This window comes from Aspergillus neoniger (genome assembly GCF_003184625.1).
Source record: "Aspergillus neoniger CBS 115656 unplaced genomic scaffold BO87scaffold_9, whole genome shotgun sequence".
NCBI lineage: Eukaryota > Fungi > Ascomycota > Eurotiomycetes > Eurotiales > Aspergillaceae > Aspergillus > Aspergillus neoniger.
Genome location: NW_020291137.1, coordinates 1 through 978,417, shown reverse-complemented (window position 1 = coordinate 978,417; position 978,417 = coordinate 1). Strand labels below are relative to the sequence as shown.

Sequence of the window (978,417 nt, the reverse complement as noted above, 5' to 3'; positions counted from 1 at the left end):
TAAGACTTAAAGATTCAATATTGCATGAATAGATTATAAATAATTTAAATAACCATCTGATACTACTCAAAAAACTATATAATTATGAATAGTATCTGACTATAATACAGTATATGTATTTTATCTGTAATTTTGGATACATTGATATAATTTATATAAGAAAAATTTAAAAATTTTTAAAAAAACCATATACTATTCTTTATAATGTGTATTATCTATATATGAAGTTAGAACTAATTAGCTTCAGTATTGGTTGAGATATAATAGATTCAAAAAGCATCTTTTATATGGATAACCAGATGGGCCGCCCAACCGTGTGGGCCGTCCAACCGTTGAATACGTTACAATACTGAGTGAGTATATTATGCATCGGACGGACAGAACATCTCTCCGACTCCGATCGGAGGGAGTCAGTCAGTCAGGTCAGGTCATCACTTTAAATTCCCTCTTTTGTTTTTCGATTTACCCGTTCAGGGTCTGAAGATTACGCTCGACCGGTCGGTCGGTCGGTCGGTCGGCCGGACCGGATGAATACTCCTTAAAACTAGATAGTAAGTTTCTAGTAGTGAGATTAGTTACTGAGATGGTGCCATTCTAGACTCCTGCTTATTATTATTATTATTATCCTAATCGTTCTGTGGGACTAGAGAAATACCACGTGTGATCCTGCGATCCTTTCGTTCTTGCAATCTTTGGTAGGTGCCTAGCCGTTTACATCATGTCTCATATTAATTTATTTGAGGAGATTTAGTAATATGTGTGATGCGATAGCTTGAACAGGAAATGGCTAGCGATAGTAGATGTTGGATGCCTATTGTATTGCTGTGCTGGGGGCGTGAGATGGTTCTTTCACATGTACGACCACAATTGCTAGCTACTAGATTGACAATACGGCAGTAGGCTTGTAGTAGTCATTCTAGGCAATAATATTCTTGAATATAGACGCCTACTACAACAACAACTACTGACCCAGGTATATAGTAGGATCGTGATGGTGGAGAACATATATTCCATGCTCTTATATATACTATCATGCTATACTATATACTACTACTCCGTATATTCCATAGCACTACACACTAGCTGCATCGGAGATGCTAGGGTAGTATTCTATCATCCATAAGTATACCTTTTTCCTGATTAGGAAATACCTATCATAGACAAAGAAAACTACTACCTGGCTGCAGGGTGTTTGACAGAATGCCGAATTATGCATGTGCTTATCTATGGGGTGAGTTAGTGCCGAGTCAGATATGAGTTTGTCATCTCTCTATATTCTTACTAAATTAGAGTGTTTGATTATTACAACTACGATCGAGTGTAATGCCTGGTTTGATCTGATGCTATTCCTGTGTTCTATTCTAGGCAACGATGAAATAGAATAGATGTAGCCTGAGATGGAATCGAATATAGCTGCCTATTCTGGTGGAATGGGAAGTAGGCATGGACATACGTATGATAGACGTGTATTCGGTCTCCAGAATATGGCCGCCTGATGCACATGAAATGTATGATAATTATTTACGTGATAGCTGATCCCGTATGTGTCTTCTGGGTAGGTAATGGAAGGGATAGGAGTCACAGGCTTCGTGGTTTGCTACTGATGGACCAGACCGAGTATCTTTGGAGAACCAAAGGCGGAAGAATAGTATATGTTTTTACGAGCCACGATGTTGATCGCGGTCAAGCTGCATGTTCAGTCTACATCATGAACTCTACTGCACCTCATCATCAATTCATACAATCATACTTTATCCATGATTCTCCTCTGTACTGTATTCGAACGTGAATCTGTACGCCAAAGACGAAGAAACTCGACTCAACGACGCCTCGATGCAGGTCAACAGGATGAGCTGAAACGAACAGTGCGAACTCAAGCGAAACAAGGTCAATAGACAAGCGTGGTAGAAGTAGTGTATCGGTTTTGCGGGAGATAGTGATGGCCACGAGTAAGAGATAGTGCGGTAGGAAGATAGAGGGTGATGATTCCAAATATTTCACTAGATGGAGCACAGACAGGCAATGGAAGAGATGAAGAGCATAAGAATATATAAAATGAAAAAAGAACAGAAAGGATTAAGAAAGATGTAAAACATCCCTCAAATAGCTATCCCAACAGAAAAAGCACAAAGACAATGGCGACCCGTTATCCGGCCTCCGCTCCGTTGATGCTCATCTGGTTAGGGTTGTATCGCCGTCTGCGCATGGGCGCCTTTTTCCTTTTCGCAATGGCGGCACTCTGTGCGCTGCCGGGGGCGCTCCCCATTTCCGTGTCCCCATCATTATCAGCATTATCAGCCTCCCCGTGCAGCGCCTCGTACCGTGCCAGCTCATCCAGTTCCCGAACATCAAGGGGCTTCATCCGCAGCCACTTCATGCGCGGTCCTGAGCGTGAGCGTTCCGACACGCGGAAGCCATAGATTCGAGATTCGTAGATCCGACCCGGTCCAAGACCCGGGCTGAAGTTGACGGTACGCACGCCGTTGATCTCAACAGGCTGGTTGGGAGGGGGCACATCCGGCACCACTTGGTTGTTGATCGAAGAAGATGTCAAGGAGGAGGAGCGGGTCGGTGATAACGCGGCGAGGGAGCTGTCCAGCCGGGGTCCGATATCGAGGTCTGGGAAGGTCATAAAGAACAGGCAACCAAAGGTAGTTCCGAAGAAAGCCCCGTCGACCGAGTGGAACCGACTGTTCGGGGGAGTGTAGAGATCTTGGCAACTAGGGCAGAACAATTTGACCGTCTCTTGGCCAGGCGTGTCGGAACGTCCGACGGGCAGAACCTTGCATCCGTTGCAATAGACTCGCGGGCAGACACCGAAATGTTGCATCTCATACTTTTCAAGCATCTGCTGGATACCGGGCCGTGAAGTGATGTAGCGTTGATGGATCAGTCCGTAAAGCAATTCAGCAGAGCTCTCAATGACGCTCAGATCACTCGCGACTCGTGCATGCCTCCGTTCCCCTGCCCTGCGGTATCCTGGCGGCTTCTCATCTCCTAGAATCTCGTCCTCATCCTCTTCTTCCTCCTCCTCTTCTTCATCTTCCTCGTCCTCCTCGGGTTCCACGTCCAGGATCATTTCCAAGGCCTCCTTGTACATAGGCACCTGCGATTGCAGACCCGTCAGGTTGAAGTCATCTTCGATAAAGTCCTCCGACACTTCCGCAAAGAACTCATGACCCATCAGGGAGCAGAACGAGGAGATCCAAGACTCCGGAGCCCCTTCCGAAGACGACATGTCGAAGGAGTCGGACGCGGACGACGAAGGCGTCGATTCAGACAGTTGACTCAGATCCAGCCTGTCTAGGCCGTCGGCCAACGCCGAGCCTATCTCTCTCGACACGTTGCCGAGCTAGGGGGAGAAACGACTGCGAAATATCTCGTGCGAGATGAAGCGCCGATTAAACCTGCACCAGATGCAATGGGATCTGGTACGAGGTTCCGAAGTCGTGAGCCCTCCTGTGGCAGGAAGGCAAGAATTGGATGGATAAGGTATGATCGGACTGCAGATGACGTCCGCTGTAGGGCTAATAGAATGACAGAGTTGTGATGAATGTCGCGGTCATGACAGTGTGCGGGCGGGCGAGCGGGCGGGCAGATTGTTGTGCGATGAGGGTGTGTTAACGCGACTGAATTGGGTGGGGGGTGACTCTTCAGCAGACGATGTCTCCCAGAATCACTGACGGCCACAAGACATTAATAGAGATTGATAAAGTTGACCCTTCCAGATGATAGTGGATAAGGATGGATCACAAATCTCCCTGGCTCTTTCTCTCTCTTTCCTGAATCGATCGACGGAGGTTGTCGAGGGGCTTCCGAAATTAGGTTCGTGGGGCGGTCGGGAAAGGTGCTCAAACACGAAGAGGGAGCGATAGATAAGGCAGCTAGACGACGGCAGAGTGATGAGTCGGGGCCCAAAAGATAGACAACAGAAAGACCAGATGTCTTCAGATGCAGAGAAGATGGGTGGCCACACCAACAGCGATTCACAAGTGGAACATGTTTCTGGGATTGGCTTTGGAGGAGGTTGGCGACCGAAAGTCACCCGCCGCTGGCTTTCCCTCCCTCGGTCACGTGGCGATCGACCAGCCTCGACTCCCTTCAGTGTTTCTTCAACTTCTTTACATGGGACTGACATGGTTATATAGGATAACGACGCTTTCATGCTACGATTTGAACAGTCGTGGCTACTGTGGATATAGCCTCATCTCTTTTAGAACAAATCTCGGATCACCCGGGACCATTCGCCTTCATCTCCAAGCACTCCCGAGAGCCCCTCCCCCGTGTTCTGGATTTCACCATCATGACCTACAAACCCATTGATTCCCTCGGCCGGTGTCCCGGAAGCCATAAAGTTCCCAAACCCGCCTACTGCCTCAAATAGATTCGTGAGCTCATGGCTCATCTGCAGCCCGTTGAGAGGGCTGTTGCCAAGCTCGCCGATCGCATTCATCGGGCCATACACCGACAAGTCTTCAATTTGGTGGCCAGCTAACCCAGCCATGGCCACCGCTGCACTTGAATGGGGATCATTAGAGTCAGACCCAAAGGGCCGCATAAGCACTCCCAGCCGTTCTCCGATCTTTCGGAGACCTTTGATAGCCTTCCAGAGACGCTTTGACACGTAGGACTTTGTGCTGAACCCGCTGATCAAATTCAGTGCCATGTAGAATTCGTCCCGCACCTGTCGGTTGAACTCTGTCGGTGCATGGCAGACAGCAAGGAAGATGACCGCCAAAGCAGCCACGAGGAAGTAGTTGAAGGTGATCTGTTGGCTGCGGTAAATGTCGGATGTCTGATTGAGTCGAGTGAGCACGCGGATAGTGTCTTTTGCGACATCCACCACCGTCTGAGCATGGCCCTTATCCTCGGCAATACTTGCTGCGGAGTGCAGGACGGGGCGGTAGATGAGGATTCGGAGCTGATTCATGCGGAGATACAGTAGAACCCTTAGTCGCCTCAGGCCCCGGTTCGTCGACTCCACATGACCATTCTTTGGAGATTCGATTGGATAGAATTTCAAAGCATCTGGGACTTGCTTGTACCACTGCAGGATCTGGTAATCCAGATAACCTATCTCGTCCCGACGTATATCCGTTGCACCCTCAGAGCCCAGCCCGGAATACCAGATCTTCGAGCTAATGCGATTGTATGATATCATTGATTTCAGATACGGCAATGAAGCATCCTAGGGGGCAATTAGCAGCCGACCAATAAAGTCTTTATAAACGATATAGCTCACAGGCTCCGGGAGGTTAGGGTCGATGTCTTCATCCTGAATGTTGAAAGGCAGCCCTGTCCCGAGACTCCACCGGCGATCCAGACTGTAGATTGTCCAGAAAGTCTTCACTACGGCAGGCCATTGTTCTTCATCCGGGAACATTTTGTTCAGGGCATCACGCCGATGCAGACCCATCTCAAGACACATGCGTGCGGCCAGGCCGATGATGCGATAAGCCATGGCATCATCGTCCATGTGAAAATGGAAAGTTGCCTGTTGTTCAAATTGTTAGCGCAACCCAACTGTATAGAGTGATATACCTACAATCATGCCATATATCTGGATGGTCTTGATGTCGAGCGTATCCCAGAGTTTGGATTCAGCTATTGGCTTCACGCTCAGATACAGCCGCTGTCCGAGCTCGCTTTGGCCACCTCCCTCCACGATCAGTGTTATAGCAAGTATCATCTTCAATAGAACCGTGCTGTCATCAGTAAGACCATCAGCACCAGGCAACCCCCGTTGCGCAAACCCCGTGCGTATCGCTGATTCCATGAACGTGTATAGCAGGTTCACTTGCTGGGCGATATGGTCTATATCTACTAGCGGATACATGATACCAATCTCCTCTTCGTAGACACGACACAGACGCAAAGCTTCATCTCGCTTGATGGACCATATGGGATCCTTGGTAGGGTGCATCGTGAGAAACGACGGGCCCACATGGGGAGGAGAGCCAGCTGGTGTGACCTGGGCCGTGGTCAAATCGTCTGGTATGACTTCCCCTGGCGGAGCGATGCCCATATTCTGTAGACTAGACCTTGCGACATCAAAGTTAAAAGCAGAGCTGGTAGGCCCCTGGAACCGGGGATGCCTTATGCGTGGTTTGCTCAACGGGGCTTGCATAGGCGTGAACACCGACTGCGAGCCATCACGAGAGAAGGCGTCGAAGTTTGGAGAGTCGATGGACGATCTTTGCGACCGAAGATCTTTAAGATTGGTAAAAAGACTATTTACCTGATCCTGCAATGTCTTGATTTGGTCTGTCATCGACCGGAATTCCCTGGTGGTGGAGAACTGGTTAGCTGAGGATCATGATAACATACTGCAGGGAACGAAGCTGGAAATAATGATCGACGTACTCGGAATCTTTAAAGTTGTTATTGCAGCAGTTTGGGGCATATCGACCTATGGATATGGTAAGTCGCGTTTGCCATGTGTATCACGGAGCTACAGCGATAAGCTGACTGACATTCGAGGTTAAGGTGTCCACAGCGTTGGCAGGGGACCTGGCCATTGCATTTGATCTTCCGCCTCTTGCATTCGTTACTAAACGGGAAATACAGAATTAATCAGCTAACAGATAAGAGAAAATATGCTAAGCCAGTGACAAGAGGGTTCAACATGGGTGGATGGCAATGAGCCGGATCATACCACGCGATGGAGATGTAGCGATTCCGCTTGGAACGAGTATGAGTTCCGTTGGCCGGTTCCGCTTTCCTCTTCGCGGTATCAGCGTCCGGCGTGGCATTCTGGTCGCCAGAATCTGGCTGGGGTGGTGCCATATCAACCTGCGGCGACTCCGACGACATTTTGAATGGAAATCAAGTTGGGACGATTGGTTGTTGGCGCGAAAGAGAGCAGCGACCGGTGCGGAGGGATTCCTTTCGTTTGCTCGATGGCGCGCGGGGTTTCCGTTTCCCCAGATGGCCGGACCGGGAAGGGATCGCCGACGAGGAGATTCACATCCGGCGCTTTTATTCTTATAAGCTAATGGAAAAGGCTCCTGGCATAAAGTGGGTAGGTACAATGTAGCTGATCCTGATGGTGGTCAAATGACAGGTCGGCTGTTTGCCGTCTAGTTTCCAATTGGGTTGTGAAGGTAAAAAGACCGAGCGAGATCTGTCCATGGTTTATCTTCAGCACCAGCTGACATGGCATCCTTATCAGCCCTTGCTTGTACTGTTGACAAATCCACTAGTTATGGCTTTTCCTGATAAACTATAGGTAAACACATCCTAAGAGATCTAGTAGATGAAGTCACCAGTAAATTGAAATGAAGGATAGAGAACGATAGGATGAAGAGCTACGAAGGGCGTTAGGCTGACCGGCAACTGGTCAATCCCAGTCGGGGCGGAAATTCCCCGATCTGCACCTTGTCAAACCGCACGTGCAGCAGCAATCCAAGCATCACTGAACAGTGGATACGGAGCTTTCCCAACCCACGTCTCTGGATGACTGAACACTTGGTCTTCTGAATGAAGCTCCAACAATGTCTGCCCAACAATAACCTCAGGGTTTGGCACCGTCTGTCGTCCGTCACCCTCCGGTTCTCTTCAAACCAACCACGCCAACAACGCTGCTTTACCTCCACGACGTCCCGTCCATATCGCCCCCTAGATACCCTCAACGATGTCGACATAGACGACTTCCGCAAGAACTACTTCACTCCGGAACGTCCTACAATCCTTCCTCGGGGTTCCTTTCGCGATTTTCCTGCCTTTGAGCGTTGGTTCCAGCCCGCTCCGACCGACCCAAATGTATCTCAACTGAATACAACATACCTTGCCCAACATGGGGCCGACGCCTTCGTTCCGCTGGAACTCACACAGCCATCCTCCGACGGTACCGCCGAGACAGGAGCAGACGGGCTCACCTTCCAACAATTTCATGCGCCGCTGAGTTTGTTCCTTGACTGGATTCGTACAGCAGAGACGCTCGAGACACAGTCCGCTCGGTTATATCTAGCGCAGTGCCAGCTCCTAGATCTACCGCAGGTACTCCGTGATGACATTCCAACACCCGAATTAGTAGCGCAGGCCGGAAAAGGTGACGTTTACGACACCAACGTTTGGATCGGACACCCGCCCACGTATACTCCTCTCCATCGGGACCCGAATCCCAATCTTTTCGTTCAGCTCGCGGGACAAAAGGTAGTGAGGCTATTATCGCCTGGTGATGGACAGAAGGTATTCGGGGTCATAAGACGGCAGCTTGGACGGAGCGCAGGTCGCGAGGCGGCTGCGATTCGAGGCGACGAAATGATGCAGGGTCAAGAAAGGACACTATTGGAGCAGGCCGTCTGGGATGAGGTGAAAGCCGTGCCGGGGCTAGACGGGTATGAAGTACATCTCGAAGCGGGGGATGGGATGTTCATTCCCCGGGGATGGTGGCATAGTATCAAGGGCGTAGGAACAGGGGTGACAGCGTCGGTAAGTTGAATTAAGTGTGCGCCTATGACTGTTTCTGACTTAACCATCAACAGGTGAACTGGTGGTTCCGCTAATAATCAGCGTGTGATGGATACCTAAGTAGACTTGTAGATATGGTAATGTTCGGGGCTGCATCTATATCGAAACGGATACAAGCTACACTAATACAACAAGACAGAAAGAAAAGTAAACTAAATACCCAGTATAAGCCCGATAATATGCATTAAACACAACCCAATCTACATAACCCAATAAATACAGTCAAATGGACAATCCGAACCCCCAAGACCATAGAACAAACCCAACGTTCTAGAATCCTCTTTTCGACTCCGCCCGCCTTCACTCCACATCCCAAGATTTCGCCAACGACATCATCACCCTTCCTCTCAATTTCTCTTAATCAACCAAACCTCCCTCACACCACCACAACCAACCCACCAACACAAAAAGAAAAAGAAAGCTAGAATATAATGTACATGTCCTCCACCCTCACCCGCGCCTCACTCATCAACCTCCTCCTCACGACGACCGCCCGCATCGCACCCGCAACCGCAACACTCACAACCACAACCACAACAACCACAAGCTCCTACTACACACCGCGCCACTTCCTCCACCAAGCAACCCTCCCTCTCCACCCTCACTGCTCAGCAATCCACCTCTACAACAACACCATTACCAATAATAATAAATACCAAAACCAGCAAAGCACTCACTACTCCACAATGAGCACGTCCAACGAGCAACAAACCCAACAAACCCAACAAGAACATGAACAAAGAGATGAGGGAAAGAAGCCCATCCTTGCTCTCCCGGACGCCGAATCAGCCACGAAACTTGACGTTAGCGGGGACGGATCAGCAGTTGCATTGGATCACTTGGGTCCTGTGGTGGTGAATCAGGATGGGACGTTGTCGCGCATCTCGAATTGGGAGGCTATGACGGAGATTGAGAAGAAGAATACGTTGAGGGTGTTGGGGAAGAGGAATAAGATGCGGTTGGAGGCGTTGAAGAGGGAGAGGGGGGAGGGGAATTAATTCGGTGTTGTGTTTTATTGTGTCGTTCGGGGTTGTAGTGGTGGATGGTAGATGATAGATGGTAGAAGGTGGAGATTGAAGATTGGGGGGTGTATTTATATCACGTTGGAAAGGGTGGGATATACGTGTGTTTTGTATGATATTTGATCTGTTCGGGTTACGCTGTAGCGATTTCATTGTTTATTTTCAGTGTTTATTTGGTGTCATCCGCTCAAGGAAACGAAAGAGAAATGAACTTCTATCCAAATAGCCTCCCAGGTTTTTCTCTATGCGTTGTCTCATGATGCTAGTCTAACCAAAGACCATATCGTTGAATCTCGTGAAAGCGTTACTGTGTGCGATCGTTAGCTTCCTGGCCTCCGTCAGCATGCGAGGGATACTCACCTCGATGGTTCCTCAACATAATTCCTGGTATAAACTTCCACTTCTTCTACTCCAGTGACGATATCAACTTCCTTAGGACTCAAGAACTTTGTACGATGCCAGAGTTTCCATCCCACGTAGATAACAGGGAACACCCCAATCATAGTATACGAGAAGAAGAAAGTCGGAATGTCCCAGTTGCCGGGTAGAAAGACCGTGTAGCCGCCCACGAAGGTCATGACGAAAGTCGAGACCAGGGCAATGTACGCGACATAGGGCTGGCCTCGGCTCTGATAGGGGAGGGATGCGCGAGGGACACCCTGTGCCATGAGAGCTTTTCTAAACCGGGTGTAGGTGAAGGTAATAACGGTAAAGTTGATCAATTGGGATGCAGTGACCTGGTTTGTTTTTTTTTATAAGTATCTGCAGACGAAGTAGGTGATAGGCGACTTACAAGATTAACAAACCAATTCAGCACGACAGCTGAACCGTTAGAGACCTGAAGGAAGGACAACAGCGCAAACACGAACACTATCAAGACGCAGTATATCGGCACACCGGATTTTGTACATTTCGTGAGAAGGCGCGGAGCCTTGCCATCCAGAGCAAGGCCGTACAGACTTCTGCTGGCGCAGTAGACATAACTGTTCCCGGCACTGAAAGCAGCGAGGAGGACCATGGCATTGACGATGTGTGGCAGGATGGGGATTTTCAGCCGGTCCATGGCGACAACATACGGTGATGCAGCTGCACCAGGCAGGTCTTGCTCATATGCAGCAGCCAGGTCGGGATCATTGTAGGGAACCAAGATACCGATGCAAAGCACACCAAGAACAAAAAAGGTGGTGAGTCGATAGAAGATGCCATTGTACGCTTTGGGCAAGATTTTGCGGGGGTTGACTGCTTCGCCGGCAGCCATAGAGACGTAGTCTGGACCGGCAATCGTGAAACTGGCTTGGATGAGGCAAGCAAGGAACCCGAGCCATCGGCCTAGATCTCCAGTCTTGTAGTATTCGGCAAAAGCCCCGGGGTTCTTCCAGTAGCGGAATCCAAAGCGATCGCCAAGAGGGTTGCCTCCGAGCATCACAATAAATGTGAAGAAGATCAGGCCCACACTAAGCAAGACCTTGCTCAGGGAAAGCCAGAATTCGGCTTCGCCATACCACTTCACTGCAAAGATGTTGAGTAGCCTGATACTTGTTAGCTTGCACTGTTTCAAGTTGCACAGGAAGTATGCTTTAATCCAGAGCATAACATACGCGAAGAGCACAAGCACAATTACAATAATCGCAGCGACAGGGACTGCATCGCTCCAGTAAGTGATGATCAAGTTACACGCTGTAACTTCAAATGGCACCATCGCGGCTTGAAAGATGAAGAAGTTGTAACCGGCAGCAACGCCAAAGGCCTCGTCAACATATCGAGTTGCAAAGCGGATAAAGGGCGAGGAGATGGGCAAATATGTGACCATCTCAGCCAGGCCTAACATAGATCTTATCTTAGTGGAAAGCTACTTCAAAGGGAACAAATCCGCGGGCCAAATTGTTGCGACGGAATCAGAGAGGCCATTGGGAAATCGGCGCTTTGGGACATGCAGACAAATCGCACAGGTCGCAAATGGCAGCTTTGGTGTCGCTAGCGGCATGAAGAGAATTGGGAGGGCTTCAAGATCGCAGGGTAAGGGAATCCGTACAAACAGTTATACATAGAATGACAGCGGACCTATATCAACGAGGTATAAGATTCCATGTATTTAGCAGCAATATGCATAAGGTAAGGCCAGACAATCCCGGAATTCTGCTGTCTCTAGGGTGAAGCACACATCAGGAACAAGGAAGCAGTTGACACTGCTTGGTCTACGCATAGTGCATGGGGTATCTGATGTTCACCAACATCCTTGTAGCTGCTGATGATTGGGCGAAAGCAGGTTCTTGTACTCCAGTTTGTGCTTCCGACTCAAGAAACTTACCTATGAACGAGACCCTTCGAGACAGCTCACAAGATGAGAAGTGCAGCACCGTGAGGGAACAACAAAAGACAATGGAAGAACGCGGTAGGAGTAGGACTAACCAGATAATAAATGCAATGAAGAGACTAGCAGGGCCACCTTCTAACAGTGCCTTGCCAATCTGGACGTACAACACGGTCCCGACTGTGCCACCGATACCAATGAGCTGGATATGTCTGGGCTTCAGCTTGCGGTGCGTATGATCGTAGGCAAGCTTCTTGGAATCATCTTCGAGTACTTCTTCACTGTCACGAACGACAGCATCCTTCTCAGAGCGGTCCATGGCGGCTTCTTTACGCTCTTCGCCTAGTCCATGAGGGCTGATTGTGGGGGAATGCCTCCCGGTGTGTATGGCAGATGTAAAAGCCATACTGTGGCTAAAATTCACCGAGCCCCAGCAGTGGACAAGTTAAGTAGAGAAAAGCAAACCCAAAGACATTAGACGATATATGAGGCACGAAGATAAGAGGAAAGGAAGTGAGCTACTTTGTAGAAAAAGAAAAAAGAAGGCGGGCGAAGGGAAACCGCGAACAAAAATGGTGGGCTAGCTAGACCGGTCAAGAACGGTTCTCGCCATGCGGATGTCCCTCATCATGGGGCATTATTCGGCAGAAGACATTTTAGTCAATTATGGTCTAGGGATAACTCGTGCAAAGGGAATCAAGGAGACAAATCACAGTACGGAAGCCGACTTTACGGCTTGGGCGACTCCATTGGGAGCCCCCACAATGGCGGACAGATACAGTTGTGCGTGGCGTTTGAGCAAAACATGGTGCTCGCTTTAACCTTGTCCTTACTTGCTATTTCTACCCTACTTGATGGTATTAATCCACGCTAACAACTACACTGCATTCTTCTATTGACTCAAATTTATGATGATTGATAAGAGAGCCGGAAGACTAGCCACACATAATATGTTTGTGTGCTAAGTCACACTGTATACGAACTTATCTGACCCTACGTAACCTTCTGCGTCGGGTATTATCTTGTAGATACAACACAGACAGATCGACCATCTAGGTGTCCAATCAGCTTGAAATAACATTTTCGTGTAACCCATGATCGGTGCCACTATTTGCCGTTGCATGAAAGCGATGGATATCCGTGAATACAGAATAAAAGTGCCAGGCAGCCACATCTGCAAGGTAGATGGCAGAACCCAAGACAATTGTATGCCAGGAAGGCATACCCCCGGATTTTTAGGTCTTCAAGCCTGACAGAGGAGGCGAAGTCGATGATAAGAGCCATCTAGGCTAAGACCAAATGTGGTAAAGCACATTAGTTGCGGCACCTCCGGATTGGTTCGCATGTATCAATGACTGCAGCCAGTCGCAGATAGTCAATAGCTGGTTGCAGCTGAGTAGTAGTATACTACCGAGCCAAATGGCACGCACGGCACATAAATGCCACGGGCAGCAAGGGACCCAAGTATGAGGGGCAGAAGGAAAAGTTGAAGTTAAACCTCGGCCGGGGATGTCCCACCCTAACTGTTTTGGGGAATTGCCGTGGCATTTAGCCGGGGAGTCACATGAGTGACTCCAGACTGTCAGTTGACAAGTCTGGTATGGACATTGGTGGCAGAGAGGCTTTTGTGAGACTGCAGGTTAAACAAGTTCTTCAAACTGTGCATTGCAGACCGTGAGACAGTTTAACTCAGCTACAACTAACCAACGAGGTAGTAGCAGCTAGGGCACCATAGGTCTGGCGCGATCTAGGCCGTACATGATACTAATCCCAGACTGACTAGAATGACAATACTAAGTAATCCTTGTTCCAACAAGCGCCCCTGTAATCGCCCCTTGAGATAGCATCTGCTGTCTTGCGAGCCTCTGTTCCTGCCTTCCCTGTGGCGACTTGTATCCGTGTGATCTCAAGACCCAGAAAGGGAGAACGGATTCAACGGACATGGTGCTAATTCTAAGCAATTTCCCATTCATTTCTGAACCTCGTAGTTTCAACAAATATGGAAAACTGTTCACGCCATGACGCCAGTAAGAAAGAACCCTTGATAAAAGCGAACGTCACAGTCGATTCATGCGAGGATATCTTATGTAATTGATCATATTCGCATCTCAGTTTGGGAATTTTTATCCGAGACCTTCGTACCGTCTCCATGTTGAGTAGGCGGTGCCTTCCCTAGCCAGGCTGGAGGGAAAAAGCCATCGTTGTCTTCGTAGTGGAGGTAATGCGACAGATCGGATTCCTCCGAGATCGATCTGCGGTCTCTTTCTGCATCATTGCCATGAGAGTCCCGAGCAAGGGATGGGGTCTGGATGGTTCTCGGCTGACTACTTTGCTGTGAGGACATTTTGTGCGCTATCTGGAAGTTTCTCGTGATAAATGCGATGACAATGATGATCAGAATGGATTATCCAGTTCTGCATGCACAAGATGCAACGGTTTGCAACACATATAGACAAAGATGGATGTCGCGTGTGATGCTTGCTTATATGATAGATACAGTTGGCCATCAGGCATCTTTGACGTCAGAACTAGTGGTGCCAATCACGGGGCTTCCAGAGTAGGCAATTCTCTACAGATGCGGAAAGGGGGCTCAGTCGCCAACCAAACTGTTGCGATCACGTTTCTTACAGATCGCTGACTTCCTGCATGCATAATTCAGAGCAACCACTGAGTCTGGCCCTGGACAGTAGGCGAGTCTTAAATCTACCTAAATTCAGGGACAGTGGATACTCCAGAAGATATCAAGAAGCCGAAGTCTCAAGAGCCAATGAAACTAATTGTAAAAGACACTTACTACTCATCCGAGAAGACGAGATGGGGACTGACGATAACATCACCGAGCCGCGGACGGTAGCTGCCAGACCTCGACCCACGGTTTCGCCGCTCCGAGCTCTCCCCGCCTGCCCCGCGCCTGTTTAACCGGCAACGAACCTCGTCTTTCCACAGCGTCTGCTGCAAAACAACAGCTTCCCAGCGAGAAACCTACTGGATAAAACTACCTGCACAATCAACAATCGTCACAATGGTCGAGCACGAGCCTGAGCCGAAGCGCTTCTCTCCCAAGATCCCCGTTCAGCTTGACCCCCCGAAATATGATCCCATAACCGTTGAGGAGCTGTCCAAATGCGATGGTGAGTTTTCGGCACTGCACCCCCAAGGACTGTTAGATCTGCTAGAAGTTTATATACTGATAGACTACAATTTCCAGGTACCGATCCTAACCGTCCCACCTTGGTTGCGATCAAGGGAATCGTTTTCGATGTGACTCGGAATCAGGCATACAGCCCTAGTGGACAGTACCACGGTAAGTTATTCTACCTTGAATACATTGCCTATACCTATGCCTCGTGATTGTGAACGGGTATACTGACGTATATTTACCATTACCAGTCTTTGCTGGAAAGGACCCCTCCCGCGCCCTCGCCTCTTCGTCGCTCAAAGCCGAGGACTGCAAACCCGATTGGTATGACCTGGAGGACAAGGAGAAGACAGTCCTGGATGAATGGTTCACATTCTTCAGCAAACGCTACAACATCGTGGGAAAGGTGCAGGATGCTACGAACCACTAAAGGAAATAGTTAGCAGCGATGTTTGGAGATAATCAATCTTTCTCTAATGCAAGAATTATACCCGTGAACTCTACTTTTACGCGAGCTACTCCAATGCAGATGCGCTTAACAGTGCACCGCCAGAATCCGAAAAATGAGCTTGTTGACAGATATCATTAGCTATTTACTCCATATATAACCCGCATTGACTTTTATCTATGTACCCGGCCTTAAGCCTTTCCCTTCCGAGATCGTCGCTGCATCCGCTTCTTCGCGATAATACGATTCCGCTTTGCAAGCTTATTCTGTTCCTCATCATCTTCCTCATTAGCGCCCTTGTCGTTGTTGTCAGAGCGCTTTCTCTTCTTCCCATTGGGGCCTCCCTTGTTATTCTTGCCCTCGTCCTTATCCGCCGAACCTTCACCATCTTGCTTGCCCTTCTTGAAGGTACGTGCCTTAGCCTGCTGTTCCTGCCGGCGCTTGACAACCTGGGCGTTCTCAATGGCGAACTCGACGATCAGACGCTTCTTCTTTTCCTTGTTGTCTTCCGAGCCAGTCGCAGGTGCCTCAACAGCGTGGCCATTGAGCCATCTGAGAGCCATTAGAGCATGGCGGTGGGTATAGTATTCAACGAAACCGTAACCTCTGCTTCTTCCCGCAGCCTTTTCCTCACCAACCTTGTGACCATCCCGAGTTTCGAAAACGATCTTCGCTTGTCTCACAACACCAACACCCTTCTTCTTCCGCAACTGCTCTGCCTCTCTCATGATGTCGGCCGCGCGGTTCAGTTCATCCTTAGACAGAGGTTGCCGCAGGCCCTTCTTCGCATCCTCTGCGAATCCGGCGATCGCTTGACGAGCGAGCTGTTTCAGATCTTTTGTGGTGACGTGACGAGGGATATTACGGATCGACAAACGCGTCAAACTGAGATGGAGGGCCGGGTTCTTCTTGATGAAATTCTGTCGTTGCTTGTAGCTGTCTTCTCTCATCTTGATCTCTGATGGCGACAGCTTCTTGTAAAGGGCGGAGTTCGTTGGGATGGTACCCTCAGAAAGCAGGTAGAGGCGGCGCTTGTCGGTATCGCGGACGAGTCGGCGAGACACCCCCTCTTCCTCTAGCTGTGAAGCGCGAGATTTGCTCACTGCGCGGGCGACTTGTAGTACGCGACCCTCCAAGGTATACCGTCCGGTGGGGTCGGCGTTTTCGTTCTGTAGAATGGAATGCTTGTAGGCGGTAGACGCTTTCTTCGACTTATCTTTCTCTGCGACAAGGGGATCTTGTTGTTTAGGGGCGTCGCGCACACAGGCTGCTGCATCGTCGGGCTTCCAGAAGCAAGCAAAACCAGTACCACGGGGACGCTCGGTTTCGTGGTCGACGACGATTCGGGCATAGCGAAGGGGACCGAATTGGGTGAAGTGTTCGTAGAGCATATCATCGTCGCAGGTGAACGGAAGGTTTCTGATGAAGATAGTCGAAGCGTTCCTTTCGTCTTCCTTCTCTCCCTCATCCTCGTCCTCGTCCTCCTCAGCATCCTCATCCTCATCAACGTCGCTATCATCTTCCATGTCGTCGTCCTCGCCAGAATGGGCTTCTTCATCAATGCCAACTTCTGCTTCGATGGCATCCTCCATGTCGGCATCTTCTGACTCCTCCTTTACATCCTTTTCTTCTTCCTCGTTGTCCTTTTGTAGATCCTCCCAGACGTTCTTCTCGACAGCCCAATCGACAGCGAGTGTTCTTCCGTCCACCTCCTTTCCGTTCACTGCCTGCAAGGCCTTCTCGGCGTTCTTCTTTCCGCGCAAAACAACGAAACCGAAACCAGCCAACTGGCTTCCCTTCTTGGGAAGGGTAACATATTTGACCTTTCCGAAACTGCGGAAGAGAACCGCCAAGTCTTCGGGTTCCTTGATGCTCCACGGCAAGTTTCGAACAATCAGCTTAGGCTGAGCGGCCGCCCTCTGATCCTCTCTCTTCTTCTTCTGTTCAAGAGCTTCAGCCGAAGGCTTGCTCCTTCCAAGGTTCTCATCAACAACACGGTGACGCGGTTGAGCGTATTCAACCTTGATCTTCTTGCCCTCGAAAACAGAGCCATTGAACTCCTCCAGCGCGGCCTTTGCGTCTTCGAGATCCGCAAATGTCACGAAACCGTATCCCTTCGATTGTTTCGTCTCAGGGTCTGTGACAGCAACGGCATGCTTGATAACGTAGGATTGCGAGAAATATTCCGTCAGGCTCTCGGTCGTCGTGGAGGCGGGAAGCGATCGGATGAAAAGCTCTCTCCTGGGCTGGTTGGAAGCCGGTGTCTCCTGTGCTGGCTTCTCGGTTTGTATGTCCATGTTGGTATCAGGGGCAGCGCTGCCCTTGATCTCGCTGGCTTCAGGGGAACTCATCTTGGGCTTGTTCCTCTCAGCCTTGATTGGTGTTTTTGAGTAACTTTTTTTTCTGTCGCAGAATCAGCGGCAGAAAAATCCCGATGCTGTTTTTTGCCTTTTGGAGGCAAAAGCGGGTCTGCGGGCGGTGAGGAGGGTTGGGTCTCCACCGTGCTCCATCTACTTTCATGATACATATCAGTCTAGATCTTTCCTCTTGCTGTTGTCTGCATTTCGATATCTTTGTCTGCTTTTATGCGTTCGATAACTGTTGTTTGCAGACAGAAGACCTCCCTCACATATGCAGAACGAGGTTGGTGATACTCAATGGCATATGCCATACTGAACTAGATGGTGCTATGCTAAACCTGACGAAAGCGTATGCTTTCCCAATGTTCAAATGGCGGAGTCAGAGGCTCCATATGATCAAGCCTTCATCCGCCTGTCTACTATGGCTAATCCTCTCCTCATGGCATCATCTAGAGGATGTACCCCAAAGTCACATGATGTATCTACCACGTGACCTATATCATCGTTACCAATCGGAAACCCTTGTATGGCCCACCTACTCCTGCCAAGGACTGGTGTAAGTCGAAGTGATATGACAACATCCAGGGTCCCGTTCGCTTATATTCTGCGAAACACTTGATGCAGTAGCTTTCTATCTCCTCCAAAACAATAGCGGATGATACCGAGGGCAAAGAAAGTAGTATGGACCCAGTAGCACGTTCCGAATCGGCTACGCCTCGAGCATCTGGTGCCTCGACACCGCAGCCATCATCTAAGGTCCAACAGCCTAAGCCACAAGCACTCCCCAGCAGGTCTGGCCCATCTGCCATCCTCGTGTCAACACGACAAAAAGGCAATCCGATATTGAATCATATCAAACTACTGCCATGGGAATATGCCGACATACCGGCCGATTATGTGGTCGGAAGCACTACCTGTGCTTTATTTCTTTCCTTGAAGTACCACCGCTTACATCCCGAATATATCTACTCGCGAATCCGTCTCATAGCAGGAAAATATCTGTTACGAATTATCCTGATTATTGTGGATATTCCAAACCATGAGGAAAGCTTGAAGGAGCTTTCGAAGACATCCATCGTCAACAACATGACGCTGATCCTTTGCTGGTCTGCACCTGAAGCTGCACACTACCTTGAACTGTTCAAGTCTTCTGAAAACTCCCAACCCACTGCTATTCGCACGCAACAAGCCCAGTCATATAAAGAATCTCTTGTTGAGTTCGTCACGACACCCCGGAGCATTAATAAATCAGATGCAGCTAGCTTGATATCTACGTTCGGAAGCCTGCAGAACGCAGTTAATGCGCAACCTGAACAGATTAGTGCAGTACCTGGATGGGGAGAGAAGAAGGTCAAGCAGTGGTGTACTACAGTAAGAGAAGGCTTTAGGGTGGAGTCGGCGAAGAGGAAAACTCGCGGAGGGATCGCTGGAAGTCATGCAACTGGCGGGGTTGAGGGCCAAGAAGACAAGCCTTTCAATCCTTCAGAAACAAATGAAGACACGGCCGCAGAAATGATCCTAGCTGATGCAGAGGATGGTCGCCTAGAAGCACGGAGACAAGTCGTCGAAGACCGTCGAATGCAGGAGTCGAGTCAGCAGGAGGAGGGGATGAGTGAGGGCATCATGGCGGCTCTTGCGAAGTATCGAGAGGACGGTGGTTGATCCCTTATCAGGTGGACTCTTTCATAATACGGAGACTGGTATAATAAAGAAATATTGCCTTCCACCTACCAACAACTTGTTCCAGCTTGCAGTCCAGATACCAAGTGAGAGCTGGAGTTAATAATACAACTTCCCATTTACGTATTGGGCGTTATATTACTTTCTCGTATTCCGGAGAGTATACAGTGGGATGGCACAAGTGCACGTGACTTGATGTGTATGGGGTGGGGTTTCTATGGCTTAATATTTTCCTGAGCCAACCATTAACTCTATGGCTGACTCGGTTAGAGTTACAATATAGGTAGGGCTGGTCAGCTTAGCGGGAAGTAGTAGAAGATGACAGAAGCTTAGCCAAGCTGCATCGGCCATTGGCGCACTAGACACCCCATACCGTCAATAGTAGGCCACTAGGGCACTGATCGTGGATTACGTGTGTTCAGACCCTCAAATCAGAAGGTTGCCAGAGCTAATCAACCTTACTTACTTTGTAATAATAGTAGGAGTCAAATTACCCCGTGGGGAAGAGGGGATCCAGAAAGAATTAAGGCAGGTGGAGTAGCAATGCTTGTTTCGTGGGTGCTTGGGCCTTTCCCAGTAGACACTGAAGAAGGTTACGATGTATCTCAGACAGACTTCCTTGGTAACACTGTTCCTATGTTTCTTCTCCGAAGTCCATGTTAACTTTGGAGATAGAGTGAAAACCATACTTTGAGTGCCTTCTAGACTGAGTTTTGTTCCAGTGGTTACATAGAGAAAGAGAGAGACAAAAGTGAAAGAAGCGGCGGTGACCCGACAGCTGAGTCAGCCGGGAGATCATCACGTGGGGGGCACGAGGGTGGGGGAAGCAAAGCCCAAAGGGGAAATCGGGCTGACGGCGAACATTGGAGTTTCGCCATTCTGTGTCAGTCCAACGACATTCTCTGCTATGCGCCATCTCTTGCGGCCACGGGCTTAGTTTCTGAAGCTTCTGCCCTATCGATTCTCATCGGGCTCCTCGGATAGCTCCACTGCCCAAAAAAAGCTGCAGCAAGTAGATACAGACAGACGTCGTGTCTGGTCTTCCCCACCCTTCGGCTCTTGCCCTCAGTCCCCAATTCCCGGGCCTGACCGGTACTACGCGTTTGCCGGGCCAGGCCAAATCATGAGATAATGGGGGAGGAGGGTAACCCCGACCCCGGAACTACCTCTAATACGTCAGATATTAAGTTTCAGAATGTGAATGTGGCCGCTGCCTCAAGTCCTGCGCCTGCTCGTCGTCATTCTAATGATCACAACAATCATCATGCAGAAGACCGCTTGGCTCCTTCGAGAAACCGGCCTGCCAGACCCGCTCAGCAGTCCGGCTCCAGGAACTTCGAGTTTGTCCTAGTCACGGATCATGAGTCCAAGCGCCAGGTCCGCCGCCATGCCATGCGCCAGTACATGCATCAGCGGCGCTTGGACAGCATCGCGCGACTGGGGACAGCTCGTATACCTGGCGGTGGTTGGACCCCCCGCTCTCCATCTGACTCCCAGGTACCCGAGTCCTCGTCGCTGGCGGAGGAAATTCAAGATGATCCTGCTGTCAAATCCGAGAAGGGTTCGCCGAGTAGCGAAGAGGACCATGCACCACCTGAAAAGGCAAAGGGACCTTCGCGATTGCTCATCCCTAAATTACACAAGGTCAAACGTGAGGAGGGAGTACCTCATTCCTCACTGGCTGTTCAGAAGCCTATACCTAAGGCCTTAGACCCCCTCGTTACTCCTGGAGAGGGTTCCGTTCGAGACCCGTTTAGCTGCTATCCAATTCCGGTTAGCCATGCAGATCATGAATTGATCCAACATTGTACGTTATATTGCGCCGCAGATGTCATCTTTAAACCTAAGACGTTGCATGCGCACTTCAAACCCCTGCATATTGCTTTACTTCCCGACTGGTGCTTACACGTATGTTAGTTGTGGTCACGTACCCATCTATGATGTATAAGTTTGCCGACTCGATCGCGAACAACCCCATGATGGAGATATTTCGGCAATTTGCTTTGCACGATGGCCTGCCGTTCCAGGCCATGCTCGCCATTGCCTCGAAGCACCGTGCAGGTGTCGAAGGGAAAACCGAGTCCGTCCAAAGCTTGACCCATAAGATGCGAGCGCTGCGGTTGATGAACGAGCGCATTCAAGCAGACTCCACTGGGCAGTATGACGGAACTATCTACGCTGTTGCCACAATGGCTGTCATCGAGGTACTGTGGCTCGTTACATTTCATTGTATACGGATTAAGCTGACACCTTGGAGAAATGGTCCAAGGATGCATCCATAGAACGGATGCATTTCAGAGGATTGGCATCGATGATCAGAAGTCGCGGAGGAATGCAAGGCATGCGGATCTCTAGCCCCTTCCTGGAGAAGGTGCTGTATTGGTAAGTTTGTGTGGCTGTCTGTATCAAAGGATATTTGTTAACAGTTTCCAGGGTGGATTTCAGTTGCGCCTCAAAGGCCATTGTCAGCACTTCTCTTCCCTGGACCGGTGCTGTCTCGGCTACTCCTCCTCTCGACTTCCTGGACCCGACAATTCACCTTGCAGTACCCCATGACTCGACTACAGCAGAAGACTCGGAGAGCCTCTGCGAAACCTTTCGCGCCTGCGAAGACTTTTTACGATTCTTCCGTCGACTCCGCGAACTAGAACGCTGTGCCCTAGATGCTCCTTATACTCTCATACCCGATTCCCCGCCTAAGCGCATCAACTATTTCACACCCGGCACGCAGCTCTACACGATTCTCACGATGCTCCCTGATTACGACCATGGAATTCGAGACATTCGCTTCATCGACGAATACACCTGCATGGCTTGTCTCTTTTTCCTGGCCATTGCTCTCCACGACTGCTACCTAAATTCAACCTCCCTCGACCCCTACATGGAATGGCTAAGCATGGAAATCAGAAGCATGAACCCATTCACTAACCCTAGCATCACATCCGTCCTTTGGCTCTTCCTCAACAACGGCGGCTACCCGCCAGCTCACCGCGGCGATACTGGCGCCCGGTGCTGGATCGTTTCCCGCATGGTCCGAGTCGCCAAGCGCCTCGAATGGAAACGTCACGGCACGATTTGGGACCGTCTCCGCCAAGTCCTCATCGACTTCATCGTCACCCAACAAGAGTGTGCACTCGGATGCGACCAAATCGACGCCGATACCCTGGCCGCCCGCCAACGAAAACTTCTCCTTCATGTCCAGGAAGACGCATCTCCTTCTTCATCCTCATCTTCACCAGACTACTTCTGGAACGAGGCGCAGATGCGTGAAGATATTCTCAACTTTAGTTTATCCTCTATTACGGCCCCCGATGTGGGTGACGATACTACAAATATACCTGTTTTTACCTAAGTAATATTTCTATTCTTCTCTTCTTTCGCCAATCCTTATACCTTACGGCGTATATGTATGTTGTTTATTCGCACCGCATCAACTTCAATCAATTATAATTGGGCGTTGATTTCACGAGCGAGGGAAACCGGGATACTACTTCTGGACGGATATGAACTGGCGCAAACGGGGAACCATGGACTGACTTACGCTTTTAACGAGACAAAGACGACAGATGAATGAATGACTGACTGACTGGAAATAATGAAGATGGATGGTGTTCTGGGCGTTTCACACGGCAAATTGAAAATGGAATGAGATGATGGGATGAGATTGGATTGGACTGGGTATATGTTTTTTTACCTATTGACTACGGCGTATCGTGCCGAGCTAATCTGGTTATACAAGGCCTCTTCAACAGGGCTGGACCTCTATTCATTCTTGGATGCTGGGTGGGTAGTAATGAGGGGTAGATTGTGAGGAAGACTTTTTTCATCTAATTCATCTAGTCAATAGTTGATTGCAAATCTTTGATGTCATATGTAGTGCAGGGAGGGGATGACAAGATGAATCAAGTTCCCAAATGCGTTTTCAATGTTACCAGTATCATGTAATATGATGCAGTTGTGTCACTTTGTACGATGCAATCGTAAAGTATCTATCTCTCGCTGAGACTATCATACACAGCATACAAAATGAAACAAATGGAAAAATAACAATAAAACCATCAACCAGTGGGTATTTGTATTACGTCCCTAAACCACAAGAAACAAAAACAAGAATCCTCGACAAGTAAAATAAATGGAAGGGGGCATCAAGGCAAACAAAGCATGCAATCGGCCAGCAACATCATCATCTAGATAAATAAATTGAGCAAGATTGGCAATGACAAGCAGCAGCATAGAGCATAGTATAAGACAACATAATGATCATCGTGCACGCCGTTATTGACAGATCAGGTGGGGTGTGATGTGTGAGGTGGGGTAAAGTTCGATGCAAAGTAAAATGGGGAATAAAAAAGGGAGAAAATTCACAATCACTACCAATCAAGATCAATGGTATCAAACGCAAAGACAAGATGAGCACCTGCTGAAAATTGAAAACATATAGAACGGATAGGCTTGGTAGAACTTTTTTTTTCCCCAATGCGAACTGAACTGTACTTCTTTGCTGGTTCGTTTCACGTGTTTCTAGCTGGTAATGTCTTGATGATCATCGACATCAGCATCTCAGCGTGTCCGTATCCACATCCATGATATCATTAGTAAAAGAAAGAAACGCAATGTCAAAGACGTTAATGTGTGTCTAGGTCGGTTTATCGCATCCGATCCGGCCGAGTAACGCTTTGTGATCGCTCTGGTCGCCAAGACGAACACGGCCGCGTCCACGAGGCCGTACATTCGAAGAACCATTGGCACGGCGCCAGTCCGCACTAGAGCCATCGGTCGGGACAGCTGTGCCATTGGGTCCATCCTTACCCAAAACGTCTTCTTCTTCCTCTTCGTCGTCGCTGCGAGGCTCCTCGGCATTTCCAGTGCGGAGGACTCCGACTGCGACTCGGATGACCATGGTGAACCAGATAAGCGAGAGGGCCTGCAGCGCCAAAAGGCAGGAAAGGAAGATCCATTTTACGGTGCGATTCATGCAAATTGGGCCACTGATGTCCTGGAATGGATAAAGCAAGTATCGCCAGCGGTTGGGGTATGCGTCGGTGGAAGTCATTTCCGAAGTGGTACCGGAGTAGCAGCCGTATGCCATCCTGGCCGGGACGTCCTTGTAAATGGACCAGCACAGTCTCGGGTAGTAAATATGGCGCGTGATGAGCCATGTAACCATGAACACACCAAAAGCGACATTGCAGGTGGTCTCGTACTTCAAGTATTTCAGGATTTTGGCCGCCTGGTATTCGAATTAGCTCACGTCTTCATACCTAGGGTCAGAGTCCTACACACCGGTAACAAGAGGTCCACAATGTCCATGAGCGATAGTACCACGTTGGATACATTGTAAAAGCCGTAGATATAAGCCGATCCGAAGAGTGTGATGGTGATGACATGGTGAGTCAACATCTGATAGTGGTCTTTCCGGCGCTCCTCAATGTTGATGACTAGAAGCATCTGCACCCAGAAAGCCAATTGCACCAGAAGGTACCATTTCATCAAACCCGACACATTGCGTGCGGGCCACTGATCCCAGATGGCGCTGAAGTCGCCCCAGTAGTATGAGTTGGACCAAATGTACTGTATCCAACGGTCAGCACACCCGATCATATAAGCGCGATGTCAAGTACGAACCATGCCAAGGGACCAGAAAAACCCATAGTATAGGCAGAGCCAGCCTTGCTCAGCCAGACGGACCGAGGCCTTCCGTTTCAATCCGCAGCGTTGCGCCAGTGGCTGGAGCATCCAGTCGATAACGATTGCCCGGATAGCGATGAACGCAATCGCGGAGCTGGCGATGAAGTAGATGTCATCCCATCCTTGCACATAATCTCCGGTGGCGGGCTGGTAGTACGACAGCTGGAAGAACGGGGTGGTGTAGGGATTCAAGGAAGGGTAGAGGTGGTGAACGGCCAGTAGCATGGAAAGAATGGTCAACGAAATACCTATATACGGAAAAGTTCTGGTTAGCGCACAAAGTTCGCATGGAATTGGTCGTTTGTTTTGCAGAACATTGACGGGACAAAACAATGAATTATTATCGGAAGCTGCATGATTGGTTCATACCGATCTGGTTGGCCAGCATCCATTCCCGGAACGTGGTTTCTTTGGCGGCTGGGCGGTGGTGTCCGCTGGAGGTGGAAATGCGGGCATTGAGCTCCGAGGCCGACTGCGAAGCCGGCAACGATGCGTCTCTGGCCATGACGAGACACGCAATTTACGGAGGGGGTCGGGAATCCAGACCCAAACAGCAGTAGCGACTGATTCCGCGAAAAAGAGGGTGGTGACCAATTGAGGTGAAAGAAGTCTCCGAGAGGGAGGAGCGAAGGAGAAAAAAGCAAGGAGCTCGAAAGGCGACCGTCAAGCTGGCCGAAAGAAAGAGAGAGAGGGAAGGGAGCGAGAGCGATGGGGATCGAAGGAGGTACGTCGCGGGTCTAGCGAGAGCGGGCGAAAGTGGTTCCCGCCCACGGCTTGGATTGGGAGTGAGTGAGTGAGTGGCAGCAGTGGGCTGGCCGCAGCTGCTGTTCCCTTTTTTTTTTCTGTTGAGACCGACAATCTGGGCTGAGACTTGTCGGAAAGACTGGAGACGATTCTGAGAGACAGAAGCACCACCCGCGGTTCCACGGCGGGTACCTGGGATTGATTAATCGGTAGGCTTTTTGGGGGGAAGTGGAAGATGATTCCCTGTTGGGGGGAACGGGGCTCAGCACGGCACACACCCTTGGTAAATGAAGAGTATAGTTAATACAGCTGAAGTCTGTCTGTCTGTCTGTCTCCCGGGCCGAGCCTGCGACGGATATAGGGACTTGTTGAAGTAGTAAACAAACAAAGCAGTTGTCCACCAAAACCTCACACAGAAGTTGAGAAGGTCAAAAAATTGCTCAATTCCCGGATTGCTTGTCTGGAGAGAAAGTTGGAACAGGCGAGGGGGAAGGGCAGCGAGGAAAGAGAGTGACGATCTCAAGAAAGGGAAAAATAAATAATATATACAAATTACGATGAGGGGAAGGTATTGACTGTATCACGACTGTTTCAAGGCTTTTCGGCCCACTCGCCGTTACGTACGCGGTGTTTCTTGGCCTTTAAGTTTACCCAGTGACTTTTTCTGGGGACCATCCACAGCTGGTACTTGGACGGTACTTACACCACCGCTGACGCCGCCCGATAATCCCAAGTATCCCACTGGTCGCTCTGGTTGGGACATCCAGTCTCACCGCCCATGCTTTCCTTTCCTAACTTTCATGCATGCAGGACTGTGACGTACCATGGTAAAGTAAAACAGTAAAGTAAATGCAAATTGGAAAGTTTAAATAGATCGATAATCTAATTATCAAAGGTAAGTCAATACCGAGGAAGTTGGACTACATAGTAAGTGTAACTTGGGACTAGTAAGGTGTCTCAAAGAAACAAGGTTACTACTTGACTGGACTTTCCCCCAATCGTCGGCTGTCCTCCTCTCACCTGCTCCTCCCAAAGGCTCTCCCGCTTCCTCTTCTTTTGCGACTCAGAAAGCGATCGCCCGGTCTTCTGATCATCGGGATCCAATCACCGAATGAAGGATCCTTCGCCTAACTTGAACGAACCTTTCTCATTGCATTAGTCTGGATTTTTGCGGAGAAGCAGCACTAGTCTACACTTTTTGATAAGTGTGTCCTATCATCATCAATCATCATCTTCTTTCTTTTTCATGCTCGCCTATTGTTAACTTCGCAGCTAGTCTGCCGTCTATCAGAGTTATCTATCCCATATCACAGACCAGCTGATCACATTATATAAATACAGAGTTTAGGCCTCATTTCCCACCGGCCGGAGGAGCACGATTATGCTGCATGTGTGCCTTAACCAGATGACCAGCAGCCAGTGCGGCGCAGAGCGACAACTCCGCAGCTAAAGTGGCAGCCGCGATGATGCGAGCGAGCTGCCGAGCGTTCGCTCCCGGTTCGGTGGGATGCGATCCTCGGATTCCAAGACTGTCGAGCATGGCGCTTTGAGGTTCCAGGATGGTGCCACCTCCTAGTGTACCAACTTCGATAGAAGGCATCGAGACCGAGATCTGGAGCGAGCCGTGAAGACTGGAAACGATTAGAGTCATTTTCGCATATAGGCTAAGGAAGCTGGACTTACTTCTTCATGATGGTGATACAGTTGGCACTCTCTGTAACCTGTGCCGGATCCTGCCCCGTCGCGATAAAGATCGCTGCTACCATATTAGCAGCATGTGCGTTGAATCCTCCTATAGACCCAGCCATGGCCGATCCGATCATGTTCTTAGCTACAAAGAGCTCGACCATGGAGTCAACATCGGACTTCAACACGCTCTTCACAACATCTCCTGGAATAATGGCTTCTGCAACAACGCTCTTTCCACGTCCTTCAATCCAGTTGATCGCTGCTGGCTTCTTGTCGGCACAGAAGTTACCACTCAGAGTTATGATCTTCATGTCTTCAAATCCGGCAGACTTCATCACTTCCAGGGCGTACTCAACGCCCTTGGAGATCATGTTCATTCCCATAGCATCGCCGGTAGTAGATTTGAAACGGATGTAAAGGTTAGTGCCTGCAATCGCAGTGGTCATGGATTGGAGCCGCCCGAAACGAGTAGTCGAATTGAAGGCCTTTTGCATTGTCGTCTGACCTTCCTCGGAGTCAAGCCAGATCTTAGCAGCACCCGCGCGATCCAGGGTTGGAAAGCTAACACAAGGACCCCTGGTCATTCCATCCGCTGTCAACATGGTTACAGCACCGCCGCCAGCATTGATGGCCTTGCTTCCTCTACTCGCGCTCGCGACAAGGACACCTTCAGTAGTCGCCATAGGAATGAAGTAGCTCCTTCCATCAATGACTAAGGGCCCGGCAAAGCCAACGGGGACTGGCATGTAGCCTACAACATTCTCACAGCATGCACCGAACACCCGAGACCAGTTATAGTTCTCATACGGGAGCTTGGAGTGTTCCAGAGCATTGGTAATATCTGCCGTGGCCTTGGTGCGGGAGATGACAGCGCGGCGAATCTTAACAGCGCGGGTAAAGTCTTTCAGGGTCTTCTCCAAGGCATAGCCGGGGATTTTTCCGCGCAGAGAAAGCTCCACAACCTCCTCATCGGTTAACTCATGGGCGCGTTTCTCTGCAAGCATCATTTCCATTTCCTCTGGAGTACGCTTGATCGCTAATTCTTCCCCAGCTGCTGGGCTAGTTGGAACAACAGCTCGTTGGCACTCGCACGGTACATTACGAGACACCACATTGACTGGCTTCTCTGACTCAGTGGAATGCGCTGGAGTATTCTTAACGCCCTGTCTAGCTGCACTGAAGAGATGGCTGTTGAGGACAACACTCAGCACCAGGGCGGCAATCACCCACTTACAAAAGACCGGATCATCCAGGCTCTTGAGCAAGCCACCAACAACACGACCGCCGATACCGTATCCATCAAGGGTGAAAGCCATGTCTCCATTGTCGTCGGAAGACCCCATTCCAGGAAGGCCGTAGTGCAACTCATACTTGACCGGGGCGAGGACCGTGACAATTGTATCTTGGCCGCTCGACCTGGCCTTGTCAAGGATCACGTCGAGCCCATGGGAGGCTACCTTAAAGGGATCCACTGGTGGAGACATGCCCATACCACCCAGTCCGCGGGCCAGATCCTTAACTGAGTGTGTGTTGCGGAAAGGAACCATACACATGCTGGCAATGTTGACAAGGAGAAAACCGCCTACCATAAGGACCTTGAACCGAGGAACATGCGCACTCTTGCCGAAAAGCGTCGTTTCAGGCTTGCTCGGGCTGCTCCTAGCCACATCCTCGGCCGTTTGGGAGCTGATACCGTCGTCCTCCAGCGCCTTACGCATATCGGTGTACCCCTTGATCTGGTTGACTTCGAGCTTGATGCAGACGATTGCCGTGTAAAATGTAAAGACAAAGATGGCATCAAATAACAAAGTCCATGCGGCTAAGAAGCAGAACTGCTGTAGCCCTCCCTGCACCCCAGATAAAGCTCCCAATACGAGAATCCCGATCTCTATCGCATATTCCTTAGCGATCTCTGATCCCTTGTCGGTGATGACAGACTCGATGGCGGACTGTGTGTTAACCGAGGGGCTGCGGCGATCCATGGCATGCTTTAGGATAGCCCGTGTTAGACTGATATACCTTTCGAAACCGACAATGACCACCAGAAATGGCAAGCCTTCAGAGAGGAGAACCATGTTGACGGGTACACCAAGCTCCACAGTGACGAAAAGTCCAAGCACGAAGGCAAATGTGGATGAGAACAAAACACTCGTGGCAAGCCAGAATTTAGAGCCCATGCGATACATGGAAAAGAACAGCGATGCGAATGTCATATGCATGAAGATATATCCCAGCAGCATAATGGCGATATCCGCCGTTTGGGTATTCTTGAGGAGGTCCACGAAGCTGACCCAAGCATCTTTTGCTCGGTCTGCTAGACTGTTCTGCGTTTGTGCTCGTGCATTCTTCATTATCCACTGTCCTGGGCTGCTGTTCGGTACTTCCTGGACCATTGCCAGGAAGTCGGATGCTTGGCTGTAGGGGAGGGAGAAAGCATGAACTTGTTCCTTGGAGTTGGTGCTGAATGATTTGGATGTCGAGGGCAAAGGCGTGACAGAGAGGTTGCTCGGCAACTGGAGCAGGGGCGTGGCCGGGGACTCGTAGAAGGTGTCTGTCCTCTCCGGGAATATCAAAGTCAACAGCGCGGTATGGTCGACATCGCTGGAAACTGGAGCGTTTGGAACCTCCGCCTGCCAGTTCCAGTCGGATTGAGGGCCCACATAGAGTCGTCCACTCCCAGCAGTGAGTGATGACCAGTCTGCCTTTGCTACAGACTTGGTCTTGTCGAATATACTGTCTTCCAACAGACTGCTATATAAAGAGCTAACCAGCAAGGCGACAGCAGCCACTGTATGTATAGGATGCGCCGATGCAAGCCGGGAGAGGGAGAGCAATCCCGGTGTGATCTTCTCCTTGAACCATGACGGAGTCGTCTGAGACGACTCCGGCTGGTTCCCCTGGGAGCGCGAGGATATAAGTGAGCCAGCCATCCTCTGCAAGAACCGAAGAGGATGTCTCTTGTCTCACGTATCAGCAATCACTCAGAAGAAGGGAATTGAGTAACTGAAGTAGAATGAATCAATTGACTGCCCCCCGGAATTAGGGGAATAAGATTAGGGGAATAAGACACAGATCATCAAAATTCGGCCGAGCAAAACTGACCGACAGAAGCAAGCATAGAATTAGCGCGTTCGTTCTCTCGCTCGCTCGGCCGATGAGCTAAAACTAAAATCTCACCCGTTTGGAGCAACAACAACAACAACAATGAAACCTACTTACACAGTAGCCTAGTTGATCATCCTACTAGTCCACTTGCTTAGCAGTTAGTTACCCTTTGACCGTGTAGATACTAGCCCGTCTCCGCAATCGCCGACATGACTGGTCCATGCTTTTGTGGCACTCCCGTTATGGAGTGGATTATGGAGTACGGGTGTGGCAGTGCACTCATCCATCATCCATCTCAAGCGGAAAAAATGTTGCCTAAAGTATTCCAAACCAAGGTTAGACCGGTAGCAGTTATGTCTCGCTTTTTGTGGACCGATCTCGACTTGTCCGTCCGCGCGCCCCGAGAACCACCGCTAGTTAGATGCTTTGTGTAGCTTAGCTTAGCTCGTTGTTAGTGTAGTTGTTCCGGGATCAGGGCAAGGCTGAGCTGGGCTGGGCTGCATCGGTGGTTTTTGTTTCTTTCTTTCACCGCAGGTAGTTAGTTAGATGGGTGGTTATGCGTCAGCCTAAATCTCAACTAAATGGTTAGTTAGCTTGATAGCTAGTCAATTGTTAGCTAATTGGCTGCTGGCAGCCTGGCTGGGACTGGCCGTTTCGGGGGTTAGCTTTGACGTTGTTGTTTAGACTATATTGATGTACTACTAAGAGAATGGAGCTGTTTTCGGAGCTGGGCACCTAGTATGTAGTGGCTATTGTTTGCTGTGTTTGTGTGGTATGGTGCTGTGGTAGGGTCACTATGGCTCTGCTGTTCTCGTCGTTATGTATGGATGTGACCCAACGCTCCAGCAACTAAAGACGGGAGTAAATAGGTAGATAGATAGATAGATATCTACATGCTAAGCTTCTCAAACATACATACAATATACATAACTCAAAACACCCAACTACAATCTAATCTACTCTATCAATTCCCCTCCAACCCAGCCGTAACCCCATTAACATACTCCGCCGCATCCATCCCTAACCTCGCTAAATCTACACCCCCCTGCCCGGCCATTGCCCGAGACATTGCGCGGACAACTTCCTCCTCCTCCCAAATCGACGTAGGCGGCACAGCACCCTCCTCATCACCATTCTCTCCCCCGCCTACAACCGTACCCGCCTTCATGGCCGGGTTGTCCACATTCATAGCGACCACCGTGCGCCAATACGCCTCATCCCGATCCCTGAGCATCTTATCCCGGACGACTGCATTCCTCGCCACACTCACAGCATGCAACTTCGACGTAGATCCCGAAAGCGCGCCCAACGACGCAGACACAACCTGATCGACCTGTTCTGCCTGCGACGGCGGAGTGAAGAAGAATCTCCGTGTAGCGGAGAGCCAGATTAGCAGGGCGCATACCCCGTCAAAGATAGCGAATAGCAGCGGACGCAAGAGACCAATTTGGTAGTATGAGCTAGACGGAACTGCTACGCCTGCGCGCACAGCCGCGGACGCGTACGCCATCGGGTCGTAGGACATGACCACGTAGATGTCTAGGAGAGTGAATGCAATGCCCATGATGGAGAACTCCTTGCGCCATTTACTTGCGTCGGAGCCGGCGAAGGTCGATGAGGTTATCAGGCCGATTGTGGCCATGTGGAAGAGGTGAGGGAGGAGGACGTTGAAGGGGAGGTGGTAGATGGCGTAGGTGGTCAGGTTGTCGAGGGAGCAGAACGCGCAGTTGGTTAGGGTTTCCGGGCCGAAGCGGAGGTATACCTTGCGGGCGAGGGTGGAGGTGAGTTTCGATTTGAGGAGAGTGTCGAATGGAGTGAGGGATTCATTGGGGCGGAGACGCGCGAGGCGCGAGAAGATGATGTCTGTTGATGTGGTGAGGCGGGAGTTGGTGAGGGTGAAGATGCTGGGACTGGGCGCGTGTGGGTTGAAGGGCAGGCTGAGGCAGAAGAAGAGGGTGATGGTGAGGAAGAGGACGTTCAAGGCTCGACTGGCATCTTGGGGAAGAGGGCGTGGTGATGGGCGGCTGGAGAGGGCGACGCGGAGGGTGCGGTAGTAGTTGATGGCTCGGGGGATGATGATGGGCGCGAAGAAGATGAGGACGGATTTGATCCTGATGAGGGTGGTGTAGAGGTTAGTGGTGAGTCGGGATGGGAGGGTCTGGTAGGATGAGTGCGTACGTTGAGAATGAGATCGTTATTTCACCCATCTTTGCGGAGAAAGGCGATGGCGCATTGCAGTTCAGCGGTAATGGGATATCCAGATTCAGGACGGTACAAGAAGCGGAAGTTGGCCTCAAGCGGGCTTATCTTATCGCCGGTGGGCGCTAAAGCATGTTTTCCTACTGGTCAGGCACGCGGATCAGGGACACTGCTCAACACAATAAACTTCCGATCCGGTTTTACGGGGTATGGAGAAGATCGTCGACTCATATTTAAGTAGGACTTGAATTCCATCAATGATTTGTGGTAAAATGAAACATGATTAAACGATTGATATTGCAAGTAGAAATGCAAAACCCGAATATCAGAACATCCCCATTGCCTATGCTCGCTAATTGCCATACTGTCAACGCCAACGCAAATGATATCCCCCGCATTTGAACTCCTTGTCGTGTCGTCGCAAAAGCACATTGTCTCAATTTGTTTTCTTAGACATGCGATGACTGCATTGCCGGGTGATGAGCAAGATCGGGAATAGTCATTCCTGTGGAGTCCCTCGAGTACTTCGATGACGCCGCATCGTTTATGTTGATAGGATTGACTGGGGAAGATATCTTCAAAGGGAATCGCGTGTGTCGCATAGACATCTGCCTTTTCAACGAGCTTTGTGGACTGTAGGTAGGCAAAGTTTCCTCCCTCTTCATACTTAGCTGGAATGAACGCTGGCTGCCATTGCGCGACATCACTTTCTGGGGCGCCACTGCTCCATAGACCCGCACATGCCGTGCACTGACACCAAGATCGCTGTCGGCGAAGATAAAGCTCTGTATTCCATACTATCAGCGTTGCGCTCACTAAACCCGAAGTTCGACTTACCGCAATCACGTTGATCACGCTCATGATCATGGCTAGAATGCCAGCGGAGAGCACAATCCTCCAGAATGCCATCCCAAGAGATTCCTGGCTGGTGGCGTTCGTGTTTAGGTCTCCCAGCACTCCAACTCCCAGTATCAGCATCGCTATCGCCAAAGTGATGAACCCGGAGTTCTGCCCCAATAATGGCCAGTTACGGTCGAAGTAACCGCGGAGAAAGGGAAGCTCGGAGATGATGAGGAATACTGTCATTTCAAATTGTTAGCCATCTAGTACAGTATCTGGAGCAAAGGCTACTTACTACTAACGCCTGCAGTGGCAACGTGAGAGACAGCCTCAAAAAAGAAAAACGCCGTCAACAAGTCAATCTTGACCAGCATGACCACACTGGCAGCAATGATGTCCAGAAACACAATGATGTTGATGACACGAATGGCGTTGAGAATCACGTATCCTGGGCCAGCCAGAGATTCTTTCAACGAAGCCATCATGATTTTAATGTTAGATTAGTGGCTCAGCTGCCGGAAAGCTTGAACTTTTTGTGACCAGTATGAAAATAGGTGATTGTATCTTAAGAAATTATCGAGTTGGATATCCGTTCTGATTGTGATGCACCTTTATACTCTGCAACAAAAACTTGTAGACTGAAAGGAATGAGGAGTAGGGACTGACCAGCAGCAAAGTGCTAATTGATATGGCTTATGAGCAAGGAAAGAAAGAACCACGAGGTCAACTCGGGAGTTAAAGAAAGAACGCAGACCCAAAGAGTTAACGAGGGGATGAAGAACAGCCAGAGGAAGTTATTATCTGTCAGATCTACAAATGCCAGACAGTGTTGTGGTTGAGCGGGACTGAAATGCCCAACAAAGACAAGAATAGACACAATAGGCGCGAACCTGAGGCTGAAACACTTTCGACACGATTTTGAATGAACAATAGCCATTCATTCTGGCCCTTAGAAACACTCGTTACCTACTTCGGCGGCATTTGCCCTTTTCCAGGTCCCTGACTCGTTCAGTGTTTCTCTCGCCTTGGACTTCCTGATGGATCCCTCCCGAGTCAAAAGCCTACACGAATACAGAGCGCTTAGGATCCTCCACTTAGCATTAGCCATCATTTCGCGTACCCATTCATATCGAAGAATAAAGATAGAAGCTGAACCAGAGAAGTGAGTGGGATGTCAGGTTTCAGTCCACCAAAAATTGCTCTTTTAGCATCCACCGCTTCACGGATTTGGTGGTGCTACTATCATACTATACTATCTACTAATAGACAAGGACGGGAAATGCCTGTGTTCAAGCGTGGCAGAGCGAGGCTAGCGCCGAGGTGTTACCAGTTCGGTTGCCACCAGTACTTCCCAGTACTTCCCACAAATATTTATAGAAATGCACCGTGTAAGCGCTTGCTACGAGAACAATTGTAGTCAGACTGCGCCCACTCCGGGTATCTCGGCTTATAGACAAATAAGTCGGATGGAGTGGCAGTGTTTGGGGTGTTTAGTTGCAGCCGTCCTTCTCCAAAACAACGCTAATACTAGATTAGTGCCTTCCTCCCACTTAGTCCTACCTTCCTATTCGGTTGCATCTCTGCCATACTTTCGAGCATCTACACCCACCCTCCTCTACAAAATTTACAATTACTATAATTTTGGAGATTATCTATAGATGAAATATTCAGGAGCCTCGTGGGGGCGGGGGGCTCAAAAGACCTACAGTAGTCTAAGTGTTAAGTGTTCTGCCCCGTTGCTCATACATGCAACGTGCTAAAAGAGCAGATCTACAGGGATGTTGGACGCTACATGTCTTTGTCCAATCATGCTAGCAACACAGCCGCCCACGGCACCCCCTTGACAAGCTGAACATACGCGGCGCAGCAGCTTGCATTGATTAGTTAAGGAAGGTCGCAACGGCCTTAATGAGGGGAGGCCCCGAGCCTTAAGGGTCATTCCGAATTATGAAGGGCAACGCAACAATTCACCACCCAGAAAGGGTTGGTAGTAAATCAAGCCCAGTGAAAGAGCAGGATTGATATCATGACGGTAGGGTCTTTGTTCGCATGCCGATAGAAAAGGGTTTAATAGCATTCTAGGGCGAGTATTATTTGCGTATATTGTCCGCCGGCGCAGATCCCAATATCGAGTAAGTCATTTCACCGGCACTATGTCTGCTTGCTAACCGACAGTAGCATTGTCGCCGTTCATGGGCTTAACCCCAAAAGCAAGAAAAATCATGCCGAGAAGACCTGGGAGTCGAATGGAAAGCTATGGCTCAGGGATTTTCTTCCCAAGCAACTGCCACGAGCCAGGATTTTCCTCTTCAGTTACAACTCTAAAGTTGCAATCCAGTCATCTGCAGCTGGAGTGCGAGAGCAGGCACATGTCCTCCTTGACCGCTTAAGACTGGAAAGAGAGGTAATCAACAGCAACTGTACCACTGGATCTGTCATAGAAGCTTACATTGCCTGCAGAAGTGTGAACATCGACCCCTGCTTTTCATTGCCCATAGCCTGGGAGGGATTGTTGTCAAAGAGGTATGAAGCTTCTCGGCTAGAAGTTGTTTCTGGGCTGTCTCTTATGGTTCAATACCAGGCGCTTGTACAAGCCAAACTCAGCGCAACGTATGGCTCGATATGCACGTCGACCTTTGGAATCGTTTTCTTCGGTACACCACATCGAGGGACGCACCTTGCACGTGTGGGAGGCGTGGCTGCAAAGTTCGTGAGGGCTCTACTAGGAACAGCGAGCAATACCCTACTGAAGGCCCTTTCAAAAGGCAGCCTTTACGCCCTGGAGCTGTCTGCGAACTTTGACAAGCTTCTTGAAAACTACAAGTATCTGAGCTTTTATGAGACCCTACCATTCAAAAGCATCGGCATAGTAAGTATTCCAGGACTTGACTAGATGTTGGAACTAAAGATGTTGGCACTAACAAGACACACTGCTCGAATTAGGTTGTGGAAAAAGATTCTGCTGTTCTTGGCTTGCCTGACTCCCGTGAGAAAGCGATCGCATTGAATGCCGACCATGAAGAGATTTGCAGATTTCACTGCGACAAAGACGATCGATATCAATATGTGTCTTCGCTAATTGTCGAAATGGCAAACTCAGGGACGGAGACGCGCCAGTTAACCAGTTGCGTTGATGAATCAGAGTCCACCCTCGTGGCCGATGAAGCCGACCCTTGCTTCTGTAGGTCCTATGCATTACTACATATATGAAATACTGGAAACCGGCTTACACCAACCGGACAGGGATGATACCTTATACACGTAATCCCGGGTTTGTCGGCCGCGAGCATACATTAAGTCAGGTTATGGAGCGTATCATGCCACTCCGAAAGGTCCATTCGAGAGTAGCCTTGTATGGTCTCGGAGGTGTCGGGTAGGTTTTGCGGTTTCTACCAGGAAGCTTTTGACTGATAAAACAACTAGTAAAACCCAGATAGCCATTGAGCTGGCGCACCAAGTCCATGAAGCCCACCCCGACGCGTCGGTGTTCTGGATCCACGCAAACAGTATCAACCGGTTCCAAGAAAGTTATTATCATCTGATCAAGGAATGCGGGATTGAGAGTCCAGAAGATAAACCACAAGACCTCATGCTTGTCAAGCAATGGCTAGAAAAGCAGTGTAAACGCTGGTTGCTGATTATCGATAACGCTGACGAAGCCTCACTCTTCACGTCGGATGGGCGTCAAGGACAAAAAACCTCGACCTCAGATAAGCAGCTGCAAGAAGATTCTTCCATCGTCCAGTTCCTTCCCGACAGTCCATATGGCTCTATTCTCATTACGACCCGTAACCGAGCTGCTGGTGTCAAATTCGTTAGGGGTATTGGCCGAAACATGCTCGAGGTGGATACTATGACCAAAGAAGAGTCGAGATGCTTGATCAAATCTGCTTTGAGTGGCAATTATCCGACAGAGTCGGACATGGATGAGCTCGCGGAGATGCTCGACTATTTACCGTTGGCAATTATGCAAGCCGCTTCATTCATGGAAGAAAATGTGCTTACTGTGAACGAATACATCAAACTGCATAATGACAGTGACGAGACCAAAATGAGTTTACTGTGCGAGCCCTTCGAGACGTTAGGAAGAGACAGCGAAACACCTAATGCTCTTGCTACCACTCTGATCGTTTCTCTAGATCATATCAATACAAAGGAGCCGAACGCCATCGAGGCTCTTTCCTTTGTTGCTTTCCTTGACCAGCACAACATCCCATCAAGTCTGATGGAACAGAGGGTTGTCGGGCCGCTTGACCTGACAAAAGCGCTGGGTACACTTAAGGCGTTCTCGCTTATAATAGCAACAGGAAAGGGCCAAAACTTCTCTATCCACCGGCTCGTACAGCTTACTGTGCGGAAATGGCTAATCATTGAGCACACCTTCGACGAAAGAGCAATTCAAGCCATGGATACTCTCGCTGAAGTCTACCCGAACGCTGAGTACGAAAATTGGGCTATCTGCGCTGCTTATTTGCCTCATGCTGTATCAGTCCTCAGGTTCATACCGGAGCTGCATGGGAAGCTGCTCCGAAGGAGGCTTTATCTTCAAGAAGGGATAGCATACTATTTGTGGTCGCAGGGCCGTAACGATGAGGCAGAGAAGTTGGATCTTCTCATCGTGGAAGAGAATAAGAAAGAATTTGGTCTGGAGCATCCAGAAACATTGGAGAGCATTGCAGGTCTCTCCTCAACCTACTCCAATCAAAATCGACTTGCCGAAACCGAAGAGTTGAACTCGCTTCTTGTTACAGCCTACACAAAGCTTTACGGGCCGAACGATATCATTACCATGAGGAGTGAAAGATGTCTGGCAGCGACTTACCGGAAACAATGTCGTTTCGAGGAAGCGGAAAGCCTGCTATTAAAAGTTCTTGAAAGAGCCAAGTCCGTCTTCGGAGAAGAACATGAGGAGTCGGTATGTGCCATGGGCCACTTGGGCCTGCTTTACACTGATCTGGGCAGATGGGATGAGGCTGAAGAATATTCCATCAAGGATTTGGAATGGCACCAAAAAAATCTCGGGCCAGATAATCCCTGGACTTTGGACTTGGCCATAAATCTCGCGTCACTTCACGAAACTCAGGGAAAACTGCTTGAGGGGAAAGCACTAGGCATACAAACGCTTCAAATTTGTGAAGATAAACTGGGCCTAGATGACGAGAGAACTCGAAATTGCCAACAGCTCCTGCTAAACATCTACTTCGAGCTAGATGAATGGCAAAAAGCAGAGGGACTATGCTTACAGATTCTGGAAGAGACCTCGAGAATAGATGGACCTAGTCATTTTAAGACCCTCGGCTCGAAGCAACAATTGTCCACTATCTATAAAGGACTCGGCGACGACAATAAAGCGGAGAAACTGGACAACGAGATAATTGACGAGTGCACCCGTACGTTCGGTTCCGATCACGCCTACACGCTGAAATTCAGTGCTTTGGCTCAGCGACGCCGAGGGAAACATGCCGAGGCGATACAGCTGATGGCGCAAGCTATAAATAAAGAAGAAATCTTGTTAGGCGCCTTCCATGATGAAACATTGGCATCGGTCCGGGTACTGAGGCTCTGGTGTGAACCCGAACGAGATATTGTTGACATCCTATTGGAAGCGGAGGCTAATTGTTCATAAAAGAAGCGATGTATACAACACCAAGTAAAAGCTCGGTAGTGGAAATGGCTGAAGGCAGGATCGTGGCCCACGAGTTCAGTTGGCCACCAAGGCTACATCGCAAGGCGGCCTGATATAATATGTTGTCGCCTGCATGTTTTCTCATATTTGGCTGAGAAGATGGTGATGTGGCAATTGCACCCATGCCGGCTTGCCACAGCTGCAGAAGTAAGATCAGCGGAGACACCTGAAGAGGGAATTCCGGGGGCGGCGGCTCGGCGGCCCTCTGAGGCGGAAAATCTTTCGATGCCCGACACCCTGCATATGCGAACGGCATCTTCGAATCTTTTCTCGATCCCCCACGTTATACTACCTTAATTGAAGGGAGGCATATATATACCGAACGAGAGCCGAGCAGGTCATTTGTCATACCAGACTTTATCAAAAATGGCTCGGGGTAACCAGAGAGATCAGGCCCGTCTGAAAAGGCAGAAAGAAGATCAGAAGAAGGTAAGATTGTTCACCAGTGTTCTGCCAGCCGCTTTCCACTTACTAATTCGCTTATGTTGAATAGAAATCCAAGACTGAGGTCGGCAAGGGTGGTATACTGGCTAAGAAGGAGAATGATGCTGATAAGATGAGAGCGAAACAAGCGTTGGGTATGTAGGCTTTGGTCTGCTAATTTTGTGCCACTTTTTGATCACTATCTTACTGACTCTCTATCTGATGTTTTTAGCCGATCAGCGGAAACAAGCTGAAGCACTTGCAGGGGCCAAGAAGAAATAGAGATTATCTATTTTCGCCCACGTTGTACAAACCAGATCTGGGTGTCCTGCAAGCCATCGATATCGCATAGTCCTCGCCTACGGTTTTGGTTAATCACCCTCCAACTTGTATACGTCCATTCGGGATTTTTGGGTGCCCAAACTGGATACAGTTTATACCGGGACGGATCTTAGGGCCTGCAATGTGACTTGGCTGGCTTTATCAAATGGGTGTGCGTTGCAGATACATGTGACAAGACAATGGCATTTAGCGAGGCGTTCTATCAAGCAGCGTTTAAGTTTGCATAAAGATGGCGCATATGGTGCAACAAACCTTTACCTTGTGATATATAATACATAGTGTCTACCCTATCTCTACCTCGGGCTGCCGTCACCTATACGGCTACCCGCCTGCTGACCAGCAACCCAAGCAGCTCTTGCTCTTTCCAAGCAGGCCTTCCACCCGTCTGCAGCCCCAACCTCAGACAAAGGCAGGTATGCTAATGCATTCGACGGCGTCCTGCATTGGGCCTTTTCTGAGGCTCCTACGCCTATCATCTTTGTCGCCAAATCCACAAACGTCCAGATGCTCTCGCCTTCCCAACCAACATTCAATGCGAAACGCAATACCCTGTCAATACTGTCTGCTTTGGTCTTTTCATCACGGGCCCAGTCTAGTAGGCGCAAAGTGAACATCCAGCCGGAAATGTCACTGGGGTGTGCGATACACCAGTCCAGCACTTCTGGTATGAGCAAGGCAGCTAGACGCGCAGAAACGTCCCCTTGATCATCATCACAGCTCGATAAAATGTCGAGAAGCTGTCTTATATAAGTGAATCCGTAGTAATTCTTTGGGTGTAGCTCTCCGGATCGGAGAACAACGGAAAGTTCCTTCTTTAGCACCTCCTGGTTTGACACGGTCTCCCTGTCATCTTCTCGCCTTGTCAACCTTTCACTGCCGTCAAAAAGCATCTGCCTCAATACCCATAGTCGGTGGTTATACAATGTCGGAGATTTCGTATGACGATGCAGTGGAGAGCAAATGTAGGTGGTCAATAGAGACATCTCCGTGTCCAATTCACGAGTGAGCATGTCCCGACAAGTATAGCCGGCGTCCGCCGAGCCAGCGCGCTGACTTAGGGCAGCCAGACGTCGTTTGCGCCAGCTGCATGCCGTCAGGTGTTCGCAATCGAAGAGGAGGATGACTTCGCTGGCATTTAGCACATCGTCTCTTCGTTTCTGTAGCAGGGATTCGTTGTCCGAAGCTTTGCGCTCGTCTTCATGGTCACTGGCATCGGAAAAATCAAACGGCTCGTTTGAAGCGTCGAAGAATATTCTTCTAGCCGTTACGAAAGCCTGGACCAGGTATTTCTTCGAAATTCCGACCGAGTTTCCATCCTGTAGCAGTGGACCAAGACCAGGCGGGAGTATCTCGATCTCTAGGACATTGCTATCCTTGCGTCTAGCGGAGAATATTCGAGCGAGTTCATTGTAAGCCGCATTTCCGTCCGGAGGAGTAGACATTGAGAATCACCCGCCTTGCAGCATGGCGTACGAATCGTAGTAATAGCGGACGTTATGTTAATGTTGGAAAGGGACATGGTTTAAAGCTCGGGGGGAAATGAAAGTTGCCGCGCCGCGGCCGACGGGCGGGAAACAAACGTGACAACGTCATTTGCTGTTCTCACTCCATTCATTCATGGATGTCATTTCTCTTTCAGCCTCAGCCTTTCCCTCTCTTTGTCTGCTCGCTCATTGTGTAAATCTTTCTCGAGCTGCCTTCAGGAAACTTGCTTGTCTGAGGCAGGTCGCACGCACCACTCTCCGCGCAAGTCGGTTGGGCTTCGTGGTCTCTTTTCCGCCCACATCTCCGGGAACCTCGATCTATTCCTTGTTCTCTTTCCCTCCCTCCCTCCCTCCCTCCTCCCCTCCATCAATTGATCGCAGCCGACGTCTAGCCCATCATGTTGTCGCTTTTGTGGTCGGTCTTCTTCGTCCATGTCGCCATCTATTTGGTTAATACCATTGGCGCTAGCACGATTGATAATCTGGTATGTTTTGTCTCGGAGCTTGCTGGGTGGTGGCGGCCGTTTAGCTGTCATATCTTGGGCTGTTCTCTCGCCCACCAAATGCCAGAGTTGAAGTAAAGCTAATACGCTTTTAATAGCTATGGCTCCTCTACCTAAAGGTCCCGACCTCCACGTCGAAGAAATACAAGGAACAAAACCGACTTAAGCGCGAGGTTGTCCAGCTGAAGCGGGACATGAACAACACCAGCTCACAGGATGAGTTTGCGAAATGGGCGAAACTCCGACGGAAGCATGATAAGACTATGGAGGAATATGAGGCGATAAGTACGTTTGATTTCCGATCACAGTTGCGGTCTACATATATTGGTTTTGGGGTTGGGGAACTGGATGGTTCAAGAGGCAAAGAGCTAACAATGGCGGGTTCAACAGACAAACAACTTAGTTCGCAGAAAACCTCCTTCGACTGGGGCGTCAAAATCGTTCGCTGGTTCGGTACATCTGGTCTCAAGTTCTTCCTGCAGTTCTGGTACTCGAAAACGCCTGTCTTCCATCTGCCGGAGGGCTGGCTTCCTTACTACGTGGCGTGGGTGCTGTCGTTCCCCCGTGCGCCGATGGGGTCGGTGAGCATCCAGATTTGGAGTAATGTTTGTGCGACGGCGATTACGACTATGGCGGAGGTGGTGACGGCTGTTTTGTTGCAGAGGGCTACTGCTGCTGCTGCTGCTGCGCCTGCTGCGAAGAAGACTCAATGAAGTTATGTGTATGCTATGCTATGCTATGCTAATGGATGCATGGATGTTTTGAGCTACGTGGAGTTGGATGTGTAAAAATAAGATGGTTCTTTTGGAAGATAATTGATTCATATTTTTTTTCGACTTATGAAAAAATGATGCGATGAGGGTATCAATAATGAGTATGAAATGTAATTGTTCATCAGATAAAAAAACAATCGTTTATCGTCAACGACCCCATACCGTAGTAGGGGTTTCAGGGCTTGACTCTATGATTGGTATATCATCACACGAACAAAAATCAAGACATCATCAAGAATGAAAATGGAAAGTAGGAGAAGTAGTAGAGTCCGGCTCCTTCGACAGAGCATCTGCGACGGAAGCCAAAAGATGAACCAAATCACCAAGGGCCCACAATCACCGCTTTCCATAAGCTACAGACTCGTAAAGAAAAGAAAAAGAAAGGAACTCCTCGCCTCAAGAATGAGCCCCATTGAGTTACCCCCTAAATATTTCCCGACTAACGCTCCCCGACATATTTTCAGACGTGGGAGGTCGGTTCGAAGAAACATATAGGACGGGCAATCGCATGACTATCCAAACACGACGAAAGGCAACCCAAATAAAACCCCCTCTCCAACACTGTCCTGCACCAACCATTGTTACCCACAAGCCACACCAGAAGGTGTTAGCAAGTGTTCGGGTACAGAGACAAACACCGGGAGGGGAATAGGGCGTATAAGCCGCTATCGAATTGCTTCTATGGCGGCGCGTTTCCGCATTGCCTGACTGGGCCCTACAAGAGGACGTTTAGACAGTCAGGATGTCCGGGGACTTTCTCCCAAAGCTGAGGGGGAAAGAGAGAGTCGCGAAGACTGCTCTCTGTGTGTGAGCTTTGAATGCGATTCTTTGAGCGAGGAGTTGGGAAGAGAAAGGGAAAGAAGAGGAAATTTGGATTCGGTGCGTGGGTTTTCTTTTATAGCCGATTAGTCAGGGAGTGGAGCTGTGGGTCGTGGTAGGTGTCATGTGACTTTGGTTTTCTACTATGTATGGTGTTGCGGGTAGTAGTGCCTGAGGCATGCTGAGAATTTACGTGGTGATTATGTGAGAGTTTTTGGGTATACGTTTACTGGACAGAATTATGGATCAAGAATGGCTTGTTGAAGCGAAAATAATGTCCCTATTTTTTTCATGTACAATCGATTGAACTCCGGGTAATTCTTGTTTAATGCCATAAGAAATACAAAAGTAGTATATAAACCCCCAATCCCCTCAAGCCTTAGACTTGGCCTTGGTCTTCTTCTGGACCTTCTTGGCCTTCTGGGCGGCTGGGGAAGCAGCTTCTTCGGTGGTCTTCTTCGGGGTAGACTTCTCTGCCGACTTGGGAGTCTCCTGCACAGCAGGGGACTGGGCAGCCTTCTTAGACTTCTTGTTGGTCTTCTTAGGGGTATCTTCAGCGGGCTTCTCAGCCTTGGGTTCCTCAACCGGGGCAGCCTCAATGGCCTTGGCGGGTTCTTCAGCAGTGGGCTCAGAGGCCTCGATGGCCTTGGCCTCCTGGACAGGAACCTCATCCACGCTCTTCAGTTGGGGAATGTCGAGGTCGTAGCCCATGATAGCCTTGAGCTTCTCAGCCTTGGCAAGGCGTCTCTTCTGCTCCCTCTCGATGCGCTCTGTCCACTGCTCTCTCGTCTTGCCCTTGTCCAGACGCTTCTTCTCGATGCGGTTCCAGGGGGTGCGCTTGAACCGTCTGTTGGCGCCCTTCCAGACCTCCGGGTGGAGCTGTTCGGGGGACACGTATTTGCACTTCAGGATGTGACCGTACATGAGGTAGTTGTCCATGGTGGCAGCAACAATCTTAGCGACAGAGGTATGGGCGAACTCGATGAAGGCATAGTGCTTGGAGCGACCGGTGATACGGTTACGGGAGAGACGCAGGCGAGTGATTTCACCGAACTGGCTGAAGTAGGCGCGCATCTGGTGCTCGTAGAAACCGTGGGGAATGCGTCTGTAGCATAGCGTGTTAACAGTAGTCACAAGCGAACTTCCTGATGGGTCAACTTACCCAACGTAAACCGTTCCAGGCTCCTCAACGTGACCGGCATTCTCCTTCTGCTTCTTCAAGATCTTGCGCTTGGCCTTCTTTGAGTCGGGAATCTGAGGCACCGGCTGGTCGGGGTTGAAGCCTTCATCGCCAGACTCATCCTCGTCACCACTGCTCTCGAAACCCCTGATGAGGGCAGCTGTGCGGTCGTCCTCCTCATCCTCACTCTGGCTAGCCTCCGAGGCGGCGGACTCGTCTTCCTCCTCAGATTCTTCAACGACAGGCTCTGCCTTCTTGGCCTTGGTGTTGGCTTTGGCGGGCTTGGATTTTGTCGCGGGAGCAGCTGATCCGTCTTCCTTCTTCGACTTCTTGGTGGTAGGCTTCTCCTCCTTCGCAACCTTGGGCTCAGCAACCTCCGCCTCGGACTCACTGTTCTCGTTGTCGCTCAGGAAATCGGCTGCGCGCTTGCGAGGTTTGATCTGTCTGGCGGGCTGGCCATTGGCCTTGGTCTTCGAAGCGCCATCGGTCTTTGTAGCCGCCTCTTTTTGGTTGGCCTTCTTGAGGATAGGCTTGGGGGATTCGGCAGGCTTGGCCTCGACCTTCTTGGTCTTCTTTGCGGGCGAATCGGCGGCAGTGGCAGCGGCAGCTGAGCAGCGTTAGTAGGCGCACCAACGGGTTGAAAATGAAAATCTCTCAAACGGTGTAACAATACATACCCTTGCGCTTCTTGTCCTTCTTGTCGGGGGCCATCCTGGATCTTTGGGGATAATTGCAGGCGGTTCCTGGGGGACTACAATCGGAGGATCGCAAAGGTGCGGGAAACTTTTTTTCTGCTCGCAATTTTTCGGGCGCCAAGCGGTGAATGCAATCCAGCCCGGCCGACGGGGCCTCGCCGCGACTCCAACTCTAAGCTCTTGTTTCTCCGCAACCCAACCATCTCACACGCCCGTTTGTTTGCGCGCACTTACCGGGGTCATGGGGAAATCGGCCAAGGCGAATAAACCCCTCACTCAGGAAGAGATCTGGGATGATTCGGCCCTCGTCCAGAGCTGGGATGAGGCTGTCGAGGAATACAAAGTATGGACTTCCTTCCCGTGCACGTGATCCGCTCGCTGACCAGAACAACAACAGCTCTACCACAGCATCCATGCGAAGGGGGAGAATGTTGAAGATGTCCTGAGAGAAGCAGAGGCTGCCGAGAAAGCTGAGATGGAGCAAGATGAGCAGCCGTTGGACGAATCCGCCGACCGCATGGATGCTGACGTCGACGTCGACACTGCTGCAAATGCAACAACTCCAGCGGAACCTCAACAGGTGTCACAGGCCAACCCGTCGCAAGTGAGTTGCTCCGTTTGCCGGGATGAATTTAGTGGACTGACTTCATTTCAGGCTGCGGAAGGGCCGGAACAGCCCTCTCGACAGGGTGCCCATGTCACTGATCAAACGGCTGGGCCCAGTGCCGTAGGAGCACCTCCTATGCCTCATGCCACCCTATCCCAAGGTAAGATGCGCTCTAACCCTTGTTTGCTGTGGAGAAATCTAACTCTCTCTAAGTGCAAGATGAGCGACTCAAGAACCTCATGATGGCTTGGTACTATGCTGGGTACTACACGGGTCTATATGAGGGCCAACAGCGAGCGAACCAGAACAAGAGCTCATAACCCAGCTGAAAGTATAGTAACGAAGTGACAAGCATCTTTCTGCGTTGTTCGCAATCCTGGTAGGTTGCATTGAAGTATGAGCGCGGAAAGCTAAATCCCCAGGACGGCCGCAGGCGCAAACAACATCCCGTCTGGGTACAAGCCAGGATTAGATGAGAATATCCCTCCAGGCGGCTGTAGATGTGCATGCACCTAGTTGGCATGTTACCTGAGTAGGCGGGCTTGTCGTTGGGCCACAACCACCGGTTGCGACTTTGGAATCCTACATGAAGACAGTGGAACAACGCTGCGTACATGGAATAATGCGCGGTGGGCTTAGTGGCGGCCTCACCCTGGGCCCTTTGACTTTGTGCGGTCTAGATTCTGATTATCATTCTCATGTCTATTTGCCTCCTGTTTACTAGAAATGCACTTTCGGGAGCTATATATCCCAATTCTTCTGCCCATCTTGTTTGTTCCTTGATCTCCAGGGTTCTTCTCTCTCTCTTTCTCCCTTTCGTATATATATATATATATATCAACCCCCTCGCGGACAGTTGGAGCTGTCATTCATACGTCCCATCTTCTCTACTAAGCGCACACTCAAAGAGATAGAAGAGACCTTCAATGTATCATGGTGTACCCACTTCAGGACTGAGGAGCTGAAGCACCAATCTTTCGACCGTATATTGTGGGCTCTGTAGAAACCCCATATTCCCCTATTTTGTCCATGAAAGGAAATTCTTGAATGCTGTCGCCCGGTGAAGCCTGGTATCCCCCACGATGCTGGAAGCATATATATAACCTACTAAAGAGGTGAGAACATGACACATAATGGTTTTTACATTCAAAATTATTGACCGTCCGTATAGGCTCCATCAATGTCTGAATGAGGCGAGGATTGTATCCAAAATTTTGTGAGAGTCTGGAGGAAGCAGACATCTTAATATATGCGAATCCCATCCTCAGAGGCCATCAAGTATATATACACCATGATGGTTTCCAATAACGATTTCCCAAAACCACCATTGCCCATCGTTCGACAGCCATCAGTTTCGAGGATCCAAAGTATTCAATACAATTTCCGGACCTTCCTGCTCAGTAAGTCACGGCCTCTCTCTTTTACATAGGTTGCCCGATTAACGAGGCTCTGTAGGTCTAAGATATCAATCGCAGAGCGATCACCTCTACTATCACCTTCGGCCAAGTAGCAGTGACAATCGAGCGATCCTGATCAGTTGTTGCCCTGCGCCGGGGCGATCCTCATACAACCCGGTTCTCCTTCAGTGACCCGCAGGATCCCAATGAGGTCCTGGTATAGGGTTTCGAGCATCTTGCCATTCCCAATTTTCATGGACTGTTCCTGTTAGGCCTGGGAACCATGGCGGCTGCGCTGCGTGTTGACTGAGAGCGAATGAAGAGAAGGCCCAGAGGATCCTTTCGAGGACCTTTCTCAGAGTAGATGGGAATTGACCAGGGGGTCACCAAATGTCATCTTGCCGACAACGGTTCATTTCCTGCTGCAAATACACTATCGAATCGGCCCCTCTCGCTGAACACAATCGGACAAGACCTTTGCCAGGTCATCGGTGTATGGAGATGGAAGCACTGAATCTCTGGGAGCTTTTATTGATTTATCCAGTTCATGTCCCTGAAGCAAACTATTGCCTCACTCATGTCACTGGAAACGTGCCACAGACCTGACCTGTCAGCCTATAGTGCGTGCAACAACTTCGCAACAACAGTCTTTTTGTCCAATTTTTCTGACATTCTGGGGCAACGATAAGAGCAAAGGAGAAACATGCTTCTCCACGATCCCGATACTATTCTGGTTGGACCCTAACCCTTGTGTTGTCATCCTAAAAGGGTTATTTCGAGAATCTCATGTTGTTGTTGTTGTCCCCCTTCTATACACCAGCATCACACGAATACGGCATGCTGTGACCCGCATCTATTCTTTCACTTGTGACTCTGCTTTTCATTAGCGCAGCTTGACTTACGAATGGAGTTCCCGAGGCCTCCTCGATGCGCCGCCGATATGTCCAGCCCGATCAACTTTGACTTCACTTAGCCAAATCATCAAACATCGCATATATAGCACGAAGAGTTCATGGTTTAGCCCTCCTCATTATCGTTCGCATAAGCTTTTTGATCTATGATCCAGCCGCTTCCATTGATTCTGGTTATGTCCGCTCAACAACGGTATATACCCTACCAAAGCAGCATCGAATTGGTGTCAGTACCATACGTTCTTGATCCCTTTGCTTGAACAAAAGACCTATAATTCCATCAAAGCACACTTACGGCACATGAAACTCCATTTCAGGAATTTACTATCTCGTCGCAGATCGCATTTTGCTCCTGCGATCCCGGGTTCCATGCCATGGTCCCAATGGCTACGAGTGCGAGGCCCTTTGTGTACAAATCAGTAAAACGAACATCCGAAAATCCCACGAACCCAAGGCTTCGCTACTAGCTGAAAAGCCGTGCTGCGCGTACCTGTCTCTTCCAGCTTCTATATAACGGAGAAATCGTCGTCTCGATAGTTGGTCTCATGAGAAGCCATTGATAAAGCGCTTAGTGGCCATACACTCCGAATCATCTACACCACGCTATCTGGAGATAGCCTTAGGCGATGCCGTATCCGCAGCCACGGAGATGTTCGAAGCCATCCGCCTCCAATCCGTCGAAGAAAGATTAATAGTCCATCATAGGACTTCTATGCCCGTGTCTCAGCAGGAACCCAGAGCACACGAGAACCGGATGACTCGTGGTCAGTCTTCGTGACTGCTCCCGAGCCTACGATATCACATCAACCATGTCGAAATCAGTCTTACAAAATACCTTGATATTAAGTGGCTGGAACCCCAAACCCCTCCAACAGACTTCGCAAACAGGGGACTCATCTTACGATCAAAAGAGCCAAAGCTACAAAGATCCTGCATCGCACAGCACATGCAAGGAATCGAAAACCAAATCCTGCGCCTGCGAAGGTGTTCCAGATCCACTCATTAGTCATAACAAGCCCAGAAACAACCCCCTCCATCATCTTTCGGGCATGTCGCTACCTTGGCCTTTGCATGGCGTCTTCGCTAGACAAAATGAATACGAAGGACTTCAGTGGGGACATGCATCCGGATTCGACCCCTCTTCTTCGGTATACTCTACCCTGGTTATATATCAGTCAAACATCGTGGACATCGCCTGTTATGAAGCGTACAACCTCTACAGATAAATGCTCACCGGCTAAGATGCAATCTATTTGGAAAAGCCCGAGGCTTCAAAACTCTCTGTACTTCGACCTTGCTTATCATCTGGATGGTCATAACCTTGGGAGTGCTGTATCAGACCGGTCTGGCGTCGAGAACAAGGTAGGTGCTCTTATGGAATGAATAGCTTCTGCTGTCATGTTCCGACTAACCATATGTTTGCAGACGTTACCTAGCGAGCCAATGATTGTTCCGGGCTTTTCAAGCAGCGGGAAAACAATCAGGCTCAGCAGTCTCTATTTAACTCCGACTAGATCTTCCATTCTACCGGCAGTGGTGAGACCGAACCGAAATCTCACTCCAACCAAACGCCTTATCCGGACGTGCCATTGACGGCGAGATCACCAGTGAAATGGACCATACTGGACATTGAGTTTTTCGTTCCATGTTACCATACCCGCCGATATAACAGAATATTTGATGGTAGAAATTTGCTGTCGTCCGAAGGTTCAGATTCACCCTTCCGACGCAATCATCGTTATGCATAACAAAGAGGATAGCTATTCAGAGTGGGCCCAAAACAAGCGACCATAATCGCGCTCGCCTCCCGTATGCCTTCCACCGGTGTATGCAGTGGTTGGGTTGAACGCAGCCTTGAATAAGGACGGATGATCGGGATGATTGATAGCAAAAGATGGTAACATTCTTGTCAGGCTATCGCATTGTGCTCTCACGCCTCTCCAACCTTCCGGTCCGGCACACCCATACAATCCTGATATCTGAATGACTCTGATGAGGAGCTAACAGCTATCTCATGGGTAGTCAGCGCCGATTCGGGTCGGTTTAGCGCAGTCGTCTCCCCATATGGGGAACTAGAGATCTCCTATTGTCATCCCAGCGCTGTCTCCGCCTATGACTGGGGGAAAAGGCTTTATTCCCAGAGACAATACAGCCTTGTCCGGGGAAAAGAAAGATAGTCAACGTGGAAGGCTGTATCTATGGCAATGCTAAAGTTCACCTATCAGTCAGCCCCTTAAACCTCCATCAGTGATTTAAAATGCGGTATGTCCCGTCAGATCATTGATTTCATGACGCAATATAATCAAAGGCTTGTCAGTCAAGAGGTTCGTCTCTGCACTAGTGGAAACCTAGTTCGAGGTACGACGACACAGGTCGTAACACGAGCTTCGGGACCGAGCATAAGGACGACGTATACAGCGCTGAAGTGGTCCGCTGACTTTGCACATTTACATACCGAACCGATCTATTAGCTATAAAAGGCGGTTCAAAAAGGATTCCATGCGCCTGGTAGTAGGGCTCGGTCACATACAGACATCATCTTTACATATTACGATGAACGTGATTATGAGCAGAGCGTCACATACCGCTGGATAGGAGCTATATACCACGAACAAGGCCACCTGCACCTCTTGTGGACTGAGGTTGAACGTGATGTGCGCGGCGCGAGTCTGCATGCATATGATCACAACATACTTTGGGAATGAGCCCGAGATTCCAGTCATTGCTTGGTTTCCCTCTGATTTATCAATTTTTCATAGGTTTTGTTGTAAGCAGCGACAGAAACTGGCTGAACAAGTTCCAAGTGAGGATCAGACCGGTCATGAAGAAGAAAGGTATACTCTACTCGGAAGCTGCAAGTTAATGACTAACGGAAACAATTGCCAGTGCGTCAATAAGACGGTTGAGGAATCTGGTTGCAAATTTGTTGACTGCCAATACGGATATCCATCTTCTGTCTTCCATATACTGTTGCGTCCGTGGAGTACAAGCCACCCCACAAGGCAACCAGGGTCCAAGGTCACCATCTTTGATATATCAGGCTGCTCTCCCTTCTCAAGTGGCACAAAATTGGGGAGCCTCCACGCGTGCTCAAGCACCATGCGGGATAATCGATCCGTGGCAATTCGCACAGACGCAACAGTCATCGAACACCAGCTTCCTGACAGCTCGGCTTTCATACGTCTTTTCCGTCTCCAGACCAAGAATTAGAATTCTTGTGTCAGCTACCCTGGGTCGCGCATAACAATTGGGGACGGAGCTTAAGATGATCTTATCAACATAAGCAAAGCATTATCAAATTTCTAGATCAATCGCTTTCCTACCCACCACCTCCCCTGTTACGAGATCTCATAGCGCTCTTCTTTCTCCCAACTCCGCTACTTCGCTCCTGTACGGCCGTTCAACGCCAAATCCCAGACTTGTAATGGGCATCTATCGTGACGGAGCGAGATGGTTCTTACCAGGTCGTTTTGAAACGTTCATGAGCAGTACGTCCAGGATCAAACTGGGATATTCAACAAGTCCGCCTCCTCCAACGAGACTTCGGTGGTAACCATGGCCAATCCCTATCGCTTGGGCAGAAGGGCAAAACGCATCGTATTGTTCCAATCCACAGACACTTCCGCACGCAAACTCTCTCGACGATGGAAGAATGTCCTGGCTGCTTGTACTACATGTCACTGAAGTGGAACATCATCTCGGACTCCACCATCCTAGTCTATGCTTTGCAAGCAAAGCCGGGTCTCCTTAGCAAGGTTGATACCAAATCGCAAGCTGATCTTGCGTGCTATCATTGGATATAGGGAGTTAGACCGCCCTTGTCAGAGTCGTGTTCCATGCTTCTAGCTCTTTCTCTTAACCAATACTCTCAATATTCTGCCCTGTTGGTAGTTTGAACGAAATTGGATGATGACATGACACCCATTGCGCTTAAACGCGCGCATGGAGGAACTCACAAGGTGGATACAACCACTGCGGCACGTACATCTGGTATCTGGTTTGCGGTCTTGACACGATGTGGTCAAGAGTGAGCACGAGGGTTTTTCGAAGGCCTTTCTCCGATGACTCTATGTCGGCTAAGCCGAGTTCCTCACGCGCCATTGTCCGGCTTGGTTATATGTTCTCGCCCTACCACACATCTGGAGGGTCTGGTTCTTATCCAGTGCTTGTGTCCGTCTCTGAGTCCTCAGCTTGCAGATTGAGAAACCCTCACTGCTGGTGTTATTGGATCTTCCCGAGGACACCCTCTTTGCTTTGACATCTGTCTTCCCCTTCACGACCACATCGCTTGCACCACTGCAGCTTCCAGTCGGTTGGTCTCATAGACAGATATATAGCTTGCAAAATACCCCACTCTGCACAAAATACAGTCTCGAACCGAGTCTGAAGCCACGGCGCGACAAAATCCCCTTGGCAAGTGGCATATGAGTGTTCTCTCTTATCCTGCATGCGTCTTTCTACCAGATGAACCTCCTCTGCATGAGTATGATGGGATGTCGAAATCAAGGTACTCAGTTCGTTACAAAGTGACCGTTCGAAAAGGAAAAACATCAAGTGAGATGAAAGAGACCCCGATGAATGGTTTGTTGTTGGGGATGGATGGCTACTAAGGATACGCGAAATGTCTGGGGCGTATCAACGTGCCAGGTTGACCAATTCGCCTACTCATACAACAGACACTACTAAGTCCTGCGGGTGTGTACCGTCTAGTGAAATTAGCTAGCGCCACTTGGGACGGATGACTCCTACTGGATCTCTCTGGCACCGTCTGTGGTTGGGGCTGATCGAAATGGTGCGGAGATGAACGAAGTGCTGTCCCGGGTATTATTGCTCGTTTCCTAATTGTTTCATTGTCTGCCGGGAATATTAACGTTGTTTCATCTTTTCTGGTCAAGAGCTCCCTTCTTCTGTGATAAGTCTCTACGATGGATACCCTGCATGTCATTCTGCTGGATAACTAGCAGACTACTACTTCTTTAACAGTCTGTTGCTCGGATGGATCACCTCGTGACGTCCATTCTTCTTTTTCAATATAATACCCTGCGCAACGTCTTCCTAATTGCCCTCTTTGCTGTATCTTGATTTCCCACTTATTGTGCTGCTTCAGGATCCAAGTAGTAAGGCAGATAGACATGTATAAAGCCTACACCGTCCTGAGCAATGCTCCTGAGTCCCTCCTCAAAACCACGTGCTTGATTCACTACGAGCTAGCGAAACGCATGTCCCCTACACTTAATTGTTTTAGTTTGGTTTGATGATTTTGATTCCATTCAATGCATCTAGATAGCTACACTAAGCCATTACTATTGTTTTCAAATAATAAAAGTAAACAAAGACGAGCTCAACGCAGTTAAGTCCATCCCAAAGATCTTTTTCTTTCCTTTTCTTTCCTTTTCTTTCCGTCTAAATATCAAATTGCCATCTCACATGCATGTATGCATATAGAAACAAACATACATGAAAGCGACAACGACAGCACACTACTCTCCCATGCTCAGAGGGTGAATGACTTAACCCAACAGTCCTCCAGTAAGAGAGCCAGACCCACCACCGCTCAACAAGTCACCCACGAGAGGGATCTTCGAGAGCGGGTTGTCATTCACGACGTGGGAGGAGGCGGTCGAGGGGGCAGAGCTAGAGGTTGAGGGGGTCTCCTCAGTAGAGGTAGGGGTAGTGGAAGAGGGCTCAGTGCTTGCCACCTTCTCCTCGGTCTTAGGGGCAGTCTGAGACTCGGTTGAGTGCGTGGTGCCAGTGGAAGAGGGCTTGCTGTCGGTGGTGCCGCTGGGGGCGGGCTTCTTCTTGTCGTCGTCGTCCTTGCCGGTTATTTGGTCGAGCATCTCGCTGGCGGACTATAGGGTTGTTACGTCAGTGTCTGGATAAGGTATATGGGGTAGTTGAGTAGAGAGGGGATGAATTACCTCGAGGGATTGTTCTGCGACCTGTTCGGCGAGAGTGCCGTCCAGCTCGTTACCGCTGGAGTTCTCGCGCTTGACGGGCATGGCCGAGACCATTAGGGCCAGGAAGAGGCAGAGGACGAAGATGGAAAGGCTGAGACGGGCCATTGTGATGATGTTAGGGTATGTGGAAAGGAGAAGAGATCGAGAATTGAAGTGAGATAAATGAATAAAGAGTGTGGATGGGCGTGATAGATGAATGTAGATCGATCTATAGCCAAGTGTAAATGATCAAGATTGCGAATAGAAGTAGAGTAGTAGTAGAAGAGGAAGGATAAGTATGAGACAAAACGACCAGACCACTGCAGAAATGAATCCGAATGCTCGCCTGGTGTGCTACGGAGAGCTGACCTCGTGGGCATTTTTATATTTGTCCTTGGCTCCCAGGTACGTCTGACATTCCCCTGGTTGGGAGGAGAACGAAGGGACCGCGCCCACTCGCGATGGACTCAAAACATAGATGATCCGCGTGGCCCATATTTGGGGAATCCAAGGGCTTGGTCGGTGGTGGTGTTTGTTTGGCTGGCTATCCCGTGGTGTACCTTGATGGACGCAAGGGGTGCTCAGGGCGGCGCATCCTCATGTAGGAGGGCGGAGGGAGAAAGCTTGATGGGTACGTGGATCGGCAAACCGGCACCAAGAAGGGCACATTCCGGGGGACAGAGTCTTACACAATTGTCTGATATCCTTGGTTTATTGCGCGGCATGGTTTACTCCTCCTAACCGTTCTGCAGGAGAGCCGCGTGTGCATCCAAATTGCATGCTTGACAGCAGCTGCGAGACTAACGCGTCTGTTTCACGATGACAGGATGGTTATTTGCTCGATGATGGGAGACAAATCAGCCTGGGATGGATCGCATTCGATGAAGGGCGTTCTCCTTGTGGCAAGAAATTCATCGTGGAATGATCAAGGTGAGGTTGTGCAACAGTCGCGTACTTGTTGTTGCCAGGAGGTTCGAAACAGTTTTTAAACCAAGGGCCAAACTACAAACATTAACCCAAAGTTATTTTGCATACTTCCTTACTGATCATATCTTCCGGATTTGTTAGCGGGCTGATGCAGAAGGTGGTCATTCAATTGTTAACAACAGATCGTGCAATTTGGTAGAGCATTATTTCACTATTTCAGAAAACACAGAAAAGCTTATACTATTAGCGATTGGTATGGTGCAGTGGCAATGTCGAGTGGGATATACTTACCAAAGGAATTCAAGTATTTGTTCACTTCTGTACCTCCCTCAGTGTGGATGCTCTGTCCCTTTGAGCATCCTCCAGTATCCCACTAGAGGCGCAATAATTGACCGAACTGCCTTGGAGATATTATCGTTGTCAAGTGTACAATTCGGCCAATTCAAGCATTGTTCTGTCGCTTGGCGATAGCTTTGCCCGCTTGTCGCCTCCACAAATGGTAGAAGGCGGAGCGCCGTGTTGCGATTAGCCACAACCTGCACTTCATCATGATCTTCCCCTGTCTTTAACGCCTCCAGGGTCTGACACTGAGACAGCTCCACCAGTACGAACCCCAAATGGATAAAAGGTGTGCCCGCCTGTACCTGACTGGGCTCATTATTCAGGTCCCACTCAACATAGGGTACGGGTACGGGTTTGGGTACGGGTTCAGGTTTTGGGACGCGTGGATCTTTGAAGACCAAGATGTCTCGAGCTCTCCACTCTCTTTTGAGCCAGCTCCCGTGAAACTGAAGAACTGCACATGCAAGATCTACCGCGATTTTCAAGCGGTCTTGAACCGTAAAGGTTTCTTGGACAGTAGTATCAGAAGGCGAGGAGGACAGTGTTGCAAATAGCTCTTCAAGAGATTTTGAATGTATGTTCCGTACGCTCTCTGCATTGCTTCGCAGATGGTAAATATTAAGTCTGTGCATTGTGTCTGTCACGTACCCGAGAAGCATCTCATTGCTCTCGTTGATACCGACGGCTGACAGTGAAACGCACATATTGGTGATCTGAACTGCGGCCGGCAGGTCTTGGGCTCCAATGACGGTTCCTTGTTCGGTACTTGCAATTCCTTGGGGGAAGCTGATGTTGGGTATGTTTCCATCAATTGATAGCCCTTGCTGGCTTGATGTAGTATGGCTATCACGACACAGTTCCTGCGGGAACCTACGATTATCTGGTTTCGCCTCGACTTCGTGCCAGCGATTAGGGTTCTCCAAAATCAGGACCTCCATCTTCAATTTCATCATTGGAGATTTAGGGTCCGGTGGGTTTGACGGGTCACATGTCCATGGGGAGTTCGAGAAGTCAAACATAAAGTAAAGTCTGTGCTGAGGCTTGCAAAGACATGGCCAATAATTCCCGTTAATGATCGCATTATGCAGGCTGCTTGCTAATTGACGGTCTATTTGGTGTTGCCGTAGCGTTTCTTGGAATACGGTCCTTCTTGCATTTATTTCCCGAATCTGATTGCATTGCGCCACGAAGGTCCGTAGATGGCCGCTGTAATACGCGATCTGTTTGATCAGGTCATCGTAAACGGTGTGTAGGGAGAGATGTCGGATTTTCTTGAGCTGTTTTTTGATTTTTTTGGGGCAGGTAATGTTGGTTACCTGGCAGGCACGTGAACTTGGTCAGCGGCTTGGAAACCTTATGAAGATGCTTGTTCCACTCACAACACTTCTTCCAGTTCTGTCAACACTCAAGCCCAACTTCTCGGTTAGCGTATCTAGCAGGCCTAGTAGCACTTCCAATGTGTTCGTGAATTGGCCATAAATAGTATCTCCAAGCTTCCGCCTCAGCTGGTACCGTACCTCCGGGCTATTCCAGTATTCGGCAGGGGAATCGCTGGTCTGATCGCCAAATCCATAGTAAGTGATTCCGTCCACAGCGATCAGCAGTGTATTGAGCAAGATTGCCCTTTCATTTTCTAAGGCGGTGTAGTTGCGTTCCATCCAGCTCCGGTAAACCCCCCATTTTAGGCGATTTAACATCTGGAGCCCTTCGACATAGCTGCCGATCTGGTGTACCAGCACTGGCAGAAGGGCCAGAACGACACCGGCTGTTTCGATGCCAGTAGCCATTTTGGAGTGCCGGACTTTTGAACAGCAATGATGAAGAGACAGTCTGTATAGCAGGCGAGGCTGAGACTGAACCAGTGCAACAAATGACCCTCATACCCCGCTCTCTGTAATACATGAGCTGCTCACGTCAGGCTGGCGCTTGCAACAGTCTTCACTGTGGCCTCCCTCAACTCAGGACAGGCAGTTTGTCGCCATAGCATCAGAAATGGCTCAGGCAATATCACCTACTATATTCGCTATCATCAGACACTTGGGGCACTGGATCTCAGGCGTACAGCTTGGGCTGTCCAATGATCAGGTCCCCGTGTCTCTCTGGGAAGATGAAGTAGGGCGGTTGCGAGTTTGGGCTGCCGATGTTGGTGCCGATGAACGCGGTTCATTGTCGTTGGACTACAGACTGCGCGACTCATCTCACCTCAAGGATCAGATCTCCAGCCTTCTAGAACAGCTTCAAAGGAACTGTGAAAGTTTGCTGGAGATAGCAAATCCTGGTTCAGCTGATGGGAAGCTTCCAGATTCTGATATGAACGAAAAGCTCCAGACAGAGTCCCAGACAGAGTCCCAGACAGAACTCCAATCAATCTATCACGCTGTGCATAATACAGTGGACTGTCTCTTCCGTATTGCACCCGCAATTCGTCAACCTGCCAGAAACCGTTTTGTTCTAGGGATCAAGAAGTCTGGCGCGCTGCCAACTGAATTTGATAGATACCTTGTTTTGGATAGTTACCCTTTGGCAAATCCTTGGATCGTCGATAACCTTGCAACAGCGATATCACTGCGCCGGGAAATGCTGCAGTATAGGAGAAAATGCCATTCAAACTTCGCTATAGGACAAGACAAAGTCGAGGAAGGCGAGCCTGACACACCAGAATTTGTCAAACGGGACATGTTACAGCTTGGGGAGCTAGTGGAATTGAGGAACTCCAATGGCTCGCGTGCAGCGCTTCTTGAACAAGAAGGTGATGAAGCAATGGTTTTCTTTCCTTGTCAGATAGTGGAGGAAAGGTATGAATGTCCCTATTGCTTCTTCATGGTCTGGGTCGATTGCAGTGAACATTCTTGGGCCCAGCATGTCCTCAACGACATCATGCCATATGTCTGTGTCTTCCCAGACTGCTCATCACCTTTTCGTCTGTATGAATCACGGCAAGAATGGTTCGCACACTGTCAACTTCATCTCACACAGTCGGGTACTATTGGGGTCCTAGGGTGTCCCTTATGCACACTGAGCACAACTTCCGACACAAGCTGGGAGAGTCACGTTGCCAAACATCTAGAGAAACTGGCACTACTTGCATTGCGTTGGCATTGGCGGGCGGACAATGCAGAAGACAGTTCTGATGGTCGCGCCTATGGGAATGTACCAGGACGGTTCCAGAGGCAACCGTGGAGAGATGCTGATCGGATGGGGTTCGAGACAGCAGAACCCAGCACTTCGGAATCCCAATCTTGGAAACTTCTTTGGTGGGTATGTTGTCGATGTGGAGAATCACGGAATGCAGAAGCCGAAGCCAGCGAGTGCCTTTCATGTAAACATTCTCGCTGCACAAGCTGTCGGTCAGTTGGAGGATGATGATGATGATGATGTTTCCCATATATGCATGCATGCATGCAATCATATTTTCTTATGTTCTTAAGTTATAGCAGAATGTGAACTGAATTACTTGAAACAAAAAGGAGATTGTAAGGCGTGATTTTTGCTCTTGATATCTTTTCAATTGATCTAAATTGTCACTACGCATAACCAATCCAAATCGAAAGGATAGTTATGTACCTCCCTACTTTGACACGTACCACCCCATACAATAAACAGGCGGTCGCAACACGAGGGAGAGATTTAAGGACGTATGTTTTGTCCAAAGAATCCGATCACTCTTGGCACGATTTTGACCTCGACGAATCATGGGGATACGACGGACAAGGCTTCGAATGTGCCGACTCCTTCCTCCTTCCATCCTTCCAACCTTCCATTCCTCACTCATTAATCTTCCATGTTATAATGATATAAAAACCTATAGTTAGTTCAACATTTCATCAGGTTTGAGCAACAGTGAAAGAACATCACTAGCTCAGGAAGCTCATTTTCTTCCTTCGCCAATCATTTCCAATCAACGATAGTATAGTAACCATCCATCCCCAAAAGGATAGACAATCAATATATGAATAATAATAGTAAAATGGTGTATGCTCAAAGCGAACCCAAACGACCCCGTGAACAGTTGTCAGGCAATGGGATTAGAACGAGCATGAAATATCACTCTCGGTCTCGAAGCTAAAATTTGCTAGTGGAATGGAGAGTTTATCCATCAACAAGGGTATGTTGGAGACCTTGAAGAGGAAAAAAAAAGAAGAAAAAGGGAGAAAAAGGAGATTTCGCGAAAATTTATTTTATCTCGGGCGGTGGAGTGAGGTGCTTAGTAAGCTGGTGCTGTAGGCCCCACCCCCAGCCATCGGGTTTATCAATGAGTATTATTGCGGCGGGTTGGGATGGAATATTGGATGGAGGGGGAGGCGTGTGTATGTGTGTGACTTTGTGGGTGTTTTTTGCTTAGCTGGGATGTCCTGGTTGTATTGGACTTGGATGGTGTTTTTGGGAGGTTGTACAATCGGGGTATACTTGGGATGCTACAACAAGCTGTGGTACTGGGCACTGCATTATATGTTGTGTGCATGAATGGGATATACAATCTGCATTACTATCATCTCAGAGCTAGCTATACCTCTTAGAAACGTGCGAGAACCCTCTCCTGCGTATCGCCCAATGCCCACGTGTCGCTGTGGTTCTTGCTCTGCACGGACTTGGCCTGTTCCGCCGTGAAGCCCTTGGCCTCCACGGCCGGGTTATAGCCAAGCCCGGAGATCTTAGCAACAACGTCGGATGGCACCGGTGTAGCAACCTTGCCATCTGCGCGCTTGTACACCGTTACGACAACGGCACCGCCCAAGCCCAGGTTGTGCTGGAGTGCGGCATCAGTTCCATTGACCAGGCGGTTGTTGGCCCAGCCGCGCAAATGCCAGACCAGCTCGGCACATTGCGCCAGACCGGTGGCGCCCAGCGGGTGGCCCTTGGATATGAGACCGCCTGACGGGTTGATGACCATCTTGCCTCCGTAGGTGATGTCTCCCTTACGGACCATCTCGTGGGCCTTTCCGGGATCAGAAAGCTCTAGGGCGTCGATGGTAATCATCTCGTTGGCGGAGAAGCAGTCGTGCAGCTCGCAGACCTTGATGTCCTTCACGTTGACGCCCGCTTCTGCGGTCGCGGCGCGACATGCCCCGCGGGACATACCGAAGCCCATCAAGTCAATGGAGCTGCGGTTGTAGAGCGAGCTGTTGTCCGAAGCGAGCTGCTGGCCCGCGATGAGGATGGCCTGATCCTTAAGATGCGGGCGTGCATCGAGGAATGCTTGGGAAACAATGACAGCGGCGGCAGCTCCATCCGAGGTCGGGCAACACTGCAGCTTAGTGAGAGGTTCGTGAATCTTGGGCGCCTTGAGAATCTGCTCGAGCGTGTATTCATCCTGGAACTGAGAGTATGGGTTGCGCTTCGAGTGCTCGTGGTTGATGCGAGCAATCTCGGCAAAGTCCTCTGTCTTGGCGCCGTATCTAGTCCTTGTTAGTACTCGTACATGTGAACAAACGGCGCAAGCAACTTACTTTTCCATGTATTCACGTCCAGCATTGCCAAACATTTGTGCAGCACCAGGAGCATTGGTGATTCCCCTAGTTTCCGCCATCATGGTACCGAATAATCCAGTAGGATTGGCGCGGTCATTATAGACTGACTGCAGACTTCCAGGGCTCATCTTCTCAAAACCGACGACCAAGACACAATCAGCAGCTCCATGGGAAACCAAGGTGCGAGCCATGGCCAGGCCGGTGGATCCAGTGGAGCAGTTGTTGTTGACATTGTAAATGGGGATCTGGGTCAGACCGAACTGATAGAACACGCGCTGACCGCAAGTGCTGTCACCGTAGACGTAGCAGGCGACACCTTGCTCGACGTCGTCGTAGTTGATATGAGCATCCAGCATGGCCTTGACACCAGCTTCAAAACCAAGCTCATGGTAATCGACCTTGCCGCGTGGTTTGATGAACTTGTTCATCCCCACGCCAAGGACGTAGGCGGGACCAGATGGCTTCTTTCCCATGTTGGATGGAGTCTCGTAATAGTTCGTGATACTTCGTTATTTGGTCGTGAGAGATGCTGCAAGCTTGCAGGAAATTAGTCAATAGATAGTTGGTCAGTGAGTATAGAAGTAAAATACGGGTGCAACGTTAAAATAAACCCCTGAAGCACATGGGGATAGCAGCGGAGATAAACTGAAGACCGTTGGATGCGGAGAGGTCCCCTGCGGGGAACCGTGCCGACCGAGGTCCCGAGGATAAGCTGACCCCAGTTGTTCATGCACAACCACTACATTGTGCTCTTATGCAATCGAGTCGATAGTTCTGGGCGATAATCTCTTCAGGTAGTCCTGATGTTTATCTTAGTACTATCCAAGCTTTGGGGTAAAAGATGTGGACATCGGCCGATGCACATCATCACTTCATGTTCATCCCATGTGAAGCCGGGCCGAGTCAAAGTCACCAACGAGTCTGTCCCGAGGATATCAAAGGCTAGGATGAGCTGAATGAATTATGCAGTTTCCGAGTGCCAGTGAGCATTATTCTGTAAGCATTCCTCTAATTGACAGGGGAGGAAGTAGTGCTGTTTGATGAACAGTCCTCTATGGGTGGACTCCACCATTGCACAACATCAAAGTATATACTGACAACCCGACATGCACTGGGCATCCACACATCATCCCTGACAACTCGGTGCCCATGAACTATCTGCTGATGCACCACGAAAGGGATACTGTGTACTACAGTGTATGGACAGTACGGTAGCTACTGCCATATGTGGGGTATTGAGGGATGCTGAGATCGACCGAATCCTGATCCATGCATATCCATCCAGGCTTCCCGTGGATCAACAATGAGTTCTGACCAACAATGTACCCATGGTTAGTCCACTCAACGCTGGAACACATCAGCAGGACGAGGTTTATTTCCGCTAAGCCAATAGTGCTGGCACAATAAATCGCTCGAGAACAATCGAACTTGGCCATATTACGACACCATTCTCAGGATGGGTGGCACTGGCACGAGAGACCATGGTTGTCCACCGTCGCCCTTAACTTGTCCAGAGATGACTGGGAACGTTAATTCGCTCGTACCGCGGTATGCCACTGTTCTTCTGGCCACATGTTGTTGGAGCTTGATTTCCTGCCTTAAAGTATTTACAGAATTGGGTCAAGAGCAACAGGAGATGCCACGCACAGGAAGTAGGAAGGGATACGTCCATCATTGGGAAATGACTTATCCCGCCCGCTTTGCATGTGAAATCGCTTGCTATTTGTAACTGCGCAGTACTAGTAGTATACCAGTCAGGACCGTCAGAAGACTCTGACCACTCGTAGCATTGATGTTACCAAGTACTTCTATTAGTGTCAACCAAGACATGCATGCACCGGTCTAGGTGGACCGACACTCAATGCTGTAGAGGAGAGCTGCGGAATGCCATGATTGGAGGCAAGCAGAGAGATGTACCTGGCTTCCACAGCCATATCCAGTTCCAGACGCATCCCGCCCTCCTTCGTCCATCTGCCCATCCGCCGGGGAGGAGCCAATGACTGCGGATTATGCAGCAAGCGTGGCCATGAGGGAGAGTGTCAATCCGTGAGCATCCGCCTAGTGAGTGGCTCGTCAGGCAGGCAGAGCGGGTACCTCCAACCGCCGGACTGGCTTAGTCCGAACGCAAGCTCCCTTGCCACGCCTCCCTCTTTGGGTTTAGCTCCCCAGTTCGAGGTTCGAGGGTGGATTCTCGGCAACAAAAGAACCAATACGGAAAAAGTCACACATCCCGGAGCACTTGTCACTTGTCAGAGCTGAGGTTGCGCAAAATGGGTTTGGAATGTACACTGTACCATGTCTCGTAGAGGAGAACAGTTTGATCGGTTGCGAGTAATAGGCGCGCTTGCCCTCAGGCAGAGACATCCGTCAAGACCTCTCTGGTGGTCCAAGTCGTACTAAACGTATCAAAATACTCGGTTTGTCGCACTGGATGCTTTCACGACGACGTCACAGCCCGGCTGCCACTAAACCGCATCCAGAAGCACCGGCCACATGCCTCGTTGTTGTTTGGCCTGATTCTTGGGGAAGATTCCCTGCCTTAGTCAGAAAAACCGCAGACAAGCTGGAAAGGTCACTAACTTAACTAGTCAACTTAACTTTCTCCCCAATAAGGACCTAAAACCAACTCGGTAGTCCATCGTGATGATCTCCGCCGCTCCCTCCTCCCTCTTTTCTTGCATTTCGACTCTGGATTTCTCGCCCGCACGGCCCATTGTCCCCGCCTCATTGACCCTTCTTCCACTCCCGACAGTCGAGTTCGTCTTCTGGAGGTAAGTTATCCAGCCCAGGTCTATGATGTTGCTCGGACGGAGGTAACTGGGATAAAGAATAATGTGGTCCCACTATGATGGCGGGGTTGGTGCGGATGGAAAGAACCAAATGGCTAATGACCTGTGCGTCCTGTCCAGATAGCTCAGACGACGTCGTTTGTCTCGATATAGTTCCTGGGTGTGGAAGAGGGATTGTCTGCACATTCTTGCACTGGAACAAAGCTTTTGTTCATACCATCACGGCCAGGTTGAGTGCGTCTGAGCTTGACTATTGCTTGTGAAGCTGAGTGCTGTCACTGCCTCGGTTGCACGAACTTGCACGATCATTTCATATATACGCCAACGTTCACGTTCCCTTGTTGTGGACAGCTGTGCTATCACCAGGCTTGCTGAGGCCTGCTTCATGGACAATTGTGGGACGCTGAACGGTCTGCTCGCACGTTGAGAGACCGCTTTGCGTTCCATAGGGTTCCCCAGCCTGCATCTCACGATCTCCTTCACTGACCCTCACGGTCTCCGCCGGCGACGACGACTAAGCGATCAACACGGAGCACTTCATCTGCCACAGATGGGATACCTCCAGGAATGACTCTTGACAAACACTCTGAACATGCACCCTTCTCACCTTCCCCCCCTCAACCTTCTCCCTTAACCCGGTCGACGCAAACCACTTTGGCGATGGATGAAGCGACACGCAACAAGCTGCTTAAGAGCTACAAGACTCAGGTAGCCTCGGCGTCATCCACTGTCTTCGCTACGCTCGCAGTGGTGAGTGATACGCGCTACGCGTCAAGAGGTCGAGCAAGAGGAACTGACTAGCTGCTTGCAGACTCCCCTGGAAAACGTCAAAACCCGTATGCAGACGTAAGTAGGGTATTTGCTTGCTACTGCTTCAAATGTACTGACCTTGACAGACACAACTTTCAAAATGTAGCTCAGTGTATCCGCTATTTGTGGCGTACTGAAGGCCCGCGTGGTTACGTGGCTGGTAGGTTGACCTCACCCAGCATTCTTACAGCGGATGTTAATGCAATGTTGAAATCAGGCGCTCTGCCACCTCTTGCAAGCGTTACGGCGGTCAGAGTGATGAACTTTACCACCTACGCCTTTGCCAAGAATAGGGTCTCCGACTTTATCCAGAGAATGACCGGGGAGTCGCCTTTAGAAATCTATGACCAGGAAGGCAGCAGCCCCACTGTTTCTACTGTGGTCACCTTTACCGCTGCTGGTCTCTTTGCAGGACTCGTCAGTTCGCCGGTTGCTTGTAAGACGCGGTTGATACCCTACTCAGAAGTCTACTAACGAGAACAGGTCCCTTTGAGCTTGCGAAGAACGTAGTCCAGACCTCGGTCTTGATGTCCCATCGTTCCCAGGCCTCTAACAATGCGCCCAATGACCCTTCACTGCGTAACATGCCACGTCTTAGCACTACCGAAGCGTTCCGACAGATCTACAAGAGATATGGGCTCCGCGGACTGTACACCGGATTCCATCTTCATGCCCTGCGCGACACCGTCGGTACCGGCCTGTACTTTGGCGTGTATGAGACTGTCAAGCAGATTGCGGAAAGAGAAATGGGCAAGGGAACAGGAGCGCCCGCGATTGCTGGTGCAATCTGCAGCACCATGCCCTGGTTTTGTGTAAGTGTACCTTCTACAGACTGGGGGTGAAAAAGCTAACGAAATAGACCTACCCGCTTGACACCCGCAAGACTCGCGCTCAGAGTGTGCTGCTTGGCAAGTCCAAGGAAGTCGGAGAGGCGGCCTCGGCTATGGCGAAGTCTAGTATCTACAAGGGTTTGTCGATCATCTTGATTCGTACCGCCATCAACAACATGATTCTCCTGAGCATCTACGAATACATGAACAGAAGAATTGATAATCTCGATGATTAAATCAGGAGCAGGATTGATGAGCTGAATGATTAAGTTCCTCAACAGCAAAACCGAGCTGAATGCTGGATACATCTACTGAGGTATTGACTATCTGGAAGGTTGAATACATCTAGGAAGTATTTATGAGCTGGCTGATTGAATACATCCAAGAAGTGTTGACTATCCGGAAGGTTGAAACGTCTACAGAAGTATTGGTGGCTGGTTGATTGAATACATCACAGCATAGCATATGAGCTGGCTCATTGAACAGGACATGGTTGGGCATTGGTGGATAGGAAGGATATTGCTCAACTGGAAGTAAATAGTACATACTAGCCGAAAATACAAATTGATGATGTACATTGCTGCAGCAGGTGTAAGTACATGGTGTATTGTGACACTGCCTTAAGTGGGATGTAACGTACTTCTGCCTCAGGCACCCACAACGTCATGCGTTGCCCGGGTGGGGTTGGGCTTTTCCGTCAACAAAACTTCCGGAGATCTGGCTGCATGTCTATGCTCTCTCGACTGACACGATGGCGTCGTACGTGCTGCTGCTACAGAATACATGATGAATACTGCTAACTCTCTCCAGTAATATCCTTCAGGTCCCGTTTCGGCGGTCGCACTCCGTCACGCTGTCGAATGCCATCACGCAATACATCTCCTCCAAATATGACCAACGCCCGGACATGTTCGCCGAGGATCTATTGATCATCGAGCGACTGCGAAACGAAGCGATCAATGTCCAGGAGCCTCATGTCAGCGGGGTCAGTCGACTGGTCACCTATGCGGCGCAGCTGAAATGGCTGGGTGGGAAATTTCCGGTGGATGTGAGTAGATCGATGATGCAGAGGGATAAAGTTAACATGTGCAGGTTGGGGTGGAATTTCCGTGGTATCCTGCGTTTGGATTCAATACTTCTAGACCGAGTAGGTGATATCTATGAGGGATTGGGGTGGTGATGGTGGCTGACCGGTCTCAGTTTCGCAGAATAATATCCGCTTCGAGCTTGCGAACGTTATCTTCAACCTGGCTGCGCTGTACTCGCAGCTGGCATTTTCCGTGAACCGCACGACATCGGATGGTCTCAAGCAGGCGTGCAATTACTTCTGCCAGGCGGCTGGGGTCCTGACTCACTTGCGGTCGGATATCCTTCCCGATCTGCGGACGTCGCCTCCCGAGGATATGGATGATATGACACTGCAGAGCTTGGAGCAGCTGCTTTTGGCGCAGGCTCAGGAATGTTTCTGGCAGAAGGCTGTCAAGGACGGGCTGAAGGATGCGTCGATTGCTCGGCTGGCGGCTAAGGTCTCGGACTTTTATGCAGAGGCGGGAGATCATGCGGTCAAGTCGAATGCTATCAGTCCTGAGTGGATTCACCATATGACGGCTAAGCATCATCATTTTGCTGCTGCTGCGCAGTACCGGCAGTCTTTGGATTGCTTGGAGAAGCGCAAGTACGGTGAGGAGGTTGCTCGTCTGAGGGACAGCGAGGCGTGTGTCAATGAGGCGTTGAAGGAATCGCGCTGGATTAACCGGACTGTGCTGGGTGATCTCCAGGGATTGAAGACCAGGGTGACCGAGGATTTGAAGCGTGCTGAGAAGGATAATGATATCATTTACCTTAATCCGGTGCCACCCAAGTCGGAGCTGAAGCTGATTGACCGGGCGTCCATGGTTGCTGCGAAGGCGCCATCCCAGGTGACTGATGCTATTTCTATGTTGGGTGAGAACGGGCCTCTGGGGCAGCCGCTGTTCTCTAAGCTGGTGCCGTATGCAGTGCACATTGCGGCTAGCATCTACTCGGATCGTCGGGATCGACTGATCAATGAGAACATCATTGGGGAGTTGGAGAATATGACGGATAAGCTCAGAGAGTAAGTTGCCCTACTCTATTACTATGCAAGGCTAACCGGTTAGTCTGTTGTCTTCTTTGAACCTTCCAGGCTCGCTGCAGGCTTTGGAGAAGCCGCTTGGACTTCCCCCGGCACTAGTATCGCATGCAGAAGAGATGCGCCAACAGGACGGACTGAACCGGCTGCGCAAGTCGCTTGAGGACACGGCAACGGTCAAGGCCAACGACAGGGCTGTGTACAACGAGGGCGTAGAGCTTCTGGCGGCTGAAAAAGCGGAAGATGATGCGTCGCGCCGGAAATTCGGCACCGATCGCTGGTCTCGAGCTTCGTCAGAGGAGGCTGCGCCAAAGTTGTACACGACGTCGCGCGAAATCGAGGGATACTTTACGTCGGCCCAGAGCAGTGACAACCTGGTTGAGCAGAAGCTGAAAGACTCCGCGGCAGTGTTCCGGGTGTTGACTGGCACGAACCGTGATCTGGAGATGTACGTCCCTAGCAGCCGGTGGGCTGCTCTGCCGCCAGAGGTCGAGCGCGAGGTGAGCCGACTGCGGGGATGTATGAGCGAAGTGAGCCGTCTGGAGAGCCGGCGAAAGCGGCAAGCGCAGGCACTGAAGGACAAGGCGCGGGCGGACGACATCAGTAAGTGGCCTGCAATTGTAGTAGGACGAGCTAACAGAAGTAGGCCAAGCACTGATCAAGGAGACGGCACGGCTTGAGCGCGAGTTTCCTATGCAGGCGATCCAGGCCAGCCAGTTTGAGGATCTCTTCGAGGAGCAGCTGCATCTGTATGACACAGACCTAGACATGGTCACACGGGAACAGCAAGACCAAGACGAGATCGCAGCACGGGTGCAGGAAGCCAACCGGGCGTTTACACGGGCACATACCGGCGACGCATCGACCAAGGAGCGCGAGCGGGCGTTGCAGGAGCTAGAGAACGGATATTTGAAGTACAAGGAGATCCTGTCGAACATCGAAGTGGGACGGAAGTTCTACAACGATCTGGCGAAGATCGTAGGACGGTTCCGCGACGACAGCAAGGCGTTTGTACATAAGCGACGGATGGAAGCCAGCCAGCTAGAGGGGTAAGCTTATACCAATTGACTTTAGAAACTAGCTAACTGGGATAGGGACATTTCGAGTGCTGCCGCCATGGCGTCGCTGAATATCTCGCGCCAGCCACAACTGCAGCCGCAACCGCAGCCTCAGCCGCAGCCATCTTATAACGCTCCGGCGCAGATTCAGCAGCCTTCATATAATGCTCCGGCACAGGTTCAGCAGCCATCCTATAATGCTCCTCCGGCGCAGGTTCAGCAACCATCGTACACTGCTCCTCAAGCAGCACCCAGACCCGAGCCCATGACGGCACCACAGCCTACGCGGGCGAATGCGCGGCCACCGATGACGCCGGGGATCTGGTCACCGGAGATGGGGATACGATTTGGGGGACAGTGGGATCCGAGCAAGGGAGTGAAGTTTTCATAACCTCGACTTGATGCTAGAGCATACACAGTACAGCATTGAATACATACATACACACATGTTCATACTACATTACAGTGTTAATAGATCTGATCTATATTACTGCAGTGACATCACTACATGGTTATATACACTCCTCAACTTGACTATATACATGCCCTCAACCAACTACCCATCACCATCACCACCACTACCAGTAGTACTAGTACTAATATTACTACTATGAAATAGAAATAACCCTCCTCAATACCTCCCCGGCTAACCACGCCCCCTCCCTCGTCCCATCCCACAACCCCATTCCGATCCCGATCCCGGGGCCAACATCCCCAGCAAGTTCATTAAACCTCCGAATCCATTCTTCCCAGGTCTTCCTGGTAATGAATCTTCCCATATCCCCACCACCTTCATCTCCATCATTTGGTGGTGGTGATACAGCCAAAGGCGGAGAATTAGCCGCAGAGGTAGACGTAGAAGCAGATACAGAACCCGATTCGAATTCATCGAGGGTGAGACCTGCTACTATGTAATCATCCTTTTCTTTGTCTTTCTCCTTCTCTTTCTCCGTATCCTTCTCTTCTTTAGGCTTTTCTTTGTAGGGGGGGGAAGGAGGATAGGGATGGGAAGGAGTGCGAATCCCACGTCTCCGCCAGAGATGTTCACCGTAGAGAAGGGCGAAGGTCGTTGCTGTGAGGATTTGGGTGTTGTTTTGCAGATGATTATTCTTATCATTCTTATCATGGTGATGATTCTGAGGTTGATGTGGAAGGTTCTCAAGTTTCCGAAGACACGAAATCGCAAGATCATCGATCCATGATCCGACTCCGTCGCTTTCATCCTCCTCCCCATACCCATTCCCATTAAGATTATTGTTATGGTCATATCCCCAATCATATTCATCAAACCCATACTCATAATTATCCGAATCACTGGGGGAATGTAACACCCCTTCTCTAGCGAGGAATGCGAGGAAGGTGATGAAGTTGAGCCATGCTTGGTGGAGGATGACTTGATCTTTGGGGTGCCATTTTTGGTGTTCTTTATGTGTATGTGTATGTGGAAAAGGGTGCAGATGCATCCCAAGCACATCTCCAAAATCATGAAATATTGATCCTACCACGTCTCGGAAATGTGGTAGGTAGGCCCATACTAGACTTTTGGTTTTTGTGGGTCGGATTGTTGATTCGGATGCTGAGGAGGGGGGTTTGGGGGGTTTGGGTCTTGAATTTTCTGGGGGTTGAGTTTGAGGTTGATTTTGATTCTGAGGTTGGGGTGTGTTGGTATTGGTGTTCTTTCCTGGTTCTGATGGTATAGGAGGTGGCGGAGGAACAGGTGTAGCCACAGAATCATGTAAATGGCGAATATAATGCGACCCGCTCACCGTCCCATCGAGATATACACCTAGGGATGGGTGGTACAGTTCTTCTTCTTCTGTACTTTCTCCTTCATCTTCCCCTCCCCCATGCTCTTCATTCCCATTCCCATTCCCATTCTTCTCAGTAATATCCCCATTGACACCACCACCACCACCACCATAAGAACTATACCTCTCCCTCTCCCTCCCACCACCCACCTGCGAAGCAGCAGAATAAGAATACCTCGACTGTGTCCTCGCACGAACATGCACATGCACATCCGGCATATTCTTGATCGCGTGCAACAAGTCAATCAATTTCTTCTGTGAAGGGGTGGGTGTTTGGTGATGGGAGATGTCTGTGTCGATAGTTTCTTTCTTTATCATCTTTTCTCCCGGCTTACCACCATGACCATTACCGTTGGACGTGATACTTCTATCAGCAGTAGTAGCTGATGACACCATGATGTTTGTGCAGGGTAGACACCTCCCTGCGTGTAGAATACTGGCCCATAGGTCGTGGACGCATTCATCTGATTGTTATTAGCATCATCATGGTGTGTATATAATATTTAAGGTAAAAGGATGATAGGATAGGCTAGGATAGGGATTACCTATTCCCTCCCCCCTCTTCTCCATAAACGCACTGGTCTCTCCTACAGCCGTCACTACCGAGATCTCCTCCGCCAGGTACAGTTGGATAATGCCCGTGAAAGGATACAGGGATGGAGTGCCTTGGGTCCAGTTGTGGAGGGTGGCGAGGGTGTCGATTTTATGGTCCATCCCGTTCCCTCTTCCTCTCTCTCTCTCTCTCTCTACCATGTACTTTATGGTAGTGGGGAGGACATGGTGAATTATTATGTGTCTGTTTTTAGTAGTTGGAGATGTTGTATCATGTGAACTTGTTTAGCAAAAGTTAGACCCGGGGGGGGGGGGGGGGGTGTCATGATGTCATGTCATGTGATCGTTATGGCCTAACTATATACTAGTATGCTAGCTACTTGTATGTACTATGCTGGCTGATTATAATGTACAGGGTATCCTCGCTCCGTATTTACTTATCCCTAAGGTTCATGTCCAGGCTCGTATCTGGCTTACGGATTCTCCACCTCCACCTCAGGCATCACCATGTCTAGCCCCTCTCCGAGGAAAAAGTCCAGCTCGCTGGGTCCGCCTTGCGAATGTTCGTTCTCTGCTAGCTGTTCCAGCAGACTCAGAAACGGGTCTTTTTCGCCTTCGCCTGTGCCTGTTGCAGCTCCTGCTGCCCCTGTTGCAGTGGCGCTGGAGCTGCCCTGTGACGGGGCGTCCGGCGTCAGTGCCGGTCCGCCCGGCGTGGCTTCAAACGGAAACGTCGCGTATTGGGGCTGTGCGGGCGGCGTCGGTGCAGTGAATGGGTCGGAGAGGAATGGTGCAGGGGAGTTGCTCACTCCTGGTGAGAAGCCTAGACTGCTCTCTGGCAGGGCGAGCTCGGGTTGTGGCCATGTTGGCGATGGTTGGAAGCTGATGGATCCTCGGCCTTGGGAAGGTAGAGTCGATGCAGGCGGGTACATAAGTCTGTTGAAATCGGGTCGGTCCAGTGGTGATCTAAACAAGTCAGCATTATAAATTAAATGAAAGGTGGTGGCTTACTCGTCCCCGTCCACTAATCGCAAATGCGCCCCATCCACGGCTAGCCCCGGATACCGGTCCAGGAAGTCCTCGAGATGGAACACCGGGGCAAATCGCACCGGTCGCGCTGCCATTGTCCGCACCAGCTCGGCATGGCATCCTGAAATACTTTGCAGCATCTCCCGCTGGTGCTGCACCCCCGCCCAGTACTGCCGTAGCCACGACAGCTGGTGCATCTCGCGCGCGAGAAAGTCTGCGCTCGACGCAAACACTTCTCCCTCGCGCCCGTGGTAGTGAACTCCGTGTACGTGTACGGTGCCAGCCGTGCACACGCAGTATGCCACCAGGGCGGGCCACTCGATGCGTGGCGCATGTCGGGCTAGCTCCACCAGCTCGGCGATGGCATTGGCATGCGAGAAACAGAGCGTTGTCGCCTCGATCTGCCACGACTGATGCTGTCCGGTACCGCGCAGCTCGACCAGGTCGATGGGAAGGAAGGGCCGATAGAGTAGACAGTGCACGAGGTGGTAAATGAGCTTGCTCAAAAGCAGCAGCGTGCTCTCCGGATGACCGAACAGCGTTTCGATCGATGCGAACAGATCTTGTGTGCCGGCCGCCCAGAGGTCGAGTTCCTGGCGGATCTTGGATAGATTGGAGAGGGCGTGCCAGGGAAAATGCGAATCGCCTTTGACGCCTCCCGCGGCGAGGTAGCGATGCGTGACTCCCAAAATGCGCGTAATGTCGACTAAAAGAGCCGGGCCACCAGGGCCTTTGCGACGGTCCGGGGAGTAATGAATATTAGGGCCAACCGGGTTAAACCATTCGCCCGTTTCAGACCCGCTGCCCGGAAGACGCAGGACGATGGAATGGTCGGCAATAAGACACGGTCGCTTGGAGCCACAGGTGAGGAAGCGATCCATCGCGTAGACGGTCCAGAACAGTCGCCGTCGCATCTCACGTTCTGCCGCGGGCAGCGCTGCGGGTGCTTCGCGATACAAGTCCAGCGCCAGTGTCATGGACACCGCATTGGCTGAGCAGTCAGTACCCGTCTGCGTCAGTTGGCATCGCACATACCTAATACCATGTAGGCTGTTTTGCCACACCCGTAGGCGAAAAAGGTATGACAGAGCAATAGCAGAGACTGGGTCCCTTCGATGGACGGGTTGTCAATATCGACCAGCCGTCTTGCCTGCCGAGCATACTCCAGGCTGCCTTGCGGAGGATTCGGCGTAGTATATCTACAACATCAGCCAGATCTCACGACCGAGGAACAATAATAATACCTTAGGGTTAGGGCATAAATCGCCATAGACAGATGCACCGTTAATTGTCCATGCTGATGCCGTTGACGTGTGGCCGTTTCATCCAGAATCCAATACGGCTTCCCATGCAGCCGAGCAAAGTAGTTGTCCAGCATGGCATCGGGCAGCCGGTGTTGCTGCGGCTGCGATTGCGGGGGTGGGGGGAAGCCATGAGGCGCCGGGGGAAAGTGGAAGGGCGTCGAGGCGGACGGCAGCAGTTGCTGGTCCAAGGATTTGATGGGAGAGGTAGCCGAGGTCGGGGAAATCGGCGAGTCTTCCTGGAGGCGCTTTTCCAGCCCGTCAACACGTTTTAACAAGGCCTCCAGGACATCGGTTTTGGGTCCCCGCTTTTTAGGAACGGCGTCTACCAGAATGAGTAGAGTTCGGATTAACGTGGCAGGCAGAGGATCAGACCATAGATGCATGGACATTGGAAGACCTTGCAGGCCTCGCAGCTGGGACGTAGACGATTACATTTGATCTGGCAATTTTGTCAGATCAAGAAGATGATGGTGATCTCACGAAAGATAATAATCTGAGTACCTTTCGCTTTCTGCAGGACTTGCAGTTCATGGATTCACGGGGTTCGGCATGGACGCGACGGGGAGTGAGACGGTCGATGCTGACCTGGGGGCGGGACATGGCATTGCCTGTGCATAGGATGGATGGAGAGGGTGAAGAGGATGGCGTGGGAGTTGAAGCTGTTGTGGTTGAGGAGTGGTTGTGGGGAAGAGAGGAAAGGATGAAATAGTCAAGGAAGAAGAAGCCGAAGCCGAAGAAGAGAAAGAGAGAGAGAGAGAGAGAGAGAGAGAGAGAGAGAGAGAAAGTGAGGGAAAAGAAGAAAAGCGAAGTGACCCCGGATTTAAAACCAAAAGCAAACGTGGAGAAGCCGGTGGACTAAGATGGATCTGGTTAGACACTGCGAATGCGGGGAGTTTCTCTTTTCTTGCATCAGTTACTACTAACTGATCATGTTAAGTGGTTGGTGAAATGTTAAATTCATGCATGAAGCACCCAACTCTCTGTCGGTTAAATATTCCTCGGGATTTTCCCGCTTCCAGCACGGATTCTCGTCCGCAAATCCAGCACTTCTCAAAAAGCCATCATCACCATCCAGGATAGTGCCAGAATATATGGTGAACTGCTGAACATCTTGTCAGAAACTGTCGATCGCAATCTATCACCCTGCAGACCTTTCCAGTCTAGTAAGAGAAGCTATTCTGCAGCCGGCATATGCCCCGGCCCGGCACTCTTAGTATTTAATTTATTTCACTTGCCGTGATTGCTTTTAATATCCATCATCTGTTGTAGGATGATCACACTGCATTCATCACACCATTACAAAGCAGTAGCAGCACCAAATACCCCTACTCAGAGTGGATACAGTTCATTCATTTAGTATCAGACCGATTTACTCCAATTCTATATCAGAATATTCAAAACACCCGTCCCGATGCCATACGTACAAAATCAAACGGTACATTCTGTCCCACCAGCAGTCGCAGCGTCTCCACCGTCGTCCATGCATCGACATCTTCAATCCCGTACGCCGTCCAGCCGGCTCGCACGGCTACCCCCACCGGATCTCCCGTGCGCTCTCCCCTGGTCAAGTCCAGGTACACTTTCCCCCGAGTCGACGGCGGCGATGTGCGTCCACTCGTCCGGTAGTGCCGCAGCAACGGCTGCACCAGCAGCGACTTCTCTGGTGGCAGCGCCGACACCATCACGAACGGCTGCTCCACCATCTTCACCGATTGGATCGACGTAAACGGCTCCAGTCCCTCCGCCAGCGGGCCGCGCGCCCGGAACCCGACCGTGTGGATCGCGCCCACTCCCAGACTGCGCAACGCAAAGATCGTCGCCGACGCTTCGCTCTCGCTCCCCGCTAAGATGATGGCTGCTCGTCCCCGGTACGCCGACGGCACATAGTCCCGCGTCAACGTCGCCCGGATTCCCTTCCAGGTCGCATTCTCTCCCATCAACTGCTGTTGCGGCGATGCTGGCTGCTGTAGCCGGCTAGAGCCCCGCATGGCCACAATCGTATCCACCAGTCCGATCGCCTGCGCTGCTTCGCTGATGGCCGGGATGCTGCTCGTCCCACTGGCGATCGGCGGGTGAACGGACGCTCCCCCAAAGCTCGGCTGCGTGATCACCCGCTCAATCGAGCCCGTGGGACCCCGGTCAATCGAAGTCAGTGTGTGCGGTAGACTGAGCTCATTGAAGCATTTCTCCATAAATATCGACTGCGGCGTGGATCGGAAGGACCCAATCGCGTACAGATCCCGCTTTGGAAGCTGTCCCATGATGTGGAGGGCCTCGTTGATCTCGGCGGCGGTCAGCTGGCCGGGCGCGGCAATCATCGGCAGCAGCGGATGCGTGATGGGCGAAAACACCGTGTTGAGCGCACGCGAAAGCTGCCCTAGTTGGCCCATGTTGACTGCCGAGAGAAGTGGGTAGGGCCCGTAGGTCCCCTTGATCGTCGACCGGAAGTACTCCAGTTCGTAGTTGGCCTCGATCGTAGTCACCATGGCAATCATCTTGACAATGTCCGCGTACTTGGCGCTCTCTGCAAAGATCCGGGGTGCCTCTGGAGACGTCCACTTCCACGCTCCGGAGAAATCGTGGAACGCAGACATGATGATGCTGTTCCCTTTGACCTCCGACAGCCGTCTCCGGATGTCTTCGGGCAGCCACAGCTCCACATCAATGTACTCCACTCCCCACTGAATCGCCCGCCGCAGATACTTGTAGAACAGCATCGGGTCGTCCATGGGGAATTTGCCATTCTCCTTGGTGCACCGGGTGGTGAAAATAATGGGCAGCTCCGTATGCTGCCGAAGCAACATCAGCTGCTGCCCTACGTAGCGAAGGCTCGGCACCGACACTTCTGCCCCCTGGGGTGGTTCGGGATCAACCAGCAGATCCACGCGGATTTCGACGGCATCCGACCCCACAGAGAGGATGTCGAGGTTTGGCAGGGCCGCATGCACATCCGGGAATGTCGTGGAGATGAAGTTGGTCCGGTTCTTGGTTTTCAGGTCCTCATGCGGCCGAGTCTGACCCAGGATCAGCGACAAGAAGCGAGTCAGGTCGCGGCGAAAGAAGGGACTGCGCAGAGAGTAGAGGAACTCATAATGGCAGCGCTCGGTGAGTGCGTCATCCGGAAACGATCCATCGTCGACACAATGCGTATTGACCAGAATACAGGACGCCGGGTCATCCACTTGCAAGCTTGCAATCGAATCTTCCGTGGCGAGAAACCCTACGACGACGGCGTTGCTGCCTGGGCCAAACGGGGATAGGGAGGTTTCGGTAGTCCATGGCTTGCCGAGAATATCCGCAACCACTTGAACGATGGCCTCCTGCCCCGGACTGTAGACTGTGACAACCGTCCGTGCAGGCTCCGGGGGCACGGTTAGCGAAGAAAAAGCAGAAGATGTGGTAGAGCCTTTGAGAGCCGTGAGGGATGAAGTAGCGGCATCAGCCAAGAGTGTCATCCCCATGGGCTGATGAAGGGCTGTCTGCATCATCTCATTGCATATGCAGTATACTGCTCCTTCTCATACTTGGATGCGACCGTTGAATGTCGAAAAAAGATACGTCACGTTGACTCTCCCGTCGATCGCGGAGAAGAGATCACGGAACAAAATCAACAGCGGACGTAGTAGTATATAACAGTGGAGTAGTAGTAGCAGCAGTAGCAGCAGTAGTAAGTCAAGACCGGTTATAGATGTAGTATGTATGTACTGTATGTGGCATTGATGGACCCCAACCAAACTCGGGAAAGTGATATCTGCACCAGAGCCGAGTACACCGACAGACAACCCCAAGCCCAAGAAAGACAAGGAGGGAGAGTCAAGTACTACTAAGAACGGAGCGCCGGCGGAAAGACAGACAGCGTCGGGGCTTAGCGTTTAATAGCCGGAAAGTCGGAGTCAAAATGCAGCAGAATGATTTAGGGGCTTCACGCCGATCAACAAAGTTTCAAGACAGTGTGGAAGAGGGGGGAAGCAGGAGACAATGTAGAGAAGATCTGGAGAGAAGGAACGACATCTGCTCGGGAAGAGATGAGAAGGGATTCAGCCGATAAAGGGAGCAGATCGAGATGAGGAAGAGAGCGGGTAGAGAGCAGGAGACTTGGAGAATTGGAGCTGGAGACTAGCAGTCAAGATGGCATGGATCATTAGCGATGGAGAAAAGAATCGAGGAATTTCCCCGGAATCCCAACTCCGCCTACCGGGGGGGCGGAGGCCATTTCTCCGCCAATCACGGGTGGGACTCGTCCTCTCCCTTTTCCCCAGCCTCAAAAGAGTTCACCTGATACTTGCTAGTATTCTTCCGACAAACAATCAATCCTACTCCATGTATTACTACGGAGTAAGTAGATACTACTGTACGTGCTCTTCCATCTTGTTTCTACTTCCTAAGGTAGGGTCTGGTAGACAAGATTCTAGATTAACTTCAGTAGAACTCCATCCACATCCATCTACATCAAACCAACAATATCTCCACGCTGTCGATCGGTTTCCTCACCCCAGATCCAGGCAGCATCCAAGCATCCCAGCATCTCCATCTATTGGACACGGTCGCGTCTATCAGGATGATCTGTCTCACCAGCCATCACCCCTCAAGCTCCCATGATACGAGGAAAAAACCCCTCCCATAGCGTTATCTACACCTCTTCTTGTTGGTTCGGACATGCCCACCTGCCGCAGTTCCCTGGCCGGGGAGTAACCCGGCGTCGTACCCCGTAGGCCAATTGACGTTGCATCGTTCATAAAAACTGGCCGCCATCTCCACCTTCCTGCTGCATCGCATCTTCCTGCTGCATCATAGCTGACCTTAGTCCCCGGATGCTCCGGCCAGCTGGCCTGGACAATCAGCCTTACAGCCAGGGCCGACGCCCATATCCTACAAAGTACTTCATCAATGCAATGCATATCGGTGTACCACAGGTGGCAAATGATCAATTGGTGCAGAAGGAACCTTATGTAACATGACGGCTGAATCCACCAATAGTCCAGAAAGGCACTCGAATAGATTAAAAGAAATACCAGCCAATCAAAAGGGGGTATTGGAAAGAAACAGAAACCAAAATGCTCTCGAAAAAGACAACAAAGAAGTTCGAATAATGACACCAGGTAAGAAATGCATACCTGTGCCAGCATCGGTGGATGCTCGTTCATGTTCAGGCAATTGGGTTCAGCGCAGCATATGTATGGGGGAGGTATGTGGTAGTTATGTGTACATGGATGCATATGATGTATGTACTCCGTGACTGCAAAGCCAGGTGTGACTGGCAAGCCAGACAATCATTATTATGCTCGTCGCAAACTGAAGTCGTCATGGTATTCAATGATCCCGGGCGATCATGCCTCAACATGAGCGGCCCATTCACGTGAAGCTATAGATCACCCGAGGCCTTCGATCCATGGCATTCAGTCAGACATCTGATTTTTAGTAAGCAATAAACCTGGTTTGCAGACCAGATGGTGCAATCCAGGGGTTATGTTGCGACGGGATCTGAGGCACGGTGCGACGAGTGTTTCAAACACGGTCGCGGGCCACTCGTAAGTGATATTCGATGATAGTAACCCACCGCACGTATCCACATGTCTCTACTCGCATGCAGCAGCAATAGGTCCGGACCAAGAGATACAACATGAGATACGTGGCGGTCTGGTGTCACACGGGGCCGTGCCATATCCAATGGTGATCTTTCGGAATGTGCACTCCACCAATGTGATGCTCCCTCCTTAAGGGGGTGATATGGCAAGCCCATTCATGAGCTTGGGAAGCGGCTTTCTGCGTGCAGTATTTGCCGTCTTCGAGACCCGAGGCGCGCCATGGATCATGCGGGGTTCCTTCATCAGACTGTTATCGAGCTTCGCCGGTGCTGTCATTTGATGCTTTGGTTAGCTCGAGACACAAGAGGGAAAGGACGGGTCACAAACCTCGTGAGACTAGCCGGCTATAGTCCCCGGACATGGTGTTCTGGCTCCTACTACCCCCTCCAAAGGATGTGGCGCTCGCGGTTCTCCAGAGGTGGTTTGACGTGTCAGATAGGAAATCGGTCATACTACGACCGGAGAAAATAGAGGATCGGCCCCGATTGCGCTTGGACAGAATGATCTCATCAAATAGGGTCATCCGAGGGTCTCGCGACTTGGGATTCGCTCTCTCCCGTTCGCTGATGAACTCGTTAAAGCCTAGTGACACGTCAGCAATTGCGACCATCAGCTCGTAAGCCACTGTGTCTTACCTTGTGTCTGTTGCAGGACAGCAATATATTCCGCATGCTCCCCGGGCAAGCTCTTCATGAAGGCTTCCATGTTGAAGTTGTATGTCAACCCAGCTTTCTTTTTGTCACCAGTGGCGGGCTGAAGGAACTTCTTGTATGTGTAAAACAGGCTGGCAAAGCATCGGACAAACGCAGCGCGAACTTGCTCGGGGTGGAAGGCGGCCGGACACACAAGGCATATCTGGAGGGCGCACCGGTTGTGCACCACTGTCTTACAGGCGGTACACTTGTACATGTTTTCTTCTGCCTGGTCATCGCAAATTGCACAGGTGGCCTTGTCGTCCCACGGCTGTACTTGCAAGCAATGTCCCTCCACCCAGCAGGTACCCTCTGCGTTGTGAATGGGCTGCGCGGAGGCCTGGGGCACTATCGTCGACGCAGCGACTGTGGACTGTGCATACACCGAAGGTGCGTAGGTGGAACCCGGGTTATAGTCGTTGTTCAACGTAGTTACAGACAGATTGGGTGCGTGGCCGAGGAAGGGAGCACTGGGCCGGCGTGGAATACCGGTACGCATGTCCATCCCGAATGAGGAGCTACGCCGAGATGCTGCATCAAAGTGGCCGGAACGTTTCTCGCGCAGCGATGCCTGCAATGTCGTACCGGAATCAGCACGGGAGCCGGAGACCGACGGGAAATGGCCGGACGTGGGCGAGATGTCTCTGGGAGACGGCGGGGAGCCGGTCTTATGCGTGGAGCCAGTTCCCGGTCGGTCTAGGCCCTTGGACGAATACCCCCTTGAAGCAGCCTGCTCATAGCGAGCATGCAGGTAGGCGTTGAAGATGAGTGGGGGCTGGGTACTTGGGGTTACAGAAGTGGCTCCGAAAGCGCTCGAGTTGAGACTGACGTACTTCGCCAACTGGGTAGACTGAGCCTTGGACGAGAAAATAGAGGAATTCTCCGACATGAATGAATCGAAGGGGTACGTTTCCACGGCATATGCCGGTGGCCCAGTGGGTACTCCGCACCGACTGTGATGAGGAGCAGCCAGCTGAAGCAAGGAAAGTAGCTTTCTGCGCTGATGACGAGGGAGAGGGGTTGGTTGAACAGTGCTTTCGATAAGGTCGGCATCCAAGTCGACCAACACAAAGTCATCTGACGGCAGCTCGACCTTCTCATAACGACGCTCAATACCTACAATGTAGGGACAAGGGGCTTCCAGAGCCTGGATGAGTCGTGCGGGCAGGATGGGAATAAGCACACCGGCCCACTGCAGTGGGAACAACAGGTCAACGATGGCCTTAGTCGCCAGGTACAGCATCGATGTGTGGGATGACAAGAGGATAATGCGCGACTCCGTGAGAGCGTACTCGAACAAGATCATGATGTTCTGTAACGACAGGGCCCGGAAGAGCGCATAGAGGTCGGTGTTTCGAGAGCCCGGCAGCTCATTGGCAGCCTCCTTGCGAGCAAAAAGACGCAACTCACGCACCGCAAGCTCCACCTGCGTCTTGGATGAATTGGGACTGAATGCCTCAGTACACAGGTTCATCACATATCGCTCCAGGGGTTGCCAGATGCCCATGCGTGGAGAGCTTGGGGGGATCCGCTGGAGGCTGCCGTCCGTCATTGGAACAACGACAGCCTTCAGCCATTCCTTCCAGAAGCTGGTCATATTTTCCTCTCGGCCCAGGATACCGTAGGCGCGGGGAATCCAGAATCCAGTATCCCCATCTGTCAAACCCTCGATCTTCGACGCTGCACCGTGACGCACTGGCCGCAAGAGATCAGTCATCAAGGTGATCTTCTCTTCAACAGCACTGATCTCATCTTCCAGCTGTTCTCGCGACTCTGACCCTGAAGGAACGGTGGGTAGCTGAGCGAGAAGCCTAGAAAGTTTAGCTCGCTCACTTGCCAGCCTCTCACCCAGACTTGCCGCCAACTCCCTCTCTTCGTCGGTCATGTTGTCCTTCCGCCACTCCTCGCAGCGCTTCTCGAGTTCTTCGGCCGCTCGCTGGTTGAGTGGGATCCAGATGATGAGACAGATGGCGTGCAAGCGTGAGCCGTTATCAGTAGTCATGACGAAGCCGTGCCAGGTGGATCGCGGCCTTTGGTCCGACGAGACTATATTAATGTCGTTCGGAAAAGCAAACATGGGTACATAGTCCGGGAAATTTCCTCGCAGCTTCAGTTCGTCGGACATGCCCTTTGTCGGATACCGGTCGAGCAGGACGGGCTCGAACCTCCGCTTTAGGGGGTGCATGGTGGGGGAGATTTCGAGCGGTTGCGGGACAGGTATCACGGAGTTGTAGTTACTCAGACGTCGCGAGGTACGGATAGAGGCTGTAATTGTCCGCCGTTAGCCATCTATATTCTATACTCCCTATTGTCGGCCTCCCCCTTCATTTACCTCACCAGGATCTCTACTCACCTTGACGAGCAATCGACGGTTGCCTCTTCATACTGTTCATATCGCGGAATGCCATGTGTCGCCGCACACTACCTATGCTAGACCGGAGCAGGCCCGCAGGCTGTGGGGTCTCCTCGGAGACGATCTTCTGGGTGCGTAATCTGGATCTGGGACGAGTCGAGGGGGTGATTGCGCCCGCGCTGACATTGAGATCCGACAGAAACGACTCCCTCTCCGACGCAAACTTGAACAGCGCTTTGTCAAAGTCGAAGTCTTCGAGAAAGGAGGAGCCCCGGGGAGAAGGGGCACCCTTGATTGTCATGCTGCTGCGGTTGCTGTGGGTGCCATTCTCGTTGGGTTCGGGATCGACCGAGCGCATGGAGAAGCGCTGGAAGGAGGTACGGTTTCCCGCCATGGAGATGGGACGGGAGAGACTGTCCAGATGGGAATCCTCCTCGGCATCGGCATCTTCCTCGATGGTATCTGTGACGGCGGGGCCCGGCGAGGTGGCATTGTTGGCACGGTACTCATCCCCTAATTTGCGATAGGTTTCCAAGACCTCTGTTCCATCGACACCAGCAATCCAGAAGTAGTCGGCGAGCGGGGTAGTGGACGCTTCGGGCGGGGAAGAGGAGGAAGAGGAGGAAAAAGGCATCTCGTCGAATCGTCGCTGAGAGATCGCAGGGTTGTACTCATCAATCGTCACAATTCGTCGTGGTCGTCACAGCATGGAGTAAATGCAATTCCTAGATGTTCTGAAGTTCCCAGGAACATCAACAGTGAGGGGGGAGGGGGAGAGAATTTTCAGAAATTAGGGGGGGGGGGGGTTGTGTTGCAGAATCACGGGCGGGTGGTGAAGACAGTAGTAGTAGTAGTAGTAGTATTAGCAACTAGAACGCATAAGTCTAGAAATGCGACGCTGTCGCGAACGCGAACGGGGAGGATGGCTGGGGCTCTCAAGCGTCGGTGCAGATGCAAAGAGGGGAATAGAAGGACGAATTGCAGAAAGGCAGATGCTGAAGAGAGGAGACGATCTGAAAGGTTGATCTACGCATTGACAAGAAAAAAAGGAGTGTCGGTTAGTGGAGGAGGGAGGGAGGGAGGGAGGGAGGGAGAGCCAGCGAGAGCGAGAGCGAGAGAGAGAGAGCGGAAGAGAGACAGGTGAGGGGGCCAAGAGGGAAAGGGAAAAGAGAGACAAACTGGAAAAAGGAGGAATGCTTTGACAGGTGTCTCTTTGTGTAGGAATGGGAAGAAAGTTAAGTTATGGTTTCTTAATTTTTTAAAAAAAGACTCCTAACCTTCTTTATTTCTTTTTTTCTACTTTTGAATAATAATATTATTTTTTATTCTTCTAATTCTTGCTTGACTTCAATGGTCATGAATTTCTTCTGCCTTAGATTTTTATAATATAATTTTTTATTTTTCGAACTAGACTCACCATGCAGACGGATGGTTGCGTAGACACTGGGAAGGGGGGGAAAGCGAAACGGCTGCCAAAAGTCCCAATCCAGCCCCGGCACCCCCCGTGTGTTCCCCCCCTCCTCCCTCCTACTTCCTCCTTCCCCTTCACGGTTGATTTGCTACTAGTAGTAGACTGTCCGACTGCTACTACTACACACTGTCTGTCTACACCTTCCCCTGCGCTCTCCTGCGCACACGCACTACTACAACCACATCCGCCACTTCCTTCAATCTTCCATTTCTGAATTATTTAGTGGAGTCTTCTCCTACAGGTCGATCCGAGATTCCACATCTATTAAATTCAGGAAAAGAAAAGAAACTTAAAAAAGAAAGTCTACCAAATGGTTGGAATATCAACTACATGTGGATCATGTCAAACAAAGAAGATGGTCGGAAAGGGGAGAGGCGATAGAAGCAGGCAGAGCAAAAGCAATGTGCAGCTAGAGAAAAGAAAATAACAAATAAACGTGCAGCTCTGCCCAGATTGGAACCGGAATACAACGAGTCGGTGGAACATCTTCCTGCTGCTACTTCGGAGTACTACTGCCGCTCACCTACTCTAGTAGGCAGACGCAGTTCCCAGGTACCAACAACCTTTTTCACTCCCCCCTAAGTCCCGGGCGCGACCATGAACTACTGCAAGTGTGCATGGTTGGGTGCGTCCCGCCAACCACCATCCGCAGCCGCGCAGCAACTCCCGCATCAGCTGTGTTACGAGGATCCGCTTGCTTGCTTGGTCCGGGCAGAAAAAAAAGGAAAGCAAGGTAGCTGATAGGACGGGCTAATACTTGGTGCAGCTGCCGCTGCTTCCTCCTACCAAGGACTACTGTGATACTCGGTATAACTGCTGAGAGGTATGCACATAACTCACTGAGTACAGCTAGGCATCCGGAGCACAGAGGAACTTACATCCTCATCTGTGAGGGACAGGTACGGCAGCATATCAATCGCTGGGCCCTCAGTGGATCCCGTCGCGCACAAATGGCTTGGCTCACCGGCAACTCTTTGCTCCTGAATGGTCCTCGTTGGATCGCTGCAAGAGAACTACCGTTCGGAATAACCATGGAAAACACAGACCATTACGTCTTTTCTTATCGTTACGGCCGCCGAGGGTTGAAGTTTGGGGCTGAGAAAGAGGCCATGTGGAGCACTTCGAAGAAAATGCGGGATTTCGAGGCCACTATGGTAATTATTGTTATTATTATTATACATCCGTTGGACACACAGTTATCGCTCCTCTCATTGTTTGTGTCTGACCGACAGGCTCGACCGTGCAGTGAATCGAAGGCTAATTCCATACGCACACGCACACAGCCAGCCTCCTGCTAAGCTGTGCCTGGGGCGAAGGAAGTACGGAGACTAAAGGTAGCAACATCGGAGTTCCTAAATAGGTAGGTAAGTGCCAACCAGAGTTCGGAGATCGCCATGACAAACGATGATTGGAGGACCAGCAACGCAGCCTTGAATCCCATGGATTCAGAACTGTTAGAGCTGAAACTGGAGGGCGGTTTCTGAAAGGGGGAAAAGGGTGCGGTTATCTCTGGACCAAGACAGCCGAGGTTCTCACTTCCGCATTGTGGGATTAATTGCAAAGGACCGAAGCGCATACCAAACCAATTTCTTTTAACAAGATAACTCACTGATTTTGTGGGTACAAAAATTTCAGCACGATTCTGGATGCATATTTTTCATATTTACCTCAGACAAAAAGAAAGGAGGTGGATCCTCTGGATTCTCGCACCCGACCACCCGAGAACTCCAAGTCGAAATGGCCCGGGGTTGCGTTGATGATCGATGTGGAGCCGAAGCAATGACGATAATCCGGTGCCAAAATCTATTTCGCCGGTCGACACCCGAGACGAGACCAGATATTAATTTTGAGCAGATAAATGATGAATTTCAATCAAATATTATTACGATGAACACTATCCTTATATTGTCGAGACATGGATTCGTTCTCAAACTCACGCACCATACCCAATGGGGTAATATCACACCGTCACAGAATAGGTAAGACACCGGCATAGATTGATGAACCAGTTTCACCATTTTAAATTTAATCCAACCAGTGCCCCTTAACTCCGGCTTCATAGGGCTCAGCGTAAGAAGAAAACCTCATGCATATTACCAAATCAAATCCCGTATACTACTATCTATATAGGGAAAACAAGCCACCACTCACTCACTCATCTCAGGCCGCCACCAAACACTAAGGTATGTACCCACCACCACCACCACCAAAGGCAAAAAGAAATTTCATAAATCCAGTGGCTAGTACAGTAGGTAGACCAAACCCTGCAGCAATCAATGTGTAGGTTTTCATCATACATGCATACAATCTAAACCACAAATGGACAACAGCAATTTCAGCCTTCCCAGCCCAGCCCATCTTTACTTCTTAAGAAAGAAAGACGGGAAGAAAAGATAAAGAAAAGAAAAGAAAAAGAAACCAAAGAGAAAGTTCCAATAATGGTTCCTTGCATAGCCCTACTTCCCCGGACTTGCTTACCCGCATGATTGATGCAGTAGACCAACCAAGCATTTTACAGTAGTCAGTTAGTTGGTTGGTTGCTACAGATTTTTCTCTATTTTCACTTGATTTTTCAAGCCCTACGCAGCCTGCCTTGTGAACTCAAAAGAGAAAGAAAAGACAAGAAACCCGGTGATGTTCCGACCGATCTACTTACTGTTATCTACACTGACTACGACGCTACGGAGTATTCATTACGGCTTGGGGGATCTCTTTTCGCCATTTGATGTTAACAGTTTCCCTAGATTATTCTACTCTCTTCTACGGGGCATAGATATCTCCATAAATACCAGTTACCTACTAAACCCACCCTATTCATTATCAATACTATACTATCCAGTATCGTCCCGCAGTGGATGGACATTTGACACCTCTGACAGGGACGGAGAGAAATAGAGAAGAGAGAGGGGCGGTGACTAAACCAATTCGAACATATAGTTACATAATAATTCCTACGTAGTAAAATTAGAGGATAACTTAACAAATCTAAACTTTTATCTAGCTGTTTTGCAGATAGAGTATAGATATTTATTAGTCAGTAGATAAGTACTTGGAAGTTGAAAGGGGGTCGGTCGGTCGGTCGGTCAGTTGGTGATGAGAGGTTGGCTGGGACGGAAGAACAGCGCCCGCAGCACCACACACACACACACACACACACACACACACACACACACCGTATAGTATACAGCAGGTATAGCCAGCCCAGCCCAGCCCAGCGTGTAAGGCAGAGCAGTTGCATGTTCTGGACCTTGATCAGCCCACTGACTGACTGACTATCATCCAGTGTACGGGTATGGATAAATTATCCGTGTTATCCCTTTTTATAGAAATGATGTCTTTGATTTTTCTAGACATACCATACCATATTAACTGTCGGGCGGGAGGGAGAGAGAGAAGAACGCCAGCGAGTCAAGTTAAGACATACTAACTAAGTACTAATTATATCCTCCCCAGAATTGAATGCCATTGTCAGGGATTCTCTTTCTCTTTCTTCCTTCCGTTCATTTAGCATCCATGCAAGGCCAAGAAAAAATCCCAAAGTAAAACCCAACTCAACTCAACTCTAGCCTAGTCTAGTCTCTCGTTTTCTGTCTACGGGCTAGAACATCCGAATGCCGAATAAACCATCCGCAACCTGCCACTCAGTAGTAAAACAGCCTGGTTCTACTTTATTCTATGGAGTACGTACGTATTCTATTTATTCTCTAGGAGTGGACACATGACAACAACTTGGTTTTTTTTTTTTTTTTTTTGTTGCTGAGTTTGAGGTAAATTTAGGTTTGACCTAGGCCTATCTAGACCCGAGTACTAGACTTTCCCTTTCCCTTTACCCTTCCCCCCCCCCGACCGGTGGTCCGTGGGGACGGTTGGATGGATGGTCTCGACCGCTCCCGGGGAGAATTATCATGTTATCTTTAGGTTTCAGGGTTAGTTAGGTAGTCCGTAGATTTGGACTATTTGCTGAGGTACAGGAGGGGGGTTGGTTGGTTGGATAGTAGTTGGCTGATTGACGATCAACTACCTAGTAGATACTGTTACTTATGGTGCTGACTGTGTTGCACAAATAGCACATGACTGGTCAGTTGTGGTGGCTCATCTATAACTAATCAAGGAATATAGAATTTCAACGACTCCTTCCTTATGGGGAACAAAATCTATCTAAAGATAGAATGGAATACGGCCAAGCTTCCGTCGGCGTTAACGGGGGGCGCCGTCGGAAGGTACCTTTTTTTTTGTTTCTTCTGTACACCCCTAGACTAGTACTAGACTCCCAGATAAGCTCCCGAACATATGATGTTAGTCTCGTCGTTTTTCTTTGTCCCCGTTGAACGTGTGTAACCACCACGCAAAGTGTCGCAAGCTAGGGGATTGGGATTGGCTGCCCTGAGAAGGTTCGCATCCGTGCAACATCCGCTTGGCTCCCGTCTCATCCATTCATCTTGTGTGCTGATGCATGCCTCCGTGGAGTCGGTGATTGGTTGAGGAAAATCACCGGTGAGCTTGTGAGTCTTCAGACTGCCACACACGGAGCTGGAGGGTTCTTCGGGATCTGCGCTGGCATCGTTGGCTGCAGTGTCTGGAATGTGTGTCTGTTGTTGTTACACAAGGGGGTCAAAGGCCAAGAAAAAGCCCGCTGCAGTTCAGGTACACAGCAGAGAGACCGTAAGCAGGAAATATTACGTCCGATTGGTCTGTCTCATGCCCGTCTTCGCGTCATCAAATTACCCGTCGTTAGGAATCCTTTGTCGCCCATTGCGCCTCTCCACTCAATCGAAAGCTGGCCCAGCACGGCGCGTCCGTCGCGTTTCATGTCCTTCTGCAGGGTCTCCAGCCCTTCCTGTTGGCCTTCTTCTTGCTCGACGAGGAATGCAACCTGCAAGACATCCCGCGGATGTAGAGTCGGTGGCCGCGGATCCGCTTGATCCGGTCCTTGTAGATCCCAATTGAGAGATACGGCCTTGAATGGCGGTTTCGGATTGAGCCTCGTTTGCTGTCTAAATTAGCATGTCGCCCAGGAGACGTCTCACTTTATGTATGATTTGTGTTCGACGAACCTTGACCACCACAGGACCATCGCCTACGTTCTCTAGTTGCGCTTCCAGAGCAAACCGGAGCAGCCGGGTCTTGCCATATGGTCCGAGTGACTTGTTCTCGACTTCCAGGGGCGCCAGCTCTGATGATTTGGTTCGAACGCTCAAACAGGGCTGCGCCACGAACTGATAAAGCTTGCGGAAGGTTCTCACACGCCCGCTGGCTGCTTGCGCGTCCGACCCAATCAATGTCTCCGTGTAGCTGACGCTAACCGCCAGGATGTGATTCCCTTCCTCCTTGAGATCAAACCGTACTATTTTTTGTAGTGAATGGCCCTTCTGCACCCCGTCCTTCGAAGCCGTGTCTTCGGCCGGTTCTAGGTCTAATGCCGCTACCTGCGATGGTGTTTGCATCTCTGCCACTATACGAACCGATGTGACGACGCGCGACGTCTCCTCATCTGGCAACTCATTATTGGCGCTGAGAGTGCATGCAAACGTCTCACCCACATACGCAGATCCAAACGCCGGAGGTAGGGTTAACTTGTCGAACAGTCAGTGAGGTTATGACTAAACTTGGACGGTCTTCGTACATTGGGGGTGAGGATGAACTGATCGTCGACATTATCGGCGGGATAGCTGAGTGATGCTTTGCTTGAGATCTTTATGTCTGCCGCCGGGAGGGGGTACTGATAGGATAAGGAGGGTCGCGATAGTCTTGCACGGTCAGGAACGAGCGGAGCCATCGGGTCAAGTTCGGTGCTTACCGCAATACTGGACAAGATCAGCCAAGGTACCATGATAAAAGGGTGTCTCGGCAAAGCGTACCTTTGAGAGAGACTGCATGTGGCTCTTTAGGGGCATCAGCGCCCGAGTGAGCGCGAGGGCGTGCCATGGAGGGATGTGATTGCGAGTTGAACCAGAGCCGGACGCGGCGTCATTCCGTCGTTATCAGCGCCGCACTAGCTTCAAGCAAACAAGCCAAATGAGGCAAACCGAGCAAACCTCCGCATTGGCCGGGATACGCGAACTATTGGATCATCCCTGTTCAAACTTGACTCGATAGCTCCGATTTCTTACTCTCATCAGACAAATGGAGACATCCGAACCAGCCTTGGGATCGTCAATGTGACATCTACAGTAGATCTTGATGCTAGGCAGGTCATTGATCACGGTTCCTCCCAGATCTGTCATTCCTTTGGGGATTAGCCTGATTATGTCATGATCCGATCTGATTGCTTATCGATTAGGGGTCGTTTACTCCATACTACGGAAGCCGCCACTGCGACTATTCTTGTCTTGCTACGCCTCCTTTCTCCCTTTGTCAAGCTCCTGGCCTAGAATAGCTTCTGGGTTCGGAATGGGAGTGACACGTACAACTCCTTCTCGCCAGCAGCATGCGAGCGCCTCCACGCCTACGGACGCTCGAGCTACACGCTCAAGAGCTGTGGCAAGCACCCCCGCGTCGTCCAGGAAGCGAAAAGCGACTGAACAGAGTGTCACACCAAGTACGTCATCAAAGAAGTCGCGTCGATCTGCTCCAAGTCGTCCTACTCAAGATCCCGTTGAGGTGATCGATCTGACTGGTGACACCCCTAGCCCTGCTAGAAGAAGAGCTCGAGCACCAGCATCATATGACGAGCCAGCTCCTGAACGCCGAGCGAGAAGATTCCGCACCCATCCTCCCAGCACATATCTTGATAGAGCCGCGCGTGCACTATCCCAGCGGTATGCCGTACTTCATGTTTGGACCCTATAGCAAGCTAACTTGTTTCGTACAGCATGTTCGTTGTCGGACATACTGTCACGGAAGTCGATGATGCGCCCGAGATATCATTCGACATTGTCGGTACCACTGGCAACATCTATAAGACCACGATAGGGAAGGTGCCATCTTGCAGCTGCCCAGATGCTCTAAAAGGGAATCAATGCAAACACATCTGCTATGGTACGTTGAGCCCCTTGCGTAGACAGTTACCCCGCACTCTCGTCTCTCTACTTGGTAATTCTGCAATATCCGAGTTGCTGATTCTTCTGGCTGGTGAAGTCCTAGTCAAGGCCCTTAGAGCGCCTCAGCATCTTCAATATCAGTTAGCATTCTTGTCGTCGGTAAGTTAGGTTGATGGTAGCCGCACGAGATTGCAGTGCTCATGGCTATACCTTAGGAACTCCGAGAAATGTACAACGGCTCTCCCATCAGCCGCGAGCAGGCCCACGCTGAAGGAAAAAAGGATGGGAACAGGAAACCTGTTGAAGGCGACTGCCCGATCTGCTTCATGGAGTTCGAACCCGACAAAGAAGAGATAGTATGGTGCCGAGCAGCATGCGGAAACAATATACACAAAACTTGTTTCCAAAAGTGGGCCGCAACCCAGCAAGCCCAAGGAGTGAGATGCGTTTATTGGTATGTTTCATTGCGAGCGTAAGAGCAAGAGCACCGCTGACTCCCCGCGCAGCCGTTCTCCTTGGCAAGCAGATACTGGTAACATGAAGCTTGATGAACTGGTCAAAGGAGCCAGTGTAGATTCCGATGGCTACGTCAATGTAGCCGATCAGCTCGGCCTGTCTGGAATTCGCGGTATGAGACCGAATCTGTGATTCTCACGTTTTTTTGTTTATTGCCTTCACGTAGGGCTGATACTGACAGTTCTGGTATAGATTGTTCAACATATCATCCTTACTGGGTGCACCGGCAATCGTCTCGTTATGGTTCGCGACGTGGTAGAGGTGCGTGGGACTACGCCAACCGATATTAGTAGTGAAGCTTATCCGTCTGGCCTGGATTGTTTTCTGGATCTTTATAAGCGTCGGAAGTCTGAGATTGATACCCAGCGCATGTCATTCAGTTATATTAATACATTGGTATCATTCTTCCAAATGGGCAGTACATTTAGCTCTATCCAACAATAAGGCGAGATTGCACTGAACATAAACTGCGTTGTCTGTGCAGATAAAATTTGAAGTCCTCCCTGCTGCCAGAGGTCCTATCTACTGACCCCAAGTAGTAGTCTTGCTGGATATCACAGCGGCTCTTATCCTGGTAAACTTTCAGCTCCAGATGAGCATCCAAAATCAACGATACTATATACTACGCCCGAGCCAACCTCATCGCTCAGTTCCAATCCAATCTAGATTGGCCACGCAGACACATGGACAAAACCCGTGTCCCTGACTCGAACCCGGCGCGCACCCCCACCTGCATGGGAATAAGAGGTATCCAATCCCTCCAAACCGGGACAAGCACATTAGTACCCCGTAGAAGGCACACCTCAGAGAGCTCTCTACCACGAAATGAATGGTAGCCAAATGCATGCATGCAAGCCTTATATAGCCATGACAAAATTTTGGTTTCCCAAGGAGATTCTTCATCCACTGTCCTTCACGACCCGCCGACCCCGACGAACAACAGCTACACTCACTGCTTCTTCGCCCGTCATCCACGAAGGCATTTTTTCTGCATTGACGATGCCGTTCTCGGCTAGTTTGCGGAATCCGCTGATTATGTCTGCACCGGTGAAGGTGAGGGAGAGGGTTGGTGTTGACGATGTTGATGTGGATGTTGAATTTGGATTTGGGGGATCGAGGAGACGGATATCGAGACGGTCGAGCGGAGCAGAGAATAGAGATGCGGAGGTACCGAAGCGGGATTGTACAGTTAGGGTGCGCTTTTTGGAGACGTGCGGGTCTTCGTGGTCGGTTTTGGATCGTTTGGGTGGTTTAGAGGTGGATGTGTCTGCGTCGTCGGGGTGTTGGTTCTCCTTGTGGTGCGAGGGATGGTTCATGTGCTCTTCTGGGGTGACGGTGTTGGATGGTCGAGGGTCCAGGGGACTTCCTTCGAGGGCGGCGTCGGCGAAGATGCTGAATGCGCCGGTGGATTGGTTGGCACGGCCGGGGCCGCGGAGGGAGAGGAGTGCTTGGAGACTCTTTGCTGTTAGGGAGGTGGGTTTGAGGGTGTAGCGCTGGTGGGGGAGAGAGAGAGCCTTCGGGAGGGCGTCGCGGACGAGACGTTGCAGGCTGCGGGGGTCGGTTGCGATGGCGGTGGGGGTTGCGGATGTGCTGCTGGATTTCGAGGAGCCCGGGGTGGAGGCTATGGAGGTGTATAGGTAGGGACAGCTATCTGGGAAAGCGATGTAGATGACGCGCGAGGCGTCGGTGAGGAGTTCGGCGGCCTGGCGCGGATGTTGGTAGGGGGAGTTGGTGACGAAGATGCGGAGGAAGGTAAGAGGAAGTGAGGTCGAGCGGGAGAGGTAGTAGTGCGCTTTTACTAGCGGGGAGATTTGTTGCTGAAGCTTGCTGAGGAAGGTTGAGGCGTGGACGCGCGGAAGACATGCGGAGAGGTCGGAGGGGTCTGATTGTTGTTGTTGTTGGCTTTCGATGCGGGAGAGCTCCAGTGCGGTCCATCGGAGGCTGGAGGAGTGGTCGTCGATGTAGCGAAGGTCAACCATGGCAAGTTGTCGCAGGGTGATCCCATGTCTCCAGTCGCCTTCGAGGATGCGGTCGATTACTTCGCGTTTGCCGCCTTTGCGCAGTTGCAGTTCCTGGTATGCGTTCCGGACGTCGTTGACGGTGCGCTCCGCAGGATAGGGACTCAGTCCCTCGTCCTCCTCCTCTTTCTCATCTTCATCTTCTTGGAGATATGGTGGGAATGCCTGGAGATTGCGATCTTCGAGCCATTGGAACGCCAGATCCAACAGTGCTTGTCGGGTGAGCTTGCCAAAGGCTTTGACTAGGGACGGCGTGGAGGAGGGGATGCGGAGGTTGCTGGGTAGACTGGCGGTTGTAGGCGCGCGGACAGACTTTAGGCGGGCCATTGGGTGTGAGTGTTGATGGAAGACCTACTAGATAGGTCCGTGTAGCAACAACTCGGCAGATTGGTAGGGCTGAGTGGTTACTTTGCTGAATTTGGGATTGGATAGATTGGATGCGGCGCGAAGCTACGGGATTGCGGGTGGTTCCTGGGGCATCAACAAACAGCATCACGTGGAGATAGAATCACCGGGACTTATCTTAGTGCGGTTGGCAGCGCAGGGGCTCCCGCATTCTAAGTTGATCATCTCCAGTTATTCACTACTCCTCTTTTCATTGATTTGATGTCTGAATAGCGCTATAGATGCCGGAAATAGCGTGATTACAGGGTATGTTGTCTACACGTCGACTATCGTGTGATACATGAACATACCATATCTGCAAGGATGGACAAGAGGAGAGGTTGTGGATAACCTCATACGATAAGTATGCAGATCCCGATTATTAATGAGGAGGTTGTGAGGTTGTGCTCGCGGATAATTTTACCCGTTTCTGTAGTCGGCACTTGGCTAACTGGATTCAGCAGGTACACGAGATGTGGTTTATAAGCAGGGAGATTAACTCCTCGCGAACCGCGCAAAATCCGAAGTAGAACAATAATACTAAACGATACTAAGGTCGCCAAGCCATCAGCCTTGAGCCAACCAGGGCATCCATAGCGGACACCCGGTCAAGCAAGTCTGGTAGACCATAAGCCAGTGCAAGGAATTTGTTCAATCTGACTACACACGAGAGTGGCCAGAGTCATCCCTAAAGTTCAACCGGTTTGGACCCTAAAACCAGGCCGGCGAAGGACGGCGGCAGTGCGATTCTTTGGTTCCGCAAGCCCGACTTCGGCCACCGGAAAGAGGATGACTCGGGTTCGATGTCATCAGCGGAAAAGCAATTACTGTAGTGGTTAGTAGTGATTGTGCGGTGGCAACACGCGGCTCCCGGGTAACCCAGCGCAGGTACTGTGTACCTCAAGGGAGGGAAGGAAAAGTATCCAGATTCTGGGGCCCAGCGGATGGGGAGATTAGATCTAGAAATAATTTGGAAAAGAATACTTGATGGAGTGAATGATTGCAAGATGATGCAAGTAGCGATCGGAGCGAGACAAAAGCGTAGTTAAGTGAATGGGAGGGACGGTTAGTCACCGGGATTATTCAACGGGGCCATTGTGCCGCATTTTCCCCCCGATAACTTAATAATCAGCGGCTTCCCTCCAATTCCCCCGCCCCGCCGCAAATTCCCACTCTTTTTCGTCTCCGGCTGTCCCACACTCCAAACTCGACTTGACCCTCTTTCTCTCCTCGACTCTTCCCACGCCTTTTATCTTCTCCTGTCTCGTCTTCGAATCCCGCTGACACCCCATATCGCCTGCATTGCGACCCCATCGATTGGTCCGCCCACGACGAATACACTGTGCGGGTTACCGTGAACGGTCTTGAATACTTGGTGGTGATCGTACGACCAAGTGTCCCAGTGGAGAGGGACTTCGATATAGAAACTACGAAACCTGACTACATTCCTCAATACTCGCATCGCCGGATTTCAGGGAAAGAGGCCCGTAAAGCCTCAAAATCACATCATGTCCGAATTCAACGGCCGTCGGGCCCCCAACTTCTCTCAATATCTTGATGACCTGAATGCCATTCCTTCGCCGTACGATCAGGCCCTTCAGCAGCAACATCAGGATTCATACAACCTCGAAAATGAACTATCGCTTTTTACCAATGCCGAATTCTTTGATTTCGACAAGTTTGCCAATCTGAATCTGCCCAACTTTGACCAGCTGGAGGACAACACAGTCAAGAAGGAAACCGCGCAAGACACCAGCTCTGACATGGACTTTTTGAATCTTTTGGGAGGTGAGTTGCTGCAGAGTTTTTTTTGAAAACACCACGATATACAATTCTTGGGTCCAAGCTGGGTGGTTACGGGCAACTGTTGGTGTATTGTTGAAGCAGTTGCATACTTCCTGCATGTGCACCGCTTCGCCAGTTGCTTCAACCATCGGCCCTCATCAATGTGCCTTTTCCATACCTTCAGCCCGCCAACCCCCTCTTTCATTTTTTCTTTGTCCAATTTGCTTTGATTGTGCGAATCTCGTACCCTCTCAGGGACTAGTACTAGTGGGAGAAGCTTTACTATATCCCTGAGACACGAGCTGTTCCTTCCGCCGCGCACCTCATCTGCAGGCTCTCCCATTGGCTCGTATGCTGCACGGGGTCCTCTTTGTCTGTGCGCGATCGCAAAACGTGCAGCAGCCTTGCCTTGGCCTGGGATAACGCCAATTGCTCTCGTGATGGCGCCATACCACGTGACCCGTACAGCGTGGGAGATTGCATAGAGGCACCCTTTGTGGCACATTCAAGATGATCTGGGCTCGTGTTGATCCCAGTGATGCTGTGCTTTATACCCCTTCCGCCCAGCTTTGGACCCTTTTCCCTTGGTCGACTTGCTTGCCTCATCAGGGGCTTTCATCCAATCATGAAAGTCATGACTAACGTTCTCTAGAAGGCTTCGGCAACGTCAACGACATCTCCTCTACTATGAACTCAATCAACACCCAACCTTTGCCGGTCCAGAACACACAGTACTCTGCAGTTCCGTCCCTGCCCAACGGTCCCCTCAACATCAACCCTGCTCCTAGCCAAGCGGCTTCTCAGCCCTCCCCGCAGTCCTCGATCACATCCCCGCCGTCTGCGGCTGCCACCCCCGCCCCGGCCCCGGCTACCACCTCCCCGGCGGCAGGACCTAAGCGCAAGAACACACAAAAGACCCCGGCCATGAGCGTAGAGGAGGCCGCGCGCGTTGCCGCCGAAGAAGACAAGCGTCGCCGGAACACCGCCGCGAGCGCCCGCTTCCGTGTGAAGAAGAAGATGCGTGAGCAAGCTCTCGAGAAGACCGTCAAGGAGACCACCGAGAAGAACACTGCGCTGGAGGCTCGCGTCACGGCCCTGGAGCTGGAAAACCAGTGGCTCAAGAACCTGATCACTGAGAAGAACGGACAAACCTCGGAAGAGGCCAAGAAGTCGGAGAGCGACATCGCCGCTATGTTCAAGAAGTTCCTGGCTTCTCAACAGCAGAAGGAGACCGAACGGAGTAGTTCTGAGTCCAAGATCGGCGTGGGCACTGCCTAAACCCGACATTCTTGTGTTGTCTTCTTTTCTTGCTTGTTCATTTGAGCTTTGTAGATGATGTTTACGCAGAGTCGCTGATTCTCCCATCATTTTTTCTATCTCTTCTTATTCTTTTATCCTTTTTTTTTTCTCTTTTATCTAATGGTGTACATGAGGGGATGGCGTCGCGGTGCTCGGAAATACCTAGGCTCGTCGGTGGCATGAGTGATGTTTATGAAGTACAAAAATTCTTCGATCGAAACAGATAAGACCAGGAGAAGCTGTTGTGCATATCACGCAGTCAGTCCCTGTTTTCTTAAAAAAAGCATATGACAATGAAAATGAAACATTGACAATCAAGTTATAAAATAATATCTTTTCCATCTGTACTCTGCTTATTATAGTAGATAATCATCGCCATAATTATATCTACTAACTTGCTTGTCTGGCGTTATCCCGCACCATTACCACAACGGCCAATACTTTTTAAGATGGGGAAGCCATTTACTACTAACTAACGATAAGTAGTCACAACAAAGTTAGCACACTGTCTTCTTTGTCTATTCGTAAAGCTGATTGACAGCCCGGACGGAAAGTTCTCGGCCCAAGCTGGTACTGTATACTTCAGCTATGCAAAGCTAGCAGCGTGTGCCTCGGAACACAAGAGGGTAATGGTAGCATAGCAAATACATTCATGTAAAGTGATATGGAAGAAACAGAAAGCGGGACAAAGGAAATTTGACATCAAGAGAAGATGAAGAAAAAGACAGATAAAAAACAGAGATAAAGATAACATTGATCAATGTGCCATACATGCTTGCAAGCCCTTGGGGATATCAAATAGAAACCGTACCGTGCCGTGCCGTGCCGTCCGTCCGTCCGCCCGCCCAGATAGATAAGTCCAGTCCCGTGTGCACCGTGCCCAGTCCCGCGTTTATCCATCCTACTGATCATGGTTCTTGGTATAGGAGGGGGGTGTACAGATGTGCAAGAGGATTGAAATCAGGAAAGGGAATATGTGGAATGAATATCAAACGCCGTTTTAACGCCTCATAGCAAGATAATAGATAGGTTGTGGGGGTATGTGGAGGGAGGGACTCATCTCCCTCTCTGGGTGAGTTATGAAACGAAACCCTCCGTGTATGTTGGTTGCATTAGTCATTACTTTGAAAAAAAAAAAAAAGAACGCAGAAGCAAAAAGAGCAAGAAAGCAGAACAGGGTTCACTCAATCTGTCATGGAATATCTCATCTTGCGTAACTTCGTTGCAGGTTCAAAGAAGGAAAGAAAATGGAGAATTTTCTTTTCTTCTTGGAAAGATAATCTGGGTGGGAGAGTTGATTCGATACCCGATCAAATCAACCACCCTACTCACCAGAAAACTCTCTCTTCATGTCTGTCACACCCTCAACTTTGATTTCGGGCTCCTCCTCTCTCCCTTCGGCGAGCTTCTCTTCATCGCTCTCTTCACCGTTAATCTCTCCCCATCCTGAACTGCGACGGCTGATTCGCCCCGTCAATGGTTGGTTGCTTGACGGCCCGGACCATGGACTGCTCATACCGGTCCCAGTGATGCTGGCTGCATTGCTGTCGTGGCGACTGTGCGACTGGGCCGCGCTGATGACGCTCGCACCGTCTCCTGCAGTGGCGTTCTTGTGAAAGCTGCCGCGCTCACCGCTCCCTGCGAGAGGCGTGGCCCCGGAGGCCGAGTAGACGCTGGCACGCTCAACACTAGCAAGACCCACCAAGCTAGGTCTGTTGAGGACACCCGGCGGATTCAATGAAGAGGAGGTCGCTGACTCTCCGACATTTCCACTCAGCACACTCAACGGTAAACTCTCTCGGCTGCCACCGAACACGGAGGACGGCGCCAGGGCGCGAACAGAGGCATTTGTGTCCAAAGAGTTTCTGCGGCGCCTTTTTGATGACGATGCGAGAGTCAGAATGGAGGCGTTGTCGGTCAAGATATTGTTGGCTGTCGCAGTACTATAGGTGACCGAGTGACCATGAGGGGCAAGGTGGGGCGGCACGGCCGTGGCTGGCGACGGGGGAAACTGATGAGAAAATTGCACTTGTTGCGTCGCTGAACTGTGTAGAGAACCGGTATGGGTCAGACCATGGTGCTGGTTTTGCGTATTGTAGAGCTGCCCGGAAGGTGCTGCCGATTGCACAGTGGTCAAGGTCGTGGTCAGAGATCGCACCGATGGCGCGGGCGATGAGAAGGTGCTCCCCTCGCCTCCCCCCTGCGAACTGATGCCCCCACCCGCTGTAGCCATCGTCCCTGCCTTGGAATATGCTGCATCGGAGATGGCCGTGTCGCCGTTGGTTGAGATGGTTGGCGCGGTGGACTTCGCACTGGTGGCTGGGACCTGCTGCTCGTACCCGGAGTATGCGAGAGAGGGTTCGCTCTGCGAACAAGACCTGCGATCGGAATCTGCGCTCGCCTCGGAAGTGTTGAAGTCGCTATTATAGTCGGGAACCATGTGGGCGGTGCCCGACAGCGGGTAGGGGTTGTTCTTCGAACTCCGGCTTTTGTATTTGGGCATCGCATGACGCTTGTTGGACCAGCGGTTGGCACTTGAATCGGTAGAATGCTTGAGACTGGCGAGTCGCTTCATCCAGCTAGAAAAGGGGTGGCGACGTCCATTGCGATCTATGCGTTGTACATGAGCAACAACCCAGACAAGAACTTCTGAGATGAGTCGAATTCACTCACCATGCGCCCTGGCGGGCCCTTCAGCCGTGGCCATTCTGGCCTTCCAACAATCCACCGGTGAGATAGCCAGTGATTATGCGATCGCCACACTCACGACACGTTCCCCGTAACGAGTGATGCAAGTCCACAGGGATACAGCGATAGACGGTTGGCCGATCAGATAACAGCCGCAGGGGAAGATGCGTGAACCAAAGAAACGGATCTAAAGGGTCGGAGGGGTAGCGGAGGGAGAGATAAAGATGGGAGGTGTGACGGAGGGGGGAGAAAGCAAATAACTTCGATCCACGAAAAACCGACAAGAATCGTAGCAAGAAAAGACAAAAGAGTCCGGAAGGAAGAAAAAGAAGAGCGAGAGATTGGGAAAAAGGGCGATGGAGGAAGATGGCCGGCCATCCACCCTTTCATTTCCAAGTCAGGAGTTCCTCAGGAGCTGCACGTGATGCCCATCGGCCCAAATAAACGATCGGCGCCTGGATGTCGCCTTTCTCTCCTCTGCGTTTCACTCCCCAACCAATTCATTTTATTGACTGAGTGAATGAGGTTCCTGCCTCACACTTCTCTCTCCTGACGTGTCATCATGTCCGCCCTCTGAATAGTGTTTGTTTGGCAGTGGTTCAGCCTGACGAATCTGTGTCGATCTGTTATTAATACCGCCTCCAGCACTCCGTCTTTCAAGCTTCCGAGGCTGGAACTACTGCAGTGATGCGATAGCGCGTATCTCGCTAGCCCGCTTATTCGGTCCTTTGACATGGATGTTCCCGGCGAATTATGTTAGTCTATCCGTGCCAGTTCATGACTCGCTGCCGCACGCTTTACTTTCTAGTCTGGTGCATGCCATCCCACACTATGCGCTCGTGTCCAGTGCTTTTCCCTCGTGAACCACATCCCATATGTCAGCCTGCTGCGATCTCGATCTGCTTCTTTGTGCTTCATTCTGAACAATAGAGGCTGAGGGGGTGAAGCACTGGCTGCACAACCCATGTCCAGGGGATTCGGTTCGTTGTTCGTTTCCGCCTCGGAACCGGAGATTGTATACAGGAGGATCCAGCCACGATAAGCTCAAGCACCCGCAGTTGGGGATGCCAGATACCACACAGGCCAACGTAGCTCCTTCTCAGGAGGCTGAGCGGGTGCGTGCAATCTGCCTGCCTATTTGGAGATTCTTAAACTGCCACAAGTATGACTGTTGTGACAGTATTCTGTCGAAGTTTACGACTTTCTCGTAGGGAGAGTAGGGAGTAGGCCATCAATACTGCGATTCCATGATTGCTTATCTCCAGGTGTCTTATCATCACGTGATGTGAGACATCATCGGCCGCGGTTTCCCCTGCTGGGCTTCATTTCAACTGGCTCTCCTCGTCAACTGCCAACATGGCGGGAATCTGTGCATTTCTCTCACCATTTTGAGTCAATGACTGCTTTTCTGGATAGTTTATCTGCGTCTTTGACTTTCGATGACCGGTCTATGCTTTCTAGTAAAGCTACAGGTCAGATTTCAAGCGCTATCAACTAACTCGGAGCGCCACCATATCATGGCAACATGAGAGAATCTCTACAAGGCTATAAACTGATCTACCCACCCCCTGGCGATGTCGTCATGGGACCCCAAAATTCGACCTCTACCGCCTGATGTAGTGGCGAAGCTCAAGTCCTCAACTGCCATTACACACTTGAACGGGGTTATTGTAGAGCTAGTCAAGAATGCATTGGATGCAAATGCTCGTACAGTCTATGTGACCGTCGACTTCGTTCGCGGAGGCTGTATAGTTGAAGATGACGGAGATGGGATTCCTCCAGCGGAGTTTGAACCAGACGGAGGATTGGGGAAAGCCCACCGTAAGTTTAATCGTCACATATCAATGTCCTTTACTCATAGAGATGCAGATACTTCAAAATACCATTCGAGTCATGCTATAGAAGGACGTAAAGGGCTGTTTCTCGCCTCACTTGCTGCCCTTTCTCTGCTGACTATCACATCACACCATGTGCGCCATTCGAGTACTAATACCGTAACGTTCCATCACTCGACACCGGTTGCTCGATTGATGCCAGCTCCAGCATATCAAGAGCCAAGGTTCAGTGCCCATGGCACGTCCGTCACAGTAAACGATCTGTTCGGCAATATGCCCGTGCGCGTAAAGAGTCGAGCATTGGCTCTTCAAAGACCAGATGAACTGGAACGACAGTGGGAGGAACTAAGGCACTTTCTGGTGTCATTCATGATCGCGAACGACAGGATAGCTAAGCTAGTGGTCCTCGACGCTCATAGGGATAAGAAGATCACGGTACATCCACAGAGACCTGCCAGACAATATGGCGGGGAACCCGATCTACAACGGCTTCGTTCTATTTTGGCACAGTCGGGGCTGGTTGAGGCTCAGAATACGGGCATCTGGGATACCGTATCGGCCAGCGTTTCCGACTTCACAATACATGCGGCAGTCTCATTGATGCCTAGCCCTACGAAGAAGGTCCAGTTTGTCTCTTTAGGCTCGAACCCGGTGTTCGCGAGAAACAACGCAAATCTGATATTTGCGGAAGTCAATCGCTCATTTGCCTTGTCGGACTTTGGGTCTACAAAAAGCCGTTCCTCTGCAGTTGAAGCATCTGTCCGGGCTGCTGATGGCCAACTTATGCATAGCAAACCCGCGTCTAAAGCAGTCAATAAATGGCCAATGTTCTATATACGTATAGACAGCTGCAATGAGTGGAATATCGACGATGATACGCAAGAACTTCCAGAATCAGACAAATCTCTCCAGCGTATACTAGATGTGCTGTCGACAATGATCAACGAATTCCTCAGGCAGAGCAGCTTACGTCCACGTACTGGGAAAAGGAAAAGAGGTGCGCCCAATGTACCGCCAGCTACTACGCGCCCTAGCAGCGTAAAAACCGGAAGGTCTCTAGCTTCAGAAGGCGTCGGCTCTGTCACCGAAGAAACCCTGGGTGGTCAACTCAAGCTCCCCTCTTTACGAAGACCACCCAATGTCAGCCATCATTTCGGCGATTGGACCAGAATCAAAAGTGCAAAGTCGGAAACGTTCAGCAAGAGGTTGCCTTTACGCGGTCCCGAATTCGGGTCAGCTGGCTCAGAGAAAAACCCAGCACATCAAGTCCGGGATCAGTTGAACCAGCAATCAGCGCTTCTTTCTGCTGGCAGGGAAGGCACGGCCACCGAGCCCCAATCTCCTATACCAGATGTGTCAGAGGTGCACGAAGGACAACTGAATCAGGTCCCCGAAGAGACAGATACCGACACGATGATGTCGTGGGTCGATCCTTACACGGGTAGACGCCATTTGATCAACTCGCGAACTGGTCAGTCCATGCTCCTTGAGTCTTCAGGAGCATCGGGCATGATGCTGCGACCCCGGTCCACTGGCTATTCACAAGGACCACATCGTACTTCAGACGAAGTGCAGCGACCGAGATCAGTCCCTTTGCAAAGGACTGACAACAAGTGGTTAGAAAAACTTTTGGACAATTGGATTAATCCTGTTTTTGGCCGCCCAGAGAGGCCTATCAGTGCGATGGATGTCAGTGCTGGCCACGAGACAGCTCGCCCCGGGTCTAGTTCGCGGGACAATCACGGTGAGCTATGCGGGTTAGAAAGCATGGGAGTGTCAAAGTTCCGCGGCAAACTGCGTAAACAGGATCTAAAAGCTGCAGAAGTCATCGCTCAAGTGGATCAGAAATTCATCCTGATAAAGATGCAAATGCCCACTAATAGCCCTGGGGACCCTGCATCGAACCTGATCTTGATCGATCAGCACGCTGCGGATGAGCGATGCCGGGTCGAGGCACTCATGGCAGAGCTGTTCACATCTGGAGCGGATAGTCCAGGCTCCATCCAAACCATCACGTTGGAACCAATCATTTTTGAAATACCCACTACCGAAGCATCCTTGTTTAAACGATACAAGGACTTCTTCCACTCTTGGGGAGTAACTTACACCGTGGAACAAGGACCCAAAGACAAGAACGTCTTCATTTTCGTACACACCCTCCCAACCCTCATCGCCGAGCGCTGCCGCACCGAACCCGACCTAGTCACCGACCTCATCCGCGGCGAGATCTGGAGACGCGAAGAAGAGAACGGACGAAGCCGACAGCCTCGCCATCCAACCGGCTTCGCCCACCCTCGTCCAGACATGGCTCAAACCAGCAGCAGCAGCAGCTGGGTAGACCAGCTCGACGGCTGTCCTCGAGGGGTCATCGACCTGCTGAACTCTCGCGCATGCCGCACGGCAATCATGTTCAATGACGTCCTGGATAAGGATGAATGTCAGAGTTTGGTTAGACGACTCGCAGATTGCGTTTTCCCGTTCCAGTGCGCGCATGGTCGGCCCTCGATGATACCGATTTTGGAAATGGGGCCTGCTGCTGTATCATTGGATCAGACTCCGGAGGATAATGAATATGAAGGTCCGGGGTTTGTAGGTATGTTTAGGAAATGGCGCGATGGGGAATCTGGTTAGTTACTATAGTTAGGTTTACCTCTCCAATACTACTACTATTATTACTATACTATTATTACTACGAGTCAATTGTGGAAATTGCAACTATAATGTCAGTCTTTTATGTATGAAAATGAATGATCAGATCATGATATCGATCGATTAGTCAATAGACTAGTATGTTGCAGAATGGTATATACAAATAGTACACAGGTAGATCCTATCCTAAGTATCCTTCCAAATATCCATCCCATCCATCCAAGTTTCCATGCCATCCAGTAATTTCCTAGTCCAAACAAGCCAAGTCCAAGTACAAATCCAAGCAATGCTCCCATCCATCCATCCAAAGAGCAACCAACCAATCAATCAATAAAACAATGATAGTAAAAAGAAATCAAACAAAAGGGTGTGAATCAAAAAGTGGATAAAAACACAGAGAATGGTATAAGATAAAAAAAGCAGAGAGACGCACTCATGACCCATCATCAATGCATGCATCTCCATAACAAGTTAAGGCAAGGCAAGGCAAGGCCCAAAATTCGAATCAACGAGTATGTGTGTGTGTGCGAGCCGCGAGGTCCATTCCCGACCTGTAGTATAAGACCCCCATATATGCTTTGCCCCACCCTTTTTTGGTAGTGTTATTTTTTCCCAACCGCCCCTGTGCATGCAATGTACAACATTCCGTGTTGTTTTTTGGAAGCCCCGCCAATCCTTTCCTCTTTTTTTGTTGCCCCGAACAGGAAAAAGAAATATGGATGAAAAGATTCACGAGTACCGCCCAGAGAGATAATAGAAATTATAAAAGATGTGGATGGAGGAGGGTGAGAGCGAAAAGGTTATACACAGCGGAAATGCGAGAGTAAAACGTGTGTATGAGAAGGAAGAGATGGGAATAAAAATGGGTAATTGGGTAAAAATCCGTGAAAACATGAATAGAAGTGACTGTCGTAAATTCATTAAAGTGGCGGCCGTGACGAATGAGTGGGATCCGACCTGTTCAACCGTTCGTCGCGACCGACTTGGACTTGGAGGGATGTGTCCAGGAAAGAAAGTCGAACTTGTCTTTCGCGTTCTCGAGGATCGAAGAGGAGCTGGATTCAGGCTGCATGCGCGCTTGGGGCACTTCCCGGGGCTCCAGGACCAGCGACCGGCGATAGAATGTCTGCAGACTCTTTTCGCCGCTCGATCGCACACGGACGAGCTCGTTCTGCATCCACGCCTGTAGCTCCGGCACTTCCGTCAGTCGATACGGAATCTGGAAGCGTTGCAGCTCGCTGATGATCTTAGCCGTCTTCATGTGCTTGTCGAAGTTGATGACTGCCATGTCACCCTCATCTGTGGGCAAGGTACGCAGTGCCTGGTTGCCGTGGTCCACGAAGGTGAGATCCGTGAGGTAGGTACCGACGAAAGGCAGGCAAGGAGGAACGCGGTTCTGCAGTCGCTGCCGGAGAACGTAGTAGTTCCGTGAGACATCGACAATGCCTCGCAGGTATTCAAGGGTGGTTTTGGTCTTCTGGGACACCACTTCCCAGGTCCGCTTCAAGCGGGAGATCATGGATGAATTCAAGGAGCAGATGATGGCCATCAATGAGTCATAGTTGCTGAGCTCCAGGCACTTGTTTGCAATCTTAACCCAGTGCTTGATGATCGCTGCACGCTTCTTGGGCTCTTCTAGCTGGAGAATCGAATCTGCTACGAGATGTGTCAGATCCGTGGACAGAGTGGCCATAGCCCTGACGTTAACAGCCAAGGAACCGGACTTCTTCATCCACTCTGTGGCCAGCAGCTCTTCGGGAAGAATAGCGCAGAAGATGCGCGACTCCTTGATTGTGAACTGGCGAGCGAGTTCCATCGGGTCGAAATCCAGGATGGTAATTGTGCCTTCGCCGTTCTTCCACTGCTTCAGAAGGTTGACTTCCTTCTTTCCCAGGATGGGTGGTGGCAGAGGTGTGTCTGGGTGCACATATTGTGCAGTTGCAGTGTTGGTCTTTCCCATGGAAGACACCAGACGCGGTACGACCGGTCCGTGCACCATTGAGACCTTTTCGGCAAGCTCGACAAGCCGCTTTCCAGCAGACGGAAGGTTGTGCATGAGGGTCGTGCTGGCGAAGTTCACAATGTATTCGAGGGCACAGTTATCGCAGTCGTGACGCCAGTGGGATTCGAGCCAGCCTTTGAAGACGTTGTAAACACGAAGACGAACAGGCCCGGCAGTGTGAGGAGTGTCTCCGATGTAGTTGAACCGATCAACCAATGTCTCCGCAAACTCAATTGGGGTAGCGAAAAGACGGAAAGTGAGATAGAAGGTCGAAACGAACATCGCGTCTGGCGTAGACTGGTGTGCAGTCAGCTTCTCGACGAGCGCGCGTAGACTTCCGCCCATGATCTGGCCATCCTTGAAGATAAGCTCGTGCGCGTAAGTCTTCTCCAAAATGTTGGCTTCTCCTTCTTCCGTTTCCTCGGCTAGGGTAGAATGACTGATGCTGCCCTTAAGAGAAGGAACCTGGTAATGATTGCCAATGTCGGGCGAGGTCGCGCGAGTGGAAGTCTGGGAGACACCACTCATCTCCGAGTCACGGAGACGGCTATTGAATGTAAAGCTACTTCCATTGCTTGTGATGCCTCGACCAAAGGACTCACTAACATCGGACTTAGCTTGGCTGTCCCTATGAGGGGGGATCTCAATGGGTTGGGTATCGTGAGACGAAAAGGATAGCTTATCCAGGCTGGTGGAGAGGTGGCTGGTGGATGGAAAGGAGGACATGTCGGTGCCGGGAGTGCTAGCCCCATTACGCGACTGGAAGGACGAGGGAGTAGTGTCATCCGTCAGACCTGGGGTTGGAGGAGAGTATCGGTTGTTGATGGAGTTGGGAATTTGTAGAGGAGGCGGGGGCAAGCGCAACGAAGCTTCTTGAGATCGGTTCTGGTGACCAGCAAAGGTGCTTGTCTTCGGGGGTTGCGGGGTTTTGTTGGCGTCGGTCATTGCGCCGGTCGCAGCAGGCAAATCCTGGGGCATTGCCTCCAGCTCGAAATCACCGCATTGCTCCAGCATCAGTCGAGCTTTGGCCAGGCAGCTCCCCGCTGCTCGCACGCAATCAGTGGCGGCATCCACCAAGCGCTTTCCTTCATCAGGCAAAATCACAAGCTCATCATCTGGAGAATGGGCCGGTCTGAAGGCGTCCCGGGCCGCATAGACCAATTCGGAGAGGCGTTCATACATAGTGTCTCTAGCTTGCTCCAGGAGCCCACTGCCCTGCGGGTCATGCTCGCAAGTGGCCTCGACGACGGTGAGCAGCGCGCGGCACGAGCGCACCGCCTGCTCCGTGGTCACGACCAATTCCGTCGAGGAGCGGGATTGCAAATGAAGCCCAATAAAGGAGCCCAGCACACCGAGAAATGCATCGTAGGCATCGTTCAGTCGTTCGGACGCGAGGTTGGGGTTGCGGGCAATGGCGGCCGGTCCCGAAGTCGAGACCCGGTGGGAGACGGAAATCCGCTTGGTGGTCACAGACACCGGACGGGTCTGTTGAGAGTCGTCCAGGCGAGTGGATGCTCGGCTCATATCCAATCGGCTACGGTTCATGAGTCTAGACTCGTTGCGCTCGGTGTCGGCCTCGGAGCCAGCAGCTTCGGAAATGGGGCGAGTCTCAGAAACCGTAGTGAGTGGGCCTTGCTGGTAGCCTGATTGCTGCTCTAGCTCGGCGATCGTTCTGCTCAGGCCAACTTCCTCGGTCCACACATCGAGAAAACGAACACCTCGCGTTACAATGCGAAAGGCCTTGAGGAGCATTTCGTCGACCATGTAGTCCATTTCATCCTGCGTCGCATTGCCGCTGGCAACCTCCTGAAACCTCTTGGTGGTCCGGACCAGAGATGAGAGCTCAGCCAGCAACGCCTTGCGATTCCTGCGCAGACCGTCGTGACTGGTAACCAGGATACAATCCCGTGTGAGACATTCAGATTTTTGCTGTGACCCTGTCAGTTATCCTCCGATAAACACCAGCTACGAGTCGAACACCTACCAATAAATAGCGCACGCCAGCAATCAAGCCTCGTACAAGATCCTGGTTGCCAGCGTCGTTCAGAGGGAATCCACAGCCTCCTCTGATAATATCCCAAAAGTCGGTCAACGCCTTCAGGAGCGGCCGCATAGGCTGTTGGTCATACGCTTCGCAGTAGTTGGTGGGTAGCCAGCCCCGAGCTCCAGTATCTAATAGTGTACCGTCGGCCCAACCATTGGTGTGAACAGAATGCACTAGAACGATGTCGCCTTGGTCCAAGGGGAGGGTGACAGTCGACGGCGATACATTTCCGGAGGGGTGATAAGGGTAGAATGCACGGAGGTAGTTGTGGAAGACGGCCCTCGGCGTCTCTGATTGCTCCATACTGTCGTCTTTGTTTTCGTAAGGTGTTAACGGAGGGCTCATTTCAAGATTGTGCTGGTAATGATAGTGATGTTGTTGGTCGTCGTAGTTGTATTTAAGGTTTCCCTTTTCGATCTTCAGTGGCGCAATGTGTCGCTTCATTGATTCCATGTCTCTATTCCTGAGACGGGATCGATGTGGATGTGATAGCCTTCCGCTTGGTAGGTCCAGTCGGACGTCGTGGTCACTGACCAAGGCTTATGCGAGAGAAGACGCAATGATCATTCTCGCACTGTCCTATGAATGGTGGTAAAGGTGAAGAGAAGCAAGTGAGTTGCACAACCGGGGTGTGTCGGTGATGTAGTGTAGACAAAGAAGATGATCGAGCTAGTCGAGATGTGATGATGCGTGTGGCTGTAATGCAATCAATGTCTGTGATAGAAGGTCAATCATGCGGCGCTGCTGAAGGCTGGTGCGAGCCTTGAACATTGACGGTGTGCTTTCTACCCTCAGGCCGGCAAGGGCGTCTGAAGGATGTTTGGGAGGGGATGGTTCTGCATGTCTCCCGGGGAATGTCCGATTCTAGGGAGGGGAATGGAAGGAATGCTGGGGAAGGGCAACCGGTTGCTAACGTACCTTGAACGCGAACCTAGAAAAACGCGGAAGAAAACGAAGGAGGTGCGTGGGTTGAAATTGCAGCGATGCGATCGATATATAGTAGTTGCTCGTCGAGAGATTTTCGGCAGCGTCTCTACTGCAGACACGTTCTTCAATGCGCGGGATCAAAACGAGGAGTGAAGTCGAGCACGAGGAAACCGGGGAATTGAAGAAGGTTTGAGGCAACAAAAAGCCGAGTAGACAAGCCGCAAAACAAAAACAGAGTGTGGCGAACAATAACAAGCAGTCACTCGACGCCCGGGATGAGGAAAACCTGCCTCGTTGGAAAGGGAGGGCGAGTGAAAAGCGGACTGGATAGTGCTGTAAAGCAAGCAAGGACCACGAGTCGACCCCGGACTAGATCTTCGAAAATCCACGTAGGAAAATTAACCCGGACAACGAGTGTGACCTTTTCCTTCCCAGGAGTTCGATCGACGGGGAGTGCAGCGACTATGACGACAGGCGGAAACGAGGTGAGCTCCTGCTGTAGCTGTGCGTCGGGAGGGATAATCTTGTTCGCAGACAGACACGCAAGGGCCGCGACAGTTTCCAAGACACGGCGGATTAAGCAGAGACCGGGGAAGGGCGGGAATGAGCGCAATGCAGGCCGTGTCGGTTTATGAGAAGAAGTGATGTTGTGTAATGCTATGCTAAGCTATTCAAGTCAATTGCCACCAGCAGCAATGAGTGAACGATTGGATAGCTCCACCAGGGTTTAGATGGAGAAAGGGGAAGATAATCGGTAGTGATGATGTATAGTATAGTGAGTGTGTGAGGTGAGAGTGGAGGAGGAGGAGGGGGTGGGTGAAGGTCAGTGAAGAGGGAAAAGAGCGGGAAGGAGAAGAGAGGTTCAGGGAGAGAGAGTGTGTGTGTGAGTGGATGTCAGTCCGTGTATGTATGTAGACGGATGTCCGTGTGTAGGTAGCGATGTGACGAGATCGAGTCAAACGAACGATATTGAGGGGAACGGTCCAAGGACAAGGAACCAGGGAAGTACCTGGTACTAGCCCACTACTAACAACCTGACGGAGAACGGGGACGAGCAGGAGCAGTTCTCCAGACTAGTTGGTGCGGTGACTGGCCTAGAAGAGTGGATAGCAAGCACTGGTGGTTATCCACAGAACCGGTGGATATGACTCGATTCGGATGTGGAGCAGACGATCGGTACCCCTTGTGCACCTTGAGGTCTGTTTGGACAGACAACAATGAGGGAATGGCAAAAAATAAAATAGAGAACACAAAACTGAACCACGGCTGAATGAATGGATTGATGGGACAGATTGATTGATTAATGCCGTGCGCGCACATGTATGAGTTGAGGAGAAGGAGAAGAGAACGCGCAATGATAAGGGTCGTGTCCAGCCTGTCAAAATAATATACTGAACTAGCGGTGCTTGCCTTCGGTATACAATCATCCCATAAAAAATCTCATAAAAAACAATTAATAAAAAAAATTCCCATTTACAGTGCACTCACTCCCCTGTTGTTTTTTATTTTTCTATTTCTTATTTTTAATTTTTATTTTTCCTTATCCCAATCGGAATCGAGTCTTGGTCTGGTCTGATCTTTATTTTTTCCTTTTTTTTTTTTTCTTTTTTTTCGTTCTTTCTATTCTTTCTATTTTTCATTTTCTATTCTATTTTACCCCTACGACCTCTTCATGTGCAGGAGTATTTTCTTATTTTCATCTTTTTATTTTCTCGGTCTTCTATTTTTTTGTTTTCCCAGTTATTTTGATTTTCCCCTTTTTCTCCCCAAACTGCCTTTTTCCGAGGAACCCAAAACCAACCAGTGACCGCCCAACGCACGCAGCTAACCTTTTAGTCCTGCCTAAACGGTTATGATCTGCCATCACACAACCGGTGCCAGTTCCAGGGTGCTACTACGGCACGACCTATCTATCTGTCCATTCCATCATGCAATGTAATTTTTATTTTTATCTAATTTGCCTCTTTTCTCCCGTCCGATAAATAATAATAAAATAAATGTCAACAATAAAAAAAATCCACCCCATGATATGATCGCGATCGCGATACTCCTCCATCCAATCTCCAGTGGTTTGTTTCTCCGGAATTGAACTAAACCTGAAATAAATAAATAGTATACCACTATACTTCTTAGTTAGAATACGTACGTACTTTCCAAACCTAAGTAGTGTAGTGTGTAGGTAAGTTTACTTGTGTACTTAATACAAGCCCATCATCCACCTAAAGCCTACTAGCCACCTACACTACCAATAACTGGTGGACTACTAGTGCGGAAGCCCGTCCTGTCAAGTCAATCAATCAGTCAATCAAACCAAACTCAGGCAGGTAGGTGTAAGTAGGTCTCCGTCAGCATATTAAAAACGGCCACAGCGGACCTTCCCTTTTCCTTTTTTTATCTTTTCTTTCCCCCCCCCCCCCTACTAGTACTATGGCTTGGCTCTCGGCAGTGTAGTACGTACGTACTTTTTGAGGGGTAAAAGGATTAAACAAGAAGGAAAGGGAAGACAAATAAGAAAAAAGAGTCTGCTTACACCATCCGTACTAATTGTGTTTAGTGCGTGCAAGTGAGCACTTTGACAGGCGGGCAAGCAACAACCCCCCTCCTTTTTACTTCCTTCCTTCCTTCCTTCCTTCCTTCCTCCTTCTCCAAATTAATAACGCGCGAGCTATGGTATTCTTCTAATTTTGATTCGACTCGAATACTAAAATCAAAAAATAGAAATACATCCTTTCTATCCACTGATCTTTCGTTGAATAAATTAAATTTAATATATACGGATTGTTTTTAATTTATGCAAGCACATCATCCTTTTTGTCTCTCTCTACGAATCTTCTTTTACTATTTGGAGTTACCGCTAAACCTCGTTAGGGCAGGCCCACCGAGATGGAGGATTGGTAAGTGGGGATAAAGATGGACTTTGTGTATGGACAAACAGGGGTTTGAGTTTGAAGGGCCCAGTGTATTGCTGGCAGTAGTTTGGCCTGTCTAACTAACTCCGTAGTCTAGCTACTACTTACTTAGTAGTAGTACTGCTGGAAGAAGAAAGATCATGAGCAAAATGATGCTGAGATATATAGTTAGTAAGTGATAAGTAATAAGAATTGGCTCTCTTTATTTATTTCACTTTCTGTCTGGGCAATTTATGTATGTATGTCTATATGTATGTATGTATTCCTTTCGGGTCGCTACCTACCTTAGTAACCGAACAAACATACTTTAAGTGGTGGCGAAAAAAAGCCACGGCATCCCCTCACGTTTGTATACGTAGCTCTTAATCAAAGTCACGTCTCTCCCTCTCTCTCATCAAAATTGAAGCAAAACAAGCACCTCGTCACGGTGGTTACTCAATCCCTCATATTCTTGGATCCGGGGTTACCATCAATTGAAGCAGAGATGGAAGAACGGAAACGATTAGTAAGAGAAATAGTACGAAAGTATGGGGGAAAAGCACTCTGAGTTGAGTGGAAAGTCTAAAGTCGGAAAAGTCGAAATTTTGGGACGTCGCAGACTGGACGGGGGAGAAAAGGACTCGACTAGAGATCGACAAGGCAGTAACCATCCCACTGGGACCTCTCGAGAACTTTCTCGAGGCCATCATGCACTGGCTTTACTTTTGCCTATTCCCACAGCCCGTCCTGTAATTGATTGGTCGGGTACTTTTTGGATGTTTCAATTGCCTCGACAGCTTCCGCAGCGGCCCGTTCTGGCTGCTTGCTGTACAGTATCCTCTTTGGGATTACCCTGCGTATTCGGCCGAGGCATCGAGATAGTTATTCGGCGTTCAGCTTTTCGCCTCTTGCTGCTAGTCATCCGGTCCACAGAGGCGAACTTCAAGCAAGCAATCAAGCGAGCAAGATCCCAGAAAGAATAGGGCAAAAAAGGAAACCTAACCCAGTGGCGATCTAAAAATTCAGGATTATCCGAATTGAGCCCTTCTTACTTGGGTTACTTGTTACCTGGTGGAAAAAACTAGTGCGGAGCACCATTGGCCGAGAAAGTAACGGCCTCGAAATAGAAACCGATGGACGACAATCCGCGTCAATCAGGGCCCGGCAAAAGAAGGGAGAGAGGAGCAGCCAAGATGAGGGGCCAATAGGATGAGAAAGTGACCTATTGACTGTCACGGGGAAACGGGCAAGCCAAAGCAATGAAAAAAGGATGAAGACTAAGGATGCATCATTCCCTCCTCCCGACCCACAGGCTAATCCACTGCCGAGCCAACGAGCTCTCCCAAGCTGCTGGCCCGGCTTTCTTGTCGTTTCTGACGGCCGGGAAGAAGCTCCAGGCTCAATTCTTAGCTGTGCGGATACCAGTACTATGCAAGTAGGGTTTCGGGGTGATCACACAAGAGAGATATGGCCAAGTCGAGCATTTTCGAGCATTTCCTAGGTTATGAACTTACTAACTCGGTCGGTTACGCGGTTCCATGGAACCAAATCGATATCGGATAACAACCAGCCAATTGCCGATAGTAACATCGAGATCACAACAATTGGAGCAACAAGTAGAGCTCCTCAATTCTAGTCGCACAATCTTTGCGAAGGGATTCACATGTCTCACCTGATGACCTACCATGTGTACTCTATTCTGTACCTGCAGTCCAACCCTGTCTGCAGTGCAGCAAGTGAAGTGTGCAACTGTGACGGCGATCCAGATACGTAGTAGTTAGTTCTGTAGGGCGGTGACTGATCTCCTATCCTGGCTGTTAATGGAACAGATTACACACCTACGTCAGTGGTAGACAATCAAGTCACATTGAAGCTAGCATCTCCAGATTGCCTGTGCACAGATTTGAGGGAAGTTATTTGTGGCACCGGATTATCTACGACGCAAGGGCAATCGCGCACAGCCTTAGTTACTACCACTTACCCCCGCCTGTGCCCGTATCCACCACCGATCGATATATAAAACCACGCTTACAAATGCATCATTACATAGGCTCATGAAACTCATAACTAATAATGATCTCCATTGCTTTCAAGACACGAGAACCAAATGCATCATGCATTGTCTACATTCGGCTTATAATTCCGCAGGAGTAGACAGATGGCTTACTTAGCCACCTGATTATTGATTCTCCATAGGAACCGGACCATTGCCACTCCGACGGCCACATACACATGGTATGGAGTCTCCGAGCTATAGCTGCTACTATGAATCATGATGAACCGAGGAATCAACCATCTTCCTCTCTCTAATTTACAGAATAAGTCACTTCCAGTCACCTCCCCCCAATCGTACCCGTAGATCTTCCCTTGGCATTGTCAATACACATTCTTTGTTGTGTTGAATATTTCCTTTTGATGGCGTACGTCTCTTGAACTCTATACCCTTTTCTCACTTTCACTTTCACTTTCACTCTCTCCTTCTCCTTCTCCCCCGCGCGCTCAGATACAACACTAGCCAGTTAGTATATTATCCAAGTGAACGGACATCCTGCCTAAGAAAACGGGCTGATAACTATCCATCCGACTATCTATCAGGCAAAGAAGCAATTTCAGATAAGCAAGCATGCAGATAGACAGATATCTGTACGATGTATTGCGAATCCCCCACACAGCCATCTCATCATTCATTAGTGCATACATACATACATACATACATACGTACCCAAATATGAGCCGATGAGGGGGGGCGCAGCGCGATATTTCCTTCTGCCGCAGGAGTCCGTCAGCTTGGTTCTCGGGTCTGATCGCCACGATTTGATCGGGGTGCGCATACATGAGGGGGGATGGGGGGGAAAGACTACTAGTCTGGGTCTCGCATGCATAGTTAGTTGGGTGAAGGTTGGGGAGGTGATAGGTATGAAGTCAGTAGTACTCCGTACTGTAGTAGGAGTAGTAGTAGTATGTCTAAAGTAGGTCTAGGTATAGGTCTAGTTAGTAGGCTAGGTGGTGGTGGTTAGTGTTACAGTGCGTAATGCCAGATCGAGTAACTCTTCCTGTCGGAAGGGAGTCCGCGTCTTCCGTTAGGTTTTTTGTTTTTGAGTGACGCTTACACGGCGTATAGTAGTTCCCGTGTCGATTAGGTTCGAAGTCAGACGAGGGAACAAAGACATCCTGAGACGGGATGAATGAAGTACGACGGCGGTTTTGGTGCTACTGCTACTGCTACTACGACTTAGTTATTACTTACTACCTTGGCCCCCATTTCTACGAAGGGAATGACAGGTCGTAAACGGATGATTTCCGACTACTCCCGTGGTACAAAGGAATGATCATCAAACTATATACTATGTGGGCTTTAGGCATGAAGCCGGCGTTGTCCCACAGGCACACACACTCACACACACAGCAGCCGTAGATAGATAGTTGGTTAGTTAGTTAGCTCGAAGGACGTGCTGACTGCTGACACCCGACCGTTGATGCCGGCAAGCTTGAGTCCAGACCAAAGGAGCGCTAAATCCGAGTGGGAATTTCCCGTATGGATTTAGGCTGACGGGTTAGTTGAGGGCAAAGCGGTCATCCTTTCTCCAGGGATCCCCTTTCGAACAAAGGGAGTCTCATTCAGGCTCAGCTGGAGGGACAAGGCTTGTTCATCCGCCAGGTCTAGAAACAACACGTGCCCGTTGCTGTATGCGGGACTAATTTGGTGAGGGGTTGGCTTGTAAACTAAACGAGGGTCAATGCTACTTCTTCCCTGTCACCTTGCCTTAGCGAGTGTATATATCTCCTTGGGTTTCGAGGAAGTCGGTTTGCAGATCCCACGGTGATCAGATACCACAGGGCTCAGCTACGAACAATGTGGCTAGGACCGAGGAAAGGCCAACATCAATGCATCAGCCGTTCTGGAGCCAGAACATCAAAGCATTCCCCGAAAGAGGGGGTAATTGTGTTGCTAGACAAGCCAAGTATAGTATGCGGCTAGACTAGCAGCAGCAGCACAAGAACGACAACGGGATCTGCTCTGGCTCACACATACTAGAACCGAACAGGACTGACTCCGAAATTACTTTGACCTCATTAAATCACTCTGGCGGATGGCAGGCCCAGGAATCCCCACCGCTAGGCACTAAAATTGTTAGATTCCGTCTCTCATCCATCGCCCGTTTTTAAGGACGGGATGCTCGGTGTGAATCAACTTCCACCGCGACAGCTCTTCCCCCCACATAGGAAACCGCAGCAACGCGGGACGGCTCGAGTCACAACTGAACCTGAGCCCGCCCAAGGCTAGCCGTGTTCTGTCCTAGTCTTTCCCCTGTGCCAGCGGAACGGAATGGATAGGAGGCGTTCCCTGGATGAACGCGGATTAACCGACCGCGTCGCGTCGGGAGGGAGAGACGATCCGTCTGTCGCGGGCGTGGATAAATGTAGGGTACGTATTCAGTAGGATCGTGTGTAGGGATAGTGTAAGTGACCGATACCTAGCTAGTAGCCTTATCGCTTCAGGGGAATAAGGAAGGGGGAATTCCACGGGGTCTGTCTCCTTTGGGAGAAGGCAGTTGTGTCTTTTCTTTTTTTCGTGCCTGCGCGGCTGCCTGAGATCTCAGGAACCCTCACGTGTCGGATGATCAGGTGGTTTGGAAGATATACTTTCTTCATCACTTCCTTGGATTTCATTTCCGACCATCACATCACACTGATCGTCCTCCTTGCTCGATCTTGGTATTCGATTCCTGTATCTACTCGTCTTGTCATCCATCCACGAGCAATGTGCCACGGCCGACTCTTCCTTCTGCCTGAATGCACATCCGCCAATAATCCCTTTACCCTCCCGCCCCATCGGCCCACAGTCGAGCACATCTGGAACTTCGGTCGCTAATGGAGACGTGAAACAGAGCGAGATGCTATTCCCGTGGTACGCTGTACTCGCTACTCAGTTTGCGGAGTATCGGCCATCTATCTGAGAACCCGTGGAACCGTCCTGCCGACAGAGCATTAACTGGATCAATCTGATCGAGTCGCAAATGTGGAGCCCTCTTTCCGATAGTCGAGATCGAGTGCACGCATCTGGTCTATGTGACTGCTCGTGGCTTGGAGCACACACCAGCCGTCACTTTGACAGGATCTGGCTCCTCGTGCGTCTAGATCGACGGCCATTGTATCCTGGCTCAATGTGCATGACAGCGCACGCTCGAATGGCTGATCTGATCCACCTTAACTCCTACACTGACATTTCCGGCGACAGCATATCGAGCACGGAGTAGATAGATCAACTTCATGCTCTCTGACACTAGGATGGCCAAGTCGCCGACAACGCACAGCAGACTAAGTGGATCCTCATCGCCAATGACACCTCTTCAGACCAAAGAGCGAATTAGCGGTATATCCTTCCAGCCATTGCCCCGTGCCTCTCCACTCATGGACTCGATGCCTTGATTTCACACGAGCGCACGGCCATCCGAAGAACCAGAATTAGCATCATACAATGCTCAAGAAAGTACGTTCTATCTTGCTTTTTGGAAATGGAACGCTTCGTGCATTACCGCTCGCCCGCGCGATTAAATTCTTCAGGGACCTGCATGTAGCCTGGATCCAACTAGTAGGTAGCTATCTGTTTTCTTCTGTCGCGGCGTCCGGACTACTTGGTGGATGCGTCGTCTAGTCTCACAGTGAGGCAGGATTTTCAGATGCATGCATGATATAGCGGGTGGAGGCGCCAGGTTGCCTAGACAGGCGGTTCAGCTCCGGGATCAGCGTGCGATCCATTTTCTTTTTCCTCTTTCGTGAGGGACTAACCGATTGGTAGCTGTCAGTTTGCTCTAGCCAGTGCCGGTCGCACTAGCTTCATTCACCGAGCCACGGTGATCCATTGCTCGATCATATCAGCGTGTGTACGGAGTAATTGAAGCTGAGCATGGAACACTTCGTCTCTACTAAGGGTCGTCTTGACATCACAATCTATAGAAATTAGATTAGACCTTCGGGAGGTCGGGAAGCCAAGCACGAGCCATATATTCCCGACGGCTTATGCCTAAGCTACGTACTCCAACTATCCGACCTCCAGGTCTTCTCCGCAATGGGCTAAGGTTAGTGTCAGCCTTTGCGGGTGAGATGTTTGCGACTGGGAATGTAAGACCGCAATGTTACGCCGCAGGATAGCCCGAAGAAGAAACTAATGTGCGCTGAAGAATAACCCCTCTGCCGCCACTGCCACGCCAGCCGTGTCCCTTGACATCCAGAGAAGGGCAAATGTCCGCCGACTATTGATAGGCCCAGAAGAAGAAATACCGACGGAGAGACGCCGCATGTCGGTATGTGAAGTAGGTCGGTGCCTTCTGTCGGGGACCAACTTACCCAAACCAGCTACACTATCGGGGGTCCCTAGGAAGAATTTGCAGATTAGACCCATGCTAGAAGAACAGCTACTGCAGTAGGTGCATACCGGCAAACAATATCAAAAAAAGCACGAGCCATTCAGGATGCCTCGCTCACTTCCCAACACGGATAAGCCGCCTAGTGCCATGCACGCTAACCAAACCATGCAGCTTTACTCGTGGGAATATTTTCGCCCCGGCAGCCAATGATCGCTTCGACGCGTACGTTCTTCTGCCCTTTCACGTGCGGTGTGACTTGACTGCATTGTCACATCGGGTACTTTCTATTTTGGCAACCAGTCGCGTTGCTGCGGGATGAACGTACCCCCAGGTACCTTGTACATGAGGCTGGCATATGTCAATGCTTGTCAGGGCCTAGGCTACTTGCTCATTGTTTGTCCCCTCGGGCTGAAGATCCCTCTGGCTCATTCCGACAGGGCTTCATTGTTTGCTCTCTGCATGGAGGAGGGCTATTCACCGCCGTCTGGACCGTTGATCTCCGTATTCAATAATGCTGCCATTATATCGCTTGTGATCGGGCAGATGTGACGCGTCGCGCAGCCTATACCTCGGATGGTTATATATCTGCGTGCATGCCTCAATATAGGAACAATTATTGCAAGCATATCATTCTACTAAAACGTGACTGCGGACCTGCATAGTTATGGACAATATTATGTGCTACTATAGAAGATTATCGTCCACGGACGACAATATATATTTGCAGCTAGGACGAGACACATCCACATGTGTATTTTTATTATTAGTAAATAGATAAATCCTCCTACTAAGTAGTATTAAAATAATTAAGCACTGCCACCACTCGAGTTTGGTTTTATAATAGTATCATGCGATAGTAAGTACTACATCCCTCACAAACCCGCACCACTACACAGTAGACACGCAACAACCATCACTCCATCCAACCTCTACAATCCATTCTAATAAAAAATGAATAACTAAATTCTTGTGCATATCCCTCTTACAAGACGAACCCATAATCTACCAGAATAATTACCCACCGTCAAATCTAATCCACAACACTCCGGTAAAGAGTCAAGGAAGGAAGGAATGAAGCCTGCGTAGGATACAAAAGTGAACTTAGCTGGTATACTAAACAGTCTCTTCCTTCGTTGCTTTAACTTGATAGAATGAAGATGAGTAAATGTTATGATGGTATAAGATCAAAATCAAGAAGTGTATGTATGTAAATTAAGTTCCTACGAACTTAGCGAAGTTGAAGTAGTACTATGCATACTGTGGTCATGAAATATATATATATAATACTAGTAGTACATAGCGTAAACTATTGATAATATAGACATTCCCCACCTGGAAGTAAACAGAACGATGATGAAAACAGTTCATTCATGAACCCTAGATAACTACTTCTTTAACAGTACTAGTAATTGACATTAAGATCCAAAGTGGAGAGATGTGCTTGATGTAGGGGTGGGTGTGTGTCTAGTGATGTGGCAACGGACAAAAGCTGATTCGAAAATAATATCTACACTTGCTATAAAAGATGAAATCAAAACACAGACACGACAATCACTTGTGCTCCTTAAATTAACTCTTCCTGGTAGACATAAGAAGCGAGACCAACTCATCCTTATCCACGTCCTCTCGTGGATTCCTCTTGGCAGCTTCAATGTGCTTGCCAGTGACAGGAACACCAAGATAATCGTCGAAGAATATCTCAACTGTATCGAAGCTTGCTCTTTCCACGATCAACTCGACTGCTGCCTCAGTTGTGGGTAACGGTATCCGGTGCTGCATACAGGCTCGGATGAATCCGTCAAAAGGGCGATACGAAACACAGTCTTGCCGGGGCAAAGATGGAAGCATCTCCAGCATTTGAGCCGACACTTCAAAGCTGACATATTGTAGTAGAGCTCCTGCTGCCTGTGCCAAAGATACTGGGTCGATTTCAGGGTCCTGCCATATGGCTTCCCAGATTGCGTTAAGGTTGAGGTCACGGCGCTGTTCAAGGAACAATTCGAGAGCCTTGATGTTGTGGGTTGCCTGAAAAATGTTGTTATTTTGAATAGCATAGATCAGGATATCCTCTGTAATTGGCACAGCTTCTGATCCCAGTCGACTGAGAAGTAAGCGTATGACAGATCTGGGATGCTCCCCCAACAATGAAGATTTAACCACTTCTTCTGTAATCAAAACTTGGTTGTTTTGCCTATCGAGCAGGAAATCCATTGCACCCCTGTCTTGTACAATTTTGTTAATTAGGTTTGGTGTCACAGGAAAGTCTGGATCTCTCTTGTGAATGACCCTTAGGGTGTGACTGTTGCTAGTGACTGTTTCCATCAGCCATTCATCCACTCCCACAAGCCGCCGGTCGAGAAGCTTTCCCAGCACCCTTCCACTCCGCGCGTCTCCGTCTGTAGCTATTTTTTGGATCATCCGTTTAATTGGAAGGCAGTCACACCGCCGATCCAATAGCAGACTCATGGAGTTAGGGAGAGTACATGCCGCTTCCAGTAGTCGATCAGTTACCGGAGTATCTGGCCATCTTTCCAAGATGAATGCGAGTACATAGTCCGCTGTGGAAGAACCTATATCGGCAACAGATAATAAAGCATCTTCTGAAACCGGAAGAGTGTGGCCCAGGAGATCATACAGATATCTAATCAAGCTCCGCCCACGCCAATCATTATCAGCTACAGAGCGTAATGCCTCCTCTGTGATGGGGAGACCAGAACCACCGGTATTGTTTACCAGAAGCTCCAACATTTCCTGATCGTGATATCGAGCAGCGTCGCATAATATTTGCTCAGTGACCACAAATCCCGCTTGTTGTCTGCACTGGAGCGTCTTTATCATTGCCACCCCTTGTTTATGGTTTTGCACAATTCTCTGAATAATCTCCTCATCAATGATGGTGTCCTGCCCACACTCCTCAAGCAAGACATCCATGATTTCACTGCCATGTGAGCCGTTTTCTGCAGCGGCTAAAAAGATCTCTTTATCAATGATTGATCCCGGCTCTCGTCTGGCTAGAAGTAGTTTCACTGTCTGTGGATCGCATGCAGACCTGGCAGCCGAAAGGAGCACTTTCTGGGTGACCCGGATTTCCTCGCCATGCTCCTGCAGAAGCAGCTCCATTGTTTCTTTCTTTCCTCTTGCAAAAGCTTCAGTCCATTCCTCATCCAGCTTGATATCATTCCTCACCTGCTTATTCAAAATGGCAATCATGGCACCAATATTCAAAATAGACACACCCTGCTGCACCAATGATGGGGTAAGTCTTATATCCGCGTCACACTTTTCTAGAAGCAAGTGCATGGTTTTGTTGCCGCAGTGTAAATTTTCCAGCACAGCTCTCAGCAAACCCTTAGTTATTTTGAGGCCCATTTTCTCCTTCCGATCGAGAAGGCAGCTCATTACTATATGTGCCGACATCCAATTTTTGGCTGCTCTCTCAGCTAGTCTCCCATCAATAATCTTAAGCGACGCTCTTGATTGATCATGCAAAGCACCCTTGTCCCAAAGCAGGTCTAGAATCATTGTTAACTTCTCTTTGTCGGACTCGATGGCGCGAATAATCCTCAGCATGCGTTCAATCACTTCTCGTGGTATCTTATCCACTTTATCCAGCAACAACTCTAGAACCTCCAAATGGCCTCCACGCGCGGCTGCTAGCAATGCGTTGTTCCCTTCAACAAGCCCTGAGCCCATTGGATTTGCATCTTTTGCAAGCAGCGTCTCAACTGTCGGTTTGAGTCCTCTTCGTGATGCAGAACACAAAGGCGATTGCAGTTCTTCGAATGATTTACGCCACACGAAATTAAATTCAACAGAAATCAAGCGTTCCCAGTTGAAATAGACATCACGATCTGTGAACAGGCGGTCAACCTTTTTCTGGAGGCCCGTACCAGTGGCGTATAATTCCCCTACTTCTGCCAGATGACGACCCCAATATCTCGCAGCGTAGATCAGTAGTGGCTGTCGTGAGGCGGCGGTCTGGCTTAGGATCTCGGTAGTTTCGAGCAGACAGTCGATCGTTCTAGTTGCTATGGCGTTATGGCCAGAAATGGCCGAGAATTGATACCAGTGACCCCCAGCTTCATTGCGTACCAGAAACTCTTTCACGGAGAAATGAGCCAGCCTCACAGTATCATCGGAGATGCTCACAGTAACTAGAGAAGTAGTACAGGTGGTCACAACGTCTTCTGGGAAGCGGAAAGACACAACAGCCGCGATAGTCTTCAGATCCAGCGGGACGGCAGAGAAACTGAGCCAGATCAAAATTGTGCGGGCTGCTTCCCGATCATCCGGTGATATCCTCTCAAGGGTATCTTTATAGGTGTCCTCGAGTGTGACTGGGATGGAATCAAGAGCCTTTTGGAAGGCTTCCTCGGTTTTGGACTTTTCCAGCCGCTTTATCTGCAAATCAGCCCAGCGAAAGCGCCTGTTCGATCTCACATATTAATCGTACTGTACATATTTGCTGACAAATTGAACATACCGTTCCGGAATATCAAGCAATCTCTCCAGAGTTCGTTTCTTAAGCGACTCGCCCCATTCACACAACCTGCCATGGGCAACTTGAGCACGGACGAAAGTTTCTACATCTCCACTCAACCCAGCCTCCAGATCCACCCTTTGATATTGTTCCAGCCTCGAGCGTATATCAGGCTCTGGCCGACTGGTGGCAAGAATGTGCAATTTGGTTTGATGCTTTTTTAATAATTCCTCAAGAAATTGCAAGAGCGAGCTCCGTTCGTTATCCCCAGTCGCGGGGCACTCATCCAGAGCATCGAGGATAAGGAAAAAGTCACCCTGAGAAGTTTCAAGCAGATCGTCGAGGATTTCTGCAAGCTTTCGCTGTTGGGGTTTACTACCTCGGTGACAATGTTCTTCCCAGAGTTTGATTATGGATCCGGGAAGTATTGGCGGCATAAATTGTCGCAAGATGGACCTGATCATGTTGTACATCTTCTGTGTTTCGTCATTGCTGAATTGAAAATACCAGTAGGCATAGTTCCTGGAGGTGTCAGACCCGCAGAACTCCTCGATGTCTTGGATGACTGTAGAACAGAGAACCGATTTTCCGCAGCCGACTTATACTAAGAGTTAGTTTTGTTTTCATGAAGATTCATTGGACGCACCTGCTCCATAAAGCCAAAAGAGCTTTCCGGGCGTGAACTTCCACTTTTCATACTTGGGCATGTTGAGAAACCATTTCCCCGTGTTTGATGCCCTGCGATTTTGAGTGGTATTCTGGGGATCTGAATAGGATGCCGTGGACAGCCAGTCGAGTATCTCTCGGTCCTGCAAGCCTGCTGCTATTAGAATATGCCCTTCTTAGAAGAGCAATACTTGGCGAATATCTTACTCCTAGTGTGCGATTGGATAGCCTTCAGCCTTTCAATCGCCTCGTCTATACCGTCGAGCAGGCTTTCGGCTTGTTTCCTGTGGTCTTTAACGATGAGCAAGACCTCAAATATGTCGATGATAGCAAGCGGATGGTAGTAATACCTAGAGCTACGGTAAGATCTGCCCACCTCAAAACAGCCTGCTCTTTTTTTTCGACAGTTTCCTTGAGCTCCTTCAGCGGCTCCTGAACAAGGGCCCTAATACTTTCTCCCACGCGGGCTCTCAAGGTATCAGTCTCTATGACCACATGGAGAACCTCCATCTAGACCACATACCAGCTTTGCTTTCATTTTCTGCCTTTTTTACCTCCGCCGTGTATTGCAGAATAGCCGTGTAGACTTCAACCAAAGCGTCTTCTAACCCTCGGTCGCTTTCCACTTTTCTGTCTCGATAATGATTTTCAAGGATTGCATAATAGGAAAGAATGCCAGTGAGATACTCGGCTGCGTGAAAGATGTCGTCCCGACGTTCAATGTCGTTTTTGATCATCGTCAGACCAAGCGAAACAACTGACCATGCAATTGACGCTGAGCCTGAATGTTAGTAGATATGCATAGTATAGGCCGGAGCAAAAGACCCAATTAGACGACTCACGACTCACCATAACAGGTCACATCATAAGACACCAGTTTAGAGACAAAGTCCTGTGCCTGCAATGCATGGAGAATGATGTTTTTGGCGGCATCGCGGACGTTGATGTGTCCCCCGTTGCGCTTGCAAATCTTGAGCCCACCTTCCTTGTACTCGCGGTACTTCTCTTCCGTGATCTTTATGACGTTTTCGATGGCATCCGTGATAGGTAGTGAACTCTCCAGACCGAGAGCCAGTCGGTCTTTCTTATCTAGCTTTCCTCCAGCAACCTCCCAAAGGTTTGCTCTTGCGGGGATAGAAGATTCGGCATCTGGCGTGGACACGTCAACAGCAGCAATCGATACGACCCGATCCGGAGGAGAATCGGGCTGTTCGTCTGCTTTTGTATGCTTCTCACGGCGATGTAGACTTCCTTTCGCAAAGTTGAGTTTGAATTTTACTCTTGAAAGCATTCTAGGAATCTTAGTCTTGGGGTGTTTGGACTCAGCCAAAGTGAGATGAATGAATTGGGAAGGAACGAGGCTGGGGGGGCTGAGCCCCGCTTCAAGGTATCCAGCTGGCTTGCATACACTAAGGTTGGTGCTAAGTACTACATAGTACTAGTAGCCTCAAGCTGAGCGGCAAAATTATTTCCTCATTGGGTTCGTATGTAGCCCCCGTCTTGGTTTTGCCCTTTCTCTCCGTACTCAGAGGTGTGCTGGAATAACACTTGGAGATATACACTAGCAAATATATATTGTATGGGTACCATTGAACGTTAAAGACTTCTTCAAACTTTATGTACTCTTTATATTTTTGCTGGTCGGCTGAGTTGGCCACATTTTTCATAAAGCGAGAGAGGGAGAGAGGGAGGGGAGGGAGGCAGGGAGGGAGCGATGAGACTACTTTACTGCAGGAAATAACCCAACTTAGTGGACATTAGAATGATATATACTAAAGACGACTTCGAACGCAAGTAATCTTGTACTCCACACATGAAAATAACACCATCACACACCATCAACTACGCCTAAAACAACCCCTCCATATCCAAATCCAAGAACTCGGGATTCCCCACCGCCATATCCGCCGCATTCAACACATCATCAATACTCGTATCCAACCCCCCACTTCCCATCCCTCCCATGCCTCCTGCCCCCCCACCGCCGTCCATTCCCGCCGCGACAGCATTGTCCAGCATCTGGTTGATCGTACTCTCCTCTTCGTGGCCTCCTGCCCCGGAGGTATCCAGGTCCATTTGTCCCGGTCCACCTACACCCACACCGAGCTGCATGTTCTGAATGATGTTGTTCATGTCGAGCTGCGAGGGCGGAGTGAGGGCCGCGTTGACGCGGCGCCAGAGCCGCACGATGATTTCCGCGCGGAGGGGATCCTTTTCGCAGATCTTGGGGACGGAGTCGTGTAACTGGTAGAGGGCGCCGCGGGGGGTGAGGATCGGGTTGCGCGGGGGAATTTCTTTGGTCGTGTTGGTAGGGTCGATGTGGTGGTGACGGGAGTAGGTGTTTTGGTCGACGGCGAAGGAGTCAGCCAGGGGGGCGCATATCATGGTGGCTGCGATGTCGAGGGCGAGGTCGCTGCTGCCTGTAGTGTTTGTGGGTGAGGTGGTGGCTTGGAGTTTGAGTTCGTCGATTAGGGCGCATAGTACACGCATGGAGCCTTGGATGTGGATGCCTGCGATGAATTGGCGGTGGGTGTAGGATTGAGGGGCCATGCTCATGTCTGGACTGGTGCTCCAGAGGATGAGCGATTGGAAGGTGCTGCGGATGCTGGCGAGGAGGCCACCGGGGGTGTGGGCGGTCCAGGACTCGAGCTCGCTGCGGCGGGTGCTGCCGCTGCGTTGGAAGGAGAGGTGGGGTTCGAGGGCCTCGAGGATGGGTTTGATGGTGTCGTCGGGTTGACGGGCGCGGATGCTCTTGAGTTGTTCTTCGAGGGAGCGGGCCGTGATGTTGAGGACGGTTCGGTGGATTTCTTTGGCTTCGCCGGAGATGGAGCTCGGGCTGATGAGGGTGTGGAGGGCTTTGAGGGGGATGGAGGGGTCGCTTTCGGATTCCCAGATGTGGTTGCCGAGCCAGTTTAGGGCGAGGATGAGGGATGGGAGGAGGAAGGGTTCCAGGAGGTCTGCGTGTTGTTAGTGTTGTTGAGTTTGAGATGGGGAGGGTAGAGGGTGTAGGGCTTACATTCGAAGCCGCCCTTGAGGGTATCGAAGTCGAGCTTTCCTGCTTCGCATGCGCTGAGACTTTGGTTGAAGAGTGTTGTCACTAGCATGTAGAATTCCTGTGGACTGCAGGCGGACATGGTCTCCTCGCTGATTCCCTCGGCCATGAATAGGGCGTTGATCCAGGATCCGAGGTTCTTGTTCTGCTTCTCGCTGAGGTCGTCGAGCTTCTGGCTGCAGAAGCCATTCTCGAGCAGTCGCAAGACGAAAGAATTGCTACCTCCGATTCCCATGTCCTGCGGTCGAAGATCGTACCGGAACTTGAAGGTCAACACGAGCAATAGAATGCTTCCGAACTCGTCGTAGACTGGTTGGCTCTCGCCCTGGTCCTCGTCCCAGTGCCAGGCATCTAGCAGAGCGCAGAGCGGTTGTAGTACTTGCTTCAGGCTTCGGAAAAGTAGAATCACATCCAGGGCCTGTGGCCGACGGGACAGTGAGTTGCAGATGTTTTTCAACGTCATTGTCTCTTTTTGGTTGCAGAGATGGTGCATGACCTGGTTGCGTTAATCTTTGATTACGACAAGATCAGTGGGGGACCTACAACTGTAATAGCACCCACTATCGCGCCCGCGTTGCCCTCCATTGACTCGATCTCATTGATCAATTGCTCTGCGCGCTCCGGATTGGCATTAATCTGCGAAACCAGCTCATCCTTGTTATAAGGGCCACCGACAGGGAGAGTCTGCATTGGATTCTCGCCCAATAGGCGCTCGATACTCGACTCAGGGATCAACTTGTGCGAGGCACAAGCGAACAGGAACTCTTGTCGCACATCGGACAAGACCGTGTTGCTTTGCATAGCGAACATCTGCGAGAACGATGGGAATGTGTTTGGGTCTAGCCGGCTCAAAGCATGGCTGATGCAAAGCTCCATCGGCAACGGCAATGACACAATAGAGGCTGCCAACATGGCCGCGATGAAGGTGGGGAGCTTGTTCACCAGAAACGAGCGGAACAAGAACATAGTTCGGCTAGACTCGTTGCGGTAGCTCGCATTCGACAGGACATCGAACGACGCCGTTATGAGCTCCTCGATGAGAACTTGATAGTGTCCCTGCGATGGTCAGCTAGTGCTGCGATAAAGGTAAGGTTCTACTCACGCCGTATCGATTTGACAGAAAATTGAGCAGCATGCTATCGTCCACCAAGGGGCGGCCCACAAGCTAGAATCCAGTTAGTGATATTCAGATAATTGTGCAGCGGCTGAAATACCATCGCATTGATGTACACATAGAGACCTGCTCTGGAATTAATCACAGGCCCGTCCATGACCGAGTCCTCAAACTGAAGCGCATTGACATTGACATTTTCCATCATGGAAACATCCAACGCTTTCGACGGAGGCTCTCCAAACAGATTGAACTCCTTCTGCAAGCTATCCAACCGGTTACGGAGCGGCAGGGATACTTCCACACAGAGGGGAAGATACGCCGACAAAGCCTGTCCAAGCTTAATCTTCAACGCTATCAAACCGTCAGTACCTTCCAGACACTAGAAAAAACCTGATGTAATACCTTCATGAGAATCCGCCGACAGAACCTCCAACCCCTTAGCCGTCCCCGAAAGCGCCGCAAGCAGAATCCCGAGACTCTCAAACAACGACACCGCATCAGGCGAACTCATCAACCCGCCCGTCTGATGACTGGTATCCAAGTGACTATTATGCCAAGCCACAACAGCCTGAATCCAATCCACAATCGACGCAAAGATACTCAACGCCTCAGCAAAAGTCTTAGAAGCAGTGCCCGTCGAAACAGAAAGCATAGCATCCTGAACCACCCTGATATCCGTCATCAGGGTATAACACTTCCGCTTCTGCTTTCCCTGCACAGCAGCAGCAGCAGCAGCATTCGCCTCCGAACCACCCGCCGACGGCATCTTATCATGAATAGACGAATGCTTGAGCAGCGAATTCAACATCGTCGAAGTCCGCACCAATCCCATCTTGCACAGACAGTCAATATACAAAGGGGGCAAGGGATCCCATTTAATCCCCGTTGCGAGGCGGGTCTCCAGCAATACATCCAACAGCTGGGCTTCACCAATGGGATAGCGCTGCATCAGCAGCCGCGTGAGGTTCTTGAACTCCGCGGCATCGATCCGGTGGAGCAAACATTGTTGGAGGAATGTCCCCCATTGTTCGGAGGATGTCATGTTCCAGATATTTTCGCGAGTTTACCTGGCTTTGCGGAGTGCATAGCAAGATGCGGGGGGAGCTATATATTGGAACTCAATTTACACGTTCACTTGAACTCGGCGCTGATGTAGCGTTGGACATCGTGGCCTTGGCCCTCCTTGTTGGCGGTTCTTTCCGGGGAAAGCTTCAACCGTTTGTTTGGACGACGTCGTGGAGGGGTCACGTGGGATTAGATAAGCGGGTGTCACATGATGGGTGGTTGTTGAGGCTGATGACATTCAGTATAGAAGTATGCTTGACAAGGACGAGAGATAACCACAACGTAGTTAGGTGTATAAGTGTGACAGCACATATATCTCTAGTAGTACATGCATACATAAGTCCTATCTGTATGTATATAAAGGACCCAGACTTGGCTCAATGCCACGTCATGTCCATCGATACCTGTCAGGAGCAATCCCCGTAATTACAATACCATTCACGCCACAAACCATGAAGTAATCAAGTCCGAGCAAAGACAAGACCCTGTGTAACCATAACCCATCGGACCAACTACCTAGCTCGAACATGACAGACTTCAAACTACATGAGACACAAGGAAATCGAAACCGAGTTATACCTCAAACAGCATATGCAGCAAGCAAAGGTGTTGGTGTGCTCGGACGTTCACCGTTGTTAGTCAAAGCGATCTGGCGCCAAAAAGACTACTACTACTCAAGCCCACAAATACCTGTACAGGCCAATCAAGCCCGCCAGATCAAGGGTAAACGGCCACGCTGGGCGCACCATCCAGGACGAGTTGAACCATGGGACTAGATTGGGGGCTCCCTTGACGGACAATTATATGTAAAAGGTTTCGATTGCAGAGTGGGGGATTTCCCACAGAGTACGAAGTAAAAGACTAAAGGGGGGGCTGGTGAGGGAGGAAGGGAGGGTACCTAGGGCCACAGTGAGAACCACTATCTTGAACCACACAATGGGACCTTGACTTTTCCTTTCTCTCTCTCGGTCCCTCCCTCCCCACTCTTAAAAAAAGAATTAAGCGACGGAATTATACCAAATACCATGTGAGATCTTGTGTGCATCTAGCCCTGAAAGGTTTTTTTTTTTTTCTGCTGTTCCCCTTGCCGATCTCCCCACCCGAGACGAGGATCTCGGAAATCTGGAAAGTGGACGAGGCTATGAAAAAAAAGTGAGGTTAATCTCGACCAGATGCCGGAAACGGGTTGTCTGACGAGATTTCTCTCACACTTCTTTTTCTTTCTCTCCCGGCCGAAAGAAAAGTACCATAGGTTATACGGCCGAAGCCGGGGGTACTCGGAATTGTATTTCCTTGACACATGGGATATACTTGGTAAAATTTCAAAGTAGTAGTATTGTTGTGTGTGTATGGTAGTATAGTAGTATATGTGAAGAGTATAAAATAATATGATAGTGGCATCTGGTATAGTGATGGTCAATGCTGATGACAGGCTAGTTAGGTTATTAATTATAAAGGCAACTACTATTACTGGAGAGTCTGTGCTGTGTTTTGCTTTGATCTGTAATGCAGGGTACTCTACTGAATCATAGCTTCTGACTCGCAATTTGCACATCTCTCTCCTAAGAATCTGCCCGGAATTCCTACCTAGTAAAGTATTAGAGTTTGGTGGGCGAGGGGTCACTGAGCGGCGATCTTGCATATGTGGGTAAGAATCGCCCGTCGGAAATACTGTCCCATCGCCGGTACGGGTACTAGTAAGATTCAGTTCCGGTCCGATCGATCTTGTATTACCTTCAGTATTGTTCAATGGGTATACACGGTAACTATGAAATAATGTTGTCATAGCTGGATTCAAGCATGTATACATTTTCTCTAGAGGTAAGTAAATTGTGCATAGTAGCATCAACTGTCTATTTTATAAGCCATTGAGTTCATTGACATCGTTACGAATAGTCAACATCAGGAGTATTGTAAGTCCATCTTACGTATAGTTGGTAATACGTATGTAACGAGCTATGACCCCTCGACCTCGATGACGCGTCGCAACATGACAGAACCTGACTCGACAAATTCTCCGAGCCCGGCGCCTTGACTCACCCGCCATCTGCACTGTTCAGTTGCCTACATGACAAGTACGGCGACCAATTGACTTGACATAAGAGAAATCGTATATTCGTTCGTTTGGAAGCTAAAACGGTCAAAGCAGCATACACACCACACGCCGCAGCACAGATGGGTAACTGCTCTTTCAGAAGAGACGGAGATCTCCGAGCAAATCTACTATAGCACTTCCGATGGATCGGATGAGGTGTGGGAGTTGGTTAGTAATCGGCTGAGTCTGAGTCCGAACATACGAAAATGTTACCAATCGGCGAAAGAGCAGTAATCTGATACGACCAAGCGGCAGAGAAGTGCTTGAAAGGAAATATGACCGACGGCTAGGTCGATGGCGATCATCCTTCCCTTTTTAAATTTCCCCTTACCTATGGGGATAGTAACACATCTAACCAAAGGAGTAAAAGGTCAACTGAGCACCAAATTTGAGCCGTGAGAAGTGCCAGGGGGATGTGTAAAGTACGTCACATACCTATCGATCGTGGTTGGTTGGTCTGCCGCGGTGGACGGGTTGCTGGACCCAAGGATCCATTGACCGTTTCGTTTCAGATTGAGTATAGAGGCGCTCATTCGGGAAAGAGGGGGGATTTAATTATTTACCCGGTATAGGTATGAATTAAATGGTCCCCCGGAGGCTGCCTGTGTGAGGACATTGGGGAACATGCTGTGATCATTGGCGAGCCTAAAGTAAGCTCCTTGGTACAGCTCAGCGATCGTGTGCCAATCACAGACTGTTAAGAGAGTTCCTGACTCGAAAAGATCTCCTCAATTGGTGTTAGAAAATGTCTGAGTTGCCGTAAACCCGCGGGCAAGGCACACCTAACTTTCCTGTAGTGGCCGAGTCCGTGGACCGGAGGTTTGACCCTACCTTTCACTAAGGATATACCAATGATAACAGCGAGCAACAGGCTCTGAAATAAATAAGCAAAACGCTTACAGATGAGGCTCATGGGTTCCTCGTGCACACCAAATCCCGAATCCTAGGCCTGTCGGCGCGATTTAGTATTTAGTATGACTTGGGCCCTCAAATGGTAAGTCGGTGTGAGTCTCGGTTAAACAAAAAAGCAAGGGACTCACATGCTACGTTCCAAAATCCCAGCGCAAGTGCGGCTCTTGAGTCTCCTGCGACACTCTGAATCCGGCCGTTGGGCTTCCTCTTCAACGGAATAAGTTGTCATGTATCAGTGACTCACCATGCGATTCCTATCATGTCGTATAACGATAGAATAGACGTCTGACATTTCAGGGACGGTGTGTTCAGCGCTGCCGGAGATGATTGGCTCGAGTCGAAGAAGCGCCAGGAAGATATCATCACGAGGCTGTCTCGGAAGTTATTCCACACTATGGCCCACATTCACGGCAAGACTGTAGACTTGCTTCCAAGACTTGAAGGTTCGCGGCAATCCAGTAACCGTGATGTCTCCACGTCGTCTGTCATTTCATTTGGTATACTGCATGGAGATATATGAAAGCCAGTAGGCGAAGGTAATCGTCGGCACTTTTATGAAGTGATAGACGAAGTTGGGCCAACTTCTCGTGTCTTTGCATTGAAGCCAAGGATAATCAGGAATTGCAAATAGCATTGGCATGATGCTGTACATCCACCACTATGCGCGAGGAAGCACCAGTGAAGCAATTTTTGTCGAAATGCGTTGAGGCATTACGTTACAAACAAGGATACTCCCCTGCTTGACACCGGCCTACCGTGACAGAGACGGATGACTCTCATCGAAAGACCGAATAATCCCTTGATATCTTGCCGAATCGTCTTGGTTCATTGCACGTTCCTAGCAGGTAGGTGAGCCTTGCTTAAGCGCCCTGCTATTGACGCTTCGTTTATGCGGGCTGGAACACATGGGACTAGGCTGTCAAAGCCTATTCATGAGGTGGTGATGCACTTCCACTCTGGTGATCGTCATGTCACCTGCGTAATAGAATAAATTGACATTTATCACAACGCCGATCAGAAAGACACAGATGGTCGGTAAAGCGGTCTTTGGTCACTATTGTTTACTATTAGCACTAGCAGCCCACAACATCCAGTGGAGTCTTCACCCACCTTGACGGATCAGAGCCACATGCTTGAGACAGCATCAGAGTTCGGTCAACATCTGCAACATCGCAACACTAACAGCAGCTAGTGTGGCTGGCAAACCCTTGATCCTTGCAGAGATCTGTGGCTAGTGCAAACTAGTGGCAATAATAGGTGGCTGGAGAGAACAGCCCCGCCACGGTGGCAAAACATGCCGTGGCTGTGATGTCGATCGCTGTGGCGTCGGGGTCGCCGTCTGGCCAGATTTGTTCGCTTGCTGTAGGTAGTATCGTAGGCGAAGATCTCTATGCTATGTGAGTTAGAATGAGCTCGGTCGGCAAAGAACAAGCAGGTACCAATTGAGTCGGTCAGGATGATATTCTTCCTGGGGATGGTAAGGAGAGGGGATACTCAAGAGTATAAATCGAGTCGGCCAATAGAGAGTTTCAGATACAGGGCCGAACGGTAAGTTACACCCGATGAAAAAGGTAAGAGTAAAAGAAAAACGTGCATAACCCAAGTAAGCTCCGATCATCCCCTACATACGGTGTCCACCTCCAATAGTTGCCTGGAGATTGTCGGCTCCGAGCCCGTATTTGCTTGCTCAAGTGAGATGTCACACTTCCATTAGTTTCTCTCCGCTCAGGTTGCGGCCGCGCGACGGGTCAATTTTCGGTGGCAAAGGCGCATGCGAAGTCAAACATGAGCACAATGCATTATGCAGCTTTAGATTATCGAGCAGCCAATTGGATGGCCTGGAACTGTCATGGTGGATAGGTTGAACGTGCTCGTGCATACATTCTCTTCGTGAATTCCGGGAATTGGTGTGGTGACGCTGCCCCATTGATAGGCCGGCGGTAAATTCGAAAAACCCAGAAGGAGCAAATAGTTGAGACTTAGGTAGTCTCACCTTGCATGGTTTCCAACCAGAATGTTGTGTACACCAGGGAGAAGTCATTGATATATTGGTATGCAAACGGCCGAAAATTCCTTTTCCAGTAAACATCGGAATTGTTTTCCTTGGTACCGGCCTCTCCTGGTGGACATGGAAAGTGGCCTCTACCCCAACGATACCGGTGTCATATAACGCGGTTAACGGTCATCTCGCATTGACTCCGTGGTGTGTTGTGCGGTAACGCGTGTTAAGCGCACGAAAAGCATTGGACACCATTGATGTTGTAAGCACTTAACCTGTCTGGAGCCATGCGCACCGGGACCTAGAAAGGGAAAAAGCAAATGCCATCTCAGATCCACCAACGGTAACATAATGATCAAGCCACCGAACAAGTAAGCCATAGTGAGTTATGGTTCGCAGTGCAGAGTTACGACCCAGTAGCATCGCACCACATTGTTTTGCCAGGTATCTGTCAAAGCCGTCCGAAAGACGAATGCATATCACCTGCACCTTGAGCATGGCGTCTCGTAAGCCGCAAGGTGTGAATAGCTGGTTGGTGCTTGTTTTGGGATGCTTTTCTCACCGCTCATCCGGGTTTTCTTTCGTCTGCTGTCCCAGCTTCATGCTGTGAACATGCGTACCTATGTTGCTATCGGAACCACAAGTTGGTCTACTGAAGAGTATCAATTCACCAGCTGCGTGGCATATCCCGAACCTCAGTCAGGATTGATAGCTGATACATCAGTCGAGTAATTTCTTTTTTTTTTCCCGCCGTGTATGAATTCTTCTGCCTGTATCAGCTCAGCTAGGATGCGAGCTGGCCGAATAGGGGAAAACATCAATAGAGGGAGAGGCGGGACGTCATCAGCGCATCGACCTTACCAATGGTTCAGTAACACAATAGCTCGACCAGTAAGGTGCAGAAACGGCCTCGCTATTGCAGTGAGTGGATCTGGGGCTGGTGTCAAGAAGGCCACGGCGTCACGGGGTGGCAAATTCTGTGGCATTAGCTTAGTTGAGCTGGAAGGCAGCCAAGCGGACCCTACAGTGGGATTGAACTGATTAGCAAAGGCTCGCTGGTTCACTGGTGGCCCGAATCCACCTAAGATCGAGTAGTTCGTGCTTTCTGGTAAGACGCCGAAGCAATTCGGAAGTGATAGTTAAATCAGGGAACCCCGTCCTTGAAGCTAGCACCGAGAGGGAGAAGTGAGAAGGAGTAAGTTCAGTGATCGGGGACCACATCCTTACCGAGTGCCCGACCGTATAGTACAGCAATTACCATACCTACTTACCCTTGCCAGCAAGCCCTGTGGGAGTTATTGACCTGCATGACTGCGGGTCAGCTGGCTGTCTCGGTCTTACTATCCAGCATGTAACGTCTTTTTATTGGTAGTCAGGTCGGACTTAATTCTGCTGCTTCGGCATTTTCTGCTTTACTCCAGAGAGCGTCATTTGAGCTTCCCGATACTTTGCATGAAATATGTCAAGACTAAAGCAATGACAAGGTCATTGTCGTAGAGGCTACGAAGGGATCGAAGACTCATCCTGCGTCGGCTGGTGGTTCACGCAGCTGGTGAATTAAAGTCGTGGCTGATGACCAGCTCATCATCCTACCCTATGTTGGCAGTTTCAGTCCATGAAACTAATCTGTAGTATTGACAGATTCAACTTTACTATTGCTTGTGCCTTCCAGTAGCCAACAGATCAAGACAATGGTATGAGAGATCGGGCGGCTGATTACGAGATCTACCTCATAGTCCATGGGGGAATACAGGCTGGCAAGCATAAAGAAGAAAAAGAAAAGAATAGAATAGCAGGACAGCATTGCGCTGTCGATGCTGCACCCCGCTAAACTCCAACATGCATTAGCACAGTAATTCCTCTTTTCGCATCTGTCGGGCCAGTTGATGGCACCAACTCGAGAATGGGCCTGCCAGACGGCTTGGACTCGAAGGCTTCTAGACAGGAAAGGCAAGGAAAATCAATCACCATCCCACAGCCGATAGTCCAGGGAAGGGGTTCCTGACCGCCGCATGTACTACTAGCACACGAGACTATGGGAACGCCACTTACACCGCAGCCTTCGCGAAGATGAGCGATGCCAACTGGGATACTGAAGCTGAAGCTGAAGGGGTTCGTTGGCTTGATAATACGGCAAGTGCCAAGGACACATGGCTGACAGGAAGGATGATTGGTGATGGGGGCAGTCCCCGGACCTCATCGCCATTTAGACTGGCCATCTTGAACCCGATGGACTGGGCACCGTGTCATCATTTGGCATGGATGCTGCTGGTTGTTACCGACCACGGTAAAACGAATGGGGCCCGGGAAGGTCTGGTACCGTCAGCATACAGCGGGAGAGATACTGGGTCAGATTAGGATCGGATGGACGATCTCACGTCTCGCACAGTTTCCCTTCTTCTTTTTCTTTTTCTTTTCCGTTTCCTTATATTTTTCTTCTTTGCGGTACTCTGGTAGACTTCATCTTCATGATACTTGATCGTCCAGGCCCGGGCACTCTCCCCGACTACACGGAGATTCAACCCTACCGCATGTGAAGGATGTCGCCGGCATCCCACAGCTTACCCAACTGAGCCAGGTGCAGTTTCAGAAGGCAATGCAGCTCAAGATCTGACCGCTGTCGAAGGCACCGATTAAGGGATGCTATTAATCTCACTACCACCACTGCTAAGAAGTCGAGAAACGTAAGTACTTGAGACTTTGTGCAGCTGCACGGATATCTTTCGATCTGAGCGACGGACCTATCAGCATTTTTCCGGGTCCACCAGCCCAAAAGGACACGCGATGACCAGCGCTTTTTGCCATCCGCTAAGGGCGGAGCTGCTAAGGTACGGGGCACCACCACACACCCTTTCCCTACACTAGTCTGCCCTCCCTTTCCCGGGTTCTGATGGCCGTACCTGGTTTTGCCTTTCTTATTTTTGGGCAGGGGAAAAAAAAAACGAATTATGAAATTTATCAGTCTTGCCATTTTTGATGTATGTAACAAAGGTAATATAATTTATTCTCTTATTGATATATTTTCTCATCTTAATTTTTATCTATATTATATATTTTGTTTTACCATGGCTGTTTGCTTCCCTCTTTTTCTTCTTTTTATATTCTTAAACTTTCTTCATAATTGTGATCGGGTATGCGGTTTGATGGATTACCACGGGTAAGATTCCGCTCAGAACTAAACCAGTGTTGCCCTGTTCTCAACGGACCACTGCCTAGTTTGGGGGTGGAGGGTTTAGCACTGGGATTTATTGCTTGCTGCTCACTAAAAAATCATTATTGGCTGTGGCCTAAAAAATTCCCATCAACCCGAATTAAAATTGATCGAAAAAAAGAAAGACAAAAAAATATTATGAAAGAAAATATTTAATGCCAAAAAAGAAAGATAAAAATAAAAAAGAAAGTATCAGAACCTTCTTATTTATATGATACAGATTCTCGAGAAAACCACAACCCTCTTTTTTCTCATCAACCAGTCCAGCCCAACCCAAACCGAGAAGTTGACCGGTACTGCCTACGTGACCCTATCGGGTACACCCGTTCTGGTTCTAGTCGCTCGTCAGGTCCCAAACAATATACAAGACTACTTACGTCCACTTGCCAGCGCTGCTCCGCAATCTGACACTTTTTTCTCCTTCGGCCGTTCCATTCTCAATTCACTGCCTCTTCCTTTCTTTGGGTCCGAGGATTTATGTATGTCGCATACCCCCCGTTTCATCTCTTCAATGGACTCTCTTTCTATAAAGCCTTGTCCCCTCCAACTACCTCATCCACTCGCTCTCTCCTTCCCCTCCTTGGCCTCGACCCATGCTCTGTCATGAGCTGCGCCTGTTTCCCCTCATAAATGGATCACGCTTAGCAGATGTCCATGAATGAATCTCACTCGGGTAGAGGACTAGGTTTCGCGATTAGGACTCTGTTTCGCTCCTCCCCATCGCCCTCCCCGACTCCTACCCCGCGACACCGAGTCTCTCTCCTCCGTCGTGGTCGGAGTATATTTTCAAGCAGGTACGGTCTCATTGACTTTTCAGTCACTTGGGTTCCATAATTCTCGCGATTTATGCCCCATATTCTTACTACGGGGTTGTCCATTTCACCGTTACCTTCGTCTCCGGTTTCAATCGCTCCGTTGGACAATGGTGAAAGAGGGCTACGAGCAAAGACAAACGGTTGTGGAAGCAAGTGACTAAGTCTCTTTTTTTTTGCGCAGGAATCCTCGAAACTCGAGTAAACCTTCGTCCGGATCCCCAATGCATGACTTCCAGCAATTCAACTCGGCTGCGATGGTGGGACTGGCCCAAGCGTCTGCAGGCGACAACTTTGACATCTTCCAATGGCACCCTCGATACCAAAGCTGCCAGCGATACTTTCTAGATCATGCGCAACACAGTGATGCAGTCCAAGCGCTCTCTGCTTTCTTGAACATCCGTCTCCCGTTCCAATGGCAATCGAATCCTGTCGTAAACTCTCATGCCGATCCATCCCGATCCGCCGCTAGCCAGTCATCTACATCCTCACCTGCCTCGAATCTACCTCCCTCTGTCTCATTGATTCCATACATCCGCCGCCTGGTGGCCACGGGAATGGATTTCCCTGGCGTTTTGCATGGGTTTTTCGGGGACGAATGGGGTGCGGGCATTGGACCTCTACACGAGCAGGAACGGCGCAATTACCTGTTCGCCGCGAAGAGTGGTGGCTGGGCGGCCGTTAAAAAGGACTATGACATGCCACCGCTCGAAACAATTCCGTTCCTACGTCCCTTACAGGGGCCGCTAGATTCGGAGATTGAGGCGGCGGAGCGGAGTTGGAGCGAATGGCTCGCCATGGAAGACTGGATGGTAGGGCCTCGAGCGCCTGACGTTCTTCGAGACTCATCCTCACAAATTTCACGACATCACAGCTCACGAGGGTAATTCTTTATTATAGGGTGCTGGGGCTTCTTTCTGGCTCTTTTCCTTTCTTCTTTTCTGCATACTTTTGCTATCTGCTTTTCTGTGCCATTTACACTGCTTTAACCCAACACTAGCCACGCTGGCGGTAGCACGGAGTTGGTGAGTCTCATAGCATGAGATAACGATCATACGATATCTTGAATCATGAGCGCGATAGACATCGCGGGTCCCACATAATGGTGTTCTGGCTTCAATTATTGAGGGAGCCGTGCGAACACCTCGCAAGGGGTCAAAGATACCACAGAACAACAATTGAGATAAATCATCCGAAAATAACCAGTGAAACAAATCAATCAATCAATCAATCAAACATTCATCCCTTCCTAGCCCCTATTCAGCCCATGAACGCGCTATCCAACAAGGAAAACCCGCTTCAGGTAGAGTAAGTAGGGTACCTGACAGTCCCACCGTCACCCCTAACCCCTGCGCGCGTCGGGTAGCAGCTCCGATAGTCATGACGATAGATAGTACGCAGTTCACCTTAGTCAAGTCTACTAGGCTAAGTAAGTAAAGTAAGTAAACTAGCGCGCCAGTCCGGTCAGGCCTCCACGAAGCCGAGCCCTTTTTTCGAACTTCTGATGCCTGAAACGGCGCCACCCCTGACACCAACGCCATCCGACGGACCGCGACATTAGCCCGGAGATCATCATCATCCTCTCCTGTAGAACATAGATAGATAGTCACCTACATCCGAACTATCCCTATACTCACATACGAAGTAACTACTCCGTGTATACATTTTTGTTATAGTTATATCCACGATTGCCGATGAACCCGACCGAGACCCGCCCCACCGGTTCCTCACTACCTATCACAGTAACTATCTAGTCTATCTATCCAGCGGAACTCCCGATATGGTACGGCTACATCTCTACCTGCAAATACTTAACCAGATCAATTATCCATTTCCGTTTAATGATGGATGGCTTACCAAGCAAGTTCAATCAACGGTCGTACCAAGATTAGTATGTACCACGATGCGAGGGAGACAACAAATATTTCGCCCAGTAAGGAAGGTAGGGCTTCCCTCCATTTTCGATCCGATATACCCGCTTCAACCACCATCCATCCTTCCAACCTTCATCTCCACATTTGAACTTATCGACCGTGGGAAAAACCCCACCGGTGTGTGAACTTACCGTCATATTTTCATTGGGAATGGGGTTGATGTGGTGTGATGGCTGGCTGAGCCAAGTCTTTCTCTTTTTCTTATTTTACTAACCACATACTACCTAACTAAACTACCGAGGTGTATTATGTTAATTCAGCTTGGTTGCCTACAAACAAAGACTCTTACTCCTTATAACACAACGCATATATTAAAAAACTCATATGTATGCTACCTGTGCTATATATGTACGTATGTATGTAAGAGGCTTCAAATCCCGAAACCCAACTAGTATGAAACAGGACTGAGCGTGAGCTAGTTAATTAGTTACAGAGAGTAAATAGGTAGATGGGTAGGTAGGTAGGGAAAGGGGGAAAGCCGCTATGAATGAATAAACTTCTTCTGGAGTTTTCGATGGGGATGCCGGGAGTGGTAGTTTGTGGCGCGGCTGAAGGGCGGGGACTTGGACTGGACTGGACTCGGTCATCGGTGGGAGGGGGGAGATGTGGGAACTTACTATAACTAACTACGGGGGGGATGGGAAGTGGAGTGGGAGGTGGGTTAGGGTAGGTTGGGTTAGGTTAGACTAGACTAGTAGGTTGTCGGATACTATGGGAGGTATGTTGTGGTTGGGTTATGTGGAGGAGGATTTTGGAGAAGGGTATTGTACTATGATGATGAATTATATTAAGCAGTGTATATACACAATAAAATATAAACTATGGTATATTCATACCTACAATATGTAGACAATGAGACGATGAATCTCATGTATACTTCCTATATAGCGACGACGATGTACCTCTGAGTCGAGGAGACAGAATCCATATGGTATTAACGCCGGAGATGTCTCGGATTACGGATGTATTATTACCCCCACTGCTGTATCTGACAATGGTACATAACTTACGTTACTGTCTTCCGGTACTGATGTATCGGATCTGCCTTCCTTACTAATCTGATGGAGTAGATAATGATTGATACTGTGTATTTCATAGATCTAGTTAACTGGTTATTGGTATGGTGTATGTTACTTCAATTTATCAATGTGTGTATATAATTCCATTCCATAGTACTCGATGGCTGTAGTTTTCCCAAACCAGGATGACTGCTGAACCTTTCTGCATCAGCATAGTCTTTATTATCACTGGGTGTATCCAGAGACATTCCAGAGTTCTCGTGAGAGAGAAGGATATCTCTTCGTTACCTCCTCACCAGATGCAGCGTTCCTGCCGAATCGGGTAATCAGTACCTCTTCTCTTTTCTTCTACCCTTCTACATGTTATTAGGAAGCATCTCTTAGCGTGATACAATCAACAACAAATTGAACTACCTTCTGCTTTACCTTCGTTTTCTTCTTCATTTGCATAGAAATAGAACCCGTTTGCTCCAGCACGGAGCAATGTGGTAGCATGTCTTCCAACGATCCTCGCGTCTGACTGGTTACTGGAAGTATCCCTTCGTAATGTCTAACGAAGTAAACACTATGGAACCGCCAAGTGCGCGGTATCTTGTCATGATAATAAATATGCATTCAGTATTATACAAGTATTAATGTGTCGCAGGTCAATAATAACACAGGATTTGTTGTATTACTATACAACAAAAACAGGAGATGATACAGGGGATAGTTGATCTAACAGAATCTTTTCAACTTATCCTGTCTTATGTAACGGATCAAGGATATTATCCATATCAGTGAATAAGATCTTTACTTCAGATCTTTAATATTATATTTATCATGGAATAGTATCTCTATCTCTTCAAAACTTGACGCTGGCAGGGTGGTATGTCCTGGCCGATACACGTCTGGCTTCCCAGTAGCAGGCATGAGGCTTCCCCCGTGAAATATCCCAGCTCTGATCAGAAAAATGGTGAATACTTGTCTAATACTATATATACTCAAACAGGTATATTCCTCACCCCACATAGTAGATATATCAGTATCTGTTAATAATATAGGATCAGTCTCGGGGATTATTATTAGAATCTCTATACTGTCTAGATCCATGTTGTCTTCACCTCCTTCGCCTCCCTCCTGTTTGGTGGGGACGTTCCCGTCTTCCGCGGCCTTAGCCACGCACACGACGGCGGATGTAGCGGCGACAGCGCTGGGTTTCGATATGTACGCGATCAATTGCCCCTGTCGCAGCCTGATCGGACATTCCCCCAGGTTCGCATAGGGTAACTGTGTTGTCGCTCGTGATGAGGGCGCCGGGGAGGCTGCCGAAACAGCACCAGAGCTGTTTCGTCTATATGTCTGTTGTCATTGACAGTCTGAAGAACATAGAAACAATCAGCAGAGACAGAGCACCGATATATGTTGTGTTTGCGGGGGGCGCCGCTTTCTTCTACCTTGTCTATGTTCTCGATGATCTCCCGGACTTTCTTCCAGTGGGAAGACCCCTCGATTACAGCATTGATGTCGCAGGCCAACCAGCTCTCCTCATTATCTGGTGTGACCCCCTCCGTATCCAGGTAATCCTGTGTGCTGGGAATATCAGTTAACTACCAGCTATTCTCCCGCAGGAGATGGACGAGCCCAGGAAAGACTATATTAATATAGAGGGCCTGTGTCATGCTCTTGAGTCTGGTCATCTGACAAGTAAATAGCATTAACTTTCTTTATTTTCAGTTCAGGAAAGTCAAGGCAGTGCTGGCTGAACCAAACAGATTTCTGCAACCGCTTGAGGAAGTTGATGTGCAATAAAATGACACCGAGGCGTAATAAGACCTCATTAAACTCAGAGATCTCAGGCCCAGTGTACTGGTATACACTGTTAATCTATATCAGGGCTTTAGCGTCATAGTCGCGAGTGCACAGATCCTTGCACCACTCCGCTGTCTTAATCAGCCGCACAAACGCCGCCATGTTCCTTGGCGAACTCAGGCAGGATATCACTAACAGGAACCAGTAGGCGGGGCCCCAACACTCCGCTAACGCCTGTAGCTGTCTGACAATAGGCGACAAGTTATTAAAGCTCGCATAACACTCATTCCGAAACATCCGGGCCACCAGGATTCAATGGCACTGAATAACAGAAACCTGAAGAAAAGTTTTATTATTCTTTCTCTGTGTGTGCTGATATGATAGCATAACATAGAGAACAAAACATCACTCATAGATCCCGGTGGTGATAAGAACCACGAGGCGGCCGCAGTCATCATGCGCAAAATATTGCATTAGCTGACGCCACTCCTCTGCTGGACTCATGTCTGTCCGGTCAAGCTCGCGGGTGGCCGGTCTTCCACTATTCAATATTCTGGGGCTAGAACTGCTGGGACTGATTCCCATATTTTACCCATTCCTCCCAGGTCGGGATATTCAATTAACGAGACTTTATATATCCCTGGAGCACGACTATTACACAGATATAAAAATCATTAGGATTAACAGTCAACTCCCACTCCGGGATCCAGTTTCTAAGAAAGAAGGCTTTCACAAAGGTATAGTTTGTGCCCCGGCGGATTTTGGAGAGTATTTAATTTGGTGTGCTCAGTCAGTAGAGACATCAGATAAGGAGATCTGTATCATATCCGCAGGGGGTATTATCAGGCCTGGTATAGAGCTTGGCGCAAACTCATTACATAGTAATCTCAATCCATCTCAAGGTCAGCACAGTCATAATGGTCATGAGTATCTACTGGATTAGACAATTAGCTGGAGAGTCTGATGCGCCTGAATCGTCCGAATTGTCTGGAGAGTATGATGCATCTGAATTGTCCGAATCGTCAGTGCCACGCGGGCCATCTTTCTGCTCGCAATCATGGACAGAAAGGTTTTCGAAGCACTGCTGCGAGGTGTTCTCAAGCCAATCTCCAACCGGATCATGGTTCTTCGACACCTCGCCCGGTGAACGACGTCGGCCAAAGAGCCAAGGATAAGAGATGGGCGTATCTGCAACCGTGCGGTTTATTAGCTCTTCAACGGACGGTGCAGATCGAGCGGGCTGGACTGTCCAGATCATCTCCATTCTTGTTGGCAGTACGGAAGCGATCGGTAATGCCAGTTTCTGTCAAGTGGAACAGCCATGATAGCTCGCGTGTGAAGATTTATAATCTCCCTTACAATATGAGTAGATGATCCGATAACCAAGGTCGTCATATTATGCACTCCAGGCTTCGAAGCTTGCGAGCATGATAGGAACAGGGCTCGACAATGCTATATAAGCGAGGCATGGAAACAATAACGTCATAGCCCTCGAACGAGTCCTCGCCAACACAACTATCTGTGTCATCTAGTGTTGGAAACAGATCCTGCGCAATTTTTTGATGGTAAACTGATGAACAAAGTAGCATACCAAGACGGTAGCTTACCTCGCTCCATTCCGCTGAACCATCGCCATCAAGGTAGCGTTCACATGTACAAGGAAACAAACACGGCTGCTGGTCTGTAGATGGGCTCTATACTCAAATGCTGAGAAAGTGGACTGTTCATAGTGACTGTGTCGTTGGCTCAGTGAAACTCGCTCATAGATAAACTGGCTAAACTCATTGTCGCCGGGTTCGTTACCACCATCAGTAAATGCAGCTAACTGCAGCATGGTCATATATGTGAGTGGCAGTATTTCTCTAGGGCAACTCTTCCGGTTGCTGCGATGTTTTCGAGCAGATTTTACCCGTACAATGGCCTCTTTCACAGGACTGTCAGTCGCTTTTCGTCCTTGTAAGCAGTGGGGTATTTATGGAGAAAACCATTCCTCGCAGTCCCAGCCCTATTACAAGTCAATGATGTGAAGCTTCAGCATTAAGCCCCATGCTGGTTGACTTATATGTTAGCAGCCACCGTTTTCGGTGTCGCCAAATCTTCACACACTAATGTAGTGTGGAATTTTTCAACAAGTGTAATTTCTCACTACTTGTTCCAGTATGCATCGTACGTCTCATGCTCCTCTGGAGTAAACGGCACTTCATAGACCTTTCTCACCATAGGCGGGGTGTCACGTCCAGTGGTACGCTTAGAGCCAATCGGTACTGCTCAGGGCATGCTACTTCTGACCATAAGATGTTTCAGTAGCTGTTTCAACCGAGCTGCGCAGTTATTGTCATTGATGGTCCGCGGGAGGATGTGATGAAAAATCCCAGTCTCCTTGCGGTACCATTACCCCGGTATAGGGGAGAGTTAGTCTAAGATTAGAAGCAGCAGACAACAATACGTTCCCTAACACCAACGCCCATTGAAAATGTTGGACTGTGGGTAACCGGAACGCGGAACGCCAATGTCTTCAGCTCTCCTACAGCATCTCTTTAACACAGTGCCCTGATAGCGGCAAGAAGGTCTTTTCTGCCAATATCTTCTGGACTCCTTCGATAATGTGTTTTGAGGCATCTGGACACCCATTCTCTGCTGCCAACTTGGCCTGATTTTCCTTTGCAAAGCAGAGAATAGTGTGAAGTTCTAACCCCCAGCCGCAGCAACGCACGGGTTCGTATCTTCTTCAACCATATCTGATACCAAGCCTCGGAAGATCAAAAAAAACTGGTGCCAGGTCATCCTGTGCTAGGAAGGGCAAGAAACGAGTATAAAGCCAAGAAAAGCTTTTAGCACATGTGGCTAGTTCCTCGCATTTTCTCAGTTCCTCAGCCAAAGTAGGTTTAGCTCTTTTAACACGAATATATACCTTTTGAAACCCACCTCTCGTACCAATACTTGCACACTAGCACGACCTGCGTTAGGTCATGCTGTGACAAGCAGGCCAGAAGACATAAGGACGATCTCTGCTGGAAGACGAATGAAACAGATTCCATATGCGATGCGCCGCGCCATGCTAAATTCTTAAGGCTGTGTGCACTGGCTTATATTTTCATCATCGCTCAGATAGATCTGATTTATCAGACTTGCTAGATTCAAATGCGACCTTCCAAGGCCTGTCGTAGTCGCTGCCCTGAAACGTTCGCTCTGGACATCACCAGTCACGATCACATCTCACACTTGGACATTATCTTGCTAGACTGATGCATCCATTTAAATGTATAGTAAAAGCGCAGCCGGCAGTGGTCCGAGGAGCCACAGAAGATATGCAGTGTAGCGTGTTGCTCCAGGATTTTGTCAACTCTTGTCTAGTCCCGGATAGACAGAGATCCAGTAGTTTCCCAGATAGTTTTAATGTATACATTAGTGGCGAAGCAAGTATGGTGTCTGTCGCTAACGGGGAGTGCTGCGATTCCGTACATAGTCTGTGCGATTCGTGGCACACTTAATGGGTGCCTCGCAGATCAGTACTTCTCAAACGAATATCCATTGCCGACAATATTGTGGTCGAAAGGTAAGCCCTCGCCCAGGAAGACGATGAGAAGACCATTGCGAAGGAGATCTTGTAGGGATGATCTTAGCCAGAAGAAACCCTAGAAACGGGACGAAGGTATTGGGAGATGGATGAAGCTTTTATTGTGGGCGGGTTGTATCCTCTGGCTTCATTTTGTGTTCGTCCGCAACGCATATGTTCTCTTCGGTATCTGTCGCTCCTTGATACAGGCCTGATTTTTTTTATATAGTCGCTCTGTTAATGTAAGGTTGATTTTGAAGACCGCATGGCTTCCACCACAATGACTTCATGGATATAGATATGGACCTGGCAAATTTTGGTTATAAGGACATTCGCCTGCCGTTTCATGGGCTGTTAGTGGGTGAAGGACTTTCGCTCTACACCATATATGGGGTAGATATATATAGTAAGTAGAGGGTGCTATTTCGAAGAGTGGAACATGATATATATATGGGAACACCTGTGAGTTTCGTGGATAGGTTCTTCATCTAGTAATGCAGTTGTTGTTGGACGCCAGATTAAGGTTGCATATGCACAGTCATGCCGATGAGACAGATTATTTCTGTGTCCTTCCTGGAACGAACGATCAACCATCAAAACGAAGATACTTGAACCCAGTGATCTTTGGACAGAATCTCGATTCCTCTCGGCCAATATATGTCCATATCCATATTCATACCGCATTGATTTCCTGTTATCATCTCGTTGATCATACCATCTACCAAACCAGGCACACGATAGATTCGTTGCCTGTTTGTGCTTGGTCAAGGGTTTCTTCTGGCATTCATCAAGCGATATAATGAACAGAATGAAGTTTCAGCTTCGTGTGAAAATGTTATATCTCCCAAGGTTGCTGCTGCATAAGAATTGCAGCGGGCTGTAGGGCACATCGTAAGAGCATCGTCCGCGTCTTTACGTGGCCCTGCCCGAAGGGCCCCGGACAGATGGTATAGATGCTAAACTAATGCGAGCACGATACACGCTGCCAGTCTGCCGCGGCACCTGAAGCACGCAGGTTGCATTTTCCAGCTGACATGGACCCAAGATGTAAAGGAAGAGATGTAAACGAGAGAGGCTGACAACAGCACGAAGAACTTCGAGCAGCCACTTCTGTGCATTGAACGTCTAAGTCCAGGCCATTTGCATGGCAGATATTTGTGGTACCCCATGTCTCTATTTCGATTTCTCTGCTGGAGTCCAGCCTTCCACTGAATGCCCAATGGCCGGGGGGGGGGGGGGGGGCAACAGCGACGAGATTGGTTCTTGAGACATCCTTCGATGCTTGTTGAGTGGTCTTCCGATCAGTTCCTGAGAGACATGCCGATGCAGGACATGCACAACGTAGATATATCATCTGCACGAGACATTCTCGACAGGAACACCAGCTCAAGGGTATAAGATGAACAACCGACGGATAGCGCAAAGGTAGTAGCCGCTTAGGGCTACATTGTAGAGAGGGTGTAAGAAATAAGCCAACGTTCATACCCAGCCATCAGTAGACCACCTCCTTCAGTCGCTTCAACGAGATAGGGTGAAAGGTATAATCGCAGCCCATGGACCGTTTTGGTCACCGCTTGAATATGACTTTGCGGAGCGGCCTCAGCATAGGCCTCTGGGTTGAACGTAGTAAACATGCCCCCATCTTGTTCCGGCCTTTCCCAGAACACTATAGAGAGCTTCAAACTGCTTCTTATGACGTCTTGTCTGTCCCGACGATGAAGTTGGCTGTGGCTGCTAGATTCAAATTGTAGGGCGAGGCACCAATGTCTGGGAATTTTCACGCCCCGATAACCTGATACTGGGGTATGGAAAGGGCACCGAACGTAGAACCGGCTCCGCAATCCAGCGGCGTTCTCGACCAAAGAGGAGCTGCTGCCCTCTCCAGGGAGGAAGTCCTGCAGTACGGCTGGGTGCTCCGCGGACATTCTGGCGAGCCCGCTTGCCGCAGGCAGATCCACGAATTGGGACGAAGCCCAGACTGCGATCTTTACCCGCTGCGCGATAGAACGATCTCACTGAGCCTTAGGAGTGCCCGCGGGATACGGGGGTGGTCCGCAAACCCAAGCACCCTTGGTGACCGGGGCGGCTAACACATTCGAAATAATCACGGTTTCGCCCTTGCATAGAGGTAACAGGAGTGAAGCCCACCTCAGGCAACAGAGGCTGCTTGTTATTAGCCTCGCGCGTGCACCCGCGGGAGGGGATAACTTACCGCGACAGCAGGAGCAGGTGCCGCAGCAGAAGACGGAGCCAAAGTGCACTATTCAGATTGTCGTTGCTCTGCCAATGCTAGCAGCAACAGGGCCCGCAGGCAATGCCTCAGTCGTCCGCCAAGCAGTTGACTTTCCCATACTGGGTATACCCAGATGAAGAAAGTTACCGAATAATTGGAAAGTAGTAACCGGTTGGACACAGCTGCTTGATCGTTCCTCGAAGAGATGGCGCGGAACGACGATGTTAGCTGGGACTTCAGATAGTCAATCTGTTCGTAATACACATGTCCGTGCTTCGTACAGCTTGATACCATATATATAGAGATCGCTGGTATCTGGAAAGCCCAATCAAGGGGAGCTTTACATGGTGATGTGCCAGGCGATATTCTTGCTATCAGCGGCCACATCTCCAGTACTTTTAACTCTTGACCATATATCAGGGCACGAGAAACAAGCACAGAGTAAACAGACTCAGAATTTCTGCTGCTTCTCTACGTAGGTTTGCAACCTGTTGGCGGGCGTGTTGCTGGAACCCCGGTAGCAACGGATGGTCGATGTTCGACAGTGAGATATTTCACACCCGCCGCGACGGCCGCAACACTGCCGGCACAAGATCGATTCTTCCCCATCCAGGATGCACTCGATGTCAAAGGCGACCTGCTCCTCCATTCCTTGAGGCTTAAAGTTGCGCACAGCGGTTCGCAGACAACTCATACACCACAACCAACGAGGCTTGATCACCGTTTCACGCACGGCTCGCGATCTACCACCCGCATTGACGCGGCGGCGACGGCGCTGTCCAGCCCCTCTACCCGCCATGATGGACAAAGTAACGAGTATGACACGTAATACCGACGAAAAGGAAGCGAAAGAGATGCGAAACCACACTGGATCGTCAATCGATAGATAGAACACGCAAGAAACGATGGAGAATGGATGAAACGACTGCAAGAAGCGAACGATACGATGCCGCAGCACCAAAAAAACGACGATCGCGAGGTAGAAGAAGAAGAGGAAGAGAAATATCATGAATGAGAAAAAGCGTAGGTCGCCTTTCGACTTCGTTCTCGTTATATACTAGTTTGGTAAGTGGGATTATGCATGTCTCATGCCACTTCAATGGTCAGTCGGCCGGGAAGCCTGAAACCATGATCGGTGGACGTGATGCTCTGAGAAGCTCCCAATTCAAAGTGGCCACAAGATCCGGGATAGCTTGTGGAGTAGGGGTATCAAACATGTGTGTGTGTGTGTTGTGACACAAGTTCTGGAGGTTTGACCCTGCAGCGTTAACATAATAACTGACGGGAGACATGTCGCAATTTCTGACAATTTGTCGTTGTTTTCGTCAACCATCGCATATGGATCTGAGGTCTTTTGAGTCTTGTTGAGCATGATCCAGGTCGATAATACCCTTTTTATGTGCTGTACTGTCCAGAAGGGATCAACCTCGTCCACATCGCGCGGGATAGTATGACAGCTAGACATGGCGGTCATGCAGACACAGACAGCCCTAATGCGCAAAAGGCCAACGAGGATCGGTCATTGTGTGAAAGATTAATGTCACACGTCTATTTGAAATTTGTCATAGCAGTCACAAAACCGATGATGCGTTTTGATTGTAGAGGAATTCCTTTTTCTCTTGCTGCTAACCAAGACAAACGTTTTGTAGATGTTTGAGGCAAAGCATCATACAACATTAACATTTTTGTAGATTGATATCAACGCAAAAACGATCCAGCCTGGACCAGATGCTGGGAGAATAATGATTCATGTTTACCCAGATCTGCAATAGTCTGGCCATCTGCGGTGGCAAACTTCCAAAAGCTATTCCCCATTTCTGGCTTAGAATAAACCGGCTCGAAGGCTTGCGTTACTATTGCGCCTGTAGTGGTCGACACCTTGGGGAGCAAGTCGGTCGTCCATCCTACTTGGGTGGACTCGTCCTTCATTTCTGCCTCCTTAGGCATCTTCGGTGGTACTGGTTTGGCTTTTAACCTCCTCATATTCAGTATTGTAGAAGGATTGTATTATCAACATGGGCAGCAGGGCTAGCAATCTTGAATGGCAGACGATATGTTCTGGCTCTTGTTTCAGGGTATATATCTTGCACAGCCCTAAGCAGTCGTCTGTCGAAGGCACACAATCATGTCAGCGATATTTGGTGCGTGTCTTTCTGTTGTCTAGGGCACACATGAGCCCTCTCTTCAGCTTGTGAGTACCACATTAAGATGGTCACGGGCCTTAAGGAGAACCGTTTCGAAGAATTATCGACGAGGACAAGACACCCGGGGTCTTCGCTTTCGGAATACGGCAATTTCTGCAGCAGACTTCGAAGATAGGGGTTAAAGAGGTGGTGCGATAGGTATCCACTGTGCAGGTATGGCTGTAATGGTCATGAGTTCTCCATGGTTCTCCTTTGCTCGCTTTATTCAACAGCAGTTTCCTGTAAGTTGTTCAGTTGATTTGTCAATCCTTCCCACTGTACAGCCCTCTCCACAGGCATTTCTATGAGATCTGTCTTTCTCAATTCTGCGGTTCGCTGATGCTGCGGCCCCCCCCGGGGGGGGGGGAATAATTGTTCATTTTCGGTTGTAGGAGTCTATTGTCTTTCCCAGTGCTAACCGTGCTAAATGCTTGTCGAGGGCAAGTTGCTCGCATTCGATTTGGGTATTTTGGAAGACATATGCGAACACGACTTTGGCTCTCTGACCGATCCGATGGCACCGGCCAAACACCTGTTTGTGGTTCGTACTGCACCAGTCGGTCTCCATCAAGATTACGTGTGCGGCGCGGGTGCCAGTTGTACCGATGTAGATTCCAATTTTGCAGGGCTTACCGATACAGAAGTGGTAGCAGAGCGAGAGGATCGTTATATTAGGACATGTTGTCTGGACGAGTTGAACATGGTTGTGGTGCTTGTTGTTCTGTAGGTGATAAGAATAAGCACACAGTGGATAGCATCTAGTCACTGTACTGAGAAATCCCATAGAGAGCAAGCCCGACCGAGAGTTGGCCACTGATACCACCAAAGCCGCATTCTATGAGAGTAGTCGCTGTCTCAAGAGCAATATTTACAATTTGCTCATCATTGATTCTGCCCCTCCAGTAGCCGACAAAAACCACAACCACATATGTAGCAGGAAGTCAATTTCTCGAAGGCTAGGAATATCCCATCGATCTCTGGAGAAGCGCTCAATTGGAGAGGATTACTCGCAGACCATGTGCTCTCTGGTGGTTGGGCAGCCAAGGTATGCTCTTCTTATAGGGCAAAGCAAGGTACTAGCTCGACGGAACATACCGGGTTATTCCATTGTCGGTGCTGTATCTCGGAATCTTCCACCTGGCGAGGGTAATGCTCTCGAGCGAGAGGTGGGATTTTCTTGGCTGTTCCTCAAGCCTATCTTTGCCACCGGACAACTGTCGCTCAATCCCAACGTCCGCGTTCAGCTCAGCTGCGGATGCGTCCCGCTCCCTCTGTAGCCGGAGATACTTCGTTTCCCTCCTCGTCTGACTGCGAGGGTTTTCGTCCGAATTCTCGTCATCCAACGCTGAATAGTTTGTCCAGGACGTTATGTGCTGATACAGAACTGCTCTATGTTGATGTCTGGTTATCTGATGTTTCATCCGATGTCTTTGCTAACCTCATCGGGTTACCCGCTTAGTAGAAGCGAACTTTGATACCGACCAGAACGTCTGGATTGTTTGGTATAAGACAGTGGCCTTATTGTGATAGAGTTGGTAATGGCTACCGGTTTGATTTGTCTAATTTTGATGATCTTTTATAGGCTCTCAGCTGAGGACCTGTGATCTCTTGAAGCAAATCATCTGTTTGCGCCGTTGATACAGTTAGGCGCCGGAGATCTTCGGGGACCGTTGGCTTGTCTGAGATGGTTAAGCCATCTTGAAATGGCCTCTTTCAATATTTCTTTCATGGCGATGTATATATTTTATACGCGTGGCTAGCTGAGAGTTCTTCGAGCAGGCATTGGTGTGTCTCTCTCAGTAGTTCTATGTCATCTAAATCCAGGGAATAATTATATTCAGGAGGTGGAATTGCGAAGACGTACATCTAGTCTCGGATCATGCTTGTTAGATGTTACAGACGTTGTAGCCAATATCTTGCCTGGTTTTGAACCTCATATTAGTTAGTCCAATGTGCTTTCCAGAAGGGCCTTTCATCTCTCAGATGATGACATGTGCCTTCTACAGCTGGGGTTTGCATCAAACAATCATCTGAGATAGTTTGAAACGCGCCTGCGGTTGTATATAAATATATATTCACGTCAGGAAGTATCTGACCAGGGTATTTCATCATCCAGCCGGATGATGCTATTATCGAATGGGAATCCAGACGAGTGGCATGTTTGGAGGCGATGCTGGTTTACCATTACCATCAAGAACCAGAATGCTGGTAGAAAGAAAAGTAAGTGAAGGACTCAGACATGCCAGACAAGCTTCCTAAATTGTTGGATTCCGTCCGAGAAAGCCTCCACATATTACAAATGGCCACATGTATGTTTCTGGCCAGTAAGCTGGACGAATGAAGGGGACGAAAGTGTCTTCCCCTTATGTCTCGGGCGAATGCTATCGGGGTTGTCCGGCCGGGTGAAGATTGGTATCGAGATCTTCAGTGGCTAGGGTTAAGCCTTTTCTGTCGAGATGACTTTTATGTATGATAGTGGCTGTGCATCTTTATCAGGACCCCCTTTAGGGTCCTGTATCCAGCCTCATTAAATCACGTCCCAGATTTCCGGGTTCGGAATAGGAAATGATCCCTTTCACGAAGGTGTGCTTAGCAGTGGTATGTCCACTATCCCAGTCACAACCACAGATCAAGTTCTTCATCGGTTTCAGGAGTTAGGATATATACTATATTGAACGATTTCCCATTAGTGATTGCACCAATATGTTTGTAGCTTTGTATACCCTTGGGATACGTACCAGAGTAAGTATGATGTACTTTTATAGTGAACACACCCGACATGGTCGATATGATATGTCGAATTTTCTACCTCTTCCTCGTCCTAAATAGTTCCGATGGGCCTGTTGAACATTTGGCTATCTCTCCTCTGACACATGCAAGGTTCAACTTGGTCATGGATGATGAGCGAGTGGGAACCGGTTTTTTGGTCATATCGAGGTTATACCCTCGAAGAAATTGGTGTCCAAGACCTTTCATGCGTAGGATGGTATGTAGTATAAATTTATTCTTTTGGCCTGGTCTGTAAATTAGGGCAAGCCCGCTCGACTGTGGCAGGGTGTCCATTCTTCGGCTGCCTGTCTTCGTAGTCTCTAGGCAATGGGATCGCATGATCGACATAGGAAGATTATAGTGGATTGTTGATGGACCATGTATAGACAGGGAATATAAAGAGTATATAAAGTAGGGTTATAGGCTGATAGTCCGTTCTGTGGTTGAGGATATCATATAGAGTCCGGATCTTGAAGGGGATGGAGATGGAGAAGAGGAGAGAGCAGTGGGAGGAAATAGAGATTTTTATACACCTACTTAGCTGGAATATTTAATATCAAAAGGCAATTGAAGCAGTAAACAATCGAGGATTCATCATCCCCATTGATAGATGGATGGATGAATGCCCTAAGAGTCAGGCATTCAACTCCCGCACAATGTGACTACGGAAGGAATCGGATTCACCCATACATAATTACATACACAGGCAGCACGGACAGCACAGACAACAAATCAAAGGTTAATCCTGCTAGCAGTCACATCTCTTCATCATCAACCCCATATGTAGCAAATAGTTCATCTGAACCAGACACCATGAACAGCACCCCAGATTCGAACCAGACCAACCAGCGAACCATCCCCGGCACTTAAACCTTCCCGTACCGAGTCACCCCCAAACCCACGCAGCCCCCACGATGGCACAATTAACTTTTTCCTCTCACTTCCACCCAATCAATATGAATAATGACCCATCAAGCATCATGACCAACCTGCGCCCCTCGAAGTATATCAGAGTTGGGGGAGGATGCATTAGTCCGCTTGGCGATCTTCCAACTAGCATTCCGGGATGTGGGGAGAGCAAGAGCCGGCGTGTGAATCGTGATGCTTTGTCAGTGTGGATTGCTGATTGGCCCGGGGCAGTACGGCAAGGATTAGCGAGGCAACTGATAGGCAAAAACGGGTCCCACTCCATGTTGGGTCGGGAAACTTTGACATGCAACGGCAACACGGCGCTACCACATTTGTAAGTGATTATCCTACTACCCTACTTAGTGACTATGTAAATGCATCAAGTAAGTCTAATTCAATGGTTGAATAACCATAATTAATTATAGGAACCATTCCAACAAGTTTAATTAGTTTATGCCCTTCTTGATTGAATCTCCCATGATTTAATTATTCGATTACAGGAATTCACATGCATCGGGGACCTCCAATTCCAAGAAACTCATCCAAGAGAAGTTCCCGACACTGCAATCATTCTCTACCTACCAGTCACTATTTCCAAGCATTATAGGCAGAAGATTAAATCTAATGGGACAGTGATGTGACACCGACATCGCCTGGACTGGTTGGCAACCAAGTGTATTCCTGTATTCCCTCCTATGAGAAACCTACTTAGACTGATTCAGGCTCACCGGTGAACTCCCCATGGTGGTCGCATGATCAGACCGCCCAGTGAACCGTGTCCGACCGTGACAACGCTTTAAAGTATGGGAATCACCGTGATTGCCGCCCATTCCCCCACGTCGGGGCTCACCGGGGAACATGGGGAGAGAAGGCAACGTGTCTGTGTAAATTCAATGTATAGTGTCCTAATTTCGGAGGAATGATCTCCGGGGAGGGGGTGACGAGGGGAAATAGATAGACAGAGTGAAGGGGGAGAGAGAGGGAAGATGAGGTTGTATTGGCTGAGTGCAGAGGATTTGACGATACGAGTAGGTAAAGGAAATCCGGACATCTGATAAGCACCTCCCCGTGCAGCGGGGGGAACCAGGCCAATAGGAGAGGAGTAATCAGGTGATCCGCCAGTCTGCAGGATTTCTTGGCGTGCAGGCAAATGCGAGTTTCTCTCCAGATTCCAACAAGTCTAGATTGCGACGGCGTATTGCTTATACTATAGGGAAAAAACTAAACTAATGGATTCCGAGGGAAAAGAATTCTTGTCTGGCTTGTACCAATGGCTCATAATAATGAAGAGAAGAATTTTCTCTCTCGCTTCGAAAGCAATTAAAAAATCCTACCCTACCCTACCCTAATACTTCCGTTGCCACCCGATTCCTCCCGATGGCAGAGCGGGCAACTGCCATTGGCGGGCGGGCCAGCGGATTCCCGCCGATAGATAACGGACAGATTCTGTGACCTCAAAGTATCGACTAACAGCCCGAACTTCGGCGCCACCGTTAAACCCGCCCCGGAAGCCGGCATCATTTGCCGTCTGGGGCGTTGCCAGGAAATGCCCGCCTGCAGCGGAGACTCCCTAGACTACTTACTATACAGTGGATGGCCTGAGGGAGGGGGGGGGGGACTTTATGTCCGACTCCGGCTGTTCTCCCTCTCATACTATCCACTCCCTCTATTCTGACTCTCTCCCCGCCCTCGCCCCTCCCCTCCTCGAAAACATAAATCGGCCTTTCCCCCTCGCCATCTTCTTCTTCTTTTCTCCCTCTCCCTTTCTCTCTTTCTTCTTCAGACTACTTCTCTTTCTTTCATCTTTCTCTATATATTCCTGTTTTCTAGATACCCCAGTTAAAAGTTCTCTCAATCAATCCTCCCTTCAAAATGTCTAACCTTCCTCACGAGCCCGAGTTCGAGCAGGCCTACAAGGGTACGTTCAATTGTCCCTCCTTTCCGAAAACTAAAGAGGGAGGAAAAAAAAAAAAAAAATCTAACATCAATCTTCTTCAGAGCTTGCCTCGACCCTTGAGAACTCCACCCTCTTCCAGAAGAACCCCGAATACCGCAAGGCTCTCGCCGTCGTCTCCGTCCCCGAGCGTGTCATCCAGTTCCGTGTCGTCTGGGAGGATGATGCCGGCAACGTCCAGGTCAACCGCGGTTTCCGTGTCCAGTTCAACAGCGCCCTCGGTCCCTACAAGGGTGGTCTCCGTTTCCACCCCTCCGTCAACTTGTCCATCCTTAAGTTCCTTGGTTTCGAGCAGATCTTCAAGAATGCTCTCACTGGCCTGAACATGGGTGGTGGTAAGGGTGGTTCCGACTTCGACCCCAAGGGCAAGTCCGACAACGAGATCCGTCGCTTCTGTGTTTCCTTCATGACCGAGCTCTGCAAGCACATCGGTGCCGACACTGACGTTCCCGCTGGTGACATTGGTGTCACCGGTCGTGAGGTCGGTTTCCTCTTCGGCCAGTACCGCAAGATCCGCAACCAGTGGGAGGGTGTTCTCACCGGTAAGGGTGGCAGCTGGGGTGGTTCCCTCATCCGCCCTGAGGCCACCGGTTACGGTGTTGTCTACGTATGTCAATCCTTTAACATCAAGTCTTCGAATACAGTACTAACGATAACAGTACGTCGAGCACATGATTGCTCACGCCACCAACGGTCAGGAGTCCTTCAAGGGCAAGCGCGTTGCCATCTCCGGTTCCGGTAACGTTGCTCAGTACGCCGCCCTCAAGGTCATCGAGCTTGGCGGTTCCGTCGTCTCCCTGAGCGACAGCCAGGGCTCCCTCATCATCAACGGCGAGGGTAGCTTCACCCCCGAGGAGATCGAGCTCATTGCTCAGACCAAGGTTGAGCGCAAGCAGCTCGCCAGCATCGTCGGTGCTGCTCCCTTCAGCGACGCCAACAAGTTCAAGTACATTGCTGGTGCCCGCCCCTGGGTTCACGTCGGCAAGGTCGACGTCGCTCTCCCCTCCGCCACCCAGAACGAGGTTTCCGGCGAGGAGGCCCAGGTCCTCATCAACGCTGGCTGCAAGTTCATCGCCGAGGGTTCCAACATGGGTTGCACCCAGGAGGCCATCGACACCTTCGAGGCCCACCGTACCGCCAACTCCGGCGCTGCTGCCATCTGGTACGCCCCCGGTAAGGCCGCCAACGCCGGTGGTGTCGCTGTCTCCGGTCTGGAGATGGCTCAGAACTCTGCCCGCCTCAGCTGGACTTCTGAGGAGGTTGATGCCCGTCTCAAGGACATCATGCGCGACTGCTTCAAGAACGGTCTCGAGACTGCTCAGGAGTACGCCACCCCCGCCGAGGGTGTCCTGCCTTCCCTGGTGACCGGATCCAACATTGCCGGTTTCACCAAGGTGGCTGCCGCCATGAAGGACCAGGGTGACTGGTGGTAAATGCGAAAGCCGACCCTACGGCTTATGTCATGACGATTATGCAGTTTGATGTTCCCTTTCAGCGCGATGGATAGAGGCGCCGGTGTTTTGGTAGTTTTAGATGGATGCATAATGATATCCTTTTCAATCCATAATCCATAAATCTTGTAGTTGCATATACCATTCTAATCGTAGACAAACATTCTCAAACTCACAATCATCACTAATGCTTGACGCATGCATCATAGTCCCACTATATGCACAAGCCCATGGAACGCAGTTCACTAGTACTTAGTTTATCCTTCGTCCTATCACATCATGACCGAAAGTCTAGATACGACCATATGTACATTGCTCTGCATGATTGAAGTAAATCTCACGAGTCATGTCAATTACCTTAATCCATATTCATTATTCACACCGGGTAACCATGAATCAGCCAAATGCCCAGTCCTCATCCTAATGACAGTTCTTCCTTACTAAGTCCTGATCGACTAGTGATTAGCTGAGATGACAGTTCTGAAAAGCAATGCACTTAACGAACTCTTTCATATAACGGCAGAGGCTGTTGTGATCCCCTCACGAGATATGCCTCCTAAGACTATTCGTGTCTCTCCCCAAGACTGCTTATGATTAATTGGGTTATGGGAGAGTTGGGGGTGTTGGAGATGGCGTCAAGACCACGTGCATCTACCTAGCAAGCAGGAAACTAGTACCTCAGTGTGTAGTCAAGTCTATGTCGGAATACTCCTACTGCGACTTATGATGAACGTTACCTTTTCTTCCCTTTCCTTCCTATCCGTCCTATCTTATTCCTGTAGCCTCCCAAATCTGGTTGGTCAATGCAGTCTTTGTTTGGTCATGAGGTATACTACTTACTTAGTAGGCACAGCTTCACTCCTGTGGGCATACAAGGGTCTCTCTCTCTCTCCCTTCCCCACTAACCCTAATTGTTGAGTAGATTGTATCTCGGGTGTATTTACTAATGTTGTACTATGAGGTAATCGTAGGTAGTAGCGTTGTTACTACTTCTCTCAGGCCTACATTATCTCTCTGATTACTCTTCATCAACAATGGGTATAATGTCAGTATTAATAAATGCACTAACTACTTCATCATAGCTAGTTCGCATATATGCAAGTATATATGTACAGGACTCCAGCAATGCAACAGCCAACTCCACGCTAAAACACAATCCAAAAGTATAGGGTATCATGGCAAATCTCCTCCCGTAGAGATAGTCAAAACAACAATGGTATAGTAAGATGAAAGAAGAGAAAGGAAAAAAGGCTAATCAGCCCGCTCTGCACGCTCTCCCCCCTGCTCTGGCCATGGCGCCAATTCATGCATCAATCCTCCCGACGTCTGCTTCGTGTGGTCGGCTAGCTGCACCGTCGGCAACGGCTCCGACACTACGCTACGCCGGCGCGAGAGGACCCCACCCACCGATGGGTTCTCCTTTTCGCGCGCCATCACGTTGGCTTTGATGCGACTGCGTCGGCGGGGATGCCGCAGATGCTCGTTTGGTACCGGGTCCACTTGCTTCTTGGCTGCCGGTACTACGTTGAGGTAGATGGGGAAGATGGCGCCCGCGCTGAATAGCGCTACCAGCACGCAGTAGGAATAGCGGATCCCGCCTACCAGCTCGGCAGCGTACTGCGCGAACGGGAAGAAGGCACCGCCGCTGATGGCCACTGTGAGCAGTACGGTCGCAGTCTTGGTGTGTCGACCGGTGCCGCGGAGTGAGATGGCGAAGATAATGCTGAATGCGCCGCTCTCGAACAGATACACCATCATAGCCATGGCCTCGGCGGTTCGCCCGGTCATTTGCATGCACAGGATGGAGAAGAGAATCATGCCGATGTAAGAGAGCATAAGTATCCAGCGGGGTTTGAGGAACCATTGCAGAAAGGCGGCGAGAAAGCGGCCGATCGCGAACACCGTGTGCGCGACCGTGAGCTGTTCAAAGGGACTGAGGTAGGACAGCGGGTGCACGGCGCGGACGTAGCTGTCGAAGCTCATCGAAATCACTTCTTGGCCGGCACAATAGAAAAACTGAGACCACACGCCGAGCCCCAGTGTAAGCCAGACCACGGGGACACCGGCGACAGTGGCCCGGTTGTCGGCGCGGCGGCGGTTGGCCAATTCCTCGAGATCCTCGTCTGATGCCTCTGGAATAGGCAGGTAATAGAACGCGAGAGCGAGGAGCACATCAAACAGTGCGATGCCCAAGTACGTCCACTGCACGTCAACTAGAGTGCTCACGTCGGTTACAGCTTTGAAGAGAACCTTCTTGGCCAGCAGCTGCGACACGACGCTGCCGATAGCCTGCACACCCTGCGAGATGTTCAGCCGAATCTCCGAATTCTCGAGCGGTCCGCATAGTGCAATGAACGGATTGGCGGCCGTCTCGAGCACCGCCAGTCCACTGCCCACAATGAAATTGGACACGATGAAACCAGGGTACGAGGTCAGTACGGCTGACGGCCAGAAGACCAGAGTGCCGCAGGCGTAGATGCACAGCCCGGTGATGAAGGTGCACTTGAACCCCCAGCGCTTCAGCACAACGCCCCCCACACACGTCGGCGCCACCAGATACCCCCCAAAGTAGACCGCGTGAAGACCAAACGACTGCCAGATGTCCAGACGCAAGATATCCTGGATCTGCTCATTCAGGATAGCCAGCAAGCCGTAGGCAAATCCCCATAGGAAGAACAATATGGTCGTCAGCGCGATCGGCGCGATGGACTCCTTGTTGCTCAGCTTCAACATGTTGGCCGGCTTCTTCATATTGACAAAATCGAAGAAGGTGATACTTGGGGGATACGACGTGGTGGTGGTGACGGTGTTCGTTCGGTTCTCGACATCCGGAGGCGCCTCGGGCGCGGTGGTCAACATATCAGCCAGATCCACCCGGGCCGAAGCGGCCTGACTGCTGCGACTCTCCGAATGCGACGGCTTATTGTCCTGTATAGCGGACTGCTGTGAGCGCGACGCGCGCCGGGCAGTAGGAGGCCCGGTGATGGTCGGGAGCTCAGGGGGAGGATCGGGGGCGGGCAGCGGAAGGTCTGTGGCCTGGGAGCTCCCGTCAGTGTCACGGATCAGCTTGGGGATGAGTCGCGCGACGAGCGGCTTGAGACTGGGAACACAGGCACAGATGACGGAAACGTTGACTTCTATGACGGACCACATGAATGAAAACGCCCCGTACCCTGGGGCGATCAGCAGGAAATAGGGAGAAAGAAAGGACAGGGGACGTACAGCTGAGGTCATCACCCGGAGTATCCTGCAGATGGACTTGTTTCAATGCGATCTGACGTGAGGTGGCCGCATCTTGAATGTAGGCAATGCGAATGACGTCGACAACGGCGACAAAGAATCCAAAACTGAAGGTGATGACGAGGATGATCTTTTGTTTGCGCGGCAGTCGCATTTGCGTAAGAATGGGATTGGGCAGGAAGAGAATGGCCAGATCAGTAACAATGTTGACCGGGGACGAGGACAGGTATAGAGTTAGGATATCGATGCACTTGGCACCCTCGGGCAAGGGATAGGAAACGGCGGCGCTGACGGGACGGCATTGGAAGACATTGACGAGGGTCAGGGCGAGACCGGCGGCATTGACGACGAAAAGGGTGACGTAGTTGGCCAAGCGAAAGACCTTCTCGCCTTGGGTGAGGGTTAGGTAGAAGACCAGAATGGAAGTTTTGACGGCCATGAGGGCCGGGTTCTGGGGCAGTCAGAGGGGAGCGATGGCGGAGGAAGGAGTCCCGGGCGACTCACGTAGAGGACGGTGAAGGCATAGTCGGCGCGATTGAGGCCTGCGCGCTGGTCCTCGCGAATATCGGAATCGTGCAGACCCAGACCTTTGTGGGTGGCATAGAAGAGGGAGAAGGAGAAGCCGAAGTCGAGGACCTGCGGGAAGATCGGAGATGAGGAGCTGACTCAAGACGAGAGGAAGGACGGGGAAAAGTAAAAAAAAACGTACCCAGGCCAAGAGCATCAAATAGTCATGGAGGGCGACCTTCTGGACAATAAAGATACGGGAGATAAAGCGCAGGGCCACGAAGACAGTTGCGATGACGAAGAAGACGATGGAGACGGTGAGAACCTCGGGCCGTTGGTCTTGCATGACGAAGTTGGGGCGACAAGGGCGAAGAGGGAAGACGAGGGGGGACAGGGAGGTCGGGCCATGATCGGATCAAAGCATGATCTTGGAGATGATATATAGGGAGATAAAAAGAGGGAGAGGTTATAGTGGAGAGGGAGATTGTGTGAGTAAAATGGTGGGAAAAGAGATGAGGTGAAGAAAGGGAAAAGTGGATGCAGAAATTGAGGGGAAGCGGAGACAAGAGAAAGAAGAGAAAGTCAAGTCAAGCCTGGAAGGTTAAAACTAAAAAATACTAATACTAATTAATACTAACAAAGTCCCAGTGTTTTTTTCCTTTGTGTGCGTGGGTCCCCCGGATTAGATAATAGCATTATATTAGTTGGTGATGATATTATGGTTTGATTCTGTTCAAAGGATCCAGGAATACGGTTAATTGGGACGATCCAAATAGCGAAGCCGACGATCGGCGGCTCCTCGCGTGTTGCGCCAAGATTGAAGCTGTTCGCAGCCATTCTTGGATGGTCTTGGAGATGTGCTGGACATTCCAGTTCCTCAGCCAGCCGGCCTTGAATGCAGGCTAAATTGCATAGTGGTCGTCCATCTTGCATGGAGTATGCAGAAATGCCCGTTAATAATTAGATAGTAAGCAAAAGAATATGAAAGGGGTACCAACAGTATACCACCAGTTGATTGATTTGGGTATACTGCAGGGGACGGGAGATGCATGGGATAATAACTATCCGTTTAACTTACTTCTTCTCTCCCACTATTTCTTCAACTATTCATAATCCCCGACCTTCCCAACCCTAACTGCCCAATATTGCTACTGATATGGCTGCATCGCATCTGCATCTGCCAAGTACCTTAAATAACTTTGAGTATCATCCACCAACTCAATTCTCAGTCCTTTCTGCTCTGCTGACTCCCGCCCGGCATCACATGGAGCCCTTCAAAATGTCCCAATTCGACGCCCGGCCATCGCCAGGCCATAAAACCCCGACCAGCAGCAACAGCAGCAGTCAGTCAGTCCCTCAATGCAGTATCTTCTCATGAAACCCGCCTTTCTGTTGGCCGTCCTAGCGACAGCCACCACAGCGCCAACCTGGACCCAGATCATCTGGCACGACATTCAAGCTGCGACCAGCTGCACTGCCTGCGAGGTGACTGACTGACTGTTCATCCAGATTGTCATGGACCACGCTGATCTGCGCCCATAGACGCTGCTCAATTCACTTCAACAAGCATCTCAACTCGGTCCATCGACCCTCCAGACCATCCTCACCGAAGTATGCATGTTAAGCAAGGTAAATAATAAATACTCTACTACCGTCTCCACCTCGGACATTTCACTAATCTTATCCTCCCAGATCCTCGACGCCGACTTCTGCACCGGACTCATAGGCCCCCAAGTCCCCAGCGCATACTATGTGCTTCGTCAACTGTCCATTCCATCAGACACCGCGCAAACCTTATGTGCCAGCGTGTTGGATTTGTGTCCGTATCCGCCGATTCCTCCTATCAAACTGACCTTCCCTCCCCCATATTTCCCTATCACCACCGCCACTACTACTACCCCAAACAACTACAAATATGACAACATAACCCTCCGAATCGCCCACATCACCGACACCCACGTCGACCTCCAATACACGCCCGGCACAAGCACCCACTGCCGCAAGCCCATCTGCTGTCGCCAATACCACGCCCATGATGCCCCAGGCCGGTCCAAAACCCCATGCTCAACCTGGGGAAGCCCACACTGCGATCCTCCACTACGACTACTACACAACATGCTCTCCACACTACAATCACAACAACCACACCTAACCCTCTTCACCGGCGACATCGTCGCCCACGACATCTGGAACACAAGCCAGACATCAGTGCTAGCAAGCTTCAACGCGACCAACTCCGCCCTCCACACCCTACTAAACAACAACAACCACCACCCAATCTACTCCGCCATCGGAAACCACGACACCCACCCCGTAAACATCTTCCCAGGGAGTCTCAACATCCCAAAAGAACTAAACGTAGAATGGACCTACACCGCACTAACCACCCACTGGAGAACACTCCAAAACAACCCTACTTTAAAAACTACTACATCCGGCGCATACGCAACAACACATACCCTCCCTCCCACATCACCCACACAAGAACAAACCCAGCCCCCAAACCCGAAAATAAAAATAAAAATAATCTCCTACAACAGCAACCTCTACTACCGACTCAACCTCCTCTACACGACTCCCATGCCAGTCGACCCCATGGCCCAGTTCACGTGGCTGATCGACGAACTCCACACTGCGGAACAAGAGGGGGTTAAAGTCCTTTTGATAACGCATATCCCTATCTCGAGTAAAGATACTTTACCTGCGTATGCGAATTCCCTACGGGAAATACTCTATAGGTACAAGGATACAATCGTGGGTGTGTTCTGTGGTCATGGACATGTTGATACGTTTGGGGTGTTTTATCGTTCTCATTCTTCTGGTATTAGTAATGGGGGTGCTGGTAGTCGGGATAGTGATAGTGATAGTCATGAGAATCAGGGGCACCGGCAAGGGAAGATCACTGTGGAGAACAACAACATCAACGAGGTGACAGTGGAGAAAGGAGAAGTGATAGGCGTGGAGATGATGGCGCCGGCGATGACGCCTACGTCGGGGTATTCTGCTTTTAGGGTGTATGATGTGCAGTTTAGTGGTGGTGGGGATGGTGGTGGGTGGAAGGTATTGGATTTCGAGGAGTATGTTGCGAGATTCCCTCCGTTTGTACATGGTCTTCAGGGGGGTAGTGGTGAGATAGAACCGCAATGGTTCAGGTATTACTCTGCTATGGAAGCTTACGGGAAGTATGTCTATCCTAATGGGGCTGGTATCGGTACTAATGGCATTGGTGCTGGGGCGGAGGCTGGGGGCGGTGCTGCTGCTGCTGCTGCTGCTGGCATTGGACCGCACTTCTGGGCGAAGCTGACGGATGTTATAGAGACGGATTGGAATGTGTTTAACCAGTATTGGGCCAGACGGACTAGGGGGTACGATGTCTTAGTTTGTGGGAGGGGGTGTCGGGAGAAGGAGATTTGTCGGCTGAGAGGACAGGATTGTCAGTCTAAAAGGGGGATGGACGATGAGGCTATTCCTACGGATGTGGGAAGGGAAGGAAGCGCTCTGGCAAATTGGCTAAGACAGGTTCAACAGTCTTATTCTTCTTCTTCTTTCTCTTATTCATTCTAATCGTGATACATACACGTCAGTCATACTGCAGATAGATTCGTCCCCAGGACAATCTAAAGAATGTGTGTGTGTGTGTGCTAAGGTATAAACAAGAAATCAAAATCATCATATCTAAATCAGTCAATCAACGAGTGACAAGAAGGGTAAAATATTTCCGTTCCATCCCGGCCATCTACTGAATGTACCACTCCGCGCCTGTCAGGCGTCCCTCGGACTCGGTACCGAACTTCTTGAACAGCTTCTCCGACAGGTCGATCGACACATCGTCACAGCCCATGCACTTGTCCCAGACGGTGCCGTAGTCGGTCACACCGTTGTAGGTGATCTTCACGGTCTTGCCGCAGTCGCTGTCTTGCATGATGCCATGGGGAAGCGCAACCACCATGTCGGTGTTGCCGTTGCTGGTGATGCCGCAAGATCCCAGTCCAGCCACATAGTAGGTCAGATCACCCGTGCAAGGAGACTCGGAGGAGCAGCTACCGGAGTATCCACTGCTGCTGCCGCTGCTGCCACTGCTGCCGCTGGAGCTGGAGCTGGAGCTGGAGGCCGAGGTGGTGGCCGCAGCGGGAACGGTGGTAGTGGAGGGGGTCCAGGCGGGCTCTTGGCTGGTAGTGGAAGGAGTCCAGACAGGCTCCCATTCACTGGTGGAGCTGGAGCTGGTGGGGGCAGGAGTCCAGGCGGGTTCCCACTCACTGGTGGAAGTCGAAGTGGTGGAAGATGCGGGCTCGGGGGTCCAAGCAGCGCCCCAAGCGGTGGAGGTAGAGGTAGTGAAGGAAGAGGGCTGGTAGTTGACGGATTGCTCAGGCTGGCTGTTGCCGGGCACCTGGTATTGAGATTCGGGGGTAGGGCTAGCGGCAGCGGATTCGGTAGGGGCAGCGCCGTAGATGGTGGTGGTCACGTCGACAGTGGTCCAGACGACGGAGGTGACGGTCTGGTAAACAACTTCGGTTGAGCGCTTCTCAACAGGAGCAGCAGAGCCAAAGGCGGCAAAGAGAGTGCCAGCCAGGGCGAGAGACTTGGAAAGAGGAGCCATTGTAATGGATGTGGGTTGTTTGATATAGGATTGTGGTGGTTGTTTGGTGGAGTGATTTGCTTTTGGTCGACAATGTAGGGTCACTGTTTTCTTTTGGAAGGTTTGATGCTCTGGTCGACAGAGGAGTCTAAGGAATGCGTACTGCACAGCAGTATAGAGCAAAAAAAAACCCAAGGAATGAGGGTGGAAAGAAGGAATGACCGAGCGTCAAAGAGAGGACGGACTGTGAGGTGGAAGAGGAGAGGGAAAGAAGCAGGTGAGAAACGAAGGAGGGAGAGGGAGAGTATTTGTATTGGAATTGGAGCCAGTGGTATGTATGTATGGATGGATGTATGGTGTGTATGGTACCAATTGGTATGGGGGGGTGAATCACCGTCGGGATCCACCGCACCAACAAGTAACAACACCAAAGAATCCATCTTCCTTACCCTCACTCTCTGTCTCTCAATCTCGCTCTCTCATGAATGAAGCCTAGACTCCACTTAGTCCAATTACTTTTTTGACCCCCCCGACCCACACTCTTTCTTTCCCTCCCCCCACCGCCAACAGCTCGTGAACCCTCGATCTCCGCCAATGCCCGTTAAGCCCTTCACTGCCCGACCCTCACCGGTCTTCCCAGGGCAATCTCGTCCTCCATGGTTGGCAGTGGTCGGGCGCGGCCCGGAACCAGCGCAGCATCCTCCTCGGTCTGATTGGGGAGCTCTCCCTCGTACCTGACGCAGCCATCTCATCTTACAGCTGTTACCATTGAAAGAAGCAAATAAAGAACACGCAACAGAAAGTCAAAAAATACTCTACTTCCAGGCACACACCAATCTGGCAGGGTCTGGTCGGAATCCTCGGGGTCAGGCCCAGTAGTTTGGCTGATTGGCGGTTCGCATTGACGCCAGTGTCTCACCAAGCCGTGCCTGGATGGCACAGACACCTCTCACTGGCTGAACTGGGGCCAGAGTGGGCAGTTGTTCTTCGGATTGACTTTTGAGTAGTCTGCTGGTGCGTTAGTTCAGCCACGCTCTACCGTTCCTTGCCTGCACTGACTTTTTGGTTGGGGAAATTGGGAGAAACCGCCTTTCAGCTGGAAGCGTGCGGTCATGTTGCCTGCAGGGCTCTCTTTTCCGCTTCCTTCAGGGGGATCAGCGTGGCAATCCTTGGGTCGTTCCGCCCAAAAGGAGGGAAATTGGCGGTGCCTGACCACTAAGCCACTCGACACGAGAATACTAAATGGTGTTTTCCAAATACACAAAAAAAAGTCGAACTAGACTAGGCTGGACGGGACTGAAACTACAACAATCAGGTGCCGTCATCTGTTCAGGTCCAGGTTCAGGTTTCACCGGGCCGAATGTTGATGTGGCGAACTCGGCGGGTCTTGGAGCCCATCAAAGGGAACACGGCCTATTGAAGACCAAGTTGACGTGTCGCACATCCAGGCACCGACCAGTCACATCTCGTCAGCAGCATCTCCCCTTCGCTTTGTACACAGTCCATATTTCGTGTGGTGGGAGGAAAAGAGGGGAACCATCGTTTGTGGCAGGGATGTTGCCCTGATCTGACTTTTTTGCCCTACCGGTGGGCTACTGCAGGACAGTCCAGCCGCGTCCATTCGCAAAACGACTGTCTTATTCGGTTGTTTTGGTCTTTCTTTTCGCGCCGCTAATCTAATAGTGTGGTCTAGGCAGTCCAATCCTCGGGACGAACGCCACTGGTAGATGTGAAACACTCAATGGTGCTTTCGCACAATAAACAGTCAGTTCCATCTGATGGATCTGAAATCTGAATATCAGGCGAGACGCCAAGCCAGCCAACCGGACTCTATCGCAGGGCTCCATCGTCCGTTTCATCCGTCACTCGCGTGGCTTGATCATCCACCGAGTACTACGGTGTATCTACTATCTAGACTGACTTATGATGTGTAGTGCTGATACTTTAGATTCTACCCCTCTATCCAGTCGCGTACAGAATACATTCACTGTACATTACATCATTAACAAAGATCAACATTGATTGAATGCAGCATTGATAAGAATGAAGCGGAGGATATTTCCGCATTCCACCGATCATTTTTATCAAATTCTCCATTCCAATCACCATTCCGATCGTCCTACCCGAAATATTTCACAGAGTATCTTACTCAGAAGTATGTCCGACCTCCCATACTGTGTAAGTAAAAATGCACATCCATACCATCACCACACCACCACCAACAATCACGTCGCAACAAAACAACCCCCAAATTAATTAATAAACACAACATACAACACAATCCTTACCATCATCAACTAGACTAGATAACATACAGGAATCTACTACGGAGTTCACGGAATGACAAACACCCCCAAACCACCTGAAACCAACACAACCTAGACACTACTACCAGATATAGCATAACCACCACCGAATACTACCTACTACTAATCCTTCAGTCCCATTCAATACACGGTCCAACCTGGCATCATTAGGGTTCTCATCCACCCAACACCTACTATCACGTAGAAAAGCAGCTCATCGGCTTGCCGCCCCCAGATCCACCGCAATGGTTAAACACACTAGCCCCCAATGTTACTCAACTCAGCCTTGTTCGGCCTCGGTTAGGTGCAGATACTCGTGGGGATAAATATGCTGCTAGTAAGCTAAACTAAGCTATGTAGCTATGAAGGATGATGGAAAGGATGGGGATGAGAATAGTGTTGTTGGTAGGCACAGGTACCCGTTCATAAAGTTGTTGGATTTCGGAGTTGGATGGATAGTATAACCATTCCTTGTGGCAGCTACTAGTGAAGTAGGTGAAGGAGTAATTAAGACATCTTCCTACTTCCTTCAGATACATACAGCATACTCAGTAGGTAGTAATAAATACTAACCAACCAACCCATCTATACACATACACCCATTCAATAGGGTAGTAAGTAGTCAGTCAGTCAGTCAGTCAGTCAAGATAAGAATTCGCCAAGCTCTCACTCGTGATTTCATGTACATTCACAGGAAGCAGGGGTATAGCCACTATAGATAAATTAATTAATTACTCGGTTTCTGAGGGTGTTGAATTGGCGCTTGCAGGGGTATGCTACACTTGAGGAATAGAACATCACTACGTTAACTGGTTGGTCACAAAGTAGCTAACTTCGTACTGAAACGGCCCGATATGACTAAGATCTGACTGGGGACAAAACTGTCACAGATTCATCGTTAATGAAGTAGATCGTTAACTACCTTGTTACATAACTATAGTAATGAATTAATAGCTGAGCGACCTCACTAAGTAGCCAACTAGTAACTCACCATTAGACCATTAACCAACACAATGGACTCCTAATTATCTGAGTAACTAACTACCCATCTAACGTTATGAATTCATTAACTACGTAGCTAACAATCTAGCTGGAAGAGTAGGCGACGGAATAGAAGAAGTCGAAGATGTCACCCACACCCACACCCACAGCCTTACCCTTCCCATCCCACCCATGGAACCGACAACTTCCGATTCAACCAGCAAATAAACTCAACATCTGACATCCACCACATACTATTCTATCTCTAGATAGTCCAGATAGCCTTTCCCACCATTAACCTTCTAGACTCTACTCAACGTCATAGCAGAAAAGTCTATGATTCATCTCTACCTGTCAGGTGAAATATAAGATGATGCCTACATACCTGCACTAACTATTCCATTAACTGTTCTACTACTACCGCAAGGAAATTAATTGTATTCTGGACTGAAGTGATATTCACGAGTTAACTCGTATGTATATCCCATCATTTTTAAAATGAAGAAATGGATTAAAGATAACTGACCAATGAAATAGGAAGTTGGACAAAATGGACTCCATCAAGAAGAACCTTGAAACCGCCAAGAACAAGGGCCAGGATTACTATAACCAGATGATGGGACAGCAGCAGAGTATGTCGATTTCTTTCCTTTGTTATTGACTAGGGGAATTGGAAGGGAAAATCGGAGTAATGCTAACGGAGATACTCTGCTGGTACAGACTCCGATGCCTCCCAGTATGCCCAAGACGCCAAGAACAAGGCCAACGAGGGCATGGATAAGACCAAGCAGACGGCTAAGGATTATATGCCCGATCAGGCCGGGGATCATTAAATCATCCGCACAGTTGGTATAGGCTAATAGGCTAGCTACTAAAGAATGAATATAATATAATATAGTCAGATAAATCTTATAATACCGAAGAAAACCATAACAGTAAATACAGTCATTTCCCATAAACCATGCGCAAGAAGCAAAAAGTATCCATCAATCTCGTGATATAATTACAACCCTGACGCCAAGACAATCAATCAAACCGGACCAAGTCAGACAAGGAAAGAACACGAGGTATGTGCTTAACCCTGGCACATAATGCATGCCTCCTTGTTCTCAATGCTGCACTGGAGCACCTGCTGCGAGTAGATGTCGTTCTCGCGCTCTTCGCTCTCCTGCTGGCTGTCCTCCTCCTGAGGGCCGTTCTCCTGAGCGGAGGCATCAGCAGCAAGAGCCCGAGGGCTGCCGTTGGTGGAGCCGTTGACACCATTGGCACCGTTCTCGCTGTGTCCGTTGACCGGGGCCTGGCCACGGGGAACAGCAGAGTACGTGCTGGAGGCAGCGCCAACAGCCCGCTTCTTGTACGCAGCATTGGTGCGGGCCACGTTGGTGTCCTCGACCTTGAGCTGCTCCTGGTCGACGGTGAACTGGATGGGCGCAGAGGCGGCCATCGTGCGCAGGTAGTACATGCCCGTCTTCAGACCCATCTTCCAGCCGGCAAAGTGCATGCTGGTGATTTTGCCCATGGTGGGCTCCTTCAGGTGGATGTTGAGGGACTGAGACTGGTCAATGAACGCACCACGGTCCGCGGCCATCTGCAGGATCGTGCGCTGGGAGATCTCCCACACCGTCTTGTACAGCGCCTTGATGTCACTGGGGATGTTGGGGATGTTCTGGACGGAACCACCCTCGGCAATGATGCGGTTCTTCATGTTGTCCGACCACAGGCCGAGATCGACCAGGTCCTTCAGCAGCCACGGGTTGACCACCTGGAACTCACCAGCCAAGACACGGCGGGAGTAGATGTTGGAAGTGTAAGGCTCGAAGCACTCGTTGAAGCCCAAGATCTGACTGGTACTGGCAGTGGGCATGGGAGCGACCAGCAAGCTGTTGCGGACACCAGTCTGGGCGATCTTGGCCTTGAGGGAGTCCCAGTCCCAGAGGTCAGTGGGAGTGCGGTCCCACATGTCGTACTGAAGGATACCCTGGGAGACAGGAGATCCCTCGTAGGTCTCGTAAGTTCCGAACTCCTTGGCAAGATCAGACGAGGCGGTCAAACCAGCGTGGTAGATGGTCTCAAAGATCTGGATGTTCAGCTGTCTGGCCTCGGCCGAGTCGAAGGGCAGGCGCAGAGCGAGGAAAGCATCAGCCAGACCGTTGACACCCAGAGCAATGGGACGGTGACGGAAGTTGGACTTCTTGGCCTCCGGGACGGGGTAGTAGTTGATGTCGATGATCTTGTTCAAGTTACGGACCAAGACCTGGACAACCTCGTGGAGCTTGCCAAAGTCATACTCGCCGCGAGCAGCGTCGACGAAAGTAGGCAGAGCAAGAGACGCAAGGTTACAGACAGCAACCTCATCCGGAGCACTGTACTCAATAATCTCGGTGCAGAGGTTGGAGCTACGGATGGTTCCGAGGTTCTTCTGATTGCTCTTCTTGTTGCAAGCATCCTTGTACAGCATGAAGGGGTTACCAGTCTCGGTCTGAGCCTCCAGAATAGCGTACCACAGCTTCTGAGCCTTGATGGTACGACGGCCACGGCCTTCTTTCTCATACCTGCAATACTATTAGCATAGGTTGCGATTACACGGACCAACAAACTTACTTCTCGTAGAGAGCATCGAACTCATCACCGTAGACATCAGCCAAGCCAGGGGCTTCGTTGGGGCAGAACAGAGTCCAGTCACCGTTCGCCTCAACACGCTTCATGAACAGATCCGGGGTCCACAGGGCGTAGAACAGATCACGGGCTCTGACCTCCTCCTTACCGTGGTTCTTACGGAGATCCAGGAACTCGAAGACATCCGAGTGCCAGGGCTCAAGGTAGATGGCGAAAGCACCGGGGCGCTTGTTGCCACCCTGGTCAACGTATCTGGCAGTGTTGTTGAAGACACGAAGCATAGGAACAAGACCGTTGGAGGTACCGTTGGTACCACCAATGTAGGAGCCAGTAGAACGGATGCGGTGCACGTTCAGACCGATACCACCGGCCGTCTTGGAGATCATAGCGCAAGTCTTCAGAGTGTCGTAGATACCGTCAATGCTGTCCTCCTTCATGTCGACGAGGAAGCAAGAGGCGAGCTGGGGCTGGGGAGTACCAGCGTTGAATAGAGTCGGGGAGGCGTGAGTGAAGTACTTCTGAGACATCAAGTTGTAGGTCTCGATGGCCTTCTCGATGTCGCTGCCGTGGATACCAACGGCAACACGCATCAGCAGGTGCTGGGGACGCTCGGCTACCTTTCCGTTGATCCTCAACAGGTATGACCGCTCCAACGTCTTGAAACCGAAGAAGTTGTAGTTGAAATCACGGTCGTATACAATAGCCGAGTTGAGTTCGTCGGCATGTTTCATAATTATTTCGTATGTCTCCTTTGATATCATTGGTGCAGGAGCATTGTTTTTGGGGTTGACATAGTGGTAGAGATCTGAGATGACCAAAGAGAACTGCTTCTTGGTCTGCTTGTGGAGGTTGGAAACGGCGATACGGGCAGCGAGAATGGCGTAATCAGGGTGTGTGACAGTCATGTACGCAGCAGTTTCGGCAGCCTAAGTCAAATTATCAGCACTTGCTCTGCCAATTGTAGCCGCTGTAAACCTACCAGGTTATCGAGTTCAACGGTGGTGACACCCTGGTAGACACCAGAGATGACCTTCTGGGTAATGGCAGCGGCATCGACATGCTCAGGGTCAAGTCCGTAACACAGCCTCGACACACGAGCAGTGATCTTGTCGAACTGCACGCGTTCTTTGCGTCCGTCTGTATTCAAAGTTAGCACTGACGGTTGCAAGGGTGGCAAGGTCCATTCCGCTCAATGGACGGGCATCCATTCCATCCAAAGCAGGGAATCTTGTGCAACTCGTACTGACCTCTCTTGTAGACAAACATTTTGGACAGTGAGGTTATAGACAACGAGAAAAGAAACTAGAACAAAGGGTATATGGAAATGATATTAGGGTAGTAGAGAAAAGAAGGCTTGGATATGTATAAGAGAGGATTGAGAGGAGAAATCGTCACAGAAAGAATGTCCTGAAGACAGGAGCTGAGGGAGGATGAGAGAATGAGAGGAAAGAGAAGACGGAGGGGCAGAAAGATGGGAGGAGATATTTGATGTCGCCGGGGCAAACGCGTTACGGTGGATATCCACGCGAATTTTCGTGTTTGGACTAAATGGGTTGCCCTTTGCATACGAGCCCGCTGACTGGTGCGCCGCCAATCTTTGTCCGGCTGGCGGGAACGCGCGACGAGCGCAGTCACGTGTGGGTTTTCTTTCAGTTCACGCCACGTCCCTCAGCAAATGCCGTGCTTCTTACAAATCAGCTCCGAGCCTCGGACACCGTATATCCGTCTGCAGGATATGGTTTCCGCCGACCTTCGACTACGTACCATCATGATTCCCATGCAACCTAAGCCCCACTTGGATATATTACGTATGAACTTTCCGCCTCCCAGCGGGTTTCGGAGAGCTGCCTACGGATGCCTACACCGGTGGAGAAGACGCGGTTAAAGTGACGCGGTCTGCGCCCAATATGTACTCAACATCATTGATGTCGAAGGGTTCAGAGCCTTGTCTGAGATAATATACGAAGCGGACTAACTGGATCTATAACGTCGCCGCAAATCCGACAAAAACAACGGCCGCAAACGCAGCAGCAGACGCGCCACGGTCAGCCGATCCCAACGAAATGGTCTCATTAGGATGAGTGCTGGGACAAGCACTAGAGCTGGCATCGGGGACAGAGCTCGAAGTGGAGATGCCGGTTGAACTAGCTATGACGGAGCTAGGCTTGGTCGGGCTGAAAAGAGCGGTGGAATGGGATGCGATGCCGGACGAGGTTGTTGGTAGGTATGCTGCATAAGTAGAGTCAAATGTCTCTCATCTTTGGCACAGCGTCATTCAAGTTCAAAACATACCAATTGTGTAGCCTGCAGATGTACAGGTGTCTTTTAACTGCTCCAGAGCCAATTGTCTCTCGTCCCCGCAAAACTCCACGATCTTGGCCCAAACCTTGCCTACGTTCGTCGCACAAATATCTTGGAGGTTATCAGAATCCGATTGAGACCTATACTGGGTTAGCAGGAGACCAAACTAAGTGCAGCTATCTCGCTGTCACAGTTATACCTCGTGGCAGACACCAAACATGGCGGGGTCTGTGTAGCTACGCTGAGGCCTCCAAAGACCAGGAATGAGACGAGGAAAGCAAAATGAGCGAACAACATGATGCTATCGAGCTCTCAGAGGTCAAGCAACAAGCATATGAGAATCAGATATGAGAAAGGCAACAAAAGAACGTAACAACGAACGACTATCCAAGCATTGGCTGGATGTAATGCAACTACAGTAAAAGAGAGACTGCTGAGAAGCTAAAATTGTCTATGGAAAAGTGACTAGGGAGGATAAGAGTGACCAGCGTACTGATATAAAGGAGAGTGAGGCCAGACCACTCCGCCCCATGAGGCATCGACCCTGCCGATCCATCCTTCATTTCGCGGCCGGGAGTTGAAGTCTTGGCCAATGGCCCGAAGACTCGGGTGGAGTCCGCCAGGGACCAGCTCGGCTAGCGCCCGGGCCTCACTCCTATCCTTCTAGTGGACATGAGGAATAGTTATTTGTATTCATGAGTTAGTAGGTACTCGGACTGTATCCGATGAGCATGCTCTTAGCGTACCTCTTAATTTCCTCATTACCAAGTTGATACATTATCTTTACTCCCTTCCATGGTAGCTAACTATTCACCAAACTCCATAAAGCAATAGTCGGAATATCTGCAATACCAAGTGACCAATAATTATCATTTAAAAAAGCAGATACAAACTCACAATGACAACGTCCTCACCTATATAATGAGTCCAAGGTAAGGAGCCGGCCTACTTCCGAACAAGCTGCATCTTTTGGAGGGAGATTTAGTACGATCCCTAAGGGTAATACTTATAATCTAAGAGCAGTTTGCACTGTTTTCTAGGAAGGATCTTTCACCCTAAACCCTCAAAAGCCCGTAATAATCATAAGCAGCAAGTTTCAACAATGCTCTATTTCCAGTAGACATTTGACGATTAGGGAAGGGATCCTCTGCATCTGCCCTTGCGGCAAATGCAATACAAACTGTAACACAGCAGCCTTGGTTTCGATATTCAATATGGTATTTAAGCAGGTAATGTTAATATCAGGGAAAGTGATGTGTGTGTGTGTGTGTGTGTGCTGGTGCTGCAGGGTTGCTTGTAGTTAGGTGCATAAGGGGTTACTTGCATACCTACAACGGTCAATTGATCGGGCCAGGAAGTTGATTCCTGCTGTTCTAGCCACACACAAGCCTATAAAGTGGTGTATTTCTTCAGAAAAAGCATGTCCTTTTCTGGTATATTCCCTGAATTCTCCACTTTATTGCAGACTTTAGCGCGGTGAGTATATCTGCCCATCGTGGAGGCATATAGCAAGCGTGGTAGTGGGTTACTTTTCACAAAGTCTGGAGTTTCCCCGAGGAGGTGTATGACTGGGCTGTGTTGGGAGTTCCAGGTTACTCTTCCTTTTAGAGAACCCTCGGTTGATATTGAGTGTACTTTTTCCAGCTATTCTAGTTTCCGGCAGTTGGGATAGAATACCAGAGGGTGATTCTTGTTCTTGGCTAAGTTTGGTAGGGGCAAAAGGTGTATAGAGCAGACGTAGCCATTCGAATATGGGCTAGGATGCCGGTATCGATACTACTCAAATGGTTTAACAAGTGCAAGGATGCTCGATTTCAGAGAGATAGTAAATTCTTTCTCCAATGTTTATTCAATGCAAGTCTTCAATTGCTAATGACCTCTCCATGCATGTCGTATATCCAAGAGTCTGGGTAATCATAAGTATAAGTCTAGTAAGCATCGAGTCTTGACCAACGTCTATAACTCTAAAATCTCCATCCACCCAAATATCCCACTCACGCATCCCACGCAAGATCAAACCGACTGACAACCAGCTCTTGCAAATCCAACCTATAATCAACAATCTCCTTCCCATTGACCAAATCATTCTCCAAAACCCTCTTCTCCGCCTCTGCCTCATCCCTCGCAATTCCAGCCTTAACATGCCTCCTAATCAACCTGTTCTTCGCAACCTCGAAATCCACCTCCACAAACCACAACTCATCCATCAACTCCGCCGCGCGATTCCACGGCTCCTTATTCAAACTCAAGTAATTCCCCTCGAAGAATATCACCCGACACGACGCCGGGATCAATATATCGTCATCAACTGGGTCCTTTACCGCATGATCAAAGCTCGGTGCATACAGACTCTGCGTCTCGGGCGTCACCTGCTCCCGCAGCGCCCGGACCAGCTGCAGAAACTTCTCCCCGTCAAAGGTGAATGCTGCGCCGCGGCGCGCGATGGCATACGCCGGGTCGGGCATCTCGGATAGTTGTGCCCGGGTTAGATGGTAGCCGTCCATGGGCACGTTGGTTGCGACTTGTGGTGATTCGGGGTGTTGCGTTAGGTAGCGCCGGTTGATGCGGTTGGCCATCATGGTAGCCAGTTCTGTCTTGCCAGAGCCGGGTATCCCGCTGATGGCGATTAATAGGCGGGTGTCTTTGGGTGTGGATTGGAATTTGTCTGGGGAAACCTGGTTAGTTTTTGCGGGGGTGATGGGGTGCTGATTGCGGAGCATTGTTGCCCTCCTTCGTCCGGGGAAGAGATAGATGACTTACTCCAGATTTTATCGACTAGTCGGCTCACTTGGTCGTCCATTATTGATGTGTATATTATTTATAGGGGGAATAGATACGAAGAAAGTGAACTGGGGAAGAAGGTATTATATGGATTCAAGGAAAGAGATCCGTGGTCCCGTGCATGCAAAGATTGGGGACGCTTTGAAGAGCGGAAGATGGTGGATGGGAGTTAAGAAGTTTGCTATGGGGAAAACCAGATTCGAGAGACTTTTCCTCGGTACCTGTACCGAGTGATGGGCGACAAACAGGAGGATGGCAGTTCTGGGAGACAGCGAGAAGCTCCGACGGCGGGCTCGATGGGATAAATAAGTCGGCGGGGCTTGTCGTCAGAGTGGGGGCTCGCGATCGCATTGACTCCGGCCGGGCCAGCGATAGTGAGATACGTCACAGGGGACCGGCTAACTTATCAGGCACCGTGTGGTTATACTTTGTAGGCTGTGGATGAAGTAAACTCGTCATGTTTTTGGGTATTGTTTGTATATCTCAAGATTCCAGCTGGTGGAGCATAGATGGTAATGCTTATGTGGGATATTCAAATGCCGTTCTCAGTGCCATTCAAGGAACAACTGGTCAATGCATGAGGTCACATGTCCACGGCTAGCAGCAACTTGAAGTATCCCATCCCAGGTTAAGCTGATACGACTCCTACTATTTCCAATACCTTAATTAAATCACACCAAATGACATTAGACAAGCCAGGTTATATGAGTACAATATGTGCCCGGATATGCACTTTAGATCAATTCCATCTCATAATGGGTAATTCCCGTCCATAACTGATTCAGCCGATTGACCCTGGCTGAGACACCATAACGCCAAACAAGAGACCCCCGCTAAGAACAACTCGAAACCACAAGCATCCCCAGATGACCTATTAACTAAATTCTCGGTATCTAACACAGTGACAGAAAGGTACATGATCATCTCGACCTGAGCGGTCCATCCACGCTATCAGTGTCGTTAGTGTCATCGTTCGCGCCGAGCCGGCGGCCAAGGGTGCGGGACAGTCCAGCTGCCGCCCACCATTCTTCGGGGATATCCTCGCGACGCGCAAGTCGATCTAAGATGGCTTGCATCTGCTGCAGGTCTGGATCGGTAGAAGTAGAAGAGGAATCGGAGAATGCAAAGGAAATGGTAGGAATAGGAGGGTGGTTGCTCATGGTTGACTGGAGATGCTGAGCACGTCTCAGTGACTCCATCTGGCGAACACGACGGTAGCGGCGGAACAGTGCATTGGAAGAGATCCCTGTTTCGGAATCGCTGTCGGAATCGCTGGAGCTTGAATAGTCACAGGGATTTAAGAACTCGGGGTATGGATCAAGAACCATCTGGACAGTGCCCGTGCCCGTGCCTGATTCCATAGGGTTGGACATCTGCAGCGAGGTTGCCGAACTTGTGGATGTCCCGACGGTCGAAGCATTCGTTCCAGAAGCCGATGCGGACGTGAAGGACGAATCAGCACTAGGAAGATTGGTATCCGGCGTGATCGTGGTAAGGAGAGTCTCCCATGCATCGTTGGCATGATCGTCATCGGGACTCAGACTTCTCTGTCGGTCGCCAAGACCATCAATAGCCGACTCGCGGTTGGGACGATTCGCCTCATTGATCGATCGTTCACCGACACGTCGCAGGGTAGGGAAGCCCGCCGAGATCGAAAGATCGGTTCCAAGACCATCGGGTCGAAGGAATGGAGATAGACGAGCAGCTTCTGGGCGCGCTTGGGGAGACGCGGTCCTATGGTATGCAATCGCAGGAGCAAAACGCGGTGTGAACTGGGGATGAGTCTGGTCAGGCCGGTTGGTTGTGTCATCACCCGGCGATGGACGATTGTATAGATCGGGCAGGGCCGAGCTGCGCGGTATCCTCAATCGCTGACCAGGCCGCCCATGACGGAGCGCATCGCTCAGCAGTCGCTGGCCGGCTTCGCGTCTATCGGACTCCAGGAGGCCGCGGGCCAGGTCGAACGGGTCGTCGGCGCTGCTAGAGTTCGAAAGCGGAGAGCGCACATGACGCTGAAGACCATTCGCCTCACGCTCAATCTCATCTACTAGCGGACGAGGGAAAGGCGACCGGAGGGTTGCGCTGCGCAAGGCGGAGCCGCCATAGCGCGAGGGACGACGAATACTAGCCTGGCGACGAATTGCGGAGCGCGCAGTGGCACACGGGTCTTTGACGGGATTGTTCTTCGGAGCATCTGCGGAGGACTCGCAGAACAGTCTGCATCATGTCAGTCAGATATGACAGCCGTTCCGTGCGCTCTTGGCCGACGGAGTCGCGCGTAGAATCCCGACAGCGGCGAAAGTTGTGTAGGGTAAGAAATTGTGGACTCACGGAATACCCATGGCTACAGAGGATGAGAAAAGAAAGGATAGGGAGCGACGGTCCAGGCAGGAAGGGAGATCAAGGAAAGAAGCCGCATCCAGAAGTAGCGTGAAGTGACGCGAGTCCTTAAATGGAGAGGGCCAGATTGCGGGGACAGCGACCAGGGCGATGTGTTGATGGAGAAACGGCGAGATTTGGTTTTCCTCGTAAGGGTAAAAAGCGGAGGCGAAGAGATTTCGCGCCTGAGGCTTGCGGTCGTAGCGCCGCGGGTTGGCCTGAGGGAAACATTGGGGGATTCTGGGTGGCTGGGAGAACCGGTGGTGGCGCCCTAATGATCATCCGCGTACAATCTGGTACAGCGCCTAAAGGCTGAAGGGAGGAAAGAGTGAATGATCAATGAGTTGTCAATTGAGATGAATCGTGACCACTGAATGTTTCACTGACAATGGCATTGATCACAATGCAGCTGATTGACTATTTCCATGGATCAACTTCGAGTAGTATACTCCCTCAGCGTTACTCTGCCAGATTGATACCATTACCTGGATTATTGTCCCTCCGACTGGGGATATTACGTACGGTAACGACCGCTTCCGGCCTCGGCTCTCCTTGCCTTAGGCATTGATCCTTATCGGTCGGCACCTGACAGCTCCCCGATGATTATCTTGTCCGAATCCCGCGGGTAACTCAGATCGGCGCAAGTTTTCTGGAGGTCAAATTGATAACACACTTTTCCCTTCCATGACCACCTCGTCCCTCATCTTCCTCTGATCATGAGGATTGGTTCTTTTCAACTATCAATCATCACACACTCGGAGGGATGATTGAGCTCGGTCTTAGTCGCATAGTCCGCCTTCTCCAGCAGACGCCGCTGACTTGGAAGGCTATCCATATCGCTGGCACCAATGGCAAAGGGTCCATCAGCGCTTATCTCTCCCACCTGTTGTCGACGGGTGGTGTTCGCTGTGGCCGTTTCACCTCCCCGCATCTGATTGATCGTTGGGACTGCATCACTATCGGCGAAAAAGTCGTTCAAGAGTCACTCTTCCGGCAGATCGAAGCCAGAGTCAAGCTTCGAGATCAAACGCTGGGAATCGGTGCGAGCGAGTTTGAGCTACTGACTGCAACTGCATTCGAGATATTCAATCATGAGCGCGTTGACATTGGGGTGGTGGAGGTGGGCATGGGCGGTCGCCTGGACGCAACGAACATCCTGACCGACGTCTTGGTCTCCGTCATCGCGAAGATAGGCCTGGACCATCAGTTCCTCCTCGGCGATACTATCGAGGAAATCGCAAGGGAAAAGGCTGGAATCATGAAATCGGGTGTTCCATGTGTTGTAGATGGTACCAATTCGCCTGAAGTGCTCCGAACCCTCGAAGACCACATCAAGGAACTCGGCATCGACGCGATCTTCACACGCCCCGATACTCCAGAGTATCACTCCCCATCGCTCTGTCGGCTCTTTGCTACACTCGATCTCCTACCTCACCAGCGAGCGAACATGTCCTGTGCGGTTTCGGCCTTGAAACTTGCTCTGTCTCTATTCCGTCCCGACATCGACGTCGATGTGCTCGTTCCACAACTGTCAAAAGTCGAGTGGCCGGCGCGCCTACAAAAGCTTGTTCTGAAACCATTGGCAGATCGTGAAGAGCCTGTTCTGCTGGATGGTGCCCACAATACTCAGTCGGCGGAGGTTCTCGGAGAGTATGTGGATTACAAACTTCGTCCGCAAGGTACGAACGTCACCTGGGTTATCGCGGCCTCCCGCGGTAAGGATATAGAATCCTTGTTTCATTCTATAATCAAGGCGGGCGATCGAGTCGCGATCACCGCGTTCGGACCCGTGGATGGCATGCCCTGGGTCAAGGCCAATGATCCAGAAGAGGTGGCTTCTTGTGTCCGATCAATCGCGGGTATTGGACAAGTGCAAACCTTTGGGGAAGACATTTCCGGCGCTATCCATTGGGCTTGTGAACAAGCTAGTGACGGCCCATTGGTCATTGCTGGCAGCCTCTACCTGGCGTCGGATGTTCTACGTCTTCTCCGGGAAGCACAAAAGCAATTATAAGTCATGGCATCAGGACCAATGGTCTTTAGTGACAGAGATACCCTTTTCCATCCGCAGCGTTTTGGCGTATCTGTAAGTATATAAGCATACATTAGTTAGTTTAACGGAAGTGGATTTCCTGTTCCGAGGACCTAATCTTGTAAATCACCAATGCGCAAACCAGTCTTGCGACCTGCATATATACAGTGCAGCACTACATTGCAGTAAGAAATAACACATCAATACCATGCTACGAGTTGCAGAGGAATAATTGCACAGCTCGCATCATCGCGGGTGTAAGTGATACGGTGATAAGGCTGATCGGAGATCCAGCAGCGGCCGGGCGCTGCGTCATGGCCTAAGCCAGCTGGTGGTGGTCTGTGGGGAACAAGAGAAAAGGAAAGTTCAAAACACCCGCCTGTATTGCATTTGCTCCGGTAGGCACAGCAGTCCGTGACTTTTCGTCGGTCCTTTCGCAAGCATCTGGTTGGATATCCGTGAGTCTTTCTGACAAGCGGACGATTGGATTTGCTTTTCTGGAGGGGAAATTCGATGTGTAGAGACGCGTTGAACCGGACGCGGCTCTCTCTTGACTGCGAGGACAAAGATCGTTCCTGTATGTTTTTTTCTTTCGTCTGAATCCACCATGAGATCATGCCATATTTTCTGCGGAGTTCAGCGCAGATTTATCTTCCTGCTGCATCTTATAATGTGTCTGAAACCTACTAACAAGATCTCTACTGTCTGGATAAATAGTTCGTGCTGACATGAACGATCCGATCGGTTCTCTGGCGCCTGCCTTTTCTACACCTTCCCTCGTCGTCTAAGCCTACAGTTGTCGGATTCCGAGTGCATCCAGCTGCTGAGTGTCAGTTTAAACAAACAGCGAAAAGGGGACCTCGATCCACCCGCTGCGCGACCATGGTTTCCCGGTCCAGCGAAGCCAGTGAGGGGCCGCCGCCACCTTCCAAGGCCTCCGGTACTCCAGCCAAAACGCGACTGTCGAGACTCAACTCCAGCCCGGCCAAACAGGACAAGCCGAAGGATGATAGGGTTGTCAAATCGTCTGCTAAGGATGTCGCGGAGCTTAAGGATTATGTATGGATAACGGCTTTCCCTGGTTCCCGTGATGGGAGTGGCTAATGGTGACTTAACGTAGCAATTGGGCGACTGCCTAGGTAAAGGCGCCTTTGGGTCGGTCTACCGGGCCTTGAATTGGAATACCGGGGAAACGGTCGCTGTGAAGCAGATCAAATTGGTGGATCTGCCGAAGAGTGAACTACGAGTGATTATGGTAATATCCCTCTCCGGTCGCCGCTTGTCGAGTCGCTGTCCGCTAACGCCGAGTGTTGCAGTTGGAAATCGATCTCTTGAAGAACCTAGATGTGAGATGCGACATCCGATCATGTCCCTTGTCACCCGAGCTGACCTGTGATTGTAGCATCCCAATATTGTGAAGTATCAGGGGTTCGTGAAGTCTGCGGAAACTCTAAATATCATTCTTGAGTATGTACCTTCGCATTGATTGCTGAAGCCATGATCCGTGTAGCTGACGAGACAGATACTGTGAGAATGGATCTCTCCACTCGATCGCAAAGAACTTTGGGCGTTTCCCGGAAAACCTGGTTGGTCTCTACATGTCTCAGGTGCTCCATGGTCTCCTATATCTGCACGAGCAAGGTGTCATCCATCGGGACATCAAAGGAGCCAACATCCTTACAACGAAAGAAGGTCTAGTCAAGCTTGCAGATTTTGGTGTGGCCAGCAGGACCACTGGGCTTAGCGAGTCCAGCGTCGTTGGGACGCCGTATTGGATGGCTCCGGAGGTGATTGAACTTTCTGGTGCGACGACAGCTTCAGATATTTGGAGTCTTGGTTGTACCGTGATCGAGCTTCTGGAGGGTAAGCCTCCTTACTACAATCTCCAACCTATGCCGGCTCTATTCCGCATTGTCAATGATGACCACCCTCCCCTTCCTCAGGGTGCTTCTCCGGTCAGTTTCCTGTCCCTTTCTCCGTTCTCAATATCTCATTAGTATCCAGGCTGTCAAAGACTTCTTGATGCAATGCTTCCAAAAAGATCCCAATCTTCGTGTTTCCGCCAGGAAGCTCCTTAAACACCCATGGATTGTCAACGCTCGCAGGTCTGATTCCGTGGTTCCCAAGAAATCCACCGAGTATGAGGAAGCAGTCAAGAGTGTTCAGGAGTGGAACGAAGCTCTCCGTTCTCCGGATACTGGAACCCTGCGGAAGCCGTACAGATACGACGCTCAAGGTGCTGCTCTGCGCCCCGAAATGGCTCCATCTCGGTATACACCAACAAAGGATATTCTTCCCAGCCCGGTGTCCAAGCATGTGACAGATCGGTTCCGCTCGCCGGACTCCACGGAAGAAGACAATTGGGATGATGACTTTGCTACTGCCATCTCTCCCAGCGCGCTGCAGCTTCCCCACCTTCGACCACAAGACAATTTTGGCGGAATGCTTTCCTCCGAAAAGCTGAAGGCGTTTGCATCCCTAGATGGTACAGTGCTGAAGTCAGAAGACGGCTTTGATGACTTCGATGATCCTTTCTCTCAACAGCCCGGTGAATCGGATCCTCTTCGGACCATTCGCCCTTACTCGGCCAAACCAACCGGGATGGAGAACATGCCACAGCAGACAAAACCCACAATAACTGCAATGCACCACAATGTACCTGTTCTCAAGACCCCTGTGCCACCTTTAAGACCGCAGCGCCCGACATCGTATTTCAAGGAGAACTCGGTTGAAGACTACTCCGACCTCATCTCTGCAAATGAAGATATCTTGGATGATAAGCTCAGTGCTTTCCAGGTAAGAATATCCCCTGCTGGGTTATTAGTATGCGTCTTCTTATGCGTCTTAGGATATCGACGAAGAGGGCAGCGATATATCGATCCCCTCACCTTCGAAGGAGGTAGTCCGGTATCAGGCATCACCGGATCGTGATGAAGATCATCAGCCGCAGCTTAGGAAACGGATATCTGTCAAGCGCCACCGATCAGCAATAGAAATACAAAAGTTCGCAGAAAATGAGCGAGACGAAGACTTCTCTGACATTCTAGGAGCTGATGAGGTTGCCTTGGATAAGCCCGAAAGCGATGAGGGCTCAGATCGGAGTACGCTGATGTTGAACTCAAAGCTATCGAACAATTCATGGCTTGGTGATCAAGATGATGAGGACGATCCGTTCGCCCAGCTTGAAGAAGGACTCGATGAGGTGGATCTGGAAGCTAACATCGCTCGTGACAAATACGCACGTCTACGGGGTCAAGTCGAGGGTCTTGTCAGCTCTCTGAAGACGTCTCAAGATGAAGATGTGCTTGGAGAAATCTCGGAGCAACTGCTAACCGTGTTCTGTGACCTTCCAGAGACGAAGAACATCATCATTAGCGCTCACGGGATGCTACCGATTCTAGAAATCCTTGACATTTGCCGTCGGCGCGACATCATTCTGTGCTTGTTGCGGATTGTCAACGCCATCATTTTCAATGACTATGAGATCCAAGAGAACCTCTGTTTCGTCGGAGGTATTCCAATCATCAACGAATTTGCCTCCAAGAAATATCCGAGAGAGATTCGACTAGAAGCAGCAGCCTTTGTGCAGCAGATGTATCAAACATCTACTCTTACCCTCCAGATGTTCGTCAGTGCTGGTGGTCTCAACGTATTGGTCGAGTTCTTGGAAGACGACTACGAAGATGAACGCGATCTCGTTCTCATTGGGGTGAACGGTATCTGGAGCGTTTTTGATTTACAGGTATGGTCGACTGCAGATTAACCTACTCCATTAGACGCTGACTCGATTTAGGGTTCGACGCCGAAAAATGATTTTTGCAGGATTCTATCACGCAATTCTGTCTTGGATCCCTTGTCACTTGTTTTGAGCCGAGTCTTGGACGAAGAAGGAGAATTGGCAGAAATCGTGGAAGGCCGGATAGCCAACATCTTTTTCATTTTCTCGCAGGCCGAGAATCACGTCAAGGAAATGGTTGCTGAGCGAACAGTTCTGCACAGTAAGGCATCAGGGTTAAATATAAAAGACACTCCGCTAATCTGTCTTAGGGGTCCTGAAAGAGCTGAAGCGGATGACGCCCGCACACCAGATCACTATGTTGAAGTTCATCAAGAATCTGTCCATGCTTTCAACAACTCTCGACTCGCTCCAGAATTCCAACGCCATCGACGTGCTTACGGACTTATTGAGGTCGACGATCAAAAGGCCGCACTTCCGGGAAGTTAGCAACCAGATTCTCAACACTATCTACAACATGTGTCGTCTGAACAAGTCCCGCCAAGAGGATGCGGCTTTGAATGGCATTGTACCACTTCTTCAAAAGATTGTAAAGACCGAGCGGCCCCTCAAAGAGTTTGCGTTGCCGATTCTCTGCGACATGGCGCATTCAGGTAAGGTCGGACGGCGCGAACTATGGCGCAACAAGGGTCTGGCTTTCTACATTTCTCTGTTGTCGGACCCGTACTGGCAGGTGACCGCATTGGATGCTATATTTACTTGGTATGTGCTGGCACCGTGTGTAGTGAGAACCGATCTAATTCTTTGGCAGGCTCCAGGAAGAAACGGCCAAGGTCGAGGAACACCTTTTGGATAACCGCTACGACAAGATGTCCTTTACGGATTCCATTGTCAGGTGCTTGACGATTTCCAAGGCGAACGCCTTCGAGAACATTCTCGAGCCACTGCAAAAGCTTCTGAGACTGAGTCCGCCTATTGCCTCGACGTTTGCGCGTCCTGATCTCTTCACGAGGCTAGGGCAAAAACTACATCACAACAAAGCCGCTGTTCGGCTGAACCTCCTGCGTATTATCTCGAGCATCTGCGATTCTAGCGAAGAACAAGGTGGCCTTCTTGCGAAATATGGACTTTTGGAAGCAATCCGGGAATTGGAGCATGACCCGGCCATTCTGGTCAGAGACATGGCTGGCAAGCTGATCCAATCCAATGAGCGCAGTGAATCTTTCAGTCTCGAGAAGCGCAAGCCTGGTATGAGGCGCAAGAGCACGTCTACCACGCCCCCAGGCTACCTTGCGAACCAGTCCGCCCCAGCCACCCCACAGATCAATCGATTCAACCAACCCAAGGCTTATTTCGATGGACGGGAAAGCCAGCGACACCCACGGCCCTCCCTTAGCAGCTCGGCTCTGGCATTACGACCGGGCAGTAGGGATGGCACTAGCCCCGCTCTGTCAGCTGGGCTCAGCAGCAGTGCCGGTCCGTCGAGGAACAGACTGTCGCGAGGAGTGGCTAACAGGCTATCACAAGTAGAGCTCCTGGCCGAGGAGGAGACTCGACCGTCGAGTTCACTCTCCCGTCGACGTTCCATCCTTCCTCAGCGCCGACGACCCACGCATGCTGATTCTGACTGGGCGTCCTAGCGGACCTCATGCTGGGTCGAGGTGCGGTGATTGGCTCATGTGTAGACAGAAGGCTGTGGAAATAGATGAATACATAGTATTTGCATTGCATAGGATTGGAGTACTGGGTTTGTTTGTGAATTGCTTTGACTGTGTATACACATTCATTTGTCGATGTGCTTTCAGGCGGAGATGGGGATCTCTCTCAGGCCGGTATTCGGGATACAGGAAGACGGAACTGTTAGGGAGGGGAATGGCCCATGTAGATAATCATGGATAACATACGAGTGCGATTTTATGTTTTTCTGTTCGAACTTTGTGTAAAAATCATTACTGACTCACAGTTGATTGATTATAATTGATATACATTGTAAGGGCAATCCCGAAGTGGCGGCCAAACGGGGGCTGATCGGCTTCCGATGCAGAAGTGCGACGAAAATGCGCCGCGGCGGCCAACCAGTGAACTTCTCCGCCGCATCCTCCCTCCTCATCCTCCTCCTGCAGACTTTCCTCCTCCCCCTACAATTGTCCTCGAGGGCTTCGTGCTGGCACGGATGATCCACGCCGTCCGGTTGACTGCTGTTCTCGACTTGTGGTCGCTCCCCAGACGGCATTGTTCGAGTTCGGGATGAGGGCGGCGCTCCTCCGCATTCCGCTGCGGGCTTCCAATTTTGATCCTGCGGCGGTCATACGATCGGCTGCGAAGCCTTCTCTCGCCTGCCACCCTGGCAATTTCGCCCCGTCGTCCTCGATTGCCCGTCAGTTGATTTCCACCTCGGTTACTACACCTCCTGCATCATGCTCGAAGCGCTTCTCCGGTCGTATCGCCCAGTCGATTCCCCGGGCCACTTACGCCACCCGCACGTCTGCGTTGTCTGAATCGGCGAATTCGGGACAAAGTGATGGAAAGCATTCGGGATCCGGTCAGTCGCGCAGCAAGGCCATCAAGTATGCTGTGATTGGAGGCACCCTCGTGGTTGGAGCAGTGGTGTTTTCGGACCAAGTTCAACACCTCTACCGTGCCGCTGCGAGAACTGGCAGAGTGGTTGGCACACTGGCGGTTTGCATTAACGAGTAAGTGGGAAGCATACATATATACCCCTGAGGATATGCTGTCGGCATACTTATACGTCTTGATTCATGCAGCTACCGGGTAACTCTCAAGCAAGAAACCTCCACGCCGGAGGAGCGAAGCGAAGCCATTCGGGCCTGTCACAAACGTTGCGCGGAACGGACTCTACGGGTTCTCGAGAAGAATGGATCGATCTTTATCAAGCTGGGACAGCATTTGAGTAGCATGGGCTACCTGCTTCCGTCGGAATGGACTACAACTTTTGTCCCGCTCCAGGACAAGTGCCCCGTGTCTTCGATTGAATCGATCGAGGAAATGTTCGTGGCCGATACAGGACGTCGTATCGACGAGCTGTTCTCGTCCTTCGATTCCGAGCCTATTGGTGCCGCTTCTTTGGCGCAGGTGCACATTGGTACGCTGAAGGAAACAGGTCAGAAGGTTGCGGTCAAGGTGCAGCATCCCGCTTTGGCGGAGTGGGTGCCCCTGGATCTGGCCTTGACTCGGTTTACCTTTTCGATGCTGAAGCGCTTTTTCCCTGAATATGATCTGGAATGGCTCTCTCGTGAAATGGACCTGTCTCTGCCTCAGGAGCTGGATTTCCGAATGGAGGCGGAGAATGCCACGCGGGCGAGCGAGTACTTCAAGAAGCACTCTGATGCCCCGTTGGTCATTCCTGAAGGTATGCCTCGACAATCATAGTTGCCTTTACCCAGCAAGTGCATACTAACATCATCCAGTGATGTGGTCCCAAAAGCGTATCCTGGTCATGGAGTTCATCTCCGGCCGACGTCCCGATGATCTCGAATTCCTCGACTCGAACCACATTGACCGCGACGAAGTTTCCGCTGCTCTGGCACACATCTTCAACGAGATGATCTTCGGCAACAACGCACCTCTACACTGTGATCCTCACGGCGGCAACATCGCCATCCGTCCGAACCCCAACCGCCGCCGACACAACTTCGACATCGTCCTCTACGACCACGGTCTCTACCGCGACATCGACAAGGACCTGCGCCGCAACTACGCCAAGCTCTGGCTGGCTGTGATTGAGTCCGACCTGCCGCGCATGCGCGAGTACGCGCGCAAGGTTGCCGGAATCACGGACGAGCAGTTCCCGCTCTTCGCCAGTGCCATCACGGGCCGCGACTACATGGTTCTCCAGAAGAAGGATATCGTATCCGCTCGTACCTCGGCAGAACGAGAGAGCATGTCCGGCTCTTTGGCCGATGGTCTGCTGCAGCAATTAGTCGAACTTCTAGGCCAGGTACCTCGGATTATTCTACTGATCCTCAAGACCAACGATCTGAGTTAGTCCCACACCTCCCTCCCCTTCTTATCTAGCTGCCTCTAATCAATGATGTCAAAAAATAGCTCGCAGTCTCGACGAGAACCTCCACACCCGCCAAGGACCTATGCGCACCTTCCTCATTCTCGCCCGCTACGCCACCCGCACTGTCTTCGAAGAGCAAATGGACTCTGTCAATGAGACCGGGGGTATCCTCCGTCCTGGAAACTTCTGGCGCTTCCTCTGCGCTTGGACTGGGTATCTGCGCGTGGATTTGAAGTTGTCTGTTTATGAGACGTTGCTTTCGTTGAAGAGTCGGTTCGGGCTGGTTTGAGTGATTGTATATTCTTCTTTTTCTCTTCTTATTCTTTCTTTCTTACCTCTACTTTTTTTACCCCTTTCCTTTGTTTTTGAATCCCTGCTACGCAGTAATTGATCGATATCGATATAGAGGGCATATGCATGCGGTGTTGTGCATTGGCGTTTCTCTTTTCCTTTTCCATTACCTTTTCCTTTTTTTCCTTTCAGTTAATCCACCTGATATCGTTAGTTTAGACTTGACTTTTCTCTCATCGTTTGTTTATCCATTTCAGTTATCTGGATCTTGAAAAGAAAGCCGTGCTCTGTCTGTACTTTATACATATATAGAATATTTATTTCATCATATTGCTATCTCTTATATGCTGAATACCTTATATAAGATAAATACAATAGCTACTACTCCCTAGATCAATAAAAACAAAGTAATCCTCTTAGGTACTAGATACATAAAACAGGTACCCAGTATTCAAGTTGGTAAGATAGATAAAACAAGTAGTAGGTAAGGTACCTTGGTAGCCACGCCCCTTGCACATCACTCCCAATTCAGACGGAATAATCAAATCAACACTAGTACACTAATATAATAAATAAATCTGTCACATCTGCAGAATTTATCAGATCTAATCGTTGCATGCATGCGTGCGTACCTTGTTAGACAACCACGCACAGACTACTGTCATAGTAGTTAGAGCTTAACTACTGTGTGGCTATGCTAGGTGCTTATCAGATGGGGCTTTTCCTTCTTTGTGTTACTTGTCATGTAACTGTAAGTTATCTGTGCTGTGCTGTGCTGCATGATGTCAGTGGCCAGCCATAGCTGGCTGAGTTGATGGGTGGAGGTGGCGAATCAGATAACCACTCTTACTACTATCTCTTTGTTTCGATGGTTTTCTATCAATCTATCTACTGTATATACTACGTTGTGATGATTACATTCATCTCGATAGATAGAGAGGAGTACATTTTATTGTGTAGTTGTACTACTGTGATTGATGATGATGTTGTATATATCCGAATAATCAATCCCTTCTTTAGTTGCTTCGCCGGAAACACAATGAGTAAAGTAAAACGAGTCATGAAAAGGAAAGAAAAGAATAATGAAATGCTATACACCGTTTAATAAACGAAACGAAAGGAAAAAAGTCCATCCAATCCAGACTGACTGACTGACTGACAAGCAACAGGTTATTTTGTGGGAATCACATATTCGGCCCAGACCATTCCACTCCACTCCATCACAGGCCAAATCCATACACAGTCACATCTCCATTGTATCATTCTGCTTCGCTCTTCTCTCCAGGGAATCAATCATGGTATCTGTATCCGTATCCGTATCCATTTTTGCTCCGTATTTTTATGATTTTTCAGATTTTTCACTCATTCGTATGAAACTCAAGAGAAAACTTAAGCAGTAGCGCTGCTGGTCTTCTCAACCTCCACCTGCACCTCAGGGATAGAGGCGCCCGTGCCGGACAGGTCGGTCTTCACGGTGCGAGGGTTCTTGGTGTAGTAATCCGAGATGGCGGACTTGATGGCGTCTTCGGCAAGCATGGAGCAGTGCACTAGAAATATATGTTAGATCTTATCATCTCTTCCCCAACTTCTTTCAGAGCTCTCATTTCCAGGAACAAGGGGGACGTACGCTTGACAGGGGGCAAGCACAACTCCTTGGCAATATCGGTGTTACGGATCTTAGCGGCCTCGTCGAGGGTCATTCCGCGGACCAACTCAGTCAGATAACTCGAGCTGGCAATAGCGCTACCGCAACCGAAAGTCTTGAACTTGACGTCGCTGATCTTGTTGCTGTCTTTGTCGACACGGATCTGAAGCTTCATGACATCGCCACAGGCCGGGGCGCCGACGAGACCGGTACCAACATCCATAGACTTGGCCATGGAGCCGACGTTTCCTATACGATGCTCGTTAGTATACGTTTCTGGGCCTTCTTTATTTGCGTGTGCGTCAAGTGGGCGTGGTTTGAATGCGCAGCGTATTGTATATGTTGATGCGATGACATCTTGTCGAGGGATGGATGCAGGAAGCTACCTACTTGGGTTGGAGTAGTGGTCCAACAGTGCAGGGATGGTCAGTATTTTCTTCGATGCAAAAAAAGGAAGAAATGGTAGACATATCTTTCTCATGGTATCCTCTGCGCTGCTGCTGCTGAGGAGCAACAACAGTCGACCTCACGGCTTGCTGGATTCCGGAGACGGCCGGGGTGACGCTGCGAGGCGAAAGGACGCCGGAGCGAGGAACAACTGTTACTAGACGACGGAACATTGTGTATGTGATGTGTGTGGTGAATTAAGAGGAGAGTAAAGTATTATTTAGATAGTAAATTGATGATGAAAAGGACAGGTGAGTGGTGATGTCGGGGTTGAGTGGTTAAGTTAGTTAGGAAGAGTAGGGTGTGATGAAAGATTGATAGTTGCGATTGATTAATTATGGTTTCTTTTGGGGGGGGGAAACTTGACTAAGGCCGTCTTATTCACCGGCGCTAGGCGATTTTGAGAAACCCCGTTGCCTCCGCGGAGCCGGCCTCGGAGATAGGGTATGACGTTAAAGCGAACCAGTGGGTGGGATTAGGGAGGTATGCTGTGTATTGTTACTTGTCTGGAATACCCGTGGATGGAAAAGCTATCTGATTGCATAATAGGGGATGACACGTTCTACCAGAAGAATCGGTGTTGGGGGAGGATGGAATGCCAGTTCTGTGGCCTACATCTGAAAGGGTAGACGGGAGTTGTAGTTCTGGGTCCGCCGGTTCTTAACCAAGAAGAAGAACCGGCAGTTTTGGCCAACGGGAAGTTCTGCAGGCGGGCATTACCAAGCGGTACGGAGCAGAGCAGCGGCTGGTATCGTAAGGATGGGCTTATCTGCTCGCCCTCCATCTGATAATGTTTCCTTCCTTTCCCTATCGGATTATTCCGGCCCGAGCATGTGTCTCTTCTTTCACACCCTGCAGTTTGCTCTAGAACCCATTCTAGTTAGTAAGAACCTTTGCTTAGTTGTTTACTTAGACGGGTTAAGTTATCCCGGATGACTTTGGTCGAAAAGCGTATCTTCCTGGCCACCAGTCAAATTCCTTTATCCCTTTTACAAGAAAGAAAGACCGTAAACCATGGCCGGAAAGACACTAGGCCGATCATCGGGCGTGAGTCACTCTTTTCATCTTCTTATTCCTTTGCAATTATTAGTAGTGGTAGTAGTTGCTGGTTTGATCCCATGACAGTTGCTGTGAAAGTATATATTCGGTTTCTATTGAACAGCACACACTCTGGATGATCACCATTCGACTTACCTTAGTAATTAACCATACTATCTATGAACAGTCCCTCAATGCCCCAATAGCCGCCTTCACCATGGCCCTTCTGCTTGGCTCCTACTGCATCAAATCCATCCACACCGCTCGTCGCGAGGCGCAATCCACATCAAGCATCGCAACCACGACGCCCCGACCTACTAAGAAGGCAGAGTCGCAGTCTTCATGGGTACAGCAGGCACTGGAAGAAAGTCGAGAGGGGGAGAAGTGATTCTAAATCTTACACAAATTATGCGTTGTATATACTACTACTACTTATTGCTTCATGTCTGGGACATTTTTTCAGATTTTCATTGCATTAAATCAACACACATAACAATCTGATATGAAATGGCTAATATCAACACCACAAACACAACACATCAACATCATATCAAATTAATCCATTATCAGAATTTTCAGTGTATCAATGATCATATCCCATATCCATGGCGGATAACGAGATCTACCATTAAAAAGTTATTCATCATATAAATGGAGTCAAAATGATAATATAACCACCGGCACACAAAAAAAAAAAGAAACAACGATTCAATCGTAGAGAAAAGTAGTAAGTCGGATATGCATCAATCATTCATCATCATAAGCACAAACACATTATCGCGCAATAGAAGAATGATATCAACCAACAGTGTCGGTTAATATGGCTTTCATTATAGCCATGGTTGGTGGGAAGGAAACAAACCGCACAGAGAATTTCGCCGGTGGTTTTTAGTGTGGTTATCACGTGACTTTCCCGCTGATGTCAGTCATGTGGGAAACGGACGGAGAGGGGGAATGCAGCTGCGTGCATGGATGATGGATGTAATGCCCCCCAGATTATTTTCATTAAGTTGGCTGAGTTGTTATTTGAACTGTTGTATGCTATTTATCTTACTACGGAGCATATGTTCTAGAGGGAAGATTTGTATGTATATACAATCGCAATTGAGGTTTATCGATCCGGGGGAAAAAAAGACAAGAACGCTCAGAACCATAAGAGTCACCAAGGATTTCAACAACTCAGAACAAGACTAGTTTGTTTGGAGTTTCACATGTCAACAGCACATCATACATCTACCCCTACTCCGCAGGGGTGTATCGCTGTGCCGAGGATGTGTCGAAAGGATCAAAACAACGTGCAGGCAGGATATCATGGGCTGCAGCCCAGGAAATGAATGTCCTCTATAGTAGTGTATCTTCGCGATGTACGACTAGCACGGAACAGAAATAAAATCGCTAGGGTGCAATAAAATCCCAGCTCAGGTGCGATGCCCATGGCTCGTCACCTCGTCACAGACCATCCATCTAGTAATTAGATTCCATTGTCTGATGCGGTCTCCAGCTTCTGCAGCTTCAACTCCCCCTCATGTTGCACGTGTCCAATTGTTTTCTTCAAGTACTCGTAAGTGAGCATGGTAGTCATCGCAGCCGGGACTGCCCGGAACAGGTTCGTGCCGATCCCAGAGTAGAATGCGCGCCAGCCTTCTTCTCTCAGAATGGTCTGGCATGTGCGAATGATCCCCGTGTACCGGGGTCGATTGGGCATCCCGTCCGACGAAGCCGCACCCGGGGGCCTGCTATGACCCTGGGGGTGATCCATGCCGCCGCGGAACGAGATCTCTTCGGGTGAGGACGCCGGTGATGTCCTCTGCTGTGTTTGGAGTCGTGTCCGAAGCACTTCATGTGGGTATGTCGCAGTGCTGGCACAAACCTTACTCAGGAATGTCGCGGATGTAATGCCCACCCAGTGTGAGCTGCCAGTATCAGGATGTTCGCCAATACTATAGCCCGTAAATGCCATCTTCAAGTATTCGTAGAGAGGGAACTGGATGGCCACATGCGCCAGTCCCAGCAGCGCTGGAGTCAGGCCGGAGTAGAACGAACGGATTCCTTCACTTCTGTACATTTTGCGGGCCGCATCCCAAGTGTTTTTGTATTGCCACGGAGCCCGGTAGCCTTCGCTGCTTGACCGGAGGCTCTGTGACATAAGTCGTGTCTTAATCACCCATATCGGATTTGTCGCAAGTGTCGAGCAAGCGCCCGCCGTTATCGAGGCGTAACCTCGTGAAAGCCACCAACTATCTATTCCAAGGTCAGCCCTACCATCATCAACCCCTGATTATCACTCCTCACCTGTTGTTTCGTAGAAATACTCCCGAGACCGATCATAGACCGCTAGATAGACCGCCCACGTCGGCAGGTATCCCAGGAGCATAGGACCCAATCCTTGATAAAGGCCTCGAATACCATCTTCCCGCCATATTACTCGTCCAGTTCCCAGCATTCCCCGGTACAGTGTCTTAGCCTCGACCGCCTTGCCACCACGTCGTCGCGCGAATCCACCCTGAGCCTGCAACTTGGTCTTGATCACATCGAGAGGACAGGTAACGATCCCCGAGGCGACGCCCGCACTGGCCCCGCAAAACGGTGTGATGTAATAATCCGGCACACGTGTAGCGAGCATTTCGAAGCGATCCAGGAAAGTAGGTTGGGGCGGAGACTCGGCCGATACATGAAGCGTAGACGATGGCGGGCTGTCCGAAGTTGTACCCTGCTGCTCTTGAGAGCCGCTGGCAGCCCCCGACGGGCCATGGCCTTCAGAGAACATCTTTCCAGCCAGCGCTCAAAGCAGTATGCAATCCGTCTACTATGTCACCGAGGGTTCCCGGATCCGAGCATATCGGTGCTCGCTCCGGAACCCACAAATAACCCGTGTGTCAAATCGTGGTGAGAGGGGAGGAAAGCGTGACGTCGTTCGGGGCGCTGGTAGAACAGGAAAAACTACCCTGAGACAGTGAATTGAAGGGTTTTTATCCCAGAGAGGAGCCGATGCTGCCGGGAGGAGTGGGCGTAATAAGGTTGGCCTATCTGAAGCACAGACGGGGCGGGGTCTGTAGGAGCAACGCAGCTCCCCTATCGGAGTGAAAGGGAATCGAACTAAGAAAAATGTTCAACGGATTGATGATAAGCGGCATGCCCAGTGAGTACAAACCGAAGTATTAAATCAAAGACCGTCGGTGTGAAGTCCGAACAGAAGGGAGCGCCGGTGTTAAGAGGAAGCAGACGGAACAGGACGGAGCAATGAGGACGGGATGAATTGAGCTGGAGGGATTGTCTTAGTCGTATTCCAGTCAGTCAGGTGGAGTGGAGTTCGGGAATGAGGGAATCTTGTCCGCCTCCAAGCGCGCCGCTTATTTGGCCTGAGGCACACACACATGGCGCAAGCTGAGCCGGTCACGTGGAAGACAGTCTTGACTGTACTTCTCGGAATGATCCCTTCTGCCTTAGGCATCAACATCGGATGTTTTTGGGAAAGTCACCCGCCGAACCTCCGTTTTGCACAATCTCCAACGTCGGGCCATCTCCTGCTCAGCTTGACTGACATTTCGCGATCCTCCCCCTCCACACCACCCCGTCAATTGGACCCGATCAACCCCGCTGGGATCATTCACCATGTCCGCTCCCTCCCTCGCCAGCTACATCGTCAAGCGCCCCTTCCTCAAGCGCTGGATGATGCCCATTGCCCAGTGGTACACCGATGCCTCTGGTTACAGGAGACTCGGCTTGAAGTAGGCGACTCCCTTACCTTCCTGGGCGGTTCTCCCGGACCAACATCAGCGACTATGAATCAATGGAAAAGACAATGGATAGATTTCAATTGCGGGGGGATATGTTATACCAGCACCCTCCACTTGGCTATCCATGTCATGTTTCTGCCGTCGCCCGCTGGTCCGGGCATCACGAACCAAGCCCATACCCATACCTCCATTGCAGCCATCAACTAACAATCAAACCAGGGCTGATGACCTGATCCCCGAGGAGAACGACGTCGTCCAGAAGGCCCTTAAGCGTCTCCCTCCCAAGGAGGCCTACGACCGTGTCTTCCGCATCCGCAGAGCATTCCAGGTCCGTCCCATACCGAACGAAACCCAACCCAACTACAGAAAGAACATAAAAACTAATATTACATGCGCAAAAATAGTGCTCCATCTCTCACACCCTCCTTCCCGCTGCTGAGCAGACCAAGCCCGAGGAGGTGAGTCGAATTCAATCCGTCAATTGCCCGTTCAGTTTCTCCGCAAAAACGCATCGGCCAATCCCGTGAGCGGGATTTGTAACCCACCTGGGTTACTCCATATCGATGCTTATGTTGACTGGACTTGATATATTGTCTTTTTTGTTATGATGATTATCGCGTTTATGACCATATTCATGTGGTGGATGCTAACTGTCGTCGTCCCCCAGGATGTCGAGTACCTGAGCCCCATCATCCGCGAGATCGAGAAGGAGAAGCAGGAGCGCGAAGACCTCGACGCCCTTGTCGTCAGACGGTAGATTATGCCTCTGATGGCTTCGCTGAACTAGATTACTTTTGTTACGGTATACAAAAATGCCGCTGGGGTTTTATAGACGGGCGGGTATCACTAAGTATCAGAGAGAACTACTTGCTGTCCCGGCTCGGCTCGGCGGGCATGCTGCGAAGAAGAGAGGGGGAAGAGAGCATTTGGCTGGTCGTTAATTGAAGCTTTTGATTTATGGTGCTCAATCACGTGTACTGATACTGTACAAATTCACTCGTCATCGTTCTCTAGTTGGCTGTAGCAGACCTATATACGTTCGACATCTCCCGAGTAATGTACATATAGTAGTTCTACACACTATACCCATCCGATGCTTGAGATCTATATCCTGTCTGTATATACCAAGTAGTATCTAGCCACCCAACACAGCAATATTGACATCCGTCACCCGCCACATATACCACATGAACAAGCTCCTAGTACCAATGTCAGACAACAACCCATTGAAGAAATCAAAGAACACCACATACCTATACGGAGCAAACTTCGCCGCCAGCCCCAACATATCCTTCTCAGGCATATACTTGAACTTACCGCCACCCTTTCCCTTCAACTTGTTTACATCCTTGCCCACAAACACCGCACAACCTCTCCTGCAACAAGTCAGCATCTACCCATCACACCCATCACCACCCACAGATAATGGAAAAAAAAAGAACATACTGTACACCCAAATCCCCCGTGGAAAACACATCTATGCGCTTCAGCGCAAAACAAGCAAACATCTCAACAGACCATTTACCCAGACCCCTCACAGCAGTCAACTTCTCCACGAGCTCCTCATCACTAGCATTCAACAACATCCGGGCACTCAGTTCCCCGTTGGCGAACTTCTCCGATAACCCATGTATGTATTCCGCCTTGCGCTGGGATAGACCTGCTGTCCGGAGCGTGGTGATATCCTTTTTGATGATATCTTCCGGGGTGGGGAAGAAGCTTGTTCTTATTGTACCACCATCTTCATCCTTATTATTATTGGTATTGAACAATGCCACAAACTTATCCTTAATCGACTTCGCCGCTGCCCCTGACACCTGCTGTCCGATGATACTGCTAACGAGGCTCCGGAACGGATCGATCTCCTCGGCTAGACCCTCCGGCGTGAACAATGGGCAGGGATGTTCGCGGATGAGCGATTCGAGGCGCGGATCTGTGGCGATTAGGTGTGCGGCTGCTTTCTCGAGAAGTGTGCCTGTTGTGGCGGTGGGACGGGGCCGGCCTGTCTTGCTTGGAGAGGCGTCTGCATCTGTGCCTGGGGGGTAGGCGACTAGTGATGAGCCGTGGGGGGTTAGGAGCGTTGCGTTGGTGTGGTGCGGTTCGACGGGTCGGTCGAGTGGGGGAGGGGTTGTTCTGCTGCTGGGGGTGGGGATGGGGTCCCAGATGTTGTTAGTAGTAGTAGTGGTGGTGGTTGTGGTGGTAGTGGTAGTATTAGGTGATTGTCTGCTGTTGTTTGAGCGCGATGATGCTGCTGCTGCGGGCTTTCGTGTCTTTGAGACACCGTTTGTGGTTCTGCTGGCTGCTCTCTTTGTTTGAGTTCTGGGTTGCAGATGTGGGACAGAGGTAGCAGTGGTGGTGGTGCTGTTGTTCTTGGACACTGACGCTGCGGTTAGACGAGCGGAGCGTCGTAGGGTCATCATTGAGTCAGTCGCTGTTCAGCAGAGTATATCTTGCTTTAAGATATATGTATTAAAAAGTGATTGAGGTAAGGATATTATTGCTGCTTCTGTTAGTAGATGGTATGGTCAGTCATGGCGGATCGTATCATTGGAGTAGTACTATGATGAGGATGGAGTACATAAGCTCGGGAAGTCACGAGCAGCAAGCTGTCTTAGCAATCAACTTGGTTGGTTTCCTGTCTTTGTCAGTTTTCCATACCGCTTCTTGTTGCGGATTTCTCTGCATGCGTGGTAGTATTCGCTTATCCCCCGCATTTGGGAAATGTGAAACATTATCGCTCCAATTTGAGGTCTTCAATCACTTGTTGTTGTGTCATATGACATTCCGTGGTTAGACACGCTGTATGTTGAGTAACATAATAAACCTGCAGAATCATGGGTTCTGGGTATGATTAGTCTAAGAAATGAAACCAAGAGTTGATTGTAAATCATAATAATTCAAAATATTTTAGACTGAACATCATGATCATAATGGCGGAATATTGATACTGATTCTAACTGGTGGCAGCTACGCTGTACTGCAAACATGATTGTCTCGTGCCGGGCAGTCCATCCCCTAACTTTAAAATATACATTCGTTCTTACAGCCCATACATACTATTCTCTCTCATCCACACTCAATTATGTACGTACAAAGTAGTAACTATAGCCCTATCCACGGTTCGCAGCCAATTTTTCTAGAATAATAAGAATGTGGAATATTTACCCGGTATGGAATCCTCCGGAAAGAGGGGAGCAAAAATACCCAGAAAATCTACTAACTATGGATCTCGCGATGCGTTGGGCCGTAGGCATCAATCAATACCATCACCAAACGTTGCGATTTCATTTATCTGAAAGGAAACTGTCCGATTGGCCATGTTTCACCGGTTGATATGTTGTAACTTGTAAGAGCTTTTGATCCGATAGTCGCAGGCATCACTACTACATAGTACTACGTATTCCATAGAAGAAGATATGATCAATATGTTGGTCTGGTGGTCCACGATGATAAGATGCGGAAGATCACCGAAATCGCTAACATGACTGGTGTATATTCTTTAGGCTACTTGGTGGGTAAGTAGGACTTTAGAGTCGGACGGAAACGACCGAATGCAGTGAGCTTGCGCGTCATCTTTATAAAAAAATTTTTTATCTAGAGGCAAAAAAAGACGTTGTGTGCATCCACGTAGGTAAAGTAGTTTTGGGAAGTGTGGCCCAGCCACTAAAGTAGGTAGGTAGGGTAGATAACTAAACTACGGACCTTCCATAGACAGTGAAGTGCGTGGTGAACCTACAAAGAAAGTACCAAGGTATAGATCCCCCCTAGAGGAAGCCGGTTCCATGGGATGACATGTTCATTCGTGGTAGGTGATTGGTAAGTAAGGTCTAGTCCACCAGGTAAAGTAAATACTATCTAACAACAATTGAGCGATGCCTAAAGGGGGCGCAAGGACAATCCTCCGCTGGTCGGCGAGTGGGTTTTTTTTTTGTTGTAAGTATGTCCCATCATCCACTGCATCCATCATATTTTGCCCGAATGGGCATTAAACCCCGTATTGTGTACTCCCGTAGACAAATAAGCATCGGTTCATCTATACCGAGCATCTTATCCCGAGAAAAGAAAAAGCTTCGCTCTTCGCAATGGAGGAGAAGGCATACGTATGTTTGCTTTTTGCCCCGCTCATTGAGGTTCTGAACATCATGGGATCGGGGTGTGGCTAAGAAAAAGGGGGTCGGTAGTTATTGGGGCTACGTTACTATGGTGACGATGGTCGGGGTGAGTTGTCCCATGCCGACAAGCTGATCCGGTCGGTCCCCTAGTACGGGCTTTGATGCTAAAGCTCTAGTGAGAGGATTGGGTCGTTCTAGCCGTGATATAGGGGGTAATTGGGATGGATGATTTATGGTTTGTTATGATGGATAGGGGAGAGTTATGATGTGCAGTGCTCGGCAAAAGTATCTTATGAAGAGGGTGTATCATGAAATGTCCTGGGAGTTGTAGAACGCCAAAATCATTCCGATGCTTTTGGACCTCATTGCCACTGCTGAATGATCTGTCAAAGACAAAGTATACTCCGTCCTCGAACAATTCATTCCCAACCCCTCTACATCATAAGTTGTCATACTGGATGCGTCAGACTGGGAGACCATATTCAATCCTTATCAGGCAAAACAGTGCTAGCCGGTTCCAGCCACCCGCGTCTAGTGGCGTTTGGGAGAACGTGCTCGGTGGTAAGATTTATCGGCTACTTCATTAGTACATGCGCTTTATTACGCAGCGTCAGAAGTGAAACATCGGCAATGAAAGAGGTTGCAGCAGCTTGCGTTGGCCAAGCCGAGGTTTAACATGATTATCATTTGAGAGGCAAAATCGACCAACTCCATCCGAATATAACACCACCGCGAACAAGAAATAGGAAATCTCATTAAAGTCGGTTGCAAGGGCGTCTCGCGCCACTTAAGGAGCGAGATTATCTCCCAGGGCAGTCTTATTATTGCGACGGATAGTTGTGGAGTAGGAATGGGTCTGATAGCTGAAGAACTCTAAACGGATCGAGAAAGAACAAGCAATAGTGGCAGCGACCACGGCGATCGCTCTTTGCCAGGTTTTGATAATGCGCGCGGGATTCTCCTCGCAGGGAAGTAATCAATTATCCCGTTATTCCTTTTTGTGACGGGTGAGAGGATCATAACGACCGGAGATCCCTTACAGCGCATAGCCGGGTGTATACATGAGATCGGACTGACTCTTTCTGCAACCGTTCAAGATCTGAGACTCGGATGGAATTTGTCTCGCTTTTGAAAGTCCCAGCGAGGCAGCTATAGATCATGTCATATCATGGATGTTTCGAGTCATTGCCACTATGAAATTAGCATGGGAAGAATGCGCCTATAGGCAAGCAGCTTTGGACTCTGGCTGGCCGCGCCGGGAGTGTCTAATCATCTTATCCAGCCGGCCAATTTCTATCGCGGTATGGTATGTAAGATACGACGACTGGAAATTACAGCACCAGCAACTCGGAGTACTTTGTGGCCAGGCCAAGTGGGGGCCACTAACAGTGGGTATGGGAGTTACAGCCGTGTTACGTATAGTTGTAAGTCACACGTGATGCTCTCCCCCTCAGAGCCATCGATTCGCCACTTTATTATTAGCTTCCCGAGACATTGTTTTGTTATGATTCGGTATCCACCGGTACCTGAAGCCAAGACGAGAATTGAGTTTTCAGGCATGAGGTCCAGCGCATTCATCTTGGAAGTCAAAGAACAAGAACAAGAATGAGTTCAAACTGAAAACGGGGATCATAGCAGTGCCACAGAATGGACCGTTAGAGAAAATACCTTTCTTTTTTGCATTCGCCTCAGTCGTCTGCCGTTTTCTACACACATACGTGTCAAGAGGCAAAAGCAACTCAAAGGCATCTAGGCGACCGAAATTCCAACACGCGAACAGGGCGCTGCATACCAACGTAAGGCAGGCAAAGGACAGGACTTGTGAGGGAGGACGGAGTCGAGTCCGCACTAGGAGGAAAAGCGGATCCCCCTCAGATTCCAATAAATTCAGATCGACCACTATACAGCGACCGGACTCGCTAGGTGTTGTTGAATTTGATACTAGCATTCTTAGAAGCTTCGTGGTGTCACTCATGCTGCTGGCGATGGAAAACAAGCTGACTTGGCTGCGGTTGAGTGCGAAAGGGATAAATAATAGGCGAACAAAATCGATGGTGGAGCGAAGGGATAAGCCAATACTGTGTTGGCAATATGAATATATCCTCCATAGATACTCCGGAGATTCTACTGTAGATAATGAGTCGACCTCACTAGATCACACAGGCCATCGCAGGTTCAGTGAGATACATGTATATTTTGTTCCTGGTATAGGATGCTAATATTAGTCAGGACCTCCCTAGCAATGCGCGATTGGGGTCTGGCCCCTCCTAGCGGCAGGATGCTAAATTTGTCGGTATTGTTACCTGCCACAACGAATGTCCGTGATGTATCGAGTTGCATTCCATTAGAGGAGTCACCTGTCAGTTGTGGTTGACGACTTCCTGATGGTTTCAGCAGTGAGATGCTGATGTTTTGAATGGGTGGCGGGGGGGCACCAATGGATGATGCCGGGTTGTTCATAGATTTCACAAGTCAGATCGACTATTGTAGTATGACGTTTGAGTTGTGAATGGGAAGCCCACTTCACCATCACAACCAGAAGAAACGGGGCCAGACTTTTTCGATACAGTCAAAAATACGGAGTAAAGTTGCCTGCGGGAGTGGTTGTTAGTATCTAGTCCGATTCAAGCTGCTGCATCGGCTCGAGCAATGAATACAAGCACCAGAAGCCTATGCTTGGTATGAATGGTCAGGATTTGCTGAGAGCCTGAGAGACGGGGGAAGAAGGGGGGGAGGAAGAGGAGCCAAAGGGAAGGCACAACGAATCAGCAGACGCATGAGCAAGAAGTTGGCCATTGGCGAGGTGTTACAGGATGGAGCAAACTAAACCAAATGGACCATTCGTTTCCAGGACCAAGATCAGGATTCCTCGATTTCTTTTTCCGCTCTCCGTTACCGTGGGCCAATCGCCCCCCCTCGAAGTTAATTAATTAAACCCGGACAGGCACGGTAAATTGAGTAAATTACAGGTATGAGCAGCGTTCATACGCAGGTCCGGTAACGTCGCAAGGAGAGAAAGACGCCCCCCTCCCCGGTCTCAGGTCCACCAGCCTTTTCGGGGCCACGACTCCTTTCTTGCCTTGATTTGTCCTCCCTGAAAGTCTTCCCACTTTCTTTTGAAGAAGATTTTCTTTTCCAGCCATCCAGTCCTTCTTTCCCTTTCCTCTCTCGTTTCTCTCGCTTTCCTCTGTCCTTCCCTTTCTTCTCTCCCCTTCTTCCCTTCCCCGTGCAAATCGTGCCTGCCTAACCTGCGCACTTTCTCTCGCTGAGGGTCTTCGTTCATAAAGCTTCTCCTTCGTTGAAGCTCTTAATTCACTCGCTCGCTTATTTATTGTCTCACAAGCCCCCCTTCTTCAGCTCTTACGCTGCTATCCGTGTCAACAAAGGGCCTCGCCTCGCCCCAGTCTGCATACTTAACCATCAGCCGTCATTGGTAGGTCGACTTTTTCCTCTGATTCAAGTTGCTGTCTGATCTGCTATCTTTGCGCCTGCCACGACGGGGATTGGATCTGTTGGATTGCAGTGCGAAGGACCTTGGCAGTGGCTCAGAAGCAATCGAGGTGAACATTGGTGACTGACATCTTCTCCACTATACAGTCTCAAATTATCCTAAGCAATGGCTTTCATCAAATACGCCCTCCCCGCTCTTGCTGCGGCCCAGGTCGCCATGGCTGCCAGTGAGTACCACCCGCGATCATCTGGATGAAGTGAGTAGTGAACGGCACGTACTGATAACAATATAGGCTGTGGTAGCACCGACAGCACCATCACCATCTCCAGCCAGAGTGACCTTGACAGCTACGCGACCTGCACCACCCTCAAGGGTGATGTTGAGATCAGCGAGAGCGCCTCTGGTGACCTCACCCTCAGCGGTGTCACCTCCATCACTGGTGGACTGAGCTGCACCGGCGGCAGCAACATCACCTCTTTCAGCTCTTCCTCCCTGAGCTCCATCGGCGACACCTTCAAGCTGGACGGTCTCACTACCCTTACCACCCTCAGCTTGACCAACCTCACCAGCGTTGGCTCCATCTCCTGGACTGCTCTCCCCGAGCTGCAGTCCCTGGACTTCACCAAGGGTGTTTCCGAGGCCGGCAGTGTCACCATCACCAACACTGGTCTTACCAGCTTGGACGGTATCTCCCTCAAGACCGTCGGTACCTTCGACATCACCGAAAACACCAACCTGAAGACCGTCAACGTCAACGAGCTCACCAACGCCACTGGTCTGATCAACTTCGCTGGTAACATGGACTCCCTGCAGATTATCCTCCCCAACCTCGGCACCGGTACCAACATGACCTTCCGTAACGTCAGCGGTGTCTCCATCCCCTCTCTCGAGACTCTCAGCGGTCAGCTTGGTTTCTGGGGTAACACCTTCACCAACTTCAGCGCTGCCAACCTCACCACCACTGGTGACCTTGTCTTCGACGACAACACCAAGCTGAACAACATCAGCATGCCCGTCCTGAAGACCGTCAACGGTGGATTCCAGATTGCTCGCAACGACAAGCTTAAGTCCATCAACTTCCCCGACCTGAAGGAGGTTACTGGTGCCATTGACTTCAGCGGTGACTTCGACGAGTAAGTTTCTCCAGTTGCTTTGTGCCGATGAGACGTTATGTTTACTAACTCGCGTGTCCAGGGTTTCCCTCTCTTCCCTGACCGAGGTCAAGGGTGGCTTCAACATGCAGAGCACTGGTAACTTCAGCTGCAGCGCCTTCAAGACCCTGCGTGAGAACAACGTCATCCGTGGTACCTACACCTGCAAGGCCAGCACCTCCGACCCCACCACCAGCGATGGATCCTCTGGCACCTCTTCCTCCACCACCAGCAGCAGCAGCTCTTCCTCCACCAGCAGCGACAGCGCCTCCGTCATGAACGTGGCCAACATGCCCGCTCTTGGTCTTGCTGCCGTCCTCGGTGGTCTGATCCAGTACGCTCTGTAAAGGACAACTTGATACCAAACATTTGTGTGTACGCTTTTTTGAAACCCTTATCATGGTCGTGTAAAGTTGCCTAATAAGCAATTGGTTTCCTTTAGTTCCAGTACTCTGCTGTTTCTTATGATAATAATTGAATATCGGTTTGCTTGAGTAAAAATTCGCACGGCGTGGCATTGTGCCTCGGGAGATGAATTGCTTTTTTTATTTTTTCTGTTCATTTTGAGCATGAGCATCAATTTTATTTTGAGTCGTGACAGGTGAAGCGGGTCGAGGGAGGGTGATAAATTGTACGAACCGGACACCTGGCGAGGCGCGCGAGGTGGCTGGGTTTGCTGCGGTCAGGCCTCTTCTCGGCCCTGTGAGCTGTCGGATTGTGTTCTATAGACGTTCCTTTGCAGTTTACGTGTGCGTTTTGCTACATGACAGTATGTTGTTCTTACTCTATACGCTAATTCGCCGTCCATAATTGACGTATCCTATTTCTCATTCTAAATTGAGATTGCCTCCACATCCTTCTGCCTTTTTCAGTAGTGGCTTGGTGTGGTTTGGTGTGGTCTGGCCTGGTCTGATGTGGTCCGAGGGCAACTTTGTCGGATGTACTTATGTCCTCAGTTTGCAGCAGGAATACGGTCTCGTGCTGCCTGCTGTCTGTCTGCCCGTCCGCCCGTCTAACTAACATCAGTAGCACCAGCAGCAGCTACTGCTGGTGCTGGTGCTACTGCTACATGACCGTGGCGAACGGAAAGTTAAAGCCCGCGCAGATGACCGGCTCTTGCCTCCCCTTCCCACCTCCCGAACCAGGTGCATATGCGAGACTGACTGCAGTGCTGGCCGTAAGACACCTCACTCAGAAGTGGGACTCAGGGCAGTGAGCAGATACCATTTTGTCTCTTCTTCCCCCTTTATTCTCTCTTCCCTTGTAAATATCATGGTAGTATATACATATAGGCGAGTGAGTATTTCAGAGTAGAGTTGGAGTCAACGATTCTTTCTTTATCTCTCTCTCACGCACTATGTCGTGGGAAGAGAAAGAGCATCGACTTTATTTACTACATCTGTCATCGTGGATCTGAGGCCTCGATCGTGGGATTCAAGGTGCTCGTGAATGTGCGTGGGTAGGATGCAACCATACCTACCTACTTACATATACATATACATATATATACATACAGAGTACATATTTCCAGAGCTATGAGAGCCAGTGAGTGTGAGTGTAAGTGGAGATTTCCAGGCAAAGCAAATTGTCGTCTGACTGACTGACTGACTGTCTGTCTGTCTGCGTGTGAGTTCAGCTGAGCTGAGCTGAGCTGACTTGCCTGCTTGCTTGGGTATTTTGAGATCGACTTTAATCTCCTTTTCGGGCTGTCTGTCTGTCTGTCTGTTCTTTCTGCGGGAGAGCGGGCGGATTTGCTTGGTTAGTTGGTTAGTTAGTTAGTTGGTTGGTTCGTATGTATCGTAGGTAGGATCGATCTTAATCTCTCTTACTAGTACTACTCCACTGCTGCTGCTGCTGCTGCTGCTGCTGCTGCTGCTGCTGTCTCTCCATCTGTTGCGGGCCGCAGATGTGGATTGGAGTCGAGTCCCGGAATGACCGGGGTTTATTGTTGTTGTGTGTCGCAGTAGTAGACATGCATGCATTGGCCTATATCTCTCATTGTAGTACTCTGTAGATGGACTTGGTTGGTTGGTAAGTAGGCCACTTCAAACGTATGTGGGTGTTCTGTTTACTTTCCTTAGCACCCCCTCCCTCCTCTCTCTCTCTCTCTCTCTCTCTCTCTCTCTCGGTGAATGATTATGTACGGAGATTAAGCAAGTACTACTGTAGTTTATTAAGTATATAGGTTATTGTGTTGTGGTTGAGTGGGTAGGTAGGTAGTAGAGAGATTGATGTGTCAATTCAGTTCCTTTGAGGGAGCATGGAAGGGGTGGATGGTTGAATTTGTGTTTTGTTTATATCTAGTAGTAGTTGGGTAGTTAGTTTAATTAGTACTTTTGGTCAGAGTCTGTTTATTAGGTTGAAAGTTTGATAGTCAAGTTAATTGGATTACTGTTATGGATAGTTGGTGGAGAGAAAAAGTGAAAGTCTGTCAATAGTACGAAGGACTATTTAACTCTGAGTATGGATGGATTCAATCTTCATGGTGGAATATACTACTGAGGGATAGTCACTGCATGTGTAGGTTATACTATCTATCTTGCTACTTGCTACTTGCTGGTTTTGTTGGCAGTGTAGAAGCAAGGTATATACATATGCGGCAGGTTTCACTTTATTTTCTCACTTTAACTTCATGCTTGACAGATAAACCTCACCTATTTAACTAGGACACTTTATTAACTGCAATTGCCTTCTGACTACCTGCCTATCTTTCTATACATCTACTGCTCCGTAAACAACACTGGGGCCCGGATTTGGGATCCCGGTCACCTGGCTGGCCGGATGATTTTCCCTAGCCCAACTGGTGGGTAAATAGACCCACGATGGACGGGTCTGCGATCGGATTGGAATTCCGTAGACATTTTAAATATCGAGTCGATGCTGCTATGTTACCAGAAATTTTTTTACACTTTTTGTTGAGGAGATAATGTTCGCAAGGGCCACATAGTGTCTGTGTGCCTACGGAAGGTCCGGTGATGGTTCGCGAACTGCGCGTGTTCACCCTTTGGGTTGGGAGCGGGGGAAGGTCAAGGCGACGACAAGGAGGCTGTAGGTTGAGGTAGTATGAATGGAAGAGGGGAATGAACTCTAAATACGATTATGGAGATGCCGTCGTACGTAGTGTACCTTTGTTTCATGTTGGTTTATCTCCGAAAGGAAAGAGGTATGTCCGTGCGGCTTCGGGGAGGGGGGAACGAAGAGAGGGGATCGAGGTCTCGAGTGGCTCTCGAGGATCAATAGAGTAAGTGTCTAGTCTTCCTAAAATGAAGGGAGACCAGGAGAGAATGAAAGAAAACAGAAAAAAGAAAAAGGACCTACCTAGTGTTGTGCTAGGCAAGAGGATGATGGAGGTTGAGGATCCATATGATAGATAACCGGATAGGGGATGCCTTGCATGTGTGGATGCCTCAGGTCGGCCGTCTTGAAGCTAGGGTGGACAAGAATAGCATAGCCTGAGGAATTGCCTTCGGAGATCCTCGCCTTTGCTCCTCCGTCAGTATGCAATCCTCCGTGTGTCGGTGCTGCGGCTGAAGGGTCTGGAACCCGGTCTAGTGGCAATGATGAGAGCGTCATTGCTAGTAGCTGGGCTGATCAGGTGTACGAGTCCCTTGAGCCGTAAGGCAGTGGTTGAGGCAAGGTGGTGGCTATATCTGGAACCAGACTCATGCACAAATAGATAATGATGGGGCCTTACAACGCAGGACGAGGTGGACGCAGCACTCCGTATGGAATAATGGAATGCCGGGAGAAGGGCGCCCCCCCTGGGAGCATCTGAAACAATGGCACGAGTTGCTTGAGCCTTACTGGCGGCGGTATTTGACTCTGGGACGGCCTTCAATATCATTCTGCATAAGGGCACTATACAAATGCGGAAGGCAGAGAGATAGGACTTCATGCTAGTACGTGAGCCAGTCTGGCCCGGCCAGAACCGAGTGGCAAAGGATCACATCACGGAGACAAGAATCTGATACATGAGGCGATCTTGCATCGCCGCACGCAGGGCCATCCCGGTCTCTGCTGAGATCCGTGCCATGATGGGCCACGCTAATGTACGTGTGTTCATAAGCGTATCCTCCGGAGCCCTCTCATGGGTTAACTATGTACGTACGTTCAATGAGATGCGTACGTACTACTGTAACCCGACTGGGGTTGAACGGGGCCTAATAATGTTGCACTGTAAGTGCGTCGGGGGGAAGCCGGTAGTGACAGGGAAGTTGCTGTAAGCAAGTCGACAGGTAGACTAGCCCGGGTAGCTTGCGAGCCGGACGACTGGCTACCGGGTTTGGACAACGCATTGAGGGGCGCGAAGGGGTCTAGGCGGGGAGGGTCGTTGCTTCTGTGATGCATCACCTTGGGACAATGATTGGCAAAGGCGTCAGGCTCTTGCTGGGTCTTTTTGCCTCTTTACAAGCGTCCCGAGTCCAACTGAAGTAAGCGGCATGCGATCGGAAGTGCTCTGAATGTTGCTGGTTCTTTGTGATGCGGATGAATTTCTTTTCTGTATCTATTATGACCCTTGGGAGGCTTGAGGGGGAGGGGGACCTCCAAAAGCAAAGGATTCAGTCAACTGTCAATGTGTCAGCGGCAGTCCGTGTCAGTTTTGCTGCCTCTCGACTGTTGGACCCGCCAGTCGACGCTGTGTAACCAATTCCAAATCTAGACCAAACTTAAATCACTCCTCGGCTTTCCCATTTCCTGCCAGTCAGGACGGCCTTGCACCCTATTCGAAAAAGAGACCGATGATGATGGTCCTCGAGTCATCAAACCCAAGGTGACTCGGTACTATGGTCGAACCCAAATCGCAATGAACCGGTTCCCCGTACTTCGTAAATCGTGCTATGGATCTCTCATGGACACATTAAGGTCCACTTCAGCCGCTACTCTCTCTCTCACTCTCCCTCTCTATTGATGGATTGTTGCCCTTCCGTCGCTGCTGGGGATTCCCTGGTTGAAACCAATAGATTGGCACTTATCGATGCTTCCAGGCCCCGATATTTCGGAAAATAAGCGAAACTTGTCAAGTCAGTGTCCTTCGGGCAATTTTCTAAGGTTTTAGTCCATGGGCCCGTGAGCCGGGGGAGCATGTAGGAGCGCAAGCACATATGCCATCTATGGACATAGACTCAGCGAGAGTTTACGAGTGAGTTCGTGCCTGGTGGCCACTGCGTGCGAGCGATTTCTGATCGAGCAGGGGTGGCTACTCTTTCAACTGGTGTCCAGTGTTTCATGACTTTGTTCTGGTGGATGTATGTACTGCCAACTCAGCACTATGGAGCTTGGTACTTTGGAGCCTCCACTATGGTACTATTGGTGGTTTTGAGGGGGCAAAACCGATCGGACATACTCGTTGATATGGCCTAACAACACCATCGGCGGCAATCCTCGCTATCGCCGCGCGGCGCCGTCTGCTGAAGAAAGGGCGGCTAAGTGTAGCGATAACGTTCAAAGGCGCCATCGTCATCCTCGGCTACTAGGGCAAAGGACTTGCCTCTCCGGGAATAACGGAGTCCGCCCTAACCATGTTAGTTAATTGATCATTCAACTCTCATGGCGTCCACGCCGCCCTCGGAATTTCCCCCAAGCCATTACCATATGGGAGGCTGGTAGATAGCTATCGTTTGGCGCACAAGATAATGATCGTCCACATTCCTCCTTCAACTCTCTCAACGTGGGGCGGCCTGGGCGTGGCTGGAGCTAGAAGATCCATTGTTCCTTCATCATGCCGCATCCTCAGATCCGGGGGCACCTGAATATGACAGATCTGATCCGGCCGCCACCTTGATTGCTATCTATCAGCGAACCCGGGATAAGGTTTGTCCTGTTTGGTCGTGTTTCCCTCATATGGCTCTTGGCTTTGGTACCCCATTACTCTGTATCGCCGGCCCTCCTTTCTCCACTGACACCCTCGGGGTCTGCTCTCTCCCAGTGAAGAGAGAGTCGTGTCCTTTCCCGGGGGATCTTCCATTCACTGATTGCATTCCCGTCCACCGTACCACGGTTCCAACGAGCGGCACTCCTCAATGTAAACCTGGAAATGGGGTTCCCTCACGCTTCTTCACGCGATAGTCTGGTGGAGTTTTCCGAAACAACTCCTCATAGCGTCTGTCTGTTGGAGACGTCCGACGGCATTCCAAATCCCCTGCCCAGGTCTAAGCCAGCCCACTGCGACGGACTACACCAAGCCTGCACCAAGAAAAGAAGCAGTCCAGAATTGGGTCTGACAGCCGTCACATCCTGGTCGCTGGGATCTCCCAGTGACCCAGGCGTATGGGCCCTTCGTCGGCTGTGGATGATCCCATCTCTGTCCGAGTTTTGACCCCTTCGTTCGGGCCCGTTCGGTAATAACCTGTGCTATTATAGACAAGGCCACTCTATGATCCCATAGCCCGGCTAAACGAGGTTCTCATGGAGACAATGGCTCTGTCGTATGCATCAAGGAGAATCGCCTCACTCGTAACCAGCGAAGACAGGTTAGAACCGTGGAGACTCGTGACAGATTGCGGCCGCTCATTGCCTCCTATCTGACAAAGGTCGATCCCTGGTCTCCTCACACAGCTCTTCCAGGTACCAGGTACTTTTGGCTTCCGTCCTAGAAGTCCTTGCTTCGTGCTATTAGGTCCTATTCCACCTCCTGCCGAAGCTATGATCTGCTTTCGGGGAACCTGCATCTGCCTCTGCATCGGATCATTATGTATAGTACATTCTTACTCTGGGCGTTCATGACCCTTTATTGGTACTTTTGCTTTTCCTGGCCAGATGCCCTCATATGGGCCGCAGGTCAAGACGAGAAAGACACAAGATCGGACCGGGACCGCTCCCGTGGGCCTCACTTTTGCCCTCGATCCCGTGCAGACCATGTGCTATACATAGTAGTATATACGGAGGGGGGTGTGTAGTCTATAGTGGCACTGAGTCTGGGAAGATCGAGGCGATCGAGACGACTTTTGATACCCTCCAACTGGATGGTCCGGATGGCTGATCCGATCTGTTCCCTATAATTTGACGTTTATATTTGCTTCTCCATGGCTTCAGCACCTTGTCCGGTTCGGAATTGGGCCTGTGTTCGAACTGGCCAGACGGATAAGCGCCGCAGAGCTAGTTCCCACACCTGTAACAGCCACCAGTCCGCGCTTGTCCAAACGACGGGAACGTTTTATGCCTCGACGCTATGGGTTTCGCGGATGCATCGCCGCCTGGGCCCAGGATCCGAAGTGGACACTGGGTGGACGGACCATGGCCATTGGCCCGAACAGACTATTGATGACCGCGATGCAAGGGGAGTCGATACCTTTCTTCGCCCCGTGTAGATCGAAAACCGCTGCAGCGGTGACAAATCAAGGGTCTGCGATCCCCAATCCGACTCTCCTTCTTGTTCATCGGGATCATGGCACGTTGATTCGTCGATCCGGTGCTTTGCCTCGCGTCTGTGCCCATTTCTGATAGAGCAATGTCCCATTCTGTTGGAGGGAGTACTATGAAAAGTGAAAATAAAAAGTACTAGTTGATGGGCTGTCGAACTCTGCCGGAAGCTTGTTCATGCATCCCCGCGTGTCCTCATGGGGGAGAGGGAGCAAGGGAAGCAGCAGGATAAGGAAGATGAGGGGGGGAGGAGGAGGAGGAGGAGGAGGAGGAGGGAAGAAGGATGATGAAGCAGTGGAGGCGATGACCAAAGAGGAAGCGGCGCAGAAGGAGAAGGTCCAGATGGAGATGGAGGCTGCAGATAATCTGTAGGGGAAGCAGGGAAGTAGTAGTAGACACAAGGAATAGTATCCCAAGAAGAGAAGAAATAATAATAATAATAATCAAAATAAAGTAAAAAAAAATAAAATATGAAAAAATAAAAATAAAATTAAACCCAAGAAAAAAAAAATAAAAAAGAAAAAGAAAAAAATGGAGAATCCAACGACTCCACCACCATCAAACCATCTATCTGTATGTCATCGTCGATGCTCCATTTCCTTGTTGAGGCAGTCGCAGATCGAGCTAATCCGTTTAGCTTCTGGGGAGGATCCCAAGAAAGCACTTGGTGATACATCCCGAATGCTCTCTCTCTCTCTCTCCCTCTTTCACACACTCTCCCATACTGTTACCGTACTATTCGCATCCTCTCAACCCTTCGAATTCCTCTTCCGATGCAGTTCATTGCCAGCTCAAACTGCACGTCTGAGCGCGCCACCACAATGGCGTCCTTTTGCTGCTCTTTCTGGTCTTTCCCCACTCCCTCCTTCGCCGACTTCCTCATCCATTGCCTCCTCCTCCTTCCCCTCTCCTCGTTCTCGCCTGCGGCTTCCAACATATAAAACATGCAGCGGGATCCTCCCGTCTTGCTCTGTGAGAAGCATTGTGTTCTTCATCATCAAATCTCAGCTGCTCCTCGTGGATTAACCTGATTGTTTCCTCTTGTCTTACTTCTATCCTTAGAAACCCCCCTCATCCTCTTCCTCCCCCCTTGATTGTATCAGCGTCATTGTTGCCACTGAACTCTCATTTACTATCATCATCCCTTGTGGTCCTTATTATTGCCCCTCCCCCTTGAAGCTTATTCTATATACTTCTTGGCTGTGTGGTTTGTTTACTTCACGCCTAATCATCCCGCGCCGGTGCAGACATACATATCAGGGACATTTCCCCTCCTGCCTGCAGTGCATACAGACAAACCTCAGACATACAGCTCTCTAGCTGCAGCCCCCCCGTCTTTCATCTTACCTGCAGCAAGAACCCTCAGCACCATGATGTTTGAAGACATGAACACCATGGCTGACGACATCTCTCGCCGTTGTTCTCTCCCGTAAGTTGTCTTTGAGCCTTGCCGACAGATGCAGCATCTGACGTGACATGCTCCCCCACAGTGTGCGTTCCCTCTCCAGTGCATCCAGCACGGCAGACATGAGCGAGGACCGCCGCTTGCCCCCGCTCCCCCGCGTGGAGCCCTTGCCCCGGGGCCCCTTTGACCCGTTCACCACCAACATCGGTGCCACCAGCTCTCCAAGCTCCCAGGACGCTTTCCCCGTTAGGTCGCTGTGGTCTGAAGCGGAACACATTGTGACTCCCCCATCACCAGCAACCTCCGCCGATAGTTCCTGGCCAGAGTCCGTTCAGTCACAAAAGGCCTTTGACTGGCCACAAGAGCTTTCCCCTGCAGAACTCCTGAACCTCATCGCCCCCAAGCACATTAACCGCAAGCCGCCGTTGCAGCAGCTCTGCGGGCGAAAGCGCAAGGAAAGCATGGTCTCTGCGGATTCAGACGACCAGAGAGAAAAGCACAGAATTGCAGAGGGAAACCGACGGAAGAACCTCAGCCAGCTACATCGTGAGCTGGACAGCCGCATCCATGATTTCTTCTTGGAGCGCGCCGGCTGGAACCCGTCCAAGAGCCTACCAGAGTCCAAGGAGCATATTGTTCAGGCTGCCATCTTTCTCATCGACTTCATGCTTTTAATCATCATCCACTTGATCCGCCAGGAGAATGAGATGCCTCGTCAACTGTCCGAGAAACTGGAGCCCCAGATCCGCTGCATGCAGTTGCAGCAGCTGGTTTCCAGTCTTCAGCAGCAGAACCAGACTGCCCAGCAGCAGATCAAAAGTCTGAAGCAAGAGAACCAGATGTTGGAGGAGCGCAACCAAGCGCTCGAGCTTCAGCTGAAGTCATACGAGCACATGTTCCGATCGCCCAAGAGCGAGCCCCTGACTTCTCAGCCGATCATTCATCACGCCGAGGCCAAGCCACGTAACATGCTCCCCGGGTTGCGGGTATTCTGCGACGAGATTGCCGCCAGCAGCCCTGAATCCTCTCGGCTTGAGTCCCATCCCACAGCGCCAGCTTTCACTTTCGGACATACATACCTTACCCACACACCTTCTATCACACGGTCCTCTTCGCCTGTGTTCGCACACGGGCCTCACTCAGTGCCTGTATCACGGCGTCAATCCATCATCCCGTCGCCATGAATTGGTGCATCTGCCTCCTTCATGATCACTGAGGGAACCTTGTCATGATTCTCCTTGAGTCCATTCCTAGAGCGGCTGTTGCGCAGCCCAAATTTGTTTTTCATCTCATTTAAACTGTGATTTCTGGCATAGCGAGAGCGTTCGTCATCGACATATACTTGGGACAAGTGATGTCTCCTGCACCGTGATCTGTTTACCGTCTGATATAGAGTCCACACTGGACTCAGGCTTTCCTGCGCATCTCTCCTATCGAACACGGAAAAGGCGCAATGTGTACATCATTTGAGAGGAAGAAAAGAAGGAAAAAGGCAAAGAGCGTTTGTTAGGCATTTACGACGGATGGTTTTATTTGGTGTCTGTACAATCTTTCTTCCGTGTTCATATTGGGGAAGGCTATAATTATCTTGTTCACTGGCCAGGATCTGGAGCATTGTGGCGACAGTTTTATTGGGTTGAATTTTCGTTTTCCGCTTTACTATACATACACGACTGATTTCGGTATCTATTTCTTTTGTGATGTCTTCTGCTTATTTTTCAGGGTTCGGTTCCAATGGGGTAAATTTTTGTAACTATCAGCATAGAGCGAGATGACCATGAAAATATTCTTATTTATAAAGAAAAATAAAGAAGTAAACCCAAATGGGGTACAGAGTAGCGGGTGACTGCTTCAAACATGAGGTAGTAGACCTTTGGAAGAGTCGAGTAGATTTGTTAGTAGTGATACATAGTGCAATTCGGTCGTTGAGTTATGCCGTGGATGAGGGTTATGCAGCTGATTAAGGGTCTCCTTAGTCACCCGCGGCTATAAATAAAAAAGAAAAATTAAAAGCGGCGGGCCAATCCCGAAGCGGCCAACTGGACTTTGAGTCTGGCTGGAACTTCGGCGGGTCGAATCTTCCCTGTCAACCTGGAACTTCTCTTCTGTCGACGACCATTCCATTCATCTTATCCTCCCCTGGACTTCTCTGTGTCGCTTGACTGAGAACTGGTCAGATCACTTTGTGTCCTGATCGTTCATCGTCTGCTTCTCACATTCGTTTGAAACCTACTCCTTCTTTGCTGGGGGCCTCCGGTGCCGCACCACGCTCCCGCAGCCAGCCTTTTCCCTACCTTTTTCCTGCCCCGGGCGATCGCTGGCTTCCAACCAAACCCCCCCCCCCCCCCTTCTCCATATCGCATCTCGCATCGTCAACTCCGACCTCCCCTGTCGACGCCTTCGATCCGTCAGATTTCAGTCTCGATTTTGTGTGATCGTCCCTGCCATTATCTGCATCGCGTCCAAACCCGCTCCTTTTCCCTTCCCCGGACGGTCCGTCTCTTCCGCCGCCCGTTCTGCATCGTGTTGTCCGCTCCACGACAGATTGATCGATCTCCCTGGACTCTGGTGTCCCAGCGATAGACATCCCCATCCCCAGAAATCGTCGCCTAGCTGTAGGCGTCGACGGTTTCTGTTTACGAAAAGCGAGACCATTCTGCTCGCTTTCCTGACCAACTCATAATCTTATTTCCCCTTTTTCTCCCCCGTCGCGAAGATGTTGCTCCCCAAGGGTGGTGTAACGTGGAAGTCTGCCAAAGCACGGCTGCCTCCATGGCGGGCTGTTCTGTTCCTGGTCACACGGACCCGTTTTCTGGTCTCATTGGCCATCACTGGTCTTGTAATCCTACTATGGCGTGGCATCAGCAAGTCAGCGTCGGAGATGCAGAGGTGAGTACCTGACTCGACGTTGACAGGGCTGCCCGCGACACCCGGTCCCTGGCAACGACTTGCAGGCACGCGACCAGAAAACGCTAACGGCTGCATGTAGCTTCTACTGCTATGGCCCTTCAAAATCGCCGATGGAGATGAGCATCAACGAAATGGTCGAGTGGACCGCGCACACACAGACCCCTGTCCTCTTCAACCATCACGCCGCCTACGAAGTGAACTCCTCGAGCATCAAGACCGTCGACCTCAACCCCATCAAGTCTACCTCCCAGGCCATCTCGAATTCTGAGCGGGTGCTCATCCTCACCCCTCTGAGAGACGCATCCGAACATCTGGTCAACTACTTCGATCTCCTCTACAAGCTGACGTACCCTCACAACCTCATTGACCTGGCTTTCCTCGTTGGTGATTGCAGTGACGACACCATGGCTGTTCTTACCGCCGAGCTGTCCCGGATCCAGGACCAGGTGGATGAGAAGATTGCTTTCCGTAGCGCGACAATTGTGCAGAAGGACTTTGGGGCTGATGTCGAGATGAACGTCGAGGACAGGCACTCCTTTGCTGCTCAAGGCCCGCGCCGCAAGGCTATCGGTCGCGCCCGCAACTACCTGCTCTACTCGGCTCTCAAACCTGATCACTCTTGGGTCTACTGGAGAGATGTTGACATCTTTGACAGCCCTGATAGCATCATTGAAGATTTCATTGCTCACGACAGGGATATTCTGGTTCCGAGTACGTTGTAACACCTCTATGAATACCACGTTGCAGGTGCTAACCCCGTCGCAGACATCTGGTTCCATCGCTACCGGGATGGTGTTGATGTCGAAGGTCGATGTATGTACACAATCTTCCCTTCACAATCCTCGCTTTGCTAATTCTTGCAGTTGACTACAACTCGTGGATCGAATCGGACAAGGGACGCCGGCTTCGGCAGACTCTCGACCCGGATACTGTTCTGGCTGAAGGCTACAAGGAATACGACACTGGCCGGACTTACCTGGTTGGCATGGGTGACTGGCGAAAGAACAAGGATGAGGAAGTTGAGCTCGACGGTATTGGCGGTGTCAATATCCTCGTGAAGGCCGATGTTCACCGGACTGGCATCAACTTCCCGGCCTACGCTTTCGAGAACCAGGCTGAAACCGAGGGATTCGCCCGCATGGCCAAGCGTGCTGGATACCAGGTGTACGGTCTTCCGAACTATGTGGTCTGGCACATTGACACGGATGAGAAGCCTGGCAACCTCGGAGGCCGCAAGGCATACTAGCTGCTTTCCCGAGTTGATTCTCATTTTCCCGCAGTTTGAGTGGTACACCTATTGTCACATCTCATCCTTTGACGCCTGAATACCCCGTTCCCGTGTACATCCGAGCCCTTGCAGCGGTTCTTTGCATGGAGGCTTTCCTCTTAACGCTTTTATTGAATACTTTTTTCTTCGATTTTTTTTTTTTTTTTTCCCTTTTTCTCTTTCGTGAATGCGTTTCTTCAGACGCGGGGACGGATATCTCACGACGCCGGTAATTAAGTCTTTCTTTGTATTGCGTGCTAGGGTTATGTCTGATTTTTGTTGGCGCTACGGGGACAGTGTTCAGCGGTATTGGAAGCTCATAGAGAGCGAGTGAGCGGGCTCTGGTTGGAGCCTACGTTGTTCTTCCAGGCCCAAGCCATGGGCTCCTTTCACCGGCATGGTGCTCTCAAGCTATTGCTCATCTCCCGGGGACTGCTTGACGCATCATCTGCAGTTAGAGCAGTTGACCGTATTTGGGATGAGCTATACAGTAGCTCAGGGAGGTCGATGAAAGAGGCAGATGAACAGGGCCATGGTGCTTGGCGTCCATGTACATACATATATAGGCTACAATCTGGTGGGTTTGTCATGATTGTAAAACCGATAAGCTAGTAGCAGTAGTAGGAACTTAATAGTAGTCATAGGTTTTAATAGTAGGAATAGTCGAAGATCCACCGGATAAGTGCTGCTCCTGCCTCCCCACCTTTTCCCCGCTTCCACTTCCCGCCATCGGTTCTCTCATCTTGCCGGACTTTTCCCTCAGTTTTCCCTCTCATCACACTTTACACCTTTCTGATTGCGTATCATTGAAGACGAAAACTTCAACACCATGCCTGCCAAGAACGAATTTCTCTGCATCCTCCCGGACAAGCCGGGAATGATGGCCAAGCGACTGGAAGTTCGCCCGTAAGAACTACCCCTCACCTGTTCTTTCTAGTCATCAACACTGACAACACCGGCTTCACCGAACAGTCAACACTTGGAAGGAGTCAAGCCCCTCGTCGAAGCCGGCTCTGTGGTTGCGGGAGGTACATCATAGTTGCCACACTCCCTGTTTTCTCCTGCTTCTCCGTTGCTGACTTCTTCCCCAAATAAGGCGCAATGCTCGACAAGCACCCCGCAGAAGGCGAATCCATGTCCTTCCAAGGAAGCATGATGATGGTATTGGCGGAGACCAAGGAGGAAGCCGAGGCGCTCCTCAGGAATGATATCTACACGAAGAGTGGAGTGTGGGACATGGACAAGGCGCAGATTATTCCGGTTTGTGTTTATTCCCTGCCTCTGCCTCCCTCCCCTTTTGGCAGGCCCATAATCATGCGTACCTTTTTACTGACATGTGGGCGGTTATAGTTCAAGTCTGCCGTTCGGTTGGCATTGTAGATCTTCTTTTCCGTTCCTGTCACATATCACATTCCATGGTATATATGAATGACTCAGTTTATTGCATAGCGAAAGTGATAGTACCTTTGGTTATTGATACTATTGGAGTAAGTGGGTTTATTTATTCATGCAATGCTTTGCGCGTGGCTAGTGCAAGGTAGGACAGCGCAATAATAGTACGTGCCTGCAGTGGCAGCACGCATTTGCACTATGAAGTGACTGGTCATGTCGGCAGTCATCGTGCCTTTCAGGGGTCGAGTCTGGGAACTTGCATGTGCAGGACTAGTTCATGACTGGGGCACGATGCTCCATGGGCCGTGTCCCCGGTTGTCTACATACAGAAGGACATGGTCATGTTCTGCGCCATGTGTTGCTCATTGTTATGCGTCATATCATCCGGATGCTTCCCTGTTGAGCTGAGATGGCTGAAGTTCGTCCTCGGCCGGTGTTTGCTCGGCCACGCTTACGTGACGCAGGTTTTAGGTTTGGGAGTATACATGAGGAAGGACGTGATTTGAGCCTCCAGTTTAAAGGCTGCTGTCAACTTGTTTCTCCGTGATTGGATCCAAACTTAATCTTGATGATCAACAGCACACTCATTATATCGTCACAATCAAGTAGCCGGATGGTCGTGACGAGCATTGCATGTCACACTTCTCTTGATTTGCCTTCCGATGATAAAGAGATTCTACTGGCGCAAGGTACAAAAAGCGAATATACCCACGACAGTATCATATGTTGAAAATCTCAGTGAAGCGGCCAAGAACTGAACGAGTCAGTGCTACAGTCGTACTCCAAGCCAACAGTACTTCATCGCGCATATAAAGAAGGCTGATCTTGCGTCACCCTTGATAAACTTGACTGCGGCGATGCATGCACCCACAGGTGTGCATTCCTACAGGCGGAGAGCATGTACACGTAACCCAGCACTAACAAAACGTGGCAGATACCTGAATATGTGACGCCATCACAGCATCTTAAAACTAGAACTGTCAAGTCGTGCAACCAAAGCATCAGTTACCTAAGATCTCATCATGCCGTCCAACGAGAGTCAACCAAAGGTAGGCAATAACGCCGTACTTCACAACATCAATCCCAACTACACAGGCTTCGACCATATTAGATGGTATGTCGGGAATGCCCGTCAAGCAGCGACCTACTTCGTCGCCCAATTTGGCTTCCGCATCGTTGCTTACCGCGGACCAGAAACGGGCTCTCACCTAAGCTGTTCGTACGTTCTCACCAACGGAAACGCCCGATTCGTTCTCACGGCTCCCATCACCTCTCCCAACAACACCTGGGACAAGCGGGCCTCAGGCGCAGACCGTCAGCAGTTGGATGAGATCCATGCACATCTCACCAAGCACGGCGATGGCGTCAAAGACATCGCGTTCGCCGTCAACAATATCACTGGCGTTTGGGAACACGCCATCCAGCACGGTGCCATCTCCATCCAGGAACCACAACTCCTCAAAGATGACAGCGGCGAGGTCCGTTCCGCCACAATCCAGACCTACGGCGACACAGCACATACGCTGATCAACAGATCCGCGTATCAAGGGATCTTCCTCCCCGGATACCAAGCCGTATCCGGCCAGGATCGACTGAACGATCTACTTCCCGAGATTGACGTGATCGAAATCGACCATTGCGTGGGCAATCAAGGCTGGAATGGCCTAGACAGCATCGTGAAGTAGTAAGCATCACCTCCCATCCCCATAGCACCTTTCATACTATACACTAACACAACCACCAGCTACGAAGATGCCCTAAACTTCCACCGCTACTGGACCGTCGACGACAAAGAAATGTGCTCCCAATACTCCGCAATGCGCTCCATCGTAATGGCCTCGCCCAACGAAATCATAAAAATGCCCATGAACGAGCCCGCCACCGGTCTCAAAAAGTCCCAAATAGAAGAGTACGCCATACCCTCCCCCCCCGCCACTTTCCCTTTCATTCTCCCCATCAACAACCCCCCCCCCCCCTCTCCCCGGACTATTGATTAACATTCGCCAGATTCGTAGAATACTACAACGGCCCGGGCTGCCAACACATCGCCCTCCTCACCCCGAACATCCTCCAAGCCGTAAAGAACCTCACCACCCGCGGCGTATCCTTCCTCTCCGTCCCAGAGACCTACTACGCCAACATGCGCACGCGCCTCGCATCCGCGAACATCACCCTAGCCGAAGACATCAACCTGCTTCAGAAATACAATATATTGATTGATTTCGATGAGGGTGGGTATTTGCTGCAGATTTTCACAAAGCATGTGGTTGATCGCCCGACGGTGTTTTTGGAGATTATCCAAAGGGAGGGGTTTGATGGCTTTGGGGCTGGGAATTTTAGGAGTTTGTTTGAGGCGTTTGAGAGGGAGCAGGAGGGGAGGGGGAATTTGTAGGTGTTGATTGATTGATTGTTAGGTTGGTTGGTTAGATGGGAACTAGGGACTAGGGTAGAAGGGAGTGGTTGCTGCTATCATTTGGCTTTGCTAGAATAGATCAGGAGTGGGTTGCTTTATAGTACTATTGTCAACACTTGATGTAGTTAAGTAAGTGTCCTTTAACTCATGTACTCCGGTTCAACTAAGGTGAGGAAGGAATACGGCTAATCTAGGTAGATTATCTTCACATCACTATAGAAGTAGAAGAAATTGGTCAAGAACTTCGATACAAGCTAGCTCAACCATCTTATATCAAAACATACAACATCCATACCATCCCGCCAATATCCATTCCATTTCCGTCCCTGAACGCCGTCCCTATGAATAGATATAACGCATTGGAAGAATACCGAGACTAGACCTTATCATAAACGATACTGTAATATAGCAGCATATCATCACTGCTGCTGCGGCTGTTGCGGCGGCGCTGGCGCAGCAGCACCACCCGGGGTAATCTTAGGTCGTTTCGGGTCGTTCTCAACGCCTACCGGTGGAGCAGGCCCGCTGCCGCCACTAGGGTTCGAGGCATTCGTCACATCAGACAAAGGGGGTCGTTTTCCGTTTATGTTCTGCGGTGCGAGGCCCGGTGTAGATGCACGATTGGCGGCCGCAGCTGCGCCCGGGGCATTGATGTTAGGCCGTGTTAAGGGCCGGTAAGATGATGTGGTCATAGGTCTGCTCATGGGGCTGTTCATGCCCGGGGCTCCGATCCTGCGGTTCATATCTTGGGATGGGTTGACGAAGTCCCGGGCGTTGTTTGTTGCTGGGGAGGCGGCGCCGGTTCCGGCGAGCATGGGTCTGGAGACTGGGAGACTCTTGTTATGGTCGATGCCTGCGGTCTTCCGGATGGAGGGACTCTCCGCGTGGGGGTCGAAGACTGGGGCTCCGGATGGGACCCCGTTAGGGTTATCACGGAGGAGGTCGACTGCGCGAGCGGAGAAGAATGATGCGGAGGGCGTGCCGGGAAGTGTGTCTTGCGGTTTGGGGGGTTCGTTGGTGGTGGGTGCCCCAAATTCACGTTTGATGGGCACGGCACCACTTGTGTTTGTTGCGGCGGCGCCTGCTTGTGCTGGTGGGACCATCCGGTTGTTGGGGAGGTTTTGCTGGGGAGCTTGAGGAGGCATAGATTGTCGTTGAGGTGCGGGCTGGTTTTGGGCTGCGGAAGGGTTGAGCCTGCTGTTAAAGGGCTGAGGAGCGGGATTTTGTCTGGCACCGGGTGCTGGGTTGAAGGGCCGTTCCGGCTTGGATGGCGTTACCATGGCTAGGTTGGGTCTTATTGGTGCACGAGCGTTGTTATTGAATGGCTGTCGAGCTACGTTGGGCCCGTTTAAAGGCGTCGGTGGTTGCTTCTGTGTTTCTGGTCCTAGTACTACCTCGTCTGGGTTGCCAGATCCGCCTACCCCAAAGTCGGCTTCATCGAATAGGTCGCCTAAGGAGAAGGTTAGCGGTTGTAAGCGATCGTGACATGCCATTGTACTCACTTCCGAACTCCCCGTCGCCATCGAATGCCATTGAGTCGTCGAGGCTACTGTTCTTGCCAACGTCCGTTGGCCGAGGTGGCAGATCATCGTCTTCGGGACTGGGCTTTGGTTTTACGGGCTCTTTCCTGGGAACGAAGTCTGGGTGACGGTGCAGTTCGTCGACATCCCATTTAGCCTAGAGAGAGTCAGCCGTCGTGAATCGAGTGTCCGCAAAATGGCCACAGACCGGTACAGTCTTCACCTTGGTGACCTTCGAGACATAGTCCTTATCGTAGACACAGTTGCCCAGGACATTGCCGAAGTTCCTCAGAGCCCGCTTTAGAGCATCGGTTGTCCCCTCTTTCTTAGCCTTCTCGAAAGCAGCAGCCTTTCCTTTACAGTTCTCGATATGACCGTAACCGATATCCTGATACGAGTCGAGCTTAGCGTCAGATACAGACAAGCTCGCTGCAACACAGTGATGCCTACCTCATGATATGTGCCGTCTTTCAGAGTCACTCTCACAATGACAGAGAGACCCAGGCTGATCTTCCCAGTATTCGGGCTCTCCTCGACGAAATCAATCTGAATATTCTGAATTGAGCTTGACCAGCCATTGAACCCGAAAACTTCGTTTGCCAGGTTGATGCATTTATCGGCCGACAGGTAGTGTACTCTCTGTCCCGCAGCCCCAGGCCTGGAAGAGATGTATTCGGGGCCGAGCTTCTTATCGAGACGAGCTTGCAAAGTCGCAATTTCCTGGGCAGTGTACTCGTTAATTCGTCGCTGTGGCTCTTCGAATGGATTCGCGGTGATCGCTCCAGTGGAGTTGGGCATCATGATGGACGCTGGATTCCCTCGGTGCTGGTCGCCAACACTAGAGACGCGGTTAACTTCTGAGGCGAATGAGGGAGGAGGAGAAACGGGGCCACCGAGTTTACTTACGCGGGCATTATTATAGTAAAGATAGTGAGTTAACAGACTGGGCGGTCATTGAAAGCCACCAGTGGGACAGTTAATCAGTGAATGACAATCAAACATGCTAGCTCTAGGCGTGTCGACGCGTGATCGATGCCGACACGCCTTATCACGTCATCACGTGATGATATAGCTGCCTGTAATGTATCAATCATGGAATGACTGCCTAATCTACCGAAATAAATGAACAGGAGTCAGGAGGTCTAGAATCAATAAGGTAAATTCTAGCTAGATTTAGGCTTATGATTATTTCGGTTACTTCTCAGCTTCCGTGCTGTGCTAATGCGATGCTGGCATTCTATACCATTCTTCATGCGAGCCTTGCTTTTAAGGCACAAACAAAATCATTACGAACCTCATCACCACTTATTTGGTGATTTGTTGGATATCGTCATTTAAGCTCTCGATTGGCTCCGCTAAAAAGCACCATATAGGCGCAATCACTGGACAACAAGACTTGCGCTAGGGATCAGGCCCAGGTCCTTCAGGGACTCGCCGAAATACTCCGCATCGAAGACCTTCCGGGGAAAGTTCTGCGCAAAGCTGTGTACTTCTATTCCATCCTCCCGCTGCAGAGCTGCAGCGACCTCAAAGAGCGTGGTAGTCACTGGGAGAGTCTTCATGATATTTCCCTTCGATGTCTGGAATCTCAAGCGGGTTTCCGTATAGGCCGAAGCGGGCTTCGAGGCAACGGGACCAGACGTGGTGGCCGCCGGGGCTGGTGCAGGCTGAGCAGGGGGTGCTACACCGGCACGTTCGGCCCTCTCTCGTTCAGCTCGCAGGCGCCGCTCTTCCCTGTCAGCTTCAATCCTGGCCTTGACGCGTTTCTTGGCCTCGATGTCTGCTAGCTTCTCTTTCTTCTTCTGTTCAGCTTCTTTCAGCGCTTGCTTTCGCTGGAGTTCTTCTTTAACGTCCTGGGAGTCCTTGGTGGCCTTCCTGCGGATTTCCTGGGATAGGATTAGCAATCAAATTCCAATCGTAGTCGTAACCATCCGTACCTCATTCCTCTTCTTGTCAATCTTGTCCTGCTCTGACTGTCCCGCCCGCTTTTCCGCTAGTTTCTGTCTAAGTTCTTCGAGCCTTGCCTTCTTTTGGTCTTCCGTCAAAGGAGCAAGCTCTTCGGTTGATTCGGAGAAGTCAACGTGTTGGGATTTAGACGCGTGAAACTCGGCCTGTGCATGGCTCCGGAACTTCTTGCCACACTCGTTGCACACCAAGCTGCGAGCTTCCTCTCCCGGCTGAAGTGCAGGGCCCTCCTCGCTCTCCTCTTCTTTAATTTCCTCCAGTGACTTATCCTGGTTTGCTTCCAGCCATTCGAGAGCACCTTGAACTGCAAAGCGTTATCAGAAAACTGTCAGCGGTCGACACTGTAGTCGGGTTTGATGAGTAACATACTGCCGTTGCCCTTCTTCACTGCAATTTCGGATCTTTCCTTGTCAAAGCCCATTTCAATGAGCTGGTCCAGATCGGAGGAGGCCATGGTGACACTGGCTGTGAAAACGGAGAGGGTGAGGTGGTGGTAGAGTCTCAAAAGCGGGGTAAAGGGATCGTCTTTGCTCGGTAACCGACAGGTCGAGTTGTAAATATGGTATCGCCCGGAGCTGATGAAAACTATAGTCAAATATGGCGCCTTGAGAAAGCGACGATAGAGTGGGGAAATGTTTGAGCGTTGGGAAGAGCTGGGCTTGCGGGTGACGTATCGATAGCTTGAGCTGAGTGATAGATGGCCGGCTGCGGAATGTCCCGCCGCCCAGCCGCCCCCAAGCGGCATCAGGTACACCAATGTTCTGGACCTTTCCAGCCTTTCTCTAGAGCTCGTACAGCTGGAGAAGGTCTACATGTTTCTCTCTTGCCAGTCACTGTCTGTGGATCTTTGTAAATTCATTTCAGGATTGATAATATGTCCAAGGTCCTAAAATTGAGCGCTTGCGGGCTGGAATAAGATAGCAAATCGCACCCAGGACACTACTCGCACAGAAGTAGTTCTACAATTTAGGATCAATATGAAGATTGTCGTACTTTTACAGCGCTTATGTTGAGCTTCAATAAGACAAAATGCCCTATGGATATCTAGATGCACGAGTCACAGCTGATGTCCCGATCGTGCAGGATTTGTAAAACACTCATTCGCCCATCATCTCAAACGATTTATTGCTAGTGATCAAGAAGAAGCTGTGGTTAGCTGCCATTCGGCTTTGCTAGATTGCTGACAGAGCCGATCTATGATGAGACTCTGAAAATGCCTCAACAGGCCCCGAGAAACAATAGAGCAGATAGTATAAGTTAGATCGACCAATGGATTCCGGCAGATGTGTGATTTTGGCGCCTGACAGCCGTCATAAACCAATCTGGGAGATTGGGTACCTATGGCTTCTTGGTTGCATGGTGTCTGGCGAACAACAGCTGTTCAGCACGATTGGCGCAAATCCTGGAAAGTCAGCGCATAGGGCGCCCCGGATCGAGGATCACTGTTGGCATTAGAGCCCACTTCAGCATTTGAGTTTGGTACCCATGAAACCTGCTAATCTTCAAAAGTTCGGTGTGACGGCGTGCCTGGATAGAGCTGTACAGTAAACGAACTGACAAGATAGCCTCGTATTGAGTCACTGAAAAGCGTCGTGATTCAAGATTGACCAGCTGGCAAAAGTGTTTGGAAAGAGGGAATCACCCTATTGCAAAGTGACAACTGGAAAATCTCCGTTTCAAACTAAAAAGAAAAGAAGGCTAATGGTATGCAAGACATCCGCCCATCTCTAGAGATAGTGGACACTTAGCTCGAACCATTTAATTGATTATTTTTAGACGATGTCATTATAGTGGATCCCGAATCAGGACCCAGAACTGACAAGAGTACTCCGTAGTAAATAAGGTACGGAGCAATTGGTGTGGATGGAGTCTAGACAATGGAAGCCGACAGCGACCGCAGTGAGCGTTGTTCGGCAGCTGCCCATCTCTGGTCTCTGAAGACAGCGAGCAGAAATGGAGAGGATGCAGATTGCCTGCACTTCCTGCAGGTACTTTGCTGGCTTGAAACGAGGCTCAAACGGCCATTGCCAGACCCCGTGATGACATCACCTGACCAGTGCCCCCGTGGCCGTAGCTGAGTCAGCACCCCGGTCCAACCAGCAGTTGCGACGGCGAGACCAACTGGATTCCGTCTCGCTCCCCCCGAAACGGAGAGTTGCGCCTGAACAGTTAATCATTCTGCCTCGTGGTTGGCATCCACTTTGTCGTTGACTACTTCTGACCGATTTCCCTCCTTATCATCCAGTCTTCGTAAGGTATCTATTTCTTCGGCGGGTCCTGCTGCTGTCTTCCCTCGCGACTGATCCTCTTTCCTCGGCGCACTCTCAATCTAACTTTCTAAGGGCCACCCTCTCCCGCACTGCTGGGACCATCTTCTGTACACTACTTCATCCGCGCATCCCTTTCCTTCCTGTGTGACATACTCTTCACCCTCTATCCAACATGTCTATTATTCTCGAGCCCCCGGAGTTGGGATTCAAGCGTACGTGGTGTCCTGAATCTATCTATATACTGCCCTCCTGAAAGTATCCGAAGCTGACTAAATCCCCAGGCCCCTTCGATCGTGAGGTGTGCCAGATCTTGCATTTGAAGAATGACAACGCTGAGCCCGTGGTCTTCAAGGTTCGTTATATCGACTTCCCTGAACATCTCTGGATTGCCTTAACTAACAACGACTTTCCCTCCAGGTTAAAACGACTGCCCCTAAACAGTACGTGGCCACACCCCTTCGTCACTCGACATACTAGTATCGTTGTAACAACGGTCTGACATGGAATAGTTACTGTGTTCGCCCGAACTCGGGCCGGATAGACCCTGGAAAAAATGTCGACGTTCAAGGTTGGTTTCTCGGTGTTTTGTTGGATTGATGCCGTTGCGCAATGGCTGACGGTCTTGATAGTTCTCCTTCAGGCCATGAAGGAGGAACCTGCAGATGATGCCAAGTGCAAGGACAAGTTCCTAGTCCAGACTGTTGCCGTCACTCGCGATATGGAGTTCGCCAATGTTACTTCTATTGTAAGTCTGATTTCATGGTGTTCCCCACCGGCAGCGATCTAACATAACCCATAGTTCGAGAAATCTTCCAAGGCCTCGCTTCAAGAACGCAAGATCCGTGTGAACTGGCTGCCTGCAGATGATTCCTCAGCTGCCGAACAAGTCACCGAAACGAATGGCGTAAGTAACCCCTCACCGACCCCTTTTCGGTTCTCCAGCCATCGGATAACTAATTGTTCTATTCAGACTATGACGGAAGAAGAACCCCCAGCCTACACCTCTCCTAATGCGAACTTCCAGACACCTGCTGCAGCAGTTGCTAAAAGCGCTAACGACACGTCACCGATCCCACCGCCAGATTTCAGCGATAAGCCCAAGCGGGAAGTGTCGACCCCACAAGCAATTACTGAGAGCCCAGCCACGTCTACAAAGTCGGCCATGATGGGCGGGGCAGCAAGTTCAAGCGATGATCTGAAAGCCCAATTGTCCGAGGCTAATGCTCAGATTTTGGCGCTGAAGGAGAAGCTGGCAGATCAGGGCCTGAGGCAGCGGAAGATCGGAGGTGAAACCGAAAAGGCGCCGGCGCCATTGGTGCAGCAACAGCCGCAATCTGCCGAGGCAGGCGTGCCAGTGCAGATGGTCGCTGGCTTGTGCCTCCTCAGCTTCCTGATCGCATACTTCTTCTTTTAATTTCTCAGTCTTTTGAGTCGTCTTCTTTATGCTCCGCGCTCGCTTGCTCTTCTTTTTTCTTAGCATCTTTTACCCGCCATCCGGTTCTATCAACCAACTGTATTCTCTTCTGGAGTGTCCAATTTCCTTCAACAGCTTTGTCGACATCGGCAATGATGGTGTCCATGTGATACCTACTATTTTATCATTTTGCCGCTTCGTTCACAGCTGGCTTATCTGGCACCTCGGTACGGCCTTTCACTTGACTTTTCTTTTTTCTATTATCCTTTCCATTTTTCTATTACCATAACCTTTACCCCAGTGTCCGAAAATTGCTCCCGGCGGCTGTGATGGGATGATGCAGTAGATGGGAGGCAGGGGCGGTTCTGTCCGTTCCATGGAATGACCATGCGTGGGCCCATCTTCTCTGCCCTTGCAACTCTCCAAGTGGTCGGATGCCTTAACCCCTGACTCTATCCCAGCGTTTCTTCTCCTCCTTTATTATTCTCTTGTCTTCCTTTTCCAAGTCTCCTTGCCCAGTCTTGTGTTCCCAGCGACATAACCGTTTAGACGAATGCACGCGTCCATAGTTTCAGTCAGTCAGGCAATAAAGCTAATCATGATGATGCCATTGAAATGTCTATTGCATTGCCCGTTTTCTTTGTACTTGTATGTCGGAAAAGTTGTCTCAGCGATGAAAACACAATAAATTATAATTGGTCTTCCCATACTGCTAAAGTAACTATACACAATCTAAGTCATACTCAACTATGTCACATACACTTTGGAAAATAAGGAGGTAGATAGATGAAAAATGACATCATGTCATGTAAATAAAATCAGTCGGTCAATCCCAGCATACAATCGACATCAGGTACCAGCACCAGTCAGTCAGTTAGTTCATCATGGAAACAACAAAGCCATGGGATATCATCTCTAGTATAGTATGTCACAGGTCATCAAACGAAACAATCAAACAATCGATACCGTCCACACGGTACACATGATACATACAACATGTAGTTGAGAAAACAGATGATAATCCAAATCAATTCTGAATCTCACTCTCCTTCCACCCATCTCCCGATTCGCCCTCCGGACCAGCCGACGAAGCCGAGATGCTTTCACCCGCGCGCCCGCCCCCACCACCGACGAGACGACCGCCCTGCGCACGCTTAACCCGACACCACATGCCGACGTTCTTATCCAGGATGAACGTCCAGATCACCCACACCCAGCTGTGATGGCAGGGGAGGGGTTCATAGAATTCGCTAGCGATGCGGTGCAGCTCGTGCAGTCTTGTCCAGGGGATAGCGGGGAAGTCGTGGTGCTCGTTATGCAGGCCCACGTTGTAGGTGAAGAAGTTGAGGGGGCCGTAGTAGGAGTAGGTTTCCGGTGGGGGGAGGGAGTCGAGAGGGTGAGACTTCTTCTGGTTATTCTTCTGCTCTTGGATGGATTCGGTGCCGTGGCCAACTTGGGAGAAGAAGTAGTGCTCTGCGATGAAGTGACCGGCGCAGGGGTGGAGAGAGCCGGCGAGGAAGGAGCTCAGGAGGAGGTAGAGGAGGGGTTGGAGGGAGCCGCCGCAGAACTTGGTCAGGGCGTAGTCAAAGGTGAGCTGGGTGATCAGGTTCAGGACGTGGATGGAGGTGAAGGGAGGGCTGTAGATGAACATGGGGCGGACGGCGTAGAAGAGGATCTGGAAGGTGCAGAAGAAGGCCTTTCCGAGGATGGAGTCGAGGAGGAAGGCTTCGACGGCGGTGGGAAGGTCGGTGTCTAGGCCGGCGACGCCGAGGGACTTGTGATGGGTGAGATGGTAGGGCTGTGAAGCGGGAGAAGTTAGCTTTAGCTTCTTGTATACTTGTTTCATGTGCTTCTTCTGGGCTTTGGTGGTCTGACGTACCCGGAACGCAGCACTGTAGGGCAAACCGATCGGGATGTTGGCGAAGATGGCCAGCAGACGGTTGGCCATGGCAGACCGGAAGGCGAGGTTGTGGGAGATCTCGTGGATGGCGAGGAAGAGGTTCTGGTTCGAGGTGGCTCCGATCACGTATGCAGTTGCGAGAAATTTCCAGTCGAGCATGGAGGTGTTGCGGAGCAGGTAGGCGCAGAGGACCTGGAGGGAGACAACGCCGAGAACGACATATTTGGTCAGGGGCTCTGGTCCGCAGAGCTTGGTGACCTGAAGGAAGCACAGAGGATGTCAGTAAATGATTATTTGGCGGAAAAGGCCACGGAGAAGTATGTGCATACCTCCGGGTGCGCTTTGATGATGGCTTGTCGTCTGGAGCGGTGCGGCTCCTCTGTGTATGTCCAGAAGAAGTGATCATCGACAGCGGAGGCTTCTGGAGGATCGATTCTGGTTGAAGGCTCTGTTTCATCGGGGGTAGCTTGCGCAGCCTGGCCCTTGGATGCGGACACGCGGAGATGCGGTGAAGCATCCGCGGTGGCTTCGACGACGGACGAAGACATAGCGAGGGACGAGTAGGGGTGAGATGACAGACTTTCCAGGTGGCAATCTACGCCATAGATGACTGCGACCGAGGAGTAGGAAGGAGGAAGAAGAGAGTGTGGGAGAGAAATGGGCTGATGGGAGAGCGCAAGGGACAGAACAACGTGAGTTTCGGAGCGGATGCTTTCCACGTGGGGCTACCCGGGTCCACGGATGGTCCGATTTCATCTACGCTTTTTATTACTCGGTGAAAAGTTATACATAATCATCGGCATCATTGGTCAATAGTTAACATGCATTTCATATACTTGGTTCGTTTCAAATAAGGCTAATTGGAGTGGTACAATCCCTAAACCCTCGACCAAAGATAGTTCAACCTAGTAGTCGTCGCCGCGACTGATGACTTCCTTTACATTGGGTCGAAGGACAATCGTCTGTCGTCTGGTTAGCTGTATGTCTATAGATCGTGAGAGATGCAGAATGACGTACATGTTCATACTGGGCAGTGTAGGAGCCCTTGATATCGCAAAGAGGCGGGTAGTCCTGGACAATTCCGGACGAGACCAGGTTGTTCAACTGCACCAGCTGATTAGCATTTGACACATTACGAAGCAGAGGATTCACTCACCCCAAGGAGGTACTTATCCTGGCCCAACCGGTCAAGGTAACGGCGACAGAAGGGAAGAGTACCGAAGTTCTTGTTGATGACGTTCAACAAGTTCTTCGCCGAAGAGAGACGCAGAGGAACCTGACTGTGATCAGGGATCAGAGCGTAGTGAGAGGTTTCCATCTTCATATCAGTTAGCTACTGAACAAATTCTGACCAATAAATGTCGACAACTTACATCCTCTCTCACGTAACCCTTTCCGGTACTACCGAAGGTCTCAATGGCAAACACTTCACCCTCCTCCATCTTGGTCTGGTCGCCACCCTTGACAATGGGAACACTCTTGCCACCGTGGATGATGTGCTGGTCAATGTTGTGACCGTTGAGGTTCCGGATACACTTGACGGGATACATGGTCCCGTTGATTTCAACTTCGTAACTCTCCATGGCTTCCTGGACGGCGGCACCAATGTCGCTCATGCGGACGTCGATACCCGCTTCCTACATCAAGCTGTTAGTAACCAGGGACCCGGTACTAGGATAGAAACTGTAGACATACGCGGATACCAGTGTTGGTAGCATCCTTAACGGCGGCCAAGAGAGGGTCATACACCGGGTCAAAGGCCACGGTGAAAGCACTGTCGACGATGCGGCCGTTGATGTGGGCACCGAAATCGACCTTCATGACATCACCCTGCTGCAACACCATCTTGTTGCCAGCGTTGGGGGTGTAATGGGCCGCGCAGTGGTTGATACTGAGACCACAGGGGAAACCCATACCACCCTTGAGGTTGTCACCTTCCTCAAGACCCTGGTGACCAGTCAAGGCACGGACGGATTCTTCAATACCCTCCGCAATCTCCGTGAGGGTCTGACCAGGCTTAATGGTCTTCTGCGCATACTGACGAACCTGACGGTGCACCTCAGCGGCCTGACGGTACTCCTGCAGGAAGTCATTCTTCATGCGGTCGAGGTAGCGCTTCTCCTCATTGGTGGTGCGGTACGAATTCTCATTCTGGTACTCGACGATCTCACCCTCGGGATATTCCTTGCCGGCGAATAGAGTCGACAGGGGGACGCGCGGAGGAGAGGACTGGACCTTGGCGCCTCCCTTCTTCTTCTTCTTGGACTTGCGCTTCTTCTTTTTCTTGGCGGCTGCACATCCGCGGATTTGGTCAGTGCGGGGAGAATTCTGGAATTGGCCCGAGGGGTTGGTAATCCGTGGAGAGATAGCGCACCTCCGCTGGCTGCACCCTCGCCGGCAGCATTTCCATCCTCTACTTCATCATCGTCGGAGTCGTCCTCCGCCTCTCCGGCTTGTGCTTGACCAGCGGCAGGGGCGTCCGCCTTCGCGTCGCCGCTTTGACCGTTGACTAGAGAGCGAGCGGGGAAATCTTATCAGCTTACTGCAAGCGGATGGTAGAGGAGGGTTCGGAGATCAGCAACGGGAATCGTTCAGTGACTTACGGTCGAGCTTCTGCAGCTTCTCGCTAGCCTGGGCAGCCATGTTGAAAAGCTGGGCAAACCGGGATGGATTGGTGGTGGGCTGATGGAGGGGAAAGAAAAATGAGGGCAAAGCGGCAACCGTCGGGGAAAAGACGGTCAATGCCAAGCCTGAAGGTTGCCTTTTGGCTGTTTTCAGGGTTCCGCGGCGCCAACTGGTTAGTTAGTATTGGAGCCCTAGCTGGTTGTCTAGATTAATGCTGTGGAGAAGCTTCAGGTCAGGTACAACCTGCAGCTGCGAATTGAATGCGTTGACCGTACTAATTACTACAAACTATACAAAAAGGGAGATCTATATGTGTAGGTATCAGTGTCTGCTAACATTGCAATTGGTCGCGTGCGTCTGAAGCCTGCAGAAACCTGTCTGACCGAACCATCGACATTGATTAGAGAATACGAAAGAGGGATACTATGCATAGAAGATACATAACGGGCTATAAAAATGGAAAAAGCGACAATGTCATTCAACAGCATCTAGAACCACCATAAATGCACCTACATCCATACATGCACACCCATACACCACCAGTAACCCAGATCAAGAGAAACATTAAGAGAACAAACAATGAAACCACTTAACAGATCTCTTCAACAATATCCCGAGATCGAGATACACAATCTACACCTAAGCATAGCACCAAATACAACGTAGCACAAAGTATATCTACGAAGTAGTAAGAAAGCAAGATCCACCACCAGATCAGATCAGATAAACCCGACCGATGACGCAGCTCCGCCTTCCGAAGAGCGGCGGATTTCCTTCTCTCATCTTATCCCGACCCAGCACCGATAAGTTACAATCTCCAACTCTCCCTCCATTCAATCGCGCCCTCTTCCCTTCCCTCCTAACCCTCACCCTCTACCTAATGTAACTCACCATCCCTAATAACCAACACAACACAACACAACCCTCAAAAAGAACCATGACCTTCCCTCGTCTCCGGGGGCCCACGGCCACCCGCCTCCGACAGACCACCACGATCACCACCAACACACCCTACACCAGACCAATCTACCACCGAACATTCACCTCATCCACCCCCCATTACTCCCCCACCGCACGCGAACCAACCTACTACGAAATCCTCGACGTTCCCCCAACCGCCACCCAAGCCGAGATCAAAAAGTAACCTTCCCCCAATCCCATCCCCTCCCTCCTCACCCCCAACTAAACCAATTCCCAGGAAATTCTACGCCCTCTCCCTCCAACACCACCCGGACCGCAACCGCGACGACCCCAGCGCCTCCAACCGATTCGCCCAAATCTCCAGCGCCTACAACACCCTCAGCAACGCCACGAAACGCAGTATCTACGACCGCGACCACCACATCCACATCCATGCATCCTCGACCCACAGCACCGCAAACCCCGGCCAACACCCCATGGGCAGCTATAGCAGCTACAGCGCGAACCTGCACACGAAGGGGGCGTCGTACGCGGGGTCGCGCCCCGCCAGCGGATTAAGTAAACGACGGGGTCAGTTTCGTGGGCCGCCGCCGAGTTTCTATGCGCATGGGGGGTATGGAGGGACTGGGAGGCGGGCTGGTGCTGGTGCTGGTGTAGGTGGAGAGGGTAGTGGTGGTGGTAGTGCGAAGGGGACAGCAGAGGATGATCCGACGTCATTTATTCATCGGAATACGGTGTGGCATTTTAATGCGAAGGGGCATTATAGGACGCAGACGAGGGAGGATGAGAGGAGGCAGGAGCGGAGGTCGAGGGAGATGGCTGGGGCGTCGCATATTAATGATAAGTATCTTGGGAGTCCTGGGGCCATGGCTGTTAGGTTTATTGTGGTCTGTGGGATATTGATGGGGGCGGGCGCTATGACGGGGGTGTGGAACGGTGATCGGGCCGGTGGGCAGACGAAGACTACTAAGTCGGTGGGGAGGAAGGAGGGTTGATCGGGGTTTAGGGTGTGGTCAGTACTCTTCCTGGTGGATTGGGTTGGTTCTGTATATTGGGGGCAACTGGCTGGTCCATTAGACATTCATCTGGCGCAGGATCTGCTTGGGAGGTCAATTCGGCATGCATTCGGTTATAGCTGGTTCTATACCCGCGACTCTGCGGAGAGTCTCTATGTGTATATACTATAGACGGGTTTGGCTTGAAACAAGGAAATATAGGCTTGATTGATATACACTATCGTTGAAAGGGTGTGATACATGATTATTATCTAAACATCCATATAACAACCCCGCGCCCACTCCCAACTCCCATCCCGCGTATACCAACAGCCGGACGAGACAACCAGGAATCAATCGATAATCTCAATGACTTCCGAAATCTACTCTATCAGGCAGTATCGGAGCGCAAAGGACTAGGCATGAGCGGGTGCTGAAAACAAGGAGAATTCATCTAAGCCTCGAAGGTGAAGCTGGCGCCAACCTTGTGGGCAGCCTGGTTCAGGTTCTGGGTATCGAAGGAAGCACCAAGGCCGAGGGTAACACCAGGGCGGAGGAGAACGTTGTAGGCCAGAGCGGCAACACCACGGTCGTTGATCTTGGCCTATAGAAAATGGGTTAACGATTGACCAGAGCTTCTGAGGGTGTTACGTACCTTGGCGAAGGAAGAGGGGTCGAGGCGGTACTTGCTGGCAACCTCAAGGCCGACGGAGTTGCCGGTCTTGGAGTCCCAGGTAGCCTTAGCACCAGCCTCAACCTGAGCGTTGACGCGGTGGTAGTAGCTGGCGGAGAAGACGGTCAGGTTGTTGCCAGCGGTGATGGCAGCGGAGTACTGGGGAACGCTGTAGCCAACGGCAGCGGAGTACTTGGTGATGGCGGCCTTCTGGACGTCGTAGCCACCCTCAGCACCGACGAGGAAGCCCTCGTGGCCGAGAACAGCGTCGAAGTTGGCGGAGGGGCCGTTGAGGAGGTCGAAGAAGGCACGGGCGTGCAGGTTGGGCTGCTTGAAGTAGAGGTTGAGCTTAGCACCCTTGGACTGCTTGGCAGGGAGGTACTGGGTCAGGATCTCAGCCTTGAGACCCTTGGCGATGTTGTTGTCGAGCTCGAGCTTGGTGTCGAGGGCGTTGGCAGTGGTCCAAGCCTGGGTGAGGGTAAGGCCTGGGTGGGGACGGATAATTAGCATTCCTGCATGTTCCACAATCCTGGACATGAAGTGAAGGAAGAAGCGCTGGGATGGGGCATGGCTGCACGCAAATATGAACGTGAACCTATCCTCAAGCACTGCTGGGGACGAAGGGACGGGTGGTGTGCGCAAGGGATGTTCGCATTGTTTTTTGCGTTTCCGGGGGCCTTTACCAGTGGGCTGGTCAACGTACTTGGCCTCGAGCTATAGCAGGATGATAGTTAGCATTATAATCCATAATCAATGGAAGGACGCCGAAGGGATTGGTGAACTTACGGAGCCAGCAATGGGACCCTCGTGGGCAGACTTGCCCTTCACGTTGAAGGTGACGCCATTGGGAGCCTTGGACTTAACCTCGAGGTTGGCTAGTAACACTTGAGTCAGCCGAGTCGCGCGCAAAAAGGGAAAAAGCAAACAACCCAATTCAGGGGTGCAGGAATTGGGAGGGAACTCACCGGCGCTGTTGTGGTAGAAGTCCTTGTTCAGGAGCTGTTGTGCAGAGGATTAGCACGAAAATCCCTTCCCGGGAAGCTGTCTTCCAAGGTAACAAATTTCAAAGGTGGTGAGGGCAGCATACATCGTTGGCCGCCTTGGCGATGTCGGAGAAAGCAGCAGGAGCAGACATTGTGAATGAGGTGGTATAGGAGATGACGAAAACGTCAGAAGGAGATAAGAGAGGATAGAGTGGAAAGGCTGAAGATGATGAGGGGAGAAGGAAAGGGAAAGGGAAACGATGGGGAAACCGGGCAGGAAAGAAGGTCGAAGTTGAGTCGCCAAACAATGGGGAAGCCACGGGAGAAACCCCCCACCCTGATTGGTCGGTGCTCGGTTGCCGGTAGAAGCCGCTAAGTCCCGTGATGTCGATGCCTGGCGGCTGAGATTCCGCGCCTGAATTGCGAGTCAACCTTTCCCAGGTTTCCCGAGAGTTCAGCCCGCCGTGTTTTGGCTACTACTACTAACACTAACTAGTTACTTTGTAGTTAGTTGCTTGCTTATCCTCGGCTTCCGTTCGTCCTGAATTATGAGGAAAAACAAAGTATAATTGTTTTCTTTATCTTCTCTCAATAATATGAAGAAAAAAAAAATACATAATTTACTTACTGTGTTATGAAATTGACCGCTTCTCAGAAACATAGCAATTGTATCATCCTGGATGCCCTGTCACGCATCCCCATCGGTACAGCATGCATGGACCTACCATGGAACCCAGCCCAACCACATGGGGTTCGTATGACCGTGACAACGCATGTCCCTCCTGATCAGCATCATCCGCGCTTGACTCATAATCCGCCGGTGTGGTAACCTCGCCCGAACTACTCTCAACCATTTCTACAATTCTTACAAATCTTGTCGATCGAACACGGACACCACCAGTAGTGGAAAAAGACATCATAGATGAAAGAAAAGGAAAAGCCAATACGCGGTGATCCCGACGCATCTAACTGAAATTCGCTTTTTTTCGCGTCCCAATGAGTATCCCTGGTAAATCATCTATACATGGTTCTATACCCAAACTCTCCGCAAGAAGTTAAGACACGCAATATTCATTACCCAGACATTTAAACGGCGTTTTCATACTTGGCGTTGTGAGTCGCAATAGCTCTAATAAGGTCAAACATATCAGCTGTCTATTTTCTTCTGCGTTCTGATGCATCATATGCTTACCTGCCACTCGGGTCGGTCTGCTTGGACCAGGTCGGTACCCAACGCTCAACAGTGCCAGCACAAGAAGCCGGGAAGAGTTCGTCGAACATCGTGCGGTACCAGTAGCTAAGAAAATGTCAGTCCTGTCTTCGGCAATACAATGACACAAAACTCTAAACATACGCTTCCTTGGTGTCGGGAATATCACTACCCCACTCGGGCTTGGGGTTCTTCATCATCTCGTCGGTGACGTGCGCCTCAGCCTGGTCCTTGAGGGCGTCGATCCAGCTGTAGCCGACACCGTCACTGAACTGCTCCTTCTGGCGCCAGAGAATGTTGTCGGGCAGGTAGGGCTTAACGTCGGGCTCGTCGGTAGTGTCGAAGGCCTTGCGCAGGATGTACTTCTCGATACGCTCCTTGGTGATCATCTTCTCGGCAGGCTCAACACCCATGCAGGTCTCAAGGAACTCCTTGTCCAGGAAGGGAACACGGGCTTCCAGACCCCAGGCAGAGGTGGACTTGTTGGCTCTCAGGCAATCCGCCAAGTGCAGGTTCTTGACACGGCGGACAGTCTCCTTGTGGAACTCCTCACGGTCGGGAGCAGCGTGGAAGTAAAGGTATCCACCGAAGATCTCGTCACTACCCTCACCACTGAGAACCATCTTGACACCCATAGCCTTGATCTTACGGCTGAGCAGGTACATGGGGGTGGAGGCACGGATGGTGGTGACATCGTAAGTCTCCAGGTGGTAAATGACGTCGGAGAGGGCGTTGAGACCGTCCTCAACGGTGAAAGTGAAAGCATGGTGCTTGGTTCCGAGGAACTTAGCCACCTTGAGGGCGGCCTCGGTATCGGGGGCACCAGGCAGACCAATGGAGAAGGAGTGCAGCTGCTGGAAGGTGGTGACGGTGGACAGATCGTTGGAGTCGTCAATGCCGACCAACTCGTTGAGCTCAGCGCCCTGGGCTTGGGCAGCCTTGGCGGCCTCCTGCATACGCAGGGTTTCACGCTGAGCGATGGAGGCGACCAAGCTGGAGTCGAGACCACCGGAGAGCAAGACACCATAGGGGACCTCAGCCATCAGACGCTTGCGAACAGACTTCTCGAGAGAAGCGCGGATGACCTTGTAGTCAACAGGGGCGGAGGGAACGTTGGTAGGGTCCCACCAGGTCGGTTCGAAGTAGCGAGTGAAAGAGCCGGTCTTGGAGTCGAAGATGTGGCCAGGAGGGAAAGCCTGGATCTTGTCGCAAACCGGGTGGAGAGACTTCAGCTCGGAAGCGAAGTAAACGGCTCCAGGGGTCTCGGAGGACCAGCCGATGTAGAAACTGGTGATACCAATGGGATCACGAGCGGCGACAACCCTGTCCTGGTTCTTGTCGTAGAGAACCCAGGAGAACATGCCATCCAGGTGCTTGGGGGCGTCGAGGCCGTGTTCCATGTACTAAACCCATCAGCAACCCTATACAGATACACACCAGAAAATATCCTTCGCACATACCAGAGGAATGACGACCTCACAGTCGGAATGCGTCTTGAACTCATACTTGGTCTTCAGGTTCTTCCGGAGGATACGGTGGTTATAGATCTCGCCGTTGACGGCCAGGGCAAGGGAGCCATCGTCGTTGACAAGGGGCTGGGCACCAGAGTCTGCAAAGAAAACACGTTAATATTGATATCGAAACGATCCGCGGCGGAGGTAAAACATCACATACCAACACCGACGATACACAGACGCTCGTGCGCGAGGACTGCCAGTCAATTAGTCACCATCTTCTTCCAGCCCACGAAGCTGCTCAACTCACTGGTCTTCTCAGACATCCAGCTTCCGCCTAGACACAAGTCAGAAAAACGTCCACCACCAGCATGCTTGCCAAAAAGGCATTATGACTCACTCCAATCGGGACCACGGTGGCGCAAACTGTTCAACAGCAATCAGCACCACATTCACCATCAAAAGTGAACCAGAAATACTTACGCCTTGGCCATGCGCAGGGCCGTAGGCTTGAATTTTTGCACATCAGGGTGACTATAGCAGTTCAGATTAGAGGGTGTGACTCAAAACGGAGAGCGATAGTGGCGCGGGGCCCGCAAAAGAAATCAAAGACTTTGAAAGAGAGAGAGGGGAGAGAGAAGAAAGATTCCAGAATTAGCCCACATACTGATGACACGCGAAGATACCACACATGCTGACTACAATTCAATTGATGAACCGACTCAGGTAGACAGCAAAAAGGGAAGCAATTGACTAATCGAAAGATAGGAGAACGAGGGGAAAGAGAGAGAGATGATGCGGGAAATCTTAAATATGGATTGGAAAAGCGACACAACCCGTTCGCGGCGGCGGGGCGGAACCCGAGGGGCGATTTCGGCCACAAATCTCAGTGACTCACTTCCGATAAGATAGCCGCTAATTCTCCTACGCGGAAAACTGAATGTGTTGCTGTGACGGTTACTTTTCTTCTTCTTTCTTTCTATCTATGTCATCCTTATTGGTTGTGCCCTGACAGGTTGGGTCGGGTTATCTAGTTGGTTCCAACGTTGTTGGTGTCCCATTTTCCTTCAACTGTCTGCACATCCCCCACATTTTCTATTCTACTAAAAGTACTTTCTCCGGATTTTTGATCTTTCTGGAACTTGTTTTACTTTTACGCACTAAGGATGACAGATTGGAGAAAATTGAGTTGGAGTCGATTAGAGAGGACCCTCCCCCCACTCAAGGGGCACAAGCCGTCTGTCTATGGTATGATCATCCGAAAATCGGTCACCAGCGTGCACCCCCAGTGGTAGACATAGATAGAAGTATGCGAGAATCCCAAAGAGAATGAAGGGACATAAGCTAGATAAATCGCATTAAGATAGTGTCAAACGCCGTCCCGAACCGCCCCGTTTTGTCAGTTCTATGTACGCCACGCTGCTCGCTAAGAAGAAAACCCAAGTATTCCACACCTCCAAGACAGGAGAATAGTTAAGACACACCTGCGCCCATGCGACATTCCGGAACCTATTTGACTGCAATGGCGCGCTGAGCATGATCATAAACTCCCGAGCGGGTGTATCTGCGCTCTCCCTCTTGGAAGGCTTCCCGTCCTTCTACCCCACGGGGGAACACCTGGTCTAAGACTCTTAAGCCGCCATACCCGCCGTGAAATTCGCAGAACTGGGATGAAGTTGGGGGGACGGAAATAGACACACGATGGGCGGAAGAGTAGCTTCGTGGTGGGATAATAAATTGTCATGCCGTCGTGGGGCGTTCTTTAAAGGGCCGGGTTCTCCCTCACGACCTGTTTAACTCGCTTCTCGTACGCTGGGCGGTCCTTCTTGAACAGGTTGTATGCCTCAGCCTGGGCTGGTGACTCCGGGTTGGGGTCATCTAGCAGGTCCTGAATACCCAGGAGAATCTGCTTGATTGTGATTGCGGGTTTCCACGCCTCCTCCTCGTTCAAGATCGAGAGACACACGGTGCCGGAGGGATAGACGTTAGGGTGGAAAAGCGGAGGCACAAATTTGCCTATTGAATGCGAATACTCTAGTTAGCTTATTGCGCGAAACGAAGCCTTTCAAACAGCACGGACGAGTGGCGTTGGGAATGGTACGGGAGAGAGGGGAACCTACACTTCGGCGGCTTAGTGGGGTATTCTGCGATAGAATGCGGGTTAGCAGGTTTGTCGCATAGAGCACCAGTCGATAGGCTTCACTCACCATCGGGAAAGGTAACGTCCAGCTTGAAAAGTCCGCCTTCCCAGAGTGTTTGCGCCTTGCCGGGGATACCGCACTCCCATCGTTTGAGGTCAAGTGTTCCTTGAGGAGTCCGATGCGGCTTTGCGTAGAAGCCAAAAGGGTGGTCTCGACGCCACTGCTTTCTGTAGATGGTCGCGTTTGGGGTTAGTTAGAGAAGAGACACGCCACAATATGCATATGCGGTGTTGTCAATCACATACCTCTCCTCCGTCAGACGGTTCTGGCAAAGCGACATTTTGGGGATGCGGTTTCGGAGTACGTAGGTGGGCTGGAACCGAAGAAGGCTGGGATGACGGCGAGAGGGTTGAGGGGGTTGGGAGGGAGAGAGGAAGAAGAGAAGAAAGCGAGGCGGGAGGAACGAGGTCAGAGGGATTTAAAGGATAGTGAGGTAGGCAAATTAAGGTCGGCCGTGAATGCGCAGACGAAGTAACACTGTCTTGGGCGTGCAGCTGCTCATCGCTGGGTTTGATGCCCCACAGCCAATCAGTCCCCGGCGGCGCTGCAGTTTATCGCCGTCACATGACCTCATAGATCCGCATCGAACTTTTTGATCGATGGAAGTTCATTGGCACGTCTTCCATTTCCTCCCTCTGCAGTTGTGCCTTGGGCGACGGAACCAATGGGGTCTTCCATGTGTCCTTGCGTTGTACATGGTGGTTTTATTGGATACACACAGTTGACATGCAGCAATTATTCCCGGAGATCGCCGTCAGCCAACTCAAAAGCACAGAGATACCATGTACCAATGAAGTAATTAGTTAAGAGGTTACTGCTACTAGTCTCTCCAACCACTCCAGCAACTTCCTCATATCGGTGGTATATTAGTAGCTGCGCTATGGTTGTAGCAAATAGCCTTTGTCAGGATGTATAGACTATCTCAAACAACATAGTATATTGTATGTATGATTTAGGCAACAACCACTGTGGAAGGAGCCTGGAAGCAAGTATATCTCATGCTTTGAATCACATGACCTTAATGCAGTATAGATAGCCACAGGGGAAATCATGATACCTGGTCTTTGGGCACTGATAGTAATGCAAACAGTGACCTGGTTAATAAGTAAGAATCACTGAAATGGATGCATTCTCCTAGTAGTCTTGTTCTGGCTTCCCAAGATGATTATGCTAAGTGCCGCAAGAGGTGAGAGAATTGTCTCTTGCTTGTATTCTTCAGTTCGCAACTTGTGAGGTATCATGTACAGAGTCCCTTCCCGCTATTAGCTGTCGTATATCCCCTGTTCAAAAGTATGTACATCGTAGAACCGGGCAGTGATGGCATTCCCACTGAATATCCGACCCTCAAGAGCGTTGACGGCCTAGATTTCTTAGCCAGGTTCTTGAATAAAGCATTAGGTGGGCATGAATGCAGCACTTACACGTAGAGCCGATAGCTGATTGGTGAACTTGACAAAAACTGGCACTGGAGGCGCCGAGTCTCGAGGTATGAAGACACGTTCAACACGACCGTACTGTATCTCATTAGACCGTGCCATGTAATAGGCAAACATCCACTTACCTTTTCAGAACACTCTTCACCAATCTCTTGCATGAGACCACCGCCCTCGCCATCCCCAGCTAATTCAGCATCCAAGTCCATTCCGTCAAGCATACCCTTTAAGATAATGACTTCACTCATTGGACCGAACTCCCCCTCCTCTTCATTCTTCCTTGCGCCACCAATGATCTTGCCCCGACCAGCGGGCGTCGCGAAGCCTCCACCTTCGGAGTCCGGTCGCTTCTTCTGCTTCTCAACCTTGACTTGCAATGGCTTGACAATGCCGGTGCCCGTAGCACCCAGACCAGAGCCCTTAGTCCAGCCATACTTGGCCATGAGACGTTCAGCAAATCCCTTCTGTCCTGGCCGCAGCGAACGCTGGCTCTCATCCTCCGGCTCATCTTCCACTGGCTGCTCCTTTGCGAAGACTTCTTCCAATTCCGCCTCCGACGCAGGTATGTCCTCGGGTGGAGGAGGAAGCGTGTAGCGAACTGGTGCTCGGGATATAGTTGCGGAAGCTGGTTGTAAGGATTCTAAGGGCCTGGGCGGTGGTGGGGCACCAGGAGCTGCTGCAGGCTGGTTGCCCATTGACAACTGAAGGCGCCGTAAGTAGGCATCTTCGCCTGTAGGGTCATCCGGAACCTGCGCGGGCGGCTCATCGGTCGGGGGTGGCGGTGGAGGAGCATCCGACATGGAGATATCTCCTGGGGTTTCGCTTGTTCGTTCTGGAGGAGATTCGATGGGTGGCCTGGGCGGCATATCGTTGAGATTGGGAGGCGGCGCGAAGCTGCTCGGAGGAGCAAATTTACCTATGCCAGTCATGAGCAAATGAACACGATCTTGAGGGCAAATAGCTTACGGTTCATGGGTCGTGCATATTCATCGTCACTTAGTGAGTCCCTGCTGGGCGATCTGGCCATGCGATGTGCGTAAAGACGGTCTTTCCACTCCCTCACCTCGGCTATTTGTTCGTCACTGTGCTTGTACTCTTCGTAGTTGTTCGGTCGCGACGGGTCATAGATGTCGTCCCAGTTCTGTACAAACTCCTGCGCCTCGCGGTTCTTCTTGCGCTTCTTGCGCCCACCTCGTTGCCTCTTCGGACCGGCATAGAATCCATTGACATCGTCATCCTCAGTGGCTGCCCAATCTGCGAGAGTAGTCTTCACTGGGGCTGCTGCCGGGGCCGCGGGTGCAGCAGCAGCCTTTGGTAACGTCGGTTTCGGTTTCGGTTTCTGAGCTGCTAGCTGGGGCCTCTTGGTAGGCTGAAATCTGAGAGAAGCTGGAAACCACCGATGAGAACAACCGGGCGGACAAGTGAGCAATCAGATCGTTCAAATGCAGATAAAACGGCTCAGTCAACAAAAGAGGGTATGAGTCTACCAGCACTGAGCTGCTGCTTTTTAGCAGCGGATTCATCGGACTGAGAGTCATTATTCTCAGTAGTGCTACTCTGCTTAAAGACGACCGGGGCGCGAGCAATCGTTCCGGGCGAGTTATCGGCAGATGGATCTAGAAGATTGGCGTAGAGTGACAAGGTGCCCCCTGGCTTCGCGGGGGTGGAATCAGAAGCCATGTCTGATACAAAATGAAGAGAAATCAAGATCTAATAAGCATGAAGGGGACAGTTCAAGCGCCAGCTTTACAGCGTACCATCAATCGATCACCCAAGTAATGTGAACGGGGCCGATAGAATGAGGAGAGGTTTGTCTAGTTTACATGGTTTGCTTAGTTTGCTGCATTGTGGCGGTGACTAACCAGAATCAGCTGTCCCAAACAGGAAATAATGGGGGAGCGGAGCCCAAAGAGGAGATCCCGAGGTCGGATGGGAAGACAAGGGAACCCCTATCCCTTCAGCAAAATACCCTGGGAAACAAGTTCTCGTGGTGTTGTGAATACTTCCTGTATCCCGATTCTCCATCTCACAAGTCCCCCAAGCAACATAATCTCATCAACTCTATTAATTCAATTCCGATCAGCATCCCTGCCAAGCCAAGACACTAAGCGTTACTATCGTGCAGCATACTAACGACGATGGCGACCTTGGCCCGGTCATTTTCCTCCGATAGTGCTGACCTTGCTGTCCTAGTCCCCAATAAACCCACTCCGCTGTCGATCTCCTATCAGCAGCTACACAACCATATCGCCGGTTTCCAGGCTAAGCTAGCTCGACTGGGTGTCACTTATGGCGCTGCGGTCTCGCTGGCTCTGGTTAACTCCTATGAGTTCATAGTCGCCTTTCTTGCTGCTTCCTGGCAGCGTGCCATCGCCGCGCCCTTGAACCCGGCTTATAAGCAAGAGGAATTCGAATTCTACATTGACGATCTGTGCTCCACTCTGCTTTTGATTCCGAAGGGGTCATACATAAAGGATGGACCGGCCGTTCGCGCGGGCCGGAAGTACCAGGCCGCTATCGCGGAGTGCTACTGGAACGGTTCCGAGATCGTTCTAGATGTCAAGGAACATGGAAAGTTGGCTGGCAGTGGAGGCGCAGACATTCAGGAAGCTCAACCCGATGACATTGCCCTCGTTCTACATACCAGTGGGACGACTGGCAGGCCCAAAGCTGTAAGCTCGATCTACTAACTCACATCCCATTGGATATCTCATATCGCTAACATTCCGATCTACTACTTGCCATGCAGGTCCCACTCACTCACAAGAACCTGACAACCACAATGAGTAAGTAGCAATACAACTATACAGACACACTCCCAAAAGCAAACAAATAGACAATCTTAAGAACAAATCCACTAACCCACTACAGGGAACATCCAAGCAACATACAACCTCACCCCAGCAGACCGAACATACCTCGTGATGCCATTATTCCACGTCCACGGTCTCCTCGCAGCATTCCTAGCCCCTCTATACTCCGGAGGCTCCGTAATAGTCCCTCCCAGATTCTCCGCCACAGACTTCTGGACGGACTTCACCACCCACAAAGCAAACTGGTACACAGCAGTACCAACCATCCACCAAATCCTCCTCAAAACACCCCTCCCCAACCCAGTCCCCCCAATTCGCTTCATCCGCTCATGCTCCTCACCCCTCTCGCCCAAAACCTTCCAAGATCTAGAAAAGGCCTTCAACGCCCCCGTCCTCGAAGCCTACGCCATGACCGAAGCCGCCCACCAAATGACCAGCAACCCCCTCCCCCCAGGAAAACGCCAACCCGGCAGCGTAGGTCTAGGCCAAGGCGTGGAAGTACGGATCCTCGACAACAACGGCAACGAAGTGCCTCAAGGCCAAGAAGCAGAGATCTGCGTCCGAGGCGACAACGTAACAAAGGGCTACCTGAACAACCCCTCCGCCAACGCATCCTCTTTCACTGCGGACGGATTCTTCCGCACAGGCGACCAGGGCAAGAAAGACGCCGATGGCTACGTTATCATCACGGGCCGTATCAAGGAACTTATCAATAAGGGCGGTGAGAAGATCAGTCCAATTGAATTGGATAACACGCTCTTGCATCATCCGAAGGTCGCGGAGGCTGTGTGCTTCGCTATTCCGGATGAGGGTCACTATGGGGAGGATATCGGTGCTGCGGTGGTGCTTAAGAGTCGGGATGCTGCTACTGAGGAGGAGTTGAAGGCGTGGGTGGAGTCGAAGTTGGCGAAGTTTAAGACGCCGAAGAAGGTAGGTTTTCCCCCTCCATTGTTGTTGCTTTGATGAGATATGGGGTCACTAATTGGACTTTATATTGTAGGTGTGGCTTGTTCCGCAGATCCCCAAGACGGCGACGGGTAAGATTCAGCGACGGAAAGTGGCAGAGGCGATGCTCAAGGTCAAGGCGAAGCTGTAGGATATATATGTACTAGTTTGTTACCTACACCATAGAATGTCTTCTATAGTATGAGAAGTATGACGTTTGTTTGAAATCAATCTAAATATGCTACTAGTACTTATCATGAACCATGTTACTACGAAATGATAATGTATAGAGCTGTATGAAGCAAACCCGCTTAATCCTACAACATGCGGTTCTTTCAACATTTAATTATTACCTAAGTAGTAGAAGTAGTAGTACTAAGTACAACATGATCAAAATGTAGATAACACACAACAACCTGATTTTCACCGATTAGTAAGTATCATTAGAATCATCGAAAAGGCTTGTTGCTCGATGGCGACGCATATCTAGAGCTCTCAAGGCCGCCCAGGGCGGAAGGTGAGGGTTTGGGCTTCGGAGCGTGAACAGATTGTTGCAGAGCAGGTGAAGGTCTGGTGGCCGGCTTGGGAATGTTTCCTGATGCAAGACGTGGCGCAATTGGTCTGGGGGTCTCCTCCTTGCCAAATCCTTCCCGAACTGGTGTCTTGATAGTCAACTTGTGCGAGACTTTCGGCGCAATTGAGAACTTGAAACGGGGTTCAGGAACTTCTGGAGTTGAAACTAGTATTGGACATGAGAGATATGCATATATACACAGATAAAGATAATACTTACCATCGGTCGATGGCTGCTTCGCCGCAAGCGGCTCGGCTCCAAAGGATATGGTCTCTCTACGCCTACCTGGCAGTAGGTGATCGCCAAATATGTGTCCTTCTGGCATGCTCACGCGACGGTGCGGGCAGGGAGTTTCAGGCACACATGTCGCATTTGACTCGCTTGGGAAACTATTCGACTGGGCGCGGTAGGGTGTCTTTGGGACGAATGGCGGCGCGGTCACGTTCAGTCGGGTGGAAGGGCTTGGACTTGCCATCGCTAGTCGGGCATTCTCCACTGATGTAGGCATGATCTGTCCGCCGGTGCTAGAGGTCGATTGCTTGTCTGTTTCGACTATCGGCTCAGCTTTTATGGGGGTGGAGCTGTCCAAGGCTACATTATGTATACCTAGACCACTGATGGTCGATTGTGTTTGTTCATCTGGCTCAGCTGCCGCTTCAAGAGTTTCAAGAACCGGCTTTCCAAGGAAAGGGTCTTCTTGTGTCTGAGTTGTTTTACCTGTGGAGTCATAAGCGCCTTGCAACTTCCCTTCGAGTGCTGTCTTGCATTGCTTCAGGCTTTCACGGTGCTCACCCGAAAGAGAAGTCGACTGCAAAAGCTCGCACAGCATATTAATCTGCCGATGCAGATCCTCGCTGGCTTCGGAATTGTTATGTTGTTTGGTAGGCATGATATCACGCTCATTGGCGGATGGTTCCCTCTTGTCCAAAGACATGTCAAAGTCAACTTTTCTTCTAGTAGGAAACCTAGGGTGAAGATCCTGTTTAAAGTCAAGGCCTTTCAGGTCTTCAAGAGAAGGAGTTAGCACCTCCGTAGTAGCAGGACTTTGGCCATGGATGCTTTGCTCCGGTGGTGTGGAGCTAAAGTCAAGCAGGATGGCTTCTTTGACATCAGTTGCTACCTTTGGAGTGGTATCTATAGCATCCGGTGCAGGAGCTGCCTCTGTAGACGGGTCAGTGGTAACTTGTTCTCGTGTTCCAGCTTGGCTTTCAGGCATTCCAGAATTAGATTGTTCATCCTCCGTCGACTCCAAACTCATAGAGGCAGACCCTTGATCCTGACTGGCGGTATCGAGTACGGCTGGAGGTGGCAAGACTGGAAGCGGCTCGTCCGTCTTGGTTGCACTCTCTCGCTGCAAAGCCGTGCTTCGAGGGGGAATTGCCGGTAGCTGAACTACTGGACGGGGAAGAGGCTTGGAAGATTCCGCCAGTTGGGGCTTCGAATGCGGCTGCGTCTCCTGAATGGTAGACCTATCTGTGGTGTCCATTGGCTTTGAAGACTTTTGACTGGCCTCAGATCTGCCAGCATCGCGGGATGTTTGGGAGGCGGGAGTAGGGGCAGCCGGCGTAGTTCTAGCGCTAACCAGACTGCGAGCGGCAGCAAGGAAACTCTGTGGCTGACTGAGCATGCTACTATAATCAACCCTGTATCCAAATGTAAGGTTTGATTTGATATCATTTAGGGGGTGGTAATTGCAACATACTGTGACACGGGTCTTCTCGGTCTGGTCATAGAAGACGTAGGCCTTCGCACAGCTAGAAGGATCGTATTAGACGCCATGTATCTCACTAATGCGAATACCAATAGCTTACAAGATCGTCTGTGTTGTCCTCTCATGGCTTCTACCTTCCTTGAAGCGTTTCCTTCACGAGCCGTGCGGTAGAAATCATTGTCGTCAAGAGCCGCATCTCTATGGGACCGCTTCTGGGGCTGAGCAGCATGGCCTCTGGGTGCAAAGTTGGACGGCCTGCATATTCCTTATATATCAGCCAGAAATCTGTGATAGATAAAGGAAAAATTTTGATACTCACGGTAAAGAGCTCTGCCTTGTTCCACGTCCTCGGGTGCCTATCACGCCGCCGCCACGACCGACCGGATGCAATGACCTGATAGCCGGAGCAGAACCAGAGCGCCTTTGATCCCCTGTGTAATTTTGCCCTCCACTTCCCCGAATCATGGCGCTTAGCTGAAGTCGATGACTTTGTCCATCCAGGAGGCTGTCAAGGTTTTCCAGGTCTTCGGTATCACCTATTGTCTTGTGGACATCTTGAGTACAGAAGTTCAGCAAGATGAAAGAGGCATGATATTTAGGAGGTTCTCCTTTCCAATGACTTACTTGCCCAATCCTCAAGTCTCCCCTGGTTTGCGGTGGCCATGCGTTGAGCAGCTGAACCAGGAACGTTTGTCATCCGTATTACCTCTATGTCTTCCAACCTAGCCTTCTTATGTCGCCTGTCATCTGCAGTTGAGATGTACTCCCGTCGTGCGGTTCCGAGGTCTTCCTATAGGGGTGAAAGTCTGGATTAGCCATTGAGTTTACTCCAAAAAGCGCGTATAATAGAAATGAACTTCCTGGTTCTTTGCACAACGTACCATTTGAAGCCTCTTGAGGCGATCTGAAGTATTAGAATCCATCTTCTCGAAGAGATGGTGCTGCGATTGCAGAAGCAAATCGATGTTCAGATGTCTGTCTAAAAATGAGTTGGGACGGAAAGATCCATGAGTTCACTCAGGGAGAGCTGGACGCGTCTTTTAAACGCGTTAGCCTTACCAGAGAGTGAAGTAGCCCCGGGGGAAATTCTGTTGCCCAGGCATCACTAGCAATTTCAAGTGAATGACATTCAGGGTTGCAGAGGTAGTCAGGAAAGCGAGGGTGAGGATGAGGTACGAAAATGTTTTTGTCAGGAAGGAATAGTTGAGAATGTCGCCACTAAACCAGTCAAAACAGCATGGATACTTTGAACAGTTGAACCTTGAAGGGGAAACACAAATGTGGGGGTAAAGCAGGACAGTAGGTATTACGATCGAGTTTTGGGTGCGACGAATGAGGGATTTGGCTAAAGAAGGCAGAACAAATATGCTGGCAGTCGGCGCTGTGGATGGATATTTCAGAAGTCAGATTGATAGAAAGGAAGATACGAGAATCATATAAAGGCTAAGCGAAACAATTGCGTGTTGTGGGTGAGTACCTGCTGTACTAGGATGCCTGCAAACGCAGCTTTGCAGCCACTTAAAGTCAAGCTCGGGTTGATTGGACATGTTTGACAGTTTCGAGCAAGTTTCAAATCGGAGCAATCGACGAGGTACTAGACTTCGTATGCCAAGTGAAATCGGTAGCCACCACACTACACTCCCTATTCCATCCTAAGTGTTGCCTTCTGAGGCGTCACGGCTGGTATAGCACAGCTATCACGGTTATGTCAATATAGAAACATATTTCGGTACCAGAAGTTAATACGGATGAGGCAAAAATTGGATATAGAAACACGATGGCGCACGACAGTATGTACATTTATATCGAGGCAGCCAGAAAGAAATGAAGTCTATTAGATGGGAAGTGAGCTTAAATATGCTCAGAGACCGAATAGGAATATTTTTACGCTAAGCACTGCAGGTGCTCGCGCCGCCTTCATCTATGGCAGCAAGTGAAAATTGTTAGCAAAGCCAGTCCAGAGGCTATCAGGTGAATAAGGTCTTAGACCTACTACTTATCATCTTCATCACGGCCTGCAACAGGCTGACTCCCATAACAGTTATGCCGAATACAATGCACAAATATGAGGGGATCTTGGCTTTGTGCGACGCATTGCTCAGCTTGATATAGCAAAGAGGCGGAAAGATATAGGCCAGTGCAGCAGCGCTGGTTGCACCAATCAGCTCGAATACTGCACCTAGGTCGCACGTTATCAAAGCCATAACCATAGCGGACACGACCAGTGCCGATGTGAATATCAGGTGTCGGTTCATGTTGAAAGGCTCGTCAGGGAAGTAGTAGGTTGTCATCACCGACCGACATACAAATGCTTCGAGCGGCAAGGTAGTGAGCATGTTTAGGCCAAAGCATCTTCTTCGGGTCAGCTTGTTGAATGTCCGCGGAATATGGGCCGTGATCTTACAGTCGTGCGATATTGACCAGAATATTGTTGGATGGGAAATTGTTCAAGACGTTTCCTTGAGTCTGTGATCCAAAGAAAAGGAAACCAAAGATGCCCATAGCTAGACACATCAAGAGTGATACACCAGTCGAGTAGTGGGTTACCCTTGCAAATCGGTCCATGGTCGGTTTCTTCAATGAACCGTAGATCAGAAGGCTATTGTGATCTTTGCATCTGTTAGTCTCGGGCCATGTTAAGGGACAATGCTACATACGGCATACGAATGCTGCAAACAGTCAGTACGGTTTTTTGATCGCATAGTCTACCAATGACCGGAACATACCAAATGATATCACTCCAACAGCCTGGAAGAAGCCATCATTAACCAGGAGCAGGCTCTTCACTTCCCCGCGTGATTCTGGAGGTACGCGAAACCCCTGCGTGATCACAGCTACCACAATGACTATCATACTGATCAACGCGAAGGTAGACGCTTTCCCCAACTACATTGAACTGTCAGCACCGTATACTTCAGCTTTGAGGATTACTGATACTGTACCTTAGCAATGTCTCGGTACAGAGACAGGGGATACGAAATTCCGAGAACAAGAAGAACAATGATAGCGCGTCTGTCGGTCAAAAGCCAGAGGAACGACATATCACGAAGGGAAGGGAATAAAGCACTCAAGACATGCGGTATGGTATCTCCAACGATAATACAGAACGCAATCATGCCGCCAAACGCAAACGCCCACTGCGCAACCGATATGGCGATAAGTCCACTCTTGCCAAAACAATGCTGCATTGTTGCCTGGAAAGAGTCCGCACCGCTCAACTTCGAATTGACCACTATCAGACGAATTGTCCAATCAACAGCAATAGTGAGGACAATCAGGAGTGTTATTCCCATGAACATGCCAGCCTGTCGGAGGGCATAAGGCTGTCCTATTATACCAGCTCCTATAATGCTATTGGCCATGTTCATAAAGGCCATGCGCATCCCACTCCTCGGCCTCGCACTTTCTAGGTGTTCTTCGGGGAAGAATTCATCGGAAGTAGCCAGGGTCACGCTCGGGGCCTCAATGTCTGTCAGCAGAGGGACCATTTGCCTGGCTGACCGGTTGCGGTCTGCACGGCCATAGTCCTCTTCCTCCAGCCATGAGTCTCCGGAGTCGCGACGACCATTGGGGTGGTCTTCATCCTCGGTCTCGTCGTCCAGGTCAAAGCGAACTCGGTTCATCGTTCGAGGAGTGCGGCGCTGTCCCTCTGGTACCGGCTGTGATATGGAAGACTGGTGCGGCTGTCCGCGGGGAGTCGAGCTAGTCGGGGCCGCATGGTTCACAAGCTCGAAGTCTTGTGTCGGCGACTCGGAGAGAAGTGACTGCGATTCCGGCCCATCGGGGCCTTTCTGGTCAGCCAAGAGAGCGCGCTGTCCTTCATCACTGGGCATCGCTGGATTGTGAAGCTCCTGAAACTAGGAATCCCTGATGCGGAGGATGCTTTAGGGGCCAGGTAATCAATCCCCAGGCACGTGATGTCTTATCGATAAGCCGGCTAAAAATAAATGTCAATAGATCAGTCAATAACACCCAAAATACTTTACTGCTTTGGGCAGCGATCATACCAGCCTACAAACAATTGTAACGTTTGAGAATTATAATGCTTATGCCGCCTTGTTGAACTAGCTACTCAATTCGCTGAAGCTGCATTGGAGACGCATGACTCCCTTTTTCTTTTGGGAGTATATTCGCGATAAGCTTCATGCGCTTCCGATCCCGCGCGCTTGTAACACAAGGTAGTGGAGACGTATTAGTCCTCATGTTCGAGAGTAATTCCTGGTTACTACGGGTTTCTTGGTCTCTGTTGATCTCTCCAGTCTGTCATAGTGTTAACATGCTTCATCCATGCAACTATACGCTCCACATAGTGAAGGTGAGCAGAGCTAGAAATGCAGGGAATTGAGATCGGCGACGTCTATCCCGCTTAGTCTCCACAGTCATAGATCCCGTCTCTCCTTTCCTTTTTCGTCTACTACAACCACTTTCCCCAATTGACCGGGGGCCTTCTTCACAAATGTATATGTTCATGCGGACTACCCATTATATGAAGCCACGGGATGGCTTTGACACTTGATCTTGGAGAAGATCGACTTAGTTCCCTTGATTCAACTATCGATCTCAATATTCATGCTTCAGCTCAAGTACTAATTCCCGACGACACTGGCTTAACGGATGCAGCCTGTATCGAGAGGCTGCTCAAATCGCAAGATCTATGGGTGTTCCAAACTCCCGAGCTCAAGCTCTGCATTTCGATCTATATCAGTGCGCCGATAGTCCTTTCGGTCTCCACTTTCGCTTCCTCAGTCGGAGAGATGATGTGTAGATACAAGGTATTCTCATGGTCAGCTTCAGAGTTAAGTCGTCTTGTGAAAAGAGCTAACGAATGGCGTGCTTACCAAGCTCTGGTCAGACCTTGGCCTTGTTGCGCTATTTAAGAGCTATAGTCATCTCCACTACGGAAATGTCACCTCCTTCAAGCTCATCATCGGCATTCAAAGGGACTTAAAACAGTCGAAGACGAGACCTACACGGAAGACAATGTTATTCGATTATCTTGACAATATTCATCCTCCAGACTACATCAAGTCTGTTTATCTATCTACAGTCAATGCATCTATGTCTTTCACTACCCAAGCTGAAACCGCACAGCTATATATACTGAATACTGGCTCTTTGACAAAAACGGATCCGGTAGGAGACTATTACTACATTGACTATATACTAAATAGCACGCAAGATACCATTTTGTTTGACCCCCAACCAGATTTGTATACGAATTACTCTGACAACACTCAAGCCACAACCTTCATCGATGAGCTAGAAGGGTTGCTTGAGAGCGAACAGAGCTCCCCGCTTCCCACTCCCACAGAAGAATCCTTCGAAGAGATTCCACCGAATGAACAGCGTGGACAACTGAACAATCTCTTCATGAGCGGCCTGGAAGCCCTTTTATTCGGATGCACTGCACCAACTAGTCAAGGTGATCCCCAAAGCAAGAAGCTACAACCTCTTTCACAAATTGCACCCTCGGTCTTCACCCCGATCTACCACAGGGTAAGGCCCATCACTACCACAATCAAAAGGACTAACTCACCCCTCCACCAGGAAATGAGTCAACGATCAACCCTAATCCCCTCAATCACGAAATCACTTTCTTCCATACTCAAGCTCCCCAACCACCAATCCCTTCAATCCAAACTAGGCAAGCTAAACAATAGAAACACACTTCACCCCACTAGAGCAAACATAGACACAAACAATATCAGAAACACCATAAGTGCATCCCTCTTCCGCATCGCCCAGAAACAGCTCTACAAGCCACAAGCATCCCGGAAACTGCGCTTTCAGTCCCCACCACCCAACCCTCAATGCAAGGACCAGCCGTCGCCAGTCGAAGAAAGAATGTATGGAGAACCAGTATATTCCTCCGATGGGGAAGGAGAACTTCTTGGGTTCAGTGAGCCCGATGAAAGTAGTAGCTGCGCGATGCTATCTACTACTACTGCTGCTGCTGCACCTTCTTCGTCATGCGGGTCACTGCCGTTCTCGCAGGATGATTATGAAGATGACGATGATGACATTATGTCTGATGGATTCAGTGAAGATGATATGACTCACACGCTATTATCGGATGATATAGTAGAATTTGAAGGATTTGGGGATGACCACGATGACGACGATATGCTCTGCAGTAGTTTTTGAGAATTATGGTATCCCAATGTCGTCAAGATACTACTGTCTTTGTCGGAGAAGGCATGTTACTAGTATATACGGTAGGTACTATATCTGCGTATTATATGTTTTAGACGAGTTACAACGATGATGATTAATAGCTATGTCCAAGGAAATTGAGCTTCTCCTAACCTATTCAGTTATTATTAGTACTTCGAACAATAATACGTTCCTAAGCATAATGGGTATATAAGTTTATGAAGGTATGATCTCTTCTTCCTTGAGTTTAGTAGGACGATTGTCTAAAATACACTTTAGCCATAACAGAATGCCATCTTGTCTTCCCGTGTCTTTCTCTTGACACGGACGCCCTATTGAAGACTGAAAATCACCAATCTACTCCCACAATAAATAGTACACTAGTGACGGAGTGACAACAAGTACCAGGAACCAGTCTATCTTAAGACATTTGCGGGGTATAAAATAAGCGAGTATAGCAAAAGTGAAAATCCCTCCGACACAGCATTAAAGCTTCTTTATCACGATCCAGCCGTCAACCAATATTTTATGCTTTTTAGTTCAGAGAAGAAATAGTTAGGGAGTAGTTCTAATAGGAACGAGGTAGTATGGGGTCCTAAACCAATCATTCCTACTGTCCCTTGATAAGGGACAGATGGCAGAGAAATTTGCCACTAGGAGTATCGGATTGTCAGGACGGAGGTCGTTTGATCAATGGTGAGTTGGAGGGTGGAGGTCTGGTCATATCTATGATGTGAGTCATAGATACGCATGGGCCTCTTCAAAGGGATGGAGGGACGTGGCAATCTGGGGAATCCTTGTCTCTGTCCTGTTCTTCCGGTGGCATCTTGAAGAGCCCAGATGATTGCCACGTCTTGACACCGGAAGACTGAGCAAGTTGATGAAGTTGGGATGGGTCAAATCGGTCGATGTAGTTTTCATCGAGTAATCTCGGTTTTGGAAAGGCATATCGAAGGTATTCTTCAATGACGTCGCATGAATCCCAGCCTTGAAGTTTGCGAAAACAGGCAACCACGCATCCGGTACGATGCTATAAAGGATATTAGTTACGCATCAAAACCAAAAAGAAGACAAGTGCTTACCTTTCCCTTGTTGCAATGGACGAGAACAGGATGGTTGCTCCTATCGAGCAGAAGCTCAAGGATTCGACACATGACAGAGTCAGGTATCTTAACATTAGGGTCCTTGTTTGCCTGAACCAAAATGCGATGATGTGCAATGCCGTTCTCCTTGACGAACATCACATGGCTTTGGGGGTATGGTTCATCAACCAGTGTTCTAAGGTCTTGTTAGTTAACTGTCACGAATGCGCAAGCTCGCAGAGATACGTACATTATAGTCTTCAGTCCCAGCTTCTTGAGTGCTGCAAGATTCCAGGGGTAGGGAAAGGAAGAGCGATATATTCCTTTCACGACCTCTCCAAAATTAACTGGTAGCTCTGACTGTACAGACTCAGACTCCACAGAGGAGGCTTTATGACGAGCTATATCTAGAACATTGGTTAGCTACTGTAAGCAACAGACGACAATAGAGAGATCAGGAAATCCCAATATGTTCACTGTCAGCGAACTAATCACTCACCGTTGGTACTCTTAAGAGAGCTGTTCGAATTCTTCTCGGTCAACGGACAGGCCATACTGGTATCCTGGTGATCCGGACACCCAGCGGCTGTATGACTCAACACCTCCGTAGAGAAGTAGCAAGACTCAAGAGGTCTCACAACTTCGAATTTAGGAGAAAGGGGAGAGCAGGTGGGGTTGCTATGAAGACCACCAGGAGCAAGAAGAACCAGCCTCAAGCTCCAGCCTCAAGCTCAATAACCGGAAACTGCCTTGGGAAGAAAGGGATTATGCGCAAAAGGAAAGCTTGTGAGACACGAGTAAGGCTGACTCGCAAGCCTCAAACGGAAAAGATCCGACTAGGAGACATAATGACGATGATAGAAGATCCGTCTTTTTGCGATGATGAAATAGATTGAAGGGGATCTTCAGTAGCCAATGCACAACCTAGGGCGGAATAAAAGATGAGGTCTGAGTAGTAGTATGGAGCTGGGACAGGTATGGGCGGTGAGCTGATGTAAAAGAAGGTCAATAGAAAGCGAGCTAGCTTCTGCCGTCAGACCTCACGCGAGCACAATGCTTAAGCAGGAACAGACACGTGCGGCGCAGCTCTCGGTGCAGCTCTCAAGTGAAGCAAGAAGGAACCCCTGCGAGCGTCTCGTGGCAGAGTAAAGCCAGATAGCTACTCACGTTGGTTACTTCCTGGAAGCACCTACCAGAAAGGCTGACGACAGTTTTGCTTCTCGTTCTTCATGACAGAATAAACAGAGGGGAGTGGGAGAATGCAGTATAGAATTTGCGTTTCAGCAGCAGCAGCAGTTGACAAGGAGCAGAGTCTAGCCGTTGTGAGGAACCATGGTTGGGGCCGACTGACTCAGCGTCTAGAAACGGATCGGTGGTCGGGCGCGACTTCAAAAAAGGCACCAACATCACATCATTTAAGGGTTATTTTTTTCCCCATCATCATTATCTATCTCTATAATAATCAAAATGCAAGTGAATTTTTCTTCAGCGGGTAGCCGAAATTCATGGAGGGGCTATGCGAGGTTAGTGAAAGCTTTGCAACAGAGGGCCTAATAATATATTCTAGATGCAGCATCATAATCATGCATCTTCCCCAAGCCCAAACATTTTGATCGAGTTATTCCAAGCACTAGAATGAGATAATTTAGCGACATATTCAGGCTAGTTCCGATGGTATGAGGAAATACTCACGCTTCGCAGACCTCTTCCACAGTTATCCCCTTAATCTGGGCGATGACGTAGGCGACATGGGCTATCGCGGCAGGCTCATTACGACCCTTGACCATGAGACCCTTCTGCCACTTTTCCTTCTTGACAGCCTTTGGCAACTCCGGCGCACCCTTGAGGTATTTAGACGAGGCATGGGAAGGACGAATTTCGCACTAGACGTCAAAGTCAGTAATGATACGAATCAAATGACCGTAAGGTGAGGCATACCCAAGGGCCGTCTGTTTCGATCTGGAGTCTCTCCAGCGGAATAGCCTTCACCACCTCAAGATTCTCCTCTGTCTTCAAACTGCAACCGTTCACGCCGATATCAAGCCCAAGGGCCACCATGCGCTCCATCTCCTCCAAAGTCCCCGTAAAACTATGCACAAGTCCCCTCTTGGGGAGCTTGGCAAGTCGCGGCCCCAACAATTTCTCAAAATCCTCACTAGCAGCGCGAGAATGAAGGAAAAGAGGAAGCTGAATCTCCACAGCAAGATCCAACTGGGCTTCGAAGTACTTTAGCTGAGGTTCTTTCGCACTTAAAAACAAGCGATCATAGTCCAGGCCAATTTCACCGAAGGCGACAGCCTGTCCATTCTCCTTCGACTGCAATGCGAGCGTCCGGAGCTCTTCAAGCATTTTGGAAGGTCCACCGGGGTACTCATCGAACATCTTCGCCTGACAAGGGTGGACACCAACAGTTGCATAGCAAAATCCAGCTGCAAGGGAGATAAAGTCAGATGAAATCACCGCTGTTTGAGGGGGGCGATAACAAACGTACGGTAGTCATGTGCAAGTTGAAGTGCGCGCCGAGACTCCTCCAGGTCGGAGCCAGTCACCATAAATTTCTGGCACCCGATGTCCTTTGCACGTTGTACAATGTCGTCCAGGTCACTGTCGTGAACCTGTTTGCCATGGTAACTACCCGAGAATACGGGATCACTCAGGTTGATTCCAATCTAAAGTCTCTGCATTAGCTACTATGGCAACGAATAGCGAGGGTTTCTCGGAGGGGCAGTGAATGTCTACCTACATCAACATATCTGATAGGTTTACTAGTAGTGGCAGTAGCAGTAGCAGTAGGAACAGCCTCAGAATCACCCATCTTGACCGCACTCTTAGCCAGATATCCCTGACTATAATGAAGCGAAGTAGTAGTAGAAAAGCTTCTTTTGTCTAATATAGAACAAGAAGAATAAGAAGCACGCTGATGATGCAACGCCACCCCGGCAAATCTAGTAATAGTACCAGTACTAATACCAGAATGCAAAGACACTAAATCTTCAAAGGAAAAGCAAATGAGTCAGTCACAACCATTCTTACCCCACTAGTACCCTCCACAAGTCACGAAAATAATAAGCAGGAGAGGAAACACCCCGCCCCCACAGAACCTATATAGCTTGGGATCTCCGCAACATACCTAGTAGTAGTGATCTAGAGCGATGAAAACAACAACCCCTCAGATTATTACTATTGATAGTAGTAGCTGTAGTACCAAACTGTCTCACGAGATACCCTACACCAGTAGTAGCCCGTTGCATCAGTATGCGTTTTAGTTGGGAGAGAATAAAAAAAAAGTTCCCTCCTAGATGGAAACACACACAGCCTTACAAGGGCGAGTGAGGGGGAGGGGCAAGAAAGAGTAGAAAGTGGGATAGAATGGATAAAATAGAATAGTAAGCTAGATAGGTAAAAGTACCAATGCCTGACTGACTCACAGGAATGCGGTTGCGGTGCCTGAAATTCTGGGGATGATTATGGCTTGGGAAACAGCCACAGTCATCGATCACAAACGAATTTGTGTGGCTGTGGCTGTGAGTTGAATTGATTATGTCAGGATGCATTATTCAGATTAGTTATGTAACTATGGATGGCCGGCCCACCGTCGGAGAAGGGTCTGGTTTCCCCGGTGGGTGGTGGATAGGCAGATAGGAGATAAGGAAGTAACTCAAAGCTTTTAGTAGGTTAGTTTGGATACTGGAACCGTCGTATTGCTTGTTGGTGCGTCGTGCGATGAAGATTATGTTTGTGACTCGTGGCTTACATGTCGGTAGGAAGTTGCATGCTTTTGTTCTGTGAAGTTTATTTGGGCCATGTGGTTGATGAATTTTACGACTGTGTAGCCTTGCGGTATACAACTGTATAGGTTAGGCATGTCTTTGCCGTACTTTGGGCTTGAATGCCCTGGAGGTGCGTTCCAGAGTTAATGATAGAAGGTATGTGGATGAATTGGCAATATGAACCGTGTTATCTGCTCTATAGTACTATACCAAGTGACGCCCGTGTTTCTTTCAAGATGATGGTATGTCGAGGTATCTCGTAGTCCGAGTATACACGTAGATTCATTATTCTCCGAAATACATAAGAATAGATCGTTTAACGGTCACTACTCGTCGGGACAGGCTTCCAGTCGCATGCGTAAGGTAAGCTAAACATTGACAGTCGACTAGTCGCATGTTCATGCTTCACTGATAGCACTCGTCGTATCAATCCCTGGATCGAAAGAGACATGCTAGATAAGCAACCAAAATGCCACATCGATAGGTATCCAACCATGAGTTCATACATAGCCAATGCAACACAAGAGATATGAACTTCGGATACGTGGAAGTGGCCGGACGACACTTGCGTGGATCCAGATGATGGCGTGCTTTTTCAGCTATCAAGAAGAGGGAACGGCAAAGAGCTGCCATTTACCTAACGGGTCCATGCTATGCTATGCACGCAAGGGATGTATATACCATTAAACGAATAGGGTAGGTCAGTAACTAAAAATGTGTATGCCTGGGCAGGGAGAGTTGTAGGATCCGCAAGGTAACTACCGCGTTAGGGACCCTGTAAGAGACCGATTCACATGCTTGGAGGGGTTATCAATGCAGATGCATATGAAAACAGACTAATGCGGGGCTGGCTGAAGCCTTGATTTCTTGGAATCCCTGCCATACTTAGATCAAAGCTCCAAGCCGCGACAGCCAAGTCGTAGTAGAGAGGTCATATTTTTCAGTTGAGTATCGTACCTGCACGTTCTAACTCCGATGACTACATGGCTTAGCTGGGTCGATGCAATCAGCAAACGGGTAGGGGCTGATAAGCACTTATTAACGTGTATCTAGTCAAGTTTGAAATGTGCTTCTCCGGAATCCAAAAAAGGAAAGGCCATAGAAGGATCTCATCAGTTGATGCATGAAGTACGACATTCAGACGGGCAAAGAAACAGAATGGAAGATGGAGGGAACCGCCGGAATCCTGCGGAGGATACGGGAGTCACCGAAACAACTCCCAAAATTTTACTTTTGCCGTTGCAAGCACCAACAAGTCATGGTGGCTGAGTCTGCGTTTGTTGAGTTCGAGCAGGATCAGGGGCTGAAATGAGATGGGGGAAGAGTAACCCCGTAGAGGATGTAGACTACGGCGTATATCAGAGTATCTCGTTGCGGAAGGGCTGGAGGAGGTGAAAGGGGACTCCGTAGGGTATGGGGACTACGGCGTAAATCAGAGTACCTTAATTTTAGTCGGGGGAAGGATCCACGGGGAAGCTGCCGGGCAAGCCAGATCGACCTCACGTGCCCCATCCCGTCCGTCTCCACTTCACCGCTCCTCAACTGTTGAGGGGAGTAGGCACTCCCCGAGCCAGTCATCTCCAGCCTTGAGGCGTCGCATCATGCTACACAGTACAGCTCTGTGAAGTAAGCATCCATCGTCCCATCCATCCTGCCAATCATTGTTTCCACTTGGAATCACCCGATTCAAGATCGGCCTACCTGGCAGGTTGGATGAGGGACGGTTGTTGGGTCTGTACACGCATCCCTCTCGGTAAAAGGCATAGTAAAGTACGGTATTGGCTGGTTTAATCCCGTTGGCGCTAGTAAGCTTCTCGAATGTCGTTGGCTGTTTCTTCATTGCGTCACGGCCGCCGAGCTCCAGCAGGTTGTGACGGACGGAGATAGAAGGTGTCGCCGCAGGTGGATGGACTACTGCTTTAGGAAACCACGTACAGAGCAACAGCTTACGTTTTGAGTTGTTGTTCCTGTCATAACACTCTCTCGCACAGGATTAGATTTCGAGTGTCTGGTTGATGAGAGAAAAATGAAGACTATCTTCAGGTTTAAAAGTGGGAAACTCAGTCCGGATGGTCGAATAAACTCAAAAGTGGTTGATGTAATACGGGACAGTCGCAGAGTTTCACCAACTCCGATTGCCAATGATGAGCGGGAGACTACCTATCAGTCTAGCAGGCATGGAAGAAGAAATACCACGACAGATATGTAGAACCTTTCAAGAGAAGAAGGGATCATCTCCTGCCCCTCTCGCGCATCGCGCTAGATAATAATGCTCGATGATATATTCAGGGCGCACCTTCATGGATGTTGTACCGCTGCTGCAGAGGAGGGGAAGGATAATGCGACTGCGATGAGGGGAAGCTAATTTATCTGCCATTCGAGGAACGGCATATCCCAGACAGTGCCAGGCCAATGCGTGTTTCCAATGCCCCTCGATCAGCGACTGACCAGCGACTCCGGTGTACCGAGTAGTAATAGAAATGTCCGTAATGTTCAGTTCATTGGCTGCTCCGACCACCAGTCTGCATGATGGCGCCGGTGATTATGCAGGCTGCGATTGGAGAGTCCCAGCCCATCCGTATTGGCACCAGATGGTAAAAGTAACCTCTATGTATGGGCTGCAGACAGCCTGAATAAAATGGCGGATATCATGATCTGGGAGAGCTGGGGGGACGGGTCATTCGTAACTGTTACCGTGGTTGACACATCTCTCTACCCCTCACGAGCTAAATGATTATCATTTCCATTTATTTTACCTTGGACGATATGATTTTCTGTTCGAATCAGATTCGTAATGAAACCGGATAATAGGGGGGGATGGCCAACTCATGGAAAACAAATAATCAGGCGATCATTTTTCAGACAAAAGCCGATCAGAGGAAGAGTCCGAAGGGCAGAATTACCTGTTTGGGGGTGTTGGAGGATCATATCGATCGATCTATTCGGTCGGGACCAAGTGGTTCCATTCTACTATTAACAGCCGGCAGACTTGGCCAGACCGCCGGCCCCAGTGAGTGTCCACCCCAGCAGGGAGCGTGTGGATAAGGCAAGGTCGCTTGCTCATCACTCCCCCAACTGGTTCCTGCAAAGCAACGCCTGTCCGCCTGTGCTTCTGTCCTTCAAGTACGGCCTGCTTCCCCCGTCTTGCTTCTTTCTTTCTTTCTTCCTTCTCCTTCTCTCTCACATTCCATTACTTTTATCTCTGGTGCCTAAACTCCCTTCGACTCCCCCTCCGCTGTACATAGCCGGTCACTTCCATCTACAGTACTTGCTTGAATTGTTGACTCCTCCCTATCAAATACTTAGCTCTACATTCTTGAGCTCAACCATTTGCCCAGACCATTATATTTGTTCCCCTCAACCAAATCCGCACATATCAACGAGCTCAACTCTTCCTCATTCTACCTCCCATCACATCTCCAATGGCAGCTCCTCGTTCCAGTTCTTTGCGCGCTCTCCGCGTGCTCTCCCAGCAGCACTCTACCACCCCATCCATCCGTCGGGGCTTGCACATCACCGGCTCCCAGTCTGCACAACCCGCCAATGTCTCGGACAGGGCTTCCCTGTATGCCAGCCGCACTCTGGCTGATCTGAAGACCGAATGTGTGAAGCGGTCCTTGAGATCTAGCGGCTCCCAGTCTGAGGTATGCTATCTATGACATCTACACTCCTAGTCAAACCACAGTTATGGCTAACCATTATCTGCGTCGCTTAGCTCGTCGAACGCCTCTCCAACCATGATTTCCTTCAATCCCGTGCCTTCAGCATCGCTATGAAGAGGATCAACGGCAGCTCTAACGCTGAGTATGTAGATCTGATCATCATGAAAGCCCGTTACCTCGGGTAAAGCCAGTTCGGAACTAACATTCTTGCTCAACACAGAAAGTACCATGGCCGCCAATTCAACACTTCCCGTTCTAGCAAGGCCGTCGGTGACTCATCTACCGTTGACTTCGCTTACATGCCTTCTATGGCAGAGATCGATGCACCTGCTGCTCGTGCCGATCCGCAAATCCCGATCCTTTCCGACATCTATACCCACTATGACCCGACCCAGTCGCAAGAGGCCCCCATGAGGCCCCAGGTTTACACCGTGTCCGGGGGTGCTGGTGACATCTCCGCAAGTCCCATGACCGAGGTTGTTGACAACCACTCCGTGGACATTGATCCCTTCTCCCTAACCGAGACGGTTGGGAAGTCCAGATTCGGCGAGGAGCTGAAGAAGCAACAGAACGGTACCTCCGAGCCAGGTGTCGTCAGGGAACTTTGGAGTGGTTTCTTGGAGGATCTTTTAGGTTCCAAACAGCAGCAAGCTCAGAAACACTGATGCTGCTTTCATGTTTGATTATGTCTTCTGTCTCGTTTCTAGCGATGTGTGATGGTTACTCTTTCAAGGGCCCTTATTGCCGTCCTTTTGTCAATGTCTTTCGGGATTGAAACATATTTATGATCCTCTGTCGAAGGATCCTATCAAATCCATTCTGGTTCCTCCATGGATACACACTACAGTCTGTCCGTAATAGCAAGTCCTCATGTAACCCACCTGGTATAGACCGGTAATAGCACACGACACATGCCCCGGATGATGGAAGAAGTGGACCATCGGGTAAAGCACGATCAACCAGCTCATCCGGTTGAGTGGCTTAACCTAGGTACAATTCGGACCATGCATACTAGGGCGCACCTTGTGCACGCCGGGGAAATAAGGCTTATCAGATCGGAGCAGGGCAAAATTATCATCACTCCGATCTAACCTAGGTAAAAGCCGTTCCCGGGGACCCGGAAATGGGTAAAGTCAACCAGTAAAACCGTCGTGGGCTGATGGATTGTCCCCCGATATGTTCCGACCTCCAACCGTTGGGAGTGGCTCATGTGGATTTACTCAAGGCATTTTGTTAGGCCGTTGAGGTCTTACATCATGATAGAATGTAAAAATTACCGCATCTTGAAGTAGCGAGGTTCCTACTGCACTTGTTGATCTGCTCTCTTCGGATGCATGTCTGGGTGGTTATTGTTCCTGACTTTCGGGTGCGGCGGGTGTGTCAGGGGAGAAGATGTCCGGGGACGGTTTTAGATTCGGGCAAACCCGCTGCTGCTGTTGTTTCGAGACTTGTACCTTTTAGAGTGCATAATGCAAGGGACATTAATCTTCATTATGTTTATTTCGGGAATAGTTCTTCAGCCTCTTATGGTGCCTTCATTTCACTGTTGTAATTGACAGAGCTGAGACTGGTCTAGCCCGGCCACAGTGGCTGCCTCGGCTATGCTGAGTTGTTTCATGTTTAGTCTCGCTGGAAATTGGGAACCTCTTTGCTTTTCCTCGAACACCCACCCCCGCCTTTTTCTTTTCTTCTTCTTGCCATTCTCTGTACTTGCTACTAAGAACGTTGACCGATAACAAATATGCTATCGTCTCTCATTCCCTGGATCCATTTTGTGGGGTCGATCGTCTACCGACCTTCGCGGTGGTGGAATCCATGGGTGGTGTGGCTGTCAACTTGAACGAACAGCGAGCACGGAACCCCGGCATTGCAGAACTCCGGCATTATGCACCAACATTCTTCATATTAGTCGGTCGATGACGGTAGTGTCTCAGATGTATCAGCCCACGAACACCTCCGTGATATTTTCCCTTCAAACAGTTCCACTGAGAAGCGATGGATGCCTGGGAATATACCAAGCTTTATCGGTCCTCGTCATCTCGCGATTTAGGTGCCTGGAATAGTTAGACGACATGCTACCGATGTACCAATGGGTGTTTTCAGATGACTCGTCATATTTGGTTGTTCGCTCCCAGCCAACTGACTACGGGGTCAATTTCGACGGTCGTTGGCTTATTGCAGCTGCAATGCAACGCCCTACGGATCCACTAAAATGCCAAGCTACAGTTGGAGGGGGCTGATGATGAGAGTCCGTCGACTACGATGCCCCCTCAGTGGCGCAGGAGTCGTCATCGCAGTGGTTGGTACATGTTCTGGACACCGCACATAACTAGGCCGCCAACCCCTCTTAGGTAAGTTGCAAAATGAACGGGCCCTTCTTCGTTGTCAATTTGGATATTAAGGAGAGCTTTTTTTTTAAGATTAGGTGGCGAAATTACGGTCTCCTAGGGAATGTCTCTGAACTCTTAGGTAGGTAGGTAGGTAGTCTGTGCTATATATGTACGGTATTTTCCGCCAAGGGCACCGGATATCTAATCTATCACTGCTTAAAATCGATAGTAGGAGGGTATGATACTAAGTATGGAAAAATGATGTTTCACGGACTCATTTCTGCCTGTACGTCTCTCACAACTGTGCTCAGGGGAAAAACATGATCGGTCTTGCCTGGGCTCCACCGCCGCCAAATAAAGGCCTGTAGATCGAGGCCTGGATCATTGGCAGCAGCCAGTCGCAGGCGTCCGTTGCGCCGCGAAAACCTGCCGAGTGGGCCGTTTAGGCTTTGGGTCTCCCCACGATGTAAGCATAATCATTCTGTGCCTGAGTGTGAATTCTCCTGGAGGCTGCATCTTAATTCTTAACTGCATGAACAGCACTTGCGTGTTATTTCTTTTTTTATTCTTCCTTCATTTCCGTGTTCATTCTCTTGATTTTCTTCTTTGTCTCGACATTTACAAATAACTTTTTCTGATTACTTTTCTTTTTACTCGCCTCGTTTCTTCCTATTCACTCTCTTTGTTAAGCATTCGTTTTTTAGCACCTTATCTTTCGATCATCTCTTCTATCTTGACTTGTGTCTTTTTCACTAGCAATTTATCGTTGATATTTCTAGAGCATTGTCTTTGATTGTGCCATTCTGCCATTGACTTCATCTATGAACTATTACTCTCAATCTGTCTAAAACCAAATTCTACTCTATCATCATACATTTGTATCACCTGATTTGGCTGAAATAGGAGCATCCGGCATCTCATCGTCTGCATCAGACAATTGCGATACATTCCTCGCTTGCATCTGTTTCTTGATTGTTCCTAAGTATGCATCTCCCACAGCGTCTCGTTACAGCAGCGTATCTTTGCGCCAGTGCCACGGCTTTCATTCCATACACCATCGAACTCGATACGTCGGATGACATCTCAACTCGTGATTCATTTTCTCGCCGTTTTCTGCCCGTGCCAAAACCGAGCGATGCTCTGACAGACGACTCCACTTCATCTTCCAGCGATGAGACCCTGTCGCTGAACATCAAAAGGGTTCCCGTTCGCCGTGACAATGATTTTAAGATTGTGGTAGCCGAAACTCCCTCCTGGTCCAACACCGCCGCTCTCGATCAAGATGGTAGCGACATATCATACATCTCTGTTGTCAATATTGGATCCGATGAGAAATCTATGTACATGTTGCTCGACACAGGAGGCTCTGATTCATGGGTCTTCGGTACCAACTGCACGTCCACGCCCTGCACGATGCACAACACCTTTGGATCGGACGATTCCTCGACCCTTGAAATGACATCTGAAGAGTGGAGTGTGGGCTACGGAACCGGGTCTGTCAGCGGCTTGCTAGGCAAAGACAAGCTCACGATTGCGAATGTAACTGTACAGATGACTTTCGGGCTTGCTTCCAACGCATCGGATAACTTCGAGTCGTACCCCATGGATGGCATTCTCGGTCTTGGTCGAACCAATGATAGTTCCTACAACAACCCAACCTTCATGGATGCTGTTGCAGAAACTAACGTCTTCAAGTCGAACATCGTTGGATTTGCCCTTTCGCGTAGCCCGGCCAAGGACGGTACCGTCAGCTTTGGCACTACTGACAAGGACAAGTACACTGGCGATATCACCTACACCGACACCGTCGGATCGGACAGCTATTGGCGTATTCCTGTGGACGATGTCTATGTTAGCGGCACTTCATGCGATTTCTCCAACAAGTCTGCCATCATCGATACCGGCACGTCTTACGCTATGCTTCCTTCGAGCGACTCGAAGACGCTGCACAGTCTGATTCCTGACGCCACTTCTTCTGGGAACTACCACATTATCCCGTGCAACACAACCGCTAAGCTACAAGTGCAATTCTCTGGTGTGAATTACACCATCTCGCCAAAGGACTACGTGGGAGCAACCTCTGGTTCTGGATGCGTTTCGAACATTATCAGCTATGACCTTTTCGGCGATGACATTTGGCTCCTGGGCGACACCTTCCTCAAGAATGTGTATGCCGTGTTTGACTACGATGAGTTACGGGTTGGATTTGCAGAGCGATCCTCGAACAGCAGCTCTACGTCGAACTCTACGAGCTCTGGAACAAGTAGTACCTCGGGATCCACAACAACGGGCAGCTCAACGACTACAACGAGCTCTGCTAGCTCTAGTAGTTCTTCTGATGCTGAATCGGGAAGTGGAATGACCATTCCCGCTCCTCAGTATTTCTTCTCTGCTTTGGCGATTGCTTCCTTCATGCTTTGGCTGTAATCAGCTTTGGGGAAAGGCTTCCGCGTCCACTCGACGTCTGAAACTCGGGAAACGTGTGCATTATTTACACTTGCTGCTGATTTGTATCTGCATATTTTCTAGAGTCTGGACAGCGTGCGGGTCATACTACCTTACATTCGAAGTCTTTCTCTAATCAAACAACTTTCATTCTTCATCAGTGCTTACTCGCGATAACCCCTATCTAAACGAAATGGTATAAAACATTGCATCTGCCATCCACTATCCACTATCAGGGATATTTAAAGAACCTTGTCCGGGATGAGTGTGTATGACTTCGGGTACGATTCTGACAACACCATTAGCTTTCATCCCAAGAAACCATCCTGATCACCTTACCTAGTATAGACTTATCAAAGTCCTTAACGCTATTGTACCCTCCAACAGCCATCAAGATATCGAAATCGGCCAACAGCGACTTCATCACATGACGAACCCCCTCCTCACCCATGATACTAAGACCCCAGATCCAGAGCCGACCGACGAAAACAAAGCGAGCTCCCAGAGCCAGCGCCTTAGCGACATCGCTGCCTCCACGAACCCCAGAATCAAACATGATGTAAACCTGATCACCGACCGCATTGGCAATATTCTCCAACGCATCAAGACTCGCAATAGCACCGTCCACCTGTCTACCCGCATGATTGCTCACCACAATACCATCGACCCCATACTCAACGCACTTCTTCGCATCCGCCACAGATTGGATCCCCTTGATAGCGAACGGCCGACCCCCAGAAATCTTCTTCCACTGTTCAATCAACCAGGGGATCTTCTCCCACGACCAAGCACGCCCATGCCAAACGGAATCAATCCACTTGGCCGACGCAGCCACCACATCCTTCTCCGGATCGATGCCCGCCTCGCGACACCGTTTCTGGAACACCGGATCCGTCAAGCCAAGGTCCGCCCCGATGCCGCGGTAAAAGGCATAATTGGAGTTGGCGACGTCGTCATGTCGCCAGCCCAATTGCCAGGTATCAGTTGTGAGAATCAGCGCATCGAATCCGGACTTCCAGGCCCGGTTGAGCAGGGACAAGGTCAGCTCGTCATCATGTGGCATGTATAGCTGGAAGAAACGGGGGCTGCCTTGGCCGTTGGCTTCGCCGACTTTCTCGATGGGAGTGCTCCCTGCTGTGGAGAGACAGTAGGGGAGGTTGAGTTCGCCGGCGACTTTGGCTACTGCGAGCTCGGCGGATGGGTGGTAGATCTTGTTGATCCCGATGGGTGCGAAGCCGATCGGGGCGGATACTTTGTGGCCGAAGATCTCGGTGGTGGTGTCTCGCTGGTTGGTGTCCACTAGTTGGTTGGGGATGATCCGATGACGGAAGAAGGCTTGCCGGTTGGCGAGGTGGGTGTTGGACATGCCTGCGTTGGAGGATGCATAGAACCTGGATGGGTTAATGAGGCATCTATGAGAAAGTGGAATTTACATACCAGCCTCCTTGGCTTAGCTTCTTGTGCGCCTCCTCTTCGAGCTTTCTGGGGTCTGTTGCACAGATAGTCTTGTCAGCGAGCAAGCAAGGTGGGATGGAGTAGGGATGTGGAAGTGGTGTGTACCTGTGTTGAACGGGACAGTTTGGCCATCGTTTACTTTCCAGAAGTTCTCACGTTGGTACAGAGCCCATTGGGGGGTAGTTCGCTTCTCAATGTTGGGGTTGGTTGGGTCACTCATGGTTGCAGTATAGAAACAATGTTTCTTGCGGTTGTATAGAGACAAATCAAGTATAGACAGATGTGATCTATATGGAGATTCTATCTGATATAGACGAATTGCAGAGATATACCAAAGATATTCTATAATGCAATACTACGAACAAAAAAGAAAAACCACAACAGATATACAAAGTAAGTTAGAAGTCCAATTTATACTTGGGATGACTTCACCTTGACGCAGCTCTCGGGCGAGAAACCAAATTGGTTCCTGAGGCCACCCAGCTAACTGGCATGAAGATCAGCTTCTGCCTGACTCGCAGTCCCTCTCTCTCTTGGTCACACCGGAACTCAGGTACAGAGTAGCTCCCTCTTCACGGGCGGCATAGTTGCTCCTGTTAATGGCCCCTTTTAGTGCATGAGATGGTCGATATCGGAGGAGAGCAGCGGCGATGATGTCATTGCACAGTAGTCGGGATCATCACGATTCATTTTCTACTTCAACTTCACCTTTCATCCCTTTGCTAAGTAAAAGAATCATTCTACCTCCGTTTTACACAGCAGGAATGTAAATATAGATTAATGACTCACCTTGCCCATACCGAACCCGACATGTCAGTTCAGGGAAATATACTTTCTCGCGTTACCGACTTGCTCCGGCCATTGAAGCCGGAGCCGGAACAGCCGTCGGGAGATCCGCTTCAACTACCGAAGCCGAAAGTTCATCTTCGTGTTCGACACATCATCTTGATTCATACTTGTCTCTTCTTTCACTTTTGCATCTCTACACTATATCCAGAAATCTATTCATTCGGATAGACAGAAGAGAATTGAACACACCATGTTCGGCTTAAGTACAAGACGCTCCGCCGCGTCGCGCTCCAAATGCCTTACCAACACCCCGACCAGCTTAAGTAGCAGTGTCCGCTCACCTGCGCACCGATCTCTGCTCTCAGCCCGCGACTTTCACCCCAGTCAACACAATGCCGCGTTCCGACCTACTTGGATGCCTATGAGAGTGAAGACTCCTTGGATTGAAGCACTCACGAAAAGTCGCGAGACTGCAAAGTCTAGTCAGGGGGCTGCTGCTACGCCCTCGGCGAAACCTGATATGACGCCGAAGAAGATGTCGGATAGTTATTATAGCGCCGTAGGTGCACTTGCTGACCTCGGAGGGGGGGACAAGCTAATTTATGGGTCTGTCTTTAGGTTCTGCCTTTGGCTCAGGATAAATGGCTGCTTGATACATATCTTAATGCTTCGGGACATATCAGGTGAGTGCCTCTGATATCTATTTTGGCGGTGATGATTTACTGATGGATGCAGATTGGGGTCCCTGCTTATGGACCTCGATGCGCTGGCGGGTGTCATTGCCTACAGACATGCTGGTGACTCGGTCACTACTGTCACGGCGGCCGTGGATCGCATTACCATTGAGCATCCGCTGATGGAGATCTGTGACCTCGAACTCAGCGGTCAGGTCACGTATGCGACGGGTCGCTCTAGTATGGAGATCTCCATTCAGGTGGCCAAGGCTCCTGCTCCGGGAAAGGAGGTTGAGCCGGAGGATGTGCTCATCACCTGTGCGTTTACGATGGTGTCGTTGGATCCTGCGACGAAGAAGTAAGCCGATGCTACTCTACTGTAACCGTCTGGGTACTAACATTGGCACCTCAGGCCCGTCAACATCGCCCCCCTAGTGGTCGAAACAGCCGAAGAGCGTCTCCTCTTCAAGCAAGGCGAAGAGAACTACCAGGCCAAGAAGGCACTACGATCCAAGAGTCTTCTCGAGACAGCCCCCGATGCGGAAGAGAGTAACCTCATTCACTCCATGTGGACGAAGGAAATGTCCTACCTCAGTAAGTGCCCTCCACCAATCCAATATATAAATCATCAATAACCGAACAACAGACCCCGAAAACCCCGCCCAACGGCCCTCCAACAACGTCTTCATGAGCGACACCGTGCTCAAATCCGCCATGATCATGCAACCCCAAGACCGCAACCGCCACAACTTCATGATCTTCGGTGGCTTCCTTCTCAAACAGACCTTTGAGCTTGCCTTCTGCTGCGCCGCGTCCTTCTCGCACTCTCGCCCCAACTTCATCTCCCTGGACCCTAGCACGTTCGAGAACTCCGTGCCCGTGGGTAGCGTGCTGTATCTGCGCGCGACGGTGGCGTACACGGAGCCGCTGGAACGCGAGGGCGTGGAGAGCAAGTACACGAAGGTGCGAGTGCGGGTGGACACGAAGGTGAGAGATGTGGAGCATGGAACTAAGAAACCCACGGGAATGTTCAATTATACCTTCCTCGTAGAGAAGGATGTGCAGGTCATGCCCAAAAGTTACAATGAGTTTATGATCTGGACGGATGCTAGGAGACGGTCGGAAAATGCGGCGGCTATGTTGCATGGGTCGAAGGAGCCGAGTGCGTTGAGAGGATTGAAGGATAGTGTTACGGAGTAGATACTATTATTAGTATGGAGTTTCGGTGGATAGTGTAGACTTTTAGATGTTTTGCAGTTGGTTCGTTCTGTATCATAGTAGTGATATGTAAGTTGTCATGTCAACATATTCAGGTCAACACTAATGTTCAATGTGAACCTTTACGTATTCAGACAACTTATGCTTGTGTCATTAAAATTACATTTAACAATGATATTTATTAGTTACCGCATAGTAGCAGCACGATAGTGAAATTCATATTGTACCAACGTCCATCTTTTCAATCTATGCCCCTGTCACATGACATCATCGATCAATTCCCCGCCAAACCAAACCAAAACAACAATCCCTCACTACTTCCTTAACAAACACTCCCAAACCCAACTATACATAGAATAGACACCATGTCAATGTCCCTCCAAAACATCTGGCACCTGCGCCGAGTAGCAGACACAGCCGCCAAAGCATGTTACATTTGCTACAAGCCATCGAGTAGTGTATTAATCACGCCTGATAATCGGGTATGAGGCCCCTTTCACTCCCCTCAAATCTCCATGTTTCCCTTTTGAGATATATGATTATAGTTTATTACTTGAACAATGAATTTTCCTGTCTGGACACTGGCTAAGTATGCATCAGGACTTCTTCTACGTCTGCCCCTCTCACCTCCAAGACCGCCACTTCTGTTCTCCTATTGTCGATACAGAAGCGGCGGCCGCCAAGGCCAAAGAAGAGGCTATGGCGAGGGAAATTGAGAGGGTGAAGAAGGATTATGAGGAGAAGCAGCAGCGGAAGAAGAATAAGGATGCTGAGAAGGAGAAGGATAAGAAGGAAGATGATAAAGACAAGGAAAAGGATGATAAGTCTGCTACGAAGAAGGGGGATGAGGAGGATAAGAAATTGCAAAGGGAACGGGATGACAAGGTTTGTTCTTCTCTTCACATCTCTATCTTCTATGTTCCTGCTTGGCTTGACATGTATTCGCTAACATATCATAGATCGAAAGTATCAAGAAATCGACCACTTCGTCGGATGACTCGCCGAGGGTATTTGCGTTGCATAAGTATTTCTCTCGCTCTTGTATGGGTTCCCATGTGATGTTTGCTGATTTGCGTAGGAACTTCTATCAGATGCGTATCGACAGGATGCGCAATGCTGAGATGGCTAGAAGGAATCGTCAGCGTTTGCAGGATCCTTCTCTGTTCCCGTCTGTCCCGACTGGGGGGCTGTGAGCTTGAGTCGGAGCTGCATAATAATGTTCTTGTGGATGGATGCAGGAATGCTGACGATGTGGACGGGCGCCTACAGTTTACCTCCTGGGCCGCCTGGTATGTCTAGCTTGTGGCTGGATCCTTCGGTGCTCACCGTGGTTGTCTCGGGCTTGAGTTGCACGGCCTGGATTGAGTTGGATGTGATCGCCTGATGAATGTATGGCTGATGAGGAGCTCAGTGTCAGATATCTGAAGCCGCTGGATAGTCGGTGTATTCCACACGGGTTCGCGACGCGAGTACATCTGCTCGTGCGTGAGAAACTGTCACCGCGCTTTGCAAGGCGACACGCCACATGTCACGACCAAGTCAATACTTCCATACAGACAACAACTGCTATACCGGCTTCAGTGCTATGCCTAGCTACTACATCACTATTACTCAGCTCAAGCGACGATCGCTCAGCTCCTTACCGACATATTCGTCACCCAGAAACTCATATCCGTCCTCGCCCATTAGAGAATAGCCATCATTACGCGGCTCACCGGAAACAGCTTATGCTGTCTCACATTTCCGGCAAGACACGGAAGCCTTAAGAGACACTTTGCACAGCCTTAACGGATCCCGGAAGTACCATAGCTTCTAGAAGCGAACTGCCTGCCTAACGGAGCCGAGAACGCAGGGCGTCTGACAGCCTTACGCGATGTCAAAACCTACAAGGCTACAAACAAGGGTTTGCAGCCTAATCCAGCAACCCGATCGGAGCTTGTAGTACTCATAAGACATAAGCAGATGACCGAGTTGTGTTTGAATCAGAAAGCAACCTGCACCGCTCGTATTGAAGAACAACCGTACCGGCTCCCTCCTACAACAAACCCAGAAATAAGCGCCCTCAAAGAAAGAAAAACAGAGAAATAGAAAACGCGCGGACCATGCCCAGAAACCCGTCACATGCACTATGCTCCATAAGCGATGAAATTAAGCATCGATGTGATGCATGCGTAGTTAGATAAATACAACATACAACATACAATATAGATAGACAATGTAACCATCCATCTAACCCATCAACAACTCTGTAATACACATATTAGGCAGATAAATAACTCACCCCTCATTCCCTCCTGACCACTCCCCTACAGAGTAATAAAATAATACTCCCCTAAGAAAAAAGATAGTTAGTTAGAAAGAAAAGGGAAACTCCTCATGCAAAGCAGTGGATCCCCAAACGAGGCAGTGCAACTTAGTATCACCCAATCCCAATCATCCAGGACTAAACTCTTAGCCCCTCTCTCTCTCTCTCCTCTCTCTCCTCTACTCTCCGTGTTAATGTCCCATGTTCTTAATGCACTCAGCTATACACACTGCACAGAATATATACCCATAGTAAGGGGGTGGGTGAGGCGAGGTGACTCGGTTAGGTTTTCCCTGACCTAACTAACCAACTAGTTAACTAGTAGTTGTTCCCCCCGACCCCCCGACCCAAACCCCATTTTTCAGCCCGCGATATAGATAGAATAGATAGTAGTGGTTATTTTTTTTTGCCCTGTAGGGCGGAATAGATTTATCCCTATATCGGTATCCCTCTCTTTATTATTATCATTGTTTTATTATTATTTGTTTCTGGTTTTTATGGGGTTTGGTTTGGTTGGTGGGATGATGATGAGGAGGTGTATTGTAAATAACGCCAAGATTAACGACTATATCTTATACTGTGTCTCTACTGGATAGTATTTATTCTACTTGTGATGATCGTGAGATGAGATTGACGTCATGTAGGGCGGAGACTAGAATACTTTAGGTAGTAGTAGTAGAAGTAGATAAAGTACAGTTGTTTTTATTAGGGTGGGAGGTAGAGGAGAGTATAGTGCTATATTGCTTAAGGGGGTTTGTGTTTGAGAGGTGTTTGATAGTACTTCGTAGATGGGAAGGTAAGAATCTCGTGGTATGGGGCGTGAGAGAATGATTATTATCCGGGAGTAGTTGGTAGCTACTAACCTACTTGTTTAGGCAGGTAAGTAAGTACTTATGATGATGATGAATGCAGGATTGCCACTTCATTATACTACTCCATTCTATGTGTATATACAAGGCATTAATACAGCTGAAATGAAAATACAGAGAGTCCTACTGCACCACAACAATACCGGAAAGAAAGGTAATCTTCAAAATACGGTATGTACCAGCCCGGGATCAGCTCATCCATGGCTAGCGCGCCCCAGTTGCGTAAGAGCAGTTTGCACAGCCCCCGTGCCGGCGCTAGTGAAGCAGCCTAGACCTTCGCTAGTTCTACCCACCCTTCTCTCCCCCCCCCAACCTAGCCCGGATGAGCAGAAAAGCAGCAGCAGGCTTGGCAAGTTACAGTTGTCGCGCGCGCCGGGAATCATTAGTCATCGGGGAGGCCCAGGAACTTGTGCCAGGCCCCGAGAACTCTGTTTTATTCTCCCCGATCTGCCCTTTTGGCTTCGCAGATCCCGGGTCTTACGTCACCGCCTGATTGGGTGCTGCTAGCTGGGGCCCGTGGGGCTGCCTTAAAACAGCCTCGTGGGGTCGGTGGGGTTATGCCCTGGATCCTGACAGGTCCTAGCGCTTAGAAGTTCTACAATTTCCCCCCCTCTCATTCCCTTCTTTTTTCCCACCCGACACGAGCTGAATTCAATCAGTCCTTCTAGGCTAACTGATTTGACAAGATCATCTGGCTTGTAGCCGCCGAGGCTTGAGTTGGGATAGCTGAAGCTAGTGTGGTGCATTTGCTCTCATTGGCTGGGTTCTTGCTTGCTGGACCGATAGTAGTAAAACTGTATGTCTATCTCGACCTTGCTCTCTGTTCCAACTTGTCGCGGGATGATCGGCATCAGGGTCTGAAACCTGTCGAGCGCAGACCATACCCAAATCTAGTCTAGACCCGAGTCTATATTGTGCATAGCTGCGTTGTGTCCTTCCTTTTGTGCCTTCAATAGTGTACGGATTCGGGCTATTCCGCCAGCCTCCGCATACCATAGCAGAAGCTCTGAACGCCACACTTGCGTGCGTGGCCCGTCTATTCACGGACCATCTCTGTCTGTTTTCAGTTCAACTATCGTTTTCCTAAAATTTGGAATCAGATGGCGTCGCTTCTAATGCCACGTGACGTAATTTGGCTCTGCGACCCGCTGGTTCGTCATTTAAAGACGTGGCTAAGGGAGCCTATCAACGAGCATGCTTAGACTTCTGACGGAGCCTTGCTGCGCCGTGATCTACCCCTGGCGAAGTCAACGTTAGGTAGCGCTACCAAAGTCTAAAGGTTTCCGCGTCCGTTGCTCTCATCCGTGGGATTAGACCGCATTCCAGGCGGCAGACGAATGCCCATCGCAGCTGGTAAGTTGCCTGGTCCGCGGATAATGTTGACCCTCTCGGAAATGTCCACTCTCGCCTTTGCAAGGCCAATCGCAGGGACAACCCACTCGCCGCAGCTACATTGCATACCTTGCCAGGCAAATTTGCCAATGTTAGCTCCGCAGGACGAGTTGGGGCAGGTCAGACGGCCAGACAAAGGGGCGTCTTCTGGCGGCGCTCCATAAGGCGAGCTGGAGGTTTCTCCATCGGTGCCAGGAAAGAGCGACGGGCGCATCCACGTCAGTGGGTGCAAGAAGACATGAGCACAATCAGCCGTGGATGCTCTGGCGTTCCTTTGAGTGGTATGAGGGATGATGAATTGCGTGGTCGCCAACTTGCGCCTGGTGATGTGGTCAGGAGGAGCTCATAGATAAGCTTCGAAAGGATCGTAATTGAGACTAACCGACATTTGCGACATTTGATCTCTGTCATACGACCCGCAGGCTCCTGTGATTGGCGCGGCTGCTCATCTTCAAACAGCACGGACTTCATCTCGGGTGCTCGACCACATGCTACACTCTCCTCCACCTCGCGGCGGTAAAGCCACCGGCTGTAGAAGGGGTGGCTGGTAACATCATCTGGACATCCCATCTGATGGTAGACGGAGAGCTGCTCCATGAACCCAGGATTTGGCTCACATAGCGGTCGGTTCTGTCTGATGATGTCAAGAGCGGACTCTGGTGTCAGTGCGCTAGGCTGACGGTTGAGCAGATACGCGATACAGACAGTGGCTGATCGGGATTTTCCCATCGCACTATTAACAGTCAGCACGCTTGTCATTTTCGAAGCGCAATCGAACATCCTTGTTACACAAGGTCAAGTGGACAATATGGATCACGTGATGTTAAAGCACGGCTTCAGCAGGCATTATAAAAGCACAGGACTAAAGTAATAGGAAGGGGTAGGGTACCAGTCCTGGGTAAAGACCTGAGACCAGGTCTTACCAAGGAAACATGTGGAGATATCCTAAGAGCAGATAAACAAGGAAGGACTAAACTAACCAATGTACAAGCACTCCTCCGCCGGCATCAAGACCGGACTGGATGAACTTTACAGCAGCTGGGAAATGTTCTAGTAAGTTTTCATCGTCGACATCGTCGACCTCTATGCAGTGGTGTTGAAAAGACTCGAAGATATCATCAGCTGGTTGGAGGCGTAACACGGAAACAACATGTGTAATGTTTGCTCGAGTCAAGGCTGCCTTGTTCTTGAGTGCCAGTATGCTACGTGCAACTCGGTGTTAGCAAGCTTTCTGAGAGCAGAGCGCTATAACCCCTCTTGGACCCTGGCCCATCATATGACGGGCCAAAGGAAGGCTTAGTATGGTAACAGAAAGTGAGAGACAAGGTAACCAACCCTCCAACATAGATGTTCTGTCCGGGAATTTGATTCATCGCCATGATGACAGTCTATCGAAACAGCGATCTAGATGAATAATGATGGCTCTAGATCGGGTCGACGATGCGAAAGAGTATGACGATGATAAGAGGCAGAGTGGCCATGAATGATAGCCAAGATCGGACCTGAACATTCGATATGGCGCCAAGAAATTGTGACGGCACCTGATTGGCTGGAGGCAATCCTGCAATGGCGGCACGTAAAAAGAAACTTAGGGTGTAGGGCAAGGGTAAGGGTAACATAACAGCAGCAGGAATTTGACACCTAAGGCATTAAGACAGACCCCGCATAACTTAACGGTCATTCCTTCGGCCGGCTTTGGCATGCAGCACGGACTTGGCCCAGCGTATTACGCTCTTCCTCTATACGATCATTGGCAATAATTCTTTTAGAGGAGTGAATTACACGCTGCACAGCCCCCTTGGTTTCTCTAATCACTTCGTTACCCCTCATCCATCCCGCAAGTCTACAAGATGTGTGACATGCAATTGGCTCCCCATTAGCCAGCGCATCCAGCTCCTGGATCCCCGGGTCCCTCCCGCTGCCAGCGTGATCCTCATCTAGGCCCCTGGTGGCACAGAAGCGCTGGCTCAGAGGGCGTGATATGTCCGGAGCAATGTTGGCCTAACGTCGTTGGCGTATCAGTCTGGTTAATTGAAGCGGCAATTTTTGATAGGAAACCAGGAAAGGCCTTGTCGTACTACTGCAACTATCGAGACGATCTCGACCAAATCAATAGTCGTTTGATCCGTCACATTCAGAGCCGAGGAGGCCAAGGCAGTCCCCGGTAGATAGTTAGATAGTCCTCGGTCAGTCAGGCTCAGATGCTAGTGCTCGTAATACTAGTCTAGTGCCTACCCAAGCAACTAGAATTCGCCGGTTCCGGTCGTTGATCTAGCTCATCGCTTAGGCCTTGTTTGCTGCCAAGGCTTCGAAAGCTGGTCTGGAATGGAAATCGCACTATAGTCCGGCCGAAGTGAATGCTAGTGGTATCATGGTCAAGAGTGTGCAATCCAATTATATGGTCTATGCGCAGGTATAGTTTGGCGTGTGAATCCTCTAGCGCCTGATTGTATCATATTCGGTGAGACGTGGTTTGCCTGGCTAAAGCAGAGTCCTACCTGTAGTACGTATCAAGTACGTGTTCTATCCATCCATCCAGCAATAATCAATCCATTGCTGGCATTTATTGGCTGCCAACCAATTTCAGTCGCCGAGAATGGTAATGCATAGGTACGACCCAGGCAAGCGTTAATCACTGACAGGCCAAGAAACAACCAGGTTTCTTGGTCCACTGCGCGTGTAAGAGGTAATTGCTAGGTAGATAATGCTTGATTCAGTCTCCCGTGACCAATCAAGAAGTCGATAAAACTTGGACAAGAAGAAGCAAGCATGAACCGCATTTAGAAACAACTTGCTACCCACCTGCAGAAAACAAGGGCTATCTTATCATCGCAGTGTAACCAACCACCCATATTTTACCCAGAAAGCCCGCAGGGTAACCGTATTGCAGGGTGGGTTGTGGACTGTCTGATGACTTGGCTTCTAGTCCACATATGCAGCCTTACAAATTAAATGGATTCCCGACAGGACTGAAGCATGCCAAATACGACCAAATCATTTGATATGACCAGAAATAGGTGCGGCAGGTGATGGTTGCTTTGCAGGGTCGGAAACTATCATGATACCTATCAACTATCGATCACTAATTCAAGACACGGCCTGTGCACGAGATTTAGTCTGCAGCCCCTTAAGGCTTAAGGCTGACGGCGCTTTTTGTACGAGAGATGCTAAGCCTAACCCGACCTTTCTCCTCGGACAATTATTACTACTTACTACTCCTTCGTACATTCCTTTCCTTGCTTGTGCGGGTTGCCTTATCCTTTTTTCTTTTCAACCTGTTGTACCTGCCTCTTACAGTATGTGGTGTCAATACAACGGACGAGCCATCCAAACCAGCCCATTAATAACCTACTTAGTACTTACGGTAGTATAGTAACTTATCAAAAAGGACATGGTTATCTGATGTCCCACCCCTGCTGCACTAAGAATCTATGAAGTTAAGTTAGTATAGTAGTGTAGGTAGCTAGGCGGATAGAACACAAGCGACCGGGGGTCTCATTGGCCTTGCATGCCCATGCTAGTTGTCCCATTGTGTTGCTGCCCTGCACGAATCGGGCCAATAAAGTCCGATAATTGGAATTTCCTGAAGGACCTACTTAATCAAATAGATGGATAGTTACGGAGTAGTAACCTCCTGCGAGGTAAAACCGAAGTGCCACCACACACAAACGGTGTAATTCCCCCGAATTGCCACCACTACAACCACCTGGGTAACTACTACTAACTAACTAAGCTGTGGATGCATGAGTGCGTGTTCAGTCTGTGCGACGGTTGAGTTTAGTTAGGTTGGGTTTTGTCGGTGGGCGCGTAAGATTCGACCAAGAAAAAGTTGTATCTATAGCAGTTTAGCAGGAAACTAATACTAGAAAACTATAGAGGGAAAAGAAGTTTTATTGAGTCTCCCCCTCCCAGCCCCATTTCTTGGCCGTAGAGATTGAGTGGTGGATTGTCATTAATCGTGTGTGTGTGTGGTGGTGGTGGTGGTGGTGGTGGTGCGCATTAATTGATTGCATTTTTACACAATAGGTTCGTGAAATATGGTCCATGCAGGAGGAATTCAGGCTGATTGTGGCAAAAATGGGGGTTGTTTAGTTTGTCTTGTTGACAATACGAATTAGATAACTTTCATTTTTCATGAATGTGCAGCCAGACCAGAGTCGGATAGTAGACTAAACTGTTTGTTGTTTGCAAGAAAAGTTGCCTTGTACGCAGATCTGTTTCCCCCCTTTCCTATTTATTCTATTTTATTCGTTATTATTATATTTACTATTTATTTCTACAGTTTAGTCCTGACACCTTTTTCTGGTACCTCAAAACTGACGGAGGACGGATAGAAGTTCGCTTGTTACATCCGATCCGTTAAGTCCGGGTTATGGGTTACTTACTTTACCTGTATGGGACTGGACACGAGACGAGGGCCAATTTTGCTTGCTGGCCAGCTGGCTGGGAGTCTGAGAGAGAGACAGATGGAGACGAAAAGGGCGAGCAGGGAAAGTTGGATCAGAGAGGGAAGGGACAATCAACTGATGATCCACAGGAGAGCAGAAACAAGATCAATGAAGAGAAAAATTGGCTAACTCCGCAGTTATGTTCAGAATTTCCATGTCTCTCTTTTGCCTAGGCCAGTTTATGGAGTATTTTCTCTTCTTTTTGTCTGTTACTACAAAGTATTTGGCATTGTGTCTCTTACCTGTTGCTATTCTTCACCGTAGAGTGTTATCTACTTATCAACTATAGATAGTCACCCACCCACCCCTCTATGTTGAATTCCACGAGCAAGCACTGTTCGCTTAATTTTCAGCCCTTTGAAAATTAAATTATTGAAAAATTGATTACCTAGAATTCATGGCCCGCCCTTCCCCCCTTCTTTTCCTACACACATCCCCTTATGCCAGTGTTTCCAGGGAGTTCCTCGGATCGCAAGGTGCGACGGGGGGAAATGCCAAATGACAGCAATGTGGCAGTGCATGTATCTAAGGCCAGAAGTGGACCCCGCTAGACCATGATTGGCAGTGGGTCAAGCCCAACAGGGCCACTAATAATCGTTGTGACGGTCTTCCGCAACAACTCACGGTGGGGCGCCATGGAAAGTTGGAGTCGGTTGGAAAAGTACACTTGGGGCCTAGGATGCACTCGGTACCCTACTCCGGCCTGGTCGGCTTTAGGGCCCCTGCCTCTGCTGAGTTATTGCCTACCTTGGATGGATGAACTGATGGACCTCTTTTCTGGAATTATCCCTGAATTGGGGAGGTAATTGTGTGATTATGATTATAATCATGTTGATGATGACGATGAAGGAGCAGGATGATGATGAAAAGGAAAAACACAAAAGGTGGCGATAATTTTCGTAAAACTTAAAAATGATGCTGTCCCTGTATTTGTCGAAAAATGGACGCGCGCGGGTAAGGCGACGGAGAAAATAATGGGCAAAGCAAAGCAACCACATTTGCTGCATACCACGCTTTTGGCAACTTCTACATGTTAGTTACTGTGTACCGGGCTGAAGGTACACCCAGAAGGGTAAGTAAAAAAAAGCAGACATAAAATAATGACTCTGATAATATACTTGAGATCGGGCTAGCCAGCCCCAGTGTTTTCCGTATTCTATGCTCCCCTATCAAATTCCTTTGAAACATTCAGTTCTTCAGAATGAGAGTGTACCACTCACTGTATGTATCTAGTATGACCCGCAGTCACTCGACGCAATATTAGTATCACCGGAACTTCTGGGATGAGCGCTAAGCCGATGAGAGGTACCTGACAAGAACTTGGTCGCCTTGGACTGAAATTGAGAAATGTTGCTTACAATTGCATGGGGGGCATTCGCCTAAGAGTCACCACAGTCACCACCGTGGAGAACGGGCCCCTCTAACCCATTCAACCTGCCACTTTTTGATTGACTATTGTGTCCTGAAATCTTCGCGCCCTCATTATCTGATGACGGGCAAAAACCTTGTTTTTTACCTTTTGCTTTCCCACCACAACCCAATGGTGTAAGTAATAGTAATGGAGCATCGACTGGAGAAGGGGGGGGGAAAGAAGACGAGCCTATGAGACGTTGTCAGAGGTAATGGCTGGTATCCAGTGGGACACAAGTTGAGCAGAGTGCCGAAGAATCAACATGGCACTAAAAGTTGAACTACCAGCACTGCCTCATTCCAATCTAACCGTCCCCAGTCGTCCTTGCACTGTCAGAACCAATCCAGTTAGCCCGAGGCCTCACCGCTCTGCATCTGGAATAAGTCCTGGCCGCTTTCCACCTGCAGTTCCCTGACTCGGTTCGGTCTGTTGGATCCAAGCTTCCTAATTCATCATTCCTGTAGCCCCAGGTCGAACAAGATACCTTTTGTGGTACACAAGATGCCTGCTCGGGTTTCAGTCATAATCCATCCTGTGTTGTTTATTTGCCGCCTTGCGGATGGGGGAAAGACTAGGGGGGAAAATCATAAGAAAAGAAACCCAGACACGTGGGGACTACTTGGTCTGTGATATCCAATGCGTGTCCCCTCTTTCTGCCGTCAATAGTACTGTACTCTTATCACTCTGAGGATTGACCAGCTTCACCTTTAATTAACCCGGGTGACGATGGATATCGAGGTATATGGGGTATCAAGCAAAATCCACTCACATAATCCCACCCTTCTTATCCTTTTAGGCGGGCGAATTATTTTCCTCTTGAGGCACTTGCCTTACGGAATTCCGCCTGCATGGCAGTATGCAAGGTGGAGAGGTCGATACGGGACACGCATAAGCATGGTCTGAAGACATAAGGCGGATTAGACTTTCGTAGGGAAATCCCAAACGGGAAGGTAGGTTATAGTATCGTTAAGGACGGCGTAGAAGGCTCGCAGAAGCTTCAGTGAGTGAGCATGACTTTGGGTGTGTCATACCGCTTGCACCTCACTAAAGCGATCTGATAGATGACGCCCTTCAAGCTGATATTAAATGATTCCTGCGATTACGCCTGCTTACTTTTAAAGACCCTCCGATTAAATTAACATCCTGGCCGATCCATACAAACTGGTCGACGATTTCCTACTATCCCGCGCGGGCTGTGGCAACGGCGCGGTTCTCGAGCCCAGAGAATTAGGTTAAGTGATTTGACAAGTCCCCATTGAAGGAATATCAAAAGAATATCGGATTAATGGTGGGGAGAACAGACAATTTCCAGTTGCCTTGAACGGCTGGTTGTGTGGTTTGTTGTCTGATTAGATTCTTTCTGGATGTTATGATTCCTTCCGGGCTGCTTTGACTTTGGGGAGAAAGGCCCTTGTCTTGTATGTATCTGGTAATTTTACGTTCTGCCGTACTGCAATAACCACCACATGTAATCTGACGAGCGGCAAGTAGATTTCGCAGATGATGGTCAAACAAGGCAAGGGAAAAAAGGAGGGGGGGTTTTTTTTAAAAAAAAAGAAAATAAAAAAAAACGAGGGAAAGGGGGATGGAGAAACGGAAATGCTGACGAGTGAATGAATAATATGGCTTTTAAGAACGACTAGAATAATTGTTATTGCGATCAGTGCTTCGAATGATAAATATAAATGTTAGTTATTTATTCCTGGTTCTGCTGTTTTGTCTCCTTCGCTGGAGCTTCTCTGCTCCATCCAGCCCGGTAGGCCGGTACTAGAAGGTATTATACTCCATACATGACCCCCCTTCGGATTTCTGACCTTGCAAATTTCATTTGCCGCTGGTGCTGCGTGCATTACCGCCGTGACATTGAAGGAAAAGGCACGCTGCTCCCGTTGGCCAGCCCAACTTCAAAGGTGCCCACTCGGACCAAACTCCAGTTTGAAACGGATGTTCAAATACCAATGTTGTATCATCATCGCAGACGACCTTAATATTATCTGCCTTTCTTGCCTTCTTCCCTCTTCTCCTCTCTTCAACTTCCTCTGTCTGGCCGTATCAACTACTATCCTCTTCATTTACCCCCCTTTCAGCCTTGAATTCTGCCCGTTTCTTGGGTGCCTACGGAGCGAGACTCAAATCGAGAACCCCCCGACTGTGAGACAAACGAAAAACAGGGAATTAAGTCCTTGCAATTACAGCCCATTTCCTTTCCCCGAGCCTTGTAGGGACCGTAAGGCCGGGGTCTGCAACCACACCATTTTTCTGCCCATTCTACATCAACCTATCTATTTATCTATCTACTACATCTACACCACGTCTCTTACTTTCTTGATCCGCTACCAAAGCTTCACCTCTGTTCTCGGTTTTCATATCCGCTGCGCCTAGCAACGGCAGTTCCAGTACCTCCACCACAGCGCCTGCAGGTCTTCTTTTTCGCCTCCGCGACCTCCGCCCGCCATCGCCCTCGAGCCATTCTTTCCGCCGCCATTAGCATTGCGCCTCAATCCGCCTTTTCGTCGCTGAGAATAGGTGCATGTGACTTTCAGCTTTCTGACAACATCCCATTTTCGCCTCTTTCTCCTCGTCTTTCACCTCTTGTTACTTCGCCTTTTTTTTCGCGCCAACTAGCTCGCTTCCGAGTAGCCGGTTTTTCTTAGAGAAAGCACCCTCAGGTCTCGATCAACTTCAAGCCTCCAGGTGCAGGCATTGAAGAATCAGCCCCTTTCTTACTGATTCTCTTCTCATTTTCGACCCAATCCAATCCAATCCAATCCGCACCTATCCTCGAGCGCCAGTCTATTCCAGTCAAAGTCCTTCAGCATGTTTTGTGGTCTCTGCGCTGTTCGTTGTTAAGTTGCCGCTATCCGGCAGTTTCATGGCACACAGACAGTTTCGCAAGCTTGTGCCCAACTGACAGAAAGCCACTAACACAGTTGATCGCTGGTACTTTCAACGGTTCCTTCCAAAGAGAACACTTAAGTTCTTCCTAGTCAGGTAGCGTGCTCTTTTTCGATAATTTGTATGCGATCAAATTCACCTGACTACTCAGGACTTAAGCTTAATCTATCCGGATTGCCACTTCCCTGCTGCAGAACAACCATTTGACTTCGTCCACTCCTTTACCGACAACCCCCGCAGCATTTGGAACGAAACTTAGAAGCAGGTTCTTCTGTCAAGAACATCGATCTTTCGTCACAGTTCTTTAATTCCGGCTTCGCGAGCTATTCACCAGAACGATATACACTGCTTTGTATCGTCTACGCCAGTGCACGCTTACACGTCCTTGACCCGTCCTTTTTGTTGTCCATGAACAGCTTCTCGCCAATTCTTGTGTACGATGGACATTCCGCGACTTGCGCCTCCTTCGATTAACGTGTATGACTTCAACAGTGGTAGTTTTGAACACCAGCATTCCCCCGCCAGATCGCCTTGTAACATGCCCGGGCAATCGTTTTCGGGACCTATGCCTATTCCAACGAATTCAATGAGCAATCTCGCTCCTCCGCCTTTACCACCACCACCCCGAATCAGTGACCTTGAGGACGGCTACGACGCTGGCTGGCTGCATGCAAATGTTAGAGGACCACACAAACTTGCTCCGATAAATCCTAACTCTAGTCTTTTTGGCGGTCACCGTCGCCCGGAAGCTTCGCCTCAAAGCGATAGAATGGCTATCGACGAGTTAGATGGTCGACAAAGCGGTTTACCTTTCTCTAGGAGTCCCGAGGCCCACATCAGAATTGAACCCCCACCACCGATGGATGAAGGGTTCCGGAACGCCATTTCAGTCAACATTCCCAGCCCGATTCTGAAGGGGGAGAGAGACTTCTCTCGACGAAGCGTGAAGGATTCATCAGATGCCTACGACCAACACCTCTTGTCGAAAATAGGAAAACCGCTATCTCCACGACAGTCTATCAGCTCTGGTAGCGAGAACAAGGGCTTACTTTCAACCCTCACTATACCCTCGAGGACTTTTGGTGGTCTCCCTTCTCCCGGTGGTTCCGAGGGGTCTAGTCTTGATGTCAGGTGGCCGAGTAGCTACCAGTCGGGTGGGATATCGCCTGGGACCAAGATTGGCTGGAAAGATTATGTCGGAGGGCGGAGTCCAAGCGTTGAGAGTAGTGCCCCATCGTCTGCGGTGGACTATGACCAACCAGGGTACATGCGCGACCTCTCGCGCCGTCGTGGCGGTGGAACGACTCCCCTATACGACGAAACCACCAGTCTGCCCAGTCGATCAAACCGAGGAAGCTACGACCAAGGCGTCTTCTCTGACATAGAAGGCGAATTTTCAACTGACGAATCGCTTCCCCCTCGAATCTTTAATGTCCGACAAGCAACGCCACCTTATTTGGAAGCCACCAAGCCAGGCACGAAGCGGAGAGCGTCCTCTCCTCCCCGTGAGCCAATTGTTGGCGATAGACATGTTCTTAACGTGGCCACGAGTAACGGGGACCTCTCCCAGCGACGGACAAGTGGCCATCCATTTGGCAACTCTCTATTGGTCAATGTTCCTTATGCGCCCAGTCACGGAAGCCTCTCAGCTGCTTCATCCTTGAGCCTACGAACCTCTGGGTCTTACTCCTCGACGGCCTTCTCTCTAGGGGGAAGCAGCATGACGAGCTATGATCGCTCACCCGGGGGACTGTCGCCCAATTCCGACCTTGACACCTTCCATGATAAGTCGATTCTCAACCCTAGTTCTCCCGTGAATCTTCCGGGCCCGTCCATCTCGAGAAATCCCCCAAGTACCGGCACCTTGGAACCATCTAGCGTCGACACTGCTCGGAAAGTATCCATGCAAACGACACTTGCCCTGCCAAAGCCAGCAGGACCGAAGATGGGCGGACTGTATATTTGCGATTGTTGTCCTAAGAAGCCCAAAAAGTTCGACAGTCCAGAGGAACTTCGGTAAGATTTATTTCGTTTTCTAGTCGCGGCTGGTTATTTTGTCTAACATCTTTCACAGTGCCCATGAGATGGAGAAGCAGTACTCATGCTTATACTGCAACAACCGCTTCAAGAACAAGAACGAGGCAGAGCGTCATCAGAATTCCCTCCACTTGCGGCGTCACTCTTGGTCTTGCGCAGCCCTTCCTGGATATCAAGCAGCGTTCCATCCCTCGTCTTCTTCAGCCCAAACGAGCCCTGGGCCTTCTCACGACATTTGCGGGTACTGTGGTGAAGAGTTCCCGAATTTCCCACAGCCAGACTGGGACCGCAGATTCGAGCATCTTACAGCAGTGCACAAGTTTGGAGAGTGCAACAATGCGAAGAAGTTCTATCGTGCCGACCATTTCCGACAGCATCTGAAACATAGCCATGCTGGTACGAGCGGGAAGTGGACCAACATATTAGAGAACGCTTGCATGAAGGAAGAAGCACCTCCCGAGCCCAAGAATGGCGGTGGCAACGGAAGTGGGACGCTTGCATCAAATAAGATCAACGAGGTCCTCAGTGGTTGCTGACAGCAAATGTGCCTCGCGGGGACTAATTATGCCCACGCCGGCCGATTGCTGAACGAGGCGAATGCTCTTAGCAAGAGTATGCTTCATCTAACCTTCTCTCATATATATACACACATTTCTCCCTAACTATTTCATCACTGCGCCCGTGATCAACCTGGCGTTCAACGGGGATTTTCCATTTGTGGTCCTGAATCTTTGACGCATTTAGCATATAACGGGGAATCTAGGTATCAAAAAATTCACCGGAAAAAGGGGGGAATCTTTAAAAACGGATCTCGGGGCACAGTGGTATTGATGTGACATGACGGAAACATCTTGCTTTATTCAAATCTGTTTCTTTGGCGATAACAAAACTCGGAGTCCTGGACGGATGATTCTTGGCGGGGCGGCTGATCGTGAGTTTGGGTTTGCATTAATGGCCTGCTTGATTTCTTGCTTCTTCCCTTTGTCACTTTTTTCTTTCTTCTTTTAACCTCACCCACACCTGCAAGCATTGTACGGCGATGGTGATTGGGCCAGCTGGGATTGCTTCGAATATGCGCCCGTCTACCTACTAGTACCTGTCTTGTTGTCTTGGAATATGTATGTCCATGTTAGAACGTCTCTGAACCTAGCTAAGTGCTAGGTATATGTATATACCTAAGTAGAACTAAGAAAGAACTAAAATCCCATCTATGGACGGATGGACACTCCTCATCTACATACTGATTACTATCCCGAGTAAAGCCATTGAAGAAGACCTTTGCACCACGGGAAATTCATGTCAGTAAGTAGTAGTTAATGAACTCTAAACCCTCTCATCCACTAAATCAAGTAAACAAGTAAAAATAATACATACATACAGTCAGTTACACACTCACTGACTGCCTGCCCACTAAAACGCCAGAGCAATGCATAGCCAAAACCCACAGAGTCTAGGTCGTAACTTTTCCAACGGAAAGGGGAGGGGGGCATTATGAAAGGAATACCAGCCACAAGGAACAACAACAACGATAACATCGAAAGGTAACGAGAATGAAGAAAGTGACAGTCGAAGCTAACTGACTTCATCCATTTTAGCACGTGATCGTGGCGCTCTAGATGGATGGAGCCAGTTAGGTAGACCATACCATCCAACAGGGAACAGATGTGACTCTGTTTGGAGTTGAATGGGTGATGTGATGTGTTAAAAATTGGTTAAGTAAACAAGCAAGGACACACTCCAACTCCCGAATCAGAATCCCCAAGCAATACGTACACTACATGCCTGCGCCTACGCGCACTACCCTTAGATAAAGGGATCCTCTTCCACGACACCGGCGGCTTCCTTGGCCAGTCGTAAGTCCTTGGGTCCAAGACCGAGGTTCTTGAAGTAAGGACCGAAGGAAGATAGGAGGTCCTTGAGGGATGCTTTCATTGTGTCCAGGACGAGGTCGACGTCGGGGACACGGCGAGCCGCGGCTTGCGCTTCTGGGTTGCTGGATGGGGGGAAGTTGACGTCTGTCCAGTGGGCGTCGAGGCCACCGTTGATAAAAGGTTCGAGGGCCGTGATGGTATCGGTTAGGAGGCGTACGACGGTGGCCACGTCGGCTTGGACCTTGCCGTATTGGTCCTCCGCGAGACTCTTGATGAGAAGGCAGGTGAGGGATTCGGTGGCGTCGATGACGGAGCAGATGGTTGCGTGGGGTGTGCCGAGGACAATGCCAGAGAGGCGACGAGCGTAGGTTTGACGGAAGAGTCGGCCTAATGGGGAGCGGAGGAGCTGAGCGAGGAAGGGGTGCAGGTTCTCGGGCTTGCTGGTTGATGGTGCGGTGAGCATCTTGAGCTCCTGGGAGGAACCGAGCAGCTTCTGCTTGCGTTCCGGGCTCAGCATGGCGGAGGAGGCGCGGTCCAAGACATCGCGGGCCCTGGCGCGTGCGGTAGGCGTCCAGTCTGGGGAGTTGCCGTAAGCTCTGGCGGTGGTGGTGAAGGCTTCGCCGATTTTCTGTTGGCGGGTTGATGCCTTGGGAGACGGAGCGAAGATGTTGTCCGCTTTAGGGGGGTCTGTCAACCGTGGCAGGGAGTGAAGAACGGGCTCTGACTGCTGGACTGGCCCGGGCTTAGGGCCGGATGATGGGTTCTTGGCCTCGCTGATGCGAGTGGTAACGCCCGTGATCACATCTGTGGCGGCTTGCAAGATTTGCGACCAAGCTGCCCCCTCCTCGCGATCGATGTCGTTGAAGATGGCTTTCCGGCGATCAGGAAATCTCTGGCTGATGAAGTACAGCTCCCAAAATGCGAAGGCGCGAACAGTTTCCTTCTTTGCTTTTAGTCCATTCAGCAGGCTGCCGTTGGGATCCTTGGCTTCGGCCGTCAAGGGCTGGCCTCGCTTGAGTGGCTCTTTGCTGAGGAACACGGAGAAAAAGAGGTTGGCTGTCTGCCAGCAGAGAACTAGGAGGCCTCCTGAGATCAAAGTGCGCACGATAACTCCGAAGATTGGCGGGATAACGCCGGGAGGGCTTGCGGCAGATCTCGGGAAATCCCAGAACAGCTTTGCAAAGAACAAAGTGGTGCGCCATGCCGGTCGTCGGAGGACGAATGCGTACGCGAACGGGCAAAGAATGGAAACCAGTATACTCCGTTTCAGCCCATCCTTGATGAGCTGCGGCAACGCTGACTGAAGGCGTTTAGAGATCGATAGCTCCAGCCGGCTATCTTCATCAGCGGAGCCAGCGACCCTCCTGGCAACGGGAAGAGGGACACGATCGTAGTCGTAGTAAAGATGCGCCACTGACTGCGAGACTGCCAGGAGAAAGTGATAGGTATAAAGGTAGATCGCTCTTTCGTTCAAGCTTGCTCGTTCGTGAGGTCTACCATTACTAGTTAGGCAAATCCGAGACATTGCTTAAGCTCGTTGTCGCAGGAAACATACCTAGCTCTGTTCACCAACTCAAGGTGTGCAGTACTTGAAGAAGACCACCTGTAGATTTCACTAAACCACCAGGCGGAGAACAAGTACCAGCCGAAAGTCTGTATAACGTCGAGGGGAACGAGGTATTTGAAGGTGCTGAGAGGGGAGGAGGTTGTCCTGGCACCGATGTGCATCTGACCAACACGGAGGACGAAGACGACGAGACTGCATAGGAAGAGAAGAACTGTGCGAATTCCACATCCTCCAATGGGGAACCAAGCCCATAAGACTATCGAGGCATCCAGGTGGTTAGCGATCACAACTTTTCAAACGCTACCCGGTGTTGGTGTATACCTACAGGACGATTTATCTCCAATAGCGAATGCCACTACATAGCAGACCAAAAGCGCCAGTGCCGACGCATGAACGAACCGTCTGTGCAGCGCAGAGGTCAAGATGCGCCGATACGGGCGAGGCTGTGCTACAGCCATGGTGCAAGGTGGAAGAGGGACTGTGAGATCTCTAGGGAGAGAAGAGACAAAAAAATTTCACTGCATGATCAGGTGACAAAAACAATTGAAGTATCCGGTCGGCCTGTCAGGACGGAAAGCTCCGAAGGGGGGCAAGTGGAGCTTCGAGGAGTGTCGGCGTCGGATGCGACAATAAAGTGAAGCTTTTCGGGCAAAGCATCAAAACACGCACCAGCCACAAACGCCGTGTCATGTGACACCCCACCAGCCATCGATGGCGTCAGGTGAGTGGCTGCCTGCGAATCATGGCACCCACACAGCCAGGCAACCATTGACACCTGACAGCGATAACGTACTACTACTTTAGCAGGAAGACAACCGGCCGGTTGCATCGGCCGGATGATCCCACCTTCATCCATCCACTGTCGCATCTCATTCCACCATGTCGTTTGATCGCTTGAACTCGCTAGAGGCGCAGCCTACAACTCTTCGTCGCTCCGACGATCCCCAATATCGCGATGACCCCGAATTCCATCGTTTGACCGAGGGTCTCTCCAACCAGCTGTTTACCCTGACCTCCAACATCACTCGGTTGTCCGATCAGATTGCCCTTCTGGGAACGAGACGAGACACCGAGCGTGTGCGCGAGAGAGTCCACAAGCTTCTGGAGGATACTCGGGCGGGATTCAGAGATGTCGCAGATGGGATCAAGAAGGTCCAAACATGGGAGGATGTCAGTGTATGTGACACCCAAATACATCACCCCAGTGCGCTGCGATCGGACAAGCAATGCTAATGTATTTCTCACCAGCCCTCCCAAAAATGGACTCAACAGAAGCTATCGTCCGAATTCAAAGCTACCTTGGAAGAGTTCCAGACCGTTCAGCGTCGTGCCTTGGAGAAGCAACGAGCGTCTGCTGCAGCAGCGCGGACTGCCGTAGACGAAGCGGACCCTGGCTCCGGGGGTGATCACCAGCAGCAGCAACAGCAAGAGCAATTGTTGGAGGAACAGCCCCGCCTTGCGAACCAGGATGAAGTGGACTTCCAGGAGGCCCTCATTATCGAGCGCGAGGCTGAGATCCGCAACATCGAGCAGAGTGTTGGCGAACTCAATGAACTGTTCCGGGACGTGGCTCACATTGTTCATGAGCAAGGTGGACAGCTCGACATTATCAGTGAGAATGTCGAACGAGTCGGCGATGACACTCGTGGAGCAAACGTCGAGCTCCGTAGCGCCAGCCGATACCAGAAGAATGCGCGCAATAAGGCCTGCTGTCTGCTTGTCATTCTTGCTGTTATCCTTACTATCATCGTCCTGGCGGCAACCCTGGGATAGACTTGAGCGTTAATTCGGTATTCTCGCTTCCACTCCCGCAACCACGACACCGGATGTCGCATATCATGACTGTCCCCTATCTTGATGATATCCTCTCGATGTACGTTTACGCATGTGCTTGTGCTTTTTTCGCTACTGCAGGCGGCTTGTTGTGTTCTGTTACGTCGATCGCTATGGGTTCTCAGGCGCATACGGAGCGAGGATGTTCTATTTACATTTGCCGTTCTATCTTCCCATGCTCTATATCATACATAGCTTCTGTTATACACGAATTGTACACTGCGTTGCTTACCCAAGACCGTTCCCAAAACTCCGTTGTTCGCCTCTGATGCAGCGTAAGAAGAAAAACATTGGGGAGCTTTACAGTCCCATAAACTTGCTGAATCTCATGCGGCAGCCCTCCACTGTGTTCAGTTTCGGCCGGACATCCAGGTAGAAGCTGAGCTTGCCGGGTCCAGCATTGGCAGCCAGGCCGGGAGCATTGTTTGCACCCGACGATTTCCCTTGGTAGAAATCGATGACATATTCGATCCTTTCACCACCACATCTCTCCACAACCCAGTCGTGCCGATCAAAGGGAAGCTGGTAGCCCATCAGGTTATTTATACGGGCACGGGGGCTCAGGAACTGCGGGTCGACACCCAGACCGCGGAAAGCATACAGCTTTGGGCCTCCACATTTCTTGCTACCGGGGTCCGACATGGGGGCCCGGCTTTCCCATTGCAAGATCTGCTGCCAGGCGCGCTCATTGACGGCGTTATGGATAGGAATGATGGATGCGACGGTAGTCGCCAGTTCGGAGGCGGAGGTTGTAGAGCTAGGAGTGTTGCCCTTGCGCACAAGAGCTTCGAAGAATTGCCGTTCTGACGGATAGATCCAGTTTCCAGTGTTCGGGTCATGACCGGTTTCAGCTTCTGCATTGGATGGGGTGCCATGCGATGCGGCCGTGGCAGCGTAAGGTGACGCAGGCGCATTTGACGAGTCGGCACTCGACGGCTGGGAGGTAGGGTCAATGGCGCGCGGTATACTGCTCACTTCACGGTCGGTTGACAGAGGCCTCTGAGATTTGCCTTTCGATTCCTGTCCATCTTCGGAGGGTAGAGGGTGAGGAGGTGCAGCGCCGCCAGATGCTTGGTGCTGCTGCAACCAGGCCTCGCGAGTTTTGTGATCAACAGGGCATACACCAGCCGCAGGCGGCTCGGGTGACGGAGTACTTGCACCAGCACCCATTGTTGTAGGTGAGGATTGGGATGGAGTGACAAACAGAGACCCGGCCGCGACACTTGGAGCGAGAGGAGTGGATGGGATAATGAGGTTTGATTGCAAATCGATTGGATCGGGCGGAAAGGCGGGCAAATTCTGGCCGCTCACCGCCTCAGGAACCCGACAACAAAAGCCCCAAACTTTCCCAACAAGGAAATCCCCCGCCTTTTCGTCGCTCGTCTTTAGCCTTCGCCCCTGAACGCTTCTCTCTATCTTCCTTCCTTTTTATATTTTATCTCCAAGTCTCTTCAAGTGTATTTTGCTTGTTTTAATAGTCCTACAATGGCTGCTCCCGCTGACAGTCAGGTCTTCCGGGCCACCACCACCGCCCCTGTCAACATCGCCGTCATCAAGTATGCCTCCCACTCTGTATCCGATCATACGCACGTTTGGTGGAATCTAATTGTGCTTCAATAGGTACTGGGGCAAGCGCGATGCTGTTCTCAACCTTCCTACGAACTCTTCCCTCTCCGTCACCCTTTCGCAGCGTTCCCTCCGCACTCTCACCACCGCTTCCTGCGCTTCTTTTTACCCCGCCAAGGACGAGCTCACCCTGAACGGCAAGCCCCAAGACATCCAATCCTCCAAGCGTACACTTGCTTGTCTGGCCAGCCTTCGCGCTCACCGTCGTGAGCTCGAGGATGCAAACCCCTCGTTGCCCAAGCTGTCCACCTTCCCTCTCCGCATTGTCTCCGAGAACAACTTCCCCACCGCCGCCGGTCTCGCCAGTTCGGCTGCCGGCTTTGCGGCCCTTGTTCGCGCCGTGGCAGACCTTTACCAGCTGCCCCAGTCGCCCCGTGATCTGAGCCGCATCGCTCGTCAGGGCTCTGGCTCTGCCTGCCGTTCTCTGATGGGTGGTTATGTCGCCTGGCGCGCTGGATCCCTGGAGGATGGAAGCGATAGTTTGGCAGAGGAGGTTGCGCCGCAGTCTCACTGGCCTGAAATGCGTGCCCTCATCCTGGTTGTCAGTGCCGCAAAGAAGGATGTTCCCAGCACTGAGGGTATGCAGACGACCGTCGCTACTTCGAACCTCTTTGCTACCCGGGCGAACACTGTTGTTCCGGAGCGGATGGCTGCCATCGAGACCGCCATTCAGAACCGTGACTTCCCCGCCTTCGCAGAGATCACGATGCGCGACTCCAACGGCTTCCACGCCACTTGCCTGGACTCATGGCCTCCGATCTTCTACATGAACGACGTTTCTCGCGCTGCCGTCAGACTTGTCCATGACATCAACCGCGCCGTCGGCCGGACCGTCTGCGCCTACACCTACGATGCGGGCCCGAACGCTGTCATCTACTACCTTGAGAAGGATACCGAGCTTGTTGCCGGTACCGTTAAGGCTATTCTTGGTGAGAAGGCAGAGGGCTGGGAAGGTCCCTTCTACACGCCTCTGAAGGACGTTACCACCCCCGGCGTGTCCCTGGATGAGGTGGACCCCCGCACCGTGGAATCGCTCCAGGATGGTGTGAGCCGTGTGATCCTGACCGGTGTTGGCGAGGGTCCTATCTCGGTGGATCAGCATCTTGTCAGTGAGAAGGGCGACATCCTTTCTGCCTAGAGGCTTCATCGCATTCTGGGAGGATTGAAACACCAGCAACTAAACGAACAGAGGGCCCCCGCACATCGGAAACCCTCAAGATACCCATATGCTTTGCATTTGTTGCGCAATTTCCCAGACTATCAGCCCTTCTAGCTCCGCGGACGATAAGAGGCCATCATCGCTCTATATAATATAGATAATTCTTTTTCCCGGGCCACTTCAACATTTCTTTTTGCATACCCATTTAATAATATAAACCAAAACACATGACGGATTTCATGAATTTTTATAATGATCTATGTATGACTTTTTGGTGAAACCTAAGAACAACAACGTTATGAGATGCAATAATACCTAGAGAGAACCCCCTTAGTTCAACAAAGCCGACAACTTAATCTCCTTAACCGCCGGCACCTCCCTCCCCTTCCCAACATTTGCCGTAGCGGTAACACTATCCCAGAACACACTCTGTCCTCCAGTAGCATGAGGCACTCCGTCCTCCCCAAATGCAGCTCCAGCTCCATTCTCTCCCTCTCCAGCATCACCAGCACCTTCCCCATCAGCACCACCCACAGCCTCAGCAACCAAAGCCCCAAACACCTCCTCCCGACTCTCCTTACACAACTTTAACACCTCACTCATCGCCTTCTCCACCGCCACCGCCCGCTCCCTCATACCCCTCCTCAACAACGCATCAACCAGCGCCTCAACCTCACTCACCGTCGAATTCGCCCTCTCCAACAGTCGTCTCACACTATTAACCAGATACTCCTCCTCATACACAGTCCCCTTCTTACCACGCGCACGCTTCCTCTCCTCCTTCCTCCGCGTCTTCGACGTATGCCGCGACGAGCTCGTCTTCCCTGTCTTCCCCGTGTTACCCGTATACCGCGTGAACATGGACCGGCCCGCCAATGTCGAAGCGTCAGTAGGCGCCAACGACACATTGTCGGGGATATCCACCCCCGCGGCACCGTCGCCCAGAGTAGGGTCGCCGCCGAAGTAAGCCAGCGGGTCGGTGGCGCGGCGGATGCGCAGTTCGCGGATCCGGGGCACTTGGGCGTTGAGTTGCGAGCGGAAGTCCGCGAGCAGGTCGGTCATGCTGCCCATTGAGTCGGCGAGTCCGCTGTCGACTATCTCGGGGATTAGGGCCGATTGGTTGTGCAGGGTGAGAAGGCGCGTTGCCTCGGAGAACTTGGAAGCTCGGCAGAGGAGACGCGATGCTGCGGGGATGTCGTGCAGGTGGTCCGCATGGATGGTTGCCGCTGAGGTGTAGTCTTTGGATTCTTCGACTAGGGTGCTTATTAGGGCCGTGGCGTGCGCGCTTAGCTCCGTGGATGTGAGGGGCACGAGCATTGCGCAGTAGAGGGATTCGCGCCAGAGGTGGGCGAGGTGGTAGCTCTTGTAGGCGTCGGTGTAGAGTTCGAGGGATTCGTAGGCTGTATGGGAGGAGGAGAAGGTTAGTTTGGCGGGTGAGGATTGGGGATAAGGGATGGTTGTTGGGTACGTACCGATGCCTGCTTCCTTGTACTTGGACCGGTCGAAGAGGTAGTCGGCGTAGAGGTGGGTCATCTCGCGCAGTTGCTCCGCTTGGTACTTGTAGAGGTCGATGGCGTCCTTGTAAAGGACGTGCTTGATTGTGTACGCGCGGAGTTCATCGTGGGCGTTCAGAGCGTGCAGATGCTTGATCGCCTTGGATGTCCGGCCCAGGTAGTTGTCGATCTCGAAGTAGCGGCGAAGTTCGGGTTGCTGCTGCAGCTTGCGCAGGAATGGTAGGTACTCGCGGGGATCCTAGTGCGGTTAGTTAGTATGCTGTGCTGGTTGGGTTACAGATGCTTGCTCACCCGTTGGGCCTGCTGGGCGACGAGGAGGGTGAGTTCGAGGTCGTAGAGCCCCAGCGCGTTATCGTACAACTGGTTAGCATCCGTCAAGAAGCACATGTGCTCGATTGCGTCGTCTGCCTGTTCGGGTGATTGTTCTGCGAGAGAGGTAAGTATTGAGTAGGAAAATCAGGAGTTTGGAGTACAAACCCCTCAAGCGTGCAACCAACTGCAGACCGGACTCGAGATCTGGTGGCGACTTGCAGACATGCGCAGTGATCAGGTTGTGCAGGTTGGTGTCAATGCGCTTCTCCAAAGTAGACAAGAAGGCGTCGCAGATTTTGTTGACTTTGCTGCCCTTGTTTGGTGCTGTTGCAACAATTCCGGCCGGCGCATTGTCTGCCTTGGGCGTTTTCAGGGTGTCTTTGTAGAGAGTCTGGGAAACATCCTCCTCACTGGAAAGTAATCAGCCAGTATGCCTTGAAGAACAAGGTTTTTGCATACCTAAGACGGGAGATAAACTCATCAATGAAATCAATCTTCTTTACTTGATCCACAAACAATTGGATGTTCTCCATGAACTGCTCCGGAGCATAGTCGTGAATGATATTCATATCCACCATCTGACTACGGCAGGTCAAGAATGCAGCCCGATAGTTCTTGCGGTCAATGAAGTTTCTGATACCGGCCAGAACGAGAGCTCTGGGATAGATGGTTTCGAGGTTTCCACGAGGCATCTGCAGGATAACAGCAAAGGTTGTGGGCATCACAGTCACTAGACGTCCGCCGCGTTCAATGCTTCTGCATCGTTCATCAGTTTCAGGAGTGTCCGGAGGAATATCCATATCTAAAAAATTGGATTAGCTGATGTTAAAACTGGTAGACTGTCAATATTCTCACCTTCCACTGTAGTCAAGTGCACAAATTTGATCAGGTGCAGGGAAGTTGTAAACAGGATATGGGCCTGAGTTACAAGGAAGGAGGTGCAATTCTTCGCAAGGAGTCGCTTATTGGCATACAGGGCCCCGGACCTGGTCATGGAGACCAGAACGTGCTTCAGAAATTTAGCTATGAACGTATTCTAAGTCCTGATAAGGGCTTACCTCGTCCTCAGAAATCTGTGCAGACTTAGCCCAGTACGTATCGACTGTTGGGCTTTCAAGCCAAGGTAGGATCTGAAACTCCTCGGAGGAAGGCATGGAGACATATGAGTAGGTGACCGGCTGGTTAGGCGCCTTAACGTGAGAGAACCACAGGGCTTCGTGTCCGAGGGAGGTGAACATTGAGAGTATTTGCTCCGAATCCGCTGCCTGATAAGCAACCTGAGTCGTGCGTGTCTCCAAAGCAGTGCGTTCAATTTGATTGTTGTTCGGACCATTGTCCTTGAGAATGTAAACTTCATGTTCGTTTACAAAGGCAATCTGTCGAGGCCGGCTATCAAGCGCATCCGACAACGGATAACTCGACTCAAGGATAGGGGACGGAACAGGTCTCGTTTTAAGAGACCAGAGGAAGATAGAAAACCGATCCTTCATAAGAACAGCCATCCGCGTTCCCGACTTGCTGAATGCCACATCAACAATGTTCGAGTCTAGTGTCAGCTCATTGTGAGCCATAGGAGGAGGAACTCCCGCCAGCCTCAGAGGAGTCAATTTAAGGATTTCTTTCGCCGTCAGATACATTCGACCAAATATATGTGGTGGTGAGACTTACTTCCATCGATGACAGCGACAGCGCCAACATCGTCCGGGCTGGTGGTGGATCCCTGAGATACGTCGAAAACAAAGTCCACATCCAACATTGATCCTGTAACGGATTAGAAAACAGACCATAGAAGATATTTGCAATTTTTTAATTACCTGACGCCCCAGCAATAAATCGTAGAGCTTTCTCCTGATGCCATTTCAAGGAGAACGGATACGGATATTCGGCGTTCACTCCAATTGGAATCTCTTGCTTGAGGTAGTAGTGGTAGTTGCCGGTTGTCCAGAACTGGATTCTGTCGTGAAATTGCACCGCAAGCACCGTTGAGTCGACGTTCCAGCTCAGATGAATATTCGAAGCCCATGTCGACCGTTCTTCCTCCGTCAGGCGGAGAGTAAATTCTCCATGGCGCAAGCCGTTCCTTTCAAAGAAGACCACGTCAATTCTATCTTCGCGGCGCTGGATACCGGCGATAAGGTTGCCAGAAGGCCTCCAGCTGAGGGCACCTTCCAGTCCATCCACTGGCTCACTAATGCTATCCAAGGTTCCCTCTCTCGAGTAAACCCGGATCGCACGTCGAACGCCAGCTTCGATGCTGTTCACGGCGACGTAAGCACCATCACCACGCCAGCTGATGGTCGTCTTTCCATCATCACTAGCGCTCAACTTACCCTCGTCCACCTTCTCGGGGACAGTAGGATCACGAAGAGCCTTAGCACGCTTACCCTGGAACTGGGTCTCACGCTTTCCCCAGCCCACAGAGACATGCTGGGAGGCGCGGAGGTCCTCCTGCGTGAAAGTAATTTCGGCAACATTTTCGAATTCTCTCGTCATGTAAAGGAATGTATTGGCTCTCGTAGTCAAGGCCAGGAGCTCCTCATCGGGGGACCATGCAGCAGCTGTGATACCAACATCAACAGTACCCACAATCTCAATCTTGTCCTCGCCGGGAAGGGGTTCTTCACGGACAATGACGATGTCACCTCCTTCCAGCACCAGGCAGACAGTGAGATTATCAGCGAAGTAGTGCAGAGAGAGCACCCGGTCGCAGTCCAGATCTGGTAGTGGGCATGGTGCATCCCAGGATGCGATGATTTCAAATGCATCCGCCCCTACGGGGTCCGAAAAATAGGCGTCATGACGCTTTCTGCGGAGCTCTATGACTGGCTGGGACGCAGAAGGTCCAAATGTGCAAACGACAGCATCTGAAGCTGTATCCCAAGCTGTTGCTGTCAAAGGAAGCTCATTCTGGAGCTGCACCTCGGCGAGGCGCACGATTTTGAGGTTGCGCATCTTTTGTAAGAGTAGTGTTCTACCCCGCCGCCATGAATCGACGGAAGCTTCACTGGGGGAAAAGAATGAACGGGGGAAAGGAAAAATGTAAAAATAATGTCTAGAGGAAATTTACTCTCATAGAGTTGATTATTAGATTTTGCAAGCGTAGGTTTTATTTTCCTTCACGCGCGTCGCCCACGGAATTGCGAACAATATCATATCAGAAGCCGAGCCAAAGATTTTAATTTTCCTACTGACAAAAAATCGACCAATGACTTCATCCATATTCTAATAAGGCATCAGACAACCACCACCACACCGCGCTTCGTCCCCCAACTACAAATGTTTTTGGGGTGAATTTCACCCCGGGAATTTCCTGAATCAGAGCATAATGAATTCTCTAGCTTTATACACAAATTCCGAGCGCTTCCAACGTAGGATACATTTTCGACCAGCCGCCAATGCCCAACATTGCCATTGCATGTGGAAATACAGCACGAGAGAGCGTTTAGCGGGTCTTGTAGGTCTGCCAGACTGTAGGAATGAATATGTTAGATAGACGAACGTAAACTGCCGCAAGACGAATGGTAACATACCAGCAATGGCGAAGGGGGCACCGAAACCGGTGACTAGAGTAAGCAAGTCAGCAAGATGTCCGATTCGCAACGATCACAGCAACCAATTGGGCCACATACCCATGAAAGCCCAGTATCTCCAGAAGAAGTACTTGGTCAGGGGGTTGAAGGGAATGTTGGAGCGAGGGCCCTCGGCGTAGTGGTAAGGGCTACCGAGCTGAGCGCGGGTGGTGGAAAAGCCACGACGGGCAACGAAGGAGTTGGCCATTCTGGCGCGGAGGGCGGTAGCAGCGTACATCTTGAGCTGGGTTAGAGGCAATTGACTAGATGGGATATGGAGGACACTGGGTTTCACCCACTTTGAATGAGGCAGAGAAGCACGACGGTCGAGACAATCCTACTGATATCAACGGGCGGAGGTGCGAGCAAGTCGAGTGGAACGATACTCCCGGCTGCTCCCCGGCTGTCCGCTCACGTGATTTACTATTCCGAACGGCAAGTTTCGCCGGCAGCCATTCACCGCCTTGAGAGGTCTGGGCCAATCACACGCCGCTTCCCTTCACGGGTTCATTGAAATTTCTCGGTGCGATCGCTCTTCTGTGAGACGGTGCAGAACGTCAACCACCCGTCCAGGCCAGTTTGCGTTCCCGCGTCCTTTGTGGCAGACTGTCGACGATGGATGAGCTTTTCGACGTCTTCGAGGACCAGCCTCAGGCCGTTAGGCCTGCGGACGGAGCTCCCAAACGAGCGAAGAAAGACAAGAGCAAGAAGCGACAGGTCAATGGCGACGTGAAGGAGGACGGTGCTGCTACGGAAATCCCTACGGAAACCCCTGAGGATGTTGAGATCACGGATGCGCCTGCCGTCGAAGAAGAAGCCGATGAAATGAAGGAGGACGAAGAAAGCCCCGCCGCCGACAACAACAGTGAACAACCGGATGCGAAACGCCCGCGCCTCGAGAAGGAACCGGAGCCTGTGGTAGCGGACTCATTCGAGACGGAGCAGGAGCGCGAAGTCGCGGGATCGGCAGGCCTTCAGGGCGTCAACGATTCTACCTCTGTCAAGTTGTCCCACCAGGTGCGGCATCAGGTCGCCATCCCGCCGAAGTACCCATACGTGCCCATTTCCGAACACAAGCCGCCGGAGACCCCTGCCAGGGTGTGGCCATTCACTTTGGATCCTTTCCAGCAGGTCGCGATTGCATCGATCCAGAGAGAAGAAAGTGTCTTGGTTTCAGCTCATACTAGTGCCGGAAAAACCGTGGTCGCCGAGTACGCCATTGCGCAGTGTTTGAAGAACAACCAGAGAGTCATCTATACGAGTCCGATCAAGGCATTGAGTAACCAGAAGTACCGAGAGTTTGCCGAGGAATTTGGAGATGCGGGCTTGATGACTGGAGATGTTACCATCAACCCAACAGCCACTTGCCTGGTCATGACAACTGAGATTTTGCGGTCCATGCTGTACCGGGGTTCCGAGATTATGCGCGAAGTTGCCTGGGTCATTTTCGATGAGATCCACTATATGCGTGATGCGAGTATGTCTAACCGATCTCCGCCTTAGTTTACTGGATACTGATCTACGCTATAGTCAGAGGTGTTGTCTGGGAGGAAACCATCATCTTGTTGCCCGACAAGGTTCGATATGTGTTCTTGTCTGCCACCATTCCTAACGCTATGCAATTCGCCGAATGGGTAACGAAGATGCACAACCAACCCTGCCACGTCGTCTATACCGATTTCCGGCCGACACCACTACAACACTACTTCTTCCCCAATGGATCGGAAGGTATGCATCTTGTTGTGGATGAGAAGGGAGTATTCCGTGAGGAGAATTTCCAGAAGGCCATGAGCAGTATCGCCGACAAGAGGGGCGACGACCCGTCAGATGCGATGGCCAAGCGGAAAGGAAAGGGCAAGGATAAGAGGTTGAACAAGGGTGGCACCCAGGAAAAGAGCGACATTTTCAAGATTGTGAAGATGGTCATGCTGAAGAACCTGAACCCTGTCATTGTGTTCAGTTTCAGCAAGCGCGAATGTGAGAGCTGTGCTTTGCAGATGAAGAACTTGGCCTTCAACGACGATTCTGAGAAAGAGATGGTTCAGAAGGTCTTTGACAGCGCGATCGAGATGTTGTCCGAGGAGGACAGAGAATTGCCTCAGATCCAGAATATCTTGCCTCTTCTTCGCAGGGGTATTGGTGTCCACCATTCTGGTCTGCTCCCTATCCTCAAGGAGACGATTGAGATTCTTTTCCAGGAAGGTCTGATCAAGGTACTCTTCGCCACTGAGACGTTCTCTATTGGTCTTAACATGCCTGCGAGAACTGTCGTCTTCACAAGCGTCCGGAAATTCGACGGCTTCAGCCAGCGTTGGGTTACGCCTTCAGAGTTCATCCAGATGTCTGGCCGTGCTGGTCGAAGAGGTCTTGATGATCGCGGTATTGTTATCATGATGGTGGGTGAGGAGATGGACCCCGCCGTGGCGAAGGAAATCGTCCGTGGTGAACAGGATCGACTAAATTCGGCTTTCCATTTGGGTTACAACATGATTCTTAACCTCATGCGTGTGGAAGGCATCTCGCCCGAGTTCATGCTGGAGAAATGTTTCTACCAATTCCAGAACACCGCCGGTGTCGCAGAGCTTGAGAAACGTGCGTCCTTATACCCTGATTTTTCGAAAGCCGCTTGCTAATTGTGCTACAGAACTCACGGAAATGGAAGAGAAGCGTGCCAATCTCAACATTCCTGACGAAGGAACTATCCGCGAATACTACGACCTGCGTAAACAGCTCCGCAAATTCGGCGATGATGTGCAAGCAGTGATGAGCCATCCCGAGCATTGCCTGTCATACATGACGCCTGGGCGCTTGGTTCAAATCAAGCATAAGGACATGGAGTTTGGGTGGGGTATCGTTGTCAATTGGAAGCATCGCAAGCCACCGAAGAATTCGAATGAAGAGTACAACGATCATCAGAAACATGTGGTTGATGTGCTCCTCAACATTGCTGATGGAGATTCCGTGGGCACCAAGTCATTCGAGGACCTGCCAGCTGGCGTCAGACCACCCAAGGAGGATGAAAAATCCCGCATGGAGGTCGTGCCGGTTGTTCTCAGCTGTATCCAAAGCATTGCGCATGTTTGCCTCCGTCTTCCCAAAGACTTGAAGCCAAATGACACACGGAACAACCTAAAGAACACCCTGGAAGAAGTGAAGAAGCGCTTCCCGGATGGCATTGCCACTCTTGATCCTATTGAGAACATGGGTATCAAGGATGACGAGTTCAAAAAGACGCTCAGGGTAAGTATCCCGTACAATACAAAAGAAGTGACACTGTTGGCTAATTGACGTTGTAGAAAATCGAGGTTCTGGAGTCCCGTCTTCTCTCCAATCCCCTGCACGAGTCGCCACGTTTACCCGAACTATACAATCAGTACTCCGAGAAGGTGGATTTGGGAAACAAAATCAAGGAGACCAAGAAGAAGATCTCGGATGCTATGGCGATCATGCAACTCGAAGAATTGAAATGCCGTAAGCGTGTGCTTCGTCGATTCGGATTCATTAATGAGGCCGAAGTTGTACAACTGAAGGCGCGCGTTGCCTGTGAGATTAGTACAGGTGACGAGTTGATGCTCAGTGAACTTCTCTTCAACGGTTTCTTCAATAACCTTACGCCGGAGCAAGTGGCATCTGCCCTGAGCGTCTTCGTCTTTGAAGAGAAGACCAAGGAGACCCCTGCTCTGACACGGGAAGACCTCGCGAAGCCCCTCAGGGAGATCCAAGCGCAAGCTCGGATCGTCGCCAAGGTCTCCCAGGAGTCCAAGTTGGCGGTCAACGAGGAGGAATACGTGCAAGGTTTCCACTGGGAGTTGATGGAGGTCATCTTCGAATGGGCGAACGGCAAGTCTTTTGCTGACATCTGGTAAGTTTTAATGTCCACCATTCGCGGCCGTTTTTCTTTTCCGTGGTAGTATTAGATTGCTGACTGGTTTCCTTTTTTCCTAATGCAGCAAAATGACCGACGTCTACGAAGGCAGTTTGATTCGCGTCTTCCGCCGATTGGAAGAGTGTCTCCGACAGATGGCGCAGGCAGCCAAGGTCATGGGAAGCGAAGATTTGGAGGGTAAATTCGAGACAGCCTTGACCAAGGTGCGCAGGGACATTGTCGCTGCCCAGTCCTTGTATCTTTAAGGTACTGCTGCTACCTATCATTAGTAGTTCTTGTATCTATCTATCTTCTCCCTTGGGTCAGTTTTGTCCTCCTCATTTATCATCATCATCATCACCTCTGTTGTAAAGGATGGTTTGCGCGGTATGTCTGGGTGGTCGCATTTTTCTGGCGTCAGGCTTCCCAAAAAGGATTTGGCTTTGTTGTTCGTTACTTTTTTTTTTTCTTACTATCTGTAAATGAGATATCTCATTCCCTTTTTCATCTTACTTTTCCTACTTGCTTTCTGTTACCTGAGCCCATCAGATGTACACAACAATATTTCTAGACTACATCAAGAAGCGACAGTATCAATTAGGCTTCATACCATCACCATCCACTTCCATCTATCTAGACTAGTACCCAGTAGTACCCATGCCTCATAGTGTCACCTTCTATTTGAAATACATTTTATCCGTCTTCAAACGCAAACCCCGTACCCAGAAATCGGCTCCGTTGCTGCTCCATGTGCATATATGTGAGGGGAGTGGTGTTTAGGCACCCCAATGACACGATTCATTTAAAATGAAGCCAACGACCGGTAATCTTACCCCCAGTCTGTATTTGTCGTACGAACGACTGGGGAAATAGAAAGGTTTGTTAATGTTGCAGTCAGTGTATGTATGTTTTCTTTGTGCTTGGATCATGGTTGTCGGTGCTTGACACTGCTGGGCGTTGGCTTGGTTTGATTGGGATTATGGGTTGGTTGATTGGAGGCTTTACTTGGCCTGTGGTGTTGAAGAGGGAGGATAATATTGTTTTCTTGTATTACTTTGAATTTGGCTACGCTATTGTGCGGGTTTTGTGTAGTCATTGAGTTCGGTATGAAGATTTCCTGAGAGAGCCTTTCGCACTAGACTTGCTTTCAGGAGCAGCTCTCGGCGTGGTAAGTGACTCTCTATTACAGATGCTTTGACGATATATCAGGTCGTTCGGAGAACGAGATCTATAGTCACGGCGTCGTCGTTTGCAGCCAGAAAGCCATAAGAATTCTCTTGGGCCTGCCACGACCGGTTGGACAATAACCCCAGACCAATGGTCCAGACACGAGCAAGTGTCAGACCTGTCCATCGTCTACCTGTCAACCGAGTGGCTTGAGGGATAGTTCAATGAGAGTGTCTGGAATACGGCGAGGTTACCATGATGCTGTGTTCAGCGGGAATATGTTTCAGATGAGCGCATTCTCATTGCTGATTACCGCGAATGAGGCGTTTCGCTGGAAGTTACTAGGAAGTTTCATAGTGTTGGACCGTAAGCCCGCTCCGGGATCTTCTGGGTTCAGTATATGGGTTTGCAGTCGGACTAATCTTTTAGCCAGGCGTCGGATCAGTTCCAATGACGTATAGACATATATGCAGACTAAGGAGGCAGCAGAACTAAACCCGAGCAGTGTTGATAAGCCCCAGTTCCGGATGCCAGGGTAGCTGGACAACGTTAGTTCAATGTTCCACTAAATCAAGACCCCTAAGGATCATTTTCTGCAAGGTTGACCAGGTTACAGCTTGAGGATCATTCCTGCTCTGGGGTAAGGAGTGCAGATGAATGTCAATCTGGGGTGGCAGAAATTTGAGACTGCAGACGTAGACATAGTCACAACAGCGTCACAGGGTTAGCATGTAACCTTTTTCGAGAAGCACAGCATGTTGAAAGGATATTGCGAGCTTGGGTGAGCAAATATGAAAATATGAAAATGATGGTAGCATCAGGGGATATTGATAAATGGTTGGTCCCGTATCCCAAGACGGCCACGCGGTGGAACAGTCCGGTTGACTGTTTCAGTCATTGACAAGATGCTCCGTTTATCGGACGGTTTTAGAGTTGACGCTTGATGAGTTGGGGTCATGCGGACCTTGGGGAGCTGTAAGTGGTGCAGAGCAGGGCCAGGTTAGATGCAGCAGGCGCAAAGCCTGGGATAATATGGTTTTTTTGCCACAAATCAGGAGGGAGGAAGAGGGTAGGATTCCAAGGTGGAAATGGGTGGATCACATTGAGGCAAGTGGGTAAAGGGTAAAGGAGAAAGAGCAGTCACAGACTTTCAAGTCAGAGTCATGGATCCGCGAGAAATGCATCTCAGGCCCGCGTTGCCTCCCGCAACCCGCCTGTCCACCGCTTCTCGCTCAGTCTTTCTCTCTCTTTCCCCACCACTTCAGAAAGTCTCCCCTTCATCCTCCATCCTGCACTCCGTCTTTCCCTTGCTTGTTCGCTTTCCTTATCCTTCCTCCCTTTGATATTTTCCCTCGTGCTCCTGGCTGACCTTTGGTCCCTCCATCTCTGCTTTCCCCCCCGTCATCTCTCGCTACCTCTCTCCCTCCCCTCCCTCTCCCTTTGCCATCCAGCTGTTTGTGGTCATCATGAACAGCTTGGTGGCTACACCACCTGTGCCTCCTCATCACTTTTACGAATACTCCCGTCCTTCTCCCTCCCGTCCAAGTAAGTCTTGCCTTGGCTTCCTCCAGTGCATTTGATGATGACCCCCTTGTTATATGACCTTTGATAACTGACTGATATCAGTGTCTACTCCCATTCACACTCCCAACAACCGCAAACGGAAAGCCGACGATGAGAATGATCACGATGGTCGAATGTCAGCGTCACCTACCAACTCTCCCGCCTTGACTCCGAGAACCCTTCCAGTAAACCGAAACATCAAGCGTGCTCGTCCAAACGTCAGCGGACGGCCTCTCGCTCTCCCCCGACTGCTGGAGACCTTGGACACAGACGCTCTTCGGGGCATCCTCCGGACTGTGTGTGAGCGTCATCCAGGTTTGGTCGATGAAGTAGTCCACACAGCACCTCGACCCAGTGTGGCATCTGCCCTTCAAGTCCTTCGACATTACGAATCCGCCCTTCAGTCGTCGTTCCCACTCGGTGGCAACTCCGAATCAGATTATGCATACAATCGTGTCCGACAACCACTGGGAAATCTTCTAGATGCTTTGAGCGACTTCACTCCACACTTCTTACCGCCTCACGAGACGCAGTCATCTGTTTCTTTGAGTTACCTGGATGGTGCGACCGACATTATTCACGCATTGCCCCGTTGGAGTACACCACAGAACAACCTCGAGCGGGATTCCGCATACGACGAGATCTGCAAGGCTTGGATTCTGGTGATTCGGGAAGCAGCTAAGCGTGGAGGGGGAATTCAGTTACAGTATGGTGGTTGGGATCAGAAGTTGGCGAAGCACAATCATAACTCGGGCGGTAAACTGCAGGCAGCCGTCAACGAGCTGGGTTCCAGTTTGGGATGGATGCACAGACCGGATGCCCAAGGTTATGGAAGCCCAGGCGGCAATGACCTTGGGTCCATCCGGGAGCAACTCCTGTCGGGCACATACGGGCTCGGTACCCCCGTCAAGGTTGGGCCATGGTGAGCCGGTCAGCCATCGACAACCGCAATCCGCCTTTATCCTCATTTCCAACCATCACATCAATTTCGCGACACTCTCACCCGCCCTACAAATTTTCAGGGCTCTGTCCGAATCCTCGACCGTGCACGTCCACGTATGATACGATCACGACTACCTACTGCATGAACTAGAGTTGAGGGTCAGCTTGGCGTTTACTGTGTGCAAGCAAACATATTCTTTTTCGTTTATTTTCCATTTCCTCCTTTGTGTCATATCTCTGGACGCCAACCCCATGATTTCTAGATTGTCAGATCAAGGCCCAGGATCCTTCATTTCGCTTCAAAATTGCACCATGATCCTGCATTGTCACAGCCGAGCATGGTACATTCTTTCATTCCTTTCGATCATCATTTCCTTCCACTTCATGTGTTCTTCTTCTGTCTCGGCGATATATACTCGAACCGCCGTGGGAAAAAACCGCTTCATTCTTTCAGCCTAGCTGCATTTTCCTTGTCTTTGCCCTATCTTGTATACCCTTTACTATTTTCCCCATAATATCACTGGTGTCAGGTATATTCTTCTTCGGGTTTTGGGAGGCCTCTTTCATTTGGTGGGACGGGTTACACTACATGTCAGTAAAGCATAAGAACAAAAGGGAGCATCATTGTCCAGATAGTCACAATACCACGAGAACCAACCTCCCGAGCCGTCTCGGGTTATCAGGCAACTGATACTCTCGTTACATCCTTGTGCTATGATCATTCATCCTCCTGCTAATGTTCCACAATGGGGAAACCCACCTCGCACTGCAGATATATATTTTGCCTAACCAGTAACTCCCTTTAGATCAGGCCCACTTCATCGCCAACACTTACAACCGGTAGTACTATCCATCCCATAGTAGTAAAAACTCAATAGCAACTTTCAATGAAACAGACACCGTGGACACACCCCAATAACTGCGAAATTTACTATTAGTACATGGCTATCAACCAGTCTACCCGCTGGTACGCTAACCACGAATGCCGAAACTAACTGGCCATGTCAGCATGGGGGTCTACGTATGCACTTACGTGTTCGCAGACCGTCGTGCAGGATGAGAAATCAGGAATTGATGAAGTCAACATGTAGTAACCCTTGTCTTGTGCTTACTTTCTTAGGTAAGTATTTACATAGGCAGCTTCAATCAATGCTTATGCCTGTTTAGTACTTATTTGATCTTATTGGTTGCCCTATATGTATAAATATATATTTTGCTATTACTAGTGGTGATTGTATTCTCGTAGAGAAGAGATGGGATCCATCCATGGTTAGATCAGATATACAATAAATATGCAAGTAAAAGTATTGAAATTAGTCCTGTTATGTTTCGTGTTCCTTTTCCCCCGTTCATGACAATGCCTGTTTCACTATCCTGAACAACCACCCGGCATCTTCCCACCCGCCGCGAGTTCCGGGTTTCTCTTCGCTTATGGAAGCGATGTCTGACTCTGTGGCTATGGATATGGTGTCTGTTTCTTGGGAATGGATGTTGTCGTGCGTGAGAGACTGAGGGTCGTGATTGATGGCCCCTCCTGATGTTACTGCTGGTGGAGCGGTGGTCGCTGTTGTTGTGGAAAGTGGCCAGTCGTCGACACCAAATAAGGTCCATTCTACCATTCGGTCGATCCAGCTGCCTAGTCCGAAGCCTCGTTCACGGGTGAGATGCTGGAATTCTTGTTCGTCGATTTCGTCTTCAGAGGCAATGAGGGAGTCCGAAGTGGTTGTGAAGCTGAGGTTGTCTTCTTCATCTTCTTCTTCATCGGCTATGTTTGCCATCTCGGCGCGGATGCGCTCGTCCACGAAATCGGGGAGCATGTGACGGGATTGTTCTTCGATGGGGGTGTGAATGCCACTGCTGCTGGTCGTAGTGGGGTTTTCTTGTCTGCTGGAAAACCGGCTTATGTCGAGACTGGTCATGGCCAGGTCGGGTCTGCTGGATCTGCGGCTTGTTGGGCCTGAGCGAGAGGCTCGACGAGAGTAGGCGGCAGGTGTGGATATGCCGGATTGAGAACGACGGGCGCTGCTCCGTGAAGCCCATGACTGTTGCTGTTGCTGGCTGTCTAGATCGATTTGATGGCTGTCTGAGACGAGGCTAGTTGAGCTTTGGCGTTTCACGAGCCAGCTTTGACCCTTTTCTTCGCGGGTCGAGGATGCGAGGGCAATGCCTGCGCGGAGCATCCATTCTGTGTCTGGGTTGTGATGGTGGGCGGCGGCATCGGGGTGACGCCGGGAGGAGCGTGTTCTGCTTCGACGGAGCTCTTCATTCTGCTGGTGATGGAGTGGACTGGCCACGCTCCGGGACTGTAGATTGGTGTCGCTGGAATGGATGCGAGAGGAGCTCTTGCTTCGGATTTGGCGACGAACGCGGGACCCGCTACGGGAGTGAGAGTGGGATAGGACGCCTGGGGTTCCGGGGACGGAGAAACTAGAGAGATACGAGGTCCTGGTTGCGCTGGGGGTGCCGGGGGTTTCGTGGCGAGGAGAGAAGTAGTCTGGGGCATCGGTGTCGTCATCGTCGATGGGGAATCGAGGGTTTAGTGGAGATAGAGATACATGGTGTAAGGCGGGATATGAACGGCGTGATCGAAACCCGCCTTGAGATTGTGAAGACTGATGTTTGATGGGGAAGTTAGTGAGTGGGTTGTGGGTGGATCTGGGGTAAGGGCTCACTCACATCCATGAGGGCGTTAAGGACCACACGGGTCACCGGAAGATCTTTTGCGGGGAAGTATTCGAGACAAATGAGGTGGGAAGATTGATGGAAGATGGAGAGAGGGCACAATGGGCTATTAAACCCAGATCGTGATGATCGTCGGGGTTGGAGGAGAAGATCGAACCACCTTCGGCTGGAGCTTGAAGGGGGCGCCCGTGCGCGGAATGGCATGTGAAAATGCGGGCATTCAATTTCATGACTTCCGGACTCCAACAACCTTTTGGGGGGGGGGGGGGGGGTGGTCTTGAAGACATTGATCTCTTGCTTACAGGTTAACTAGTTATAAGCTTAATTGAGGCAAAGCATGGTTGGATGAAAAAGGCGTTAGTGTCTCGTCATCCAGTATCTATCTAACTGGTCGCTGCTATCTGTTGTCCGTTATCGTGACCCCTTCCACATTGTTGACTAGTGTCTAGTACCGCACTATTCCAGCTTATGCAGTCTATTGAGATTAATCGTGAACATCAGAGCTCCACTCTGAGTGTAGTTTATTTGACTTGAAATCCACATCGATTAAATAAGTGTATAATCCCCTACCAAGCAACTCGTGTGACAGTATATTTATAGTGACGCGAAGTGGTGCCACTTACTGCATTTGGTTGGGACTCGACCAAGTAAATCGGGTTGCCTGGATAATCCCAGTATAAATCAGAAAATCTCCGAGTAGGGCAGCAACAAGATCTGGGGCTTACCGAATCCAGCAGATCATCGAATCATTTGATGAGTTAGTAAGAATCTGCCTCACCTTGACTTCCTGATAAATGATGGGAGAGAGTGAATGCCATCCCCACACCGCCCGGACCAGCCTTACTTACGTTGACGATCAGCCGGACTGGACTGGACTGGCCGGGATGCTCTCCACGTACCCAATCACTCTGCCCTGTCAACTTGTCACTCCTTCATCGCCATTCCCTCAGCCCATCATTGCCTCTCTCTTGCCTTCCCGCTACGTATTTATTTCCTCCGATTACCCCCTCCCCTCTGCCAAGCACTCACTTTCATCCCAACTTGCCACAACTCGTCTTCATCTCTCTAGCTGCTCTTCGGAGTGTGCCATTCTGTCGTTCTCCAACCCCGATCTTCTCCCCGCTCCCTAGCGCCCGGCCCACCATGGCTGAGGAGGCAAGTCGGCCTCTGATAGAGCAAGAGCCACGACCGATCTCGCCTCATCGCTCCCCAACGTCCATTGGCAAAGCTTCCCATCATTCAGATTCGGAGCCGGGTCCGTATGAGCTATCCTCTGAATCAACCCCTCTCCTCGTCCGTCACGATGACGATCTCCTGGGATACGGCGGGACCGGCTCCAGGAGGCCGTCGTCTGTCCGACCTCGAAGTCTCTCCTCCAGTGGGACGCTCAAGAATCGCCGTGGACGTATACGATGGCCGATCTTCTGTGCTCTCCTTACTGTGGCTGCTGTAGTCGCCATCCTCATATTCGCCTTTATCGCCCCAGCGGCCGTCAAGGAATACGCCAAGGAGGCGGTGGTCTTTAAGCCCACCAATGTCTCGATTGAATCAGCCACTGCAGATGGCCTTCAAGCTCGGATACAAGGGGACGTGGTGCTCGATGCGCGGCGCGTACACAAGAAACCAGTGCGGGACATTGGTCGTTTTGTCACTTGGATCGGAAGGGAGGCCGAATCCGGCCAGTCGGAAGTCGAAATATATCTCCCGGAGTATGGGAACGTTCTTCTAGGCACGGCCAACCTGCCTTCCGTCAAGGTCAACATTCAGAATGGTCATGTAAACCATGTCAATTTCCTGGCAGACTTCGTGCCTGGGGACTTCGAGGGAATCCACAACGTGGCATTGGATTGGTTGAGTGGAAAGCTCGAGAAGCTGACGGTCAGAGGAACAGCAACCCTTGATATCAAGTCGGGACTCCTCAGCCTGGGCCAGCAGCTCCTTTCCGACTCCCTCACCATTGAAGGTTGGTTCTCCTATTGTTTAGATTCGTCGTATAAGCCCCTAACTCAAACTTAGAGGGCGACTTTCCTTCTTTGCCCGCTGTCAACATCACGAATCTCAACGTCCATGATGCGGAAGACCCAGGACAGCAAGGCGCAATGGCAATTGATGCCTCAGCCGCTGTCCAGTTTGATTCACCGTTCGCAGTGAACATTCCTCCACTGGGGTTCGAAGTCCTGGTCCCCAATTGCTCTCCAGGTGATGCCCCGATTCGGGTAGCCGCTGCTACGACTCGCGGGTTTCCGGTTACTCCTGGCCAGCCAACATCAGTTGATGTCGCCGGCATGATTCAAGGTCTCTCTGAGGATCTGACCAGAGTTTGTCCAGGAATGAAGAGTTCCCCTCTGGATTTCCTGGTCAAGAGCTATATTCATGGAGATGGAACCACTGTCTATGTCCGTGGGGCGGATCCGCCTTCTCTAGCTACTCCCGGATGGGTTGTAGATATTCTCAAAAGCGTGACGGTGCCGCTGAGTTTCACTGGGCATGCCCTTGACAATCTCGTCAGGAACTTCACAATGTCGGACGTGCATTTCACCCTGCCAGATCCCTTTGCGGAACCCGATTCTCCAGAATCACAACCGACGGTATCTGCGTTGGTGAAAGTGCTGATTGGGCTGCCGAAAGAATTGGGACTTCAGTTGGATGTCCCCAGGGTCCGGGCTACTGCTGACGTTTATTACGGTGGCAATAAGCTCGGGATCCTGAACTTACGGAAATGGCAGGCTGCCAACTCGACTCTGCTCGATGATGTTGATGGCTCACCAGCGCTATACGTCGACTTCGGGATCAAGAAAGCGCCGCTTGAAGTGACGGATGAAGATGTTTTGACCGACGTTCTTCAAGACTTGATTTTCCAGGGGAAACGGGTCAAGCTAGATGTTGCCGCCAGTGTAGATGCCGAAGTCACTACGGGGCTGGGCACTTTTGCTGTTCGTGAGATACCCGCGCAGGGTGAGATTGTGGTTAAGCGTAAGTCATATCTAGCTGACTCCCCTGCCTATCGACTGACTTTCTGTAGCCCCATACGGTGGCTCTTTGGACGAATTAAGCCCGCATATTGCATCGGTAGAACTTGGAGCTACTACTGCCTCGTCTCTTCTGGTGAAGGCTCTGGTCAACGTGACCAATCCCTCGCCGTACTCAGCATCTGTGCCATCGGTAGATTTCCTGCTTCTATTCAATGGTTCTAGAGTCGGACACATCACTGCAAAGGATCTTACCATTACCCCGGGCACCAATGATGGTCTCCCCGTGGACCTCACTTGGAGCCCACTTGTTTTGGATGGGGAGACAGGCGTCGCTGCTGGCCGGGAGCTGCTCTCCAAGTATATTTCAGGTAAGCTCGAGAGAGCCTCTTTTTCCACTTCCGATTCCTAACCATAGTCGCAGGATACAACACAACTGTTACAGTACGGACACATGAGGGAACCATCCCGGGACTACCCAAACTCGGGAAGGCGCTGTCGAAACTAGGGCTCGAGGTCCAGATTCCTCGGGTACCCGTGCCTCATGCCCCGGGTGCCGGGGACGACCCTGATGATGACTCAAAAGGGTTCATCCAAGGAGCTACGGTATTATCTACTTTCATAGATATCGTCTCAGAACATGGCACATAAACCACTACACATTACGTTATCATAACCATAACCATAATCATGACGAGGCATTTATTCATCCACGGAGCGCGCGCTCCGTTCAAGACAAGAGGAAGACTAACTTGCGTGAGTGCTGCTACTAGATGCACCTCTGGTCATCCACGGCCGAGTTCACACTGTCCTCACCATTTCCCAACACCACCATTGATATCACTTCGGTATATGCGCAGGCATTTTACGAAGGCGACGAGGAAGTCGGCACCATCGACTACCGGGTGCCGTTCCCCGTGCCGCCGGGTATCTCAGTCACACCCCGATTGCCTGTGGACTTGAACCTCGGCGGTATTGGTTATGATGCGCTGAAGAAAGCGCTGGGTGGCACTCTAGGATTAGATGCCGTGGCGAAGGTTGGCGTTCAGATTCAACACTATCGGGATATAGTGTTTTATCATGGAAAGGGGATTAAGGCGCGAGTCAAACTTTAGGAGTCTATTCTATTGCTCTTTTGGGTTATTGTTTTCATAAGCGGGCCTGAATAATTTCTCATCCAATCTGAACCGGCGTTAGGAATAATAGAACAGGCGTTTTGACGTTGGGGTAATTAGGCTGTGTCTTACTTGGTTTACTGGACTGTTCGCTAGGATACGGATGACTCATTTGCAATACAGAATTGAGTATTATTGGCTTTCAATGAAAAGCAATGCTATCAGTAGTAGTAGTAGTAGTAGTAGTAGTAGTAGTAGTAGTAGTAGTCATAGTACTGCGAGATCCAAATGAATTGAGTCAATCATTGAATGCGAGAATTTACAACATATTATTAGGTGGAACTCAGGTCCTGCAAAAGGAAACGGATGAAGTACATTGTGGTTGTGCTTTTTACATTGCGGGATATAGATAATAATAATAGATAGATAAGTAAAAGCGCACAGACGATTACATTTAACCGGGGGGAAGGGTGCTGGCGTCAACAACGTCAGCGGCGTCCTTCTCGATCTCCTCGCTAGGCTCAAAGAGAGGAGACCGGGGCAGAGCCATCAGACCGGTACGGGTGGATTCGAGGACACCGAAGGGGCCGATGAGCTTCATGAAGGAGTCGATACGGGAGGGTTTGGCGGAGCTATATCATATCATCAGAATCAAGAGATGCAGGGAAATTGTATGTATGACTCATGGGGGCGGGTAACTTACACCTCAACAATGCAGTTGTTGGTACTGATATCCAGCACCTTTCCACCGAACTGATGAGTGAGACGAGTAATCGCATCCAAATGCTCATGCTTGTGTCTCAAAGCCTGAGATTGGGGCAGATTACGAGGGTGGAACTCGGTCTTGGCAACCTGCGCAGCCTTATCCTTCTGACCCTCCGTCTGCTCACCGGGGGTGATGATTTCGCGGTGGTGCTGCAGCAATTCCTCGAAGAACTCGGGACCCAAGATGCTGACCTTGGCGAGGAGGAGCTCGCGCTGCACCAGAGCGGACTCGGTGTAATCGAGGACAGCCCAGACGGGGACGAGATCATCGAGTTGACGACGAGCCTGCTCGACGACGCCGTCCTGACCCTGCAAGACGATGGTCATACGAGACAGATCCTCGACTTCGGTGTTACAGACGACGAGGGAGTCGATGTTGAAGCCGCGAGCGGCCAGAATACCGGACACACGGGACAGGACACCGGGCTCGTTCTGCACCAGACAGTTCAGGATATGGCGCTTGGGAGGGTTGGTGGGGACGGAAGGGGTTTCGTAGAGAATGGACGAAACGGCCGTGGGGGCGTCCCATTGAGGCGAGGCATCGTTGACGGGGAGAGGGAGGGGAGACCGGCGATGAAGGGCCTTGTAGGCGAGGGCTGAGGTCGAGCTGGAGGAGGAAGAAACCCGAGTGGTGGTGCTGAATCGGGAGGCTGCCCCCAGGCGTGAGGTACGGCTCGCAACGGACAGGAAAGGCGTTGATGCTGTCGTTGACAGCATCAAAGGACGCCGGAAAGCCATGATCGCCGGCGACGGATTAGAGCCTGCACTTTTGTGGGAAAAAGTGGCAGGCAACAAAGTCCGGAGATCCTCGCAGGGCTTTTCTGGGGTCGCGGAGAATAAAGTCCGCAGGTGTTGGAACTTCGCATTGCATTTTATACGCGGCGGCCTTCCGACCTCGGGGCGCTGACTCAGTCTCGGCGGTAAGGATTTCGTTTGTCCCGTGACGACTTTTATTACTTACCATACATACTGAACTACTGGTAGATAGCGTTTGCACGCTTGGCTGTTTTGGGGTTAGTTGTTTTTGTGTGAACTCACATGATCGGGGCTTGCATCTTCGTTTCTTCATCGATTCTATTGTTTGTAGTGGTTACTACTTGGTAGTTGATCAACTTATAGATACATTTAGTGCATCTTACGCAATGTTCGATTGATTTGTTGTGTTCATCTACCTGCCTACTATCTCTCCAAAGGAAATATTGGATCCAAAGGACCCTGTACTGTCAGTACGGGCACACTATCTACTTTACTACACACACTTAAAACACTAGGCCTATTATTGGTTCCCAAGCGCAAAAGGGCCGCTACTAAGTTCTCCGGAGTGGCAGCTCGGCATCCCCCGTGGCTGGCCATTTCTTGCTTAGTTTCTGCTACTTTTTCGCTGGGCCACTAAACTATCTCGAGTCGAGTCCTCTTTAGCGGCCAAACCGGGGCGGATCGTTCCAAACTCCACCGCCTGCGAAAGTCTTTGGCAAGTTTATCTTGGCCTTTTCGGAGCCTACCTTGCTGCCTTGCCTCACGCCCTTCATTTTCACCTTAAACGTCACTTATCCCTTTCCCTTCTCTTAACCTCTCACTTCCTACATTGCCGATACTATGGACGATCGCCGCTCGAAACGCTCTCGTTTTGATCAGACCGAGCCGGAAGTGCGACGCCCGTCGCGCTTCGACCGCCGCTCTCGGTCTCCCTCGTCGCGACAGTCCGAATCGACTCGAGCTCGCAGCCCTCTCAGTCGTGAACCTCGGAGCCCTAGCGCAGACCCTGCGAAGAAGACCGATCCCGCTGCCGCCGCTGGTACGTTCGTCCCTTTATGATAATGGCAAGAGGAAACGTGTGTGGCAGCAGAACTAACGTTGGAGTCATACACAGCTGCCGCTGCGGCAAAGATCAACGCCCAGTTGCAAGCGAAGAAGGGCATTCAACATGTCGACGTCCCTCCAATTCGCTCGGTAAGCAACGCCCATGCTGGTCGCAACACCAAGGATAACACAATATGCTGACTTTGGTTTCCACTACCTAGACCGCAAGCCCCGTACCAACATCCGGCTCACCTGCCAGCGGCGACGCATCTGGAAAGTTGAACGCAGAGATCTACGTTGCTGATGGAGACTATATCAAGGATATTGAGATTAATGACTTGCGCAACCGTTACACGCTGACCAAAGGCTCTACTCAGAAGATGGTAATTACTCCTATATACATCCGCTGATCCTGCCCAGGCCCAAAGCCCAAAACCTGTCGCAAGCCTAGCTAGCTGCTGGCTTCCGTCGTTCGCCATGCGCCTTTTGCTTGGTTTTGCTTGCTCGTTTTTGGCCTCGTTTCTTATACCCTGTCCTTTTTTCTTCTCCAATGATTCGTTTTGCGGTTATGGCTAAAGCTTACCCAAGTCAACATCTTGCAATAGCATCCCAACACTTGCCCTCATTTGCATCTGCTGACCTCCGCTGCGTGACATTTAGATCAAAGAAGAAACTGGCGCCGGTACGCCTTTCATTCCATATTCATATTATTATCAAACGTTTGACTACAAGAAGGAAGCTCATCATTTTTGTTCTCTTTTCAAGATGTCACTACGAGAGGAAACTATTACCCGGATAAGAGCATGGCCACCGCCGCGGTACGTTCATATACCAACTCCCCCGTTGATTCAGACTATCTGAATTACTAACACGCAACCCCCACCCAGAACCCCCCGCTCTATCTCCACGTAACGAGCACAAACAAGGAAGGCCTTGAAAAGGCCGTCGCCTTGATCGACGATCTCATGAAGAAAGAGCTCCCCAACCTGGTCGATGAGCGCCGGTTCCGTCGTCGCGAACCCGAGCAAGTAGAGCGCGATGAGTACGGTCGTGTACGTCCTTCACACCATACCAGCACCAGCTACTCTCCCCGTCCCTTCCTTTCAAGATTCAAGACCCCAGAGTGAAGTCTATAGACAACTAATGGTATACAGCGCAAATGGCCCGAGGAGCGCATCCCTGTCGATCTCGAACCGATCCCTGGCTTCAACCTCCGCGCTCAGGTCGTCGGACAAGGCGGTGCCTACGTGAAGCACATCCAGCAGAAGACTCGCTGCAAGGTTCAAATTAAAGGCCGTGGCTCTGGTTTCATGGAGCCCAGTACTGGCAGGGAAAGCGATGAGCCAATGTTCTTGCACGTAGCGTACGTAACGCACCTACAACCCCTTCCTATCCCTGCAGCACCGGAAGCAGCTTTCACCGATACTTATTACTTCCATTCTGCAGTGGTCCCGACCCGAATGATGTCCAGAGTGCAAAGGCCCTGTGTGAGGATCTACTAGCCAATGTTCGCGAGCAGTACCAGCGTTTCAAGGAGAACCCACCCCAGCACAGCTACGGCGGTTATGGCGGCCAGCGCGGAGACCGCTATCACTACGGCGGAGGTTACGGCGGTGGTGGTGGTGGCGGCGGCGGCGGATATGGTAGCAACCATCACCAGAACTCGCCATCTACCTCTGCTAGCCCGTCGACCCAAGCCGCAGGTGCTGCTGGCGGTTCGGGAACCGGAACTCCCGACTACAGCGCCCAGTATGCTCAATACTACGGAACCGACCCATATGCTGCCTACGGCGGTTACCAGAATTACCTTGCCTACTACCAGTACTACCAGGCGGCTGCTCAGCAGCAGCAGCAACAGCAACAGCAACAGTCCCAGAGCCCCGCTCCGCCGCCGCCGCCTCCTGCCAGCGAGGCTCCCCCTCCTCCCCCTCCGGGATCGGGCTCTCCGCCACCTCCTCCGCCCGGCGGTAGCTACAGTGCTGTAAGTACAATCTGCTGACTTAATGTTGAGTGGGCAAGCCCAAGTATTAACTGCTTTGCTCGATTAGGTCCCTCCCCCTCCAGGACTGTGAGGTGATGCTTGGGAAGCTGCCATAGCAGTAGCCCAAAGCAGAGAATCAAAGAAGGCTATGTTTATTCACGAGTATGAAACGGTGATTCTATGCAGGCTCAATGGATACCTGCCTGCCAGTGAGCCCCATCGACGACCGAGCTGCCTCTAGGCTGTCTGTACCTTTAGTCCGTTCTTTCGTTCTTATTCAACCGAGGTTTGGTCTGTGTTGCTAAAGTCTGTAGAGCAAAGCCGGAAATCTGCGCTCATTTCTGAAGCTAAAAGAAACTTTGCTGTTTTGCTTAGCGAATTATTTGGTTTGCCCAATCCGTTGGCTCTGGTAGGATGTGTGCACGCCTCTTCTTTGGGGTGGTATAAAAAATCATTCCACACGGTATTGAACCGTAATACTGATATCTTTCGCGTACGCTGGCTTGACAAGAATAGTCGTGTCAGTGGTCGACCAGCAAGATGGCCAGTATCTATACCCCAGTATCGTTGAAAATTCTTATCGCAATATATATGAAACCTATAAGAGATACTCAAACTTCTAAGGATCAACCTCAGGAAAATACCCCCGGGAACATCTTTTGCATATACCACGGGACGTCCATGTCGGCAAAGTCGTCTGTGTGGCTTTCGGGCGCCATTCTCGCCTTTCGCAGGGCAAGAGCGTGAGAACCTTCCTTGCAGAAGTCACAAGCAAAGTCACATGGTGAATCAGTGGAACCATTAGTTTTCATCCCCGATGTAGGGACTTGGGAACCCATCTTCTCAAGTTCGAAATCCCCAAAGAAATCCTTGATCAGGTCATGCCTGCATCGTGTGGTATTCTCACAGTAGCTGATCACCTTTTGAAAGCTAGCTAGTCGAGCAAGCTGATTCTGAACGGTGGTTTGTGCCTTGCTGTTCTGGTTGCTCATGTGCGCGCCAGTGCGATTGCGAGCGTTCTCAATGTCTCGTTGCAGACGTTCAAGAATCCTATCTCGCTCTTGTGTGTTGTAGTAGACAATGGATGCGGCGGCATGACAGTCGCGACCTGCGCGACCGGATTCTTGAACGAAGCCTTCGAAGCTCCGCGGCGGACTCCAATGAACAACGAAGCGGACGTGCGGGCTATCAATGCCCATACCGAATGCAGTAGTTGCGACGATAATGTAAAATGCCGGGTGTTCTGGTAATTCGTTCTCATTATTTGCATGCTGAGGGAATGACTTAGATGATGTCCATTCGGACTGGATGCGCGTACGGTCTTCGGAGGATAGGCCAGCGTGGTAAGCCACAGCATGAATACGGCCGGGCCAGCTTGCTGATAAAGCAGGGGCTAGTTTATCGGATACGGCTCTGAGAGGCACATAGATAATCCCAGATATCGGGGAAAGCGTGGCGGGCGCAGAGCCAGTGACGGCCTCTCTGCGGGCCTGGACAGACTGGAGCCATGAGACGAGGTTGTGGATCTGGAAATCTTCTGGCTCTGTGGGGTCACTTGCAAAATCGTTGAGGTACCTTATCTCGTAATGAATGTTGGGACGTGCAGAAGGAGTGTTAAAGATCTTCAGCATGGAAGCGTCCAAGCCAAGAAGTCTGATGATATCTTCCCGAACACGAGGCGTTGCAGTCGCTGTAAGCGCACTGATTGGGATCGGTGGATTCGTCAAACTTTGTTTGAACCAACTCAATTCTTTGTACGCCGGCCGGAAGTCATGGCCCCATTCACTAATGCAATGAGCTTCGTCAATGGCAACACGATTCAGTTCTCCCTGGCGGTGGATAGTCTGTAGATTGCGTCGAAAGCTTTCTGTCTGACAGAGCTCTGGTGTCACGTAGAGAAGCCGGGTTTTCGGGTGACCTGATAGTAGGTCGTCCAAGATCACACGTCTCTCAGCAATCGGAGTCGTGGAGTTGATTGTTGCTACCGCAACCCCTATAGCTTGAAGCGCTTTTACTTGATCGGTCTGCACGACATATTAGTACCGCTCGAGGGTGGATATTGCGCAGGCTGACCATCAAAGCAAGCAAAGGGCTAATCACAACGGTCACTAAAGACATCATCAGACACAATCCAAAAGATGAAGATCTTCGAGCGGTAGACGCAGGTGGACCAACCGCCATGGCTTATTACTGCTGGTAGTTGAAAGCACAGGCTTTTTCCGAATGAAGTGTTTGCCTGCAGGAACACATCATGGCCGTTGATGGCCGCCGTGATCACCTCACGCTGAAGAGGACTATATAATAGTCTCTTTTAGGTCGAGTACACTAGTAGGAACTGGTGGCAGCTTGAACATACCGAAAGGACTTCTTCCGGAAAACTCGGCGGAGGTAGAAGTCTATATCCACATTGCGACGTTTGAGATTCCCACTTCCCATTTCTGCAGCATCGTTAGAAGCACGACAGATGTCTGCACAGGCTGGGAGATTTTCCCAAAATCGAGAATTGAGGCATCGGCTGGAAGACGCGACGCGCGGAAGGTACGATACGCGATGCCACGTGATATAGATAGAGATCCTAATCAGGAAGGCAGATGGGATTCTGATATAGTGAGCGGAATCTCTCTCCATTGCCAATAGCACTATATACTACACCTAGATTGGTAAGTTTGAAATGAATTTCTAGACCCAACTCTTGAATCCATTATTGATGACATCATTTAAAAAAACTAATAACACACAAGCTTGTTCGCTGTACAGGATAACAAGCGACAGCCTTTAGCTGTTGCCGTTGAAAACACCGCTATCAGGCTTCAACCTGAGGGTATATACTACTATAACAGGTCTATAATGTACATGTATCACCGTCCCACATCTAACCCTCCATAATTGGCTAATATTGCCTTTGGAGTCTGTTCATCTGCCTCTCTAGCTCTTCCTTGGCAGCCAGGACGTCCAGCGCCTTGCGCTTCTCCGGCTGCCAGATCCGTATAATCTGCAGCCAGACCTTCATAAGCTCCTCTGGCCCGCAGCATGCGCCGAACGCGCGGAGAATGATGATGACCATTCGACGGCCAAGAAAGACGCCATTCTCTATCCGGCGTTCGATTTCTTCCGAATCTTGCGGCTCATTTTGCAGCTCATTTTGCAGGTCCTGAGCTTGCTGTCGAAACAATTCGTCAACATCAATATCTTCTTCGAGAGCAGCCATGCTTTCATTCACATGGGAGACACCTTTGCGCTCGTCGAACTGGCCCATCACCTTCTGTTCCTCGTTCTGGGCCTCGCCCCACTCCTTGGCAGCGGTGTCAGCAAAAGGCAATGGAGTGTACAGTCCGCTTGGCTTTCGCGAAATCGTTGGCCAGCCTATCTCCATGGCGGCGGGGGCCTTCAATACCGGGATCTCTGTGATATGCTGTCCACTTTGGCTGCGGTACATTTCAATGAGTCTCGTCCTCGACTCGTAAAGAGCACGCAGATAGGTTTTCCAAGCTACACGTAGCCGTTCGGCCGTCCAGCCCTTCTTGTTTCGCCCGTTGCGAGCGAATCCGTCAAAAAGTAGGAGGTATATCATACCACGCGGCGGAACCACGAACACTTTCTCCATGTCTGCAAGGACAGACATGAAACCATGGATGTCAGCGGTTTTGTAAGCGTGCAATGAAAGAAATATGTGGAATGTTCGAGTGTCAGGGATTGCGTGAAGCGATTGCTGAAGCGCACGATGGTGTTCAGGCATGATCTCTTTCAGTGAGGTGGATTCTTGCAGGACTCGACCCAGCTTCTTCACTCTGCTCCTATAGAGGTTCATCTCCGATGTGAGATGCGGTGTTTTTGAATGCTTCGACTCGATGCTTAGTTCCCCTGTCTCTTGGGACTTTGCTTGGGCCTCAAGCATTTCCGCATATATCTGTTTCGCTGAGTCCACATCTCCGGCACGAATGAATGACGCCATTAGGCAATTCATTACAACCGTGTCAACAATCTCACCACTCGAAACAAATTCATTGAATGTCTCTTGAATGCCAGCAACATCCTCTTGCATACCACAATAGTAGAGCTTGGAGACCTTTCCGAAGCGCCGGAATTCAATATTACGCTTCTTCATTTCCTCCAATAGTCGTTCCGCGACGGTGAACTGATTCGCTTTGATGGCAATATCGAAAAGAATGGTGAACACGACATCATCAGACTTAACACGCGCCAGATATTCCATCTGTTTCCATAGTCCAATGGCCCTCACCACATCTTGCTTGCGTACTTTGCCAGACGCTCGTCCTGCAAGGTGTATAGCGGAACTCCAGAGCGAGCGGGATATGGGCAGCTTCGCAGCGACCATATCTTCTATCAACGCAAGGTAGCGACGAGCATCCACCCAACGACGATCTGGAGGATCGGCGAACCGACGTAGGAGTGCTCCTCTGGAGCGTTTGGACAGGTAAGCAACCCCGGGGGAGGGAAGATCTCGGTAGAGTCGAAACACGTAATGGTTTGAAATCCTCTCATTCCACATAGCGTCCAAAAATACCTCAACCGTTTTGTATTCCAAAGCATCCCGCGATTTGTCTACCGTCGGAAATACCTCGTTTGAGGGCGGTCCCTTCTGTGTCTCGTTCGCAACAAGATCAACTGCCTGTTTCCAGTTGAGTGAACTACCAAAGGCAGCTCGATATAACTGTGAGGTCGAAGTGTATGCTTTCCTGCTTGGACTTGTTCTTTTATGATGGCGATATTTCTCCGACTTGCTCGACGAATCCGGTAAACGGCCAATCCTGTCATCGTCAGGGGCGTTGTCGCTCGCAGTTGAATTATCTTCGCTAGTTGATGCTGTGTCCGCTGTTGGTAGCTCGCTGTTCAACTTCTCCAGATCCATCTCTCGTAATCCTCCACGTGACTGTAATGTTGATTCTGTACCCGCGCCTGGGTAACGATCTTCGAATGAAGATCTCGCTGAGGGGCTGTTCGCATAGCAGTTCCCTTCACCATCCTCGTCCTCTATTCTCAACGCAACACCGGAATTTATCATTCGTTGTGCACTTGAACGATGCAGACTCCCTGTCGATGTGCCTAGACAGTCCAGGCGATGTTTCGACGACAATTGCCTGCGATGTGTCAACCCCCGATCCTGCCATTGAGCGACATTGTTCCCTGGATTCTTCATGGAGATCGTAGAGATCCCCCTAGCGCGAGGGGTGTGCTCATGGCAGTATCCTGCCATGACCAGGGAGCTGACAAAAAGGTCTGCTAACGACGCCGCGGTAGGGCGGGCACGTCTGGAACTGAGTCGTCTGAAGGAGGCATTGTAGGAGAACGGTTCGGAGTTTGACATCGAAGTGTGACGGGAGGGGAGACTCGTATCCAACCGCTGCGAGGGGAGAAGTCGCAGGTCGGTCGAGTTCTGGTACCTATTGGGAGGAGGCATGAGATGGCAGACATCGTGGCATTGGATCAGCCCTGCATGTCCCGAGGAAATCTCGAGCAGCTTGAAGAGAACTGGCCCGAGAGCTCTTCAAGCGTGACAGGAAGTAGTCGAAAAAGAAGATGGGGACAAGGACGAAGGACGTCCCAAAGGGCAAGAGGGAGGGGAGAAGTAGGAGGGCGTAAGAAGCAGTAGATAGACAGCGAGGTTGAGCTCTGGGTCAAATTATTATTATGGGCTTTGGCGTTCGCTCTGGCTTTGCACCGGGCGGAGCCGGCGACGGGCCAATCGGAGGCGCGCATTGCCAATCCTCTTTTTTGCACCTGCGCAGGTATCTGGAACACCAAACTCCCGGACCTTCCCTGCCCATGATCTTGTCTCCCGAACACCTGGGTCCAGGCCAGTCGTCGTCGATATCTTTAAGCTTGGTCCATTGATCGTCCCGCCGGTCATTTGCTTCATCCCTCCGTCGGGTTTGTTGCTCTCCGGATTTGTCTATTCCTCCCCGCTGATTCTGCACGGCCTTCTGGCTGCCGCGTCCGACTCACCATGGGCAAATATAACCTCACGGCCCTCCGGGTTCGCCAAACCGCTGTGGCACAGAAAGCCGCCGGCAAACTTCCCCAAACGCCCAAATGGCTTGATATAATGCACGATGTTCCCCCCACTGAGGTTCTGGTGCGTAACCGACCTCAACAACACCAATTGGTTCGCCAGCGCCTGAAGACCGTCCCTGGCGCATCGAGGCCGCAGGCCGTCTTCGAAGTCCAGGAGAAACGCATCAAGCCGAAGAAGGCAAGCCGCATGTTCCAGCCTGTCGAGATCAAGTACGAGGAGGATCAACTGCGCAAGGAATTTTTCCGCGACCATCCCTGGGAGCTTGCCCGACCCCGAGTGCTTGTTGAAAAGTCCGGCAAGGACTTTGAGAGATACAACTGGAGCCGGCTCCAGCAGCGAGGAAAGCACCTGGACGGTGAGAGGTACGTTTGGGATGTCCTTAATTTGTGGGCGGGAAGATCTCGCCGATGATTCAAATATTCGATGCTAATTCTTTTCCGGTGAAATAGCGTTGTTCAGCGACAGCTTTGGCTCCTCAATAATGTCCCCGATATGACCAAGAGCGCCGCTTACGATATTGCACGCCGCGAATTCTACCGCCTCCGTCTACAGGAAGACATTGAACGACGTGTTGCTGCTGAGGAAGCCGAAGCTACTGGTGCTGTATTCGGACCGACACGTCTAGAGATCGGTATGGACCTCGAGAACAAGGAGTATGAGCGTTGGAAGGAATGGGCCAAGTTGCAGGCCCAGCTTTCGGACCAGAGGATGGCTGCGTTCCTCGGAGCCCCGGAAATCCAAGCTGCTGAGGAGCCAGAGACGAGCTTGGATGATGACGCCCCGGAGAAGGTTGCGGCAGCAGCCTGAAGTCGGGAGTTGCTACTTTTTGAGGGTTTTAGTATTGTCAACCCCGGATGAGGCGGGTTTTGCCAGACTCTCTAATGGCTTATGTACACTACTGGACTGTCGATATGTTTTTTCCTTCTTCTTGAGTCGCTCTGTTTTATTTTCTATGCTTTTTCTATATCCTTTCCTGCTGTGAATAAGATTTTGGGTCACGTATAAATAGTCCTTTTCAGCTGTGTTGGTTAGGTCAAGTGGTTAGATAGGTGCACGCATGGAGAGCTGGCAGTAGAGCCAACGTATCAACTATACGTCTGTAACAAAAGAGTAATTTGGAACCACGAAACCCCGCTGTGAGGCAATGATCATCTGGAACATGAAAGTCGGAAGACAGTTCGTGAGCCGTCGAACCTCAAACAATAGTGGTGTTTCAAGTGTGTCTGCCGGGTGTCCCCTGAGCCAATCATTGAGGCGGACTTATCGCGCCCGAACCCCCAGAAAGTTATCGACCAGGCGTTTCTCCGATTCATCTCGACCCTCTTGTCAGTCGGCTTGCTCGACCTGCAAGAGACTGCGGGCCATCTTATCCATTGGCATCTGCTTGCATCTCATCGACAGAGAGTGTCCTCACGAATCCGAGATTTAGTTTTGCTGCATGCTCGGATAATCTGCCGGACAGTGGTTCTCGTTTGACAGCTGCATCTGTTCGCGTTTCACTGATCAACTTAACGCCGGCTTGCTCTGAACCCCGACCGCATCCTTTGGCACCAGAGTCGACTACCAGTGTGATCAAGCCCTTCAATACAACCTGTCAAATCGATAGCTCAACCCGTGATCGCTCAGGGCTTCATCCATCGATCCCTCCCTACCTCCGTACTCTCATTAGAACCCGAGCGGGCCTTCGTACGTTTGAAGCCCAACCGAAGCTCTCTGGGCCAGCCTCGCGCCACACTCGAACCTGGGCCTCAACACCACACGCCTTTCGCTTTTGTACAGAATTTACGTATCCTTTGTTTGGATTTTACGGCTACGTCGCTATTGCAGCGCCTGATGATCATGCTTCGTTCCGGTCTCAATGCTCGTCTTGGAGACTCTCTGACCATCTGATCAATTGTTCGATATTCGCGTACATTGGAAAGACGACCAGTGTCAGACACAGCCGCTAGAAAAGCTCCTTTCTCATATCTTCAACCATGATTTCTACAATGGTCCGCCCGGAGGACGCCATCAGGATGCCGCGTTCATACCGAACCGACGTGGATGAGGAGGATATTAGCAGGCGAACTTCGGAACAGAACACCCTCTCTTCTTCGTCCTCCTCTTCTAACAACGACGTGGCGGCAAAAACCGAGGACGAGGTTACACTGGTGAACGGGTCTGCTGGTGATGGTCGCAGCAGTAGCCTGGGGAAACATCAGACGGGCCCCCGTCTTTTGTCACCTGACGAAACCATTGAACTGGCGCGCCGAGCAGTGGAAAATGGTATTCAAGAGACTAAACGCTCTCTAGCAGGTAGTGAGGCAGTCAGCGATGTGGTGAAGCCAAAATTGACCATCGACTTGGGCCATTCCAACATTGTCCGTATACCCGAAGCGGTAGTGGACATCATCAAGGATGAAGTTGAACGGTGTGTGATACGGGATATCAAAGCCTACGGTCAAGTTTGGGGAGAAGCTAACGTCAAGCAGCCTCTCGCTATCGAATAATCACCTTTTCCATATACCCTACCGATTCGCGGAATGTTCCCATCTCCGATATCTCAATATTCGCGCGAATAGTTTTCGAGAATTTCCCAAGGGCGTAAGTGTTATGTTGCTTGCCTGAACTACAGGGTGATTTTGCGATTCTAACTGGAAATTCAGGTATACAAATTGCCGCTTCTTGAGATTTTGGACATCAGCCGCAATAAGATCGGCCACCTCCCGGAGGAGATCAAGAAATTGTCCTCGCTCCGGGTTCTATCGGTAATGCAGAACCGCCTTGACGATTTGCCTCTGGGAATCTCCGACATGAACAAACTTCAAATTCTTAAAGTAGCTGGGAACCCCTTGCGGGGCCCCCTGCGACGGCTACTCGAGACGTCTGAGACAGAGTTCGCCCCCTCGACAATGACGGATAATGAGAAGGAGGTCGCAGTTACTGCCGAGCTGAAGCGATTCTTGAAAACCAAGCAGCCTGTTACGACTCTGGAAGTGGAGAGGAACGAGCTTAGGTATGGACTTAATCTGTCATCTGAAAGTAACCGACTAACGCTGATGTTTCCAGCGAGGGCATGTTGGACACCCCCAAACCCGTCAAGCGCGGAGTGAGCAGTCGGTTTCCGGTGATCCCCAGCACCGGTGATCTTTCTTCCGACCCAAAGTCACCATCCTTGTCTCGACCTCCGCCCATACCTCTCAAATCACACTATCGCATTGCTTCGGGACAGTCAGTCTTCCAGGGCGGATTTCTCCCACGTTCCGGCGCAAGGCCTATCGCGGGAGTCAATGAACGAAACCGGAGCAACAGTGAAGGTATCATCCAGGCCTCTCTGGCCGCGCGTAACAAGCGGATGGGAGTCATTCGGAAGAATACCGACTTAGGGACGTTGGACGAGACCCGACCGTATCGGAATAGTCATTTACGGGGTTTGAGTTATGGCTCTATTCTTCGCACCCGGCCCATTGCAGCCGTGTGCAACAGTAACTCCTCAAGCCCCAGTAGCCCGAGGGAACGCAGGCGCTTAAAGGATGGTTTTGTCAACCGAATGTCGAGTCTGCCAGAACACAAGGGCGAAAGGGAAACCGCGGAACCTATCATCGAGTGTGCGAAGGGGATTCTTTTTGCACTCTTCCAAGTGCAGTCGAATGTTTCGTCTCTGATCAATGTGATCAAACGCGATGATGCTCGGCGCAACAGTCTTGAGATTGTGTTCTACAACGCTTCTACCCACGTTGAGCGGCTAAATGAAGCCATAGAGAACGCGGAGCACCATTCTGACGACGTGGATGGGGTGCGCTCGTCGAATGAGGCTGTCAAAAGGGAATGCGAAACGTGCATAATTGCGTACACTCATGTCGGAACGCAACTGCGCAATAGCATCGACAAGATAGTCGCCAATGGTGACCCACGCTACTTGCGTTCCTTGATGCTCATGATCTTTGGCAGCGTGGTTGAACTGCGCAATGCCTGTGCGAGCCTGGGTATCCCACTCCAAACCCGCAAGCCGCCCTCTGTCACGAAGCCATCTATACCTGAAATCAAAGAGTCGGCTAGCTCGGACCGCTTCCTTGGACCGACAGTCACTCCAACCAGAGGGAGGGAGAATTCTTTGTCGACGCGTCGGTTGCGAAGTGACACCACAATCCAGCACCCTCAGATCACTACGACCGGTCCTTTCCAGGCTGCTCAAAACTACCAGTCCGCTGTCAGTTCACCTGGGTTTGCTCCGACTCCGTTTAGCTATGGGGCACGAAGCCGGTCAAGTAGCAGATCTAATCATATCAACACGTCCGTACCGTCGTCACTCGCGACCCCTCGTTCAGGCGAGTCCTTCCCTCCAATGCCCAGTGCAGTTGTACCTCGAATCAATCCTTTGACAGGCTTAGATGAGATCGAGGAGGAACGAATTTTTGAAAAGATTTTCTATCAACTCACTTCCGCCTACACCGCTGCCCTACAAGCGTTGCCTTTGGCGCGCCGTCAGCTAGTGCGATGCCATGAGGTAGCGGAGCAGGAACATGAATCGGAGGGCATATTAATGCTATGGAACAATTTGATTCGGCGGTGCCGGGTATGCTTAGAAGTATCCGAGGCCCTGGGTCTTCGTCTCTCCAACATGAAGGTAAAAGAGCCCGGCGGCGGGATGCGGAACCAGCGCGAGTTCTGGCAACTCTGCAAGGCGTTCATGCAGTCCTTTGTCGATCTAGTTACCGACATGAGGGAGGTTCGAAGTATGCAGCTTCTCCCGGGTGATATCATTGTCATACTTCGTCCAGTCCAGAGAGCAAGCAGAGAAGCAGGTCGGTTGATCGATGCCTCCCCGTGGTCTTACCTTGCCGATATGGCCCCAGCCAACGCGTCAGCAACCATATACGGGCCCCCGCTACAATCCCAACATTCACAGCACCAAAATACCGCATCCAATGCAAGCAGCTTTCATCTGAACTCCGGCGTATCCCCACAGTCCGTCCATCTCCCGGCGACTCCGCTAAGTGCTGCCCTTGGACCAGCAGCGCAGGCAACCGTGCCTTCTACCCCCGCAAGTGCGTACAGTGACAAATTCTTCGAAGGGGATGTGTTTCAGAGAGCTGACTCGTTGCTCTCGATGCCCAATCAGGCGCCATTTTTCAGTCGTCGGTGAGACGTTAGCATTCGCAGTTGTACGAGGGAGGCAGTGTTTCATTGATTGGAGTCTGTGCTACGGTGATTGGAGTTCTGTCGCATATTTCTGTGCTTGCTCTTATTGCTGCGAGGGGTAGCTGCTCTCTATATCTTACCCATGATCTTTGCAGGTACAAAGTTTGATCATCAAGGACCAGAAAGAGAGCCTGGTCGCGTCTGTTTCAGTATGTATACCTGGATTGTATCGTGCGCAGTCGTGACCCGAGTTGAGAACCCTCAAGCTATACACACCCACCCCGCCCTGATCTACACTGTTGATATTTGTTTAGTTCAGCCTTGTTTGCCTGTTTGTTCCATTAGTCGTTTGTTTATTTGTTCATCACTCCCTGTCCGCATTCATCTTCGGAAATCAGGGAGTCGGGGATAAAAGGGACATCTACTATTACATATCTGGCCTTTTTTTTTATCTTTTTGCGAAAGGGAAAAATGGCGTATGGGTTTTTAATTCCCAGGGACAGAAACCTTGCATAGCGTGTCATATTTCTAGCTTTCTCTTTTACCCCCAGGTTCTTCTCTTTGATGGATAATGACTAGATCGAAATGAAATAAAAATTTTCTTGTGATTTGTTTGCCTGTATTGGTCAGATCGTAGTCCGTGCTGATTGTGGATCGGCTTAGCCGCATGTCTGCAAAGCGATATGGTACGCGCTGTATCTGTAGGTTAAACACAAATCTCAACGATATGTTTCATTCTGACGGGCAGGTCAGTATTGTAAAGTTATGCGCGCTTCCAGCAAAGCAACGAACGAAAGAAGCCCGCAGGTAACGGATCTATATCCCCTAGGCTATCAATTACCAAACAAGAACTCTCGTGCATATACGAATGAAGTATCCGCACTTAGATGAGTGACTGTGGGTAGGTAAGCAAACAATCGAGCAAACATCGAACTCATCTTCTACTTCATAGCCAGTAAATACCATCTACTATCTAGGTATCCTGCATCTCCCACAAACAACACTAGTTATTACTCGCATATGCCGTCGCCTATGTACTAACCTGCACAATGACAGCAGCTTCACATATTCACACACAGAGAAGGAAATACAACACATAGACATATCTATCGTGGAACAGATGTACTTTTACTATGAAGTATTTTCCGTGTGTCAAGTCTATGTAGTATACTGAGACATCTATACAACCCCCCTTTATCTCATGATACATTCCATCTCTAGTAGCAATCTACATAATAGAGATGCACTAATGCGGGGGATAAACAAGACTGCAGAATCTGCACGGACGGTGTATTTGGAATAGAATGGAATGGAGGGGAGGGGAGGGGATTGAGATTGCGACGGTCATCCGGGGATGGAAGAGGGGGGATCCAAGCGAGCGAGAGCGTTATTGATGCTGATACAGTTCGATTACCAATGCTGTATCTGCATCCAGGGGGGTGCTTGGACTTAGTAGAGGTCCGTGGTACAGGCTGTTGATGCATTCGATACTTGTTTGTTTGTTTGTTTGCTGCTGAAGAAGAAGAGAAGTGTAGGCAGGGGGGTGTAGGAGGTTTGTTGATTCCCTGTTATGTGGGGTGTAGGTTGTACAAGATCTGACTGAGGAGGGGAGAGAGATGAATATGAAGGAGGATGAAATGCTTGGCTGGGAGGTAATGTTTGGTTGGGATCTGTGTCCGAGGTGAGGAGGGATGAAGGGGGATGGAGAGAGGGTGGGAGAGGTGTACTATGATGTCTTTGTCTGTGGCTTGATTTGGCTTGGCTGGGACGATGGGATCCCGCTGGATGGCGCTCTTGGGGTTTAGATAGGCTTTGGTTAGCTTTTTGTGGCATCTTGGATCTTCTAGAATGGTATATGTTGTAGGGATGTGGTAGATAGTAGTCAATCAATGGTAAGGGGAGGTTGTAGGCGATATGTATAGGATAGATGGAGATTCGGCAAAGTTGCACAGCCTTTTCGCTCTTGACTTAGAGAAGAATGAGACATAGTGTCCAGTCAATATCCGTCCAGCATTGTTGAAACTGGCCGTTCTGGTCATACCTATTAGTAAACGATTAGGAGTCATGTCAATTCCTGTGGCATGTATTACGAAACGTAAAGTGGGCATTGGTCGGTCCTGCAGCGATCGGAGGGGAGGGTAGAGCAAAGATACCAATCAATTGGCATATGTACGTCTTTCTGCTCGTATACTGCCCGGATATTGTTTCCAGCCAGCCTTGGATGGAAGATACTAATCTTCCCTGTCAACCATGGTACGTTGTAGCAGTGGGGATAACCGTAGGACGCTAGTCGCGAAAGAAGTGACAAGCACTGACAGGCACTCCACCAATGCCTAGACTAGTTACTTCCTGTATACATGCTGGGATGATTAAAATGAAGCAGAAGCAGAAGCAAAGCATCCTGCAAACCCCTCGAAGCTGCATAGGGCACGGGGCACAGGGCTAGGGCCGATGGTGCTGTCACGGGATCGAACATTGTCTCCAAACAAGAAATCTTCTTCCCTATCATCCATATCACCATCGAGTCCTAGGCCTATCGCATCGCATCCATCCAGCGGCATCCCATCTGCATTCGCTCTCACTCTCGCCGGTTTCGCGGCTGCCTATCGTCGGATTGGAAGCATCACTTTTTCGGATCATCAGCTCAGATGATGCAGCAAGCGTCGCGACTACGGGCCGAACAACCCCACTGAAAAGTCGGTGTCGTTGGAATAGAAAGGAAGCCAGCCAGAGAGCAGTAAAAAGCCATAGGCGTCATCCTTCCCCTGTCACCATTCACCACCACCACTCATTCCATCCCGCCTTGTCAATGATAATTCCCAGGCGGACGGAGAGAAGCGGCATCGCCTCCCCGCCCCGCTTCAGCAAGATCAGAGTAGAAAACAAATTCACTAGACACGGAGCCAATGAGGGTGCAGAGCCGGACACTTCTCAGATTGTCGCCTGCAGGTTGGCATGAAGAAATGGGTCTGAACCATCACCGCTCTTTATACCGGCTTGCTTGCAAACGGGCTTGGCTTTCCAATTGCCGCCTCTCCGACCAGGTCCGGAATAATGAGGCGAGTTTGCGTTGGAGGGTCAAATCCATCGTGATCGGTGCACTACTAAAGTGAGGCGCCAAGCGCACGCAAGACCGCCGGCAGTCAAGCCCCTTTATTCGTGCGCGGTCTTGGATAATGATCCAGCCACATTGTCTGCTCCCCCTCCGTTTTCGTCGACTGCTTCCCTGGGTGTATCCACTCCCCTGGCACGTCTTTTAGGATTCTACCCTTCAGCAGACTCCGAGCTTAAATAATAATCTTACGATGTCGATCGATAGTTTCCTCCCACTTACAAAGTACTTACGGAGCGGTCGGAGTCAATAGTCCATTCCTCATCCCGCGCGTGAGCCCACTTGCAGGGGGGGGGGGAAGCCCGGCCGGATTCTGATATTGAGGTTAAGACTGGGGAGGAGGTGTGGTCCAGGGCTGTCGCTGACTCGGGTTGGCCTACCGATGCCACCACGCGTGTGTGAGATCCACTCCGACCGAGACTCTTGAGTGGGCTTTTCTATCTATCAATCTGCTAGGGGCGGGTGGATCGGTTAACATCCCCCATGTCCCACCCCAAGGAAGGAAAAGTGGAAAACAATGGGAGGTAAGAAACTATGATCACGGCTCTTGGTTTAACCACTTCCCCTCTAGCACCACCCCCTGTTGCCCCTACAACGGAAGACGGCAATGGTGAAGGAATAGGGGTCTGTAGCGCAATCTTTCCGTCGGCGGTCACCGAAAGAAAGACTCAATCGCAGTTCTTGAATGTCGGTGGACCAAAACGGAATTCAGTCGGAAACTATCATTGTCAATCCCACACACGATAGAACGAAGTAGGCGATGAGTCCTACGACCGGGCTTTAAGGTTTCGATGGAGCATTTTTCAGTGCTTCGATCGCAAACAGACCAACGGAAGAATCTTCTTCGGAGAGGCAGCATCATTGTACAGTAGGGGCGCTGGAGGCGCGCAGAGCACAGGGACAATTAATTTGTACCTGACAGGGTACAGGCGACTAGAATGTACCATTCACAACACGAGGTCAATCCGGATGGCATGACGGGGATGGCCTTGTCTAGCAATGGTCGGTGTCGCATAGAGCCGTTGGCGGACTGTTTCCCGCTTTGGGAGAAAGGCCACTAAAGAGTAATCAGAACGGAGGAAGGAATTGGAATGATCTGATCGGAGCGGACATGGATGTCCTGACAGAGTTATATCCCGATCTTCTTCAGTATGTCGACGATGACGAAGACAGTCCATCGCAAGGATAGCTTCGGGAGTACTTCTGGATGCATCAAGGGCTGGAATGCCCGGATGCCCCCTGCTTTGCCCTGGTTTCTACTACTCCCAGGACAAAAGGTAAAATGGGAAGCAAAAAGGAGAAAAAAAAAAAGGCAACAAGAAGAAAAGAGAAGAAAAAGTAAGAATTAGAAAAAGAGAAGAAAAAGCAATACACCCTTAACAAGAAGCCGGATCAAGATGGATCCGTGGCCCAAATTGATCTGAACACCGGGGACGGCAGGCTGCATCGTCCCTCTGGCTGTCTGCACATTATTCAAGTGGGAATACACCGAATGCCCTCTGGGTAAAGAGGTGCATGTATACTCCGTGCTTGTGTCCGGCCCCTTCTGCACACTGACCTAAATTATTTCGTTTCTTTTTCGACGATCTCCCACCTTCCTCCTGGCCGAATATATCCTATCCTGACCAGAGGGATTGGTGGCGCCTGTCGCTGAACGCATGATTGGGATTCTGGGGGGGGGACGGCCTCCCTATCACATCGGCGCCGATGGTAAGGGACAGTCAGGACCGGATTCACTCCCACAATGGCCGGGTACCAGCATTGGCACCGGCACACGCCCGGATTTTGAGATCGTACACGATACCGGGGGGGTTTCCTGTTGTTGCTGAGGAATGCTGCTGGGGGCGGAGGGGAAGGGAGGGGGAAAAGAGTAAAAAATATTGGCAAAAAGCCAGCAGGGATTGTTGGTGGTGAGATTTGAGTTTCGTTCTGCGCCCTCGCGCGGCCGTTAAGGAATGAACGAACGGATCAGGATCAGAAGCAGGCTCACGGCGCAGCAGTGATCCCATCCCATCCCCATCTGATCCTCATCTGATCCCATCCTTTTTACCCACTCGCCTGCCAGAACGAACCCAGTTAAGAAAAGGGAAATCCCCCCCTCCAAGCATCCCACGTCATCCACTATGTGACTAGGGATCACTGGACCGACTCGCTGAACGTTTCCAAAATTCCCTTTCCCTCGGTGCCCGTTCCCAGGTGCGAAACAGCGCCCCGGAAAGTTCGTAGCTGCTGCAAGCGTCTAGATTAGATCAGCCTCACTTTTCGCAGCGCTCCTGCAAAAGGCAGTGGGTGCCTCTGACTAGTCAGTCGCATGCTGGCTGTCTTCTAACCTTTCTCTTTCTCTCTTTCTCTCGCACGCACTCTCTGTCTTTTTTCCCCTTCTCTGTCCCTATCTACTGCGATGCTACTGCGCCGCACTCCTTCTCTTTCCTTTTAGCTCTCCGTCTGGTGGCTCGTGTGTCCAACCTACTGCGGGCTTGTAAACCCTCCTTCCTTAAAATTTGATAACGTGCAGGGCCATCCTTCTCCTCAGGCTCTGAACACCGTTACTACTAAGTACTCCATACTTAGTAGTATAGAGTATACTGAACCTGCATGCCTATCTCCCCTCCTCGTCATTGGCTATATCATTACAACTGATATCCCGGTCTCTTTGTCAACCTGGTTGGACGCGATTTGTCAGAGCAACGTTGTCTACTGCTTCTCTTGTCGCCATTGAACTTCACTCTGCCAACTACCTTTGTTTGCTACGGTGATCTCTTTTCTTGTTGTTGTCGCGTAGCCATTGGACCTTGTTCCTTTCATATCTCTTTGCTGCCTGCGACGGTCCTCGACCCAGTTTCATCTGGTGCCCGGCCGGTTTCTTCGAGCTTTTTGACTTGGCAAGGAGACGCAGATAAGAGAAAAAACAGTGAGGGAAAAAAAAAAAAAAAAGTAAAAGAAAGAAGAAAAGGAAAAGAGAAAGGAGGAAACTGAAATTCCGATTCGCAAAACAAGGAAATTGGCCCCAATCCCGAAAGGTTCACCTAGGGTCTTACTACTATCGAAACACTATTTTGACAAGCCCGGCATCCACGATTGCCCGTTTTATGATCGGCATTGGCGATCGACGTCGTTGACTAACCTCGGGTGCGTACTATTTCTCCCTCCCTCACCTGGGTTCCTGTCGACCGCAGGCAAGGACTGTTCGCAGGGTCGCTGCGAAGGGATCCCAATCCGAACCCGCCGTCGAGTATAGGGCTTCCGGTGCCTTGCGTCCTATCGCCCAGGAAATGCCCGTGATCCCCACGTTCTAATCGCTGTCTCCAGATTTCATCTATCCATTCTTCCGAGTCTACCCCAGACCATCTCTCTTCCTGGACTGGTGCAGTTTCTCCTACCTCGTCTGCTCCGAACCCTTTCTGGGCGTTGGCAAGATCGGATGGAGATGGACTTCCAAAAAACGAAGGACGCCCGGCGAGATACGCCGAGCAAGAAGGAAGAAAACTCCGAATGCCCCTTGGAAGCATATGGAGGCAGTGGCCATGCGAAGGACTCGCCCAAGAATGACTCTCTGGACCACCATCGCGATGCGAAGAGCCCCCCAGACTCCGCGAATATGCACCAGCGACGCCAGCCGGGTAAATATACCTACCGTGATGGTGTAGCCCCAACATTTCCGTCGCCTATCCAGATGGCAACACGGGTTCTGGCGCCGTCTGCACGAGCAATGCACATTCCCCCAGCCCTGCCACTCAGCTTGGAACAACATCAACGGCTACTAGCTGCTAAAAGGTATCCGCCAGTGACCAAGAGTACGCTTAGTGAACTGGACCTGCCTTGTATCATGAGCAACATTAACCTCCGAATGGACGCCAACTTTGACCGTGATCTTCACTTTAAACCTGACCTGCAGGGAGAAAAAGGCGAACGGAAACGAAAGGAGGCCCACGACTACTGGGAGGCTATGGCTGATGAGATCGCTATATATGCATTCGGTGCCGCACAAGAGACGAACGGGACAGACAATGTTGGAATCTCAGATAATCTATCGCGGACCTTTGAACCGCGGCTACCCGCCATGTTCGAAACCTTGCAAGACGTCCTGAAAACGCTCGTCCCTGAGCGGGACCATCCGGCTGTGGTACAAAATCTCGAGGTAACACTCCTGATGCAACAAATCCAGAAGGGCGTACTTGATATGGTGGGTGTGGCAAGCTGGCTGGCGGCCTTGCTCAAGACACACTGCGCTCCTATGCGCGATGAATGGGCAGATAAGATGGTCAAGCAGATACGGTCAGGGTCGGAGTCGCAAAACTCGCACCAAATTGTCGAAGGGCTCAAAACACTGTTCGCAATCTTGGAAGCGATGAAACTGGTAAGGATTGGGCATGCTGGGCTTGGCGGCCACGCATATTGGATGGAATTGCTAATGTGTCTCTAGGATGTTGCCAATCACCAAATCCGTGCTTTCCGTGTATTGCTCATTGAAGACACCGTTCCGTTCCTACAGGAGTATTTCCGAGGCAAGATCGAGAGGGACAATTTCTGTGTGGAAACATCGCGACAGTGGTATCTGGACCTCCGCGATCGAGAGTTGTGCCGCATGTCGAAACCTACCCAGATGGACGGGTTCTGGCCCATCTCTCTGTTGTTTGGTGGCATCACCGACTTTCTTCTGCAGTACCGGCGACCAGACAAGCTCCCTGAAACGTTCGTTTTCGACTCGGACCGGCTGCGGCAGCTGCGATCTTGTCTCCAAAAGCTGATCAACCTTGATATCTGCTGGTTCATCTTCGAGTCGTACATCAACGCACAGAAACGGTATCTTTCGGCGCCCGCGCAAACATACGCTACTTTCCGCACCCGCATCGGATCGCTGATGGAAGAGAACGAAGACTACCCTCGAGGGGATCCTCGGTGGCTGAAAAGCGTACGGAGCATCGCGCTGGAGATTGCACGATTTGCATGCGCCGCGTGCTTCCAAGACGGGTCGGTCTCGGACGATGTCATTGTGCAAATAGAAATGGCACTGGAATGCCACCTCTCGAGCCCATCCAACTTGTTCCAGTATTTCCAGAGCTCTCTTCGCGAGAAGCTACTAGCAGCGACGTTCACGACGGCGAAGAAGTACATGAGCATGTCACCCCTGGCGATCTGCGAATCGCAGCGCAACTATCCGCCCTCGTCGCTAACACAACAGCACTATGACATCGAGCGAATCGCCATGCGCCTTGCACACATGGGCGTGCTACACTGGAACGTCTGGGCGCCGATTCTATACATGCGCGAGAGTGTGTCACCGATTGACGTGGCGAACAACACGAGAACGGTCACTGACGTGGCGCGCTCGTCCACCCTGTAATTCATCGCCTTATTTGCTTTTTGGTTTCTGAGGGTTCTCTTCTTCTGATGTACTCTTGATATGGGATTACTACGCGGAGTTTTGATCTTGGATTATTGATTGCAGTTCAGCGAGTTTCATGCATGGTTCTTTTGATTGGTTTGGCGTCCACATGGGGAAGGGCATATATACTACTTCATACTGTTTAATGGGCCTGGTGTTGGGTTTCGGGCATTCGAAGGAAAACGGAGGATAGAGATGTGCGATATGCTAAGAATGGTGGGATGCTTTTTGGCAACTTGACAATTTATGGTTACTCAAGATGTATTACTCTTAGATAAAATGTAGAGTTCGATGATATGCTGGTATTTTGTGCACTGTATATTATATTATGTAATCTATCATTCATAAACCACCGGCACATCAAACACTAGTTAACTACGGAGTAGATCATAGATATAGATTTAACATTAACATCCACTCCGCTCCATTCTTTGATATCCAATGATCTATCCTCACAACCTTTAATTCACAACAAACGCATAGTAATAATTATTCTCGGGTCGGCCTTATATTTCACTCTAATATATATATATATATATATATATTCCACGCTGTCAAATATACAACCATCACCGTGACCCCTCGCCAAATCCACCAACAGAACAAGCAGCCAACCAAATTAATTGGGACTACTACTAGCGTAGTACCAGAAACCCAACCAAGCCCCAGCCAAACAACCATCAAACCCCGAAGAAGATATAAAGAAAGAAGAACGATCTTGAAGAAAGAATAAAATGAAATACCCCTGGCTCCGCCCCCTCAAAGCAAAAGCCCTGCAACAAATAGCCCAAAGAACGGGGATTCAGAGCTCAGGCACCAAGGCGGTATTGGTGGAGAGGTTAGAGGGGGAACTTGCCCCGTTGATCATACCTCTTCGTACTCAGTATGATGCTGAGAATGATGGTGCTCCGAAGAAGCACACTAAGAAGAGGAGTGATAATAATGATGGAATAAGACTCCTAAGCATTGATATGGGGATTCGCAATTTGGCGTTCGCTGTGTTGCATGCTCCTTTATTATCTTCTTTCTCTTCATCATCAACTGTCTCATCCGAGACAGGTACACCCAAAGACAAATCTAAGTGCAAAGAGGAAAATAATACCATTACCCTCACCGCATGGAAACGCCTCTCCATTCCTGATCTGTGCCATGCACAACACCCCCAGCACCATGATCAGGAAGGACCCGCATCACTCATCCTCCCCACCACACCCAAACCCAAATCAAAATCAAAAGAAACAAAAGCAAAGGCAAAAGAAGACTTCTCCCCCAGTCTCTACGCCCGCCACGCATACACCCTCATCACGACCCTCCTGTCTACATATAACCCCACCCACATTCTAATTGAAAGACAGCGGTTCCGTACGGGAGGCGGGTCTGCGGTCCAGGAGTGGACCATAAGGGTTGGTGTGCTGGAGGGGATGTTGTATGCGGTTCTTGAGACGGTTAATTCTTCTGGACTTTTTTCTTCTTCGGGTGGGAAGGTGCAGGTGTATCCGGTTGAGCCGGGGAGGGTGAGTCGGTTTTGGGGGGAGGGGGAGGAAGCGGGGGATATTGGGGATGGTGAGGTGGTGAAGAAGACGAAGAAGAGGAAGAATGTGAGGGATGTAAAGAAGATGAAGATTGGGTTGGTGAGGGGGTGGTTATCGTCGCTGAGTTCTGATTCTGCTACTGCTGTTGGGGATGGGGCTGGGGATGAGGGTAGGAGGGTAATGATAGGTGATGATGAGGTGAGGAAATTGGCGAAATCGTTCCTGGAGAAGTGTGAAGGGAAACGGCGGATAAAGAAGGCAGATGGGGAGGATGGGGAGGATAGTATGGATATTGGCAAGTTGGATGATTTGGCGGATTGTCTTGTACAGGGGGTTACTTGGTTGGAGTGGCAGAGGATGAGGGAGAAGATTGTTAGGGATGGGGGGATTAACTTATGATTAATATCATACTCATAATGTTTACTTTGAATGTGTTTATAATACTAGTATAGGTATTTACTTCTACAAGGGGAGTAGGTGGCAATAGACGAATGTCATTCGCTCGACTAACAAAATCGCTTCGTAATCAAGGTCATCATCTTGAGAGAAATATCTACTGCAAACACACACAAAACAAAATGTACAGAGAGCCGATGTACCCGCTAAGACGCCTTCGCCACCTGCTGGGTCAACTCGCCTGATGTCGCATCGCCTGACATCCCGAGATTCATGTCCGAGAGGTTCACGAGAAGGTTTCGTGGAAGAAAGAGAAATTGAAAGAAGAAGAGCTTTGTTCGTTAAGCGGTGGAATCGACAGATCCCAGATGAAAAGAAGAAAAGCCAATTACCCATCCCTGGGGAGGAGGAAATTGGGGAAGAGAAGTAAAGTCTAGGTTGAAGATGGACGAAGACGGCCAATCCAAAGTCAAAAAAATTGAGTAAGTTTGTACCAGAAGCAAAACAGTAAATCCTCTCGTAGGTACAGTGCCAGCGTGTGCTTTTTTACGCCACGATTGGGAATCTCAGTACAGGCGTGGCGTCAAGCTCGTGACCCGAAGCAGTCAAATTCAATTCAATCATGGCTTTAGTAGACGCGGCGGAAGTGAGAGGGGAAAGCAACCTTGCTGCTGGTCTGGAAGCCGGTGGGCCGGGCAGCGCCGCTGGGGAAAGGGAAGGTGCCGTTGCTGTGGCCGTAAGGGGCGCTGGAGGTGGGGACAACGGTGGGCTTGCTGTGGGTGGTGGCCTCGGCCTGGGTGGTGGTCTCAACCTCCTCACTGGTAGACACAGAGCTGACCTCGATCTTGGCAACGCTGTCGGGGGTGGAGATGGGAGTGGGAGTGGCGGTCTGCAATGCATCAGTAAGGGGTCCAAACCGACAGCTTGGTTTCAAAGTGGGTACATACCACAGTGACGGTGTCGTGGACAGTGACAGTGACCGGAGCACAGGTCTCGCCAGCGGCAGCAGAGCCCGCGGGGGCGGAGCTACCAGCGGCAGCGGAAGAAGTAGGGACCGCGTAGAGAGTGTAGGTCTCGTAGTCGGTGGAGGTTGAGTAGACGGTAGTGTCAGAGGTGACGGTGGTGTCCTGGGCAGTGGAGGAAGCACTGGCAGAGGGGGTCTATGATATATCCGTTAGTATACATCCTTCTTCATGCTTCCAGAACGGGCTTCCATAACATACCACGTAGATGGTCTCGACGTCAGTCACGGTGCGGTGGATAGTGGTGGTGACGACGCTCTCGGTGGAACCAGAACCCAGGGTGTAGGTGAGAGTGACATCCTTGGTGGAAGTCACAGTGTCGTACTCGGTCGAAACACCGTTGCTACCAGTAGCAGCAGCAGCCGGGGCGGAGACGGGGGCGCTGCTGGAGACACCAGTGCCGAGGGGAACGGGCACAGGAGCGACAGAGGAAGCACCAACAACAGCAGCGGAGCTGGAGCTGCTGGCATAGTGACCACCGATGATGGGGGAGCTAGCAGCGACTCCGGCGGGGGAGCTGGCGGGAGCGCTGGGGGCAACGGGAGCGCTGGAGTGCTCCGGAGTCGGGTAGACGGGGACGACGGAGGTCGACACAGTCTGGTTGTTGTAGCCACCAGGGTGGAAGTTCATCTGGCGCGCATGGAAGCCGTGGTTGTTGGCCTCACCGACGGCGGCGAAAGCACCCAGCAGGGCGATGGAAACCTTGGAAGTAAGCTGCATCGTGAAGGATTGATGGTGGAGGTTCGAAGAAGTCCGAGTAGATGGGAGAGATATTCCGTTCTTGGGTTATTTGGTAGAGACTGCGGGGGGTGGTTTTCTCAACGAAAGTGAGATGCGAAATCTATTCGCAAGTAAATCAAAGCAAGGTTGAAAGAGTGACTGGACGCAAGAAGGAAGGTCGCAACGTTCTCGCAGAGAGAGGTTGAAAAGGAGAGAGAATGTAGCAGTCTGACGAGAGACTTTTTGGAGGCCCGGGAAGAAAGTGAAGGAGTTTAAAGGAAAAAAAGACCCGGGGGGAAAAGAAAGAAAGTCAGAAAAAGGGAAACCTAAAGGAGAACGCCGTAATATCGAAATTTGATTAAATCCATTCAATTCGGGATCCCTGCAGCCCGTCGATACGCGCTATTACCAGGCACCGTATTTTCTCCAACGTCGTATGGAACAGATGCGAGATGCCCGTTGGTGGGCGAGTGTTGGAAGATTCGCCCATACGGCGCTAATGTCTCATCTTGGCCGAACGAGGTGGTGTCGGGCGTGCAGCTGTGCCCAGTTGTTGATAACCCTGCAGCCAATCAACACGCACTGCCCTCCTCCTGATATTGATCTTAATTTTAATTTCCTCAGTCCCGAGTGGGTCTCCGGCGCAGGAACCACACGCGGATTAGCTGGACTGGAGATGAAGCCCCGTTTCATCCCCTCACCGCCTCTTCTCATTGGTGCTTGGCTGCCAGCTTAATCTCATTGTGCCTGTCCAAACGGGCCAACCGCACGGCTTCCGTCTTGTTCGACTTTTTTCTTTACTCCCCCTCGTTTTGCCTAATACGGATAGCACTAGTCCTTCGCTGTGCTGTCGCTGCCAGACCAACAGCCAGCGTGCATGAGGATCGCACAGGTTGTCTGAGAAGGATGTGTCGGTAAGCTGTTACCGCCCCCTTCAGGGACTATTTCAGGGCCCTTTTGTTTCTGGTTCAGAAATAAAAGAAACAACAACAACAATAACAACAACGTCGATCGTGTGGGTTGTCAACATTGCCCGGATCTGGTAATTCCCGTCGGTCCTCAAACGAAGCATCCATGGAACAGCCGCCGACAATCGTATGTTCAACCGCCACGCTTGACTCAACCTCATTAATGGGCCGGCGCGGAATTGTTATTACCGTAATTTACTGGTGGACACGCTTTAATCAACAATCCGCTGTGGATTTGTTTACTATCACCTTCACTAGTTGACCGTGCGGAGATGACATCCTCCATTCACGCAACTGGGCAACGTATACACTCTACACAGCATTCTGGAGACATGGAGAACCAAAGTAAGAAAAAGGGGCATGATGAGTCGAGAAGGATCCAAGCTCTATCCTCATTCCACCATACAGTTAGCGAGCTCATTGCCAACACCCCCAAGCTTCTTACAGTGGTTTAGTCAACGATGCTTCATCAAAGGGGCTAAAATGATACAGCCTAGTGGCTTTGACTCCGAGCTAAGACTTCTCGTGCTGATGGCGTGAGACGCTTTGTAACCGAAGGGACTCATGTCTGAGCCGAGTCCTTTCTCAACACGAACTATGGAGAAGAGGGAGAGGAAGAAGTCCCCAAGGAGGCTCAGTATATCGACAATCCCGATATCATTTCCGTCGGTGGGCGCGCCAGCATCGTTTGACAGGGTTGATCAAGAAAATCTGCGCGGCGATGGTCTTGGGCCTACGAGGCGTGGGTGGTAGGTGCAGACCGAGTGGAGCCAGCATGGGGGGTCTAGACACCGGCGATTCTCTCCCAGAACAAAGACTGATCATATCGGTTGATTAACTTACTGGCAGTGATCCAAGCACAAAGAAGGCCGGGATATAAATTATATTGTGTGGTGCGGGATATTGGCACTGGTGGTGATAACAGATGAAAGCAAAGCTCTGAGGTTGTTCTTGGTTCTTGACCCTGACCGGAGCTGGGGAAACCACGGCCGCCAGCGTTTCAAGCTGATGAGGGCCAAAGTATATGGTTGCCTGAACCGTGAACACGCTTTCACTGTGCGCCATCGACTAGGAGATGATCGTCTTCGGTTCTTATCGGCTAGCCCTCAAAGCTCGGAGAGCTCCAGTCCTGGCCAGTCACACCATTTCAGTAGTTAACTCCGTATGAGCTCCCACTCATTCGTAAGCTAGACTCTATTTCTTCTGTTGATACTTGGAATGTCACAATCACATCCTGGGCATAAGTAGGGAGTATCTATCTACCCCTGATGAGTACTTGGCCAAGTCACTGGAGACTCCACTGAGCGCGGCCGGTAATAAACCATTAACCAACACTCCGGAATAAGCGGCATTTAGCGAGAACACAAGGAACACACCACCATTGACCCTAATCTAGACATCCAGACTCCAGAACATTCCGGCTTACCGGGTCCGTCTAGACTACTACATCCAGCCTACGGAGCACCGAGTCCCTGATTGTGATCATCGCGGCTTTAATCTAAGTGTTACGATCCCATCGAGGATAGCTCACAGACCGCCATCCACCATTTAGTATGGGCAATGAGATAAAGCCTTAATATCGGCTCGTGTTTCTCTGCCGTGTGGGTTTAGGGTCTCGAAGCGTCGCCAATAAGCCGTACATGCTACATACATACCTACTCTAGATACTACATAGTATCTGTCTACTGTATTTGGCGGTATACCCAGCAAAGTCCGGGTCCTGCAGCCACCCGCACCAAAGGGTCCTCGTCCAACAACGTCCATGGATGCTTCCCGTCCACAACCCCACCTCTTCTGTCGGCCTCTGACGTGACCAGCCTTGGGCATCATTGACATTATCATCATCATCATTATCGTTCTTGATGTTACCATACATACATACATACTCGACTCTATGAGTTGTCACACTGACCACGCCAGAATAACTCATCTAATCCCAGCATGACGAGCCCCGCCTTTCATGCCCTACGCGAGAAGTACGCTGCGGGCCTCAGACTCTTCATTGCATCAACCCGCAATCTGGAGGTTCTGGCCTCTGTCCCCTCCGAGCGCCAGGATCCCATCTCATCCACTGACGTTCTGTACGTCCTCGATTCGTCCTTCAACCCGCCAACCCTTGCCCACAGCCGAATTGCGACCTCCGCTCTTCTAGAAAATCCCCACAAGCCCTCCCGTCTCTTATTGCTCCTCGCGACACATAATGCCGACAAGCCCTCCAAGCCGGCGGCGTTCGAGACCCGTCTGGCCATGATGGAGCTCTTCGCTCGAGACCTTCTCTCGTCATTACAAACAAACGGGACGATTCCCAAGGCCCAAAATCTTCCCGTGATCGACATTGGAGTCACCAAGAAACCATACTTTGTGGACAAAGCCGCGGAGATTGAACGCGCGGGTATATACTCCTCGTCACTGGAGCAGGTACATCTGACGGGGTACGATACGTTGATCCGCATTTTCAACCCGAAATACTACCCACCAGAGCATACTCTCCAGCCGTTGGGTCCGTTTCTTTCCCAGCATCGGTTGCGAGTGACCATGCGCCCGGATAGTGACTGGGGCAGTAAAGAGGAGCAGGAAGCGTTTGTGGCCGACTTGGCGCAGGGTGCCATGGAGAGGGTGGGCGGGAAACGAGAATGGGCTGATCGCATCAGGCTTGTCGAGGGCAAGAAGCCTGGTGCGCCCTCCGTGAGCTCGACAAGAGCGCGAGAAGCTGCTGTAGCCAATCCTCAGGACCTGGAGTGGCTGGTTCCTCCCAGTGTCCGGGATGTCATCTTGGCAGAAAATCCATACACGGGGTGATTGCAGTACAAAGGTACTTCAAGAGCTGTCGTTGACGGAAATACGTCGCATATTGTGCGATGCGCAGAGCAGGTCGGAAGCCACTCGCCCAAGGCCTACTAGATATATATAACATACATATAGATCACTCATGTAGAAGGACACACTCATCAATGAACTATTAAGTCATGACTAACGTCATCATCACTTGATTGAATTGAGCAATCGAAAGAAAACCAAAACACCATACCCGAAGCGACGCCTGTTTCCCTGTTCAACTTATATCATACATGACCCCGCATACAAACAGCACTATCCCGCACCGTCACATAAGATGTCTCACCAAATCAAACCATAACTTTTAAATATCCCCCGTTTACTCCTCTTCCTCCTCCCGCTTGCCCAGAGTATACGCCAACCCACCGCTAACCATATTAACCAAGCACAGACCCATGGTCGCACCGCGGACAATTCCCCTCGCGCCCCATTTCTTCATAAACGGCTGCTTCCGACGACCCGCGAGCAACAGGTACAGCCCGGACCACGCCGCGCTGATACCGGCTGTATCGGTTTTGAAGCCTTGGATGTTGGCATAGCTGGTGAATATAAGGACGGGAGGGAAAAGCATAGGAAGGGCCTGGAATGGTCGCATGTATTGTGCGGTGATGAGAGTGGCGAGCAGAGTGGGTGGGAATGAGTTCTCTGTGCGTCGATGGATGAGTGATTAGTGACATTGTTGGAGATGAGATGTTGGTTTAGATTTAGATTGAGAAGTATGCTTACCTCCCCATGCTCTGGCTTTCTGCACGAGAGACTTTTCGGTCTCTTCTATCGGGGATTTTGAACCGGACATGGTTGCGATGGGTGGAATTCTATGAGATTTCTGCTGTCAATGAAGATGGTGGTGAGCGACTTGAAGATGAATAATAAATTGTAGCAATTGAAAAAAAACTAAAATAAAATGAATATACAATTGCAGAAATAGTAACTAACCTTGTATGTATGCTGGGCAGTCAAACAAGACAATCCGAAGTAGCTAGTGACGCGGGAAAGGTGACTGGCAGCTCCGACGTACCTTTCCAAAGCGACTGAGTGACTGACTAAACCTCGAACCAACGGCTCACTCTCACTCACTCGGCTTAGCGTCAACATCTGATCCTCCAGAAACTCACCACGTTTTATCAAATTCACCCCATACTATCTATTATTCCCCAGATCGAGGGTTGGCCCGCTGCAGCCCAGAACCAACCAATCCTTTAAACACTTGGTCTCCTTTTCCCGGTCGCTGATATCACTCGAGTCGATCGCGAAACCCAGGGCACTCCCCTCTCTAATTAGCGATTCTCTTTGCGTCCGTCGGCTGGTTCATCGCTGATCCACCCTTCCCTCTTTCGACGAGCCTGTTTAGGCTTTCAACCCCTCGCAAACCGGGATTTAAATCCGAAGAGTGGGATATTCTACAGCCGGCTGGCTACACGCAGAGGGGACTCGTTTCATCGATAAAAGGGAAATAAAAGCTCTGCCGCCATGCCGTCCGCCACCGCGTCCGGGGTAGACAATGGAGGCTCTGCCAAATCCCGCGAGCACAACCAGGGGAACCAGGATCGGAAATACACACCAGAGCAGAAGGCGGCGGTCCTGAGGATACGGAAATGTTCGGCGACGGCGTACTACGAGATCCTGTCATTGGAGAAGAGCGCCTCCGACGGCGAGATCAAGAAGGCGTATCGCAAACTGAGTCTGATGACACACCCTGATAAGAACGGGTATGAGGGAGCGGATGAGGCGTTCAAGTGTGAGTAGTGATTGGGATATTCCTCGGATGCTTGTGTGGGGAATCACCTTGCTAATGGTTGTTTTGGTTTGCAGTGGTTTCGCGCGCCTTTCAGGTCTTGTCGGACCCCGAGAAGAAAGCCAAGTATGACAGGTTTGGAGGCGATCCGGACAGCAGGTTCACCCCGAGTGCTGGTCCCTCGGGCGCTTCGCCTTTTAGCGGTTTTGGCGGCGGTGGATTCCCCCGGTCTGCGGGTGCTGGAGGTCCAATGTTCGAGGAGGAGATCTCGCCGGAAGAGCTGTTCCAGCGGTTCTTTAGCGGTGGGTTTGGCAATATGGGTGGTGGTTTTAGTCCTTTTGGTATGGTTGCTTCTTATTGATTTGAGGAACATGGCTAATCAGTGTGTATAGGTGGACCTCAGTTTGTGTTCAACATGGGCGGCGGTCCTGGTATCCGGGTTCATCAGTTTGGAGGCGGTCGCCCCCGGAGAAGACCCCGTGAGGCCAATGCTCGTACCGAACCTACGCCCTCTTTGTGGGCTACCTTCCAGCAGCTTCTCCCTCTCATTCTCCTCTTCGTACTTCCGTGGATCTCGTCCAAATTCTCTGGGCCGTCAACTCCTGCAGGTCCTTCGTACCGTTTTGACGCTGCCGTGCCTCCCCACACGATGCATCGCACGACACCTAAGTTGAATGTGGACTATTATGTGAACCCCGGGGATGTAGAAGACTACAGCTCGCGGAAATTCCGGCAACTGGACCAACGGGTGGAAGTGGACTACGTTACGAAACTACGGTATGAATGCGAAGCCGAACAACACAGGCGTGATCGCATGCTCCAGGATGCCCAGGGCTGGTTCTTCCCAGACGTAGACAAGATCAAAGAAGCGAGAGCGATGGAGCTCAAGAGTTGTCGGCGGCTAGACTCCCTGAAGGGGAGGTACTGAAAGAGAGCGCGGACTTGTCTCTATCTCTATGGCATGCGGGGTGCCAATTTTGCATCCTCCTTTTATTTCTTTTATACCTTAATGGCCTGTTACATTTTGTTCTTGATGACCCCCCGCCGCTTTTGTTCTCGCATTAGATGTGTATACGTGTGCAAGGATTTTGATGGCGTTTCACGGAGTGATGACCTGAGCTTGGAAGTAGCTTCGTCTAGTAGTAGCCTTGAGAAGCAAAGCAAATGTATATGTTGTTAAAGAAGAGAATAGATGGAAGTTGAGCAGCAGCGATCGGCAAGATAAGTAGTAAAGTAGATAGTAAGTAGTCGGTTATCTCCCAGTGTTGGAGAAATAACCGTGAAAAGTGGAGAAAAGAACACACGATGCAAAAGAAAGGGCCCTGAGCGGGCGAACCAACGCCAACCAGCTTAGTTAATACTTCATGCGGGCGAACCTCAGCGACCATGAGAGAAGCAGTCCAGGAACAGAGTCAGCGCCAGTGACTGACCTCTTTTCTCCTCACTGTTTCGCTCTGGGGGTCACTTATCGGGCTCATTCTTTCCGGGCACCCACTACACTCTTTTTCTCCCCGCTTCTAATCCAGCCTGGATTGCCTTAATTAACTCTTTCCCCCCGTTCTCTCCATCTCTCCTCCGTCTGAGTTTTCGGTTCCAGCCACCAACTCGCTCCGTTGTCGAGCCCCGCTGATACTACGGAAGCCCTTCTGCTTCGGGCTTGCCCCATAAGCATCATCCACGATGTCAGAGAGCCAGTCTGAAGCGGATAAGGTGAGTTGTTGCTATCTCTCTCCCGGTCCCGGCCCGTGTTCTTTCGAATCCTGCCATCCAGGCATTTGCCGTTCTGACTTGCCCTCATAATCAGATCCGCAGCAAGCGCTTGGCCAAGTTGGGCAACCCAACGCCATCGGCGCAGAATGAAGGCGCCGCGGATTCAGCATCAAGCAGGCCTGCCTCCCCTGCCCCGTCTACACCAACCTCACGATACCCGGACAGGATCCAGACACAATCCTCGTCGAGACCGGGCAGCGCGCCCGGTTCATCAGCCCCCTCACCACAACTCCAGCCCCAACAGTCCGAATGGAAGCGGATCAAGATCACACCTGCAGCCTCTGCCAGTTCGGTCCCGGACCGCTCACAGACCGTAACGCCGGTGTCCGGCACACCACCACCCCCCAAAGCGGAAGAGAGTATCGAGGCATTTCAGGATCGGACATTGAGCGCTGTCTTCAAGCTGTCGCTGAATGAGGCTCGGCAGAAGGATATTCACGGACAACGATTGACGTATTTGCCGGGTCTGAAGAGTGAGCTTGAGGATCAAGGCCGGGAGGTTCGCGTGGATGTGACGGTCCTGGACCAGGCCCTTCTGGAAGCGGCCTCCAATGCTCCGCGTCAGAAGCCCTTGGACTATCTACTACCGTGCTGGAGGCGGATTTCTAGGTTGCACAAGGGCTTCCGCCGCAATCGCGATGATGATCCGAAATTCAGTGCTATCTGCGAGGCGCGCCGCATATGCCTGAGTTATTGTATATTTGCCATTACGATGCCGGAGATGTTTGGGTGCGTTGTTGCGGTGAAGTGATACCTCTTGGATCCAGGATTCGGCTGACTCGTCATTAAACAGGCTCGAGCCGGCTGAGAAGTCGCCGCTAAAGCCATATCTCCTCTTGGATCCTGAGGACGACAAGGGCGTGGACTTTGAGTTCATTGGCGAGGCTGTCAAGAGGTTCGACGAGGATGAGAGCCTCAAGCCGGCTTTCATTACGGCCGTGGAGGAGATGAGCCAGGAGCTTGCTGCTATGACCATCAATGATGACTACAAGCCATATATGACAGTACGTGAAGGCCACTCTCTTTTTCTCATGGAGCGCTCGTCAACCTGATTTGTAGGCTCTTCGAAACCTCGTCCGCCATGCGGTCATTGCAGCTGCCATTACCGAGTCGGATATGTTCAACGCATCCCGGGATCCGGCTTTGTTCGAGAAGAGCACTCTCTTGGGGCCATGGTTTCGCTTGTCGCCGCTGCAGAGCAGTGTGACCATGACCTACTTCTCCAGCCCTAAGACGAGAGATCAGTCCTACATTCTGAACGCACAGCGGTCGATCCGCATGATGCAGCACATGATCAGCTCCGATCTCCTCGATGTCATGAACCATATGATTCGGGCGTCGAAAGATGCTAGGGACAGGGTTCTAGACTGGTTCGCGGCCTCCCTGAACATCAACCACAAGCGACGTGCAATGCAGGTGGACCCCAACACGGTGTCATCCGACGGGTTCATGTTCAACCTGACTACCTGCTTGGACCAACTTTGCGAGCCGTTCATGGATGCAAGCTTCACCAAGGTAAGCACGTTGCGTCAGGTCGGCAGGAGGAGTGCTTGCAGCTAACGGTCATGCTCTAGATTGACCGAGTCGATGCTAATTACCTGCATCGTAATCCCCGCGTTGATATGAGAGATGAAACCAAGATCAATGCCGATCAGCATGCGTCAGATGCCTTTTACTCCAAAAAGGCAGAGGGCACTTCCAACTTTATCACTGAGATCTTCTTCCTCACCGTCGCTGCGCATCACTATGGCAGTGAGTCCTTAACCTCCAAGCTGGAGCAGCTTGAGAAGGACCTCCGACACATGGAGTCCACCATCAATAAGTTTGAGCTGGAACGGCACCGGTGGGTCAACAACCCGATGCAGCTTCGGGTCTTCGAGGAGGCTCTAAAGAAGTACAAGGATAAGCTGGACCTCGGCCTAGCCTTGAAGTATAGTCTACAGGGTGTCTTGTTTGACGACCAGTGGCAAGCCCGGTCGATGCTGTTCATGCGGTACGTGATCGTGTGGCTGCTGAGAGTTGTCTCGGGCACGAACTTTCCCAAGGAGGAGATCAAGCTCCCTCTTCCGGTGCAGCAGCCGGAGGTTTTCAAATGCCTTCCAGAGTATTTCCTGGACGACATCGTCAGCAACTTCAAGTTCATCATGTGGTGCATGCCACAGATCATCACTGCCACGCAAGGAGACGAGCTGGTCATGCTGTGCATCACCTTCTTGGAGAGCTCGGGCTATATCAAGAACCCGTACCTGAAGGCAGGACTTGTGTCTATTCTGTTCCGAGGCACGTGGCCACGCCCTGGTGGCGCTCGCGGAGTCCTGGTGGATCTGCTCAACTCGATGCCGTTTGCCAATGAATACCTCCTCCACTCGATGATGAAGTTCTACATTGAAGCAGAGCACACGGGCACGCATACGCAATTCTTTGACAAGTTCAACATTCGATTCGAAATATTCCAGATCATCAAGTGCATCTGGCCGAATACGCTCTACCGCAACAAGCTGTACAACCAGTCCAAGCAGAACCTGGACTTTTTCGTCCGCTTTGTCAACCTGTTGCTGAACGATGTGACGTTCGTTCTGGACGAGTCCTTCGGAGCATTCATCACCATTCACAAGACGCAGACGGAGCTGCGCCTCAACGGTGCCTCAATGGACCCGACTGTGCGTCAGCAGAAAGAGGAGCACCTCGCCTCGGCACAGCGCAACGCCAAGTCGTATATGCAGCTGACCAACGAGACGGTGGCTATGCTCAAGCTCTTTACAGATGCATTGGCAGACTCGTTCACGATGCCTGAAATCGTGCAGCGACTGGCAGACATGCTGGACTATAACCTGGATGCGATGGTGGGACCCAAGAGCGCCAGTCTACGGGTGGACAATCTGCAGGAGTACGGCTTCAACCCGAGGGCGCTGCTGAGCGAGATTGTGGACGTGTATTTGAACCTGATGGGCAAGGAGAACTTCATCATCGCGGTGGCACGCGATGGACGGTCATACAAGCCGGCGAACTTTGAGAAGGCAGCAGACATCCTACGGAAATGGTCGCTCAAGTCGCCAGAGGAGTTCAAGCGGTGGGAGCAATTACAAGAGAGGGTGAAGGCGGCCAAGGAGGCCGATGACCAGGCTGAGGAGGATCTGGGCGAGGTGCCGGATGATTTCTTAGGTATGTGATAACATTCAGCACTGGAGGAAGAAGTTACTAACATGAACCAGATCCCTTGATGTATACATTGATGGAAGACCCGGTCATTCTACCAGGATCCCGGGTGTCTATTGACCGAGCAACGATCCGGTCGCATCTGCTCAGCGATCCTCATGATCCGTTCAACCGGGCACCGCTAAAGATGGAAGACGTAATACCCGGTAGGCTTCATAGTGTGGATTGGTGGTGAAAGGATGAGTACTAACTGTTGCATAGATACCGAACTTAAGGCCAAGATTGAGTCATTCAAGTCCGAGAGACTGGCTGAGCGGAGGCGCGTGTTGGAGCCGATGGATACGACGAACTGATGGAATGCAAAAGTGAGCGACGAGAGTGAGTTCTGTCTGATTTTGGATCCGCATGTTATAGTTGGGATGGTCTTCTTTCGGCGAGTTTGGGTTAGACTTGCATAGGGAGGTAATGCCAGGATGCAATGACGATATCATTATCTCGTAGTAACTTTATGAGCAGTAACCTTAACTTGTGAATACTTAACTTCATGCCTTGGATCCTTGTAGATGCTGACTCATCCGCCAACTCTTGATCTTCATCGTCACCTCGTCCATTGATGTAACATTACTCAATTTCTCCATTTCTATCCTCTTCCCACTACTTCACCTGCCATTGGCATAACCCACAAAAGCAACACCAACTAATACCAACAACGACAATGGGCTCCGCCCTCTCCATCCTCAACCACCTTCCCCCCTGGGAGCACCTCATCCACCCAACCCCAGAAATCTACACTCATTTCCTCAACATCTTCCAATACTTTCCACTCGTACGTCCACACCCACACCTATACATCACCAACCCCCAAACCCCATCACCTTCACCCAAATACTAACCAAAAAAATAAAATCCAGGTATCCCTCCTCCAATGGCTAACCTCCTACCACCCAGCGGGCAAAACCTCTCTGAAATCCTCCCCCCTAAACCTCCCTGGCCGCTGGGCCTGGTGCATCATGGAGATAGTATCCCCCATGACCCTCCTCTACCTACTCTACACTTTACCCAAACACTACCCAGACCTAACCCTCTCCCCATCACTGTCTACACTCCCCACGGGTAACAAATTCCTCGCTTTCCTCTTCACCCTGCACTACACCAACCGCGCCATCATCTCCCCGTTCTTCGCGGCACCCAGCATCTCCCCTATTCATGTGATTATTGCCTCCTCCGCGGTAGCGTTTAATTGGTTCAATGCCGTTTGTTTGGCCGGGTGGTTGGCTGGGTATCCTGTTCCTTATTCTACCTCAGCCTCTTATTCTTCTTATGCTTCTGGTGGTAGTGGAAGTGGTACTAGTGGAAGTATAGGAAGAGCACTCCTCGGTCCACTAGGCCTCACCCTCTTCCTGGGAGGAATGGCAGGGAATATCTCTGCTGAGCGGACGTTGTTCAGATTGAGGAGGGAGGAGGCGCATCGGAAGAAGGCATCTCCTTCTCCCCCTCCTTCTACATCATCGTCATCATCCACCAAAGATGCCGATAAAGAAGGTAAAAATAAGAAAGGAGGAAATATCTACTCCAAAATATACACCATCCCGCCCCCCACCGGCCTCTTCACATCCATTCTCTATCCGCATTACGTCGCGGAGTGGATTGAGTGGCTTGGGTTTGCGATCTTAGCTGCTAGGATTGTCACCACCACACCTTCAGTTAAAGTTGGTGCTGGTGCTGGGGATGGTTCCTTCCAGCTGGCGCCGTGGCTCGTCCCCGTTGCGAGAATAGCTGACTGGATGGGCGTGCCGATGCCGTTGCCTGCGGTGGTGTTTCTGGTTAATGCGGTGTCGAATATGTTGCCGCATGCGAGGTGGGGGAGGAAGTGGTATGTTGAGAAGTTTGGGGAGGGGAGGGTTAAGGGACGGGGGGCGGTGGTGCCTTTTTTCAGCTGGTTGTAATTGTTACTTATTCTTTTGTTTGTTCAGGGAAGAGGGTTGGGGGTTGGGTGAATTGGTATGGATTGGGTTGTATTTGGGTAATGGTGCTGGTAAAAGTAATGGGTTGTGTATAGTTGAGTGAAGGATGTATATATGATAGCTTGTGGTTGTGTATAATATCATATCTCCTAAATGAGTAATATCTACAGAAATCCGTCTTTTACATAGATCATAAGCAAGTTCATGCTGGAGCTACAATCATCTACATCAGCTACTCTACGGTTAGAACAATCATGGATAAAGAAATGTCAAGCTCAAATGTGACCATTCGAGCATTTGTCATATTCATTAAGGGCAGTAAAGTAGCGACCCTTTTTTGTGATATACACAATCATTGTTGAAATATTATTGATCTCGGCGTTGCAGACGTCACCGACGTTCCCGCATTCCGCCCCCAAAACTCGCAAAATGCAAGAGAAAACTTGGCGTCGATGTTTTATGCGAACGCCGATGTTGAAAGCGTTATCATATGTTGAAAACTCCGGTGACCCCATCTAATGAAACCCTAACCCATATGTTGAACTTTTGGTATCATCATCGTAAACTCATCAAAAAAGACTTTGGAAAGGGATCTGCTAGAGTCCGCTTCCCCGAGACGACAGGTTGAGAATGTCGCCCCCAATCATGGGTTATTAAAAAAATGTAATGATTAAAGAAGAATTTAGTTTCCGTGCTTCTGACGGAAGAACTTGGCAGCGTTGACCATGTTGGTCAGGGCAGCCTTGGTCTCGGGCCACTGACGGGTCTTCAGACCACAGTCGGGGTTGATCCAAAGCTGCTCAGGGCGGAGGTACTGAAGCATCTCCTCGACGCGGTCCTTGATCTCCTGCTCGCTGGGAACACGAGGAGAGTGGATGTCGTAGACACCAGGTCCAATGTGACGGGGGTAGGCCTCGTCGATGAAGACCTTGAGCAGCTTGGCATCCGACTTGCTGTTCTCAATGCTCAGAACATCGGCATCCAGCGCAGCGATGGCGTGGAAGAAGTCCTGGAACTCAGAGTAACAGAAGTGAGAGTGGATCTGAGTACCGTCGGTGACACCAGAGGTGGCCAGGCGGAAGGCACGGACGGCCCACTTGAGGTACTCCTCACGCTCCTTGCCAGCACGGAGGGGGAGACCCTCACGAAGAGCGGGCTCGTCGACCTGGATGACCTTGACGCCGGCAGTCTCAAGGTCAACAACCTCGTCACGCAGAGCGAGAGCGAGCTGCTGAGCCTGGACGGACTGGTGGACATCGTCACGAGGGAAAGACCAGCGCAAGCAAGTGATGGGGCCGGTAAGCATACCCTTCATGGGCTTCTTGGAGATCGAGACAGCGTACTTGGACTCCTTGACGGTCATGGGAGCGGGACGAGAGATGTCACCGACAATGATCGGGGGACGCACGCAACGGGAGCCGTAAGACTGGACCCAGGCGTGGGTGGTGAAAACGTAACCAGTGAGACGCTCACCGAAGTACTGGACCATGTCGTTACGCTCGGGCTCACCGTGGACGAGAACGTCCAGGTCAAGCTCCTCCTGGATCTTGACGACCTCCTCGATCTCCTTCTCGATGAACTTCTCGTACTCCTGGGCAGTGATCTCACCCTTGGTGAACTTGTTGCGCTGGATACGGATCTCCTTGGTCTGGGGGAAGGATCCGATGGTAGTGGTAGGGAAGAGAGGGAGGTTGATGGACTTGCTCTGCTCGGCAATACGGGCGGAGAAAGGAGACTGGCGGTTGTGCTGCTCCTCAGTGACGGCAGCCTGGCGCTCCTTGACCTTGGGGTCGTTGGTGCGCTTGGAGGAAGCACGAGCCTGGACAGACTTGGCGTTAACCTCGAGCTGCTCACGGACAGCAGCGGGGCCCTCGGTGACGGCCTTGGCGATCACAACAACTTCGTCAAGCTTCTGCACAGCAAAGCTGAACCAGTCGCGGACCTCAGGGTCCAGGGTCTTCTCGCTCTCGAGAGTGTGGGGAACGTGGAGGAGGGAGCTGGAGGTGGCAACAACAACGCGCTCCTTGCCGAGCTTCTGGATGGCCAGCTCGACCTTCTCGATGGCAGCCTTGAAGTTGGTCTTCCAGATGTTACGACCGTCAACAACACCAGCAGACAGAATCTGCTTAGGGCCAAGGGCAGCAACAACAGCGTCGAGCTGCTCAGGGTTGCGGACGAGGTCAATGTGGATACCGTGGAGGCTCTGGAGGGCAGGGAAGACATCAAGGTTGTGAACAATGTCACCGAAGTAGGTGGCAAGGACCAGACGGGGAGCCTGGGCACCAAGGGCACCGAGCTTCTCGTAGGCGGGCTTGAAAGCAGCCTTGGACTTGGCGGGGAGGTCGAAGACGAGGACGGGCTCATCGATCTGAACCTCCTCAGCACCAGCCTCCTTGAGCTTCTGGAGCAGCTCAACGTAGACGGGGAGGAGCTCCTCAATCTTGGTGATGGGGTCCACGGACTGACCACGGTCAGCCTTGGCGAGGGTCAGGAAAGAGACAGGACCCAGGATGACGGGGCGAGTGACAACGCCAGCCTCCTTGGCCTCAAGGAACTGAACGACAGGCTTGGGCTGCTCAGCCAGCTTGAAGGTCTGGTTGTCCTGGAGGGTAGGCTTGACGTAGTGGTAGTTGGAGTCAAACCACTTGACCATCTCCAGACTGGGGACATCAATGGCGGCCTGACCATCCTTGGCGGGCTTCTGAAGACCACGACCCATGGCGAAGTACTCGTCAAGGGGGTGGAGGTTATACTTGCTGTAGCGCTCGGGGATGACCTATTGGAGGAGAACGTTAGCGAATGAGGTAATTAAGAAGCATCAGACCGAGGATACATACACCGAAGAGCTGGATGTGGTCGAGGACCTGGTCGTAGAAAGCAAAGTCGTTGCTGGGGATCACATCAACACCAGCATCCTTCTGGAGCTTCCAGTGCTCCAGACGGAGTCTCTTTCCCTCAGCCAAGAGCTCATCACGAGAGATCTTGTCACCCCAGTAAGCCTCAGTGGCCTTCTTGAGGTCACGGAGCTTTCCCATACGAGGGAAACCCAAGACGGAGCTAAAGCAGATACCATTAGCATTGACATTTTTCTGATGAAGGCAGACGGTGAAAACTTACGATTGAACCATCTTGAAAGATATGTGTGTAGAAGTGATGGAGAAAAAAGGTAGAGTTTAACAGAGGGAGAATATATGAAGAATTGGATGAAAAAGAAGACAGAGAAGACAGTCAAGGACTATACAATAGTCTCTTGCTGAGAAAAAGGATGAAGAGAGAAACAGGGGGGAGGGATGGAGAGAGAAAGAAGAGAAGAAAGAGAGGGAAGAAGAGGATGGAGGGGAGTTGTTATAAGCAGACGGAGGAGGGGAGGGAGTGGGGCGAGGGGTTTGGATTGATACCAAAAATACCATGGATACCACACCAGTACCTGGAAACCTGACCGTGTTCCAGACTCCAGATCAGGCATACTTACATGTGCCTGTTCGGTAAGGTAAGATAGTCCCGCCTCTGAAGTGGTATGTATACAGTAAGGAATGGAAGGGAAGGTTTTCGCCATTCTGTGAGTATCTGCACTCATTCTCTTCGTTGTCGCTCTCCTCTCCAATGCCTCCCCTCCCTCCTCCCCCAGCTATCTACACTTGAGCCCCTTTCCCACATTACCACTAAGTTCCTGACCCTCCGGACCCAAACAAGTCCAATGTCCTCCGGTTTTTGAGGTATGTGTCATCCTTGAAAATTTTAGTAACCCGTCCGTTGGGAGGGGCCAGAACTAAACCCATCCCGAACATAGTGCTAAATGGCGTGATTAAGTATTGGATAAACGGGCCAGTCAGCGCCGTGGAAAAGTCCGGAGTATCCCTCGGACCACCTCTGCCTGCCTTCCGGGATCGGCCCCCATTAAGGTTCTGGCTGGTGGGTTGCCAGGCTGATACGAGCTGGTTAGCCACGCCCATTACCTACGCAGTTCCAACTCTTCTTCTGCTGCCCATACAGTCGAGACTGGCTTCTGTCCGCGATGGAGCCGATTCGGACCTGCAAAATGGATCTGCGCTGAGACCCATTGGCCGCATCGGCTGACTCCCAGCGTGCTGCACGAGGTGGCCACTGGGCCTATCAGAGTGGGCAATTACCCAAATCTGAGGTGAGATCTGCCATTCGGCGCTAGAGCTTGCCACAGTCCATGGGTCGAGATACGCAGTACGCAGTAGAAACTGACTAGCTGATGAATGTCGTTAGATTGATTCATCTTCGTTATGGAAAGAGCCAGAATCAATCTTCCCCCCCCGATACTCGGGATCCGTCTCAATTCACCCAGTACTACGACAGTATTCTACTAGTGACTCATTCGAAAAATAACCCGGAGTTTTTGTCGAGTCACAATGCTTTGAAGCGTGTCTCTAGTGCTGGTTCTGAAGTACTCGGCTTTTAAACATGGTGTTCGGAGTTCCTTTCGGGATGCGGAGTATCTTGCATGCATGCAGGTCTGGGGAAGCTCAGCTGGCCGACGAACAGTTACCGCAGAGTATGCTATAGATACAGTTCGAATGCGCCCCCCCCCCCCCCCCAATAGATCGGATGGTGACCACAATGCTCGTCCAAAATCCGATGATCTGGTTGAGAACCGTAGAGCTTAATTTATAACGCAGCTGCTCCTCTCAATGTAGTCGCAGCTTCCGTTCCTGTATGTTGCATAAGCTTGAAGGAGGCAGTTGCGCAGAATGCTCCGTCTGAACGGACTGCCCACCATGAATAAACAACACAAAACCGTGGACTTGTTGACAAGGGCATTATCATTCACCTTGAGATAATAAACTTGTCCCGATGGCGTTCTTTCTCATCTGTCCCCGGTTCCGAAAATACTGGAAAGGCTCAGACTCCGACACAAGACACTCCTACAAATTGAACTCCGCTAGACCAGCACCAGATGGCGATTCGGATGGTGAGCCACGCGAGTCCGCTCGAGTGACAAGAGCACTGCTGACCCTGCTAGGGTATTCCAAGGACAGGCACGATGTCGCACGCCCCGGTCATCCCAGACGCTCCTCCGGTGGCCTGCCCGATAGACTCCGTAGACGTTTCTCTCGAGAAGCCAGAGACCAGCGTGTGAAGCCAAAAAATGATTGCAGAAAGTCTGGCTCCCCAGCATATCCATTCTCTTCCAGATTTGCCAGTCCTGGTGAAAGAGTAGCTACTCCCGACGAGGTTGGGAGCAGCTTCATGAGCGAAAGGGGATATGACAGCGACGCGCAGTTCATAAGCACCCCCAAGCAGATCAGCCACACCAGAGACCATCCATATAATCCACGTATCCTTGAGGAGGCTGCTATCTCCCCTTTGCGGCGCGAGATGGAACAGGGGATACCATATGTGCAGGCTCATAGTCCAGAGTTCGAAGACCTAGAGAGTGCACCATGTGCGGAACCTACTATAAGGGAAGAATCACAATCTGCTCTGCGTTCGAAGAGTCAGGTGTCTTGCATGACCCAATTGTCTCAAGGCTCCTCTGCCTTCCGCGGCACAGATGATGGGAGCCGTCGAATCAGGATTGCAAAGCCTCAAAGAGGTATGGCGGGCAGTCCAGTTCAAGGCAAGATGAGAAATGGACCTGTGTATCCAAAACAACACGGATACCGGCCTCCCCTTCGAATGGCTTCACCTGATCCTGGTATACATGGCTCGGGTTATTCGACTCCGGTGTCTCCTGTGCCATTCTCGTATGCCACGTCTGGAGACTCTTTGGTTGGGCCATCTTCACAGATCTCTGTCAGGAAACGACGCCGGCAGCCCCCCGCAGGCCCTGTACCAGACGATTGCTCTGTTCATCTTGGTGACTTGAATATCCCGACGACCTTGGCGTCTCGCTCAACGTCTCCTCGTATGCTATCACCGAAACAGTCGTTTGATGAGAATCGGTGGATCAGCACTGCTGGGACGTGGAACGTATCCCAGCCATTTCACGACTTTTCTGGGTTTGGAGCAGGAAAGGCACCGGATACCTACGCAACAGGACCAAGACCTAGGGGACCAGTGAACCAGGCGTCCTCGTGCTATTCTCAGAAGACCAGCCTGTCATCTACAGATGATCGAGTCGGCTCTATAGATAGACGGATACAGAATCAGGCCAACACTAAACAATCTCATGAACCCATCGCTTCTTTCAGTTGTTCCCCTCGATCATTGGAGTCGTCACTGGTGAATGCTCGTTATGCTCCCATTGCAGATCAGGATGCAGATAAAGTTGAAGCGCAGAAAAACATGTTTTCCGAGAGATTCGAATCAGCCCGTTCACTCAGCTCTCCTGCACATGGCCATGACGACGCGGATACGGACCTTGCATCGCCTCGCAAGGTGAGTGTTGGATGGATGTCAGGGGGCCGGCGACTTGGATACGGATACGCTCTGGTACCTGCAATTGACGGAGCCGATGAACCTCCAGAGAAGCCCAATTACATTGGGTCCAGTGTCCCAGGAGTGACACCTGTAGGCGTGGATCTTCGAAGTGGATCAAGGCCCTTTGGGAAGGAGACTATAGGACAAAACAAGAAGATGTCTCCTAAGGCCGGGAATTCCAACTTCGAGCTATCGAGCGTTGTGAGTCGCATACGTCTTCGCAGCTTCTCTAGTGCATTTAGTGAAGGCTTGGGTGAACAGCTCAAGTCCTCAGTGCTGGAGAAATTCTCCAAGCGTAAGGAGCAGCTCGATCCCACTGCAGTTGATACAAAAAATCCCTGGGACTTCTGCTCTTGGGTTGATCCAAACCAGCCTGCGAGCGAACAACAGAATGAACAAAAAAGCTCGTCAGTCTCTACCAGAAGTACTGAGGGGCGACCTTTGGGCAGATGGGCGACCTTGCGACGTACAGGGAGTTTGTTGAAGGGTCGCAGCGTGTCAGCGATTACGCGCGGCTTTGAAGCCAACTCGACTGCGACAATGACCACTCCAGCTGGGAGATACCCCGTGGCGCGGAGAAAGGAGGGTCGCATTCTCAAATTCAAGGTCCTCGACCGTAAAAATAGGGCTAAGAGTGCCGACGACGATGTCCCTATCGTCTCCGCCGAGAACTTGCATGAAACAGCCGGCTCAGATGATTTCCAGCACGAGGGACAAGAACACGACCAGCAGACCGTCCAGACAGGCACCCATAATACCAAAAAGGATCGGTATAATTCTTCTGACAAAACCGGATCAGAGTCTATCACAGATGACTGGAAAAGTACTTACCAGGACTACCAAGAAATGCTTGGGTAGGTGCCAGTGTTCGTTTGGCCACTTATATATTTTTGAGGCCGTCGGAGCACAACCCACACTGGCAAGTTGTTACAACAACTATTATCAATGTACAACACTTGATGCATCTGACGCTGCCTCTTCACTTCTGGAAAACAGCTGTTACTCTGAACAGTCAATATTAGCATTCAAATTATATCGGTAACTGGTTATCGTCTCTTTGATGAAAGTCCACCGTACCAATAAAAGGATAGGGAAACAATTAATATTGAATGTGTTACATCGATGAAATAATTGCATTAAAACCAGTGATTGTCAAGCCCAAGCTTCATGTAGTCGTACAGAGGTATATCGAAACACCAAGAACGCCGCCCATTCTCCAACGCCCATAACATCAATCCTCTTTTACTTCCGTTGCCGCTTCGTACTCTTATCACTAGCATTGCTCAGCACACTAGCAGAGCGTTTATGCGAAGGCCCATCTCCCTCCTCACCAGCACCAGCACCTCCTGCCTTCTCCCCCGATTCATCTGTCGCACCCTTCTCCTGCCCCTCCGCATCCCCAGCACTCTCCTCCGCCGCCGCAGGAAGCGGCTGATCCTCCTGCTGCTCCGACTTGACCTCAGGCTTACCATCCTTCTCTAGCGCCTCCTTTGCCTTCTTCTCACGTTCCTCCTTCGCAGCCTCCAAAACCCGAATCTCACTCTCCACCTTCTCCGACACCTTCCGCGCCTCCAACAGCAAATTCACCGAGTGAATCAACTTCTCAAAATCCCTGCAGACGCGCTCCGTCGGCATGACAAGCCGCAGCGGTACCTCCAGTTCCGCCAGCGCGGCAGCGAGTTTCTGCGTCTGCACATTCGATTTCGCTTGCGTGAGCTTCTGCGCGCGGTCACTGCGGAATTGCACGCCCGGCGCCAGTCGGTCGTGGTGCTGCACGCCGTATTTGGCTTCTTCGGCGGGCGTGAGGGTGCGGACGGCTTGTTGTTGCGCTTCCTTGTTCGCTGCTGCAGCTGCTGCGGCTGCCGCGGCGGCGGCCTTTTTGTTGGTTGGGGCGGCGGCCGGGGTTGCGTTCGGGGTGTCGGCGCGGCTGTCGCGGGCGCTGCTGGGGGCATTGGGGGCAGGGGTTGCGCCGGCGGGGCTGGGAGCGGCGCCGCCTTCCGGGCCAAGGATGGAGCGGCGTTTCTTGCTCTTGTCGGCTTGGAGGAGGGTTTGGAGGAGTTGTGAGAGGCCTTGGCTGGATTGGTACATGGTTGTGTTGCCGACGCTGATGGGGACTTCGAGGCGGGAGTAGAGTTCGCGACGCTCGGTGATGAAGTCCTGTTCGTTGGCGGTGATGCGTTTGAGTTCTTCGAGGAGGACGCTTTCTTCGCGGACTTCGTCGGCTGTGCGGTTGAGTTGCAAGGCGGCGAGTTCTTTGCGGGAGCGTTCACGATCGGCGTCGAACTTGAGCATCTTCTCGTGTAGTTCGAATTCAGCTTCGGACATCTCAGAAGGTGGGTGTTCGAGTGCGAGCATGCTTGCGGCAATGAAGTAGTAGCGCGATTTCATCTGCTCCATGGTTCGGTGTTGCTTTGCGGGGACGAGAGCGCTGGCGTTGTTGGTGTCGCCATCGACGGAGTGCGGTTGGTAGTCGTAGCGGTCGGCGATTACGACCCAGCGGAGGTCGTACTCTTCGACTAGGTCCATGAGGTAGTCGGTCTCCTGGCGCGTCCAGTCGTCGTTCTTGAGATGGCGGTTGTATTCCTCGTCTGTGTAGCGGTTGGGTACGCGGGCTTTGATGTTGTATTTGGCGAATATAGAGTTCTGCTGTGGCATGTTGTCGGAGGTTGAGGCATCGGCGTTGTCTTCTTTCTTCTCGTCCACGTCCATCTCGGAGCCCTCCAGCGCGGGGACCTTGGCGGATTCATGCTGGCGCTGCCAGTGGCGGAGAACGAGGCCGTCGGAGCGGGCGCTGTTGATGAAGGGGGTCATGCGCCTGATGGAGTCAGTATTCGGTATCGGAGAGCAGTAGATATATGGTGGTGTGTGCGTACCATGGCTGGACGCGCTTTTTGCTCGTCCATTTCGGGCGTCCCTTGTAGCGATTCTCGTTGATGGCGATCGGAGGTGCTCGTTCACCTAGCAGAGCATAGAGCTCACGGGTGATACCCTCTAGTGGTTGGAAAGTGTCAGAGTTATTTTAGGTGAGTGAATGAAGTGAGAGAAGCTCACCTGGACGCTTCTCGACGACCTTCTGTTTCTTATGAGGTCGGGGCTGGCCCTCCGCGGGCAGATCCAGCATGTCGCGAACATCGGCGGCGGCCATGGCGGAGGCACCTGTGGGGGTTTGAGGGCTGAGCGATTTCCAAGGGTGATGAGGCCAGATGTATTTGATTTTTCGATGGAATCAACAAGAAGATAGCAATGCAGCGATGTAATCTTCGAGGAGCGAGAAAGGAAGAGGGGAGGAGATGGAAGGGAAGATGAAGGCGGAGAAGCAAAAGTCATGAGAATTCGCGCCAAGACGGGATCCGGCCAGATCGAGGCAATCGCTTCATCGCCAACTGTTCTCATCATCTCCCTCCCTCTGTTGTCTCTTTCCCCCTCCGCCAATTTTTCCCATTCAACTGCATCATGGCTCCGGTAAGATCCTCCGCCTCATGGCTGTCCTCCTTGATGGCCGTGTGTGCCATCCTGTGCCTCTCGGTGCCCGCCAACGCCCTCTACTTCTACATGGACGGCCGCCAAACAAAGTGCTTCTTTGAGGAGCTCCCTAAGGATACCCTGGTTGTCGGTATGCTACTCACTATCTGCTCCCCCACTTTATTCACTACTCAATACTAATGCGATATGGGTATAATAAAGGTACCTACTCTACCGCCGTGATCAACCAACAATCCAACACCTACAATGTGGACCCTAACCTTAAGATGCTCGTCACCGTCGACGAGATCTTCGACAACGACCACCGCGTCGTCTCCAAGCGTGACAGCCACTCTGGTCGCTTTACCTTCTCCGCTGCCGACGCCGGCCTGCACAAGATCTGTGTGACTCCCGAGACCAACGCCGCAACTGGCGGCGGCTGGCTGTCGGGCGCCCCGTCCGGTGCCGTCCAGGTCACTCTGGACATGGCCATCGGTGAGACCAGCAAGATCGAGACGGAAGACAAGGACAAGATGCAGGATATTGTGCAGAAGGTGAAGGATCTGAACGGCCGGTTGCAGGATATTCGTAGGGAGCAGGTGTTCCAGCGGGTATGTTTCCCACCACGGGGATGATGTTTTGGGCAGTATGATCAATGACTTACTAACAATGTGTCTAAACAGGAACGTGAAGCTGAATTCCGCGACCAGTCTGAGGCCACCAACTCCCGCGTGGTTCGGTGGACTCTCATCCAGCTGGCCGTGCTCTCGGTGGCTTGTGCTTGGCAGCTTTCGCATCTGCGGTCGTTCTTCATCAAGCAGAAGTTGACATAAACGGGGGACTTACTTTTCTTTTTCTTTGTTCGAGATCGAGGGAGTACAAGTTGGAGAAAATAGGCCAAAAGGAATGAGTGTGAGGTACCTGGTTGTACTTACAATAAACTACTACCTAGCTAGCTATGATCGGTTGTTTAGCGATTATTATTTCTCTCTTGTGTGAGTTTGATGAGTGAATGTAAAATGCATGTATGTGGTTCTGCTGATGAGGTTTCAATGTACTTGTGTGTGGTATATATTGAGGCAGTATGATTTCTGCTGCTACTGCTCCGAGGAACCTCACCTCCCCTATCTCTATCGTTCTGCCGGCATATGTTTTCGGGATGCTTAATATAGAAAGAAGTGGTATTGTAGTCCCAAGAATTCCTCAGCATCTTGCTTTTCCACCATAGAATACCCAGGTGTTCAAGGAAATCCAATGCATCACAGTAGCCACAGAAGATACGACAGCAGCCCAATTACATGAATAGAAGGACTAATAATACTTACTCTATTACCATGGTACATATGCTGGTGGTCACTTTCCTAATTCCTTGCTGGTATTAACCAGGCTCTCCAGGTTTACCCGTTCTATCAACTTGGTTTCACCAACCAGCAAAGCCATCAGCCATCACCGCCATACTTCTAGTACTTACTAATGTATGCCTGATAACTTTCCCAATCATTACATGCCACGTGCGAGCAACATCCTTGGGCTCATCTCGCTCATTGTGGGAAATCATATTTCCAGGTTGACGTTTGTCATTTGAAAAGTATCATAATTAACCCTCTGGTGTGAAGCTAACAAGCAATATACCTGGAATTCAGCTTTTACCATTACGTTTTTTACTGTCTTCACGACTGCTCCCAAAGCATAGGAGAAGATGACACACAGCACTAAAAAATTTATTTTGTGACCACGCTCAATCTGCCACAGCAGTCTAAGCCAATTGACCAATTCTTCTCTTCCACGCCGCTATCCGATCCATTCATCTCATGGTAGCAACAACTCCTATTAGACTGATCCTGGTCCCAACCACCGGAAGATAATCCAAAGACCCCCCCCCTGTTGCATCTGCTCTGCTGCAGCCCACAGCCTATGCTTTCCGAGGCATAGTAGCAGAGCAGTGAACTATATCAACCCAACAAATATGCTAGTTCCTGGAGGTAGTCCTGCAACAAAACTACTAGAGCCACCGTAAAACTGCCCCCTCGAACACAGAATATAATACGCGGCACTTGTGCTGACAGCTAAGCCGACTTACAATCAAGAATGTAGACAGCAATGCCCGATTGTCGTGGAGTTTTCTAGGGCTTCTTGGCTACTATAAATGGGTGTTTAGTGTGCATACTACGTATTCTCGGCTATGTCAACCCAAAGGATGATTTGTCTTCCCTTTCGCTACTGTTGGTGGCTCGGGTCTACTAAATTAGTGCTTATTGGAGGGAAAGATTGTATAGATAGTAACAGCGAGATTTATCTATCTAGCATTCATTCAAGTGTTGGACCATCCAAAAATCATTGCATTCTTTCAAGTTGGACGAAACGTGTGCGTTTCCATCTTTGCCCCCAGTCATCATTTGATCATAAAGGATGCAGAAGATCGCTCGTAAATACATCAGCACTAAAAAAATATTCTTCTAACATTAATGCAGCTGCTCCCTGCAGTAGAAACAGCGCCCATGCTGTGGTACCAGATCCAATCAAGATTCAATGGCAGACAACAACAGAAAAGAAAGACAAAATGAGGTATAAAGCGGGGGGTGGGAATCAATAACTGAAAAGACCGGAGTATGTATCTATGTCATGTATTCATCGTCGAGTCGTCGGGTTGTCTGGCGGCAGGGGTCGTGGCATCACTGCAAAACCCTAGGATCAATCGCTCGAGATCCGAGAGCTTGTACGGCTTGGTCATATAGCCCTTCATGCCCACTTTCGAGGCGCGGCTGAGTGCCTCGTCGGTGACATCAGCGCTGACGGCAAGGACCGTCGGCGCCACAGGCTGATGGGCTGCAGGCGTCGCTATGGGAGGCGGATGCTGCTGCTCAGGCCGACAATTAGGGGGGATTTGACCATGGTATTCATCTATTAGCTGAAGGATTTTGGACGTGGCTTCGTATCCGTCCATTTCTGGCATCCACAGGTCCATCAACACAACGTCCACCGGTTTCATCTTCTTGCGATGATTCGGAGGATTGGGGATCGGGAACCCGTCCGCCGTGCTCTCGAGCTTGGGAGAGGGGCCTTCTGCTGTGCTTTGGGCGACCAGAACCTCCTGCATGATGCGGACCGCTTCCTTTCCATTACAAGCTTCGTAGATGTCGCTATAGCCAAGGCGCTTCAGCATATGAACCAACACACGCCGATTGATCTTGTTGTCCTCGGCAACGAGGAAGGTGAGTGGATGCTTTTCACCAAGTTTACTGTCATGAGTGTCACCATTAATGTGGCGTGGCATTGACTTGCAGTGGGGAACCGAACGCGCAGGGGTCAACGTCACAGACGATTCCTCAGTCAAACTCGGTGACGGCTGCTGGATCGGCTGACTCGGTGTTCGCAGCGCGGGCGACAGCAACGACGATTCTACCGTCGAGGTGCTCGCACTGGTCATGCGCGAAGGATCGCAGAGCTGCGGCGGTGTCAACAGCTTGTTTGGAGGAGCCAATGTCGGATCGGGCTGGTTGGCCGGAATTCTGATCTCAAACTCGGAGCCATGGTCGGGACCGGTGGTGCAGGAGCGAACGCAGGTGAGGTCGCCGCCCATTTTCCTGGCCAGACCCTTGGCTACAAGGAGACCCAGTCCTAGCCCATCCTTACTCCGAGTGGTAGATGTGTCTTCCCGAGCAAACGGCTTGAAGAGTTTAGGCAAGAATGCTTCTGGGATTCCAGGTCCAGTGTCCCTCACAGCGATCAGGACATCGTTGGTCTTGCGGCCAACGGTGGCACACACGGTGATCACACCGCTATTGGTGAACTTGACCGCATTGAGGAAAACGCACGAAATCAACTTGGCCAGGTCGCGATCATCCACAAATAGTGTATCCGGTAGCGCGGGATCGACCGACCAATTGATGGTTTTGGAAAACACTTCACCGTTTGATGAGCGTGACCGGATCTCAATCTTCTCCCCCGTGTCGGTCGCATTGCTCACAGCAAAGTCAGGCCGACCACCAACATGCAAGGATTCATTGATCACTAGACGGAGCAGATCGCGAAGCTTGGTGAACCTCAGCGCGGGGACAACATTGACGTTAATGCCCTCCAACAAGAGATGCGGTGCCGAGCGGCGAACTGCCAGCGATGGTCGGGGATTGACCATGTTGGCCATTACTGCTTCTATCTGATGAGCAGGGGCGGCTTTCATCAACTTCTCGCTTTCATGGACGGCGTTTTTGACTTCCTCGCTACGGGGAGAAAGTCCCTTTGGCGACACGACGCGTGGAACCTTCTGTTTTGGCGTTGTGCCGACGTTCCATTCTGGCGGATTACTCCGTCGTCGTTTGTACGGATTAACCGTGATGTTGCTTCCTTCGACGAAGACACTTGGCCGGCTGTCGCATGTGCTCAATGGTGTTTGGACGGGCCCACCAAAACAATCGTCTCTTTCGAGTTGAGGAGTCTTGGGGACTTGCATGTTCAGGTCGTAGGCGTGGACCACGTTGTCTGCTGCTTCGACCGCTCGTCTCGCGCTATCTGTAAAGATGGAAAAATGCGAGTCAGCATTCGGAAAAGGGGATCTAAGAATGGACGAAACACGAACCTTGAACCATTTCGATACTCTCCTTGAGTGTTCGGAAAACGAACCCCGCTTTCGGAGATGGCTTGTCCTGGATAGCTTCGCGAACTGTGGCATGCATGACATCTAGCATCCCGACAACACCCTGCATCGGCGTGCGGAGTTCATGTGACAAGCTCCGGGCATAAGGCTTCAATGGGTGAGAGGCAAAGTCGGCTAATCCATGAGGGATGCTGATGTGTGCATCCTCGACAATCGCGTGGCTGGCAGACATACTTCTAGCCTTGCTGTTGCTCGCCTGCTGTGTGTTTGCCGCTTCAAGATCGTCACGGATGTGCTGGACAACCAGATCTTCCAAAGAATACAGTATCATTTCGAGAAACGACCACGAAAGGTTGCGCTTCTTCAATCCGGACTCCGACCACATCAGACCAAGGTATGCGAGACATTTGGTTTCCGAGAACAGGGGGACAGCCAGATAGCCTTCCGCAGCGAACGGCAGCTGATCTTGATCGAACGATATGTAGGAGCCCAAATTCTCCGGGATCAAACAGGGCTTTTCGTGATCCATATGGGACAGGGGATTCCCGCCAGCAAAGTATCTGTGGCGATGCATGCCTGCAGTTTCGTATCCATCATTGTAATAGAATGCCGAGCCGAATAAATATGGCTTGTGGCCTCGTATTTCGTTGACCGACTCGTCCTCCCGGGCCTTGCGAGCAACAAACACGTACTGAGCGTCACAGATCGAACTGATATTCTCCATGAGATGATGCCAAAACCTTTCCGATCCGAGGGTTCGAAGATCCTGCTTCAATTTCACCAGCCGGTCGATTGCCACGTTCTGAGGCGCTCCGATATATCTGCGACCGGACGAGTCGGCCTGCGCATCGTCCTCGCGCAAAGTAGATGCGGACGCATCGCCCGGAAGAACCTGAGATTTGCACGGAAGTAACGACATGGTTGGGCCGGATGCAAAGGATTTAGACCATTCTGACTCCGCGGAATCGGGCATGATGTGCCGAATGGTGGGTGCACTGCAGTTCCCTCGATTTGCTGTTAAAGACAAAATCTAAGGCGGAGATACAGGGCTGGATGATAATATGGGAGGTCGCCAGGTTACCGAGGGGGATTGATAAGATATCAATGAATCAAGACCCAGGTTGTTGGAAGGGGCACAGCGCATGGCTTTCGGTCTGTATGGTCAGTCAAACAGGAGCCTCGTTAGCTATATTCAATCCAGCAGGGTGTGTAGTAGGGATAGAAGGAGGCTACCAAGCACAATGCCCGTCCTAGATGGCTCTGGCTCTTCAATACATACATCACTTTGGGGTCGATAGAAAAGATGAAGCCCACGCTGAGCTACACCGCGGGGGATGCTCTGCAAAAGAGCAGGCACCGGCCTTGAAAATTATATTGTCCTCCGATAGGATCAAGATGAATGACTCGAAGGATATTAGGGTGCAAGCTGGTCAATAGAAGACCAAGAGGTTCTGTTGCTTTGGGGGGGAGAAATCTCCCTTTTTTCCGCTTTTTCTCTCCGCTGGGAAAGAATCTGTAGGTGATTCGCTGGATGCTTCGGATTCAGCTATAATGTTCGGACTTCCTTTTCCCGTTCCTGAAAACCACTGAAGATCGATCCGTCTTTTGATTTTCTATCGCGATGGTTGAGAAGCGTTCCCTCGACGACTGGCCGAGTCAAATTCTGGGGCAGAGATTAATGGCACAGACCAACCGGTGAACGGGCGGATGGTGATCGAGAGAGAGGGAAGGATGGGGGGAGAGAGGGGTGCCAGGATGCCAGATCGAAACGGCCAGTAGAAGAGGAGGGATAGGGGCGATGGAGATCGGGAGATGGAGACGGGATGGGGTGGGAGGGAGGAAGAGGAGGAAGGAAGAGTGACGGAATGCGAGATAGAGAATCCAGGCCGGGATGAGATGGAGCGACCAGGAATGGGACGATGAGGAGGGGAAAGAAGCGAGCCTGAGAAATCGATGGGGCCAACTTGGGCCGATCGCCAGGTCTAGACGCGGGGAGGCTGAAACGGAGCGAGATGCTGGCAAGTTTTGGACCACCCCTTCACCAGGCTCTCGCTGGCTTTCGAGACTCTAACTTGTCCCGGCTTTGCGAAAAAGGTTCTGGGGAATCCCAAGTCAAGGATGACTGAAGGATCACACAAAATGGGGGAAAAGGGGATTCAAGGTTGCGATCGACCGGGGGGGGAGGTCAGCACCGGTTTGGACCCCGTGGCTATCTCTGCATGCCTGCCTACTAAATTTACACTACTGCACACACTGGCTAAGGATAAATTATTCTCACTTTGGTCCGGGACAAATTTCCCAGTTTCAGCATTCGTGGGTTGCACATGGTACCTCGCCAGCAGTGGGAAAGGATCCATGGATGAAGATGCCTACGGAGGTAGAAGACCCTCCTTCGTCTGATGAGTGACGACCGTCAACATCGTCACCACGCCTTCTCACTGGCTCTTAACTATCACCGGGAGACCTCCCGACCCAGACTCTACCCAGACTCTTCCTCGTTTGCAACCCGATCGGTTCCTACGACTTCTGCATCATATCTTCATCCTGCAATCATCCTTACCAACTAACCTGTTACCTTCTCCCATCAGTTGGCTTCCCAGTCACCCTCTATCTTTCTCCCCAGATATGCACGGACGGCGAGGTCTCGACCGGGGTGGCAGATGCCATTATGCAACTGTGCCATCCGGGCATTCACATTGTACGTATGAGGTCTCCACTGTACCGGAAGGGTTACGAATCTACGGGCCGGGTAACCCACGGCATAAAACTTCCTTAAAGCGTACAGCAGCTATCCCCGTCACGCGGCCCTTAGTGGGAAACTAGAAAATGGAAAAGGGAAAATAGAACCAAAGAACTAGACCTCGAAGGTCTGATTTGAATCAAGGTATTGGTCCTGGGGGTGTGCTTTGCAGCATGCGAGGGTGTGAAGACTGATCTGCCGTCGGTATGTAGATGCCTACTACCTGCGTAATAAGCTAAAGAAACCCTTCTTACTGTTGTGATGAGAGCTACGTCGTATTACTCAAGCTCATTATAATTATTAATCAAACAACGGGCCAGACATCGAAGGTAGGAGCCGATGGGTGTAAAACACATGGTAGCTCGTACCCTTCACTCGGCCTATTTTGTATTAGGCGGCAAGTCTAGACCCCAAGCATGGCTATCCAGGGCTTGATCATAGTTCATAATACTCATTTTCTGTTTGGTCAATATCTATCGACAGCACGTATCTTTGAGTCGAGACATTTGGCGCCAGAGACTGCTATCAACAGCAAGATTCCATGTAGAGGGACGTAAATTAAACAGACGAACGACGTGACATTAGAAAACAATTATACTCCAGAGAATGCCATCTAATCTTGCCTTCCCTTAAGTAGGCGCTTGGTGACCTTGTCCTTTTCTATGATATACACCTGTGCACCCCAACCGGAAAGGGCGTCTCGATCGACGGCGCTGAGCAAGGCTTGCGAGATGGTCTCGAACAGGTCCTCGGGAGACTACATCATGGTGTTAGTACAGACTCGAACCTTCATTTCTCTTTTCACGAGGGGAGGAATCTTACCAAGTCCGGCTCCCACAGACCCTCGCAGGTACCAAAGAGCTGCTCACTGGCAGTTCCGCTAACAATGAAGTCCTTCGCAAAATCGATACACCCGATACTGTCAAATCCGCAGATGAAAGGCTTCCCCGTTGTGCTGTTGATTCCGGCAATGACGGGGCTGACGAAGAAAGGCCCGAACCGCTTCTCGTATAACGACGAACTGACCAGGTTGGCGAGAGTCTGGGGGGCAATGTTCCGTTCCTCGCGGAGGCGGTACATGTTGACCTTGTACCGGAAAAGGTCGGACACAGTCGACACGTCGGTAGCCAGACCAGTCAGACCGAGGAAGGTAGAGGGGCCGTAGTTGAAGATCTTGGGGAAGTTGTTGGAGACAGTCAGGGCCTGCATACCCAACCGGAGATCACAGGCGATTGCGACGCAGTCCTTGCCCACCATGGCGACGCAGGCACCGCCATCTGTTCATCCAAGAGTTAGTAGCTATGATGGTAAGCTGTGCGAAGCTAGTGCATACTGATATCGAAAGGGGAACTCTGTGGAGGAGGTCTGTCAGCCAGGTTCGTTCGAGGAAGAGGTGAGGGTCACGCAGCACACATACCATGGTTAACAAAGAATTGCGCAACTAGAAGCTCGGAATAAGATTGAGTATAAATTTCCGGGACAAGTTTCAAGAGATAAAGGGAGATGTGAGCGTGTAGAGGGAGGGTTGAGGCGATGGGAGATGGAAGATGGGCGGAGGATGGATGGATGGAGGAGTGATTGAAGCTCTGCCAGCAACGCGTGGAGCCGCCGAGCTTCTGCCGATGACGCTTGCGCCCGCTGCCTACAATCATTTCCCTCCGCCTTGAACAACCATTTCCCCTCACCCTCCCCATCCTCTTCTCACACTCTACTGGTCTAGACTTTTGTTAGTTGGTTTTGAATAGATAAGCTGATTACACAGTCGCTCACTGCTGCAAAAAAAGCCAGTCGACGGCCATTCTCTGTCCTATTCTCAACCTCATCTTCCCCGCCCCGCAACACCAATCCCTCTCAAATCATGAGCTCTCATGTCGTGGTTTTTGATTCAACAGCCCGACGAGCTACTATCAAGACGACACCGGGGAAGCATCTAACTGATGTTCTACAAGAAGCTTGTACAAAGCTAGGTGTGGATGCCAGCCAACATGGACTAAAGTAAGCATCAACTACACCCTTCTTCCGAAGCTCACAACACTGACGGCTTTTGTCAAGATACAAAGGTAAAGAGCTCGATCTTTCATTGGTATTTCGCCTCTCTGGGCTCACTTCCGGCGCAAAGCTGGAGTTGGTTCAGCTCTCCCGTTCGCCCTCCGTCGTCACCGTCGCTCTACAACTGCCTGAATCAGAAGCACGAGGGGCACCCCCAAACAGACGACTCTTGGATAAATTCACCAGCACGACAACAATATGGCTAGTATTGCGCAAATTTGAGGCTGGGGTTGCTGGGGGTGCTTCAACCCGGAATCTGACTGGACGAGGTGTCCCTAGTGGCAATGAAGGCGCAGGAAGACTCTACTACGAAACTCCGGTCGTTCAGATTATGGAACGGGAACTGTCCTCGTTCACTGATCTGCAGAAGTCTTTGGCACAGCTGGGATTCAATAACGGAAATGTGCTACTGCGGCTGAGTTTTCGCCGTACAGAGGAACCCTTGGAGGAGGCTATGGTCAAGATTCAGGACTACTTCAAACCGTTCGACGACGTGACCCCCAAGGCCGAAGAGCCGCCTGCACCTACAGAGCAACCACCACAGGCCGATACATCCAACAAAGAAGAGGAGGCACAGCAACAGCCCGCATCTACATCCGAGGCACCTTCGACCACTGAACAAACCCTACCAACTGCTCCTACATCTGATGCGCCTGCTGCAGAACCCACCGAGGTACCAACTGGGTTCTCCCGGCCCATAACGGTGTTTTCTCCCCCCTCCAACACCACACCCCAGTCCGCACAAACAAACTACAACGAGACCGACTACATCCCATCCATCGAACACGCACAGGCACATCAGCGACGACTGAACGCAACCTCCCGACCCCAACGGCTCCCATCGGAAGCCGAAATCGCCGCCAAAGCAGCCGCAGAAGAGGAACGGCTCGCCGCAGTCACACAAGTAGACGTCAAAGTGCGCCTACCAGACCAAAGCCAAGTCGTGGCCAAATTCGGACAGGAAGATACGGGCAAGTCACTCTACGACTTTGTTCGAAACTGTCTTGCCGCGCCACTTGGCAGTGAGAAATTCATCATCACCTCCTCCCTCCCCAAGACATCTAGCGGGGGACAGCCAGGGAGAAACATTCAAAACATTGTCCCCGACTCAGACCAACAGCTGCTGATCAAGGATCTAGCCATGATCGGCCGTGTGCTGGTCAACTTTACCTGGGATGCGAACGCATCCCCGGCCGCCCGGCAAAGCCGGGAACTCTTGAAACCGGAGCTGCGGACACGCGCGCAGGAACTCAAGGTCGAGCAGCCCAAGGACGTAACAGATAACTCAGAAGTTAGCAGGCCGAAGCCGACAAGCACCGGAGACGGGGCTCGTGGCGAGAAGCGGAAACCGGGCGGAATGCCTAAGTGGTTGAAGTTGCCGGGCAAGAAATGAATGATATAGTAGCAGATAGATAGCGAAATAGTCATGATTAATGTCAACAAGCAACCTACGCAACGTACAAATGAGAGTCATATGGCTGTCTAATACCAACTCATAGTTCCGTTCATTTCCCAACGAATAGTATATAAGTAGTAGTGAAGGTCCTTACGAAGTACATCTACGGTATAAGTACGAGCAAATAAACCTACCAAAAGCAAAACATCAACAAGCAAACCAATCCGAAACAAGAAAAATCCCAGTAGTGCAGTGGTATTGTATTAAACTCCGTTTTTCTAAACCCTTCTCATTTCATTCCCTTTTTGTTTTCCTGTCCATCAACCCCAGACTCCCCCCAAGTCCTCCAAGACAAACTTGTGAAAGAGGCCTGTGGGGGCTGAAGTACTGAGATCAAGTCAAGCGCCCCTACCAGCCAATCCCTCACACACCACGCATTGCGCCCTAGGGGCTAGGGGCTAATTTACAACTCGGAGGAAGAGAGAGAGAGGGATGTATTGAAACATGATTTTGCTTGTTTCTCACTTTCACTTTCATTTCATTTTTTGAGGTTGGGTGTGGGATGTTTTCGTTATCTCATTCTTGGCTAATAGGAGAGAGAGAAAACTGGAAACAGGAGATATTTGAGGAGAGAGAAATGGGAAGCTTAGTGAGCGCCAGTGCGGCGGGCCTCGGCGATGACACGCTGCATGTCCTCGACCTTTCTCTTGCCACGGCCGAAGGTACCGAGCTGTAGGAAATTGTATGTTAGCAGGTGGTTTTGGTATAGAAGAGTTGGAGAAAGTGGACAGGTTGGTGGTGGTGGTGGTTCAGATTGCTTGCTTGCTTGCTCGTTTTGCTCGATGGTTCCGTGGTTGGTGTGTTGCTTGCTTCGTCGGTTTGGCTTGTTGTTTCCGGCTGGCATTCATGGTTGGTTGGTGATGGATGGATTGTCGACGGCGGTTTCTTCTCCAAAGTAATATCCGGTAATAATGATGGGTCCGTACATGCCGATCAAGCGTAATCGTGGAGACGTCGAAAAACACGATGCACATAGACAACGGACCGAAACCGAAGAGACAACCGAGCGAGCAAGTGGACAAGCAAACAATCGAACCTCCCAACCATACCTTCCCTCCATGTAACAAAGGCAGGGCATTGGCAAACGTACTCTCTTCTTGGCGAGCTTACGAGCGCGCTTGTCCTGAGTGTTTCTCAGGAGTTCGATGATACGACGCTCATAGGGGGCAAGACCGACAACCTCGCGGGCGATCTCACGAACGAAGGCCGTGCGGCGGGAAGACTGGCCCTTGGTACGGCTGATCCGGGTCTTGGGGGTGTTGAGGGGGGTGGTTTTCTGCAAGATATCAAAGACATGTTAGTCCGATTGTCCTTGATCTTCCTTGTGTTTTTCAACGGCAAAATTCTCCATAATTGGAAATATCAAAGCAGCAGTATTCCGATATGATCCAGCCGAGTCGGACGATTTCAATTCCCAGTTCTCAATCTTTTCCATGTCGAATGTAAAGGTCAAAAAATGTTGGGCCGTTGTAAAGGAATCCTTCCGCCGCATCGCAGATAAAAAAGACCCTTCTCCGGACATATAATTCTTAGATTCCTCCCAAATTTCTCCGCCTTTTCCTTTTCCATTCCCATCCAAATTGTACCTTTCCGCAAACCGTTCACACGCTTGAAATCTCGTCGACTCGACCGGACCAAATCTTTCCACGCGCAAAGACAAAAACGGGACACTCAAAAAACAAGCTTCAGGACAGGGGACAACGTACGTGGCCCTTGTTCAGACCGACCACGATTCCGGAACGTTCTTGCGCCATCACGACGGTTGGGACGACTGCGGGTTGGCGACGACGGAGGTTGCTGCTGGGAGTTGTCGAAGTCGAGGGGCGTCGGTGCGGATGGAATCGCGATAGACTTTGCTGGGTTTTGGTTGGCCGTTGCGGCAGTGCGTAGCGAGCACTAGGGCTTAGGGTTGGCTTGCCCGTCTTTGTCATGTGTTAATGCCTGAGGTGTCTATAATCTGTTACTACTTTGGGTTTAGTTTAGTTTAGTTTATGGAATATATGGGGATTTTGGATCAAATGCGGAGTTTCCATCTATGAGATCCTGCTCAATTTCACCATCTCCGTCGTTCTCATACGCAACTCACTCTACATAGAATATGCTGAACTGTTACTCGTACTCTTTCAGAGCAGGCCCCGACTCAATCTCCACCTGCACTGTCTTTAGGATTCCATCCCTCGGCAGTTGTTGTTTACATCCCTCCTCCTCCACCCGGAGCCCATCGATAGTAGAGTGGAACCCCTTCTCCTCATCTCCCTCCGCCGTGCCTGTTGTAGTCATGAAGAACGTTCCGTGAAATGGTCCGATCTCCCCCATCTCCCAGTCCGATCCGGTCCGCACCAGTTCGGATCTGCTTGGATCGGAACTTGGATGCCAGGAAAGATGCGAAACAGACTGTCGAGCCCCAGGTCCGTTGCCTGTGCTGGGTAGTTTTCTCTTGAATATAGTCAGACTTGCGGTGCTTATGCTCCCGACGAGTGTCTTGGCTTTTTGGGAGGTGTGTCTGTAGAAGCTCGGCAGGGCTGGTAAGCTACTGGCGATAATTCCAGAGGTTATTTCCGCCGTTCTAGCAGGACATGGTTAGTTATATAAATCAGTCCCTATAGAAGGACACTTTGGATAGGATGGAAGGAAAGGTATCATATCCTACGTCCATAAAAGCTCAGGAAACGCATCGTAAGTATTATCCGTCGTGTTGCGGTTTTTGACGCTCCAACGCAGACGCATCACGCTGGCGAGACAGCCGCTATGTTGTCCGTTGCAATTAGCGCTGTTTACTTGTCGTCGAAGAACATGATGAAACAATTCAGACTGGAAAACTCACAAAAGACCAGCTGCAAATATAGCTGTAATGCCTACTTTCTTCCGTAAAGTGATTTGCAACCGCCAGACACATCTGATGGGCATCAGCAGCATCATGATATCAGAGACGACGTTCACGATGGACGTCACAAGGACAGGTATGGCAGCGTCAATGCAACGACCCGGGACAGTCTTATCCCAGATCCTTGCTCTTGGTGTGCATTCGAAGATCTTCACGATAGTATCCGCCAAGTAGAAGAAAAAGTTCAGCCCCATCAGAATCTGTATGAACCACCACTGGTTACACTTGGGAGATGGAGCGAACACCCGCAAGTAGAGAAGGAAGATGGACAATTTGGTGAGGAATATCAGAGGCCCATAGAGAACCTGCGATGCGTTTATCAGCTATATCTTAAGGTCAGTCGCTGTGGCAGATATGCCTAGTTAGATTGGACAGGGTCGTCTTATACTTTGGCGAAATCACTCAGATCATGGGGATCAACCTCCCATTGATGAACACCGATTCCATGTCTGTCTGCCTCGAGGGAGATACCGACAAAACCTAACAGTCCGAGCTAAGTAGTAGTGATATTGCATGAGCGTATGATACGGCAAGCAGGAGTTGTTCCCTACCCAAGCCAGACAGCAAGTCCCTAGAACACAGCTCATCAGCACCTCATCAACGAGCCCAAAACGAATAACAACAAGATCCCACATACAGTCTTCCCAACCAGGCGCTTTCGTGATATGGATCTTCGAATACAACCGCATGGCAACAAAGCCAGTACTTACGACAAGACACACCGTCTGAGTGACCACATTCCAAGGCTGATGCGAGTAGCGATAGTCATAAGAGGGTGAAGAAGAGTTTCCATTCAAGTAGACCTCAGCCATGGTATCGTCCACCAGACAAAGGGAAAGAGCTACATCAGCAACAATCCCATTAACTAGGCCTACCAAGCCGACAACCGGAGTTTATAACCCTTGTTCTGTTCCTGGCACCAAGGCGACAAAAGTGATACATTCTAGGGTGTAACTAGTTCTTGCAGGACCCTGTCCTTGCTAGCCATGAGGATCAAACACTGGTCCCCAACGAAGTTGGAAACCTTTTCCCCTGGATAGTAAGGCGTCACAACCTGCCGGGGAACTGGTGTGTGGTACAACTCTGGGAGGGTTGTGGAAGTGCCCACGACAATGGGTCGGGGAAATTACGCTGCAATGCTAGTGTGACCCTCTCTTTGCTTGTCGAGCTTATCCTGGTGCTTCACCGTCTCAGGCACTGGCTGTTTCGATTCGCTAGACTCATCGACCATGTTTCTGACCCAAGGGTATGGGTTACATGGGACAGCCGTGCGTGATCGGAATCAAAGTGAAATACCGACTCTTCGATGTAGCAGAGAGATGAGCATTCTCGCATACAGGTCTCGTGAGCGCTCTTCTAACTCCAAGGTCACGTCTGTCTTACATGCCGATATTTCTCAATGGCGCCTTTGGGGTCCAACTGTACTACAGAAGTGGGAAGCATCCTGAAACCGAAAAATCAGACTATCCCATGGCCCCGGATGGTAGCAATTGCCATCTTGGGTGCGGATGTCACACGTCGAGAAGAGTATCAGTGGATGGATTGTATTGTTTTGGGGAAACTTGGCTAAGGATGGATTATCTAATGCTCATAACTTGCTTCAACGCATGCTGCTTTCGCTGAGTTCTACATAGACACGGCGAACACCCCACCAAGACCTTCCTCCCAGCTCTCCATCAGCTCGCCACAGAACACCTCCAGAGCAGCCGTATCCAAAGTCTTTTCCAGCTCGGTACGGAGCTGGGAGCCATCTTCGCTTCCAGAACCAGCCACGACCAAATCAGTCAGCGAGCCGAGAACACCGGGAGCAGAGATGAAAGACTTGAGGGCTCGAACATTGGCTCGCACACCCTGATGGACTTGGCGTGTCCTGTCAGCCAACTTTTCGACACGTTCTTTCGGCAGCTTGCCCTTGGTGCCCTTTCTCAACCCAACTGTGTAGAGAAGGGACAGGGCCTTAAGCGAGTCGAGTACCGTGAAAAGGCTATGGAAGTACCTCCAGGACGGAGCAGTTGGGGCCTCTGGTTTCACGTAGATTGCCGTATTGAGTATTACTGGCGAGATATTGGCGTCGTTCACAGTGACGTCGTTGAGCTTGGACTCCAGCCACTCCTCGACTTGGGTGAGACAGGTATCCACCTGTTCCGAGGTGACTGACTTCGATCCGTTCAGGAACAAAGCCAAGGTTAGAATGTTAAGGTTCACCCTGGCACTTTCGATCTCTGACGGGGTCATTTCAACTTCCGCTTCGGCTCCCACAACATCCTCAAACCTAGGCAACTCAGGTTCCACAGAGACGGGTTTCTGAGCCGTCATAGATTTGAGAAGGTCAAAGAGATGGTCAGTCATCCTTGAAGATTTGATCCATTGATCCTAGACTGGTCAGCCATACCCACGGGTCGCAGGACGAGAATTAGCTTACACGAGGCAGGGGTCCCAGGCGCATTCGCTCCTCAAAGGTGGGTTGGCCAGGCGTTTCGCAATTCATGAATGCGTCAAAAATACGCTGGTCGACCAGAGGTGATGTATCTCTCGCTGTTGTTTGTGTGAGCAACACACCTCGGACTAAAGATAACCTGACTTACCCATGTCTTGGTAACGACCCATAGGGTCTCCACCAGCCAGTCGCTGTATGCGTCTCACATCCAGAGACCACATTCTGCGGCAAATACTCTGCTTAAGGCGTTTCTGCAGATCAATGGTGCCTTGTACGTTGAAGTAGCTTCCATAGTCCAATCCCTTAGAACGATTCCTAACAGTCGTGACATCGGCTGTTTTGTAGAAGTTGAGTGCCTGGATAAAAGCAGACTGGGGGTTGAAGTCTTTGTACTCTGCTCCCTCGATTGGTGGTGCAGAGTGCGGGTGGATAGTCGCGAGACGGGTGAAGAGGTTATGAGCAACCGTCTCGAACTGTATTTGCTTCACCGAGAGTTTACTGAACGTTCTAAGGGCAAGAGATCCTGCGCCAAGACGGAGGTAGATCCTCACGAGAAGCAACAGTGCCTGGTAATTATGAGGCGAGTCAACCAAAAGACGTTCCAGGATTGCTGCTGCGCGAATCAGAACAGTATCCGGGACTTGTTCGCTGCTGTCGGGAATCCATGCGCCACTAAAGCGAATCAAGCTCATGGCCGCAAGCAGACACAAGTCATCACTGGGCTGACTCTCGATAGTAGAAGGCGCTGAGCTCTTTTCGGGGCGCTCGACTTCGCGATAGACCTGCAGGCAACGAGAAACGAACTCCTCAACCTTTGCCTTGGATGCATTGTTCTCGTCTGCCGACAGTAAAAAGCAGTACTCGCACTTGAGCGCATTGATCTTTGCAACCTCCTTTAACGGAAAGGATTAGCCGGAGTTAAGCCTTTTTGAGCTTCGTGACTTACATCAGTTTTACCAGCTGCGCTTGCAGATACGTATTCTACAAAATTCAACGCAGCGCTCTTGTCCAGTGTTGGAACGTAGCTTCGCAGATCGCCAAAGCAATAAAGCTTGTGCTTATTGCGATCGAAGTACTCCTGACAAGCGGTTATCAGGTCCTCGGCCTTCAGAAAACCCGCCTGGAAGGACCAGTGCATCAGGTCAAGTCGAGCCAATTGCGCATTACGGGACTTCGGTACAGCCGCAACAAATTCGTTAACGAACTTCCGTGTCGCATCCGTGGTTCTTGGGCATAACGTTAGCTGCTGTATATGCCACACAACGAAGCGGAGCACCTACTCTGAAGTGTTGATGTTCTTGGTTGCAGCAATAAGCAGGTGCCAAACAGCCCAGTCGTCACGCTCCTGGAGAGCTTTTTGTTCGGCTTCGTTCGTCGGGATCGCAAGCAGCCCCTTGGTGTAAGCCAGACCGTCGGTCCACATCTGAGCCTTTTCCAGGCTCGAAAGCTTCTCTCCAATAAATGACCAGTCATTCTGGATCACGCGCGAGCTGATACCAAGATTCTCGCTATCGAGGATCTTCACAATCTCGGCATGACGTTCTTGGGATTCGAAGATCTTAATAAGCAATAGCAACTCCTCGGCCGATTGGATAGCTCTGGGAGGGCTCAGCAATTCCTTCTGTTTTCAATCATCACCATTTTGTTACACCATTGAAGCCATCGAAGCAGACTTATATCGGACAGAACGTCCAACGGGAGTCGGGGGTGAAATGGAGAAGAACATACCGAATCGGAAGGAACACTTTCGGCAGCCTTAGAAATCATACGGTAGGCCAGCATTCCAAAAAGTTTGCGATCAGCCTCGGAGCTAGCCTGGTCGATGGAAACGAGGTAGCTAAGGAAGATGGCCCACAAGTGGTACTTCCTCGTCTTTGGGAAGTTACTTTGAAGAGCCATAGCAGCCTAAGAATCCGCCAGCGGGAGACAATCATCAGCCTCGGAAACCATGAACAATGCCCGTGCAGTGTACCGACCTTTTGTGCGGACTTCCAGTCGTCGCCTTCGAACGCATATTCGAACCATCTCATTTGAATATCCAAGTCTTTCGAATTGGCCTTCGAGGCCTTCTCCCAGATACTCCTCAGTGTGTCCGCATGGTTGGGCAGCCGCTCCAGCGTCTCATGAAGGATATCGAGGGTGTCGAGATCCGTTGTGGGCGGTTCAGCTTTGCATAATTCGAGGGTCTCCGAGATACCGCGATTACGGTTTGCGTCGTCGGCGTGACGGAATAGGATGTTTGCCTTCCATGCCTTTATCCATTAGTTAGCAGATGTATGTTGACAAAACCACGGTAAGCGATTGAAGGTAGCGTGTTTATATGCATAAATAGAGTATAGCATTATTACCCACTTTAAGGAACCTTGTGTCTTCGCCCTTCTTGATGCGCTTATCGATCAGTTGAAGAGCCTGCTTGAGGTTCTGCCCATCAATGGCATCTTGAACCTGCTTGTTCCGCCGATGAAACACGGCGTCACTGGTGGACATGACGAGAGGGGCAGACTCGAAGAGTCAGAGGGGTATAGGTCCCAGGGATCTATTTTATTATAAGAAAAACAAGGGGACAGAAGCGTATGCTGCGCGATCAAGCACAGCACACGGTGTGCGGGGTAGTATATACGGCGATGATGAGGGGAGAAATTAAGGTGTCTGTCTCCTCATACTTTCTTTATCGGCTTTCTGCTGAGTTTGGTGGGCGGGGAAGCTCTGCGGGAAGGCGGTGACCGCCGGGGAATTTGATGCTTGCGGCAGCCATCAGTGTGCACGAGTAGTATGGAAAGTATGACTAGTAGTAGCATTATTTGTTTTTATCTAAGATCTTTAAGATATCTAGTGTAGCTTTGGCAAGGTGGGATAGAGGAGGAAGATACAGGGTGTTAGCTCTATTTTGTGCTCTGTAGAGCATTAGGTAGCAGTACTACTGATAGTATATTTTAGCAACTAACCCGGAGTATACACTTCGCCAATTCAGTACAATAGGATAGTACTTTATTTGCCTGTCCAAACTTCTATCTAGTACTACCACTAGTGGTTCGGTGAAGCAACACGACTACAATGATACTGCAGTAGATAGCATAAAGCTAACAAATTCTGGAATTGTGAGTCAAGAGTTGGGACCGGGGTTACTATAATAGTGACACATATATTATACAGATAGCAGAAGCCAGACCAATGACTGAAGCCATGCACTATGAACGCCAGGAAGGATCATGCCCAAATGAGGCCTCCTCCACTGTACAGACGAACTGGGAAATAGTGAAGGAAGGCCAGGTATATCATCGCAGAAACAGTAATCGCTTTCCCGATAACAGCAGCAGGTGATGGAAACATAGTTTTCGTCAAGTCACTGAACATATAGGCGGCTTGCTGGTGCATGGCTGAGACCGCCGAAAAGTAGCATTCATGTCAATGCCTTGGGCCTGAGCAAAAATGGTAGCTCACCAATGAGAGCAAGAGACAAACGAGAGCATGGTTCTGGCTCAGATGATACTGAACGTCTGGTAAACATAGGCGCGATAACAGGACGATTATGATGGTGGCAGTTCCAAATGCAAATCAATGCAGCAAAGGGAACCCAAGAAGCCCTCAATTAGCGTTTTGCTGCAGATGAGCCAAGCTTCTTTTGTGTTAACTGGAGAGATGCGTTAGTCCATCCATAACCAAAAGCGATCCAAGAATTCTCCCAATGGGCGTGCAATCATTCCTCCGAGGGGTGATCTCAGCGAGGGAGTGGTAAGCCCGCAGAAATCAAGCCTAATGGTCCGTACTCACCCATTCCTTCTTACAATCCCGATAAGCCCTGGATAGTATTTGGTCAGTCTATGGGGTGGATAATCCACATAAGGCAGGAAACTCCGGAAAGGAGCTACTTCAGCCACTTGACAGGTAGAAGATGGCACCATAGGTAATTTCTCAGAGACAAATGGCAGCAAGTCGACCAATCATAGTGACTGAGTAGAAGGCGAGGAGATGCCTGTGACGAGTTGGTGAACTCACTGGAAATAATCCGAGCACATCTCCTTATCGAAGCCATTGCGCTTCATGCACTTGAGGCTTCGATCTGCGAAATCTTGACATGGGTCAAAGTATTCGCTTGCCGGTTTGCTAAAGACAACAGGTGATTGTCAGTAATGAACTCTTATCTACAAGTAGGTGTCATGGGCTAGCAGATCGACCTTGTCCCCTCTCCCTTGATGGATGGAAACCATTGAATCATTGGAGCAGCACGAGAGAAGTCAAACCAAGAGCTCGAGGATTCGAGCGCGTGATTGCGCTCGATTATCTAAAAAGGAGGAGAACATTGACGGTGAGAATCAGAAAGAGGCGAACGCCTAAACATACCTGGTGAATTTCCGCTCCACCCGCTCCCAAGCATTGGGATTGGTTTGGTCGGATGGGGTTGGCTGTCTATCAGATTGGGAAGCCATAGTCTGTGATGAGCCGAGCAGGCGAGTGCCAGAATCCGGAGCGAGTTAGGGTGACTGCGAGAGGAGGAAACTTTAAGCCCGAGACAGGATATAACCGGGATATTGCGGGTAGATGTTGAATGTTGATGAGGATGAGGATGGCAGTAGTTGTACCAATCGAAGCGACCGGAGGAAAATCCAGACCCGCCAGTCTTGGCGTGGAGATCCATCCCCGAGAACTATGAGAACCTTAAAATGGAATCCCACTGATGCGGTTGAACGTCGAACCGTTGAGAGAATATAGACTACGGATCCTGCCTAAAAGCTAAAGGGTTGATCTCATGCTTCATTTTTGATTTAAGGTTGGTCGGCTGCGAGCAATTTCATTCTAAGGTTGCTGCACCTTCTAGAAAGACGGACTATAATCTAAGTTCTCAAGTAATTTCGCCCTGCAAGTGTGGACCCATCAACGCATTATACCAGAGAGATGGAGATTAAGCCCGGAGTAATTACGAGTCCAGAGGGGCTCAATTACAATAACTACTGACTCCAAAACAGGTACTGCATCTGTTTGGGACGCCATCTGCAGTGGTTACCGCGCATTGCCATGGCTTTCCGGGATATGCTTGCTTTTCTTTCTCCCCCGTCTGCACTATTCTGAATTTAATGCTTTTTTAATGATCAGCAGAGCTTTGGTGGGCGTTGTCAGATTGCGTACATGTTGGTTGCAGATTTTGTCCGACTCTATTCCCGTTCGTCACATGGTCCTGCCCATGCTACTATAGAGGGTGCTGGTTCGAGGAAGAAAATCATATCTGAAGAAAGTTATTGGTAGGATAAGGCAGTTACAAGGCATATCTGCCTATTTCGTTGGGTACCCCATCCATGCTAGGAGATAACACCATCTGGCCATATCACAGTAATATTGAACAATGAAGCTAGCCTGTAAACATGCAAGCACTGATAGTATGCATCACGCCCACTACACCGTCCGTATATGATACAGGGTAATATGAATCATAATTCCAGTGCCCATTTGTGTTTGCATACCCATTGTGGGTATACGAGTCAGCCAGTGGACGTAATTATCGAAACGTATTCCAACCTTTACTGCCCACACGCAGAGGGCATCTACAATGCCGTTGCTCTAATCGGGTCAAGCAAGAATGCATTTGGCTATGACCCGTTTCGGGATACGAGGACCATTGCCAGTCCTTCAGAAATGCCCCTTATCGGCCATAGACATCAAATGACACCTGTATGGGCGCGGAAAGCGCAAGGGCCGCTATAGGCTGTGAGAGAGGGGGTGATCTCTGTTATCTGATAGTCGCACCAGCTTGCTAAATAACCTGCCCAACTGGAAAACCGATCCCATCCCAATACTTATTCCGAATCAAGTCAAAAATCCCCAACTACTAGTGGCTTAGCGCGTAGATATTTGGCAGCTCTCACAATATACGTTCAACCGCCAATCCCGACAAACCATAATATCCATCGGCGTCCATCTGGCCCTGAAATGCCCTAATTGAACCTTTGGCAGCCGATATTCGAAACAGGCAATTTAGAAACACACGTCAGGTTCGATGTGAGGTAGTAAGATATCTCGGCGCTAGCCGCACAAGTACCAGTTGGGAAGCTGCCTGGCCTGGCTTTCCAAAACTGGTTGACACGATCTTGCCATTGGGGGTCTGTTTTGTCTGGGTCTACCCAGTGACTGAAAGCACCGACAAATCCAGGGCCAACAAAACATTGGACGACCATCATGAGAATGGTATCTTGGTTGGCTATGGATTCACTGTGCCAAACCGAACACAGGAACCACGGGCTATCTCCATCAGCTGTCGCTATAGGCCTAAGATATTCATGTTGCTTCCACCGAGCAGTATGAAAAGCGGAGCCCAGTTAATGTCCATGACCAGCCGCATAGGATCTCACCGAATATGAGGACTTCATAACAGAAATTCCCCAAGAAAAAGTAATCCCTCAATGCTCGAGCCACTAGCACGCTCCGATCTGCCCATGCATTCATTAACATGCTTTCACTGACCAAGGAACATACCGTGCGTATTTTTCTATAGCTAGGGCTTGCTATCAGCTCTCAAGCTTCAGAGAGAATTCACACATTGGAGAAGCCCACAGATTTGTCAAGATTCAGCATACAGTGAAGTTATTTGAATCCGGATCTTGCCACGAGCAGGTTTGTTGGATTTGAGTATAAATACCTGGCGCACCCTTGAACTCTTTTTTTTCCCTCATCAGCTTCTCTCAGTTCATTCAAGTAACAGACCATTAAGCGCCCTCAAAGTAACCGAATACCATCCTCTCTGCCAATTGTCTCTCAGGATCCTCTCTAGCCTTAGAAATGGCCCCAGTCGGTTCTAGTGTGGCCAGCCCGGTCTCAGCCATTAATGAGCTAGTCGAGATCGCCGGCGAGGCTTGCCAGATCGAAGATGCCACTGCAGAGCCAAACAATGTGGTATTCGACCCGTCCAAGCATCTGGCTTTTGTGTCCCCTTCGAAGGTCCACACCATGGTTGAGCTCGGCTACCCTAACAGCCGTGGAGTTTCCCCTGTTGGCGTCTCCGAGCCCTTCCCACTATTCTCGGCCGAAGCTATTGAGCAAATGCGCAAGGAAGTCCTCACCAAAGAGGTCTATTCCAACCACAAGTACTCGAGTGAGATCGCTCAATGCCAACTCAGGGGATATGCAGCTGAGTAAATATTGAAGCTTTCACCTTATTCGAGGCCATGACTGACACATAGTAATAGGTGCGCTCCATTTGTTTATGACGCCTGGAAAAACCCAGAGACACTTGCTATCATCTCCAAAGTTGCTGGTGTCGATCTTGTCCCGGTCATGGACTTCGAGCTGGGACACGTGAACATTTCTGGCCACAGCGAAGAGGAGAAGCACGATGCTCTGAAGAAAGCCGGGGTGTTGGGTAAGGGCATTGCCGTAAAGCCCAGCGACGATGATGCCATAGTCGACTGGCACACTGACAGCTACCCCTTCGTTTGCGTGACAATGCTGTCCGACTGCACCAATATGGTCGGAGGAGAAACAGCTCTTCGAACGGGCAATGGCGAGATAGTCAAAGTTAGGGGACCGCAGAAAGTAAGTACATGACAGGTAATTTCCAAAGCTCAAGGCTTATGAGTCGTCCTAGGGTTCAGCGGTCATCCTACAAGGCCGTTACATTGAGCACAAAGCACTCCGTGCTTTGGGAGCGACGGAGCGAATCACCATGGTGACGTCCTTCCGTCCTAGGGCTTCGTCCGTCAAGGACGACACCGTTCTCACCACCGTCCGACCGATCTCAAATTTGAATGAATTGTATCATCAGTTCACCGAGTATCGATTCGAGCTTCTTGGCGAGCGTCTCCGTGACGTCAATAGGCTCATGCGCGATCAGCAAAGAGCCCGGCGCACTTTTGATACTCGTGCTGCCAAGAATTTCATCAGGGAGCAGATCGATTTCCTTGAACATATGGATAAGGAGATCGTGGAAGACGAGAAAGTGATCAAGGGCGTCTTCGATGATAGCCATCTCATCTCGGAGGATTTGAAGCGCGAGCACTCGCGTAAGCGGGCGCTTGCCGATGTCGAATGATGCAACAACCAAATTGCTACGTCTGCTGAGCTTCGTCATTTGAAAATTATCACTTCCGCTTGAATGTGGCTTTGAAAGACCAACGCTCTCATTTTGTTTTTGCGAAAGAAAGAAAAGATTTTTTAAATCAAAAGGATATCAATTCAAACCTCTCCATATTCTCCTGTCTCATACATAATACATCCAAACCTGCATAAAGATATCAGTAGATAGTCGGGAGACCCTCTTCTTGTAGGTGGTAACCCGCTACAGGGGTATAACCCGAAAGTGGGTAGTCTTGAGGCGGTTATCAAGCGCTTTAGTGCAACAGGAGCGGTTAGAACAAAGTCATAAGTCAAAGCCATGCGCTGCGTGGCTCAAATATTAGTAAATGCACCACATGCAGATGACCTGCAGTTACTTGCCATTTGAAGAGAAAGAAGCCGTACGCAACAAGGGTCTGGAAGATGAGACTTCGTTCACAGCTCCATTCAAACTATCTTTATTGCTGTGATTTAGTCTATACAGCGGTGATAGGAGAGTGCTAGTTGGGGCTAACCACAGTATAGGAGATGAGTAGAGAAGCTGAAATGCAAGTGTGGCAGATGGTTGTTGGTGTCCGGATTTAGCCATGTTCCTTCTGTCATACGATGGAGACACGCTGGCCTAGTTATTGCCACGAGAAAAGAAGCCATCGCATTATATTAGAATAAGTTGTACCCTGCATACTCACATAAGGTTCACTGAAGCGCCAGGACATACGAAGCGAATGCACTAATTTGGGACAGGGTGATGGTGGCCAACTTGTCGGAAGTATCAGAACTGTTGGGACATGAGCAGGCCCCATCTCACTGCTTAACTAGATAATAACTTCTGGACAAGTTATTTCGAACCAACTGCAGTGATAACCCCGACGTGGCCCACTTATGACAGAGCTAAAGAGCTGCTGAGATACATTTGGCGTATCGACGGTGAGACGGCGCCGGGTTACTCCTTCGGCCTTAGTTTTCCGTTAGGGTGGTCGTCTAGCCCTGAAGAGGGACAAATCACAGCCCATAACCTTGTCTGCTAACCCATCAGGCTGGATTTAACCCCGATTCTCCCTGCCCTTTGTTGGAAGTTGGAAAGATGTGTTGGAAGGTACGGAGTAGAGATGGATGTGAACTTGTGATGTATGGGATCGACCCGACGATAGGTAGAGTTTCGGCTTCTTCCACGGATCCACTCAATCATCCGCCGCCCCATTGTTTGTTCGGTTTGCGCGCAGATTCCCCGACCAGAAAATCATGCTCACGCCGGCCAGACCAATCGCCATAGATCATTCCTCTTTTCTTTCTTCGAACCTTCACCCTCTGCTTCGTGCCGGTCATACCGTCTGGTATCTTCAGGCCAACAGCACCTCATCTCGACCTCTGGCGCCCATCTCCCGTCGCGTCAAACTCCAGCGCTTGGTGGGGAGTTCCTTCTACCATAGCAAAAGTCCGGACCCAGTTATGTCGGCAATCCTCGCGCGTACCTGAGAGTTCCCATCCATACTATTTGTATCCAACCCCTTCCTCCCCGACCGCAAGCCGTTCACCTTCCGTATCTGAGACGGAACTTGTCGCGCCGGATACAAAGACCAGATTCTCAACTATATAAGGCCGTTACCACCAGCGTCTGGTCCGTGTATCCTCATACCATGTCCGAACCTACCCCCGCTGGAGCTGCCCTGAGCAATGGCTCCGAGAGCACCAGCACACCAAATGTCAATACTGGAGACAACGCGTCAGGGGTAAGCTTTCCTTCCTATAATCGAGCTTTTCGTGCGCTGATATATCCCCCCTCATCTCTAGCTCTTTGAAACCCTGCAAAGCCATGTTGACGATATCCGTTCTCTCCTACAATGCGGCGTTTGCATCCGACCACTTTATGAACCCTACACCCTTGCCTGCGGACATACCTTTTGTTATAGTGTCAGTATCGCCAATATCGACGACACTCATAAGTTTTGGCGTCTAACCTTTTGCTCTAGTGTTTAACATCATGGTTTGTCGGTGGGAGGCACAACAAGACATGCCCGGACTGTCGAGCACCGGTGAAAGCGCAACCTGCTCCCGCATACTTGGTAAGCCCCTGACATCATGCTCATTTCTGATTCGATGCGCAACAGGCACTAACTGAAGTACTCAAGGTACGCGCTGTTGTTCAAATGTTCACAAGTCGCCCGGAGCTGCTTGATAAGGGCGAGACCACAGTCGAACACCTAAATCATCAACGCGAGGAAGCGGAACGACTGGAAAAAGACAAAACAAATACACACCCGTGGGAGGGGGGACTGTTCCGTGGTACGTTCAACAAGAAGATTCCAGTCGCGCAACCTATCGTGGACCTCGAGGACAATGTTGTGCGTTGTCCACGTTGTTCGTGGGAGCTAGAGGAAGATGAAGGGTGTGCACAGTGCGGATATCGACAAGATGACGAGTCTGTGACTGGCAGTTCGGGCTGGAGTGAGTCAGACGGAAATTCCGAAATGACGGACTACTTGGACGACGATGATGAGATTGAAGATGGGTTTGGAGACGCGGACGAATATGGTTGGGACCCCAACCATGACCACTTGCCCCTTGATATACAACCTGCCGACATAGATCAACTTTATCGTCAATGGTATGGCCTAGCTCCTGGCGACCTTCCGGGTATGCGTGCAAATGGGCCTTTCCGCCGGCAGAACCATTATGACTGGCCTTCTGGAATTTCGTCAGCTCTCGAGGAAGATAGCGACATGGATGAGGAGGATGAGGATGCGGACATGGATTCATTCATCGACGATGACTTGGAACACGATGATTATTCCGAATCTGACCGATCCACGGTAGTTGGGCGGCATGAGATCTCGATCACCCACACTATCGGAACTGACCTGTCAACCTTTGATGAGATGTCTGAGGAAAGCCTGGACGAGGAGAGCCTGGATGATGAAAGTCATGATGACGACGACGATGATGATGACGACGATGAGGATCCGATTCTGCCGCCTGCAGGTGGCATGCGGCGCAATCGCATCCAAACCTACCGAATACAGTCGAGTTCTCCATCTTGCGAGAATGGGACTTCTGGTACAGTCTCAGGACGCAGTGAATCCAGATCCCAAGCAGGATCCCGCAATGATCGACGGCTCCCACAGCAAGTGTCCGCCGGGTCTACTGTTATGGATGCAATCAGCGTGGATGACGATTCTGACGAAGGCCCCGTGCGACCAACTAGGCGGACAAGAGACAGGGGCCATCGCCGCCCCTCAGCCTACTAAAGCGCTCCGACATCTCATCTACGATTCCAATGACGATTGATATTACTTCCTAATGATCCATTATCTGCAACTTCCCCTGATTCTGCGGTGCTAGTTCACCCATCCTTGAGACCCCAAAAGAAATTATACCCTTCTATATTAGGCCTGCTACATACACACGAACAACCGAGCTGGCGATTTGATCTACGACCACGGAGAAAATACGAAGTCGTGTTCTATTCTACTTGCATCATCCCCGCGACCAAGGCTTATTCTTCCCTCTCAGGCCATTTGAAAATACCCCTGTTTTCGATCTCTTGTCTCTTGCTGCTCATTCAGTACCTTGGGTAAAGGTCGTTTCTAGGCGACGTTCGGTTTCTTATGACATTTCTGTTTAAGAGCACTTGTATCATCAAGCATCTTATGGCATAGTCTTCTGTTACTCCTCTTCTTTCCCGCTTTACTTTCATTCTAGATTGCAGGAAATGACAACCTCATTGATTGAGACAATACATACCAAAACTTCCCACACTGAATATGTGAACCATGACCAAGCAGTAGTTACCAGTATATCAGTAGAATAGAATAGAACACCCATCCTCCACCCTCCCAGCCACGAAAACCCCAAAGCCAGCACCACACAACACCCACAACCATACTACTACCAAATTCCACACTGCATCCTTCCCCGGCCCGCCCGGCATGACATACTAGTACTACCACCTACCCCTCCCCAAATTCCAATCCTAACCGCGCACATTCGCGTGCGCGCGTCACGGCATTTAGTGCTACATGAATAACCCTTAGTCCTTCCCGGCCAAGATACGAGTAAATACTTACTGCGTCTGATCATAAACCATAGCCGTAAATAATAATAATAATAATAGTAGTAGTATTATTGAGCTAAACTTAGTAACTACGTATGCAGCATGCCCCGCCCAACTCGCGGAGTCCACTAAATAGTATCTAGTCTAGGGCTCTAGGCACTAGGCAGATATCCCTATCCGCCTTCAGTCTAGTCGCCGGCTTTAGCGCCGGGGAATCAATGAACCCGTTAGCTAGACAAGCTAGACTTAGTGGCCTGCAGGTTGCAGGGTCGTTGTCACGCTCGGCGCTTATGTTGTGGGTTGAAGGGAGGGCTTGTCAGTGGCACATGTTGCTGGCTTTGTTGGGGTTAGTTCAGTTGGTTCGACTTGGTGAGGGGGTGGATGTTTTGTGATGAATAGTAATGATACTAATAGTAGGAGAGGAGTCATTCAAGAAAAATTGTCATGTTCAAAGGTATATACATCGTACAAAAAACCGGCTAAATCACGGAGATTAGAGAGATAGTAGAACAGGAAAGTACCTCGTCTAATGCGAACTTTTGAAAGCAATATGCAGAGACCACCGGCCCGGGAATAAAAGATACATGCATAAAATAGAAGGAGATATAGAATGCACAGACGCCTTGTTTTCACTACATTGCATACAGCCGTCCAGCGCCGCCACTAAGATCGGTTAGTCAGTCAGCGCCTCGATTTGATCATTTCGATTTTTCGGAGATGAATGGTACTTCGAACACCACGGCGCCGTTCCTACCGTCTGCGGTGGGGCCGTCATGGAAGTTGTTGGAGAAGCATTTGAACCTTGCTAGCCGATGTTCCTTGCCAACAGCGGCTACGATGCAGAGCCCATGTTGCTCGGGCGCAGACGGCTTGTTGTTGGACTTGGACTTGGACTTGGGTTCCGCTGGCGCTTGGCCTGGTTTGGCGGTTTCTGCACGACGCTCGAATACGGCAATGTCGTTGATAACACCCTTGACCAGCGGTTCGGCTTCCTCCTCGGCTTGCTGGGCCGGCGCACCGTCGACTGCCATGTGATCCGGGCTCGTTGGTGTGTCGAAAGCGAGGGTCTGCTTTAGTTGCTCGGATGGGGTATCGGGAGTAAGCGGGATGCTAGATCCTGCTCCGATAGGGCCCAGGGCAACGATAGTCTTTTTATCTTCCGAGATCTTCCAGGCCCGGATGAAGCCATCCCAGCTGCCACTAAGAACGACATCTGTGCCTGGAAGGGTAGTCAGAGCGGTGATCCAGCGGGGCATGCGCCGGAGGTGACGGGAGTTGTGTGCTGCGGTTTCCTGGTTGACTTCCGAGGAGAGTTCGTCCAGTGGAGGTAAGGGGTCGAGGCCGTGTGCGTGAGGGATCGTGTGAAGCGGCTTCTTCTTGTGAACGGACCAGAGAGAGATGGAACCTGAGTCCGATCCCGTAACGAAGTGGTTAGGAGGTAACGGCGCTACACAATCAATGTTGTTCTCTTGATAGGAGGCGCTCTTAGAGCCACCACGGAAGATCAATTGGGATTCCTCGATAACTTTCCACAACCTGGCCGTGCGATCGCGCGCTCCCACACTGACACACTGATCGATGGCCATGGCGGCGACGGACGTAACATGGTCTTGATGTCCGAAGAGTGTTTCAACATAGGCATGACCGGCTGTACTCAAAGACCAGGTCTTAATGGTCCGGTCATAAGAGCCAGAGAAGAGCTGCTCTCCGGAACTCATGGTAGATATATGACGAGCGAAGGCAAGACCACTGACAGCGTCGCGATGTTGTGTAAAGGTCTTCAAGGGGGTAAGAGTCTCCGCATCCCAGACAATGAGTTTCCGGTCTTGTCCTCCCGTGGCTACAAATTTTCCGGACGGCGACACTGCGACAGACAAGATGTTCTTGGTATGGCCATGTTCTTCTCCCGTCTCCGCAACCTTTCGCAAGCCCCGTACAAACCTGACCTGCTTTGGCTTCTTCCGTTGGGGCGCTGGAGGACGTTTAGAAGTTTCGTTTGTCGTAGGAACCGTGGAGGTGGGTGTGGCGAGTTCCCATTTGATCAAGGTCTTGTCCTTCGAAACGGTGTAAACGTACGGCGCGTGGACTGCAATTGACGTAGTTGACTGCGTATCTGCCCGGAAGAAGGTATGGGAGGCCGTCGAGAAGGCCAATTCGGAGGCGATCTGACGATAAACGCGTCCTTTGAATTCATCCTGCAGTTCTCGTCAGCTCTGCATGTAAAATGCCCGACCAGCCGAACAGGAGCGGAATGGGTCGATGGATACGTACAACATCCTCCTTCAGCCTTTCTGCGATCAAGTCACGATCGATCTCGGCTGCATCAAAGCCATAGTCCTCAACCTCATCCCGGACATTCTCCAAGTACCGCTCCGCAAGCTTCAATCTCCGGTCTCCGGCTGTCTCTCCCTCGTCGGAATCCGAGCCACTTTCCTCCTCCGACAAACCTGATGCGCCACTGAGCTCATCCTCATCGATGTCACTTCCCGAAACCGACGGCTCCCTAGTCTTCTTCTTGCCACTCTTTGCGCCCGCATCTCCGTCTCCATCGACACCTCGTTTCTTAGACGCGGGGGCGCCGGCGCGGTCTTCTCTCTTGCGCTTCCGCTGCGAAGCGGGCAGGGTGAAAAAGGACGACATCACCCAATGTAATTGACAGAAGCTCCGGGAGTGGAAAACGGGCGGTAAAAGAGGGTCTGGAGGGGAAGAAGGCTCTGGCAAATTGGCCGATGCGATGGAGATACTCGGTTTCTCACTTTTTTCTGCCGGTGGACCGTGCAGGCGGAAGGCGCATCAACTTTACGCCTAATTGCTGACTCAGCGCGGAGCTCAGGCCTAAGGCAGTAAGGCAACAAGAGCCGCAGCTCCAGGCAGTCAAAGCTCCGCGCGGCCAACGATGGGCTCTCGACTGTCATCTTCCCATCACCTCTTCCATTACCGCCCTCTCTTTCATCTTTCCTCTAAAATAATCACACCCTGAGATACTACAGACATGTAAGTCCACCGAAATTTATATCGATGGACACGACGCTCACTCATCCTCGTTCACAGGGAGGTTCTACTCGGCATCACTGGCAAGGACTTCGTCATTCTGGCGGCCTCCAAGGCTGCCATGAGAGGCCCCACCATCCTCAAAGCCGAAGATGACAAGACAAAGCAGCTGAATGAACACAACCTTATGGCCTTCTCCGGAGAGGCGGGAGACACGGGTTCGTCGCAGCTTCCCCAGTGATCGGAGACGCGGAACCTCCAGGAACTACATAGCTAACCCGGAGCTCAACTAGTACAATTTGCGGAGTACATCCAAGCCAATATCCAACTATACACGATGCGGAATGATACCGAGCTGGGCCCGAATGCGGTTGCTAGCTTTGTTCGGGGAGAAATGGCGCGGAGTCTGCGGTCTCGGAATCCCTACACTGTCAACCTCTTGCTGGGAGGTGTCGATCCCATCACGCACAAGCCTCACCTATACTGGATTGATTACCTGGCATCACTGGCACCTGTACCATATGCTGCTCACGGATATGCACAGTAAGTGCGGGCGCTGGGTAACAGCGGTCTCAGCTGTTGGGATTCATACTAAATTGCTCTAGATACTACTGTCTGTCCACCCTTGATAAACACCACCACCCCGACATTTCGCTCGAAGAGGGAATGAAGCTTTTGGAAATGTGCACAGACGAATTGAAGCGCAGACTACCGATCGATTACAAGGGGGTATGTTACCAGAATCATAGGCCCTGGAGTGCGAGCGAGTACGGGTAGCTGACAGCTTCTAGGTTCTGGTGAAGATCGTGACTAAGGACGGCGTGCAAGAAGTACCATTCGATAATAACAGGATTGTCAAGAGTGCCTAATGTGATGTATCATACCAATGATTGTCTAATGTTTTCGGTTTCACGGGACTTGGGTTTCAAGAGAAGATCGGTTTGCATGGCAGGGTATTTTCCATGGCTTTGACCGAGACGAAGTCTCTCCTATTGTTTAGCTAGGTAGAGACAATATCAATGATTTCTCGAGAAGTCGCTTTGTCCGTAATATCGTAACACTAGCGCACCTAGCTTGATGCCGCCGGGTTGCGATTCCATGATGCCGTATGTAACCAAGCACCTTATGACGCTGTGCGGGTGTTTGGCATGTTTGCACACGGCGGTTTGCATCGCGTCCTTCGCAGTTTGAATCCCGCAACCCCAGCAGCTTCCCTCACAAATCTCGCCATTCTACCCAGTCATGATGTCGAAGAGACAAGCTGAGCTGTCGCTCGAGGAAGAGCTTGCAGCAGGCTCCCCTGCCTCGAAGAAAGCGCGTGTGGAGGATGAAGAGCTGTCGGAAAATGATCCTCGCCGTGGAGCTTTGCCGATTCGCCGGGCGACTGGACAGGAGCTTGAAGAACATGAGCGCAGCGGACAGAATATACTTGCGGCTGCCGACCAGGAAGGCGAAGAGCTAGCGGAAGCAGCGCAAGATGGAGGCCCCGAATCGTCCGATGTTGATGCTGATGACGACAAACCGGTTATCGCGGCCCCGAAACGTCAGAGCGCCCCCATGGAGGGCTACAGCGACCTGTACCTCGATACGATCAATCGTGAGATCCTCGACTTCGATTTTGAAAAGCTATGCTCAGTCAGCTTGTCGAACATCAATGTATACGCTTGTCTGGTGTGCGGCAAATATTTCCAGGGCAGAGGACCGAAGTCGCATGCTTATTTCCATGCGCTTGAGGTTGGACACCATGTTTTCGTCAATATGGGTACCAAAAAGGTCTACGTTCTCCCGGAAGGATATGAGGTCAAGAACCAGAGCTTGGATGATATCAAATACGTGGTGGACCCGTACTATAATAAGGATGAAGTGATGAAGCTGGACAAGGAGGTTCACGACGCATTCGACCTAGCAGGAAATCGTTATAGGCCTGGTAAGACACCCAGGTCGTTTATGTTGCTAAGTGCAATGTGCTAATATCCCCAGGCTTTGTTGGTATGAACAATATCAAAGCCAACGATTATCTGAACGTGGTGGTCCAGCTCTTAGCTCACGTCTTCCCCATCCGCAATTACTTCCTGCTGCACGAATTCCCTCAACCAGGAACGCCTCAATTAGCCCTCCGCTTCAGTACTCTAGTCCGAAAACTATGGAACCCCAAAGCATTCCGCTCACATGTATCTCCACACGAACTGTTGCAGGAGATCGCTCTCCGCTCATCGAAGCGCTTTACCCTCACACAGCAGTCCGACCCGGTGGACTTCATGTCCTGGTTCTTGAACAACCTTCACCTTTCTCTCGGAGGTTCCAAGAAACCATCCAAGACCCCTACAAGCGTTGTCCAAGCCGCATTCCAGGGTCACTTGAGGATCGAAAGCCAGGCTATCACAGCCCACTCAGATACTCAAAACGCACGTTTAGTGTTCACCGAATCCGGTTCCATCAACAGCCAAACGACACCCTTCCTCATCCTCACCTTAGATCTACCACCCACGCCTCTCTTCCAATCCGCCAACCGGGAATCTATCATCCCGCAAGTCCCTCTGACCACCCTCCTGAACAAATACAACGGAACCACCGCCTCCGAAAAACTCGCCCACAGAGTCCGGCACAGGCTCCTTCACCCCCTTCCTCCCTACCTCCTATTCCACATCAAGCGCTTCAGCAAGAACCGCTTCGTCTCCGAACGAAACCCCACAATCGTGACCTTCCCGTCCCCTCGCTCATTAGACATGTCGCCATATGTTGAGCCGAATCCAGAGATCTGGCCGCCAGGCGAACCGATCCTCTACGACCTCGTCGCAAACATCATTCTCGACCCTACTGTCGCTGCCCCAGGTGCCCACGAGGAAGCCGCAGCAGACAAAGGAGTCAATGCAGCTAGTGGAAAAGCCTCGTCAGGGGCTGGAGCAGGAAGCGAGAAAGTCTCCTGGCTTGTTCAGTTGCATGATAAAGCTATGTCTGCGGAGAATAGTCGGCTTCAGAAAGAACATGCTGGCGAGCAGCGTGGACCCGAGTGGCTGGAGATTCAGGATCTGTTTGTGAAGCGGGCCGAAACCGAGACTCTGTTCACGAAGGAGGGGTACTTGATGGTATGGGAGCGTCGGAAGGTCCCTGGCATGCCGAATCGCAAAGGGAAGAACCCGGCTAAGTGATACCGGGATGTCTTTGGATGTGAAGTCTTGTCAAATATTCCTTGTTGAATGGCCCCAATCGTAGGCCTCGCAAAGGAGGGGCTACTGTATAATTAAGAATTTACGACGATGATAGAATCAATATTTCTCCCGAGTTATTTTTGGTCTTGCAACCATAGCTCATACTGAGTGATTCTGTTGAAGTTACTCGGTCACTAGGGGCTATAAAGTAATAAGATGATACGAGAAGGATTAAGTGACGGTGTCCATTATGTCCAGTAATATGTGCAATGAAGAGAAAAGCGACGGCGGCCGCAAAGAGCCACTCTGTCAAATGAAAGTAATGCGGCTAAAAGGCCATCTCAGGATTTTATAGCCGGCAGAAAGATTACAATCTTCATAGGGTTCCCCAGCCGCAAAACCTTCTTCCGATCTTGATGGCGGCACCAGATATGACACCCCAGACAGTGGCATTCACGGCAGCTTGTATTCCAGTTATGAGGGCGATCTTTCCAAGGTATGACAACATGTCTGATCGTGGTGTCAAACTCCAATCTCCTAACCCTCGGACATCAGCTCGGAGAGCGGTAGGAGCGTGAGTAGACCGCAGATATGACGCAGCAAGGGACCGCAGGTAGAGGGATTCGAGGGGTATGAACATAACGTTTGTTAGTATAGACGCTAGATGCGATGCTAACGAGTCGACAGGGTGAGAGGAGAGAATGGTCACCCGATTTGCAGTGGCGGTTCCACTAGGTACCATATTTTGACGAATATTAGGGTCGGAAATTCGGGGAAATATCTCGGAATCAAAGTCATTCTCATGGGCTCGCTCTGCTTCGGGTGATTGATGAAGTGTGTCACCAGGTGATGGTTCCTCTATGCTCTCAGGCAGGATATTCACCGGATTTGACGTAGGAGCTTCAGCAGGTGGCCGTTGTGGTTCGAGACTTTGAATGTTACCCGGAGAGGCCGAGCCAAGGTTGTCACTGATAGGCATAGGCGATGCGCTCGTGGTCATATTGGAGAGCCCATCACTATCCATATTATCCGAATTAACAACCGTGGTTAAATTCCTGCCCTGGTTGGACAAAAGGCTATCAAGAAATTCAGAAATCGTTTGCCCGTCTACCACCTCGCCATTGGATGGGAGTTGAGAGGCTTCATTTTGAGGTCGTGCAGTTGCCTGTCCTTGGTTCTGAGGGCGGCGGTTTCCCAAAAGCTCCAGCTGCATTGTGATGACATCGGAATTTTGATGGATAAGAGAAGCCCGGACCCGGGGTGAAGCTGGAGAAGAGGTCGCAGGTGATGATGGACGGGAGAAAAGCGTATTTGATCGCGAGTTCCGGTTATTCTCGCCTGCATCACCACGCCGTGACTCTCCGTTTGGTAGAGCTGGCGAGTTGTCGTCTGGTGGAGGTAATGTCCCTGCCCTCCGTAAAGGAGCCATTTCCGCGAGGTCGCCACTACTCATTTCAGTTGGCGACTGAGACATACGGTTTTCCTCATTGGCAAGGACTTGGTTACCACCGAAGCCAGCTCCTAGATCAGCTGTTTGATCGATCGAGCCTCGATTTGGAGTATCAGAACGTGTTGGGTCATGATGGATATGCCCATTTGTAAACGGGGACTCGGATGACCGTCTTCGTGGTCGACGGGTTCTGGATTGCCGCTCATGCTGCAACTGCTCTATGCTTTGAGGAAGGGACTCCAGCCACTCTCGTCTACGACGAGCGTCTGCTGCTTGCTCCGACGCTCGTGCCGTGCGCAATGATTTGAGGCCAAACCAGGATAGCACCCATGATCGAAAGAAGCCTAGCTCGTACATCAAGTCTTCCGTGAAGGAGAGATTACTGCGACGGTTCTCTTCCTCTGATCGACGTCCGAGAGCTGGCATCATCCAGTCGATAAGATCATTGTCGTACGCCACTTTCACAGAGAGTTCGTCCGCGTAGATAGGCTTGGGCAGTCTTCGCCGAATAAATCTATAAAGCCTTACCTCGACTACTGGGCGTAGACATACCGATAGGTACACGAGTAAAGACGGGGTTTTAAGAAGGCCCAGTAGGAATCCGCTAAGAGACTCGATAGACAGGTCTGTGGGTGAATTGGGTAGCTGCATTGAAGCTAGCTCTCCAAAGGGCAGAAAGAAGCGTATCCCGGGCATAGAGTGAGCAGGAACGATGTGAAGGGATTGTAAGAGGGAATACATGTACGTCTGTATCGCCAGGACCAGCATGGTTCCTCTTCCCCTATACATGATGTTAGAAGATGGTGAAAGGTTGGTATGGGATTCTTACGCTGAATATACGACATTCAACAATGCCCGTATAAGCCTCGAGCCCACGTCATCTTCCGGGAACAAATTCTGCAAGAAAGCAATTAAACGTTCCAAGGGGTGATGTCGACAAAAGGATATGCATGTAGATACAGCCCATGCCGGGATCCCGGCAAAATAGAAGCCCCATATTCCGTAGGCAGAGCGCTCAAGACGGACTATGCTCAACAGGGGCAGCCGCGTATAGCTCTTGAAGGTCTGAGGTATATGATTAGCCCACTGTCCCATTGCTATAGATTCCATGACTGCATATAGGGCTCTCACCTGTACCCGACCCAAAAGAGAAGAAGTCCACCAAGAGCCAAGGAAGATTGAGACTTGGTCCAGAGTGGCCATAACCAAGCCATAGTCGTTTTCCGCAGCTATGATATCGAGCTTCTGCTGTTCGCTGGGCCCACTAACATTACCATCTTCGCTGACAACAATCCCCATTGTGGAAAGGATGTCATTCTTGGCCCTACGGAGTTCCCTGCCAAAGGACTTAGATTGGGGGTTGATTGGATGGCCTCTTTCATCATAATGCTGGACGTATCCGTCCGCATGTAAGCCTGATACTGTCCGCTGTGTGACATTTCCTGGGTTCACCGCAGAACTCGCAGGGCGCTCAGGAGCTTCGTAAGGAGACCGGCCCTAGATAACTGTTAATTATTCAGTCATTACAATAGATGGCAACGCGTAAAATGAAGGCGAGAGGGTAGAGGCGTGACAGCCCCTTTTAAGATGAGAACACAGGTGGGTATGAAGACGAGACCTGCAGATATGCCTAGAAGGGGGATCTCATTCACGTTGATTGCATATTACTTCAGGAACAGACTTTCGCGCAGACAACAAACTACATCAGATGTGTCCCCACTCGTAGCTGAGCATATACAAGAAAAGAGACATGAGCCTACCAGAGCCAGCCTATTGAGATATGCTCGCCGCCCCATCGCGTGAGCATGTCAACAACGTTCATCGAAAAGTAACCGCGGGGGGCATTTCTGCCTTGATGAAGATGTCCGAGACCAGCAAAAGCAACTCGATGGGTTGTGAGATCGATGGTGGTCCTGCCCCAAATGGTAAGTGTCAGTCATGTAAGCGGCTCCGGCGTCTGAAGCGGTTAGATCACGAGCTAGCGGGGTTCCACCAGCTCGTCAAACAAAGCAAACATCTCGAAAAAAGACCCAAAAGTTTCGGTGCGACGGCGACTCGGACGGCGGTACGCAACTGCCATTTCCTTTGAAGGCGCGGATTTGTTCTGTCATATGATGGCGCGGTAGATTTCTAGACTTCTGGTTGTTGAGAAAATTCCCCCATCATGTCCAAAGCCGTGGTTAAGACGACCTTCGAGGCGTCTCGAACTCTTCGTCCCATCTACACCGGAGGAAGCACTGCGCTGGATGCTAGTGGTCGTCTATTGGCGACTTGCATTGGCGAGGATGCTCTCGTCGTCGACCTTGAGACCGGCGACCAAGTTGCCAGCCTTGAAGGCGTAAGCTTCTCTCATGCATTCAGAAGTCGCAAATAGCTAACCCGGATGTTCTAGGATGGCGAAATAATCACTAGCTTGGCCAGTATGCAACTCTCCCTCTCTCTTACTTCCCTTTCCTACGCTAGCTAAGAGGTATGTACTGACTGCGCTTAGTTTCTCCATCGGCTTCGCACGTCGTTCTCTGCTCGCGCTCGATGTCCATGCGCATCTACTCTCTGACTCCTTTTGATGAAAACACACAAACCGTCGAGGCCAAACTAGCTAGAATTTTGAAACCTCACACAGCTCCTGTCGTCACCACAGCGATCGATCCCACGGGTACTCTCCTAGCAACTGGCGCTGCGGATGGTTCTATCAAGGTTTGGGATATTCGGGGTGGATACATCACGCATACTTTCCACGGCCATGGTGGTGTTATCTCGGCGCTGTGTTTCTTTCAAGTACCTTACCAGGACAACGACAAGGCATCATCAAAGAAGAAGAAGAAGCGGTCCAAGGGCAAGAATCTTGACTCTGATGAGGATGAGGACATGGATGAAGTAGCCGATTCGATCGGCGCTTTTCGACTCGCTTCAGGTGACGAGGAAGGTATGGTCCGCGTCTGGGATTTGAATAAGAGGAAGCCCATCGCATCGTTGGAATCGCACGTCTCCGTTGTCCGGAGTCTTTCGTACTCACCCGCAGAGAATGCGCTGCTCTCTGCAGGCCGCGACAAGACTGTCATTGTGTGGGATGTGCGGACTTTCAAGACACGCCGTGTTATCCCCGTTCTTGAGAGCGTGGAAGCAGCTTGCTTCGTCGCTGACAGCGGATTGTGCTTGGTGGGAGGAGAGAACGGCCGTTTGCGTGTTTGGGACTGCAACCGCGGAGGAGAGGTTACTCACGAGCAAGAAGCTGCAGCCGAGTTCGAGGCCGTAGTGGCGATTCAGTATTCCGCGGGCATGTCATTCGCAATGACTGTGCATGCTGACCAAACCATTCGACTGCACTCACTTCAGCCACTCGCCGACTACAAAGCTGGGTCTACGTTTGAGCCGCTGCCGGTTATTAGGCGCATCTCCGGCAACGATGATGATATTATCGATCTTGCATATGTCGGTGCCGATCGGTCGATGCTTGCGTTAGCTACCAACACCGAAAGCATAAGGGTGGTTTCAGTTGGACCGTCCGAGGATAGGCCAGCTACCGGAGAGGGTGACTACTTTGGTGCCGATGTCACACACTTGGAAGGCCACGACGACATCATTATTTGTATCGACGTTGACTGGTCAGGTCACTGGCTTGTTACCGGCGCAAAGGATAATACTGCACGTCTTTGGCGGCTTGACCCCAAGAATTCCTCTTACACCTGCTTTGCTGTCCTCACTGGACATGCAGAGTCGCTCGGTGCCATCAGTTTCCCCCGAGCTCCTCCGCCAGTCAACACCCCTGCTCACAACGACCCCTTGAACCATCCCCCTGCTTTCCTGCTCACAGGATCTCAAGATCGTACTATCAAACGATGGGACACGGGTAAATTGGCTCCTCTTAAGTCTTCCAAACCTCACAACCCCAAGGCCGTGTACACACGCAAAGCCCATGAAAAGGATATCAATGCTCTGGATATTAACCCGACATCGACATTGTTCGCATCCGCGTCCCAGGACCGTACTGTGAAGATTTGGTCCATCGAGGATGGCTCCGTTGTGGGTGTCCTGCGGGGACATAAGAGGGGAGTATGGTCAGCACGATTTGCTCCTCGTGGTACCCCTATCCTCACCTCCGACACGGGAACGAGCACAAACCGAGGCATGATTGCTACTGGATCGGGAGACAAGACTATCAAGATCTGGAGCTTGTCGGACTACAGCTGTCTTCTCACTTTCGAAGGTCACACGAACAGTGTGCTCAAGGTGATCTGGCTGCCACCTTCGGACTTGTCTACCAAGGAGGAGGATGAAGACGAAGCAATGACACATAATGCAGTTGCGCAGGCGAAACCTCTGGTTGCGTCTGCGGCCGCAGATGGCTTGGTGAAGATTTGGTCCCCTTACAGCGGCGAGGTTGAGACGACTCTCGACAACCATGAAGACCGTGTCTGGGCTCTGGCCAGCCCGACGCCATCTGGCTGCCGTGACGATGTTCTGTCCTCATCTACGCTCTCACAAACCTCTCCCTATGGCCTTGCCTCTGGTTCTGCCGACTCAACTGTTACCTTCTGGACAGACACGACTTCGGCCACTTACACCGCTACAGTAAACGCCAACTCAGCTCGTATTGAGCAAGATCAACAGCTTCAGAACTACATTCGCGCCGGGGCTTATCGCGAAGCCATCACACTTGCACTTCAGCTCAACCACCCAGCCCGGCTACTGTCCCTGTTCACTTCTGCGATAGATGCTGCAGAGGACCCAACAGCGACCGATTCCGAAGCCAGCGAGCGTGCCAACAGCCTAACTGGCAACCCCTCGATCGACGAGGTTCTTCAAACTCTTGACCCGGAAAACCTCTGTACACTCCTTCTCAGACTTCGTGACTGGAACACGAACGCCCGAACATCCAGAGTCGCTCAGCGGATCCTGTTCGCTTTGTTCCGCTCCTACCCAGCTTCAACATTTGTGGAGCTTGCCACCTCAAGCATGGCGAAGCGTCGCCGCGAAGGTCGCACTTCAGCAGGCATGAAGGATATCCTGCAAGCGCTGGCCTCGTATACTGACCGGCATTACCGCCGTGTCGAAGAGCTTTCCGACGAAAGCTACCTCGTGGAATGGGTTCTTGCAGAGATGGACGGTGGTGTGGGACTCGGGGGCCTAGGCGTTTCTACCCCGTACGACCCTTACAGCAGTCTCCCTGAAGACAGTGTCCCAGAGCATGAAAAAGACGTGGTCATGCTGGGGGTATAGGAGAACCCAAGTGTGGATAAAAATAAGACTTTTGAATGAGACTATGTACAAATAGACCAAAGTTAATCTGCATGATCTTTGCAAATACCGTGTGTATGTTGGCGCTTTCAGTGGGAGTACTTGTTCTGTTTTTGTTAGGAGACCAGCATATAAAAAGTTCTTTCTTTTTCCAGATGATACTACCTGTTCTGGATTAGAGGCTGTTGAGGCAAGTAGTATTTTACATGGCTATGAGATCTGTTGTCGGTATTGAAACGTCAGCGTTAATAGTGTCACTATCGATAGTCCTTCCACACGCCCTTAGTCATACAAAAATGGTATCAAGATCATAAGTAGTATATGCGGATTTGAATATGTCTATGAAACTCAAAGGTCTTCCTCAAATCATCGATCATCGTCTCTCCTTCTCCGGACGGGAGTCGCGATCACTGTCTCGCTCCCTAGCACGGTCACGATGTCTGCTCGATGTATGCGAGGAAGAGTGCCTCGAGCTACTATGGCGATCATCATCTCGATACCGTCTGCTGCGGTCTCGATCCCGATCTCTGTCCCTGTCACGCTCTCGTTCCCGGTCCCCATTTCGATCGCGATCCCGGCGATAGTCACGATCCCGGTCCCGGTCCCTGTCCCGGTAGTAGCGGTCATCTCGACTGTCACTGTCTTCATTTTCGTATTTGCGCCGTCTTGAATGCCGGTCACTGGATGACAAACTCCGGTCTCTCCTTGAAGATCCCGTCCTGCGTCTGTCATAGCGATCACTGTCATCGTCATCGTAGTCGCGACGCCGGGAGTCACGATCGCGATCCCTATCACGGCCACTCTTCTCCAAATTGCGATCGCGTCGTTGCTTCCATTCATCCTCATCGCCCCGTTTCTTGACATCCTTCCGTTGCGCAGCAAGTTCCTCCTCTGTTATGAATTCGCCCGTTTGCTTGTTCCGCATCATAATGGGCATATATACACCCTCCGGGTTGGACTCGCCCTCCTTCCCTCCCTTCCTAGAGCCTTTCCGCATGGCAGCTTTGCCCCATGCGCCGAGCTCGGCCTCTGCACCCTTCCCACCAGACACATCTTTCGCTCCGATCCCCAGGAACCCGGGACGGCGCTCCGGGACCCGCGGCTTATTGTCCTGATTTGCAGAACCACCGTATTTTCCTCTTCCTACAGCTTGACCCTCCTTCCACCCCATACCACGAAGTAGCGCAGCGCCAAACTCCTCAACCGGGATTGCGTTATACTGATCCAAGCTCGCAGATTCCGGGCGCGCCGCAACATCCGCTCGAAACGAAGAGGTCTCATCATACCGTCCTCCGGCCCGATCATCGTCATCCCGATTAACCGACTCAATAACAAGATCCGACCTGCGCTCCGGCTCACCCTTCGTCTCCCGAATAAGCGCCTGCAGAGCAATCTCATCCTGGGTAAGTGGCTTGCGTTCTTCCTCAGCAGCAGGAGTAGCAGCAGGCCCAGTAACACCCTTCATCGGACGATCATTATCCGTCGGCTGGGCTGAATCCTGCGAAGCCGGCTGCGCAAAAGTCAATCCATAAGCCACACTCGGACGCTCTGTCTCAACATTGTCTCCAGCAACTTCGCCCCTTTTCTGCGCTTCCTGAATGGCCTGGACCTCCTTTGGCAAAAGGTTCTTGCCCTTAGGTTTCCGGAGATTGACGCCCGGGCGGTCCCTCCAATTATTGTTTCCGGCAACGGGTATAACCAGCTCGCGCTTTTCTTCCACCTTGTTTGCGGGGATGGCGGTTCCCGTTAAGGTGTCGAACCCGGTGACGGCTTCGTGGGTGGGCGCAGCTTCTTCATCGGATTCTTCGTCATCGTGCAGGTGGTGAGGTCGGCGCGCGAGTGTTCGGCTAGGTGGGTCGGTGGAACGCGCCGCGCCTTGAATGTTGAAGGACGTCTTTTTCGGCGGGCCATTTGCTGGTGCTCTTGTGGAATTTCCGCCTAGCGATAAAGAGAACGGCTTCGCTGAGGAACCGGAGTCCGCATTGCCGCTCTGCGGCGGTTGGGAGGACGACATTGTGACGGTGTGTCTTCGTGAGCTGCTGGTCTGGAAAGAACTAATTAAAAGGTTGGAAATCTGCCTTCAATCCATAGGTGCGATATGAGCACCCGCGGCGTATGGCGAGTCTGTACTGGGTATGTAGAACTGAAGCTGGTGGAGGACTAGACAATCGGCGGGATAAAAAGAAGGCGGTGGCAAAAGACGCGGGCTAGACGCGCGCTTAGACCCATCCCCAAGGCAATTACGAAGTAGTGCAGGTGCGTCAATTATTATCAATAGTAAGCGTACAGTCGTAGTCATTAATTCTCTTTTGCTCTAATGCAATCCATTCCAAATGACGTTCCAATAATTTCCTGACCTTTTTGTAACCGTCCTATCAATACATGTAGTACAAAGTTGAAAATGGAGGGGGACATGGCCCCGGTCGATAAAATGGAAGCCATTTGTGCATAACAGGCAACCGGCTAAAAGCCGGTGAAAATCTGCCGGTATAACAAGAGAAATCTGGAGAAAGATAAGACAGGAAGGTCTGTCTCGCAAAGCAGGTAGAAGTGTTGGGGGGAGGTGAAAAGGACGAAGGGGTTGGAGGCAATAAGGGTGGAGTTGATAAAGAGGATTGGAGGGTGTCAAGGTGGGTGCTCGAAGCAGGGATAGTGAATAAAAGGTGATAAGGTGGGTGGGAAATATTTACAACGAAGAAGAGAAGATAAAGGCAAGGTCATTTAGCTTGTCGCCGTCTGAGCCTGCGGAGGGTTAGGACTCTTGCTTGTCCCGGCCACTGCGCCAGCCTGGGCACTGCCACTGCGCTGGGTTTGCGGCGTCACACTCCGGCTCGGCTGAGGAACCGCCCCGTTCATAGCAGGGGAGCTCCCTACACCGACACGATTTTGCTGGGCAGGTTGGGGAACACGCATCATGGGGGAATATCCTTGAGCCTGAGGTACTTGCATACCAGGCGCACCATTCAAACCCGGCTGCGGGGACTGGAAACTGGCCTCGTGGGGAATTTGGTAATTGGCTTGCACGCTGCCAATATTTCCAGCAGCAGCACTCATGGCAACTTGGGACATGCGCTGCTGTTGATACTGATGCAACCGATCCGTAGCAAGCTTGTTAACCTGCTCCGGAGGCATGTTCGGGTTGCTCCGCTGTATTTGGCTTTGGATGGTGCTGATAGTTGGGACCACACCACCGGAGAGGAGATTGGGTTGAGCCATGCGGGGAGAGGGCGTAGACACTCCCTGTGGGGTGGTATTGTGAAAGGATGGGCTTTGCATTCCACCTCCAGCCTGCAGCGCCGCCATCATCGCAGGGTTGTTTGGAGTGCCGTTGACGTTCGGCATATTCAGATTCGGAGAATGGGATCCTTGTGGCACAAACTGCTGTTGATTATGGAATTGCTGCTGTGGCTGTTGGGGCTGAGCCTGCTGTTGATGAGGAAGTTGTTGTGGCTGGGCCTGCTGTCTGGTCTGGAGGATCCGTTGTTGCTCTTGAAGCCGATTCGCCTCCCGCATAACACGCGTATTATCAGGAGGTGTCTGCATGGGCATCCCAGGGCGGGCACCATTGTTCTGTTGGATTCCCGACTGTGGCATCATCTTCATCGCCATTGGATTCGATGGCATGGGTCCATTCACAGGTGTAGCGTTGGGCATACCCTGCATATGGGGACGTCCTTGGTTAGCACCAACTCCGGGGGGCAACCCGTTGGGCAACGCATTCGGAAGGCCATTTGCAGTGTTGCCGGTCATAGCAGAAGTTCCAGGGTTATGAGGCAGGCCGCCAGGAGTGCGTCCTGGGGCATTCATCATCGGCTGCTGGTTAGGTATTTGCCCGGCACGTTGGGCTGCTAGGTTCGCCTTGAGCATAAATGTTAGTCAAGAATAGAGTGCACGAAAAGAGAAACACGGTCATACTCTTTGCTGGGCAATCATTTGCTGCCGGTATTGTTCTTGCCGCTCCTGAAGCTTCAATTCACGCTCGTACTTGAGTCGGCTGAATTCAGCGGGCGACGTAATTGGAGGTTTCGGTTGATTTGCTTCGTTTACTTTCCGTAACGATGCCAAGTGCGAGGCTATAGGAAATCAAAGCAGTTAGCAATAGCCAAAGCAAATATGTAGTTTCACATCTTACCATGTTGCTGCTTCTGGAGCATGGTCTCTCGCTTCTTAGCCAGTTTACGCATGGCATCAAGCAATGCAAGGTGCTTAGAGGATCTCTTGCGATCGACCCTGACAGGTTGCGTCGTCCGCCTTCGAACTTGGGGTACTGACTGCGGATTGCTGTTGTTGCCCTGTTGTTGCTGTTGTTGTTGCTGCTGCTGCTGCTGCTGCTGTTGTTGCTGGGCGGCTTGTTGTTGCGCTAGTACAGTTCGCTGTGCTGCCTCAAGCCTTTGGTGATAAGCACGGAAGTACTGTGTCTTAGACATGTCGGCTGGCAAGCCTTCCAAACCGACCCAACGCTCAAAGCATTCCCAGGGGGTCCGCCTTTCTGCTCCCGATGTAAACTGTGATGACGGTGTGAGACAGTTGGAGATAAGAGACCAATTGTATGAGTACTCCTTGACTAAGCGCCGTAGCTCATCATCCTCTGCATATGTCCACTGAGACGACTGTCTAGATTCAAAGAAGCCAACGGAGGGCATAGGATGCTCAGTCGGAGGGCGAAATGAATGACCTGGGTGGATTCTATCACGTATATGTCTGTTTTCAGGTCGGAACAATGCGACATTGGTTTGTTCTGGCGGCAAATCCAGCACGGCTTGCTCGGGATCTGATTGGTACTGTGAGTAGTCGTAGCGGCTACGCTTGGGAGGTGGTTCGTCGTCATGGAAAGTGATTTTGCCCGACGCGTATTTCGAAACGGGCAGGATCTCGGTTTTCCATACAGAGTCCGGTGGTTCTTTGAATGCGGGCAAGTTCGTGTCTGGAGAAATAGTGACAGGTGTGTATGTTGGCAGATTATCAAGGATCTCTCGAGCTGCCGCTGTCATGTCCAATGAGAACGTGAACTCGTCGGTACCAAGGGAGAAGATCGCAGCTGGTGCAACCGTGTCATGAAGATCGTGGCGCGGCTCATCATTGAATCCTTCACTAACAGAATCCTCTTCAGTGGAGGGCACTAGATCTGGTGTAGGGTGAGATATTGCCGCCATTTCATCACCTGTTTCTTCAGGTGGCGAAATCATGCTAGATTTAGCTTCAATCTTCAATGATGGGGTCTTTACTTGAATGCGGAGCAGTGACTGATGCTCGGGGTCACTGTTAACATACTCCGCACACCAGTCAGCACAGCTTTTTGCAGCTGCAATCTTCCACTTCCGCTCTTCACGGAAATCAGTGCGCATCCACTTTACATGATCCAGAAGAACATCCCAATGTGTTGCCTCTCGAGGTGGTTCAACTGAACGTTTCAACTGACGCAAGGGCCATCGATTCGCATTTTGGAGGGAATAGATCCGGCGCAAGGTACGACAATCCATTTGTTCCTGGTAATCAAGGAAGTGGTTGGAAGTGGTTAAGGTCTTGTGGGCTGATGCGAGAAGTGTGCTGAGACTTGTACCCCGGGGAGGTGCGTATGCTCGATTCTGGAAGAGGGTGAAAAGATAGTCTTGTTCTTCATTAATCTTGGCAAGATCACCAGCGTGTTGCCGGACCAACTCCATAGACTCGCTTTTCTCTTGGATCTGTTGTTGTTGTTGCTGCTTTGGGAATACGACGGTAGACAATTTAGTTCTCTCTTTCTCACGCGCTTTCCGATCTTTGAACCGCATCCTGGCTGCAGAGTCAGGGGTCGCAGTGGACACATCCCGTGCTGATTCTGTAGGCTTCTCGGGCAGAGTTCCCTTGTCCGAAGGCGATACGGGCGTCTTTGGAGGTTCTCCCAGAATCTCAGAAACAGATTTATGTCTGATAGCGCCAGAGGACACCCTGGTTGTCATTCTTTCCGGTGGAGACGGTACCGGATGGGCTGGCGGCGTCGGTTTCTTTATCACTGGAGCTGTTTCCGTAGGCACCTTGCTGCTGGCCTCAGCTTGAGGTGCAGGCCCGGCTTGTGTGGAAGGCCGTAACTCATCGGTTGCCTCAATAACTCCGTCAGGCCTCTTATGATCGAGTGACGGAAGAGCCGGTGCCAGCTCGGGCGTTTCTCTCGGCGTTTCTTTGACGTCAGCCGGCGACGTCACAACATTTTCCTGGATGACCTCGCTCGTGACAGTACCTCCGTCAACCTCGTCCGCACTTGTCTTGACCGCAGCCAGGTTGCTCTGTTGGAATGATTGAGCCTCTTCCAGGCGAAGTTGCTCATCAGGCGTGGAAGGCACCAAGCTAGGCGGTGCCTTGACTGCCTCTTCATCTTTGGGACTTGGGATCTTGTGGGGCGCATCATTCATCTCCTCCGCAGGGCTGGTAGCAGGTGAAACGGGGACTGGCACCGGGGTATTATTGGAATAAGGCCCAGCTGAAGAAACAGGGGAGAGTGGCTGCTCAGGAACCTGGGCGGGCCGGCCCTGAGCGAGGGAAGGCCGTGTACCATCCTTCCTTTGAGCGTACGAAAGGTCTGGAGTTACAGATGGCCGGGCATCCACATTGGGCTTTGGCTGTGCCTGGACTGGGGATGCACTACCTTCACCGATGCCATTGCTAGAGACATTTGGACGTGCTTCCGTTGTCAATGTAGACACCTTGTTGTCAGTAGCTGATGGCTGCGCGGGATGCGCTATTGCAGGAGCCGAAACATCAGGCACTTGGGACACCTGAGATGCGATAGCAGGCGCGACTTGATTAGTTGCCACTCGGTGCTCAGGCTCGTGATCAGAAGGTCTCTGTTCTGTTATTTTCTGATACTTCGGCTGGCGCTCCACATCATTGGCAATGGCCTGCGCAGCAGCACTCTGGGCTCCCAATTGCGGGACGGAGGCCGTAGCATCGTGAGATTTGGCAGTCAATTCCGCTGGCACCGGTCGTGTCGCCGCAGCTGTCTCCTCTGCTTCCCTGGCTTTGCGCGCTAAAATGGACGCATAGTCTGGTAATGGTGGGAGTGTAGCTGGATTGAAATAACGACCTCTGAAAACAGTTAACGTATGCTTCTCAGTAAAGGTGGAGATACATGAAAGTAGTTGGAAATCCCACAAATTGGGGCGTGTAGATAAATTGGAAATAGTTTGGACATATGAAACAATAGCTATATGAGTGACTTTGATATAGGCGACTTACTTTGAGAGGTCGTTGGCGTCGAGGAACGCCTGTTCCTTGTGGTGATAGAGCGAGTCCGCCGGAGCGTTCTCGGTCGCGCCCGCGAAGCCTACGGTCGCAAAGTAGAGCTCGCTCAGTTTGCGCTTCCGCGACGACAAACAACGTCTAAAATTCCAAGTAAGCGATAATTCAATATCGCAAGGACCAGGGGAGTAGATTGGATCGCTGGGAAAAATAAAATACGTACGCGATCTCATCTTTCTTAGACCGGAGAAGCTCGTCACGGAGCATGGAGTCTATTTCGGGGAACACAGCATCCGATTAACGCGCTAAAATTAAGGGGAGTGGATTGAGCGAAGTCATCCAGATGGAAAAAATCGCTCAGAAATGATGAAAAGGATGGGGTTGTGTTGTTATGGGATGCAGAGGACACGACGCGAAGATTTCGCTGGGAAGGGATTTTTTGGGGGGTGTTAGTGGTGATGAGACTTCTGGACGGGTAGTATGGGAGGAACTTTGGTTGGTTGGTTGGAGGATTCTGGGTGAGTGCCGGGAGCAGCAGAGAGCGCCAGGTTTGGGTGTTGGTACTGCGATGGGTGGTAGTAGGCGGGTAGGAGTCCCCTAGCTATTCCTTAGATTCCTTACTAGGGGCGATAGTCCACCATTCCATGCCTGTTCCTTATGTAGGTATGATGTGAACCGCTGAATGGCTGGCCACCAGAAAAATTAAGGCCTGAGGCAGCAAACGAGGTACGTAGCGCCGGCGGCTTCCTTTCGCAGTTTTCTGTTGTTGCTCCCTTGTTGTTTTCTCTCGCGCTCACCCGAGTGATTGCCGCATTCAGACCCGCTGGACACCTTAGGCACTAATGGCTCGGAAAGACGCGTCTCACCGCCCCGACTCGATGATAACGTCCGGCAGAAAAAAAAAGTTGCCCGCTCAGATAGATGGTCTTTGATAGTTAGTCTGCAGAAGCAAACACATTCCACACCAATTCCATTCTATTAAACAGACCACAATCATGGTAAAGAGAAAGAGAGACGAGGCGGCCAAGGACCGCCAGAGCTCTACGCAGCCAGCCAAGGTTGTCAAGGCTACAGACAGTGAAAAGGCCCCTTCCACCTCAACGGCTGACGGTCCGTCAATCACGCTGCAAATTATCACCGGTTCCTACGAAAAGGTTCTGCACGGCTTCACCGCTGCTGTTTCACCTACCTCTTTATCATCTAAGGATATGGATGAAGATGGTGATAAGTCCAATCTTGTACAATTTGTGGATACTTTCCTGTTTGAGGCTCATACATCTGCCATTCGCTGTCTCGCCTTGTCACCATTGCCGAAGGCTGATGCAACAGAAAACGCTCAAGTTATCCTAGCCACTGGTGCTACGGATGAGCGTGTTAATCTTTACTCTCTTTCTGCTGCTCCTGTTGCAGTGAATGACTTATATCCCACCGTACCGACTCTCGCGGGCAACAAAATCCTTGAGAATCCCAAGAACCGCGAGCTGGGCACACTGATGCATCACTCCGCTCCGATTTCGGCTTTGGAATTTCCCTCCCGATCAAAGATTCTTGTTGGTTCTGAGGATAATACAATCTCCGTTACCAGAACTCGGGATTTCTCCGTTGTATCCACCATCAAGGCCCCTCGTCCGAAAGTTCAGGGTAGGCCAAGCGGTGACACAGCACCCCCGGGAGGCACCCCGTCCGGTGTCAATGATATCGCTGTCCATCCTAGTATGAAACTGATGCTGAGTGTGGGCAAGGGAGAAAAGTGCATGAGGCTCTGGAACCTTGTTACAGGGAAAAAGGCGGGCGTGTTGAACTTCAACCGAGAGATTTTGCAAAGCGTCAAGGAGGGCAAATGGAGCACTGGAGAAGGAAGGAAGATAGTGTGGAACTCGAAGGGTGATGAGTTTGCTGTGGCATTCGAGTGGGGTGCAGTTGTCTTCGGCATTGTAAGTTTGATGTTGCATATCCCCCATTGCAAGGGCCATTCTTTAACATAGTATACAGGACTCCACTCCCATTTGCAGGGTTTTCCCCAGCCCCCGGAGTAAGCTTCACCAGATGAAGTACGTCAACCCAACGCCTTCTTCCGATGACAGCGATGAACTGCTTGCTGTCTCGACGGAAGATGGTAGGGTCATTTTCTACTCTACTAAGCAGGTTCAAGAGGCGACAGAGGAGGATGATTCGCCCATCCCCTATGCGGAAGCTGTTGCTCAGCTCGGCGGTAGAGCAGCAGGCTTCCCCGGAAGAGTGAAGGACTTCGAGGTCCTTGATCTAAATGATCAACGAGTTGCTGGAAAGGATAACCTTCTGGTAGTAACAGGAAATAGTGAGGGCTTGGTCCGTGTTTGGCTGCTGCAAGGAGCCGATCTGGTCAAGAAGGATACAAGAGGTACCAAAAAGAAGTCCGCCGAGACGGAGAAGAAAGTCTTCCAGGTTGGTAAGTTCTTGAATGCCTATGGCACAGGCAACCGAATCACCTGCCTCAAAGCATTTGTGATGCTGGCTCCTGAAGATCCTTCGACGCTAGAGGATTCGGAAGAGGACTATGATGAAGAAGTGAGCCAGGATGAATCCTCCAGCGAAGAGAGCGATGAAGATTAGGTTTACCGCCTATTTGATGATTGTCTTACTGTATATACCCAACCCTTGTTGATAGGCAAACGGATGTGTAAAATCATACCATTGCAGTCTTCCATTATCTAGAGGTGCTTTCCGTATCACTCCCCCACAACTCTCCCTACATTACGAATGGTCACATTACCGACGTCCCATACAAACTTCTGGACCCTTCACTGCTTCGTGGTAGTCGCTTTTGACGTCTGTACGAGCCCCTGTATGCCATGTTGGTCACACAGGTCGACAAATTCGTATTCTCATTGAGCCATTCCACTTTAGTTCGACAAGTATAAGCATGGGCATCAATACAGACGGTGAATATCTTTCAGTATTAATTCAAGTAGGTGCGAGCCGATCGACTGAGAAAGTGAGGTTCATTTTTGGCAAAGAGGTGAGTCAGTATAAATCCTGCCGCCGCCCACCGCCCACTCGCTCTCCACTGCACAAATCACAACCCCACTGGCCGAACCGTATCATATCGCCTCCGTCCTCAAGCAGCAATTTTCATCAGACAACACGACCCTCGCCCCTCGCCCTCTCCACCCCCCATCACCCCCCTTTTCTAGAACCGCTGTTGTCTCTCGATTTCACTAGCAATTATGGCTGCCAACGGCGACTTCTCTGACGACGAGTCCCAGCCTGGATCCCCCATGCTCGATGCGAACGGTCATGATGACATCGAAGAGCAAGAGCCCCTCGACCAGGAGTCCAAGCCTCTGAAGTCTGCGATGAAGAAGGCGGTTCCTCCTCCCCAGCCCAAGCGGCCAGAGCTGCCCGAGCAGCCGAATCCGGAGACTCTGGACCTGTCCACGCTGACTCCTTTGACCCCCGAAATTATTGCGCGCCAAGCCACAATCAACATTGGCACCATCGGTCACGTCGCTCACGGCAAGTCGACGGTCGTTAAGGCTATCTCCGAGGTCCAGACTGTCCGTTTCAAGAACGAGCTGGAGCGAAACATTACGATCAAGCTGGGTTATGCCAACGCGAAGATCTACAAGTGCGACAACCCCGAGTGCCCTAGGCCGACATGCTTCAAGAGCTTCAAGAGTGAGAAGGAAGTCGACCCGCCTTGTGAGAGGGATGGCTGCAGTGGCCGCTACAGACTGTTGAGACATGTGTCGTACGTTGAACCTCAGAATCCTGTGTAGTCAAGTTATTCTATGCTAACTCAGAGATCGAAATTAGTTTCGTCGACTGCCCCGGTCACGATATTCTGATGAGTACTATGTTGTCTGGTGCCGCCGTCATGGACGCTGCCCTTCTCCTTATTGCCGGAAACGAAACTTGCCCTCAACCTCAGACTTCGGAGCACTTGGCCGCCATCGAAATTATGAAGCTCAGCCACATTATCATTTTGCAGAACAAGGTGGACTTGATGAGAGAGGATGGTGCCCTGCAACATTACCAGTCGATTCTGAAGTTCATCCGTGGTACCGTCGCCGATGGCTCTCCGATCATTCCCATCTCTGCACAGCTCAAGTACAACATTGATGCTGTCAACGAATACCTGGTTTCGCACATTCCGGTCCCTGTCCGCGATTTCACCGCTTCCCCTCACATGATTGTCATTCGCTCCTTCGATGTGAACAAGCCCGGTGCCGAGATCGAGGAGCTGAAGGGTGGTGTTGCCGGTGGTTCCATCTTGACTGGTGTTTTGAAGCAGAACGACGAGATTGAGATTCGCCCCGGTCTGGTCACCAAGGACGAGAATGGCAAGATTCAGTGCCGTCCCATCTTCTCTCGGGTCATGTCCCTCTTTGCCGAGCACAACGACCTTAAGTTTGCCGTCCCTGGTGGTCTGATTGGTGTCGGTACTCGCGTGGATCCTACTCTGTGCCGTGCTGATCGTCTCGTTGGTTTCGTCCTTGGTCACCGTGGACGCCTTCCCGCTATCTACACCGAGCTGGAAGTTAACTACTTCTTGCTTCGTCGTCTGCTCGGTGTCAAGACCGCCGATGGCAAGCAGGCCAAGGTTGCCAAGCTTACTAAGAACGAAGTTCTCATGGTTAACATTGGTTCTACGGCTACCGGTGCTAAGGTCGTGGGTGTCAAGGCTGATGCCGCCAAGCTCAGCTTGACCAGCCCTGCTTGTACCGAGGTCGGAGAGAAGATTGCCATCAGTCGGAGAATTGAGAAGCACTGGCGTCTGATCGGTTGGGCCAACATTGTCGCGTAAGTCTAAAGCTCCGCCCCTTACACTCCCCAAGATTTCTTCCCTGCTCTGAGAGAATGACGTGATATTAACTTTGGTCATAGTGGTAACACCCTTGAGCCCATCCTGAACTAAAGAAGTTATTGCCCGCTTGGATGGCCAGGCTTGTATCCACCAGATTACGGCTGGTGGGGACGTCAAAGAGTCTCTGACACCAAGTCTTGGCAGGGTCAAGTCACGAATGAAGTAGAATGGTTTGCAGTAGCGAAAGGGGGTGTCAGTTAACTCCCTGATTAGAGACCACAGGGAGCCTAATCGTCGCCTATTCCACCTGCTGATGATTGCGAAGAACAGGAGATCGTGAGTATCCTCCACGATAACCAGTTGAAATGTTCGCAGGATCGAGGAGGCCGGGCAAGCAGCAGGATGGGAAGGCATTTTAGAAGATCAGGTGGCATGGCTGGAGTTGCGCAGACCACTTCTTTGACGTGTGTTACGACGCTTGTGGAAAATATTTCTTACAATTTTTTTTTTCTTTTTTTGTTCATTCTTATTATTCGGTCCGGCTCGCATGGCTCTATGTAGATGCTGTATAGGGGAATGATGAACGCAACGAAATAAAAGTCAGAATTTCTTTGATGTCCAATACGCCGCTATTGAAAACAAGCATAAATGGGGAGCTGAATGAAGGAGTTGTTTGTTCTGCTGCGGCCTTGCCTCCGAGGCTACCGCGGCGGTTGACTAAGGCGCGGACCAGCTCCTCTTTTAACTATTCTCTTACTCCCCCATTCATTGCTTTGTCCGCAACCAAAAGGCCACATCACAGCAGGCTCAATTTCAGGCTGCTGTAGTGCTGTGGGTGTCGCAATGTATATCCTCGAGGTAAAGTTCCCGTACAGACCTCTTCATCACCATACTAGAAGTTCATCTGGTCTTCCCTTCTAAGCTTGAAGCTCCAGCTAACTCGGGTCATCGTGGCCGTTACAGCAACTGGCGCGTTTCCTCGACCGCCCATTCATCCCCTGGAAGAATGTCCTCGTCGGATTTTCTCTAGGCCAATTTCTTTTGGAGGGCTTTCTGTCTCTCCGTCAGTACAAAGTGCTGCAACGAACAAAGCCCCCGCAAGTATTGGCGGGCGAGGTTTCCCAGAAGGTTTTCGATCAGAGTCAGGTAAGCATCTCTACATGAACTCAGCAACCACATCATACTGATCAGACGTTTCCGGGCTCATTAGTCCTACGGTCGCGCCAAAGCCAAATTCGGTCTTGTTGCAGGTCTTTACGGTCAAATTCAAAATCTTGCTTTCATCTATGGCGACATTCTCCCCAAGCTTTGGGGAGTCAGCGGTCTCCTGTTGGCACAATACTTTCCTTCTCGGTTCCAAGGTGAAATCTCGCAGACGCTGCTATTTGTCTTCGGATTCAACCTGATCAGCACGGTTCTTTCTCTTCCCATCTCGTACTACAATACTTTCGTCCTTGAGGAGAAGTTTGGTTTCAACAAGCAGACTTTCAGTCTCTGGGTTACGGACTTGCTCAAGGGACAAATGCTTGGTATCGTACTTGGAACACCCATTATTAGCGCAGTTCTCAAGATCATTCAGAAGACCGGCAACTCCTTCTTCTACTACCTGTGGCTCTTTGGCGTCTTCCTCCAGATCTTCGCTATCACCATCTACCCTATTGTTATCCTGCCCTTGTTCAACAAATTGTCGCCCCTTGAGCCTGGTGCCATCAAGACCGGTGTCGAAAACCTCGCTAAGAAGCTTAAGTTCCCTCTTCAAGAGCTGCATGTCATTGACGGCAGCAAGCGGAGCGCACACAGCAACGCCTACTTCTATGGTCTCCCTTGGAAAAAGCACATCGTCATCTACGACACTTTGATCGAGAAAAGTGAGCCTGAGGAGGTTGTTGCAGTCCTGAGCCATGAACTGGGTCATTGGAGTCTTAGCCACACCACAAAGCTTTTCGGTATTGCTCAGGTATGTTCCTGGGTCACAAAGCAGACCAACCACTTCCTTATGAGTGGCCAAAATAGTATAACGACAGGCTGACCTGTACTAGTTCCATATGTTCTACATTTTTGCGCTCTTCTCCGCATTCGTGAGCAACAAGTCTTTGTATCAGTCGTTCGGCTTCTATAGCCAACAGCCCATCATGATCGGATTCCTCTTGTTCTCGGATGCTCTCGCACCGATGGATGCTGTTGTCAAGCTTTTGATGAACATCCTCAGTCGCAAGTTTGAATTCGAAGCTGGTAAGCCTTCAAGACCCTTGAATCAGAACCGTGATTATGGCACGATACTAATCAAACCATCAAGATGCCTTTGCTGTCGGTCTCGGTTATTCTGAGCAGCTGGCGCAATCCCTTCTCAAGCTGCAGATCCAGAACTTGAGCACCATGGACGCTGACTGGATGTACGCAAGCTACCACTACTCTCACCCTATTCTTTCCGAGAGACTCAAGGCGCTCGGTTGGAAGGGTGGAAAGGTTACCGCTCTCAAGGAGGAGGATAGTGAGAAACCAGTTAAGGCGGCTGACCGCGAGCTGTGAAAAGTTGACATTCTAGTGTCTCCTTCCTTTTTCTGGTATGGTGTTACAGGGCCGGTTGAGGGGAGAGGCCCGCCGGATATGGGCTTCTGAAGGCATATTCAATTGTTAATGGATTTTTGAGTTCTTATCACCGGTTATAATAAACCAATCGTAATCGTCTTCCAATGGATTAAGTTCGCCTTGAATGCGCCAATGCAATATGCACAAGTCTAATATATCTTGGGAATCCAAGACAGACAGCAGAAAAACAAATCCCGTAGCAAAGCCGATGCAACCCATAGCAAAACCTGCGCGCAAAACAGTAACTTTTCTTTCGCTTTCATTCACTACTCAAGCGTCCGACTTGGCCTTCGCTCTCTTCTCTGCAAGTCTGCGCTCCTTCTTCTTCCGCTTCCTTTCCTCTTTATCAAGACCCGCAGCAGTCTCGGCATTCTGCTCTGTCTCAACAGCATCCATATCCATGCGGACATCGTCATCATCATCGGCAGCAACAACCTCCTCTTGAAGCTTCTTCGGGTCCTCCCACCCCTCATTTCCGGCCTCTGTCTGCTGCGCATTGCCCTCCTCTCCAGCGCTGAGCTTCGCAAGAGCCAGATCCCTGCCCAGAACTTCGCCAGCAAGGCCAGCCTGAACGCGCTTCAGGTTGTGCAAAATGAGGTTGGGTGCGGCAGCCGTGGTGCGCGAGGTCGGGCCATGTTCGCTGATACCGGCATTAGGTTGGAGGGCGGGGTCTGTGGCGGCGCGATCGAGATAGGCGGCTAGGAAATCGTGCGCGGCAGCCTGGGAGATAGGCTTGGAAGAGAGGATGGTTGTAGGGGGTAGCGGAGAGGGACCCTGGGTGGCCATTGTGGTATATAGTGATAAATATTGTTTCTCGACTTGTCGCAGAAGTGTTCAAGTATATGTAAAGGTTTGTAATAGGAGTAGTGCCCCAAATGTCGAGAAGGGTTATTCGTTCAGTAATAATAGCAACCTTCCGTACTCAGTTGTGTCAAAGTAGGTAGAACCGGTTTATTTCGTTATTGCTCGTTTATTGCACCAATTGAGCAGATATGGAGAACTGTAGATGCGCTCTTGCATCGTCCGGCGGAGAGAAAAAGTCGGAGGTGGTCCGTGCACTGCGGCGCCGGAGTTCAATTTTCAGTCCGCCGTCACGGACAACATCTCGCATCCCTCCATCGCCGTCCCCAGGTTTCCGCGTCAGCGACGTCCAATTACGCCTCACCGTCGTCTTTAACCTTCTCATCAATATGCTTTGCCTTCGGTGTACGGCTCTGCCGACCGCTTTCAGGTCCTTTGCGGCCCCAGCAACCAGGTACGTCCGTCCGAGTCTGGCACCCTGGATCCAATGAGACCACGCATCTAGGCTCTGTATATGGTCCGATTCCTCAATCGGGACAGGCAAATCGTCAGGGGAAGCTCTGGCACCTTAGGCACTTAATAGCATGGATGAATGAAATGTCTGACTTCAGTTGATTCACTAGACTCACCTCCGCACCGCTCACATCCACCGCAACCTCTCTATCAACACCGTTCCGTGCCCTCTCCTCCACGACCCTCTCCTCGCTCCGCCTCCCTCAACAACATCTCCCCTCTCAGAGCCTCATTACCTCTTCTTCCACCACTACTATCCGCTCTCTGCTCTCCACCAACAACTCCTTCGCAAACCAACAGACCCGCTCCTTCTCCGCTAGTGCCTCGTTGGGTGGAAAGCGCGATACCTACAACCCCTCGCGGAGGGTGCAGAAGCGCCGTCACGGATTCTTGGCTCGGTTGCGCTCGCGAGGTGGACGGAAGATTCTGTTGCGGAGAAGGGCTAGGGGGCGGAAGTCGCTGAGCTGGTAGATTGGAATGCGTTGTTTGGTGGTGATGGGTTCCTCGGTTTTTGTTCAATCTCATATTGTGTGTGGGCTGTGTACTATGACGTTTATTGCTCTTTGATTTTTGCGGTATCTGGATTTACTTTACTTGTGGGGAAGTTCGGTGATGCGTCTTGTGCTTCCTGTGCCCCTCAGAGTAGGATGGCATGAGGTGATTCAGCATGGAATATGCCGAGCGGACCTTGCTCGCGTTCCGGGGGTATCCTTTGCGTTACTGGGATGGGGGTGGTATGAGTCTAGGGGTTCTATCTAGCTACCATTAATAGGACGTTGTCCTATGTGTACCATATACATATTTATACATAGATATCTCATTGTCACGTGGTTTGGTTTATTTACTTGGAGTGTGGTGGAGTCAGGGTGTAGATCTAACATCTCAGGTTAGCTATATTTCTCTCACAAAGATCGAGAGATGGAAGCTGTCTGGTACAAAAGGCTTGAAGCAGTGAAGAACAAATCATGTCACCTAAGAGACCTAAGGGCCAAGTAATATTTAGTAGTGGCTGAACGCAAAAGCATCTGCCAGCACTGTTTACTACAACAGGCAAGGAGAATGGAGAGGAACGAAAACATATTCGTGAAGTATTTAGGATGGTACATATAACAATTGCATCAAATCATACCTGCCAAGGTCTGGTAAGTGTCAATAAACTACATCATTCAGATTAGGTTCAAGTCTCTGGTTGTTGACTGGCACCTAAGTTGAACAATATATCATTAACTTCAAAAATCATTTGCGTGTCTGCTCAGTTGGAAACATCTCTAACAATACAGATCACACGGGTCGGCATATTTGTCCCAGACTTTCAGTGTCCCTTAATAGAGGTGGCTGATCTTTCGATCTAGGTGCCATCTAGGGATTGGCTCAAATATATCCTGTCATGTCTAGTGGTCGTCGTGTGTATGGCATCACTCATCATCTTCGTCATCCTCCATGTCTTCATCGCTGTCGTCTTCGTCTTCAGATCCGGTTTCGTACTCATCATCATCGTCGTCGTCAGACTCCTCGTCCTCGTCATCGCCGACCTTCAGTCCATAGTCATCTTCGAATTCCTTGAGTGGCTGCACCGCTGGCGTGAATCCCGATGCCTGGAGACCTTCCTTGATAGTCTAAGCCGACAGTTAGTAAATGACACACGAGAGTATGATAATTTCAGGGAAAGCAAACCTCCTCAAGCACTGTAGCGCAGGTAACCACGATATTCGCCGTGGATGGGTTGAACAAAGGCAGAATGATGCTCTTCAGAGCACCCTTCACGTCATCAACGCTAGTAGCCCGCACCTGCTTGAGCACCCGCTCTTTGTAGTCGCTAGGTAGGCGCCGAATCACCTGTCGAATGAAACTGCCGGAGGCTGCGGCACCAATGGTCGACTGTTCATTCGCAAAGCTAACAACAATGCTGCTAATGGAGCCCTCCAGCATCAAAGGATCGAACGGCATCGCACCAGAGAGATGATCCTCAACAATCTGTTTGCTTGAGTCGAAGGCCTTATGGGCGTTGGGAGAGCGATAAACGTCAAAGTTGACGAATCCGGTGTCGATGTTGTAGGCGAAGTTCGTGCCATATGCCAAACCCTTGCCTCGAACCGCAACCCAAAGGGGTCCCTCGACCGCATTCATGTATGCGATTGCAACCATCAAGGCAGGAAGTCTTGGATCATCATACGAATCCAGACCCCGTGCAGTTGCATATGCGAACGATGAATCAATCGTCGGCATAGGGACCACATACGACTTGCCGCCCAAGTTCTGACCAGCCTCACTGAGCAACGGTCTTCTGGCCGTGATAGGCTCCAGAGGGGCACCTGCACCCAAACGCTCTGCAAATGGTTTCCATGCTGACACAGGGTTTTGAAGTTTCTCCAGGTCAGCGATGACCAAGACTCGCATGTTCTCGAAGCGGAAAAGCGCGTCTCTGATCTCTTCCATGCGCGCAACGACAGACTTCGGCTCTTCTGCCAGTTGCTTCTTGATCCGTTTCAAGTAACGCGCCTTCACCAAGGTGCTCCGAGCCCGAACAATAGATTCTGCCGCGTAGTGGACCATCACATGAACAGCCGCGAGCATGTCATCACCACTACGCTTGGAATCGGGTACATCGGAAAGCAGTCGGCTGGTAATCGCTCGGAGTCGCTCGACATCGAAAATCGAGTTCCAAGAAAGTTCCTGGATCCATGCAATCGCCGTATGATACTTCTCAAGCTCCACCTGGAATGAGATCCGCAGCATCTCCGAGTTTCCTAGGCTTCTGGCTCCTTCCATGGAGTAGCCAACTGTGTCTCTTTCCAATTCCACAACCACCTGCTCAAAGTTAATGGTTTCCCCATTCCGGTTGACAGGCAGGTTGAAAAACGCCTCGGTATACACGGACAGCAATGGGCGAAGCTGCACAGGTACGGCCTGCGCCGAGATGAGAAGGGAGAGCTGCACGAAGCTACTGGGGATATGCTCAAAATGGATGAACAGGGGCAGATCGGATCCATCAGCATCCACCAGTTTTTGCGCCTTGTGGGACGGGCGTCCGGCATCCAGCGCTGCACCGGACCTGGCTGTAGTAGTGTCCACGAAATGGATAGACTCTACCCCGGGAATTTGGAACCTCTCCAGCATCTCCTTGGGGATCTCCTTGTCATTTTCAGCTTTAGCTTTCTCCAGCTTGTCGGCCAGCTTCTTCAGCCCTTCCTCACCCAAGCGCTTCTTTTGCTCTGCGACTCTAGCTTCTTCTTCCTTCTTCAGTGCGTCAGACATTTTGACGGACGGGACACCCAGGATAGTGACATGGTTGGCATCAGAAATCCACGTCTTGATGAAAGTGCGCCATTGTGCTTCACTCCACTTCTCCAACACGTCATATTCTTGCAAGGTCGCAACATCAAGCATAGTCGATCCGTCCCTCTTTCCGAAAAGGAAATCCGAGATCACGTACTCCGCAAAGGAAGAGGCGGAGCTTTCAGTAGAGAACTTCCAGGTCCGCCTTTGCCGGTCAATGCACTCCTTGATATATCTCATATCCAATTCCTTCTCCATAGCATCCTTGAGCACTTCGAAAAATCGTTGCTCTACCTTTGCCAGTTTCTCTGTCTCCACACTGGTCAAAGTGAAGCGAATCTCAATACTGGGATGATCTTCGGTAGCATAATAAACAGCACTGGCGAGCTGCTCCTTCTCAACCAAGATGTTGTCCAAGAGGGAAGCAGATGAACCGGCCAAATACAACAATGCAACATTAACAGCCCCGGCTGTTACAGTGTAAGTATCACTTCGAAATGAGGGAATTGGCGAAACACTCACTTTGAACAGGATCGGTACAGTCCGGACCGAGGAATCTAATCTCTATCTCTCCAAAGGATTCATCTTCTTCCGGGAATTCCACAGTCTGGACAATGGACTTCTGCAATGGCGGCGCCTGCTTGGAATCTACCCACGGTCTCTTGAAAGGTGAATCAGGACTGGGAATGACATCTAGAATAGTATCTTCAAATTTGTCCAAGGTCTCCAGCATGTTTTGGTGATCTACTTCGCCTGTGATAATCAGGCATAAGTTCTTGGGCTGGTACATCTCACGATGGAACGCTCGGATACGATCCGCGGTGAGTACACGGAGCTGCTCCATCATACCGCCTGTCTCGTAGCGGAAGCCTACACCATGCGGGTAAGTCAATCGACGAGCGGTTAGATCGATTAACTCCGCAGAGTTATTCTGCACACCCTGCATCTCCGAGTAGACGACTCCGGCGTCGTCACCGGAGCCGTCAATATGATGCACTTCGGTATAGCACCCTTCATCTGTCAGTGTTGGAGCTATAACATGCTCTAGGTACACGGGTAAGATTTGAGCAAATCCTTCCCAGCCTGCTGTGTCCAAGGTGTAGGCCGTGTGATCTGTGGCCGTCCAGGCATTAGTGCTCGAATAAACACGTGTTGCCAGCTTGTCAAGGAAGCCCTTATATCTATAGTTGCGAGAGCCCATGAAGCACAAGTGCTCCAATGTATGAGGAGCACCCGAGTCATCGAGAATCTCAGTGGCTAGAACAAAATATCCTGTGACTTTGGGTCCTTTTTGGTCAATGACCACTACCCTCATGCCTGTTCTCTCCGATTCATACTGAGCAAACTCGCTAGGCGAGTACTCCGGCTTAAACTTCTGGAGTAGCTTGAAATGGCTGTTTTGGGTAGATGACATGTTGCTCAATGGTCTCTGGAAATGTGATTTATAACCAAATTCTGCGATCACACCCCGTAGTGATAATCTGAAAGACTGTTAGTATTCCATAGACCAGAAACGCAGATGTCTAAGAAGCAAGTATAACAGTTTTATTCATTTCAAAGAAGCTAGCAATGCTTGAGGTTCGGGATGCGGGGAACTGAAACGGGAAAAGCACCCATTCCATGTCTGAAATACCAATAGCAAGAACAAGGGAATTGCAAATTGTAACAATACGACATCACGGAGATCATGAAGCATGCTGTATGACTGCGCAAAACTGTGGCAGCCAATGCAAGGCTGCCAGTTGAGGGATTGGATGTTCAATACAGACAACGACGGAGGGGCAGTCTTTTCTTGCTTTTTTTTTATTCAATGGAGTTCAGGGCTGGCACTAGCATGGACTCACATGGATCGAGAAGCGTTTGCCCGAATCAGGCTTCTCAATAGTAACTGAGACAACACGATGGGCTCTGCTTGACGCCGGTTAAGATTGTTTCAGGAATTTTCAGGTCACACAGTTGGCCGCTGAACGAAGAGGTTACCCTCCAACTGTAACGGTTCAGAGTGGAGTAGTTCAGGTTCCGGTCCGATAGAGCTCACCACACCAGCAGACACTTCACGAAAAGACAACCCGGATCTAGGTTTGAAGAAATCTTCATCGAACAAAAAACGAAGAATATACTTGCAGATAAGACAACTAAAAAAAATAAAGTAGAACTTAAAAATGGTCTCAGCTTGGCCGTGGGGAAGAGAGAGACCGTTTGTGGTCTTGCCTATCGCAGCCAAGGCGGTGAGCGGTGAAGTCACATGGCGGTGTTGACAACTCGCCTTCCCTTTCGGTTGCGATTTGCTTCATTGGATACCTTGGTATATCTTTGGGGATCGATACCTGGCAGATCGCCTTTACAAGGGAAGCGGAGCTTAGTGTGGCTCTTCTGCTGGCCTGCCTTACCTTTTTGATCCGCCGGTTACCAAGAATCAAAGGCTCTTGTTTACTGACAAGATGTCCGCTAAGGTATCGGAGCAGGACATAGGCCAGTCGGTGCTGGATTTCGTGACCGATGGTACTTATCCAGGGTCGGAGCAGGTTGTCGCATCTGACTTTTCTGGCTCTATCTTGGCGAAGGAATTGGAGCTGATATCGAAGGCTAGAGAGCAAGTTGAAGTAAGTAGTATCTAATGTGGAGCCCCGCACAAGTAGCAGCCCAGATGACATTATAACTAAATGAGAATTTCCAATAGGCCGAGATCAACTTCCTCAGTCGTGAAAACAACTTCGATGCGGACGGATGGATTTCACAGGCCAAGCAGCTTCATGCAGACATTGAACGTTCTAGAGTCACTGCGAGGGAAATCGTCGAGCAACATGAGAAAACGCAACCTTTGCAATTGAAAGTGGAAGATGCTTCTGCGAAAGTTGGTCTCATTGAGACCGAAATCGCGTTCAATCAGGCGGTAACCAGTGCGCTGACAGAAGTACAAAAGCTGTGCAAACAACTAGACGACGGACGAGCAGCTCTCGGGGAGGGCCGCACCATAGCTGCCATTGACACATTGGAGTCCACTGAACACGCCGTCAAGCGAAGCAGTCATTTCACAAACACAAACGTTCTACATATACTGCTAGAGAATGCCGCCGGGCTGCGGAAAGATATCATGGAGGCTGTCCGTAACCGCTGGAACGAACAGCTACATATCGATAAGACGGAGGGAAAGCTGATCATTTCCAAGGACAGCGGTATGATTTTTCTGTTGGATGGTGCCAGGTCATTCAAGCTCACTAACATATTTCATAGATGATACATTGCACGAGACTATCGTGGCCTTGACCAGGCTTGAGATGTTCCCCTCAGCGAGGGATAGGTTCCAAAAGGAATTGACATCGAAGATAATTGATCCGATATTGCTGCCTGGAGCCACTGGGCGTAGCCATGAGTGCCATATTTCAGGGTCTACGATATACCTTGACCCGCAGCCATCAACGGCATCAATACCAGAGCTGCTTGAACGCCTAGTCAAGGTATTGGGCTTCTTGAAGCAATATGTTCCCGCGCCTATTGTGGAATCATTTTCGGAAATGTTCATTCCCTCGCTGTCTTCCAAGATAATCGAATTGTGGCTATCACCTGCTATTCCAACCGATCTTGAAGGCTTGGGACAGTTTGAGCAAATGCTCGATCATGTCCTCAAATTCACGAAGAACATTGAGAGTTATGAGTGGCGCGGCCAAGAAGAACTCATCTCTTGGGTCAACCAGGCTCCACGTCTCTGGATAGCTAGAAGGCGCGTTGATTCATTGGATCAAGTTCGGAGAATTCTCGCTGCTTCCCAAGGCACTACACAACAGGTTGAGAGAATTGAAGTCGAGAAGGTCTCCGGGAGTGATGAAGCGCTGCTGGAGAATGCTGCACCTGATGATTGGGACGCTGGTTGGGAAGAAGACAATGAGAGCGGCTCTAAGGGGAAGCAGCCCAGTAATTTCGACGATGAGGAAGACGTGAGTGCATGGGGGCTGGATGATGATACTGAGGAACATGACCCCAAAACGAAAAATGGCACAGCCACGGCATCTGCGGACAATGATGATGATGCTGGAGATGCCTGGGGCTGGGGTGATGAGGATGAAGAACAGAACGCCGAGGTCTCAGAGCCTAAGACACCAGTTGTGCCTGCAACTGTCAATGGCAAGGGTGGGGCCAGCCATTCCACTCCCAGAGAGGTTACTTTGAAGGAGAAGTACACCATCACAGACATCCCCGACTCTATTCTGGGTGTCGTCAAGCAACAAGTGGTGGACTCCAATGCCATATCCCAGCCTGCGTAAGTCTTTCATGGTCAGAGTTCTATAGTGATTCTAATACGTTGCAGGCATGCCCACTCACGTGTGGTTTCCTCCGGAACAGGACTTCTCGCACTCCCAACTCTGATATTGGCCATGTTCAAAGCCACAGCCTCGACTTTCTACGGTCTCAAATTGAGTGCTGGGCAGATGTATTTATATAACGACAGCCTGTATCTCGCCGGTCAAGTTCGTGATCTCGCAGAGGAGTACCAGATCACCAGGCTTCATGCAGATATCGAAACTCTTGAGAAATATGGAAAACTGGCTTACAGCAAAGAGATGCAGACCCAACGCACAATTGTCACAGACCTTCTAGATGGTGCACAGGGCTTCAGCCAATGCTCTGAGCAACCGTTCCTTGGCGAATGCGAAAATGCGGTCAGCGCAACAGTGGACAGAATTCGCGACGTTTTCAAAGAATGGCAGCCTATCCTGTCGCAGTCTGCACTTCTTCAATCGATCGGCTCATTGGTTTCAACTGTCATCAGCAAGATGATAATCGAAATTGAGGATTTGGGTGACATTTCAGAGCCCCAGTCACAGCGACTTGTGTCATTTTGCAACCAAGTGACTGGGCTGGAAGATCTATTCATCCCTGAGGGCCCAGATAACACCGAGCGTTCGCCTATGACGGCCGTCTACGTACAAAACTGGTTGAAATTCCAGTATCTGATCAATATATTGGAAAGCTCTCTTGCTGACATCAAATTCCTTTGGCTCGAAGGCGAATTGCGTCTAGAGTTTTCTCCAGACGAGGTCGTAGATCTGATCGAAGCTCTTTTTGCCGAATCCGATTACCGGCGTAAGGCTATCGCGGACATCAGAAGGGCATCACGAGGGCGATAGTCGTTAGCTTTACTTCCATGTATATAAACTTAGCAAAATGGCATATTGTTGTCTTTGGTGCATATTTTTGCTCTTCTACTTATCTAGTACGTAATGTTGCGGCGGGGAATCTCCGCACTTTGCACAAGTGGCCGCATCGGGTGCCGTATTTTTTTCCTCACTCGGTGGAGTTTTCTCAACTGCACTTTGAAGCGCTCTAGATCGCGCCCTTCATAACCCCCATATTTCCCTTCAGTGCCATTATGAACGGCGTTCAGGATTCGACGTCTGCTGCGGCCTCGTCCCAGTCTGCGCAGAGGCAGGTGCGTGTGCAGCTAGTTAGCAAGCAAGAAGACATTGCGCTGCCTGAGAGCACCGGCCCCATTCTGGTTCCCACAGGTATGAATGCATTTTGGCAGATCGCTGCCAGTCTGCCTTATATACACATACGTTCTCACTAACTTCTTTATCTATTTGTAGGATTGCGGAGATATGCGCTTTCTACCCTGGTGAACAATCTTTTGGGAAACGACAAGCCGGTGCCATTTGAGTTTTTGATCAATGGCGCATTCCTTCGGACTTCGATCGATGAATACTTGACGGCCAATGGCATATCTGCGGAAACTACTCTGGAAATTGAGTATATCAGAGCGTTGATTCCCCCGCTTCATATTGCTTCGTTCGAGCATGATGACTGGGTTGGCTCGGTGGATGTCCTCTCTGCGACCTCGCCAGCTACCTCTTGGGCTTCTGCGATCGTCTCTCCGGGGCAGGAGAGGATCCTATCGGGCAGCTACGACGGGTTGCTTCGTGTGTGGAATATGTCGTCTCAAATCGTCGCAACCTCACCATCCCCGGCTGATGGGGGACACGGCGCGTCTATCAAGGCCGCCAAGTTCGTCTCGCCGAATTCGATTGTGTCGGCTGGCCTTGATCGCACCGTTCGACTCTGGAAATACAACGAAAGCGATGATGGATTTTCAGGAAAGATCACCCCGCAGATTGAGCTCTACGGACACAAATCTGGTATCAACTCGTTGGCTGTGCATGCCCCCTCGAACCGTATTCTCTCCGCTTCGGCAGACCACAACATTGGCTTCTGGTCGACAAAGAAGTCAGATGCTCCAGCTGCTCCCGAGAACCTAGTTTCGTCTACTGCGTCACGGAGCTCCAAGCGCAGAAAGGTGAGCTCGTCCGTCAGCACCCCGCAGCGCGGCCCGCTTGCGCTGTTGTCTTCCCACACCGCGCCAGTCTCAGCTGCCATTTTTGACACGAACGACTCGACTGTCGGTTACTCTACTTCTTGGGATCACTCTCTGCGTACATGGGATCTGGTCACGGCCGCTTTAGTAGACACCAGATCGACATCCCATTCGTTGCTATCTCTCGAGCATCTCCCCGAGCACCACCTTCTTGCGACAGGTACTTCTGCTCGCCACATCACTCTCATCGACCCTCGTACGTCAGCGACAACAATCTCCGCCATGACCCTCAGAGGCCACACCAATGCCGTGGTTTCTCTTTCCCGCGATCCCCACAGCAGCTACGGTCTCATTAGTGGCAGTCACGACGGTACCTGCCGAATCTGGGATATCCGTGCTACAAAGACGGATAAGGACGGTGTTGTTGGCGAGAGCGTGTATTCGATCACTCGGAGAAGCTTGGAAGAGCAAGGTAAAGCGGATGCTAAGCGAGTAGGTGGAGAGGGAGTCAAGGTCTTCAGTGTGTGCTGGGACCGCTCGGTTGGCATTGTTAGCGCCGGTGAGGATAAGAGGATTCAGATCAACCGGGGTGAAGGCGTATTGTCTTCCGCATAAGAGTTGCACATATGGTTCTGGCGTTATACTTATAGGATGAAAAGTTTGGTTCTGACTCTTCGTATTAAACAAGCCGCTGTACGAGCTGATGTTTCCACTTGCAATATATCATATAATTGCTCTAAGAGGCAGCATGGAATCACTACTATGATCTCCTTAGAGTCTCAATGTTTCATTGTCTACATAAAATACATCTCCGGGGCGGAGAAGGTCAAGCCAGAACACTAATTTACAAAAGCAAGTTTATAACGCCATTCCATGCCCCAACTGAAACGAAGCCGCAGAGACCACTGGGGTCAATAAATGAATCATCATGTTAACCTCACAGTCTTCTCTCCATACGGTTGAGCTTGACAGCAGATTTAATCTAGAAATCATGTTAGAAAGATTCTTGCCTTGTGTAGTACCTCACGACCACATCCACCAGCGAAGTGCTCCAACACTCCCTGGTTTCATAGCTGGAGATATTTAAATATGCGTGTAAACCAACCTGGCTCCTCGTCCGCTGTCCCCGAACGGGCAAACCGAGCGCATGACGCCGACCACGGTAGGTTCCCGTCTCCTTCAGACGCTTGATGTTATCGAGGTACTGTCTGCGGAGGTCGTTCTCAATCTTCATATCGGACAAGGCGGCCGTGATATCGAGGACCTGCTTGTTCGCCAAGTCGCCAACCTTGCACGTTGGGTGGATATGGAAGCGGGCAAGCAGACGGGTCGAGGTCAAGTTACCGATGCCGAAAAAGGACTCCAGCGATTTCTGAATTCAGTCAGACCAGGCGTTGAAGGAAAGATGGAAGTTCGGAGTTGCTTGCCTTGACGAGGTTTCGCTCGGGGAAGTTAACGCCCAAAATGAAAACCTGATTGCTTATTAGCCACACACTTGAGAGAGACTTTGTACTGGCATAGTATTAATACATACCATTTTGACGGTTTGGCTTGTTCAGTGCTCCAGGGGATGTGATATGGCTCAAAATGCCTATGCGCTGCGCTATTCTTCTATCAACCTCCGCAGTCTGGCTCAGTTCAGCGCGGAAGAAATCGACCAGTAACAATGTTTCTCCGAACAAATCTGCGTAATTTCGATTTCTGCATACAGAAAATACATCCTAATTCTTCCGCGGTTGCGGTGCGGTGAATGAAAATTTCAAGTATTAACTGCAAAGATACAGTCATACTAATCCCGATACGGTTATGGTGCTCTTGGCATCTCCGCAGTAATGCAAGCTGGCCTCCGTTCGCCGCATGATTGCTCCTTGAGTCTCCTGTGTTCTCAAGCAATTGTTAGAATTCTCCTACATTGGAGACATCCTGAGCAATCATGAACTTCAAGAACCTTTTCCTGTCTTTCTTCTTCGTCCTGGCGGTTGGACTTGCTCTTGTCCACGCCGAAGAGGCCCAGCCCCGGGGTCCCAAGATCACCAGTAAGGTATGTATAGATGTGATCTTCAGCACTTACAACCATTGTGAATTGCTTTCCAAGTATGACATACTAACTGTATTTACATATAGGTGTTCTTTGATATTGAGCACGGAGACAAGCCTCTGGGCAGAGTCGTGCTTGGCTTGTATGGCAAAACTGTCCCTAAGGTACGTGATCGTCGTCATGCTATTGTCACTCGGAGCTCCTAGACTGATAATATTACTTTTGCTTTTTTAGACCGCTGAGAACTTCCGGTATGATTTCACGAGCTCTATGAAGCTTCTGCGCCATTCTAACATTGCTCGTATTCAGTGCTCTCGCTACTGGTGAGAAGGGGTTTGGCTATGAAGGGTCTACCTTCCACCGTGTCATCAAGGACTTCATGATCCAGGGTGGTGACTTCACTCGTGGCGATGGTCAGTACTACAAGGATCTTCATTATATGTGTACAATGCCCCTGCCATATGCTGACCCTTCAAACGAAAGGTACCGGTGGAAAGTCTATCTACGGTGAGAAGTTCGCCGATGAGAACTTCAAGCTGAGGCACACGCGCAAGGGTCTGCTGAGCATGGCCAACGCCGGCAAGGACACCAACGGCTCCCAGTTCTTCATCACCACCGTTCCTACACCGTAAGTCCGTGCCAAACCTGTATAGCGATGACAGCCAGCTTACGATTTCGGGATAGTTGGCTCGATGGCCGCCACGTTGTCTTCGGTGAAGTGCTCGAGGGCTACGAGATTGTCGCTCAGATTGAGAACGTGCCTAAGGGCCGTTCTGACAGACCCGTGGAGACTGTCAAGATTGTCAAGAGCGGAGAGCTGGAGTCTGAGGACAAGGCTGAAGAAAAAGGTAGCAGCCACGAGGAGCTGTAGACCTGTTTCCTGAGGTCTCAGCCTGCTTCTCGATAAGTCTGTGATGTGCTGATCGCTTGTAAAGAAACGAGCTCTGAAGAAGAGTCACAACCTTCAGCAATTGCTGTTGTTCCTTCTCCAACCCCTTTGTCTATGACATCTGATAACGCTCCTTACATCTTCCCGAAATTCGCAGCGCTTGCCATTGTTATCGGTCTCTTGGTCGTCCTGGTCCGACGCAGCTTTAAGGGAGAACAGGAGAAGGCTGAGAGGAGCATTGTTTAGAAAAAGATTGTACTCATCCAAATACATGGAAAGAATTGCTCAGTAATTTTACCCTCTGCTGCAGCTCGTACTGTACATCTTCCTTGCAGTGTACGACTACAAAGTACTGCAGGCCGTATTCAAGTGCCACATGACGAGCCGACGCATAACCCACGCCTTAAAACAGCCGTGGCAAGCGCGCCAGGAGCAAGTGCTGTGAGATCATCTTCCAGTGGCAAGTAAGAGAAAGGCTTGGCCTCCGGTTGGGCCAACGAAGTACTTTTGTGGTAAGCTCCACTGGCAGGCAGCGGCAAGGATGCGCCCACCACCTAGTCTACCTTTGGAACAGTCCAAGTACTCCTGCCACCCCTAACCATCTAGTACTTTGTTAGTCAGTGGTATGATAGGCACCGTCCAGTAGGAAAGTTTTTCTCGGCGATAAGATTTGCTCGTTGCCTACCATACTTCACCGACCCCACGCTGACGACCTGAGTGGGAGACCATTCCACCTGCGGAGTAAGGTTATTTCCTCCCAGGAGTAACGCCATTCCACTGAGGTTCCTCTGCGGTCATTGGAACTTGGGAATTTACAAAGTCTAGCTTGCTTTCAGCATGACCGTCACGAACTATGGATTTTATAGTCAGACTTCGAATATAAAGATCCGTTCAACCGGGTGCAAGTAACAAACAGGTGACCTGTTATATACAGCAGTTGGGCACGGACAGCATGAACAACAACAGTACTATCATCATCCAAGGCCTCTCAACGGGGACTTAGTAATGCACAATGATGCTTAAATCACGTCAATCCTGGAGGGCAAGTGCCCACTTTTTGGCGTTGTAAGCCTAGTATGGGACGATCATACTCCGTACTGTAAGACAAATTTTTGTATGCTGTGGTCAGGAGTTAAGGAATACAATTTCAAACATTGCTGCAGTCAGAAGTTCTGATAACCGAGGATCAGTCAACATACCAGGGCGCAGAAGCCGATCAGTTTCCACGATACAGCGACGACGTTGACACTGTAAAAAAGGAAGACGCCGGAGGCGAAGTATAGTACATCGCCATGGCCGGGGTGCCAAGTAAGGATGCGCTTGGCTGGAGAGGGTACATCACGTGGCCGTGACAGTATCTACGGGGGGAGGCGAGCCTGAGGCAAAAGGCAGAGTTTTTTTAGACCTCGTCAGATTGGCTCAAACCGGATCAACTGGTGAACAAGTCGCTGCTACTAGTACCCTAGATAGTATAGAATGTGGGATTTCGGCCAACAACCCTAGGATCTTGCAGCTGGCCAAAAGTTCCAAATAGAAAATGTATTATGGCTTCTAGTCGAATCGACAGCGTTTCAATGCGGGAAGTTCCTTGATCTTGATCGGAGTTTTACACTTTTTAATCCATGAATTGTTCTTGATCCGGTTGACCAAAGGGGACAAGCAGAGACAGCGCGAGAAGGAACTTCCAGCAAGTGAGTAGTGACGGAGGTACAACAGGGCCAAAATAGACAGGGCCCAGCCCATCATCATCTGGCAACACAGGCAGAACCGCCAGAACCAACTACGCCGCCACTCTGTTTCGTTTAGCCTTTTTAGAATTTTCTCTGGATTTTTCCCATTCCCCCTTCCTGTTTGGTGCAATGGCCGTTTGGCCTGCGCTGGCCGGCTTGCCCTCCTGCTGCTGCTTCCCTTCGCTTCTTTTTTGCACGCTGAACCTTTTTTTCTCACCCGGACCGTCCCCAATAATTCCATCGCCGGGCTGCCAATAAGCAAGCAAAACCTTCCCAGTGCGCAGGCCTGCCAACCACTGCCAGTGCATTATTCCCTTAGTTTCGTAGTCATCGTCTTTGCCTCTCCTCCCCGTTCTCCGTCCCACAAACCTTCTTCCTCTTCCCTACTTCTTTTCCTCCCATCCCCTCTAAACCTCCCCTCCTAATCCAGTCTGGTTTCAAATTTTTTTTCTCCAATATCTCCACATCATATCCTATTCTCTTCCCCTTCCCCCCTTTTTTCTTCTCTCTTTCTACACCGTAATAGAGGTTAGATCTGGGAGATCGTCTTGTTCTTCGTTTAGTATTCCTCCCCAAGGTCTTTCTTTACCCTGTTCCTCTTTCTCACTCTGTGTTACTCTTATTGATCCCCTGCGTATTGCCACTCGATAGAGACGCGGGGACTTTTTACTTCACTTTTCCATTTTCTTTCCTTTTGTCCTGTACAGAAGAAAAGAAATTTGCAGTGTTCGCCCGCAAGGACAACATCCGCTGAAAAATCGCTTTGTTCAACTACCAGCATAGTACGTTTTTTTTTTTTTTTTTTTCTTCTTCTGTGCCGGCTCCTTCCAACAACATCCAACGCGTTTTGCTCATCTGTCTTCGGTGTCCACAGTTCGAAATACCGCAAATATGGCCGACAGCTTGAAGATGGGAAACCTTTCCCTCAACGAGTCTCAGCACGCTCCTGCCGCTGCCCCCAACACGGGTCGCGCCGCTTACATCCCTCCCCATCTTCGCGGACGCCAGATGGGTGGAAACATGGACGGTGCTGCAGCTGCCCCTCCCCCCGGTCCCGCCGCTGGCCCTGGCAACTCCTGGGGTGGTCCTAGGTATGTGATATCGCATTACGGGCGTGTCCCATTTCGCGTTGTGTTTAGTGACTAACTGGCATGATTTTGCAGAGGCGGCCCTCGCGGTGGCCAGTGGGCCAACGCCAACGCCCCCGATTTCAGCCCTCGCGGTCCCAATGGTAACACTAGCTGGAGCCCTCACGAAGCTCGCCGGCCCTTTAATCCAAATGCTTACGGACACCCAGGTCACGGAGGCTCTTATGGAGGAAGTGGAGGTGGTTCTGCCCGAGGCTCTGGAGATGGCCAGTGGCGTGACGGCAAGCACATTCCCGGTCCTGCCAATCCCCGTCTCGAACGCGAGCTTTTCGGTCTTCCCAACGATCCCACCAAGCAGAACACCGGTATCAACTTCGCCAATTACGACGACATCCCCGTGGAGGCCTCTGGTCACGATGTCCCGGAGCCGGTCAACGCATTCACCAACCCGCCCCTGGATGACCACCTGATCGAGAACATCAAGCTCGCCCACTACCAGACTCCCACCCCCGTCCAGAAGTACTCCATCCCCATTGTCATGAACGGCCGCGATTTGATGGCCTGCGCCCAGACTGGTTCCGGAAAGACTGGTGGTTTCCTCTTCCCTATTTTGTCTCAGGCTTATCAGAACGGTCCTTCCGCTGCTCCTGCCCAGGCTGGCGGTCAATTCGGTTACGGACGTCAACGCAAGGCGTACCCGACCTCCCTCATTCTGGCACCCACCCGTGAGCTTGTTTCCCAGATTTTCGACGAGGCCCGTAAGTTCGCCTACCGCTCCTGGGTCCGCCCTTGCGTTGTGTACGGTGGTGCCGATATCGGTTCCCAGCTCCGCCAGATTGAGCGCGGATGTGATCTTCTGGTCGCTACCCCTGGTCGTCTTGTCGATCTTATCGAGCGTGGCCGCATCTCTCTGGTCAACATCAAGTACCTGATCCTGGATGAGGCCGATCGTATGTTGGACATGGGTTTCGAGCCCCAGATTCGCCGCATCGTGGAAGGCGAGGATATGCCCCACGTGAATGACCGCCAGACGCTGATGTTTTCGGCCACTTTCCCCCGTGACATCCAGATGCTGGCTCGCGACTTCTTGAAGGACTACGTCTTCCTGTCCGTCGGCCGTGTCGGATCTACCTCTGAGAACATCACCCAGAAGGTTGAATATGTCGAAGACCACGACAAGCGCTCCGTCCTCTTGGATATCCTCCACACCCACGGCACTAGCGGCCTCACCCTCATCTTCGTCGAGACTAAGCGTATGGCCGATTCTCTGTCCGACTTCCTTCTTAACCAGCGTTTCCCCGCCACCGCTATTCACGGTGATCGTACCCAGCGTGAGCGTGAGCGTGCTTTGGAAATGTTCCGCTCTGGCCGTTGCCCTATCCTTGTTGCCACTGCTGTTGCTGCTCGTGGTCTCGATATCCCCAATGTCACCCACGTCATCAACTACGACTTGCCCACCGACATCGATGACTATGTTCACCGTATTGGTCGTACTGGTCGTGCCGGTAACACTGGTATCGCCACTGCTTTCTTCAACCGTGGCAACCGGGGTGTTGTCCGCGACCTGATCGATCTTCTGAAGGAGGCTCACCAGGAGGTCCCCTCGTTCCTCGAGAGCATTGCTCGTGAGGGCAGCGGCTATGGTGGTCGTGGCGGCCGTGGTGGACGTGGTCGTGGCGCCAACGCTACCCGTGACATGCGTCGCGTGGGTGGTGGTATGGGCGGTCCTCCCTCCTTTGGCGGCAGCAGCTACGGTGCACCTGGCGGCAGCTATGGTGGCGGCGGCAGCAGCTATGGCGCCCCTCCCTCCTATGGAGGCGGTGGTGGCTATGGCGGCGGCGGCGGCGGCGGCGGCGGCGGCAGCTACGGTGGTGGCTACGGCAACCCCTCCGGCCCTACTGGACCTTCTTCCTGGTGGTAAATCAATCACTAGGGGAAGTTGTGGTCTCTGACGAGGCCGTCGGGTCTGATTGGCTTCTTTTTCTTCATTTGCCTCTCCTTTGACGGATACGATCAGAACGAGTCCTGAGTTCTTCTTCTCTTTCTTCTCATCCCTATTTCTCTCTCTCTCCCTCAGGGCCGGCTTTGTCATGACTGCCACGACATAACCTTAGATGCGTTCTAAGAATCTGTTTTTCTCTGCTTGTTGTCTTTTCTATTTCGTTATTCTCCTATGTGCAGGTGTTTTTTTCTGCTGCTGAGCATTTTATCAATGTTGCCTATTTCATCGTTTTGTTTTAGACATGGGTTTCGATGTGGTCCGATCTCCTTATCTCGCTGCTCGTGGTTATACCCGTTTATAATCGAGAGCATTCGGGTCGGCATTGCATGGATATCATAGAATGCGTTGTCTTTCTCCTGCGACCGCTTCATCAGATACCCTTTTTGTTCTCAGGCGGCCATACGGAGATCCGCTTGAACGACGCGTGCCGAGCGGGGGTGCCGGCTTTTCGTGTTCAGAAAAGTGCTTTTTATGATTTTTCCCTGCTTGGTGCCAGGCAGCTGCATCGACCGTGTCTCGCGAATAGATTTCTTACAGTTTCGGTTTCTCACGGCGGGGTTTCTCTTATTCCGTTTTCTTTTTCCATCCATGTTGTTGTTTCGTGCTTTGCTTGAGATTATGCTTTACTACTCCAAGCTGTGTTAAGCATTCGCACCGGAGTTTGAGAGACATCAAGGTCTGTGTGGCTGTGACGTCTTTCGGCGAGCATTGATCTTTTTGCACGACTTCAAGGAACGATGGGTTACAAAAATGGGAATGCGGGTGATAGAGATAGGTTTCTTCATTGCATTGTGTATGGCGTTGGCTCGAGCTGCTGTGTCCACAAAAATATTCTCTGCACTGGGGTCCGTGGAGGCTGACATCGAATGGGATCTTCTTTTTCTGGTTCATATCTCGGATCCGTGGAGGATGGGAAGCTGCTTTGCTGGCGCTATTTGTGGGTATCATTATATCATGTCAGTAGCAGTTTGGGCTCAACGGTTAATGCCGAAGACGGCCTTGCTTACGGAGACCGCGCGTCTCAGAAATAAGGGAGCTAGCTATTCTCTGTTTAAGTAAAAAAAGTCTCAAGCTCGTTTATGTGTAACTGAAATGATAACGTCCACCTGGTTGCATTATTCCCTCAGCATCTTGGTTTGAACTTACGTAGGCACACATCAGTCAGTATGTATAGGTTACCTAAACTTTGCTTCGTGTCAGAGTATTTTCTATCATAATCTTTTTACACCCATCTTGGAAAGGTGTTCAATTAGTCTAATCCAATGTCTGACGGTTGAATGGTGATGGCATGATGGTTGTGGTGAGGCGGGTCTTGTTTGCACGGTGAGCCTATATCGACAGACCAGCTGTTTGATGGAGTGAAGTGTAGAAGTCTTTCACCATGATCCTACCAGGAAGGGAATGCCTGGATAAAGTAATAAATACTGACGGAACTGCTCATGCGAATGATCGGGTTCCAAGCGCGTGTTAGTTACTTAGTTAACTATACAGGCTACCTTAGTCACTCCCGCGCACGATCGGAGATCAAGCCAAGGGAGAAAGAAGAAAGTCACGGATCGTCCAGGATCACGTTCCCTGCCCACCTCCCAATTTCTTCCCTCTTTCTCAATCTTCCATCCGCGTCAAACTTTCCCAGCTCTTTCATCTCATTATCCCCCTACCTTCTATCAACCACTGGGCGACCACTCTTCCACTCGTTCATCCATTGCGTCGTCCTTGAGCTAACTATCCCGTCAATCGCTGTCCCCCTGCGCGGCTACCGCTCTCAGGACACGCCGAGAACGGATCCTTACGTTGCGGTCTTGAGGGCTCCATATTATTACATCCTTACGAAAGACCATTGTTTCGTGAAACCACGCGACTTCCGAGATGGCTGAGGTTGAAAGCACCGCCGCGGACGAGTCGTTTGCGCAATCCGAGCCGCAAGATGAGCAGCAAACTCACAACATGACCGTCGGTATTAGGCGTCAGGCGAACGGCACTATCGGGTCTGTCTACTCCGGAAATAAGATTCGACATCTCAAGAAAGAAGACGGCATTCCGCTATGGCGCAAGGACATCCAGTATCAGTTCCTCAAGCTCGTCTTCGAAGACCAGACTAAGGTCTTTACCCGTTGGCCAGATGGAGAGAAGAGCCTGGATTTTGCGGACATCTACATCGACGCTATGGCTAGGAGTAGCAAGACGAGCAAGATCTTGAAGGACAAACTTCAGAACGATAAACAAGCAGCTATCAGCATGGCTATGGTTTGCTTGCTGGTCAATTTCGGAAGGATGAATACCACTCTCAACTGTATGTCCTCCATCCACCTTCAGCTCACAGGCATTCTTTCTGCTTTTCTTCGTCGTTTACTGATATGGACCAGTCTTCCCTGAGATGCGTGCCCAACTGCGGACCTATCACTCCATTCCTTCGCTACAAGCTCACCAAGACCCGAACGCCTACAAGCAGCTCCAAGACGCCCCTCGTCTCAAATCCATTCTCAAGGGTGCTTCGGAAGACGTCGACCAGCCAAATACTCTAGAAAGAATCAAGCGCCATGCAATTCCTCGCACCAACCCGGTAAACCTCATTTTCGTTCTGGCACAATACGCGCCCAAGGTATCTGAAATGCACTTCTTCCCTCCACGCGACTTCTTTGACCTCGTCATGCGGGGCACATTGAGCAGTAAGAGTCGTGCAAAGGCATTCCTATGGTTGATGTGGTGGTACCTGGAAAGTGATTTCAGCGCCGAAGCCGCACGCAACAATCCGTTTGGACCCGGCCTGGACGGTGAAGGAACCGGGGGCTTGCCCATCAAGGTGCCTCAATTTGAAAGCCTTACCGAGGAACAAGCAAACGAGGAAAATGTTGATACTCAGTCTGAGATTGAATATGGAGAGGCTAAGCGCCTGGAACGCAAACGTCAGTTTCAGACCTCTCTTCGCGTTCTATTTGTGCAATCATTGACACCATCCGCAGGTATTCTGGAGGAAGATGAACCGATTCCTAGAGTGACCAAACGCTCCAAGAAGGGTACGTTTCTGAGATCAAGGTATCATATCCTTCTTTGACTGACATTTCGTGGTAGGTTTGCCAGACTTTGGCTATGAGGAAGATGGCTCGGGAGATGTTTCGGGTAAGTCTGTCCAGGAAAATTCTCAGGCCTCCCAGTTTACTAATCTGTTTATCATAGGTCGAGGCGATGGCCGCGGTTCTACTATGTCAACCCCCCTACATCCCTCTTCCAAGCGCTATCCGCAGGATGATGAGGATGATTATCAAACTCCTGGACAATCTGCCAGGTCTCGTTACAAGAGACCTAAGCGGGATTCTTCCCTCAACCGTTCTGTTGGTCAGCAGCGTCTCATCTTAAGAACCAAGATGGAAAACACACCTGACGCTGCTTCTCCAGCTCCTCCAGGCTCTGGTCATCCCATTTTGAACCGGTTCGTCGCAGAACCTACCTTACCTCAGCAGTCTTCTTCTCGCCGTCCCCGGCCCCTTACACAGCACCAGCTCGCTGTTGAGCAAAATCGGCGACAGCGAATTGAATATCTTCTAGCCAAGCGGAAGAATGAGGCATATCGTGTCTTGCGTGCGAATCGAGAGAGCGAGTTACCGCTCGTCCGTCACGGTCGTCTATTATCAACCCTGCCTGATGATTATGATACGGACGATGAGGAGAGATCGTGGGGCAAAGGCGGGCTTATTCCAAAGCCGGAGGAAGAGGAAGACTTTGGTGAATGCGCCAGCTACTACCTGTCTGTCATTCGCAAGGCGGCCAGGCGCTTGGACCGATGGGATTATGATGATGCCAACGGCCCGAAACGTGACCGCAAGAAGGAAAGAGAGCAACGTCAGAAGGCAAGAGAGATCAGATTGGCCATGGAAAACTCCTCAGATCTTGCTGGGCGCGTCCCGTCTTCGGCCCGTAGCAGAGCCCGCGCTGCGCGCAATGCTAAACGCAAGCTTGCTGGGGCAGCATCTGGTGCCTCGGCTACAGAGTCCAAGGAGCAAGGCGCATCGACATCGCGCTCTAAAGCTAACAGGAGCCGTGCTCAACGTGATGCTGGAGATGGTGAGACAGCCAACCCCGATGCCACTAAGGATGGTCTCGAAGTGCCATCCCGGGATCAGGAACTCTCCCCGATGCCTGGATCGGCCCAGATGGGCGATGAAGACGGAGACATCGAAGGCGAGGAAGGACTTGACGACATCGACCGTGAGATTCTAGGAGAAGGAAGTGGAGAGGAAGATGTCGGTACGACACGCAAAGCTCGTACATCTCACCCTGCCGAACTTGGCTATGAGGACAGCTTTATTGGCGACGGAGGTGATCCAGATGAGGAGGGTGAGGCACTCTCATCCGATGAGAATGACGAAGAAGCCGACGATGATGATCTCGATGAGGGAGAAGGGGAAGCCGATGGTGATGATAATTCCTCTACCATGGAAGGTGGAAACGGATATGCTGCCAGTGAGACTTCTTCGGTCGCTGGAGATGCTGCCGAGCCAGCCACTGAAGCTGGCGGCGAGGCAGCAGAACGAGAAGATATGAAAGATGAGGTTATGGAAGACAAATAAGCCATATGTCTGTGGGCTACGCAGCAACCGCCATGGAGCTTGTTAATTCGCCTTGCGGTTTGGTTGCTCTATCAACTACATCCATTTCTTATGTCTAATGTGCCGTATCTAATTTGGCAACGCTTTTTCAATGTGTCCCTTCATATGTTGTAGTTTGTTCCCCTCTCTTTTCTGTATTTCCTTTTGCACTTATTAAACCCACGGGGATTGAGACTAGCTTGATACAATACATTATGTTACTATTATTAGCTCGAAACCTGTTCGCCTTCGATAGTCCTGGCTTTCCCGTTCAAGCTGAAAGTCTGTCTCACTTTGACAGTACATCATGGTTTTATTGGTAAGAAGGGTAGTCAGCGAGGTCACGAATACCGATACTGACGTCTACTGTACACTAATTCAGTTGGAACGTGATTTTGCGTCCAGATACCTGTGGCCAAGCTCAGCCCAGTATGATATCGTGCGGGGTGTACATGTTAAGCTGCATGAGTAGCGGGGACGGTCGTATTAGAACAAGTATCATCCGCCCAAGACAGCTCTGAATGGCGTCACTACTAATGATAGACACGTCCAAGAGGAGATATCATTGGAGGTATGATTTCCAATGCAGGGTGAAACTACGGTGACACACTTGGTGTAATAATCGATGCACAAGCTCGAGGGGAAAGGAGGAGGTCGTGACGTGGAAGCTGCTCTTTAGTTGGGTGAGTTGACGTCCCTGAGTCAAGGATTAGCAACCATGACATTGTGCATTTTCTCCGACTCGATCTCCTCCCGAATTTACATGTGCTAGAGAAGCAAGGGCATCGAGGGGATTTCCGAAATGTGAAGTTGAGCCAGGGTCAGACGGTATACTGGTACCCTAGGCCACATCCCTATACTGTGCTGGCCAGACAGACGATAAAATTTAGCCAAGATTTTCAGATGAAGAGTGCGCAGAGACAGAGTATGACTCTGACGGACTCTTCTTGTCATCATGAAATTGGTTGGGACGAGAGTGTTTTGGCGGGTTCCTTTTTGTGGCGGCAGCTGGAGGTGGTGGAACTAAAACTGTTTTACATGTGATCGCAGGATGAGCTGCTCATTACGGAGTATGGCTTCCCCCAACATTCCTTCGGCCTCTCTTGCATCCTCACTGCTCCGGATTGTTCAGGGTTTTCTGGCTCTGCACCACTTTGCATTTTTTATTATTCTTACTACACAGGGTCACACCATCCCATTACTAGCTTTTTCCATATATTATTCAAAAGCAATTGCCATTCATTTTCCCCACTCAGTGGTTCTCAATTCCCTTTCCCCCTCAGAGTGTCTTCTGCCGATCCGCCGCAAATCTTGCACCCCCAGTTACTGCCAGTAGTGTTGCTCCACTAGGCCGCTGGCACGAACAGATCTGCCTCCAGCCTCCCCTTTACTATTATTTGGCTGTCTGTGTGCTTGCAGCTCCAGCACGCTCTGGCCTTTCCCTTCTCCTCTCGCCTTCCCCCCCCCACCTCGGACACGCTCCTTCACGCAGACAGGACAATTGTTCGAAAGGAGTCGAGCTACCGATATTTAACCGCGGGTGGGCTGACGGCTGATCTTGCTGGAGCCGGTGGATCACGATATCTGATTAGTGATTACAGTGTCGAGTTGAAGATTTCCCGCGCCTGAGTCAAATAACCACTGCCTCCTTCACGCCTCTCGCTCTCTCTTCTATAGCTCCCCTCTCCCTTCATCCCCCTGAATTTCTGGAACCAGCATCCCGCCTAGCATGTCTGACGAGCCTACGATCCTTCGCCCGCGTCCGCGACGTGTGTTCGATCTCACGCCTGAAGAACCCTCTACTCCAGTGGAACCCTCCAACCCAGACCTGCTCGCCCCTAAAGATACCGGCTCTACCAGTGTCAGCCGCAATGCTTCGATCATGAACTTGACCTCCTCGACGCTGTATGGCATTTACTCTCCCACTGCATTTGACAGCTCTCGTGACGACTCGAGTCCCTGGGGGACGGAAGCCCATACGCCTCAATCAGGAAGCCCGAGAATCCAGCCTGAAGCTCCGGCTCCAGCTCCAGGCAAACTTCAGCGGACACGATCACGGCTTAGCCACGGCCTGTTTCGGGGCATCATCCTTCCGCAGGCGCTGAAGAGCGCCTTCCTCTTGGGCTTTGGCGTTGTCTATGGTGTCATCACAATTCACTTGCATGAGAATCATTGGATCACCCCGGTGAAGTTGGAGAATACACACTACTACGGATCATGGCAGTATCTTGCTTTCTGGGGTGTGGCCGGCGTCGTTTTGGGCAACATTCTTCCTTGGTTCGATCAGTTTTCAGATGAAATTATTGGCAGCCCTAAGCAGGCAAAAGGGTCGAGCGACCCCGAGACTGCAGACCGTACTCTCTCATGGGTTTCAGTGGTTCGCAGCGTTGGCGCGTTTGTGGGAATTGCATTTGCCATGGTAAGCAAAAATCCAGCGACCAGCGTTCATTGGTTCAATACTAATTCGGCTTTGTATCTTACAGCGCCGACTACCCTGGGAATCCACAACTCAAGCATCACTGACGCTCGCGCTCGTGAACCCCGTACTATGGTACCTCATCGACCGCACACGGACCGGTTTCGTTTTGTCAACCGTTGTTGGATTGGCCGGTATGGGTATAATATTGGGACTCAAGCCTGACTTGATTCCGTCTGCAGAGACTTCGGCTTTTGCAGCAAGCAAATTCGACGTCACCGGATGGGGATATGGGCTGGCTGTTGAGATGTCACAGGAAAGCATAGCAGTAAGGACCTGGGTTGCCAGCGTTCTTTTCTGCGCATGCGTCTGCTTTGGAAACATTGGCCGGCAGCTTGCCATTGGAGCCCAGCGCGAGTCGCTGAAGTGACGCGAGAACAGGACCGTACCCCTTCTCATCCCAACATTTAATTGATACCGGGGTCTTTGTATACCCTAGCACTCCACTTTCTTAATGCAGAAATTCTCCTTCCTTTGGCCACGTGCAGTTTCCCAGACAAGTCTTTTACTAGATAGATGATCCGTTGGGCCAAAAGCCATGGCGACGAGATTATGAAAATCGACTACGAACTCCGTTTACACGAAGTGAAAATATGGATCAATTTAGATAATAAGCAGAGATTGTAGAATCAATCATTGCAGTCCCTTCCACCGAACGTCAGTTCAAGTCAGACACTGCACCCAAGATCGATACTCTGCCAGAGGCAGTTTCTCTCCATTCTGTATGACGATTTCCGTACTTCATCGGCTATACAGACCCCTTAGGGAAAGATATCCTCGCAGGAACGCTTTTTGAAGAATGTTGATTTTGCGTTGTTCATGTAGAAGAAAAGAAAAAAAAAAATCAAAACGAAGCGGCCGAGCAAGGCTTTTGTAGTGGAATGTTCGTGGCCTGTGCGTTAATCATGTGACTACACGTGATTACCTTTACATGTGCATATCTAAATTAATAAGCAAGTTATGCATAAATAGCCGATGACAATGCTAATCCTAATAGGGTAAGCACCTGCCGCAGGTCCGTCTGGCGTCTTTCCCGCGGGTTTGGAGCTACGACAGATGGCGGTTAGTAATCGATAGTATCTTGGTCACCCGCCAGGTCCGAAAGCGGCGAAGGACCCCGCGGCGGGACATCGAGGAGAAATTGAGGGAACTTCAATCGACCTTGCCTGTGATCAGTCGCAAAGGTAGGGTTATATTATCTCTGCCATTGATCAACCCCCGGTCTCGACGATAATATAACAAATCTGGAGGCCACTATATTCCCCCAATTTCCTCTCATTTTCCAGGTACGTACCTTACGTTTTCTTTGCCTTGTTCTTGATGCTGCTCGTGCTCTGTGTGCGGAGCTCCCAGTTGATTGTCCCGGAGGGGCTGTGGGGGGGCCCTTTTTATTCGACCTGAACAATTTTTCCCTCTTCATCATTCCTGACTTTGTACTTCTCTGCTCTAGTGACCTCTTCACTGTCAGTATCTCAGGATGTCTCAACAAAAGTCAGGTAAGTAAATTGATATTTCTTGTCTCCCGTCTTCAATTCTTTTTCTTGATCGGGTACTTTTCGAGACCTGTCAAGTAGTGGACTTGGTCCGATACCTGTCCCCACAATTTGGCATTTCTGTTACTTGCGAGAATCCAGAGTATCTGGGGCTAATTGCATTCTTCAAATCCCATCTATAGCCATCCTTTCCGTCTACGACAAGACCGGACTGCTTGACCTGGCCAAGGGCCTCGTCAAGCACAATGTCCGGTTGCTCGCCTCTGGTGGTACCGCGAGATTGATTCGGGAGGCGGGATTCCCCGTTGAGTGAGTCACCATATTGCTATGGTCATGACTGGGTCTCTCAAGACCTCAAAACTGATGGTCGATCAGAGATGTCTCCGCCATCACCCATGCCCCGGAGATGCTCGGTGGCCGTGTCAAGACTCTTCACCCCGCGGTCCACGGTGGTATCCTTGCCCGTGATATCGAGTCTGACGAGAAGGATCTGGCCGACCAGAACATTGCCAAGGTGGACTTCGTGGTCTGCAACCTGTACCCCTTCAAGGAGACCGTCAACAAGGTGAACGTCACCATCGAGGAGGCTGTTGAGGAGATCGACATTGGCGGAGTCACCCTCCTCCGTGCTGCTGCCAAGAACCACTCCCGCGTTACCATCCTCTCGGACCCCCAGGACTACCCTGAATTCCTCAAGGAGCTGGAAGCTGGTGAGATTACCGACGCCAGCCGTAAGTCCTACGCTCTCAAGGCTTTTGAGCACACCGCCGACTACGACACTGCTATCTCCGGTTTCTTCCGCAAGCAGTATGCAGGAAACGGCGAGCAGTACATGGCTCTCCGCTACGGCACCAACCCCCACCAGAAGCCCGCTTCTGCTTTCATGACTCAAGGCAAGCTTCCTTTCAAGGCCCTGAACGGAGCCCCTGGTTACGTCAACCTGCTTGATGCTCTCAACGCTTGGGCTCTCGTCAAGGAACTCAAGCAGGCCCTCGGCCTCCCGGCTGCCGCCAGTTTCAAGCACGTGTCGCCGGCCGGTGCTGCCGTCGGTGTGCCCTTGAGCGAGAAGGAGCGTAAGGTCTACATGGTCGATGACATTGCTGGCATTGAGTCTTCCGGTCTGGCCCAGGCCTACGCTCGTGCTCGTGGTGCCGACCGTATGTCCAGCTTCGGTGACATTCTCGCCCTCAGCGACGTCGTTGACGTCCCCACTGCTAAGATCATCTCCCGCGAGGTCTCCGACGGTGTCATCGCCGCCGGCTACACCCCCGAGGCTCTGCAGATCCTTTCCAAGAAGAAGGGTGGCAAGTACCTTGTCTTGCAGATGGATGAGAACTATGTGCCTGCTGCAGAGGAGACCCGTACTCTGTACGGCGTTCAGCTCACCCAGCACCGCAATGACATTGTGATCACCCCCCAGAAGACCTTCAACACCGTCATCACCCCCAAGGACCTGAAGGCTCTTCCCGAAAGTGCTCTGCGTGACCTCACCGTGGCAACCATCGCCCTCAAGTACACTCAGTCGAACTCTGTGTGCTACGCTCTGAACGGCCAAATTGTCGGTCTCGGTGCTGGCCAGCAGAGCCGTATCCACTGCACCCGTCTGGCCGGTGACAAGGCAGACAACTGGTGGATGCGCTTCCACGACCGTGTGCTCAACATCAAGTGGAAGCAGGGCACCAAGCGCCCCGACAAGAGCAACGCCATTGACCTGCTCTGCTCCGGACAGACCCCTCGTACCGATGCTGAGAAGGCCGAGTACGAGCGTGTCTTCGAGGAAGTTCCCGCTCCCTTCACCCAGGAAGAGCGCGACGCTTGGCTCAAGAACCTGGGAGATGTTGTTGTCTCCTCGGATGCTTTCGTAAGTCTGCTTCTAATACTATGCGTGACGCTTACTGACCTCAATGACACAGTTCCCCTTCATTGACAACGTCTTCCGTGCTGCCCGCTCCGGTGTCAAGTACATCGCCGCCCCCAGCGGTAGCCAGAACGACAGTGCCGTCTTCGAGACTTCGGAGAAGCTTGGCATTGTGTTCGTTGAGCAGGGCACTCGCTTGTTCCACCACTAAGCGATGTATTATCCTGTTTCATGACCAGGGTTTATGTTAAAGCTAGTTGCATGATAACGCTTGTGTCTTCTTCATGAATTTTTATACCTACGTCTTTTACCAGAGGAGATAAGCCTGTAGTAGCGATATCCCAATCAAAAGTGACTTCAAGTGACTCGGCTTGACGGGTGCGGATCAGAAAGCCCACCCTGCAAATAAAACGGCAAGAATGTCGCAAAGCACGACAGCGTCTGTAAAAGAGTAGTCTGGCTCGGTGGCATTAGGTTCAATCTGCAGTCCATATCATCGTATTAAAGTGATCGAAAAGTTTGTCCACCAGGTAACAATGGATGTTGTAGACAATGAATTACTGAAAATAACAACAATAAAGTGACGCGTCATTGCATATCTAGCTAGATGGCGAATGCAAATCGGTGCATGATGCATGATGGAACTATGTAACTTTGATTTTGTGTCTCACATTGAGTTTGGCGTGTTTTGAATTCAATTAGCATAGTGGCTAGTGGACTCCTTGCCTGCTAGGATGTGCCGATGTAGGTACCCGGCTCATTCGGTTCCCCGGAGTCGGTCTCCTTGCGTTATTGGATTTTTACTCAAATTTTGGAGTGAATGTGGAGGCTGTGACTAATAATTTATGGTCAATATTAATGAGGTGAGATTCTATGTTGATGTTCGCTCCATCAGTAGTTTTGGTCAAGATTATGCAAATCGGTAGAAGTGGACAGTAGACCTCGTTTATATATTTTGACCAGAATATGAAAGATTGATGGGCCATACGTTCAATTGGCCGAAATGATATTACATAAACATAGATTTGAGGCGCTATAACTATAATGTATCTTTGGTCAAGCTTATACCGTTGTATAGAGCAGATAGACGTCCTGGCGTACTATGTCTCAAGCACCCTGGAGTAGTGGAATACCAAGTGCTCGGTGTCACTGTACCTGACGTCATTGTGTGGGTGTCGGAGTATCTGGAGGTTTAGAATACGCGGTACGTACCGCCGACATACCAACGAAGTGATTATGCCAAAGAACTCTCAGCCTCCATGGATTTGCCCGCAATATTCCATCCGTCAGATGGATTGATTTTATTTTACTAGTTCTGCTGTTAATTATTTATGTTATGAATCTATAGTGTAAGGTCATTAATTGATTTCATACAAGTCTCTTATCCTAAAGGCGAAACATTTCTGTTAGGAACAGCTACAATTGAAGTCATATCACAGCCGATAGAAGCCTACAGACAAGCGAGCCATGACCGAATTTGTTCACAAAGAGCTCAATTCCTTGCCCGATGACCTAAACTAGTAGTTCCATCAATCCGGGCCACGCTGACAAGCGATTGAGTAGAAGGGGCTATCGATGAAGCCCGTACGTAGTCAGGAATGGTGGGAGATTGTACGTGTGAGAGAATAGAATTGGCTGTTTCTTTCACTGCCGGGTAACACCGATTTCAATTTCTCTGGCCTGGTAAATGCCGTGAATGATATGATGAATATCAGTCCAGCAAGTGATCAGTCAGGAGGGACTAACACCAATTGCAGTTTTCTATACGGAACACCCCTTTTGTTAAGAACTGGAGAAAGGTAGAGCAATGTGAAATCTATATCCACCCACGTATGTATGTATTCATGCAGCTCATAATAGATTCAAGTGAGCTAGCTCACTGAGTTAATTCTCATATATTTCAATTCCCAGGAAAAGTAGTGATTGCCTTCATAACCTGCCATATATTACGCTCCCTATAGAATGGTAGAGAAGGCCACCTGTATACAAGTCAAGGCTTGATGCCCCCACGTGTACAGCTCGGAGAAAAAAAAAAGCAAGCACCCACCAGACACCGAACAAACGCATCGATCTTCCAGCCGACCTTAGTCTCAATCTAAATATAACGCCACTGAGAGTTTCTCACTTCACAGACCGTCTTAAACAAACCCGTTGGGCCCAGGCACCGGCTGGTACCCCTGGTGGCTGCACGTGACGAGAGCCCCATAAGCGACACCTCAGCAACGTCGCCCGCGCCGGCCTCCTGAGGTCACTTTCCGCTTCCCCAGTCTCGCCTTCCCATTCCCTAATCCCTATTTGACGTACTTTACCTTCTCCTTCCCTCTCTCGCCTTCTCTTCTCTTACTCATACCCTCAATTTCTTCTTCTCCTTCTCCTTTCCTTTGCTATCCGGCGGAATCTTTTGCGTGGCGTTTTGTTGGGTGGATGAGGTCGTCCTGCGGCCTTAAGTAAATATGGCTCCTCTACCGATCAAGTTTACGGAGCTTCTTAATGTGAGTCCCATCAACACTTCGTCTTCGAATCGCCTGCGATATAGAAACTGACCATTGTATCTTCATCTTCTTTAGCTCACGAATGCTGAAATTGCGGTATGTGTTGACGCTCAATCGGGCGATGGCCTTCACGCCCAACCCGGGGACGCGCCCGCTTGTCCCCTCCTGTAGAGGAACCTCTCACTTACGTCTTATTCATTTTAGCCGGCATCGATTGGATTCAACTCATGTGTGAGTAGTGCCTCTCTATACTCTTTCATCCCATCTTCAGTTTCAACGTAATAGCGCTAATTATCGTGTCGCTTCCGTACAGACCCTAGAATCAGACAACTTCGTGTGTGTCCGGCAAAAGCTCACCGAGGAGGACAAGCCGCAAGTTATCATCATTAACCTGAAGAACAACAATGAAGTCATCAAGCGCCCGATCAATGCGGATAGTGCTATCATGCACTGGAACCGTAACATCATTGCTCTCAAGGCCCAAGGGCGCACAATCCAGATCTTCGACCTGACGGCGAAGCAGAAGCTGAAGTCGTCGGTCATGAATGAGGATGTTGTGTACTGGAAATGGTTCAATGAGAAGTGCCTGGGCTTGGTGACAGAGAGCTCTGTCTTCCACTGGGATGTCTTCGACCCTACCCAGACTAACCCTCAGAAGGTCTTCGATAGGCTTCCTAACCTCAGTGTACGTATAACCAAGATCGCCGGGTATTGGGAGAATTTCCATCCATACTAACGCTTTCTTGCTTCCAGGGTTGTCAAATTATCAACTACCGTGTTAATGATGACGAGAAGTGGATGGTGGTAGTCGGAATCAGCTCGCAGGGAGGCCGTGTGGTGGGATCAATGCAGTTGTATTCCAAAGACCGTGGGATCTCTCAGTTCATCGAGGGTCACGCAGCTGCTTTCGCCTCGATCCGTGTCGAGGGATCTCCTCTCGAACACAAGCTCTTTACCTTCGCTGTTCGAACACAGACCGGTGCTAAATTGCAGATCGCTGAAATTGACCACCAAGAGCCGAACCCGAGGTTCCAGAAGAAGGCCGTGGAGGTATACTTCCCCCAGGAGGCGGTGAATGATTTCCCAGTTGCTATGCAGGTTTCCAGGAAGTACGACATTGTGTATCTGGTCACCAAGTATGGCTTCATTCACCTCTACGACCTCGAGACCGGCACTTGCATCTTCATGAACCGTATCTCTAGCGAAACGATATTCACTACTGCTCCCGATTCCGATTCTGCTGGTCTGGTCGGCGTGAACCGCAAGGGTCAAGTTCTGTCTGTCAGTGTCGATGAGAATACTATCGTCCAGTACCTGATGGAGAACCCGGCCATGTCTGGTCTCGCAGTGAAGCTTGCTTCCAAGGCTGGACTTCCTGGTGCGGATCACCTGTACCAGCAGCAGTTCGACAACCTCGTCGCACAAGGCAACTACTCTGAAGCCGCCAAGATTGCCGCGAACTCGCCCCGTGGCTTTTTGCGTACCCCGGAGACCATCAACCGCTTCAAGAATGCTCCCCAGACCGGACAGGGGATGTCCGTCATCCTCCAGTACTTCGGAATGCTTTTGGATAAGGGCTCTTTGAACAAATATGAGAGTGTTGAGCTTGTCCGTCCCGTTTTGCAACAGAACAGGAAGCACCTCCTTGAGAAGTGGATGCGCGAGAACAAGCTCGAAGGATCCGAGGAACTGGGTGATATTGTTCGACCTTACGATATGAACACTGCCCTGGCTATCTACTTGCAGGCCAACGTCCCTCACAAGGTTATCGCTGGATTTGCAGAGACGGGTCAGTTTGACAAGATTCTCAGCTATTCGAAACAGGTTGGATACCAGCCGGATTACACCCAGCTCCTGCAACACATCGTTCGTGTGAATCCGGAGAAAGGTGCTGAGTTTGCTACTCAGCTTGCCAACGAGGAGTCTGGTGCTCTCATCGACCTGGACCGCGTCGTAGATGTCTTCCTGTCCCAGAACATGATCCAGCAGGCCACTTCATTCCTACTGGATGCTCTGAAGGATAACAAGCCTGAACATGGTCACCTGCAGACACGCTTGCTCGAGATGAACCTTGTCAATGCCCCTCAGGTCGCCGATGCCATCCTTGGCAACGAAATCTTCACCCACTACGACCGCCCTCGTATCTCTCAGCTTTGCGAGAATGCAGGCCTCATCCAACGTGCACTTGAGAACACCGACGACCCCGTGGCCATCAAGCGTAATATCGTCCGCACCGACAAGCTGAGCCCTGAGTGGTTGATGGAATACTTCGGTCGTCTCTCCGTTGAGCAGACTCTTGATTGCATGGACACAATGTTGCAGGTTAACATTCGCCAGAACTTGCAAGCGGTCGTCCAGATCTGCACCAAGTTCTCTGACTTGTTGGGGCCCCAGCAACTTATCAGCCTGCTCGAAAAGTACCGCACTGCTGAAGGTCTCTACTACTACCTTGGCAGCATTGTCAACCTTAGCGAAGACCCTGAGGTCCACTTCAAGTATATTGAGGCCGCCACCGCCATGGGCCAGATCAGTGAAGTTGAACGGATTTGCCGTGAGAGCAACTACTACAATCCGGATAAGGTCAAGAACTTCCTCAAGGAGGCCAAGCTGACGGAGCAACTGCCGCTGATCATCGTGTGTGACCGTTTCAACTTCATTCATGATTTGGTCCTTTATCTGTACCAGAACCAACAGTACAAGTCGATCGAGGTGTACGTACAGCGTGTCAACCCATCGCGTGCTCCCGCTGTCATTGGTGGCCTGCTAGACGTTGATTGCGAAGAGAGCATCATCAAGAATCTCCTCTCTACTGTTGATCCCTCGGTGATCCCTATTGATGAACTCGTTTCAGAGGTCGAGAGCAGAAACAGGCTCAAGTTGCTGTTGCCCTTCCTTGAAGCTACTCTTGCTACGGGTAACCAGCAGCAGGCCGTCTACAACGCTCTGGCGAAGATCTATATTGATAGCAACAACAACCCCGAGAAGTTCCTCAAGGAGAACGATCTCTACGACACTCTCACCGTTGGAAAGTACTGCGAGAAGCGTGACCCGAACCTGGCATACATTGCCTATCGGAAGGGACAGAATGATCTCGAACTGATCAATATCACCAATGAGAACGCTATGTACCGTGCCCAGGCACGCTACCTCGTGGAGAGAGCCGATTCGGAGATCTGGTCCTTCGTTCTCAGCGAGAACAACATGCATCGGCGTTCACTTGTCGACCAGGTCATTGCGACCGCTGTGCCTGAGTCGACTGAGCCCGACAAAGTGTCTATCGCTGTCAAGGCTTTCCTCGAAGCTGATCTGCCCGGCGAGCTGATCGAGTTGCTTGAGAAGATCATTCTCGAGCCCTCTCCTTTCAGCGACAACGGCAGTCTGCAGAACTTGCTCATGCTCACAGCTGCCAAGGCTGATAAGGGACGCCTGATGGATTACATCCATCAACTCAACGAGTTTAGCCCCGATGAAATCGCCGAGATGTGCATTTCGGTCGGTCTTTACGAGGAGGCCTTTGAGATCTACAAGAAGGTGAACAACTTCATTGCCGCCGTCAACGTCTTGGTTGAGAACATTGTTAGCATTGACCGCGCGCAAGAATTTGCGGAGCGTGTCGAGCTACCGGAGGTGTGGAGCAAGGTTGCCAAGGCCCAGCTGGATGGTCTTCGGGTGTCCGACTCCATCGAGTCCTATATCCGTGCCGGCGATCCCTCGAACTACAACGAGGTCATCGAAACGGCTACGCATGCTGGCAAGGATGAAGACCTCGTCAAGTATCTCAAGATGGCCCGTAAGACCTTGCGTGAGCCTGCCATTGACACGGGTCTTGCTTTCTGTTACGCCCGTCTCGATCAGCTTTCGGAGCTCGAGGACTTCCTGCGGACGACCAACGTTGCAGATGTCGAGGCTTCCGGTGACAAGGCTTATGAGGAGGGCTACCACCAGGCTGCCAAGATTTTCTACACCAGCATTTCCAACTGGGCCAAATTGGCAACGACCTTGGTGCACCTGGAAGATTACCAGGCAGCCGTGGAATGCGCACGCAAAGCCAACAGTGTCAAGGTTTGGAAGCAGGTCAACGAAGCTTGTGTTAACAAGAAGGAGTTCCGCCTTGCCCAAATTTGCGGTCTCAACCTGATCGTCCACGCGGAAGAGCTTCAGGATCTTGTGCGCCAGTATGAGCGCAATGGCTACTTTGACGAGCTCATTGCGGTTCTCGAGGCTGGCCTGGGTCTGGAACGGGCGCATATGGGCATGTTCACCGAATTGGGCATTGCTCTCTCCAAGTACCACCCCGACCGGGTGATGGAACACCTCAAGCTCTTCTGGTCTCGCATTAACATCCCTAAGATGATTCGGGCCTGCGAGGACGCAAGTCTCTGGCCGGAGCTGGTCTTCTTGTACTGCCACTATGATGAGTGGGACAACGCTGCATTGGCAATGATGGAGCGTGCTGCCGATGCCTGGGAGCACCACTCGTTCAAGGACATCATTGTCAAGGTGGCCAACCTGGAGATCTACTACCGTGCGCTCAACTTCTATCTGCAAGAACAGCCTTTGCTCCTTACCGACTTGCTACAGGTGCTCACTGCTCGGATTGACGTCAACCGTGTCGTGCGTATTTTCCAGGCTTCGGACAACATTCCTCTGATCAAGCCGTTCCTGCTCAATGTCCAAACCCAGAACAAGAGGGCTGTAAACGATGCCATCAACGACTTGTTGATCGAGGAGGAGGATTACAAGACTCTCCGTGACTCGGTCGATAACTACGACAACTTCGATGCCGTGGCACTCGCCCAGCGGTTGGAGAAGCATGATCTGATCTTCTTCCGCCAGATCGCAGCTAACATTTACCGTAACAACAAGCGCTGGGAGAAGTCGATCTCCTTGTCCAAGCAAGACAAGCTTTACAAGGATGCCATCGAGACTTCCGCCATCTCCGGCAAGTCGGATGTTGTCGAGGATCTTCTTCGCTACGTGAGTCAATTCGCTTTCCACTTAATCGCGCTCAAAGATGTATTCTGACTCTGCTTTTAGTTTGTCGATATTGGCAGCCGCGAATGCTACGTTGGCATGCTGTATGCCTGCTACGACCTCATCCGGCCCGACGTTATTCTCGAGCTTTCGTGGCGCCATGGTCTTAACGACTTCACCATGCCCTTCATGATCAATTTCTTGTGCGAGCAGACGCGCACGATCGAGATGTTGAAGAAGGACAACGAAGAACGCAAGTCGCGCGAAGTGACTCAGAAGACGGAGGAGGACAACACCCCGATTCTGGGCGGCACGCGGTTGATGTTGACCCAGGGCCCGGCAGCGCCGGCGCCAAGCCCCATGGCGTTTGGACAGGCCAACGGAATCACACCGCAGGCTACCGGTTTCCGCCCTTTCTAGACGCATGTCAGTCACGCTCTCCTTGGATCCCCTTCTGAAGAAACCTCATTTGGCCCCGTGTATGTATAGCATGAGCGATGGATGATCTACTGCTGGGCTTGGGTAGGACAGTAAAGCCTTGACAGCTGTAAAAGCGTCAGCTGATGGGCTTGCTGTTCCACCTGGCCGGGCTTTTCTCCCTTTTACTTGATGTTCCTTCTCATCCCTCACGTTTTGTCCATGATTTGTTGCCTATTCTACCTTTTATTTCACCCCACTAGATGTATTTCATAGGCCTTGAAAATCTGCGCATTCAGTTTACAGACCTCCGGGTGGTCACGGGCTTTTGTCATACTTAGTTCAATTATAATTGACGTTCAATCTTGATTCGACATTCGGCTCGTAGTACACGTCGGCACTTCGGTATTGGAGACCGAATGATCTACGCCTAGATCTCGGCAGTTGGTCCCGTAGACGGGGGTTAACTCCTCGCCGAGGACGCCAATTACTAGTAGCTATATCCTAATTCCAACCGAGCACGCCATCGTTTATACTGTTCATAGCCACTACGCTGGGTCTTCTAGACGAGATAGCGATCTAAGATCTAGCATCTCTCCGGTTAAGTCGAAAGAAAAGCACTCGGTTGAAGGGAAGCGCGTAGAGGAGAGGGAGCCAGGGAAAGAATTTAGCCCGTCCATGCAGGATTGGAGGAACAACCGAGTTGATAGGTAAGGGAGCAGTGACACCCCGGGCGGAGGATTTGCGTGGACGGGAGATGCTGCGATAAGGATTTAGCCCGGGGTAACGGACAGACGGAGGAGGCAGGGGAACACTGCAGGAGGGGAACGGAGATGGGTGGATGCAATCAACGTTATATATACAGCCCTGTTAACAACGCTTAATTACTACGCAACTTCTCGAGCAAGGAACGCAGGAGATAGATTAGAACCCAGGAGGAGGGTAGGTTCTCTCCATTGGCACTAACTACGAAATTATTGTCATACCACCAGTAGCAATCTATCATTCGGCACTATGAGCCGAAAAGAGCATAATTTTTTTTTCTTATCACGTGCCCATTATAATCCCAATTATCCGATGAAAACACAGATCAGACAAGGGCACTGGTACACCAGGGGCATTACCAAGTAGATCTAGAACCGGAGATGTGAGGCCCGGTGTGAGATTTAGGGAAGGCAAGTCTTGTCCCGGCGGGTGGGATTTTCTGCACGCCAGGTCATGGGAACCGGGGGGAACCAGGCTATCGATGGAATCGGCCATCCACTCCGGACGTGGTTTCACTTTTATATGGGTAATTTACTCCCTTCCCCTACTCGATGGGGAAATTGCCTCCCCAGATGAGCGGACAAAGAACAGCTAGTCTACATAGCCGACGTGCGTTTTTTGTCTCGTTATCTAAACTACTAGGCACAGGCGGGATGCAAATAGTTCCAGCTTGGCCGAGGTAGATCACAGACAACGTTGGGGGGATCGTTTAGTAAAATCATTTTAAGAAATTATGAGCTTGGCCTGGACTTACCATCCACCGAAGCGCCTCGCATCGATGGCCCATGGTGCGACGATCGCAGAAACTGCCAAGCTGATAGATGCAATTTGGTTGAGGGCTGAATCGGTGCAAAGAGGGCACGATGCATGGCTCGGTCACAAAGTACGCACACTGGGCTGGACTGACTGGGGGGCTGGCGTGCTCTCGCTCGGATGATTCTTGCCAGCTTCTGGATGAAGATCCCCGTCGCCTATCGCCGGAGATACGGTGGGGAAGGTCTGGGTTTTGGTTCGTTTACAGACGGCTACATGATATCAGGGCAGGAGAGGCCGATGTTGCTAGGTAACCTTGACGAAACGTCTTTCCCGAGCTTGGAACGCTCCATGAGCTCTGGCAGGCATGAATTAGCCCGAGCACCCGAGGTAAGGAAGAGAACGCGACGCCTGAACTACCCGATGCATTTTCGGTATAGATGTGAGAGTGATGCTGGAGAGAGTGTGTGAATGGTAGGTAGCTACATAGCGTGCAGACGTAAGAAAAGCCATCATTGCCGCCAGGGATTCACGCGGGAAACAATCCATTGACCGAGCGTCCATGGCGATGATCCAACTGCGAATGGACGACAACCCCCCACCAAACTGTAATCTTTCTGACAGCCAATGAATCCGGACGAACGGAGGCACTGCAACCCTACCCAAGAGAAGCAAAAAAGAGCAGAAGTCAAATGGACAGAGCCAGACAAGACAGGCCGAGCATGACATTCCATGGGTCACCATCCCACATGCTGCAGCCCGGTGTGCCGGTGAAGGTCGAGCTTCTCGGGCGGGGGGGGGGGGGGGGGGGGGCGTCCACTAGCGCCGTAATGAAATTACCAACTGCGCTCTGGACTGGTGCTACTTTACTATGGCGATAGCTTACCGTCCAGGGCCCAGCGGTGTAATCTGATTACAGTACCGCCTGCCAATCGTGCCGCAGCGTCATCGCCCGTCCGGGATCCCCTCCTCCGCCTTGCGCTGACCTGCCCCTCCGCTCCTCTGCTTTGGCTTGCCGGGCTGCCGCTGGATGAGGGTCATCATCCCCAAGTACTTCTATGCCCTCCTCTCCTCCTCCCTCCCCTCTTCTTCCTCCCAACTTTCTCATCTCATTCCTCTCTGTCCATCTCTCTCTCCCTCTCCTCACGCGCATCATCCTCTTGAGGTCCTTCCCCTCCTCCTCATCCTCCTTTTCCCGTCGGGTAAGTCGCCGGATCCCTCCAATTGAGTTCCCTAATCCTCCCACGATTTCCCCGCGCTCTCCCACGCTTTCCCGTTCCGAAACCGGGCCTTTTTCTTCCCCGGAAGCACCTTCTCCCCAGGTGACTCACGCCAACGTATCACTGCTCCGTTTTCTGGCTTGCTTTTTTTTCTTCCGAGCATCATTGGATCATTCGGCTAACTCGTATACTATATTTCCCTTCATCCCCAGCTCCCTGTGCCTTCTCTCTTTCATCTAGATCTCCTCTGAATAGCTCTCCATCTTCCCTTCCTATACTCTAGCTCCCCACCCTCCCCCTCCCACCCTTATCCATCCTTATCAACAAACACACACACACACACACCCCCCGCCCGCCATGGCTGCTCCCCGTCAGCCCGAGGAGGCGGTCGATGACACCGAGTTCATCGATGACCACCATGACCAGCACAGGGACTCTGTCCACACCCGTCTGCGTGCCAATTCGGCCATCATGCAGTTCCAGAAGATCCTTGTTGCCAACCGTGGTGAAATCCCCATTCGTATCTTCCGGACGGCCCACGAGCTGTCCCTGCAGACTGTCGCCGTCTACTCCCACGAGGACCGTCTCTCCATGCACCGTCAGAAGGCCGATGAGGCCTACATGATCGGCAAGCGCGGTCAATATACACCGGTCGGGGCCTACTTGGCCATTGATGAGATCGTCAAGATTGCTCTTGAGCATGGTGTGCACCTGATCCATCCGGGTTATGGTTTCCTGTCCGAGAATGCCGAGTTTGCCCGCAAGGTGGAGCAGCACGGCATGGTTTTCGTCGGCCCTACCCCCCAGACCATCGAGAGCCTTGGTGACAAGGTCTCCGCCCGTCAGCTGGCTATCCGCTGCGACGTGCCCGTCGTGCCCGGTACCCCGGGCCCTGTCGAGCGCTACGAGGAGGTCAAGGCCTTCACCGACACCTACGGCTTCCCCATCATTATCAAGGCCGCCTTCGGTGGTGGTGGTCGTGGTATGCGTGTCGTCCGCGACCAGGCCGAACTGCGTGACTCCTTCGAGCGTGCCACCTCCGAGGCCCGCTCTGCCTTTGGCAACGGCACCGTCTTCGTTGAGCGTTTCCTCGACCGCCCCAAGCACATTGAAGTCCAGCTGCTGGGTGACAACCACGGCAACGTCGTCCACCTGTTCGAGCGTGACTGCTCCGTCCAGCGTCGTCACCAGAAGGTCGTTGAGATTGCCCCGGCCAAGGATCTGCCTGCCGATGTCCGTGACCGCATCCTGGCTGATGCCGTCAAGCTGGCCAAGTCGGTCAACTACCGCAACGCCGGTACTGCAGAGTTCCTGGTCGACCAGCAGAACCGCTACTACTTCATTGAGATCAACCCCCGTATCCAGGTCGAGCACACTATCACCGAAGAGATCACGGGCATTGATATCGTTGCTGCTCAGATCCAGATTGCGGCTGGTGCTACCCTGGAACAGCTGGGCCTGACCCAGGACCGCATCTCCACTCGTGGATTCGCTATTCAGTGCCGTATCACCACCGAGGACCCCTCCAAGGGCTTCTCCCCCGACACCGGTAAGATCGAGGTCTACCGCTCTGCCGGTGGTAACGGTGTCCGTCTGGATGGTGGAAACGGTTTTGCCGGTGCCATCATCACTCCTCACTACGACTCCATGTTGGTCAAGTGTACCTGCCGTGGTTCCACCTACGAAATTGCCCGCCGCAAGGTCGTTCGTGCCTTGGTCGAGTTCCGTATCCGTGGTGTCAAGACCAACATTCCTTTCCTCACTTCCCTTCTGAGTCACCCCGTGTTCGTGGACGGTACCTGCTGGACCACGTTCATTGATGACACTCCCGAGCTGTTCGCTCTTGTCGGCAGTCAGAACCGTGCCCAGAAGCTGCTGGCTTACCTGGGTGATGTGGCTGTCAACGGCAGCAGCATCAAGGGCCAGATGGGCGAGCCCAAGCTCAAGGGCGATATCATCAAGCCCATCCTGCATGACGCTGCCGGCAAGCCCCTCGACGTCTCTGTCCCCGCCACCAAGGGATGGAAGCAGATCTTGGACAGCGAGGGTCCCGAGGCTTTCGCCCGCGCTGTGCGTGCCAACAAGGGCTGCTTGATCATGGATACCACCTGGCGTGACGCCCACCAGTCGCTGCTGGCCACTCGTGTGCGTACCATTGACCTCCTGAACATCGCCCACGAGACTAGCCACGCCCTCGCCAACGCCTACAGTTTGGAATGCTGGGGTGGTGCCACCTTCGATGTCGCCATGCGCTTCCTGTACGAGGACCCCTGGGACCGTCTTCGCAAGCTGCGCAAGGCCGTTCCCAACATCCCCTTCCAGATGTTGCTCCGTGGTGCCAACGGTGTTGCCTACTCTTCCCTCCCTGACAACGCCATCTACCACTTCTGTAAGCAGGCCAAGAAGTGCGGTGTTGACATCTTCCGTGTCTTCGATGCTCTCAACGACGTTGACCAGCTCGAGGTCGGCATTAAGGCTGTTCACGCTGCTGAGGGTGTTGTTGAGGCTACTATTTGCTACAGTGGTGACATGCTCAACCCCAGCAAGAAGTACAACCTGCCTTACTACCTCGACCTTGTCGACAAGGTGGTTCAGTTCAAGCCCCACGTCTTGGGTATCAAGGACATGGCTGGTGTGCTGAAGCCCCAGGCTGCTCGTCTGCTGATCGGCTCCATCCGCGAGCGCTACCCTGACCTTCCCATCCACGTTCACACCCACGACTCCGCTGGTACCGGTGTGGCTTCTATGATTGCTTGCGCTCAGGCCGGTGCTGATGCTGTTGATGCTGCCACCGACAGTCTTTCCGGCATGACCTCCCAGCCCAGCATTGGTGCTATCCTCGCTTCTCTCGAGGGAACCGAGCACGACCCTGGCCTCAACTCGTCCCAGGTGCGCGCCCTTGACACCTACTGGGCCCAGCTGCGTCTCCTGTACTCGCCCTTCGAGGCGGGTCTGACCGGTCCCGACCCCGAGGTCTACGAGCACGAGATCCCCGGTGGTCAGTTGACCAACCTGATCTTCCAGGCCAGCCAGCTTGGTCTGGGCCAGCAGTGGGCTGAGACGAAGAAGGCCTACGAGTCTGCCAACGATCTTTTGGGCGATGTTGTCAAGGTCACTCCCACTTCCAAGGTCGTCGGTGACTTGGCTCAGTTCATGGTCTCGAACAAGTTGACCGCTGAAGATGTGATTGCCCGCGCCGGCGAGCTTGACTTTCCCGGTTCCGTGCTGGAGTTCCTCGAGGGTCTCATGGGCCAGCCCTACGGTGGATTCCCCGAGCCTCTGCGCTCTCGCGCTCTGCGTGACCGTCGCAAGCTCGACAAGCGCCCTGGTCTGTACCTGGAGCCCCTTGACCTGGCCAAGATCAAGAGCCAGATCCGGGAGAACTATGGCGCAGCCACCGAGTACGACGTGGCCAGCTATGCCATGTACCCCAAGGTCTTCGAGGATTACAAGAAGTTCGTCGCCAAGTTCGGTGATCTGTCCGTCCTGCCCACGCGTTACTTCTTGGCCAAGCCCGAGATCGGCGAGGAATTCCACGTCGAGCTGGAGAAGGGTAAGGTGCTGATCCTGAAGCTGTTGGCCATCGGTCCCCTCTCCGAGCAGACCGGTCAGCGCGAGGTCTTCTACGAAGTCAACGGTGAGGTTCGTCAGGTTAGTGTGGACGACAAGAAGGCATCCGTCGAGAATACTGCCCGCCCCAAGGCCGAGCTGGGTGACAGCAGCCAGGTCGGTGCTCCTATGAGCGGTGTGGTTGTTGAGATCCGTGTCCACGACGGCTTGGAAGTCAAGAAGGGTGACCCGATTGCCGTTCTGAGCGCCATGAAGATGGTATGTGCAACCCTAGGACTATCAATCAAAAGTCAAGATCGGCCGCTAACATTCAATAGGAAATGGTTATCTCTGCTCCCCACAGTGGCAAGGTCTCCAGCTTGCTGGTCAAGGAAGGTGACTCGGTGGATGGCCAGGATCTCGTGTGCAAGATCGTCAAGGCCTAGAAGAGTAACACCGTTATGACGGCAATGTTTGAAAAGCTAATGTCGATGTTGATGTCCTTGCGACCGGCTTATTTTTCCTCACGCTGAACAAGGACACTATGCCAATATTCTTCTTTTAGATTAGAGCGTCTGTTATGTTTATGAAATATTTTGGGTTGGGATTGGGTTATTTCCATATTTATGCCACAGCTTATTTACGATCAATGGTTGTCAGGGACATACTATGTTGAACATATGAATGACAACTGATTCTAAAGCATTCTTCCAGACATTCGTAGTCTCTAGTAGATGCAGCATATATAGACATCGTGCGATATATACAGAATCAAGGCCAACCTCCAATTTCTCAGAAGCATTGAACCCCATCCTTTAGAGCTTTGCAGCAGAAGCCTCCGGCTCTCCCACCTCCCGCAAAGCCTTCCAGACGCGCATCGCCTCATCCCAAAGCGCAGTATCCTGTACAATCTCAACCGACCCATCAGGCTTCAAGGTCCTCATCTCCCGATGATGCGTCGTACCCCACTTCACATCCCCCTCCCCATGAACAAACCTAATAAACGTATCCATCAAAGCCCGCCGAATAACACCCTTCTCCTCCGGCTCCAACACATGTCCATTCCCCCAGAACCAAATCGGGTAATCACTAGAATGCGTAACCTCCCAGTCGGGCGGAATATTGGCATCCACACACTTAGCCCGCCACTCAATCCGATACCGATAAAGCAAATGTCCCGCCCCGCCACTAGCAAGAGCATGAATCAGCCCGCGCTGCATATCATGCACCTGCATCTTGGCATACACCCGCCCGAAGGCATCATTGTCCCAGTTCTCACAGCACGATGGTAACTTGCCGTCCGGGTAGTGGAGCTTCATGAGCGTGTCCACGACGTGGCGCGGGTAATCTGCGAGAAGTCTGGAATGGAGAGCGGAGAGACTGTCGGCTTGTGGTGGGAACCAGGCGGCGTAGAGGTGTCGCTCGTCGCGGCATTCGCCGAGCATGATGCGCACGTTGCGTGCGGTGAGGGCGCGCGCGAAGGCTCCGCTGTCGAGGGAGTTGAAGAGGGTGGGTTGGATGAAGGCCGAGTCGGAGGTCGGGCGGTATTGGTTTAGTTGCACGCTCATGGCGGCGTCGAGGAGGGTTTGGGAGGAGAGGGATCGGAGATGGGAGATCTTTTCGGCCCAGGGGAGGGTGCTGGGGATGTTTAGGGCTGAGAGGAGTTGATCGAATTGTTCTTGGGCGGAGGCTGGAGACTTGGGCTGTACGGCGGCGGCGTTGGACCAGATGCAGGCTTGTTTGATTATTGCTTGGGAGGCAGGGAATTGGAGGTCGTAGGCGAGTTGGTAGAATGTTGAGTAGGCGCCTGGTTGGGTTAGTTTTGGGGCTTCGCATATAGGGAGAGGGGGTGAAAAGGCAACTCACCGGCTGAGTATCCGGAGACGGTGATCTGGGATGGGTTGCCGCCGAAGAGGCTGATGTTGTCCCTCGTCCATTCTAGGGCTAGACGCTGGTCCCAGAAGCCGTGGTTGCCTGCTGTTTCGCCTACGGAGGAGGCGTCCTTCCCGATCTCCGAGGAGTATAAGAAACCGAAGACGTTCAGCCGGTAGGCTGGAAGGACGACAATGGCGTTGAGTCCAGCATCACCTAGTAGGGCTGCGGCGGAGAACCCGTTCGGGTGGCCGAATTGTAGCCAGCCTCCGTCTAAGATGTGTAATCATCAGTATCAGGTCAGGGAATGGATTGTAGGCACTTTCAGAGGGGCGCGCATACGGATGAAGAAAAGAACCGGCCAACCTATAGGATCATTTTATTAGCTTCGGCTGATGTGTCGAGGATCGCGTTACTTACCTCCCTTGGGGGCCTCTCCCAGTGGTACCCACACGCTGGCCTCAAAGCAGTCCTCTGTGAACCCCTTCGTGTACGGACGACCCATGAAGCTGGGCTGCGGACAAACAGCAGCATCTTTGTCGCAAGGGGCGGGTTGGTCTTTGGTGCCGTAGGAATAGGATTCGGGGAGCTTCCGGGCCCGACGCCATCTTTCAGGAGGAGGAAGGGCATATCGGACAGATCCGAAGTAGTGACACAGGGGCTGGTTAGTCGCTTTTGAGTGCAGAGTGGTGCCCTGAATGTAGCCACGATGGGCCAGGGACTTCAGGTAGGGATGACCAAATGTCTCTAGAAGTGCCATTGTGGGCTGGGAGAATGAATATATATATGGCGGGCGGTCTTAGAGCTCTTGTGGTATAATAGAGAGTGAGAAATGGTCGAAAGCTATGGCACACGAGGTTCCATGGATAGATATAGCCCCAGAAAGGGCCGTTCTGACCGACGGCATCTCCGCACGAGGGGGAGGGCGCTCGCGTCTTTAGCGCATGATAAGGGTCCCGATGGCCGAAATCTTGGCAGGCGGTGGAGACTCAGGGGAAGAATTGACGAATCCTGAGATAATTGACATGTTTGCTAAATCGTCGGCAAATATAGCCTATAGAATGATAAGATATAGCGGAAATGTAAGGGGGAAACGCGGACGCTGAACCATAATAAACGGTCAAGATGGGCGAGGCATATCAAAGCGGCCCGCGGGGAAGCCGAAATCATTCCGCTTCGGCCCCAGATTTGGATGCCGCTAGTTGCCTGAGGCATTAAATTATAGGTCAGCAGTAGGATGGAGTGATGGCCTGCTCCTCGGCCATGTCTTTTCCTCTAGCTTCTGATGCATCTGTACGCTGTACACATATGCTAAGCCAGTGCCTATGATGATGTTTCATTTCGGGGTCCCAAGTCTGTGTGTTATACGGTTCAACACCTCCATTGTATGCTGCGCTATTTTCGAATAGATGACAGATGCCATCAAATATATCCTCAGCTAGTTAGTTGCCCATTACCCCGCTCATTGAAGATAAATAATTTCTAGACACAGTGCAGATATTGATGCTTCACAGGAAGAGACAGACGGTACTTTTTCTCTCTGCGCAGTTACTCTTCGATCCCCGCATTTGGCAGAGCACCTGACGTCAAGCCATCATGGATGAATTCCATTGGCACACGACCAAATCTGCACATCGTTTTATTGGATTGTTTCCGCCTAAGAGAGCTGATTAATCCCAAATAACTTGTGACATTTTGGAAATTATCCGTGGATCGACGTATACGATTTCCCAGAGATGATGAATCATTGCCGTTGTCAAGGAAGCTTTTGCAATCCTAGGACCGGGGTCCCCAAGCCATTACTGCCCATTATTGGTTCATGGACGTACTTTTGCCCCCTCAGACCTATGGGCCTGCCTTTTGCTGCATCATCATACCCAGGGTCTGGTTCACAGCACTCGGAGGGTGGCTGACTTACCCCTCTCTTACTTTGGGAATCTCTTATAAGGAGCTGCTGTCGTCCCGGGTATTTGCTCTGATCGGTAAAAACAACTCCTGTATCGAGGACACACTGCAAATAAGCTAACCGGTAAGTTGAAGTCTTGATTTCGAGTTCGCCCTCTTCAATATCGATCAGCTGGACTCTTTTTCTTTGATTATCTGTCGTTGAGATGACACCGGAGCCTCCCGGTTACATGATGAAAGAGCTATGTAACCATAGTCCGTGATCGATTTGGCTGCTATTCACCTGTGGTTGTTTGCCATACACATGCACCTGTTTAGTCCCTTTTCCTATGGATCACATCCTCACTTCAACTTACGAAGCACGCAGTTGATACTGCTCCTTCGATATCATCGCGAACGAAGAAGTACAAGAGAAGAGGAACCATGAGCAACAACCAACAGCCCCAGTCTCCCCGCCATTGGCATGGCACTGTCGGTGATCGCTACGAGCATCTCAATGTCTGGGTGCGAGGAGGTCCTCCTGAGACCTACCGTCGACCTTCGATCCCTACTACCACCGCTGCCACTGCCACTTCCGACAGACGCGTATGTCTGAACAGTTTTTGCCATCATCCCAAGCACTTGACTTCAGCCTTATGATTGGAACCTTCACACTCCTAGCATCTGCACTAACTAACCGTTCTGTATATGAAGGGCTCTGATTCATCGGATATGTCTTCCAACTCTGCCAATCTGAGCAACAGCCCTCCCCCCAGCGTTGGGGACAGAAGACGCTCAACCGGCCATGGCGCGTCCAGCCTGTTTGAGAGTCTGACAAGCCAGAAGCGCAACTCTACGGACCAGACTTTCAATACACGCCGTGAAAGCTGGAACGAGCAGGGACAGCAGGGCGGATTCTTCGCCAAGTGGTGGGATGGATACACGAGAGGAGGTAGTAAATAATCCCAACTAATTCCCTTCTTTGATGAAATGCTATGACATCGGAAATGTTGTACGTGAGGGGCCAGACCCCTCAGTGATTTATGCGAATATTGTTGCTACTTAGTCAAGTCAGGCGAGGTATAGCTATGCTATCTCGACGAACTTATGTTGCATGTACGTATGATGACTACTGTAATAGTCAACAAACATAATTTGACTAGCGTTTGCTTGATAGCACATTTGAATCGTAAGGGATAAGTAGAATGCGGGGTTCTGCGGTCGCAAGATTCGCCAGCCCCAAACTATACATGCCAAAATTGGTACGTAATTAGGACCTTGGACCCAAACCTAAGCTGTTTCACAGAGAATTTCCCCATCAAAAACTTGGTAGCATGCCTGTCGAGCGGCAATCAGTAGTACTAGTGAGACCCGGGGTATTGGGCTAGACTCTACAAGCGCGGTCGGTCAATAGCCAGTTTGGCTGCTACGAGTCGGTCGGCTTATCTACTCAAAAGAGTTTTCAAAGATACCACTACGAGGCCGAGACTGAGCACAGAAACAGGGTGTTGAGACCCATGTTTCTAAAGCATCAGTCCTGGGGTAGCAGAGAATAATGCTAGAAGCACATCTCGCAAAAGGAAACACTCAATCTCAGAGAGATGAGTTTCAGGCCAAATGCACACTATAGCACCACTGTGTGTTGAAAGTGGTACAAGTGGCAAAACACAGCAAAAGCATCATGGGAGACCTTTCATCAATGGTTATGCGGAAATCATCACCCTTCGTGAAGCCTTCATTGAGAAAAGTGGATGCGTATGAAAAATTTGGGAATTTGATATCTCTAACACGCCTAACCTCATGCCGTGGTAGAAAAGCCATATTTCAGAGCAGAGCGATAATGATTTTCAAGAACGCCTGCCTCCTTTTCTGACCATTTTTTGATCGATTCATCATAAACACAAACCCGGAGCTTTCCCTCCTGAAGACCCCGTGGATGAGGGCATTTACCGGACGATACCGTCGAAGCGGTTCTTGAACCACTTGATGGTCTCGTTCTGGGTGATACGGTGCTGGGAGCCGATACGGGCCTTGCAGCGGCGGCGCTTGGCGACACGCTCACCAGGGCGGGTCCTAGTAATTCCGAGTCAGTTCCTGATGCCTGGATGTTGTCCTGCTCGACCTGGATCGACACCGATGGATCTGTCGAACTAGGACTGCGTAGAGGTTGGAGTGCACTCACATGCAGCAGTAGAAGTCCATGCCGTAGATACCGATACCGGGGTCGTACTTGATACCCAGATCGATGTGCTCGGAGATACCGAAACCGAAGTTACCGGTCTCGGAGAAGTTGCGCTTGCGGAGCTCGTACTCCTTGACCTTAAGACCACGCTCAAGGATCTCCTCGGCCTTGGGGCCACGGACGGTAACGTGGACGGAGATCTTCTCGTTACGACGGATACCGAAGGTACGGACGGTGTAACGGGCCTTGCCTAAACGTTGAAAAAATCATCCCATCAGCCATCCATTCCATGTCACAGTTATCATATCCTCCTTCCTCGGCTGCTTCGTATTCGAAATTCTCGGATTCATCGGGTTCGGGCGTTCTTACTGTAGACCGGAGTCTGACCGCTCAGCTGCTCGAGCACCTTAGCAGCGCGAGTAAGTCTGTCACCAGACTCGCCGACGGAGATGTTGAGCACGAGCTTCTGGATGCGCAGCTCGCGCATAGGGTTGGCGGACTTGTCCTTGGATTCCGACTGCATGGCGACAAAAATGTTAGAAAAAAATTTGTTTAGGGAATTTTCGGAGTCTCGAGGATCGGGTTTATATCAATGCTGAAAAGTGTATTGGCGATGGGCAACATACCATGGCGACTGCTTTTGGCGTGAACTGGTCGACTGGTTGGTTGGAAGAAACTCAAGGATCGAAAAGTGTGTAAAAGGGAAATGTGTGGGTTGAAAGTGGGAAGCGAGAGCCCTTAGTGGCTTGGCGCGGTCGACTGGCGCCAAGCCGCAGAGCCGCGCCTCATGGACCTCCGACCCGTAGCAAGTCGAGCTGGTGCCGCTTGGAGAAAGTGTTGCAGACCTCGACCGACCTTCACTCCGAGCGCGACAGCTCAGTAAGGACAAAGTGACGATTAAGTAGAAGATTACCCCTTCTACCATCTCACAAAACAATTCTTTGGTTTTACTCAAGTCGCACTCGTGCGCATTCATAGCCCAACATGGCGGCTAATAAGCAGGGCAAGATGGTGAGTTGATCGGATTCTTCCCTTTGCTGTTGATATCAGCTTGTATACCCATGTTCGCGTGGCTAACTCATTCTCTTTATTCTGATAGCAAAACCTCGTAAGTTACTGACAGTACATATTTTACTCGCGCGTCAAACCTGACATTATCCTCAGATCAACTATCGGATGAGAGTCACCCTCAATGATGGCCGACAGATGACGGGACAGATGCTCGCTTTCGATAAGGTATATATCCCCGGGCCCTTCAGTGGCCATCGGATAATACTTGTAGTATGCCGGTCGCTGACGCAGTCACTTAGCACATGAACCTTGTCCTCGCCGATACAGAAGAATTCCGTCGCGTCAAGCGCAAGTCCAAGCCCGCCGCCGGTTCGACCAACGCACCTCTTGTCGAAGCCGAAGAAAAGCGCACCCTGGGTCTTACCATTGTTCGCGGTACACATGTCGTCTCTTGCTCCGTTGATGGACCTCCTCCCGCCGATCCCTCTGCCCGACTTGGTACTGCTGGCCCTGGTGCAGCTGCCGCAGCTGCCACTCTCGCAGCTGGCCCTGGAATTAGCAAACCCGCTGGACGTGGTCTGCCGGTCGGTCTGGGAGGCCCTGCCGCGGGTGTTGGTGGCCCTCCCCCGCCGCCCGGCGGTTTCCCTGGTTTCCCTCCTGGTGGTGGTTTCCCTGGAGTTCCCCCTCCGGGCTTCGCTGGTCGTGGTGGTGCCCCTGGTGGACCTCGTAAGTTTGCACTTTCGAGCTCAATGGTTGAACATGGTTACTGACATAAGCTATCAGCTGGCTTCGCTCCTCCCCCGGGATTCGCGCCTCAGGGTGCTCCTCGTAAGTATCCTAAGATTACGCGTTATGGTTCATGAGCTAACTGAGGCTGTTGTAGCGGGTGCTTTCCAACCCCCACCGGGATTCCAGCCCCCTGGACAGGGCCGCGGATTCCCTCCACCCGGCTTTGGTGGACGGTGATTTGATAGTATGTGCAGCAGCATGATGGCTTGCAACCTGGCCATGACACCGGCATGGCAGATACTTCGAACTACGAATCAAGCGAACAATATTCACTTCCCATTAGTCGCCTATTTGACGAACCTCAGACGAATAGGCATAGCACCCCGGGTTTTACCAGGCAAAGGCGTTGCGGCGTGTGCGGATGCAGGGAATGCCCTGACAAAAGAAAAGGTCGACCGAAATAAGGATAGGACCGACAGAAGTAATGCTAGATGTATTTCGAGCACTCAATTGTATTAGTGAATCCTAATGAGGGTTTGAAGCCTTTAATTTCTCTGTTTCATGTAAGACTATACTTCAATTCTACGGCGATTGGACAGCTGCAGGTGTAGATTTAGCCTAGTAGTACGCAGTAAGCACCTAGCAGGTCCGATTCAACCAACGACTTCGCAGGGATATAGTGCACGTGACCGTCTCCGGGTAACTCCGCCCGGCGCGGACTGCAGGTGACGGAGTGAGGAAAGCAAACCGCTCGGCCCTGCGTACTCTCCTCTGATCAACTCTCCACTCCCTCACTTTAGTCCAAGCCTTCGAGTCGTCAAAATGGCCGCTGCAATCAAGGCAATCAATGCGAAGATCCGGTCTAACAAGGCCCTGGATTACTTCTGCTCTACCCGTACGTTCAATCCTCACCGTTACCCTCTCCGTGTTCCTGACCGAGATCGGCCGACAAGAATGTCTGCCGTAAGACATGTTCTGAAGGGGTTGATGAGCAACTTCAATGAATCCTTTCAGCACATGTTTTCGGTCACGAACACGAAGCTCTTACTTAGCCAAATCTGGTTCATAAAAAGCAATTTCTCTTGGCTAACAATGATCTTAACTAGACTTCTGGGGCCCTGCCTCCAACTTCGGTATTCCCATTGCGGCGGTGATGGACACTCAGAAGGACCCTGAAATGTACGTCGCTACAATTACCTCCCCTCGCTCCGCGGAGTTCCTTTCCTGAATATACCCTGCACATCGAATCAAGCTTTGAGAGCTTATCGGGATAGCCCAGACGAACATGCCAGCACCCTCTTAACCAATAATATGTTTGCTAACTGTCATTCTATCTACACAGTATCTCCGGCCAAATGACCGGTGCTCTCGTTGTCTACTCGGGCACTTTCATGCGCTACGCCCTTGCCGTCTCCCCCAAGAACTACCTCCTGTTCGCCTGCCACGCCGTCAACTTCTCCGCCCAGCTTACCCAAGGATACCGCTACCTGAACTACTGGAAGTACGTCACAAAATGGCTCTTTCTTCCCACCCTCATTGAGACATGAAAGGATAATGCTGACTTTCGCATCAACAGCTGGGGAGGCCGTGAAGCTCAGCTCGCCGAGGCCGCCAAGCAGGGCAAAAATGCCACCGAGGCTGGCGCTTAAACGACGTCATCTTCCTTTTCTCGACTTTATCGCCTCATCCCGCTTGCTGCGCGGCTTATGAATACCCCATACGTCTTCAGCAGCATTGCCTGCCCACCTACCCATTTAAGTAGACAATACCACAATATCATGAATCAAATCGCCAAATCAATGTGAGACCTGTACGTTGAGGGATGATCCAGGTAAGATATGGGGCAAGATGACGGCTCCAGCCACTTGTATTATTAATAGTGGCGCTGGGATTGGTAGTTTTGTTTGGTGGGGGGGTTGGGTTTTCTGCTGTTGACTATGAGATATCTTTGTATCTAGCAGCTGGGCATGCCGGGGTTTTCTGTATATAGGCTTTTGTTTTTGCGCATCAACAAGGTTTAGACATTGATGATCTGGTAAAGCTTTGTTTAGTCGACTTCATTTATTTGAGTAAGTGTTATCTGCTTAGAAGGGAAGATGGACAAGGTCAAAATAGACATATACTGGCAATTTAATCTCTAGTCTATATCAAATACAATCGAGAATACAGCAATGATAAACAAGATTTAATCAAACAGGGATTTAGCAATCAGACCAAGAAGTATAGGCCAATCCATCGAATGGACGATGGCCTCACATTGTAGCATCAATCATTCATATCCAGAGATCCGATCCGAAGGAACGGTATAACAATCATGACATTTACACAATCTATGAGTCACAGTAGCCGGGGGCTTTGACGTCTGACCCATTGATCCAGTTGTTGAGCGTCAGGGCGGTCGTATACAAACAGCTAAGGACACCAAAAACGGAGAGTGCGATATCGGCAATCTGCTGTCGTCTCGACTGGGCACAGGCCTTGAGATGCAGTAGAGGCTGAGCAGAAGTTAGTAATCGATTTGGCGGACTAGACGAAGGTACGTCAATAGTTAACTTACCGGGTATACGTAAATCAAGGGGACACAGGCGAAACTTCCGACAAGCGAAACAAACTTGTCCAAGTCTTCTGCTCCGCCCCAAGCAATAAATGCACAGATCATGACAAGGAAGAAACGGAAGCAATTCTTCTTCCACTTGATACTGGGGTTGTACTTTCCGCTGCGAGTGAAAAGCTCGTTCTCCAAGATTCGAATGGCCGGGAAGAGCTGCAGTGGGGTACTGAGAAGAATCGCCAGAGAATACAGGAATTGCACAGCATTTACAAACTTGTCATCCTGAGGCATGTTGAGGATGACTACCGTCTTCGTTGCGGAACCATATGCCGCATAGCTGAACGCACCAGCGCTGAGGAAGATGATCGTGATTATCACCATCACCATGGCGAGGACACCGGGGAACTTTTGCGGGTGCTTCATTGATTCCTGAATGGGAATGATCAGACCAATGCCCTCATATGTGAAAATAGCCGTGCCGATGAAAAGTGTCCAGGTGGATGGATTGAAGGATATGATATCCGAAACACCGCCTTGGTTGGAGATAGTCAAGAAATCGTAATAGAAGAGGTAAACCAGCCCCATCATGATGAACAGGTCTGCAATGAGGGCAGTGAAACCGAGCTTGCTGATATCGCGGATCAATGAAAGAGGGAGGAAGATGACCAGCTGCAGCAGCACCATAAACTTGATGTCAATAAAAGATTTGCATTTGCTGACAGCCAGGACAAAGGCTTGTAGGTTCTCGGCCGTGAAAACAATGTATGCCGAGACGAAGCCCAATTGACTCAACACAATGGAGCCGAGAATGATGCGCCTCATATGCTTTCCATAGAGCGCACCGCCAATGTCACCAAAAGAACCATCAATCTTCAGCCGCGTATTAACCAGGAGGATGAAACAGTAAAAGCTGAGTAGTGATACACCAAGAAGTACCATGCTACTGAACAGCATGCCACCGTTCAAGAAAGCTCTCGGCAAGAACAAGACTCCTGTACCAACGAAAGACTTGAGTAGAAGCAAAGCTGCTCCGGTCCGCGTGTTGGTTCCCGTCCCACCGCGTGGCTTGCGCTTCCTCCGGCCAGCTGTGTCTGGCCTGAGAAGGGCTGAGTCTTCACCTGGTTCTCTGCCTTCTGCTTCATCATAAGTATCCGATGAGAAGTACTCATCAGGACCCAAGACCTCGTCATCCTCTTCAAGCTCTTCACCAGCAAAGTGACCGTATAGAGTCAGAAATTCCAGAAAGCTGCTTGTTGGAAGCTGGGGCTGAGCAGCAGAAGCCTGCGCACCCGAGCCATCCAGATCTCCAGGGAGGTTGGGGCCTACTGCCCGTCTTAGATAGTCTCTTCTGAAACCTCCTGGGACACGGATACTGTTGATGTTCGTGGTTTCATCCTCAGGTGCAGGTCGAGCATGACTGAAGCTCCTGCTGCGGTGGGGTTTCCGCAATGAGCTTCCAGCTTCTGCGTCCTCGGCCCATCTGTACACCTGTCTCGTGATATCACCACCCTGGAGTTGCAGACTAGAGAACTCATCCTCGGCGTTACTTTGGGCACCCCCAGAAGAGTGAATATCCCGATTTTCGACCACATTCTGGGGTTGCACCAAATGTCTCTTGACAACTTCGGGATCCTCGTATGGGCCAGCTGAATATATCGAACCCTCTCTCCCAGCCTTGTTATCGAAGGAACCGTAGTTCGACCTGACAGGCTGGTTCAGGAGGCCAGGCGAAGCAGTCCGCCTCGGAGGGGTACCCGCTCTCGGAGGAGGAGACCGGCCGAGGTAGTCCTGGAGCGCAGATGCAATCATGGATTGTCCGGGGCCGGGTAAGGATGACGGATTGTCGACTTTCCGGAGGTCTTGGTTGGTTGCTGCGGTTGGTTGAATCGGCAGCGGTACCTGTCTTGACGAATAGGAATTCGAGGGAGAAGGAATTGGTGATGCTAGACGGGCTATCGAGGCATGCCTATAAGAAGAAGAAACATCTCCTGCAGGTGATCCTGAGCGCATCGCGGACGTGGAGATCGGCGACGCTGAACGGTTACGCTGAGAGGATGAGCCCTCACCGTTGTCAGACATCCTGGAGGATGACATGTTGACAAGAAGCAAGATTGAATTTTCTCGGAGTACGAGAACTTGGTTAATTCCGAGAACAATTCGTACTATTTGAGTTTTCGGAGGCGAACCAGGATCATGGGGGGAATGCCTACGAAGTAGGAAGGGCTGATAAGAGCGGAGAAGGAGAGTTGAGAGGATCGATAATGCGAGAGGCGCAAGTCGTTCACCGCAATGTATGCGGAGGGACTAGGCTTCCTGTTGTTTCCACGCACCCCAAAACACCCCGCGCCTTGTCGACCATGACAATCATGAACAAAGATGAACGGGCCAACAAAGGAACGATAGAAGTGATGGAGAGACGAGGATGAGATAAGGGAGATCAGATGAGGCAGACTGCCAGACCCAGTGACCACTTTTGCATTGTTTGTTTGTCGCTCGGCACATGAGGTCATCGCCGACGATCTGAACTCGGACTTCGCGTCTCCATTATCCTTTGTTCGTTACACGGTAACTTAACGTGCATGGCCCTGAGAGGTCCTTGCTGGTTTGCATCACAGTAGCTCTTACTGTGCTTGCAGGCAAATTACTCTTACCCGGTCTTAGCACCAACTCATTGTCCTTGCGCCTCCGATTCGTCCGCTTTCAATTGTGTCATTGCTGTATGAGGGAGGAGAAAAGCTCCTACAACCAGGAGCGGAGGCCCTATATCCATGACTGACGGACGGGCTGACAGTGCCTCGGAGTCTCTGTCCCGAAGGAGACCCAATTTCTCCACGCGGGCGGCTGAAGAAGACGTTTCTAGGTTGGATCCGAGCGAATCTGCCAATGCATCTCCCGAAGAAAGTAGCAAGTTCCTCCACGGGAGGATGAATTCCTCCTCACATTCGCACGAGCCTCCGCATTTTCATCACCGCTCATCCGAAAGCCGACAACAATCCCAACAGAACGTCATCGATAATGTTGCTCGTTGGTGGAGTGGGCAGGGGAGTGACGGAAAGCATGAACTCCCTAGGGAGAGATTAAATGCCAATCGCTCGCCCCCTGGGCCCTTCAGAGAGGGTCAGAAGGAGAGAGATAGCCAGAAAGACCGTACGCTTGACAATCCTGATAAGCTTGGGACATTTTCTGGCGTCTTTGTGCCGACCACCTTGAACGTCCTTAGTATCCTGATGTTCCTTCGCTTTGGCTTCATCCTTGGCCAAGCTGGGTTATTAGGGATGTTAGGTATGGCGCCCTTCAATCATCACCCACACAAGCCAATTGGGGTCTGACAGAGAGTAGGCTTACTGGTCGCTTCGTACACGATCAATCTCGTAACGACTATGTCTCTATCCGCTATTGCAACCAACGGAACAGTACGAGGAGGTGGAGCATACTATCTTATATCTCGATCGCTAGGTCCTGAGTTTGGTGGATCTATAGGGATAGTGTTCTACCTGGGTTATGTGTTGAATACCGGTATGAATGCCGTCGGTCTTGTTGACTGTTTCACACAGAACTTCGGGTCTGAGTCTGGTACTTGGGGCAATTTCCTTAGAGAAGGCTTCTGGTGGCAATACCTCTGGGGAACTGTCATCCTCATAATGTGTACCGCGATATGCTTAGCGGGAAGTTCTATATTCTCCAGAGCTAGCAACGGGTTGCTTATCATTCTCCTCATCGCGACTTTCAGCATACCAGTCTCTGCCGTATTCATGAAGCCATTCAGCATCCCAAAGGTTGGGGTAGAATTCACAGGATTGCGGCTTCAGACGCTGCTAGAAAATCTCAAACCCAAGCTTACCAAAGGCGCTGCTGGCAGCCAAATACGTGGACGGGAGAATTTCCAGGACCTATTCGGGATCCTGTTCCCTGCTACTGGTGGTATATTCGCGTAGGTACGTTTCCTAGAACTTAAGAACACCAAGCTCACGTACCAACAGCGGCGCGAGCATGTCTGGTGACCTTAAGAACCCGAGCAAATCGATTCCCAAGGGAACTCTGTGTGGGCTAGTCTTGACATTCATCACCTATGCTATTGTAATTCTTGCCATGGCTGCTTCGATCACCCGGGAATCATTTTACAAAAATGCAAACGTTGTTCAAGTGGTATGTAATGGTTACATGGATTGAACAGCGTGCGTCGCTCACTAAGTACAGGCAAATCTTTCCGGGGCAGTTATACTCATGGGAGAATTCGCGACAAGTTTTTTCTCTGCTCTTATGGGAGTGATTGGCTCAGCAAAACTGCTTCAGGCGGTTGCGCGAGACGGCTTGCTTCCTGGCCTAAGTTTTTTCGGCAAGGGTACCAGGAAGACCGATGAGCCCGTTAACGCAATCATCGTCACTTACATGGTTGCACAACTCACTATGCTTTTTGACATCAACCAAATTGCATCCTTCGTTACAATGACCTATCTGATGACCTTTCTCGTGACGAATCTCGCCTGTTTCCTCCTAAAGATCGGGTCTGCTCCCAACTTTCGTCCGTCTTTTCACTACTTCAACTGGAAAACCGCAGCGACAGGCACCTTGGTATGCGGAGCAAGCATGTTCTTCGTTGACGGGATCTATGCCACAGGCTGCGTAGGTGTACTGATGATGCTATTCCTGCTAATCCACTACACCTCGCCTCCTAAGTCCTGGGGTGATGTCAGCCAGAGTCTGATCTATCATCAAGTGCGAAAATATCTGCTTCGGCTTCGTCAGGAGCATGTTAAGTTCTGGCGGCCTCAGATTCTGTTGTTCGTCAACGATCTCAGCGAGCAGTCTAAGATGATCTCATTCTGTAACTCTCTGAAGAAAGGAGGGTTGTTTGTGCTGGGCCATGTGCTCGTGACAGATGATTTCACCACCGCTGTGCCAGAGGCACGACGGCAGCAGACTGCATGGACCAAGTTCGTTGAGAACTCCCGAGTGAAGGCCTTTGTCAATATTACAGTCTCTCCCACTGCTGAATGGGGTGTCCGTAATGTCACACTAAGTGCTGGACTGGGAGGTATGAGACCAAACATAGTCGTGATTGATCAATTCCGCGAAGGCAAATCCTTGGTTGAGAGACCATCCCTCTCAGGTCGGAGGGAATCGGGTGGAAGACGCATATCTCGCGAACTGGTGCCTGTGATATCGGAAGACGGTTCGCAGGAGCCACCGATGTCAACCAAGACATATGTGACCATCCTAGAAGATCTGCTCTTCAAGCTGCGTATGAATGTTGCTGTGGCAAAGGGATTTGAGGATCTCGAGCTTCCTGGACCACACGGACAGCACAGAAAGAAGTACATTGACCTCTGGCCGATACAGATGAGCGCAGAGCTCGGTGCAGACAGTGAAAGCAAGAAGAATGTTCTGACCACTAACTTTGACACCTATACCCTCATCTTACAATTAGGGTGTATCCTCAATACTGTACCGTCGTGGAAAAAGACGTACAAGCTTCGAGTGGCTGTTTTCGTTGAGTACGAAACCGACGTTGAGGACGAGAGAGGAAGGGTCGAAGCGCTTCTCGAGAAGCTAAGGATAGAGGCCGAGGTCTTGGTTTTCTGGCTGGCATGCGGTGATCTTAAAACCTACCGTATCATCGTGAACGGCGACATCTCACCGGAAACCGAGGATGCGGAACCCCGAGTCCATGAAGCTTTACGGAACGAAGAATGGTGGCAGGATATACAGAAATCTAGGAGTGAGCATGAAGCTCAGCAGCGAGCTGAAGTGGGTGCTATCAAAAGGGCAGACGAGCGGATTCCTAGTTGGCCCATGCAAAGCCCCGAAAGTGCTCACAAGCCACTACAACCTTTAGCCGGTGGGCTGAGGAAATTGGTGGAGTCATCCAAGCGCCGGCGATCAATTTCGAGCTTCAGAGGGCTTGGAAGTGTCAGCTTAGGCATGCAAACCCATCGCTTGCTGGATGCTTTTGTTGATTACGACAGCAGCGAGAGCAGCACAGGTGAGAGCAGTGACGAAGGGGAGTTTCCGCCTTACCTGGATGAGGAAGACGACGAAGAAGAAAACGGCCAGGAAGCCGAACACAGGATCCAGAGTCCTCAATCAGAACCGGCAGGATCTAAGGCAAAACAGAAGGTTACCGAAGAGGTCGCACCGGAACAGGCAGTTCCGTCAATCATTATGACATGCGACGATGGGACATCCCCCAAGACCCAGTCAAGTCCATCCCGGCCAAAATTTAACCGGTCGCCGTCCAGCAGCCGATTCAGCTCATCGCCAATCCCTGAAGCCCGTGTCAACACAGAAGAGGGCGCGGGCCCTTCAATCATGTTCGCTCCTAGTGCATCTCCTCCACGCACATCTAACCGGATTGAATCCATTTATACACGACGCTCTTCTTCAGAGCCATCTGTCCCCAAAACCGCGTCTGGATATCCAAGGCAGGCATCAGTTCCATTATCATTCAACGATCTCCCTAGTCGGGCGCAGCACTTGATCTTGAATGAACTGATGAACCAGCACAGTGATGATACAGCTGTCCTATTCACAACTTTGCCATCACCGTCCGAAGGCACTGCACAGAGCGAGGCAGCAAGTGCCTCGTACCTGAGCGACTTGACAGTCTTCTGGCAAGGATTGCCGCCGTGTCTGCTGGTCCATAGCAACAGCATGACTGTGACGATGAATCTCTAGCGTAAGGGCATGAACATAAAAAGGGGAGCAAGGCATTGCACATTTTCGCTAAGCCATAGTATATACGACTACTGGTACATTGACTGTTCATAGCATATGCATATGTTAATAATGACTTGAAGATATTGTCCTTCTCCATGAATGAACCCATACTATTATCATGTCACCGAGCCTAGTAGTACTGGTAGGCTTCAATAACCGATGGTTTGACCCATCCCAACTGTGTCACCCATCAACGCCCACTCCTCGCTTTTACCTTATCAGTACACTTAAATATTCCCAAGGATAGGCCCACGCCTGCACGAGACAATCAAGCAGTCTTGCCAATGCAACTTCTATAGAGATACCAAGGACCAGAGACCGTAGACATAAGGATACCAGCAAGCATGTCCTCCCATCCTCTTTCCAGTTGGCCCACTCTTTGGTCCCATCCATTCTCAGCAAGAATCCCATTCATCTAAGCGTGTGTATATCAGCTTTCGACGATTTCCAAGGCATAATAGAACATAAGATTTATATATATGTTTCAAAGCTAAATAATCTATGAAAGTAACATGATGTAATGTATACACAAAAGACATGTCCATTCATTCAAACTGGCACACATCCTATAGTGCTACTAAACAGTAGTGGCTTTCCCAATCTAAGTAGTATATTTGAAGAAGCCATTGCCGGATTTGACACCTAGGTCACCACGTTCGATCATCTCTCGTAGGTATTTGCGCGGCGCATTAGGGATTCCCATCCTCACTTTGGCGTAATGTTCCTCGACGGCGAGAATCACATCCAGTCCAGCAATGTCCATCAGCTCACAGGGCCCGCGGGGCGTGTTCAGCACACACTTGTAGATTTGGTCCACCTCCTCGGGCGTAGCGATGCCCTCTTCTAAGACCAGGAGTGTCTCGCGCTTGATGGCGGCCCAGATGCTATACATGATTAGCATGTATACCCGTATTCCATATAACGTGATTGGCGAGATACCGGTTGAAGGTGTAGCCTGTTGAGGACTTGCGGACGTGGAAGGGTTGGAATCCATGGTCATGGGTTTCCTTCATAAGGAGAGGGATGATGTCGGGTCGGGTTTGGCTGGAGCCCATGATTTCGATCGCTGAAGCGTGGTGAGTTAGCAAATTGAAAAAGCTCTTCTTGCTAGAATTGGATCTGGTCTTCCTTACCTGTTGTCTCGGGTGGCCAGACTTGGAAAGGTTATAGTTAGTGTTGCTGCTCATGGGACAGTTCTTCGTAGGTATTGGACTTACAGGAATGCAGGTTGACGAAACGATCATCTGATTTGAGGGATAGTCCATGACAGATGTCTGTAATGGAATAACTGCTCGAGTTTGACGCGATGATTGTCTGGGAGTGCGATCTACTGGCGAGGTCCAGCATCACGGACCGCTTGTATTCCAGGTCCTCTGGGACACACTAACAGGGTTTAGCTAGGGTGTATCAATGCTTGGTGGTCGTTACCTACCTCAATAGCGAGCCAGGAGTCGCGCAGCGCTGGGTCCAGGTCGTCGACAGTAAGACTGGTTATTTTGCCTTCCTTCCCAGCTGGATCTGAGGCTCTTAGCCTTTGTATGGTGGCTAATGCCAGGTTTAGCTGGGCAGGGCTTTTGTCGACAAGGTAGACTGGTCTCCCTTGTCGAGACCACTGTTTCCGATACTAGTTAAACCAAAGCTCTGATTCAAAATGGGAGGCTCAGACATACCATGTATGCAAGGCGCGAGCCTTGAGTGCCTGCACCGAGCAGAGTAACAGCGTTGAGAAGTTTAGACATTTGCTGACTTGACTTCGTAAGGGAGTTAGGTTATCTTGCGATTCGAATCTGAGGCACATGGCTGCAGGCAAGCCCTGGTTTATATGGACAGCGACTCATCACTAAAACGCTGTTCCGTCGAACTCTTATACGCTCACTGATGTCAATGCGATTTTTGACCAACCGTTCCTGTTAATACCCTGATCTGTATAACAGCACAGGTTTGATTTGAGATTTACTTGGTTCCAGATAGATATTTCTTGCTCGTTTCAGGAACTGCCTTTGATTCGGGGGTTTTACCGCAATGTCTTTTGGTCTTGTCCCATAATCATGTAGTCTTTCTATTCATGGCAATTTGGGGAGCAAAGCATTGATGATCGACTTGGCTCAGAGAGTTCGGCGCTTATCTTCTGCATAATGCGGCATTTGAGCTTGAGTGACTAGCTAATTGACACTTTCGGTGGCAATCTGCCGCATGTAGTTTGTAACGTCTAATCGAGATCCCTTTGAAGAACGTTTCTAGTGGTCGGGGTATGAGGCCGGTGAGGCCGGTGGCTGGTTCCTGGCTGACAGTCTGCATTCTGTTTGGTCAGGTCCTTGTATATTTTTCCGGGGAAGGAAACGTCAAATATCAGAGCAAGGAAGTAAAAAGTCTATCGGAATGATGTAGACATGTAGCAGATCGTTTCAGCCTATGTTAACCGGCTCTTTCTTGGCTTGGAACCTAGAAACTAAAAGTCCTGTGGCGAACGATATGTCTCTACTCTGCGTACAGCCCATATCTTGAAGACTGGCAAGTCTTGGAACAGAAGTTCAACGGATTTGTATGAGTAACGGCACGGCACTGATCACCTACCAGAAGAAATGTTCAAGATCATCCTGTTCCGATTGGGAAGGAATCTTGGTTTGATGTGAGCTCAGGATGATACAGTGGTTTTCAGGCCCCTTTGAGACAGGGTCCTACCATGCCATGAGACGATCATGCAGTTCTTCAGATGAAGATCGCAACCACTACATAGTCGAACTTGACCATCAAATGCTGCCAGACTCCGCATCAAAAGGGTCGAGGCTCTAAGCCTACTGGGAGTAGTTGATCGGAGGATTCGGCTTAGGAGTGCTGTGTCTGTCGTTCTAATGCCATAAAAATGACATCGTTTCACGAACCATTAGGTGAGAGAGCGCTATTGTGTATTTGACGCCTGTCTTATATACTCTTCTTTCTTACACAGGTAGTGTGCAGTGACTCGTTCCCGGTACTATATCTTGATGACAGTCAACAGTTATGATGGGTAAGTAAGAATGAATAAAGCCATAGAATCAAGTAGGATCATGTTGATGACCATCATTTATGAAGAAGGTTAATATTGTGCAGGTGATATGTGGTCTAGTTTGAAAGTTGATGAAAGCCCAGCATGTTGCACGAGGAGCGAATGGCATGTGGTGGGCCAGTTTCCAACTGCATTTTGGCAGTGGCCCCATCTGCATCTGGAATCATCTGACTGCCATCCATTGTATACTACCGTTCCCCTGGCCTGGTGCAACACGGTAACGGGACTAACACTCTCATGCCCGGAACAATACTATCGCAAGTTGCTGTTTCTTTTCCTTCCCATTTGGAAATGACTATGATAAATGATTCCAAGCATTGTCAACCCAGCTGCTTGAAATGGCTAGAAGAGCGATTTTGATGGACTCCAATATTAATCTGAACATCAACCTACATCAAGACTCAACTGTCTGAAAGACGAGCTCCCTACAGATTGCTTACTACGATCATACTAAGCACAGAATACTCCCTAGAGCTGGAGTTGATAAAGCAAGGATCACCGCCAGAGAATGGATTGTGTTACTCAATCGGAAGCGAGAGATGCATCAGAGGAACAGTTGATACCAGACAATGTCAGCCCAACTCAGGTGGCCTTTAGCAGGTGTGTAGGCATCAATTGCTGCAGTGAGTGGCCATTCACACCCGGGCTCTTATTTTTACCAAGCTGATATGCCGTGGAAGGTTGAGACTGACGTGTTTGCCTACGAGCTGGAGATGCAATTTGGAACAGATATACTCCGGAAGCCGTCTCCGATCAGTGCCCCGTCTTATGACTACTGGAATCATCCAGTCAGAGCTCACACCCGAGAGGTTAGACGGAATATATACTCGGCTGAATGGGAGAATTCGCCAACCTAGGCGAAACCGGTCGCAAAGGGCGTCGTGCTCGGTATACCCGACCAATGTAGCATCAAGGTAGCAATGAGTGGACACCCCATGCTTTGGGGTAGATACCTACGCACCGACCTCTGGAGGATTGCGTCTGGATGACGCCGTGCTACTACCTTGCTACAAAAGCTAGAAGGAAAAAGGTGATTTGCTTGCTCGGGGGGAGGGCAGAGAGCACGAAAGAGTGCAGCAGGTGGCAGTGAGGGTAATCAGACTCAGGGCTACCGTGTAGAATCTAGACCACGAAGAAATGGGCGCTGCAAGGCGATAGGATTAAACGCAGGCCAGAAGAAGCAATTGTCAGATGGCCGCCCGTCCAACGGTGACTAATGCACAATTGGGGCTTGATGATTGGCTGCCACCCCGGCTTCCCCTTCTAGCATCCAGCGATCCCTGCCTCGCGCCGTCCGATCAACTGCCCCGGCGATTCGTGTTCTCAATCTCTCTTGCTTCTTGTTCGGTTTTCACGCATGCTGACTTGGGCGCCTCTTTGCGGCCCTTTTTTCTCTCATTAATTCTCTCTCCCCCCGCGACTCTGAGTCTCTCTCTTCTCGCCATGCTCATCGTCCAACTCTCCTAACGCTTAGCCTTCCCGACCTTCAGCCCCCCCGAATCCATCGCAAACCCCTAAGTTACGTATACTTTCCATTCGCTTCAGTAATGCACCACGGGCGAGTACGTCGCAAGAACGGCAGTCTCAGAGCCTCCAAAGCTGGCCAGCGTCGCAACATGTCCCATTTGATACCCGATCATGCCCCTCCACCTCAGTCTAAAACCGTCACCGTTAGCGACGATAGTCCTGATACCTCCGACGCCGCCTCGAACACTTCAGCGACCACCGTTATCACCAACACTTCTAGCATCCCTGCCACCTCTCCCACCACCGGGGTCGATTCCGTAAAAAGAGCCATGGCCCGCAAGGCTTCGTCGCCGATGGCGCCCCCTTTCATGGTGTCCGCGCCGGGAAAGGTCATCGTCTTCGGAGAACATGCCGTCGTGCACGGCAAGGCTGCCATGGCCGCCGCAATCTCTCTTCGCTCCTACTTTCTCGTAACCACCCTGTCCAAATCGCAGCGCACCATCACCTTAAATCTCAGAGACATGGATTTCAACCACACCTGGAACATTGACGATCTGCCCTGGGACCTCTTCAAACAGCCCTCCAAGAAGAAATACTATTACGACCTAGTGACCAGCCTCGACCAAGAATTGTACGACTCTTTAAAACCGTGTGTTGAAGATATATCACCTAAGGCATCCGAGGAAATACGGAAGAAACACAAAGGGTCGGCGCTGGCGTTTCTGTACCTATTTTGCTCCTTGGGCTCACCCCAGCACCCAGGAGCTATATATACTTTGCGCTCAACTATCCCCATGGGTGCAGGTCTTGGAAGCAGCGCCAGTGTCTGCACTTGTTTCAGTGCTGCGTTGCTACTTCAGATCCGTACTCTAGCAGGCCCCCATGATGACCAACCCCCGGATGAAGCGGAGTTACAGATCGAGCGTATCAACCGGTGGGCTTTTGTCGGAGAATTATGTATACACGGAAACCCAAGTGGTGTGGACAACACGGTCTCCACCGGCGGTAAGGCCGTGATTTTCAGGAGAGAGGACTACTCGAAGCCCCCCAAAGTCATACCGCTACCGAACTTCCCGGAATTGCCGCTCCTGCTCGTTGACACACGACAGAGCCGCTCGACGGCGGTTGAAGTTGCCAAAGTTGGGAAGCTCAAGAAGGAACATCCAGTCGTCACCGAATCGATCCTCGATGCCATCGACAAGGTCACTGTCTCTGCGCAAGATGCGATCCAGGGGGTGGATGGCGATAGTATCGACAAGGAGACTCTCGAACATATCGGAACGCTGGTTCGTGTCAATCACGGTTTCCTAGTTTCCCTGGGGGTATCTCATCCGCGACTGGAGCGAATCCGGGAACTGGTCGACTTTGCCAATATCGGTTGGACAAAGTTGACCGGTGCAGGCGGCGGTGGTTGTGCAATCACACTCCTGCGCCCAGATGCTAGCGCGGACGCGCTCCGTGAGCTGGAGGGCAAGCTCGCTGCAGAGAATTTCTCAAAGTATGAGACAACCTTGGGTGGCGACGGTATTGGAGTCCTCTGGCCAGCGGTGCTACACAACGGCACCAACGAAGAGGGTGGCGAAGAGATCGACCAGCAGAAGTTTGAGAACGCCGACGGACCAGAAGGCATTGAGCGTCTTGTTGGCGTCGGCGTTCAAGAACGTCGGGAAGGCTGGAAGTTCTGGAAACGAGCTGTCTGAAGTCAACTTTCCCTCACCCTCTCTCATTTCATCCTGCTTGAACCTTTTACGATCATTTCCCCTTACGTCCGAGCTTGGTGTTAGGGCATTGCACGATTGCATATCTATTTGTTTAATCGACCTTCAATTCCCCTTTCTTCTGTTATGGCTTCACTATACTTACTCTCTTCTTCCCTTCTGTGTATAATAATTCCTTCCAGATTTCTTGACACGCCTCTTATCTATCTACGGAATATAGTATTCCTTATCCATACACAATTTATTGATCTCTCTTCTTTTCTTGTCTTATTTTTTTTTCTATTTTCACCTTTATGGGTTCCCTTAATATTTTTGTTTTCAAATTCTCTTCAGATGCTGCATTAGGGACGCCTGCTTCCGTGAAAAACATATGTCTGCATTTTTATGGGCTATGTTGTATCTAAGTGATGTAGCGATGCGAATGTCAAGTCAAGAAGTGTATTCAGCTTCTATATGTAGTACGCTTGAACTTAAGGTTCCTAGGACTGAAAACAGAATACTACTACTGTACAACTACCGAAACTTTTCAAGAATTGCCAATTTTTGTCAGTACTAAGTACGGCATATGTATCGATGCGAAAATATCACCAGTGAAACAACCTAGATACTAGTACTAATATTATGGAACGCTAAATATACACCCCTAGCAATATGAACAAAGCACCTGGAAAAGAAACTACTATATCCTTTCAAGTTCATCATTCATTACAGTCCCCAGCTGGTACTTGAAGCAAACATGAGGAAGAAACGAAAGACTACCCCATCGTCGTCTCCCAGCCCTTCTCTATCATCACATCCATCCAATAAACGCCCGGTTCCCCGGCGTCCATGCGCCGCCAAACCTCCCGCACCAGCTGCAGACAGACGCTAATGGGCTTGGGAGGAAGCACGTGCAGATACGAGGTGAGCCGGCCAAGGATGAATCGACGAGTTTGCGAGACGTCGATCGCATGGGAGGAGATACTTGGGCCGTTGCTGCTGTCTAGAGTGGCGTCTAGTGGGGGCAGGCGGGGAAGACGAAGCTCGCTGCTCGAGGCTACGAGGAGGAAGGGCTGAAGACATCTGGTGCGGGACTCAAGTGGAATGGTTTTTAGGCGGGAGAGAGTGGTGAGGGCGAACTCGGTCAGCCAGGTATCGTAGTAAGTGTCGGATTCAGAGCCTGAATGTGCGGTGGTGGTGGTTGGATCGGCAGGGTCGGTGGGTTTGGGGGGCGGACATGACGGATCGCAGTACCAGGGTGTACTACTGCCCATTGGAGGAGAGAGGAACGGATCCTGCATGGCTGAATCTGGAGCCTGTGGGTTTGGAGAAGGCTGTTGTGTGGGTAGTCGTCGGCGAAGAAGATCGGGAAAGACCCGGTATAATTGCATTAGACCGGTACAGCGATATACTTCGGCCATTGTGAGAAGATGCCAGACCGGGGTTTCGTCGTCGCCTGGGCTGATGATTTCGGCTTCGGCTGGGTGTGCTAGACCCAAAAGTCGTTCTTCTAGCTCTGTTGCTTTTGCCATGGCGCACTGGGCTCGTGCAATATCTGAGTGTGAGGTGAAGCAGCGGGAGCGAATCCGTCTCCGCTCTCGACGTATAAGCCTTCCTACTTCTTGGACGGTATGCTGGGTGTCGCGCGCTATGCCTGTCCATGGATGAGGAACGCGTTGTAGGACGAGCGATTCACCTGTTGTGGCGGCCGCGGATCCTGGCAAGACCACCGAATCATCTGCCACAAAGGACAGGAGCATCTCCCAATAGACTAAAGCTTCTTCGAAGAATTGATGGTTGTTGCTACGGCCTGGCACTGGTGGCCCAGCGTGTTTGGCGTCCAGATGATTTCGTAGCAGGTTGAAAAAGGAAATGCCAAGGTCCTTTGGGTCGTGCCAGCTGGCCGTTTGGCCAAGCATGAGCAACGCTAGGAGTGACTTGTCGTCCAGAGTAGATTCCTTTGTGATGATGTCAACTGCCTCATCACGCATTTTCCGGCCTAGTGGTCCGAACTGGGGAAAGTCGTGGACGAGGGTTGCGGCTGCCATGCTCTGCATGGTTCGACACATGGCCAATGACGAGCCCCATAGTCGGGATACCGTCGACCGGAATGGGTTCATTTGACTGTCATAGCTGGAGAACAAGGCCGCCACCTCTTTAAAGTAGTACTCCACGAGAGTCCACGAAGGGTTGTTGAGGGGCTGCGGAATCGAGGTGAAGTCCCGCTGTGATGGCCTCGAGCCAGGTGGAGGGTACTGGCGTACTATAGTAGAAGGTGAAAAGCCAGAAAAGATGTGAGGTTCATCTTGCAGAATCGGTGCGGCCAAAGAGAACAGCCCGAATGGATCATCTGCATTAGTTCCCGGTGTTTCGAAGTTCAATGCCGGGTTATTTTGGCTAGCCGCTGATGCCGATGCTGGAGAATGGAGGTCTGCCAGTTCCGGTAGCGAGCCTGACTGCTGTAAGTCCCATAAGTTGTCACATATACCGCTTGGTCCGCCTAATTCCAGACTCCGCGGATTGGCCGGGTCGTCGGAAGTGGTGAAGTTTAGGCTGTCATTGTCCGTGGCCAACGACTGTGTCAGTGGGTCAACATAGTCGGCAGGGCTGGTAGTCAGATTTTTGGGATCGGAACATTGATTCGGGATGGTGCGAGAATCACTGGGAATATCGCCAGTGGAATCTTTGTTCGACTCCCCGGGGGCCTGCGGCGGATACTTGGTGACCCAGCGCAGAGACTGGACGTACCCAGGGCAATTGACACCCAGACGGGTGCATCGACTACAATGAGGTCGTTCTTCCCCGCATTTTACCTGTTGAATGGCGGAGCATCAAATTAATGTTTGGGGCCACATGGGGCGGGACTATGTAGCCACCGCTCAAAAGATACTCAACTCACTCGTTTGCTCTTGCACCGGGCACATCCATTACGAGACTTTTTGACACGACGCATTATCGGTCCGAGGTGGGCTCATGGTAAGTTGAGGATAAAGAAAGCGAACAGGTGGATATGGCAGAGGATGAGGAGACGATGGCCATGTCAAGTTGGAGAATGCGGGGGACACTTTGCCTGGGCCTTATCGCGGGCCAATGAACTGTGCCCGGGGACTTTTTATCCTCTTCGGGAAACGCACGTTGCCTTTATGAATCATTGTGGACAATGACTGAGATTTCTGCATTGGGTGCTTGGAAAATGCACCGGTGACCGCCACTGATAGTGGCTCAGGAAAAGACCCGGGGTCAAGTAGTGGTTGTTGTACCAGACGAACATGGAGGAAAACAATGGCAGACTGGCCAGAACAATAGCCCAAAATGGCTGTCCGCCTTGATATTGTTCTGCGGATGCCTCAGGCAATGATACCCCACCCGCACGGAGAGTCGCTCAATTTGGCGCATATCAATCCATCCACTTGAATATCTTCACCGTTTGCTATATCACGCAGTCCTCTTTGCACATCGGAAAGTAAATCCGACAATTAATAGCATAGAACGTGTCTATCACAGACTCGACTTGTCCCGTTGCGACCAAGCAACATACTTAGGTTTGGCTTTTGGTTCTCCGGATTTTACCGGACGTCATTCACTACCACGGCGGGATATCGGACGAGGGCCTAAGTTGTGCTGTCCCAGAGACATCAGAGTGCAAGCCGGTTGGACACTTCAGCTCACCTATATATCAAATTGACAGGAGGGTCTCCTTGAATGTGTATAGCGTGAACCGCCGTACCCCTGGCCAGTTGTTATACTGTTTACTAGCCGCTATATCTAGAAAGCATTTACTTTCAAGCTGAAACATGGAAGGAAAATACGCATCTGATCCCGAGTGGGCATCTATACAGCCAATTCCGCTGAATGATGGCTCCGAGTCAGGAGCTCAGCCCTTGGCTACCATTGCCTATCCTTCGGACTATCTTGAGGCCACATCGTATCTACGAGCGGTCATGGCGGCCAACGAAATGTCGGAAAGGGCCTTAAAGTTGACTGAAGACATTATATCGATGAACCCGGCACACTATACCGTATGGTAAGTAAGACCTGACCGGCCCGCGTATGATACCGTTGGGACTGGAAGCTGACTAGAACTATCAGGATTTACCGAGCTAAGATCCTGTTTGCTTTGGGCAAAGATCTCAAAGACGAGCTGGAATGGCTCAACGGTGTTTCACTCAAGTATCTCAAGAACTATCAGATATGGTATGGCAAACTGTCACTTTCATCCTACTTCCATCGATGCAACTAACAATCACCAGGCACCATCGTCAAGTTCTCATGTCATGCACAGATTACTTCCCAAGCCCACCGGCTAAGGAGCCAGACTTCCTCATGGAAATGTTTGCCCAAGACTCCAAGAACTACCATGTTTGGACTTACCGTCACTGGTACGTCCGCCACTTCAAGCTCTGGGATGCCCCGCGGGAAATCCAGGACGTGGAGGCCCTCATTGCATCGGATGTCCGCAACAACTCCGCTTGGAACCACCGCTTCATGCTCCGGTTTGGCCCGCGCGATAACGAGCCAGATGCTGGAATGCCCAATAGCGGCGGAGACCCTTCGGAGAAGGGCCGACTAGCCGTTGTCGATGAAGACGTTGTCGACGCTGAGCTGCAGTACGCTAAATCCAAGATTGTCCGGGCGCCCGAGAATCGCAGCCCGTGGTCATATGCGCGGGGGGTATTGCGTGCCGCGGGTCGGCCTCTTTCGGAATGGAGGGAATTTGCTGGCAAGTTCGTTGTCGATAAGGAAGATGGTGGTGTTGAGGTCAAGAGTAGCCATGCTGTTGAATGGCTGGCTGATGTGTTCGTTGCGGAAAGCGAACCGACATCAGAACAGGAAGCTGTCCGTATGCTTACCTTGCTGAAGGAGAAGTATGATCCCATTCGATCTAACTACTGGGATTATCGCATTCGGACGATTACCAGTGCAGCCGTTCCTGCTACAGCATGAAGACATTATCATTATTGTATATTGCGAGCGAGAAGTCCAAGGAGAATAATCTGTTAGAGTGATTTATGACAGTTATTCCAGATTATCAGAAAGAAAAGTTTGTCAATAACAGCTAATATTATATCATATATCAAACAAACACGCTGTGTCATACATCATTAACCTGTATAGTGAGACCCATGCAACCCAAGTTTTCACAAGAACAAACAAAACCAAGAGATACACCACAACCCTTAGAAAAGATAGCCATGAAATCTAAACAATCACTCTCAAGCCCACCCCTCAGCCAACATCTTCCTCCACTCTGCCGCCATATCAATGGTAACATTACTGCCACCGCAAACAATGATAACCACCCGACTGTCTTCATTCAAGTCCGGCACCAACTCCTTCAACTTAGACTGCAAACCCCCAGCAGAGGCCGACAGCGACGGCGAAGAAACCGGACCATCATCCTCATTCTCCCCAGCAGACAACCGATCATCCCCATAGCCTTCATCCTTACTCACATACCCAGCATCCATGCCCCTCTTCCTCTTCTGACCCGCAGCCACCTTCGAAGATGAAGAAGCACAACTAGCTCCCCCAACCGCAGCCTCTACACAAACACCACAAGCCAACTCAACCAACAACCTCTCATCATCCACAAGCCTCAACACGCCCCTGGCGGCCTCCGCATCCGAAAACACCGCACTATGCACCTTCACGCCCGGCGGCGGCTGCACCGCATACTGAAACGTCCTCTCAGAGACCTTAATAGCCCCCAACGACGTAGCCTGCGACGTAATCTTCGGCAACGAGACCAACTCATTACTCTCCAGCGCCGTAGCCAGAGAATCCGTGCCCTTAGTCTCAACAGCCACAAGATGAACAGGCTTCGAAGCACCATCATCAGCAGCAGCAGCAGCAGCAGAAGAAGACATCTTAGCCTTAGCCCTATGCCTCTCAATCCCCATAACCAATCCATTCAATAACCCCCCACCGCCAACACTACAAATAATAGCATCAACCGGCAACGCACGACCTGCATGCACTTCCTCCTCTTCCTCCCCGACAGGCGGCGGGATCTGCTCCACCAATTCATCAACGATAGTGCTGTTCCCTTGCCAGATGGGCTCGTTGTCGAATGGATGCAGGGCGATCTTCACAACGTCATCAACACCTTCGCTCTCTTCACCATCGGTGTTCTTGGTCTTCATCACAACATCCTTCATGTACTGCCCCGCCTCCGAGAATGTCTCTCCGTACTGAATCACATTCGCTGCTCCTGCATTCCGCAGCTTCTGCACCATCAGCGGCTTCGTCGATACAGGTACCACTACCGTGCACGGGTACCCTAGGCTCCGGGCCGCGCAGACGGCAGCTAGGCCGGCGTTGCCGCCGGAGGAAGCGTAGAAGTGCACGGGACGGTGGTGGTTCTCGGGCTTGAGGAGGTGTGAGAGGATTTGGTTGCCCATGGCGCGGGACTTGAAGGAGCCGCTGGGTTGGATGTTTTCGAGTTTCAGGAAGATTCTACATCCTGCGGCGCGGGAGAGGGTTGTGGATTCAACGAGAGGGGTCGGGTTCCAGGGGGTTTTGTAGGTTGGAGGCGTGGTGGGAGGGAGGATGCTGCCCATTGTGATGGTCTGTTGGTTTCTGGGTTCCCTTCGGGATGTGGTGGTGGTGGTGGTGGTGGTGGTGGTGTTCAATTGGTGGAGATGATGATGACGATGATTGTTAAGATGATGATAGGGATGTTATAAGGAAGGGTAGATAGTAGTATAGTTAAGATATGATATGATCTGTCAGTTGTTGGGATGAGAGGAGGTTGTTTTCAATAAATAGTAGAGAGGTAAGAGGAGAGGAGACAAGATTAGGTATAAGATGATAAATGTATACTACAATCGAAAAGAGAAAGAAAACCCCTAGAATATGATACAGACCTCATATACTCCCCCCATGATATAGCGCTGAAACCCATAGTTCGTGATATACAACACGGACGCTTTCCGATATAGTCCGCCCCAGTTTGCCGCGGGAAACCTACACACAAGAGTTTCCCGCCCCGAGTCTATCTATCAGGAATTCGACCAACCCTTCGCCCAGTCGGCACCCTTTTCCCGTTGATAAACTCGCGCATATTCTGCTCCAGTTATCGCCATACCATGACATAACACAAACCTTCTCTCCACCCCTGCATGCGTGTGAATGACGGTCTGGGACCCAGAGCCGTCCATAACGCAGTCCAATTCAAGCAGCAAACGGCAAAGCCAAACCCGCTCGATTTCCACAGTCTCCTCCACCAGGCGGAGACCCGTGCTTAATTGTGCGTGTTCTGGCTGACCGAACGTTCCAATCTAGTGTCCATGATTGGATCCCAGCCCATTCCTGTTATCAAATGGAAAGGACAGCCACATTAACTTTCCACGATAAGAGGGGGAAATAGAATACTCTTCTTCGCATCCACTCCGTAGTCTGCGTCGGAGCCATACGTCGCCGCCGCATAGTTCCTTTTGGCCGGGTCCGTTTTGTCTACATGGAACATGTCCAGAAGCTCGTTGGCCTTGGTGGGCATGACAGGCTGCAGGAGGATCCCGGCCATTCGCAGGGATTCAGCAACATTGAAAATCGATCGCTGGCGGTCGTTCGGACTCTTCCATGGCTCTGCGTGATGGAAGTATTTGTTGGTCTGGGTGGACCGGGTTAGAGCAAGTCTGGAAATCATCACCGATCATAGGGTGGGTCTATCTTTATCTCTTACCTGATCGATTAGGGTAGTGATTTCTTGCAGGGCAGCACGGGGATTCAGATTCTCCATTTGCTCTGCGACTCTCTTGGGCACATCTTTGAGCATTGTTTCGTACGCCTCATCGGCCGGAGTCGCTGGTGGAAGTCGGCCGCACGTGCCGTTCTCGATGTAAGTCCGAAGATTACCCTTGGCACAGCCAATTGCCCGATGCGCAAGGTTTCCAAGCCCCTTCTGCAGTAGCTTCTGATAGTCGCGGATGATGTAAGCATTATCGTAGTCGGCGTCACCCACCAATGCACCTTGGTGGATAAGGAAGAAACGCATGGAATCCACTCCGAAGCGGTTGATGGCAAAGAAGGGGTTCACCACATTACCCGTAGACTTCGACATCTTCTCACGGTTCATAGTCCAGTGTCCATGAACGAGTACATTGCGGGGAAGAGGGAGGTCGAGAGCCATGAGGAATGCAGGCCAGTATACGCAGTGAAAGCTGTTGCTCGGTTAGTCAAGGCCTCGCGTATAAGGCAAGCTTGAAGGCAAATACGTACCGAACAATGTCCTTACCGACGACATGTACATCCGCAGGCCAACCAAGGCGGCTTCCTTGACCGGGTGCAAACGGGTAGCCTGCCTTGGTCAAGTAGTTGACAAGCGCATCTAGCCAGACATAGACGGTCTGTGTGTTGTCGCCGGGAACCGGAATACCCCAGGTCAGCCGCTCCGCAGGTCTAGAGATTGACAAATCTTGAAGGCCCTCGGAAACAGACTTGACGACATTGGTTGTATACATCGTCGGGGTAATAAATCCAGTTTTGTATAGATCGAGCAAACGCTCCTGGAAAGCCGACAGACGGAAATGGTAGTTGGTTTCCGACGACCACTCCACCTCCTTTCCTGTCTCAATGGAGACCTGTCTGGGTGAGCTTCGATCATTTTTGGCACGTGGTTTGATATGCAGCTTACCATCTTCGTATGTCCAGTCTCAGGGTCCAGCGACTTTTGTACTTGCGTCTGAGGGTAGAATGTCTCATCGCTAACCGAGTACCAGCCTTCATGCTTCGCGGTGTAGACATATCCCCGGTGCTCCAACACTTCCTATACACATGTCAACCTCAAGCTATGCGCGTGGACGCATCTCAAAACCACATACCCAAAAATACTGAACAGCTTCCTTGTGCGCAGGTTCGGTCGTCCGTATGAAGTAGTTGTAGTCCATATTCGCGGCATTTGCTAAAGCCTAAACTTAGAGGTTAGAGCCTACCTCAGATCAAAACCTGACAACGTAGTGAATGTTGCCTACCTCAAACGTCTTGTAGTTCATGTCGCAGAACGCCTGCGTATCCATCTCTGCAGCCAACGCGGCCTGCTGGATCTGTACAGAATTAGCACAATACTGTGCTAAACAGTAATAACTGGCCCATACCTTCATGCCATGTTCGTCCGTTCCGGTCAGCAATTGTGCATCAGCGTCTCCGATGAGTGTCCGCCATCTCTTGATGACATCGGCAAGGACCATAGTATACAGATGACCGACATGTGGAGCTACATAGCCCAAGACATTAGCAGTGAACGACAAAGCACAGTAAATTATCCGGAGAGGTCATACCGGCGTTGACATAGAAAATGGGAGTTGTGACATAGTACGGCTTCTTAGAAGCGCTTTCCGAGGCCGCCGTTGCGAATTGACGCGGACGGATCGTTGTCACTGGGCGGGCAGTTGTGCGGGGAACACATCTCCAAGATGGGCGACTGTAGTCCAGAAATTGGCCGGCCCAAGAAGCGGCACGAAAACCTGCCCTCGAGATAGCCATTGGCGTGGGACTGCAGAAGGGAACAACGATGGTTTATTCCAGGCGGCGTTTTCGTCGGAGCTCGATCATCATCTCCGGGTGGTCCAAGCTTCCGTGCCTTTTTTCTGCCGTCCGATGCCTGCTTCTCTTCTCCGCGATCGCGCATTCTTTACATAGCATCTACCTCGTTCCCTCTATTCAACCACCATTTTATAACTCGTTCTTGGACAACTCAGGGGCTTTCAGGAGTCTGAGGCTCGCGATATTAGGGTCTATATACAGTCTCTTGGCTTGGTTACCGAATTTGCTGTTGGAATCCATAAAAAACAGTCTCGAATCACAATGGCTCCTCCTTCAGAAGACACATTGACAAAGGTTTCTACGGATGGTATGTCGAGTTACAAGAGGCATCTTGCCTGAAATTTCTAACTTAGATTAATCTGCAGCGGCAACCGACTTTGTCCAGTCCTTCTACCCTGCCCTCGAGAACAACCGTTCCACGATAGCCTCGTTCTACAGCCAGCCTACGGCCATGATCCTTTTCAACGGAAACGCTGTCGCCGATGGAGCCGCTGTCCAAGAAATTTTCGTCAATCAAATGTCCCCGACGCATTATGAGGTGCAGTCTGTCGATTGCCAGATTATCAACAAGGCGTATCCGACACCTACATCCACTGGAGTGAAGCTCCCCACTGAAACGACTGTCAAGGACATGTCTATCTTGGTGGTCGTTAGCGGCTATGTGCGCTTTGGAGAGTCCAGAGATCTGCCGCAACGAGGCTTCAGCGAGACCTTTGTGCTGGTGCCGAATCCATCCGCCGACGGGCCCAAGGGAAAGCGCAAGCGAGAATGGCTTATCCAAACCCAGAACTTCCGACTCGTCGTATGAAGGATCAACACCAAAGTTTATTTGATGGAAGAGGACGCCTTCTACTATGTCTTTGACGAAAATTACTAGAATTGCTATTGCGGTGTGACGACATGATAAACACATTATGCGCTATGATCCAACCACGCGATTACACATTTTGAGCCGCAGAAGGAAAACGGAAAGAAATCCAAGGAAATACCCCACGACACGCCAAGCGAAGACTCCCGAAACAAAGCGACTGCTATCTCATCACTGGGCCGCAGATCTTCGCGGTACACGCATATTTGCTTTAATGCGCTCGAGTAACTCGTCACGCGATGCGCTTTCGCTGGGCAAAAGGCCCCTCTTGGAGTGACAGTTAGAAAACATTGCTCTTTTTGGCGACATTGACTGTTTTGTTTACGATGGAAGAAGAAAACATACAACTCGAAGCCATGTCCGCATTTCATCTGCAGTCCAGTTTTCCGGATCTTTTAGACGTCAGTTTGGTATACCTACAACCACAGAAGAATTCGATCCCGTGCCTCCAGTTGGGTCAGCTTCAGCCGGGAACATATCGCCACCCCAGATGGCCCAAGCGGCCGCTGCAGTCACCATGCCGGCAAACCCTGACAAATTTAGATCGGACTTTCCGTCAACAATATTCAGCTCAGAAGGATATACCTAGAAATAGGTTCTGAGACCATATTAGCTTACGGACGCCGATATCATGTCTGGGGTTGGATGTATAGTACCTTGGAGTTTAATGCGCGATCCAGAGGCGTCGGCATTTTGTTCTGGACTAGAGTTCGCCTGCTGTGTATACACGAGAAAAGTATTGATAGTAGTCACAAAGGCGAAAGGAGGCGATGATATCTGTCAAAAAGAACAACAAGCTTGTTGCCAGATATCCCAGTAGATATAAGACGGAGGGTGGCTAAAACACTATAGATAGATGTCGATCCCCCGTAATCCGTAGGCAGCCGCCTTATCGGTGCACCGCCACATATATAATTGCGGGATATCCCGCCACGACGTGGCACTGGAACTAAGGGCTTCCGGGGGGCAACCCTACAGCCCACAGAAGCTAGCTGACTACTCCCCCCCGGCCAGCACCGCCCGCCGACGAGCTTCGAGACCCGCGATTGTCATCCAAACCTTCCGTCATCCACGACTACTCAAACCAAAGTCACAAACCCCACTAGCCACCATGCCTCAGGAAATCTCCGACATCAAGCAGTTCATCGAGGTCTGCCGCCGCAAGGATGCGTCCTGTACGTTTACCCGACCTTTAGCCGCTTAGTTATCATGAGGTGGAAAGCTCCGCGGAGCTAGCTCTTTGAGGAGGGGGGAAGCTCGAGACGGGTACCCGACCATCATCGAAAGGGCACATGGGAATGGATCATTGGGATGGATGAATGATATGAAGTCGAGGCTAACGCGTGATGGTCTTGTCTGTTGAACAGCTGCTCGCATCAAGCGCAACCCCAAGGACCAGCAGATCAAGTTCAAGGTCCGCTGCTCCCGCTTCGTCTACACCCTTGTCCTGAAGGACTCCGACAAGGCCGACAAGCTCAAGCAGAGCCTGCCCCCTGGTGCGTTTGCTCCCGTCACCTGATCGACTATTTCTTTGGATGGTGTTATTGGAATAAGATACATGTCGTCGGATTCGATTGTTTCCTACGACTCGAGATGGATGTCTGATGTGGACCTCGGATATTGCATGACATCATATGGATCAAGTACTAACATCAATTGTTTTCTCCTACAGCTCTCAAGGTTGTCGACGTCTCCAAGGGAGACAAGAAGAAGGCTCTGTAAATACCTTCATCAAAACATTGAGATTGGAACTCGGCGAGGAGGTCGTCGGCGCATGGAATATGGTCGGAGCATGAATACAAATGTCGATTACGATTAGGAAATTGGCACGGGCAAGGATTGCTTCTGTGGGCCGACACGGAGGGGTGATTGATCTCTGAACCAGATTGGTTGTCTCTTCGCGTCTGGTTACCGGTGGACTGTGATGGATGTCTTCACGGTTCACTGAAGCCGGATGACCTACATGACTGGAACTTTTCTGCTAAGGGTTCTTGCTTTGTCGGAGCACCTTTGCATCCTATACAACGTAATGGAGAAAAACAGTTGATAATTTCATGATACCTCGACTTTCGCCCGATAATGTGATATGAATGCTTTGTGCTCTGGTTAGGCTGTGTTGTCTGGACGGGCATAACAAACCTTGGTGGAATGCTGTCCACTCTTTAGGTTGTAGTTCGTAGGTAGTATTGGGCGGATTGTATGCGTTGCTGACGTTGCTATGCATGCTGTAAGCTATCGTGTAACATACGGACCATGCTGTGAGGCCCTCACCGATTGCTATGACAGCATACATACATGCAACCATACCAAGGGCATGGAGATTTAGTTTAAGATGTATGTTCAAACGGATCTACAACCCAGTCAGACGGCCCCTGCCCTCTGATGTCAAAGTTGGATAGTCTGATCTAAGAACTATATGCAGTATTCTATCAAACAGAAGCAACCTATCTATAACAACATCCAAAACAGTACCACTCACTAGTAGTCAATAATCACTCAACTCTCTCATAACCCACCTCAACATACCCCGACACCCCAGCCCTCTCCAAGCTCACATCAACCATATCCCGACCCAGCGCCTCCCTCTCCCTCCTCAACTCAAACTCCCCAAAATAATTCGGCTCCTCGGTAACCTTCTTGAACATAGCACCCTCAAACAGCGCCAAACTCCGCTCATTAGCCTGACCAATCTTCACACTGAGACAAGCAAATTTAGGCACTGCTTCAACTTTCTTCATTGCCGTCGCGGCAGTCTCATCCCTGCTGACAAACTCTTTCAAGATCTCCGCTTCATGGTCCACGATATACCGTAGGAAGGTGTTAAGCGCGGCTTTCCCAAAGCCCTTGCGCTGGCTATTCTTCTCGGCTATCATTAGTTCGATTTCCCCGATGATCTGGGGCTCCGCGTCGCCTTCTTCGCCGTCGTCGACACGGAGGAAAAGGTTGATGTCTCCGACCATTCGGTCTGGGGCATCGTCTGTGTCTTTAATGGTGGTGGGTGTTGAGGTTTCTCCTTGGAATGATGGTGATGGGAGACAGACAATGAATGTCAACTTGTCTGGGTCTTGGCGCCAGCTTTGTTGCATGGCGTATTCTTCCTCTATAGAGAGGGGTTCGGATGCGGTTGCTTCTTGGATTTCCTGATATGGCAGGTCAGTAATTGTAGGTACAATATTCGAATATTTACGGTTGGGGTTTGGCTGTCTAAGAGGATTACGTATTTACCTCATCTTTCATCCATTCGTGGTATCTTGGAACGTGCCATTTGGAGTATGGAACCAAAAGCACCGTGGACGTGGAAATGGCTATAGAGGGGATTTAATTAGCCTGCTTGTGTGGTGGCGCATGCAATTAATGCTCCGATATACCTGTCTTGGCGTTGAGGAGCATGTCGAAATACCTGGCCCACCAGTTGACCGTAGCCTGATGGGTGCGTTTAGGTGTACGTCAATATTTATTATTGAGGTAGCTGGTTCTCCAGATCCCGATACTTGGTAGTAGAGGATTGAATTGAAGAGTCGGGACTTTTCCGCGCGGATCTTGGCACCGCCCGCGTTTAGGCAAGAATCTCAGATAGCCCTGAATTCCGGTTTAGCCAGCATAACGGTGTTTGTTCAATCATAAGAAAAGGAAGAAATAACAAAGCAGTAGCTCATAAGACTTATATCTCATTAATATATGCTATTGGTATCAGCCGCTCATTGTTGCTCTTGTTGTCCAGCAAATGTACTAAACTTCACCACCTCCACCTCCAGGGTCTCGGTATCGACCAAAACCAATTCTCCGGTTTCCTTGAATTTGGGTATAGATAGAAGGCGCACACGAGGGCCAGATGTGTTATCGTCATCTGTGCCTGTCATCTCTGTGTCGGCTCCGTTCAGCTTCAGTGGGGCATCACCCTCAATCACAGCCGTCTTGAATTGTGGCTGGTTGCCGGCAAAGAAGATGTGTGGGCAAGTTTGTATAACGAATGGATCGTGCGTTTGAAATGGATAGGACCCTGTTCCCGGAAATCAGCATTTGCACCAGTAGGATCAAGGGGCCAAATAGGAGCTTACATAGAGTATCGGGCGCAGTGGGAACTCCACATCTCCAGCGCAGCATAGCCTCCATAACTCTCATCCTCGCCTCTATATCTCCAGCACCATCGGCCACATTTCCTTCCTCATCGGCGAAGTTCAGATACCGGAGGATGTCATCCACGTTCTGCCCACTGCTACCCCATAGGCGCCAGCCCTCCACGTCCCCTTCCCACGGGTTCGTTACACTGTCGAACCAACTTGGCTCTTGCTTGTTATCACCAGCAGGAGGCGGAGCACAGTATGCCCTAGCCTGCGGGAACATCGCACGGTGGATTCCCTGTTGAGGGAGAGAGAAATTTGCCGGGTCAGATTCGCCTGGCATTAGTGTAACGGGCATACTAGGCAGGATCTCCGCTAGGTAAGAATCAAGCCGTGTAATAGGCGATGCATTATAAGCAGAAGCATCATATCCGTACTTCTTCGGACCGGTCCTCTTCTTTGTAGAACTATCGGCGTTGACGTCCGTAGTCATGCTTGCTCCGACCGAATTTCCCGCAATAATCAACCTTGTGATTGCAGAAGCATCAGGTAGTGCTCCTTCAGAAGCACCACCGGTATAACCAAGCAAATAATCTGCCAGAAGTTCCAAAGCAAGAGTATCGCTCGAAGTTCCGGTAATCCCTAGACCACTCACAAATGCAATCTTACCCTTGCTGGCTCCCTTTGGTGCGTCCAGTGTATCGTTTCCCCATCTGCGGGGCTGTTGCGGTAAATCAGGCACTTTGGTATCTATAACCTCGAAGTCTCCGTTGGCGTTCTCAGTTCCCAGGACTGCAATGATAGCTCCTGTACATAGCTGCGTATTCCGGAGCATGCTTCCAGTCAGGCGCAGTCGGCCGGACTCATCTTCCAACATGATTTGTGTTAACTCCGGATGAGCAGGATCTTGGTAGGTCGGTCGCGGAGGTGGTGCTAACGTATAGTTCTATTGCCAGGATTAGAATGAGAGCCGTACGCAACATGGCAGTATAGTATATCACCTCTTTCGTAAGATCGTCCAAAATATTGGGCTTCAATGGCATGTCCATATATATCGTTCCTGCGACCCAGCAAAGTTCTCCCTGCCTCACGTCGAGGACTCTTTCCACGCGGCGCGCATTTTCTCCAGCGATCTGGTCACCGAACCAAGACATGTCAGCGAACCAATTTCCCATGTGCATATTATTAGATCTCCCATCCGAGATTTCGAAATGGGATGGATGCGATCGGTCTTACACTGAAACCTTCCCATGCTTCGACTGCAATCTCTTCAACCGCGGGCTTGAGTTTCGCCAGTCGCAAGAAGTACATGTCGCCATATTGCTGCTGGTAATGCCGATCCTGGCCGCTTCCCAGTCGAAATGTATCTAGAGAGTTATAATGCGAGGGTACACGAGTGATTGCGTCAAATTCTTCATTGCTAAAGGTGCGGCATTGACAGTTAGAGACCATTTTTGATAAACTCAACAATCGAGAAGATTAACATGCGGTAGAACGGACCTGGGAGGGCGCAGGAACTCGTCGCTGCTTGCCATTCTGGCCTTCGTTTATCTAATTACACTTGAATATTTATATTAAGTGTAAGCTCATATGAGCGACAGCGACAACGTAATTGAGTGGTGTTGTTTGATGCAGTTGGTGGTGCTGGGAGCTTTTGTCCTGTGCTTCTTCCGCCTACGCGATCACGCGTCTTTTGGCGTTGCGTAATTACAGTACCGCTTTGGGGTTCTCCACCGCTGGAAAGCAAGCAACTTGCCAAAGTCCTTCACAACTCACTGAGATCATATTTGTTATTACATATTATGGTTCAATGGTGCCTTATTATATTAATGTCAATTGTGGTCTAGTTTTATAGAACTACCCCATCATCCAATATCTTTGAACATGCAATGGCAGTTGTTCAGGCCGTTGTTCAGCAAGCTACAAATGTTCAACTGAACTGGGTTTCATACCATTATATTAAGAATGACTGCGAGTCTAACTGACTCCTTATACGGTGAGATTAGGGCATCAATAAATCGGTAGCTGTAATGAGAATCGACGGGAATTGCGACTTCAGTGAACCTTCTGTATCCTGATCTGCGCCTTCCGGTCTCCGCTATAGAAGAACACACTAATCGACCCTGCCTGGAGAACGTAACAGAGATAGGAATATGCAAACAGTCGCCTTCATCCGGATTATACAGAACTCACCTTCTATAAGCCAGGAAATAAGCAGGTCTTGGACGGTTTGCTTCGACACTACCGGCCTGTTGAGGATTTCTGTCTTGGCTGATAAGAAGGTCTTTGCACGAGACAGGAAGACTTACGTTTTGCTTTCATTATCGCGGACAATTCTTGCGCCAAGAATGGTATGCTAAACCTGAAACTCGATAGATGGATGGTCTGGTCCATTTTTCGCCAGCGCGCCATCCCTTCGTTAAAGCGCTCAAGCATTCCTTCCTTCATTCTACAGTATGGATTCCCGGAAGTTTACTCCGTGGCAGCAGTGTCCTTCAATCCGACTAAAGCCGAATGACTCAAAACATCATCGGGATACCGGAAGATGAAAATTGTCAGCGAGGGATGTGGCATTGTGTGTGGCATGCCGAATGGATGGGAATGCGCCCCATCCATGTTGACGCTTTGGTCCAGTGCAATATGTATGGGCTTGGTTTCCCTGTTTGGCAGCGTTTCTTTGCCCATACTGTTAAACCATATTCAAGACAGCTAACTGCAGATAATTCTCGTACTCGGATAGTGGCCTTTTGTCACAATGCGAGTCCTACTTCCTTTCGGCCACCTGCTGCGCAGATTTCTACTTGCCGGTTTGATAGCGAGCATCCTCACCTCAGCGTATCTCGACGCGTTTTTACGCGGCCTGCACTCGAACCTGTTCAGAAGGAGCCTTCCAGGATCTCTTGCAACAGCGCCTCAAGGCGCGGTAGGCTACTATCAGCCACCCCCAGGTCCTGCTGTCACCTATCCCTACCGGGTCTTAACAACTTCCGCACCATCAAATGAAGAAACGGCGGCAACGACAGTAACCGGTACGAGTATACCGACAGAAATCAAACAAGGATCATCGAAAGATGGAAGCAATGGCATAAACGAGTAAGCGGTTCATGTGGTGCACTTGGCAAAGAGTTGTGTAGCTGATAGATTCCTTGATAGGCCACGGAAGAACATTGCGATTATGTCGGGGACGGTGACTGGAACACAGGTGATCATGGAAGCAACACAAGCTGCGACAGCAAATAAGGATATGACCTTAACTTCAGTCAGCTTCTTGCTTTCAATTTTGCTGGGTATACTGCATCTGTGAACATACTTGCTGTGTCAGATTAGGGTCTTTGGTCTGCTTTATTCTGATTCCCAATAACGTCATTTGCTCATTGCAGGCATGTGGTTTATGTGTCTTTCATTAGCGATTTCTTGTAGTATTTATAGAGCTTTGAGCCCAAGTCCAAAATTCACAACATCTGTTAATAGTGTCTGTCAAATGAAGAGCGTAAACAAACCACGGCCACCAACACGTCTCTTAGTGGCTATAGCAGCAACTTACTTGTGCTAGCTCGAAAATATGCACACGACACAACCCCGCATAATTCAGGAACTCAGTCCTTATGATCACTGGGGTTAGCGCCAAGTTGAAGACAGGAAGATGCACAATGTGGCCCGAGTGGCCAGAGCGAGCAGAGGCCAATGCCTCGGTCCGGCCGGGTCTAACGCCTTGGAGCTCCGCTTCCCCGCATTTGAGCTCCTCAGGCACAAGCCAGTCTCCCTGCTTTCACCGCGGATCATATGCCCTGCACTAGGATACTTATGCTCGGGGAAGGAATCATCCAGCAATGGATTTGTCCATAATGCTACGATTTCAGGTTATAGAGGAAATTTTCTATCTGAAATCAACCCACTTTACAGTCCATTAGGTAGGCTTGTCCGTCTATCAGCCAAAGAGTATGTTGCTGACCGCATCCCATTGCTCAATTGCTAGACGGTCAATTTTCTATGCGATAGCTCCATCAAACTACCACTATACAGTCCCTTTTTCTCGCTCCGGAAACCATGTCTCTCCAGACCCCCCTTTGCTCATTGCTGAAGATTCAGCACCCAGTCCTGCTGGCAGGCATGGCTCGTGCATCCGGAGCACCTCTTGCCGCCGCAGTCTCCAACGCAGGCGGTCTCGGAACAGTTGGCGGGCTAGGCTATACCCCCGAGCAACTATCCGAAATCCTGACCGAACTCAAATCACTTCTCAAAGACCCTTCGCTACCATTTGGCGTTGATTTGGCCTTGCCGCAGGTCGGCGGAGGAGCACGGGCCACGAATCATGACTACACCCACGGACAGCTGGACCAGCTCATCGACGTGGTTATCTCGCACGGAGCCAAGCTGTTCGTCTGTGCAGTTGGTGTGCCACCGGAACACGTCATTAAGCGGCTCCATGACGCAGACATCCTGATCATGAACATGGTCGGGGCACCCAAGCACGCTGAAAAGGCGTTCAAGCTGGGTGTGGATATCGTTTGTGCGCAAGGAGGTGAGGGAGGTGGCCATACGGGCGATATTCCGTTTTCAGTGCTCGTACCGGCGGTGGTGGATGTGGCGAGGAAGTATAAGAGCCCGTTGACGGGACAGCCTGCGTTGGTTGTTGCTGCCGGTGGTGTCAATGATGGCCGGAGCTTGGCTGCGGCATTGATGCTGGGCGCCGCGGGGGTTTGGGTGGGAACTAGGTTTGTTGCTTCGGAGGAAAGTGGTGCGAGTCGCTTGCATAAGGAGGCTGTTGTTGGCGCGCAGTATGGAGAGACCAAACGGACGCTAGTCATCTCTGGGAGGCCGCTGCGCATGCTTCCTAATGAATATATCAAGGAGTGGGAGAAGCGCCCCGAAGACATTGCTAGATTGACGGCTCAAGGTATCGTTCCTATTGAACATGACTTCAAGAACGATAAAGATGTCGATGTGCCGTTTTTGATGGGCGATGTTTCGGCGATTATTCAGGAGATCAAACCTGCTGGTGTGATTGTCCGGGAGATGGTCCAGCAGGCTGTGGATATGCTGAAGAAGGGTGGATCCTATATTAAGGGTCCGCCGAGTAGACTTTGATTGGAGGCATCGGCTCTGCTTTATCTTTTCCATGGATGCTGGTATATGTGACATGATATTGGTATTGCAAATAATTTTCATGATAGCGTAATAAGTACGTTTAGATGTTAGTGATCTAGCATGTACAAGTACACGAAATGGAAAAGCGAACAAAACTTAGGACCACGACTTGCAAAACCTCCACAGCTGTGATGGTGCATGTTGCAATTCTAGGCGGACAGTAACCTAAATGAGCAGGGCAACCTATCTTTAAAGAGCCGAACCGCTACAAGATCTGCATACGGAGACAGGAGAGACCCCGAGCGACCAGCGCCACACTGCGCAATTGTCAGTGCACGCTCTCAGGAAGGCATATTTTCAACTCATCAAGGCCAACTACCACGCAGCTGAACAGAGAAGTAAAGAACACCCGAGACGATTGCGGCATTGCCAGCGCAAATGGCGAAGACTTCGCAATCGTTGTTGGTCACAAGCCCAAGGAAACATGAACAATGAAAACATGACATTGATGAAAATTGCATTAGTGGCATCCATTGATCATTGCCTTATTTCCGTTGGCTCGCGCTTCCAGCAGATTCGGGGGCGGAGGAGGTCCGAATACTGGCTTTTCGGGTTGCTGGGGAATATTGCGGTCTCCATTCATGTCGCCATCCGGACTGTCGAGCTCGTAGTCATCGTCACTGATTCCTTCATCATCTTCCTCATCCTCATAGTCCTCATCATATTCACTCTCCGTCCCCTCGTCATCTCCATCCAAATCCGCAGCAAGACCTTGCCCGCGACCCTGGGCTTGCATGCGACGACAGAGTGCTTCCAAATGATGGCTTTTCTTGCGCCACTTTTCCAACTCCTCATGATTCCTTGTGCGCTCCTCCGCCATCTCGAGTATGTTGCGGTTCGTTTGATCGTGCTTCCGTGTGAGGGTGTGGTTTTCCTTCTCTAGCCGTTTCGTCTTTTTGGACATCTCTTCCATTTCTTTGCGAAATGTAAGAAAAAGCTCGTTGCTGTTGTTCAGCGTATCCTCCACCTGCGATATTATTATTACCAGCGGTCAAAACGAGGCTGAGGCCGAGCAAGCCATCGACATCGGTCCATACCTGCTTGAACTTTTCCACGTAAATGTTTAATTGACTGCGTAGTTCGGCTTCGGTATGCGAGAAGGTAGAGACCTGGGAGCTCAGAGCACGACAACGAGCGGCTTCATTCTCGGCTGTACGGCGCTGCTCTTCGTACTTGGCGGTAAGGCATTGTATCTCGGCATCCTTGCTGCGAAGGAGTGCCTTGTAATGTAATTCGCGCATTTCAAACTTCTCGCCAATAGTTTTAATCTTTGCGCGCAAACTATGATAGAGAGTCAGAAATAACCGACTACATCAAGCTGACAGCCGCAACTCACGCTTCGTCTAGGTCAATGTCCGCTTTCTCACTGCGGGGATTTCCTTTGGCGGCCATGACGTCTTGAATATCATATAGCAGAGAATCGAGGCGTTCGTTGACAATAAGCCGCGCTTTCTTTTCAGTCTCCTCAAGCTTCTTGTTCTCATCCTATGAACCATCTCGTTTAGCCATCTCCCTACGTGATGTAGCGCGATAGTAGTGCTGTAGAGCTTGGACCAACCTACCTTGACCTTCTTATTTTCCTTGGTAAGCTCCCTACACAGCTTTTCTAATTTATCCTTCATAGTAACGGTTTTGTTCAACTCGGATTTACCCTTGTCCTGATCTTTCTGCAGTTGATCGGCCCGCTTCTTGCTTTTGGAGTAGTCGCGATCTAGCTTCTTCATATCGGCCAGTAGTTCGGTGTATTTCTTATGAACCGTCTCGAGCCGTGTCATCGGAGATTCGATATTGCTAAGGAGTTGGTTCAGGTCCCTCGTAGCCTTCTTGACTTCGCGCTCTATAGGCAAACGGTCATTAGCCCCCCGTTCATGAATCAACTACTACTCCAAGTATTCCAGCACTCATGAGAAAGACGCACCGATTTCGGCCTCCTGATCCTTTTCTCCAGCGGCATCTTGCTCCAACTGCGATATTTTGGCAGCCAAGAGCTTGGATGTCTCATTGGGGTCTGCGACCTTCTTCCCCTTGTTCTTTTTCGACATTGCTGCAGCAGACATTGCTCCGAGCTTTTAGAATGGGGATCGAGTCGAGTTATCGTAGAGCGATTGCGTTGGCGGTGGTCGCGTGGCTAATCCACGAAAACGAAAATTGCGAAGCCGGAACGGTTGGCTAGGACTGGCGGGAAATGGATTCGCTATTCACGCCACGGAGCGGTGGCAACGAGTCGACCAGGAGCGAGACCGATTCGAAGACGAAGCTGCGGATAGACAGGGGAGTGTTGTAATCAACAGTGACTCAGTGATTCGACTGTCCAGTGTAGCGGAGAACCTGGATGGCCTTTTCCCAGACTTGGAGAACTCGGTGGGTAATGGATCCCTCAGGCCATCTACTAGCCCGGTTCTGCCAAGCTGACCGAAATCACACGGCGTAAGTAGCCTGCAGGGTGTCTTGAGAGTCAAAAGACAGTTTGGCGACGGAGTCGACTAATGAACGCCGGACGGCTTGAGGATCTTGCCGGGGAGGATTGAATAGTCGTAAGAGGGGGGATGCGCACTTGACCTGCACTAGCCTCTTTTGAAAACTTCTCTTGGCGCCTTTCTAATTCACGGTCCGCCTTCCGAATAGCAGGCCCGATCTGTCGCTTTGCCTTCCTTTCTTTTTTTCTCCCTTCTCCATCCACTTTTGCATTCCATCCTCGAATGCTTCCACGGCACATCACTCGCTTTATCTATCTGATATCGTGCTCGGTGTGGCCAATTGGTTGCGTATCCTAGTCTTTTGCGCTTAACCCCGGTCCGCTCGGGACCGCCATTTCCGACCACCTTTGGTACCCTAATCCCCGGCAGCGGACTCGCTAAAGTACGTCACGCCGTGAGAGTCAAGCCGGTGACCGTCAGTCTTTTGCTGTTTCTGGGCTTGGCTACCATCTTCATAGTAACGCTATGTTGCGTTCATCGTTAAGGGCAGGCCGGAGGTCGGCTCCGGCCTTGCAGAAACCCGGACGTTTACTGAGATCGGATAGCGCTCTACTCCGCTGGAGCCAGATAAGAAGATCCGCTTCGACTGTCACAAGCCTTGAGAACTTTCCGGAGATCGGTGAGGAAATCCATGGGTTTACTGTTCAGGAGAAGAAGCACGTTCCAGAACTGCACCTTACAGCAATCCGCTTGAAGCACGACAAAACCGATGCCGACTACATCCACGTGGCTAGAGAAGACAAGAACAATGTCTTCGGTATCGGGTTCAAGACAAATCCTCCAGATGCTACTGGCGTGCCGCATATTTTGGAGCATACTACACTTTGCGGAAGTGAAAAGTGAGTGTCCCTTAACATACGTAGAATGCGTGACACACTGGGCCCGAGGACTAACCAGGAACTTTCTACCTAGATATCCCATCCGCGACCCCTTTTTCAAGATGCTACCTCGGTCTCTTTCAAACTTTATGAACGCCTTCACCTCCGCTGACCATACTACCTACCCTTTCGCCACGACAAACCCGCAAGACTTCCAGAATCTCCTCTCGGTCTATCTTGACGCCACTTTCCATCCATTGTTGAAGGAAGAAGATTTTAGACAGGAAGGATGGCGGCTAGGTCCGGAAGATCCTCGCGCCATATTGGCCCGCGGAGAACAATCACAGGCGGAGCAGAAGCCAGAGGATATCCTCTTCAAAGGTGTCGTCTACAACGAGATGAAGGGCCAAATTTCGGACGCCAATTACCTCTACTATATCAAATACAAGGAGAACATCATTCCCGCGCTCAACAACTCTGGAGGAGACCCTCAGTACATCACCGATTTGACCCACAAACAATTGGTCGAATTTTCGAAGCGCAACTACCACCCCAGCAATGCCAAGATTTTCACCTATGGTGATATGCCACTGAGCGCTCATCTCCAACAAATCGGGGGCGTGCTGGATGGCTTTCAAAAGGGAGAGGCTGACGCCGCTGTTAAGCTACCGATCGATCTTTCTCAGGGTCCTCAGACCGTGACTGTTTCGGGGCCGATCGACACATTCGCCAGCGAAGACAAACAGCACAAAACGTCGACTTCATGGTATATGGGGGATGCTGCTGACGTTGTCGAGACGTTTTCGGCCGGTATTCTTTCCTCGCTGCTCCTTGACGGTTATGGATCGCCTTTGTATCGAGCTTTGATCGAAAGTGGCTTGGGGTCTTCATTCACGCCTAATACGGGCCTTGACGCTTCAGGTCGTGTGCCAGTGTTCTCAGCTGGTGTTACCGGTGTGAGTGCAGAAGAAGCACCTAAAGTCAAAGGTGCCATTCAACAGGTCTTCCAGGAGTGTCTCGCCACGGGCTTCAGTGACGAGAAGGTTCGCGGTTTCCTTCACCAATTGGAACTAGCTCTAAGGCACAAGACTGCCAACTTTGGTATCGGTGTCATGGAGAAAACCATCTCCTCATGGTTCAATGGCTCCAATCCCATGAAGGAACTCGCCTGGAATGAGGTCATTGATGAGTTCAAGAGCAGATATGAGAAGGGGGGCTACCTGGAGTCCCTAATGCAGAAGTATCTCATGAATGACAATTGTCTGACCTTCACCATGGTCGGCAGTCCTACTTGGAACCAAGAGCTGGACGAACAAGAAATGGTTCGGAAGGAGGAAAAGTTCAACCAGCTCATTGAGCAGCATGGCTCCTTGGACAAGGTGGTCGCTAAGCTGACAGAGGAAGAGCTTCAATTGTTGAAGACCCAGGAGGAGGCACAGAACGCAGACTTGTCATGCCTTCCTTCCCTTCGTGTTGCTGATATTTCTCGGGAGAAAGAGCGCAAGCCTGTTCGAGAGTCGAAGGTTGACGGCGTAGACGTCGTCTGGCGCGAGGCTCCTACCAACGGTTTAACCTACTTCCAAGCGTTGAACGCGTTTGAAGATTTGCCAGATGATCTCCGTCTCTTAATGCCGCTGTTCAATGACTGCATAATGCGTCTCGGCACAGCCAGCAAGTCAATGGAGCAGTGGGAGGATATCATCAAGTTGAAGACCGGTGGAATCTCCACGTCCTCCTTCCATACATCATCCCCGACGCAGCTTGGAAAGTTCACCGAGGGTCTTCAATTCTCTGGCTTCGCCTTGGACAAGAACATCCCGGAGATGCTGGAGATCATGACTACACTGGTAACTGAGACCGACTTCACTAGTCCCAGTGCGCCAGCCATGATCCAGGAACTGCTGCGACTGACGACCAACGGCGCCTTGGATGCAGTGGCTGGTTCAGGTCATCGTTATGCCCTCAATGCCGCTGCAGCAGGTCTTTCACGTAGCTTCTGGGTTCAAGAACAACAATCCGGCCTTGCCCAGTTGCAAGCTACAGCTAATCTGCTGCGAGATGCAGAGACCTCGCCAGAACGCCTTGCGGAATTGATTGAGAAGCTTCGCCAAATTCAGTCGTTTGCTATTTCTAAATCCTCTGGTCTCCGTGTTCGGATGGTATGTGAGCAGAGCAGCGCCAAGCAAAATGAGTCGGTGCTACAGAAGTGGCTTACGGGCTTACCACAAGTCCGCTCACCGACATCTACACCCAGCATTTCAGCTCTCGGCTTGGGTGCCCACAAGGCTTTCTATGACATGCCTTATAAGGTCTATTACTCAGGCTTGGCTATGCAGACCGTCCCTTTCACCAGCTCATCCAGTGCATCACTCAGCGTCCTCTCTCAGCTTCTAACGCATAACTACCTCCACCCAGAGATTCGTGAGAAAGGCGGCGCCTATGGCGCGAGTGCCATGAATGGTCCGGTGAAGGGAATGTTCGCTTTCACTAGTTATCGGGATCCCAATCCTGTTAACACCCTGAAGGTCTTCCAGAACAGTGGTGTCTTCGCCAGGGACCGAGCTTGGTCGGAGCGGGAGCTCAACGAGGCGAAACTGGGCATCTTCCAGGGTCTCGATGCTCCAATGAGCGTTGATGAAGAGGGTGCGAGATATTTCATGAGCGGCGTGACCCATGAGATGGATCAGCGCTGGAGAGAGCAGGTCCTTGATGTCACGGCTAAGGATGTTAATGAAGCAGCTGAGTCCTTCTTGGTCCAGGGCTCGCAGCGGTCCGTGTGCCTTCTCGGCGAAAAGAAGGATTGGATTGAATCGGACGGCTGGGACATGAGGAAGCTTTCCATGGGAGTCTCCGGTGAAAATGGCCAGGCTGCTATGGACGCGCAGGATGCCGCGGCATCCGCCTAGACGCGCTTCCAGACGTTCCACATTAGGAACGCGATTGATACCTACGTTGTTGCTTTTCACTGACTTGGAAACCTTAGTAAAATCGTCGGTGTTGCTTCGACAGACATGTGTACCATATAACCATGTATTATTATCACGATGTTCTCACGCACGACAAGAGCCTGTATATAGATTTTTACATGTACAATACCCCTTCACTCTTCACTCATTCTGGTTGTTGGAAATTTCTAGACACTGTGGCCTATCCAATGCACGCGCTCTCAAGAACAGACGAGCTCTATCTCCAGTCTATGCACTATGACCGGTAGATGGCCAGTCCTCCTATCCAAGGAGCAAGCGCAAGATCAACAGGAATGTGAACCCGCAGTAGGCGAAGGTCTACTACCGTGGTACACTTCTATATTCCCGTTTTTCAGACCCGCCCTGATCCTTTTCAGCCTACGCAGGGCGGACTAAAAACGAGGAAACAGAGTCGGCAGTGGTTGATTCAATTAGAACATGCAATTACAGTACCCCCTCGTTTTAAATGCAATGGGGTGAAATCTCAGGTCAAAAGTGTACTCTGTAATTTTATTCCTTGAGGGGAGAAGCCATTGTGTCAATCCCATGATAGTAGTAGTAGTAGTAGTAGTAGTAGGAATGGACCGGTCTCGGATCAACTAAATGGGACCACATCTCGCTGTTATCTCCATTTTCCAGTAAGCTCAATCGCTTCTTATCAGAGGCTAAAATAGTCAAAGGAATGGCTCGGACTCACGTGGCACCCGGCAAATTATGCTTTCGACTATAGTACTTCCTTCTAAGCCCCTTTGACAAGGTATGCTCATTGACATTGGGTATAGAGACCTCAAATGGTTAGGTTTCACCTGGCCCTGCTAGACGTTCAGTAATGCCACACTCATCATCATGAGGGGAACAAAAGCGATCACCCTCGGCCCAAAGCCGACCAAAGCATGCGGTAAGTGGCATCGGTCCTTGACGGCTTGAGCGAAGGAGAGCTGATCGTCCCATGCAGTCAACTGCCGCAGATTAAAGGTTAGAAACGGTAACTAGGTCTTGTATGATCTGACTGGACATGCTGATAGCCGCTAAGATGAAATGTGTCGTGGACGGGACTCCTCCTTGCCGCCGATGCCGACACACGAAGGCTAGTTGCGTTTTCAGACCAAGATCTAATGTTAGTAATTCGGTTGACTAGATATCTATAGGTGATGCTTAATGGTTCTAGGCAGCATTAGCAGTTCATGACGTGGTGAGACTGCAACAAGATACGCCAGAAAGGAACCAAGACATCGATGCAATTCTTGGCCGTCTGAATAGGATTGAGAGTGCCCTGGGCTTCAATAGAGGAAGCAGCTCCGTGACAGCAGATAGTCCTGGCCCAGATCAGGATGAAGGGTCTGAGAACATGTCTCTGCGCGCCCTCTGGAAGGCCGTCAGACACCTCAAACAGATCACACGGCCTGCTCAGGATGATGCTCTCTGGTCACGGCCAGTTATCAAGCATCTGTGGTATTCGTACGCAGCCTTCTCATGAGCAGTGCCTTGAAATATGAGCAGACTAATACCAGTGAAGGTTTCTTAATAACCTACCCCTCCTCCATTTCTTGAAGGATCAGAGTGCTTTCGCATCACCATCTCCCCTCTTACTTGCATCAATTCTATTCATATCCGCTCTTCATGGCCCGTCCAACGATCTATCGGAGTTTGCGAAAGGATACTTTGTCGCCCAGTGTTGCGCAATCGCCGAGTTTGTCAACCCAGTGCCATGCACTCCTCCAGGGGAGATATTTGGGAACAGCGCAGAAGACTCTGATCAATCCTTATGTACTAAGGACGATCCGCTGACTTTTCAGAACACCCTCGGTCTAATTATGGCCAGCTTGGGCTCAGAAGCTTATGTGCCAACCACTGGCACATGGATAGCCATCGCGTATCGCCTCTTACTCGATCACACACCGCGCGAAGTCGAACACACGACTCACGACTGGGCTGGACTGTTCTCAGGTCTCCAGGTAATCGATATTGAGCACGCTTCCATGCATATGTGTTGTCCCCTATTACCTGAACAACCACCCCTATCCACCCTTGCCCAATTCAACGCCCGCAAAGAAAATGCTTTCCATGGCCTCGCCCAAATGATGCATCACGGACTCAGTCATTTTGTCGGAAGAGGTCTCCCCACTATATGGTCTTTTGTAAGCGCAAAAGAGCGTGAGGTCCTCTCACCGATCCGGACACCCTTCACCGATGAAGATGCACGGGTTATCCGCCTTTGGGCCCGGAAATTGGACGACTGGCTAGTTCGATATAATGCTGCATCTCGTGAGATCTCTTAGTGGCCCGGTTTTAAGGGAGAGTATGCTGACGCGAATGTCACTTCCAGAGCCATCCCCTTCTGATCGCCAAGGCATACTCATCCTCCTACAATACCATCTACACAAACTATACGTCCTATCCATATATCATCCGGCCAGAGGATTCGATCTAGGTTCTACGGATATCGCACCAGCCGAAAGACACGAATTACTAGTCTCAGCGCGGGCAGTTCTGCGGCTTCGTCTAGACGACGCTAGTATATGGTCCAACTGGGATCTGATAGTAAGTCTTCTACTAAACCACCATACTCTAATACCCACCATAGCTGACTTCCTTAGATGGTAACATTCGCAGCCATGCTACTACTCCGAGGGATCGAAGACGGCGTACTACACCAAGACGGTAAGAGTGATACTTGACTCATCGCATGGTGAACCACATCCATTGCTGACCTACATCTGTACAGACCTTCAGCTAATTGAAAAGCACATCGACAGTCTGAAGAGGAACCATTCATCTGTGCCAAGCATCCATAGCATACTGGCTGATCGACTCGAGTCGGGCCTACAGAGCATGCATACACCGCCTGAAATGGGACCCGATTTTGCGTTCCTCGCTCCGGAAGAGGATTATTCTTGGGCGATCTTTGATCAGGAGATTTTGTCTCTGGCAAATCCGCCGTGGCTGTATGAGAGTATTCCTTCCCTTGGGGAGATGCCAAGAACAGATGAGAATCAGGGTGGGTTGTCGGCGCGATTGGAGTATACTGCTTTGGCGCAGGGAGGTGCGGATGCTCTGGGTGGGGGTGGTATCGGATATAATTGATGCTGTGCTGTTAGGTGGCATAGCTAAAGGGAAGTACCGGGGGAAGAGTTTACTAGTGTGGTTGTGAGACGAAGACGCAAGAATTGTCACATCTTCCAGATACGGGATATATTCGAGTTTCGTGAATCATCATGTTAATGTACAGTTCAGAGGTTGCCATAAGAAGCATAAGACGGCTGCGTCCTCATATATGAAGGAGATCGCTGAAGGAAATAGGAATTTAGATGGTTAGGTTTGGCCTGCAAACCTGGATTAGCGATTAGCCGTGCTTCCTCCACGCATAGCAACCGGGCGCCCTTTATTCAATCAATAGAGGCATCATCCCTCGAAGCATCTGCTGTATCTTCCTGATCAGATAGATTCGAGGCATTGCTTTGGTCGTGGAAATGACCCGGGGGCGATGCAGGACTAGCATCGCGAAATTCCGGTGTAGATGGAAATGGGGGAAATGGTTCGGTTTGTGAGTCGTTTCCGGGGGAGCCCGGATTCAGCGAGTGCTGAATTTGTGCATCCTGACTATGAGGAAGTGTGTGTTCTACAGTTGAGTCTAAATGATTATTAGCGGACTCGTGATGGGCGGCGTCCGACGAAGATGTGTGAGGTTGTGGAGATGGTGAATTTTGCGAAGCCTACATGATTGTTTTGTTAGCCCATCTTCTATAACTCTGGCATGAAACCGATTATTATATGAGCTACCTACCTCGTCTTTTGCTTGGTTTAGGCCTCGTGTTGAAGCCAGCTGCTGCGCAGCAAGCCGTCTTCGCTCAATTTCTGATTCTTCTTCACGCGCTGCTTGCTCTTCTTCTTTTTTAAGATCGGCTAACGTAGGGGTGCTGGCTTGGCGAGTGACCTCTACATACGACCCCTCCGGAGACCGCAGACGGCTGCTCCTCTTTTTCTTTTTCTTTCTCTCCTCCTTGGAAGAGGCGGTTGTTCTTAAACTAAACGTCCCAGACACCGACCTCATACTTGCAGGCTTATCTCCTATTAGATCAATTGAATCGAGTCCAGTACCGCGACGACTGGCCAGAGCTAGAGCGAACTCATCATCTAGTGGCACTGCGTCTTCTTCCTCGTCGCTGGGAATCAGGTCACCCCGCGAGCTCAAGGAATTGGCCGTGTCACGCGATGATTGTGTTGAACTCCGATATCTCCCATTCAATCTTGAGGTGGCTGGACCCTCGCTTTCCTCGGTTTCTTCTATGAGAGGCTCATCTTCAAGTTCATGCCGTCGCAAACCCACGGGATGTTCTTGAAGATCTGCCGCTGACGGCCGATATTTCAGCCCTCGGGCGCCAAATCTCCATGGAAAGCGCTCTAGAAACCCCAGGAAGGAGGAACTCGGGATAACAGTCGGGTCATTACGGTCGTCAGACATTATAGCAGTGCTCTTTCGCCTTGTGCGCCGAGCACCATAGCTCATTTTCCGCTGCCTTCGAGGCTGTTCTGAACTCCCCCGAGCCAAGCCGCTTCCAGCCAGTAAACGATCCAGTTCGTCAGTACCCCATCCTAGCAGACCATCGTTTGGATCCTCATTATCCCAGTCATCGTAGAAGTCGAAATTAGCCTCTGCGCGGCCGCGTCGGCGGCGTCGAAGCTGGTCTTCGCGGCTAGGGAGACAAGGCGCAGTGCATGAGTAGATACAGCTCCCAATCGCTGCAAAACATGGTACCACGTAATTATGGGAAAAAGTATATAAGCCCTCCTGAGCGCTCTCGTTTGCAGACTCGAGGTTATGATGGATTTGGTTGATTGTCTGGCGGACCCGAGGGTCTCTCGATCGCATCATGCCGGCTGACGGTAGGGATGCGACGTTGGCCCAGAGCCACGCCGCGGCCGCAGGAGCGATGGGTTCACTTTAGAGTGAAATCAAGTATCCCCATGGGATATCTGTGCTTTAAATGGGGACTTCGGAGTGAATCGGGAGATATATTCCTGCAGAAAAGGGAGTCGGTATACGATAACAGCAGCATTGGAGAGGTGGAGATAATAACGAGGGGAGATTCCCCGAGAGGGAGCCTCAGGAAGCAACATTCCTCTTGGATGGTCGATGTCATCGGCCCGCCCTTAGTCAGCCCGCACGTGCCCCGTGCCAGAATTAGCTGTTTCCAAGTACTGTCCATACACTGCTTCTTCTGCCAATCGCATGGTCTAGTATACTAAGCTCACTTCTGGCGCCGGGTTATCGCCTAGTAATTGCTCATCTTTAGCATGGTTTACTATATTCGTTTCCTCAAGACCCCGAGGTTTCAGAAACAGAAACCCGGGTCTATATCCGTCTCCGCTCTAATTTGCATCACTACAGACCTGGGAGACGATTTTCTTGCACAAGATGTGAATTTGCTTGTAACACTGAGTCTCAATGACTCTGGTAAAATTCTGTATCAGGAACCATTGAGCTGGAAGGCTGGAAGGCGCGAGCTTCCAATAATGCTCGGGCCCTTTTCTGCCAATATTTCTCGGCAGACAATCGTTCTAGGCGTGACGGCCACAAGTCCGCAGAAGCGGTCTCCCTCACCAGATCGCTTGCTGGGCAATTCCAGTCTTCCTTTAGTCATGTCAGCCTGGAGCGCACCTTTTGGTGGGTCGCCGTCCTCGGTAGCAGAGAAGCTTGTTGAGAGACGCTTTGGACCTAAGGATCGCCTAGGCTTGAGGATTTGGGAAGAGACTGGGAACAGCATAGCTCGGCATATCTGGTGAGGCATCCTCATTTCAAATGAGGCTATATTCTTCCTTGTACGTGGCTTACATATTCTTAGGGATGCGGCGGTGGCTTCGGTCGTATACCTTCAGCAGATAGTGACTGGAGACCCTGCAGTCTCTGTGCCATTGTTGCAGGGTCTTCTTCGCGGCGAACGCAACTCTCCTCTCCATGTTCTCGAACTAGGATCAGGGTGTGGCGTTGTAGGGATTGCTCTTGCAGAGCTTCTCCCTCAGTGTTCTGTAGTACTTACTGATCTGCCCGAGGTGGAGGAAATTGTGACACAGAACATAGCTGTTGCGAAACCGGCCGATTCCTCTGAGCTCGAGTTCCGCACCCTTGACTGGGATGAGGAACTCCCGAGTGACTTGTGCGGTGGCTCGATAGATCTTGTTCTAGTGTCGGACTGTACCTATAATGCAGACAGCTTGCCCGCGCTGGTTTCAGTACTAAGCCGGTTAGTGCAAATGTCGCCTGAGGTTGTCATTTTGGTGGCATTGAAGAGACGTCATGAAAGCGAGTCTATCTTCTTCGAACTGATGCAGTCTGCTGGGCTCCACAATTTGCACCTAGATCGGAGGCAACTCCCATCGCAACATGGTCAATTTGACGAGATTGAATTGCGTTGTTACGGCAGAGACAGGAATGTTTCATCAATATAATAGCTGGACAGATTGGGTAGCTTGATGTTGAGCGAGAACTACATAGGTTTTGACCAGCCAGTGGCGGCACCATTCCCCCAAAGTCAAGGTTAGCATTTGTTGCAATGGAAACAGACCACAGCTGCATGGCTCCTTCCGGGCCTGGCAGCGCTAACTAAGCGCAGCTTGGTTCATCATGTTCTTTCCCAACCTCCAACTTCTCGGAATCTTTTCTCTTCGACTGTACTGCTCTGGTGCAGAGGGCTAAGGTACCATGGTTGGTCGGGTAGGGTTGCAGTTCTTACACCTGTCCCTTGAAGGCCTAGCAATACCACATTAAGTGGGATCTAGCTCTCCACATGCAGAGGTTTTGAAAGTTCACAGCCCAGGCTCTCAGGCTATTTTGGAGTTATATCTCCGGAAGCTGGCCGCAGCAATCATAGCCAAGGATCCGTGAACATATGAGTATGGACCAACCCGAGATACCCATAGATCACCGTTCGGCGGCATCCAATAGCCAGTTTCAGCCCGGGAAATAACCCAAAGCACAAATTCATGTACATACCATCTCTACAGCATCGAAACAACCAAACCAGCCCACTCTCATGTCCACATACGTCCTGGCCCTCTCCATTGCCTCCTCCGCCTCCTTCTCGAATCTCACCACATTCCCTGCCATAAAAATATCATGCGGTGCATCATTCACCTCACAAAACTCAATATCATTCCGCAACGCCCTCATCTCCTCCACAAACGCCACCTGATCTTCATATAGAAAACCTACTCCGTACCCGCCTGCAGGAAATCCGGCATTTCCAAAGTCCTAAACCCATTCCCAAGGGGACTCAGAAAACGATGTCCCCTCTTCCAACCCATAGGCGTTACCCGCCTGATATACCCCACTCCAGCAAATCCCAAAAAGATTATAACCCCATCGGCGCGGATGCTGATCAACCCTCCGCGCCCCATTCTCTGTTAAATCCAACCACGGACCCCATAACAACGCAGCCGCAGGCAATGGTCATGCCTCCGTCCCTTCTTCCTTCTCCTCGACCAAATATCTAATCATGGAGAGGACAAGATTCCCGCCCGCCAAATCACCGGACAGGATTATATTCTGAGGCTCTAAACCCAGATTCTCGAGAAAGTACACGTAAGCCGTGATCCCATCTTTCAGGGCAGCAGGAAACGAGGCATTTTCTTCCATGGAGAGGCGATACTGCGGCAGCATGACGTGAGATTTCATCACATCGCTGGGTATACTAGGGCTCCCGCCCTTTATGTTGAGGCGGACACCGCCGACGACGTACGCGCCGCCGTGGAAGTGAAGGACTACTCGAGCTGGTTTGGAAGAGGGGAGGGCAGGGTGCCATACTGCGCCGATAGGGACGGGACGGATGGATGGGACGCTGGTGAGGATGCTGCTGCGGGAGTAATGGAGTGCTAGTTGGTTGGACATGGCGGTGTCTGGTGGGCTGATGATTATGAAGCGGTTGCCTTCACGGCCTGGGGTAAGGATTTTGGGGGCGCGGTATTCAATTGCTGTTAGGAAGTTCAACCCTAGGGAGTAGAGCCTTACCCCGATGACTTGGCGGTAGGTCCATGCTTCATGGGGCCGCGTGAAGCGGGGGAGGTAGTAGATGAGGGTGCCGAGAATACGGATGAGAAGAGTGGTGAGGGCGAAGGTGGTGTAGAGGTTCGCTCGGATGGATGGTATAGTTGGGGATAATGGGTGTCTCGGGTTGATGAACACCAGAAGCTTCTTGTTGCGTTTATATATTCTTTCGCTACTTCAGTTACGCTACTGAAGTGAGCAATCATTGCAAGAAGGCTCGAGCCCAACAGAATAACACACATGATCAAGGATGATCAGAGCACTAGCTCTCGATTTCAACTACTACCGGTATGCAACAGGAAAGCGCCTAGCTTATATTGCAGGAATCCCCGCATCTAATCGGCCAATACGGAGTAACAACATTATTTTCGAGTTACTACTACATTTTTTTACCTTGACAGGAAGGGCGATGGGCGATCAAATAGGCGCTGATAAAGCATGACTCAGACAAATCAACGAAGGATCTTGTCTCCTATTATCGGGCATCCCGGATGAAACTCCTCAGCCTCTGGCTTCTCAAAGAACCGCGCCGCTGCAGGCCTGAATGATGCTGTAATGCACCCAACTCTGTCGGTCCCCCAAGGTAACCAGATGAAGAGGACAATTGATTCTCAGTGTTTCCCAGAGCAGGCCTTTTAGATTCGCTCCAGAGCTTCCGGATTGACATACGGTTGCCTAAACGCTGGAGTCGACGACTTCCTCGGTCGGTCAGGTTAGAAAGCACATTCTCCAGAGAAGAGTCTGCTGGGACAAAATCTGAATCGCGACGTTCGAAAGGGACGCGGTTGAAAGTATCGTAGACCACCTCTGGAAAGGCGATGTGGCGTCTGTTTCCGCGGGAGATCTGCTTGCCATCGCTGAGGCTAGAAGTCCGTGGAGGAGGCATAACCGGGAGCCCATTTCCAGGATACCTAGGCTCGTCTGACTTATCATGAGCATAATTGATGCATCTCTGATTGAATGCGCTAAAATTTGCGGCTAGCGTCACTGCACACAGTGGCAAGAATGCTAGTCGCATAGGCTCAGTTGATATTGACTCACCGGAGACCTTCTCCGGCTGAGGCGGCGAAGCACTGGCACAGAGAGCCCATAAATCGGAATACAGTCGGCAGACAACAAATATATGCCCGCTAACCAGATCGAACTCATCAGAGCGTGGTTTATCATGATCGGACAAGGTGTATGCAGGATCAACACAAATCACAAGGGATCCTTCGTGGATGGACTGCTCCTCATCCAACCCTAGACGTATGTCCTTGTATGCTTGCAATCGTGCAGGACTGCCTTTCCCTTTGTGACAGACGGAGCTCTGCAATAGCACCCGGCTCGGATAAGGTTTTACGGAGGCTCGCCAATCTGACAGAGTGTATTTCCTCACGGTACCCAATTGTTGCCATGTCTGTGGCCTGTCACGAGCGGGCCAGTCATGCTTGATACAGTTAGTCTATTCACTCACGGTTTATTCGGTGGCTACCAGACACTCACAAGGATAATGGTCTCCTGATCAGACTGCGACTGGTTGGTTTCTGTGCCAGATACCCCATCTGCCAATGCAGCGGTAGCGTCACAGCCATCAGCGATGCAGGAATGTGCATCCGGCATCTCACTATCATCAGCTGCTTGATCACTGCACGTTTCCTTTGTACCCCAGCTGCTGGTGCTTCCAGAGAAACTCGATGTTCTTGACTGCCGTGAAGGACACCAGACGGGAGGCCGGTGATAGTATACGGCATGGCGGCGCTTTTCAGTCACTGAGTCATGGATATACTCTGCATCAGGCGCATCAAACTCATAGGCGGATTCTTCCGAAATGTCATGATTTGAGAAGGGTACTAGAAAGGCGCTTCCTTCATCTTTGAGTTGATCCCTGCTGAGAAGGGAGTCGACGCTAAGCATGTTGTACATAGCCATCTATCTTGTAAGTATGCAAGCAAGCACTATGTAGCCAGATACAGAGAGTCAATGCTACGAGCTGGATGATCTGCCGAAACATCCTAACTACAGGTGGCCGCATCGCGACTGCCCTCCAGGAGGAGAGCTGTCAGGGAAGGCACGTATGGCCATATCTGAGCAAGGTATGGCATCAGTGTCCCAGCTTCAAGCATATACAAAAGTGCATCATTGATCTTCTCCAACCGGGTATACTTAGTAGAGTGAGGGGAATCAGGGATTAGAAATCATCAGATGAACATCCGAACACCTCGGCTCGCGATGCTGACTCATCCAGAACAGGGGGTCTACGGCCTTAACTAGACAATCTAGACACTCTGCGTGATACCTTCATCTTTGGTTTTGGATCACATCACATTTAGCTTTCTTTCATCATCTTTATCAGTTACGAAAGCATGGCTGTGCCGCGTATAAACGTCTACTTGGACGTAGTCAGTCCATTCGGCTATATCGCCTTCAGTATTCTAAAGGTGCGCATATCCATCTACTTACTATAGCTCAAATCATCACCGCAATATGCTAACGTCTAGAAGAACTCTCCCGTTTTTGCCAAATGCAACATCACGTATATTCCTATTTTCCTGGGTGGTATCATGCAAGCATGCGGGAATACTGCTCCTATGAAGATCAAGAGTGCGTATCCCTTCAACAACTGAAGCATGTCCATAACAACTTCTAAGCAATGTAATTAGATAAGGATAAATGGAGTGAAAAAGAGCGTTACCGCTGGTCTCGCTATTTCAACGTCCCAATTGTCCAGACAGTTCCCGAAGGCTTCCCGCCACGGACGCTGAGCACCCAGCGTGCGCTCTGTGCGATTTCCCAGAAGCACCCGGACAAGCTTGTGCCAGCCTTCGAGGCGCTCTATCACTTGTTCTGGGTAGAGGGTAATGCGAACATTGCGCAGCCTGAATGCTTCGGCCCGGTTCTTGAAGGGGTACTTGGAAAGGACGTGGCACAGTCGGTGTTGACCGATGTATGCGACCTGTATTGCATAAACTTATGTTGAGTGTGTTTGCTAACTCGGTTGTTAGATGGAGCATGGAGACATCAAGGCAGCCTTGATAGCGAACACGGATCGAGCGTTCAAATCAGGCGCATTTGGCATCCCCTGGTTTGAGTGCACCAATGACAAGGGTGAAACTGACACATTCTGGGGAGTGGATCATCTAGGACAGGTTGCGGAATTCTTGGGACTGGATATGAAGTCGGACAAGGGGCTTAAAGCTTGTTTGTGAGCGTAAGGCTACTGCTTTGACAGCTACAGAGTTCACTTTGATCAGAAGCAAGCTTCACGTATGCATGAATGTCCCAATATCATATATTATTTTATCCATCCGGCCTGGATCTAGCACTCCCCAGTTATACCTTCTTCCCCCTCCCCGTATTATTCATACTCATATGCCTCTCCTGCAAAAACTGAATAATCTTCTCCCTCTCCAAATTCTCAATACACCGAATCTCATCCGCATCTGCCGGCTCAACGACACCATCTACACCCAGCCAAGATATTCAATCAGCATAACAGCAAACCAAACACACATAAAAATGAAATAGAATGTTTATCACATACCCTCCCCATTCCCATTATCCTCCCCATCACCACCACCCCCACCCATCAACGACCTTACATGCTCCCACGTACTATTCAAGAAATCCCCCGGCGCCGGCGCCGACGCCACGCCATCAAACATATTCTTCATCTCCTTGACACCCGATTGCGCCATATCATTAAGTGAGTTCTGGGGAGTCATCATCGAGTTCCCGTTCGAGCTGTCGGTCGTGGACGCGGGCTCTTTGTAGCCCATTTCTTGGGCGGTTTCGCGGGCGGTGTCGTCGATGGTTTTCATTGTGATGATACTATGAGTATATAGTATATTATTAGGTAGAGAAAGGAGATGTCCTAGAATAAAAATCAATATATGGAAAGAGAGATTCTATGTGTAGTAAAGGCGGTATTATCTTGCTGGAATGAATGATTGATTGGAGGGTTTAGTTAAGTAGTTTATCTTATGTGGCCGATGACATCAAGTTAGTTCGGGTGGATCATGATATCATCGTTGTCAGCCTTGTGGATCCTCGGGGCTTTCGGGTGTGGCAGGTTGGTGCTGGCGGGCGGCCTTGGTTGGGGGGACTCGGGGAGGGTACTACTAATCTAGGGGCAGTAGGAATGGTTCAGCCTTATAGGGTGGTTGGAGTTAAAGATAGTGTGTTTCGAAGGATGTGTGTCGTTTTTCTTGTTTTGTGGCTTGATAATAGTATGGTTGTGTGGTAGGCTAGGATTGTAAGTAATACAGCTACTGTGTTTTATACTTTTGACTGCGATGAGATCAACACATCGGTTTTTTTAATATATTCCCTGGCAGGTGGTTTAACTTCATCTTAATAATGGAAATAGAGCCTCAGACCCTTATTGAAATGAGAAATGGCGGAAATAATATAAAAAATATAATGTTGTAAAGCTTTCTTACAGCAAACTAACTTCATACTAATACCGTATTCTGCAAGTGCGCACAGTAATAAAAATCCTTCAGTAATCATCCGAGTCCGTCATGAAGGGTGTCTGAAGCAGCTCTTTTGCAGATAATCGTTCGCGAGGGTCTATCTGCAACATATAGAGAAGGAACGATGCGAGGCTCTCCGCATTCTCAGCACCAAAGTTCTCGGGTAATCATTCGCGTAGGTAATCTACAAAGTCCCCGTCCTGGTTGTTCGAACCGAGTCGTTTCTCAATAAGAATACCGTGGTCATTGTCTATCTCCTCTCGTGTGATGCCGAACGTGTCCAGAGGGAACAGCGGCTCATTCGTTGCTAGTTCGAATATCTTTACTGATTTCAGAAGGAACGTATGTTTCAAGAGAGGGATTGGCGTCGACATACCAAACATCCTAATGCCCAGATATCCAGCGTAGTATCAATCGAAGTATCCCGGGTATGTCTAATCAGCTCAGGTGCGCGCAAGCCCAAAGGCGTCACTGGTTTTTCATCACAGTGTTGAACATATTGAGCTAGTGTAAGCCTCAGTGAAGCCGTCCAGACAAGATTCGATACAGACATGCGTGTCTTACCTCCTCCCAAATCCCCAATCCTAACCTCCAGTGTTGAGAAATTCGCATCATTCAACTGACCCCTTCGCCTTTGGCTAGGCACCAAATACTTAGGAGCACTATCGTCTGCTTTAAACCCTTCTGACCACTTAACGGGACTGAACTCAGGAGGCTGTAATAACGCCTCCATGTCTGTACCCCCCAGCCACTGAAAACAGGATATTTGCCGGTTGAAGATCTGCATTAAGCCCATTTAGAAAGCTGCATACACCACCTGATACATTGACTAACCACAGTGTACAATGCCTGACTGATGTAGGAAGTCAAGTCCCAGCAAAAGCTGACGAGAAATAGCCCGTATGTAGCTGACTTTACGCGGACTTCCACTGACCGTCAATGCTGCCCGTCAGATATTGTCGTAGGGAAAACAAGACACAAGTGAGTTCCGTTCGGTCCTTTGGTGTAGAAATGATCGAGTAGTTCAACTATTTGTTTCTTTCCAGGATGATCTATATTGGGATCTGAGAGGGTAAGAAGGATTGAAAGCTCCCTGTTGTTGTCTTGGGATGCTTCTGCTTTTAGTATTTTCAGTACCACTTGTTGTGAATTTCTGTTCAGATGTTAGCAACACATTTCTAATCCAATATCAGCATATGCGTTTTGCAGTAAAGTAGTACTTACTTTAGTTGGTCCCTCGCAAGCCATACCGTCGAGTATTGGCCATATGCTAGCTTCCCAATAACTTCGTATCTTTGGTGGAACACATCGTGAAGATGCACAGGATGGTATCCCCCTTGACGGTATTCTTCAACAGGCTCTACCACATCGTAGATTCTTTCGAAGCGGCGCATTCTCTATAGTACCCAGAAAGTGTGTATAGCGATAGACAGGCCCCCGGAGAACTGTTGGTTGTTGAGTAGAAGGATGTAATCATTAGTTTGTGCCATCGACGTCATAGTATATCAGATCCGAATAAGAGGTCTTAGCCATACTGCAATGAAGATAGTAGAAACAAGACTCCCACGTGGATGTCTGAGGCATCTACAACCCCACGCCAGATCTTATATATTACCCGATTCGTCCTAGCGTGCCCCTCCACCCCCCTCCGAATCTTTACTCCGGCTTCAACTTCAACATTCAGTCCTACTACCTCCACATGATCCTTTCCGTCTTTCTTTTCCCTACATATTATTTATAGATCTAGACTTAGACATACCCTACCTACCACCACCCTCATATATACCGAAAACACAAAACAAAATGCCCCCCATCCCCATAACAATCCTAACCGGCTTCCTGGGCAGCGGCAAAACGACCCTCCTTCTAAACCTCATCCCGCAACTTCCCCCAACCTACCGCCTCGCACTTCTCAAAAACGAATTCGGCGATGTAGCAATCGACTCCCAGCTCGCATCCACCTCCTCAATCAGCGGCGTTCGCGAACTCCTCAACGGCTGCATCTGCTGCAACCTCGTCGGTCAGCTCAGCGACGCGCTCTTCCAGCTCCTCGACGAAGTGAAGCCCGACCGCATCGTCATCGAGACATCCGGGTCCGCTTTCCCTGCAACTCTAGCAATGGAAGTTAATCGGCTTGCGCGCGAACACCCGGGCACATTCAGTTTGGATGGAGTGATTAGCGTGATTGATGTGGAGAATTGGGAGGGGTATGAGGATACGAGTTATACGGCGAAGCTGCAGGCGCGGTATACGGATCTGATTGTGTTTAATAAGTGGGAAGCGGCGGGAGAGATGAAGTTTGAGATTTGTTTGGACCGGGTGGGTGATTTGGAGGTTGAGACGCCGTGGGTGAAGAGTGAGAAGGGACGGGTGGATAAGGATGTGTTGTTGGGGATTGATGGGGCGTTGTTTGGGGAGGAGGGGGTGGATGGGGTGGATGGGCATGGACATAGCCATGGAGATGGGGAGGGGCATAAGCATGAGCATGGACATCAGTCCGAGGTGGAGGTGCTGTCGGTTACGTTGAAGGCGAAGGAGGATGGGGCTGTGGTAGATACCAAGGCATTGGTGGAGAAGCTGTTGCGCGCGGCGAACAAGGAAGAGGTGTATCGGATCAAGGGCGTCATGCGGTCCTCGACTGCTGCGCCGCCGGCTGCGTCGGAGGAAGAGGAAGAGCAGCAGAAGGCGGGCCAATCGGTGGCTGTGGATGTGGATGGCCCGGCAGCAAGACACTATATCCTGAACTGGGCCTTTGGGCGCTGGACGTTCACGCCGTCTGATGTGGTGGCCGAGACGGCCGATCCTGCGGTGGCGGCTAGAATTACCTTCATCCTGGCCCGGTATGAGTCGGGCAAGTGGAAGAAGAGGCTGGAGGCGGGTGGTCTGGTTCAGGTCGCGGAGGGAAGTACTAGTGAGGGGGCGGAGTTGGTGGTTGAGAGGCTGGTCTAGATGGGTATGTTTTAGACATGTTGTTGCTTTCTGCCAAACCTAGAATTGGGCATGATGCAGGAGCTGGCTCTGCATCGGATGACCTGGGAATTGCGGGGTTGGGCTATGTATACATGAATCTATGATGACAGTGTGGGGTGATAGAGGTCAGGATAGACTAGAGGTAGACATGACTCTGTCTGCAATGAAGATAGGGGAAACCCATTAAGAGGTCTAGGCATAGATGGCCATATATAGACACTTCAGTAATCTGCACACTGTATTTCGACCCGAAATCTACTCTAAAAGCACACGAACACATTTATTAACAAAGCAAGTCAACGAGCGACCTACTAAGTAGAGCAACATATAGGTACCAAACACAGAAGCCAAAAAAGATATCAAACAATAGTAAATCTAGTACTCGAGGAGCGCAGAAGCCCCGGCTTCGCTGGAGATGTAAATCACCTCGTGGTTGTCCGAAAAGCCGTTGAAGCGGGTCGCGCTACACTTGGTGTAGGCTCCCATCTCCTCGAAGTAAAGCCAATCTCCAACTTCCAGCAGAGCTGGCAGCTCAATGCGCTTGGAGATAACGTCAATGCCGTCACAGGTCGGCCCCCAGATGGAGTACGTGACACCCCCCGAAGTCGCAGCATAAGGGGAGTTCGCGGCCGATGCGCAGGTCAGGACCTGAGCCACGGGGTGCTGGTGGTCAAAAATGATGTTGGAAAAATTTCCATACACCCCGTCGTTGAGATACAGCATATAGGCGTCGTTGGTCGGGTCCTCCGGGTCGCGCACCTCACGGCGAGCGATGATGTTGGCTGCCAGAGTGAACGCATTGGCAACGTAGTAGCGACCCGGTTCGGCAATGACCCGGATGCTGGGCGGAAAGTAGGCGTCCAACGCCTCGCTCAGAACGCCGGCGAATTTCTCGAACGTGTCCTGGGAGAAACCTCCGCCGACATCCAAAGTGTGCAGTTCATGGCCAATCTCTGCGGCTTGGTCGAACACGAGGCGCGCGTCCTGCACGGCCTTCAGGAAAGCCTTGGGATCCTCAGCGCCCGATCCGACGTGAAAGCTCACGCCGACAACCTTGAGCTCGAGCTGGTGCGCCAATTCGAGGAGCTGGCGAGCAACGTCCAGGGAAGCTCCGAATTTCATGCTGAATTGGCACAAACTGTTCGAATCATCCGTGAGGATGCGCAGATAAAGCTCAGCGTCCGGGTAGTTGGCCTTGATCTTGTACAGCTCATCGGCGTTGTCGAAGGTCATCTGCTTGACGCCCACCTGGGCCGCGTAGCGCAGATAGGACTTGGTCTTGCAGGGCTGCGCGTAGATGATGCGGCTCGGGTCGATGCCGGTGTCGAGGGCCATGTCGATCTCCGCCTTGGACGCACAATCAAAACCGTTTCCGAGTTTAGCCATGAGGCGAAGGATCTCTGGGTCCGGGTTGCACTTGACCGCTATTGACTCAATGTTAGCCGCTGTCACAAAATCCTCAATTGAGGATCCAGTCCTTACCGTAGAAAGGCCGAACACGGCTCAAGTTCATTTTCCAGCGCAGATGCTGGCGGTAGATCTCCCCCATATCTGCCACGTAAAACGCGTCCTCCTCTCCCGGCGCGCAGCTGTCCACATTGACCTCGGCTGCGCGCTTCTTCAGGATGTCCAAGACTAGTTCCTTGGCAGCCAACCTGGATTGCGATATGTCGTCCCCTCCATGATTGCTGAATTGACCATGATCCCAATTGAGATTATGGTCTTGTTTCTCCTGGTAGTATTTAGGAGTGCATACTTCAGCAGGTACACAAGCAGTCGGTGCCATAACCATGCGCGCTGCGACGGAGCACGGAATAGGTCTTTGAAAAAAAGTAAAGTAATAAAAAAAAGTTGAGTGTCTTTAACGCGACTGCGTGTTAGGGAGGGCGAAAAGATTCGCAACCGAAGTTGACTGGACCAAGCCTCCTAGACCCTTCCTCCTTGAGAGGAAGAACCTTCAGAGAAGTCCTATGCGGCAGCTCAAGAAAAGAGGGGATGAGCGGCGTGGGCGTCAGGAGGTTAAAAGGAGGAGCACCGAACGGAAACACGGGAGTCGACACCAGCAGGAGGGGGAATGTTGTTAAGAGTGTCGCGGGGACGTCTCGGAGATACAATGTGACGAAGAACGAAACGCGAGGCTACGAGAGCCGTGGTGAGCTTGGAGCCTTTGGAACTGGTGGATTCCAAAGGCCTAGAAAATGCGCCGTGGAAAGATTGAGTGAAAGATTGGGAGAGGGAAAAAAAAAAACAAGGTTTTTTCCCAATAAGAAGAAATCTGACGCGACCAGCCACTGATCAGCAAGTTTGTATGACAGCTCCAACGAGAATTGAAAGGGGTTGCGAGATTTAATTTCTGGGTCCGGGGGGAGGGGAGGGGGAAGGGCAGGAGGTGAGAGGTGCGTGCAGAGTTTTAACGACTTGGACGCGGAGGTTAGGGCAAAGGGCACGGCGTCAGGCAGACACCCGGGGGGGATGGGAACGATCTCGATGAGTCGATAATACGAGGAAGGCCGAGCGCTGCAGGACACCCAGCAAGGAACGAGAGAATGGATGAAGACTTACCGCAATGGCTCGATGTGCACGGGGGAACGCAACAAAGGGACGATGCAGACGAAGTCGAAGAGAGAAAAAGCAGCGACAGAATGGAGGAATGAGAGAGTGGTTCTCGTGGGGGGGGGGGGGGGGAGATTACGGCATCTCCCGAATCACCGTGCCCCTCTCCCGTCACCGCTCGGTATGGTCATGTATAGTATGTATAGTATGTATCTTACCTCCGTCTCTACTTCGCTCTTCCATCATTATTTCCCTCACCTTCAACGTACCCCGGAGTGGATCTCTGCCCTTCACACAGTATGGTTACTTTTTCTCTCTTCCCGCCAGTAATGGTTGACGTGGTCTCAATCTTGCTGCCTGTCTCCTGTCCCATGGGAACCTGGCAGATCCCCTTGATCGTTGATTCGGCCTGATGCCCTCCCGATTTTCCCTCAACTTTCCAATAGATCAGTCCCTGAAGATCCGTCGTCTGAATCCTGGACCTACGGACAGTTTACTAGTGTACCAGACAATTTGAGTCACTTTCTCTCTCGAACCACATGCCTCTGCTTATCACCAGAGGACGGCTGCATCTCAGCACCTGCCCCTCGGGATGCGTCATCCGTACTATCTAGATCGATGAGTGCTACGCCGTACTTCCCGCGCGACTGGCAAGGAAGACAGATTAGTGGTCCCTCGGTTCTGAAGAAAGAAGGACCGGGCAAGTCCATCCCGCGAGCTAGAATTTGAACCGGCTATACCAGGTCGTACATGGGTAGTATAGGCCCGGAACAGACTGTTCCTGGTTTCGCCACTTAAGCCTGTTTCTTGGAAAGTGCGGCATGACGCGCTGCCGTCCGTCTTTCTGATGCCCGTCTTATTAGCCGCCTGTCCATTGGCTCAGAAAGCTTGACCGCCGTGGCTCGTTGGTCGGCAGTATTCTAATCGCTCCACTCGGGCGGTGACAGTCCCTGATCTACAGTCATGTGGCACGTGATGGATATCCTATTTGCACCACCCATCAAGATCAATGCTACGTCCTGGATTCTCCAGATGATAATAATAGCTACTGCTTGTCAAGTAGAATTGTATTGTATTCATGTCTTACAATGCTATGTAGCCTTATACCAGATTGAGTCATGAGTGGCAAACCAACTACTACTAGTGATCCGTTCGTCCTACAGTGTACTAAATATATCTCAATTGAGGCACGGATCATGGGATACGACCAGCAATCTTACGGCATCGTGTGGTATGGCACTGCCTACTACTTACTACTAACATCGTATGGGCCAAGACATGTTGACTGAATATCACCGACTGCTGAGTTAAATGCCAGAATTGATGACTGCAAAAAGCAGAAAACAAAGATATCAATAGGTTCGATATCCCTCAAAATAACGCTTTAGAAGGAGCCATTGTCATTATTACCACTACTGTACTATCACAAAAAGCCCAACAATGAACAATCACCAATTCCAAGACCACACCTCAACAAGCCACTAAAAGACAACATAACAACATAACTCATGTACTCATACATTCATATTCCCAGCAGCTACCAGAAGCGCTGCAAGTCAATCCAACCCAATGATTCAAATAATCTCAGATAAACAACCCGAACGGAACCAGCCGTTCATCCCCAACATGCACGCAAACAATCAACGCCTAACCCCAATCAAAGGCCACCGCACCTTGCTCGGATCCGTCTCAATCTTTCCGCGCTCACGAGTTGGAACAGCCAACTGACCACTACTACTAACACTTCCAGGGTTGAGGCTAGTACTACTCTTCGAGGACATGGTCCTCGTTGTCGAACAAACACCACCACACTTGGCCGACCACGCATTCATATTCGCTGGACGCTTGCCCTTGTCTTTGTTTCGAGATTGTTCCGCACCAGGACGGATAGTAAGCTCGTTCAGAGGATCCTGCTTGAACTCCTGTCTCTTCCAGCTGTTGGACGACTGGTCAAATGTCAGTGCCTGTGTAGGGTCGAACATCAGGGGGACCAGATCTTGGTGTTTGTGGTGCTGTGCATTTGAACGCCTAAGCCCTCCACTCACCGCGGGATTTGCCTTGTTGGCATTCAAGTTGAATTTGCGTTGTGACGGTAGGGACATTTCCGTAGGGGGCTAGTTAAAGATGGTTGTGGTTATGATTATTGTTAGTATAGTTGTTTAGTTGGTTGGGAAGGATGTAGGAGATAGGTAGGTAGTCGACGGAGAGTATAGTAGGAGAGTGGGGGAGAGGAGTATAGAGGGAGAAATGTGATTATTCTTGACGGTGGGATTTGAAACATGTGCCAATATTTTCATGGGTTGTAAGATGCTAACACGAGGTGGGGGCTGGAAGGTTTCCAACTGTTTATATGTTGTGAAGCCAGAGATATTGAATATGAGCTGAGGTTCATTTGGAGTTCTCCTTATGTCAAAACAAAGAGTAGGCTTACGGTCAATGTTTCAGTTTGTTGCGGCTTCTTCTTTGGTTTGAACCGGGGTCTGCTGCATGGGGACGGCATGCTTGGACCGAGCAGGAAAAAGAATTCGAGGAACAGTGGCCGGGCGAGAATGTTATATACGAGTGTATGATATTCTATCGTCGTCACGACGATGATCGTGGACTGGTGAAGAACTCCCACTTATCAATGAAAGGAAGTGAGTTTCAGTTAGACAGCGTCACCTGATCCGCAATCTGGAAACACTACCATGTATATCGGCAATCCTCTGCTGTGAGATACAAATTCCTTTATTCCCAGCAACTATTGTCCTTCCAGGACATGAAAGGACCGTTCTGGCCATACTATGCTAGAGGGGATACAATGACGGTGTTTACGGCAATACCATGGACAATTGGCTATCTTCGCCACAGGTTTCATGAAGACCAAATTAAAGTAATTATCAATCATAAAAAGGCTATATAATACAAGAATTGTGAAAAGGATATCCGTGATGTAGAAAAGGGAACAAACGCTAGGAACATGTAGAATCTGATGGGGGTATAATAACGAGGAAACAACAGCCATTCTTCTCAGTTTGTCGCATTCACAACCACAAGACCCATCTGACACCTGAAAGAACACCCCGAAAAACGCCTCGCAAGATCTTGAAAGCCATCACAATTAGCCAAACCCACCAGAGCATACCAACTAATGCCCATTCGAGCATCACAAACCCAGTGCGCCGTACCCAGCGCAGCCGGCGATGACGCCTCCTGACCCCTTTGTCGAGTGTATCGCTCAGCTGTTTAACAGCAAGCGTACTAGTGGTGTTGAGCTGAATGCTCAAGTCCTCCGCATCCTGTGTGACTGCCTGAACACGCGGGGAAATCGTCTCATTGACCATGTCCTCGAGTTTGTTCAGTTGCGATCTTAAAGGAGATGAGACCGAGCCAGAGAAATTGTCTATGGATTGTTGGAACGAGCGATGTGTTTTCTCGAAGCTTCTGAGCAGGCCCTGTGCGGCTACATCGTACTCATAAAGCCGACTTACTTGAGGTACGGATGCTTCCGTACCAAATGTGCGCCGAAGGAAGTCTGGTGGTGGCTGCCGCACACATTCTGCTCGGCGGGTGATCTCTCGAGCTTTGATTCCCGAAGAAAGAAGAAGGGCTCGGGTGCGCTCAATCTCGCGCTTCCCCGGAACACCAACAACAAGCGAGCTAGATAAGCTGCGGTTAGAGATACTCCAGCTTCTTGACTCAGTTGCCAGTCTTGGGCGTTTTCCCTGGGACGATGAAGTAGTGTCTGCTCTCGCTTGAGCAAGACCCGTGACAGGAGCCCTTGTCAAACTGAAGGGAACACCGACATCCCTGATGTTACGCTTTCTGAATTGTTCTGGCACAGTATGAATATCAGGGCCAAATCGTAGTTTCTCATGACGGGTTGCTGGCGTATGGAGAGATGTAGAAAACCCACCCACTTCTCTCTGTGAGTCCGTCGTGTCGATGTCAGCACCGGCCTTCGAAGAACTGCCGTAGACAGGCGGTTGATGTTCTTCTAATCGATCATGCCGAGGCGTGAAGACAAAGGGAGACATAGAAGGCACATTGGTCTTCGAACTGATCTTCTCAAGGTTCCTGCGTGAAGTTCGATTGGCATCGTCGGAGAACGTAGGAAACCGGCGCAAAAGAGACTTGGCGCCAGACATTCTATCACCTCTAGCTTCTTCGGGGTCATCAGGAGGATCGGAAACAGAACTATCCGTGCTTGAAACGGAAGATCTCCGTGACTGGGCAACGGTATCCTTTTTAAGTATTAGATCCCCTACTTTTGACATTTCGTTGCCCACTTTCTCTGCGATCTTCCCAGGACCTTTGAATATTCCACGCAGCTTGGATTCGCCCTGTACTGCGTCTTTGCGGTTTTGTGAGTTGAACTTTGATGGGTCTTCCTGAAATACTGAAGAGATTCGATCGGGAAGCGGGCTTGGTTCCAGCCTTCCACCTTGGGGAATACCCTCGGGATGCCCAGTTGAAGTATCCTTGCGCAAAGGGGCCGACTCCAGGGAGCTATCATCTGCAATATCCTTTGCCCGAATGTTGCTCTTACTCCGCTCATGTCGAGCACCAATAGCACGTGAGAAGCGGCCTTTTGTAGGCGACGGCGAACGGCTTGCCGGTGGGGATAGGTTGGATGCGATACTTGGAAACATGCCGACCTGCGCATGGAGCTCGGGAGACCTGCTTTCTGCAGTTGATAAGGTTGTCAAGGGGTCGTAGCGGTCATCAACACTTGGAATAGAGGATATAGAACTTCGCTTTCCCTCTGACCGGGCCCAAGTAGGAGATCTTCCGGTCACATAACGAGGAAAAGTGTCATGGGTTGGCGTCAGTCTGGTATCCATGGCGGTGTCATATTCTGAGAGCGCCTCAGAGGCTCGAAGTCGTGAGGCGCCGGGCAGTGGGGACACACCCCTCTCAGAGGACAACGTATTATCCATTGGCGATTCCCGGTACAGACGTCCCTCAGCACTAGAGATGCTCGAAGAGCTACTTGATAAAAGGCCGAGTTTATGCCTCTTAGAGCCTGTCATTCTCCTTGATGCTTCGGTTCCATGTCCACTACGGCCAGAGCCGTGGAACCTGTGCCGACGCCGTCCACGCCCGACTCTATTGAATTCTGTCGCCAAAACCGAGCGCGAATCAGACAAGGAGGTACGAGAAGTGGGGTGTTCCGAGTCTAGCGATTGCCGATTATTCTGTAGCTGCTCCGGTGGTTCAATGGGCGTCTGATCATCATCAGGGGTGATGAGGATCGAAGGATCTGGGTAGAGAGAATTCCCGTCTCTATCAACAATCTTACTCTTATTCTGCCTTTCCTCAACCCATGCGGCATCGAAAAGGAACTCTGCTGGGTCGATGACCCAGTCTGACCGTGGCCTGCGTGCTTTGACACTGCTAGCGCGGCTAGCACGTCTCAGACTTGAAGGAGGAGAGACGGCAAGATGATCAGGTTCGTCTACCTCTGCACGCGGCGTAGCATCTTTACAATTATGAAACGATGGAAGCCGCAGGCATTCAAGGGGACCGTGCGGCTGCTGGCTGTATTCAGCCTGCACTGAATCAACCCACTGATGTACCTTCTCCGTATCGTACCACCCCGCTGCCTCCGTGTCTATTGCACATCGCTCACGAAATCTCACTTTGCGATTGCGAATACACTGAAGAGGATTGTAGACCCGGTGTGATGCAAAGCCACTGCTATGCACAGATATTGAATCGGCATTTTGATCGTCAATCGGTTGCAGAGGAGGAAGGGAAGGAAGTAGTCGGAGATATTCCGAAAATAGCTCAAAATGGCGACGAGCTTTCTCGGCTCGAGCAAGTGTGCTCTCTGAGAAGCCCTGCGGCAAGGGTTCCGAACCAGCAGAATGTGGAAGTAGACTTGCCACTGAAGATGGCGCATGAGTCGACGGTCCGCCCAGTTGACTGGAGTTGACTATTCCAGTATGATCTTCACCCGGTGCTTGTGTGACCCTCTGGCCATGTTGAGAGCCGCCATGCCCCAGGTCGGTTACTGGAACCGATGCATGTCTACCAATGTATGGAGCGGATGTTTGACCACCTGCCAGAGCCCATCTACCCCCGGAAAGACGAGTTGAAGCAGAGCGACCCAGGCTATTCCTTTTCCTCGACTCGCTCAAATTCAATGCAAGATTCACTATCTGGAGCGAATCCCTATCAAGACCTATGGTGTCCTGATTGTCCGTCTGCTTGGTATGCGACTCCTGGGAAGCCGCATCCTGCTCCAGATTCGATGAAGCAGGAGTCTCCTCCGCTGTTGTGGGTTCCGTATGCTCCGTATGATTGGTATGCTCCGCCTGCTCTACTTGGGATACCTTCTGCTCTTTATGCCGAATCCAAGGGAATCGTGATCGCTTCTTCGTAACTACCAGTTCAGGTTCGGGTGCTTCACGCTTCTCCTTGCGGCTGGAGTCTGAGCGGCGAGGGAGGTATTGGCTTGCACGCAAGCTCTTTGACCTGGGTAGAAAAGATGAATCGACTAGGAAGCCGCCGGAGCTGGCCGTTCGGCGTTGGGCCCGGCCTCCTTTATCGCCATCCCGAGAGCTGCTACCGAGAGTGCTGCCCTCTAGCTCCCCGCTCGCTCGTCCCTCGTTCATGTGCGCACCCCTTTGTCGGTCGGAGTTATCATTAGATGTATGGTAGCGTGTGTGGTACTCTGGCTGTGTCTCATCGGTCTCGGGCATAGGAGGTGTAAGTGGATAGGATTCATTGGTCTTCGGCGACATCAAAGCTATGGTGACGAAGTGGTCCGTCCCGCGGGATAGGAAAGGGGGCAACGTCCACGAGGAAAGGCCGACATGGAGATTTGCGAGAAATCGCTAGAATTCAGTAATGGCTCCCGAGGGAAAAACAACCATCTAGAAAGATCAATCTGGACACCCCCTCGTCCTCGTCGTCCAGATGTGGTCTGACGATCGCTACTTCATCAGTAGGCAGCAGGTGCATCATGCGCTGCGGCCCACGTGGAACTGCAAACAGCGCAAACAATCCCCATCAATATTAAGCATTCCCCAGACTTGATTATCGACTTTATCAGATAGCTGACAAGATGCTCCACTCCACACATACATGGTGCAGCAGTGGGATTCTTTTAGAAAAAGCGCTTAAAGCTTCCAACTAGTATACAATATACAAAGGAAAATATCTAGCATTGACTCTAACAACGCAGGCGGACAACTAGAGGTACAAGTCCTGTAGATAGGAGGCATGAGGTACAAGAAAGCTAAAATGATGTTGGGAGAATTATTTCTCTACTCAACCCTCAAACATTGTAAACGCGCCTCGGTTTCGATCACCTGTAGATAGAATATGTCAGTTCGATATCATTTAGACAGACAGGAACTTTAGGGGAGATCCTTACCTCCAGAGCTTGCTTAACTTCCAACACTCTGCGAACATCCACAAGCCAGTCCTTGCTCAGAATCTTGGCCCATCCCGAAAGACTGTTCATCTCACGAGCTGCAGCATCGAGGTTACCTTCTTCCAGAAGGCTCTCGGTCCGGTACAGCACGCTCTCCACATCGTCGCTACCGGCAACAGCATCCTTCTTGAACATGACCTTGCTCAGAACAACGCTGGCGGCGTGGCTAGCGATACCTGCATCTTCGGGCAGAAGGCTGGCCTTGCGCACCTCATCAGCGACACGACGGAAGCGCTCAATGATCTGAGAGGTCGAAGGGATTCCACGCTGGTAAGCAGCAGGGTTGATAGAAGAGATGGCAGCCTCAACAACGGGGTCCTCAGCGGCCAATTCCTTCACGGCGACAAGCTCGCGGACGAAGGGGCGAGGAACGGCAGAGCGATCAACAACGGAGCGCACGGCATCAACAGCCACCTGGAGTTGTTGGGTCCTGAGGTTGCTGTCAATGACCTCTCTCCAGCCAGAGGTAAGCTTCTCCAGCTCGCTGACGTTGGCGGTGAGTTCGTTCAACTTGCTGAGACGGCCTTCACGTTCTCGCTCCACGAGCTCCTTGACTTCGTGCAGGTACTTGCGGTTAAGCTCAATGGCTTGCTCAACCAGCTCGTTCTTGAGGCGCTGTTCAGCCACCTCCTGAGCCCTCTGCAATTCGGTTCTGATCTTCTCCTGGTAGGCATGGGCCAACTTTTCGCGCTCAGCCTCAAACTCCTCGCGGTACTGGGCGGCATCGGCCGCACGCATTTCGTCAAAACGGCGGATGAGCTCGCGAGCAGACTCATCGAAAGTAGCATGGGCCTGCTGAATCTCTTCCTGAGCGGCACGACGGGCCTCCTCACGAACAGCGATGATCTTCTCTCCGACCTTCTGGAGTTCCTCCTTGGCCTTGGCCACGGGCTGAGAGTACTTGCCGGAGTTCTCATCCGCGCTGATGACGGTAATCATGTCGTTGAACGTCTTCACCAGCTCCTGGACGATCGCTTCATCTCCCTCGTTGACCTGAGCAAACTCGAGAGGGGTAACAGCAGGAATGGCCGGTTGTCTGGGTTCCTCCTTCTCAGCAACCTTGGCGGCCTTCTCCTCCTTGGCCTTCACAACAGCTGTGGTCTTGTCCTCGGGCTTAGCGGCGGCGGGCTTGGTTTGCGCTTCGGAGCTCTTCGGAGCCGGAGTGGCACTCATATGGGGGCCCTTCTGGGAAACATCTGCTCCCGAGGTCTCCTCCTCGGCGACCTTCGAGGTAAGTCCGCTCTTGCTTGGGATGGTGATCTTGTTTCCTTCATCCCTTGGGGTCGGGTTAAGGCGGTTCTGGTTTCTCAAAGTGTTGGGGAATCGACGATAGAAGTCACGCTCTTCGAAGTAAAGGACACTCTCCTCACCATAGGGAATGTATTCGGTAAAGAAATCGTGGAAGTTATCGAATTTCAAAGCCAGGAAAACGCCGCCACCGTATGCGAATCCGGAGGTAAGCAGCAAGTAGAGAAGGAATCTGCGGAAGCGTCCACCCTTAGGAGCTGGGGTAGAAGGAGTAGAGGGAGGGAGAGTGGACTCTGTCGTACATCAGCACTGGGGAAGCTTGCGACTCAACTGATCAGAGCATTCGTACCTTGTCCGGTGGGTGATGGCTTAGGGACGGTCTCTGGGGGAACAGCAGACTCGGAAGACGGAGTAGCGGGCGTAGGAGCAGCGGTGGTAGGGGGCTTAATATCGGCGAAGAACCTCTGCAGAGAATTGAGACGAGATTAGTTAGGATGCTTATGACTCGACTGCGGATGCCGTCACCGTACCTGACCTGAAAGCCGGCTGCTTGCTCCGGCTCTGGACAGCCATTGGGAGGCGGTCCGCTGACGAGCGGAGGACAGCAGCAACTGTCGTCCCGGTGCAACAGAAGAGCGCAGCATCATGGGCCGCACTACCATGGAGATGAGCGCTGGGAGCTGGCTTAGTTGAGGGGTTGGTGTTGATGGGAGTGAAAACGCGGACCGGAATTGGGATAGGTGCTTTTACGATCCGCTCCGATCCTGCACCGCCAAAGAGTGGCTCAGCTCGGGTCACTTCGCACCGCCCGCGCCGGCTGTCCGGATAGACCGAGCTAGCTGTCTTATCCAATGCTGCAGGACATTATCTTGCCCACAAACTAGGTTTGTATCAGTAGCAATAACTAATTGTTTTATCTCATAAACTTTATCTGATCTTTGCGTCTACGAGGTTCACCATGCTTCAAACACCTACTATGTGTATGCCACTGGAATTAGTAGATGACTAGTTCAGATCCGATGACTGAAGGTGAAGTATTATATAGGCATAGCATACTGAGAGTCTCAGGAAGAACACAAAGAAAAAGTAAGAAAGTGACATGAATTCAACCCATTCAGAAGGATACAGACGCCAGGAACGAGGAAGCAGAGACACAGAGAACAACGCGGAACAAAGAAATCATAGGTCCATCCCTGTGGCATAATGTCTAGACAGTCAAATCCAACCGTGCCAGTACAGTATTAAGCTCTCCCTCCACATCCAATGACGGTATTTGAAAATCTTCGTCTTGTCAGACCAGTGTGCAGTGAGAAAGACTGATGATGACTGGATAATTCATCATGCTCAAATCCGTAGGGATGATTGAATCCCCTGGGAAGCAAGAGACACCTATACGACGCCGGTCGGCCAAAGTTGCAGTAATCACGGCACCATTAGAAAGCCATAAAACAGTCTTGTTCAAAGTCGCTGACGGGTTGCACACTGTTGCCCAGCGTGCCGGTTCACAGTCAAGCTAGAAGACACACGTCTCCTGCATCTAACAATAGCCCATGCGAAAGGAGGAAAGGAAAAGAAAGGTGGATTAGATCGAGGACTCGACACACAACAGTTAGCTAGTATACGCCACTTGGAAAGCCTAGCAGTTGCAGGAACCGGCTCCTTGGGTACCGGGTGCTTCTGGCCGCAGATCGACACCAGGACGGGGAGTTGTGCGCAAGTTTCGAGGACCTGCCTGGTCAAGAGGGAGCTTCTTTGCGATTGCTGTGAATAGTTCCTTAACATTCGAGGAGGTCTTTGCAGATGTCTCGAAGAACAGAAGACCAGCTTCACGTGCATAGGCTTCGGCGTCAGCCGTAGGAATGGCCCTCTTGTCCGGGCTCTCCGTCACGAGATCGAGCTTGTTTCCTGCAAGGGCGATGACAATATTCTCGTTTGCCTGACGCTGTAATTCCTTCACCCATGACTTGGCCTTGTCCAGCGATGACTGCTCAACGTTACGATTTATTAGTTACCATAGGAATGGAGGAGGTCGAGCCGGGAATCATACAGCCTGAGTGATATCGTACACAACGACCGCGCAGTTGGCGTTCCTGTAATACATGGGAGCCAGAGACTTGTATCTCTCCTGGCCGGCTGTATCCCATATCTCGAACTTGACTGTCGTACTTTCGTCCAGGGAGATGGTTTGTGTGAGGAAGGCGGCGCCAATGGTCGACTCGCGGTAATCATCGAATTGATCCTATGCAGTGTTAGCCCCAGTAAGTCATCCGGAAAATCGTTCCCCTGTAGAAAAATTTCCGGAAATATGGACGACTTATCCCACCTTGACGAATCTCAGTACTAGCGAACTCTGTGGAGCAAGATAGTCAGCGACCGCTATTTAGAACCCCGAAAATTACGAAATTCCAACCTTTCCGACTGCGGACTCTCCTAGAAAGGGCGAACGAAAACAACATGTCAGTACTTTTGACGCATACTATAGTGGGGCCAATAACAGGGGGAAACCAACCCAGCAATACAAGCTTGAACTGAGCGAACCTGGCCCCGGGACGGGCGCCTGCTGCGGCTCTGGAGGCCATAGTCGATATGGTCGAAAGAACAACTTTAACGAGAATGATTCAAGAGAGAATAGCGCCCACGATATAAGCACAAGGGGGGGGGGGGAGCTGGATGAGGTGGATAGATCGAGATGAAGGGAGGAAACAAGTATTGGAGGCGGACTCGGGATGCTGGGAGGTTTGATGGCGGCCTGTCGGTGGTAGATGACGAAGGGATTCAGCCACACCTGGCCCAAGCCGACTGGCCGCTCTGCGGGGCGGTGTGGCGGCCCTGGCCGATTCCGTCCGCGCCAGCCTTGCTTATCACCACCAGCACATGCTGGCACAACGAGGTGCTGTGAGGTACCTCCGTTTCTCTTGCTCCCGAGCCTCCCTGGAGATCATCCCGGGGTTCCCTGAAATTACGTCTCTGCCTGTTATTCATTCGTGTCTCTCACCTTCCGTTCCCTTTCACTTTCCCCCCCATTCCTCTTGCGCAATATGCGCTGAATTTTTCTAACACACTCTTTCACCCTCCCCTGATCTATACTTCTTTTTTAGTATCTCTCCCTTCTTCTGAGCTTCTTCATCCCACGTAGTGGGTAATCGCCCAACAATGGCTGCCTCCGTTCTTCCATTTCGCGACATCAATTTGCACGCTGCCTCCTCTCATTATGCCTTCACTTCACCCTCATCCCCTAATGCCCCGACACTTGTTGTCGAGCGTCCGACCGGCGACTTGCGGCTCAGTAACGGCACCCTCTCCGGAGCCAAGCGCATCTCCAGTATTGCAGGCATTCTGGGTATTATCAAACTGAAGCTCGGTGAGTCCATGTCAATATACTCTCCTGTCCGTCTGTAGTACACACCATACTAATTTGATTAGATAAATACATTATAGTTATCACCAAGGCCCTGCCCGTGGGGCGTCTACGCGGCCACATGGTCTATAAGGTTGCGGCGACCGAGTTCTTGCCTCTGCGTGAGCGCTCTCTGCACGACTATGATGAAGACACCTATCTGGCACTGTTGAAGGAGCTGCTTCGTACGGGACCTATGTACTTTTCCTACGCTCTGGATATCACCAATAGCTTCCAACGTCAGTCGCAAACCGACCCCAACCTTCCTATGTGGAAACGAGCCGATGATCGATTTTTCTGGAACCGTTTCATTCAGTCCGACTTGATTGACTTCAGTCTGGGAGAACACGATGTTACCGGGGTGCGCTACGGACCACAACCTGGAGTTGACCCGTATATTCTGCCTGTTATGTTCGGAATGCTTCGCATCACGCCCGCAAAAGTCAAGTCCACTTCTTTCACATTTGCTCTTATAACCAGGAGATCTAGGTACCGCGGTGGGACAAGGTATTTCTCCCGCGGTATCGATGATCAAGGCCACGTGTCCAACTACAATGAGACTGAGCAGATTGTTATACTCAATGATGCGACGGGAGGTCTCTCTGGATTCTCTGGAGGCCAGTCCCTAGCAAAGGACAAATTGGGTGGCTCAACGCAGGACCTTCAGGTCATGGCGTTCGTACAGACCAGAGGAAGTGTGCCCGTATACTGGGCCGAAGTCAACAACCTGAAGTACACACCGAAGCTGCAGGTCCGAGGGGTTGAAACTGCCGTCGATGCTGCTCGCAAGCATTTCGCTGAGCAGATCCGTGTTTATGGCGAGAACTACCTGGTCAACCTCGTGAACCAGAAAGGCAGGGAAGAGCGTGTGAAGACTGCCTACGAACAGCTCGTTCGCATCCTCGTGTCGTCCTCTACCGATAGCACCGAAGCGGATGAAATAACGTCGGAGAAGGTGCACGCGGTGGAGCCCGGGCTCAGACAGAAAGAGTTGGACCGACTCCACTACGTATATTTCGACTTTCACAATGAGACAAAGGGTCTCAAGTGGCATCGTGCGGAGTTGCTGCTGGAACGGCTAATGGACGGTCTAACACGAGGCGGTTATTTCCGTGGAGTAGAAAATCCGGGTGCTCCTGGTGGTCAATTGGATACACGCTCCGCGCAGTCTAGCGTCGTGCGGACGAACTGCATGGACTGTCTGGATCGTACAAACGTCGTTCAGAGTATGCTGGGACGTTGGGCTATAACACGTCAGCTCGTTGACGCAGGAGTTTTACAGCCTGGAGAAGCAGCGAATGATGACCGCGACTTTGAAAACCTATTCCGTAACATCTGGGCAGACAATGCTGATGTTGTGTCTAAGGCCTATTCCGGTACTGGAGCGTTGAAGACCGATTTCACCCGGACTGGCGAGCGCACTCGCGCTGGTATGCTGCAAGACTTGAACAACTCCATCACACGATATGTACGGAACAACTTCATGGACGGTCCTCGACAAGATGGGTTCGATGTCTTCCTGGGCACCTATCTTCCCCCGAACTCCACCCTTGGGAACATTCAGCTCTTCTTGGATCGTCGACCACTCATCATCCAGTCTGTTCCGTATATCTTTGCAGCTGGAGTCTTCTTGATCACGGTAGCTGCCTTCACGAGACGCTTGCCCGACTCCACCGTGTGGCCTCTGCGCTTATTTGTTCTTTTCTGGTTCATCGTCAGCGCCTGGTGTGCACGTTTTATCCTTGCTCACGGAATGCTCTATGTAAGACTTGTTTTCCTCCTTGTTATGCCCACATACTGACCCCACGAAACAGGTAAACTGGCCGAAATTGAACACACCTACAGCTGGCTCTGAGGGGTATCAAGATGCGCTCATAAAGGCTCGGTCTGATCCTATAGTCGGCCAACTACTCCCTGCGAGGAGGCACCAGAGAGGGTACAGCAATGCTCGGCTGGTGTACCTCGAGGAGGGCAAAACGAGGATCGAGTAATTTGTTTACCGTACTTTTCATCCACCTCTTCAACAAAACTAAGCATGTTACATGACCACTACGTGTTTCTGTACATTTAGTGTTGCTTGCTTGTTCACTTGACTTTAGATCCGTTACGTTGTTTCTTTCCCTCTTTTATTATTTCATATTCTGTTTTCAAGTTCTGGTCCCCGGCCTCTATTTCTTATTATTACTTTTTATAGAAGTCCGTCAACCCTAATGTGATATTCTCGCTGATGGTCGCGCCATTGGCTGTTGCAAGTCTTACTTTTTGCCCACACGAATTAGAAAGCAAGTAATCTAAATAGAATTGACTCTTCTCTAAGTATCACCTCTGGGTTACATCGTGGTCTGATTTCTGCTTCCGGCTTACACATCACATGATGGAGGGGTGGCTTCTTGCTCGCAGTAGTCAGCGATAACCGGCTCATGCGTACAGTTGTGGTGATGAAAATGACAATTGACAATGACTTAACTATCGCAAATAATAGCGGGACGGCCCACAAAGAACCATAGTGGTCAAGTTGATTTGCCGGATAACTGGGTCATTTAAAGGTAATCGGGCTTAGCGTCATTACTGCCGGCAGCTCAGCTGAACCTCCATAAGCCAATTTAATCGGAGCAGCAGGTCTCTCTCTATTCATTGGTACCGGTGTGGTAATCGACCTGCAACCCCTCAGTCTCGAACAAGGCACGTGAGCGGGTTCTTACTCGACCCTCATGAGGGGCATTCGACCATTTTCTCCTTTCTATAGGTCTTGTCAGTTGCGTCGACACTTCTCCTGTGCGCCAGTCATGTCCCGCAATTATGAGGTACGCGCACCTCCGATCGGAGGCCGATGACTCAATGACTGGATTACCATTCTAACAGAACGCAGGCTGCGATTGCGGCCCTCAACTCGCTGCAAACCAATTTCGCGGTGGTTGAGGAATTGAGGAAGTCGGTGTCTAGGAAAGACATGAACCTACGCTCCCTTCCGGAGACTGTAGAGTGGCTTCGACGCATTGGTTACCAGGTTAGTACCACCTTCCACAGCAGATTCATAAGCCGGGGAAGCCTTGTCTGTCATTACTAAGACTGGACCTTTTTCTATAGCCTTCTGACCTGAACCAAATAAATCCTATTCACGTTGCCGGTACGAAGGGCAAAGGATCGACGTCGTCCTTCATCTCCTCTATCCTGTCCCAGTATACTCCTTCTGGATCCGCAGATGCCCCCTCGCGCAAGCTCAACAAGGTCGGACTTTACACCTCACCCCACCTGCGATTCGCCCGCGAACGTATCAAGATCGATAATACGCCACTCTCCGAAGAGAAATTCGCCAAATACTTCTTTGAGGTATGGGATAGACTCGAAGAGGCCGCGCAAAAGGCGGGCGAGGACCCAACAAGCCTACGAACCAAGCCGCAATACTTCCGGTACCTGACTTTGATGGCTTTCCACACCTACATTAGCGAGGGGGTAGACGCTGCGGTCATCGAGTGTGGTATTGGTGGAGAGTATGACTGCACAAATGTGATTGAAAAGCCAGCTGCGACTGCGATCACTAGTTTGGGCATCGACCACACTGCCATGCTCGGTAATACCATTGAAGAGATCGCTTGGCACAAAGGCGGTATCATTAAGCCTGGTACTCAAGCGTTCAGTGCGCCGCAGCCTCCAACCGCAGAGAAGGTACTATACGAGCGCGCAGCGGAGAAAGGCACTCAGCTTGAGATAGTGAGAGGCCACCCCGAGCTCACCACTACGGGAGATGTAAAGCTTGGTTTGGCTGGTGATTTCCAGTATACAAATGCCGCCGTCGCCGTCGCCGCAGCTGCCGAATTTCTCAGAAAGGTCGGGGTCGAAGATGTCCCGTCGGACATCCTTTCCAAGCCCTTGCCGCCAGCATTCCGCCAAGGGTTGGAGTCTGCCCGACTGGGAGGTCGCTGTGAGACGCGACATGAGAAAGAAGTCACCTGGTACCTTGATGGAGGCCATACTTTGGAAAGTATTAGGCTCGCTGGTCAGTGGTTCGCTTCCCAGGTACAAGCCAACTCTTCGTCTACTGCAGCCGCGAACAAAAAGCTGCGCGTGTTGATCTTCAACCAGCAGACTCGCGATAGTAATGCTCTTGCCGAGGCTTTACATGAGACCTTATCTGCAGCCTTGGGCGCAGAACAGCCGTTCACTCATGCCCTCTTTTGCACGAATGTCACCTACAAGGATGCAGGCTATCGTCCTGATCTGGTTAGTATGAACACGAATGCGGATGACGTGCAGAGACTGCAAGTCCAGAAAAGCCTTGCTGAAAAGTGGCATTCGATTGATCCCCGCACCGAGGTCAAGGTGTATGGTACTATTGAAGAGGCTGTAGACTTCGCTAGGGAACTTGCGACAAGAGAGAGGGGACTTGTAGGTCAAGATGAGGCCCCTGTCATGACCTTTGTCACAGGTAGCTTGCTCCTTGTCGGAGGGTTCCTGGATGTGATTGAGACGAAGCCCGCCCAGTACAACTGAATGTACTTGCCCAATCCTTTTCTGTTTGTCTTTCATTTCTCTGCCTCACCATGAGGTTTCAACAACAATTCTGGTGATACCCGCTAGCCAAAGGCTGGTGCCTTATTTGCATGATTAATGGTCCGATGATGTCGAGATAGCATTAGAAGGGGCGTCTGATATCTTTCAACAAAGCTCTTATTGTCTTCTGTATATACTAGTCTGAAAACAAAATCAGCGCGGCGGTGTTGTAGATCCCAAAGAAAGCTTCACTGTAGTAGTGTTTATCACTAGTAGTGTATGGAAGTGGCTGCCATTACCGCGGCAGTGAGAGTAAGCTCCCCTCCCCGCGCAGGAATGGCGGCAACGTGGGGCTGCTTAGAAAACCTTCCCGTGTCCACTTTGGTCCGAACCCCTCGAACTTCGATTCATTATTTCCGCTGCTACAAGCTGTGATGTCGGACCCCAAGGATAACAAGGGCAAGGCCCCCGAGGCGCCCAAAGCTGAAGTAAGTGGCATCCAATCTGCGAACCCGATTCTCTCATGCCCCTCAATGTTTGGCAATCGTCTAACAAGCAGCTACTCTAGGATGCGCCAGGTAACAAGCTGTCCACCAAGGCAGTGGAGGCTCTGCTGGAGAGCAACGCCGCCCTGAAGAATGAGCTGGCCGGAATGGACAAGGACAAGGCTGCGGAAGCTCTACGGAAGATGGATATTGCTGAGCTGTTGACGGGTCTCGCTGTGGGCGGAAAGAACCAGAAGGACATGGCTTCGTACAAGTTCTGGCAGACACAGCCAGTACCTCGATTCGATGAGGCGGCCAACGATGCTGGCGGACCTATCAAGATCATCGACCCTGAGAAGGTGTCCAAGACTCCCGATACGCTCATCGAAGGATTTGAGTGGGCAACGCTGGACCTTACCAACGACGACGAGCTCCAAGAACTGTGGGATCTGTTGACATACCATTACGTCGAGGATGACAATGCTATGTTCCGGTTCAGATATTCCAAGTCATTTTTACACTGGTTGGTCTATCTGATGATTATTTTCTCGACACATGGCACTAACTATGATGGGCTCCAGGGCTTTGATGTCTCCGGGCTGGAAGAAGGAATGGCACGTCGGTGTCCGCGCCAGCAAGTCTAAGAAATTGGTCGCTTCGATCTGCGGTGTTCCCACGGAAGTTCGCGTTCGTGATCAGAAGATCAAGGTGACGGAGATCAACTTCCTGTGCATTCACAAGAAGTTGCGCTCCAAGCGTCTGACTCCCGTCCTTATTAAGGAGATCACCCGTCGCTGCTATCTTAGCGGTATCTACCAAGCCGTTTACACTGCGGGTGTTGTTCTGCCGACGCCTGTCAGCTCTTGCCGGTACTACCACCGCCCATTGGACTGGCTGAAGCTCTACGAAATCGGCTTCTCCCACCTCCCCCGTGGCTCCACCAAAGCACGCCAGATCACCAGGAACCACCTTCCCAGCACCACAGCAACCCCTGGCTTGCGCGTTATGGAGGCCAAGGATGTGGACGCTGTTCAGGATTTGCTGGAGCGGTATTCCAAGCGGTTTGCCTTGAACCAGGCCTTCACCCGCGAGGAAGTCGAGCATTGGTTGTTGCACAAGGAAGAGGCCGGAAAGGACCAGGTTGTATGGTCTTACGTGGTCGAAGATGCCGAAACCCACAAGATCACCGACTTTGTCTCTTTCTACAACCTTGAGTCGACTGTGATTCAGCACCCCAAGCACGACAACGTCCGCGCCGCTTACCTGTACTACTATGGCACGGAAACTGCCTTTACCCAGGATCAGAAGGCTCTTAAGGAGAGACTGCTCATGCTGATGAATGATGCTCTGGTTCTCGCGAAGAAGGTATGATCTTATCAATTCCTCTTCATGTGGGCTTTGTCCTCTGGACCAAACTAATCAATTCTTAGGCTAAATTCGATGTATTCAACGCACTGACCCTGCACGACAACCCTCTGTTCCTGGAGCAGCTCAAATTCGGTGCAGGTGATGGCCAGCTTCACTACTATCTATACAATTATCGAACGGCTCCGGTCCCTGGAGGTGTCAACGATAAGAACCTTCCCGATGAGAAGAAGATGGGCGGTGTTGGTATCGTTATGCTGTAGGGTCTGGCACTCTGTTGCATTCTTGACACATATGAAACGTTCTTCCGCAATCTCCGTCGCAATTAGGGGCGGCATTTGAGGAAGAAACTGTGGATACTTCTATCATGAATATAAATGATGTTAAAAGCTCTGTATATCCCTAGCGATACTAGCAGCCGATGGGTGCCTGGATCTGCACCGAAAGTAGACTAGCCGTCCGACCCACTTGTGTCATGCCTCAGGTGCCAAGGCTGCCGCATGCGGGACTCGCCATCCCGTCATTAACCAAGCATCCCCCCGACTTTGTTCCTCTCCTGACCATCAACAAGTCGTGTATCTTATTTCTTGCCTTCTCGCTTGTTGATGGATTACTTCAGTCCTTCTTGCCATTCTGGCTCATCTGGTTCCCTTGAGTGCCGGGGTCCTTTCCAGTAGTTGATGCACATTGATCGTCAGTCGTATAATACCTGAAGTGGGTTTACGTCGTCATCACTACGCGGCATCCAGGCTTTAGAATGACTGTACTGATTAAGCTAGATGAACGTGTCCTCTACTCTCCACGACTACTCCGCTGATTGGTAGCTATACCTTGGATCGCACATGGCACCATCTTGCTCAAGTGTTACCGATTATCTTGTCAGCTCTTAGACTACTCTAAGACAAGATGGGAGTGGGCCAGTCGACTGAGTATGGGGGGCCGGCGTCCTCGCCAGGTTAGTAGTTCGCTGCCATCTTTCGTAATGGAGTCATGATATCGCAACGCACGATAAAAATGGCTCTTCAGAGAAGAGCAATCCTGTCTCTGACAAGACCTTAGAGGAGCTGAGCTACGTGCTTGCTGAACGGTTTGCAACTAAATGCTTCACTCCCTTGGAGTTGACCCATCTCAAAGACAACTTCTTCTCGCGTGCCATTGATCAAGGCGGCCTGAAGTACTGGAATGAGAAAACTCTCTCGGATTTTCTAGGGATTCCGGATAGCAGTGAATCCCAATGTCCTCTGGATGCGGGCCCCGTGATCTTCCGCATGGTCTCGTACCTTGGGGCATTTCCTTTCCAAAACACTCTTGCTCCAAGTGTGCTAACATTTGAGGCTATGGTGAAAGTCGTTGTTTTGCTGACTGAACGATACGGGAAAGTCCTTAGACGTGCGCGCAGGGATAGGATACGACTGCTTTTCGGAAGCCTTGCTGATGTTGGAAGAAAGAGTGTTGAGCAGCAGAATAATGGTGATGAAGTCCGCGAGGATGCTGATGCACCTGCGCCGAGCTCCCATGTCCCAGGGTTTGCCATCGATGAGCCGGCAAACGATGAATATGAGGACGAGGAAGACGATGACCTAGCACTAGCTGCTCTGGAATCCTTGGATGCCATCGAGGTCTTTAAGCACGACTCGCGCATGGACAGGGCTGTCTACGAAGCTCGGATATCTGCTGATACGCTCCGTCGCCTCTTGATGCTTCTAATAGTTATTTCGCCCTTAAAGCCTCTTGAGCCCGTGAAAACATACACATCCGATCTAAGCGAAGAGCGCATGGAAGCAGTTCGATTGGAGGCCGATAGCATCATGGCAGCATTCAACCATGAGCCTTCTGGCGGAATAAGTTATAAGGAGTTTGCTCGGACCGTGACATCTTCATTTCCGTATCTTTTCGATCCTCTGACACCGCTGTTCGAGCATCTCCTTTTCAGCAGAAATCTGAACCTATCCCAAAAACGCAACAGGGCCGATTCTGCGGCCGATTCTGCGGCATCAGAGCCTGTCGAAGAAGCTCCAGAAGATGATCTGCCTTCACCCACAACGATTACGCTCCCGGGTAGCTTTGAATCCGTGATTCTTAACCTGAGTGTCATCTCACATCTGTCGTTCTTCCTTCCCTCATCTTTGGAAAGCCTAAACTTCCTCCGCGGCAATGTGCGCCTGCACCCAGTCTTCTCAACCGTGGCGCATGGCTCCTCTTTAACCTCATTCTCGCACCACGTGCTCACCTGGTCCTCGGGCACTCTTCTCGTGCTCGAGGGAACCAATCCAAGCGGCGAAATGGTGACCATTGGCGCCTACCTACCACAGCCATGGAAATCACCAACCTCCACTCAGACCAGCTCCAAATTCTCCAACTCCGTTCTCCCATGTCTTTTCCAGCTCTCGCCAAAACACATGCTCCTGCAAGGGAATCCCTCCTCATCCATCCAACAACAATCAAATACTCTAGCCGCCTACTTCTCCACCAGCTCCGGTATATCAATAGGCTGCCAAATCCCCCCTTCGTCGCGCAGCAATAAGAAGCCCCCCACTCCGCACGGGGCAGGCAGCTTAACCATCGACGTCAGCCTCGAGACTGCACAATTCTACGTCTCTCCCGTTGTCCGCAACGGCGTATTCCTGCCCCCACCCCCAGGGTCTACCCCAGACACCACCGTCAAAACCACCATCGAGATCTACAGCCTAGAAGTCTGGGGTCTGGTGCCTGACCCCACAACCACGTCCGCAGAGGGCGGAAAAAGCGCCGTTGAGTTACAGCAGGCGAAATGGGACTTTGAAGCTCGGGAAGCTGAACGGCGGCGCAACGTGAATCTGAAGACAGGAGGCAGTGCCGCAGAAGAAAGCGCCAGATGGTTACTGGAAACCGCAGGGTTAATCGGGGACGGTGCAGGACGACGTGCAGGAGGGAGTGTCTAACCATATACCTTTGAAAAACACAAAACCTGAACCTGATAAGATAGTAATAACAGTACTAGTTCGCAATTAAGTTGATCATCTTTCATCACCCTTCTAACCAATCAATCAAAGATCCATCCATCCACCATCAAACAAAACTAGCAACCCAAACATCCATACTCCTCACCCGCTCCACACCCCCAACACTCATCTCACACGCATCCCTCGCCGCCAACACCACCGCCCTCTCCCTCTCATCCCTCACAACCCTCCTCACCTCCTCCTCAAACCCCCCATCAAGAACAGCCGCAACCTCCCACCTCCCATCCAACAACCCCTCCCCAGTCTGTACATACTCCTCCCTCTCAACCTCCCACCCCGCCTCCACCGCCAACTCCCTAATCCTCTTCGGCCCCAACACCGTCCGCACATTCGAGTCACTACTCTCCCCAGGTTTCCGACACTCCAGCGCCGCCTGCGCCAGCGCGGCGAGCACATGGGGTTGCGCGGACGGGTGCGTGGCTACTAGCCCCCACTCCGCTAGCAAGAGCCGTTTACTGTGCTGCCGAACGGCACGGAACGTAGACAGGATAACTGCGGGAGAGGAGAAGTACCAGAGACTATGGGCGAGGATCGTGGCGTCGAATGTCGGGGGTAGGGAAGAGAGGTAATCTTGTGGGGATTGTTGGATCCAGGTTATGCGGTTTCCTAGTGGGGATTGGGTGATGTGGGATTGGGCTTGGGAGAGGGTGTAGGGGGATCCTGGGTGATGTTAGTAGGGTAGAAGGAGGAGGGGGAATGGGCTCAACCGTAATCAAGATCTGCTGGATCAACTGCTACTACGCTGCCTTGCTGGCCTACGGCGGAGGCGAGGACGGTCGTGCAGTCGCCTTGGCCGCATCCTAACTCGAGGAGTTTGGAGCCTGTGGGGATGGCCCAGTGCTGGAGGAGAGTTAGTCGGTGGAGGGTTTGGGAGTGTTGGATGTGGAAGTTGTTGGGGTCGTGGAGGGAGAGGCGCGCGATGGAGGCGGCGGTGGTGGAGAGGTCGGTGGTCATTTTGGATTTCTGTTGCTGTTTTGCTGGATGGGTGTGGGATGATGGGGTTTGGGACTATTATAGTTCTTGTTGTGGCTAATGGGAGCTGGCGGATGGTGACATCTTATCTGAGAGTTAGTCTGGGAGTAAGCTGACGCACAAACATCCCTGCAGTTTAGTGTATTTTAGATTGGTTGAGTCATAAGGGATCGGCCTGTTTCTTAGAGAGTAGATGTTTCCTTATCGTTTAGATTAGTCTTGTCTGGAAGTGAGTCAACTTATAGGTCTAATTGCATAGCGCAGTAGGAGTCATAGATGGGGTAAGCACGGTATTTTGGTAGATGGGTGGGAAAGATACCAGCGCTAAGGGAAGGAATTATCACGATAATCAAACATCCACGGAATGCATTACTCATACATAGTCTAGGTGCTCAAACCTATATACTGTGAAACCAGTCTATCAATAATCACGCCCCCATAGGCGGAAGTCCCGTAGGCGGACCATAGAAATCCTTGAGTTCCTCTTCCTCTTCCTCCTCTACAACCCCCTCGATATTCTCCACATCCGATTCCTCGTCCACCGTCTTACTCCGAGACTGCAACCTCCCACGCGCAGCTGGCACCGGAGTTCCGGTTTTCTTGCCGCTATCTTCTGTCTCAGGGACCGGCTTGTTATCATCGGGCTCTTCTCGGGGCAGACGGTATGCCAGGAACCCCTCGGGAGCGCGTTCCGCTCGGTCCATGATCTCGTTCATGTATTTGCGGACTTCATCAGGAGGCTTCACGACACGGCCTAGAGGCTCGAGGACTTTGGGGTTGTTGGTGAAGATGCGGAATGTCACGGGTTGGTAGTATTCCTTCAGATTGGAGTCTTTGTCCTTCTCTTTCTCCTTGTTCTCCTTTTCCTTGTCCTTGTCCTTGCTATCGACCTTTTTGTCTTTAGAGTCATCCTTGTCTGTGGAGGGTTTATTAGGAGTTTCGGATGCTTCAGCCTTCTGGTCAGCTTGGGTGCTGCTGGCTGGTGCCTTATCACCATCAGGTTTTTCATTTGATTTCTCCTGCGGCTTGTCTTTTTCTTTGTCGTCTGCTTTCCCCTTATCCTTGTCCGCCTCGCTCGCTTTCTCCTTGTTCTTGTCTGCTTTCTTCGACTTGGACTTGGATGCCTTGCCTTTAGCCCGGGGGTTGGCCATCTCAGTAGCTGATTCTAAGGGAAACGTTGCGTTTGGGTCAACCTTCCTCACGAGTAGGAATGAGGCAAGAACAGTATTTCCTCCAGGGAGCCATTCCAGAATTGTGTACTCAGGAAATAGGTATCGATCACCAGAGCCTGCATGTCCGGATGTGCTGCTTCCATAGGGGGTCAGCGGTGACGTAAATTCAAAGACCACCGACTTGTAGTTCTGTCTCGGAGGGGGCGGTGGCGGAGCTGGGCGATAATATGGCGCTGGCGACCCATACTGCGGAGGCCGAGATTGTATGGCAGGTGGATGGCTCTGATACGGAGGCTGTTGATAGGATGGGTGTGGAGGTCCTGGCCGCGGCGTTGGTTGCTGCTGGGGAGGCGGCATGGGTCGTACAGCAGGGCTTGCCTGCTTTTGCGGATTCGGGGTAGGAGTTGGAGCTGGCGCCACACTAGGACTCGAAACGGGCTGAGACGGGGGCTGACCTGGCGCCGCCACGCCAGGTTCTTGCTTGATTACAACCTGAGGGGCTGGCTTGGGTGCCTGTGGAGTAGGCGTTTGTGGCGGCTGTGGGACGTTCGAGTTCGGAGGAGGGTGGGCAGGGGCGGCAGACGGAGATGGTTTGGGGACTTGCACCTCGACACGCGGCGTGGGCTGTGGTTGCGACTGCCCTTGGGGGGTTTGCTGAGGGGCTTGCTGGGGTTTCTGCTGGGGGGGTTGCTGAACTGGCTGCATGGGAGGCTTTTGTGCAGAGGGGGGTTGTTGCGGAGGTTGCGGAGGTTGCGGCGTTTGCTGGGGCTGGGGGTGTTGTATAGGAGTTTGTGACGGACGCGGGGAAGGATGAGAAGGAGTGGAAGGCTGAACCTGGCGCTGCTGCTGCTGTAGCCGTTGTTGCTGCTGTTCCCTTGCGCGAATTATGGCGTTCAGTTCGTCAATATGAGCCTGGAAAGCGCGGAGTTGCTCTTGAGATGCTTTGCTCGAGGCCACGACGCGCATCAACGCTTTGAGCTCAGGATCGGACGCAGCTCGTGTTGCAAGCATCTGAATGACGGGATCTGGGCTAGGCTTCGCCGGTTGGGCAGTCGGAGGGTGCTGAGAAGGCGATGGTCTTTGCGCAGATTGAGGGCCAGGGGGACGGTGGGGTGGCTGACTTGGGGTCCGAGCAGGATGTGAAGGGGGTGGGTGGTTTCCAGGAGTGTAGTCAGGCTGAGGTGTTCCAGGAGTCGCCGGAGAACCTTGAGATGGATGTTGCCGTGCATGTTGGGGCGGAGCAGGGGAGTGAGGATAGGGGTGGTATTGTTGAAAGTTGTTTGGATGTCCATAATGAACCATCGGGCGCTGAGGGGTGGTGTATTGGATCGGCGGCGGCGCGTTGGGATCTTTGACAGTGTACAGCATCGCGTCGAACAGATGAGGTCCGACAACGATGTTGCAAGCTCCAACCTTTGACATGGTCTCCTTAGGCGGATTCTTCCCTTCAATCTGCTCCCTCTTGGTCTTCTTGGGCTTGGTCCAGTATCTCTCCAAAATGCCGTCGCTTAGCCATTTCTTCTTCGATCGTTCCAGGGAAGCTAACAGAATCGCACTGTTACTGGTCAGCGACCGAAAGCCTTGACATACACAATATGCGCTTCTGCGCGTGTAGTTAGGAGGGCACACATACCTTTCTGCATACGACTGGTACTCTTTATCTGTAAGAGTAGTTGGTTGCGGCGCGGCCGTAGTCGGAAGAGGCTCTCCATCCTTTATCTTTGTAGGCAAAGGGGGTTCGGTAGGTTCCGGTGGTGGCGGAGGAGGGGGAGAAGGGGCGACGACCGGTGTAGACCCCTTCTTCTTTGACTGTTGAGGTTGAGGGGATGGTCGAGACGGAGCTTCGGAGGCTCGTCGCTTCGCCGCGGGTTCGCGACGTTCGCGGGCGGGGAGTTTGCGTTTTTCGGCCATGCTGAGATGTAGAGAATTATTGACGAGCAGTTACACGCCAATCAGGAAGCCAGCTGATTGAAGCAGCGGACATCTCGCAGCCTCCGGGATTGACTGGTATGATGGGAAGGGATGAGAGTTGCGGAGGAGGAGGAAAAAAGGCGGCGGAGAAAGTGAAGTTGGAGGCAGAAGCTGGATCGGGCAGTTCCACCGCCGAGCCTCAGCATCCCCGGTTTAATCCTCCGCATCCTTTGCTTATTCACCGTTCCTGCATCTAGCCAGGTCGCATTGGTGGCATTCAGGTGTGAATATTCTAGAATATATCTGCTGTCTTGATTATATCCTGTTGAGTGGTCGCACCTTCAGGTTTGCTTATCACCATTGGTATACGGAGCACACGGCGGGTTCAAAGTAAGGGCTCCCGAGACATCTCGACTTGCAGTTCGCTTTATTTCTACCTTCATAACGGCTAAACTGTGTACTGTTGAATGTAGGCTAGTAACAGCGATGGTTGAGCTTCAACCCATCTTTAAGAAGGCCTACTGGGCACTGGCAGCCGGTGGAATCTTCTATGCCATATTCGTCTGTGCCATGACGTATCCCGTAGTCCAAAGATTGTACGTTGTTTCGTTGTATGCTCGAATCACTATTCGAGACGATCACACTGGTTAACCTGTTGCCTACTTGTATCAGTGCCCTCTACGTCAATAAAATCAATCCCACTGCGTGGCAGGACGTCAACCTGGTCGAATCATTCGGCTTTCTCAGTATGTTAAACTGTTTCAGTCTACCGGCCAGATCATACTCAAAGGACAAGCTCATTAACTGCATCCAAAGAAACGCAGGTCCAGCCATTTAGCATCGTGACTCCTGATAACGAGACACTCTATGGATGGCATCTCCTGCCCCTGCAGCTGTGCCACGAGCATGAAGAGGAACTAAATGCAAACGAACCCGACGGACCAGCAGACGACTACACCCAAACCACTGCATTCAAGCTCCTCAAAAATGACCCGAATGCCAGGGTAGTAGTCAGCTGTAAGTAAGCACCGTTGCACTCAAAGTACAGCAGCTGATATTCTACACCAGTCCACGGCAACGCCGCCCACCTCGCATCCGCCCAGCGACCCGACATCTATCGACAAGTCCTGGGACTCTCAACACCCCAAAACCCCGTCCATGTCTTTGCCATCGACTACCGCGGGTTCGGCCTCTCAAGCGGCACTCCCACAGAAGAGGGCCTAATTACTGACGGTGTATCCCTGCTAAACTACCTCACCTCCGGCCCACTGAACATCTCCCCGTCACGCATCGTAATCATGGGCCAGAGCCTAGGAACAGCCGTAAGCGCAGCCGTGGCAGAGCGCTTTGCATTCGGCTCCTCAGACCCCACTGCCATCCAGCCAGCAATCAAGGACCCGGAACCCTTCGCCGGCGTTATCCTGCTAGCATCCTTCAGCAACGTGCCAAGTCTGATCGATTCCTACAGTCTAAAGGGAATCACACCTCCAATGCTCTCCTTGCTAACCAACTACCCTCGGGCACACAACTGGGCAAAGAGCCACATCGTCGATCGCTGGGACACCGCCGCTAGAGTCGCACGTCTGTCGGGGGTAAACACCAACATTACGAAAGACGACCCTAACCCCGCTTACGCGAACAAGGGTCTCGACCTCTTCATCATCCATGCAGCAAACGACGTCGAGATCCCCTGGCAGGAGGGCCGGCGGGTCTGGATCGCCGCCACGGGCGAGGACATCCCCGGTGGCCCTGGCAGGATAGTTCACGAACGGAAGGACTCTAACGGACCGAACGAAGTGCAGATCTGGGAAAACCAGTCGACGAAGGACAACGCAGTTGTTAAGCGCGTCAGATGGGAGCGCGTTAGCCATGGCGGTACGTCGATATAGAACCCAACCCAACACATAATACTTGGCATAAAAATTAACAATGAATGACAAGGCCACAACCGCGTCGCAACCTTCTCCGTCGCCGCTCTTTCGGTGATGAGGGCTTTTGAGAAGTGAATCTCATGCCACCACATCTCGCCATCAACCCCACATAGACTATTATTAGATATACAGGCTAAATGCAGACTGGGGCTTCCACAGGGCTTGCAGTCTCAAATTCTGTTAACCAATAGAATCTTTGAACTGAGCGAGATGTAAAAGGAATCGCGAAAATCCACTTATAAGGCAGGCCAATCATGAAAGAGCTTAGGGACGCGTTGACGCGACTGAAGAGGCTGTATTCACTGTCAGTTGTTCTAGAGCTTGTGGCTGCGTTCTATAGAGGTACTGTGAGTCGTTTGCATGTGGGTGTGGGTCTCGTGTTTTGTATGAGGTAGGTATATTGGTGCTTGTTGGCAGTGGTAGTACTAATGGATTATCCGAACTTGAACTATGTTGAACTACGTCCTTTTCACCATCCAGAGATTGCTTTATAGCGCAATATATGCTTAGAATTTGAATATATGAGAGGAGATATAACGACCTTCAGGTCAAATATGTACAGTCTGAAACCGAGATGAGCTGTCTCGGGGATGGACGGCCGGGTACCCTACCAACCCGGGCCCCATGGCACTGACTGAGAATTTTCCGACGCCCACAGGGCGCGTCTAGATTGCTTTATAAATAATACATGGCGCCAAATTATCTAAACATAATGAGAACATCGTCTTCGTAGGGAATACACGCCGAGAAGGGAAGAGGTAGGAGGGAGGATAGAGCGCGGGTGGGGGATTGCAGGTTCAAGAACCCGGAAGGAGACGTAATGGGTATACTTTTGAACTGCATCACTGGTGTAGGGTAGCTTCAGGAGGTGGGTCTACCTCCGCAAAGCTGTTCCAAGCATCAAGCCACAGGGTTGCGACAGGTTTATTTCTTGTGTCTGTCGGCCTGGGCCTTCTGGTACTTGGCGATGAGGTCCTTCCTATAAGTGGATTCTTATTAGTATCGGTTTAATGATTTATGCGGGGATACGGTAACTTACTGGAGGTGGGGAGGCGCCCTCTCGTAGTGGCTGAACTCCATGGTGTATTCACCCTTACCCTGGGTAGCCGCACGCAGGTGGGAACTGATACCGAACATGCCGTTCAGACTGCAGTCCGCATACACGGTGAACTCATCAACACCGACCTCAGAGTCGTTAATAGTAGCATTACGCTTGTTCAAGAGAGCGATAACGTCACCCTGGAACTCAGATGGGGCCGTCACGACAGTCTTCATGATGGGCTCGAGGACAGCAGGGTTACTCTCCTTGAAAGCCTTACGGAAAGCCTGCTGGGTGGCGTTCTTGAAGGCCATTTCAGACGAATCAGTCATGTGGGTAGCACCATCGTTGATGACCATCTTGGTACCAAGGACCTTGTGTCCAATCAGAGGACCCTTGTCACAAGAGAGGTGGAATCCCTTCTCACAAGCGAAGAGGAACTTCTCCGAGATACTTCCACCAACAATCTGTTCCTCGAACACGTTCTCGCCAAGGCTGCCTGTCGGCTCCATCCAACCAACGACACGGGCGTAGTCACCAGGACCACCAGATTGCTTCTTCAGCAGGTGGTCGAACTCGACACGCTCGCCAAGGGTCTCACGGTAGGCAACCTGAGGCGGGCCAGTCTCACAGTCGACGCGGTATTCACGGCGCATACGCTCGAGGTAAATTTCGAGGTGCAGTTCACCCATACCAGAGATAAGAGTTTGTTCACTCTCCGCATCGAAGGTGACACGGAAAGTCGGGTCCTCTCTCTGGAAACGTGCCATGGCCTTGGAGAAGTTGGCACCATCCTTGTTGTTCTTAGGCTTGATGGACAGGGAGATGACGGGTTCGGGAACGAACATGGAGGACATGGTGTAGCCCAGCTGTCCATCAGTGAAGGTGTCACCGGAGGCACACTCGACACCGAAGACAGCACAAATCTCACCAGCCCCGACCTCAGTAACGTCCTCCATCTCGTTAGAGTGCATGCGAACAATACGAGGGATCTTGACCTTCTTATCGTTGCGTGCATTGTAGACGAAAGATCCCTTGCGGAGAGTACCTTGGTACACACGGATATAGGTCAACTGACCGAAGTTGCTCTCTTCTAGCTTAAAAGCAAGACCGACCATGGGCAGAGAGTTGTAGGGGACGAGCTTCACGGAAGCCTCGTTGCGCTTCTTGTCAAGAGCAAGGTTCTGCACTTCGGAGGGGTTGGGAAGGTAGTCGATGACACCATCCAGCATGGGCTGCACGGACTTGTTCGCTAGTGCAGATCCCATGAAGACAGGGGTGAACTTCAGGTTGATGGTTGCCCGACGGATGGCCTGTCTCATCTGGTCCTCGGTAGGCGTTTCCTCCATGAGGAAGATTTCGGCAATTTCGTCATCAACGTCGGCGAGGGTCTCGATAAGCATCTGCCTTCTTTCCTCCGCCACAGCCTTAACCTTCTCGGGGATCTCATCGGTCTCGAAAAGCTCCTCACCACTGGGTCCACGGTTGTAAATCGCCTTCATGCGAAGCAGATCGACAACGCCCTCGAACTCGTCCTCAGCACCAATGGGCACCTGAACAGCGGCAGCGGGGATCTTAAGCTTCTTGTTGATCTGGTCAACAGCCTTGAAGGGGTTGGCACCCATACGGTCCATCTTGTTGACGAAGGAAATTCTAGGAACGTTGTAACGTCTCATCTGGCGGTCAACGGTGATGGTTTGGGATTGGACACCGGAGACAGCACACAGAATCATGACAGCACCATCCAGAACGCGCAGCGCTCTCTCGACTTCGATGGTGAAGTCAATGTGACCCGGAGTATCAATTAAGTTGAGGTGGTACTTCTGGTCCTTGCCCTCGGCGTCCTTCTTGACCCAGTCACAGAAAGTTGCGGCGGACTGGATGGTGATACCCTTCTCACGCTCCAGGTCCATGGAGTCCATCTTCGCACCAACGGCATCACGACCACGGACCTCGTGAATAGCCTTGATACGTCCAGTGTAGAAAAGGACACGCTCAGTACATGTGGTCTTACCACTGTCGATGTGTGCCTAGAATGACCATTAGATGTGAATATTCCAAGCAACTCTTATCTACAAAATCCTTACAGCAATACCAATGTTCCGAACACGGGACAGACGTGCTGCTTCGACGGGGTCAAGGTTTTCGATAATGGCCTCTTGCGACAGGGTGTCGGGGTTGGCAGCGGCAGCCTCAAGCCTATGTTTATTTGAAAACAGCGATCAGTAATTGGTCAAATTAAAGCGCTTCTATTTGAACAAAGGCAGCAATTAAGATAGACAGGAAGTAGTAGATGCTTACACAGCAGCAGCAGTAGCAGAAGCGTTCCTCCTCTGCTGGAAGTGTTTGCTCAGGGTAGACTGATAAGCCGGAGCCAAAGTAGGTGAACGGAGAGCAGCCGTCGAAGCGCATCGCCGAGTCAAGAAGTTCTGGGACTGAAGACGGAGAGAAGATCTGGTCAATCCGGAAACAGCGCGGCATGGCAGCCGCGCAAGAGTAGGAGTCCTCATGATGATCTCCGTGCACACCGAATCTCAATCAAACGTTGGCGCTCTTTGAGTCCCCAAGCGTCTCGATCTTTTCTGCGGCTCCGAAAAAAAGTTCGGGGAAGCCAGGCACGCAGTCACGTGAGCTATACTAGGATTGATTGGCCTCCGCTTTCCCCGGGTGCCATTGCAGCCAATGATCTTTGGCTTGATTCTCATCATAGTCAATTTGAGGAGTCTAGAGGGATGTTGTATTGGAAGGTGCTGCATTTGTACGTCCTTCCCGATAAGCTATATCTATCACCCGGAAAGTGCACCGAAGGCGTGTGTCTCTTCCGGCTTCGGACCCATCAAGATTGGTGAAGCCGTGCTCTAGACCTTCAGGTACAGAGACGGCACAATTGTGTAATTGAAATACTGTCGGTGCGGAAATATTTCATATCGGTACATTGTGGCAGAACAACTCACCGCTTTGCTCTCCGCCACCATCACTTGATCATCAATCATAGATGCAATCATTTACTATTTCCAGCAATCTCTATAGAAACTGTACCGCATTGATACTTCTTAGCTACCCAGTCGGTGCCCGGTGGAGCATTTTATATAATTCCCGTCCAAATGCGACCGTCTCTGAGACTTCTGGCTTCCGTATCCCGCAGCCAGCCCTCGAAGCTCAGGAAGCCAACCGTTAGCCTTGATCATGTGTGTAACCATCGCAACTTATGTCGTTCATGCGCTGATATGACCCGAAGTTCATCCAAAGGCAACGAGTCATTTCTCTATGGCGTGAGATTGTGCGAGCGCTCAATAGTTAGTTCCCATCTACACTATTTCCAACAATCATGCACCATGCTGATAGAATCGCAGAAATACCCAGCTCGTCCACCAAGGATGAACTGCACAGATATGCTCGTGGGGAGTTTGAGCGTAATAGAAATGTGACAGATTTGGTATGGCTTCCTTGCCTTTACAGTATAGCACCAGACTGACGAGTACGGATAGCAACATATACGATATCTTATCTCGGTAAGTTCCCCGATTGTTCTTTCATGGACAAGCAGCCTAACTATACATAGACCGGGAAGTCCGAGTTTGACATGATGAGGCGATATATTGACGAGCAGGTTGTCGGCTAGTGGGGGGAGATCTGACCAGGATCAAGCACTAATTAAGATACAGGCTAAGGTCCAGAGAAATGAGATCAAGGGTTAAGAGATGGAGAGTGATATTCTGACAAAAATTAAATGCATATATGTACAATATCATAGATACCCAAACCAACATGAGAATCAAGTAAGAAACTCAACAACACTTCCATTTGCCGACCTTACTGCCTCGACAACAACTCCTTCACGGCACTTAGTACCCCAATCGACTTCTGTTCGGAGGGCTCAATAGCAGAGCGAGCAGCATCCTGCTCGGGGAATGACTTTTTAGCATTTGCGGCCTCGTTTGCCGCGGCCTCAATAGCCGCATGACGCTCCCGCCAGCCTCTGTCTTCCTTATCACGGATCTCCAACTCACGTAGCCAAGCGTCCCGCTTTTCCTGGCTCTTGCGTGCCTCCACCATCTGCTCGAACTCCCTCCGTTGCTTCCGCTCGCTACCATAGTACATTCCTCCGGCGACCACGGCGATAAGGGTGAAGAACTGGGCGTAGATACGAGCACGGAACATCTTATTCATCTCGACGGAGTCGCCGGCCTTCATCGACCGGTAGGCCCGGTACAGTGCGTAGGAAGTGGCGGCACATCCTAGGTTCAAGCAAGTTAGCTAAGCTTGGTTGAAGAAATGTGGCGTCTGAGCTTCAATGGTATGCCTACCTAGCGGGATCAGAGGCTCTTCCTTGAGACGTCTGCGGAACTTTTGGAGCGAAGTCTCCTCTTGGAACTGACTGCACAAACAAATATGTTAGAACTAGCTGAGCAACCAGTCTATGATCTGTATTCGAAAGGAGGCAAGTACGTACGGATGTTCTTCAAAAGACGACGGGAGAGGCTCGCTCATCTTGCTATAATAATTAATGTGACCTGTTATCAAGTGTGGCGATCGGCGAAGGGGCACGGAGAGGCTGAGGCCGCAGAAGCTGGAAGTTAATCAAATCTGCAAATCATTAGCCAACAAATTTTAAAAATGAGGAGGCAGCCAAAGCTGCACATAAATGCCGACCTTGATTGAAAAGTAGCGCCCTGTTCGGAGAGAAAAGTAAATGCGTTGCGCGTGCACCCGGGCAACATGACGTCGGAAGGAACAAGCATACGGAGGAGATAATTTTCGTATTATTGAATACGGTATGTTACGCAGAGACACTGTAAGACCTTGTACCTTCCTTTACTTTTCCATCAGGCCATACTTCGGACAGATGACCGGTTGTGCTATGCCTCGAGTCTTCTACACTGCATACCAGGTGCTTTTTCTTGACAAGAATAGCTTCATAGAGCCGAAACTTAGAGTCGCAGATCCTCCAGATATGGAGATGATAATGTAGCTTCGTGAGATGCCTGATCTTGGACATAGTATTACCAAGTCAAGTTATTACCGATGATCTTGAATAAATGAAGTCAAAGCACCGTGACCGCTTTCAATGGCGGATCATGTGAATTATTTCTTCTTTTGCCTATTCCTTGATTAGGCAAAGTTTTGGGAAAAGCGCACCCGGAGTTTTATTAACCTTGACAGATGGTTCATCAAGCTTGTGAGACTCAAAGCCTGTCATAGGATAACATCTGAGCTCATTGGCTGGGAAGAAGCATGTACGTAAAGACTTCCCTGTGTTTTCTGGTGGTGGTGCATGGATTCCTTCAGGCCCACTTCAACCATGAATAGCATTACGGGGTAAGTATATGAAGACCGCATTGTCTGAGAAAATATTGAGTAGGCAGTTTGTTGCCGCTTCCGCGGAATACTCACGGGGTAATAATGCGAGAATACTACCTCAATATCGTACTGTGATCCTGCAATGCCCAAATATGCTCCTGGCATCTTTACATGTCTTTTCTTATTCCTCAACATAAGCCATTTTTCAACTATTCCCGGCCTGCAGCTTAGGGCTGGAATTGAGGGTTGATGACATAAAACTTTTCCGCTCCGATCACGGAATTCCCCACGGAATACGCCCTGTGACTCGGATCTAGTGCCACCGCCGGACTTTTCGTTTGGTTGACTCAAGAGGATTTCCGCCGGACTCTGGCCTTTGTCTTTGTTCTTATCACATTCAATTCTCTCACATATACCCACAAAGACGCCATAATGCCGGGCGAAGTCACTGAGAACGGCGTTCCGTACCCCGTTTCAACCAAGTTGGACAATCTGACCCTGAACGAGCGTTCTGCTGCTCCGTCTCCCACTTCGGACAAGGTGGATGGCCAGGAGCGATCAACAGTCGACTATGGCATTCCTGACGCCTTCCTGCTTCCCAATGGAACACCAGACGTGAGTCTACACTGGGTTTTCAAGTCCTCTATCTAATTACTCATGCGATTCTTGTGTTTAGTATCTTCGATTGATCCTGACGTCCCGTGTCTACGACATTATCGAGGAGACCCCGCTTCACCATGCGGTCAACATCAGCAATCGCTTGGAGTGCCGCGTGCTCCTGAAGAGAGAGGATCTTCTGCCCGTGTTCAGTTTCAAGCTCCGTGGGGCCTACAACAAGATGGCGCACTTGACCCACGAACAACGGTGGAAGGGAGTCATTGCGTGTTCAGCAGGTGGGTGGCGTCGGTGTGAACTAGTCATGGTGACACTCATCGACTGACATTTCGAAAAGGAAACCATGCGCAGGGCGTTGCTTACTCCGCTCGGAAATTGAAGATCCCCGCGACTATTGTTATGCCATCGGGCACCCCCGCTATCAAGCATCTGAATGTCGCCCGCCTGGGTGGTAGCGTGGTCCTGCACGGAGACGATTTCGACGCAGCTAAGCAAGAAGCATACCGGTTGCAGGAGCAACACGGACTGACCATGATCCCCCCCTTCGATGACCCCTACGTGATCGCTGGACAAGGTACCATTGGCATGGAGATCTTGCGCCAGGCCAATCTGCAGAAGCTGGAGGCTGTCTTTTGTGCCGTCGGTGGAGGAGGTCTGATTGCTGGCATTGGTGTCTACCTTAAGCGCATCGCACCGCACGTGAAGATCATTGGCGTTGAGGCCCAGGATGCCAATGCCATGGCACAGTCTCTCGACTCGGGTTCTAGAGTGTTCCTGAAGGACGTGGGACTGTTCGCAGACGGTGCTGCTGTCAAGTCTGTCGGAGAGGAGAACTACCGACTTGCGCGTGAAGTCATCGATGAGGTCGTTCAGGTCACGACCGATGAGACGTGCGCCGCCATCAAGGATGCGTTCGAGGACACACGGTCTATCATTGAACCGGCGGGTGCTCTGGCTCTGGCCGGTCTTAAGAAGTACGCCGTAAACAACCCCAGCCCAGACACGAGCAGGGAGCTGTGCGCTATCGCCTCCGGAGCAAACATGGATTTCGACCGCCTGCGCTTTGTTGCCGAGCGTGCGGCTCTGGGAGAGCGGAAGGAAGCGCTCCTGAGCGTCAGAATCCCCGAGAAGCCGGGCGCTTTTGCGAAGCTCGTTGAGGTTGTTCTTCCTCATGCGGTCACAGCGTTCAGCTACCGTTACGCCTGTGAATCGTCGGCCGATGTTCTGATGGGCATCTCTTTGTCCGCCGCTACTGGCCGGGATGATTTAGCCAAGATTATCAGCCAATTGGTACGAGGCGGCATGGATACGAAGGATCTCAGTGATGACGAGCTGGCGAAGAGGCACTTGCGCTTCCTGGTTGGTGGTCGCAGCGAGGTCGCGGATGAACGGTTGTTCATGTTCGAGTTCCCCGAACGTCCTGGTGCTCTCGCCAAGTTCTTGACGACCCTTCGTCCCAACCAGAACATCTCTCTGTTCCACTACCGTAACTACGGAGGTGATGTTGGCAAGGTGCTTGCGGGTATCCAATGCCCTGAGAACGAGAAGGCAGAGCTGGAGGCTTTCCTCAGCGACCTGGCTTATCCCTTCACTGAACATACCGATTCCCCTACCTACAAGACCTTCTTGCGGTAGAGGACTTCCGGTACTGTATTTGCTTTTCTCTGATCACATTAGAATTCTAGAAAACACAGTGTGGGCCGTTGATGGATTCTGTTTGAAATGTTTAGGCGTTCTATTGGGCATGTGGAAGATAGATCGATCTGTGTACCTAAGTTTGGGGCTTTTCTTCGTATATACTTTAATGAAGCATGATACTCACTCGATAAGATATCTATATCAGCCATAAAAAAGTAAAGATCGTTTGTCTTGCGAGTGGTTTATAGTAAATGCTTCGGGATAGTGGCAGCCAAACATGATTGGTCGGACATCGGATCTCGGCGGTACAGTAACTCCGGCCAGCATTTGCTCCGAAGGGATTCCGAACATTTGATGATGAGAGGTGCCAATATAGCTGTCTCGAGTCTAGATTCCCTCGAGATCCTCCATTCTCTCGCAGACTTTCGGCGGCTATAGAATTATCGTCTATCCGCCAACCGACACCATGCTGTCATTCCGTTCCGTCTTTGGGGCCTCGACCGGTGCCCTCCGTCAAATTCTCCCCTCCTTCTCTCGCCGGTCCGCCGCTCTCGTTTCGCGCCCTTTTTCGCAAATCGCTCGCCTCTCCCTTGGCAATGGCCTTCGCCTTTTACGCTCTGGGAAGCAGACCAACAATGTCGGAGTTGCTAGTGTGGGGTCCACATTGAGACAAGTTGAGCAGGTCCGGGGGATGAAGACCCGCTCATCGGTGAAGCGGTTGTGTGATGGCTGCAAGGTACGCCATGAATTTATTTGAATCAGATTTCTTCTCTACTGTTGGAGAAATTGCATTAGCGTGTGTTTGTGTGTGATCTGTTGGAATGAGGCTAATACAGTGGACCTGCAGCCTGTGCGGAGAAAGAACCGCGTCTACATTATCTGGTAAGACTACACTGATGCGAGCTGCAGAGCTCACTATAGCATGATCGCTGACATATTGTTCTGCAATAGCTCCAAGAACCCGAAGCACAAGCAGCGCCAAGGGAAATAGATGGATGGGAACGATTGCGAGAGCATGAGAGAATGAGCGTACCTTCGAACGAGATTTGCTTGCATTGAACATCAACTGAAGCCGATGGAAGAGCTAGCATTACTTGCATGACCTCTGCCTGACCTTGCGACAGTGGTAAACAAATCGTGGATAGATGTATTGTGGGTATACGGCTACTACTACTGGGTCTCGACATTGGGAAAACCGCGCATTTGCTATGGGATACGACCAACTGGTTGGTTAGGCGCTTTATTGCATTGTCTGTACATTAATTGTGTCTATATATTGGAATCATCTTTCTTCAACTACTTTTTCCTGGGTGAACTGATATCTTGGTGGTTGTTTGGTGGGCAGTCGTATTTCGGATGCGCGGAGCCCTTATGCGTTCCTTTTCCTGGATCCGACGGTTCCATGATCTGCTTCTCTCGTATCCTCGCCTCCTCGACATATGCGGGGTATACCTCTTCATAATCAGATTCGAAGCCATGCTCAAGTCACTGACCGATCGACTCCGCACGGTTTGCATTTCTTTCCGAGGCAGCATGCAAGGGATGCTCCTAGGCTCGTTCATATTCGAATGATGTCGAATATAGCATTCCACTGATCGTTTAATCGCCGACAGACCCCTTTTTACAACCTGCATCAGCATACCTGATGAAGTCAACTCCTTCTATCATAAGCTCTGGAATGTGCGGGCACATTGATGCAGGAATCTGAAGGAATAGTCTGCAAGCAACCTCCTTACTCTTGCACTCTCAGTCCTCGTCATGGCGCGACTCTGTGCAGCAATCGTTTGTCTATGGTCCATCCCAGCAACCACTGCGCTAAGCAGCTCGTACACCTTCTCCGACTCCCTCATCTCCCAGCAAGCCTTGGACGGCGAGAACTTCCTCAAATATGACGGCGTCCGTGGTCCCTACGTGGACCGCATATCATACGGAATCAGTCGGGATCCTCCAGCACAATGCTCTGTTGACCAAGTTATCATGGTCAAACGACACGGTGAACGATATCCCACATCAGGCGAAGGGACTTCCATTGAACAGGCCCTGAAGAAAGCCAACGACTCCATCGCAGGTAACTACAGCAGCGGCGATTTAGCATTCCTAAACAACTGGACCTACTTCGTCCCATCCGACTGCTACGAGGCGGAGACCTCGACGGGGCCCTATTCAGGACTAACAGACGCATACAACCATGGCAAGGCGTACCGCCAACGCTATGGAAACCTCTATAACGAGTCATCCATTCTCCCGTTATTCGCTGCCGACTTCCAACGAGTCATCAGCACAGCGCAGAACTTCGGACAAGGATTTCTTGGGAATGATAGCTACGCGATCAAGGCAGCGCTCAATATTATCTCTGAATCTGACAGCCAGGGCGCAGATAGTTTGACACCAACATGTCATGTACAGGATGATGATGCACAAAGCATCTGCGGCGACATGCCGTACTATCTGCCTCAGTTCGATGTCGCTGCGGACAGACTGAACGCTCAGTATCAGGGTCTCAATCTGAACTGGACTGACGTATACTCACTTATACGTAAATACCTCACCATATCTACACCTATTCAGTCATGCACACACTAACAATGAGCAGTAATGACCGCCTACGAGCTCAACACGCGCTCCTCATCACCGTGGATCGACGTCTTCACCACAGACGAATGGATCAGCTTCGCCCACCTCTGGAACGTCAACTTCTACTACTGTGCAGGGTATGTCTCCCAACAACATCACCCCAATTCCATCATCCAGTACCCAGTACCAAGAAGACTGACACCAACAGCCCCGGCAACAAATACACCCGCGCCCTCGGCGCCCTCTACCTAAACGCAACCCTCACTCTCCTCCAACAAGGCCCCTCATCCTCCGGGCCTCTCTTCTTCAACTTGTACATATACCCCCCATTACCCCCTCCTCAACCCCCTTCCCTCCTACTAACAATAAATCCAAACAGTGCCCACGACAGCAACATAACCCCGATAATAACCGCCCTCGGCATCGCCACGCCCACCACCCCGCTCAACAAAACCCGCATTCCCTTCCCCCCATCCGCCTGGTCCGTCCAAGACATAGTCCCGATGGGCGGGCGTCTCACAATCGAGCGCATGAACTGCACTGATTCTGCCCTCGCGCCGGGCGGGATCTTCGTCCGACTGGTCCTGAACGAGGCGGTTGTGCCGTTGGAGGACTGTCAGAGTGGGCCGGGGTATTCGTGTCCGTTGGACGAGTACGCGGGGTTTGTGGGGGATTTGCCGAGTTATGTGAGTGAGTGTGAGGTTCCGAAAGTTGATAAGCAGGATTTGCAGTTTTGGTGGGCGTGGAATACTTCGACGGCGGATAATTTTAGGATGGGGGGGAGGTGTGGGGGGTTGGCTTAACCACTCTCAGTTCATGTAATGATCACATTTGAGGAAAGGGGTACATGATGGTTATGAGATGTTGAGATGACATGTGTAGAGTGTTATATAGTAGTCTACTATTGGTGTTGTTTTGGTGGGTGAGTGAATGAAAGTTGAAATGATACATTCCGTCATGGCTCCATAAATATAGAAACTAGTAGCATAATTTGAACAACACCCAATCCCAATACCCCAACCAACCAATCTAATATCCCAATTTACATACCCATAACCTACTGAAGAGGATCAATTCCTCCAAAAGTAACACTCTTGACCACCAAGAACTCATCAATACCATACTTGCTGCCTTCGCGACCAAAGCCACTCTGCTTGACACCGCCGAATCTATTCAACCAAACCAGTTAGCAAGGATCATTCAACAACAACATTCAACGAATAAGAAAAGTAAGCAAGGGTATACTCACGGCGAAGCAACATCACTAATAAGTCCCGTGTTAACACCCACCATACCGACCTCCAGCGCCTCCGCAACACGGAAGATGCGCTTGACATTACTGCTGAAGAAGTATCCCGCCAGACCGACCTCAGCCTTGTTAGCCAGGTCCACGACTTCTTTCTCTGTCTCGAAGGGGAAAAGACCCGCCACAGGGCCGAAAGTCTCCTCCGAAGCGACAAGCATATCCTTGTTCATCTCCGTGAGGACAGTCAGGTCATAGAAGTTAGGACCCAGGTGAGCGGCCTTCTGACCACCCGTCAGGACCTTTGCGCCCTTGGAAACAGCGTCGCGGACATGTTCGTCGACCTTGTTGACGGCGCGGTCGTGGATAACAGGACCGTGGGTAACGCCTTCTTCGAAGCCCGCACCCAGCTTGAAGTCCTTGACCTTCTCGGCGAAGCGCTTGGCGAATTCATCGTAGATGCCACGCTGCACGTAGATCCGGTTCGCGCACACGCAGGTCTGTCCGGAGCTACGGAACTTGGAGGCCACAGCGCCGGCGACGGCAGCGTCGAGGTCTTCGACATCGTCGAAGACGATGAAAGGGGCGTTGCCACCGAGCTCCCAGGAGACCTTCTTGATGGTTGAGGAAGATTGCTTCATGAGGAGCTTACCGACGTTGGTGGAGCCGGTGAAGGAGACCTTGCGGACCTCGGGGTGGGTGGTGATAGCCTCGCCGACCTCGGGGGTGTTCTGGGATGCGGTGACGATGTTGACGACACCCTTGGGGATGCCCGCGCGGTGGGCCAACTCGGCGAGGGCGTTGGCCGTGAAGGGCGTCTCACCGGGAGTCTTTGCGACGACGGTGCAGCCGGCTGCGAGGGCAGGACCGATCTTTCTGGTGATCATGGCGGCGGGGAAGTTCCAGGGTGTGATGAGACCACAGACACCGACGGGCTGCTTCAGGGTCATGATCCGGTTTCCGGGCACGGAGGAGGGGATGGTGTCACCGTAGATGCGAGGAGCTTCTTCGCTGAACCATTCAAAGAAGCTGGCCGCGTAGTTCACCTCGCCTTTGGCGTCGGCGAGGGGCTTTCCGTTTTCCCAGGTTATCAGGGTGGCTAGGTCGTCGGCGTTGTCGATCATGAGCTGGTACCATCTACGCAGCATGCGGGCGCGCTCGCGGGACAGCGTTGTGCGGAACTTGGGGAAGGCTTCTTTGGCGGCTTGGATAGCCTTCTCTGTGTCTGCAGCGGAGAATTCGGGACATGTTCCGATGAGCTTTCCGGAGGCAGGGTCTGCAGAGGTAGTTCTGTGATGAGTATAGCTGGTCATTGGGCTTGTTGATGGTGAAAGGTATATAGCCTACCGTGGACTTCGAAGGTCTGTCCGGATTGAGCGTCTACCCACTCGCCATTGACATATGCCTTTTGAATGAAGAGGGATTGATCTTTGAGCTAGATGATGACCGCTCAATTAGCAATTGGTTCTTGTAGATGAGAGACGAATTGTACAAACACGAACCTGAGGAACGTTGTAACCCATGGTGGAAACTAGGCGTTTAGTGTGGATAGGAGCAGGAATGGCAAAAGGATAGCGAAGGCGCGGTCTCAAGAGCTGCCGGGAAACTGGACGAATAAATCTCTCCATGACTGAAGTACTGAAAATAAATCGCAGTCACCCCCAGTGGGTCGTGTGGACGAGCAGATGTCCAGCTGCTCTCTCGCTCTTCGTTCCGAAGTTCGGTGCGGGAAGACCTCGGTTTGTCTGGAGGGAGTCGTGTTTTTGGGTCGGTGTACCACCACTTTCAGCAGTCGGCTCTTGAATGAAGATCTAGAGGAAATTCCAGTCAATTCCGGACAAGACCAGCTATTTATTCTCGGAACTAGCAGTGGATTCTGGCAATGGCAATGCGCCGTGAATCTTACCGGCGGCCTTCAAGCGGGGGAGCTGCCGGTCACGTGGGTAGACGTCATTCGGAGCTTTCGGTTGCGCCGCAACGACAATGCAGGTTTGCTGCCAGGTTCAGAAAGATGAGAGTACTGTATGGTCACTAACCTCGAGTTCTGCAAAATATCAAGGCTAAATTGAAGGCATCTGAGGCCATAGCCGGCTTTTGTTGCGCCTGTATCCCGATATATTACATCTGCGAAATTGGAATACCATATCGATATGCTATCCCTGGCCTCGGTGATAGTGACCAATCATGAAATGCTGACATGAGAGCTCCGGGGATTACACCAATAGGAGCACACCAGATTTCCGGTACCTGTAACTGTAATACCAGTATATTACGACATATACAATGCGCATCACCGATCTATACAGCACAATTGAGAGTCATTTCTTTCGAGAATTATACACATTGGGCATGTGGCCACAAATTATTAGATTAATAAAATATCACTCATTATCGATATCATCTTCACCACGCGTGCCTGTCGAGGACCTGCCCTCGCTTTTGGAACGGTAATTCGGATGCATGCGCTTCATATGTAGATTGAGATTCCATGTCCGCGAGAAGCCCTTGCCATGCCTGGAGCACGCCCGGATAGGACAGATCAAGTCCAGCTTGCGATGCTCCCCTTTTCCTTTCGGTCGAGACCCATCCCCGGTGTCTTCAGGCGCCGTACTGTTGGCTCGCGATGTCGAGCCTCCCTTGATGGAAGCGGCACGGGAGCGTGGCCGTCTGCTCTGAGACCGAGACGGTTGTGAGATTTCAGCCTCGGCCTCAGATTCGGGCTCAAGATCGGTCTCAACTTCTGGTTCCGATTCGCTTTCTTCGTATTTCCAGATCTTGGTATCGTCGTCTCGTATATCTTGCTTGATTTTCCCTTCTTTGAGAACCTGGAAAGCCATATCTTCGCCAAACAAGGCCGAGCATCTCTGTGCTGTTCGCATCACCACGGCTGGTGGCCAGCCTATCATGGACGCGACACCCAGCACCTCGCTCCAATCCCGTATCCCGAGGCGAATACGACTCGCGGACCGTCGACGATCGCTACCGACGGAGCGGCCCCGTGAGCGGGAAGAGTGTTGTGACTGTGATCTGTGTCGTGAAGTTGCTTGAGAGGAGCTATATACACTTGACTCCGGTTCGCTAGATACATGCGTACTACGAGAACGAGCATCGCTCGATCCGCTCTTGAAAGATGACCGTCGGGTTCGTTTTCTTCCTCTCGACAGACTTCTGTCTCTTGGAGAATTGACTTTTCTCTTACGAGGTGATGAGCCAGACATCACACTCTCAGTGTCGGTCTGCCAGTCACTTGCGGAGCTGTCATCCGCTGCCACTCCGCCCTTACGGGCGCGATGAAGGCCCAGGAGAAGATCATCAAACCGCGAGAGTATATTCCGAGTGACCGGGCGTAGTTGTCGTCTTGATTTATCGTCGTCCGTCTGGACAGTAGGGCGTAGTGGAACGCCATCCGCACCCTCACGCTCGCTTTCCCATGCGGTACTTTCGTCCTGCGTCTCGTGTTGAGATGCTGATCTTTTTCTTCGATGTGATGTAAATGGCTTCGACTCATAATCCCATTCCCTAGCCATAAACCTCTCTTTGGCTGTTCGTAACATGAACGCCATAATCGATTCCTCTAGTTCGGCACTTGGTCGAGGATCTGGCTGCATTCTCAGCGTCCAAGCATCATCAAGACTTTTCCGCACTTCCTCATCCGGTCTAGGCACCTCGGCCGAAGGCAAAGGCCATGCTGTCCAGCGCTTCGGAGGAGCAAATGTATCCATCTCATCCAGCAGTTGCTCATTGGTCTCAGTTGCCCGTCTTGCAATCTCCCGTGCCCGGACACGGAGCGCATAAGCATTGTACAAATGAGCAGCTAGATCTCGAGCACGAATATCTTCCAGAGCTTGAGCGTTCTGCCTCTCTTCGACAGTTAATCTTCTCCATGTAGACTCAGGCCCGCGGAATCTGTTGGGACGGTACGAATGCGCCGGAGGGGTCTCTGAATCACGCTGGTGATCATACTCAGTAGTTTTTTGAAGTGGCTGCTTCTGCTGCCGCTGCCGCCGCGGTTTTTCAGGTGACTGAGGAACTGATGCATAGCTATCCGCATCTGAACCAGATTGTTCATCGTCATTGCTCTCAACGTACGTAGCATCCGAGTGATCATTATCGATCGGCTCCTCTTCCATAATCACATCAAGATCTTGCTGGCTATCTCCTGTCCCAGTTTGGGGTTCTGGGTAGGGTACCAGATCGGCAACATCTTGGCTGCTCGGACCTCCGAAGATGGACCTGTACGGTTGCGCTGACTGCGGCGGGCTAAAGCGCGCGCCTGAAAGCGAGGACATGCCTCAGAGTTGGCGTTTATAGAGTAGGTGGCTTGGTTTTGAGTACATAGAGCGATAAAATAGAGGCTTTTGAGTTCAGGCCCATATGCAGCAAATTCGGCTAGATAGCGACTATCTAGATGGTCGTTCAGTTGATGATCATCAACGTTGGCGGTGTGACTGCAGGCTTATCTTCGGAGAATTAGAGATGCCAATCTATTGCATTTGAGTATACATAGAGCCAGTAGAATAATATATGAATCGTACACTTAAAAGGAAAGGAATCGGGATTGTTGATGGAAAATTTATTGAATGGTGCGGATCACGACGAAAAAGTCGGATGCACGTGACTTGATACATGTCTACTGGGCATCACGATGTGTCCACTGCTTTCTTTTTACTAACACGCTGAATCATATGGTGCCAAGAGATGAGAATGGTCTAAATAATATAGAATGTGTTTAGTTGCTGCGTAAGTATGGTTAGTCTCATGTGGTAGTACGTGAACTGAACTCCAATTTAATTCCTATCTAAACTCCCGAAGAGTCAACTCATATTGGACCTATACATGGCTCTTCGTAATACTATAACCAGCAGGGATCAGACAACAGACAATTCTGGTCAGACGGTAGACGTGTATACTTATTAGACAACACTCTAACTGAATGCTATGATAAATACAAAGAATCAAGACGCCGATATAGGAATGCTTCCAAATCCCAGCAGGATATCATTCTATTGTCACAGAAAAGCCAACTTTTATGTGCCTAACTTCATTTCTGGCCCTCCTTCTCGAGCTTTCTCCGCTTAGACCGCAGCTTGGCAGCCTCTTCGGACTTCTGCTTGTTCGAGTACATCATCTTCTCGAGGAGCTTACGCTTCTTCCGGCTCATCATCATCTTCTGTCTCTCCAGCTCTTCCTCCTCCTTGCGCTTCTTGGAGGCGATCTTCTTGGCCTGGGCGGACTTCTTCTTGGCTGCTTCGCCAGCACCGCCACCAGACGAGAAAGGAAGACCAGCAGCCTCAGCCTCCAGCTCCTTCTGGTGCTGTGTCCGGGCGGCTTCCTCTTCATCCTCAGACTCGGAGGCGGCCTCGTTGTCCTCGAAGCCGCCGAAGTCCTCGTCCTCCTCCTCGCTCTCGCTCTCGTCCTCATCAGTCTCAGCGACATCCATGCCACCGTTGATATCGGACTCTTCCTCGCTTTCAGCCTCGGACTCCTCTTCCTTGGTCTCGGCCTTCTTCTCATCAGTGGCCTCCTCCATCTCTTCGTCGCTGTCTTCGTCCAGCTCTGCCTCACCTTCCTCCTCCTGCTCGGCCAAGCTGGCGCGAGGGTCATAGCCACCCTTGGAAGGCTTGACCCACGGGCTCAGGTGAGGGGGAAGAGTGGCGCCAGGGGCGTACAGATCAGCACGGAGGAGCTTGCCCTCGTTAATGCAGTCCCACACCCATTGGGGCTGGACATAGGTTCTGCCGGGAATGCGGGTACCCGGTCTAACCTTCTGGGCAGCACCGTCTGTCGAAGCAGCAGGGATAGCGGGCAGCGAAGACTCAGGCAGAGAAGGGCGATCGACAATCTGGTGGGTAATGCGAGTATCCGTCTCATCGTGGGTGAAAGCTCCGTCACCGAGAACAGCGTCCCATCCAATCCTGGTGCAGCCGAAGGAGCGAAGGATGAACTCCAGGGGCGCCTTGGGGGCCTCACGGGAGACGTAGAAAACGAAAGGTGCGAACAGAGAGCCAGCCTCATCTCCGCTCAAGTCGGGCTGGGGAAGAGTGTCGGCCTCGGGGGCAGTAGGCTCGAACTTGTCGATAGCCTCGGAAGCTTCTTCGGTTGCCTCGGTGACTTGCTCGTCTTTGGTCTGATCTAAGCCTGCGCTCTTGATGACCTTGTCGACCTTGGCCTGAACCTCCTTGGAGACTTCCTGGTTGGAAGGCTTGCTCGCCTGCTTGTTGGCTTCGAGAGCCTTGGGGGCTTCGCCGACGGTGCGACCCTCCAGAGTGAAGGCCGCCAGCTCAGCACCATTTTCGTCGCTCCTCTTATCGAACTTGGGGGGATAGCGAAGACCAAGAGTCGAGTAAAGACGGTAGTTGACGAATCCGAGCAGAGTCGTGTAGAAGTCGACGAAGGTGGCCATGATACGGTAGTCGACGTCGCCGTTGACACGCTGCACGAAGCGGTAGGGCACAAGCCACATGATGTCCTGTCCCTGGATAGTCGCCTGGTAGTAGATACCCTTGATCGACAGGAAAGATTTGCGCAGGGAGTTCGTGGTGATCAAGTAGTGCTGGAACTCGTGGGTAACCCGCTGGCAGAGAGCGATGGTCTTGGCTGGGACATGGGGAGAAGAGGGGAGGTTTGCAAAGAGGAACAGCAGAGACAAGGCATCGTCGAGATCTCTCAGAGCGTCAATGAATGTCGGGTAGCGCTCCTTGATGATATGGTCCAAGGTGAGCTTCGGCGCATGGTTCTTCTCCAAACGGGACGCATCAGAGACTTCACCACGTCCAAGGGAGCGGGCAATCTTCTTCGCAAGCGCCTTTTGGTCACGGAACTTCCTCAGGAGGGGCTCATGGAGGAGGAACTGAATATCTTTCGTGTAGTAGAAAGTGGTGTTGGGAGTGGAAGTCTTGGAAGCCTTCTTCTTGTTCCGGGGCTCACGGGGGTAAATTCCTGTTTTGCGACAGAGAACGAATCAGCACCATGTATATGACTTGAACCCTCAATCTATCAAAAGGATATGCATACCCTTGAAGATACATAGTCGACGGAAATCCGGGAGGGAAATCTGAAGTTTGCGCACGGCCTGGGTTCTGGTAATGTAGTTTTTGGCCTGGCCAGAGGTTCCTGAAGAAAGGAAATTGTTAGCATGAAATTGTCGCATGAAAATTAGGAGTGTAAGTACCCTTCTTCTTAATCTTAGCCATGTTTGCGACTGTTCTGGTGCAAGTGTTGCGGGTTGAAGATTGGAGAAAATCCCGATAACCAGAAAAATCTCGATAAGTTTTTTTTTTCTTTTACTTTTCTGGATCAGCAGCTCGGAGTGGTCCGTGCACGGCGGAAAAGGGAAATGCGCGGAGTCTTGGCACGTGAAGCCAACCGGACAGCTGGAGATCCGCGGCCTCCAACTCACCCAATCGTTTCACGGCCGTTGCATAGGCCGTCTCTTGATCAATACGGGCATGCGCTGAGTGATCAGCTTCTTTGAAGTCAGTATGGGGGTAGATCATAGGAAAGCCGCCGTGTTCGGTGGTGCTCTGGCCCTGCGACTTCTTCTCTCAGTATTGTTCCCCTCACTCCCCGACTTGTTGACGGGTAGAGTCGAGGTATCAACACCGGTGACCAGCTTCAAAAGACGTAAGTCAGAGTTAGCAGTCTTGAGGTTACTGGAAGCTAATACTCACCCTTATAGTTCAAGAGGGTCTTTTCCTGTACATGCGCAATGTTTCCCCCTATGATGGAGGCGTCTTCCACCAGGTATAACCGACGACTATACATTCAAGTGAATCCTCCTAACAGAACACAGGCACCGCTACTTCTTCCTCTATTTTCCCTCCTACCGAACGCGCAATCCCATCCTCTTCCTACGGCGTTATTCTATTCGATGATAGACCTGGTGAACGCAAATGCTCTGGTTACGATTTCGGATTCGGGACAGGCGGTATCGGGGAGATTCTATTCGGCATTGCGGAAGCATATCAGATGGGATGGAGTGTCTATTGCGGCATGGTAAATGGCGGACATCTATACTTTGTGTTTCTCGGTGCTGACCTTGTCAGGTTCCTGTTCAATCCCTTCACCATCGCTACCTGCCTGGGCCGGTCGACCGGGGTGTTTACTACGACTGGAATCCTATACGCCTTTTCGAGCGCTGTCACCGGAAACAGTCTGAATGCAATCCTGTCTCTGGGGCTTGCATCGTACCTGTCGATATATCCAGCACTTCTCTTCATCCCACTTGTTCTTCTATGCTACGACCAGCGAGTCCAGAAGACGAAGGTTTCCTCCGGTACTTTACCGTTCGTTCTACAACACTTCGCAGTCTTCCTTACATGCATTCTGGGACTGCTTGGCATATCTACCTTGTTGATAGGCGACTTTTACACTTTCATCTCCGCGACATATGGCTTCCAATTGCTCGTGCCTGACCTGACCCCCAACGTTGGCCTATGGTGGTATTTCTTCATCGAAATCTTCGACTCTTTCCGAGAGTTCTTCCTTGGGGTGTTCTGGCTTCACTTGGCTGCGTACATGGGCGGCCTTACTGTGCGACTGCGCCGGCAGCCTTTGTTTGTGCTGACGTCCCTTTTGGGCATCTTTGCCATTTTCAAACCGTATCCCAGCATCTCCGACGCATCATTATACTTCGCTCTGCTCCCACTCTACCGCCACCTCTTCCCCCGTAAGCACATCCCCCACTGCATCCATTGACATGTGCTAATGCTATTCAGTGATGCGATACACCTTTTTCGCAATCTCCGCCCTTCTCTACGCCACTCTTCTAGGACCCGCATTCTACCATCTCTGGATCTACGCCGGCTCCGGCAACGCCAACTTCTTCTACGCCATCACTCTGGTATGGAGTCTCGGTCTATCAATATTACTAGCCGACACCATCTTCGCCGCCCTTCGCGACGAATGGGAACACGACAACCCAGAATTGCGCGGCAAAGAAGTGCGACAAGTTTAAGACTAAGTTTATCTGTACTTTAATCTACATACCCACAGCATAGCATCCATGCAAAGAATCAAATGTTCAATAGATCATACATACGGCCCCCCATCCAACCTAACAGACATAATTCTATAATCCGGCTCCTTAACCATCCCATTCCTCAACCTCCTCGGCCGAGGACTATACTCATCCGTCTTAAACCCAATAGCCTCATAAAGCCTCTGGGCCACGCCATTCGACGTAAACACCGTCAACATCGCCTTCTCCACCCCAACCCGTCTCCCTATCTCCATCAGCACAAGCAGTAGCCGCTTACCGAGCCCTTGCTTCTGCACGTCAGCCGACAAATGGATCTCGTAGAGATACACCACCTCTTTCCCATCTTCATATGTAATCATGAATGACATGAATCCGACAACATCCCCTTCACCATCACTTGGTGTTAACTCTTCCCGACGAACAACCAAATACTTCATATCAGGAAGCTTCATCTCCTTCTTCTTCTTGCTGGGAGACCACCCCGTCGAGGAATTCCTGTATGCCTCGGAGGATGTCTCCTCGATGAGATCGAAGCATGCATCTAGGTCGGTGGTCGGGATGCTGGCTGCGGAGTGGACGGAAAATTTATACCTCTGCTCGCCAGATGACGATGGGGGTTCGGGTCGAGAGGCGTATGTCATAAACTCAGGGGTGATGTATTTTGAGGTGAATTCTTGGATGCTGAGTTGGTTGGTGCGCTCGACGAGCGGGAGTGATAATAATAATGATGGGTTGTCTGCGATGCGGTCAGTATCATACTCTAGTTATAATATAATATATTTTTTAATATTTGCTCTGACGTACATTGACTCCCATTGCGCTCATATTCATGATCATGTGGTTGGGACTTAGTACCAGCTCGTGTCTTCTTCGGGTGTTGTACGCGTCTCCGCCGCGCGGTAGTAGTAGTGGTGGTGGTGTTCTTGGTTATTCGGCCTGCTTGGACGGATGATGACATTTTCGCTCGCTTTATGTGCGTTTTTGATACATAAGTATTTCGTGTTTCACTTTGTTTAGAATTCTAAGGGAGGTGTGTCTTGGTATTAATGCTTCGCTGAGTGTTGAAGAATTGATGTGTCGTGTGGGCGAGGTGATTGGCTGATGTGCGGGATTTCCGTTGTCCAGTTTTCCCATGGCAGGGCGTTGTGCCGGGATGAACTGTGTACGTGCATGCATGGATGTTGTGCATGGTGGAGGGTACGTTGCTTTTTATGGGTTCCATGAAATTATCACATGAATTAAGAATGTTGTATACGGTTTGTTAATATTTTTGTGGTTGTCGTGTTATAATACTAGCTGCGAGCTATATATATATTGAGATGGTGGCGGACAGATCTGAGCAGTTGTACTACATGATAGGATCATACAGATATCTAAGCTTTCTCAGATCTCAACTTCGCCGCAAATTCCTCAGCCCGTCTTTCAGCCTCTTCAGCTCCCAGTTCCCCGAAAATGTCAATCCCCCAACGGAAAGGGTAGTTGTAGCGCGTGTTGCGGTCGAGTTTGTTCAGGGCCTCGAATTCGGCGTCGGGGATGATGAAGTCTACCATTGTTAGAAAACTGTGATATACAGGGGAACATATAAGAATACCTTGGAAGTTACTCTCAATCCGGGATGGGGTAACACTCTTTGGCAAGACAGCTGTGCCGCGCTGAACAGCCCATGAGATCAACAACTGAGCCGGCTCCTTTTCCAGCTTCTTCGCGATTTCTTTAACCTGGGGGTCGTCGATGACACTGCGAATGGATTAGCGCGCGATAAAGATAAAGATTCGTTGATACCTACCGAGGTAGCTCGTAGATGTTGTTGCCCAGAGGGCTGTATGCGACAGGAAGGATGTTCTAGTTTATCTCTATCAGCAAAGCCATCACTTCAGCAGTTACGGAGACGGTGCTTACCTTCTCCTTCAAATACTCAGTGAGCTTTGGCTGGAGTAGGTACGGGTGGGCCTCGATTTGGTTCGCAGCAGGTGGGATAGTCGCGGTCTTGAGCAGCTCCTCTACCTTCTCGACGGTGAAGTTGCTCACACCGATACTGCGAACCTTGCCCTTTCGGACTAGGTCCTCCATGGCTTTCCAGGTTTCAGAGATCGGAACGCCTGCCAGCTGGAAACGCTTCGTCACTGGGTCTAGGGGAGGCTGAAAAGAGTTCTGGTGGATGAATGCCACGGGCCAGTGGATCTGGGGTTGTCAGTAGGATCTGGGGAGGAGTATAGATACCGACGTACCAAGTACAGATCGAGATAGTCGGTTTGGAGATCCTTGAGGGTCTTGTTGACGGCCTCTTCTACATTTTCGGGGTGATGGTGGGTATTCCATAGCTTGCTGGTGATCTAGAAGGCCATGAAAAGAAGCTGTTAGTTGAAGTGCGCATGATAATAGGGAATGCGACATGGGTACAGACAAAGATTTCCTCGCGCGGCACTCCTGATTTCTTCCATCCATCTCCGACTTCTGTTTCATTCTGATAGATGGCGGCAGCGTCGATGTGACGATATCCAGAGCGCAGAGCTGCCTCAACCGCATTCTCTACCTCGTGGGGTTTGGACAACTGGGACTGTCAGTTTGCGATGAGTTAATTTTCCGAATGCTTCGCATACCCATGTCCCTAAACCCACGGCGGGGATCTCGTATCCCGAGTTAAGCTTGAAGGTACGTCCCAAAGACATGCTGTTATAGGCAAGATTGTATGGAGTAATAGGAGAGTGCGAATTTTGTAAGTGAACAGAGGCCACGAGCTTAAAGTTCAAGGGGAAAAGAGAGCGCCATGGTCAGGACTGAGGGGATAACAGATTACCCCTCATTCAACCGTCGATCCCGTCCGCGCAATGCGATATCAAATCATGTTAAGCACTGAGCCTATGGAATCCACTGGTTGAGTGATGGATGGTGCAATTTAGCCGTGTCTGTTGTCAACTCATCCTGTTGGGCGATTGCGCGATGTTTTAGGTCCCGCTTGGATTCTCCAGATATATGGGATCTATACTATCTGACGAGGAGAGACTTCCAATATTCATGCCACAACTTCAGTAATGCAGTAATAAGGAGTAGAGTAATTTGTCAATCATTTTAGGATAAACATGTGGTCTGGACTACTACTTCAATAGACCGGTTGACCATTTAGGCTCTGTATGGAGAAGCTTCTGGCGACTTCGCACCAGGATGGCGATGCTGAGAATACCGGGGTTGTAATTTAACGGAGATAAATTAGGTTTACTGGGTGTCGGACAATTTACGATCGCGGTGTAAAGCGCCTAGGAATGCGCGGAGTTCCCTCGGCTTATCCGCGTACTGCTTGTGCGGGCTGATAGCCTTGAATCCGGGTCACAATGCGCATAAACGGATGACTGCCAGGGGCAGCTTATCATTATTATTGTCAACACGTTACAACTATTCTCTCAGTGGCTTGCGGGCCGGTTTTTCGGCGTTTGAAAACCAAGGTCCTCTCGGCCTTCGAACCCGGGGAAGCGGTTGTCCCTCCAACGCCCACGTGCCCCGCGCCACTCACCGAATATTAGTGCATACATGTAAGAACGGCTTTCTCATGCAACATATTCTCTTCAAAAAATTAGTGATACTTTGCAGTTGACTTATACAAACACATATATTTACTAGCACATAAGTTGGCCAAATTTCAGTCCCCGAGATAATCCCGATAAGGTAAGGGAAGAAGCCAAAAGGGAGAAGACCGATACCAAACAGGAAAAGTCTGCTCTTTCTCTGGCGGGGCCCATGGTCCACCTCGCCCTGCTTCATTCATCTTCCACCATCTTCCCTATGAGAGGAAAGTCAGGGCCTTTGCTCAATTGCTGCTATAGATAAGAAAATTCGCTGCACGGTGATGATGATTTCCCTGATTTCAGATTATCAATAATATATCGGCATGGAGGAACGAAGGCGCAGCGAACTGATCACCGGCATACTATATTCTGGAGGCTTCAGGCACGACTCATACTATCAATGCCCCACTCGCATAGAATGATGGAAGGACGGATTTATCAGCAAAAGAACCATCGTGCCTTCTCGATGCGTACCTTGATTTGCTGGTTCAGCTCATGTCTCCATATTCTAAACCTTCATTCCCTTAACTAAGTCTTGTGGCCTTATTATTAAGCCCACCGTCACTCAAGTGGAGCTTGCCCACTTACGTCAATAAACCAAGAGCAAGAGCTCTTTAAAAAGCTACAGACCTCCCAACCAAGATGAATTCCAAGGATTGATCACATTCTGTTGCTATTGTCACCTGTCACTCGCTGCACCTCCACCTTCCAGAACAAATACACACCAGAAAAATGGGCGCTACATCTCAGAAGCAGTGGACCGTCCTCAACAAGGACAACGACTTTGATGGCCTCACCTTTGGCGAGGCCCCTATCCCGAAAGTCGGTGAGAACGAGGTTTTGGTGAAGTTCCACGCTGCGTCGTTGAATTTCCGTGACCTGATCATCCCCAAGGTGCGTTTCTCATCCCCAGCTGTCAGCCAGCTGTTTTTCCGTCTGTTACCCTGTATTCCTGACAAATAATTCTTATTGTTGCAGGGCCAATATCCCTTTGCGCTCAATTTCCCGGTTGTTCCTGGCTCCGACGGTGCCGGTGAGGTTGTCGAGACTGGCTCCAAGGTGACCCAGTTCAAGAAGGGTGACAAGGTTGTCACTCTGTTCAACCAGCAACACCAGTACGGTCCTATCGATGGCCGCGGTGCCAGCTCTGGTATTGGTGGTGTTATTGACGGTACCCTCCGTCAGTACGGTGCCTTTAACGAGAACGGTCTGGTCAAGAGCCCTGAGAACCTCAACCACCTCGAAGCTAGCACTCTGTCCTGCGCTGCTCTGACGAGCTGGAATGCTTTGTATGGCTTGAAGCCTTTGCAGCCTGGTCAGACGGTGTTGGTACAGGGAACCGGAGGTGTTAGCATTTTCGCTTTGCAGGTAAGATTTCCATGCCCAGGGCCTGTAGAACACACCAAGGCTGACGCATATACCTCACTAGTTTGCTAAAGCGGCCGGCGCAAGGGTCATTGCTACTACCTCCTCCGAGGAGAAGGCGAAGAAACTGAAGGAATTGGGTGCCGACCATGTCATCAACTACAAGACGGAGCCCAACTGGGGTGATGTGGCCCGCAAGCTGACGCCTGACAACGTCGGTGTCGACCACATTATCGAGGTCGGAGGCAGTGGTACCCTCAATGAGAGTTTCAAGTGCATCAAGTTCGAGGGTGTGATCAGCATCATCGGATTTGTCGGTGGCGTTGACCCCAAGTCCATGCCCAACGTGCTCGATACCTTGAGCCACATCTGTACTGTCCGTGGTATCTATGTTGGTAGCAAGGCTATGATGAACGACATGGTCAGGGCCATTGAGGCCAATAACATCCACCCAGTTGTGGATGAGAAGGTCTTCACCCTGGAGCAGACTCGGGAAGCCTACGAGTACATGGTGAGTGGCTTGTTCGCGTAATGTTTTGTTCGATTGCTAACATAACGAATAGTGGGGACGCAACCACTTTGGCAAGCTGGCCATCAAGATCGAATAAATGCGATAGTGGTGAGGCATATCCCTTAGATACGACGTAAATTGTATGATTGCACGAATACCAATATAATTTATTACAATTTCATATATTGAAAGAATTAATTCGAGTAACGTCAATAAAAAATTTTTTTCCTTATAGGTCTAAGAACTATATAGCGAACAGAAATGCACTGCATACCTAGTCCAGAAACGACACGGTGCTAGCTGTGACAGTAAATCCAACAAAAAGGTACTTGCAACAAAGGGCTGATTATCTACCATGGAATCTGAAATTCAAAATCAAGTTGATCAACAGCTTGTTGACTGTCAACGTGAGTCCAGCAAGGTGATCCTGCAAGCCAATCAAGGATGAGGAAGGTCCCCCTCCCCGCATCGCCACCTCATCTTGCGCCTCGACTTCTTTCATCATCATCACCGCAACGACTCCAGCTTTCTTCATCCGTCAATCCAAGTTGATGTGAGCTTTCCAGTTTTTCCGGCCAACCTTACTTTTCCACATCCAATTCCTGTCAATAGCCCCCGCAATCAGTCCAGATGCAAGCCAACACAAGACATAGATCGACCTTGCCGATCTACGGACCCGATCGCAAGAACATCAAGAAGTCCCAGATCAAATTCATTCGTCCGGCACAGATGAGTTTGCTTGCTCGAGTAACGTGCTATCCTCCCTTGGGTCAAATAACATGTCACCAAAGGGGGTCCAGGAGCTCGGGATCCACGGAACCTGATACGGTAGATAACAACACCCGTCTTCCATCACACTGTCGAATGATAGCTGATCCCGATAGATCAATTTTACCGTGGTGCTAGAATCAAGCACCTCATTTCCCGTGCAACCCTGGGATATCCAAATATGGCACAACATCTCTAGTGCTGAGTGGATCGCAACTTCACTCGAGAGTCGCGGGTCTACCGTGGCACCACTCATGAACGGCAGCGAAGAAGAATATAACTACTTCCGTAATGTCTTTTCGGGGGAAATAGCTCTCCCATCAGATCCTGGACATGCACAATTCACTGTTCGTTATCGAATCAATCCAGATGCTGAATGGCAATGGGTGAACCAGCAACAGGGTGCAAGTGATGGGATATTGGTGTTTGGCTCACAGAAGCCGGAGTTCGCTTTGCTGGAGACGACTCCAACAGAGCTCAGAAAATATTTCGAGGGAATGTCTGCCGATATCGACATTGAACCAAGAAAGAGTGAATCGCCTGGTTCAAACCTGTGGCATCTTTCGGGAAAAGCCGAACCAGCTCATGCAGGTGAATCCGGGTACAAAGAGCTGGCTCTTGGGGTTCCTACATCTATCCTGCGGTATTTCTCCCTGGTGCGGATCTGGGCTCCATGGCTCGGTCCGAGGCATGGACAAGGGAAGTTTGAATTGTCCGAAGAAGCCATATTGTGCTCGTTTCTGCGAACTGACGGAGTACACATCGTGCTTCTTGGGTTGTCTGGGACGGATAATGTCTTGACCACTTTTGGATCAGGCGAAAATGGGGAAGTGATTGTCAAATCTCTGAGTGACAATCCAGAGCCGTCTTCATTCCAGATACTGGCATCAGCTGCGGAGGATTATGAAGTTGCAATGAGCGCAATCATATACGAAGCTCGCAAGCTTGCAAGACCATACGCCGAGCAAGAGGCATCTGATCACAAGCGGCCCCCGGTTTCGCCTCCACCGGACGATATAGTGGTGGTAGAAAAGGATGTGAAGGCACATTGGATGGCTGAGTGGTACGACGGCTTAACCTACTGCACTTGGAACGGACTGGGTCAGGATTTGACGGAAGAGAAGATCCTTCGTGGTCTCGACTCGTTGAAGTCCCATGGAATCCAGATAGCTAATCTCATAATTGACGACAACTGGCAAACCCTGGACGAGGCCGACTCACAATTTAAGAGGGGATGGAGGCAGTTCGAAGGAAATCCAGCTGCCTTTCCCAAAGGTTTCAGACAGACCATCGAAGCCATTCGTCAAAAGCATCCGAACATCGAACACATCGCAGTTTGGCATGCAATACTCGGATATTGGGGAGGCATTTCATCGGAGGGTGATCTTGCTAAAACATACAAGACAAAAAGAATAGAGATCAAAGTGCCTGCTGTGGGAGGAGCTATCTCGCATGCGTTTGAGAATGGCTCGGTGCTGGCAATTGACCCAGATGATGTCCAGAAATTTTACGACGACTTCTACAGATATCTTGCTTCCATTGGAGTTGACTCCGTCAAGGCAGACGCCCAGTTCTTCCTCGATCTGATCAAAGACCCAGAGGACCGGAGAAGATTCATTACCGCTTACCAGGATGCATGGTCCATCTCCACGTTGAGACATTTCAGCTCAAGGGCTATATCCTGCATGTCAATGTTCCCACAAGCCATTTTTCACTCACAGCTTCCAACGACCAAGCCTACTGTTCCTCTCCGAAACTCAGACGATTTCTTCCCCAACATCGAGTCATCCCATCCATGGCATATCTTCTGCAACGCCCACAACGCCCTGCTGACCCGCTACCTGAACGTCGTCCCCGACTGGGACATGTTCCAAACAAGCCACCCGTACGCCGGTTTTCACGCCGCGGCACGTTGCGTCTCCGGAGGCCCGGTGTATATCACGGACGAACCTGGTAAGCACGACATCTCCCTGATTGACCAAATGACCGCCAAAACCATACACGACGGAACCGTAATCCTCCGCCCAAGCCTAATCGGCCGTGCAATGGACATCTATCACGACTATAACGAAGGCCACATTGTGCGCGTAGGTACATATACAGGCTGGGCCCGAACCGGCAGCGGCATCCTAGGTCTCTTCAACATCTCCACTGCCGAGAAATCCACCATAACCCACCTCCTAGACTTCCCAGGAATCCACCAAGACTCCCAAGGTGACTACATCATCCGCGCCCACACCAGCGGCATGATTGCCTCGGACCTGCGCGTCCCGGACACGGAGTCATCCCTAGTCACAATAACCCTGCCCCCGAAGGGCTGGGAAATTCTAACAACATACCCAACTTACACCTTCGACCTGAGGGCCAAGAAACGTGCCTCCACAACATCCCCAGAGATAAAAGTAGCAGTCTTAGGCCTAATCGGTAAAATGACCGGCGCCGCAGCAACTATCTTCTCCGATATCTACGTTGAAGATAACGGCCGACTGCGATTCGACATTAGTCTGAAGGCTTTGGGAGTACTGGGGATCTATTTCTCCGATTTGTCGGACTGGAGTGTTGATGACAACTTCATGGTCATGATACTGGGGAGACCTGTGCCGAAGAAGACTGTCTGGAAGGAAGGTGGTGATGAGGGGAGAGTGGTGGCGGTGGATATTCTTACCGCGTGGAAGGAGATGGGGTTGAAGGCTGGGTGGAGTAATGATGTTCTCGTTGAGGTGTTTGTTGGTTGAGACATTTATAAAAGGGGTATACATATTATAAGGTTGTCGTCAGAGGATATTAGTACATCATGATATAGAACAGACGGAGTACATACAGATGCTTGCCAAGCAAGACAATGAATAAGAGTGCTTGTTCTGAGCAAAGTATCCAAGGGGGCGAATTCACTACTCAGTAGCAGCTACTGGTGGGCATATTCAACTGTTAGAAGTAATACTAGACGCTGGACGAGCAAGGATACTATTGTTGGTGCAGTATTACATGAACTGAACATTCTGAATATCTTGATACAATTCACATATACACCATTCTGTCATTAATCATTTTACAATAATAGCACTCAAAATACCAACAAAGCCCTCAAAACCAGGATCCGTCAGATCGCAACAAGTTATCCCACTTCACAACTACACCCCTGCACCACCCCTCCCAGACAAAGAAAACCACCTAATAATCCCCCGTCGGCAACCCCCTAACCGGCACATACTGGCCATGAAATCCAAACGCAACAGGCCCAGCCACCCTGGCCCTCCCCAACTCGACCAAATTCCTCGCATCCAAACAAAGCAGATAACTCTTCCCCGTCAACCCATCCAACACCACACTAAGCAACACACCATCATCCTCATCTCCATCCCCCTCCACACCATCCGGATTCGGAACGAAGATCGGTTCCCCGGGGGACTGGGCATGATGGGACCATGCCTTCGTTTCCCCGGACTCGTTATCGAATTTGATGATGCTGTCGAAGAGCGTGGATTTGCCTGTGTCTGCGACGGCGTACATGTACCGGTGTTTGCGGGTCACGTAGGCCGGGTGCATGGTGGGGAGTTCGGGGGAGAAGGGTTTGCAGGAGGTGGATTCGAGGAGGGCTTCTTGGGGGTTTTGGGGTTCGAGGTTTGGTGTTGTTGATGATGATGGTGATGGGATAGCAGGGAGTCGGAAGCGGGAGACAGATGAGCAAGTCTCGTCTGTTCTGGGTTTGGCGTGGGGAGAGTCGGAGAGGAGGTACTCGTAGTAGAGTTTATGCATGAAGTCTGCGGTGTCGAAGGTGACGAGTTCGGCGAGGATGTCGGTGTCGCCATTCTGGGTTGTTTCCTGCCATGCGTTGATGGTGTGGAAGCAGAAGAATGGTCGGCTGGTGTATGTGGCTACGAGACCTCGTTCGCCGGTGCGGTCGACGACGTACCATGTTGCTGGGAGGGAGGGATCGAAGGGCTTGATGGCGTCGAGGAAGCTCGTGGAGTTGGAGCCGAAGTCGGCGGGGGAGATGTGGGCGTTCCAGACGCAGAGGACGACGTAGTCTGCTGTGATGAGGAGGGAGTGTAGGTAGGCTGGGGTTGCGGGGAAGGATGCCAGGATGGTGGTTTCGCCGGTTGAGGCGGAGGTGCGGAAGATGCGGTAGGTATTGACCGGGCCAAATTCCAGGTTGTAGTTGAAGATGTCGCCGGTCTTGGGGTCGGAGCGGGCGTGTGCGGCGGTCCCGGGACCTTTCAGGTCGGGGTGGAGGTTCTGTTGGCTGGCGAGAGTGATGGGTTCGAGGGTCTCCGGGTCGAGCTGCTTGAAGGCGTTGAAGTCGGTTTTTGCGTGCAGGGTTTTGATCCCGGAAGATGTGTCCCAGCGGTGATTATTGGTGGAATTATCGGCGAGGCCTGGCATGTTGATGCTCAGAGTGACTCCGATATTTGCGGTCGTGGAAGTGGGTTTCTCTTCGGGTTCGTACTCCGTCTGGACCTTTTGGTATACGACCTTGCAGGGATCGCGCTTTTGGCCGAAGCTGAGTTTGTGCATCTCGCCGGTCTGTCTTACTTGCTCGATGAGAGCGTCGGTGGAGAAGCGGGAGTTGTACAAGACGCGCATTGATGGGTGGGTGCTGTCAGGGGCTAGGAGCTGGAATCGATGGGTCTCACTGAAGCCATCGAACCAGTGACTGGCGCGAAAGGTCTCCCCATTGACGGTGTCGACCTTGTATTTGCCTGGTCCGGTGCGATAGAGGACACCAGCTGCGTAGGCGGGAATCTGGCCTTCGACGGGGAGCTCGATGGGTGTTTTCTCCTCGTAGTTGGCTTCAAACTGTGAGATTGAATGTTAGTGAAGAAGATAGGAGTGTCGATGAGGAAGACTTACGCCTTGGACATTAGGCCAATTGTTGAAGTGGTCTTCAACGCGAGTTTCCTGTATGGCGGACATTGTGTGAGCAAAGCGCTGAGAATCGCTGCGTGTGTGGTAAATTGAAGGTAGTTTCTGTTGGAGTGATTGATGATGAATCCAAGAAGAATCAGAGGTGGATTCACGTACTATTTATCTGCCTGACTCTAGCGAGGGGTGGGTTGTGAGGTGGCTATGGTCAACTTTATTGCGGCTCAAAGAAATGGCCCGAGCATAGCGGTGGGGGAATCCCGCCGGAGTTGGAGCTGTCATATCACCCACCGTCTTGCTTACGGTGGAGGGTTTCCTGTCTCGCAGTGGTGTCCATTAAAGGTAACTTCTCTGACCTGCCCGCATTCGGAATTCATCCATTATTCACATGCCTGATAAAATTCATACGCTGATGATAGCCACAAGCCTGCAATAAGCACAAGAGACTAAGTTCTTATATACAGTCTAATGATAGTTAGTAGTGATATAAACTGCCCTGCCATGCTCTGTTCGCTGGTGTTCCCAAACTCCAAGTAGATGGCTTATTCCTCGAAATACCACGCCTTTATTTGATGCTCCTGTTCGTAAAGCAGCTGTGTAGATTCATCCCCCTGTTTGGACGCCATCGCGTCGTGCGCGAGCCTTCAGACGAGTCTGGAGGTTTGGATAGTATGGCTGGAGCCCTAGATCCCATGTGGGAAGCGCCAAATCGGGTATTGAGTTTATGGGCTCGGGCTGCGATTGGATGAAAGTCGGCGAAGGGGTGTGCTGGTTGCGCGGAGCCCCCCCGCTATCCTGCAGTCGCAAGTAAGTGCATTCCTTCCTCCGCGTGGCGCATTCTAAGCATGGCTGCCCCCCATCACAGGATTTCTTTAGCCTAGCGCAGACATCACATGCGTGCCGTTCTTTGCCGCCTATTCGAGGTCCTGGGATGGCCTGACCGGCATGTATACGGGCAGAACAAGACTTCCAGTGTCGCCGCAAGACATCTCTTGACAAGCCTCCAACGTCAGTTCATGCATTGATCCATTATGCATAGCATACACACCCTCGTTTGTAATGAGAGCCGCAGAATCCACATCTGAAAGGCTTCTGTGAGCTATCTGAGCGCCAATTCATCAGCACCACCCACGGTCCTTGCTTCCAATAAGTGTGTATATCATACGGGTAGCTATATGTCGCTTGTGATGGTCTAAGCGATGAAAGACTGCCGAGCAAAATTGACAACTCCATACCCCGTCCATGGCTCGGTTGTCGGTAGAGGCCTGCATAGTTGTAGCCCACGAGGCTGGAGGCAAATAGACAACGCGCTGTTGGTTGTAGCTGCATACACTAGGCAGAAATGACCGGAACCATGCGGGGTCGGAGTATTCGATGGCCGCTTGCAACTGAGCTTGGAGCGGGAATCATCCACACCGGCGGGATCAGGACCATTGATCTCCTGAGAGGAGAAAAAGGAACGAGAAAAATCCAGGAGCGGAGCTGAGAAGGGCTCCGAGGGAGATGCCCCTCCCGAGTCAGCAATAAGCAGAGTGGAGGAATCCCGCAGGTTACCGAGCCAGTGCGGATTAGTTGAGGCGGAAGTGGAGGTGGAGGTGAGCCGAAGGATTGGAAACCCCGGCGGCATTCCCCCGCAGACCCGAGGCCGATTGGCCACATCGCGCCTCAGCCACCATGGTTTGTTCCCTGGATAGGCGAATCCAGTCTCACGTGGTATATGTATTTCTTGCTAACATATATCGACTACCGATACCATATGGTTCAGTCCAGATAGTTCCGTCTATACTGGCATCGAGGAGCCATCCGTGGCAGATGATATCGTCATCTCCCTTACGATAGTTTGGCACGGGAAAAGCTATTTTCTTGACGAGCGAGTCGAACTCAACACTTTCCTCGTCCTTGAAATAGGATCTCTGCTTTCCCGACTCTCGTGATTTGTAGCAGTGAAAAAGTTGCCGTACAAAGCCTTTATCATCCCCGAGATGGTCCTTGCCATTAACCATCTCAAACTCATCGGCTGAATCTGCAATCAGGAGCCGTTCGAGTGAGGGCAAGAAGTCAGTTGACTGCCAGCCAGACCGAACATCGCGATCCAAGCCAGAAGGTGCAACAAGGACCAGGTGTGTCAAATTCGAACACCGGCGGAGCCCCCCAATGAATTGCATGGATGTAACATCAACTTCGCACAGGGCGAGACGGCGCAGACGAGGCCATAGTGACCACACCGCTGGTTCATAATCCGCCTCCTCCAGCTGGTCGGAAGGGGTCTCCCAAATGTAGGGTAGCTTTTGCGTATCAAGGCAAAGGTCGTCTGCAGCTGAACAGAATTCCTCTAGTAGTGTCAAGCGCTTGAACGCTTCGCGTAGCATGGGGCGCACCTCCAACTCGGGGACTGACGGGTTATAGAAGCGCAGGGGTAAATCAATCACCAGCCTGGTCAAGCGGTGACAAAGGTGAAACGAAAGCGTTTCGATATCTCGCGCAACCGGGGGCCTATCGGGCTCTTCCAAAACCAGTACAAGGCCAGCTGCAGTACTTTTCTGTACTTGTGCCCCCGTATCATTTGGCCTTCGGTTGACAAGTTCTGGTGGCTCACATTCGAGCAGATGCCCCAATAACCATTCATCGTCAATCAGAAGACAGTGATTAATGAGAAGTCGTCTTGCGATCTGGCAAGTAAATCGCGAGACCAATGTCAAATTGACCAAGGTATCGATTTCTCCTGAAAAGTCGGGATACGCCACCGGCGGATCTGGAGGGATGATAGACTCAATAATGAGTTGAATGATTTCGGGCGGAAGACGCATTGGCACCAAGGTGTCACCGGCGATCTTGTCAGGTAAGTCACTATGTGAAGCAACGATTGATTGATAATTGATATTAGGAGGGTACGATCGACAGGAAACAGAGGTGAGAAGTTGTTCAGAGCAAAAGTCGATCTGGGTGAATGTCTCTCATTGATGTTGGCGGGGGGATGCTCGAATCCTTCTGTCCGGCAAGCAAAGTCAACAAACATGTGAAGGGCGTCGTGTTCCCCGGTCGCCGTAAAGCTATATAGGATAAACTGCGAGCATCGCGGGGGATCCTAGACATCCAAGGGACTAAATACGCTGCCTAGAATATTCAACTCGGCAGGAAAAATGGCCAGTTGTTGCAAAGATGCCCAGCTTCCTGGAGATCTGCCGGAGTCGTCCAGCCGGCCGATCTTGGCTTAGTGCCGGTACAGGTGATGGCTAAACCCGATCTAGCTTAGCGTGCTATCTCCCCATAGCCACCAGTCCATCTTGTTTTCCTATTTCTATATCTTCCCGTAAATACTAGAATAAGCTATATTATTATTGTTGTTATTATCAAGATTATCTAACACATTATGGGAAAGGCCGTTATCAAGGATTATTTCCTGTCACCGCTCCCCAGATATATGCCGCCCAGCTTCCCATCACAAGCAACACCAAACCAGTGAAGCAGCAGATGGAGATCATTCTGCTACGCTGGTAGTGTGTCACCAAATGATGTTCCCGAAGCTTGCCGATGTACTCAGCTCCGGAGGCCATGCGTCGCTTGCGGGTCCATTGCAGAGGAGCAAGATCCCGACCGATAATGGAACCGATCAGGAGGACGATCGAAACAATCGCACAACAGATGGCCAGAAAGAGGTAGACTCGCACGGATCGACGGTAGGAATCATTATCAGCATCTTGAAGCGCACCTGTAATGATGCCGATAATAATCGTCATCCTAAAGCTATTGGTTAGTCCTTGAATTCTCTATGCTCGTTTGGTTGTTAAGGGGTCATACGCGTTATTCATGGTAACCTTTAGTGCGTACGCAGAGCCAAAGACCGACTGGTGCCAAAGAGTTGTACGGATGCCGTCGATGATAGATGTTGGACCCAGTGAAACCGCAACCGCGTACATACCGAATGCCGCGGCTGTGCCTTGTTTGGACTCGGCGAAGTTCACGAGTACCATGGCGATAAAGATCCCCAAACCGCACACGCATACTGCGATAAACCGTGAGTAAACTGTAGCTCAGCAACATGAGTTAACTACTTACGAACAGAGGCACGATGGCCGAGGATGTCAATAAAAACTCCCAAGCAGGGTACAAGGAAGAAACCTGGATTGGTCAGCGATATCTCTTGTAACGTAAAATCAGTTGATGACCTACCTGCATATTGGGCCAACGAGCTGTACCATCCCGCCTTGATTGCATCGACATTGAATCTCTTCTCAGCTAGCTCTGTGGCGTTCGAGCTGAAGACACTGGCTGTGCTAGTCTGGAACATTGAGAAGGCGAGAATAGCCCAGAACATCCACGGCAATTGGAACATCTTGCGGAGTTCGAACTTCTTGTTCTTTTCAGTCAGAGTCTCCTGGGTTGCCTTGTCTTCGCGACCACGGAAGTGTTTCTCGCAATAACGATTGAACAGCCAGAAGAAGCAAGTTGCTGCGTTCGTGAAAAGGTTCATGAAGACGGATGTCCAAAAGACCCAAGCGAAATTACCGGTATTCTGTTCAGTGTCAGTAGATCGAAAGGCTTTATTGTCGATGATATCCATACCTTAGCAATGATATTTGCTGTTGACTTCCCTACAAACCCTCCAATCTGTATCGGTCAGCTTCATTATGTGCCGTGTGTGGTGATCTGCTTACTTTGCCAATTGCCAGTTCAAAACCAAGGGTCGAGGCGAATCCATTGCTTGGAGGAAACCACGACGAGAACATCTTGTACTGTGCCGTTTGGGTAGCAATGTCACCAAGGGAGAGGATGATCCTTCCGCCGACCATGAACTTGAATGATCGAACTGTGGTTGCAGCAGCCACTAGTATGGATCCAATGGTATACACGATATTGCCATAAACAATCATCCCTGTGGCAGGTTAGATATTGCAAACTGAACGACGAAGGTTTGATGTACTTACGAGCACCTCCTACTCTGTCGGTCACAATACCACCCGGCAGAAGAAGGACGGTAGCCATAAAGTTCTCACTGGCTTCAAGTAACGAGAATTGAGTATTCGTGATGTGCATTTGCTACACCGAAGGTCAGTAACATCTCCAGTGTTGAAAGCAGTGTGTAATTACCTTTTTTAGAGTACTCTTCATCGCTCCTACAACGCCGCTGCTCCAGTGGGATCCAAAACTAATGCAGGAAATGACAACCACGGCAATCAGCTTAGCAATCAACGGTGGCGGTCGTTTTCCATCTGCATTGCCCATTACTGTGTTGTTGTCTGTTGAATGGAACGAGTCTGAAGAGGTAGGCTCTGCAGTTGTAACCTCGGTGACTTTCTTGTCGGTCGCCATATTGCAAGGCGAGGGCACATAAACCACCAACCAGACGTTATCAGGCTCACGATTGGTCTTATGATGATATAATTTGGCGGCCTTTGTGCAGTCGTTCCTCTTTTGCAATAATACTCAGCAAATTTTCCGTCGCACAAGAACAAAAGGCGGGCAGCGAAGAAAGGAATGGATCGACACAGTCTTTATAGGAATGCTTGCAGCAGGGAGCAAGCGTGTTCAGACAAGCTAAAGCTTCTTTTCTCACCGACCGGACCCATGGTGCCAAGGAGATACCATCAGATAAGATGCCCGTGTTTCTCCGACTGTCGCAAAAGCATCCCTTTCGAGGAAAGCCGCCTGTCTTAGGTTTGCGATATTAGGCTTGGCATCTGTGAAAACCTCGATTTGCTGGAGCATGTGGTGTGCTAATATTATTGAAGCTGTGGCAGTAGTCTGCTTTCATTGGCCATACCCTGCTCATTGTGACTGATTGATAAGATTGGTGCCGTGATATGACCCACTCCGCGGACAGGTTCCGTAAGGGAAAAGCCATGAAGGGAGGCGAAAACAATGGTTTGCCAAGCCTGTTCCGCTGCTCGATGACAATGACTAGGTCTCAAGCTCGTAATGGTGCCCACTCAGTGTGCGGATTGCCTGAGAAGAGCGCGCTGTCCGCTCATTTTGCCTCTTCCCCCGATGATCAAAACCCGGATCCAGACTTCAGGTTTCCGGTCTTAACATGCACGCCATGTTTTCTGATATCATGTGTGTGTTGATGTTTGCCAGTCTGTCAATATTTGAGCTTTCGCCATGTACGGTACTTGCCCTCGACAGGAGACCCTTCCGCCAAGCTACAAAATTTTAGCCTATTTGATGTGTCCGCCATGTGCACTTAGGATTAAGTATTAAGGTTAGTTGGAATGCTCCCCACCATAGCACGTGGAATCATCAACAGTCGGAACTCGGGACATCAGGAGAAGAATCTTCACACGTAATTACTTGCTCAGCTTGCTCAAGTGGATTGTTCCACCTTCCAGCGACCACGTCGTCGAAGAACTCAACCTCCGAATAGTGGGGACAATGACACAGGATAGGGATTAACGTCCGATCCAGGAACCCGATCGGAAGAATGAACTGCAAACGGCCAGGGATACTTAACTGACCAATGATCGATGAATCTGGTTTTTCTCGCTCAGAAGATTGGTAGTGGTGCCAGGCACCAATATGTCCTTTGCCCTTCGAATATTCTTCCAGATTTAAGAGGGCTCCTCTTCATCCCCCACCCTCGACAAGGGCCAACGTCTGCCGTAGAGTGCCTACCGATACTAAGAAAAATGAACATGACAACGTCTCCTGGATAACTCTGGAAAAGCCTTTCACATACTATATTCACAGATCAGCGGTAACTCAAAATGTATCCTTCACGCCAGAATGAGTCAAAGGTGCCAGCAAGACTAATGATGAAGACAGCCCTGCTGATCAGTTCAGAAATCAGCATTTTGATTTGTACCGCCCCGAAAGACCTGCTGTGAAGATACCTTCCAAAACTAACATCGTCGCCTGCGTGATGTTGAGTGAATAGAATTAGATCTCAGCAGGATTCCGTGAAAGATCCCGCTGTCTACGGGAAGTTCCATAAAGAGAATCTCTGCCACGCAGGTTCATCCTCCAAGGAACAACCCACGCACATATAAGCAGCCTCAAGAAGGTCTGACGCTAGTTGATAGATGCTTATCGTAGCATAACTTTACGCTATTCAGCCTAGGAACTTCCCATTCTCTCTATAGCAGCCGACACCCCTGTACTTACATTTAAGCGACTTACCACTTGAACAATCCTTATCAATTTCTTTGGGCACGAGAGATCTCCCCCCATCACCATCGAATCCCCAAACAAGAAAGGTATCACTCGTCCTCAAGATGAAGTTCGAACGACCCTCCTCGCCCCTTACCATCGATGGCGGGAGGCTTGTATGTCGCGAACACCTCCTCGTGATCTGCGCTATGTGCTGCGTGGATTACAGCAACATGAGAGAGGACATCGAAATGTGGGAAGCAGGCGATGACTATAATAACCGTGCTGTTCAGGACACTCAAATGGAAGAAGCTGGTGATGTTTATAATGACAACAACAGTTCTACCAAAGCCACCAGAAACGAGAGACAACAACCCTCGATGAACCCTCGATCAATGGAGATCGATGAGCCAGACCGAAAGCCCAACAAGAGACATAAGGGCCGACACGGCAAAGAAAGCCGAATTCAGCCCGTTTTCCCCCAGAGATTTATCCCTCCAACACCAGAGGATACTCCACGATCACTCTTCAAACCTCTCGTTTTCGTATCAGAGGGCAGGCCTTCGATACGCCGATTCGTTGGAAGAGAGAACCACTACCAATGCCTGGTATATACAGCTGGCGCTTGCCATGATAATTGGAAGGGGGATGAGAACTATGCCAAAGCTGGCTGGTCATTTGTATACAGACCACAGAACCCATCACGCAATATCACTGGTGGGGTTGCTGGTCGCCTCGAGTTGATGGGCCCAACTAGAGTCTATCATCAACAGACGAGAACTCGTGCAGAGCTGCGAGCTGTGATTGCGGCCTTGAAATATCTGTCTCATGACGGCAATACGTTTGACAGCGTGGTTGTCGCCACGGACTCAAGTTATGTTGTCAACAATGCAACAATTTGGATCCGCAAATGGCTTACAAGGGATTGGAAAAATGCTGGTGGCAGACCGATCAAGAATAGGGACTTATGGGAGGCGTTGCTAAAGGAGGTGAGGTGTTGCTATGTGCAGGGAAGAGAGGTCTATCTGTGGCACATTGATAGGTTGCTAAATCAGGATGCGGTTAGGCTGGCTAATTGGGCGACTGTGCCTGACTCGGCTCCTATCGAGTTCGTGGAGGAATTTCCTCCTTCGTTGTGATCGATCATGTGAGGATTTTATCTACGGTTTTATTGTAAGCCCTGCTTCTCTGGACGTCAGTTTCGGTAATAATACTCTTTTTTCTTCTATTGATCTGCAGCCATAATTGTAGTATATATAGAAACGACCGGCAATAGCAATCCTCTATTACGACTTTAACATGGGCTGAGCCCCATCAAGTCCACCAAAGTTTCCTCGGCCATTTTCCGAAGCCTTGAAATCTCAAGGGAAAGCACAGTGGATGGGTTGGACATGGGGTTTGCACCAAACAATTGCTGTTTCGTAGCGGCCATCATCGCAGTAGTGTCCATAGAAACAACCGGCAATAGCAACCTTCAATGAAGATGCTAACATGGGCTGAGCCCCATCAAGTTCACGAGAATCTCTTCAGCAATTTCTCGAAGACTTGGAATCTCGAGGGATAGTACAGTGAATGGGTTAGACACAGGGATTCCACCAAACAACTGTTGTTTCGTAAAGCAGATAGATTCTTCGATGGGTAGAGGATCGGGTTTCGGAAAGACGGCCTATTCATCCAAAATCAGTAAACTTGACTCAACAAAGAAGTAGAAATGTACCTACCAGCTCACGAATAAGGAGGCTACCTGTGTTTCCACGTCCCCAGACTTCAATAGATCCTTTGACCTTATCATTACGCACCTTGCTCCACTTCAAGAGTATAACATATTCCACTTCAACTGTGCCGCCCAACCACAAGTCCTTGTCTATTCGGAGACGCGGAAAACTTTCGGACCATCCTGATTCAATCACAACTGATGCCATTCTATTGGTACGGGCGGATAGGTATAGATCTGGCTCTTTAGAGGAAGATGTGTAAGCACCGATGAATCCTTCAAACCCTAGATCTTTTCGTCAGAACAATTAAGCTATTAGGTATTCTAAGACTTACTTGTTCCCACACCGAAGGCAATCTTGAGATGCTCTCCTTTCTTCACCGAGCCGTTATAAGCCCAATCCAACATGGCGGACATAACCCACTGCTGGTGAGCATTATGGAGGAAGTTCGGCATAACACAGATCCACAGGGTCTTTTCAACCGAGTTTAAACTGACTCTAAAGCAGGAAATCGTTGGTAAGCTCATATGTATACTTATCTGGGAGCTTACCTAGAGGTTCTTCTCTCGATTTCTAGATGTTCTGCCAGTGTCCTAGCGACGAGCAAACCGTCCTCAGGCTCAACTTCTTCGTACGTTAACTCGGTATACTCAACCGTTGATGGAACGAACTTGACGATTTCAACGACTATCTTTTGGGCTACTGGTCGAGGAAGCTTGACACTGAGGGGTGGCTCCGGAGAAGGAGAGCGTGCAGGAATTCCTGGTGCCATGGTAGACGAGGTAGACATATTCTGAATAGATGACAGATGAAAAGAGGTTGGGAAGATGGATGGCAAGTTTCTGGGGAGGGAAATAAGTGAGGGGAGAAGGAAGGAACAAGTTGCTAGACGAGGTGGGAAGTCTGTCATCAATACCTGAAGTTTAGAAGGCAGTCAAGCACATCACCCAAACGTAACCACTTCGCCATTCACTCTCGGCCCTATGCCAACAGAAAGGGTATCTATCAATACAGAGAAGAAGAAAAAAATACTGATATGTATGGTGTGTTCTGTAAAGGCCTTCCGCTGCACTCACTATTCGCTACGAGTTTACGTTGCTATTGTAAAGAGACAATATATTGTACGCGTCCCATATCACGGAATAAACGCTAACATAATAGTAGATAGTACCTTTCAATTGCGGGGGTATCTCGGTACACGTGTGTTCGAAATAGCGAATTTCTGATAGAGATTGACAGATGGCTCGCCCAATCCTTCTCCCAGAAGGTTGTTCTGAAAGGCATCCTGTATCTACACCCTATCATGGACAGCCGGATTCCCTGCTCAGCCAAACAAAATCTCGTTACGCTGAAGAAGCTATGTGGTATCTTAGTCACTACTATGTGGGATCGTGTCGACCCGGCCGACGAAGACAGGAGAGAGAAGCAACTGAGTACCACCCCAGAATACTGGGGAGATATTATTGCAGCAGGCCCACAAAACCTTTGGCATGACAATACCTATGAGTCCACAATACGTCTAATTAATCTCTATGCGGCTTCCCATTCGACCAAAGAGAAGAAGCTACACGCCATTCAGCATGAAATGGTAGTAGAAAAAAAAAGAAAGCCTTACATGGGACAGACGCTGGAAAATCTGTTGAAGACGCATTAATCAAAGGGAACGATCTAGACGGAGGATAAAGCTCGATGACCTTCGGAAAATGATGAAGGAAGCTTTCGCAGAAAAGGACAAGAAATCCGCCGAGATGCTGCGCCAGAACACTGCGGAGATTAACGCCAAATCGAGTTCGTGGAGGAAATTTCTCCTGCGTGGTGATCGATCATGCGAGGGTTCTATCCACATTTCTATCGTAATACCTGCTTCTCTGGACGTCAATTTTGGGTGGACTTTGGGTTTACTAACTTAGCTAGTTGCATTGGCATCATTGGCCTTATCTTGCCTTGTTTTCTATTAGAATATGAGACCCTTTTGGCACCACAATATGATATAAAATTCTGCAATACCCTAGGAAACAAACACGGTCCATTCGTAACAAGCTGGATGGATTCCAGAAAAGTAGTCTTCCTCATTGCACACCAAATACACTATACATTGTATGATCGCATAATCCGAAGATATAAAATAGGCGCTGGAGACGAAGCTCCTCATAAACAGGTGGCTCTCCTCTCATCTATCCATCCATCTAGTTTCGGACATCATCAAAGGGGGCAGTTAATTTCGGATTTCCCGCGGAGTTTATGTGCTCCAAAGAGACAAAGTTGTTCTTTGGTAACTACATAGTACGGTACCCTTCCAAAACCGTTACGCACCAGTGGTGAAGGCATCTCGGGGTTAGGCACACCATATCCTTGAAGACGCAAGAGGGAGTTGCGCCGCTTGCTGGTCATGAAACCTAGATTATTCCCTGTGGAGAAGACGATAGTATCCGTCTTGCGAGGCTCCAGCCGGCTCCGGCCAAACTCGAATGCTGTTTGTGGGTCGAAGCTCGACTCCTGACAACAGTGTCCTAAGGCAGATTGTTTGCTTTTTTTGATATAAAATATACAAGATTACGTGCTGTGTTAGCATGGCATCTTGCGTATTGGAGATTACTAGAGTGTGACGATAAGCAGTTGCTTGGTTAGCACATGCAATTACCAGGAGTTCTATAAAAGGGAGTTTGCTGCATGAGAGTATCACTCCTAAAGTTGCAAATCGATTCAGAGCTAGACTACTATTTTTGGTAGTGGAAATCAAAGAAAGTGGGCCTGTTGTTGGGTCTAGCTCCCATACGTCGCTAGATACCGTCCTAATGACCGGGGGAAACACAACCTAATAACAGAAAGACGGAAGAATGAAACAAAAGCAAAATAAAGAACAAAATGTGCATTTGTTAGCAAGGAAATCTGAATTAGAAAACGCGGAGCAAAAGGGGCAAGTGCAGAAAATATCGAGTGTACGGCAAATGGACCGACGAGCCACCAGCGAAGGTCTTCTTAAGACGTTCTAGTCACTGCAGTCTTTCACAGCCCTCAATATTGGGGACACTTAGAGTCTCCCAAAGAAAGTCTTCGGAACTGTCCATGTAGATCACTCGCTTCTCCTTCTTGTGGAGGTTGATAAAATTCCTCCAGAGTTGGAACCCCCGAGAGTTGGCGCTGCCCCCCATGCCTTCATCTCCGATCACAATCAGCCCGCCTTGCGCTCGACTAAGGGCCACACACATCCGATTTGCGTCTGAAACATGACCGAGCTTGTTTCCACGTCCTGGGCGAGTTGTCGAAACTATCACAATGGACTTTTCACGCCCCTGCGCAGCATCTACGCTCATGATATCAACGCCACTGAGCAGAAATTTATCGTGGAGAAGTCTCTTCAACAGATTTCGTTCTTGTGCATAATAGGACAGCACCAGAATATTCTCAGGCGGGCAGTCAGCTGCGCACAAATCTCTCACGAATTTTGTTACTGCCGAAATGTATTTGGGATTGAACAGAGACGTTCCATTCCGGAGCCTCCAAACCTCGGAGTCTTTGACAGAAATGAAATGTGATCTTCCAGGGGCGACATCGTACCTATCCGTCACGAAACGCTCCCATCTCGGCGTCTGACGTGAAGTAGAGTCATCGGTGATGAGGTTTCCCCCATAAAAACTTTCACTCACGAACCTTGCAATCAATGGGTGCATTCGGTACTGTCTGGCCAGGAGGATGTGACGGACTCCAGTGGTATGAAGTCGCTCAAAAAGAGAAAGACGCTCGAAGTTGTAAGCCTCGTTTTGGGATACTGATGTGACGGTTGGGGGGAGCTGGGCTATGTCTCCGCTCATAATGACTTTTCGGATAGACGGATAGAAACGAATAAGCGGGCTTATGACGGTGCTCTCGGTTATCTGTGTTGCCTCCTCAACTGTGACTATCCTTGGGCAGAATCGTCTTAGAGCTTTTCGTCCGGCCGTTGAAGCCGTACAGAGAACGATATTAGCCTGCTCTAAGTAAAACTGCTGTAGTTCGAGCCATGCTCTCTTGTAGGAGGTCACGAGAGTTTTCAACACATCTTCAGGACTCTCCGGATCCTCAAAGAGCTCCGATGGGCCACGTAATGTTAGTTCCGCATTTGTTGATTCAACGAATAATAATCCACGACGTGCCAAAGAGATCTGGTAAGTCAACAAGTTCCAGAGGAGAGCCATCTCTGATTTTTCTTTCTCTGTTTCTTGAGGCCATTCGGATTTCAACTTGACGGCCAGCTCCACTCGACGAAGAATATGCTGCCCCAATGAGACCTCCTTCGTAAGCATCTTGTCGCTTTCAGCAGTCGTTGACTCCACGCTGAAGCGTAGGACCTCCAAGAACTTCGGATCTATGCCGGCATCCCGCAAGCTTTGTTTTGTAGAATCAAAATTCCTCTGGGTCTCCGTTGTCGGATGGGCCATTTCGGGCGCCATCTGATTGTCAACATCTTCCCCAAGCTCAGTGTCTAGACGAAATATTCCCTCGGTTCCCAAGCTATCTCTCTTAAATAGCTTGAGCATTTTTCTGGTGATCTCATCTAGACCGTAATTCGATCCGCAAACAATCAAAAGTGGAGTTCTCATCTTTCGGTGATATGCCGCGATGTGTGCAGATACACTGGTCTTTCCGGTACCGGGAGGGCCGGTGATTAGAGTGACATAGTTTTTATAGCAGGTAGAAGCAGTTATTCCTTCTTGAACGGCTGCTATCTGTTGGTCATTGAGGGTTGTACGGATCGAATTGAGATAAATTTGAGCAGCTGTAGAGGGCGGCACAGGCAATTCGTCTTTTATCGTCCGGTTGTTGTGAGCCAGAAGTAACTCCCGTAGCCGATTATTTTTTGGGATTTTCAGGTTCTGATCACCATAGAGGACGTACCTGATGGCTTGTCTTGCTTGTCTGATTGCGGACTGCTCATTACCGAATTTCACGAGACCAGACACTTCTAGGACGTGACCACCTGTCGAAGTCTGATCAGATCTCTTCAAGCGAACAGCGACGAGGCTTGATGGCATTCTAATACTCGAAGGAAAGCTCGGGGGCTTAATAACCGTACCCAGCCATGTTTCTTTCGAACTCCCATTGCTAGCTTGTTGGCTCACAGTCACTCGGGTACCAGGCTCAGGCAGGGCTGATTCATTTTCGACGAAAGCGTCCGATGGGAGCCTCACTGTTGAGACATCCAATATGGCATAGAAATACTTATCTAGACCCTCGGTGTGCGCTCCGTGAACGGAAGACGTTGGGTACAAAGTAAATGTGTAGCTTCCATTGAAATTATTGCAGTAGGTTGTGCGCTGATATTCGGCCTCTCTCAACAGCCCGACGGTTTTGATAACTTCATAGTGGCGTTCGTTTAAGAAAATATAAATGGCGGGAAACAAGCTTCCGAGCGCACGGGGAGTGACAAAAGATGGGGGGTTGTTCATCCAGCCACGTTGACGAACTCCGATATGATCGCTAAGTGCCTTATCAGAGATCTTTGGCAAAGAGTCGATCCTGCACCAAGACCCCCCTGAGACGTATCTGCAGTCATAGAGGGGAAATGGTCCTAATGTTGGCATGGGCATCGCTGCCAAGAATCTCCAATTCTCTAGTAAATTTCCGCGTGCCCGGGTAATCACTCTGACTCGCATATCACTCGACAGAAGCTGACGGAAGATGCGCACAGCTTGGCTTTGGTCAGAGAGAGCTGCCAGAGCATTGTCAGACAAGTCGAATCCCATGCCATACGGTGCCTCACTGTGCCCCCAGGTTATGGTATAGTTGTCGGCATTGGGTGTTCCGCGGCACCTGGCTGCTTCACCTGTGGAGAGAGTGGTCCATGAAAACTGTACCCCTTGCAGTCTGCTTGAGAAAGTAATGATGCTACCTTGCAGAGGATTCTGATTTGGTCTGTTAACGGGACGGTCTACGTCAAAGCCCTTGTTCCCGAAGGCGGTCCAGATGATAGTGAGCGATCTCTGCTTGTTTTCCGGATTGGAATCTGTGAGTTGTAGTTCCAAGCAGAAGTGTGGCAATTCGGCGCCTCCACGGATGCTAAATCTCAGCCTTGTCGCGTCCGTACAAGCGATGGTCTGCGACTCCTGCTCATATTCTCGCCTCACATTGATGTAGCATGCCATTTCCGTATTGAAAATCTGATAGTCATTTACTGTGTGTTGTGATTCTCTATACCGACGGAAGGCATGTCTATCAAGCCTGAGCAAATTCTCGGGGGCTAGAAGAAATGAGTTATACCAGTATAGATGGTCTCTCACTACCGGCGTGAAGTTGATAACTCTTGGGAGGGTGGGTTCTGACATTCTGAGATTATTCGGTTTGCACAGCAGCCCACAGGGCCTGCTGGAAGAAGGAGAATGAAGAAGGATGGCGACTCAAAGCGAGTTAGTGAAGAGAAGTCAGTTGATGTAAGAGATGTTCTTTAAAGACCTGATGTATGTAGGTATAAAAGAAACCGGGAAGTAATTGTCCAAGTAAGAGAAGGTTGAGGATGTGATGAAGAAAATCTTTGCAGGGGATCGGGGTGGAGGGGGGGATTTATAGGGAAAAAAGCTGCGCTGTCCAGGGCCATCGTGCATTGAACAGTAACACACAGTGAAAGAATTTGTCACTGTCAGTCACCTCGAGTATTCACATAATAAGGACCATGAAGAGGACACCATTCAATCTCAGTACCGGACGCATACTAGTGAACGGACCATATCTACAAAGACCGTTCGAGAATTTTCCAGCACATCGAGTGCTGCTGACTGTCTAAACTTGAACATATGTCTCATGGCATGGAGAGACTAGCTGCAGTATGGCAAAGGAAACATTGCTAACGTTCATCGTTTCTTTGCGCCATAGCTTCATGGACTTAAGGGCAATCCCTGACGGGCACAAGGCAATTCTTTACATTAGCATTAGCAAGGAACACCTGTATCTATTCCCAGATACTGTATCAAAACAGCTCACTTCTTAGTTTAGTCTTTCCCTCTTCAGTGTCTCCAGTGATTGCTGCTTCCATTCACTCGTCTTTAGCTCTCACGTTCCTTTCCCCTTCCCCCTTCCCCCTTCTCACTTTCCTTTTTCAATCTCGCTTCCTCTATTTCATTCTCACTCATTCACTCATTCACTCACTCACTCACCATCACCATCACCACAATCACCATCTGCTTTCCCTCCTCCTCCTCCTCCTCCTCCTCCTCCTCCCAATCGCTGGTGTTGCCTGCTTCCTTTGGTCTCTCATCTTGCTGCCACCAGCTGGCCCAGTAGGCTGCTGCAGAAAACCTCTCTCTCCCTCCCAATCACTGGTGTTGCCTGCTTCCCTTGGTCTCTCATCTTGCCGCCACCAGCTGGCCCAGTGGGCCGCTGCAGAAAACCTCCCTCTCCCTCCAAATCGCTGGTGTTGCCTGCTTCCCTTGGTCTCTCGCTCAAAACGGAGCTAGAATAGTCTCTTTGTTTTCACTATGGAAACGGTAGGTTCCCCAAATCTCCAGTTTAAGCATATCAGAAAACATAACTAATAGCGTGCTCTACAGTATAATTCAAATCTCTCCTTCAATCGGGAGCATCTCGCAGTCCTACAGAATGACAGTTCAGCCGGGAACGTTAGCGGCATGTGGCTCTCGATACTTAATCATTATTTTCCGACTAGCAAAGAATACGCACACAGACCGGAGCAATACCAGAAAGACATGAGTGGCTATACAGATATTACATCTGTTAGATGGTTGGGAGATAATATCGCAGACTGTCGGCCCTTTTTAGTCACTCAGACCAAGAGAAATAGTGATGAGAACAGACAATCAGCGTGGGATACAGGAGAAAATCAATTAAGTCGTTATATCGGTGCAATAAAAGAGGGGCCGAACCGGAAATGGTATTGGGGAATTGTTGCGATTGGTAGTTCGGTTGAGTTCTACGAGTACAATAAGCATACCGATACCTTGAAGAGGACGAGTAACAGGATGAATGTCGTCACAAATCATAGAGCTATATATAATGCTCTTTGCAGGATCAAAAGAGCAGCTAAGTAGTCCCAGATTAATGGAAGTTGTTCCTCTCGTCTCCCTAGTTATCTAGATTTATCTGCTACTTAGAGGTACACAATGCATGTATCTCATCTAAACAAGTCAGTAGGCGCTGCCGTGTAGCTAACGCCTCCGACTTCTCTAGTCGTCTTTCCAGTTTCAGGCATAAGTGCTTCCAATTAATTCGGGGCGTAGGTGTCTTCACTTCATGGAAGATTTTCGTGCTTATCCGTGAGTGCCAGAAGTCATCGTCCAAGGTTAGATGGAGGGCTCTTTGTACATTGATAACTGCCTGAGAAGGCAGAAAGCCGAACACCATATTCAATATTTCCCATGGGAGAAGCAGAAGCATAGACTCTCGGACCTTCGGAGTAACCTTCGGATGAGGCTGAGAAACCTTCCCTTTGCTTCTAGTTCGCTTTTGAGTAGTCTGCTCCAGCGCTATTTTAACACACTCTGTCCGGACCGGGTCTGACACAGCAATAGTTCAACCATTAGTCCACTCGACAAAGGCAACGATGTGTTCAAAAATCTTGCACAGAAGGAATGAATATAAAAGTTGCATATCTACCTCCTAAACACTCGTCTGGCATTCCACACACCCGTCTCCACGAGTTCTCCTCATGCCTCTGTATTAAAGCTAACATGAGAACCTTCAGGTTCTTGTTCGCAATATCGCCTAGCTTGTGGTGCATGAGCAGTTCCCAGCACCGTGCGTGGACTGGATATCCCATCCAGTCATGGGAAATATCGTCCTCATACTCGCTCATGAGGGGGTGACCTCCGTCGTTCACAACCGTAATCATGGGCATGACCACCTTCCGCCTTTCGTCACTTGTACGAGGTTCGTAGATCAAACCATCAGTCTTCTTCCAAGGTACAAAGAAGGTGCCATAGTTTGTTCGTGGTATGGTAACGCCGGATATCTGGCACCCATCGTTTTTAATGTTGTGTAGAACTGGCGGGTATTTATGTCAGTAGCAATCAAACCTCCAGACAACTTTTTCTCGGCCTCCAGCAGTTTCCCTGGCCTTGATGTTGACCTCACGCAGTAAGTACTTATGATGGTAGGTAGCAGGTTAGCTTACTCATCCGACGAGGCATCCACCACCATGACTGATGCATGTTATACATATCCAAATTCTCCACTTTTTGGGCTTTGTAGATACCGTTTTTGGGTTTCCCAAAGGGGAAATCATTCAGGTCGTGTTCGTCTGGTGCATATCTTTTCAAGTAGAACGCGTAGCCGCAGATATGACATTGTTGGAAATAATCATCATCTTCTCCGCGAAAATCATCCGCATCGTAGTGGCCACTGCTATGTTCATCGTCAGAGGAAAAGAGCAAAGAGGAGTTGTTGGAGACAGAGTCTGGGTCTGGCATTTTCTTTTTCTGTGGAATTATATGTATCTGATTACCATCTGAATGCAGGTTAGGCTAGTTACTGGCAGGGGAAGTTGGATTGTTATAACGATTTTGTTGATACTCAGAGTAATGATGACATATTAGCGGAGAATCTATCAGAGCTTATGAACTTCCCTATACAAGATAAGTAGTGATGCTAGCATGATACTATCAACAAGCGGAGTGTTCTGACAATAGGATCAACCATGGCAATACCACCATACTAGTTACCCATCCACAGCATCATCGCCGGATATAAAGTCCATCCCTTATTCTGGCCTGACAACCATGGCACCACCCGGATAAACGGTCCACTTTTCCGATCCATCAGTGCTCAAGCACCTGCAGATTCGGATATGCACACCATTTATTGATCCACCAATGATGTGAAATTCCCGACCTCATCCTGTCCCCCCACGGCCTACAGCAGCTGTGCTACCCCCACGCGGGGTATGGGGGTATTTGCAGCTGCTATCGTTGGAGATCTAGAAGCTGTATTGCGTGGGGGTGCTACATAAATACTATGTCTGTTAAGTAGCTACGGCGTCATTGCAAAAGCAAGCTCATTGCTAATTCCAATTGTCCAGAATCATGGCTCCCATCAAGTCTATCGAGTACTTTCGCGTCAAGCCGCGCTGGCTTTTCGTCAAGGTGACGGACAATGAAGATAAGTTTGGTTGGGGTGAGGCTACGCTTGAGGGACATACACAGGCTGTGGAGGGTGCGTTGGATGAGATCATTGGGAGGCTTGTTGGTTATGAGGCTGAGTATGCTTCCTCAATTTCTTGGTTCTTATCTTGTTTCAGTGCTAATGGAGTAGTGACATCGAGCACATCTGGCAAACTATCTGGCGACTGGGCTTCTATCGCGGTGGGCCGGTTTTCATGTCCGCCTTATCTGGCATTGATATCGCATTGTGGGATCTGAAGGGTCGGAGGTTGAACGTACCGGTGTACCAGCTTCTCGGAGGCAAGGTACGCAACAAGGTACAGGTTTATGCTTGGATTGGAGGTGATCGACCCAGTGATGTTGAAGTAGCTGCGTAAGTCACTTTCCCACTGTTCACGTTCAACACTCTAATAATACCCAGCAAGGCCCGTCTTGCGCAGGGACTCAAATGCGTCAAGATGAACGCGACAGAAGACATGAACTGGCTTGACTCGCCATCTGCACTAGACTCTTGTATCGAGCGCATCAAACAGGTCAAGGCTCTCGGTCTTGACGCTGGTCTCGACTTCCACGGCCGTCTCCATCGCCCCATGGCTAAGCAGCTCGCGAAAGCACTTGAGCCCTACCGTCCTCTGTTCATTGAGGAACCCCTGCTCGTTGAGCACCCAGAAGCTATCAAACAGCTTTCTCAACACACAACTATCCCGATCGCCTTTGGAGAGCGTTTGTATACTAGGTGGGATGTGAAGCGGTTCCTCGAGGATGCGTCAGTGGACGTGCTACAGCCGGATATCGCGCATGCTGGTGGAATCTCGGAAACAAAGCGAATTGCGACCATGGCGGAGACTTATGACGTGGCAATTGCGCCGCACTGTCCTCTTGGTGAGTTTTACCCCTTCTATTCCTTCATCTTGTGAGCCACCCATGCTAATCGACTTGTCAGGTCCAATTGCCCTCGCAGCTTCAATGCAAGTCGCCCTCTCGACTCCGAACTTCGTAATTCAGGAAATGTCGCTCGGAATGCATTACAACGTTGAAGCCGGTGACATTGACCTCACAAGCTACCTAACAAATCCCACGGTGTTCAACATTGAGGAGGGGTATGTGCCAGCGCCTACAGGAGCGGGGCTGGGAGTGGAGATCGACGAGGAGATGGTGCGTAGAATCAGTGGGGAAACGGAGCCATGGCTACCGAAGGAATTCTATGGCGTCGATGGGGGTATTCGCGAGTGGTAGATAGCTTAGACTTGTAGGACAGAATGTGGGGGTGAATGCGGAGGTGATCTGCATCCTGACGTCTGAGAATGCGGAGAGCGTGGGGGTGCCTCGGATATCGGTCCGAATACATATACCAGCTATAGCTCATATAGTACTAAGATAGTGTTCACAAGCCATACTCAATCACTTCCACTCAATTGACTGTAAATAATGGACCTCTTCTCCCTCAAAAACACAACCGCCCTCGTCACCGGCGGCACCCGCGGCATCGGCCAGCAAATGGCCATTGCCCTGGCTGAAGCCGGCAGCGACGTGATTCTCGTCCAGGTATCCACCATAGCTACCTACTATACACCAACCATAGACTCTAACTGACACAAAATAGAGAGACACTTCCAACACCGAAACAAAACAACGCATCGAATCCCTCGGCCGCAGAGCAACCATCTACACGGCGGACCTCTCCTCCCGCGAATCCGTCTCACAACTCACACCTACCCTCCTCTCCGACGGCCATGACATCAGCATCCTAGTCAACTGCGCAGGCATCCAACGACGCCATCCCAGCCATCTATTCCCAGACAACGACTGGGACGAAGTCAGTTTTCCAGTCTCTCCCTTTCCCCTTCCTTCAAACCGCCCGTCCACTAACCAAATGAAATTGAAACATAGGTCCTCCAAACAAACCTAACCACCATCTTCACTCTCTGCCGCGACATCGGCGCCTACATGCTCACTCGCACCCCAGACGCCACCGGCCACCGCGGCTCCATCATAAACGTGGCCTCGCTGGTCTCCTTCCAGGGAGGGATTACAGTCCCTGCGTATGCGGCTGCGAAGGGCGGCGTGGCGCAACTCACGAAAGCGTTGTCGAATGAGTGGGCGAGCAAGGGTATCAATGTTAATGCGGTGGCGCCGGGGTATGTGGCTACTGAGATGAATACGGCGCTGTTGAATGATCAGGACCGCGCGAAGAGTATACTTGAACGTATCCCGGCGGGGAGATGGGGTACCGCGGAGGATTTCAAGGGCGTTACGGTGTTTTTAGCTGGGAAGGCGAGTCGGTATGTCTCGGGAAGTGTGATGTTGGTTGATGGGGGGTGGATGGGGAGGTAGAGTTTCTTTTGGGTGTGTTATACCATTTTAGTCAGTCCCTTTTGGGTATTTCGAGGTTAAGAGCTCAGTGTTACAGTGTGATACCGGAGTTGGGCAACAGTTCAGTTGTAGACCTAAATAATGAACCTTGTTATGTCACCAAAAGATATACAAGAAAACATAGTTAAATAACTATATTATGTCAATATGTTTATAAATCAGAAACAAAGGAAGAACAAAAAATTGATAATTCCGAACACCCTGAATACTCTTATGTGTCCTAAACGTGCAAGAGATTATACAGTATAGGAAAAAGTATTTCTCTAGCAACCCTCTTGAAGTGGATCCATATGCTGGATCGTCTGAAACAAGCAAGAGGCCCACACAGTTAATTTTAGGTATGTATCATATAGATAAGCTTATAGTCTAATTCCTCCAGGTTTGTCATGTACAGTGCTCAAAAAATGATGCTGCCTAGAGATATATAAGTCCTTAGTTTAAACGCTTGATGTGGGTATATGAAAGCATGAAGAACTGAAGATCATCATGGCCACCAGGCTCTCGTGTCAAGTTCCTTTGAATACGTCCTAGGTAGTGCATTTTAGTCAGCATCCCAGTACATATCGACTAGTAGGATGGTAGTAACGATAAATATACAGTCAGGTTCATTAGGAACTCCCTGCATACTACGATACCCTTCTGAGACACCCATGAAGCAAATCATCCTCCACTCGCCACGCATAATACAGAAGTAATGGCATAGATTAGCTTGAAATATTGCCGCGTAACCGGCACCTGGATGATCCTTGAAACCACGTCAATTCGGACAACTGCCGACTACTACCACCAAAAGAGGAAAAGCAGGGTCTGGCCAGAGCTCGAGAACATTTCCAGATCCGGACTGGTGCGGATTGTCTTGATCAGCAAGTTTGCGGAGACTAAACCTGATCCGGTGTACCGCTGCTTCATTCCCCACCGATACCCGTTACGAATCAACTTCTTTGCTGCATGTTTATCTCCGCGATCTACACTCAATCTTGCCGCATCAAGCCCTCTAGCGAAAGATTCTGCTCGTACTATGACGAAGCCTTCCAGGCCATTGTGCCGTATCGTTTGTAGATTTTTGCTGGCACAAGCATTTTTATTTCTGCTAGGAGTATACTGCTAGGAGTACTTGAGTCTAACATTTCATGCAGCTAACTCTAGTGACCTGCAGCCGCCTGAAGCCATACAAAACATGGAGATAGAATGAAGTTTTGATTCCGGCTGCCTGCGCCTTCTTACAGAGTACGATAAGGCACCTCGGCCTCCACCACCTGTTTTGTATGGTCAAGAACTAGTAGTATAAGCTTAATTATACCACCCCCACCTACGCACACTCTGTCCTGAAACCATGTGCAACAGTGGCTCTTTCAGAGCAGTCACACTGCGACACTCTGCATGTGTCCCAGTTTTAGAACCATTCTATATGCAGTACTGTGCATAAGTGCCTCTTTTAGAGCAACCGCCCTGCAACATTGTGCATTAGTGGCATATTTAGAGCCATCAACCTGCAACCATATGCATAAGTGCCATATCATAGAGTAACGGGTATACGGGCACTATAATTTGTGGTATTATACCACTCCACCTTTCGCGCATGGTAGATTTTAGTGCTAGAGTTCACCTGGGCGCTAAAATAGCAAGCCTTGATGATCCTCCACTCCAACCGGCATGCTTTTAGAATCAAGCTTTGCCCTACCAATCTGGTGGTCGCTTCTCCACTCTGTAGCCCGGAACCACAACGAGGAACGCGCAATCAGTGGATTTGACATGATTTGCCCCTGAAGCATCCCATACATCATCAGACATTGAAGCCTTGATACTGGCAACAGCTCAATCGTCCCACTTCTCGAAAAACCTCCTGCCGCGTCAGTCTCAATCATGGATGCCTATTTCCTTTTCTCTGAACGTAGCTCAGGGCGGACGAACAGGCTCCATCGGCTGCTTAAATACAGAATGAAGATCACTTTCCTCGGACAGATCAAACATTTCCACTCTTTTCATCATCAAGATGCGTCTCTCACTTCTCCTGGCGGGCGCCATTAACCTGGTTGCCACCCAGGCTATCGCAGCCTCGCGCTGTACTCCTGAGACCTTCACACCCCATCTTTCTTCTAATGCTTCCTTGGTCTACGCAGTTCCGTATGGACCCAACGATACCTTTGTTGGCCCGTTGGGCAACTACTCCGGTCTCCCCGAGTATTGTGCTGTTTATGTCAACGTGAGCTCGTCTGCTACTTCTTCCTACGAATTCGGCCTTTGGCTGCCCATCAACACCTGGAACAAGCGCTACATGGCCTATGGCAATGGTGGCTTCACTGGAATGATTGCCTTTGCTGATATGGTACCCGGTCTTTTCTACGGTTTTGCCACCGTTTCCACCAACACTGGACACAACTCCTCCGTGACTGAGGCTGGCGATGCAGGCTGGGCTCTCAACAACCCCGAGACTCGCACTGACTGGGGATGGCGTGCACTCCACGGCTCCGTTGCCCTTGGCAAGGAGCTTACTGAAGCCTTCTACAGCGAAGATATCAGCTATTCCTACTACGCTGGTTGCTCTACTGGCGGTCGCCAGGGTCTGAAGTCCGTCCAGATGTTCCCTGACGACTTCGATGGTGTTCTTGCTGGTGCTTGCGCTTGGTGGACCACTCACCAGCAAAACTGGGACCTCAAGCTCGCCACCTACAACCTTCCCAACAATGCCAGCCACCACATCACCGAGACTCAGGTGGATGCTTTGGCCACTGAAGTCCTCCGTCAATGCGACGAAGTTGATGGTGTCAAGGATAACATTATCATGAACGGCTATGCCTGCGACTTCCGTCCCGAAACCCTTCTTTGTGATGGTCCCTCCGCCAACAAGTCGACCTGCTTCACTGCCGATCAGATTGACACTGTCTACAAGATCTACAGCCCCTGGGTTGAGACCAACGACTCCTTTGTCTTCCCCAGCTTTGCCTACGGTTCTGAAACCCAGTTTGCTCAAATGATCATCACCGACGACGACGAGCAGGACAGCCCCAGTGGTATTGCCTACCCCCGTGACTTTGTCTATAACGACGCCAACTGGCCCTGGGAGAACCTGGACTTCTCGACCATTCAGCTGTCTGATCAACTGGATCCTGGCAATGCCACCGCCGGTGACTTCGATATCCGTCCCTTCAAGAACAAGGGCGGTAAACTGATCCATTACCACGGATTCGCTGACGGAGAGATCCCCACCGGCTCCAGCATTTACTACTACAAGCAGGTCCAGAAGATGCTCACTCCTCTCGGCATCGAGCTTGACGATTTCTACCGCTTCTTCCTGATCCCTGGTATGGAGCACTGTTTGGACTCCGTCCACGATGCTCCCTGGTACATTGCCTCGGCTAACCAACCCGGTGGTCTGACTGGCACCAATGTCTGGGGTGTGCCTGGATACCGTGACCGGAAGCACGATGCCATCCTGGCGCTGATGGCCTGGGTTGAGAATGGCATTGCTCCTGATGAGCTGATTGCGACCAAGTTCATTGATGACACCCCCTCGGAAGGTGTGCAGGCTCAGCGCCCTCTCTGTGTCTACCCTAAGGAGGCCAAGTATGTTGGAGGTAACTGGAACAAGACCAGCGCATTTGAGTGCCGGTAATTCGAATAATCTTGAAGGTCCCTCTCAGCGCTTAGGACTATGAGGGTGATGTGACCTAAGAGTACATAATATCACTTCTATGTATGATATATTCATCAATAGCATATAAGTACTAAATCTTATATTAAGTTTGTTGTGGAACTATTTTCCCGGTTACCAAACACTGGTCAATGCCGGTATAGGCTGTTGGAATATTTGGCAACTGAAAATGACTACTGGCTGATAAGCTGTGGTATGGCGTCTAGTGCACTACTGCTTTGCGCGGTTACCGCTGATTCAATTGGCCACACCCCCTCTCCCAACTCGACCAGGGGGTTCTAATCTCATTGCAGCACAACCAGAAGGGGATCAACTACCATAAAAGACTGAAGTCCCCCCCATCCTGTCACTGAAAACAACGGCAGTACATATAACATGGCACTGACAATTCCCGTCGAGATCTGCGACATGGTATGATACCCGTGCGCGACACCAGGCTGCGTGCTAACTCAATCGTGAGATCGTTGATCACGTAGTAGCCACAGTTGAGAAGGACTACTCATTACGCGATCTGTTTCCTTACACGCTTGAGCTAGAAGCTCGACCACAGCTCATGAGCTTACGCTTGGTTAGCCGGAATTTCTGTGCTGCCGCGTCGCCCCATTTGTTTAAACGCATTGTACCTCCGATTAACTCCTCAGTGCGCGGCAGGAGATCCCTACAAAGATTTGCTGAAATCTCACGGAGCAAATACGCTGCACATGTCCGCCATCTAGAGACCGGATACAACAGCTGGGGCACCACTTTCTGTCCAATAATCGGCCAGGAAATCCAGGATTTTGCTGGGTTGTTATCGCCTTGTCTTGCTCAACTGTGCGATTTACGCGTTCTTAAATTCAGGGCCTCGAGCGAGTCCTTGTCACGCGATCGCGAATGGGCTGCTATTGAAGCAATTGTTACAGCCTTACGATTTGTGATTCTACCCCATTTGGAGGGGCTTGAGCTCTTCTTTCCCATGGCTCATGATTTCCGATACTTCTTCCCCAGCCTTTTTTCTCCATTGCACATCCCCATGCAGGATCTACTGCACCGACTGAAATACCTAGCTTTACATGTCACTGCGTATACCAAAAGTCTGGGACAGCGATACTGGACAACCCCTGTACTGCCTGCGCACGCCGCCCTCCCAAATGACTTGCACGCCGCGCATCTCTTTAGATTAGTGGAGCTGGCTCCTAATCTAGAAGGTCTCCGGATCAGCAGTACAGACATCATACCTTTCCACACTATCCATTTCAGCCCAGCGCTCCGGCTCACCTCTCTGTGCCTCGAACGGGTCCTCATCACGTTCGACCACATCCGTGCGCTTAGTGGCCAATGCAAAGATCATCTCAAGCACATCGAACTGTCTTTGGTACAACTGCATTCTGGCACCTGGCACATGGTCCTCACGCAGCTACGCCAACTACCGCACCTTATAGACTTTTATATCGGATCGTGCGGGTATCCATCCACCGGTCCAAATGCACATCTGAGGGCGTTCCTTCCTGAGCCAGATGATCCGGAACCGCTTGAGACGATGAATTTCGAGGACGATGAAGGATTGAGTGAGCTTAGGGATTTTGTTAATGCGAATCGAGTCGCTTTGGGGCTTAAGCCGTGGGAGCGGAGAGATTTCCGCTGGTCTAGGTAGGGCCCCTTGCGCATTGGGCTGCTGATGGGGAGATAAGGAAGGGGGATATCTGCCGCAACGGATGGAGTTGGAGCAGAGGGTCGGCTTAGGTTGGCTAATGAAGTGATCTGTGGTTAAAGCGTAACTTACTAGGTATTTGAATACTATACCATTGTGAATAGGCATCTCAGGTAGAAACCAGACACAAAATCATATTGAGGTTGCAGCTAACAGGCTGTTAGGAGTGATCATCAGGGTCGGACTTTTATCACTCACTAGTCATTACAAACCAGCACGCAAGCATTGTTCTTAATCTCAGTCGGAGACTAGTTTGTCAGGATCGGACGAATGTGAGACGTAATGAGAGGATTCCACTTTTTGGATCCTGTTTCAATCCAGACGAGATCAGCTGGGGAATGGGCTGGCCTGTTCTAACCCCCTTCCGCTGAGCGACACGGTCCAGGCAGAGTCCACTTCACCACCGCAAATCACTAATATGCCATTTCATATCTCTTTTCCTACCTTGTGGTACATTTCCCCAACGCACTACATCTAAGGATATGCGCGCGACTATCGAATGCAAGACATGTCGTTGCGGTCTCTTCTAAACGTTTCTGCAAGGGTGCCCCAGCCTACGAGTTACCTTGGTTACTGTTGGGACACATATCTCTCCGTCGCCTGGCTAGAACCACGCGATATATCGTTTTTGGTCTAGCAGTTAGTGCTTCGACAGTTACCATGGATGTCGAAGGCCCAGAACGTCCGGCGGTGGTGGTGGATGTATGTTCCCCGGTTTGCGGAATGGTTCAGACCAGCGGAAACCATGTAAAGCGGATCGTTCACCGCTTCTCTTCCAGCTTCAACCAAGATTTCAGCATGAGACACACAGAGCCTCACAGCGCTTGTGGGATCTTTCAAAGGGAAAGGGGGATGGTAGTGCTCCGTATGATAGTAAGACAGCCCCATACAGCATCGGAGATACAGAGTGTGATGGTGTTGGACTGTTTATTGACACTCGGCACCCAACAGAAGTTACACCCAGCTGGGGTAAGAGATTTGGCAATACATCCGGAGTGGGTTGCCTTAATGGTACATGCATTGATGAAACGGCAGCAGAAGTGATGGGGACATCATTATTCAACCGAATGGCCGACCGTTTAAAGCATAATTTAAATCCAAAGCAAATGGCGATTGATTCCGTGATTACAGATCGCATACACCCCCTTGCCGGGCTAACTTACACGTCTGGCCGTGGAAAGAACTAACCTGTGCAGGTATGCGGTCACCAGAGGTGAAGCGGGAATGTTTTCCCTCGATGTAGACCCCAGAAAGAGCCTATTCCACGTCTGGGGTACCATCAACAGCCATCAAGGGTTCCATGATACAATCCTGCAATCAGTCGCGCCTTCCCAGTCCAGGTGTTTAGTCGGGCATTTTCGGGCATGGTTCACCATGACACCATGTTGTTCAGCGCCATAAAGTCATACTGAAATATCCTGCCGGCTCTTTTCTCCTGACTTCTTGCTCCGTTGGACATCGACGTAACTATAAGATCCAGTGAGCATCTTATCAGTGGTTTTCGATAGCACCTTCTGGATCGAAGCTTTGCCGTCGTATTAACATGAGCACCCCTGTGGCGGCAGAATCTAGCGATCAACAACTGGACTCGGTTTTGCCTGTTGTCAGTTGGTGGCGCAGTCCTCACCTTCGCAGGGTCAGTCTCTTCATGGGCGTTCTATCCCTTTTCTGTACGCCGCTACTTTCCATAAATTTGCCTCGATGGTCTTCTGACTGAGCACCCATAGCGTCCCCGGGCGGGTACGATGGCTCTTTGGTCAATGGCCTGCAGGCTATGCCAGAATGGGTCAACTTCATGGAAAAGCCATCCAGCACTTGGCTTGGCTTTATAAGTGCTGTCTACTGGATAGGGGCTTTGATATGCACCCCAGTTGCTGCCTGGGCGTGTAATCGATACGGGCGGCGAGTAGGCGTCTGGATAGGGCTTATTCTTCTATTAGCTGGAACCGTAATGGGTACGGCTGCACCGTCCGCCAACGTCTTTACTGCGTCTCGTGCCGTGATTGGTTGTGGTATGGGATGGGTAAGCAACACGGCCCCTATCCTACTCAGTGAGATTGCCTACCCTGCACATCGTGGTGTCTTCGGTGCACTCTACATGTTCGGCTATTACGTTGGAGCCGCTGTTGCAGCCTGGGCCACCTTTGCAACACAAGCGTATGACGGTCCCTGGGCATGGAGATTGCCGGTTCTTCTACAGATGCTCCTTCCTCTCATTGCCGTTCCTGGTTTTGCGTTCATCCCAGAGAGTCCTCGATGGTTGATATCTAGGGGACGTATCGACAAAGCCCGTACAGTCTTAGCTGAGCTGCACACCGGTGGTGATGCTACTGCACCTCTTATCGTGTACGAAGTCCAGAATATCGAAGAGATAATTCGAGCGGAGCATAACGCGGCTGCTTCATCTGGGTACATGAGCGTAGTCAAGTCTCCGGGAGACCGCCATCGGCTCTTCATCACCATTACGCTCGGAGCATTTGCACAATTGTCGGGCAACGGGGTAGTCTCCTACTACCTTTCCATGATCTTAAGGTCTGTCGGGATTACACACGCGCGCGACCAGCTATTGATCTCGGCCTGCCTGCAAGTCTGGAACGTTCTTTTCGCAGTGCTTGGCGCCTCGCTGGTCGAAAAGGTCGGTCGGCGGGTTTTGTTCATAACCTCGGCCAGCACCATGCTGGTATCCTTCATCCTCATCACTGCCTTGTCAGGCGCCTTTGCCAGCACTGGCAAGGGTTCAGTTGGTATTGCAGTCATCCCATTCCTCTTTGTATATTTCTTGGGATATGATATTGCGCTGTAGGTGATCGCATGCTAGAGCACTGTTCAATTATTGCGATCATTTCCTATTGATGTATGACTGAACTGATGCTTACTGATAGAACACCAATGCTCACTGCATACCCATGTGAAATCTGGCCCTTCAGTCTCCGCTCACAAGGGCTCAGTATGGTATGGCTGTCTGCCATTGGATGTACGGTGTTCAACACGTTTGTCAACCCAATCGCCCTTGCGGCCATCCACTGGAAATACTATTTCGTGTTCGTGGCTGTGTTGGCCGGGTACTGGTTCTCGGCGTATTTCTTTTACCCAGAGACTCGCGGATACAGCCTCGAGCATATAGCCGGTGTTTTTGACGGAAAAGATGCTGAGGTGAGACAAGGGAATGAAGAGAAACCTGAGCCGGTGGTTGGACCGGTGGCTACAGAATCGGAACATGTACATGTGTAAGGTGCAAATTGCCATGCTGGACACAGCCAGCAATAGGGTTAGACTAGAGCACTTGTATGAGGCAGACAGGTCTCATGTAGGTTCGATGATAGTAACTAAATCAGTGAGTCACTATATTTATGGGCGTCGGATCGCACCGAAAAAAAAAAGTCCCATTCCCGCACTTCGAATTGCTTCGTTTGGTAGACATACAGTATCTTTCGTCTTCTCAATATCTCAATTCTCATACCAGGATAACTTGTTCATTCCCTCGCCATTATACAAGCCTCTAACATTTCATACTATCCGTGAAAACTGGCCATCCAAAAACCCGATGGTGCCTTAAATCCGCCGGTATCTGTACAACTCTAGTAACTACTAGCGCGCTGCAGATCGAGACGACCGAGGCTCAAGATCCCATCGTGATCAGGATACGGCTATCCTGTTATTCTTACAGACACGTTGGGTGACAATAATATGTCCTTAAATTCTGTCTGGTCTTCTTGGCGGCTCGATGTAGTAATTACATTTTTACAAGGTCTCAATTCTTAAGTGCGGGGTTTGCGCTCATGCAGGTTTTTGAGGACTCTGTCGGGTTCCGGTGACCGTGAAAGAACATCACAAATGGAAGATCAAGGAAATGAGACCTTGATAGGTTACCGGATGCTCAATCTCTAAAAACCCATTGTATAGGTGTCAAACAAATAATTGAATATAATCAAATCTAGTTATAGATCATCATGACTAATCATATCATATCAACCCCGCGATAAGCTAGCTAGCTAGTGGGGCAATCACATCACGTGTCACTCACCCACCGAGCTACCCCTCCCATCACCATCACCACCAGCTCCATCACCCCTCAATTAACCCATCCACCACACAAACCCACCCTTCACATACACCTTAACCTCATTCCCCAGAGGCAAAAAGAAAATAATCAAAATGCCCACCCTCCAAACCAGCACCCTCGCCTTCCTCGGCGGCGGCAACATGGCCTCGGCCATAATCTCCGGCCTACTACGCCAATCCGTCCCCGCGAGCAACATCCACGTCTCCGAGCCATGGGAAGTGAACCGGAACAAGATCGCCGCGCTGGGGGTGAACGTCACGACATCCAACACCGAGGCCGCGTCGTCCGCTGATGTCGTCATTTTGGCCGTGAAGCCGCAAGTCGCGAAGACGGTGTGCGAGGAACTCCGTCAGGAATGGACGGCTACGGCGAGGGCGAAGTTCCCGATTGTGGTGAGCATTGCGGCGGGGATTACGTTGGAGAGTTTGCAGAAGTGGTTGAGTGTTGAGGGTGGGAAGGTGGCCCCGGTGGTGAGGGTTATGCCGAATACGCCGGCGTTGGTGACGGAGGGGGCGAGTGGTGCGTTTGCTGGCGTGGAGGTTGGGAAGGAGGATAAGGGGTTGGTGGAGGCGCTGTTGGCGAGTGTTAGTCGGGTTACGGAGTGGGTGGATACGGAGGAGTTGTTGGATGTGGTTACGGGGTTGTCTGGTATGTGTTTCTTCTTCTTCTTATTCTCTCTGGGGTTTGATTTTGGGAGTGGGGCGGGATGAGGCTAATTGTTGGTGTGTGTGTGATAGGATCCGGTCCCGCGTATTTCTTCGCTATGGTTGAGCATCTGGTTGCTAGTGCGACGGCTCTGGGTTTGACTAAGGAGCAGGCTACGAGGCTGGCCGCGCAGACTTGTCTGGGTGCTGGAAAGATGCTCGTTGAGTCGGATGATGAGCCTGCTCAGCTGAGGAAGAACGTTACTAGCCCGAATGGCACGACGTATGCCGCGTTGCAGACTTTTGAGAAGCTGAACTTTGCGGATATTGTGGATCAGGCGGTTAAGGCGGCTACGGATAGAGCTGCGGAGTTGGGTGAGAGCTTGGGAAAGCAGTAATGTATGATATTTGCCATGAGGTATTGGTGTATGTGAGACGATAGCAATGCCGTTCTCGGTCTATTTCGGTGCCATGATGGCGTGTATGTATCACGCTATGAGCTGTAAAGTGTATCTTGCTAGGCGATTGCTGCTTGGTGTGAAGGACTTACCATAATCCAGGGCTGACATCGTTGAACTTCACATGCATGGACTCAGGCTCACCCAGCTCAGATGTATCATCATACCTCTATACAGGAGTTAATACTCATTAAACAGCGCTTCCGGGGGGTAAAAAAAGGCTTACCTCAAACTCCTCCTCCCCACCTTCCACAAGTGTACCGAAGTACACCAGCTCGGGTTCGCGCTTCTGATCTAGTCTGTACAGCATACGCTGCAAAACATCCACGCATGTCTCCTCTGCTTCCTTTGTTATCTGTTCCTGCGCATTTGCAAGTATCTCTTCGTTCCGACTAAGCAGCGGGGCCGCGATTTGGACCGACAAGAACCTCAAGAGCAGGTATCCCTTGACATTGGTTTCGCCAGCTAAGCTACGCATGCAAGCCCAAGCGGGGGCTTCGTCATCTAATACAGACAGTAAATCTGATCGCATTGAAACCGGTCCCAAGGTATCCCCATGTAACTGGGCTCGGAGCTCCACGGCGATCATGAATGCAGCCTCGAAGGTTGCATTTGGATAAAAGCCCGCACTAGAGTGGCAGAGTCGAGAAATATCACCATCATGGTCAACCGAAAGCGTGATTTTGGGATATGCGGTGCGAAATAGTTTGAGAGATGAGTCCACTACTGCTTGTCGAGAGAATGCATAGGCGGCCTCTTTTAGGGAAGGCCCGAAGTACGGGGCGTGTAGCGATAGCGTTATTTGATGTACCAGAAAGTCCATGGCTCGAAATTTAGGCGGGGAAGGTACAACCGGCCTGTCCGGACCCCTGCAAGCTTGTACAGCTTCGTCGATTTCCCTGAATGCAGTGCGTAACTCGGCGTCAAGTAGCAGAGTCTCCCTGTATGTGGTCTGTGACAAAGCAAGACCGTTTATATGTTTCACCACAGCCAGTCGGATGGGAAAGGTCCTTCGGAACCAGATCGCAATGGATGACCCTGTGTAGTGATCTTCTGGCTTCGGTATCGGATTACCGGCAGTTAGTTGATTATCATTGAAATTCCCTGGTGGTGCAGTATCAAAATCATCTAATGAAATTAGAGGTGGCCCTCCAGAGGTGAGACTGGATAGTAGGGACAACTCTAGAATGGTGTTCCATAGCCTTCGACGCATCTCTGCAACAAGCACTGTCCGCGCTAGGGGTGTGTGAGTGGGATCCTTATGCAGACCCATGCATATAGCTTTCCTGACCAGTGCTCCAACAGATATGCACATTGGCTCTCCAATGCTCAATCGTTCCTGGGCGATCAAAAGGAGAATATCGATCTGTAGAGACTGAAGATCTAGTCGGGACTTGAACTTTGGCTGCGCCACCCAAGACTGTGCCTCATATACCCATCGGATGGCTGAGACCCTCAGGGTGAATCGTCGATCATTTACTATCGCACCAATTGCCATAACGAGCTTGAACAGCACCAAGAAGGACGCATTTGGTGTAGCGCCCATCACCCACAGTGCTTCATAGTCCCGGTAAAATGTCGGTATATGTAAAATACGGTAGATAGCGTCTGTCGAACTTAAGTAGTACGCAATGAGAGTATCAGTTATTTCCTTCCGCGGCACATCGCCGGTGAGAGGCGAGGGCCATGTAGGTGTCCGTCGTGCGTTGATAGCTCTGGCCAAAGATTCACACTCTTCTAATTTGGCCCATGGATGGGGGGTAGTAGTCTTCCCATGTACGAGTAGGTCCGTGATCTGATCTCAGTTAGCACCTCGCTAAATGCCCAAAGCATGCATTTACTCACTAGGGAGATGCTGTTGGCCGCCCAATGACTTTGGCCGAAGAACGCATCTTGTACGCAATGCTGCGGGCAATACCTTGCGAACTGCTAGACGCACTATTCTCGGTATGGACATGAAAGACACCACTTAACCTGCAGCTAATTGTCTCAGTACTTGAGTTCAGATTGTGACTTATTTCGGAGGCTTGGCTATGTCCCGCTGCTTGCCTGGCTAGCTGGTTTTCAAGTTGTTGTACTTTTATCTTCATTCCCATTAGCTCTATTTCAAGAGCAGAGGGGTGGCTGTGAGCGGCGGGAACATTTGCCAGACTTTCAAGGGAGCTTGAATAGTTAGAAGCGGTGGATATGCCTGTGCTGGACGTGCTATCGATCTGTCTGGGTACGGGGGGATTGCTCGATTCCGTCTGGACCTGGTTGGTAGCACGGTAGACGCAATCCTCGTTCCCAACCCGCAGACAATTTTTGCAAGGCGTTCTGCGATCACATCTTACTTTGCGCTGTCGGCACAAAGTGCAGGCTCTGGACTTGGTGTCAGCACAAATCCACTGCATTGGGGGAATTGCTCATACACGGCAGGCCGACTTTGTCCCCCGCGGCGCTTAGCCATGCTTGTGCCCGCGAAAAGAGATGATTGACAATTGGTATTCTAAAGTACAACTTAAACCATTTTAAAGACGGCGTTGGTCTTGAAATGAGGAACAACAGACGCGATCAGATATGGGTCTAGCTCCGAATTAGCTTCGACTTCCGCAGTCAGGCCTGAGGCCGGACTGTCTCCACCATTCACACTAAGCCTATTCTAGACTCCGCGTTCCTGGACCGGGTTTAGGCTTAGCCTTATCGCTATACTCCCTGGATTCATCTCTCTTACTTGTTTGTGCTTTAGTTACACTTGGAAACATGGATACAAAATTCCGCGATGACTTACTTCAAAGCTACTCCGATGCAGAACTCATCCAGCACATTGTTTCATCACCCCCTGCAGACTCCTCTCTAATGAGCCGAGTATCGTCCCTCTCTCCAATATATATCTCCAAGTCCTATTTCAACCCATCCGAAGCCGAAGATTCAATAAGAGCCACCGAGCTAGCTCATAGCCTAGGGATACCCTGCCCTTCAATACGAAGGATAGTCACTAGCAACCGGAACGTATACAGCATCATGGACCGAATTGAGGGGTCAACACTAGAGGATATCTGGACAAGTTTAGGATGGTTCCTAACGATAAAGTTAGCTCTCCAACTCCGTCGCATCATAAACACCCTCAGGTCACTCACTTCGCCCACCATCGGATCCCTCGCAACCGGCCAATGCACATCCTTCTGGCTAGATGATCTTTACGGCCTCCCGCCCCGCTCCGGACCACCCGAGCTCTCTCGCTATCTCCACTTCTGGGGTAACTTCAGAGGCATGAGAACGGCAATAGAAACCGGAAAACGAGGTGAAGTTCTCACTGGGACTGCATCCATCCCTTCTGCTATGGGTCCATACGTCTTGACACATCATGATCTGGTGCCGCGGAATCTTCTTCTCTCGCCCTCTGGGGAGCTTTGGCTGCTTGATTGGGATCTTGCGGGTTTCTATCCTATATACTTTGAGTATGCGTCCATGTATAATTTTATCATACCTCAGGCTTGGGGCTGGTTTGCTCGATGGCGTTGGTACCTGTTTACGTGGATTGCGGCTGGGTCATACAGACGTGACTATGAGGTACTGGCTTATATGCAGTCACGGTTTATTCGTTTTCGCGCTGCGAGGAGGTTTGAACTACTGAACGTTGGGGGATCTTCTAGACGGCGAGTTTCGTAGGTGTCGTACTCATGATGGAAGATGGTCTTTTACGAGAAATATAACTAGTAGGAACAAAGTTCCATCAGGTATGTGTAGATATTACTAGACATGTCAAGTGCAGTTGTCAATAACATGTTTAAACATATCCCTCCTCTTCACTCATCATGAATTCCATAAGCCCTTAACCAGACCCGTATCTATCCATACTAACATACCAAAATCCCGCAGATATTTCTCCCACCTAATAAACATACCGGAAATTCAAATTCTCCTTATCAGTCAAATCCCCAAACGCCACCACATCATCCTCATCCCCAGCGCTAACCCCAGCTCCGTCCCCATCCTCCCTCATCCTCATCTTATCCCTCCTCCGATTCTCCCACGCCAACACAACCCTCAGCACCACAATCAGCGCAATCTCAATAAAATTCGCCACAACCATGGACCAAATACCCAAGGTATACCGCGGCGCCTGCTCAGAGCGATAGAAGAACGGTCCTGCAATGTTACCCGCACACACGCCGAGGAAGATCATCGCATTGGTAACGACCTTCTTCGTATGACCTGCGATATTACCCGTTAGAATGGACAGAATGAGCACGAAGGAGGCGTTGTATGAGCCTGTGAGATAGTAGCAGATTAGACGGCCGACTTGGTTAGTGGCGGGGAGGAAGGCGAGGCCGAACGACCCGGCGAGGTTGGGGAGGAGGAAGAAGATGGCGGTTAGGCAGCGGTTGTTGGGAGGGAGGCGGTCGTTGATGAAGACGGCGATGATGATCATCAGAGAGGTGAAGGCGCCGTAGGGGATTTGCATTAGGGTTGTTACCACTAAATAATTGGTGTTTTCAGTGAGTGGTGGGATGAATATATATATCGCCAGAAAGGTAGAGGAAACATACGGGTCGAAAAACCAAATCCTTGAATGATCAGAGTGCCAAAGTTCGAGATACCTCCGTTTGGAATATTGCCTGACAGTCCGAGAAGCAAGAATACCCAGACTTTCCAGTCGAGTAGGGCTTCGAGGACTTGTGTTGGCTTGAGAGTTTTGTTTTCAACACCAGTTTGGTTGTCGCGGAGTCGCTCGATGGTTAGTCGTCTTTCTCGAGTGGAGAAAGTACGGGCATTGACGGGGGAGTCGGGAAGGAAGATTGTGATGAGGATACCCCAGAGTGCACAGAGGGCGCCGATGATCAGAAATTCGTACTTCCAAGATGCGAGAGCACCGTTGATCTGCCCGATTCCATACCCTAGCAGACCACCTAGGGCAATTCCGGCTCCATTCGCCGTGTACCAGATTCCGATGCGGATGGGCTGCTCGCGTCGCGTGTACCACATGCTGGTAATGAGCATGAAGGCAGGATCACTGTATCGTTAGCTACCATTTCTTGCATACTTTGTATAGCACTTACCTGCATGCTTCAGCGGCCCCGGATATCACCCGCAGAACAGCCAGCTGAGTGAAGTTCTTTGCCACAGCTGCTACTATTAGACATACGATCAATTTGAGTTTGCAGTGTACTCACCCTGTAGCATCAGAAAGAACCCCCATAGGAAGATATTCACGCCCAGATATTTCCCCACAGGGAAGCGCTGGAGGAGAAAGTTGGTAGGCAGCGCCCAGACAAGGAAGCCAAAGTAGAAGACAGACGACAGCCATGAGTATTGCTCCCCCGTTAACTTCAGATCGTCCTTGATTCCAAAGATTGCTGCATATGACAGTGTAGTTTTGTCAATCTGTCCGTGTCAGAAGATCCCATTCGAGGAATCTGCACACTCACGTAGTAAAACGCATAGCAGACTGAGAGAAACGGTAGGATGGCCCAGTCTATCTTGCGCACTAATTTCTTCAACTCTTCGGGCTCTGCTGATTCCAGTTCACCGCCATCTGCAAGGAGGGCGAGTGCCGTATCTCCATGGCTGACTTTGCCGGGGTGATGGATGTCCTCGACATGCGAAGGGGACCGCTTGTGAGCATCTTCTGGGTGTTCCGTGGCCATGGTGACTGCTCTTGCGGAGTAGAAATGAGATTAGGAGATCCATACTCGCAGGACCGATGTATACAACCCCCAAGCCAAGACTGGGGTCAAGGTTAGCGTGGGGGATCGGCATCACCCGCAGCGGATATTTCTCCGCATTTTGACCGGCTAATCCGGGGTTGGGGTTCGACTTGGCGAGACCATTTTCTCCGCATTTGACATCTGTTTTTTCTTCTTGACATTGAGTCACTATTGAAGGCGAAATGTCGATACTGAGTCGAGAGGAGGTTGAGAAGCACTCGACACGCGAGTCGTGTTGGGTAGCTATTCATGGTTCCGTTTACGATGTCACTGGTAAGTCCAATTGGGGCCATCATCGCCAACTACTCACACCGCCAGAATTTCTCGATGAGCATCCAGGAGGTGCACAGGTGATTCTTCGCTGCGCAGGCAAAGATGGTACGGCAGACTTCGATTCAGTCCACGATAAAGACGTGCTCTCGCAAGCTCTGCCTCCATCGGCACTCAAAGGCATTGTCCAACCAGACACTCTTGCGAAGGCATCCAGGCCCCTTCCCAAGACATCGGCGACAACAGAAGAAAACCCTCCGCCTCCGCTAAGCAGCATAATAAACCTAAACGACTTTGAGAAGGTAGCTCAGCAACATCTTCCCCCTCACGCATGGGCATATTATTACTCCGGAGCCGACGATGAGATCAGCAAACGCGAAGGTCAAGAAGCTTACCAAAAGCTGTCCTTCCGTCCTCGAATTCTCCGCAGCATTCGCAGCGTAGACACGACCACCTCGATTCTGGGCCAGTCTGTCTCGTTGCCAGTCTACATGAGCCCGTGCGGGATTGCCAAATTTGCTCATCCGGACGGAGAATGCGCAATGGCTGTCGCAGCAGGCGAGGAAGGATTGGCGCAGGTGTTGGCAAATGGCTCTAGCATGTCCATTGATGCTGTGCGAGCGGCTGGAATTCACCCCAATCAGCCGCTCTTCCAGCAGGTGTATGTCAACAAAGACATAAAAAAGTCGGAGGAGACAGTCCGACGAGCTGTGAAAGCAGGTGCTAGTGGTATTTGGATCACAGTCGACTCCCCTGTTGTTGGGAAGCGGGAGATGGATGAGAGATTGAATTTGGAGGTTCAGGTAATTACGTACTATGAATAGCTCGAGAGCGATGCTGACATCTACAGGCACGCGACTCTTCCGCCAAAGGACAAGGTGTCGCAAAGACCATGGCCAGCTCCATCTCGCCGTACATTGACTGGGAGATTCTCAAATGGATCCGCGGACTTACCGATCTGCCGGTTGTAATTAAAGGTATCCAGTGTGTGGAAGATGCAGTTTTGGCATATCAACATGGAGTACGGGGAATAGTCCTGTCCAACCATGGTGGAAGGTCTCAAGATACGTATGTGGAACTCTAGCCCCAAATATGTATTTCATAAGCTCACACTCAACAGCGCTCAACCTCCACTTGTTACTTTACTCGAAATCCGACGATACGCACCACACCTTATCCAAAGTAACATGCAAATCTTCATCGACGGAGGCATTCGACGTGGAACAGACGTCCTGAAGGCCCTTGCATTAGGAGCAACTGCTGTTGGGCTTGGACGACCATTCCTGTTCAGTCTGGCAGCAGGTTATGGAGCCGACGGGAACCGTCGGGCTATTCAAATCTTGCGGCAGGAAATCGAAATGAACATGGTATTTCTGGGAGTGACGAAGCTGTCGGAATTAGGGCCACATCTGGTGAATTCAATGAGGCTAGAGCGAGATGTAGCTGGCTCTGTGAAACTGTGAAAAGAAGTTGTGTAGAATACTGGATATGGTTATTTCCCCAATTCACATTGTATGGTTCACATCCAGGCACAACCCTAACGGGAACACAGACCAGTTGGCACTAAATGGCGTTAAGAGGGGCATGGGCTGACCAGTGCATGTTAGTGCGTAAGCACTATTCCCCATGGAATTGGCACGGGCTTATCGAAGCCGTTCGGATAGCGGGAACACCACGGAATTAATCTAGCTGGTGGATGTCACAATCAATGCTTGTGCTTAGTTCCCCTCCCTGCTAATTTTCACTCGGTACCTGGCTATTGCACTACTTACTTTAACCCCCTCATCTGTCCTCTTCCAACTTTCTTCTTACGCCCTCCAAAATCATCTATTCATTCACTTTCTTTTTAACACACTCGGATATTCCAACCACTCAACCAAATGGCTTCCTCCGCAGAATCTCAGACAGCTCCCTTCGGCACTTGGGACAGTCCCATCACAGCCGCAACCCTGACGTCAAAAGGAATCAGTTTCGCCGGCATCGCCGCCACGGTACATTCCCTTTCCCTCTACCCCGAATTAAATTGACCTTTCTCCTCAGGCGGATGGTATCATCTACGTGAACGAAGGCCGCCCTGCCGAAGAAGGTCGCAATTGTATCGTCGAATGGCGCAACAACCAGCCCCGTGACGTTCTACCAGCTGCGTACAGTGCACGCACCGCCGTCCACGGCTACGGCGGCGCGGCCTTCAACACCACGTCAGATGGGAAGGTCATTTTCGCAGATTGGAAGACTCACGGGGTGTATATTTTGGATCCTGCAACCTTCGATGTAACAGCCGCCGTGGAGCCGGATGAAAAGATTTGGTACGCTGCGTTCAATTCGCACCCCAAGAGACCGGAGTTGGTTTTTGCCATCAGGGAGGATCATCACAGCAAGGAGGTGATTAACGAGCTTGTTGTAATCAATACCGAGAAAAAGAAGGTGGAGGTTGCAGCGACAGGAGCGGACTTCTACTCGCATCCTACATTCAGTCCTACTGGTGATAGAGTGTCCTGGATCCAGTGGAACCATCCCGAGATGCCATGGACGGGGACCGAGCTCTATTCTGCGGCTTGGAAGGATGAGAAGGTTGGAACGCCTGTGAAATTGGCAGGAAATGGCGACGAAGAAAGTATTTTGCAGCCGAGATGGGGACCGGACGGAACGTTGTTTTTCGTGTCGGATCGCACTGGATACTGGCAGTTCCACCGCTGGAGTCCGGATGGAAGTGATGCTCCCCGCGCTATTGTTATTGAAGGCCTGGAGAAGGGCGAGTTTGCTCATCCAGAATGGCTCCTAGGATCGTATGACTCTCTGACCCTTCTGCTCACATTGTACACAGCTAACACAATGCAGTTGCACATATGTTCTTCCAAACGCCAATACCATTGTCGCAGCCTGGACGCAAAACGCAACAGAGCGTCTCGTCATCATCGATCTAGAGAAGAACACCTACACATTCCCTGCTCACATCGCATCGCTCACGGGCATCCAACACAGCGCTGTGGCTCTGACATCACCCACCAGCATTGCCGTCATTGCCAGCACTCCAACTGCCCCCAGCACTGTCTACCACATCTCTCTCACCTCGAGCGATGCCTCCGTGCCAACAGTCCTCCGCTCCTCCTCGTCTGTCACCATCTCCGACACCTACTTCTCTCGCGCCCAACACATCTCATTCCCGCGCACCATCTCCACCCACCCTAACACCCTCTCACATGGCTTTTTCCTCCCTCCCACGAACCCCAAGTACAGCAGTGCCCCAGGCGAGCTTCCTCCACTCATCATCACCATCCACGGCGGACCCACCATCCACACCGACCCCGGACTTAGCATGATGTGGCAGTACTACACCACACGCGGATACGCCGTTGCCCTCCTCAACTACGCCGGTTCCTCCGGCTACGGACGCGCCTACCGCAAGCTTCTAAATGGAAGTTGGGGTGTGCTCGACGTGCACGACGCCGCAGACTGCGCCCGGTACTTGATCTCCGAAGGCAAGGTGCACCCGTCCCGCATTGGCATCACTGGTGTGAGTTCCGGTGGATACGCCACCCTCCAGGGAATCTGCATGTTCCCGACTCTGTTTACCGCTGCGGTCAGCGTCTCTGGCATTAGTGACGTCGAAGCCCTCGTGGCCGAAACACACAAGTTCGAGAGCCACTATGCCTTCCGGCTCTTGTTCGATGATAAGGAGCCTGAGACGGAAGAAGAGAAGCGGAAGGTGTACCGCGAGCGGAGTCCCAGGTTTCATGCGGATGTAATCAAGGCCAAGCTGTTGCTGTTGCAGGGTACAGCGGATGAGATCGTCCCGTTGAACCAGGCGCAGGCAATGGCTGATGATGTTCAGCGCAGCGGTGGGGTGGCCAAGTTGGTGATCTTCGAGGGTGAGGGACATGGGTACCCTCGCAAGGCGGAGAATGGCTTGCAGGCTAAGAAGGTGGAAGAGAGCTGGTGGAAGGAGAATTTGGCCGAGGTCAAGGGGGAGTGAGTGCGATACTAGGAGAGTATATGGATCCTCACAGGTAGTGTCAAGCGCAGGTGGATGCCCAGTAGAAGAGATGTAATCTAAGAGCATCTAGTTCTAGAATATAGAAACAAGTGCCATGATCTCGTCCATCAATAGCCCGCAACTCACGACCACATAGGAGCATAGCAGAAAATCCAACCAATTGGTTATTGAAACATATCTGGAGGTCAATGAGTACCTAGTGGTATTAGTAGCTTTCCCAACACCCCATTGAACAATGCAATAGTTGATATCAACTATATATAGTAGTATAGTCGAGGTCCACATATTGATACCCATTACTTAGAATGAAGCACCTATTCCTCCATGATTACTCCCACCCCGCCCCCCAAGGAATAACCAGACAAACCCCATTCAGTACGAATAAAGATGTCTAACATCGATCCCTCACACACCTTATGACAAGAAAGAGCGCAAGATGGGGGGGGGAAAGACATGATAATCCTCACCACCAATCCCAACCACGCCCCCGGCCCCCCACCCCCAAAAAAAAACCAAAAAAAAAAATGCTCGCACTCGGATTCGAACCGAGGATCTCATGATTACTAGTCATGCGCTTTACCAACTAAGCCATGCGAGCAATTGATGCTGCTGAGGCAGGATATTATGCTAAAACAAGCTACGCTACGGTGAATAGGCGAAAACCTGGGAATGGCCGTAGACGTAACATGTGCTGCATTAACCATGCTCGGCAGTGAAGAAGCCACACTACCGCCCATAGTTATTGAAAACGCTACAGATGACAAAGGATGCATATAATATAATACAATATCTATAGCTCAGGTAGATTGTAAGATAGTGAGCCGAGCCGGATACCCGATCTGCAGAGACTCGGGCTATGTATGTATGCATGCACTGCAGCCAAGAGACCGAAATGGATTCGGATTAATTAAAAACGGCGATGGTGTGGTTCTCGGAGAGAGCCCGGATTGCATCAGTGCTTAATATGGATCTCGGGATACAACGTAGTAGGGGGTATTAGTAGGCTTGTGGTCGCCGATGTGTTCAGTCGGTGTACACTGTACAGGGGGGTTATCGATCACCGGATCGGGATCTGTGGGTGTTGAATGCGTCGGGAGCGGTGGTGGTGGCGGGGATGATTCAGTCTGAGGGCTATTTGCGAAGAAAGGGGTGGTTTAATTTCTGTACTCTGGGATTGAGTTTGTTTGGGGCAGGTGATAGGCATAGCTTGATTAGATTCTGGAGGGATGGAATGTGTCCCGGCTTAAAGGCGGGAAGGTTGAGTACTATAGGAACAACCACTGGACATCAGTGTAAGATCCAAATATCTCTCAAATCACAATCAGTAAGATCATCTCAATAGTGTGGTATGCAACTTTGATTTCGACCCCTATATCCACTAAAGAAAGGGTAGATACTAGACAGTGCGCAACCAATGTCAAGCACCATGTCCATCCCATCACTTCTCCCCATAATGATATAAATATAACAAAGGGGAAATTCTCCGAACAAATAACAAATCAATCAACCCCAAATAGTACCCAATTCCAAATAAATCCTCACCACAAAATCAATGTACACCCACTCATTTGCCTCATCCCATCGATCTACTCGACCACTGATGGACTGATCCATGGTTCTGTGAAGATAGTCAGCGACCGGGTCGGGGACCAAGCCAGCTAAAATCTGCACTAACCAACGAATCCCCGGCATTTCCATCCTTCCATTCCCCTTCGATCGTCTTATTCCCCTGCACATCCTCTCCCCGACCGTCCGAAGGAACCGCTGGTCCACGAGGGTGATATCTGCAGCTAGGATTAGAATTTAATATACCATCCCTGCATTAATGATGACCTGATATAGACAATGAATGTATATAGTTATATAGCCATGTGCTGCAATCCGCAACACCAAAGCTTCTTTAGAAATTCTCAATGAGAGGAGGAAAAAGTAAATGGTTGAGACTCACTCACTCGGGGACTCCCGCCCAAATCGGCCCTTCAAGTTTCTGGTTCTGGTTTCGGGGACCAGTTCTGTCACCGTATGTGATTGGAATGTGTGGTCCCCGAACTGCCACTCACTCACTCGGCTTCTTTGTTCACTTCAAAATCGGTGAAGGAAGTCGCCGTTACAATTTCCTTCGTCCCGTACATTTCGCATTGTGATGTTGCTGGACTGGGATCCTTTCTAATGGCTCGATTTTCGCCTTGATCTTGTTTATTGCTTGTATGATGAAGGTATTCTTCATCTTCGATCACCTACTCCTACTATTATCTGTATAGCCACGATATGTTCACGCCAGTGCATACCACGTTCGGGGCGTTGATGCTCTTCCAGGGCTCTACGGGATTGCTGTTGCATAATGGGGCGGTTTTCGGCATATCCTCGCTCCTGTCGGGAGCTCTTTTGAATCCGACGAGGGATAATGTGGCTCTCATTGCTGGTCTGGCGTCGAGTGTTGTCCCCGTCGCTCTTTTCTTGCCGTCCGCCATTCCATCATATCCCACTGCACCAAGTTCTTGGGGGTCGTGGCTATTGACCGTGGGCCACGGGTTTCTGCTGGGATGGGGTACAAAGGTAAATGAAGCTGAGTTCCCTCTCGAGAAAAGACAGCTGTAGGTGCTGATGGTATTATGGGATAGAATGGTCGAGGTTGCACGTCCGGCCACATGCTCTGTGGTATTTCTCGATTGTCGCCACGCTCGTTCATTGCTACCGCTGTCTTTTTCACCACCGCCCTACTCACAGCCAATTTCTTCGCTGGCGGCTCCAACATCCCTCCGTGTGCCGGTGGAACACCCTGCTACATGCCCGTCTATCCATCGACTGCGGAGCTCGCCGTCATGCTCACCACCACAGTGGTTACATTCGTAATGAACTTTGTCGTCGTTCCCCGTACCCTCGAGAGATCCGAACGCTCAAGGACTATATTTTCGTATCTGGCGGGTCTGGAATTTGGCGTAGGCCTGCTGTTCTCTGGAATGGCTGACCCAGCCAAGGTCCTGCGGTTCTTTGCCTTCCTGTCTGACCCATCGCGATTCGATCCATCACTGGCACTCATAATCCTCTTCGGAATTGGCCCGTCACTGATAACCTTCTTGTCGACCAAACCAGGGAAACAGACCGATAACAAGGCGGAACGGTCCACACCCACTCTGGCGGAACAATGGAGACTTCCCACTGCGACTGTAGCAGATATTGACTGGAAATTTGTGGCAGGCGGGGTCGCTTTCGGCCTCGCCTGGGGACTACGTGGAGTATGCCCAGGTCCAGCCATCCTGCGCAGTGTGCTCCAGCCGGTTTGGGGGCTCGCAGAGATGACTGGTTTTATGCTAGGGAATTTGATGTGATTTGCTTTCTCGTTGTTGCGAAAGAGTGGTGGTGCTGTACCAAAAGCCGTTCTGGAAGGGCCATGCGCGGCGGGATGGCCGAGTGTTTCCATTCATGAGCTATGCAAGCAATCAGGCATCAGCACAGCTCATAAATATATCGCGCAAAAAATGTACATAGAGCATCGAGGGCCGCAATGGCCAGTAGAAAATGTAAATATATTCAGACAATGCTTACAGTTCAGTCTTGACATCGTAGCCAGTGCGCTTGTTCCTTCCATGGGCACCTTCTCGAGATTCCTGCTCAGATCCCGGCATGAAGCCCTCCAGCTCCATCCACTCTGCCGCAAATGCGGTAACCAACAAGCTCCAGTCCTCTACTGTCGCCAGGTCCAAATGTTCGCCATCGTCCTCAATGCGATGCCAGACTGGCGGGAACCCATGGGGACCCGCATCGATTACATGGAGGATCTCTACTCCGCGCTTCATGAAGGGGATATGGTCATCCTGAATACCGGAATAGTAAGGAATCTCGTGCTCGCTTTTGGAGGCATGGGTGAACCACAGCCGCTGTCGATCGGGATCATTGCCGGCGGACTTGAACTGGTTGAGCCGTCGCAGACGGCGCTCAAGTGCAGCTAATTTCTTGTAGGCCCAGTGTGTAGTAGGGAAGAATGACTGAATGGTTGGATCTTTCGAACCTAGCAGATCCAGGAGGACAAAGAGGGATATCGAAGCGAGAGGAGTCTTATAGATGGACATGGCTGGGTGGACATCTGAATCCCATTGTTCGGCGAGCGAGCGAGCACCGTAGAGGGAATCGGTGTCGGTCCAATACTTGAAGGCCTCCTCACCGTCCAAGAAAAGCACTTGAACGCCCGTCTGCTCATCCAACGGATTTGTTTCGCCCTGTGCCTGCATGGCCTCCCACTTCTTTGTCAGGGCTGCATCGATGCTCCTCATAGCATGCATAATCATGGCACAAGGCGCTGCACTGTCAATAGCTCCAATGAATCCTTCCGGTTCGTATTTACTGTCGTAATGGGCGACCAAAGTAAGTCGCCCAACGTCGCCGGGGGCCGCCCACGGGGGGTCACGGGATGCGATCAAGTTCACAAACGGCACATCTTTTCCATTCGACACAGGTGTCTTTGATGTCGAGTTTTGAAAGTCAATTTTCCAGTCAGGGAGCGAGTTCCGGAAGAAGTCGACGAAGTGATTCAGCACGGCTGTCGATCCGGAGGTCCCAGACACACGAGGCCTCAGGATCGGGGACAAGATGGCGCCAGTATGAATATCAAAATCATCGTTCGGGCGGGGAAGGGATTCTAGTGTCTGATCCGAGACGGCCTGGTATGCGTTGCCTGGAGCGATTAGGAAGAGGACGGTGATGTAGATGGAGAGCAAGGGGGCCAGAAGGCCACGATAAGCTGAATACATCGGAATAGCGGAGCGACTGGGGTCAGCGCGTCTTCATCGCAAAGGATATGGATAGCGTCTAAACAGCCTCCAATGCAGGAGGATGGTGACGATGCCGACTAGTAAAGCCAGGGGGTGGTTTGTTGAGGAAGTGATGGTGATTGGGGGAGGTTCAAGTCTATTCCAATCTATTGTCGGCCCGTCAATCGAACCTCCGACCGCCAAGCCGGATCACGTTGCGGAGCTTCTCCAATTTCCTTGGAAAAAAGTCACCCGGCCATCCTTTCGCACTGAAGTCAGTCTTCACATTGCTCGTTCGACTCTTTTGACCTGCCAACTGGCGCGAATATACCGCTGGAAGCTCAGCGCGAACTCATAAGGCCCCCTCGCCAAACCACTCAATGCGTCCTGTCATCCTGCTGAGCGCGCAATTGCGCTCCGCACTTCCCCGGAGCGTGCGGAGAGACCTCAACAGCAAGCTATTTGCTCGATTTAAGACAACCCAGAACCCTATTCCTTCGCCGAAGCCTAGTGCTCCTTTTATCAAGCGAAAGGAGCCTGTTGCTCCTCGGAACCCACAGGCCTCGCCTACCAAACATGCTAAATTGACGTTTCGCAAAGGTATTGCTCCCCCGCTAAGTTGCCAGGATAAGGAGAAAATCGTGCTGATTCGATATTTGTAGGGCCACCGGAGAAGGTAGTGGTGTATTATAGCGGAAAAGGGAGGACAGCTGTAGTAGGAACATTGAAGCTCGTTTCTCTTTTAATATTTGGAGTTTCCTGTTTCCTTCTTGCACCAGCATTCGCATCATCGGATGAGCATCCATGGTACCTCGCCCCTGCAAGTAAGTATGCACGGTCGCTTGTCCGATATACTCCTGCTGACCCTTGGATAGTTGCAATTGGCGGTACTCTTCCGATGATCTTCATCCTCTATACCACAGCCCCGTTCGTCGTTTATGTGCACGTTGCCATTCCCGCCTTTGCCCGCCGCTCTCGCGAGACAATGATTGAATATGTGAAGAACCTGCCGCCCACGGCCACCTTGTACATGACTACCATTCGTTCAAGTTCGTTGCCTCAGCAGACAGAGGTCAGACTGGGGGACTTGGTTCTCAACAAGTCTATTCTCCGGCCTGTGACCTTTACCAATTCAAAGCCCGCGCCCTCTCCTTGGTGGGCAGGAAAAACCCCTCAACACTTTTACACGGATGTGAGAGCCCAGCGCTCGACCCAGTCCCCAAACTACTTTCCTACCTTGTGGGATGACGTGTTCAAGAAAATCCAGAACAATGGCTTAAAGAAACAGAACTGAGATATTCACTGAACATGTTCGATACCAACCAGCAGAGGAGGAACTTTGACGGTACACGATCGCTGTCAAAAACCCAGGTCTGTGTTTTCGCTGTTTGCTTCGGTAGCCAGCAAAGCTGGTTGCCTTCAGCTCATTCACAGCTCTGTAACTCAGGTCTATCTCTGCTCTTGCACAATTTGATTTGGTGGCAACACAGTTCTTTCCTTGCCAAGGACTTTACCTGTTCATCATCTACACGCAGCCAACTCTCACCTCTGATCTCACTATTTCCCTTACTTCTTCTTTACCATTCCTAACTTCACCCTAAGTCGCTCCTACCATCACATTCAAATCTCCACTACTTCCCGCACATCATCATGTCTGCACTAAAGCCCAACCAACCCGAAACCCTTCTGGGGCTGAGTATGGCCGAAGCGCGGATGATCATTCTTGGTGTGCTGAGTTCCGATAAATCTGGCAAAGTATATACCCTTATCTTCCAGCTATGGAGAAACTCTGACAACAACTGCAGGTTGACTTTGATAAGATGGCCGTCAAGGGAGGCTACAAGAACGCTCAATCTGCCAGTACTCTCTATCACAAGGCCAAGCGTAGGCTTTTCGATATCCATAATAACCCGGCCGATCAAGAAGCCGGTACCTCTATCAGTCCTGCAAAGGAATCCGCTTCCACCACCGCTACTCCCAAGAAAACGCCCGCAAAGCCTGGCAAAGACAAGGCTGTCGCCGATGATGACAACACTGGTGCTATCGACACTACTCCGACTCCTTCCAAGGGGAAGCGACAGAAGACGGCAGCGACCCCGAAGACCCCGAAGACCCCTCGCTCTGTGCCGAAGGCTGTGAAGACAGAGGTTCCGTAGGTACTTGTTACCCCTTGCGCCTGTCCCTATTGCTGATTGTATTACTTCTACATAGAAAATCTGGAGGCGCCACTACTCCCACTCCGGCCGAAGGCAAAGTCGCCGTGAAGAAGGAAGAACACGACACGGAGCTCGAAAACAGTACCGTCAAGGAGGAGTTGAAGTCTTCTGATGACGAGGAACTTATGAGTACCAGCCAGATGAGTGCAGAGTTCTCTGGCATGGGACAGCGCCCAGATACTCCCAAGTAAATGTGTCTGACTTGAAGAGTTGGAAAAAATGCACAGCAGTCTCTTATGGGAAAATCGTGACATGGATGGAATGAAAGGAATGAATAAGCGGTTTTCCTTGGTATGATATGGTTATGGGGATGGGCTGTCTATTCTTCGGTGGCCACGGCGATATTGCAGTTGAACTGCGTTCTACATCAGTGGTGTCAGATCCGGATTCAATGAGATCTTCAAGGAATTTGGAAAATGGAACACGTATCAGAGGAAATCCCATATAGGTTAAGTAGCGAACTTCAGGACCATTTAGACGAAGATTAGAGAAATCGTAGTTGGTAATGTTTCTAAACCCACCGTTCATTTGCGACATGCCCTCATCCAAATTCCACGCTCAAGCCAAGTCCGCTCTAAACAAGCGCATGTGGAGTGGTCTAATTCGAAAGTAGATGAAATAGTAAAGGAGGACATCAAGGAAGAGACAGTAAACCCATAGCTGATTGAATACCCCCTAAAAACTCAAAAGTTAAATTGTCTCACGCAGTAAGGCAGACGGGCATGTAATAACCATAAGATTCGGCATCCTGCATTCCAGTACAACAACCTAACCAGCCAAATTGAAGCGGTAGTTTCACTGTGCAATAATGTAGGTCAGATCGCCTCGATGGTCTAAAGAGAATACTGCTCCTAAAATGAATGAGTCCAGATATGACGATCTCTAGTTCACAACTTAATGTATTATATACTATCCATGTAAATGAAAGCAAAGAGTTATTGTGAAGCCAAACTTCACTCCAGCCAATGGCCTATCAGATTACAGTCCTTGGATGGAGTTTCAGCACTTAATAGTAATTAACACAACGTCATAATACGTAGCGCAACATGATTCTGATTTCTTGTTCTGAGCCACCTCAGACATGTATGTATGTACGTATGTACGGCTCAGCAGAAGGACCAAAAACATGTATAACTTTATAAACTTTTAATACTCCAATTAATCCTGCACAAGCGAAATCTCCTGCAATTCATTTTGATCGTCAAACACACCGATGTGGAGATATTTCCCACCTTCAAGAACCCACATGTTTCCCCCATCAATATCTTCAATCGTAGCGAAAAGATGATAGTAGTTCACTCCACTAATGTTTTCCGTCTGGATTGATTGAAAGAAGGTTCCGTCATCCTCAGTAGAAAGAATGCAGCTTGTCGACTGCCCGCTGCAGCTAATATAAGATCCCAAGAAAACATTGCGGATCAAGAATCCTTGATTGGTGTTGATGGATTCCCACTGATCCAGGTTGGGGATGCCGTATATGTTGCTGCTGAAGGCTATGGTTTCGTTGGCGTTCTCCGCGTCTAATATCGGGAGGGCGTACTCGGTTCCACCGCGATAGCCGATGCGGAAGTTGGGTGCGGCGTGGCAGGTGAGGGCGAAGAGGAGGGTGGTGGAGAGGATGGTTTTCATTTTCTCGTTGTATGGGTGGATGTTGATTATAGCGAAACAGTAAGCTTTAAGGTTATGGTTGCTCTAACCTTGTGCTTGAGATTAAGCAGTGGATGATTGATTGATATGTGCGAAGAAAGGGAGGAGTAGAGATGATAGTATTTATATTAGATGGGTTTGGAGCAAAAATACTGTAACATTTTGAGGCGAGCTGAAATAAGACACCCATTGTGTCTTAGAATCATTGACTCTTTGCTTGGTATGTAGCATCTCGTACTTACTATCTACTATCTACTAGTGTTCTGGCATGCAGATTGCATGGCTTGGACCTTATTAAGCAGGACAAGCCCTAGGAGATAAAGTTTGGGTTCGGGTAATTCTCCGCGGAATGCAACAGGGGCAAAGTTTGGAAATGCTACGGTTCGACGGCCACAGCTACAAATTCAGTTACCGGAGCTGGGATGCCAGGGACTGTGAGATAATTATGTGAGTGGAAGAAGGTGGAGTCAGTTGAGCTCACGGATGGTGTTCCTTGCGGGATCCACTGAACGTCATGCCGTCACAAAAATTATCCGTTCGATCCCCTTCTGGTATAATCGTCATGGACTCAGAGATTCCGATGCTGGATACATTCTCCGAGCTATCCTGACTCGTAATTAATGCAGAATGCTACACTGAATGTAGGTAGGTTGATGATAGAATCATGAAGCGGTTATATGGGAAATGAGTAGATAATGGATACGACCTAGGTTATCTTTCGGGAACTGCCATGCCATTATGACCACTACAGTGATTGTTGCTACTTCCACCAATATTGTAGAAAGTAACAGGATGATCAGCAGGAGAAGTGAGACAGAACTCAGTATTCATTTGAATTTTCTTCTTCCATCTCCCACAGAAAAGGATCGTTTCTTGTGATTACCTAGCTACTTTCTCCTCATCAAGTCTGTAGCTAGCCTAGCATATGTTCAGTGCTTACTCGATTGCTATGGCTTCTATACAGGAATCTCACTTCTCTCAAAATGTAAGCTTAATGCAGCCTGGTCTTGGCATGCAGAATACCACATGGCTTATCGTCTAAGAACGCTTTCCTGCAGTGAGATAACCATATGTATATACCAAAGCGACAGTAACAATAGCAAGACAGTCAAGTTAATGATTCTACGGATTATGCATAATTTAAATTTTCAGAGAAGGCCCAGCTCAGCCATAAGGAACAGACACCCTGGCGGTTGATTGAATTTTTTCTCCTGGATTACTGCCAGGGACATTTTAAATTACGCTGCTGGACCTCATATATGTAAGTTGCTGTACATTGTCGATACTCTGTCTAGTAGTTGGTCGATATTTAAACCTTAACCCGTATAAAGTGATATCTATCAAGGACTGGTTTATAGTGGTAATAATCATGATATATTAATAGATTTATATCAACAGGACACTTCATCTTGGTTTACCCCTGATACTCCTTGTTCAGTCCCCACTCGACAGCAGCAATCTGCAAAGCCAGGACGGGAGAGAACTGGCGCGACCAGGAAAAGCTGCCCGTCATGTACCAGAACCCTGGCATTCCAGTCGGTCTCCATACCTATGAGTGAGAACGTTAGCCATCTGTTAACTGCACGGGATGCGGAGCTCTACGCAAACTTACACCAAACCGTTCCTGACTCCCATCCAAACTACAGATCAAGCCCGGCACCTTGACCAAGATTTCCCTAGGCACGATGCGCTCGATCAGCTTGTCCGTGCGTTCGAAACCCGTCGCAAGGATAACAACATCAGACTCGATCTGGGTACCATCGGCGAGGGTAATTCCTCCAGGGTAGTATTCCCTAACGCCTTCCTGACATCTCTGCACCTTGATCCGACCATCGAGAATCATCCCGCATGCGCCCTGATCAATATAGAAATGACCCCCCTTAATCAGCTGATGATCAACGAGACTATCGCCCTGGTCCCCTCTCTTGACCGCTAATCCGGCCTTTTCCAGCCCATCCAACATGTCCTTATCCAACATGGACATCATCTGCGACGCACCAACACTGAGAGTCCGAACAACGGCCGTGGGGAACGAGTTACCCAGAAGGTCCGCATCATCGGTGCTCAAACCCGGCGTATCCCACAGCTTCACTTGGATCTCCTCCACGGACTTGAGAGAGGTCACGAATAGAGGACTGCGCTGCACTATTGTGACCAATTTGGCTCCATGACTGGCAAAGTCCTGGGCGACGTCGTGTGCGCTTGTTCCGGCGCCGATGATGGTAATCTTCTTGCTCTGTACGTCGGGAATCAAGCTCGCGGACTGATGCGCGGATGTGTGGAAGATCTGACCCTTGAAGGTGTCCTCACCGGGGAAGGAGGGCTTGATGGGGATATCGCTGAGGAGGCCCGTCGCGAGGACGAGGTGCTTGGTGGTGATGCTCTGTACGCTGCCGTCGTTGGATTGGAGGTCGACCGAGTACCGCTTGGTCGATGTATTGTACTGAATGTTGGTTGCTAGCGTGCCGTGCCTGACATTGAGACCCAGAAGATCTCCATAGTGCTCCATCCATTTGACAATGTGCTCCTGGTCGAGGTAGCGCGGCCAGGTGGTTGGGTACTTCAAGAACGGGAAGTGGTCCATGTAGCTCGGAGTGTGTGATTTGATGGACGTGTACCGGGCACGCCATGAGTCTCCAGGGCGGGCTGTTTTGTCGACGACCAGGTACTTGAGGCCGAGATTCTGTAGGTGAGCGGCCAGAGCAAGGCCCGATTGACCTGCGCCCACGACCAAGACTTGCAGGTCGCTGTCCTCGTTGGTCGATTGAGGTTCAGATCCACTAGATTGTACCTCGGCCGCCTTCGCCCTCTCTGCCTCCAGCTCGTCTTGTCCATTCAGACGCTCGAGTACAGTAAAGACCGTCCACGCCTTCCACTCCTCGGGCCCTACATTCGCCAGGCGAAGAACACCCCTACCCTTGCCAGCCTTGGTTGTGAACCCAAACCCAGCCTGGATGAAGCGCATACCACCCAGGTCAGCCAGGTGCGGTTGTAATGCGCCAGGCTGATCGAGTTTCGGGTCTGAAAATCCACTGGTGGAGCTGGCGAGGTAGTTGGAGATGGCCTGGGAGCCATTATGGCATGCAATGTCCCATGAGATGGAAACGAAATCGCGCCACCAAGAATCCTTCTCCAAGAAGTGGGCTTGGATAGCATCTGAATGACCTGTGGAGAGGCTCTTTGAGAAAGAGGCGAGCCACTCGTCGGTGATATTGGCTGCATTAAGCTGTTCTGCGTCTATGGAGGGGTGCAGACTAAGGTTGGGAAGAGCCGCTAGCGGCGGGAATTCTCCAGCGACTGATCTCATAATAAATGGCAGTTATTGAGAGGGTTATGATAGAATGAAGCGAGAGAAATGTTTGTGTTGCTGGAAACCAAGTTGGTTGATAGCCTTATATAACTAAAAGCTGACAGCTGCGTGCCGGATGAACCCGACAGAGTGCTTAGGCCGACAGGTTGCCTAGAGTCATCCCGCACGACCCGACCACCACTGCCTACCCGACCACCCCAACCAACGCGTTCCGACCAACACCACCAACACCACTAACACCACCACCACCACCACCACCACTAATATTACCATTGATTGCCTAATTCGGCGGTATTTAACTCTATTCAATGTCTAGATATCACTACTAACTTCGAATATCATGATATCTAGAGGCGTTGAAAAATAAGCAATAAAAAAGATTTCTATTATACTTCCTTACCGGTGCCTTCTCCTAGAATCCTTATATATCAAGAGATCCCTTGCATCTCTAAATATAATATATCTTCGCCTTTATTATCTTTACCACATATCTCTTACCTGCTTCAACCATTAGATGTTAGTATTTTTACCTGTCTGGATAGATATTACAGTAATCAAGTATAGCAAAGCTTCCAGACAGATTAAATCAATATTTTAAAATATAAATTCTTGCCTCTATAGTAGTCAGCACAGAAGGATTTCATGACACTAAAGATAATCAAATCAGGATAACAGGAATCAAGACTCTGGCTGATTAATAAGAAAGCAGCATTTAAATAAGCAGGATTTAATTATTTTGATACTACAGAAATATCAGATATATCAGTTTTAACTAATATTTCATCTGCATTATCTTCTCTGCTAGAAAAACAGTTCAATAAGATACTCCGCTTACTTAAATTAACCATGAGATCTGACAGAAAGAAGCTATACAAATATCTAGAAAATTGCTATACACGTAAGTATTACAGTGTTAAATTACTCTGCTATAAACTATATGAATTCTGTCAAATACAGAAAACTCGCGCTGCTTAATATCAGATATTTAAAGAGAAAATCTTTATACAAATAGAAAACAGGATTCTAACCCGTGATAAGACAGATAAGACCCATTCTATATATTTAAAAAAGAAGACAGAAAAAGAAGTAAAATAACACATGAAAATAGCAGTATCTGAAATCTCAAAACAATATGTAGATACAGATCAAGATACACCTATAATATCTATAAGAAAGTATCATTTCATTGCATTTCTTACATATATTTCTACACCTGTTCCTACACCTGTTTCTATACCTATTTCAAAGTAAGAGATACTCAGTTAAATACCTAGTCAAGCATTTTTTTAAATATCTAGTTAACTATCTCTTCAATTTATACAGGCTTTTTATATACCTACTCACGCTGGCCGTTTTACACAGCTAGAAAATAACATCTTAGAAAGACCTTAAATAACATCTTTTATATCTTCTTCTACACCTGCATACAGCATTCCTAGTTATACAGGTCCGATTTCTTCAGGATCCTAATATAATAACTGAATCAGTAATTAATGGCGTTACGAAGAAGACCTTGTTTAATTAAAAATAGCTTATATACAGTATCCTGCTCAGGATCCCTCATATAATCTGCTCAGGAATTCTAATCTTTAATATTTACCCTGAATAGCATCATTCTACATATAAATTAATATGATATATCGATAAATACTTAGTTTTTAAAGAAATTAAACATGTTGTGTGCAAATCGGCAGCAGGGTCGGATTGGTCAGAACGCGTTGGTTGGGGTGGTCGGGTAGGCAGTGGTGGTCGGGACCCGCGGGATGACTCTAGCGGCTGTCTGTTGGAATACAAGGCTGCTGGAGTGGAGCTGGAGCAGCCACTGCGCCTGATTGCGATCGGGATCCCCATCCCAGCCTCAACATCCTTTGTTCGTATCCGAGCTAAACTAGTGGTATCATACTACTCCACCTGTTTTGTATGGTCAAGCATTTACATCGAATGCTGAGTTGGACCCTATTTGTTAAGAAGATCGCGTCTCGCGTTCAACGAGTACATACTGTGGTTTTATCCATGTCAAGCTTATTAGTGGTGTGTGTGGCCTAAGCTGTCTGGACTGAAATTCTAGACCTTTACCAGTTTTCTTGATTCTGGCGGTAGGATACACAGCCCTGCGGGGAGATATAAGCATCTTCCTGAAATGCGGGAGTACAGCCAGATCTTTGCCAATTGAAGGCATCCCGCTGATCCTACTTGTTAGTTTCCAATATTTATTTGAAAAGAAAATAAAGTGCTTCAAACTTTCATAGAAGTAATTTCTGTGACTTCTCACAAGTAAGGGCAGGATAGCTAATGAATAGCAGGGTACTCAATGTTCTTTTTCGCATACAAAAATACAAGACAGGGGGAATCCCGAACATCTTTACCCAAGCAGGCAGGGCTAGTGCTGTGACACTAAACAGGCGGCTACCAATGGCTCTATGAGAAGGGGCCAAGCCCCCATACAGACCCCACTGGGGCTGTCCCACCGTCGATCCACCTACTCAAGTATTCGCCAGAGAACCTAGAACCTAACGGTTTAGCCGCGCCTATCTATTCGTGCCATCGTATCATCCTCTTCCGTGCTGGCACATTGTCATTCGCTACGTGGTTAAGTTCAGCCTGGCTAAGCACTGCCTGTACGACCAAACCTTTGTTCTTTAACCACGCTACTGGCAGCTAGACAGCTGAGCCTCACCAATGGGATGTAAATAGCGCAGATGCGATATACGTGGGGTAGAGCTATGTGTCTGACATGCATAATAGATCATTCTATTAGTAGATGATTTGTTGGGATATTTATTGTCAATGGAGCCAGGAATCAGGTGATGCCACGCTATCTCTGCTGCTTACGTGGGCTCGTCCACCACCAACACATAACCTGATATCTATCATGTCCTATGTCTATGATTGAAGCAATCCCTGTTCTTTGTCTTCAAATACTTGGGCATTCGAAGTTGCCATGTTCAAGCATCAGTTTCCTGCTGTGAGAGGGACAAAAAGAATTCGCCTCTGTCCTTCCACTTAAGCGCAGGCAGGTCTATCCCTTCCCCGAATTATCTCTGCCGCCCGCTCTGCAACGGCATACACCGTCGACATGGGGTTCGCTACTGTCACAATAGGAAACACGCTAGCATCGACGACTCTCAAGTTACTAGTCCCATAGACCCGCAACTCGGTATCCACGACACCCCCCTTCTCCCGCGGGGCCATGATGGCCGTCCCGCAGAAATGATGCGCCGCCACGGCCGATGCCCTCAACGTCTCCTCTACGACACCCGGGTCCTGAGTCTCAGGGCTAGGGCCCGGTGCGGAGCCTAGAATCCCACTTAATGGGGAGCAGGTTGGGAGGGAGTGAAGAGTCTTGAAGTGCGCTGCCATGAGTTTGATGTCAAGAGGGTGCGATAAATAGTCAGGGTCGATGATGGGCTTGTCAGTAGGCTGGGAGGAAGAAAGGTGGACGGAGCCGCGGGAGAGGGGGTAAGAGGGTATCAAGCCGAGAATGGCCATGGAGTTGGGCAATGTGCTAAGGAAGAAGCAGGCTGTGGGCTCGGAGGGGTTGGCGAGGAGGTTGTTGAGGGGGGGATGGGGAGGGTGACGCGAGAGGAGGTCGGCTTCAGCACCTGAGCGGACGAAAGAGATGGCTTGAATACCTGGGGTTGGGGAGGCGGTATCCGGCAAGGGTTGGATGGGAACGGGAAGCACCGCCATGAGGTGGTTGTTAAGATTTTCTCCAACAGAGGGGTTGTCAATGATGCAGGGGATGCTGTGCGTGGAGAGCCGGGATGCAGAGCCGATGCCGGAGAGTTCGAGGAGCTTGGGGGTGTTGAAGGCGCCCGCGGCGAGAATTACTTCTTTGGTGGCAGTGATGGGAGAGGGATCATTGTGGAGGAGGACCGCGGTGGCGGTGATAGTGGTGGTTGTCGTGTCGAAGAGGATGCGCTCGACCGTGGTGTTGGTGAGGATACGTAGGTTTGAGCGTGAGGCCGCATACTGAGTGCTTGCGCTGCGGACGCCTGTGGTGGTGATGGTAGCTGTATAGGGGCGGGTGCCGGTGGTCGGAGTGGGGACCAGGGTATCACTGAAGGCGTAGCCCTTGTCCGCGAAGGTCTTATTCCAGGCATCAATGATGGTGTGATTCTTCGGTTCCGCCAGTGCGGGATAGGTAACTTCGATGGGTCCAGTTGCGGCGGATGCAGCAGAACCAGGTCCATTGCCAGGGGCAGCTTCGGGGCAGATATGGAAGCTACGGTGAAAATATGGGGCTAACGACTGCCAGGACCAGCCGGGGTTCCCCAGCGCCTCCCAGGCGTCGATGCCTGCCGGGGCGGGTGGCACAAACGCCAGCCCGTTGATGGCGGATGTACCGCCCAGCAGGCGGCCCGCAGCGTAGTCTTGGTCGCGGTTATTCAAACCAGGCTGGCAGCGCAGCAGTTAGCATCCGATGACTGACAGACAGGACTCAGTTTGATAGACATCAAATAACACACACCTGCGGTACCGTTTTGAACTTCCAGTCCACTTCCGACCCGCTCAGAGTGGGCCACGCCGCGGGGTTCTGAACACGCTCATCCGAGCTGCGGTCCGGTCCCGCCTCCAGCACGAGCACATTGACGTCGGGGTCTTCCGACAGGCGGTTAGCGACCACCAGGCCGGCCGTGCCGCCGCCGATGATAATGTAGTCAGCGGTCGGGTAGGTCATGTTGCTCCTAATAATGAATGTGTCGTTGCAGCAGAAAGTCAAGACGAGGAGGGTCGTGTTGGTGGACTGATCCTATAAGAGGTAAACAGTGCGGGAATGCGTGTTGCTTAATTACTAGCTATCAGCAGATACAATCGAACAGGATTATTCTTGGACCTAGTGGAGGATGAATTTGGACAATTTAAGCTACCCACAACTACGTAGTTGCCGTGGGGTCTAGCGACAGAGCCGGAAGTGGCTATGCCGCGGACCATGTATTAAGTGCGGCCGGGTACGTGGGGTTTGGCTACGGGTACTTACTACTATCTATCAGAGCTTCTAAGTTCTAACGCCAGCTTAGAGTTATTGGCTCCATCGCTTAGGTCTCGGTCAGATTTTCGGCCCTCGCTAGGCTCCACAAATCGCAGCACCAAACCGGAGCGATTTCGACGCCGGGGGCCAAAGTTGGACTGCAATCGCAGCCTCATCCACCAGTAACCTAACCCGGTGGAACCTGCGGTCTGTTGACTAGCAGGGTTGCCCAAGGGACTGTTTGGCCCAGGAACTGGAAACGTCTTGTCACAAATGCTACCGAGGTTCTTCTGTGATCAAGTTGACGTGAAACATGTCAAGACCTCATCCCTGAACTATCTCTATGCCTCCCCCCATTCTATGTTGAGGGGTTAAGGATACAGCGGTTCCCAGGGTTATATTAAAGATGATGTCCAGTTGAACAATTCGTGGTACTCACAGCCTTATACTGCAGCATCGACGAACGAACTGGCTTGATGTACCCTGATGATCAATTAACCCCCCCCCCGCCCCCGAATACTCGCATGGTAGTGACATGGAACTAGTCTCACGATTGAAAACTTCTATATAGTTCGTGAAATACAGCAGCATCCGGTCCTAAGCTATTAACACGCGACAAAGCCTTCCATCTGTCTGTTCCGCCCACTCCTCACTTCCCACAGCCTTCAAAGCGTAAAAGGTCTGGTTGGGGTCGTACTTGTTCTTGATAGAGACTAGCTTGGCATAATTATCACCGTAGAATGTTGACTGCCAATTAGGCTGGTTGAAGTCAGCCTCGTTCAGGTAAGCACCGCTGCCGCGAGTTAAATCCTCAAGTAGAGGGAGAAGTGTTTCCGTCATGAGTTTCTGGTTCTCGACATCGTGGGTATAGTTGTAATAATCGAAGGCACTATAGATAGGTGAACGGTTTGACAGAGTTTCATACTCCTGATCATGACGGAGAAAGACCTACGTGCCGAGGACAATGCGGATCTGCGCATCGCGCCATGCGGGATTGACAGAGTTTTCTGGTATTGTCGACCGTGAAGCATTGAAAGAGACTCCTGCAACGACTGCCCCGTATTCGGTGATGGTACGAAAGGAATCAACGAGTGGGTGAAGATCGTTATCTACGGTGCTCCGCGGGATCAGACGGCCGCCGATTTGAAACTCGGTCACGGCCATCCAGGGGCTGAATCGCGTGTAGCATTCGTAAAAGCTGGAACAACTGGCAATGCTGTAAGCTGTACTAGTTAGTAGTAACTCTTGATTGATTCGATCAAACGTACTATAGGTCATGTTGTTGCTGCTCAGAAGGTCCAGGGTGGGCTGCATCAGCCTCTGCAACTGCTCCTTGGTGCCGCCAGGAAGCGTGGACGGCATGTTCTTGAAGACCGCGTTAGTGACTTCCCAAACCGCAGCACCACCTGAATCGGCCAGTCTAGCCGTATCCTTGATATAGGTTGCGGCAGCTTCCCAGAACCTATCCTCAGTCACTTTTTCATTGGTGAAGGTCAAATTGGCGATGGCGGCCGGAAGGTCAGTATAAAGCTTGCTAGTCATGGACAGGGCAACGGCGTAGGTGCCCCCGCCGCCACCACTCATCGCCCAGTATAGATCAGAGTTATTGAAAGGGGTAGCAATCAAGTGATTTCCCGTGGCGGTGATTACCTCCCACTCCAGAACCTGGTCTGCAGCCAGGCCATACATGGACATCAGCTGGCCGTGGCCTCCGCCTTGAGAATATCCACCCGCATAGCCTACTGTCTGGCAGTTGCCACCCACGAGGCTGTACCCATGTTCATGGGCCATATTCATGGCGTCCAAAATCTGCACACCTGCGCCGACCTTGATGGCGGGCCCGGAGTAGTCTGTCGACTGGTATTCGACAATCTCGATCTCTTTCAGATGATGAGTCCAAAGGGCCAGGGCACCAGCCCCCGTGGACCTGCCAAGATAATCGTGGCCAGTATTGCGGACAACAAGGCGGATATTACGCTTGGTAGCAAACTCGATGGTTGCCTGATAATCCTGCGCGCTGCTGGCATTCACGGCATACCGGACCAGGGGCTTGATGGTGCAGGGTGTGTTGGGCAGGTATGGGTCGCAGGAGAAATTGGCGAACCACGGCGCCATTGGCGAGTAACTGGCCTCATAGTGGGTTTTGGTTTCGTTCCACACTGCCAGCAGCTCTTCACAAGCCGCCGCATCGTATGGCAAGAATGGACTGTTGTAGTGGCAGACACTCGCAGCAGGGATTGTGGCAATGAGCCTCCCCCCCAGCGTAGCGTTGAAAGCGCTCCAGTCCTGCGTAGAAGGCCAGCACGCATCTCCGGGAAAGCAGCGACATGACAAGCCGGTTGAAGCTGAGGCAGTGGGTAGCAATGAAACGAGGGCGAAGGACAGTTTGCCGGCCATTCCGGAGGAAGCACAAAACTTCAATGATGGACAGCGAAGTGACTATTAGCTTGCATTCGAACTCGGCTTTGGGTTCTGCCAGGGATTCAACTATATCTCTTCTGTCAATTACATGTTCGCCAAGGCCTTTTACTTCGTATACTTTGTATACTATGGGAGTTGAAGAGGAGGCGCTCACGGCTTACCGCCACACCCGCCTGGCTGCCTCCACATCCGTACCATCCGCTTCCGCTGATACCTCATGACGTGTTGAGGGCTCACATCACAAGCACGTGACCGGAGAGACCATCTCATAAATGATGAGTGAGTTATTGATGCCAGAAACTGTGTTTGCTTTGTTGCCGTCTTCCGTATTAGATTTCCGGTATGTGGGATTGCTGATGGGGACGCATGTACTTGTCAGACAAACCTTCGGGGTCTGGCGGCTCCTGTTTCGTCAGACCAGTCGTTGAGCTGGTCTGCCCTACTAGTACTACTAAGGGTGTACCTCTACATCTGGCGTCTTGCCACGGGCTACGCTTTATCAAGCTTGACTTTCTAGGAGCGTCCTATTGCTTATTTCGTTGTATTTAATGATTGCCTAAATGTAGCTATCTGTACGTGACCGGGACTTATTAGGGATACACCTTTAGAATTAATCACAGTATTAGTTGGAAATATGTCTGGCTGTTCTACATAGCCTTCGCTTTATTATAAACAACAGTGACCTAACTTGATTACTACTTGAAACTGTTCTGTTATACTCTATATACTCTATCTGATATACACTATTGAATAGGTGAACAAACTAAATAGATTACCTGTTCACTGAACTACAATTGGCTCCTGACAGTAAACACATACTATTCAAAGGATCCCTCAGATTCCGATCCCTCAAAGTCCTCACTGCTCGCACCAAACTGACGGCATATGTGGCAAATCCGATATTTCCTGCACCCCGAACCACATTCAATGCCTCTGTCACCTCGATTGAGACCAAGCGTACAGACATCGCAAGGCTGTTTCGACCGATTCGACTCATAATGAAGAAATGAACGGATTTCTTCTATCGGACTAAGCCCCCCCAGTTGCATGCCGTAGCCGACGATGACTTCTCGCAAAGCATCATTTCCAGTCGAGCGCATCCACCACGACAGATTGCGACCAAAGCGGTCCCGGGGCTCCTGTGTTAGCGGATGGTTCTCAAGGATCTTCCGGATGACATTCTCCCGTCCGTGCTGAACCGCTACAACCAGGGGAGTGAACCCAAATTGGTCAGGACGATGCACGGCGCAGCCCCGGAATCTAAGTTCTTCGAACATGTCTTCATGGCCAGCGACTGCCGCGTGGAAGAGCGCCGACCGACCTTGTTGATCAACGTCATCCAATCCGAAACCGGGAGACTGCAGTAATTGGGTGAAAACACCTTGGTGACCCTTAATGACTGCCCAGGAAAGCGCGTTTCGCCCGTAGCGGCCATCAACCCCCTGAAGGGAAATGCCCTGCTCTATCGACATTGTGACCATGTCCGCTTTGCCCTGGAACGCAGCCCAACACAGAAGAGGCATACGGAAGACGCCTTGCTCGACATCGCCGCCCGGATAGCGTAACAATATCTTCACCATTTCCGGAGTACCCTGACGGATAGCCATTCCAGTGATGGTAGTCCCTTTCAAGAAAAGGTTACACTCGGACTTTTGCAGGAGTAAATCGGGCCTGCGTTGCAGGAAAAGCTCGATAATATGTGGCCGGAACGTGTTATCAACTTTTATTCCACATTCCCACCAATCGTGTTGAGCCATTATTACCATCTCCAAAGGTGTCATGTTTTGTACGCCCGGCTTATCAACTTTCGCATTGTGGTCCATAAATAATTTCACCATTTCCAGGTTGCCTTGTATTGCGGCGCAGGCTAGGGGTGTCAATCCTTCACAAGTACTGACATTGACGTCAGCCACATTCTCCAACAATATGGCTGCATCCTCAAAGCAACAGTCAAGTGCAGCACTATGCAAAGCAAGCGGTCCATCTGATCCTACTCGGGCCTCTACATCCGCTCCTCCTTCGATGAGACGCCTCATGATTTTCAGCCGCGCCTCAGCTTCCTGCGAACTTTTGGGCTTTGTCTGAACGAGTGTTAATAGTGGTGTGAACCCACGGGTATCCGTCGGATTGACGTTGGGTTTGTACTTTTCGAGCAGCAGGTTGACTGCCGCCACTTGGTAGGTCCGGGCTGCGAGAGCAAGCGGCTTATGTCCGTCAGCATTGACCGCTTCGATATTGGCCTGATGCTTCAACAAAAGCTCTGATGCCTCTAGGTTATCGTCGTAGGCGGCCCAATGCAGCGGGACGCACCTGCCACCATCCGCATCCGTCTCGTTCACGTCCTCGCCGTTCTCCAACAACATGCGAACTATCTTCGCGTTACCACCCTCTGCAGCACAGCAAAGTGGCGTACGTCCACCAATAGTCCTTTTAGCTTTCCACTGGTCCCGTTTGGAGGCAACTATGCTGTTGAGAACGTTCTTGTACCCTGAAGCAACCATGATAGTCTCCGCATAGCTAGTGCTGCCATCCATGGCTCTGATCCTCCGCCGTTTGGCTAGAAGATCAGACACAGCGTCCTCTTCCCCTAACAGACAGGCCATTGCCAGGGCGAGCCGACTTTCAGTTTCTTCGGCGTCGGTCGTCAACCTGCCATTCTCTTGCCGTCGAATGGTGAGCTGTTTCACTTTGGCTAACAGGTTCGAAATTGGATTTGGCGACGACATGATGAGGCGATCAATGGATAGCACTAAATGCGTAGTAAAGGAATCTTTCTATCTTGCTCATTAGGGTTCGGTCTGATCATGATGGTGTTCGTGAGGTGTGTTCCGCTCGATCTATATAACTTTACTCGAGACGCAAGGGAGTGCAACGGTTAGGCAACGGCTGCCTGGTGCCTGCCCTGTGATACGTCAACTGCACCATGCCCCATCCCCATGCATAGATTGTAGAAGACGTGGTTACCTGGCGGCTGATAGCATTTGCTGCCTGGACCTTGCCATGTGGGTGGTTTTGAGTGGCGAGTGGAGATGTTGTCAGAATCGGGGCACAGTCAATATCGATGAACACCATGCCAAATGTCTCTTATCTCACAATTACATGTACGCCTTGCGCACCTTTCAAAGGTTGAAGACCCGCGTATCGACCACAGGCTCAATTCAATTCAACTCCACCGCTTATATCCAGTATTTGCTCCTTGCTCGCAAATTAAGCCCTACTCATATTCACCTCAATTAGTAAGTTGTGGTTACCGTCTCATCCAATTGACAACTTTACGAAGTGCTAATATACTAAGTGCCTAGGATCGAAACGGATATCAGAGCATAGATTTGACTATTTATGCTCCATTAAAAGGATAATTAGCTACCGAATTTGGCTGATTCCAATACCTCTTTATGTACATAAACGTACGATAGTCTTACCGACTAACTTATTTAAATAGTTTCTCCCGCAGACAAAAGCCGGGGACCATTGAACAACGGGTTATGCTACGTGGAAGCCTTCCTAGATCAGGCTACACTGGAAAGCACTAATATATAAGCAATAATTTAATTCGACTATAAATCATCCACTACTTCACACTGATCCTCCGCACACAATAGCTATCCCGATAACTTCAAAAGTATCCAGCGAGACCACAAACAAATGTGTATAACCTGCGCAGCAGATCCACACCCCTTCTTCAAAGCATCTTCCTAAACCGCAATAGCAGCATCAACAAGAGGGGCCGCCTCCTCACGCTTAGAGCCCTTGGGGGCCTGATCGGCAAAGTCCTTCACACCGGTGTCGATGGCGTCAGAGATACCGCCAGCAATGGAGCCAGCCAGGCTCTGGAGGTTCTCCGGGACCTTAGAGACGATCGTGTCGGACAGCTTCTTGGCGGCAGCCTTCTGCTGGGTCAGGTCGTTGTAGGTCTGCGTGCCCTTGCCGGCCTTGACGATGAGACTCTTCTTGTCGTCGAGCTTGTTAATAACGGCGGTGATCTTGTCCTTGAGGTCGTTGACGGGGCCGGGGAGTCCCAGCGCGTCGCCGCTGCTAAGGGCGGCCGTGCTGCTGACCTTGGTGTTGCCGTTGTTGATGGCCGTCACGAGAGTGTCGGAGGCTTGCTGGACCTTGGCGACGTCGCCACCGTTGTAAGCTTGGATGGCAGAGCCCAGGGCGTCGACCTTGGTGCCGATGCTGGAGAGGACGCCGGTGACGGTGGGGAGGTCGCGCTCCTGAACCGCGGTGGGCGCAGCGAGGGAGCCGGCGGCGAGGCCGAGGGTGAGGATGGAGACGATGGAGAGCTTCATGATGATGGTTGAGGTATGGGGATTTGGATTGAATTGAGGATTGATAGTAGAGTGATGTTTGCTGATTGCTGCTGATGATGATAGAGATGATTGAAGGACAATTGAGCGACTTTATATAGCTCTCTGGCTATGTCCTCGTGAAGAGAGTACATTCAAAAACCGGCAAAAGAACGACACCATGATGATACTTTGCGTGCAAAACCTGAATAGTAGGTCTGTTTCCAGCAAATGACGATGTGCAAACCCCTGAATTGTCAGTGATTTACAGGGACTGGATCACGAACGGTTAGAAAATTGCTGAATTTCCGGGGAAGTTGAAGCAGAGACCCAAAAAGCGGGTGTTTTGAAGCGTTTCCGTTTGCTTAGTCGAACTTTAAATGTTAATACAGAACCCTGTCCCACGGGGGTGTTCATGAGGATCACACGCTATGTCGATCTTTATTTATAATTTAACATTTGGCTTCACTTACTACCCCGTGGTCCTGATTTTTTGGTTCGCACATCATCGCGGGAGTAATTTTTGCGGAGCTCGGGATCAACCGCCAAGTTATGAGCCGACCAACCAGGTCGAATGGTTTCACGATGTAGAGTTTCCGAGGCTATCGGTTCTACACTCAATTTTACCCGCGGGGGTTTGGGTTTGTCTGGGAGCTTTGACCAACACCAAATACGAGATTGTTACGTCCTGCTTCTAGCGGCTTCGTTGTAGGGCAGGGCGATTGCGGGATCACCTTTGATCCAATCACTACCAGGCGGCCTTTCTGGAGGACTTGGACTTGATTACTGCCGATTAGGACTCCGGATTGTATCAGAGTGTGTTCAACGGGCTCGTGCTACACTGGCACGTTACGCCTCATACAATGCTAAGCCACGGGGCGGAAACATTGGTGAAGGGAAGCTGGAAAGAGGATGAGATGAGCGGGATTAGGAAGGGTAGCAGTGTTATTAGGTCTGGCCGGGCTGATGGTTATGTTTACAATTGCTGGGCTTGTTCGACATGATTTCTTGTATCCTTAATGGAGAGCTGGGTCTTTATTCGCCTTCCGATAGACGATGAGAGATTCTAGATACCTGAGACGTTGTTCAAATTTGATTTCACGAAGTTCACTTTCCTGTAGGGCTTAATGGAGCAAAGTGTGTTGTATATGCACGGCTGTTTTTGGCCTGTGAAAAATCTACACATTCTACTATATTACCGCTTGCTAGGGCTAAGATGGAACTAATAAATTTAGTAAACAGTATATCTGCTACATGGCGGAATCACTCGGCTTACTAGTGTTGCAATATTCCAAACATATATATAGTTGGCTGTGTTATACAATGGCTTTCACTTCAACTAGCTACTACTACTATATCAGAGGAAGTATTATCCAGTCTTGAATATATAGTAGTTTCTACTGAAGCACTTTGGCGGTCTCAATATGCCTTATCATTTATATCCTAGGGCCTAATATCGGAAGTTCAACTAAAAAAAAAAAAAAAAAAAAAAAAAAAAAAGCAAAATGGGGGTTTACTCTTTCTTTTCTTATGAAGTCACAGCTAAATTCATCGTCATAAAAACATGATACGTTACAGATGTTGATATTCAGCGCAGAAAAACCAGATCGTCTCCCGAAAATGCCCACGCCCCTGCTACCTGGACGAGACCCATACCAAGCTCAATCAACGTCGCGCATATCACAGAGTCACACCTATACACAAATATCATTCATGTGTTATGATATTGATTCTTGTCCGACTTTGAGGGTCATGATTGATTGGCGTCCTTCGAAGGCGGCGGCGTACATATCCGGGGTGACGAGTACGCTCCCAGTCCTGGCTTGACGGGGATGCTCCTAGTGATGGCTCCTGTGGGCCGTTAACGATTTAGACCACAATCTGGGAAACAGCCTGAGCGGTTTAGCGGCGGCCTTGCCAATGAGCGTGCAAGTCTGGGATCACGAGTTTCCTCCGGGTCGTACGAAGGTTGTTGTGCTTTTGGTTCCTCCGGACAGGTATCTAGTTCGAAACGTACGCGTTTCTTGGGCCTACCCTCCTTGCCAACCCGGTTTTTGTTGCCCTTTTCCACCTCTTTATCTTGCTTGTGTTTTAAATTGGCAAGGTCCAATTTCAACTTTTTATTCTCTTTTCGGAGTGCCTCAATCTTCTCAATCGCATCACGGGATACGTCGTTGCGCTCCTTTTGCAGTTTCGCACACTCCAACAAAGCCGATACCCGATCCTCTTGGGCGCGAAGGCAATCTTCCTGCAATTTGTTGACCAGTTGCTTCAACATTTCGATTTCATCGGAAGAACGTGCAATTGAATCGCTGGCTGCGAGCAAAGCTCGAAGCTCCGCGAGATCGCTTCGAAGCACGTTAAGGTGATCTGTCGTGAAATCGAATACTTCCTGTGGACGTCGTTGAGGGTTTTCTGTAGAGGATTGAGCCCCTGCCAATTGTAGCACAGAGAACGTTGGTTCACAGGTCGGTTCACCAGGAGATTCAGCTGGGACGGTTGGAGTCATGGTGACTGAGTTGCTCCTGTCTGCACGCTCTGGTTCAAAGGCCATGTCAAGTTCGGGAGAGGCGAACATAGCCAGACGCACTTGCTCAGATAAAATCTTGAAACGTGCATCAATGGCCTCAATATCCTCATCCATGATATAATATGGATAAAATGCTATCAGAGGAGGTATTTGTGGTTAGAAATGAATACAACTTTCGAGAGAAAGGAAGGTTGTGAGGAAGAAGTGAGGAGCTGCACAGGAGAATCTGCTCGTCAAAGCCTTTTCTTGACAGTAGATGTGAAAATCGCCCTGGTGATAGATCGATTAGTCGTTCATTTGTACGTGTGAAGGATTCCTAGCACCGACGGGTCAGCTATAAGTATCAGTCATGTAGTTTGCTTTCTTCCTCTTCATCGTCACACTTTCTGCACAACAGATCTTGACTGTTAGACCTGTTGGCATCCCAGGTGAGTGACAAAAGCAAGCCCCTGTTATCATAGAAGAACCTTACTTATCATATATTGAGCTCATCACAAGTCTTTGACCTGGATTCATTCAATCAACTCTTGAAAAGAACATCCGCGGACCAACAGTTTGAAGTCCTGCAACGTCCATCGTCTCTGTTGAAATCGCGCATTCATCTACATAATCACCACCAAACCAACGCGATGCCCAACAGCACGAACGGACGCCCTGTTCAAGATGCTCATGTAGGTGGACATGAATCATCTGATACAATCGAAACATCCAGCAGTGTCACTGTTGGCCTGATGGAGCGGGAGATAAGGGACCAGATCATGGCCCTTGGGAGGAACACGACTACTGAATTTGAAGAGCAGCTCTATATCGAACCCTACACTGCTATAGAAGCCCAGGAAGGAGAAATCGGAGCAGAAACCGCTTCGAATACAGATGAATTCCAGCGCCGTCACGGTTCGGTTATCGACCTTACATCCATCCCAGTCCCTCTCGAAAAGGCTCTAGCCAAGATCAGATCGACAGGCATGCCAGAGGGCAAAGTTCTCCGCTGGCCGGTGACTCTGGCCCAATGGCAAAGCGACGAATTTGTCGCGGATGCTGTTGAGGATCTCGAATTTTTCTTGGATGTTTTTAAGATGCGCCTCGAAACCCTTCGCGAGGGAGCAGTTGAGAAAGATCCTAAGCTTCGCGCTGCGTTATGGCGTGCCGAGATGAACGCCCTGGATTCTCCTCTGCTTAAAAGGCCTCGGCGTTAATGAGTACTTGCTTTAATGCCGTTACCTTCTATTATGCATCGATATGTTCTCTTATTGAACGTTGTTACCCCGTTTTAAGTCGCTCGAGTATGTGTGATCTTGATTTCGGCTCAACTACGCCTGATGTCTACCTTTTCCTTCAATCTGTTTTGAATTCCTTTCATCAGTTGAAAGACACATATGTCATTTCTTTCGGTGTGGTGGTATCATGTCGTCAAATGTAGTTAGAACCTTACAAAGATTCAAGAGTCTTCACAAGTTTACTTTCATGTCATATGGCTGTCCCGAAGTCATTGCTTTCCCCCAGCATTGCAGGCAGTACTACTGCTGTACTACAAGAAACGCTTGAATGTTGATATCCCAGATGAGAATCATCCCTTAGCTCAACTCCAATAGACATAGTGTGTTACATTGGCATGTCTTCTATTATGAATATTACATAGCCATAGCTGAAAGCATTCAGAGAATGTGAATAAAGTTTAGCTTAAGGCTGCACTGTCCTACCCAACAATGCAGATGTCGCGGATAATTCTGTAGGGTTCAGCCAGCCACTGTAGCCATTCTTTGCTGCTTCAACTAAGTGCCTATCTTCTCCTCTACCAAGAGGGACGCAGAACTATACATGAGGCAAAAGTGACAATTATCACTGGTCTACTTTATGAATCGATAGCAGGCCAACCAGGGTCATAATCATAAGATCACAGTCGCTAGCAGACACGATTGCATTCATCAGAGGACGATCAGCCCGAATGCATACCGAGAGCCAGCGTTCCAAGGAGGAATGGATGATGAGACCATAGGAAAGCAAAGAATCCCAGCCGTCCTCCAACTTGTTTACAAGGAATCTTACCCTTGATCAACAAGATATAAATATAATGTACTACCATCGTTCTTCTACTTCTCCTAGTTTGAACATCTATGACCCTCTGAACCCCAAACTCATATTATCAAGAAAGCCTCAATTAGTACTCGGAGATATTTTCCGTCAAGCTATCCAGCCAATCAATTCAATCCCTCCTTCCTACATACAAAATGAAAGCAGTCATCCTTGCAAGCACCATCTTGGCCACCCTTACCTGCCAAGCCGCAGCCAGCTATCGTATCAGCTATCGTGGAAGTGACCAATACCTGATACCCGATATTTTTTCAAGTTGGTACTGAGGATGACATCATCACCGCAGCATACAGCGAAATCTTCGGGCCGCTGTTCTTGTGGGACATTGTGCCATCAGAGTACTCAGATGGGTCGTTTACGATTCAGAATGTCGGCTCGAAACAATATACTAATGCCCCTGAATTGGGACAGGACTGTCAACTGTCGGAATACGCAACGCCATTCCAAAACGAAACGGTTCTTAAAGAGGGCCAGACATACTATACCATTCAGATAAACATTAACGACCGTTTCTTTCCTGAGTCATGGGCCCTCGAGGTCGATGATCATTTGATGACCCAAGAAAGAGACGAGAGCAATGACCGGCAGTTGCTTATCTTTGAGGAGGTTGAGGCATAATGGAGGAAATTTTTCTTTTCTTTTCTTCTATATTCTTCACATTTTCTCTTTCACGGTTCGGCTTTTCTTTGGAATTGAATCAGAGAGCTGTTGAGTTGGTTTTTTTTTCGTCCAGCTGGACTACTCACCTCCGGCATGGTTTTTTCTTTTTTTTTTTTCCCTTCTCAATGGCATGCATGCAGCTATAGGACAATGATATAATAATTAGTCTAAGTTCGAGTATTGTTCTGTTTTCCTGATATGATCTCCGGTATTGAGTTCTACTATTGCTATTTCTCCAGAGAGGAGAGGTAGTAGGAGTTGATATGTATCCAGCTTACAAGAAGTCAGGGTTTCTGGGAAACATAATATTAATAGTATTTATTTCCATGTCTAAGTTTCTCAAGCATCTGGCGAGTGGTAGTAGGCGAAAGCCGGCAATACTTCAAGAAATAGCTGTCAAAAGAGTAACTACATATGCAGCCTTGGGATATTGGTTTTGTGGCACGTATCCGATTTCAATACCTCAGATTAACAACCAAATCCCAATTATATCCTCACTTTTCGAAACATATTCCTAATCCTAACACCCGGTCCTTACACATAAGAATAACAAAAACAGAGGACAATATCTATGTAGACATGTATGGCTTTCAATAACCCGGAAGGAACCCCGAACTCCCTCACAAAGCCTCAATCGCCTTCCTCAGCACCTCCAAACTGCGATCACTCACCTCCTGAGCACCCTCCTCACTCTCAGCCATCGTGTCCCTCAACGCCCAAGCAACATCACTCCACCACCCCATCCCCACCAATCCACCTCCCTTTCTCCTCTCCAAGCTCTCCTTCAACCGACTCGTATGCTCCCATTGCTTAGCAGCCACCTCTGCCCGCTCAATAACCTTGTCCGGAATACCACACATCGCCGCACAATGCATACCGAAACTGCCCTCCGCAACACCATCTTCAAGCTTATACAAGAACGTGACGCGGCGTTCCTCATCGTCGACGTGGATCCGCATACGCTTTGGTGCGATTTCAGGATGTCCCTCGAACTCAGCAGCAAGGGAGTGGTAGTGGGTCGCGAAGAAGCCGAGAGCACCGATGTGTGTGGCAACATGGTGCAGGACGGCTTGGGCGACGGCCACACCGTCGTAGGAGCTGGTACCGCGGCCCAATTCATCGAGAATGACGAGCGAGCGGGGTGTGGCTTCAGAGAGAATCTTCTTGGTCTCGGAGAGCTCAACGAAGAAGGTCGACTGGGCGGCGAAGATATTGTCATTCGCGCCTAGACGGGACATGATTCGGTCCACTGGGGTGAGGCGCGCGGATTGGCAGGGGAGATAGCAACCTATTTGAGCCATGATTACGGCGACGCAGGTCTACAATTTTCAGGGTTAGTCTAGGTCTTCTAAAAAAGCTATTGAGGGAAAGGGCTTGCTCACCATTCGGAGGACAGTGGATTTTCCGGCTGCGTTGGCTCCGGTGAGGAGGTCAATGTTCGCATGTGTGCCTCCGAGCTGGACGTCGTTAGGGATGAAGTCGCCCACTGAGGAGATCAGGCACGGATGGCGCAACTCCTCGAACTCGAGAACACTTCGTTCGTCGTCCACGAAGATGGGCCGGCAGCTGGGCTGGCCGAGGGAGGATGAGGCCTTGGCTAAACTGATGAGACAGTCAAGCTGGGCTACAATGCGGACGGCAGCAAGCCAGGTGGTGTAATTTTCGTCAAATCGTGCATAGAATCGGCCAGCGACTTCCTTGACGATCTGACCGTGTGTTTCTTGGGCCTCCTGCAACTGGCGGATGAGCTTGCGCAGCTCCGGGAAGTAGTAGCGCTTGACTTGTTTCGTAGCAGACATTTGGTCCCAGTTCTTTGGGATGTTCTTGACTTTAATCGGCACCTCTAATTGGTAGATCTCTTTGCCATTGTCCTTGTAGATAATAGCGGAAGATCCTAGCTCTTTGCGTACACGCTTCAGGAGGCTCTCAAGGTCGCGGTGGATTTGCTCAATGTTCTCCTGGGAGCTGTCAAAGTCTTCCTCAACGCCGGGCTTCGGTACCAAGATTCCGTTCTCTCTCGCCTTGGAACGATCAAAAGCAGTCTTCCAGTACTCGAGCAGGTCGTTCAGGTCAGGCATTCCGCTGATCAACTGCCCAATGACACCTTCTCCTGCTGAGCCACTTTCCTTGAGCAGACTCATGGTGTACTCAATCTGCTCAAAGCCTTCCAGAACGCGCAAGAAGTCTTGGGCCTTGCAGTTCGCAGCATGGACGCGGGAGATGAGTCGCTCCAGGTCAGGCATTTTGGTCAGTTGGGACGAGAATTGGTCCCGGACAGTGGGATCAGCATTGAGGGCATCCACCGCATCCAAGCGAGCATTGATCTTATTTGCATCCACAAGCGGGTGGCATACCCACTGCTTGAACATCCGCTTACCAAAAGGTGTGATACAGCGGTTCAAAAGCTGGAACAAGGTGCCCTCAGAGCCGCCATCGAAAGAGTTGGAGAATATCTCCATGTTGATAAGAGTTTGACCATCCAGCACCAGGCTGGTGGCCTTCTTGATCGGGTCGTACGCAGTGAAGTTACCAATGGTGATCAAGTCACGGTCGATCTTCAGGAGTCTGAGGTACTGCACCAAAGCACCGAATGCAGACATGACTAATTCTTTGTCGCGGGCTTCTCGAAGTGCCTCTGGCCAAGCTTGCAAGTTATCATCGTCCTGTGAGACAAAATACTCGCTCGCATCGAGCTCCTTCACTGTAATGTCAGCCTCCCAGAACTCTTTCACTGGCTTCAAGTAGTTCCAGAGCGTAGTTGGACCAGTGTTGTTTTTCAAGATGCGCAAAGCCTTCTGAGACACTGCGGACTTTTCCAGAAGAAGCTCTTGTGGGCGGGTTTGCGCGACAAACGTTTCGAACTTTGTCATGTCAACATCGTCCACAAATTCGGACAGGAAAAATTGGCCGGTTGCTGTGTCGACAAAAGCGATACCAAAGGCAGGCTTGTCATCAATTAGAGCCTCTTTGATAGCAACACAGTACGTAGACATGTCATCCTGTAGCATGGAGCCTTCCACAAGGGTACCAGCAGTGAGAACTGACGACAATTCTCTTCTAATGACTTTGTCTTCTTTACCTCCGCCCTTCTTACCATCACGTTCACGCATCTCCTTGCCCAAGGCTGACTCAATTTGGTCAACACGAGCGATCTTGAACCCCTTGGCCACGAATTGGTTGGCCCAGTGATCCAAACTCATCTCGGGAACACCAACCATGCGCATGTTCACGCGATCAGTAAGCTTCAGATCGAACAACTGATGTCCAACGGTAGCATCATTCTCATAGAGCTCGTAGAACTTGCCCTTCTTGAAGAAGACAACAGTATCCCAGAATTTCTGCTTGATCTCCCAGTATTGCTTCTCGAATGGAGAGAACTTGGTCCAAGCCAATGGTGGGATATACAGAGTGCGAGGGTCATACTCAGGGTGGCCGATAGGATGCCCGTCAATGTCTCGGATATTTGCAAGCCAGGCATACCGTTGTTCAGGCTCCGTGACATGTGCTTTCTGCTTCGTAGTTCCCATTGGTTTCTTTGGAGTAACCGGTGCTGTGCGCGGCTGACGTGGCTCGGAGCTTTCTGGGTCGTACGTCCACTTGAGAGCTGTACCAGCAGATGCGTCTGGTATGTCCAGGTCCAAGTCCTCATCAGGTGATACAGGTGGTAAAGAGGAGTACTTGGTTTTCGGTTGGGTTGACGGTCTCTTGCGCTTCTTGGATGGTTTCGCTTCTTCGTCCGAATCGTCTGCAACAATGAAGTCGTCCATTTCTAAAACCAATCAGAATCGCTTGTAAAGAAGTGGGAACGAAAACTCACCATCATCGGAGTAGCCCACATCTCCGCCATCGTTGAACTCATCATCACTTTCAGGAGACATCTTCCTTCGCTTGCTCCTGCTGTTGCGACTGGGGCGGAATATCTTCTCGTCGTCATCTTCGCCTTCGGAGTCGGATTCGACGTAATTGACCTGCTTCTTGGCCTGGAAGGATAAGTTGTCAGTACATTTGAACTAAATAAATGCCAAGGTTCAGGTCCTTACCCGTCGCGATGGGGATGCCGTCTTCATCTCGGCTTTGCCATTCGGACTCTCCTGCAGCATCATGTGTTAGTTGTCAATACCGATAACACACCGCTGTCTGCAAATCGCACCTGTGCATTATCATCCTGCTCATCCTCTTCCGGAATCACTAGGTCACTACTAGGCACCGGCTCCAATTCCTGCTTGAACTTGGGAACGCTCTTCTTCCGTTCCGCCGCGCCCTTGGCACCTCCGCGTCGCTGCTCTGAGATCCTCTCCGCCGGAGAAGAAGCAGGCTCCGCATTACGAGCAGTGGACGGTGTGGATGGAGACGACTTCTGAAAGAATCCAAGAATTGACTTTTGGTTTTTCATGTTTTGGGTGCTGGACGTGGAACGTTTCAAAGCTCCGGTGGGCGGCGTCGCAGTCGTGGGAGAGGAGGCGGCGGCGGTTCCTCTAGCCATTATGGGGTATATTGTTATATATCTGTGGTAAGGTTGATGGTAGTTTATATCATGCTTTATAATGAAAAAAACAGGCCCATTGAATGGGTCAATGGATTTTAGAAATAGTGGACGGAGGGGATGGATATCGGACAGGGTGAATCTGTGCTGGACAGTCCCTGGGGAGCGCAGCGAGAAACGGGTGTCACGCGTCGACGCGTTAAGTGGATTTCTGCCGCCGCCTTCTGCTTCGAGACTGACAGCCCGGGTGCCTCTCACCCAATGGAAACCCGGTGGAGATCGGAGTATGGGGTAAACCGGAAGTTTAAATTTGATACATCAACTGGACGTGTGGTAGCATGGAAAGAGCGTTCAAAAACTACTTGCAAATAGAAAAGGAAATCAGCAAAAAGGCCTGCATGACCAGTCAACACCGCCACTGCCTGGCAGCTGGACACACTATAGCACAAGAGAGTCAGGCCCTTTTTGGCTACACCACGCTGAGATAGAAATGTCGATCATCAGGTACAATTGGCATACATGGTATATATACATGTCTAAAAATACAATGAGGAGTGTATGATCAAGTCAGAGCCTTTCAAGCTCAGCCAGAGGGCCATTAATTGCTGTTGCCGGTTTCCGGCGCTTCCGTCTCCCACCCAGGCGCAGTGTATCCAGCCGCCTTGAATTCTTCATCGCTGACAATGGTCACGATCTTAAACTTCCACTTGCCCATCTTCAAGAAGAGTTTATCTCCAATGACGAACTCCTCTGTCTTCGCTGCGGGCCAGACCTTAATGGGAGTGAACGCAAGGTCGTCACTCATTTGCCCGCTATCTCCCGGACGACTACCGACATAAGCACCCCGGTTCTCAATTGCACGATGGCCTTCACTCTTGGAAGCAACCAGCCCTGCGGACCAGAGAACTTTGTTGAGCGTCTGATTGTACACTAGAGACCGGGGAAGGGTGATGTTGACTTGGGGCATGTTTGCAAAGTTGGTCTGGGGGGCATATGGGTTTCCAGATTCTGGAGTAACAAAGCCGGCCGTTGGTGACTGGGGGCTACCACCGGTCGCGGGTTTCCGGGGTAGGGGGCTTGGTTCTGCTGTAGATAACCGTGGACGGAAAAGCTGACGATGTTGGAGAGCGACCGCATCAGCCTCCGTTTTGCCATGGATCAGCTCGACAAACTCCGAAGCAAGAGCATGCTGGGCCACGCGCTTAGATGGGTCTTTGTTTTGCTCCTCCATAATCTTAGCGATTTCGGGCAGCGGCAAAAAGGTGAACATCTTCAGGTAGCGCTCGACAACATCATCCGGTGTGCGAACGAAGAACTGCCATCCATCAGTTGGGCCATGCTAGTTGTTGTGGTGATGCTTCATACCTGGTATAACTCGAAAGTAGAGGTCATGTCTTTGTCGAGCCAGACCGCGTTCCCAGCAGACTTGCCAAACTTTTCGCCAGACGGAGCCGTCAGCAAGGGAGTTGTGATACCAATAGGCCTATCGAGTTCGTTTTTAAAGTCGAGTCGTTCCTCAGGTTCGGTCTGGTTCTTGCCGATCGACTTCACAGCGTCCATGCCAAAGAGAATATTCCCGTATTGGTCCGAGCCGCCAACCTGAACCTGAACACCCTTCTTAAAGAGTACCCACCAGTCCCATGCCTGCATTAGGGGGTAAGTAAACTCGGCAAAGGACATTCCATCTCCCTTGGACAGCCGGTTTTTGACCCTATGTTCGTGTGAGCGTCACCCTGGCGAATGTTGGGGCAAGAGTGAACTTACGTATCCCGGCCCATCATAGGTCCGAGGCGGGTATGAACGCCCAGGTCTCGAAGCAATTCTATGACAGGCATCGAATTCCACCAGGTGTTGTTGTTGACAAGGGCACGCCGCCAGTACTTATTGGTGTAGCCATGTCTTCGGCCATACACATCAATGCTGTGGCCCAGCTTCTTGAGTTGCATATGCATGCTCGCCATGTTGGCTTTCCGAACGGATGAGTGAACTTGATCCCGGCTTTTCAGTCGTCCTGTGGGATCACCGAAGCGAGCGGTAGCGCCACCAAGCTGCGAGATATTAGCCAGGCTCAGTTATTGCCCATCCATGCGCATATGACTGACCAGAAATGTGACCGGCAAGCCCCAGACGTAGCCCCAAGCCAAGATCATAAAAGGCAGCATATGACCAACGTGTAAAGACGGGGCGGTAGGATCCACGCCAGCGTACATGCCAACTCGCCTTTGCGTGAAGAGACGGTCTAACGTTTCTCGTTCTCTGCATTTGGTGATAGGGTCCAGTTAGCCAACCACCATCATTTTCAGTTTATAGATGTGTACTACTTCGAAATCACCTACCCAACAACATCGTGCAGAAGTCCCCGCTCCTCGAGGTGTTGTGCAAAGCTCTTCCTCTTTCCTGCTTCAATCTCGTCCGCAAAGTCACTCCATTCCTTTTTGGCCTCCAGCTGTTTCTGCACATACTTCCGCGAGATCCAACGTCTTTGATCCGATGCAATTTGGAAGGCTGGGCATCTAAGCATAGGGCGAATGCTGCTGGAGGGCGACTGGTTCATCTGCAACGCTTCTGCGGTCCGCGCATAGTTGCGAGCGCCGCATAATGTTTTCTGTGGTAAAGTCTTCGGTACATGAAGGCGTACCGCGCGCGGCAGGGCCCCTGTGCATGGCCTCATGATACCAGATAGCAGACAAGTCAACCAATGGCTGCTTGTGACTGACTGGCTATGGTATTGCGCGAGAATGGCAGATCACTGAACTGGAAAATTACCTCCGATAAGCCGATCAGTTGCGCCGCGACGGAGAATTGTTGACGCGGAGCTCATTGCCCCCTACCGCTGTATACACCGCCTAGATTGGCAGAACCTCGCCCGAAATACCCGGAGCTAAGCGGAGTTAAGCAATACGCTCCTGCAATTATTGTCGACACATCTTAATCTCTTACCTTTCTGGCCTCTCCTGCAACTTATCTTCTAGCTTTGCCTTTGTCTCAACTAGGGCAGTTACTTATACGCTGTCATATACTGCTCCAGCGCAAGTGATCACGAGCATATTTCATAATGCACTGGCATTCCGATATATATTTTGACAGCTACTAGATCACCCATCACTAAAAAACTATCAGACCTCACAACTCTACAGCACCAGGGCTACTTAGAAGGCCTGAGGACGTCATCATGAATTGTTACATGATATGCTTATTCTCCCAAAATCGTGTGATACCCAACACTTAGATCTCGTCAAGCCAGTATGCAGCAGAGTGTTTCCAGGAAGCTTGCCCCGAAAAGTATTAGCTGCAGGTCCAAAATGCGGGGAACCGAAAAGCCGAAGGACCAAAGCGCATGGGAATCACCTCGGCCGAGTTCGGGCGAGCTCACCCGGCCAGGATATAACCTTCTGTGATCGCTAAATTCTCTCTTATGGCATAAAGGATTGTGGCACCTGGCCGGTTACTTTCCAAATGTCAACTGTGTAGTTGTCACATGTGTCTAGCCATGCCGCAACCTACGCGACAGACCCAGCGAGTCCCCCGAACATGCATGCAATGTGCTCGGAGAAAGATCAGATGCTCCAAGAGAATACCATGCGAAGAGTGCATCCGCCGCGGTGATACTGTTGCCTGCAAGCGCGAGATTGTCAGGGTCCATGGCAAGGTCACCGTGTGAGCCCACCGCATTGTTTTTTGTCTCAGGCCCAATCGCTGCATGGTCCAGTAAACTGATATTATGCAAAACATAGTGCAGTAGACGAGGAGACACGAATCGATGATTCAGACGCAGAATCGAACCTTGTGCGAGAGAACACCAGTCTCAAAACTCGCATTAGGCAGCTAGAATCCGTACTCTCTCGGCCTGAAACGCTGAAACTTGAGGCGGATATCTTCCGGCTATCTCCTGCTGCAGGAAATCCGCAATCGTCGGACAAGATTCTGAACGATTTTCAGAGTCTACCGTTTGGACTTTTGGTGGAAGCGTCACAGGTCCCCCGGAGCACAATTCATCCAAGGGACGACCACTTACTACTTGTATTACCAGATCGGCATTGGAGCGAAATGATTGTGCGGTTCTCTCTGGATCATTTCGGATGGGTTCATTGCGCTCTAGATGCTTCAGGATTTATGGTTGACCATTCTTCGTTCTGGGACCGCCTAAGCCACAGCAGATTAGACAGCCCAAGGAACAATGCCTGGATTGCGGTGTATCTTAGTGTGTTGGCCGTAAGTTCCCGTCAGGCTAGAGGAAGCTCAAGGCTCATTTTTTTCGATAGACAGGAGTATATTTTATGGGAGAGGACAATATTTGCAAGATCCGCTTTCTCCAAGAGTCACTCCCTTCTTACAAGCCATCGCTCCTAAGCAGAGTACCCACGGAGCTATGCCGTACCTGGTGCGAAGCCGCTCTGAAGGAGCTCAACTATGCCAACTACTTGAGCAAGCCCAGTATTCGGACTGTACAGACACTGGTGATTTTGAATATCGTACACAAGAATCTTGGCGAGTCATGTCGCGAATATACTCTACACGGTCTTGCGGTCAATATTGCCCGCTTGATTGGAATTGATCGTCTCGGAGGCCGTCACGAGCGACAAAATACCTCGCCAGTAAAAGACACAGGGCTCATTCGGAAAGATGAAAACGTTTACCGCAGGCTTTGGTGGACCTTGGTGATCTGTGACTGGTACGTCGTCTGCTCATTTTGTGTTGGATTTCACTAAGCTAAGCTCAGGATGACTGTATGGTCGCGTCCAATTTCCATACACCCGGACTCCTTCACAACCGTGCTAGAAACAGAAGATAACAAGGAAATTTCTCCCACTTTAGCTGGTGGCGAGAAAGTCCCATCCCCATATGAGTACCATAAAGCAATGGCCCAGCTCGCCGCCACCATGCAGAATCACGCCAGATCCATTAAAGAATGGACGACGGCGACTGTTCAAGCCTCCTTTGAGGAGCTCGACGCTGTAACTTCTTCTTTTCCACCACATCTCTCCTACCCTGGAACCGATGAACCCATGCTTCAAATCGAACAAGGGTTTGAATGGATCTATGTTCAACGCTACCTCATCTTCAATTGCTTGGACTGCTGGCACATGAACCTTTGCGTTGCTCTAATACCTCTATTACTCAGCAGCCCCTCTAGTACAGAGAGTGATGTGCAGCAGAGCGGCATTTCATGCGCGAAAGCGACTCTGTCTCGGCGATACCATGATCCATGTCCCCATTTCCATAAGTTCTGGGCAACAACATGCTCCACTGTCACGGCTGCTATATTTCTGGCTCTGGATCTAATATGTTTTCGCCAGCACCGATCATCTGCTGAAGTGGCCGAAGAAAAGGCTTTGATATTGTTCGGCATCTACCTCCTGGAACGAACATGTACAGATACACGACACGACGCCTTAGTTGTTCTGCGCCGCCTTGTTGAGCTATCTGACGTTATACGATCGAGACAAATTATCGACCAGAGGGTGTTCGTCCGGCTCATGAAGCTTGTCGCTTCTCCCAAACTATGGGCTTCATTTCCCGACACAGAGGTCACGTTGAGGTTTCTTTTTGCGGACCCGTCGTCGACCGGAGAGGCGAGCAAGCCGGTATTAGACAATGACGAGCAGATGCATAGCGCGGATCCTAGTCCCGCTACGTATGGAGATACACTACCGCACACTCTGAGTCGGTTTGCGACAATGGCTGGTGAAGCAGGAGAGGAATTCCCACTCGCAGATAATCTCTTTTCTTCCGAGCTCATCGACATGTCGCTCCCCTGGCTGGACCCTGGGTGTCTAATGACATTTCCAAGTGAGGTGTCCCTCTAATAGAAGTGCCATATACTTATTGTCTCTTTACTTCCACCAATATACCTGGGCTTATGTATAGCATCCAGTCTCAAAGTCACATCATATAGCTAGATCAGACCAACCAAGATTAACAAAACAATACTACACAACCCAATCAAAACTCCGCAGTCCTTCCATCAACCGCATATTTCATCGTAACCCTCCTAATCCACCATCCAAAGATGAAAATCGGAATCCCCAGCGCAGACACAACACCGGCAATAATCGCACAAATATCAAAAGCACCCTGAAACCCCTGCTCGGTGATAAACTTCGTAACCCCAAACGAAATTCCAAACGAGATAAACCCACGGATGGCGCAAATCAGAACCAGAATCGGCGCCGCCCGCTCCGCGTAACTGTCCAGAGAATAAGTATACCCATTGAGGATAATTCCAATGTAGGCGAAATATAACCCGCTGAAGGTAGTGGTGATAGCCCAGGGTGACCACTCCGTCGGATGAGATGCAGCACGGCCAAAGATTACACATGAGATAAGCAGGACGATAATAGGCAGCAGCATAGGGATAAGTCGAACTTCAGACTCAACGGTTCCATTCTCTCGACGCCTTGCGACCAATTTGTATAGCTGATCGCCGCCGTAGCCGAGCACGGGAACCATTATCATTGCGACCACGATTTGTCCACCCTGGACTAGGCCTAGGCTTGTGGTTGGGTAGTTGTATGGAGGGGCGCCGAGGACAGAGGCGTACTCTGTCACTCCGATGACGTAGATTCCGAGGGAGACGCTGTTCATGAGGACTACCCAGAGGATGTTGGGGAAGAGGATGCATTGGCCCATTTGTTTGTAACATGTTAGGGCTTCTTTCCAGTTTGCTGGTGGGTGCATGATGGCTAGAGTATGCTTCCAGGTGCGTGCTTTGTAGTTGGTAAAGTCTAGCGGAACGCGGTTCTTGGTGGTTGCGTGAACGATGACTTGTTCTTCGCCGTCGTGGTGGACGTGCACTTCCCCTTCGAAAGCATCGGTGGGTCGGTCGTAGCGGGATTCAGGCACGAGGGTAAATGCGCTGATGAAGACTAGTCCACTGGCGATGGAGAATACCCCGTACCACCATCTCCAGCCGAGGCTGCTTACTAGGTAGGATGTCGCGATGGTGAGGGCGGCTGTGCCGATGGATTGGATCGCACTGAACCAGGCGAGGCGGCTGCTGCGTTCGTGGACGAAGTGGATTTCCTGGATAGCTTTGGTTAGGGTCTCCAGCTTGTGAAGTGTAAGGTGTAAGGGGTCGGTAATGGGGATGTACCTGGATAATAAGCGGACATAATGCCTCCGACTGCCCTGCTGCCAATGACAACACATCTCTGCCCGCTATATGCGATCCAAGACTCGTGCTCGCAGCACACCAGATTGATCCCACGGTTAGGACCAATGCAGATGCCAGGAATACTGGGCGTCTGCCGATTGCCATGGCGAGTGGCATAGCGATGACATTACCGATCCCCATGAAGAGGGTTGGGTAGGTCATTAGATCGTCGGTGTGGGGGTTGTAGTCGTAGTAGGATTGCATTAAGGTGACGAAGGGTCCCATTCCGGAGGTCATCAGGACGCCCAAGACGGAGACTGATATGATTGATTGTGTTAGATGGTCTCTTGGTTTGTGCGAGAGATGAGGAATGGAGGCGTACACAATCCCAGCACGAACGTGATTACCCATTTTTGCCATTGAGGGTAGTTCAAGGGGTCTGCACCACTCTTCATCAGCTATATGATCTTTTAGAACAGATTGTGAAGGAAGTCAAACCTCTTGGATCTGGAGACGGCGTCGGAATCAACACTATTTCCCCATCCTCGACTAGTTTCACTGTGCCGGTTGGGTTACTGCCTTTGCAATGACGCTTTTGGGATTTATCCACAGCAAGTTCATGATGCGTTGCGTCGATGACCTTGTCATCCATATTGAGATGTGCAGACATTTGTCTTGTGCGTGTAGGAGCTGTGTCCTACCACAGTTTATCAATGAAAGACCAGGGAGGAATGGACTAAGGACCGCTTCCTTCCGGCCTTGATATGCTGTCCATCCTGACGCTATCCATTTCCCCATGGGGTAAAACTTGTCTTCGTAATGGAGTCTAGTTCATTAGCCACATCGTGTCCGAGCGTGGAGTTGGCGTGAGAACGTGGAGCCGAAAGTATGTTTTGATGGAAGGTAATGGTGAAGAAGTGAGGGAACCAGCGAGATGGGAGAATCTCGCCCGAGCTCACCCGGGCGGAGGTGCGCGTGCCGCACGACGGCAATGGATGATGTTGCCGTAACCGAATCGCGAATATTGATCACATTGATAGCTCGTAGGTGTTAGGTGTAACTGATGGGTTGGATATGGGTTGTTTTAGGTCGTGGAGAGGTTTGTGTGGTGCTACAGCTGGGTGTATATGCAGTGTTCTGCATAGTGGATACTTGTCTCGCATCAGATGGCTTACGATATCATCATAGTGCATTCATAACAAGAGGAGTGAAATTGTAAGATAACTAATAAATACAAGCTACTAGTATGGCTTCACACCTGCCAACTGCAACAACCTCTCACTTCTCACCGGCTTGGTAAGAGGTTCGTCCCTCTCCAACGGATCCACTACTTCCTCCCCATCCACCTTCACCATCGCCTTCCCATGTGTATACAAGTTAGTATGCGGCCAGTGTGTAGTTGTCTCATATCCCTCGAACAATTCCTTCTTCTTCTCCCGATCCTCCTCGCTCATCCATGCCGCCGGCGTATACGTAGCATAGACAATAGTCCGCACTACATCTGAGCTCCCGAACTGAGCCCAGTGCATCTGTCTCGAGTCCCAGAGAATCAAGTCTCCAGGTTCAGCGCAGACCTTGATCAATTCGCATCCGTGCTCGCGGTACCAGTCCAAATCCTTGTCAGAGAAGGGGTGGAAATCCTTATGTTTGGCGGTGCGCCAGGGGGTGGGACCAGTGACGGGGTTCTCTTCGAAGAATTGGTCAAAGAGCGGTGCAGAACCCTTCATTACAATGAGCCCACCGTCGTCGGGGCCCGCGTTGGACAGGTTGACGAGGCCCTGAACACAGACCAGACCTTTGCGCTCGGGCGCTTGGTCGCAGTGTGGCCAGGGCTGGGAGTCGTAGGTGCCTACGATGGATTGAGGGAGAGTAATGTTCACCGTGTCGAAGGACACGACAAGTTCGTCGGTACCCCAAAGCTTAGCGAAGGGAGCAATCACACCAGGCTCACTGTAGTTGTCGTTTAGCCAGATGGATCCCTACCAAGAGGAGGAATGAGAGTGGCGACTTACCATCGGACGTCCCAGACATATTTCTCGTGCGCAGCTGAGAAGTGCAGGTACATGCCGCCCTTCCAGCTCTGTGGGAGGTTTTCCTTCTTCCAGGTGGACTTGTCGTTGCGGTCAAAGCCAAGCCCGAATGATTCAAGCCAGGTCAGGGCTTCGCTCTGGTATTCGCTAGCGCGCTCCTTGCTCAGCACGCCTTTGATGACAGCGTAACCGTCACGAAAGAAGTCGTCACGGAAGTCACCATAGTGAGGCTGCTGTGTCTGGATGGACTGAAGCTTTCCCGGGGCAGGGGATGAGATGGGCTCCGGACTATCGACACGGGAGGGTGCCATGTTTAGAGCTCTTTAACTCGTTATGTGTTGACTTTAAGATATGAAGTATAGACTCCTCTGAAGGAAGGAAGAAACCGCACTTTGAGATTGAATAGTCTCGGTGACGTCGAGGGCTTCGGCGGCCAGAGGAGCCTTCGCGCGCTTTTATCCTCCGACTGGACCTTCAGCTAGGTTAATTGACCCGAAGTTATCCCTTACACACGGCCGAGCCCATCCTCATCCGAGATATAAAACGCCACTCCCATGGCCGAGTCACTGTAGCCGAACTCATAAGTTGCCGAATGGTCAGCAGGTTCGAAACGAACATACAAACTCGCCCGAGCTCGGCCGTGCTGGGGTATAGCCGCAACAACAGACCCAACAACGCGCCATGTCCACAACCCGACAACCTGAGAGAAAAGCAAAAGCCAATGTTGATTTGTAACTTCACGCTTAATATTCAGTGAAGACACTTAGTGGGGGGCGCGTGGCATTGCTTATAAGGAGCTCTGAAACTCTGACATTGTCGTCTACACTGCAATCAATACTTTTCAATATGCCTTCTCCGGTACCTGTTGCGACTCGTCCTATTGACAAGCCCACCGTGGGCAGAAACAACTATCAGCCGTTTGGGTTTCGTGAAGAAGTTCTACCCAAGGGCTGGAACAAAGATGGCTCACGTCCCTTGCCATGCGACATTCATGCGTCCCACGACGTGGGTATCCAGGTTCGCGATGGAAGCACATTATATTGCGACATCTATCGTCCTACAGACACCACCAGGCCTGTGCCGGCCATCTTAGCATGGAGCCCCTTTGGGAAGAAGTTCAATGGAATTAGCATGTTGAAGTTCCTCCCCTGGGGTCTGGGGATCCCGCAAGGCGTACTCAGCGGCCTGGAGAAATTCGAAGGCCCTGATCCAGCTGAGTTCGTGCCTCGCGGCTTTGCAATCATCAACGTTGATGCTCGTGGATCTGGCGATTCAGATGGCACGGTGGGGATTATGGGCACCCAGGAAGCCGAAGATGGCTACGACGTGATTGAGGCCGTGGCTAAAATGCCCTGGTGTAATGGAAACGTGGGCCTGGCAGGAAACTCACACTTGGCCATCGTCCAGTGGTTTATCGCTGCGTTGCAACCGCCATCACTCAAGGCCATTGCTCCATGGGAGGCATGCGGTGATCTCTATCGTGAGCAATTCGTACGAGGGGGAGTCTTCGATGCTGGTTTGTTTGATTTTATCATCGATCAAAACATCCAGGGTCACGGGGGAGTGGAAGACTTTCACGAGATGTATCGACGATATCCATATGCGAACAGTGCATACTGGAAAGATAAACGACCAGATCTCAGCCAAATCAGCATACCCGCTTACATTACAGCCTCGTACACCAGTTTTGTGCACACAATGGGATCACTGCGCGGATGGCTCCAGGCTCAATCATCCGATGAATGGCTGCGACTCTGTCCATGGCAGGAGTGGTATGATATCTGGAATTGCAAAGAATCTGCTTCTGAGCTCGCATCCTTTTTCGATCGCTATCTGAATGGCACCGACAATGGATGGAAAAAGACACCCAGGGTGCGGACTACCATTCTGCGATTCAATCAAGACCCGCTATACAACATCGCAGAGGAGGACTACCCGATTCCACGCACCGAGTATCGCAAGATGTACTTTCACCCTGAAGGTCATCTCAGTCACGACGCTCCCAGCACGGCTTCATCGGTGTCCTACAGCTCAGAGAAATACCAAGACTGTGCGAGCTTCACTCACACTTTCACCAGTCGAACGAGGTTGGCGGGTATTCCCAAAGCAGTGGTGTACATGTCGTGTCCAGACTTTCATGACCTGGACGTGTATGTCCTGATCAGGAAGCTTGACGCGCAAGGAAAGGCTCTGCTCAATCTCAACATTCCGTGGTCATCAATAGCGAAATTTGGTGTTAGCCCAGACAGTGTTGACAGCATTTCTCCTCGGGAGAAGAACAATCTCATGTTCCATGTCGGGTCCTTGGGGATCTTGCGGGCTTCACGTCGAGCCATTGATCCGACCAAGTCAATTCATGAGAACTTCCCCTTTCATCCACATGACCGCGACGAGTACATCACTCCTGGAGATATTGTGAAGCTCGAGATCGGCATATGGGCGATGGGAGTGGAGTATGAGGCAGGGGAAAGCGTACGCGTCGAGGTGCATGGAAACAGTCCATTGCTGCGGGGAGAGTTCAAGGAAGATGGGGAATTCCAGGAACTGGCATCACATGGAACACACGTGCTTCACTTAGGAGGCGAACATTCTTCGCATATTGTTCTGCCATTTGTATGACCGAGCATGATGCATCTACTACAGTAACATAGACATATAAGCTAGCTTGCAGATAACCAGGCTACTATCAAGCATAGATTGTTGAAAAGACATTATTGAATTTGATTGTTCCGTAACTAAACATGGCCTGGGACGATGCAGTAGAGCCCAGTCATAGGCGCCATCAGCACCAGTAAGGGTCATAAAGCACCGCCTCTCCTCCAGGTATAACACCACCAAGTAATGTGTGAATCAGAGATGCCTTAATCGCGTCCGTTAAGTAACAAGGTTGGTGTGCCGAACGCCTATTTCATCCCACTCTCAACCAGAACCCATCAGCCCTTTAGCCCCGAAAGGAGAGCCAGAAGGGCTCCAGGAAGAGAGATGGGTTCATATAGAACACACTAGGCTTTCATCATCTGGAGTCTCATGTTAGTAAAAGGCATATTGGGAGTCAAAAGTCAAAGGTAGCACTCACTTTTACAAAACTTGGAAGGATGAAGAGAGAAGAAATGACGGCGCCGGAAATTTTGCTTTTAATTGGCAGTGTGGAGGGCGCTAGACCCGTCATAGAAGGCGGCGTACCATATTTTGCCCAGGATCTCCGCCCGGCGGTGCCTGGCAATTTCCCAATTGCCCAATTAGTTACTCGGCCATTCAAATGCATCGTGCCATTGTATCCCCGCCCCAGGACGGTTGGAGATTTTGTGCCTGTCCTCTTCTGCGCCCTTTGTTATCTTAAGTGCTGGCTTGCGCAGCAAGATGTATCTCGCCAGGGCGGTCCGATGCCCCCCTCACCTCCGCGCGACCTACGTGGAGATCTCCAACTACTTCCGCGGCAGGCAAGTTGGTCGCCTTCCAGCATTGCAAGCTCACAGCTCCCCTGTGCGATCATTCCATGAATTCAGCGAAAAGCACCGCTCCAATGTGACCTCGTCGGAGTTCTTAGATAAGTTCAAGCAGTCGAGTTCGTCACCCTGCCGATCAATGCAATCCCTCCAGCATTTCCAGCTCATACAAGCAAGTTGCAATCGGGAAATGCTAACATCCCGCCTTCAAAGTGGAATTCCCCCAAACGCCCTTGGACATCGACACTCTGTATTCTCATGATCATGAAGGCCAATCCGTACTCCTCCATGGCTACCTGGACAAGCGCGATGACATGGGGAAAGAGCTCTCGTTCGCCCGCTTCTACGATCACACAATGGGTCGTACCATACAGCTTCTCTCAAACTCACAAAGCAATACTCTGCCTCAGCTCAAGAAGATTAGCCGGGGTAGTCCAGTGGTTGTTCGAGGGACAGTTAAGCGGAGGGTTACAAAGACTGCCGAAGAGGAGCGCACCGATTACTTGGAGATCGCGCTGGAATCTATTCAACCCCTAAACGAGTTTCCCCGTGAGATTGTGCTATTTGGAAAGAACATCGTTCATCCCCCTAAGCATCGCCACCTTCAGCTGCGAAGCGATAAAGAGCTGCGTGATGCTCTCCGGTTCCGTGCGCAAGCGCGCAATGTCTGCCGGGAGACATTGGAACAGCTGAAGCCAGCCTTTGTTGAGATAGAGACACCTTTGCTGTTCAAGTCGACTCCAGAGGGTGCTCGTGAGTTCATTGTGCCGACCAGAAAGAAGGGAAAAGCCTACGCTCTTCCTCAGAGTCCGCAGCAATACAAGCAGATTCTTATGGCCAGTGGAATCCCGAGATACTTCCAGTTCGCGCGCTGCTTCCGTGACGAAGACCTCCGCGCCGATAGACAGCCGGAGTTTACCCAGGTATGGTCCTAATGAAACTATACAAGCCGCCTGCTCACTGAAACCCCTAGCTGGATCTGGAAATGGCATTCGCTGCTGGACAAGATGTCATGGCCGTTGTTGAGGAACTTATCCGGGGTCTGTGGGGGAACATGATGCCTAAACCAGTCCCTTCAGGCCCATTCCGTCGCATGACCTACCAGGAGGCAATGACTCGGTATGGCTCGGACAAGCCGGACACCCGGCATAGAATGGAGATTCATCGTGTCGAGCACCTCCTACCTGCCGACCTTGTGTCGAAGATCACTCCCCTGACCGATCCGATTGTTGAAGCATTTAAGATGGATACCGTCGAGCAGCTACCGTCGGCAACTCGCGAATTTGTTTCACGTTTCTTCGACTCCACCGAGGGCGAGCCATTCAACAAAAATCCCGATGGTGCACCAGGAATCTTCATCTACGACGAAGGACAGCCTTTAAAGGGCCTGGGACCTCTCGGATTCGAAGCAGCCGAAAAGGTCCAAGAGATGCTTGATCTCAGTCACGGCGATCTGCTCATTCTTCAAGCTCGCCCACAGGCCCCCTTTGCAGGCGGCGCAACCCAACTTGGCAGCATCCGTCGCGCCATGGCCGCCGCCTCCATCGCTGAGGATCTCAGAGAGGCGCCCCCTGGCTTCGAATTCCTCTGGATAGTCGATTTCCCTCTTTTCAGCCCTACGGATGCCTCCGAACCCGGGCAAGGCGGTACTGCCGGCCTCTCCGCCACCCACCACCCCTTCACGGCCCCGAAGACCTCGTCGGACGTTGATCTCCTTAGCAAGGACCCGACTAAGGCCCTCGCAGACCACTACGACCTCGTTGTCAACGGCGTCGAACTCGGCGGCGGCAGTCGCCGTATCCATTGCGCCCTAACCCAGAACTACATCTTCAAGGAAATCCTCAAGATGCCGAAGGAGCGCATCGACGAGTTCCAGCATCTTCTTAATGCCTTATGGGCGGGATGTCCCCCGCACGCTGGGTTCGCGCTAGGCTTTGATCGCCTCATTACTGTCATGTTAGGCAAGGAGTCGGTTAGGGATGTCATTGCATTCCCGAAGATCGGGAAGAAGGGTGAGGATGCGATGGTGAAGGCGCCTGGTAAGATTAGTGAGGAGGTGGCGAGGTTGTATAATATCAAGTTGAAGTGATGATGTGGCAATGTATTGGGTGTATGTATTGTATAGATAACTCTTGTATGATAGATAGATTAACGGTTCTTCACTCTGTATCTATTATGTTTCTAGAATTCAGAGGTATAGAATGGTGATCACCCCGGGCTGACATACAACAGCAAATGTGTCTCTTAGATAAAAGAGAGGGGTGATGTAAATATAGAAAGGAAAATAGCCGAGCATGGACATATGGAGTTCGGAAAATAGTAATTCAAAGTAGTTGCTGTTATACAAAACGCCGACCAAAACGGGAATCTAATACATCCAGGAAATATATAGAAATCAGTGGTGAGAAGTGGGGAGTTCGCTATAGTCTCCCTTATTTTCTATATTTTTCTCTTTCTCATTCATTTGATTTCGGTCGAAACAGAAAGGCGGTCATACCGCACGAGTCGCCACTGACTTGGAGCGCGAGGCAGCCATAGCAGCACCAGTACCTTCCTCTTCCTCATCAACGTACACATACTCATCATCTAGCTCATCTGGCTGCCCGAAGATCTGACGCCATACACCATCCCAAAGACCCTTCTTAGTGACGAGACCACCCACCAGCAGAACTGGGAGCTGCCAGATACTGGCCCAGAAGAGACCTCTCGCCGTGCCGTTGGCGCCCTGGTGCTTCCAGAAATGGTACGCCTCCTTCACCAACCACGCATTGGCGACTGAACTGCTAACCAAGAATCCGTGGCCGACGACTCCGACCCACCAGAGGCCAATGGAGATGGGGAACATGAGGACGGAATAGCGCAGCGCAACGCGGGCGTTCATGGCGGGGTTCTTCCAGCAGAGCATCTTGTAGCCGGCGCGCTTGTACTCCTCGCGGATGGTATGAGACAAGGCGTTGAAGTGGGGAAATTGCCAGGCAAACAAGATACCGCCCAGCAGCCAACCACCAATGCTGTCTTGGCTGAAGAGCATGTCGCGCCAGGTATCGTGGCCCGTGGTAGCGGTTTGGCCGGCAGCAGCGACCCAGCCCATCAATGGGGGAATACCGCCTACGATGGCACCGACCCATGTGTTGATGACGTGAATACGCTTGAGCGGGGTGTATATGAAGCCGTATAGGATAATGTTGCTGGCTGAGAGGGCCGCGACGGTGGGGTTTGTGCCGAAGTAGAGCATGCCTACACCGGTGAGGGCTGTCGCGAGAGCAAAGAGTGCCGCAGCACGGCGGGAAAGGAGGCCGCGAACGAGAGGCCGGTTGCGGGTGCGCGACATGAGAGCATCGTACTTCGGCTCCAGAAACATGTTGATGGTGTTGGCGCTGCAGCTGGAGAGGAAGGTGCCCGCCGTCAGGTAGAGGAAGGTTAGGGTTGAGGTGGAGAGGGTCGGCAACGGGGTCATGGACGGGTCAAGCGTAAGGAGAGACGAGATCGGATACAGGCCATAGGCGGAGGTTGTGCTCAGCACGATGAGGACGGAGAGACGAGGCTTGCAGAGGGCGAGGAAAGCCGCCATCTTACGGCGGAGGGAAGAGGTGGGCTGGGCGGAAGAGAAGGCGGATAGCTGTGCGGAGGCATCGGGGGGAATGACATGTTCAGGATCGGCGGCTTGGGCATTCGCTTCTTCCTTTAAACGCTTCCTCCGGCGATGAGGGAGCTCTGGTTGTGTGGATTCAGGAGCAGACGTAGAGGCATTGACGCGGTGGTCTGATGGGAGAGTAGAGGATGTCGCGCTAGAAACATTGCCGCTAGAAAGCGAAGAGACAATGTCACTCTTGCTCGGAGTACCGTCTTCTGCGCGATTGGCCGAGAAATAAGTCTTATTCAAAGCCGACTGGGCAGATTGGCCGTCTGCAATGCCCGAGTGGGATCGAAAGGACGAAGTGAAGGTGCGGAGAGCGGCGGGGAAGGTTCGAGGGGTCCGATTTCGATGTAGAAGACATTGAGAGCATATCCTGCTAGGATCGCCTGGCGACCCTATCACCCGCAACGAGGAGCGAAGGAGACTCATGGCGGAGTCCTGCTGTGGTTCTGGTCGACCAAGAATCCGTATCCAAGCAGCGGAAGTTGAAGCTCAAGCCGCAAGACGAAGAAAAGCCACGGTGGGCGGGAGCGACCAAACCCGCAGTTCCGGAGATGCGTTGGTTCTTTGTTGGTCTTTTTTTGTTGTCCTTGCGTCGTCCGCTTCTTTTCTGCTCAACCACCTCCCCGCTGACTTCGCCGGACCTCCTGCTTCAATCCCACGGTCCCTATCTCCAGTCAACATGGACGCGATCCAGAAAACCATCGTCGACCCCCTCCAACCTCTCCTCCGCCCCGTCGTTTCGGCCCTCCCCGAACCGGTTCACGATGCGATCGTTTCGCTGATCGGCTCCTCCTGCCACAACAGCCTTGTGGTTGATCTTGACGTGAGCAAGGATCCGGCCTGCACCTCCCTTGCAATCTCGAAGGCTCTCGGCATTGCCATCGTCGGAGCCAGCGGCATCGTCAAGGTGCCCCAGATCCTCAAGCTCATCAGCTCCCGCTCATCTGCCGGTGTTTCCTTCGTTTCGTACGCCCTCGAGACTGCCAGTCTTTTGATTACGCTTTCGTACAGCGTGCGCAACCAGTTCCCCTTCAGCACCTTTGGCGAGACGGCTTTGATTGCGGTACAAGATGTGGTAGTGGGTGTGCTGGTGTTGACATTTGCGGGCCGGTCTGCTGCGGCGGCGGCGTTCATTGCCGTCGTGGCGGCCAGTGTGTATGCACTGCTCTTCGATCAGACTCTGGTGGATGCGCAGACAATGTCTATGTTGCAGGCTGGAGCTGGAGCTTTGGGTGTGGCGAGCAAGGCGCCTCAAATTTATACTATCTGGCGTGAAGGTGGCACCGGCCAGCTGAGTGCTTTTGCGGTGGGTACACCACATTACCTGACGATAATAGTTTACTAACGCATGCTCAGGTCTTCAACTACCTTGCCGGTTCCCTCTCCCGTATCTTCACCACTCTCCAGGAGGTCGACGACAAGCTGATTCTGTACGGCTTCATTGCCGGGTTCACTCTCAACCTCATCCTGGCCGGCCAGATGCTGTACTACTGGAACAGCCCGGCCAAGTCCCAGAAGAAGGAGAAGCCCGTTGCAGCACCTACTCCTGCGAAGGCGCCAGTCGCCGCCACCAGCTCGGGTGTGTCGCCCAAGCCTTCAGGCAAGACGCCCACTACTCGACGCCGGGGCTAGTTGCCTTTTTGGTTACTTTGCACCAATTCTCTTATAGAAATCTTTAATCATTTTTCCCTGCTACAAGCATTGCAACATATTAGACATCAACGCTGTCCCGGCACAGCTCCCGTAGTCATAAACCTCAGAATCTCATCCAACGGCACCACCGGCGCCACCATCTTAGCCCCCGCACCAGCATTAGCCCCAGACCCAGTATTCGCAGCAGCAATATCAAACTCCAACCCAGTTCCAGCCCCAGACCTCCTCACCCCGACAACCTCCATCTCATCCGCCTCACCCTCTCCCTCTTCACTATCGCTCTCATCCTCATCGTCATCCTCCAACACCCTGCTCAACCCCGTAACCACCTTCTCAAGCCCCATCTCCCGCTCCTCCAATGTATAGTTCCCACCCCAATTCCTCTTCCTGGCCTCCTCATTCGCTGCGACAGGTGCCCAGTCCCACAATTCAGCAATCGCATCATCACTCAGCAACCCCTGTCCACTGTTGGTCTGGTATTGTCCCAGTGCGCCAACACCAGTATCAGAAGAAGTAGTCGGCGCCCCGGCGCGACGACCACGCGCTACCCAGTCCTCCACGCGGGGGTCTAGTTTCGTGCGCAAAACTTGCTCCAGAGCGACATTGTTGGCGGGGACGCGCGACGGGTAGGATGCGTCAGGGTAGGCGACGATGTTGGATAGGAGGTCGCGATTATCGGAGAGGTGGTCAGAGATGGTAAGGAGGTTGTTGGAAATGATGGTTGCTTGGGATTGGAGGGATGTCCTGTTCATGTCATTGTATCAGTGAGTTGGTCTTGGCTGGGCTGTATAAAGTCAACATTGGTGGGATGTATACCATGAGGGGAGGGGATCGCTCTGATTGAGACTGGTTATGAGAGAGGCGAGGGAATGGGTGAGCTGGATGAGTCGTTGGCGGGATTGTTCGAGGGTTTTGATTTGGTCTGGGTTGAGAGAGGTCATTTTGTTCGTGTGGGGAAGGAAGGGGCAGCTTGGAGAGATGTGGTGGTGATATTGAGGGTTGGGATTGGAGATTGGAGATCGGCGACAAACAATCAAGCAGGTGGGCATTGAGCTACCTGATTGGAATGGCGGAGATGTCCGCGGAGTGGATTGGTGCCTGAGGTGTCGGGCGCTTTGGTGTGTTTACTCGTGATCTATGGTTCAAGTTGGAACCTTCATACACATGTTCCTTACCGAATAGGGCTCCAGTAGTATAAGCTACCACCTGTTTAATGTCCTTTTAATATTCTATTTGGTGATCAAGATGGATTTTGATTAGAGGTTTCAGTATCCTCGATCTACGTTGATGATGTCCCGCTTAACAGGATAGGTATATATCATAGGTGGAATCAACTCCAGCCTCGTTACTTGCAAACTCTCTCGCACCTATCTTCTCCTTCCTGGTTTTATATCTTAGCTACATTTGAGATGAAAGGCATACGAAAATTCAGTGCCATGAACTGCCCCTTCACGAGGCCATCCCCGTTCATCGGTTATGTATGTATTTGACGCTATCATGTTCCTATCTTCAACTGCCCATTTTGACTAATCCTCCACCTTCTAACCTACAGAACTTGAATCTCCAATGAGTAATTCCTTCACAATGGTACGCCTCCAATGGAGCACCGAACCTAACAATTCTGACCGCCAGTCAAAGGCATTCCCTGAGGCTCAAAGCCTTGAAGTCCAGAATCCACACTGTTGTCCGGGAAAATCCCAATAGAAGCAAACCCGAAAGTCGCATGGTTGGCTTGGTCATACATCTGGACGGACAACACATTGCCCTCATTCCACTTTGTACCTGCAAAACACTCAACCTGGCTTTCAATTTGGCCAAAGGCGTCGGCTCCATTGAAAGTGATATCGCCCGGGTCAGCGCTAGAGGCATCAGAATCAAACCGGCCCTCCATCAAGTGCTCGTTAAGTCGCTCATGCTTGTAAAACTCGTCGCGTTTCTCCTGTGTTGCGTGGTGGGTGGGATGACCCGCGTAGGAGATGGTAAAATGCACACCACCTTCGCCAGTATCACGAGAGGTGAGCTCCATTGGGCCATATTTGTGGTGGTTAAAACGGAACATAGGCGCAAAAGGATGAACACTGGAGTCACGGCGGGCCAACTTATGAGAATCGGGTGCGTATCCGACGAAGTCCACTTCGTCAGTTGACAGGCTGCGCAAAGCGTTATGAACGAAGTGATTGTGGGCCTTTTGTGAAGTCATATTTCTCGCCGGCAGGCTGTCCAGGTCCCGCGAAAAGGTTTGCAGGTCAATCTGTTCGAGACCGGACTGCAGCCAGGCATTTGCGGCAACCCCCAAGTACCCTTTCGACTCAGCGAACTTCTTGGCTGCGGACACCTCGCCACCCACACCAATGATGGTGCTGAGCAGTCCAGTGATGCAGTAGAAGATATTGTCGGCTTGACCCTCGTTTTGAACGCAGGTATTTATGGTGCTTGCCAGGCCAGCACCGGTGAGAACGAGGTTGAAGGCATGCCATGCTAGACCGATGGCCCAAGGAGCCACCACGAGAGCAACGTCGTCGGTCGTTCTCATATCGGCGCCGGTGGTCACTGCTAGTTCATGGATGTGTTCCGCGGTGCCATTATGGTTCAGATAGAGACCCTTCCAGTTCTCCCGAGGGCCTGGGTCCAGAGCACTCCAATTGAAGCTCTCTGGGGTCCACTTATCCACAACAGCAACTGCGCAAGTTGCAAGGCCAAAGACAACTATGGGAGACAGTGCGGTCCCAAAAAGGCTGATTCGAACCATTCTGTCAAGGCTTGTCGAGTCTGCGATACACAAAGAGAAGTTTGATTATTTGGTTGCTTGTTGCTCTGATGCTAGCGAGAATGCCCTCAGGGAGGAGGCCCAATTTATGTCTTGAGCCTGGATTTGACTGCAACTCAATCTATCCCCTCATAGCGCAGATTCTTCCGATTCCATTCTCAGACGAACGCAGGAATAAGTCCTGCTCATGCAGCTTCGCAGCCCTCAAGATGACCAACACGGGCTATGCACAGATCACCAGCATTCTGATGTAACGCTTTAGGGAATGATGCTTCCTTCTACAAGGAATACTTTGGCCAGGAGGACACGCCCTGTGACGAGAGTTCAGCAGCTAATGGTACCTTGGCAGTCTGCAATGGTCGTCCCGAACCTTTTGGTATCAAAATTGGCAATTCGACGAAAGCATGGCAGTCTGTCCTATCACAAACATTGCAGCAGTTCAGGTTCATCTTGGCCTAATTAGCAGTCCCCATGAACGGCAGCTTTCAACCTGTTATAATCCTTGCAATGTAAGCTTCGATCCTCAAACATGGCCATACAGATGACAATCAAAATGTTGGGACGGGGCACCGAGGCGAGAAGGAATATCGAAAGTCATCAATGTCCATCCCAACAAATGACGATGACCGACTTACTAGCGAACCCTGAATACTTTGGGGATAGATGGGTTGAACCATCCGTTTTCGGATCAACGGCCAAGGCTCGTCTGAAGACAAGTGTAAGAGTGGCGCGTGAGTTGTTGATTGGTCAATGTGATATGAAGATGTTTACTGATCAATCTTGACGAACTAGTGGATCCTTGTAAGCAGGACCCCCACAGAAGAATTGCTTTAGAAATGCAGAGTCCTGGCAGTCGGAAGAGGGCATCCACAATCTTGATGTCGGTATACCTTCCTTTACTGGCAATTATCTTGTTTGGCATAACACCTCGTGAGCTACACTAGGAGACGAATAGTGTCCAGTCTGCATCATCTCTTGCTGCAGTCGCGAGCGTACATGCACGGAAACATGGGTTTCAAAGTGACAGCCTACAGATCGGATACACCATCATTGTCGCACCAATGCCACAGCAATGTCCAAGATTTCTCTTGATGTCATAAACTGGGAAGATATTTTGCCTTGCGTCCTTGCTTTCTCACCATATGTTGAAGGAGCTATGCTTCTGTAGGTAAGCGTTAATTGATTGACTGTATCCAATGCACACTTCTGAGGTCCGCTCTGCCCACAGGATGAATCCTCAGGTGGGCCACAGGGCGTCAGCAATCAAATGGCCATGGCGCGGTCGTCGAAGTCACAGTTTCACATGAGTTATTTTTCGGTTCTTACTACATCTTCTTCGCCGAGCAGCTAAGCCCTACCGACACAGTAAGACGGTTCGCATGGACGGCCGAGCCACTAAAACAAGAATTGTGTGAGTAATGGACTCCACAGGATTTGGGGCTGTTTGATGGACTTCGTTAGTGCTGAATCATACCACGAGAGGCCCTCGAAATCGGAACTTCCTTATCCAGCTGAACCTAGCAGCTATGCCCAATGACACATTCCACCGCAGTGTCATTAGGCTATAGTGTGACAGGAACGCGTTGATTGAATTAACCTTCATAGTAAAGATCAACAACCGTAAGTGGCAGCCATGGGCAACATTCACCATCCACGGTCTTCCTTGGGACAGCCTTATGAGGGGTCTGAGTCAGATATGGAGAAGATGGAGAAGATGTCATCATAGTACTTCATTAAGCGCCCAGGGATCAGCTACGCAAACCGTGATAGGCGGATACTTCTTGTGCCAGGGTCTTACTACTAATATCCTCGGTCTCGGTAGCGGAGCCTTGTGTTCCGAAATCTAGTGACACCGTTCACATCCTACTCTCCTAATTCCTGGCCATAACGCAAGACACCATGGTTGTTGATCCGGAGAAGACCGCGGCTGGAGAGGCCTCCGAGGCCACACCTTTGCTACAAAAGGCGGCACCGATAGTGTCTCCGCAGGCGTGTTATCAACATCAACTACTGCTCCGGTGTTTTTTAAACCTGAAAAGCACAGTATCCAGAGCGGCGGGTCTATTCAAGACAGAGTATGACTACGAAATCAAGTCCGAAGTGGACCCGATCGCTCGACAATCCATGGTGGAGGAGCGCCGATGGTCAATCTATATCTCACGGGCTGTTCATCGATTCTCCGTTTGGTGGGCTCAAATACCCACAAATTCGGAGATTGAAGCAAGTAAAATCTCAGAGAAGCCGTGTGCACGCCACAGCGGATGGACATGGACAGGGGCCGAGTTACCTCCGTTAGGTAGGCGTTCGCAAACGCATCATCGGGGAACTATGACTGACTGATTTGGACGGAATAGATGTTTTAATGGTATTTCATGCATTGATACTACATCATATATCCTTCGGAGAGGATTGCTTTCGACATAAAAAGATGGCAATATGGAACGAAGGGTTTCCCCTCCAGCTAGTCTCGCAATGTATCGATCCGGGTAGCCTCACATATTCATGTCCTGAGTCCTGCAAGCTGCACTTCGAAGGCATGACAAAGTTGGCTTGGGACAATCTTGATGACGCCGACGGTGTGCCTGTCGAATGCCCCCGGTGTCAGAACCGAACCGTTGTGCCGTGGTCGACGCGGCGCAGAAAAGGCCTCGCAGAGGATTTGCTCCAAGTCTGCCAATCGTGCAAATATGTTCTCGGAAACCACGTTCTTGTTGTCCGGAAGCTCCGTCAAGATTTAGATCTACTGCTGCGCAGACATATTCCATTGCCAGGGACCTGCTGGAGCGTGGAGGGAAAACACGGCACTTTGACTCCTAAGAAGGCACCAAATGAGTTCGTCAAACGATACCTCATGAGCATGCTTCTCGAAGAGACGCGCCCAACTAATCTTTTCCCAAATCTGAGCCAAACCATCGAATCCCTTGGCCGAAGAGTGGTGAAGCCAGCTCTACCTATGATTCATGATATCTTTGAGCACTATCAATATGTGGAGAATTCTTCCTGCAATCTGCGTGCTGCTGTTACGAGGGTGTTGGAGTCGGCATCAGCAATGCAGGATACAAATCTGTCCGAAACTGATTTCGACTCACCACACATGGTGACTCAGTACATTGCGTTCCTGCGAGGGCAAGGCAAAGGGTTCTTATCGTGGGGTCCTGATCTGTCCGAGATAGATTTGACAGATCCTACTATGTGGGTCTGGAGCACGCATTTGCTGACGCCGCGTTCATACTCGGAATTCTTCCGGCGCGTGGGCAATGGTCTGCCCGTAGATTGGCAGCCGCCTCATTCTCCGAAATGCAGTTTGTGCCTTACGATGCGTCCTCCTTCATTTACCCGTCGGTTCTTCCAGGGACTCGTTTCCTTGTCAGCGTGGAAGGAGTTCATGGAGACAGCCGCGTAGGGAGCTAAATGCGATCTCGCTTCTGCCGGGCAGTGGCAAGACGATTAATCTGATCCCTGTCAGCGAGGCAAGAGATACAAGGACATTAGATCATGCATGAGAATGTCAACGTCAATCCATCTTGCAATGCAATACTGAAGATGATAGCCCAACAAGTTGGTTGGTACGCCCAAACACATATTCAAGTAATTCCCAGTAATTTATCCAGTGGACTAATCGTTCCTATAGCGATAGTCATAATCTAGGTTTAGGGTGTGATATATGTGAATGTCCCAGGCAAGGCCATATGGTCTCCTTGTTCTTCAATCTCATTACCCCGACTTAATCCCCGCATATGTCGTCCCAATCGACACCGACCCCCGAATCCTCCAATAATCTGTCCCCGCATTATAGGGCCCACGAGGCCTGTGCCGATACAGCACCCCACACTTTACCCTTGCAACAACCCCAGGTCTCATGGCTTGACGTCAGGGATTGTGGGGGATCGTCCTCCACCCCGGCTCCTCATTCCGTGCACATTGCCGAAACATGATGTTAGCACTACTGGGAACAGACAGCGCATGGACATTGGATATAGCCAGATTGTGCCCTTTAAAACCTTGTGAGAAGGAATTTACCCGAAGAACTGCCGTTGTTCAGTTCCTACAGAAATGGCGACGGAAGTGGTATTTAAAGCGCAGAGATATACTGCTATGATGCAGAAATGTCACTGGGGTCAGGCATCGAGGGCTCGATTCGTTGAAAATGACTGATCTTCTCAGCTTTCTGGTGCTTTTTGGTGCAGCCGGCAGCAGCCAGCTTGCCCATGCATCGCCTGTGACGCAGAAAGCCGAGGCGACAAGAGCAACCTCATACTCCTACAGCTCTTTTACCTACACGCAGGTCACTTCAACTCGCTATGCAACTTCACTGAGCTCACCGCTGTCTTTTGCTACACCGTTCGCTCCAGCATTTAGCGAGGCCTCAACCCTGCTTCCTGACAACGTGACCTATACCACATACTCTTTGCAGTCGAGTCAAACTCCCTCTGCAGACGGACAGTATGGCCAGAGTGCGTATGCTGCATTGTGGGCCAACCTGTCGTATACCTCCGCGCCTCCAATCACAACTACCGTCTCCCCTACACCGGTTCCCTCTAGCGAACTGGTGTACCCTCCAGCTCTGTACAATAGAATCGACTATGCAGATCTGAAGCTTCCCTCGGATTTTATCTGGGGCGTCGCAGCCAGCGCATGGCAGATCGAAGGAGGCCTGAAAATTGAAGGCCGCGGCCCGTCTATTCTGGACACCATTGGCGCTATTCAGAGTGACGACAACTCGTCCGATGCCAACATTGCCGACCTAGGCTACTACATGTACAAACAGGACATTGCCAGACTAGCAGCCATTGGCATCCCTTACCTCTCGTTCAGCATCTCCTGGTCACGAATCGTCCCCTTCGGCGTCGCCGGCTCTCCCATCAACACCGAGGGACTCCAGCACTACGACGATGCGATCAACACCTGCCTCGAATACGGCATCACCCCCATCGTAACCCTAAACCACTTCGACTTCCCGACAGCTCAAGCTACCGACTACTCCACCCTCACAGACAACTTCCTCTACTACGCGAAACAAGTCATGACCCGCTACGCAGACCGCGTCCCCTACTGGGTGACTTTCAACGAGCCGAACATCGGCATTGGCATGGCCTTCAGCTCCTACAACGACCTCACCCACGTCCTAACCGCCCACGCAGCCGTCTACCATTGGTATAAAGAAGAGCTGAAAGGCACCGGCCAAATCACCATGAAATTCGCCAACAACCTCGGCGTTCCTCAGGACCCCTCCAACGGCAGCCACGTCGACGCCGCCCTCCGATACCAAGACTTCGTCCTGGGTATCATGGCTAACCCATTATTCCTCGGCGAACAGTACCCTTCCTCTGTCCTCAACACCCCAAACCTAAACCTCACACCACTGACCGACTGCCAAATCTCCACCATAAACAACACCATCGACTTCTGGGCCTTCGACCCCTACGTCGCGCAATTCGCCCTCCCACCGCCAGAAGGAATCTCTGCCTGCGCAGCCAACTCCTCCAACTCCGCCTGGCCCGAATGCGCCAGTCTAACTATGATCCAATCCGACGGATGGCTCATGGGCGATATGTCAAACGATTACTCCTCCATCGCGCCACAATACGTCCGCCAACAGCTAGGATACGTCTGGAACACATTCAAGCCACCGGGAATAGTAATCTCAGAATTCGGCTTCAACCCGTTCGACGACTCATTAAAGGAGGGCGACGCGCAGCGGTATGATCTGGAGCGTACGCTATACTACCAGGACTTTCTGGGGGAGATGTTGAAAGCGATTCACGAAGATGGAGTGAATGTGATTGGGACGTTGGCGTGGAGTTACCTGGACAATAATGAGTTCGGGAGTTATGCGAACCAGTATGGGATGCAGAGTGTGAATCGCACAGACGGGACGTGGGAGAGGAGGTATAAGAGGAGTATTTTTGATTATGTGGATTTTTTCCATGAGCATGTTAGCAGGTAGCTGCTAATATACCTCAATAAGTACAAAGTTGGGTAGGTGTAGAATGCAGTAAGAATACAACATGCATAAACTCATTTTCACTAATCTACAACCACCAAATATAGATCCCTAATATCACCACCACCACCTATACCTATACCTAAACCCCCTCCCCCTCCCTTGTCCCTTTTATATCTAAGAATCATCCATCTAAATATATCCCACTACACCATCTACCACCACGGAGTAAAATAGTTGCCTAACCTCTCCCCCCTTCCTCCCATCCAATAACAACACTAATCCAATCCCGAAACCCATCACATCTTGGCATACATCTCCCCTAGCTTGGCACGTCACAACATCATCCAATAATCCTTCACAGATCCATACTATCTTCATCCCGTGTGTTTATTTTTGGTACATATCTGCATGAAAACTTCTTCATTCTTCATTCTTCTTCTGGGGGAGGGTATTGAGTTGAGCTGTGGATGGATAGGCCTTGCAGGATGCCGTGGGCGGTTATCTATCCCTTCTGTGTATTTGTAACTTTGTCTTTCTTTAGGTTGTATGTGGAACGGGATGGAGATAGAGGGGAGGGTATAAAGTACTGGGGGAGGTTCTTCAGGTTTGTGATTCCTCTTCTTCTTCTTCCTCCTCCTCCTTTTCTTCAGTTTTGTTCTTTTCTTGTGGTGCGGTGTATCATTGATTCATCCTCTATCCCATACTTTTTCAATTGGAGATACATGGTTCTTTCTGGATTGTTCACAACTTGGTATTCGCTTCTCTCATTATTCATACTCATACTCGATAGACATTATGTGCACCAGCAATGCGGGGGTATATGCCTCATTATGCACATCAAAACAGAACAACAATGACATGACAGGAACAACAACAAAGACATGGTTCATATCCACCATTTCACCCACTTAGACGTTACTTATTCATCATTTCAGTACGCCGCCGACAAGTGTCTACGCATCACAGCTTCAACTCCCCCGGATACTCCTGCGACGGACTCTTCCCCTTATCTTCAGACACATTCATCATCACCTGCTTGGAGTACCCCACCTCATGAGTGCGACCATCAGTATCCACGACCTGGAACCCTGAACCGTACTGCGTGATCTGCTGCGGCTGCGAGTACATCTCCGGCGGCGGGTACTCGCTCCACGGATTCTCCGCCGCCATGGCCTTCCACTGGCGCAACTCCTCGTCCTCACGTTCTTGGCGTCGCCACCAGCTGATGCCGAGTACACAGCCGATAGTCAAGATGAAAAGGAGAATCACGAAACCCATGAGCGGCAGACCGATGAGAGTTGCCAATTTATAGTTCACCCCGCCCCCGCTGGGCGTGTCCAGCAGGTCGCTGCTATAGGTAGGTAATTGTTCCTGGGCAAAAATCAACGACGGGCTGATCGGGAAGGCTGTTTGGGATGGAACAGGAAAGTGGCAGTCATAGCGGAGGGCTTCGATGACTATTGACCTTCAAGTTAGTCAAACTCGTACAGAAGAGCTGGGAAACTCACAATTGGCCATAAGCACTTGTGTTTCGGTCAGGTTGTAGCAGAACTCGCAGGTTTCTATCTGATTATCGGCAAACGTGGAGGTAGAGCACCAGGCGCGAAGATTGATATCGTTCGGAGTGAGCAAGTCAAACTCGATCGCGCTGTCTAGTCCTTGGCAGGAAACCAAGCACTGCGACGAGACGCTGTCGACGCCCGCCGGGTAACCGTAGACACAGGCGCTGAACGCATAGCGGAGGTTATCTAACCACGTTAACAACAGGTTTTAGATCGCACATGGAGCAGGCTTACACAATCCCCAGTCCACGTCCGTCACCAACCCACTGGGATCAGTGTAGGTACTGTTGAGCGCACACGAGACGCAATCCTTGAAGTTCTTGCCAGTCGTGGTGTCGTTGTAGGCCGCGTCCATGCAGACAATCTCCGAGGTGGTGGTGTTGGTGGGGTCGTTACAGACATCCCAGCATGGGGAGCCTTCGCTCACGTACAACGCTGTCGCGGGGGGTGCGACGTGGCTGACGAGCAGAAAAGACGCCGCTGCGGCAGCCGCTGCCCATCTCGATGTAGATCTGGGGCTTAGACCCCAAGAGCCGAGCATCTTGGTATTTGCTTTGGTTCGATCGATCGTCGGAGACGGCACGATAACCTTCCAATGCTACCGTTTTATCTTACGACCAAACGAGGGAAGGCTGGAGACAGTGCGGTCGACAGAACCCGCGCCGAGAGCACCGCGCAGCAAGAGGCAGAGAGGGAACACAACCGGGAATGACACGATGGGGAAAGCGAGGGTAGAAATGTGAAGGTGAACCGGTCCCAACCCAGATAGATCGTCGGTTAAACGGCAGGATCGGTGCCATGGTGGATTGATAAAGCAGACGGCCGAGGAGGGGAGACACCGTTCCGTCCCGGATTGGCAGACATGCCTGCCTCTTGGATGGGGTGAGGAAGATCCAACGAGCTCAGTGAGGAGCAGTAGCCCGGGCGCTTCGAGGGCCTCTCAGAAGCAGCGAAAGCGGGCTGTCTCTGAGGGAGGTGTGACGGTGATTGTGACGGTCAGTGCAGCAACTCCTGCCGCTGCCAGGATGTACGTTCATTGGCGGCTAGTGGCATTGAGCTGCAGGCAAGCTGTGGATGTGATGCGCCGTGATGGCCGCAGATTGGTGGCGAGCTCTGACCTGCTCGCGGGGTTCGGCGCTTACTCGCGCCTCCGCATTGGCCCAGGGTGACTGGCTGCTTGCCTATCACATCCACTGCCACTAATTAGCATCCCTGCTCATTTTAGATCATTGCTGTCCAATGAATCCATCAACCCCTCCTGTGTTGATCGCCCTAACTTAATTGGCGCTTCGAGAGGAGTCGTGCTGCCGCTGTTGGGACGTAGAGACACTAATCCATAGATTGGGGTCAAGATGACCGTCGCTGTCACCTACGGCGACACGCCAACATACTAGCTGGGAATAGCTTTCACGCCATGAACGAAATTCCAACAATTTGATCACCCCCAAAACGGTAATGAGAAAAGTCCACATAAATCAGCCAAAGCTTAAACAAAAAAATCAAGGAAAACGCCTCCCGAAAGGAATGAGACGCCACAATGCATGCAGGTTAAATCTTTTGCCCTCTCACGGCTGAATTAAGAATCCCATCCACCCAAACGAAGTAGGCCAGTCCGGCGTAGCTCGGCCGTGACTGCCACCCCCAAAATGAAGCAAGCATGCACGCAAGTGATATACGCAAAATTAAAGAATCAAACAGAAAGCCTCCCATGGGTCCTGCCCCAGATTCCGGTAGTTACCCGTACAATTCATCATACGACGGTACCATTTCAGGTTGTGTCGGTAAACTCAGCGGCTCTGGCTTGGGGCGCCGTACCGATTTTCGATCATGTTGCGTAGACAGACGGTGTCCCTGCGGTCGCTGGTCGTCCGACGGATTCGAGGGCACCGAAGAGCTGTAGCTGGTATGCTTCGAACCGGCCGTTCCAGGTCCTGACATCGGAGGGTCCATCGTGTGTCTCTGAGCGCTGTTTCGGCTACGCATGCGAGATGTTACCGACAAAGGAGGCGATTTGGATGCTTGCGAATAGGCATCAGCTTCTTCCTTCTCGGCTGGATTGTGGTCGCGGGAGACATTTAGAGGAGCGGGCACGACCACGTCGTCTTCCTCATCTTCAGAGGAGTCGTCTGAACAGGATGCATTGTCGCATTCGCGGGGAGAATCCAGGACTTTCGACACACCGACCGGAGGGCTCTGCTGTTGGTTTTTTCTTCGCATTCGACTAAGTCGTGCATCATAATGGCCGGTAGGAATCGTCACGGCTGAATCCACGGATGGCGCCCGCACATTGGCATCCCCAATGCGGCTGTAACTCCCCAGCCTCGGCGCGGTGGCGGATCGATTGAGTTCTAAGGAGCCATGCCGTCGCTCGTGGTCGGGGGAGGCTGAAGTTGCGCCGGTAGAAGACTGATCCCATTGACTCCAGGACCCACCGTTAGGATAGGTGATGGAGACATCCCCCCATCGCGAGTGCAGCTCTGAGGATAGCTTTCGCTTGCGTCGTAATTTTTGGATGATAGCCGTCATTGTCACAAGAGCGTCCTTCCTTAATGTAGTCGAGCTGGAGCACCCGGGCCCGCGTCAGCATCGACCGCACAGGTCCCTCCAAGAACTCGGAGGAAAAACTAGGTTAAGAAGGATCAAGTCCAACCACGGTACCTTAAAATGTAAGGGCCCGCCGTCTACGGGTTTGATTTAGGTCGGGTGCCTCTGCTTCAGAGGACCCCACGACCCGGTCCCGAAGCTGCCTAGAACAGGAAAGTAAGATAGGAACAGGGACCAGACAGCCACCGAAGGACTGGCATGGAAAAGTGTCAAAACGGGAGGGGGGTGAACACCGAACGCTGCAATCCATCGGCCGAAAGCTCGGCTGCATATCGCCCACAGGATGGCAGAAGAAAGACCCTTTCAGGGACCAACGCTGAATCCCTTCAGGGAACGTCCCTCAGTGCGAAGAGGGATGGGCATCGGAGCCCAGAGAACGAGACGGACGGTGAAAGGCGAGCAGACACAACCTGACCCGACAGAATGGTTCACCCTCCATCACAGCGGACTTTTTGTCGCCCTGGGTGGGGAGGCCCGTCGGGCGTACGCGGCCAGTGGGAGAAGTCTCAGTTAACCGGAGGGGGATCGCCCTTTGTTTTGTAAGCGGGATGACGATTCCGACGCAATGACTGGTCATGGGAGAGCCTCTGGAGCAGGGAGCAAAGCCGGTCCGCGTGCCTGGAGATGGTAAAAGAGGGGAGAGCAGTCGGGAGAATAGCTGAGCGGCGCAGTCAACTTGCAGGCAACCTGCAGCCAGCCTACCGGAGGGAGCTGCTAACAGACTCCGGGAAGTTGGCGACATCCAACCACAGCCGTAGTTGATAGTCCTCCCTTGGCGTGGTCCATCCAGCGGCTGCGAGAGAGATGGAAGGGGTGTGACACAAAGCAATCCTTGTTCTGGGAGATGAATGGACCTCTCAGCGGCTACAATATGGGCGAGATCCCTGTCGATGTGAGGGAGGGAGCGTGATGAGGAATGCCACTAGTTGTCGTAGTAGCAGTAGTAGCAGCAGCTGGACTCGAATCGACAGCTCGACTGCCGCACCCAACTCCGACGTAGCATTGCTAACCGGGGGGTTGGAGGTCGGAAACTTGATTGGCGCAGAAGCTTCGATGGGAACCAGGGTCTGGAGGAGGAGAAGAGGGGAAGCAGCAGCGACAATCACCGGTTGATCGTCGCGGTTGGGCCCGAACCACCCGTCGAGCTTATCTACGCGCCGTGATGGAGACGGCGCGCGAGGGCCAGTGTAGTGGTCACTTGTCACTTGTCACCGTGCAGCAGTCGAGTCCGGCCGATTGTCTAGCTGCAGTAGAGTGAGACATGAGGGGGAAGAAGATGGTGGGAAAGCTGTGGGTTGGAAGAGATGGAAGAGGAGGTGGTGGTGGAGGAAGAAGAAAAGAGGAAGAGGGAGGGGGAGGGAGGGGGTTCCCCAGTGGCTTGCCGCCTTCGGGCTCCTCCACGCTTAATTCTTTTGCAGTCACTCATCAATCTTCCTTGGTTCATCACACCATGCCCGGCACAGTAATTTAGGCGGTAGATATGTAGGTGATGAAGAAAGTGATTGTGGTTGGGTGGAGCGGGGGTACATCCTGGCTCAGTTCATCCAGGATGAGGGGAGAAGAGAAGGTGACTTGCAATAGAAAAGATACAATAGTAGAAGGGCAGACAACAGGAAAAGAAAAGACCATAGTAGATACGTACCTGGGGCTTTCATATCATTCTCCATCAATTTCTTCATCCCAAGTCTAGTCTGCAATCATCATCATTGTCGTCGTGATTATCGTCATCATCATTAAAGCCATAACCCAAACACCTTAACACCCAACAGCACCAACCATGACGCCAAACACCCAACATAGAAACATAAGAGAATCACGACTATATCAGCCTACCCAAAGTTCGTCACCAACCGTGACAGCACCGGTCTAGGTCGTTGAACCGACTGACCTTCCTCCGCCTCACCACCCTGCCTGTTGACCGGCACATCCAGCCTCTCCTCAACAGCAAAGCTAAAGACATTCGAGTCTCTATCCGGCACTCTTCTTTGGGGCTCTATTCCCAATCCCGACATCCGATACATACTAGCCGTGACCCCAGGGTATGGCACCGCGATACCCACCATGCCATCAACCCCATGGTACCGTGAAGGGTTATACACAGGGAGGGGCTGATACGCCGGTGGGGGATCCTCGATGACCCTCTGCAGAGGATGTTGCTGTTGTTCAAGACATGATGAAGGTTCCTGCTGTGCTGTGGAGGTGATCTCAAGTGGGTACTCGGGGGTCTGAGGCTTGCTTCCTTCCAAGTCAGGATGATACTGATAGTACCCAGTGGTGGATTGAGACAAGTGATGGGCGAGCAGGCGTTGCTGCTGACGGCGATGACGGCGTTCGTTGCTTCGTTCCTTGCATCGGATGAGGAGGATGGCGCTTATGACTTGCAGGACAGAGTGAGATGAGATGGTGTCGAGCCCCAACTTTCATGGCACAGGAAGGATGGAATGATAGATGGAAGGTGACAACATACTCATGATCACTGCTACTCCTCCAAAGACCACGCCAATGATGATCTGATCCCGACCGGACGAAGGGGACTCCACGGACGATGATGAGTCTTGTCGAGGATATCCATCACGAGGCAGGATCATCGTGCATGCTCCCTTGATGGGGATGACGGATAGAAGGATGTGAGTGGAGTGGAGTGGATAGCAGGATGGATGACAACTTTCTTGCTTGCTTGAAGCACCAACGCACGCAGCACAACGATGAAACAGCACACCAGAAAACGAAACAAAGCAGAATGCAGACGAATCCACCGAAAAGAACCAGAGAACCTCCCGACTTAAAATACTACTCAAACTCACCAGTAAATCCCATCCTGGCGCTTGAAAAGTGCCTTTCCCCGCTCGGCATCTATTTTAATCTCACCGAACCTGTCACTTAACCAGGGACTCGCACATCACAACTCGTGGAGATGAACGAACAAGCAAATACCAAGCCAAAAATAGCATCCAGATAAGGTGTTAACGGGATCCATTGGATGAGAGACGTGGAGTCGCGGTGCCTGAGCGCTTGGAAGGAGTATGTTGTGAGGGCGCTTATTCGCGATGAGGGTCCGGGAGGGCCGAAAATAGCATATCCTATCTGTAGCTAATTCTGTAGGGCTAGCCGGACTTAAAATAGACACATATCTCCATCATTCATACAAATACCAACCTCCCATTTCCCACTCTCATTCACAGAACAAAGAGGAGAGATAAAAGAGGAAATTTTACTCCGCAAAAGGCCTATAAACCAACAATCCCCCCTCCGTCTCAAAGTTAACCTCAACCCCAGCACCCACAAAATAAACCCACCCTTCCTTCAACTCAAACTTCTCGCCTTCCACACCCATCCACCCACTCCCCCTCACAACAACTAACAAACTCACTCCCTTAACCCCCCTATGCACCTCCTTCTCCCCCTTCCCAAGCCTTACCCCCAGCACTGAGAACTCCGAAAACGGGGGCTCATAAACCTCCGTCTTCCAACACTTCCCAATATCACTCTTCTTCCCCCTCAACAGCGCACTTTCCACATCATGCGGCGTGAAACTCAACGACCTCGTAAACAAATCCACATCATCGCTCTCCGCCTTGGGACAAAACCCCGTATTTATGACATTATCCGACCTAGCCATACACTCCATAATATCCCCAGTAAGATACGCATGCATACTATCCGCAGGCACACAAACCGCCTCCCCAGGCCCGAGAGTCATATAATTCATAAGGATTGTGGCAACAAGACTCCCGTTATCGGTATCTGGGTACATCTTCTTCAATCTAGTCAGTAGGCCAGGGATGTATCGCTGATTTGGGCCGAATTGGGCCTCTGGGATAGTGAGCAGGGAGGAGATGGTTTCGGAGACCAGTATGGGTGGAAGAGTGAGTAGGATACGGGAGATTTCGCGCAGGAGGGAATCGTCGAAGGTAGGGGCGTTGGTCTCTGTGGGGAGGAAGCGTTGGAGAGGGGCGAGTTTAAAGAGGTTTTCAATCTCGTGGAGGGGCTTGAAGCCGACGAAGAGCTCGAAGTTGGAGAGGGCAATTGCGATTTCGGGCTTGTGGTTCGGGTCCGAGTATTTGTCTGGCTGGGATTCGTGGAGTTTCTCGGCGAGTTTTTTGTCAGGGTGGATTTGGAGGGGGAGGGCCTTTTGGAAGGAGAGGATCTTCACTCGTGCAAATATGTTGTTAGTGTTTATGACAGGATGATGGGGATGGGGTAGTATAGGGTAGGGATCTTTTACCTTCGGGAGGAAGGGCACCTCCGTACCCCATTTCTTGTATCCTTCGCCAGTAACCTCGGGGTGCTTTTGGAGGTACTCGCTTAGCAGTTCACCTGTGGCAAGGATACGAGATGGGACGGTGGGATATGTGCCCATCCACATCTAGTCACAGCTAATTAGCATAATTATCTCTGAAAAAATGGGTAAAGTGATATACCTCAGAATAATGTTGATCATCCTCCACTTCAATTGTACCAGGCGTCTTGGAGCAAAGAACACCAGCTAACGAGTTTTTACCTTGCTTACCCCAGGGATCATTCTATTAAGGTCAGCTAAACTCGCAAATTTGTGTAAAATATTGTGATAAATTGATGCATACCTTGATCCCGCACTTAAGCTGAAATACCGAGGCTGTCATTATGATGATGGTGGAAATCAATTGATATGTGCTAGGCTCTAAAGAAGCTCAATAATAATATATTGAGGCAAAGAAGACGATTTCATAAGATATATCGAGATATTTACTTATATACGAAGTTCTATGTTGACTGCGTGAACATGGCGTCATGGACTGCGTGGAATGGCCGGATGGAATGGCGTCATGCCCTGATCACTACTGCCATGCCCTGATGGTCTCGCCCTGGCCCGGGAAGCCTTCCGACGAGTGATGGAGTTTAAATCTGAGCTTTCTTATCTTATCTGCAGCTATATTCTACTCTATTTTGTGAACTCGAGTCCTGGAACTTTTGAAGGCGATAATTATCTGGGGATGCAATTAAGAAGTAGGGGTGAGGGCGGGCCGTCGGGTTGACGTCAGTTCAGTGTGGAATGTTACTTAGGTACTATGACTGTAACGCTGTCAGTGTTAGTAATCTAGGGAAATGCTACGAAGCATCACTAGTAATAAATACTAAGATAGTTATATTCGGTTGTTAATTATCAAATCCAAGACATTTATTATGTTGAACAGCTAGTCCAAATATAGTAACGGAAATTTGCTCAGAAATCCGCCAACATATGCAGATGTGCTAAAGTCCCCATCACGGCCGTCACACATGAAGCTAGTAATGCATCGCTAAACCGGGTCAACATCACGTAAACAATCATTAATTATCCATAAATATCATCAGCATCCGGAACCATCGCTGTCGTCAAGTTTCTCCCAGATCGGCCCCGCTTCTCTGTGGCTCCCCCACTGCGACCCAACGCCGGACTGCCCCGTCGACTAGCAGCAGCACTATAGTAGTCCACACTGCTCCTATCTCGTCGAGTAGATAAAGGTCGTTCATACCGCTCTCTCCTCTCCTCGTAGTACTCATCATCGTAGCAATCCTCTGCAGCATCAGGATACCGGCGATGACTCCGCCGCGTACCCTCACTCGGACAACTACTCTGCACACTATGCCGCTGACTCGACCAGCGACGTGAAGTCGGGAGTCCAAGTTCCTCAGCATACTGAGGCGCAGTAGGGATGTACTTGAATCGGGGAGAGTGCTGACTCTGTCGAGAAGCCTTTTCAGCCATCTCCGTGGGATAATCTTGGTGAATTGGTCGGTAGGTGAACTGAGACACCCGCCTCTCTGCTTTGGTTTGACGGTCGGTGGGGGTAGTGTTCTCTTTAGGGCTGTCGGTGGTGGGTTTGGAGCGGGAGCTGATGCGCATGGAAAGACGGCGTGGGTTTAGCGCCTTGACAGAGAAAGAGCTGGGTTGGGTAGATTCGTGATGATCCTCGATAGGACTATCTTGTCCTCGACTGAGAACTTCATAGGCGGGTCGTCGACGGTCTGATGACCGGTGGGGGTTGTCGCGCTGGTTCCAGGAGCCCTCGGTGGGAACGGTGATGCCCATGTCGCCCCATCGTTCGTGCAGTCGTTTGTGGGATCCGTTCTTACGGAATCGACCGAGAGGGCCGGTGACTATACTGGCCATGGTGGAGCCGGAGGTGAAGAGATGGAGGATGATTGGATAGAAGGACGCAACTCTCAGCCTTAAAATAGCTGGAAATGACACATGACAGTGGCAGAGGATAAGCTCTCTAGAGTGGAGGCTTCTACCCCAGACTCTCCAACGGTTGGCCTGGTAGCTGGGGACTATGCAGGGTAAGGTGCAGCAGACACGGTGCTGACAGATGCACGTCTAGCCAGGGCAGAGAGGATAGGCCGAGGTGATTGGAGGAACAGGCAAGATGAAATTGAAGTCAAGTTAATTAGTAGAGTATAATAGGCAAGATGCAACAACCTCGCCAAGCACAGACCATTTCAAGATATCTTGTCAAAAGAATCAAAGTAAGGCTTTCTCCAAGGCTGCCAGTCTGGTTCTGAGACAGCCTCGTCTGAACATGGCGGATGGCCCATATAAAAGCCTTGCACGAGCAGGGGCCGCGATGGTGATACCTTTCTTGTTCCACCATCGATATCAAAACGCATCATGCATGTTCATTTGTTTGTTGCCAAGTTTAGAAGCACACTCCATGCCCATCACCCGCATCCTGGCCGTCTCATCGTGGGTTAACCGCCCGGGGTGACGGGTGGGCGCTTCAGCCAAGGGTTCGACTGGAGGGATCGTCCGGCGGGTAGAAAAGGAATACTACTGATAGGCTGACCAGATGCCATGATCTATTTTCAGATCACTGGTTTACCGTCCTAATTAACCGCCCGGCTTCGGGGAAAGAATGGTGGTTAATGCGGACGGATTTAGAAGCACTAGTTGGTCACTTGCAGCAGCGTCGCGCCCGGGAACCCCTCCCTCTGGCCCTGAAACCACTCACACTCTGTTCCATCTGGCTGGGAGGCCACTTCATCCCATCCGGCGTTTCATCTGGTCGGTAGGTAGGGTTGGGAGCCAATGGCAGGTGGTGCTTCCTTGTGATCTTCTATTTTTGGAGCTAAACTCGATGGTTGTGTGATAGGGCCTGCTACTGTGCTGTTACTAAGCTATGAGGGGCTTCGGGTTGTGAAGTATTAACCTGGAATAAGTTGTTCAATTATGCAGATTTTAGCAGGTTATGGAGTCTATAGTAATATGGAGCTATACTCTTTGAAGGAAAAGTTGGTTATACAACAATAGAGTACTAATGACTGAGAAAGCGGATGGTGTAGCTAAATGAGTCGACTTAACCTTTCCTATAAACTAATATTCTCTATTTGCATACTTTTACCGACAACCGCATTTCTTCACAGCCTGCTGGTAATGCTCCTAAGCAAGACATGTGCTAGATCCCCTCTTCGCGTGTTGACGACGAATTCATGTCGGCATGCTAAGTAACCGAGCAGTACGGTGGTGCTCTATTTCTGTGATAGCGGTGCAGTCAACTGCGAACCACCCTCAAAGCAAAGGAAAGTCTAGAACCAAGTATGGTCTCTATCCAGTCACCCCCAAGAAAAGAACTCCAGTCCTGACGTATGGTTCTAAAATGCAATCTCCGTCTAGACCCATTGCCATGAGCCAACGCATGTACTGCCCAATAAACTAGTAAATCCGACCAAGCCAAGATGTCCTCATCAATATATAGTATGTACACCGAAAGAAAGTTTCCCATCTTTATGTTCTCTGTTGATCGCAGTGTTCCAGCACATACGTCACAACTGAGTATGAGCGATCAAGCAATATATATTTGGTCAGTTGTAGAAGTTACGAGAAGTGGGATTGGAGACATAGGCTTTGGGCGTCATCCGGAGGTGGTGAGGGGAAGGTGGCAACGATGGCTCAGGTGTCGTTGGCATCGCGTGCGCAGACAGGTCTGGAGGCCATACGGGAGCTCGCTGTGAACTCACCCGTCCTATATGTATGGGAGAGGATGGATGTGGTGACTGTGCGCTGCCGTTAGGGGTGGCCTCATCGGAAGGCGGGTCGTCGGATGATGACGGTTCCCATGAAACATGCCTTTCTAGCGGGACGCGGGTCGGAGGGGAGGATTCCTCACTATGTTCGTCACTCTCAGAACAAGGACTATAGAATCCGTCCCCAGTGTTGAAAAATTGGCTTGGATTGCTTTGGCGGCGCCGTTGCACTGCTTGGTCCAGTCTGGCCGAGGCCACAGAGTCGATTCGGTGCGTTTGTTCGGATAGCAACACGCTGCGGGACCTTTGTAGGAATGGCCTTGTCCGCCGGCCCGGGTCGTGGCGGGCATGTTTGATCTTTTCGATTTCATGGTTATAGGAGCTTCTCCGGTTCAACAAACGTCCTCGGCCTCCACTGCTGTCGAGGGATTCGATCGAATGGCCAGCAATGCTATCTGTTCTTGCGTGGACGCGACTCGGGGAGAAGGCCACTCGAGCCCGCATTTTCTGAATGGCCAAGTCCAGCGCCAATTCGATGGCGCAGTGGTTGCGTATTCGTCCAAGCTTGGGCCATGTGGCCCGCTCGCCGCTTAGGCATGCTTGAAGCATAAACTCCGTCGTCGGGTTGCGTAGCATGACGGGAATCCGAGAATACTGAATTTCCGGATATATATTGATGTCTCCGGAATACTTTTGGTTGACAATCGAAACTGTTTTGGTCAAAGACGTGGGAAAGATCCCTAGCTCGGACATGACTGTCATCCGATGTAAAATCTCATCCTTGGCAAGATATGTGATATTCCGGATCCAACGAGAAGCGGTGAAAGAGTTTTCCATATACGGATCTGGCCCATCATCCTTGGGTAGAAATGGAACGACATGGGGATTGACCTGCGATACAATGAAGTGGTTGACGTTGAACATCTCCGACAGACGAGTCATAGGGAGGTCACCGTCCACGGAGCCATCAATATATTGCCTATGAAGGTCGCTCCATGGAACTGGTTCTCCTGTCAGGGGATCCTTAGCCATAAGGGCATACGGCGAAAAGACTACCGGGACTGAACATGAGACGGCCCTGTTGAAGTCAGCATCAACTCCTATAGGTTTGAAAACAGTCGGAATTGTGTAAGGGGGACCATACACAGCAGACCAGATCAATACATTGGGCGCAGTTATATAGTTCAACAACTTGGGTAGCTCGTAGATGCCAGCACTGGAAACGCAAATGTTGAGGATGCGTCGTGTTCGGTTATATGCCTCCTGGAAAGTGATATCGCCCAACCAATTCCTCACCACCTTGGCTAGGTGCGAGATGTCCAGAAATGACCCATATTTCAAGAACCGGGCTGTCTTCTGGAGGATACTATCTTCCTCAGTCCCCTCGCCGAAAACAGCAAAGTCCCCCTCTGTAAATGAGTCCAGCAAAGCCGGCAGCTCATCCTCAGTGCGAGTACAGAAGACGGCACACACAATGCTGCCCGCAGACGCGCCGGAGATGATTCGCGGCAGAAGGTTAGCTTGCCAAAGAGCCTTTAGTACGCCAATATGATTCATGCCAAAAGTGGCTCCCCCGGAGAAGAGCAGCGCACTTCGCCCGAAAGCCTGTCTCGCTGCGAGCAACTGGTCCAGGATATACCTGGATTCCACCACATCGCACCGGTTTTTATCCGCCAGCTCAACTAACGACAATATTGTTTCTAGCGCGGTATCAATGTATTGATCGATCAGGTTCTTAGTTCCGAGATGAGCATGCTTGTAGAGAGAGGCGTTGCTCATGTTGCCCAGATCGCGGCTCAGGGACGTGCGGATGAGGAACAACATGCGACTGATATCACAGTTGATCCGGGCATCGTCCAGCTGCTTGAGACGATCGAGCACGAGATGAGGGTCATAGTCGGGACACTCGAACGTTTCCTTCCAGGCAGAGTTATTCTCCAACTCATCCAGTTCGCTCGCAGCGTCTCGCCATTCTTCGTAAGTCACAGCCTGAAATACGTTAGCTGGCAGCCATACCGGCTGGCCCTAAATCATGAGAAGGAGTCTTTAACTCACATTGCGCTTCTTGAGGTACAAAGACTCCCTTCGCTCATCCACAGCAGCGCGCAGTCTGCGTTCTTTCTGGGACTGGCCATTCCCATAGGAACCCCACGTGTCCCCCGCCCATGTCAATGAGTTTTTGACGACGGCCGACAGCGACGGAAGAGAAACGGACTTGAGAACGGAGCGACGGGGTTTATTTGGCGTCTCCAGAGAGCGCGGTTTGCCCTTTACATGACACTGTGGTCGAACAAGGGAGGAATCATGCAGGATGGACATGACCGACTTCAGGGTGCATCAGGCTCGCATCGGTGCGGAGATGGAGGGGAAAATAAGTTTGGATTGGAGAGGGTGCCTAAACCGGGGAAGGCAAATCGGAGATCTTAGCGAGTTAGGCCTGATAAAGCATTCGAAAGGTACTTTCAATAGGCAGGAATAAAGAAGTGAAAGGAAGGGGGATGTTGGGGATGTTGGTGATGTTGGGAATGTTGGGAATGTAAGTCGGAGCAACAGCAGGAAGTAGATAGATGTAGCCGCAAGAGTTCGTGCGCCGCGTCTTTAGCAGGTCAGGCACGAGGCAAGGCCAGCCCATCCGTCAGTCAGCCGGATCCATGCATTTTAGTTTGCCTGGTCTTCTGCCAGGGATGACCGAGAGAGAGAAAATGGCCACTCTTTCTCTCCAGACGTCACGAGGCAGCATTCCCCGGATGTCTGATTGGTCCCCCGGCTTTCCAGCGGGTGCTGCCGATCGCCCCAGTCACGGGATGGAGTTGGGAATTACTAGTACTCTTCAAGTATTCTATTGTTCACTGAAACAACATGGCGGGTTATTGCTCAAAGAGCCTAGAACCAGTCTTCAATTCTCCATCTTATCATCATCGATGAACACCCCATGTCCTCATCCATAACACTAGACTCTTATCCAGTGGACCCCGACACCAGATCCCCGATCGGCATTTGTACCAGTGTGTCAAAGTAAGTGTGCGATGGCGACTTTATCATCCGATGGCCGATACATCCGGTGATATCATACCCCCACAATTCTCTGCTGTATTCCTTTTGCATGCTAAAATCTGCAGATCAGCAAAACTCAAAGGGCTTCCACCTCATGCCCTAGACTATTACCCGGTGTCAGATCCAGCCTGATCGGGAACAGCGTTAAATCGGACCTGGGATGGCAACCTTGGTTCACCGGCCTGGCATGGATGGTTCAAGCTTTCAGATCCTCTAAGGATATGCTGTATGTAATTTCCTGCCTTTTCACTCCTCGAGAGTTTTGCGACAAAATATGAAAATCCCAGCAGACCGGAACGTCTTGCGTCATGGGTGTGGTGATTTCGCCGATGAACGAGTAGAGACCAAAGAGACTTCACTCATCACTGCAAAGACACCGTGGCATACAGGATCATGCAAAATGCAGCTGAAACATACCCGAAATGGATGCTCGTCGGAATCAGCTCTTTCCATGGAGGGGACCTTCCTCTGTCGGAACGGTCAGGCGAGCCACACACACGCCCGCTTCACATGCTTCACCACTCCGTCGACCCCTGTCCCTGCATGTGAAGGGGGAGAGATAATCCACCATCTGGTTGGCACTCTATCACGCAAGCCTCTCGTATCTTAGACACACATGATCTAGACTCGAAGTGGGACACGATAAAACCAGGCTGACCACCCACACATGTCAAAATAATCCAGCCATCTTATCAAGATGTCGACATCTGACACACCCAGTCCCGGATAGCTTGTCTCGCCTGAGCCTCGACACCATGTTCTCTCCAGAAATGACCGGCTCCCTCGATCTCCACCGCCTGGAACCTACTCCCTGGTGCATGGGCCAGTTCGACTGACCACTTCTCTAATTTACTCGCCGACGTGAATGTATCCTCGTCACCAAAGATAGCCAATGTCTCATGCGCACACAGCTGATCTGCCGGCTTGGGACAGGGTATCTGTCCCTGTTTCCATTCCCCGGATGCCGACGATATCTGCGCACTCGCATCAAGCGACATCTTTGAAAATAGCGTCAAGAACTGATTAACCGGCGGCAGCAGCGGAGACACAAGGAGATAAGAAACAGCAGCAGTGCGTTTAATGCAATCCGCCGCGGATCTTATCTCCTCCACCGTAGCTGGACGATACATCGGCTGCTCCATTTCCTCCCCCAACCCCAAGCAAAGCGACAACTTCTCCGCGATCTGGTAGATCTCAGGAAACGGCGACTCAGACGATGAACACCGCACCAAATCCACAACATCATGAAGCTTCGGCAAATGCGACGCAATCATCGACCCATACGAATACCCACCCAAAACCAGCCTTATCTTACCCCCATCCTCTTTCCTCCCCTCCTGCCGTACTGCCCTTTCCCTCAAAAAATGCAAATACAGCAGCATAAACCCATAGAAAGAGACATAATCCGCCAACTCAGGCCTAGCCGTCCAACTCGTCCGTCCTTCAGAACCACCAGCGCCCCTGCCCATACCTAATTAGCAATCATCACATCGCATCACCTCACACCAACTCCCCAACATCCAAATAAATAAATAGATAGTATCAAAAATAAATAGATGTATAAAAGGAATGAAACATACCGAAAATTAAACATCCCAACAACACACCCCAACCTCAATACCTCCCCACCCACCACCCCCACAACCGGATCATCAAAGCATCCTCCCAGCGGCGCGTACGGATGCGCGATGATCGCCCCGCGCAGCAACCCAGAACTGTCGCGGAGTAATCTCTTGGGCAGATCCGGCGGCAGGTAGATGCGACAGTCTAGACGAAGACGGTCGTGTATGGAGGGGATGGAGAAGGTGTATGTTGGGGTGGAGGGGAGGGACATTTCTTTTTCTTCTTTCTTCAACTCTCCTTCTTTCCTCTTTTCCTTTGGTTCGGATTAAAAGGATTAAGGGATTAGGGTGCAGTGTGTCGTCCTCCTGGTGTTGGAGGGGGGATAGGAGGATATACGCGTGAAGGTGTAAGAAGGGAAAGAAAGGGTAAGTTGTTATTAGAAGAAAGAATATGGAGAGGGTTTTGTGGGTTTATTAGTAGTGGAGTGAAATCGAATTAAAATAGGAAGGGGATCTAGGGGAAATGAAAGAGATTAGTGGGATGATGACGGTGATGGTGATGTTTAAGGTAGTTAAAAGTGGTGAGTGGGGTAGCCCAAACTAAGTTTATTTACTAGTGTGTCTTGGTTGGGTCGGTCGGTCAGCTTAATTTGGCGGTCATTCGAGACATTCAGTTTCTGCTTGGAGATCATGAGATGAGGATGCTGACCACCATAGTTGTTAGGGATGAGGCTAGTTGGATGGGATTAAGCTTTTGGTCTACTACTTTGCTACTGCGTAGTAGTGCAATTAGTTTTTCATGTTAGTAAGTTCATTATCAGCAGTGGTGCATCTTCGTTGGGTGCAAAATATACCATCACACTGCGATGTGAATATTTCCAAATGATGGTCCTGATTTTATTATTCCAACAAAATATTTGATTGATGTATATGAACAGTCAGCTACTAGCAAAAGTATAGTCCTATATGTATAGCTGCCATATAATCAAAGCAGCAGCCACACTCCCATCACAGCCTCCACTGCTTCTTAACCTTGTTCTTCAGGTCCTCTATCGAGTCCATCTCATCCGCACGCACATCATCAGGTCCCAGAGGAGCAGACGGCTCCGGGACCCGAGCCCACGAATGATCCGGACTACAGATGTTGGCCGTTGTCGGCTTCCCCTCCTTTACCAGCTGTACGCAGTCATCACACAGATCGACCGCGCATTCGCGGCAAATATTCCCCTTTTCCCACGTCGCTGACGACACTCCACATCGAGCTTCGCAGATCCAAGCTGTTTCCTCCGGACAACTGACGCTGATAAGGATGGCTACCGCGGTGGACTCGTCATTCATCATGAGTAACAGCTTTGCAAAGGCATAGCTGGTTGTGTATGTACTCATCGCGTCGTTTTCGGCATAGACAAATTTCTTGACGAACGGGAGACAGTATTCCCGGGCCTTCTCCGGTTGATCGATTCGGTGATACCACAAACCAAGAATGGCTGTGGCAAAGTTGTTGGCAGCCCATTCGGAGACATGGTCTGAGTGGACCACTCTTCGTTTAGCAATCCGTTGGAGTGTGTGTATGTAGCGTTCGGACTCTGTGGTGCCTGGTCCGGCTCGGATGGCCCTGGTGAAAAGATAGACGCCATAATATCTGCTCACTAGCGATTGTATGTATAGCATCAGCAGGTTCCCCTGCATGAATGTTGCGGGAAAGTCCATCACCATCTGCCAGATCTCAACAGCGCGGGATTCCTTGTTGTCATAGCTGATGAAGAGGTCTGCCAGAGACACTTGCAGAGAAAACGCCAATACCGAGTCGCGCTGTTTTTTTGCTACCTCAATTGCTGTCATGTAAGCATATTCAAGCCATTCGAGCTGATCTGTGGCTCTGGCAGCAAACGCAATGGCCTGGTAGAAGTCACTGGACCAGACCATTCTTGAATTCTCCGAGAGACACTCTGTCAAGCGTGTGGCACCATTGTCACCGGACGCAGTGTCTAACCTTTTCAGGTGCTGTATGATTTTCTCATGGCTTTCAGGAGTCTTCTCTTCTGCAAGGAGCTGGATGTACTTAGAGAGGAACTTGCCCTCTGTGGTGACATCCAGAGCCTTTTCTAGGTAAATCAAAGCACTGGCTCTATCTCCGAGTGACAACAGTTCTTCGCCCACAGACTGGTAGGTGTCTGCAAGATCATAGTCTTCAACATTGTGAGGGAGCTTAGCACGCGCCTCAGGGTTTTCGGAAGCAGCCTCCAATATTTCAATATTCTCTTTGTAGAGCTCCAGAGATTTCTCATGTTGGCCACTGAGACTGTAGAGATATGCTAGACCGCTTCTAGCGAGCCACATCTGATTGTCCAGCTCTAATGCCGCTTCAAAGTAAACCTGGGCTTCCTCATAGTGTGACGTGTCCCTCAGGCAAATGGCAACTCTCCGGTTCCATTCTGCTGTCTTGGGAAGTTTGGCCCATTCTGCCGCATCAAGCACAGTTGAGGCAGCAGGATTGCCGGGAATTTCTTCGTCTGCTTGGCCTTCAAGCAGGCATCGTATCCGATATATGATCAGCATACACGTACGTGCGTCCCATTGGTAGCCCTGGAACCATTTCTTTGCAATGCACTCCGCAGCCGGAACGAGCAGCCTCGCGGGCTCCTGAATACTACTCAACACCCAATCGCGTATATCAGCCGGCAGAGAGTCCACAAATTGCTTATCATCCAAAAGCTTGGAAAATGGAATCAACGTCTCCAAAGACCAAAAGTTATCTACATCCCGTAAACTGATCCAAGCCTCCAGCACGGATTCATCACGGAGTGTTTTGAGCAGGAGGCTCCCGATTTCCTGCCGGTCGGTCTCCCCAATTCGATGAATGTGAGGGATGACGGCCTTAGCATGGCTATACCACCAGACAAGTGCATAATTCCGGAGGTTTGGACATTCGTTTGAGTCGCAAACTAACTGTAGACACGCTTTCAGTGTTGAGATTCTAGACTCAACAATATCAACACCAATGGCCACATAGTCGGGACCTGCAGAGAGCTTATTTTCGTTTTCATCACGAAAGAAATCACCAACAGACGCATGGCGGAACGTGACTTCTGTTGTTTCTGGGTTGGAATTGAAGTCGGTTTCTAGTTCGAAGGACTCCGCATCTTCATACTGATCGTCATCGATCTGAAGAGAAGATACATCTATTTCCGCCTGCAAGTCGGCGGTTGTCAGGCCGTCATCTCGGACGAGTGTCAGAAAGGACGCAAATTGCAACCTAAGCAAACTTTCGATGCCGACAATCTCCTCTGGGTCAGAGGAACCCAGACTCAGCGTGGATTCGATCTCTCGAAGAGAAAGAGGACGCGAAGCACACGCAACCCAGCCCAAGATGGTATTTAGTTCTTCAGGATCGTCGCCCTTCAAATAAGCGCTTAGGCCTTCCAGGGTACGTCTCATGGCCTCATACAGACCCTTCGGCGGTCGTTGCAAGCACTCCCTCATACTGCTCGCTCGATTATGTCGCCCCAACTCTTGGGTCATTAGGTCTACCCAAAGGAACATACCCTGTGCGTTCTTCACAAGAAATTCCATGACTTCTTTGCGCAGGCTTGGAGGCGCACGAGAGATGTTCCTAAACCTCCTCATAGAATGCTCAACGTAACGAGCGATATCATCATCATTCTTAGATCGATCTATAGAGATGGAGGCGACTGACTCCTGCAAGGCATCGGCTACATCAGCGGAAAGGTGGGGTCGTCCCAGCATAACGAACTGTACCCTGGGTGGGCCTGCGCATAGGTAGACTCAAATTAGCCTCCGACGGGCAGACGGCAGGACCATTAGAAACTTACTGCCAGCTTCATCAGCTGTAAGCTCAGACAGAAACTCCAAAAGACTCTGCCTGTCGGCCTCCATGCATTCGTCCAGGCCGTCTAGAACGATATAGGCATGCCGGCTACCTGCATCATCTTCAACAAAGTAGTCCCGGAACAGCGTCATCCATGCGCTCTGAAGACTGCATATATCACCGGGTGCGCTGCATTGAGTTGCAACGTGTCCGGCATATACCGAATCATTGAGGCAGATTTGATATGCCACGTCCCGGAACGCCTGGTGCAATCCTCGAGTTTGTGGGTTGTTATCCTTGAAGAAATAGTAGCCAACAGAGACTTCTGAACCTTGGTCGACGCCCTGGGGAAATCTTGTCTTCAGATTCGAGATAATGTATTCTGCGAGAAAGCTCTTGCCACAACCGGGAGGACCATGAATCCAGAGCAGGGGTTGCTCTTTGTTCAACCAAGCCTGGAATCCCACCTCTGCCTCTATCCATTCTCCAGTTCCAGACAGCCGTTTTCTTGCGAAAGTGTAATACATGTCTGAAGGGCCTACTGACGGCTGTAAAAGTGTCCTCAGGTAGTCAGAATCTCCATTGGCCTTTGCACCTGACCCTATGAATGAACCTAATAGGCTACTGATGTCTCGGTGCACCTCCTGACGAAGATCATTCTGACCTTCGACGAGACGTTGGAGATCCGCCTGAGCCTGGGCTAACCTCCCATGGTTATCTTCTAATACAAGACTAGCGCCATTAAGCACAGCAGACAGATTCTCAACAGCTAAGTTGGTTTTTTTGGTCTCACCCAGGGTCTCTGCTCCAACTAACTGGTGTTCCGTTTGGCAGAGCCTGTCCAGCTTGGAAACCAGACCCTGTAGTGTTTTGTCGGAACCAAGCAAGGTATTCTTGGTAAATTGGAGGATTCGACCTCTCAATCCAGCCCGAACTATCTTGGTCGCTTGACCAAAGATCTCAAGTAAGGTAGCTAGGATATCAACAACCTTTGCTTGAAGTGCATCCGACATGCGACTACCGTCGTAGATGGCGAGGCGGACAAGAAAGTCCTATATTCTCAGGAGGGTCAGACCACGCTGTCTGGCAGGGTTTGTGATATGATATACATAGACTTGCCTTCAAGGTCACAAAAAGTGCCATGACTGCATCATAAGACGCCGACACATCTTTCGCAGCATCAATAAGATATGTAATGGCGCTGAAGCACACGCCACTGGCTGGAAAGGCGTTGGAGGCAATGCTTGCAGCCATAGACCCAAAGCGTTCAATTGGATTGCAGATGCATGTCAGAATCTCGAAAAGCGAGCGCTTCCTCTGTCTAAACTGGCCAAAATGGCCGTTCTGACTATCCAGTCGATCGAGCAACTCTTCCACTGAAGAGGGGTGGGGTAGTGAGGGATCATCTAGTTGTTTGCCCACAGCCGCAGTATATCTCTTCAACGCCAAATCCCAGGTCACCACAAACTGGGAGTGGCTTTCGATGGTAATTGTCATCTTGTTCTATGCTGCTGGCTGATTTGGATGAAGACCAAAGACGATGACTGCTGCAGGAAGGAGCTAGTCCGGTCTTGTTCTGGCCCCGCCGCCCAAGAGAATAAGCGATGCCATACGAGCTATTTACCAAAATAGACAGAATTAGTGAAATATAGCGAAGTCCGCACTGCACATGTGGCATACAGTAAATATTAGGATCTATATTATATGATATCCCGATTTCTGCAGGAGGCTTTGCATAGCGGACTGATCGTTGTAGGCTAAGCTGGAGTGCCAGCAACCTGCAGACTGCATACAGGTCAATCATGAACCCTTTGACATGGTCTAGACATCAAATAGAGAAATAAGTATTACCCGACATCGCTACGCTAACCGACACCTTGCTCCCGTCTATAGTCAAATGGTAGGCCTGTGAGCTATGAATTCATGATTCAGGGAGCAGCCAGGCGGGATCCGGCTCGTCATCTTCATCGTCAGAGCGAGACACTGCACCATGATGGTGCTCATCAGTATCCTCGAGAAACTCAGCCGGAGGCTCGGGGTTGTCAACACCAAGGGGATCTCCATGAGGGTCATAATCCTCGTAAGTGTGAATACTGTTCGAGGTTCCTTTGTCGGCAGACGGGGAAATGTCTGTTTCAGTCACATTGAAGACATTCAATAGCAGTTGCCGTGCTTCTCGCAACGCTTGCAGCTCCGCAGAGATGCAACAAACCAGCAATTTCCAGTCTTTATTCTCTGCAACCTCTAGATGATTTTCTACGCGCTCTGTGGTATGCGTCAGGTCATCCAATACTGCCCGAGCGAGGTCCTCTTCGGACTTGCTACCAGAAGGGCCATCGTGGTTCAGTAGTTGCGATTGAGATTGGATAGAAAGACGTATTGCTGACTTGAGTCGCTTCTCAAAACCAGAAACCTCTCCGATCACTTGTTTCCAGACCCCACCTCCAGCTTCGAGGGCCTCGATTTCGGCATCCACTTCCCGTTGTCTTTCGCGCAGATCTGATTGTTCCTTTTGCCAGTGTTCCTCTGCCATCTCGAGGGTTCGTCGCTTAGGGTTCAAGGAATAGAAACTTGCGTCTTTGGAGCTGCTATCTTGAGGTTTCACGGGCGGGTTTTGGAGGTACTTTCGAATATTCGAGTCTAGGAGCGACATGGAGGCTCTGTAAGAAGAAAGTTTCGATTCAATAGAGTTTTCCATTTGGGACAATTCGCGAAGGATATGTTGATGTCTTGCTTTCATTTGGGACAGCCTAGTCTCCAACTCATGTATATCATCCTCAAGCTTGCGGCTCTCCTGGCGCAAGGCTACGGTGTGCTGGCTTTCCCGGTTATCCTGAATTGTTGAAATGGCATTTTCTAGCCCAGCGCGATTGGTATTAAAGCCATTGATATCTGCCAACGCCTGTGTCCTTTCATCAATCCGGAATGTTAGTATCTCTCGCTCCTCCTCGCGAAGCCTTAAGAGGTCGTATATAGATCTGAATATCCCCTTCCGGGCAGCAGACAACCCGATCTTCTCCGGAGCCGGTTGGCGTATGGGTATAGTTGGGGGACGCTGTGAACTGCTTGTCTCCGAGGTTGGTGTATAAGTTCCATCAGAGATGGAGCCATTCTGCTGGGGACCGTTAAGACTGGCGAGAAGTCCTTCACTCTGAGCGTCGATTAGAATCTGTAAATTACGCTGAATATGTCTGGCCTCGCGGTCAATGTAAACGATAGGGTCCTGGTGAAGAGAAGAGGTCCCGATAGGCAGGGCCGGCAGGTGTTTGTCTCCAGCTTGCGGAAGAATCGACGACATTATGAAGAACTGGAACGCGGAAAACAGAGAACTACCGATGCATGAGAGTCCTCTCCTAGTAAAACCTGAAAAGAGAACAAAAGCGACAACCCGGAACCCAAGTGATGGTGAAGTGGTTGACTAGATCACGAGTGTTTGTGCAACTGCCCTGTCCGGTCTCATGCCATCATAGGTCACGTGCCATCTCTAGGGGTTTCTGCAGGAACCACGGGAACCTTTCGACAGCTTCCATTGACGTGTGTCTCGCTGCTCTGGAGGAAGCTTCCTGATCACTCCGAGCTCATCTCTTCCATCATCTGTTATTTTGTTGCCTTACCTTTTTCATCGCCCGTTTTCTGTACATTTCGTTCTTCGAGGTGCTTAGATCTTCAATAAACACCCCAATCTTTCACCCACGACTTACCCTCAATCTCACAGCTCCGTCGAAGCTGTCGCCTCACTCCCCTCGCGACAGCACTCCCGTCCTCCCACAGCGATGGTTGGACTCGCTTCGGCCGCTGGCCTCGTCGGCTTTCTCTCTGAGCCGGATCCTGAGTTGAGAGTCTTTGCTCTGAAAACGCTGGACTCACAAATCGACCTGCTTTGGACGGAAGTCGTGGATGCTGTTCCTCAAATGTTCGTACTGGCTCTTGTCTCACCATCTGCCTCATACCTTCATCACAAATACCCCATCCTGTCCACCGGTTACAGGCTCCATCGATGCTGACCTTTTGCGATTCAGAGAAGCTCTTTACGAAGATGAATCGTTCCCCGAGCGCGAGCTCGCCGCCCTGGTCGCCGCAAAGGTGTACTACCACCTTCAAGAATACAATGAGAGTATGGTATTTGCTTTGGGAGCTGGGAAGCTCTTCCAGTTGGATAGCGGTGGCGAGTTTGAGGAAACCATTATCGGTAAGATTGACCGTTCCCTAAGCGTCTGCTCACTGAGGGCGTCCTCTTACTGGTATATACAGCAAAATGCGTCGATACCTTCGTCTCTCTCTCGGCGGCACAGCGGCCCGTCGCGGGTGACCAGCAAGCCAACCTGAACACCTCTTTCCCCACCTCCGGCGAAGGCGCCACGAGTACGTCTGCCAGTTTGACATCCCCGATCACACCCTTCTCGCAATCAGCCTTGCCATCCAAGTCGCTCTTGTCTAGGCAAGAGGTGCCCGGAGTGGATGCTGCTTACCCAGGGGGTGAAGATGCGGGCGTGAAGCACGCCGAAGAGACCCCTCTAGTCCTGAAGCGTGGTGTGCAGGGCCACCTTCAAACCGTTATCGATCGTCTATTCGAGCAGTGCTTCGTCCAGAAGCGCTACCGTCAAGTCATTGGAATCGCTATTGAAGCCAAGAACCTAGATGTGCTTAGAAAGACGATTCTCCGAGCCAGTGAGGATGAGAAGAAACAGAACGGGGAGTCGCGACGCAGTGAAGAACTCATGGAGTACGTGCTCGATATCTGCATGGGAATCGTGCAGGAACGCGGTTTCCGCAACGAGGTATATTCTCCATTATGATCATGGCAAAACACCCAGAGCTAACCCTTGCTTTGAAGATCCTCAAACTTATCCTCGAACTCCTCAACGAGATCCCGGCCCCCGATTACTTTTCCATTGCCAAGTGTGTTGTATATCTCAACGAACATTCCATGGCCTCGGTCATCCTCCGTCAACTAGTTGAGAAGGGGGACGCTCGCTCGCTCGCTGTCGCCTACCAGATCTCTTTCGACCTCTACGATAACAGTACGCAAGAATTCCTGCAGAAGGTTCGGCAGGAGATTTCGGAGCTCGTGCCGGAGAAAGATGAGTCCGAACAGGAGGCAGCAGGGGAGGACCAAGAAGAGTCGAAGGAGTCCGATCCTCTGCTGGACAGCCAGTCTAGGTCTATTGGGGACTCGCACACGAAGATCTCACCCGAAGCACGCACGGCCTTCAAGAGCATTCGTGACATTCTCGATGGCGTCAAGACCAACCAGTTGAACGTGGAATTCCTATTCCGCAACAACAAGGCCGATATAGCCATTATGAACAAGCTCCGCGATAGCCTGGAAGCTCGTAACTCTATCTTCCACTCTGCAGTCTCCCTCTCGAATGGTTTCATGCATGCCGGTACAGCGCACGACAAGTTCTTCCGGGATAACCTCGACTGGTTGAGCAAAGCTGTCAATTGGTCCAAGTTTACGGCTACGGCTGCTCTTGGTGTCATCCACAGAGGTAACTTGAGTCAGGGACAAAAGCTCTTGCAACCTTACCTGCCTAAGGAACGCTCCATCACCAATGTGGCAGCAGGAGGACACAGCGGAGCCAGCTCGATTTACAGTCAGGGAGGATCTCTGTATGCTTATGGTTTGATCTTCGCCAACCATGGTGGCATGGCTGTTCCTGTCATTCGGGATTACTTCAAGAAGGCTACAGATGAGGTCATCCAGCACGGTGGAGCTCTGGGTCTTGGTGTTGCAGGCATGGCTAGTGGCGATGAGGGGCTTTATGAGGATCTTCGCAACGTGCTATACACCGACTCGGCGATCAATGGTGAGGCTGTCGGTCTCGCCATGGGTCTTATCATGTTGGGTACAGGTAACATGAAGGTCCTCGAGGATATGATTCAGTATGCCCATGACACTCAACACGAGAAGATCGTTCGGGGTTTGGCCATGGGCATGGCCCTGATCATGTATGGTCGCCAGGAAGCTGCTGATGAATTGATCAACGGCCTTCTCGGCGACCCTGACCCTGCTCTCCGCTACGGTGGTATCATGACTATCGCCCTTGCCTACTGTGGCAGCAGCAGCAACAAGGCTGTGCGTAAGCTCCTTCATGTTGCTGTCAGCGATGTGAACGATGATGTTCGGCGAATTGCTGTTCTGAGCTTGGGTTTCATTCTGTTCAGGAAGCACCAGAGTGTGCCTCGTATGGTTGAGCTTCTGTCTGAGTCATACAACCCTCATGTTCGTTATGGTGCGGCAATGGCACTGGGTATCTCTTGCGCCGGAACCGGTCTGGATGAGGCCATTGACCTGCTCGAGCCGATGCTCAAGGATTCAACCGACTTCGTGAGACAGGGAGCGCTGATCTCGTTGGCCATGGTCCTCGTGCAACAGAACGAAGCCATGAACCCCCGTGTCAGCTCGCTCCGTAAGGTCATGATGAAGATGATCGGCGATAGACACGAGGATGCGATGGCTAAGTTCGGCTGCGCTGTTGCCCTTGGTATCATCGATGCCGGTGGTCGCAATTGCACCATCAGCCTCCAGACGCAAACTGGCAACCTGAACATGCCCGGTATCGTTGGTGCTGCCGTCTTCGTCCAGTACTGGTACTGGTTCCCTCTCACCCACTTCCTGTCCCTTAGTTTCGCCCCGACCTCCGTCATTGGTGTCGACCAGAAGCTCGAGGTGCCCTACTTCAAATTCCACAGCAACACGCGACCCAGCCTCTTCGACTACCCCCCAGAGCAGCAAGTAAAGGCCGAAGAGGCGCCCGAGAAGGTCAAGACAGCGGTCCTCTCGACCACCGCCCAGGCCAAGCGCCGTGCACAGCGTCGGGAGAAGCAGCAAAGGCGCGAAAGCATGGACATCGATCAGACCCCTACGACTCCCAAGGTGTCGGACCAGGTGCCTGACAAGATGGATACGGACGAGACAGCAGTGAAGACGGAAGAAGAGAACAAGGACGGTGAGAAAGATGCTGGCGAGGGACAGAAGAAGAAGGTTGAGCGGGAGAAGGTCGGATATGAGCTTGAAAACATGTCTCGAGTCCTTCCCGCGCAGCTCAAGTACCTCACATTCCCTGATCCCCGGTATGAGCCGGTCAAGCGGGTACGTTGCCCTTCCTATGTTCTGTGTTCTATTGCAATCAATACCTTGCTAACTTCAACGCAGCCTACCGGTGGAGTTGTGGTCGTACTTGACAAGACCCCCGAGGAGCCTCGCGAGACGATTGAGATGACGGCAAGCAAGGAAACCAGCAGGGAGGCTAGACAGCCTGCACCTGCCGCGGATGTCGCGGAGTCCCTTCAGGACCGACTACAGGCCACCATGGGAGCCGCTGGCCTGCAGACACCTCAACGTGGAGCCGGGCGCTTCCCCTTCGGTGCGGATCTGGGCCCGTTTGCGGGTGCTGTCGCTGCTGCCGGCGTACTGACGGCTGTGGATGAGGACGAGGAAGGCGGCGAGGAGGCGCCGGTGCCGAATGAGTTTGAGTATGAATCCGAGCCGGAAGACGAGTAGAGTAGTCCATGAGATCTACGAACCTGCTCGTTGTAATACTAGGATAATTATGGATTGATGTCTTATTTTATCTCAGAAAGCGGCACTAGCTGCGTAACGTTTTGAAGCATTTACTTTTACATATGTTTGTTGTTCGTTGATATAAAAACTTCGGAATAGAAGTGAGGAGTGCCAATCACCAACTGTCTCGGCTGTGTGCATGCAGTTTCAAGGCCTTGAATTTCCCGAGTGGATTGTTCGATACTTTTGAGTTGCGTAAGTAGTATCTCATGTTACACATGAAGCCAAACCTACAGCGGGCATATAAGTATCCTAATATGACACTTTATAATAGTGCAGATTCTGTACTTAGTGACGCCAAGGACTCTAAGAACACAACACGGAGTTCGGAACTTTTCCAGGTCCAGCTGAGGTACGATTCAGGATATCTAACAAATCACCCCCTCAATAAATAATAACAATAATCATTAATCAATCAAGTGGAGACCAAATCTAAGCAACAGCATACTGTAGATAGTATCCAGCGGACCCTCCCACCCCATCATCATCCCGCATGTCAGATCCATTCATTCATCCAGACATGCCCCATGAATCCCCAGCTGATCCCAAATTTCCTGATACGATACATAGCTTTCTTCACATGCTTACTCTGCCTGACTCCCGGCAGCCGAGCCACGCAGCCAGCCAGCTAGCCAGCCCCATGACATAAAACACACACCTGAAAGACTCCTAGTACTAGTAAGTAGTTATCACTCGGGCAGCAGGGGGGCGGCTGCCTCGGCACTTACTGTATTCAGTCAATGCAGGTGCACGTGCCAGAGTGTCCGAGGTGTCTGATGGGCCAATGAGAAGCGGTGTAATGGGGGAACATCATCCGGAGTGGCCGAGGCGGGAGTTGGCCCACGTGAGTTGTTGTGCCCAGTTTTCTTTTGGCTGCTTAATGAGGTAATGATGTATGCTGGAGGTGTGTTTCCGGTGGTTGGATGGAGTTGGTACGAGACATGTGAAAATAGGATTATTTCAAATCAGTCATTTTCGTTGAATTGAATACATACTCATTATCTATACAGAGTGTTTGTATATTCTAGAGACAAGTGGGTGTCTGTCTGTTGATCATCAACGGACTTATCTTTTGTGCTGTGATTTAGTTACTCCGAGGGATTAAAAATATATCGCACTTCACGGTGAGTGTATATTGTGGGACATACTACTTTTTTGTCAACTCCGTTAGAACTAAACCAGACTAGACTATATCTTTCTTCTTGTCCGAAGGGGGGGGAAAAGGCGGATCCACTCCACTCACCTTTTTTGCCGGGGCCCCGTATTATCTATCAGATGGTTACTTCGTGTCCTATGGATATCCCTAGGTAAAACCATTCTGGAGTGATCATCATCATCATCACCGTCCATTCATTCTTTGGCTTGTGGCGTGGCGGGGAAAGCTCCGTAGTCTTTGGTTTGGTTTGGTTCGGGTACTGCTGAGCTACTAACTGAACTGATTTCTTTGCTTTTCGGTCTGAGAAGCTTATATATTATTCAATCGGTTACTTTGGGTTCCCCTTTTCTTTTCCCTCTCTTTTTCTTCTCTATTACTTCACAACTTGGTTTCGCTGGTTTGGTCCATCCCAACTAGTCATCTCTACTCTACCCTCCCCCATCCCGCATCCGGCTCTATACCCACTCTCTCCTCTATCTACAACCTATCATGGCCAAGACTTTCACAAAAGGCGACGTTGCGTCGCACAACAAGGCAGATAACCTCTGGGTGGTTATCGATGAGGATGTTTACGATTTGACCAAGTTTCAAGATGAACATCCAGGTGCGTGCTTGAATCCGGCGGAAGACGGTTGGGAGATCAATCACATGCTGACATCAATTTGCGACAACCAGGCGGAAAGAAGAGTAGGCAATAACCCCCCCTATGTGTATAGCGGAATTCCGCATCTAACCAACGGTCCCTCCCATCTAGTTCTTCAACGTGTCGCCGGAAAAGATGCCTCGAAGCAGTTCTGGAAATACCACAACGAGGGAATTCTGAAGAAGTACAAGGGAAACTTGCAGATCGGTTCCCTAGACTCCAAGAAAGCCGCGGCTCCCGAACCACCTGCTTCTGCTCCCACAACACAGCCTTCCAAGCCTTTGGCGGCACCAGTCGATGTTGCCTCGGCGAAATCGTCCGAGACTCAGGATCCGTTCGGTGAACTCATTCCTTTTGCGGACCCGGCATGGTACCAAGGTGTAAGTCTTTTGTCTTGTCATTGCTACTTTTGCAAGCGGAGGTGTGGAAGGAGACACTAGGCTGACATTGATTACGACTATTAGTACCACTCACCCTACTTTAACCAGACTCACTCGGCGCTCCGCGAGGAGATCCGCCAGTGGGTAGACTCTGAGATCGAGCCGTATGTGACCGAATGGGACGAGGCAAAGAAGGTTCCCGATCATATCTATAAGCAGATGGGCGAAAGGGGATACCTGGCCGGTCTCCTGGGTATGAAGAAGTACCCTGTCGACTACACTCCGCACCGGGTTCAGTCCGTCGCGCCAGAGAACTGGGACCTGTTCCATGAGATGCTCCTCACCGATGAGTTGTCGCGGGTCGGCAGCGGTGGCCTGGTATGGAACCTGATCGGCGGTTTTGGCATTGGTTGTCCGCCGCTGGTCAAGTTCGGAAAGAAGCCCCTTGTCGACAGGATTCTGCCCGGTATCTTGGCTGGAGACAAGCGTATTTGTCTGGCCATCACCGAGCCGGATGCAGGTAGTGATGTTGCAAACCTGACCTGCGAGGCTAAACTATCGCCTGACGGCAAGCATTACATTGTTAACGGCGAGAAGAAGTGGATCACCAACGGTGTCTGGTCGGATTACTTCACCACTGCGGTGCGCACTGGTGATGCCGGTATGAACGGCGTCAGTGTACTCCTCATTGAGAGGGATATGGGCGGTGTCAGCACCCGGCGCATGGATTGCCAGGGTGTCTGGAGCAGTGGTACCACCTATATCACCTTTGAGGATGTCAAGGTCCCGGTTGAGAACCTCATCGGCAAGGAGAACCAAGGATTCAAGGGTGAGTATCCTAGGAAAATGAAATCTGTTTCGCAAAGCACTAATAATTTCTGCAGTCATCATGACCAACTTCAATCACGAGCGTATCGGCATTGTGATCCAGTGTGTCCGGTTCGCTCGTGTGTGTTATGAAGAGTCGATGAAGTATGCCCACAAGCGCCGCACCTTCGGCAAGAGGCTCATTGACCATCCCGTAATTCGGATGAAGTTGGCACACATGGCCCGTCAGATCGAGGCAACATACAACTGGCTGGAGAACATCATCTACCAGTGCCAGTCGATGGACGAGACTGAAGCCATGCTCAAGTTGGGTGGCGCCATTGCCGGTCTGAAGGCACAATCCACCACCACTTTTGAGTTCTGCGCCCGTGAGGCCAGTCAGATCTTCGGTGGTCTCAGTTATAGTCGCGGTGGTCAAGGTGGTAAGATTGAGAGGTTGTACCGTGATGTTCGGGCCTACGCGATCCCAGGTGGAAGCGAGGAAATCATGCTGGACCTCAGCATGCGTCAGAGCTTGCGTGTGCACCAAATGTTTGGGCTGAAGCTCTGAGAGCTGCTATCTTCCTGCATTTTTGAGAGTACATAGATCACTATTGTAGTCGCTTTTCGTGGCCATCTTTGCGGGTTGGATGAGAAATTGTATCTCCCACATGGTGTATTTATATGAACAAATTTGAATTAACTTGGAAAAATAAGCTCTGTTTTCAGTAAACTCAGCTGTGTTAGTATCGATATGAATGTTTTCTCAACTGAATGAAATCATTCAAAAAAGATTCATCAATGGAACAAACAACCTCAAAAAGAGCAAGAGCGATGCCGCCGGGCGCATTCCGGCCGGGCAGGAGGACCAGCCATGCAACACGCCCGCCCGATGGAAGCCATCGATCTTGAACTCCGGCCACCACTTCTCCCCCAAATCAGCTTTTTCCATCCCAGCAGCCACTTCTCTTTGTCTCCAGGCCAATTTACCGGCTGTTATGTGCTAGCAGCCTGTCTTGGCATATTGTGGGAAGAACCCGCCTCTCTTTCACCTCGGTCTCACTCTGCCCCGTTGGAGACTACAACACTACCTATCCTGTCGCGGTCGCGGACTCGGACTCCCCGAACGAACGGAACTCTCCGCCCCAAACAGCTCCTGAAACCTTACATCTGGTTGCTTCTGCTTTTCACTTGGACTGCCATTTGTCGTCTTGGATTCGCCCTCTCCAGTCTTTCATAATTCGGGCAATTCGTTGCCTTTCTTACAGATCTGTGAGCCACTATTCGCCACAGCTTCCTTCACGGTGCCGGGTTCGATATCTGTTCGACTCCTCTGAGCAACTGATTCGAGCTGATACAGTTCAATATCGCTTGACAGACGACAAATAATATTATCCAACACTTCGTCTTTTCTTCATCTGTGCTTTCTTTGCAAAGCCACCATCGACCCCCCTGCGCCTTGAAACATGTCTCGAAACGTGCTAGACCAAGACTTCGGGTCTGAAGAGGAGGACGACGACTTCAACCCCGCTCCTGCGGATGACTCTGGGGATGAGGACACTAAGGTTTGTTATATGATTGGGCGGCAAAGTGAACCGTTTCACTGATACACGATTGAAGCAGGCTGCGCGTCGCGCTCCGGACGATGAAGACGATGACGATGACGAGGAGGAAGTGAACACTGGACGGAGTGGAAGGCAACGTGCTGGTAGTGAAGATAATGCCGGAAGGGGCGCCGATGACGATGAGGAGGGCGAGAATGACGACGAAGAGGAGGAAGGGGAAGAAGAGGATGAAGACGAAGAGGAAGAGGAGGAGGATGATGACGAGGATGCCAATGCTGTGAGTATAGGTTCTGGTCCTAAGTTTGGAAAGGTCACCGGCTGATCATGGTTTCGTTTGTAGGGACGCCCACGGAAGCGCAGACGCAAAGCCGGTGTGCACTCGTTCTTCGAAGAAGAAGCCGGTGTCGATGAGGATGAGGATGAAGCTGAGGATGACGAGGACGAACTAGCGGAATTCGGTGGAGAAATGCACCCGGATGATATGGACGCTCTGCCTGTTGGTGCTGAAACGGACGACCGCCGACACAGACAGCTTGATCGTCAGCGTGAACTGGCAGCTAGCATGGATGCAGAGAAGCAGGCACAGATGCTCAAGGAGCGCTATGGACGGAACCGCGCCGCGGCTACTGACGCAGTGGTTGTTCCCAAGCGACTGCTTCTTCCCAGTGTGGACGACCCTAGCATCTGGGGTGTTCGCTGCAAGGCCGGTAAGGAACGTGAAGTCGTGTTCTCAATCCAGAAGCGCATTGAAGAGCGGCCTCCGGGATCTCGAAACCCCATCAAGATCATGTCGGCTTTCGAACGTGGAGGTGCTATGGCCGGTTATATCTATGTTGAGGCGCGCAGGCAGGCCGATGTCATGGATGCACTACAGGACATGACCAATGTGTATCCGAGGACGAAGATGATCCTGGTCCCAGTGAGAGAGATGCCCGACCTCCTTCGAGTACAGAAGTCCGAAGAGCTCATGCCTGGTGGCTGGGTTCGTATCAAGCGTGGTAAATACCAGGGCGATCTGGCGCAGATCGAGGAAGTCGAAACGAACGGCTTGGCAGTGACTGTGAGACTGATTCCGCGGTTGGATTACGGCATGAACGAGGATATCGGTGCCCCTATTGCCGATCCGAAGAGGAAGCGCCCTGGCATGAACCCAGCAGTGGCACGGCCTCCCCAGCGTGCGTTCAGTGAAGCTGAAGCCAAGAAGAAGCATGCAAAGTACCTGTCTGCCACGTCTGGTTTGGGTGGAAAGTCATGGAACTATCTCGGCGAAACATATGTGGATGGCTTCTTGATTAAGGACTTGAAGGTTCAACATCTTATCACAAAGAATGTCAACCCTCGACTCGAGGAAGTCACCATGTTTGCTCGCGGCTCCGAGGATGGCACCTCGAACTTGGATCTGGCTTCCTTGGCCGAGACGCTCAAGAACTCCGCTGCTGAAGACTCCTACCTTCCCGGCGACCCGGTGGAAGTGTTCCGAGGTGAACAACAGGGCTTGATCGGTCGCACAAGTTCTACTCGAGGAGACATCGTGACTCTGCTGGTTACGGAGGGCGATCTGGCTGGGCAGACCATCGATGCGCCTGTCAAGTCCCTCCGCAAGCGTTTCAGAGAGGGTGACCATGTCAAGGTTATCGGTGGCAGCAGATACCAGGATGAGCTGGGTATGGTTGTACAGGTCAAGGACGACACAGTGACATTACTTAGCGACATGAGCATGCAGGAAATCACAGTCTTCAGCAAAGATCTCCGACTATCCGCTGAGACTGGTGTTGATGGAAAATTGGGCATGTTCGACGTTCACGACTTGGTGCAATTAGAGTAAGTTCCCTTCTCCCGCTGCCATGGACACCAGGTTCTAACTCATACAGTGCTGCCACCGTTGCTTGTATCGTCAAGGTTGACAGAGAGTCGCTGCGGGTGCTGGACCAGAACGGTTCTATCCGGACGATTCTTCCCACACAAGTCGCGAACAAGATCACTCCTCGCAAAGACGCTGTGGCTACGGATCGCAATGGCGCAGAGATTCGCCATGGAGATACGGTTCGAGAAGTCTACGGCGAACAGAGAAACGGCGTGATTCTTCACATTCACCGTTCTTTCCTGTTCTTGCATAACAAAGCGCAAGCCGAGAACTCTGGTATCGTGGTTGTCCGCACCACCAATGTAGTTACCGTCTCGGCCAAGGGCGGCAGATCTACCGGACCTGATCTCACGAAGATGAACCCGGCTTTGATGAGGAACGGTATGCCTGGTGGTATGATGGGTCCCCCCCAAAAGAGCTTTGGGCGTGACAGAATGATCGGTAAGACAGTCATGGTTCGCAAAGGACCTTTCAAGGGTCTTGTTGGTATCGTCAAGGACTCCACAGATGTGCAGGCTCGTGTGGAGCTGCATTCTAAGAACAAGTTGATCTCCATTCCCAAGGACATCCTCGTCGTCAAGGATCCTGTCACAGGACAGACGATAGACATGGGCCGTGGCCGCGGAGGACCGCGCGTGCCGCATGGAGGATCTGGAGGACCTCCCTCCGCCTGGCAAGGCGGTCGTACCCCAATGGGAGCTGGAGATTCGTCCCGGACACCAGCCTGGGGCGGTCCCTCGTCCTCGAGAAGTGAGCATCTCTTTCCATACCAATACACAGTTCCATCGTGCTAACCTTATCTTCAGCACCCGCTTGGGCCGGCGTGGGCGGTTCCCGCACCCCAGCCTGGAAGCAAGACGGCTCCCGAACCTCCAACCCCTACGATGGCAGTCAAACCGCCTACGGAGGCTTTGGCTCGCGTACGCCCGCCTGGAACGCTGGAGCTCGCACTCCCTACGTTGGCTCTGGCAACAGTGACTTCGATGCTTTCGCCGCTGGCTCCCGAACCCCCGCTTGGGGCTCCTCCAACGCCGGTAACCGCACTCCTGCCTGGGGCGGAGCCACCGCCAGCAACGGCACCAAGGACCGTGGCTACGATGCCCCAACCCCTGGAGGCTACTCTGCTCCTACCCCCGGTGCCTACGGAAGCGCACCTACCCCTGGTGTTTCCGCACCCACGCCCGGTGCTTGGGCAGATAGTGCCCCGACCCCGGGTGCCTTCAACGCGCCCACCCCCGGCGACAAGAGAGCCTACGACGCACCTACGCCAGCAGCTTTCGATAACGCTGGCGGTAGTCGTCCATATGACGCACCCACACCAGCTCTGGGCGGATCTGCCGCGACCCCAGGCGCAGGTGCATACGGAGATGGTGACGATGGTGGACCGCGGTATGAAGAGGGGACACCTAGTCCTTGAGGACAGGAGCAAAGATTTTGAAATGAATATGTGAAAATAGACAAAATGCGGGCGTATCATTTTTCTCTTTTTCTCTGTTTTGTGCTTCTTACGTTCTAATCACATCATATCATTTCATATCATATCATCCGGGTGCGAGAAGCATGGTTGTTTCGTTGGACAGATTTTTTCTTTTTATCACTGTATTATGTGTATCATCTACTTATCACTACAATCCATCAATTACATTTTCCATAGTGAGAACCCACGTGACAAACATCCTGAGAGGGTGAAGTAAGAAAATGAGATCTACGTCACAGAATTGAAGAAAAAAAAAGAATGAAAATATCACATGAACATACCCTTTCCGCTTGCTTGCTTGCTTGCATTCATTCCTTCTTGCCTTGCTTTTGAGACTTCAAAAATAAAAATACATAGTAAAACACGGCGAAGAAAAAAAAAAAAAAAAAGATAAATAGAGAGGAATTGCAGAAACAACTTAACGCAATCCTCTAGAAACTTAATCAATGAATAAAATCACAAACAAACATAAGCGTCTCATCGACCATAGAATAGTTAAATAGTTGTTGTTGCATGCGATCCCGTCGTCCAATTTTGTGTATCCGTGTTATGTGCGAGAAGAGAAAAAAAAGAGTTTCTTCGGAAGATGGAATAAGAAAAAAGTGGATAGGGATAAATGAAGGTAAAACTATGGCGGTACGGCTCGTGCCAGAACACGGACATTATCCACGAAACCCTTGATCAGTTCTTCATACTGGTTTTTGGGATCTCCCGTCATAGCCATTTGGCCTTGGCGGCGGATTTCGGCGGCGGAGATTTCGACTTCGAGTTCGTGTTCGAATTCGCCTTTGACTGGGGGCTGGAGGGAGGAAAGGGATGTTAGCATGTCTTTGCTTCTTTTTGGAGAGTAAAAGATTATTAAGGGATTCTCACCTCTGATTTCGCAACCTGGGTTAGATCGATCTGGTATGCTAGATGTCGATAACTCATACGATCCTTGTTCCGGTCGCCGCCACGACCACCCCTTCCGTCGGCGACGGGCAGGTTACTGACATCGCCGTCGTAGCTCATTTCGAGGTTGACGCTGATTCGCCAGTCGACACAAGTGCGTGGGCTGTGTACGTCGAGGTCGGCGATGCGGCATTTGACGATCTTTGCGAGGACTTCGCCCGTTCGCTGATCGACGGTTACACGCACCTTGGGTTTATGACGCGGATTGAGGTTCTGTCGGATGACTGGCGGAAGCTCGTTGGGAGAGACTTCGTAGAATGTATCCCTCTCCTTCTTGTGGGCGTATGAAAGTGGGATGCGACCTTGATTTGATTGGGGCATGGACATCTTGACCGCTTCGTTGAGGAAATTATTCATTGCTCGGTGTTGCGCCTTTGCAGAGTTAGCTGGTTAATACATATAGAAACATGCATTATTACTTACCACAGTCATAGTGCTTTCAAACGCAGTCCTAAAGCGCGGGTTATCCTTGTTTACAACAGTCTCAGTCAAGATTGGCAGAACCATTCGCTCCCCGCGATCCATGTCGATGAGCTGACCCAGTTTGGCTTCCACCTCAATGATAGGCATCTGTCCGGCAGCAGCCGCCCCAGCCGGGGCTGCAATGGCATCATTTCGGAGCACGACGTGTTTGAAAAGGAAATCGGCGACAATTTTGGTGACCTCCTCGTGCGGGATAAACCCCGTAATAGACGGTTCCCATGGCCCCAAGCTACCGACCTGTGGAGGTTCGGATGGCCGCTGCGGCGTCGGCGTCGAAGGTCCATTCACGGGCGTGGATTCCCCTTTGACTTTGACAGGAGGAGCAACAGCAGCAGCCACAGCTCCCTGCGCGGAGGACACGGCGCGTTGGCGCACGATCCAGGGGTTTGCTGGCGAGTCTCTCGCGTGTTTGGGAATAGGCGGGTGTGGCTTTGGGATTGGGGGACATCTTCCTTTCGAACGAGCACATCGTTGGGCGTAGATAGGCGGTTCGTTGAGCCTTCGCCGTTTTCGCTTGGGCTGTTGCGGGCTCGACGTGATTTTCGGGTCTGAAGCCACTCTAGCTTTTTGGGCCCACTGGGGCGCCGAATCCTCCACAGACGATTCCTTTGTGATGGACATTCTCGACGAGGGGGAACTGTTGATGTGTTGCTGATGTGTGGGAAGACTTGGGTTCGTAGGTTGGCCCTCCTTTATTATAGTTCCATTCTCAACGTGTTCTGGCTGCGATAAAGCGGTCTGGTCGGGACGTGCCGTAGTTGCCTCGGGACGAGCCCCTGGGAGGAAGGTAGTTCTCGGGCTCACACTTTCGTCTGACTCCCTTCTTTCTGAGGTGGAACTGTGTTTGCGCGGAGTTTGGTCTAGTGTTCTTGATTCTGCTCGCGATGACCGCGCCGCGGTGGAGGGCGACACGTGCATGGCGGCAGCGGCAGCGTCCGGGCCCACCCACGGACTGGAAGCTCGATTCGAAAGAGAGTCACGACCTGAGGATTGAGGACGAACAGAAGATTGGGGTGATTGGTGGGCGTAGATAGCAGCAGCAGACCCTCGTGGCGTATTCGGTAGCGATCCTTGTGCCGGAGGGGAGAAATGTTGCGACGGATAAGGTTGTGCAGCGCCTGTCGGGGAACTTTCCCTGGGATGGAATGAGTTGGAGGAATGGGAATAGGGGGTTAAAACAGACTGGATGGATTGCGACCGTTGTTGAGCGACGGGGGACTGCTGCTGCTGCTGTTGCTGTTGATTGTAAGCGACGGACGCGGCGAAGGAGTCACGCGAGACGGAGGCACCGTAGGGAGGAGGGGTCGGAGCTCGTTGGGATGGCGCGCCCGGAATTATGGCCGGTGAGGGACGATATTGGTAAGGCGACTGAAGAGATCCGTAGGAGGAAGAGCGCTCGGGAGATGCGTGAGATCGTTGCGGCGGCGGAGGGCCGGGAAAGGCTGACGGATAGGAGGATGAGGATGGCAGCTGGTCGCGCGGAGGATAGATGGGGTCGGCGGAATCGCGAGGCGCTTGAGATGGCGACGGATGTGGTTGGGAGGGAGCGCTGGAGTTGCCAGCGCTCTCCGTGTTCATGATGGTGCGCAAGTCCATGGTGACAGCTGGCTAGAAAGCGACAACCTGAAGGTGTTGAGTAGCAAGAAAGAGGGAAGCTGCAGACTCCCTTCCACGATCACTTGGGGACAGCTGAACTCCCGCCAGAAAGCTCGGAGAAGTCACGAGAGAATGGCGAGGAATGACGGCATGAGGCAATCGCCAGTGAGTTGGCGATTTGCAGGGTGGAAGGGCGAAGGGCACGAAAGAGCCGGGATAGAAGCCGAAGTCGAGGAGGAAGAGGAGAAGGGAAGGATGAGGAGAGCTGAATTGAAGGTCGAGAAGTTCACGTCGCGGGATCGGCACCGTATTCTGGCGTGCAATTGGCGGGTGGCCGATTGGCGGCTCGGAGCTCCCATAGAAAGAAGGAATTTTGGGGAAGAGAAGAGAGTGATGGAAGATGAAGCGCAGTGGAATGAGGATAAGAAATGGTTATTCTAGCTGTCAGTCGAGAAATGGGGAAGAGACACATCACCGATAAGTTTAATCAGTAAGTAAAAAGTAGTAAGTAGTAAAGTAGCATTCAGTGTATAGTTAGTTAGTAGTCCCTTCCCTGCTGCCTTCCCGCCCTAAGGTTGCACCGCTCTGAGTCTCATTGCGACGCTGCCTCCACCCCCGTTTTTTTCAATGTACAAATACATTCAAAAACTGATCTGATACATGGTAAAGCTCTGCTTTTACCATTAGAGTTGTAGAGTGTTCTTTTACCATGTCTTGACCTGTGCCTGTCAATGGTGCATGTTGTATAGTATAGATTGACGGGAGTAGTAGCTATAAGTATACCCGGCTTCATCCACTCCCCGTTCAAGATATCCACTTGTAAACGAGATAAAAAGCACAACTCAAGTGCCCCTGAAATACACCTAGGTACTCATTCGACTATACGCTAGTTCGTTTCATTCGTTCACTCATACCATGCCAGTTAACAACCCAAGAATCTCTTTACAGCGTGAGGGGATACCGAAGGTGGCAGCAAAATCCAAAAGGAGAAAGAAAAAGTAAAGCCAACAGAAAAAAAAAAAAAAAAAAAGAAAAGAAAAGAAAAGAAAAGAAAATAAAACACAGCAACGCGAGACGATGGTGTAGTGTAAGTTGAAAAAGAAACAACAAGTCGTCTAATGGTGCTTTTCTCCAAGGCGCTACAGTGCCACACCCCATAATCCACGTCCACCGCAGACCCCAAGCCAGTCGCGCGGATGCCCGGCAGGGGTGGTACCGCCCTGCGGCGACCAGCTGATGTTCGACACTTCGTTGTCGCAGAGCCATACGGCGGCCGGGCCACGCTCACTGGGTGTCGCAGGCGTGCCCGCATTGTGCGGGGCGGGAGGCATGGGGGGCACAGGAGCCGCATTGTGCTGGTTGATGAGGTCCCACAGAAGTACGAAGCAATCGTCCGCACCAGAGGCCAGAACCCCGCGGCGATTGGGCGACCACTCAACGCAGTTGATGGAGGAGCCGTGGCCCTTCAGTTCAAGAAGAGCCTGTCCGGGCTGTCGGACGTCTAGAACCCGCACGATGTTGGAATCTTGCGAGAAGGTGGCAAGAAGGTGGGAATCATGGGGTGATGCTATGACTGTTAGCGTCCAGTTTCAACCGCAGCCACAAAATCTGACCAGGTACATACCAGCGATGCGTAGTAGAGGCGGGGGCCATACGGGCTGGGCTTGTCCAGAAGGACTTCCATTGCCCGGAGTGGGGACTATAGCAGGTACCCGTTAGCGTATAATGCAGGGGTCTTTAAGAAGAAATAAATTGGCATTACCCTTCTCATGCTTCTCCGTGGGCTCGTAGATGATAGTGCTATGTTCTAGGCTGCGGAGATCAAACATGCGCACACTACCATCAGCGCCACAGCTGACGAAGACGTCCACGCTATTCGCGCAGAACCGAACATCGTATACCTCTTTGTCATGTGCAATCAGCTGCGTCTTAGCGGTAAGGGTGGGAATATCCCAGATCGTGCAGGTGGTGTCGATACTCGAGGTAATGATTAGACTGGGCGAGATCGTATTCCAGTCCAATGAGGTGATTGGAGCGGTATGCTCGGGGGATTTGGAATTGGAGAGCAAAGCCAGCGGCGACAGTTTCGCTGTCGGTGCGTGTTGGCTGGCCGACCGCGTAATGGAGTTGGAACTTGGTACGGGTTGCGCCGTTGGCAGCGACCATAACCGCAAATGATCGCCAGACGTGGCCAACAGATCGGTAGACTGCTTCTGCGACGACGGCGGCTCCCAGAGTATCCGTGTTACTGGATATGAATGGGTGGCCTCTGCGGTTTTCACATAGTCGAGCTTAATCTCCCCCGCGGCGGCATCTGGCGTATCGGGGTCGGGTTGTGTCCAATGGGTATCTATAATTTGTATCTATTCCAAATTAGCACAACTTTGAGGTTGCGAATATGAAGAATGCAAGGTGGCAGGGGGACGCGTACGTAGTTGTGGTTATCCTCTAGGTAGCTTCCCAAGGCAATCTTGCCCCCGAACGAGCTGGAGCTCCCCGTGATAGGCCATTTGCACCAATCCATGGAATATATAGGCCAAGGAGCGATGTAATTGCTATTGGTAGGTACCGGATTATCCCCGTTGAACGGCGCCATACCGGAGCTGGTGATTGGGTCACCTAAAAGGTCCCCTGTCGGTCGGATGTCGGCTAGACCCAACGGTGAGTATTTTGCTCCCTGAGGAGTATGGGGAGGGTATGCAGAGCCAGGAGAAGAGCCTGGCTGTCTGTATTTTGGCTGCTCAAACCCCGCTGGGCTGGATCTAGAATGCCCATGAGAGTTGACCATACTGGCGCGGGCATTTGGCTGCTGCTGCTGCTGGGGCGGTTGTTGTTGTTGTTGCGCCGACGGGGGCTGTTGTCCTGATTGTGATGTTGGCTGCATTGGTGTATTCAATTCAGGTAGTGTTGGTAGCGCCGAAGGTGCAGTGTTGACTGATACTGCAGGAGGACGGTTGACGTTACCCGGCTGAAGCGCTCCCGGAAGTACTCCGCTCGCGCCGCTGCTTCCACCACCACCATACTGACCCGGTTGCGACCCCAATGGGTGAACATTGATGGAAGGGACATGGTTGTCTTGACCGGCGGGGTATTCGTGAGACATCGATTGTCGCTGCAGATTGGGGCCCGTCGATGGAATATGGAGCTCCTCAGGTCGACCGTAGCTTGTCGCCCGCCGAGCGTCGTAAGGCTGCGTAGGATTCGACATGACAGCGATGGCCGAACAACCCGAGACCTCAAGAATGAAAGGCGCAGCCCACCGCACAGCAGTTGGAGCTCAATGAGATTCTCGGATTGAGTTCGGGGGTCGAAGACGTAGGGCGATAACGAGGGTACGAGGACTATCCGGAGGAGAGGGGATTGGCGCTAGGAGCTCCGACTGCACCAGGGATGTGCTCGATCTGGATCATATCACGGGGAAAAGATGATTAAGGAGTCAGAGAGACATCCTCGAGCTCGAACGAGGGGAAGGAATGCCTGCAGAAACGGAGAAAGTCGAAGGGAGGAGCGATGAGGCAGCAAAGCGCCGCCGAGGGGAGTCTCGTGTCGCTGACTCAGCCACCCAGATCGCGGGGAATTCCTGCGCTTCTCCTTCCATCATCATCATCGTTGGTTGGGGTTGATATAAGCGATCTTGTCTTGCGTTGCAAAACGAAGATATTTGACACCGGATTACTAGGTGGGGTTCTACACTTATATTCCCCATTAGAGGGCACATCGGCGCTGTATCTCTTCGACTCTATCGTTATCGCCTTGAAACTCTACCGTTGCAGTGTTCTTTCTCTACTAAGCTCCACCACCCGTGAGCTCCCCTCTCTTCTCCCCGCAATATGGCTTCAGATCAACTTTCGGCCCTGCTTCTGCTGCCGCCACCCCCTTCGGCATCGTTCGATCAGTTCAAGGCTGCATACGAGCCCATTCTGTTGGGTGTCTGCACCAAGCTTGTCCGGGAACTTAATGGAGCCAATCACGCGGCCACACTAGATATTGCGCTCTCCCTTCCAGGCCTTCTATCCCCCTCATGTCGGCCGCGCACTAGGGGATTTTCAAGCCTCCAGTCTTTTCTGGAAAGCATCTATAGGCTTATTGGGATTGTGTGTGTTGAGCAAGGCATTGAGCTCGACGGTCCTGGCGGTATTGACGCCCGTGTGATCTTACTCGACTACGATTCAGTCCAGACTGCCGTTCCCAGGGACAATCCGTGCGATGGTCCTATTATTGACTTGCAGACGTTGGCGCGGTCTGGGCGACTGTGGGATTTCATATACTACCCGGATAACCAAGTAGGTCAGGGTCTAGCAACGGCCTTCAGTAGCTTCTATTCTGAGTCTAAGGACCCCAACGGCGGATCTATGAGCGCAATCCCAAAAGCACCCAATTGGAAGGCTGCAGAATCTCTTCTGGTGATGGATGATAACCACATATCAACCACGCATTACTCTGTGGCTGTAGGAGGCACTTTCGACCATTTTCACATTGGGCACAAGCTCTTGCTCACGGCTACGGCGTTGGTACTGCAGCCTGCCGAGGATGTGGAGGCAGGTAAAGTTCGGAAGATTACCGTCGGGGTGACAGGGGAAGGTTTGCTGGCGAAGAAAAAGTATGCCGAATTTCTGGAGAGCTGGGATGAGCGATGCATGAGTACCGGGTCATTCCTTTCAGCCATCATGGATTTCCGTATCCCGGAAACCAGTGCGCCGCGCATTGAACGAGAGTCTGGGTCTGGACCCAATGACAAGTACATTCAGATGCAAATGCGGCCGGATCTAGTCTTCAAGCTGGTACAGATCACGGATCCTTTTGGCCCTACCATCACCGACGAAGAGATTAGTGCTCTTGTTGTTTCCAAAGAGACCCGTGCAGGTGGGGGCGCGGTCAATGAGGAGCGTGCGAAGAAAGGCTGGGAGAGCTTGGAGGTGTTTGAAGTCGACGTACTACATACAGGCGAAGTCCCCACCGATGATGCCGAGAGTTTCGCGTCCAAGATAAGCAGCACTGATATCAGACGGCGTCGGATGGAGATGGCCACGGAATAAATTAGCGCAGTGAACTGGCAAAGCGTGCGGGCAGCTATGCGAACCAGTCGTCAAGCTCGAGAATTTAGACATTGACAGCTGTCCTGAAACGGCAGAGGGCAGGCGTGCAGATATGGGGATGATTGGGCACGATGCGATCCTGTACATACATTGCCGGCATCACCAGCAGCCAGGAACAACAAAGCGAGTCATGCGTTTAAATCCTATTGATTTTTTTGTGAGTTGCGATGGTGCTTCTTGATGAAGTGACGCAACAAGGAGTGAGCTTCAAATATTTTTAAATGGGGTTTGTAAAATAGACGGTCTCCGCACTAATATGTGGTGGTGGACTACTACTTCTTTTTCTTCCGTTCTTTCTTCAACCGCCATTCAGTTATATTTTTGCTCCTTTCTAATTACCGGGGAGAATTTTGAATGGCCTTTTCTTTTTTTTTTTGGATTATCATTCTCTTTGTTTGATTTGCTAAACGCAAATTACCCCTGAGAAGGGTTCAGAATGAGTTGTTTTCTTTGTGCAGAGAGGCAAAAGAGAGAAGAGAGAACAGACCACCAACCATCTTATCTCCCCGGCGTTTGGGATTGCGCCCTGGACTCGGGGGCTACTGGCCCAGAGTGTTTTAGGGGCTGATGATCCTTTCCCTCACAACATCCCCACGCGAGGCTTTCCAGTCCGGACCAACGCAATGCCATTGTTGGCGATTCCGATCCAGTTCTGCAATCTCGATACCGTGCTGCTAAGTACTAGTCCTGCTGCTAGCACCCCCCGGTTTGATGGAGCAGCTCCAATGCGCTAGGCTCACGGAGATGGGGCAGAAGGAGGGAATAAATGCCGTGCGCAACTCGCCAGTCGCAAGCAGGGACGATCTAGGCTTGGGAACGACAGGCCGCCATTGATTCGCGTTCTTTCCAGGCGGGGTTCCTTTTGCTGCAACTCTGGTGGGCGTCTGCATGCAACAGACTCTAATGTCGCATCATTTTCCCTCTTACCCACTCCCCTCCCTCCCTCCCTCCTCCTTCCCTTATCCCCGGTCCAGCCAGCTGTCGTCGTCCTTCCCTACCAATCCTCTCCGTCAATTTTGTTTCCTACTAGGTTCCCTCCTGCAGGTTCGCGCTGGATATCCGCATACTGTTTCGATCATGTGACCCCTGTGTGCCAGCTCTCTCAGCCAATATCCTGTCGTCTGATCAAACTGGGGCGTCTTCTGATGGTCCTGGCGAGATACCCGGAGGTGAAACCCCCCCAGTCGACTCGAATGACGGGATTAGGGATTGTCGCGGTGGGACGCTCTAAATCTTGTCAGACAGGTTCACTTGCTGCAAGCGCTCTGCCTGTGGCCCGCCGTCTACTCTGCAGTCGATAGAGAATGTGCTGGGAGTGTGAGAGGGGATGTATCACTTTCGTCCTTCCTTTCTCCAACTCTTAATTTCTTTTTCTGCTCTCCTTTTTTTTTTCTTTTCGAACTTTTTGCGCCTCATTTTATTTTCTGTGGTCATGATCCTTTAAAAACCTCCCGGCTGTCTGCTGTCACTCTTTGATTATTCTCTCGTCGATTCCCTGTCCATATAATCAGGGTCAGTCCCTTCCTGCTCTCCTCTTTCTTCCTGAACCTCCGACCTGGCGCATCGTTGTTTGCCATACCCCTCTCGTACCTGGGCTGGTTTCCATGTTGGTGCGAGTGACCATAGCAGCCGACCACGCGGCTGCTTCGCTGTGCGAAAACCATGGAGAGACCTCGAAACATTGAAGACTTGGCAGACGAGTTGATCAGTGATATACTTTCGTACCTTTTGGGTTCAGACAATCTATCTCCCGAGCCCTCCCCGACAACTCCGCAAGGCTCGTCTCGCGACTCCGACAATGGCACGGCTCATGCCTTCGGTGAAAAGTCCGAGTTGGATCGATTCAGACTCGTCTGCAGAAGATTCAAGCGCATCGGTACACCCCGGAAATTCACCAGTTTTGTACTCCGGTTTTCATCCGACGAATTCCGAAGGTTGGAGGACCTTCTGAACATGCAGCTAGCCTGTCATGTCAGATATTTCACGTACATGGTGCGACCCTTCTACCAAGGAAGCGGTACCGTCTCTGCAGACCCGCCCGGGATGTTGCGCGCATGAAGCTGATAATCATATAGGTTGGTCCCACATCCTGGATGGGGTCGATGTAGATAACCTTCCCGTTTCATCCATCCACCGGCGTCGGCTCGATGATCAAAAATACATACTCGATTCAAACCTTGATCTCCGTTTATTGCGACGGGCGATAGCAGCTTTTTCTTCCCTACAACAAGTCAAACTCCTCCGGTTGCAAGATGGAGCAGACGAACAATTGCTAGACCACATACGCGAACGCTCGTTGGGAAGAACAACGCGTCTGGATTGGGAACCCGCCTGCACCAGAGCTGTCACCAGCCTGAGCATCTCGTTACTAGAGTCCAACTGTAACTCAGTGAGATTTGTCGGGCCGCAGATCAGCCCGGAAGCAACCGTGAGATTGCTGCAAGCTCCATCCACCAGCCTTTCCGCACTGGGCGCACGACTGGCGAGCTTGGATGTTACTTTTCACTCCGCAGCCAAGCTATCCACATACATGGAGACGCTGTCCAACGTCTTCCATGACTTCTTTCTAGCTGCCAAAAATCTCACGACCATTCATTTAGGCTTCCCTACCAATGCACCACTGGACCTCGCGTTAGAACAAATTTTCCACCACGTCCAGTGGAAGAGACTCCGGACCCTCAGTATCCAAGGCTGGCGCCTCGGCTCGGAAGAAATCATCGCCTTCATCCGTCGGCACAGGCGCCAGCTTCGCAACGTCCGACTAGCCAACGTCTATCTCCGCCCCGGTGGACGATGGCGCGACGTTCTTACCGTCTTACATGACGAAATGGACCTCCTTGAACGCATAGACCTGCGTGGAATCGACTACACCAGCCATTTCGACGCCAACTCCAATGCCCACCACCACGCTGACGCTGCCGGACCCGGTGCCGGCAGTTCTCAAACGCCGACACTTGCCATCGTCGTACAACCCACGCCCGACATGGCCCCGCACAAGGCCTTCCTCAACATGGACTACTCAAACAGTAGCCCACCAGGCAAAACCCGCCGCTCCTTTTCCGATGCCACGCTTGAACAGCTGCGCGGACACACAGCCGACGTGTTAGGAGACAATGAAGAGTGCGTAAGCCATGAACAGAGGTTACTGTGGGAAGCATGGGTTTTGTCCAGTCAACGAAGTAATGTCCACAGAAGGGTTTAATGTCATGTCGTTACGAAATTTGTTCATTTTACATATGTTAAGTTCAATTGGTTTCTCTGCAGGGATATGGAACATTAGTCGCATTCAAGCCGTAAATCCGGTTCCTAAGCAAGTATGTATGCCGCGCTCGCTCGTATACTAGTTAACCACAAGAATCTGGATGAGCAGAAGACCTTAGTACAGAGTATTATGGTAGCGTTGTATTCGTAATGATACCACCTGATAAAAAGAAATAGTAAGCATGAAAACAGACACTTACAACCCACAAACACACATGAGTAAGCATTCAAAACACTAGTTAAAAACTACGGAGATAGAATATGTAGAATGTTACAAAGACACGGGGGAATTATCAATTAACGGGAGGTATACCAAGAAAGAAAAGATGGGCTCAAAGATAGAGTTGAATCAAAGGAAGAGAAAAGAAATCTATGTATTGAGTAGATGATAGATAAATAGATAGATAGGTAGATAGAAATCATCAACCATCTTGCCTGCCCCCTCCTGTAGTAAAAAAAGGTAGTATGTGGTTGTAGTAAGTGTGACTAGATAGATAGACAAGATGAATAGAAATGACAGAGGATCCCAATGATCAATGCAATATAACACATCATCGTTCATCGTTCATCATTATTCTCCCTTTCCCTCTTCCCCTCTTTCTCTTTCTCCTGTTCCTTCCCCTACCCCCGACTGAAACTGTACATGTATGTATGTATGTGGCTTTGAGATATCTACGCACCAGGCGGTGGAGCAGCAGTAGCAGCAGTTGCAACATGATCAACCGCGCCAGCAGGTTTGGTGTTGCGTTCCCGGAGGCGACGACCTTCCATGAGACCGCGGAGACCGCGCTTCTGAAGACCGATGACGCTGCTGAGATCGCCGGTCCAAATCTCGCGTTCGGGACGGAGTTCTGCGTCCGTGTTGCGGCGGTGGTGGGACGGATGGGTGGGGTCGCCGCCCATTTCGGAGTCGGAGTGGTCGAAGCTGGTGTTGGTGGAGGCGGAGGTGGAAATACTGGCGTTGCTCATGGAGTCTTCGCGGTCGCGGTCTACGCCGGCGTTGCTGCGGTGCCGGCGGCTGAAGATGTTGGTGTTGATGCGAAGGGGGATGCCGCGTGAGCCCATCACGCCGCTGGCGCTGCTGGCCACGGAGAGGGCGGAGGTGCCGTGTTCGGTGTCGGAGGAATCGGAGGTGAGGTGGCTCTGGGAGGTGGTGGTTCCGGTACCGGAGGAGGATTCGTTGCCGGCGTGGGCACCGTTCAGCGCTTCCAGGGTGCCGCCGGGGCCACTTGTGAAGCCGGTGCCTCGGCCACCGCCGGCGGCCATTGCGGCGGCGTTGAAGACGGCAGCGGCGTTTCTTCCGTCGAGAACTTGGTGGAGGCGCTCGACGGTGGCTTCGAGGAGGCCGTCGACTTGGTAGGGGCGGGCGAGTTGGAGGAGGGAGCAGAGGATTTGCGGAGTACAGAGGGGTGAGCCGGCGGGGGGGAGAGACGAGGTGTAGAAATAGTAGACGAGGACTTGAAGAGTGAGGACGGTATGGGGGAGGTAAAGCACACGAGGACGAGAGGTAGGGGAAAGGCTATGCGCAGAGGGTATCTCAAGGTTCGCTAACAAGGACTTTGAGGTGACTGAGCGGTTGCTGACAAGGGTGCTGGAATTGGAATAATTGCTGTTTTGCCCCAGTGACGGGGTGATTGTGATGCTCGAGTTGCGACTGGGATACATGGCAACCGCTGGACGTAATGTTGCAGTCTCGGCGATCCCGCTATCACAGGACTCGCGCAGAAGCTGGATAAAGTAAGGGCCCCATCTGCGAGTCAGGATGCGTGAGTTCACAGGGATGCGCTCGCCTCCAACCGCCTGTAGTTCCATATCGGCCATTTCAGGCAGAGACTGGGCGAGTCTGCCTAGTTCGTCGGACGCGGAGGTAAACGGCCGTCCGCCCGAGGTTAATTTAGTTAATTTGTGCTGCATTGATGCAGGGACTGCCGGGGCGCTGTATGAGATGTATCCCGATGTGGGCGTGGTCCGGCACGCATTGTTGTAGAGCCCAAACGCTTCCAGCTCGACCATACACACGTGGGAGAAGTTGATGCGACGATGGTTGTAGTCCTCGACCAAGCTGCGCTTCCGGTGACCCAAAATAACAAAGGTGTTCCTTCTCGGCCACAGAATTCCACGGTTCCAGCTGCCATGTCCGAACACAGAGCCGCCGGCATCAATGCGACCCCAGGTGAGGGTTCTCAGGTCGAGGGCCCAGAGCGCGTATTCTTGCTTCGACGAAGTCAGGTAGGTTCCGCTCACGACGAAATGGCCGTTGATGACTCCTCCGTTGGGGAACCTCAAGCCAGGAGGCGACGCCTGGCTCTGCATGGGTTTCTCGATCAGGCGACCATCGGGGAGGCGCACCTGAAGCTCCAGCTTCACATCCAGGAAGTTGTAGTTAGAATAGACCAACATCGGACAGCCCTCGACCTGCGAATCTTCTAACGGCTCCTGAGCCTCACCATCGTCTGCGGCAGACCCGATGTCGGAAACATTCATGCCTACCAAGGGAGCAACCACACTCCGATAGGCACCGCAGCTTCGGCCCAGGTGAGTGGTACTGGTCCACTTCAGGCTACGTAGGTTAAACACGCTAATCTGTTCAATATAGTGGTTGGAGCTATCTTGCCCTCCTACAACCACCATTTCTGCACCTCCAAATCCGTCGATATCCACCCCAATCGATCCCTGGTGCGGATTTGACGACGCGGGGTTGTGGTGAATTGCCGAAAGTGGAGCAGTGGCGGAGGTGAAATGGGCACTTGAAGGCAAAATGGTCGCGCAGTGTGCATAACGTCCCTGAGGCGAGTCTGTGGCAGGAACACGGGTCCACGTCCGAGATGGTACATCGAAAATGTGAATATCAGACATGACCACCACTTCTGGCTGTGCTTCCTGTCCACCTGAGCCATTACTGGCGGGCTCCTTTGACACGTTCAGTGCAGGCGACATGCCGCCATAGCACACCAACTTATGATCACCCAGAGCGCAGACACTGTGGAAGTACCGCGGACGGGGGATGTCGCCGGTGGTCTCAATCTTCGTCCAGTGACGCCGGATCAAGTCCAGCTCGTATATGTCCGACGTCAATTGCGGGCGACTTTTAGACAGGACACGACCACCGAACACGTAAAGCTTATCGCCCAGGATAGTCGTGGTGGCCCCGACCAACGGATGCGGTTCCCTGCCAGTTGTTCGGCGCACATTGCACACCAAACCTGACAGGTTGATGGGACCCGAGTTGAACGGTGGCGCTTGATGTCCAGGTTGAGCGCCTGACGCAGAGGGATCATCCCTCCCCGCGTCCATGAAGCCCAAGCTCGACTGGCTTCTGGACATCATCTTGGCGGTATACGAATCCTCCACCTAAACAATTCCACAGAAACCAACTATCGTCCTTCCAATCGTGCGCCCAAGCGAGCTCTCATAAAACCAACTGTGTCCGGGTATCCAAAAATCCAAAGAGGTGTCTTTCCAAAATCACGACAGTTTCCAACCCTCAAATGACTTATCTCTGGTACGGCGCTAGAGAGATCTCGATTCGACAGAGTATCATCACACCCAGATATCACGAGTAGGCACGGATTTGGACAAGTGAAGCCGCACGGGCACGATAGGAGAGCGAAACGAAAGGGTTTGGGGCGATCTTCGAGGTCTAAATCGGACCGGGGTAGTGCGACCAGATCAGGGGGCGGGCGGAAAAGGCGAAATCCGTCAGAGGCACTCGCTGGCTTTCCCCGCCGCTGCCGCAGCCTGGACGAGGGGAAGAGGCAAGGAGGTGGGACCAAGAGGCTCTTGACTCGAAGGATGGAATTGCTGCAAGGGATGAACCACCGATCACGTCACTGAAGAAGCCCGATCGAGGAAACACGATTGAGGGAAAGGAGAAAGACGGGGGTTGGTGGAAGTGAAGTGCGGGTTCAAGGCGGTCTCGCTACCTTGTCACTAGTTGGTTGGCGGTTACCCGTTAAACGGTCCAGGCACTACTGGGTCAGATCACGGTGGAGAACAGTGTCTTAAAAGGGAGAGGGTTTGCAGAATATGCAACCCAACCCTGGGAAAGTCAATTCCTCTGACAGGTCAAACTCAAAAGTGGAAGGGAGGGGAGGGGGGCGAACCTGTTTCAGAGTTGAGGCATCAGCAACTTTTGAGGAAAGAACCATGATGTCAAACCAGAACGGGAAGTTCCTCTCACCAGTTTGAATTGTTATTTATAGCACACTTGGAGGTCCGTCAGAGTAGCACCGCCAGCATTCAAATACTTGCACTTCTCGGGCCAAGTAGTTGAAACTCAGGTAGACAGCTTTGATCCTCGGAGTTGAATATCCTGTGTTTGGCAGGCAAAAGCTATCGACGACTAAGGACACCACGACGCACCTCCTTTTGAAGTAACAGTCTTACGGGTCCCTGTGATCGGTCCAGAGCCTCGGCCCCATGACAGTGTGAACATCGATCAGAAAAATAGGTAAAACAACTAGTTAGTGGGTTGGGAGGAAGAGGAGTAAGCACGAAAATCTGACAGTCTGAAACCTGCATGCCATTGTGTATGAACCAAAAATGTTATGACGCTCAGCGACTGTCGAATGATTGATCATCGTACAGTCAGATAACTCATATTTGCTCTTTGTATGCTCACACCCTATTTAGCAGTACATTTTCCCTATTATGCATTCTCGGGGTGTTTACGGGCTTTTATTCGAGGCACGGCACCGGAAACGCATTCTGCCCTTCTGCTGGCCTTTCAGCCGTTCGCGACCAGGGTCATCATGCAGGACGGGACTTCAGCTCCATATCGCCACTCGAACGGGGCCAGACTACTGTTGATCATGCTACCAGTCGCCGTGTGTGGACAGCGAAAGGATCCTCTAAGGTGCGCCATGCAGGAACCAAAGCACCGCGGACACGGTTCCTGCGTGGAGGCCCCCAACATGCAGGAGCTTTATGCGATACAGTTATTTATTAGCCAAGGCGAACCCTGCCCGTCTTGGGGATATAAATTGGAGATCGTTAATCGATTTGTTTGTCATGAGGTATCAAACTATTACACATCATAGCCATAACTTTCATACCGCGTTCCCTCTACCAACCCCGTCACAACATGTTTTGGTTATCATGATCCGTACGCCACCCATCTGTATGAGATTGAGTTGACGAGAATCGGCGGGACATTGTCATAATCTGCCTTGATTTACTCCTTCTTGAGGGAGGTGAAGCGAAGGTAACTAGTCCATCGCGTTAGCGACCGTAACATCTCTTTAAGCGGGTGTATTGGACAACTTACGGCTTGACAATGCGGATGTCACCGAACTTCTTCTGAGCGTCCTCAGTGGAGACGGGAGGGGGGATGACAACGTCGTCACCAGGGAGCCAGTTGATGGGGCAGGTGACACCGTGCTTGTCAGTGGTCTGCAGAGCGTCGACAACACGGAGGACCTCAGCGGTGTTACGACCAGTGGAGGCGGGGTAGGACATGATCAGACGGATCTTCTTGCTGGGGTCGATGATGAAGACGGAACGGATGGTGAGAGCCATGCCTGAGGGAAGTTAGCAGCGTCCTCACGGCGTCACTCTAGGAGTATGAATGGCTCACCCTTGGCGTCAACGTTGGTGGTGTCCTGGTAGTCGACCATGTCGTACAGGTAGGCAACCTTGCGCTCGGGGTCGGAGATGATGGGGAACTTGAGGTTCGAGCCGTTGACCTCATCGATATCCTTGATCCAGGCGTGGTGGGACTCGGTGCCGTTGGCGCTCAGACCGATGAGCTTGACGCCACGAGCAGTGAACTCGGGCTCGAGCTTGGCGAAAGCACCGAGCTCAGTGGTGCAAATGGGAGTGAAGTCATCCTATGCCAATTGCAGAATTGTTAGCTCAGCTGTATCTTTGCTTCATCATGGTATCCAGAACGGTGCAAGGAGAGAACTAACGGGGTGGGAGAACAGGATAGCCCAGCTGTCGCCAATGAAGTCGTGGAAAGAGATAGGGCCGTTGGAGGAGTCGGCCTCGAAGTTGGGGGCAACGGAGCCGAGACGGAGACTGTGAGAAAGCGGCATGTCAGCATTGGGCCGAATGAGGGGATATATTCACATCGTGTTGGATAGCACTTACGGAGCACGTTCCTGGGCCATTGTGAAAGTGAGGGGAGGTGTAGAGGGGTGGGGTATGAACCTTTTTGATTAGATAGGTATGGAAAGAAAGATGAGTAGGAAACGGGAGAAGATGAATGCAACGGGAGGAAGTTGGAAGTACTAAATATACCCCCGATGAGGCCCGAAGTCGGGGAACCAGGAGGCGAGGAGCCCGTGAATGGAACGGGGATGGAGCTACGAGGCAGAGGGGGGGCACCATCCACATTGAACCAGAACCACAGCTTGGATGCCCCTCCAACGAATGACAGCCGCTGTGAGGGCGATCTTGATCACGCAATCTGCCACCGCCTAGGGGGCAGAACAGCTCTGATTGGACCCACATGAGCTCATTCCAGGTGGGATGTTTAGCGTCATCCGCATTGGGAAATGCCCCTCCCCCGTTCGGGGATGTTTTTGGGGAGATTCAACCAGAATTCCATGGCGAGATTGGATTTCCCAAGGCACGAACCATCGACCTTAACTCATGTACCGTCCTCTAGTCCCGGCATTGCTCCTAAACTATAGTAGGAGGGGAAGAACCGTGCGAGGCCAATCCTCTTGTTCATCCTCCTCTTCTTCTATAGATAGTTTCTGTTAATACTACTATCTCTATCATCGTCCAAATCAATGTTATGACTACTACCACACACTGGCTGCTACGTGCCCAACTCTGTTTGTTCGTCTCTGCCGCTTTCTAGCGTTACAACTCTCTCTCACCCGAGAGCTGTCGGCCGACTACCTTGCAAGAAAATGGCTCGGCCGACAATCGTGTTCGCTTGGGGCCAATGGTGGTGTTGAATGATGGCGCAATTGTGCGTGTCGTCTTACCCATCCTCCTGGCGACTACTTGATCAACTACAGCCTACACACTACCATTACAGTAAGTGATGCCCGAGCCAAGGGCGCCATCATGAGAAGCATTTGCAGAAAAGAGTTTTGCCCATAGCGCCGCATACATAATCCCTAGAATCACCCGGAGCAGTCTATTTGGGAGCTTACCAAGATCGAACTACCAGCACTCACCCCTGTGCGAAGTTTTGGCGACGGAAACCCAGGTGCCAAACTTATTACTGACCCCGAAGCTAGAAAGGAAAACAATGCCATGACTCAACCGTCTAACGCGCTATCACGGAGTCTGGAATTGCGAGTGACTGTTATCTGATACTTGAATTTCTATTCCAACAAGAGAAAGACTTCTCATGGCTTGGGTGTGGAGGGCCTTCCCTACAGTCGTTGCCGGGATGGCATACTCACTGTGTACACTAAGTATCCGTTCGGAGGCATTTGCGACCAACTCTGCAGGGCTGAATCAGTGACAATGGCGCAATTTCCTACCGAATACCATCAGTTTTCTCCTTCGACCAAAGTCATCATTTTCTCCTGGTCGGGTACCAATTCGCTTACAATCTCCATATAACGGTCAACATATCGCGCAAGTCTGGCAAATAGTTCCCCTCTCTCAAAAAATGCCAATGGCTCTCCACCCACATATGACCTTTTGATCCTGATATGTTCTTTAAAGAGATCGAGCAGCGATATCTGGCCGAATGGTAGCTTTGCGCGACACTAAGTTTCCTCATAGTCTACTCTCCGCATTGGAATCACTTCTGGAGCTTGCAGGACAGTTCACGCCGACTAACCTCTTGAGAAGGTGAGGGTGTCCGATGACGGGGAGAAAGTTTCTCTTTGAGTCACTACGAACTGGATATTATCTTCGCAACATGGGATATACTTTCCGCCTTCCGATCGAAGCAGCATAAGACAGGTACCTATTCCTAGTTCTTGCAAAACCGAGAGATTAGAGGTATAGAGTGGATGGAGTACACTATGAGAGAATCCATCAAGTTGGAAATTTAAATCTCTCTGAACCTATCTGTTGACCAGCTTATCAAATCGCCAGAACACTACTAGAGAGTCAAGGTATCCTGACTCCTGATTGTGGGAGTCTCCGAGATTACTGGCCAGTCATGGCGTTGAAAGGGCATATAAAATGCCTTCAGCCTAGCGGGGGCTGTATATTTGGGCACTAGCGAATCATTATTGAGATAGTGCCAAATAGTTGGTGGTGTAGCTGGTAGTACAGATTGAAAGTTAAGCAAAATCATGGTCATGAGTGGCCTACACCATACGGTGATTTGGTATTGACGGCACGAGCTTGCCTGTAGTCGGGTGCATCGTTCCAACTGGCGGGGTAGCACAATTCCATCAAACTATGACAGGGGTATATGCTGCGTGCAGTTTTATTCTCCTGCCTGTTCCTGCGCCTACGGATTAAATAATCATCAGTTATAGTTTTGCTTGGTGAGGGTACCTGAATCTCCGCGAGCAGAGCCACGTGACCCCAGCGGAGCGCCTAAGGGGGCTCCACCGCGCGTCCCGAGAAGCTCGACCCGTCCACTCGTCCGCAACCAGAGCTTCACTCATCGCGGTCCTGTTATAATTCTTGCCCAGTGCGTGCCTAGAACCGTGTCCTGTCGTGTCTAATCGTTCCCTTCGACTGTCGGAACAGACAGCTGGTCCGTACCTTGGTTAGTCTCCGTTGCTAACCTTTGCAAACACCCATTTCCGCATCGGTTCCTTCATAAGCTTTCCTATACTGGATTGACTGACTGGCTGGCTTTCACACTTCTAGGCGCGTCTGGATCTTCGTGTCCCAAGTCCCCCAGCGCTTCCCCGCTGGCTGGCTCCTGACTGGCTGATTTCTTTGTTGTCTTCATCTGCTTTTGTCCTTTTCTGACCGTCCATTCGATCTTTGTTCCGTCTCTCTCTTCCCTTCCCCCCCCTCCCCCCCCCAAACTCCCGTGGATCTTATCGCACAGATAAACATCCCCCCATCAACCTACCAACCAAACATGGCACCCCAAAGGAAACGCAAGTCGGAGAGCGCGTCAATCGCCGAGGAAGCCGAGTCCCCTGCTGCGAAGAGAGTGGTAAGCCTTTGCCTATCTACAAGTTCATTCATACTACCCACGAGGTAGCGCGTCCTTCTACCAGACCAGTCGGCCCGTCCAATACGCGATCGCCGCCCACTGGCTAATCACGGTGTCATTCGCTCCCCTTCCCCAATGAATGGAAGCGTCGATGTTACATCCAAAATGCACGAACAAACGATTATGTTTTCCAGAGTTTCACGTTCAGACAAGACTAATCATTCTTCGTTTCTCACATAGGCCGCGCCCGACACACCGGCTACCGGCGAAAAGAGAAAGAGGGGTCGTCCCAGGAAATATCCTGAGGGTAGTACTCCCAAGCGCCCTGACGGCCCCAAAAGAGGCCGTGGCCGTCCTCGTAAAGATCCGAATGCCCGTCAGTTCCCTCCTTGCGTCCCATATCTTCTCTGATGCTTTTACGGACAACCTCCATACCGTTCCTTTGGTCTTCCATTCTCTTATAGACAATGCATTTGGTATAATTTTTCCTACGGAATTTGCTGACATACACTAGCTACTCCCTCAAAGTCTACAACCCCCAAGCAAGGCAAACGGGGCAGGCCAAGGAAGACCCCGGTCGAAAATGGAACAGAACCCACCTCATCAACGACGAAAACAGAGACGGTCGATACCACACCCTTTGAAGGGCGCTCATACTGGTTGATGAAGGCTGAGCCGGATTCGCGACTGGAGAAAGGTGTTGATGTAAAATTCTCCATTGATGACTTGGCTGCTCGTAAGGAGCCGGAGCCATGGGATGGTACGTTTCCATCATAGGGCTTTGGATGATTGATTTGTCTGCTGATCACCCAGTAGGTGTGCGTAACCCTGTTGGTAAGTGAAGCCATTGGCAGTAGCAAGCTAGCCTTCTGGCTCACAAGCAAAACAGCACAAAAACATATCCGCGACATGAAGAAGGGTGATCTCGCCTTCTTCTACCACTCCAACTGCAAGGTCCCAGGCATTGCAGGTATCATGGAGATTGTCAAGGAGCCTTCACCGGATGGTTAGTCTTAACACATTAGCCCTTACTGGACAAGACAGGGTCAGCTAACCCATGGCGTTCGCATTTAGAGTCGGCCTTCGATCCCGCCCACCCATACTACGACGAGAAGTCGAACCGAGACGATCCCAAGTGGCAGGTTGTCCACGTTGAGTTCCGGCGCAAGTTCAACAAAATGATTACGTTGAACGATCTCAAATCATATGCACAGTCCGTACGGGCTCTTGAAAACATGCAGGTTCTGAAGCAGTCCCGGCTGAGTGTGACGCCAGTAAGCGTCACAGAATGGGCGTTTATCATGGGGGTAGCGGAGGAAAACGAGGCCAAGGCAAACGCCGAAGCTTCCAAAGATGACAGCGCTGGGGGCGAGGAGCCTGAATCAAGCGAGTAAAGGATAAAGGGATTTCATTTTGTTGTCGGGCTTTTGGGATGATCAACTTACTCTTGTGGGAATTCGACACGCGCATTTACTTTATGTACAATCAAGGGATTTTTTTTCTTTCGGTGCAGCTGATGGTGCGGTCGATTCACGTAGCAGGCGGGTTGTACCCGGCAGTTTTGGGGATGGCTGCATGGCCTTGACGGGCGATGCTTTCTATATATGTTGGCACTAGTTGACGCATTATAGGCCTTGTAGACTAGCAGATCCCCCAGCGAGAAGCGCCGATACCTTGTAGACCGGTAAAGAACATGGGTGGCTGTTGAGACGATAATAAGTTTGTGATTCTGGACGAATCTCTGTTCTGCGACAGATCAAAAATCTATCACTGGTGGCGGCAGAAACCCCTCCAAAAGCTTCCGAGGGTTAGCGAAGAATGCAATCAATTATGGAGCAATCGGAGAAGCGAGGGGTTGTGGCGAGGTCTTGGAGAAAGCGATTATAATGGAAGACCCGGAAGAATCATGATTGGAGATGGGGAAGACGCAAGCTGCATGCACACGAGGAGGGGAGAGCAGGTGGTCCAGCTGGATGGGGGAAAGAAGTGCGGAGGAGCTGCAGAATCAAGCTTATCAAGCTGAGATGATTAGTTTATTGCGCCGGTGGAGATGCTGACCCAGAGATTGGGACACCGGCGAAAGGATGGCATCGAGAAGAGTAAGTGTATGCGAAGAGGGGCTGCCCGAGGCACCGCCGCCTCTCCCATTCGCTCTTCCATCTTTTGCTGGCGGGGATGCTTCATCCGGCTTCCCTTCAACCGCTAATCATTAATCACTAATCGCCCTCAAACCCTCTCTCTCCCGTCAGCTTCGTCCATACATAAAATCTCCCCCTCAATGCCCTTCTCCTCTTTCCCCGCTCCCTTTCGCTGTCTTTCCTTCTCCTCTCTGCGGCTGCGTGGTGTGCCTTCTTCTCGTCTGCCAGTCGTTGCCTTCTCCCCTCATCGCCATCACTTCCATAGCTCTTCCATCACCATGAGCGAACTGTCCGTACAATTGACAGCCCCGAATGGGCGTACATACGCTCAGCCGGTTGGTCTGTTCATCAACAACGAGTTTGTCGCTTCTAAGTCCGGGGAGAAGTTCGCTACCATCAACCCTTCGTACGTGTATCCCCTCCGAGTATATGTGATGGATCTGCTACTGACCAGAGCTAGAAATGAGGCGGAAATCACCTCTGTCTATGCTGCGGGTGAAGAAGATGTGGACATTGCCGTGAAGGCTGCCCGGAAAGCCCTCAACCACCCCTCATGGAAGTTGTTGCCTCCGGCTGAGCGGGGCACCTTGATGCTGAAGTTGGCCGACCTGGTCGAGCAGCACAAGGAGACGCTGGCCACTATTGAGACGTGGGACAATGGTAGGGAGCTTCACATTGTTCCCAAAGACTGTCATCATATACTGACTCCCTTCAGGAAAGCCATACTCCGTTTCGCTGAACGATGACCTGGGAGAGGTTGTCGGCTGTCTCCGGTACTATGCTGGATACGCCGACAAGGTCCATGGTCAGACGATTAGCACCACTCCGGCTAAGTTTGCCTATACTCTCCGTCAGCCAATTGGTGTCGTAGGCCAGATTATCCCCTGGAACTTTCCTCTCGCTATGGCTGCCTGGAAGTTGAGTCCTGCCTTGGCCTGTGGAAACACCGTGGTTCTGAAGCCGGCTGAGCAGACTCCGCTCAGTGTTCTCTATCTGGCCAACCTCATCAAGGAGGCCGGTTTCCCGCCAGGTGTTGTCAACATCTTGAACGGCTTTGGACGCGTAGCCGGAGGTGCGCTCGTGACCCACCCCGGGGTGGACAAGGTTGCCTTCACTGGTTCGACGTTGACTGGCCGCGAAGTCATGAAGTTGGCTGCAGGCACCCTGAAGAACATTACGCTCGAGACAGGTGGCAAGTCGCCCCTGGTTGTCTTCAGCGATGCCGATCTCGACCAGGCCGCCAAGTGGGCGCATGCGGGCATCATGTACAACCAAGGACAGGTTTGCACCGCCACCTCTCGTATCCTGGTGCACGAGTCCGTCTATGACAAGTTCGTGGCCCTCTTCAAGGAAGCCGTGGCCAACACCAGCAAGGTCGGCGACCCCTTTGCCGACGACACCTTCCAGGGTCCCCAGGTCACCAAGGCCCAGTACGACCGCGTGCTCTCTTATATCGAAGCTGGCAAGTCCGAAGGAGCGACCCTGGTGGCCGGTGGCGAGCCTTTCAAGAACGTCGGCGACGGCAAGGGTTTCTTCATTGCGCCCACCATCTTCACCGACGTCAAGGACAACATGCGCATCTACCGGGAGGAGGTTTTCGGACCATTTGTTGTGATCTCCAGCTTCTCGGAGGAGGACGAGGCTGTCAGACGGGCCAACGATACGACCTATGGACTGGGCGCTGCCCTGTTCACCAAGGACATTGAGCGTGCGCACCGGGTTGCGTCGGAGATCGAAGCGGGCATGGTCTGGATCAACAGCAGCAACGACAGCGACATCCGGGTGCCTTTCGGTGGTGTGAAGCAGAGTGGAATTGGGCGCGAACTTGGCGAGGCCGGTCTGGAGGCCTACTCACAGGTCAAAGCGGTCCATGTCAACCTGGGAACGAAGCTGTAGGCGAGCACAGGTTGTGCAAATGATGGCGAATGAATTACAACCGTGATCTGTGGGACGAGCCTGGTAGGACGAACACATACACATTCATCCGATGGACCGTTGTGTTGATGGCGCTGCATGAAGGGAAAGAGAGATGCTATGTGGCTCTGCGACATTGGCTGCATGTCGTGTACCCGATGACTGACATAAAGTTGGTGTGTTGTTGCCAACTTGACTATACCCTGACTGATGATGAAAAAATGTATTATAATTCAGCCATGTCAACTGGCAAGCAGGCTGTGAATCTAAGCCTGAGTGATCTTTCACATTCCACCGTAAGCCGTGATGTAGCACCCAACCCGCCACAAACAACCCCTTTTAGCCTAAAGACAAGCCCAAATGTTACACATCCAGATACCAGATCTCACAACATATATACCTAGGACAGAGTACTCGCTTACCTGTCTCCACACAATACCCACACCCAAATCAACATCAGCATGCATGTCCATCCATCTGCACATCAATAAAAACCATGCACATTCACCTAACGATACAAGCACCTACCAAACCCAACCATTTCAATCTCACTAAGTCAACCAAGACAAACAAAAGAAACCCAACAGTCACGATTTAAATCCGGTTTCAAACCCATACATACATACCTTGCAATCAATCAATCAAATCCAACAACTTGAGTTACTTTCTCCCCCGCGCCAAGCCCAAACACTCTAAATGCAAAGCATGAGTACCTGATCTGACTTCCCATATAATTATACTTCGCTTTCCTTGCTTTACTTGCTTGCTTGCTTATGCTATTACAGAATATAATGGGAACCCTAGACCGATTGGACAAGAACTGGGCTTACTCACATGTAAGAAGCACAGATGATTTGCTTGCTTGTGAGTGTTGTTAGGGAAGCAAGGGGGTTAGATTCTAGATGGGGTAGATGGATGGTTTTCTTGGCTGCTGAGAGTTTTTCTTACTTGCATATACTTTTTCTATTCTCTATGTAGGAGAGTTGGTACTGTATGTGCTACTATTGTAGAGTGTGTGATTTGTAGTTTGTCTGTAGGTGGTATGTGGTATGTAAGTGACAACTCAGTGCTTCGTGCAGGGTGCATGTACATGTACATGTGGCGGTAGTCGTAGACATGATCATAAGTAATTGATTATTTGATATATAATATAATGAAGATATCAAGTTTGAATTGCGATGTGGTAAGTAGCAAGAAGAGAAAGTGGGAATAGGAGTGGGAGTGACATACATACTTAATATGAAATGTGGTATGTGCGTTTTTTCCATCTGCATGTCGGTAGATATCCCCCATCCCATCCCATCCCATCCCATCCCATCCCATCCCATCCCTTAACTTACTTGCATTGCATGTGTGCAGGGTTAGTAGAATTTTTGTGACTGATATCCCTCTAATCTTCATATTACTAGTTGATATTAGAAATGGATTAGTACTACCGAAATATTGAGGTTAAGTAGGTGAGTTATTTAGAGTAGGTAGTACTACCTACATATATATATATATATATATATATATATTTATTTCAAACAGTCATGTTACTCTAATTAAAAAATGGATATAATGCTATTATGATATCAATATAGGTTGAATCTACCTGCAAGATTGTATCCTACTACACATCATGACTCTATCCATCATCATCATCCCAACCAGAAGTTCATATAAGAACCCGCCACTAACTACATCCGGAAACACAATCCTCGCTTCGAACTTCTCTATCTATCTATCTGCCTCACATCCTGCAGTCCATACTGCACTTTTCATGACGCATAGGATTATATCTAAGACACTGCAGTCAAGAAAGCAAACAGAACTGTATCCAAACAAACACTAGAATAAGAGTATTGAAGTTGAGAATATCTTCCGATGAGATATTTAGAAATTGTAAGCGGAGTATGCATGTATCATCTTACTTTTGAAAAGATTCATGCGGTTTGCTTTGGGATTACTTTCAATAGAGTTTGTTTGCTGCACTGTGTGTGCGTGCGTGTTTGTGTGTTGCATCGAAGATACTTATTTACATACATAGATACATATATGTAGGTAGGTATGTGTGTGTGTTTGAGTGGTGATTGATTGAATGTTTGTATGTTGGGAGTTGAAGAATGAAGTTAACTAACACTGCTTATTGGGCTTAGCTACTAGGCTAGGTAGTTATTGCGGGTAGACATATGCTAAACATCAAGCAAACTGATAACTGCTTGATACTAAGATGCTAGGAGCCACTATTAGGTTTATGTTAAGCCTCGGTAGGTCATAATTGTTGACAGATATATACCCACCAGCAACATGGATGATTCAAGTTTCATAGTGTAGTATCATTGCAAGTTTCTTAATTAAACTCAAACATTTACTGAACTACTTCATGTTTGTTCAACCCACACACACTTTCATTACATACTACTTACTACCTCAGGATAGAACATGGTCCTACCACTTACCAACTTAGTAAGTAGTACACTTCCCTCCCAGCAACTACTCCCACCGACACTAATGCCAACACACAGCAAGCACCACCCCCAACCTAATGCAAGAAATACCCAAAAAAGCCACATACATAAAGCCAATACCCAATGAGCATCAGCCAAGCGTCAAATATTTGTCGAATTCACGTGTCCGTGCATCGCCATTGGTAGGAAAGGGAGGGAGGGGAAGGGCAATGTGCAGGCAGGTTAGGTACCTACCAGGTTTTCTTGTAGCAGAGGAGATAGGCAGAAGGATGGACGGAGGATTTGGTTTTTGGCTGGCTGGGCTGGGGGGCTAGCTAGCTGCATTGCGAACGTAGAGCCATGTGTCGTGACTGTCGTGGCGGGTTGCGACTGGGACTGGAACTGGGGTCGGGGCTTACAGGAGTTACTTTACTCTAACTAGTAGGTGGTTAGCTAGGTTGGAGCATGCTGGGCATGGGTTTGCCGGAGTTGCTGGCTCCGGGGAGAAGGAAGAGAGTGTGTGAGAGAGGGGGTCTTAGCTGGCTGATCAGGGTTGATCCTGTCTGTCTTCCCAGTCGCCACACATGACATGGGATTGCTCAGACACTTGCGTATACAGTCTCTCTCCTACTCTTTCCTTCCCCCTCTTTGTCAAGAGGATTCAGTGCTCGACATGGATTCTCCTACTTGATAGTCAACAACTTTCCTGCTGGGTAATGGAAATACCATACTTACCGTAATCCGACACCCAAACATACCATACATACCATACATACATACCATACCGCAGGGCCCCGTACCTGCACCCGCCATGTAAAGTTACATTGTCGTGCATGAAGAATCGATCATGTGAGGGCTGCCTAGGCCTCGCGCCGTGCGGCCCCATCGCTGCTCCTCGCCGCCTGCAATCGCACCGCGCGCGGAGAGAACTAAATCTGGACACACTTGCATACATAAGTACATCCATCTTCAATCTCAACATGCCATGCGGCATCACACCCCCCTCCTTCCTCCTTTCATCCTTCCCCTCTCTTCAATGTGACCACTCACTTTACAACGGTCGGGGATATCCCCCTCTTCCCCCCCAAAGCCCGCGCGCCGCCGGCTCTTTGCCCACAGCCCACTACCCACCTAAACCTATACCCACTGGCTAGAGTCTTCCAGCTACCGATATGACTGACATGACACGCCGCATCCAGTCTGCTGCCGCACACCGCATTTTTCGCGGACACATTGCTGGTTTGAGTGATCCACCGAACACTGGCTCGAAATATCGGTCGTGTTTGCCTCCTGCAGGTACTGTCTGCCCGCCCAACTGATGCATCACCGTTGAGCTGGTCGAATGCTTTCTTCCCCCCGCCTGGCTACGCTGGATGACCTATTAAGGTTGTGTGGCCGACTCCGTTCGTTCGTATATCTGCACCGTCGATGGCCCAATGTTGGGCCGTCCGACCGTCAATCAATGCAGCGTCGCGGATTGTGGCCAACGCCCCCCATCAACCGACCGTTCTTTATCACCCTCTTTTACTTCTTTCGTACATGATTAGCACTATGACGACGATCACCCCAGATAGACGGAGATCAAGGTCACTTCCGTCGTTAAGTTGTCGGCGTGTAGTCTCGCTCATCAATAGCCATGTTGCTAGACCGCCTGGATGGGGGCAGTCACAAAGTCTCAGTCTGTGCTGCAACTCTCTCACTAGGTCAGCTAGAGTAACCCGGTCTAGCCAGCAAAAGCAACGTAAGTCTGCCAAACCATAGGCGAGGATCCTGCCTAGCGTTGGCGCAGTCCCGAAGGAATCGCAATCTAGGAATACTGTAGCTGCTCCTTTACTATCCATCTCTCTGACTCGTTTTTTGCTTTTTTTGGGTCTCCCTTTTTCTTTTGCTTTCTTTTTGTTGCTTAATGCCCTTTTTTTCTTGGCACGACACACATTGTACAATGTAACTAGTCGCGACCTTTGGACAAGGTAGGTATACTACCAGTAAGATCCAAATTTTAGGAATCTTGGGTGGTCAGTGCAGGGGAGCTGTCGTTTGTAACGGCTGTAAGTCAGAAGGCTGGCCTCCAACTGGTAGGGAAATCTTCCACGTCATTCCGAAATTTGGGACCCTGGGCGGATATGCCGTGTCTGCATCCAAGGAACGCTTTTAGATCCGGGACTCACATTGCTTGATCCTGCTCTGTCGCGCAGCTTGCTTTAAGCCCTAAACTAAACCGCTACTGGCTGTCGCCATATTTTCCAGACTGCCACAATGCTCCAAGGAGAGGTCTCCGCGGGTGCATTCCTATTTGTCCGTAACATCGCCCCGTATGTGATTTTGCTCCACCGCGACCCTTGTCTGGAACAAATGAGGCGGAACACGGGAAGCCTGCCGCACCCTGTCACTGACAGCACCAAGGCTGGCTGGCGTCATGGTGAGACTCCATTCAATTAACCCGATCAAACGCATTCGCCGGTGGGTACCTGGCTTCCTCTTCCTTCTCGTCTTTGTTTTTCCTGGGCATTCATTCGATAAGTTTTCCCACGTTTGCTGTGACGAAACTGTTGGTCCAGATAGCTGATACCAATTCACATGACAGGTGATAGTCAGCTCCATTGGGTGGAGTCGCGCCTGGATGGTGGGTTTCAATAATCGTGTCCACCAAAATCCCGGCGGTCTCAATAGTGAAAATACCATCGAGCCGGGTGTTTGGACCTTTGAAGTACTTTCCTGAGCCGTGAGAGACACGAACCTCCGATGAGACACTATGTCTATTTATTGGCACAACGAGCAGGAGGCCGAGTTTCAGCTGAAACCGACGCGGTTTGCTTAGTCCAGACTTGATTAGCACCCGTGGCACCTGGATTGGGCTACCCACCGGTGAAAGTACCGACTAACTTGACACGGAGCAGTGACCCGATGGGCAGTGCCAGACTGCCAGACTGCCTGTGCTGGTACGTAGATAGTACTCCGTAGACTAGCACCGTAGCACACAGAAGCCAGCTAGCCCCACTAGCCATGAGCTCCCTAACGCTAAGGTGAGAAGAACCAGAAAAGTGTTCGATGAGGTTCGTGCGGGGACGACTGGCGACTGGGCTTGGCAACCGAGGACAATCCCGAAAAGCTGCCCATGAGACTTCGACTATCGATTCTCTCTTTCGGGCTGGATTCCTCAGCACTCACACAACGGTTCCATTTTCCAGCAATCGTCTGGTTTTAGCCGCCGCGCATATTCCTTAAACTGACTAGGGTGTCTCGACCCAGCTGAGTCCACGGTTGCTCCCGATCTGAACCCCATATCTGAAGCACCGGTTCTGAGGATTGCACATCAGCCTGCCATCGAAATGTCCGGCTTCCAGTACCAAAAGTGGACGGTCTCTGAGGTATGGTATCTCACGTTTATTTTTGAATGAAGGCGACCGGCCCAAGGAGGTAAGAACTAGGAGGCTGATCCTCACACTGGTTTCTGTATGCAGCCGTATGTCGATGTACCAGGAACCTTATTGGAAGGACCGTTTCACGACAAGACCAGAAATGAGTTTCGCTTTGTCGATATCTGGGAGCAGAAACTATACGTTCTGGACCTGGCCAAAGGCCCCGACTCCCTGAAGATCATGGACACATCTGCGTCAATCGGGTATGTCGCTCCTAGCTAGACTCCTTGGCCCACAGGATAATTACACCGTAAGCGGTGCCCAAAAGGACACTAATATCATACTCCGAACTCTTGTAGAGTAACCGCCAACATTGCGAATGCTGGGGATTCACGCGAAAACCAGATCGTCGTAGCCGCAAAACATGGATTCGCCCTGGTTGACCGCACCACGGGCGCACTGTCCTATATTCAGAAAGTGTGGGAAGATCCGGCCAAGGAGTATAGGTAAGTCAATAATCCAGTTTCCTTGCCATCCTCCTCGTGGGGTCTGACTCATCGGGAACGTCATCAAAACAGAATGCGTTTCAACGATGGGGCCGTCGACAGCCACGGCCGCTTCTGGGCTGGAGCCATGAACGATCCTAAGGTGCAGAACCCAGTCAACGAAGGTGTGATATTCAGGTTAGACCCGGACATGAAACTGCACCGCATGGTTGAACAGGTGACGATTCCCAACGGGATTGGCTGGAATCCTGCGGATGACACTATGTACCTGACCGACTCTCCCACCGGCAAGATTTACGCCTTTGATTTCGATGCTGAGACCGGAAACATCAGCAACCGAAGGGTGTTCTTTGACATTGGGGAGCCAAAGGAGCCAGATGGGTTTGCCATCGATGAGGAGGGGTGTATATGGAGTGCTATTTACGGTGGTGGAAAGGTGATTCGTATCTCGCCGGAGGGCAAGGTCATTGGCGAGATAACATTTCCCACGCGAAACATTACCTGTCCAGTTTTTGTGGGAACGGAGCTCTTCATCACGACTGCCAAGGATGATACCAATGATGACCAGCTTCCGGAATCCGTCCGGTATGGAGGCCGGCTCTATAGAGTCGATGTCGGCATCAAGGGTAAGCCTAAGAACGAGTTTCGACTTGAAGGCTGCCCACAATAGGTAGTACTCGATAGATTAGCGCAATTAGTTGACTGCTAAAGATAAGCCGATCTGACCGCTTGTCGAACTATCACCTTGAAAGGAATCGCCAGTTGGAGCCTCTGGACCGGAGCCGTATACTCTGTATGCCCATGTAGAGAGATCAACATAGTCGTGAAAATAAGTATTTGAGACATTGTTCGAGCCAAAATGTAATGTCTGCCCAGAAGAAAATGATGAGTCTGTTAGCCACAGGATTCCCACAGAGCTGAGGTGGAGCAATCAGGTACTTCTGGTTACAGTACAGGGTATGTTGTGAAACATAGCTGCATCGTTGTTACATGTTGTGATAGACATGCTGGAGGTCAGGATTGAAAGTATATTGGCAGCAGCAGATATGTATCCTTGCAGTTGTCGTTCTTTCCGATGAAGAAGGATGAAAGGCTGCCTTGGCCGTGTCGGAACCGGAGGATAAGTGAGAGGTCCGCGGATCGACGAACGGTGGGTGCAGAGGAGTTGGCACTGGGACTTTTGGGAACCGCAAGTCAGCAGACCTGGAAGTGACCAAAAGAAGTGTATGTCTTCTTTCTTCTTTCTTCTTTCTGCTTTCTGCTTTCTTTTCCCTTTCAGTTTTACTTTGGTTTTTTGCCCCTAATTGTTTTGCTGACTACTCTTCCAAATTATCCCTTGTCTTTCCTGCCAATGTTCCTATCCGGATTAGTCTGTCGATTATTATTTGAACTGAAGAGTTAAATGTGTGCATTGATCATCAATCATAATGGAGAGTTAAGTAGAGATATAATCGAAGGTATGATCTGTTGGTGGAAGTTGTCACTCGTCTTACCGCTACATTGCATGAGGAAGCTTGTGGGGAAAGTAACCAGAGTCAAGCAAGTAGAAGGAACATGAATACACTCGGCAGGTAAAGATGGGCCTAGAATAATCTCAGTGACTATTACTGGAGTAATGTATAGCCCTGAGTGGCAAGGTACATTCTAGCATTCTAGCATCTACTTATTGTGACATGACTAGAAGTAAGTTCAGCCATGCATTCATGCACAGTTTCTAGTAAATACAAAGTACGCCCCAGAAAAGATTGATGCCTGAGGATAAAGCAGGCATGCAGGCTGCAGCCAGAAAACAAACAAGTTCTCACTTATAATGCCATTCTCCTCCTCCAACCTACCTTCTTTCCGGGTCCTCTACAATGGCATCCAGCTCACAGGATCTTTAGATCGCATGCAGAGGTTCCTACCCTATCCGGAGTCTAAACTTGATGATCGCTTGACTTCTCCCAGGAAGGTGGGTGACAAGTGTGAAGCATGTTGCATGCATATGCCGCACATATGCGCTACGGCAATACCATCACCTACCCTGGGGCCTGGGATCTAGCCGGAGCTAGCCCTTCCATGTGAACATACCAATTATTCTGATATCATTGCCGCCTGGCCTGGTGAGTGGATGATAGGTAGGTTATAAAGTTATGCAGAGGTGCAGGCAAACGGAGAGACTTGTGGATGGACTGGAGCCACTTGGCTATGTATATGTATTTTACTTTTTCCCCTTATCGTTGCTTTTTTTTTCTCTGCAGGGTAATAGTACTTTTACTGAGTTCCCTGACTGTACACTTACTATACATACATTCAATAAGTACAGATGTAAGTATGCACATCCTTACGTACATGAGAATACCAGCTAAGCGACGCAGGGCCAGCAGTTCGAAAGTACGGAGGGCACAGAGTGGATACCTTCCGATGCGCAGATTTGCTGCCTGCGTACTCCGTGGTTGGGAGATCTGGACCCGTAACCTATGGAAGTAAAACAGTGTCAAGAGAAAATTCGAACAATTTTGAATTCACGGCAAAAGAAGATAGATAATATTGGTCAGTACAGGATGAGATAAATCTCACTAGGATAACCGTTGACTATTAGCTGAAGACGGCTACAGCGGCACTGAAAAAAGGCGAATCACAACTCGGAGACTGACAGTCCAGCAGGAAGCAAATAATGAGGCAAAGGAGGGGGGGGGGGGGGGTTAGGAAGGAAGGCTTGGTAAGGAGAAAAATGAAATACGAAAAAAATGGAAAATATTGGAGGAAAAAGCAATGAGGACACAATACCATTCACTGCAGGTTCTCTGGCGATCGAAAAAGGGCTTTGTTATTGCTAGGATCGAATGGCGTCGTGATTGATAAGTTCTCGAAAAAATAATCCGTCTTCACCTTCCTCCTTGGGTAAGACACACTTCTTTCGTAGGATTGTGAAGGAAGGCAGGTCAGATGGCCGAGGGTGCCGTGTTCGCAACCTTCTTCTCCCCTTGGTTCGAAAACCAACATTCGAGAATTCAGACCGAAGCCACCTTATTCTTCCAAAACCATCCTTTTCCGACGGCTTGCCTCGAAATTCGTCCCTCCCCCATGGTCTAAATTGATAACCGTCAATAGCACGCAACCAGGAACCACTCCTCTGGGAAAAGCCCCCTCTCCTCTCCTCCGACTAAAACATGAGCTAACGCACGAACTAATGCAGCTTCTCTCACACTTCGTCCCCATTTCCAATTCCGCCTGCGTCCCCGTGGTCTTCCCCGGCCTAGTGTCTTTTAGTACCACAGAGCGGTGCCGGGTTGGGCCATAATTTAGCCCAGGGCAGGAATAATAAAAAAAAATAAATGAAAATCAACAGTCGCCGGGATTCGCTACCGTGGCAGAGAAGGTGACTACTTAGGGACCAATTGAATCCACAAGGATAAATCTATGTCTTTCATTACCAGGGCAAACAATGAACGAAAAGAGGCACACAAATGGAAAGGCGGAGAATGATTCCGATCCCGACCGCTGGCCTGACTGGCGTCTGCTATCAGTCTCATCATCCCATGCCATGCCTGGTCCCGTCAAGCCGCCACGATGGATGAATCAACTGAGGACGGAACACCTCGTCTCCACTTCCCGCACATATTAATCAGGTAACGTGTGTACCTCATCTACCATAGAGAGAAGAGCTAGACTAGATAGCAGGTAGCTACTAGCTTTACCGCCAACCTTCCACTAAATAGCATGTAGTTTCGCACGAATTGGCTCACCATCTGAAGACCAAGTTGGCGTGACCCGCAGTTGGCTAGAAGAGGCTTCCAGAACCGGTGTGCCGCTCGCATAACCAGAAAATTTACCCTATACCGACACGGTGGACATACACCCTTACTCCGCGGCAATACCATCATCGTCCGTCTTTTTCATGACCTAATGACGGGCAGTAGCTATGATTTGTTCAGTATTGATAAGGGAGATACGAATGCGATCGAATCTTGTTTGCCGTGGCTAGCGAGGTTACCGCCCGTCCGTGGGGTTTCAGAGCGAACCATCCAGCGTGTGAAATACTCTAGTGACCAACGGAGGCATTGACTACTCCGTAGCAGGGGGGGAATCCCAATTCAGCTGGGTGCGCCAGCTAGACGAAGCAACAGTCCCTTTGAGGTAGTACAGAGGGGGGCCCCGCCCACTGAAAACGAAGGAAGGGCCACCGATTTTCCTGCTGCTAGCCAATGGCGCCCTTTGGATCGGCTAGATCGCAGAGAAATTTCCCAAGCTCACTGCAGGTAATTCGCTACTTTCTGCAGAAGCATGGAGCTCACCGATCCTTACCGACATATGTACTTGACAGATCTACAGACTCTCTTTTCCTACTTTACTCTATTTACTGTTCCTTTGCCTTATCCCAATGGTCATTATTATCTTATTTTCTTATTTTCTGCGATTTACTGCCTGACTTCTCCTGCGGTCCCACTTCTCAATTTCAAAAGTACAAGCATCGTGTCTCAATGCATGCAGCAGAGATCAGAGATCCGCCCCAACCAATACCCTCTAAACCCCAAAGTATAGGCAATGTTACCATAGATAGTACGATGGTCGTGAAATGGTCGAAAGACAAAGCGAAGCAAGTGGGAGCCACCTGACAATCAAGGACGCGGCAATCCGGACTAGCTCGGCCACCAATAGTTTCAGAATTTAGTGGCCTGGTCACCATGATGCAAGCTTCGGAGACTCTGTTATATCCCACCAATCCAGCCTGTACGCCCGTCTCTAATAGTAGTTGGCTTCCGCCTGCAGCACCCCCGAGTTCATGCTGGGTTACCCTAGCATTTGAGCTTCACTGCTGGAAGGGAGAGGATGCTAACTGCACTCGTTGCATATGTTTGGGCTGTGTTGCAGCCTGCAAGTGGATATCTCCTTAATCCGGTGACTTCTAACATCATATACAGTCCGAGAACATTCTTCGAGACCAAGAAGCTCTACAACGAAGCAGTCACAATGCAATGTAGAGTCTATGAGTATGCTGCTGATAATTCAAGGTAGGCAAGACACCTTTATGTCTCCATGAAATTTGCGGGATATACAGCAAGTGCCATCTATTGCACATTTGCTTCTGAGGTGTTTACAGAGCGATTGATGCCCGATGACGTAGCTGAAACACCACAGTTTCTCTTTGGCCTTTGGGCCGACCTCGCTGGACATCAAAGTCCGAATGAAAACACAGAGCATCTTCCGTGGACCACTTAGATGGCAGTAAGATGATGACGAGCCAGTCTCTCCGATGATCTGTCTTCTCTGTTGCCTGCGTGCAACGAAAGGAGATCCTTACAGCCCATAGACCCAGTTTTTAAAGACTCTGCTAAGCCACCAGGAAGGACCCATTAGGTTGAGACAAACGAGCTCACCAAACATGCCTATCAAGACACCCTGTGATAAGAAAGTGTCGACCTCGAGGCAAGGAAGTAACGGAGACAGAACCCCCGAGGTGTACTGAAGGATGGCAATCTGGGAATTAGAAAGGTGAGAAGCAACGGTGATCAGCAGCTGACATGGGAACGACGACGGTCACCCGTCTGTCATCCACATTTGGGGGGGGGAGGAAGGCAAAAGCATAATGCCCGCATGCATGCAAGACATCGTGATTTGGGCGTCCTGAGTGGGAGAAGCGAGGCCATCCGCCCCATCTGCCGATGCGAACTAGACGAGGGCCTTGTTTTAGCTTCTTAGGAGGAATTGGCACGGCAGCTACTCTGGGGCTAAGGCATCTAGTCTTAGGTAGATAGGCAGGAAAGACCCGTCCGGATAAGCGTCGCCTGGAGGGTGAACGAGGGTCTAAAACAGCCGGCAACACAAAGCCACGACATGGTTTCATTCAGAGTTAGAGCTAGCCAGATGTTTACTTTTCTCTTTTCTCTTTTCTTTTCTTTTCTTTTTTCTTTTCCGGTTTTTCAGATTTTTCTTTTTTGTTGTAGCTGTCTTTCGTCGAAAATATTTCTTTTTTTTACTTTCCTTTTTCCCTCTCTCTACTTTCGGTCAAGACTCCGTCCATTCTGGCTGTTTTTTTTTTTTTTCACCTTGGAGGTGGATGTATTCCCTAACTGGTACAAGTCCATTTGTTCGACCCAGCCATGTCACTCGTGCAACAAACTATCTCATAAGTGCTGATCATTCAACTTAGCTAACAAGATATAGTTGGGGCTGTTGGGGCTGCGAGCGACACCCGAAGTCTATCAGTATCGAGATGTGGATTGGCAAGTGAAATCCGTGGAGACGAAATGCGAAGCACCAAAACCTTGAGCAGTGATTAGTTTGAGATCGTCCATAAGGTAGGAATGGAGGTGAAATCCTTCCGAGAAAAACCGGTGACTTAGTCATACTGTTTCGAGTGGCATGATTTCACGCTTAGAGGCTCTGTATAGATTACTACAGTCTAGTAGATGGTAGCTATGGAGTCGACGGTTGAATAGTCTGTATGCTCTGATAGTGAGTTGATGGCACTTATAGGCGGTAAGTGCACTCGGGAAGTGAGTGAGTGCTTTTAGTATGGCGTAAAGTAACGGAATAAAGATACCTTCAATATACCTCACGGGTACCGTAAGGAACCCGACACAGCCTGATATCCGGCTGAATCGGTCGGTATCGGTAAAGTACCAAGCAGGTATTTTCAGGGCCTCAACTGATCCATAGTGCTGGCGCGCCCAGTTTAAGCGCTCCGGTTCACCTGCACCTTTTTCCCCAGCCCCAAGGCCGGTGTTAGTTGCCTCTAGTGACCTCACTAGCTCGTTGTTAGTGGGTTACGTTTGTTGGCCAGGTAGTTAGTTAGTTAGTTAGCAGTCTTTTTACTGACATACCTGGGATTCTGTCTGTCTGTCTGTCTGTCTAGTAAATTAATGCACGCTTCGCTCGGCCAGCCAGCTGGGGCTGTGAAAGGATCCCGTGGGATCCCTAATCCACTACCCAGAAAACTAATAGCTCCATTCCCGAGGCGGCGTGCTCTCTCGTAGATTTCCTGCTTCGGCAAGTAAAGGAAAGTTCAATCTCCAAGATGGCCAACTCACTTGGGGCAGTGGTGGGTGAGTGTGTGTGAATGGTTTGTCTACAAGTAGTCTAGGTATGGAGTCCCCATCCCTATAGCACCTACCCAATTTTTTTTGATAGCGCAGTAAGCTAACTGTTATACTTTTTGAGAGATTATTTTTTCCCCATTTTAAATCATATCCACGTTCGTCAGCGATTATTCTGGACAAGATGATGGATGATGATGATGATGATGATGATCCACTACTACTGAGCAAAATAGTACTGGAGACCCTTTCCTCTTCATGACTAGTTTACCTAGGTCCTACCCAACAACTATATTGGGGACAGCTTCCCAGCCCAGCAGCTCCAGTGCAGTGAGATTCCGTCACCCCGAGTCTCTCTCATTTATGGCGTTGACTTGCCTCCACTAGCCCCTCTCTCTCCATCTTCTCTCTCTTTTTATTACTACTTAGATTGGTACTTTTGGCCACCGGGTATCATTGTCCAGGTCCTACTACCTAATCTAAGTATGCAATCTGCATGTATGTCCGTATCACCCTGCTAAGTACGAGTCAGGTCTGAGGTTCGAACTTCTCAACAAGTACGTATTTTTGGGTACTAAGACGGCAAGTAGATTAGGTGCTTCGATGGTGGGCGCGATAGATCAATAATAATACAGTCGAAATATTAATAATAATAAGGATAATATAATTCTTATTACGATCATGAGAATGGGCTGCAGGATAGGTAGTAGGCCCTTCTCTGCCAACCAGGCCTGGGTTAAGCCAGGCTGTCGGGGGGCGGAAGGGGAGGGAAACAAGAGTCTCCACGTATGTATGACTGAGATGTATGTATGTCGAATGTAAGTACCTCTGACCGGAAGGAGGTTATGGCGAGGTACTCGGTATGTATTCATGTATGTAAGCTGTATGTATGTATGTATGTAAGAAGGCACACACACCCTTGTCGGTATGGATACACCTGCCACTGGAAGTTGACCTCGAAACTCTCTTTTCCTACTTTAGTTTATACACTTTGCCATCTTGCTTGCTTGCTTGCTTTCTTCTTCCCCCCTAAGCATGCCGGTCGTGCTGTGTACTCTCTTGTTTCTTGTTCCTCTCACTCGAAGTTGGTAACTAGTCTTCCTTTTTGAGATTTTTCTTAAATTTTTGTTTTTTTCTTCTTCTTCTTTTTCATTATCTCACTGTTGTGACATGCGCGATCCGCCCAATGCAAGTCGGCTTCGGGTCCTTGTCTTAGTTGTCTCCTCTTCCCACGTCTCTGGGTTCAACTCATGGGGTCCCCACCCACTCTTGTTTTTTGTCGCCCCCGCCCATCTCATCCCAGCAATCAGTTTTCTTTTTTTTTTCCTTTTGATCGATTAGGATTTTATTTTATTTTTTTCTTCTTTTCTTATTTTTATTTTATTTTTCTTATTCTGATTTTTTTATTTTCTATTATTATTATTCTGATTTTCGATTAATCCCCATCTTCATTTTATTTTATTTTCACTGTCGTTTCGTTTCACACCGCCGAATGATGCTGTCAACAACGGTTCGAGGTTACTTTACGATCGTCTCAGCTCCTACGGGAAAGCCGTCCGCGAGCAATAATAATAATAAACCATGCCTAGAGAAAATAATCAGAATAACTAATCCTCATCATAAATCATCATCGTTCCTGGACAGTCTGGCTTGACTTCTTTCTTGTCCGTTCTTCCAACTGTCACCTCCCTGTCCCTGCTGGCCCTCCATTCTATCCATCTTCCTCCTCTTCTTTTCCTCTTAGCCCTCCCATTCTCCGTATTTATTCGTTTATCGTTATAGATAATTTGTATTTCTTTCATCCTCTGCTGCCCTTCACCTCCATCTAAAGATAACATCCATCTAACTTCTTGTTGGTGCGATCTGCACGTTTGTTAATCTGCCATACTACCTACGACTACTACATCCGGTATACTGCTGGTCACTATCGTGTAGTACTCACTTCTTTCTTCCTCTGTCTTTTCTGCAACCAACAATACCCTCCTAGTCGGGAACAAGCAGCACCACCGGGTGTATGATATCGAGGTTTCACTTCTTCCCTTGAAGCAACCGGGTTTCTCCCACCTGGTCCTCCTTTTTTTTTTCCCTTTATTTTTATCTCTTGTGGTTCCGTGATTTTCCTTTCACCGTGGCTACCCTCGGGATCAGTGTGTTGGCGAGTCTTCCATACTCCCACCCGGTTCATTCCTCGCAACAATATCATTCGCTGTCAGGCTACCATCTTGCCCAACCCGCCGGCTCCCTCTCTCAGGCAGCTCTTCACGAGTCTCCAGCTCATCTGGAGAGAGGGGGGGCCCAGCAATGCCCTAGGTCGCTCCATCGATCTATCGAAAGAGAATCGGAGCATATGTCGTCCACCTTGACTGGCCCTTCCCCAGGCGATGCACATCCGGCCGAGGATCACAGTACGTTTGGTAGAAAGCGGCCTCGCTCAGACGATGACTCTGCATCTTCCGATGGACCGGACCCTGTGCGTCCCCGGCCTCTTTCCTGGCAACCATCAGCTCCTGTGGAACCTTCCGTGAAATCTACTCAGCTTCGTTCCATCGGCGTTGAGTCGATCTTGAACCCACCGTCAAATGCAGCAGTCGTTGCAGCAGAACCCGGTCGCGAACCATTAGGGTCCCAGGTGCCGACTACTTCATCGTCACCATCCCATGCCCGACTGCCCTCCTCCCCATCAGTCCATCTTCCCTCCCCCTCCGTTCACCCAGCGAAACGTCTCTCTGCGTCCCCCGCCATGAAGCATCATCAGGCCATCGCCCCAGCTTCTCCTTCTGCGCGGTTTGTTTCAACGGGAGGCGGTTACGCCCAGAGACTGGGTGTTTCACAGTCTCCTCTGGCTCACCCATCTCGTCTAGCCTCTTATTCAGCAGCTCCTGGCTCTCCCCTATCCGCTGATCCATATCCTGGGCAGTCAGTTTCGACATCTACGCATCCTGCACCGGCTCCAATCTCCATGCATTCGACTCCAACTTTCCACAGCCGTCGGACAAGCGCCAACCCTACGCCTGCCCCAAGCTCCCAGGAAACAAGCCCTACAACCCCTGTTTCTGCTTACAGTCAGCTCGGGCGGTCATCTCCAGCAGTGTCTGCTGCGCCAATGCAGCAAACTACACCCTCGTTCCTCAATGCATCCGCGTACGGATCCAGTGAGCCCGCCGCTCGCTTGCCTTCAGTCATGGCAGGACCAAGGTCCACAGGGGAAGAAGCGGCTACTACGGGAGCCCAACCAGAGAATCCCCCTTACCCTGGCATGATTCCTTGCATACTAGATCTGAAATCCGGGTCTTCTAGCCAAGCAGAGAAACGAAAGGCGAACAGTGATGCATCGAGGCGGTTCCGGAATCGGAAGAGAAACGAGATGCAGCTGGAGCAGAAGATTGCTGGGCAGCTGGAGGAGATCCAGAAGAAGACTGAAGAGTTGAAGAGGCGGGACGATCAAATCCGATCTCTGATGCAGGAACGGGATTTCTATCGCTCTGAGAGGGATTTCTTCCGTGAACACGTCTCCCGCTTGGTGCCTACAGGTCAGCTCCCGGCCAGGCCAGCATCCCCGCTTACCCTACGACCGCCTTTCGAGTCCACCGCCTCTGAGCGCGAGGCCACATGGCATGCCTCGGAGGCCAGAAAGATGGTCGAGAACACTTCTGGAAGTGGGAAGCTGGCCCCAGCGCCATCTCACCTGATGGCCGGTTCGTCAACCAGGCCGCCCGTGACGTGGTCGGCCACTCCTACTTCGTATCCGGCAGCACACGTTGAGCGAGGTATGCTGCCCGACGACCAGCAAGCAAGATCATTGCCCCAGTTTCCGGGACAATGGGCGCGAAGCTCTTGAAGAGATGAAAAGCAACCTTGAACATCGGACGCCTAATCTGGCTTTGACATCTCGAGTATCAGATTACTCTACGATACTTCTGGCGGCTCGCAGGGAGGGCTACTAATGCCAGCGGGACACGCATTCTCGAGATATCTTCATTTCTCATTTTCCCTTTTTTGTCATGTAATCGACCTCCGCGTGCCCTCGCGCATCGGAGACTGAGAGCCATAAAAGTTCCTAAAAGGCTTGTTTTCTTTCCATATCCTCCGGAGGCTAAGTCATCTTAAGCATTGGGAAAAGCTCTCTGCGCACGATTCGTGTGATCAGCATATGAAATAGGTGTATGGACGGGTGGTATTTTGAAAGGTGGCTTTGTCGTTACCTCTTGTTTGTCTTTTCATGATCGGGTATTATCATGCAACTTGTCTATCTTATACATTTATCGTACACATTTACTCAGTTATGTCTCTCCTGTTAATTTCCATTGTTGGTTAAGTGTTGGGTGGTGTTGGGTTTCTCTGCTTCGCTTTGCTATGAGTTAAACGGCCTGCACTGTGGACTTTTGAAGATACTCCTTGCTGCATGCAGCACTGTCAGCAAATAAATTGCTTTGAATAATTTTCTTCTTCTTCTTCTTCTTCTTCTCATATTGGGCTATAGACACTACCATTATCTGACTTTTAATGAGCGAGGGCGATGTTCATCATTCGGCGTTCTGTTCTTATGATTTCCCCACGTCCTTTCGGGCTTTCGGCACAGCATAATAGATTGTATAGCATAAACAGGAACAACTTGATGACACATGCATCCGAGAATCTTCAGCCGTGGAAGCATTCATGTAGATCTTTGCTAAGAGAAATGATGGCGGCCTAGGGCATCCAGGCACCTTTTCCCAACGGGGAACTTCCGCCGTCCACGTGCTCTGGTTCAGCCAATCACGACGTCCCACGGCAATGCTGGATCAACGATCAAATTGAATGCAATAAATGAAGATGGAACTAACACCATCTGCTGCCTTTCTCTCGAGAAAGCTCCTCCACTTCTCCCACTAGATATCTCCGTCCCCTGTCGACTTCCCGTCCTATTCGGCCTCGTCCGCTGAAGATCCATCCCACCATTGCACGTGGGCCACCTTTGTGAGCTTCTAACCTGAACTGGTAGAGTATCACACACCATGCCGGTGGGATGAAGGGGTTATATGAGGACCGTCCGGTCCGGCGCGATGGCCGTAGCTGCCACTCGCTGCTGTGCAAGAAATTTCTTCTCATAGGCATCATGGGCGTCTCTGCTGTTCTACTTCCTCTGTATCTCCTGTCTGGGTATGCTAAGCACCACTATCAAAGTCTAATAAGGACCCTCTCTGCCGAGGGCCCCTGAAGCTCGGACTGTGTGGGACTACTGATCGCTGACTATCTGTGCAGAGTCACCTCCGGACTGGCAGTCCCCGCCTCGAGAAATCAATCCACTTGCGATACGGTCGATCAGGGGTATCAATGCTTCTCCGAGACTTCGCATCTTTGGGGTCAATACGCGCCGTTCTTCTCTCTGGCAAACGAATCGGCCATCTCCCCTGATGTGCCCGCCGGATGCCGAGTCACTTTCGCTCAGGTCCTCTCCCGCCATGGAGCGCGGTATCCGACCGACTCCAAGGGCAAGAAATACTCCGCTCTCATTGAGGAGATCCAGCAGAATGCGACCACCTTTGATGGAAAATATGCCTTCCTGAAGACATACAACTACAGCCTGGGTGCAGATGACCTGACTCCTTTCGGAGAACAGGAGCTAGTCAACTCCGGCATCAAGTTCTACCAGCGATACGAATCGCTCACAAGAAACATCATTCCTTTCATCCGATCCTCTGGCTCCAGCCGCGTGATCGCCTCCGGCAAGAAATTCATCGAGGGCTTCCAGAGCACCAAGCTGAAGGATCCTCGTGCCCAGCCCGGCCAATCGTCGCCCAAGATCGACGTGGTCATTTCCGAGGCCAGCTCATCCAACAACACTCTCGACCCAGGCACCTGCACTGTCTTTGAAGACAGCGAATTGGCCGATGCCGTCGAAGCCAATTTCACCGCCACGTTCGTCCCCTCCATTCGTCAACGTCTGGAGAACGACCTGTCTGGCGTGACTCTCACAGACACAGAGGTGACCTACCTCATGGACATGTGCTCCTTCGACACCATCTCCACCAGCACCGTCGACACCAAGCTGTCCCCCTTCTGTGACCTGTTCACTCATGACGAATGGATCAACTACGACTACCTCCAGTCCCTGAAAAAGTACTACGGCCATGGCGCGGGTAACCCGCTCGGCCCGACCCAGGGCGTCGGCTACGCTAACGAGCTCATCGCCCGTCTCACCCACTCGCCTGTCCACGATGACACCAGCTCCAACCACACTTTGGACTCGAACCCGGCTACTTTTCCGCTCAACTCTACTCTCTATGCGGACTTTTCCCATGATAACGGCATCATCTCTATTCTCTTTGCTTTGGGTCTGTACAACGGCACTAAGCCGCTGTCTACCACGACCGTGGAGAATATCACCCAGACAGATGGATTTTCGTCTGCTTGGACGGTTCCGTTTGCTTCGCGTCTGTACGTTGAGATGATGCAGTGTCAGGCCGAGCAGGAGCCGCTGGTCCGTGTTTTGGTTAATGATCGCGTTGTCCCGCTGCATGGTTGTCCGGTTGATGCTTTGGGGAGATGTACCCGGGATAGCTTTGTGAGGGGGTTGAGCTTTGCTAGATCTGGGGGTGATTGGGCGGAGTGCTTTGCTTAGCTGAACTACCTTGATGGATGGTATGTATCAATCGGAGTACATATCATTACTTCATGTATGTGTTTACGAAGATGTACATATTGAAACTATCGATGATAACTACCTCGGTAAAAATCTGAATATCCCTCTATACCTCGTCCCACAACCAATCATCACCCTTTAAACAATCACACTCAACGCACAGCGTACAAACGAACAAACGCACAAATAATATTATACACTCCTCCCCAAAGCAATAACAACCGCAATTCATCATACCTCATATAAATACAATACAATACACCCATCCCTACCCTCAAGTCCACCCATCCTATAATCAAATCCCTACTTACTTCTCCCCCTCCCCCTCCCCCTCCCCCTTCCCAGAACTCACCCCCGAAGGAGTAATAGTAGTAGTAGTAGAAGAAGTAGACGACCTCTCCACCAACCTCTTCGGCCTCTTATCCCCATACGCTACACACACCCAAATAGTCAGCATGCACACAGAAAACAATCAAAAATAACTAAGAAGAAAAAAAAAGAAGAAAGGGTATACATACTCCTCTCATACAAACTCCAAGACGTATACATCAAGATGGGTAATCCCACCATTACTGATATCCATCTATGAACCCATTCCCATCCCACGTTAGTTAATTACTTTACTTATAAGAAAAGGGAAGGGAAGGGAAAGAAGTGGATGATGAGATTAGTGGCTCACCGTCTCGCAGCAAGTTTATATTCTTTCGTTTGGCGGATATCTTTGATACCTGCTGCTCCCGCTGGACGTTGTCCACGGGGTGGTAGTGGTTGGCGGTGGTGAGGGTCCATGATCACTCTTGGTTTGGGGGGTTGCATTTTCTTTCTTTCTTTCTTTTTTCTTTCCTTTGTTTGGTTCACTCGGGGGTTTTTATTTGGATTTGCGTGTTGAGTAAGTGGATGAGTGATGTTGAATGGGTGATTATTGGGAATGAAGTAGAATTGGATATGAATGATTGATGGGATGAATGGATGGATGGACGAATGGATGGAGGCGGAAAAGTCAGGTGGTTTGAGGTTCGGATTATTATCTTTGTGCCTGAGGCATCACACATCTACCCATTCTATTTTATGTTGGTCTACTACAGCTATATCGAATCTGCTGATAAGTATGTACTCGTTTCAATTGTAGTATTTAAATTAACCCACTGTGCTATTTGCCGTAGCTTTCCACCCAATTTCAAAGTTCGAAGAATTAAAACTCATCCTACAGTACAGAATAGAAGTAAAAGGAGAAGAGAACAACAAGATAATACAACCAGTCCAGGTCCATTCTAGATCTCGAATGACCACCAAATAAGAAAGCAATAAGCAAGTAAGCAAAGCATAAGTCTAAATGAACGCCAATAGCTTCATCGCCTGCCTTTGAAATTGAACGCTATGCACGAATGGCTCGAAATCATTCCCTTAACTCCGTAGTACTGAGAGTGAGAGGGAAAGAAAAAAAAGAGACAGAAAAGCTGACCATGGGAAAGAAGCATGATCAGTCGGGAATGGATCTGCGGGTTGAGAGAGATATGAGTTGCCTCGCAGATCCGGTGACAAGGTAAGAGAATTGAGAGATGTGATCAGCCACTGTAACTTCATCAAGCATCGAACCGCATTCAACGGTCGGGTCTGCGGGTTGAGATGCAAGTTGAGATGCCACGCAGACCCGAACAGAGTGAGAGATGTGAGATTTTTGAACCACTGTGACTTCATCAAGCATCAAAACACACTCCATGGTCAATCGGTTCGGGTGTGCGGGTTGATATGCCAGGTTCGATGCCACGCAGACCTGAACCGATTGAGAAATATGGAAAGTTGGACAGCCACTTTATCTTCATCAAACGTAAAGCCACAATCACTGGTAAATCGAAAACGAATCTGCGGGCTGATGTGGAAATGAGACATATGTCTCGCAGATTCGAAGACAAGAAAATCGAGACGAACAATCACTTTAACTTCATCAAGCTTTGAATCACTCAACGGTCAACATGTGGTCGTGCGGGCTGATATTCGAGTTGAGATGCCACGCAGACCGCGAACATGCGATGTATATAGACGAGTGTAGACTGACCATCGAGAACCGAGAAAACAACCACTTCAACTTCATCAAAGCCTTAAATCACTCAATGGCCAGTCTATTCGCGGTCTGCGGGTTGAGGTTCGTGTTGAGATGCCACGCAGACTGCGAACATTGATCGAGAGACGAGAAAAACAACCACTTTAACTTCACCAAAAGCCTTTCAATCAGTCAATGGCCAGTCTGTTCGCGGTCTGCGGGCTGATATGCGAATTGAGATGCCTCGCAGACCGCGAACATGCGATGTATTTTCTTAGTTAGACGAGTGACTGGCCATCGAGAAACGAGAGAAACAACCACTTTAACTTCAAGAAAGCCTTGAACTACTCAATGACCCGTCTGTTGGCGGTCTGCGGGCTGATATTCGAGTTGAGATGCCACGCAGACCGCCAACATGCGATGTATCATATAAGTTAGATAAATGACTGGCCATTGAGAAACGAGAGAAACAACCACACTTCATGAGAGCCTTAAATTATCCAATGACCAGTCTGTTCACGGTCTGCGGGTTGGTATGCGAGTTGAGGTGCCTCGCAGACCGCGAACATGCGATGTTTTCGATGGACGAGTGAAGCCTGACGATTGAGAATTATCTCAGTTAGGTTGGCCATTCGGCTGGCCGTTGGGTTTAGTATTAGGATCGTCAGGTTTGTCCGATGGAACGTTCCGTTTGCGTGCGTTGGCGCGACGAGCCCTCTCCTCGGCGTGATTCTGAAATTCTGCAATCAGGGCAGCCGCAGCACGGCGACGGGGACGTCCCCCAGGAGCTGTGTTGAAGTTTCGGGGTGGCGGTCCAGGAGGGGGAGCTACATTAAAAGCCTCATAGATGTCTTTGGGTGGTTCGGGGGGACCCATCGCAAGATCTTCTGGAGTCGTGCGTCTGATCATCTCTTGAGTGTAATTGCGACGCAGACCGAGCTTCAGGATTTTGGAAGGGCTAGATCGCTCCTGCTGACTCTTCCTCTCAGCAGGCTTCGTTTCGGCAGGCTTCATCTCGGCGGGCTGATCTTCCATCTCAGAATGGGATCGCTTTCTGGTCGCTGCACCCGCTCCTCCCTTCAAGGTCAGCTTGATGCGCAGCGTCTTGGGCGGCTCAGCTGGTGGAGTTGGTTCCGGCTCTGGCTCCCTACGGCGTCGCTTGGGCACTTGAGTGGTTTCTGAGGCTTCGCCGCCGCGGCGCCGTTTGCGAGTCGGCTCCTTGGTCTCTTTGGCCTCTTTCACTTCACCTGGACCGTCTTTCGGGGCGGTTTCATCGTGCTGAGCGATCAAGGTTTGGATGTAGGCAGCCGGCATCATTCGATCAACGGCAATTCCTCTCTTGCGGGCCTCCTCCCGAGCCTTGATGGTCGCCTTGACCTCGTCCACGTTTTCGAAGAAGAAAGGCATCTTGTTATCTTGGGGCAGGTTGCGCTCTCCCATGCGTGGGGGATATCCAAAGATGCGGTCCTTCTCGAACTGTTCATGGGACTTCAGGCGAATTGGAGGCTGGGGGAGCAATTTGTCTCCGTAGGTGTTGTTAGGGCGGAACCAAGAATAGCCTTCGCCTACAACGACAAGCTCTTCGCCAAATTTATTTTTTTGGCCTGTAAAAATGAACCCATCCTCGTCAGTCCACCGGTGCGTCTCGGACGTAGAGATTGGCTTACTTATTCCCTCAACGCCGATCTCTGCCTGGGGCTGCGCTTCGGATGCGGCCTCAATCACGGGCTCCGCCTCAGACTGCACCGCTGGAGTTTCGGTCTTCTTCTCCTGCTTCTCCATGTACTCCTTGCGTAACTCTTCGACCCAGCCCTCGGCTTCCGATGACTGCTCAAATTCTGGAGCAACAGCTGCCGCGGCCAGGTCAAGAAGGCGGTTTGCTAAAACTGCCCATTTTCCATCAACACCTGCCTTCGACGCCTGAGCAATACCAGCTGTTTTCGCATTGGCCTGTTTGTTGGCACGCGTCTTCTTGACTGCTGCCTTGCCCTTTACTTCCTTGAGAGCAGACTCTGGCTTCGATGACGGTGCACGGTTTCTGCGGAAGCGCCGTTCAGATTCCAAAGACTCCATAGCCTTGATGGTAGGCTTTCTGGTTCTTCCAGACGTGCGCGCAGCTGACGTAGTGGTTGAGTAGCTGGCAGTTGGGGATCCTGGGCCCTCATTGGAGCCATCAAGACCAAATTTGTTTCCATACATATCAGCATGGTATTCAAAAGGAAAACTTTCGCCGTACGGAGTACTACGTTCGATTCCGGGGGTATCCAAGTCGTATCCAGACATGGTGTCGAATTCAGCCTTGCTGTCAAGAGCTGGGGTACTTTCAATGCTGTCAGCAACCTCGCGGCCAAAGGGTGTCTTTGGGACAGAGGGTGTTTCAAGAGACGCGTCGTCCACGGCCAGGCTGGCGGCATTGATTGCAGACTTTCGGGTAGATCGCTGGGGTCGCGAACTGGTTCGAGTAGCAACCAGTGAATTGACAGGCTTGTGACTGCTTGAATTCACTGCAGAGACGGGAGTAGACTGCGCTGATTTGGAATTCTGAGCAGCCATTGCTCTGGACTTGCGTTCGGCACGACGAGATCTGGCAGTCGTAGTACGAGGAGTAGAGCGAGGCTGCGTAGCAGGTGTTGCAAGCTTGGTGCTAGCCTCCTGGGCTTCAGCAGCTTCAGCAGTGGTGGCAGACGCAGCAGAATTAGCGGGAGCTTTATCGGCTTTGCCGCTCTGAGCGTTGGGAGTAGAAGTGAGAGAAGAGGTAGAGTCCACGGAAGAGGTCTTCTCGCTGTTCTCGAAGCCGTTCAGCTTTGCTGGCATAGACTTACGCGTCTTGCGGCTGTTGGAAGCGGAAGAGTTCATGGCGGGAGAGGAGACGTTAGAAGTAGACATGGTGGGGTTTGTTGACGGGTTTTGAGTAACAAGAGACTTGCGTCGATCTTTGAGTGTTCTTGACAGAAAGTTATGCAACGTCGACTGTGACTGTTGCTTGGGATTGGAAGCAGGAGTTGCAGGTTGCACGGTCTCACCGTTGGCTAAGGCCGATTTCCTGCCGCGTCCTCTTTTCTTAGAGACGCTGTTGGATATCTGCGAGGGACCACCAGAACCTTGTTGTTTCGGGGTTTGGGCAGATTCTTGATTCAAACCTATTTTCTCGTCCACAGTGGCAGAACGATGCGTCTTGCGACGTTTGGAAGAAGAAAGCTGTTCTTCGAATGACGTTGTGACAGGTGTTGGGGGTAATGAAATAGAAGAATGAGATAAGTTCGAAGGGAGAGCTTCTGGTTCACGAGTTGTTTTACGTGACGCACGAGACGAACTTCGACGTGTTTCTCTCTAGAGATCTGGTTAGAAATCGAAGAAAGAGACGCGAGGCAGAAAGATGCAGAAGACTTACTGGAGTCAAGTCGAGGGAGAGAGCAGCGGGGGACCCAAGTTCCCTCGCAACAGAAGCCCTACCAACCACTTCAGTGTTATTAGCTTCCATCGCAGTGAATAGCCTCATCCAGGTGAATCCCCAAGTCCCCAAACGGGATTCAGGTCTTTGTTCGGCTTACTTGTTCACTGTTTCTCAATCACTTCAATCCCTTCAGCAACCTCGAAATACGGCTTGTCCCGGCCGAGTCCTGTATTATACAACCACTGATACTTCGGAGGTAACGGGCAGAATGGCAGGCGAACTACAGAGTCTATTCCTGTCGAAAGGAAGGTATTCGATCGGAAGGGTTATGCGACGGGGATTTGGGGCTTGTCGGGCCTGCGAGACGAGGTGAGAGTCAGTGAATGGAATGAGGGCCGATGGACGATTCGGAAAACGGAGGCAAGCAGGAGCGGCACCTCCTGGAAACCCAGAACACCTGGCATGAACCACCAACGGGGCACGAAGCAGTCCAACTATCTTCTCCACGTACCAATATCCAGCTATACTCGTTGTAATTGTAACCACAACCGCCCAGATCCAACTTGTCGTGATCGGAGACCAGGGTGGCCCGTCGGTGAAGCGGAGGCGAGGAGTCGGAACGTCAAGGCAAACTGCAAGCGCAGGGGGGCTCCCGGGGCTAGAGGAGAGGCATAAAAGACATGGCGCAAATGCAAAGGAGCGACTATTGAGCCGTTCGAGGATCTCCGGGATCGCAACAGTGGCAGACAAACCCGATAGTCCGGACGAGGGAGCGAAGAAGAAATGTTTGGCAGCCCGAACTCCATCGAGATGCCGGGAAATTAGGGCTTGCACGGGCGGCGGGCGGTCACTGGACCGCCGCTTGCCCCAAAGCCGCGGGCGCTTATCTTAGCGCATCTTCCGCTTCGGCCTGTTCGTGTCGTCGCTCCAGCTTCCCATTCCTCTCGCTATATCCCCGGTGTTTGGCCTTGTCGCTTTCTTCTTTTCCGTTCATTACACTGCCTGGTCGCTGTGGTTTTGGTCTCTCGCTCATCATGCAGCTGTGGCACTCCGTTCTCCAGCTCTCCTTGCTGGCTTCTGCTGCTATCCCGACCGCGGCTGCCTCCGCATGGGGATTTACTGATGCCACCGTGTCAGTAAACACCAAAGGCGCTGGTGTCGGTGCGGGCGTAAAGGAGGTGTACGTTTCTTATTTTCTATGTTGTTATCTTGCTCTTCTGGAACTTTTGAACTGATGGTATCTCTCAATTGACAGTATCCCCGATAACAAAGCTCTTACCAAGCCCATCGCCCTTGGAGTCGCCGATACCTTGAAAGTTACCTTGACAGCTCAAGAAGGACGCACCGGAAAGCACGCACACCAAGTGTACCTCCTCCTCCAGGATCCTGAGACCGGATTGGACATTTCATACCCTTTCAATGTCAAGGACAATGGCAAGTCGAGGCTTGACCTGGTAGGTGGCCTGCACTACACGCAGAACCAGCTAGGGCACAGCTGATGTATACTTCAGACCCAGAAAGACCTTCCCATCCAATTCCTTTCCGCCTCCGAGCCTCTTGAGGCCCGATTCCTGATCGGATCCTTCGGCGAGTCGACCGCATACAATGCTGCTGCCTTCCAGCTGGATGTGACCCGTAATGCCGATGAGCCCGTCCCGACCGTCGAGGTTTCGCGGTATGGAAAGCTTCCTGAGATCCACCACATCTTCAAGAGCGACCCTCAGAGCCCTCCCATCGTGATCACGCTGGCTTTTGTCGCCATGGTGCTCGCTACTCTGCCTGTTTTGGGTGGTGTGGTAAGTTCTACTCTATACTTTCTTTTCAATACCTCTCTGACACTGCTCCAGTGGCTCTTCCTCGGCGTCAACGTCAACCACCTGCCTACTGCCTTGAAGTCGGCTCCTATCCCTCACATTGTGTTCCTTGGCTCCCTCCTCTCCATCGAGGGCATCTTCTTCCTGTACTATAGTTCTTGGACTCTCTTCCAGATCCTCCCTGCCGTCGCAGTGGCCGGATCCGTCGCATTCGTCAGCGGTAGCCGCGCTCTGGGTGAAGTCCAGGGCAGACGGCTTGCCGGACTCAGGTAAACACAGTACTGGACTACTGCTGCCTGAGTGAGTATCATTGAAGTAGTGTTCCTGTAGGGAACCAGGCTTGTGCAGACAAGCCTTACTGTATGAGTGTAGCAAAACAGACATGAATAGGACTAGCATTTAGTATACGATACTTATCATAACACGTCTCTGAGGAAATACTACCTAGACCATCAGGGGTATCCCACCTCCCAAACCACAATAAGAACAGCAGCAACAATATCAAAAGAACAAGTAAATAATTCGTAATGGCTGACGTCACCCGCGCGGCTAGTCCATCATCCCAAACAGGCTAGTCCGCCCGATCCTCTGCAGAAGGCAATTGAATCCCAGTAAAACCGATCATCACCACCACCGCAATTATTATGCTTCCAGAACATCAGTGCTAAACCCCAGCTCCACCCCCAGATCCGCAATATCAAATCCTCCAGAACCGCCAACCCATGGGCGCCTCATCCTCCAAGCCCGCGAGATCCGCCGCCCAGGCTGTCTCGCGGCGCCAATACCCAAAACAACCCGTTTCTCCTCCGACCTCCTCCCCAGCACAACCACCACCAGCATCTAAACCCACAAGACAGCAACGACAACAGCCACAACCACAACCACCGCGACAACCGTCGCGAGCACCCCCCACAGGGCCAACATACCATTCCAAAGAACCTCCCTCTCTCGAGCGCTCATCAGGTACGTACATCCAACCCATCCCCCAAAATCCAATCTAACAATATCTCTACAAAGCAATCGACCTCGACGGCCGCGACCCTGACTTCGCCGCACAGCTTCGCACCATCGGCCCCGTGACTCCTAACCCGACCTTCTCCCACACTAGCACCTTTGCGCGCCAACAACCCGCGCCTACCGTCTTCCCGCCCGCATCTAACCCGGCGTTACTGGTTTTCTCGGCGCGGCAGCGCCTCACCAAGGCCGCGGAGCAGGAGTTCGAGGCGATGGGAAAATCGGGGTTCCAGGGCAGGGAGTTTGTTGATGCGTTTACCATTCGGCAGGTCTTGTCGATGAGGGATAGGCAGGGATTGTCGGCGGAGGAGATTGAGAGGCTGTTGAGGTTGAAGAGTGGTGTTGTGGGGAGATTGGGGGAGAGGGGCGTGGTTGGGGATATTGGCTGATTGGTTGGAATTTCGGGGGGGAATGAGTGTACGATAAGGAGGAGCGAATGGATGTATGTATGCATGGTTATGGAATGGCATTGTATTATTATGGGATGGTTTGGAGTGGTGAGGAGTTGTTGTAGATGGCTTGTTTGGGGTGGATGAGTGGGATGCGTAGGATTCAACTATATGGACTGCATGTTGTTGTTATGTTGCTACATTATAGCAGAGCTCATGCGATTCTGTGGGCGTGTGAAATCTTCAGGTAAACTGGGACTTGGTTCTCTTTCAAGGCACAGTCGGTCCATGATAGACCTGATCAATTGGATTGACACCAAAGGTGGAGTCGGAGTCTTCTTGAGTTCATCACATCCTTTGTGATTATGTCCAAATCTGGTCTCATAGAATGCTATTTGTCTTTGGACTTCTGCCATACCTTTACTCAGAATGAGCATCGGGGTTAAGTATAGCAGATATACAAACGTGGAAGATTGTCTGGAATAGCATCGACACCGATGGCTGCAGATTTCTACTATAGAGAGTTATAGCTGTAATCTCTGCTACGGAAACAGTTATTGGACATTCACTTGATTTCAAATTATGTTTTCGCGGTGATGATTGTGTTATACTTCCTTTGCTCGGTTATCCATCATTGTCGCACATTGTTTCGAGCAACCTCATGGCAACGTTAGCGAGAATTGAACATTTGATAGCATCTGGCTTTCTATCAGCGTGTGCTATAAGGCTGCAGGTTTTTAAGTGTTTGTTTCAAATGACATTTGTAGATCGTGTGTCTGATGTTGTAGACTCCGGCCGTTATATATATAGAGATGCCACCGGTAAAAAGGCTCGATATAAATCTTGACATTGTCACGATCTCACCTCCAGCCTCCAGAACAACAAAACAACAAGCACACATAATAAAAAACAGAATAAAGTAAAACAATTAGCAAAAACATCAATTCAAACCCAAGAACCCAAAAAGACAACAAAAACCAAAAATATCTCCCCGACTGGGAGTCGAACCCAGGTCTCCCGCGCTTGTTCCTGTCAAGGATTGACAAGCGGAAATCATGACCGTTAGACCATCGAGGATTGTTGTTATATACCCCTCAAACTTAAGCTATAATAGCCACCTCTCACCACCTCCTAAAACTACTACTACAAGCACAAGGCCCATTGTCCTCCGTACCACTCCCATCCCAACCATGAAACCTACACCCCCAGATGACGATTCGACTTCCCATCAAACAACCTCCATGAGACGAAACTATCATAGACCATTCCGAAACAGGAGATTCCGGTCTCTCTTCCTCTCACTTCCCTTTTCAGCAATCATCAATCAATATCCGCCACATCAAATGAATGGAAATGGTCACAAGAAACCCCATCGTCGATGCTATCGCCGATTGCAAAGTGTGGGCCTTCCATATAGGAACATGATATAACTGGATACCAATGTCGGAGAGATACGGGGGCGTATACTGCACGCAGAAGATGGACAATGTCATGCACGCTGCGGTGGTGATGCGTTGTCAGTGGTTCTTTGGTTGATATCTATGCTACTATGGAATGTGTAGGTCAGGCTGTTGGAAGTAGGATCTATGTAGGCAGGTAGACCGGAGGCAAGAGAGCCAATTACTTGACTTATACTTGTGTGGACTAAATACTTACTTAGCTACTACTACTAGTAGTTTTCTAGTATAGGGTCATGCTGACGATCCGGGGAAATATCAAGTGACTAGTACGAACCGAGACCACATCATCCGGGGAAGGAGTATATACCAATGAGATGGTGACAAAGGGGGAAGCCCGGATTTGTCCGTGTATTGGGGATATGGTAGATACATGCCACGCTGAGTGAGAAGATCCGATCCCAACCGAAGTTGAACACCATCCAACTATATACTACTACTATACTAGTAGTAGCCTCACCTAAGACACAAGACAAGACAGGTGATATTCCCAACAACGAATAAAAATAGACCACCTGCAAGGCCTAACCACCACGTGAATCAAGGCCCATAAACACTAATACCGCAGTATCGAATAAGGGTCTAGACAATGTTCACGAATCGATCCCCTTGCATCTGGATCGAAAGACTAGGCCTCTGCCGCTTAGGCGATATGTTAGGCATCAATAAGTTTTACCTTCCCTTCGTTCATATCTAACTTCGAATGGTTAGTAATTAAGTCGGATGGATCACGAGACTTATTTCCGCGTTTTGATTTTATCTCTGTTTAATATACTAATGATTAAATGGCTTATTTGGGTTTCGCTCGGCACATATATCCGTCTTAGGCTCTGTCACTTCTTTCTTACATCCATGAGTAGTTATCAGAAAAGGGTGATGACTGTCCTCTCAGCTAATAAATACCATGTATAATCCCCAAATAGGCAATCCATTTCACTTTCTCGGCGAAGTCTGGGTTCATCTATTTCACTTTGCTTTCGTGAAACTGCACCAATAGATAGACCCATCGTTCATAGTGGTGCTTCGTGTTGCGTGAGAGTGGCACCACCACCACTATCTCGATACATATAACCTGTCCAAATAGTCTACCTAGTAGGAATAAGGAATAGTATGAACCACCGGAGAATGAAACAAGGTAGCGAGCGAAGTTCAACCTTACTGCATCCAGTAACTACCAAAACTCCCACGAATCCGAATCCAAAATTTGAACCCAATAAATATAGAAACCCAGTAGTTATAATAAATCTACACATCAACCACACGTCACATCAACCCCTCTAACCCTGGTTTAGAACCGAATCTAAAACGTATGCAGCTATGCGGGGGATCTGGGGTGGGGTAGTAAGTAATTAGTTACCTCGGATCGATGGTGGGGAATATGGCAATAGATAGGTCTTGGCAAGATGCCAGGCTGGAATTACTACTAGGTACTTAGTAGCAGGCTTACGACTACGCTTACTACATTGCTCAAACTTCCTGCCCTATGGTAGGTTGGACTGGGCTAGGACTTTTTTTTGTGGGGTCATGTGCGATTTTCCGGGGTGGTGGGATCTGCGCGCTAAGTGGTGCTATTTTGTAACTTTGTTTTGGGTTAGGAGATTGTTATTGGGTGCTTGGTTTGATGAGGGTGGTGGGGTTTTATAATTATTTCAGTTTCACTGGAGGGATTATGGGATGGATATATCGGGAATAAAAGTAAATTGATTAACTAGGTAAGTAGGTAGTAGGTAGGGATGATAGGTATGTATAATATAGGTATAGGTACAGGTGGTAGGTAGCAGCTCTAGGTAACTGTTCATCAACCCGATCATCCCGTCCAGACACCAAATGATAAAGGGAAAAAAGAAACCACAAATTCGCCTCCTGATGGAGAGGTAGACGTCATGATAAACTAGTTATAGTGCAGTGCTCGCTTCCAATGAACGCCATGCGTGAATCAGTGCAGATAATCAGAGTGCAGTGTAAGATATCGGAAGGAAAAGAGGATGAGTATGACTGTTCATGTCATCACCATGCGGCGTGACCACCGTCCATGCGAAGGTCGCTACCAGTCATGAAGCTGCTGGCGTCGCTAAGGAGGAAGACTGCTGCACCGCGGTACTCGTTAGGAGCGGAAAGTCGGCCGAGCATGTTCTGCTTGGGCCACTCGTCGCGGCGCTCGGGGAACTGTTCGAACAACTTTTCGACCATGGCGGTGACAATGTATCCAGGGGAGATGGTGTTGACGCGGATGTTGTATTGACCCCATTCAGAGGCGAGGTTACGGCCAAGTTGGAGCACGGCAGCCTTACTGGCATTGTAAGCGGGGCAGATGAGGCCCTGAGAGAGTATGAGTCAGTTGTCGCACAGAAAGTCAAGAGAAGGAAGAGTCAAAGCGGGGAAAGCAGTAGGGCTGGTAACGGGTGACAAGATGGGAACATACCCGATTGGCAATGGTGCCACTCATGCTCGCAATTAGGGCGATGCTGCCTCCATTTCCGAAGCGAATCATTTGCTTGGCGACTGCCTGAGCGGTCATGAACACTCCCGTGACGTTCACCTCAAACATGGTGTTGGAATCCTTGGCTGTGTACTCCAGCGCGGGGGTCTCTTGTTGGATTCCGGCCGCCGCCACCAGACCGTCCATTCGGCCTTCAGTGTTGGCAATGGTTTCAATCACGGTGTTAAGCAACTCTGTGTCGCGGACATCGATGCGACGGTAGTGAAGCTCAGTACCCAGCTCTTGCAGAGCGCGCTCCTGGATAACGGCAAATTCGGGGGACTAGAAGAATTGCGCGTTAGAAGAGTCAATAATAAACTCCTTCTAGGACACTTACAGGCTCATCCAGACGGTCAAGAGCGTAGACTTTGGCACCCGCTTCCAGAAGGGCTTCAGCTTGGGTCAAACCAAGGCCACGCGCAGCCCCGGAGACCAAGACAACCTTTCCAGCCAGGCTGAACTCTGGCATTCTGGACTTGGAGCCGAGACATGGGCCATCCTGTACAACAGGGACCGGGGCGGGGGCAACGTCAGTGGTGTCGAAGGAAACAGACATTGTGGAGCAAGTATAGAGTAAGGTAGAGTTGGAAAGATTGATGAAGTTGAGAAGGTTTCAGGTGGAAGATAGATAGTGAGTTGGGCAAGTCTTAATCAATGGTAGCACGCGAGTCACTGTGAAAGCAGAGGTGAGCACGAAGAAGACTCAATTGCTGATGGCAGAGCTATCAATGAGCATCGAGAAAACCTCTTATATATTCGCGATGAGCCCATGGGTAGCTTCCTCAGGGGGAGTGATGTTAGCCCAAGATGGTCATGAGGGCTCATGTGAGCAACTAGAGATTGGAACCAGCACCCAAGAAAGATTAGCTGCGAGGGAGAGGTGGATGCGGTCCAGACCCAGGGAATGTGTGGACGGATGGGGATAGAAGGGAATACAATTCAGGTTCCACCAAGAGGTCATTCGGTCCTTTCCATCGTGGCAAGACCTGCAGGCATAGTTCTGGCACCGAATGACTTCTGTATATCATACTGTACGGCAACTATCCCGACCAGACGTTGATAGCAGACAACCTTGATCAATGCGCATCTCTAGAGCCACTACAGTATCAATTACTGCTCTCTTCAATCAGTATGACATCTAAACCAGGAGTATTTCCAGTTTCTCCCCAACAGTAACTGGGTAATGAAGGGAATTCGATTAAGAGAAGCGGGCAAAGTGACATGGCCAATGGGAATGCACGCCCGCGGATGACGAAGTTAAATCATCATGAAGTAACGATAATGTTGAGGGCCATCGTGAGAAGTTCCCCAGAAGCATCTCTCTTCCAGCATCATCCAAGGCAAATTTACGGCCTGACCGACACGAACAACGGACAACTGCCGGCCATGGCTTTCCACTGGAAGGGCCACTATTCGTGGAGTGCTCGGCTTTCTCTTTTAGGCAATCCGGGGATGGGGCGAATGGGGGCGCGGCGGGCGGAAAGAAGCTCCCCCTCGATCAAAACTGGGGATGGAAAAAGAATGACCGTCAGGATGACAGTTGGTCTGTCTCTGCCACTCCTGCTGATCACGGGGCCTGCCTGGGCGGTTCTGGAAGCTACATTTAATTCGGTCGAACATTCGACGGGGTGGTCACGGGTCGTTCGGAGATCGTCCCGGATCCAATGCCAATCGTCTCCAGTCCTCGTCCTGCACACTACTATCAGGCACCCAGCAGGGTACAGCATGTAGGGATGTTATGTATGCATCATGTACATTCAAGATAGGGTGTTGGCTTGGACCACCTTTTTGGTTGAGACGGTGGCATAGCATAGACATTCTGCCCAGGGTTTTACTATCTATTTCACCTCGTTCGGACCAGTAGTGGCTCTGCATGGAGTCTGTGATCCCCTTTCCTCTGTCTGTAGCACTAAGTTGAGACAGCAAGCTTATCACAGGTCCAGACAATCCTATTGGCCAATTCCTGTACTTTCCAGTCGTGGAGAGGATGCTTTTGGGATTCTCATCGCAACTCCGCGGTCGCCAACATCCCCATCCCCATCCCCATGCCTATGAGTATCCCTAGAACCCTAGCGATACGGATCGAGGCAAGTCTTATCAAACACTTTCAGTAAGGTGAACACATAAATATCGATACCCGGTAAAGAACGTAAGCAATCAAACATTCTGTGTACACGAGCTAGCGCATAGATCTATATCAGGGGCCATTCACCCAAATTCATCGAAGCCACAACCATACCTTACTTTCAGGAGATTCTGAATATAGAAGAATCATTAACCACCATTCCCAAGTGTAGAAGATACAAGGTCCCTGCTTCCCACGATGTGGTCGACAAGCCTAAACCAGAGTAGAGCAAGGAATCAGATCGGCCACCCGAAGCGGATCCTTGGGATTGCGGTGTGACCATCATATTTTTCTTCGTTAAATGAAAGGGTCTCATCCCTATACCGGGGAGATGGACCGTAACGAGGTGAGGTGTCACCATCTTACCTTTCTGGGACTCCCGGGTGGCTTTTTTTCCTGCCTGAAATTAGGGGCCTTTCGGCCCTGGCACCCTCATTTTCATCGGCGGCTGTATCAGGTCCCGTGAGCATTCTATTTTTCGTCTATTGATTGATGTTTTGGAGCTTAAGCTTGAACTAGTGCCCAATAACGTTCGTTCCGGTGCACGCGAGTAGAATATGCTAGCCTGCCTGACATCTGATCTTATTAGCTATGCTATTGCTGGCGCTTTGCAATTCTCCTGTCTCTGGAATGGCATGAGAATAGGCTTGAATAAGCACTGGGTCCAGATGCGCCCATCGGATATGCGGCCTGCTTCCCTGTCGAATCCGGAGGATCCGGAAGTATAATCCGCAGAGATCATTTTGGCGTCTACAACTGTGCTTATGTGAAGATGTGTATTGCGTGCAGGATATGGATATTAAAAGATGGTGTGAGACCGTATTGCTCGACAGAGCTAGTCGGTCAACAGGTTGAAAGGACCAAGATGCGGGAGTGACGGGCAATCGGCAGCGGCAATGATCGACTCGAGGGTGGCAGGTTGCTTAGGGATCCCCAGGTTCCAGACTCTCCCACGGATAGGCCAGACAGTAACTGCTGGTCAGTGCGCGATGCGCCCCTGGCGCGCCAGGTGTCGAGGCCCCGCGGAATCCAAGCATCCTACTTCCATGTGTACATTCGGTTTAATACTAGCACAATCACTGATACTATACCGTGTATTTGAGAACTCAACCTATCTTCTAGTTTCACACAGTGATCAAAATATCGGCACCAGGTTATGCCTGGCTGCGGAAGAGCAATGGTTAATGTTATTAAACTGAAGTTCAAAGAGTCATACTATAGAGGGCGCTTCTAAAAAGCGACCTGAGAAATTCACAACTACAAGTGTACAGTATATAATGCGTATAGTCCGGAGAAAAAACCGGATCGATATGATTTTCTTTGGGCCCATGGGCAGGCTGAGACTACGCGGAGGACCCTATCCAAGATCGGGATTGTAAATTCGGAATGATCAGTGCTGTTGGGGAGATAGAAACAGATGGAAGGCACACCATCCATAGTTCACAGTTATAATGTCTATCCAGAACCCAGAAAAAAAAAAGCCAATTCCAAAAAAAAAACTGAACGTAATGGTGACCGTAGCGGTAGCAGACACTATAGTAAAGTTCTCGCCTAATTGTTGCTATCTATAGGCGTCTACTATGTATAGATAGTGCCGCCGCGGGGGCGTGAGGCGTGTGACCAGCAAGAATTTCCCCAAATCCCCACTACCATCCTTCTTTTGTTTCCCCACGGCACTCTCTACTGTTGATTGACAGGAAACCTTACCCCCAGCTGTCTTATCCCAGGACCGGCAATAGTTTATTTTCCAAGGTTCTCTCCACCAAGCCACCAACTTACTACCGTCCTCCGTCCCTTCCGTCCCCTCTCATTCCGATTGAACTCCGGCATATCGCTGACGTGGCCTCGATTGCACAATACCTGCCCTTGCAACTGTGACTTATCTTCTCAGTCCCGACTGCAGTTAATGTCAAAACTTGAGACAGATGCAACATACAAGACCGTTTAGCATTCGTCGCAATATCATCTACCCCACCCTAATCTACGGCTGCTGTTCAGGTGATGAGATGCATCTTACATGCTAGAATCTTCCATGTGCATAAATACTTACCCCGGTCAGTCCAGACCGGTCGGCGTCTCTCCGATCGTCAGGTACGGTAACTGGGATATGCTAGTCTGCCCAAGATTGCTGGGGAAAGCCGGATTTGGTGCTGTCACATGGTCGTTGAAGCCGGATTGCTGATTTCCAGAAGATAACAAGTGCTCAGTTGGTAGACACAGCACTCGTGGCTCGTCATATAGCTTTTGGACACAAGATAGCTCAGATTTGTCCTTTGCTCTACTGGAAAGATGGCTACCATATTGCGTCAACTGACTGACTTGGTACCTTGGAACATCATTCGAAATGAGAGCATCTGAAGCTACGAGTGTCATTCATACTGCACGATTCTGATACTATTTACCCTAGGTATTGACCGGAATGGCCCTGGGGTATCGTTCACCAGCTGGGGTGAATTTGACCAATATATCATCAATCTCCTGCATCTCTTCATCCGTGATCTCGATCAGCTTACTGTTCTCCTCCACCCGCTCTGCAGTTGTGGCACCTGGAATAGGAATAATGGTTGGTACCCCTGGGCGCCTAGAGAGTGCTCTTGTCCAGTTGATACAGCTGCGCTGGGGTACAACCCTTCCTCTGAGCGATATCTTCCACTTTCTCTACCAGCTGCATGTTCTTCTCGAAGTTCTCCCGCTGGAATCGCGGAAAGTCGAAAGAGCGCAACAGCGAATCTTGCGGAAGATCATCGAACTTCTTGAACTGACCAGTCAACATGCCTCTGCCGATCGGCGAGTAGGCAATAATCGGGATCCCGTATTGGGCGCACGCCGCTGCGACGCCGTTTTCCAGGATATCAGTAGTGAACCTATTCCAGTCAGCATTAACCCTCCATTGCTTCTGCAACAAATCCCATACATACAAAGAAATCTCAGCCTCCACCGCAAGTACCTTGGTATACTTGACAGCTTCATGGATAGTCTCAGCCCGCACCTCCGACAGAGCAATCCCCTCTATCTTGCCCGTCTGAACATACTCTTTCTCGATCAAATCGAACGTCTCCTGCATAGGCACAGCCGGGTCTCGACGGGCAAATTCAAACATATCAATCTTCTTGCGACCTTTCAGCTGCGCTATGCAGTTATCTAGACTGCGGCGCGTATTCTCCGCCGAAGCATCTATCTGGTGAGTGTCGGGGTTGACGCCGCCCTTGATGTTCAGGACTATCTTGTCGGCATATTCGGGGTATTTCTCCAGATATTGCTCTACTAGGACGAGACTGTTGTAGTCAAGTGCGCCGTAGTTTTCACCGCCGTTCCAGCAGGTACCTATATGACCATTAATCAGCCATGGTCATAATGAGACGTCTACTAGCAAGGGAAAAGAGAAGGATTGTACATACATCCATTCTAAATTGCAGTATGCATAGCATCAAATGCCTGCTCTTGGGATGGTGGTGTCGCTCTCCAGGTTAATCCCATTAGGCCAAAGCCAATGGGACCGACTTCTTTTCCAGCTACCTCGGGCATGCTTATTTCCTCGACGGCGTGGTTGGTAGGTGATTCGGAGAGCAGAATTCTAAAGTGGCAGTAACCTTTACTCTTTCTTTCTAAGTACCCTGAGGGGAAGATTCCACCTTGTGAATTTATAAAGGGAGACGCCATGGCTACTCCTCGGTTTTAGACATAACTCCGTCAGTTAATTCCGGTTGCTTACCTCCTCTTCGGCGGTTGTTGGGCGATCATTAGCGATCGCTCATGGCTCTTAGCTATGTATCTGCATCGATGGTAAGATAGGTAAGATAGGATGGATTGTAAGTACTTCATGCTTTAGTTGGAGAGGGGTAAATTGTACTGTTAGGATTTCGTATAGGCACAGATAGCATCTCATCCCTGCATCTTCGGCGGTCGTTTTGGACGCCAGAGCCAATAGATTCTTGTTATTGTTTCGATAATATTAACCACTTTCAATCGCTACCTGCAGTGATACTACGCGAACGGATATCAAAGATTTACCGACGTCGGATCTGAGATAGGTGCTACTAAAGAAGAACTAGTCGAGACGGTGGCGCCCATTGGTATGGAGTTCCGTGGAGATTTAGTATTTGTCACGATATGGATATGAGAGAGTTCAATTGTATGGCAGTCTTGGGGTAAGTAAGATATATGAGAGTGTGGTTATGTTCCCTGTCGTAAGTTCAAGGCTACATGGATTGAAAGACTAGCGATAGAGTACACTAGTCCATTTGAGTCATGATTCTTCCCTATGGAGCACGAGGCTGTGCATATCCTACTGCTAAGCCATGATCAGCCCACCTTCAGCCTTGCTTACAGGCAACAGTGGGGCCCGGGATAAGTGACGCATCTCACGAGCCTCATTCTGCAAGTCCATCCTATATATAAGTCTCTTTACTGCTTGAATTGAAGATAAAACCAAGAAGAAACTGATGAAAAGCCATCACATATCAAGAGCATTCTGTACCTTAAGACCAACCATGCAGCGACCACCCTCTACATTCCTGACCTCCCCACCGTCCCCCAACGCCCGATGCCATCGCATCAACTTCGAAAACTCCCAGCCACCACTCCCGGAATACAAGAACCTCTGCGCCGCAGTGATAGACAACGCATTCAGCGAAGAAGAATGCGCCGAACTAATCCGCATTGCGGAGTCCAGCACCATCCCTCCCGGTGACTCTTCCGCTACACCTACCTGGGAACGCGCCATGATCAACATCGGAAATGGCAGGCAAGCGCTCGCAACAGATACCCGGAATTGCGGCCGCATTATCTATGATTCCGAGGATATAGCTGATAAGCTGTTGGCTCGGTTACTGCCGTTCTTCAAGGAGTTGGGAATTGACAAGATTGACAATCAACCTCGGGTGACGGGCCTTGCGGGCCGGAATAAGGCTTATGGAATGACTCGGTTGAATGAGCGGTTGAGGTTCCTTAAGTATGAAGGGGGAGAGTACTTTAGGCCGCATTGGGATGCGCTATATAAGACGCCTGATGGGAAGGAGAAGTCGTATTATACTATTCAGTTGTATTTGAGTGGGCAGGGGGAGCAGGATCTTGGAGAGCTGAAGAGGGAAATGCAGAGGGTTGAGCGGGGAGAGGGAGAGGTGAATCTGGATGTGAAGGGGGAGCTGCTGGGTGGAGCGACGTCTTTTCTACCCCGATATGAGGAGAAGGAGAGACATTTGCGTGTCTTTCCGAAGACGGGCTCGGTGTTGGTGTTTCAGCAGATGGATCTGCTTCATGGTGGGGATCCGGTTCTGAGGGGGACGAAGTATACGATGCGGACGGATGTGATGTATCAGCAGTTGTGATGGTTGTATAGCCAGCCAATTCGATACTAAAAGATAGTTTATTTCTGTAATTCAGTGTTTGTGTGTATAGCTATCATCTGGCTGACATGAGAGATCTATCGATGTAAGCTGACGTTGTGTCCGGTGTAGATACTCTCCAGTTGCATAATTACCCTGCTCACCCAAAGTTAATTGCATTAGACTGGAGGTTGGACACGAGCAAACAGCAGAGCTCACTGCAACAATCACTTGCAATACGAAGCTGACTTGATGGGAGCGATCTTTGGTTCCGTGGATTCCATCCGTCAGCTCCGGATCCACTGATCGCTGTGACATCAGGGTCCTTTCGTGAATGCATACTAGGTCCGTTGCAGGTCTCTTACTGTGTATAGTCGAGGAGCTACAAAGTAATTACCCAATGTACTGGAAGCGAACCGCCTCATTCAAGATGGAGAGTACCATGTGGGAGGTCTTTAGAATCCAGCAGAAAGCCCAACAAGCAGTGTCGCCCAAGATCAATCCTGTGTGAACCACTGTCCATGTTTGGTTTGCCAACTTCAATTCTCGTTGACTGTCACTTCAGCTGCGGAATTGCCGGTTTAATCCAGCCTTTTCATGTAGGTAGTAGTGTCCCAAACCATGGACTGCAATTCAATGCCATCTCCGCTACAACCTCGAAGATCCATGGTTCTTCGGTCACTATGATCATCCCCAAGACTTCGGTACCATTCTGGTGCTTGACGAGTATTGATATTTGATCTACCAACCAAGACCTTGGCTGCGCGGCAGCCTTGGTCGGGTTTGAAATCTCGGAGAGAGCTGTTCTTCACCATCACAACCCATCGGCCTCTTCTAAGAAACGGCAGCCGTGTGGTACTTGCTAATATGCAGTGCATAGCAGCTTTGCTTGCTTTTGCAAGCATATTCACAGGTCTGTTATTGTCATTCTCGGTCTCAATTTCACCACTGCACCACTTCCCGCAACTTCTGAGATGGTCTAACCGTAGAGTTCCATAGGCATAAATGCTAGCTTCAATCATGACTACGGAAAACACTTGATGCAAGAGCGCGCGCTACCAAACGCACCAGATGGGTATACACCAACTACGGTCGAATGCGCTGCGAGTCGTCCCACGGTGCGCAGTGCGACAGCACTCTCGTCGAACGAATCGTCATGGCTGAGGACTCGGAGGAACAATACACTGTCAGCTATGAGAGAATTCTTTGGCCATGTCAATATTACGGACTTTGACGCTGTGGAATACATCGACGGCATCTCGAGCAACACCTCCGATTTGCCTAACATCGGCATCGCTGTCTCTGGTGGAGGGTACCGGGCTTTGATGAACGGTGCTGGGGCAATCAAGGCTTTTGATAACCGCACGGAAAATTCCACCAGCAGTGGCCAGCTGGGTGGGTTGCTGCAATCAGCAACGTACTTGGCTGGCCTCAGTGGTGGGGCGTGGTTAGTGGGATCTATATATCTGAACAATTTCTCCACCATCTCGTCGCTTCAGACCTACGATGACGGGGATGTCTGGCAATTTCAGAACTCGATCTTTGAAGGTCCCGATGGGGATAGCATCCAGATTATTGATTCGGCGACCTACTACCGTGATATATATGATGCAGTTTCCGGGAAGGATGATGCGGGTTGGGAGACATCCATTACTGATTACTGGTATGAAACCTACTTCAACTTTCCCATAGCAGCAATACTGATGCTACCCACCAGGGGCCGTGCTCTTTCATACCAGCTCGTCAACGCCACTGCCGGAGGAATCAACTACACCTGGTCATCCATAGCTCTGACCAGCTCCTTCAGAAATGCAGAAATGCCAATGCCCATACTAGTCGCAGATGGCCGTTACCCACACGAGCTCCTAGTCAGCAGCAATGCCACAGTCTACGAATTTAATCCCTGGGAATTCGGCACCTTCGACCCAACGGTCTACGGCTTCGTCCCAGTCCAGTACCTGGGCTCACGCTTTGTAGCCGGATCCCTCCCAAGCAACGAGAGCTGCGTCCGTGGGTTCGACAATGGCGGATTCATAATGGGAACCTCATCCACCCTATTCAACCAATTCCTCCTTCAAATCAACACAACCAGCCTTCCCAGCTTCCTAAAAGACGTATTCACAAACATTCTAGAAGATCTCGGCGAAGACAGCCAAGACATAGCAGTCTACACCCCCAACCCCTTCTACCTATGGGCCAATTCCACCTCGCCATCCGCAAGCGAAACCGTCCTCGACCTCGTGGACGGCGGTGAGGACCTCCAAAACATCCCTTTACATCCACTCATCCAACCAGAGCGCCACGTGGACGTCATCTTCGCGGTAGACTCCTCGGCAGACACACAGTATAACTGGCCCAACGGCACCGCTCTAGTCGCTACCTACGAGCGCAGCCTAAACACTACGGGCATCGGCAATGGAACGTCTTTCCCTGTTATTCCCGACCAGAATACATTCGTCAACGAGGGACTCAACACAAGACCGACCTTCTTCGGGTGCAACTCGTCGAATACCACTGGACCGGCGCCGTTGGTTGTTTACCTTCCCAACTTCCCGTACGTGACTTTTTCAAACGTGTCGACGTTCGATCCGAGTTACTCGGAGGAGCAGAGGGATAGTATCATCCTCAATGGGTACGATGTAGCCACGATGGGGAATAATAGTCGCGATGGGGAATGGTCTGCTTGTGTTGCGTGTGCTGTTCTGAGTCGGTCCTTTGAACGGACTAACACTACGGTGCCCGATCAGTGTGACCGGTGCTTTGAGAGGTATTGCTGGGATGGCACTACGAATAGCTCGAATCCGGGCACTTATGAGCCCAGTACGGTGTTCGATAATGTTGCGTACGCTGTATTGCCTGCTGTTTTTGCGACTGTGGCGGCTGCTGCGACTGTTTCGGCGTTTATGTAGGATATTTTCACTGTTTAATGTGTATGTATGGTATGGTGTATATTTAGTAGCGGATTGACGCGCACAGAAAAGTCAATGCACAGTAGCTTCAAGTCTACGCGAAGTATATATTTCTGAAATTCAAGGCATTCCATGAAATGGTAGTGATTGACGTGCTCGACTCCGGAAGAGGCAGCCCACTTCCCTCACGTGTTGCGTTACCAGGGCAACCACCGCCCGATCGCCCAAACAAGCAAGCGGCCACAAACGGCAGGAGCGTCGTCCACTTGGGCGACTTTGATGATCGGCCTCCTCCACTGCTAACTAGTCAACAACCCACGCCAACTCGACCACCACACAGCCCCCCTGCTTACTTTAACCCTGCAGAAGAGCTTCCGGAGTTAAAGCAAGTGATTGTTCACTTATCGCCAGTGGACGCACAATGAGCACGGCAATTCAATACTAAGTCCCCACCGCCACCGACAGATCATAACAGAAGCGGGACATCAACAACGCCCACCTCCGACCTACCGCGCGGTTGTATTTACCGACCCCGAGTATCAATCAACACACAATGGCTCGCGCAGCAGTCATCCCACAGTCGCCACCCAAGCGGACGACGCGCACACGAACTAAGGGATCGACGACCACTACATCTGCTAAAGCTGCGCCCAAAACGACAAAAGCCAGGGCACCTAGCTCTGCCACCGAAGCGAGGAAAAGAGGCGGCCGGACAACAGCAGCAGCAAGCAGACCAGCGAACGAAGATGCAGACGAGTCGACAGACGATGAGATTGGCATGTTCTCTGAAAGGAAAACAACGACGGTAGCGAAACCTAAAGGCCGACCCACGACTAAATCCACAACTACCACAACTAGTCGTGGTAGGAAGGCCACGCCCACAACAAACGCGGAATCGGGCAGCGACAACGATGACGAGCTTGCTCAGTCGGACGCGCCAAAGAAGCGTGCTGGGAGACCGAGGACCAAGCCTGCGACACCCGCAAAGACCGAAACCGCCCCAAAGACGCGAGGACGGCCGAAGGGTTCTACAGCAACAAAGTCGGCCAAGCCAGTCGATCCTGTGAAGGAAAACACGCGACTGAATGCGAAAGGTTTCACCGATATCGATTTCTCTTCATCGCAGGAAGCGCCCAAACGTGTGTATATTGCGACGAACTCTACGACAGCGAGATCGAATATGCTGCGTGGACCGGCGAAGAAGAAGAAGGTTACATTCCAGGATCCGTCCGAAACTGCAGAAGAAGACATGAGCGAGCCATCTCCCCCGCCGGCTGCTGGAATGCGACGAGGGACGATTGGGCCTGGACGTCAGGCAGGTCTTGCGTCCAAGCCGGTTCGCAAACCTGCAGCGACCTCCGCTAAGGGCCGGAAGCCGGCGACGGCCAAGAAGGAGGGTCCTAAACCTCTTTCGCCGAAGAAGGCAACGCAGGTCGCCAAAGCGCTTTCGTCGTACGCCGACTCGGATGGAGAGGACGACGAGCTAAGCGGCGATAAAGGTCAGGTCAAGTTTGTTGTCAACTCACCCCCCAAACACGGATCAGAAAATACCGGTCTTAGTTCACCAGTGAAGAAGATCAATATCACTGGAAAGTTCCGGAAATCTCTCGACGAGAACGGCGAGCCTCTGCCTGGCCCTAGACGATCGATCGACTTTAATGATACACTCCTTATGTCCAGCCCTGCTCGTCGACCACCCCCTTCGCCTTTCAACTTCTCAATGAGAGAAACACCCAAGCGTGGAGCGTTCGCTCCACGCGATGACCCCAAGTTGTTATCACAACCCCATCTCTCCCCAACACACAATTCACCGCTCAAATTGTCGCCCAGGAAGGCACACTTGGAGACTCCGAAGCGAGGAAGCGTCTTTTTGGACAGTGGCACGCCGTTGTCGCAACCCAACTTTACTCCAGGGCACAATTCCCCTCTCAAGGCGTCACCCAGAAAAGGCCTATTCGGGGCGTCGTTCATTTCACAGGCCCACGCCGAATCCACGTCGACCCCATTGAGGCACAGTGTATCTTTCCTTCAGAGCCCGGCAAAAAGGATTGCGTCGCCATTCAAGAGCTCGTTGTTTGCAAGCAGAAGCCCCATAACCGAGAATGTCCAGGTTGACACCAGAGATGTGGAAGAACCTGCAACCCCTGACGTCGACGAATCGCCGCTTAGAATGACCGATTTCCAGGAAGCCAGGGATGCTGAAAGTGAAGACGAGCAGGTTGATGACGATATCCCTGAGGGAGTGGAAGATAACGATGCGACCAAGGAAATCGATACGAAATCCCCAGCCGCTGCAGTAGAGTCCGACGAAGATACTCTGCACGAAGAGTTTGATCGGGAGCAGACCATAGAGTATGAAGAGGAAAACACGGGAAATGCGGCTGAGGATGTCACGCCGCATGAGGAGCATATTGAAAGTGACGTTCCTAATCACCAGCAGGTTGAAGAGCCTGCTGACGAGCTGGTCGAGGCCACTGAGGAGCCTATGGAAGAGTCTGAAGAAGAATTCAGGGACGATGCCATGGAAGAACCTGCTGATGAGCTAGTCAAGCCTACAGAGGAGCCCATAAAGGAGCCCAACAACGAGCCTATGGAGGAATCTATGGAGGAGCCTATGGAAGAATACACGGAGGAGATAGCCGAAGAATCTGTTAGTGATCCGACCGAGCATATCGATGAGCCTGTTGAGGAACCCATGGAGGAACTCGCCGATGAGTCAGTGGAGCCACCCATGGAGGAGACCGAGGAGTCTGTCGAAGCAGGAGCAACTGAGCCTGCCGAGGAATCCTCTGAACCTCCCATCAAAGAGCTCGTTACCGAGCCTGACGCTGAACTTGTCAGGGAACCGGAAGCTGGGCAGACCCACCCAACGGTTGAAGATGAAGAGACTGGCGAGATGAGTAACGAGCATGAAGCTCAGGAGAACGCCACTGAGTACGCTGAAGATGGTCCAGAGCTCGATGTTGAGGTTTCCGTCCCCGACACTAGAGAGGACACCATGGAAATGGAAGATATTTCCGTTTCCCTGCCCAAGGACTTTAGCCCGTCAAACCGCAGTGAGACGCGCGAACCTATCGTTGAAGAAGAGCCTTCAGCCGGGTACGACCAAGAAAATGTTGAGCAACCCGAGCATGAGGCAGAAGAGCGCACTGAGACAACGAACCCGGCAACTGAAACTGCTCCAGGCCCAGCCAACACAGGACTAAGAAGCAGCTTGGTTGAAGGCCTTGAGGATGTCTTCGTCGAACGCGCAGCACCCCCCGAGCCTGTCAATGATGACCGTGATGGCTCGGAGACGGAGGACGACCCGGATATGCTGGAGGCGGCCGACGAAGAGAATGCTGCAGATGCTTTTGATGACTTCGACGACGTGGACGATCAGTACACATTCGATGACAGCGAACCAACGCTCGTGGGGTTCGAACCGACCGAGCGGATCCCACCTAACCTCGTTCCCATTCAGCCATACGAGGTCGAAGAGGCGGAAGATCCATTCAGTCCTTCGCGTCAGGCTCAAAATGCCTCCAAGCGTGTTCTCTCGCCCGTTCGTATCCTTGAAAGCCCTATCAGGCGAAGCCCTATCAGACGCAGCGCGAGGAATGCTCCTACACCTGCAGCAGCCATGGACAATGGGACGCAAAACAATGCCGACCTCTCGGACCCATTCGTTGAGCACAGTCGTGCAACACCTCGTCGTAGATCTACTCGAGGACTACTTTTCGACAACGCCCCTCGTTTCACACCACTGGCGCAACAGTTTAGACAGTGGAAATCTAACAGCCCTGAGAAGGCGCAGGCGACGCGACCTCGGAGAGGAATTTTCTCTTTGGGAGGCCGCAGGAGGTCTAGCAACGTTACTAGTACTTCTGAGGTTTCATATCCTGACGTATCCAGGCAGGCAGAAGCTTCATCGTCTAAGCCGCAAATCTCGAAGCAAGAGCGGGAAGATGTCGAGGTGCCTGAGGTTGCTGGAACTGAAGAGCAGGAGCCTGAAGAAAGTGCCGAGCCAGCCCACGAGGAGACCCCAATGCCTGTTTCGCCTGCTCCGCAGGAACAGAGTGAGGATTTCGACGTTCCGGAGTACGATGAGGATCAGGAGCAGGAAGCGGAACCGATTGAAGAGGAGCCAAATCATCCTTCTTCAGCTGAGTTGCCAACTCCGCAGGAAGACTTGAATGATATTGATATGTCTCTACCTGAAGAGCAAGATCAGGATCCGGAGCCAGTTGGTGATGAGCCAAGCCCGGAGAAGGCTTCATTGCCCAACTCGCCTATTCTGGAGGAAGACAGCAATGATGCCGATATGCCTGTTATACATGAAGACGAGCCGTCACAGCCCATGGGCGACATGCCCAGCCAAATGGAGGCTTTGCCGGGTGAACCTGACACTTTGCAGGAAACTGACAAGTCTGCTGATATTCCCGAAATCTACGAAGACGAAGATTCTGGTTCTCAGCAAGCTGGCGATACTGAGATCTTCGAGGAGCCATTGGAGCAGTCCGCAGAGGTAGTTGAGAGCAGCCAGGAGGCTGTGGCCGACGCAAGCGAGGATAAGGAGAATATGTACGCAGTGCCGTCCGTGCCTGACAATCTCGCTTCTGAGTCGCAGCCAGACAAGGAAAGAGAGCTCGGGGATATTCCCATTCTCGCACCTTCCACTCCGATGAAGAACAGAATTCCTGAGATGCAGACTGTACACACGGTTTCTAAAGTTCCACTCAAGCCCGAAGGCCAGATATCGCCGTTGAAAATGTCGCGCAAGCGTGGTCTTTCGCTCTCTGCCTCTTCCCCAGGGCGCTCCTCGAGACCCCGCATGTCGGCAATTGCACCAATCGCGCAGAATGCCCCCCAGCTGTCACCTCGCAAATCGCCCCGGCTACAAAGAACCGCTTCGCGCCCGTCACTCGGCCAATCGCATACTCATGATACAGCTAGAAAACCCATTGAGGCTCAAAGACCTGCACCGCCCAAGCGGCCCTCGTACTCTCCCAGCCCTAAGAAGAAGACGAAAACGCCTCGCACGAGCATCAATGCTCCCAAGCTCGCCCTACAGGGTTCTGTTGTATATGTGGATGTGCACACAACTGAGGGAGAGGATGCTAGTGGCATTTTCATTGAACTTCTGCAGCAAATGGGAGCCCGGTGTGTGAAGAACTGGTCGTGGAACCCTCGCGCCAGTGTATCTCCGGAGGAGGGAACAGAGCCCAAGGAGGGCAAGGTGGGAATCACCCATGTTGTCTACAAGGATGGAGGTGTCCGAACTCTGGAGAAGGTCCGACATGCCAGAGGCCTTGTCAAATGTGTTGGAGTCGGCTGGGTCCTTGAGTAAGTTATTCACTTGTCTGCCATGGATGCAGGTACTAACATTGCACAGCTGCGAACGTGCGAACAAATGGCTCGATGAGGCACACTACGAAGTCGACTTGTCTGTTATTCCCCGTGGTGGTGCCAAGCGTCGCAAGAGCATGGAACCACGCGCTTTGAGCAACGTCAATGGCACTCTTGTCAAGACCGACGCGGCGAGTGCATCTGCAAACCGCAGACGGTCTAGCCTTGCCCCTCCCAAAGAATCCATCCCCAGATATGCGACACCCTCTTCGCGTGATGAACCATCTACCCCCGACGCCACTCCTAAGATTGGCGCCGGTCACACGGAAGCAGACCAGCAGTACTGCCACACGCCCAAGACTCCGGGCTACACTCTTGACATGGATGCCATTGGCATGTCGCCAGCCACACCATTCTACCTGTCGCAGCGGACGAAACTTGTGCAGCAGACCTGTCCTCCGAAGCAGACCCGCCAAGGTCTCTTTACCACGCCGGCTGCGGCACGCGAGCCGAATCAGAAGCTGCGGGCCAAACTGGAGGCAGCTAGACGAAAGAGTATGGCGTATAAGCCGCGAGTGGGGAGTCCCCTTGTTGAGTAGATTTTGGTTGATTTTGATTCGCACCGGATTAGTTTAATTTCTGCATGGTTCTGGTTACTGGGATAATCTGTTTATGGTTATGGTTATACTACATACCCCTTTGTTGTCTAGTGGCGTATGGTTGGATTATAGTAATTGGACATCCATTTCATCTTCAATCATTTACGTGTATGTTTCAGCCTTGAAGCATTGTAATTTTGACGATGGAGGCATAATCGATGTTGATTCGTAATTCATTATCATTACAATAAGACATGATTTGTCGATGCGAGACCAGCTCAACTCTCAACCTACCGCAGTCGTATACTCACAGACCCGGACCAACAGAGACAAAGGCTCTCATGGCGTCCACCACATTCCCATCATGCAACCTTAACAACTCGGTCGCAGTGCTCTTATTCAATTCCAACTCCTCGACCTTGCCCACCATCGCAATTAGCCTCCACCCAAACAGTTCTCCAAGGTATTGACATACCAAAAGATTCACATCCTCCACCGCCACCTTAACCGCCCTCTTCTTAGCCCCTTCCATCGGAACCCTCTTCTGGGCATCAACCGGCTTCTGCACGCCACCACGACCAGCACCACCAGTTTGTCCCGAGGCGATCTCCAAGCGACTCATTGCCTGACCCAGAGCTTCCTGGTCGGCAGCGGAGGGAGTGGAGGAGGACTTGAGGGTGTCGGGGGCGATGTGGCTGGGGTTGAGGGCGGAGAGGGCAGCGGCGGCTTTGCGGTCTTCGGCGTTGGTGGGGTGTTGGTGTTGATGATGTTCATCGGGGTGGGCGGAGGGGATGGAGTCGGACATGGTGATTGATGATACTGATTGATTGATTGATTAATTGATTTGATTGATGCAGGATAAGTAGATGGGTTTGGAATTGGACTGTCAGATGGTTAGTCAGGTCAGGGGCAAACAATGAAGATAACCAACTAGCTAAGTTAGTTAACTATGGTAGGGTAGATAAGTAGTAGTATTGAGAACACATGACGTCGGAGTTCAATAATAAAATGGGCATGGCAAAGAGAGCAAATTGCCTGTCTGGGTTAGCGGGACAGGCGTGACTCAAAAGGGTCCAAATCCGCGAATAACCGATTTTCTTTTTTTTTTTTCTCTTTCTGCATTGAAAGTTAATTTAATTGAAAGTGTAACGTGTTTGTTGTTCTTTGCTTTTCTTTTTATTCTTCAACTTGATTGCTTCTTCTTCTTCTTCGTCGTCTTCCTCTACTTCCATCTCCTTTTTTCCCTTGCTTCGTTGCAGTCATTCATTCATTCATTCCAAAGAGCGGTGGGGAATCAACATCCACTCTTGACAGCGCCCTAGCGTCGATCAATCACTAATTACTCCTCGCTGCCTCCACCGACTCTGTCACAATGGCGGAGTCAGAATGGTCTCCTAGCTGTGTGTACACCCATCCTATGTTTCTTCTTATGAGGAAGGAAAAGTATTGCGATGACTGAGTCCCATCAGCTTGGGCCTCGAAACCCATCAAGCAGGATGTCGTTTATGACGATGCGGCGGGCGTACAAGCTGCACTGGCGAAGCTGCAGAAACTCCCGCCGTTGGTCACGACTCAAGAGGTGCGATCTATCGTTTCGTTGAGAGCTGAACAGACAAGCTGATATATTTGTAGGTGAATGACCTAAAGAAGAGCTTGAAGAATGTTGCATTGGGAAAGGCCTTTGTACTCCAGGGTGGTGAGTACACGGATTTAGATTCCGCATTACCGCCGGTACTGATACTGTGCAAGGCGACTGCGCGGAGCTGTTCGATTACTGCAATATGGATATGATTGAAGCCAAGGTGAAGCTGCTTCTTCAGATGAGTTTGGTTTTGATTTGGGGTATGTCTTCCTACTTTAGAATAATGAACTATGCTAATATCACCCAGGAGCAAACAAGCCTGTCGTACGTATCGCCCGAATTGCAGGCCAATTCGCCAAGTAAGGCTTCACTCTCTACATGAACAACAACACCCTCTAACAACCAATAGACCCCGATCCAGCCCAATGGAAACCATCGACGGCGTCGAAATGCCCTCCTTCCGCGGCGACAACATCAACGGCTTCGACGCCACCCCCGAATCCCGCAAACCAGACCCCTCCCGACTGGTCTCAGCCTACTTCCACTCCGCCGCGACACTCAACTACATGCGCGCCTCCCTCTCCTCAGGTCTCGCCGACCTGCACTCCCCTCTAGACTGGGGTCTCGGGCACGTCATCACCCCCTCCATCCGGGAGAAATACACCAAGATCGTCAACCGCGTCAAAGACGCCTTACGATTCATGCAAACCGTCGGCATCGACACCGACCGCGGCGTCGAGACCGTCGACATCTACACCAGCCACGAAGGCCTCCTCCTCGAATACGAACAAAGCCTCCTCCGACACCTCAAGAACCCCGACCCTCCCACTACCTCCACCCAGCCCCCCAAGTCCTACTACGCCACCTCCTCGCACTTCCTCTGGATCGGCGACCGCACCCGCCAAATCAACGGCGCCCACGTCGAATTCTTCCGAGGTATAGCCAACCCAATCGGCATCAAAATCGGCCCTAGCATGACTCCCGCTGAACTCACCTCCCTCCTTGACATTGTCAACCCAGCCCGAGAAATCGGCAAAGTCACCCTCATCTCGCGCTACGGCGCAGCAAAGATCTCACAATACCTCCCCGCCCATATCGCCGCCGTACAAGCCTCGGGGCACATCCCCGTCTGGCAATGCGATCCCATGCACGGTAACACGCAGGCCACGCCGTCCGGGGTGAAGACGCGGCATTTCAGCGATATCTTGTCTGAGCTGAAGCAGGCATTGGAGATACATCGCGCGGCGGGGTCATTCCTGGGCGGAATGCATTTGGAGCTGACGGGCGAGGCGGTGACGGAGTGTGTGGGTGGTGCTGGAGGGTTGACGGAGGAGGGGTTGAGTGAGCGGTACACGACATTTTGTGATCCCAGGTTGAATGAGAAGCAGGCGTTGGAGTTGGCGTTCTTGGTGGCGGGATTTTATAGGGAGTTGGATGAGGAGTTGGCGGAGGATGAATCTATATAGCCAGCCCTGTCCCTTTTGGACTAAAATGGAAGGATAGTAAGATCTTTATGATGGTATGGAATTAATATACTTCTTTCGGGTTATTGGTAAGCCATTTCTGCTGAGTATTCAAGAATGTGTCGTGAGAGGGACTACTACATCGATAGGTAGAGTTGATCGAGCTACTTAACTCTCATAGTACTATTTATTGTCTACCACCTTTGTAGTTCGATATCCATACTAAATTACCTCTACTCCAATCCACACTCGCAAATCAAACCATGAACAATAGCCAAATGGTATCCATTGATATATAAATATGAATAAAAGGCCGTCCCGTCTATCATCATAACCTACTGACCCACCCACCCGTCCACCCTTTATCCATCTATCCAACCCATTTACACACCAACTAAATGCATATATACACAACTCCCCCACTCATCCCTAGTACATACTACTTCTTCGACCTCCTCTTCCTCTCAATCCCCCTCCCCTCCCAAATAAACCACAAAACAACCCACCCCACCATCGCCTCCACAGCCAACCCCCACCAAACACCCCCGACAAAATTCCCCCTCAGGCCCTCACCCAACCCCCAGCCACCCAAAAACGGCCCTAACGTTCTCGCCGCAGACGAAATACTCTGCGAGACGCCATTAATCGTGCCGAGCACCTTCGCATCCGAGACACTATTATTCACTAAGATGACCGCAGCAGGGAGCGCGAACGTCCTCGACACGACCTGCAGTGCGATCACCACGGTAAATGCAGGCCAGACGATGTATGCTGCGCGGGGAAGAAGGAGGAGGAAGGGCATGAGGGCGTATGCGAGGGAGGAGAAAGGTAGGAAGGTGCGGAAGGACCGTAAGGTACCCAGGTAGCCTTGGACCCAGGGGTAGATGAAGATTTGTAATGGGAGGCCGATGATCCCGATGATGGCGGTGGCGAGCCCGACGCGCGAGGAGGGCAGGCCGAGGCCGCCCGAGAAGTGGAACCAGCCGGTTCTGTTGGAGGGAGGGGCGCGTGGGGTGGGGAGGAAGGTGAAGGTGATGGCGTTGAAGGCGGAGGTGTGGAAGGCGAGGAGGAATTGGGCGAGGAGGGTGAGGAGGACGTTGCGGGTGTAGATTTGGCGGAAGGAGGGGCGGGATGATGGTGTCTTTGGGGTTGGACGGGAGGAGCGGCTGCTGATGCTGATGCTGCGGCGGTGGTGGGAGGTGTTGTCGATGTAGAGGGATTCGTCGTCCGGGAGTTCGGTTAGTCGTTGGTAGTATTTGCTGTCTTTGCGTCTGGTGCGGCGGAGGGCGCGTGAGATGCGGTGGCCAAGTTGACGGCCCCAGTCGCTGCGGTGGCGGGCTGTTTCGTGGGTCTGTAGCTTGATGATTAGATGATGGATTGGAGAGGATATTGGGGTAGGGATGGGGCGTACCTCGTCTAAGCCGAAGAAGACAGCCAGCAATGAGCAGAAGATGAACACTGCACTGAGCAGGTTCGGTAACAGGAAGGGCCATTTGCGCATCCACTCCACCCCATTCGCACCACCAAGGAATGTGCCCGGTCCGAAGATCTGGGGATAGTTCTTGACTGGATCAGCTAGGGCACCGCCCAGCACGGGGCCGATGATGACGCCGATGTTGAAGCACATGGGCAGTAAGAGGAACGCTCGAGATTGATATCTGCATTTGTCAGTGATAATACCCATTTTAAGAACGGTACAGAGTATGGACGTACTTCTTCTCCTCAATAATCTCCGCAATCATCGTCCTCATCACACCCACATTACTATTCAGCACACCTCCCAGCGTGCGAAACACCGCAGCAGCCACAAACGACCGCGAGAACCCAAACCCCAAGCACGAGATACACGTCCCCAGCGACCCGATCAGCAATACTCTCTTCCTCCCCATCCACTCCGCATCAGCTAGTCGTCCCCACCACACAGCCGTCAGGAACTGCGCTGCAGTGAAACTGCCCTGCAGGATGCCTGCCTGTCCGGAGATAGTCGAGTCCGGTAAGGACGGATCGAACGACTTGAGCTGGTAGAACATGTACGCTTGCAAGGAGGTCTGGGTGAGTGGCTCTGAGAGACGGGCGATGGTGAGGATAGCGAGTTGGCTCTTTTTCGGTAGTGAGGACCATGTTACGGGTTTCTCGTCGGCGTCGTTGTTGTTGTTTTCCTCGTTGGGGTTGGGATCGTCTTCGTTCGCGATCAGGTTGGTTTCTTCTTCTTCGTCGTCATCGTCGCTGGAGCTGAAGCTGTCGCTGTCGCTGTCACTGAAGCTGCTGTCATCGTCGTCGTCGCTACTGTTGTGATCATCTACTGATAAGCGCTGCGACTGAGAGAATCCGGGCATGGGCGCCGGCGCAAGTATACGGGTCTGCGCCGAGCTGCCGTCGTGGATGGCAGTGTTGACGCTGTCTTGGTCGCCGTCGATGGAGGAATCGACTGACATGGCGGGCGACAAGAATTGGGTGTCCGGATTCTTGCGGAGGCGTGAGGCGTCGGCCTCGGGCGCGGAGATAGCAGTAGTAGTATCTACATGATTGTCGGTGTGGGACTTGCGGATCTCGGGTGGTTGTGTAGAGGTCATATATAGATATTGTCGTGAAGAACAGTAGGAGAATCTGGGGAAGCCGTCAGGTACTTCAAAGTCAAGGTTCAACGGAGACGATAAAAACTACGGAAAAAGAAAAGGGTGGGAACAAATCTGGGGAGAAGAAGAAAGTGGATAAGAAGAAAGCCGAAGAGGCGATGAGCCAAAGATTCGCCCGAAGCTTGTCATCCCCGCTAAACCTGCCTCGGGTTTAGTCGCCGCGACTTTGCCGATGCCTGATTCTGTATAGACGAGGATGCGACATGCATATCACTCCCCATTCTTCTCATCCTGCACTGTGTAACACCGCGTCCCTTACATGGCTAGGTACCTCCTACTCAGTTAAACGAACATTGCATGTACGCAAGCATTGACTCATCTGTGCTACCGATTCAAAACATCCTTATCCAATCCCATCCCAGACAGGCAGTAATCAATTCAACAAGGCTAAGCACTCCCTGCATCCGAATCAGAACGCCGTATCCAACACTGTTGAGGACAAAGAGAAGAAAAGAAGAAGAAAAGGGGAGAAAGAAAGAGGGGTGAAGGGCAAGTCCGATCGCATTCCGTTGCGAGATCAACACCTGGACGGAGATCTTATTCAGTCCGTCGACGTCCAAGAACAACCTCAAGCAACAGACACATGAACGAGTCCGAGGACTCCCAAAGACAGTCACACACCACATGCACGGCGGACACATTCCTCGAGGATCAACTCAAAGACCCTGCGCATCATCGCGTTCTCAAAGATCAGGGACATACACAAAGTCAGTCGGAAACCTGATCCAAAAACATTACTTCTGCACAAAGACTAGGCGAGCGTGAGAGAAAAGAAAGAAATGAAAAAGGGGAATAGAGAAAAGTACACAATTAGAATCACACATGCTCAAGACCAATGTAACAAATCAAGGAAAGAAAAAGAGCGATAGCTCAGTGGTATTCAACTAGTTGCGACGGCTTCCACCAGTCCTGCCCGTCATCTCCAGAGTACTTTCAAACCCCTCCCAAGGAAGCTCATCATCGTCCTCCGAGTCCGGTTCCTTGCGAGAGGACTTGTCCGTGGTGGCGGTGACGTCTGCTGTCCGTCCTGCCGTATCAATTCCAATCGACTGAAGAGTCACTTCCATCTCCTGCTCCGTCATCTCACGGCCATTCTGCTTCTGGCCTTCAAGGACGTCGTACAGTGCATAAATCTGGTCGGCCTTCATGTCGATATCCTTCAACAGCTTCTTGATCTTCTCGCCCACAGACTTCCTCTGTCGCTTGCTCAGCGAGGCATCCAGCTTGTTGTACGAGCCCTGGTATGCCACCAGCTGCATCTTCAGGTGGGCCAGCTCATCTTCCAAAGCCTTGAGCACGGTCGCGAGGGCAAGCTCTGGCGATTGCGCGGGGCGCATGGTAGGCTCCTCATTGTAGACAGACGGCTCGGGCATACGCTCCGAAACGGGAACGGGCTTCGGAATCTTCACTGCCTCTCCAGTATGTTCACAAGAGGCACCTGGAATGGACTGCTTGCAGACCGTGCAGTTTTTGCCATTGTGCTTAGTGGCACTGTCAAGTGCACGCTGAGCAGGTTCGGGAAGCTTGGAAAGATTGTTCTCGACCAGATGCGCGGGGTTGAACGTAATATCAGGCAAGATAAAGGCCGAGGTCATCTCTTCGGCCATCCTCCGCCGGCGTCGCTGAGAAGCAGCAGCCCCGGAGTTGTCCGAATGCCGTCTGGGGCGTTCGACAGGCACCGACAAGTTACTTTCTCCTTCAGTCATGCTAGCCTTGGAGTTGGCGGTCAAGTCACCCATGGCCGAGGCGGGTCTAGATGGCAACCCCTTGCTTTCTTTGAGGGAAGACTTTCTGGGAATCGTCAACTTAGCCAGGCTCTGCCGGGTCGTACTTCCGGTCTCGTTTGCAGTCTGCTCTTTGCTTGTACTCGACTGCCGCCGTTTCCGAGCCAGGCGTTCCTCTTCCAGCGTCTTCCGTAATTGAGCGATTTCACGTTCCTGAAACCAGAGTAAGTACGGGCGTGCAATGTGGCAATAACATGAAAGGCAACTTACATCAACGAAGCTCAGCAAGGTCAAGTCCTGCTCCGTTGCATTGGATTTCTTGGTGTTTCCAGTGACCTCACCACTCGATTCAACAGGCTCAGTCTCCTCCACCTCTTCGACAACCACTCTCTTGACGCGCTGTTTGCCAGTGTTCGACTGCTTCCTGGTACTCACATCACTGCTCTCCGACCGGCTCTTGGACTTTCCTGATCTCGACTTCGACTTTTCCCTGGTCTGGGGGACGTCGATCGAAAACAGTGCCTCTTCTGCACGCTCCTTTTCAAGCCGGGAAATTTCCTTATCGACCTGCGTCGAGATCTTGGCGCGCGAATCTTCCTGACGTCTAGACTTGGATCGCGAGCTCTTGCCAGTGACTTCGCGGGTGCTTCGGCTCGTATGCTTGCTATGCTGCGTATCAATCTGGCTATCCTCGTCGCTTGCATCAGTCATAGAAGACTGCTCTGACTCGACTGTGTCCTCACGTGCTCTGGAGCCCGCGGACAAGATCTTCGATATCTGCGACTTCAAGTCTGCATTCTCCTGGCGCAGACTCTCATTCTCGCTCTTGAGGTCTTGGCTCTCCAGATATGCAACTCCCAATTGAGACACTGCCATGTCTCGTTCTCGGTTCAGCCGCTTTAAAGTCGATTCCTGAATCTGGGCCTTTCTTTCGATAATGTCGAGTTTGTTCTGCAAAGCCAGGTTGGCGGCATCTAGTTCTGCATACAGAGTTAGCTCAGTATCGCGATGACCAATATAGAAGTGCTTACTTTGGTTCTCGTTGGCAAGCTGATCTCTTCGGTAGTCATCCTCGTCGGATTCGTAATGTCGGCTGCGACCATGCTTGTCCTTTGAGCGCTTGTTTGCCCTCAGCGCTTCATTCTCCCGCTTCATATCATCCAACCTCCGTTCGGCGTCAGACTTGGACCTCTCCAATTCTGCAACCTTGTCCTGCAAGAGTCTCAATGAAACGAAGAGTGCCTTTTCATCTTCCGGAATGGGAACAGCATCCAGCGGCATGTGTTCGCGAGTCAAAGAAACATCAGTAGCATCATGCGGAGGGGAGACAAAGCGCGTCGTCCGTGCTCTGTTCTGACGCGCATACACGGGCGTGCCGTCTTCATAGACGCCCGAGACCAACTCTGACAAGTTGGGAAGATCCGGTAGTAGGAATGACTGCTGAGTAGCCGTATCACCTGCATTGTTGGCCATATTGCGAGAGCTGTTACTGGACTTTCCGCGACGGAGTTCGCGAGCGTAGGCCTCCTGAGAAGCCTTCTCCACCGCATCGGCAATCTGATGAGAGAGGTTGGGGTTCCCAAAACGTGTCGGACGCGTACTGTTGGCCATGACCGGAGGCCTTTCGTCCTCGATTAGGGATCCTTCATAAGTATCGCGAACCTTTGCGTGCATGTCTGACAGCGTTCGTCGCTCTTTGCGGTTCGACTTGGCTGTGTGGGGATCAACGTTCTCCTTATGGGCAAGGCTGGCGCGTCTGATTTGAGCATCCTTTCGGAGACTATCGCTGACCGCTCTTCTCGCCGGGTTCCGCAGAGCAGACTTCTGAGGGGTATTAGAAGTAGGATAATCGAGTCTGACGGCGGGTGACGACGAGCGAACGCTGTTTTCGATGCTCATGTAGGAGTTTCTCGAGTCGTCCAATCGACGGGGAGGTTTCGTCGGGCCTCGACCGGCCTCAATGGAGATGCTGTCGTCGTTGTCGGCCTCTTCTTCTTCTTCGGATGTGCCGACCGGGGAAAAATCTGGTAGGTATTGCTCGAAGGTGGATGTGTTGAAAGCGTAGTCAGGCTCTTCTTCTTCGTACTCGTGGCGCTTCCTGGCGTTGGTGTGCATGGACGGAAGTCGGGGGCTACCATGACCGAGCTCTTTGGTGGACGCGAGCGCCTCGTGCTCAGGGTCGAAGTCGGAGCCAAACGACGCGAAGCTATTCGTTGTTGCTTCGCGCGACATGTTGCCGGTTGATGTGACGCGCCTTTTGGGGCGGTTTATTGACGGAGTGAAAAATCGAGTACCTCACAGGTATCAAATGGTTGAGCTGACTGAATCAGCAAAGCAAATGTGGAAGTAATCCGCTCGTTGTTCTGAGACTGCAAGCTGCACGGCGGACAGTCAAATGTTTAGAGAGTCGCTGGTAGCGCGTCGGTGCAGCGCGAGTCTCCCGGCTTGAGGAGGGAAGTAGCCAGGGAAACCACCACTGAAAGAAAGGACGACAGTGCAATTGCCTAGAGAAGACAAGCCACTGCGGTATCCAGACTATCGCAGAAGCAGCACAATTGCACGGTAAGACCTGGCTAACCGGCTAGACAACGCAATGGGGACGCGAGTGGATGATGCGACGGAAATAAATGAGGAGGCTGGGCTGGCAACAAGTTACTACGTCCTCGACCAAGTGGAACTCGCCCGCTGCTTTTGGTTTGTTTACTCCCGTGGGCCCCCCTCCCGTGGAGCGCCTGACCGCCTTCCGAGTGCTTACGCCACGAGCCAAGCTGCAGAGATAGATAGTGATTATCCAATTCATGAAATTTATTCTAGACAACATTTCCGCACGTCATCTTTGAAGCTTTCGCATTGAGATTTTCCATCATATGCTGGAGCGTATAATATGTGCAGACAGATCCAATAAACACAGTGCCCCCTTCTCTATGCGTACAGGCAGACTGGTGGGCTGAGAAAACAAGAAGAGCCGTCCATAGATTCGCCTTCAATAAAACGCCTTGCGGGCTAACATGAATGTCCAAGGGAAAGAAAACTATTGACAGGGTCGGAGAGTAATTAAAACAACCTATATGCTAGTTATGTAGGGTCGTAAACGCTTATGCTCGTAACGGGTATTGGAATGCGAGGTCGGAAGGGGCGAGGAATGGCAGCCGTGAATGTAGACCGATGGGTCAGGTCTTCTAGTTGTTGACAAGACATATCGATAATAGAGAAATCAAGACGCCTGGTGACTATGAGTGTCATCCCTCAAGAGGTGTGTTTCGGCTGATTCAGAAGCAGGGTGTTCTTCGACACGCTCTTCAGTGATGAGTTGAGTGGTGGTGGCAGGTTGTTCGGTAGTTTGTTCGGCGGTTTGTTGCTCTTCCGGCTCCTCTTCCCGCAGAGGATTCGTGGGCGTGGTGGGAGTGTTGCTGATAGGGCTGGCCACATCGATATGGATGGTTGGCAGGGGGGTCAAGTCACGAAGCTGCGGCGCATGCTCGCCCCTCTCCGCGATTGGACTCGTATAAGGCGGCGCTTCTCCCCATTCCAGGACCTCGTACTCAGGCGGCGGGATGTTGAGTTCACCCACATCACCCTCGTCGACCGTTATTGACGGGCGATCAGCCGAATGAGCAGACGCCGCATGCGATTGCACCTGAGTCAAAGTCTCCGCATCGGAGACGTTGGACACCCCAGACTGATACGACGAGTACGACTCGCCTCGAGAATGAACGCCGGTGAGAATCGATCCTGAGGATCGATCGGGCGCTGATGCATCGGTGAGAAGAGGACGACGGTCCGAATCGGGCGACGTGGCTCTGATACGCGACCCGTCATGCCGCACGTGGCCCAGTTCTGCATAAGAGACACTGGAGATACGCCTATCGCGACCACGGTTACGAGATTCCGCCAGAGCCGCGTTGAGGTTTGAACCACTTCCATTGGCAGACGCGCTGCTTCTCGCGCGGGCCCGACTCTCCTGCCGGAGTTCTTCAAGGCGAATATAGTCCCCACGAGCACGAGCCTCCCGGCGCTCCTGTCGCCGCCATTCACGGTCGGCTATCTCCTCTCGCCGTTGCAACCGGATTTGGTAGAGAGACTCCATCAGCTCTTCTCTGCGGGATTCCTCTTCTTCAGCTGTTTCGGGGAACTCGACAACCATGTCCATGCCTGCTCGCTCCCCCTCTCGAGCGATGACCTGCTCCGTTGGCTTGGGACTGGGCGAGTAGGCGGGAAGGGTGATGACCGAGCGAACCGATGTATCCCGTCGAACATTGCTCGTATTGTTGGCGGCCGGGGTGGTAGTTCGCATTTCCGAGCCTCCTTCGGCGGGCGTGTCTCTGGTGTTCGCATTTGGATTATTCGCCCCCGGGACCTGACCGTATGAGACGCCCACGTTCCACCTATTCCATTTGTCCTTTAGGAATTTTCCAGGCAAATATTTCGGGCGACAGTTCATGCGACGGAGGGTACGTAAGACGAAATAGGTCATTAAGGCGGATGCCACGGCGAAAATGATGCAAGCGACGCACTGCAATCAAAGGAAAAGATGCATTAGTGACTGCGGGAAACCCCAAGAAAGAGAGCACCCACTATTATAATGATATTATTCCTGCTCGAGTTATCATTGTCGGAGGCGTGGTTTTTATCCGGGCTATTATCGGTATTATTGGTGTTGGTGTTGGGATTGTTGATAATGTTGCCCGGACCATCCTGACGGATGTCAAATTGGCGGAAGTTGACTGGAATGTGCATGCTGTGGATTCCGGGCGATCGGGAATGAGCCCAGATCTATAGCCCCTAAGCATGCAGACCAGCGAGAAAGTCGACGATAGGAGGTATTATCGCAGGCGAAAAGAGGTTTGAAAAACCCGGATCGGAGGCGAACTGGAAATGGTAGCCTAAACCGGGAACGCTGCGGAACTGGCGGATGAACAGTGAAGGTTTGGTACTCGGTGGTATGAATGAATAAGAAAAAAGCAAGATAGGCTGCAGAAGGGGGCCTGGGGAAGATTTGATAAAAGATATTACGAATCAGACCATAAAATGCGACTGAAATCAACACGAATAGCTAGAGATAGAGCCAGCAATAATGAATGAGATGGTAGATTATAGAGAAGAAGAGACATGCGCGAATCCATGGCCTCAAGCTGTGATGGCTGGGGAAAGAAAGGACCAGGAGAGAGAATACGAGCAGGACCGCGGCAAGATTTCAGCGGCTAACTGGTGTCAGAGAATGACGATGCTCATCATTCCAAGACAGGCCCTGCAAGTGGTCGTCGAATGGCAAGAGGGGAGAGCCACAGATTGGCGCTGATTGACTGATTTGCTGATGCTGATGCTGATGCTGATGCCGACGAGAAAGTGGCTGGGTCGCTGGCGGAGATAAAATAGCGAATGGATTTTTCCCCAGCCAGAAAGAAGTGACTGATCAGAAGTAGTAGTAGTACAACCCTTGGGGATGCTTCCAGACTCAGGAGGTCAATTTGATCGTGACACGACACAATTACGCATCAACAGAGTCTCTATACAAATTAAAAAGGACTCCATCGCACCCTCCCGACTAATTAAAGACGATCTCATTGTGAAACGAGAGGCGCAATACAAATTGAAGCTGCCGGGTTTTCCTTCCCCGAACCACCGGCGCGTGCCATTTTTAGAACACGTTCCTTCGCTGCTGGTTTTCTGGTTGGTGTCGGATCAACGTTGGGGGTTGTGTTCAGTTGATTTACTCCAGACGCCTCTCTATCTAGCTTTAAGTTCAGTCAGCTTAACGCCCATGGAAAATTAAGCTCACTTATCATCGCCAGGGTCAACTGAGCACCACCCGGGATGGGGCTGTCATTACGGAGTACCCCATCGGAATAAAGTCCTCCCGGTTCACTAGTTGGTCTTGTTAGTTGTTAGTCTCGTTATGGAATCTCCTCCTGAATCCTGACCCACTCCTCATCTACTCCATATTCATGTAGATAGCCGATCTCGCTTTCAGGGCAACAGACTTCCTGCCATCTTCCATCATGCCAAAAACACGACAGCTCCTCCAGTGAGAGACCACCTATCCCTACACTAGGGATGATCGTAACGTTCTTGAACTGTATCACTTTGAGAAGCAGAATATATTCTTTGCTCATCTCAATTCTCACCGGCTGGATCAAAGACGTTGTCCCATTGAACTTAAATTGTTCAGATGTCTGTCAGATGTTAGACGCTGAAGATTACTTACATTGTAGTTCCAACGTTTGTATCCCGGCACTGCCAACACTCAGTGCAAGGCCTGAATCTTTGACTTTCCATACAGGATTGGTGAGGATTATGCCGGGTAACGGAGATGAGAAGGTTAGATGCGATGCAGAACCTAAAATGGCTTCGTGAGCACTGTCTTGAGGTTTCAATCTTGGATATATGCGTTTGGCTCCTCGACAGGCCGGTCAGAGGGTATCGAGTTTTAGCAACTTGGCCGCTTTCCATTGAAACCCACCGGCATGAGAATGAACGAATACCGAGTGGCGTGCATCGTGATTATAGATACTCAACTGTTGACTCATATGATTCAGACGTTCTCACATTCCATGATGATGGCCTCCAATTTCAACCAAATGCAATGAAATAACCTTGGGATTCTGTGATTCAACTATACCCATTTTTTGCGATGAGAACAACATCCATGATCTTTCGAGCGAGAACTTGGTCGAGGGCCTTTGGTCCCCTCTCTGACTGACCCATGTCCGAATAACATATCCGTTGTTGATGGCTGGAAAATATCTTGTCCGGTGGACTTAAGAGTGGGCCGGCTATTTGCAGATTGAGATGATTAGAGCCTTTCATCGGCTAAAAAAGTTTGGGCGTCGATCAGCTAGGGCCATCTGAGTACTACAAGTTCGGAGATAATTCATGAATGCCCTAAAGGCCGAGGAGAAGGAAAAGATGGCATTGATGCAAATCTCCGCGCTACTATCGGAAATTTTGATAGAATGTTGATAAAGGGCCTTTTGATACCTTATTTTGGCTCTCTTCAGCCCATACGGTCTTTTCACAACCGCTGTTCTGCACTGATAATCGAGAATAATCTCGTTCGATCATGCCATTTACGAGGAATGTGAGCCGTATCGCGAATCAAAAGGTTTCTAGTAAGGAAGCGTACGACGAAGACTCAAACAAGATTGAGGGCGACATTCTCCAGCATGACATCTAGAGGCAATTCTTATAAACTAGCCTTGCATACTGTATATCTGCTTAACAATTTGTGGACCAATAACAAGGCAGCATGCGCATCAATGATCCTATCTATGAAAGCGCCGTTGAATCCCACCGATCCGTAAACCCTTCTTAGAATCTTACAATATCCGCTCAGGCGTCCAGCTAGCAACTACCTACTACTAAGTAGTAATACCCAAGCTACCTAGCTTCCCATCCAATCCCATTTCATCCCGCACCAGCCATTGGAATCTCGGAGAGTACAAACTACACCAAGTCAAGGATGATCCCAAGGACGACATGCACAGACAAACCTTCACCCATATTACGCGAGCTCCTTCCCTCTTTCAATCAGGCCTCCATTCCACGCAGTGCTCAATCATAATTCAACGTCGGAGTTAAAACCCTGACCCTACCATGTCCACTTGTCCATCCCACTCACTATCCCGGACTTAACCCATGTTACCTCCGGCAATCCCGAACCTGCCTGGCTAAACCCACTACGCCATGCCATGGAACCTCGAACTCTACCTGCCCACATCAACTGACAGCAACACATAAGCAACCAGTTCCCCGCTCCTCGATCCTAGGTATCAACCTACTCAACACTATCCGCCTCATATCGAGAAAGACCATAGCAGAACCTAACACATACCTCAACTACCACTACGTCATATAGATATATATTATCATCATGTCCTGTCCCGACTGCTTCAGCGGCCACGTGCACGAGGACACTACGCCCAGAGGAACAGTCACCACCTTGCATGGCCTGAGTGCATATGTGACGGAGCCGACGTCCACAGAATCTCCCATCAAGGGGATCATCATCATCATTCCGGATGCGTTTGGGTGGGAGTTTGTCAATAATCGCATTCTGGCTGATCATTATGCCGACAAGGGAGGGTATAAGGTGTATTTGCCTGAATTTATGAATGGTATGTTTACTCCTGATCATTGATGCTCATGTGGATATGTACTAAATATATATACTGCATAACCAGGACACGCCGCTCCAGTGTGGTCCCTAAACACCCTATCTGCAATAATGAAGACCTCATCCATCATGGACTGGATCACGAAACCGTAAGTCTCTCACACACCTACCCAGCACAACTACTATAGTGCAATCTCACACGATGCAGATACCACATCGCCTGCGCCATGTACGCCATGATCCCCTTCGTCTACCACACCAAATTCACCACCTCCTGGCCCACCGTCAAGACATTCTTCACCGCTGTACGGCGCAACGAAGGCGCCAACCTCCCCATCGCAGCTGCAGGGTTCTGCTGGGGTGGGCTACACACCGTGTATCTAGCGCACGACAAAGAAGAAGACAAAGTAGATGGCAAACCCCTAATCGATGCCGGTTTCACGGGCCATCCCAGCAATCTGAAGATCCCCGCGGATATCGAGAAGATCAAGATCCCTGTGAGCTTTGCGATGGCGGAACTGGATATGACGGTGAAAATGCCGCAGATCAAGCAGATTGAGAAAGCCGTGGGAGAGAAGGATGTGGGGGAGGTGAAGGTCTACTACGGGGCTGGGCATGGGTTTTGTGTGCGTGCGGATGTGATGGTTAAGGATGTGAGGGCGCAGGCTGAGGAAGCGGAGGATCAGGCGATTGCGTGGTTTCAGAAGCAGTTTGCGAAGGTGTCTTATTGATTTACTATCCTTCCTTTAATTATTGTGGGGAGCGTGCTCTATTCTTCTCTCTCTCCCTCATACCCCCATTTCATCCATCCCCCTCAGAATCCTCCTCCTCCTCAATCAAAGCCCTTAATTTCCCACCCTGCCGCCGAGCAAGCACCTTATACTTCCCCGCTTCCACCACACGACCCTTGTCAATCACAATAACATTATCCGCAATCTCCATCATATCCCTTGCATGCGTAATGATCAAGACAGTAAGGCCCTTCCGCGTCGCGACCAACCTCTGCACGGTCCGTCGAATGATCTTAGCGTTATTCGGATCCAGGCTGGACGTGGCTTCATCCAGGATAAGAAGCTGTGGCTGTCGCACCAGCGCCCGAGCAATTACCAGCCGTTGCGCTTGTCCCCCCGACATACCGGCCCCGCCGTCGCCTATCAGGGTGAAGTAGCCCTTCGGCAGGGATGTGATGAAGTCGTCGATCCCGGCTGCTTCTGCTGCGGCGCGGATGTGGAACATTGTGCGGAGTGGGGAGTCGGGTTCGAGGCCGTAGCTGATGTTGTCTGCTACTGTGCCGGGGAAGATGGAGGGTCGTTGGGAGACGATGGTGATGAGGGAGCGGAGGGTTGGGGTGTGGATGCGTTGGAGGTCGATTCCGTTTAGGGATATAGGGGAGGTTCTGTTTGTGGTGGTGGGGGCTTCGTAGAGGTTCAGGAGTAAGGATGCTATTGTGGATTTGCCGGAGCCTGATCGGCCTACGATTGCTGTGCTTTGGTTTCGGGGGATGGTGATGCATATGTCGCGTAGGACGTGTGCGTCTGGGCGGGATGGATAGCGGAAGTTTAGGTTGGTGATCTTTACTGGTGCGGCTGTGGTGATTTTGAGAGTACCTTGGTGTTCGTGGGATGCGCCGCGTGGAAGGTGTGCGAGGCGTAGGACTTGGCTGGCCATTATGTGGGAAACGCTGATCTGGGGGACTGGGGGTGTTAGCTGTGGGAGTGGGCAATGGTTGTAGGGTAGGTGGCTTACTCCATGATAGTACTGTGCTTGCGTATCCGATGCTGAAGAGAAGGACAGAGAAGACTGTCATGAGGCTGGTGACTGTGAACTCGAGCGATGATACGAGAACTGCTCCGTAATAGAAGATCAGGCCTGCGCAGGTCAGATATGTGAGAGTTTCAAGGGTTCCATATACAGCTGCTTACTGCTGACGAATATAATCATGGACTCTACCAGTCCGAAGAGAAAGCCGGTATAAACAGCCTTCTTCACTCCGAGGACCATACACAGTGCTGCTGCTTTCATGTGCTTCTTGTGGAAGTAAGGCTCAAGGGTCAATGTGCGGACGGTGCGAATCTGCGAGAACGTCTCGATGAATATCTCCGAAGCTGTCGTCTTGACCCCGGTACAACGTCTCTCCCATATTCCTGTGGTTTTCTCGAGCCCTCTGGTGATGGCATAGATGACTGGACCGCAAGCCACTGCCACAAGGGTGAGTTTCCAGCAAACAGCCATGCACCATATGATAGCCACCACGGTGACTGAAGTAGCCACCAGGACGTAGCCACCGAAATGACCGACCAGGTTTCGCATCTCCTCGGCGCTGTGGTTGAGGGACGAGGTGAGTTGGGAAGGTTCATTTCCTGCTTCTTCAAACCATTTTCGTGGCTGGTCAAGAATATGATGAAAACCTCTTTTGCGGAGACGGTCAACCCACGCCTGACCACATAGCTCCAGAAGATAATGCATCAGGAACGATATAACGCCGTCACCTATGGCTATTCCCAGGACTATCAGTGACCATGTCGAGGCTTTGGCTTGCTTGTTGTAAAACGTCTCAAGGAGCTTCGATAGGCAATAAGAAAATAGCGGAGTAGCCATCGAGTGACCTAGGGTGCTGAAACATCCTAGCAAAAGAAGCAGCTTTTGACCTCGAGTCAGGTTAGGAAGTATGGTCAGCATGATCCGCCCCAATGACATGCTTTCTTGCGGCGCGAGCCGTGCTGCATTCTTGTATGACCGCTTGCTTCGGTGCTTCGATCTGGCCCTGTTAATCTCATTGACGACATCATTCGCAGGAAGTATACTTTGTCTGAATCGGTTGGACTGGAAGTTCGTATCATCGACATGGACGGTATTGAGCTCGAACATCTGCATTCCAATCGACTCACGACGTGGTCTGAACCTTTGAGTGTCTGCAGATTGACGAATGCTCTGTATGCTTCTTTTGTAGCCGTGGATAGCATAAGAATGCCGTGCAAGCTCGCTGTGTCGAGAGAACGAATCAGGGCTTGGACCGCGTGTACCCTCGATTGAGGACCTTGAAGAAACACTGGAGCATCGATCAGAATAACTGTGGACAACGCCATGCTCACTTTCCTCACGATGGAGTTTGTCCGAGGTAGCAAAACACGTATTGCTCTCCTCCAGTTCATGTCTGTAGCCAGCTTGAATAACCGAGCCTTGGTCCATGATGTAGGTAAAGTCATGATCCATGATTTGCGACATATCATGTGTGATGATGATAGTTGTTTTCCCTCGACGCCATTCCCTGATAGCTTTCGTTATTTCCACGCGGTTCGTGGCATCAAGGGCACTTGTAGGCTCATCCATTATCAATATAGGCGTATCCCTTAACCGTGCCCTTGCAATCGCCACCCTCTGCTTTTGACCACCGCTTAAGAAATCACCACCATGACCAACACATGTATCAATTCCCTTGGGTAGATCATCTATTGTGCTTTGTAGCCTCGCAAGATCGATACATTCACGTACATCAACCTTGCTGAGTCCTTCATAGTTGCGGCTACCAAAGGCGATATTCATGAAGATGGATTCGTTGAACAAAACGCTTCGCTGCTCCAGCAGAGTAATATTGTTCCTTATCCAGTCGATGCTCAAAGATTGGATGGGAACCCCGTCTATCAGAATCTCTCCGGACTCTGGTAAGTAGAAGCGTGTGAGCAGCTGTCCAAGCGTGCTCTTTCCAGATCCACTTCTGCCAATAACGAAGGTCGTCTCTCCAGCGGGAAAGAAGAAGCTTGTCGACTTCAGAACCGGTCTGTTCGGTTGCGCTGGATAAGCAAAGGAGACCTGATAGACGCATCATAAGTTCAATGTACCACGCAACTATTCCACGGGTGTCGTCAAACTTACATTGCTGACCTCGATATCGCCTTCGCAAAACTTCGGGTAAACGGAACCCCTTCCATCCCCTCGAACAGTATCCTCTGACTCCGAGCTCAAAGTGTGGATTAGAGAAAGGGCTGCATCCTTTCCTTTTGCTAGGACGACAATTTGTGGCATGAGGAATTCCATTGACTGGGCAGCTGCTAAGCAAGCCCAGAATGTCCTGAGCACCTCTCCTGCTGAAATCTCACCGGAGGTAGCCAAAGAGCTCCCATACCAAAAGCCCTGCACGAACATTCCGAAAGTCATCAGTCGCAATATGGATATTTGTAGAGAGGTTAAGCGCGCGCGTTTGAGATAATGTATAGCGGCATTGTCAACGCTGCTTACGAAGTTTCGGATCTCGGTGTCTTGCCCGTTGAAAGACTTGACGCTGTCGATTGATGAAGTAGCATTGTCGACTATCAGCGATAGATGACCCAGCTCTGTCTTCTGTGCCTCCATACAAGAGTTTGTCTTGGTAGATAGGAAGGAGAGAGCGGCCGAGAGGAAGGGGATTCCCGCCAGAGTGACCAGAGTAAGGTCCCAGGAGGTGAAGAATGCTAGGGTTAGAGAGAAAATCGCTCGAAAACTGTACTGCAAAGCGAGGCCGAGAGGCTGCGATGTTGCTTTCTGTAGGTCTTCGATTTGCCTGGAAGATTGCGTCAGCTAGGACAGTGGCATACAAGAGTGCGACATACCCCTGGAGAGAAGACAGAAAGACCCTCGTGCCATCCGGCTGCGTTTCGAACCATTCCTGACTCTTCAGTAAAAGCCTTCCGAAGAGCTTGGTGCGTGCATTCGCAACCTGAAATTCCCCGAATATCACAAATAGAATGAAATAAACACTATTGCAAACCCAATTGATTGCTCCAAGTCCAACCAACTGGACAGCGTATTTGCTGATCTGTGGCGTTAGGTCCTGTTTTGCAACCTTTCCTCCACCGAATAGTGTGAACGTATTGAATATCTCGCCCAAGAGTACGGAGAATATGGGAACCGAGAGACTAGAAATGGCCGTAAATGTAAATCCTCCTATGAGCACCGGAAGATGTTTTGTTGTTGTGAAGCTGAACAGCGACATCCACCTCGGTTTTCGATGTATGAAGCGCCTGGCGCCAGCAAGGAAGGCTGCCATGATGAACTATACAGACTGACCAAGGCAGAAGATCTTCAATTGAGCATTTGGTCTTCGATTCCAATATTTAGGTGTCGTATAAGAAGACATGATGATGGTAGGAAAGTATAAAGTGCTAGGGCGTCATATAGAAAAAACATAAGCGAATGATGAACACCCAACAAACAGGCGTCCAAGTAATTCTTAGCATAATCATCAGAACAAAGAGCTACGTTCGTTTTCATATTAGCCCGTCTGTCCGGATATCAAGCACTTTCCATATGCGGGCATATTGTAGATGAAAAGAACAATGGGTTGCGTTGCCATTGTTCTCGGGTACACCGGAAAAATTTAGTGGGTCAACCACACGTCTTTCTATCCATCACTGCATTCCAAAGCATCGATTCAGCTCGTTATATGTACAGGTATCCACTCCGGTAGTAGCACCCTAGGGCGCCCTGTCGAGGGGCTATTCCCACTCTTTTATAGGGTCATATACGCTATGCTGGACCACCCGGATGAGACCTATGGGCCATGGTAGTAAATGATGGCTGTCGAACTCAAGAACTTGAGTTACTGCATAGTCTCGAGACGCTAGCAAAGCAAGGACGGTAAAGGCCCGGATGAACCATTCCGTCTAGCCGCCGTTCCTGCACGGCCCAGATAAGAAGCGCAGCTTCACATCTATTTGTTGGCCTTCTGCGCGCGCTCGTAGATCCAGTCGTTGAGACCAGCACGGTTTCTGATCCATGTATGAGTATCCAATTGTTTCCAGTTCTTATTGAAGCAGAAAGACTCACCTAGCGATCTCGACGGCGTAGAACTGCATACGCATGGCTATCCTTCTGTTAGCTAGCGTTCCACCCCCCAGACAAGCCACACAGCCATGTATCACTTACCGAAGATCGTGGTATCTCTGTCGTATTCGACCTTGGGGCTAGCACGCAGCATGGTACCGAAGTTGAAGTCCTCGATAATCTTCTCATACTGGTTGATCCAGTTACGCCACTTCTCCTTGCCCTCCTTGCTCTTCATCTTGTCTTCATCGAGCGTCTCGGCAGGGTCGAAGTCGGGGAATTCCTTCTGGAAAGACTCGAGGATCTCGTCGTCCATCTTGGTCAGGCGGAGTTTCGAGCCGGGGACCTTCTCCAGAATCGACCAATAAGTCATCAGATGTTCGACGGCTGCATAATCGTGAGTCATGGGACGAATTCGAATAAGAGATGTCCGGACCAACCCTTAACGGCAAACTGCTTCTCCATCTGCATGAAAGGTCAGCATTCTCGGTCGGAATTCTGAATAGGCAATCTAGGCGCAAAAGTGACATACATCCTCGAAGTTCTCCGCCGTCTCTGGATCAAAAGGCTTCGACATCTTGGCGGTTGTGTGGGCGTTAAATAATTACACAGGAAGCAGACAATATCAAAAGAAGAGTGTAAAGGTAGAAAAATGTTCTATTCGCTGGCTAACAGTCAGAGTAGTCGAAAAGGAATCGAAAAGTGAGTTGCCCCGCGCCCGACTTCTTTTTCCCGCAGGCGGAGAGATTTTTGCGCCGCCGCCCTTCAACCCCGCCGCTCGCGATTGGGCCGTACGTCATTTACAGATCTTAAAAACACCACCAGGCATTAAGAGTCCGGACTATGTACGCTCTAGTTCATCTACGTTACTAGCATGAATAATTTTCACTCAGATTTTCTATTTCGGCCTGCGAATCTATTCAGTTTGCTATCTAGATTGCTCGCTGTCTGAGAAATGCCATGTCCGGCTAACTAATCTGCCTCTGCCGCTTATTAATTGCATAGCAATCCACAGCGATGCTAGATCATACTGGAAAGATCCAGAAATGGCGGACGAACGCAAACGCCACTCAATGCTCTTCTGACAAACAGTCTTCAATCCAATCAGGGTTGACATACTGATTCATAGCGTATGAATTCATCGAGATCAAACAAAAGTAAAGAATCTCTTATCGGCGGCGAACAGAGATTAGACTATGGTACAGGGAAGCAATGTAAGGAAACGAAGAAGAGCATGATGTCTAATCACTGTCGTCGGAGTCGGGCAACTCTTCGAAACGTCCTTCATGGAGGGCGCGCGTGACAGGGTTCTCCACCTGAAGAATGCCGTTCGCTCTGGCTCTGTTGTGATACTCAGCATTTATTAGTGCAGGTAGAGAAAGGGTGAGGCTTACCGCTCAAATAACACAAATAATCGCTCTGCCTCTCTTTCTTTCTCCTCTTTGGTCATAGGAGGACCCTCGTCCTTCTTCTCTGCAGCCCACTTCTGGCCAGTAATGGGGTTGACATCTGGATCAAAACCGTTCGGGTTGGTTGCGAATGCTTCGCCTGCCGTCTTAGGGATTTCCATGCCGCGAGAAGCTAGTAGTCCTGCAGCGAACCCATATCCGATGTTCTTTGTCAGGTTTTCGGCGTCTTTGCCGGAGAGCACAAACATAAGCTCGGAAATAGCAGTCTTCAGATTAGGATAGGGCGTGGTCGATAGATTGAGTAACTTCGATGAAAGGGTGTCTGATTGTCCAATCGGACGGCTTCTATCATTTTCTTCGGGCAGAAGAAGCCATTGCATATACTTGCGGGGGCCGTCTGGGGCCATCTCATGAATAACCACGAGTGTATGGAACAGGGGTATAGCCTTGGTCTCCAGCTCGTCAGGACCGTATGCGGACACAGCTTGATCCAAGATGTTGATCAGCTTGTCGACATTGCAGTTCTGATTGAAGGTCGGGAAAAGGGGGCTACTCTCGAAGACTTTGCCCTTCTTGTTTTCCAGATCAAGCGTGGACAAGCAGTTAAGAAGATAGCTGAGGAGGCCTTCCAGAGGCTTTGGAGGGATATCGATGCGGTTGATCATCTTAAAGATGTGAGGGATCGAAGCTGAGAATGTCGCGGCCAAATCAGAATAGATCTTAGAAACATTGAAAATGAGTTTCAAGGTATCAGTAAGGGCCAACTCGTCTATCTGCGACAGAGACTTTTTGCCAGATTTGGGAAATTGTCTGGCGTGTCGGACGATTTGCTGGATTCAGTCAGCTTCCATCATATTCCGGTTTGGGCAAGACACGCATTAGCTTACGTAGTTGACATTTTCACCCAGAGAGTGGTGTCTGATAAGATTGTCAAAGTCCATTGTGGTGTCATAGGTAGACAGGAACAGGATCCGACTGATCACCATCTCGTCCTCCGAGGAATCACACTGATTGATGGTCAACTTCTGCACGAGCTGGTTGACATAGTGAATGGGTATACCTTGAGCCTCTCAGCCAATTTACCCCCGTAGCCTGTGTCTACGAACAGCTGGCGCATTGATCCATCTAAGAGGAGAGCATTTGCGACGCAGCGTAGAGCGGCACGACGCACATCCGGGGTATCCCCATCAACACCATATCTGGCTAATACTTCTATCCCCTCTTTAGAGTAAATAGGTTGGGCATGGCTGGGGTTGGTCCCGTGCTGCCTCAACTCTAGGAGTGTCTGCACGCGTTCTAAGGCACGCAGGTGACGAGGTCAGACCGGTACATATTACATTCCCTGCGTACTTACCCTTCGAAGTGAGAGACTTCGCCTCGAGGTCCGTTTTGAGAGAGCCCAGTAGTTTAGTGACTCGCTGCAGCTTCTCTAGTCGCTTGTTAATTGAGGTCTGGACGATGAATTGGCTTGTACATACCTGGGCCTTGGAGCGGCCTGAAATCCATGGTCAACTTTTGCTTAGCGCAATTCTATGCGCCTGGAAGTGAAGTCTGTCAAGGGGTAACTGCTGGCTTGCAATAGCCGTCTTACGGGGGCGCGGTGAACCCCTACTAGTCTGTCCAGTAAGTCCCACTTAGCTTGGGCTTGATCAAGTTGCAGCGAAAGCGGGTCTCCGCAATTATGGACAGAGTAGTTGGAGAGGCGAAAACCAGTCCCGAGGTTATGGGATGATCTGGAGTATCTTTCTTCGCCGATGGGCTGTAGTGAATTCCGGTGCTGGAAGCAGCGCAACGGATAAGGATAGGAGCTGATGTTGCGCTGATGAATAGAGATCCGCAGCGCAATAAAGCAGAACCCCACCGGATAGCACTAAGCGGCTGCACAGTATCTCCGCAGTCTGTACATGCAGCAATGGTATTAGACATAAGGTTGACGAGATGGACATAAATCAATGCATGCGGTCTGTGGTTAGTAGTTAAGTAGACGAAACTTACATTGACAACTCGTTCTGGGTTCGAAAACAACCAACGTGAATGGGGGAAACGAGAAAATTGAAGATAATAACTAAAGAATTGGGAGGTGGGCAACTCCGGTTCATCTCCGAAGCCTTCTCCGTGGTGCCTGAGTGCCTTACTGCCTTGGGCATGAAACGCGGCGCTGCCACTTTACGCGTGGCTCAGCCACAGGCGCGTCTTTTTGAGTTGCGTGGCTTGGCGCGGCCCCGGTAGGATCAAACTGGCACGGCTATCCTACTTTCACCAGGGCTTTGATCCTTGCTCATGCTTGTCGACAGCTTCGGTCTGGGTCATGGACAGCGTGGTTTCTAGCTAGGCTGTATCGCGATGTTCCTTCTCCTTCTTTCATTCTTGTCCCCGTTCTTTTCGTCGTCCGATTCTGTGAAATATGGTGGAGGTTCTCGGTCCTCTGTCTGCTCGTCCGCCTACTCCACCTAGGACATCATCTCGTATGCTGTCTGAAAATTATCGAACTGAAGATTCTCCGGTTGTTGTACACACGCCTCGCGACTCTCCCTTTTCCGTCAATGGCTCAACCGGTGCTCCGTCAAGTCGACAATCCAAGCGCGTGAACTTCTCACCATGGACAAGATACATCAAACCTCCCTCGTTTACCAATTCCGCCGCGAAGTCCAAATCTGACCTCAAGTCCCTGCCTCCCTCGAACGAATGCAAACCTACAAAATCTATCCTCAAACCGACCACATCACACTCTGCTACCAATTCGCCGTCTGCTGAACCTCAAGCTCCCGTTTCCTTCGCCATGCTTCTAGAGTCGATCTTACAACAGCTCGCTGGAGAGGCTGTCAGTTCAAGGCTCGACGCCTACATGCAGTTCTTCGGGGCCCTGAGAGCATATGACAATCTGCCTGGTGATCAAGAAATCATAGCGAGGTTGGGCTTGATCACTCAGTTCATACATCGGGACGTTAGCCGAGACTTGACAACCGGCGGACCGCTACATACCAACCTTGTAATACAGGCCCTTAAGCTGGCTGTTGCACTGGTCTGGCATAGTGAGATCTCTGCGCGTCTGCCAGATGACTTCAAGACTTTTCTCGTCGATCATTCCGTCAACTGTCTTCAAGATGTGAAGATGCCAAAGTCCGTGGTAACTCACTACTTGTCCGTTTTGTCAACCCAGAACTTTAACGCCAAGGTCATGACGAACACGCGAATAATACGCATTTTGACGGTTCTCCATGAATTGACTAATCGCGTCACTGGAAGCGCAATTGTGTCCCAGCGTTTAAGCATCTATCTTCGTGTCCTCAATCAATCTAAGATGATCTTCGTCTCAAATGCATCCCTGTGGATGGATCATCTCATATCCGGCTTGCTACACCATGTCAAAGATATCAGGATCAAGGCTATCTCGGTGGGCTTTCAGACCGCTATAGCGTGCGGGCCGAACCCAACCTTGTCGAAATGCGTCCGTGAGGTCTTCAGCAGACCTCTCGATGAGCGGAGGAAGCTTGTGACGGAAGTGTGCGAGCGAATGACGCGCATGATGGCACTTTCTGATTGCGGAGTCCACATACCTCAGATATGGAGTGTGATTATTCTACTCCTGCGCAGCAAAAAGTTCAACGTCGATCAGTGGGAGCATTTCAAAGAATGGGTCCTTGTGCTGCAGAGATGCTTCAATTGCAGTGATTCTGCAATCAAAGCCCAGGCCATCGTTGGCTGGAATCGGTTTGTTTATGTCGTCAGTCCTAGCGACACAACAAGCCCTTCGTTATTGCGGATGCTGAGCAAGCCCATCATCTCTCAGTTCGATCGGAAGAAGCAAGACAAACAACCCAGTCAGCTAGCCTTGTGCAGCTACTATAATCTTCTTTACTACGCCTTCCGTCCCTCGGCATCTTTTCAGCATCTTGATGTCGTCTGGGAAGAATATGTCGCTTCACCGGCTTCGAGCATTTTTTCGTCTGTACCCAGTCTCAGCGACAGGGTAGCCCACGTGCTATCCAATATGCTCTGGAGCCCTCAGGCGAAGGTTTGGTTGGAGAATAAGGTCAATGAGAGCAACAAGCTGGACCCTGAAGAGTTGCCATCCATTGACAGTAGGTGGATTCGGTCGAGGATAACATCGGTTTTGAGCGTTTTTGAGGAGATCTTCAAGTCTTCTGTCTGGAATCCCGATATTGAGCGGTCGAATATTGCTACAGCCTGGATCGGCTTGTCCAAGGCCTTGTCACATGCGTCGAGCAAAGAGATTACGCCCACGCCAGAATCGATGCAAGCTGTAGCACACGTGCTTGGCCTTCTTCAGCGCCTCTGGAACGCCGGGCCCTCATCGCTCAATGCGGCTATCGAGAAGGACTCAACGGATGCTTTCTATGACCGGTTCAGCTTTCTTTCCACCACTATGATCTACAGTCTTGGTAGCGCACGGTTTATCGAGAAATTACTCCTGAAGACAGCCGATGAGACTTTTCAGGCTGCTACTACGCCTACGCATCGTCATCAAAAGGCGAATACAAGTCTAGACAGTCCCATCCTGCATTTTCTTCGATTTATCAGTGAACTACCTGGTCATTCGGGGCCTTCCCCGCCATATTCGCGCCTCGTTACCAGTGTTCTAGAAGCGACATGCAGTGACAAGCTATCAAGGAGCTCACGTCTGGAATTCTTTAGCCAATGCGCAGATATACATGTGTTTGATGCGGCTGCTCATATTGGCGATGATAGTCTAGCTGAAACCGTGTGGAGGTCTGTGGCACAGCTGTCTGCAAGCTCTTTATCCTCCTTCCCTATGGAGACAGCTCGCGAACGTGACGGCTCAGTTTGCCGTGACTATGAGAACATTGTTAACATCCTTTCTGCCGGGTTAAAGTTCTCCGACGTATTCGAAGTCTGGAATCCGCTTGTTGATTCTCTTATCCGCGTCGTAAGAACCGAAAAGGGTGATCGGGCTATTTCCACCATGGCCATGGAACCTCTTGCCGCATCTATCATAGAACAAGGGACACGGAATACCTGCAAGCCCTCCGCATCACTCTTGAAACTCTCGCTCTCAATTCCTTACGGCCACGAGGCGGAGACGGCAAAAGGAACTCATGAAATGGCCTTCCCTCACAAGCTGATCGAACTAGTGGATAAGACTCTTCGTCAGTCGTACGAAAGCTTTGATCCTGTCGAACCGAACGGCATTGCAGATTTCATCGAGTGCCTGACGTCTCTTCTGGGATCGGGTGTACCTACTTTCCGTACAGCAGTGCTCACACACCTCCAGCAGTCCCTTGCACTTTATCTCAAAGACAAGGAGCGCAAGATAAACGCTGAGAGTGGCGTGGAAAGCAGAATCCTTACTGCTGTAAGTGTACGAAGCAAGGGGCTTGTGTTACGTACTAACTTAGAATTAGTGTCGCGCGCTGTCGTCAGCCGTCTTGAACATCTTGCAAGCAGCACAACCTCACGACGCCTTCTGTGTACAAAAGTTCGAGCCTATAATCTGTGCGGGTCTTGAGTCCACACATGCCTCTGTAACAAAACGATTTCTTGACTTCTGGCGTTGTTCGTTTGGATCACAAGAGTCATTGCCCTGCCCCGAGACGATATCTCGCGCGCTACATGATATTGAAGTCCAGATGAAGCTTCAGCAGCCGCATGGTCATCGGCAAAATTTACAGGTACGTATTCTGATTAATGTTCTAGTCTGCCCTGCTAAGGAATTCTAGTCCGAGGCACAATCCGATCGTCAAGACGCAAAGGCCTTTCCAGTCGATACATCGGTCAAGTCTCGCATTGCTTTCATTCTTGATGATCCATTCACATTGGGGCTGAACTCGTCGCCCATAACTGGAGGGTCTGAGCGCAAAGCCATGCCTACGTCTTCGGAGAAGCAAACCGGACATTCAGCAGGCCCACTATCCCAAACTGATGATGACTCTGACCCGGATGTGGCCACGGGTCATTCGATGCCCCTCCCAACGGGATCGGGAGACCCTAGGAAGCGTAGCGAGTTGTTTTCGATCATTGAGAGCCTTCGTTCGTCTTCACCTCCGACGAATACTCCAAGAGAACTCGGTTTCATGACGCCCCCGCACTTGCGCGACCTGCGCAACGCGGATGCCGACGCCGGGACTCCACAAACCCCTACCCTACCACCTGTCGCCACTGACAACGAATACGGGTTTCTCGGTTCTTCCCCTACGCCGGGTACTCGAAGCCTAACGCAATTGAGTGAACCAGAGATACCCCAATCGCTGTCGACTCCAGCGGCAGAAGAGTCTGTCTTAGAAAACGAACTTCAATCCTCCCCTCCAAAGCTGAAATCGACCAGTCCTGAACCTCGAAGTAACACAGGAAACATGAACACACCAGGATCAGGGAACACTGCGTCGAGCAGGAGCAGAAGATCGAAGAGGAGGGCCCGGCGTTCGTCAAGGCAGAAGAAGGCAATGAACGCTCAGTCCAGTCAACCGGAAGCGACTGATGAAAGCATGGCAGTTGATTCAGAGGAGCCACTGACGAAGCGTCTCCGTTCATCGACAGGCAAATTGCCAGAAGACAAAAGTCTCTCCATTGAAGACATGCAATCGAAGGATTCGTCAAAGAATGGCTCTCGTGACTCTGGGCTCTCCCAAGACCCCGTTACGGATTCTGGTGCAACTGAGGAGCCTGTCATCGAGCCAGAGCACCAGGTTAATGCCGAGCAACCGAAAGACAAAGAAAAACAACAAACAGACGGCTACGACTACATAGCGGACTCATGCAGCGACGACATGGAGACCCAGGTTGCGTCTCAGTTGGAGCAGGATCTAGAACTCGCTGTAGATCTGGACGACACGGCGAGTATAGAACATGCAACAGCTTCGGAGCAGGGTGCGAATAAGAAACGAAAGCGCGAGGCAGAGCAATCTACACCTTCGGACAAAGAGCGGCGTCGCTCTTCAAGACTCACAAAGACGTCTTCTGTCGTAGATATCGAGGGAGGCCGTGCTACTCGGTCTAAGAGACCGATGACGGTGTCACAGGAGGTCGAATCATCCCCTGCTGAATCGGCGCCGAAGCGACGGAAGACGGAGTCTAAAAGTGATATGACTGGCACGAGCAAGCCCGCCGAGCAATCAGCCAGTACAGATAGCGGGAAGACCAAGGTTCTGGACACTCAAGACAGCTCTCAAAAACGCAGATCCTCTCGTCTCAGCGGACAGGCGGCGCCAGCCATTCCCGAGGAGAGCCCGCTTCCGAAGAGGTCACCACGACCTAGTCGTTCTCGCAAGGCGACCAAGGACAAGACCAAAGACAGCATACCAGAAGAGCCTCAACTTAGAGAAGTTGTCGAGACCCACCACGACGAGACTCCTACTATAGATGCGGTGGATCAACCTGTCAAGGATGAAAAGGAACCCAAGATCACTGCTGAAGATAAACCAGCTGAGCAACTCCCAGAACCGGATAGCTCAGTGCAGCCTCCAACAGAAGCTCAGGTCGACGAACCGATGGATGAGCCGGTGCCCGAGACCCAGCAAACAGCACCTGATGACGTGCAAATGGAAGACGCGCCCACAGTGACCAAACCCATCCCTGAGAAGAAGGCGCCATCTGAAGAGAAGGAACTGGAGACGACGGAAAAGAAGACGCGAGCAGTATCCCGCACAACGCAGACCGAAGGCCAGAAGGAGCCAGAGATCACGGAGGCAGGAATTACAGACTCCCTCCGCAAAGTCTTGAGCGATGTGAAACTGGCCAAGTTGGATCGAAACTCGCTGAAGGAAATTGACGATTTACTATTTGATATTCGGGTGGAAACGCATGAGGCATTGAGGAGAAACACCGTTTGAATGGATTTTGCATAGCGATGGCGTTGTACTTGTGTCTATATCCTAGTATCAATATTTTATACTCCTTGCGCTTTTTTTTGTCTGTCTGTCTGACTGTTTTATTTTGTGACCATGGCCATCAAAAGAAGTCTCATCTGTTTATGATCCTGTGCTTGATTTGCCATTATTCTTTCGGTCCTATGTTCTGTTATAAGATGGACGATGCGGAAGCTGAATGTACTCATCACGCTTTGAAGACTGGAGAATGCAATTGTAATACCAGCATACCATAAACCTATATTTTAATCCCAATCACTAGTCGCTACTAGTTTCTAAGGTAGTTCAAGATGATTAATCCGCGGATTCCTTGGCCGCTGACAGGAGGAGTCAGTCTGTCATCTCATCCTCACTGCCACACACTCATCCAGGAGGCTTACTACTACTTACCAACCGACCAACCAACCATGCTTATCCTCCGGGGCGTCAGTTGCGCCCCAAACCTCACAGGGGCCCCCTAAAACCCGAGCACATCAGCTAGCTAAATACTAACTTACCTACTTCATCTATCCATCAGAACTGAGTCTCTATCCTCAGCATGACCACACTACTGACCCAACCCTGAATCAAAGACTCAAAGTCGTCAGTCAGACTGGCGTCATGGTCCCGAAGAAACGAGGAAAAGAGACCCGATAGCAAGCGGTGGTGTATTCACTAACCTTTCAACACAACACTTTGATTTTTGTTTTATCGCGGGGTCTATGACTGCGCTATAGTGTACTTTACTCACTCACTCAGCCCTCACTTTATCGGGATCATACTACCTACCTATCCGGGTAGATAGATAGGTAGTTTGTTGTGTGAGTATACCCCTACCTACCTACCCTGTTAATATGATAGCTGGAATACTAACAAAGAAGACTTTCGCAACAGCACCACATCATGGTCCAAGTATCCTCTCTAGCATTAGTAGGTTATCTAGCTCCAGTGCTTGTTACGTTTCTGCTCTTTATAACATGGTATGTATGTTTTTCCATACTTTATTTAGGGGATATACCACAAACCCCCTCCATGCAGCAAAGAACATGTCATTAAATCGAGATGAAATACAGGCTCATCCTCGGCACCCGCCGTCGCCGTCGCCGTCGTCGCCTCTACGGCCCTACATACCCCTACTCGGATGCCGAAATGGCGGCGGCGGCGGGGGGACAACGTAATCCCCGGATCGTGATCTCGCAGCAGCTTATCGAGGTACTTTATCCGCAGGTGAAGTACAAGGACTGGTTTGCTGGGAAGCAGAATGAGCAGAATGAGCAGCAGCGGCAGCAGCGGCAGCAGCAGCAGCAGCAGGATCTATCATCAGGTGCGATAGCGCAAGTGAGATCCACGCCCGGGGATAATGCTTCCGGTGAATCACCAGAGAACACCAACACCAACACCAACATCAACGATAGCAAAGAAAGAGACAAAGACACAGAAGATGCAGATACAAGTGGAGACAACCACCGCACGTGCGCAATATGCATAGACCAGTTCGCTGACGACGACGAGATCCGATCCCTGCCGTGTCGACATATCTTCCATACAGTGTGTTTGGATCCGTGGGTTACGAAGAAGAATGCGTTTTGTCCACTGTGTAAGAGGGCTTTGTGTGGGGTGAAGAAGGGGGTAAATGGGAGTGGAGGGGATAGGAGGAGTTGGCCTTGGAGGAGGCAATCGCAGAGGGCGAGTACGAGGGTGGTTTCGGTTTCGGTGCCCGAGGCGGCGGTTGTTAGGGGGTCGGTTTAGTTCATATGTTGCTTTGGGCAATTGGGGTGGTGAGTGGCTTTGTCTGGAGATGATGGGGGGAAGGATAGGTCTTGGTGGAGAGGATATCATACAATACTAAACGTACGCGGAGTACGCAATATACAATACTAGGGTAAAATTCTATTTCAATCTCAACTTTGGCATCCATCGTCACTGCATGATTATTCACGTAAAGTTAAACTATTCCTGTTATCCCAGTTACAACCGGGGCCGGATAGTCTGTCCACCTTCCCAAGATTCACCCGCCTCTAGGGTCTGCCAGCCAGCAACGGAACCGGCCTCGACACAAAGCATGTTCTTGTATGCCTCTTCAGGACCGAAATCCGCCATGCCCTTGGCCTTCTCAATCCAGGGGTTCCACACGACCACATCCGTCAACGCCTCTCGTGTGATAGAGAACAGAGGCTGATCATCCGACGCCGTGGACACGATAATCGGCACCTTCGGATCCAATGCCTTGTACACCCGGTCCGTTTCCTTGTTAATCTCTACTGCCTCCGAGGTCTCCGTGATAGCTGCACCACCCTGTGTCTTGTCCAAGTATTCTTTTTGCTGGAGGTTCTTGACCCGGACGTTCGTAATGTCCTACGTGTCTCGTTAGCCTGGATCCAGCGCTGCAATTGGGTCGTGACATACCTCAACGCTCAAATACGTGTGCATCAACACCTGGAAATCGAAGTTTTGCTCGCCCTGGTTCTGCACCTGCAGAGAAGTCTCCAAGCTCCCCTTTGTCAAAGTCACGCTATACACCAGTCCAAACTTAAACGGCCAGGCCTTCTGGAACTCTTCGCTCAGCATAGGATGTGACAGTCCAAAGTCCAACTTCACGGCGTCTTCGCCTTCCTTCCGGTCGCGGCCGAATGCTTCGGAGGAGGATTTGCCAAGGAATTCCCAGTTCGAGTTCCGAGCGAAGCCGTGTTGGGGAAGGGCAGAGGTAGCGTGGTTGGAGGGGGGAGGACCGAAGACCTGATTCGATGGAAATAGGAGTTAGTTGGTTTGCCTTTCAATGGATACTTGAAGGGAGGTGAGATATAGAGAGCAAGCTGGCTGTTCAGTGGTGATCAGCTGAAGAGGACATACCGGGAATACGACGGGAATGCCACCCCGGATAGGCTTGGAGCCATCTAGGTTAGCCTTCTCGCTCACGAAGAGCTGTTCCTTGCCATTGGCGAGCTTCCAGGAGGTGACGGTGGCTCCATAGAGATAAACAGTGACGGACTCGCCGGTGGGGAGGGTAGCTTCAACGGTGTTGTCGCGGAGGGAGATGGTGGGTTGAGGAAGAGAGGCACCGACGCCGATGGCGGCAGGCTTGTTAGAGCGATCCATGATGGTGGTTGGAAGTTAAGATGAAGGTATTCAAGGTGAAAGAGAGAAGGGGAAAGAGCAGCAAAGACGGAGGATGGATGCGGGGAGGCCGGAGTCAACTGAACCGGCGGGGCGGCGGGGCATTGGCGTCATTCGTTCCTCGCCGTTTCAGTTTACGAGCACAACTCATCCCCTTCCATTTCTTATCTTCCTATTGTCGAGGTGCATGTTTCAAAGTATCTGATGTGTCTTGACAATAGTTTGAGTCTTTGAACTTCTTCAGGATACTTTTGAAGTCCCAATTCAGCTAATCAATACAATGACATCACAAGTTTGCTTCCGTCAGGGTCCAAAGTCAATGCTAAGCTTGATCCAGGGACTCGAGAGACTGCAGATCTATAAGTGTAGCACTGATATTCTACAATAAAGACATTGGGGGAACTCAGATATGTATGAGGCTATCCTACCCTCTATATCACTTGCAGTCCAGACTTCGTCATTTTATGATGGGTAGCACCTAGAACCATGCCCTATCAGCTGTGCACACGTTATTTGACTCTATCCACTGTTTCAGCCACTTCTTTTGATTATCGGAAACAATAAGTTAACGAGCCAGTCAGTACTTGGTCTATCATGACCCTAAGGCTCACATGTTCAGGGATATAGAACCCATTGACCTCCACATTGAATAAGAGGCATATTGCGGAGACTCAGAGTAGAATGACAAGATTTCTTCGTTCAGTTTCTCTTTCGAATCCATACATCAAAATGCACGTCCATACTCTGTGTAGTATTTATGCTTTCTTGACCCAGACTCTCCTAAACAATAATAGTTATCATCGAATTATTATTGCACCCAAGTGCGTTAGCAGAATGGAAGCAAGCCTATCCAACTCTATTTCTTCATATTTTCCTCCTCGTGTCCATCTCATGATTACTACCAAATTGACGAATGATGATGGACTTAGTATACATAAATTTACTGCTATACGGACATGAGCCATACTATCAAAATACATCTAGTACTACTAGTGCTGTTCACGAATCACTCAACGAAATACTGAACCTGAACTGAACACATAGTGTAGGGCAGAATCGCAATTTACAGACAACTATTGACATGCAAGAGAAATAAGTCTTCTCCCTAACGAACTTAACATCACTGATGGAGTGCAGGCTATAGTACGAGTAATGATGCAGTACTCTTATTTTATGGCCTCTTGTCAGACTTTGAATCCTTCGGGGGAGTTAGCGCAACATGGACAGACCAGTACTACTCCAGAGAAATGATACCATGAAGTACGAGTTTCACTATTTAGACTAATGGTCTGACTAAGAATACACCCATTAACTTATAAAATATGATATCAAAATATGGTACCCTGAACACACAAAGAAAGAATGCCTATGGAGCCACAAAGTAAAAAAGGTACGATATTCGCCACCATACCCAACAAGGCAACCCCATCCAACCAACAGCACCGACAATCCAGTCAGCCAGCCAACACCCTCAAATCCCACACACTCATTCCAGTGATTCCACACAAACCAAACCCCCCACTCCAGCAGAGAAAAAAATTCATTTCGAAACCCCCCTACCAATAGCCCCATCACCCAGAGATCCACTTTCCACCCTAAAAGTTCACAAAACATGGTTCGCGAGCTGTCAAAAGAGCGAAAACGACCAACCAGCACTCACCATATAGGACTAAAATTGAGTGGGTATCCTAACAACCGGCGCCAATCGTCTAGTGGTTAGGATGCAACCTTCCCAATCTGACATTGGATCAGGTTGCGACGCGAGTTCGAATCTCGCTTGGCGCAGTTTTTTACTTGTCTCTTTTTTCTTTTTAGGCTGTCATGGTAGATAGATTGGTGAAAGAAAGGATTTGGTTCATTTTTTGATTGCTATTGTTATTTTTATATTATATGTATGGCCAGGCTGTTTTGGAAGTAATCTGACTGGTTTTATGGCTCTGCTCTAGCTTGTAGTGGTGCATTTTTTGTCACATATTATGTTTGAGAAAAGGGGTCTCTATCTATCATATAGAAATGTCAAATGCAGTGAGTGATTCATGCCACAGATCCTTGAGACAATCTTGCGACTTGCTTACACAGACCTACAACCATGACTGGGTGATGCACAAACCTCCTTTGTCAGAGCGATTTCCCAATATTGCACTACTATACACTGTATCGACATACACCGAAGCCATCGTCCTACACACCTCTACTACTACCACCCTCCTCTCTATCTCCCTCCCCCAACTCATCACCAACCTTAAACGGATTCTTCTTCACCAAAATCGCAGCCACGAACACACTCCCCGCCAACGCAACCGCCAACAAGAACGTCCCTCTAACCGCAACATCATATGCCCCCACTACAGCCTCCAAGTACTTCCCAGGCAACTTACCCTCCAAGCTCGTCGCACCCAAATGCGTCACCATCACCGGATCGAGTCCGGGCACACTCTCCGCTAAATCCCCCGTCAGACGGTTCAAGAATATCGCCTGCGCAACACTGATGAACACCGCTTCTCCGATGTCCTGCGAAAAGGTCATCAGCGCCATGCCTATAGATATGTCCTTCATGGGGAGGATGGCCTGTACGGCGATGAAGGGCACGCCAACGGCGCTGCCGGAGCCGAGGCCTAGGAGGATGAGCGATGGGATCCAGAGCTTGGCGGGGGTGGTGGGTGTGAAGGTTGTCATGAGGGCGATGCCGGCGATGACGAGGAGGGAGGCGGGGAGGAGGATCGGGGTGTAGGTGCGTGTGCGGGAGATGAGCCAACCGCCGGTGATGGCGCTGATGAGGACGGAGATGACTAGGGGGAGGGTGTTGAGGCCACTTTGGAGGGGGGTGGCGTTGCGGACGGTTTGGAACCAGATTGAGAGCTGGGGTTGGTTAGTTTGTATTTAAGGAGTGAGGGGAAGGATGGAGGTGGGGAGTGTACGTAGTATTGGACGATGGCGCGGCAGGCTGAGAGACATAGGCTGAAGGCCGCGCCGGTTATAATAATGCGTTTACGGAGGACGCGCGGTGGGAGCATGGCGGTGTCTTGTTTGCGGTGTTGGAGGAGACAGAAGCCCGTGAAGATGATGGGCGAGAGGACGAGAAGGGCGATGATTCGTCCGTTGGTCCAGCTGTAGGTATCGCCGCCCCATTGGAGCGCGAGAAGCAGGCACAGTACTGCGGGTGCGAAGAGGAAGAATCCGAGTAGGTCCAGCTCGCGGAGTTTCTGGATGTGTGTTTTTGAGCCCCTGGGGGTGATGGTCGGGAGCTTGAGAAGGAGAAGCACGGCGGATGGCAGGGCTGCGGCGGGCAGGTTGATGTAGAAACACCATCGCCAGGATAGGTCGGATGTGAGTATGCCTCCAAGAATAGGGGCCATGGCGATGGCAGTGTATTCGCTGGCACTGATTAGGCCGACAAACGTCGGTCGTCTTCGTAGAGGCGTAGAAATTGCAATGATGCTGGATGTTTGTTAGCTTGCAGACATGCCTCTAGGTACTGTAGTGCTTACACCATGCAGCCTTGACTGATCCCGGAAAAACCCAAGCCAGTTATGGCCCTTCCAATGATAAAGATGAATGAACTCGGCGCAAGGCCCGAGAGAAGAATGCCACCCTCGAACAGCAGGAGATTGACGAGAAAGACCCATTTGACCGGGTAGTTGTCATATAGCTTTCCCTGGGAAAGCTGCGACATGCAGGAGGTGAGTCGACTTGGACGCCGTTAGCAGGGATATACAGGGTTACTGATCTGTAGGAGAGACTCACAAAGCAGCATCATACCAACCAACATCAGCCACCGACCCGAACTCGTCGGTTATACGCGGAATAGCGGTGGTTAGGATCGTGGCATCCTATTATGACATTAACTAGCGAACAGAGATTTGCGAATAGTAGCACTCACCAGTCCAACCAGAAAGACACAGAAACAAAGGGACAGGGAAATGAGGACGAATTGGACCCCGTGGGGATAGATGGCCTCATCAAGCTCGGACTCGGCCTCAGGCTTAGCTTCATGAATCTGCCGGACGGTAGTGTCGCCGACTGAAGCTCCCGGAACCTGCTGGGACTTCTGGAAATCCTCCCCAGGGTGTGTAGCTTCCGAGAGCTCAATGGCCTCTGGGCTTATTGCCATACCGGGCAGGGGGCAGAGGGACTGAAGAAAATGAAGCTAGAAGCATGAGCGAAATTGCAGCGGGGAGGCCGGGTACTATATGAGAGAGATAAGAAACAACCAGGCAGAAGCTATCAGAATAGCAAATGATGGAGCATCCTGTAAAGCCGGAATTGTGCCAATCAGGAACGAGGAGTCGATGAGGTGATTGCCCCCCGGGCTGATGCGAGCTTAATGCAGGTAAGCCATTTAGTCCGATCCTTCGCAGTCTTGGCCAACTTCCTCACAAATTCTACTCTTGTGTGGATACTATTAGATGAGTAGATTACAGGATAACGACAAGCCGGGTAAGAACCCAAAGAAAGCGGTGGTTCATCATTCATTCATTATACATATATCGTCAGGCCCGATACGTTGGGAAGTACAGACTTCTTGCTCACTTTTGACCACACACAACGCCGGTACGCCGCGATGTGGCGTAGCTATCGAGAAAATAATATCGCACTATGTGATGCCCGCCAGCACAGTGCTTCCATCCGCATTGACAAACTGACAATCAAAAGGTGGAGGAGAAGAGAAACAATCTGGGTCCATAGCCCAGCGGCCGGGAAGTTGACCGCAGCCAGCAGAAGTAGAGGATAAGCAACCCAGGGATTGACTGCCAGAGGACTGCAAGGCTGGAAGGTGGAGACTACCTTGAGCAGGAATGCCGCCAGTTGCAACGCCACTGCAGGGATCTGGGAGTCGATGAGTGATGCAGCGCCCGGGAAGACTCTAGCCAGGGAGAAACGACCGGGAGGCGGGGGTAGTAACTGTTGGACAGGCTGCGGTCGCTCCTGGGGAACCTCGCGATGTTCGGCTTGTGCGGGAGAGTGCGATTGTGCGCTGGAGAACCAAGGCCGCACCATCATGTCGTTTTCCGGGCTGAGCGGGGTGTTTCGCTCTGACAACGGGCTTGTTTCTTCTACAACCGGCCTCGATGCAGCCTCAGCACCATCCGGCTCATACAGTGGATTTCGTCGTACAGCCACTGGACTCCGTGTCAGAGACTTGTTCGGAGAGCTGGATGGCCGGAAGGTTGGAGAATCCGTACTTTCCACCGGATGAATCCTCGCGCTTGGACGTATGTCAGGGCTTGTTGGACTGGTCCTTCTTGATCGAAAACTATCGTTAACGTTGGCACCAGCCTGTAGGCCGCTCAGAACCTCGTCTGCAGACGGCCGCCCGTCAGGGTCTAAGGACAGTAGACGTTTTAAGAATGTGTAGAGCTGCCCAGGCAAATCTGGCCTGATAAACTGCGCATCGTCAAACCCAGCCCAATGGCTGATTTCCTCACGGAGCTGATCGAGGTCCTCTTTCTCCTCATGGATCAGGTCGGCGTGCGTGTAGGGCAACTGCGCAAAACAGAGGAAGTAGAGAATCATTCCCAAAGAGAAGATATCGGACTTGAAGGTGAAGTTCCCAAATGGACCCCCTGGATAATCTCGCCGTAGAACTTCCGGAGCGCAAAAGGAAACCGTCCCGGTCGCCCCAGTAGACCTCCGCATCGAGTCTTGCGCCTGAACCTCGCCAAAGTCGCTCACAAGCACTCGAATTCCATCACTGGTCTTGTGAAGCAAACAATTGTTTGGCTTCAGATCACGATGAATGTATCCATTAGCATGGAGGTAACGCAACCCCGAGGTGATGTCCTTGAAGAAAGAGTAAATTTCCTCGAAGTTCAACTTGCGAAGGCCACCGGCTTCAGGCGGAGGCTCCGGCCCTCCTCGGGACTTTCTGCGCAGACGCTCCTTCAGCTGCTCAGTGGTTGTCGGAGTGTCAACCGAACCACAGATATAGTTATGCAGATCCCCAGCGTTACAATATTGCTGAAGAATAAATGCACAAGGCACACTGGGCCCGAACGTACTGATCTTCGCGTTCTCTAGCCACACATGTCGATATGAAACAAGATTTTGGTGTGTAAGATGCTGCAGCAATTGCACCTCTGCGAGCACTTTCTCTAGCCATTCATGATCGTCTCCGACGGGAACCCGCTTGCAGGCATACTGTCCGAGCGATACACCGTCCAGCACATGCTTTACCAGCAAAACCACTCCTTTCCCTCCCTTTCCTAAAACCGTCTCTTCCACGAAAAACTTCTTGAAGTAGTCCTGCGTAAAAGCGGCGGAAGAGATTCCTTGCGTAGAGTGTATGCCGCCACCCGAGTAGCTGGGCTCGCTGGTGGGACCATCTGCAAGTGCGGGCGGCACCAGACGTCGACGGGGTGACGGAGGGCTCGATGAGCTCACAGAGCTGGGCAAGCTATTGTGAAGCATACGGAAATAGTGTGGATTGATAAATTCCGGCTGCGTTCCGCCATGGTGGTCGTCCTGGGCTGAGCTGCTATCACGTAGGGGTCGATGGCAATACGGGCAGTCAGCGAGCTCCAGGTTGCCGTCATCGCTTTCGGCTGCGTGTCGAAGAACAAGTTGCTGGGAGTCTCGGTCGAAAACAACGACAGAGTCATTATGGCGGCTTGTCAAGAAACATTGTCAGAATTATCTTCATAGTGGGCAAGTGTCTGGTGGGGAAGCCAGGCTCGGGGTGAGGGGAAGCTTGGAGCGGAAGCTTACAGTACGACGTCAAGATTGCCTGACCCGTAGGGAACAATGGACATGCCTTCGTCCGCCATTATAACAGGCAGAGCAGCCCATGCTTAAAGGACGCAGAGAAATACAAGGCCGCAAAGCCATGAAAAAGGGGCCGATCTTAAGCAGTAGCTGGCATGTTCTGGCCGCTGCTGCGGAGACCGGATGACGAGTGAGGCTGGGCGCACGTGAGCGGCCCTGGCGGTGAAGCTGGAAAGTCGCCGCGTCGCATCCAGAAATGCTTTTTACTCGTATATTCAACTACAATGTGCGCAGATTACTATAAATGCATGTACATGGGTGATCAGACGATCTCTATCTTGATTTGATGCTATGCTTCTCAGCACTATGCGGGTATCTAAAAGTGAAAGCAGTGGGGCCGAGGGATAGCTGGCTCGGATCCCGGTCTTTCCTGCATGGGTTGACATGTACTGGCAGGCAAGCTGTCCAGGTGGCATGTCAGCAAGGCCGTGTGACACCAGACCTGAACTGGATATGCTCGGTGGCGTTCCGACCTCCGATCGATCTGCATCGTCAAGGATGCCAGTGGGCCATACAGCTTTTTGTCAGCGGCCCGATGATCGGTCGGGCATGGCGTGACTGTCGGTTCCGCTCCGGTTGAAAGGGCGACGACATGGGCCCAAGGTCAATGGGTTAGTGACGGGCGGATCGGTGATCCGCGGGGTGTTGAAAGTAGTTCAGAGTAGATCTCCTGTTTAATCTTCCTCTGCTCCGCTCTCCTCGTCGCTAACCTCGAGATTGGCGATCGAGTCGTTATCATCATCTTCCTCGTCAAAGCCCTCGAACTCATCTCCCGAGCCAGACTCTTGCTTCTCAGCCGCTTCAGTGATATCAGCAGCCTCAGTAGCGGTCTCATCAAGCTTCCGCTTGCGGCTCATTTCACCGAGGCGACCTTCACGACCTTCAATCTTCTCGCCCTCCTCGCCAGAGTTGTGAGGGGGAGCAGTGAACCAAGGGATCTTTCCACGGAGGAAATCGTTGATGACCATCTTGGCAACACCGTCGAGATCAGGCTCTCCACCACGTAGGAGGCGACCACCCTTGCGGGCAAGGAGACTGAGGAACTCGATGGGGTCGTCAGTGCGCTTGATACCGTAGGTACGCTCCAAATGCTTGGGCTGAACACGCTTGAGAATAGCTGGAATGTACTGCTCAGGGTTCTCTACGTTCTCCACACGGACGACACCACGGAGAAGAATATCCTCGGGAGAGTCATTCGGGTTTGGAGGAACAACACCAGGGCAATCGATGAGGTAGATCCTCTTCATCAAGGTAACGTACTGCCACACCTTGGTTTCACCCGGAATAGGAGCCACAGTGCACACCTTCTTCTTGCGCAAGGTGTTGATGACGGAAGACTTTCCAGTGTTGGGGTATCCAATGAATCCCACGGAGATCTGCTTCCGGTCCGAGTGCAAAGAAGAAAATTGCCTCAGTAGCTGGATCAACGAGCCCTTTCCGAAGGAATTGTTGATAGAAGCATGGAAAGCCAAGGTAGGATAATCCTTAGAAAGGTGGCGAACCCAAGCAGCCTGGTGTCACGTTAGCAGCTGAACACCAGCGTTGCTATCAGAGTATAGCATAGTAAAAGAAGAAAACATATAAAGAAGAAAAGAAACAAAAGTATGATAACAGGATGTGTGAAATGTTACTAAGAGACCTGCTATGATGCCACTTCAAGAGCGGAAGCAGGACTCAACTCAAAAACAGAACACAGCTCGGTCCTTAACGATCGGCTTTCAAAACGAAAACCAATCAGCCTAGCTTCAGAAAGAAGGTCGGCGCGGACCAGCGTCAATCTGCCAAAGCTGTAACAGACAGTCTCCCATAGCGAATAGCGCGACATGAAGTCGCAGGAGGCGCCTTGACTTAGCGATGGCAACGGCGAAGGGCCGTATTGAAGATCAAGGGAAAAGGGGAAATTGCAATGAGAGAAAGAAAGCGAATATAGACTTACCGCCACACCTGTAGGTACGAGATCGCACTTGTTCAGGACGAAAATCAAGTGCTTGTGAGGAGCCTCCTCTCGGATGTACTTCTCAATACTCTTGCACCGTGTACCTTCCGGATCACGAGCATCAAGGAGATGGATGACAACATCGGAGGAATCGATAACCTTGTAGAGCTCGTTCCAGATACGCTTACTCTGTCCCTTAAGGAAGACAGCCTCCTTCGCGATGGGTGCGACACTAGAGTCTTCCTCTACTGCGACATCATCACCGTTCACCACCATAGTACCATCTTCATAAGTAGCATGGTCCGACTTCTCAACAAAGGCGTCGTGCATCTTGGCGGTCTCGCCAGCCAGATCCGTAAGCGACGAGACACCCAACTTGACACGTTTCCTCTGAGCCTTGGGCCCGAAGGTGTCACTGAAGGGGTTGGTCTCGATGGCCATCTTGGCCTGGTGCTGCTTCAGTCCATTCACACCCTTGTCATCTCTGATCAGGCTCATGGGAAGCTTGTTGGTTTTGAGCAAGACGGAATAAGGATCAGAGGCACGCTCAGCGACCGCCTCACGGAAAGAGGACAGAGCCTCTTGCGAGATCACTCTGGTGTTTCCAAACCATTTACGGTTGGGTTCAATCCTAGCGACGGGGGCGTCTCGAGACTGGTACGAAGCAGCCTTGGTGATCTTTCCTTCAGCGTTACGTTGGGGTTTACCATCCTTGAGCATATTCAAGGTCCTCAACTTCTTCGCATCTCTTCCAGAAATCAGTACACATATCCATGACCATGTATCGGAAGGAAAATACTCACCTGTAAAAGTTTTCACCCTTTACCCGGACGTTCCCCATGCCATCTCCAGTCTTCCCCTGCCGCTCTTTACGAGTGGCTTCCTTCTTGAAGGTACCCATTGTGCAAGTAAGCGCTCAAGGCACCTTGAAGAAGAATAATATGAAAAAATCAAAGATAAAGTGTCACAAAAAAGAAATGGCGGAGCGCAAAGAGGGAAGAGAAAGAAAGGAAAAAAGTTTCGAAGCGCGGGAAATTATTTTTTTCTCCAAAGACGGGCGCCAAGCTAAGCGGCGCACGGACCAGGCGCAAGAAAATCGCTTCGTCCTCGTTCGACTCCCGCAATAGCACCGCGCAGGCCATCAGCCATCTCACCCTCCTGTGCTGGTCCTTGATCCGAAGTAGACCGGCTACCTGGTCCCTATCAATTCTTTTTCTTCCATCCCCTAGTCACCAATTCTGCTCCACCGCTATCCTTGAGCAGACAGACACTGTTTACCATGTCTCTCTTCCGCAATTGCAGGGCTGCCACCGTGCAGTTCCGCGGCTTCACCTCATCCTCCTATCTGCGGGTCGGCCCCGAGTCTCCCAACTTCGTCGACATCCCTCAACCCATTCAGCCCGATCTTCCTTCGAAGCCCCGCGTCAAGGGTACCCTGCCCGTCCCCCGAGAACTCTTCCCGGCCCGCCGCAAGGACAAGCCGACAGAGGCATACATCAATGCCGCGACGCCTCTTCCGACCAAGGAGACCAACTTGGACCCCAATGACCCCAACACCGAATACATTGAGTGGAAGAAGCGCATGGCGGAGATGAGACGCAAAAACCTCCGCGAAGGTCTCCTGGAACTACACACCCGGAAGCAGCGGACGGACAAGGCCATGATGCAGCGGAGTTTGGAGAAGCAGAAGCGTCGGGACCGTATCCTCCGCCAGCCTGAGAGAGAAGACCAGCGGTTGACCCGTAACTCCGTCATTCAGGACATGCTACCCAAACATACCGCCGTGCTGCCGGATCCTGACCGCGAGACCCGCCTGGCTGAGTCCAAGGCCCGCCTCGAGTATCAGCAGGCTGTGAAGGAGGCCGAGCGTCAAGACAACCTGCAAGAGCTGTACATGAATGCTCGGAACTTCATTACCACAGAGGCTCAGCTTCTGGCTGAGATTGAGCGGGTCTTCCCCGAGGGTGAGAACGAGGCCTGGCGCAGTGACCACCAGGAGGGCGAGAACATCTGGAACTTGGGTGTGCCCCCTACTGTCCAGGGTATTGTCAACGAGACCAGGAAGAGCGAGACCGCTCGCTGGGACGTCATCCAGAACAGAGTCAAGCAGCTGGGAGAGCAGATCACTGGTGGCAAGTTGTGAGCCCATGTATTTATTTAGACGGTTGTACATTACACTATTTTCTTTTTCCTAGTTCGGTTTTATTTATTCTGTTTTGTCATGCAATTTATTGGTTTGTACTAGCTTTACCTGTTTGTATACCTATTGTACCTGAACGAATTGAACATCTCAGTCATATAGCTTTTCCGGGTGCTCAAAAACTGTCACAAAACGCCATCGCTATGCAACACAAATGCCTAAACGCCGCAACCAACAATATTAAGACCCAAATCCAGAAGCTATATCAGCGGAGGAAATCAGAAATCATGACCATAGCTCACGAGCTGGCTTCTGGAGCGCCTGCACTTGAAACAGCCGCCAAGGCAGCACCTTCAGTAGCCACAGGTCTGGAAATACCCATCGTACTTGTAACCTCTCGCTTGGACACTTCCTCATCAATGAAGCACCCAAGACCTGCAAAGGCCTCCATCAGAGTACGCGAGTAGTATTCTTGAAGGTCGTATCCACCGGCCTGCATACGAGTGTCCTGGCGAATAGGGTCGAGGTAGCTGTTCGGGTAATGGTCGCGCAGAGTATAATAGTCCCTCTTGTTGGGAATGAGGCCACCAAAAGGATCGTAAGGCTTTTCAGGCTCGGGCGTCTTGATCTTCTTGAGACCCTTGATCAGACCAGAATCACCACTGTCATCTGCCCTGTCCGCCGTGGTGAGGGCACCCTGGCCGGCCTTCCTGGCATCGGAATTACGCAAAGCAGCTTGCTTTTGTCGGATGCGGTCTTCTTCACTACGACGAGCAGAAGATTTCTTGAGCAACACCTTGTGGCCTTCGCGGGCGATAGCCGCTGCGTCGCCAGGTCGACCTGCCGCAAGACGACTGAGGACATCTTCTCGACCGGCAAGCATTTCCTTCCGCTCATTCTCATATTCCAGTCTAGCTGCCTCTCGCCGAAGACGTGCCAGTTCTTGTTCGTGTGTCTGTTGCTCTCGGAAGGACGAGGCCTCTTGTGCTTCGAGGGCTTGGTTCGCGCGAATCGAGCGCATGTTGTCTGCAGCATATCTTTGCAGATCGCTTTCCGTCTTCGCCACATCTGTGCCATGGACAAGGTTCGCTATTATCTCTTCGCGTTGTTCTAGGAAGTCATCGTAGGCTCGTTTCGAATCAAACTCTTCTTCGCGGCGGTTGAGACTAGAGGAGAATTAGTGGTCATTCCTGGGCCTAGTGGATTTACTCGTGGCGTACATCTGCATGACTCTGCGCCGAATGTCAACCTCCCTTTCCACATTGATATCCTCGAATGTCTGCTTGCGAAACCGGTTCTTGCGCAAGGTCTTGTGACAGCCCGCCACAGGACAGTTCGCGGGGCCTGAGGAAAAGATCCGGTCCACGCAGGACTCGCACATCTTGTGGTAGCATTCGGGATTGATGAGAAATCGCATGTCTGGGTTCAGATACCGCGAGGATTTGCAGACAGGGCACACCTCTGCTGACAGTCAGTGTATATTCAAAAGGGTCATGAGAAGTAGACTTACCGTCGTCATCCCCCCGGTGAGCCATGATATCACGAGCAGGAGGCATTTTGAGGGTCACTGCAGCTCAAAGAGGCTCTGGATAACACAGTACGTGAGGCACGCGACAGGTTGGGAGGAAGAACGATTGACGGTGATTCCTCAGTGGCATTGAAGGTTGATAATCCAGCTGCGTGCACGGGCCAATCATGTTCTGTTCTCCGCTCTTGTTCCGCGGCGGAACTTTTTCTTTGCCGCCGCCTTCCTTCTCTTTCTATTCGGACATCCCCCCTCCCAGTGCACTTCCACACTCCTACGAAACGGCAGCTTTCCCCGGATAGTTCTCGGCATACTCTACAATGGGTGTTCCAAACAACAGCCTGCATGAGCTGGAACGCCAGCGCCTCGAACTCGAGGGGAACATCTCGAAGCTACAAGATTCCCTCTACCACTGGAGGACGTGGGAGGCCGAATACGATGGCCTCAAAGACGAGATAAACGAGCTGGACGACGATGCGACAATGGATGACTACCTCCGAGTAGGACGCGACTTTGGTGGCTCCCTGGTCAATGAAGAGGAAGTCAAAGTGATTTTGGGAGAGAAACAAGGCGTGACGCGAACCAAGCAACAGGCGGTTGATCTGGTAACGAGGCGAATCGACTACGTGAAGCAAAATGCGTCGACTATAGAGAAACGGCTACGTGCGGCAGAGGATCAACTGTACGCGCTCGACTCCCAAGATCGGTTACCGGTGGAACCTACGGCGGACTTTCCTATGACTGAGATTTTCGAAGAACTCGATGAAAATGGCGAGATTATTTCAAGCAAGACAACAACACCCGGCAGCGAGGCCACCGATCTTTTGGAGGTTTTGAAGAAGGCTGGTGTGAAGGATATACCTGATGTGGCTAAGGCCGATACTGGCGTATCGAGCTCGTCTCAGCAAGTCACTCAGACTACGGAGGAGGCGTCTTCCGCAAATAGTCTTGGGAAAGATGATACATCCGCCAGCGAGGAGCCCTCCGTCAAATCTGGAAGTGATGCGAAAAACACAGGCTCTGCGTTAGACCCGACCGTCGAAGTTCATGGCGAGCGTCCTGTTATGGAAGTCGACGAGTCTCCGGAAGATGCTAAATTACGCCGTGAGATGCTCCAGTATAGTCTGAACGAAGTCGGGTCTGTCGTGGCGGAGCTTGAGTTGGACGAAGACGCAAGTGATATTTCTGTTGATGAGGACTATGATGCTTATGATTATGACGATGACGAAGATGAAGAGGAGGACGAATACGGAAGGAGCACTAGGCGTGTTTTGAGCGAAGACTATCACCGTCAGATGCGCGAGCTGGAGGAAAAGCTCAATGCTCGGGGAATGTGGAATGCCGGAAAAGACACGCAAACGCTTCCGACCGAAATCAAGCAAGACCTAGATCAGCCCAGTGTTGTTCGTGTCGAGAATAAGGCAGACACGAGTAGCGAGCCAGTCAAGGAGAAAAAACCGAAGAAGAAGGTTGCTTTTGCTGACGAACTCGACATCGCTCCGGCTTCCAAGCCTACAGTTGTGGAGAAGAAGGTCGCTCCGGTCCGAGAGTCTAACGTGCCTGTTCTTCAGGATGCTGTTGTTGAACGCACAGAACCTGCTCGGAAAGAATCTGTGCAGAGTGACGCCCCGAAGAAAGTATCCCGGTTCAAGAGTGCCCGGAAAACCAACAACGCGACTGAAGACGCCACTGCGTCAACAACCCAACCTAGCAACACTTCTCGACCTGCCGAACCTCGCTCGGCTCTACGCAAGACTGAGACATCTACCACTGGGCCAGCTCTACCTCTGTTCCCTGCTAAACCAGCGGAACCCAAGCCCTTCTCCCAGCCTATCTCCGACATCGTGGAGCAAGAAGACCCTACACCCAGGGGCCCCGAAGGGAAGATTCTTGCCGATACGCTCGTTGAACGGGAGACCCCAGCAGGTCCAGCAGTAGCACCAGAGCCCGATGAGCTCGACGAGCAGCTGCATAAGAAGGAGATTGCAACAGAGTTCTACAAGATCCGGAACCGCATGATCCAGCAAAATGGCGGCTTCGTAGGCGAGGAGCCGGAAATTGTGCCGATTGAGACTGAGGATGCGCCTAGACGGGTGAGCAAATTCAAGGCTGCCCGCATGAGGTAAGACTCAGATAGAACGAAACCCAAACAGATACCCAATATATACCGATGCACAGATGCATGATACTGCGACCTTTTCATTCTACTATTGTGCCGTAGAAAGGACCGAAACCAAGGTAGTCTCTGCCTTGGCATGAATATACCACTTTCCCATGGTATAGTCATTCAAACTTCGAAGTCCAAGAATGAAGAATAGGGCTCTCTGACTGTGCTTCCGTTACTGGGTGTATTGGGCTCAATTGAGTACTTACGGCCAGTTACAGATGGAGACATGGTTACGTTTCACCCTCGACATCCTACACATATATATACCATGAACCTTCTCAAACTCTCTGTAGGAGTGGTTGTGGCAATAGTCTAGGTCTAATGTGAACCATGTACCTGGATAACTATAAGATTTCTGCCTTATGTCCAGTTTCCATGGGATGGGGTATAAATAAGCGCTGTTTCTCCGCAGTTAAGCATCTATCAATGATACCCAGATACTACCTGATATCCAAGTCAACAAGCACGGAGACTGCCAGCCACAAGTGTGAACCAGTGGTTCATCTATGTGACTTTACAAGCAATGTGCATCCATCCATCTCAGATTCAACATGTGAACATTGATCGAGCTCCATCTTTCCTCTACCCCGCTAGGTAAAAGACGCAGCAGAGTTTCACAGCATCATTATGATGTTTACATCATAAACAGATCATTGATGGTTGGGTTGCTTTAGTTCAATAGTTATCGGGGCAGACCGCACCAAGATCCTAGGGATTTGGTTGATCAGCATCCATTACTTGATGAAATAGTTATTTATTATATTTATTTACGTCAGATACACCCTGGCTAACTGGCTGGCTGGCCCAGAAGTGGGAAACTGCTCTATTACTTTGTGATTTTCAAAGTTGATCTGGGCTGCCTGATCGATCGCCGGTTGCTTAGGGACTCGATGAGGTCAAGACTGGGCAGCTGGACTTTAAAATGAAGATCGACATGGAAATGATGTGCTGTACTTGATTCTGACAGCTCTAGTTCAATTCAACCAGCTTGGATCGTGTGAGACACTGGTGGACGTGCGCATTACATTATTGTTAGTCAAGGGAATCACTAATTAATTGTTAACTGGTTTAACTTGAGCTATGTTGGGGTTGTTGTTGTCCAACCCCGGCAAGTCCGACGAAATCAAAATTTTGCGAGTCCTGCAGGCATCCATCTGTCTTGTCATCTGGATCGTTTACAGAATGCTTTTGCATAAGCATTATTCCGTCCGTCCGTCCGTCGGACCGATCCTTGACTGAATGAAGGGTAGAAAGAGAGGAGAAGAAAATTGTGGAAAATTCGAATTGTGGATGTGTCCATTGTTCGGAGCATTGTGCTGCTGGTTTACTGTAAAGGTCTGGAATCGAACAGGTGAGGGATAATCCACTTGTTTGCCCATCCTGTACACATGGATGGTGGGCCAGCACATAACTCACTTAACAGAGTAGAGAGGGATCAGAGTTTAGGTGGATTCTAGCCAACTGTCTAGACCTTGATTGACCGTTGTTAGGTGAGGGTGTACGTAAGCTTCTACAGAGTGCAGTGCGGGGATTTGGTCTGCAAAGTGCCCCGGTCTCAACGGCTTTGCTTTTGATGAGATTGGAATTTTGAGAATCGTGAATAGGGTGTGAGAGAGTGAAAATGTGATAGGGAACCCCGGGAGGCCCAATGGGACTGCTTTGACTGAGAAGTCGTGTTTCAGGATGGACTGGTTATATGGTTCGAACCAGAGTTCGATGTTCAAGAGATTGAGAAATGCTGAGGTGGGGAGATAAGCATGGAGCCAGGATGGGGCGGGTTTACTTACGACGCACTGCAGAAGCGCAACGGAGAATCTAATCGTGTTCCGGAGATGTAATGGAGAATAATAATATAGGAAAGTAATATTAAAAATGGCTAAAAGAGTATAGATTGAAATCGATCGCGCAGCCATCCAGATGCCGGCGAAGCTTATAGGGCACTGGCGGCCAACAGGGCTGCGTTGCCCACCTGTCAGATGGACGCCAATGACACGAGGCTGGTCAGGCCGGAATCCTGGGATTGTGTTGCCGTTGACCGGGTTGTTTCTATATATGTACGGCTCATAGTATATCTGTTTGTGTATCGTTTGTTGACACAGTTGATCATTATCGTTTGGGTAAACACTTAGGCAACCATGGCTGCTACCATTGTCCCATGGAGGCAGATTGGTTATTGTTTAGGGTTGCCTAGAACCGGTCTTTGGTTCATATTCAGTTTCTTTTTCCGCTCTGGCTTTCTCGGGAAGGAAAGGCAGCGAGCCAGGCATAGGGTCAGTAAGAATTCCCCATGACGTGGCGCAGTGGCTCGGGTGGTGTATTGCCGGCAGACGAGAGAAGGAATAGGACGATGGATCCTGGAAGCCTCATGGAAGCTGGATGGAGGAAGTCCAGCGAGGCTGGCGTCATCCCCCACCCGCGGATACGGATTTACTATTGTTCCCGGTGGACTGGGTTCTGCCGGGTTTCTCCGACCTTCCCAAAGAGTAGAATGATAGTCCCTCATCTCCATTCTAATGACTATTCTCATCGAATAATCAACTCATCAATAATCCACCATGCCAAGGATTATTCCATCATGACATGCAGTCGCTCGCTGTCCTGCTACTACGCGGGCTATGCTGCTTCTTAAGCGAGATCCAAAAGCTGTTCACCGAAGTCCTAAGCAACACATCCAAGGCAAGAGTCAACGTCAACTGTATCCCCCTACTCCGCACTGCATGTCGTATATGCTTCGAGTCCAAACCCTTCTGAGCATAATGCAAGGCACCCTTCCCCGGTTAATCCCAGGATTCCCATCCTTCCCTGTTGTTAGGCCGTGATGGTGGCTATAGCTCCCCCTCCACATCCCTCCCGACTTACGCGGACTATGCTTGATACTTGCACTCAGGATTGATTGCTTATGTCGAGCATACTCCGGAGTAGAGCATTGTCGCTTACCTTGCGTTCCCGGTTTTCCGCTGTGAGCGATTATGAATAGAAGCAGGCCCGTGGGTGTCCTACCCATGTTCCTTGTATGGATAACAACAATGCTCGCTATGTATGGCTGAATGGCGTGTTGTACCGTGGGTGGCATTGCCATCTCGCCACCGGACTCGCAATAACCCGCCTGAGTCCATGAGTCCGGAAGGTCTTGACCAGGGCAGGGTTCCCGGCCGATCCAAAGGCTGCTCGATGGGGCTGGGTCCACAGTTGGCTTGTGCCCTGCATCGCCCGAGCCACTGATACCGCTTCTATCTCACAGCCAACTTCCAGATCGGGTGTTTTTCATAGAATTCCCCCCTCCACAAGGCCCAATGCTCATGACGTCTGCTTTCATTGCTCCTTCAATCCCGGAGCTTCCAGGCCCGGCGTTGTCGGACAACTTGCAGCTTGTTTATTCGCTGTCCGGTGGTGCCTAGCGGGATCAACGGTGGCCCTCCATGTTTCTTTTCCATGGTCAACTGCCAGTCCAGCAGAAGCAATGCAACTGGCTGAATGTCTGTTTCTATTTTTTTTCGAACTGCTGTGCTGTGGAGGTATGCGTGTTGACTCTGTCCGGTTTACCACCGGCAATTGCCCATGACGTGCCTTTTATGTACCCACTATAGTTTATAAATATTGAGCGTACCCTGGGTTTTTCGGCTTGCTTGTTAGCTTACCCCGGCCAATAACCCTTCCAAAAACAATCTTTATTCTCACATCGCCCCCAATCCGTTCGCTTGCTTTCTAGCTGTCGCCTACTTTCGCTTTTGCAAGTATGAAGAACGTTGCGACCCTTGCAGCCTTCGCTGCTGGGGCTAATGCCCTTGTTGGCCGGAGCGACTCTTGCTGCTTCCACCTGACAGCTTCTGGTGATGCTTCTGGCACCATTGGCCAGCTGGGTGATGGTCAGAACCGCATCGGTGGTGGACTTCCCGCAACCCAGTTCTGCATTGACTCCAACGGTGGCATCACTGACAGCAGCGGACGCGGTTGTGTTGTGACTAGTAAGTTATCCACATATGAATTATACCGGGTATGTTACTAACCACACATCCCTGACAGGCGAGACCACACAGTTCCAGTGTGACTTGGGTAAATCTCCTATGTCGGGTTTCTCCATCACCTCCTCTGGTGAGCTGGAGTACAACGGTGACGCCGATTTTGTTGCCTGCCAAACTGGCGACAACAATGAACTGAACCTTTACACCACTGAGAACTCCTCCGTCACTGGCTGCGAGAACATCAAGTTGACGGCTGATTCCTGCTCGGGCTCGGGTGCTGGCTCTGTTGGCTCCAGTTCTGCTCCGGCTTCGACCCCCGCCCCTCAGTCCAGCCAGCCGGCTCCGGCTCCGTCTTCCAGCGCTCCAGGTGTCCCTGGCGCTGGTGCGTCGACTAGCTGGGTACCCGGTGGCCCTGCCTCCAGTGCTCCGGGAGTTCCTGGCGCTGGCCAATCGACTGGCTGGGTTCCTGGTGGCCCTGCCTCTAGTGCTTCAGTGCCCTACGGTCCTGGTCCCCAGTCGAGCGGCGCCGTGCAGGTGACGACCGTCTATGTGACCGAAACCTACTGTGGCGCTGAGTCTACTCCTGTGGCTTCTGTTCCTGGAGAGACTACTGTCCCGCTGGTTCCCGTTGGACCTGGGTCCTCTGCTCCCGCTGGTTCCCAGCCGGCGCCCTCCGGATCCCCTGCTCCTCAGCCATCCGAGACTCCATCCTCCCCTCAATCGTCCGAGAGCCCTGCTCCTCAGCCTTCGGAGACTCCTTCATACCCCCAGTCCTCGGAGACCCCGGCCCCCCAGCCTTCTGAGACTCCTGCTCCTCAGCCCTCCGGATCTCCGGCTCCTCAGCCTTCTGAAAGCTCTTACCCCGAAACCTCTGGCACTCCCGCCCCTCAGCCTTCCTCCTACCCCCAGACCTCTGGAACTCCTGCTCCCCAGCCGTCTGGCACTCCCTCTTACCCCCAGACCTCCGCGTCTCCCAGCAGCGCTCAGCCTTCTGGCACGGCCACTCAGTCTTCCTCTGCCAGCTGCCCCACTGATCTTTCTGGCGACTATGAGTACCCTCACCTGATCGTCCCGATCAACTCTTCCACTCCTGACACCGCCTATGGTACTCAGTACTTCGGCACCGTCTCCTCCACTGTCTCGACTATCTTCAACTTCGACATCCCCTCTTCGGACTCTGGAAAGACCTGCAGTCTGATCTTCCTGTTCCCTACCAAGGATCAGCTCGAGACCTCCGACTACACTTTCAGCGGAGACGGCAAGGTTGACTTCTCCCAGCTCGAGTCTGCTGCTAGCGAGTCGACGACCTACAACAACGCTCCTGGAGTCAAGCAGGACTACGGCGACTTCACCCTCTCGCCTGGCAACTCTTACCTGATCTCCACTTTCTCTTGCCCGGCTGGCCAGACTGTCAGCTACGAGATGAAGGAGGCTGGTAGCACCTACCTCAACTTCTTTGAGGACTACAACCCCTCTCCGTAAGTGTATCACATGTCATCTTCTGTGAACTACTGCTAACTGAAAATCTAGTCTCGGTCTGTACATCACGGTCTGCTAAGCTCGTCAGACGTAGCGATCGCATCCGGCAACGCGAACATGATTAATGGACCCGTTATGTTCTCTATTTATTGATTTTTATTCCCTTTAGTTTAAGACATGACCATTCCTTCTTTTGATACTTAACCGGGCGCCGGATACGGTCTCTGACCGGAGAAAACATGGATATTGGAAATACAAAATTGGTTATATCAACGATAATTTTTTGTCAGCTAGTAGCGGTGTATAATAAGCTATAGCTCTCGGGTCTATTACATTAATCTATTATGCCTATCAGACATTTGATACGAACTCGCATAGTATTGACTTCATATCCCAAGAGTTCTTTATCTGACCCAATTGCAAACATTCACCCAGCAAGATCCCTGCAAGGGACCATGTCAGATACAAGAAAAAGAAACAGGCGAAGATTACGAAGCACACATGCCGTCCAAACCCATTCTGAGTACCAACAGTAGCCCCGTGATCACTTTCCATTATACATAATATCATCTACTGTAAGTTCACATCGTAGATCCCATCTATTCTTACAAAAACGTGGGCTATGCAGGGTAAGCCGTACTAAGTGGACACGAGACCCCGGCCCACATCATATTATCCATCACTGCTTACCCACCCAGGCAGCACCGTTTTCCTTCGCTTACTGTGCACAATCAATAAAGCATTGTTAGCATAGCACAAATTTGTATGTTATCTTTCGCAATCGGCCCCAATTCAGGGTGTACAAAGGGTTTGCGGTGGGTCTGGTCCCTGTGGAAACTGATCCCTTCGCTACGACGTTATCCGTCAACTCCCGGCTCGAGAGATAAATCTCCACTCCACTTGGTGGATGGTATAGAATCTTTCTGCTGCTTTAAATAGATTTATTGAGGTATCTGAGTAGTAAGAAGAAATTCAGGGAGATTCCCAAGCTAATCAGACCGAGTAGTCGTCATTGAGGTAATTGTCAGTACGAATGATTGCCCTAGAACCAAGATAAGTGAGGCATTGTACATAATAAAGCTTCGTCATATGCTTAGGGTTACTGTGAAGATCGACCATATTAGTACTCTGTGTCACAATTCGTGGATTGTTGTCTGACAAGGGTCTGCTGCATTGAACTAATCTGATGCTCTACACTTCGTGTTAGCATTCGCGTCTTTCTTGGCTGTACGGCCCCGTCAGATCATCTGGAAAGCATGCGCATCGGGCACACGCTGATCTGGAGATCTTCGATGGGGCGGTGCAAGGCTCTGATAGTGAAGAAGTAAGCAGTGCGTCATGTGGAATTGAATCGGTGAAATAGTACTATGGCTTTAGCAAAAGAAAAATACATGCTGCAGGTTGATTGTATCCTTGTGGACCAGTATTATTAGTTGTTCAATTAGTACAATTAGTAACAGATGCTGAATAAAGAGCAGAACCTCATATCAAAATAGCATATACCCTAAAGATGTATAGATATTACTCAACCAAGATTACTCGGTTTCACAGGAGCAAGTGCAACCTCTTCCTCAATATCTCGTATTCCACGTCTCCGTCTATCACGAGATAAACATGCAGCTTTCTCTCGAATCCAACGCTTGATCTTGCACCAGATTGTAGTGGATTGCTGTACTTGAACCTCGGTAAGCTGAGCTTGGAGATTGCTGATTTCCTCGAGTGCCGCGTGAAGATCATTCTGGACTTGTTCTTTCATTTCACAAGCGACTGATAATTCTTTCGTAGTACTCTCCAAGTCTGCTGACACGCTAGCAAGTTGAGAAGTAATAGATTCGATCTGTTCCTGCTTGCCATTTATCTCTTTGCGCATCTCTTCATTGATGTTTCTGATTCTTTCATTGGCGCACCGTACATTTGACAGTTCGGCTGTGATATCGTTCAGCTGTTTCTGCTTGTCATAGACCTCCTTGCGCATCTCTTCATTGGCGTCCTTGAGACTGTTATTGTTGCCTCGCACCTTTGACAGTTCAGCCGTGATCTCGGTTAACTGTCTCATCTTGAGATCGCGCGCACCCTGTAGATCACTAATGGTACATGTGAGTATGCTGTTATTGCCTTGTACATCGGACAATTCGGCCTTGACTTCTCCCAGCAGTTCTTGAAGATGTGCACAGTCCTGTTCTCTTGACATAGCCTCCACCCTCAGACGAACATTCTCTTCGCGCTGAGCCCAACAATTATCCAGAGTATTCTCAAGCCTAGTCTGCAAAGCCCGAAAATCATACAACTTCCCCGCCTCTACCAAATTCCCCGCCTCTATCAACTCCGAGTACTTGCTATCTTCCCCTGGTGGGGGAAATCCGGAAGATTTCTTGATCTCGTCTTGAAGTACCTGGTATAATGGATGCCTCGTCCCCGTCTGCTTTTTATACGGCCAGTACAAATTCTGAAGACTGGCAAGGGTATCATGCCATCCGGACACAACCTCGTGGACCTGGCCACAATGATAGTCGCATAATCCCCGCTCAGCAATGTCTTTCAGCTCGTCGTCTGATATCTCATGTGGCAATTTCCTAGCCAGCTGACTTAACCTTTCCCGGATAATCTGGTAGTCTGAATAGGGGATGTCCCAGCGACAGCGACTATCGTATCTGGAGCGTGCGCGACCAAGACAGAACATTCCTTGATCGTGAGGGCCTTTGGTGATTTGGAGGATGCGGTCTGGGTCCCAGAGTGTGGTGGCCATGGTGGTAGTAGCATTCTCTGTGGGTTGATGGGGTTGTTGAATACTTGGATATGTGGAATAGGGAAGCTCATATATTAAGTCGATCTCTGTTCTCAAGTGCGGGGTGCGAGAAGCATAGCCCGCTGTAGCTGCATGATGCTGCGCCGCCTTTTTGGTTGGATTGTAATCCTTGCTTTGTTGTGGCCAATCGACGCTTGAATGAGGGAGGAGACAGCCTTGTTAAGTTGATGGGTTATCATATCGTTAGCCGCCGTCTATGCTAGAAATATTACAAATGGGAAAAAGACCATTTGGATGTTCATTTAATCCTCAGATATTGTGTTTGGTACAGTCTTTAGGATCCTTTGTGTACGTTTCGAGGAAATTCTTCATTCTGAAAGTTCATATTTTGTGAGTAGATCCATTGGTGCAGGCTATACATGTGACTAGGGTAATGAGGGCTAATCAACGTAGACGTTATGACTATCCGCAAAGATGGACATGTCTTATAAATTTAATATGTGGATAATGATGCTAGTGAGATAAATGCTCGAATTCAACTGAACTGACGATTTCTATACATGTATATGAAGCGAAAATCTTCTCAAATGGCAAACGACGAAAAAAGCAGAACACAAAACCACAGGCATGAATGAATGTAGAGTGAGGTAGTTAGCTCCAAGCCTCCCTAACCTTCTCGGGGCAAATGCCTATAAAAATTACATCACCTGTCAACAGTCCCAAAACAACCGTATTCCCAATAACTTCTTTTGCGCTCCAATATCCCCGATATTCAGGTGGAATCCATACGAGCCTATCTTTTCCGATGCCTATCCAATCATCAGTCACCGATACAATGTTGCCTTGGGACTTTGGATGAATCCTGTATTCATTCAGGTTGGTGTCGAAAAGCCACGAATATCCGTCGCTCTTCCTGGCTCTTTCAAACCATAATGGCCCATTCTCTTCCTCCAAGGTCTGCCGCAAATTGCCATCGGAAACATTCCACACTTGGACTCCGGTGTCAACAGATACCGCCGCCAACAGCTTGCTATCAGGCGAGAACTTTAATTGATTTGTAGAGCAGTCGGTAAAGATATGTTCCTTCATACCTGTCTCCGTATCCCACAGCCTCACCGTTTTATCAAGCATATGACCGGTAGCCAGGAGGTTTCCAGATGATGAGAAAGCTACTGTATAAACATATTCGAAAGATGTTAGACAGTTTGGGGAATCTGTCACATCAGATATGGACGAGCCCTGTCTCTTCGGCTCCACGGTCCACTTGCATGTGCCCGTAACCGCATCCCATAAGCACATTCTGTGATCCCAAATAACCAAAAGCAAGTTCTCATCCGGTGAGAACAACATGCAGTTCGTGATACCAGAACAGTTCGACGATAAGTTATGCTGCAAGGTTCCATTTGATACGTCCCATATCTTAATTGGTCCGTCCATCGAGGACACAGCTAACAGGTGGCCCTTTGGAGAGATGGAGATTCTCAAATCTGCATCTGAGTGACCTTGTAGTACGAGTTGCACCGTGCCCGTGGAAATGTCCCAGAGTCTCACGGTGTTGTCCCTGGAGCTACTAGCCAGAAACGCTCCGGTTGGCGAAGGTTGTACTGTAGTTACTGGCTTTGTATGCCCTTGTGGGGCATGCTGAATTTCACTGCGAGTGATATCCCAGAGTGTCACCTGATAATCAGTTGCGGAAGCCACAATCTTGTTGTCTGGTGAGAATCTGACTAGTTCAACCCTCGTTTTGCGGCTAGTAAAGGTGGATAATATTGGACTGTGACATATGTCCCAGATGGTCAGCTCTTCCTCACAACCTAAAGCCAGCGATCTTCCATCATTAGAAAATCCCACAGCATTAATACAGCAATCATTGGCATGGCAGCGCAGAGTATGGTGTACGGTTCCTTTACAAATATCCCAAAGCTCCAAAGTGCCATTCACTGATCCGGAGGCTAGGAATATCCCATCTGGTGAGACTGCTATTGATTTAATCATTCCGCCGTGGCTTTTGAGTGTATGTCGTAGTTCGGCATTGACAGTATCCCAGAGCTCTATTGTGCCATTCTCCATTGCGCGGACCAGTAAACCACCGTCGCGCGAGAGCTCGGCCAAAAGAAGTTCAGAGGAAGTCTCTTCTTCTTCATACTCCAAGCGTACACTTTGCTGTAGCTCTCCGGATATTGTGCTCCATGTTGTCAATTTTCCGTCAAGGGATGCCGAAACCAATTGCTCATTTGATAAGAACACTATCGCAATAACACCATGTTCTCCTTTCAGGGTATGTCTCAAAGTACCAGAAAGAGAGTCCCACAATAGTATTGTGCCGCTGTGCCAGGATGACCAAGCCACTAATTTTACATCTGGTGAAAAGGTCCACTTACCAACGTCGCGGTCAATAGGGCCTTCAAGCGTATTCCGCGAGTCACCAGTACTGGTTTCCCACAGCCTTAAACTATCATTGTCTATAAAGAGCATCTGTCCATCAGGAGAAAACTCCAAGAAATATACAAATCCAGTTCCGAGTTCGAGTGTTTGTAATTCAGCACCCCAGTACTCAGACACTCTGGGTAGTTGAGAGAAGCATTGTTGGACACAGCGAAAGAATGTGTCTTTGATCGTACACTTTTCTGGTGCAAAAACCAGTGCAGAGGAATACAGCTGCAGCGGAAATTCTTCGGCGATCTGGATATTCTTTAGAATAAATCGTTTTGCATCGTAAAGAAATTTGAATATTTGATCTGAATGTGACGTCTGTATATTGTGAGCATTCAGCAATTCCGGCCCGCGGATCAGGAGGATGACAGTTACCTGTACAATCGAGAGTAACATATTGACACTGCTTATTGCTTCTGGCAGATGCCCTAAGATACTCATTGCTTCTAGCCAGTGAAGAAAATGCTTTTTGAGAAATTCATGTATTTCGTCGTGATCAGAAAGAATCGAAGCTCCCTGATGAATGTGATGAACCCAATATCGGGTAGAGTAGCGAAGCTCTGCTGGAAAACACCCTTCAATATACTCCGTGGTAATATCATCTTTAAATGTTCCATAACTGCGCAGGTCACAGATGTTCTTCCGCAGTCCACGTTCAGAATCCATCATGACTGCAATGCACTTATGAGCCAAATCGTGATGCGTTGACTGCCCTTCCACTGAGAATTTTGTTTTCTCTTTTGTCTCTGGATGAGTTAGGAATTCACGGAAAGAAATATGAAACATTCTGACTGGTTTGTTGTTGTCCTTTGGAATGTTCAGGACTGAATGAAGTGAGTCTAGTCTGATGAGAATTAGGCTCTCTTTCATATTGATCAGCTTTGAAAGCGAAGCAATGGAAAGTGGGCTTTCGAGAGCAGCGATTGTCCCAACAACCTGTCGGAATTGCTTGACCAATTCATTCTGAGCTCGTCTATCCTGTCCTCCGAGGAGTTTGTCTAGGACAGGCAAGTAAGTCTTATCCAAATTAGAGTTGTTGTATTGACGTTTCAATATGTTGTTCAAGCTGTCGTCTGGATCCCATCGGTAATCCTCTAACAAGAGACAGACAGTCGCGCCGAAGATGAATAGCGGCATTGCCATGTCTATCAGAGCCCGAGTCCTGGATTCTCCAGGCCATTGGTCGCTTAAATTTCGCTTCTTTCGAATAATCGATAATCGGTCCTTAAAGAAAATGTCCATATCGCGCTCAATTGTACGACGTTCGATTTCATGGAGAACGACATCTTTGTGCTCGCCCTCTATCTGCCGAAAGCCCTCAAAGATTGGGTGCTCGGGTCGGCTGGTGATGAAAACCTTCACTTGTATGGTTTTCGATTCTTGCACCCGAGGAAGAAGTCGAATGATCGTCTCAATGCTTCGCTCCTCACACTCATCTAGGGCATCGACTACAACGACAAATGATAGGCGCTGTCCATTGCTCAATTCCATACTCAAAAGTGGCCTTAACAACAGATGATCAAATTGTTCCTTAAATGACTTGGAGATTATCGTCAAGTCATTGTCAATGACAGTGGCAATCTTTGTCCTCAATTGGCGAAGGGCGATCATGAATTGCATTGCGATAGTGGTGATGAACCGCAAGGCTTTCCCACGATCACCCTCCCCTCTTTTGAAAAAGAAGCTTGCCCCTAGAAGCTCCCTCTCTTGCAGCTTTCGCGCCACTGTCCGGGAGATTGTTGATTTACCAGTTCCGGCTACACCACTCAACCAAAAAATAGTCTTCCCCTGAGGATCATCGACCCAATCCATGATCTCATCAAGAAGCTCAACTCTTGTACCTTCCAGACATTCGTGGGCCTCATCCATATCGGAATCAAAATTAGCACCTTCAGCTATCGGCAGCTTGGCGAGATCGATCTTCTGGTCAATACCCCGGATACCGTCAAGGATCCGATCAACTCCAAGCAGAATATTATCTGCTTCTTGTTTCCGCTGCATTTCTTGATACATATGTAACCACTTCTCCAGGTGCGTTTTCTCTGTGTCAATCGAGGACTGAATTTCTGTCAGGGGCAGGTTTTCCAGGTCCACCACACTATGCATCAGTCTCTTTCCTGTATTTGAACGATAAATGTTCATTGCCTCCGCTGCATATTTTAGAACAGCGATATAGACCCTCACGATGGCATCCTCAATCTTTTCATTCAACTCAGATCTCTCGTCGCGGTAAAGTTTCTCTACAAAGGCATACCGAGCTAGGATGTCAGTCAAGATGGCAGATGACTGAAACCAAGCCATCTGTTGAACACGATAATTCTGTGTCATCTACCAAGACTATGTTAGGGCAAGTGAGCTTTGTAGAGACAATGATGTCAAACATACCGTCAATCCCAGAGAGACGACTGTCCAGGCACTTGACGCGTGGGCAGTGGGGTCGAATGCCACGATTGCACTGATAATATCCTTGCAGCTCAATGTGGCTGTCAAGATTTTGTTTGCAGCATCCCGAAGTCGTGAGTCTCCTCTTTTCGACATTCTTATTTCGTATTGTGCTTTGACGGTTTGAATTACATGATCTAGTGTTTTGCGTACAGGGGTTGCATCGTCATCGTGATTGTCGCCGTTCTGATCATTTTTCTTCAACGGCGTTATATTCTGGCGCTGCTTCTCATCCAACGTGTTGTATGCCTCTTGCCAGAGATTCCGTTTCTCAGCCTTCCTGTTGAGGTGATGCAAGATGGTGTCCGAGCTCAATTGAACCTGTTTATCCTCTGCTGGCAAGGCATCTGATTTAGGTTTCGGTTGAGCTACTGGCTCCAGCGTCGAACAGGTACCAGAAAGAGCATTAAACGATATTTGTGGTGGAATGTTTGATAGATTCGTGGTTTCCTCCCGAGGCTGTTGTTTGGAGCGCCTCTTTCGAAAGAGATTTCGTAGCTTGGGACAACCCATGGTGCGCGGGGTTCTATGCGTGTTTACTCGAGCGAAAAGCGCCGGTCGGGGGATGAGCAAGCATCTTTAAGCCAACAAAGAATATTTGCTTTTTCTCAGCTCTAGATCTAAGGGCTGAGAGACTAGTAATTTTCCGTTTTTCCGAGTTGTTCCTAGTGCTTTATGTATGAGTTGGCGCCCAACAATAGGGCGAAGTACACGTAAACCCCACCGGGATTCTAACATTTAGTACGCAGCGCTACGGAGTAGGTCGGCACAAACAACGATTGGATCTGCTAGCAGGTACGGAGCTCAACACAATCTGGACAACACCCAAAGGTGGTTCATTCCATGGTCTGACGTATATACTCTCGTATGCCCATACTATCAACATGTCTTGCTGCTGCATATCAAGAGCAGTTGCAGTGAGACAAACAATTACACCCGCCATCTTCAACCGGGTATGAGAAACATCAAGGCTGATGCTGATAGTATTCGCACAAGGGTCACGGCGTACTCTTTCTTAAAGTCGCCAGCTTGCGTTCAGTGGATATGACCATCCCTTTGGACGAACACTGCAAGGACAATTACAGACGGAGACAACTGAGGGCTTCCGTCCAACGGTCAGCAACGAATGGGCGATATCAATTTCATGCGGCTTTTCCCATATCTTTGGTATCTTGAGAATTACCTCCGTGCGGCATTATATCCTTCAGCATCGTCGGACACTCTGTGACGAAGACGTGAACACGATGGATCTTTAAACCAAGGGTTAGCAGCAGTATACTTTGGTGGCTGGAAGGTGTATTGTTGACTGTTTGAAAGAGAGGGAAGGTAGTGAGCCGGTTTGCTAACTCGGCAATAGTATTTAGAAGCCCAGATGAAGTGTCATCCTTTATATCGACTTGATAAGATGTTCTTTATGCTGACCTGCAAAAGAATATCTTAGAGTCGGTCGTACATATGTCCGGTTAAGTCCAGGTGATACGTGCATCGTAACTCCCATTAAATCCATGCCTTCAGGGAGATATAATAGCAGTTAAGTTTAGCTGGCTCCTACTTCAGTACCTCTTCCCCAGATCATCTTACCAAAGTGTTCACGAATATGGTTAGATGTCCACCATGCACACCCTTCACCATGACTGTCATGAAGCCATTGACCTCGATCACTGGTGCCAACCGGTTTAGGGTATGCCACAGCTAAACAGCTTGGCAGCACCGGCAGATACCGTCTCCTCATTGGTGCCCGGACGCAAGAGAAAGCCGAGGAAGCTATCAAGAAACTAGGCAATTCCTCCAACAACTTTGCACCAGTGATACTAGACCTCAACAGCGACGTATCTATCAAAGCTGCTGCCGCCTTCATTCAGGCACGGTTCGGTTCACTCAACATTCTTGTCAATAATGGCGGCGTCAATCAATCATCTGATCCCAACGCCACGCTTCGTGAGACCTACCGCGCAGTGTTCGAGACCACGTCTTTGGGGTGGCTGTTGTAATAGATGCTTCCTTCCTCTTCTCCGTGCTTCCAAGTATCATGATCGGCGCATCATCAACGTGAGCAGCGGCATCGGAGTATAGTGCTAAGGCCTGGGAGCTGCCAGCATTTTGAAGCAGTGAAACCGCCCTCAACATGATCAAAGCGGTGGATGCGGTGCGCCTGCAGAAGGAGAACATTCTCTCAATCGTGGTTTGCCCGGGTCACTGTCGAACCGAATTTGAGGGAGGCAACGGTGTCAAGTCTCCTGAGGAGGGGGCACAGCCGATTGTCCGCGCGGCAACAAAGGGGCCTCCAGAAGAACTGTTCGGAAAGGTTGTGGAAGATGAAGGGTATTTTGTGGAGTTTGGGTGGTAGACGCCGCAGTGATGAAAATTCTGTCATTTGTAGTGTAGTGTAACAGTTTTCAAAGCTAGTACCCATTCAACATTCATTGTATAGAAAGATAAAATGATAGTTAAGTATAGTACTATTTTGCCAGATGATGGCGGTAGTAACACATTATTGTAGTTGACAGTTAACAGTTGAATAGGAGATGTTGTAGAGATGATCTGTACTAATGATGGTATCGTACGAATATATATTTCACTAAACCAAGTACTATCAGTGATTGATGTACTCCGTAGTAGATACTAATTTAAGTCGAGGTCCAACCTAACGGGGCTAATACAAATAGAGTATCAGCCAAGATCACACAGATTTCCCATTCTGGTGTGCCATAGCCCGCGAAGACTAAAAGCTGGCGATTGAAAGGCGATAGGATCGACATCAATACATTACATAAGCATACGATGTGAAAATGACAGAAAGAGCGTTACAGGCTGTCCAGGGGGTCCACCCCTGATATTGTTGTATCATAACAGCGGCCATACCGAGCCAAAGTTAACCGCCCGAGTGTCGATCAAGCAGGGTCTGTTCACTTAACACGGTCCATCATCTGTCAATGACACTCCGTGCCTAATTGCATTCCCGGCCCAGCTACTCGGTAATCAATGACATTTTGCATCTATGATGGTATCTACCGCTATCCTGGCTTCCCTTCAGGCTATGCTATACGACCATCAAGGGTAAATGGCCCATACTGGGGTCTTCCATGGAGACGAGGCAGCCAGCGGTTGACCGAGCCGTGGTCGAGCCGATGTACTCTGGGCGAGTGGGTCGGCAAAAGAGCTGCAGGCAACGAGTATTCAGACTTCCCCCATATTTAGTCGCCCACAGCCCCATGCTTTGTCTCCGTCTCATTCTCATTGGCAGGTCACAAATCAGGGACTCAGCCTTCTCCGAATTCTTTTATTGCTGGCCTTTCGCCGCTGGGCAGATCTCAGTTGACACTTCAGCTGTGGACAGACTCCCTCACGTGCTCCCAATCTCACGCGTACACCGGTCGCATTAGGCTGCTCTATTTCAAGGAAAATAAATGCTTTGAACACTGGCCAGGTTTTTATATATCCGAGCTGTGAACAAGGAGAATTGAGCCCCTCACTTATTGCATTGTGTCTTAAACCAAGTGGATCCTCATCCGATGGACCGTCTACCCGAAAAGCTGCCTTTCTCTAAGCGGCGCCTTAAGCAGCGAGTCATCTTATCGTGAGGATTCAATTCTAAGGGGAGGAAACGCTACTCATCGCTAACATGTGTCGCTCATGGCAGATATATCTTTGACTATGTTATCCTAATGTTAGTTCTACCTGTTGGCGGATCATCGGCGGCATTTGCTAATAATTGCTGCAATAGTGCGTGCATTGGAGGCTTCTACGTTCTTGATTCCATTGAACCATATCATCAGCACTTCTCGTTACGAAACATCTCAATTCAGTACCCATATGCAGTCCACGAGCGGATAACCATTCAGGAAGCCCTCTGTATCTCTGGCCTGGCACCCCTCGTCATCATTATCGTCTATACGCTATTCATCGACGGGCTTTTCTCCCACCACAAGACGCAGCATCCAGTCTCGGGGAAGCGCAAATTCACCGGTCCATATAGATGGAAAGATCGGCTATGGGAGCTCAACTGCGGTATTCTAGGGCTCTTGCTCTCACAAGGGCTGGCCTTTGTCATCACGCAGGTGCTGAAAAATGCTTGTGGAAAGCCTAGGCCTGACTTCATTGACCGGTGCCAGCCCCGCGCAGGAAGTCAGGACGCGATACCCGGACTGTCAAATTCGACTATCTGTACCGGTGAACATGCGCTTATCAAAGACGGCTTCCGGTCATGGCCTTCAGGTTGGACAGCACTTCAAAGATACTTAATTCGTTTCATATGCTAATCCGTTGTTATAGGACATAGTAGCTGTGAGGAACCCACCTGAGTTGTCACAAACGCGTATTGAGAACTAATATAATGATTACAGCGTCGTTTGCCGGGTTATTCTATCTCACGCTTTGGCTTAGTGGCAAGCTGCACATAATGGACAACCGCGGCGAGGCCTGGAAGACACTCTTGGTCATGATACCGTCTCTCGCAGCAACGCTTGTTGCGGTGAGCCGGATTATGGATGCAAGGCATCATCCATTCGACGTCATCACCGGATCGCTCCTAGGTATTATCTGTGCCTGCATCTCGTACCGTCAATATTTCCCTTCCCTCAACGAGCCCTGGAAGAAAGGACGCGCCTATCCCATCCGGACGTGGGGCAGGGATCCCGTGGGTCCTGCCGAGACTGTCCGCCTGGTGGCTACTGATGGAAGCACTGCCGCTCTAAGGAACCCAGAGGAGGAGCGATTGAACGAAGCTCCTCAGTCAAAGACGACCGGAAGTGATGCTGGTAGGCCCTTGTACCTACCGGAATCTAATCCGTACACTACGAACATGTACGGCTACTCAAGACGTGATGAAGACGATAACTGGTCATCCTCTAGTGAGGATGTTGCTGGTGGATATGAGATGCAACCTGGCTATGCCCGGACGCAGAACCCAGCGTTGAACGGACCAACGGCGCGACTCGATGTTGATACGGCGTACCACTCCCAGACCCCACAGGTTGTACTTGGAACCACCAGTACCCACGAAACCTCGGGCGCGCTCCCGACTCATGCGGACAGAGGGCGGGACCTAACAGATATGCCGTATCGGGAAGTCTAAAACCTCAATTTTGGTTGCATGGTTATGGGTGTATTTGCCATTTCATAGACATACTTGGTCGCATTTAGAGATTTGGATAGTGGATCTGGTATGGTACCGAGAGGGCGAAAGTCGACCATATTACTACAATGGGGAGGAGGAGAGACCGCAACAGCTCTCCATCTCACCCTCCTTGCATCAGATATAAATAGTCCTGGTTACTTTCTTGGTCGATCCGGGATGCTGCCGCACAAGAGGCAGAAAGCGTTCCTGAGGGCTAGACCGGCGCTCAACCGTGGCTCGAGCACCTCGTGGGCCGGGCAGCCCCACCCACGGCTCAGCTATGGCAACGGCCCTCCCAAAGGCAAGGATGGCGGTAAACACCGAACAATAATCACCAACGATTGTATGTTGAGAAAAGGAGTGTATACCCTTTGTACTGATTGGCGTAGGACTGTCGATTCTGATGACTCGATCCGACTCATAAAGTAACTGTTGAAACACCTATTGAATCTCGCTGTTTCAGGGTCGGGCAATAGAACCTTGTTTTCACGCTGGGATCCCAGCCACCCCGCCGCCTGAATCGCCCAGCCTCCTCTCTCTTTCTCCGACTCGCATATTCATCCCCGTCCGGTTCCTCTTTCTTTTCTCTTCTGCACCTCATCTCCATACTGCCTTGGGCTGGATGCATCACCTGTACCTTGCTTTCTCTAGCACGTAACGGCTGGGCTCGTGCCTTTGAATTGGGCTGCATCTGATCGGCACCTAACCAGTTCTCCTCTATACGTTGTCCGGCGCAACCACCAGAATCGCTCTCGACACGCTCAGTACGCCAAACACGCTAGATTGTGTCGTGAAAACACCGTCTCATCGGTTAACGTGCCGCGTGTGATGACGTTGTAGTGGTCGCCACGTTCAGCCCAGATTCCTACTCTTATTCACGCTTCTGAGCATCTGCATCATACTACGTTCAATTACACTCCGAGAAGGTCCATTCGCAATCTGCGCATAATCGACAAAATGATTGGCAGTATATTCTTCATCTGCAACCGCATTCTGGAGCTTGTCTTCCTGATTCCGATCATCGGAATGATGGTATGTGCATTCCAACCCTAACCCAATCCCCGGACGGCCATGTCTAACAGCACCGATCTAGGCATACTTCGTCAATGGCTACCTCAATGCGAACCAAATTACCCCTGCCTACATTCTCGTTCTCTTCATCGTCAGCGTCATTGCAGCTTTCTGGTGCCTCGATACCCTGATCCGCTTTTCGACCACCAAGCGCTCCGCCATGTTTGTCGCTTTCATCGATCTCCTCTTCTTTGGTGCTTTCATTGCGGGTGTCTACGAGCTGCGATTTATTGCCGGGGCCAGTTGCTCTCATTGGGATGGTGGCTCGGTGTACATTTCCTTGGGCCCCTTCGGATACTACGGCTACAGGACCGATAACCCGCTGTCCTTCCACATTGACAAGACTTGCGCGATGCTGAAGGCCAGCTTTGCACTGGGGATCATTGAAGTTGTATTCTTCTTCTGGACGGCTATTCTTGCTCTCGCTATCTACAAGCGTCCGGAAGTTGTTGTCAAGGAGACCACTGTCCGTCGCAGGAGTCACAGCAGTCGACGTGGTCACCGGCGCCACAGCAGCTCGGGTCGGCGGCAGCAATATGTGGTATAAAACGATTTGCATACCAAGCAACAGATATGATGGTATGATACGGATTAATGATTGGAATGGATAACGCGAAACGAACGACACACAGAAAAAAAGATGAAACAAACGAAGTAACGAGGGAAGGCATACCGACAGTATGAGTCTTAGCAATCAACCATTGATGATCTGTGATTGTTACTGCTCCATATATGATGATAATGTTTCTATTTGACAAAGTTCCTTGTCCATTTTGTACGGCATTTGATGCTTTCTGACAATGCTATTGTCTTAGCTTTCTCATTTTTGTGGCAATCCCTATAAGATATGTGAGCTATGTTTACGCAAGAACTACTTGCTCGTTAAGTAGACCCCTACATGATCCTCTGGCCATTAATGTGAGGTTGTGATATTGTAAGTTATCTTAGTATGAGAAGATAGCCTAGTAAAATAACAGGTTGATATTCTTTACATACAAGTTTGTAATGGATCCCTCCCACCACCACTTTTGAGCAGGGTCATTACTGCAGAAAGTGAATCCCACTGATCTTCGGACCCGGCCGCTCCCCGCTCTCGATAAGCAGCGCAAAAGTGGGGAAGTTCCGACGTGCTGGTCGGGCTGAACACGCTCAGGCTGTTTTGCAGGTAGCTGTTCTTTCCAGAAGATTTATGTATGCCACGTATCCTTGACCCGAATGCTACTCTTCAATTCAATCATATTCTGCTCTCTCTAGTTGCCAGCAGAGACAAGTTTCAGCGTTGGAGATGGTCCGCGGCTAGCCGTCGGCAAGTTCGTCATCGGTAAGCTCCGATCGATTAGCCTTATCGGCAAAGAGACTAAGTTAGTACTCCTACTCTTTATTTCTATTCATACCTCCACCGCTACACGGTATATAATTTAGCCTACTTGCACAGTTATTGACAACTCTATTCCTACTTAGGTCAAGAGCCTTATTGGATGCTCGTGTGCTTAGCGGACTTTACATATCCATCTGTGGTTCAGGGAGCATTCCATATGCAGTGAATCAGCGGTCGCCACTCACACTCGACCCCTGCCAGCAATGCGACACTCGACCTTCACCACACTACAACTATAATTTACCATTAACTTTCAATTAATGTCGTCTGGAACGGTCCACCAAGATGACAGACAGGGGCAAATGCCAATACCCGGATGATGTGGACGTCATCCGGGAACGTGAATATCCCTTGCTCAAAGGTAGGTCGCGTGCTGGGTTGCTTCTATGCGTTTTGAACAATACGTAGATGAATGGAAGCTCATTTATCTAATCTTGAAATTAGACACCACATATCTTGACCATGCAGGTACCACGCCTTACGCGAAGTCCTTGATTGAATCGTTCTCCCGAGACCTTACGTCGAACCTCTACGGGAATCCCCATTCCATGTCCGCACCTTCACAGCTATCGACTCAACGCGTGGATGATATCCGTTTACGGTCCCTTCGCTTCTTCAATGCTGATCCGGAGGAGTTTGATCTCGTCTTTGTGGCGAACGCTACGGCCGCAACTAAATTGGTTGTCGATTCTCTCCGCGACTCAACGCCGCAAGGGTTCTGGTATGGATACCATGTGGAATCGCATACGAGCCTGGTCGGGGCGCGAGAGCTTGCAAGCACTGGGAGCAGGTGCTTCGTGGCGGACGCAGAGGTTGAGAGCTGGATTTCTCAACTGAGTACAGAACCTGTGCAAGGTCCTCGACTGTTTGCATACCCTGCACAGTCAAACATGAACGGCCGGCGATTTCCTCGTGAATGGTGCGGTAGGATACGGGAGTCAGCTAAAGACACTTATACGCTTCTTGATGTCGCATCGCTTGTGTCGACATCCCCCCTTGACCTAAGTGATGCTTCCGCTGCACCTGACTTTGCCGTTCTCAGCTTTTACAAGATCTTCGGATTTCCGGACCTCGGTGCAATGATTGTTCGCAAGAGTGCTGGTCACATCTTCGACAAGCGGAAGTTCTTCGGTGGGGGAACTGTAGATATGGTTTTAACACAGGGGACAAAATGGCATGCGAAGAAGCAATCTTCGATTCATGAACGACTGGAAGACGGGACGCTTCCGTTCCATAATATAATCGCATTGGGCTCCGCATTTGATACGCATGAGCGCCTTTTTGGATCTATGGATAATATTTCTTCGCACACCCGTTTCCTAGCGAAGCGATTATATGATCGCATGATTTCCTTGAGACATCATAACGGGGAGAGAGCTTGCCATGTGTACAAGCCATCACACACTGACTATACCGATCCTTCCTCGCAGGGTCCAATCTTGGCATTCAATCTGCGAAGCAGTCAAGGTGCCTGGATTGGTAAATCCGAAGTGGAGAAACTGGCCAGCGTCAGGAACATACAAATTAGATCTGGAACGCTATGCAATCCGGGAGGCACAGCGGCCAGCCTTAACTGGACTGGAGCAGACATGCTTCGAAATTTTGGAGCAGGTATGCGTTGTGGCGATGACCATGATATCATGGACGGACGACCTACTGGGATTCTGAGAGCAAGCCTCGGTGCGATGAGCAATATGGCCGATATTGACACTTTTATGGCTTTTATCGAGGAATTTTACGTCGAGAAAAGCCCAACTATGTGTGCGTTGCTGCCACCACCAGAAGCCAACCTTACTCACCGGTCTGGTTTCCATGTCGAGAGTCTGTCCGTGTATCCCATTAAGAGTTGTGGTGCATTCAAAGTACCTGACGGCAAGCGCTGGGAAATCCGCCGAGAAGGTCTGGCCTGGGATCGTGAATGGTGCCTGATTCACCAAGGCACAGGTACAGCTCTCAATCAGAAGAGATATCCTCGCATGGCTCTTATACGACCATTTATCGATCTCGGCCAAGGCTTATTGCGCGTCACCTGTGGATCTATACATTCCCCAAGCCAGAAAACGCTCGAGATTCCTCTGGATCGCGAGAATAGCAACCTCACGACTACCTCCTTATGCCAGAATAGCTCGAAACCTTCTACTGTCTGCGGAGACCAGGTTATTGTTCAAGCATATTCATCTCCCACAGTGTCCGCCTTCTTCTCTGACTTCCTTGGTGTACCCTGTACGCTCGCGAGATTCCCACCTCAATCATCCACCCGACTTGCCGAACCCAGACGTGGTGCTGGCAGCAGGAGATCACCACTTGGACAAGCTATGCCAGGTGCATTCCCCCAAGATACCCCAACCCCTGAGGCAGAACGAAATCCAATCCTCTTGTCAAACGAGAGTCCAATCCTGCTCATCTCCCGCTCATCCGTGAATCGTCTTAACGAAACTATCAAAAGCAGTCCTACGACCACAAACAGTACTGGACGCAAGAAAGCTGTAGCTGCCGATGTATTCCGTGCCAACATCGTCGTTGCGGAGGATTTCCCACAGCCGGTGAGTGCGGGACGACCGTATATTGAAGACCACTGGGAGAGTTTGCACATCGGGCCCGAAAATCTTCAGTTTAGTGTGCTTGGATCTTGTCAGCGGTGCCAGATGGTCTGTATTGATCAGCTTACTGGTGTGCGTGGTGAGGAACCATATTCGACATTGGCGAAAACGAGGAAGAGTGGGAATAAGATTTACTTTGGGCGGCATTTAGCGATTTCTTCTGGCGATGGGAATAGCACTAAGTCAAGGACAGTGATGGTGGGGGATGTTGTCACACCATCTTACTATGGACCATGATTGATGAATTATGATCTACTATAGGTTGTGGATAAGCATTGCATTGCATTGGAGCATGTATCAAATTGGAATACCACTAGTTATAGCACGTGTGACATCGTAAATAAGGTGGAAACCTCCTTTGAATGGTTTGTTTGCATTCAACATTCTATTGATACCATTTCCATTCACGCAGACATTCAATGTGCATGATTTTGAGAAACAAGCTATTTGTACAATAAATACATAAGAGGACAAACTCCCGTGCCGAACCCCGACAACAATGATTCAATCGAAACTCTCCCCGAGCTGGATAGACGAATAGATGGTTCCGGCTCGGCGAGATGTATAAAATAGGACAGATGCGACATTATGCAAGCCTCGGATCCATTCCACCCGAGGCGAAAATACAGAAGATAATACATCCAGAAGCGTAAGCCTTTACCGCTTGGGCCACGACTTCCAGCCACGACCGTGACCTCTCTGTAAAGTGAAGTAATACCGAGTCAGCGCACCATTCTTCATACCTAATATAAGGGAATAGAGAGAGGGAGAGAAGGGGAATACTAACCTGCTTCCACAAACGGATCATCTCCGGCATCTCCATCATAGCCTTGCGTCTGTCCTCCAGACGAGCCTCCATCGTCCTCTCCCACTTGTGACCCTTGACCTTCTGTCCGATACCAGTACCCTTAATAGCCAAACCACGCTCCGCACGTCTCGTCTCCTTGAACTCCGTCGACTTGCGGCCAGGCGGCAACAAAGCCTCAACGTTGTATTTGATCGCCAACTTCACCAGCTCCGCCTGTCGACGCAGTCCAATCCGGGGTCCGAACCACTTGCCGGTGCGGAAGTTCTTGCGCGGCAAGAACGGGTTGGGGTGCTTGGAGTCGGAGTGCAGGATGGCCTTGGAGGGAGAGAATGCCTTGGGATCGGGACGCTTGAAACCCTTGGCATCACGGTTGGGCGTGTAAGGAGAGGGAAGATCCTCGACGTTGACGTTGACGGGGGCACCAGTTTCGGGGGCTTCGGGGCGTGGTGCTACGGCTGCGGAATAGATTTGCGGAGGATAGCGCGCGAAGAAGTTGCGGAGGCGGATGGGGAGCTTGGATACCAAGCTGCTGGATTGTGTGGTGGCCATTTTTGGCTGTTGTTTCCCGATTGCCTCTCCTGTGAATTGGTGAGGAAGGGGGAGATGGGATGGATGGGGGCTTCTTTTTCGTCCGGATAACTCGAGCTGGTGGTGATTCTTTGGATTGTCCGCGTTGAGAATTGCAGGAACGGCGCTAAACCGTTTTGGGATGAGGCTCGGGAACTCGGCGAAAAAGAAAAGAGCAAAGAGAAGGAAGTAACTTTACTGTAAACTGGGTGAACTAACTGGTTACTGCTGCTACTGTTGCTGCTAAACTAACTAGTAGAACTTGTGGCTGGTGCTTGATCCTCCTCCTCTCTCCGTCTTCCTCGCTTTCTCTCTCCTCCTCCTTCTTACGCGCGCTTTCCTTCTTCCTACCTCTCTGGTCGCTTTATATCTCCGCTCTTCATTTTATCTTGGTCGCTAGATTGCTCCCGATCCGTTTCCTTTCCTAACAGCGTCCCGTCCTTTCTCACCCCTTGTCGCGGACGATCCTTGTCGCTACTCTTTTTGACCCCGACCACATCAACTGCCATCATGGCGGACTACAACTATGGAGGTTCCGAGGAGGAGAATGCAGAGTTGAAGAAGCTCGAGACTGAGTTGGTATGATGCGATCTTATTTATCATCTCGGTCGGCGGGGAATGCTGCATCACATGTGCTAACACCTTCTATTGTCGTACAGCTCGATGATCCGGATAACTTCGAAACCTGGGAGAAACTGGTTCGCGCTGGCGAAGCGCTCGAGGGCGGAATCAACCGCAACTCCAACCCCCAAGCCATCACCACCGTGCGCAATGTTTACGACCGCTTCTTGGCCAAGTTCCCGTTGTTGTTCGGTTACTGGAAGAAATATGCCGACCTGGAGTTTTCCATCACCGGCACCGAGGCTGCGGACATGGTATGCATACACCTGACTTAGGGTTGGATGAAGTCAACCGGGATTGCTGATGCTTTAATAGGTGTATGAACGCGGTGTCGCTAGCATCTCGCCCTCGGTCGACCTGTGGACCAACTACTGCTCCTTCAAGGCAGAGACCTCCCATGACGCTGATGTGATTCGAGAGTAAGTATAGTAGAGCTGCTTTCCTTTCCCTTCCCCCACGTAACCGTTACAAACGCAGCACGGACATGGTTGTGAATGCCGGACCCGCGTGATGCAAATGTTCATTTGCACCAGTCCCCCTCGCTGACGGGTGAGATTTCACCTTACCCGGACTCTACTGGAGTTTACTTCTCACCCATGGCTTCTCCAGGCTGTTTGCTCTCTCTCTACCCCCTTTGAAGAAACATTTACAGTTGATTTCAAGCCAAGCACCTCCCCTGCACGGACACTAAACACCAGGACTTGTGTTCGGGTGGCACCTATTCTGCGCTCGAAGCAGACGGGGGGACATAAGTTTCATCCACAGTTTGACCATCCTAGTCGTTCAATTGTTTGGGCTCGCACTCATTGGGAATCTGACGCTCATGTTTGCTATCCTTGTCACTCCCCTTCTTTCCCCTCCCATACCCCCATCTCCCCAGCGCTGTTCTGATGGTGGTGTACCCGCTCTGTTACTAACATTCGTTTGTTTGCAGGCTTTTCGAGCGCGGCGCAGCCAGCGTTGGGCTGGACTTCCTGGCCCACCCTTTCTGGGACAAGTACATTGAGTTCGAGGAGCGCCTGGAGGCTTTCGATAAGATATTTGCTATCCTGGGCCGGGTGATCCACATCCCCATGCATCAGTACGCTCGGTATTTCGAGAGGTACAGGCAGTTGGCTCAGACCCGCCCTGTGGTGGAGTTGGCGTCTCCGGAGACTTTGACCCAGTTCCGCGCGGAGCTTGATGCTGCTGCCGGGCATGTCGCCCCTGGCGCGAAGGCAGAGGCTGAGGTTGAGCGGGATCTGCGGTTACGCGTAGACAGCTATCACTTGGAGATCTTTTCCAAGACCCAAACCGAGACCACAAAACGTTGGACATACGAATCGGAGATCAAGCGCCCGTACTTCCACGTCACCGAACTCGATGAGGGCCAGCTGAACAACTGGAAGAAGTACCTCGATTTCGAAGAATCCGAGGGCTCCTATGTGCGAACCCAATTCTTGTACGAGAGGTGCTTGGTGACGTGCGCTCACTACGACGAGTTCTGGCAACGTTACGCCAGGTGGATGGCCGGTCAGCCTGGCAAGGAAGAAGAAGTGCGCAACATCTACCAGCGTGCCAGCTGCTTGTACGTGCCGATCGCCAACCCAGCCACCCGTCTTCAGTATGCCTACTTCGAAGAGATGAGTGGCCGTGTGGATGTTGCCAAGGAGATCCATGACGCCATTCTCATCAACCTGCCCAACCATGTCGAAACGATAGTGTCTCTGGCCAACATGTCTCGCCGCCACGGCGGACTCGAGGCTGCCATCGAAGTGTACAAGAGCCAGCTGGATTCGCCACAATCGGACTTGGCTACGAAGGCGGCGCTGGTTGCGGAATGGGCTCGCCTGTTGTGGAAGATCAAGGGCTCTCCCGAGGACGCCCGTCAAGTCTTCCAGAAGAACCAGCAGTATTACATGGACAGCCGGCCCTTCTGGACCAGCTACCTGAACTTCGAGCTCGATCAGCCCACGAGCGCGTCCACTGAGAATGTCCAGTATGAGCGCATCAAGCAGGTCATCGAGGACATTCGGTCCAAGAGTACCCTCCCGACCGACGTGGTGCGGGAGCTGGTTCAGATCTACATGGTCTACCTCCTTGAACGTGGTACCAAGGATGCTGCAAAGGAGTATATGACCCTGGACCGTGAAGTGCACGGTCCGGCGTCCGTGTCGAAGATGAAGGCCGCGGAAGTGGTGCAGCTGCCCCCAGCTCAGCCGGTTCCGTCGGCGACGCCTGTGGCGGAAGTTGTGGTCCCAACACCCCCGCAAGCTAACCCCTACGCCTACTATCAGCAGACACCGGTCAACGGTGGCATGTAAGTCTGATGGGAAGTAAAGAAGCTGCTGAATCCGGTTGGCGCGGAAACGCCCAACCCCAATCTGACTCCTCGCAAAGAGGATGGTACTCTTTCCCGCTCATAGCTTGTGAAAGGCTTGCTGATATGTAGAACAATAATTTCTCTTCTGATGTGTGTGCAGCTTTCAGCGATGGCGTGTTGAGCGAAAGGCGAGGCGGCATCTGCAACGTGCAGAGCCGGTTCTCGACTGCTCTTCCCGATATGATGGGATACGGTTGGGTGGACCTTATGAGTTTGGACACTGTCCCCGTGTATTCTAATGCGTAGGTAGCTTTCATTCCATGCATGTGATTCCAGTTACCTCAATAGAAGAGACATGCTGTGCTGTAGTGTTCAAACATATGGAGTAGCCTTATCCTTATCTGCGTTCACGTGATCGAATATTGCGCACATGGTCGCTGTTCCCCACCGTAGAAAGTGGCCAGGCCGCGGGAGACAAACCAAGTAGTTCTGCGCCGAGCTGCAGTTCATCTCATGCTTCATCCTCTGCAGTCGCCATGGATAGTATCATGACCAACGGTTCGTCGGAGGCGCACCCTCCCATGCCTCCTCCGGAGCCCATCGAACGCCCTCCTACTCCCCCGCCCCCACCTCCAGAGGATTCCGGCCTCCCTCCGCCGCCGCCAGACACGTCCGCGCCTCCTCCACCGCCGGAAGATCTTCCACCTGCGCCGCCGCCGGAGACTGAGCCCAAGAAGAAGAAGGTCGGATGGGGCACGAAACGACCATCACCTACGCCACTGAGTGTGGAGGAACTCGTACGGAAGAAGCGAGAGGCGGATGCTGCTGCTGCGAAGGTACGACATAGCTCCAAGAATTCCCTACAAGCTCAGATAGCTAACATCCCACCTTTCTTTCTACAGCCGAAATTCCTCTCCAAGAAGGAACGTGAGAAGCTCGCACTAGAGAAACGGGCCCAAGAAGTCGCAGCAACCCGCAGACTCAAATCAGATGCGTCTAATGGCGTCGGCAGAAGTGCTACGCACTCGCCCTCAATCAGCTCCGAGGGCCCTAACGGCGATGCCAGATCCATCCCCACTGGTCCTCGAGCCATGCGCAACTCAGACTCTGCCCCGACTGCCCCGGCAGCCATGCGCCATTCACAATCCCATAATAAGAACTACGACCTCGCGCCGCCACCACCTCCCAAATCCATGTCCTTCGGCCTAACAAGCGGAAAGGGCGACAGCCGGTTCGTGGACGAAGACGAGGCCGCAGCGCAAGCAGCCCTAGTAAAACAAAGATACATGGGTGCGGACCAAACGTCGAACTTCTCCGCCAAGAAGAAGCGCAAGAGGACAACGGACCGCAAATTCAACTTCGAATGGAACGCCGAAGAAGACACCAGTGGCGATTACAACCCTCTATACCAGCACCGACACGAAACCAACTTCTTCGGCCGCGGCCGTCTGGCCGGCTTCGGCGACGACGTCGCAGAATCCGTCGCCCACAAATACGCCCGCGCGCTGGAAGACCGTGACCGCGAAGCGGGCAGCATCCGCGCCAGAGAAATCCTCGAGATGGAGCGCCGCCGCCGAGAAGAAAGCACGCGCAACCAGCTCGACAAGCACTGGAGCGAGAAGAAACTCGAACACATGCGCGAACGCGACTGGCGTATCTTCAAGGAAGACTTCAACATCAGCACCAAGGGCGGCAGCGTCCCCAACCCCATGCGCTCCTGGGAAGAATCCAACCTCCCCAAGCGCCTCATGGAACTCATCTCCCGCGTCGGCTACAAAGAACCCACGCCCATCCAACGCGCCGCTATCCCCATCGCCATGCAAAATCGCGACCTAATCGGTGTCGCCGTCACCGGTTCCGGTAAAACCGCCGCCTTCCTCCTCCCCCTCCTCTGCTACATCGCCGAACTCCCGCGCATCGACGAATTCGAATGGCGCAAAGCCGACGGCCCCTACGCCATCGTCCTCGCACCGACCCGCGAACTGGCGCAACAAATCGAAATCGAAGCCAAAAAATTCACCGGCCCCCTGGGCTTCAACGTCGTCAGTATCGTCGGAGGTCACTCCCTCGAAGAACAAGCCTACAGTCTCCGCGACGGCGCCGAAATCATCATCGCCACCCCCGGCCGTCTCGTCGACTGCATCGAACGCCGCATGCTCGTCCTCAGCCAATGCTGCTACGTAATCATGGACGAAGCAGACCGCATGATCGACCTAGGCTTCGAAGAACCCGTCAACAAAATCCTCGACGCCCTCCCAGTCTCCAACGAAAAACCCGACTCCGAAGACGCCGAAAACCCCCTCGCCATGTCCCGCCACATCAACCAAGACCACCACCGCTACCGCCAAACAATGATGTACACGGCCACCATGCCCACGGCCGTCGAACGCATCGCGCGAAAATACCTCCGCCGCCCAGCCATCGTGACCATCGGCTCCGCCGGCGAAGCCGTCGACACCGTGGAGCAGCGCGTGGAAATGATCGCCGGCGAAGACAAGCGCAAGAAACGTCTCGGGGACATTTTATCGTCGGGCGAATTCCGCGCCCCGATCATCGTCTTCGTCAACATCAAGCGGAACTGCGATGCCATTGCGCGCGAGATCAAACAGTGGGGATTCTCCTCCGTTACATTACACGGTAGTAAAACCCAAGACCAGCGTGAAGCTGCCCTCGCATCCGTTAGGAATGGAAGTACGGATGTCCTCGTTGCGACGGATCTGGCGGGTCGTGGTATCGATGTGCCGGATGTTAGTCTCGTCGTGAACTTTAATATGGCTACGAGTATAGAGAGCTATACCCATCGTATTGGTAGAACCGGTCGTGCGGGTAAGAGTGGTGTTGCTATTACGTTCTTGGGTAATGAGGATGCCGATGTTATGTATGTCTCTCCCAGACCCTTCCCCCTCCTCTTATTTGGTTTATATGCCCTTGGCGTGGATACTAACGGTGATATAGGTACGACCTTAAGCAGATGCTTATCAAGTCGCCCATTTCGAGGGTTCCGGAGGAATTACGGAAACATGAGGCTGCGCAGTCGAAACCGACGAGGGGATTCTCGTCGAAGAAGAATAATGAAGAGGGTGGTGGTGGGAAGTCGGGGTGGTAGGTTATTTACTCTCTTATCTTTCTGCCTGGCCACTTGTCTATCATTAATAGATGGATATATGGCTAGGCGAAAGGCTTATCACTACGGTATAGAAAAGGAATTATCATACTACCTCATGAAGAGGAGGAATTGCTTTTATAATTTGCATCAAGCCGATATGGACTCGGCGTATGTATCATACCTTATCAGCGAATCATACAAACTTCCAGACAACGAACTGATGGAGATGCGAGTTCTTATTTTCTATCTTTTTTTCTCTGTTCTAATTATACACCCCGAACATAGTCGGTTGGGTCTCATTTATATTCTCATTTCAATCGGCATTCGCCATAAATTCCGAAATATGTCATGCAAGTATGATTTACAGCTTACCATTGTAGCTGTTGGCCTTGAGCCACGACTCCACGTCCGCCCGGTCACGCTGGACCCAGTTGACCTTGGCGCGGACCGAGTCGAGACTCTGCTCAACTGCACGGTCGAAGCCCTATACGAGAAATTGAGTTAGCGACTTCAACTTGAAGGGAACAATTAATCGAACGAAGGGACAGGCCTACCTTGGTGTCCTTGCTCTGGAAAAAGTCCTGCACATCCTTCAACTGCTGCTCCGTGCAGAAGCTGGCCGTGCTGAGCTGCACCACCGTGCCCAGCATACCGAGGGACGGAGGCAGACGCTTGTAGATGGCATCCCAGTTGTTCTTCAACCAGGTCCAGCGAGCCTCGATACCCGCGGGGTGGCTGCGGAGACCACCCAGGGGCATGTAGATGTCCTGGTTCTTGACCTCGTCGCTGCTGGCCAGGTCCAGAATGCGCTGGATCAGGGCGGGGTCCTCGGCGGCACCCAGGCAGCGGAGGGCTGTCGTCTTCTCATCGGAAGTGGGGGCGTGGCGGAAGCGGTCGAGGACGACGTTGTACTCCTTCTCACCACCGTTCTTCAGCACAATGCTGAACACGCTGCCACGGATGTTGGGGTGGATGGCGTTCTCGTCGCCAGCGGCGAACCGCTCGAACATGTCCTGGGCGGCCTTGACGACGACGGGGTCCTCAGCCATACCAGCACTGCCGAACATGAGAGCCTTGAACTGCTGCAGGATGTGGCCGTCCTTCTCCGAGAATTCCCATCCGAGCTCGTGAGCCTTGTGGCTGACCAGAGAGCGCTGGAAGGCCTTCAAGGCGTCCCGGGTGGCGGCATCCTCGAAGAGCCACGCAGCCCGCAGAGAGCCAACACGAGTCAGGATCTCGTTCCACACGATGAACTCGGCCTCGCTGTCGAAGCCCTTCAGAAGCGAGAGCAGGCCGGAGGTGCTCTGGAAGCCGGACGCGGCCAAGGCACCGGCATCGGCAATCATACCGGCACGGTCCTCGACGCTCAAAAGTCCGCTCTTGGCCGCCTCACCCAGCTTGGACAGACGCTCCGGGGTGTACGAGGTGCGGTAGATGGCGGAGTGGTCGGCGTTGAGCTTGTAGAAGTCGAGGTCGGGCACCTTGAATTCGCCCTCGCGCTCGGTAAGCATAGTGCTCTCGTCGATGCCATTCTTGGTGCGCAGACCAAGCATGACGGGGTAGAGCGTGGTGTCCTCGTCGGGGCGGACATCACCGGTGCGCAGGAACCGGTTCTGCTTCAGCTGGATGGTGGAGTTGCTGGGGTTCTCCGAGACAGTCACCACGGGGAATCCGACCTTCTTGGTCCAGATGTCCATGACCTCCTCCACGGGCTTTCCACTGGCATTAGCCAGGGCGGCCCACAGATCACCCGTCTGGGTGTTGCCGTAGGCGTGCTTCTTGATGTAGTCGCGCACACCCTGGATGAAGACATCCTCACCCATGTACTTGGAGATCATGCGCAGAACGGACGATCCCTTGGAGTAGGAGATGGCATCGAAGATCTGGTTGATCTCGTCGGCACGCTTCACGGGCACCTCAATGGGGTGACTGCTACGCAGCGAATCCAGGGACAGGGCGCCCTGCAGGGTGTCGATGACATAGGTCTGCCAGACCTTCCACTCGGGGAAGAAGCTGTTGCAAGAGTACCAGGACATCCAGGTCGCGAAACCCTCGTTGAGCCAGAGACCATCCCAGAAGTCCATGGTGACCAAGTTACCGAACCACTGGTGGGCCAGCTCGTGCTGGACAGTCTCAGCAATGCGCTCCTTGCGGGCGGCACCGCTGGTCTTCTCATCCAACAGCACGTCCACGACACGGTATGTGATCAGACCCCAGTTCTCCATGGCACCGGCGCTGAAGTCGGGCACAGCGACCATGTCCATCTTGGGCAGGGGGAACTCGTTATCGAACGCCTTCTCGTAGAAGGCCAGGGTGCGGGCGGCCAGGTCCAGCGAGAAGCGACCGTGCTCGATATCCTGATCCGGGGTAGCATAGACACGGATGGGGACGCGGAAAGCCTTGGTCTCGATGTAGTTGAGGTGACCGACAATGAAGGCGAGCAGGTAAGTCGACATGACGGGGGAGGTGTTGAACTTGACAGCCTTCTTGCCGCCCGCAACCTCGGTCTCCGTGGCGACGTCCATGTTGCTCAGACAGGTCATGCTCTTGTCCGCCACCAGGGTCACAGTGAACTTGGCCTTCAAGGCGGGCTCGTCGAAGCAGGGGAAGGCGCGGCGGGCATCGGTAGGCTCCATCTGAGTGGTAGCAATGTACTTGGTCTGACCATCGGCGGCCTTGTAAGAGGAGCGGTAGAAACCGGCCATGTTGTCGTTGAGCTCACCAGTGAAGGTCAGCTTCAGCTGGGCGGAGGAACCGGCGGGGATGGTATCGGCGAACTTGATGGTCGCAACCTGCTGGTCCTGGTTGAGGGAGATCTCGGGGTTGGAGGCCACGACGGCGCCTTGGGAAGAGACGACGGCATTGTGGATCTTGATCTCGTTGGAGTTGAGGGAGATGGAGGTGGTATCTTCAGCGACGTCAAGGCTATGATTCCGGAGAGTTAGCTTGTGTACCAGATGGCGGGGTAACCAGGTTATCAGCATGGGTGGGTAGGCAGAACATGAACATACTCAATGACGACGGTACCGTCGTAGGAGAAATTAGCAAAGTTAGGTTCGAGGGTCAGGTCATAGTGAAGAGGCTTGACGTTGGTGGGCAAGACCTCACGACCACCGGGGACGTTGGTCGAGCCGGTCACTTCTCCACGTCGAGCACCACACATCCTGCGATAAGAACAGTAACGTTTGGAAGCTTGAGAGAGGGGAGCACGACGAAGAGAAGAGCGATGAAGAGGAGGGACAGTAGAGGAGGAAGAAGAAGAAGAAGAAGAAGAAGAGGAAGAGGAGATGAGAGAGGAGGGAGTAGAAGTAGATAAAGAAGCAGTGGGGAAGTTAAAAGTAGAAGTAGAAGAAGAGGAGGGGCGGGGAAGAGCAGAGAGTCGGTGGAAGCGGAGGGGAGCTGCTGCTGCTGCTGCTGTTGCCCTTCTGGTGCTGCTGTTGCTCAGCGGGAGCCGTGCGGAGGAGGGAAACCGACGCATTGGGATGAATCTGTTAACAGAGAAAGAGACAGATAGACAAAGAGACACACACACAGTCACACCCAGATAAACCAATGGATAAGAAAGAAAAAATACAGAAAATATTAGACAAATCAAAGGACAACCAGGATCACACGATTACTACTGATACAAAGAGAGATTAATCCCAGCAAACCATCAAATCATCAACAAATCAATGCAATCTTCGAAAGGGAAAGAAATGTTCCCTTTTTTTGCCGCGGGAAATCCGTCGGTCGTCCGTCTGAATTCGGTAGGCGGTAATCTCTCTTATGACTAACATCTTTCAGTCAACTGACCAACGATTCTACCTAGTAAACTAACCTGCTCAATCAGGCAATCAGCTCTCCCTTGTTCCTTACCATTCCTATTCAGGCCTACAATGAGGGCTATTTGGAAGAGGGTTTCTCCGAATCACATGACGTCCATCTTTTCACCCATTTCTGCTTCCCTGTTCCTTTCTCTTTCCTTCTCCATACATATACATTCTTACACGCAGGTCTTCTCCATACAGCCGGTTGCCAGATTTGCCCATTCGGGTAGATATTTCTCTATCTGGCAGTTGGCTGTCGAGCTGCTTCTTCGGGAGTTGTGACTTGCCAGACGGTTCACCAGCCAGTTTGAGGGGTTCATGAATAGAAAGTATCGATTTGATGCTTTCTTTACCGGTGAATGGGCTTCCATAGAGGGCTGGGACATACTTATTTACTTTATATACTATTTTTATTATAAATGCAGATTTTAATATTTTCAAAAACAGTATTCAGCAATATGTCAGTCGATTGTTGAAAGGAGCTTTATATCTAGTAATAAAACACAAGAGGTAGTCTCGAAAAAAGACATCATAAGACAACAAGTCTATGAAAAAGAAACAACCCATTCCCTCCCTAATAAATCAATCATTCCCTTTTTCCCTTTCCCTCCAGCAAAAGAAAGCACATAAAACTCCTCACCCATGCAAAATGATATATGTAAACATTATGAATTATGCCATAATATTGGCATTGATGTTGAATCGTTGCGTCATAATCGAAACGAAGCAGCAGTAGTCAAGCAGCCGCATCATTCACTAAAGGAAGCCCTCAGAAATGATGCTGCTGCTGCTCCTGTTGCTGCTCCCCCGCCTCCTGATTCCTCAGCGCCTCGGCCTGCTCAATCGGCATCTTGGTAAAGACACTTCTGGACCAGCCATCAGCATCCACCACCGACTCCTTGACAAGGATGTAGCGACCAAAGCGAGGCATCAGCACCGCCCACACCAGATAATAGATAGCGCCGAGGGCGAAGATGCCCAGCGCCACCACACAGTGCAGGTAGTAAGGCAGGCTGTTGTAGACACTCTGTCCAGCACTGGGGGGCACGTAGGGTGCCACCGCCAGGTACATGTTGGACAGGCAGAAGAAGATGGTGACGGGAAGAGTTGCCCGAATACCAGGGGCCCAGTCGGGGAAGTTCTTCTCCTTGGTCAGGTAGATGTAGACGAGACCGCCGGACACGAAGACGTTGACGATGGACAGCGGGTACGTGATGAGGTTCACGAGGAAGTTGTAGGCATCGCCGGGAGGCGGGGCCAGCATGATGATCACGGAGACGACCCAGTGCTCGAAGAGGCCAGCGGCGGGCGAGTTGAACGGCCGGTTGCTGGCCCAGATCTTCGACAGAGGGAGAACTCCTTCGCGACCGAGGGCTTGGACGACTGTTATACGATGTTAGCTTCGCTCGAGGTATGATGGTATAGAGGGAAATGGGGAAGTGTCTACATACTTCGTCCTTGCGAGAAGATGACCGACAGAACGTTACCGAAGGCAGACAGGGCCACGAAGACCGACATCACCTTTTCGGCGCGCGCACCGAACATGTTGCCGAAGAAGGCGGCGGCCACAGTCTGGCCAGAGGACAGCATCTGCTCCTTGGGGACCGCGGCAAAGTATGCGATGTTGCACAGCATGTACATGATGCCGACCGAGATGATGGCAATGGGGGCAGCGATCTTCAGGGTACGAGTAGGGTTCTTGGTCTCGCTCAAGGCCTGCAAAACAATATTAGCATCTCATACACACCACGCACAGAAGCGAAATAACATACGTAGTTGGCATTGGAGTATCCAATGAACGACCAAATGACATTGTACAACGCCATGACAATGCCATAGCCGGTATCAGTGGTACCCTCGAAGGCGTTGGTGAAGTTGTGAGGAGGATCGATCTTCATATGACCAGCAAGAGCCACCCATCCCGCAACGATGACGAAGAGGATGATGACGAGCTTGACCACACCCAGGAAGTTCTGAAGCATGAGACCCCACTTGACAGCAAAGGAATGGATGAGGAAGGCAGCCGTGATACAGGCCAAACCAATACCACGCTGGTTCCAACGATCCACTTCGATGTCCGCCGCGTTCAGGATATACTCGCCAAAGACGACACTGTTACTGGCCGCCCAACCCAGCAGGACGGCATAGGCCGCGTACATGGCCGTCATCAGGAACTTAGGCTTCTTGAAGACATATTCGAGGTAGTTCTTCTCTCCACCGTTCTTGGGAATAGCAGTACCCCATTCCAGATAGACAGCAGTACCAGCCATAGCAATCAAGGTACCAATGACCCACATGATCAGGGACAGACCAACACTACCCGACAAAGACAGGATAGTACTCGGGGTAGCGAAGATACCAGTACCAATGACACGGTTAAAGATCAGGAAGGAGGCACTAATGACACCGATCTGACGACGGTCGTCAGGGGTAGCCTCAAAGACATTTCCTTCATCTGAAGCAAAACAGTCAGGGAGGATTCTTCATATGTTGGAGAGACCTAGGAGACCTAGGAGGAGATAGGACAATCACATACACAAGCCAGAAACACCATCCGTCCGACGAGGACCTTCCTCAACAGCCTTGGCATCGGGCAAGATGCCCTTCTGATAGGCAGATTCCACAACCGGGTCCGTCATCATTGAGTTTGAGATTGTTAGAAAAAGACACAGGAGTCCACAAGGATGACAGGCGAAAGAGCGTCCCCAAGACTATATAGTCAGTAGGGAATAGCGCAGCGAACAGGCCAGATTCAGGCGCAAAGTGAGCGGCTATCACCGGAGGCAAAGACCGTAAGACGCGATGATGTGCTGGAACTAAATGTGATGCAATCCCAAAACGAGCAGGGTCTGCTCGTGATGCGTATGGACACAAACGAAGGCCAAGAACTATCAGGCAGGCAGGACCCCTGTAAAACCGGACAGCAACTGGAAAAGGAACGTGTCTGGGCGATAGAGGCAAAAATGCGAAAATTTTGATGTAAGAGAATATCGGAAAAGGTGAAGACAATATTATGTTAGGGCACGGGTGTCAATACTGTTTTCCAAGTATAGATCACGACCGAGTCCCCCAACAGGTTAGAAAGAATTGTTCTAGAAAACGAGAAGTCTTGAAGTCTATCGGAAAATCACGAAGAGGAAGAAAAAAATAATCAGAGAAAAGGAAAAGAATGACAAGATACGGGTGAAAGATCACGACAGCGACCGAGACAAGATGAAGCACGGGCAATGACAGACACCCGCCATGTGTCGAGTCATTTTTGTTCGGGATCCCGTGAGGCAAAAAGGGAATTTCTTTGGTACAGAAAAAAAAACTTCTTCTGGGCGTCGGAGCGGAACCCGAACGAGGGAAGCTCTCCACTCCCCTTTCCCAATCCTCCCAATCCTCCCAAACCATGACCCAGAGACTAAGACAAGACCCAGAGGATGGTGAACCGTTCAACGTCCTTCAGGCAATTCCTATGACACACTAAAATCAATCACGCAATTTGGGCCTGGATCTTGCACGTTTAAGTTAGGTAAAGTTAAGGTCAGACCGGGTCCCAGAGTCAATGCCGCCACCGTGGGTCAAGCTCTAAATCCGCTGCAGTCCCTCCAACCAGTGGGCACCATTTCCTCGCCACGAAATGAACATATTCGCGTGTTATTATGTGTATATACAGTACAGCTGCCTCCGACTGGCAGTATCTGCATCCTAAAGATCCATCCCTAACCCACCCTGCCTGACTCACTATGATCCCATGGCATCATCATCACTCGTATCCAAAGTCCGCTGGCAATTTGTGTACCCGGGTCCCCAGCTTGAACGCCAATAGAAAAACACCCGCCCAACAGGCCTGTAAGTAAATCATGCGAAATCCAGTAAGAAATTCGATAAGGACAAAGGAAACAACACACGCAAAAAGATAACACGGCAACCCTATAATAAACCCGTATGAAGAACAATGAAATACTCGTGCGTCAATGCGTATATCAAAACCCAGAGAGAACTGGCGTGGAGAATGGAAGAAGTAGAAGCAAGTCCCGCACGCGTGTCAAGGTACTAGCTTGAAATGTAGTTGCCTGCATTAGCAATGCCCACACAACCTGAGCTATGAAATAGAAGAAAATAAGATAAAATAGAAAAGGGGCAGAATGAGCATGGTCCTGCATGCTTCTAACGGTCAACGTCTTATTTCGGCGGCGTGGCTCCCACTGCAGGGGAGACTGGCACGAGATTCGACGGCGGCATTTTGCCCGGTCCACTGGACGGGGGCGTATACCGATTCGACAGCAGCGCCAGTTTCTTCCGGAGCGACGCCAGGCGATTCCGGATCTTCGATATCACTGTGCCAAGCGTTAGCGCCTACCTACGCAGTGCCGTGCATTAAGGTGGAGAGAACACTTACTTTTCGCCAGAATCACCGCCTGGGGCTCGTTCTGTCCGCCATCCTCGTTGTCCCGCCGGCCGTCGGCTCTATCAGCGCCGCCGTTTTGGCCCGGTCGGGATACTTCCACATCATCCAGGATGGCTTCGAGCATCCGGATGGCAGTGACATACGAGATTTCACAACCGGCTAATTCCTCGCCGGTGATTTCATTGATAGCCGCCACTCGGCTCATCTCCAATGCGCGCTCGTACATGAGCTTCTCTGCTGTCACGTCGGGGCTGACCACCACATCGGCAGAGGTTCCGGAGCCTAAAGAGGATGCAACCGACAGGTTGCTGGGATGGCTGGGATGATCCGAGGGCAGTCTCTTCTGCGCCTCAACTAATTTGAGCCGGACAAATTCGGCTTTCTCCAGCACCTCATTGAACCGGTTGCGCACCCACTGGACGACATTGTTGATCCGATTGCCCGCGACTGTGCTTCCAGTATCCACTCTGCTGAGCGTATCGCCCCGGCTCTTGCGAGTCCACCATACACGCGCAATATCCATCGATTTCGCCAGCAATGACAGGGCCTTAACGTAGAGAACCAGGGCTTCCTCAGATAAGGTCACAATAGCATCGACCGTGAGTCCACCATCCGCCGAATCGACAGCATCCGATGCTGGGTCTCCCGAAAACCCAGTGGCGGCAGATGGTGCTAGTGGAATCAGTTGCTTGTACTTGACTTCGGCAAACCCGTACACGACATCACTGCGCGTGGCACACTCCTCGAGATCATGGACGGTTTTGCTATCTTCGTCCAAGTTGGTACCGTGCTTGCCCCCATCCGCGTGGACAATCAAGCTCGTTTGGGCACTTGGGTATGCGGGAAACGGATTGTAGGCCAACGGAGGCGAGCGTCCGCCTTTCGTGATGGTCAGGGGTGGTGAGAAACTCATTCCAAACAAACGTCCGCTGGCCATATTGAGAGCCTTTGAGATGGCCGATGTAGCCGACGTAGGGCTTTGTCCATAGCGGCGATCGTATGAATTTTGACGGACGTGGGTTGAATCGGCACGGGAACGCCCTGAGATGATTTGCATGGCTTTGCTGGGCGACGCATGAGGCGACGAACCCCCGGCCGGCGGTGTGCCTGGAGCCGCTCCCGAACGCCGGGATACTGCACCTCCTTGGCCACCCTGCATTCGTGGGTTGTAGGCCAGTTCGTCAGCAAAAGCATTCATCTCTACCGCACGCTTCTCCACAAGCACGTAGTCCCTCTCAAATGCTACCTCTTGTGCAGCATGCTCCTTTTCGTCCTTCGCTTTCTCGGCGGGTTTGTCAACTTGGGGCACTCCCGAGGATGCCGTACGTCTCCGTTGCTGTTCCAAGACGGCCGTCGTGGGAGGGCGATCGACATGCTCCTGGCGGCCAGGGGCAGTCGCCAGAGACACTGGGCTCGGCCTTGTGGGATGAGATGCTGGCGGTGTAGGCTCATTCGGAGCAGCATGATGCTTGCCCGCACTTCCAGTCCTCCGCATAGGCGTTGAAGGGGTCTCTGGCCGAGGGCTCTGTGTCATGGCTCGTTGAGCCGCCGGGTAAGTCGATGGCTCATCCCGGACTCCAGCAGACAGCGCATTCTCACGTTTCATTTGAACGGGCGTGCTACGCCTTGACCCGGAACCAGGTCGAGGTGTTGGGTCGGCCGGAGAACGCCCGAGGGGAGTGTCATCCGCTACCAGACCGGGAATCGGTTCTGTGAGAACTTTGTGCGCGAAAAAAACATCGAAATTCATCCGATCCATTGGGTGCTGCTTCAGGAGACCTCTAATGAGATTCCTGATGTCCTCCGACACACGATTCGCCGGCGGAAATGTTATTTGGTCTTTATTTTTCTCGATCTTTTTGATGAGTTCAATATGGTTCACTGCACGGAACGGGGCCTTCCCGACTACCATCTCATAAAGTACCGTGCCCACAGACCATAGATCTGCCTTCGCGTCGTATTTCTCGTATCGCAAGATCTCAGGGGCCATGTACAGTGGCGAGCCACACAAAGTCTCCGCGAGAGAGGTGGCCGGCAAAGACCGGGCGAAGCCAAAGTCAGCAAGCTTTAGCATTGGCAGAGACTCCAGTCCGGTCTTCGGGCTAAAGGAGTCCTCGCTGCTCTTGAAAGGTACAAATTCAGCAGCCCCACTGCGGTACGACGACGGTGCAGGACAGAGCAGCAGATTCTGTGGTTTGATGTCCCGATGAATTAAATCACGATCCCGAAGGAATCTGAGTGCGCTCGAAAGTTGTTTAAGGAAGTGGCGGACGATCACCTCGTTAAGGCCCGCACCATCCCCAGGATTGGGGTACTTCGCTATCAATTCCCGTGTGTATGAGCTGTCCCGCAGGGTATGACGCCCCTTGATGAAGTGGGAAAGGTCCCCCATAGCACAGAATTCCATCACCAAATGAATATTGGAGGTCGTATCATGGCAGTCAAGGAGAGCGACGATATGGGGATGGTGGAGCTGTTTGAGGATGGAAATCTCAGAGGCGAGGTTCTCCTTGAGCTTCCTGCTGAGTTTGGTCATGGTAACCGATTTGATTGCCACATATGTGCGTGATCTCTAAATCGCGGAAACCGCATCATCACTGGTTAGCCCTTGTAATTTCACATCCGAAAACACCGAGCTATATAAACAGGCCAGATCTTCGGCAGCTATAAGAATCAGAGGAAACAGGATCCCAACTTACCGTATGAACACCTTGGTAGACCACGGCAAAACTCCCTCGACCGATCTCGTTCAGCCGGGTGTAATGGCCAATAGGCATCTCGCCATGAGGGCCCTCATTGGACCTCCTGGAATGATGTGCAGATGCCATGACTGCAGCCAGGCGATGAGAGCGTCTTTGAAGACCAACCACACGCCCCGTCAACCACACACTACCTCAACAGCGGCAGAAACAGCGTCGGGTGATGGAAGAGGCCCATCAGGGGAGCGAAAGGTAGGTTAGAGGAGCGGCTGGTGATGGGCGAGTGGATAGAGCGGATGATAAAGCGAGACGGAAGATAGGAAGTAGGAGAGATGGATGGGATGAGCGTGGCAAGCCGGAGGAGGAGAGGCAAGGAGGGCTAGACTGCGTGGCAGACGACGGGGACAGTAAACGGGGCAGGAAGAAAGGGACGGTCCAGAGCGTAGGCAGTAGTACTAGTAGTAGTAGAGTAGGTGTCGGAGAAGTTGGGGGACGAGAAATAGGGTGCGCAGCACACCTACAGTAGGGCGCAAGTAGGCAGGAGAGCGGTGAGGCGGAAAACGGGGGCTTGTATGATAGGATGAAGGGCGACAGGGATGGCCAGACGGATGACGACCAAGGCGTGGGACTTTTAAGTAAGTACTATAGAAGGAGGAGGATCGGGGGATCGACGATAAGGTATGAATCACCGCACTAGGGACGAGAACGGTGGGGAGGCGTGATAGATAAGCCAGAGATGGCGTGCGAGGTGAGGGTTAGGTTGAAGGTGACGAAACAAGAAGATATAGGAGGAGAAAGTAGAAGAAGAAGAAGAAGAAGAAGAAGAAGATCAGAGCAAAAATAGTCGAGAGAGAAGATGAGTGAGTGGGAAAGGAAGCTGAATGATGTGATGGGGGAAGAGAGAGTAGGAAAGGCGGGAAGCAGCTGGACCCAGGGATCCTTGACGATGTCTGGGAGAGCAGCGCAGCGCAACGAGACAGAGAGCGTGACCGCCGATAACGAGCCAAATAGGACTGGCGGATGATTGAATGACCTGGGGGGGAGGGAGAACCAAGGCGGTCAGAAGAGCGGAACCACTAGACTACTGGTATCTCAGGTATGACCGCAACCAATTTTGGGTCCTCCTTAGCTAATCAATCCATCTGCCAAAAAACAATGAGAAAAAGTACGAAGACAGACAGGAACCAACCAATGCAGTATACGACAGAAACTGAATAAATCACGCAACAAGACCAAAAACAAAAATAATAAATGGCATTAACTCACTCATAAATATACTAATCTCACCAACCAACAAAGCAACCTGCAGGATTGCACAAGGAAAAGAAGGAAATCCCCAGACTCAGAAACCCACCATCAGAAAAAAGGAAAACAGGGGGGAACCCCGGAAGTTGCCAGGAAAATTAGTTACCAGCAAAGAAGAGATAAAGCTGCAGGCGACAGTTACGATGATAACGGGCGCGATCCAATCCATCCATCCATCCCACCTATCCATCGCCTGAGGCCGGATGAAGAAGAAGCGGAGGGGGGAAGGAAGGACGGAGTAGATGATCGGTATTACATCATACCGTATAGAACCAATACTGCACTGAAACCCACCTCTTCATCACATTCCACCTGCGCCTGACTGATGTTCTTAACTTACCATACGAGATTCTATTCCTGGTAAAAACCAAGTCAGGTCACCCTCCTTCGTTTCCCAAGGGACACTGCAGCAGTGACACCTCTGCTTTCTCCACTTTCTCTTCCCTCTCTTCTTCAATCATCAATCATCAATCCTCCTCCCCCCCAGCCAGCCAGCCGATCCCCGATCGACCCAGTCCCAGTTAGTTCAACTTTCAGTCAGTCAATCAGTCTGTCAGTCAGTTTCATGGTAACCAACCCAACGTTCGCGGGAGAATTCTCCCCCATTCCCCGGACACCGAATCATTCTGCAGGCTCCCATTTCCCACCCCAGAGGCTGGCTACTATCATCAAGTGACTCATCTTCAACTAAGTTAGTTAACTAACATTTATTACGTCGGACAGAACTACTTCTACCTATGACACAAACACAGCCTCCCCATGCGACCTCGCCACCGACTGACTGAAAACTGACTGAAGAACCGGATCGCCCTGATAAGCTAAAGCTATGTACCCTACCTCACTTGTTAAGTTCTTCTACTGCGCACTCCCGTAGCCTCGCCCACGGAAACCTTACTTAGGTGGCGATCAACAAGCCTACGCCGGCGTCGGTGGCTGCTGACTGGTTGATGATAACCCCGTGGCCCCGTCGCAATGCTGCCTGATTGTTATCAGTAGTTATCTCCACAGTACTAGTAGCTCCCTGTTTGCTGTCGTAGATTGGTATCTGGAGGTGGTAGTATTTCTATTTACTCGACTGCCCGTCAATAATCACAGGGAAGTGGAAGGCCAAAGTAGTAAAAAAAATCAAAAGAAAAAGCAACTGCATCATACACAGTAGGGACACACACGCACACATTCCTGTCAAAAGATAATATGAAGAATTGAGAATGAAGAAGGAACCAAAAAAACAAGCCCTCCACGTCATTCCCACAAAAATGACCGCCTGACGCCTGGCTCTTCCTCTATTCCTTCAAAGGCAATTGTATATAGAAACAAGGAACAATGAGAAAGAAAATTCCCACCCTTTTGGTCTGATTTAGTTCTTCCTGTCTATCCTCCCCGGTCGGGCCATTCTTGGGTAACCAAAAACAGGGCGTCCCATCGATGTGTGTCCTTCGCGACCACAGAACCACATACTAAACTTCACCCAAAGAGACGTTCTAGAAACGGGGAAAGGTAGGGTTCAACAACAAGCCTCCTCAAACCCCAAGCCCTCTCACGAGGAGCCATAGCACAATCGGAACCACGACATTGTCATTACATCCTGTCAGAATCGCCTCGGTTGCGCTGGTTCCCCCAGCGGCCAAAATGACTTTCACCACGGTTTTCAACCAGGGGAAATTCTGGTGCAGTCCATAGTTGTCTCCACTAATCGGCCATTCTCCCAGCATGAGCCAGACTCGCGCGAACAACAAGCCACACGTTACAGCAACCGCAAAGGCCACGCTGCCCTCGAGCGATTTTCCTCCTCCCCAAAACCACTTGCGCCGACCGAACCGTCGCCCCACGAGCGACGCTGCCGCATCGCCCATGCCCACGCAGATGATCCCGCTCACCATACTCACGTCCCGGGTCATCGCACTCCACCCCATCCAGGGATGGTCGCCCGTCCGAGGGATATCTGCCAGGGAAAGCCAAAGGGGGATCGAGCATCCGATGAGGAGGAAGATGTGCGACACGATCACAGGGCCCCGGTGATCGCGCCCGTCCACGTAGGGGGCAAGGAAGTAAGTCAACGGGCGCGAGATCGGGGGCAGCTGGGACGCTCGGAAGAGATCGAGCAGCAGGAAGACGGACAGGACTAGACTCAGGGCCAGAGCACAAAATGTGGGGTCGATGTACACCGTCGGAAGGAACATCAGCACCATCATGCCATGGAAGACCTTGCGTCTCGTATCGACCTCCGCGACGGAGCTCAACTGTAACACAACCGCCAATCCAGTCGCAAGTACCACAACACAATATGCTGCAACGAGGAGGCGCGAATTAGCCTCCCCGAAGACATCTCGGCGGAGATGTTCGACCCAACCAAGAGTGCAGGAGGCGTCCAACAGGTCAGGGTCCAGGCGAGCGGGGAGAGGAATCCAATACTCCAGGTTCCACATAATCACCCAGAATCGAAACCATGAAACGTTGCCCAGCAGATAGCTCAGTGCCCACCCGAACGGGTCTTCTCCGTTTAACGCCTGCTCGCCCACATATTTTCGAACAGGTCCTAGGATGATGAGCAGCACGGTCACGTAGACAAACAAGGCATACATCCATTTCCGGACTTGAGCTTGAGGCACTGTCAGCGACAGGAACGACGCTAGACCAGGGGCCATTGATCGCTTGCGTCGCCCACTGGGCGTAGTTCTGACTTTTCCTGTGCGTGCGACCTCGTTGACGCTAGAGATCGTGTGCCGTCGCCGGTGCGTAAGTGTAGGCTGCTGCCGGACGCTTTCTGTCACCTCAGCCTCTACGGTGCGATTGGGCTCGCCCGCCTTAGTTTTGTCACGCGACTCGAGCATTGTCTTTCGTGAGACGAGCGAGAATTGGCCTTCTGGCGAGTCACTGTCCGACAGATTGTCCTCCGAGGTGCCCGTGCGGCTTAGTCGCTGGCATAACTTGTGATCAAGCACATTGAAGATATTTCGAGGTGACTGCGAGTTGCTGGGCGCTCGCCGAAATTTCCAGCTGGGGATCCTGGCCAGAGCCACTTCCCAGCGAAGCACGTCGCGACAAGAGATGAAGATGCACAGGCCACCAAGCCATAGCAACGCCTTAAGGATTTCCGCCTGAGGCGAGGACGCAAATAAGAATAGATTGATCAGAGCGCTTGTCAAAAGCTGCAGTTCTGCGGGAAGGACGCTGGTAGTCAACAAAAAATCTAAAGTGGGTATCAACGCTTGATGCAAAGGAAAAAGAAGAGCCAAAGATTCCGAGTTGAGGCCGCGAAGAGATAAAGGTTTGGGAGGCGAGATTCCTGCCGATAGTTGCTCCGAGACGATAACCGGAAGCAGAGTGATCATCCAATGGACGATGCTGTGTCCGTGAACACAATCGTGCAGTGGGATGAAGGCAGGCGGAAGAGATGAGAGACTGAGGAGGACATTAGGGAGTATTAGAGTAGGACTATGCTGCGCTAAAGACAAAGCAACGTAAATGGGTATCAAGATCGGGTAAAGCAGCGGAGCAGGATCGAAACTCGTAGGGATAACAAAGGACCGTAGTCTTGAGAAGCGAAAACGTCCATCTCGATGGAAAGGATAAGCGGCGTAAAGCCCACCGACAAGTAGGGAATGGGCAAGAAGCTCTAGGGAACATTAGCAACCACAGGGACAAGCTCTCAAATACACTATTATATCTCGCGCACCTTTTCTCCAAGCCCAAGCAATCGCCCTCGTGCTTTCTTGTCCCAGAACGACACCGCCCACCGAGAGGAGCAACGCAGCCTCCAACAACCTCTGCAGAATCCCGATACGCCGCTTCCGAGCTTCCTGTTCGCGCAACCCTGTCGCTGAGGTCTCAGCTTCTTCTCCTGAGCTCCGCCGCGAGCTCCGTGAGGTGGAACGGGTTATCGATGGCCACGGGCGCAATAGGGGAAACCACTGGTCTTCCTCGCCAACAGCATGACGACCCGAACGCAACCCTTTCCTTGGTCGCAAAGGTGCTGCTGGTAGACCCCTCAGTATGCCCGTGCTTTCATCATCAGCCTCGGTGCCACTATCGCTCGAGGTCCGTGGCCAGTGGAGACGGGTTGATCGGTCGCCGGTATCCGCAGGCAGCGACGATGAATGCGAGCCCTTGCGACGATACGGGTGAGGGGAACGAGAGGGTTGTCGGGGAGTGTCAGACAGCTCTATTTCGAGGGCAGAACCGTTGACAGGAAGCGATTCATCTTCCTCCTGGCTCAGCGAAACGGCCATGGCATGGATGGTGGGTGATGAGCGGCCTTTAGAGCGAGTACGTCATATCGACTGATGGGGTCGGTGGAGGAGCACTGGGTTAAGACGGAGGGTTAGCGATGACAAAACCAGATGACCGGGGTCAAACAGAAGGTGTGTCAATATACCAGGAGAATTGACCCAAGAGAGGTGCGTGGGGTGGCAGCAGCGAAGAAGAAGATGAAGTGAGAATGTTATCGCTTTGATCGAACCGGAATCCCAGGGCGGAAAGGCGGGTTTTTTCGCTTATCACATGCCGCGCAGCACGTCAGCAGGAGAGCCTCTTGGAATCAGCCCATCAAGTGAACCCATCGTCACTCCTGAATCTTACAAAAGCTTATTCACTACATTGTTGCTCCTATTTCCGCTACGAGTCAGGAGATATGTACTTTTGTATCGGTGCCTCCACTCTAAGACGTCGAATGATCCATGATGCATACTTGAAAGCCGTGCGCAATGGACCCCTGCATGGCCCGGCAGCCTTACAGCAAGCAGCACGCCTATGATGCCGGGGTGTGTCTTTGTATAATGACACCTGCTGCCAACTCTCGTCCTTTCGCTCCCCAGACAGATTTGCAGGGAACAATCTGCGCGGAGAACGCAGGTTTGGACAATGGCTGACTGGTATAGATGATCGCGTGAGAACCTTGTGCCACCTCAGGCAGCTTCTGCAGGACAAGCTGCAGATACGAGTCCAAATCAGATCCCGACTGTTCCATGTCGATCTCAATGCCGATGTAGCTGAGGTTCTGCTCTGTGGACACAGTGGTCTTGCGGCCATACTCCGTATCTTCTGCAGCCATCCGCAATCCACCACACCTGTACCCCAGACCCTGCCATTCGATATCACTTCCTCGGGGAAGCTCTGATATCTGGACTGCGAAAAACGCAGGAACCAAAGCGTCTGACTGAACCACCCCAAAGTTAGGCAAGTTAGGTGTCGATGGACTCGTGGCTTGCTCGTGCGCTCGGCCTCCATACTTGATATCCCAGACATCCAAGGCTGATTCTCCGTCTTCGTCGTCTTCTTCTTCATGACGAGCATGCATCCGCTCCCAAATGTTCCATGCCAGCCGGGCCTGTGTCTCAATGTGCTCTTCTCCCACCAAGAAAGCAACAGCGCCCAGCCACCAGTCAACCTCCATAGCGTGCCCAATCCTCCAAAGATGCTGCAAGGAAAGCACCGACCGCGTGGCATAGTTCTCAATCCACGGCCGCGTCAGTGCTTCCCCTGAAGCACTCATCATCTCCATCGAAGCCGGCTCCAGCGGAATCTGTCCGGCAATGTAAACCATGTGCTCCGAACCCTGTACCGGAACCGACATGGCTTGCGAGTAAGGGCCGATATTAGCCGGCGCCCAGTAAGAACGCGACTGGACATGAAGACCCTGCCTTTGCTCTCGAGGACCCAAATCCACAACCGCCGATACCATGACCTTCACACCCTCTGGCAGACTATCGCCGCAAGCCACCGTAGCTCTCGCCGGAGGATTGGGCTTCTTGAACAAGGAGACGTAGATGCCATTCATCAAGGCAAAGTCCACCATGGAGCGCAGCAGCACCGTCGTAAAGACAATATCAGCCGTAGTCCGAGACGCAGTCCCATCCTCACGCCCAGTAGAAGCCAGAATCGCCTCAATCTTCTCCTTGATCGCCTCCATCTGCTCCGCAGCCCCAGGACCAGCCTCAGGGGCCGAGATATTAGCAACCACCCACGTGCCACCATTCGTACTCTGCAACACCTCCATCTGCCCTTGAGACGACGACACCTTTGCCTCCCTCTTCCCTACCACCTCCTCACTACCCAATACCTCCTCCAACACCCCCTTAAACCCCTCATCCAACAACACCGGCCTCCGCACATCCCCGGGCACCACCCCATCCCCATCCCCATCCTTATCCACACACCTCGCGCCCCTAACCCTCACAAACGCAACACCCCCCTCCCCAGCGCCCTCCTCCCACCTGGGGACCTCAATCCTCTTCTTCCAAAGGAAACCCGGCCCATCCAACGCCAAACTCTCATACTCACCACCCTCACCCAACACCGCGCCCCTCACATCCCCACCATCCAAGACAAACCTCTTCATCCCATTGATAATCCTCCTCCTAACACCCGCATTCCTCCCCGACACATCCTCCCACAAAAACCCCGAATCCAATCCCCCAGACGCAACCTTGATGATCCTCGCCTCGCACCCAACAGCAGCCATATCCTCCAATAGACCCGCTTCTCCACCAAGACCAAACCTCTCCTCCGGCGCAGGCAACACCGGGTACTGCCACAGCCAAGCGAGCGGCACGAGACCCATCCTCGCTGCGACGTTCTCAATCCGGGTGCGTTGGTACGTGGAGAGAATAGCGCCGGCAGAGATGGCGTTGGCTTCTGGGTGAGCGGCCTTGATGCGTTGGAGGAGCGGGATGAGGGATTCGGTTTCGTCTCCCTCATTCCCTTCTCCTCCGGTCGATAATGAAGAAGAAGAAGAAGAATCACGATAAACCCTCCCCGTATCCACCGCAGACCCTATAATCTGCTGCCGATACAGCGGAATTCCTAACGCGGATTCATACTGCGGGATAATGCTATGTCCGATTGTTTGGTACATGAAGCTGTCGATGTCTTCTTCTTCTTCATCTTCATCATTGCCATCTCCTTGTGACTTCTCCTCATGATGAGCAGTAGTTGTGGTGGTAGTAGGCGGATACAAATTCCCCAGCGCAACGACCTTATGTCCGTTCCGGATGCAGTGGAGAATAGAGTATAGGGAGTCTTTACCTCCCGAGATCAAGGCGATGACATTTAAACTTGTTGGGGAGGTGGGGAGGGGGAGAGATGGTGTAGTTGATGTAGACATGTTTTGTATTGAATTGTGGGAGAGGAGTAGATAGTGATTTGAGTGCGGGGGAATTTTTCTTTGCTTTTTTTCTTTCCCACTCCCCTTTAGTAGAGGATTGATCGGGCCCCTCGTCACCTCTTTTTGCTGGAGTCGGGTGGAGAGTTGAGTGGTTAGGTGTATATTGAAATTTGGACTGGGATGATGAGAAGGTTCAATTAGAATAATTGTGTGGTTTTGAGGGAGCTAGAAATATATGTGGAGAAATCAAGTTCACGGTTTTGTTCTGTTCTGCGGGTGACGTTCGAGGCCAGACTCGGAAAGCCGACTGCAGCCGCCCGAGCCATACTATCAAGTATCTATAGGCTGCATATAGCTAAGACTACAACCATACTATTATACAACGCTAGCTTACAGTCTACTGGTATGAGTTGTGATATGTTCAAAATATCAATTATACTAGCTAAGTTGCAGAACGAACAATACGCTCCACACAAATGGCACACAAGTATTATGCACATGTGGATGCAACTGACAAGAGTAGAAGGAAATAGGAGGATGCGCACAAGGATATGAGGCAACGATTGGGGAAATTTGGTAGTATTAAATTGTACATGTGGCCAGCACAAATTGATTGGGGGGATGTTTCTGCAATAGGCAGGATGACAGGAGTGTGCAAAATATTACATCGAATAGGCACAATGAATGCAACTGAAGGCAACAAAAGAAGAAGAATAAAGTATATAGCAGAAGCTGGTAAGGAAAAAAGGTGGGAGATCGGGTACACAGAAAATCGCGGACAGGGGGTCAATAGCCCCCGTCGCGCGAGGATTGAGTCGGAGATATTCTCTCGCTGCAAACAGATGGTAAAAAAGAAAGGTAAAAAGGAGTAGAAAGGGGAATCGGAGAAAAGATCAACCCAGATCACCAGTGCCTCAAATGTGAAAGTCATCATGCGCTCTAATTAGTTTTGGTCCAACCGTGGACTCCAAGTGCGCCCAAGTTCCGTTGCCGCCGGTCTAATGCTTCGCCAATATTCGGTCCCATAAAGGGTGCCCTTTACTCATGGTTTGTATCGTTTTCGTTTTTTCTTTTCCTTTTTTGAGTAGGGCACCAGAACCGGTCAAAACCCGTACACCTGTAATTCCTATTCTGGTCACCGCCAGAAACAAAGCCCGGACGCCAAACCGCAAGACCAAGTCAGACCAACCAGTGGAATGGAAGGTTATGTATAGGATGTTATTAAGTGATATATGGGGAGTTCCTGGTCACATATCATCGTGATAGCTGCAAGCCAAGCGGACGCCAGTCTAGGCGTCGCTGTCGCGCTTGCGCTTCTTGGGCGCCCGTCGGTCGACGGTCGGCGAGTCAGAGGAACTCTCATCCGACTCACTGGTTGTCGACTTGGTAGCGGCGGCGTTGGCGGCCTCGTAGAGAACGTTCCCCAGCGTACTAGGGTCTCGTTCTTCATAGGAGTTTGGCGGGGTCGCATTGCCGGTGTCGATGACGCCCATCACGACAGAGCCACCCGCATGAGTGCGAGCGTGCTGCGCAAGGTTGTCGCTCCGCGAGAACTTCTTACCGCACTCGTTGCACTCGAAAGGCTTGTCCTGAGTGTGGAGGGAGCGGTAGTGACGCTTGAGGTGCTCTTGGCGACGGAAGCGACGGGAGCAGAGAGTGCACACAAAGGTCTTGGAGGGATCGTCCGTCAGGGACTGCTTACGACCACGTCGGTTAACCGAAACGGGGGCAGCAGGAGCCTCAGAAGCGCAAGAATGCGCGTCGGAGTTGTGGCGGGCCTGGACAGCCTGGGGTGTCGAGGCGTTTGTCTCCGTGCTGGTGGCACGGCTGTTGACCAAAGGTTGCGACTTCTTGCTAATCGAGTCCGTTTCGCTGTCCGAGGTACTAGCCCGCTTCAGCGACTTGCGGTTGTTCCGCTTCTTGTTACCCATCTCCTCCGAGGCTTCATTGATGTTGGTCTGAACGCCAGTGAAGTCGTGGCTTCCCAAGTAAGGAAGACTGGACTGACTGAGATCCTGCTCGTCAGACTCGTCGAAGCTCTGCTCACTGAAGAACTCCTCTTCCTCGAGAGGGTATGTCGTTCCCACACGCTGCCTCTTCTCGCCCAGGTAGTAGGCGTTGCCACTAGGGGGGAAGTCGACCAGGCGGTTGACGAATTCGTCTTCCGAGTCCAGGTCCGAGAAGCTGTCAAAGGTGGGCAGGCTGCTGAGAGGGTCCTCCGAAGAGGAGCAGGTGAAGGCGGGCGAGAGAGTCTCATGGACAGGAAGGGTCACGGCCTCGCTGCCCAAAACCACGCGAGGCTCCTCGTCATCGCAAGAAAGCGTGGGCAGAGGCGGCAGGTCTGCAGAGGTGGCATTGATGGAGGACTCGACCGTCAGCTGACGGGGGTCACAGAAGTCGGAGCTGGACTGCTCGGTCGGCAGACCTTGAGGCTGGGCAACGAATGTGGGGGCCACGGGAGATGGCGATGGGGAAAGAGATGGGCAAGAGCTGTGCGCTGACAGAAGCTCGGATGTTTGGCTGGCGGTGAGGGAAGGCGGATGGATGAACACTAGAACAAGTCGAGTTAGTTTCCCTGTACAACCCTAGATGTCCGGCCCCGTGCATTTTCCGTTGGACGCACTCATCCCTCCAATCTGGCACCCAAGTAAAAGGACAACGGGTTAGATAACAACTTACCAGGAGTAAGAGGCGGCGAGTCAGATCGGGTCCAGTCAGCATTGGCCAGAATCTCTGCATGAACATCTCCCTCGCATCCCTCCTTGACACCCTCCACCTTCTCGAAAGCAAAGAAGCTGTCATTGATTGGGGTGTGAAGAGTGCCGCTGGTAGAAGGCGGACTGCTGATTGAGCTTCCAGCTGTGGAGAGTGGTGGGGTGGAGGGGAATGCGTAGTAGTCGTTACCGACGAACCTCGTGTCCAAAGGCATCAGGGCAGGAGAGCCCTGCTGCACAACAATTGTGGGCTTGAGGTGTGACGGCTGAGGAGAGGCAATAGGAGTCATGTTCATGGCGCCACGGAAGGCGTTAGTGGTAGCCATCTGGTGCATGTTCATAAGAGGGGCAGTGTAGAGAGTCTGCTGCTCCGGCATGCAGTGCTGTGGTTGTTGCTGGAAGGCCTGCACTTGGCCATAGTATGACTGCATATCTGAGGGGTGGCTGGTGAAATGTTGTCTTTGCTGCGAATCAGGGTAGTATGCAAAAGATGGTTGACCTTGCACCGGAGTAGGTGCCATGGTGTATGTTCCGTCCATTGTGTCTAGAGATAAAGAACAGGGAACCCGGTCAGTCACTCGCACTGCGCCTGGAATAGGAAGAGGCGCACTCACAGATGGTAGGACGTTGTGAATACAAGAGTAGAAGTAGCTCTACTCTTTAGTGAATGTTATTAGTTATATAGTTGGTAGCTCGTCCACAGCGATGAGCGCTGAGGGTGAATGAATGTCTTGCAGAGTTGCTTGCGCTTTGAGAGAGAATGACTGGGGGGAGGACAGATGATAATCCAGGAACCGCTCTCAACCAGTAGAGTATATATGAGATGCGAGATTGACTGATTGATTGATTGGTTGGTATGCTGTGAGAAACGACTGTTTCGTTCTTGATAGAAAGGTTGAATGTCGTGTTGGTGGTATCTGGGATTATATCTGACGACTATGCCGCAAGTCTATGAAGGAAGGACAGGCACCTTGTATGTCGAAACGAGCCAAACCAAAAGATGAGTATGGTTCAGGACGTTCTCGATTCAAGGAAACCGGGAGAGACTGTATAGAGTCGCAAAAGTAAAAGAGAGAAAAAGAGGGCAGACAATTAAGATTAAGAGAGAGAGATAAAAGAGAGAGGGAAGAGAGGAAGGAAAGACCAGATGAGGATCGAGACAAGTCTAAAAAGGGCAAAAATGGAAAAAATAAGAAATAAAGAAGATTAATTTGAAGGACGAGGACAGTCGCGGGGAAAATGAGAGACAGGGCCGATATGGAAAGAGGAAAGCCGGCCAGAAGGATGGGCAGTGGATAAAAGAGCGACTGATCTGCTTGTGCTACGAGCTGGTAGCGCCGTGAGTAGTGAGCAGTAGGACTGGAGCCGTACTTTTTAGTCTGAAAGCCTTTTTGGGCGAGATGGGCTGCATGGAACTTTACTTTCGCTGGTGGTGGTGCCAGCAGCGAACGGTCACTACTATAATAGTAGTAGTAATCGTAATATAGTAATAAATCAACTAATAAATCTGCCGGAATGGTATGGTGTCATATGTTCGGAGACTCTCTTTTTCTTCCTTTTTTTATTATTATTATTTTCTTATTTTATTCTCTTTTCGTAAGATTTATTTTTATTTCTTTTCGGAATTCATTTTTTGAACCCTTTTTTTGTGAATTATTATTATCTTGGATTTTTCCATTTCCCTCTTTTTTTTTATTTCTCCCACAGCCTTCTTCTCGACCCCAAATAATTTTGGGGGATCATTTATCCTCGGATTATCATCATACCTGCCCACTTTTTTTTATCCTTATGCACATCCGTCCTGGGTAAGTCGATTTTCTAGTCTGGGGCGGCAAAGAATAGCAGATTGGCGCCGGTGCACATCTCAGTACCAACCGAATGAGAAACTTGGGAGCGGAGACCAACGGGAGGTGGAACCCTCCTCGGCGGGCTTCTTCATCATCACAGTCAGCGGCATCAGCAGCAGTTAGTAGTTAGTTTAGTTTAGTTAGCAGCAGGAGCAGAGCAATATTCAACCTAGGCAGGTAGAGGTAGAACCCGACCAACCTAAGTTAGCCGGGACATGTTGTGCCATTCCTCAATTTGGGTGAGTGGGTTCTGGGTGGAGGAAGGAGGGAGGGATGGAGGGAGAGAGAGAGAGGGGAATGGGGGGAGAGCAGAGTGGATGGACAGAAAAGTTGTAGTAAGTTGGATCAGAAGTTAACAAGAGACGACGAATCCCCGACCGGACTAGCCAGAAACTGGGCCCCACCTTGTCGGCCGCGGAGCCCAAAAAGGCGTAAGTTGCGTGGGGCACATGAGCACGAGTGGGAACATTGGCGGCCCTCAAAGCCCCATTTCAATGGTGCATGAGAAAATGGTCGGTCCTCCAAGCCCATTATTACGGAACCCACGTCCTACCGTAATGACCTGGTAAATGCGGAGATGACCATTTCCAATAGGAGGCCGCGATGGCATGAGCGTGTGGGAGAAATGCCACAAGATACCTGGCTCCTGAGGTACGACGCCTATCTATACGATACCTGATATAGTAGGTCGTACCAGGTGTGACTGACGCCTTTCAATTCCCACTCGTGGTGGTCCAAATGGCCACTTTAAGCCCCCCCCCCCTTCTCTTTTTCCCCCCCAGAAAATCTCTTCGTAACGGCCGAGTAGTTTAGGCTTGAGGAATATGATTCCATTACCTGATAGCAATGATTGACTGCAGGAGAAGTGGGAGACAGAGATAAAGAGAGAGTGTGTGTGTGTGAAAGTAGAAAGTTGGCCACAATTTCCGTTTGTCTCACGTAATTTACCCATTTTTCCTCTGTTACCGTATTTATGAGCAACCTACTAACTAGCATTCTCATGGGAATGGCTGTGTGTGTGAATTGCCACACACCCCAATCCGAGACCGTAGGTATTATTGCTCCCAAAATAGTAGCCAACCTTCTGTGATTGCCCATCCTCCCTCTCTGCCAGTCACAATGCTTCCCTTCCCCTGCTCGCTCAGCTCTGGAGGCCCAACATCACAGCTGCGCGCTTACCATCCATCACATTTTTGCCATCAAATGACAAGGCGGCCAACTCGTTCAGCCCTTGCAATGATGATGTTCTACAACTTACAGTAGTATTACTCGCTACGCTGTTGGATTATGGTCCCGTTACCAATTGGGACCTGCATCATCTCTTAGCCTATCTGGCTTATCAGCGGCTTGTCTGTCCCACAGACATGGACGAGTGAGCGCAAATCGGGCCAGTCAGCATCTCCAGACCGAATGAAAGTGGGGGCTTTTGTTGGGCGGGGCGGGGGGTGATGGTGTAGAGCGAAAGAGAGAGCCAGAGAGCAAAGAGGATGCGGGTGTTAAAGGATTGAATGGGAAAAAGGGCAGCACATCCGACTAACCAATAAGCAGGTCGGCCACTGATAGCAAGCCTGGTCCTGCCGGGGGGACATCGTGACATTCAACCGAAGTTGGCTGCATTGGAAGCCAATAGACTCAACCCGTGAAAGGGAGGGATTGACTCGCCGGCTAAGCTAGTCGGCCCCACTGAGCATCCCGTCCGCCATTTGGGGGATGTCCTCTTTGTCTTTAGTCCACCCTCCCTCTCCCAAATGGAAAACTCAAAGGGAAAACGGGAAAGGGAAAAGGGAAGGGAACAAAGATGTGCACTGCAATTGAGGGAATGGATGGCCCATGTTCCAACACTGGGACCGTCCCGGGCCACATTTCGAGTAAGATCAGCAGAGCAATGACTGAGAACAATTGGTTGGAGGTTGGAGAAAGAAGTCAACTCTCACTCACCCACCACTCACTCACTCACACCCACGCAACGCACGCACACACATGGGCAAGTCAGTCAGTCAATCAGTTGTCAAGATTGCTCTTGTCCGGGCCAAATTGGCCAGTGCCCATTGTCAAGTCCCCATTTTCCGTCTTCCCCCTTCTCCTCCTTGCCTATCTTGCTTTCTCGAGGGTCGGTGACTTCGCTCTGGACTTGCCTTTCGGTCTTGCTTTGGATTCTTTGGGCTCCACGGTATGCACGTAATTCGACAACCGATGAAGCCAAATCCGAAAGCCGGTCCCCAGTTCTGATAAGAGAGAGCACGAACGAAAAAAACGTCCGTAAGTATACCTAATCTATCTGGCAGTAGTAGTGGCAACTAGCAATTTCGAGAAACAAGCGACTGGAATAAATTATTTCTACACCAATGGTGAAACGGTCCTGAGTAGGGCCCACCCTCTCTGTGGCATGGTGCTAAGAGTCGGTACTATGGGATACCCGGCCTTATGGGTGGCACTACAGCAGAGTACTTACTACGGACCTGCCAGCCAGGTACTTCCGGGGGGGGCCTCGCGCAGGCTAGGCGGACGAATCCCTGTTCATACTAACGTTTATTAATATGGCTATTATTACTCCTGTTGTAAATTATTATTATTTTTTCACCGTTATTTCATGGGCCTAGGTAAGTTCTAGGTAGTAATGTCCGCGAAACGATTCCTTTCATATGATTCTTGTCGTTACTTGAAGTAGAAGCCGAGAGCGGCCAGGTCCGCCATGACCCCCATCCCATATCATACCAGTAAGTTAGTGAATAGCTTGGAGACCCTATTATCCGATAGGATGTCATATGCCAGGTGCGATGCGCAAAAGACATAGTGCGTACAGCATTATTGAACCTACTTGGGCTAGAATTCTAGGCAAAGAAGATTACCGTTCATGCATCTGCCCTATCATTCTGGGGTAGATGGATACTTGGAAACGTAACAGAGTAATAGCCACTTACTGTACCTGGATAAAATTGGGCACATAGATGGGTAGATAGATAGTAATGTTTTTTTAACTTTAAGGCGTTATGTCAAATCCAAGGTACTGGGATACTCCGAAACCTAAAGTACCGGGGGCCTAAGACCAACTTTGGGAGGTTCCTAAAATTTGGGAAGAAGTAGTACGTAGATAGTAAGTAACTTTAGTAGTCCATGTGAGCCAGTGACGCAGCAGATAGTAGTGTGCGCAGGCAACGCGGCGCGCGCGAGCGCGACCGAGCGACAAACAATCAATCGTCTTTTTTTTGCCCTTCCTTCACCAAAGAAGAACCTGGAATTTCGCTCACATTTGAGATGAGACGTGTTCAACGGCGGGAATGGATCGATCAGGTTTGTGGTCGGTCTACTGCAGGAACCGATGCGGAGCGATGGTAAGGGTAGTTAGGTTGCAGGCTTGGTAAGAGAGGGGAAACGTCCCTAGGATGGGCTGCCGCAACCCGACCCTTGCTTGAATCGTGTATTTTCAGTTGTCCGATGGCGGGCCAAGTGGCACAACAGGGCTTACATGGCAGATGAACGCAGCTGTCAAAATGGATTCTTGGGATCTGATTTGCTTCAGTTCTTCTTCCTCTTCGGTGTTTCTACATTGATTGGGATTAGTTCTGTCTTGGATCTTTCTTCATTTCGGTTTTTATTAAGTTATTCGATGGTATGCTTTAGTCGGTCTCATACGATATTAATAAATTTATTTTTAACGTTCTATAGTAGTACTAAGTAGTCGTACTACTACTACCTAACCGAGTCTTCGTTTCTTGGGAGGGAAAGAAGAATGTGACTGCCTACGATAGGGCTTCAATGCCAATAAAGAGGTTTCTTTGATTGCTACTATCTATTTTCTGCAAGCCCGGCAATCTTCGCGTTCGATAGTTTTGGTTTCAAATTCAGGTACGGTGCGTTGGCCGCCGCGTAAATCCCCCGAACGACGTGTTTTACTTGCCAAATAGGTAAAATTAGAACCCATCGCAGCAAGCCCCTCCCCCCCAAAAGTTGAAAAAGTGATGCAAACAGACCAATATGCAGGAGCAAACAACAAATAGAGGATCAACATGACGACATCTGAAGATTGTCCCTGTCCCTGAGAGTAGAGAGGCGCTGATGATGCCCGATGATGATGATGATACGCGATAACCCAGCCAGACCACCAACTGACAGGCTGCGCCACGGTAAATCATGGGAAGCAAGGGGATTACAAGCAGAGCTGTCAGACTCCAGAACACGGACCCCTGGGCCTATCAATTTCCCCTTCCAGCCTCGGCCCATGAGCATCACAATATCCCATCCCAAACCCTGGCCACCGCCACGCAACTGGCCCAACCGGTCTGAAACGTTTTCCTGCCGAGTCCCCTGCTCAGCGACATGACTCGTCCATCTCGTCTGCCCCTGCTGAGTATCTCAGCTTGTACATCAGTTGCACAGACTTTCTCATATTCTCTCTTGTTTTTCCTTCACTTCCTGTCCAATCAATCAATTGATTTGATTGATTGAATGTGAAATGAGGTGATTGACTTTTTCTTACAAACATACATACTACATGCATACATTATAACATACATACGGTAATGGGCAGTAAAACCCATCCCGGACCGATTTACCGCACCGCCGCCCGGGGTGTGTGTGTGTGACTGTGTGTGTGGATCTAAAAATAGAAAGGCCGCCCATTTCCCTGGCCAGGCCACTTTTCCTTTTTCGAACGAAGCTTCCGGGAGTCGGGACGGGCCCCGAGCGAGGTAAAATTGCCAATAATATTACTCACCTACTTCGCAAGCTATCTACAGTAACTACTACGGAGTACTACTATACCATAACCACGACTAAGCTAACTGTAGAGAGAAGAAAGCTAGGCAGAAAACCAAGATTTGAAATCGGGATATGACTATGGAGCATTCAGGAACATTAAGAGAAGTGGGAATATCTATCTATTGCGTTCCTCGGCGTGTGTCTAGCTTCTCGGTAGTACGTAGCCTAGAAATGCTAGAAGTGCGTAGTCTCGAGACTAGAACAATTATCCTACGCTTTAGAAGCGTGCTATATTGCTTGCCACGACCGGCGTAAGTTAAACAATTAGCAAGCAATACGAGGAAGAAGAGGGGGAGGAGGGGGGGAAGAACTGCCGACTTACCCCTTCAGGCTAGTATGTCCACTGGGTTAATCTATGCATGGAAGCCGTCGAGCTTCGAGAAAACTTACCAAGGAAGCCAAAACAAGTTCTACCGTCCCAGCTACTGCCTAGTTGAGGTCTAGTGAGGTTGGTTAGGGGACACAACTACTCACTAGAACCCTCCACAAGCTTCACGGAGCTCCAGTGTAGCTCCTTGGAAGGAAAGAGACTCCAGTTCTTCGAAGTTTCTATGCGCTACTTTTCTGCAGACCTACACTGTTTACGACGGAGTACCGCTTCCAGCAAACACCGAAGGAGGCGGGGTGGGTTGTGGTGGAAGGCGAGAGGGATTTCCATCGGCCAGGCCTAGCTAACTAATAAACTACAGTAGGTCAACAATCACAGCTAGCTAGCTAGTTAGGGAACTATCTACGGACTTCCGTTGACAATGCCGGGGATTTCACTCGAGTTGGTAAACCCACGAAGTGTAAGCAGCGAAGCAGTCCACCCCCCAAAGATCCGGGATTTGTCCAGTGTATGTCACTAATTAGAATCATACCCAGTAATACTACGGAGTAACTGGTCCTTTTTTGGCCCTTCGAGGCAATGCCGCAAGATCCCTGTTGGTCGCCACAAAGTAAATCGTCGCCACAAACAAAGAACCGTTGCAGCAATAGCAACGCAACCACAACTACAAACCAACAACAAAGGAAGAGCCGATGCGGGTCCCATCTGGTAGGATTCTAATCGCGCAAAAGAAACGATAGGATCAAACCTGCATAAGCTAATGGAGGCGGTAAATGAAAATCCGTCGTCATCGCCCGCGGTTGACAAATTGATAGCGATAGTCCAAAGTAGCTTCTTTTGTTTTTTGTTTTTTTTTATTCTTTTGCACTGTCAAGGCGGTCTCGGTCTAGAAGGGGGAATGAGAATGGCGCATTATCTGCTCTACTATGGTGTACCAGCATGTCCCCATCCCATCCATTCCCATCATGCACCTGCATGTCCTTCAGGACACTTACTCCAGACGACGGTCGTCTAGTATGATCCTCACTATACCCACAACTCTATCATTTCCCGACACCAGTGTTTACCTTACTCCGTAATACACCGGTGACAGGCATAACATCCTCCCACCTTCTCCATTCGACTCCCGGACTCCACCAGGGAAAGATTACGAAAGATATCTAGACTCGACGGCTGTCTCGCATTATCTTTTATGGCGCCGCTTCGGCATGCCACCGACAGTTTAGATGAGTAGTGAAGATGAGCGCCACCGGAAGGCAGCGCATCTTGCCTCTTTGCGACGTCGGCGGTGGGTTTCGAAATGGGGATGGGCGCGCATCCGCGCTGACAGACGGGCGGGCGGTAGGGGACTTAATCCCGTCTTCCGCGCCAGTGGTACCCGTGTGGGTGGCCACGCAGGTCCTCACGAGTGAGGGAAAAAAAGAAAAAAAAATTCTGGTCTCAATTGCGACCGTGCGAGAAGTGTCAATTTGGCGAAGGCCCTTCTCGGATGCGTGGCCCCCCTTCTTCTCGGGCGAATCAGAGTCAGGAAAAAGTCGTGCTGGACAAAGCACTGTGGGATGTCCGGGCTGCTGCGCGTATCCGGTGGTGGCAGAATGGGGAATCCTGACAGATTCAATGCCGCTTGGATCCGAAACTGGGGGCGAGCAGAGGGGGAAAAAAAAGGCGAATCAACAATGGGTCAGATATGGCATCGTATTCTACCCTGGACTTCCAATAGGTTCCGCGGAGACCGGAAGCAACGGTTATCGGATGTCCAGATATGTACCAAGATTATGGATGGATATCAATTGGTTTTACAGTGGCACAAGATCTATGGGGAGGTAAGACTAGCGAACGACAGAGGGCCTGTGAGAGAGCGAAGTGGTCCTTATCGGTACCGGCTTCCCAAGACCACGACACACCATATCTTATGATGTTGCCTTGAACAAGACACGCCGGAGAATCCGATTGCGGATCCTCCCAATTAATTACTCCCTGGTACTCACCGTACGGCGTATATGCTGAACCATTGAAACTGCAGCACATCATGCGACGCCGATAAGTCACTACTATTACTGGAACGATTCTCAAGCAGGAAGGTGATTATATACTTCAGGCACCATGATCGCCTGATATATAGTTGTCGTACAACCGCCGTGGGGGGAATGATTGACGGTTGATCGCGTGAACAAATGGCTTCGATGCGACACACGTAGCGATCAAATCATTACCATCTAATTGGAATTAATGCAACACCCAAAATATGGGCATTGCCCGTTAAGCTCGCTCGAGATCATGCTGGCCTTGGTGGACTGATACGATAAAGTTCAGGCGAACCAATAGTGCAGCGCCTAGTGTGGATGAGGGTTTGACACCATCCAGAGAATTGGAACGGGGAGGCAGGACTGGAAATTACCCTCGCTGTCAATTTCCAGCACCAAATCGGTGCGAGACTATCACCGAGCGACCGGGTCTGCTGTGCATCGTGCAGAGTCAGAACCAGCAGATCTTCAATTCCGTGTCTGCTCCATACTACGACTACTACGTACTCATCTACCGGCTGGAGACTGGAGCTTTACTACTGAACACAGTAGTACTGTCTCCGGGACGAGTCAAGACGAGCAGTCGAGGGAAGAGTGGCTAATGGGGCTAGACCTAATGTGGCTGGGACTATGGTAATGGACCTCTCCATCCATTAGGGCACCACTACGCCAAACCGGCCAACAGGAATTCCGCCGGCAAACTAAACTCCTCTCCGTAGAATACTCTGTTCTTACGGAATCGTACCGACGTCGAGCGTTTGGTAAAAGCAGTAAGCTCGAAATCTGAAACACACTACGCGGACAGCAATCCTCCAATCACAGCTGGCTTTGTCTAGGCGTGTCTCGGTTTCGTCTTAGTCAGGTCCCCAGAATTCTGACTGAACAGCACTAATCCCATTGCGTATACTAGCACTATGGAGTAGTACTACTCTGTACTACTAGATACTAGTTGGTAGTTGGCAGTCCTCGTTGCCTCCGGAAAGGGGGAGGGGACAGAGCCAAGCCATCTCCGACTGTTTTACTTCTCAGCATCCACTAGTTGGTAGTAGAATGGAGTATATTCTCCGTACGACACTAAAATGGCGATAACCTCTCCTAAATCGCCATTAGGGATCTCACCTCATCCCTCATCCTGAAGCCAATCAAATGGCCCCTGACTAAACGGGATAATGCTGTGAAGGTCGCTACGTCATGGGCAGACAAACCTTCTCCATAGCAATCAATTAACGTCGAACATAGTGTCTTTACCTAATGCAACCGAAGTCTTTAGAGGCTTCTTCGAACCTTCGAATCCTCGACACGGGGTGAGCTTGATTTCAGCAATAGCAACCGCCACGTACGACTGTCTCCAAATTGTGCCACAGTGGTGGCCTCAGAATCCAGGACCCTCACCCTCTCTTTCTCTGTCTATGGTTCCGATTCCGGCAGACTACCGAGCCCTTCTATGAACCAAGGATGATGAAGAGGGGTGGTGTTATGATTTTAACTATGGTTCATACACAGGAATTTGCGACATATTTCCGAGTGATCTCTTTCACACACGACTCTGGGTCGTTTCAGAAGAAGAATCCACCATCGTCAGACCATGCCATATGCCAGCTACGCCACAACTCTCCCATCCTCGACAGTAGACCATGGTTGCAATGTATGCTCGCCTAAGATGCACTCGCCAACAGAGATGAACTTGATGTCCGTCATGCTCTTGGACAAATTGGATGCCGTCCGACCGAGTTGAGTAACGGGAACATTTGAGTTAGTCGTAGCTGCTAACTATCCAGTTGCCAAGCGGCCCTCGTGCCTGCTGGACGGGCTGGGACTGGCGCAAGTCGGTCTTCGATTGCCGGCATGAAGCTACCGCACTTTTTGCGGGGACTTTCCACCATCACTACCTGCACTACTGCGTGTTCCACTGCGGACTAAACCAAGTCGGAATTCCATGTCTCTTTTGGCTTTGGGCGTTTTCCCTTTAATTCCTGATTTGGGTGTCTTTGGATACATCAAGTGTGATAGTGATGAGCAGCTACCATCCCGCATTTTTATTTTTTCTTTGTTTACGGTTCATGAGCCAACAGGGATCCAAACATTACCCCGAGACTACCACAGGGCTGCTACTTGAGCTTAAACCGTGCCAATCCACGAGTGACTTCGACGTGTTCAACTGCTTCTAAGGCCCATCAGTCCATACCGATTGGGGAAGGTGCGCCTTTTTTCTATGTGTGATTGTTCCATCTCGTGCTGAATATTCCCATCACAACTGCATGCTCGTCTCGGCACTTCAGAACACCGTCGAACCCAGCGGGCAGACGGGAAGACATCCATGTGGCGTGCTCCTTTGAGTTCTGTTCCTGGATTGGTGCAGGGAAGATCATGGACTAAAGTGGCCGATCGCAGCGACCACTGAATACGACAAACAATTTACCTAGGCCCGACACTGATAAGCCACCAACCCTTTTTTTTTGCACGTGCGTATTGATTGAACAGCATCATACTCGGGTGTATCTATGCTGTGACTACGAATTGCTCCAATCGTGGAGAAACCCGGGACTGATCCAGTGGATGCCAGCGGGGAGAGAGGGACTGATTCGCACCACCAGCCATGGCGAAAATCATGAGTCTCTCTTACTCAACCCCATTCCAGCGCTACTCCATCCTGGATCGTGTCGTCGGAGCTTTTGGAGGCATGGGCTCTGAACGGCCACGGACATTGGTTATTCGTCCCGAGCCTAGCCCAGTCGGGTATATAGATAGTATTCCGACCCGTGGTTCCAGCTCGCATTGGGGACCTGGAGAGCTCTTGCGTGTGGGCTCCAGTTGGGATCTTGGTCCCGTAGCCGCTCCCAGTATGATGATTGTCTGTGATTCCATTGGAAATGGCGTCACCGTGGAGATTAAGATACAGAAATCACGCAATCAGAGAGGAAGCTCACCGTTCGCCCGAGAAAGTCTGTCTCTAACAAAACTCTCTTTACGAAAGTTGAGAACGGAGAAATAGTGCGAACCCTCCCGACGGGACAGGCTAATACTACTACCTATCTATATATCCTTCTTACTAACCAAATGCGCATAATCGCCACTTCCAAGACGCCAAACATGGGCTATCGAAAATAAGGATGCGGAGAAGCAAATGATGCGCCATTAAACTTGGCCTTGGAATTGGGGTCCCTTCGGAGCTCACGGCAAGCAAGCTCGAATCATCAACCACCCGACTTACTATGTTTGTGCACCGTATACCTGCAATATGGATCCTACGAGCAGCAATTCTCGAGTCAGAGTGGACCAGAATGCAGAATTCAAAACAACAGCATCCGCCGCACGAGGAAAACAGAGATAAGACAACATCGGACCCGATACCTCTGATGGAGTAGGTCTCCCACTCAGGTGATCCGGCACCGTCCGCTGGGATGCGATTGGAGGTACCAATCCTCGAAAGGGCAGGTGGCAGGTTTGTTGGTTCTCTGTGCACGGAAACTTTCACGCCGACATCGCTAAGCAATTGGGATTGATAACAGAGTCATGCAGATATGGATACAAGAATTCGAATTTCTGGGTCGCAGGCAAACCTGCGCGGAATAGCGCGAGGCCAAGGTGCCTTCGGGTGAACTTTATCGCAGGAAGGAATTACTTCCATAGCGCGCTACTCCACACTCCGGGCAGCTTCTGCCAGTCGGAAAGCGCTGTCTCACACTGATACTTCCGGCGGCGACCCAATAGCCCCCTCTGCCTCATGGGTCGTCAGTGTGACTATGCACGGGATAATGAGCATCCATACGGAGAGAGTGATGCGATTTGTGCGATAGCTGCGTCGACCAGTGTCCCAACATGATCGACGGCCGCCCCAGCCTAGGGCCCAGAAAAGGTCTTGGATTGCCCTCTGCACATTGCACCCTTGCGAGTGGGGGAGAGCGGGCGCAAAGACTGACCACTATCAGTCTCAATGAATCAGGACAACAATAGTTACGTGAGGGAATTCGTCTCAGATAAGGTAGGCTTGCGGTTCCTTGGGTCGCAGTGGGATCTCGGTCAGACCAAGCGGATCGCGGTAAGCACTGAACATCCCGAAAAGAACAATGCTCGTTCAGCTGGTTCAGCTTCCTTGGTCAGCCCGCTTCCTCACGGACCAGAGTATTTTTTTTTACCTCTTCGTTGCCCGGTGGTATCAGCCCCCAAGGTCCTGACGTGAAAGGTGCCCGGGCGCGGCGCGGTGCAGACTGCAGAACGTGCGAGTGGGATGGAACCATGGGTCCTTTTTGCATAGTCCTCACGGGTTGGGGCCAAAAAAGGTGGCTCAAACAGTTAATGCATCAGACGATCCATCGGCAGTGATGCTGATTAGCGACGAGGACACGGACATCTGCAGCCTGCAGACACAGCCATCGCGAGAGAAGAAAAAATCTGACATGCACACTACTAATTCGATACTACCAGGTTCCGGCTTACGACGACAATTTGCCCCCAAACCAATGCAGCAGGCGCATCTGCCGTCACTGTATTTAGTTGGTATGTACGGAGTATGCCGGTATCCCTGGACGCGATTGGTTTTAACCGAGCAAGCATCATGCTAGGCGATGATGGCAGTTGAACCCCGACCCTAGTAGATAGGCCCTGGGGCTGGGGTTGGGGCCAGGGCGCAAGGCGCAAACGGATGAGAATCCTTGTCATCCGAACGCAATCAGCCGGCGAAAAGATTCAACTAAGACGCGCACGACGGAGAGAAAAAAGTACCACGGGTACTCTGTACTACCACTAAGAAACAGCCACGCCGACAGAAGGAGAAACAAGGTAAGCATAAGCAACAAGCAATGCAATAGCACAGCGGAATATAAGCATAGGACCGGAGTAGCAGTAAGCAAACGATCTTATACCTCCGACGAATATCACCGATAGGTAGAAAGTAAATACGCTATGATCCAACCACAACCATAATCATATAACCACCACGAGGATATCAAATATCAACATCAAGATAGAAGAAATAAATTCTAAAATAAAACAGGCCTCAGTGGATGAAGTTAAGATCAATCTCCCAGATCAACGGGAGTCAGTCTCTTCCTATCATATATGAAAACATCCAATAATCTCATCATCGACCTGATATATTATATCAAAAGAAGAAGAAGAGAAAAAGAAGATTTCCCACACACCGAAATTTTCACCTCCCCAAACCCGCTTACTCATCATACCTCGACAGAGAAGAGAAGAAGTGAATGAAATCTCGCTTAACCCGGAACAACCAATCATCCACCCTCCCCACCAAACACACCTATAAATACAACCTCACCCCTTCACCCATTTGAAATCCTTTTTTTTCTCTTTTCTTTCTTCGTGCGGCGACGCAACTATTTTCACCCGTGTTGCCTGGACATCATTCTTCTTCTGTGATGTTGTCAAACCCCAGGTGTCAGTTGCGTCACAGACGAACGGAATTGCACACCGGTTCTTACTTTATTGGTCTTTCTGTTTTCTTTTCCCACTAGGATTAGACCATTTGGTTTGGGATCGGACATTCATATTATTATCATTACTGTTGTCATGGATGTATCTGTGTTGATGCGTCGATGGTGGTGGTGGTGGTGTGATTGTCTTAATATAGATTTGTTGGCTGTAGTGTTACTGCTGCTTTCTGTGCTGCTTATGTGTGGTGCAAATTGTGGTGGGAGCTTGGTCAATAGATTTCGTAGATTCTTGAATGTGAATGAATATCATCATGGTCATGAGTTTCGATGTCTTTCAACAAGTAGTAATATGTAATAGTGTTTCTGTTCTGCTCTGTTCTAGTGCGTTGCTATCATATATCTACTCCATGTACTCGCATGTCCTCTTAATCACTCCCCCGGCTCATCACCAATCTTCTCCAACTTACCCATCTCCCTCTTCTCACCCGCCTCTCCAAAGATCCTCACCCGATCAACCCGCAACTTCTCACTATCTCCATCCCCATCCACAAAGAAAATCACCAACGACGTAACACTCTGGAACTTGACAAACCGCAAATCCACCTTGGCCGTACCCGTCTTGGGATCCCAGTCCTCCGGCTGAATCGTAACCGTCTGCACAGCAGGGATATCATCCGCCTCATCGAATCCCAACACATGCGACCGATTCGTATACAACGACACCGTCCGGGGGCGCATCGGCCGCTCATCCTCATCCTCAACCTCCTCCTCCGCTGACGGCGGAAGCGACGTAATCTGCAACGAATGCACCTTCAGCGTAGACTGGAACGGGATGAACAGCATCAACTGCTCGTCTGTATCACTCTCCACCCAATCCGGTGCGGCCCCGGCCTTGCCCTTGGCGTTGTTCAGGGAGGATGGCTTCGAGCTATCGAAGAGTGTCTTGGCCGTGCCGAACTCGCTCGCCCGGTTTAGTAGCTCCAGACCCTTGGGGTCGTATTGGTCCGAGATATCGCTGTAGTTCTTGGGTGCCGGGAGGCCGATCCAGCCTACGCCGCTGCTGGAGCCGGCGTCGTTGCCTTCAGGTGCTTTTTCGGCTTCCGTGGCGAGCTTGCGCACGAGGTCGTTGAGCTCTTTGGCGTTGGCGCCGCGGACGGTGGAGGTTGGGCGGCCGCGCTCGAAGAGGACGAAGGTGGGCATTCTTGAGTAGGGGTTAGTGGCTGTATTGTAGATCATAGGATGTGGGATAGGCACGTACGCTGTGATTCCATACTGTCTTGCGATGTCTTGGTTCTTGTCAACGTTAATCTTCGTAAAGGTGATCTTGTTCGGGCGTGAGAGCTGCCCGGCTAGCTGCTCGTATGCGGGGGCGATGGCTTTGCATGGTCCGCACCAATCTGCGTAGACTGCGTTTGTTTCGATGGGTTAGTTTGCTTCTCTTTGTGAGGTTTGTTTGATTGTAGGAGATGGAGTGACGTTGCGAGTGAATGGGTGGTGATGGTGGTGGGGAGGGGAAGGTGGGGGGACAGCAGATGGGAGCTCACAGTCGGCGACAACAAAGGTGGAGGAGCTCAATAGAGAGCTAAATTGCTCGCGTGAGTTGATTTGCACAAGTGTCGACATGGTGGAGATGTGTGTCGCGTAGTGAAGGGCGCGAAGGGAGATGGAAGGAGGTTGGCGGTGGTTTGGTGAGCTGCGGTGGTGGTTACTGTTAGGGACTGGAGATATATTGCCGATATGTCATCAACGCCCCCGCCGCCCACCTACAGCAGTACTACTGTGAGATGTATATGGTGAAGACTTGACAACTCCAAAATATGACTTATTATGATAAAATGTTTGTTAGGTTATGTATCCGGCAATTTCTATTTTGTAGTCTATACTCTCAACGTTTCTCATATCTCATATATCATATCTCGACTCTGTGGCTTAGGTCTTAATGCAGGTAGACCTGGAGGTGATAGCAACAGCGTCAGAATAAACAATCCTTACCACAAAAATATAAGCATCCAGGGTGCTGCAGCATCAATCCGCAAGCAGTATCCCAACCTCCCTTGGGAGGGTTGACACAGGTCAAAGTGCGACTAGGCCAGCAGCGTCCGCTGCGGCAGGCATCATGGCTCACCACGAGCCTATCCTCGAAGAGTTCTTTGGACGACACAGAGTGTGCACCGCACAGTGCCACTCGTGAGCTTATGCATCATCACCATACCCTGCCAGCTAAGTGCTGGTCACAACGATCGCGACCAAAAGCATCCAACGGGTATACCCCGAGCGAAGAATTCATCCATCCACGCCCTAAGGCGACAAATCCAATCACACATCACACATATCCCACAGCACCACTCAAGTATCCTCCTCATCTCCATCCTCAACAGCAAACAAAACCTTCATCCACAAACTACACCCCCGACAACCCACAACAATCTCCCCATGCTCCGCCTCCCTCTCCAAATCCTGCTCCGTGACCAAAAACCCCCTCTCATCTCCACACCGACACCCTCTATACCACAGCGCAGCGTCCGCATCACTCTCATCGCACGCCAGATCCTCCAGATCCACGATTTCCAGACCCGTATGGAAAACCGTGCCCGTCTTCTCCCGCTCCGCGACCCTTGCACGATCGAGTCGCAGCGACCGATCGTATTCAGCGCGTAGATATGGATCAGATAGTGTTTTGTATGCGGTTGTGATCTCGTCTATTGTGTAGCGATGAGTCGTGTGCAAGGAGGGGTTTGTGTCGGATGTAGAGAGGCCGCCGCCGCCGCTGCTGCTGCTGCTGCTGCTGCTGCTGGTGGTTTGGACATCTTTTGCGATTGCGCCGGGCGCTTTGTCCGGGTGGTGCTTTAGCAGGGCTTTATGGTAGGCTGCTTTGAGCTGTTGTTTGGAGAGTGCCGTTGGCGTCTCTGTGAAGGGGAGGTTGAGGACTTCGTAGTGGTCTTGGGTGAGGGGGTGGTTGGATCTGGTCATGGTGGGTTGGGTATTGCGGTGCGGCAGATGTAGATGGGTTATTTTTTGCGCGGATTGGTAGGAGGGTTGGCTTCTTCGCCAAGGATAAGTCAATTTAGTATATATTTATTGTTCCATTCAGTCTGTTTTGTATCTTGGGAGATGAAGGCTCTGGTGGGCTCTGGGTTGGGTGCTTGAGATGCGGCGGTTGGAGTTCGGAGATTGAAAGACTTTCTCGTCGGCTCCGCACTGCCGCCACTTCTTGTGCGCTTCCGGAGTGATGCCGACTCGGCGTGACAACCACGATACCTTGTGCTACGTGATTGCAATGTCGGACAGATTCTTTTGTTATATTGACATCGATGGTAACTAAGAAAGCGGATGCCTTGTGGATCGAGCGATCAATAGTACCTAATTAGCCGGTTCAACTACTAGGGGTGATATATATACCGCAGCATGTTCGCTAATGAGGTACTACGGCAATGATCACAAGGTATCTTCTGATTCTTCAATGGATGGTTTATTGATCTAATCTTCTAGATATTTCCACCCCTGTATGGTTTATTGCCCCGCGGCAGGACATGCCTGTCTAAGACGCATGCTATGGTCGTCGAACATCGATCGAGAACATGTCGGATATCAAAATGTGAACAAGAGAAAACAATGCTCCGCAGCTAAAACCCTGAAACAAACCGAACCCAGAATATTCACAAAGACCTGGAGAGTATTTACTCTGAGGTCTTGAAGACATAGCGGTCCTCAGTCTTGAAGGGGACACCAAGTTCAAGGAGCTTGACGAAGACATTGGAGAAGTCCTTGAAGAAGAGGTCGCTGTCCTTAGCATAAAGCTCGACGTACTTGCGGAACGCCTTGTCCTTGGTCAGGGCAAGATCAGCGGGCATCATCATCAGGGTACCAGTGGTCTTGTCAGTGAACTGCTTGGGGCCGTTCCACTTGCGCTGCTGCCACTTCTCTTCAACCAACAGACGGAAGAACTCGTTGGTGAAGACGGTAGGGCTGAAGTCCCAGGGACCGTCGAAGCCAGAGCGGTCAGTGTGGGCGCGACCAAGGGAGTGAGCTCCAACCAGAGCAACGATCTCCTGGTCGTTGAATCCCATGCGGTAGAAGATGTCACGGATGTGCGACTGCTCCTTGGTGGCGTCGGGGAGACGTCCATCAGGGGTGCAAGCAGCAACGTCCTTGTCCTGACGGCCAGGTCTCCAGGGGATGGCAGGGCCACCAAGCTCCTGGATGGCACAGGCACCAGCCAGGGTCCAGAGGTCGGAGTAGGTGATCCAGGGGAACTGGGCCTTGATGGGCTCCAAGAAGTCTCTGGCGTGCTTGAGACCAGCGTTGGCGCCGTGGTCGGACTCGGGGGCAAATCTCATGGTGGCACCGTTGCTTCCACCAGTGCCAGTCTCCTTGTCGTAGGTACCGCTTGCGTGCCATGCGAGGCGGACAAGAACCTATTCAACAACAAGGGTCAGCTTCCCACGTACTCAATGGCTCAAGCTTATCAGACGGTGACTGTCACTTACGGGTCCATAGCTGCCATCGTCATAGTCGGTCTCGTTGGCGAGACGCTGAGCAACGGCATCGTACACCTTCTGGTAGTCCTCCTTGGTGGGGACAAACTCCTTGGAGCTGACGGAGGCATCACCACCCTTCAGGTAGAAGTAGGCGCCAACACCACCAGCAGCGGCAATACCAGCCCAGAGGAGGCTGTTGGAGGACTTGGCCTCGCCAGCCTCAGAGGCATAGCCGCGGCGAGAGGCAGCACGGAAGCCCTGAGAAGGGAGGGCAAAGCGAGCACTGCGAGCAGCAGGTCTGAAGGAAGAGGTAGCGGGGGTCGAGCGAAGGAAGGCCCGAGAAGCCGTTCTAGCAGCCAATGCCATTGTGAAAGAATGTAAAGGGAAGGAGACGAATGCTCAGGGGTGAATTGGATGTACACGGAGGATGGATGAAGAAACCCAGGGACAGATGGATTACCTCGGGTGTAAGACGGGAGAGAAGAGGAAGGACAGAATAATAAGGTAGGAGGGAGGAGAAGGGGAGAGGGAAAGAAAGACAGAAGAGGAGACGAAGACAGGGATACTAATAGGCTGCGAATGTTCTCCTCAGCACTTCCAGCGACTTCCTCCACAACGACTTAGTATTATGCCGAGTCCGTTGTCCAGGCACGGCGCACCAATGGCAACACGCAGATTGACGAGCTCTGGGCCGAATCTTTTGAGTCAGCAAGTCACTCTCCGCATTTCAGGCGCCGTGAATCTCTTTAGTCCGCGGGCAACTGCCAGTTGGTTGTGAGTGAGGAGACCAGAATTGGGTGACCCGATCTCCGGCAATTGGACCTGTCCGTGGCAAGATGGCCCTTTTCCCGACCCTTGGCTCCAATCTCAGTCTACGAGTCTTTGATTCCTACAGAGTGCCACACAGCATTGATTGACTGAGCCATTGTTTGGTCGATTGACGGTGATTTGCGTGTTGAGTTGAGAGTTGAGAGGTCCAAGTTCACAGCTCTCAGGAGGGGCAAGCAGCCCATCTCCATGCAACGATCATAGCCGATGCGACTAGTCTATCGCTCGTTTCTGGGTCCGCGGGTGGGACCGTTGCCATATTATTAACAGGAACATTCTCTTTGGCAGAGACTCGCTGGTCTCACCTGCTTCTTTGCTCTCTGAGCCGCGGTAAATTCCGGACCACCCACTGCCTTCTCCCTTCAACTGGTTCCTATTACTAAACTTTTATCCGTCCAGAATCTTCCCATTACTCAGCTCTGGAGTCTGGCTCTCACGATAACTGCTATCAGCCCTTCAGAACCATTCTAGAAGTCTGCTGAACAGAGCTCTCTTACAAACACCGCTTCTGATAAACAACTCGGCCTTGATGCTTAATCATTATCAGTTGCTATGGTAGCTTGGCCTCCAATGTAGTCGGAGTGTCGGACACGTTGGCGACCGCAACAAACAGCATGCTCGGTCATCAACCATAGCTTCAGCTCCTCTTTTGATTGATCTCAGAGCTGCTGCAGCGATCATCTCCAGACAGATGGGACGAGGGGCGACCAGATGCAAGGGGCGTTAACTGGCTCGTACTTCCAGAGGGCGCAAAGCACCCGTTTCAGTAGCACCGGAACATGTCCACTCCTTCATCGGAATGCTTTCCGTACAAACGAAGAAACACCCATTCCGGTCTCCCAGATCTACGTACCGCACACCACATATGCACAGCTACAAATAAAAAAAAGGTAGAGATAAAACTCAGGATGTCCGTCGTAAAAATAGTCCTGCCGTCCGATAAAAGCGAACACCAGGGTGGAGTAGACGCAGCTCTGCTAAAAACTGTTTGGTTTTGATCTTCCACTGAACGAACTTGAAAAAAAAGTATGCCTCTTCGCCATTGAAAAGGCTAGAAGCGCACTGCGTGGTTTTCGTTGTGCTACGAGAAAAGAAAAAGCGAGACAAAAAAAAAAAAAAAGGGAGAAAACAGTAAACAGCTGAATGATGCTGCAAACATTCTGCAGTCGATCTCCTACAGTAAATGTAGACGCTTCAAGCCAAAGACATGGGAAGGAATCGTTCATAATATTCCAAAACCCCTATGGCTGAGGGTTGAAGGCAGGTTGAGTGACTGTAAAGGAAGGGGGAAACGGTGGGCGAGAGAAAATTGGGATGAAAATTGGTCTTTTCGCTTAAGCTTTCGGTCATGTGATATAAACGCTAGCCTAAGCGAGTATGGTTGTTCCTATTGCTCGATAGGGATACAGCTATCTACATACTGGCTGGCAGGCTGTCTGGCACTTTCATTGACTCTTCAGCATTGAAGATCTGTTGCTACATATATGGCTCCAGCATGCTATTTTACATTACTGGACTGGTTGGAGTGACTGAGTGCGTGCCATCAATGCCTGGTGCTATACCTATCGCCGATATACTAAGTATGGCCTGGTTTATTGTGCCAAGTCGTTGCGAGCCTCAGGCGAGAGGAAATATATGTCTATGCGACTGACATGTCATTAGAAATGTCAAAAGACTTTGTTCCTTCGAAATATCATTATCACCCGACTTAGATACATATCATTAACAGCAATGCTCAGTACAACTGAGACCTCACTGCTTCCTAGATCTGGTCGCATCGATGGCCAATCCGATGAGCTGGCTAATAGGTCCACCACGTCTCTTTCTTCTCCTCCGTTCTTGTTTTCCGGAGTTGTACGACATCATCTCAGGTCTCTGTTGAGACTCGAGCTCAGGACCTCCCTGAGCCGGTGCCTCGCAGGCCTCATACTCTGTCGTGCGTTGACGGACTTCTAGAGTCATCCCAACTCCCAGACAGATCCCAACAATCACGATCTCCTCCAGAACAGCCATGACCAGGAAGACAGTGACGTTTCCGGTCAACATGCTGAACGTGGGGTTGTGCGTGAATACCGACAACAGGGAGTATATGAGGCGCACGAGAAGCAACGGAACTGAGATTCCGACTGCCAAAACCAAGCGATGTTCGCCATCCTCAATGCTTCCATACTTGCTTCCGACGACGAGTAGCAGGGCACAGAGACAGGCCCATGCGATGACGTATAGAACGTCGCCAACTTTGGCTTCTGTACTGTTCGTGATTCCCTGAAGGCTCGAGCTGTTGCTTGCACCAACAATACAAAGAACCATGCCCGCCAGTGTGAGGAGACCGACTAATCTGAAGAAGGCTGGAAGGAGGCCGCGTCCGCTTTTTCGTTGAATGGAATCGTTACTGGAGTACGAGGGACTGATTAGTTTCTTGACGACTTAGAGCAGATCAGAATGACACGTACACTCGGGACAAGAGACCGATGCACGTGGAAATCAGAGGGGCAAGTCCGATGGAAGTGCAAACTCCCCATGCGATATAAAGGTCGATGGTCTCAGGGTGGGCTATCGTGGCCAGGTAGCAGCACGAACCAACAATGCGGGCCAAGGAGAAGATTATCAAGAGAACCCAGCCAGCGTTTCTCTGGAAGCCGTGGCGGAAGCCCATGTACAACGAGATGAATAGGGACGGGAAGTATACGATCAATTCCAGAATGGAGAGACCATGTCGGTAGTTGACGGCCATGATTGCGATAGAGAGACGAACAACGAGTCAGTGTCTCTTATGAGCTAGAAGAGAAGAAGTGTTGACTTCAGAACAATCTGCTTCATTGGAAGGTCGATAGAGGAGAGGCAAGTTATATAACAATTTCAGGCAACCGTTATTCCCCCTGTTGAAGACTGCTATAATCCTAGCAAGATCACACATTTTCTTCACGGTACCAATACCTGCACCCACAAGGCTGTGCTTCTCTGGAATGTACCTCAAACAAGCGTCTATCGGGAGCTTGAGGCTATGCTTAGCCATATCGTTCTGCCCAACCAAAGGCCATAATGAAGGCCGGATGGAGCAAACTTGATGGATATTTCAACGAAGATATCGTGGACGGATATCAGGCCCAATCAGAATACGGTATTGCTCGCCCTGCTTCCCAAATGCGGCTAGACCAACCCCACCGGACTGGGGCTTCGCTGGAACTCGTGGCGTTTGGTGATTCCTCAATACGAACTTCATCTATCTTGCTCCCCGAAGTTCAGTCTGGAAAGGACCTACATGTTGGGGCCGCACTATGTCAACCTTGCTATACCCTTCTATTACGCTATTTAGGCATCGCGTGTGATACGACCACATCCCAGTCTACATGCGGCTCCTCACTCGTGATGGGCAAACCAAGCGGAGGGTGTGGTACGTGTCGTGCGAGGAGAGTCAAAGTAAGTAGTATGACCTTGTCTATGATCCACCATCCTATCATCGTATCGAAGACACCGGCGCCTTCCACCCATTCCATCTGGTCTGATCACTGCTCTTAGTGCGATGAAGCTAGACCAGTCTGCGGTCGTTGTAGAAAAGCAAGGCGGACTTGTTCCGGCTATCGAGACCCGCACTCGGTATGGTTTAGAGACGAGAGCGATGCAGTAGCCCGAAGAGTCAAGAGATCTGCCACTTTAGACACAAAATCGTCCTCCACAGAGCCTTCGGTTCTGACGCTAGCAAGACGAAACACCTCCCAGAAAGTATATCCTGGACACTACCCTCTGCGGTTCCCCCTAGCGATAGTTAACTTTGCGTTGGATCATACCTTCCAAGCCACATGCTTTTTCCTGAACACGTACACGTGGTTCAATGCGTCTAACACGGTGGAAACCTCATTCAAACATGGTGCCGGTTCTGCTGAGTCCCTTGGCCAGAAAGCTATGATGGCTAGCATTGCATCCGTGGGCTTAGCGAATCTTGCTAGTATGCAGAGGTCCTCGTCAATGCGGTTGTCGGCTCGGCGCGAGTATACTAAGGCTCTTCAGCTGACAAACTCAGCTTTATGCGATCCGAAACTGGCTACAGCAGATACCACGCTAACCGCGATCGTTTGCTTATCATTATTCGAGGTGAGTTTGACTTTGACGATTGACAGAGCATATGGCTGACTGGTTTATTTAGATTATTGCTTGCCAGAGAAATGAGAGCCTTCAATCCTGGATCGAACACTCACAGGGGGTGGCAACTGTCCTTGAACTTCGCGGCAGAGATCAGCTTCGGCGCGAAGGCGGGTTCTGGATGTTCCAAGCCCTCCGAAATGAGGTGGTGGGTGTTATCCAAGTCTCTTATATAGAATCTGGCTAATGACCCCTTCAGCTCCTTGGTTGCCTACAAAAGAAGACGAGACTCCCTTCTGTCCTGATCGATATGCCTGATCAAGTAGCTACCGACCTGACGTCGTATCCTCTCCCAACTGACGGAGATCGACTAGTTAAGGTCATGGCTAAGTTCGCCGGGCTTCAGGCTGATGTCAGAGAAGGAATTCTTTCGGACAGCAGTGAGATAGTAGAGATTGCCATGGCCATAGACTTGGAGCTAGAACGGTTTGCTGGTAATGTTTCAGCCAGTTTCACTTACAAGGTCGTGACACGGCCGGGCAGTGTGTCATCCTGCGAGTACGAAAAGGACAATTTCTGCCATTACCGAGGGACCTATCATATCTATCAATCCGTCTGGTCCTGCAATATTTGGAACAACTACCGCTACATCCGAATCCTCGTTAACAACATGATCCTGACCCATCTGCAATCGATGGCATTGGGTGGCCATCAAGTGCTAGACTATGGCCTCTTCAAGGCCCATTGTATTCGGATTCGTGATTTGATGAGGCAGCTAGCCACGGACATCTGCTGCTCTATTCCTTTCAAGTTCGGAGTTGCTGGCAATGAAAGCAAGAATGTCTTTGATTCTCCGCATACCTATGCGGGCACAGGGTTCACTTTGCTTCTGCCGCTGACCATGGCCGCACTTGTTGGCGGAGCTTCAAGCCCGATGCATAACTGGGCTATGAGATGCTTCCACGTGATTGGCCGGGAGATGGGCATTGGCACCGCTTTGACCATCGTCACAGTGTTAGGGGAAGAACAGGGTGGGCTACATTGGATAGATGCGATGGAGTCTGGCGACACCGTTTGGCCACGGGCCTCGTTACAGTGAACATCCTCAAGATGCCTCCGTCGGCGTGGGGGATGGGTGTCTGTGTGATTGACGCAAACGTTTAGTATATCTACGGATAGACGAAACTGGCTGGATGTATATAGAAAACAAACTCTACTGTGTAATGATGCACCGTGAAATAATGCCGATGGCTGGGATATCCACACAACAGTGCTGCCTGAGGCCTCAACAAGTGCATCGGGCCAATAAGTCACGTGCCGCACTATGACATTGACCCATATAAAAATCCTTTCGATCCGCGCACTTTCTTTCTTCTCCTCACACTTTTCATACCTCACGAACGCATAATCAACCTCCAATTCCTTCTTAATTGACCATAGGATGGCAGGTCATATTGGCGTACTAGAGTAACCCTTTACCCCGGGCATAATTGGCTCCCCTACGGCGCTGAGTTCCTTCCCGGAGCTCGTCTGTGCAATGGTGGTCGGAGTCACCTGCTGCTCAAACATTCCCTATCGACAAAATCCAATTAGGTATGGAGTGTGATATGATCGTAAGAACATACGTAGAACAGAACCAGATGCATGCACCGAGCGAGTGCAGGGATCAGCGATGGACACTGCAACAACAGTTGCCTTGCTGTTCAGTTCGCATTAGTATCCGCCTCTTCAGGGTCCTTTTTGGCTGCTTCGGGCTGTGGGATTTCATGACGCGTCCCGGGATCCATGCAGAAAGTCCAGTACTACTGTGGAATCACTGGATTGGGGCATTGAATGGGCTTCCATAACGTTATTCGAAGGCAAGAGGGGGGGGAGGGGGGTGTGTCTCATTGGCGTGACTGCTGCCAAATCATCATGAATAGACTTTCCACACCAGGAACAGGACTGGTGTTAACAATCCTGGCTGGTTGGGGTCGAAAGTTCCAAGCGTTGCTTTGCAGCCATTGGGGGCTGCTGCTGCTGCCCCTGATGCCACCCGGACGCTTGATTTTCTCCTATCCTTCATGTATTGCTTGCTCTGAAATTAAGACTTCTGGGCATCTGCGCCATCACTCCGATAAAATATTCCCTCGTAGATATTGATCTACTATTTTTTATCTAGTTATTCCCAACAGCAGACAACGTGGGCCGAATTGGGCCGGCAAACGGACAACTATTAATATCGTGGGACTTTAACTGAATCAATCCATCGTCGCTGCTCTTCTGCTCCCCACCTCTACTCTCTCCGCCGACTCCTCTCTCTCTCTCTCTCTCTCTCTCTCTCTCACACTCTCCTCATTTCATCCCTGGCCAGCTCCTTTAACTTGTTTCCCTACCCAATTCCCCCTCCTCCTCGTCGAATACTTTTGCTGTGCATCCCCCGACGCTTTTCCTGGTGTAAATATGCTTTGCCTCTCAGCTTGAAGGTTTTCCCGAATCCCCCGTTCCGGAAGCTCGGCTCGTGCTGTTGCTTCGCTGGAGACTTTTTCCCCAACTCGCCTCCTCGCGACCCCCCCCTACATCTCACTCCTTCTTCCCCCCTCTCCTTGTCTTGGGGTTTGTGAGACTGAAATTCCACCCCTGTCGTCGCGCAAGATACCCCGCCATTCTGTTAGAGTCTTGCGATCATGGTGGCCGGAATTAGCAAACGGCAGCAGTTCCGCAATGAGCGGGCGCTGCAGGACCTCATTCGGTCGGTCCCTGGAAATGACCGCTGTGCTGATTGTCAGGCCTTGAATCCAGGTGAGTTGCGTCGCCGTATGTCTTAATTTATGTGCAGATTGCTAATGGACTGTTTTCTTTGGTACAGGATGGGCTAGTTGGAACGTACGTCTCTCGTCAACCCGATTCATACATACATGCAATGCAGTGCACTTTTTTCGTTTTGTGAGGAAGGACAGTATATACTGATCGGAATACATGAATAGATTGGAATCTTTATCTGCATGCGATGTGCGTCTTTGCATCGCAAGCTGGGCACACATATCTCCAAGGTCAAATCCTTGAGCATGGATACATGGACGGACGATCAGGTCGATGTGAGTTGTTATTGTGATTCCGGGATACATTTCGCAGCCAGAGAATGAAGTCGCTAACCGGTGAAATTGTCTAGAATATGAAATCGCACGGAAACAACATCATGAACAAGATCTACAACCCTAAGAACGTCAAGCCACCTGTTCCGACCGACGTGGACGAGTCCGACGCATGCATGGAACGCTTCATTCGCCAGAAATACCAGCACCGCTCCCTCGACGAGGTGAAACAAAAGCCTCCCAGTCGTCATGATTCGGACTACGATAGACCCCGCGCAGAGGACCGGTCTCCGGAAGGCTCTCCTCCTCCCCTCCCTCCCAAGCCTGCTAGGCCCTTTGGCTTTGGTCTTCGGTCCGCCTCATCTGCGACCAACCTCAACCGGATGTCCAACAGAGGTTCGGCAATCTCACCACAGTCGGATAGCTTCGGTGCGTCGGGAATATCAGTGAGGAAAGGCTCGGGAGATGCGTCGTTTGATGCGAAGCTGGCCACCCTACGGGATATGGGCTTCGCAAACGAGCGCCGCAACGCGATCGCCCTCCGCGAGCTGGACGGCAATCTAGACAAGACGATCGAGACGTTGGTGAGGCTGGGAGAAGGCAATGGATCTATCTCGCTTGCCAAGTCTCCGGCTGCGCAACCTACTCCTGATGCTGGCAAATCTTCCAATCCATTCGATCAACTGGATGCCAGGCCCGCTACTCGCCAAGCAAGTGGGAGCTACAACCCGTTCGATGCACCTGTGCAGTCTCAGCCGCAGGCCCAGCAGCCCCCTGTGCAATCGCTGGAGCAGTCTTTCCAGAACCTGCAGGTCGCGCAGCCCTTGTTTCCGCACTCCACCGGTGGCTATCCAATGCGGCAGGTCTCGCTCCCTCAGCCTCTCTACCAGCAGACGGCGACGCCCCCGGTTCCCACGAACTTTGCCCAGAACCCATATGTCTCTTCTCCGCAGCCACTAGACGGTGGCAGCAATCCTTTCTTTCAGACCGGAGCTCAGCCGCAGGCCAGCATGACCCCTCCCGCGTCCAATCTCGCCCAGACAAACCCCTTCTTCAGCCAAGTTGCACCGCAGCCGACCGGGATGCAGCAACCACCTCAGAGCCAGGCTGCATCCAATTCCCCATTCGGCCCCCTTCGACACGCAAACACCATGCCTGTCATGCCCTCCACATCGCCTTTCGGCCAGCCTTCTCCCTTCCAATCGCAACTTCAGTCCCAGCCTCAGTCTCAGCCTCAACCCCAGGCGCAACCACAACCGCAACCCCAATACCAAATGCAGCAGCATCTGCAACAACCGCAAGGGTCTCTGAACCCCTATCAAACCATGACCGCGCCAGCTACCCCCCAGAACGCAGGATACCTGGCGCAACCGCAATACGGATATCAAGCATCCGCACAGCATCTAGCGCCGCAGCCCACCGGCCGCGTCGACAAGAACAGCATCCTCTCCCTCTATCAATTCTCCCCGCAACCTTCTGCCACCCCAGAGCAACCTCAATACCGACCTTCCACGGCCGTGAACCCTCCCACTCAGACCGGCCAGCCCTCACCCTTCAATACCATGCCGCAACAACAACAATCACAACCTTTCAACACCATGTCCCAACAACAGCAGCAGCAGCAGCAGCAGCAGCAGCAGCAACAAAGCAACCCCCTCACAGACCCCCTATCAGCAAGCGGCACCCGCAACCCCTTCTTCACCACAGCCCCCCAACCAGGAGCTCCCTCCTCGGTCCCAACTACCACCGCACAAGTAACAACAACACCCTACCTCACCACCACCGCCCCACCCCAACAGCAGCAACAGCAGCAGCAACAAACACTCAATGTCTACGGAGGAATGCCCAACAAGCCCACCGGCTTCCCACGAGGCCACTTGAGCCAGCAAAGCGTCGATATCAACGGCTTCCAAAGCGGACGACACAGTCCCGATGCGTTTGCCAGCTTGAGTGCACGATATGGATAGTGTTCATCCCTTATCTTTCACTTTTGGAACAAATCTACACATCTTCTATCTATTGCACATTCTTCCTTTGATTATATATATAACCCTTGTGCCTTTACTTGTGAACTCGTCGACTCGGGACTTCCACTATTTTTATATGGTCTGGAAGGGAATCTGGACTTGGTGAGGCGAGTGTAAAGTAGATTAGTTTAGCTGATTGCATTTTTGGCGTTGTGTTTGTTTTTTGTTTCTATGTTTTGAGGGTTTACGCGGTATATATCTATATCCCTATATTTGCTTTGTAGTTGGTCTGGTGGTGCGATCATTGAGTATCAACTACTTATATCTTTCTTCAATTTCTATTTTTGTTTTCAGCCGGCTTTTTCTGTGGTGGAAAAGTATATAGTGGTTCCTTCTTGCTCTGTTCACTTCATCGGGGAAATTGTTGCATAGAGATAAAACGTTTCTAGTAGTTGGTGGATATATATTTGGATGATAGTAGGGCAAAATTCAATTATATAGCGACTTGGGTATATGGTATATGATACATGGTATTTTGAATAGGATACAACGTGGCAAAATCTTCCGTATCAAACTATGTAAAGGTATCCGAGGTATTATTCCAAAATGTTCACAGATGAATATACAGCTTAGTATAGTAACACAGATCATATCTTCCCGACTATATGTGCACGCATCAAAGCTACTAAGCCCAGTTTGCCCGATCGTTCATCCGCCGGTTTAGCTCTTCCCAGGCGGGGAATGACCAAGATGATGACTTTCTTGACGACTTTGAGAACGGCCAGGCCGGCAACTCAAACCCGAAAAGGGTTGTGCGTTTGCGGCGCTGCCAGGGCCATGACCACGACCAGGACGATTGGGACTGGCTTGAGAATATGGATTTCCAGAACTGCGCTAGACGTTGCTTGTGCGTGGGCTTGGTGAAAGCTTGCACGATGCGATCGAAGTGAAGATCCCGGCTCTCGCGCTGGCGTTGTATGTACACACTGTCCCGGGCGGCTTGTTCGGACGGGTCAACGCACCAAACGACTATGTCGCCCCGACGGCGCCAGTCGTCATGCCAGGCGGTGTTCCAGGTGCGGTGGCATTCCTTGTATGCAGAGAAGCGGAGGAGACTCTGTAGGGTGGGTTCTAGTTGGGCGAAGAATATGAGGTAATCGGGCCATTCGTGAGGGGTTTTAGACTGGTACTGTGTGGGCAACTGCGAAGATTTCCAATTATACTTGTCATAGGATGGCCTTCGAGGGAATCGGCGCAGACCGCCAACCATGTTCGTGCGCAGAAACTGCTCAGGATCGGCGTAGAACTGGTCCGCCTCGTCCAAGTACGTAGCTTTCTCGGACGCGTCGAGGCCGACAGGAGGCTCGCAGGATAGTGCCCAGGCGCTGATGGTGGGGTAGACCATATGTGAGCGCCAAGGAGTGCTATGGCAAGGCATGAGGAACCCGGCTGTGATCCCGGGCTGAGAAGTATCGGTCATATCGGTGGAGCCATGAATTTGTCGCTGGTCCCGAAGGTAGGACAACACGGCTGCTGGGCCGGATGCATGGATGACCGTCGTATAGAGCGCAATGACGGCGTTCGCCAGTAGCAAGAAAACAAAGGTTAGCCGTCTGGGGGTGTGTCTCTGACTTCCCGCGGTGACCGCGGGACGGAAGAATTTCACCAGAGCAGGTGCAGTGAGGACATGCAGCGAGGGCAGCAATGGATAGATGAATCGCACCTCCTTGTGCGATATCTGCGACAACCCAATGATCATGATGAGGCACACCGAAGCAAGCTGAACCTGCATCGAAGCCTGCAACTCGCTAAGTTCACCCGATCGCGGTCGGGTTACTGAATGGTATAAGCCCACAACGGCGAAGGGCAAGGCTGTAGTCAAGAGGAGGGGAAGCCCCTGAGACAAATAGTAGTGCCAATCATTCTTTCCATAGAAGACCGCCAGCGATTGGGCAAGGTTGAAGTACAGGAACCGTAGGGGTGGGAAAGTCCAGAATCCGTAGAAGAACCGATCTGCTGTAGTTGACACCGCCAAAACAGCTGAGCTGTAAGAGTGTTAGAAGTAGTTGCGTACTTGAAACAAATGGAGGGAACCGTTAAGCTCACCCGCAAAGTAGAGCTTCGCGGACAAGCGTCGCCCGTCGAAGGGGAGTGCTCCGGTACAACAACAGGCTAGCAAGTACTATCCAGATCAGAACGTTAGTGGGTCGCAGTATACATGCCACAGCCGCCAGCACAAGGCATCGTCGAAGCCTGTCCCCAGAGATAGAGTTAGTTTATTTTCACAAAGCTGGGTGAAAATATAAGGTCGTACCTGCTCAGGACAGCCGTGTCAGACTGGTCCTCGTCCGGCTGGGGCTTGAGGCTACGTGAGGGCGACCCTTTTGGTTGGGTGGTGGTTGAGGGATCCAACGACCATACCCATGGCCACAGATAAAGAGCAGCAATGGTAAGGGAGGTCTCCAGGCAATTCGACAAGGTCCTTGTGGAGCAGAACCATTGCCAAGGACTCACGATGGTCAATGCCAGCTATATTCTGTGATTAGTCCTGATGAGACGCATGCTGGCTGGAGATCTGAGACATACTGCAGCCCAGGCCTCGTGAGACATAGGATCATACACGCGACAAGCCAATCGCCAGGTATATAGGTCACCAACGGCAGCGATAACGGCTTGGGCAACCTTGGGGGCGACAACTAGGCATTCCGCTTGCCATGCAGGGGAAATGTGGAGTAGGCGAGCGAGCAGATCGGTGGTGGCATAAACAGCGGTAAAGAGAAGAGGGTGTAGGGAAGATCTCAGCTGGTGGCGCCATTCCTGCACAAGGACGTCGTCATTGATTATTAGTCTTGCAGAGCCCCAGCAGATTGGCTGAAGAGTTGTGATGATGACACCGGGTTTCTTGGAAGATGCAGGGAGGTACAGAGCGGAATGCTCCAATGGAAAGGGAGAACTCACCCAAGTGATCCAAGGCGCATGGTCGTCTCCGAATGCGGCCCGCCAAGCGGGCTCGAGAGATTGGAAGAACTCATCGGGTTGGAAAAAGGTCCGGACGGTCCAAGCATTGACCAGACGGAAGGCGATGAGGAAGAGGAAGATGCGAAGCGAGGATGGCGGGGTGGAGAGGAGGAAGGCGGAGGAGGAAGATAAGGAGGATAAGGAGGGGAAGAAGGAGGAAGACAAAGAGGATGGCCTCAGGTGACCAGAGCGGGAGGAGGAATCATACAGAAGAGAGGCATCGGGATCGGAGACATCAGCGTCGGCGATGTAGTCGCTGTCCGATAAGGATGAGGGGGAGGAAAAGGAGGAGGCTGTTGAAGAAGAGGCTCTCCGCCGACGACGAATCCCAGACATGATGGATGATCGGGGGAATTATTTACTAGTCAGGCACACACACACACACACACACCCCAGATTTTCTGGGATGATTAAGTTATGGATCCAGGGATGAAAAATGACAATTGTGATGGAAGTGGTTGGGTGGATTGGGAAGGTACCACGGCGTGCAGCACTAGTTCAGTGCAGCCGCTAGTCACTAGTCACTATGTAGAATAGTCACTAGTAGTAGTAATAGTCACAGTGAACTGCCAAGTTTTACAGGTCACGATAAAACTGCCATCTTTTGTTGGTTTAGTTTTGTTTACAGGGGGAAAGCGGAAAAGGGAAAGCAGAAGATACCACTTGGTTCCTTTCTCAGACAGCCAACCAACCAATCAATTTCGCGTTCTCAGTCTGGACTGGGTCGGACCGATAACAAGCGTCGAGATCCGCTCCGTGGGTCTTGAGAGTTGAGTGGGAGGAGAAGAAAAGAGTAATTGTCGGGATGATGAGTGGCTGCCCAGAACCTCCAAGGAAGGCGGCCAGAAAACCCAGGCCACCAGGAAGTGGAGCGGAGCCGCCCGCCTTAGTCAGAAAGACATCATGATCGCTTCCACCTGCACTTAGGAGTCTTCTCCGCGTCCACCTGCGCTTAACGGTGTAGCTTCGGCCTCGCAAATTTCCTGTCTACCACAATTCGTCTGTTTGCCAGCCAAATTGGTAAAAGCCTTCCTGTCACTGCTGCACTCCTCTCCTCCCCTGCCTCAACCCTTCTTATACCGTGTCCCCCCTTCTCTCTACTTCGTCTGTTCTTTCTTTCTTATCTTATACTTCCCAGATACCCCCTCAGTCCTTCCTCTTCCTCTTATACTGCTCTCACATCTTTCTTCCTCTGCCCACATACCAGCCTCTCATAGCCTCTCATCCTCTGACCACTGCTTCCTTAAATTGTCCCTGATTCTTCTCTCACACCATGGCGTCCAACGGTACCAATGGAACTAACGGCCACAATGGCATCAGTTCCTACCATGCCTCCACTACTCAAGAGGCCATCCAGGCTGAGAAAGACTTCGCTGCCCACAACTACCACCCACTCCCCATCGTCTTCGCTCGTGCCCAGGGCACCACAGTCTGGGACCCCGAGGGTCGTCAATACCTCGATTTCCTGTCTGCGTACTCCGCTGTCAACCAGGGTCACTGCCACCCCAAGCTGGTGGCGGCTCTCGTTGATCAGGCCTCCCGTTTGACTCTCAGTTCCCGTGCCTTTTACAACGATGTCTTCCCCCGGTTTGCCGAGTTCGTGACCAAGTACTTTGGCTTCGACATGGTCCTGCCCATGAACACCGGTGCGGAGGCGGTCGAGACTGGTATCAAGATCGCCCGCAAGTGGGGTTATAAGGTGAAGGGAATTCCCGAGAACCAGGCGGTGGTCCTGAGTGCGGAGAACAACTTCCACGGACGCACAGTAAGTACCGGAATATCGCCCTGTGTAATTGAAATTTGATCCAGACTGACCGGTGTTCCCTGGTTTAGTTCGCTGCTATCTCCTTATCTTCTGACCCCGAGTCGCGCGAGAACTATGGCCCTTACCTGCCCGGTATCGGCTGCACCATTCCCGGAACGGACAAGCCTATCGCCTACAACGATAAGGCCGCCTTACGGGAGGCCTTCGAGAAGGCGGGTCCCAACCTCGCCGCCTTCTTGGTGGAGCCCATTCAGGGCGAGGCTGGAATTGTTGTCCCCGACGAGGATTACCTGCAGGAGGCCAGAGCCCTGTGCGACAAGCACAACGTTCTGTTGATCTGCGATGAGATTCAGACTGGTATTGCCCGTACTGGTAAGCTGCTCTGCCACGAGTGGAGCGGCATCAAGCCTGACATGGTGCTGCTGGGCAAGGCCATCTCCGGTGGCATGTACCCCGTGTCCTGCGTGCTGGGCCGCAAGGATGTCATGCTCACTATCGAGCCGGGCACCCACGGTTCGACCTATGGAGGTAACCCGCTGGCCTGTGCGGTCGCTATCAGAGCCCTGGAGGTCGTCCAGGAGGAGAACATGGTCGAGCGCGCCGAGAAGCTCGGTCACGTCTTCCGCGACGGTCTGCAGGCCATTAAGAGCCCCATCATCCAGACGGTGCGCGGCAAGGGTCTGCTCAATGCTATTGTCATTGATGAGTCCAAGACCAACGGCCACTCTGCGTGGGACCTCTGCATGCTGCTCAAAACGAAGGGGTTGCTGGTAAGTTAATGCTGTCGCCTTTAATTTTAGGTCAAATACTAACCTCCCCTCCAGGCTAAGCCGACTCACGAAAACATCATCCGTCTGGCACCACCCTTGGTGATCACCGATGAGGAGGTCCAGAAGGCCTTGGACATCATCAAGGAAGCCGTCAACGAGCTCCCCACGCTCACCGGCGCGGCTGAGGAGGAGGTCATTCCCCCTCCGGAGAAGAAGGTCAAGGTCAGCCTCGAGAACTAGAGGCCAGACACAACGGAGGTGACGGATGGGATCCTAGTGGCAAATGCACTGGGATGAACTTGGTACATCGACGCAACCGCGACAGCGCCTGAAAATCGTCAGCACCTGAGTACGGTTTATTCCGACCAGGGACGATGCCTTGTCGTGTCGACCAGAGGACTCGTACGGGCGCGGGAGATTTGACTCTTGTCGAAAAAGCCCAAGCATGAGTGATGCGGTTGCACACCGTCTCTGCCACCTCGTGTGAGATGCCCTGAATTCGTAGCGCCGGTTGGATATCGGTCTTTAGACGGATGAAAGTTGATGATAACGCTTGATGACCATTAGAATCAAAATTCTAGCCTAGAATGAATTCAAAGCGAGTGTTTTCCCTCATATTATTTGGGATTTTTGACATGGTTGTAGTTGAAAAGAAAAGAGCACACGATGTTCGATGATGCCGCATATGTGGCCGCCCCCGCGCTTTCTTTCCCCTCTTTCTCTTCTTCCCCTTTTCCCTCTCCCGTTCCTGTCCTTCCGATTGCTCCCCATTAATTCCCTCCAGTCCCTGTCGCCATAATATATCCCGCATCAAAATACTCGTAATAGATCCCTCCATAGAAATTTCATCCTGTCCCAATAATAAAGCCGTGTTTGACACTCGACCTCTCCTCTCCTAAACCGCACCCCCTCACTTCTTCTATCCCATAATAACTGAAATGAATAAATTCTGAGTTTCACAGAGAAATGGATGGGTGTTGAGAATTATTATATAGTATCTACTACATTAATCTTCTAATTTAATTCTTATCCCTTATATGATACTCATCGTCACAAAATTCAATTTTCAATTTTCTTTATCCACGATGCCAATATGTATCTTGGTTCAGTCTTGCTGGTGGGTGGTCATTGTCCGAAGAAATTGATGTCAGCCTAGCTAGCAAGGGGGTTAGGAGTACTTAGACAGGGGAGGAAAGTAACTAACTGCAAATGCCAGTCGGAGGAAATTGTACTAACTATCTCGGAGGATTTTTTACCTTATGGTCTACTACCAAATAGTACTCACCAATGATTAAACTTGAAAATAGTGGGAAATATACTCATCAGCTACTATTATTGGGTTTGTAGACAGTCTGATCATTTCAAGTGTCTCGACCCGGATAGGAAAGATACTAGATTAGGACTCGATAAATAGCATCATTTCCATCCATGCCTGTCACTTTCGCCGATAGTCGATGTGATAAGAAATGCGCATTCCAACCTATCGTACGTAGCAGGCAAAGACCCCGCATAGCTAGATAGGTCACTAGTACTCACTCCCAAGATCCCTCCCTCAAAGCAGGAAGGATGATACTACGACACTCTCCAAACCCGAATTTACCCCCCGTGAGCCGGTTAACGCACCATCCTTCCATGATGACTTCGTCTCCGTCTGCAAGGAACTCGAGCCCGTCCTTGCTGGCTTCGGAGAGGATGTTTCTTTTCAGTCCTCGCTCTAGGAGGCAGGCGACTCCGATTTGTTCGCCTTGGGCGTTGAGGCGCTTTTATTGGTTGTTAGTTAGTGTTGTATAAATCTATATAGTAATATGATGGTAGAGAACAAGGGGGGTGTTACATACATCGCTGGTTATGGTGCCCGTGCCGAAGATATCTCCGGTTGAGAGACCCTCGCCTGCACTACAGAGATGGGTAACCTGCTGGAACGGAGTCCAGTAAAGCTCCTTTAGATTTGTTTCTGTGACGGTGTAGGATTTTCCGTTTCCTGTAAATCTCTCAGTGTCGTGTCATGGTGGCCCAAGAGTGGAGGGGCGATGACGAGGAGCGGTGAGGGGAAGGCTTACTGATAACCCTCGCTTTCAATTCAATGTCGAATGTTGCCTCGCTTTCCTTGCCCTTCCATGCTAGGTGTTTCAAGGGTGCCGGGTCCTGCACCCTCGCATTACAATGTGACCCCTCCAATGCCTCGATAGGCACAATCCATGGTGAGATGCTCGTTCCCGAGCCCTTGCTGTGGAATGGGCCCAGTGGTGCCATCTCGTATGTCTGGATATCCCTTGCAGACCAGTCATTCAGGATGACTAGTCCGAAGACGTGGTCCTTTGCGTTGTTGATGTTGAGGATCTCGCCTGGGGGAAGTGGATGGGATAGGTAAACGCCGATTTCTAGCTCAAAGTCGAAGCGTGCGCTGGGTCTGAAAGCTGGTGGGTCGTTGGGTTTGTTGGAGTCGAGCGTCACGCCCCAGGGTCGTCGGATCGGAGTGCCGGAGATGCGGAGACTGCTTTGCCGTCCGTTGTAGACAGAGGGAATGACAAACCATGAGGCTGGAGGCTTCATGGAGAAGAGTTCGGAGCACTGGTGTTTTGAGTGTCTGAATGTAGAGAGTGATGATGGGGTAGACGTACGTTTCTGGTGTGTTCGAACGAACAGTAAAAGTCGCTGAAGTTCTTGGTTTCCATTGGGAGGTGGTTTTGCACTTTTGAGAGGGGAATGGCATATTTTTTGCGGATATCATTGTCGGAGAGAAGGTCGACAAGCGCTGCTCTGGTCTGTACGTGGGCTTCTTTGGGAAGAGAGGCGAACTTGTTCAAAGTTGGCTGTAGAGATTAGGCCTTGTTTATTAGAAAATCAAGGAGGGACTGGTGTCTATCAGATACCATAGAAAAGACTTCGCTTTTGAATCCTGGAATCGACTTGAAATATCCATCCTTCTCAAGTGCACTCAGATCTATGACATCGTCCTCCAGAATAGTCGCGCATCTTCGAGTTGGTGTCTCCGGGGTGGAGATTACACCGTAGGGAAGGTTGTCGATGGTGAAGGGCGTCTCGGTTAGGGTCATTGTGCCTATATGGAGTTAATCCTAGTGACAAGTAAAGATCTCAGGAGCTTACGAGCTGGAGAATATTTATCTCATGCTGAATGAGGGGTGCTTGGGTATCACTGCAGCAAGTGCGACTCGAGAGGGGACTGGAGCTCGGACCAGCTGCACGACCTATGCATTGTTCATTGTTAACTTTTTTCCGATAGCAACGGAGTAATTTCATCGCGATGAGACCTGCAATCAAGGGACAGATATCTTATCTGTACAATATGGTGCTAGTCGAAGTCAAACTTCAGGTCTTAGTATCTTCAGATGCAAGGGGCTCACCACCACCGCCGCCATTATGAAACTCCATCGAAGCAGAATACAATCTCTCAACCACCAACTTTGCGACAATGTTCGATGAGGAGAAGACCCAGGAGGTTGTTCATGGCCTCAAAACCACCCCTGATGGGCTCGTGCTCGACCCGCAGCCATCAGATGACCCTAATGATCCCTTGGTATGTTCTTTGTCCAGTTTAAGCGAATAAAACCTGACGAAACCAGAACTGGAAGCCCTCGAGAAAGGCGCGTGTACTTTCGATATGGGCTATTGCTTGTTTTTCTAGTCAAGCCACTGCTATGACGAACATGCAGGGATCATATCTCCAAGCACCTCTGTATCACAAGACGGCTACTCAGATTTCTCTCTCCGTAAGTAGCACACATTGATATAGCAACATGTTGCTGAGGGTAAGAGGTCTCATGCGGGCTCATTGGGATCATGGTCTCCTCTATCCTAGTCGTCCCTCTTAGCCGTAGGTACGGCTCCTGCTTCTGTCTTTTCTGGTCAACCATCGGCATCCTTTTCAGCTCGGTATGGTCTGCCATGATGACTAGTCCATCGGATTACATTCCGTTCGTGATCTCTCGTCTCTTCGCCGGTCTCTGCGCAGGGGTACCTTTAGTCCTTGGCTCCGAGTTCGTCTTGCGGACTTACTTCCGACATCAGCGAGGTAAATGTCTGCATATACTGCATATTCCCTTCCTCTTGGGGGTTGCAATTGGCCCAACATTAGGTGCATATGTTGATGCGAGAGCTTCGTGGCCTATCTCTTTCTGGTATACTGTACCCATGAATGGGGTGTTGGCTCTGTTGATCCTTGTCTTTATTGAAGAGACAGCATTTGCGGGGGGAGAACAAGTGCGGCAATCCTTTACACAAGAAAAATGGAACATGTATATCCGTGGAAGAGCGGTTCCACCACAGCTTAGAGCAAGCTGGAAGAACATGGTGAGTCTTATTCTTAACGCATCACCAGCACTCGTAACTTAGGCTCATATTTAAAAGGTATCCATTCTTTTGGATATCTTCCTAGTGTCCTTTTCTCCTGTGTCAATAATCGTGGGTTTCGTCATGATGGTAGACTTTGGCTTTGCTTCAATGGCCATTATCCTCGGTGTCACCTTCGTTGAAGCCCCTCGAGACGAAGGTGGATACGCAATGTCAAAGATTTCGATGGCTTCGTGTACAACCCCTGTCTCCCCCTAATTCATTTCGACCGTTAACTTAGAACCACAGTCACGCTCACCCAAGCAATCGGCACCGCACTCGCGGAATTATACGGCCACTTCATCAGCGACAGACTTCCTTTAAACCTGTTCCACCGAAAGTCCAAGTCGCAGGACATTGAACCTACAGAATGGCGCCCAGAATACCGGCTTCACTGTCTCTGGGTCCCAGTGATAATGCTTCCCATAGGCCTTGGCCTATTTGGTGCTAGTTTAGAGTACCATTACCATTGGGTGCTTTTGGCACTCGGGTTTCTTCTCCTCACTTTCGGTGCCATCTCCCTTCTCCCGGTTGCAATGACGTATCTCTGTGAATGTTTCCCGAACCATGTTTCAGAGGTGTCGGCAGGCATGGGAGTTTGGAGGCTTATCTTGGGAGTTCTCTCGGCTGTCTTCATCGCCCCATGGAACGATAGAGTTGGTCCGGGATGGGTGTTCGGCTCTGCTGGGCTGATTACGCTCCCAGCTTTTGGAGGTGTCATCGTTCTCATGGTATTTGGGAAAAAAGTGAGGCAGATGGGGGTTCGTAGATTGAGAAGCTGATGGGAAGTTGCGCTTTGGGTTTTAGGCCGATCAGCTATGGTGAAGCTGGCTATATCCCAAGTTGTGGGACATAAGTGGTAGAAGGTATTACTAAACCGATAGATGGGTGTCAGGACAATTTCAACTGCGTTCACTTTCGTCAGATTCTCCATGATCAGGTGACTACGTCCTCGTGCTTGTTTGTTTTCCTAGGAGTCACCCATCTTATACTTCCGTTGTTCCTTCAAACGATAGACAATCAGAACAAAAAAAACTCTCTCTTCATATCAAGCAAAATATGATTCCAACTTGGAGTCACTCTAAATACTTCAAGATAGCATACCATGCTAAACCAAACACAGATAAGACCCCCCCCCCCCACCAACTCTACCACGCACAATGCCCCCCATCAACGCGCAAATCCGCCCCCGTCATAAAACTACTCCCATCCCCAAGCATGAAAAGCACCGGTGCCCGGAACTCATCCGCCGTACTCAACCGAAACAGCAGGTTATCACCCACCCACTGGCTCTCCATCCTTGGCTTCTGAAGCGCTTCTGCCGTCGCCGCAGTCCGAATATACCCAGGTGAGAGCGAATTAACCCTAATCAAAGGCATCCCGACCCTCGATCCCCACTCGGCAGCTAAGGACCGCGTGAGTTGATGAACGGCCGCCTTGGAGGCGTTGTATCCGGCTGTATCGACGCCCTAGTAACAAGTACCATGTCAGCCCACTCTCTGACACAACCGGAGAAGATATTGCCCCAACCTTATTCGACACATAACCACTCATACTAGCCACAAACACCATGCTCCCGGTAGTATTCGTTCTGAGCATCTCCCGGGCCGCCGCCTGCGCGATAAGAAACGTCCCCGTCACATTGATATCAAGTATCCGGCGAAACGACGAGACGGGGAATTCGGTCGCGGGACCATTGCGGGATAGGCCTGCGCAGGCGACAAGACCCTTGAGTGGATATCGCAGGGTAGGGATGAACTGGGTGAAAGTTTTCTCTACACCTGATTCGTCCGTTACGTCGAGGGGGTAGTAGGTTAATTGACTCGCGTGCGTTTGCGCGGCGGCTTCGACTTTATCTGTAATCAGACGCTGGTTAGGGGCACTCCCCTCTTTGATTAAGTTAAGATGGGGAAGGACGTACGCCAATGCGGAGAATCCGGGACGGGTGCGAGATCAAGACAGACGACATCACCGCCGCTTTCGAGGATCGCAATGGCGAGCATGGTGCCTAGGAAGCCGGTAGCGCCGGTGACTGTATGGAAGCGTTGCTGTTAGCAGGTCCATGTAATACAGTAATACCGGATTCCAGGAGATATACTTATGATAGTGCGATTATCAAGACGAAAGAGATCAGCAACAGGACGAGCAGGATCTCCCTGCGAGGGCTTTGCCTCACGGAACTCGGGGCTGTGGACGTTGCAATCGCTTCTCGTGGCCATGATGAGCAGATGATATGCAGAAAAGATAAAGGCGATAGACAAAATGCGATGAATTCCTGGTCAGTATAGGCTATTTAAGTTGTGTGTAAGTGGAATCACAGAACCCAGGACCTTTTTATACTCCCGACCCCGCATAATGAGGGGCTATCATAACAACTACTTACTGCACTTCCTTTTCCCCCAATGTGCAAGTCGCATCTGTGCTCCGTCATATGCATGGCACTACGTAAACTGGACACGGCGGGTATGCGGCCCGCCTAATCCCCATTGCCTGAGCTACTGCGTAAAGTGGAGTAACCAAGAGATTTTGGTTCCCACTCCTCAAGTTCCTATCCGCTTATCCCCACCGGTGCCGAAGGGTGCAGCTTACGGCCCGACCGCGAGTTATGGTATCGTCGGACTTCGAGTGGGTCCTAGAGTAGAGTTTCTGATGAGTGCATGTTTTGGAAATTATTTGTGTGATAACACTTTTGATATATAATTCTGTCTTTGTTTATATAGTTCTTCCCTGAAGTTGCGAGTTGTGATAGACAATACTTGCGGTGCGGCTTGGAAGCGTGATTTTGAGCTACTAGTAATGCTTCTACCTTCCCCAATCTTCAGACAAAGAATGAGCACCTTAGTTCTATAGGTAAATAACTGGTATTGGCAATATGAGGTTTCAAGGCGTCAACAATGACATTAGCAAAGACACTAAGGTTTGACAAACACTCTGCTCTCTCTAGCATAGACCACTGCAACTTATTCCAACAACAACAATCCATATCAAACCAGTACACGCCTCACCCAGCAACCTAAACATTAATTTTGAGCGATCCAAGGGCACTACCTAAGCAATCCTCCTCCCCCTTCAGTTCATCCGACAAGTCCATCAAGTCGTCCAAACACCCAACGTCCCCAGAATCCGGAAGAAGCTGATCGTCGCAACCGGTGGTAGCAGTCGTAGCTACCTCCTGTAAGCGACCATCAGCATTGCCAACGATAACTTTGGCTTTCTCACATTGTGCGTCCTCATCAACGTCCATTTTACCCTCTCCCAGGACCTCGCCACTCTCGGAAATCGGAGGAGTCTGCTCAGGTTTATTCGTAGCACCCTCGAGCGTAGAGCCTTCACCACTACTTTCGCCATGATGAGCTATCACATTGGCCTCTTCAGCCACTACTGGTGGCACAACTATCTTTCCCTTGGAATTATAGAAACGGGCGATAAGGTCCTCGTGCTCCGATTCCCAGCGCTTTATATTTCGTTTAGCGAGCATTATGTTTCTGGTGAGTCGCTGTAGTTCACGTCCCTAGATATTGCATGGTACATGTATCAGTGGCAAAGTTCAACATGTAGATAGGCTGGAGTGCCATACCGCATCAGCCATGGCCATTTTCTCGATAGGCGCTCTTGGACGATCGGTCTGGTCTGTTTCATATCTCTTTTTGTAGGACCTCTGGAGAAAATATGAGCCAGAGTTTGCGGATAAGTTGGAGAAGAGCAGATGGTGTGTCTCACTCTGGGATGCATGGTGAAAAATGAGGATCGCTAACGTCTGGTGTATGGAGTGTGATGATTATAGGTGTATAAGGATATAGCTGATATTCAAGCGAGTGTAATGCCGTGCAGCAAATAATAGGTAAATGAAACGGTGATGAGTAGAGTGTAAGGATGGTTTCAGGAATGTGATGAAGGGTGTAGCTTAAATTGGTGCAAGAGAAGGAAGGTGCTCTTGTGTTCTTTTTCTATCAAGAAGGGTTCGTGTACCCCTTCACCACGGTGATCTGTTTGTTTCGGGGCTTAGGGCAAATTGTTCATAGATGTGAAACCCGTTAGAGAGCGTAATGATATACCATGCTATAGGTATCTTCTGTGTGTATAGGTTGCCAAGGTAGAGGTCCCGAGTATAAGGTGCAACATAAATCGGGGTCAGCGGCCATGCTCCTGGACGCCATGGTTGCTTAGCTGGAAGGGACTCTTTTTCAGATCAACACCGAAGCTTTATATAGTACCTTTAGCCATTTTCACCGGCATATATCTTGAAGGCTGGATTATATTCACAGCTGTATTCTCATCTAGCACCGTCATACAGTGCATTGCCAGTTCCAGGCATCCGCATAAAAGCAAAATTGCTGCAGTGCATGACAGAAATGACTCATTCTCACAAATATGAATTACAACTCCTTGTGTGAATTGATAGTATTGCTAAGTTGAGCCTTGGATGAATGAAATACGGGATTAGGTTCACAAATATGATAATCACGTACTACAAAATAAAGACCCTTTTATAGGCACAGCTACCCATTAGGCTACCTTATATTTTGTGGGATACTTCCGATTTTGCGTACACAGGATTCACGGGTATCTCCGACAGATTAGATTCTTCCACAAATATGTCTATAGTTTCATCATCAGTTGCAATCTAAAGTCCTTTCTCGAGGAGTCGTATCGATCGAGTTCTCAGATAGTCTGTCAGATTTTGTTTCTGGTTTGATATATAAGTTTCTATTATTGATATTAAAGACAAAGGCCTTGTTCACGGTCCATATCTATTACTACTGTAAAGGCCGTTACACCGCTCCCGACTTCCACTGCTGTTATGGAAGAGACAGAGTCAACCTGATAATTAGATGGAATTAAGAATTAGTAAATGTGAATTACAAATGTGGAGCTGCAAGGCTTTTTAGATAGACTGTGTGCGAGCATCTTGACGATTTGTCAGCTAATCTGGCGACTGCAATCCATGCTGCATTAGCGACATCGAACGAACAGGTTGCCAGCATGGTACAACTAAAACACACAAGTAGATCATTGGTCATAACATAATTTATTAAAATATAGGCTTTCAGCTACCACGCACTTTGTAAGCGAATGCAAAAATGGTACTCGGTAAATCCTGCAGAAAAGAACAAAGAGATGCACACATAAGATGGCCAGTAAAACCTCAAGACAAAGTGGAGGCATGCAACATCTGCAGACACCACAAGAGGCAAACGCCATGGTCACCTGATCTCTTTGTACTCTTCTTGTACACTGATTTTCGCGAGTCATGTTTCATGTTGCCGCGGGAGCTACTTACTTACTACAGCTGGAAGACCCAACTGCCGTTCTATTGGTACAAACCCACAGCTAAAGGCAACCTACTATGACTAAAACTTCAAGCTCTAGGACCCCTACTAACGGGATTTTCGGGATGATCTGCATTTCTATGTCAGGTTAGCTGTCATCCATCAAACTCCGCTATCGTTGCCGGTACATCCGACATGTTCCTAGGGCATCAATACAGGGTAAAAAGCACATCACTGGGTCTAGCACTTCCACTCAGGCATTAAGAATAGCATTCTAGGCTACTATTGGATATTCTCCCCTTATTCAGGAAGCTTAAAAACCGATAAATCCCTCTTCAAGTGGCCAGACATCCCGACATGGTCGTGCATCTAGTACTTAGTACCCGACAAAGCAGCAAGAGCTTAGATAAGACAAAGAAAAAAAGAAGATCCTTCCTAACTAATCACCAGCAGGCAGGATCAAGGCACGCACGAATAGGATCAACCATCGGAATTAAACAAAGGCGACTCGGAGTCAGTAAAGTAAGTCGGACCCAGCCCATCGGAGTACTAGACCCTGAATCCACAGCTACTTACCTACCTGCCCACCGAACCCAGCAGAAACCTACTACTAACAACACCTGCCCTTCTACAGGGAGGTACATCTCAGCACACCGAGATCATCCCATAAGAAGAAGTACTACACCGGTACCCATGAGGGCAATCCCACCACCACCACCACCACCGACCCTCCCGTCCACAACCCACCGAACGAATAATAGATGGAAGTTCCCCCCAATGCAGTCGCCACCCGGCAGCGCGGGCGAACAGCTGATCTGAGGTTCGAGAATTATATTGGCGCTTGCTCCTTTACCCTTTCCCGTTGTGATGTACCCAGTAGTTAGGATAGTAGAAGGCGAAATATCTGGCTGCCTAATAGCGAGAGTGGGCCTGGAACCTGCTCGCTGTGCGCTCCGTTTGGAGGATGGCTTGCTGTAGGCGTTCGGGGAGGGCTGGGCTTTAAATATAAGCTTATTTGGACGTCTTTTGATGCTATACACCTGGGTTTGATGGTTTCTTTGTCGTGATGGTGATGCTTTCTATGGTCATGAAGGGTACGGAGGAACGCGGAAATTGTTGCCGATTCAGGATGGTCACGTGCTGGTGTGTGTGAGGGTAGGGTTTTTATTTTTATTTATTTATTTATTCCTTGGTGATAATATTTTGTTTGATAAAATTTGGTTTTGATTATCGTGGTAATTTGTCTATCTTCGGGCTTACGAGGAACGAGCGACACTAAGCGAAAGCATGCTTTCTCTGGGTTTCTCTCTCTCAAGGATTACTGTTGGTGTGACTGCCGCGTTGAGGATAGAGTCGGAGCCAGAGTGGAGCGAAGTGGGTACTGTCAATATAGCGCGAGGGAGAAAAAGGTACTAACAATGAAAAAAAGCGCATGATGTTCATTGCGAATACCACATAAGACGGAAGAATCCGCCTCTTCCTGTTGTCCCACGTAGTATCAAAGCGTGCGACGATCCATGACGGCATGACACACGAGGGACAAAGAAGAGGTCGGACCACTGGGCTGCACCTGCACGAGCAAGGATAACGGGTGTGATAATGGCCAGGCCAGGCCAGCCACGTCATTTCCAGATTGGCCTACACGCGTAAGAGTAATCAATCCATCAATCTAGCCGACTCCGCAGGATGGACTTGCATCCCACGACGACGTATATGCGACCGTCAATCCATGCTACATGAGGTAAATACGACGAGATCTCTTGTCTCCAGCATCCCCGGACGGTTGGCTAGCAGTGAGAACTGAGAACATGCCAATCTCCCTTCCCCTCCGCATTAAACGGTGGATGACCTTGTGATCATCGCGCAGTGACTTCGAGTATGTCTCCACGAGCTGATGACGACGAAGGCGATCGGTGAAAAAGGTTTCAAAATCCAACACCAACGGGAATTTGCCTTCTACGAGCCGCAAACCCCGATCCGAGGGACCCTAGAAGTCGCTAGAAGAATAGGAAGAATGGAACACTTCTTACCAAGACAATGTCTGACACAGGAGGCCAGAGAGACGGAGATGAGCCGGAGCCAGGAGATACGGATACGGAAGACTAGCGGACGAGCGAGATGAAGAGTTTAACGGAAATACGGCCAGAAGAGCGAGGCGCGGGTGGGGCGGATGCTCGGGTGGGAAGTCCGAGGCGCGGTGAATTGCCTGATCCAGTCAGAAGCCGTCTGGTTCGAGAAAAAAAAAAAAGATGCGATCGTTAAGAAAAATTTTGCAAGACCACTCGGGAACCATAGGGCCTGAACATGAGGGATAATCAAGAAACTCTTGGGTAATACCTACCATTGTCCTCCGTAGGTAGGGAACCGACAAATGGATCGTCAATAGCTCCTCACTTCAAACAATCGCCCCTTCGTTCAAAGCCAAGCCATGGCAACATCCCTATAGGGCAGAGGTAGGCGGAAATGGCAAAACAAGAAGTGAAATTTAGCCTGGCTCATAAAAACTTGGGTATGAAGGCCTTCGAGATCATAATTTGAAGTGGTCCGGCTTCGGGAGCGTTGCTTGTGAGGAGAAGTAAGCATTGATTGCCAAGGCCGTGCTCATTTTGCACGGCGGGTGCCCATTGATCAGCTCATCCGTGATGGGCCTTTGCATTCCACTACGCGATGGAGACAGCTTGGCGCGCCAGGAACAAATAAACGAACGGCTCGGGCTCGGTGTATAGACTAGAGAGCTGATAGCCTTGGTGGACACCATCAGCAAAACACCCTGGACGGATCACGGCACTAGTTAATGGTAGTGGTGGGTGCTAAGAAAACATGTACGTACTGTGGTAGTGGTACACAGTAAGTACCCTGGGAAGTGGGCTACCCAGCTCCTCTACAACACTAATTCTCTACTAGCTCCAACACTAGCAGCTCCCTGAACCATCGCATCACTTCATGAAGACGACCACTGTTACCAGTCAAGCTGTTAAACAACGGCTCTGCTGGTAAAACTCCGGGAGTCTAAAAGTAGTATTTAACTGTTAGGCTCGCTTGCAGTCAATCAATGGTGAACAAATTATCCGAAGTACAGTACATCCCAGTGGCATCACAGTAGCTCTGGTGATCAGAGGGGAGAAGAGGTCCGTGATGTGGCCGGCAGACCCTTGACTCATTCCAGGGTCGATAATCTAGTCGAATACAAAGAGTTAACGTGCGTAGTAGCGACAGCTCCTCCCCCTCTCCCAGCAAATAGTTTACCGCCAAACTAACAGGGGGGCTGATTCCTGTGAGGAGATGACCCTGCCGCCGTAGTCCAAGTAGTGGTAGCCGTTATTCTCCAAAGGCAAATCCCAAACAACGGAGCCAGAGCCAACGCGCATCGCCCATGACTCTCCTCCATTCTCCATCCTCCGGTTCGTCGCTGCCGTCCCTTCCCGTGCTGCTCTGGACCTGCCACTTCCGACTCTTCCGATGCTTTCCAGATCCGGTGACAATGGCTAATCCACAGTGGCCATCGCTAACTTCCCATGGCAGGTCATACGGCAAATCAATCAATATTATTAAGATCCCCCCGATGGCGCCGCCCAGCGCCGTTGCAGAGGCACCTCACTGTTACAGGAAAGAGGAGTCAGAAAAAAAAAAAATCCCTCCGTTGCAGTGCTTATAAATTAAAGCCTAGCCCCGCCTTTCCATCCTATCGAGGGAAAAAAAAAGAGGGAGAAATCGCATTGCGACTCTGGCATGGCACTTTCTGGACAACGAAAATAACCGCCGTCTCTAGTCTCTCACCCACTGCCCTGTCACCAATCCACCCTCCCCCAAAACACTTCCCTCACTCCTAAATTCGCACTGCTGTCGTTGCTTCCAGCTGTTGCTGTTGCCGTTGTTTTTTGTTGCTGTCAACGCCGCGATCAAGCTCTTAATCTTATAGCGTGAAGAAATGGATACCCAAACAACCGTCTTGGCGTCGCGCCAGTCCGGCCGGAGCTCCGAGAGCAGCTCTCTGGACGCTGTTGAGAAGCAGAAGCTCGCCAACAAGGAGCTTCCCCAAACTCGCCCTGATCTGCACAATTCGGCATCGCCCAAGCGATGGAAGACCTTTTGGAAGGCCTTCCGGTATCTGAACAACCTCACCCCCAAGCAGGTCGATGACTTCATGGCATCCTACGTCATCTACAATCTCGACTGGTCTGACGAGAAAGCGATGATTGAGACGCTAGGTCCGGACTATCAGGCAAAGGTTGGCGACTGCCTCAAGGCGTACTATGGAGTGCTCAACCACCTGTGCGCGCTGGGCGACGTGGAGAAGATGTACATCCCCCCATTTATGAGCAAGAAGGCGACCGTGCTGGAGAACCAGTTGTTGTACGAGGAATCAATTGCGCAGGATATCGGCCTTAGCGCCGGCGATCACGTGTTGGACCTGGGTTGCGGTCGCGGAAGAGTGGCCGCGCACATGACGCAATACTCCGGCGCGAAGGTCACGGGACTCAACATCGATCCCAATCAGATTGGCCAGGCCAAGACTTACAATGAGAAGCTCGGATTCAACAACAATTCTTTCGTCGTCCAGGACTTTAACAACCTTCCCCTGCCCTTCGAGGATGCTAGCTTCGACGCTTTCTACCAGATCCAAGCCCTCAGTCTGTGCAAAGACCTTCCCTCCCTCTTCCGCGAAATCTACCGCGTCGTCAAGCCCGGTGCCAAGATCTCCCTCCTCGATTGGGTTAGCCTGCCCGACTACGATCCGAGCAACCCCGAGCATACCGAACTCATGCGTCGCGTAAAGCCTCTGATCGGTGCTGTTGGCACTCCCACCCCCGAAAGTCTCGAGAAGGCCCTTACCGATGCCGGCTTCTCTGTCGTCCGCTCCGACAATGCCAGTGTTGGAGGCCTGCAGGCACCCCTCATCGACAAGGTTGACTTCTACTTCCGCTCCATGCGCCAGGTCATTTTGGGACTGGTCAAGACCCACGTGTTGCCCCGCCACTTTAAGACCCTGATCAACCGCTTGTGTCTCGACGGCGAGGCTTTCATCAAGATGGATACCATGCGACTTGTGACAACCAGTTATCGCATCATCGCCCAGAAGCCTCTTCAATAGACTATACATACTGAACGGGACTGGGTAAAGGGAATCGGTCATTTGCTGTACATCGAGGATTCATCCACGCGGAATAGGGTCACCGCCCTTGCATCCAGAAAGCAGGCCATTGTTTGTGGGCTGGGGTTTCAATGAGACCCCGACGGTGATAGCTGGATGGGACGCTTTCACTCATGCAATATTCCGCAACTGGATGTTTCACGTCTGACGCATCTCTCTCCGCAATATGCTGATGATAAGAGCGAGTCACTCAACTTTGGCACATTCGAGTTCGTCACGTCGACTTGATCGCCGCATCTTTCCCGGTCCTGTGGCCGCGGCGCGTTTCTGTCCATAAAGTGAGTGCCTGCTAATGTCCCAACATCGCACGCTGGCCTCGCTGCACAAAGCGTTCATCTATTGTACGATTGTACGATCGGCTTTCTCTGACTTGGTTTTGAAGATATTTGTTTTTTTCCGGTTCGCATCTATATACCCTATAATCTCTGGCGGCTTTGCGGGTTTTACCCATTTCATGACCCCATGGCAGAGCGCCCCGACAGTTCTTTGTTACCAACGCTCGCTCGCTTGCATTCTTCCTGGTCATTTGGGTTGCATCCATCCTGCGTTGTATTTCTGTTCAGCTCTGCGAAGCCTAGCCGGTGTTTTTGGTGTCTCGCATATGGTTTCGTTTCATTCTGATCTTAGGATACCCCATGTAGATAGGGCTGTCCGTATAGAAGTACATAGACTAATACCACTTTCTTCTGCGATGACTGTCAATGAGAGACTGCAAAGCCAAGTATGCCAACGGACCGAGTATCACCGATAGTTGGTCGTGCTCTCATTATGCTAGTCTGGCAAGCCGCCTTGTGATTTACGTAAGGTATGCCGGCGAATCCGATACACGTCACATGACCACGGGATGTCGGGGGATGCCTCGACCAGACAATACAACAACATGCCTCTGCCTTCATGCACGCCATAGGCTTTTGGCCAGCATTCCTAAGCTTCCCTGCATCCTGCTGCCGACCCGAGTATGCAATGCCGAGTCAAAGATTAGACTGGGAGGATCGCAATCTATGCTTCTGGCTCGCTCGCTATGACTCGAGGTACCCACCAACACTTTAGTCTGTGTACCCGCACAGAGGCACTAACTCCAGGATGAGCGGGTACCTATCCACGAGTTCCTCAAGCAGCAACGTATAATAGGTGGGTTGATATCGTGAAAACATTTCAATCCATCCTCTCCAAGCACTGACAGTGACTAGGAAAGCGCATCACGGACCATCCATATCACCACGAGGTGTACCGGCCGCAGGGATGCGTCTCCACTCATCCGCGCTGGAGTCTCAAATCACAGGGCGCCTTTCGAGCACGTTGTCCGTGGTTCCCCCGCCCTGGGCCTGGGCATAAGGTCCCTATGGCACCCGCATCAGCGTTCCCTTATCGCTTGCCTAACTAAGCACTTGCTTTATAACCTCGCCCTCAATCAGCGAAGACCAGCCGTTTTGCACTGCTTCGGATCGGCTTGTGCTGTGGGAACTCTCCTCGTCGACATTGGGAATGATGCAAGTGCCCTCAACCCTAGTACACGTTGATCAGCTCCTGGGGATCCGCACGATCGTCGCCCGTCAGTCACCCGCCACATTGCAGTGTGCACAGTTGAGGGTCCGGTCCGTCGCTACTTAAAGTCCCTTGCATCTGCAATGAGCCACCCAGGCGCCCATTTGGAAGCCGAGGACTGGCCTCTTCCGCTGTCCGTATCTCGACCAGAAAGCATAGTCTCTTCCTCCACGAGCTCTTCCGGTCCCAGCTATGCCACATCGCCCATTTTCCCGCCTCCGCTGAGTCGTACGGCTTCTTCAATTGGATCGCGGTCGAGGCAGGCTTCATGCTTCTCCTTATACGAAGACACCTGCCGCTTACCGCTGAACCATTCTGTGACCATGTGCGTATTGCCCAGTATCCCGTGCAGACGACAACCGCTGATAGAGCCATTACAGCTCCTTCGTCCGGAGTAGTAAACTCTTCAAGCTACGCTTCACTTGTATCGACATACGTAAGGATGCCACGGGAAGTTTGAAGAGTCTTGAGTTGGGCGGGGGACCGGGTCAGCAGACTCCTTTGATACATACTTGTAAGTGTTCGAAAAGGGCCTGCGGATGACCATGCTAACCCGTCGTGATTCATCTGTAGTCAACGATACCAAGCTTCCAGTTCCCCATCTTGAACATCCAAAGCTCCCGAACGAGTCGTCGCTGCGCGTTTCCTTCATGGACGAGCAAACCGTTCAATCGGCCCACAACGTGTTCCTCACACAGATCTCTTATACTTTTGATGACTGGCATGGTGGGTAGCAGAATACTCTAAGAGGGGTTGAAATTTTTGCTGATTCCCATTTGCAGATTGTGTGCAGTTCCAAGAATTAGTCCTGGGTTCAAAATTGGTCTTCATAGCAGGCATCGCCGAGGCGAAGTCCAAGGGCCGAGGGGAAGAGTGCATCAGCCAGAACCTACGCATTCTACGTAATCATAACGGCAAACAAGTCATGCTCTTCTTTGCCAACTCACAACGGAAGGAGTTGAAACGTTATGTGTCCATTCCGATCAACTGCATCGACAGTTTCAATCCGGGCAAGAAGGCAGGAAAGCCGGTGGTTCTCCAGTTGCAGCCCAACTTTGACATTCTCTCCCAGATGAGGACATTATCTATTCAGTTTCTTGATGATCTGGGTAGGTTTCTTTTCGAACATTCCCAACGGGATTGCTAACGTGCTCCACTAGACCGGAAAGCATTTTGCCAATTTCTAACGGAAAGCACCACATAATAATACAACACACTCCATTCAACATTGAATATGATACCCACGGGAAACGCGGTTCGGAAAACAGGCATAGCATCTACTAATAACCCATCATGGAATCAGTGGTTTACGAGTCTGCAGCAAGGAGTTAAGAGGGCGTTGGGTTCTCAGGTACAATGCATAATCTTTTCCTATTTTCTTGCTTGCTCCTGTGCGGCCACGCGTCAGTTTCATTTACAATACCATAACTTTATTGTGAAACTTCAGACAAGATTGGGAACTTACGAGGCACAAGGGGCACGTGTTTGGTCGAACCAGTAGGACGGCTTTCAGCTATAACCAGGTTTCATCGCTCGGCGAACTCAAATGTCACAAATGGCAAATTTGCCTCGTATCCAGTGGAAGGCAGCTCGGGAGCCTGGCCAGGGACCGAAAGAACTCCGGGATCATGCTACTACTGGCGTCTCTCGTTCATCTGACAGAGGCAGCCAAGTGGGCAGGTGGGCCCCAATGAGTCCCCATCCTGTCCGCACGTGCCGCACGTGGAGCGAGGAATTGGGCGGGTGCCCCAGGCATTGAGCTCCACTCCGGCCGCTACTGCACGCACTGTCACAGCTTCCTCCAATCACCCCGTCGCGTTTCTGCTTAGTTCAAACCTTCCCAGGAGAAGTATATTGTGCCTCTGGCCTCATGGTGGGCCTCGAGTACCCCTCTCAGACTCATCCTCCCCTATCTTTCAACGTTGCGCCATCCTTTTTCTTAGACCTTCATCCTCAAATCTGGGGGCCGCAGGATCTTTTCTTCCTACTGTACTTGCAGCTCGATGGCCCTTCATGATGTCATTCGTGTACAATCTGATTTCTAGAATCCATCTGATCCAAACGCCAACACGAACATACAGCCATGGGCAAGTTCCGCACGCGTTGGTATAAGACCGACCGAGCTCAGGATTTTGAGCATGAGCAGGTAGAATCTTCTTAGATGCTTCACATCGCGAATCTGCTAGCTAATACTGTGCTGGTGCCATAGGATCGAGATGTTCGCGCTCGGCAGGTGTACGACACAATCGATCGCCAGGGATTCCAATACTTGATCGTCTTCGTTGCCGGTGTGGGCTTCTTTCTTGATGGATACACACTGTTTGCAAGCAACATGGCACTTCCGATGATCTCCTACGTCTACTGGAAAAAGGAGGTCTCTTCGATCAAGATCACTCTATTCAACATTGCTACATTGGGCGGGACGCTACTGGGACAGGTCTTGTTTGGGTACCTAGCTGATCGGAATGGACGCAAGAAGATGTATGGGTTGGAGTTGATTCTCATGATCACGTCCACACTGGGCGTTGTGATGGCCTCCCGCGGAGAAAACGATTCAATGAGCATCTACGCATGGCTCATCTGGTGGCGTATAGTTGTGGGAATTGGTGTCGGAGCCGACTATCCTTTGAGTTCGGTCATCACAAGCGAGTTTGCTCCCACTAAGCACCGAGCAAGGATGATGGCTTCGGTTTTCTTCATGCAACCTTTGGGGCAGATCTGGGCAAACCTCGTGTCGCTGATTGTCATCGCCACCAGCCGTTCAGATACCAATGATTTGACCATGTCTGTCGATAGGATGTGGCGCTACGTCATTGGTATCGGTGTGATACCGGCAGCAATAGCAACTTGCTTTCGGTTCTTCGTTCCAGAGTCGCCACGCTTCCTCATGGAGATTGACGATGATCCCGTGAAGGTCGAGTTCGATGCAACCACACTCTTTACAGATCCAAATGCTGTTTCCTCCTCCCCAACTCTCGAAAATGAAAGCTGGCACAAATTCCCCGGCCAGGCATATTCCCTGACTACCATCACGGCCGAGGACCGATCCTCCACATCCCAGACCGGGATCCTTCAACCAGCGACTCTCAACTCTCACTGGCGCTTAACCTGGAAGGACATCGTACAATACTTTTGGGTGGAAGGCAACTGGCGGACTCTAGCTGCGACGACCGTGTCCTGGTTCTTCTTAGACTTTGGCTTCTACGGCATCAGTCTCTCCAGCCCGCAGTTCTTGGCCAAAACTTGGGGGTCTCTTCATCTGAGCGCACCAGCGCCTTACTGGGAGACGAACGACAGTCCTGGTGCAAGCGTCTATGACATGTTCTTTGCAAGTTGCACCCACGCCCTGGTGATCTTGAACGTGGGTAGCTTTGTCGGCGGGCTTCTTCTCATCTTGGTGATCCACAAACTGGACAGAGTCGCTCTACAGAAGTACTCGTTTCTCGCACTATCCGCACTCTTCGTCGCCCTAGGTTGCATGCTTATCACTGTACAAAAAGAGGGTCCTGTGGCCGTTGTTTTGTACGTCATCGGCCAAGCACTCTTCAACTTTGGTACGTAACCTTTCCACCGTGGAGTCGAATATAGATGTCTCTAACCATGATTTCTATAGGACCCAATGCTACAACATACATCATCCCCGCTGAAATCTTCCCCACCCGTTACCGTGCCACCTGTCACGGACTTAGCGCCGGCGCTGGTAAGATCGGTTCTATAGTGGTGCAGGTATTTTCAGCCTACTACAACTTCGGCGGCGGTTTCGGGGAAGAGCCGGTAAAGCGTCACGGCTACGTTTTGATTGTCTTTGCCGTATGCATGCTCTTTGGGGCGATGGTCACATGCTGGATACCTCCAATCCAGAGAAAGCCGGATGGATCTGGAAGAGGTAAATTGTGGGGTGGCAAGACGGAGACGCTGGAGACTCTGGCACTTGGTCGACTCGGCGTGGATAGTCGATACGCGAATCAAGGCAGACGGAGAAGGAGGGGTGTTGTTACATGATGTGACAACTCCATCACGGTGGCGGTTTCAACTATTCTGGGTATATAATCACGGGTACATATAAGGGTACTTTAATTTCGCTGTATATATTTGCCAGTGGTCGGGTTAATAAACTGTTATTCCCCGGTTGCTTATTTGCTCGCAGCAATGCTGTACATACAAGAGAAGAATCAGAAGATACGAAAATGGTATGCTGATGATAACGGTGCACCTTTTAGGGTGACACTATAGTGAGATAATGAGCTAGAACATGGAGGCCAAACAATAAGTAGGTAAATATATACGTTAAATTTGAAAAAAAAAAAAAAAAAAAAAAAAAAGAAAAAAGAAAAAGATGAGTAGATTCGAAAACCAAATAATTGATAGGTAAAAGAAAAACCAGAATCTCTACCGAGAGAAAAAATGTGTGCATCATCCGTGAATCGAACACGGGCCTCATCGATGGCAACGATGAATTCTACCACTAGACCAATGATGCTAGTCGATGTTAAATTTATTCTTTATTATTAATATAGCCTTCCTCAAAATATTACGCTAAGCAAACTTTCGATTATGTCCGCCTATGCGGGCAAGTCCACTCACTTATGATCATCACGTAGACTACAATCTAAATGGTCGGAAAACCGAATCTTAGAACTATTGGATCTCATTATCTTGTACCTATAGTTTCTGTCTGAAAGCGAGTTTTGTGCTTGTACTTATTCGCCAATGGTTTCACTGTTGGGTTGCTTTTTCTCGTACTAATAAATTATTGGCTCTGATCTGGTAGGACTGAATATATATAAATTATATTGTAGAACCGCATCGGTACTTTCGAGTTGCTGAATGGTTAATCCCAAATACGTAGTAACAATTGAATCGCTCACAGTACTCTGATCAACCTTGCGACCATCTTTATCATCATCCAACTAGTACCACCGTCTTTAGTACCTACCTAAAGCTGCCGACATCTCATCAGTTAGCTCATCCCCTGCCACACCGCACCACAGTCCGGCCACAAATATCTGGTTCCAACCCCGCTCCCACCCAACCCACTTGTATCTCTACCTACGGAGTACCATTTGTCGCGATGGGTCGATCGGCATCGGCTCCTGCCCCACCACCACGTAGAATGGTTCACGCTAGAAGTATTGAAACCCACGATGATGATAGATAATCCCGCACCTCTCGATGAGAGCCCCCCACAGTGGATAGTACGTGGTAAGCGTCCTGTCTTTTGAAGGAATTTTGATTGGTCGGGTGTCTCGTGCCACGCAGGCTATCATAATCCGACCGACAGATGTTCGAGTCAGCGGGGTTGGGATCGTTGATGCCGATTTTGTGACCGCGTACAGGTGGCTAGGATGTCGTGGGTCGGGGTTGTGGTAGGGATGGGGAATTCCCCACTGAGGATACTAGGAGATCTACTCCGTAGCCTAAAAAGGTAGATGGGTGTTTTGAGTGCTTATGATCTGCAGTGGCTAGCTGAATGGGCTATTCAAGAATCCACGTAGGTCGATAGGAGGTCCGGTTGTCGGTTGTGGATGGCGAGATGGCGTGTGATTGTCCGCGAGCTGGGCGCTGAAAGGTGAAACTTTGATCAATGGCAAGATCGCACCCAATTCCGATAGCGGCCGGGCTCACACTGCAGTCTGCACGGATACTGTACTGGTAAACATGATGGAGGCAGCTGTGGGTCGCATGCAAGGGTGGTTGGTGTGACGGATTCATATTGGAAGAGGTAATATCCGTCGGTTCCTTCGGGTAGTTGAATGAAGGAGAAGCTTGACTGACAAAATGAGCCAGTGTAGCAGATATTGTGTCTTACCTGCCATCTGATAGATAGCCTCCGAAGTCGCTCAGCCGGGTTCCTGGACGATGTGTGGAACCCGCACTACCCGTCTGGTTCGGATCCAGAATCGATTTGAATATACCGACCCAGCGAGATAATGACCCATTGCCAATCCCATGGGAATGGAATCTGGTAAGTAGCACGGTTGAAGCAAGGTGAGATCAACGGTGGAACCTCAGGAAGAAGGGGAAGGTGGGATTCCCTGCGGGGTCACGCTCCCGGCTGGGTTCCTTCCCTTTGTTGCAATCAATCATCTTCCCCTCTTTCTACATCTATCCGGATTCAGAGCAGGATGTAACCACTCACTATTCTGCACACTTCGTGCACAATTGGTACGGTTCACCGCAGTATAATTGAGAATTATGCTGCCATCTCACTCGTCGAGGTCTGCGATGGAGGTCTGCAGAATCTAGACCTGCCAGACTGCGGGGTGTCTAACCAACCGAGCCGATAGGCTAGCTTAGCGCCGCCACGACCCGTCGGACCCCCAGCACACCCCGAGCTAGCAGGAGAACTAGAACTACCAATGCCGACCGGAACGAGCTGAAGAATGGGCTTGCAGATACGAATCTGACTAACCACATTAACCCGGTGAGTTGTCATGGCTGCTGCAGTGCTCAGCTGTGGCATTGAAGAAGCGGGGTTGGTACTACCCCCGCTGATTTAATCCTGGCCTCTTTTCTTCCCCTCTTTGACCCGCCCAGAGATATACCACCCCTGCTCTACTCTCAGCTCAGTGTTCCTTCATCATAGGCACAATGCCTTCCGAAGACGTAACGACCGGCTCGGTCAATGTTCCCGTCGGCACATTTCCCCAGACATGTTCGTCGACCGATGTCAATGCCGACCAGGTCGCTTCGCAGTTAGTCGAGAAGATCAACACAGCTCTTAGCAAAGGAGATGTGCAGTCCTTTTCCGACCTGTTTCTGGAAGATGCCTACTGGCGGGATCACCTCTGCTTGACATGGGACTTTTACACCGCGAAAGGCAAAGAGAACATTTACAGCTTGCTCAAATCCGGCCGTCTCCCAAGCAAAATCGAGATCGACCGCTCGACCGCATTCCGAGGCCCCTACGTTGGCCCTATCGATGCCTTCGGCGACGTCACAGGTATCCTCTTTTACATTACGCTCACCAGCCCCCTGCTCCATGGACACGGTATCGTTCGGCTGGCAGAAAAGGATGGCGAGTGGAAGATTTTCACCTTCTTCACCTCCATGGAGGGTTTTGTCGACCACCCAGAAGCCGTGAACTTCAAGAGACCCATGGGAGCACAACATGGCGAAAGCTTGGATCGAAAGAACTGGAAGGACCGTCGGACGGCCGAAATCGAAGCTAAGGACCGGTCTCCAACTGTTGTGGTCGTCGGTATGCTCCTCACCTACCAACCTGTTACTATCTGATGTGCTGACCCGACCAGGTGCTGGCCAATCTGGTCTCATCATTGCGGCCCGCCTTAAGATGCTGGGTATCGATGTTCTGATCATCGACCGAGAGGAAATCATTGGGGACAACTGGCGCCAACGCTACCACCAGCTGATCCTGCATGACCCTGTCTGGTTTGACCACTTTCCCTACATCCCGTTCCCGCCGAATTGGCCGATCTTCACACCCAAGGACAAGATAGCCGAGTGGTTTGAGTGCTATGCTAAGCTGCTAGAGCTGAATGTATGGACCAAGACCGACATCAAGGGGTCCTCATGGGACAACAACGGAAAACAATGGACTCTTGATTTGCAGCGGCGGAAGGAGGACGGGACGGTGGAGAACCGTACCCTGAACCCCCGGTATATCGTCCAAGCCACTGGCCATTCTGGAAAGAAGAATGTGCCTGACTTCAAGGGCATGGATTCCTTCCAGGGCGACCTCATCTGCCATAGCAGCGAGTTCCGCGGTGCCAAGCCCGAGTCGAAGGGTAAAAAGGCTGTCGTGGTTGGGGCGTGCAATTCCGCCAACGATATTGCACAAGATTACTATGAGAATGGATATGACGTGACGATGGTGCAGCGCAGTTCAACCTGCGTGATTTCCTCGGAGTCGATTGTGGAGATCGGCCTCAAGGGCTTGTACGAGGAAGCAGGACCCGGGACCGAGGAAGCCGACCTTTACCTTTGGAGTATTCCGGCAGAGCTGTTCAAGGCCCAGCAGATCAAGGTCACCAAGCGTCAGAACGAGAACGACCGGGCGACTTTGGAGGGGCTGGCGCGGGCCGGGTTCAAGGTAGACCGCGGTCCAGACGGTGCGGGTCTGCTCGTCAAATACCTCCAACGTGGTGGAGGCTACTACATCGACGTCGGGGCCAGCCAATTGATCGTTGACGGCAAGGTGAAGGTGAAACAGGGCCAGGAGATTACCGAGGTCCTCCCTCACGGACTCCGGTTCGCGGACGGATCGGAGCTCCCGGCGGACGAGATCATCTTGGCGACAGGGTATCAGAACATGGCCACCCAAGCACAGCTCGTGTTCGGAAAAGAGGGGGAGAAGGTGAAGGATGTCTGGGGATTCGACGAGACGGGCGAAATGCGCATGTGGCGGCGGACCGGACACCCAGGCCTGTGGTTCATGGGCGGCAATCTGGCCGTCTGTCGGTATTACTCGCGGTTGCTGGCGCTACAGATCAAGGCACTAGAAATTGGCGTCACTTCCTACGACGGTTAGAGAGACTTGGCGGTAGGGCGAAGACAAAGGAAATCGGTATGAAGCAAGATATAATTGGTAATATAAGTTGAGCAGCTGCAATAAATGTCGCAACTCAACAATCTATTGAAAATGAAAATTCCCAGGTATCACAAAAATACCCATAATAGACCCGCTATGCAAGAAAAGAAAAACATGCAATCTCCAAGTGAAAGTAATGAAAACCATCGGAGCGGAGAATTCTGTAAATCCCGTGTTCCCCAAGAAAAATAAAAAATGGTCCAGCCAAGCCGGACGGACATCCCCACCCAACACCTCCGACGAACTGAACAACAGATACCCCCTGAACCCAATACCTCCGTAGACAATGGAATGATGGTATGTAGGTAGGTAGTATTACAACCACCCCTCCATCCACGCAACATAAACCCCCAACGTCAATACCAACGTAATAACCTCCTCCTCCCCCCCAGGAGCTAATATCCCCACCTCCTCCAAAAACCGCACTTGTTTCGCATCCCACACGCCAACCCTCAGCCCCTTTTTCTCTAGTCCAGCCAGCCCCGACCGTCTGACACGCTGATCGGTGCCAGCTGCTCTTTCCCCTCCGATGGCACTAACGCAAAGCACAAACCGGGGATTAGCATTTGCATTCGCATTGGCATCGGAAGAACTAGTAGTGGAGTCTCCTTCCTCCTCGCAAGGGTTTCCTGTTGTTGTTGTTACTGTATCGGAGTCCGTTGATCCCGACACCGCCGACCCCGACGCGGTTCTTGGCCGGGTCTGGGATTGGGTTTTCCGCCGCCATTCGATGATGACGGTTTCGCCCGAGGGGGTTTTCTTCTCGCGTAGGATGAAGCGGTAGTTGCCTCGTGGGGTGCGCGTTGCGGAGTAGGTTTGGTGTGTGGTTGGGAGGTAGATTTCGTCTTCTTCTGTTGTGGTAGTAGTATTTGTTGTTGGTGGGGTCGTGGTGGTGGTGGGTTTCTTGGGGTTGGGGTTTGTGTTGTGGTTGTGGTTGTTGTAGATTACGCCTGCGGCGATGGGGTAGGCAGTACTACTAGTAGGTTCTGATGATGGTGGTTTTGGTGTTGAGGTGATGTCGGTGTAAGCGTCGCTCTGCAGGATGTAGAGATCCCGGCCGTGGATCTTGCGCGGACAGTTGGGCAGGGATTTCCCTTGTCGTGGGGGTTGGTAGATTTCCAAGATGGGGAGGGCCCGGTGTCGGTTTGAGGTTATTGAGAGTTGTTGGATTTGGAGGAGGAGGCGCGGGGAGAGGCGGAGGCAGGGGGTGGATTTGGGAGGGGGGTGGGCGAGGGGGAAGGTGTGTTTGGGGGTTTTTGTTCTGTTTTTCATTCATTGTTAGAATTATGTATGGTGTTGATAATGTATGTGGTGGTGGTCTGGATGTACCTTGTTTGGCTGGAGATGGAGCTCTCTGCGTCGCTGTCTTGGGTGGACATTTTGTATTTTGTATACTACCAGTACTGGTGTAGAAGGAGTGAAGAATGTCAAGGATAGTATAGATAGTAAGTAGTGAAAAATGATTTGAATATCATCACTTCAATGAGAAAAGTCCGCATATTTATTACTCACACCCCATTCTCACCCAGCCATGTCGGTCTATTACTATCTCTGCATAGATCGTATTCGTTCCCATCGCACGGGGCGCCGATCCAGGCACGAACTTTCTACGTACCATCTTACAGGGTGCAGAGAGAGTGTGTATGAGGGTGTGACCAACTAACTAGTCTGGTTCAAACATTGCCTAAACCCACTCATCACACGAAATTATTTTCACCGTTCAAGCTTATTCTTTTTTTTATAGCCTTGGCGGGGCGGGGCCATGGACTGGGCTGAAGGGAAAAAAAAGGGAACGAAAAGGAACGGGAACCAAGATGCAAGTTGGAGTTAGACCAAAGATTCAGCTTGCCTTCGGGACATCTCATTTGTTGAGAATTTCCCCCGGTGGGGAAATTTCTTTGCGACTTCCGACGGTAGAAGATGAGGTGAAATGATTTCCGCAACGAATTGGGGTATCGGATACGGATACGATCGCTGCCGAGGTATTTGCGAATTTCCGATTAGTTGGTTATTATTCCTCTATAGTTAACTTGGTTATAGGATTGGATTGGCTGGTTAGATAAGCGGAGTTGGGTGCAATTTTCACCGGGTCACGGAGTCAACCACTCGCAACCCCCTTGTTCGGTCCTTTTCTCCTTCTCCGTCCTGTTCATGGGTGGTTGCAGATGTAGTAATGTTGTCGGTCGGGCAGCGTCCGAGCTAGACTGTCTTCCGTATTCGTTTTCTAGTTAGTTCCGGGGATGAGTCGTTTGGAAAGTCTTGGCCGAAAGCGAGAGAGGCGGTGTTAGAAAATCCCTGATGGTCCTCCGTGGCAAGGCTGTGGTATCCTGTCAGACTGTCAGATTCCTTTGTTTTGGGTTTGTAGGAGGATGATTGCATGGCTGGGAGGACCAGGTTCTGACAGTCAGCCTTGTGAGGCTTACAAAACGACCTGCGACCTACTTACTCTGTTGGGACTAGTCTGAACACAGTAAGATCCTGGAAGTTTCGGGCGCAACTTGGCTTGTATGGGAAGGATTCTCTGCTTATGCTGCGAGAGACTAGAAACGTGTTTGGTGATTACTATGGAGTAGATAGACACGTTGTTCTGATGATTTGATCGATATGGAGAAGTTGATTGATCTTGTTATGTGCTGCGGTTGGCGATGCTCTTTGACTACTAGTACCTTATGGTTGCTGACCTACAGAGCACTCGATCACTCTGGATCAGTTCTGCCCCCATCCATCTATCCTATTCACTCACTTCCTGGCCAAGGGTACTCCGTACCCCGTACAGATTGATCAGATAAACAGATATCAGAGACATCATTTCTCAATGGACCAATCATACACCCAGGCTGGTCGAGATGTTGAAGCATCGCGAAAATCCACTTCTACTCATCAAGACGCGTCGACGTGTTGAAATCTAATCTGATGGTATGTATGTGAATGTGAATGTAGTGTTTGTTGTGGTGTTTGGTTGACTTTGTAGTGTTTGGTGTTTAGTGCCAACAGTTGCCGAAGGGGGAAAGCACAGGGGAGATAGAAAGTGCGACCGAACGGATTGTTATATACTCCACTGTCCCTTTCTATACTGGACCCTCACAATAAGTACTAATATTGTACATTGTAGACTATAGTTTCTCTAACCAGGACTATTGGTCTGAGCTGCATCTACAAAATGATATGATGAACATCACGGACTCCAAAACCCACCCGACCGGTCCAAAACCCGCCAAAAGCCGAGCATCCACAGTGTTCAACCAGTTAACTTCTTTCCACTAACCACGCAAGGAAGAATGCGGGGCGAGAAACCAGCAATGGCCTGACTCGCTATTTATCCTGCATACTATTGTAGTAGTCATGTGCAAGCTGCAACCGCCATAACTAATCTACAAGTCTAGGCCCTGAAACAATTATTTAAGCTCACCGATGGCATCATGACTCCACATACTCAGTAGCATTCATATATAAGCCACATCACCCTCACCCATCCACTCTAAGCATTCCAGACCCAATCCATCTCACCACCTACATAGTACGATTACACTATGTACACAACAGACACCCTCCCAACAAGCTTCTGCATAGCCCAGGCAATCGGCCTCAGTGGCGCCGCTTGGCTCTCGGGTACTACTCCCTATTCATCCTGAACCTAAACTCTTGCTAACAATAAAATATCCAGGAAACATATTCTCTCTATCCCTAATGACAATCCCAGCTCTTCTCCAATCCCACAAAGAGCACAGGATCCCCTTATCAACAATAACCAAACAATGGGCCCTCGTCTATGAAACGGGCAAGAACCGCGCTCCCCCGATCGCTCTCTTCACCGCCACCACCCTCTTGTATTTGTCCTGGGAGACGAGAGCACAGAGCACATTGGCAGCAATTGCACCACGGGGAGCTACCACGACGTATGCGATCGCTGCTGCATTGACGATTGCCATTGTGCCGTGGACTATTCTGGCTATGAAGGGTACGAATGATGCTTTGATGGAGAAGGCCAAGGTGGGCGTACAGGAGGAGAAGGATTCTCAGGAGGGCGAGAGGGTGTTGGGGTTGTTGAACAGGTGGGCGTTGCTTAATGGTGCGAGGGCTATGTGGCCTCTCGCTGGGTTTTTGGTGGGTTTGTTGGCGGTTGTGCCTTGATCAGGAACCAGTTCCAAAGAAATGCGAGATTTGGGGATAGGTTTGGGATAGGAAAAATGGGCGTTAATGGTAATGTAGGATATTTTGTGAAATGAATTGATGTATAATATATGTATAGGTTCTGTCAATGGTGGCATAACAGTTTCAAGACAATTGTTTGGTAATACCGTCACTGAAGGATAGTATCATAATCCCGGGTGTGAATTATCGGCTCATCACTATTCTGGAAGCTACCGTAGCGGGTATCTAGTTATAATACTACCACTAGTATGATACCGAGCAATCTCCAGGGAATTTGCTCATGTCGGGTATTCACATGTATCCAACTTATTGCTGGAAACAATTGTCTGATATGGGAGCATATGCTTCCGACAAAGGAGGCATACGGTTTATATTCACGACTTCAAAAGACGCAGTCAATATATCATTCAAAATGTATCTCTAGGGCTTCACTGGAGCCAATATGCAATGGAGAATATTCCATGAGCTTCCATATTCCCAGTCAACTTCCGTAGCATAAATACTCATTATCCCCCCCCCCCCCCCCATTCAGACCTTCTTCTCTATCTCCATCTTCATACTTCGCCGTTTCCACCCACATACTCTTTTCAAATCTTCAAGAAAGAAAATTGCAACAATGAGCATACGAAAGCCGTCAGAGACAAACGCATATCGCATGCTCTAAGCATGCCTACATACCAGTATTACTCTATCCGAAGAATGGAGAAGGTGATATAGCCACCACACAGTGCCAAGCAAAATGCCTGGGACATCGACCAAGCTTCCAATCTCGCAATTGCAAGAGAACAAAAACCGTCTAGACAAATGAATGCATAAGGTGATGGGATGCTCATTCTGGCTCTGACCAGCTCCGAAATCGAGGAATCGAAGAAATGCTAGAGGCCTCAATAGAAAGGGCTAGTATTGATTGGCTACTCCTGCAAAAGAGCTTTGCCGAGGAAATTATGATGGCTTTTTGAATTCATATACTATTTATAACTCCATCCATGGCTTGCTGGACCTAGAAATGGTTGCTGCAACAAAACACGTGGGTATAGTGAGCCACTTCTGGTTCACAGTCAGTATATATACACTGATAGTATCGACTCCTCTACGGTACCTTGTTATGCAAAGCAGTGGATGCTATCCACGCCGGGTTCGAGATTATTTGAACACTTGAGAACACATGCGGGACAAGAAAAGATACTATCGACTCATGTGGGCTTTCTCCAACAAACGTTACCACTCCCATCACCTGTTTTGAAAACTACAGATTGAACACTACTTTATAATCATTGGGAGAAGGAGTGTATTTGTCAGAGTCAGGGGACATTTTCATCTCCGCAGAGACTCAAGATACTGGCAGAATTCTGACTGCTTGGTGCAAATGCGAGAAATCAATTCGTGCAAAATCTCGACAGTGGAAGGACAAAAAGGAGAAGAACTAGTACTCGATGCTCCAAACAACGGAGGATTGGGGCTCCAGACGAGTTGTGATAATAGTCCTTCTTCTTGACCCCTCCATATCAAGCGAGAGACGCAGCAGATAAGCTAAAGTGCATACGTGAAGGGAGGCATGTCCTTGCTTCTGCTGTGTCTGTCGATTTATCCGTTCGTGCACTATATGTCCTCAAGCCTCTAGCATTACGGGAGCTTTCGTAGTGGTTTGGGTAGCGCCACATCGTGGAAGAAATCCAAAGAGAAGCAGCCAAGAATGGGTTGAAAGCCATCTACATACTCTGAAATTTGAGATACCACGTCAGCAATTAATGTACGAATCTGGGGAATATTGAGGGTCCAAAGCTCCTCTTCAGTCTCATTGTCGTGACCGTCACTATTACTACTCCCCGAACACCTCAGCGAGCCCTCGGGGTCACAATTATATAGGCGAGCAGGATATCATTGATATTAGGTATATGCACTGACAGCTCTACTGAAATTCTGGGAGTCTCTACTCTTCAACAACTGGACTTTGATAAGGATATTATATAAGTCTCTGGTACTTTCTCTACACCTATCGGTGGAACCACGGCCAAGGCATACAGATTATATCGACATGCAGATAGTTATGAGCCCTAACCATGGGCTTCCGGGTCGTGGCACTTGATGAGTGGAAAAACAGCAGATAATAGATGAGCAGTCTATCATTTGGTGCATTAGCCCATCGCAGCAGATGTATATTGCAATGGCTTTACATCATGCACATATTGATTGCCACATCTATCATTCTGACCTGACAGCAAAAGAGCGACGGAAACTAGTTTGCAACTTCACTACCAACCCGGACAAATACATGGTCCTTATTTGCAGCTACTATGTCAATGCAGCTGGTTCTAATTTACAGTATCTCTGCCGGAACTCCCACCAGTTTGATACACCGACCTCCCAAGCCCTATCAGACCAGGGAAACGGACGCGTGCTTCGTGTAATGTGACTCATCACGGGATGGGAGGAGACAGTCAACCTTCGGCAGCCGCTTACTGAAACAGCTACTGTGCTGTCGAATGATTCGTGCGGTGTATCCAAAATAAGCTGAATCGCCTTGAAAAGCCCTACATCAGATTGTGGGGTATTCTTCCACTCGTGCGTTTGCCGTGGCTATGTGGAGAGGCCAATCTGCAGAGAAACAGGCAAAGAGAAATTGATGTTCGCAAAATGGGATTCCGACGAGGCAAATCTATCGGAATAGAAATCAAAGAGACAATGTGACGAGAATTGGAATTTGAACACGGCAACCATAGGATGGAAATCCTGACTCTCGAGGTTTATTAATTAAATCACTTATGCGGGCCGCACGGCTAATTCCACGGGTGTTAGCTGCACTAGGCGTGATCAGCACCACGATCTACTGCCTGTTGTGTTCTCACACTAGTTACTGATTTGATATAGCATCCAATTGGATGCCAACTGCCAGTGTATCCAGCATTCTCACATAAGAAAAATTGTAAGCAGAATGGACACATGATATAGTGGATGCACTTCTGATCTTACAATTCCCATCTGTGGATTGGAATGCGATCTAACAGACCCAAGGAATACTTCGCTACGCCCTGCTTTTTTCTAGAAAAAGGAAGTAACAACCGCACAGCCTCCGCGAGTGCCTCCGTGAACGTCGCTTGATGCAAGTATCGTGATTTATTCTGGGGAAATGCTATTGCAGTCATTGGCGACTCGTCAATTTATATAGCAGACTGCCAGATCAAAAACTGATACTGTCGAGAACCAGCGACTGCTTTACACGCGAGCTATCATCAATCATTATACTCTGCACCGGGACAGACGTTCACAATGTTGCCATGTTTGTGGCTGTCTTGCAAAGCCGTAAGCCCAAGCCCAAGCCCCAGCTCCAGTCCATGTCGTGTCTACCGGCATGATCAGTGACACAGGCGGCTGTTGGTGGCACAAACCATGCAAAAATTGTGGCAGCTTGTCCTAACCTCCGCTGGACTAGGTTTGCTGAAACTGGGTACGGTCAAATGTCTTTCAAGAGTACCATTGTGCCTTCAGTCGTTGGGGATGACTAGGAAATGTCATTGTTGATATGGAAACTCAAACCACAGTGGGCGGTACTACTTATACATATCAAAGTTTCAAGCAGGAAAAATTGGGAGATAGAGGTCCTCTTCAATTCTCTTCTTTTATGTTTCCTCTTGGTTATACCTCCCCCTTTCGTCATTCCTTGCTGGTCACTGCTTCTCTACCACAATGTTCCATCGTCCCGCGCCATATTTGTTGATGGCCGATCTTCGTGACCTCCTTCAGGACTACAGGCTGCCTCGTCAAGACCCCGGCCTCAAGGACTTTATCACTCGTCCACCTATGGTACTCAGGGAGCTCATCGAGCAGATTGATTACTTCATGCAGTCCAAGACTTGGTGTAGTGATTGGAGCTACATCTTGGAAGAACCAGAAATTTCCGAGGGGTATTTTCCATAGACAGCCAGGCGGTGGTTGCGGGCTTTGAATAAGGCTGGGAGCTTTTTCACTCTTCTTATAAAAAAACTCTTCTAATAAGAGTTGCCCACGGGGCTTTGTTCGGTTTTCTGTTTCGGTTTCGATGACTGCTGTTTTAGTTTTGTTATGGACCTACAGGCAATCCTGACAGCTAGTGCTATGAGAAGAGAAGAAAAATCGGCACCTTATAGTCTTAAAAACACGACGAAGAGGAACCGACTCTTTTCAGAGCACAGACAACAACACATTATCATCCTGATAATCTCTTGACCGTTCAAGTGGCTGTCCCATACCATTCCTGACGTTGAGAAAGACAAGCTCTTCTTAACATCATGGATAAAATGAAAGGGAGCATTTCTTACCTATGCAGCGTTGTCTAAGGGTGGCAAGCTAAGGCAAATATTCCCCTCGAATACCAATATCCGTTACAAAGTGGCCTTTCCAATCGATGTCGAGAATGAGATACTACTCCTTGTAGTATAGAGCTTCTTCGCTTTCAGCTGCATGCAATATGAGTACACGCCTATTGTCGGACTTTAGGCAAGGAATCAACATGCAAAACGCCCAGCATGTGTGCCCCCCAGGGTGAGAAAAGCTCGAATTGATGATTACTTTCTGTGGCGTAAGAGGGACTGTTGAAGGACTCACAGACTACATATTCTGCTATGAAGACGTCGAAAACGAGTCGAGTGATTTGGTGGCCCTGGAAGCTCAAAGGTATCTAAGGATTTTTGGACTAGCTCAAGTCGTGGCTTATATAGGTAAGTCTAAGGAATGAGAATGCGTTCCACGTTATCGTTTTTTGACCTGATTAGGCATTATACACAAGGCTAGGTATCGAGGAAAAAACAAAGACTAATTTCAAGGCTTTGGTATTTCTAGCGGCAGGTATCGACTTTCTTGTCCTTTGTGAGTCACAAGACTTGGAATAATAACATGTGCATCAAGGCGAACACGGCTGGGCTTCACACTACCCTTATGGCGGATACGAGATCGCTTTTAGGCTTCTGGGCTCGTTGATTTGTCGACAACCCTATTTTCCCGCTTTTTCGGACTTGAAGCATGCGGAAATATTCCTGGCCTGGGTGATACTTTGGACGAGCTCAATGGTGACATGGATAAATAGGGAAATAAGCAGAACGGTGCTTAGCCTATGATGTTAGACTCGTCAGCACCTTTAAGATACATTATAATATAGTAACGAATCATATGTCACACCTAGAGTGTATTTACCGATGAAATATCAGCTAAAAATCAGAATGGAGAATATGCGACCGTGACAGGTGTGTAACCATGGGTCCTTGTTCTAGGGAGCAATAATAGATAACCTATGTTCCTTCTCTCCTCCAAAACTAATATTATTTTAGCTATTAGATACAGGAGTAATATATGCGCTTCCCTACTCAAAACTACAAAGCAGCACTTGCTTCAAGTATCTGAAGTTCAACTGAGTCCATCCCCAATATCTCCATATCCTGTGGGTCAGTTATAGATAGAAATCATGGCATATGATTGGTCACATCACGTGGTGATCTACATTTTAGAGCAGTCGTCCTGCAACACCGTGCATTAGCGTGCTTTTTAGAGCCATCAACCTGCAACACTGTGCATTAGCGCTTCATTTAGAGCGACTGTCCTGCAACTGTGTGCATCAGTGTTTATTCTAGAGCAATCGCATTGCAACACCGTGCATGAGTTCCAGTTTTAGAACCATTCTGTATGCAGTCTTGTGTATGGGTGCAGCTTTTAGAGCCATCAACCTGCAACACCGTGCATTAGCGCATTCTCCAACATGGTCTGTGCTGAGGCTGACATGCATGTTTGTGCTACCCTATACAAGGTTTAATTGGCTACTAGGCCTATATTGCTATATTCATGCACAGTCCTGCATAAATTTTTGCTCCTTGAGTAACCACAATATGGCCTAGTATGCAGTGTTCGTGTGTGGAGTGGTTTGGATGTGATTGGTCTATCTGATCAAGCCACCTGCACGGGCGTGCATGATTACTATGGCATTGTTCTGCTGTAGCCGGCGGTCTGTGCGTAGCCAGGGATCCATTTCCTTGCTCTTTGTAGTCATGCTTCTGAGATGATAGATATGTGCTATATAATTTTAGCTTAAGTATTTTTCAGTACATACGACCACAGGGTGTGGAAAACAGGGCTTCCCGTCCGCTCAGCCGTACTTAAGCCACACGCCGGGAGGTTAGTAGTTGGGTGGGTGACCACCAGCGAATCCCTTCTGTTGTATGTTTTTGTATTTTTGACTGACTTTATTTCTCTTACAACCGTGATGTAATGCCGTGGGAATACCCCTAGCCGAAAAGCGTCTGGCAAAGATCTCGCCAAGTGGCGTCCATATGTCTCCTCGAACCCATTCAATCGCCCCTTCAACGCCTCCTGATCCTAGCAAAAATATTGCGATGAGCCATGGGTGATAGACTATTACGTCCTGTCAGGCTGCTTTGAGGGCCTGACTTCACCACGGAATAACATTACTACCCGACTACATTGTCGCCGTCCAACTCTACGGAGACAACGTCTCTGCAGAATGGGCCTCTAATCGATGGTATATTCACCGACCGGCCCACAATCAAACCTCTTTCTGCTTGAAACGGAACCGCAAGTCAACTATGTCTTTGCATCCGACGGATGATGGACTGTATTAGGGGCTATGCATGGTACAAGCGGGATTCAGTCTCCTTCATCTTCTCCATGGACCTGAAGTTACCACTTGAACTGGCAACAACAGATCTGCAAGCGGATAACTCGGCTCAATCGAAGACACAGTGCGGTTGAATGTGGTTTACCCCAAGGTCGGACCAGTATATTACCTTGTTCCAGATGACCTTCGTCCAAATAGACAAAACGATGGATAGATCTACCTTTAGCGGAGGCTATCTATACCATCGTATCCTTAGGAGAAGGGAAACCGAGCTCGGAATCTGGCGTGAGGAACCATTATCCGGTCAAGAAACGGGCAGCAATATCTCAGATGATGGGATTTACGAAAAGCCTTTGGATTCATGACTGCCAAAAGAGAGTATACTCACCCAGCATACTTGGCTACTTGATATGCACGACATCACGACACCCATCTCTTCCTCCGAGATCAATCTCTCCAATGCCCAAGTTCTGATATATTGTTGCGACGGAATGGCCATTTCATTCACCGTCCTGTACACGGTGGTACTCACACCCGTATATAAGCCAACTGACTCCACTTATCAGAGATACACTTATCTTTTCACGTCGCATACTTCTAGGCTATGAGCATTGGCCACCCGTAGCGCAATAAACCTGAGCTCTATACCTTGGTGGGATCCACTGTACGTCAGGATGACTTCACTCTGCGGGATATGGTTGGCCGGTATGCAGCGATCGGGTGTTATTCGCGTTACCACCGTGTTATGGCCTACGAGACCTACATCGCCTCAATATCAACCCCTCCTACACTATTCTGGGGCTGTAATCCTGACTATCCATCATGCAGACTTCCCAATGAAGCGTGAGCTGCAAAGGAGATCAAGAGCAGACATTTCGTTCATGTTGTGGCTGAGCCAGAGCGAAATAGGAGACACCTCCAGCGGATATGAGGCGAAGCTATCGCCTTTTGCTTCACATGTCGTAACAAAGCTCTGTTCGGGTTTAGATTGGGTGCTAGGCGTCCTGCATGTGTCCAAAGCGGTGGCATTCGGACACTCATGGTCTCGGGTGCGCCGACCCGAGAATCACCTGGCTACGCCTATCCGATGATACTAAACCTATGGGCAGTATCATGGATCAGATGTTCTACGACATGGTAGACCAATTTATCATAGGATGAGTCTACGACTTCTGAACTCAGCTGGAGATACTATAGAGAAGAAGTTTTCCACTAATACTACAGTACTAGTTCCCCTCGAGGATATATGATATGTTACTATGTACAATAATAATTATATATTTACCAAAGGATCTCTAAAACCCATTGAAAGAGTCTTGTAAAACCGACAATAAAACCTTCCCTAAATCACTTCTTCACAGAAGTACGTACTATAATTGAGTTATATTCTATATAGACTCAATTCCACCATAACCTTACCCAACGGCATATCCTCGAACCTAATAATAGAATGTTAAGCCACTGAACCAAAATCCCGCATAGTCCACTATCGATAGACATACCAGCCATGTTTCATTAACAGAGTTAGTAATAGTGCCCAAGGCTTAAAACATCTGACTTATCGCTACAGTACCATTCCAGCTATCCACCCCTACAGAAATGGTCACATAGTTCATTCAAACATAACACTACAAGTATGATAACCCAGAAAAACTTACCATTTGAGTTTCCTACTCAAATCAACAGACCGGAAATCTAGTGGGTAAACCAACTTTATTGCATCCACAACTAAACCTAATCTAATCTCCCTCTACCTTCATTGTCACGACAATCACCCCCTAAATCCAATCTCCCACCCCCACCCCCCACTTCCTCCTCTGTCGCGACAATCACAGTGCGCCATTCCGCATATATGCCCGATCATAAAGATCGCTTAGAAAATCGAGCCGGAGCCACCCTTGGACGCGCAGTAGTCGTTCTTGTTAAGACCACCATCCTTACACTTGACTCCACCACAGCTCTTCACCACCGTCAAGGTATGGTCATCGTTGCAATGGAAAAGAGTGCCCCACCACTGGCCGGGGAAGTTGATCGTCGCAGTACCATAGCCTGCCTTTCTATACGCATCCTTGATAGCAGAGTCCGCATCACCTAATTAAGCGGATCATCGGGTTAGTTCTCATTGCGCGAGTGGGATTAAACGCATTATTAAGGATAGTGGTAGTGGTACCTCTGTCTTGCAGGGTGGAAGCGCAGTAGTCGAAGCCGGGCTTGCAATCGGCGGTGGCACCGGCGGCGCACTCGGCGGCGGCGGCAGAGCTGGCGAAGGCCAAGGTGGCGGCGATGAGGGCAGTAAAACGCATGATGAATGGTTTGGTTGGGTTTGATTGGGTCACGAGGACTTGATTTAAGGATTTGGGAAGAATTGATTCGATTGAAGTGAAGCTTGATTGATGAGAACCACTGATGAATCTGATGAATGGATAGAGAGAAGTTCTGGCGACAGATGGAGGGGGTTTATATAGTATGCTGGGTGAGGGGTCGATTCGGTTTCCCCTCGTGTGATGGAGATGTGAACACGCCTTCTGCAATATTTGAATCACATTGCATAGTTGCTCGAACTAGGACCATGTCGTATCACCGATGCTGCATAGGGGTGGATCATGAGGTCGAAAACAATTACTAGTTCATGCACTTGCTTCTCCTGACTGAATTGCCTTCCCTACTCGACACTCGAGTCTTTCATATTCACAATTACCCTAATAGGTTTCCAGATGCACTCCTGCCCAAGTGGAATGATACTATAACCACCGAATCAGAAACGTATCTGCATAGAGGTCCTCAGAGGGAGGTGTGTCAATGCTCAACATACTCCGTAGATATTTTGACTGTGATGAGTCTGCATAAGTTTCTCTGCACAATGTTAAAGTGAGAAATTTATGTTTAGTAAAGTGATAGTTGGGGTTTGATCGGGTTAAGATCAGCATTTCTGAACGATGGTTTGTTGATCGGCCCACTTAATCTCTGATAATTTAGGTCATTGTGTTTCACAAGTCATAACGAGATGAGATTCCTCCATTAACTGGATAAAGGAAAAATAGTACTGAGGCAATAGCTATTTCTTCCACACACACCTCACTCCGCCGTTCTTAGATAGTAATATAACATATATATATATTTCTCTCTGCCGCTTTGCTTCCACCTGTAGAGCCTGCCGAACATAGAGTATCGAATGAATCCAGAGCAGCCCCTCATCTGCCACTGATTCTACATAATATGTTGGGACATGGCTCTCCATCTGCTCTGCAGATAGTCTAGACACGATATATTGTTTTAGTCTAGACTACTGGTTAGTGTTTGTACTCCGGAGGCTCGGGAACAACCGCAGTCCGACGCAGAAAAGGTGGGTGCAGGTGAGGGATGGTCGTTAATTCACTGGCGCGACCCAAAATGGCTTAGTAAGTACTCTCAGATCATATGACTGTCGCATCACCCACAATAATAATTTCAAATCGCACCACCTCTTTCCATCTTCTTACCATCTATTAACACTACCACCACCACCACCACCACCGACCACCATGGCCGAACTCAAGGAAAACGTAAGTATAACTACTTTCTCAGTAGTTTATAACTACTTGATATAAGAGAAAAGTAGTTTTAAACTGATTTTATTGATGAAAATAGAACTACTACAAATGGTACTTGCGTACCGTGGCTGCTGGCCAGCTGGTGCTTCCCGCCCCTACCCAGGTCAGTATCACTTCAATGAAACCTTATTTACATACTTGCGAAGTAGTTAACAATTACTTGCCAACTACTTAGAATAATAACCTCGAGCATGAAGTCCATTACAGGGAGGTCTTCTGCAGGATGGAGGGATGCACAAAGAGGACCGTAAGTATATTTTCAACTACTTATTAATAACTTGCTAACTACTTACTAATAACTTGCCAACTACTTACTAACTACTAAAAAAAGAAGCAGTACTTGTCTACGAATAATCTGCACTCACATTTGCAAACTCATGAGGATTTTATTGCCAAGACTGGTAATAAGGGGGGACGGGCCTCACAAAAGCAGGTTAATAATACTGTTAGTAAGTAAATTACTTGCCAGTTATTTGTCAATTACTTACTAACTACTTAAAAGAATGGTACAAGCAACTATTTGATGACTTTACCGCAGAAAAACAACTTTCTACATCTACACCTACTCATACTCCGAGATCCAAGACCACTACTTCTGCCGGCTAAACCTTGGCGTCCAGTCCTCTTGGAAAATTAAATATTGATGGATCTTGTCCTCCTCTACCCCTCCGCCAGGATGGAAAGGTAAGTACTTAATAATTATTTATAAACTGCTTATTAACTAGTTAGCATTACTTACCAAGTACTTAGGCCCATTACATTACCGAAATGCGTGCTGAGATCAAGAATATGGGTTATTCTTTACCCTGCAGTATTTGCCCAACTGCAAAAAATTGCTGTAAAGATAAATGGATATGTGTATATTTTCTATAATTTGATTATAGTAATCTAGCACCTGAAGCTTCACAGTAAAAGAATAATACTGAGAATAATAAAAAACAGAATAAGCAGTCTGAGAAGGAGCAAGATGAATATAATAAGGAATCTGAGGAGGAATCTGAGAAAGAGGATGAGGAGGAGTCTGAGGAGGAGAATGAGGAAGAGGAAAGTGAAGTGTAAATTAATTAAGAAGCAGTTTGTAAGTGGTTGACAACTATTTTACAAGTGATTGACAACTACTTGTAAACTAGTCTACACTTGGATCCTGATTAGGCCGGACCTCCTGTTTTACATATGGATAATCAGTTAGCAAGTAATTAATAAGTACTTGAAAGAATAATCTACCAAGGCCGTAGTAAATATACTTTACAGAATATATATTCTGGCTCATATGTAAAGATATATATTAAAAATATTAAAGAAGAAGTCAAGTACTTAGTAAGTGGTTATAAAGTAGTTAGCAAGTACTTATATTAGCTAGATTAATCTAGATTTTAAAGCTGTCTGTATCACTCAATTAAATCCAGCTCCCGCGCCTCATTCTCAAGCTCCTGCTTTCGAACTTCCTCTTCCTGTTTTTTAATTTCTGCTTCTAATTTTCGTAATTCAAGTTCCTGGCGTCTCTGCTCTAAATTAAT

At 50.6% G+C, this 978,417-nt stretch overlaps 347 protein-coding genes and 4 non-coding genes across 351 annotated transcripts; 168 read left to right on the top strand and 183 right to left on the bottom strand.

The window, feature by feature from the left end:
- Positions 1 to 1,967: 1,967 nt before the first annotated feature.
- Positions 1,968 to 3,725, bottom strand: BO87DRAFT_242261 (casein kinase II subunit beta). The gene has a single exon (XM_025618845.1). The coding sequence runs from the start codon at positions 3,236 to 3,238 to the stop codon at positions 2,147 to 2,149; it is 1,092 nt and encodes a 363-aa protein (XP_025482045.1). The 5' UTR covers positions 3,239 to 3,725; the 3' UTR covers positions 1,968 to 2,146.
- Positions 3,726 to 4,094: 369 nt separating this feature from the next.
- On the bottom strand, positions 4,095 to 6,967 carry BO87DRAFT_374909 (transcription factor domain-containing protein). Its single transcript, XM_025622903.1, has 6 exons — positions 6,656 to 6,967; positions 6,474 to 6,550; positions 6,364 to 6,409; positions 5,546 to 6,284; positions 5,243 to 5,494; positions 4,095 to 5,188 (listed from the first exon to the last, which is right to left on the bottom strand). Exons 1-6 carry the CDS (start codon positions 6,811 to 6,813, stop codon positions 4,214 to 4,216), a joined length of 2,247 nt encoding a protein of 748 aa, XP_025482044.1. The 5' UTR covers positions 6,814 to 6,967; the 3' UTR covers positions 4,095 to 4,213.
- A 437-nt stretch (positions 6,968 to 7,404) lies between these two features.
- On the top strand, positions 7,405 to 8,609 carry BO87DRAFT_374908 (putative JmjC domain protein). Its single transcript, XM_025622902.1, has 2 exons — positions 7,405 to 8,433; positions 8,487 to 8,609. Exons 1-2 carry the CDS (start codon positions 7,480 to 7,482, stop codon positions 8,505 to 8,507), a joined length of 975 nt encoding a protein of 324 aa, XP_025482043.1. The 5' UTR covers positions 7,405 to 7,479; the 3' UTR covers positions 8,508 to 8,609.
- Positions 8,610 to 8,806: 197 nt separating this feature from the next.
- BO87DRAFT_374906 (uncharacterized protein) lies at positions 8,807 to 9,783 on the top strand. The gene has a single exon (XM_025622901.1). It carries the CDS (start codon positions 9,159 to 9,161, stop codon positions 9,468 to 9,470), a length of 312 nt encoding a protein of 103 aa, XP_025482042.1. The 5' UTR covers positions 8,807 to 9,158; the 3' UTR covers positions 9,471 to 9,783.
- Positions 9,762 to 12,366, bottom strand: BO87DRAFT_457506 (putative general amino acid permease (Agp2); the record flags this gene model as incomplete). The annotated part of the gene is made up of 5 exons (XM_025628809.1): positions 11,803 to 12,366; positions 11,093 to 11,315; positions 10,288 to 11,023; positions 9,855 to 10,231; positions 9,762 to 9,801 (listed from the first exon to the last, which is right to left on the bottom strand). Exons 1-5 carry the CDS (start codon positions 12,209 to 12,211, stop codon positions 9,762 to 9,764), a joined length of 1,785 nt encoding a protein of 594 aa, XP_025482041.1. The 5' UTR covers positions 12,212 to 12,366.
- Positions 12,367 to 12,798: 432 nt separating this feature from the next.
- On the bottom strand, positions 12,799 to 13,086 carry BO87DRAFT_374904 (uncharacterized protein). The gene has a single exon (XM_025622900.1). It carries the CDS (start codon positions 13,026 to 13,028, stop codon positions 12,870 to 12,872), a length of 159 nt encoding a protein of 52 aa, XP_025482040.1. The 5' UTR covers positions 13,029 to 13,086; the 3' UTR covers positions 12,799 to 12,869.
- Positions 13,087 to 13,598: 512 nt separating this feature from the next.
- Positions 13,599 to 14,545, bottom strand: BO87DRAFT_414488 (uncharacterized protein; the record flags this gene model as incomplete). The annotated part of the gene is made up of 2 exons (XM_025626636.1): positions 13,948 to 14,545; positions 13,599 to 13,780 (listed from the first exon to the last, which is right to left on the bottom strand). Exons 1-2 carry the CDS (start codon positions 14,147 to 14,149, stop codon positions 13,599 to 13,601), a joined length of 384 nt encoding a protein of 127 aa, XP_025482039.1. The 5' UTR covers positions 14,150 to 14,545.
- BO87DRAFT_242088 (uncharacterized protein) lies at positions 14,234 to 14,768 on the top strand. Its single transcript, XM_025618844.1, has one exon. The coding sequence runs from the start codon at positions 14,452 to 14,454 to the stop codon at positions 14,722 to 14,724; it is 273 nt and encodes a 90-aa protein (XP_025482038.1). The 5' UTR covers positions 14,234 to 14,451; the 3' UTR covers positions 14,725 to 14,768.
- BO87DRAFT_374903 (putative progesterone binding protein) lies at positions 14,466 to 15,588 on the top strand. The gene is made up of 3 exons (XM_025622899.1): positions 14,466 to 14,936; positions 15,014 to 15,109; positions 15,196 to 15,588. The coding sequence occupies exons 1-3, from the start codon at positions 14,828 to 14,830 to the stop codon at positions 15,372 to 15,374; spliced, it is 384 nt and encodes a 127-aa protein (XP_025482037.1). The 5' UTR covers positions 14,466 to 14,827; the 3' UTR covers positions 15,375 to 15,588.
- BO87DRAFT_374902 (mRNA-binding ribosome biosynthesis protein NOP4) lies at positions 15,519 to 17,798 on the bottom strand. Its single transcript, XM_025622898.1, has one exon. It carries the CDS (start codon positions 17,741 to 17,743, stop codon positions 15,584 to 15,586), a length of 2,160 nt encoding a protein of 719 aa, XP_025482036.1. The 5' UTR covers positions 17,744 to 17,798; the 3' UTR covers positions 15,519 to 15,583.
- A 528-nt stretch (positions 17,799 to 18,326) lies between these two features.
- On the top strand, positions 18,327 to 19,519 carry BO87DRAFT_374901 (DNA repair protein RAD10). The gene has a single exon (XM_025622897.1). The coding sequence runs from the start codon at positions 18,434 to 18,436 to the stop codon at positions 19,412 to 19,414; it is 981 nt and encodes a 326-aa protein (XP_025482035.1). The 5' UTR covers positions 18,327 to 18,433; the 3' UTR covers positions 19,415 to 19,519.
- A 1,044-nt stretch (positions 19,520 to 20,563) lies between these two features.
- On the top strand, positions 20,564 to 22,784 carry BO87DRAFT_303583 (uncharacterized protein; the record flags this gene model as incomplete). Its single annotated transcript, XM_025619251.1, has 4 exons — positions 20,564 to 21,239; positions 21,350 to 21,636; positions 21,690 to 21,814; positions 21,866 to 22,784. 4 exons carry the CDS (start codon positions 20,564 to 20,566, stop codon positions 22,782 to 22,784), a joined length of 2,007 nt encoding a protein of 668 aa, XP_025482034.1.
- A 967-nt stretch (positions 22,785 to 23,751) lies between these two features.
- BO87DRAFT_242047 (putative longevity-assurance protein (LAC1)) lies at positions 23,752 to 25,875 on the bottom strand. The gene is made up of 4 exons (XM_025618843.1): positions 25,490 to 25,875; positions 25,058 to 25,368; positions 24,716 to 25,003; positions 23,752 to 24,662 (listed from the first exon to the last, which is right to left on the bottom strand). The coding sequence occupies exons 1-4, from the start codon at positions 25,623 to 25,625 to the stop codon at positions 24,069 to 24,071; spliced, it is 1,329 nt and encodes a 442-aa protein (XP_025482033.1). The 5' UTR covers positions 25,626 to 25,875; the 3' UTR covers positions 23,752 to 24,068.
- Positions 25,876 to 26,893: 1,018 nt separating this feature from the next.
- BO87DRAFT_457499 (3-hydroxy-3-methylglutaryl-coenzyme A reductase) lies at positions 26,894 to 30,650 on the bottom strand. The gene is made up of 2 exons (XM_025628808.1): positions 27,548 to 30,650; positions 26,894 to 27,495 (listed from the first exon to the last, which is right to left on the bottom strand). The coding sequence occupies exons 1-2, from the start codon at positions 30,481 to 30,483 to the stop codon at positions 27,216 to 27,218; spliced, it is 3,216 nt and encodes a 1,071-aa protein (XP_025482032.1). The 5' UTR covers positions 30,484 to 30,650; the 3' UTR covers positions 26,894 to 27,215.
- A 972-nt stretch (positions 30,651 to 31,622) lies between these two features.
- Positions 31,623 to 34,179, bottom strand: BO87DRAFT_395395 (uncharacterized protein; the record flags this gene model as incomplete). The annotated part of the gene is made up of 5 exons (XM_025625181.1): positions 31,623 to 32,816; positions 32,862 to 32,865; positions 33,383 to 33,642; positions 33,695 to 33,936; positions 33,993 to 34,179. The coding sequence occupies 5 exons, from the start codon at positions 34,177 to 34,179 to the stop codon at positions 31,623 to 31,625; spliced, it is 1,887 nt and encodes a 628-aa protein (XP_025482031.1).
- Positions 34,180 to 34,279: 100 nt separating this feature from the next.
- On the bottom strand, positions 34,280 to 34,751 carry BO87DRAFT_242000 (uncharacterized protein). Its single transcript, XM_025618842.1, has one exon. It carries the CDS (start codon positions 34,632 to 34,634, stop codon positions 34,377 to 34,379), a length of 258 nt encoding a protein of 85 aa, XP_025482030.1. The 5' UTR covers positions 34,635 to 34,751; the 3' UTR covers positions 34,280 to 34,376.
- A 972-nt stretch (positions 34,752 to 35,723) lies between these two features.
- Positions 35,724 to 39,323, top strand: BO87DRAFT_424187 (kinesin; the record flags this gene model as incomplete). The annotated part of the gene is made up of 8 exons (XM_025627214.1): positions 35,724 to 35,729; positions 35,780 to 35,829; positions 35,876 to 36,101; positions 36,158 to 36,220; positions 36,279 to 36,566; positions 36,641 to 36,878; positions 36,941 to 37,070; positions 37,121 to 39,323. The coding sequence occupies 8 exons, from the start codon at positions 35,724 to 35,726 to the stop codon at positions 39,321 to 39,323; spliced, it is 3,204 nt and encodes a 1,067-aa protein (XP_025482029.1).
- A 426-nt stretch (positions 39,324 to 39,749) lies between these two features.
- Positions 39,750 to 40,088, top strand: BO87DRAFT_424186 (4F5 domain protein; the record flags this gene model as incomplete). The annotated part of the gene is made up of 3 exons (XM_025627213.1): positions 39,750 to 39,812; positions 39,877 to 39,961; positions 40,039 to 40,088. The coding sequence occupies 3 exons, from the start codon at positions 39,750 to 39,752 to the stop codon at positions 40,086 to 40,088; spliced, it is 198 nt and encodes a 65-aa protein (XP_025482028.1).
- A 255-nt stretch (positions 40,089 to 40,343) lies between these two features.
- Positions 40,344 to 41,653, bottom strand: BO87DRAFT_374893 (uncharacterized protein). Its single transcript, XM_025622896.1, has one exon. The coding sequence runs from the start codon at positions 41,588 to 41,590 to the stop codon at positions 40,442 to 40,444; it is 1,149 nt and encodes a 382-aa protein (XP_025482027.1). The 5' UTR covers positions 41,591 to 41,653; the 3' UTR covers positions 40,344 to 40,441.
- Positions 41,654 to 41,748: 95 nt separating this feature from the next.
- Positions 41,749 to 42,931, top strand: BO87DRAFT_374892 (guided entry of tail-anchored proteins factor 1). Its single transcript, XM_025622895.1, has 3 exons — positions 41,749 to 42,117; positions 42,234 to 42,420; positions 42,526 to 42,931. Exons 1-3 carry the CDS (start codon positions 42,031 to 42,033, stop codon positions 42,846 to 42,848), a joined length of 597 nt encoding a protein of 198 aa, XP_025482026.1. The 5' UTR covers positions 41,749 to 42,030; the 3' UTR covers positions 42,849 to 42,931.
- A 1,043-nt stretch (positions 42,932 to 43,974) lies between these two features.
- Positions 43,975 to 45,751, bottom strand: BO87DRAFT_330847 (uncharacterized protein). Its single transcript, XM_025620316.1, has 3 exons — positions 45,585 to 45,751; positions 44,890 to 45,514; positions 43,975 to 44,832 (listed from the first exon to the last, which is right to left on the bottom strand). Exons 1-3 carry the CDS (start codon positions 45,616 to 45,618, stop codon positions 44,100 to 44,102), a joined length of 1,392 nt encoding a protein of 463 aa, XP_025482025.1. The 5' UTR covers positions 45,619 to 45,751; the 3' UTR covers positions 43,975 to 44,099.
- BO87DRAFT_241796 (uncharacterized protein) lies at positions 45,585 to 46,693 on the top strand. The gene is made up of 4 exons (XM_025618841.1): positions 45,585 to 45,945; positions 46,000 to 46,206; positions 46,258 to 46,369; positions 46,423 to 46,693. Exons 1-4 carry the CDS (start codon positions 45,844 to 45,846, stop codon positions 46,527 to 46,529), a joined length of 528 nt encoding a protein of 175 aa, XP_025482024.1. The 5' UTR covers positions 45,585 to 45,843; the 3' UTR covers positions 46,530 to 46,693.
- A 7,158-nt stretch (positions 46,694 to 53,851) lies between these two features.
- On the bottom strand, positions 53,852 to 54,875 carry BO87DRAFT_457491 (uncharacterized protein). Its single transcript, XM_025628807.1, has 2 exons — positions 54,436 to 54,875; positions 53,852 to 54,366 (listed from the first exon to the last, which is right to left on the bottom strand). The coding sequence occupies exons 1-2, from the start codon at positions 54,577 to 54,579 to the stop codon at positions 54,028 to 54,030; spliced, it is 483 nt and encodes a 160-aa protein (XP_025482023.1). The 5' UTR covers positions 54,580 to 54,875; the 3' UTR covers positions 53,852 to 54,027.
- An 818-nt stretch (positions 54,876 to 55,693) lies between these two features.
- Positions 55,694 to 57,509, bottom strand: BO87DRAFT_405369 (uncharacterized protein; the record flags this gene model as incomplete). Its single annotated transcript, XM_025625931.1, has 2 exons — positions 55,694 to 56,999; positions 57,102 to 57,509. The coding sequence occupies 2 exons, from the start codon at positions 57,507 to 57,509 to the stop codon at positions 55,710 to 55,712; spliced, it is 1,698 nt and encodes a 565-aa protein (XP_025482022.1). The 3' UTR covers positions 55,694 to 55,709.
- A 205-nt stretch (positions 57,510 to 57,714) lies between these two features.
- On the top strand, positions 57,715 to 59,171 carry BO87DRAFT_395389 (uncharacterized protein; the record flags this gene model as incomplete). Its single annotated transcript, XM_025625180.1, has 4 exons — positions 57,715 to 58,517; positions 58,563 to 58,980; positions 59,015 to 59,098; positions 59,157 to 59,171. The coding sequence occupies 4 exons, from the start codon at positions 57,715 to 57,717 to the stop codon at positions 59,169 to 59,171; spliced, it is 1,320 nt and encodes a 439-aa protein (XP_025482021.1).
- Positions 59,172 to 59,201: 30 nt separating this feature from the next.
- BO87DRAFT_374888 (uncharacterized protein) lies at positions 59,202 to 59,826 on the top strand (the record flags this gene model as incomplete). Its single annotated transcript, XM_025622894.1, has 1 exon — positions 59,202 to 59,826. A coding segment is annotated over exon 1 (235 nt), but the record flags the coding sequence as incomplete, so codon positions are not given.
- Positions 59,827 to 60,184: 358 nt separating this feature from the next.
- BO87DRAFT_355138 (putative sterol carrier protein) lies at positions 60,185 to 61,809 on the bottom strand. Its single transcript, XM_025621321.1, has 2 exons — positions 61,170 to 61,809; positions 60,185 to 61,118 (listed from the first exon to the last, which is right to left on the bottom strand). Exons 1-2 carry the CDS (start codon positions 61,661 to 61,663, stop codon positions 60,236 to 60,238), a joined length of 1,377 nt encoding a protein of 458 aa, XP_025482019.1. The 5' UTR covers positions 61,664 to 61,809; the 3' UTR covers positions 60,185 to 60,235.
- A 2,830-nt stretch (positions 61,810 to 64,639) lies between these two features.
- Positions 64,640 to 65,855, top strand: BO87DRAFT_304307 (putative mitochondrial carrier protein; the record flags this gene model as incomplete). Its single annotated transcript, XM_025619275.1, has 5 exons — positions 64,640 to 64,729; positions 64,791 to 64,825; positions 64,876 to 65,225; positions 65,273 to 65,601; positions 65,649 to 65,855. The coding sequence occupies 5 exons, from the start codon at positions 64,640 to 64,642 to the stop codon at positions 65,853 to 65,855; spliced, it is 1,011 nt and encodes a 336-aa protein (XP_025482018.1).
- A 481-nt stretch (positions 65,856 to 66,336) lies between these two features.
- Positions 66,337 to 69,283, top strand: BO87DRAFT_330837 (putative pH signal transduction protein PalA). The gene is made up of 7 exons (XM_025620315.1): positions 66,337 to 66,378; positions 66,430 to 66,667; positions 66,712 to 66,766; positions 66,820 to 67,714; positions 67,758 to 68,332; positions 68,376 to 68,778; positions 68,824 to 69,283. The coding sequence occupies exons 1-7, from the start codon at positions 66,371 to 66,373 to the stop codon at positions 69,176 to 69,178; spliced, it is 2,529 nt and encodes an 842-aa protein (XP_025482017.1). The 5' UTR covers positions 66,337 to 66,370; the 3' UTR covers positions 69,179 to 69,283.
- A 60-nt stretch (positions 69,284 to 69,343) lies between these two features.
- BO87DRAFT_414469 (transcription factor domain-containing protein) lies at positions 69,344 to 74,224 on the bottom strand (the record flags this gene model as incomplete). Its single annotated transcript, XM_025626635.1, has 9 exons — positions 73,979 to 74,224; positions 73,850 to 73,916; positions 73,418 to 73,799; positions 73,209 to 73,372; positions 72,156 to 73,164; positions 71,625 to 72,110; positions 71,174 to 71,391; positions 69,439 to 71,059; positions 69,344 to 69,365 (listed from the first exon to the last, which is right to left on the bottom strand). Exons 1-9 carry the CDS (start codon positions 74,075 to 74,077, stop codon positions 69,344 to 69,346), a joined length of 4,068 nt encoding a protein of 1,355 aa, XP_025482016.1. The 5' UTR covers positions 74,078 to 74,224.
- Positions 74,225 to 74,723: 499 nt separating this feature from the next.
- Positions 74,724 to 76,965, bottom strand: BO87DRAFT_384971 (type I 3-dehydroquinate dehydratase; the record flags this gene model as incomplete). The annotated part of the gene is made up of 2 exons (XM_025624704.1): positions 74,724 to 74,756; positions 74,902 to 76,965. The coding sequence occupies 2 exons, from the start codon at positions 76,963 to 76,965 to the stop codon at positions 74,724 to 74,726; spliced, it is 2,097 nt and encodes a 698-aa protein (XP_025482015.1).
- A 1,977-nt stretch (positions 76,966 to 78,942) lies between these two features.
- BO87DRAFT_241593 (dDENN domain protein) lies at positions 78,943 to 82,885 on the bottom strand. Its single transcript, XM_025618840.1, has 4 exons — positions 82,108 to 82,885; positions 79,698 to 82,019; positions 79,390 to 79,644; positions 78,943 to 79,331 (listed from the first exon to the last, which is right to left on the bottom strand). Exons 1-4 carry the CDS (start codon positions 82,739 to 82,741, stop codon positions 79,192 to 79,194), a joined length of 3,351 nt encoding a protein of 1,116 aa, XP_025482014.1. The 5' UTR covers positions 82,742 to 82,885; the 3' UTR covers positions 78,943 to 79,191.
- A 3,645-nt stretch (positions 82,886 to 86,530) lies between these two features.
- On the bottom strand, positions 86,531 to 86,934 carry BO87DRAFT_241567 (uncharacterized protein). The gene has a single exon (XM_025618839.1). The coding sequence runs from the start codon at positions 86,814 to 86,816 to the stop codon at positions 86,613 to 86,615; it is 204 nt and encodes a 67-aa protein (XP_025482013.1). The 5' UTR covers positions 86,817 to 86,934; the 3' UTR covers positions 86,531 to 86,612.
- Positions 86,935 to 88,274: 1,340 nt separating this feature from the next.
- On the bottom strand, positions 88,275 to 89,503 carry BO87DRAFT_395380 (trafficking protein particle complex subunit 13; the record flags this gene model as incomplete). The annotated part of the gene is made up of 5 exons (XM_025625179.1): positions 88,275 to 88,568; positions 88,633 to 89,151; positions 89,202 to 89,325; positions 89,376 to 89,382; positions 89,437 to 89,503. 5 exons carry the CDS (start codon positions 89,501 to 89,503, stop codon positions 88,275 to 88,277), a joined length of 1,011 nt encoding a protein of 336 aa, XP_025482012.1.
- A 206-nt stretch (positions 89,504 to 89,709) lies between these two features.
- On the top strand, positions 89,710 to 91,543 carry BO87DRAFT_374880 (RING finger protein). Its single transcript, XM_025622893.1, has 6 exons — positions 89,710 to 90,336; positions 90,390 to 90,556; positions 90,656 to 90,717; positions 90,774 to 91,012; positions 91,065 to 91,186; positions 91,261 to 91,543. The coding sequence occupies exons 1-6, from the start codon at positions 89,969 to 89,971 to the stop codon at positions 91,362 to 91,364; spliced, it is 1,062 nt and encodes a 353-aa protein (XP_025482011.1). The 5' UTR covers positions 89,710 to 89,968; the 3' UTR covers positions 91,365 to 91,543.
- Positions 91,494 to 93,513, bottom strand: BO87DRAFT_374879 (CENP-N/CHL4 family protein). The gene has a single exon (XM_025622892.1). The coding sequence runs from the start codon at positions 93,417 to 93,419 to the stop codon at positions 91,974 to 91,976; it is 1,446 nt and encodes a 481-aa protein (XP_025482010.1). The 5' UTR covers positions 93,420 to 93,513; the 3' UTR covers positions 91,494 to 91,973.
- Positions 93,514 to 95,914: 2,401 nt separating this feature from the next.
- On the top strand, positions 95,915 to 96,874 carry BO87DRAFT_374877 (putative bZIP transcription factor (MetR)). Its single transcript, XM_025622891.1, has one exon. It carries the CDS (start codon positions 95,949 to 95,951, stop codon positions 96,537 to 96,539), a length of 591 nt encoding a protein of 196 aa, XP_025482009.1. The 5' UTR covers positions 95,915 to 95,948; the 3' UTR covers positions 96,540 to 96,874.
- Positions 96,875 to 97,678: 804 nt separating this feature from the next.
- On the bottom strand, positions 97,679 to 99,450 carry BO87DRAFT_241470 (uncharacterized protein). Its single transcript, XM_025618838.1, has 2 exons — positions 99,234 to 99,450; positions 97,679 to 99,170 (listed from the first exon to the last, which is right to left on the bottom strand). Exons 1-2 carry the CDS (start codon positions 99,265 to 99,267, stop codon positions 97,885 to 97,887), a joined length of 1,320 nt encoding a protein of 439 aa, XP_025482008.1. The 5' UTR covers positions 99,268 to 99,450; the 3' UTR covers positions 97,679 to 97,884.
- A 1,149-nt stretch (positions 99,451 to 100,599) lies between these two features.
- On the top strand, positions 100,600 to 103,714 carry BO87DRAFT_355112 (putative DNA mismatch repair protein (Mlh3); the record flags this gene model as incomplete). Its single annotated transcript, XM_025621320.1, has 2 exons — positions 100,600 to 101,069; positions 101,118 to 103,714. The coding sequence occupies exons 1-2, from the start codon at positions 100,823 to 100,825 to the stop codon at positions 103,712 to 103,714; spliced, it is 2,844 nt and encodes a 947-aa protein (XP_025482007.1). The 5' UTR covers positions 100,600 to 100,822.
- An 813-nt stretch (positions 103,715 to 104,527) lies between these two features.
- Positions 104,528 to 108,605, bottom strand: BO87DRAFT_241432 (guanine nucleotide exchange factor). The gene is made up of 2 exons (XM_025618837.1): positions 107,719 to 108,605; positions 104,528 to 107,663 (listed from the first exon to the last, which is right to left on the bottom strand). The coding sequence occupies exons 1-2, from the start codon at positions 108,229 to 108,231 to the stop codon at positions 104,694 to 104,696; spliced, it is 3,483 nt and encodes a 1,160-aa protein (XP_025482006.1). The 5' UTR covers positions 108,232 to 108,605; the 3' UTR covers positions 104,528 to 104,693.
- Positions 108,606 to 109,535: 930 nt separating this feature from the next.
- BO87DRAFT_241418 (uncharacterized protein) lies at positions 109,536 to 110,074 on the bottom strand. The gene has a single exon (XM_025618836.1). The coding sequence runs from the start codon at positions 110,023 to 110,025 to the stop codon at positions 109,732 to 109,734; it is 294 nt and encodes a 97-aa protein (XP_025482005.1). The 5' UTR covers positions 110,026 to 110,074; the 3' UTR covers positions 109,536 to 109,731.
- Positions 110,075 to 119,400: 9,326 nt separating this feature from the next.
- Positions 119,401 to 124,429, bottom strand: BO87DRAFT_414458 (uncharacterized protein). Its single transcript, XM_025626634.1, has 7 exons — positions 123,957 to 124,429; positions 123,631 to 123,882; positions 123,458 to 123,574; positions 123,315 to 123,398; positions 123,088 to 123,258; positions 122,445 to 123,039; positions 119,401 to 122,387 (listed from the first exon to the last, which is right to left on the bottom strand). The coding sequence occupies exons 1-7, from the start codon at positions 124,396 to 124,398 to the stop codon at positions 119,531 to 119,533; spliced, it is 4,518 nt and encodes a 1,505-aa protein (XP_025482004.1). The 5' UTR covers positions 124,399 to 124,429; the 3' UTR covers positions 119,401 to 119,530.
- Positions 124,430 to 124,955: 526 nt separating this feature from the next.
- nut1 (putative RNA polymerase II mediator complex subunit Nut1) lies at positions 124,956 to 128,444 on the bottom strand (the record flags this gene model as incomplete). Its single annotated transcript, XM_025620314.1, has 6 exons — positions 127,676 to 128,444; positions 127,374 to 127,624; positions 127,262 to 127,324; positions 126,703 to 127,215; positions 126,124 to 126,655; positions 124,956 to 126,064 (listed from the first exon to the last, which is right to left on the bottom strand). Exons 1-6 carry the CDS (start codon positions 128,313 to 128,315, stop codon positions 124,956 to 124,958), a joined length of 3,108 nt encoding a protein of 1,035 aa, XP_025482003.1. The 5' UTR covers positions 128,316 to 128,444.
- An 8,469-nt stretch (positions 128,445 to 136,913) lies between these two features.
- BO87DRAFT_374869 (uncharacterized protein) lies at positions 136,914 to 138,586 on the top strand. The gene is made up of 2 exons (XM_025622890.1): positions 136,914 to 137,349; positions 137,552 to 138,586. Exons 1-2 carry the CDS (start codon positions 137,204 to 137,206, stop codon positions 138,252 to 138,254), a joined length of 849 nt encoding a protein of 282 aa, XP_025482002.1. The 5' UTR covers positions 136,914 to 137,203; the 3' UTR covers positions 138,255 to 138,586.
- A 2,280-nt stretch (positions 138,587 to 140,866) lies between these two features.
- Positions 140,867 to 142,065, top strand: BO87DRAFT_384957 (uncharacterized protein; the record flags this gene model as incomplete). Its single annotated transcript, XM_025624703.1, has 6 exons — positions 140,867 to 140,907; positions 141,152 to 141,188; positions 141,312 to 141,332; positions 141,407 to 141,585; positions 141,678 to 141,879; positions 142,042 to 142,065. The coding sequence occupies 6 exons, from the start codon at positions 140,867 to 140,869 to the stop codon at positions 142,063 to 142,065; spliced, it is 504 nt and encodes a 167-aa protein (XP_025482001.1).
- Positions 142,066 to 143,042: 977 nt separating this feature from the next.
- Positions 143,043 to 143,375, bottom strand: BO87DRAFT_424160 (uncharacterized protein; the record flags this gene model as incomplete). Its single annotated transcript, XM_025627212.1, has 1 exon — positions 143,043 to 143,375. One exon carries the CDS (start codon positions 143,373 to 143,375, stop codon positions 143,043 to 143,045), a length of 333 nt encoding a protein of 110 aa, XP_025482000.1.
- Positions 143,376 to 147,109: 3,734 nt separating this feature from the next.
- On the bottom strand, positions 147,110 to 147,592 carry BO87DRAFT_424159 (uncharacterized protein; the record flags this gene model as incomplete). The annotated part of the gene is made up of 1 exon (XM_025627211.1): positions 147,110 to 147,592. The coding sequence occupies one exon, from the start codon at positions 147,590 to 147,592 to the stop codon at positions 147,110 to 147,112; it is 483 nt and encodes a 160-aa protein (XP_025481999.1).
- A 759-nt stretch (positions 147,593 to 148,351) lies between these two features.
- BO87DRAFT_424158 (uncharacterized protein) lies at positions 148,352 to 148,699 on the bottom strand (the record flags this gene model as incomplete). Its single annotated transcript, XM_025627210.1, has 1 exon — positions 148,352 to 148,699. The coding sequence occupies one exon, from the start codon at positions 148,697 to 148,699 to the stop codon at positions 148,352 to 148,354; it is 348 nt and encodes a 115-aa protein (XP_025481998.1).
- A 1,733-nt stretch (positions 148,700 to 150,432) lies between these two features.
- On the bottom strand, positions 150,433 to 151,526 carry BO87DRAFT_453531 (uncharacterized protein; the record flags this gene model as incomplete). The annotated part of the gene is made up of 4 exons (XM_025628541.1): positions 150,433 to 150,804; positions 150,855 to 150,918; positions 151,179 to 151,472; positions 151,522 to 151,526. 4 exons carry the CDS (start codon positions 151,524 to 151,526, stop codon positions 150,460 to 150,462), a joined length of 708 nt encoding a protein of 235 aa, XP_025481997.1. The 3' UTR covers positions 150,433 to 150,459.
- A 3,876-nt stretch (positions 151,527 to 155,402) lies between these two features.
- On the top strand, positions 155,403 to 157,282 carry BO87DRAFT_374868 (glutamate dehydrogenase). Its single transcript, XM_025622889.1, has 3 exons — positions 155,403 to 155,679; positions 155,760 to 156,322; positions 156,375 to 157,282. Exons 1-3 carry the CDS (start codon positions 155,634 to 155,636, stop codon positions 157,146 to 157,148), a joined length of 1,383 nt encoding a protein of 460 aa, XP_025481996.1. The 5' UTR covers positions 155,403 to 155,633; the 3' UTR covers positions 157,149 to 157,282.
- Positions 157,283 to 158,206: 924 nt separating this feature from the next.
- Positions 158,207 to 161,465, bottom strand: BO87DRAFT_457468 (putative MFS monosaccharide transporter). Its single transcript, XM_025628806.1, has 4 exons — positions 161,116 to 161,465; positions 160,911 to 161,042; positions 160,389 to 160,857; positions 158,207 to 160,339 (listed from the first exon to the last, which is right to left on the bottom strand). Exons 1-4 carry the CDS (start codon positions 161,257 to 161,259, stop codon positions 158,418 to 158,420), a joined length of 2,667 nt encoding a protein of 888 aa, XP_025481995.1. The 5' UTR covers positions 161,260 to 161,465; the 3' UTR covers positions 158,207 to 158,417.
- Positions 161,466 to 162,059: 594 nt separating this feature from the next.
- BO87DRAFT_241180 (PPN1 endopolyphosphatase family protein) lies at positions 162,060 to 164,563 on the top strand. Its single transcript, XM_025618835.1, has 3 exons — positions 162,060 to 162,398; positions 162,456 to 162,542; positions 162,606 to 164,563. Exons 1-3 carry the CDS (start codon positions 162,273 to 162,275, stop codon positions 164,475 to 164,477), a joined length of 2,085 nt encoding a protein of 694 aa, XP_025481994.1. The 5' UTR covers positions 162,060 to 162,272; the 3' UTR covers positions 164,478 to 164,563.
- BO87DRAFT_374866 (RlpA-like double-psi beta-barrel domain-containing protein) lies at positions 164,436 to 166,001 on the bottom strand. Its single transcript, XM_025622888.1, has one exon. The coding sequence runs from the start codon at positions 165,508 to 165,510 to the stop codon at positions 164,650 to 164,652; it is 861 nt and encodes a 286-aa protein (XP_025481993.1). The 5' UTR covers positions 165,511 to 166,001; the 3' UTR covers positions 164,436 to 164,649.
- Positions 166,002 to 169,193: 3,192 nt separating this feature from the next.
- Positions 169,194 to 169,626, top strand: BO87DRAFT_374865 (uncharacterized protein). Its single transcript, XM_025622887.1, has 3 exons — positions 169,194 to 169,249; positions 169,314 to 169,408; positions 169,497 to 169,626. The coding sequence occupies exons 2-3, from the start codon at positions 169,327 to 169,329 to the stop codon at positions 169,607 to 169,609; spliced, it is 195 nt and encodes a 64-aa protein (XP_025481992.1). The 5' UTR covers positions 169,194 to 169,249; positions 169,314 to 169,326; the 3' UTR covers positions 169,610 to 169,626.
- Positions 169,627 to 169,660: 34 nt separating this feature from the next.
- BO87DRAFT_457464 (ribonucleotide-diphosphate reductase subunit RNR1) lies at positions 169,661 to 172,934 on the bottom strand. The gene is made up of 4 exons (XM_025628805.1): positions 172,640 to 172,934; positions 172,372 to 172,529; positions 171,378 to 172,318; positions 169,661 to 171,328 (listed from the first exon to the last, which is right to left on the bottom strand). Exons 1-4 carry the CDS (start codon positions 172,656 to 172,658, stop codon positions 169,852 to 169,854), a joined length of 2,595 nt encoding a protein of 864 aa, XP_025481991.1. The 5' UTR covers positions 172,659 to 172,934; the 3' UTR covers positions 169,661 to 169,851.
- A 439-nt stretch (positions 172,935 to 173,373) lies between these two features.
- Positions 173,374 to 174,327, bottom strand: BO87DRAFT_457463 (putative GPI anchored cell wall protein; the record flags this gene model as incomplete). Its single annotated transcript, XM_025628804.1, has 3 exons — positions 173,893 to 174,327; positions 173,685 to 173,833; positions 173,374 to 173,621 (listed from the first exon to the last, which is right to left on the bottom strand). The coding sequence occupies exons 1-3, from the start codon at positions 173,988 to 173,990 to the stop codon at positions 173,374 to 173,376; spliced, it is 495 nt and encodes a 164-aa protein (XP_025481990.1). The 5' UTR covers positions 173,991 to 174,327.
- Positions 174,328 to 175,529: 1,202 nt separating this feature from the next.
- Positions 175,530 to 176,970, bottom strand: BO87DRAFT_330787 (kinase-related protein). The gene is made up of 2 exons (XM_025620313.1): positions 176,454 to 176,970; positions 175,530 to 176,358 (listed from the first exon to the last, which is right to left on the bottom strand). Exons 1-2 carry the CDS (start codon positions 176,491 to 176,493, stop codon positions 175,688 to 175,690), a joined length of 711 nt encoding a protein of 236 aa, XP_025481989.1. The 5' UTR covers positions 176,494 to 176,970; the 3' UTR covers positions 175,530 to 175,687.
- Positions 176,971 to 177,168: 198 nt separating this feature from the next.
- Positions 177,169 to 178,993, bottom strand: BO87DRAFT_374861 (uncharacterized protein). The gene is made up of 2 exons (XM_025622886.1): positions 178,806 to 178,993; positions 177,169 to 178,691 (listed from the first exon to the last, which is right to left on the bottom strand). The coding sequence occupies exons 1-2, from the start codon at positions 178,814 to 178,816 to the stop codon at positions 177,395 to 177,397; spliced, it is 1,308 nt and encodes a 435-aa protein (XP_025481988.1). The 5' UTR covers positions 178,817 to 178,993; the 3' UTR covers positions 177,169 to 177,394.
- A 324-nt stretch (positions 178,994 to 179,317) lies between these two features.
- On the top strand, positions 179,318 to 180,982 carry BO87DRAFT_374860 (dihydrofolate synthase). Its single transcript, XM_025622885.1, has one exon. It carries the CDS (start codon positions 179,617 to 179,619, stop codon positions 180,865 to 180,867), a length of 1,251 nt encoding a protein of 416 aa, XP_025481987.1. The 5' UTR covers positions 179,318 to 179,616; the 3' UTR covers positions 180,868 to 180,982.
- A 291-nt stretch (positions 180,983 to 181,273) lies between these two features.
- BO87DRAFT_405343 (serine/threonine-protein kinase) lies at positions 181,274 to 186,566 on the top strand. The gene is made up of 11 exons (XM_025625930.1): positions 181,274 to 181,462; positions 181,603 to 181,944; positions 182,006 to 182,140; positions 182,202 to 182,231; positions 182,288 to 182,352; positions 182,408 to 182,840; positions 182,890 to 183,681; positions 183,734 to 184,627; positions 184,679 to 184,883; positions 184,933 to 185,383; positions 185,433 to 186,566. Exons 2-11 carry the CDS (start codon positions 181,768 to 181,770, stop codon positions 186,259 to 186,261), a joined length of 4,011 nt encoding a protein of 1,336 aa, XP_025481986.1. The 5' UTR covers positions 181,274 to 181,462; positions 181,603 to 181,767; the 3' UTR covers positions 186,262 to 186,566.
- A 166-nt stretch (positions 186,567 to 186,732) lies between these two features.
- Positions 186,733 to 189,266, top strand: BO87DRAFT_457458 (ABC1 kinase family protein). Its single transcript, XM_025628803.1, has 4 exons — positions 186,733 to 187,314; positions 187,387 to 187,991; positions 188,050 to 188,622; positions 188,687 to 189,266. The coding sequence occupies exons 1-4, from the start codon at positions 186,869 to 186,871 to the stop codon at positions 188,932 to 188,934; spliced, it is 1,872 nt and encodes a 623-aa protein (XP_025481985.1). The 5' UTR covers positions 186,733 to 186,868; the 3' UTR covers positions 188,935 to 189,266.
- A 625-nt stretch (positions 189,267 to 189,891) lies between these two features.
- On the bottom strand, positions 189,892 to 191,356 carry BO87DRAFT_374856 (putative iron-sulfur cofactor synthesis protein (Isu1)). Its single transcript, XM_025622884.1, has 4 exons — positions 191,054 to 191,356; positions 190,972 to 190,995; positions 190,564 to 190,830; positions 189,892 to 190,483 (listed from the first exon to the last, which is right to left on the bottom strand). Exons 1-4 carry the CDS (start codon positions 191,199 to 191,201, stop codon positions 190,326 to 190,328), a joined length of 597 nt encoding a protein of 198 aa, XP_025481984.1. The 5' UTR covers positions 191,202 to 191,356; the 3' UTR covers positions 189,892 to 190,325.
- A 599-nt stretch (positions 191,357 to 191,955) lies between these two features.
- BO87DRAFT_374855 (uncharacterized protein) lies at positions 191,956 to 192,515 on the top strand. Its single transcript, XM_025622883.1, has 2 exons — positions 191,956 to 192,075; positions 192,254 to 192,515. The coding sequence occupies exons 1-2, from the start codon at positions 192,043 to 192,045 to the stop codon at positions 192,452 to 192,454; spliced, it is 234 nt and encodes a 77-aa protein (XP_025481983.1). The 5' UTR covers positions 191,956 to 192,042; the 3' UTR covers positions 192,455 to 192,515.
- A 603-nt stretch (positions 192,516 to 193,118) lies between these two features.
- BO87DRAFT_405340 (putative mitochondrial carrier protein) lies at positions 193,119 to 195,317 on the bottom strand. The gene is made up of 2 exons (XM_025625929.1): positions 194,359 to 195,317; positions 193,119 to 194,307 (listed from the first exon to the last, which is right to left on the bottom strand). The coding sequence occupies exons 1-2, from the start codon at positions 194,831 to 194,833 to the stop codon at positions 193,538 to 193,540; spliced, it is 1,245 nt and encodes a 414-aa protein (XP_025481982.1). The 5' UTR covers positions 194,834 to 195,317; the 3' UTR covers positions 193,119 to 193,537.
- A 164-nt stretch (positions 195,318 to 195,481) lies between these two features.
- Positions 195,482 to 196,832, top strand: BO87DRAFT_374851 (ubiquinol--cytochrome-c reductase subunit 7). The gene is made up of 4 exons (XM_025622882.1): positions 195,482 to 195,794; positions 196,023 to 196,131; positions 196,208 to 196,261; positions 196,471 to 196,832. Exons 1-4 carry the CDS (start codon positions 195,679 to 195,681, stop codon positions 196,558 to 196,560), a joined length of 369 nt encoding a protein of 122 aa, XP_025481981.1. The 5' UTR covers positions 195,482 to 195,678; the 3' UTR covers positions 196,561 to 196,832.
- Positions 196,800 to 198,505, bottom strand: alkA (DNA-3-methyladenine glycosylase II). Its single transcript, XM_025621319.1, has 3 exons — positions 197,250 to 198,505; positions 197,057 to 197,179; positions 196,800 to 197,002 (listed from the first exon to the last, which is right to left on the bottom strand). The coding sequence occupies exons 1-3, from the start codon at positions 198,221 to 198,223 to the stop codon at positions 196,939 to 196,941; spliced, it is 1,161 nt and encodes a 386-aa protein (XP_025481980.1). The 5' UTR covers positions 198,224 to 198,505; the 3' UTR covers positions 196,800 to 196,938.
- Positions 198,506 to 201,409: 2,904 nt separating this feature from the next.
- On the bottom strand, positions 201,410 to 201,969 carry BO87DRAFT_374848 (uncharacterized protein). Its single transcript, XM_025622881.1, has 2 exons — positions 201,584 to 201,969; positions 201,410 to 201,493 (listed from the first exon to the last, which is right to left on the bottom strand). Exons 1-2 carry the CDS (start codon positions 201,888 to 201,890, stop codon positions 201,468 to 201,470), a joined length of 333 nt encoding a protein of 110 aa, XP_025481979.1. The 5' UTR covers positions 201,891 to 201,969; the 3' UTR covers positions 201,410 to 201,467.
- A 1,562-nt stretch (positions 201,970 to 203,531) lies between these two features.
- ecm33 (GPI-anchored protein Ecm33) lies at positions 203,532 to 204,864 on the top strand (the record flags this gene model as incomplete). Its single annotated transcript, XM_025619263.1, has 3 exons — positions 203,532 to 203,592; positions 203,659 to 204,499; positions 204,561 to 204,864. 3 exons carry the CDS (start codon positions 203,532 to 203,534, stop codon positions 204,862 to 204,864), a joined length of 1,206 nt encoding a protein of 401 aa, XP_025481978.1.
- A 1,055-nt stretch (positions 204,865 to 205,919) lies between these two features.
- On the bottom strand, positions 205,920 to 206,491 carry BO87DRAFT_384938 (uncharacterized protein; the record flags this gene model as incomplete). Its single annotated transcript, XM_025624702.1, has 3 exons — positions 205,920 to 205,997; positions 206,032 to 206,231; positions 206,347 to 206,491. 3 exons carry the CDS (start codon positions 206,489 to 206,491, stop codon positions 205,920 to 205,922), a joined length of 423 nt encoding a protein of 140 aa, XP_025481977.1.
- Positions 206,492 to 207,298: 807 nt separating this feature from the next.
- Positions 207,299 to 209,524, top strand: BO87DRAFT_395357 (uncharacterized protein; the record flags this gene model as incomplete). Its single annotated transcript, XM_025625178.1, has 13 exons — positions 207,299 to 207,324; positions 207,485 to 207,565; positions 207,639 to 207,688; positions 207,721 to 207,758; positions 207,969 to 208,095; positions 208,155 to 208,416; position 208,584; positions 208,636 to 208,639; positions 208,714 to 208,843; positions 208,890 to 208,891; positions 209,041 to 209,114; positions 209,220 to 209,350; positions 209,392 to 209,524. The coding sequence occupies 13 exons, from the start codon at positions 207,299 to 207,301 to the stop codon at positions 209,522 to 209,524; spliced, it is 1,059 nt and encodes a 352-aa protein (XP_025481976.1).
- Positions 209,525 to 213,073: 3,549 nt separating this feature from the next.
- Positions 213,074 to 214,802, top strand: BO87DRAFT_414438 (putative HLH DNA binding domain protein). The gene is made up of 2 exons (XM_025626633.1): positions 213,074 to 213,305; positions 213,367 to 214,802. Exons 1-2 carry the CDS (start codon positions 213,247 to 213,249, stop codon positions 214,463 to 214,465), a joined length of 1,158 nt encoding a protein of 385 aa, XP_025481975.1. The 5' UTR covers positions 213,074 to 213,246; the 3' UTR covers positions 214,466 to 214,802.
- An 806-nt stretch (positions 214,803 to 215,608) lies between these two features.
- On the top strand, positions 215,609 to 217,640 carry BO87DRAFT_355058 (ANP1/MMN9/VAN1 family protein). The gene is made up of 4 exons (XM_025621318.1): positions 215,609 to 216,170; positions 216,271 to 216,902; positions 216,957 to 217,004; positions 217,055 to 217,640. The coding sequence occupies exons 1-4, from the start codon at positions 215,998 to 216,000 to the stop codon at positions 217,435 to 217,437; spliced, it is 1,236 nt and encodes a 411-aa protein (XP_025481974.1). The 5' UTR covers positions 215,609 to 215,997; the 3' UTR covers positions 217,438 to 217,640.
- Positions 217,641 to 218,169: 529 nt separating this feature from the next.
- Positions 218,170 to 218,912, top strand: BO87DRAFT_457449 (uncharacterized protein). The gene is made up of 4 exons (XM_025628802.1): positions 218,170 to 218,364; positions 218,431 to 218,486; positions 218,555 to 218,718; positions 218,809 to 218,912. The coding sequence occupies exons 1-4, from the start codon at positions 218,288 to 218,290 to the stop codon at positions 218,836 to 218,838; spliced, it is 327 nt and encodes a 108-aa protein (XP_025481973.1). The 5' UTR covers positions 218,170 to 218,287; the 3' UTR covers positions 218,839 to 218,912.
- Positions 218,913 to 219,872: 960 nt separating this feature from the next.
- BO87DRAFT_405335 (4-hydroxyphenylpyruvate dioxygenase family protein) lies at positions 219,873 to 221,242 on the top strand (the record flags this gene model as incomplete). Its single annotated transcript, XM_025625928.1, has 3 exons — positions 219,873 to 220,534; positions 220,595 to 220,759; positions 220,858 to 221,242. The coding sequence occupies 3 exons, from the start codon at positions 219,873 to 219,875 to the stop codon at positions 221,240 to 221,242; spliced, it is 1,212 nt and encodes a 403-aa protein (XP_025481972.1).
- A 159-nt stretch (positions 221,243 to 221,401) lies between these two features.
- Positions 221,402 to 222,999, bottom strand: BO87DRAFT_240401 (RAD52 DNA repair protein RADC). The gene has a single exon (XM_025618834.1). The coding sequence runs from the start codon at positions 222,850 to 222,852 to the stop codon at positions 221,683 to 221,685; it is 1,170 nt and encodes a 389-aa protein (XP_025481971.1). The 5' UTR covers positions 222,853 to 222,999; the 3' UTR covers positions 221,402 to 221,682.
- Positions 223,000 to 223,954: 955 nt separating this feature from the next.
- On the bottom strand, positions 223,955 to 225,402 carry BO87DRAFT_374841 (UBX domain protein). Its single transcript, XM_025622880.1, has 3 exons — positions 225,118 to 225,402; positions 224,721 to 225,052; positions 223,955 to 224,669 (listed from the first exon to the last, which is right to left on the bottom strand). Exons 1-3 carry the CDS (start codon positions 225,200 to 225,202, stop codon positions 224,163 to 224,165), a joined length of 924 nt encoding a protein of 307 aa, XP_025481970.1. The 5' UTR covers positions 225,203 to 225,402; the 3' UTR covers positions 223,955 to 224,162.
- Positions 225,403 to 226,892: 1,490 nt separating this feature from the next.
- BO87DRAFT_240309 (putative integral ER membrane protein Scs2) lies at positions 226,893 to 228,740 on the top strand. The gene is made up of 8 exons (XM_025618833.1): positions 226,893 to 227,003; positions 227,091 to 227,230; positions 227,300 to 227,370; positions 227,436 to 227,458; positions 227,528 to 227,586; positions 227,648 to 227,763; positions 227,818 to 227,922; positions 227,989 to 228,740. Exons 2-8 carry the CDS (start codon positions 227,191 to 227,193, stop codon positions 228,430 to 228,432), a joined length of 858 nt encoding a protein of 285 aa, XP_025481969.1. The 5' UTR covers positions 226,893 to 227,003; positions 227,091 to 227,190; the 3' UTR covers positions 228,433 to 228,740.
- A 719-nt stretch (positions 228,741 to 229,459) lies between these two features.
- BO87DRAFT_303824 (sphingolipid delta(4)-desaturase family protein) lies at positions 229,460 to 230,880 on the bottom strand (the record flags this gene model as incomplete). The annotated part of the gene is made up of 2 exons (XM_025619261.1): positions 229,460 to 230,590; positions 230,662 to 230,880. The coding sequence occupies 2 exons, from the start codon at positions 230,878 to 230,880 to the stop codon at positions 229,460 to 229,462; spliced, it is 1,350 nt and encodes a 449-aa protein (XP_025481968.1).
- A 249-nt stretch (positions 230,881 to 231,129) lies between these two features.
- BO87DRAFT_374838 (methionine aminopeptidase 2) lies at positions 231,130 to 233,014 on the bottom strand. Its single transcript, XM_025622879.1, has 7 exons — positions 232,936 to 233,014; positions 232,707 to 232,841; positions 232,028 to 232,623; positions 231,706 to 231,969; positions 231,489 to 231,650; positions 231,350 to 231,436; positions 231,130 to 231,294 (listed from the first exon to the last, which is right to left on the bottom strand). The coding sequence occupies exons 1-7, from the start codon at positions 232,973 to 232,975 to the stop codon at positions 231,238 to 231,240; spliced, it is 1,341 nt and encodes a 446-aa protein (XP_025481967.1). The 5' UTR covers positions 232,976 to 233,014; the 3' UTR covers positions 231,130 to 231,237.
- Positions 233,015 to 233,749: 735 nt separating this feature from the next.
- Positions 233,750 to 234,873, top strand: BO87DRAFT_355039 (DnaJ domain protein; the record flags this gene model as incomplete). The annotated part of the gene is made up of 2 exons (XM_025621317.1): positions 233,750 to 234,097; positions 234,156 to 234,873. Exons 1-2 carry the CDS (start codon positions 233,895 to 233,897, stop codon positions 234,871 to 234,873), a joined length of 921 nt encoding a protein of 306 aa, XP_025481966.1. The 5' UTR covers positions 233,750 to 233,894.
- Positions 234,874 to 235,076: 203 nt separating this feature from the next.
- BO87DRAFT_355035 (porin) lies at positions 235,077 to 236,966 on the bottom strand. The gene is made up of 5 exons (XM_025621316.1): positions 236,634 to 236,966; positions 236,512 to 236,545; positions 236,333 to 236,421; positions 235,529 to 236,260; positions 235,077 to 235,477 (listed from the first exon to the last, which is right to left on the bottom strand). The coding sequence occupies exons 1-5, from the start codon at positions 236,679 to 236,681 to the stop codon at positions 235,328 to 235,330; spliced, it is 1,053 nt and encodes a 350-aa protein (XP_025481965.1). The 5' UTR covers positions 236,682 to 236,966; the 3' UTR covers positions 235,077 to 235,327.
- Positions 236,967 to 237,162: 196 nt separating this feature from the next.
- On the bottom strand, positions 237,163 to 237,683 carry BO87DRAFT_240212 (uncharacterized protein). Its single transcript, XM_025618832.1, has one exon. It carries the CDS (start codon positions 237,492 to 237,494, stop codon positions 237,201 to 237,203), a length of 294 nt encoding a protein of 97 aa, XP_025481964.1. The 5' UTR covers positions 237,495 to 237,683; the 3' UTR covers positions 237,163 to 237,200.
- Positions 237,386 to 239,970, bottom strand: BO87DRAFT_374837 (asparagine synthetase B). The gene is made up of 9 exons (XM_025622878.1): positions 239,861 to 239,970; positions 239,677 to 239,727; positions 239,594 to 239,619; positions 239,504 to 239,530; positions 239,414 to 239,449; positions 239,200 to 239,348; positions 237,884 to 239,142; positions 237,722 to 237,826; positions 237,386 to 237,658 (listed from the first exon to the last, which is right to left on the bottom strand). Exons 1-9 carry the CDS (start codon positions 239,884 to 239,886, stop codon positions 237,616 to 237,618), a joined length of 1,722 nt encoding a protein of 573 aa, XP_025481963.1. The 5' UTR covers positions 239,887 to 239,970; the 3' UTR covers positions 237,386 to 237,615.
- Positions 239,971 to 240,955: 985 nt separating this feature from the next.
- On the bottom strand, positions 240,956 to 241,674 carry BO87DRAFT_303792 (E2 SUMO-conjugating protein UBC9; the record flags this gene model as incomplete). The annotated part of the gene is made up of 4 exons (XM_025619260.1): positions 240,956 to 241,209; positions 241,314 to 241,337; positions 241,401 to 241,561; positions 241,640 to 241,674. 4 exons carry the CDS (start codon positions 241,672 to 241,674, stop codon positions 240,956 to 240,958), a joined length of 474 nt encoding a protein of 157 aa, XP_025481962.1.
- A 583-nt stretch (positions 241,675 to 242,257) lies between these two features.
- Positions 242,258 to 244,507, bottom strand: BO87DRAFT_457438 (putative G-patch DNA repair protein (Drt111); the record flags this gene model as incomplete). Its single annotated transcript, XM_025628801.1, has 5 exons — positions 242,258 to 242,755; positions 242,816 to 242,908; positions 242,956 to 243,743; positions 243,794 to 244,213; positions 244,315 to 244,507. The coding sequence occupies 5 exons, from the start codon at positions 244,505 to 244,507 to the stop codon at positions 242,657 to 242,659; spliced, it is 1,593 nt and encodes a 530-aa protein (XP_025481961.1). The 3' UTR covers positions 242,258 to 242,656.
- Positions 244,508 to 244,839: 332 nt separating this feature from the next.
- Positions 244,840 to 246,758, top strand: BO87DRAFT_330726 (acyl--CoA ligase). The gene is made up of 4 exons (XM_025620312.1): positions 244,840 to 245,499; positions 245,577 to 245,613; positions 245,699 to 246,570; positions 246,641 to 246,758. The coding sequence occupies exons 1-4, from the start codon at positions 244,966 to 244,968 to the stop codon at positions 246,734 to 246,736; spliced, it is 1,539 nt and encodes a 512-aa protein (XP_025481960.1). The 5' UTR covers positions 244,840 to 244,965; the 3' UTR covers positions 246,737 to 246,758.
- Positions 246,759 to 247,034: 276 nt separating this feature from the next.
- Positions 247,035 to 249,793, bottom strand: BO87DRAFT_414423 (uncharacterized protein; the record flags this gene model as incomplete). The annotated part of the gene is made up of 7 exons (XM_025626632.1): positions 247,035 to 247,324; positions 247,379 to 248,802; positions 248,862 to 248,913; positions 248,971 to 249,125; positions 249,190 to 249,424; positions 249,495 to 249,660; positions 249,752 to 249,793. The coding sequence occupies 7 exons, from the start codon at positions 249,791 to 249,793 to the stop codon at positions 247,035 to 247,037; spliced, it is 2,364 nt and encodes a 787-aa protein (XP_025481959.1).
- An 871-nt stretch (positions 249,794 to 250,664) lies between these two features.
- BO87DRAFT_355021 (putative amino acid transporter) lies at positions 250,665 to 252,724 on the bottom strand. Its single transcript, XM_025621315.1, has 6 exons — positions 251,813 to 252,724; positions 251,597 to 251,756; positions 251,528 to 251,539; positions 251,275 to 251,479; positions 250,864 to 251,222; positions 250,665 to 250,791 (listed from the first exon to the last, which is right to left on the bottom strand). Exons 1-6 carry the CDS (start codon positions 252,701 to 252,703, stop codon positions 250,760 to 250,762), a joined length of 1,659 nt encoding a protein of 552 aa, XP_025481958.1. The 5' UTR covers positions 252,704 to 252,724; the 3' UTR covers positions 250,665 to 250,759.
- A 550-nt stretch (positions 252,725 to 253,274) lies between these two features.
- On the top strand, positions 253,275 to 255,014 carry BO87DRAFT_453484 (uncharacterized protein; the record flags this gene model as incomplete). Its single annotated transcript, XM_025628540.1, has 3 exons — positions 253,275 to 253,678; positions 253,749 to 254,366; positions 254,418 to 255,014. The coding sequence occupies exons 1-3, from the start codon at positions 253,370 to 253,372 to the stop codon at positions 255,012 to 255,014; spliced, it is 1,524 nt and encodes a 507-aa protein (XP_025481957.1). The 5' UTR covers positions 253,275 to 253,369.
- Positions 255,015 to 255,783: 769 nt separating this feature from the next.
- On the bottom strand, positions 255,784 to 256,483 carry yphA (tyrosine phosphatase family protein; the record flags this gene model as incomplete). Its single annotated transcript, XM_025619265.1, has 3 exons — positions 255,784 to 256,053; positions 256,106 to 256,301; positions 256,356 to 256,483. Coding segments are annotated over 3 exons (594 nt in total), but the record flags the coding sequence as incomplete, so codon positions are not given.
- Positions 256,484 to 257,686: 1,203 nt separating this feature from the next.
- On the bottom strand, positions 257,687 to 258,920 carry BO87DRAFT_304055 (3'-5'-exodeoxyribonuclease; the record flags this gene model as incomplete). Its single annotated transcript, XM_025619266.1, has 5 exons — positions 257,687 to 257,735; positions 257,798 to 257,988; positions 258,044 to 258,534; positions 258,597 to 258,774; positions 258,849 to 258,920. The coding sequence occupies 5 exons, from the start codon at positions 258,918 to 258,920 to the stop codon at positions 257,687 to 257,689; spliced, it is 981 nt and encodes a 326-aa protein (XP_025481955.1).
- A 4,010-nt stretch (positions 258,921 to 262,930) lies between these two features.
- Positions 262,931 to 264,379, top strand: BO87DRAFT_374827 (uncharacterized protein). Its single transcript, XM_025622877.1, has 3 exons — positions 262,931 to 263,519; positions 263,591 to 263,679; positions 263,758 to 264,379. The coding sequence occupies exons 1-3, from the start codon at positions 263,298 to 263,300 to the stop codon at positions 264,200 to 264,202; spliced, it is 756 nt and encodes a 251-aa protein (XP_025481954.1). The 5' UTR covers positions 262,931 to 263,297; the 3' UTR covers positions 264,203 to 264,379.
- Positions 264,380 to 266,851: 2,472 nt separating this feature from the next.
- Positions 266,852 to 268,294, top strand: BO87DRAFT_424119 (aspartic protease PEPAd; the record flags this gene model as incomplete). Its single annotated transcript, XM_025627209.1, has 1 exon — positions 266,852 to 268,294. One exon carries the CDS (start codon positions 266,852 to 266,854, stop codon positions 268,292 to 268,294), a length of 1,443 nt encoding a protein of 480 aa, XP_025481953.1.
- Positions 268,295 to 268,472: 178 nt separating this feature from the next.
- Positions 268,473 to 270,130, bottom strand: BO87DRAFT_355009 (L-lactate dehydrogenase). Its single transcript, XM_025621314.1, has 4 exons — positions 269,873 to 270,130; positions 269,750 to 269,801; positions 268,652 to 269,703; positions 268,473 to 268,601 (listed from the first exon to the last, which is right to left on the bottom strand). The coding sequence occupies exons 1-4, from the start codon at positions 269,985 to 269,987 to the stop codon at positions 268,555 to 268,557; spliced, it is 1,266 nt and encodes a 421-aa protein (XP_025481952.1). The 5' UTR covers positions 269,988 to 270,130; the 3' UTR covers positions 268,473 to 268,554.
- A 588-nt stretch (positions 270,131 to 270,718) lies between these two features.
- On the top strand, positions 270,719 to 272,543 carry BO87DRAFT_355004 (putative acyl-CoA thioester hydrolase). Its single transcript, XM_025621313.1, has 5 exons — positions 270,719 to 271,115; positions 271,175 to 271,239; positions 271,292 to 271,588; positions 271,643 to 271,824; positions 271,877 to 272,543. Exons 1-5 carry the CDS (start codon positions 270,807 to 270,809, stop codon positions 272,428 to 272,430), a joined length of 1,407 nt encoding a protein of 468 aa, XP_025481951.1. The 5' UTR covers positions 270,719 to 270,806; the 3' UTR covers positions 272,431 to 272,543.
- A 215-nt stretch (positions 272,544 to 272,758) lies between these two features.
- On the top strand, positions 272,759 to 273,673 carry BO87DRAFT_239845 (AAA-ATPase Vps4-associated 1 family protein). The gene is made up of 2 exons (XM_025618831.1): positions 272,759 to 272,930; positions 273,049 to 273,673. Exons 1-2 carry the CDS (start codon positions 272,814 to 272,816, stop codon positions 273,505 to 273,507), a joined length of 576 nt encoding a protein of 191 aa, XP_025481950.1. The 5' UTR covers positions 272,759 to 272,813; the 3' UTR covers positions 273,508 to 273,673.
- Positions 273,674 to 276,895: 3,222 nt separating this feature from the next.
- On the bottom strand, positions 276,896 to 278,393 carry dspC (dual specificity phosphatase YVH1; the record flags this gene model as incomplete). The annotated part of the gene is made up of 4 exons (XM_025619252.1): positions 276,896 to 277,334; positions 277,397 to 277,747; positions 277,995 to 278,226; positions 278,267 to 278,393. The coding sequence occupies 4 exons, from the start codon at positions 278,391 to 278,393 to the stop codon at positions 276,896 to 276,898; spliced, it is 1,149 nt and encodes a 382-aa protein (XP_025481949.1).
- A 2,777-nt stretch (positions 278,394 to 281,170) lies between these two features.
- On the top strand, positions 281,171 to 281,667 carry BO87DRAFT_374820 (uncharacterized protein). The gene has a single exon (XM_025622876.1). The coding sequence runs from the start codon at positions 281,387 to 281,389 to the stop codon at positions 281,633 to 281,635; it is 249 nt and encodes an 82-aa protein (XP_025481948.1). The 5' UTR covers positions 281,171 to 281,386; the 3' UTR covers positions 281,636 to 281,667.
- Positions 281,668 to 286,207: 4,540 nt separating this feature from the next.
- Positions 286,208 to 288,341, top strand: znfA (putative C2H2 finger domain protein; the record flags this gene model as incomplete). The annotated part of the gene is made up of 2 exons (XM_025627208.1): positions 286,208 to 287,784; positions 287,843 to 288,341. 2 exons carry the CDS (start codon positions 286,208 to 286,210, stop codon positions 288,339 to 288,341), a joined length of 2,076 nt encoding a protein of 691 aa, XP_025481947.1.
- Positions 288,342 to 289,068: 727 nt separating this feature from the next.
- Positions 289,069 to 289,528, bottom strand: BO87DRAFT_239730 (uncharacterized protein). Its single transcript, XM_025618830.1, has one exon. The coding sequence runs from the start codon at positions 289,446 to 289,448 to the stop codon at positions 289,146 to 289,148; it is 303 nt and encodes a 100-aa protein (XP_025481946.1). The 5' UTR covers positions 289,449 to 289,528; the 3' UTR covers positions 289,069 to 289,145.
- An 80-nt stretch (positions 289,529 to 289,608) lies between these two features.
- Positions 289,609 to 291,701, bottom strand: BO87DRAFT_395329 (nucleoporin NDC1; the record flags this gene model as incomplete). The annotated part of the gene is made up of 3 exons (XM_025625177.1): positions 289,609 to 291,169; positions 291,232 to 291,499; positions 291,569 to 291,701. The coding sequence occupies 3 exons, from the start codon at positions 291,699 to 291,701 to the stop codon at positions 289,609 to 289,611; spliced, it is 1,962 nt and encodes a 653-aa protein (XP_025481945.1).
- A 421-nt stretch (positions 291,702 to 292,122) lies between these two features.
- Positions 292,123 to 293,016, top strand: BO87DRAFT_303700 (SNAP receptor PEP12; the record flags this gene model as incomplete). The annotated part of the gene is made up of 2 exons (XM_025619254.1): positions 292,123 to 292,419; positions 292,492 to 293,016. 2 exons carry the CDS (start codon positions 292,123 to 292,125, stop codon positions 293,014 to 293,016), a joined length of 822 nt encoding a protein of 273 aa, XP_025481944.1.
- Positions 293,017 to 293,219: 203 nt separating this feature from the next.
- Positions 293,220 to 294,319, bottom strand: BO87DRAFT_374817 (cytochrome c1 heme lyase CYT2). The gene has a single exon (XM_025622875.1). It carries the CDS (start codon positions 294,244 to 294,246, stop codon positions 293,377 to 293,379), a length of 870 nt encoding a protein of 289 aa, XP_025481943.1. The 5' UTR covers positions 294,247 to 294,319; the 3' UTR covers positions 293,220 to 293,376.
- A 134-nt stretch (positions 294,320 to 294,453) lies between these two features.
- On the top strand, positions 294,454 to 296,153 carry mvd1 (diphosphomevalonate decarboxylase MVD1). The gene is made up of 2 exons (XM_025626631.1): positions 294,454 to 294,632; positions 294,697 to 296,153. The coding sequence occupies exons 1-2, from the start codon at positions 294,562 to 294,564 to the stop codon at positions 295,838 to 295,840; spliced, it is 1,215 nt and encodes a 404-aa protein (XP_025481942.1). The 5' UTR covers positions 294,454 to 294,561; the 3' UTR covers positions 295,841 to 296,153.
- BO87DRAFT_354986 (Elongator subunit IKI3) lies at positions 296,116 to 300,815 on the bottom strand. The gene is made up of 9 exons (XM_025621312.1): positions 299,502 to 300,815; positions 299,356 to 299,448; positions 298,746 to 299,305; positions 298,543 to 298,696; positions 298,147 to 298,489; positions 297,853 to 298,097; positions 297,667 to 297,800; positions 297,334 to 297,613; positions 296,116 to 297,261 (listed from the first exon to the last, which is right to left on the bottom strand). Exons 1-9 carry the CDS (start codon positions 300,637 to 300,639, stop codon positions 296,192 to 296,194), a joined length of 4,017 nt encoding a protein of 1,338 aa, XP_025481941.1. The 5' UTR covers positions 300,640 to 300,815; the 3' UTR covers positions 296,116 to 296,191.
- Positions 300,816 to 300,906: 91 nt separating this feature from the next.
- Positions 300,907 to 301,607, bottom strand: BO87DRAFT_457422 (cytochrome c oxidase VIIc family protein). The gene is made up of 4 exons (XM_025628800.1): positions 301,556 to 301,607; positions 301,317 to 301,494; positions 301,218 to 301,250; positions 300,907 to 301,155 (listed from the first exon to the last, which is right to left on the bottom strand). Exons 2-4 carry the CDS (start codon positions 301,492 to 301,494, stop codon positions 301,130 to 301,132), a joined length of 237 nt encoding a protein of 78 aa, XP_025481940.1. The 5' UTR covers positions 301,556 to 301,607; the 3' UTR covers positions 300,907 to 301,129.
- Positions 301,608 to 301,788: 181 nt separating this feature from the next.
- On the top strand, positions 301,789 to 305,710 carry BO87DRAFT_330685 (ATP-dependent RNA helicase MTR4). The gene is made up of 5 exons (XM_025620311.1): positions 301,789 to 302,733; positions 302,787 to 303,848; positions 303,901 to 304,496; positions 304,553 to 305,118; positions 305,207 to 305,710. Exons 1-5 carry the CDS (start codon positions 301,872 to 301,874, stop codon positions 305,385 to 305,387), a joined length of 3,267 nt encoding a protein of 1,088 aa, XP_025481939.1. The 5' UTR covers positions 301,789 to 301,871; the 3' UTR covers positions 305,388 to 305,710.
- Positions 305,711 to 307,754: 2,044 nt separating this feature from the next.
- Positions 307,755 to 308,777, top strand: BO87DRAFT_304197 (cut8/STS1 family protein; the record flags this gene model as incomplete). The annotated part of the gene is made up of 2 exons (XM_025619272.1): positions 307,755 to 307,833; positions 307,915 to 308,777. The coding sequence occupies 2 exons, from the start codon at positions 307,755 to 307,757 to the stop codon at positions 308,775 to 308,777; spliced, it is 942 nt and encodes a 313-aa protein (XP_025481938.1).
- Positions 308,778 to 308,911: 134 nt separating this feature from the next.
- Positions 308,912 to 309,304, top strand: BO87DRAFT_239557 (uncharacterized protein). The gene has a single exon (XM_025618829.1). The coding sequence runs from the start codon at positions 309,046 to 309,048 to the stop codon at positions 309,250 to 309,252; it is 207 nt and encodes a 68-aa protein (XP_025481937.1). The 5' UTR covers positions 308,912 to 309,045; the 3' UTR covers positions 309,253 to 309,304.
- A 678-nt stretch (positions 309,305 to 309,982) lies between these two features.
- On the bottom strand, positions 309,983 to 311,666 carry BO87DRAFT_330680 (DUF3984 domain-containing protein). Its single transcript, XM_025620310.1, has 2 exons — positions 311,470 to 311,666; positions 309,983 to 311,405 (listed from the first exon to the last, which is right to left on the bottom strand). The coding sequence occupies exons 1-2, from the start codon at positions 311,473 to 311,475 to the stop codon at positions 310,143 to 310,145; spliced, it is 1,269 nt and encodes a 422-aa protein (XP_025481936.1). The 5' UTR covers positions 311,476 to 311,666; the 3' UTR covers positions 309,983 to 310,142.
- Positions 311,667 to 312,335: 669 nt separating this feature from the next.
- On the top strand, positions 312,336 to 315,771 carry BO87DRAFT_374809 (uncharacterized protein). Its single transcript, XM_025622874.1, has 5 exons — positions 312,336 to 313,438; positions 313,492 to 314,448; positions 314,498 to 314,815; positions 314,869 to 315,050; positions 315,218 to 315,771. The coding sequence occupies exons 1-5, from the start codon at positions 312,619 to 312,621 to the stop codon at positions 315,557 to 315,559; spliced, it is 2,619 nt and encodes an 872-aa protein (XP_025481935.1). The 5' UTR covers positions 312,336 to 312,618; the 3' UTR covers positions 315,560 to 315,771.
- Positions 315,772 to 315,779: 8 nt separating this feature from the next.
- BO87DRAFT_374808 (acetolactate synthase regulatory subunit) lies at positions 315,780 to 317,180 on the bottom strand. The gene is made up of 2 exons (XM_025622873.1): positions 316,263 to 317,180; positions 315,780 to 316,191 (listed from the first exon to the last, which is right to left on the bottom strand). Exons 1-2 carry the CDS (start codon positions 317,060 to 317,062, stop codon positions 316,014 to 316,016), a joined length of 978 nt encoding a protein of 325 aa, XP_025481934.1. The 5' UTR covers positions 317,063 to 317,180; the 3' UTR covers positions 315,780 to 316,013.
- A 619-nt stretch (positions 317,181 to 317,799) lies between these two features.
- Positions 317,800 to 320,467, top strand: BO87DRAFT_239461 (KH domain-containing protein). Its single transcript, XM_025618828.1, has 9 exons — positions 317,800 to 318,119; positions 318,195 to 318,274; positions 318,346 to 318,507; positions 318,785 to 318,806; positions 318,890 to 318,942; positions 319,012 to 319,176; positions 319,279 to 319,487; positions 319,571 to 320,105; positions 320,173 to 320,467. The coding sequence occupies exons 1-9, from the start codon at positions 317,921 to 317,923 to the stop codon at positions 320,194 to 320,196; spliced, it is 1,449 nt and encodes a 482-aa protein (XP_025481933.1). The 5' UTR covers positions 317,800 to 317,920; the 3' UTR covers positions 320,197 to 320,467.
- Positions 320,348 to 322,571, bottom strand: BO87DRAFT_414403 (putative RecQ family helicase RecQ). Its single transcript, XM_025626630.1, has 4 exons — positions 322,462 to 322,571; positions 322,281 to 322,399; positions 322,179 to 322,213; positions 320,348 to 322,129 (listed from the first exon to the last, which is right to left on the bottom strand). Exons 1-4 carry the CDS (start codon positions 322,539 to 322,541, stop codon positions 320,738 to 320,740), a joined length of 1,626 nt encoding a protein of 541 aa, XP_025481932.1. The 5' UTR covers positions 322,542 to 322,571; the 3' UTR covers positions 320,348 to 320,737.
- A 245-nt stretch (positions 322,572 to 322,816) lies between these two features.
- BO87DRAFT_374805 (pentatricopeptide repeat protein) lies at positions 322,817 to 325,731 on the bottom strand. Its single transcript, XM_025622872.1, has one exon. The coding sequence runs from the start codon at positions 325,522 to 325,524 to the stop codon at positions 322,996 to 322,998; it is 2,529 nt and encodes an 842-aa protein (XP_025481931.1). The 5' UTR covers positions 325,525 to 325,731; the 3' UTR covers positions 322,817 to 322,995.
- A 125-nt stretch (positions 325,732 to 325,856) lies between these two features.
- Positions 325,857 to 327,205, top strand: rsm25 (mitochondrial 37S ribosomal protein mS23). The gene is made up of 2 exons (XM_025620309.1): positions 325,857 to 326,501; positions 326,589 to 327,205. Exons 1-2 carry the CDS (start codon positions 326,071 to 326,073, stop codon positions 326,944 to 326,946), a joined length of 789 nt encoding a protein of 262 aa, XP_025481930.1. The 5' UTR covers positions 325,857 to 326,070; the 3' UTR covers positions 326,947 to 327,205.
- A 660-nt stretch (positions 327,206 to 327,865) lies between these two features.
- BO87DRAFT_239422 (putative cell morphogenesis protein Sog2) lies at positions 327,866 to 331,439 on the top strand. The gene is made up of 4 exons (XM_025618827.1): positions 327,866 to 328,549; positions 328,611 to 328,722; positions 328,785 to 329,134; positions 329,188 to 331,439. The coding sequence occupies exons 1-4, from the start codon at positions 328,116 to 328,118 to the stop codon at positions 331,262 to 331,264; spliced, it is 2,973 nt and encodes a 990-aa protein (XP_025481929.1). The 5' UTR covers positions 327,866 to 328,115; the 3' UTR covers positions 331,265 to 331,439.
- A 5,987-nt stretch (positions 331,440 to 337,426) lies between these two features.
- Positions 337,427 to 340,011, top strand: BO87DRAFT_374799 (TCP11 family protein). The gene is made up of 2 exons (XM_025622871.1): positions 337,427 to 338,729; positions 338,796 to 340,011. The coding sequence occupies exons 1-2, from the start codon at positions 337,800 to 337,802 to the stop codon at positions 339,714 to 339,716; spliced, it is 1,851 nt and encodes a 616-aa protein (XP_025481928.1). The 5' UTR covers positions 337,427 to 337,799; the 3' UTR covers positions 339,717 to 340,011.
- A 191-nt stretch (positions 340,012 to 340,202) lies between these two features.
- On the top strand, positions 340,203 to 341,689 carry BO87DRAFT_354954 (uncharacterized protein; the record flags this gene model as incomplete). Its single annotated transcript, XM_025621311.1, has 1 exon — positions 340,203 to 341,689. Exon 1 carries the CDS (start codon positions 340,493 to 340,495, stop codon positions 341,687 to 341,689), a length of 1,197 nt encoding a protein of 398 aa, XP_025481927.1. The 5' UTR covers positions 340,203 to 340,492.
- A 509-nt stretch (positions 341,690 to 342,198) lies between these two features.
- Positions 342,199 to 343,717, bottom strand: BO87DRAFT_239346 (uncharacterized protein). The gene is made up of 3 exons (XM_025618826.1): positions 342,910 to 343,717; positions 342,634 to 342,846; positions 342,199 to 342,575 (listed from the first exon to the last, which is right to left on the bottom strand). Exons 1-3 carry the CDS (start codon positions 343,426 to 343,428, stop codon positions 342,315 to 342,317), a joined length of 993 nt encoding a protein of 330 aa, XP_025481926.1. The 5' UTR covers positions 343,429 to 343,717; the 3' UTR covers positions 342,199 to 342,314.
- A 2,422-nt stretch (positions 343,718 to 346,139) lies between these two features.
- BO87DRAFT_374796 (nicotinate-nicotinamide nucleotide adenylyltransferase) lies at positions 346,140 to 347,339 on the top strand. The gene has a single exon (XM_025622870.1). The coding sequence runs from the start codon at positions 346,338 to 346,340 to the stop codon at positions 347,193 to 347,195; it is 858 nt and encodes a 285-aa protein (XP_025481925.1). The 5' UTR covers positions 346,140 to 346,337; the 3' UTR covers positions 347,196 to 347,339.
- A 10-nt stretch (positions 347,340 to 347,349) lies between these two features.
- On the bottom strand, positions 347,350 to 348,232 carry BO87DRAFT_457407 (uncharacterized protein). The gene is made up of 3 exons (XM_025628799.1): positions 348,168 to 348,232; positions 347,958 to 348,060; positions 347,350 to 347,876 (listed from the first exon to the last, which is right to left on the bottom strand). Exons 2-3 carry the CDS (start codon positions 348,025 to 348,027, stop codon positions 347,551 to 347,553), a joined length of 396 nt encoding a protein of 131 aa, XP_025481924.1. The 5' UTR covers positions 348,028 to 348,060; positions 348,168 to 348,232; the 3' UTR covers positions 347,350 to 347,550.
- An 88-nt stretch (positions 348,233 to 348,320) lies between these two features.
- On the top strand, positions 348,321 to 349,894 carry BO87DRAFT_354947 (J domain-containing protein; the record flags this gene model as incomplete). The annotated part of the gene is made up of 3 exons (XM_025621310.1): positions 348,321 to 348,969; positions 349,044 to 349,307; positions 349,350 to 349,894. The coding sequence occupies exons 1-3, from the start codon at positions 348,702 to 348,704 to the stop codon at positions 349,892 to 349,894; spliced, it is 1,077 nt and encodes a 358-aa protein (XP_025481923.1). The 5' UTR covers positions 348,321 to 348,701.
- Positions 349,895 to 350,342: 448 nt separating this feature from the next.
- On the top strand, positions 350,343 to 354,403 carry BO87DRAFT_354944 (ubiquitin-ubiquitin ligase UFD2). Its single transcript, XM_025621309.1, has 7 exons — positions 350,343 to 350,676; positions 350,771 to 351,465; positions 351,530 to 351,740; positions 351,796 to 352,251; positions 352,311 to 353,898; positions 353,949 to 354,098; positions 354,154 to 354,403. Exons 1-7 carry the CDS (start codon positions 350,647 to 350,649, stop codon positions 354,243 to 354,245), a joined length of 3,222 nt encoding a protein of 1,073 aa, XP_025481922.1. The 5' UTR covers positions 350,343 to 350,646; the 3' UTR covers positions 354,246 to 354,403.
- Positions 354,404 to 354,536: 133 nt separating this feature from the next.
- On the top strand, positions 354,537 to 355,838 carry BO87DRAFT_330642 (3-oxo-5-alpha-steroid 4-dehydrogenase family protein; the record flags this gene model as incomplete). Its single annotated transcript, XM_025620308.1, has 2 exons — positions 354,537 to 354,718; positions 354,804 to 355,838. Exons 1-2 carry the CDS (start codon positions 354,608 to 354,610, stop codon positions 355,836 to 355,838), a joined length of 1,146 nt encoding a protein of 381 aa, XP_025481921.1. The 5' UTR covers positions 354,537 to 354,607.
- Positions 355,839 to 356,112: 274 nt separating this feature from the next.
- BO87DRAFT_330638 (5-methyltetrahydropteroyltriglutamate--homocysteine S-methyltransferase) lies at positions 356,113 to 359,186 on the bottom strand. The gene is made up of 3 exons (XM_025620307.1): positions 358,974 to 359,186; positions 358,694 to 358,913; positions 356,113 to 358,632 (listed from the first exon to the last, which is right to left on the bottom strand). The coding sequence occupies exons 1-3, from the start codon at positions 358,982 to 358,984 to the stop codon at positions 356,539 to 356,541; spliced, it is 2,325 nt and encodes a 774-aa protein (XP_025481920.1). The 5' UTR covers positions 358,985 to 359,186; the 3' UTR covers positions 356,113 to 356,538.
- BO87DRAFT_239225 (uncharacterized protein) lies at positions 358,967 to 359,310 on the bottom strand. Its single transcript, XM_025618825.1, has one exon. It carries the CDS (start codon positions 359,264 to 359,266, stop codon positions 359,030 to 359,032), a length of 237 nt encoding a protein of 78 aa, XP_025481919.1. The 5' UTR covers positions 359,267 to 359,310; the 3' UTR covers positions 358,967 to 359,029.
- Positions 359,311 to 360,677: 1,367 nt separating this feature from the next.
- BO87DRAFT_457402 (uncharacterized protein) lies at positions 360,678 to 363,104 on the top strand (the record flags this gene model as incomplete). Its single annotated transcript, XM_025628798.1, has 2 exons — positions 360,678 to 360,795; positions 360,847 to 363,104. 2 exons carry the CDS (start codon positions 360,678 to 360,680, stop codon positions 363,102 to 363,104), a joined length of 2,376 nt encoding a protein of 791 aa, XP_025481918.1.
- Positions 363,105 to 363,370: 266 nt separating this feature from the next.
- BO87DRAFT_374790 (SANT/Myb-like DNA-binding domain-containing protein) lies at positions 363,371 to 365,518 on the bottom strand. The gene is made up of 3 exons (XM_025622869.1): positions 365,298 to 365,518; positions 365,120 to 365,237; positions 363,371 to 365,061 (listed from the first exon to the last, which is right to left on the bottom strand). Exons 1-3 carry the CDS (start codon positions 365,389 to 365,391, stop codon positions 363,489 to 363,491), a joined length of 1,785 nt encoding a protein of 594 aa, XP_025481917.1. The 5' UTR covers positions 365,392 to 365,518; the 3' UTR covers positions 363,371 to 363,488.
- Positions 365,519 to 365,637: 119 nt separating this feature from the next.
- On the top strand, positions 365,638 to 366,852 carry BO87DRAFT_354929 (emp24/gp25L/p24 family protein). Its single transcript, XM_025621308.1, has 3 exons — positions 365,638 to 365,859; positions 365,931 to 366,319; positions 366,392 to 366,852. Exons 1-3 carry the CDS (start codon positions 365,700 to 365,702, stop codon positions 366,539 to 366,541), a joined length of 699 nt encoding a protein of 232 aa, XP_025481916.1. The 5' UTR covers positions 365,638 to 365,699; the 3' UTR covers positions 366,542 to 366,852.
- A 1,462-nt stretch (positions 366,853 to 368,314) lies between these two features.
- Positions 368,315 to 371,376, bottom strand: BO87DRAFT_239166 (sensor histidine kinase/response regulator). The gene is made up of 2 exons (XM_025618824.1): positions 370,285 to 371,376; positions 368,315 to 370,217 (listed from the first exon to the last, which is right to left on the bottom strand). The coding sequence occupies exons 1-2, from the start codon at positions 371,273 to 371,275 to the stop codon at positions 368,329 to 368,331; spliced, it is 2,880 nt and encodes a 959-aa protein (XP_025481915.1). The 5' UTR covers positions 371,276 to 371,376; the 3' UTR covers positions 368,315 to 368,328.
- Positions 371,377 to 373,387: 2,011 nt separating this feature from the next.
- pup3 (proteasome core particle subunit beta 3) lies at positions 373,388 to 374,604 on the bottom strand. Its single transcript, XM_025621307.1, has 4 exons — positions 374,460 to 374,604; positions 374,376 to 374,394; positions 373,865 to 374,319; positions 373,388 to 373,799 (listed from the first exon to the last, which is right to left on the bottom strand). The coding sequence occupies exons 1-4, from the start codon at positions 374,460 to 374,462 to the stop codon at positions 373,656 to 373,658; spliced, it is 621 nt and encodes a 206-aa protein (XP_025481914.1). The 5' UTR covers positions 374,463 to 374,604; the 3' UTR covers positions 373,388 to 373,655.
- A 125-nt stretch (positions 374,605 to 374,729) lies between these two features.
- Positions 374,730 to 376,545, top strand: BO87DRAFT_354920 (putative UBX domain protein). The gene is made up of 2 exons (XM_025621306.1): positions 374,730 to 375,037; positions 375,095 to 376,545. Exons 1-2 carry the CDS (start codon positions 374,901 to 374,903, stop codon positions 376,482 to 376,484), a joined length of 1,527 nt encoding a protein of 508 aa, XP_025481913.1. The 5' UTR covers positions 374,730 to 374,900; the 3' UTR covers positions 376,485 to 376,545.
- Positions 376,546 to 377,133: 588 nt separating this feature from the next.
- BO87DRAFT_304264 (60S ribosomal protein eL36) lies at positions 377,134 to 378,301 on the bottom strand (the record flags this gene model as incomplete). Its single annotated transcript, XM_025619274.1, has 3 exons — positions 377,134 to 377,217; positions 377,638 to 377,823; positions 378,254 to 378,301. 3 exons carry the CDS (start codon positions 378,299 to 378,301, stop codon positions 377,134 to 377,136), a joined length of 318 nt encoding a protein of 105 aa, XP_025481912.1.
- A 321-nt stretch (positions 378,302 to 378,622) lies between these two features.
- On the bottom strand, positions 378,623 to 380,243 carry BO87DRAFT_330617 (uncharacterized protein; the record flags this gene model as incomplete). The annotated part of the gene is made up of 5 exons (XM_025620306.1): positions 378,623 to 379,113; positions 379,198 to 379,293; positions 379,372 to 379,754; positions 379,820 to 379,911; positions 380,069 to 380,243. The coding sequence occupies 5 exons, from the start codon at positions 380,241 to 380,243 to the stop codon at positions 378,657 to 378,659; spliced, it is 1,203 nt and encodes a 400-aa protein (XP_025481911.1). The 3' UTR covers positions 378,623 to 378,656.
- A 724-nt stretch (positions 380,244 to 380,967) lies between these two features.
- Positions 380,968 to 384,508, bottom strand: BO87DRAFT_330613 (MDM20/NAA25 family protein). Its single transcript, XM_025620305.1, has 8 exons — positions 384,221 to 384,508; positions 383,845 to 384,120; positions 383,597 to 383,773; positions 383,149 to 383,489; positions 382,815 to 383,094; positions 382,017 to 382,761; positions 381,854 to 381,966; positions 380,968 to 381,804 (listed from the first exon to the last, which is right to left on the bottom strand). The coding sequence occupies exons 1-8, from the start codon at positions 384,353 to 384,355 to the stop codon at positions 381,058 to 381,060; spliced, it is 2,814 nt and encodes a 937-aa protein (XP_025481910.1). The 5' UTR covers positions 384,356 to 384,508; the 3' UTR covers positions 380,968 to 381,057.
- A 497-nt stretch (positions 384,509 to 385,005) lies between these two features.
- BO87DRAFT_374781 (coiled-coil-helix-coiled-coil-helix domain-containing protein) lies at positions 385,006 to 386,421 on the bottom strand. Its single transcript, XM_025622868.1, has 4 exons — positions 386,210 to 386,421; positions 385,865 to 385,972; positions 385,640 to 385,667; positions 385,006 to 385,499 (listed from the first exon to the last, which is right to left on the bottom strand). Exons 1-4 carry the CDS (start codon positions 386,293 to 386,295, stop codon positions 385,458 to 385,460), a joined length of 264 nt encoding a protein of 87 aa, XP_025481909.1. The 5' UTR covers positions 386,296 to 386,421; the 3' UTR covers positions 385,006 to 385,457.
- A 2,215-nt stretch (positions 386,422 to 388,636) lies between these two features.
- On the top strand, positions 388,637 to 389,885 carry BO87DRAFT_457394 (uncharacterized protein; the record flags this gene model as incomplete). The annotated part of the gene is made up of 3 exons (XM_025628797.1): positions 388,637 to 388,989; positions 389,044 to 389,389; positions 389,442 to 389,885. The coding sequence occupies 3 exons, from the start codon at positions 388,637 to 388,639 to the stop codon at positions 389,883 to 389,885; spliced, it is 1,143 nt and encodes a 380-aa protein (XP_025481908.1).
- A 1,660-nt stretch (positions 389,886 to 391,545) lies between these two features.
- On the top strand, positions 391,546 to 393,153 carry BO87DRAFT_424079 (uncharacterized protein; the record flags this gene model as incomplete). Its single annotated transcript, XM_025627207.1, has 4 exons — positions 391,546 to 391,638; positions 391,700 to 391,819; positions 391,879 to 391,971; positions 392,038 to 393,153. The coding sequence occupies 4 exons, from the start codon at positions 391,546 to 391,548 to the stop codon at positions 393,151 to 393,153; spliced, it is 1,422 nt and encodes a 473-aa protein (XP_025481907.1).
- Positions 393,154 to 394,385: 1,232 nt separating this feature from the next.
- Positions 394,386 to 396,706, bottom strand: BO87DRAFT_354904 (ribosomal RNA-processing protein RRP9). Its single transcript, XM_025621305.1, has 2 exons — positions 396,231 to 396,706; positions 394,386 to 396,154 (listed from the first exon to the last, which is right to left on the bottom strand). The coding sequence occupies exons 1-2, from the start codon at positions 396,597 to 396,599 to the stop codon at positions 394,658 to 394,660; spliced, it is 1,866 nt and encodes a 621-aa protein (XP_025481906.1). The 5' UTR covers positions 396,600 to 396,706; the 3' UTR covers positions 394,386 to 394,657.
- A 152-nt stretch (positions 396,707 to 396,858) lies between these two features.
- On the top strand, positions 396,859 to 397,982 carry pre1 (proteasome core particle subunit beta 4). Its single transcript, XM_025626629.1, has 5 exons — positions 396,859 to 396,953; positions 397,011 to 397,168; positions 397,244 to 397,493; positions 397,556 to 397,679; positions 397,742 to 397,982. Coding segments are annotated over exons 1-5 (612 nt in total). The 5' UTR covers positions 396,859 to 396,951; the 3' UTR covers positions 397,820 to 397,982.
- A 183-nt stretch (positions 397,983 to 398,165) lies between these two features.
- Positions 398,166 to 400,288, top strand: BO87DRAFT_354897 (ubiquitin carboxyl-terminal hydrolase family protein). The gene is made up of 2 exons (XM_025621304.1): positions 398,166 to 398,877; positions 398,931 to 400,288. Exons 1-2 carry the CDS (start codon positions 398,193 to 398,195, stop codon positions 400,097 to 400,099), a joined length of 1,854 nt encoding a protein of 617 aa, XP_025481904.1. The 5' UTR covers positions 398,166 to 398,192; the 3' UTR covers positions 400,100 to 400,288.
- A 187-nt stretch (positions 400,289 to 400,475) lies between these two features.
- On the bottom strand, positions 400,476 to 402,848 carry BO87DRAFT_384873 (uncharacterized protein; the record flags this gene model as incomplete). Its single annotated transcript, XM_025624701.1, has 3 exons — positions 400,476 to 402,330; positions 402,379 to 402,614; positions 402,681 to 402,848. 3 exons carry the CDS (start codon positions 402,846 to 402,848, stop codon positions 400,476 to 400,478), a joined length of 2,259 nt encoding a protein of 752 aa, XP_025481903.1.
- A 755-nt stretch (positions 402,849 to 403,603) lies between these two features.
- BO87DRAFT_414378 (U3 snoRNA-associated protein UTP13) lies at positions 403,604 to 406,979 on the top strand. Its single transcript, XM_025626628.1, has 3 exons — positions 403,604 to 403,887; positions 403,942 to 403,969; positions 404,041 to 406,979. Exons 1-3 carry the CDS (start codon positions 403,714 to 403,716, stop codon positions 406,767 to 406,769), a joined length of 2,931 nt encoding a protein of 976 aa, XP_025481902.1. The 5' UTR covers positions 403,604 to 403,713; the 3' UTR covers positions 406,770 to 406,979.
- A 32-nt stretch (positions 406,980 to 407,011) lies between these two features.
- On the bottom strand, positions 407,012 to 408,913 carry spp2 (spliceosome ATPase-activating subunit SPP2). The gene has a single exon (XM_025622867.1). The coding sequence runs from the start codon at positions 408,799 to 408,801 to the stop codon at positions 407,161 to 407,163; it is 1,641 nt and encodes a 546-aa protein (XP_025481901.1). The 5' UTR covers positions 408,802 to 408,913; the 3' UTR covers positions 407,012 to 407,160.
- Positions 408,914 to 409,072: 159 nt separating this feature from the next.
- On the bottom strand, positions 409,073 to 414,603 carry eaf1 (MYB and HSA domain protein). Its single transcript, XM_025628796.1, has 5 exons — positions 414,226 to 414,603; positions 414,000 to 414,143; positions 410,920 to 413,849; positions 410,703 to 410,860; positions 409,073 to 410,645 (listed from the first exon to the last, which is right to left on the bottom strand). Exons 1-5 carry the CDS (start codon positions 414,267 to 414,269, stop codon positions 409,509 to 409,511), a joined length of 4,413 nt encoding a protein of 1,470 aa, XP_025481900.1. The 5' UTR covers positions 414,270 to 414,603; the 3' UTR covers positions 409,073 to 409,508.
- Positions 414,604 to 414,936: 333 nt separating this feature from the next.
- On the top strand, positions 414,937 to 416,680 carry BO87DRAFT_354882 (putative 60S ribosome biogenesis protein Mak11). The gene is made up of 2 exons (XM_025621303.1): positions 414,937 to 415,936; positions 415,995 to 416,680. The coding sequence occupies exons 1-2, from the start codon at positions 414,998 to 415,000 to the stop codon at positions 416,592 to 416,594; spliced, it is 1,539 nt and encodes a 512-aa protein (XP_025481899.1). The 5' UTR covers positions 414,937 to 414,997; the 3' UTR covers positions 416,595 to 416,680.
- Positions 416,681 to 417,208: 528 nt separating this feature from the next.
- Positions 417,209 to 418,899, top strand: BO87DRAFT_303930 (translation initiation factor eIF2 subunit gamma; the record flags this gene model as incomplete). Its single annotated transcript, XM_025619264.1, has 3 exons — positions 417,209 to 417,732; positions 417,798 to 418,784; positions 418,869 to 418,899. The coding sequence occupies 3 exons, from the start codon at positions 417,209 to 417,211 to the stop codon at positions 418,897 to 418,899; spliced, it is 1,542 nt and encodes a 513-aa protein (XP_025481898.1).
- Positions 418,900 to 419,558: 659 nt separating this feature from the next.
- On the top strand, positions 419,559 to 421,473 carry BO87DRAFT_374772 (zinc metalloprotease). The gene is made up of 5 exons (XM_025622866.1): positions 419,559 to 419,646; positions 419,752 to 419,934; positions 419,999 to 420,745; positions 420,828 to 421,020; positions 421,085 to 421,473. Exons 1-5 carry the CDS (start codon positions 419,632 to 419,634, stop codon positions 421,315 to 421,317), a joined length of 1,371 nt encoding a protein of 456 aa, XP_025481897.1. The 5' UTR covers positions 419,559 to 419,631; the 3' UTR covers positions 421,318 to 421,473.
- BO87DRAFT_374771 (uncharacterized protein) lies at positions 421,404 to 422,365 on the bottom strand. The gene has a single exon (XM_025622865.1). It carries the CDS (start codon positions 422,161 to 422,163, stop codon positions 421,648 to 421,650), a length of 516 nt encoding a protein of 171 aa, XP_025481896.1. The 5' UTR covers positions 422,164 to 422,365; the 3' UTR covers positions 421,404 to 421,647.
- A 127-nt stretch (positions 422,366 to 422,492) lies between these two features.
- Positions 422,493 to 423,518, top strand: BO87DRAFT_374770 (mitochondrial 54S ribosomal protein bL34m). Its single transcript, XM_025622864.1, has 2 exons — positions 422,493 to 422,632; positions 422,802 to 423,518. Exons 1-2 carry the CDS (start codon positions 422,568 to 422,570, stop codon positions 423,160 to 423,162), a joined length of 426 nt encoding a protein of 141 aa, XP_025481895.1. The 5' UTR covers positions 422,493 to 422,567; the 3' UTR covers positions 423,163 to 423,518.
- A 588-nt stretch (positions 423,519 to 424,106) lies between these two features.
- On the bottom strand, positions 424,107 to 427,381 carry BO87DRAFT_395289 (putative zinc metalloprotease; the record flags this gene model as incomplete). Its single annotated transcript, XM_025625176.1, has 3 exons — positions 424,107 to 424,307; positions 424,366 to 426,437; positions 426,490 to 427,381. 3 exons carry the CDS (start codon positions 427,379 to 427,381, stop codon positions 424,107 to 424,109), a joined length of 3,165 nt encoding a protein of 1,054 aa, XP_025481894.1.
- An 898-nt stretch (positions 427,382 to 428,279) lies between these two features.
- BO87DRAFT_354869 (uncharacterized protein) lies at positions 428,280 to 431,122 on the top strand. Its single transcript, XM_025621302.1, has 4 exons — positions 428,280 to 428,570; positions 428,648 to 429,143; positions 429,202 to 430,225; positions 430,274 to 431,122. The coding sequence occupies exons 1-4, from the start codon at positions 428,409 to 428,411 to the stop codon at positions 431,091 to 431,093; spliced, it is 2,502 nt and encodes an 833-aa protein (XP_025481893.1). The 5' UTR covers positions 428,280 to 428,408; the 3' UTR covers positions 431,094 to 431,122.
- A 172-nt stretch (positions 431,123 to 431,294) lies between these two features.
- Positions 431,295 to 433,088, top strand: BO87DRAFT_457378 (WD repeat WDR12/YTM1 family ribosome biogenesis protein). Its single transcript, XM_025628795.1, has 2 exons — positions 431,295 to 431,471; positions 431,553 to 433,088. The coding sequence occupies exons 1-2, from the start codon at positions 431,336 to 431,338 to the stop codon at positions 432,887 to 432,889; spliced, it is 1,473 nt and encodes a 490-aa protein (XP_025481892.1). The 5' UTR covers positions 431,295 to 431,335; the 3' UTR covers positions 432,890 to 433,088.
- On the bottom strand, positions 433,053 to 433,906 carry BO87DRAFT_374762 (mitochondrial 37S ribosomal protein uS13m). Its single transcript, XM_025622863.1, has 4 exons — positions 433,809 to 433,906; positions 433,702 to 433,746; positions 433,380 to 433,646; positions 433,053 to 433,256 (listed from the first exon to the last, which is right to left on the bottom strand). Exons 1-4 carry the CDS (start codon positions 433,809 to 433,811, stop codon positions 433,212 to 433,214), a joined length of 360 nt encoding a protein of 119 aa, XP_025481891.1. The 5' UTR covers positions 433,812 to 433,906; the 3' UTR covers positions 433,053 to 433,211.
- A 245-nt stretch (positions 433,907 to 434,151) lies between these two features.
- On the top strand, positions 434,152 to 435,381 carry BO87DRAFT_374761 (peptidylprolyl isomerase). The gene is made up of 6 exons (XM_025622862.1): positions 434,152 to 434,315; positions 434,399 to 434,476; positions 434,547 to 434,563; positions 434,622 to 434,725; positions 434,796 to 434,940; positions 434,997 to 435,381. The coding sequence occupies exons 1-6, from the start codon at positions 434,208 to 434,210 to the stop codon at positions 435,181 to 435,183; spliced, it is 639 nt and encodes a 212-aa protein (XP_025481890.1). The 5' UTR covers positions 434,152 to 434,207; the 3' UTR covers positions 435,184 to 435,381.
- A 2,441-nt stretch (positions 435,382 to 437,822) lies between these two features.
- Positions 437,823 to 439,940, top strand: BO87DRAFT_304133 (DEAD/DEAH box helicase; the record flags this gene model as incomplete). Its single annotated transcript, XM_025619269.1, has 2 exons — positions 437,823 to 438,022; positions 438,095 to 439,940. 2 exons carry the CDS (start codon positions 437,823 to 437,825, stop codon positions 439,938 to 439,940), a joined length of 2,046 nt encoding a protein of 681 aa, XP_025481889.1.
- A 1,661-nt stretch (positions 439,941 to 441,601) lies between these two features.
- BO87DRAFT_374759 (putative INO80 chromatin remodeling complex (Ies1)) lies at positions 441,602 to 444,817 on the top strand. Its single transcript, XM_025622861.1, has 5 exons — positions 441,602 to 442,314; positions 442,388 to 442,927; positions 442,985 to 443,038; positions 443,094 to 443,141; positions 443,199 to 444,817. Exons 1-5 carry the CDS (start codon positions 441,891 to 441,893, stop codon positions 444,587 to 444,589), a joined length of 2,457 nt encoding a protein of 818 aa, XP_025481888.1. The 5' UTR covers positions 441,602 to 441,890; the 3' UTR covers positions 444,590 to 444,817.
- A 1,519-nt stretch (positions 444,818 to 446,336) lies between these two features.
- BO87DRAFT_395283 (INSIG family protein) lies at positions 446,337 to 447,453 on the top strand (the record flags this gene model as incomplete). Its single annotated transcript, XM_025625175.1, has 2 exons — positions 446,337 to 447,026; positions 447,091 to 447,453. 2 exons carry the CDS (start codon positions 446,337 to 446,339, stop codon positions 447,451 to 447,453), a joined length of 1,053 nt encoding a protein of 350 aa, XP_025481887.1.
- A 749-nt stretch (positions 447,454 to 448,202) lies between these two features.
- On the top strand, positions 448,203 to 450,800 carry BO87DRAFT_374756 (phosphoribosylaminoimidazolecarboxamide formyltransferase/IMP cyclohydrolase). The gene is made up of 5 exons (XM_025622860.1): positions 448,203 to 448,369; positions 448,534 to 448,579; positions 448,759 to 448,885; positions 448,952 to 450,437; positions 450,490 to 450,800. The coding sequence occupies exons 2-5, from the start codon at positions 448,561 to 448,563 to the stop codon at positions 450,643 to 450,645; spliced, it is 1,788 nt and encodes a 595-aa protein (XP_025481886.1). The 5' UTR covers positions 448,203 to 448,369; positions 448,534 to 448,560; the 3' UTR covers positions 450,646 to 450,800.
- Positions 450,801 to 452,702: 1,902 nt separating this feature from the next.
- On the top strand, positions 452,703 to 458,686 carry BO87DRAFT_457371 (clathrin heavy chain). Its single transcript, XM_025628794.1, has 6 exons — positions 452,703 to 452,926; positions 453,002 to 453,022; positions 453,131 to 453,157; positions 453,240 to 453,611; positions 453,680 to 457,903; positions 457,964 to 458,686. Exons 1-6 carry the CDS (start codon positions 452,888 to 452,890, stop codon positions 458,318 to 458,320), a joined length of 5,040 nt encoding a protein of 1,679 aa, XP_025481885.1. The 5' UTR covers positions 452,703 to 452,887; the 3' UTR covers positions 458,321 to 458,686.
- Positions 458,687 to 460,943: 2,257 nt separating this feature from the next.
- BO87DRAFT_354849 (pyruvate carboxylase) lies at positions 460,944 to 465,307 on the top strand. Its single transcript, XM_025621301.1, has 2 exons — positions 460,944 to 464,883; positions 464,943 to 465,307. Exons 1-2 carry the CDS (start codon positions 461,413 to 461,415, stop codon positions 465,048 to 465,050), a joined length of 3,579 nt encoding a protein of 1,192 aa, XP_025481884.1. The 5' UTR covers positions 460,944 to 461,412; the 3' UTR covers positions 465,051 to 465,307.
- A 33-nt stretch (positions 465,308 to 465,340) lies between these two features.
- On the bottom strand, positions 465,341 to 467,333 carry BO87DRAFT_330547 (putative carboxylesterase). The gene is made up of 4 exons (XM_025620304.1): positions 466,897 to 467,333; positions 466,819 to 466,842; positions 466,471 to 466,749; positions 465,341 to 466,411 (listed from the first exon to the last, which is right to left on the bottom strand). Exons 1-4 carry the CDS (start codon positions 467,234 to 467,236, stop codon positions 465,420 to 465,422), a joined length of 1,635 nt encoding a protein of 544 aa, XP_025481883.1. The 5' UTR covers positions 467,237 to 467,333; the 3' UTR covers positions 465,341 to 465,419.
- A 1,471-nt stretch (positions 467,334 to 468,804) lies between these two features.
- Positions 468,805 to 469,323, top strand: BO87DRAFT_424054 (uncharacterized protein; the record flags this gene model as incomplete). The annotated part of the gene is made up of 2 exons (XM_025627206.1): positions 468,805 to 468,966; positions 469,075 to 469,323. 2 exons carry the CDS (start codon positions 468,805 to 468,807, stop codon positions 469,321 to 469,323), a joined length of 411 nt encoding a protein of 136 aa, XP_025481882.1.
- A 946-nt stretch (positions 469,324 to 470,269) lies between these two features.
- BO87DRAFT_238550 (60S ribosomal protein uL5) lies at positions 470,270 to 471,244 on the bottom strand. Its single transcript, XM_025618822.1, has 4 exons — positions 471,169 to 471,244; positions 470,912 to 471,059; positions 470,543 to 470,792; positions 470,270 to 470,433 (listed from the first exon to the last, which is right to left on the bottom strand). Exons 1-4 carry the CDS (start codon positions 471,169 to 471,171, stop codon positions 470,307 to 470,309), a joined length of 528 nt encoding a protein of 175 aa, XP_025481881.1. The 5' UTR covers positions 471,172 to 471,244; the 3' UTR covers positions 470,270 to 470,306.
- A 113-nt stretch (positions 471,245 to 471,357) lies between these two features.
- BO87DRAFT_374749 (small nuclear ribonucleoprotein-associated protein) lies at positions 471,358 to 472,817 on the top strand. Its single transcript, XM_025622859.1, has 6 exons — positions 471,358 to 471,553; positions 471,642 to 471,650; positions 471,707 to 471,778; positions 471,853 to 472,279; positions 472,337 to 472,381; positions 472,437 to 472,817. Exons 1-6 carry the CDS (start codon positions 471,527 to 471,529, stop codon positions 472,517 to 472,519), a joined length of 663 nt encoding a protein of 220 aa, XP_025481880.1. The 5' UTR covers positions 471,358 to 471,526; the 3' UTR covers positions 472,520 to 472,817.
- Positions 472,818 to 473,030: 213 nt separating this feature from the next.
- Positions 473,031 to 474,311, top strand: BO87DRAFT_374748 (pyruvate transporter MPC1). The gene is made up of 4 exons (XM_025622858.1): positions 473,031 to 473,177; positions 473,389 to 473,461; positions 473,625 to 473,783; positions 473,859 to 474,311. Exons 1-4 carry the CDS (start codon positions 473,105 to 473,107, stop codon positions 473,929 to 473,931), a joined length of 378 nt encoding a protein of 125 aa, XP_025481879.1. The 5' UTR covers positions 473,031 to 473,104; the 3' UTR covers positions 473,932 to 474,311.
- Positions 474,312 to 474,405: 94 nt separating this feature from the next.
- Positions 474,406 to 477,223, bottom strand: BO87DRAFT_374747 (putative amino acid transporter). The gene is made up of 2 exons (XM_025622857.1): positions 474,840 to 477,223; positions 474,406 to 474,777 (listed from the first exon to the last, which is right to left on the bottom strand). Exons 1-2 carry the CDS (start codon positions 476,925 to 476,927, stop codon positions 474,613 to 474,615), a joined length of 2,253 nt encoding a protein of 750 aa, XP_025481878.1. The 5' UTR covers positions 476,928 to 477,223; the 3' UTR covers positions 474,406 to 474,612.
- BO87DRAFT_330537 (putative cation chloride cotransporter) lies at positions 477,212 to 481,597 on the top strand. Its single transcript, XM_025620303.1, has 4 exons — positions 477,212 to 478,115; positions 478,170 to 478,764; positions 478,814 to 478,979; positions 479,031 to 481,597. The coding sequence occupies exons 1-4, from the start codon at positions 477,602 to 477,604 to the stop codon at positions 481,506 to 481,508; spliced, it is 3,753 nt and encodes a 1,250-aa protein (XP_025481877.1). The 5' UTR covers positions 477,212 to 477,601; the 3' UTR covers positions 481,509 to 481,597.
- A 554-nt stretch (positions 481,598 to 482,151) lies between these two features.
- BO87DRAFT_424048 (3-hydroxyacyl-CoA dehydrogenase family protein) lies at positions 482,152 to 483,289 on the bottom strand (the record flags this gene model as incomplete). Its single annotated transcript, XM_025627205.1, has 6 exons — positions 482,152 to 482,434; positions 482,490 to 482,616; positions 482,684 to 482,704; positions 482,768 to 482,933; positions 482,983 to 483,162; positions 483,221 to 483,289. The coding sequence occupies 6 exons, from the start codon at positions 483,287 to 483,289 to the stop codon at positions 482,152 to 482,154; spliced, it is 846 nt and encodes a 281-aa protein (XP_025481876.1).
- A 2,623-nt stretch (positions 483,290 to 485,912) lies between these two features.
- Positions 485,913 to 488,228, top strand: erg12 (mevalonate kinase). Its single transcript, XM_025622856.1, has one exon. It carries the CDS (start codon positions 486,144 to 486,146, stop codon positions 487,761 to 487,763), a length of 1,620 nt encoding a protein of 539 aa, XP_025481875.1. The 5' UTR covers positions 485,913 to 486,143; the 3' UTR covers positions 487,764 to 488,228.
- Positions 488,229 to 488,407: 179 nt separating this feature from the next.
- Positions 488,408 to 490,916, bottom strand: BO87DRAFT_405257 (uncharacterized protein). The gene is made up of 2 exons (XM_025625927.1): positions 490,660 to 490,916; positions 488,408 to 490,573 (listed from the first exon to the last, which is right to left on the bottom strand). Exons 1-2 carry the CDS (start codon positions 490,711 to 490,713, stop codon positions 488,537 to 488,539), a joined length of 2,091 nt encoding a protein of 696 aa, XP_025481874.1. The 5' UTR covers positions 490,714 to 490,916; the 3' UTR covers positions 488,408 to 488,536.
- A 262-nt stretch (positions 490,917 to 491,178) lies between these two features.
- On the top strand, positions 491,179 to 492,821 carry ramB (bifunctional protein farnesyltransferase/protein geranylgeranyltransferase). The gene is made up of 3 exons (XM_025621300.1): positions 491,179 to 491,784; positions 491,850 to 491,954; positions 492,011 to 492,821. Exons 1-3 carry the CDS (start codon positions 491,555 to 491,557, stop codon positions 492,702 to 492,704), a joined length of 1,029 nt encoding a protein of 342 aa, XP_025481873.1. The 5' UTR covers positions 491,179 to 491,554; the 3' UTR covers positions 492,705 to 492,821.
- Positions 492,822 to 492,839: 18 nt separating this feature from the next.
- On the bottom strand, positions 492,840 to 494,541 carry BO87DRAFT_238368 (putative L-serine dehydratase). The gene has a single exon (XM_025618821.1). It carries the CDS (start codon positions 494,318 to 494,320, stop codon positions 492,974 to 492,976), a length of 1,347 nt encoding a protein of 448 aa, XP_025481872.1. The 5' UTR covers positions 494,321 to 494,541; the 3' UTR covers positions 492,840 to 492,973.
- A 558-nt stretch (positions 494,542 to 495,099) lies between these two features.
- On the bottom strand, positions 495,100 to 497,243 carry BO87DRAFT_395269 (methionine--tRNA ligase MSM1; the record flags this gene model as incomplete). The annotated part of the gene is made up of 8 exons (XM_025625174.1): positions 495,100 to 495,372; positions 495,445 to 495,922; positions 495,981 to 496,342; positions 496,396 to 496,527; positions 496,583 to 496,669; positions 496,733 to 496,804; positions 496,856 to 496,974; positions 497,039 to 497,243. 8 exons carry the CDS (start codon positions 497,241 to 497,243, stop codon positions 495,100 to 495,102), a joined length of 1,728 nt encoding a protein of 575 aa, XP_025481871.1.
- Positions 497,244 to 497,526: 283 nt separating this feature from the next.
- Positions 497,527 to 498,357, top strand: BO87DRAFT_238305 (putative nuclear transport factor 2 domain protein). Its single transcript, XM_025618820.1, has 2 exons — positions 497,527 to 497,610; positions 497,669 to 498,357. Exons 1-2 carry the CDS (start codon positions 497,565 to 497,567, stop codon positions 498,109 to 498,111), a joined length of 489 nt encoding a protein of 162 aa, XP_025481870.1. The 5' UTR covers positions 497,527 to 497,564; the 3' UTR covers positions 498,112 to 498,357.
- Positions 498,358 to 498,516: 159 nt separating this feature from the next.
- BO87DRAFT_374737 (uncharacterized protein) lies at positions 498,517 to 498,892 on the bottom strand. The gene is made up of 3 exons (XM_025622855.1): positions 498,828 to 498,892; positions 498,757 to 498,769; positions 498,517 to 498,701 (listed from the first exon to the last, which is right to left on the bottom strand). Exons 1-3 carry the CDS (start codon positions 498,861 to 498,863, stop codon positions 498,574 to 498,576), a joined length of 177 nt encoding a protein of 58 aa, XP_025481869.1. The 5' UTR covers positions 498,864 to 498,892; the 3' UTR covers positions 498,517 to 498,573.
- Positions 498,893 to 499,282: 390 nt separating this feature from the next.
- BO87DRAFT_303732 (60S ribosomal protein eL38) lies at positions 499,283 to 499,690 on the top strand (the record flags this gene model as incomplete). The annotated part of the gene is made up of 2 exons (XM_025619256.1): positions 499,283 to 499,346; positions 499,539 to 499,690. The coding sequence occupies 2 exons, from the start codon at positions 499,283 to 499,285 to the stop codon at positions 499,688 to 499,690; spliced, it is 216 nt and encodes a 71-aa protein (XP_025481868.1).
- Positions 499,691 to 500,663: 973 nt separating this feature from the next.
- Positions 500,664 to 501,654, bottom strand: BO87DRAFT_354810 (uncharacterized protein; the record flags this gene model as incomplete). The annotated part of the gene is made up of 3 exons (XM_025621299.1): positions 501,540 to 501,654; positions 501,397 to 501,476; positions 500,664 to 501,311 (listed from the first exon to the last, which is right to left on the bottom strand). Exons 1-3 carry the CDS (start codon positions 501,559 to 501,561, stop codon positions 500,664 to 500,666), a joined length of 750 nt encoding a protein of 249 aa, XP_025481867.1. The 5' UTR covers positions 501,562 to 501,654.
- Positions 501,655 to 501,836: 182 nt separating this feature from the next.
- On the bottom strand, positions 501,837 to 503,857 carry BO87DRAFT_330509 (DNA-directed DNA polymerase delta subunit POL31). The gene is made up of 5 exons (XM_025620302.1): positions 503,733 to 503,857; positions 503,469 to 503,652; positions 503,234 to 503,365; positions 502,230 to 503,178; positions 501,837 to 502,171 (listed from the first exon to the last, which is right to left on the bottom strand). Exons 1-5 carry the CDS (start codon positions 503,765 to 503,767, stop codon positions 501,870 to 501,872), a joined length of 1,602 nt encoding a protein of 533 aa, XP_025481866.1. The 5' UTR covers positions 503,768 to 503,857; the 3' UTR covers positions 501,837 to 501,869.
- A 1,130-nt stretch (positions 503,858 to 504,987) lies between these two features.
- BO87DRAFT_374735 (uncharacterized protein) lies at positions 504,988 to 505,329 on the top strand (the record flags this gene model as incomplete). The annotated part of the gene is made up of 1 exon (XM_025622854.1): positions 504,988 to 505,329. One exon carries the CDS (start codon positions 504,988 to 504,990, stop codon positions 505,327 to 505,329), a length of 342 nt encoding a protein of 113 aa, XP_025481865.1.
- Positions 505,330 to 506,007: 678 nt separating this feature from the next.
- Positions 506,008 to 507,474, top strand: BO87DRAFT_354803 (NAD(P)H-dependent flavin oxidoreductase). Its single transcript, XM_025621298.1, has 2 exons — positions 506,008 to 506,143; positions 506,209 to 507,474. The coding sequence occupies exon 2, from the start codon at positions 506,280 to 506,282 to the stop codon at positions 507,318 to 507,320; it is 1,041 nt and encodes a 346-aa protein (XP_025481864.1). The 5' UTR covers positions 506,008 to 506,143; positions 506,209 to 506,279; the 3' UTR covers positions 507,321 to 507,474.
- On the bottom strand, positions 507,409 to 509,884 carry BO87DRAFT_374733 (taxilin). The gene is made up of 5 exons (XM_025622853.1): positions 509,299 to 509,884; positions 508,943 to 509,217; positions 508,717 to 508,865; positions 508,418 to 508,661; positions 507,409 to 508,347 (listed from the first exon to the last, which is right to left on the bottom strand). Exons 1-5 carry the CDS (start codon positions 509,435 to 509,437, stop codon positions 507,841 to 507,843), a joined length of 1,314 nt encoding a protein of 437 aa, XP_025481863.1. The 5' UTR covers positions 509,438 to 509,884; the 3' UTR covers positions 507,409 to 507,840.
- A 163-nt stretch (positions 509,885 to 510,047) lies between these two features.
- BO87DRAFT_330499 (uncharacterized protein) lies at positions 510,048 to 516,918 on the top strand. The gene is made up of 8 exons (XM_025620301.1): positions 510,048 to 510,696; positions 510,770 to 513,528; positions 513,740 to 513,762; positions 514,810 to 515,099; positions 515,158 to 515,906; positions 515,968 to 516,182; positions 516,239 to 516,302; positions 516,367 to 516,918. Exons 1-8 carry the CDS (start codon positions 510,323 to 510,325, stop codon positions 516,723 to 516,725), a joined length of 4,833 nt encoding a protein of 1,610 aa, XP_025481862.1. The 5' UTR covers positions 510,048 to 510,322; the 3' UTR covers positions 516,726 to 516,918.
- On the bottom strand, positions 516,822 to 518,711 carry BO87DRAFT_330496 (uncharacterized protein). The gene is made up of 2 exons (XM_025620300.1): positions 517,426 to 518,711; positions 516,822 to 517,354 (listed from the first exon to the last, which is right to left on the bottom strand). The coding sequence occupies exons 1-2, from the start codon at positions 518,512 to 518,514 to the stop codon at positions 517,028 to 517,030; spliced, it is 1,416 nt and encodes a 471-aa protein (XP_025481861.1). The 5' UTR covers positions 518,515 to 518,711; the 3' UTR covers positions 516,822 to 517,027.
- Positions 518,712 to 518,936: 225 nt separating this feature from the next.
- On the top strand, positions 518,937 to 520,088 carry BO87DRAFT_303783 (protein N-lysine methyltransferase family protein; the record flags this gene model as incomplete). The annotated part of the gene is made up of 2 exons (XM_025619259.1): positions 518,937 to 519,421; positions 519,485 to 520,088. 2 exons carry the CDS (start codon positions 518,937 to 518,939, stop codon positions 520,086 to 520,088), a joined length of 1,089 nt encoding a protein of 362 aa, XP_025481860.1.
- Positions 520,089 to 521,088: 1,000 nt separating this feature from the next.
- Positions 521,089 to 523,809, bottom strand: BO87DRAFT_457345 (alpha/beta hydrolase; the record flags this gene model as incomplete). Its single annotated transcript, XM_025628793.1, has 3 exons — positions 523,168 to 523,809; positions 522,352 to 523,111; positions 521,089 to 521,768 (listed from the first exon to the last, which is right to left on the bottom strand). Exons 1-3 carry the CDS (start codon positions 523,591 to 523,593, stop codon positions 521,089 to 521,091), a joined length of 1,866 nt encoding a protein of 621 aa, XP_025481859.1. The 5' UTR covers positions 523,594 to 523,809.
- A 169-nt stretch (positions 523,810 to 523,978) lies between these two features.
- Positions 523,979 to 525,028, top strand: BO87DRAFT_374729 (putative 2-hydroxychromene-2-carboxylate isomerase). Its single transcript, XM_025622852.1, has 4 exons — positions 523,979 to 524,102; positions 524,166 to 524,265; positions 524,325 to 524,608; positions 524,667 to 525,028. Exons 1-4 carry the CDS (start codon positions 524,028 to 524,030, stop codon positions 524,868 to 524,870), a joined length of 663 nt encoding a protein of 220 aa, XP_025481858.1. The 5' UTR covers positions 523,979 to 524,027; the 3' UTR covers positions 524,871 to 525,028.
- On the bottom strand, positions 524,939 to 525,800 carry BO87DRAFT_414339 (uncharacterized protein). Its single transcript, XM_025626627.1, has 2 exons — positions 525,206 to 525,800; positions 524,939 to 525,125 (listed from the first exon to the last, which is right to left on the bottom strand). The coding sequence occupies exons 1-2, from the start codon at positions 525,480 to 525,482 to the stop codon at positions 524,995 to 524,997; spliced, it is 408 nt and encodes a 135-aa protein (XP_025481857.1). The 5' UTR covers positions 525,483 to 525,800; the 3' UTR covers positions 524,939 to 524,994.
- A 362-nt stretch (positions 525,801 to 526,162) lies between these two features.
- BO87DRAFT_405243 (serine protein kinase) lies at positions 526,163 to 527,665 on the bottom strand (the record flags this gene model as incomplete). Its single annotated transcript, XM_025625926.1, has 8 exons — positions 527,361 to 527,665; positions 527,114 to 527,289; positions 526,971 to 527,078; positions 526,889 to 526,917; positions 526,701 to 526,851; positions 526,513 to 526,640; positions 526,325 to 526,456; positions 526,163 to 526,294 (listed from the first exon to the last, which is right to left on the bottom strand). Exons 1-8 carry the CDS (start codon positions 527,528 to 527,530, stop codon positions 526,163 to 526,165), a joined length of 1,026 nt encoding a protein of 341 aa, XP_025481856.1. The 5' UTR covers positions 527,531 to 527,665.
- A 170-nt stretch (positions 527,666 to 527,835) lies between these two features.
- BO87DRAFT_374726 (CobW domain protein) lies at positions 527,836 to 529,296 on the top strand. The gene has a single exon (XM_025622851.1). It carries the CDS (start codon positions 527,940 to 527,942, stop codon positions 529,083 to 529,085), a length of 1,146 nt encoding a protein of 381 aa, XP_025481855.1. The 5' UTR covers positions 527,836 to 527,939; the 3' UTR covers positions 529,086 to 529,296.
- Positions 529,284 to 530,999, bottom strand: BO87DRAFT_238032 (type III PLP-dependent enzyme). The gene is made up of 2 exons (XM_025618818.1): positions 530,589 to 530,999; positions 529,284 to 530,530 (listed from the first exon to the last, which is right to left on the bottom strand). Exons 1-2 carry the CDS (start codon positions 530,896 to 530,898, stop codon positions 529,482 to 529,484), a joined length of 1,359 nt encoding a protein of 452 aa, XP_025481854.1. The 5' UTR covers positions 530,899 to 530,999; the 3' UTR covers positions 529,284 to 529,481.
- BO87DRAFT_238071 (uncharacterized protein) lies at positions 530,984 to 531,487 on the top strand. The gene is made up of 2 exons (XM_025618819.1): positions 530,984 to 531,358; positions 531,422 to 531,487. The coding sequence occupies exons 1-2, from the start codon at positions 531,102 to 531,104 to the stop codon at positions 531,435 to 531,437; spliced, it is 273 nt and encodes a 90-aa protein (XP_025481853.1). The 5' UTR covers positions 530,984 to 531,101; the 3' UTR covers positions 531,438 to 531,487.
- Positions 531,488 to 533,123: 1,636 nt separating this feature from the next.
- BO87DRAFT_374724 (uncharacterized protein) lies at positions 533,124 to 533,973 on the bottom strand. The gene has a single exon (XM_025622850.1). The coding sequence runs from the start codon at positions 533,759 to 533,761 to the stop codon at positions 533,300 to 533,302; it is 462 nt and encodes a 153-aa protein (XP_025481852.1). The 5' UTR covers positions 533,762 to 533,973; the 3' UTR covers positions 533,124 to 533,299.
- A 579-nt stretch (positions 533,974 to 534,552) lies between these two features.
- BO87DRAFT_330476 (MICOS complex subunit MIC60) lies at positions 534,553 to 541,043 on the bottom strand. Its single transcript, XM_025620299.1, has 6 exons — positions 540,861 to 541,043; positions 540,680 to 540,794; positions 539,023 to 540,623; positions 537,703 to 538,480; positions 534,901 to 537,654; positions 534,553 to 534,851 (listed from the first exon to the last, which is right to left on the bottom strand). The coding sequence occupies exons 1-6, from the start codon at positions 540,990 to 540,992 to the stop codon at positions 534,805 to 534,807; spliced, it is 5,427 nt and encodes a 1,808-aa protein (XP_025481851.1). The 5' UTR covers positions 540,993 to 541,043; the 3' UTR covers positions 534,553 to 534,804.
- Positions 541,044 to 541,966: 923 nt separating this feature from the next.
- BO87DRAFT_304062 (Rab family GTPase) lies at positions 541,967 to 542,909 on the bottom strand (the record flags this gene model as incomplete). Its single annotated transcript, XM_025619267.1, has 5 exons — positions 541,967 to 542,314; positions 542,378 to 542,569; positions 542,654 to 542,680; positions 542,741 to 542,760; positions 542,840 to 542,909. 5 exons carry the CDS (start codon positions 542,907 to 542,909, stop codon positions 541,967 to 541,969), a joined length of 657 nt encoding a protein of 218 aa, XP_025481850.1.
- A 336-nt stretch (positions 542,910 to 543,245) lies between these two features.
- Positions 543,246 to 545,985, top strand: BO87DRAFT_374718 (putative phosphoinositide phosphatase (Sac1)). The gene is made up of 3 exons (XM_025622849.1): positions 543,246 to 543,691; positions 543,754 to 545,489; positions 545,542 to 545,985. Exons 1-3 carry the CDS (start codon positions 543,484 to 543,486, stop codon positions 545,716 to 545,718), a joined length of 2,121 nt encoding a protein of 706 aa, XP_025481849.1. The 5' UTR covers positions 543,246 to 543,483; the 3' UTR covers positions 545,719 to 545,985.
- A 197-nt stretch (positions 545,986 to 546,182) lies between these two features.
- BO87DRAFT_330468 (tetrahydrofolate synthase) lies at positions 546,183 to 548,448 on the top strand. The gene is made up of 3 exons (XM_025620298.1): positions 546,183 to 546,531; positions 546,597 to 546,734; positions 546,815 to 548,448. The coding sequence occupies exons 1-3, from the start codon at positions 546,439 to 546,441 to the stop codon at positions 548,216 to 548,218; spliced, it is 1,635 nt and encodes a 544-aa protein (XP_025481848.1). The 5' UTR covers positions 546,183 to 546,438; the 3' UTR covers positions 548,219 to 548,448.
- Positions 548,449 to 548,612: 164 nt separating this feature from the next.
- Positions 548,613 to 550,507, top strand: BO87DRAFT_330463 (glycylpeptide N-tetradecanoyltransferase swoF). Its single transcript, XM_025620297.1, has 4 exons — positions 548,613 to 548,706; positions 548,787 to 549,226; positions 549,285 to 550,068; positions 550,134 to 550,507. Exons 1-4 carry the CDS (start codon positions 548,653 to 548,655, stop codon positions 550,329 to 550,331), a joined length of 1,476 nt encoding a protein of 491 aa, XP_025481847.1. The 5' UTR covers positions 548,613 to 548,652; the 3' UTR covers positions 550,332 to 550,507.
- Positions 550,508 to 550,612: 105 nt separating this feature from the next.
- BO87DRAFT_330462 (restriction of telomere capping protein 5) lies at positions 550,613 to 553,076 on the top strand. Its single transcript, XM_025620296.1, has 3 exons — positions 550,613 to 550,782; positions 550,848 to 551,023; positions 551,095 to 553,076. Exons 2-3 carry the CDS (start codon positions 550,975 to 550,977, stop codon positions 552,987 to 552,989), a joined length of 1,944 nt encoding a protein of 647 aa, XP_025481846.1. The 5' UTR covers positions 550,613 to 550,782; positions 550,848 to 550,974; the 3' UTR covers positions 552,990 to 553,076.
- Positions 553,077 to 553,116: 40 nt separating this feature from the next.
- On the bottom strand, positions 553,117 to 554,024 carry BO87DRAFT_424017 (class I SAM-dependent methyltransferase; the record flags this gene model as incomplete). Its single annotated transcript, XM_025627204.1, has 2 exons — positions 553,117 to 553,730; positions 553,778 to 554,024. The coding sequence occupies 2 exons, from the start codon at positions 554,022 to 554,024 to the stop codon at positions 553,117 to 553,119; spliced, it is 861 nt and encodes a 286-aa protein (XP_025481845.1).
- Positions 554,025 to 554,421: 397 nt separating this feature from the next.
- On the bottom strand, positions 554,422 to 557,229 carry BO87DRAFT_330455 (uncharacterized protein). The gene is made up of 2 exons (XM_025620295.1): positions 556,848 to 557,229; positions 554,422 to 556,769 (listed from the first exon to the last, which is right to left on the bottom strand). The coding sequence occupies exons 1-2, from the start codon at positions 557,123 to 557,125 to the stop codon at positions 554,471 to 554,473; spliced, it is 2,577 nt and encodes an 858-aa protein (XP_025481844.1). The 5' UTR covers positions 557,126 to 557,229; the 3' UTR covers positions 554,422 to 554,470.
- Positions 557,230 to 557,356: 127 nt separating this feature from the next.
- On the top strand, positions 557,357 to 559,473 carry BO87DRAFT_374712 (alpha/beta hydrolase). The gene is made up of 6 exons (XM_025622848.1): positions 557,357 to 557,515; positions 557,599 to 557,721; positions 557,798 to 557,871; positions 557,942 to 558,142; positions 558,194 to 559,000; positions 559,067 to 559,473. Exons 2-6 carry the CDS (start codon positions 557,612 to 557,614, stop codon positions 559,129 to 559,131), a joined length of 1,257 nt encoding a protein of 418 aa, XP_025481843.1. The 5' UTR covers positions 557,357 to 557,515; positions 557,599 to 557,611; the 3' UTR covers positions 559,132 to 559,473.
- Positions 559,474 to 559,583: 110 nt separating this feature from the next.
- On the bottom strand, positions 559,584 to 562,655 carry BO87DRAFT_457329 (elongation factor G). The gene is made up of 4 exons (XM_025628792.1): positions 562,397 to 562,655; positions 562,183 to 562,294; positions 560,096 to 562,125; positions 559,584 to 560,035 (listed from the first exon to the last, which is right to left on the bottom strand). Exons 1-4 carry the CDS (start codon positions 562,603 to 562,605, stop codon positions 559,981 to 559,983), a joined length of 2,406 nt encoding a protein of 801 aa, XP_025481842.1. The 5' UTR covers positions 562,606 to 562,655; the 3' UTR covers positions 559,584 to 559,980.
- Positions 562,656 to 563,103: 448 nt separating this feature from the next.
- BO87DRAFT_237754 (LYR motif-containing protein 2) lies at positions 563,104 to 563,813 on the top strand. Its single transcript, XM_025618816.1, has 5 exons — positions 563,104 to 563,283; positions 563,334 to 563,391; positions 563,449 to 563,531; positions 563,584 to 563,607; positions 563,658 to 563,813. Exons 1-5 carry the CDS (start codon positions 563,200 to 563,202, stop codon positions 563,715 to 563,717), a joined length of 309 nt encoding a protein of 102 aa, XP_025481841.1. The 5' UTR covers positions 563,104 to 563,199; the 3' UTR covers positions 563,718 to 563,813.
- On the bottom strand, positions 563,793 to 564,802 carry rcf1 (respiratory supercomplex assembly factor RCF1). Its single transcript, XM_025621297.1, has 4 exons — positions 564,755 to 564,802; positions 564,549 to 564,690; positions 564,407 to 564,473; positions 563,793 to 564,337 (listed from the first exon to the last, which is right to left on the bottom strand). Exons 2-4 carry the CDS (start codon positions 564,584 to 564,586, stop codon positions 563,909 to 563,911), a joined length of 534 nt encoding a protein of 177 aa, XP_025481840.1. The 5' UTR covers positions 564,587 to 564,690; positions 564,755 to 564,802; the 3' UTR covers positions 563,793 to 563,908.
- A 686-nt stretch (positions 564,803 to 565,488) lies between these two features.
- BO87DRAFT_374709 (threonine dehydratase, biosynthetic) lies at positions 565,489 to 567,836 on the top strand. Its single transcript, XM_025622847.1, has 3 exons — positions 565,489 to 566,011; positions 566,073 to 566,289; positions 566,349 to 567,836. Exons 1-3 carry the CDS (start codon positions 565,829 to 565,831, stop codon positions 567,644 to 567,646), a joined length of 1,698 nt encoding a protein of 565 aa, XP_025481839.1. The 5' UTR covers positions 565,489 to 565,828; the 3' UTR covers positions 567,647 to 567,836.
- Positions 567,837 to 568,021: 185 nt separating this feature from the next.
- Positions 568,022 to 568,956, top strand: BO87DRAFT_374708 (50S ribosomal protein L36). Its single transcript, XM_025622846.1, has 3 exons — positions 568,022 to 568,385; positions 568,497 to 568,531; positions 568,601 to 568,956. Exons 1-3 carry the CDS (start codon positions 568,116 to 568,118, stop codon positions 568,638 to 568,640), a joined length of 345 nt encoding a protein of 114 aa, XP_025481838.1. The 5' UTR covers positions 568,022 to 568,115; the 3' UTR covers positions 568,641 to 568,956.
- Positions 568,957 to 569,407: 451 nt separating this feature from the next.
- On the top strand, positions 569,408 to 571,026 carry BO87DRAFT_304254 (histidine phosphatase family protein; the record flags this gene model as incomplete). Its single annotated transcript, XM_025619273.1, has 4 exons — positions 569,408 to 570,185; positions 570,243 to 570,360; positions 570,432 to 570,536; positions 570,603 to 571,026. 4 exons carry the CDS (start codon positions 569,408 to 569,410, stop codon positions 571,024 to 571,026), a joined length of 1,425 nt encoding a protein of 474 aa, XP_025481837.1.
- A 128-nt stretch (positions 571,027 to 571,154) lies between these two features.
- Positions 571,155 to 573,333, bottom strand: BO87DRAFT_374707 (NAD-dependent succinate-semialdehyde dehydrogenase). Its single transcript, XM_025622845.1, has 4 exons — positions 572,969 to 573,333; positions 572,814 to 572,901; positions 571,473 to 572,742; positions 571,155 to 571,392 (listed from the first exon to the last, which is right to left on the bottom strand). The coding sequence occupies exons 1-4, from the start codon at positions 573,092 to 573,094 to the stop codon at positions 571,281 to 571,283; spliced, it is 1,596 nt and encodes a 531-aa protein (XP_025481836.1). The 5' UTR covers positions 573,095 to 573,333; the 3' UTR covers positions 571,155 to 571,280.
- A 492-nt stretch (positions 573,334 to 573,825) lies between these two features.
- BO87DRAFT_374706 (uncharacterized protein) lies at positions 573,826 to 576,015 on the bottom strand. The gene has a single exon (XM_025622844.1). The coding sequence runs from the start codon at positions 575,753 to 575,755 to the stop codon at positions 573,848 to 573,850; it is 1,908 nt and encodes a 635-aa protein (XP_025481835.1). The 5' UTR covers positions 575,756 to 576,015; the 3' UTR covers positions 573,826 to 573,847.
- Positions 576,016 to 576,293: 278 nt separating this feature from the next.
- nop7 (mRNA-binding ribosome synthesis protein NOP7) lies at positions 576,294 to 578,713 on the bottom strand. The gene is made up of 3 exons (XM_025621296.1): positions 578,638 to 578,713; positions 578,481 to 578,579; positions 576,294 to 578,405 (listed from the first exon to the last, which is right to left on the bottom strand). The coding sequence occupies exons 1-3, from the start codon at positions 578,657 to 578,659 to the stop codon at positions 576,508 to 576,510; spliced, it is 2,019 nt and encodes a 672-aa protein (XP_025481834.1). The 5' UTR covers positions 578,660 to 578,713; the 3' UTR covers positions 576,294 to 576,507.
- A 149-nt stretch (positions 578,714 to 578,862) lies between these two features.
- BO87DRAFT_330432 (GPI-anchor transamidase subunit GAB1) lies at positions 578,863 to 580,473 on the top strand. The gene is made up of 5 exons (XM_025620294.1): positions 578,863 to 579,089; positions 579,145 to 579,209; positions 579,259 to 579,461; positions 579,512 to 580,134; positions 580,184 to 580,473. The coding sequence occupies exons 1-5, from the start codon at positions 578,948 to 578,950 to the stop codon at positions 580,420 to 580,422; spliced, it is 1,272 nt and encodes a 423-aa protein (XP_025481833.1). The 5' UTR covers positions 578,863 to 578,947; the 3' UTR covers positions 580,423 to 580,473.
- On the bottom strand, positions 580,474 to 581,577 carry BO87DRAFT_374703 (N-terminal L-serine N(alpha)-acetyltransferase NAT4). Its single transcript, XM_025622843.1, has 2 exons — positions 581,251 to 581,577; positions 580,474 to 581,182 (listed from the first exon to the last, which is right to left on the bottom strand). The coding sequence occupies exons 1-2, from the start codon at positions 581,402 to 581,404 to the stop codon at positions 580,497 to 580,499; spliced, it is 840 nt and encodes a 279-aa protein (XP_025481832.1). The 5' UTR covers positions 581,405 to 581,577; the 3' UTR covers positions 580,474 to 580,496.
- A 235-nt stretch (positions 581,578 to 581,812) lies between these two features.
- Positions 581,813 to 583,595, bottom strand: BO87DRAFT_374701 (aldo/keto reductase). Its single transcript, XM_025622842.1, has 7 exons — positions 583,047 to 583,595; positions 582,851 to 582,997; positions 582,675 to 582,779; positions 582,346 to 582,627; positions 582,233 to 582,288; positions 582,038 to 582,183; positions 581,813 to 581,989 (listed from the first exon to the last, which is right to left on the bottom strand). Exons 1-7 carry the CDS (start codon positions 583,113 to 583,115, stop codon positions 581,820 to 581,822), a joined length of 975 nt encoding a protein of 324 aa, XP_025481831.1. The 5' UTR covers positions 583,116 to 583,595; the 3' UTR covers positions 581,813 to 581,819.
- Positions 583,596 to 584,738: 1,143 nt separating this feature from the next.
- Positions 584,739 to 585,979, top strand: BO87DRAFT_384806 (zinc-dependent alcohol dehydrogenase family protein; the record flags this gene model as incomplete). Its single annotated transcript, XM_025624700.1, has 4 exons — positions 584,739 to 584,900; positions 584,985 to 585,374; positions 585,436 to 585,882; positions 585,935 to 585,979. 4 exons carry the CDS (start codon positions 584,739 to 584,741, stop codon positions 585,977 to 585,979), a joined length of 1,044 nt encoding a protein of 347 aa, XP_025481830.1.
- Positions 585,980 to 586,390: 411 nt separating this feature from the next.
- Positions 586,391 to 589,481, top strand: BO87DRAFT_354719 (putative raffinose synthase protein Sip1). The gene is made up of 2 exons (XM_025621295.1): positions 586,391 to 586,710; positions 586,767 to 589,481. The coding sequence occupies exons 1-2, from the start codon at positions 586,513 to 586,515 to the stop codon at positions 589,383 to 589,385; spliced, it is 2,817 nt and encodes a 938-aa protein (XP_025481829.1). The 5' UTR covers positions 586,391 to 586,512; the 3' UTR covers positions 589,386 to 589,481.
- A 340-nt stretch (positions 589,482 to 589,821) lies between these two features.
- BO87DRAFT_304151 (carotenoid oxygenase family protein) lies at positions 589,822 to 591,564 on the bottom strand (the record flags this gene model as incomplete). Its single annotated transcript, XM_025619271.1, has 2 exons — positions 589,822 to 591,447; positions 591,502 to 591,564. The coding sequence occupies 2 exons, from the start codon at positions 591,562 to 591,564 to the stop codon at positions 589,822 to 589,824; spliced, it is 1,689 nt and encodes a 562-aa protein (XP_025481828.1).
- A 448-nt stretch (positions 591,565 to 592,012) lies between these two features.
- On the bottom strand, positions 592,013 to 593,001 carry BO87DRAFT_237579 (uncharacterized protein). Its single transcript, XM_025618815.1, has 3 exons — positions 592,679 to 593,001; positions 592,562 to 592,616; positions 592,013 to 592,504 (listed from the first exon to the last, which is right to left on the bottom strand). Exons 1-3 carry the CDS (start codon positions 592,782 to 592,784, stop codon positions 592,117 to 592,119), a joined length of 549 nt encoding a protein of 182 aa, XP_025481827.1. The 5' UTR covers positions 592,785 to 593,001; the 3' UTR covers positions 592,013 to 592,116.
- Positions 593,002 to 593,219: 218 nt separating this feature from the next.
- Positions 593,220 to 596,823, bottom strand: BO87DRAFT_303778 (putative MFS transporter; the record flags this gene model as incomplete). The annotated part of the gene is made up of 9 exons (XM_025619258.1): positions 593,220 to 594,360; positions 594,964 to 595,257; positions 595,312 to 595,516; positions 595,570 to 595,632; positions 595,684 to 596,026; positions 596,077 to 596,121; positions 596,169 to 596,386; positions 596,439 to 596,550; positions 596,602 to 596,823. 9 exons carry the CDS (start codon positions 596,821 to 596,823, stop codon positions 593,220 to 593,222), a joined length of 2,643 nt encoding a protein of 880 aa, XP_025481826.1.
- A 1,898-nt stretch (positions 596,824 to 598,721) lies between these two features.
- Positions 598,722 to 599,735, top strand: BO87DRAFT_453330 (ribonuclease H-like protein; the record flags this gene model as incomplete). The annotated part of the gene is made up of 1 exon (XM_025628539.1): positions 598,722 to 599,735. The coding sequence occupies one exon, from the start codon at positions 598,722 to 598,724 to the stop codon at positions 599,733 to 599,735; it is 1,014 nt and encodes a 337-aa protein (XP_025481825.1).
- A 347-nt stretch (positions 599,736 to 600,082) lies between these two features.
- Positions 600,083 to 601,083, bottom strand: BO87DRAFT_384800 (uncharacterized protein; the record flags this gene model as incomplete). Its single annotated transcript, XM_025624699.1, has 4 exons — positions 600,083 to 600,262; positions 600,318 to 600,595; positions 600,646 to 600,809; positions 600,863 to 601,083. 4 exons carry the CDS (start codon positions 601,081 to 601,083, stop codon positions 600,083 to 600,085), a joined length of 843 nt encoding a protein of 280 aa, XP_025481824.1.
- A 2,221-nt stretch (positions 601,084 to 603,304) lies between these two features.
- Positions 603,305 to 606,791, bottom strand: BO87DRAFT_354710 (DEAD/DEAH box helicase family protein; the record flags this gene model as incomplete). Its single annotated transcript, XM_025621294.1, has 1 exon — positions 603,305 to 606,791. Exon 1 carries the CDS (start codon positions 606,611 to 606,613, stop codon positions 603,305 to 603,307), a length of 3,309 nt encoding a protein of 1,102 aa, XP_025481823.1. The 5' UTR covers positions 606,614 to 606,791.
- A 2,056-nt stretch (positions 606,792 to 608,847) lies between these two features.
- BO87DRAFT_354709 (uncharacterized protein) lies at positions 608,848 to 609,706 on the bottom strand (the record flags this gene model as incomplete). The annotated part of the gene is made up of 2 exons (XM_025621293.1): positions 608,848 to 609,281; positions 609,412 to 609,706. 2 exons carry the CDS (start codon positions 609,704 to 609,706, stop codon positions 608,848 to 608,850), a joined length of 729 nt encoding a protein of 242 aa, XP_025481822.1.
- Positions 609,707 to 610,295: 589 nt separating this feature from the next.
- On the top strand, positions 610,296 to 611,716 carry BO87DRAFT_405215 (D-galactonate dehydratase). The gene is made up of 4 exons (XM_025625925.1): positions 610,296 to 610,494; positions 610,548 to 610,769; positions 610,818 to 611,278; positions 611,340 to 611,716. Exons 1-4 carry the CDS (start codon positions 610,319 to 610,321, stop codon positions 611,630 to 611,632), a joined length of 1,152 nt encoding a protein of 383 aa, XP_025481821.1. The 5' UTR covers positions 610,296 to 610,318; the 3' UTR covers positions 611,633 to 611,716.
- A 76-nt stretch (positions 611,717 to 611,792) lies between these two features.
- BO87DRAFT_354705 (2-deoxy-D-gluconate 3-dehydrogenase) lies at positions 611,793 to 612,730 on the top strand (the record flags this gene model as incomplete). The annotated part of the gene is made up of 3 exons (XM_025621292.1): positions 611,793 to 611,941; positions 612,000 to 612,212; positions 612,287 to 612,730. The coding sequence occupies exons 1-3, from the start codon at positions 611,825 to 611,827 to the stop codon at positions 612,728 to 612,730; spliced, it is 774 nt and encodes a 257-aa protein (XP_025481820.1). The 5' UTR covers positions 611,793 to 611,824.
- Positions 612,731 to 614,689: 1,959 nt separating this feature from the next.
- Positions 614,690 to 616,420, top strand: BO87DRAFT_374695 (feruloyl esterase B precursor). Its single transcript, XM_025622841.1, has one exon. The coding sequence runs from the start codon at positions 614,763 to 614,765 to the stop codon at positions 616,380 to 616,382; it is 1,620 nt and encodes a 539-aa protein (XP_025481819.1). The 5' UTR covers positions 614,690 to 614,762; the 3' UTR covers positions 616,383 to 616,420.
- Positions 616,421 to 616,764: 344 nt separating this feature from the next.
- On the top strand, positions 616,765 to 618,095 carry BO87DRAFT_405212 (protease inhibitor). The gene is made up of 2 exons (XM_025625924.1): positions 616,765 to 616,832; positions 616,882 to 618,095. Exons 1-2 carry the CDS (start codon positions 616,797 to 616,799, stop codon positions 618,052 to 618,054), a joined length of 1,209 nt encoding a protein of 402 aa, XP_025481818.1. The 5' UTR covers positions 616,765 to 616,796; the 3' UTR covers positions 618,055 to 618,095.
- A 1,559-nt stretch (positions 618,096 to 619,654) lies between these two features.
- Positions 619,655 to 621,342, top strand: BO87DRAFT_414307 (hexose transporter; the record flags this gene model as incomplete). Its single annotated transcript, XM_025626626.1, has 3 exons — positions 619,655 to 619,781; positions 619,839 to 620,910; positions 620,994 to 621,342. 3 exons carry the CDS (start codon positions 619,655 to 619,657, stop codon positions 621,340 to 621,342), a joined length of 1,548 nt encoding a protein of 515 aa, XP_025481817.1.
- An 824-nt stretch (positions 621,343 to 622,166) lies between these two features.
- Positions 622,167 to 623,412, top strand: BO87DRAFT_374693 (pyrroline-5-carboxylate reductase family protein). Its single transcript, XM_025622840.1, has 2 exons — positions 622,167 to 622,822; positions 622,912 to 623,412. The coding sequence occupies exons 1-2, from the start codon at positions 622,267 to 622,269 to the stop codon at positions 623,214 to 623,216; spliced, it is 861 nt and encodes a 286-aa protein (XP_025481816.1). The 5' UTR covers positions 622,167 to 622,266; the 3' UTR covers positions 623,217 to 623,412.
- BO87DRAFT_453305 (fungal specific transcription factor domain-containing protein) lies at positions 623,114 to 625,168 on the bottom strand (the record flags this gene model as incomplete). The annotated part of the gene is made up of 4 exons (XM_025628538.1): positions 623,114 to 623,445; positions 623,503 to 625,044; positions 625,089 to 625,092; positions 625,122 to 625,168. The coding sequence occupies 4 exons, from the start codon at positions 625,166 to 625,168 to the stop codon at positions 623,365 to 623,367; spliced, it is 1,674 nt and encodes a 557-aa protein (XP_025481815.1). The 3' UTR covers positions 623,114 to 623,364.
- Positions 625,169 to 626,294: 1,126 nt separating this feature from the next.
- On the top strand, positions 626,295 to 627,194 carry BO87DRAFT_237506 (phosphotransferase family protein). The gene is made up of 3 exons (XM_025618814.1): positions 626,295 to 626,296; positions 626,353 to 626,995; positions 627,138 to 627,194. Exon 2 carries the CDS (start codon positions 626,529 to 626,531, stop codon positions 626,925 to 626,927), a length of 399 nt encoding a protein of 132 aa, XP_025481814.1. The 5' UTR covers positions 626,295 to 626,296; positions 626,353 to 626,528; the 3' UTR covers positions 626,928 to 626,995; positions 627,138 to 627,194.
- On the bottom strand, positions 627,151 to 628,906 carry BO87DRAFT_405209 (MFS allantoate transporter; the record flags this gene model as incomplete). Its single annotated transcript, XM_025625923.1, has 5 exons — positions 627,151 to 627,737; positions 627,809 to 628,272; positions 628,319 to 628,385; positions 628,433 to 628,643; positions 628,688 to 628,906. 5 exons carry the CDS (start codon positions 628,904 to 628,906, stop codon positions 627,151 to 627,153), a joined length of 1,548 nt encoding a protein of 515 aa, XP_025481813.1.
- A 234-nt stretch (positions 628,907 to 629,140) lies between these two features.
- Positions 629,141 to 630,722, top strand: BO87DRAFT_405208 (FMN-dependent alpha-hydroxy acid dehydrogenase). Its single transcript, XM_025625922.1, has 4 exons — positions 629,141 to 629,239; positions 629,285 to 630,039; positions 630,087 to 630,304; positions 630,357 to 630,722. The coding sequence occupies exons 1-4, from the start codon at positions 629,149 to 629,151 to the stop codon at positions 630,697 to 630,699; spliced, it is 1,407 nt and encodes a 468-aa protein (XP_025481812.1). The 5' UTR covers positions 629,141 to 629,148; the 3' UTR covers positions 630,700 to 630,722.
- A 263-nt stretch (positions 630,723 to 630,985) lies between these two features.
- On the top strand, positions 630,986 to 633,333 carry BO87DRAFT_374692 (S9 family peptidase). Its single transcript, XM_025622839.1, has 3 exons — positions 630,986 to 631,227; positions 631,277 to 632,022; positions 632,075 to 633,333. Exons 1-3 carry the CDS (start codon positions 631,117 to 631,119, stop codon positions 633,207 to 633,209), a joined length of 1,992 nt encoding a protein of 663 aa, XP_025481811.1. The 5' UTR covers positions 630,986 to 631,116; the 3' UTR covers positions 633,210 to 633,333.
- A 422-nt stretch (positions 633,334 to 633,755) lies between these two features.
- BO87DRAFT_t117 lies at positions 633,756 to 633,828 on the bottom strand. The gene has a single exon. It is a non-coding gene; the product is annotated as a tRNA-Thr (tRNA).
- Positions 633,829 to 635,498: 1,670 nt separating this feature from the next.
- BO87DRAFT_303656 (YeeE/YedE family protein) lies at positions 635,499 to 636,559 on the top strand (the record flags this gene model as incomplete). The annotated part of the gene is made up of 2 exons (XM_025619253.1): positions 635,499 to 635,786; positions 635,852 to 636,559. 2 exons carry the CDS (start codon positions 635,499 to 635,501, stop codon positions 636,557 to 636,559), a joined length of 996 nt encoding a protein of 331 aa, XP_025481810.1.
- Positions 636,560 to 636,605: 46 nt separating this feature from the next.
- BO87DRAFT_237466 (glutaminyl-peptide cyclotransferase family protein) lies at positions 636,606 to 638,111 on the bottom strand. The gene is made up of 2 exons (XM_025618813.1): positions 636,777 to 638,111; positions 636,606 to 636,658 (listed from the first exon to the last, which is right to left on the bottom strand). Exons 1-2 carry the CDS (start codon positions 637,976 to 637,978, stop codon positions 636,652 to 636,654), a joined length of 1,209 nt encoding a protein of 402 aa, XP_025481809.1. The 5' UTR covers positions 637,979 to 638,111; the 3' UTR covers positions 636,606 to 636,651.
- A 247-nt stretch (positions 638,112 to 638,358) lies between these two features.
- On the top strand, positions 638,359 to 639,272 carry BO87DRAFT_303836 (uncharacterized protein; the record flags this gene model as incomplete). Its single annotated transcript, XM_025619262.1, has 3 exons — positions 638,359 to 638,578; positions 638,641 to 638,802; positions 638,854 to 639,272. 3 exons carry the CDS (start codon positions 638,359 to 638,361, stop codon positions 639,270 to 639,272), a joined length of 801 nt encoding a protein of 266 aa, XP_025481808.1.
- Positions 639,273 to 639,455: 183 nt separating this feature from the next.
- On the top strand, positions 639,456 to 640,665 carry BO87DRAFT_237452 (putative histone h1.3.). The gene is made up of 3 exons (XM_025618812.1): positions 639,456 to 639,733; positions 639,784 to 640,130; positions 640,190 to 640,665. Exons 1-3 carry the CDS (start codon positions 639,629 to 639,631, stop codon positions 640,383 to 640,385), a joined length of 648 nt encoding a protein of 215 aa, XP_025481807.1. The 5' UTR covers positions 639,456 to 639,628; the 3' UTR covers positions 640,386 to 640,665.
- Positions 640,666 to 641,352: 687 nt separating this feature from the next.
- Positions 641,353 to 641,823, bottom strand: BO87DRAFT_423981 (uncharacterized protein; the record flags this gene model as incomplete). Its single annotated transcript, XM_025627203.1, has 1 exon — positions 641,353 to 641,823. The coding sequence occupies one exon, from the start codon at positions 641,821 to 641,823 to the stop codon at positions 641,353 to 641,355; it is 471 nt and encodes a 156-aa protein (XP_025481806.1).
- Positions 641,824 to 643,195: 1,372 nt separating this feature from the next.
- On the bottom strand, positions 643,196 to 645,155 carry BO87DRAFT_405204 (flavin-containing monooxygenase). Its single transcript, XM_025625921.1, has 2 exons — positions 643,454 to 645,155; positions 643,196 to 643,390 (listed from the first exon to the last, which is right to left on the bottom strand). The coding sequence occupies exons 1-2, from the start codon at positions 645,146 to 645,148 to the stop codon at positions 643,256 to 643,258; spliced, it is 1,830 nt and encodes a 609-aa protein (XP_025481805.1). The 5' UTR covers positions 645,149 to 645,155; the 3' UTR covers positions 643,196 to 643,255.
- Positions 645,156 to 647,934: 2,779 nt separating this feature from the next.
- BO87DRAFT_330377 (GMC family oxidoreductase) lies at positions 647,935 to 649,962 on the bottom strand. Its single transcript, XM_025620293.1, has 2 exons — positions 649,623 to 649,962; positions 647,935 to 649,549 (listed from the first exon to the last, which is right to left on the bottom strand). The coding sequence occupies exons 1-2, from the start codon at positions 649,830 to 649,832 to the stop codon at positions 648,155 to 648,157; spliced, it is 1,605 nt and encodes a 534-aa protein (XP_025481804.1). The 5' UTR covers positions 649,833 to 649,962; the 3' UTR covers positions 647,935 to 648,154.
- A 734-nt stretch (positions 649,963 to 650,696) lies between these two features.
- BO87DRAFT_330373 (FAD-dependent oxidoreductase) lies at positions 650,697 to 652,653 on the bottom strand. The gene is made up of 3 exons (XM_025620292.1): positions 651,392 to 652,653; positions 651,076 to 651,346; positions 650,697 to 651,012 (listed from the first exon to the last, which is right to left on the bottom strand). Exons 1-3 carry the CDS (start codon positions 652,518 to 652,520, stop codon positions 650,721 to 650,723), a joined length of 1,692 nt encoding a protein of 563 aa, XP_025481803.1. The 5' UTR covers positions 652,521 to 652,653; the 3' UTR covers positions 650,697 to 650,720.
- A 709-nt stretch (positions 652,654 to 653,362) lies between these two features.
- On the bottom strand, positions 653,363 to 654,301 carry BO87DRAFT_303774 (ankyrin repeat domain-containing protein; the record flags this gene model as incomplete). The annotated part of the gene is made up of 1 exon (XM_025619257.1): positions 653,363 to 654,301. One exon carries the CDS (start codon positions 654,299 to 654,301, stop codon positions 653,363 to 653,365), a length of 939 nt encoding a protein of 312 aa, XP_025481802.1.
- Positions 654,302 to 656,095: 1,794 nt separating this feature from the next.
- On the bottom strand, positions 656,096 to 657,215 carry BO87DRAFT_374685 (cell wall mannoprotein 1 family protein). The gene has a single exon (XM_025622838.1). It carries the CDS (start codon positions 656,834 to 656,836, stop codon positions 656,240 to 656,242), a length of 597 nt encoding a protein of 198 aa, XP_025481801.1. The 5' UTR covers positions 656,837 to 657,215; the 3' UTR covers positions 656,096 to 656,239.
- A 1,479-nt stretch (positions 657,216 to 658,694) lies between these two features.
- On the bottom strand, positions 658,695 to 659,477 carry BO87DRAFT_384778 (uncharacterized protein; the record flags this gene model as incomplete). The annotated part of the gene is made up of 1 exon (XM_025624698.1): positions 658,695 to 659,477. One exon carries the CDS (start codon positions 659,475 to 659,477, stop codon positions 658,695 to 658,697), a length of 783 nt encoding a protein of 260 aa, XP_025481800.1.
- A 515-nt stretch (positions 659,478 to 659,992) lies between these two features.
- On the top strand, positions 659,993 to 660,559 carry BO87DRAFT_453282 (uncharacterized protein; the record flags this gene model as incomplete). The annotated part of the gene is made up of 1 exon (XM_025628537.1): positions 659,993 to 660,559. One exon carries the CDS (start codon positions 659,993 to 659,995, stop codon positions 660,557 to 660,559), a length of 567 nt encoding a protein of 188 aa, XP_025481799.1.
- A 1,032-nt stretch (positions 660,560 to 661,591) lies between these two features.
- BO87DRAFT_384776 (uncharacterized protein) lies at positions 661,592 to 662,072 on the top strand (the record flags this gene model as incomplete). The annotated part of the gene is made up of 2 exons (XM_025624697.1): positions 661,592 to 661,658; positions 661,711 to 662,072. The coding sequence occupies 2 exons, from the start codon at positions 661,592 to 661,594 to the stop codon at positions 662,070 to 662,072; spliced, it is 429 nt and encodes a 142-aa protein (XP_025481798.1).
- A 417-nt stretch (positions 662,073 to 662,489) lies between these two features.
- Positions 662,490 to 666,724, bottom strand: BO87DRAFT_330372 (mismatch repair ATPase MSH6). The gene is made up of 5 exons (XM_025620291.1): positions 666,265 to 666,724; positions 666,155 to 666,205; positions 665,932 to 666,094; positions 663,497 to 665,883; positions 662,490 to 663,433 (listed from the first exon to the last, which is right to left on the bottom strand). The coding sequence occupies exons 1-5, from the start codon at positions 666,595 to 666,597 to the stop codon at positions 662,735 to 662,737; spliced, it is 3,633 nt and encodes a 1,210-aa protein (XP_025481797.1). The 5' UTR covers positions 666,598 to 666,724; the 3' UTR covers positions 662,490 to 662,734.
- Positions 666,725 to 667,098: 374 nt separating this feature from the next.
- Positions 667,099 to 669,342, bottom strand: BO87DRAFT_354665 (tyrosine--tRNA ligase MSY1). The gene is made up of 5 exons (XM_025621291.1): positions 668,934 to 669,342; positions 668,700 to 668,853; positions 668,362 to 668,645; positions 667,963 to 668,308; positions 667,099 to 667,912 (listed from the first exon to the last, which is right to left on the bottom strand). The coding sequence occupies exons 1-5, from the start codon at positions 669,266 to 669,268 to the stop codon at positions 667,196 to 667,198; spliced, it is 1,836 nt and encodes a 611-aa protein (XP_025481796.1). The 5' UTR covers positions 669,269 to 669,342; the 3' UTR covers positions 667,099 to 667,195.
- Positions 669,343 to 669,998: 656 nt separating this feature from the next.
- BO87DRAFT_374682 (uncharacterized protein) lies at positions 669,999 to 672,473 on the top strand. Its single transcript, XM_025622837.1, has 4 exons — positions 669,999 to 670,254; positions 670,332 to 670,809; positions 670,860 to 671,269; positions 671,318 to 672,473. Exons 1-4 carry the CDS (start codon positions 670,088 to 670,090, stop codon positions 672,402 to 672,404), a joined length of 2,142 nt encoding a protein of 713 aa, XP_025481795.1. The 5' UTR covers positions 669,999 to 670,087; the 3' UTR covers positions 672,405 to 672,473.
- Positions 672,474 to 676,317, bottom strand: BO87DRAFT_414294 (MFS transporter). The gene is made up of 7 exons (XM_025626625.1): positions 675,703 to 676,317; positions 674,949 to 675,640; positions 674,650 to 674,730; positions 674,189 to 674,380; positions 674,073 to 674,129; positions 673,691 to 674,007; positions 672,474 to 673,620 (listed from the first exon to the last, which is right to left on the bottom strand). The coding sequence occupies exons 1-7, from the start codon at positions 676,029 to 676,031 to the stop codon at positions 672,541 to 672,543; spliced, it is 2,748 nt and encodes a 915-aa protein (XP_025481794.1). The 5' UTR covers positions 676,032 to 676,317; the 3' UTR covers positions 672,474 to 672,540.
- A 247-nt stretch (positions 676,318 to 676,564) lies between these two features.
- Positions 676,565 to 678,339, top strand: BO87DRAFT_457293 (CocE/NonD family hydrolase; the record flags this gene model as incomplete). The annotated part of the gene is made up of 1 exon (XM_025628791.1): positions 676,565 to 678,339. A coding segment is annotated over one exon (1,775 nt), but the record flags the coding sequence as incomplete, so codon positions are not given.
- A 654-nt stretch (positions 678,340 to 678,993) lies between these two features.
- Positions 678,994 to 681,297, top strand: BO87DRAFT_330354 (aspartate--tRNA ligase MSD1). Its single transcript, XM_025620290.1, has 3 exons — positions 678,994 to 679,285; positions 679,380 to 680,089; positions 680,140 to 681,297. The coding sequence occupies exons 1-3, from the start codon at positions 679,081 to 679,083 to the stop codon at positions 681,253 to 681,255; spliced, it is 2,031 nt and encodes a 676-aa protein (XP_025481792.1). The 5' UTR covers positions 678,994 to 679,080; the 3' UTR covers positions 681,256 to 681,297.
- On the bottom strand, positions 681,268 to 683,255 carry cox10 (protoheme IX farnesyltransferase). Its single transcript, XM_025622836.1, has one exon. It carries the CDS (start codon positions 683,230 to 683,232, stop codon positions 681,658 to 681,660), a length of 1,575 nt encoding a protein of 524 aa, XP_025481791.1. The 5' UTR covers positions 683,233 to 683,255; the 3' UTR covers positions 681,268 to 681,657.
- Positions 683,256 to 683,485: 230 nt separating this feature from the next.
- BO87DRAFT_457290 (putative monosaccharide-P-dolichol utilization protein) lies at positions 683,486 to 684,499 on the top strand (the record flags this gene model as incomplete). The annotated part of the gene is made up of 2 exons (XM_025628790.1): positions 683,486 to 684,112; positions 684,163 to 684,499. 2 exons carry the CDS (start codon positions 683,486 to 683,488, stop codon positions 684,436 to 684,438), a joined length of 903 nt encoding a protein of 300 aa, XP_025481790.1. The 3' UTR covers positions 684,439 to 684,499.
- med8 (RNA polymerase II mediator complex subunit MED8) lies at positions 684,496 to 685,475 on the bottom strand. The gene is made up of 2 exons (XM_025626624.1): positions 685,276 to 685,475; positions 684,496 to 685,203 (listed from the first exon to the last, which is right to left on the bottom strand). The coding sequence occupies exons 1-2, from the start codon at positions 685,398 to 685,400 to the stop codon at positions 684,525 to 684,527; spliced, it is 804 nt and encodes a 267-aa protein (XP_025481789.1). The 5' UTR covers positions 685,401 to 685,475; the 3' UTR covers positions 684,496 to 684,524.
- Positions 685,476 to 685,658: 183 nt separating this feature from the next.
- Positions 685,659 to 687,481, bottom strand: BO87DRAFT_237268 (uncharacterized protein). Its single transcript, XM_025618810.1, has one exon. The coding sequence runs from the start codon at positions 687,206 to 687,208 to the stop codon at positions 686,072 to 686,074; it is 1,137 nt and encodes a 378-aa protein (XP_025481788.1). The 5' UTR covers positions 687,209 to 687,481; the 3' UTR covers positions 685,659 to 686,071.
- A 1,520-nt stretch (positions 687,482 to 689,001) lies between these two features.
- On the top strand, positions 689,002 to 690,903 carry BO87DRAFT_237273 (uncharacterized protein). Its single transcript, XM_025618811.1, has 2 exons — positions 689,002 to 689,522; positions 689,581 to 690,903. Exons 1-2 carry the CDS (start codon positions 689,126 to 689,128, stop codon positions 690,627 to 690,629), a joined length of 1,446 nt encoding a protein of 481 aa, XP_025481787.1. The 5' UTR covers positions 689,002 to 689,125; the 3' UTR covers positions 690,630 to 690,903.
- A 470-nt stretch (positions 690,904 to 691,373) lies between these two features.
- BO87DRAFT_414286 (beta-glucosidase) lies at positions 691,374 to 693,316 on the top strand (the record flags this gene model as incomplete). Its single annotated transcript, XM_025626623.1, has 3 exons — positions 691,374 to 693,115; positions 693,202 to 693,205; positions 693,278 to 693,316. The coding sequence occupies 3 exons, from the start codon at positions 691,374 to 691,376 to the stop codon at positions 693,314 to 693,316; spliced, it is 1,785 nt and encodes a 594-aa protein (XP_025481786.1).
- An 817-nt stretch (positions 693,317 to 694,133) lies between these two features.
- BO87DRAFT_453278 (uncharacterized protein) lies at positions 694,134 to 695,773 on the bottom strand (the record flags this gene model as incomplete). Its single annotated transcript, XM_025628536.1, has 3 exons — positions 694,970 to 695,773; positions 694,682 to 694,921; positions 694,134 to 694,630 (listed from the first exon to the last, which is right to left on the bottom strand). The coding sequence occupies exons 1-3, from the start codon at positions 695,274 to 695,276 to the stop codon at positions 694,134 to 694,136; spliced, it is 1,044 nt and encodes a 347-aa protein (XP_025481785.1). The 5' UTR covers positions 695,277 to 695,773.
- A 565-nt stretch (positions 695,774 to 696,338) lies between these two features.
- On the bottom strand, positions 696,339 to 697,470 carry BO87DRAFT_237075 (uncharacterized protein). The gene has a single exon (XM_025618809.1). It carries the CDS (start codon positions 697,259 to 697,261, stop codon positions 696,470 to 696,472), a length of 792 nt encoding a protein of 263 aa, XP_025481784.1. The 5' UTR covers positions 697,262 to 697,470; the 3' UTR covers positions 696,339 to 696,469.
- On the bottom strand, positions 697,430 to 699,927 carry BO87DRAFT_395194 (uncharacterized protein; the record flags this gene model as incomplete). The annotated part of the gene is made up of 5 exons (XM_025625173.1): positions 697,430 to 697,482; positions 697,745 to 698,261; positions 698,320 to 698,536; positions 699,173 to 699,716; positions 699,807 to 699,927. 5 exons carry the CDS (start codon positions 699,925 to 699,927, stop codon positions 697,430 to 697,432), a joined length of 1,452 nt encoding a protein of 483 aa, XP_025481783.1.
- Positions 699,928 to 700,421: 494 nt separating this feature from the next.
- Positions 700,422 to 701,993, bottom strand: BO87DRAFT_330327 (mannose-6-phosphate isomerase, class I). Its single transcript, XM_025620289.1, has 4 exons — positions 701,923 to 701,993; positions 701,761 to 701,862; positions 701,565 to 701,705; positions 700,422 to 701,486 (listed from the first exon to the last, which is right to left on the bottom strand). Exons 1-4 carry the CDS (start codon positions 701,959 to 701,961, stop codon positions 700,551 to 700,553), a joined length of 1,218 nt encoding a protein of 405 aa, XP_025481782.1. The 5' UTR covers positions 701,962 to 701,993; the 3' UTR covers positions 700,422 to 700,550.
- Positions 701,994 to 702,623: 630 nt separating this feature from the next.
- Positions 702,624 to 703,845, bottom strand: BO87DRAFT_374671 (uncharacterized protein). Its single transcript, XM_025622835.1, has one exon. The coding sequence runs from the start codon at positions 703,470 to 703,472 to the stop codon at positions 702,654 to 702,656; it is 819 nt and encodes a 272-aa protein (XP_025481781.1). The 5' UTR covers positions 703,473 to 703,845; the 3' UTR covers positions 702,624 to 702,653.
- Positions 703,846 to 705,087: 1,242 nt separating this feature from the next.
- BO87DRAFT_237027 (putative Patatin family phospholipase) lies at positions 705,088 to 707,807 on the bottom strand. Its single transcript, XM_025618808.1, has 3 exons — positions 707,378 to 707,807; positions 706,467 to 707,311; positions 705,088 to 706,400 (listed from the first exon to the last, which is right to left on the bottom strand). The coding sequence occupies exons 1-3, from the start codon at positions 707,639 to 707,641 to the stop codon at positions 705,161 to 705,163; spliced, it is 2,349 nt and encodes a 782-aa protein (XP_025481780.1). The 5' UTR covers positions 707,642 to 707,807; the 3' UTR covers positions 705,088 to 705,160.
- A 1,220-nt stretch (positions 707,808 to 709,027) lies between these two features.
- On the bottom strand, positions 709,028 to 710,311 carry BO87DRAFT_237011 (uncharacterized protein). Its single transcript, XM_025618807.1, has 2 exons — positions 709,957 to 710,311; positions 709,028 to 709,837 (listed from the first exon to the last, which is right to left on the bottom strand). Exons 1-2 carry the CDS (start codon positions 710,208 to 710,210, stop codon positions 709,069 to 709,071), a joined length of 1,023 nt encoding a protein of 340 aa, XP_025481779.1. The 5' UTR covers positions 710,211 to 710,311; the 3' UTR covers positions 709,028 to 709,068.
- A 586-nt stretch (positions 710,312 to 710,897) lies between these two features.
- Positions 710,898 to 715,264, bottom strand: BO87DRAFT_330317 (NACHT and TPR domain protein; the record flags this gene model as incomplete). The annotated part of the gene is made up of 4 exons (XM_025620288.1): positions 710,898 to 713,708; positions 713,772 to 714,819; positions 714,846 to 714,850; positions 714,877 to 715,264. 4 exons carry the CDS (start codon positions 715,262 to 715,264, stop codon positions 710,947 to 710,949), a joined length of 4,203 nt encoding a protein of 1,400 aa, XP_025481778.1. The 3' UTR covers positions 710,898 to 710,946.
- Positions 715,265 to 715,440: 176 nt separating this feature from the next.
- On the bottom strand, positions 715,441 to 717,172 carry BO87DRAFT_374669 (uncharacterized protein). The gene has a single exon (XM_025622834.1). It carries the CDS (start codon positions 717,063 to 717,065, stop codon positions 715,689 to 715,691), a length of 1,377 nt encoding a protein of 458 aa, XP_025481777.1. The 5' UTR covers positions 717,066 to 717,172; the 3' UTR covers positions 715,441 to 715,688.
- Positions 717,173 to 717,316: 144 nt separating this feature from the next.
- BO87DRAFT_374668 (proteasome regulatory particle base subunit RPN2) lies at positions 717,317 to 721,464 on the top strand. Its single transcript, XM_025622833.1, has 5 exons — positions 717,317 to 717,680; positions 717,787 to 717,956; positions 718,019 to 718,545; positions 718,602 to 720,863; positions 720,927 to 721,464. The coding sequence occupies exons 1-5, from the start codon at positions 717,541 to 717,543 to the stop codon at positions 721,272 to 721,274; spliced, it is 3,447 nt and encodes a 1,148-aa protein (XP_025481776.1). The 5' UTR covers positions 717,317 to 717,540; the 3' UTR covers positions 721,275 to 721,464.
- A 1,515-nt stretch (positions 721,465 to 722,979) lies between these two features.
- Positions 722,980 to 724,891, top strand: BO87DRAFT_423949 (putative acyl-CoA dehydrogenase; the record flags this gene model as incomplete). Its single annotated transcript, XM_025627202.1, has 5 exons — positions 722,980 to 723,094; positions 723,166 to 723,177; positions 723,245 to 723,513; positions 723,598 to 724,342; positions 724,398 to 724,891. 5 exons carry the CDS (start codon positions 722,980 to 722,982, stop codon positions 724,889 to 724,891), a joined length of 1,635 nt encoding a protein of 544 aa, XP_025481775.1.
- A 4,666-nt stretch (positions 724,892 to 729,557) lies between these two features.
- On the bottom strand, positions 729,558 to 732,722 carry triA (putative mRNA capping nucleoside-triphosphatase). The gene is made up of 3 exons (XM_025622832.1): positions 730,601 to 732,722; positions 730,100 to 730,549; positions 729,558 to 730,025 (listed from the first exon to the last, which is right to left on the bottom strand). Exons 1-3 carry the CDS (start codon positions 732,254 to 732,256, stop codon positions 729,855 to 729,857), a joined length of 2,277 nt encoding a protein of 758 aa, XP_025481774.1. The 5' UTR covers positions 732,257 to 732,722; the 3' UTR covers positions 729,558 to 729,854.
- A 545-nt stretch (positions 732,723 to 733,267) lies between these two features.
- Positions 733,268 to 735,727, bottom strand: BO87DRAFT_354598 (WD repeat protein). Its single transcript, XM_025621290.1, has 4 exons — positions 734,688 to 735,727; positions 734,019 to 734,619; positions 733,881 to 733,955; positions 733,268 to 733,823 (listed from the first exon to the last, which is right to left on the bottom strand). The coding sequence occupies exons 1-4, from the start codon at positions 735,462 to 735,464 to the stop codon at positions 733,396 to 733,398; spliced, it is 1,881 nt and encodes a 626-aa protein (XP_025481773.1). The 5' UTR covers positions 735,465 to 735,727; the 3' UTR covers positions 733,268 to 733,395.
- Positions 735,728 to 735,874: 147 nt separating this feature from the next.
- On the top strand, positions 735,875 to 737,652 carry BO87DRAFT_374663 (putative pantetheine-phosphate adenylyltransferase). Its single transcript, XM_025622831.1, has one exon. It carries the CDS (start codon positions 736,087 to 736,089, stop codon positions 737,290 to 737,292), a length of 1,206 nt encoding a protein of 401 aa, XP_025481772.1. The 5' UTR covers positions 735,875 to 736,086; the 3' UTR covers positions 737,293 to 737,652.
- A 1,066-nt stretch (positions 737,653 to 738,718) lies between these two features.
- On the top strand, positions 738,719 to 740,649 carry BO87DRAFT_453246 (F-box domain protein; the record flags this gene model as incomplete). The annotated part of the gene is made up of 3 exons (XM_025628535.1): positions 738,719 to 739,369; positions 739,428 to 740,476; positions 740,617 to 740,649. Exons 1-3 carry the CDS (start codon positions 739,015 to 739,017, stop codon positions 740,647 to 740,649), a joined length of 1,437 nt encoding a protein of 478 aa, XP_025481771.1. The 5' UTR covers positions 738,719 to 739,014.
- Positions 740,650 to 741,285: 636 nt separating this feature from the next.
- BO87DRAFT_395180 (putative regulatory protein Ral2) lies at positions 741,286 to 743,940 on the bottom strand (the record flags this gene model as incomplete). The annotated part of the gene is made up of 1 exon (XM_025625172.1): positions 741,286 to 743,940. The coding sequence occupies one exon, from the start codon at positions 743,938 to 743,940 to the stop codon at positions 741,286 to 741,288; it is 2,655 nt and encodes an 884-aa protein (XP_025481770.1).
- A 1,655-nt stretch (positions 743,941 to 745,595) lies between these two features.
- BO87DRAFT_374659 (peroxiredoxin) lies at positions 745,596 to 746,798 on the bottom strand. Its single transcript, XM_025622830.1, has 5 exons — positions 746,704 to 746,798; positions 746,523 to 746,631; positions 746,189 to 746,441; positions 745,880 to 746,132; positions 745,596 to 745,820 (listed from the first exon to the last, which is right to left on the bottom strand). The coding sequence occupies exons 1-5, from the start codon at positions 746,721 to 746,723 to the stop codon at positions 745,787 to 745,789; spliced, it is 669 nt and encodes a 222-aa protein (XP_025481769.1). The 5' UTR covers positions 746,724 to 746,798; the 3' UTR covers positions 745,596 to 745,786.
- Positions 746,799 to 749,125: 2,327 nt separating this feature from the next.
- BO87DRAFT_374657 (AT DNA binding protein) lies at positions 749,126 to 751,155 on the top strand. Its single transcript, XM_025622829.1, has 7 exons — positions 749,126 to 749,251; positions 749,356 to 749,653; positions 749,894 to 750,029; positions 750,168 to 750,413; positions 750,470 to 750,487; positions 750,543 to 750,659; positions 750,728 to 751,155. Exons 2-7 carry the CDS (start codon positions 749,576 to 749,578, stop codon positions 751,045 to 751,047), a joined length of 915 nt encoding a protein of 304 aa, XP_025481768.1. The 5' UTR covers positions 749,126 to 749,251; positions 749,356 to 749,575; the 3' UTR covers positions 751,048 to 751,155.
- Positions 751,156 to 751,598: 443 nt separating this feature from the next.
- BO87DRAFT_374656 (aldehyde dehydrogenase family protein) lies at positions 751,599 to 753,963 on the top strand. The gene is made up of 3 exons (XM_025622828.1): positions 751,599 to 752,197; positions 752,252 to 752,451; positions 752,507 to 753,963. The coding sequence occupies exons 1-3, from the start codon at positions 751,932 to 751,934 to the stop codon at positions 753,685 to 753,687; spliced, it is 1,647 nt and encodes a 548-aa protein (XP_025481767.1). The 5' UTR covers positions 751,599 to 751,931; the 3' UTR covers positions 753,688 to 753,963.
- Positions 753,964 to 758,608: 4,645 nt separating this feature from the next.
- BO87DRAFT_236546 (uncharacterized protein) lies at positions 758,609 to 759,364 on the bottom strand. The gene is made up of 2 exons (XM_025618806.1): positions 759,018 to 759,364; positions 758,609 to 758,947 (listed from the first exon to the last, which is right to left on the bottom strand). The coding sequence occupies exons 1-2, from the start codon at positions 759,137 to 759,139 to the stop codon at positions 758,644 to 758,646; spliced, it is 426 nt and encodes a 141-aa protein (XP_025481766.1). The 5' UTR covers positions 759,140 to 759,364; the 3' UTR covers positions 758,609 to 758,643.
- On the top strand, positions 759,251 to 760,757 carry BO87DRAFT_374651 (SMP-30/gluconolactonase/LRE family protein). Its single transcript, XM_025622827.1, has 4 exons — positions 759,251 to 759,502; positions 759,596 to 759,756; positions 759,853 to 759,999; positions 760,072 to 760,757. The coding sequence occupies exons 1-4, from the start codon at positions 759,464 to 759,466 to the stop codon at positions 760,667 to 760,669; spliced, it is 945 nt and encodes a 314-aa protein (XP_025481765.1). The 5' UTR covers positions 759,251 to 759,463; the 3' UTR covers positions 760,670 to 760,757.
- A 3,330-nt stretch (positions 760,758 to 764,087) lies between these two features.
- BO87DRAFT_236441 (uncharacterized protein) lies at positions 764,088 to 764,792 on the top strand. Its single transcript, XM_025618804.1, has one exon. It carries the CDS (start codon positions 764,187 to 764,189, stop codon positions 764,595 to 764,597), a length of 411 nt encoding a protein of 136 aa, XP_025481764.1. The 5' UTR covers positions 764,088 to 764,186; the 3' UTR covers positions 764,598 to 764,792.
- On the top strand, positions 764,705 to 765,339 carry BO87DRAFT_236444 (uncharacterized protein). The gene is made up of 2 exons (XM_025618805.1): positions 764,705 to 764,993; positions 765,121 to 765,339. Exons 1-2 carry the CDS (start codon positions 764,812 to 764,814, stop codon positions 765,209 to 765,211), a joined length of 273 nt encoding a protein of 90 aa, XP_025481763.1. The 5' UTR covers positions 764,705 to 764,811; the 3' UTR covers positions 765,212 to 765,339.
- A 3,772-nt stretch (positions 765,340 to 769,111) lies between these two features.
- On the top strand, positions 769,112 to 771,182 carry BO87DRAFT_236435 (uncharacterized protein). Its single transcript, XM_025618803.1, has one exon. The coding sequence runs from the start codon at positions 769,366 to 769,368 to the stop codon at positions 770,854 to 770,856; it is 1,491 nt and encodes a 496-aa protein (XP_025481762.1). The 5' UTR covers positions 769,112 to 769,365; the 3' UTR covers positions 770,857 to 771,182.
- Positions 771,183 to 771,849: 667 nt separating this feature from the next.
- On the top strand, positions 771,850 to 773,726 carry BO87DRAFT_405168 (histidine phosphatase family protein). The gene is made up of 2 exons (XM_025625920.1): positions 771,850 to 772,157; positions 772,260 to 773,726. The coding sequence occupies exons 1-2, from the start codon at positions 772,024 to 772,026 to the stop codon at positions 773,617 to 773,619; spliced, it is 1,494 nt and encodes a 497-aa protein (XP_025481761.1). The 5' UTR covers positions 771,850 to 772,023; the 3' UTR covers positions 773,620 to 773,726.
- A 57-nt stretch (positions 773,727 to 773,783) lies between these two features.
- Positions 773,784 to 774,599, bottom strand: BO87DRAFT_236422 (uncharacterized protein). The gene is made up of 3 exons (XM_025618802.1): positions 774,320 to 774,599; positions 774,159 to 774,223; positions 773,784 to 774,072 (listed from the first exon to the last, which is right to left on the bottom strand). Exons 1-3 carry the CDS (start codon positions 774,454 to 774,456, stop codon positions 773,948 to 773,950), a joined length of 327 nt encoding a protein of 108 aa, XP_025481760.1. The 5' UTR covers positions 774,457 to 774,599; the 3' UTR covers positions 773,784 to 773,947.
- A 1,697-nt stretch (positions 774,600 to 776,296) lies between these two features.
- BO87DRAFT_303730 (putative GPI-anchored cell surface glycoprotein) lies at positions 776,297 to 779,162 on the bottom strand (the record flags this gene model as incomplete). The annotated part of the gene is made up of 2 exons (XM_025619255.1): positions 776,297 to 779,011; positions 779,073 to 779,162. The coding sequence occupies 2 exons, from the start codon at positions 779,160 to 779,162 to the stop codon at positions 776,297 to 776,299; spliced, it is 2,805 nt and encodes a 934-aa protein (XP_025481759.1).
- An 851-nt stretch (positions 779,163 to 780,013) lies between these two features.
- On the top strand, positions 780,014 to 781,323 carry BO87DRAFT_330267 (putative oligosaccharyltransferase subunit ribophorin II). The gene is made up of 4 exons (XM_025620287.1): positions 780,014 to 780,255; positions 780,331 to 780,529; positions 780,587 to 780,871; positions 780,923 to 781,323. The coding sequence occupies exons 1-4, from the start codon at positions 780,110 to 780,112 to the stop codon at positions 781,160 to 781,162; spliced, it is 870 nt and encodes a 289-aa protein (XP_025481758.1). The 5' UTR covers positions 780,014 to 780,109; the 3' UTR covers positions 781,163 to 781,323.
- Positions 781,324 to 781,523: 200 nt separating this feature from the next.
- BO87DRAFT_457260 (uncharacterized protein) lies at positions 781,524 to 782,292 on the top strand (the record flags this gene model as incomplete). The annotated part of the gene is made up of 2 exons (XM_025628789.1): positions 781,524 to 781,852; positions 781,907 to 782,292. Exons 1-2 carry the CDS (start codon positions 781,612 to 781,614, stop codon positions 782,290 to 782,292), a joined length of 627 nt encoding a protein of 208 aa, XP_025481757.1. The 5' UTR covers positions 781,524 to 781,611.
- A 987-nt stretch (positions 782,293 to 783,279) lies between these two features.
- Positions 783,280 to 783,369, bottom strand: BO87DRAFT_t116. The gene has a single exon. It is a non-coding gene; the product is annotated as a tRNA-Asp (tRNA).
- Positions 783,370 to 785,756: 2,387 nt separating this feature from the next.
- Positions 785,757 to 786,784, bottom strand: BO87DRAFT_423933 (putative short chain dehydrogenase; the record flags this gene model as incomplete). Its single annotated transcript, XM_025627201.1, has 3 exons — positions 785,757 to 786,068; positions 786,172 to 786,510; positions 786,566 to 786,784. The coding sequence occupies 3 exons, from the start codon at positions 786,782 to 786,784 to the stop codon at positions 785,757 to 785,759; spliced, it is 870 nt and encodes a 289-aa protein (XP_025481756.1).
- A 3,972-nt stretch (positions 786,785 to 790,756) lies between these two features.
- Positions 790,757 to 791,878, bottom strand: BO87DRAFT_395171 (aldo/keto reductase family protein; the record flags this gene model as incomplete). Its single annotated transcript, XM_025625171.1, has 4 exons — positions 790,757 to 790,944; positions 790,979 to 791,217; positions 791,272 to 791,677; positions 791,851 to 791,878. 4 exons carry the CDS (start codon positions 791,876 to 791,878, stop codon positions 790,757 to 790,759), a joined length of 861 nt encoding a protein of 286 aa, XP_025481755.1.
- Positions 791,879 to 792,832: 954 nt separating this feature from the next.
- On the top strand, positions 792,833 to 793,793 carry BO87DRAFT_374641 (uncharacterized protein). The gene has a single exon (XM_025622826.1). It carries the CDS (start codon positions 792,844 to 792,846, stop codon positions 793,678 to 793,680), a length of 837 nt encoding a protein of 278 aa, XP_025481754.1. The 5' UTR covers positions 792,833 to 792,843; the 3' UTR covers positions 793,681 to 793,793.
- A 751-nt stretch (positions 793,794 to 794,544) lies between these two features.
- On the top strand, positions 794,545 to 796,633 carry BO87DRAFT_453220 (lysophospholipase family protein; the record flags this gene model as incomplete). Its single annotated transcript, XM_025628534.1, has 3 exons — positions 794,545 to 794,590; positions 794,677 to 795,340; positions 795,395 to 796,633. 3 exons carry the CDS (start codon positions 794,545 to 794,547, stop codon positions 796,584 to 796,586), a joined length of 1,902 nt encoding a protein of 633 aa, XP_025481753.1. The 3' UTR covers positions 796,587 to 796,633.
- Positions 796,634 to 797,137: 504 nt separating this feature from the next.
- Positions 797,138 to 802,629, top strand: BO87DRAFT_330257 (uncharacterized protein; the record flags this gene model as incomplete). Its single annotated transcript, XM_025620286.1, has 2 exons — positions 797,138 to 801,911; positions 801,961 to 802,629. Coding segments are annotated over 2 exons (5,327 nt in total), but the record flags the coding sequence as incomplete, so codon positions are not given.
- Positions 802,630 to 802,764: 135 nt separating this feature from the next.
- Positions 802,765 to 803,454, bottom strand: BO87DRAFT_374640 (huntingtin-interacting protein K). The gene is made up of 2 exons (XM_025622825.1): positions 802,989 to 803,454; positions 802,765 to 802,931 (listed from the first exon to the last, which is right to left on the bottom strand). Exons 1-2 carry the CDS (start codon positions 803,316 to 803,318, stop codon positions 802,821 to 802,823), a joined length of 441 nt encoding a protein of 146 aa, XP_025481751.1. The 5' UTR covers positions 803,319 to 803,454; the 3' UTR covers positions 802,765 to 802,820.
- Positions 803,455 to 803,841: 387 nt separating this feature from the next.
- On the top strand, positions 803,842 to 805,722 carry BO87DRAFT_330254 (3-deoxy-7-phosphoheptulonate synthase class II). Its single transcript, XM_025620285.1, has 6 exons — positions 803,842 to 803,913; positions 803,983 to 804,092; positions 804,146 to 804,209; positions 804,263 to 804,355; positions 804,403 to 804,454; positions 804,505 to 805,722. The coding sequence occupies exons 1-6, from the start codon at positions 803,886 to 803,888 to the stop codon at positions 805,559 to 805,561; spliced, it is 1,404 nt and encodes a 467-aa protein (XP_025481750.1). The 5' UTR covers positions 803,842 to 803,885; the 3' UTR covers positions 805,562 to 805,722.
- Positions 805,723 to 805,997: 275 nt separating this feature from the next.
- On the bottom strand, positions 805,998 to 814,655 carry BO87DRAFT_395166 (uncharacterized protein; the record flags this gene model as incomplete). Its single annotated transcript, XM_025625170.1, has 8 exons — positions 805,998 to 806,909; positions 806,970 to 807,216; positions 807,272 to 808,184; positions 809,126 to 810,131; positions 810,189 to 810,898; positions 810,950 to 812,172; positions 813,140 to 814,431; positions 814,494 to 814,655. The coding sequence occupies 8 exons, from the start codon at positions 814,653 to 814,655 to the stop codon at positions 805,998 to 806,000; spliced, it is 6,465 nt and encodes a 2,154-aa protein (XP_025481749.1).
- A 1,176-nt stretch (positions 814,656 to 815,831) lies between these two features.
- BO87DRAFT_236256 (uncharacterized protein) lies at positions 815,832 to 816,399 on the top strand. Its single transcript, XM_025618801.1, has one exon. The coding sequence runs from the start codon at positions 815,973 to 815,975 to the stop codon at positions 816,270 to 816,272; it is 300 nt and encodes a 99-aa protein (XP_025481748.1). The 5' UTR covers positions 815,832 to 815,972; the 3' UTR covers positions 816,273 to 816,399.
- A 1,233-nt stretch (positions 816,400 to 817,632) lies between these two features.
- On the top strand, positions 817,633 to 818,796 carry BO87DRAFT_374635 (dienelactone hydrolase family protein). Its single transcript, XM_025622824.1, has 3 exons — positions 817,633 to 818,032; positions 818,099 to 818,180; positions 818,240 to 818,796. The coding sequence occupies exons 1-3, from the start codon at positions 817,789 to 817,791 to the stop codon at positions 818,760 to 818,762; spliced, it is 849 nt and encodes a 282-aa protein (XP_025481747.1). The 5' UTR covers positions 817,633 to 817,788; the 3' UTR covers positions 818,763 to 818,796.
- A 36-nt stretch (positions 818,797 to 818,832) lies between these two features.
- On the bottom strand, positions 818,833 to 823,054 carry BO87DRAFT_457248 (ABC transporter ATP-binding protein; the record flags this gene model as incomplete). The annotated part of the gene is made up of 5 exons (XM_025628788.1): positions 818,833 to 819,725; positions 819,778 to 819,900; positions 819,954 to 821,841; positions 821,905 to 822,568; positions 822,618 to 823,054. The coding sequence occupies 5 exons, from the start codon at positions 823,052 to 823,054 to the stop codon at positions 818,833 to 818,835; spliced, it is 4,005 nt and encodes a 1,334-aa protein (XP_025481746.1).
- Positions 823,055 to 823,717: 663 nt separating this feature from the next.
- BO87DRAFT_384725 (polysaccharide biosynthesis domain-containing protein) lies at positions 823,718 to 824,407 on the bottom strand (the record flags this gene model as incomplete). Its single annotated transcript, XM_025624696.1, has 5 exons — positions 823,718 to 823,775; positions 823,834 to 823,870; positions 823,933 to 824,217; positions 824,271 to 824,295; positions 824,363 to 824,407. 5 exons carry the CDS (start codon positions 824,405 to 824,407, stop codon positions 823,718 to 823,720), a joined length of 450 nt encoding a protein of 149 aa, XP_025481745.1.
- A 586-nt stretch (positions 824,408 to 824,993) lies between these two features.
- On the bottom strand, positions 824,994 to 826,852 carry BO87DRAFT_236160 (synembryn). Its single transcript, XM_025618800.1, has 6 exons — positions 826,718 to 826,852; positions 826,594 to 826,668; positions 826,300 to 826,535; positions 826,127 to 826,246; positions 825,225 to 826,069; positions 824,994 to 825,171 (listed from the first exon to the last, which is right to left on the bottom strand). Exons 1-6 carry the CDS (start codon positions 826,743 to 826,745, stop codon positions 825,072 to 825,074), a joined length of 1,404 nt encoding a protein of 467 aa, XP_025481744.1. The 5' UTR covers positions 826,746 to 826,852; the 3' UTR covers positions 824,994 to 825,071.
- A 664-nt stretch (positions 826,853 to 827,516) lies between these two features.
- On the top strand, positions 827,517 to 833,307 carry BO87DRAFT_414245 (putative telomere length regulator protein (Rif1)). The gene is made up of 3 exons (XM_025626622.1): positions 827,517 to 830,574; positions 830,624 to 830,890; positions 830,939 to 833,307. The coding sequence occupies exons 1-3, from the start codon at positions 827,644 to 827,646 to the stop codon at positions 833,045 to 833,047; spliced, it is 5,307 nt and encodes a 1,768-aa protein (XP_025481743.1). The 5' UTR covers positions 827,517 to 827,643; the 3' UTR covers positions 833,048 to 833,307.
- A 433-nt stretch (positions 833,308 to 833,740) lies between these two features.
- On the top strand, positions 833,741 to 834,900 carry BO87DRAFT_236131 (putative RING finger protein). The gene is made up of 3 exons (XM_025618799.1): positions 833,741 to 833,883; positions 833,944 to 834,042; positions 834,136 to 834,900. The coding sequence occupies exons 2-3, from the start codon at positions 833,966 to 833,968 to the stop codon at positions 834,809 to 834,811; spliced, it is 753 nt and encodes a 250-aa protein (XP_025481742.1). The 5' UTR covers positions 833,741 to 833,883; positions 833,944 to 833,965; the 3' UTR covers positions 834,812 to 834,900.
- Positions 834,901 to 834,937: 37 nt separating this feature from the next.
- BO87DRAFT_457244 (D-hexose-6-phosphate mutarotase) lies at positions 834,938 to 836,227 on the bottom strand. The gene is made up of 3 exons (XM_025628787.1): positions 835,913 to 836,227; positions 835,469 to 835,798; positions 834,938 to 835,417 (listed from the first exon to the last, which is right to left on the bottom strand). The coding sequence occupies exons 1-3, from the start codon at positions 836,156 to 836,158 to the stop codon at positions 835,031 to 835,033; spliced, it is 963 nt and encodes a 320-aa protein (XP_025481741.1). The 5' UTR covers positions 836,159 to 836,227; the 3' UTR covers positions 834,938 to 835,030.
- Positions 836,228 to 837,874: 1,647 nt separating this feature from the next.
- On the top strand, positions 837,875 to 837,961 carry BO87DRAFT_t118. Its single transcript has one exon. It is a non-coding gene; the product is annotated as a tRNA-Gly (tRNA).
- BO87DRAFT_405151 (protein kinase IKS1) lies at positions 837,893 to 843,128 on the bottom strand (the record flags this gene model as incomplete). Its single annotated transcript, XM_025625919.1, has 8 exons — positions 842,882 to 843,128; positions 840,821 to 842,783; positions 840,057 to 840,308; positions 839,921 to 840,006; positions 839,665 to 839,865; positions 839,095 to 839,614; positions 838,502 to 839,035; positions 837,893 to 837,913 (listed from the first exon to the last, which is right to left on the bottom strand). The coding sequence occupies exons 1-8, from the start codon at positions 842,938 to 842,940 to the stop codon at positions 837,893 to 837,895; spliced, it is 3,636 nt and encodes a 1,211-aa protein (XP_025481740.1). The 5' UTR covers positions 842,941 to 843,128.
- A 70-nt stretch (positions 843,129 to 843,198) lies between these two features.
- Positions 843,199 to 845,858, bottom strand: BO87DRAFT_374626 (putative GTPase NOG2). The gene is made up of 3 exons (XM_025622823.1): positions 845,678 to 845,858; positions 844,875 to 845,622; positions 843,199 to 844,449 (listed from the first exon to the last, which is right to left on the bottom strand). Exons 1-3 carry the CDS (start codon positions 845,773 to 845,775, stop codon positions 843,613 to 843,615), a joined length of 1,683 nt encoding a protein of 560 aa, XP_025481739.1. The 5' UTR covers positions 845,776 to 845,858; the 3' UTR covers positions 843,199 to 843,612.
- Positions 845,859 to 845,993: 135 nt separating this feature from the next.
- On the top strand, positions 845,994 to 847,169 carry BO87DRAFT_374625 (uncharacterized protein). Its single transcript, XM_025622822.1, has one exon. It carries the CDS (start codon positions 846,154 to 846,156, stop codon positions 847,015 to 847,017), a length of 864 nt encoding a protein of 287 aa, XP_025481738.1. The 5' UTR covers positions 845,994 to 846,153; the 3' UTR covers positions 847,018 to 847,169.
- BO87DRAFT_374624 (TFIIH/NER complex subunit TFB3) lies at positions 847,152 to 848,651 on the bottom strand. The gene is made up of 3 exons (XM_025622821.1): positions 848,525 to 848,651; positions 848,235 to 848,475; positions 847,152 to 848,180 (listed from the first exon to the last, which is right to left on the bottom strand). The coding sequence occupies exons 1-3, from the start codon at positions 848,568 to 848,570 to the stop codon at positions 847,313 to 847,315; spliced, it is 1,155 nt and encodes a 384-aa protein (XP_025481737.1). The 5' UTR covers positions 848,571 to 848,651; the 3' UTR covers positions 847,152 to 847,312.
- A 144-nt stretch (positions 848,652 to 848,795) lies between these two features.
- On the top strand, positions 848,796 to 851,162 carry BO87DRAFT_405147 (prefoldin-like protein). Its single transcript, XM_025625918.1, has one exon. The coding sequence runs from the start codon at positions 848,860 to 848,862 to the stop codon at positions 850,663 to 850,665; it is 1,806 nt and encodes a 601-aa protein (XP_025481736.1). The 5' UTR covers positions 848,796 to 848,859; the 3' UTR covers positions 850,666 to 851,162.
- Positions 851,163 to 852,012: 850 nt separating this feature from the next.
- On the bottom strand, positions 852,013 to 852,747 carry BO87DRAFT_235989 (uncharacterized protein). The gene is made up of 2 exons (XM_025618797.1): positions 852,123 to 852,747; positions 852,013 to 852,043 (listed from the first exon to the last, which is right to left on the bottom strand). The coding sequence occupies exon 1, from the start codon at positions 852,617 to 852,619 to the stop codon at positions 852,149 to 852,151; it is 471 nt and encodes a 156-aa protein (XP_025481735.1). The 5' UTR covers positions 852,620 to 852,747; the 3' UTR covers positions 852,013 to 852,043; positions 852,123 to 852,148.
- Positions 852,748 to 854,224: 1,477 nt separating this feature from the next.
- On the top strand, positions 854,225 to 856,495 carry BO87DRAFT_374622 (putative GPI anchored cell wall protein). Its single transcript, XM_025622820.1, has 3 exons — positions 854,225 to 854,671; positions 854,730 to 856,146; positions 856,199 to 856,495. Exons 1-3 carry the CDS (start codon positions 854,443 to 854,445, stop codon positions 856,224 to 856,226), a joined length of 1,674 nt encoding a protein of 557 aa, XP_025481734.1. The 5' UTR covers positions 854,225 to 854,442; the 3' UTR covers positions 856,227 to 856,495.
- A 2,989-nt stretch (positions 856,496 to 859,484) lies between these two features.
- On the bottom strand, positions 859,485 to 864,295 carry BO87DRAFT_354507 (WD40 repeat-like protein). The gene is made up of 3 exons (XM_025621289.1): positions 863,712 to 864,295; positions 861,702 to 863,654; positions 859,485 to 861,644 (listed from the first exon to the last, which is right to left on the bottom strand). The coding sequence occupies exons 1-3, from the start codon at positions 864,279 to 864,281 to the stop codon at positions 859,545 to 859,547; spliced, it is 4,623 nt and encodes a 1,540-aa protein (XP_025481733.1). The 5' UTR covers positions 864,282 to 864,295; the 3' UTR covers positions 859,485 to 859,544.
- A 1,103-nt stretch (positions 864,296 to 865,398) lies between these two features.
- On the top strand, positions 865,399 to 866,115 carry BO87DRAFT_384712 (uncharacterized protein; the record flags this gene model as incomplete). The annotated part of the gene is made up of 3 exons (XM_025624695.1): positions 865,399 to 865,442; positions 865,477 to 865,755; positions 865,878 to 866,115. 3 exons carry the CDS (start codon positions 865,399 to 865,401, stop codon positions 866,113 to 866,115), a joined length of 561 nt encoding a protein of 186 aa, XP_025481732.1.
- Positions 866,116 to 867,143: 1,028 nt separating this feature from the next.
- Positions 867,144 to 869,072, top strand: BO87DRAFT_235880 (phosphatase PAP2 family protein). The gene is made up of 5 exons (XM_025618796.1): positions 867,144 to 867,345; positions 867,409 to 867,435; positions 867,493 to 867,983; positions 868,041 to 868,052; positions 868,112 to 869,072. Exons 1-5 carry the CDS (start codon positions 867,281 to 867,283, stop codon positions 868,840 to 868,842), a joined length of 1,326 nt encoding a protein of 441 aa, XP_025481731.1. The 5' UTR covers positions 867,144 to 867,280; the 3' UTR covers positions 868,843 to 869,072.
- Positions 869,073 to 869,841: 769 nt separating this feature from the next.
- Positions 869,842 to 870,502, top strand: BO87DRAFT_304143 (uncharacterized protein; the record flags this gene model as incomplete). Its single annotated transcript, XM_025619270.1, has 2 exons — positions 869,842 to 869,916; positions 869,978 to 870,502. 2 exons carry the CDS (start codon positions 869,842 to 869,844, stop codon positions 870,500 to 870,502), a joined length of 600 nt encoding a protein of 199 aa, XP_025481730.1.
- Positions 870,503 to 871,618: 1,116 nt separating this feature from the next.
- Positions 871,619 to 874,170, top strand: hxB (putative molybdenum cofactor sulfurase protein (HxB); the record flags this gene model as incomplete). Its single annotated transcript, XM_025627200.1, has 2 exons — positions 871,619 to 871,694; positions 871,778 to 874,170. The coding sequence occupies 2 exons, from the start codon at positions 871,619 to 871,621 to the stop codon at positions 874,168 to 874,170; spliced, it is 2,469 nt and encodes an 822-aa protein (XP_025481729.1).
- An 85-nt stretch (positions 874,171 to 874,255) lies between these two features.
- Positions 874,256 to 875,373, bottom strand: BO87DRAFT_374613 (mitochondrial 54S ribosomal protein mL59). Its single transcript, XM_025622819.1, has 2 exons — positions 874,721 to 875,373; positions 874,256 to 874,632 (listed from the first exon to the last, which is right to left on the bottom strand). Exons 1-2 carry the CDS (start codon positions 875,288 to 875,290, stop codon positions 874,591 to 874,593), a joined length of 612 nt encoding a protein of 203 aa, XP_025481728.1. The 5' UTR covers positions 875,291 to 875,373; the 3' UTR covers positions 874,256 to 874,590.
- A 153-nt stretch (positions 875,374 to 875,526) lies between these two features.
- BO87DRAFT_330194 (dead box ATP-dependent rna helicase) lies at positions 875,527 to 881,552 on the top strand. The gene is made up of 8 exons (XM_025620284.1): positions 875,527 to 875,887; positions 875,968 to 876,183; positions 876,245 to 876,348; positions 876,864 to 878,228; positions 878,399 to 878,502; positions 878,763 to 879,067; positions 879,134 to 881,109; positions 881,187 to 881,552. Exons 1-8 carry the CDS (start codon positions 875,819 to 875,821, stop codon positions 881,335 to 881,337), a joined length of 4,290 nt encoding a protein of 1,429 aa, XP_025481727.1. The 5' UTR covers positions 875,527 to 875,818; the 3' UTR covers positions 881,338 to 881,552.
- A 146-nt stretch (positions 881,553 to 881,698) lies between these two features.
- BO87DRAFT_395144 (M1 family metallopeptidase) lies at positions 881,699 to 884,500 on the bottom strand (the record flags this gene model as incomplete). Its single annotated transcript, XM_025625169.1, has 3 exons — positions 881,699 to 881,821; positions 881,892 to 884,262; positions 884,349 to 884,500. 3 exons carry the CDS (start codon positions 884,498 to 884,500, stop codon positions 881,699 to 881,701), a joined length of 2,646 nt encoding a protein of 881 aa, XP_025481726.1.
- A 1,415-nt stretch (positions 884,501 to 885,915) lies between these two features.
- Positions 885,916 to 887,785, bottom strand: BO87DRAFT_384705 (high affinity methionine permease; the record flags this gene model as incomplete). The annotated part of the gene is made up of 4 exons (XM_025624694.1): positions 885,916 to 886,529; positions 886,598 to 886,862; positions 886,919 to 887,601; positions 887,683 to 887,785. The coding sequence occupies 4 exons, from the start codon at positions 887,783 to 887,785 to the stop codon at positions 885,916 to 885,918; spliced, it is 1,665 nt and encodes a 554-aa protein (XP_025481725.1).
- A 1,523-nt stretch (positions 887,786 to 889,308) lies between these two features.
- Positions 889,309 to 892,078, bottom strand: atg1 (serine/threonine protein kinase ATG1; the record flags this gene model as incomplete). The annotated part of the gene is made up of 2 exons (XM_025624693.1): positions 889,309 to 889,490; positions 889,534 to 892,078. 2 exons carry the CDS (start codon positions 892,076 to 892,078, stop codon positions 889,309 to 889,311), a joined length of 2,727 nt encoding a protein of 908 aa, XP_025481724.1.
- A 2,988-nt stretch (positions 892,079 to 895,066) lies between these two features.
- Positions 895,067 to 900,648, bottom strand: BO87DRAFT_303575 (putative phosphatidate cytidylyltransferase; the record flags this gene model as incomplete). Its single annotated transcript, XM_025619250.1, has 4 exons — positions 895,067 to 897,162; positions 897,223 to 897,801; positions 897,922 to 898,038; positions 898,329 to 900,648. The coding sequence occupies 4 exons, from the start codon at positions 900,646 to 900,648 to the stop codon at positions 895,067 to 895,069; spliced, it is 5,112 nt and encodes a 1,703-aa protein (XP_025481723.1).
- A 404-nt stretch (positions 900,649 to 901,052) lies between these two features.
- BO87DRAFT_235680 (uncharacterized protein) lies at positions 901,053 to 901,830 on the bottom strand. The gene has a single exon (XM_025618795.1). It carries the CDS (start codon positions 901,580 to 901,582, stop codon positions 901,139 to 901,141), a length of 444 nt encoding a protein of 147 aa, XP_025481722.1. The 5' UTR covers positions 901,583 to 901,830; the 3' UTR covers positions 901,053 to 901,138.
- A 107-nt stretch (positions 901,831 to 901,937) lies between these two features.
- sebA (putative C2H2 transcription factor (Seb1)) lies at positions 901,938 to 903,901 on the bottom strand (the record flags this gene model as incomplete). Its single annotated transcript, XM_025624692.1, has 2 exons — positions 901,938 to 903,199; positions 903,328 to 903,901. 2 exons carry the CDS (start codon positions 903,899 to 903,901, stop codon positions 901,938 to 901,940), a joined length of 1,836 nt encoding a protein of 611 aa, XP_025481721.1.
- Positions 903,902 to 906,428: 2,527 nt separating this feature from the next.
- On the bottom strand, positions 906,429 to 906,907 carry BO87DRAFT_235643 (uncharacterized protein). Its single transcript, XM_025618794.1, has one exon. The coding sequence runs from the start codon at positions 906,804 to 906,806 to the stop codon at positions 906,549 to 906,551; it is 258 nt and encodes an 85-aa protein (XP_025481720.1). The 5' UTR covers positions 906,807 to 906,907; the 3' UTR covers positions 906,429 to 906,548.
- Positions 906,908 to 918,026: 11,119 nt separating this feature from the next.
- Positions 918,027 to 919,411, bottom strand: BO87DRAFT_330173 (thioredoxin-like protein 1). Its single transcript, XM_025620283.1, has 3 exons — positions 919,257 to 919,411; positions 918,971 to 919,118; positions 918,027 to 918,913 (listed from the first exon to the last, which is right to left on the bottom strand). The coding sequence occupies exons 1-3, from the start codon at positions 919,333 to 919,335 to the stop codon at positions 918,142 to 918,144; spliced, it is 999 nt and encodes a 332-aa protein (XP_025481719.1). The 5' UTR covers positions 919,336 to 919,411; the 3' UTR covers positions 918,027 to 918,141.
- Positions 919,412 to 919,569: 158 nt separating this feature from the next.
- Positions 919,570 to 922,676, bottom strand: BO87DRAFT_354468 (heme peroxidase). The gene is made up of 3 exons (XM_025621288.1): positions 922,200 to 922,676; positions 921,394 to 922,127; positions 919,570 to 920,674 (listed from the first exon to the last, which is right to left on the bottom strand). The coding sequence occupies exons 1-3, from the start codon at positions 922,554 to 922,556 to the stop codon at positions 920,059 to 920,061; spliced, it is 1,707 nt and encodes a 568-aa protein (XP_025481718.1). The 5' UTR covers positions 922,557 to 922,676; the 3' UTR covers positions 919,570 to 920,058.
- A 1,277-nt stretch (positions 922,677 to 923,953) lies between these two features.
- Positions 923,954 to 924,303, bottom strand: BO87DRAFT_235483 (uncharacterized protein). Its single transcript, XM_025618793.1, has one exon. The coding sequence runs from the start codon at positions 924,242 to 924,244 to the stop codon at positions 923,996 to 923,998; it is 249 nt and encodes an 82-aa protein (XP_025481717.1). The 5' UTR covers positions 924,245 to 924,303; the 3' UTR covers positions 923,954 to 923,995.
- Positions 924,304 to 924,720: 417 nt separating this feature from the next.
- BO87DRAFT_354467 (uncharacterized protein) lies at positions 924,721 to 926,057 on the bottom strand. Its single transcript, XM_025621287.1, has 2 exons — positions 925,472 to 926,057; positions 924,721 to 925,410 (listed from the first exon to the last, which is right to left on the bottom strand). The coding sequence occupies exons 1-2, from the start codon at positions 925,750 to 925,752 to the stop codon at positions 924,771 to 924,773; spliced, it is 921 nt and encodes a 306-aa protein (XP_025481716.1). The 5' UTR covers positions 925,753 to 926,057; the 3' UTR covers positions 924,721 to 924,770.
- A 330-nt stretch (positions 926,058 to 926,387) lies between these two features.
- On the top strand, positions 926,388 to 928,454 carry BO87DRAFT_405131 (Zn(II)2Cys6 transcription factor; the record flags this gene model as incomplete). Its single annotated transcript, XM_025625917.1, has 4 exons — positions 926,388 to 926,438; positions 926,538 to 927,110; positions 927,163 to 927,306; positions 927,358 to 928,454. 4 exons carry the CDS (start codon positions 926,388 to 926,390, stop codon positions 928,195 to 928,197), a joined length of 1,608 nt encoding a protein of 535 aa, XP_025481715.1. The 3' UTR covers positions 928,198 to 928,454.
- Positions 928,455 to 929,764: 1,310 nt separating this feature from the next.
- BO87DRAFT_423889 (putative GTPase activating protein for Arf) lies at positions 929,765 to 932,139 on the top strand (the record flags this gene model as incomplete). The annotated part of the gene is made up of 4 exons (XM_025627199.1): positions 929,765 to 929,879; positions 929,947 to 929,963; positions 930,065 to 930,175; positions 930,250 to 932,139. 4 exons carry the CDS (start codon positions 929,765 to 929,767, stop codon positions 932,137 to 932,139), a joined length of 2,133 nt encoding a protein of 710 aa, XP_025481714.1.
- A 685-nt stretch (positions 932,140 to 932,824) lies between these two features.
- gpi10 (putative glycosylphosphatidylinositol-alpha 1,2 mannosyltransferase) lies at positions 932,825 to 935,493 on the bottom strand (the record flags this gene model as incomplete). The annotated part of the gene is made up of 5 exons (XM_025619268.1): positions 932,825 to 934,184; positions 934,246 to 934,392; positions 934,454 to 934,668; positions 934,726 to 935,040; positions 935,098 to 935,493. The coding sequence occupies 5 exons, from the start codon at positions 935,491 to 935,493 to the stop codon at positions 932,825 to 932,827; spliced, it is 2,433 nt and encodes an 810-aa protein (XP_025481713.1).
- Positions 935,494 to 936,121: 628 nt separating this feature from the next.
- Positions 936,122 to 938,293, top strand: car2 (ornithine-oxo-acid transaminase). The gene is made up of 3 exons (XM_025622818.1): positions 936,122 to 936,922; positions 936,991 to 937,692; positions 937,747 to 938,293. The coding sequence occupies exons 1-3, from the start codon at positions 936,431 to 936,433 to the stop codon at positions 937,930 to 937,932; spliced, it is 1,380 nt and encodes a 459-aa protein (XP_025481712.1). The 5' UTR covers positions 936,122 to 936,430; the 3' UTR covers positions 937,933 to 938,293.
- A 790-nt stretch (positions 938,294 to 939,083) lies between these two features.
- Positions 939,084 to 940,753, bottom strand: BO87DRAFT_354455 (2-hydroxyhepta-2,4-diene-1,7-dioate isomerase). Its single transcript, XM_025621286.1, has 5 exons — positions 940,566 to 940,753; positions 940,314 to 940,505; positions 939,753 to 940,263; positions 939,531 to 939,673; positions 939,084 to 939,452 (listed from the first exon to the last, which is right to left on the bottom strand). Exons 1-5 carry the CDS (start codon positions 940,746 to 940,748, stop codon positions 939,225 to 939,227), a joined length of 1,257 nt encoding a protein of 418 aa, XP_025481711.1. The 5' UTR covers positions 940,749 to 940,753; the 3' UTR covers positions 939,084 to 939,224.
- Positions 940,754 to 941,125: 372 nt separating this feature from the next.
- Positions 941,126 to 942,824, top strand: BO87DRAFT_354453 (polyamine transporter; the record flags this gene model as incomplete). The annotated part of the gene is made up of 7 exons (XM_025621285.1): positions 941,126 to 941,230; positions 941,277 to 941,423; positions 941,470 to 941,531; positions 941,583 to 941,725; positions 941,789 to 942,003; positions 942,061 to 942,238; positions 942,292 to 942,824. 7 exons carry the CDS (start codon positions 941,126 to 941,128, stop codon positions 942,822 to 942,824), a joined length of 1,383 nt encoding a protein of 460 aa, XP_025481710.1.
- A 366-nt stretch (positions 942,825 to 943,190) lies between these two features.
- On the bottom strand, positions 943,191 to 944,320 carry BO87DRAFT_330151 (oxidoreductase; the record flags this gene model as incomplete). Its single annotated transcript, XM_025620282.1, has 4 exons — positions 944,141 to 944,320; positions 943,964 to 944,074; positions 943,573 to 943,898; positions 943,191 to 943,511 (listed from the first exon to the last, which is right to left on the bottom strand). Exons 1-4 carry the CDS (start codon positions 944,259 to 944,261, stop codon positions 943,191 to 943,193), a joined length of 879 nt encoding a protein of 292 aa, XP_025481709.1. The 5' UTR covers positions 944,262 to 944,320.
- Positions 944,321 to 945,055: 735 nt separating this feature from the next.
- BO87DRAFT_423883 (uncharacterized protein) lies at positions 945,056 to 945,637 on the bottom strand (the record flags this gene model as incomplete). Its single annotated transcript, XM_025627198.1, has 2 exons — positions 945,056 to 945,553; positions 945,620 to 945,637. 2 exons carry the CDS (start codon positions 945,635 to 945,637, stop codon positions 945,056 to 945,058), a joined length of 516 nt encoding a protein of 171 aa, XP_025481708.1.
- Positions 945,638 to 947,591: 1,954 nt separating this feature from the next.
- Positions 947,592 to 948,377, top strand: BO87DRAFT_235358 (uncharacterized protein). Its single transcript, XM_025618792.1, has 2 exons — positions 947,592 to 947,834; positions 947,913 to 948,377. The coding sequence occupies exons 1-2, from the start codon at positions 947,670 to 947,672 to the stop codon at positions 948,129 to 948,131; spliced, it is 384 nt and encodes a 127-aa protein (XP_025481707.1). The 5' UTR covers positions 947,592 to 947,669; the 3' UTR covers positions 948,132 to 948,377.
- A 2,727-nt stretch (positions 948,378 to 951,104) lies between these two features.
- Positions 951,105 to 952,488, top strand: BO87DRAFT_235321 (class I SAM-dependent methyltransferase). The gene has a single exon (XM_025618791.1). The coding sequence runs from the start codon at positions 951,241 to 951,243 to the stop codon at positions 952,402 to 952,404; it is 1,164 nt and encodes a 387-aa protein (XP_025481706.1). The 5' UTR covers positions 951,105 to 951,240; the 3' UTR covers positions 952,405 to 952,488.
- A 1,345-nt stretch (positions 952,489 to 953,833) lies between these two features.
- On the top strand, positions 953,834 to 955,384 carry BO87DRAFT_235256 (uncharacterized protein). The gene is made up of 5 exons (XM_025618789.1): positions 953,834 to 954,334; positions 954,390 to 954,523; positions 954,583 to 954,735; positions 954,792 to 955,118; positions 955,170 to 955,384. Exons 1-5 carry the CDS (start codon positions 954,093 to 954,095, stop codon positions 955,211 to 955,213), a joined length of 900 nt encoding a protein of 299 aa, XP_025481705.1. The 5' UTR covers positions 953,834 to 954,092; the 3' UTR covers positions 955,214 to 955,384.
- Positions 955,385 to 955,930: 546 nt separating this feature from the next.
- On the top strand, positions 955,931 to 958,027 carry BO87DRAFT_235272 (phosphate transporter). The gene is made up of 3 exons (XM_025618790.1): positions 955,931 to 956,155; positions 956,219 to 957,563; positions 957,623 to 958,027. Exons 1-3 carry the CDS (start codon positions 956,093 to 956,095, stop codon positions 958,009 to 958,011), a joined length of 1,797 nt encoding a protein of 598 aa, XP_025481704.1. The 5' UTR covers positions 955,931 to 956,092; the 3' UTR covers positions 958,012 to 958,027.
- Positions 958,028 to 958,418: 391 nt separating this feature from the next.
- On the bottom strand, positions 958,419 to 958,489 carry BO87DRAFT_t115. The gene has a single exon. It is a non-coding gene; the product is annotated as a tRNA-Gly (tRNA).
- A 2,053-nt stretch (positions 958,490 to 960,542) lies between these two features.
- On the top strand, positions 960,543 to 962,624 carry BO87DRAFT_374588 (flavin-containing monooxygenase). The gene is made up of 2 exons (XM_025622817.1): positions 960,543 to 961,210; positions 961,263 to 962,624. Exons 1-2 carry the CDS (start codon positions 960,601 to 960,603, stop codon positions 962,498 to 962,500), a joined length of 1,848 nt encoding a protein of 615 aa, XP_025481703.1. The 5' UTR covers positions 960,543 to 960,600; the 3' UTR covers positions 962,501 to 962,624.
- Positions 962,557 to 963,939, bottom strand: BO87DRAFT_414210 (uncharacterized protein; the record flags this gene model as incomplete). Its single annotated transcript, XM_025626621.1, has 2 exons — positions 962,557 to 963,821; positions 963,890 to 963,939. The coding sequence occupies 2 exons, from the start codon at positions 963,937 to 963,939 to the stop codon at positions 962,876 to 962,878; spliced, it is 996 nt and encodes a 331-aa protein (XP_025481702.1). The 3' UTR covers positions 962,557 to 962,875.
- A 2,038-nt stretch (positions 963,940 to 965,977) lies between these two features.
- Positions 965,978 to 966,824, top strand: BO87DRAFT_374587 (DUF1772 domain-containing protein). Its single transcript, XM_025622816.1, has 2 exons — positions 965,978 to 966,169; positions 966,225 to 966,824. Exons 1-2 carry the CDS (start codon positions 966,091 to 966,093, stop codon positions 966,689 to 966,691), a joined length of 546 nt encoding a protein of 181 aa, XP_025481701.1. The 5' UTR covers positions 965,978 to 966,090; the 3' UTR covers positions 966,692 to 966,824.
- An 8,298-nt stretch (positions 966,825 to 975,122) lies between these two features.
- Positions 975,123 to 975,712, bottom strand: BO87DRAFT_374586 (uncharacterized protein). The gene is made up of 2 exons (XM_025622815.1): positions 975,481 to 975,712; positions 975,123 to 975,401 (listed from the first exon to the last, which is right to left on the bottom strand). The coding sequence occupies exons 1-2, from the start codon at positions 975,611 to 975,613 to the stop codon at positions 975,184 to 975,186; spliced, it is 351 nt and encodes a 116-aa protein (XP_025481700.1). The 5' UTR covers positions 975,614 to 975,712; the 3' UTR covers positions 975,123 to 975,183.
- A 941-nt stretch (positions 975,713 to 976,653) lies between these two features.
- Positions 976,654 to 978,079, top strand: BO87DRAFT_374585 (uncharacterized protein). Its single transcript, XM_025622814.1, is given in 9 exon segments — positions 976,654 to 976,856; positions 976,938 to 977,003; positions 977,023 to 977,025; positions 977,080 to 977,147; positions 977,232 to 977,349; positions 977,403 to 977,406; positions 977,521 to 977,584; positions 977,651 to 977,758; positions 977,816 to 978,079. The coding sequence occupies 6 exon segments, from the start codon at positions 977,124 to 977,126 to the stop codon at positions 977,957 to 977,959; spliced, it is 462 nt and encodes a 153-aa protein (XP_025481699.1). The 5' UTR covers positions 976,654 to 976,856; positions 976,938 to 977,003; positions 977,023 to 977,025; positions 977,080 to 977,123; the 3' UTR covers positions 977,960 to 978,079.
- Positions 978,080 to 978,417: the final 338 nt, after the last annotated feature.

Bases quoted from the DNA above. Each gene is read 5' to 3' on its own strand.
- BO87DRAFT_414294 (XM_025626625.1), bottom strand. From the start codon at position 676,031: ATGGCACCCTCCCGTGTCGATAGTCCGGAGCCCATCTCATCCCCTGCC. The intron at 674,731-674,948 runs GTGTGAAGCCAT...AACACCTACGAG, and splicing joins GAGGTTGTTGCAGTTGGCAG to CTATCAATGTGATCAATATT. The intron at 673,621-673,690 runs GTACATCCCCAT...AAAGCTATCCAG, and splicing joins TATGTCCGCTTATTATCCAG to GAAATCCACTTCGTCCACGA.
- BO87DRAFT_237579 (XM_025618815.1), bottom strand. From the start codon at position 592,784: ATGCAGGCCTCTACCGACAACCGAGCCATGGACGGGGTATGGAGTTGT. The intron at 592,617-592,678 runs GTATGATATACA...ATTGGCGCTCAG, and splicing joins CAAGCGACATATAGCTACCC to ATAGCTCACAGAAGCCTTTC. The intron at 592,505-592,561 runs GTGTGTATGCTA...AGGCTTGTCAAG, and splicing joins GGCTCTCATTACAAACGAGG to AGATGTCTTGCGGCGACACT.
- BO87DRAFT_374626 (XM_025622823.1), bottom strand. From the start codon at position 845,775: ATGGGTACCTTCAAGAAGGAAGCCACTCGTAAAGAGCGGCAGGGGAAG. The intron at 845,623-845,677 runs GTGAGTATTTTC...GATTTCTGGAAG, and splicing joins AAGGGTGAAAACTTTTACAG to AGATGCGAAGAAGTTGAGGA. The intron at 844,450-844,874 runs GTAAGTCTATAT...ACGTGACACCAG, and splicing joins TCGTACCTACAGGTGTGGCG to GCTGCTTGGGTTCGCCACCT.
- BO87DRAFT_374613 (XM_025622819.1), bottom strand. From the start codon at position 875,290: ATGGCCACCACACAATCCAGCAGCTTGGTATCCAAGCTCCCCATCCGC. The intron at 874,633-874,720 runs GTTAGTATTCCC...TTCACTTTACAG, and splicing joins TGATCCGTTTGTGGAAGCAG to AGAGGTCACGGTCGTGGCTG.
- BO87DRAFT_238305 (XM_025618820.1), top strand. From the start codon at position 497,565: ATGGCTCCTCCTTCAGAAGACACATTGACAAAGGTTTCTACGGATG. The intron at 497,611-497,668 runs GTATGTCGAGTT...ATTAATCTGCAG, and splicing joins GACAAAGGTTTCTACGGATG to CGGCAACCGACTTTGTCCAG.
- BO87DRAFT_405343 (XM_025625930.1), top strand. From the start codon at position 181,768: ATGGTTTCCCGGTCCAGCGAAGCCAGTGAGGGGCCGCCGCCACCTTCC. The intron at 182,353-182,407 runs GTATGTACCTTC...CTGACGAGACAG, and splicing joins ACTCTAAATATCATTCTTGA to ATACTGTGAGAATGGATCTC. The intron at 185,384-185,432 runs GTATGTGCTGGC...ATTCTTTGGCAG, and splicing joins TTGGATGCTATATTTACTTG to GCTCCAGGAAGAAACGGCCA.
- BO87DRAFT_457468 (XM_025628806.1), bottom strand. From the start codon at position 161,259: ATGCAAGACCAACGGCCCGAGGTTCTCACCGTCTCCATCGTCTTCTTC. The intron at 160,858-160,910 runs GTGAGTCGCCCG...TGACTGCCCCAG, and splicing joins ATGCCTTCACCGTCCTCTAC to AACCCGGCCCTCATGGCCGT. The intron at 160,340-160,388 runs GTACGTCCCCTG...TGATCGCCCCAG, and splicing joins TCCGGGTGATGACCTCAGCT to GGTACGGGGCGTTTTCATTC.
- BO87DRAFT_354467 (XM_025621287.1), bottom strand. From the start codon at position 925,752: ATGGCCGTCAACTACCGACATGGTCTCTCCATTCTGGAATTGATCGTA. The intron at 925,411-925,471 runs GTACGTGTCATT...CTCGTACTCCAG, and splicing joins ATCGGTCTCTTGTCCCGAGT to TAACGATTCCATTCAACGAA.
- BO87DRAFT_241567 (XM_025618839.1), bottom strand. From the start codon at position 86,816: ATGCAACTGCTCTGCCTTACACGCTGGGCTGGGCTGGGCTGGCTATAC.
- BO87DRAFT_374790 (XM_025622869.1), bottom strand. From the start codon at position 365,391: ATGGCCGCCGCCGATGTTCGCGACATGCTGGATCTGCCCGCGGAGGGC. The intron at 365,238-365,297 runs GTGAGCTTCTCT...TCCAACCACTAG, and splicing joins GGTCGTCGAGAAGCGTCCAG to AGGGTATCACCCGTGAGCTC. The intron at 365,062-365,119 runs GTACGCACACAC...TGACTCCATCAG, and splicing joins AAAAAGCGCGTCCAGCCATG to GCGCATGACCCCCTTCATCA.
- BO87DRAFT_374641 (XM_025622826.1), top strand. From the start codon at position 792,844: ATGCAGCGACCACCCTCTACATTCCTGACCTCCCCACCGTCCCCCAAC.
- BO87DRAFT_457407 (XM_025628799.1), bottom strand. From the start codon at position 348,027: ATGTCCGGTTCAAAATCCCCGATAGAAGAGACCGAAAAGTCTCTCGTG. The intron at 347,877-347,957 runs GTAAGCATACTT...ATCGACGCACAG, and splicing joins GAAAGCCAGAGCATGGGGAG to AGAACTCATTCCCACCCACT.
- BO87DRAFT_242047 (XM_025618843.1), bottom strand. From the start codon at position 25,625: ATGGCCAGAGACGCATCGTTGCCGGCTTCGCAGTCGGCCTCGGAGCTC. The intron at 25,369-25,489 runs GTATGAACCAAT...TTCCGTATATAG, and splicing joins GATGCTGGCCAACCAGATCG to GTATTTCGTTGACCATTCTT. The intron at 24,663-24,715 runs GTGTGTAGGACT...TTCGAATACCAG, and splicing joins TTGTGGACCTCTTGTTACCG to GCGGCCAAAATCCTGAAATA.
- BO87DRAFT_405212 (XM_025625924.1), top strand. From the start codon at position 616,797: ATGGCACTGACAATTCCCGTCGAGATCTGCGACATG. The intron at 616,833-616,881 runs GTATGATACCCG...CTCAATCGTGAG, and splicing joins CCGTCGAGATCTGCGACATG to ATCGTTGATCACGTAGTAGC.
- BO87DRAFT_374841 (XM_025622880.1), bottom strand. From the start codon at position 225,202: ATGGCCTCCTCCGATCTGGACCAGCTCATTGAAATGGGCTTTGACAAG. The intron at 225,053-225,117 runs GTATGTTACTCA...AACGCTTTGCAG, and splicing joins AGTGAAGAAGGGCAACGGCA to TTCAAGGTGCTCTCGAATGG. The intron at 224,670-224,720 runs GTACGGATGGTT...ATCCTATCCCAG, and splicing joins TTGACAAGAAGAGGAATGAG to GAAATCCGCAGGAAGGCCAC.
- BO87DRAFT_414458 (XM_025626634.1), bottom strand. From the start codon at position 124,398: ATGCTTTCAAGAGTAAAATTCAAACTCAACTTTGCGAAAGGAAGTCTA. The intron at 123,399-123,457 runs GTATTACTACCA...TCATCGTTAAAG, and splicing joins AGATCTTACCGTAGCTCTAG to ACCACAGGAAACAAGCCGAA. The intron at 122,388-122,444 runs GTATGTTCAATT...GAGATCGAACAG, and splicing joins TTGCTTGATATTCCGGAACG to GCGCTTTCGCTGGGCTGATT.
- BO87DRAFT_237754 (XM_025618816.1), top strand. From the start codon at position 563,200: ATGCGACCGTCTCTGAGACTTCTGGCTTCCGTATCCCGCAGCCAGCCC. The intron at 563,284-563,333 runs GTGTGTAACCAT...TATGACCCGAAG, and splicing joins CAACCGTTAGCCTTGATCAT to TTCATCCAAAGGCAACGAGT. The intron at 563,532-563,583 runs GTATGGCTTCCT...GAGTACGGATAG, and splicing joins ATAGAAATGTGACAGATTTG to CAACATATACGATATCTTAT.
- BO87DRAFT_355004 (XM_025621313.1), top strand. From the start codon at position 270,807: ATGTTCGGCTTAAGTACAAGACGCTCCGCCGCGTCGCGCTCCAAATGC. The intron at 271,116-271,174 runs GTAGGTGCACTT...GTCTGTCTTTAG, and splicing joins CGGATAGTTATTATAGCGCC to GTTCTGCCTTTGGCTCAGGA. The intron at 271,825-271,876 runs GTAAGTGCCCTC...ACCGAACAACAG, and splicing joins GAAGGAAATGTCCTACCTCA to ACCCCGAAAACCCCGCCCAA.
- BO87DRAFT_330685 (XM_025620311.1), top strand. From the start codon at position 301,872: ATGGATGAGCTTTTCGACGTCTTCGAGGACCAGCCTCAGGCCGTTAGG. The intron at 302,734-302,786 runs GTATGTCTAACC...TCTACGCTATAG, and splicing joins CCACTATATGCGTGATGCGA to TCAGAGGTGTTGTCTGGGAG. The intron at 305,119-305,206 runs GTAAGTTTTAAT...TTCCTAATGCAG, and splicing joins AAGTCTTTTGCTGACATCTG to CAAAATGACCGACGTCTACG.
- BO87DRAFT_330499 (XM_025620301.1), top strand. From the start codon at position 510,323: ATGTTGCGTTCATCGTTAAGGGCAGGCCGGAGGTCGGCTCCGGCCTTG. The intron at 516,183-516,238 runs GTAAGTCTTCTA...TGACTTCCTTAG, and splicing joins GGTCCAACTGGGATCTGATA to ATGGTAACATTCGCAGCCAT. The intron at 516,303-516,366 runs GTAAGAGTGATA...ACATCTGTACAG, and splicing joins CGGCGTACTACACCAAGACG to ACCTTCAGCTAATTGAAAAG.
- BO87DRAFT_354986 (XM_025621312.1), bottom strand. From the start codon at position 300,639: ATGCGCAACCTCAAAATCGTGCGCCTCGCCGAGGTGCAGCTCCAGAAT. The intron at 299,306-299,355 runs GTAAGTCTCACC...TGACGGCGAAAG, and splicing joins TGTCGCTGTCATCGATGGAA to AAATCCTTAAATTGACTCCT. The intron at 297,262-297,333 runs GTACGTACCCAA...CCTCCCATACAG, and splicing joins GTACAAGGAAGCAGGCATCG to CCTACGAATCCCTCGAACTC.
- BO87DRAFT_330432 (XM_025620294.1), top strand. From the start codon at position 578,948: ATGGGGGTAGATCATAGGAAAGCCGCCGTGTTCGGTGGTGCTCTGGCC. The intron at 579,090-579,144 runs GTAAGTCAGAGT...TCACCCTTATAG, and splicing joins GGTGACCAGCTTCAAAAGAC to TTCAAGAGGGTCTTTTCCTG. The intron at 579,210-579,258 runs GTATAACCGACG...AACAGAACACAG, and splicing joins ATGGAGGCGTCTTCCACCAG to GCACCGCTACTTCTTCCTCT.
- alkA (XM_025621319.1), bottom strand. From the start codon at position 198,223: ATGATGACCCTACGACGCTCCGCTCGTCTAACCGCAGCGTCAGTGTCC. The intron at 197,180-197,249 runs GTATGTTCTTTT...GACTTGTTGCAG, and splicing joins ACGGGGGATTTGGGTGTACA to GAGAGGTTGTGCGGTGTTTG. The intron at 197,003-197,056 runs GTATGTGGTGTT...CATTGGTACTAG, and splicing joins GCGAAGTTTGCTCCGTATAG to GAGCTTGTTCATGTGGTATA.
- BO87DRAFT_330787 (XM_025620313.1), bottom strand. From the start codon at position 176,493: ATGGACGACCAAGTGAGCCGACTAGTCGATAAAATCTGGA. The intron at 176,359-176,453 runs GTAAGTCATCTA...AGGTTTCCCCAG, and splicing joins ACTAGTCGATAAAATCTGGA to ACAAATTCCAATCCACACCC.
- BO87DRAFT_236256 (XM_025618801.1), top strand. From the start codon at position 815,973: ATGATCGTAACGTTCTTGAACTGTATCACTTTGAGAAGCAGAATATAT.
- BO87DRAFT_374866 (XM_025622888.1), bottom strand. From the start codon at position 165,510: ATGGCTCCTCTTTCCAAGTCTCTCGCCCTGGCTGGCACTCTCTTTGCC.
- BO87DRAFT_239166 (XM_025618824.1), bottom strand. From the start codon at position 371,275: ATGCCCGATTCCGCGGAGTCAGAATGGTCTAAATCCTTTGCATCCGGC. The intron at 370,218-370,284 runs GTTCGTGTTTCG...CCATCTTTACAG, and splicing joins GAGTATCGAAATGGTTCAAG to ATAGCGCGAGACGAGCGGTC.
- BO87DRAFT_238071 (XM_025618819.1), top strand. From the start codon at position 531,102: ATGAGCGGCGTGGGCGTCAGGAGGTTAAAAGGAGGAGCACCGAACGGA.
- BO87DRAFT_237466 (XM_025618813.1), bottom strand. From the start codon at position 637,978: ATGTATTCAGCTTATCGTGGCCTTCTGGCCCCCTTGCTCTCCATCTAC.
- BO87DRAFT_240401 (XM_025618834.1), bottom strand. From the start codon at position 222,852: ATGATCTGCCACCTCGGCCAACGGACGTTGGCAAGAACAGTAGCCTCG.
- BO87DRAFT_374640 (XM_025622825.1), bottom strand. From the start codon at position 803,318: ATGTCCGACTCCATCCCCTCCGCCCACCCCGATGAACATCATCAACAC. The intron at 802,932-802,988 runs GTATGTCAATAC...ATGGTGGGCAAG, and splicing joins TGGAGGATGTGAATCTTTTG to GTCGAGGAGTTGGAATTGAA.
- BO87DRAFT_330354 (XM_025620290.1), top strand. From the start codon at position 679,081: ATGTATCTCGCCAGGGCGGTCCGATGCCCCCCTCACCTCCGCGCGACC. The intron at 679,286-679,379 runs GTTCGTCACCCT...CCGCCTTCAAAG, and splicing joins AGATAAGTTCAAGCAGTCGA to TGGAATTCCCCCAAACGCCC. The intron at 680,090-680,139 runs GTATGGTCCTAA...TGAAACCCCTAG, and splicing joins GACAGCCGGAGTTTACCCAG to CTGGATCTGGAAATGGCATT.
- BO87DRAFT_236160 (XM_025618800.1), bottom strand. From the start codon at position 826,745: ATGGATTTCAGGCCGCTCCAAGGCCCAG. The intron at 826,536-826,593 runs GTAAGTACGCAG...TGCGTGCCTTAG, and splicing joins GAAGTCTCTCACTTCGAAGG to AACGCGTGCAGACACTCCTA. The intron at 825,172-825,224 runs GTAAGCCTCACC...GTATCACAACAG, and splicing joins TTATTTGTGTTATTTGAGCG to AGCCAGAGCGAACGGCATTC.
- BO87DRAFT_374805 (XM_025622872.1), bottom strand. From the start codon at position 325,524: ATGCCTCCTCCCAATAGGTACCAGAACTCGACCGACCTGCGACTTCTC.
- BO87DRAFT_237011 (XM_025618807.1), bottom strand. From the start codon at position 710,210: ATGTCCCTCCCCTCCACCCCAACATACACCTTCTCCATCCCCTCCATA. The intron at 709,838-709,956 runs GTATGTTTCATT...AGGTATGGGCAG, and splicing joins GTTGGGATGTTTAATTTTCG to GGGCGCTGGTGGTTCTGAAG.
- BO87DRAFT_374709 (XM_025622847.1), top strand. From the start codon at position 565,829: ATGCCGGGCGAAGTCACTGAGAACGGCGTTCCGTACCCCGTTTCAACC. The intron at 566,012-566,072 runs GTGAGTCTACAC...TCTTGTGTTTAG, and splicing joins TTCCCAATGGAACACCAGAC to TATCTTCGATTGATCCTGAC. The intron at 566,290-566,348 runs GTGGGTGGCGTC...CATTTCGAAAAG, and splicing joins AGTCATTGCGTGTTCAGCAG to GAAACCATGCGCAGGGCGTT.
- BO87DRAFT_330254 (XM_025620285.1), top strand. From the start codon at position 803,886: ATGGCGGAGTCAGAATGGTCTCCTAGCT. The intron at 803,914-803,982 runs GTGTGTACACCC...GAGTCCCATCAG, and splicing joins GTCAGAATGGTCTCCTAGCT to CTTGGGCCTCGAAACCCATC. The intron at 804,356-804,402 runs GTATGTCTTCCT...AATATCACCCAG, and splicing joins GAGTTTGGTTTTGATTTGGG to GAGCAAACAAGCCTGTCGTA.
- BO87DRAFT_330468 (XM_025620298.1), top strand. From the start codon at position 546,439: ATGAGGGGCATTCGACCATTTTCTCCTTTCTATAGGTCTTGTCAGTTG. The intron at 546,532-546,596 runs GTACGCGCACCT...AACAGAACGCAG, and splicing joins TCATGTCCCGCAATTATGAG to GCTGCGATTGCGGCCCTCAA. The intron at 546,735-546,814 runs GTTAGTACCACC...CTTTTTCTATAG, and splicing joins TTCGACGCATTGGTTACCAG to CCTTCTGACCTGAACCAAAT.
- BO87DRAFT_457371 (XM_025628794.1), top strand. From the start codon at position 452,888: ATGGCTCCTCTACCGATCAAGTTTACGGAGCTTCTTAAT. The intron at 452,927-453,001 runs GTGAGTCCCATC...CATCTTCTTTAG, and splicing joins AGTTTACGGAGCTTCTTAAT to CTCACGAATGCTGAAATTGC. The intron at 453,023-453,130 runs GTATGTGTTGAC...TATTCATTTTAG, and splicing joins TCACGAATGCTGAAATTGCG to CCGGCATCGATTGGATTCAA.
- BO87DRAFT_239422 (XM_025618827.1), top strand. From the start codon at position 328,116: ATGATTTCTACAATGGTCCGCCCGGAGGACGCCATCAGGATGCCGCGT. The intron at 328,723-328,784 runs GTAAGTGTTATG...CTGGAAATTCAG, and splicing joins TTCGAGAATTTCCCAAGGGC to GTATACAAATTGCCGCTTCT. The intron at 329,135-329,187 runs GTATGGACTTAA...TGATGTTTCCAG, and splicing joins GTGGAGAGGAACGAGCTTAG to CGAGGGCATGTTGGACACCC.
- BO87DRAFT_374685 (XM_025622838.1), bottom strand. From the start codon at position 656,836: ATGAAGCTCTCCATCGTCTCCATCCTCACCCTCGGCCTCGCCGCCGGC.
- BO87DRAFT_238368 (XM_025618821.1), bottom strand. From the start codon at position 494,320: ATGGGCAGCATCCTCCCTCCCACCACGCCTCCAACCTACAAAACCCCC.
- BO87DRAFT_414403 (XM_025626630.1), bottom strand. From the start codon at position 322,541: ATGGGAAGTGGGAATCTCAAACGTCGCAATGTGGATATAGACTTCTAC. The intron at 322,214-322,280 runs GTTGGTCCACCT...TGATGTCTTTAG, and splicing joins AGCAGTAATAAGCCATGGCG to TGACCGTTGTGATTAGCCCT. The intron at 322,130-322,178 runs GTCAGCCTGCGC...TATGTCGTGCAG, and splicing joins GCCCTTTGCTTGCTTTGATG to ACCGATCAAGTAAAAGCGCT.
- BO87DRAFT_355021 (XM_025621315.1), bottom strand. From the start codon at position 252,703: ATGCCCAGTGATGAAGGACAGCGCGCTCTCTTGGCTGACCAGAAAGGC. The intron at 251,223-251,274 runs GTAAGATCACGG...GACCCGAAGAAG, and splicing joins CTGGTCAATATCGCACGACT to ATGCTTTGGCCTAAACATGC. The intron at 250,792-250,863 runs GTAGGTCTAAGA...TTGCTGCCATAG, and splicing joins CGTGATGAAGATGATAAGTA to ATGAAGGCGGCGCGAGCACC.
- BO87DRAFT_374796 (XM_025622870.1), top strand. From the start codon at position 346,338: ATGACGAGCCCCGCCTTTCATGCCCTACGCGAGAAGTACGCTGCGGGC.
- BO87DRAFT_374692 (XM_025622839.1), top strand. From the start codon at position 631,117: ATGGCTTCCTCCGCAGAATCTCAGACAGCTCCCTTCGGCACTTGGGAC. The intron at 631,228-631,276 runs GTACATTCCCTT...CTTTCTCCTCAG, and splicing joins TCGCCGGCATCGCCGCCACG to GCGGATGGTATCATCTACGT. The intron at 632,023-632,074 runs GTATGACTCTCT...AACACAATGCAG, and splicing joins CCAGAATGGCTCCTAGGATC to TTGCACATATGTTCTTCCAA.
- BO87DRAFT_237452 (XM_025618812.1), top strand. From the start codon at position 639,629: ATGTCTGCACTAAAGCCCAACCAACCCGAAACCCTTCTGGGGCTGAGT. The intron at 639,734-639,783 runs GTATATACCCTT...CAACAACTGCAG, and splicing joins GTTCCGATAAATCTGGCAAA to GTTGACTTTGATAAGATGGC. The intron at 640,131-640,189 runs GTAGGTACTTGT...ACTTCTACATAG, and splicing joins GCTGTGAAGACAGAGGTTCC to AAAATCTGGAGGCGCCACTA.
- BO87DRAFT_330327 (XM_025620289.1), bottom strand. From the start codon at position 701,961: ATGACAGCCTCGGTATTTCAGCTTAAGTGCGGGATCAAG. The intron at 701,863-701,922 runs GTATGCATCAAT...TGACCTTAATAG, and splicing joins AGCTTAAGTGCGGGATCAAG to AATGATCCCTGGGGTAAGCA. The intron at 701,706-701,760 runs GTATATCACTTT...AGCTGTGACTAG, and splicing joins ATGATCAACATTATTCTGAG to ATGTGGATGGGCACATATCC.
- BO87DRAFT_374893 (XM_025622896.1), bottom strand. From the start codon at position 41,590: ATGTCTACTCCTCCGGACGGAAATGCGGCTTACAATGAACTCGCTCGA.
- BO87DRAFT_235989 (XM_025618797.1), bottom strand. From the start codon at position 852,619: ATGGCTGCGCGATCGATTTCAATCTATACTCTTTTAGCCATTTTTAAT.
- BO87DRAFT_354897 (XM_025621304.1), top strand. From the start codon at position 398,193: ATGATGTCGAAGAGACAAGCTGAGCTGTCGCTCGAGGAAGAGCTTGCA. The intron at 398,878-398,930 runs GTAAGACACCCA...TAATATCCCCAG, and splicing joins AGGAAATCGTTATAGGCCTG to GCTTTGTTGGTATGAACAAT.
- BO87DRAFT_241432 (XM_025618837.1), bottom strand. From the start codon at position 108,231: ATGGAATCAATGAAGCGACACATTGCGCCACTGAAGATCGAAAAGGGA. The intron at 107,664-107,718 runs GTAGGTGTTCGA...ACAGGGTCACAG, and splicing joins CTGGCGTGCGCTATTTATTG to CAAAAATCTGAATGTCTCAC.
- car2 (XM_025622818.1), top strand. From the start codon at position 936,431: ATGGCGTCCAACGGTACCAATGGAACTAACGGCCACAATGGCATCAGT. The intron at 936,923-936,990 runs GTAAGTACCGGA...TCCCTGGTTTAG, and splicing joins ACAACTTCCACGGACGCACA to TTCGCTGCTATCTCCTTATC. The intron at 937,693-937,746 runs GTAAGTTAATGC...CCTCCCCTCCAG, and splicing joins TCAAAACGAAGGGGTTGCTG to GCTAAGCCGACTCACGAAAA.
- BO87DRAFT_330462 (XM_025620296.1), top strand. From the start codon at position 550,975: ATGGGAGTGGGCCAGTCGACTGAGTATGGGGGGCCGGCGTCCTCGCCA. The intron at 551,024-551,094 runs GTTAGTAGTTCG...ATGGCTCTTCAG, and splicing joins GGGGCCGGCGTCCTCGCCAG to AGAAGAGCAATCCTGTCTCT.
- BO87DRAFT_374809 (XM_025622874.1), top strand. From the start codon at position 312,619: ATGGCTGAGGAGGCAAGTCGGCCTCTGATAGAGCAAGAGCCACGACCG. The intron at 313,439-313,491 runs GTTGGTTCTCCT...ACTCAAACTTAG, and splicing joins CGACTCCCTCACCATTGAAG to AGGGCGACTTTCCTTCTTTG. The intron at 314,816-314,868 runs GTAAGCTCGAGA...CCATAGTCGCAG, and splicing joins GCTCTCCAAGTATATTTCAG to GATACAACACAACTGTTACA.
- BO87DRAFT_235680 (XM_025618795.1), bottom strand. From the start codon at position 901,582: ATGATGACTTTCACATTTGAGGCACTGGTGATCTGGGTTGATCTTTTC.
- BO87DRAFT_457491 (XM_025628807.1), bottom strand. From the start codon at position 54,579: ATGGCCCGTCTCAGCCTTTCCATCTTCGTCCTCTGCCTCTTCCTGGCC. The intron at 54,367-54,435 runs GTAATTCATCCC...ACAACCCTATAG, and splicing joins TCGCAGAACAATCCCTCGAG to TCCGCCAGCGAGATGCTCGA.
- BO87DRAFT_457422 (XM_025628800.1), bottom strand. From the start codon at position 301,494: ATGTACGCTGCTACCGCCCTCCGCGCCAGAATGGCCAACTCCTTCGTT. The intron at 301,251-301,316 runs GTATGTGGCCCA...TGCTTACTCTAG, and splicing joins GAGATACTGGGCTTTCATGG to TCACCGGTTTCGGTGCCCCC. The intron at 301,156-301,217 runs GTATGTTACCAT...TCATTCCTACAG, and splicing joins TGCCCCCTTCGCCATTGCTG to TCTGGCAGACCTACAAGACC.
- BO87DRAFT_238550 (XM_025618822.1), bottom strand. The intron at 470,793-470,911 runs GTAAGAACGCCC...TTCAACGTTTAG, and splicing joins CGGTCAGACTCCGGTCTACA to GCAAGGCCCGTTACACCGTC. The intron at 470,434-470,542 runs GTGAGTGCACTC...CGGAATTACTAG, and splicing joins ATGGACTTCTACTGCTGCAT to GACCCGCCCTGGTGAGCGTG.
- BO87DRAFT_330613 (XM_025620305.1), bottom strand. From the start codon at position 384,355: ATGTCCACCAGTGACGCCGTGTTTCATCGGCGGAACAAGCAGGTTCAA. The intron at 383,095-383,148 runs GTAGGTGCTCCG...GTTATGCCCAAG, and splicing joins AAGAACATCAACACTTCAGA to AACCACGGATGCGACACGGA. The intron at 381,805-381,853 runs GTAAGCTAATTC...TGACCAGTCTAG, and splicing joins GCCTGGGACCCCTGCCTCGT to GATCAATGGATCAAATCTTC.
- BO87DRAFT_457458 (XM_025628803.1), top strand. From the start codon at position 186,869: ATGAGGGCGGCGCTCCTCCGCATTCCGCTGCGGGCTTCCAATTTTGAT. The intron at 187,315-187,386 runs GTAAGTGGGAAG...TGATTCATGCAG, and splicing joins CTGGCGGTTTGCATTAACGA to CTACCGGGTAACTCTCAAGC. The intron at 188,623-188,686 runs GTTAGTCCCACA...GTCAAAAAATAG, and splicing joins CCTCAAGACCAACGATCTGA to CTCGCAGTCTCGACGAGAAC.
- BO87DRAFT_236422 (XM_025618802.1), bottom strand. From the start codon at position 774,456: ATGCAACCCCCCAAACCAAGAGTGATCATGGACCCTCACCACCGCCAA. The intron at 774,224-774,319 runs GTGAGCCACTAA...ATGGGTTCATAG, and splicing joins TATAAACTTGCTGCGAGACG to ATGGATATCAGTAATGGTGG. The intron at 774,073-774,158 runs GTATGTATACCC...GGGTGTGTGTAG, and splicing joins TTGGAGTTTGTATGAGAGGA to CGTATGGGGATAAGAGGCCG.
- rcf1 (XM_025621297.1), bottom strand. From the start codon at position 564,586: ATGAGCGAGCCTCTCCCGTCGTCTTTTGAAGAACATCC. The intron at 564,474-564,548 runs GTACGTACTTGC...TTGTTTGTGCAG, and splicing joins TCGTCTTTTGAAGAACATCC to TCAGTTCCAAGAGGAGACTT. The intron at 564,338-564,406 runs CTAGGTAGGCAT...ACTTGCTTGAAC, and splicing joins AGGAAGAGCCTCTGATCCCG to CTAGGATGTGCCGCCACTTC.
- BO87DRAFT_330455 (XM_025620295.1), bottom strand. From the start codon at position 557,125: ATGGCCGAAAAACGCAAACTCCCCGCCCGCGAACGTCGCGAACCCGCG. The intron at 556,770-556,847 runs GTATGTGTGCCC...GACCAGTAACAG, and splicing joins TACCAGTCGTATGCAGAAAG to TGCGATTCTGTTAGCTTCCC.
- BO87DRAFT_330847 (XM_025620316.1), bottom strand. From the start codon at position 45,618: ATGGCCCCCGACAAGAAGGACAAGAAGCGCAAGG. The intron at 45,515-45,584 runs GTATGTATTGTT...AACGCTGCTCAG, and splicing joins GAAGGACAAGAAGCGCAAGG to CTGCCGCTGCCACTGCCGCC. The intron at 44,833-44,889 runs GTAAGTTGACCC...GCTATGCTACAG, and splicing joins CCTGGAACGGTTTACGTTGG to ACGCATTCCCCACGGTTTCT.
- BO87DRAFT_374726 (XM_025622851.1), top strand. From the start codon at position 527,940: ATGCCCCCCATCCCCATAACAATCCTAACCGGCTTCCTGGGCAGCGGC.
- BO87DRAFT_374625 (XM_025622822.1), top strand. From the start codon at position 846,154: ATGTCTCTCTTCCGCAATTGCAGGGCTGCCACCGTGCAGTTCCGCGGC.
- pre1 (XM_025626629.1), top strand. The intron at 397,169-397,243 runs GTTCGTCGCAGC...GAGCTCAACTAG, and splicing joins CGGAGAGGCGGGAGACACGG to TACAATTTGCGGAGTACATC. The intron at 397,494-397,555 runs GTAAGTGCGGGC...AAATTGCTCTAG, and splicing joins GCTGCTCACGGATATGCACA to ATACTACTGTCTGTCCACCC.
- BO87DRAFT_405147 (XM_025625918.1), top strand. From the start codon at position 848,860: ATGGGTGTTCCAAACAACAGCCTGCATGAGCTGGAACGCCAGCGCCTC.
- spp2 (XM_025622867.1), bottom strand. From the start codon at position 408,801: ATGTCGTCCTCCCAACCGCCGCAGAGCGGCAATGCGGACTCCGGTTCC.
- BO87DRAFT_330173 (XM_025620283.1), bottom strand. From the start codon at position 919,335: ATGTCGACACTTGTGCAAATCAACTCACGCGAGCAATTTAGCTCTCTA. The intron at 919,119-919,256 runs GTGAGCTCCCAT...AAACAAACGCAG, and splicing joins CACCTTTGTTGTCGCCGACT to TCTACGCAGATTGGTGCGGA. The intron at 918,914-918,970 runs GTACGTGCCTAT...CCCCTACTCAAG, and splicing joins AGACAGTATGGAATCACAGC to AATGCCCACCTTCGTCCTCT.
- erg12 (XM_025622856.1), top strand. From the start codon at position 486,144: ATGCACCACGGGCGAGTACGTCGCAAGAACGGCAGTCTCAGAGCCTCC.
- BO87DRAFT_405340 (XM_025625929.1), bottom strand. From the start codon at position 194,833: ATGTTCTCTGAAGGCCATGGCCCGTCGGGGGCTGCCAGCGGCTCTCAA. The intron at 194,308-194,358 runs GTGAGGAGTGAT...ACCTTGGAATAG, and splicing joins GTATTTCTACGAAACAACAG to ATAGTTGGTGGCTTTCACGA.
- BO87DRAFT_374851 (XM_025622882.1), top strand. From the start codon at position 195,679: ATGTCCGCTCCCTCCCTCGCCAGCTACATCGTCAAGCGCCCCTTCCTC. The intron at 195,795-196,022 runs GTAGGCGACTCC...CAATCAAACCAG, and splicing joins TACAGGAGACTCGGCTTGAA to GGCTGATGACCTGATCCCCG. The intron at 196,262-196,470 runs GTGAGTCGAATT...GTCGTCCCCCAG, and splicing joins AGCAGACCAAGCCCGAGGAG to GATGTCGAGTACCTGAGCCC.
- BO87DRAFT_374682 (XM_025622837.1), top strand. From the start codon at position 670,088: ATGCCGCAACCTACGCGACAGACCCAGCGAGTCCCCCGAACATGCATG. The intron at 670,255-670,331 runs GTGAGCCCACCG...TGCAAAACATAG, and splicing joins GTCCATGGCAAGGTCACCGT to TGCAGTAGACGAGGAGACAC. The intron at 670,810-670,859 runs GTAAGTTCCCGT...TTTTTTCGATAG, and splicing joins TGTATCTTAGTGTGTTGGCC to ACAGGAGTATATTTTATGGG.
- BO87DRAFT_374909 (XM_025622903.1), bottom strand. From the start codon at position 6,813: ATGTCGTCGGAGTCGCCGCAGGTTGATATGGCACCACCCCAGCCAGAT. The intron at 6,410-6,473 runs GTCAGTCAGCTT...CCATATCCATAG, and splicing joins TGGACACCTTAACCTCGAAT to GTCGATATGCCCCAAACTGC. The intron at 5,189-5,242 runs GTGAGCTATATC...ATTGCCCCCTAG, and splicing joins ACCCTAACCTCCCGGAGCCT to GATGCTTCATTGCCGTATCT.
- ramB (XM_025621300.1), top strand. From the start codon at position 491,555: ATGGAAGGAAAATACGCATCTGATCCCGAGTGGGCATCTATACAGCCA. The intron at 491,785-491,849 runs GTAAGTAAGACC...TAGAACTATCAG, and splicing joins CCGGCACACTATACCGTATG to GATTTACCGAGCTAAGATCC. The intron at 491,955-492,010 runs GTATGGCAAACT...AACAATCACCAG, and splicing joins CTCAAGAACTATCAGATATG to GCACCATCGTCAAGTTCTCA.
- BO87DRAFT_237027 (XM_025618808.1), bottom strand. From the start codon at position 707,641: ATGTCCATCCTGCATGATTCCTCCCTTGTTCGACCACAGTGTCATGTA. The intron at 707,312-707,377 runs GTGAGTTAAAGA...AACGTATTTCAG, and splicing joins TGTACCTCAAGAAGCGCAAT to GCTGTGACTTACGAAGAATG. The intron at 706,401-706,466 runs GTATGGTCCCCC...TGACTTCAACAG, and splicing joins GTATTGATCTGGTCTGCTGT to GGCCGTCTCATGTTCAGTCC.
- BO87DRAFT_374668 (XM_025622833.1), top strand. From the start codon at position 717,541: ATGGTTGGACTCGCTTCGGCCGCTGGCCTCGTCGGCTTTCTCTCTGAG. The intron at 717,957-718,018 runs GTAAGATTGACC...TGGTATATACAG, and splicing joins GTTTGAGGAAACCATTATCG to CAAAATGCGTCGATACCTTC. The intron at 718,546-718,601 runs GTATATTCTCCA...CTTGCTTTGAAG, and splicing joins AACGCGGTTTCCGCAACGAG to ATCCTCAAACTTATCCTCGA.
- BO87DRAFT_374587 (XM_025622816.1), top strand. From the start codon at position 966,091: ATGTACACAACAGACACCCTCCCAACAAGCTTCTGCATAGCCCAGGCA. The intron at 966,170-966,224 runs GTACTACTCCCT...TAAAATATCCAG, and splicing joins TGGCGCCGCTTGGCTCTCGG to GAAACATATTCTCTCTATCC.
- BO87DRAFT_330377 (XM_025620293.1), bottom strand. From the start codon at position 649,832: ATGACCTACCCGACCGCTGACTACATTATCATCGGCGGCGGCACGGCC. The intron at 649,550-649,622 runs GTGTGTGTTATT...CTGCGCTGCCAG, and splicing joins AGTTCAAAACGGTACCGCAG to CCTGGTTTGAATAACCGCGA.
- BO87DRAFT_374733 (XM_025622853.1), bottom strand. From the start codon at position 509,437: ATGTCTGCTGCAGCAATGTCGAAAAAGAACAAGGGGAAGAAGGTCGCA. The intron at 508,866-508,942 runs GTAGGTTGGTCC...GATGGTTCATAG, and splicing joins AGGAAAATAAGAAGGTCAAG to GATGAGAACAAGAAGCTTGA. The intron at 508,662-508,716 runs GTGAGTTGCGGC...TCTCTATCATAG, and splicing joins GACATTGACCTAGACGAAGC to TTTGCGCGCAAAGATTAAAA.
- BO87DRAFT_374724 (XM_025622850.1), bottom strand. From the start codon at position 533,761: ATGTCCCTACCGTCACAACGCAAATTCAACTTGAATGCCAACAAGGCA.
- BO87DRAFT_374622 (XM_025622820.1), top strand. From the start codon at position 854,443: ATGAAGAACGTTGCGACCCTTGCAGCCTTCGCTGCTGGGGCTAATGCC. The intron at 854,672-854,729 runs GTAAGTTATCCA...CATCCCTGACAG, and splicing joins ACGCGGTTGTGTTGTGACTA to GCGAGACCACACAGTTCCAG. The intron at 856,147-856,198 runs GTAAGTGTATCA...CTGAAAATCTAG, and splicing joins GAGGACTACAACCCCTCTCC to TCTCGGTCTGTACATCACGG.
- BO87DRAFT_330537 (XM_025620303.1), top strand. From the start codon at position 477,602: ATGACTGACGGACGGGCTGACAGTGCCTCGGAGTCTCTGTCCCGAAGG. The intron at 478,765-478,813 runs GTAGGTACGTTT...ACGTACCAACAG, and splicing joins GCTACTGGTGGTATATTCGC to CGGCGCGAGCATGTCTGGTG. The intron at 478,980-479,030 runs GTATGTAATGGT...CACTAAGTACAG, and splicing joins ATGCAAACGTTGTTCAAGTG to GCAAATCTTTCCGGGGCAGT.
- BO87DRAFT_374879 (XM_025622892.1), bottom strand. From the start codon at position 93,419: ATGGCCCGCCTAAAGTCTGTCCGCGCGCCTACAACCGCCAGTCTACCC.
- BO87DRAFT_354849 (XM_025621301.1), top strand. From the start codon at position 461,413: ATGGCTGCTCCCCGTCAGCCCGAGGAGGCGGTCGATGACACCGAGTTC. The intron at 464,884-464,942 runs GTATGTGCAACC...AACATTCAATAG, and splicing joins TTCTGAGCGCCATGAAGATG to GAAATGGTTATCTCTGCTCC.
- BO87DRAFT_236444 (XM_025618805.1), top strand. From the start codon at position 764,812: ATGCTAACTGCACTCGTTGCATATGTTTGGGCTGTGTTGCAGCCTGCA. The intron at 764,994-765,120 runs GTAGGCAAGACA...GAAACACCACAG, and splicing joins TATGCTGCTGATAATTCAAG to TTTCTCTTTGGCCTTTGGGC.
- BO87DRAFT_374695 (XM_025622841.1), top strand. From the start codon at position 614,763: ATGCGTCTCTCACTTCTCCTGGCGGGCGCCATTAACCTGGTTGCCACC.
- BO87DRAFT_374586 (XM_025622815.1), bottom strand. From the start codon at position 975,613: ATGCGTTTTACTGCCCTCATCGCCGCCACCTTGGCCTTCGCCAGCTCT. The intron at 975,402-975,480 runs GTACCACTACCA...CCGCTTAATTAG, and splicing joins TTCCACCCTGCAAGACAGAG to GTGATGCGGACTCTGCTATC.
- mvd1 (XM_025626631.1), top strand. From the start codon at position 294,562: ATGGCTGCTCCCGCTGACAGTCAGGTCTTCCGGGCCACCACCACCGCC. The intron at 294,633-294,696 runs GTATGCCTCCCA...GTGCTTCAATAG, and splicing joins GTCAACATCGCCGTCATCAA to GTACTGGGGCAAGCGCGATG.
- BO87DRAFT_330547 (XM_025620304.1), bottom strand. From the start codon at position 467,236: ATGGCACTTCTAGAGACATTTGGTCATCCCTACCTGAAGTCCCTGGCC. The intron at 466,750-466,818 runs GTATGCGCGCCC...TACACATCTTAG, and splicing joins GCCGGTTCTTTTCTTCATCC to ACGGAGGCTGGCTACAATTC. The intron at 466,412-466,470 runs GTGAGTTGCCTT...TAACCCAACCAG, and splicing joins CGTCTCCGGATACTCAGCCG to GCGCCTACTCAACATTCTAC.
- BO87DRAFT_354665 (XM_025621291.1), bottom strand. From the start codon at position 669,268: ATGAGGCCATGCACAGGGGCCCTGCCGCGCGCGGTACGCCTTCATGTA. The intron at 668,646-668,699 runs GTCAGTCATATG...AATATCTCGCAG, and splicing joins GCTTGCCGGTCACATTTCTG to CTTGGTGGCGCTACCGCTCG. The intron at 667,913-667,962 runs GTATGAAGCATC...GATGGATGGCAG, and splicing joins CTACTTTCGAGTTATACCAG to TTCTTCGTTCGCACACCGGA.
- BO87DRAFT_405204 (XM_025625921.1), bottom strand. From the start codon at position 645,148: ATGAGATCAGTCGCTGGAGAATTCCCGCCGCTAGCGGCTCTTCCCAAC. The intron at 643,391-643,453 runs GTAAGTTTGCGT...TCTCACTCATAG, and splicing joins GGAGTCAGGAACGGTTTGGT to GTATGGAGACCGACTGGAAT.
- BO87DRAFT_236435 (XM_025618803.1), top strand. From the start codon at position 769,366: ATGTCGTCCACCTTGACTGGCCCTTCCCCAGGCGATGCACATCCGGCC.
- BO87DRAFT_374656 (XM_025622828.1), top strand. From the start codon at position 751,932: ATGCCCTTCTCCTCTTTCCCCGCTCCCTTTCGCTGTCTTTCCTTCTCC. The intron at 752,198-752,251 runs GTACGTGTATCC...GACCAGAGCTAG, and splicing joins TTCGCTACCATCAACCCTTC to AAATGAGGCGGAAATCACCT. The intron at 752,452-752,506 runs GTAGGGAGCTTC...GACTCCCTTCAG, and splicing joins TATTGAGACGTGGGACAATG to GAAAGCCATACTCCGTTTCG.
- BO87DRAFT_236131 (XM_025618799.1), top strand. From the start codon at position 833,966: ATGGTCCAAGTATCCTCTCTAGCATTAGTAGGTTATCTAGCTCCAGTG. The intron at 834,043-834,135 runs GTATGTATGTTT...GATGAAATACAG, and splicing joins TTTCTGCTCTTTATAACATG to GCTCATCCTCGGCACCCGCC.
- BO87DRAFT_405215 (XM_025625925.1), top strand. From the start codon at position 610,319: ATGGCTCCCATCAAGTCTATCGAGTACTTTCGCGTCAAGCCGCGCTGG. The intron at 610,770-610,817 runs GTAAGTCACTTT...AATAATACCCAG, and splicing joins AGTGATGTTGAAGTAGCTGC to CAAGGCCCGTCTTGCGCAGG. The intron at 611,279-611,339 runs GTGAGTTTTACC...TCGACTTGTCAG, and splicing joins TGCGCCGCACTGTCCTCTTG to GTCCAATTGCCCTCGCAGCT.
- BO87DRAFT_405168 (XM_025625920.1), top strand. From the start codon at position 772,024: ATGAAGGGGTTATATGAGGACCGTCCGGTCCGGCGCGATGGCCGTAGC. The intron at 772,158-772,259 runs GTATGCTAAGCA...CTATCTGTGCAG, and splicing joins CCTCTGTATCTCCTGTCTGG to AGTCACCTCCGGACTGGCAG.
- BO87DRAFT_374901 (XM_025622897.1), top strand. From the start codon at position 18,434: ATGGACCCAGTAGCACGTTCCGAATCGGCTACGCCTCGAGCATCTGGT.
- BO87DRAFT_239845 (XM_025618831.1), top strand. From the start codon at position 272,814: ATGTCAATGTCCCTCCAAAACATCTGGCACCTGCGCCGAGTAGCAGAC. The intron at 272,931-273,048 runs GTATGAGGCCCC...AGTATGCATCAG, and splicing joins TAATCACGCCTGATAATCGG to GACTTCTTCTACGTCTGCCC.
- BO87DRAFT_374701 (XM_025622842.1), bottom strand. From the start codon at position 583,115: ATGTCTTTGGGACGTACCTTCAAGCTTAACTCGGGATACGAGATCCCC. The intron at 582,780-582,850 runs GTCTGTACCCAT...ATGGCCTTCTAG, and splicing joins TGCCGCGCGAGGAAATCTTT to ATCACCAGCAAGCTATGGAA. The intron at 581,990-582,037 runs GTATTCTTATAT...TAACAATGGTAG, and splicing joins GATTGAGAGTAACTTCCAAG to ACTTCATCATCCCCGACGCC.
- BO87DRAFT_374624 (XM_025622821.1), bottom strand. From the start codon at position 848,570: ATGCCTCCTGCTCGTGATATCATGGCTCACCGGGGGGATGACGACG. The intron at 848,476-848,524 runs GTAAGTCTACTT...GACTGTCAGCAG, and splicing joins TCACCGGGGGGATGACGACG to AGGTGTGCCCTGTCTGCAAA. The intron at 848,181-848,234 runs GTACGCCACGAG...ATTCTCCTCTAG, and splicing joins CGGCGCAGAGTCATGCAGAT to TCTCAACCGCCGCGAAGAAG.
- BO87DRAFT_374729 (XM_025622852.1), top strand. From the start codon at position 524,028: ATGGCTGTGCCGCGTATAAACGTCTACTTGGACGTAGTCAGTCCATTC. The intron at 524,103-524,165 runs GTGCGCATATCC...AACGTCTAGAAG, and splicing joins TCGCCTTCAGTATTCTAAAG to AACTCTCCCGTTTTTGCCAA. The intron at 524,609-524,666 runs GTATGCGACCTG...CTCGGTTGTTAG, and splicing joins CACAGTCGGTGTTGACCGAT to ATGGAGCATGGAGACATCAA.
- BO87DRAFT_237268 (XM_025618810.1), bottom strand. From the start codon at position 687,208: ATGGTTCGAATCAGCCTTTTTGGGACCGCACTGTCTCCCATAGTTGTC.
- BO87DRAFT_374635 (XM_025622824.1), top strand. From the start codon at position 817,789: ATGTCCTGTCCCGACTGCTTCAGCGGCCACGTGCACGAGGACACTACG. The intron at 818,033-818,098 runs GTATGTTTACTC...CTGCATAACCAG, and splicing joins TTTGCCTGAATTTATGAATG to GACACGCCGCTCCAGTGTGG. The intron at 818,181-818,239 runs GTAAGTCTCTCA...CACACGATGCAG, and splicing joins ATGGACTGGATCACGAAACC to ATACCACATCGCCTGCGCCA.
- BO87DRAFT_374770 (XM_025622864.1), top strand. From the start codon at position 422,568: ATGCTTTGCCTTCGGTGTACGGCTCTGCCGACCGCTTTCAGGTCCTTT. The intron at 422,633-422,801 runs GTACGTCCGTCC...TTGATTCACTAG, and splicing joins TTTGCGGCCCCAGCAACCAG to ACTCACCTCCGCACCGCTCA.
- BO87DRAFT_238032 (XM_025618818.1), bottom strand. From the start codon at position 530,898: ATGGTTATGGCACCGACTGCTTGTGTACCTGCTGAAGTATGCACTCCT. The intron at 530,531-530,588 runs GTAAGGACTGGA...TTGAGTCAATAG, and splicing joins CCGTGTTCGGCCTTTCTACG to CGGTCAAGTGCAACCCGGAC.
- BO87DRAFT_405208 (XM_025625922.1), top strand. From the start codon at position 629,149: ATGTCGATACTGAGTCGAGAGGAGGTTGAGAAGCACTCGACACGCGAG. The intron at 629,240-629,284 runs GTAAGTCCAATT...TCACACCGCCAG, and splicing joins TTCCGTTTACGATGTCACTG to AATTTCTCGATGAGCATCCA. The intron at 630,040-630,086 runs GTAATTACGTAC...TGACATCTACAG, and splicing joins GATTGAATTTGGAGGTTCAG to GCACGCGACTCTTCCGCCAA.
- BO87DRAFT_414339 (XM_025626627.1), bottom strand. From the start codon at position 525,482: ATGAAAACCATCGACGACACCGCCCGCGAAACCGCCCAAGAAATGGGC. The intron at 525,126-525,205 runs GTATGTGATAAA...GGCTGGGTGTAG, and splicing joins GGATAATGGGAATGGGGAGG to ATGGTGTCGTTGAGCCGGCA.
- BO87DRAFT_374693 (XM_025622840.1), top strand. From the start codon at position 622,267: ATGCCCACCCTCCAAACCAGCACCCTCGCCTTCCTCGGCGGCGGCAAC. The intron at 622,823-622,911 runs GTATGTGTTTCT...TGTGTGTGATAG, and splicing joins TGTGGTTACGGGGTTGTCTG to GATCCGGTCCCGCGTATTTC.
- BO87DRAFT_354598 (XM_025621290.1), bottom strand. From the start codon at position 735,464: ATGTCGAATCCTACGCAGCCTTACGACGCTCGGCGGGCGACAAGCTAC. The intron at 734,620-734,687 runs GTACGCGTCCCC...AATTTGGAATAG, and splicing joins TAGAGGATAACCACAACTAC to ATACAAATTATAGATACCCA. The intron at 733,956-734,018 runs GTAATGCCAATT...TACCTGCTATAG, and splicing joins CACGGAGAAGCATGAGAAGG to TCCCCACTCCGGGCAATGGA.
- BO87DRAFT_374737 (XM_025622855.1), bottom strand. From the start codon at position 498,863: ATGCCGACGCCTCTGGATCGCGCATTAAACTCCAAG.
- BO87DRAFT_354944 (XM_025621309.1), top strand. From the start codon at position 350,647: ATGTCAGAGAGCCAGTCTGAAGCGGATAAG. The intron at 351,741-351,795 runs GTACGTGAAGGC...CCTGATTTGTAG, and splicing joins ACTACAAGCCATATATGACA to GCTCTTCGAAACCTCGTCCG. The intron at 352,252-352,310 runs GTAAGCACGTTG...GTCATGCTCTAG, and splicing joins TGGATGCAAGCTTCACCAAG to ATTGACCGAGTCGATGCTAA.
- BO87DRAFT_374707 (XM_025622845.1), bottom strand. From the start codon at position 573,094: ATGGAGAGATTTATTCGTCCAGTTTCCCGGCAGCTCTTGAGACCGCGC. The intron at 572,902-572,968 runs GTTCGTGTTTGT...GTCATCATCTAG, and splicing joins TGGGTTACAACGTTCCTCAG to CTCAAAGATCAATCCCTCTT. The intron at 572,743-572,813 runs GTAGGCTATATA...CTACCTCTGCAG, and splicing joins ACAGACCTTCGAAGTCCACG to ACCCTGCCTCCGGAAAGCTC.
- BO87DRAFT_235880 (XM_025618796.1), top strand. From the start codon at position 867,281: ATGGACCGTCTACCCGAAAAGCTGCCTTTCTCTAAGCGGCGCCTTAAG. The intron at 867,346-867,408 runs GTGAGGATTCAA...CGCTCATGGCAG, and splicing joins AAGCAGCGAGTCATCTTATC to ATATATCTTTGACTATGTTA. The intron at 867,436-867,492 runs GTTAGTTCTACC...TTGCTGCAATAG, and splicing joins TTTGACTATGTTATCCTAAT to TGCGTGCATTGGAGGCTTCT.
- BO87DRAFT_457244 (XM_025628787.1), bottom strand. From the start codon at position 836,158: ATGGATCGCTCTAACAAGCCTGCCGCCATCGGCGTCGGTGCCTCTCTT. The intron at 835,799-835,912 runs GTATGTCCTCTT...CCATCGAATCAG, and splicing joins GCATTCCCGTCGTATTCCCG to GTCTTCGGTCCTCCCCCCTC. The intron at 835,418-835,468 runs GTATGTCACGAC...CGAGACACGTAG, and splicing joins ACACGTATTTGAGCGTTGAG to GACATTACGAACGTCCGGGT.
- BO87DRAFT_374869 (XM_025622890.1), top strand. From the start codon at position 137,204: ATGTCCATGAATGAATCTCACTCGGGTAGAGGACTAGGTTTCGCGATT. The intron at 137,350-137,551 runs GTACGGTCTCAT...TTTTTTGCGCAG, and splicing joins CGGAGTATATTTTCAAGCAG to GAATCCTCGAAACTCGAGTA.
- BO87DRAFT_354904 (XM_025621305.1), bottom strand. From the start codon at position 396,599: ATGTCGTCCTTTTTCACCCTGCCCGCTTCGCAGCGGAAGCGCAAGAGA. The intron at 396,155-396,230 runs GTACGTATCCAT...CGAGAACTGCAG, and splicing joins AAAGGCTGAAGGAGGATGTT to GATGAATTCAAAGGACGCGT.
- BO87DRAFT_237075 (XM_025618809.1), bottom strand. From the start codon at position 697,261: ATGACGGCTATCATCCAAAAATTACGACGCAAGCGAAAGCTATCCTCA.
- BO87DRAFT_355058 (XM_025621318.1), top strand. From the start codon at position 215,998: ATGTTGCTCCCCAAGGGTGGTGTAACGTGGAAGTCTGCCAAAGCACGG. The intron at 216,171-216,270 runs GTGAGTACCTGA...GGCTGCATGTAG, and splicing joins TCAGCGTCGGAGATGCAGAG to CTTCTACTGCTATGGCCCTT. The intron at 217,005-217,054 runs GTATGTACACAA...TAATTCTTGCAG, and splicing joins TGTTGATGTCGAAGGTCGAT to TTGACTACAACTCGTGGATC.
- eaf1 (XM_025628796.1), bottom strand. From the start codon at position 414,269: ATGCTCCGTGACGAGCTTCTCCGGTCTAAGAAAGATGAGATCGC. The intron at 413,850-413,999 runs GTAAGTCGCCTA...AACTGTTTTCAG, and splicing joins GACGCCAACGACCTCTCAAA to AGGTCGTTATTTCAATCCAG. The intron at 410,861-410,919 runs GTAAGATGTGAA...GATTTCCTATAG, and splicing joins GCTCCAGAAGCAGCAACATG to CCTCGCACTTGGCATCGTTA.
- BO87DRAFT_374860 (XM_025622885.1), top strand. From the start codon at position 179,617: ATGATTGAGCTCGGTCTTAGTCGCATAGTCCGCCTTCTCCAGCAGACG.
- cox10 (XM_025622836.1), bottom strand. From the start codon at position 683,232: ATGAGTCTCCTTCGCTCCTCGTTGCGGGTGATAGGGTCGCCAGGCGAT.
- BO87DRAFT_354929 (XM_025621308.1), top strand. From the start codon at position 365,700: ATGGCTCCGGTAAGATCCTCCGCCTCATGGCTGTCCTCCTTGATGGCC. The intron at 365,860-365,930 runs GTATGCTACTCA...GGTATAATAAAG, and splicing joins TAAGGATACCCTGGTTGTCG to GTACCTACTCTACCGCCGTG. The intron at 366,320-366,391 runs GTATGTTTCCCA...GTGTCTAAACAG, and splicing joins GGGAGCAGGTGTTCCAGCGG to GAACGTGAAGCTGAATTCCG.
- BO87DRAFT_374892 (XM_025622895.1), top strand. From the start codon at position 42,031: ATGTTGTCGCTTTTGTGGTCGGTCTTCTTCGTCCATGTCGCCATCTAT. The intron at 42,118-42,233 runs GTATGTTTTGTC...CGCTTTTAATAG, and splicing joins CTAGCACGATTGATAATCTG to CTATGGCTCCTCTACCTAAA. The intron at 42,421-42,525 runs GTACGTTTGATT...CGGGTTCAACAG, and splicing joins GGAGGAATATGAGGCGATAA to ACAAACAACTTAGTTCGCAG.
- BO87DRAFT_457449 (XM_025628802.1), top strand. From the start codon at position 218,288: ATGCCTGCCAAGAACGAATTTCTCTGCATCCTCCCGGACAAGCCGGGA. The intron at 218,487-218,554 runs GTACATCATAGT...TCCCCAAATAAG, and splicing joins CGGCTCTGTGGTTGCGGGAG to GCGCAATGCTCGACAAGCAC. The intron at 218,719-218,808 runs GTTTGTGTTTAT...GGGCGGTTATAG, and splicing joins ACAAGGCGCAGATTATTCCG to TTCAAGTCTGCCGTTCGGTT.
- BO87DRAFT_374902 (XM_025622898.1), bottom strand. From the start codon at position 17,743: ATGAGTTCCCCTGAAGCCAGCGAGATCAAGGGCAGCGCTGCCCCTGAT.
- BO87DRAFT_235643 (XM_025618794.1), bottom strand. From the start codon at position 906,806: ATGTCACGATGTCCCCCCGGCAGGACCAGGCTTGCTATCAGTGGCCGA.
- BO87DRAFT_374651 (XM_025622827.1), top strand. From the start codon at position 759,464: ATGTCCGGCTTCCAGTACCAAAAGTGGACGGTCTCTGAG. The intron at 759,503-759,595 runs GTATGGTATCTC...TTCTGTATGCAG, and splicing joins AAAAGTGGACGGTCTCTGAG to CCGTATGTCGATGTACCAGG. The intron at 760,000-760,071 runs GTAAGTCAATAA...TCATCAAAACAG, and splicing joins GATCCGGCCAAGGAGTATAG to AATGCGTTTCAACGATGGGG.
- BO87DRAFT_235358 (XM_025618792.1), top strand. From the start codon at position 947,670: ATGGTCGTGCATCTAGTACTTAGTACCCGACAAAGCAGCAAGAGCTTA. The intron at 947,835-947,912 runs GTAAGTCGGACC...CGAACCCAGCAG, and splicing joins GGCGACTCGGAGTCAGTAAA to AAACCTACTACTAACAACAC.
- BO87DRAFT_241593 (XM_025618840.1), bottom strand. From the start codon at position 82,741: ATGCCTTTTTCCTCCTCTTCCTCCTCTTCCCCGCCCGAAGCGTCCACT. The intron at 79,645-79,697 runs GTAAGACACAGT...ACGTGTCACTAG, and splicing joins TGTCCTGCAACAGACACAAG to GCTTTAACGAGTTCATCAGC. The intron at 79,332-79,389 runs GTTTGTGACCCG...ATCAAATGACAG, and splicing joins TAGCCGGCTAGTCTCACGAG to CACCGGCGAAGCTCGATAAC.
- rsm25 (XM_025620309.1), top strand. From the start codon at position 326,071: ATGGGCAAATATAACCTCACGGCCCTCCGGGTTCGCCAAACCGCTGTG. The intron at 326,502-326,588 runs GTACGTTTGGGA...CCGGTGAAATAG, and splicing joins AAGCACCTGGACGGTGAGAG to CGTTGTTCAGCGACAGCTTT.
- BO87DRAFT_237506 (XM_025618814.1), top strand. From the start codon at position 626,529: ATGAGAACGGCAATAGAAACCGGAAAACGAGGTGAAGTTCTCACTGGG.
- BO87DRAFT_242000 (XM_025618842.1), bottom strand. From the start codon at position 34,634: ATGGCTATTGTTCATTCAAAATCGTGTCGAAAGTGTTTCAGCCTCAGG.
- BO87DRAFT_374837 (XM_025622878.1), bottom strand. From the start codon at position 239,886: ATGTGTGGTATCTTCGCGTGTCATCA. The intron at 239,531-239,593 runs GTGAGTCATAAT...ACTTGTGTCTAG, and splicing joins CCACCGTGGTCCCGATTGGA to GCGGAAGCTGGATGTCTGAG. The intron at 237,827-237,883 runs GTATGTTTAGAG...ACATTTTCTTAG, and splicing joins ATTCCCGACACCAAGGAAGC to CTACTGGTACCGCACGATGT.
- BO87DRAFT_374761 (XM_025622862.1), top strand. From the start codon at position 434,208: ATGAACTTCAAGAACCTTTTCCTGTCTTTCTTCTTCGTCCTGGCGGTT. The intron at 434,726-434,795 runs GTCAGTACTACA...TTCAAACGAAAG, and splicing joins TGACTTCACTCGTGGCGATG to GTACCGGTGGAAAGTCTATC. The intron at 434,941-434,996 runs GTAAGTCCGTGC...ATTTCGGGATAG, and splicing joins ATCACCACCGTTCCTACACC to TTGGCTCGATGGCCGCCACG.
- BO87DRAFT_457464 (XM_025628805.1), bottom strand. The intron at 172,319-172,371 runs GTAGGTTTACAG...AATTTGACTTAG, and splicing joins CCGTTGAACTCGATAACCTG to GCTGCCGAAACTGCTGCGTA. The intron at 171,329-171,377 runs GTAAGTTTGTTG...ATAGTATTGCAG, and splicing joins TTCGATGCTCTCTACGAGAA to GTATGAGAAAGAAGGCCGTG.
- nop7 (XM_025621296.1), bottom strand. From the start codon at position 578,659: ATGGCTAAGATTAAGAAGAAGG. The intron at 578,580-578,637 runs GTACTTACACTC...TCCTTTCTTCAG, and splicing joins GGCTAAGATTAAGAAGAAGG to GAACCTCTGGCCAGGCCAAA. The intron at 578,406-578,480 runs GTATGCATATCC...GTCGCAAAACAG, and splicing joins TCGACTATGTATCTTCAAGG to GAATTTACCCCCGTGAGCCC.
- BO87DRAFT_241180 (XM_025618835.1), top strand. From the start codon at position 162,273: ATGCAGTATCTTCTCATGAAACCCGCCTTTCTGTTGGCCGTCCTAGCG. The intron at 162,399-162,455 runs GTGACTGACTGA...CTGCGCCCATAG, and splicing joins CCAGCTGCACTGCCTGCGAG to ACGCTGCTCAATTCACTTCA. The intron at 162,543-162,605 runs GTAAATAATAAA...TTATCCTCCCAG, and splicing joins AAGTATGCATGTTAAGCAAG to ATCCTCGACGCCGACTTCTG.
- BO87DRAFT_374781 (XM_025622868.1), bottom strand. From the start codon at position 386,295: ATGGCTTCCCAATCTGATAGACAGCCAACCCCATCCGACCAAACCAAT. The intron at 385,973-386,209 runs GTATGTTTAGGC...TGTTGTCTTTAG, and splicing joins GTGGAGCGGAAATTCACCAG to CAAACCGGCAAGCGAATACT. The intron at 385,668-385,864 runs GTGAGTTCACCA...AATACTATCCAG, and splicing joins ATGTGCTCGGATTATTTCCA to GGCTTATCGGGATTGTAAGA.
- BO87DRAFT_330267 (XM_025620287.1), top strand. From the start codon at position 780,110: ATGCAGCTGTGGCACTCCGTTCTCCAGCTCTCCTTGCTGGCTTCTGCT. The intron at 780,256-780,330 runs GTACGTTTCTTA...CTCAATTGACAG, and splicing joins GGTGCGGGCGTAAAGGAGGT to TATCCCCGATAACAAAGCTC. The intron at 780,530-780,586 runs GTAGGTGGCCTG...TGTATACTTCAG, and splicing joins GCAAGTCGAGGCTTGACCTG to ACCCAGAAAGACCTTCCCAT.
- BO87DRAFT_330837 (XM_025620315.1), top strand. The intron at 66,767-66,819 runs GTAGGTGATATC...GACCGGTCTCAG, and splicing joins ATTCAATACTTCTAGACCGA to TTTCGCAGAATAATATCCGC. The intron at 68,779-68,823 runs GTAAGCTTATAC...TAACTGGGATAG, and splicing joins GAAGCCAGCCAGCTAGAGGG to GGACATTTCGAGTGCTGCCG.
- BO87DRAFT_354455 (XM_025621286.1), bottom strand. From the start codon at position 940,748: ATGACCCTAACCGAGACGCCCTTCACCATCGACAACCTTCCCTACGGT. The intron at 939,674-939,752 runs GTAAGCCTTCCC...AGAGATTTACAG, and splicing joins ATTGAAAGCGAGGGTTATCA to GAAACGGAAAATCCTACACC. The intron at 939,453-939,530 runs GTATGTAACACC...AACCAATAAAAG, and splicing joins CGGGCACCATAACCAGCGAT to CGCCTCAACGCCCAAGGCGA.
- BO87DRAFT_355035 (XM_025621316.1), bottom strand. From the start codon at position 236,681: ATGTCTGCTCCTGCTGCTTTCTCCGACATCGCCAAGGCGGCCAACGAT. The intron at 236,422-236,511 runs GTGAGTTCCCTC...AAGTGTTACTAG, and splicing joins CTTCTACCACAACAGCGCCG to CCAACCTCGAGGTTAAGTCC. The intron at 236,261-236,332 runs GTAAGTTCACCA...ATCCTGCTATAG, and splicing joins AGGGTCCCATTGCTGGCTCC to CTCGAGGCCAAGTACGTTGA.
- BO87DRAFT_374855 (XM_025622883.1), top strand. From the start codon at position 192,043: ATGGCCGGAAAGACACTAGGCCGATCATCGGGC. The intron at 192,076-192,253 runs GTGAGTCACTCT...ATCTATGAACAG, and splicing joins CACTAGGCCGATCATCGGGC to TCCCTCAATGCCCCAATAGC.
- BO87DRAFT_330476 (XM_025620299.1), bottom strand. From the start codon at position 540,992: ATGGTAGTGCGGCCCATGATGCTGCGCTCTTCTGTTGCACCGGGACGA. The intron at 540,624-540,679 runs GTACGAATGCTC...GATGTACGACAG, and splicing joins GCCATCACCCACCGGACAAG to AGTCCACTCTCCCTCCCTCT. The intron at 538,481-539,022 runs GTAAGGATCTCC...ACTGAATTCTAG, and splicing joins AAGTTAAGCAAGCTCTGGAG to CGATTTCTCGCAAATCTCCA.
- BO87DRAFT_374771 (XM_025622865.1), bottom strand. From the start codon at position 422,163: ATGGCCACCCAGGGTCCCTCTCCGCTACCCCCTACAACCATCCTCTCT.
- BO87DRAFT_235483 (XM_025618793.1), bottom strand. From the start codon at position 924,244: ATGAACGATTCCTTCCCATGTCTTTGGCTTGAAGCGTCTACATTTACT.
- BO87DRAFT_374669 (XM_025622834.1), bottom strand. From the start codon at position 717,065: ATGTCGTCGATTCTTCCGCAAGCTGGAGACAAACACCTGCCGGCCCTG.
- BO87DRAFT_330496 (XM_025620300.1), bottom strand. From the start codon at position 518,514: ATGATGCGATCGAGAGACCCTCGGGTCCGCCAGACAATCAACCAAATC. The intron at 517,355-517,425 runs GTAGGTAGCTCA...ACAATCATGTAG, and splicing joins TAAACCAAGCAAAAGACGAG to GCTTCGCAAAATTCACCATC.
- BO87DRAFT_236441 (XM_025618804.1), top strand. From the start codon at position 764,187: ATGGCGCCCTTTGGATCGGCTAGATCGCAGAGAAATTTCCCAAGCTCA.
- BO87DRAFT_374848 (XM_025622881.1), bottom strand. From the start codon at position 201,890: ATGAGTGACACCACGAAGCTTCTAAGAATGCTAGTATCAAATTCAACA. The intron at 201,494-201,583 runs GTATTTTCTCTA...TTGACTTCCAAG, and splicing joins GGCGAATGCAAAAAAGAAAG to ATGAATGCGCTGGACCTCAT.
- BO87DRAFT_242088 (XM_025618844.1), top strand. From the start codon at position 14,452: ATGCATAATTCAGAGCAACCACTGAGTCTGGCCCTGGACAGTAGGCGA.
- BO87DRAFT_414438 (XM_025626633.1), top strand. From the start codon at position 213,247: ATGATGTTTGAAGACATGAACACCATGGCTGACGACATCTCTCGCCGT. The intron at 213,306-213,366 runs GTAAGTTGTCTT...GCTCCCCCACAG, and splicing joins TCTCGCCGTTGTTCTCTCCC to TGTGCGTTCCCTCTCCAGTG.
- BO87DRAFT_354468 (XM_025621288.1), bottom strand. From the start codon at position 922,556: ATGGCATTGGCTGCTAGAACGGCTTCTCGGGCCTTCCTTCGCTCGACC. The intron at 922,128-922,199 runs GTAAGTGACAGT...GTTGTTGAATAG, and splicing joins ACGATGGCAGCTATGGACCC to GTTCTTGTCCGCCTCGCATG. The intron at 920,675-921,393 runs GTAAATACTCTC...CACCATGACCAG, and splicing joins TATGTCTTCAAGACCTCAGA to ATCCAACCACCCCCTCACCC.
- BO87DRAFT_241470 (XM_025618838.1), bottom strand. From the start codon at position 99,267: ATGGCCACGGCTGAAGGGCCCGCCAGGGCGCATG. The intron at 99,171-99,233 runs GTGAGTGAATTC...TACAACGCATAG, and splicing joins AGGGCCCGCCAGGGCGCATG to ATCGCAATGGACGTCGCCAC.
- BO87DRAFT_330726 (XM_025620312.1), top strand. From the start codon at position 244,966: ATGGCGACCTTGGCCCGGTCATTTTCCTCCGATAGTGCTGACCTTGCT. The intron at 245,500-245,576 runs GTAAGCTCGATC...CTTGCCATGCAG, and splicing joins CGACTGGCAGGCCCAAAGCT to GTCCCACTCACTCACAAGAA. The intron at 245,614-245,698 runs GTAAGTAGCAAT...AACCCACTACAG, and splicing joins GAACCTGACAACCACAATGA to GGAACATCCAAGCAACATAC.
- BO87DRAFT_354507 (XM_025621289.1), bottom strand. From the start codon at position 864,281: ATGGGTTGTCCCAAGCTACGAAATCTCTTTCGAAAGAGGCGCTCCAAA. The intron at 863,655-863,711 runs GTATGTTTGACA...TAGTCTTGGTAG, and splicing joins TCGTCTCTCTGGGATTGACG to ATGACACAGAATTATCGTGT. The intron at 861,645-861,701 runs GTAACTGTCATC...CACAATATACAG, and splicing joins TGTTACTCTCGATTGTACAG to ACGTCACATTCAGATCAAAT.
- BO87DRAFT_414378 (XM_025626628.1), top strand. From the start codon at position 403,714: ATGTCCAAAGCCGTGGTTAAGACGACCTTCGAGGCGTCTCGAACTCTT. The intron at 403,888-403,941 runs GTAAGCTTCTCT...CGGATGTTCTAG, and splicing joins AAGTTGCCAGCCTTGAAGGC to GATGGCGAAATAATCACTAG. The intron at 403,970-404,040 runs GTATGCAACTCT...GACTGCGCTTAG, and splicing joins AATAATCACTAGCTTGGCCA to TTTCTCCATCGGCTTCGCAC.
- BO87DRAFT_374903 (XM_025622899.1), top strand. From the start codon at position 14,828: ATGGTCGAGCACGAGCCTGAGCCGAAGCGCTTCTCTCCCAAGATCCCC. The intron at 14,937-15,013 runs GTGAGTTTTCGG...TACAATTTCCAG, and splicing joins GGAGCTGTCCAAATGCGATG to GTACCGATCCTAACCGTCCC. The intron at 15,110-15,195 runs GTAAGTTATTCT...TACCATTACCAG, and splicing joins CCCTAGTGGACAGTACCACG to TCTTTGCTGGAAAGGACCCC.
- BO87DRAFT_240309 (XM_025618833.1), top strand. From the start codon at position 227,191: ATGTCTATTATTCTCGAGCCCCCGGAGTTGGGATTCAAGC. The intron at 227,231-227,299 runs GTACGTGGTGTC...CTAAATCCCCAG, and splicing joins CCCGGAGTTGGGATTCAAGC to GCCCCTTCGATCGTGAGGTG. The intron at 227,459-227,527 runs GTACGTGGCCAC...GACATGGAATAG, and splicing joins AAAACGACTGCCCCTAAACA to TTACTGTGTTCGCCCGAACT.
- BO87DRAFT_235256 (XM_025618789.1), top strand. From the start codon at position 954,093: ATGAGCCACCCAGGCGCCCATTTGGAAGCCGAGGACTGGCCTCTTCCG. The intron at 954,335-954,389 runs GTGCGTATTGCC...GAGCCATTACAG, and splicing joins CTGAACCATTCTGTGACCAT to CTCCTTCGTCCGGAGTAGTA. The intron at 954,524-954,582 runs GTAAGTGTTCGA...ATTCATCTGTAG, and splicing joins GACTCCTTTGATACATACTT to TCAACGATACCAAGCTTCCA.
- med8 (XM_025626624.1), bottom strand. From the start codon at position 685,400: ATGACCTCTCTCAACCCAGACCAAATCAAAACCCTCGAACAATCCCGC. The intron at 685,204-685,275 runs GTATACATCCCA...TGACATGAACAG, and splicing joins AGCGATCCCCTCCCCTCATG to GACATCCCTCCAATCCCAAG.
- BO87DRAFT_374772 (XM_025622866.1), top strand. The intron at 420,746-420,827 runs GTATGTTCCTGG...GACCTGTACTAG, and splicing joins AGCTTTTCGGTATTGCTCAG to TTCCATATGTTCTACATTTT. The intron at 421,021-421,084 runs GTAAGCCTTCAA...CAAACCATCAAG, and splicing joins CAAGTTTGAATTCGAAGCTG to ATGCCTTTGCTGTCGGTCTC.
- BO87DRAFT_374868 (XM_025622889.1), top strand. From the start codon at position 155,634: ATGTCTAACCTTCCTCACGAGCCCGAGTTCGAGCAGGCCTACAAGG. The intron at 155,680-155,759 runs GTACGTTCAATT...AATCTTCTTCAG, and splicing joins GTTCGAGCAGGCCTACAAGG to AGCTTGCCTCGACCCTTGAG. The intron at 156,323-156,374 runs GTATGTCAATCC...TAACGATAACAG, and splicing joins CCGGTTACGGTGTTGTCTAC to TACGTCGAGCACATGATTGC.
- BO87DRAFT_374748 (XM_025622858.1), top strand. From the start codon at position 473,105: ATGGCCGCTGCAATCAAGGCAATCAATGCGAAGATCCGGTCTAACAAG. The intron at 473,178-473,388 runs GTACGTTCAATC...GATCTTAACTAG, and splicing joins GGATTACTTCTGCTCTACCC to ACTTCTGGGGCCCTGCCTCC. The intron at 473,462-473,624 runs GTACGTCGCTAC...CTATCTACACAG, and splicing joins ACTCAGAAGGACCCTGAAAT to TATCTCCGGCCAAATGACCG.
- BO87DRAFT_354869 (XM_025621302.1), top strand. From the start codon at position 428,409: ATGTCCGCTAAGGTATCGGAGCAGGACATAGGCCAGTCGGTGCTGGAT. The intron at 429,144-429,201 runs GTATGATTTTTC...CATATTTCATAG, and splicing joins GATCATTTCCAAGGACAGCG to ATGATACATTGCACGAGACT. The intron at 430,226-430,273 runs GTAAGTCTTTCA...AATACGTTGCAG, and splicing joins AATGCCATATCCCAGCCTGC to GCATGCCCACTCACGTGTGG.
- BO87DRAFT_374906 (XM_025622901.1), top strand. From the start codon at position 9,159: ATGAGCACGTCCAACGAGCAACAAACCCAACAAACCCAACAAGAACAT.
- BO87DRAFT_355138 (XM_025621321.1), bottom strand. From the start codon at position 61,663: ATGGGAAAGAAGCCATCTGGTCCCGCCTACGTCCTTGGCGTGGGGATG. The intron at 61,119-61,169 runs GTAAGTTGCTTG...AACAAGGACTAG, and splicing joins GGACGTGAATACATGGAAAA to ATACGGCGCCAAGACAGAGG.
- triA (XM_025622832.1), bottom strand. From the start codon at position 732,256: ATGGACTTGCGCACCATCATGAACACGGAGAGCGCTGGCAACTCCAGC. The intron at 730,550-730,600 runs GTAAGTAATAAT...AACTCTGCAAAG, and splicing joins TTGAAAGCACTATGACTGTG to GCGCAACACCGAGCAATGAA. The intron at 730,026-730,099 runs GTGAGAATCCCT...TCCTCCCTCCAG, and splicing joins CCCAGGTTGCGAAATCAGAG to CCCCCAGTCAAAGGCGAATT.
- BO87DRAFT_374663 (XM_025622831.1), top strand. From the start codon at position 736,087: ATGGCTTCAGATCAACTTTCGGCCCTGCTTCTGCTGCCGCCACCCCCT.
- BO87DRAFT_374799 (XM_025622871.1), top strand. From the start codon at position 337,800: ATGGACTTCCAAAAAACGAAGGACGCCCGGCGAGATACGCCGAGCAAG. The intron at 338,730-338,795 runs GTAAGGATTGGG...ATGTGTCTCTAG, and splicing joins TCTTGGAAGCGATGAAACTG to GATGTTGCCAATCACCAAAT.
- BO87DRAFT_354920 (XM_025621306.1), top strand. From the start codon at position 374,901: ATGAGCTCTCATGTCGTGGTTTTTGATTCAACAGCCCGACGAGCTACT. The intron at 375,038-375,094 runs GTAAGCATCAAC...GCTTTTGTCAAG, and splicing joins GCCAGCCAACATGGACTAAA to ATACAAAGGTAAAGAGCTCG.
- BO87DRAFT_239461 (XM_025618828.1), top strand. From the start codon at position 317,921: ATGGACGATCGCCGCTCGAAACGCTCTCGTTTTGATCAGACCGAGCCG. The intron at 319,488-319,570 runs GTACGTAACGCA...TCCATTCTGCAG, and splicing joins CCAATGTTCTTGCACGTAGC to TGGTCCCGACCCGAATGATG. The intron at 320,106-320,172 runs GTAAGTACAATC...TTGCTCGATTAG, and splicing joins CCGGCGGTAGCTACAGTGCT to GTCCCTCCCCCTCCAGGACT.
- BO87DRAFT_374718 (XM_025622849.1), top strand. From the start codon at position 543,484: ATGGCTGCCTCCGTTCTTCCATTTCGCGACATCAATTTGCACGCTGCC. The intron at 543,692-543,753 runs GTGAGTCCATGT...TAATTTGATTAG, and splicing joins TATTATCAAACTGAAGCTCG to ATAAATACATTATAGTTATC. The intron at 545,490-545,541 runs GTAAGACTTGTT...CCCACGAAACAG, and splicing joins TTGCTCACGGAATGCTCTAT to GTAAACTGGCCGAAATTGAA.
- BO87DRAFT_374817 (XM_025622875.1), bottom strand. From the start codon at position 294,246: ATGGGTGCTGGTGCAAGTACTCCGTCACCCGAGCCGCCTGCGGCTGGT.
- BO87DRAFT_457499 (XM_025628808.1), bottom strand. From the start codon at position 30,483: ATGGCTGGCTCACTTATATCCTCGCGCTCCCAGGGGAACCAGCCGGAG. The intron at 27,496-27,547 runs GTAAGTCCAGCT...AATCGTTTCCAG, and splicing joins TGTATCACCATCATGAAGAA to TCTTCACGGCTCGCTCCAGA.
- BO87DRAFT_457378 (XM_025628795.1), top strand. From the start codon at position 431,336: ATGAACGGCGTTCAGGATTCGACGTCTGCTGCGGCCTCGTCCCAGTCT. The intron at 431,472-431,552 runs GTATGAATGCAT...ATCTATTTGTAG, and splicing joins CCCCATTCTGGTTCCCACAG to GATTGCGGAGATATGCGCTT.
- BO87DRAFT_235321 (XM_025618791.1), top strand. From the start codon at position 951,241: ATGGATACCCAAACAACCGTCTTGGCGTCGCGCCAGTCCGGCCGGAGC.
- BO87DRAFT_374759 (XM_025622861.1), top strand. From the start codon at position 441,891: ATGGCTGAGGTTGAAAGCACCGCCGCGGACGAGTCGTTTGCGCAATCC. The intron at 442,315-442,387 runs GTATGTCCTCCA...GATATGGACCAG, and splicing joins GATGAATACCACTCTCAACT to TCTTCCCTGAGATGCGTGCC. The intron at 443,142-443,198 runs GTAAGTCTGTCC...TGTTTATCATAG, and splicing joins TGGCTCGGGAGATGTTTCGG to GTCGAGGCGATGGCCGCGGT.
- BO87DRAFT_457329 (XM_025628792.1), bottom strand. From the start codon at position 562,605: ATGAGGACTCCTACTCTTGCGCGGCTGCCATGCCGCGCTGTTTCCGGA. The intron at 562,295-562,396 runs GTAAGCATCTAC...AAATAAACATAG, and splicing joins TCTGCTACTGCTGCTGCTGT to GCTTGAGGCTGCCGCTGCCA. The intron at 560,036-560,095 runs GTAAGTTACCGT...ATCCACTTATAG, and splicing joins AGGGCGCCTCCCCACCTCCA to GAAGGACCTCATCGCCAAGT.
- BO87DRAFT_374708 (XM_025622846.1), top strand. From the start codon at position 568,116: ATGCTGTCATTCCGTTCCGTCTTTGGGGCCTCGACCGGTGCCCTCCGT. The intron at 568,386-568,496 runs GTACGCCATGAA...GTGGACCTGCAG, and splicing joins GGTTGTGTGATGGCTGCAAG to CCTGTGCGGAGAAAGAACCG. The intron at 568,532-568,600 runs GTAAGACTACAC...GTTCTGCAATAG, and splicing joins AACCGCGTCTACATTATCTG to CTCCAAGAACCCGAAGCACA.
- BO87DRAFT_374865 (XM_025622887.1), top strand. From the start codon at position 169,327: ATGGACTCCATCAAGAAGAACCTTGAAACCGCCAAGAACAAGGGCCAG. The intron at 169,409-169,496 runs GTATGTCGATTT...CTGCTGGTACAG, and splicing joins GATGATGGGACAGCAGCAGA to ACTCCGATGCCTCCCAGTAT.
- BO87DRAFT_374588 (XM_025622817.1), top strand. From the start codon at position 960,601: ATGCCTTCCGAAGACGTAACGACCGGCTCGGTCAATGTTCCCGTCGGC. The intron at 961,211-961,262 runs GTATGCTCCTCA...TGACCCGACCAG, and splicing joins TCCAACTGTTGTGGTCGTCG to GTGCTGGCCAATCTGGTCTC.
- BO87DRAFT_239225 (XM_025618825.1), bottom strand. From the start codon at position 359,266: ATGGTATTTTTGGTATCAATCCAAACCCCTCGCCCCACTCCCTCCCCT.
- BO87DRAFT_236546 (XM_025618806.1), bottom strand. From the start codon at position 759,139: ATGGCTAGTGGGGCTAGCTGGCTTCTGTGTGCTACGGTGCTAGTCTAC. The intron at 758,948-759,017 runs GTTAGTCGGTAC...GTCTGGACTAAG, and splicing joins GGGTCACTGCTCCGTGTCAA to CAAACCGCGTCGGTTTCAGC.
- BO87DRAFT_235272 (XM_025618790.1), top strand. From the start codon at position 956,093: ATGGGCAAGTTCCGCACGCGTTGGTATAAGACCGACCGAGCTCAGGAT. The intron at 956,156-956,218 runs GTAGAATCTTCT...CTGGTGCCATAG, and splicing joins AGGATTTTGAGCATGAGCAG to GATCGAGATGTTCGCGCTCG. The intron at 957,564-957,622 runs GTACGTAACCTT...TGATTTCTATAG, and splicing joins CCAAGCACTCTTCAACTTTG to GACCCAATGCTACAACATAC.
- BO87DRAFT_239557 (XM_025618829.1), top strand. From the start codon at position 309,046: ATGATTTCTAGATTGTCAGATCAAGGCCCAGGATCCTTCATTTCGCTT.
- BO87DRAFT_242261 (XM_025618845.1), bottom strand. From the start codon at position 3,238: ATGTCGTCTTCGGAAGGGGCTCCGGAGTCTTGGATCTCCTCGTTCTGC.
- BO87DRAFT_330372 (XM_025620291.1), bottom strand. From the start codon at position 666,597: ATGGCTAGAGGAACCGCCGCCGCCTCCTCTCCCACGACTGCGACGCCG. The intron at 665,884-665,931 runs GTGAGTTTTCGT...GATTGGTTTTAG, and splicing joins TGTGGGCTACTCCGATGATG to AAATGGACGACTTCATTGTT. The intron at 663,434-663,496 runs GTGAGCAAGCCC...TGAAAATTGTAG, and splicing joins AATCCACTGTCCTCCGAATG to ACCTGCGTCGCCGTAATCAT.
- BO87DRAFT_374756 (XM_025622860.1), top strand. The intron at 448,886-448,951 runs GTGAGTCACCAT...ATGGTCGATCAG, and splicing joins GAGGCGGGATTCCCCGTTGA to AGATGTCTCCGCCATCACCC. The intron at 450,438-450,489 runs GTAAGTCTGCTT...TCAATGACACAG, and splicing joins TTGTCTCCTCGGATGCTTTC to TTCCCCTTCATTGACAACGT.
- BO87DRAFT_374838 (XM_025622879.1), bottom strand. From the start codon at position 232,975: ATGGCTGCCCAGGCTAGCGAGAAGCTGCAGAAGCTCGACC. The intron at 232,624-232,706 runs GTGCGCTATCTC...GCGGATGTGCAG, and splicing joins CGAGGGTGCAGCCAGCGGAG to CCGCCAAGAAAAAGAAGAAG. The intron at 231,970-232,027 runs GTATGTCTACAG...AGCTTGATGTAG, and splicing joins CTACCAACACTGGTATCCGC to GAAGCGGGTATCGACGTCCG.
- BO87DRAFT_330638 (XM_025620307.1), bottom strand. The intron at 358,633-358,693 runs GTATGTATCCTC...CTCCTCCAATAG, and splicing joins ACCACATCCAGCTCTTCGGT to GTCATCCCCGAGCGCTACAG.
- BO87DRAFT_374749 (XM_025622859.1), top strand. From the start codon at position 471,527: ATGGCGGCTAATAAGCAGGGCAAGATG. The intron at 471,779-471,852 runs GTATATATCCCC...GCAGTCACTTAG, and splicing joins AGATGCTCGCTTTCGATAAG to CACATGAACCTTGTCCTCGC. The intron at 472,382-472,436 runs GTAAGTATCCTA...AGGCTGTTGTAG, and splicing joins CGCGCCTCAGGGTGCTCCTC to CGGGTGCTTTCCAACCCCCA.
- BO87DRAFT_374856 (XM_025622884.1), bottom strand. From the start codon at position 191,201: ATGTTCCGTCGTCTAGTAACAGTTGTTCCTCGCTCCGGCGTCCTTTCG. The intron at 190,996-191,053 runs ATATGTCTACCA...CCATCCCTGCAC, and splicing joins CAGAGGATACCATGAGAAAG to TGTTGGACCACTACTCCAAC. The intron at 190,831-190,971 runs GTAGGTAGCTTC...AGCATCGTATAG, and splicing joins GGACCACTACTCCAACCCAA to GAAACGTCGGCTCCATGGCC.
- BO87DRAFT_374712 (XM_025622848.1), top strand. From the start codon at position 557,612: ATGGTTGAGCTTCAACCCATCTTTAAGAAGGCCTACTGGGCACTGGCA. The intron at 557,722-557,797 runs GTACGTTGTTTC...TACTTGTATCAG, and splicing joins TATCCCGTAGTCCAAAGATT to TGCCCTCTACGTCAATAAAA. The intron at 557,872-557,941 runs GTATGTTAAACT...CTGCATCCAAAG, and splicing joins CGAATCATTCGGCTTTCTCA to AAACGCAGGTCCAGCCATTT.
- BO87DRAFT_405257 (XM_025625927.1), bottom strand. From the start codon at position 490,713: ATGCGTCGTGTCAAAAAGTCTCGTAATGGATGTGCCCGGTGCAAGAGC. The intron at 490,574-490,659 runs GTGAGTTGAGTA...GCCATTCAACAG, and splicing joins CCCGGTGCAAGAGCAAACGA to GTAAAATGCGGGGAAGAACG.
- BO87DRAFT_374585 (XM_025622814.1), top strand. From the start codon at position 977,124: ATGGAGGGATGCACAAAGAGGACC. The intron at 977,148-977,231 runs GTAAGTATATTT...TACTAAAAAAAG, and splicing joins AGGGATGCACAAAGAGGACC to AAGCAGTACTTGTCTACGAA. The intron at 977,585-977,650 runs GTAAGTACTTAA...CCAAGTACTTAG, and splicing joins CCCTCCGCCAGGATGGAAAG to GCCCATTACATTACCGAAAT.
- BO87DRAFT_239730 (XM_025618830.1), bottom strand. From the start codon at position 289,448: ATGGTCTACCTAACTGGCTCCATCCATCTAGAGCGCCACGATCACGTG.
- BO87DRAFT_414245 (XM_025626622.1), top strand. From the start codon at position 827,644: ATGGTGGAGGTTCTCGGTCCTCTGTCTGCTCGTCCGCCTACTCCACCT. The intron at 830,575-830,623 runs GTAAGTGTACGA...ACTTAGAATTAG, and splicing joins AAAGCAGAATCCTTACTGCT to TGTCGCGCGCTGTCGTCAGC. The intron at 830,891-830,938 runs GTACGTATTCTG...AAGGAATTCTAG, and splicing joins GTCATCGGCAAAATTTACAG to TCCGAGGCACAATCCGATCG.
- BO87DRAFT_354882 (XM_025621303.1), top strand. From the start codon at position 414,998: ATGGTAAAGAGAAAGAGAGACGAGGCGGCCAAGGACCGCCAGAGCTCT. The intron at 415,937-415,994 runs GTAAGTTTGATG...CATAGTATACAG, and splicing joins GTGCAGTTGTCTTCGGCATT to GACTCCACTCCCATTTGCAG.
- BO87DRAFT_374808 (XM_025622873.1), bottom strand. From the start codon at position 317,062: ATGGCTTTCCGGCGTCCTTTGATGCTGTCAACGACAGCATCAACGCCT. The intron at 316,192-316,262 runs GTAAGTTACCCG...GATATGATATAG, and splicing joins AACAACTGCATTGTTGAGGT to CTCCGCCAAACCCTCCCGTA.
- BO87DRAFT_374908 (XM_025622902.1), top strand. From the start codon at position 7,480: ATGAAGCTCCAACAATGTCTGCCCAACAATAACCTCAGGGTTTGGCAC. The intron at 8,434-8,486 runs GTAAGTTGAATT...AACCATCAACAG, and splicing joins GAACAGGGGTGACAGCGTCG to GTGAACTGGTGGTTCCGCTA.
- BO87DRAFT_374703 (XM_025622843.1), bottom strand. From the start codon at position 581,404: ATGTCATCATCCGTCCAAGCAGGCCGAATAACCAAGAACACCACCACC. The intron at 581,183-581,250 runs GTACGTCAGAGC...ACCGCATCGCAG, and splicing joins TGAGCGCAATGGGAGTCAAT to ACAACCCATCATTATTATTA.
- BO87DRAFT_241796 (XM_025618841.1), top strand. From the start codon at position 45,844: ATGGGGAAATCGGCCAAGGCGAATAAACCCCTCACTCAGGAAGAGATC. The intron at 46,207-46,257 runs GTGAGTTGCTCC...ACTTCATTTCAG, and splicing joins CACAGGCCAACCCGTCGCAA to GCTGCGGAAGGGCCGGAACA. The intron at 46,370-46,422 runs GTAAGATGCGCT...ACTCTCTCTAAG, and splicing joins TCATGCCACCCTATCCCAAG to TGCAAGATGAGCGACTCAAG.
- BO87DRAFT_330373 (XM_025620292.1), bottom strand. From the start codon at position 652,520: ATGGCCGGCAAACTGTCCTTCGCCCTCGTTTCATTGCTACCCACTGCC. The intron at 651,347-651,391 runs GTACGTTTGATC...TAACTAGTACAG, and splicing joins CAGCAACAACATGACCTATA to CTTACAGCATTGCCAGTTGT. The intron at 651,013-651,075 runs GTAGGTCTTTCT...ACCTATCTATAG, and splicing joins ATCCGCATTGTCCTCGGCAC to TGCCTTCGATTATTACAACT.
- BO87DRAFT_241418 (XM_025618836.1), bottom strand. From the start codon at position 110,025: ATGTGCGCGCACGGCATTAATCAATCAATCTGTCCCATCAATCCATTC.
- BO87DRAFT_330194 (XM_025620284.1), top strand. From the start codon at position 875,819: ATGGCGGACTACAACTATGGAGGTTCCGAGGAGGAGAATGCAGAGTTG. The intron at 879,068-879,133 runs GTACGACATAGC...TTCTTTCTACAG, and splicing joins CGGATGCTGCTGCTGCGAAG to CCGAAATTCCTCTCCAAGAA. The intron at 881,110-881,186 runs GTATGTCTCTCC...ACGGTGATATAG, and splicing joins AATGAGGATGCCGATGTTAT to GTACGACCTTAAGCAGATGC.
- pup3 (XM_025621307.1), bottom strand. The intron at 373,800-373,864 runs GTAAGATTCCTC...ACCATGATGTAG, and splicing joins GTCTGTGGGAGCCGGACTTG to TCTCCCGAGGACCTGTTCGA.
- BO87DRAFT_374820 (XM_025622876.1), top strand. From the start codon at position 281,387: ATGGGTTACTTACTTTACCTGTATGGGACTGGACACGAGACGAGGGCC.
- BO87DRAFT_374706 (XM_025622844.1), bottom strand. From the start codon at position 575,755: ATGTCCTCGCTTTCAGGCGCGCGCTTTAGCCCGCCGCAGTCAGCGCAA.
- BO87DRAFT_374747 (XM_025622857.1), bottom strand. From the start codon at position 476,927: ATGTCATCCTCCAGGATGTCTGACAACGGTGAGGGCTCATCCTCTCAG. The intron at 474,778-474,839 runs GTAAGTTAACTA...ACTTCTGCTCAG, and splicing joins CCTTGATTTACGTATACCCG to CCTCTACTGCATCTCAAGGC.
- BO87DRAFT_374762 (XM_025622863.1), bottom strand. The intron at 433,647-433,701 runs GCAAGCAACTCC...GACTGAATTCAG, and splicing joins CCGAGCGAAACCTCGTCAAG to AAATCGCTGGAGTCCTTTTT. The intron at 433,257-433,379 runs GTTGGTTTACAC...CATGATTTCTAG, and splicing joins GACAGCGGACGAGGAGCCAG to ATTAAATCTGCTGTCAAGCT.
- BO87DRAFT_330509 (XM_025620302.1), bottom strand. From the start codon at position 503,767: ATGGCAAGCAGCGACGAGTTCCTGCGCCCTCCCAG. The intron at 503,653-503,732 runs GTCCGTTCTACC...CCGCACCTTTAG, and splicing joins GAGTTCCTGCGCCCTCCCAG to CAATGAAGAATTTGACGCAA. The intron at 503,366-503,468 runs GTAAGACCGATC...TTCGGTGACCAG, and splicing joins AAGCATGGGAAGGTTTCAGT to ATCGCTGGAGAAAATGCGCG.
- BO87DRAFT_374880 (XM_025622893.1), top strand. From the start codon at position 89,969: ATGGGAGTGACACGTACAACTCCTTCTCGCCAGCAGCATGCGAGCGCC. The intron at 90,337-90,389 runs GTATGCCGTACT...TGTTTCGTACAG, and splicing joins GCGCGTGCACTATCCCAGCG to CATGTTCGTTGTCGGACATA. The intron at 90,557-90,655 runs GTACGTTGAGCC...TGGCTGGTGAAG, and splicing joins ATGCAAACACATCTGCTATG to TCCTAGTCAAGGCCCTTAGA.
- BO87DRAFT_240212 (XM_025618832.1), bottom strand. From the start codon at position 237,494: ATGCGTCGGGATCACCGCGTATTGGCTTTTCCTTTTCTTTCATCTATG.
- BO87DRAFT_237273 (XM_025618811.1), top strand. From the start codon at position 689,126: ATGGTTGTTGATCCGGAGAAGACCGCGGCTGGAGAGGCCTCCGAGGCC. The intron at 689,523-689,580 runs GTAGGCGTTCGC...TGGACGGAATAG, and splicing joins GGCCGAGTTACCTCCGTTAG to ATGTTTTAATGGTATTTCAT.
- BO87DRAFT_354803 (XM_025621298.1), top strand. From the start codon at position 506,280: ATGTCTCTCCAGACCCCCCTTTGCTCATTGCTGAAGATTCAGCACCCA.
- BO87DRAFT_374657 (XM_025622829.1), top strand. From the start codon at position 749,576: ATGGCACCCCAAAGGAAACGCAAGTCGGAGAGCGCGTCAATCGCCGAG. The intron at 750,030-750,167 runs GTCAGTTCCCTC...GACATACACTAG, and splicing joins TCGTAAAGATCCGAATGCCC to CTACTCCCTCAAAGTCTACA. The intron at 750,660-750,727 runs GTTAGTCTTAAC...GTTCGCATTTAG, and splicing joins CAAGGAGCCTTCACCGGATG to AGTCGGCCTTCGATCCCGCC.
- BO87DRAFT_239346 (XM_025618826.1), bottom strand. From the start codon at position 343,428: ATGCAGCTTACTTCCAAGGTTTCCATCGCCCTGCTGGGTGCTTTCGCC. The intron at 342,847-342,909 runs GTATGTTATGGA...GATATATCATAG, and splicing joins ACGTCGAGACCATCTACGTG to ACCCCCTCTGCCAGTGCTTC. The intron at 342,576-342,633 runs GTATGTACCCAC...GATGCATTGCAG, and splicing joins TCCACGACACCGTCACTGTG to ACCGCCACTCCCACTCCCAT.
- BO87DRAFT_374659 (XM_025622830.1), bottom strand. From the start codon at position 746,723: ATGGCCCAGGAACGTGCTCC. The intron at 746,632-746,703 runs GTAAGTGCTATC...GCTTTCTCACAG, and splicing joins ATGGCCCAGGAACGTGCTCC to TCTCCGTCTCGGCTCCGTTG. The intron at 746,133-746,188 runs GTGAGCCATTCA...AACTTCCCTCAG, and splicing joins CACCAACGTTGACGCCAAGG to GCATGGCTCTCACCATCCGT.
- BO87DRAFT_354719 (XM_025621295.1), top strand. From the start codon at position 586,513: ATGCAAGCCAACACAAGACATAGATCGACCTTGCCGATCTACGGACCC. The intron at 586,711-586,766 runs GTAGATAACAAC...TGATCCCGATAG, and splicing joins GATCCACGGAACCTGATACG to ATCAATTTTACCGTGGTGCT.
- BO87DRAFT_374671 (XM_025622835.1), bottom strand. From the start codon at position 703,472: ATGGCCAGTATAGTCACCGGCCCTCTCGGTCGATTCCGTAAGAACGGA.
- BO87DRAFT_374827 (XM_025622877.1), top strand. From the start codon at position 263,298: ATGGCAGCTCCTCGTTCCAGTTCTTTGCGCGCTCTCCGCGTGCTCTCC. The intron at 263,520-263,590 runs GTATGCTATCTA...TGCGTCGCTTAG, and splicing joins CTAGCGGCTCCCAGTCTGAG to CTCGTCGAACGCCTCTCCAA. The intron at 263,680-263,757 runs GTATGTAGATCT...TGCTCAACACAG, and splicing joins AACGGCAGCTCTAACGCTGA to AAAGTACCATGGCCGCCAAT.
- BO87DRAFT_374904 (XM_025622900.1), bottom strand. From the start codon at position 13,028: ATGCCTTCCTGGCATACAATTGTCTTGGGTTCTGCCATCTACCTTGCA.
- BO87DRAFT_330463 (XM_025620297.1), top strand. From the start codon at position 548,653: ATGTCGGACCCCAAGGATAACAAGGGCAAGGCCCCCGAGGCGCCCAAA. The intron at 548,707-548,786 runs GTAAGTGGCATC...CAGCTACTCTAG, and splicing joins CCGAGGCGCCCAAAGCTGAA to GATGCGCCAGGTAACAAGCT. The intron at 550,069-550,133 runs GTATGATCTTAT...ATCAATTCTTAG, and splicing joins CTCTGGTTCTCGCGAAGAAG to GCTAAATTCGATGTATTCAA.
- BO87DRAFT_374877 (XM_025622891.1), top strand. From the start codon at position 95,949: ATGAACTCAATCAACACCCAACCTTTGCCGGTCCAGAACACACAGTAC.
- BO87DRAFT_355009 (XM_025621314.1), bottom strand. From the start codon at position 269,987: ATGAGTGACCCAACCAACCCCAACATTGAGAAGCGAACTACCCCCCAA. The intron at 269,802-269,872 runs GTACACACCACT...TCTGTGCAACAG, and splicing joins AACTGTCCCGTTCAACACAG to ACCCCAGAAAGCTCGAAGAG. The intron at 268,602-268,651 runs GTAAGGTGATCA...TGGTGTTGTCAG, and splicing joins CTTTGATAAGTCTATACTAG to AATCGTACCCGAAGTCATAC.